The 1,121,026-nt window shown below is 51.6% G+C and overlaps 54 protein-coding genes and 1 long non-coding RNA gene across 130 annotated transcripts; 22 read left to right on the top strand and 33 right to left on the bottom strand.

The window, feature by feature from the left end:
* The first annotated feature begins 583 nt into the window (after nt 1-583).
* PSMD7 (proteasome 26S subunit, non-ATPase 7) lies at nt 584-6,956 on the top strand. Of its 2 annotated transcripts, XM_080637444.1 has the most exons (7): nt 592-814; nt 1,707-1,798; nt 3,121-3,213; nt 3,997-4,094; nt 4,399-4,479; nt 5,795-5,886; nt 6,472-6,956. In XM_080637444.1, exons 1-7 carry the CDS (start codon nt 741-743, stop codon nt 6,908-6,910), a joined length of 969 nt encoding a protein of 322 aa, XP_080493570.1. In that variant the 5' UTR covers nt 592-740; the 3' UTR covers nt 6,911-6,956. The 2 variants fall into 2 exon arrangements, with proteins under 2 accessions (XP_080493569.1, XP_080493570.1); XM_080637443.1 differs by having other exon boundaries at nt 584-1,798.
* A 1,235-nt stretch (nt 6,957-8,191) lies between these two features.
* Nucleotides 8,192-49,168, bottom strand: WWP2 (WW domain containing E3 ubiquitin protein ligase 2; the record flags this gene model as incomplete). Of its 4 annotated transcripts, none has more annotated exons than XM_080637439.1 (24): nt 8,192-9,323; nt 9,550-9,622; nt 10,463-10,559; nt 11,135-11,239; nt 11,570-11,690; nt 12,260-12,400; nt 12,526-12,659; nt 13,660-13,819; nt 14,952-15,040; nt 15,135-15,206; nt 15,341-15,419; nt 15,716-15,844; nt 16,442-16,523; nt 18,193-18,247; nt 21,333-21,507; nt 23,311-23,400; nt 29,626-29,833; nt 32,607-32,758; nt 37,882-37,978; nt 38,766-39,032; nt 45,487-45,605; nt 45,931-46,078; nt 46,762-46,845; nt 49,123-49,168. In XM_080637439.1, 24 exons carry the CDS (start codon nt 49,166-49,168, stop codon nt 9,224-9,226), a joined length of 2,823 nt encoding a protein of 940 aa, XP_080493565.1. In that variant the 3' UTR covers nt 8,192-9,223. The 4 variants fall into 4 exon arrangements, with proteins under 4 accessions (XP_080493565.1, XP_080493567.1, XP_080493566.1 ...); XM_080637441.1 differs by having other exon boundaries at nt 38,895-39,032; nt 49,123-49,161; XM_080637440.1 differs by lacking the exon at nt 49,123-49,168 and adding an exon at nt 48,962-49,087.
* Nucleotides 49,169-49,289: 121 nt separating this feature from the next.
* Nucleotides 49,290-52,402, top strand: NOB1 (NIN1 (RPN12) binding protein 1 homolog). Its single transcript, XM_080638048.1, has 9 exons — nt 49,290-49,370; nt 49,451-49,583; nt 49,858-49,991; nt 50,069-50,140; nt 50,254-50,391; nt 50,506-50,721; nt 51,037-51,134; nt 51,527-51,671; nt 51,920-52,402. The coding sequence occupies exons 1-9, from the start codon at nt 49,293-49,295 to the stop codon at nt 52,187-52,189; spliced, it is 1,284 nt and encodes a 427-aa protein (XP_080494174.1). The 5' UTR covers nt 49,290-49,292; the 3' UTR covers nt 52,190-52,402.
* Nucleotides 52,403-60,269: 7,867 nt separating this feature from the next.
* NFAT5 (nuclear factor of activated T cells 5) lies at nt 60,270-125,409 on the bottom strand. Its single transcript, XM_080638543.1, has 14 exons — nt 125,325-125,409; nt 101,414-101,539; nt 87,600-88,158; nt 82,097-82,289; nt 78,377-78,567; nt 75,717-75,889; nt 71,875-72,009; nt 71,650-71,702; nt 70,443-70,575; nt 69,814-69,891; nt 66,590-66,738; nt 63,619-66,055; nt 62,310-62,556; nt 60,270-61,422 (listed from the first exon to the last, which is right to left on the bottom strand). Exons 1-13 carry the CDS (start codon nt 125,395-125,397, stop codon nt 62,318-62,320), a joined length of 4,539 nt encoding a protein of 1,512 aa, XP_080494669.1. The 5' UTR covers nt 125,398-125,409; the 3' UTR covers nt 60,270-61,422; nt 62,310-62,317.
* Nucleotides 125,410-134,487: 9,078 nt separating this feature from the next.
* Nucleotides 134,488-145,866, bottom strand: CYB5B (cytochrome b5 type B). Its single transcript, XM_080637676.1, has 5 exons — nt 145,685-145,866; nt 138,310-138,438; nt 137,733-137,759; nt 135,872-135,903; nt 134,488-135,072 (listed from the first exon to the last, which is right to left on the bottom strand). The coding sequence occupies exons 1-5, from the start codon at nt 145,832-145,834 to the stop codon at nt 134,982-134,984; spliced, it is 429 nt and encodes a 142-aa protein (XP_080493802.1). The 5' UTR covers nt 145,835-145,866; the 3' UTR covers nt 134,488-134,981.
* A 5,178-nt stretch (nt 145,867-151,044) lies between these two features.
* On the top strand, nt 151,045-163,760 carry LOC308232486 (transmembrane emp24 domain-containing protein 6-like). Of its 7 annotated transcripts, XM_080638737.1 has the most exons (11): nt 151,045-151,296; nt 151,402-151,497; nt 152,275-152,405; nt 152,693-152,779; nt 153,426-153,572; nt 153,962-154,407; nt 154,939-155,325; nt 157,630-157,715; nt 158,353-158,405; nt 159,180-159,639; nt 160,804-161,026. In XM_080638737.1, the coding sequence occupies exons 1-10, from the start codon at nt 151,068-151,070 to the stop codon at nt 159,336-159,338; spliced, it is 1,821 nt and encodes a 606-aa protein (XP_080494863.1). In that variant the 5' UTR covers nt 151,045-151,067; the 3' UTR covers nt 159,339-159,639; nt 160,804-161,026. The 7 variants fall into 7 exon arrangements, with proteins under 7 accessions (XP_080494863.1, XP_080494866.1, XP_080494865.1 ...); XM_080638740.1 differs by lacking the exon at nt 160,804-161,026 and having other exon boundaries at nt 152,275-152,393; nt 153,432-153,572; nt 159,180-160,106; XM_080638739.1 differs by lacking the exon at nt 160,804-161,026 and having other exon boundaries at nt 152,275-152,393; nt 159,180-160,106.
* A 94-nt stretch (nt 163,761-163,854) lies between these two features.
* NIP7 (nucleolar pre-rRNA processing protein NIP7) lies at nt 163,855-165,291 on the bottom strand. The gene is made up of 5 exons (XM_080638744.1): nt 164,916-165,291; nt 164,749-164,835; nt 164,529-164,667; nt 164,314-164,454; nt 163,855-164,231 (listed from the first exon to the last, which is right to left on the bottom strand). The coding sequence occupies exons 1-5, from the start codon at nt 165,158-165,160 to the stop codon at nt 164,112-164,114; spliced, it is 732 nt and encodes a 243-aa protein (XP_080494870.1). The 5' UTR covers nt 165,161-165,291; the 3' UTR covers nt 163,855-164,111.
* Nucleotides 165,292-169,784: 4,493 nt separating this feature from the next.
* Nucleotides 169,785-173,378, bottom strand: VPS4A (vacuolar protein sorting 4 homolog A). Of its 4 annotated transcripts, XM_080637474.1 has the most exons (11): nt 173,248-173,378; nt 172,831-172,942; nt 172,613-172,760; nt 172,472-172,533; nt 172,024-172,143; nt 171,687-171,843; nt 171,220-171,368; nt 171,002-171,083; nt 170,689-170,908; nt 170,439-170,579; nt 169,785-170,158 (listed from the first exon to the last, which is right to left on the bottom strand). In XM_080637474.1, exons 1-11 carry the CDS (start codon nt 173,266-173,268, stop codon nt 170,057-170,059), a joined length of 1,314 nt encoding a protein of 437 aa, XP_080493600.1. In that variant the 5' UTR covers nt 173,269-173,378; the 3' UTR covers nt 169,785-170,056. The 4 variants fall into 4 exon arrangements, with proteins under 4 accessions (XP_080493600.1, XP_080493598.1, XP_080493599.1 ...); XM_080637472.1 differs by having other exon boundaries at nt 169,785-170,579; XM_080637473.1 differs by lacking the exon at nt 173,248-173,378 and having other exon boundaries at nt 169,785-170,579; nt 172,613-172,747; nt 172,831-172,924.
* A 2,331-nt stretch (nt 173,379-175,709) lies between these two features.
* On the bottom strand, nt 175,710-182,982 carry SNTB2 (syntrophin beta 2; the record flags this gene model as incomplete). Its single annotated transcript, XM_080638670.1, has 7 exons — nt 182,530-182,982; nt 178,679-178,889; nt 178,110-178,320; nt 176,892-177,034; nt 176,528-176,724; nt 176,199-176,380; nt 175,710-175,802 (listed from the first exon to the last, which is right to left on the bottom strand). Exons 1-7 carry the CDS (start codon nt 182,954-182,956, stop codon nt 175,710-175,712), a joined length of 1,464 nt encoding a protein of 487 aa, XP_080494796.1. The 5' UTR covers nt 182,957-182,982.
* A 1,233-nt stretch (nt 182,983-184,215) lies between these two features.
* UTP4 (UTP4 small subunit processome component) lies at nt 184,216-189,043 on the bottom strand (the record flags this gene model as incomplete). Its single annotated transcript, XM_080637223.1, has 16 exons — nt 184,216-184,332; nt 184,608-184,718; nt 184,863-185,048; nt 185,281-185,376; nt 185,586-185,692; nt 185,961-186,120; nt 186,258-186,380; nt 186,504-186,568; nt 186,973-187,069; nt 187,380-187,471; nt 187,554-187,725; nt 187,898-188,106; nt 188,208-188,297; nt 188,417-188,501; nt 188,627-188,815; nt 188,885-189,043. 16 exons carry the CDS (start codon nt 189,041-189,043, stop codon nt 184,216-184,218), a joined length of 2,058 nt encoding a protein of 685 aa, XP_080493349.1.
* A 370-nt stretch (nt 189,044-189,413) lies between these two features.
* CHTF8 (chromosome transmission fidelity factor 8) lies at nt 189,414-190,918 on the top strand. Its single transcript, XM_080638059.1, has 3 exons — nt 189,414-189,593; nt 189,683-189,800; nt 189,896-190,918. The coding sequence occupies exons 1-3, from the start codon at nt 189,571-189,573 to the stop codon at nt 190,106-190,108; spliced, it is 354 nt and encodes a 117-aa protein (XP_080494185.1). The 5' UTR covers nt 189,414-189,570; the 3' UTR covers nt 190,109-190,918.
* A 699-nt stretch (nt 190,919-191,617) lies between these two features.
* On the bottom strand, nt 191,618-193,821 carry HAS3 (hyaluronan synthase 3; the record flags this gene model as incomplete). The annotated part of the gene is made up of 3 exons (XM_080636785.1): nt 191,618-192,541; nt 192,626-192,727; nt 193,201-193,821. The coding sequence occupies 3 exons, from the start codon at nt 193,819-193,821 to the stop codon at nt 191,618-191,620; spliced, it is 1,647 nt and encodes a 548-aa protein (XP_080492911.1).
* Nucleotides 193,822-197,232: 3,411 nt separating this feature from the next.
* On the bottom strand, nt 197,233-222,315 carry TANGO6 (transport and golgi organization 6 homolog; the record flags this gene model as incomplete). Of its 4 annotated transcripts, none has more annotated exons than XM_080637306.1 (17): nt 197,233-197,529; nt 198,212-198,325; nt 199,358-199,509; nt 202,333-202,485; nt 204,524-204,581; nt 204,740-205,243; nt 206,550-206,684; nt 209,657-209,836; nt 210,793-210,919; nt 212,095-212,271; nt 213,670-213,782; nt 217,393-217,475; nt 218,023-218,185; nt 218,678-218,802; nt 219,601-219,751; nt 221,197-221,313; nt 221,572-222,315. In XM_080637306.1, the coding sequence occupies 17 exons, from the start codon at nt 222,313-222,315 to the stop codon at nt 197,353-197,355; spliced, it is 3,273 nt and encodes a 1,090-aa protein (XP_080493432.1). In that variant the 3' UTR covers nt 197,233-197,352. The 4 variants fall into 4 exon arrangements, 3 of the variants coding, with proteins under 3 accessions (XP_080493432.1, XP_080493433.1, XP_080493434.1); XM_080637307.1 differs by having other exon boundaries at nt 218,678-218,805; nt 221,572-222,275; XR_013958723.1 differs by lacking the exon at nt 199,358-199,509 and having other exon boundaries at nt 197,392-197,529.
* A 2,392-nt stretch (nt 222,316-224,707) lies between these two features.
* Nucleotides 224,708-232,677, bottom strand: LOC308232523 (cadherin-1-like; the record flags this gene model as incomplete). Its single annotated transcript, XM_080638826.1, has 16 exons — nt 224,708-224,920; nt 225,049-225,192; nt 225,319-225,449; nt 225,536-225,757; nt 225,978-226,202; nt 226,337-226,479; nt 226,607-226,851; nt 226,938-227,123; nt 227,239-227,367; nt 227,764-227,936; nt 228,044-228,188; nt 228,260-228,415; nt 228,505-228,636; nt 228,744-228,973; nt 232,432-232,546; nt 232,621-232,677. 16 exons carry the CDS (start codon nt 232,675-232,677, stop codon nt 224,708-224,710), a joined length of 2,646 nt encoding a protein of 881 aa, XP_080494952.1.
* Nucleotides 232,678-234,057: 1,380 nt separating this feature from the next.
* Nucleotides 234,058-239,755, bottom strand: LOC308232329 (B-cadherin-like; the record flags this gene model as incomplete). Its single annotated transcript, XM_080638404.1, has 17 exons — nt 234,058-234,270; nt 234,378-234,524; nt 234,611-234,741; nt 234,823-235,041; nt 235,124-235,348; nt 235,541-235,683; nt 235,768-236,012; nt 236,087-236,272; nt 236,356-236,484; nt 236,568-236,743; nt 237,101-237,245; nt 237,317-237,472; nt 237,573-237,680; nt 237,758-237,936; nt 238,279-238,388; nt 239,232-239,556; nt 239,623-239,755. 17 exons carry the CDS (start codon nt 239,753-239,755, stop codon nt 234,058-234,060), a joined length of 2,970 nt encoding a protein of 989 aa, XP_080494530.1.
* A 2,132-nt stretch (nt 239,756-241,887) lies between these two features.
* LOC308232328 (5-hydroxyisourate hydrolase-like) lies at nt 241,888-243,286 on the top strand (the record flags this gene model as incomplete). Its single annotated transcript, XM_080638403.1, has 4 exons — nt 241,888-241,950; nt 242,607-242,749; nt 242,897-243,032; nt 243,197-243,286. The coding sequence occupies 4 exons, from the start codon at nt 241,888-241,890 to the stop codon at nt 243,284-243,286; spliced, it is 432 nt and encodes a 143-aa protein (XP_080494529.1).
* A 73-nt stretch (nt 243,287-243,359) lies between these two features.
* Nucleotides 243,360-251,131, bottom strand: DRC4 (dynein regulatory complex subunit 4). Of its 2 annotated transcripts, XM_080636957.1 has the most exons (11): nt 251,065-251,131; nt 250,352-250,444; nt 248,741-248,938; nt 248,354-248,560; nt 247,897-247,951; nt 247,201-247,406; nt 246,753-246,920; nt 246,348-246,434; nt 245,175-245,384; nt 243,961-244,026; nt 243,360-243,676 (listed from the first exon to the last, which is right to left on the bottom strand). In XM_080636957.1, the coding sequence occupies exons 1-11, from the start codon at nt 251,065-251,067 to the stop codon at nt 243,539-243,541; spliced, it is 1,431 nt and encodes a 476-aa protein (XP_080493083.1). In that variant the 5' UTR covers nt 251,068-251,131; the 3' UTR covers nt 243,360-243,538. The 2 variants fall into 2 exon arrangements, with proteins under 2 accessions (XP_080493083.1, XP_080493084.1); XM_080636958.1 differs by lacking the exon at nt 245,175-245,384.
* A 356-nt stretch (nt 251,132-251,487) lies between these two features.
* On the top strand, nt 251,488-254,646 carry DBNDD1 (dysbindin domain containing 1). Of its 4 annotated transcripts, none has more exons than XM_080636962.1 (5): nt 251,488-251,628; nt 252,640-252,744; nt 253,574-253,720; nt 254,131-254,271; nt 254,349-254,646. In XM_080636962.1, exons 2-5 carry the CDS (start codon nt 252,696-252,698, stop codon nt 254,501-254,503), a joined length of 492 nt encoding a protein of 163 aa, XP_080493088.1. In that variant the 5' UTR covers nt 251,488-251,628; nt 252,640-252,695; the 3' UTR covers nt 254,504-254,646. The 4 variants fall into 4 exon arrangements, with proteins under 4 accessions (XP_080493088.1, XP_080493086.1, XP_080493087.1 ...); XM_080636960.1 differs by having other exon boundaries at nt 253,343-253,720; XM_080636961.1 differs by lacking the exon at nt 254,349-254,646 and having other exon boundaries at nt 253,574-254,253.
* A 226-nt stretch (nt 254,647-254,872) lies between these two features.
* On the bottom strand, nt 254,873-259,321 carry DEF8 (differentially expressed in FDCP 8 homolog). Of its 3 annotated transcripts, none has more exons than XM_080636954.1 (12): nt 258,905-259,321; nt 258,605-258,680; nt 258,450-258,532; nt 258,216-258,365; nt 257,988-258,129; nt 257,741-257,905; nt 257,017-257,144; nt 256,619-256,732; nt 256,160-256,240; nt 255,894-256,034; nt 255,672-255,781; nt 254,873-255,588 (listed from the first exon to the last, which is right to left on the bottom strand). In XM_080636954.1, the coding sequence occupies exons 1-12, from the start codon at nt 259,151-259,153 to the stop codon at nt 255,486-255,488; spliced, it is 1,542 nt and encodes a 513-aa protein (XP_080493080.1). In that variant the 5' UTR covers nt 259,154-259,321; the 3' UTR covers nt 254,873-255,485. The 3 variants fall into 3 exon arrangements, with proteins under 3 accessions (XP_080493080.1, XP_080493081.1, XP_080493082.1); XM_080636955.1 differs by having other exon boundaries at nt 258,453-258,532; XM_080636956.1 differs by lacking the exon at nt 258,905-259,321 and having other exon boundaries at nt 258,605-258,828.
* Nucleotides 259,322-259,891: 570 nt separating this feature from the next.
* TUBB3 (tubulin beta 3 class III) lies at nt 259,892-262,435 on the bottom strand (the record flags this gene model as incomplete). Of its 4 annotated transcripts, XM_080638045.1 has the most annotated exons (5): nt 259,892-260,487; nt 261,094-261,182; nt 261,455-261,565; nt 261,948-262,056; nt 262,379-262,435. In XM_080638045.1, 5 exons carry the CDS (start codon nt 262,433-262,435, stop codon nt 260,107-260,109), a joined length of 747 nt encoding a protein of 248 aa, XP_080494171.1. In that variant the 3' UTR covers nt 259,892-260,106. The 4 variants fall into 4 exon arrangements, with proteins under 4 accessions (XP_080494171.1, XP_080494168.1, XP_080494170.1 ...); XM_080638042.1 differs by having other exon boundaries at nt 259,892-261,182; XM_080638044.1 differs by lacking the exon at nt 261,455-261,565 and having other exon boundaries at nt 259,892-261,182.
* Nucleotides 262,436-263,324: 889 nt separating this feature from the next.
* On the bottom strand, nt 263,325-264,269 carry MC1R (melanocortin 1 receptor; the record flags this gene model as incomplete). The annotated part of the gene is made up of 1 exon (XM_080637621.1): nt 263,325-264,269. One exon carries the CDS (start codon nt 264,267-264,269, stop codon nt 263,325-263,327), a length of 945 nt encoding a protein of 314 aa, XP_080493747.1.
* Nucleotides 264,270-266,430: 2,161 nt separating this feature from the next.
* On the bottom strand, nt 266,431-289,536 carry TCF25 (TCF25 ribosome quality control complex subunit; the record flags this gene model as incomplete). Of its 5 annotated transcripts, XM_080637737.1 has the most annotated exons (18): nt 266,431-266,643; nt 266,876-266,948; nt 267,544-267,623; nt 267,923-268,013; nt 268,272-268,430; nt 269,008-269,095; nt 270,291-270,450; nt 270,842-270,947; nt 271,565-271,657; nt 272,606-272,699; nt 273,622-273,721; nt 277,006-277,136; nt 277,950-278,032; nt 279,162-279,227; nt 280,737-280,861; nt 283,412-283,486; nt 288,259-288,426; nt 289,369-289,536. In XM_080637737.1, the coding sequence occupies 18 exons, from the start codon at nt 289,534-289,536 to the stop codon at nt 266,482-266,484; spliced, it is 2,022 nt and encodes a 673-aa protein (XP_080493863.1). In that variant the 3' UTR covers nt 266,431-266,481. The 5 variants fall into 5 exon arrangements, with proteins under 5 accessions (XP_080493863.1, XP_080493865.1, XP_080493866.1 ...); XM_080637739.1 differs by lacking the exon at nt 279,162-279,227; XM_080637740.1 differs by lacking the exons at nt 288,259-288,426; nt 289,369-289,536 and adding an exon at nt 286,219-286,338.
* Nucleotides 289,537-290,414: 878 nt separating this feature from the next.
* On the bottom strand, nt 290,415-296,807 carry SPIRE2 (spire type actin nucleation factor 2; the record flags this gene model as incomplete). The annotated part of the gene is made up of 15 exons (XM_080637895.1): nt 290,415-290,622; nt 290,703-290,818; nt 290,899-290,926; nt 291,013-291,080; nt 291,152-291,286; nt 291,525-291,658; nt 291,782-291,932; nt 292,022-292,191; nt 292,292-292,415; nt 292,561-292,647; nt 292,744-292,908; nt 292,984-293,064; nt 293,375-293,734; nt 293,863-293,900; nt 296,591-296,807. The coding sequence occupies 15 exons, from the start codon at nt 296,805-296,807 to the stop codon at nt 290,415-290,417; spliced, it is 2,082 nt and encodes a 693-aa protein (XP_080494021.1).
* A 6,668-nt stretch (nt 296,808-303,475) lies between these two features.
* FANCA (FA complementation group A) lies at nt 303,476-339,758 on the top strand (the record flags this gene model as incomplete). The annotated part of the gene is made up of 43 exons (XM_080637876.1): nt 303,476-303,515; nt 304,089-304,198; nt 305,113-305,185; nt 305,956-306,098; nt 306,392-306,487; nt 308,351-308,424; nt 309,746-309,858; nt 310,578-310,660; nt 311,137-311,170; nt 313,505-313,571; nt 314,142-314,254; nt 315,212-315,288; nt 315,734-315,875; nt 316,419-316,552; nt 317,801-317,911; nt 318,299-318,394; nt 318,490-318,549; nt 319,670-319,758; nt 320,207-320,267; nt 320,363-320,412; nt 321,537-321,613; nt 323,403-323,507; nt 324,098-324,240; nt 324,704-324,774; nt 326,170-326,269; nt 327,052-327,251; nt 327,455-327,551; nt 327,784-327,960; nt 328,985-329,058; nt 329,506-329,634; nt 330,102-330,168; nt 330,430-330,587; nt 331,150-331,255; nt 332,217-332,276; nt 332,663-332,767; nt 333,516-333,628; nt 334,412-334,553; nt 336,428-336,490; nt 337,619-337,724; nt 338,103-338,178; nt 338,550-338,706; nt 339,085-339,177; nt 339,610-339,758. The coding sequence occupies 43 exons, from the start codon at nt 303,476-303,478 to the stop codon at nt 339,715-339,717; spliced, it is 4,293 nt and encodes a 1,430-aa protein (XP_080494002.1). The 3' UTR covers nt 339,718-339,758.
* Nucleotides 339,759-339,952: 194 nt separating this feature from the next.
* On the bottom strand, nt 339,953-347,249 carry ZNF276 (zinc finger protein 276). The gene is made up of 11 exons (XM_080637892.1): nt 347,030-347,249; nt 345,537-345,846; nt 345,381-345,433; nt 344,339-344,836; nt 343,633-343,711; nt 342,482-342,562; nt 341,998-342,108; nt 341,849-341,924; nt 341,344-341,461; nt 340,997-341,096; nt 339,953-340,607 (listed from the first exon to the last, which is right to left on the bottom strand). Exons 1-11 carry the CDS (start codon nt 347,226-347,228, stop codon nt 340,325-340,327), a joined length of 1,908 nt encoding a protein of 635 aa, XP_080494018.1. The 5' UTR covers nt 347,229-347,249; the 3' UTR covers nt 339,953-340,324.
* Nucleotides 347,250-347,368: 119 nt separating this feature from the next.
* Nucleotides 347,369-353,621, top strand: LOC308231971 (VPS9 domain-containing protein 1-like). 4 transcript variants are annotated; one of them, XM_080637879.1, is made up of 16 exons: nt 347,369-347,517; nt 347,811-347,883; nt 348,004-348,096; nt 348,180-348,342; nt 348,519-348,630; nt 348,768-348,830; nt 349,070-349,122; nt 349,202-349,289; nt 349,446-349,531; nt 349,623-350,101; nt 350,277-350,406; nt 350,480-350,673; nt 350,747-350,828; nt 350,963-351,070; nt 352,106-352,424; nt 352,508-353,621. In XM_080637879.1, the coding sequence occupies exons 1-16, from the start codon at nt 347,395-347,397 to the stop codon at nt 353,408-353,410; spliced, it is 3,069 nt and encodes a 1,022-aa protein (XP_080494005.1). In that variant the 5' UTR covers nt 347,369-347,394; the 3' UTR covers nt 353,411-353,621. The 4 variants fall into 4 exon arrangements, with proteins under 4 accessions (XP_080494005.1, XP_080494004.1, XP_080494003.1 ...); XM_080637878.1 differs by having other exon boundaries at nt 347,395-347,883; nt 350,966-351,070; XM_080637877.1 differs by having other exon boundaries at nt 347,395-347,883.
* Nucleotides 353,622-353,876: 255 nt separating this feature from the next.
* Nucleotides 353,877-358,096, bottom strand: CDK10 (cyclin dependent kinase 10). Of its 8 annotated transcripts, none has more exons than XM_080637904.1 (13): nt 357,790-358,096; nt 356,862-356,934; nt 356,600-356,671; nt 356,411-356,513; nt 356,173-356,254; nt 355,691-355,758; nt 355,311-355,363; nt 355,122-355,191; nt 354,958-355,017; nt 354,725-354,848; nt 354,511-354,650; nt 354,328-354,380; nt 353,877-354,257 (listed from the first exon to the last, which is right to left on the bottom strand). In XM_080637904.1, the coding sequence occupies exons 3-13, from the start codon at nt 356,616-356,618 to the stop codon at nt 354,154-354,156; spliced, it is 876 nt and encodes a 291-aa protein (XP_080494030.1). In that variant the 5' UTR covers nt 356,619-356,671; nt 356,862-356,934; nt 357,790-358,096; the 3' UTR covers nt 353,877-354,153. The 8 variants fall into 8 exon arrangements, with proteins under 8 accessions (XP_080494030.1, XP_080494026.1, XP_080494024.1 ...); XM_080637900.1 differs by lacking the exon at nt 357,790-358,096 and adding an exon at nt 357,249-357,447 and having other exon boundaries at nt 354,328-354,427; XM_080637898.1 differs by lacking the exon at nt 357,790-358,096 and adding an exon at nt 357,249-357,446 and having other exon boundaries at nt 356,437-356,513; nt 356,625-356,671.
* Nucleotides 357,538-363,470, top strand: CHMP1A (charged multivesicular body protein 1A). The gene is made up of 7 exons (XM_080637914.1): nt 357,538-357,659; nt 357,840-357,859; nt 358,298-358,375; nt 358,702-358,848; nt 359,347-359,475; nt 360,607-360,794; nt 361,541-363,470. The coding sequence occupies exons 1-7, from the start codon at nt 357,653-357,655 to the stop codon at nt 361,560-361,562; spliced, it is 591 nt and encodes a 196-aa protein (XP_080494040.1). The 5' UTR covers nt 357,538-357,652; the 3' UTR covers nt 361,563-363,470.
* A 1,144-nt stretch (nt 363,471-364,614) lies between these two features.
* On the bottom strand, nt 364,615-368,889 carry DPEP1 (dipeptidase 1; the record flags this gene model as incomplete). The annotated part of the gene is made up of 11 exons (XM_080638402.1): nt 364,615-364,791; nt 365,048-365,183; nt 365,331-365,406; nt 365,482-365,566; nt 365,645-365,821; nt 365,960-366,029; nt 366,146-366,296; nt 366,370-366,502; nt 366,611-366,743; nt 367,551-367,741; nt 368,068-368,889. 11 exons carry the CDS (start codon nt 368,887-368,889, stop codon nt 364,615-364,617), a joined length of 2,151 nt encoding a protein of 716 aa, XP_080494528.1.
* Nucleotides 368,888-370,715, top strand: LOC308231983 (sulfotransferase 2B1-like; the record flags this gene model as incomplete). Its single annotated transcript, XM_080637913.1, has 6 exons — nt 368,888-369,026; nt 369,608-369,825; nt 369,961-370,087; nt 370,161-370,255; nt 370,330-370,510; nt 370,600-370,715. The coding sequence occupies 6 exons, from the start codon at nt 368,888-368,890 to the stop codon at nt 370,713-370,715; spliced, it is 876 nt and encodes a 291-aa protein (XP_080494039.1).
* A 2,662-nt stretch (nt 370,716-373,377) lies between these two features.
* Nucleotides 373,378-381,678, bottom strand: CPNE7 (copine 7). 7 transcript variants are annotated; one of them, XM_080637891.1, is made up of 18 exons: nt 381,466-381,678; nt 380,874-380,969; nt 380,170-380,300; nt 378,997-379,424; nt 376,991-377,173; nt 376,845-376,919; nt 376,391-376,465; nt 376,232-376,315; nt 376,067-376,156; nt 375,794-375,892; nt 375,398-375,484; nt 375,236-375,295; nt 374,961-375,094; nt 374,825-374,879; nt 374,642-374,693; nt 374,411-374,544; nt 374,008-374,244; nt 373,378-373,839 (listed from the first exon to the last, which is right to left on the bottom strand). In XM_080637891.1, exons 4-18 carry the CDS (start codon nt 379,219-379,221, stop codon nt 373,702-373,704), a joined length of 1,728 nt encoding a protein of 575 aa, XP_080494017.1. In that variant the 5' UTR covers nt 379,222-379,424; nt 380,170-380,300; nt 380,874-380,969; nt 381,466-381,678; the 3' UTR covers nt 373,378-373,701. The 7 variants fall into 7 exon arrangements, with proteins under 7 accessions (XP_080494017.1, XP_080494016.1, XP_080494015.1 ...); XM_080637890.1 differs by having other exon boundaries at nt 376,067-376,315; XM_080637889.1 differs by having other exon boundaries at nt 375,794-376,156.
* Nucleotides 381,679-381,710: 32 nt separating this feature from the next.
* RPL13 (ribosomal protein L13) lies at nt 381,711-387,011 on the bottom strand. 2 transcript variants are annotated; one of them, XM_080637905.1, is made up of 6 exons: nt 386,968-387,011; nt 386,548-386,663; nt 385,566-385,707; nt 384,068-384,241; nt 382,921-382,977; nt 381,711-381,912 (listed from the first exon to the last, which is right to left on the bottom strand). In XM_080637905.1, the coding sequence occupies exons 2-6, from the start codon at nt 386,649-386,651 to the stop codon at nt 381,754-381,756; spliced, it is 636 nt and encodes a 211-aa protein (XP_080494031.1). In that variant the 5' UTR covers nt 386,652-386,663; nt 386,968-387,011; the 3' UTR covers nt 381,711-381,753. The 2 variants fall into 2 exon arrangements, with proteins under 2 accessions (XP_080494031.1, XP_080494032.1); XM_080637906.1 differs by lacking the exon at nt 382,921-382,977.
* A 334-nt stretch (nt 387,012-387,345) lies between these two features.
* On the bottom strand, nt 387,346-419,424 carry SPG7 (SPG7 matrix AAA peptidase subunit, paraplegin). 3 transcript variants are annotated; one of them, XM_080637882.1, is made up of 17 exons: nt 419,130-419,424; nt 417,481-417,583; nt 416,086-416,175; nt 410,986-411,236; nt 409,866-410,005; nt 407,933-408,035; nt 406,311-406,436; nt 405,830-405,992; nt 404,889-405,062; nt 398,960-399,084; nt 397,637-397,739; nt 396,523-396,633; nt 392,863-392,978; nt 391,932-392,088; nt 391,145-391,308; nt 390,654-390,731; nt 387,346-388,953 (listed from the first exon to the last, which is right to left on the bottom strand). In XM_080637882.1, exons 1-17 carry the CDS (start codon nt 419,262-419,264, stop codon nt 388,744-388,746), a joined length of 2,349 nt encoding a protein of 782 aa, XP_080494008.1. In that variant the 5' UTR covers nt 419,265-419,424; the 3' UTR covers nt 387,346-388,743. The 3 variants fall into 3 exon arrangements, with proteins under 3 accessions (XP_080494008.1, XP_080494007.1, XP_080494009.1); XM_080637881.1 differs by having other exon boundaries at nt 391,857-392,088; nt 419,130-419,280; XM_080637883.1 differs by lacking the exons at nt 407,933-408,035; nt 409,866-410,005 and having other exon boundaries at nt 391,857-392,088; nt 419,130-419,280.
* Nucleotides 419,425-419,447: 23 nt separating this feature from the next.
* On the top strand, nt 419,448-421,560 carry LOC308231985 (uncharacterized protein; the record flags this gene model as incomplete). Of its 3 annotated transcripts, none has more annotated exons than XM_080637917.1 (3): nt 419,448-419,649; nt 420,538-420,617; nt 421,291-421,560. In XM_080637917.1, the coding sequence occupies 3 exons, from the start codon at nt 419,448-419,450 to the stop codon at nt 421,294-421,296; spliced, it is 288 nt and encodes a 95-aa protein (XP_080494043.1). In that variant the 3' UTR covers nt 421,297-421,560. The 3 variants fall into 3 exon arrangements, with proteins under 3 accessions (XP_080494043.1, XP_080494042.1, XP_080494041.1); XM_080637916.1 differs by having other exon boundaries at nt 421,288-421,560; XM_080637915.1 differs by lacking the exon at nt 421,291-421,560 and adding an exon at nt 420,890-421,281.
* Nucleotides 421,561-428,705: 7,145 nt separating this feature from the next.
* ANKRD11 (ankyrin repeat domain containing 11) lies at nt 428,706-582,127 on the top strand. 9 transcript variants are annotated; one of them, XM_080637867.1, is made up of 14 exons: nt 428,706-428,970; nt 454,045-454,124; nt 498,425-498,613; nt 538,872-539,016; nt 546,977-547,115; nt 560,862-561,032; nt 562,140-562,343; nt 564,131-564,273; nt 564,843-564,990; nt 570,170-576,885; nt 578,070-578,168; nt 578,275-578,418; nt 579,539-579,631; nt 580,835-582,127. In XM_080637867.1, the coding sequence occupies exons 4-14, from the start codon at nt 538,930-538,932 to the stop codon at nt 581,018-581,020; spliced, it is 8,130 nt and encodes a 2,709-aa protein (XP_080493993.1). In that variant the 5' UTR covers nt 428,706-428,970; nt 454,045-454,124; nt 498,425-498,613; nt 538,872-538,929; the 3' UTR covers nt 581,021-582,127. The 9 variants fall into 9 exon arrangements, with proteins under 9 accessions (XP_080493993.1, XP_080493995.1, XP_080493994.1 ...); XM_080637869.1 differs by lacking the exon at nt 454,045-454,124; XM_080637868.1 differs by lacking the exon at nt 498,425-498,613.
* Nucleotides 582,128-583,758: 1,631 nt separating this feature from the next.
* Nucleotides 583,759-586,747, top strand: SLC22A31 (solute carrier family 22 member 31; the record flags this gene model as incomplete). Its single annotated transcript, XM_080638401.1, has 9 exons — nt 583,759-584,106; nt 584,560-584,663; nt 584,749-584,903; nt 585,010-585,178; nt 585,468-585,607; nt 585,685-585,793; nt 585,865-586,079; nt 586,198-586,309; nt 586,399-586,747. 9 exons carry the CDS (start codon nt 583,759-583,761, stop codon nt 586,745-586,747), a joined length of 1,701 nt encoding a protein of 566 aa, XP_080494527.1.
* Nucleotides 586,748-587,397: 650 nt separating this feature from the next.
* CDH15 (cadherin 15) lies at nt 587,398-593,146 on the bottom strand (the record flags this gene model as incomplete). The annotated part of the gene is made up of 14 exons (XM_080637884.1): nt 587,398-587,595; nt 587,678-587,833; nt 587,918-588,054; nt 588,581-588,820; nt 588,904-589,140; nt 589,230-589,372; nt 589,462-589,715; nt 589,791-589,976; nt 590,063-590,191; nt 590,380-590,540; nt 590,626-590,770; nt 590,868-591,023; nt 591,196-591,348; nt 593,096-593,146. 14 exons carry the CDS (start codon nt 593,144-593,146, stop codon nt 587,398-587,400), a joined length of 2,346 nt encoding a protein of 781 aa, XP_080494010.1.
* Nucleotides 593,147-598,094: 4,948 nt separating this feature from the next.
* ACSF3 (acyl-CoA synthetase family member 3) lies at nt 598,095-662,028 on the bottom strand (the record flags this gene model as incomplete). 2 transcript variants are annotated; one of them, XM_080637894.1, is made up of 10 exons in its annotated part: nt 598,095-598,469; nt 601,205-601,316; nt 601,851-601,985; nt 625,951-626,077; nt 640,210-640,322; nt 645,606-645,751; nt 646,240-646,394; nt 656,393-656,548; nt 658,024-658,724; nt 662,017-662,028. In XM_080637894.1, 9 exons carry the CDS (start codon nt 658,708-658,710, stop codon nt 598,352-598,354), a joined length of 1,749 nt encoding a protein of 582 aa, XP_080494020.1. In that variant the 3' UTR covers nt 598,095-598,351. The 2 variants fall into 2 exon arrangements, with proteins under 2 accessions (XP_080494020.1, XP_080494019.1); XM_080637893.1 differs by lacking the exon at nt 662,017-662,028 and adding an exon at nt 660,647-660,715 and having other exon boundaries at nt 658,024-658,740.
* Nucleotides 662,029-690,467: 28,439 nt separating this feature from the next.
* CBFA2T3 (CBFA2/RUNX1 partner transcriptional co-repressor 3) lies at nt 690,468-719,722 on the top strand. 5 transcript variants are annotated; one of them, XM_080636831.1, is made up of 12 exons: nt 690,468-690,698; nt 708,381-708,527; nt 709,900-709,977; nt 710,915-711,156; nt 711,482-711,571; nt 712,937-713,118; nt 713,200-713,456; nt 713,567-713,652; nt 713,908-714,103; nt 714,254-714,322; nt 714,557-714,747; nt 719,508-719,722. In XM_080636831.1, the coding sequence occupies exons 1-12, from the start codon at nt 690,635-690,637 to the stop codon at nt 719,544-719,546; spliced, it is 1,641 nt and encodes a 546-aa protein (XP_080492957.1). In that variant the 5' UTR covers nt 690,468-690,634; the 3' UTR covers nt 719,547-719,722. The 5 variants fall into 5 exon arrangements, with proteins under 5 accessions (XP_080492957.1, XP_080492954.1, XP_080492953.1 ...); XM_080636828.1 differs by lacking the exon at nt 719,508-719,722 and adding an exon at nt 715,494-719,084 and having other exon boundaries at nt 714,560-714,747; XM_080636827.1 differs by lacking the exon at nt 719,508-719,722 and adding an exon at nt 715,494-719,084.
* A 196-nt stretch (nt 719,723-719,918) lies between these two features.
* Nucleotides 719,919-724,822, top strand: PABPN1L (PABPN1 like, cytoplasmic). 5 transcript variants are annotated; one of them, XM_080636835.1, is made up of 7 exons: nt 719,919-720,238; nt 720,667-720,775; nt 721,229-721,293; nt 721,735-721,841; nt 721,946-722,033; nt 722,116-722,279; nt 722,948-724,822. In XM_080636835.1, the coding sequence occupies exons 2-7, from the start codon at nt 720,700-720,702 to the stop codon at nt 723,003-723,005; spliced, it is 558 nt and encodes a 185-aa protein (XP_080492961.1). In that variant the 5' UTR covers nt 719,919-720,238; nt 720,667-720,699; the 3' UTR covers nt 723,006-724,822. The 5 variants fall into 5 exon arrangements, with proteins under 5 accessions (XP_080492961.1, XP_080492962.1, XP_080492959.1 ...); XM_080636836.1 differs by having other exon boundaries at nt 719,919-720,245; XM_080636833.1 differs by lacking the exon at nt 719,919-720,238 and having other exon boundaries at nt 720,277-720,775; nt 722,134-722,279.
* Nucleotides 724,823-725,724: 902 nt separating this feature from the next.
* Nucleotides 725,725-729,102, bottom strand: TRAPPC2L (trafficking protein particle complex subunit 2L). Its single transcript, XM_080638452.1, has 5 exons — nt 729,053-729,102; nt 728,044-728,216; nt 726,934-727,021; nt 726,743-726,822; nt 725,725-726,043 (listed from the first exon to the last, which is right to left on the bottom strand). Exons 1-5 carry the CDS (start codon nt 729,083-729,085, stop codon nt 725,998-726,000), a joined length of 420 nt encoding a protein of 139 aa, XP_080494578.1. The 5' UTR covers nt 729,086-729,102; the 3' UTR covers nt 725,725-725,997.
* A 69-nt stretch (nt 729,103-729,171) lies between these two features.
* Nucleotides 729,172-777,700, top strand: GALNS (galactosamine (N-acetyl)-6-sulfatase; the record flags this gene model as incomplete). The annotated part of the gene is made up of 14 exons (XM_080637222.1): nt 729,172-729,270; nt 732,715-732,838; nt 734,079-734,153; nt 735,187-735,289; nt 738,314-738,457; nt 739,763-739,829; nt 739,946-740,073; nt 740,869-741,008; nt 742,516-742,619; nt 748,759-748,895; nt 752,857-752,959; nt 761,351-761,472; nt 772,682-772,799; nt 776,430-777,700. 14 exons carry the CDS (start codon nt 729,172-729,174, stop codon nt 776,514-776,516), a joined length of 1,551 nt encoding a protein of 516 aa, XP_080493348.1. The 3' UTR covers nt 776,517-777,700.
* A 6,929-nt stretch (nt 777,701-784,629) lies between these two features.
* Nucleotides 784,630-787,942, top strand: APRT (adenine phosphoribosyltransferase; the record flags this gene model as incomplete). The annotated part of the gene is made up of 5 exons (XM_080637991.1): nt 784,630-784,709; nt 784,910-785,013; nt 785,853-785,986; nt 786,924-787,002; nt 787,124-787,942. 5 exons carry the CDS (start codon nt 784,630-784,632, stop codon nt 787,264-787,266), a joined length of 540 nt encoding a protein of 179 aa, XP_080494117.1. The 3' UTR covers nt 787,267-787,942.
* Nucleotides 787,943-790,090: 2,148 nt separating this feature from the next.
* Nucleotides 790,091-794,393, bottom strand: CDT1 (chromatin licensing and DNA replication factor 1; the record flags this gene model as incomplete). The annotated part of the gene is made up of 10 exons (XM_080637631.1): nt 790,091-790,254; nt 790,369-790,570; nt 790,656-790,790; nt 791,197-791,385; nt 791,655-791,758; nt 792,022-792,161; nt 792,268-792,465; nt 792,889-793,103; nt 793,182-793,337; nt 794,046-794,393. 10 exons carry the CDS (start codon nt 794,391-794,393, stop codon nt 790,091-790,093), a joined length of 1,851 nt encoding a protein of 616 aa, XP_080493757.1.
* Nucleotides 794,394-796,371: 1,978 nt separating this feature from the next.
* PIEZO1 (piezo type mechanosensitive ion channel component 1 (Er blood group)) lies at nt 796,372-820,048 on the top strand. Its single transcript, XM_080638397.1, has 50 exons — nt 796,372-796,692; nt 802,760-802,855; nt 804,233-804,359; nt 804,524-804,562; nt 804,643-804,802; nt 805,673-805,811; nt 805,975-806,188; nt 806,301-806,466; nt 806,664-806,768; nt 806,880-807,140; nt 807,214-807,474; nt 807,548-807,659; nt 807,760-807,938; nt 808,015-808,163; nt 808,341-808,520; nt 808,594-808,706; nt 809,317-809,474; nt 809,549-809,725; nt 809,846-809,971; nt 810,048-810,248; nt 810,329-810,533; nt 810,642-810,746; nt 811,108-811,261; nt 811,742-811,985; nt 812,102-812,198; nt 812,307-812,475; nt 812,553-812,642; nt 812,756-812,844; nt 813,035-813,106; nt 813,560-813,666; nt 813,756-813,861; nt 814,172-814,261; nt 814,339-814,511; nt 814,585-814,700; nt 814,789-814,935; nt 815,011-815,269; nt 815,348-815,536; nt 815,763-816,060; nt 816,193-816,298; nt 816,384-816,531; nt 816,612-816,826; nt 816,958-817,116; nt 817,431-817,578; nt 817,678-817,866; nt 817,953-818,045; nt 818,156-818,328; nt 818,408-818,530; nt 818,610-818,689; nt 819,443-819,641; nt 819,731-820,048. Exons 1-50 carry the CDS (start codon nt 796,629-796,631, stop codon nt 819,978-819,980), a joined length of 7,620 nt encoding a protein of 2,539 aa, XP_080494523.1. The 5' UTR covers nt 796,372-796,628; the 3' UTR covers nt 819,981-820,048.
* On the bottom strand, nt 820,040-824,261 carry CTU2 (cytosolic thiouridylase subunit 2). Its single transcript, XM_080637896.1, has 15 exons — nt 824,112-824,261; nt 823,786-823,860; nt 823,213-823,291; nt 823,073-823,132; nt 822,936-822,996; nt 822,710-822,819; nt 822,330-822,616; nt 822,118-822,253; nt 821,858-821,989; nt 821,660-821,751; nt 821,484-821,575; nt 821,311-821,398; nt 821,173-821,239; nt 821,040-821,098; nt 820,040-820,855 (listed from the first exon to the last, which is right to left on the bottom strand). The coding sequence occupies exons 1-15, from the start codon at nt 824,189-824,191 to the stop codon at nt 820,792-820,794; spliced, it is 1,482 nt and encodes a 493-aa protein (XP_080494022.1). The 5' UTR covers nt 824,192-824,261; the 3' UTR covers nt 820,040-820,791.
* Nucleotides 824,262-824,288: 27 nt separating this feature from the next.
* On the top strand, nt 824,289-832,524 carry RNF166 (ring finger protein 166). Of its 4 annotated transcripts, XR_013958791.1 has the most exons (7): nt 824,346-824,699; nt 825,816-825,972; nt 826,836-826,965; nt 827,308-827,422; nt 827,956-828,063; nt 830,086-830,320; nt 830,500-832,524. XR_013958791.1 is itself a non-coding variant. In XM_080637911.1 (6 exons), exons 1-6 carry the CDS (start codon nt 824,314-824,316, stop codon nt 830,149-830,151), a joined length of 732 nt encoding a protein of 243 aa, XP_080494037.1. In that variant the 5' UTR covers nt 824,289-824,313; the 3' UTR covers nt 830,152-832,524. The 4 variants fall into 4 exon arrangements, 3 of the variants coding, with proteins under 3 accessions (XP_080494037.1, XP_080494036.1, XP_080494038.1); XM_080637911.1 differs by having other exon boundaries at nt 824,289-824,486; nt 826,836-826,948; nt 830,086-832,524; XM_080637910.1 differs by having other exon boundaries at nt 830,086-832,524.
* Nucleotides 832,525-835,222: 2,698 nt separating this feature from the next.
* Nucleotides 835,223-839,772, top strand: MVD (mevalonate diphosphate decarboxylase). Of its 2 annotated transcripts, XM_080637982.1 has the most exons (10): nt 835,223-835,309; nt 835,898-835,968; nt 836,069-836,183; nt 836,261-836,407; nt 836,485-836,684; nt 837,101-837,175; nt 837,366-837,584; nt 837,668-837,783; nt 837,864-837,972; nt 838,796-839,772. In XM_080637982.1, the coding sequence occupies exons 1-10, from the start codon at nt 835,252-835,254 to the stop codon at nt 838,874-838,876; spliced, it is 1,191 nt and encodes a 396-aa protein (XP_080494108.1). In that variant the 5' UTR covers nt 835,223-835,251; the 3' UTR covers nt 838,877-839,772. The 2 variants fall into 2 exon arrangements, with proteins under 2 accessions (XP_080494108.1, XP_080494107.1); XM_080637981.1 differs by having other exon boundaries at nt 835,898-836,183; nt 836,261-836,684.
* Nucleotides 839,773-839,871: 99 nt separating this feature from the next.
* Nucleotides 839,872-843,628, top strand: CYBA (cytochrome b-245 alpha chain). Its single transcript, XM_080638457.1, has 6 exons — nt 839,872-840,094; nt 841,772-841,841; nt 842,022-842,096; nt 842,306-842,389; nt 842,467-842,548; nt 842,637-843,628. Exons 1-6 carry the CDS (start codon nt 840,037-840,039, stop codon nt 842,817-842,819), a joined length of 552 nt encoding a protein of 183 aa, XP_080494583.1. The 5' UTR covers nt 839,872-840,036; the 3' UTR covers nt 842,820-843,628.
* Nucleotides 843,629-845,032: 1,404 nt separating this feature from the next.
* IL17C (interleukin 17C) lies at nt 845,033-848,054 on the bottom strand (the record flags this gene model as incomplete). Its single annotated transcript, XM_080638396.1, has 4 exons — nt 845,033-845,282; nt 845,701-846,020; nt 847,299-847,329; nt 847,864-848,054. The coding sequence occupies 4 exons, from the start codon at nt 848,052-848,054 to the stop codon at nt 845,033-845,035; spliced, it is 792 nt and encodes a 263-aa protein (XP_080494522.1).
* Nucleotides 848,055-848,888: 834 nt separating this feature from the next.
* Nucleotides 848,889-897,914, bottom strand: ZC3H18 (zinc finger CCCH-type containing 18). 5 transcript variants are annotated; one of them, XM_080637424.1, is made up of 20 exons: nt 897,835-897,914; nt 897,372-897,433; nt 888,309-888,910; nt 885,264-885,333; nt 882,527-882,675; nt 882,092-882,184; nt 881,371-881,528; nt 879,804-879,836; nt 878,093-878,219; nt 876,683-876,975; nt 865,635-865,835; nt 864,475-864,600; nt 862,845-862,946; nt 861,061-861,204; nt 859,225-859,377; nt 856,657-856,811; nt 855,801-855,997; nt 854,565-854,661; nt 852,225-852,321; nt 848,889-850,273 (listed from the first exon to the last, which is right to left on the bottom strand). In XM_080637424.1, exons 3-20 carry the CDS (start codon nt 888,894-888,896, stop codon nt 850,075-850,077), a joined length of 2,982 nt encoding a protein of 993 aa, XP_080493550.1. In that variant the 5' UTR covers nt 888,897-888,910; nt 897,372-897,433; nt 897,835-897,914; the 3' UTR covers nt 848,889-850,074. The 5 variants fall into 5 exon arrangements, with proteins under 5 accessions (XP_080493550.1, XP_080493548.1, XP_080493549.1 ...); XM_080637422.1 differs by having other exon boundaries at nt 848,890-850,273; nt 885,264-885,348; XM_080637423.1 differs by having other exon boundaries at nt 848,890-850,273; nt 878,102-878,219; nt 885,264-885,348.
* A 3,912-nt stretch (nt 897,915-901,826) lies between these two features.
* Nucleotides 901,827-903,085, top strand: CIDEC (cell death inducing DFFA like effector c; the record flags this gene model as incomplete). Its single annotated transcript, XM_080637992.1, has 5 exons — nt 901,827-901,876; nt 902,043-902,184; nt 902,289-902,438; nt 902,602-902,786; nt 902,905-903,085. 5 exons carry the CDS (start codon nt 901,827-901,829, stop codon nt 903,083-903,085), a joined length of 708 nt encoding a protein of 235 aa, XP_080494118.1.
* Nucleotides 903,086-904,201: 1,116 nt separating this feature from the next.
* On the bottom strand, nt 904,202-939,312 carry ZFPM1 (zinc finger protein, FOG family member 1). The gene is made up of 10 exons (XM_080637866.1): nt 939,059-939,312; nt 925,095-925,226; nt 922,633-922,722; nt 913,370-913,503; nt 911,207-911,309; nt 909,168-909,380; nt 908,810-909,034; nt 908,081-908,176; nt 907,790-907,933; nt 904,202-907,638 (listed from the first exon to the last, which is right to left on the bottom strand). The coding sequence occupies exons 1-10, from the start codon at nt 939,096-939,098 to the stop codon at nt 905,390-905,392; spliced, it is 3,426 nt and encodes a 1,141-aa protein (XP_080493992.1). The 5' UTR covers nt 939,099-939,312; the 3' UTR covers nt 904,202-905,389.
* Nucleotides 937,358-939,046, bottom strand: LOC308231968. The gene is made up of 2 exons (XR_013958788.1): nt 937,834-939,046; nt 937,358-937,662 (listed from the first exon to the last, which is right to left on the bottom strand). It is a non-coding gene; the product is annotated as an uncharacterized lncRNA (long non-coding RNA).
* A 7,340-nt stretch (nt 939,313-946,652) lies between the features above and the next one.
* ZNF469 (zinc finger protein 469) lies at nt 946,653-959,348 on the bottom strand (the record flags this gene model as incomplete). The annotated part of the gene is made up of 1 exon (XM_080637980.1): nt 946,653-959,348. The coding sequence occupies one exon, from the start codon at nt 959,346-959,348 to the stop codon at nt 946,653-946,655; it is 12,696 nt and encodes a 4,231-aa protein (XP_080494106.1).
* Between the last annotated feature and the right edge of the window lie 161,678 nt (nt 959,349-1,121,026).

The raw sequence follows: 1,121,026 nt of genomic DNA, 5'->3' as shown, positions 1-1,121,026 counted from the left end.
GCTCTCAGTTTTTAAAGGTCATGGTGGTTAGATGTTCCTGACAACTAGGAAAAGGCAAATGCCACGCTCTTTTCCAGAACAGCAGAGGAAGCCGGGGAAGGCTGGCCAGCTCCTGAAACCGCTTGCCCTGGAAGGATTATGGGCAAACGCTCTTGCTGGCCACTTAGGTGGGCAAGGGACCCGCTGGCTGTGTCCGAACGCGCTCCACGGCGCTACCCGCCTCCCTCCGACCCTGTCCCCTCAGCTCCTGCTCAGAGGCACCAGCCTCCGCAGCCGCCCCCCATCAGGCGGGGCCAGCCAAGGCGCTGCCGCAGCTCACGGGGCACAGCACCGCCGTGTGCCCGCCTCCCCGCGCCGTGTGCCCGCCTCCCCGCGCCGTGTGCCCGCCTCCCCGCGCCGTGTGCCCGCCTCCCCGCGCCGTGTGCCCGCCTCCCCGCGCCGTGTGCCCGCCCATCACCTCCGGGCGGAGTCGTCCGACTTCCCCAAGATGGTGCCGAGCTGCCGACGGCAGGGGACGCACCTTCCCAAGATGGCGACGGCGCCTCAGCCTCCTGCGACCTCTCCAAGATGGTGTCTTCCTGCCGAGGAGGACGACCTCTTAAAGATGGCGGCGGTGGCCCCGCCCCGGCGCGGGGCAGGCTGGGAGCGGGGCTGCGCGGCGGGGAGCGGGCCTGGTGCGAGAGGGAGGAAAGGCGGGCGGTCGGGCCGTGCTGGCGGCGGAGCGGGTCCGAGCGAACGCCATGCCGGAGCTGGCGGTGGACCGGGTGGTGGTGCACCCGCTGGTGCTCCTCAGCGTCGTCGATCACTTCAACAGGTAGGGCTGGCCGGGCGCGCGGCCCCGCCGCGGCGCTGAGTCACGGGCCGGGCTGGGCCGTGAGGGAAGCGGAGCGGCGGGCCCCGGAACGAGAACGAGCAGATCGCGGTGGGGAGGGACCCCGCGCTGTGAGAGGAGCGGAGCACCTGGGCCCTGAGACCGGCAGATCGCGGTGGGGTGGACCCCGCGCCGGGAGAGGAGCGGAGCATCCGGGCCCGGGCTGATCGCTCGGTGCCCAGGGCCGCGGTGCCTCCGCGGCGGCGGAAGCGCGGCCTGTGAGAGCGGCTGGTGTCTTCCGAGGGTACCGTGAGGGGCAGTCGGTGCCTTCCTCGGGCCCGCCGAAGGCACGGAAACAACGTCCCGATGCTGAAAACACGAGTAAGGGAGAAAGGGGGTTTGATCCTAAAAGCCGAGGCTCCCGAGCGGAAGATAAGTCATGGCCCTCTGAATACCTCGTGTGTAACTCGTGCATGATTTAACCTGACAAGCAGTTTTAACGTCAAAACCTAAAAATCTCACAAGGCGAACGAGCCTGCTCTTGCGAAAGCAAACTGTGGGTGCCACCGAGCAGTGTAAGCGCTTACTCACTTTTTTATAGTGCATTGTCCTGCGGAGAGGCTGCAGCGGTGTGATTTCAGGTCCTGACGCCCTCGTGAGCTCCGTCGGACCATGCAGTCCTCTTTCTGCATCGCTGGGTTGCAGGTGTTGATTCTGAGGGCACCAAGATGCCTTTTTCTGGATGTAAATTAACAATCAGTAATAAAACAGTCATAACGCCTCTTCTTTCCTTCCAACGTGTGTGCTATTCATGGGGCAAAGCAAGGGGTCCACTGTCACCTTCTTCCCTGAATCAGGCTTTTTGTTGTGGGAACTCACAGTCTTTTCCATTTAGAATAGGAAAAGTTGGAAATCAGAAGCGGGTCGTCGGTGTGCTGCTGGGCTCATGGCAGAAAAAAATACTAGATGTGTCCAACAGTTTTGCAGGTGAGTTTGGGTGTCCTACCCTTCCTCAAACCTACTGAATTATTTAAGAGCTGAATCACATTTGGGTTTTTATAAGCCACCCTGCGAGAGCACAGATTGTTCCCTCCATGTACGAATCAGCCTATATCTTTACAAAAATGCTTACTGCCGTCAAAAATATACCTATTCCGGCCAGTCTTGTGCTGCATCTTCCCTGTGCACTGTGGAATGTTTCGGGAGCGCGTGTAAACCTCTTTTAAAATGCTGATGGATGTTTTGCTGCATTGGGCTTGCTGACCTCTGGCAAGTGATCAGTTTCTCAATATGTCACGCAGAGATCAGAGTGCTCAGTGCTGATGTAGCTGTTATTTACTCCTTTAAAGATGTAATGTATATTTTCGCCTTGCTCCTTTTTCTCAGATTTCGTCCAATTAATTACTAGCTCTTTCCTTAAGTATATTGCTAATAGTGTTGAAATAGTTTCTTCTTAAATATTTATATGTGATAGTAAAAGTACTTCTTGAATGCATGGCTTTTGTTGACCCATTTGTGTTAGTTAAATCATTTCCTTCCCAGCGGGACTATCTGTGACAAAGCAAAATGATCTCAGTTTATGTATGCTGAGTTTCACAGTTTACATGGAGTTTTCTCCCAAGCGTGGACTCTTTTTTTTTTTTTTTTTTTTCCTTCAGCTTTAGGATGAGCTTTTTTCCATTACAGATGAAAAAGGGTTTTTTTCTATTTTTCACAGCCTTTCAACTATGGAGCTTTTACTATAATTGAAAATTAAAAGACTGAGGCCAGGCTTTGTTCTCAGAACTGAGCCTGTGTGCCCATATACATGCTGGTAAAATAACTAGCCATTTACTCAAGAGTAAATAGTCCTTACTTAAATGCCTTAGAGTGTTCTAGTAGTCTGTAAATGTGCTGATGACATGTTCTACACAGAAAATGAATTTTCCTTTTAAGTAGACTGCTGTTGATTGACAAGCTATAGAGTCTGCTGAGATACTCAGTTTATCATATCAAATATCTATGCACACTATTAAGTTACTTTGTATGTAGGAGTATTTCTCTCTGATGCTTGATTTTGTCCACCAAGGATAACTCTCAGAAGGCTTTGCATTTCCTTTTTCAGTTCTGAGCTGTTGGTAATGATGAGACAGACGTTGTGTTAGAGAACATGACAGGTTAGCTTGGGCAGCAATGTTGCACAACAGTTGAAACTGATTAAAATCCACTATCCTTTAGCAGCCAAAGATATCCCAACCCTCAGTCCTTCGGTAAGTATCTTCATTCTGGAAGTTGGATTCTTAGATACTGATATTTTGTTTTATTCCCAGTACCTTTTGATGAAGATGACAAGGATGATACTGTGTGGTTCCTAGACCATGACTATCTAGAGAACATGTACGGAATGTTTAAGAAGGTCAATGGTAAGTTGAGGTCTTCTTGCCATCAGGGGTACACTCCCAGTATCTTCAAAGGCTATGGGGAATTGAATTCATAGTAAGGTTGAGAGTTAATTGCTCACATAAGAAGCCACTCCATGCTAATTCCTTGCATGGCTTCACTTTCACTGATGGTTTTCCACTGGTTAATTTGTGCAGGTAGGCTTTTGTTTGTAATACATTAATTTATACCTCACTAGTTTTCCCAAGACTCCTGACAGCTTTGTATCTTCAGAATAACTCAGATTTCAAAATGCCATTATTTCTGAAGAATTTCAGAGCTTTATATCTAAAATCCATTCTCTAAAATCTATTCTGTACGGATGTGCTCTGAAGTTACAAAGTGTCTTTACCACTCAGTTTGAGCAGAGTGTTCAGTCATAACTTCAGTTCCTGTGAATTTTCTTAGTCCTGAGACCAATTGTCATTATCATGATACAATTTGCATTTCTAGAATTTTTGCATCTCTAGGTGTCAGTTTCAAGCTGTTGCATCCTGCTATCTTCAAAATTAATAACTCACATTAAATAGTCCAGTTCAGTTACAAACCTAGGAATGACGTTACGTATGTAGTTTAGTAAGCTATGATAGGTACAATTAGTAAACTGTTTGTCAGTACACATGTCATTGCCTTGCTTACTGGAATTTATTTCCGCCTACACATATCAGATTTTCACCCTTGGTTTGCTGATTTGATATGTGCCCAAATCTTTCTGCTATTGTCTTACCACACAGTTCTGATTTAGAATCCTTTCTGGTTTTGCTCAGCTAGAGAAAGAATAGTTGGTTGGTACCATACGGGCCCTAAGCTGCACAAGAATGACATTGCCATCAATGAACTGATGAAAAGATACTGTCCTAACTCTGTAAGTACAGCACTTCTTTCGTGGGGGGAGTGGGGTCCTCTCTCTCCCTAAATCTGGGAATCCTTGGCCCCAACTTTGTTACTGGTGATGCAGCATATTAAAGACCTAGTAGCTGCAAAAGTATTGAGGAACTCAGATCAGAGTCTTTTCAAAGAACTATAGATGTCTTTTCTCAGAGCCTGGAGTTTATGCCTCTGAGCAGCCAGCATACCATTGTTCTGGAATGAAGAGCTGACATGGGGATTTTTTTTTTCTGGTCTTTGAATGAAACCCAGCTTTCAGAAACGTTTGCTTTTTCCATCAGGTGTTGGTGATTATTGATGTGAAGCCAAAGGATCTGGGGCTGCCCACAGAAGCTTACATTTCAGTTGAAGAAGTTCACGATGTGAGTATTCAACACGTCTCTCTGTCTTCTCCTAGGAATTGGGTTTCTGTTAAAAGATGGCCTCTAAGATTGCCTTATTCTCTGAAAGATGTACATACCATGGCACAGTTGCCTTTGACATACAGGATGTTGCACTCACTAGTGAGGGCCTGTGACTTGCAGCCAAAATCTGCTGACATTAGAGGTTAAACCTCAGTCATGTCAAAAGCTTTCATCCACCAGTGCACTTGAAAGAAAAGCTCTGTGTTACCATTTGACCTGAGGAATTCGACAACTCCAGTGGTCCATGTGATTTAGATGCTTCTTACCCGTTTCTGATGTGTCCATGGCCATGAACAAAGTCACAGACTGGAGTGCTTTTAAGATGTCGCTCTGACACATCAGCCTGTTCACAGAAGTGCTTGGAGTAATTGTATGCTTACTCATTTGTGTACCTGGCAGTGCTGGGTAGGTCAGTCGGGCATGAGCAACACTCACTCATCACTTGCAGCACCATGCAGACAAACAACATACAGTAATAAGTCAGCTGTAGCTTTTCATCTGCAGGTTTTTTGATTTAAATTACATTCTGGATATATATAAGCAAGTTGGATCTTTTTTCCTTTCTGAAGCATTCTCAGGTATATAGCCTGTGAATCTTTTAAACATCTTTCTTAATATCTGGTGTGTAAGTTATACTTTGTATGAGATTGTTCCATACTGGTACTTTATTTTTTTTTCTGGAATTGTGTATGTTTCTAATTGGCTGACAGCAAACACCAGGATGACAAAAGGTATCCCAGAATGTAATAAGGTTGCATCAGGAAAGCAAATAGTTGTGATGTTTAGAGGTACCTTCCATTCTACCCACCAGTTCATAAACCAGCAAAATACATCAATTGAAAATTACACAGAGCACAGGAAAGAAGAAATTGCTAACAGCTCTGTACTTGCAGCAGTTGTTAACCCTCATTAAATCAAGAAAAATCCAACTAGAGCCTTTCCTCTGATTTCTTGTGAAGTCTGTGCTGGTTTCATTAATACAGTTTCTCATACTCTGTCTAAAATCAGTGTTTTTTTTAAAGGTATTGTGATTCACTTACACCCTTTTTCCCTGAGCTGTGTACTGCAGTCCCCTGAGGTGCTGTTTTGACACAATTTGTGCCACTGCCTCTTCCTGATCCTGTAAACAGGCATCAGTTAATCTGACAGGGTGTCATTGCATGAGCTGCCCCACCGGTCGCGTGGGGACGGACGCCTGTGCTGGCTGGTTCACACGCACCTTCATACCCGTGGCTCAGTCTGACCATATCTCCTCTATCCTTGTGCCCCAAAGGATGGCACTCCAACCTCCAAGACGTTTGAGCATGTGACGAGTGAGATTGGAGCAGAGGAGGCAGAGGAAGTTGGTGTTGAACACTTGCTACGGTAAGCACCTTTAACATTCAGGTGTTCTTAGCAGACTTGCATAGGACCATGATCCAATCTGTCAGGCACCTGAGTGCCAGCTTTTCCTTCAATGTGCTACTTAAATGTTACAGCGTATTTACTTAGCAGTCTTGCCTGCCATTTGCTCAGGGCTAGTGAAAAGTGTGACTGCCCACTGACAGGATGATAAAAACTACATGTTCGTGCGATCAAAGCTGCAGGATATCACATCATTTTTGAGGCTGAACGGGAACATTGCTCATGGCTCTGTAGCTCTCTGGACACAGAAGAGAGCAGTCACCCTCTGAGATACTGTTGTTTGTTTTTCTCACGCTCTCAACCAGTGCTACAAATATTACTCCAAAGAGAACATACACACACCACAGGATACATCAGTGATCTATTGAAGATATACTTTGTAACATACAGCTGCTTGTGGTCCTTCTTTGACTGGGCACATCCATTTCACTAGTGCTTCAAACTGGTTTGCTTTTTAAGCTGGAAAGAGCTCTTAATGGGCCCAGCTGCTAATGAGAATGCAAAGTAATACTCTAATGCTGATTCTTTCTGTGGTGGGTGTTTCAGGGATATCAAGGACACCACGGTGGGCACACTGTCCCAGCGGATCACAAATCAGGTCCATGGCTTGAAGGGACTGAACTCCAAGCTTCTGGACATCAGGAGCTACCTAGAGAAAGTAGCTATGGGCAAACTCCCCATCAATCACCAGATCATCTACCACCTCCAGGATGTCTTTAACCTGCTACCAGATGTCAACCTGCAAGAGTTTGTCAAGGCCTTTTATCTGAAGACCAATGACCAAATGGTGGTGGTTTACCTGGCTTCTCTCATCCGTTCTGTGGTTGCCCTGCACAACCTCATTAACAACAAGATTGCCAACAGGGATGCAGAGAAGAAAGAAGGACAGGAAAAAGAAGACAGTAAAAAGGAGAGAAAAGATGAAAAGGAGAAAGACAAGGAGAAGAGCGATGTCAAGAAAGAGGAGAAAAAGGAGAAAAAGTAAAATGTGTAGGTTTTTTATTTGTAAATTAAAAATCTTGTAAACTAAATCACTTTGGTGCTGGATTCCTGTCTCTTGGAGGGTCAGTGCTCTGCTTTCCTCTGCTCTGGTATCTGCTTTTTGTGCTCATCATGACATGGTTGGAGAGATTTTTCTCAAGCAGGCAGCCACAGGGAGGCCTCAGCACCCAGCCAGGGAAGGCAGAGAGCCAGGGGGAAATGTGTTTGGTTAGGGCAGCACTCTTCCTCCCCTGCATGGGCCACCAAAGCATTGAGGCCAACAGCTGAGGATTTCTACCAGGTGTTTTGTTATGCTTCAGATAAAGTCTGGTCTTACCCAGTACCAAGTCTTCACTCCTGGGTGAAAACCAGTTTGTTCACATGAATTCATTTTTGAGCTGAGCGGGAGGGGCCAAGTTCCAGAAGCACCACACGGTTACTAATGAAGGGGCTGCAGCTGGTTTTTAAGCTGTACCTTGTGCTGGGCTAGTATAATTTTAATTTTTTGCTGTCCTTTCTGTTTGGCCAGTGACAAGCCTGTCACTTGAAAAAGTAGTAGGTAAAAGCTGCACTCGTGCCTGGTGTGATGCTCTGCCTGGAGACATGGAGGGGAGAGGTGAGATCCTGCCACCACCCTGGCCAGGGCTGGAACAGCACTCAGGGCTCCAGGTGACCACAAGTGCTGCATCAGCAGACTGGTGCCAGGAGAGTGGAAAGTGCCAGCAGCAATGGAAGTATTCCTGCTGGGATGGGGCTGGCACTAGCAAGGATCACTCACAAAGTACAGGCTATTAAAAATAATCAAAATACAGCCCTCAGATAAACCCTCCAAATACACACAAAGAACGGATGAGCCAAGGCAGCTGCTGAAAAGCAAAGTCATGGCAAAATAACAGGATGCAGGTTGTCCCAGTGATAGGAACGGGTTTGTTTAGCTCTGCTTTAGTTCTCACTAAACACCACAAGCCTGCAGCTACTGGCCTCATGCACCCAATTCTGTTCCATTGGTGCTGCTCTCAGTTTCACACAGCGGTGCAGGGAGGAAGGCTCCAGCTCTGGCAAAAGACCCTGCAACCATTTTTAGCTGACTGAATTAGAAGCTGGATGAAGCCTGATCCTACTCCGCAGTGTGTGCATGGCAAAAATACTTCTGACATCACTAAGGAGCTCTGGGTGCCCATCACAGCCCAGACACCCCAGCGGTTGCACCAGGCTGTCCCCCCATGTAACGCACTGACAGGAACACACACCTCGGCAGCTGCTTTATCATTTATTGCACAAGAAATCGGTATGGCTGAGGCAGGATGGTGCAGTACAAAACTATTCAGTTACAAGTCAAAAGCTATTGCGGTGTCTTGTATCCACAGACTTCTTTTATGTACAGCTATGTACACCAACGCTCAAGTGGGTCCGTATCCCCTCGTGCACAGAAGGGACAGGGGGAAGCAGAGGTGGCAACCAGACAAGGGACAGAGGCCTGATCCTGCCCTCACCCACAGCTTCAGGAGCTCCTGCCACCAGCCAGCCGGTGACAGAGGAAACACAGGGAGTCTGGGGTGAACCCATAACCAAGTAATGGAAAGATGTGCCCCAACATGACCAGAGCCCCCAAGGCTTCCATGGAGCACCAGCTCCAAGCAATAAACCACCTAACTCGGGACACATACAATTGCAAAGGGGCCACATGCTTGCAAATCAAGCACATAACAGACATGTTGGTGGGCCCTGGCTTCGGGTGGTTTGGGTCTGACACTGGAAGGGGCCATCCTGGCCCCTGCACAGTGCAGCATCAACTGTGGTTCCCCATTACCTTTGCTCGGTGAAGGATAAAACTCAAAAGTGACCCAAGAGTCAGTTCAAGAACCATTTCCCCTCCTCACCTGCATCTACTACAAGGCCACGAAAAGGCAGAAAACACTTGGGACAAAAATAGCCTGTGCCAAAACCAGATCACATCTAACTGTGTCTGCAAGGGGGGATCAGAGAACCTCTGTGCACCTCATGTTGCCTGCCAAGCACTTTTCGCCCATCCCCTCTGTGCCAATCCCCATCCCTCGTGAGCTGAGCAGAACCAGAGAGGGGCAAGAGCTGTAAACACCTCTTGTCACCCCTCGAATTTCTTTGGGGAGGAAAACGTGGACCAGTTTCCCCCAGGGCTGCTTTAATACAGACTGCAGCCAAGAACAAGAGCAACAGCATATGCACATCCTGTGCACCATCCTGCGGAGAGGGCTTAGCGCCAAGCTCTGCGGGGAGCATCTCACGCCCAGCAGCACTCCAGGGCCCTCCCCAATCTGGGAAAGTACCAAAAGCTCCATCATTCCTGTCCAAACCCTTCTGTCTCCTCAATTGCATAAAGCAGCTTCTCCTTCAGTTGTTCGTAGCTTTTGTAGGGAGGGAGATCCAGACGGTTAAAGCTGGAGAGACAGCAGAGGCTGTGAGCAGCGCTGCAATCCCCATCCTCCTCCCCACAGCAGGATCCTTTCCCACCTCAGCCACACACAGCAGCCAGGAATGGCAGCTACACCCCGTGGGAACGCAGATGTAAGGGACAGATGGTGCCCAGGGCCCCACACAGCCTCGCAAAGGCTGCTTGTGGTTGTCCCCACATTCTCCTAACAGGGCTGAGGAGAAATGACTTACCATGTATGGCTCCGAGGCAGCCACGTCTCTTTGCCAACTTTATCGATGCAGAATTTCTGGGGCCCGTTGCTGCCTGTTAATTATGAGCACAGCAAATATCATTACATGACCAGAAGCTGAAAAAGAAAACCCTCCAATGCACTAGTAGCCAACTGAGCACCATCACACCCCTTTATGATCCTAGGAAGACATCAGGGATAAATCCATAGCAGGACCCATTGCTTGTTCTGACCCCTCTGCAGAGAGGATGTATAAGAAACAAGAAAGGCTTGTTGATGGCACAGAGAGGGAACAGCACAGCCTCCAAGCAGGATGGTTAAACAACAAGTGCTAAAACATACTTCTCCGTGGACCTGCAGGTCTGAACAGGTCCATCTGAGAGTTTTAAAGGACCTTGCTCAGGAAATCTGAGTCACTGAGGTCACTTTTGAACTGATTGTGAATGCTGGAGAAGTTCCAGGGGTCTGGAAAAGCCTTATTTGCCAGCAAGAATATACAAGTGGGTTAAGTTAGCTCGACACTAATTCCACGAAAGTAAGGGAAAGGCTGGTACAGGCCCCTGAAAGCAGCAAATTAAAGTATGAAAGCGGAATAATGCCACACTGTGGTTTTCTGGAAAGGGGTTTTCATCACACAGAAATCAAAACTAAATCGAAAAACAAATCTCATTCAAAATGGGATTATAAACTGGACCAACAAAGTTAACTGTGGCGGCACGGTTCATGGCGAAGGAATGTGTCTGGTAACAGCACTCCACCAGATGCAATCACCACGCTCAGATGTCACAGCCGCTTCACTGCTTGCGGCTGCCTCGCACTCTGTGATGGACACACGGACACCCAAGTCTCACCATCAGCCCCTGCACCCGGCCATAGCCCCTGCTCAGCTCCCTGGGAGCCCCAGGCACACGCACCGATGAGCTCCGCAAACCCCCCGACAGGCAGGCGGCACGTCCCCGTCACAAACTGCAACAGCCGGATCCTCTTCTCGTTGTCCATCTCTTTAACCACCTACAACAAGGACACAGCAGAAGAATGGGATCCCTGTCACCCCAACGCCTGCAGCTCAGCCAGGCATGGGGCACCATCCTGCACCATGGCTCCCACCATGAATACCCCATGCCTGCAATACAGCCCAGGGCAGTCCAGCCCTCACCTCCATCCTGCATCCTCAGGGAGGAGTGCATCCCAAAGGGCCTGCAAGGAGCAGCTCTGCTCAGCTTTGTACTCCTTCAGAGCCATTTCCAACCCACTTCTTTCCTGGCCAGCACAGAGCAGCACCACCCAAACCAGCACAGCTCTATTACATGTCATCCCCTTCTGTCACCCTGCCCAAGAACAGCAGCTATTGCTAGAAGCACGCTGACCACTAAGTGCTGCCTGCTGTCCTCAGCATCAGCGCTGGGGCCTCTGCCAGCCACAGCCAAATGCTTCTTACTGAACACGTGCTCGCGGTTGTATTTCGTTCTTCCTGACAGCCTGAGAAGCTGCCCGCCCCAACCCAGCCCTGCCTGCGCAGGCCATGGGCAAAGGATGATCCCAGGGCTCTGGAGAGGGTCACAGATGCTGCTGGCACTGGGACTCACCTGCCAGAACCACTGGATCTGTTTGCTGTTCTTGGTGTAGTGCCGGTAGATGGTATTCTTCTGCCAGTCATTCATGTCTATCTCCTGCATGCCGCACAGCATCAGCTGGGGACAGGGGACAGTCAGCAGCGGATAGAACCAGGGCCTTCCACCCACCCTTCAGAGCACTGACTCTTCTACTGCCAGGCTTCCTAAGGCAGAGGCTCCAACACTAGGCAACAGAGCTGTCTGGAGGAATTCCTTGCCTCTAACAAGATGTTTTCTTGCTAACGGACCCAACGAGCCATCCCACAGACCCAACCACCTCCCCATCAGCAGAGCTGAGTGGCAGAGCCTGTGAATGGAGCCCATCACCGCATGCCATTCCCAGGCAGCCTGCAGCTGGGAAGCACCGGAACCTCCATGTCCCCATCCCAGCAAAAGGCACCAGTTCACCTCCAGCTCCTTCTCGTCGAAGTACCGCAGCCACTCCAGTGGCACCACCTCATTGAAGCCATCCAGGAAAGCCTTGGTCTGCTCCTCCACACCCCGTGTGAACCTCCAGTCCGTGAGCAGCCTGGGGAGGCAGACAGGGGTCGGCAGGCAGCCAGCACTGCTGGCGCGGCACAGGAACCATCACCATTCCTCCTACCAGCAGGGAGGGCCCTGGACCCACAGGGGTGCGTGGGGACGGGGAGAGGGGCTCCTGCAGATCACCAGGGTTTCCCACTAGTGGGCTTCTCTCTCTGCCTCTGATGAGCAGGAGCCCTGAACACAAACCAGCAGCCTTCAGGAGACTGAGGGGCGCAACCCACGTCCCTTGGCTGGAGCCTAACATCAGCAGGAGGACGTGGCCCTGGCAGCCCCCAGCCAGCCCAGCAGCAGCCAGGCAGGGTGAGCAGCCACGGGACAGGGAGAGAAGTCTCACCCTCTCTCCCCTCTCCTCTTTCCTGAAAGTACTGGCAACTGCCCAGCCAGCAGCAAGCCAGACCGCAGCGGAGCTCGGCCGACTGCGCCAGCCCATACTTGTCACAGGCCACGTAGCCCAGGGAGGCAGCCACGTCCCGAGCCCCATGTTCCCACCCCAGAACTGCGCTGCAGCCAGCGAGGGTAGGGCTTGTCAAGGGCCTCGGCATGGCCACTCACATAATGTACTCCTCCTTGTTCTCCTCAGTCACCCGGATGCTCTCACCACCCTCCTTCAGCTCATGGGTGGTCACCTTACCCAGGATCTCCATGTCCTGGATGAAGTACAGCTCCAGGCCACACTCTTCCAGGCTGTTCTCCCTGTAGGAGAATACCGGATGTGATTTCTGATGGAGGCACTGGGCAGCAGTGAGAGGCCACGGGGAGGAGCACAGCCTCCCCACAGCCCAACACAGCAGGGCCAGGAGGGAGCGCGAGGTACCCACTTTGTCCAGACAATGGAGTTGTAGAACTCAGGGTCGATGGATTCCAGATCCTTCAGTGTGGGACGCTTGTTCAGCATCCGCTTGTAGAAGGGCAGCGTGAAGCCGGTATCGATGAACTTCCCATGATACAGCGCCTGCGATGGGAAAGCGACACCAGATCACGGGGAATGCCAGGACAGACTCGTGGGGCAAGATGATGCTCCACCACTGCAGCAGCCACAGAGCAAAACGGAATCGCTCCGGGATCCCAGAGCTGCCGCACTCACTTCTAGCTGGCAAACGCCATGGGGGGCGCAGGCTCCCCCCAGGGCTGCAGCATGGCCTGGTGCTCGCAGCCCCTCTTCCCTCCCCACCATGAATTCCACCGTGTCTCCTTCTCCCCTCACAGCTCTATTAAGAGCACTTGTTTAAACAGAGCTGTGCTGCGGCTTCCCTGAATCCCTGGCTTCCAGGAGCCCCAAGGCAAAGGCAGCCAAAAATAATGCAGACGCTTGTCTAGAACAGCCCAGCAGTGAGTAATAGTCTGGGGTTTTATTGGTATCCTGCAAGGCACAGGGCAGGGCAGAGCAGGGTCCAGAGCAGCTCACAGCCACCTCCAATGCACACCTCGCAGGGCTGCAGGCGAGGGACCCCTCCCCACACTCAGGAAGCTGCTGACAGCCCCCCTGACAGCCCAGGGCAGAGAAACCCACAGCACCTTGGCCTTGGGGAACACAGCACGAACAAGATGAGTCGCTCTGGGGCCTGCACAGCTGGAAAATCTCACACTGCTGGGGCTAATAATAGTGCCTGGAGCTGCAGACCCAACAGCACCTGGGGTGGCAGCCAGAGACATGGAGCCATCCCTGCACCGCCCCTGGGAAACCAGGTCCCCTCTGGCCCTGCAGCCATTCCTTGGATTTAAAACACACCACACGCAGCCTCCCCACTGCTCCCCCTCCGTGGACCGCCTCCCACAGACCCACACCTGAGCAAGAAGGGGCTTAAGGAGGGCAACAACACCCAGCTGAGCACAGCCATGGCAGGCAGAGCTGCCCCACTGACCACCCCACCCCCTGCAAGGCCCCCGCTCCGTGGGGGCATGCGAATGAAGCATCTTGTACCCCATTCCCTCCCCAGCCCCTGGGCTCTTACCATGGCGATGAAGCGGCCAATGAAGCGGAAGTAGGTGAGGTGGTCGGGGTTGATGGAGGAGGCAGGGTTGATCTGCAGGCAGTAGTTGTTCTTGCCAGCATACTCGAAGAGGCAGTACATGGGGTTGAGCACCTCATGGGACAGGAGGAAGAACCACTCCCTGGGGCAAGAGGAAGGAGGAACACAGTGAGGAGCGGCTCGAGGAGCCAGGGGCTGTGCCCCAGTGGCTCCACAGCACAGCTCGCACAAACCAGGTCCCTATCTCCACAGGGTGCCGCTGCAAGTATAGGACACTAGTGTGACTTGGTGAGGGTCTCCTCCACCCCAGGGGTGCTCTGTCTGGTTTGTGAAGTGCTTCTGGAGACACCAGCAACAAACATCCCCATTTGCCAGAGGCCCCACTTGGAGAACCAGCAGGCACCACGCGGCTCAGTCCCACCCAGGCTGTTGCACACGTACACACATGCTGCTGTGCACACCCCCCACCCCAAGTCTGCTCACACAGGCTCCCCCCGGGAGCTCCATCCCAAGCTCAAAGCAGCGCTGGATGGGAACTGTCCTGGCTCTGCTCCCCCGGCTGTGCAGGGAGACGGGAGTCCTCAGATGCAGAGGCAGCCCCAGCATCCTGTCCGTGGTTCTACCCTGTGGTAGAACAGCATGACGTAACCTACCATAGGGTAAAACCACTGGCAGGACACAGAGAGGTGGAGAGCAGGAGCCCCTGCACCAGAGCCGGGGGCAGCAGCTCCACAAAGGAGGAGCGGGTAAGAGCACAGCAGCCAAGTGGTGGAACAGCAGCAGGCAGGGAAGCAACAGCCCAGCACCAAGGCAGACACCCCAAGTGAGCCAGTGGGGCCTCATGGGGGCACAGGACCCCCCTACAGCTGAGACACAGCCTGTGCTCTGTGGTAACACCACCCTCGGGGTAGGCACTATGCCTGGCACACACCAACTGTCCCAGGGAACACCAGGGCCTGTTGGCTGTGGGGAGAAGAGGCTGCTTCACCCATCACCTCCTGTCCCGGGGCAGCAGGAGAGCTCACGCTGGGTTCTCCAGCCCTCTCTGTGCCAGGGACAGGCCGGTGCAATGCCTTCAGGGTGTCCCACCATTCCTAAAACTCACACTGTTTCCCACTGGAACACCCTTGGGCTCCTCTGCCCAAGCAGGTGCTGCACAAAGGCTGGGGACCTGGGGCAGCTGTCAGACAGACTCCAGTGCCTGCACTGCCCTTAGGGCTCCACACCACAGTACTATCCAGCAGCAGGTACATGGTCCAACACCCGGTGCTCACCTGGCGATGCCACCATAGTCCAGGCCTTCCTCTCCCCGCATAATGATGTACAGGCGGCGCCGCAGGTCGTAGGGCTTCATGTTCATGATCTGGGGAGGAGCAAGGGGAATTGTCACCAGTGGCTGGTGCAAGGGCTGGCTGCACACCTCCACTGTAGGAGCTGCAGCCTTGGCACCTCCTCACCTGCTGGAAGGAGTCCTCAAAGAGCGTCTGCCGGGAAACGCTGATCTTCACATGGCTGGGCAACGCGTTCGACTGCAAGCAAGGCAGAGACATGAGGCTTTGTGGCAGCTGGCACAGCAGCTCCTCTCACCCACAGGGTCAGGGATACACGCACCCATCAGCACAGCAGCCCTGAGCTGGCAGGGCCCTCTGGCCACCCTACTCACATGGCACAGGAAGCGGAACTGGTGGTACTTCCAGCGAAAGCTCCGGTCATACGCTCCAGGGGAGCCACCCTGCTTGCTCCTGCAAAAGCAGCACAGGCCTTGCCTCAGCATCCCTGATTGCCCTGGTGTGAACTGCCTGGTCCCAGCAGCCTCATGGCCTGCCGAGCAGGAGGAAAATCTCTGGGATACAGCTCTCTTCTATCAGAGCCAAACACAAGCCTCTAAACCCACTGCTCGGTGTCTGTGCAACAAAGCTGACCCACTTCCCCCACTCTCTGTCACGACCACAGGAAGGCACAAGCTGCGAGCAGGCAGCCCCAGCTCCCAGTGTGCAGCCTGGCTGCAGGACAAGGGGCTCAGTCCATAAGCACTTACCCAGACTCGAATCCCGGGCGCGGGTCCTTGAAGGTCGTGGTGCGAGTGTTGTGGTCCACGAAGTAGCGCACACCCTCGTTTGTGTACTTCATCTCCCAGCCGGGCGGCAGTGGCGGCTCCTGGATCATCCTGATGACAAGGGAAGGTCACCAGGCAGACACCTCACCCTGAACTACAGCCCCTGTCATATTACAGCCTGTGGGGATCACCTTCAACTTGCAGCTCAGCTCTGTGCCAGGCAAAGGAAGGATTCACGGTATGGGATTAGCAAGCACCCACCTGCACCCCAAGCCAGGAGCCCAGCCTGGGCTGCACTTTTGGCCATAGCTACAGCTTCACCCTCTGTCTGCAGGACAGGCGGCCTGGGCCAGGTCTCTGGGAACCAGAACCCAGACCTCTCAGGAGCCCAAGGAGAGCCCTGCAGGAAGGCAACAGGGCAAGGAGAAAGCACTTCTTTCTGCCCAGTCTTCCCTGTGACTTCCTCATGTCTGCCCTCAGCTCCCGAAAGCTGGAGAGCTGCCCCACAATGCCAAGGATTGCAGCATCTCACCCTCAGGAGCTCCAGCACTGCCTGCGTGCTGCCTGTAGTTCTTGGTGCTTATGGTTCCCCGGCATCACAGCCTGCTCAGACCCCCAGCATGAACAGATCTCAGCTCCTAAACAGCCCGTTGCATGGAACTTCTAAAACCACAAGCATCCTTCCTGCTCTCCCCCCAGGCTGCCTACCCCTGTGTGCGAGGGTCTTCCCACTGGGTGGTCCGTGTGTTGTGGTTCACGTAATACACTCGCCCATTGTCCTGTCTCTTCTCTACAAGAAAAAGAAGAGGAAGCATTAGCTGGAGCAGCCTGGCCAGTGCCGACGCACAGTCCCAGCAACAGTCCTCCCCTTCCCAGCTCAGAGACGTTTGTCAGCTCCTCCATCCACCCCCCGCCAGCACTGCCCTGGCTCACCTGGAGAAGGCAGAATAAAGCCCCTGCATTTCTTCTACATGCACAAGGTGCTGCATGTAGGCTCCAGAGAATTCCAGTAAGCAGAAGGTGCCATGGCAAAGGCCAGCCCTGACAATGCACTGCCGGGCTGGCACAAGAGCCGTGCTCAGCCGTGCACCCCACTGGGCAGGGAACACACGTACCCTCCTTCAGACACACAGTGCTCTGCAAGCCCACATCCCTCCCTGTGGATCTGCAGATGCTTCCCCAAATGCATCCCATCTCCCTGCATGGCCATGCTGAACACTCAGAATAGCAAAAGCCTCCCAGCCATGGCTGAGCACCCACTGATGGTCCTGCACCCACGACGCCAGCCCCTCTCATTCCACCTGCACGCCCAAAAACCCTGCTCTGCCTCTCACCCCTGCGCCTGCCTGCGGCATCCCCTCAGCCTGTGCGCCCCACACAACACACACCTCCTCCTCCTCCATGTGCCTGCGTCACTCCTCGCACACAACGGCCCTGCTCCATGCCACCCGGGACGCTCTGCACGCACGCTGTCACCCCCCAGTCACCAGGCCCCCATCGCTCCACAGCACTCGCAGACAGCGGGAGCAGCTCCGGGAGACCTCATGTACAGTGACTGGGACTGCATCCATCCTGGGACCTCATCTCCATGCTGGGGATCCCCACCCCAAGGTGCTCATCCCCATGCAGAGCTGTGCCTCCCCTCAGTCTGCTCAGCCTACACCAGCGATGGGGTCCCTCTCATTGACAATGCAGGAGGTGGACCACCCAGCACAGCAGCAAAGGCTCCAGCACCATTCTGATACAAACCATGCCTTTGGAGACCCCTTTAGCAGCCTTGAGCCCTCTGTCCTCCTGTAAGCTCCCACAGCTTTAATCCTTCTCCTGTCCTCCCTGCCTGGCACAGCACAGCTCATCTGTACCCATGAGCATCCCAGCCTGCCCTCTCCAGGAATGCTCTCACCATGGAAGGGGGTTGCTCTTTCCTGGGAATGGCACAGGGACCTTTCAAAATTTCCCAGCACATGATGCTTGGCCCAGGGGGGCAGGACAGCAGCCCAGCTCCAGCCAGATCCCAGCCCCACTGTGGACTGAGGCAGAGCACCCCAGAAGGCACACACAGCAGCAGGATGGATCCCTGCTCAACAGAGGAGGGGTCTGGGGATGAGCAAGGAATTGGATTCCCAACCTCTCCCCTCATCCGAAGAACAACCACAAGCAGTTCTGCATTCAGCAGCTGAAAGAGGCTGGGAACTCCTCCAGGAGAAGGGGGAAAAAAAGCTGGATTTCAAATCAGATTTTGTGCTAATCACAGGCAGACTCAGCCCCACATGCACCAGAGCACAGGGAACACTGGCTCCCCAGTCACCATTCCCATTCACACCACGAATGGGAACGCAGGAGCTGCTGACAGCACTACCCTGTGCTCCCAGGGTCCTGCTCTGGGTGACAGAGGAGCATCCTCATCGGGGCTGTGTGGCAAGCATGGCAGCAGGCAGGTGAGGTGGCTCAGTACTTACCCCAGCCAGGAGGAAGAGGACCGAGCGGATCATTGTCAGGCGGAGCACCGGATGACTAGAGACAACAGAGAGGGCAAGAACACAAAATAAACCCAGGGCAGGACACCGGGCAGAGCGGAACGCAGCGGTGAGCTGAGCTGCCCGGCTCCACTCACCTCCCCTTGGCCTGCAGCTCCCACAGAACTAAAAAAAAAGCCACCTGCACCATCAAGGGGGGGTGGGGGGGTGGGGGGCAAAGAGTTAAAAAAAAATAAATAAATAAATGAAAAAACCAAAAGCACAAATTAAACAGAGGCCGGGGCAGCCAAGGGGGCAGCAGGGCAGCGGCTGCGCCGCACGGAGGGGAGCGGGACAGCGGAGCGCGGTCCAGATGTGCGCGGCTGCTCGGCTCCCGCCGGCTGTCCCCAGCAGATTCACCTCCAGCCTCCTCCAAGAACCACACACAAGAGGGGAAAAAATATCGCAGGCCTTTCCAATGAAATCATTCCCACAAGCCCAGTCCACGCCCAGCGCTTCCTGGCGGGCCCGCGGCCCCCTCCTCCCGGGCAGGGCGCGGAGCGCGGGATGCCCTCGCACTGAGGCCACATTCATCCCACGCAGACGGGCGGCTCCGCGCCCCGCTGCCCCCCCGCGCAGGTTGGGGGCCACGCACAAAGCACCTTTCTTCTGCCCCGGGGCGGGCAGAGCCGGCGGCCGTCACCCAGCCTGAACCAGGGGATGCCCCGGGACACGGGGAGCAGGCTGGAGCGCTTGCCCCGCGCCAGAGCCCCCCGGCCCAGCTCCAGTGGAGGTCCCTGGGGATGGAGGTGCAGCCCCGACAGTCGGGGTCCAGGGAGCAGGAGGCCTGCGAGGCTGTTAACAGTTAAATAAGGAACGCATTGTTACCAATAAGGCATTTTAACTGCACCTCCTGAAACCTAGCTGCTGGAGAGGGGCTGCGTCCCAGCCTCAGCGCCGGGCTGGGGATGGGAGGCAGTCTGGGCTTAGGAAATGCCAGGGCCCCCCACTCCGAGACAAGGCACCAGCACTCGGGGCACCCCTGGCAGCCTAACACCCCGGGGTGTCCTGGGGGATGAGAGGGATGGGGGTGGCCCAGTCCGTGCCTCTCCAAGGTCTCTTGTACCCTACCCCATATGCCAGGACCCGGCACAGGAGGCACTGCCCCGGCACGGTGTGTCTGGGACTTGGGCAGTGTCCACTCTCTCCCTGCCCAGACAGGGTGGCCAGAGCCACAGCTGAGCCATGTCCAGAAGTACCACCTCACTGTGACCTAAACCCAGCTAATTAAAATTAACAGAGCAGGGACATGAGCCTGGGGCAGAGGTCTGGGGATCCAGCCCTCCTGCAGCTCTCCACAGCCCACGAGAACAACCTGGCCTCTTGGTGCCAGGAAGACTGCTCAGTGCAAGATACGCTGCATGCAGGCACAGCCTGGGGAGCCCTGTGTCACCGAGTGGTCCCTGGCTGCACCCCGGCCCCTAAGCCATGGGTTGCCTCAGGGGGCTGAGTGGAGAACGCTCTGCTTCGCCCAGGGCTGCAGCACTGCTCGTCCATCACCTCCCCACCTTCCTCTCCCAGCAAGGAGGGCAAGTGGATGCTGGAGACTGAAGGGAAAGGCAATGCGGAAAGCCCCTTGGGGAAGGAGGCAAAGCTGGAGCCATCACCACTGGTGGATTGTACAAGAAGTACAATCGTTCCATCAGGCTAAATTTGGAGCACGAGTCCCTCCCTTTGCTCTCCATGGAGCCTGGCCAGAGCGAGTTGCACAGCACTGGAGCAGCTCCAAGGCTGGCACTGGTGGAAATGGGAGTAAGCGACAGACCCGAGCCCTGTTCAGCCTCCAGTGTAAGCCCCTCCATGCTGAGGGGCACAGGCTGGCAGTGGGCAGCAGAGGTGTTGCAGTCCTGCTCCCACTGCCAGGCTGGGAAGGGCTGTGAGCTGTCCAGAGACAGGCAGGGGGAGGAGAGGGGCAGAGCAGCCTCTTGCACCCCTGGGAGGAGCCCCAGTTGTGTCTCAAGCAGAACGGACTTTGCACAACTGCTCTGGCTGCCCCCTTTCCCAAAGAGCACCCAGGTTCCTCATGGGAGCACACTGCTCACAGCAGCGCTGCTGGGACACGGCAGCCTCCTGGCTTCCTCCTAGATGAGCTAAACATCGAGGAGAAGCTGGTCACTCTGCTCTGCCTACCTTCACCCCACACCAGCCCTGCCAGACCTCTGCGTCCTGGCAAGGGCCATGTTTTTCACCCGGGTGGCAACAGACAGCACTAGGACATCACTACGCTGGGAGGTGGAAAGGCTCCAGCTTGGCTCTTTCCCAAGCATTGCTCCCTGCAACACGATGGCCACGAGCCCCGTGCTGGTTATCAGAGCGTGCTCACCACCACTGGAAGCCAGGTCCCAGCTCCAGTAGCAAAGGCAAGGCCAGGACAAGACGGGTCCTTGCCCACAAATTACTGCCCTACTGCCCTGCAGGGCTGTTGAGGGTCCATTCCCCAAGCAAAGAAGCACAGCTACTCAGCCCATACCAGGAGCGAGGGGAAGCAGAGACAGCAGGAGAAGCTTGCCAAGCCCAGCAATGCTTGCTCCCTGCACTCTCTGGTCCCCGGGCTTTTGCTGCCCTCACTCACCATGTCAGCACTTGCCCCCTGGGCCTGCTGCTGACTCCTGCTGCCACCCAGGACCCAACCACACTGTCCGCAGCCCAACAGAGACCTGGGGCAGGATAAGCTCAGCCTCAAGAGCCTCCTCTCCCACTACAGACCAGGCTGCTATGACTTCCTCATGGCAGCTCCAACAGCATGCAGCAAGTTCCACAAGCCCCCCAGGTCAGCAGCAAGGCTTGCCTGATAGAAAGAAATTGTGAGAGATGTCGGGAGAAAGTGCGTGCCTAGCCACGCTGGCACTGCAGGGACTCTGGGGACAGGCTGCTGAGGACACCTCCCACCACCCTTCAGAGCAGTGCAAAGCTGCTTTATTAAAGGAAAGTCACTCCCAGGCAGTTCTCCACACGCAGAGGAGCTTGTGGGCTCTAACACAGCTCAACAAGCACCTCTCCATGCTCTGTGTCTCCCAGGCCAGCCTGGGTGAGACTGGTGGGAGAGCTGAGTGAGACCCCAACACCACCACCCCAGCTCTCACCTGGTACAGGAATCTTTGGCTGAACTGCTGCATGGCTCCTTGGAGCTGGTTTCGCTGGGACTGCCACTGCTCATAGTTCCTGACGTACTCAGCCGTGGGGCGCTGCCATGTGGTGGTGCGGGTGTTGTGGTCCACATAGTAATACCTGCCTCGAGGATCCACACGTTTCTCCCACCTGAAAGCACCAGAGGAAGATGTCAGTGCCTTGGCTCAAGTGGGTTCTGCTGGCAGGTGCTGCCACACAGCAACTGAGTGCAAATGCTGGTGTGAAGGCAACAAAAAGAACCCTTGAAGACGTGGGGAGGCGCAAAAGACGACAGAGATGACGGTGGTAGACAGAGGAACCTCCCACTGTCCTTGTCTGAAGGCTGCTCCTGGGGGTCCAGATGCCCTTGGGGGTCCAGATGCCCTTGGGGGTCCAGATGCCCTTGGGGCCCCAGCGGTTTGAGAACATCCAGCTGCTGCCTCAGAACATGCTGAAAGTACAACTGAGAGGAGCGTGGGGTTACAAGCCACTTCCCCAGCTGCTACACGCAGGGGCTCAGCAGAGGATTCATGGCTGAGTTCTGCCCCTTGGAAATACACGTGAGAAAAGGAGCTCATAATCCTCCAAGGCAGGAAGACCCAAGAGCTGCCTGGGTGCAGAGGTCCAGCTATGGAGATTGATTTCTTACTGCACTCTGACACTACAGGCTGATTTCAGACTCTCTGCTCCTCTCTGGAGCTTTCTGTGAGGAGCTCTCTGGCTCCTCACACAAGACTAAGATACCCTTGAACATGAAGCCTCTGTTCCCAGCTCCAGCATAACCACCAGTTTCACTGATGAAGGGGCTCTTTTGGACAAAGATCCACCAGAAGAAAATATAAAATACTAGTAAGACTTGTGCAAGGGCACATGAAGCCTAGATGGGATGCCTACTCACTAGCTGAGTTCACACCAGGATGCTGTAAGCATTCCTCCAAGATCGCTGACCTCCAACACAGGCAAGGCACTGGGTTGGAGACCTATGCAGGAGGGAAGGAGCAAACCTACTTTTCCAGGTAACAGCCTCCCTCTTTTAATACCAAACAAATTTAAAGCTGTTGTAGGATCAGAAAGCAGCTGCAGAGATCACAGCCTAACTGAAAGTAGTGTGCGCCCACAGAAACCTGGAAGAGAACAGGACAGGTTTGTATTTCACTTCCACACATTACACTGGTGGTTGAAGCACACTTCAGCCATGCCAGACTTGAACAAACTCAGTCTAGAGAACAACAATTTGGCTGTATTGAGTTGTCTGCATTTAGGAGCACAAAGAGGTGAGAATCCAACAAGTTTCTGAAAAGCACATGGCTGCGAGCAGCCTTTATGACCTGAAGACTGTTTACTCCTGCAAATGAAAGCATGGCCCTCCTGGACAAGAGTTCTGCAGAGTGCTTCCTGCAAGACTCATGGAGCTCAGCAGCACTGTCTTCTCAAGCACAAGCAGACCCCAGTGTGGCTGAGAACATAACAGGCCCCTCTGAGAGAGTCCAGGGCCCAGCTTCAGTTCAGGGCACACTGTGTATGCCTGTACCTGCTCACCCTCATCTAGAAGCATCCAGGGAACGTGAGACCCACCCTCTCTCTTCTGGTCCTCAGGGGGACGCTGCTGGCATCCCATCCCACAGGCTAACCCCTCTGCTCTGCCCGTATGTGGTTGTTCTGCTGCTCAAGTGTTCAGCAATTTCTGTGGACTGTTAAAAAAAGAATGCTCTAAAAGAGGTCAAAACCCAACAGGTTGGAAGGCCTTTTCCTTTTTACAAACGCTGAAAAGACCTTTCTGAGGATACAGCATGTGTTTTCAGGCCAGTCAACACTTGGTCATCTCACCCCATTTCTTTTCAGGAATTAAGAGACTTTCCTGCCACCTTCCCTCCTACTGTGCAGGTTCCTGTGTGTCTGCTACAAGAAGTTAGTTGAGTATCTGAGATGCCAACTGCACCCAGAGCCCCTTACCCCGGAGGAAGAGGTCTCTCCCATGTGGTGGTCTTGTTGTTATGGTCTACATAGTAGACTCTACCATTAGGCAGCTCTCGCTGTTCCCACCTGCAAGAAGAAAAACAATGATGAGCCAACTGATCACTGCAAGCCCAGACCCAAACACTGAGGGGCAGTTACCAAAACTAACTGCCCTCTTCAATGCCATCCAGAGCCACTGTATCCCACTCCAGGGTTCCCAGGCGCCTGTCCCCTGCTCCAAGGCCACTGGGGAGAGGAGCAACTCTTGGGAGAGGGCATGGAGCAAACTCAAGGCAAACGAGATGGCGCCTGTTCTCTCCTAAACATAGATAAGCAAAGCGTTCAACTGGAACAAGCAATATGGATCCAGCAGCCGCAGCCCCTGCATCTTCAGGGCAGCCAGAGCCTTGCTGCCATCACCTACTAAGAGACATCACAGACCCCTTCATTTACTTTAAATCTTGTCCAAAAGGCCTCCCTAGCTGTTTGCACTTGTGCCCATCCACTTGCATCTGCACAGCCCAGTCCCCTCCCCAGATCAGTGACTGTAAATAATTAATAATCATGTTATTAGCCAGAATGTCCAGGCAGCTGTAGCTGATGGATTAGCAAGCCCATCTCCACACATGGCTTAGCTACAGCATTCTAACCTTTATTTAAAATGAAGAATGGGAGCAGGTCTACATGGCAGTTGTTTGGCTTGCTAGATCAAGATGATCAGAGAGATGCTGCAGCAGCCTGCTTTCTGCAAACAAGCATCATTTGAAGCATAAATTCCTCATTTCCTCCAGAAAGTAGGAGGGTCGGCATAAGATTCCACACAGGTCAATTTTATGCCCTGTGAGCTTTTGATGTCGTTTTCATTTGGCTTCTCTTAATACATCTTTAAAGGGGAGCCTTTGAGGTTGGGCTGGGGCTGAATTTTCCTCTTGGCAGCCCTCCTGCTCATTGCTGACAGATATTGCTCAAAGACTTCACATGGCCACAAGGAACTTGGTCAGCAGTTGGCCCCTCTGGGGACCTGGTACAACTGGGGGGCCTGGCTTTACAAGGCTACACTGACACCCATGTTCTGCCTTCATTCATGGAAGTGTATGCCCTGGCAAAGGTAAAAGCTCCATGGAGCACTGAACTTTCCTGTTTGCTTTTATGCTGCAACAGAGAGGCAAACTGGCTGCTGCTGACAGATCCAATGTTCTCCTGCCATGCTTCCGCTCCCCAGGTATCGCTCCCAATTCAATTTTCAGTCTCAATAAATCATCACAAAAAGCTATAGAAAATTAATATACTAGCTTTTGTGACAGCAAGGGAAGAAACATGGGCTTGCAGAAAGCAGCCCTTTGTGAAGGAGAGGCTGTAAGAACTAATGCCCCTTCACGCAGGCTCGCACCAATCCTGCTCACCCTCAAAACTCCCCAGGGGACATGAAGCCACCAAACAGTGACCTCAGCCACAAGCACAGATCGTGCACATCACAGCCTCGTCACAGCTCTCAAAAGCGGTAGGAAGGCAGAAACAGAGACAGCTTCCATGGTGTTCCCAAGCCTGGGCAGTGGGAACCACAGCGGTCCAGCAGCCACGGAGGCAGCCCAGAAACCTCTGCCCTGGGCAGGAGGCACACTTGCACCCCGAGATAAGAGTCAGTTCCACGAAAGCAGGACAGGAACATGAATGCCAGGCTCGGGATTTAGCCAAGAGATTGTCTAACCCAAATCAGAGCTGCTGGCTTTGCTCCCATGGGCTTCTCAAAAGCACTGTCAGTGCATCTGCAGAGACCAGGTTAACATCTGCAGACGCTGCTACCAGTCAGCGGCACTGGGTCTTTCTCGTCCGTACAATAGGTACCAATAGGACACCAGTGGTGCTTTCTGACAGAAAGAGTCCAAGGCAGGAGCTGCAGTGCCCATACACGTTTGATGGCAAGGCACTGCCAAGCATAACACCATGCAAAGGAGATACCACGTAAGAGCAGAGCCAGCAACTACCCACCACTCTTGTGGCATCAGGAAGTTTTTGTCTCTCCACCCTAGGGTCAGCCCTTTTCCTGGGTTACCCCTGGGTGTTGTCAGAGGGGAAATGCCTGAAGCTTCCTGTTCTTAAGGATGAATCAGTGCTTCACAAACATGAAAGCACTGGACAGCCAAAAAGATTAAAATCTCTAAAGAGAAAATCAGCATAGCTACGGTTTCTTGAAGACACAAACACGTCCACCCCATGAGATGGACAGCAGAAGGTGCCTGGGCATCTTCAGGGAGGATGAAGGAAGTGTGCTGGCTCAGTGGGAATGCTGCTCATCACAGGCTGAGCTTTGGGAAGCCTCTTCCCAGACTACTACCACAGGCACTTCAGATTGCCACCAGCAGCCAGATACAGACCTGGAACAAGGCTCAGGTGGAGGAACACTATTCACAAACAAAACCTCAAGGTGCAACTCCACTCATAAGGCTTTGCAGGAGTCAGCATCCCTTTAAGAGATCCTTAGATCAATTCAAGCATCACCTTTCCAAGGCCAGTTTTATGTAACAACCTTCTCCAGATGGATCTAGAAGCTGCAGCACCACCTGCTTATAGCGAGGACAACCCCAGCCCAATGTCCTACCCATTCTGCCCACGCTGACGTGCAGTGCTTCAGACAAGGACGGGACCTCTGCCCTGTGCACACAGAACTGGTGGTGCCAGCAGCAGTTGTTACTGGAGGGAGGGGACAGGTCCTCCATACTCTTTAACAACAGGTTCTGTGATCAATATGGCTCTCAAGACTTGCAAGTCCTATATGACAAGAGGCTCTCAAGCACCAGGTACCATTTCTGTGTCCTCTCCAGAAACCAGAAGTCCCACAGTGAGGACTCCTCTAGGCAGAGGGTTTCTGGACCCCCCTCAGATACTCCTCTGGGTGCCACCATGACTGCAAAGAGCCACGCAGGACTGGGGAAAGCTGCTGGTGGTGGCAGCTACTGATTGCTGTCCTCTGTTCCCATCTCACACCCTATACAAACAGGTGATCTCACACCCTACACAAACAGATGATAAGCTGACATGCTCCTCAGGTCAGCAGCTCCCTGATGACTGGGAAGTAAATTTGCTGAGGGCTGCCTCACCTTACGAACAAGCAAATCACCATCATTAAACAGCGAGCTGTGATGAGCTGTTGTCATTGCTGACACACAGCAACAGCCGGAGAGACCGGGACACTGGGGGACACCCATCCTTGCTCAGACGACCCTGCCCAGCCTTGGCAGGCTTCAGCCTTTTCGAGCTTCCCTGCATCCCGCAAGGGACAGCTGAGCAGGAGATGCACAACCACGGCTCTTCCTCTGGAGACCCCAAGTCCAGCTGGCATTCCTGCCCTGTGCCTGCTGCCACGTGGCCACCTGCAAGGAAGATCAGTGCTTGGCCAGTGATGATGGGAGCTCTCACCACTTGCTGCTGCAAGCATGGATCCTGCAATGTGTTGGTCCCAACTTGCTCCCCTCCAGCTGGTCCACAGGGCTCCAGACATGGATACCAGGAGCAACGGACGGAGCAAAGTGGCAGCGCTGAGGCAACCCTGCAGTCCAAACAAAACGCCCTCCTTATGTAAGAAACCACAGCCCCATGCCTTCTGCCAGGCAGCATAATGTACCTCTTTGTACGGGCGAGACAGTGCTGTGTATACACACCGTGCTAACAGCAGCTGTCCCCACGCGGGATCATCACTGATAGAAACCAGATGAGGAGCCAGCACCTCTCCTGCTCTCCCCCCTGTTGCTACCACTCTGCTCAGAAGCCCCTATATGAGAAGCGGGACCTGCACCAAAGGCACAGGATGCTATGACCAGCAGCTGCTGTGCCACACACACTCCCTGGCTCCGCAAGGAAGCTCTGCCCAAGCCAGGAGGATCTGAAGGAAGTTCTGGGCACTGTTGGGGCTGGAATTATTCATAACGCCTTCCAGCACCCCCCCAGCCCCTAGAACAGACTCCCAGTTGTGTGAGAGATGCCTTTGTGCCCACCACATCTGGTACAGATGCTCAGAAACAGCTATCTGAGCAGAATAAATAGCTCTGAATCCCCATATGAACCCAGCCACTCTTGGCTCCATCTGCATGCAGCCCAGCACAAGCAGGGATGCTGGGGCTCAGCACACTCACCAGCACGCAGTGGGAAAAGCTGCCTCCCCTGCAGAGGCTGAAGTGCTGCCCATGCTCCCATGGATGAAAGGAGACACTGGCAGAATGAGGCAGAGCTTATGCAGAAAGCAGGAGGGACATGACAGCTTTCCAGCTCTTCAGCGCTGGAGCGACTGGCAGCTCTGCAGGAGATGTTGCTCCTGCGAGTGGCAGGGCAGGAACGATCACTCACGGGTTGCGCAATGCTCTGTGCACAGCCATCCTTTGGGAGCCAGGCCAGCGAAGGGCTACCCTGCACGGCTTTCTGCAGAGCACACTGCTGCCAGAGGCGAAGTGGCCCGGGTTTGTCAGCATCCCTTCTGCCTGAGACATTGCTGTCTCCACCAGCCCAGCCAGCCACAGCCCCATCTCCCAAGATGGGCCCCAAACCACTAGTCAAAGTAATACCCTGGTGCAGTGAACCAGCCAAAAATCAGCTGCCCTAGATCAAGTCTCAGGAGACGCCAGAAACTCATTTACACAACCCCAGGGCCACAGTGTTTAGTACAGTCTGTGACTAGCAAATCCCTGTTAGCCCAAAACCTGGTCTGGCAGCTCAGGGCAGATCTCACACCATGGAATCCTCAATTCTCTACTCTCCTTCACCTGAGAAGACCTTGGTACATGGTCTCTGCCTGAACAAGCAGGTCAGCTGCTACCCAAGCCAGCCCAGCATGAGCACAGAGTTTAAACACCACATGCAAGAGGGATTTTGCTTTCTTTCCACCCTAGAGATTCTGCAGTCAGGGCAGGGGGACACTGATGCACATGGCACTAATCAAAGGTGTCTCCAGAGATCCAAATTCCTTAAGTTCAGCTTGGAAGATGGCACATTGCCCCTTCAATGCTTCCCTCCAACCATCTCCCAAAGTACAACAGCTTTATCCTCCTCCCTGCTCTGACACGCACAACGCGTGTGAGCACTGCAAGGAGACAGGCACAGGGAAGACACAGGCCACCCTTCCACCTGGCCGGGCCAGGCAAATGCATGTCTAGTGTCTCAGAAAGCTGTGCTTGGAACCTTCCTGAGCTTCAGACACCCCAATCCTGAGACGCTGACGGGCTCCTCTCCACCCCAGGAAAGTAACTACAGCCTGTTCCCATCTCGGGCTGTGCAGAGGTGGGGAAAAGGAGACCTTCAGTCTACCTGGTAGTAGCAGAAAGGGGCACATGCTCTGGGTGGAATAAAGACCTTTTTCAGAGCCCTGGACTTTTCCAGCTGCCTGGAAACAGGAAGCGCCCAGGCCGGAGAACAGAAACCCTCACACACCCTGCATAAAGACACACTGAGCCGTTAACCCTAATTACCTGTGACTGACACACAAGCGAGGCCCTGACCTTCCAGGCATCGCCTCAGCCAAACGAAAATAAACAGCTCCCTTCATACAAAACACAAGCCATTTTCATTCCCCCCCCCCCCCCCAACACTTTGCATTCTCGGTCCAGAATTAAAGGTGTCTGAATTACAAGGGGAGAACAACCCAGCTTCAGCACAGGGCAGCTGAGCCCAGAGCCTGACTGCAGCCCCACCAACAGCCAGCGCACCCACCAACACTGCTCAGCCAGCCCCAGCTCTCCTCCTGGCTCCTTCCCCATGGGAGGAGTAGGATGCAGAGCACGCACAAGAGGAAGAACAACAGCTACGGCTATGTGAGGGTCTTGCCCAACTCCCCCCAGAAGTGGCCAGCGTCTCCACAGCATGTTTGGAGTGCATGCTCCTGTGCTTCTGCTCAGTAGGAGCTCCCTGGAAGTCCACACTGACCCTCTCATGCATTTTCTTTGGACTGATCCCTTCAGCAGCCCCAGGAGAGCAGAGGAAGGACTCTGATGCTTCCGTGGGCATGGACACCATGCTGCAGAGGTGCAAATCACTGTATGTTACCCAAGACCCACAACAGACACGGATCAGACCCCAACTCAGAGGATGGATCCACAAGCGAAGCCACAAGCAGAGGGCTCCAATGAGGGAGAACAGGCTGTGCCAGGTGGCAGGGATCCCCAACACGCACGCTCAGGACAATCGTTTCCACCAGTGCCTGGTTCAGGACAGCCCCTTCCCTCAAACATCCTCTTCTTCCAGCACACAGCAGTGCCCCAGTTTGCTCGTGTCCCCCCAGACTAGCCTCTTCAAGGGAACAAAAATCAAGCAGAAGGCAGAACTTACCCCGGGGGTAGAGCATCCAGGGCTAGCGCTGCTGCCCGGGCTGGTGGGGCACTGGAGTTGGAGGCTGCCTCCTCTGCCTCTCCAGAGCTGACCAAGGCAGGAAGGGCAGGAATGACAGAGCCATCAGTCATGCTCGACGCTGCTGCGGTTGCTCCTGCTACTGGCCTTTCCTCCTCCATGTCTGTAGCACCCATTGCGTCTCCGTTCACTGGAAAAGCAGAAAGCAGAAAAGTTAGCACCCACGAAGGGTGATGGGCGCCTCACTGACCTACTGCAACCACACAGCCCTAGAAGCAGGGCCCTAGTGGGTGACAGACACTACCACCCAAACACAGGACTTGCAGTGCTCCCAGTCTACAGCAATGGCAGCACCTCCTTTACTCAGCAGTTGGATCCCTCTGGGACCAACTATCAACTGCCTTTGTCCCAAGAATAAAGCTCTCTATCTCCTCTGTAACTTGCAAAAACACTACATGCCTGTTGGGAATTCAGGTAACAAGTAGGAGCTCAGAAACTGCTGGGGCAGCATCCCCCAGGCAGAGACGAGCCCAGGCTCAGCAAGTCACCAGCACTGGAAAGAGCTGAATGTTGCTGGATTCCACTGAGCTTTTGAAAAAGGGACAGGGAAGAGACAGAACAAAGGAAAATTACAAAGCAAACTGATAAGGAGAAAAATGCAGACAAAATAAAATGAAAGGTAATTTGTTTGACAAGCGTTGGTTAGACAGCCAAAACCCCTAAGTCTTGGCAGTCCACCAGAAGATAACTTTTGACACAAAACAGTCTGGCTTCAGTAACAAAATGAAACCATTAGAAACAAACCAGAAACACTTAATAAAGAAGTAAGGCATGCAGACAGAGCGACACAAGTTAGGCCTGAGAAACACAGAAAACTAAGCAAAGTACCTGTGTCTACAAGCCCAAGTATTTAGAAGTATTGCAGGAAAAAGACTCAAAACAGTAAAAACCCCAACATACAGGGCACTAAAGAACTACAAACTACTCTTCTACCCTATAGAAGAGGCGAACTGCTCAGGACACTTGTGCTTTGCAGCTGGAGAGTAGCAGGACAGCATCCTGCAGCACCAGAGGAATCCTGGTACTAAATCCTCCAACATCAGCAATTAAAGGAGCCCCTCAGGCAGCACCTACACGCAGTGAAGACTTCAGGTCAGCAGGCTCACAGCAACTTCCACCAGAGTCCTGCAAGACTGAGCTGAGGGGGTCTCTGTCTGCTACTCATTTCTAGGAAGCCTTGGAACGGGCAGTTTTAGAAGCTTCAATCACATTGCGCCAGTCTTCAAAGGGAACCTGCAGAATGTCCCAGGTAGCTACACTGTGATCGGTTTGATCTCAAGTCTTGGACAAAGCAGGGGAAAAGCTGATCCAAAGTTCACCTGATAAGGAAACACTCCAGGGGAACACAGGGCTAAGCAACGTGGCTGCGGAGAAAACATGCCACGAAGAAATCTCCTTTTATTATCCGATGACAATTACAGCTGTGAGTGACAAATATAATGGGGAACATTCTTGCAACAGTCTGCTCAAAAAACATGATAACGTCACCAAAATGTACCAAGCTGAGGAGGAAGAGGTTGGTTTCTACAGGCATTCCAACAGAGCACAAGGAAGAGTGTCAGCCTTAATCCCAGCCACCCGAAACACTCATCTTCTCATCCTCCAGTGTAAAATCATCACCAACGGGACTTGTGGGAGACACGGAGGTTGTGTGAGTGGTAAACAGGGACCAAGACAGCACACTCATAAAGTCACTGGGGAGGCTGGGGCTGGATCAATTAAACGTGCTTTAAAACCAAAGCAAGGAGCCAAGTTGTACCCGGAAAAACACCACAAAAACTCTGTCCACAGCCTGAGGGAGCGTCCCCTGCACAGCGATGACACCGGGAAGGGCCGGGTGGGCACAGGGAACAGAACACCACATTCACACCCGGTACAGCACTGCACCAAACCACAAAGCCCAGCCACAGCCTGGGGGGGGGAGCAGGACCAGGAGCAAGAGCTGAAAGGCAGCATTTCACATCGGCCTTCTGCTCCCTCTACTCCTCCCAAATGGGTTTGGCAAAATTGAAATCATATTGGTCCAGATTTTCCCAATGAAACAGAAATAAAAAATTAAAATCTTCCTTTTGGGTTGAACAAACCATTTCCTCTCTCCAAATGAACCACTTTGTGCTGTTATTTTCCAAGACAAAAGGAAAGAAAGGACACTGCTGCCCGCAGCAGCAGTGCAGAGGAGCAGGAAATGCTGCACTGCCTGGCCGGCTCCATGCGAGCCAGAAAAGGAAAACACACAAGCTTCTTGTGGCTTTGCAGTCAGGCACTCGGCAGGTCCCAGCCTCTGCTCCACAAGGCATTTATGGATTTGTGGACAAACCCAGGAAAACACAGAAACCTTTCACAAAATACCCCCTGGTGTAAGAACCAGCCCCCGGGTGGGGAGTGTGTGTGCCTTCTGTGACGCTTCAGAGAGAGCTGTTCTCCCCATGTCAAGGGGCAAAGAGCTCAAAACATCTCCACTGAAGACTGACGGGCAAATTCATCTGAATGCTCCCAACCCTGAAAAAAGATCACTTACTGTAGCACCGGTGGTATTTCTGTCCCAGTATCCTTCTAAAAAGCTGGAGCTGGATGCAGCCTTTTTTGTCAGGGAGACTCCAGAGAGGAGCCACAGAAATCATGCACAAGAGGCAGAACAGACTCTACCAGTGCGCTCTGTTGAGCTGCCCAGCTTATCAAAAGTAAAATCAGTTAAAAATCAATCAATTCCCAGGGAAGAAATGTTCCCAGGCACCACAAGACCAACCTGGTCTAGTGGAAAGTGTCCAACCCTTGGCAGGGGGTTGGAACTAGATGATCTTTAAGATCCCTTCCAAACCATTGTATGATCTTAGCAGAAACACATTTTCCCCCACAGGAGCCCCACAAGCTCTGGTTCCCCCCTCCCACGGACACTGGTTTACCTGTGCTGCTGACCATGCCATTGGCCATGCCATTGGCCACGCTGGTGTGCTGCGTGCCCTTGGCCTGCTGCCGGTGCCGGCTCCTGGCACCGGGACTTTGCTCTCCACTCCCCACGTTCTGCCTGGCAACTCCTGCCACATGTCGGTGTGTTCTGCAAGGGAAAGGAACACAGGAGGTGAGACGCACCACAAAGAAAACCCCACTCCTGCCTTTTTGCCCCGGTCTTGTGCTGTTTCCCCCCCAGCACAGACATCAGTTTCCCCCAAGGAAGATGCAGCCACGTGCCCCTGCTCCTGCAGCAGTGCCCTGAACTTCCTGCTGCGTACTGAGACCTGCCCATGGGTCCCAGCACCCACCTACCAGTGGCAGAGTCCGATGGACAGGTAACCTGGGTGACAACCACCTTGCCTTTGTTTGCAGCACTCACTACAGCCACCCGATCTGCTAAGGAACAGCCCCAGGCATTCATGGCCAGAAACGTGCTTGCACCACGAAACCAGTTTGCTCCATCCACAAATGCAGCAAGGGATCCCAGGAGAAATCCCCTGCCAGCACCAGCTCCTGCACCGCAGCGGGACCCTCACTGGTGCCTCCTGCCCAGCTACAAGCCTTGCACAAGGCAAGGAAGGTGCAAGTGTTTGCTGCTGCTGGGACAGCCGTGGCCTCTGGCAAAGGAGGGAACAAGCAACTGGGAAAGATGAGAGCTTAAATCATAGCACAAGTTGTGACCAGCTCAGATGTGACTGCATCTCCCAGGGGGCTTCTCTTCGTGCTCTGCTGGAGCTCCCTGCCTTGGAGGCTGGGGCAGCCTGACCTCTGTGGGCAGAGTGCCTACAGCACCCCCAAAGCACCCCTCTAATAGCCCTGAACCCCTGAGACAGCCCAGAGGCACTGAGGAAAAGGCTGGGGTTTCATTTTCATGAAGAGCCTGGTTGTTACTGCGAGCAGGGAAGGGGACACAGCAGGAGGGGGATGCTGCCTTCCTGCATCCAGGGCCAGGGGACCAGAGGCAGAGCCTGGCCACCTCCACCCAGGATCACAGCCAAGGGCTGTGACCACAGAGGGTGAGGACCGCAGGGATGAGGAAGTCCGTCTGCCCCAGCCAAGTCCTCCCCTTAAAAGGCCAAAACCTGCAAACTGTCCCCACATCTCAGGGCTGGAGCTGGGAGGGGACAGAAGCTTGGCCGTGGCTGGGTGCATCATCAGTCATGCCACCCTCACCAGCTCCAGCAAGTCCTTGATTCTTCCCACTGGTTCTGGAGCCACTCTCCATGGGGAGCGGCTCACAACAGTGGGCAGAGGAAGGGCTGGGATCAGGAGGAGACACGGGAAAGTGAGAGATGTTGTCGAAAATAAACCAGATAAGAGCCATGGGCAGAGGAGTCCATGAGCAGAAGCCACTGTGGCCGCTACGAACAGCTCCAGACCTTCCCAGGAGGGCAGCCCCACAAAAGGGCTCCTCAGACACTGAACCCACCCCAGACACCCTGGCTACCCCCAGGACATCACTACATGCTGGGGGTTGGCTTTGGCCACCAGGAACTGAGCACTTGGAGCTGCTGCTGAGGCAGAACAAGCTCCTCTTCCCCCAGGCAGGAGGTGAAGGTTGTCCCTCACTGCCTGCCCAAGGGGCTCAGAGGGGCACAGCGGCACCAAACACCTCCCAAAAGCTGTCCAGGATCCACCTCTGCACATTGACCCCATGGCAAGGCTGGGAGGCAGTGTGGCCCCCCAGAGCCCTGGCCAGAGGGGAGCGGGGCAGGTGGTATCATGGCAGGAGCTGGCCCCATCGTGATCAGCGCCCGAGGCAGGGGATGGATCTGGTCCCTGCCCTGCTCAGCACAGATGAGCTCAGAGCTGTCCAGAGAGTTTTTAGAAACCAAAACAGGATGTTTCCAGGCTGCCAGCCGGCCGCACAGGGTTACCAGGCCTGAATTAGGCAGCCCGCCACCCAGCCCAGCCCTCCTACGACTGCTCCCATCTGGGCATTGTCTTTTAATAGATGCGTGGAAACAAACCCAGTGAGAGCAGCAGGGCTGGGAACATGCTCCTAAAATAGGAGTGGGGAGAAAACAAGGCAGAGCAGAAATGGGAACAGCCTCTTACCGCCATGCAGTGGGACAAAACAGGGCATGGGGAAGGCAGCCCATTACCCCAGTAGCTGACAAGACCCCTGCTGTGCCCCACTGACTGGGGACCAGGGGTGGCTGCCCCATCGTGTGCTCTGCCCCATTGCCCCTCCTGTCCTGGAGGCAAAGGGAGCAGATCATGGCAAAGAGGAAAGTGATGTCAGCCAGGGAGACATCAACCTTTTGGCTCTCCACCTTCTGGCGAGGCAGAGCCCCCATGCCACAGTGGCTGATGTGGGATCTGGGCATGAAACTCAGAATTTAGCCACCTAATCCTGCTGCGGTGGCCAAAGGTCCTGACATGAGATGCCAGGATAGGTGACTGCACCGATCTCGATCTCCCTCATCACACCAGTACCAAACTGCAGCCAAAGAGAAGAGAGGGCAGCGCACGCAGCCAGGAGCCAGTGCTGGCTGCAGGGAATCAGGCACGACTACTGGGAAACACAACCAGAGGAGCCCCAGTGCCACATGGTCTCTCAAAACATGGAGCTGAGAAATTCCCCCTGCACCTGCAAAAGGGGGAGAAACCAGCCATGTCCCCAGCACCCAGCCCTCACTCCTGCAGTGCCTGGAGCAGAGATGGCAGCAGTGCAGCAAAACCCTTGAGCTGGGGCAGGAGAACAGCCTCTCGCCCCATGGCAGCAGGATGTGCACCCAAAGAGGCGCCTGGCTCCAAAATCCTGAACCTGGCTACGAAACCCTGAACCCCGTTTATTGCTGTTACCCACCCCATTCCAGCTGACCCCAGACCCATCTCCCAGCTTGTTCCCAAAGGCCCTGAGCAGCTCCCGGCAGCGGTAGGCAGCACACCCACCACACAGCACTGCCTGCCTCCCCTCTGCCTGTGCCAGGGCTGCAACTGGTGACCACAGCCTTTTATTGTTGCTGTGTCACACCAGAAGCCACACGCCTGGGGACATAACACACCCACACGTGGGGCTTTGCAGAGCAAGGGGTCTCACAAAGGGAGATACTTCATCTGAGGGACCCAGGCCTCAGGGATGCTCATGCCCATCACTAGCTGAGAGGTGACTTTTGGACATCACAGAAGCACAGAAATCAAAGGATGCTTCACTAAAGGAATCACTGGAGCTTGCACAAGCTTGTGACAGGTGACAGCAGTTCCTCACAGCCAAGCCTAGACAATAACACCAACATGATTCACCAGCTGAAGCCTCTGCATAAGGAGAGCAGCAAACCAGGCCACTTCATTTTGTGCTGTCAGAAACGGCCCCTTTGGCCACCACAAGACAAACTGGAGATTGTGGCAACTCTCTTGGCACCCACGGCACCAGCCCTCAGCTGGGGACCTCTGGGCACTGTTTTCACTCTGAACAGAGGGCTGTGGAATTTCACACCCCATCACCAAGATTAGCAGCAAATCCCAAGATGACATCTGTTCAGGAGAAGAAAGAGAAGTCCTGATCAAGCAGTTTCTCTTGAGGGGACAGTGTAGAAATAGCTGAGGAGCAAAGAATGACCCTTTTCTTTCCATCCTGCCAGTGAGCAAGTTTGCCAGCATCCATCACCAAGCCCAAGAAAATAAACATGGCTCTGTGTATAAACAGAGCAAACATCAAACAGCATTCCCAAGCGCAAAGCACCCATCCTCTACTCTGGAGAAGGCAGCTGCCTCCACAGTGGGTACATACAGCACCAGTGCTCTGCCCCATGTAGCAGTACTAGCAGAATTCTGTCCAGAACAACCCTAAAAATTCAGGTGAGTGCAGGATGAACTGAAAACTTCCTGGGCAGTTTCCTGTGCCAGAGCAGCCATGGGATTTTCAATGATTGCAAGCACACCTGGAAGGTCTCTGAAGGTCCCCTGCAGAAGCACTGACCAGAACTCACCACACTTATCTCAAATGCTGACAGGTCAAGAGGACACCAAAAACAGGAACTACCTACAGATCATTCATAAGCAGTTAGGAATTAGGAGCAAGCAGTCATCAGGCTGAGCCTCCCAGACTACAACTTCCTTACACGTTTTCTAGCACCTATTGATAGCTGCTGAGTGGCTGCAAAGTCCAGCTCCTGTCAGGACATTGAGCACTCTCTCACCCCTTAGAAGGCTTTAACACCTGGACAGCAGGAATCAAAGAGTGGCAGCCACAACAAAAGAGCACAAACTGCATTCAGCAACCTGCTCCCAATTTCCTGTCCCACTCCCTCCTCGGTGGGAGACAAACACACAATATGGAAGGACAGGGTCTCAATTCAGAGTCAAAACATTTTTCCCCTTCACTCATCTCTTGTATGTGCCTGGCAGAGGAAGGAGGAGGGGAAGGGCTCAAGGTATGGAGCTTGTTGCTGGGAGTGCTCCTAAGCCTGGGGGCATGCAGAATCACACATCAGCCAGGCTGCAGGCTCCCTCCCTACAGGCACACTTCTAACCAGAACATCTGTATAGGCTGCTGGGCCACTGCCATGCTCTGGAAATATAAATAGGTGTTAAATTCAACTCCATGTTGACAGTGTGACATGTCTCTCAATAACCACAGCTCCAAAAGGAGCAGCGCTGAGCCACTCCAGCCCAGCAAGAAGGCAAGGAAGGGCACAATGCCAGCCAGAGGATGGCCTGGTGCCCAAGCAGCTCATTTCCTTTGGAAGCAGCTGTTATTTCAATGCAACTTTGCTTGCTCTGCTTCTCCTGTTCTCCCTGGACCTTCCACAGCATCCCCCTGTGACCATCACCCGAAGCGGCATTGTGCTTCCCAGCCTGGCCCAGTGTCTTGCTTGAGGCAAGAACCAAGGTGCCTATAACAATAGGAAGGGACCCCTGCAGACCAGCTGGTTTGCTTTATCACAGCCTGCCCCATCCCCCCAAGTGGACCATTCCTTCGGCTGCCAATACAGCAACTGGTGGAAACTGTCAGGGCCATCACAGACCTGATATTCCTTGAGAAATAAATACTTCAAAAGAGGCTCATGTCAGCTGCACCTCAGCTGTACGGCCACCCCCAGTACCTCCCACTCTGTTGCTCTTCAGGAGGTTGGCCTGCTCCAAACCTCTTGTGGGCTGTTTTGCTGGGGTTCATTGGAAGACCCAAAGCGGCATTCGCTGCACAAGGACAATCTATACATTCCTCAGCTGCCTCAAGGCTTCAGCAACCGCTGACAACTGAACTGTGAGAACCCTTACCTTGGTCTGCTTCCAAAGAAGTTTGCACTGGGAGGCTGGTGTCTGCCCTCCATGGCTGCAGCCATGCTGCTGGGGTCCCTTCCAGGCAGCTGAGACCCTGAATAGGGGAAGAAAAAGTGGGTGATGAAAATGACTGAGACACCTACTAGCTCTATCCTCCTTCCCTTCCTCCTTCCAGAAGGGACCAGAACACAGAGACCCCTGCTTTTACGCTGAGGTGCTCTCCTTGCCCACTTCTGTACCATGGCACAGCCCATCCCCACAGCATCCCATGGTCCCAAGTACAGCACTAGGAAGGTAAATGCAGAATTGGCAGCAGCTGGAGAGTGGCCACATTTATGACTCCCACATTTAGAATCACAGATTCACAGAATCATAGAATAATCAGGGTTGGAAAGGACCTTAAGATCATCTGGTTGCACGGGCAGGGACACCTCACCCTAGACCATGCCACCCAAGGCTCTGTCCAACCTGGCCTTGACCACTGCCAGGGACAGAGCATTTACCACTTCTCTGGGAAACTTCTTCCCCTGCCTCAGCACCCTTCATCTCCCAGTGAGGAAGAGAAGGCGCTAAAGGAAAGCAATGCAGCAGCCCCTGTTCAGCACAAGCTCTAGTTGCTCCCCTGACAGACATCAGTCAATGTCTCCACACACACTCTGCCACAGGGAACCCTTTTTGGGGTGCATTAAATACAGAAGCCTTTTCCCAGTCCACAGAGGGCAGCAAGGGAAGGGGCTGAGCTGCATGGGCAGCTGGTGGAGGGCGGGAGCAGGGCCTCTCCTCTCAGGCCATTGTGCCTATTGACGCTCCTGCCCCACCACACACTCGCTCCCACGGGAGCCCGTGCACAAGACCAGGGTGGGCAGGGACCTGAGCCTTACCTGGGAGAGGAGGCGGCTGCTGGCACTGGGACGCTGGCTCGGGGGTGCCGGGGGTGCTCTCAGCCCCGCTGCTGCTCACCGCCTCGAGCACAGAGCTGCCGCATGCATGTGGAGCCGGGCAGCACTCACCCTCTGTCACGGCACTGCCATTAGGCAGGGTTCCCAGATCAACAGTGGGCCCGTCCAGGAAAATCGTCAGCTCTCTGCCGGAGACAACGCTGCCTTTGTTCTCCGTCTGCAGGTCCAGGGTCAGCTGCCTGTTCTCCACTTTGGAAGATGAGAGGACATGGAGAAAAAGACCAAGCAGTCATCACTCAGGATGCCAACCGTGGATGGTTCCACCACCCCAGCTCCCCCATGGGATCGAATGTTAGCCTCCTGGTCCCCTCCAAGCACTCCCATATCCCCAAAGGACAATGTGCCCAGTCCCTCAGGACAAGTACCACCAGCAATGGCTCCACACCTACATGTACCTATCAGCATCATCAGAGGATGCTCAGCCAGCTCCAACACCAGCTCCCAAGGAAGACCCTTCTTCACCAGCCACTGCTCACAAAGCAGGGTCCCACCACCCTGTTACATAGGGATGCAGCTGCCCCAGGGGCACTTGCTGTGGCAGCTGACACCACCATGGCTCACACATCCAGGAGCTGTAGCTGTAGGGGAGACTGTCAGGAAAGCCAAGGGATTCAGCTGGTTTGAAACAACACATGGAGCAAGAACGGTTCTGCATGACGGCAACTACCAGCAGATGCCTGGGACACGAAGCAGGCTGATGGCTACATGCTAAAGGATGCCTGAAGCCCTGTCCTGCTGCAGAAGAACAAGCAGCATCTTTCAGAATCAGGGGTATCTTCATGCCACCTAGAAAACCTAGGTAAGCAGCAAAGGAAAACCCCAAGCACATCCCTTCATCCGCATCCTCACATATCAGTTCTGCTGAACAAAACTGGCACAAAGGGCTGCTGCCGCCAAACAGAAACACTACTGCAGCATCAGACCACCTTCACAGGAGCTTCTGGAGCGGGTGACATGGGCTGGGAGGCTGCTGGAGGTAGCTGCCAGCTCCACTCCCCTCCATCACCAGCCAGTTCGGCTCCAGCAGCTTGGCAAGATTCTGTCAGCCTCAGCTCCCTGCACAGCCAGGCACCACAGCATTGCCAGAGGTAACGGCCCTGGGAACATCGCTTGGGCACAGAGCAAGGAGCTGGAGTGACGAGGAAGAGGAGCTGATGACCTGCATGGTGCCACACACCTAGGCACCCAGCAGCACTTCAAGAACCAGCGCTTGCCCTGTTTCACCAACACGTGTTGGCCGGCACAGCCCTGCACCATGGACACCCACCACCCTTCCAGCTCCCCCCGAGGCTTCCTGTCAGCTCCCTACAGGGAGCAGCAGGGTGAGGAAGCTGGGAAGCCACTAGCACACAGCATGGCTGAAGCAAGGTGCAGTGCAGAGGGGCTGCCTGCAGGCCTCTCACAGCCTCCTCCACCACTGCACACCTACTGCAGGGCAGCATCCCTGTAGAACATGATCCTCAATGCCCACGGGCAACAGAAGAACACCATGATGTCCAATGCCATGGGCAGGCTGGGCTCTCACACCATCGCAGCAATGCCTGCCAGAGCCAGCAGGACCAAGACACTCAGCTCTGGCAAAGAAGGCCAGAAAAGTTTGGCTGTACCAGCGTGGGACACCAGCCCAGACACTTTCTGACTCATTTACTCAAATAATATTCTTATTATACAGACTGCTCATGACACAATGGCACCATTTTTTAGCAACCTGCTTTGTCCCAGCCTCCTGCAGGGACAGGGTGCGGTATCTGCCAGTGGGAGCGGAGGAGGATGGTCCGCTCCTCATGGACCCCTCAGTTCATCTCAAGCTCTGAGGTGAGATATACTGGCAGGGCCCCAGGAGTCTGTAGTGACAACAGGGCTGCAGGAAACAAAGATCTTGTGGCAGGGTCTCAGGATTTTAGTGTGAAGGAAGCAGGTGCCCCTGGTGCCCAGGCACAGCAGGAGCCCACGTTCACAGGGACACAGTGTGGAGATTGGAGCCCAGCTCTGGGGTTGCCCATTACCCACCAATCACCCATCAAGGGATTCTGCTAAGGAAGCCTGCTCTTACCCATCTGCCTAAAAGAGTTACTCTCAGTTTGCTTCCAAAGGGAACTGATCTCAGATTTAAGAGCCTGAGATAGAAGATGCCACAGAGCACAGCCAAAACCCTGAATAAATCCAGACCCTGTTTCTCCCTGGCTGCTCCAAGCAATAGGAATTTGCACTTTCTCAGAGCCATGCGGAAGCTGTGCCCGCACGCTCCGGGGGTCCCCTCCACCCCCTGTGCGAGCGGCTCTTCCCTCCGGAGCTGCACAAGCCCTCATTGTGCCGGCTCCCGGCCGAGGGGCGGCAGCGCAGGAGCTAAGACAAGGTGTCTCCAAGCGGAGGATGTGAACATGAACCTCCCAGCCAGCTTCCTTCTCCCCCTCCACCCCCTTCAGCTTCTTTAAAGAAAATAAACACGAGCAGAACCTTCCATTCACTGTCCCCATCCAGCACACGGGACGCACAAAGGGACATTGCTGTTGCACCAACAGAGGGTCCCCTGAGCGGCTGAGCACAAAGGCTGCCTGTGTCCTGCCAGCAGCCAGAATGTCAGAAGGATTATTATTATTATTTTGGGAGGGGGTCTGGGGGTGATTTGGGCCTCAATAAGGTCTCAGTTCAGCTACTTCCAGTGCCCCGCACACAGCATCAGAGCTCCCATTTAGCAGAGGTGAGCTGCAATTCCCACCCAGCCCATTAAGCGGATTTACAGTTCCACGAAACGAAGCTGGTAGCAGCCAGTGCGATAACGGCCCCGGGCTGAGCCCGAGCCCTGTGGGACCGCCAGCAACCACACACGTCTGACATCCGTGGACACAAGCACCAGGGAGCTATCTCGCAGGAGGTAGCAGCCCCGCTGCCTCTTCCCTAAGTGGGGTGGCTCCATTTCCACACACGCAGACAGGAAGATCTCCAGACAGACAAACGGACAGTGCTTCCCACCCTCTCAGCTCCCAAACCCTCACTGCACAGCTCCACTGTTTGCGAAGGCCAGTTTTCACTCAAACGGTTCCATGCAATCAAATCTGTACTCACCACCACCCCTCCAGGGCAGCTGCGACTGCTGTTATGCAGACAGAAGATAAGCAGATCCTCTGGGCTACCCAAAAAGCACCAACCTACTTGTCCTCTCATCAGTCCACAGAAGAATCACATCCCAGAGCCAGAACCATGCCCTGAAATCACCCTGGCACCAGGCAGAAAAGGCAGGGCAGCAAATTCATCAGTGGAAGCACCAAGTCAAGCCAGCTTGCCCAGAGTCTCAGGGTCCCCCATGCTAACCAGAGCTCAAGGCTGGGCAGCACTCATCTCCCTGTTGCTCTTTCCTTAACCACTATGCATACCTGCAGCCAAAGGAATGATTCCATGCTGTGTCTACAGGCCCTTCCAGGAAGCAGGGGGAAAGCTGGACTTCCACAGCCATTCCTAAACCAAGAATGAGCCCAGAGCGTAGGGGAAGGGATAATGTTTATTGTCCTGGGTAAAATTTAAGTCTCCCCAGGCAGTGGGAAGCTTTGCTCATGCTGCTGGTCCAGTCTTGGCCACAAACAGCTTAGAGACAACCGTGTCCCACCCCATTTGTCTGCCAGGTATAACCTGGAGAACCTCAGAATTCTGCTTTGTTTCTCTGAACCATCACAGGCCTGGGAGAGAAGACAGGATGGGAGGAGAAGACCTGGTCAGAGGCCCACTGGCTCTGCCCAGGCACGGCTGGTTGTCTACAAAAACAGGCCTGGGAGGGTACAGCAGGACCAGAGCCAGTGGACCCTGCTGACATGCTGGCTTGGGCACAGATACCAGCCTCCCATCTAAAGAGACAGCTAGGGCATGGGGACAGTGTTGGTGGTCATGGTCCCATCAGCTATGCAGGACATTCAGGACATGACACCCACAAGGTGACACAGGGTAGGCACAGTCCAACCCTCACTGTGACTTCCTTGTTGGATGACCAGTTCCATGAGACCATGACCCAGCCACTACAGAGCCAGCTCCCTGAACAGTCACATCAGCAGGTCTGAGCCTCTGCCTTCGTGACTCCTTGCTAACAGTCTTTGCTGCTGGGGCACGCAGCAGAGCTCCCTTGACATCACATCCACAACAGGGGGAAAAGCTGCAGCTTTCCAGAGGTTTGGGGGTTGCTGTTGGATTCCTGGAGGGTCCCACAAGGCCCAGCTCCAGCAGCTCTGCCTGAGACACAGCAGGAGGGAAGGAAAGGGCTGTGCAGGGTCTGTAAAGCCCTGGCACGTGGTGCCACTCCAGGAACAGGAGCCTCTTGGTGGAACTCACAACTTCAGCTGCGAGCAATGGAAGTGAGTGCTTTCATTTGGGAGATGCAGCCTAGCTCAGCCACGCACTGCTAGGCACACGGCAGGACCAGCAGGGACCAGCAGGACCCAGTATCGGCCTCCACACAGACTGTGGTACGAGGCCAGCCCCACGGGAGGAGCAGCCTAGGAACAAAGAGGTGTCTCTGCAGCAGGGAGGGCTCGGGGACCGGGGCAGAGGGCTCTGCCATTATGAACTGGCTGTTTTACCGGAGCCTGGGAGCAACTCAGCTCCGTGGAAGGCTCCAGCTCAATTTCCATGACTGAGCCCGTCTCTCCCCAGCAATCCCCTCTGAAAGCAGGAGGGTGCTGCCTGCCAGAGGAGAGGCCCTGGAGGTGCTGCCAAGGCCTTGGGAGGCACTGCAAGCCCAAAGGCTGGACCCACCAGGGGCAGGAGCTCCTGTTCAACATCTCTGGCTGTTACCTCCAGCAGCAATCCCAATTCTCCTGGGGGATCAGCCCTGACCAGGCTCGTCACTGAGCTCTTTTTCCAGGCTCCAAGCCTCAGAGCCGAGACTCTTCCACCTGAAGTGAGGCGTGCTTGGCAAGAGGGCCAACAGAAGGAAAGAACAGAGGGAGCTCTAGCGTCTTCCTGGCAGGCAGGAGCCCTGCATGCACTGCCATGGACGTCACCAGCAGCAAGAACACCACCCCTACCTAAAAGCAGAGCAACCAGAACAATTCTTCTGGACCAAGCAGAACAACTAAAGGGACATAAACCAAAGGCCACAGCGATACTGAATTATCAGTAACTTACAGAAAACCTCTCCAAAGCCATTACAAACTCATCTAAACCAGAAAGCATGTCTGCTGCCTAGCAGAAGCCTTGGGGACTGCACACTCCTGCTGAGCGTGCAGGAGGGGAAAGAATCGCTGAGAGAATGGCCAGGCCCCCACCAGCAGCAGCGTCCATATGCATTTCACTGCCTCGCCCAGGCAAAGGGTTGTGGGCTGCACAAGAACACTAAATATCCAACTTGGGATGGTTTGAATCCCCAAATGCCCTTTGCACACCCTTGAGTGACCTGGCCACTTCCCCAGGCTGGCAGGTGAGAAGCCCTCTCAAGGAAGGGGTCTCCAAGGGATGGAGGCTCACATGGGACCTCTGGGGGACCAGCAGCAGTCTCTGGCCCACTGAGAGCTGCAGCAAAGGCCAAGTAGCAAGTCTGCAGAGGAGAGGAGGGAGCAGGCTCCAGGCTAGATAAGATGGGCAGACAAGAGTACATGGCTGACCACAGCAGCGTCAGCTGCCCACAGCACGCAGCAGCACCTTCCTGGTAGGGCAGGCTCTGCAGCTTTAAGAATCCTCCCTCCCAGCTCTCAGCGTCAAGGAAAAATGTGACACGTTTTTTCTGGTGGATGTTAACAGACAGGCTACAACAGCCAGTTGCCTTTTCCATTCATTTTCCACGTGGCCCCCTGGGAGGCCTGCTAATGAAAGAGCCGATTGTGCCCCTGCAGAGGAGCAGGCAGGTAGCACGGGAGCAGCAGCAGCTCTGGGAGCCCTGCATGGCAATTGCACACCTTAGGAAGAAAAACTTGCAGGGGAGGGTGCCCTGGGACAGAGACTGCAGACCACCTGACAGCAGCAGCCCAAGCAACAGGCAGCTCAGCCCTGCAACTACCTGAGGGGGACATTTAGGACATCACTGGCTTCGTAAGGCAAAGGCAGTGGTGGCAGCACCACAGCTCCCCATGGGGCCCTCACTGCCCCAGCAAGACAAGGTGCCACCCAGGGGCACAGCAGCCTGTCCACACAGGGCACACCCTCACAGCTCCACAGTGCCAGGGGAAGGAGCTCATTCCAGCCCCTGGCACTGGGGAGAGTCTGAGCCAGCTCCAAATCCCCCCAGGGCACAGGAGGCCCCTCTCCCCACTCAGTACCAGGTCTGTGTCTCGCAAGCAGCAGAGCTGTGCTTGGAAAAGACAGAGTGAGCCTCTTCCAGCCCTGCGGAGCCGCTTGCGCAGCCCAAGCCCTGAATGGCCGCCTTTATGCTGTAGCTGCTGTCACGAGCCACACTCTGGAGACCACAAATGGCAGCAAATAGCTGCGGGGTTTGTGTTTCCGTGGAGGCTGCAGCACCCTGGCTAACGGAGGAGGTACGGCTTCCGTCACACCCCGGCCCTGACAGGGCACACAGTGGTGCCTTGTTCCCACCCGGGGCAGGGACTGCATGGGAGTCACTGCAGCCACCACCTTTCCTCCACACACACCTCTGGGCACACGAGGGGCAGGACCCCAGGCAGGGCAGAGGCCTGGGCCCCCATGGTGTCTGGCTCATACATACGTTTCCCACCGTTCTTCAGCAGGTTGCTGAGGCTGACGGAGGCCATGCCCAGGAGCTCATTCCTCAGGGTATGGCAGCTCCACACCTTCAGGTCCAAGTGGCTCTGAGCCGTGACGTTCCTGCAGAGACCAAAGAATGGGGTCATCACTGTGGCATCAACCCCACTCCATGCTCGGGGAGGGGGTAGTGCCAGGCCAAATCTGGGGAGCAGAGGGAGGCAGGCAAGGGCATAGGGCAACGGGAAACATCCTCCACAACTGCTCTCCCAGCCTGGCTGCCTTTTGCAGCGTCCTTATCCAGGGACAATGATCTCTGACACCCGAGTGGCCCCAGCCGACAGCACAGAGGGTTACACCAGACAGCACAGCGGATACACAGAGGGTTACAGGGAACACGGGGCCAGTCCTAGCACCAGCCCCACAGCAGGGGCTCATGAGGACTTACAGGATGAGGATCTCGTTCCACAGCACCTCAGAGCTCCCAATCTGCTTCCCAGTCTTCTTGGTCTCACTGGGCAGCCCGTCACCTGTCACCTCCACATAGCAGGTCATCCGCGATGGGCGGCTGTGCACCTTGGGCCTCAGGGACACCACTAGGTAGGAGGGCAGACAAAGAGTCAGGAAGCCATATGGGAGACCGTGTCCCCTGCCCCACACTCCTCCCTGTCTCTGCCAGCTTAGGGTGCCACGACTCACTGCACTCAAACTGCTTTTGGAAGAAGGGGGAGCAGGAAGCAATTCTTCTGATGGCAGCAATGGTCTGATCCGGGCGCTGCCATCACCAGCCCCTGGTGACTGCCAGCCCCCAGCTGCACCCACAGCTCAGCCCCACACCCGAAGGCTGCAGGAGCATCACAGTCCCCACAGACACCGCCCTACCCCAGGGCTTGGGAGCAAGGAGGGGGGACAAGGGGGCTCTGCGGAGCCGCTGGGTAGAGGCACTCACCAGGTGAGGTTCAGCTGCCCCCAGCCCAGCGGTGCCCGCGGTGGGGCCGAGCTGGGGCCGCAGCTCCAGGAGTCGGGAGCCACCTCGCGGCCACCGGAGCCCAGGCAGAGCCATGGAACCACGTCCCAGCGGCAGCCGAGGGGCGGAAGCAGCACAGCCCAGCCGACGGCCGCCCCGCTCACCCGGGTGTCCACGGGGCACAAGGCAGTGCCGCCATCCCCATTCCCGGCTCCCTCTCAAGGTCTCCCACACACCCAGACCAGAAGCACCCAAATCCAGGCTCCCCACCACGGGGCTCCGGCCCCACCTCGTTGGCGCAGCAGGACCTACCTTTCACAGAGAGCTGGTACTTCTCACAGGGTGGCCCAGCCCTGGCCCTGCTGGAGCTTGCAGCGGCCATGGCATCACCCCCGTCTGGAAACAGAGAGAAGAGAGCTCTCAGCACCAGTCCCACTGTGCGCAGGAAGCTGGAGCTTCGCTGGGGTCCCCTCTGAGCCCAAATGTAGCCCAGATATCACTGCAAGTGACCCACTTGGTGGGGAGACTTGGCAACAGACAGGCACATGCCTGGTGAACACAGGTTCTCTCTCACTGCTGGTATATCAGCCCTTCACCAGAGGCAACAGCAATACTGTGCCCCAGGGAGACAAACCCTCCTCAACCACACTGCCATGGCCTGAGGAGATCCGAGCCCAGCCGGGCAGTGCCAGCCCTCTGGACACCTCATTTTGGTGGCTGCAGCTCAGCCCGACCCAAAGGTCGCTGCTGATCATAGCCAGCATAAGGAGCTCCAAAAACACTGTCTGACACCCTGCTCTGTGCTGCTGGGCAGCGACACCGGCTCCGGAGCAGCCTGCATGGCCACCACGCAGGGGATCGCTCAGGAAGGACAGTGCAGTGACACCAGCAGAACAAAGGAAGGTACTGTCAGCGCATGGGGAAGCAGCCACATCCTCATGGACAGCCTGGATCTCTCACTGGCAGCAAAGTCCCACGGGAAAATCAGTCCCATCTACTCTAACACAGCGTGGAGGGGATGGGGACCGCAGCTGCTCTGAACACAGGGAAGGATCACACTGCAGAGCAGCCTGCAAGCCCAGACCTCCACTTCCTCAAGCACTCACTACTTCCTTGCTCTCCAGTGCGTCACTGTCACCACATCACTGTCACCACAGGCACAGAGCTACCCCCCTGCCAGGATCCTTATTTAATCCCCTCTCACAAACCAGGGTCTCCACTCTCCAGCCCCTCTCCATGCCAGCCCCACAAGACCTGATCTCACCCCTCAGCACAGCAAACCTGCACAGCACCCCATGCTCAGCCCAGAGCCAGCCAGTGCCTGGAACAATCCCTACCTCTGCCTGGAAAACCTCACCTGGTGCCACGATGTCCCCTGTCTTGGAGCAGGAGGTGGCAGGATGCTCACTAGCACATGCTCATCCCACCTGCTCACCAGTGGGGAGAGCTGACACAAGACTAACTGCACTTGCTCTTACTACAGTTACTCCAACTCCGATTATCCCAGCCCGCAGATCACCCCAACCTTCCCTTAGGTTATTGTTATTCCTGAGTTTGTTCTGACTCCCCAGCTTCACGTCACCACTTCATTAGTGCCATTAAGAAGACCCACAGAACACAGCCAGGCACAGGCGCCCCTCCTGCACCAGGCTCTGACCAGGCCCCGGGGCTGACCAACAGCAAACTTGTCCTTTGGGGCCTTTCTCACACCACCATTAGTGACCTGCACCTCAGGTACTGTGGTAAGGGCCAAGGCCCCACAGCAGGGACCACTGTGACAGCCCTACAAACCAGCCCGAACATCCCATGATATGTGAGACCCCAAGACCCAGCCACCGGCTTCCTCACTGCACCCTCCCACATAAGATGCCATCAGAGACCCGTCCCATTCAGGCTGGGTCTATCCTTTTTTCTTTTAAACCTTGGCTCTTCCTAACTTTTCTTTTCCTGATTCTGTATCATTTCTCTGCCGCTTGCTTCAATGTCCCTGGTCACGTTAAACACCGCTCAACCTCCAGAGGACCCCTCTGTGTTCAGGGCCGATCCCAAGGCACAGCTTTCCACTCTGACCAACCTTTCCCCTCTCCCACCCACTCTGCTCCCTGCTCCCAGCCTTCCCGAGCCGCCCTGTGCCCCCACATCCGCAGGTTTCCCACTTTCAAAAACCAAGGGCGTCCCTCCCCAGCTTCCCCTGCCTGGCTTCCCGCGGTGGTGTCCGGCCTCGCTTCCCGGGGCAGCGGGCAGCCCTGCGCCTCCCTGCGAACGCGAGGCCACAGAGCGGCGGCAGCAGCCTCGGGACCCCGCCGGGTTCTGCCTCGGAGCAGGTTCGCCGCACACACAGCCGGGAGGGGCAGCGACGGCCGCGGCCGCCGGGGAGTGCGAGAAGCGGCAGAGGGCACCGGCCAAAGCCAAACTCCGCTGTCCCCGCCCGCGGCCCGGGAACACTGCGAAGGGCAGGCGGCGGCGAGGGAAACCCTTCCCACGGGGCGCGCCACCCACGGGCGCGCCTCACCTCGCCACGCCGGTACCGGAGCACAGCCCGCAGCTGAGCGGCTCCAGGGGCGCCTCACCGGGCCCTGACCACGGGGCGAGAGCGCCGGAGCGGGGCCGAGCCATACAGGAAGGGAAGCGAATCCAAGCCCAGTTCAGTCCCGTCCCGTCGCCCAGAGTTACCAGCAACCGCCGCACTCCCGCTTCCGGCTCCAGCGTCCACCGTCATATGACACCAACCGGTCACCTGACCGCACCGCCCGGAAGCAGTCACGGGGGTGGTGGACGCTCCCGTTTCCGGCGTACCTGGCGCGGGACTACATCTCCCGGCGTGCAGCGCGGCGCGGGCGGACATGGGACTCGCGGGCATGGCGCGCGTGCCGCACGTCGTGGCCGACACCGGCGCGTTCCTGAGCGCGGCCCCGCTGCAGGTACCGGGAGGGGAGGGCAGGGGGCTCCCGGGGCACGGGGGGTGCCGGGCGCGGCCCCGCGCTGACGGCGCTGCCCGCAGGACCTCGCGCAGAACCTGTACACGGTGCCCGAGGTGCTGGCCGAGATCCGGGACCGGCCCACGCGCCGCCGCCTGGCCGCGCTGCCCTGCGAGCTGCACCTGCGCCGCCCGCGGCCCGAACTCCTGCGCCTCGGTGAGTCCCGGCGCGGCCCGGCCCTGCCCTCTCTGCGCCTCGGGGCGGCCCCGCTCCCGGCGGCCCGGACCGGCCGCTCCTTTCCTTCCCCTTCCTTTTCCCTTTCCTTTTCCCCTTCCTCTTTCCTGTTTCTTTTCCTTTTTCCTTCCCTTTCCCTTTTCCTTCCCTTTCCCTTCCCTTCTCTTTTTCATCTCTTTCCCTTACCCTCTCCCTTCTCTTTTCCTTCCCCTTGTTTCATTTCTCCTTTTTCTTCCCTTTTCCTTCCCTCCTGCAGTGACCGAATTCTCCAAGAAGACCGGGGACTACCCCAGCCTCTCGGCCGCTGACCTGCAGGTTCTCGCCCTCACCTGCCAGCTGCAGGCTGAGACCGACGGCCCCGGCTGCCTCCGCTGGGAGCCCCAGGACAAGGTGGGTCCGTGTCCCCCCTCCCCAGGGATGTGACCCCGTCCCTGGAGCGCTCCCCCAACCCCTTGCTCCGTCCCCAGGTGCAGCTCAGCTCCACTCCACGACACCCCGAGGCCCCCATACACCTCGCTGGCTTCCACCTGCCCTCCAAGGTAAGGGATGGGGCAGCAGTGCTCCGAGGGATGGTGCTGGGGATGGGGTACAGTCCTGCAGAGCCCCCAGGCAGCAGTGGGCAAGTGATCCCCTTGTCATGTGTCCTCCACAGCACAAGCACCCTGGGAAGGGGCAGCACCAGCCAAGCCCTGAGGGGAGCACAGCCACATCTGAGAGTAACGAGTTCAGCTCCTTCCTGTACTGGCGAGTGCCCCTGCCCAGCATCGAGGAGGAGCTGCAGGAGCTGCTGGTGAGACCCAGTGCCTCCTCTCCTTGCTGTCCGTGCCACCCTGGTGTCTGGCTGGCTTTTCCCACCTCCTCCACTGCATGTGCCATCACTCACTGCCATTATCTTCCACTACAGAGCGCTCAAGCCATCTCTGTTAGCCCGGAGAACACTGAGGAGCACCAGAGCTCTGAGCATGAGGCCAGTGCTAATGAAGAGGAAGATGAGGAGAGCGACGATGAGGGCTGGATAACACCCAGCAACCTCAAGCAGGTCCAGCAGGACACAGGGCACTGTGATACTGCTCCTGATGGCATCCAGGTCGGCTGCGTCACCACAGACTTCGCCATGCAGGTGGGTGCCAGTGCTGTCTTGCACAGGACAGCTCCAGCCTCAGGCATGTGTGGGACTGGTGGATTCTCAAACTACTCAAACCTCTGGGCTGGTTAAACCAGTGCACGGAGACAGAGGAGCACCTGGACGGGCTGAGCACAGCTTTGTGACACCCTCTTTTACCTTAAAACCAACCCCTTCTCTCTGTGGTAGAGGCCCCTGTACAAAGCCCATTGGTGTCGCTCCCATTATCCTCTGTCTTGGGCTGGTAGATCCCAGTGAAAGCTCCCAGCAGACCCAGCTGACAGTGTCCTGGTTTCTCCCTCCTTATTGCAGAACGTGCTGCTGCAGATGGGGCTCCACGTGCTGGCAGTGAATGGCATGCTGATCCGCCAGGCCAGGAGCTACATCCTGCGCTGCCATGGCTGCTTCAGGTGAGTGTGGGTGTGCAGAACTGCTCTGCCCTTGGCATAGAGCTTAGAATTATAGACTGATATAATGGTTTGTGTTGGAAGGGACCTTAGAGCTCATCCAGTTCCAACCCCTGCCATGGGCAGGGACCCCTTCCACTGGAGCAGCTTGCTCCAAGCCCCTGTGTCCAACCTGGCCTTGAGCACTGCCAGGGATGGGGCAGCCACAGCTTCTCTGGGCGCCCTGTGCCAGCGCCTCAGCACCCTCACAGGGAAGAGCTTCTGCCTTACATACAACCTGAACTGCCCGTTTCAGTTTGAACCCATCACCCCTTGTCCTATCACTACAGGTTACTTGGATGATCCCATATTCTATGGCCTGGGGAGCACTAAACTCCCATGCCCCTGTCTTGCAGGACCACTTCGGACATGACTAAGGTTTTCTGTCCCCACTGTGGTAACAAGACCCTAAAGAAGGTCGCAGTGAGTGTCAGCGATGATGGAAGCCTCCACATGCACTTCTCCCGCAACCCCAAGGTGCTGAACCCCCGAGGGCTCAGGGTGAGTGCCTGTACCTCACATGCTGGGTGCTGGGACAAGAGCCTGGCCTGTGGCTGGGGGGTTGGAGGGAACCATTGGCTCGTGAGAATCAAAGTGAAGCCCTGATTGTCCTCCAGATGTTAGACTCAACCCCATGGCTTTTGAGCTTCATTTGTTCAGCTCATCTCTAGCGGCCTGTGGCCACCTTCGAGTCCCTGAAGGTGACAAGCTGCCCCTAAAGCAAGCTTAAAACTGCTTCTCCCTTGCAGCACCCGCTGCCAGCGCCACGAGGGGGGAAGCACGCCAACAACCCTCACCTGGTGGCTGACCAGCCCTTCCCGCAGCAGCGCCTGTCCCGCAAGGCCAGGCAGAAAACCAACGTCTTCGACCCTGACTACATTGCCGGGGCCTCTCCCTTTGCCGAGAACGACGTCTACAGCCGCGCGGCCAACCTGCAGATCCGGGACACGGCGCTGGGCGCGGGCAGGCGGCGCCTCAACCCCAACGCCGTCACCAAGAAGTTTGTGAAGAGGCGGTGAACGTTCGGAGGGGTCCCTGCAGCCGCTGCTGCAAGGGAAGGATGAGCCCCCTGCGTGTTCCTGCTGCTGGCTTTAGGAAGGGGCAGCTGCCCTGGGGAGGGGCTGGGCCTTTGCTTCCATGCTTCTCTGATGCCCAGAGAGCAGGGGATGACAGTTGCTAGGGAAGCTCCAGCCTGGATAGCCTGGCAGGAAGGTATTGGCTGCCTTGCTCGATCCCCTGGACCCCCCAGGCCATGGCTGTGTTGCTAATAAACACCACATCCCACAGCACCGTGGTTCAGGTTTCTGTCTGTGTCTGCCTGGGCTGGGCTCAGAGGCTGGCATGTGCCTTTCTGTGGGCCTTGAGAGGAAGAGGAGGCTGGGAGGGTTTCTCAGGGTGTTTTCTTTTGTCCCCTGGCACTAACAAGGCCAGTGGGTAGCAAGTGCCTACAGCAGGGTCAGCAGCTCCAGAAGGGCAGATGCCAGTGGCCAGTGGCAGTGGGTTGCATTTGCCCCATTGTGGCACAGCCACATCTGACCCTGGCAGTGGGTGCAGGTCTGAAGGGAGAGGTGCTGGGGCAGTGGTACGGGCTGGCAAAAGCCTTTTGGATAAATCTCCTTACATCTTTGGCAGTGAAATGTTCTGCCCAGCTCTGGGGTAACTGCAGCTGCTTCTTACCCCTGTTGCAGTTTTTTACATGACCAATACTGGCTGCTGGACCCCCCAGTCCCAATGGAGGCAACTTCCTGCAAGGGGGCAGCGGGAAGGGGACATACACTGAGCCCCAGCAACTCTGGGGTGCTTCTAGCACATAAGCATAAACACACCATGGGTGCAGATGAAGGGTGTAACTCCCACCAGCTTGGCCTAGGATTTCTGGCATCACCTTCCTCAGGTGGAGGACCTCTGGACTATCCCAGGGAGCCCTCTGCATCACACCCAGGTCCCTCTCACAGCTGGAATTCTGCTTCGGATCGACTGAAAGAAATTAATTCCCTGGAACACTCGGTCATTTGCAGGCTGGGGTTGCAGCAGTGCAGCCCAAAGGTTACTTTGGACTCAATGGCACAAAGTGAAGAAGAAACAGAGGTGTGACATGGTGCCCTTTCTCATGCAGCAGCTCCAGCGGGACACTTGGCTGGCACAGGCTCTTGTCATCCCAGTACTTCCTGACCCAGCTCTGTTGGTTCCCAGGCAGGTCCATTCCATACTGAGGAACAGCATTTTCTCCCAGCAGAGGAGATGCTCTTGTAAAAAACCACAAGAAGACTTTACACTGCAAAATGAAAACTTTCATTGTTTTATTCTTGACTGCAGCTGTTTACAGAAATATAGTTGCGAGTATACAAATGTCCCAATAGAAGCAAAATATTTTTGTTTTTTAATATTCAACAAGTTATCACAGGATAGCTAAAAACATAGATGCAAATAAAATATCCCCTCATAGAACAAACTGAAAACACTGGGTTATCAGTGCTTGGAAAACCCCCAACTACGAAAGCCATATACACAGAAATGCACAAAGGAATATCTGGTGCTACTTTCACATTGCAGGACAGTGGAAGAGGCAGCTCAGCAGTTGACCGGTGCCCCAGGAACACATGGCAGAAAGGTGAGTAAAGCCACTCCAAGATGCAGATAGTGACAGAGGTAGAAAGCTCTGCTCTCAAGGTTTGTTGGAGCTTACTCCTTAATAAGGAGCTCAAACATAAGTACTTCAAACCGCGTCTGCAATAAAAAAGCTTCGGGAATACTGTGGTCTGAGCAGGACACGGGAATGTGTGTGCAGCTCTGCAACACCCCGAGGCACTGCTCCCAACCCTTCCAAAGGGAGCTTCCCCCCAGCACTGTTACCCCAACCTCGGCACAGCCGCACTCCTGAACAAGAACACTCGGGTCAGATTGTCCCCAGCTTCAGGGACCACAGTGAAGTCATGGACATCTACATAGGGCCCTTGGCTCATCTGAGTCCTGGAGCAAACACACACAACTGGAGTATATCACAGTGGGCTGCTGCTGAGTGGTGGAAGTTTAGAGTGAAACAAGCAGAGTGTTTGGTGAATGTCCCACAGCAAGCAAGGCAATCCTGGGATTCCTCACCCCCAGTACACCTGAATATTGCGAAGCAATCTGATGAACTGTAACAGCAAAAATTACAGATCTCTGAAACAGCAACAACGAGACCTGCAAAATGATGGCTCAAAGAGAGGAAATCAGGGCATTCCCTTTCAGTTTGGCAGAGGTGCCTGGATAGAGCCTGTACCACAAAAACAACATCCATTAATCAACCTCATGTCAAACTGCACCTGATTTGTCATCCTGGTCCTGGTGGACCAACAGTGACACAACAGTCTGGATTTCTTTCAGAAAGTTAAGCTCCTCACAGAATCTAAGTCAGAGATCAGTGCACAGGGTCCCTCCTGCCCAGAAACCACGGAGAGCTCCCACCAGCTTCCAAGGAGTTTTCTAGACATGGACTGTTGCAGTAAAAAGTCAGATTAAAGAAAATAAAGATGCCTGCCTTTATGACAAGAAAGAGGAGTGACCAGATTAAGCTTCACCTTCTCAATCCAAACACAACCTAGCTGAGCTGCAGCCAGGTCCTTTGCTATGCAACAACTGTAACCCACCAGGAGACAGCTGCTGGTGTCAGCCCATCCAGAGCAACACGGCCACCACCATTCCCTACCCGCATGTGCTGTGGGAGACTGATAATGGGAAAAGGTCCCCAAGTCAGGAGTCACCCATGGAAAGCTGGCAGGGGAGCACACAGATGCAGACAGCCTGTGCCACTGCCACATCTCCAGAGCCCATCCAGCAGCAGCTCTGCCCAGGGCTGCCAGTTTGACTGCTTTGCTTTGCCACCCCACAGCTGAAATTATGAATAAAAACATATGAAAGTACAAAAGTGAACAGCTCTTTCCAAACCGCGGCTATCAGTGACGTTCACAAACAGGGCAACACTACCAACAGCACCACATGTACAGTACTCAAAGGTGTTCAGACAACTACTACTGAGTTACAGAATCCTAGAATCATAGAATAGTTAGGGTTGGAAAGGACCTTAAGATCACCCAGTTCCAACCCCCCTGCCATGGGCAGGGACACCTCACACTAAACCATGGCACCCAAGGCCTCATCCAACCTGGCCTTGAACACTGCCAGGGATGAAGCATTCACAACCTCCCTGGGCAACCCATTCCAGTGCCTCACCACCCTCACAGTAAAGAATTTCTTCCTTAGATCCAATCTAAACTTCCCCTGTTGAAGTTTGAACCCGTCACCCCTTGTCCTCTCACTACAGTCCCTGATGAAGAGTCCCTCCCCAGCATCCTTGTAGGCCCCCTGCAGATACTGGAAGCTGCTCTGAGGTCTCCACGCAGCCTTCTCTTCTCCAGGCTGAACAGCCCCAACTTTCTCAGCCTGGCTCCATACAGGAGGTGCTCCAGTCCCTGATCATCCTCATGGCCTCCTCTGGACTTGTTCCAACAGCTCCATGTCCTTCTCATGTTGAGGACACCAGAACTGCACACAATGCTCCAAGTGAGGTCTCACGAGAGCAGAGTAGAGGGGCAGGATCACCTCCTTCGACCTGCTGGTCACGCTCCTCTTGATGCAGCCCAGGATACGGTTGCTTTCTGGGCTGCGAGCGCACACTGAAGCCGGCTCATGTTCATTTTCTCATCAACCAACACCCCCAAGTCCTTCTCTGCAGGGCTGCTCTGAATCTCTTCTCTGCCCAACCTGTAGCTGTGCCTGGGATTGCTCCGACCCAGGTGTAGGACCTTGCACTTGGCATGGTTAAACTTCATCAGGTTGGCATCAGCCCACCTCAGAAGCGTGTCGAGGTCCCTCTGGATGGCATCCCTTCCCTCCAGCGCATCAACCGAACCACACAGCTTGGTGTCATCGGCAAACTTGCTGAGTTACTACAAAATCCTCAGTAAATGACCTCATACTAAGGAAAAGTAATAGTATTTCACGTTTATAAAAATGTAAATATAACAGTATTCTATGCACGTGTCTACTAATTATTTATATAATAGCTATGATTCATCTATATACATATATATATAGTCCTAGAATATACAGGCATTGCCTATTTACATACTTATATAGACTGTAAGCAAGAAAAATCTGCTCCCTCCTGCGTGACCCCTCAGAGCCCCAAACTCCATTAGAGAATTTTACAAGTACACTTCTACCAGAGTTTATCTGCTGCTGCAACATTTCCCTGTATTTAAATAGCATTTATCCCATTTCAACAGCTCATAATCTGTCTCAAAAGACTGCTCCAAATTAAAACAAACCCATCAAACAAACAAAGTATCTCAGTGCTTTCCTTTCAGCTGCTAAAAGACTGGAGCTGCCACCAGTCCTCCAGAACACAACACACACCTATTCCCTGAAAACAAGCACTGCACTAATGAAAAGTCACCAGTGATCAATAGTTCTCACCTTCCACCCACAACTCACAGCTCAGAGCACATAAAGCAATTCATTCTCCTTGTTCTTGCCTCTGTCCCTGTCTGTAATCCCTCACACTTCTTTCCTGGAATTACTCTGAAAAAGCAGCCCCAGTTTGCCATACAGAGGCACCGTAGAGAGTCAAACACTGACAGGCAAACTCTTTTCTGACTTGATGAACATACCCTTAGAGGAAACCTTGTGCAGGTTTTTTAGTCCAGTAACAACTTTCAGATTTTGCTTTTTAATAAATCATCTTTCCTGCTACTCAAATAATGATTTAAACTACGTTTTAAGACTAATGCAAGCTTCTGACTTGATTAGTAGTCTTTCTGAAGACTCTGGAAAGGTAACAGAAAATACGTTCAGACAAGTTTTCTATTTAGAAACTACATCCTAAACCAAAAATCACAATGGAAGCTTATTAAGTAAATAAATACAAATAAATCAACTTATCTAAATTAGGGGAATGTCCACTGATAACAGCTGCCCAGACTCTCCGTTTTTCCAGTTAAAATATCTGCCAAAGTGGCAAATGCTGAACTGCTCATGCTTTATTCTACCTTAGAACTATGTAGGAAGTAACCACCCTATCAGGAATTAAAAGTAATTATAATGAAATGATTGGCGATTAAACATCTACTTTGAAACAGCAAGCCTGAAACAATTTCTGGAACTACTTTTATGTTAAAATAATAACAAGCATTTGGCTTGAATAACTGCTGAAAAATCAGACAGTGAGGAGGCAATTAATAACAAGAAGTGGACTTGCTAATTAAGCACAAAGAACCAATAACTTCCTGCCAGAGGAGATGCTTAGCTGGTAACTGTGTATTATGTGCTATTCATATGATTCTCATAGATATATATACATACACCCAGCATATAAGCAGCCAAAAGAACGCATGCAGTGGTCACGACTGGCAGCAGGCAGGTTAAGTCTCCCCAGATTCTAACCTGTGCCAACAAATGGGTGTTCTGTGAACCCAACACCCCACAGATGCTGTGCAGAGTGGACCACAAGTGCATTAAGAGGCACATGCTCAAGTGTAAAGCCAACTATTAACATGGAGGTTTAGACTTTATGGTTCTTTCAGAAGTGACCTTAAGGCAGCCCAAAAAAAGAAGTCACTTAAAACCCATCCCAGCAATGCAGCTCTACAGTTTTCTATTTTCACCGAGTAGTGTCTTCTACACCTTATTGCTGCTCTGTGGATATGACAGTAATTTCCCCTTTAGAGTAATGTCATTAGGAACATAGAGAGAGACCAGTATCTCAGTATCTTCTTTCTCACCCAAAATGGACTAGATATGATGCCACCACCTCATCTCTGCAGGTAACACTCAATCCATCTACTCACAGATCCCAGGCAATGCAGAGTGAGCATGCAAAGGACTAAGTACAGAGACAGGATTAAAATAAAAGAAAAAAATCAGAGTAAGCTCCAATTATCAATACCAAATGCTTAAATGCCAAAAGTAAATGATCAGGATTGATAAAATACAGATGTGGCTCACGCTGTTCTTGGGTCTTTCTGCCATGAAATCCTGCAGCCCGTCTTTAAGCTCTTTACTGGCTTATCAAACCTCTCTTTATCTTCTGTAACGGCTCTCTGCAAGCACTGATCAACCACTGAGCAACCTCTTTATTCAGAAGACAAATACTTTTTGTATCCAAATCACATGTTCCGAGTGTTGTACATTTAAACACTGACCTAAAATAAACACAATAAGTTTAACACAAGAAAAGGTGTTATCCAGAAGTGAAAAACCTGATAGCACAGCCCTTTTTTATTATTTATTTTACATTTTTTTCTCATCTCTTCATGAGCGACCCAAAACATGCACACAATTCAGACATACCCTTTTCCCCTGGAGCTGTAGCAGTCTTGGTATGAAGTTCTCTTTTGGACACCCAGTTTGTTAAATGGAGAATTGGTCCCTGGTGACTTGGCACTGACCAACCACACCACTTCCATGTAAGGATACACCCCCTTGGAACAACGGAACAAACTGAAGCAGCACACAAGTGAATTTATCATTCCTGTCACTTCTTCTGTGTACGAAGGCCCTGGACAACACCTAGCAGCTTGTCCTGGGACTGCGATCCTGCAAAAGCCGCTAGTTCATTTTCACATAACTGGCTATTGACTTCCATGAGCATCTGGAAGTTGCTTCGGTCCATAATTCTGCCTTCTACATAGCCTCAAATAGCATTTAGATTGCTGCTTTCATGTCATGAACCGTAATGAGACAGTTAATATCTTGTCTTAGCAGGATATAAGAAATAAATCACAGAAAGAAAAAGTATGGTTCAAGGTTAAAGCAGCTGTGGACACTAGGAAGCAAGGAATTGTATTTAGCATGATTAAAATTTTAAACATTTTAGCATAATCATAAATTAAGAGTTAAAACACAGAGGTGCTAATAAGAAAAATATTAAATAGACAGTGATAGTGGATAAAAGCTGAATGGCTCATCCTGAATGAAACCCTGTTACTTTATATACGCCTAAATGCCTACAGGTTTCCTTGCTAGATTGTATTGCTGAGTGACAGACACATCAAAACATACAGGGAAGCTTCTCATGGCCAGTTGGAACAATAAAATGCCTGATGGAATGGCAAGAGATGAACAAGTTATTTATGTCGCAAAAAGTACTTAAATACTCAATAAAGACATAACAAACCCCACCCCACCCCACTGTTATCAGACGCCACGTTGTGGTAGAACATCAGACAAACTCACAAATTTACCACAGAAATGTGTGGCAAAAAGAATATTTTATATATATGTATATATATAAATTTTTATATTTATGCCAATGTACTCACTCAGTACAAATAGCAAAATAGTATACCATTTCCTAAATACAAAATATAGCTTTCCAAAAAAATGAAACACACATTAGATATAAACCATCCAAAACTTGAACGATTGAAAACTGTATTCAAAATTAAATGACCCAGAGCAGGTCTCTTTCTGAAAAGTTCCCTTCATATCGGCAAGAAGCCTTACTACTGAAAACGTAATTCAATGCCTCTCAATGAGAGAGAGAAAGAGAGACAGAAAGAGAAAGTGAACGGTAGGACAGACTGACAAACGGGAAAATCCATTAAACAAACAAAAACTCTACATGGCTCAACTAAGCACACGAGTTAAGGGAAAAAACACAGTAAACAGACTAGAGAAACTTAAAAAAACATTTACAGACTAGTCTTTGTTATTTAAAATAACAAAAATGTAAAATGACATGATGCCAACTACACTCTACCAAGGCATAATCGCCATACATGACAGCTGTCTGGCTCTAAAGGCAGCAACAGCTTTCTACGTGCAGAAAAAGAAAAAAAGATCTGAATGAGGCTGTAGTGAAAATTCACAAAACTGTTTGGATAGTTGGAGCACCCAAAAAATGCACACGCCTCACAATACAACTGCGTGGTCTGGAGTGGGTTGTTCTTACATTCTGTAACATCCGTCAATGCTTTCTTTTTCTTTTTAAACTGAAACACGACAATCTAGAAACTACACTTGGGGGACTGTTGGTAGGTGGAAAAACAAAAAAATCACTTCAAAACTGCAGTGAGCTCAATATGCTACAAAGATGCAACAGCTCAGGATGAAGTGACATTTTCCAGAACGCTTAAAAATGATGTAATATGTCCCCTACTTGGAGTAAAGTCAAGCTGAAGATTCACATCAATAACAGCTGGAAAAACCCTGGTTAAAGGGGGTTCCTGCATTTAGAAGGTGGTGGAGAAATTCCTCTCTCCTTAATCCTTGATTATTTGTCAAAGCTTTCACTGACTAAGCAATTTAATGCCACGGATTCCTAAAAGCTGCTTCTGGTATTTAAACCAGTAGGATATTTATGTCTTTTTTTAAAACACAATATGAAACTTGGGAAGAGAGAAGGAAAACCATGAAAAGAATGGAAGGGAGAAGACTGGTTTGAGAATGATTAATGCAGCTTTACAGAGTTCTAACCCATCCAGTGAGAGACACAGAGTTCTTTCCTCAGATAGGCAGAATGCTCTTTACAAGGTATTTTAGAGGATAAGATTTTAAGAGCAAAACTGAAAGTTCCTCTTCATTCCTTCATTTTGTTAGAGCCACCAAACCCTTGCTCCATGGAGAACCGTTTAATCACATTAACGGAGAACCGTTAATCACGTCTGCAGATGGGAAGCACCCACCTCTGGCTATCTACAGAAGCGAACAATTTCTCTGCTTGCTGATTACAGTTATCAATATTTGTCATTGCTGCCTACTGCAATTAGCAAATTGCAGTATTAGCTCTACCCCACAACTCTAAAACATGATCCCTTCACTGACTGACAGCTATGAGTCGTGGCTCATGGCACAGGCATTTGATGTTTCTGCTTCACAAGCTTTTCTAGTCAAAAGAGGAGATGCAAAGAAGGAAGAAGAGGAAACAATAGTAAACGTGGTGACATGTATTACCTTCTACCAGCAATAATAGCTGATCAGATATGCTTTAAATTCAAAGAGCACCCCACTGTTAATGAGGTTTAGGAATCTGGTAATAGTACAATCCTATGCCCTAGTAAAACAAAGCATAGCTTCTCAGCATTATTGGCACTACAAATCCCAAATACTATGGTCATAGCCTTAGGTGCTAGATGCTGCAATTGGCCCTGTGTGTGCTCTTTAAAAAGGAGGGCTACTCTTTGACAAAAGCAATCAGTTCCACACACCCTAATCCAGAGCTGGAAGGTCTGAGAGGATCTGCGAAATCATCACTTTTTTCTTCACAGAATTTCTGCAGGGAAAAACAAGCAAGCAAAACAGTTAAAAAATAACAAAAGCCATACCCTTAATTCAGTTAAGTTCCTTAATATTGGAAGTGTTGCTCGCCAGCACACATGTAACTAACAGAATGCAGCACTCTTTCACAGAGCAGCATTACTTGCCTTCCGCAGTTTGTAACTTCATATACAACACAGTTCAGATTAGAAAATGAAGTGTATCGCTTAAGCAAAACTTACAGGGAATTTAGGACAGCAACACAGTTAACTAGAGCCAAGTTACACACTGTGGACAATACTATATTCCAGAGATCTCCTGGTTCTTGGTACTCATTTGTAGTCAAAGCCTCTTTCACCTCTCTGAAAAAGGCACCTTCTAAAAGCGGACTGTTTCCTAGTAACAGCTGATGGCATTTTCACAAAGACTCAGCATGTTGCACACTCTCAATAGATGCCATGTTCTACTAAAACTTGTTTTCACATATGTTACTGGAACCCAGGAGGCAACTTCAGAATAGTACAGACTTGAGTTGTTATTTATTCAATAAGCCTTAAGTTTTTAACTATGGTTGTATTTCATAACACTTTTATCTGCCAAGCTGTCAGTGATCTACTCTTCTTCCTAATAAAGTACTACACTCTAACAGCAGATGACAAAACATACAGCAACTGAACAATGAGAACCAGTCTCAACCATCCGTTTCAATCTAGTCCTGACCTCTGACTGTTATAAATTAACTCTCCATTTTAGCCACCAGTACTATATTCTTAATTCATCTTAACTGGTATTTTAGCTGGTGATACATTTCATAAGGCATGGTCATACATTTCAAAGTAAAGACTTACTGAACAAAAGTCTGTGTGGCAACAAGGAGGCCAGAAACCCAAACACGTCACTTACTTGACCAATTAAAAGGAGCCAGCCATATTGTTCCCCTGGTTTTGCAATGACACGAGCAGATCATCTATTTTCTCAATATTCTGGTTGGCTGCCATAGCTGAAGGTAGTGGAGATGTCTCAGGCATCTGCTGGGAGAGAAGTGTTGGCACGGCTGCTTGTCCCTCGCTCTGTGGCTGACCTGGCTGGCTTATAGCCATCAACTCATTGGGCAATGTCCCTGGTCCAGAAGTTAGCAGCTGGCCACAGTCTGTTAAACAGTAAATGAAGGACAAAGGAGGATTTAAATTGGGTTAATACACGCAGTGAATCAGCCAACTTCTTCACATATGATCTGCCTATAAAGTTATGTGCACTTTTGTTCACACAGCCACCCCTACTCACCACTCCCTCAGGGTGTGAGCAGTGTTTGAGGTCTACAGATTGCATATATGGATACTGTATTACAACCAAACACTATTAACACCTCAGAGAGAAGAACACTTAGCTAGAAGAAAAACAAAACACACAGCAGAAGACAAGTGTTGAATCATACAATCACAGCACAGTTTGGGTTGGAAGGGACCTTAAAGCTCCTCCAGCTCCAACCCCTGCCACGGGCAGGGACCCCTTCCACTGGAGCAGCTTGCTCCAAGCCCCTGTGTCGAACCTGGCCTTGAACACTGCCAGGGATGGGGCAGCCACAGCTTCTCTGGGCACCCTGGGCCAGCGCCTCAGCACCCTCACAGGGAAGAGCTTCTGCCTAAGAGCTCAGCTCAGTCTTCCCTCGGGCAGGTTAAAGCCATTCCCTTTGTCCTGTCCCTACAGGTCCTTGTCCAAAGCCTCTCTCCAGATTTCCTGTCAGCCCTTTTAGGCACTAGGAGATGCTCTGAAGTCTCCCCAGAGCCTTCTCCAGAAAGCCATTGAGTAAATTGTGGAAACATAATGCACCAAGAGACTGATTAGTGCCTTAAGAAGGCATAACCCTTTAACATGTGTGTATATGTATTTTATGTAAATATTTGTATAGTTATTAATAATATTTCTAGAATATATCATATAGATATATGTGTGTATATCTATATAGAAATAAGTAAGATGATTCTGTCACATGTTAATCCTAACAATCCATGACAATCAACACATATTTAAGCTAAGCAACATTCAGAGCACCATGTTGAGTATGTGTATTCTCAATTGAGGCGCTATCTTACTCATTCCAGAATATTTTAATTTTTTTTAAATACCTTAGAATTGAGTTATCACTGTCCTGCAGGCACCAATCAGTAGCTCCTCTAAATTGTAAACTCAGAATTGGGCAGCTGTCACTTACTGTTTTGAATGCCAAACAGGAATATTCCTGATGTTTGCTGAGATGAAGCGGGAGAATTCTGCAGCTGGTTGATAGCACCTCCTGCTGCATTGTGGAATAAAGAAGCTTGTTGCTGTGGAGGAGAAGCAGTTCCTTGCATTCCTGCCATGCTGTTTTGAGATGAATACATAGGAGACTGCTGCAGCTCTTGCTGGCTCATACTATTCTGCAAGGCAGACATGGAAGCTGAAGAGATGAAGAGGGTGACTTGTTGCTCTTGAGAACTTGGTGATCCTTGGACCAACTGGATCTGGGGTGAATTATGGAAGATGGCTGGCTGCTGTGCTTCAGCCTGGCTGGATCCAGGAGTCTGAAGAGAAGATACGGTACTCTGACTCTGGAATTGCATGGGCTGCTGTTCCTGGTTCATTGATGCCATGTTAGTCTGTGGATGGAAAATGGACTGGCCTTGTTGCTCCTGATTGGTAACCGGGTTTTGGTTTGGATTGAAAATCATGTTCTGCTTTTGAGAGGCAATTGTACTCATTGCGTTTTGATTACCGAACATCATATTCTGCTGTTGTTGCTGCTGCTGTTCTTGGGATGGAGGACTACTCTGAATAGCAACTATTGAATGCTGAGGCTGGAAGATAGCTCCTTGCTGGTTCTGAGGAATTGAACTGGACTGCATGGAGCCTAGTGACACTTGAGACTGAAATAAACCTTGCTGAGCAGGCTGAGTCTGGGGCTGTTCTTGGGGAAGCATAGTACTCTGGATATGAGATATCTGTGTCTGCTGCTGGAAAGAAGTCTGCTGTTCAGTGTTTGTTGCTGTCTGAAGAGGAGAAATGGAATTTGGGCTTGTAAAGAATGACATCTGTTCTTCCTGAGTTGCAGCATTGCCCATGGAACTCTGGGAAAGGAACATGTTGGCTGACTGCTGGTCTTGAGGAACTGAAGAACTCTGCAATACACCCATGGTGTTCTGTGAGTGGAACATTGGAGGCTGCAGCTGGTCTGAGGAATTGGCACTGGTCTGATTGTGGACAATGGAATTTGGACTGTGGAAAATAGAGCCTTGTGTTTCTTGTGATATATTCTGAGTATCACCAATAGGATTCTGAGAGTGAAAAAGCTGAGCTTGTGAATGTGGAGATTGCTGCATAAAGCTTCCTGACTGAATAGACATGATTTCTCCGCCCTGTTGGAACAGACCACCTCCTTGTTGTTGAGTTCCACTTGCCTGAACAGCCATCATGTTTTTACTAGATGAAAAGAGATTAACTTGGGATTGACTTTCTCCACTATGCTGCATTTGAACCATGGTCTGAAATACAGTGCTTTGCATCTGTTTGTTCTGTCCTGAAGCTTCTTCTCCATCTGCAGAATTTGAGGTCTGAAACATAGCAGGTCCATTGTTGGAGACCTGCTGCTGAGCAGCAGGAGTAGTCTCACTTCCAGAAACACCGGGAGATGAAGAGAACAATTCACACTGCATTTGCATGTCTTCACTTGTTGATAACCCACTCATTATGTGGGAAGGCTGCTGGTAAACAGGTGACTGTTGCAGGGCTCCATTCCCAGACGTTGTTGAGGAGAACAAATCAGACTGCATCTGTGTTGCAGCCTGGCAAATGTTTTGTTGGATTCCTATCACCATTGCTGCAGAAGTCTCCATAGCCTGCTGCTGCTGCTGCTGTTGTTGTTGCTGTTGACTGGACAATGCATTTTCAGGCTGTGAGTGAACATTTTCAGCTCGTCCAGGCAAAAGGTTCTCCGGTCTGGAATGGACAGCTGTGTCGGATGAGGAAAATATGCCAGGATTTACACTATTTTGTATCTGGCTAACTTGCTGAAAAATATCGGCATTTAGCTGATCCTGAACATCCTCACTGCTGTCTGAACCAGAAAATAAAACAGAAGATAACTGCTGTTGAGCTTCCAGTACCTGCTGCACCAAGTCTACATTTCTACTGCTGCCAGTGGCAGTGTTTGTTGGAAAATTTCCAGCTTGCAGTTGCTGGATAGTGTTCTGTAACTGACTCACACCACTTGCTGACGAGAAAATACTTGATGAAATCTGTTGCTGCAATGCCTGTGCTGGTTCTGAGAGCGCAGACTGTTGTTGTTGTGATGGATCAGTTAACTGTGACAAAGTGACTACTGTGCCATCTGATTGCAAGACTTCCCTGGCTTGGGCATCTCTTGTTTGGAACTGTGCAGCTTGCTGCAATAATGCATCACTGTTCTGCAGCTGACTTGGAGTTGAGACTGCTGAAAAGCTACCAGGCTGGGAAATGTCCTGTGTTTGGATAGTAGTTAGTGTCTCTGGACTATACACCTTCGGCTGTATTTGTTGCTGGTTTTCATTTTCAGAAGGTAAATGGGAAGCAGAAGTTGATATGCCAGACATACTGTTTTCCAATGTTTGTTGAGTTGGTCCAACCACACTTGAAGCCTGAAAAGAGCCAGACATTAAGAAATTCACAAGCTTACTTGGATTATACTTACAAAATTTCCACCAATCACAATCTTCAAGAAAGATCAGATGGAAGATTTGATGACTATGTATCCATCTCTCCATACATAACCAAACAAATAAGCAAACGACGAGCAGTGGAAATGCTACTTTAAGGAAGAAATTAAGGTACAATTTCATGAAAGCAAAGCTAAAAAGTGATTGAAACAATATTCTTACAGTGATTTACTAGTTCTGTGTCATGGGACAAAAAAAAAAAATAAATCATAGTATCACTAACCAATCAACCCTGGAACTGAGACTGAAACAAGGTAAGTTACTTTCAGAGAACATTATTATAGATACTTATTATTAAATAATTATTTAATCATGGTCAGTGATTGTGCGTTTTGTCCAGACCAATCTCAGACCTGACATTTTCCCTGTGTGTTATGCTTCTCCAGTATTAGAACTTGGACTGATGGGTAGATATAACTATTAAAGCTACAGCCTTCGGATCACAATCAAACTTACCTTGAAGACAGGGGGAGATCTTTTTTCTGCACTTACTTCCATTGGAGCCACATCTTCATTCTTAATCATACTGCTTGGCATAAGTGGAGTTATCAAGGCACTAGGAAGAATGTTGACCTTCTCCAGGTTACAACCAGTGGCTTTCACTGCTGCAGTCACACATAAAAACAAAGGAAGGTCAATGGAATGTTAACATCCGTTATGCAGAGGGTGGATTTCTAGTGGTGGCCTGTTCGCCATTTCACTTTTCAGTCTTATCACAAGAGCTCTCATCCTCATACAAGATGCTAACATGAAGAGATACCACAACCTTCAAAGGTTATTTTTAAGACTAACAAAAATGTCATCGTTTTGGTTTTCTTCCATTTTGTATGTTTCTAGACCAAGAACAGCCATCCACCAACTGCTTGAACTACAAACATAATAAGATATCTTTCCACAAATTCTCACATTCTAAACTTTACTGCACTTTAACTGTGCAACTTCTCTATTTCATTTTGAAAAATGTGTTTTCAGATAACCATGTGAACAGAGTGCTCAAAGCATTCAGACTGTATTTTTATTCTGTTAAAGGAATAATCAAGCAAACCTTGATAAACCTCCACATCAGCTCTATAGCAAGTTGTAATTTTGCCTTTGTAGTGCCTAGTTTCTTCAATTTTTTTTAATGTGGAAAGGCGGCTTCTTAAAATGAATTAGATCTTTTTAATTTTGATTTTTCCTGATCCACATTTAAAAAAAAATACATAAGCTGAGATCTTTGCTGTAAATAAAATTAACTTTCTTGATTTCAAATACTGCTCAAATTGAGCTTAAAACAAACCAAATGGGACCTTGACACGCTTGTGAGGTGGGCTGATGCCAACCTGATGAAGTTTAACCATGCCAAGTGCAAGGTCTTACAGCTGGGTCCGAGCAATCCCAGGCACAGCTACAGGTTGGGCAGAGGAGAGATTCAGAGCAGCCCTGCAGAGAAGGACTTGGGGGTGTTGGTCGATGAGAAAATGAACATGAGCCCGCTTCAGTGTGCGCTCGCAGCCCAGAAAGCAACCGTATCCTGGGCTGCATCAAGAGGAGCGTGACCAGCAGGTCCAAGGAGGTGATCCTGCCCCTCTACTCTGCTCTCGTGAGACCTCACTTGGAGCATTGTGTGCAGTTCTGGTGTCCTCAACATAAAAAGGACATGGAACTGTTGGAACAAGTCCAGAGGAGGCCATGAGGATGATCAGGGGCTGGGGCACCTCCTGTATGAAGATAGGCTGAGAAAGTTGGGGCTGTTCAGCCTGGAGAAGAGAAAGCTGTGTGGAGACCTCAGAGCAGCTTCCAGTATCTGCAGGGGGCCTACAAGGATGCTGGGGATGGACTCTTCATCAGGGACTGTAGTGACAGGACAAGGGGTAATGGGTTCAAACTTCAACAGGGGAAGTTTAGATTGGATGTAAGGAAGAAATTCTTTACTGAGAGGGTGGTGAGGCACTGGAATGGGTTGCCCAGGGAAGTTGTGAATGCTCCATCCCTGGCAGTGTTCAAGGCCAGGTTGGATGAGGCCTTGGGTGACATGGTTTAGGGTGGGGTGTCCCTGCCCATGGCAGGGGGGTTGGAACTAGATGATCTCAAGGTCCTTTCCAACCCTAACTATTCTATGATTCTATGAAAGCATGTAAAAATCATAGTTCCACATAACTGTAAATACATTAGAGGATTAATCTTTAACATAAAGCATCCCACTGGATCCCCACCTTTATCTGGGGCATAATCAGAGACAAAGTACACGAAGCAGACAAAACTGATCTGGTTTTGATCATAAACTATCTGGTTCATGAGCAGCCTAGAGCAGAATAGGTACAGGAATGAGCCATCAAAATGAGCTGCCTAGCATAAAACCCACACAAGAAAGTAAATGAAGATTTATCACATAAATTAAATGGAGGACATGAAGCAATAGAAATAGCACATTTTATGAATAGCAGATGTTCTCCCAGTGCAGTTGATATCCTCCCTTGTTAAGCCTCCATGCGAAATTAGTTGGATGTCACGCTTGCCCTGATATAAAAATAAGTTATTTTCCTCATCTTTTTGATCTTGCTACTAGAGGTCTTACCAGTCCTTTTATCAGCTTGTTTCACTGCCCTAAATATTTTCGCATATTTCTCCCCCAAACAGTCTCTGCAGGTTTAAACTCATCATATCTTGTATTATCCTCCCTAACAAGTTGTAAAGTCAACTTATAAATATATCCCCTGCCAAGACCAAGCTATTAACTTCAAACATGAGCTTCATAATTTTAACCTGAAGCTATGGATTCCTATCAAACTTGTGATCACATTGTTAATTTGCTTACTTTCAACCTGCTTTCGCCAGAGCAGGCTATGGAAATTTCCATTAATCTTTGTACACTACCATAGTTTTAACGGTCAACTAAGAAACATTTCCTTCCTCTACTTTATTTCACTATCAAAAGCATCAATTTAATTCACACTTAAAAACCAGGCAAACCAAAAACTTGCTCCCTTGGAACAAAACAACAAACTTTGCACGGCATGAATGGTCAGGAAAAAATGAAAACAAAGGAAAAAAAAGACAGAAAAAAAGAAAAAAGAAGGGTGTGGGGAAAAGAAAAAACCAACAAAAAAAAAAAACCCAGGAAAAAAAACCCAAACAAAACAACAATAATTCACTGAAAGGAACAAGTTGAAAGTGCCAGAACTAGCATTCTTAACTAGACCCACTGAAAGCAATCTCATAAAACCACTGGAGAGCGTCCAAAAAATACCAGTTGGCATGTTCATGTTTTCAGTATTCAGTTCTTCCCCACCACTACCTTTATGTATAGTTTTGCTTAAATTAACACTACGTTGTTTCTAAATCCTTTGTTTATAAATCTTTGGCTTCTTTCTTTTTAATTCTTCACTTGCAATCATATTAAATGAAGATTAGACTTCAGGGCCTTAGCAATGAAAAGTAAAATAAATAAAAAACAGAAGAAAAAAACCCAACTAGATTTTGCAGGTTTTGTTCTACACTAGCTCATGTTAAAATATACATAAAAGAAAACTGTTATAAAGTAAAATATTCAGAACCAGAAAACAAACCTCACTGCAAGAATGTGGCCAAATTTTATAAGAACAAACTTATCTTCACAGGACATCTGATTCATTCCTCCAAATCTGAGTAGGAATTTATAGTTAAATTATTAACAACAATGATAAGAATCCATTTAGTACCTTTTATAGCCTCTTCAAAAGAACAATGTTGGGCTGGGCTGGAGATTTCCTTTTTCACATCAACATTCAGAGTACCAGCTGTTGAGACAAAACACATTGAGAACTTCCTTATGTTAAAACAGCAAACAAGCAAAAAAACCCAAGCTAACCAAAACAGTTACTTATATCCTAAAGAAACTGAGGTTCTTTGAAACCCAAACAAACTTTTGGACTGTGTATTGTAATATAGATAAATAAATAAACAAAAATACAGTGATATGGTCAAACTTCAACTTTCCTCAGGATAAAGCTTGGTGCTATTTTTTGTTTGGATCTGTTGCACTGTAACTAACGTGCTTCCTTTTTTCCTGCTCAGCTTCATTCCGAACCTTAGGCTAGAAATGGATGCTACCTCGTAAGAACAGCTGTCTTCATGCAGCTGAAATTTTGAGTTACCTGCCACATAAATGAGAAAGGCCAAGCCTTTAACTTTTATTATTTAACAGAGTAAACACTGCCAGTAAGATGAGCTTGAAAAGGTCCACATTACTTAACACTTCTGTTTCATGGACTAAATGCTACGAAACCAAACCCAAAATGCTTTCAGGTGAAACTGCCCCTTTTTTCCTCCAGATTTTTACTTCACATACATGTATCTGGAGTGTATGTAAATGGCTGCACATCACGTGATCTTCCAGCGTTGGTCACAACATATATTCCCACAGAAACAGCTGAGGTTATTTGCTGGTCATGATATGGTGGCACCTTCACAATAAGGTGATTCTGCAATGCAAAAACAATTTAAAAATCACATCAGAAGCCTAACTTTACCATCTTAATTGTATTATATCCATCAACACAGAGAAACAGACTGACAAAACACCACAAAAAACAAAGACATTGGGGGAGATGTGATCAAGTTACACTTTCAGTGAAGTAAACTGACAACTAACTTAGCACTAACTAGTGCTAGAAGAGAGATCTGAATAATTTGCCTATATGACGCTCATTGGCAACCTACAATTCAAATGGAAAGACAAAGTTCAGTACTTTGAGCATAACCTTATGCCTAACATGCCTTACTGAACTGCAGTCAGTTTCCCATCAAGTTATGCTGGATTCAGACACTTCATGTTCTGCTGACTCAGGTCTCTGTATTCAGTGTGAAAAGATGGAGGATGTAGTTTCATGTTACACTTCAGCAGATTTAACACAGAGCAGACATCAAAAAATAGGCCTGCAGTCATTCACCAACGGGAATAGCTATGAGGGATCTCTATTCCCCAACTACCCACTGGAAGTGAGAAATCATTTCTACCAGTGCACACATGGAATACTGCCTACGGAGATGGGAGCAAGGTGACATTTGTCAAATGCCATTTATATCTAATAATTTCTCTAATTTCAGTCCAATAGTCCATAATGACACTCAGTTGTGGCAAAAAGAAGAAATAAATATTTTGTAAAATATTTCAGAATGGAACAGAAATCAAGCCAGGTATAAAGACTATGGTGTATACCATCTATTTCCACTCAGTACTAATCTAACGTGGCCTTAGGAAAGCTACTGGAAAAACTGGATTAGGCCTTTTAATTAAACTGTATGTAAGGGCAAAGATCCGCTCCATATATCACACTCCTACTGTGGTATTGAAATTCTTAATTAGAAATGGAACAACTGTACTTGTATAAACCCAAACCAATGATATTCAACCAGATTCACTAAAGAACTTATTTTAAGAAAAGGAGTATTATTTCTAGAAATGCACAGGAAAAAGGAAAGGCTTATTTAATTTTTCTTTGGAAACAGTATTTTTCCTTACAATAATAGTAATAACAACAACAACACAGAAGTACCTGATGAAATAATTCCATGTCTATTTCAGCTTCTGCCTTCCATGAATTGTCATCTAAATGAAAATTAAAAAGCATAATTTATTGTGCATCCATATAAAGAAGTTTATTTTACTGCCTTTGATTCTGCTTGTCATATTGGTTTCTACAACTAAACTTTATCACCAGTGTAAACCCCAGCATCACGCCCTCTTCAGCACCCCAAGCTGTTACTGCTTTCACACTAACCAGAAACGTTCTCTTGGAAAATCACTTTTGTTCCCTTTAGAAAGTTCTTGCCAATCAGAAAAACTTCCTCTTCACCCTTCACTGAACAACTGTGCAGACTTTTCTTTAGGATCTCTGGAACTCCTGCTGGTTGAGCTGCAATTGAAAAAAACTGGTCTGAAATCAAGAAAATATCAACACCCAAAACAAAAACCTTTTACTTACAGGATTATAAAAGAAAGAATGACATAATTCCTCAGCTCTTCCTTTACTATATCACTAATTTAAAAGCTTTTCACACAATAACCATTTCTATTATCTCCTCACTAAATGTGATGGCCTCAAAAATCACACTTAGGGAAATGATCCACTAATACTACTTTCCCTTTTCTCCTGTATTTATTAAATCTCAAAATGAAACTTTCAGTGTTAGAGCTAAAGTTCAAGAAACTCTGGTCCTGTAATTTCCTGGCATAGAGAGCAATAAACTAATGCATCAGTCCTTAAATACACGTGAAACACATCTTCAAATCTACCCATTTAATATAAAGCTTATTTTGTCCTCCTATGTGAAAGGGTGTTAAGTAGTAATTCTCCTGGATTTTTTTTCAATTCTGGTTGGTTGGTTTTTTACAAGAGGTAGCTTCCTGGCTGGTGCAAGAACTAACCGAGGGGCTTTGAGCAACCTGGTCTAGTGGAAGGTATCCCTGATCATGGCAGTGGGTTGGGAATGGATAAGCTTTAAGGTCCCTTCTAACCCAAACCATTCCATGAATTATATGCTTCAGTTAATAGAAACCCTTGCAAGAGTCACGTGTGTGTAAGCTGGGGATTACAGCAATTTATATCCTATGAACTAGCAAAGAGAATGCAGCTTACAGTTCCACACCCCTGGAAACTTAGACCTCTCAGCCAGCAATTCAGATGATGATTTGCAATAACACATATTATATATCTTTGCTGCAAACTATTTCTATGCTTCTTAAAGCATAAAGGCCATGTGTGTTAAATGAAAATGAGCACCAAAGCAATTTAAATAGGCATACATTTTAAAATTACGTACTTTGTCACATTTTGTATCTTATAAAGTAATTCCAGCTTTTAATAAAAGTTTCTCAACCACCTTTTCTATTTACCACAAAATCCAAGTGGCATAAGCTTATGCTTGTGCTTTGCACTTACATGGCCTACTTTTAGTGTTTATTAACAATATTCCGTAGGCTTACTACACAGAAGAAGATAACACTGTAACATTCCAAATTATCTGATGACCTTTCAGAGAGGCTTTTTCTACAAGTGTTGCAGCAGGTTCCTAGGCAACCATTACACAACTACTAAATATGCTAAAGACACATGAATTTCTGAAAAGCGTAACTGGATTTAGGTTTGCTAGCAAGTGAACAAAGCCCATTTAAAACACAGACCTTAAATACAGAGCCTGCATCTATTCAACATCTTTCTTACGGTTTCAGGATCAGTCATGCAGCTTTGACAGCAATATTAGTGACAGCACACAATATAAGCAGGCTGTGATGAGTGACAATGTAAACCTCATTATGAGAAAGTAAAGTACACATCTGTAATAAGATGTGCCTAGCAAACAAACCAGGTGTAATGTGCCTGAGGATACGATTTATATAAATGAGTAACTCCATAAACAACATTTTATGCCATACGGATCAGCCAGTATGTACGTACTGGCACAGTTTGGGTGGCTAAGGTCTGCTGGAAACCACTGTGACTTTGGTGTAAGTTAAGAAGCAGAAGCACAGAAGCCTTGGAAAAGCCGCAAGAATTCCCCTCTCAACCTTCACATCACGATTAGTTTTACCCATACTATTACTCAAAGACATAAGTCTAACCAGAGTATTTTGTTTCTTTGTTTTAGGTGTTCAGCAATGGAGATGCTATAAAATTCCTGGGCAAACTCCTGGCAATTTACACAATTAGGAAGAATTTCTTATCAACTGACCAAACCCCACCTTGCTAAAAAAAACTAACCCAATTTTTTAGAACTTTATTTATAGAAGGATAACTTTTATGTCCTTCTTCCTTTTCTTATAACATCCCTTAGCACGTCATATATTCCACATTTTGCTCACTGCCCATATCTCAAAATACAGCTACTAATGCTACAGGTATAAATGGCTTCATTCAACAAACAGAAAGAAGACTACAAGAGACCCACATAAGCCAGTACTAGAATGGCTTTACCAACAAGCTGAGCAGAAATTGCATCAAATAAGCTTTTTTAGTTGAACAGCCTATCTTTAAATTTCCTAAAACATCTCAGATACTCAGCTTCTACCTACAGTAGCAAGTTTTGGATTGTTACGTGCTTAAGAAAGCACCAGATGATTTCTATTCCCATTTCAGCTATTATTTAAGTAACTTTATCTTTAATCAGTAAATTAATGATACAAATAAAATGTATGCAGATAGAGATCTTGCAGATTTTACAGAAAATGTTTTTTTCTTAAATCTGAAAATCAGTGTCAGATACTACAATGCTGCACTGACTGGAATGGAGCTACAGAGACAATCATAGCTCTAGCAAATGTACTTACATATTTTCCAACAACATACATGCCCCACATCTGAGAGCTCCACCAGTTAAAAAAACACTGGGAAAAGAAAGATTTAGCAAAAAATGGCACGAGAGGAAAAGAGAGGGAGGGGAACACCGAGTTCTGGGAGAGCACACCGGAAGTCGAACTACTGCCTACAACACGGCTGAGGAGAGGAGGAGAGCCCTCCCCTGCACCAGCAGTGGCACGTCTCTGGTTATCAGCTTTATTAGGGTTTCTGATGGGTTCCTGCTCCAACCGAGTCCTGCACACAGATTCTCTGCAAGAGCAGAAGACTGGAAGGAGGGATGTGCCACATGCCGCATCTGCCGAATCGCCTGCTGCCTGCAGCACTGGAACTGCATGGTGGTAGCTGATGTGGAAGCTCACATGGTTTTAATTATCTCCTCTTCCAATCTGTTCTTTCACTGGCAACAAAGCTGCAATTTCTGATGAGTTGAATAGGAGCCCTGACACAATAGGTACTGACAGGGTTTAGAAAAACAAAAAACCCACCAAAACCAAGAACTTCTTATACAATGGAAAGAACACAACACAAGGAGCTTGCATAACGACAGTATGTTCCACGCATGTGGAGAAAAAGCTCTATCTTCTTGTTAATCGAGAAACATCAGTAACCCCATCAACAGCTGTATTAAACATATTTCTGTATTTTTTCTTTTGCAGACGAGAAGAATTCCATGTAATTGGAAGCTGCTACAGACTCTACAGGCACATGCAGCCCTTTCTGGTTTAATTTTCCCTGTTGTTCAGCATAACCAAACCAGTCAGCACAGCCATCTGTGCTCAGTGCTAAATAGAGCATTTTAATAAAGAGCTATAAAATGTTCCATTCTTGCACTGAACCAGAACAGATTCAGCCTCTGGCCCAGCGAACTACCACAACTGTAGAGAACCATGCTCACTAACTCATTAGAAGTCTTTTCAGTCACTGAAAGCGGCCAGATGAACATCACAATACAGAAGAGATTAAAACTTGTCTCAAAAAATCATATCCAAGTCAAAAAAAAAAAAAAAAAAAAAGGACAAAAAAAATCTGTTTGAAAGGCACAGATTCATTTAATAGAAGATGAGGAAATTCATTACTACTTGTAAATATTAGTCAGTCATTTGTCTAACATCCCACCCCAAATAAAAATTAATCCAAGTGATCTTAGCCACAGCAATTCTGAAATAGTCATGGAATTACACTGGGGTGGGCTTTTTTCCCTGAGGCATTTTATGGCAATCACACTAAAATTCAGAGTCCAATAATACCAACTTTTTGATACTTACTGCACAAAATTGGGCAAGAGGGTGTCTGAAGAGTCAAAGTTGAGCCATCTTTGCGAGGGATGTTAACACGAAATACCAGCCTAGCACGTGTGCTTTTTTTCTTTGAGCCAGCAATCCCTATCCTAGCTTCAACATCAGCATTTCTTAGCTTCAGTATTCCCACACAATCAACCCTATCAACACAAAACAGTGGAAAGTTTAACAGAGTTCAACATGTTCAGCATCTTTAACAGTCTTTCAACTAGTTACATAGGCCGTAAGTCAAAACTCTGGAATTAATTACTGAAATATTCTATTTATTTTTTTTTTAAATGAAATCTCTACACAACCTTTCTCACTACATAGCTTGCTTTTTAATTCAACCTTCAATTCAACTTGGATGAGGGACTCTTCATCAGGGACTGTAGCGATAGGACAAGGGGGAATAGGTTTAAACTGAAAAAGAGGACATTCAGGTTAGATATTAGGCAGAAGTTCTTTCCTGTGAGGGTGCTGAGGCGCTGGCCCAGGGTGCCCAGACAAGCTGTGGCTGCCCCATCCCTGGCAGTGTTCAAGGCCAGGTTGGACACAGGGGCTTGGAGCAAGCTGCTCTAGTGGAAGGCGTCCCTGCCTGTGGCAAGGGTTGGAACTGGAGGAGCTCTAAGGTCCCTTCCAACACAAACCATTTTATGACGGATTATTGAAGGAAACAATAATAAAGCAGTATGAATAAAACAGAAAATGCGATATAACAAGTCATTCTGGTTAGCATTCAGTTTATAATCACAGGCCTTCACTCTTCTATTCCAGGGGCTAGATCTGGGTTTGTAGGATTATTACTACAAAATATTCTGCATTTCCTTTAAGAATGATAGAAGAAAAGTTATTGTAGTCATATTATTTTTTATGCTCAGTGGAACTTGTAAGTGATAGCTATGTCATAAGACAACTGTGGCCCTCTGGGAAATGTCTACAGGGCCAGGGCGAGAGACAGGCAGTTCTAACTTTCAGAAAGGCATGCTAGATGCAAAATTATTTCAAACAAAAGAATAAAAACTCCAACCAAACACAGCATGATGTGTTAAGAATACTGTAATTTTCCCAGAATCTCAGGCTCTACATCCAAACAGTACAGGGACCATCTGATACCTAATCTGAGTACCACAAAGTTTTGTGCTGCATGAGGGCCAACAAGCAATAGCTAGGGAGCAGAGAGGAGGGAAAAGTGTGATTCAGAAGGTGGCACTAGCATTACCATCAATAGAGAGGTGCTACAGTGTCACTGAAATACCAGGAAGATTTCTTTTGAGACATCAAGATTTCTTACAAGAGAACAGCCTAAGCACTAAGGTAATTCCAAATTCATCTTTCTAGCATCTCTATACTTACATGGGTTTACATTAACACTTGAAGACAATTAAAAAATTATTCTCCAAGAGGCAGTTTCCAAATTTATCATGGGAATATATTTTACCTTGAAAAATCAAACTGATACAGTTTATTAACAAACTGGGCTGCATCAAAAGGAGCGTGACCAGCAGGTCCAAGGAGGTGATCCTGCCCCTCTACTCTGCTCTCGGGAGACCTCACTTGGAGCATTGTGTGCAGTTCTGGGGTCCTCAACATACAAAGGACATGGAACTGTTGGAACAAGTCCAGAGGAGGGCCACGAGGATGATCAGGGGCTGGAGCACCTCCTGTATGGAGACAGGCTGAGAAAATTGGGGCTGGAGAAGAGAAGGCTGCGTGGAGACCTCAGAGCAGCTTCCAGTGTCTGAAGGGGGCCTACAAGGATGCTGGAGAGGGACTCTTCATCAGGGACTGTAGTGACAGGACAAGGGGTGACGGGTTCAAACTTCAACAGGGGAAGTTTAGATTGGATCTAAGGAAGAAATTCTTTACTGTGAGGGTGGTGAGGCACTGGAATGGGTTGCCCAGGGAGGTTGTGAATGCTCCATCCTTGGTGGTGTTCAAGGCCAGGTTGGATGAGGCCTTGGGTGACATGGTTTAGTGTGGGGTGTCCCTGCCCATGGCAGGGGGGTTGGAACTGGATGATCTTAAGGTCCTTTCCAACCTGAACTGTTCTATGATTCTATGTATTATCCTACTGGAGAAGTGGACACTGACAATTAAATAAAGCTTTCTTCTCTTGAAACAAGACAAGGTGCCAAGTAAAGAGGGGCAGTTTTCAATCACATACCCATTGAAAAGAACACATTCTACTGAAAATAATTATTTGAAAAAAGATCAATCTCTTTCTGTATGTTAAGATACATGTGAAAAGCTTATTAGGAAATCATTTGTATCTGAAGTTTGCATCTGATCAGCAATTCTTACTTGTTAAAAGACAAGACAACCAGAAGAATCACCAACCAGCTTATAATTCACCTCATGCTTGAATATGCACATTACTGATCGAACACAACATGAAACTAATGCAACAGTTAATTGATAAAGTTTAAGGAAGACCAGGTTGAGAATTAAATAAAATAAACAAATTGAGAATGTGATTTAAAAGTTTTTCTTATACCCACACCTTCACTAAGTACCTGGTGTGTTCCAAGATGTTCAGACTTTTAACTACTAACCCACCCAATCAAAAAAGGAAAATCACTTTCTGAAAACAAGCTAATAAATTAATTTATATTTTTTTACAAAAAAAAAAAAAAAGTGCTACTCACGCAAGTGTCATATTGTTGCTTGGGTCCAGTCCAACCTCAATAACAGTAGTCCCCTCTATATCCACTTCTTTACAGGGGGTAGTGTTTCTCCCAGTAACTCTGCAGGCCTGGTAGAACCCATGTGGCTTCACTCGACCGGAGTCATTACCCACAAATACCTGCAGCACCACCGGCTCATTGTGACCTTCCAGCTGAAACACAGCAACACAAATCAAACACTTCAATAGAACTCCTCTTAATTGAAACACAAAACATTTTATGCAGGTGAATTTGAAGTAAATCAGCTCCCAGTGTTGCTGGAAACAATCCTAAGGGCAGGAGGAACACAAATTTTTCATCTACTTTATAAACAAAATGCTAACTTCTTTTATCTTTTGCCATTCGTCCTTTCATTAAAAGGCAGTCATTTAATAAACAGGTAGAATTTATCTTTACTGTGATGTAAAAGAAGCCTTGAAGTAAATTTGGACATTGTATTATGAAGTAATTTTATTTTTTTTTAGGTAGTAGTTAAGAAAAATATTCCTGAGTAAAAAGAAACATGAGGTCACTGCCAGATTCCCATGTGAGAGAGAAATTCTTTGACAGAGCATTCTAAAAGGAGATAAAACCAGTATTTGCAATGTTTTCATTAAGCCACAATTGTTGCTAGAGAATTTCTGGGTGCCAATGTTACATTTCATCCTGGATCTGGAAGCCCAGTCAAAACTTACACAAAGAAGCTCAAATTTTATTAGTAAGGAGATGCAAATGAGAGCAGAATCCTCCAGAGGATTTTTCAGGGGATTTATCCCTGTCAACTTAGAGAATTAAGTTTTGAAGTTCTCAGCAAGTTTGGAAAAGGGAAAAATGAGCAAACACTGGTAAAACCAGAATGCTACTCATGTCCAAAAGGAACAATAAGCAACGAGGTGGGTGCTCTGACCATTATGGATGGGCAAAGCTAGAAGATCTCTGCAGGTGGCCAACTAACAAGCTTCCAAGTAGGAAACAAGGGCTAACAGGCAGGGTTCTTGGCAGAGAGCTCAGGAGCTAAGAGAGCACAAGTGAAGAGACCATGAAAACAGCCTATGAGAGGACTTAAGTTCACCAGGCAGTCAAAAGGCAGTGGGAAGTAAAGGGTACTCTGATATTCTACCATTTATATGGAAAGCTGAATGAACAGTCTTTGTGTCACTTCACCAAGGCCTCCTTGGCCAGAAAGAGCATCGTCACAGCTAAGTAGTGTCGCTTTTCTTCCTGGTGATGTTGTGTAGCAGAAGGTATGAACAGTGTGCAAGAGTATCTCACATCATCTGGGTGGTAAATGCTCCAGCTCTGAGATACCATTAGCAAGACAACATGAAGATGTTACTGAAGGCAGGGACACCTCTGCTGACACTCTGCATTCAGGATAGTTTTTCTTTTGCCAGCCAAGTCACTTAATTAAGGTTTGTTGATACAATTTTAATGTTGTATATTGATTGTAGTCTCTCTAGTTCTAAGTCATCAAGTAACATGGTTTTCCTTAGACCACAGAACTTCCTGCTTCTCCTCAGTCTACTTAGGAATGATGCATCTGAATGGCTCCCCATGCTGCCAGAGAAGAGCAAGCACCAGATCTCTTCTGAACTAGCAACATTTTTACATTCTTCTTCCCCATCTTTAAAACAAACCCCAAAAAAACACAAACCAAAAGCCCTCTTGTCCTTTACAGATTTTTCATCACTAGCTCAGATTTCCTGAAGATCCACTGACTCATTTTGTCTGTCCAGCCCTGGCAGACTTTTATAAGCAGCATATGAACTAGTTTACCTACTGGTAAGGCAAGCTTGAGTTTCCAGGAATTCAGTAACACAAGACTCTTCCAAACAGAGTTTTCACTGACGGGTACTAAAGGATGACTTGGAAAGGAATTAAAACAAAATTCAGATGAACAAAGGCCCATTAAGAAGTTTCGCATAAATAAGCACTAAATCACCATAGCAACAGGATGATATGAACAGATTCTTTTCTTATGAAACATAACTGGATTTCTACATTTCTGAGGAACAAAATTTCTGCATCTGTTCTGAGGAACAGATTTCTACATTTCTGAGTGAAGCACTGGAAATGTTTCTTACGCTGTCAAACGGGACTTTAAAGATAAGTATACTTCTATACTCTGTCAGCAGTAGTCAGCAAAAATTTTAAGGGCTCTATGATAAACAACACTCCTTTGTGGACCTGGTAAATTAGTTTGGATTAAGAACTTATTTGCTGCTTTCTCAAAGCATCATAATTAATAAAAAGTAGAAAAGGAAATGTCTTTTCCCCTTCTTATTTGTGTAACAGATAAAAGTTGTCTACTTGCTCTGTTTGTCACACTCCACTCAATATGACCAGGATGACATTCGTCTCAGTTCCAACAAGCATGCAGTGCCAGCCTGTATTGAGTTCAGTGTCCCCCCCAACATTTATACTCTTGTCACTGCAACTTTTGCGATCATGTTTGACTTCAGTTCTTCTGTTTGTTCCTGTTTAAGTCAAGCAAAGCATTACTCCTGGTAAGCCCCTCTACCATTTGCATCAAGGAGCTTTCACAAGCACAGCCCTCAAGGTCTTTGATTGCTTCTACCAGCCTATGTAACCCTGCAGATGAAAGATGGCTGAAACCTTCCACAGTCAGAAAGGTCTGTATGCAGAAGAATCCTGCATCATCTACTGTCTTCTCAGACAGGAAGTCTGTAACAGATACCAAAACATTATCCCTAACTTCCTCCCTCCTCTGGTCTCCAATTTCTTGAGATCTGTGCAGTCAAGGAGCATCTCACGATATATGACCTCCTCTCTTCTTTCTAAACAGCAGGTACATATCCATGACTGCATTCCAGACACCACCCCAAGCCTCTGTGACTCCAGTCAAGTCAGAGTTCTCTGACTAAACAAGACCTGCAGATTCACACTCTGGGCATTAATGTGCAGGCACTGGCAGACAGCCTTTGAATGTCATCCTTCTGAGCAGGAAGGCAAAAGATCTTTCTGTAGCCTTCTTCTTCATGTTTCTTCTCTATTTGTAGCTCCTACTTTTCTTCTAGGGTTTGGTCCCCATCCTCAGAAGAACCTACAGTAAAGCCCTCTGGCATCAGAGGCTGGCAAGCCTCATCACCAACAGCTTTCCCCCTCTCTGAGCAAGGTGAATTACATCAGTCGTCCTTTTCTCCAGATGAAGCAGGATGAACAAAGAAGCTAAATGCATGCTGGAGATCCAGCTATGCAGCCAGAGCCTGGATTCCTGACTGCATCTGCTCTATCCAGGTCCTTCCCTTGATCAGCAGGATTGAGGACACCATTCAAACCTGCATGCTGCTCATTCCTGCCTCAGATCAATTGACCAGCAACATCTAAAGATACCAGGTCTATGCAGGGAACAGGCTGCATTTGTTAAGTGAAGTTACAGCATTTCACTATCCTACTTTTGCATGCTTCAAATGCCTATTGAGAGAATTTCTGTAATTGTAGTCTAAAGGGACACGCATCACAGATAATACATCACTGCCTTGACATAAAGCTTCCTTCCTCCTGTAACTGTGATGCAAATAAGACTTCTTGGTACCTGCAAGAAACAATAATCTGTACAGCAAAGAGACTGCAAAGTCTCCCCCCTTCCCTTTAAAAACAGAGATTCTAGGCCTTTTGCACCAGTTCCCATTCTACTAAAGCATCACTTGGGAAGGAGTCACCCAACACTAAGCAGCCTACCTTGACTGTTGGAAAGCCTTGCTGTGTCCGGTCTTTCACTGAGCCTCGGCTGCCTTCAGTCAGGTAACGAGCCCTGTGCTGGGTTTCTGGCTGTACCACGATCTTCAGCTCCTTCCCCTCACTCTTAGTTGGATACTGACCACACAACATTGGGGTCTTCTTCCCTCCAGCTCCTTTCTGGTTCTCTGATGCTCTGGGAAGTCAAAGCAGCCCGTTAAAAAGATGTCATAAGCAGCTCCCCAATAAAAACAAACTAAATCACAGAAAAGCTAAAAAGATAAAGAGTGTATATTAACGGAGAGATGATTTACAGTTGAGACAAAACTGTGGAATTCTCTTTCTGACAGAGAAGGAAACCTGCAAGATGAAGAGGAATGGTGCTTCCCTGCCTCCTCCATCCAGTGCAAATAGGAACTGCTTTTCAGAGAGTAAACATAAAGGAAGGGAAAAGCAATTAGCATTAAACTATGTTAAACAGAAGAAGGCTTATAATCTGCTTTTATCACAGTATATAATACAGCCTGGTATTGTATGAATAAGCTGTTTTGCTTCTGTAACAAATATACATATGTAGACACACATACTGAATGGATTTCAGGTTAAATGATAATCCTTTAAATAGGAAAACAGCCTCATGCCTGTCTTCACCTGAACTTGCATATCCATGCAAACTCAAACACTAATTTCTGTCAAGACAGATTGATAAATTGATGTTTAAACCAGATTAGTTATTGTAAAAAGCTGTGATGAAATTGCACCAATTTGAAATCTGCAGCGTATGCAAAAAGACTGTTTTGTTCCAGGTGCATACCTTAAGATATATCTTGTGTTCAGTTCCATAATTAAAACCTGAATGAAGAAGCCCTCCAAAGTATAACACTGTGTGATGCATTTTGTGTTCACTTTAAAGCACAATGGAAAATAACTTGTGATCTTATACAGAGGAGGTTTGCATAATGAAGTTTAATAACCTCATTTAACACCAGCAAAGGTAAACATGCCATGGCAAATGGTATAGGCAGAAAAAGGGCTCAATGGATTTATGCAAATGTAATATTCTTCTTTACTACCAAAACGCAGTTTCTAACAGCTAATGATTCTGAAGAAAGCAGTTTAAAATAACAGGTGTGAATTGCTTGAAAAGCAAATCTTGTTTCAATGTGCAACACACGGAAGTAATTTATCCAGGATTTTAATTCTCGAGGAAGGGGGAGAAAGAAATGCTTTCTCTTCAAAGTTGTCTACTGAGAGCTTTGCCTCTGCAAGAGTTTTTCACTGACCTGAAGGCTGAGGTAACCCATGGTGCTCTCACTCCCAATTACCTGATGATTTATACTAACAAACATTATCAGCACCTTTCCTACAACTCCTATTGCGCAATAAACAGCACAAGACCACATGGTACACAAACACTTGCAAGTCATTCCCCAGCCCTGCACAACCTGTCCCAGCATTTTTCAAATCCAGTTCCAACCCCTGCCACGGGCAGGGACCCCTTCCACTGGAGTAGCTTGCTCCAAGCCCCTGTGTCCAACCTGGCCTTGAACACTGCCAGGGATGGGGCAGCCACAGCTTCTCTGGGCACCCTGGGCCAGCGCCTCAGCACCCTCACAGGGAAGAGCTTCTGCCTAAGAGCTCATCTCAGTCTCCCCTCTGGCAGGTTAAAGCCATTCCCTTTGGCCTGTCCCTACAGGCCCTTGTCCAAAGCTTCTTGTTGCCCCTTTAGGTATTGGGAACTGCTCTAAGGTCTCCATGGAGCCTTCTCTTCTCCTGGCTGAACATCCACAGCTCTCTCAGCCTGTCTTTTCCTATGGAAGGGTCTTCTGCTCCAGGAAAGGTCAAACACTCTGACTCACTTCCACATCTCCTACTAAGCCTTCCAAAGCCTTTTAATATCTGTAACAAATGGTTAAAATGAACACTGCTGAGCAGTTATGAGCTCTGTACTTCGGGTGAATTTCATTCATGTTTTTCTGTTTGTGAAGGTTAACCACTTCACAGGTAGCCCAGCAAAGCCTCCTGCTCACCCAGCTGAGCCCAGAACAGATGCCCTGAGCAGTCCTGGCTGCCTCACACACTCATCTTCAACCAAGCAATAGCAGAAAGGCAGGACCTAGGTAAAAAAACAGCATTGAAAAAACCCCGCAAGACTCCTATCTTTCTGCAAACCCATCGTAATTATTCAGCCAAAGTCTGGTCAATCAGGCTGTTTAAAAAAAAAAAAACCCACTACGTAAAAACATACTTCCTCTCAAGAAGATAAAAGGGACAAAATTCTCCTTCAGTGTAGCACAGACAAAACCTGTGATACACTAAATAAACTGTAATTAACAGCACTGTGCTCCTTGCTCCTGTACATGTTAAGCAAAAACGCTAATCACACTCAAGCTTGTTAGATAATCACTCTCTACTCTTCCTGTCAGGACATTACTCCAACAGACTACTAATTAAAAGGAATATGTTTATGAACTTTCAGAGAATATCTTCTCTTTTTCCCCTCTATGAATTTTCAATCACACAGCTACAACCTCTTGGCTTCTACCAGGGAACACAAGAAATCACACCAGGCAACCTCAGCTGCTGCAGGCACCATCACATCCTTCCCAACACTGTGCCTGGGCCACAAGCTTCCCGCACCTTGGCACAGGAGAATGCTCCACAGAAAGATACCACACATGGAGGTTCCCACTCCCTAAATTAACAGAGGCTGAGGTATTGCTGACTTTTGAAGGGGGCAGCCATCAAAACTAAGTTGACTTTCAACACTCAAAATGCAAAGTTTTAGCAGTGTGATGTTAACACGCTGGCCTCTTCAACACAACTCTCTTTTCCTGAGAGTGCTTTAGTCTTAAAACCCAAGTCACCTGAACTGTCCACATACTATTATTTTACACATTGTCATATTTATTCTGCCTAAGCTTTATCTTGAAAGTCTTCCCTCTAGAAACCTAAAGTAATCATTACTGTCAATCAGATTAGCTGAACTTGAAAGCAATTGTAAAGCCTTCACCAGAACTTCTCAGTGGTCTTTCTTCTCAAATTCCAAGGATATCATTTACACATCCTTTTAATTTAGTTTATTCATAATGCTAATATTTGTGCACATACAGATAGTAAAACATTTCATACCACAGGTTTATTAGTTTAACCATGACCAGACAAGGTCTACTCAAAGCTAGCACTTCTTTTCTAAACAAGAAGTGTAAGTAGGAAACCCTATGATTCTACTAGAACAGATTTCCTGGTCCCACACTGGCATCAGGGCTGTTCCCAGTGAAGACCTGCAAGTGAAAGCGAGGCCAAGCATGTCGGAAATCTGAGCCTCCTTGCCCTAAATCACTATTAATTCATTCACTTCTAAAAAAGGCTTTCAAAAATTCCAACAGTTTCCACAGGAATATACTTTTTTTATTTCCTAGCTTCTGAAGACCTATTAGAAGTCTCTTAAGGCAAACTTCCACTTCACAAATTAGCAAGGCTGCTTTCCTTGCTCTTTTCTTAAAGCCAAAAGTAAATGAACTCCCTTGGCTGAACTCCACAGGGCTGGAAAGTTTTGAAAAAAACAAGCAAACAAACCAGTCACCACTGTGACCTAGATTTTTAACACTAAATCTCCATATTCCAGCTGCAAAATTACATTTTCTAGTATCTCAGACATTTTTTGCCCTGGAGCTTCTATTCCAAAGGACAATTTTGTTACATAAGAGTTTTGCTGCTTCCAACTAGCCTGTATTTGAGATGTTGGGGAAAAAACAATGATTTCCCCTGCATTCAGAGCATTGCTGACAGCACTGATGAAGGTTCACCAGGTAGCCACTAATATTTTAGGGAATGCTACAGTCTTGTAACACTTTAGATTGAGATCACAGAGTCACAGAATGGTTTGGGTTGGAAGGCACTGTGAAGCTCATCCAGTTCCAACCCCACTGCCACAGGCAGGGACACCTTCTACTAGACCAGGTTGCTCCAAGCCCCATCCAGCCTGGCCTTAAACAATACCAGGTGTGGAGCCTTCATATTGTTCCAGAGTTTACTAAACCTCTCCTCCCTGCCCAGAGATCATATTTACAGTCACACAGTTCTTGCCTTTCAGTAAGTGTCTTTCTTTTGTAGGGGAGCACCCGACCCCCTCTGCTCAGTGGAGACAGCTTCCTCCTGCCAAGCTTTACATACACTAATTTGCTTCTTCAAGTCTACCATGTACTAAGGTTTTACTTTACTATCATTGATTTCAGGTGGTGAAAACAAGAGATGCTGGACAACTGCAGCCAAGCTTAGTGTCTGTTATATGGAGACACCAGGAGACACACAGGTCAATGGCACAGCCAACATTCCTGGTACGAGGCAGCTCCATGGGCCCTTATGTGGTACCCAGCAGGCAGGGAGCAGCAGTACTCTGGAGAGTTTCTCAGAATCACTTTCTCACAGTGAAATTTTAAGTATGGAACTGTAATGATCCTGGGAATACAGACTCCAGGCTCTTTCCCTTTGGAATATGAGAAGTTCATAATCTTTCCCATCTGTCAGATTTTCATATTCACTATTACTGTGATGAACATTAGAATGTACTGCAAACACATACATAAAACAAACAAAATACACTCCCCCCCAAAATAAAAAAGCCAAATCTATCTACTCAACCATCTTAAAAGTACTAAAGAAGCCACAAGTTAAAAAATAAAAATGTGTCAACACGCTACTGTAAACTGATGGGAGTTTTTCCTCTTTAAGCAACTACTGAAATGCATTTAGTGAAGAGTGTGGAACTGGGAGAGATGAGAGACCACCACCCAGGCGTGCCTACATACAGACACACGCATGCACAGAACCCAGAAGCACAGAGAGAAACAGGATTAGAGATTTATTTCTCAAAAAATCAAAATACAGAAGTGAATTCACAAGAAGAAACAAAATTTGGTTCACTATATCATCTTAACATTTTATAAAAAAGTAAAGCATGTGTTAAGTCCAATGATGAGAAATCCTAAAAAGCCATTTGCTTCTTCTCTCATCACTCTCTCTATTTGGTAAATAGAGAGACAAACAGAAGCAGGTAAAGTGTACAGACTGAAATCCTCACATAAAATCCTGCAAAACCCACTAAGATTTAAGGTGCGTCCAGTCCACTTCTGCTTTTCTTTTCAAATACATTTTCAGTGCCATTCTATAAATGGAATTGTGTAATCTTTGAAGAATTTCACTTAAATAACAATACAGATGAGCTCATCGGTGCTGCGTCAATTGTTGTAGGGAAGTTCAGCTTTATCTTCTAAACAAAGACTACCCAGTCTAATCAGACCTTATCACAAGGCTAGGACGCAAAAGGGAACAGCAGAGAAGAGAAAGGATTTATGTGAGAACCTAAGTAGAACACTTGATTGGGCATGGGGAGAGTTTTATTAGTTTGGTTTTACATATGGTGATAAAACTTTATTCAAAAAAGCAGACAAAAAAAAAAAAAAAAAAAAAAAAAAAACAAACAAAAAAAAAAACAGATACCAACCCATTTCCTGCTTTTGAGTTGCCTTTGCTGTCCGTGCTGAGCTGAGAAAGGACATAGTGAGGCGCTTTGGCGCTGTCGGCATCAAATATATCCATGTTGGACTCTTCACAATCTCGACGTTTGATCCCTGGCCTCTGCTTTGGATTTCGTTTGCGTGATTTACGTGGCACCTCAGTGTTATCATTGTAGGAACTGGTACTCATGTTACTGAAGTTGGAGGGTGAATCCTCCATCCACATACTGCAGCTCTGTTCTGACTCCAATCCACACCCCTCATCCTGGCAGGACATCCAACTGTTGTCCAGCAAGTCCTCAGGTGGTGGCGAGATGTACAGGACTGTGTGTCTCTTCGGCGTTGACTGCTGCTGCTGGACTGCGTTACTGGTTAACTGCTTTTCACTTACCCCTCTGGTACTTACCCCCACGGCTGAGGAGCAGCTCTCCACTTGCATAGCCTTGCTGTCGGTGACTGAGGTAGAGTAAATGGTAGGACTGGAAGAGGTGGTAAAGGAGCTGCAAGCACCGCCCATGGAGGAAGAGGAAGGAGCTGAAGAAGCATCTGCGGTGTATAATTCAAAGTAAATACAAGATACATGGTTCTGTGTGTGCTGGCTATAGCAGTCCCATTGACACAAAGCGATTTATGAACCGATTTCTTTCCCCCAACAAATATTTGGAATTTGGTAAATTTTAGAATGTAAGCGCTTAAAGCAGTACAGCCTAACCAATACATTACTTTGGAAATGTCCAAAAGACTTAGTATGATCCACTGGAATCAATGTTTTTAAAGTTTAATGTTAATTCATAAAAATGGCTGCAAGCAAACACAGCTTTCATTGCCTCGGCTGGAGTAATTATTTGTGTAGAAGCCATTTCATCTAAAATAATGGAAGCCCCAATGCAAAATGCTTATAATCCACATTCAATGCCAATTAAACCATTTATTGTTGGAATTTTTTATTTTTGAAAGAGACGGGACTGTGCTTAGCCACAAAGTATTAAAATAAGTTTCTAACCTATGAAGCAGAGAACTACAGGTCATTTTTAATGCAGACACTCCCTGCTTCAGAGGCAAATCCTGGAATAAAAATATGAGAAAATAAATGAGAAAAAGAGCTGCTGATTATTCCATAATAAATGAGAAATAAAATATAAAATCAACTGAGTTGGTAGGCAAAATGGAACTGGTATCAGTCACTATGACAGCTGTTTCGAACATTCAAAACAGGGATGAAGTATCTGTATTGGTGACACGGTGATACAAGACAATGTGAAATTTCTGTAATTTGACTCTTTCAGACACTGAAAGATTTCTCTCATACTTTATCAGCTGAGTCCCTTATGCAGACAAAGACAGCTTGGGACAGACCTCCAAAAAGTTCATATGAAATAAAGTATTTTAAAGAACATGATTGTGACTCCTCCAGAGGTCACACAGATCAATCTGGTTTAGAAACATGAGAGAACAACTAAATGATTAAAACAAACTTCTGAACATTTCTGGACACCAACAATCATTTCCACTGAAGAATTTTAATGGACAGATTAGCTGAAAGCCTAGGCTGAAATACTTCAGAGGAAGCAGTATGGACAAACATTAAGTCTTTATTCCTCAGTGAAATACAGCTGATTTAAAGAAACAGGTAACTGAATTTTATAGTCTGATTTAAGCTTCCTGTGAGGGAGTTGCTATTTTTTATATTTCTGCCGTGCTGACCACATCTTGCACAATAAACCAGAACCACAGAAATAATCTAATTTTGCAAAAAAATTGTATATAATATATCTACATACTTATCCAGTATGTTTGCTCACGAAATTACTGGTGTCATGGAGGTAATACCTATTATTAAGAGGAACATGATGGCTTCCTTCTTGTTGAGGATTTTTTCTTTAAATCCAAAATATTACATTAATCTCTCAAGACTAAAAGATTCAGAGATAGTTAAACTATCGCATCCAGTTTAAGCAATTTAAAAGTAACAGAATAAAGTATGTTCAGCCATGATGTATGTATTTAGTTAACAGCAAAATGCAGCAAAGCTTTCTATAAATCAGCCTACTTGTGATTACCAGGAGGATCAATGAGTGATGATAAAGATTTTTTAAAACAGTACCATTTCTCACAACTTTGCCATGCTAAGTGAATTTAAAAGTAAACCTATGCTACTTCAGACTGTCAAATTCAGTGGTCATTACACGTTATCCATAAACTATTCTGCTCTTATCTTCATAGGAAGTCCCTTCCCCAAACCTCCTAGTGAAGCAGAAGCAGATGAATGATACCAGTTCCATTTTCCAGTTTGTTCTTTAGCAAATATAGTGGCTGAAATTGGGAGAATTCAGTCACTTTGAACTGCATTCCAATTTAAAGGTGAATTTATCCTTTCTATATCATGCATTAATGCAATGCTGTTTTTCAAAAACACAGAATTCGCAAGAACTATTAAATCTAGGTATTAATTTCAGTGATAATATTTAGGAGCTGATTTGCAGCCACTTTGAGTTGAGAAAGACCTTTGCTATTTGGGATGTTTACTTTGGTTTGTTAAATAGAATTAGTTTCCATTCATCATTTATACACTCAAACAGAAAGAAACCACACTGCGGAAATAAGCAGCATACGTACAGCATATATGCTGCATGCAAGTGTTGGCAAATGGTAACACATGGCACACAGCAGTAATGCTGCAGAACTGGATTACTGAACAGCAATACTTTCCTTCAAACTAATTCTTCTTTTAATGGATGAAACTGAGTATCATACACAGTACAACCGAGTGTATGCACCTCTCGTGTTTGTCTGTGCATGACAGAGACTTGAACAAATCAGTAATTATGTGCATCGGCCCAGGCAGCAGGACTCTTGAACTGGAAGACTCTTCCTCCAAGATTATCAAAAACTTCTCTTTTCGCAGCAAATATTGCAAATGTTTTAGAAAGGTCTTGTAAAAGACCTGAAAGAAAAACTTAAAAGGGACATGGTCTGCACTGGAACAAGCATATGAAACACTGACCATACCCTGCTGATCAAATGGTTCAATGCATATCCTGCCCAGAAATGCAACAACTGCAGTTTTCCCTCACTTTTTGAGGAAAAAAATAAATAAATCACTGTTTCCTCCATTTCTTCTCCTCAATTTTTTTTGACTAGAAGTTAAAAAGCATGTATGTATGAGTCTGAGTGTATGTTTTTCCTTTGTATCTTTCAAAAGGAAAGAAATACTGTCCATTATAAATTGGTTATACTCTCTTCCATTTACCAAAGACACTGCTGTGTAACAGTAAGATTAGAGCATCAAAACAACATCAAGCTAAACAGTAATGGCAAGAAAACCTTTCTTTAGCCTTATATATTCTCAGACTAAGGTCATTACCATCCATAAACATGCAAGTGTTTTAAAGCATGTACAGCCCAGTGTCTTCTCTATTATAGTAATTAAAAATATATAAGAAAGGAATATAGCCAATGAAATACAATAGCTATATTAAACCTATGTATTTGTTTGTTCTAAAATCTATTTTGGGAGAGAAATTATTAACTGCCTTAGCAACATTTTAAATTGCAAATACTGAGAAACATAGTAAAATATGTTTTCTCATGGAGTCTGCAGGCCTTTAGCCAACACATCCTCTTTCAAACTTTTTTTTTAACATCTAGTAAGTAAATGGGGTCAAAAAGAACTAATGAAGTCACTGTAAAGAATAAACCACTGGATATTTCATGGCTCCCATTTGGTTTTATCAGTTTATTCTAAAGCCAGTGACAACATACTGCACACATGTATCTGACACTCAAAAGAGATCTCTTGGTTGAATATGCGGTATAAGGAAAGGGTAAAAAAAAATAAAAATATTATGAAGTCTTGAGGATTTCAAACTTGACTGGTATTGCTTTAAAAGGGGAGAGCATTTTGCATTTCCTGGTTTTGAGAATGAAGTGCAGACACCACCCAAATACAGACAGCAGCCGTTCAACGCAGGGTGTACCTGGTCACTGGTCTGCCAAGTTGGAATGGAAACACACACGCCTCCCCCAGTTTCAGCATTTCTTTTATTTGAAGTTACTTTCTTTAGACACATAATAACTGGAATTGTTACAGGTGGCTCTTTCAATTGCAGTTTAACAGTGCTTGCAATGACAAATATATAGGTTGAGTACGTACATTTTGAAATATAAGACTGGATGTATTTCAACACAACCTCAAATTAAAAATGGCTTTTTAGCACTGAATAGAAGCCAAGTGCATGTTATGGCAAGAGTGCAGCCACACTATTAGAAATGAAACATGCACCAGCATCACAAGGTGGGAGTTGGGTTTTTTCCTTTTTTTTTTTTTTATTTTTTTTTTAATTTGAAGGTCTAGAGAGAAGACTACTTCCAAGTTAGAGCAAGTCTGATCACTGTTGAAACTAAACCTGAATCTATTCATTGCCATCACTGTAACTTGTAAGGTAGTTAAAATAAGTAATTCAGAATTTGTTGCCTGTCCTACAAGCCTTTTCTCTCTAGGAGAGGCAGATTGGTAACAAACAGCTCAGCGTAAGCATGTCCTGGTTCTGTTTTGGACTTCACAATTTACACATCAATAATAAGCAATTCTGTAATATGTAAATCAAAGAGAGGAAATAACCAAGAACTAACAAACTAAGTGCTTAGTGCTGGAGTTCAGAATGTAAATAAAGATAACCAATTACTCCGCACAACTCCGAGGAAGACTAAAGTTCAAAGAAATTCCAGTTGTTCATGTTACCAGTCATACATTTGCCTCTCAGGAAATCAAAAGAGGTGCCTATTGCTCCCAACCATTTCCCTCATTTTCAGGCAGTGAACAGAATTACATTCACAACCAAGAGACTGAGTAATTGAGGTTCCTTCTGAAAATAAAAAGCAGCCAAAAAGCAGGCAGTGGAAGAAGGGCTGCAACATGCATGTGGCACAAATACATGCTGCTAAAAATCACAGGCTAATATAATATCAAAGACTAAGGGAACACAGAGAAAAGAGCATCCCATTGAGCAAATCAGTGCAGTGTTTTTTATTTCAGTAACATAAAGCATTGTACAAAGAAAACTTATTATCCCCTGAGTTAGCAATTAAGGCAATGACACATATTTCTACATCCTATTAACTTGTGAGGTCAAAACAAGGCATTCAGCCTCTAAAAAAAGGTCTGAAAAGCAGGAGAAAGCAGAAAAAAATCACTACCTGGCATTGAGGGAATCTTCTATTTAGATAACACTTACATGGAGCCAATCCTGAAATCCTTGTTTGCTCTTTCCAAAGAGATCCTTTAATACAACAAGGATTACCAAGTCCTCCAAACGAAACAAATAGCGTCCTGATGACTTTGTTTCTTAATTGCAGCTGGAGTGCAAAGCAAGTCATTTCCCAGCCTGGAAAGCTTAAGATTGTGAACATAAATAAGTGGAGATATTTTGGGGTTTATGAGCTTTTCAGCCACCTGTGCATGAACAGCCAGGACTACCAAAAAGCCATTAAAGAGCTCTTCCTCAGAGCCTAACCTGAATCTCACGTTATCCCTATACTGTGTTGAGAAAACAAGTGTCAAAAAAGAAAAGTCACAGAGTGAGGTTTAGGTGATGTACAGGCTTAATATATTAAGTATACACATTTATTACATTTGTTAATTTATCTAACATGTCATGATCTTGAATACGACTTTCCTATGTTAATCAGTTTATCTGAACACAGAAGGACAATCTCAGAACAAAACCAGAGGGTACTATGTGCAAAATTTCCACCATCGGCCCTTGTGTTGCCAAAGGTTTGAAAGGTAAACATCAGAACTTACAAAGTGGCTGCAAACCTGCTTTCAACACCTCACATGCCAAACTTGGGTTTCTACTTTTCTTCTTCTCATATTACTGATGTAATGTCAAAAACTTTTCCAAAATGTTAAGTTTCAAATCAGTATCAATTCACTATTTAGAAATAAATAAATAAAAAAGATTTAAAAAAGAAAAAAAAAAAAAAAGAAAGAAAGAAAAGAGACTTATGAAGAAGTCTGAAAACAAGACCGACCTATACCCTGGGTGAGATTGGATGGGTTAAATGTCTCTGGCACTATTTGTCTTCACTATTGACAGACACTGTCACACAACCCACCACTCGATGCCTGTCTCTGAATGGCGAAGCTAGAATGCAAGTTAAGTGTATTAATAGAGAAAAAAACTAGCATCCCAGCAAATAAAATAAAGCAATCCAATTCACCAGTTATTAAAAACACTTAGATTCAAGATAGGTAGGTTAATTTAATGTACATTAAGCCCAACAGTGTAAATTCCCCTTACATTCACATGCTGAACCAAGCAGTGTATTATACTTTGGGTAAATACATCAGTCGATCTGGTTTTGTTATAAATTACATCCATTATTAAATTAACACTCTAGGTATTTAAGTAGAGCTTTTGTTAGTGGCTCACACACACCAATTCCATGTATCTTAGATCCTTCCCCACTCAGAGCAATAACCAGCTGCATTCAAGCAAGTCAGAACTCTAGGACCCTCAGCTGCTCTCTTGAAGCTCTACCTGTCATCTCCTCAGCTCCTGCCACCCTAAAAGAGGGACTGTATGATTGTGTCAAGATTGATGGACCTGACAAAAAACACTCCAACTGAAGAAACAGACTCTTTTGTTCTTGGGTTTTTCCTAAAAAATTAAGGACTCCTCTTGGCCTTCACAAAGTCTTTGATGCAAGGAGGTGCCCCCACAACAGGACAATAAGGCTGTGCCCTTTTTGCCCTTCACTCCCTTGGGTTTTCATTGTTCATTAAGGAGCAGGGAATTCTCTTACTGCAAAGTAATTCTCAAGCCTTTCAATGTAAGAATAGGAGCCACTTACTCCAAGAATTAGCTATTAACAAAAAGTCTCTCAGAAGGATAAAACAACTTGTGACTGAGCAGTTCTGGAAAGCTGGGTTTATTGACTGTATGAGATTCAGGAAGACCTGAAATAAGCTTAATACAGGAAAAAAAGAGATGATCTAGAGTACATCTACATAACTTTTTAGAGGTAATTATAAGGAAGCTCTGTTCCATGCAGAAGAGAACATATGTACTCAAAGCACATAAAATCATTAAAATTGTTCACATCTATGTTAGCACTAGCGAGACAGAGCAGCCAGGCACTGTACCAACATACTGCACCAGGAAGATGCCTTTTTAAAGAACTTTAGGATCTGGTTTAAATTAATTCTGTAAGAAAAAAGCATTCGACACATGACTGAAGCAAGCAAGCTGCAGATACAAATCCCTGGAAGACATCCTAGTAGGAAATTACAGGAAGGCATTTCCAACTGGGAGGGCGGTGGGAAGAGGAAGGGAAAAGCCTACAAAGAAATGGAAGTTTTTACAGACCAACTACAAAGAATAGTGTTTTTTTCTGATAATTTGTTTACAGTATGTACTTATAACTCCAGGATAATAGAATTAGTAGCAGCACTGACATCCCCTTTGAAATCTCTGGTAATTATTTCTGTATCAAACAGGAAAAACTGACTAATGACACCAGGAAGGATGATAAATTGACAAAATATTTTCAATAAAAATAAAGAAGCTCTACCAGCTATTCAGAAAAAAAAAAAAAAAAGAAAATGCAAAAAAAAAGAAGAATAAAAAAAAAACCACACACACACACACACAAAGCAAGCCACTCACATCTCCATTCTGAGGCTTTATTAGAAACTTTGGCTTGAGAATGATGAAAAAGCTTTGTCTTGGCAATGGAAAACATGACCCATACACCTTCGCACCCAGCCTCCACCCCACAGAGGATGCAAGTATTTTTGTCCATTTCTCTACAGTACCAATTGAGAAGCACCTTATTTTCATGATTAAAATGACAAAAAATGCTTACGGCAAGTACTTCAATAATGACTAATTAAAAAAGCCAATTATGCCTGCTTGGGACAAGTAGTTGTCCCTTTAATTAAAAAGGAGCACAAAATTACATGATCACAAAAAGGTAAAGCTTCATTGTTTACCTAATGTTTTCCCAGGGCATAATCATAGATGTTTGAGAGCCAGAAAAAAATCAATACATCACAGATTATTTGTATCCAGATATGAAAAATGCAAAGAGAGATCAGTAAATACATTATAATAGCATAAAATCTGTTCACCTTTTGCTACAGCTCTGGAGAATTCAATTTAAGAATTGGGAACTGTCAGGATGGAAGCAAAGCAGGAAATACTGTCCTAGGGAGCAGCATAAAGAATATGAAAAAATAAATATATTCGCCCTTGTGGCAAATGGAGAGCAGCTTAAAACATCAACAGCAAACTGAAGCAGCTCATCCCGAGATCTGCTACAGGAAGAATGGATGGTAAGCAGAGAAGCAAGTTTCTGCAACAGTTTTCTTCACTGGGGTTTCAGAAGGTTTGAGCATTCCTGTTACTGAAGATAAAAGGTGAAAATGCAAGACTTGTTTAAATTACATTGTCAAACATATTCCTGAATCATCCCCAAAGGACAAGAATAAGGTGCTGATCAACAAAATAGACACCTTTGAGAAAAGGCTTAAATCAGCAGTGCGAATTTTGAGCATTTGAAGTACTTGTTCAATGTGTCTTGATCAACAAGAAAAAACTGTTTAACCTTTAAGAACCAACAGGAAAAAAGCAAGCATCTCCCCTTGCAACTGGAGCTTAAAAATATTGTGTAGAAGTCTCCAAGCAAAGCTTACAATGACATTTCTCAGCATGACACCCTCATGCATTTCAAGAGTGTAGATGATGATTCATATTTAATGTGCTTATGGTACTGCACCAGGCAAAATCCTCCTTTTCCTGTCCCCTGAACAAAGACACTTGTGATTCCAATAGCAAGCACAGAGAACACTTTCTAGCAGTAAACCCAGATCCTTTACTTCCCTTCTGCTTTCCAGAACAATAACAGAATTAGAAGCTTGAGAGAGCAGCTCAGTTTGTGAACATCGGAACTCAAAATCCTAGAGTTCTTTTAAATGACACTTGCCTGTTTGATACTCAGAGAGTGGGTAATACCTTTTGTCTGGATTAATTAATAAGAGATACACATTTATTAACAATTAAAATCCAATCAGCAACATAATACTCTTAAAACTGTTCTGTAAATCACAAAACAAATTTCCAAATGGAAGAACTAGAAGTCTGCCCCTGCAAGGTCATCGCTGCTAAAACCAGCCCATCCTGCTCCTCCAAAAAACAGAGAAGTTAACTGCAGCAATATCTATTTCTCACCTATAATGTGATTTAGGTGGAACAAAACCCCACAGCACAGTGACTGATAGAAAAGCCACAAGTAAGTTGAATTTCAGCCAGATACTACCTTACTCTGTGTTTTGGGAAAGAGAACAAACTGTGTTAACTGTGAGAGTAGCAAAAAGTTCTCACCACTTTGGTTCACTCCCTGTAACATAATCCTCTCATTATTAAGAGTAATCGTATCTGCAATTGACTTCTACCTACAGGGTTGCTAGCAGCATTTCAAATCACCCTTTCCTTTGAAAAACAAGAGTAAATGAGATCACCTGCAATGCTATGCAGACTGAACTGTCATTTACCAAATAAAGTGATGGGCTAGAGCAAGAGTTGACACAGAAAAGAAGAAAAGAAAATAAAAGAAAAAGAGAGACTTACACAAACCAAAGATTTCCAATTCTGGAACATTAAGTTGCCAAAGTCATCTTTCCTCCTTACCCTCTCACCTGTACAGTGTCAGATCCTCAGAAATGTGCCTACAAGTCTGCTATTAGGACTTGACATCAACAAATTAATAGTCTATTTTGGTCTTTTAAAATAGACACGTAAAGTCTGTTTTCCTGTACAAGCATACAGACATGCACAAAGCCCAGGCTGATTTTCCTCTTATTTTCCTGCTAAGATATCAGAGCCCAGCCCAGTCAGACTTATTATTACACAAGGCAGGGTGCCGGGTCTTGAAAATGCAGTTGCAACTATTCAGAGACTGTAGCAATCCTGAAACTAAAGAAAATAGGAAAATGCAATACACTCTTTTATCTAGAAATATGGCACAGTTACGGCAAGAATGGAGCCAAAATACTTGCATTCAGTTTCTTGAGAAAACAGAGATTTGGGTGCAGAACACACAGCTAACCTCAATGAAAAGCAAAAGCGTTCCTGGGATTCTCAAAGTCAACTGAGAACACTGGAGAAGGCTCCTGCTCCAAGGTATCCATATTCTGTGGGTATCAGCATCAGTTCAGAAGTGTTGAGTTCAAGATGACTTACAGGAGGAATCCAAGCTGCTCACTACACAGCAGGAACTTGTGGAAGGGGGGACTGTGACTAAAACAATCTACTGGGATCCACTTCTTGCACCCCAACCTACAACTTTTGTACATGCTGATATTCCTTCCTCTATTCCTAACAGTTTGTCTCCAGCTTTAAAGAGAAAGTCTGGCCTCAGACTTAAAAGAAGGACCTGTCCAACCTTGGCATATATTCTATCTTACATATTATCTCTCTATATATATATCTGACCTTCCAACACCAAAGGGAGGAGCAGGAACTGTTCTTTTCAGCCCTCTGCTCTGTTCCTATAGTTTTGGAGCAGTCTATGGACCTGTTTTGGTAAACACCTGTCCAAGATCCATGTGTTTTCTTCCAAGGATGTGGTCACAGAGTAGGGAAAAGAAAACAGACGTACGTAGTGGTCTTGGCAGTCCTGGGATAATGGTTGGACTTGATGATCTTAAAGGTCTTTTCCAACCTTCTAGGATTCTATGACAAAGCACACACAAAAACAAAGATACCCCTAACATCTTACACTGAAACTATCTATCTGATAGCATGCATTGGCTGAACCTTCCCCAACACCTATGGGGTTTGGCACCCACTCCCCGATAACCAGCCCTAGCTACTTCGCGCTGGGGCTTGCCTCTCCTTATGCATGGCCGCAGTACAACTCACTACTGAGTGACCCTAGTCAACCATTACCCTCTTACAGAAGGCCAGGATTCACAGAATCATAGAATGGTTTGGGTTGGAAAGGGCCTTAAGATCATCCAGTTCCAACCTCCTGCCATGGGCAGTGACACCTCACACTAAACCATGTCACCCAAGGCTCTGTCCAATCCGGCCTCAAACACCGCCAGGGATGGAGCATTCACAACCTTCCTGGGCAACCCATTCCAGTGCCGCAACATCCTCACAGTAAAGAACTTCTTCCTTATATCCAACTTGAACTTCCCCTGTTTAAGTTTGAACCCGTTACCCCTTGTCCTCTCACTACAGTCCCTGATGAAGAGTCCCTCTCCAGCATCCTTGTAGGCCCCCTGCAGATACTGGAAGGCTGCTCTGAGGTCTCCACGCAGCCTTCTCTTCTCCAGGCTGAACAGCCCCAACTTTCTCAGCCTGTCTCCATACAGGAGGTGCTCCAGCCCCTGATCATCCTCGTGGCCTCCTCTGGACTTGTTCCAACAGTTCCATGTCCTTTTGATGTTGAGGACACCAGAACTGCACACAATACTCCAAGTGAGGTCTCACGAGAGCAGAGGGGCAGGACCACCTCCTTCGACCTGCTGGTCACGCTCCTCTTGATGCAGCCCAGGATACGGTTGCTTTCTGGGCTGCGAGCGCACACTGAAGCTGGCTCATGCTCAGTTTCTCATCAACCAACACCCTCGAGTCCCTCTCTCCAGGGCTGCTCTGAATCTCTTCTCTGCCCAACCTGTAGCTGTTATCGGCAAACCTGCTGAGAGTGCACTGGTTTTGTCCTCACTGTTGTGGACAGTGACATAAGCAACGAAAACAAAACTAGTCTTGGCTCTGTTTGGGGGTTCTTGTCTGGCTAGTTAGTTTTCTTTGAACACAACTTTTAACAGCTGTAGTTGCTTGTGCTTAATACTTCCCACTTATACAGCACCCAGGAGCTTGTTTTGTCACACCTATGGAAGGTCTCCAAAGCTACAGGTCAGCGAACAATTCAAACTGCACAAGCTGACAGACATGGAGAGAAGCTACCTCCACCTTTTCTGGCTCCTCTTTTCCAGATCACTCCTCATCCTGCACCATCAAAAGCAGTTGTGCTGATTCACAGTGGACCCATCAGTGACAAATCTAACCTGGAGCAGATTCTTGACACAGCACACACACGAAAAGCTCTTCTTTGGGCAGTGGTATCACCTTGAAGTCTCTGTGAAACTACACAACTTTCTGATATTGAAATGTGTTCTTAATTGAACGAGTGGGTCTCCTTTGTGTGTTAACAAAAAAATCTCAACACTATTTAATTTTTTCATTCAATAAAATTGTGCTGCAGTTTAACCCAAACACAGCTAATGTGTTCTTAGTTTTTTAAAAGGAATCGGACTGGCTGTTAGCAGACACAAAATACCTGGAGGTAACAGACATTTAGTTCCATTCAAGTTTTTAAGTCTTCTCTGTTAGATTCAGAATTAATTAGCAGTTCATGTCTATCTGTGGATTTAGAGTGTAACAGGGTTTGTGGGATTGTTCTCTTTTGTTCACTTGTTTTTACAATACAAGTTTCTACAGGATTTGGCTGCTGCTGTGTCTTCAAACCAAACTGATCATTAAGCGTCTTGATTTTAGAAATATATATGCTCAGATTATTTTTAGTAAGTGATAGGAAAATATCAAATCCTTTCAATATAATAAATAAACCCATCAAATTCTTTCAATAACAGAAGTTCCACTGTGCACAGTTAAATCCACAGGTTCTCTCAGAAGAGGTCTAGCAAAACATGAATGGTGAGCAGTGCTGTAAAGTTTCTCTGACACGTCTACAATCACTTCAGTTTCTGATCATGATTCCTATACCATGCAAATCTGGGAAACATTCTCACACAAACATTTAATGCATATGAACTCCTATAGAGAAAAAAGAATATTGCAGCTATCTGAATCCTCACCTTAAATATACACATTTTTCTCAAGAAACAATTTAAGGCCAATTAGGGAAGTGGAACATGACCTCGTAAGAAATATGGGGATCAAATTGCAAAAACTTCCTTATCCAATGAAGAAAAATGCATCTGTCCTGAGCATAATGATTTTTTCCCCACTGCACACGTATTTACTAGAACATACAAGTTACTGACAAGAACTCCAGATGCAAACCAGCACGAACGTTAACCTAACTTTGTCCTTAAATCCTCACTTTTTTATGTTCAATGAAGATCAATGACAGCATCTTTAGACTAAAGTCTGAAACATGACTGAAGATGAAGATAAAAAGGTCATGCCTCATTTTTATATGCCGTCAATTAGAAAAAGTAATTAATTTTAACCTCACAGTTTATACAAGTGCCATCCTGACATATATTCTGTTCTCATGCATTTGAGAATTTTGTAATATGTGTGAATGGAGCTTCCTCAGGCCTCTTAAAGGAAAACACAACCTTTTTTCCTCCTTTAGTCTGGCAAAAGCTTCATCACCCAAAATGTAATCTCCATTCTACTTTTTATCCTATCTAGAATTCACTGGTTTAGTCGGTCGGCATTGTTCCTTAGTTCCAAGTAGGTATTTACTACCTCTGAAGTCAGAGAGCATTCTAGGAGTTAACAGGACTGTGCTGCATAAGTCAACAGCACAAGTAACTTATTTCTTATGAAAATAAGTATCTACACACATGAAATACAGCAAATTAAAACAGAATACCTGGTAATTTAGATCACCCAGTGTAATTTATACTAAGTTCTCCTAGAATGAACTCTGATACTTCTCCACAAGCTCTTTTTCACAATTAAAACTTTGCCAGCACTGTTCATGTTGGCCAGAACGTTACCAACCTTGAAGTAATTGAATAAATGAGAACACTTACCAGCAGCAACTACAGCTGGAGGCGGCGAACCTGCCTCGCCACCACTTGTTTGGCTCATGGATGCTACAGATATTTCTCTGGAAGGTGGTAACTGCAGCTCCTTTGGGAGAAGGTCATAGACAGATTCTGTTGAACAAAAAGGATTTAATCAAAATGTTATTCATGTTCTGGACGGGAAAAGAAATAACGTTTTTGCCTAAGATACAAACAATAATCCAGCCTTTGAAAAGGTCACAGAAAGCACTTGGAAATCTCAACATCATGGAATAAAGTTATTTCAGAAAACAAACCAACCACAAAAATGTTAAGATGCACATTCTCAAGACTGAAACAAAAGGACACAATCTTGTTCAAACAAAGAAATAATTCATGAACTTGCACAGAAACAGCCCTCATTTAGAACGAAGGGGTTGACAGCATGTACATGAGAATCAGAGACAAACCCATTCTCAGAGCAAGCTGTACAACTTCCAAAGAAAGAGATTAATTTAGTACCATTGTCCACAGAACACCTTATGCTCTTCCTATGTATTAAGCACCAATTCTTTTTAGGCAAGATCCTTCACTTCCACTTATCTGCAACATTTCTTTTTGCTTCAAACTCCCTGTAAACTCACAGAGATGTTGCACAGAAAGGTGTCTCCACCAACAAAATGGCTCATCCCAGTCCATTTTACAGAGAAAGCCCCATGATACAGCTCTGGCAGATCCCGTACAGCAGTAGAACCTCTAAGACATTCTTTTTGTGATTTCTGTTGTGAAATTATCTCAGGATCACTGAGTGATCCAAACAGCTCCACTCGGGCATGAGCACATAGCTATATGTGCTTTTCCACTGGATACACCAAAGATGCCCTGTTTCAAACCCCCAATCCAGGGATGTAAATAACCTTGAACATCGACTCATAGGATGGTCTGGGTTATAAGGGACCTTAAAGATCAAACAGGTCCAACCCCCTTGCTATGGGCAGGAACAGCTATAAATGAAGGGCTATAAACTGAATATAGCCATAAACAGCTATAGACGAACAGCTATAAACTGGATCAGCTATTACACACCATAAAACTTTATGAAATTAATTTCTATGTGTTTAGATGCCTGAGACACATATGGAAAAATCAGTGTGTACTTTTAAAGGGTTTTTTCCCCTCCTATGAAACAACAATTATACTCAATCCTAAAGAAAAATATATTTGTGCAGCAATTCCGTAAAAATCAGAATTCCAACAAAGCTGTTCATCAAAGATCTTCAGCTGCATCAGACCCCATGAAAAATGAAACATATTCTAGACAAATGCACAGGTATATACACACCCAGCAAAATATAACTGTACTAAAACCACAACCTGTACCAAATGCTGGGTATGCAACAAACCAGAACAGTTACTGTACTGGGTAAGAGTGCAAACTCTCCCACCACCAACTGGCGGAGCATAAGAAGAGCCCAAAAAACCATAATGCTGTTTACAGGATACTACTTGTCTGTTATGCACATCACAACCAGCTACCAGGAATGGCTGTGAACCGGTTTAAAAGTGGTTGCGTAAAGGTATGGTCACAATGACGCTTCTCATTTTATTCTTAATTTACTTTTCTCAAAAAAGATTAGTTCTTTTTTAGTGTCAAAATACTACATTTTACTAAGCAGCATTGTGTACTGTCTGTGTGTATGAGAACCTCCACAGTCTAAATATATTCTAAATTATAGCTGTATTAAAGGTGAATTTTAGCTTTATATATTACAATTTTTACTGAAGTTGCACGTGCAGACAGACTTGAATCTGATTCAAAAAATAAAAACCAAACTAAACTGCATTTTGAGCTACTACTAGTCAAGTATCATCTCCTTATGTCCGCAGTGCGGGAAGAAAGGAGGCTCCAAAGGCACAATTTATGTCAGTAAATAATCAAAAAGAAGTTATACTGCTATTTGAACAAGAATGTCTGAGGAAGGTGAATTCATTGTATTGAATGTACTTCTGCCAACGAACCACAAGTGCTAAATTCATGGGAAAGATGCCGTAGGTATTTACTCCTTGTGCAGCAGGAATAAGCAGAACACTGAAAGATCAGCTGGGATCAACTGTTACCCAGCTCTGCTGTGGTTATAAAAAACCTGAAAATCTACCAGCCAAGTTCTGAATGGACCATCCACTGATGAAGAGGAGGGAACCTGTGCACCATTTGGCTTGCAAAAAGGAGCACAGTCGATCTAATAACATTTAAGACTCTATGCAGTTGTATTTGAAACCTTAACAACAGGGAAGAAAGTGGAAGGTCCAGAAATTTTAAGCCAAGAAGCCCAGTTACTACTTCAAATAGTCACTGTTAGGCAGTTTCAGCACTGTAAGTACAGTACAATTTGTCAACAGGTGTCACTGTAAATTCAAATCTGGTTTAATAGATGGAATCATTAGAGTGGGAACCCTGTCTCTTCATCAGGGATCACAGTGATAGGACAATAGGTAATGGTTCAAACTTAGACAGGGGAAGTTCAGGTTGGTTATAAGGAAGAAGTTCTTTACTGTAAGGGTGGCGAGGCACTGGAATGGGTTGCCCAGGGAGGCTGTGAATGCTCCATCCCTGGTGGTGTTCCAAGGTGGGGTTGGACGAAGCCTTGGGATACAAGGCCCAGTGTGAGGTATCCCTGCCCATGGCAGTGGGTATGAAACTAGATGATGTTAAGGTCCTTTCCAACCGTAGCTATTCTATGATTCCATTACCATACTTTCTGACTGCTACTGGGGATTTTCAGTCTCAGTCCTTTTTCTTTTACAAGTTGCGAAGCCAGCCCTGATGCACAAAGCCCAGGGAAGTTATACGAAAGAATAAAACATGTGTCTGCACCTTGCTGAAAACAAGCCAGTCTGACTCACGCTTCCAAACCACTCACATTCTGCAGCCCCTGAAGCACAGCCAGAGCTGCAGATTTGCACATGTTCATTATTTGACATGCTGGATTCTGAGAAAGCTTCTGTAAACCACAAAATCCCAAGCAGTTTCAGAGAAAACATTTACTTATTTCCACACTGAACGGCTCCTGTAAGCTTGGCCACTAGCTTCAATACGTCAAAAATTAACTCCAAACAAAATGTGGCATTTGGAAACCATAAGATGTGTGTGGTCCTCTTCTCTTCTGAACAGCAAGTTTTCTTCAAGATGAGTATCTTAATTAAAGAGACTAAAGAACGGAAGGTTCAGATTTTGTCCCAGTAATAAAAAGCACAAATATGAGCCAAAGAAAAATACAGTTACGACAAGAGAGGGTGCTTCCCTACTTGACATCACTGCACCCTGAACTATAATTGCCCCTGCAGCCAGTAGTTCATACCATAGCTCCAGACAGCAATCCCTTGTAAATTAGCAGCAGCCTTTATTCTGAGTGGCACTGGTGCTACAGGTTAGTAAAATCCAGGCTTGCTCATGTTGAAGAACCAGCCAGAGGCAGATGCACAGTGCTGGAGCAGCTGCTGCACTGTAAATGCCACCCAAGGTATTTGCCACAACCTCCCATACGGAAAATGAAGCCCAGTCAGCTTTGTTGACAAAGAGTGATCTTAGCTCAAGGTGCACCCTGCAACAAATTCTTCCTGGTAAGGCATCTAAGAAACTCACACACCTCACTGTAGGGACAGGCCAAGGGGAATGGCTTTAACCTGCCAGAGGGGAGACTGAGCTGAGCTCTTAGGCAGAAGCTCTTCCCTGTGAAGGTGCTGAGGCGCTGGCACAGGGTGCCCAGAGAAGCTGTGGCTGCCTCCATCCCTGGCAGTGTTCAAGGCCAGGTTGGACACAGGGGCTTGGAGCAAGCTGCTCCAGTGGAAGGGGTCCCTGCCTGTGGCAGGGGTTGGAGCTGGAGGAGCTCTAAGGTCCCTTCCAACACAAACCATTATGTGATTCTATGAACACATGGCTGAAGTTTAAGGTCAAATTCAAACTTTAAGGGAAAAAAACAAACAAACAAACAAACAAAAAACACAACAACAAACAAACTCCTGACCTTTCATGAGAACAGATGTAGCTTCATCGTCTAAAACACATCTTTAGTGCACTGGATTATTACAAACTATCGCTTCAACACTTTTCTGAAGAATCTGAAATTGTTTGGGTATCTTTAAGAAAGCTTGCTGCAATAAAACTGCTTTGCACACATCAGACTTCAAATGAAACTTTTGTGTTTGCACCTAAACACAGGCCAATGTTTATATATGCTGCACTATAAATAGCATTAAAGCAAAAACTGACAAATTCCAGAAAGACTAGAGTTGTTGCAAGGAAACTAATTCTTCCCCAGAGGATACAGTTTCCCTCCACACTGGATACTGTATTTAAATAGCTAAAGCTCCTATTGATCAGCTCACCTCCATCACCATGTTTTACATGAGTGTGCACACATGAACATTAAGTATATGAAATTACCTGCTACAATTTTATGGTTAGTCACGTGGAAAACACCCACAAAAAAAAAAAAAAAAAAAGACGTATGTAAATGCAGCATTACATTTAAAGGCAAAAGGAAAAATTCAGCATCATTACATATTTCTACTTAATTAACAAGAAAAAAACGTATGTAGACAAAATCCTAGTTTTAGCAGGAGTTTTTTTAGCACTGTGTTGAAGCAACAACTGAAATTTCAGTCACTGACAGCAAGAAGTGTCTTGTAACGTGCTGCTCATTTCAAATCCTCTTGACAAATACATTAGTTGACCTCAAGATTCTGGTTTTCCTAGTAGTAGCTCAATTTATATCCAGCATCTCCTCTAAACACTTTTTTTTCACCATACAGGAAGAAAAGAACATATGTTTCAGGATATATAAAATACATATATATATTTTTTTCAGGATATATAAATTTAAACAAGATCAACACACAATCTAACAAGCTACTAATGATCAGCTGAGTCACACCAACTCATTTCCACATACAAACCTTCACCTGCATTCACGTAATAAGTTAGTACACACCCTATTTATAATAAACTCCCAAATCTCATACCTTCCCTCAGAATACCTCAACTAAACTAACTAGATGAGCCCAGGCTTTGCAAATTCTACTACTGAAATCAAGGACACGTGGGGAGAGGCAGATTTACAGCAAGTGTCGAATTTCTTCAACTGCCCTTTATCCGATTATCCTATCCTTATAACCTCTTATCTGAGATCAGCTGCTTGTAACTTTGATCTTCCTGCCAGTTACATTGACAGTTCAGAAAGCTGCATTTTCACGTAGCTATACTGAGCAGAACAATAAGGTCAATAACCAAAAATGCCAAATTTCAGTCAGGGGAAGATAAGTTTTTGTCAGTGTATTGCTTGAAACAAAGCGTTCAGAATTGAAATATTAATTTAAAATAATTAAGTAATATTATACCAGACTTGCTTGGTTTTGCAGCACATCAAAAACAGTGCACCCAAGCCAAATAATCAGCATTCCAGCACACCTAGCCATCAATGGGAATGAAGCCAGCATCCTATCTCAGGTGAAAGGTATCCCCACCAGTCTTCCCAAAGTGCTGCAAGAGCAGCAACAAAACCTGAAGATACACAAAAGGATATACAGCACTCCTAGAAGGTATGTTCACCTCATTTAAACTGCTGCACACAGCTGAAACCAGGTCATTTTAAATTGAAAGAACTGAACAAAAGCTATGTGTGAAAAGGCTGGATGCATCACCATTAGTCAGCACAAAAACATCACCTTGGGTCAACATGTGTTTGGATCAGTCCCAACAGCTGGTGACAGGAGCTGTGTCTTTGAGGAGGAGAGAGGAGAGGCCTCAGAAAGATTTAGGCAAAATAACCCACAGAAGGTAAGAAACGGTGGGTGAAGCTGATCTGATCTCAGTGGGTTCAAACTGAAACAGGGAAGATTTAGGTTGGATGTAAGGAAGGAGTTCTTCCCTGTGAGACTGGTGAAGCCCTGGCACAGGTTGCGCAGAGAAGCTGTGGCTGCCCCATCCCTGGCAGTGTTCAAGGCCAGGTTGGACAGAGGGGCTTGGAGCAAGCTGCTCTAGTGGGAGGAGTCCCTGCCTGTGGCAGACAGTTGGGACTGGATGAGCTTTAAGGTCCCTTCCAACCCAAACCAGTCTGGGATTCTGTGATTGCATGAATGCTGGTGGATCACAATGGCAAGCTCACATTTTTAAGTGCTCCTTCTCTTCCTATTTGACTCTATTCACCTCACTGCACACAGACATCTGCCCCTTTCATAGGAATGTTTTTAGATTCCTACACACAGACTAACCCAGCTAAGTGACTGGTATCTGGGCTTACACAAAAATCTAAGTACTCCAGCTTTCCTCCATCCCCACCAACAGAAAACACTGCACAGAAATTTTTAAACCATTCTCATCACCATAGCATCAAAGGACCTTTCAGAAACACACCATGCCTTGTGACCAGCAACATTAGATGACTCCTTATAAATAAGAAACTGTGATTCTGTTTAAACTTTATTCTTGGGAACACAGCTGTTAAGCTTATGCGAGCAAAGGGACCACAACACAACTGCTTCCTGCCTAGGAGTGCTAAGACAACTCTAAGATTCTGTGAGAAGTCACCAGCTTTGGACACGTCCCAAAGAAAGCCCCACTTTTTCCAAAACATATGTATCCCCACCATGGAGAGGGCTCTCCCTCGTAACACAAAATAGGAATTCCCATTTTAGAATGACCTTTTATGGTCACAACAGAAACTACTTTCAAGTAGAAGGTCTCTTGTTAAATACCGTAAGTTTAACACTGAAACAGAAATAGATGCTGTCACTTCAAGAGGACAGAAGGCAGAAGAGGAAAGAGCAGTTTCTCCAAAAGAGCTAATGAAAGTAGTTGCAAATAATCAGTTCAGCTGTAACGCAGCAAACTAAGTACATATGGATCCAGCACTCTACCACATGCAGCCCTTGCAAGACTTTTCTACAGCTACTCACCTTTAATGAATCTTGACTGACTTTTTCGTTGCAGCTACACAGGAATTCCAGCTGTACAGATTAGGAACTGCAATTTCTCGTAATTTAGTGCCTCATTAACTTGCACTGTGCTAGGAGTAGTGCATGATGTTATCCAAGGACTTGTCTGTCCTCAAACTTGTGAGAGGCTTTCTTAGCCTATCACAAATTTAACTGAGATCCTTCTGCCTGGTTGACCAAAGAGCTTCTTCTTGTAACTCAGCACTTGGTGCACAGAAGATACATTAAACAGCAGAGAATACCCATTTTCAATGTTCAAAAGCAACAGCAGGCTCATCCATGATGAATGCCAGCATCCTCATTTTGCCATAAGCGCCTTAAATGTTGTGGAATGGGCTTATATAGACCAACGATTTCCCTGCGCATTGCTCTTTTGTACCAGGAGCAAGGCCAGGCCATCCTGAACTTCCACACACAGAAGCCAAGTTACGAATGTGATGCAGAACTTTGCCCTGACCTGCTAGCAAATGAGGTCATAACTAACGTAGAGGGAGACCGATATCACCATCTGGAAAGGTCATCTTCTCCAGATTGCCACAGGTGCAGAGACTCCTGCTACAGAACCAAGAGAGCAATATGCAGTAGAACAGCCATTTCTGCTTTTTAGGCACGCAATTCCTCCTATACCCTCCTGTTTTGGGGAGGTTCAAGTAATCAATTTCAGTGGAATAACCAGTTAAACTTGAAATAGTGGGGAAAAGTTAGCAGGTGCTTTTTGACAACACATAGTTAAGAACACAAAAAAAGGAACCCAGGAAAGAAGTACTGCTTCTGCCTTTACATGAAGACATGCTTCCACTGCATATAATGGCCTCTAAATCAATTTCTGATCACGATGTGAAAAATCCCATTTTTTGCTGCAGTTTCCCTCTTAACAACAAAGATGTCAGACATCATTTAACTTTGCTATAGCTAATAGCTCAATTCCAACTCTCCTTTCTCTCCCACAGGCCACCCATCTGTCTGCCTGTTCCACCATGTGGATCTGCTCCTGCGACTTCACCCCTTCTAACACTGGGGGATCCTTAGGCAGCGTTCCTTTTATCCCCAGCCCTAGGCTAAATGGTACTGACCACCTTCCTACTCAAAAGGCAATTATGTGGAAGAGCACAATCAATAAATGGGTGACAATGAGAACCAGCCAAACTGTCTGCAATAGAGGCAGAGATAGGGCATTTTCCACTTGCCGTTGGTGGCTTTTGCCTTTAAGGGTAGGTATATCCTGGAAATACTTCACCACTTCCATGACCTCCCGGAGAACAGCAAAGTTAATCCTTGTCTTTTAATAAGCTCTCTGCACTGAACGCTGTGCATTTGATCCCCACTGATACCCATCTCAACATGTTTTAATACCCGTACAGATTTGGCTGCTTCTTCCAAGGCCATTTCCTCGCTGCAGCACATGACAGTCATACCAGAGATTAAGAAAAAACCTTGGTGTATTCTTCTAATCAGTTGGCAGCATCTAAGCAGAAATCTCTTCTAATGATGTACTCTAAGCTGATCAAAAAAACAACCGAGCAAGCAGGCAAAGAGAGTTATTTATGTGGAACGAAGATTAAAAATCAATTAGAAATACATGAACCTTCAAGTAGCCTCTCCTACACAGGAGGTAAGTAAGGAAAGTGGAGCACATATGCTCAGCAAATTAAAAAAACTCTATAAAAGAAAAAATAACTATGCTTGTATTTCACCACATCCCAGCTAAGCACACAAATCAGGTTCAGAGTGCTCACACACACATGTATACAGATTCTATGATGCCAACCAGTTTATGTAAAGACAGAGTTTGGGGCTAAACCTGTATTTCCAACGTTTCAAATGTCAGCTAAGGGCCTGACTGTCACCCCTCACTCCAAAGGTAGCTGCATTTCAATAAAACTGAATGTGCAGCTGTGTATCTTTCAGAAACTTCTGTGTGCAAGAGATGCTAAAACCAAAATCTATTCTACACCTGAAAAATTCAGTCCTCTGAATCTGTCAGAAGACCCTGAGGTTTATTTGTTTAACTTCAAGTTCTGCTCTACTCAGAAGTCGAGTATCTATGATAAACAATACAGCTTCATGGTCGAGTTGACTGGATGCCACTGATTCCACCACCATAGCTTAGTTCACAAAGAGTTTTTTAAAGAATGATGCAGGGAACAAGGATAGTGTTACATCAGCTCTAAATATTCAACATCTAATGAAAGCTTTGCTTTGTTGCTAAATGTTAGCGCCATGTGACCCTTGCGGATTTTTCTGTATGCAAAAGCTTGGTGTGGGAATACTCTGAAGCGACTATTTTGCCTGTCAGGAAGAACCCCTAAGAGATGGCTGATGAGCCTCTCCAGTTCTCAGCCCTCCCCACGGCTCCCTCCATACACTCACCAAAGACAAGCCGGTTTTTCTGCAGAACCGAAAAAAACGTTTACTGAATAGGTTTGGTTATTGCAGCACAGAGAACAGAGGATATGTTTCAGAAAACTTAGGCCACCCTTAAGTATAACAGGCATGAGAACCAACAGAGATAGTCCATCCTTCACAGCACAGTGACTGCTCTCACTTTAGCTAGGGTAAACGGGGAGAAGTAACATCAGGATACATTGGACTAAATTCTGCAGTGAAAATAGAGACATAAATAGACAAAAAATATAGAAAATACAGCTTGTCTCAAAGTTAAAAAGACAAAACATTACTACAGCAACATTGAGAATGCATACCTATATCTTTGTGCAAACGAAACAATTTGTACATAGCCTGTAGAACACTTTGTTACCCTGTAAGATGGCATGCCAGGACTGGTATGGTGAACCAAACAGGGACTGTACAGGCAGGAAGCCAAAGCAGGATAAGCAGGACCCAGTAAGAAGCTCAACAGAGGAAGCTTTGAAAGTCGAGAAAGGCAACTAGTAGACTGAGAGACAGACAAATGCATAAAACCAGAACAGAAACAGCCTGAGACAGCCACAGGCCAGATGAATCTGTGACCACCAAAGTACTTTCTACTCCAGCATGGTGTTTGTGTTGCTGTTGGGAGTTTGGGCTTGTGCAGGTTTTTTCCCCTTTCTTTTTAGTTTGGTTGTATTTTTCAAGTACTCCACAGGAGATCCAAACTTCCACTTGAATAAGTGAGAATCACCACAACCGCAGGCAATGGCAGCTCTGCTTGAGGTACAGCAGAGATTTTATATTATAAAGTTACAAAGAAGATTTGGAAGAAGAAAAGAGTAGACAACATAAAGAGTAAATCAGCTTTTGTTCTGTATCTGTTAAAAGAGGATTTATGATACATTACAGACTGTCACAGCTTCTGTACTGCCCAACATCTTTACAACTTCAGTAGATTTAACACAGGCTTGCTTAGCAGTAGTGAAAACAAAGTAAAGAGCCCTGAAGGCATGTTTAAGTTTCATAGCGAGCAAGAAGGGAAGACCCTACTTGAGCATACATAAGTACAGACAAAAACCAGGCACTATTCACATAATCATCGAATCGTTTAGGTTGGGAAAGACCTGTAAAATCATTGAGTCCAACCATAAACCGAACTCTGCCAAGCCCCACTACACCATAAAGATACTTGTTGCATAATTGCATGTCGAAAAAGTCAAAGATCAAGAAAAAGACTATAGTTCATAGAATCACAGAATAGCTAGATGAGGCTCAGCAGAAGACTTACTTTATAGTCTTGACGCAGACACCTTCAACCATTTTACAGAGTTGTCAGCCTGATTACTCCCATTTTTGCCAATGCAGAAACTGAGTTGTAAGAAGAACGTAACTTCCCAGGCTCCCCTGCCAGCCAGGACACAGTCAAATTGGTCTTATCCAGTGCTCAATCCGCTAGGTAACGCTTACTAAAACAATGTCTTTATTTCATGTCTTCAAGTATATCTCAGAATAATGTGGTTAAACATAGGACTCTGTTCAAATCAACAACATACCTAAAATATGTAAAGACTACTGCCCTCTGTTTCTGTAGACATTAAGGTATTCTGAACAAGCTCTCCAGCAGTACCCGGAACATTATTTTTCACACATCTCTCAAATGAAGGTGTGAAGACACTTGGCATGCTTCCTGACATTGTACTGGTGTTTTCATTTCAGTAGCACATCTAAGGAGAGGCCAGTGGAAACAACTAGAGAGTACTATTCCCTCCCTCTTATCTGCCACATTATATTCAGAGCATCTGTAGATGGTAAAGCAGTAAAGGACTGGAAGCAAGTCTTCCCACCAGTGCTCCTGTTATTATCAATGCTGGCAGAATTATATTGCTGCTACAGCAACAGTGGCAGGTTTTCAAAGAAACTGCAGTGTATACAAGGATGTTTTACACAGCCAAACAGAAAATCTTCCTTCCAGTTCCCTCTGGCTTCAGACAAAAGCAGCAAACCCTAAATCAACACAACTCATAAGCACATATGGAAAGGCAGATGCCACGGTTCTGCCCATACTAGAAAACTTCATGATTAAAAAGTTTATGGCAGTGCAGCTCCACTTTGAAGGATCAGCAGAGGATCCAAGCACTCTGCATTGATGATCTAGAACCAGACACTGTAAAATCCAAATCTTGCCTGCAAATGCTGCTACTGAAATGCACATCATAGTGTGTTAGCAAAGACAGAGAAGGGCTTGCTCGAAGACAGACCTTCTATTTTAAGAAAGATGATCAGTAATTATTATTAACCAAAGTCATTAAACTTTTATCACAGCTGTAATATCATTATTTTTTGTACTTAAAAATGAAAGCTAAACGTTGTTTCTTGCCTTTTTTTTTAAAAAAGCACAAGTATGAGTATCAAAAATTGCTAGTATTAAAAAGGTAATTTTGCAAGCAATTCACAACTGAACAAAACCAGCTACTGTAGTATTCCAGTAACCTTCAGAAAAGCTGTTAATCTCAATATTCAGGATCCTGAACAGCACGATAGGGTTGAGAAATTAACCCTTTTAAAGTTGAATTTCAACAACTGACAATGGCATGTGTTAGCTGAATTCTATTTATGGCATCCATCCAAATATCAAATAAAGCTTTCCTGGCTGTGTTTCAGTCATCCCCATTCAGAGCTCAAAGAGTACTTTTCTAAATGTAGACAGGCAGTATAAATCCTGTGTCTTGTTTGCATGCAATTTTACACACCTCTGAAAGACAGAACATCATTATCTAGTAAAGGCCGCTTCAAGAAATGGACTGGTAATGACATACTGAAGAGTACTGCACGCGCATGCACACAACAGGGTACTGCTCTGATGAAGTTCATCACTTCAGCAACATTTCTGAAAGACTTTAATCACATGTAAGTAGTAGCATTTAAAGACGACATTTCTCTCAAACAACTCAAAATGGTAGCAGAAATAAAAACACAGGGGGAAATTAATAAATAAATAAATGAATAAATAAAATAAAACAAATCTGTTCACAATGCCGTAAGAATTAAAAACAGTAAATCTGATGTTGCCATGTTTTAATCTGATAGCATGCACGAAACTGAGCTAAGTTTATGTTTGGAAAGAATCCAAATATGACAGGTATAAAAATTCAATTAAGGAATTCAAATCACCTCATTTTCCCCATGCAACACTCTCGGATACAGTTGTTGTAACAATGGCATTTCATTATTTATGATTCTATACTACAATGGATTTTAAGGAGAGTTGGTTTTCTTCCTAACTTCACACTCTGCCACCAAAAATACTTAATTTCTCAAATGTTCAGAGAAGCCCAAATACAGTATGATCAAGGAGTATCATTATTAGCTATTTATCAACCATGTTAAAACATCAGGATTGTTTTCAGAATCAAAGTTCACCAGAAACACAGTTATGCTCATTCCTTAGGTGCAAGCACCATCCAAATTTGAAGGCACAGAGGAGTCCACCCAACCCTCAGTTTACTAATGCCTTGAAATGACTTTTCTCAGCCCTTTCAGGTTTGCACATTTTTTTTCCCTGGTGTTATTTTTGCCATCTCTTACACTTGCTATAGAACAAGAAATGCAACAGCAGCAATGAAAAATACATGCACTTTTTTCATCGGATACCACGGTATCTAACCTGAAACACAAAAACATACATGTATTCAGACTTTCAATACACTGCAACCATCTCTTGGATTCAGGATTTCATTATAAAACTGGGTGTAGAGGCTATGTTCATGAGACATGACATGTCCTAGAATGATGTCTAGCATCTTGAGCTTGCTAACCATCTTCTCACCTCCTTCCCTGTACTCATTTTAGTAAGATACTGACATTAAAAGGTATTTTGTCATCCCCCAAACTGAGAAATATTTATACTTCCTACCAGCATTTTGGCTCCTACTGGTAATTCAAGTACTATGTTTGATGATAAACATCATTTCTAAAACCAAACACGATGTTTAACAAACAATACTCCTCGGCACAGTTAAAAGAAAGCTCTGCTTAAGGCCTGATGTCTGTAACACCGCTTCTAATAAACTGATTAATAAGGCACATAAAAGATGTGGTGTCCAAGTGATGGAGCCCAAGACTCTTGAGTCTCACCAACATCTCTTGCTCGTACTGCAAGATCCCAGATTAGGAGGTGAAACTGCGTCAGTGTTTAAGAACACTGAAGTAATGAGAGACAGCCTGCGTGTTTCACATGCATTTCATGCAGCCACAAAGCATCTCAGAGCATGGCACACAAGTCCCAGATCACCTGCTCAGCTTTCTGTCACATTTAGCACTACAGCAACTGTTACAGCAGAATAGCAGTGTTATGGACAGCGTTTGTTCAAAGTAAGCTTTTATCAAGCGCCAGGTGCCACAGTTCCATCTCAGGCTCTGCATTTAGGAGCCCTATGTTCTTTCCAACAACTAGTGCTGCTCATACCCACCAAGGCTCCCTTAGGCTGCAGATAAAGAGAGATGCAACTGATGATGTGCATGGTGTTTAACATCCTTGTCAGAGACACGGACAGTGGAGTCAAGCACACTCAGCAAATTTGCTGACGACACCGTACAGAGCTGTATGGTGCAGTCAACACGCTGGAGGGAAGGGACGGGATCCAGAGGGATCTGGACAGGCTGGAGAGGTGGAACCATGTGAACCTCATGGAGTTAAACAAGGTCAAGTGCAAGGTCCTTTACCTGAGTCAGGGCAATCCCAAGCACAACTACAGGCTAGGTGGAGAATGGATTGACAGCAGCCGTACTGTAGGCTAACTCCCTAGTTTACAGGTTTCCATAAATAGATATATCCTCTACAAACCTAACAGCTTCTTGAACAATTTATCCTTTTATCACTCAAAGCATTTTTCAACTGTTTACACAACTAAGTGGTGTACAGAAGAAAAAAAATAAAAAAAAATCTGTCCTGGGTTCAGCTGTAACAGCTGTTTTTCTCCTTAATAGCTGGTGCAGTTGAGTTTTCTACTTTAGCCTGAGAACAATGCTGATAGCACATCAATATCTTAGTTGTTGCTCAGTAATGCTTACTCCAATGAAGGACTTTTCACTCTCACACTCTGCCAGTGAGGAGAGGCACAGGAATCCAGGAGGAAGCAGAGACAGGACCCTGACCCAAACTAGCCAAAGGGGTATTCCATACCACAGCGTGTCATGCCCAGTACAGAAACCGGGGGGAGTTACTCGAAAGGCCCAGATCACTACTCGGGTCAGGCTGGGTGCTGGCTCGCGGGTGGTGAGTGGTTGTATTGTGCATCACTTGCATTTATTGTTTTCTTTTCCCGTTTTCATTTTATATTCTCTTCCCTTGTTATTTCCCTTATCATTATTATTACTGGTTGTAGCAGTAGTGGTTTTGTGTTATACCTTAGTTACTGGACTGCTCTTACCTCGATCTGTGGGATTTACATTCTTTCGATTCTCCTCCCCATCTCTTCGGGAGCGGGAGGGGTAGAAGGGGGGCAGTGAGAGAGTGGCTGCGCAGGCCTGAGTTACCGGCTGGGCTTAAACCACAACATCATCTTTTGTTTTAAATAGCAATTTAAAACAAAATGCTTAGACATTGCATTGGGTGCCTATTATCTCTGAAGCCATGAAAAATAATAAACAAGCACAGCCTATTTATCTGTGCTACACCATTCCTGGCTTTCATACTCCTCTCCCCCTCATTTATATCTTGTTCAGTTTGGTATCTCCAGGTAAATAAAGCATGACCTTGTCTATGGTAAACCTTGACACCAATTCAAGGAAAGACAACGTAACAGAAGGCAAGTCCTCTGAGGGTTAGAGTTCATGGGGATAAATCGCAAGCATGCAGATGATTACATCTGGATGGATACAAACTACCTGCTACAGAGGATTCCAGCACTCCCTAAGATTATCCCACCCTGCTCCCCAAGAAACTGAGCTATTATAGGCTGCTATGACCAGCTTCTCATAAGTCATATGCTGTTAAACTTAAAAGATCTCTTCAGCCTGAACCAGCTGTCTTTTCTTACTGCCCCTCTAAGGGAGGGAAAAAACTGTACTCTGAGTTTCTTCAACAAGAAAACTAGTAACCCACCATATAAAGTGTTTGTTGCAAACACCCAGGGTACTTCAGCTGTCTTTCCTCTATGTCTAAAAGCTGACTGAAGTACAAATAAAGCCTGTAGACTCCTCAGATCAGGTGCAGAATGGCAGTAATCCTCCTAAATTAATTCTTTTGCTATTGTATTAATGTATTGAAATACCTGCACAGCAAGGGGTACTCTAAACAATATAATCCCTTCCTTGCTAACACACCTCCAAAAGAACCTTTTTTACTTAAATAGCAGCAAATAACTGAATTATGGAAGCTTAAACTGAATCCTTTCAGACAACAAAATAAGAAACCTTTTTTTTTTTCTTCCCATTTGATTAAAAAGTGACTCCATTCCAGGGGTAGTTCAAGTTTCAAGGCAAGACAGATGGCCCTGTCTAGAATTCAGATGCCCTAAAAGAAAAACAAAGTAAGATTTACTCCCAAATGATACCTGCACACAGGCTAAGGAAGGGCACTGATCACATTCAAATATACTCACAGACAAGAGATGATGTAAGTTCTTCATCACTTATCACTATCTATTATGAGTTCAAACTTAAACAGGGGAAGTTTAGGTTGAATGAGGGTGGTGTGGCATTCATCTTTACTGTGAGGGTGGTGAGGCGCTGGCACAGGTTGTCCAGAGAAGCTGTGGCTGCCCCATCCCAGGCAGTGTTCAAGGCCAAGTTAGACTGAGCCTTGGGAGACACGGTTTAGTGTGAGGTGTCCCTGCCCATGGCAGGAGGGTTGGAACTGGATGATCTTAAGGTCCTTTCCAACCCTGACTGTTCTATGATTCTAACAAATGCAGAGAGGAGTTTAAAACTGTTAGAATCTGCTGAGTATGCCTGGAGCACCAGCCTTGATAGTTAAACGTGTATACACATACACACAAAGGAACCTCACTGCAAAGGCAGACATACTGACTGAACTGTGAAACACACGTTAATAGTGGTACTCAACGTTACTCAAACGTGTAGGTGTGCAGTCCTTTTTGACAAGAACTCCGCTACCGCCTGCAGCTCAGTAGGAGCCGCTGCTGCCATCAACACTCTCCCAGGAGAAGCACACAGGGAAGCAGAATGTAGTTTTAGCAGAAGCAGATTGGAACTTACAACTCACACCGTCCTCCCCCACTTCACAAAGCAGTTTGCATGACCACTACCAGTTAACAGTCCCATTAGAAGGTCATGTTCCCTCAGCAGAAGACAACACAAACTGTCACAGTTAATAGAAGCTACTGAACTCCGCAGCTATCAAAACTTAGATTCTTCTGCTGAGTGAATACATACAAAAAAACCACAGGCCTCTAGACAATGAGAGACTGAAACAACTGGCTTGTAATGTCAAAGTTTCTGAACAGGAATGGAACTCCAATACTTGAAAACATTTATTACTGTCTTTATCTTTCCTATATGCTTCACCTTGTCTGGACATTAACAGGAACTGCTGTCCAGCTTCCCTTTGTTTGCCAAACAACCTGAACTTCACAGCAACTCAAATCTGCTTTCACCATCAAAACTTTGCATTATTTTGGCATACTGCATTAGTTTTATAAACTTTGTAAGGTTACCTTTCCAACTACTGGAGGGACAAGTAACTGAGGGAACTGGAGAACAATTCTTCAGAGTTTATTTATATAAACAGTGAAAACATTCCTCTTCGTTCAGTTGATGATATTCACTATACAAATCACTCAGAACTACACAAGTTAATAACATAATGTAACTGATTCTGAGCATTCCCATCAAAACACTGCTAAAGCACTGCACGCTTTCAGAAATTGCAGATACTTATGATTTTCTTATGTACCCATCAGAATCTGCTCATACACGAGAGCTCAAAGTTAGATCCGAGTTCATTTCAGTCAGTTCCTAAAATAATTGCTGTACTTGCAGATGAGAAAGCCAAAACTTGTCCGAATATTCAACCTCATCAGTTCGCTCTTTACATAAACCCAGAGAAGATAACAAACATGATAAACTGCAGAGACATGATCACATGCCTTACTTCACCTGCACTTTGGACACTCATCAATTCCCTCTAGAGTTTACCAGCATTATCTACACTTCAAAATGAGTTCAGGCCATTGCCTTTTTTGCATAAAAGAAAGCATTACTTCTCTTGTTTTCTCCAACTCAAAAGAAATATATTTCCACATAAAACTACATAGTATGCATACCAGTGAAAAATTTGGGAAAAAAAAAAAAATCCAAGCTTCAAACTAACAACAATTTTTAGTCAACAGACCCCAAAAAGGTAACTATGCTGCTGAAAACCTATAAATAAAAATCAGATGCTTATAAAAATGGAAAAATCTTAACCTACAATCTGGGAAACATGAGATAAAAAAATTATACCTCTTGACTACTGAACAGCAGTTCCCTATGGATTCCCCTTATGAGCAGCTACAGCAGATTTCAAATATGATGAAGCACAATCCTGAATTAACTGAAGCACAAGCACTCTTGACTTCCGTATTTTTACATTCTAAAGATTCTCAGATCTCTGGTAAGCGTCAAAAGTGCAAAAAGAACTTTCCAGAACAAAATAAAATGCAAGGTGTGATGATGCTGAGTGATATAATATAAGGGATGCTGAGTGGCATAACCTGGCATCAAAGAATGTGATGAGCTGAAAACAGACTAAAATGGATGGGAACTATTGCAAAATCGGGTCTTCCTCTAAAGCACATCCATGATCAGAAATATCTGCACAGTAACTTAAGCCAGTTTTCTAACCTCTGGGTCCCTGAGAACTCTCCAAGATTGCTGAAATAAAAGACAATATAATAAAACGTACTCATTTAACTCTGCAAGCGGAAGAAGTCTGGACCAAACACCTCTGGTTGCAGGGAACCACACATTCATGGCCCACAGGCTTCAAAAGGAGCAGCCCTGCTGACAAAGCATCAGAGCCCATTTCATTGTGAAACCATCACTACAAACACACTACTCTGACAGTGGCCGTGCTGATGCTGAGGTCTCGCTAAACCAAGTCAAATTCCAGCTTCCCACTGCAATATTCAAATCTTGCCATGGGATTGAAATATATTTTCTCCAATCACGGTTTCTTTGAACATCTAAACTTACATGGAACAAGACTGTTGGGCAATATATGAAGATTCTCCAGAAGGAAAATAAAACATCTTTACTTCCATAGATGTTAAGTATTCAAAATGAGTAAAATTTACAATGAAAAAACCCAACTAGTCTTAGAACTAAAGAAAAAGTTTATTTAATTTCTCTTAATCCCTGTACTCCTTGATCCACACCACACATTTACACTACATATACACTCCAGGCAAGCACTGGAGAGCCTACAGCAGGAACAGTCTCATACTGTTCCCTTTACACCTGTAGCAGGAGAGGTGCTGCTATATCCTGCCCAGTTTCCCAAGCTTCATACATGGATTCCCCCATCTAGCCCCAAAAAAACAGCCCAGGCAGAAAGCTTGGCTTTCCTAGTGCAAGCACAAGAGCACAGGCACAGCAAATGCAACAGAAGGCACAAAATGAGAAGCATTTCTTTCCATTGCAAAGCCAGTTTTTCAGTTCTACCTTATCTGCTACCTCCTCCACCATTTAATCCCAGTCCTCAATGCCTCCTTTTCTTGCCCTCACACCACCACTTGTGCCACTGCACGCTTAGGACTTTTTAACTCTGGTCTCCCTGATCTTATCAGAAGTACAGGATACTCATTCTAGATTGGTTTCCCAATCCTATTCATCTTGCCACCACAAAAAGCAATTGTTTTGGCTCAATGCAGAGAACAGTACACGGGTGAGAACAGATGGGAGGGAAAGGGGTCTGTTAAAACAGCTCTGTCATCAGAATATTCAAATTACAGTGTGGAAAACTGTGAATTCAAAATCCTTCTCCTTACCCCAGCACCACACATACTCATCTCAAAGCAACATTTTCCATACTTTTGTTTTCAAAGCTAATAAAACAGTAAGATTCAAAGTAGAAACAGACATTTACACGGCTGACACAGAATTTAACCAGTTCCTTGACTTAAGTCAGAAGGTGCTGGGGTCAGCTGGCAGATCTGCAACAGGCGGGTGCATGCAGTCCATCCCTCAGCACTGCTTATCCAGCATGGCACCTTCTGCAAGCTAGAAAGCAGCTAAGTATTATTACAAAAAGAATCTAAGTATTATTTCTATTCCTAAAAACTGCTAGTATTAGCTAAAGTTCAAAACTAAAAGCAGGCTTTTCCTGTTTTTATAAAGCATCTGCTCCATTCCTCTTTGATAATTCAATTACCACAGTTATCCTCTGGATCATGGAAAGAAAAAAGTTCTGGTAGGAAAAAAAAAAAATTCACCCAAACCCACGTGTTGTACCAACAATTCTCAGTAAATACAAGTAGATTACTGTCATGTAACATTTAATCATGGAAGAAAACTGAGTTTTAACTATATGACATTTTTAGGACAAAAGAGTTATTTAGGAGACTACAAACATTTTTCTTGATGCTTCCAAGTTCCAGAAAGTCCCACAGTTTTACAGTTACTCGGCTGTGTAAGAAGAAATCAGAGGGGGGAGACGATGAATAAAAAGTTCTGGATGCACTTGCTGCAGTCCAAAAATGCAACTTTATTCACAAACACATACTTTATTTGTTCAAAATGAATGTATTTGCTTAATTAATCACATATTTAATCAATTTGGCTTTAGTACCTGACACCTGATGAACTGCTTTAACCACAGTTTCTCAGCTCTGCCTGTTGACAATGAATAGCTAACTGTGCTATATCTGAATGGTGCATATGATATTCAACCACAGAAAACTAGCCTCAAGGTTTTAGGTTTTATGCTCCAGTGATTTTTTTACTACATTACTAATTTGTATGCACATTTGGGTTGTTTTATTTCAAACAGGACAGTATGTTATGTAAAGATGGGAATTAAACCCATTACATTTTAAAGATTTTCAGCATTCAATGCATGCATTTTTGTATACGGCTATTTTCTTGTTAGGAGATATCATACTTCTGCAATGGTTACAAAGGATATATTAAAAAAAAAAAAAAAACCAACTGATTAAACATCACAAGACAGGTTTTATTCCTTAGCACAACTCAGTTTTTCAAGAGCTGTGGGGACAAGCTTCAGCAACAGGCCTTGGAATCAAGACTTCATATTTCTTTTATTTCTAGCAGCTATAACCAGTCATATTCCAAAAGCCTGCAACTTTAAGTATGGTTTCACTATCATTTTAAGCCAATATAAGCTGGCACTGCTGCTGAAAGAAGCTGTCCCACCCTTCCCCATTGCTAGTTTCCACATGTCCTTTCCTTGAGTCAGCACAAGCCATTCACAAAGACCCACAGCTAACATGACAAAGATACTCACCTAGTTAAAAATCATCATTTCTCTTCCCTTTTACCTTTTTGTTGTTGTTGAGAAGGAATAGGGGAAGAGTAGATTTCATTTTAATATGATCAGTTCCCCAACCCAGCTCTCCACATTGCCACAGGAGTTGGCAGGCACAGAGCAGTAAGGAACAGGCAAGGGACAAGACTGCTTGAACTCAGCAAATGGGAATTCATACTGGCTGGAACCGCTCATGAAACCACACTACAAGAGTGAAAACTGGAAGTATTTAGACATTCAAAGAAAAATAGTCCTTTTCCTAAGCCATGCAGAAATGAAAAGAAAGAACTCAAATTCTAAACTAATGACTCTCCTTTTGCTTGTATTGCCATGTCACCTTAGGTTTGTGTGCTTTTAGTTTTGCTTAACTTAGAGGAATATGAAAACAAAAATCTTAACTGAGATGGTCACACAAGCCAGAACTTTAACACCATGACTGACGGCATAACCAAATCTCTCCAGAGAATGGGACAAACTGTACCATTAATAACTGCACTAGCAGAAGCTGCATGTTGATTCATTGGGGTTTCAAATAGAACCTCACTTTAAAGAACAGACAAGTGTGTTTTAATCAACACACTAAAACTCTTCCACTTTAACTGAAGTTTGCATGTTACAAACCCCTGTTACTCCCAGGACCACCCCAATCTCTTGCTTTCATGATCTCTGCATTTCCAGAACACCACTGACAAACATACAAGACGGGTATCACTAAACTGCAACCATCCCTGCGCACACACAGGAATGCAATTCAGAGGAGAAGCTACTGGCCCCAATTCAATCTGCAAGATGGATTCCAAACTGCAGGGTAGCTGCCTTTCTAAAAGGAGAGCAGTTATGAGAAGCTACATGCTCCTAACACACCCTCATCACAAATGCATATTTGTGGCTTTTTCACTGTGTTCAGACCTTTCCCTTTATCGCGTCAGCTGTATTCATACTCTGATCCAGAACATTTGTCCACAGGGTAAGTTTATCCATACATATAGAGGGGAAAAAAACAAAAGCACACTGAAGTGTGTTCTGATTAACCAGATAACTCTAACCACCTTTCCTAAATCCAGCTAGAAATCATACTAATATACATCACAATAAAGAGACGATCGCTTTGTTACTCGCTCTGGAAAAGCGTAGTCATTGGCTCTAAATTTTAATTAAACTGCATTTCAACTTAACATCTCCTTGATCTTTTATTATGACAAAACATGACAAGCCAACCTTGCTTTAATCTCTTTATAACCACTCACTGCTCCAGACACCTCTATCATGTGCCATCTTGCTGAATATAACAGCTCATTATGGCCTCTCCTAAACATCCCTCAAGAAAACCATAGAGATGGACCAAACATCCTTCTCTAGATCTTTTCTAGCTCTGAACTTGCATCAACACCACCAGAATTAAAAATATACTCTTGATTAATCAGTCTGAGTGTTTGTTTCAGGCAGGAAAAAGATCTCAGCCATTCCATTAAATATAAAAAACGCTGGGAAATCATAGTAAGATCAAACTGTTTCAAATCTGATCAGTTAAGCACAAGTCCTTAAAGAAGTTTAGTAACTTACATGGAACATTTTTATTTCAAATGTTTCACAAATTCACACTGCACACTTCTCAAATACCCAATACAATAAATGGTCACTTTGATGGGGATTTATCACCTTGATGATTTTAATCAAGCTTCCCTGCTTCAAAATACTCTTTTCCCTTCTGCCACCCTCAGTAGGACTGAAACCAACTGGAATATGTATGTGTTAGGGAACAGGAGAGACTTAAGCCCCTGCAGGAACATCTTAAACAAAATTTCTAGACTATTACAAATTGGCGCTAACTTTAAGATCTCTAAACAGCAAGACAATGACCTAGAGCACTTTGAGAGCTTTAAAGGTGTGCTCTGATTTGGTTAAAGTCCTTTTATTTCTTATAGCTTCACCACTAACAACACACAGCTCTGAGTTATGAGCACACTGCAGTTGGCTCCAGAAATTCTTTATAAGTTTAATCTTTCCCATAAGAATACAGAACTCTGATTAGGTACCTTCCGGCTTATAGAAGACTGTCAATTTCTTCTGTCATACCCTGCAGATCTGCTCCCCACCAGCTGTGCTGCGGGCAGATGTGCTCAACAAACTACTTCTAGTGACTTAAGTCTCAAATAAGCAATGGCGAGGTAAAAACTTGCGTGGCACGTAGCACTTCTCTGAACATACACACCCTCGGTTAGTGTGCGCCTCTCAAAACACGAATTCTATGAAAACAGGCGTTCTCTTCGTTTAACATTCCCCACGTTCTCCCTTAGGCTCCACTTCTCAAGCCCCAGCGATGCCGTTTTACACTTGCTCCAAGAGTTAACAGCCAGGGATGCTCCAAGCCCCCTGGTACCGGTACCTATCACCGGGAAGGAATCCAGCCCTCTACTTTCGGGGCCCCCTGGCAAGTTTCTAACCCAAATCATAGCGTTCAGGGTCGCTCCGAGGCCGAAGCCCCCTCCCGAGAAATTCGGGGAGCCTGTAGCCGCCCGCGCCCCGTTACTTTGAGCTCGCAGCTACAGGCCGAAGCCGCTGCCCCCCCCCAACCCCCACCGGGGCAGCATCGGGCTCCAGCCGCATCCCTGCGGATGCGCCGCCAAACGAGGAGGTCAAGCGGGCGGCAGCGGGGCTGCGGCCGCGCTCCCGACCGGCACCGGCAGCGAGGCAGGGAGCAGGGAGAGAGGAAGTGGGGTGGGGGAGCCCCCCGCCGCGGTGCCGCTCCCGCGGGGGCCGCCACCGGGCCCCGAGCGCAGGAACCTGTCGGGACACATTCTTGAGGCCGCCGCGGCCGGGCCAGGAATGCGGCCGGGGGAGACGGACTCGGCCCCGGCGGGGGCGCCAGGGCCCCTCGGCCGAGCATCCCGTCGCGGCCCGCACGCCGGCGGGGGATGGGGGGGGAGAGGTCGGGGCGGGCGAAGCTCCCCGACGGCGCCAGAAGGGCGGGGGGGGGGGGGCCGCCGACGCGCGGGCCCGGAGGCAGGGCCAGCCATTAACGACGGTTAACGGCGCGGGCACGGTGCTCCCCCTCCGCAGCCCCACCTCCCGGCTCGGTGCCACACTCACCCTTGGAGTAGAGGGACTTGGGGGACTCGAGGTCGAGGTCGGCGCTGAGCAGAGAGATGAAGTCCGAGGGCATCGCAGCTCCGCGGCCCGGCAGGGGCGAGGGGGGCGGCGGGAGGAGGGGGCCGGGCCGGGAGGGGGGCGCTGCTGCCTCCGCCGCCCCGGGGAAGGGAGGGGAGACACCGGCAGGCGAGAGCGCGGCTCTCCTCACGTCGGGGCCGTGAATGGGGCCGGGTCGGGCCAGGCCGGGGGCTCCGCTCGCTGTCGGGACTGGGCACCGCCACCCGCCACCGCTGACAGTAACCGGCTGCTCCCAACGGAACGAGCCCGACTGCCTCCTCAGGTGCCACTCTGCGCCTGCGCGGCCGCCGGGGGTGGGGGCGCGCACACGGAACACCAGCGGTGCCCTCCCGCGCATGCGTCCCGGAGGGCGGTGGTGAAGAGACAGAACAGCCCACCAGGCAGGCCCTACGCGCCTGCGCAGGGGAGCCCATTGCCGCGCACCCCCCCTGCAACGGCAGCGTCGCAGTGCGCATGCGGGACGGGGTAGCGGAGGGTGGGGGAGCTGCCTGGCGGAAGAGCCGCCGCGGTGGCGGCGGGTGGCGTGGAAGCGTCTAGAATGGAGCGGGGGCGGGGACGGGCCCGGCTCTTGAGGGAGCGCGCGGTGCTGAGGGGGGGCGATGCTGATGATGAGGATGAGAGCGAGAGCTGTGAGTTGTCCCAGGTTAAGGAGCGTATGTTTCCAAGCAGGCAGAATGGGAGTCGTAGAAACACAGAATCCCAGACTGGTTTGGGTAGGAGGGACTTTAAAGCTTACCCAGTTCCAATTCCCAGCACAGGCAGGGACCCCTTCCACTGGAGCAGCTTGCTCCAAGCCCCTGTGTCCAACCTGGCCTTGAACACTGCCAGGGATGGGGCAGCCACAGCTTCTCTGGGCACCCTGTGCCAGCGCCTCAGCACCCTCACAGGGGAGAGCTTCTGCCTAAGAGCTCATCTCAGTCTCCCCTCTGGCAGGTTAAAGCCATTCCCCTTGGCCTGTCCCTACAGGCCCTTGTCCAAAGCCCCTCTACAGGTTTATTGCAGCCCCTTCAGGCACTGGAGCTGCTTTAAGGTCTCCCCAACTCCAGTGGAGTGGGCAGACAGCATCATGTGAGGACATTGTTCATTTGCTTCAAGCCAGGCACAAGTCTCCTCCCAAATTAAAATCTAGGGGTTTTCCTGTAATCACTCCGGTATGAGCTTACAGGCAACATTTCCCTGTGGCTGGCTGATTTCTGAATCTATGGCAATGGCACAGAGGGATTGCTGACCCTCAGAGGTTGATGTCCCACTGCCAGGTTCTGCATGGCAGTTCTTAACTTTGGCAAAAAATTCCCTCACTGAAAGATGAGGAGCATACAGATAGCAGGGTTTTGGGGGGCTGATTCTGGAAATGTTACCAGAGAAAAAATGTCCTTTTGTTAATGGAGCAAAGGGAAGCAATGTGAGGCAGATATGGAATCCCAGCTGAAGGCATTTCATGCACAGTTTCATGGTCTCGTAGCTGATAAGAAGCTGTATGTGATACGAGCTGTCCATGAGGGTGAAGAGGTGGTATGTGTCATGTCCAAAAGCTGAAGCTGTATAAAGCTAATGGGGGGGTGGGGTTACTGAGGTTATTTGCAGTGGGGTCATTTTTGCAGCTGGCGTCCATCCTCCTCAGCGCTAGTGCCAGCACAGGGCAAGTTGTGCAGCGGAGAGGTGAGACTTGTTCAGAGCAGCACAGCCCAGTTCAACTCAGCTCAGTTCAACTCAGCTCAGTTCAACTCAGCTCAGTGTGACTGCAGGACCACAGCCCACCTCAGCTGTTAGGCTGCCTAAGAATACGAAAACTTGCAAAGCAGTTTCCCAAATGGAGCAATACTGAGTGACTGAAATCAGGTAAAACACCAACTATAAATCCAAGAAATAATTTCAAAGCCCAGATCTAAAGGCTGAAGAGCACCGGGGCCTTGTAGAGCTATCAGAGTGTGCAGGAGGAAAGAGGATGGCTGAATACACATGGCACTGCTCAGACTGGCAGGCTCAGATTATATGATCGTGAAATTAAAAGAACTTGCTGATAAATTTACTGAACAATTGTCAATTATTTTTTATGATGGGAACTTCAGAGAGAGGCAAAAAAAAGGTTGTGGAGTGGTCATATTCAGAAGAGCTGAAGGGAAAGATCCCTCCTTTGAAATCATGTACCTGCCAGCTCTGGAAGGGCTGGTGAACTCCTCTGTGCCAGGCAAGGTTGCCCTACCCAGCAAGGGAATAGTGCCTTGAGAAGAGAGTGAGCTAGTCCTACTCTGGCAGTGCAAAATCAAACCATTCAGGAAGCATCCAGGATACAAAATGTCAGACTGCTATGATCACCTCCTGTTTAAGTAATGATGGAAAAAAAAGCTTTCTGAGAAGGTGCTACTAACAAATGGTTTGTGGCAGACAAGAAAACACATGTTAGTTCTGATAGAGGAATGATGAGAAACAGAGCAGTCTGGGATGGAGCAGGTAGCTCCCCTGCCTTTGTGAAGCAGAAGAATTCATTTCTGGCCAGCGAGACTGGACAGTGCCAAAATCCCAGATGCACTGGCACAGCAGCAGCTACACGACTGTAGGACTTCCACTGCAGCAGGGACAGGTCACCCCACAGCTGGTGACTGGTTTAATTGCCAGGACAGTTGCAGGTGGCACAAGAACATTCTCTTCATGGTCAAGGCACAAGCTAAGCACCTCTGTCCAGCCAATGCAAACTGCATTTGTGCCCGGAGCACGGTGTCCTGCAGCCACCCAGGCGTTATCCTAGGCTTCCATGCCTGATCAGGACACTGAGTGCTGGGAATGCCACTGGTAGGCAGAACTCCCTCCCAAGTGTCCCCAGGACTGACCGCACACCTGAAATGGGAGGAGATGCACCGGAGAAGGGGAGGCAATGGGCAAAGGCTAAATTTGAAGAAGCAAATAATCTGCTCTTTGGGAGGAGAGCGCAGTCCTGTGTAATTAGAATTCTAATGACTAAATAAAATTAGTCCAGGATGCAGCATGGAGCAGTACCTAGCAATGGGACTCAGGGAAATAACTGCAGCAAGACAGGTCAGCAAAACACAAGTACAAGGTTTACTGGAATCCAGTTGAAGCCATAAACTCCTCCTATGGACCCCAGCACGTGAAAAATCCATGTGGAGCACACAGCAGAGGTGCTGTCAGGGAAGGTAGGACTACATCTTCTTATCTAACAGTTTTGAAATCCAGCTTGAGTTACAAGATACATTGAAAGGGGCAGAGAGGTAAAAAGAGGAGGCACAATAGGGTGAACGGAAAGACCTCACCAGCCAGAGCCCAGGAGTGTGTTCAGGACATTGCACATACCCAGCGTTGACACACTGAGCCAGGATACAGATTTACTGAAGGCAATAAAAAATGTTTAATTAAGCAAAGCTGCTGAGCCACCCATCCAGCCCATGGAGTGACCCACTCCCACGCCTTAGACAAACCTTAAGACAAATGCGTATCCTGAATGGCATATGATGGAAATACATGAAAACCAAAATTCCAGTTAGCCTGGGTACACCAGTGAAGGATCTCACCAACACAGGAGGCAGCAGCTAAAGCCCATGGCGGAGGATCCTGTGTCACAGAGGGAGGGCACCGGTTGTGCTGTTTGGGGGATGCCATGAAGCAGCACATTAATTGAGCCTTGTCTCTGACTGCTGGTAGATAGCAGCAGCGAGGACTTACAGGATTGGTTTTACTTATGTTTTTACTTCTTGCAGACATGGCCTTTTGCTGAATCACAGGGGAGCTTCTGGGCTGCTTGTAGAAGCTCAGCACCAAACAGTCACTGATGTCTGATACCCTTCAGTAGAGGTCTGGTTCTAATTACCCAGGGAAAGAAAAGCTGCTTATGCTTCCCAATGCAGAGAAAATGTTCACGTGAAAAGGCTGAACCTGATAAAGCAAGGGAAGAGAGAGGGTTACCTTTGCTAATGACTCTCAGTTAGGACCTTAGCCTCCAACCTCCCTTGACTGTCCCAAGATCAGAGTGAGGTTTAAGTTACAAAAGAAACTACAGTGTTCAACTAAATCTTTCTCCTGGGTGTTCTCACCAGCCGCTGGTCAGACACTTCATACCTTGCTGTAATGATGTGCTGTGTTGACAGCAAATGAAACCTGGCTCGTATTCCCTATCCAGGAAAATTAAGGGACAGTGTAGGAAGGATTCAATCCAGCTGGTCATGAGGGTGGCAAGCATAGCTCTTTGGTACCAAACCCCAAAAATCAGTGTGGGACCGAGTCCTCCAAACACATTGTTGGTGCTGGGCTATAGGTCTTGATCACAAGTAAAACTAGAAGCTGGGGAGGTTTATTGTATATTAAAGGAGGTTATAGATGAATGACCACTGAGCTGCTTATGTATTTTTCTTCTGTGATTTTAGAACATCTTCTGCCTCTTGCTTTGGATAAACATACAGTTTCAGTGCCAGCTCTGGGGAGGTTTGCTGGTGAATTCTTTATACAAGTTCTGTAGATCCTTTTCAAATGTCAGATTGGCTGATGGGCAAAACCTTTAATGTCCTGAAAGGGCAAACTCAAACCAGTGCCTGTGGTAAAGACAGTGAGCAGGATCCAAACTATGGAAGTTGAAGTAGTACAGTAAAGTACAGTGAAGGAAATCAGTGCCCTGTTTAGGAGCAGGAGGGGTTGCAGCTGGGGATGGTATGCAGCTATCATGGGGTTTTCCAGTCTCTGCAGCAGAGATTTAGAAGAAGATGGGCTCCAGCTGGCATTTTGCCTTTGGAGTCTGGGAACTGCTGATCCTCAAAGCATGAATGAACTAAGGAGCAGCAGTACATGGCAGGGGACCTGGCCAAGATGACACCTCAACAAGTCTGTTCTTGCTCATGTGTCTGTGAAATGTAGCAGTGCTTTTTGCAATGATATATGGAATACATGTAACTAAAATACACTGAAGTCCTAACAAATTAACTGCCAGACACCAGAACAGGAGACTTCCCATTTAAAGTTATGTGTTCTATGTAATTAAGGTATTTTGTCTTTTTTACAATGAAGTTCTTCTGCCTGCAGAAGCAGTTGGAGAGCAGCAGGTGTGAAGGGGAAGGAGCCTAAACCAGGATTGTGGGGATAAATTAGCAGGTACATGCGTAGTACTGCTAACCCCATTTCCAATTTTGAAGCCTGTGTAGGTGTTTTATTTTCTAACTCTTTTAGAAAGACTGTCATGAAATAATCAGGCTCTGTCAACAGTTCCCCTATTCCCAGATTACTGCTTCCTGACTCATTAGAGCTGCTGAGGTTGGCAGGAAACTTGTTTTATAGTAATTTCTCTTGGTGGTGTCCCTGGAGAAGAGACACTGTGAGGCATGTGACACTGGCGTCAACATCATCCTCATAATGGAGATACGGGGGCAGCTGGGAGACATCAGGTTACTGCTGCCATGAGTCACCAGCACCTCTGCACCTCATGCTGGAGACGGGGAATGGGATGACTGGGGATCCTAGCCTGTATGGCTGATGGCTGAGCAAGGTTTTAGGGACAAGGACCCAGTTTGTGTGATTTACTGGTTTCCTGAATATTTGGCTAGCTTGTAAGGCTTTAAAGAGAAAAAAAGACTTAAAAACCATTGACGAAATGGGTCTTCCCATTCAATCCCAGGATGAAGCCACCACAGCATCCCCAGCATTTCCTACCAGAGCAGCAGATACAATGGGCAAACACAACTCGGCTGCATCAGGAGGTACCGAGTCTTCCATGGGCTGCTGGCAGCAGGGCAAGCATCTGGCTCCACACAGGCTTTGCTACTGTCAGAGCATGACCCATGGCAGGAGTTTATTCACTGTAGCTCTGTGACCCTTATTACTCTGTACACAAAAAGCAGCATTTTGTGGGGACTCCCATCTCAGAACAGAGCAGTGCCCAGCCAGGCCCAGCCCACAGCTCCCAACTCCAACCTTTGCAGAACAGGAAGCTCCACATCATATTCCCTTGCTACTCATTCCTTTTATCAGCTAATTTCAGCAAAACCAGGAACATGCTCAGACCTCCTACCCATCGTCTGCAAACCATCGATTCAATCAACAGTTACATTCTGCTTTGTCAAGGAATTTAGGTTTGTGCAAAGGCAAGGAGACCGGTACACTTCTGCCAGCAACATGGTTACATGAACAGCGAAAGCTGCCTCCATGCTTGTGTTTATCGTTCTTCACTCAACTCCTTTTCCAGAGCACCTGAAGGAAGCAAAACACACATAAACAGCTTTAATTTTAGCCAGAGAGTTTTTTCACAGGCTGAAAGCTGAGACAGTGCCTGCATTGTGCAGGGAATCTGGCAACCAACCATTGCTGAGTGAGAAGTTCAGTGTAAGGACAAAGATTTGCAATTGTCTTTTCTAATCCTTAAATAAAACAGGTAAACAAGCTTTGTTAATGCCTCCCTTGTCTCTGAGCAGTTCCACACCTATGGGACCCATCATTCATCAAGCCAGAGGGGAAAGGGATGAGGGAAGGCAGGCTGGGCCCATGACCTTGCCAGAGGGAGTCCTGGGGAGGGGAGCTCAGCATCAGGAGAGCACAAGGCTCACACCAGCCTTCCTCCATCATGTACATGCTGCCCTTCAAACCAGTCCCATGGGCAGAGAGCTGCAGGGAGGATCTGCAGGACCACGGACCAGTAAAACATATGCCTGTGCTGGGCATACTGTTGCTGTTCTAAGCTTGTAACTGATGGAGAAGAGGGAAGACTTGGATGTGGGTTCTGTAAATGCATCTCAAGCTCCTCAAAATGCTTGAGGGAGCTAGTGCGTGTGCAGAAAAGGGACAGCTGTTTGGCAAAGGCTGCTTGGGTTTCCACAAGGCATTGGGCAAGACTCAACAGCTCTGAGAAGCCCTGGAACAAGACTGAAGGTCTCCCCCAGGCAGTTAATCTGCTGAAAGGAAGCACCAGAACAAACAGAGAAGCTCTGCAAGAGATAGAAATTGACAGGCGGTATTGCCAACAGTAGTCTGGAATATAGAATCATAGAATAGTTAGGGTTGGAAAGGACCTTGAGATCATCCAGTTCCAACCCCCCTGCCATGGACAGGGACACCTCACACTAAACCATGGCACCCAAGGCTTTGTCCAACCTGGCCCTGAACACTGCCAAGGATGGAGCATTCACAACCTCCCTGGGCAACCCATTCCAGTGCCTCACCACCCTCACAGTAAAGAATTTCTTCCTTAGATCCAATCTAAACTTCCCCTGTTTCAGTTTGAACCCGTTACCCCTTGTCCTCTCACTACAGTCCCTGATGAAGAGTCCCTCTCCAGCATCCTTATAGCCTCCCTTCAGATACTGGAAGGCTGCTCTGAGGTCTCCACGCAGCCTTCTCTTCTCCAGGCTGAACAGCCCCAACTTTCTCAGCCTGTCTCCATACAGGAGGTGCTCCAGCCCCTGATCATCCTCGTGGCCTCCTCTGGACTTGTTCCAACAGTTCCATGTCCTTCTCATGTTGAGGACACCAGAACTGCACACAATGCTCCAAGTGAGGTCTCACGAGAGCAGAGTAGAGGGGCAGGATCACCTCCTTCGACCTGCTGGTCATGCTCCTCTTGATGCAGCCCAGGGTACGGTTGCTTTCTGGGCTGCGAGCGCACACTGCAGCCGGCTCATGTTCATTTTCTCATCGACCAACACCCCCAAGTCCTTCTCCGCAGGGCTGCTCTGAATCTCTTCTCTGCCCAACCTGTAGCTGTGCCTGGGATTGCTCCGACCCAGGTGTAGGACCTTGCAAATATAAAAATATCAGTTTAGATTATAAGATCTATTTTCCATAAACTTATAATGAGTGACTCCTTGCTGAGTTTTAGACCTATGTCAACGTATGACTCTGTGGCCTGTCACCTTTATCGTTTATCATGTAGCTAAACAGAATATCCCAAGTCCTTCCTATGGGATTTTCCTTCACTCAGATTTACACTCTTCTGCTTTCCTTTGGGCAGAATAAACTCAGACTAAACCATGGAAGCAGCCCAGGCCTAATGAAGGACTTGGAGGGTTATCCAAGACCCACTGCAGCAGCGAATTCCAGGTTTCTCTGGCCAGATAATTCACTGTAAGAGATAAAACAACTGATGGCAATGGAAAAAGTCCCATGGGAAGAGAGACATCTACAGGGACTGCTGTCGCTTCTCTGCTCAGAGTGAGCACCAGAAGCTAACCTGCTGCTGGCAGCAACTGCCATGCCCATGGGAGGAGCAGAGGGACTAAGTCAGTGCCAGGAGAGCTTTCCATTGCCAGGGACCAAGCAGTTCCTTTGCCTTCTGCTTTGAACAGGTGGAGTGTAATCCCACATCAATAAATTCTTCTACATGACCTTCAGGGGCACAGAGTAGTTTCAAGGAAGAGGAAGCCACAACCTGCAGGAGGTTTTCACAAACAGGACCCCAGTAGATTCTATCCCTTTTTGCAGCAATTCAAAGAGCTGATCAGCTTTGCTGTAACCTTTGTGTCAGAGCAGTGTTGTAGAGCTCCACTGAAGGGTATCAGCCACCAGGACACGAGTTCCCTTTATTTAGCAGTTCACGGAGCCACAGACCAACATGCTGGAGTAGCTGGAAAGATTTTGCTTCAATGCACAACGCGTACTTTATATTGTCTCTGCACTGTTAGAGGCCAACCACATCACACACGCAAAAACAGAAGAGAGAAATATCCTCCTCTATTCCAAGACAAAACCAGCATTATGCACAAATCCCAAATGGATTTTTTCCCCTTTTCATTTAGGCAGAAAAGACCAGGTTTGTCTTCCCCCCCCTCAGTCTGGTGCACATTCACAGTAATAATGAGTTTTGCTTCCAATACATGTGTTGGATCAAGACCTCAGGGAGAAAGGGGAAAAATCTGCATTTTGAGCAGCCATGTGTCAGTTCCCATTCCTGGCACTACGACACACAGCACAAAAGCACCCAAACAAACCAGGCTTCAAAGGTGTAAATAGTTTCACAGAACATACATTTTAAAGGGGACAAGTACAAACATTACAAAATGAACAGAATAATTTTTAAAATACTTGTATTTGTTTAACCGTTAAAAACGACATGTACAGAAAGAGCTAGCAAAGCTAACAACTTCCTGCTGCTCCAGTTAGTGTTGCCTGCATGCACTGGGATAGTTACTGTGAAACTGGATCTCTGACCATCTCTTCTGGACAACTTGCAGTTTATGTCTGATGATGCTATGTGAAGGACTGAGGCAGTCCACAGGCTCACTGGCAGCTGTCTCATGTCGTCTGGCTTAACAAAAAGGCATTGAAATAAAAATGTTGTCTGTGGTTTACTTCAGAAACCAAGAAAGAGCACGAGAGAGAGCGCACAAGCACGCACACGCAAGGAGATCACACACAAATGAGAGAATACCAGGAAGCTGCACTCGCCCTGCCACCACAGGAGGAAAGTACAGCAGCTCCCAGAGTTAGTACAGGTTGGGATTAGCTTGGTCCCATGGATCTCAACATCACTTGACAGACTAAGCTAAAAGCAAGGCAGGAAAGGTTAAGAGGAGCAGAACTCCATGTGTTGCATGTGTGCATTCTCTCTCACACCCTCCTCTTCAGGCTTTGTGAGGTCCCACCAAGGTCAGTTCAAGAGGTTCTCCCATCCAACATGTAATAGCGATACATTAAACCTAAGACCAGTGCTCCGAAGATGGGGATTAGCCATGTTGACCAGAAACTACAGAGAGAATAAAAACCAAACACACAACAAACCAAAACACACACACATAAAATAGAAGAAAATAGCAAGTTAATAATTAATTCAAAATGTTCATCACTTATTACATGTCTGTTTTCTCCCAGGGAACTCTATGAACCCATCTCTCATCAGCTAACAGACCAGCCAAAGGGGCTGTGGCTCTCAGGGCTGGGCAGCATTGGCCATCCCCATGCTCAGTGCTCAGCCCAGTCCTTGTGAGAGTCCCCTGTGCCTGCAAGGGCTTGGTGCCTTAGAAAACAGCAGCTGAATTGTTGAAGCTTCCAGTCTGGCACATAAACCAATTTGGGTTTTTTTGTTGTTGGTTTGTCTTGTTTTGTTTTTCCTTAAATAAGTCAGACTGTAATTTGTGCTATACAAACAGCTGAGTTGACTCAAGGATGGAAATTGCTACATCCACCCCACAATAAATCTTCCTCACGCATAAACCAGAGGCCACAGGCTCACCTTCAGCAGCCTCCTTAGCTAAAAGATTCTGCATCAGCTACAAAAGACTAAGGCCCTGTTCTGGCTCTAAGGATTTTCAAATAAACAGGGCTGGTCATGGTAAAGAACCTCCAAAAACATGCACATCACTGCATTGTGTCACCCTGTGGCTTGCAGTGCCTACTGAAATAACCCCTATAGTGCAGAGGGGTTACAGTGCACTAATATCCCCAGGGTTTTTTTCCTGCCCATTAGAGTTAATAATGCAGATTTACAGAGGGAGAGTCCTAACCCCTTGATTTCTTACTCAGTTTTTTTTAAGAGGATACTATACCTTGATTGGCCTGAGGATGTCACACTTGGATTCTGAAGGAAGAAATAGGGAGTTAAACATGAGCTAATGAGACTACAAGACTAAACATGTAATTACAAACACAGAGTAAAAATAACCCTCCCTTCCTCTTCCAGTCACCCTCTATCACAGGCATGGACATTTCTGGGGCTGCTTGCCATTGTCCTCACCTCCACATTCTTTCCATCAATCCAAACCAATCCCTCCGACCCAGTCGCCAACTTCACACTGGAACTTGCATCCTCACAATAAAAGGTCTTGCTCATTACCTTGCAAAGCAGCCTGTTCCTTTTAAACACTATGGACTGTGACCTGCACTCTGATACAGACCATCCTTTCAGTGTGACGCCCTCTCTAAACCCCTGTCCACGTTCCCATTTGCCATCCTGCTCCCTGACCACTGAAGCATACAACCACAATGTTCTCATCAGCTCTCCCTCACACACTACCTGTTTCCAAACTTCTGCACTCCTCCTTTCATAGAACTCTTGCAAATTTAAATCCTCCTTCCAGTCAGCTGCAATTCTCACTTGGGCTTTCATCAACTCGACAGCCTCCATGGCAATTGGTAGTTATTGTTTAAACTGGAGAGCAGCAAACAAAAACCACCTTTTGTGCCCATCCTGAACAGAATTATATCAATTTCCTGAGAGCTTTAGTGCTTCTCTTCTGCTGTAATATATTCAGTAGCTGCTAAACATTGACACCTGTGGGAAGCTACTTCTTGAGCTGCATCACAAGGATATACATGTACAGGTTTTTATTTGTTTGTTGCTCCCACCTGTTTATTTTCACATTACTGACTTCTACCTCTTGCTGCTGTTTTTGAGTTATGCTTGGGCCTGCTTTTAAAACAGATGATGTACACTGGAGAAATGCCTTAGGAGTACATAACTCACTGGACTTTCTCTTCAGAAGAGAAAAAGTATTTAATTTATATCCAAGAGAGCCACTCAGATTACTACTTATTTCTAGACACATTTATGATCCTGTTTATGAAACAGAGTTAAACAAAACAATAAATTTTAAGGTGAATATATGCATAATTATGCAGTCCCATGTTTTAACTAAGTGTAGACTTCATACAGCCTGAATTATTCTATGACTACAGCAAGCAAACACTCTCAAGGGCTTCAGCCACCGCTCCCTCTGTTAACAGTTTCCCTTTTGGGTCCTGCTACCCTGCAAATGGCCCTGCTTTGAACAGCAGCTAATGAAAGTGGTGTTGAAGGCAAAGCTGCACTTGGTCTAAGCCTTCAATCCAAGCATGAAGAGAAGCCAGCTGCAAGGCACATGTTTACCTCTCCTATGGGATTCTATTTATTACCATTTCCCCCTCCCCATCCATTTCAAAGGCATTTTTGCAACATTGTGCCCTGTTCTAATCCAGGAGTACCTGAGTTTTAAGCAAAGCCAATAATTGCTAGGGCAGTTAACAAAGAATTCTTGTTTTACAGCCAAGCCCACAGTGGCTGTGCCTGTCTGCTGGCTTGAATGTAACACCACCAACAGTTCAGTGGTCAGGACATAGCGAGTGATGCAAAAAACCAGTCTGTGGCTCAAGGTGTGGAAATAACACTGCCGATGTCAGGGGAGAGAGGGCACAAAAAACCCTTCCAATTTCACACCAAGATGACTGCTGAGTTTCAGCACAAAAACAAACGTATAATTTGCTTGGAAGATTTATTCATTACTTTAGCTTGTTTAAACAGAAAGCCACAAGCTCCACAGAAAAAAAAAAAACAACATAAAAGAGGTGTGTGACAACTTCTTTGTTTCATTCTATGAGCGTCATTTCCACAGCATTAAATTAAAACAGGAAAGTAAAATACTAATAGCTTACCTTGGAACCTTCTTTTTCACGATCGTGCTGTCAAGGGGAAAAAAATAAGAAGAAAAAATATGAGCACTGACTTCAAGAGAAACCTGCAGTCTTGACAAGGGAATTGTTCTGTACACAGTCCTCATCAAAGGCGCAATTGCCTAGACTCAGGTTTCAAAGGAGTGATTCCTTCAGCACCCAAAGGCACAGCTGTTGCAGCAGGCAGGAAGCTGGTGTTTGTGCCATGCCCCTGTGATCTCTCACCCTCTTGAACTCTAAATTACAAGGCAAGGTGAAGTTATGGTACCACCACTAAAGGATGACATTCTTTAAGTGCCCTTAATTTAACTGTAGTGAGAAATCTGTTTCAAATGGTGGGAAGAGAAGACTAACTTAGTTTTGTTTCCTCAACAGAGATTGGTTTTCCTCAACAGAAATCCTGGGCAACATAGAGACTGCCCAAAACCCTTAACTACTTACTTATTTCACAAGACACATCTCAGTCTATGTATTCAGTGGGTTACACAAAGGAGAATCACACTTTCACACAGTCCCATCCTGTGTTTGAAAGAGGCCGTGACAGTCTGCTGGTCCTTACCGGGTGGATCTCCCCGATGTAGTACTGCTTGAGCATTTCCCTGGCATCTGAGGAATGCCCGACATCTTCGAAGCTCTCCGTGGCATCTCTACCAGCTTGTTCGAGCAAAACCTCTTCTCCACCTGGATGCTGGAAGAAAAGAGTTCAGGTGAGCAAAGATGCAAAAAAGGTACAAGAGTACCTTTGCCTGTCTGCTTTCATTTCTTCTGTTCATCATGGATGCCTCAAACCAGCATCATCAAGAAAATCTTCCAAAGGTTCAACTGTCTAACCTCTCCTTCAGGAATTTACAGAGAACGATGTGTGCTGCACAGCCTGAAAAACACCTTCCATAATAAAAATCCTTCCAAAGAAGCAAATCCCCAATGTACACAGGGAGCACAGCTTTGTCCCCCACAGCAAAGCTATCCCTTCTGTGATTCCATAATGGATTTGGGCAAGAAAATAACACAGATGAAAGAATATCCTCATGTAGTTCTTCATGGGCTCTGCTGCACAAATCAGGCTCCCCTGCTTGCAGAGGAGCCTCTCCTGCATGATTTTCGCAAGAACTGTCCTGAGGCATCTTAGCTGCTAGTGAAGCACAAGACAACACTGCCTTCACAGGCATCAGGAAAGGATATTCTGCTTCTTCAGATACTTCAGAAAATAAAAGTATTTGGCTGACAGTCAAATGAATGGAAAAGAACAGAGAAGTGCATCATGTTTTCTAGTGGCATAAGTGGCTACAGCTCTAGTGTAGCATCAACAATACTGCATTCATCCAGTGTACAAACAACCACTCAACAACCAGGAAGAGAAAAAACGTGTCATGAAAAATGATCAGTTTGACATCACAAACTGATCTCAGATTCAGAAGTTATAACAACAAAAGTACCAAATCCACAAGGATGCTCCACAACGACACTGACGTTTCTGTGGTGGCAGATGGTCACAGAAAACTGACAGACCAAGTGGTATGAACTGACACAGAACCCTGGGCAATTCTGTTCTCCTTGATGGTTTGGACTCTTGTGTAGCACTGTCAATACCGTAAGTCCAGGAACAGGCACGCTAACCACAAAGCCAGCAAAGTGCTATGTCTTTATAGTGTGAGTGTGAACAACTAGTTAAACAATCAGCTAATACAGTTAAACCAATAAAGTCTGGCTTCTGAGTGCACACACAGGGACTAACCCAGTTTTCTACAGCATCAGGCAACAAGCACTAAATATTCTAACTGAGGTGCTTATAAAAGCACCTGCAGAAAGTAGGGGATAAAAACTTGTCATCTACTTTAAGTGTTCTAGAAGAACTCCTTGGGGATGTTTAACCAGGAATCTCATTTCAGATGGAAAAATATCAGAACTGAATTTTAAGATGACACTTCTGCTTTCCTAATCATCCACCCTAAAAAAACCCCTGCAGTAATAGGGAACATGCAGTGGATATTGGCTTTTGGTGGCATCGAGTCTTTGCACACAGGAGAGACAAGAAGAAAGGTAAAGTTTACTCCTCTTTGGGTCTGAAGCCTTTCTATGCACTTGCTAAATCCACAATGACAAAAGAAAAAGAATTAATGATTCATGCACATCTGTCCTTTGCTGTAATCCCCAAACCGAAAGACTTCAGACCATTTTGGCATATCATATTTCTGAAAGGACTAGACAGCCACAACTGCAACTAGACAATTCTTACCTTGTCATACCCGAGCTAACGTAAACCCAGACTATTTATACAGGAAGTAATTTACGCTGCCACAAAATTTGTCAAAGCTACAGTTTCTGCAGGAAAACATGAAAACTGGAAATGTTGCAACTGCAGGAGAGGGGAAAGGAGGGAAGGGGAAGTACTTCCAGAGGAAACAATGGCTGAAAAATATCTGTTTCTGAAAAGAAACAGACGAAAGCAAATAAGAACAAGAGAGGTGGGCCCAAGTGCCAGTCCTCAGAAGTCTTCCTCAACAGCAGCAAGAGAAATGGAACCTCCTTGTCACTGGAGCCTTCAGCACACACAATAAGGTGCACATTGACAGCAACATTAATAGTCTTGAAGCACCAGTTCTGGAAGGGTATGACCAACAGTACTGAGCAAAGAAAACAGTTCTACAGGAAGAACGCTGTGATTTGGGAATGAGAAAACAACAGCCATCACCAGCTTAAGAGGCCTTGGCTCAGGCAGCACAGAAGGGACGCCAGCCTGCTCCTGTCACAGTCAGGAGACTTGGGGGGAGGAAACCCAAGACTTCCTTGTGCTCTGCAGCACTCACAGCTACAAGAGGTGCTCTCAAAAGCACCATTTCAGTGTGCCACTTCAACTGAGTTCTCCAAACTGGGTCCAGAGAACAGCAGAGTAGGGAGTCGTGCAGACCCATATTCAGACCAAGCTCACTTAAATGTTACTGACACCCTTAAGATGGCAAAGTTTGCCCTTGATGACTCACTTCCTAATTAGCAACTCATATAGTGCATTTCCAGTGTTCAGCAAGCAAGGCTGTATTTATTCATGAGACCTCAGAAGATGCTTTATCTGTGTAGCTTTTAGAAGGGATATGGAGCAAGCAAAAAGCAGCAGCAAGCCAGAACCCAGGCACACAGCAGAGGCCTGTGAGAGCATAACACAAACTCCCTGCAGAAGGCGAGAGAGAGCCAAGAGCCAGCCGCCTTTCTGCAAACTCCCAAGTGCCCATCTGCATATGTCTGCCTGGCAACTGCTGCTACAGACCCACTGCAGACTACAAATGAACTCAGAAGCAAAGCTAAGCGCTACGACTAATTAGATTGCTGGAACAGGTAAGACATAAGATCATCAGGTTGAGGAGGGATGCAGCAGCTTTCATTCCTAGCCCCCAGTATTAAGAGAAATAACCCAGGAAAGGAAGAGTATCACTGTGCAGTAATAAGGTATCAGTACAATACAAGACAGAAAACAACGACCAGCAGCCACCTAGACACCAATAGCGTTCATCAGCCACACATCCTTCAAAGCTTGTTTTAAAATGCGGAACAGGTTCCTCAAAAAATATCTCTGCAAAGCTGGAGTAAGTCAGCATGAGCAAAACCAGATCTCTGACATTCCTCCTTCTGCCTTACAGAGTTCTGGTTTCAGATGCACCAGAGTACGCAAGACTCAAATGCAGAAAGACAAAGAAAGGTATCCAAACTTGCTGCCTCTGTTGTGAAAGCAACCATCTGATAAGTCCTTCCTCTTCACTTCCATCTAAGTGATATGCTCTGTTAGAACCATATTATTTTAATGAGAAGCTGTCAGTAGCAGAGTATTTCCTTCATTTGAAACACAGTTTGAAGAACATTATATTCGAAACCAACTGACCAATGTGAGTTAGAGTTGTTACAACCCAGGTTCATGCCACTAGGAAACCAGTTCAAATAGATTTCTACCCACACTTCTCACGGGTATCAGAAGCAGCAGCACATGCCAAGACACAAAGCTGCTGTGCTCGCTGCTGTGTCTTGTGGACTCAGGCAACAGACAAAAAGGCATACATTGAAGAAACACGTACCTCCAGACTCTTTTAGTACTGCGTAAAAATGGAGATAAACCATGTCCCTCTATCACTAGAATTCTGTGCTTCTGAATGCTTCTGAAATTAAGTCTATTACAGATTGTGAGGGTGTATGTGTGAGCAGACCAGACCTAAGAGCGCCTGTCAGGGAGGTAGACCTGCCTTCCTCCACTTCTTGACTCATCATTCACACCTACCTGGGCAGCCAGCCCTTTCTACTCTAGCCATAGCCTACCCTTGCTTTTCTAGACTACTGCAATGAGGAGTAGTATTCTGGTGGTCCAGCCACCTTGATCTGGGAGAAAATTACACTGTTGCCACGGGCTTTCTGAAGCAAAGGAGACTGCAGCCTCTCAGAAACTTGTATGAAATACCAGTTGCCTTCTTTGCACATTGCCTGCATTTTGTTCACCTCAGACTTCAGCAGAATTTTGCTCTGTGGTGTCTTAATTGTTCCTTCTATTACATAGTAAATAACAAAGTAAATTGAAAGTTTAAAGTGATATATGCTTCAAACAACACATGGGTTGTAAGTTGTCTAGCTAATGGCTGACCTCCTGTACCTAGTTTGTAGGAACCATGAAGCAGAATTGAACAATCTCTTAGCAGTGAGGCTTCTTCAGGATTACACAAGCTCTCTGAGGTAACGCTGTGATGGATATTCAGCAATCCTGTTCAAATAATCTATGACCAAAGGCCAGAAAAGGCAACAGTTAGACACAGCTTCAGTGACTACACAGGATGAAGGGGAAACACTACCCACTGAAAGCCTGATAGTTGCAGCTACAGCAATCAAAGCTGTAAAGCAGAACAGTTTATCAGACAACTTCAACTTTTAAACAAGACGAACATCCCTGGCTCCAATCAGTTGCACATTGTTCCCCTGTCACTCAACCGATTGCAGTGGGGTAAGAGATATAAAGCGCATTTTTGTGAATAAATTAGGCCTTGATCTACACTTAAAAGACTGACTACATCAGCAAGGGGCATACACAGCACACTGTTGTGTCAGCCACACTGGCACAGTTAAAACAGTCGCCTTATTCTTCATTCCCTAGTCCAAGTAGATCTTTTTCACGTTGGAAAAAGACACAAATGGGATAAAGAGCTTGGAAAGGGCAATATGAAATATCATCTAAAGGTAAAATTCAGGGCACTGCTAAACCTGGCTTCCAGTGGGGAAGCAAAGTGTCTTTCTGGGCTTATTTATAATACTGAAGGTGTCTCAGGGAGCATGTCCCAGATGCAACAGAGAACACTGAGATGAAGACTGACCACCACAGTGTCCCTGCTCCGAAAGACATCATCAGTCACACCAGGGTTAGTATCTCAGAAACATTTTTCTAATCCTTAAGTCTGAAAAGCAGTAAGTAGCAACCATATCTGGAACACAGAGGCAAGTGTAAGACAAGGCAGATGGTTTCTGCAAGTACTGTCCCAACCTCCAGCTGGTTTTGGCTCTTCCTAAACCCACAGTGCTTTGCTATTCAGAAACCAGCAGCAGATTGCTTTTCCACATTTTTGCCTAGTCTTCTCCATAATCTACTTAACCTTCTTGCATTCACAACAACCTTCGGCAAGGAGTTCCACTGGTCTGCTCCCTATTGCATGAAGACACACCATTTGTTTGTTCTGGACCTGGCTCCAGCTTCTTTGATGTCCCCTGGTTCTTGTACTAGACTTCTAGTTGCAGGCAAACATGGAAGATTTAAAAAACTAGTGGAGTAACAAGCCTTCTTCAGAACACACCCACCACTCTGCCAGTTTGACTTGCTCAGCAGAGGTAGCTGGGCTCACAGCTTTGTACTCCACTGCACCCACCCAAATTCTCAGGAATGTGAGAGATGCCAGATGACAGGTTTGGCCTAGTGCTGGGGAGCCCAAACATGGGCCCGGGGGGGTGGAGGGGTGGGTTGTGTGTGCATGTAGGAGGAGGCAGTCAGCTGCTTAAAAAACCCTCATGTACCATCTGGAAAACTTCTGGTCTTGTGAACTAACCTGAACAGGAATCAGAGTACCTTAATTCTGCTCACAGCTCCACCACTTCAGAACTTCCTGAGTTAAGAGTCACACTCAAAATGATTACCTTCTCTTTCCCACCCCAAGAATAAGCTGTCTACAGTACAGTTTGTATCTTCTTGTAGATGTGTGTGATTAAACATGAAACTGGTCCCTCACCTCAGCGAGACCTATGGGTTCTCAAGTAAAACCAACAGCTGAGCATCAGCTGGTAATTCTTCACAATACTGCTGCTCTGTAGCTCCAAAGCTCCCTGCTTCCAGCAAGCACCATCTCACTGTCCCACAGGCCTTTCTTTGCACCATACTCTGGGCCTCAAGTCTGCCTTGAGTATCGAAGATCCAAGAGCAGCAGCTGCCTTTCAGCTCCTGGACCTGACACAGAGGCCTCTGTAAAGAGTGCTGGAGTACCAACAGCAGACACCGGTGTGCAAATGAGAGAGCAGCCAGGATCCATTTATGGTCCTTTGGAAGCAAGATTTGTTTTGTTATAAAAGCTATGAACAGTGCAGAACTGGCTATGGCAAAGGCCAGTTCAAGCCACCGTAGTAAAAAAGAGCTCCCTAATCTGGCCACTGAGACACCTTAGAGGGTCTTTTAAAATAAATGTTGGGGCAAGACTCAAAGTACAGGTCAGATCCTGAATGAAGTATTATGATACTGGACCCAAAGAACAAAACAGCTTGTCTCCAACTTTATAATAAAATACCAAAACCTACACAGAAAGCCACTACCTTCAGCTGTCAGTCCACTGCAAAAAAGCAGCCAGGTTATCGTTCCCTCCTCCTCTGGTAAGCCTCTACACCTCACCAAGGTAGCTTTGCCATTATATGTTATGACTACTTAGCACACGTGCTTTAATCATACATGCCTGGAGGAAAATAGTAGTTTAATTTAGACAAGCAAACCAACAAGCAGCAACATGTGCATTCTCAATGGGTTGCTCTGCTTTTAAAGCCAATTCAGACTAAATTTTGTACATTACCCTGTAGATGCTAAAAGGGTTTGGTGGTACTTGAAGCTGGGATAAACCCCTTGGAAAGTTTTTGCCGTTTCTTCCCACTCTGTTTTCATCTCCGAATGCTAACAATACAATCTCAGCTTTTTCAAAAACAGAAGGCAAAAGCATCGAGTCCAGAAGCAATGTTTGTCCACAGAGCCAAGAGAACTGGAGATCAGGCAGCAGAGACTGCATTGGTTCCAAGCCATCCATGCACGGTCCCTGCAGGAAGGCAATGCTGCAGCAGGTGCTCACCTACTGAATCACCATTACTTTCTCCTTCAAGTTACGGGGTGTCCCTGGGGATGTCATATTTAAACTACTGATCCAGCCCGATACGGTTTACCCTACAAGGCCAGAAGTGAAGTAACACAGCTCGCAGAGAGCTGCGCCTCGCAGGTGAGGCGTGCCCCAACAGTTCCACGGGCAGCAGAAGGCGACTCAAAGGAGTCCAAGCACAACCCGTCCGCCTGCCTGGCCTCTGCCAGCATGACCCGCCGTTCGTCTCCCGTTTATGGCAGGTACCTTGAGCAGGGGCAGGCACTGTCCTGGCGCACACGACCCGCCCAGGCGGAGAGCAGCCCTGCGGCGTCAGCGCTCCTGGGACCCTCCTTCGGCCAGTGTTGGGCCCCCACAGCCTGGGGCCGGAGCGCTGCCCCATGGACACCGGAGCCCCTCCCGCCCCGGGTCTCTGTCCCCCGTGTCACCCCTCCTGCACCCCCCAGCCCTCCCCTTTCTTCTCATCCCCAAACACCAACCCCAGGGTCTCCCCGCTCCCTCCGGCGCTCTCCTCCCTCAGCACCCGCATGTCCCGACCCACCACCGCCATGCCCCCTCCCCGCCCGGCCTCACCTCCTCCAGAAAGCGCGTGACATCGTAGACGCGCCCGTGGATAACGAACCAGGCCTCGCGGCTGGAGTTCCGCTTCCCCACCTCCTCCAGCGTGAACACGGACCCGGCCTCCGCGCAATCTCCGGCCTCTGCGGGCTTCCCGGACTCCATGGTGGCTGCCGGCAGCTTCGCGAAACGACGTGTTTGGCTCACGGCCGCCACCGTAGCGATAGCACACGCCCCGCCCGCCCCCTACGGCTACCGGCCCAGTCCGCAGGCCAATGAGGAGCGGGCGGCGGTGGCGCGACTCCTGGTGCTGGCTGCAGCCAATGGGAGGGCGCGGCGCCGGGCCTGGGCCAGTAGGGAGCGGGCAGAGCGATTGAGCGGGAAGGTGCTGGACGTGGCCTCGCGTCGCCTCAGGCAGCGCGGTCCGCTGGGCCCCGGCCACCTCAGCCCGGCCCGGCCCCGGCTCCCTCCGGACCCCTGGGGCCACCGGAGAGCGGGCTGCTCTTCCCACCCCTGGTAATAGTCCCTCTCAGGGACTACCTGAGCTGCCTGCGGCCGGGGGTGCAGCCACCCTCCCGAGCTGGGCCATAGGGGGTCTGTCTGCCACAGACCACCTCGGGGTTGCCTCCGGTAGTAAACGCTGCGGATGAGTGGTGCCAGCCATCCACGTGAGTGCGGGGACAGGGAGCCACAGGTAGTGGTTGCTTCCATTGAGAAGTGTACGGGATGTGTGCTGGTAAGGCTTATATAAGTGTGAGGGTCCTTTGGCCGAGGTGTAGCACTCCTTTGGTAGGCTTTTGATTCCACTGCCAACGGAAAGGAGCTTCTATACTGCTCCTTTTGGTGTATTCTTTATAAAAGAGATGGCCATCTCAGACCTTTAAACAGACAGAGATGCAGCACACTTGCAAGTGTTGTGTTCTCACCAGTTCCCAAAGGAACATGTTCACGTGCAGATCTAATGTGAGGCACTTGGTAAGTTCTTCCCTGCCAGCCCCATTGAACAGATTTAGGGCCAAAGAGGCTGTTTGGAACCTCAGAAACACAAGTAATTTTTAAGTCTGATGGTTTTCATTTATAAACTGACGTTTGTGGCTATAGAATTTATTTTCTTGCACTTGCAGGTGTAAGGCTGTTTATTTTAATGTAACTACTGAGGAGGCAGAAATGCCCTGTGTTGTAAGATGTGCTAATATCATTGCCTACACTGACTGAAGATTAAAGATATCTGCAAGGAGAATTCAAGCAGGCTCACAGCTGCGCAGTTTGCTGCAGCTGGGACTTTAAAAGGAGCTCAGAGAGGTAGGTACCTGTGTCACCAAGCTGGGATCTCCATGGGAATGAGGCATATCTCATGGCACAGTTTGGGAAATTTATCAGCTCAGAGATGTCACCCTGACAAGCCACACTGCCTGTCCACATCCACTTCAGTAAGAAGACAGGTTAGCTCCCTGATTGTCCCAGGTTGTGGGTCGAACAAGCGTTCAAGGCCGCTCTCTGACAAGAAAGAGGTCTTTTAGAGAGAGGAAGGAATTGCTCCAGTGGTGTCTGCCAACCATCGTCTCTAATCCAGTTACTGCTGTAAGGCACAACCTTTGCAAATGGCTGCAATTCTGGGCTGAGGCCTGGCATTGGCAGCTGGTTTTCATACACCAGCTTATCCTGTCCTTGTTCTGCTGGTTTTGTACCAAGAAATGGGGATCGAGGTACCATCAAAGTAGCAAGGAAATAAAGCCACCTTAAGAGCTAAAGAACTAAGTGCAGGGAGAGGAAGCATTGGAGTCATTGCACATCAGTCTGATGTGCAGGATTCGCACCTGTCTCTTGCTATCAGTGTGCTCTATCTTAAAAAGGTAAACTGCAAACCTGGATGTACCACGGTACTGACTGCTTCACATCCTTCAGGACCTGCTGTGCTGGCAACTTTTCCTCATGTTGTCCCTTAAGACTCTTGTTTCTCACTGCTGTAGCAGTGTTTGTCTTTTTTGTAAGCACATATACTGCCCTGTGCTTCCCAGCAAGCTCAAGATCTCTTCAGTTATCACTCGTGCTTTGCTAGTAATGCATACCAGGATTTCTGCTCCTCCAAAGCCTGGTAGGTAGTGCAGCGTGTGGCTCCACTTACTGCCTTTGTTATATTGCTGTGGTGAACTGAACACTTTTGTGGGGCCACCCTCTACATTAAACTTTATGACATTTGCTGATACAGCCTTAGAGTTACAGTATTGTCTCTTGGTATTTAAATCTGTTATAATTTTGGGAGACTTTTTTGGTTTTTTTGACTAGGCAACATGTGCACACTTGAAGTCCTCCTTTAAATATACACTCATTCCCCACCATTGCCCAAGAAATTGTGCAGTGCCTTCTTCCAATCTGAGTGTCAGAACAAGTGCTCTGTCCGTACACGCTTTGGCTGTGCAAAATAGCAGGCTGTTTCTAAAATCATCATCCTCCTATGGAGCTCTGTTGCAGGCTGGAGGGCACAGACCTTTCAGCTCCCTCTCTGGCTATTTCTCACTTCGCCTGCAAACACAGATTTGGGTATCTTCTCTACCAGGGCAAGTTCATGCATTTATTTAACCAGGTATTTGTATATTGTCAAAGTCTTGGCCTCTTGTCCTGAAACTTTTTTGCAGTCCCCTCATCAATAGGTCAGTCTCAGCACAGATGAAACCCTAAACTTGTTCTTCTCCTTTTGATTCTTTTGGTGTACCTTTTCCCAGTCATGAGGGATGTTTCCTTGATTCTTTGTGTAACCAAAGTACCTCCTCTGAAATGGAAGCCTTTTAGCTCCTTGCTCTGATGTGGCATACAACTGCAAGTCCCTTACTGGGTAACATGTCTGGGAGAGAAGCTTCCTCCAGCCAGGCCACAGACTGTAAACTAAAGGGGATTTCATCATCATGCACCCAGCATCCTTCTGCCTGGCCTTAGCAAGGGCAGCCAAGTCTCATCTAGCACAAAGAGCTGCAGCAAAGATGATTCCTCTCTTGTTTTCATGAGGCTGCCCATCTCTTGGCACATTTTGGTTGGTCCCAGTCCTTGGTTGCATCAAAAGCTACATCTCTTTTCCTAGATCCCAGCTTATCCCCACCTGTCTTGATTTCAATATGAAGTACTCACCTCTGCCTTGAGTTAGTTCACAGCATCTATTTCTATAACGTACTCGATAAATCTCTTTAGTAAGTGCCTTTGTGCTTCTCTGCAGCTCTCACACCTCGAGGGTTTGCCATGTATTTTGCACAGTGGCCTTATGATCCTCCTCAACATTCCCCTTTCTTGCTGTTTAACTGCTGCCTGGTTTTTGGCAGCTGTCACTGCCTCTGTTAGACAGCTCCAGTTGTACATTACATGTGGTGCCCTGGTCCATGTCCAGGCTTTCTAGGCACATTAGCAATACCATTAATGATGACAGTAACAGACAAGCTCTGTATTTATTTATTTACTGAGCAACACAATTCAGTCACTGCTCTCTCTTACCATTATCAAGCCCAAAGAGAAGTCGGAAATCTGTCATGTGTCCATCTGCAGAGCAAAAAACCCTGTGTGCAGTTGCTGTCATCTCCTGTTTATGCAGCCTGTGCTCCACAACAGCAAAGAGAACAGAGTGCAGTGACCAGGTGCCCCCGGTGATTCTCCTTTATTTTCCACTGTAACTCATACAGAAAGACATGAGACCGCAGCAACGTGCTGATCTTGTTCCCTGGAATGTTTTCTTTAACCTGTAATCACTTCATCAAAATCCATAAATCAATGAGTTACAGCTAAAAAGCACAAACACAACTGAAATTTGTGCCTTCCTGCCCAGCATTTTGCCCGGCACGTGAACCCTAAACCTTTTTCTGAAACAGATTGGTGATGACACCAGCCAACGATTTGGTGAAAAGGACAGGAAGGCCACCGCCTGCTTCCGCATTCCCTGCTTCCCTTTCATTCATTGTACAAGATTGAGAGAGTAAAACTGGTTTGTATGTACTCTGGAAACCACAGTTTCAGGCTCACTTTCCAGTGCTGGGTGCTGCGAGCACATAATTGGCATGGGAAGGCCCCATACCATGTGGGAAGGAAGCCCTGACAGAGCTTGTTTCCCTTGGGAGAGGACTGCAGGGACTCCTCTTTCCCCATCTTTGAGCAAAAATAGCTTCAAAATCCTAAAACCTGCACTGAGCTGGTGGGATCTGTCAAAGCCCTGGCTCATCTGGTTGGAGCAGTGTGTGTCTGAGGTGCAGGAGCACAGGTGTTTCATAGGGAAAAGTGTCTTAGCAAAGCGTGTCACTCCAGCACGCCCTCAGCCCAAGAAGCAGCCGGTGGTATCTGTTGCCTCATCCTTCCTAACGTTTAACGGCTGTGTGGCACCGTGATGGCCCAGCAAAGTGAGCAACCACCCTCCTTTCCTGATGAGATTATTTTTACCTCAATTTGTTTGCCCATAAAACTCCCTTCTGCTTTTACTGTTTTCCGTTTGAGACTGCGATTTTGCTCACATTCATTTTCTCCTCCTCCGGACCAACAGAAGGGAGTATCCCTGGTAACCTAATGTGAGAGGAGTTTTCACCTGCTTTTCCATCTCAGGTGATGTGGTCTCCCGAATGGCATTGGGTGGTGTTCCCTGGAGGTGTCAGTGATGTTCCCCAGGCCACAGAGATGCTGTGTCTGAGTGGGAGACATCCTGGCATGGCAATGGGTGTATGCAGTGTAGAAAACATCCAGCTGTTCAAAAGAGTGGAATAAAGAGCATAAAGTAAAATAAAACCCCAAATAAAGTATAAAATAATGACGCTGCTCTAATACCTGAAGTTTTCGGTCACATCTACAAGCACAGGCTGTGCTTCTGCCTTAACATCGGGTCCGTGCTCCCAGTGCCGCCTGGGAATGGTGGATGGGATGGCTCCATGGGGATGGCTCGTGCTTTGGCAGACAGCTCTGAGCATGTCTGTGCTGGCGGCAAGGGCACTGGCTCTGTTCTGGGTGGTGGAACAGGCTGAAGAGACATCTGTGCCCGGGGTGAGGTGCCCGGGGAAGCTCTTACCCCGGCTCCCATCGCTCACAGCGGGCACTGACCTGCTGCTCCACACCTCGCACCCCGAACAGGGCATCCAGGGCCCCGGGAAACGCCGCTTGTACCCAGAGAACGACACGACCTGGAGGACAGCCCCGTCCCTTGCTCTGGGCCTCCCTCTAGGCGGGCGGGGAGCAACCCCCGCGCTGCGGCACAGCGGGGCCGAGCTCTGCGGTGTCCCCCGGTGCCCGGGATAGCCGGGTGCCTGGCGGGTGCACCGCCCACCCGACAGAGGGCGCCAGCCCGTCCGGGGAGCGGCGCGCGGGTGGCTGGCCGCGATGCATGCCGGTACCAGCAGGCTGTGTCAGGTTTAGAGCCGCCGCGGGAGGCGGGAGGGGGATGATTCGGCGCCATCGTTCGTTCAGGAGGAGCTGCACGTCACCCCCCGGCGCGATGGTGGGGAAACGGCGGCGGGCGCCGCGGCCGGACGCGATGGGGGCGCGGGGCGGGCTCCCCGAGGAGGCCGTGGTGAACGGCCACGTCTTGCAGTTCTACTTCCACCAGGCCATGGCGGCCTACCGCGCCGGGCGCAACCGCGACTTCCGACAGCTCCGCGACGTCATGCAGGGTGCGCCGGGGCTGAGGGGGGACGCCGGACCGGCTGCGGGGTGAGGGGGAGGCGGGGCCGCACCGTGTGGTACCAGCACCATGTAACCTACCCTTTGTCTCGCAGCGCTGCTTGTGCGGCCCCTGGAGAAGGATCTCGTCATGGCCCGGAGGCTGCGCTTGATGCAGTTCCTGTCACGGGTCGAGGAAGGCGAGAACCTCGGTGCGTCCCCAAACCTCCCAGTAATGCCCGCGGGAAAGAAGCCCCAGTGTGGGCCTGCAGCCACTGTCCCTGTGCTCTGTGCCAGTAGCAACGAGGAGCAGTGTTTCTGTGCAGAGCAGAAGCCTGGGCTGAAGCTGTTCAGCTGTAGTAGCTTTTCCCTGAAGGCAAAGGTCTGAAGAGCATGGCTTTTCATGTCTGCATCGTGCTGCCATAGCCAGGAGCAGTGTCCTAGATCCCAAGCTCCTAATCTGTCCTGTTAGCCAGACACACACCAACGTTAGTGTAGATATCCAGGTTAGATGTAAGGAAGAAGTTCTTTACTGTGAAGGTGGCGAGGCTCTGGAGTGGGTAGCCCAGAGAAGTGGTGAATGCTCCATTCTTGGCAGTGTTCAAGGCCAGGTTGGACAGTGTCTTGGGTGACATGGTCTAGTGTGAGGTGTCCATATGGCAGGGGATTGGAGCTGGATGTTGTTAAGGTCCTTTCCAACCCAAACCATTCCATGATTCTACAGTTCTGTGCTTGTGGCTTTGGCTCAGCCTCGTTGCTTCTGCAACGCTCCCCTAGGTCAGTTTTTAATAGGCACGTGGTGCTTCTGTAGCTTCCTGTGCCTGGGGGTGGATCTTGCAGTTTAGGCCCTTGGCAGGCAGCCTTCCATTCCTTCTCACCTTCATCCTCAGTAGCTGTAGGATTTGCAATCAGAACAAGCAAACAAGTGACTAGGTCTCTGTAAGATGTCTGTGAACTCCTCACAAACCAGCAGCTCTGGTTTCTTGTAGATTGCACTTTTGATAAAGAGTCAGACCTCACCCCTCTGGAATCAGCAATCGGTGTCCTGGAGCTTATTCATACGGAATTTGCTGTGACTCAGGAGACAATAGAAACTCTTCAGGAAATGGTGAAGGAAGCTGTAAGATGTTTTTGAATAAATACTCTGTCTTACAAAGGTCTTGTGTAAATGACAGTGAAAATTGCCTCACATATAGAATACCATCATTAGGGCTGACTTGTCTACTAATGCGTATCTTCAGTGCATGTGGTTTTTCATCAGTTAATGTAGAAGAGTTTCTTTGTAAGTTGGTACTAAGCTGTTACCTGTGCTGTGCTTAATGATCATGTATGCTCTTCCAAAGCTGATCTACAGAGTATGGTCAGTTCATTGTCAGCAGAGAAAATGGTTTTTGTTTTCTCCTGTAGGCTGTTATTGTCTGCGTCAGAAACAGAGAGTTTGAGAAAGCTGAAGAAATTGTTGAGAGGCATATAGGGAAGGAGCCCAAAAGCCAGGTGAGTCTGTGCTGGAATGAGAGGCAGCTGCTTGAGCACTGTCTGGTATGTCCTATGGGGTGTTGGGGAGCAGGGGTACCTGGAGGAGCTTCTGGTATGTCTTACAGGGTGGGCAGTATGACCCCTGAGGGTGTAAGAGGTTTCGTTGTGAAGCACACCCCTTAGGGATACCCAAACAAGAGAAAAGGATAAAGGTTCCAAAACTGGAATTAAAGAGTCCTCCTTGAGTGATGAACCCTCAAGTGCTCTGCGTTTCTCAAGCATATTGATCATCTCTGAAGCTCTTTCTGTTACTTGCGTTCTCTTTCGTATCTCCATGGGTCTTCCAGGTATTGGTGTTCATCCTTTACCTCAGGAAAACTCAAGCTCATGTGTAGAGCATGAACTGGTAAGAAGGGTTGGTTCTGAAAGCAGGAGTCCCCATTCCTCTTTCTGTAGGCAGTGAAATGTCTTGGGTGCTGGAACAAAAAGTCAGGAATGCTGAAACAAGGTGACGGTCCTGTTCCTCTGACCTTTTCCCAGCCTTGTGTCAGTGTAAAGTAGTTGTGTCTGGAGAATCTCAAATAGGAAGGAGCCAGACCTCACCCGGATCCTAGCTCCTGTGTTTATATCTTTGTATCTATTCAGAGCATTCTTACTTCTCTAGAAAAAGAAGAAAGAGTTGCTGACTGTCATCCAGGACAAGGACTGCAGTCATCCAGTGGTCAGAAACTTCTCTTACAAGGACTTCCAGCGGAGGACATTTCAGTTCCTGGAGACTTACATGGATGATTCGGAGCCCCTGCTGCAAACAGTACGTGTCTGCCTTGCTTACCTGGCTTCCCAAAACAGCACAGAGTGCAGATGTGGAGGGAACCAGTGCTTACTTTGCCAAAAAGCAATGAAGTACAGGAATTTGGCTTTTACATGCCTTCTGGTGCAGTTGATGAGTTTGAGTTTAGGCACCCAATTAATGGTGGATTAAATCCAAAATACCACAAGATCAGTCTATTCCAGAAAGGTTTGTAGAGGTGAATACATTTTTCAGTCTGTGTAACAAGTTTTAATTGATAGGCATGAACTCTGTATCTGGTGCTGATTTAGCTGCAGGTGGCAGCTAAAAATGCGTTTGAGAGGAGATGACATTGGGTGGCAGTACAAGAAATCATCTTGTAATGGTTATGTGCTTTTTCTCTATCCAAGATGATTAAAAAGACTTTGAGCTCAGAACATCCAAAAAAAACAAGAAGCCCATCAGTGACTCCTGAGTCTGCAAATGGGCCAAAGGATGATACTCTGGAGCCGTCAGGAGGGGCAAAGGGCCCAGCAGGAACTCCAGAGCCTGCAGAAATGACAAAAGACCTGGAGGGATCTCCCAGCCCTGCAGAAAGGGCACATGACCCCACAGCAGCTTCAGATCTTAGAGAAGGAACTAGTGACTTTGCAACAGCGTCCGAGCCTATGGAAGAGGGTACTGACCCAGAAGCAACTCCTGATCATGTAACAGCAGCAGATAATAACTTGGAAGATGCATCAGAGCCTATGGAAATATCTAAAGAACTAGCAGCAGCAGCAGCTCCAGAACTTCCAGCTGCTGACCCAGCAGCAACTCCACAACCTCCGGGAGTGTCTTCCAGGTACTCGAAAAGGTGAGCAGAGGAATCTGGTCCTGCACTGTGGATAAAGTGTGGCAGCAGTTCTCTTCCAGTCAGTAGTTTCCTCTCTCCAGGTAGCTCTTAACTTCCCCAGTGCCAGCGGGTCTGCCCAAGCAAAGCCCCGGAGGTGCTCAGTGTAAGACTTCTGTGTGGATCACAGTAAAAGTGTTCAGTTGATTTGGATTTTTTTTTTTTTTTTTTGGTGAAGATACTGCAAACCAGGGAGGGAGGGCAGTGGCTGCCAGCAGGTTTGCTCTAACAGAGCAGCGTTTGGTGTCCATATGTCTCAACCTTTATTTGAGAATAGCACATGGGCATGTTCTCTCAAGACCTGCTTCCTTGCTGCACCACCAGGTTTAAAAGGAGGGAGGACTGAAGGGCTGGGAATGCCTTCTTCACTAAATTTTGTTTGCACCTTGGGGTCAGTTATTGAGGGTCACACCCTTGGGGAAAAGCCGGATTTCAGTGAATTGGAGCCACTTTGGTGATATTTCTACAACCTGCTCAGTTCTGTTTGTTTTGTAGGGGGCCCTCTGGAACTGTAACCACGTATGGGATTTCTGTTCTGAGAGAAGCTTTCAAGATCCTGTCCGACTCCCAGGATTCTGGTGCACTCTTCACCAAACTGGATGAAACAGACTTTTCTTTCCCCAAGCAACTGTCTCCTTCTGTATCCCACAGAACCAAGAAACAGAAAGAAGCGGAGAAACAAGATTCTGACATCTCAGACCCTCCTGAAATTGTCCGTAAGACCAGGCGCTTGTACACAATAAGCAAACTGGTCATGGAGCAAGACAGCCAGTGCAGCGAGTTGAGTGAGAGACCAGACTCTTCCCAGGAGCCAGTTGTATCTTCTGCTTCCAGACCTGTTCAGAAATTGCATGACCAGCGTGTATCTGCCAAGAGTGCCAAGTATGAAGTCTATTTCTTCTGGTATATTCTAATATGCACTCAATCTTTTGACTTGCAGCTGACATTGGTAGCATGAACAAAAACCTTTCTCTTGAATTCAAGATGAGTGTATTGACCATCCTTGTCTGCTAGCGTATGTGCAACTGGCCAAAGTAAATACTTTGTCCTTACACTTCACTGTTTGGGTAATGGAGAGGAGAAAATTATCCATTTTCCACTGGCAGTGGGTTGGAAGTACTGCAGGTAGTACTGGTAGGCAATTCCAGTGTGCATACTGCAGGTAATGTGTGTTTCTCTGTGCTTTGGTTAGTGATGCTGACACTGGAAAGAGTTCATGGGTGCATCTTGTGGTGTGTTTTAAACTCTCCTTTCTACCTCTTCACTTTGCTTAAGGTCTCTGTTTTTTGGGTTTTTTTGGGCATTTGTCATTTTTTTTTTTCCCTGACACCAGTGTTGGTTAAGGAACTCCTAGTTGTAACTTTCTCTTGCAGTATGAGTTGTCACCTTGCAGCTGAAATGACTGCAGTAAGATGTGGGACTATGTTAGAGGTTTTTTCCTGTTTATAAGCATTACCCACAGAAGACAGCAAAGTAGGCTTACTGGCAGAAGTTTAAAATCAGCGCTGTTAGGAGACTGTGAAGCTATAAGTCTCATGAGTAGCTCCTGTAGGCTGTAACAAGGGTGTGGCAAAGCTTCCTGCTTAAATGTCTGAGTTGCTCCTTTTCTGTTTAGTGAAGTTGCAGAGCAGCCAGCAATAATGATGTTTTGGATCCCCAGGAGTGAAACTGGAAGGACTGAGGAGAGCTTGATGTCTTTGGAAAGATAAAACACAATCTCCTTTGTTTTCTGGCTTAAGAATGTCAAGAACATGAAGGTTTGGTTTTGAAGGGCAGGCAGGAAAGACCTTGGTGTTCTGCATTGCTTGGCTGCTTTTGGAGGTGACTGTCTCTGAAGTGCAGGAGAGTGGCCACAAGTTGAGATGTGCTGCAGTGCAGCTGGCATCGGTGCAAGCAGTGGTGAAAACTCTCGCTGATATGCATTACTCAGGATTAAGCTGTCAGCAGGAAGGGATTTCTACCCTGCCATTGTGTTAAGAGTCATGGGGGAAGTTTAGTTGATTAAGTTTCATGCTCTTCTAGGACTTGAGTGGCAATGCTTTACCTTTTGGTTTTTGGTTGGTTTTTTTTTTCCTGGTAATATATTGCAGCCAATGTTGCTGTCCTGGGGTGTCTGGAGTTTATTCTGAGGGTGCTAGGGAACCCTGTGAGAATAGGATGATGTTTTGTGGATTCATATGAGGCCATGTGCTGTGCCTGACTACCATGGGAAGAGGCCGGACACAGATATGAACATGATGTCTTTGTGTCTTGTGCCAGCTAAAGTGAGGGTTCTGCCAGACTGGGAGGGAGCCAAGAATGGCACTGCTGATGCTGGTGTAGGCAGTTCTTGAGTTTCAAGCCGTGATGCTGTGCAAGTTCGTTTCCAGTTCACCTGGAAAGTGATCTTATTTTCTGTGCTGCTTGTGTGGATGTCTTGTCTTGAAGCCTTTCTGTGTCAGTACTTACGGTAGCAGTGGTGCTGCCATCTCTCTGGAAATCTCATTCTATGCTTCTCTGCCAGAGGCTATTTCACAAATGTTTATGTGCAAGAAAGAGGTGTTCAACAGTGCAACCTCAAGTAAGAACAGAGATCAGTTATTTCCCAGTTGTTCAATTACATTGGATGCAATATCCTTGGCTGAACCTTTTGAAGGTTTTTTTTAACAGACTTAATTTAACTTCACAAGTCTGTGCTGGAGGACTGGAAGCAGGTGACAGCACTGAGGCACTTGATCTCACTGAGATGCCTCTGTAGCTTGGCTGACCTCAGTAGTGCTAGCAGTAAAACAGTAAGAATTAAATGCTCCTTTGGAAGTCTAAAGGCTTCTCCCTCAGGTTGCTGGCAAGTCTGTGCCACATACAGAGGCCTGGGAAGTCCAGCTTTGTGTCTGCTGTAAGCACTTCATTGTGTAGTTAATACTCTCTCACTTGTTTTTTGCTAATGCTGGCTACTAAATACAATACTGCACCTGTATTGAGTACATACAGCAAACTGTACCTTCAGATGGAGGCTGCTAAGGATTCATCCCCCTTCAGAGGGGACTTGAGGAGGTGGCAGTGTGTTTATATGTCTCTTCATGGGCACTTTTCTCAGCACTGCACCCTCATCACAGGCTTGCTTGCTGTATCCTCTGTGTCCCTACCTTCTCCCCTAAAAACATCCTCCCTAGCCAGCAGCCAAAGTAAATACTTACCTGCTTTCAGGTCCCTCAGAAGAAAGTGGAACAGTACACAGGGGTTGGAAGAAAAAGAGAGTTGGAGTGAGGAGGAGGAGCTTTTCCCAGGTGCCGGTAAGAACAGAGCCCCTGCTGTGGGTGTTATTTGATGCTACTCCTGGCTGTGGGGCTCATTTATGGGTTTCTTGCTACCTTCTGTGTGACTGAATTTTGAAACCAGAAATCCTAAAACCCAGGAAAATGGGTAACTGTCCAGGTCTTTGTACATCTGCTGTGAAATGTGTGCCAAAGCCACGTGTTCCAGTCTCAGATAAATTATGCTTAGCTTAAAGAATGTAAACATCTGAAATACAACTTTTTGCCTGTTCCTACTTTAGTACCATGAAATAAAAGTTCAGTTTACATTTTCAGTCAGATCAATTGTGCAGTCCTTTTTGCAGCTAGATATGTAGCTTAACTGGTGAAAAGGAGTGGATAATGGGTGTCTAATTCCAGCTTCAATGTACAGTGTAGCCACATCCTGGATGGATGCCCCTGTTCTGGCTAGTTTAAAACAAATCAGATCCTATTGGAAAGCTTTCATATGAAACAGCTGGGGCTGCAGAAAAGGGAGGGATAAAGGAGTTTGGTTTGTCTGTCATGGGGTGCTCTCATTGTAGGCTCTGTATTTCAGCAGTTAAGCCCAAGGCAGTCTGTCAAGGAAGTCTGTACCTCTTAAGGTGAAATGTAACCCTGTTGCCTTGTTTTTCAGCATCATTTGAGACAGCCAGCTATAACAGTACAGTCTTCAGTTCCAAGAAACAGGTAATGTGGAGCCCTTAAGTCCTTTCAGCAAGGCCTGAGATCAGGATATGTCTGCAGAGAAGACCAAACTGCTAGACAATCTGAAATACACTGGTGGGGGTTGCTGCTCAGACTGCTTCCTCAGCAGCCTGCAGTTCACTACAGCAGGGTGAGCTGCTGCCATGCTTTAGATGAGGAGGCTGGGTTGGAAAGTGCTTCCTCAGGCTGCTGCTTGTGGTATCCAGGTTTGATCCAAGTTGTGCAGGCCTTTGCATTCACAGAGGTGTGTGGAGTTTCCCTGTTAAAACAGCCCAGTTTGGTATTTGGTAAAGCTGTGTGCCGGGTACTGGGTATGTGCATGAAGTCGTTTTTTCTCGATGCATGTGGTTCAGAGCTGGGTTTGCTGGGTTCCCCCATGCTGGGGAGGTTCAGCATCTTGTTTGGGTGAAGGATACGCGTACAGCAGCTGTTGCTTGGGAAGAGGTCCCCGCTTTGATGCTGCTGGGAACTCTCAGCCTGGCTTGTAGGAAAGCTGCTGGCTCTTGTGCTGCTGTACACCACATAGCACTCTGCTGGAGCTGAGCACTTCTGTTACTTGTAACGAGCACATCCACAAAGGAGTGATTGAGTGTTGTGTGTGCTGTTGACAGGACACCTGTGCCTTTCCTACACATTACTAGCACAGATGGTAAAGGGGAGCTAACACACATGGGAGGAATTATGTGGTTCTCTGCTAGTGGCACTCTGAAGCTGGACTTTGTACTCACAGGACACTGCTTATGTGCTCTTTTGTAGAAATGGACAGTGGAAGAGAGCGAGTGGATCAAAGAAGGTGTGCGGAAGTTTGGAGAAGGGAGATGGAAGGCCATTTGCCAGAAGTACCCCTTCCAGAACCGCACATCAGTGATGATCAAGGATCGCTGGCGGACCATGAAAAAACTGGGAATCCTCTAAAGCTGGGAGCCACAGGACCTCCAGTGCAAAAACCTTTCTCTTTGGAAAGCTGGACTGGAGCATCACAGCAAGGGAGGCTGCTATGCCTATCTCTGATGTGTGTGTGGGGAGCCCCAGGGGCCCATGGCACCTGAGAATGATGTAGCAGACAGAAATCACATGACAAGAACCAAGGAGCCTTGAGCTCTAGCTGCAGGTTTTAGTTTTTGTGCAGGCTTGATAGCATATGCTTGGAAATGGCCTGGATTGGGACTTTCTTCTCCTGACAACTGCAGCCTTTATAGAATGAATCCCAGCTGAAGTGAGTGAGTTTTGTCTGCTCAGATGCTGTCAAACAGCAGGCTAATCCCCTCAGGTGCTATTTTTCTGTGTTGTCTAAACTGTCTGTCACTTGTTTTGTCAATTTGTGCTCAATTCTCTGTGGGTGGGAGGCAACATGTAGCCCCACAGCTTATAGGGAGGAGATTGAGACAAATAGTCTTAGATATCTTTCTTCACATTTCTTTCTGCTTTTAGTGGCAGTGATCCTGGGAGTGAGAATTTTTCCCTCCCAGCTTTGAGACTTTAAAAACATAATTTTGTATCTTAGTATTTAACTGTTGATCGTTCCCATGTTAAAAGTTGGGCCATATCTTACTGATACTTCTTGCTGGTGTGCAATCCCTGCAAGTGTATTGGTGCCCAGAGCGTTGCATATCCAGCAGCCAAAGCCAGAGTTCATGTACTACCAGTCTTCCGTAAATAAAGTTTGTGTTTTCTTGGCTGGCATGAGTTGTAAGTGTGAGCTTGTACCATACGGGTGGAAGTGTGGCAGTTGGGGCAGGCAGCACCCCAGGAACATGGGGCTTCCCCCTTGGCCTCCTGAGCTGTTGTGTTAGCCGCTGTTTGGGGTGGAACAGTGATGCCCAGAGGTGCTGCATAGGGCAGAAGCTTCTGGATGAGGTTTCTGCTGAAGTCAAAGGCTGAGGAGCCATGGCGGTATTTGCTTAAAGCAGCCTCTCCCAGCAGTATTCCTACAGAGCTGGGGCTGGGAAAAGCCTGTCCGGAAACACCTGCTTCCCTCCTGTCCTTCAGCGGGAGCTGCTGGACTGAGCCTGCCTCATCACCTGGCTGTGGCTGCGTGTTTCCCTCCCCTTCTGCTTGTAAAACTGTGTTTCCTGGGGTCAGAGCAGCCCTGGGTGCACGGGACACCCTGGACTTGCAGAGGCTTGATGTGAGCCACAAGCTACACCAGTAGTTGCTGTTGTGAGGCAATGCCCATTGATTGTGCCCAGTTGGAGAAAATGAATTCACCCATACTTCCCTCCTCTGCACCAGGCTCTTGCCCTTGGCTATACAGGGAAGGTGTTGCAGCCAAGGCAGGGAGGAGCCAGGGAGGAAGGACATTCCCTCACAGAGCCGCTTTAGGGCTGTGTGCATTTCCTGGTGGTAAAACACTTTTCCTGCTTAATTTTCTTGTTCACAGGACACAGACTGGTGGAGCGTTGGTCAGTGAGGAGCAGGGCTGGCTGGGGACTGGCTCAGTGTCGCTGGTGACTCTGGAGCTTCTTCACAACAGCCTCTGCAGAGGGTTCAGCTGGGTGAGCTCTAATGTGGATGAGCTGGATAAGGCCCTGCTTTGCCCCAAGATCATCTCAAGGGTGCCTCATTCCCCTGACTCCAGCCCTGCCAAAGTGCCACTCTGAGGCAGTTAATGATTATCCCTGACACCTCCAGTCCCCGCTCCTGCCCTGGCTGGAAGGAGCACGGAAGGCTGGGAAGCAGGATGCTGTTGCTGGTGTTCCTGGCTCTGCTGGGCTCTGCTGGCTGCCCCAGGACTGAACCCCTCAGCAGATCCAGTCAGGACCCGCTATTCCATGGGGCAGATCGCTATGACTTTGCCATCATCATTGCTGCCGGCACCATGGAATGCTTCTGGCAGTTTGCACACCAGAATGGGAACTTCTTCTTCAACTATGAGGTGAGTTTCGCAAGGTGCATCCCAGGAAGCCGTGCAGCTGCTGATGGGGTCAGCGAATGGCTATGCTGGGTTAGTCCAGTGCTGCAGCTCCACAGTCACTGCTGGCCACTGCCTCCTCCAAGAGCACGGCAGGTCCTGCAGTGGGAATTTCTCCATCACCATGGTCCTACAACCAGGCTTATGTGCAGAAGGGTGACTCAGGCTGAACTCCAAATCCACCAGGCCTAGGGCGAAGGGGTTTGCCTTGCATGGGGAAGGTCCTGAGTTGAGACAGGAATGGTTTCAGTCACTTGGATGCTCCACCTCAGGGACTGTACTTTTTTGAGGCAATTTCCATCATGAATCACATTTTTTTTTTTAAATACCTGTTTTAAAGGAGCACTGAGAGCTTTGGATGTGGTGACTGAGCATGCAGAGAGCTGCAGGGTGTCCTGGCACTGGGGGAGCTCTGCCATTTGCTGGGCTGACTGAAGGCTGTTACACAGCCCTTGGCTCTCCGACCTGCAGCTGGAAGGCACGCCAAAGGTCTCGGGCACAGCCCTATGTACTTGTCCTCACGCTCTGTTCCCTTCCCGAAGGGAAAACGGCAGCCTTTTATCACCTGTTTACATTAGGCTGGTTGAAGGAGAGCAAGAGCATGGCCAGGCCCAGAGCTGACAGCTTCCCCCTGGCTCTGCCCTCAGCAGAGCAGCCCCACAGGAGCATGGTACAGCCCTGGGCCTCAGCACAGCTCCATCTCCCACCACTCCAGCAGCAGCAGTGCCAGGAGCACTCCACTCAGGCAGCAGGGAGACGGGGTAGGTAGAGGGGGTGGGAGATAGGAGGTGTGTTCAGGAGCCTGCAGCACCATGAGCGGGCACTGGGAGCCTTGCTGTTTATCATCCAGGGCTGTGGGGTTTGGGGTTCTTTTACGTGTAGCTGGCAGCTCACTGGAGGATGTTCCTGGCCCCAGCTCACAGCAATGGAGGGGGCAGCTCCCCACGGACCCCAAAACAACCCTCAGTAGAGGCTGGACCACACTGGGCCTCTGCCCTGCACACGAGGGCTCCTATGAGCTTCTGTCTGTTTCCTGAGCTCAGAATCAGTCCCACTAATGCCCCTTGGGTGTTTTCTGCCTCCAGGTCCAGCGTGCAACAGGGATTGGCAACAACAGGGACATCATGGTCACAGCGAGCGACCCCAGCGGCTTCCAGCTTGGTGCTTCCCAGCATGAGCGGGGACAAATCAACTTCCTCACCAAGCAGAAAGGTCCTTGCTGCCCTGGTCCTGCCCAGGCAGCCAGCATTTCCCAGGGGCATTATGAGTCTGATCACATCTCCCTCCCCAGTGGGGAGGATGAGGGTCAAGCGCTGGGGATGGCTCTGCCTGGCAGCAGCTCTTCTGCTCAAGGAACAACAATCCCCATTTCTTTCCACAGGTTTCTACCAGCTGTGCCTGAACAACCAGCAAAACCACTTCGGCTTCATGCAGGTGTATCTCAACTTCGGTGTCTACTACGAAGCCTTTGAACTAGACAAGAAGCAGCCAGAAGAGCGGAAAGAGCTGAATGACACCCTGGAGGCAATTGAAGTGAGTGTGAAGGTGACCACAGTGCTCCAGTGCTGCAGGGATGGGCAGGTCCTCCCGAGGGAACCAAGAGGGCTGTTTGCTGTTGGCTGAGCTGTAGCTTTAAGTTAATGCTGAGGACAAGGGGAGCTCCAAGAGCAGCTCTTCCAGCCCCAGGCTCTGCTGCAGCCCAGCTGCTGAGCACCTGCCTCTTCCACAGGTCAGCACCCAGAAACTGCAGGCCCACATCTTCCACATGTGGCGGTTCTACAACTTTGCCCGGATGCGGAAAACATCTGACTCCTTCCTCCTGGAGTCCAACTACAACTATGTCAACTGGTGGTCGATGGCTCAGAGCTGCGCCATTGTCCTCTCTGGGGTGCTGCAGCTCTACTTCCTGAAGCGCCTCTTCAATGTGCAAGCCTCCAGCAGGCAGAAGTGCTAGCGGTGTTCAAAAGTGTGGGAAGGACCAGTGCCTGCAGCACTTGGTAACAGTGCTAAAAGCTAATTCTGACCCTTCACAGAGAGGGAGGAAAGGCCGGATCCTGCTTTGAGGAAGGAGAATTCCCCTGCTCCTCCCTTGGCTGAAATCACACCAACCGAAGAAAAGCACAACACTGAACTTTGTGTGCTAGGTCAGTTTGTTACCTCCCTACCCATCATTATGGTGTCCTATAATGTCTTTTCTACCAGGCACTTAATAAAGAACCCCGGGCACCCAATCTGGGGCGTGTTAGCAGCCTTCTGTCCATCCCCTGCAAGCCTGCACAAAGCAAGTCCTGCCTTGCAGGCACCTGCCTGCCCCCTCCTTCTGTCCCCTCAGCTCCGTGGTCAGCCTGTCCACCCAGCCCTAGGCTGTGTGCCTCTCCCAGTCTCTTCTACAGAACTACATGTGCAGCTTTTCCCCTCTGGTGCCTCACCCCAGTGCATCACGCTGCCTCAGGAAGGCAGGGGCTTGTGCCACAGACAAGGGTCGATCGCCCCTGAGGCCTTGCACTAGACAACAGGCACTCTAGAAAAAGGAACAGGCTTTATTTGAGAGCAGGGGCAGGTCTGGTGCCTGCGGAGCAGCTCCTCGCTTAGGTAGCAGCTCCTTGAGAGTATGTGGTTGTGTGCTGGTGGCTCCCAGCCCTTTCACATCAGAGCACACCCCAGCAGCAGAGGGAGCTCCCTGTGGCTCCCTGTGACTCCCTGTGACACTGCTGCGCTGACAGTGCAGGACAAGGTCTGTACAGCCAGAAACGCGTCTTTGGAGCGCTGGAGTCCTCTTACATGAGAGTGTCCTCGTTCCGCACGTACTCCCCAACATCAGCCTGGTGGAACACCACGATGGCCATGGGATCCACCTTCCGGCACTCCTGCGTGGACTTGGCAGCCACCCCAAAGCCCTGAATGAACAGGAGGTAAGAGCTTGCCCCCCAACCCTGTATTCCTGCCCTGGGAAGTGCGGGGCCCACACCAGCCACTCACCAGCGGGACGTCAGCCATGGAGTACACCACCACTCCCTGGTACTGAGCTGTGTTCTCTGTGATGCGGCCCAGGCCTGACTTCAGGACATGGTTGCCGTAGAGAAAAGACTGCTCCGAGCCCGGCTTCACCCACACCTTGAACTGCAAGAGAGGCACAGCGCGATGAAGGGCCGGGGGTGGTCGGGGGCTGGGGGCTGCCGGCGGCCGGTTCCCACCTTGGCGTAGGGCGCGAGGAAGTCCAGAGCCGTGACACTGAGCCGGAACTTCTGCGTCTTGGTGAACTTCCCGAAGCAGGTGCCCAGCGCAGTGAGGCTCTCCCGGGGGATGCTCGCCGCCACCTTCAGCAGCTTCTCGCTGCGGGGATCGGGAACAGAGCTGGAGCAGCTCCGGGACAGCGCCCGCTGCCCGGCTCCCCCCAGCCGGCCCTCGCCTCACCTCAGGTAGTAGATGCGGTCGCGGTGCAGGCGGAAACAGTAGGTACCATCGGGCCGGTCCACCAGCAGCTGGATGTTCTCACCGATGCTGCGGGGACAAACGCCGTGAGCTCGACCCGGTCCCTCCGCCCGCCCCCGGCAACCCCCCCGGTGCCCCCGGCCCCTCACTATCGCCCCAGCTTCTCGAAGACCGTCCGCGTCTCCGCCTCCGTCAGCGGCCGCATCGCCCCGCGCCGCACACGCGGGGTCCCACCGGAACCGGAACCGCAAGAACGGGAACAGGAAGTGTCGGGCCGGAAGTGGCGCGGCGCCCCGTCGGAGCGGCGCGATGGCGGCGGCGGCAGCGGAGGAGGCGCGGCTCCTGGCCTGGCTGCGCGGCCCCGCGGCGTCCGGTAGCCCCGAGCTCTCCGCATACGTGTCCGAGCTGGCGGCGCTGGGGCTGGCGGAGCTGGGCCGGGAGCCGGCGCGGCTGGCGGCGGAGCGGGCGCGGGTCGGGGCGGAGACCCGCCGCTTGGCCTTCGAGCACTACCGCGCCTTCATCCGTTCCGCCGAGTGCACCGGCCGCGCCGGACACGGGTTCGGCGGCATCGAGAGCCGCCTCGGCAGCCTGCTGGAGCGCCTGCCCGCGCTGCAGGACGCCTGCCGGTGCGGAACGGGCACCGGGACGGCGGGGGTGGGGGGTGCCCGCTGGGTACGCGAGGAGACCGGGGGTGGCGGGGAGCGGAGCGGTGAGGGCACGGGGGGAGATGGAGGGAGGCTGGGACAGGATCTGGCAGAGCTCTGGGGGCAATGGGGCTGGGCTGGGGGGCGAAAAGGAGCTGGTGCTGAGATGGGAAGGATGGGACCGATCAGATATCATGGAGGGTGAGAGGATCCCGGGGTTTACCTGCTGCAGGGGAGAGCCTTGTGCTGATCCCACCCTGATTCCGCAGGAACTTCATGCGTGATGCCGAGGAGATCGCCTGCAGCCGGCGCATGAACAGCCTGACACTGAACCGGCACACGGAGATTCTGGAGATACTGGAGATACCGCAGCTCATGGACACCTGCGTCCGCAACGGCTACTACGAGGAGGCGCTGGAGCTCGCTGCCTACGTGCGACGGCTGGAGAGAAAGCACAGCACCATTCCTGTGATCCAGGTAGGATCTGCTCTGCCCCTGCCCTGTGCCACCCTGCACCCAGCTCCTGTGACTGAGGCCTCTGTTCCACCCCAGGGCATTGTGGAAGAAGTGCGCCAGTGCACCCAGCTGATGCTGAACCAGCTCATCCAGCAGCTCCGCACCAACATTCAGCTCCCGGCCTGCCTGCGGGTCATAGGCTACCTGCGGCGCATGGATGTCTTCACGGAGGCTGAGCTGCGCATCAAGTTCTTGCAGGCACGGGATGCGTGGCTGCGTTCCATCCAGGCCTCCATCCCCGACGAGGACCCCTACTTCCACATCACCAAGACCATTGAAGCCTGTCGCGTCCACCTTTTCGACATCATCACCCAGTATCGCGCCATCTTCTCCGATGAGGAGCCCCTCCTGCCTGCCGAGGGTCAGGCCCTCAACGAAGGGGCCATCTTCCACAGCTGGGTGCTGCAGAAGGTGTCTGAGTTCCTGCGGACGCTGGAGCGCGACCTGCGGCGTGGGGTTGGCGGCCGCCTGGACTCGCTGCTGGGGCAGTGCATGTATTTCGGCCTCTCCTTCAGCCGGGTGGGGGCCGATTTCCGCGGGCAGCTGGCGCCCCTCTTCCAGCACGTGGCCGCCACCGCTTTCAGGAAGGCGGTGGAAGAGGCGGTGGAGAAGTTCCAGGAAGAGATGAATTCCTACACGCTCATCTCTACGCCAGCAGTGCTGGGGGGCAGCACAGGGGTCCCGGTGCCCATGGCCCAGCCAGGGACGCTGCAGCCTCCCATGGTGCTGCTGGACTTCCCACCCCTTGCCTGCTTCCTCAACAGCCTCCTTGTCGCTTTCAATGACCTGCGGCTCTGCTGCCCCATCGCCCTGGCACAGGATGTCACCACCTGCCTGGAGGATGCGCTTGGTGAGGTGAGGTGCCAGGGTATAGAGCTGTGCCTTGTCCCAGGAGGACATGGGGACAGGCTCGTGGTGCTCTGAGTATTGGTAGGATGGAATCATAGACTCATTTAGGTTAGAAAAGACTTTTTTGAAGATCATCAAGTCCAAGTGTTAGTCTGGTACTGCCAAACCCACCACTAAACATGTCCCTAAGTGCCATGTATCCATGTCTTTTAAATACTTACAGGGATGGTGACTCCACAGCTTCCTTGGGCAGTATGTTCCAGTGCTTGACAACCCTTTTGGGAAAGAGATTATTCCTAATCTCCAGTCTAAACCTGCCCTGGTGCAGCTTGAGGCCGGTTCCTCTTGTCCCATCCCTTGTTCCTTGGGAGCAGAGCCCAGCCCCTCCTGGCTCCATCCTCCTGTCAGGCACTTGTAGGGAGCCATCAGGTCCCCCCTGAGCCTTCTCTTCTCCAGACTGAACCCCCCAGGTCCCTCAGCCCTTCCCCATCACACTTGGGCTCCAGGCCCTGCACCAGCTCCGCTGCCCTGCTCTGGCCCCCCTCCAGCACCTCAATGGCTCACTTTTAGTGAGGGGCCCAGAACTGAACACAGGATTTGAGGTGCAGCTTCACCTGTGCCCAGTAAAGGGGAACAGTCACTTCTCTGGCCCTGCTGCCACAACTGTGGCTTATACAAGCCAGGATGCTCTTGTCCACCTGAGGGCAAGCTGGCTCATATTCAGCTGCTGTTGACCAACACCCCCAGGTTATTTCTGTTGGCTGCTTTCCAGTCACTTTTCCCACAGCTGGAGCACTGCATGGGGTTGTTGTGGCCCAAGTGCCAGACTTGGCACTTAGCCCTCTTGAACCTCGTACAAGTGAGTGGGAGAGGAGTGTCCATTTTATGCGTGGGGTTGTCTGTGGGGAGTATTAACAACTCTGCCTTTCACCCCAGGTGACTAAAACCATCCTGGCCTTCCACCGTGCGGAGGAGGCGGCTTTCAGCGGGAGGGAGCAGGAGCTCTTTGCCCAGTTCTGCATGGCTTTCCTGGATGACCTGCTGCCCTACCTGAACCGTTGCCTGCAGGTCCTCTTCCCACCGGCACAGATTGCACAAGCACTGGGTGAGATCCCGGGGGGTTGTGTCTAGTGGGCAGGGGGGAAGCCTGATCCCCCCTAGTTCTGCTGCTCCCGCCTCTGTGGGGCTTCCCTTTGCCCACAGGCTCCCACCAGCCCCCCTTTCCCTCTCTGGCAGGCGTCCCCCCCACCCAGCTGCAGCGCTTCGGCCACCTGGGCCGCATCAACGTGGCTGCTCTGAGGGAGTCGCTGGCTTTCCTCCTGCCGGCTCCGCCAGATGAGGAGCAGCCTCTGCGCCCGAAGGAAGAAGAGGAGGCTGAGTCCCTGCCTGCACCCCTGCCTGCACACGGGCAGGAGGGGTCCCCCGAAGGGGCTCTGCTGCCGACAGCAACCACGGAGTAGCAGGGCTGGGGCTGGGGCCGGGCCGTGTCACCCCGGCTCCTGCCCGCGTCACCCCGGCTCCTGCCCGCACCCTGCCCGTGGGACGCGCTCCCCGCCCTGGGCTCTGTCACCCCGCCGCACCCTTCGGTCCTCCCCGCCGGCAGGTGTCGCCGTCTCGCCCCGTCGTTCCCCGCGGGGCTGCAGATGGCGGCGGCGCTGTTGGCGGGGCGGCGCGGGGCGGCCCGGGCGGTGGCGGGGCCCGGCGCGGGGCGCGGGTGCGGGGACGCTGCGGGCTGGGGCCAGCGGGAGCGCTCGTACTGGCGGGCGCTGCGGAGGCGGGTGCTGGGCCCGCCCGCGCCGCCCTTCGCCGCCCCCTGCCAGGTCGGAGCCCCGGTGCTGCGCGCCGCCGCCGCCGCCGTGGCCCCGGAGCTGCTGGGCGGCCCCGAGCTGCGGAAGCTGGCGGCGGCGCTGGCGGCCGGGCTGCGGCGCGGGCCGTGCCTGGGGCTGAGCGCCCCGCAGCTCGGTGTGCCGCTGCGGGTGTTCGCTGCGGAGCTGCCCCCCGCCCTCTGCCAGCAGTACCCGGCCGCGCTGCGCCGCGCCCACTGCATCGAGCCCTTCCCGCTTCGCCTGTTCGTCAACCCCGTGCTTCGCGTCCTCCACACGCACCTCGTCACCGGCCCCGAGGGCTGCGCCAGCCTCCGCGGCTTCTCTGCCTATGTCCCACGCCACTGGGCCGTCCATGTGTCGGGTACGCACCCCACATCCCTGCCTGCACCCCACCGGCCCTGCCTGCACCCCCGGCGTCTGCCCAGCACCGTGGCTTCTCCCTGACCGCTGCTGTCGTAGCAGGGGTGGATGAGCACGGGGAGCCGGTGAGCTGGGAGGCGAAGGGCTGGGCCGCCCGTGTTGTCCAGCATGAGATGGACCACCTGGATGGCATCCTGTACATCGACCGCATGGACACACGCACCTTCACCAACGTCAGCTGGATGGAGCTGATGGACTGACACCCGTGGGCCTGATCCCACTGGAGAAGAGCTGCAGCGGAGCCCTGCACCGGACACTGGCCAGAGGGGCAGCACAGCACTGCATGGGCTCCTACTCACCATCACTACAGCCAAAATACACACTGTGATGCCTCAACCTGGCTCCTCGCGCTTCCTGCTCCTGGGTTGGGGGTGGCCATGGGTTCAGCCCTCATTGTTCTGACTCCTGTAGTCATCCTATGGGTCTAGGAACCAGCACCACTGCCAGGGCTGTGCTGGATGAAGGAATCCCTTTTCCAGGACTTGTTTGTGGTCTGGGGTGAAGCTGGGGATGGGACACGCAGTTTGGGGCAGAGGGGGAGGCAGGCTGACAGGAGGAGCCCTTGTGGCTCTTCCCTTGGCTGGGGGCTGCTCTCAGAGGGGGCAGAGCGTTACACTCTCTGGGAACAGTTAGCAGCTCCCAGTGGCTCCTGCCTGCACACGGCAGTGGCACAAGCAGTGTGTTACTGGGTGGAACTGGGGGGGCCAGGCTGACCCCTGCCAGTGCAGTCAGATCCTCACGGAAGGGGCCGGGCACCACCTGAAGCTTTTGGATTGTTTTTATTTTCATATAAACAAGACAGAACCCAAAGCAGCATTAATTTAAAAAATAAAAAAGAGCAGAAGAGTGGGGTGCACCCGGGGGGGCAACCAGCCCCCAGGCCATGGCCAGATACCTCCCCCACCCGCCCCGGGCCATACATCCAGGCCCCACCAGGTGCTGCAGTGCAATCGGGTGAGCGGTGAGCAGAAGATGAACCTGTTTGGCACAGGCAGCAGGGAAGGGGCCACCCCAGCCCCACACCCTACCCACCCCTCAGCCTTCCTGTCCGAAGTCCTCCGTGAATTTCTTCACCTTCAGCAGATCCTCGGTGTTCACCGTGGGGCGGGTGGTGGCCAGTGAGCGCAGCATGTCCGACTGCAACACAGGCGGCTGCGAGCTGGCACAGGGTAGGGACCCCCCCCCAGCAGTGCAGGCAGCTCTGCCCACCCGGGGCTGCCATGGGCCACAGTGTCCAAGGGGGTGCCCGCAAGCAGGACCCCCTAACACACCCCAGCCCTGCCCAACCCGTGGCCTGGGGACAGAGACTGGAGGGGGAACGGAGATGTGGCAGGGCCAGGGCTGCAGCATTGCTGGCCTGCATGAGCCTCCGCACACCAGGACGGGTGCCTGGCACTGCGGCAATGACCACACTCACCATACAGACCATGGGCTCCATCAGCTTGTCACTGGGCACCTCCATCCAGGTCATCTCAGTGGCTCCCGGGTCGCCAGGCGAGCACGGCATCAGGAGGTCATCCACAAAGGTGCCAGGATTGGTGCGGGAGGGACCACGGACCTGCAGCAGAGCGGCAGGGTGGGATGGTGGCCACAGCACCAGCACCAGTCATGGGGCTCCCCCACCACCCCAGGACAGGCCCCCCAGGCCGAGAGCTGTCCCCACTCACCTTCTTGAAGTGTGTGGCCGACTGCACCTTGCGCACAGGCTGCATCAAGGCGTCCCGCACAATAATGCTGATGTCAGCCCCCGAGTAGCCATCGGTCTTGTGGGCCAGCTCCTGGATATTGGCCTCGGTCAGGCAGTGCGGGGTGTTGCCAAGGTGCAGCTTGAACATCTGGGCCCGCGCTGCCTCCTCAGGCAGAGGGATGTAAATGCGCTTCTCAAACCTATGGGCAGTGCAGACAGGGGGTGAGCCCCACGCTGCCAGACGCTGCCAGGGCTGTGGGGCTGGAGCTTGGGGGATGCTGAGTGCTGCTCACCTTCTCCTGATGGCAGAGTCCAGCACCCAAGGGATGTTGGTGGCACCCAGCACCAGGATCCCATCGCTGCTGTTCCCTACACCTGCACAGGAATGCAGTATAGATGGCTCAGTGAAATCCCCAAGGAACGACGTGTGTGATACAGGCATCTGGCAGCTTTTCCTGTGCCTGCCTGCCCATCCTGCTCCCTCCTTTCCCTGTTTTCTCCCCACACACACCCTGCATCTGCACCAGGAATTCCGTCTTGATGCGCCGGGCCGCCTCACTCTCATTCTCATTGCGCGAGCCACACAGTGAGTCCACCTCATCTATGAAGATGATGGAGGGCTTGTGCTGCCTTGCCAGCTCAAAGAGATTCTTCACCAGCCTGGGAACAAAGAAAGCAAGGGATGGGGGTCCCCACCAGGAACCCTGTATGGCACCAATGGTACCCAGCACCTGTGACAGCCCCAGGTGAGGAGCCCCAAACTCCTCCAGCCCACTCTGCGAAGCCTGTGGGCAACGAGGCGAGCACCACTCTGGGAGAAGGTTCATGCCCTGTGGAGCCCTGTGCGTGCCCATGCTCTCCCATGGGACCCATTATCTGCATTAACAAGCAATAAGCAATAATAAGCATTAAGCCAAGCGCCAGTGGGGAGGCCAGGAGCCAGCCCGCAGCAGCCGCACCTCCTTGCTGCCAGCTTACTTCTCACTCTCTCCCAGCCACTTCGACATCAGGTCAGAGGATGACACGGAGAAGAAGGTGGAGTTGTTGGCCTCAGTGGCCACGGCCTTGGCCAAGTAGGACTTGCCAGTGCCAGGGGGCCCGAAGAGCAGGATCCCTCTCCAGGGTGTGCGCTTCCCTGCGACAGAGGCCAGTGTCACAGCTCCCCTGTCCCTGCGCAGGCCAGATCCGTGTGGGCTCACAGGGACACACGTTCCTGTGCTTAGGGTCACATCCCAGCACACGCTTGCCCCAGCTCCTGCCCCATGGCACCTCCTCCATGGGCAAGCAGCAGCCGTGGCGCTGCCGTGCCTCTCACCAGTAAACAAGTGTGGGAACTTGATGGGCAGGATCACAGCCTCCTTCAGGGCCTCCTTGGCTCCCTCCAGGCCAGCCACATCACTCCACCGCACATTAGGCTTATCCATCATGATGGCACCTGTGAGAAGGCAGCTCTGCTCATGCAGCCCCACAGAGACAGGCCAATACGCTCCCAACATCTGCTGAAAGCCAGGAGAGCCAGAGCCCTCATCCCTCCCTAACCCTCTGCTCCACCAAGCCCCTCCACTCACACCAACCCCACCATCCCTCGGCACAGAGGCTGGTTCTGGGGTTACCAGACCCCAGCAACACACCCCTGCCTCCCAGTCCCACAGCCTGCCTCCCTCCCCACAGCCACCCCTTGCAATGGCCCTTCAGGAACCCCTCTGCTGACCCTGCAGCCAGCCAGCAGGACCATACCCACACTGCCCAGCACAGTCCCTCACCCATCAGCTGCTCCTGCAGCATTTTCTTCTCAGGGTTCTCGCCCTCGCTGTCACTGTCACTCCTGGGGAGAGGGGACACGGGTCAGGAGCGGGATTGGCCCCGGCGTGGCCGGTCAGGGGGGTCTCGGCACCTCCACACACCCCTTGTTGTCATTCTGAGACTCCTTGACCGGCTTCTTGCCGTGCTTGTCCTTGCTCCGCAGGTATTCCTTCAGCTTCTCCGCCCGGTCCAGGTACTGCATGCACTTGGCTCGGATGCTCTCCTTCGCCTTGTCGCTGTGAGCCTCATCTGTAGAGACCCACAGGCGTCACCCGCGGCACCGCTCCCCGCCCCGGACCCCCGAAGCCGCCGCCCTCACATTTGATGGCGTGCAGGAAGTACTCCACGGCGTGCTGGTACAGCCGCAGCGCCTCCTCGTAGTTCTTGGCCTTGTCCTCCTCCGTGGCTTTGGTGACCAGGTCGATGGCTTTCTGCGGGGCAAGTGCGCAGCGCGGTGAGCCGGGCACCGGGCCCGCACCGGCTCCTTCCCACCCCCGGGTGACAGGGCCTGCTCGCACCGGCGCGGCCGGTGGGACAGGAGCCTCCTTCCGCCACCCCCCCCAAGGGCAGGATGAGGCCGTCCCAGTAGGGCCCGGCACGGGCGCGGAGCGAGGCCTTCCCCCGCTGGCTCCGCACCGGTACCGGGGCCGTGCGAGGGCCTCCCCGCCGGGGCGGGCGGAGGCGCCGCTGCACGGCAGGCGCGGGCCCGGTCCGCGCTCCGGCAGCCCCCCCGTACCTGCAGGGTGGACGTTGTCATCTCATCGCCCGGGGTCGCCGCTGCTGGCGCGGCGCGGACCGGCCCGGCGGCGGCGGCGGAGCTGAGGCCGCGGGACCCACCGCGACTGCGGCTGTGCGCGACAGCGCCCCCTTCCGGCGCCCTCCAGCACACGCGGGGCGGAGCCTCGCCCCCTCTGCTTTAAACCACGCCCCCCACACTGCACCGCCCCCTCCCCGGGCCAGGGGGCGCGCACGCGCGCACGCGCACGCAGATTCCAGTCTCTCACTGGAGCAGCTTGCTCCAAGCCCCTGTGTCCAACCTGGCCTTGAACACTGCCAGGGATGGGGCAGCCACAGCTTCTCTGGGCACCCTGGGCCAGCGCCTCACCACCCTCACAGGGAAGAGCTTCTGCCTTACATACAACCTGAACTGCCCCTGGTTCAGTGTGAACCCATCACCCCTTGTCCTATCACTACAGTCCCTGATGAAGAGTCCCTCTCCAGCATCCTTGTAGGCCCCCTTCAGACACTGGAAGCTGCTCTGAGGTCTCCACGCAGCCTTCTCTTCTCCAGGCTGAACAGCCCCAACTTTCTCAGCCTGTCTCCATACAGGAGGTGCTCCAGCCCCTGATCATCCTCGTGGCCTCCTCTGGACTTGTTCCAACAGTTCCATGTCCTTTTTATGTTGAGGACACCAGAACTGCACACAATGCTCCAAGTGAGGTCTCACGAGAGCAGAGTAGAGGGGCAGGATCACCTCCTTGGACCTGCTGGTCACGCTCCTCTTGATGCAGCCCAGGATACGGTTGCTTTCTGGGCTGCGAGCGCACACTGCAGCCGGCTCATGTTCAGTTTCTCATTGATCAACACCCCCAAGTCCTTCTCTGCAGGGCTGCTCTGAATCTCTTCTCTGCCCAACCTGTAGCTGTGCCTGGGATTGCTCTGACCCACGTGTAGGACCTTGCACTTGGCATGGTTGAACATCATGAGGTTGGCATTGCCCACCTCACAAGCATGTCGAGGTCCCTCTGAATCCCATCTCCTCCCTTCAGTGTGCTGAGCGCAACACATGGATGCACAAAGGCACATGTGTGCACCCCCAGCGTGTGCTTGCAACTACAGACACCCCAACATGGATACACATCCCCCCCTTTCAACCACCCATGTATGTGTGCACACCCCTACAACACCTTTACGGGTGAGTGTCCCTGCGCCCACCAATGACCCTCACGGCCCCACTGCCCCAGCCAACCCCACTACAACACTCCAGTGTCCCCCCCAGCATCCCCTTGTCCAGTCCCTCCCGGTCTTTCCCACACTGGGTAGCACACCACTGTTCACCCCACCACCACCATGTGCTGTACCATCAGTTCACCCTGGCACGGGCACACACATCACCGTGACCTCCTCTGTGACACCCATAGAGTAAGACACCACAGAATGAGACCCGGACACCCCATCAAAGGCAATCTGATATAAATAGCGATTTACAAAGAATACAAAAATAGAAGGGGCGTGCGGGGCCTGTAGTGCTTGTGTGGGAGCTGCAGCCCCGCTGGGGCCGGCACCCCCCAGGATCCCCCTGCACCCCACAGCCCCGGCTAGCACAGCCCCATAGAAAGCAGAAAGTGAGCAGAGGAGTTTGGCTGAGGAGCAACAGAGCCTCAGCCAGGAGCGGGGAGCCCTGCGGGGGGTCCCACTGCACCGGGGCTCTCCCCACAGCCCACAGCATGGAGCTGCCCCCCCCAGAGGGAGAGGAAGTACAAAAGCGAAAGTGCATGAATCTACATGTACTGCCCCCATCCCCAGGGCCTGCGAGCCCCCGAGCCGTGGGGGGCCAGATCCCCAGCAGCTCCCGGGCAGGGGGCCAGGCTCCAGGGTTGGGGGTGCCATTGGGGGGGGTCCTGGCAGCCCCAGCCCTGCAGGAAGCAGAGACACAGCATTGTTTTCTGGCTTTGGGAGGTTCTGGGGGGATCACTGCTGCACTCTGCAGCAGCCCTGAGAGCAGCAGCAGGGTGCAGGGGGTCCCCTCTTGTACCCATGAGTGCCCCAAGTAAGACAAGTATGTGTCCCCCACCCTGAGTGGGGCGCAATGGGGGCATCACAGAGCCCCAGACCCATGCCATTTGGGGACAATGTGACCCCCTTTGGGGGGAGCCCCAAGGCAGGAGGGGTGCTGGGGGGAGCACTGGGGTGCTCCAAGGCACAGTTGGTGAGATGAGTGATGGGTTTAGGCCCGGGGGGGTTAAAGCTGTTGTCTGTGCCCTGGCCCCCCCACCAGAACTGGGGGGGCTGGGATTGCCAGTGCAGAGCAGGAGAGGCTCAGGCCCCCTTCAACCCAGAGCAGCCATCCTGCCACTGCCCCGGCAGCTCCTGGGGCAGCCAGTCCCAGCCCCGGAAAGGCACTGGTGGGACAGGAGGTATGGGGGGGGCCTCCGCTTTCCCCCTGGTCTGTGATGGGGAAAGGCCAGGGGGGGGCACCTATGCCAGCAGCCCCATGCGGGTGACTTTGGCTGAGAGGAAGGTGTGCAGGACGAAGACGATGGGCTTGGGGCAGGAGTGCAGGTCCAGCACCTGGGGGGGAGATGGGAGAGCAGAGTCAGTCCCCCCACCAAGATACCAAACCCCATGGGGGCACTAGGATCTCACACCCAGGGCTGGGAGCTCCCAGCCAGTGGTAACCAGCGGGTCCAGGCAGCCATGGTGATGCTGCAGGGATCAAAGAATCCCAGAATGGTTTAGGTTGGAAGGCACCTTAAAGCTCATCCAGTCCCAGCCCTCTGCCACAGGCAGGGACACTTTCCACTGGAGCAGCTTGCTCCAAGCCCCTGTGTCCAGCCTGGCCTTGAACACTGCCAGGGATGGGGCAGCCACAGCTTCATCTGCATTAGCACATCACCACCCTCACACTGAATGACAAAGGGAAGCCCACCCAAATCCAGGGCTGAACCCCGCTGCCCCCTTCCTCACCAGCTCCCCCTCGGGGCCCCCGAAGTCAAGGTACAGGGTCCTGATGCCGTCATCTGCCGACATCTTCAGCCTCTCGTAGGGGTAGCGGAAGAGGATGCTGCCGCCCGGCTCCTCGCAGCAGATGGTGAAGCCACACTCGTAGTGGATGCAGAGCAGCACCTCCTGCCCACCCAGTGTGCAGCCTGCGGGCACAGGCAGGGCTTAACCCACTGCCTGCACTGCTGCTGCTGCAGCTGCTGCACCCCTGGGTGCAGGTCCCTGCCAGGACACCTGGGTCCTGGTGCAGGGAAGGGGGGAGCCCGTGTGTATCCCCTCCCCACAGCACTCACCCACGGTGACCTCCTTGATCAGCTCAGCGGCAGCGTGGCAGCCCTGGACCAGGATGCGTGTCCAGGAGGAGAGGTCCCGGTGGGTCTCCACACGGAACACGTGCATCTCCACACCCTGGCGAGAGCCCGTCCGGGTGGCAAAGGTGAGCTCTGAGCCCAGGGCGGGCGAGCGGAGGCCCGAGCCCGAATGCACCAGCCTGGGGGTGGGGGGGAACAGAGAGTCAGGGGCACGATGGCAGCATCAGGACGATGCTGCACCATGCCCACCAGTGTTTCAGTGTCTGTCCTCTGCTCCAGCAAGAAGCAGAGCCAAGGAACCGGGCCCAGAGGATGAGGGTGGATGGACCGAGCCCTGCCAGCCCACCTGGTAGCCACCAGCGGGTAGCTGTGGCATGGAGAGGCCCAGGCATCCCTGGTCCAGGGCATGCCATCGTACAGCAGCAGGTCCTTCTCTGTCACTGCCATGAGGACAGGCCGCCACTGCTGCCGCCCTCCGTCCAGGCGTGCCTGCAAGAGACATAAGGACGTGGTGAGGAGCACGGGGGGCAACTGAAGCTATGACCAGGCCAGCCCCAAGCCAGCGGCTCCATGCTGCAGGGCTCTCGGCTGTGTCCATGTGTAGGGTGCTACCGAGGGTGCTGATCCCACAAAACCAAGACGGGAGCAGCTCTTAGGGGACCCCACCGCTGCGGCCGACCTCACTGTGGTACCCGGGCAGGCTGTGGCTCACAGGCAGTGAATTCACGGAAAAGCAAGAGGGTGATGAACATCTCCAGCCAGGAAATCCCAGCAGGAGAAGGTGCTGAGGGCATGGGAAGCACTGCCTTTGCTGCCTGTTGTAGGTCCAGCCGTAACAGCTGTATTTCTCCTTCTAGTAGCTGGTGCAGTGCTGTGTTTGGGCTTTAGTCTGAGAACAATGCTAGTAACACACTGATGGTTTAGTCTTGCTCAGTAGCACTTACCCCGATGAAGGGCTTTTCAGTCTCATGCTCTGCCAGTGAGGAGGGGCATGGGAAGCCGGGAGGAAGCAGAGACAGGACACCTGACCCAGACTAGCCAAAGGGGTATTCATATCACAGCATGTCATGCCCAGTATAGAAACGGGGGGGAGTTACCCGGAAGGCCCGGATCACTGCTCGGGTTGAGCTGGGTATTGGTCAGCAGGTGGTGAGCAATTGTACTGGGCATCACTTGTGTTTACTGGGGTTTTTTACCTTCCTTTTTTAGTTTTATATTCTCTCCCCTTCTTACTTCCCTTATTTGTAGTAGAAGGTTTATATATACTTTAGTTTTCTATATCCTTTAGTTACTGGGCTGTTCTTATCTCAGCCATGGGGTTTACATTCTTTTGACTCTCCTCCCCATCCTGCCCAGATGGAAAGGAGAAGAGGGCAGCAAGAGGCTGCATGGTTCTGAGTTACCAGTTGGGCTTAATCCACAACACCACAGTGCAGCCACAACAGCAGAGCCCGGTGTTCAGGCTGGTGATGGAGCTCTCCATCAGCCATGCAGCTGCACCCACAGCCCCACTGTCACTGCTGTCCCCACAGCAGCAGCTTCATCATAGCCCTGGCACACGTACCTGCTCGGCCAGCCAGGCGATGTGCTTCACCTCCCTGCCACCGGCCACGGCGCCGCCGGTGCCCAGCATGGCATTAAGCTCAGCCAGCACCTGCGGGAGCAGGGCAGTGATGTTGGCGTGCAGCGCCATGAACCAGGAATGCGCCGTCGCTGTGTCCTTGCAGCGCAGGATCAGGGTGTTCCGGCTGTCCGGCGAGTGCAGCTCGATCAGCCTGAGAGGGGACGGGAGCGGGGGCATCCCGATGAACCTGTGCCCAGCCCAGCAAACTGCCCGCACTGCTCTGCGGCTCTGGCTGTGCTGGGGAGGCTGGTACCAGCCCTGCCAGCAGGCAGAGCTGGGGGGATTTGCAGGGACCCCTTTTCCATAGGCAGGGCAGGCTGCCAGCCACCCCACAGGGTCAGGGGTGCACAGCATAGCCCTGGCCAAACCACCCAGCTTCCCTGTCAGAGTTCAGCAGTGGAAGCAGGAGGTCATGGGCAGCCCCCAGCCCTGTCCTGGGGGAGTCCATGGGGAGTGGATCCCCCCACCAGCAACCACTGGAGTCTGGGGGGGGCACGGGCGGCCCTCACCTGTTCTCCAGGTCAGGCATGCTGAGGTTCCTAGCAGCGAAGCACATCTTCAAGGGGATCACCTTGCGGTCACGGGAGCCCTGGTGCTGGGGGGACCCCGAGTCCTCGCTGCCGCTCAGGCTGGGTGACTGCGGGGCAGCCCCCTCCCAGGGCAGGTCCGACACCAACGAGGGCTTCTTGATGTAGGGGGTCACCTCCCGCATGAACTTCACTAGGGAGGAAAGGGGAAAGGACAGGGTAGGACTGGGCAGGGACCCTGCACCCCTATACTCGAGCCCTGCGCGACGAGGATGCTCTGACCATGGGGGTGTCTTGTCCCCCCCAGCACACAGAGGGTCTCGGGCAGACCCCCCCAGCGGCACCAGCACAGCTCATGTGCCACGGAGCTGAACTCCACTCCCTCCTCATGCTACAGGCAGCAGGAAAGGGGCACTCTCCTTCCCAGCCGGGGGTGCGGCACGGCTGGAGAGGCCTGGACACGGGGCCACGGCCTGGAGGGTTCCACCCTGCCCGGAGACAGAGATATCCCAAGTGAAGGACAGGCGCTGGCGGCTCATCCCCGCTGCCGGCGCGGGTGTAGGAAAGGGAAGGCGGCGCAGCACAATGGGGCCGGGCAGGAGGTCAGGCTGCAGCCCATCCTGGCTGCCGCGTTGCAAGAACAGCACTGGCCAAGTTTCCAGCGCCGCAAGCTCTGACGGCGAGCTGACCCCATGCTGCTGCCTGTGCCTGCCAGCAACCTGCCGGCAGCCTGCCTCCGCTCCCGGCGGGATGGAGACGAGGAGAAAGGTTTGCAGCCAGGACATCCCGGCTCCACGCTCCTCTCCAGGCTGGGCAGGAAGGAAAGAGGCACCGACTCCTATTCCCCCCAGACCATCCCTCCGTGAGCACCACCCAGCCGGGATGAAGCAGAGCCCCAGCGAGGCGCCGGCACCCTGGAGCCCATCCCAGCTCCGACGGGGCAAGCGGTGGCCTGGCTCACCCTGCACACGGTGCCACCGCGGGTTCACCCTGTGCCAAGGCTGCCGCAGCTGCCGCGCCAAGGGAAAGCCAACGCCTCCAAGATGTCAGGGAGCGTCAGCGGAGCCGCTGCCAGGGCCGGGATGAGGCAGGAAAGCTGCGAGGAGCGCTGACAGCAGCCTGGGAGAAGGCAATTGCAGCTGGGGCTGGACCCTCGCCCGTGCACTACCCCCTGGCACGCATGGCGTGAGAGAGCAGCGCGCCGGTGCCAAGCCCCGCAGCCCCTCGCCAGTGGAAGAACGTGCCGGGAACAGGAACGCTCACACACCCCAGGGCAGCGGGGAGTTAAACCCAAACAACAGAAAAAGGCAAATAAGCCATAATCCGCCGTGAAGTGAAACTCCCCGTCGCGGAGCCAGGACAACCAATGCCTTGCCAGAGACGGAACAGCAGCAGCCATGGGGCCCCAGTCCTGCTTTCGGCACTGCCAGACCTCCCGGTCCATGGGCATAACACACTCCATGGTTCACCCGCTGCACCCCCCACCGCAGGGGCTCTCAGCCCCCCCTGGCCGCCCCCCTGGTTTGCTGAGGGAGCAGCACAGCAGGGCAGGACGTGCTGCCACGAGACGCTTGTCCTTGCTGCGGGCAGCAAATGAGTTAATATTAGCCTCCTGCTGCACTGATCCCGGGATTACCGCCGTCCCCGCGCACCCCTAATCCTGCTGCCTGGCTGGGCAGGGCAGGGACGCGCCGCGGGGCAGTGGCAGAGGCGGCAGGTCCTGCCATGGGGCTTTCTGCCAGATGTGGACAGCTGCCTTCAGCACCGGACGGGAGCCTGGCACCCGCCAGCCACCACCCCCCATGGCAGCACTCCAGACCATTGTGCCAAGACTGCCGTGCCAGTGCCGGTGTCCACCGGGGCATGGCCACCAGCTCACCAAAGGCCGGGACAATGGCATCTGCAACCACCGCTTCTGCTCCTGGTGAGGCAGTGGCCGGAGCACAGCCACCCCGACACAGCCTGTGCTGCCCCACCTACACCTCACCACAAAGGAAACCCGCTTGCTGCCGGCACCCTTCACCCAACCTGCTGCAGGAAGCTGCTCTGGCTGCACAGCAATGCTGGGTTAGCACCAGCCTCAACGGGGCTGAGCCCCCAGGCACTGCCTGGACAGCTTCAGTGGGTGCTCAGGGCTGGAGCCCCCTCCTGCCACAGGTACCTCACCCAGAGGGGAGACACCAAAGAGGTTTCCCCACCTTTGCACATGGGTCGGCTCTACCATGGGCCTTCCCCTTTGCCTGCCCAGTGTGCGCCTGTCGGCCACAGCTCTGCCCGCAGCTCCCAGCACAGGCGGAAGGGCTCCCTGCCCCCAGTGCGCCGGAGCATGCCGGAGCACGCCGTGTGCCTGTGGGCACCCCGAGAGGACAGCGCCAGATGCGGGTCCCTGCAGCCAAACCCAGTGCCCAGGGCAGGAGCTGCCGGTCCAGGTGAAGCCTGGCACCGTCCAGGACCCTGCCAAGGCTGTCACAACTCCAGGGGCTGGTGAGGAGGGATGTGATGGGGACGGCACAGCCAAGGTCTCCCCCATGTCCTCTCCAGGGCCTGCAGGTGCCGGACAGCACTGCCAGGCCCTGGGCCAGCCGCAGCCGTTGGATGAGCCGCCCCAGCGGGAAGGGAAGGGGCGGCTGCTGTGGCGCCTGTGCCTGTGGCGGAAGGGAAGGATAAACATGGCACGGGGCTGGAGCTCTGGTGGGACAGGATCAAACAGACAGGGGAAAGGATGCGGTGGGGAGGTGGTGGATCGGGCACGGTGTCCTGGGAGGGCTCTCACTGCTGTTGACAGCGGCCCTGAAGCAGTGGGTGTTCAAACACCGAGCCCAATGACACAGCTGCACCCTGGTCCTTACAGCTTCCCAGCCGTGGCTGAGGCACAGAGAGCTGCCCCGTGCCAAGGAGCCCACCTGCCTGCCCTCATGCTGGAAGTGTCCATCACCAGCATCAGCCCAGCCCAGCCTCGTACAGGTGACCAATTCCAGCACCCAATGGGCATTGTGTCCGCAGAGCAGCTCCACGCACCAGAGAACAGGATGCCGTGTGCGGCACCACGGACCTGCTTGGGACACTCTGACCCACACAACACAAAGGGCTTGTGTCCTGCCAGCTGCCTGGGGCACAGCACCCCATAGCACAAGCCCTGTGTGCCGCGCACCAACAGGGCAGGCGGGTCCTGCCTGAGCTTGTTGGGCTGCCGGGAACAGGTCGGGCAGGAGCTGGTGGCTCCATTAGGCCAGCCCCAAAGTGGCTGCACGGTGGTTCCAGAGCCCCCAGGGACCCGAGCAGACCCCAACACCCTGGACAGAGCCCTCCCAGGGCTTCAGAAGGCACAAGTGCCCACCGTGAGGGCTCTGGGTCTTTGAGGACTGAGGACACTATCCATGGGGGGACACTGAAGCCAGGGGACTCCAGTTCTGTGCTGGGGGGACCCCAGCTCTGCCCACAGGGACCTCAGCTCTGCCCTCATGGCAGACATGGTCAGTAGAAGTTGCCCATCCTTGTCACCAGCTGGGAGGGGTCCCCATCCCACCACAAGCAGGAGCACCCCTTCCAAGGGAGAGGACACATTATCCTTGTCCCCATGCCAGGCGGGGGCACAGGACGACCCAGCACCAGGGTTGGGAGTTTTGGGGGGACACACATGTACAGCGGGAAGGGTGCGAGAAGAGGGAGAGGGGGATCCCACAACCGGAAAGAGGGCCCAAGGTAGGAGGGGTCCAGGAGCCCAGTGACAGCAGGCAGGGAAGTGTCATGAGACCTGGTAGTGGGGCTGCGGGGCACCCGGGGGAGGAGGGGGCCGCTATGGGGAACGCGGACGGGGCTGGTTTAGTCAGTACCTTCGAGGATGACTTCCCTCCCGGCACGCTTCAGCGCCTGGACGGCTTGATCGTGAGTAGCATCCCGTAGATCGACGCCGTTAACGGCGAGGATGGCGTCGCCGAGACGGAGCGCCCCGCTCCGTTCCGCCGCCAACCCCGGGAAGATACGTGAGATGAGCACCGGCATACGGTTCTCCCGACCTCCCTTGATGCTGATACCGAGCCCTCCCGCCTCCGCCTTCACCACCCGCACCCTCCGTACGCAACCGGGCGCTGCCTCCGGGTTTCCGTTAACCACGCCGTTAACCACCGCCGCTTCGCAGCTTCCCGGTTCCGCCGTTAAGCTCAACGCTTCTCCGCTCAGCTCCGCCGCTACCCGCACCCAGCGTTCCCGTAACAGCAGCTCCAACAGCCCCGCTTTGCAAGCGCGGGTCCACACGGCCATGCCGCCGGTGATGCCGCCGCCACCGCTGCCGCGTACCGGGAAAGGGGGCGGGGTCTACCGAGGGGGCGTGGGCATGTAAACACGCCCCTCGCCCGCATGGCGCGCTGCGATAGGCTACACGTCGCGGGGGAGGCGGGGCTAAGACGCCCCTCCCCTCTCTCCGCTGAGACCAATCGCAGCAGAGGCGGCTCTCACTGCCTCTGCTGCGATTGGTAGCAGAGAGGGAGGGGGAGTGAAGCTCCGCCCTGCGGGCGATTTCCCGCCCCCGCGCTTTACTTCCAGCCCCGCTCTCCATTTCCCGGGCTCTGCTCAAAGCCTCTCGCCCCTGCCCGCTTGATTTATAGCCAAGAGCATCCTGGCTTTCATCAGCGGTAATGTGGCAGCAGAACCAGCGCAATGACTGTCCCCTCTACCGAGCACTGGTGAATCCTGTGTTCAGTCCTGGTCCCTCACTGCAAGAGAGACGTTGAGGTGCTAGAGCGGGGCCAGAGAAGGGCAATGGAGCTGGTGCAGGGCCTGGAGCCCAAGTGTGATGGGGAAGGGCTGAGGGACCTGGGGGGTTCAGTGTGGAGAAGAGAAGGCTCAGGGGGGACCTGATCGCTGCCTACAAGTGCCTGAGAGGAGGATGGAGGAGTTGGTTGGTCTCTCCTTCCAAGTAACAAAGGATAGGACAAGAGGAAAAGGCCTCAAGCTGTTCCAGGGGAGGTTTAGACTGGAGATCAGAAATAACCTGTTCCCCAGAAGGGTGGTAAGGCATGGGAACAGGTTGCCCAGGACAGTGGTAGAGACAAGGCCATCAATGATACAGGTTAGTGGTGGCCTTGGCAGTGCTGGGGTAAAGACTGGACTTGATGCTCTTAAAGGTCTCTTCCAACATGGTTGATTCTATGATTTCTAAGGGAACTGATCCACCAGTACTTCTAGATTGTTAACTTCCCCTCCTGCATTCGGGGATGGGTGTCCATACACCCACCAAACCACTTGCTGCTGGCCTGCAGGGGAACCCAGGACACAACACTGTGAGAAGGTGGGAGATCAGGAGTGCTGCCTTGTCACTGGGAGGACCAACAGCACAGGAACACCATGAGCAGGCTGCATCTCAGGCCAGCACCTACCTGACCCATTCCTAGACCACCAGGGTATCCCCGCAGGGCAAAGACGAGCCCACGGGCATACAGCACAGTGGGGTTTATTTTGTACAGCGCTCTAGGAAAACAACATACAGAGTTTCCATGGGGCCAGAGCGGTCTGTTCTGCTCTCAGGTGCCAAATTTCTTCTGTTGGGTGGGCAGAGGCAGCTGGGTCTTGATGTCCATGATGGGCCGCTCCACCATCACGAGGCACTTCTCATCCAGTAGATCCGCGAAGAGCAGGGGCTGTGGGGCACAGAAGGGACAGGAGATGAGAGCCAGGTCCCCTCTGCCTCAGCTTGCTGGGCTCAGCCACACAGAGCCAGCACTGGCTGGGGCTCCATGCCCATGAGATCACAGCAAATGGCTGTGCTGAGACAGGGACTGAGAGCTGCTCTGCTGCTCAGTGCCACCACAGCACTGGGAGCAACTGGGAACGAGTACAGGGAGGATCACAGGGACCACGGGCGCAGGGCACCCGCATCCTTGACACACACACACCCAGCAACACCATTACCTACCTGGAACTTCTTGCATATCTTAAAGGCGTGCAGCTGCTGCTGCCTGGCGCTCTCTGGGAGCTGCTTCAGGATGCACTGGTTCATCAGGAGGGCACTGTTGTCTGGCAGGGGCTATGAGGAGTGCACAGCACGTGTCAGCACTGCTCGGCTCACCAGTGCCACGCACTGCTCCCAGCAGGGACAGGTATCAACAGCCAAGGGATGTCTGTGACCTGGGAACAAACCCAGCCCTCTTGCTTGGGCACACAGGCTCACCAGGGACTTGTCGATGATGCAAAACATGTAGATATCGTGGAGCAGGATGTGCGAGGGGTTCCTGGGGTTGAAGGTGATGTGGGTGATGGGTGAGTCCCTCTCCAGCCAGACCTTGTGCAGCCCGCTCTTCTGCACTGTGCGGCTCCAGTCCGTGTACTGCTTCTCAGGAATGCTGAACTCAAACAACTGGAGAAGCAGGAGAGGGGAGATGGGGTGGCTCATGAGTCCTGGTCCTCTCTGGCTTCCCCCTCATGCTGGTGCATGGCAGCCCTGGCTCCAGCCATGCTGTGAGATAGACAGTGGGTCCCTGCTCCTGCCAGAGCTGCAGCTTTCTCATGGGACCAGAGAGCTTCAAGGCCAGGGGGAGACACAGGGAAGGGACTGAGGCCATGAGGGCTGGGACTGGGACAGCTCCTACCTGCTGGTCCGAGTAGGCAATAACAAGGTTGTTGGTGACGGGGTGGATGGCGAGAGCCGTCACTGCGCAGCTGTACATGGGCACCGTGCAGTGATGCTGCAAGGCAGGAGAACAACATGCTGACGGGAACACTCAAGGCTGCCTTCAACCCCCTTCACACACACACACCCCCAGCCCTGCTCCATGGTTAAAGCCATCCCTCTTCTGGGGAGGGGATCTACACACCAAGCCCACCATCACCCGGACCCCCAAGGCAGGAGGCAGCAGGGCCGTTACTGCAGCCACTCTCCAGCTCCTGCTCCTACCTTTAAGCGTTTCAGCTTGTAGATGTGGATTGCCCAGTCCCCACTGACTGCAGCCAGCCAGCGCCCATCTGCGCTCAGCGCCAGCAGGTAAACAGCCTCAGGGGACCCTGTGGAAGCACCATCACCAGATGTAACGGATGTTTGAGCCTGCAAAGAGCCCCAGACCTACCACCACGGGACATCCAGACCCATGTCTTCCCCCTGCCGATCTGCACCTTGCTCCCTACCTATAGAGCAGCACAAAGGGCAGAGGGGGAAGGACACACACACCACAGAGCAGGAAAAGGGGGATGCCCTCAGCCCTGCAGGGGAGGCACACAGCAGCCCAGCGACCCCCAGCACCTTCCAACCCCACCAGTTCCCCCCAACCCAAACCTGATGGTGGCCGAAGCGTGTGCAGGTGTCTGCAGCCCCCCGGCTCTAGGAGCAGGACGACGTGGACAGAACCTCGAGCGGAGGCAATGAAGAGGCTGCTGGAGTCAGAGGAGAACTGGAGCTGGTAGGCTGGGAGCAGCAGCTTTGACACTTTGGGGATCTTGAGACAGGAAGAAAGCAGCACTGGCAGCCATGTACCACTGCCACCCTCATCCCTGTGATAACACTGACCATGCCCCAACCCTGCAGCCATCCACCACCCGTCCCTGCAGCGGCGCGGCCCATCACTCTCCTCACCTTCTCAATTCGGACACCGTCATCTTCATAGTGCACCCGGTAGAGGTGGAAGCGAGAGGCAGTGGCATAGGTGACCCAACTGCCACAGGGCGAGATGCAGCTGCAGTAGATGTGCTCCGGGCCCTGGAAGTGCAGAGGGGCCAAACAGAGTTAGTGAGATCCCCGCAGCCAGGCAAATGGGGTCAGCTGTCAGAGGGAAAGCAGTGGGGTGCCCATAGCGGACCCCAAGCCCCAGCTCAGCCCTACCTTGCTCTTGAGCTGCACAAGGTGCTCAGGCATGCTGCTCAGGGGAAGGACGTCACCATCCTTTCCTGGGTCAGTAAGAAACCACACGGTACATCAGTGATGGTGGCAAAACCACACGGCTCTCCATCTCCAGGCTCCCCTCCCACAGGACCCAAACTGTGGGGCAACCACACCTGGGGATCATGGAGAGCAGCACCAAGGGAAAACCCACACCCTTCCCCAGCCTCCCCTAAGGCTGAACCCCCCAGGGCCTGGCCCAACTCCACTGGAAGCACAAGGAAGTCCTGGCATATGCCACACTGGGAATCACAGCCCTGCCCGGGGCCATCACCAGTGCAGGGCCATGTCAATGAAGGGACCTGAACTAAGCCACTCCTCTGCTGCCCAAGCAGCAGGACAGTTTGTGCCTGGAACCAAGCACAGGCTCTGCCACAGGGCTTGCATTGGAGAGCTGGGCCTTGCCACTCACCTGTGCCATTGGTGGAGCCAAGCCTCCAGAGCTCCAGGTGCTGGGAGAACTGGAAGAGGAGCAGCCGGGCTTCCCTGGCACAGGAGACAAGGCGTCGCTGCATGCAGAACAGACCGTCATGAACCCACAGCCTGGCACGAAGGGCTGGGCCAAAGCTGAAACGCCCTGGGGTGCCAGAGACTCCAGGGTGGGGGAGAGGAAGGACTTGGGTCCCATGGAATAGGAGCCTGGAGATGGAAAGCCAGCAGGACCAGCAAGACGAGCTTGCCAGCTTCTACACCCTTCGTGGCAGGAGCCTCCAGATGCGCCAGAGCCAGGGAGGGGACCCAGCAGGGCAGGGAGGACCAACCTTCTCCCACAGGAAGAGCCAGCCCTGCCAGTCTGCCTTGGCTCAGAGCAGCACTCACATGGGGGAAGGTGAATCTGCGGAGCGCTGCCTCATAGCCTTTGTCCTGCATCTTCTCCATCAGCGGGCGGATCACCAGCTGGGCATCCAGGCCTGGAAGCCAAGCACAGGTCAGGCAAAATAGGTCTGGGGGCAGGGAGACCCAAGCCCTCCTGGTTACCGCAGCCCGTCCTACCCCCAGAGATGAGAGCTGTCGAGCTGTGCGCCACAGCTCGCACGTCATGGGTGTGATAATGGAACGGCTTTGTCCGTATCCAGCGCTTCTCCTGACTGCTCAGCTTCACCGGCAGCAGCTGGAACTGGTATGTGGCCCCGGCTGAGGTACCCACGATGATGCTGTCTTCTTTCTGGTGAGAGAAACAGGGAAGGGGTTTATGGGTGCAGACTGGAAAGAAGGAGAAGGCACCTCTGGGAGGCAGACAGAGACCAGCAGCCTCACTCCCAGCCCCAAGGCACCAAGCCAGGGAGCTCCTGCCCCAGCACACCAAAGCCTGGGAATGACACAGGAGATTTGCTTACCTCTGACACAGCCAACGACAGAATGGCTGAGTTGCTGATGGTGTGGGAGTCCAGCAGTGTCCCTTGCTTCCAGTCCCAGAACTGCACCCTCCCGAAGGAGTCTGAGGTGACGACAGTGCCACTGGAAAGAAAAGCGATGCTCCACACGATGCACTCCTGCTTCACCTTCTGTACGTGGTAATTCACCATGATCCTCTGCACAGTATGGCCTGAGATAGGGGAAGGATGGTTTGGGGTGACAAAAGTTCACCTCCCAGTGCTTGACAGTCTCAGGGGCCAGGCCAGGCTCAGCTCCCAGGGCACAAGTTACCTGAACAGACATCAAGCACGCGGACACTGTCGATGGAGCCAGCTGCTATGTGAGTGTCCGACGGGTGCCAGGAGAGACACAGGATGCGGCCTGTGGGGAAGGAAGCTCCAGATGTTACCCTGTGGGCTCGCAGCCCCTTGGTCATCACCAGGATGGACAGGAAGGCCAGAGGAAAGACGCACTGAAGTGCTGAGCGCTCCCGGACTCACCTTTCCGCCTGTCCAGATTCTGCTCAAACTGGATCCCACCAGGTACAACTCGGAATAGCTTAACGGAGCCATCATCGCAGCCGATCTGCAGGAGGGTTGGGATCAGCCGCAGCGGGATGGGTGGACCCAAATCCTCATCCACTGCATCCTCCTCCGGAGCTGGCAGAGCCACCCCGGCCCCGATCCCAGTCCCAACCCCGGTGCACTCACCGCCAGCTGCGTGCCGCTGCTGTTGACCGCCATGCTCCAGATGGGCCCCCCGCAGCCATCCACGGAGCAAGCCACGCACAGCCCGGCCAGGTCGTACTCGGTGATCTCCCCGCCGAGCCCGGCCCCGAAGAGCCGGTCCCCAGCCCAGCACAGCGCTTCCACCGAGCGGGCCTCATGCCCGGGGATCACCTGGGGACGGACACCCGTTACCCGCTGCTCTCACCCCCGGTGCGGCGCGGCCCGGCCCCACGCCCTCACCTTCTCCTGGAAGTAGTTGGCGGCGAAGTTGTAAACCTCGACGGTGCCGTCGGTGCGGGCCAGGCCCAGGCGGTCGCTGCGGGGCTGCCAGGCGAGGCAGCGCACGCCCGCGGGCACCAGCCCGAAGAACCGCACCCGGTGCACCTCGAACTCCCCCATCGCGCTCCCGCCGCCCCCGTCCCCGGTCCTCCCCTGTCCCACACCGGCACCGGGCCGGGACCGCTCCGCCCCGCGCAGCCCCACGTGCGCTCGGCGCACCCGGAAACGGAACTGGTGAGGGAAGAGGAACCGGAAGCGGAGGAGCGGAGCGGCGGGAGATTCGGGCGCTACCGGGCGGCGGGTCCGGCCGGGCCGCGGGCGCGGGACCGGGGCGGGGGGAACAGGGGAGAGGAGCTGCCGGGGCTGGGCGGGGAGGGGCCGGTGGAGGCGGGAGGGCCTCGGGCTGCCCTGGCCTGACCCGGTCCCGCAGCCCCGGGGCCACTGGAGGGCACCAGCGCCCCGCGCAACCGCGGAGCGGCCCGACGGGGTGCAGGGCCCGGGACGTGGGTCTGGGAACGGGGGTCTGTGGGGCCCGGGGGCAGCCGCAGGGCCCGGGAGGGGGAGCCCGGTGCGGTGCGTACCGGGGAAAGGCCGGCCCGGTCCCGCCGCGCTGACCGTGTCTCAGGGCGCTTCGCAGGCCCCGCAGCATGGTGCAGATCGTCATCTCCAGGTGAGGCCCCGGGGCGTGCGGGTCCGGCACCGGGGCGCGGAGGGGGGGTAGGAGCCGTCGGGTGCAGCCACCGCGTGTCTCGCCCGCAGCGGCGGCGCCGGGGGCCTGGCGCAGTGGGTGCTGGTGGAGCTGCAGGGCGAGGTGGAGCCCCGGCAGAGCGGCGCGCTGGCGGGCAGCCTCCTTGGAGACCTGCACTACACCCGCGAGGTGAGGCAGCCGCGCCGTACCGAGGCTCGGCCCCCGCCGGGGGACAGGGACCCTGCTGCTCACCCTCACCCGCCGCCTCTCGCTGCTGTCCGCAGGGGGTACCCGTCCTCATCGTGGGCCATCACATCCTCTATGGGAAGGTGGTGCAGCTGGAGAAGCCCTTTGCTGTGCTGGTGAAGCGGGGAGCCGAGGAGCCCGGCGCCGCGGGGCCGGATACGTGTTACACCGTCACTGCCCTCATCAAAACCAAGCTCCTTTTCAAAACACGCCCCAAGCCCATCATCACCAACGTGCCCAAGAAAGTGTGAGGACCTGGACTGGTGGCCGTGAGCTCCAGGGCGATGCAGGGCTGGCATCTCCATCCTGTACAGAGGACTCCAAGGGCCACCTCATGGTGCAGGTCCTGCATCTGGGTGCCCAGAGCCCTTCCCAGGTCATTTGTACTGCCTGTAATGACTCAGTTTCTGAGAGCTGCCATGCTCTTGGGCACAAACCCAAGTGCCTTCCTAGGTGATACAGGTCCTGATGGGCAGAGACGTCCTCTGAGCCCAGGGGCTACCCTCAGGGCCTGGACTCAGCAGATCCCAGTGTGCTGCCAGCTCTGCCTGTCCCCCTGCCTGCGGCAGAGAGTGGCAGCGGGGCCCATCTGCTGATGTGTCCCCTCTAAAAGCACCTCTGTACCTATGGGGACATCTGGTGCTAGGCAGGGACTCGAGCCCCAGCTTCCCGTGAGCCAGGGCAGGGGACCAGGACCCTCACCCTCCACACACACACGCACACACCACCTTTCCTCGGTGCAAGTCTTTATTTTGACAAATCCATCAGGATATAAAAACAGATTTTTCCAAAATATGAAAGAAAAAAAAATAATAATCAACCGCGGGTTAAAAAATAAATAGATTTACAAACCATTTGCAGCAAGTCTGAATACCAAAGAGCTACAAAAGTCTCCTAAAAAACCTTGTATTAAATTAAACAAAACCATCTAAAAGCTCAATTGTAGAAAGGTTTTGAAGCCCTGAAAAAAAAAGAGGGCCCATGGGAGAGGACCGGGTGAATTCCCCAGGAAGGGGAGAGGTTGGGAACCTGCTCTTCCCCACCCTCCTCTGCATGCCAAAGCCCAAAACCCAGCGTCTCCCCACTGTCTAGACAAGGTGCCAGGAAGGCAGCAGGGTTGGTATGATGGGGCTGCAGTGACACTCTGGCCAAGCCACAGCCCCCAGTTTCCATGTGCTGGGATCCCCCCTTGGCTCTTTGGCAAAGCTAAAAGGAGGTACTGCCCTCCTGGGGCAGCCAGACCCCCAAAAGGGGCTGGAGGGAGCCGTGAGGGCTCCCCTGGGTACATGTCCACACATACAACAGCCGTGGGGCAGAGGCAGCACCAGCCAGTGGTGCTGGCACACGGTGCCACATGGGACCTTTTTGCCATAGCACCGTGGTGGTTGGACCATGAAATCCCCATAGAAAGCACCGAAGGGTGTAGGACACGGGTGGGGGAGCCTGGCCAGCAGTGCTCCACCTAGCACACCAGTATGGCACTGGTGGGGGGACATCTGTCACCCCTGCAGCACCAAGGCTGTGCCCAGCACGGTGCCAGGCAGCACCAGCTCGGTCTCTCCCCATTCAGCAGCCAGCTTTTGTACAGAAAAATTAATATATATGAAAAAACCCAAAACTGATAAAAGAAATAGCAAGACTTGATCAGAAACACAGCAGCAGGTTAGCTCAGCACTGCCCAGCACCAACAGCTCAGCACCTGCTGTGCTGGGCAAGGAGGGACCAGTGATGGTCACCCTGGCGCAGAGCCCCTGCCACAGTCAGACCTCAGCAAAAGCCAGCCCGCACTGCTCCTGCCGCTTGCCACAGCGCCGGGCAACGATGGCCATGTAGAGGGCAAACAGGCCCACCCAGTAACAGGCATAGAGGATGGCACCCGAGACCAGGAAGGCCACCTCGGTGTCACTGAAGAGGTCCTGGCTGTAGGCGGTGTAGGCCAGCCCGCCCAGCAGCACTGCTACCCACACCGACACGGGCAGAAGCCCCACGAAGTTAACCACGATGGTCCGGCGCCCTGATGTGCCCCAGCCAGACTTCTTGATGGTAGCGATGGCAAATATCTTGGCAGGCAGGAGGCTGGACATGTAGAGGAGGGCATAAAGGGACATGAAGATCATCTCAGCATTGCCCCGCAGGAAGCAGGCGTAGGTGGCTTTGATGATGCCCACCAGCTGCACCGTGAGCAGAAAGAGGAGGATGTTCCAGATGCGGCCGCGATAGAAAAGCTGGATGACAGTGGCAATGAGGAAGAAGGGGAAGAAGCCGGTCACCACAGACTCATAGGTCATCCAGAGGTGATGCTTATGGAACCACAGAGCATTGTAAAGCCACTCGCGGAAGTAGGACTTGCTCCAGCGGGTCTGCTGGTTGAGCCAGCGCAGGTAGCGGGTGGGAGTCTCCGTCAGGCACTTGGAGCGAGCCGTGTACTTGGTCTGGTAGCCCAGGCTGAGCACGCGGTTGGTGAGGTGCCGGTCATCCCCAAAGCTGCATTTACTGCCCAGGAAGGTCTGGTGATACCAGTCCTCAAGAAACTGCTGCAGCAGGGCATTGCGATACATGCCCAGGGGCCCACTGATGCACTGCACGCAGCCGAAGTAGGACTGGCAGGCGCGCTCCACGTTGAAGGCCATCCAGTACCGCACGCTGCTCAGGAAGGAGATCCACGAGTCGTACTTGTTCAGGATCTGGGGAAGGGATTGACATGAGCCCTGGTACTGCCGCATCTCCCCCCTCGCCACCCCAGGGTGCCCTCCCTAGCATGGGGGTACCTGCACATCGCCTCCGACGCCGCCAACGCGGGGGTCGGCCTCCAGGATGCGGAGCATCTCCGCGGTGCAGGCGGGGTCCAGCACCGTGTCTGAGTCACACACCTGGGGGCAGAGGGAACGTCGAGCCCCGCTCCCGCTGCACCCACGCACCGGCAGACAGCCCAGCCCGCAGCAGGGCAAGCCCGAGCCGCGGCCGGCAAGACCAGGCACAGCCCCAAGACCGGCACCGCTGCCCTGGGCCACCCAGCCCCACCATCGCCATGGGACCTGCCCCAGCCACCACCCCTCAACCATGCATGGGGACCTGGCACCCCACACCATGACTGCCCCACAGGGGATGCGCAGAGAGGTGATGCGAAACCCTCACGGGCAGGGCCTGACACCTCGGGCCAGCAGCAATTCACCTCCCAACCCCAGTGCTGCTGCCTTGCAGCCAGTGCATGGGGCTGGATCCAGCACCGGGCAGCAGGTGCTGCGATGGGCTCATGGAGCTGCTCCTGCTCCACCTGCAGCCCCTCTGCCTGGCCCCCACTTGCTGCCCGCATTCCCCTCGCCCACCCAGCCCATGTATCCACCTGGATATAGTCCACGGAGTCTCCGAGCGCCCGGAAGGCCGTGTACATCACCTCCCGCTTCCCACCCCACTTCTGGAGGATGCAGGAGTAGGTGGTGCTGCGCACCAGCGCCTGGACATGGGCCAGCCCTTCCTGCAGCCCGGCCTCTGTCTCTCCCTCGCCCCACGCATGGAAGTTACTCCTCCAGATGTAGCTGCCTGAATGCTCGGAGCCCATCACATCATGGAAGATGTCCAGCATGTAGGTGTCATCAGGGCCGTTTCCATCCACCACCATCACCACTTTGAGGTCAGGGAAGGCGATGCGCTTGATGGAGCGCAGGCACTTCTTCAGGTAGTCAGGATCCTCCTGGTAGGCAGCGATGCAGAGGGCCACTGAGCGCCCCAGCCGCACCGGCCGCCCCTCGTCCCGCATGCGCCGGTGCTCCAGGAAGGCAAAGAGGCTCTGAATGAAGAGATGAAGCCCCAGGATAGCCCCGTAGAGCCCGAAGGAGAGGTAGTGCTTCTCCGTATGGATGAACTGGTAGCCTGTGACGTAGGCAGCGAGGATGCCCCCCAGCACCGCCAAGGCAAAGAGGCTGGTCCCGACAACGCGCAGAGCTGTGGAGAGGCTCACTGGCATCTGGAGGGGGATCAGACAGTGTCAGGGCAGGGCGCAGGGGACAGTCCACAGCCAGACCCACTGCCTGGATCCCCAGGAGGGGAAAGCATGGGGATGCTGCTTATTTGCCGCCCCATGGCCACCCTGTCCCTCACCAGTTATCAGTTTGGGGGTGAGACCTTCCAGGTGGCTCCATGGAGTGGGGGTCCCAAGCATCCCACTGTACACGGTGCCTGCACCCACCACCAAGCCCCGTCCAACCCAGGAGGGGCTGCATCAGCTTCCAGGCAACCTCCAGGCTGGAGGACAGAGAAGGACACAGGGACATGGGAGCCCCGGGTTGTTCCCATGGGAGACACCCTGCCTGTGCGCGGCTCTCCCGCACCTTCCGGCAGCGGGGACCGGCAGCTCCCGGACCCCCAACCCGGTAAGGGTCGGGGCCCGGCAGCGGCGGGGACCGCAAAGCCGTACCGCAGGCATGGCCGGGGGGTGCGGGCAGGCGAAGGAGTGCGGGTAGGTGGGGGGGGGACGAACACGTGGGGGAAGGTGCAGGCAGGGGGTGCGGGCAGGGCACAGAGCCCTGGGCAGAGCCCTCCCCGGGGACCCCCGAGCTACCGACAGCGCCCCCCGGGCAGCCCCAGACCCTCCCCGGGCCCCGCAGCCTCCGGTACCGGCTCCGTGCTCCCGGTGCCGCCGCGGCCGCTCTCGCAGCGTGGGAGCACAGACGGAGGGTGGAAGAGTCGGGGCGCCCCGAGCCGGGGGAAGGAGGGACCGGGACTCACCGTGCTGGTGCCGGTGGTGCCGCTCGCCCCGGCTACCGCCGCCGCCGCCGCTGTGCACCCGGCCCGGCCCGTGCGGCCCCTTTATACCGCGGCGGGGCCGGCACCGCCCGTAGCCCGCGGGGGCTCCGCCCGGCACCGGCACCACCGGCACCGACACCGGCACCACCCACGGCACCGCCCGCAGACAGCGGAGACCCTGCCGGCACCGGCAGCACCTGGCACCGGCTCCAGCCCCGCACTGCGGGAGTGATGACCGGCACCGGCATCACCCGGCGCTGCGCTGCACCGACACCGGCAGCATCCGGCACAGGCGGCACGGCCACCGGCTCAGCGCCACGGGCCGGCCGCAGCTCCTCGTCTGAGCACGGCTGGGCACTCGCGGACACCTCAGCGGCCACCCCGGGACACCCCGTCCCCTGCCCCACTCTCGGGGCCCCTCTCATGACACCAGGGGTAACCTAAGTGTCACGTCCCCGCACCCCGGTGTCCCCGCAAGGCTGTGAACCCCCTAGGGGTGCCCAGGGCCTGCCCCACACCGTTCACTCTGTCCTGATGGCCAGCGGGTCCCAGGGCAGGACCAGGGTCACCCGGGAGACAGCAGCCCTGTGCTGGTGATACACAATGTCCCCACACCGTGCTGATGGCAGGGGACAACCAGCCCTGGGGGGACCATAAAGAGCCCAGAGGAGCTGCAGCCTCAGCTTTGAGCTCAAAACCAGTACGTTTGGGTTTTTCACCCTGATGTGGGCTGGGAGCTGGCTGTGAATTGGTGCTGTGATTCAGCCCTGACCCTTCTTCCCTTAGGATCTGGGGAAGTGGATCCCTCCTGCAGGAGCACCCCGGCCAAATGGCTGCCCTCAGCTGGAACCCCCAGCACCACTGCGATGCTGAACAGCAGTTCCCCACTGTAGGTGCTGAGCAGTGTCCAAAGTGAGTGGTGAGGAACCGGTGAGCCCATGAACACTGGGGAAGGGGCACAGACGCACCAGGACCCCCAGCACCACCAGTGGGGCTCCCAAGTGCCTGGGCTGAGCCGGGCGGCGATGGGACGTGGAGGTGTGAAACCCGGTGTGGATCAGACCTCGAGGGGTGGTGCCTGCACCATTGCTGCCAGGCGCATGCAGGGTGCTCATGGCTGCAGGCGGGGATCAGGGAAGGGAACGGGGAGGGGAACACCCTGCAGCCCTCCCCATACCTCTCGGCAGGGTCTCAGCCCCGGGGTTACCCCTTACCTTTCGTTATGCCCCTGGCAGCCGGGTGTCTGTCGCCGCTGCCGGCCGGGCTCTGGCCGCAGGAGCCCTGCCCGAGGTGGAAACCAAGCTCCCTCCTCCTGCAGCACAGCCACCCCGTTGTTCCCTGCGGCAGGACTGCCGGACGGCGCCCGCCCAGCCCCATCAAAAGAGACTTTTCATTCAGAATCCATCCCCTGCTGCTTGCGGCAGGCCCCGGGGAGGCTCAGTCCGTACGGCAGCATCGCGGCGTGCGCGGCACCGGCACCGGTGTGGGCTGGCAGCAGCGACAGCGAGGAGCGCGGGGCCGCAGACGCTCTCCGGTGAGGACAATGCGCTCCCGCTGCCCGAGCACACCCGCACGGCACTGCACGGCACGGCAAGGCGTGGGACCAGCGCACAGACACAGCCCGGCAACCCCAATCCTGCGGGGAACAGGGATGCTGCGCACCTCACACCATCCAGCACCGGTATCAGGTACCCGGGGCCGAGCACAGCGGGGCTGGGGCTGCTCAGTGCAAGGGAGACTCTGGGCTGGGCCCCTGAGGGCTCTGTGTTACCCCAGTCCCCAGCCCTGCTCCCCCCACCCAGTGGGTCCATGGTGCAGCAGTGGGGCCCATGGCTGCAGGGAGATGAGTGACACCGATATTGGGATGTCCCTGAGCACACGGGTGGTCCCAGCAGGGCACCCTGCAAGGGTCCCGTGGCCCCTGGCCACACTCCCAGCACACAGGCAGTCCTGGCATGGATGGGGCTCCTGGTGCCGCAGTGGAAGGGCCCCATCCTAAGACCTCACCATGAGAGAGACCCCAGGAACAGGCGCAGAAGGGCAGTGCCATGGCAGGGCCTTCCCCAGAGACACTGCAGAGGGGAATGGGTCCCACATGCAGCCCCACTCCCAGCACTGTGGCACCACCACCTTGGCAGGCTTGGCAATGCCAGTTCCGCTTCCCTCTCCCCACCTGGGGAAATCACTCAGATTTGGCTTAAAATCACAACATTTAGAAGCTGGCTCAGCTACTGCCTTCAGGGATTGCCCCTGTCCCTCACCCAGGGCTGGCACCCAAAAGAGCTCCCTCCATGCCAGCGGGCACCCAGCAGGGAGCATGGAGGCTCTGCCAGCATCCCGGCAGTGCCAGCTCCCTCCAGCACCTTCATGGTATGAGCGCAGTGCCAGGGAGGGCCAGGCCGGGCTGTGTGGCTGGTGCAGACCCCCCACCTCCTGGCCCCCTTGGCTGATGCTTGCCCTTCCATGGGACCCAAGTGCTCACCCAGGGCTTGGGTCACTGCCACCAGCCCAAGCACACGAAGGCTGGGACATGGCCACGATGGCACCGAGAAGCTTCACACAGCTCCCAGAGACATCATGGACACAGTGCTGAGCATGTCTGCAGTTTATTTCCTGCCCCATCCCAGCGAGTCCACATTGCCCCAGCTGTTTCCTGGCCTGCGGTATCCCAGAGGCACAGCAAACCCTTCCCCTCCGAGAGCTCGGCCCCAACTCCGGAGCAGGGAGAGTTATTTCTGTAGCCTCGGCCCTGCTATGGCAGCACCGTGATCTTCTTCTCCAGCGTTTGTGGGGGGAAGAGAACCCTCCTCATCACCGCGTCCAGCTCCTCCAGCGCCAGCTGCGCATGCAGCTTCGTTGCGCCGTCAGGCTCAGCCACCACCACGTGCTTCAGCAGCCGGTAAAGGTCCCGAAGGACGTCCCGCAGCACCTGGGGGCAGGAGGAGCGTCAGCACCCGCCGGTGTCTCACCCGCACCCGCAACAACCCAAACCGCAACCCCAAGCATGCCCCGGCAGGCGCGGTGCTGGCCCTTCCGCTGACACTGCTGGTGCAGGGATGCGGCGGCACCACCACCCCCCCTGCCTCAGGCGGTGACTTCGGTTTCCCCACACAGCAGCAGCGCAGCCCAGCACCGGTGCATTGCAGTGCCCCTCCAGCATGGGGGCACGAGGGGAAGCTGAGATCCTGGCTGTGGGTATTCCCGTGGGGAATCAGCCATTTCCTCCACGGGAGCTGAGTCCCAACATGTTCAGAGACGGGAAGTGGGGAGGGAGGCCACGGCCCACGGAAAAACTGGGCATTTCCAAGTCAAATCAGTGATGAGCAACTCCCACGTCTCCCAGGAGCTGGCACTACCCATGGCATGGCTCTGCCCCACAGCATAGTCAAGCAGCACAAAGAGATGCCCCCATGAAGTCCTATTTATCCCAAGAAGGGTCCAGTGCAGAGGGTCCCTTCAGTGGCGGAGGCGCAAGCTGGAGGCCCCAGTCCCTTGACACTTCCCCTGGAAGCTGCCTGGGAATGAGCCCTGCAGCCCTCACAGGGCCTGGGGATGCCGAGGAGCCTGGCAGAGACTGTCTGTCCCTCTGGAGAGGCAGGGATGTGACCCACCTCAGTGGCCTTCTCACTGAGCCCCCGCAGCAGCAGCACCACCACGTGCACAGCAGCTCTTCGCACTTCTGCCTCAGGGTCCGTCTTGGCTATGGCTGTCACACAGGAGGTGACCTGTGGGGACAGGGTGGGAGAACCGTCAGCAAGGGCAGGGGGATGCAGGGGGACCCAGGAGAGCAGCAGGTGATGATGAGGATGGGACCCCTACACCCAGCTGGACGTTCCCCTGCCAGCACCCAACCGGGGGGGTTGATTTTTGCGTGGCACAGGGCAGCGAGCAGCCCTCCCTCTCCTTTCACACAGCTGCCTTGGGAAGCTTTATAAAAAGCAGGCACAGTCAAAGGAACCTAATTAAACCCCAGCAATGACAGCCGGAGAATTAGCACAGCTCAGGCCTTCCCAAAATAGCAGCGTGTGGCATGCTGGCATCTCGTCAGACTGCCAGTACCCCACCGATGCTGCGTGGCTGTGAGTGGGGAGCAGGGAAAGAACCCTGTGCGCTTGTCACTGATGTCTCCTGACCTTCCTCCCACTCCAGGAGGCAACATGGGCTGAAGGTCTAACTCCTACAGGGTCACAGACCCACCAGCTCAAGGGCTGCCAAATGTGAGGCTGGCAGCTCCCGGCAAGGAGAGCTGTGAGAAGATCCCCCCAGAAGCAAGGCTCACTCCAGCAGGATCACAGCTCTCGTGGCTCTGGCACCCACCCGTGTCTCACCCCATCAGCTATCAGCTGGGTGCTGAGAACAGACTGGTAAGGAGTTATCATTAAGCATGAGGAGGTGCTTTTGGCAGGTAATAAATGTGCCCCCAGGTCTCTTCCTGCAGATTGCCATGGGTGGAGCAGTGCCACAGCTTTTCCTTGGGCTATCGCTTCTCTGCACAAACAACATCCGATTATAAAGCTGATAATAGAGCTTTTAGCCCTAAAAATCAAGACTAGAATTTCCTGAGGGTTTGCTGCAGGTCCAATGACTTTTATACCCTGCAATATCAGGAACTATCACTCATGTCCTTTAAAGAAACACCAAGCTGTTGCGTCCCCAGCAACGAGCATTTAGCAGCTCAGCATCCACCAACAAACCACCCTCATTAAGGAGGCAGGGACTCAGGGAAAGGGCTGGCAGGGCTGGGATGGAGCCAGTACCTCCTGGACGATGGAGCCCAGCTGAAAGCTGAGGCGCTGGCAGAGCTCGCCCAGGTTGGAGAGGCTGCTGGCCCGCAGTGTGCTGTCAGGGTCCCGTGCACCCTGCAGGAAGGCCTGGACCAATGGCTCCCGGTGTTTGAACACCATGTCCCCTGCAAGAGAGACCAGAGCAGCACATCATGGGCAAGGAAACACCCACTGCCCTTTCCTGCCAAAGCTCCGGCTTCAGTAGGAGTGGCTAGATTGCCCTCCGCATCCTTCAGCTCCCAGGGGGCCATTCAGAGGTGACCCCAGGAACAGCCACAGAAACAACGTGCGAAGCCCAAGTTCTCACATAATTCAGCTGCACAAACCCCCACCCCAATTAGCACATGGAGGCCCCGGGGATGTGTGAGCCGCCTAATTACGGGTCTGCACACAGAGCCCGTGACCAGCATGCACAATCACCCAGGCGCACGGTCCTCCTGTGCAAGATGGATGGCTGGTGGCCATGGCACGGGCACAGCTCCCACCCTGTGAGTTTGTTGGTTTCCTGGCTCTCCTGAGCTCTGGATACTCCTTGGACGCTGGTTTGACACCACTTGGAGTACTGATTACAGTTCCAGTGTCCCCAGCATAAGATGAACATGGAGCTGTTGGAGCAAGTCCAGAGGAGGCCATGAGGATGATCAGGGGCTGGAGCACCTCCTGTATGGAGACAGGCTGAGAACATTGGGGCTGTTCAGCCTGGAGAAGAGAAGGCTGCGTGGAGACCTCAGAGCAGCTTCCAGTGTCTGAAGGGGGCTACAAGGATGCTGGAGAGGGACTCTTCATCAGGGACTGCAGTGACAGGACAAGGGGTGATGGGTTCAAACTGAAACAGGGGAAGTTCAGGTTGTATGTAAGGCAGAAGCTCTTCCCTGTGAGGGTGCTGAGGCGCTGGCACAGGGTGCCCAGAGAAGCTGTGGCTGCCCCATCCCTGGCAGTGTTCAAGGCCAGGTTGGACACAGGGGCTTGGAGCAAGCTGCTCTAGTGGAAGGGGTCCCTGCCTGTGGCAGGGGTTGGAACTGGATGAGCTCTAAGGTCCTTTCCAACCTTAACCATTCTGTGATTCTGTGTTCTGCAGCCAGTGGAGGCAGTGGATGCCCCAGGATGCAGGGATAGAAATAAGCCCCATAGGCAGTGGAGGAACACCATCATCCTGCACATGGGGGCTCAGGGCTTCTACTGTGAGGGTCTGGGGTTGGCCAGCCTGTGCACCAGTGGCATACTGACAGCTCTGGGCTGTGTGCAACCATGTGAGGGCCAAGAGCTGGGCCGGAACAGGCAAACGAGGTCCTTCTGTAGGACCATTCCTTTGTAGCTTCACTCTTCCTACATGGCCCTCTCTCTCACTAAGGGATCACGCGCTTGGAGAAGCAGGGATGGCTCCTGCATGGCACAGGGTGGGAGAGCTCAGGGCAGCCCTGTGATGCCAGGGATGGCCATGCTTGCTTGGGAATACAGCCTGCTCAGTCCTTGCACCCCAGGAGTCAGTCCACGCTCCGCTGGACAATCCAAGCTCCTCCAAAGCCAACAGCACACCGCTGGTCAGCCACAGAAAGAGCATGAAGTGCTTCCTTTCCTGCAGCAAGCCAGGCACATGCTCCCTTGACTGAGAAGGGAGAACGTCTGTTGTGGTGCACCCGGAGCAGATTTAATAGGTTTGCAGCAACAGCTAACTGTGTTGGTGCAAGGTCTCTATAAATCCTTGTGTATCACTTGGCCCCACATTGCTGGAGACAGGACTGTGCTTCCATGATTTGCCAGGCAATAGGAGCCTGCTGTAAAATCACCTCCTGTATGGAAAAAAGCCACTCCAGTGGGATGTTAGGCAGGGATAGAGACAGGGATGAAGCAGGAGGGAGGCACAGCAGTCCCAGGGCAGCCGCAGGAGCTCCGAGCTGTACGCAGCAGAGCGCTTCTGGAAGCACCGGATAAGTCCTCGCTCTTAAATCCTGAAGCTTTGCAACAAAAACAACTTTGTGCGATTTGCTCTATAAATATACAGGCGAGCCAGGACGCGTCAGAGCTACTGCCCGCGGCAGAGGCACTGAGGAGTGGGGGGAGAACCTCAGTGGAGGCTGTGCCACTGTCCCACTGCCAGCCCTGCCGAGGGAAACCCAGCACCGTGCAGTGCTGTGCAAAGCGAGGGCTGGATGGACGGACATCGCCCGAGGGCCTTTAAACACCAAGAGGGTTTGCTACCTGTCACACTGCTCACTGGAGTGCCACTGGGAGATGATGGGATTACTGGCTGCAATGCTGTCCTCATCCTGGCAGCAGGGCAGGGGAGCAGCATGACCTGGCCCTAGAAGCACTGGCCCCAGTTGGATGCCTGCAGTGGCATTGCTCAGGGATATCACCATGGCCAGGGGACACCGCTGTGCCCCAGAGGAGAGCTCCAGCAAGCCAGGCAGCCAGCACAGGCCCCAGGGGCTCAGGCAGTCTGGGCTCTGCAGGAGGAGGTTGGCTCTGCCATGGCCAACCAGGGAACAAAGCACCCAGCGTTGATGGGGAACCCTTGCCTGGCTGTCCAGCAGCAAGGACAGCAGCTGCCACCTTCCCTGGCCATAGAGAGCTCTCAGTGCATGCTCTCGCTGCTCTGGCCTCTGCTGGGAATAAGACAAGGCATTTTAGGACACGTCCCAACAGCGGCTGCCGGAAAGGCCTCATCCAGCTTTTACCCCTCAGCCCTGCGTGTCCGGGCGCTTCCCGGCAGCCTCCAAACCCAGTGCTGCTGACTGAGGGGACAGTGGGCTGCCGATAGGATCCACCACTCCGATCCTGCTCATTCCAGGCTGTAGGAGCTGGTTCTCACCTTTGGACAACCAAAATCCCCCATGTGCTTTACCCCTTGGAGGTGGCACAGCAGAGCGCAGCGAGGGGCTGTGCAGCGCTGCAGCTGCTGTCAACATCCAACACTGCCATGTTCATGGACATGGCTATGGACTCACCCAGTGCCTGGGTGACACGCATCAGCACCTCTCCCAGCTTCATCCTGGTAATGGCGGCCGTGGCGTCCTCCGTGCCACATGCTGGGCACCGGTACTCTGCCAGCAGGATGGGCAGGATCCGCTCCGGGTACTCGCTGGAAAGCAGGGCAATCCCTGGGGGCAGTGAGAGGTAAGTGTGGGTCAGAGCCAGACACGAGTGAGACACAAGCCACCATCCTTGGCAGAGGAACCACTGGTGGCTGTGCCACTCCATGCCCTGGGTGCAGCCATCACCTGCAGGACGCCTGCACTGCCGCGACCTCACACAAAACCACAGCACTGGGGCAGCCCAGTGCTGGGTCTGGTTGGGTGCCAAGCTGAAAAGTAAGTAATTTAGAAGTTGGCAGCAGGTGCCCACTAATTGCTGCTGGTTACCGTTCATCAACCCAGCATCGACTCGGCTTGTCAGCTGCAGGGTTTGCCCTAGGCTGGCCCAGCAACAGCACAGCTGGGTACTGCAGGTGATGTGCAGGCAGTGTCTGGTCACTGCTCCCTGCTCCTGGCCATCAGGCACATGTTGCTGTGTGTCTTTGTGCCCATCAGAGCTCCATGAAGCCCCTGGGTTTGCCTGGCTCAAGCTGGGAGCTGGAGCCTGAGTGCGCCCCACGTCTGCCACATCTCCTCAGGGATGAAGAGAGGTCAGACCCCAGTCATGGGACACAGGCCGGGCTATGCTGCAGGGCTGTGCTGGCTTTACCACCCCTTTAGAGATGCAGGCTGGGGGCAAGCGCAGGCAGCAGGCGCCTCTCTGATGGGGAAAGGCAGCTGCTCTCCAGGGAAAGGGCAAACGGAGCCCCAGCCGTGCCAAGCAGTGAGTCACAGTGAGCCCCATTCCCCTGCCCTCCAGGAGCATCCGCCTTCACCTCCAACCCCATTCCCTGGTTATCGGAGGGTGCCCAGAGTTGGTTACCCTCTGCAAGCCCAGGCACATCCAGCGGGGCAGCGACCTCTCCTCTGGCTTTACCTTGCTAGAGCCTGGCTGCATGACAACCAGCACCAGTCCCAGGACCAGCATGGTCCTCCCCTGCACTGGGGAGCTGGAGCATGGCAGCAGGGACCCCACCGGCAGTGTCCAGCACCACGTGTGGCACACTGCGGTGCCAGTGCGGCAGGGGCTGCCTGAGTCACTGCCACAAGGAACCGCGTCAGGGTTAATCACAGCCGCAGCGAAACACGGAGGCAGCTGAAGAGGGTGAATTAATCACCGGGGGACGGTTGAGGAGTTTGTGTTTCACCTGCAGGGCAAGGACAAACCCATCCCACTCAAGACCGTACAGGCAGAAGGAAGCACAGTGATAAGCTCCTTTTCCAGCTGCTGCTAAAGGTTCCCTACCCAAGGCAGCTGGGGCTCCTGGCACCACTAGTATGGCTCTGGGCATCAGAATGGCACCTCCCTTCCATGTAAACTGGTGCACCATGACCCACTGTCGCACAGGATGCCTGCATTATCCTGGGTATGGAGGCACCTGCCTGGGAATCCCAATGGCATCAGTGCCACGGGGCTGTGCTGTGCATCCTGGAGCAAGCATGGACCCAAGGGTTTTCTGGGAAGTAGCAGGAGCAGTGGCAGCACTGGGTTGTTACTGCCTTTTCCATCAGGACGGATGTAGCAGAGCCCTGAGGGAGCACCAGTGGGTCTCTACAGCCCTGGCTCCTCTGCCAGCCTCAGCAGAACAGACCTGCAAGCCAGAAAGTCAGCTGGGTGCAGGGCCAGGGTGCTCACACTGCACTGAAACTGCAGCCCCAGGCCAGTGGCATGGACCTGGCACAGGAATCGGGATGGGCTCGGTGTCCTCTAGCCAGAGGATGCCCTGAGGGTGAGCCTGCCCAGGGTGCCCTCACCTCAGGCTCTGGTTCCACCAAGGAGGCACCTGTGGTCTGGGCAGATTCAGCAGTTCAGTCAGAAGGTAAATGAACTAATTACCCACTGAGTAAGCACAGCTGAGAGAAGAAGCCTGCTGGCTTTGGGAACCTGCACTTGGCTCCAGGCTTGACCAAACACCACAAAGACACAGTCCAGGAGGACAAGAGATGCTGAGCTCCCTACCTGGCCACAGCTCCCCTGTGCTTTGCTCTCCTTACCCAAACCTCCCCCCAGCACAAACATTCTCCTACAAAGCATTGCCACCTGCCCTGGCCAGGCACCACTCACCTTGGATGGCTGAGAGGTAAACGAAGGCGTCCTCATGCTGCACGTTCTCCAGGAACACCTGCAAGGAGAGGGGAGCACCACTGGCAGCAGCCCCACAGCCCTGGTCCCTCCTGCCTGATGCCTTCAGTCGCCAGTGATGGCACAGTCAGTGGGCTCAGCTAACAAGAACCAGCCCCAGCCCCGCACAGGATGGGGACCACAGTGGGAGCCTGATACCTGCAGGAGTTTCTCCTGAAGCCCCAGGGCCTCCGGATCGCGCTGTGTGATGAGGCTGGTGAGGCAGCGCAGCGCAGCTGCCCGGCTCGGAGGCTGTGGGTCGTAGGCTGACACCAGGAGCTCCTGGAGCCCAGCTGGGCTGTCAGTACATGGGGCTAGAGCAGGACCAGTGGTGCTGGGCTCATGGCTCAATGTCTGCTCTTCACTCCTCTCCCCAGGAGCCGAGGAGTTGCTGTGGCTGTGCCATGATGGTGCCTGGCCACCCCGCAGGCTTGGTGCTCCACTGGGAATGCCAGCAGGCCTCTGCACTCCAGTCCCTGGCTTCTTCCCCAGCACGCCGTCAGCAGCAGCACCCAGTGTCCCGGGGGAAAAGGCCCCGTGGGTGCAGATGGCGATGCGCAGGTCTGAGGCCAGCTCCTGGGTGACGGGCTCAGGGTAGGTGCGGGAGAGCTCCTCCAGCAGCGGCACCAACCGCTTCAGCACGGCAAAGTCGCTGGATTGTAGCTGTGGGAGGAGAGAAGCAGCACTGGCACCACTGCAATGGCAACGCAGGTTTGGTCCCTGGGGTGCTCCTGGGAGCAACACACATGGACCTGTCCCAAGGTGCTGCAGGAGAAGGTGGGAAGGGCAAGAGCCCAAACGAAAGTGGTGTCCATGCAGGATCCTGCTGCTTAGCATAGGAGCTGGGCTGGCGACATCTCTACCACCGCTCCTGCCTTTGGTCCTGCTTGGAAGGAAGCTCCAGGCAAAGAAGCAGCAACCTGTTCTGAGACTGGAGCACCCAAGAGGGAGAAATTCCTGCCCTAACTTGGATTTAACTGCTAAAGGAAAATCTGGCCTGTAAGACCTGAAAAGTGATGCTTTAGTAGAGATTTTGGGGAGCTTTTGGATGATCCTGTAAAAAAGCCCTTGACCACTGAAATCCCAACAGCTTTTCAGCTGTTTTGCATTCAATTTGTGAAGTCAAGTTGCTCCCATTAACACCAGAGCGGAGCAGGAGCTCGCTTGGGAGGGGGCCCATTAGAGCCGCAAGACTCTGGTTTTAAGTTTTCTCCAGCTAAATGATGTTATTTTCCCAGTGTCAGAAATTTAGCAATAAGACACAAAAAATAATCATTTTCCATTAACAGTTGCATTTTCCTTTGGGCATGTCCGGGGATGAAGCAACCCCTACAGCTCAGTGATGTAAGTGGAAGCCTGAGTGATTACAGCGTGCTAATGAACACGTGCTTGCTCCCAGATCCCAGTTCAGTCACTGTGACACAGGGCAACTGGGTGATGTACCAGCTTTGGAAAGGATGTCTTTAGAGAAGCCCTTAGTGACATGGTTTAGTGGTGGACTTGGCAGTCTTGGGGTAACGGTTGGACTTGATGATCTTAAAGGTCTTTACAACCTAGTTGATTCTATGATACTCATACATCAGACATACTGGTACAGCAAATACTGGGAAGTTCATTGTGCTCTGGAGATGGAGCTTGTGAATGAGGGATGCAGAGGATGCAGTGCTGGTATTTAAAGATGCTGTACATGATTGCACTGCTCTGTCAGAGCTCTCCTGGAAGCACATTTTGGATTATAAATTAATTACCCAGGCTCTTAGGGCTGCCTTGACAAGGTCAAACTCTCAGCCAGTGCCATGAGAAAAAATTTATATATATATATACACACATATACATGCTAGGACTGATCAGAGACTGCAACCGAGTGAGCACCCAGGCTGCAGCACTCCGTGGCTGGGCACAATGGGATGGTGCCTGGTGTCCCCTCCCCACACCCCAAGGCCACCCAGCACCCAGCATCACCCCTCACCTGCACGGCTCCACCGAGCATGGCAGCCACCAGCCCCATGGCCATGGCGAGGGTCTGCGCCTCCACGGCCGCGCCAGGGCCCTGTGCCGGGCTGGCACAGGCCCGCTGCAGTGTGGCTGCCACAAACTCCTGCACCTGCCAGCAAGAGAAGCATGTAACAGTGGTTAGGAACAGGGATCTCTGTGGTGCTGCTGCCTCCTGCACCTTGGGGTGCCCTGCTGCAGCCCTCAGCTCTTGGGCTCTCCTCTCACTGTCTCTGCATCTATTTCAGTTTTCCCAGCCCAAGCCTTTCTTTAGCATGGTATCATATAAACCCTTTGTGTTTCCCTGTTGCTAAAGCCACCCTGAACTTCCCCCTCAGCCCCATCCCTGACCAGCACCTTCCCACCTCCCTTTCCATCCCCCTGTCCAGTGAGTGGTATCAGCAGCACTGGGGAGCCACCGTAAGCTGGGGGACAGCTGGGACACTGGTGCAGTCCAAGTGTGGATCCACTGAGGATGCAGAAGGGAGCTGGACTCCTTGATGGGACTGGAACTCTTGAACCACTCCCTGCCCCTCTGGCAGTAGCACAGTTGGGCTAATTTTCTGGGGTCACAGTCCCCAGCCTCACACCAGATGATCTAAAGGAGGATTCTAGAAAGGCAGAGTCAGGCAGCCCAGTCCATCAGTGCCTGCAGTCACTGCGCTCCAGTGTGGTCTGGGCTATTGCCCACCCACCACAGCCTGCGACAAGGTGATGGCTAAACCATGGTGCCTACTCTTAGCAGCAGATGCGCCTGTGAGGGCTGCAGGAGCAGAAAGAGGGAGAACTACCCCTTCTCTGCCTCCTGTCCCTGCTCTATGGTCATGGAATGGGAGCTGGGAAGCCAGCTGGGATGGGGCTGAGAGGGAAGGTTGTGATGGTCATAACAAAAGGGAAACACAAACGGTTTGTATGAAACTGTGCTAGAGAAAGGCTTAGGCTTGAAAAACTCAAGTAGATGCAGAGTGTCCCTTCCCTGCCCCAGCAGCTGCTGCCAGCACTTGCCCTTGCCTAGGACAGCTCCACAGAGCTCCAGCTCCTGCACGCTGCCCATGGCCCCCCTTCATCAGCCACCAACTATCCCCATACAGCCACACTCAATCTGGGCCATTTACCACGTTTGTTACGTATTCTGTGGGCTTTTTCACACACTTTTTTTCTCCCCAAGCACATAATGATCCTGCCTGGCTGCCACTGGCCTTCTCAACACTAAACACCAACACCCCTCATCCCACAGGCTTCCTGCCTTTCTAATAGAACTTTAAATCAGTGAGTTTATTTTCTCCATGCCTTTGCCAGCTGTGCTGGGAAGGGGCTGGACCAGGGTCGTTCCAATGGAACAGGCATATTGCAAAACAGGAGGAACTACTTTGCTCCCAAGCATGAGAGCAACAAGGTACTATTGCACCAAACCCATTTCCAGCCTCCAGGACATGGGCATTGGGTGCAGACAACATGTTTCCCCATCAGAAGGGCTGATCAATCACTACCAGCTTTGTTAAGCAGGCTGGGAGCAGCTGTGGAAAAGGCTTAGGTACCTTCTGGCCTGATTATTCCAGAAAAGACTTATCATCAAACAGCAAGAAAGTAACATCAGAACATCTGCTCTCACACAACAGGGACACGCAAGCTATACAGGTTGAAATCATATTTAATGTAAAAAAAATAGGAGCATCATGACTAAATAATCTCTCAGTAGATAGCTACTGAGAAAAACAAAAGGTTAAAAGAAATCTAGAGGGAAAAATACCCCATCTTAATCCGGAAGGAGGAAAAAAGCTCATAAAATGAAACACTGTGGCACATTTAAGTCTCACACAGGAGGAGAGCACCCTTGGAGTATCAAGGAAATCAAGTCAATCCAATGAAAGCTGGGGGGATGTAAATAAAATAAACTGTGAGGCTGAGGGTGTCCACAGCTGCTGCCATTCCTGGGCTCCTGCTTTGGGAAGGCGGATCATGCTTGCTCAAACTCCATTAAGCATAAAGCCATGCACCAGAGTGCTCACAGCAAGACCAAAAACCCCAAAGAAACCCTGCGCTGCAGAACCTGCTCAAAATCAGTTCTGCAACTGCCTGGCTCCCCCGAAACACAACCCCAGGGGAAGTGCAATGTTTTTTTTGTCTGGGTTTCCTTTTTGGTGGTTGTTTCTTTTTATATTGGACTCATACTGGACCCAGAACCTGGCAAATTCTTCCCCATTTCCCATCCTGACTTTGTGACCCAGGCAGTGGAGCGGGTCCGTGCTGGTGGGTGTGATGGAGAGGCAGGTAGGGACAAAGCCCCGCTGGCTGCCACACCCCCTGGCACTGCAATGACACTGCCTGGGTCCCCTCTGTCACTGCAGAGCACACACAAAGACTCCTTTGTCCCAAAGGAAAAAGTGAGGACACCTGTGTTAGCAGTGACCGCCTCTGCTTGAGCCAGTCACGGTTAACTGGCATAAACAGGTCACTGAGGTGAAACATAAAACCAACCAAAAAAACCCAAACTCAAAAATACTCCAAAACGCCACAATGAGGAAGTTAAAATGCACTGATCAGCAGGGGAATACTGTGCCTTCCCAATCCTTTTTGCTACCAGGCTCAAGGAGCCCCAGCTGGCCTTGGGAACCACAATATTTAATACATTTTGTGGTAGGATGTGGCAGCAGTGTCATTAAAAACAGGACTGACACCATGGATAGGCAGCCAGCACTTGCTTAAAAAGTCTGTTGGGTACAGACATTTTTAAGCTTTGTTAAACTTGGGAATAAACTTTGCTCAAAGGAGAGAAGGTGGTAAGTCAATTCCAGTTAACACACAGGCTGCTTTCTTGGCTTTTAATACACAACCACAGACACAAATAAGAAAGTATCTGCTGGGCTTCTCTGTCCTGTCTCTGCAGCTGATTCTGCCCTTCCTGCTGGCACTGCACAAGACAGTGTCTTTTTGAGACACAACTGAATCAATTAACTGCTTTTCCTGGGGATGCTCTACCTTTCTCCAGCTGTTTCGTAGCCACTGTCTCCTTAGAGCCCAGCAGCCCAGAGCTCGGTCTGCCACATGCTCCAGCTGATCCCCCAGAGGTTTGTCATGACCAACCTGAGCAACATCTGTGAACACAGTGTCTGAGATGTTCTCGCACAGCGTGGCCACAAGCTGCAGGACCAGCAGCTTCCTCCTCTGCCCAGCGTGGTACTGCTCCAGCTCCAAGAGACTTCCTCCAGGTGCTGCAGCCAAGTTCGAAGCCACCTCATCCTCCGCAGCCACATGAGTCAGTGCCTGCAGGGAAGAAAGGACAGGACATGGACATGCACTGGTTAGACACAGGCAAATCCACACCAGGAACACTGGTCACCGTGCCAGTAGTCCTGAGCACAGCAGGTCCATGCTATCCAAACCTCCATGCTGCTGCAAAGGGTTCCTGGTCACCTCCCCTCTTCCAGCCTTGTCCCTTTCCAGATCCACACTTGTCACCAGATCAAACACTCGCCACCAGGCCAAACACTCGCAAACCTCCATGGACACCACAATGAGCACCACTGAGCACTTGTCCTAGGGCAAACCATCCTCTGGGCTGTGAGGCTGGCTGGGTCTCTGCTGGCAGCCTTGATTTGGCAGTGGCTGCTCACAAAGGCACCTAGAGTCCCCTTCCCCTTTGCAGAGCTCATGTTGACTCCTCATGCAAACGGGACTTTTCAGCGGGTACACTCAAGGTCTCTGAGAGCTGCCCACAGCTCCTGTGTGTCCCACCTGCATCACAGCAACATCCCTACACCCACGATGCTGAACAACCTGCGTGACTGTGGGCTGGGGCTCCATCTGCCAGCAAGGGCACAGAAAATACAGCCCAGGCACAGCCAGGAGGGAACCGCAGGCACTCTGAGCAGGATCAAAGGGAGCAGATGCCTAGTTTCCTCTGCTAAAGCCAAGGAATGAACAGAGATCATCCATGGCCTCAAACACACCATTAAACTTCAGACATGCTCCGGTTTTCAAAAGAGACTGGGGGGAACAAGGGTTAACCCTTTCAGGGACACCAGGGCTGCCTTCCTCACCTATGCTGCTCTGCCCAGCACACAGCAGGACTGCTCCAACATGTGCAGTAGCCTGGTTCAGAGCTCCCAAGCCATGTAAAGTGATCACTGGTCTCCCTTCTCATCTGCCATATAGACCACTTGGGCTAAGGAAGCTGTTCCTACAGATGTGCCCCAACCCAGAGACTTGCCTGCCCTTACCTGCAGGCAGCGGATGAAGAAGTCTCCGGCTAGACCACTCTTCTGACAGTGAGACAAGAGCTCCACCAAGCTCTCCACGTGGCACTGCTCCAAGGAAATCTTCTGGTAGAGGGCATCATCTTCATCACTGAAACAAGTCCCTGTGTCACCTATGTGAATGTACCCAGACCTTTTCCAGGGCTGGCTCTAAAGTACTCCACAGCAAGGTGAAATCCTGCTTCTGCACTCCTGTAAATCTCCCTTCACAGCAGTACCAGAAAGCAGAAGCCTGGAGGCACCTGAGCCAAACTACTGCTCAGTTCATTTGGTCTATGTGATCACACACTCAGTTCATTAATTAACCTGCATTCATTAAAGAAGTAACATTGCAGAAACCATGAGCACAATGCACATGTTTAACCCAGCCACCCTACAAAGAACAGGATTAGCGCTGGTTAATTCATGCAGTGGTCATAACCATGAAAGTAGGACAGACATGGGCACAGCCATGGCTGTAAAGGAGTAATTTTAAAGTATACCCAGTTTAACCAGTGCAGACCTTCTTTTAATTCAGGTCAGGAACACGTTGAAATGAAGCCAACACAAGTGTATTTGTACAGGGTTTTGTTACGGACGCTCTTGGGCGGGAGCCGTGCGCTCTGACTGCTCGATTGCACTGCCTCGGGCTTGTACCTGCCAACTAACAGCTACCCCTCTTGACACCAAATGCCACGCTGCTGAACAGGCCTGGTTTGCCTGGCTGGAGTCTAATCGCTGCAGTTTATTTCCCACGTGGCCACGCTCTGTCTCTACTCATAAGAGACCATCTGCAAGAGCAGGAGGGGAGTTCAGGTGCTGGCATAACTAGAGTTCTTGCTGCTGTGGTGCCACGTGTGTCTGAGTGATTTCACTCATACACACAGCTATGATCTGCCATGAGACAGGCTTAAGCTGGAGGGTGGAAGTTGAATTTGGGGAGTACTGGGACTGAAGAAGCATGTCCCATTCCCAGACACCCAGCAGACAGGACACGGGACTCAGGACAAGCACAGCGAGAGCACACACTAACACTCAGAGCGTGCTGCTTTTAAGGGCTCAAAGTCAGAGCTCTGTGGTGTGTATAGAGAACCCAGAGACAAGAAACATCACTTGCCCAAGCTTGGAGCAGACAGCAGCTATCTGTGTGGCTGGGGGGGGACAAGACTGCGGTGCGACAGCTCTGCCAGCCCCATACTCACCAGGGCTCTCTACCAGGCACAAAAAGGCACCATGAAAAGCCCTACATGCTAAATGATGCCTGGGCACTGCCCCCACAGCACTCACCTGATGGTCTCCTCCACTGCGATGGTGGCTCCACCCTCGCTGCCCGCACAGAACCGGCACCTCGGGTGGAGGGTGGGCACGATGCTGTTGAGCCCTGCAAAGCCCTCCAGCACTGCCAGTGACACCTCCCGCTCTGACTTCTCCAGGAACCACAGCAGGATCTCCTGGCATGGGGAGCTGGCAAAGAGAGAGCAAGCAGTGGTGACCTTTCTCTGCCCACTGCACCCCAGCACTGCAATGGGACCACACATCTCTGGGTGGGAAAGACATCTCTGCATCAACCATGGGCACCCCTTGGGATGCTCTGGCTGACAGTTCTGTCAACTGAAGGCATTTGTGCAAGTTTATAAGGGGATCAGCAGCACCTCCGGTCCTTCTGGCACTCCCAGATGGAAGGATTTGGGTCCTTCAAGACTTCAGCCCTGTGAGGAAGGGAGCATTCTGTTTGAACAGCGTGTCTGTACAAGGACAGCCACTTCCACGCAGCCTCAGCACGATGTGCCTGGTGCTTCATGCCAACATGACAAAGCACAGAGCTGTCAGCTGTGCCAAGGAAGAGGAGGAAGGAGACAGGGAGCACTGAAAGGTGGCGTGGGAACCCTTGCCAAGGAAAGATGCAGGTTAATGAGGAGGAGTAGCAGTGCTGCACTGTGCCAGGGGTCTGTAAACCTGAATGCTTCCAGGCAGCTGTGGTTTTAGTTACCCTGCCAAATTCCTTTGCAAACAGAGAAGCGAGGAGTGACTCTGTTCACCCAGCAGCAGTGTTAACTTGGCTTGTTCTCCGGACTTGCCACAGCAGTCACTACTCTTTGAAGTGATTAACGATGTCTTTAATAATAGTAGAGGCTGTGTCTACACAAACCTTTTAGGGAAAACCTCCAGCACCCGCATGCCGGTATCACCAAAGCAGAGTAAACCCACTAGGAGTAATTCTACTAGCCTGGTTCAAACTCAAGGCAACCCACGGGAAGCCTAGGAGGGGAAAGGATAGAGGACAGCCAGCAACAGGTCACCACTGTTTCTGCCACCATGACTGACACAAGTGGCACTTACCATCATGTATCAGTTGTGGGGGAGCTGGGCACAGTGTTAGGGACAGCTATGCATCGAAGGAGAGTGATCCCAGACAGGAGAGCAATCTTGCAGTTCGAAGAGCCAGTGCTCAAACTGTTTTATCCTGTTTCTAGATCCCCAGTACACAGATCTCTCCAACACTCAGTCAGGTGTCACCATCTCCATCCACATACAATCACAATCCCTGCTCTGAAGCGAGCATTAAGAGGTTAACCTGTGCTCCCAAGGCCCCCACAGGGCACATTTGCCTCTACACCAAACATACGGGCTTCAGGGAAGACAAAACCTAATGTGAGGGTTGCTTCCTTGGGCACAGGTCTACCGGTAAGGTCGTGCACCATGCCTCTGCCTGCGGTTACTGCCTACTTTGAATGAGAGCTCTTCAGGATGAAAGAACTGGTCTCGGCTACTGTATGTGCTCATATAGAGCACGTCCCTTGGAGGTGGGCAGAACGGAGAAGACAAAACCCCAAGAAGGAGCTGAGTGCAATCCTTCCTTACCGTAAGTATGACACATTCTGCTTGGCGAAGGAATAGAGGGAAAAAACCACTCCCAGGACTGACTGTAAGGATCCCAGCAGCAGGCTCGAGCTGTCATTTCCAACCACATACACCTACGGAGAGGAGGGCACAGGGAGGAGAGTCAAACACCTGCATGGAGCAGAAGGAAGGCAAAGGGAAGGACAAAGAACATCTGTGCACAGAATGGCTGCTGCCAGGGAGGAGGACAGAGGGTTTTCAGGCTCTGTTCCTTTCTGTCTGGAGCCTGTTTTCCCTGATTATGCCATACTCTGTTTTAAAAGCAGCCTTCAGCACCATCTTTCTCCTAGCATTTGCTTAACCACAGAAGGGCTCCAAGCTACAGGAACACTGCAGCCAGCTGTTCACGAAGTCTGCTGCTTAGGGGTAACATCTTGTGTTAACAGAGATGCAACAGGCACCTCTGAATTAGCAAATCTTTATGGAAATACTGCACTTAAGAGCCAAATCTCAGATACAGAGATCAGTCCCTAGCCCGGCAGCTGGGCTGACGTGTGCTGAGCAGAGCAAGTGGGTTGCAGCGGCTCTAAGGAAGTTTGCAGGGCTATGTGCCTCTTCTCCATCTCAAGCAGCAACCTCCCAAAACATGGTCAATGCCCTCCTCCACGAAACCAGCACACCCTTCCCAGGCAAGCCACTGCTACCAGCTCACTGCACACGTCTTACCTAGCTGCCCACATAGCAGAGGAAAAACACTCGCAAGAGTCTTAGGACACTGTGTTTTCTTTTGAATCCTTTTAAAGGAATTGTCTGAAACCAGAAGCCACGTAGGATGCTTTCAGTCAAAGCCATAATGCTGGGAAAACTCAGTCTAGAAAATGGTTAAACACCAGCCCTGACCCAGCTGGACACAGGGTTAATGTGTTCAGCTTCTCATTTTATCAGGCTCTTCCTCCTGCTGTAGCTTTTAGCTTTGAAAAAAGGGTGGTGCAGGGAAATACAGGCCTTTTACCACTTCTCTAACAGATTTCCAGCTGTGTGAACGGGTGAACTACCTGTTTGGAAGCTGTTGCTCCTTCACACCAGAGTGCTTCCCACACCTGTTCCAAGGCTGGAGGTGCCCAGGAGACAAACCAAAGAGCTTTTGCCTGCTCAAGGCAGTGTGACAACCCAGGTAGGAGGGCTAGGAGGGAGATTGTCCTGATAACATTCTGCCCTGCTGTATTGATGCAAACAGACGTTTTTTCCTGTGCTAATCCCTGTGGAGCCATTCTTCCTAACCAGAACCTTTTGTACACAAAGCCTCCCTGATGAAGCCCCAAGGATGGTTTCTCACTCAGCATCAAATGACACTTGCCAAGCAAGAAACCCCCAGAAATCCACAGGCTGAAGCCTCTGTCACTAATCTGGCTGCTCTCAGGCCTCCAGCACTATGCCATTAAGGAGGGATCCGCCCCAAACTCCCCCAACACTCATTGTGAAGGGAGCCACAGAGCAGCCCTCCAGACTGGTCTCTGCCTGCCAGCTAGTTACAACAAATCATTACTACACAAAATACTACAACAATCACAGCATTTAAGAGCTTAGCCTGCCTAGGGGCATGCCAGTAAGCAAGTCACCAGCTTCTTAAAATTGAATTCCTGGGCTGGAGATGTCCTTCTGGGTTGGAACGTGCAGCAGAGAGCTGGGCTGCTGTCAGAGCAGGCAGCAAAGCCTGCAGCGTGGCGCTGGTGGGAATGGCAGAAAAAGGAGCTATGAGGAAAGGTTTCAGAAGACAGGTCTCCCCCACAGAAAAACCTGTTCCTTAATAACGATCACAAGATGGACCCTACCTCTTCTCCAGACACCAGATCCAATATCTACACTGCTGAACACACTGTTTGTAACTCCAAGGGACCTCTTGCACTAAGGACCTCCAGAGAAGGTGCTGAGCCTGCAACATCCTGCCCACAAGACACATCCCGTTAACACAGAAAGTGATCTGTTACTGGCAAAGCCAGAGTGCTTTCCTGATGAGATCCAAGTTACCTTCCATTTTCCTTAACCCTCCTCATCCCCAGCACCTGATGCGGGCTGGGAGAGCTGCTGAGCTCAAACAACCCCTTCTGCTTTGGAAGCTGGGCACACGAATCAGCTCCAAGGCCCCACCACTACCTCTAGGTACTGTCTTGCACCACAAGCAGCTCCAGAGGAGGTGGCTGGACATCAGCAGCTGCTGAAGGATTACCCACCCAGTTTTAAAATGGATTTCATGAACATGGAAACATATCTGTCACTCTGTTCAGCTCAGAATGGTCCCTGCAAAACAGGATACTCATTTTTCCTTATATATCATTATCAATTTACCTTCCTTGTCTAGTGGGACTACACAGACTGACGTTTTTAGCTCCCTGAGAGACAGCAGGGGAAGATGAACCACGGGGGGCACTCCATGGGAACTAACAGTACTGTCCTCCCCTTTCTGGGACACCTGAACTGAGGACACAGCCACTCACAGCATCTCTCCTGTGGCTGAGCTGCTGCCCACCCTCCTTGCCCCATACCCACACATTCTCCGCTTCCTAACAGCAGACATGAGGGTACCTGTGCCAGCTCTCCCACCTTTCCTCACGGCTCTGCAATGCCTCCCAGCTCACCTTTATTCTCTTTAAACCACAGGAACAGCTCAGCAGCCCCAGAGCCGCACTGAATCTGCTCATTTCATGATACACACTGCGAATGCCTCACTGCCAACTGGCTGCACAACTACCGAGCCAACCTGCGGCCCCGCCAAGCTGCCCTCACTGCAGGACCAAGCAGCAGAGCCAGCCACTTGCTGATACCTCAAGTGCCCTCTTTCCCAGGTCGCTCATTCAGAAACATTTTGGCCCAGCACAAGAGCTGGCTGCCACTCATTCCTCCGTGAGGAATTAATGCTGCAGGAGCTGTAAAGAGGCTTCAACTCCAGCACTGGCTCAGGCTGCCCTCTGCAGACCTCAGAGGCAGGAAGAGCAGCTCCCAGAATTCCTGGGAATAACTCCCTCCCACACAGGTAACACAGGGCTCAGCGTGAGCCATATTATCCATGCTGTACAGGAAGGAAACTGAGGCAGAGACACTAAAGAGAAGGGGATCAGCAACAGCCTGGGAGGAGAGCTCAGGCATCCTCTGAAGATTCAGCACATGCAGATTCCCTGCAGTTCATCCTACCCTTTGACCAGCTGCACAACTCTGATGGTGGAAGGTGAGCAGCAGCATCACTTCAGACCAGGACTGACAGCCCAAGGCAACGTGTGCCAGGCCCATGGAACTCCTGACTAGGGCCTCCTGCTGTGCTGCAGTCCTGCAGAAGCTGCATAATTTAGCAATGCTCACAAAGTCTTGCTGCAGCTTAGAGAAAAAGGATATGAAAGAACCATGGAGTCTCCTGGCTCCAAGCCCACTGCTCAGACTTGTCTTACTTTGACACATCAGAAAGACATTGGGGAAAAAAAACCAGCAAGAGCTCACTCCCATCTCAGAACATTTTGGGGTGAGAACGTTTGAAGGGTATCCTTCTGGTATCCAACATAAAGCTGCAGTCTCACCAGTGCAGCACTGCATAGGAGGTTACTCTGTGCAGCTCTTGGCCTCACCTCAGCATCACGACTGCAGGGGACACTGAGTTTTATCATGGTCACACACACACTGAACTGCCCAGAAAATCTCAAAGCAGCTCTTAGAGTAGTTTTCTCACCTACCCTCAGGCCTTAATCGACACAATACCTTGAGCACATCTTCCACACAGCTGCCAAGCTCTTCCTCTGTCACCAGCACAGCCCCTGCTGATAGATCTTCCAGTAGTAGCTCTGAAAACAAAGGGCAGAATCATCAGCACCTCCACACTCTGGGGAGTCTCCAACAGAACAGCAACCCCACCATGCCCAGCACCGGAAAGCACTTTTGACAGTTGTCTTGCTTTCCCTCCATCAAGGCAGCATGGGAACCAATGAGCCCTCATTAGCTGCTCTAAATACCACTACACTGTTGCAAACACCTCAAGGTTACAAGCCAGTTAAAGCAGACCACAAACCTCTCGATGGATTGTTCCCTGGAGAGCTGCTTGGTCAGAGTGGGGAACCGATAGCTTCCGTTCAGAAGCCCAAAACAAGACTGTCAGACTGGGAGAGTTTCCCAAGGAGCCCATGGCAGAAGCCCCACTATTCAGCTCTTACACTGCAGTAATCTGACTCAAGTGCGAGTACATGTGGTGCACCCAGCCACACAGACACATTCACGACTGGCAGGGCTGGGCTTGCATGCTCAGCAGCACAGAAACCGGCCAGAGAAAATTCTGATGGAAAGACAAAAGACCACGGAGAAAAGAAAGCAGACTCTTGTCTGATCAGCCAGTACCTGCTGTCTCTGAGCATCGCAGCAGCGGTGCCAGCAGGGGCTGGAGCAGGTACTTCTCTGCCAGCTGAGGGTGCTCTTTCGCCATGGTGAGCAGCGTCGTGGTGGCCACACGCTGGAACTGGAGTGCTGTCAGCTTGTCCTGGATGTGCAGCAAGCCCAGAACCTGGAAAGGAAGTCCCCGATAAAGTAACAAAGACGACCAGCCCCTCAGATGGGGGGCCAGGCCGGCTTCTTGCAGCCAGCAGCAGATTGATGAGCCTCTTGTATGCTGTAACATTCCATGAGCTGTTCTCCTTCCCATGTGCATGTTAATGTGGGATGAGTTTCTGGCTCAAATCAAGAGCCCGCACCACTCCCACAGCCAAAGGCTGGAAGCAAGAGCTCCACAGCAGAGAGCTCCTCGTAGCGCAGCACTGAACAGCTCTCATGCCATCAGGAAAAATTATGCAGCATTTCAATCAAATATGGAAAATTCAGGAGTAGGGAGGAAACACATCCCACTGCCAGAGCAGCAGAAACACAACTCCACGTTGTCCTAGCTTGAGCCAGGCCATGCTCAAGTGGATGAGACAGTACCAACACTCTCCAAGCTGGAAGCTGACTCTGCATTCCCAGTCAGGGCCGGCAGGGAAAGGAAGGGAGGAGATGGACCTACCTGGGGGCAAACCAGCCTGTAGTACTCCTGGAGGGAACGGCACTGCTGCGGGCAGGAAGCCAGGATCTTTGCAACCGCGTCGCATTTTCTCCAGTCCACAGCTGCTGCCTCAGCACCAGCGCCACCTGCTACAGCAGCACAGAGCCAAGATCAGCTTCGATCGACAGTAAACAGCATGGACAGATTTGGCTGAAGCCAGATGCTTCTGGCCAAAAAAAAATGCATTTCTGGCTTTTACTACTCTCCTTAACCATGCATCTTTCAGGAGACACCTAAACCTAACGACAGAAACGGAAAAAATACTATCCAAGACATCTGATAATGGAAAACAGCTTCTACAAGTAGGTGCATGAGCCAAAAAGTAGATGGAAGTCGTGCTTGGATGGTGTCATCAGGTTGGCATTGGCTGGAGGTGGCTCTGGCATGAAAAACTGTGGGATTCAGCTTTTAGAGAGCAACAGTTTCACTCCCTGGCAGGAAATGGAGAGCAGGAGAGCAAGGCTGCTGAGCCCAAGAGCAGGACAGGTCTCACAGCCCACCAGCACGCACAGCTCACACAAAACTATCACTGGCACAGCTCCTCAGAATGAACACACAAGGTGTGACCCCATGGAGGTATAAACAGGTTAAATGAGTTCAGGGGCTTTCAATCTGGACCTCAAATGTGATGGCGTACTCCAAACTAAAAGCATTTGCAGTTGGAAGGCATTCACCGTTTGGGAGTTCAGCATAGCCAGAGGCAGAATCTGCGTGTATGTGACAGAGTCAGCCTGGCCTGACAAAAGCTGTTTCCCATTTCAGTGTTCTGATGGCACTGCCTGTCTTGGGCCTCTTGTGGGATCAAACATCTCAGACACATCATCACAGTCTCTTTTAATCTGCGACCCTGGAAGCCAAGAGCAGTGTCAGAGCACCCTACTCACCGCACGTTCCCTCCAGGATGCCCCGAACCACAGCCTGAACCCCACTGGGTCTCATCAGCCTCTCAGAGAGTAGCTGACCACAGAGGCGCCGCAGCCATGCCGGAGCCCGCACAAGGGCTGGCTTTGTTTCTTCCCCAGGAGAGGGAGGACTCTGAAAGGAAACAAAGGAGCTGGGTAAGGAGCATATTTGCACAACCCTGTGCAACCCCCCCCCGACAGGCAAACAGCCTGCACCCTGCCCTCCACGATTCATGACCAGATAGGAGCACAGGACAGGGAAAGGTTTTAAATAAATCACTTCTTCATCCAGCAGCACAAAGCAAATTAAGGTTTAATGAGAGAGGCCAGCCTCCCCACAAACAGCCCCTTGTGCAGCCCCTTTAATTAAGCCCCTCTCTTTAATTAAAGCCTCCCAGGATCAGGCAGCAGCTCTGAAAGCCTCATTACTAAAATGAAGCACAGGGAGCTTGGGGGACAAGTCAGGTTAGATGCAGGTAAGGGGTCTGCAGCAGTGCCCCCTGCCAGGATGTGGCACACAGCACTGGGCTGCAGAGGTAGCACCGTGAGCCCACAGGGTCCCTGCTTGAACAAATCAATCCCCCAGGACAGCATGATCAGCAGAGCTGTCAGGAGGCTGCAAATCCATATTGCGAGCTGTCAGAATGGAGGGGTCTGCCTGGACACTCTGAGAAGACAGGCCAGCACCGCTGTGCTTAGGGAGATAGAACATTTTCAGCTGGAAACGACCTAACACTGATCATCTAATCCAACTGCCTGGTCGCTTCAGGGCTGACCCAAAGCTACAGCACATTACTAAGGACATTGTCCAAAGATCAGCTTGGGATGTCAGCTCAGCTTCTGTTGAAACAGGAGACCCATTTTTCTGCAGAACAAGTGTGGACTGAGAGCAAGGCCCTGCACAAGCAAGCGCCTCGTATGGACCCTCTCCATCCTTCACAGGTAGGACAGGCAGCTTCTGCCTTTGGGAACTGCTGTGATACCAGCTGGAGGACCACTGTGTGGTAGAGAGCTGCCCCTAATCCTGTGACCCTGCATTACCTGTGTCCTTACCCCCAGACCATGACATGGCAGGTGGGCACGCACTCACTCACAGCACCCTCGGAGCAGGGATCTGTGCTCCTTTCCCTACGGACTTTCTAAAAGCAGTATCAAGATTTCCCATCTCCTCTTCCCCCCCACCACGAGGCAGCCTTTGAAAAGGGCTCAAGCATCAGCCAGTGCTAAGGCGGCATTGTTTCGCTCCCCTCACATGGAAACGGGCAGGTTCTGGAAGAGCAGGCGCTTTGCTTGGCCAGGCACAGCAATGGAACTGCCAAGCCAAGGCAGCATGTGCTGCAATGAGAGCTCACACTCACCCACACCCCCATACAGCAGGGCCTGAGCTGCTGCCACGCGAGGAAAGCACACCCAGCAGCTTCGCCTGTGTGCTAACACAGGACTTGGGGACCGGCGTGCTGCACTGAACTGGTCTGTCAGGTGTGAGAACACTCCAGTGGAGCAGCAAAGGAACCCTCCGAGTGTAGGAACACACAGTCCCTGCACTCCTGCCAGTGACTCCCTGCGACCTCTGGGTACCTGCTTAGGCCGTCCCTGCAGGATGAGCAGCTCCCGCACCGCCAGTGGCTGGTAGATGCGGTCCAGGATGTGCTGCAGGGTTTCCCGGCATCGTGCTCGCTCTGCTTCTGAAACACCCTGTTCAAAACAAACCCCAGGGCGGGGAGGACACTGGCATTAAACCCGCTGGTCCCCACTGCGTGCCAGAGCCCCTCCAGCCCCTCTCCAGGCTCCCTGGTTCCCATCTATTCCCCTGCATGAGGATTAACATGCGTGGCATGGGAGACGCCACTGGGAGCTATGGGGCTCCAGCCATGGGGCACGAGCTCGGCTGGTGACCGAAGGAGCGGGGTGCTAACATCAGCACCGGCGGGATGGAAGCAGAGACCCACGGACCTCGCTGTAGGCAGCAGGTCCATGGCCCAGCAGGCAGAGGCTGGCGAGGAGGAGGCCCAGGTGGCGGGCGAGCAGCGGGGCATCCAGCGCTGGGTGCTGGGCCAGCTCGGACAGGGCGGCGGTGGCAGCGTGGAGCCGGGCCCCGCTCGTAGCCGGCGGTGCCGAGCGCGGCGCGGGGGGCCCCGGGAGCTGCCCCACTCCCGGCGGCAGGAAGGGCACCAGGCCCAGCCCCACGGCGGCCCGCAGCGCCCGCCCGACCGCCCGGCCCTGCGCCACGCTCAGCGTATCGGCGCTGGGTGGCGGAGCGGTCCCGGCCCCGGCCCCGGCGCCGCGGGCGGCGGGAGCGGCGGCGAGCGCGGCCAGGCGCTCCTTCAGGCACAGCAGCAGCGCCAGCAGCGCGCAGGCGGCGGCCCAGCACGGGTCGGCTTCGCTCGCAGCCCCGGCTGCCAGCACGGGGGCCCGGGCCAGCACGGCATGGCGCAGGCCGCGCAGAGCCGCCCAGCCCGGCTCCCGCCGCAGCTGCTCCTCCAGCGCCGACATGTTGCTGCGCAGCGTCTCCAGCCGCAGGGCACCCTCCGGGCCGGGCACGGCCTCGCCATGCCGCTCACCGGGCCCGGCAGGCGGCCGCAGCAGCAGCTCAAGGGCCTCCACCACCCGCTCCAAGTCCGGACCCGCCTCCGGCTCCGTGCTGCCCGCCATCTTGGGGCCGCCCCGGAGAGGCGGGGCGGGGCTCGCCGCCGCCATCTTGGGGCGGGCGGGCGGTGGGGCGGAGTCGTGCTGACCGCCACCATCTCGGCGGAGCCGGCGGCCGCCATGTTGGGCGGGGCGGGAAGCGGAGGCCCGGGGGAGCCGCCCCGGTGTGGCGGCAGTGACGGGCACGGGGGAGCAGTGCTGGTCCTGGGGTGTCCGCTGCTGCCCGGGGAGGAGAGCAGCCCTCCCCTTGTGTGTGTGCGGAGCTGGTGGTGCGGGTCCCGTCCCTCCGCCCCGCAGTGTCAGCAGCCCCTGTGGAGGATGAGGTGTTTTGTAGGAGCTCCCACCCCAAGGCTCGTCCCTGTGCCAAGCACAAGCTCCGGCTGCATCCGGCAAAAGTTAACAGCTTCCAGAGAGAAAACAGCAATTCTGCGAGGGAAGAGCCCAAATACGTATTGTAATGGGCCTGTGGAGGCGGAGGTATACAAGGTGAGGTCCCAATTATCACACAAGAGTTGAGATGCCTGTTCAGCTCACGTCTGCACAGGGGTGGGTGCTCGGTGGTAACCCCACAGAGCTGTCACAGCCTGTCTGCCAGCTACCCACTGCTACACTTTTCAAACAGGGAAAAGCAGTGTTTTCCATATATAAAACAGCCTCTTATCTGCAACTGTTGGCTGTTGTCTGTTTAAAACCACAGTACATGTTTCACTATGCATGTTCTGTGAGCAAGGGTCTCAACTCGGGGTGTGACTTTTAGAATGACAATGAATCATGTTCCTTTAGAACACAGTTATCTTCAGTTTTTATGAGCTTTTCAAAATCACTTCTGCCTGCCTCATCACTCTGAAGTGACTTGTTACTCTTCTGGTCCAGATGGTCCACTGGTCGCTCTTCTACATCTCCTCAAGGTGTGTGAGCTTGGGAGGAAACACTGGTTTATCTTGGTACACGCAACTCTAAACTCAAATTGCAAGGTTCCACACAATCCTTTACGATACCTTAACTTTTTCACTGGTGGATAACAATGGGTGTTGGTGCCGGCTCTTGGGGTCAGTGGCCAGACCTACCTTTGGAACAAACAGGCTGTGTGCGTATTGCAAAGCACAGAGAAGAGCAGCTCACCTCCCCAGGAGCGTAATGAGACAGGATGACTGCCTTTGCCACCCTCTTATGCCGCCAAGCCTTTGAGCACCGCAGGGCGTGTTACTCCCTTGTGCTTCCTCACAGGGCAGAGCCTCTGAAGGGCGGTCACAGCAATGACAGGGGCTGGACAAACATCAGTAATCTCTCACTCTTGCTAACAGACTCCTCACCTGTACTGTGTGCAGATCAAGGTGTCGGGCCAGTGCATGCAGCCACCATGGTAAGGCACAAGCCTGGTTTTCATGCTGTGCCCTTCTCTTTTTCCTAAGGAGTCATCCAGGAAGGGCTGGCGCAAGCCAAAGCCGGGACCTGCTGTTAGTGGCCAGGCCCTGGTGATGAGGAAACGCGCGCTCTGGTATGGACACATCCCTCTTACGTAGATCTGGGTGTTTTCCATCTGCCCTTTGGTGGCAGCAGTGGCCACAGCCACAGGAAAGAATGGCTCCCTGCATGCAGGCTGACCACCAAGCACAGACACAGGCAGAGCAACCAGCAGAGCTGCTTTTGGTTTTCTTAAGACAATTTATTATTTAAATTTTATATAAAAACCGTACAATCAACACTAGACAACTGCTGGCTTCCCAGCCCGCATTAGACCCTTTTCCCACGATAAAAAATACAAACAAGCTAAAACAGAATTCAGAATTTCAGTGAAGCTGGTTTGATTTCCGAAAGCGCCTCTCATTGCACAATAATTACACCTGGCATGACACAGCAGGAAATCATCATAATCTGGGATACAGAAAAATAGAAATCTGCCTGTATGTACTGTATCAAATATAAATCCCCCTTGTATAGCGCGTGACGGCGCATCTTTGGTCTGCATTTATGCATCACCTCGCCCTGCTCCGGCAGAGGCACGGTGCCAGGGCCGCTCCGCTTCTCCAGCACCAGCTTTGTGAGCTGAGCACAGTGGCAAGTTGGTGGTTGTGTCTGGGTAGGGAGCACGAGGTATTTTGGAGAGCATCAGAGAAATCCTATTTCCCCTGCAGCAAAGGGAAGGAGGCAGTGAGAGCCTGTCCCTGCTGGGGAAGAGAAGCTGACCCTGGTCAACGCAGCCAGGATGGGTAAGGGGCTGGATGGCTCCATGCCATGCCTGGAGCTGAAGGGGGCAGGAAATAAGGAAGATCCCCAAAAAAAGCCCTCCCTAGCCCTGGTGACCCTGCGATTCCCCTGCGCCGACTGAGGGGGACGTGGACATCAGGCTGAGGAGTGTTGGAGGCAAAGACCAACATCAGTCCAGTGGGGTGAAATGAGGCAAGCTGCCTGGGCTCGGTGGCTGCCAGCCGGGACAGGGGTCCTATTCATCCTCCTCCCCACCGCCATACAGGTCTGCCAGCTTCTTGAAGCGGTTGCCCCACTCGTTGAGGTAGTCGTAGTCCTGGTCACGGTCGGAGGAGGAGGAGTTGAGGGAGCTGAGCGAGGTGGCCTCAGAGCCGCTGCCCTCGTAGTCAAACACCAGCAGGGAGTCGTAGGGGGGAGCCGTGGGGTCCGTGTCAGCCGCCTTCAGGTTCTGGGTGGGGAGAAAAGAGGGGTCAGTGCCCATGTCCCCTGGGCTGGGGGTGCCTCCATGGTGCTGGCATGGATCAGTGCCTTCACCCTCCAGTCCTGCCTGGAGCACTGCGTGCGGCTGGTGCTCACCTCATCGATGAAGTTCCCAATCTCATCAGGGTTTGCAGGACGAGGCCGGTACTGAGGTGCAGCCATCAGCGGGGGGGCCACATCATTGCGGATTACCTCAGGGCGGGCATCCAGGCCCCGGTGCAGCTGACTCAGGTCATAGTCCTGTGTGGGGATGGAGCAGGGAGAACATGAAGAGACAATGCTCAAGGGATGCCAAAGGCACCATTATGGGAAGGACCAAAGGTGCCACAAAGAGTCAGCAGGGCCAGCCCAGCACAGTCATCCCACCTGGTCCTCCTCTCCACCACCCTCCTCGTCATAGTGGTAGACATTGTCCCGCATGTCATCCTCAGGTGGTAGCAGCGGCTCCTTCACTACCTTCCTTCTCCTGGCGAAGAGCAGCAGCAGCAGCAGCAGAACTGCGAGCAGAGGGCACCGCATCAGGGTGGCAGGGTGAGCGTGACTTGTCCCCATCCCCATCCTGTCCGCATCCCGCAGTACTCACTGAGCAGTGCCAGGATTCCCCCTAGGATGCCCAGGATGGCAGGGACACCCAGCCCACTGGCGATGAATGCTCGCCGCTCGCAGTTCTTGGCTGGCCCTTCGCAGTCACAGACCTGAGCTTTGACCTGTGTCACCTGTGACTTGCTTTGGCCATCCGTCAGCTTCAGATAGATGCTGTATTCCCCGGGTTCCAGCTCCTTTATTAGCTTCAGCACCAGCTGGTCTGGCAGCAGAGAGAGCAGATGGGCTCAGAGGTGTGCCCTCACTCCTTGGTCTGGGGACACTGTTGGCACTGGCGCAGTCCCCCACCACAAAGGCCAACACCAGCTGTACTTGGAGGGGAGCACAGAAAGCCAAGAGGGCCTGGCATGGACCCTTGCTCCTCATCTCCCTACCACCCCACACTGAGAGCAGGTGGCCAGGCCAGACCAGGCAGCACCTACCTTGTCCTTTTGGCGTGACGGTCCAGTTGGTGCCAGAGCCGTGCTCCAGCGCTGCCTCAAAAGGGTAGGTGTTGGGCGGCAGGTCCTTGTCGATGATGGTCAGCGTCTGATCCTCAGGCTGCCGGTTGCAGACATCAAAGAGCCGGGGCTCTGGCATGGGACCGTTGTCATTTACATCCTGGAGAAGGAGGAGGAGCATCCCCGTGCCAGTGGCATCTGGTGACCCTGCAGTGTAACCTGGGGGTTAGTGTGGCACCTGGGGAGGTGGTCCTAGCCCAGTCCCTGCCCCAGGAACTGTGGTAGGACACAGGTGGGTGGCAGCAGCCCCTTCCCAAAGGGCAAGGCAGGGTGCTCCTCACCACTGTCCACAGCCAGGATGATGGCCTTGTAGGTGCTGTTAATGGCGTGCACCGACTCCCGGTCCAGCGGCTGGGCTGCAGTGACGATGCCATTCTCTGGGTCGATGGCAAGCCACCCCGCAGGGTCACTGCCCATGCGGTACCTAGGGCAAGAAGGGGTCAGTGGGGGGGATGCTGTGAGGGGGAGGAAGGGGTGCATGGCACAGTGGGTACAGTGCAGCCCCTTGGGCACTGCAGCATGGCCCCTGCCACCAACCTTCCTATACTCACGTGATTTTCTGCCTCTGATCCTTGTCAGGGTCCTGGGCCGTGTAGGAGGTGACCTGGTGCCCCACCGGCAGGTCCTCCATCACCTCCACCCTCTTGACTGGGGGCACAAAGACAGGGGCTTCATTCACATCCCCAACCATCACCAGGACAGTGGCAGAGGAGAGCGGCAGGGACACGGTGAAGGGGACGGCGTTTTCCACCGTCACCACGAGGTTGTACTGGTTCCTGGTCTCATAATCCAGGCCCTGGTGGGGAGCAGCAGGAGAGAGGAGCTGGGCAGCACTGGCAGAGGCAGCTGGCACTGGCGTGGCTGCACAACAGCACAACCCACCTTGGCTGTTTTCAGGATGCCGTCATTGGTTCTGGGGTCAGTGGTGATGCTGAATTCGCCATCTTGGTTTCCAGTCTTGATCTTGTAGACAGCTTGCCAGGCCGGGGAGCCTGGCATGTCCCGGTCCGTCACATGCAGCCGTGTCACCACCACCCCCACCTCGTTCTCATTCACTGTTCCCTGGTACTGCAAAAGAGGCAATGGGGAAGGTCAGCCCCATGGTCCCAGACACCCTGCGGGGAAGGTCTTGTACCAAAATGGCCCAGGGAGGGCAGCGGCTCATGGGAGCCAGCTCAGGTACCATGGTGGGGTCAAAGACAGGAGCGTTGTCATTGGCATCAGTGACTTCCACGATGGCAGTGGCAGTGTTGGTCAAGCCATTGCCCTCCTGGTCTGCAGCCTGGATGATCAGCGTGTAGTTGGGAGTGGTCTGCAAGACAAAATCACCTTGGTTAGGCCAGGGATGGGGTCTGGCATGTCCCCCTCTTCCAGGGGCATTGGCTACTGCTCTTCCAGCCTTCTCCAGCCGTCACGTTCGCCGCCACGTTCACCGCCAGTACAGACACTTGTTGACGTCCCCACTGCCCACCCAAAGGGCTGGCAGTCCACCACTCCTGGGGCTCAGCAGAGACAGGGACCCCTGTAACATCCCTACTGCAGATCCCAATGAGCTTTTGGGGCTGCAGACACCCCTAGAGCAGGGGATGGTGCCCAAGGAATGGCAAATCCCCAAAACAGCCAGACCCTGGATTTCCAGCACCCCCAGCTCTCCGCAGCAAGTCCAGAGCTGCTGCACTGTCCCCTGGGATGTAGCAAGGCTTCCTACCTCCCGGTCCAGCCCCGTGCCGATGACGCTGATGATGCCCCTCTCTGGGTCGATGGTGAACATCTGCTGTGCACTCTTGGGCTCCTCGCTGAGGATGGAGTAGCCAATGATGCCGTTGTTCACATTGATCGCATCATCTGCGTCCGTGGCGTTCACGGTCATCACAGATGTGCCTGGACACAGGGACAAGCAGGAGAGAGATTATTCACAGCACAAAACCCACTGGACATCATTACATGGTCCCAGCCACAGGGACACCACCTTGCCAGCCCCCACATACCCGGCTTTGCGTTCTCCTCGATGTAGCCAATGAAGACTTGCTTGGTGAAGACGGGCCGGTTGTCATTCTGATCTGTCACGGTGATGATGATCTCCATGGGGTCCTCCACAGGCTGCCCGTTGGCTGACACAGCATGGGAGAAGAGCTGCCAGGGCACCGTCAGCTGCGCGTGGCCCCGGGACCATCCCGTCCCCCCCATCCTGGCCCCCCACTCACGACGTATTTGTCGATCTCCTCCCGGTCCAGCGGCTTCGTCACTTCCAGCCACCCCGTCTCCCGCTCGATGGTGAAGACCCCCACGGGGGGGGTGTCCGCCCCCTGCCCCGTGATGCTGTAGAAAACCTTGGTCTCCCTGTCCTTGTTGGATTTGATCTGGTGACGAGGCAGAGCGCGGTTAGAGGGGTCCCGGCACCCCGGAGCCCCCTCCCCGCCCTGTGCCCCATCCTTATGGGGCCACGTACCTGCACCAGCTTCTTGGGGAAGGGCCCCCGCTCGTTCTCGGGGCAGTTGATAGGAGGGATCACCCAGTCCCTCTTCTGCCGATGGAGCCCATGGCTGGCCTTGGGGAAGGTCAGCACATCGGTTGCAGTGTCCTGTGGGGAGAGTGTCTAAGCTCGGTGCCAGCACCTTGCCAAGCCTCTGCATGCTCTGCTCTGGGGAGAGAGCCTGTGCTGACCCCAAGAGAGGGGCTGCATTTTACCTCTTGCTGCTCCTGGTCATGATGGTGATGGTGCCACCGCCTGCGCCCGATCACTCTGGCCGAGTGCTTCTTGCTCGTAGCATCCCATGTGTGGACGGAGAAACTGATCTCCTGCTGCCGGAGCTGCAGGGGCCGGGTTGCAGAGACGACGCCATCCCTGCTCACCTTGAAGCGCGTGTCATCTGAGAGGTATGGGGCACGCCGCTGCTCGCCGCAGTCCTCAAAGCTCACTGCAGACAGGGAATGCTGGTGGGCATGGAGCTACTGATGCTGCCCCGGGCAGCTGCTGAGGGCAGGTGGCAGAGCCAGAGGGCACATGATAGTGTGAGACACACACACACTACACAGCCATGGCAGAGAGACCCGGGGAGACCATGGGGTAGCAGGCATGGCAGGGATGTACTGTGCTACATGTTCTGCCAGCATTCTGTCCTGGTCATGCTGCGTGGCACAGTACATGGGGCATCCCTGCTACGGGTACGGCACAACTGGCTGTACCATTGGATCCCTGCCAGCCCATGACAACAGGCAGATGGCATGCAGGACAGCATGTCTCTACCTACAGCACTGTGCACCCATTTTCATGCCTTGACACAGCACATCCCCACACTTGCCACATTTGTGCCATGTGGCACAACCCCATGCATGGTGCATCTCTGCGGTGCAGCATGTCCCCAGTGTGGCATATCACCCATGGTGTGCCCTGAGCTGCTGCTACAGCTGCTTTTCAAATAAAAATGGGGGCAGTACCCACTCACCCACAGTGACACCCAGTGCCCTGAAACCCAGCACCCCGGCACCCATCACCCAGCGCCCTGGCACCCAGCACTCCAGCAGCAGGGCTCTAGGGGCTGCCAGCACTGATCCACAGGATTCTGAAGATAGGTGAGTTATGGTGCCTCAGCGCCTGGGGATACATAAGGGTCCCTAGGCCCTGCATGGCCAGGGACCATGGCCACGTGTCTGCAGCAGGGACAGCCCAGACTGCAACCAACTGCAGGAGGGGGACGTTAATCTGTGTGGCAGGAAGGTGCCAGCCCCAGTGCACCAGTGGCACAGAGCAGCAGCAGGGGCACTCAAACTGCCTGGACACCCTTTGGTGCCTCCAACACCTCTGATGGGGGTCCCCAGGGACAGCAGCATCCGTCACAGGCCAAGGCAGACACTGTCCTGACATCACCAGCTTGACACCCTGCTTGGGCGCAGTACAGACCAAGAGCAGTCCATGGGGTCTGCAGCCAGTCCGTGGGGAGGTTCTGACCACGCCTGGGCCATCAGCAGCATCACATGAGCTGGGGCCACGCTGCTGGAGCTCCTGAACAAACACCCTTTGTCTGGGAGAGGGTTTGTTTGAGCCAGCAGCACAGACCAGAGCCCCCACTGGTGCGGCCACGATCGGCCCCGGTGTGACCCACACCACGCAGAGCAGGAGGTGGGGTGGGACACGGCACAGCACGCCCAAACACAGCATGAGGCCAGCCCGAGGCCTTACATCAGCCCACATAGAGCCGGGAAATCAGAGACAGAATGGAGGCGGGTGGGGAGTGATCACCGAGCCCTGGGCTGGGGGCCGAGCCAACACAGTGCCCCCAACCCAGCCTAGGAGGACTGGGTGCTGCCAGCCCAGCCTGGCCCCATGGCAGGACCCCCGGCAAAGGCTGCGGGACCGGTGCTGCCGGCTGGGCAGGAACGTGCCGGGGCAGGCCGGGTGCTGCCGCAGCACAGGCTGGTGGCGGCAGGGGGGGAGGAACCCCAGCACCCATGGGTGCAGGCACAGGGCTTGGCACCTGCGAGCTGCACCGTGCTGGATGGCAGCAGCGAATGGGCAGTGCTCAGCCCCCAGCCCCACACTGGGTGCAAGGAGCGCTCAGTGCTCAGCCCCGCACCAGGTGGGTGCAGTGAGTTCTGTGTGCTCAGCACCCGCTCCCCCTCTTCCCACTTCCCACCCGGACACGTACAACCTGTTTTTCCAGCTCCTCAGTTGAAGGAAACCTGTCCTCAGCCCTCCCCTCCCCGGGGCCCCCTCTCCTCATTGGGAATGGCGGGGAGAGTGGTGAGGAGAGCTGAGGGGGTGCTTCAGGGGGATCCCCCCTTCCAAGTCCCTCAGGTGGGACAGCCAAGCCCTGTGCTGACCAGGCCAGGAGGATGAGACCCCACCAGCGGATGGGGAGCAGCGCAGTCCCCCCCCCCTCCACGTCCCACAGCGTGTCACCAGGGCTGGGCACTGCCTGACTCACCGTTTGCACAAGCACTGACGGGGAGGGAGCCGGGGGGGGGGGGGGGGGCTCACGTCACCCGGCAGGGAGCTGGGGTGAAGGTGCTGGCACCCACTGACGTCACCCCAGTTTCACCCTGACTTCAGACTCTTGAGGGTCTCCCACCTGGGGCCGATGTGAGAACATCCCAGCCCCACCATGTGGCCGACCCAGAGACCCCCTTCCCCACCCATCAAATACAGCCATAGGGTCCCCATCGGCCCCCGCGCAGATGTTTGCTTCCCCAGCCCAAGCCTGTCCAGACCTGTTGGAGTGAAAACACCGAAACACCACGCTCAACTCATCAAGCTAATTACAGGCCGCCTCATCAGCCGCCCTCACGGCAGCCAGACTCCGGAGTGCTGCATGGCGTGGGGGGTGGCATTGCTAAGCTCCCACCATGCTCAGTTTACCCTCACGGCCAGGCATTACCCGGCTGGACCATAGCCCATCCAGGCACACATCCCCTTCGCTCCTCCCACACTCTCTGTCTCCAGCCGGGACCTTAAACTAGAAGTTCTGAGATGGGGAATTTCCAGCAGGTCCTGGCTTCTAGAGACCAGCCCTGACGCCAAGGCCATGGGGCTGCCCGTCACCCTGGTACCGGGCACAGGCTGCTTTAGCTTCGTTAATGATCAGTCACAAAGCTAACAAAGAGCAATACCTGCGGTGTGGGGCAGGGTTCAGCTCCTGGCTGCACACTGCAGCACTTCTGGAACCAGGGGTGCGTTTGGAAGCCCCAGAAGCCATTAATAAGCACAGATAGTGATGGCCCGAACGCTGCTCTGGGAGCCTGCAACCTCCATCCACTGTGCTGCCCCCCAGCACTCATGGATCGCGGGTGGGGATGTGCAGGATACACAAAATGGGTCCCCAACACCCCCTTCCCGGGCACACATTTCCCTGGTGCCTCCCTGCACGCCGAGCACCAGCAGCACCGGGCTTAGTGCGTTCACCCCATGAGCCCCGGGTGCCGGGACCCCGCGGCCGAGGCAGGACGGGCGCCGTCGAGGCCCCACGCCCCGGCTGGCGGCACCGACAGGTCTGCACCGCCTGAGTCAGCGCCGCCCGCGCCGGCGCACCCCGGGGAGAGGCACCCGCGGACCCCGCCATGGCGGCGGCGGTGGCAGCACCGGCACCGCGGGCCCTCGCACGGGCACACACAGCCACGGCTCCGTCCCGCTGCTATCTGTGGCGGTGCGCAGCAAGCCTGTCCCCGCCGCCGCGGCGCCATCCCCATAGCGCCATCCCCATAGCCACTCACGAAGCCAGGTAGTGACCGTCCCTATTGTCACCGCCGCACTCCCCGGGCACACTTCTTACCCCACTGCCAACCCCCGTACGAAGGACCCACCGCGCCCGACGGCTTCAACCCCGTCCCCACGGCCATCCCTGTGCTACGCACCCAGCCCGCCCCTCAGCTCCCGCCTTACCTCGCCCCAGCGCCCGTCCCGCCGTCACGCTGTCCCGCGGCACGGCGAGGGCAAAGGTGCCCGCGGTGAAGCCGGGCTCGCAGGACGGTGCCCGCTCGCACAGCCGGTGGCCAACCTGCCCGGAGAGAGCCGTCAGTTCCGGACAGGGTCCCGCCGCCGCGGGCAGGGTCCCACGGTCCCGTTCCTCACCTGGAGCAGGAGCAGGAGGAGACAGATTGGGGCCGCGCAGCCCCCCCGCCGCCCCATAGCTGGGTGCCGGTGCGGTGCCGGAGCGACAGACGCGTCCACCGCGGAGCCGCAGGTGAATCCGGTCCTGCCGCGCAGTGCCGGCCTTTGCCCCCACACAACGACGGGGAACCGCCCGGACCCGCCCCGTCCCATCCCGTCCCGTCCCAAGGGAGGCGGTGCCGTCCGCCCCCGGCACCCCAGAGCCTCCGCCCCAGCTGCGCAGTCGATGGGAGCTCGGCGGGTGCCAGTCCAGGGCCGTGGGAGCCCGCGGCTGGTCGGGGGGGGCAGGATGCCCCTCGGGACTCTGTCAGAGGTGGGATCCCCAGCAGCCCCTGCCCGCGTACGGCAGCAAAGGCCTTGGCCTCATCCATCAGTGGAGTTATTCCCGGTAGCCCTGTGGCCAGCAAAGTCAGGGCAGCAAGGCCAGGAGAGTGACAAGGAGCTGTAGGAGCGAGGCCAGAGGAGGCCATGGAGATGCTGCAAGGGCTGGAGCAGCTCTGCTCTGGAGCCAGGCTGAGAGAGCTGGGCCGGTTCGGCCTGGAGAAGAGAAGGCTCCTGAAGGGGAGACCTTAGAGCAGCTCCAGTGCCTAAAGGGGCTGCAGGAAACCTGGAGAGGGGCTTTGGACAAGGGCCTGTAGGGACAGGCCAAGGGGAATGGCTTGAACCTGCCAGAGGGGAGACTGAGATGAGCTCTTAGGCAGAAGCTCTTCCCTGTGAGGGTGCTGAGGCGCTGGCACAGGGTGCCCAGAGAAGCTGTGGCTGCCCCATCCCTGGCAGTGTTCAAGGCCAGGCTGGACACAGGGGCTTGGAGCAAGCTGCTCCAGTGGAAGGGGTCCCTGCCCGTGGCAGGGGTTTGGAACTGGATGAGCTTCAAGGTCTCTTCCAACACAAACCAGACTGTGACTGTGATTTGGCACTGTGGATGCTCAGTGCCACCACCGCTGCTGCCGCACAAGCACAGCACCCCGTGGGGAAAAGGTGTTGGGGGAGCCCCCGATAAAGGAGGGACCATGGGCAAAGCCCTTCCGCCATGGGTGACACTGCAGCTGTGCCTGTGGGTAGCCTGCTGGGGCTGGGAGCATCCAGACATGCTGTGGGCAGAGAGATGGGGCTGGGGGCCTGCAGTGGGGCTGGGTCAGCAGCATCCCCAGGGCACAAAGGTAGGCAGAGGCTGTAGCATCTAAAAAAACCACCACATCCTTTATTAAAACTTACACCAGTACCTGCTCACCTCATCTGTATCATCACACTACTTTTATTTCATACATTTACAAAAGAATAACCAATACAGGAGAGGAAGGTGAAGGGGCTGCCACTGAGGCAGGTGCACAGCAGGAGGGGGCAGCCCCAAGGCACAAGGGCAATGGTAAGGCATAGGGCAGGGAGGCAGTGGGGTCCCTATTCATCCTCCTCCCCACCGCCATACAGGTCTGCCAGCTTCTTGAAGCGGTTGCCCCACTCGTTGAGGTAGTCGTAGTCCTGGTCACGGTCAGAGGAGGAGGAGTTGAGGGAGCTGAGCGAGGTGGCCTCAGAGCCGCTGCCCTCGTAGTCAAACACCAGCAGGGAGTCGTAGGGGGGAGCCGTGGGGTCCGTGTCAGCCGCCTTCAGGTTCTGGGTGGGGAGAAAAGAGGGGTCAGTGCCCATGTCCCCTGGGCTGGGGGTGCCTAAATGGTGCCAAACCACTTCATCCCCCCCCAGGTCCCAGGGCTGGGTCTCACCTCATCAATGAAGGTGCCGATGTCATCGGGGTTGGCAGGACGGGGCCGGTACTGAGGGGCTGGCAGGAGAGTGGGGGCCACGTCGTTGCGGAGCAGCACCTCGGGGCGGGCGTCCAGGCCCCGGTGCAGCTGCCGCAGGTCATAGTCCTGGGGACACACACATGATAGAGAGGGACAGGATCAGGCTGCCTGCACTGAAACCGGTCCCCCCCGTCTACCCCCAGCACACGCACCTGATCCTCCTCCCCGCCGCCCTCCTCCCCATAGTAGAAGACGTTGTCCCGTGTGTCATCCTCAGGCAGCAGCAGCGGCTCCTTCACCACCTTCCTCCTCCTCACAAAGAGCAGCAGCAGCAGGAGGATGACTGGGACGGAGCAGCAGAGTCAGTGGGGACATGTCCCCCCCACCCTATGGTAAGTGCAGCCCCACGGCACCCCCAACTCACGCAGCAAGGCCAGGAGAGCGCCCAGGGCAGCGAGGACGAAGGGCAGGCTGGTGGCAGCCTGTGTTCTCTGGGGACAGCTCTGCGTCGGCCCCTCGCAGTCACAGACGCGCGCGGTGACCACGGTGAGCTGGGCTTTGCCCGGCTGGTCAAGCAGCCGCAGGTACACGCTGTAGACATCTGGCTGCAGCGGTGCCACCAGCCGCAGGGTGACCGTGTCACCTACGTGGAGATGGGTGTCTTGTTGGGGGACACACTGGTCACAGCACCGCCTGCCCTGCGCTGAACACCCCCTTGGCATTACCTTCATCACCGACTGCCACGTCCCAGCTGTCCCCAGAGCCGTGGATGAGCTCGGCACGAAAGGGGCCGGTGTTGGGGGGCAGGTCCCTGTCGGTGACGGTGAGCACGTGCGGCTGGGGGCTGCGGTTGCAGACAGTGATGTCCCGAGGCTCAGCCTCGGGGCCGTTGTCGTTCACATCGAGCAGAGTGAGGAGCAAGGTGCCCGTGCCCGTGGCAGGTGGGGAGCCTGAGGCGAGGAGCAACACTGGAGGGGGGGATCCCCAATACCGGCACCCTCATGGGGATGGGGATGCCCCAAGCAACAGTGGGGACAGGCAGCCCCCAGCACTGCTCCGTGCCGGAGCCAGGATGCCTGGTGATGGCAACATGTGTCCCTCACGAGGAGGAGGGAGAACAAGAGCTCCTTTCACAGCCTCACCATCGTCCACGGCCAGCAGCACAGCGATGTAGGTGCTGTTCTTGACAAAGGGGGACTCGCGGTCTAGGTGGCCCTGTGCCGTCACGAGGCCGGTCTCGGGGTGCACAGCCAGCCAGCCCGCAGGGTCGTGCCCCACCAGGTACCTGAGGGGCAGAAGGGAGCTGGTGCCGCTGCAGGGGACAGCAGGGACCCCTCTAGACCCTGACCCCAACCCTGGCCCCGCTCACTTGATCCTCTGCCCCTGCGCCTTGTCAGGGTCCTGGGCCGTGCAGGAGGCAAGGGTCTGCCCTGGCGGCACATCTTCTGGCACCCGCGCGAGCTGCACCGGTGGCTCGAACACGGGAGCCTCATTGACGTCCTCCACATTGACCATCACTGTCGCGGTGGCCACCGGCAGCTTCACAGCGAAGGGGCCCTCATTGATCACGGCCACGTGGAGCACAAACTGTTTCTTGGCCTCGTAGTCCAGACCCTGTGAGAGAAGAGAGGCCGGGCAGTTCCCTGCGGCGGGCAGCAATGGGGGGACACGGGGACACAAACACGCACCTTGGCAGTGCTCAGGATGCCCTCGTTGCTGGCGGGGTCGGTGGTGATGGCGAAGGCACCTCCCTCGTTGCCCCGCAGGATGGAGTATACTGCTCGCCATGCCGCTGTGCCTGGCTCGTCCAGGTCGGTGGTCACCAGCCGGGCCACCTCCTGCCCGGCCTCATTCTCTGGCACAGCCGCCTCGTACTGCGGGTCAGGGGCAGCGTCAGTGCCATAGACTGGTGGGCACCAGGACAGGGCTACCATGGGGGGTACGGACCCGATGTTACCGTTTTGGGGTCGAACTCAGGGGCATTGTCATTGACGTCCGCGATCTCAATCACCGCCAGTGCCGTTGTGGTCAGCCCCTCGCCATCCAGGTCGGCCGCCTGCACGGTCAGGGTGTACTCCCGCACGCGCTGCAGCGGGTGAACAGACAGACAGACACTGTGAGCCCTGCCTGGGGCCGGGGCTGCCCGCCCTGCAGTGCTGCAGAGCCTACCTCCCGGTCCAGGCCGCTGGCGATGACTCTCAGGGTGCCGGTGGCCCGGTTGACAGTGAACATGTGGGGATGGGGTTCCCGCGGCTCCTGGCTGAGGATGGAGTAGGCAATGACACCGTTGTAGGTCTCCACTGCATCGTCCGCGTCCGTGGCGGTCACCTGCATCACGGAGGTGCCTGAGAACAAGGGTGTCCAGGGAATGGGGTGAGTAATGGGTCCTAACTTAAACAGAGGAAGTCCAGGTTAGAGATAAGGCAGAAGCTCTTCCCTGTGAGGGTTCTGAGGCGCTGGCACAGGGTGCCCAGAGAAGCTGTGGCTGCCCCATCCCTGGCAGTGCTCAAGGCCAGGTTGGACAGAGCCTTGGGCGACATGGTCTAGTGTGAGGCATCCATGCCCACGTCAGGGGTTGGAACTGGATGAGTTTAATGTCCTTCCAACCCAAACCATTCTGTGATTCTATGATGGTGCCAGGGCATTCCCCAAGAGATGTGGCTGGCAGGAGGCAGAGCTTCCCCACGGCACAGGATCCCTACCTGGCAAAGCACCCTCCAGCACCGAGCCCCTGAAGACCTCCTGCGTGAACTGGGGCTTGTTGTCGTTCTGGTCCGTCACCGTGATGATGATCTCCATCGGCTCCTCCACCGGTTTGCCGTTCTCAGACACAGCGTGGGAGAAGAGCTGTGGACAGTGGGGTGAGCGTGGGGAGCAGCGCGGCCCCCGACACCCAGCATCCCCCGGCAGGGACCTACGTGGTACTTCTCGATGTGCTCCCGGTCCAGCGGCTGTGTCACCTTCATCCAGCCTGACTCCTTCTCGATGGTGAAGATGCCCTCAGGGGGGGCATCCGCCCCCTGCCCCGTGATGCTGTAGAAGATTTTGGTGTCTCTGTCCCGGTTGGATTTGATCTGCAAGGAGATGTGAGGAGGCTCAGTACTCCCCACCCTCGCTGCCAGCCCCGATGTAGGTGTGATGGACCCTTCCCCAGCACCCAGAAGCCCTCCATACCTGAACCAGCTTTTTGGGGAAGGGGCCCCTCTCATTCTCAGGAACCTTGATGGGGGGGATCACCCAGTCCCTCTTCTGCCTCCTGGGAGCAGTGCGAGCCCCAAGGAACTGCAGGATGGAGGGAGGAAGATGAGGGTGCATCCAGATGGGGGGGCAGAGGGTGGGGGACAGCCGGGCAGCTTTACCTGGGGGGAGCGCCTGTTCCACACGGGAGCTGCAGCAGGGTCTGGCTGGACGGCAGCATCCCGGGGGGGAGCAGTGAGCTCTCTGCCCCCCCCCAGCAGCGGCACGGGGCCCCTGTCCTCCTGCGCCCCAACATCAGGTTCCTTGGTCCCGTACGGCGCCACGCAGCCTCCACAGCTCGCTGGAAGAGAGCAGGGGTCACGGTGGCCGGGGGGAACCCTGCCCCTCAGCCCCAGCACCCCGTGTCCCCCCCCAGCGGACTCCGTGCTCCCCGCAGCCCCCCGAGGCGGATCAGCTGGATCAGGCAGGGGATGCCGGGAGCGCGGCGCAGGTTTCGGTGGAGGTTTCGGCTTTGTTTTGTAGATGACGGGAAATTCCTGGGCAGGCAGAGCCCTGCCCAGCCCCCCCCAGCCCCGTGTGTCACCCCCTCGGGGCTCCCAGCCCTACATGGCCAGGACGAGGGGCACGGCCCCAACCACCCCCCCATCAGCCAGGACCGGGCTGCATCCCCAGTGCTGGATACGGCCCAGCACCTGCACCCAGGCCGGAGGCAGGATTAGGGGATTAACAGAGCTAAACCAGCTCCGGAGGCTGAGCGGCCGGGAGGGGATGGAGAGCGGGGCTGGGGGGGTGCTGCGGGGCAAGGAGAGCCGTGCCCCACGGCTGCCCCACACCGGGGCGGGGAGCGAGCCCCGGGGACGCGGTGGGGCCCCTCGCTCCCACGCGGTGTCCAACAGCCGTGCCCGGAGGGCAGCACTGTGGGCTCCTCCCTGCCGCGATGGCCGCGATAGAGGGGCAGGAAGGGCCACAGACACCCGGGCAGCGGGACTGGAGCATGAGGATCCCGGAGGAGCTCCGGTCTCAAGTTATACCACGGGTTGGTGGCACAGCGGGGTCGGGGCCCGCAGCCTTGTTCTTGCCTCCCTCGGGGGTCTGGACCGCACCGTGCTCTCGGGGTCCCTCCATGCAGAGCCCGCATGGCACCGTGCCCGCCCTACATAGCAGTGGAGCCGGACGGCCGGTCCCTGGGTCACGTCCTGCCCACAGAGGGGTTTCACCACGGTGCAGCCGGACCCCAGCCCCTGCCCGATCCCAGCCCTGCTCCCGGCAGGAGCTTGGCTGAAGGGAGCGGGATGCGGTGTCCGCGACAGGCGAAGGTCAGGGCCAATCCCTCCCTGGCACGGCGAGAGCACTTACCGCCAGGGAGGGCTTTAAGTGCTCCGCAGCCATTAGGCGAGGAGGGCTTTTAGTGCTCCGCTGGCTCCGACCGCGGTTCCAGAGCAGCCCCGCTCCCCCGGGATGCCGAAGCGGAGGAGCAGGCCCAGGCAACACGCCAAAGGCCGGCTGCTGTGAGCCCCTGCCCAGCCTCGGGCCGGCCGGACCCTGCAGCCCACGGTGCCCGCTCCTGTTCGCGGCCGGAGACGGGCGGCCCCCGGAGCACCCATCCCCATCGCCAACCCGGCGCCAGACGCTCACCCTGCGGGGGACCCGGCCCTGCCCGGCGGGTACCCCGCAACTGCACCAGCGCTGGCATCAGCCGCCGCCAGCCCCGGTGGGGCCAGACGAGCTGACGGGGCACCGCCAGCCCCACGGCTCAGCCCCACACCACGAGGACCCCCAGCGGTCCCACACCCTAGGCAGCACCGAAACCCTCCCGAGAAGCACCGATCCCGTAGTCCGGGGCACGCAGCCGCCCCCAGCGCCGGCCTCATAAGCCGGGGGCCCGGCGGGACCGACGCAGCAGCGAGGTGGGGCCCTGCTGCACCCCCCCCGGGCCCGAAGTCCCGATCCGGGTCCCAGCCTGTTCCCGGCCCCGCCGCTCATCCCGGGGGTCCCGGTGGAGCCGCGCTCCGACGGCGCCGCTTACTTGGTGCCTGGAGCTGCCCGCGGCGCAGCCCCGGGGGGACGCACGGCGGGGCCGCCGGCAGGAGTGGCGGGAGGAGGAAGAGGAGGAGGAGGATGATGAAGAGCGGGCAGAGCCCGCAGCGCGGCTCCCGCATGGCCCGTCCGCTGCTGCCGCCGCTCCGATCTCCGCCCGCCGCGCCCCGCCCCGCCCGTTGCAACGCGCCCCTCCAGGTGAGGCGGCGGCCGCGCTGGTACCGCCCCGCCCGGCCCCGGGCCCCCCGCGCACCCCTCCCCGGTGCCTCTGTGGCCCCACCGCCGCTGTGGTCCGCAACCTCCGCCAGCCCCGTGGGCACCGCCCCGCATCCCGGTACCTCTGGACGCCTTCCGGGTACCTCCGAGCGCTCCCGTTACCTCCCCGGTACCCCCGGGCGCTGTCGGCCGCACTGCTCCAGCGCGGCCCGGGCTGCAGCTCTTGGGACCCCCTCCTCGCCCCGGACCTCGGCACCCTGCGGCCGGGGCTCTCCCACTCTGCGGGGGGATCAGGGTGCTTAACTCACCGATCCGGGGGTCCCGTCGGGCACCCGCCGCAGCGTTGCCCTCTCCCCTCACCTCGGGGGGACCCGAGCAGCGCCTGGGATCGGCTCCGAGGGTCCAGAGGCGTCCTCAGCACCCTGCGAGGGGGCTCAGAGCCTCGGGTGCCTTTGGGTGCCCCGACTGAAGCGGGATCCCGGTGGGACCATGTGTGCGCCCCAGCCATGCTGGGGGGGGTTCCTGTGCCGCCCATGGGCAGTGCCCACTGGTCTCCCGGGCTCCATCAACCCCCAGCCTGGAGCAGCACCGTGTGTGCTGTGCCCTTCCTGGGCCCCCCTGAGCCCCCTCCAGGGCTGGCAGGAGCCCATGGCCTCCAGCACTCATCGGCTGTCTCCCAGCTTTCCCGGCAGGACTCGGCCAGGGTCGTGGCCGGCTGCAGGGAGGTTCCCAAGCCAGCGCCACTGCAGCCGTGTGGGCCGGCACCTTCACCCTCCTCCTCCTCCTGCTGGTAGGACTGTCCCGGTGGGGCCTTAGGAGCGGAGGGGAAGAGGAAAAGCCACCCCCCCACCCCTGGGCAGAGCTCTGTCCCCCCTCACCCTGCTGTCCCTCCTGCACAATGTGCTGACCTTCCCCAAGGCCAGCCATGGGCTCCATCGGCAGAAGAGGGACTGGGTGATCCCTCCTATCAACTGCCCCGAGAACGAGCGGGGGCCCTTCCCCAAGAAGCTGGTGCAGGTACGTGGCCCCATAAGGATGGGGCACAGGGCGGGGAGGGGGCTCCGGGGTGCCGGGACCCCTCTAACCGCGCTCTGCCTCGTCACCAGATCAAATCCAACAAGGACAGGGAGACCAAGGTTTTCTACAGCATCACGGGGCAGGGGGCGGACACCCCCCCCGTGGGGGTCTTCACCATCGAGCGGGAGACGGGGTGGCTGGAAGTGACGAAGCCGCTGGACCGGGAGGAGATCGACAAATACGTCGTGAGTGGGGGGCCAGGATGGGGGGGACGGGACGGTCCCGGGGCCACGCGCAGCTGACGGTGCCCTGGCAGCTCTTCTCCCATGCTGTGTCAGCCAACGGGCAGCCTGTGGAGGACCCCATGGAGATCATCATCACCGTGACAGATCAGAATGACAACCGGCCCGTCTTCACCAAGGAGGTGTCCCACAGGACCGTGCTGGAGGGGGCTGAGCCAGGTTAGACTGATGCCACCGAGCAGGAGACAGTGAGTGGGTGACAGTGAGGGGATGTAGGAGATGTCACCAATAACTACCTGCTCCCAAGCACCGCCATGCTGTGGGTGCTGGCTACCGGTGCAGATGGCACAGTGAGCACCCATAACAGGGTTGTGGTCTGCTCCATCCTGCACCAGACAGCAGCCCAGCCCCAAATGTCTCCCATCTGAGCCCACCCCGGTGCCACTGGGCAGGGTTAGATCATGATGATGATGATGCTGGGTCCCGGCAGCTCCAGGTGCCTGGCTGGTACCGTGCCAGACGCTTTCCAGGGCTGGCAGCACTGCTGGAGCTACTCCTGGCTCCTTCTTGCCAGGCTCTGGTCCACCAGCCCCGGGGCCACAGTGCTGCAGAGCGTGGGTGCCGGTGGGGCTCCGGGGTGCACCTCCCAGGGGAAGCCACCTGCGCTGGCTCGGCCCAGCCAGGGAGGAGCGCCCAGTCCTGCTGCGGCCCCACGCTGGGGTAGCAGCATCCAGCCCCAGCAGCTCCGTGGGGAGAGGCTGCGCTGTGCAGGGCTGGGGATGGCGTCCTGCAGAGTGCCACTGCCTGCGGGGCCCCGGCTGAGCAGGATGGGGGACAGCCAGGTAAGCAGCCGGGTACCCGTGCTCACCTTCGTGCCCCTCTGGCACCCCCACTCCACCCAGCAGCCGAGGCCTGGAGCTGGGAAGGCAGCAGAGCTGGTGCTGCTCCAGGCGGGCAGCCCCCAGGACATGCTCCCACCCTGCCAGCACAACCGGGGGGGTCCCAGAGGGGAACGGGCCCGGGAGCCCCCAGCACCACGGCCCCTGGCAGCTCCTGGGTGCCTGCAGGGTTAACATCCGCCTGCCTGTGACGTTGCAGGCAGGGAAGGCGACCGGGACACGGGGCTGCCGGGACACGGGGTTGCTTTCTCCCTGGGTACAGGCCTGCTGCTACTGCCGTGCCGCGGCCCATCAGGACGGGTGGGTGAATGGGGAGGCCAGCACTGCCCCAGGCAGGACCCTGGCAGGCACCCACACTGCAGCACTGAGCCCCATGGCACAGGAAGGATGTGGGCACCCACGTCTGGGCCCTGGGGCACAGCAGGGATCTGCGGCTGTGCTGAGCCAGCCCTGACTGCGCAGCCACCGGCCCATGGGCTGCAGGGAGGGGGCACACAGGCAGCTGGACCAGGGCCCCCCCGGATTGGGGCTGGGGGGACACCAGGAGGCAGAAGGTGGTGCCAGGACACATCCCAGCCCTGCTTACCCTTCTGCCCCAGGCCAAAGGCATGTCCGAGGCGGTGAATGGCTCCCTGAGCACACACGTGCTGAACACGACCACGGGACTGCCAGCCGCCGGCCTTGCCCTCAGCCTGGCCCTGCTGCAGGAGCCAGGGCCACAGTGGATGGAGCTGGTGCAGAGGTAGGAGAGCCACCGGCAGTGACATGGGCAGAGGGTGCTGCTGCCTGGCCCCCATGAGCCCACAGAGGGCTCAGCCCTCGCACCACGGCTGTGGTGGTCCTCTGGTGATGGACAACACCGCGGCAGGGCTCGCTGCTTCCCCTGCAGGTGCACGGATGAGGATGGCCGCTGCCAACCCCTCCTGGCTCCAGGGCAGGCCAAGGCTGGCACCTACAAGCTGCACTTTGAGACAGCAGCATACTGGCAGCGCCTCGGGCACGAGAGCTTCTACCCCTTTGTGGAGGTACAGAGTGGAGGGCGAGGGGACAGAGGTCTGGGTGCTGTGGCTGAAGCTGCAGGGTCCACGTGCCATGCCCAGGCTTGCATGAGCATCACACACGCTCCAAGCATCCCAGCTGAGCCCCAGCATGGAGATTCCAGCTGCTGCCTCCTCACTTTCCCTCCCAGGTTGTCTTCACCATCACAGATCCAGCCAAGAAGCTGCACATCCCGCTGCTGATCAGTCCCTACTCCTACACAACGTACCGGGGCAGTTAGGGGACAGGCACGGCCTTCCTTCTTCAGGGACACAGGTCACTGGGGGGCAATTATGCCACCAACACCATTAAAGGCTTCAAACAGCACCATCTGTCTTCAAAAAAAGTTGCTTTCCTGAATTATGGAGGGGGAGAGGAGGAGAGCCCCAGGGCAACACAGCCAAGGAGTCCAGCACAGGAAACAAGGGGACTTGGGACAGTCCCTGCTCCCCGCTTCGGCCTGGCTCTGATAGCTCCCTTGTGCAGGCTGGCATCAGGTGGGTACAGCAACAAGTCCTGCAGGGCCCTGCCCCAGCATGGGGTTTTCCAGGGGCTTGAAGCCCAGATTGTCCAGAGGGATCCCAAAGGCTGTCAGCTTTGCCTTGAATGTCTGCAGCATGTCATTGTGCGCCTGCAAGAGAAGTGTCCCCCTGGTCAGCCCGAAGCCCAGCTCCAGGACAGCCCCTTTGTGTCTGGGCATGGGTTCCCTGTACTCCCCTCCACACCTTCCTGCGCCAGGCAAACAGTAGCCTGAGCTGGGTCCTGCCTGCCCAGGGCATAAAGCTGCTCAGCTGGCCTGTTATGCATTCATTCCCTTCCACTCTGGGCAAGGCCTGGAGGAGAACATCCCATTTCCACCCCCTAGCCCCCAACTCGGAGCCAGGGGAACCGGGCAGCCCCATTCTCTTCCCTCACCTTGCAGACCCGTGCCAGCTGGAGCTGCAGGTCCTTGATGGTGGCATTCTTGGAGTTGAGCACGTCCTGTAAGGGGAGAGGGTGCATTGAGCAGTGGCTGCCCAGCCCTGGTCGCATGGCTGGGCTAGCACCGGGGCCTGGCTCAAGCAGAGATGCACACAGCAGGGCCTGGCAGGCAGCCACCAGCCTGTGCTCCCCGAGCCAGCGCTGCCAGGGACAGCCAGCACCAAGGGACAGGGACCTCCTGCACCAACACCACAAGTGCCAGCACAGCCCTGCCGTCATCTCTGCCTCTCTGCAAGGGGGACACAACAGCAGCACCTGCTCTGGTATCACCGTCTTGCCATCGCGGCACCAGGGGGATTACAGCGAGAGAGGCTCCCTGAGAAGATGCCAGAAGCAGCTGAGCAAAAGAATTCCAGGACCCCAGCAGCTGTGGGACAGCTTCCCAGGAATGTGTTTTCCTTCCTGCCTCTGTGTCACCTGCTAGTAGGAGGCACATCCATCCTACGGCCCCAGAGCCTTGGCTGCTGCAGTGTCCATCCCCAGGGCACCCTTGGCAAGAGGGTGAACACAAGCGTCACTGCTGCCCATCACAGAAAGCACTTGTAAGGGGACAGGCTGGTGTCGGATAAGCAAGAAGGTACCAGGATGGTGGCCAAGCCAAGTGTGGAGCCCACATCTCCTGCATCTCCACCCAACCCGAAGTAAGTGCTGCTTCTCCGGTTACGGCTGCGGCAGGCTGCAGGAATGTGGGTCTCCCAGCCTCTGCGCCAGGGCTTTCTGCACAGGTATTTTTAGCAGGGCAGACTCTGCAGGGCGCCTGGGAACCTGTCTGCACCGTCTCTGCAGCCAGGGAGGCCAGTCAGGGTCTCCTAGCTGTGACTCCCCATGCACAGGACACCCTGGGTCACTGGTGGCCCTGTCCGCAGTGGCTGTTTGGCAGCACTGTGCTGGTGAGTGCTGCTTGGCCTGGTGCCATTCTCCTCAAAACAGGCCCTACCTGAGGGACAGAGCAGTGCCAAACCCCGACACCCACGTGCTCTGCTCTCGAGGGAGAGCTGGAGTGCCCTGCGGCACCACGCGTGGCCCTGTGAGCGCCAGGAATGAGTGACGTGGCAGCTCCAGCCTTGCAGGATGAGGGACTCACAGGCTCCAAGGTCTGCATTCAGCCCCAAGTAGCCTCTGCCCCCCAAGCCAGCCCTCACAGATACCTCCAACTTTTGCGAGACCAGGGTGAGGGCACCCTGGTCGAGCTTGGAGGCAGCAAAGACCTCGCTGAGCTCCACTTCCTTTTTCTCCAGGATGTCAAGGAGTCCCGTCAGCTTGCGCTCCAGGAGCAGGTTCTTGAACCCCGTCTTCTGCTGCACCTCGTGAATGGCTTTGGTGAACTTCTGGTAGAGCTCATCTCGCTCCACTTGTACCTGCTCCCCAAAACACAGCCCACCTTCACAGCGTGCTCAGGACCCCGGGCAAGGGCTTTGTCTACAAACAGGTCTGGCAGCTCAGCCCTGCTCCAGCAGGAGCCTGGCTATTCCCTACGGCACCGGAAGGCAGGTGCTGCAGCACAGCTTCCTTCCTTCCCTCCCTCCCAGGCTGGTACCTGCGCTTCTGCTTCCACCTCCCCTCTGGGCATGGGCCACCCCCGGGAGCCCAATGGGCTGAGGGACTCACTGCAGCTCTGTTTTAGCCCTCAGAGAGGGCCCCACAGCACATGGGGGTCTCTCCTCCCCTTCCTGCAGCTGGCAGCAGTCCCTGGCTCACAGCTAGTTAGTAAGTGTCCTAATTAGGACACAATCTCTCCTGCAAAGCCTATTTCTGAATGCACTGAATATGTTGCTGCCTTAATGACGGATTGTTTAACGAGGCCTCAGATCAATGTTCATATTCCTGGGGATTTCTATGAATTGCAAATGAGCTTCCTTTTGCCTCCACAGATTTATCTGGGTTAGCTGCAGGGGGAAAGGCTGGGTCTGGAAGAACTCAGCTAACAGGACTCATCTTGCCATGACAAGTGATGTGGGAGAGACCCCTGAACACCAGCAGAAGGAGGGAACAAGCTGGGCTGGGGCTGATGGCCCTTGACAATCCCTCTGCCCTCAAGGCGCTGCTGTGGTCACAGTCCCTTGCCAGCCAGGCAGGGACCGCCGGAGCGTGCATGATTGCTTAGCAAAGTACAAGGCCAGGCCTGTCTGCTGACCGTGGGAGAGGCCAAAGCTGGGAGAAGCTTTGTTGGGAGCAGCAGTTATCACACGGCCCTGGATTAGAGCTTTAGAAAGCCCTCGGCTATGCACACTCTTCTGCTAAGCCCCCGTGCTCAGTCCCCTGCAGCAGGGACAGGGTTTAGAGAGGGAAGCAGAATGCCCAGATCCAAGTGCAACTCTCACCTTCCTGAATCTCTGCTCCAGCACCTCATGTTCCCACTGAAGATCCTTCCATTCCTTCTGGGTGATTTTCAGATGGGCTTTTGCATTCTGCAAGCAGGAACAGACAGTTAAACAGCAGGGGTTTCTCTGGGAGGTGTGGGAGATGTGTCCTGGCACAGGAGGAGAATGACCAGCAGATACGTGGTGGGAAAAACAGGAAGCAGCACCCATGCCATCTCTCTGCCCTCTACTCTGGTTTCTCAGAGTTCTGTGAATCCCATATGAGATCTCACAAGCACTCAGCCAAGCTGAAAGGGACTGACTTTGCTCAGTGACCCAGACAAGCTGAGTGGCAGAGATCAGTGCTGAGTGACACCCTCCAGGAAAGCCAGGGCAGCCTGGGAATGGACGGAGCTGGCCACTCACCGTTAAGGCCTCCTTGTCCTTGTCATAGCGGACCAGCTTCTTCTCCAGCTCAAAGATGTGCTCCTGGGCCTGCTGCAGGGACTCATTCAGCTGCTTGTTCTGGAGCTGCGCATCTGCCTTCTCCTTTTCCAAGTGATTCGTTCTAATCTGCAAGTCCTCGATCTGCTCCTGTTCTTGGGAACACAAGTGCCAACTCCCAGGGGCTGCCCAGCTCCTCAGAGCTTTCCTCACTGTCAGACACGCTCCTGCTGCTAGTTCAGCACGCACAGCTCCCTGGGCTCAAGAGCTTTGCTCGTGTAACAGTGTACAACCTTCAGGAGACCAGCAGCACCTGCACCAACAGCTGGGAACTGCCCAGATCCCAGTGAAATCCTCCCAGGACCACCCCCGTGGTGGCAGGGTGACACTCTGCAGGCCAGGCTGGTGGCAGCAGGGGGGCTGGCAATACCTTCAGCAGGCTGATGAGCTCCAGGTTTTTAAGGGTGATGTCGTTGTAGTAGTTCTTCATGTCATTGAAGGCCTTCTCGTGGTTCCTCATCAGCTGACTGATGTGGCTGTTCTTCCTTTCCTCCACCTCATGGATCTCAGTCTTCCTCCGCAAGTCAAGCTCGTTCCGCAGCACATGCATCTTCTCAGTGTACCTGGCCTCGATCTCTGGGGGAGAGCAGAGGGGCTGGGTGAGGCCCTCCTACAGACTGGGCTCCATTAGCCAGCACCAGCCTGAGGATGAGGCCCCTGTTAGCAGCATCACCACAGCAGCCACCAGCCTGTGGAGCAGTTATGCTGGGACCACGCAGAGCAGAGGCCAGAAATAGCATCCTTGGAAAGAGGGCATGGAAAAGCTCCAAGTCAGCCCGTGAGAAACCTGAAACGTCCCCCAAGGAGGACGGCAGAGCAAGGACTCTGCAAGGACTCCTCCAGCCACCTCATTGCATGGAGAAGAGCTCCAGCCACAGGTGCCCTGCCTGCACCCTGCAGCCCACAAGACAGGCACCCGGTCACATTCTGTTTGTGTGATGCTGGGGGTCTGCAGAACTGGCCAGAATTAGGAGAAGCCATCCCCCTTTCTATTCAAGGCTGTGCTGGGAAGCTCAGAGGAGCCTTCTCCAGCACACTGACAAAGGGAGCTCACGCACATCCTGACCTCTCACTTGTCTCTCAAAGTCGTTGCACAGTCGAGTGATCTCCTGCTCTTGTTTCTGTTAGGGAGAAGCCACGTGTTAGAAGCAGACAACCAAATCCTGAGTCAGCCACATCCCAAGGGATTCCCTCCTGCTCCCTGTAAAAGGCTCCTGCTGTGGCACCAATCCCACATTATCCATACAAACAGTGTCTCATAGGTTCTCCAGCTGCCCTCACAGCTCCCTCCTCCTCTTCTCAGGAGCTGCCCCAGAATCCCTCCTCCCTGTTCCTGCACTTTCTAGTGCCTCCAAGTGCTTCGGTTTACTGGTGCCTGTGGAAAACCCCATCCCACCCCATGGAGAGAGCCAGGGAGGCTCCTGCTCACATACTGGGGCTGGGAGGGCTCAGCTTGCAGCTCCACCACCTCCCTGTGCAGCAGAGGCATCTCACACACAGCTCCAGCCTGGGTGGGGACATACCAGGTGCTTGTTTTTCACCACCATCTCGTTGGCCAGCTCCTGCTCCTTCAGCTCCGCTTTCAAGGAGCAGTTCTCTTTTCGCATCTCCATCTCCTGGGCCCAGTGATCCTTCTGGGCCAGCTTCATGGACAGCATGCTCCCTGCCTTCAGCTCAGTGAGGTTTTCCTGGTGTTCGTGCAGCAAGTGCTTCACCTTCTGCTTGTAAACCTAAAGACAAGCCACAGACCAGGTGAGGGGCTTCAGCAGGAGACACCCACAGCTGCGATATTGGCTGAGATGCTCCTGGATCACATCCCATCCAGCTCCTCCTCCTTTTCCCTCTTCCCTCTCCTCCTCAAGACTGCCAGAGGCTCACCCTGAGCACCTCCCAGCCCTCTCCTGTCCCACCTTGATCTCCACTTGGTGCCGCTCCTCCGCCTCCTCCATCTGGCGGTCCTTGTTGCGCAGCTCAGCTTTCTTCTCCTCCAGCTGCCGGCGGGTGATGTCCCAGAAGGTGTGCATCTTGTCACGCTCCAGCTGGAAGTAGTTGCGCTCTTCCCGCTCCCGGTTCAGCTCCTCCCGGAGACGCAAAACGTGCTTCTCCAGCTTCAAAGGGGAGAGGAAGAGTTAGGGAGAGGGACAGAGAGGTCTTAGGGAGGTGCTTTTGCAAGACACCCGTGGCAAACTGTTGCAAACCTGGCAGGACACAGTGGCAGTTACTGGGATGGAGAAGAGCACGAGAGAAATGAGGGATCCCTGATCCACCCTGGGCTCGACAGAACCCATCAGGCTCTGGAAAAGCAGTAACAAAAACTTATCCTACTGTAGACAGCCTGAGCTCAGGTATTATGAGCATTCATGTCCAGTAACACCATTCTCAGGTGCCTAAATACTCCTGAATTATAGAATCATACACTCATTTAGGTTGGAAAAAGGCTTTGAAATCGTTGAGTCCAACCATTAACCCAGCACTGCCAAGTCCACCACTAAACCATGTCATGAAGTGCCATGCATCTTTTAAATACCTCCAGGGCCGGTGACACCACCACTTCCCTGGGCAGCCTGTTCCACTGCTTGACAACCCTTCTGGGGGATAAATTGTTCCTCATATCCAATTTAAACCTCCCCTGGCACACCTTGAAGATGTTTCCTCTTGTCCTACCACTTGTTACTTGGGAGGAGAGACTAACCTTCACCCCACTACATCCCCTTGTCAGGATGTTGCAGAAAGCAATAAGATCTCCCCTCAGCCTCCTTTAGTCCAGGCTGAGCGACGCCACATCCCTCAGCCATTCCTCATCACACTCCAGGCCCTTCACCAGCTCCGTTGCCCTTCTCTGGCCCTGCTCCAGCACCTCAATGTCTCACTTGCAATGAGGGGCCCAGAACTGAACACAGGATTCGAGGTGCAGCCTCACCAGTGCTGATTAACACTGGCCTAATCCTGCTGGCCGCACTAGTGCTGATACAGGCCAGGATGCTCTTGGCCATGGGGGCACACTGCTTGCACCAAGATGTCTAAGATCTTATTGCAGGAGCAAGGTCCCCAGGCCAGGGCCACCTTCTTCTCTGTTTGTATGATACCCAGCAATACAAGTGGGATTTGAAGCAACGGAGGAGCAGCAGCTGCACCTTCCCTCTCTGCCTGCCTTTCCCATGCCTACAGGAGCCTCCTACCCCAAGAGCAATGGGACCAGGAGTGCAGCAGGCTGCAGTCACAGAGCTCTGGGCTGAGCCATCACCCAGATGCTGGGGTTATGCAGTCAGGAAGAAAGCAGCAAGGGCACAAGGCTAGAGAGCAGAACACCCCAGAGCAGCAGCAGGGAGGGTAGGATGAGGTGGCTGCTCCTTCCTTTCCCACCCATAGCCCAGACAGGCATTAGGCAGCAAAAGGAACCCAGCTGCTTGTCCCCATCACTCTCTGCCACCTGTTGTCCCCAGAGACAGGCACTGAGCAGGGGTCCTGAGAGCAATGTCCTCCTGCCCAGGGGTGGGCTGGGAGATGGGGGTGTCTCTCACCTCCCCCTTGCTCATGTCCTCTGGTGCCAAGGCATCCTGCACTGCTGGACCTTTGCTCGCGGCCCCTGTTTTCTTGGCATTCTTTTTGGGTGCCTAAGGAAAGATACAAAATCACAGAATTGGAATGGTTTGTGTTGGAAAGCACTTTAAGGCTCATCCAGTTCCAAACCCCCTGCCACAGGCAGGGACCCCTTCCACTGGAGCAGCTTGCTCCAAGCCCCTGTGTCCAACCTGGCCTTGAACACTGCCAGGGATGGGGCAGCCACAGCTTCTCTGGGCACCCTGTGCCAGCGCCTCAGCACCCTCACAGGGAAGAGCTTCTGCCTAAGAGCTCATCTCAGTCTCCCCTCGGGCAGGTTAAAGCCATTCCCCTTGGCCTGTCCCTACAGGCCCTTGTCCCAAGCCCCTCTCCAGGTTTCCTGCAGCCCCTTTAGGCACTGGAGCTGCTCTAAGGTCTCCCCTTCAGGAGCCTTCTCTTCTCCAGGCTGCTCCAGCCCACACACGAAGCCCCTTACGGCCGGGGCAGATGAGGAGGGCAGCGGGGAGCGACTGAGCCGGAGAGACTCCTGAGGCGCTCGCGATCCTCCCAAGAGCGGGCCTGGCCTCCCTGCCCGCACCCCCCCGGCTCCAGGGACCCTTCAGCAGCGGGCCCAGAGCCCCCCTTCCACCGTCCCCGGTCCCGGTCCCGGTCCCGGTCCCGGTCTCGCTCTCACCATGGCGGCTGCCGCCGGCGCCGCAGTCTCCAGGCAACGGCAGAGAGGATCTCGCGAGAGGAGCGCCGCTCGGACACGCCCCCTAGCAACGCGGCGCTCCGCCCTAGTAACGGCGGCGGGGCCTACTCCGGACCGGGCCCGGCGGGGAGTCTCCGGTGTGACCGGCCCCGGCGCCCCTCCGCCACACCGGGCTCAGCGTTACGTCCCCTCACCCCGGCCCCGCCGTTGCCGCCCCCTCGCCCAGCCCTGCACCGGTGCTCCCCTTGTGTGTTTGTGTGTGTGTGTGCCCCAAGTGTCCTCCGCACCCCGGACCCAGTCCCCTCCTCATCCCTGGTTCAGCCGTGCCTCCCCCCAATCCCTCCCCGTGCCAGCCCCTCCCGGTGTTCCCGGTCCCGGGTGGGCCGGTCCGCGCCTGCCCACCCACCGGCCCCCGCCCCGCCCCCGGCCCCGCCCCCGCCGCGGCGGGCAGGACCGTGCGGGCTGCGGGCTGGCACCGGGCCCGCCCCGCCCAGCACCGGCACCGGCACCGGCCCATGGCGGCTCCGGGAGCGGCCGACACCGCAGGTGAGGCCCCGGGGGAGAAAAGGGGGAGAGCGGATAACGGATCTGCGCGCCCATCACCGCGGCTCCGGCCCGGGCGCCTCTGAGCCTGCAGCGGGCGGAACCGGGCCGGGCCCCGCGGGGCGGGAGCGGAGGGGGGGTGCCGGGGTGCACGGAGAGATGTAGGACGGGAGGAGGGGGAAGAGGGGTGTGCTAATGGGGGTGTGTGCAAGGGGGGTGTAACGGGGGTGTGTACGCGGATGCAGGGGGATGCGGGGGGCCGGGGGGGCTACGGAGGGGTGTGTGTGCAAGCGGGGCGCAGACGTGCACGGGGCGTGCGTGTACACCCGGGTGCGGGTGCACGGGGCCGAGCTGGGGGTGCCCGGCCGCTGGGGTGGGGACCGGGGGGCTCGGGATGGAGACAGGGGGGCTCAGGGGAAGCCTGGGATGGGGGAGCAGTGGGGTGCCCAGGGGGTGTAGGGATGCAGTGGGATGTCCAGAGGACAAGCGGCAGCAGCGGGATGTCCGGAGGATGTAGGGGTGCAGTGGGGTGCCCAGGGCGGGTGGGGGAGCAGTGGGGTGCCAGGCCAGGGTTTGGGGTGTCGGTGGCAGGCTGAGGTACACGGAAGGACCGCGCAGAGCTCCGGTACAGACGCGCCGGTGTTGTAGGAGGGGTGTGAAGGGCTGGGTGGGTGCTTGGGAACAGGATGGTGACCACGCTGGTGGGTCCCCCGTATTACAGAGGGCTGCGGCAGGTCTTTGGATGGTGACACAGGTGGCTCCCGTACACACCGTTCCCTCCCACAAGTGCCCTGCATTACGGCTGCACCGCGGTCCCCGTCCCCGCGGCAGCTCCGGGGCACCGAAAGTTTGGCAGCCGGGCAGTGCTACCGGGATGGGCTGCGGCTGGGAGCGGGGCCGCCGGCGGTGGGGTGGCTGAGGCCGGCTACCGCCGGGCTCTGCAGTTTAACGTGAGTCAGCAGAGCGGCGGTGGCCGCGGCGAGGGAGCCCTGATACCGGTCCCGCTCTCCGTAGGCAGCCGGTGAGCCCAGGCCAGAACGGGGCGGCGTGGCCGGTGTCGTGGTGTGACCATGCAGGCAGAGGCCCGCGGGGATTTCTGCGGCAGGGAGCAGTGCCCCGGTGGGTGGGGATGCAGGGGGCTGCCGGCGGCGGGGGGTGGGGGGAACTCTGTAGGTGACACCACCATGTCACCCACTGGTGCTGGGTGGTGGGGTGGTGAAAATGGAAAGGATCAGGCAGCCTCTGTGATCCCATGGGAGCTCTTCCCAGCTTTGGAGTGGGGTGAGGACCCCATTTCCCAACTGGAAAGTGCTGGGAGTGTGGGGTGCCTGGTCTATCCCACTTTGTGGGGTCAGGATGTGGTACAGCCACTACTGGGACACGGGCATCCTGCAGCTCAGTGTACCACAAACAGGAACTTAACACCCCACAATGTCCCTTTCCCCATCCCAGCTCTTTTGGGTTGGGGACATTTCTATCCCCTGTCCCACTGTCACCATCCTGGGGTGACAAGGAGATGCCTAACCCATGGTGAGCCCATCCCTGCAGTGTCTCACCTGGTGATGGCAGGGCCTGGTGGCACATGGTGCCAGGGTGCAGCTGGGTCCATCCTCCTCCAGCACCAACCTTGGGTGGGCTGGGGGTCTGGGTGCTCTTCCAGCGGGCTCACGGGGTTTCCTGCCCTCCCTCGGTGTCCATCACCATGCCACCACCACAGGAAGACAAGCCGCCCTTGTCTGGGCTCCGACACAGGCCGCGCTTTTGTCTCTCCGACACAAAGGGGCTGCGCGGGGCGGGGGGCGCAGGGCTGCGGCTGCCAGCACATGGCCCTGGGCGGCTCTGCCTCTCCCACCGGGGGAGCCCGCTGTCCCTGTCCCCCTCACCCGGGCTGCCCGTGAAGGCTGGGATGGAGCTGTCATCACCGATGTGACACATACCGGAACCGCAGAGCTCGGCAAGGAGACTCTGGTCCCGGAACGCCCGGCGGGGACCCCCACCCATGGGCCAGCACAGCAGCCCCCCGGAGCCCCCACCGAGGAGCAGGGCAGCATCCCTATCCCCAGCGCTGGCCTGCTGCAGGTCACCGAGCGCCGACGTGAGTGCGGCCCTGCCTGTTCCCTGCCTGTCCTCGAGGTCCTCTGCCTGCTCCCAGCGTCTCTTGCCAGCCCCTGGGGTCTCCTGCCTACCCTTGACGTTCTTGACAGCCCGTGCGTCCACTGCCTGTCTCTGAGGTTCCTTGACAGCCACTGGGATCCCCTGCCAGCCCCAGGGGTCCCTGACCTGTCCCTGGGGTCCCCTGCCTGCCCTCAGCATCCCCTGAGGTTCTCGCCAGCCCTGGGTCCCCAGGCAGCCCCAGCCGGTCATCCCCCCCCACCGACCCCGTTATCCTCCCTGAGCACGAGCTCCCCCTACCCTCTCCCCGCGTGCCCCGCGGCGCCGCTCGCCCCTCCTCGTGGCGCCGGGCCGGGCAGCGGGCTGGTCCCGAAGCGCGGCCGCCGTCCGCAGAGCCGCTGAGCAGCGTCTCCTCGCTGGAGGTGCACTTCGACCTGCTGGACCTGACCGAGCTGACCGACATGTCGGACCAGGAGCTGGCAGAGGTCTTCGCCGACTCCGACGAGGAGAACGCGGCCGGAGAAGCGCCCGGTGGTGAGCGAGGGGCCGGTCCCGCTCCTGTCCCGCTCCCAGGTCGGTCCACTCGCCTGAGCCTCCCGTCTGTCCGGCAGGGCTGCAGCCGGTGCCGCGGGCCGGGTACCTGCGCTCACCCTCCTGGACCCGAGCGCGGGAGCAGGGCCGGGAGAAGAAGCACCTCAGCGACCCGGAGCTGCCGCCGGGACCCCCGGACGCCTTCCTGCCCGCCGACCGCCCGCGGGAGCCGTAGGGACGGCCCCGGCTCCGGGGGACGGCCCCGGGGACCCGCTGGGACCGGCCGCTTCGTTCCAACACCGCTGGAGCCCGCCCCGGGCCGCAGGACTGTCAGTGGGGATCGGCCGCGGGGAGAAGCGACCCGCAGCCCAGCGGGGGGACCCGGTGGACCGGCGCCCCCAGAGACCCGCGGCGGAGCGCGGCCGGTGCCTGCCCGGTTCTCATGTAGCAGTGCCGTGTTCCGGTAAAACCGAGCGACCCACCACCGCCGCGCCTCCACAATCTCCGCCGCTGCTGGGGAGGGACACGGGGATCCCGACGGGCTCGGGAGCAGCAGGAGGGCGCGGAGCCGGCCAGGGGAGGGAGTAGCAGAGGGAGTCCGGCCCATACCGGTGCGGTGCTGCTTTGCCCCCTGCCAACGGCGGGGCTGGACACACGACACCGGAGCCCCCATCCCACCGCCCGCCCCGTCCCTCCGCGCCAAAGCAGGGACACGAGTGCTCGGTTGAACAGAGGCTCGTTGATGCTACACGAAACCCGGGGGTTGCCCCCGACTCAGCAGCGCTATCCCGGTAGTGTGTGTCCGTGGAAGCGGGTTTCCCCCGGCTCCCGCCGCCCTGCGCAGCCCGTGGGAGCTCGGCTCAGGCTGGTCCCGGTGTGTCCGTGGCTCTGGCACAGCCAGTAACACTGGCCCATTACACGGAACCCCTGCCTTGCCTGCACCCATTCCTGCCCCTGAGGTCCAGGCACTTCTGCTGTGGGCAGCAGGAGCTGATGTGGGTCACCAAGGGGGTCTTGTTTCCCTATGAGGAATAGCTGGGGTCTGCAGTGACCCCCTGCACATCCCATCCCCTCTCATCCCTCAGGGCCCCAGCACTGCTGTCCCCACAGGCAGAGGGTCCTGGAGCCAGCAGTCACCTTGTTCCCCAAGCAGCTGGGGGGTGCCTATGTCTGTCCCAGGGTGCTGTGGGGTGGCCGTGGGGCCCAGCTCCCCCCCATCATGGCTCTGCCTCCATAGTAGAGTCCTGGAAGAGGGACTGCTTGCGCAGGCTCAGCCGCGCACACTTGGGGCAGGTGGTGGAGTTGTCGTAGTAGCAGTCCCTGTGGGGAGGGGACAGCAATGGTCACCCCACACTGTGTACCCCCCCGTGCCACGGTCACGGCCACCCCCGCATGTGCTGTACCTGTGAAAGACGGCGGAGCAGTCAGTGCAGACCGAGGTGTGGCTGTCGAAGGGGAAGAGGACGTCGCCCTCCTTGCAGAGCTCACAGACGAACCCTTTGGCCTGGCAGCGCTGGGGCAGGAGCACAGAAGGTCCCAAAGCTGCCCTGAGGGGACCCCACCAGCCACCCCAGCACGATGCTGGCCCCACAGAAGCCGTGCTGTGGGTCTGCCCCATGGCTCACCTCGCAGTCCAGCTTGATGTGCTTGGCGAAGAGGGTGTGTATCTCGGTGAGGGAGCAGCTCAGGCGCCCCGCCTCGATGTCGATCAGGTCCTGCAGCGAGTACATCTCGTCGTTCTCCACAAAGTGCTGCCGGTCCTGCAGCTGCAGGCAGAGAGCCTGTCACTGCTGTGCCTGTCACCCCTATGCCCATCACTGCTGCACCAGGTTCCTGACACCCCTCACAGTTGCAGGGTCCCTCCAGCTCAGTCCCGACCCCTGGGCCTGACCTGCAGCAGCAGTCGTGCCTCCATCGCCTCCTTGCAGGTGATGAAGTAGGGCTTCATGAGCAGGATGTCCTGGCGCAGCTTCTGTGGGGGGACAGGGCAGAAGGGAATGGGAATGGGGATGAGAGTGGGCACAAGACAGGAAAAGACAGTGGCAGAGGCAGGATGGGGACAGGTACAGGGATGAGATGGGGACCATATAGGAATAGGACAGAATGAAGATAAGAGATGGAGATAGGGGTGTGATGGGGACAAGTCAAGCTCGGTCAAATTCAGGCCTGCAGCAGCTTGGGCACCTGCTGTCCTGACCCCCACCCCTGCCTTGCTCCACCTCTGTGGGACCCAGCAGGGGCTGACAGGGTCCCCCTCTCCCTCCTGCTTACCCCATGCTCCCTCTGCTGCCCACCCTGCCAGCCCCAGCCCTGCAGGGTAGGACCGGGTGGCTTCCCCCCCATCACTCACCCGGATCTCCACCAGCTCCTCCACGTAGTTGAAGAGCAGCGGGTTGATCTCCCGCAGCTTCAGCACAGGCCGCGACACCATCAGCGCCAGGTACCGCATGCTGCAGCGCGACACCTGCCCGTCCGCAGCCACCGTCACCCGCTGGCCACGGGGCCCCATCCCCAGGGACACAGCCCTGGGGACACGGCCCCCACCGAGTGACCTCTGTCTACCCAGGCATGCAGTCCCCAGGGACCCCCATGACAAGGGACATGGCCCCCAAGTGATCTCAACCCAGGGACATGGCCCCCAGGGACCCCCACGATGAGGGATGTGGCCCTAAAACTGATGCAGCCCCTGGGATTCCCCTGACCACGGTCACAGCCCCCTGGGTGCCCCCAAGCCCCGTCCCGGGGCACCTTGCGGGGCTCAAAGTCCCAGTTGTGGATGGCGCGGGCGGGCACAACGGCCAGGTCGTTCCAGTGGCAGCTGCTGCAGTAGTAGAGGCCGGTGTAGTCGCACTGCCGGGCCTCGCTGGGCACCCCCCCTGCGGCGGCACGCACCGGCACACATGTTGGCACATGTAATGGCACCGGCGCCACACCATGCGTTGCTCACCCCATGCCATGTCCTTCCATGGACACACAGCAGCACCCAGTGGGGCCCGAAACATCACTTTCCCATGCACTGCGGATCCCCCCAGCCCTGCATAGCCAAGACCCCCCCATCTCCCCATAGCTCCCAGCCACACACAGCCCCCAGAGCCTCAGCCTTCAGCTCCACCCCAACACCCTGCGACCCCGAAAGAAGCCCAGCCCCACACATCCCCTACCCCTCCAGCCCCAGACAGCTCCCCCAGCCCCACAAAGCCGCCAAGGGAGCCCAACCACACACAACCCCAGCCCCACCGTGCCCCAGCTCCACCCTGCCCATGCGGGCCGCAGCCCCATGCAGTATCACCCCCCAGCTCCACACATCCCCATTCCCCAGCTCCACAGAGCCCCACGCAAGGGGGACTCCAGCCCCACACAACCCCAGCCCCGCTGTGCCCCAAGCTCCACCAAGCCCCATACAGGCCCCAGAGGAGCCCAGCCCCACTTATTCTCCATCCCCCAGCCCCACGCCACGCCGGCGCAGCCTCACGGAGGGAGACGGGGGCCCGGCACTCGGCGCAGCGGTAGTCCTGGCTGTCCAGCCCGCTCTCCGGGCAGATGCTGAGCTGGTACTCGGCCTGATGGCTGACCTTGGCCCGCACGCAGGGCTTGCTCACCAGTGGCAGGCACTTGCTGTGGCACCGGTAGTAGCAGCCTGGAGGGGGCACAGACGGGTGTCAGCGTGGGGCGGGAACACGGGAGATGGATGTGGGGGTTCCCGGGGGTCCCAGCCCCACCTGTGCACGTGTACCAGGTCTGGATGAGGCCCCAGATGATGGTGCTGCACTTGTCACACATCTGCTTCACGCTCTTGCTCTTCTCCTTGTAGAAGCGATGCTCCAGCACCACCCGGATGTTGGGCTCATCCTCACCAGGGTCCTGCGGGTGCGTGTGGGGATCTCAGTGTGTGCCTGGGTCCCCCGGCACCAGCGACACCTCCGCCATGCCCCGGTCCCGGCCGCAACCTTCAGCTCCTGCAGCTTGAGGCGGAGGTGGATGAGCCGCACCACCGCGTCCTTCTGCTGCTCCGAGTGCTCAGGCAGCGCCAGGATCACCCGCTTGCACTCCTCGATGGCCTGGCGCAGCTGATGCACGTCCGACGCCAGGATCAGGCCCTGCGGCACCGCGGGGAGGAGGAGGATGAGCCCGCAGCGTGCACCCCGCACCCCCACAGCCCCGCTCCCCCCGGCCCCGCTCACCACGGGGCGGGAGAAGTGATCCTCGGCCAGGCCCAGGTCCAGGGCGCTCTCGGGGTCCCCCGAAGCCGGGTCCAGCCGCTGGCCTGCAACGGGGCCAAGTGCCAGCGGGTGCCGGTACCGGGCCTGTGCGGAGCGCGGGGGGTGTCAGCACCCACCTGGGTCCGGGTCCCCCCCGTCGGGCCGCTCCTGCGGCGGCGGCTCGGAGGCCTTGTCGAAGGGGTTGAGGTGCGCCTGGCGGAAGCGGGCCAGCCGCTCGTCGTACGCCATCGCCCTGCGGGACGCGGCCGCCGCCTCAGCCACGCACCCGCACCGGCAGCGGCGCCGCGGACAAACCCGCCCCGCCTCCCGCGCCCTGCCCCGCTCGGCCCGCGCCGCCCCATCCCGGCACCGCGCCCCCCGCGCCGCCTCACACCCCCCCACCGCCCGGTTCCCCGCACAGCCCCCGGTACCGGTACCGGCACCGCACGCCGGACCCCGCTCGCCCGCCAGGGGGCAGCGCCCGTTCCTCGCTCACCGCCGCGCCCCGCCCCGCTGCCCCGCCCTGCCGCGCTGCCGCCCCCTGCCGGCCGGAGGATCGCACCGCGCACGGGCGGGGCTGCGCCGCGGTGGGGGGCACACACGGGACACAGCGGGGCCGCGGCGGCGCCACCCGCGGGAACGGCCCCGACACCCAGGTCTGCAGAGCCCCAGCGCCCCCGCCCCATGGCGAGCGGCACCTACGGCCCCCAGCCCCATAGCTCCTTGTCCCCATAGCTCCCACCCCGATGCACCCAGCCCCATAGCTCTTTGTCCCTATAGCCTCCACCCCGATAGACCCAGCCCCATAGCTCTTTGTCCCTATAGCCCTCACCGCTACAGCCTCCAGCCCCATAGCTCCCACCTCTACAGCCCTCAGCCCTCCCCCGAGATCCCACAGCACAGCCCCTCTCCTCACAGGGACCCCTGGGGGGGCTGCAGCTCCATGGCAGCAAATCTTGGCCCTGCACTCTGGGTTCAGCCCAGAACCCAAACAGGAGCTGGGGGGCTTAGCATTGTTTGGGGATGTCCTGGATCCCCCAAACCCAGGCACAGCCCTGGGGCAGCACTGCGGGGTACGTGCCTCCAGCTCGGTTTGGGGGGACAAAGGGCCAGCACTGCCCTGGCACAGTAGTGCCTGGACGGGGCAACCCCGTCCCCGTCCCTCCCTCCCAGCATGGAGAAGGGTGACAGCGGGGACAAAGGCACAGCCGGGCAAGGTGGCACCCGCACTCCAACCCGGGATCTGTGGGGCAGGAAGATCTGCCCCAGGGGGGCTCAGTGCATTGCCATGGCCTGGGCATGTGGGGTCCCCGAACACCCTCTGAGATGCGCATCCTGTGTGGGGTGTGCCCCTGGGAGCAGACGGTGTCCCCATGCCCGTCGCTGTCCCCCCCCGAGGCACAGACAGGAGGTACCTGGAGAGCAATAAATTTATTGAGTATTCAAAAAAAATAAAAGACACGACCCAGTAAAAAAAAACGAAAAGGGGGGAGGGGGGTGGGGGGAGGGGCCGAGCCGGCTCAGGGCGGGACGGGGTCAGGAGACACTGAAGGGGCACGGGGGGGAGCCCGGCCAGGGCCAGGGGGTGCAGCAGCGCGAAGCCAGGGGGGCTGCGGGCGGCAGAGGGGGGCATCGGGCATCACTTGGCGCCCTGCGCCTCTGACTCCTCCTCGTCGTCCTCATACATCTCGCCCTCCTCCTCGGCCGTGGCGTCCTGGTACTGCTGGTACTCGGACACCAGGTCGTTCATGTTGCTCTCGGCCTCGGTGAACTCCATCTCGTCCATCCCCTCGCCCGTGTACCAGTGCAGGAAGGCTTTGCGGCGGAACATGGCTGTGAACTGCTCCGAGATGCGCTTGAAGAGCTCCTGGATGGCCGTGCTGTTGCCGATGAAGGTGGAGGACATCTTCAGCCCCCGTGGAGGGATGTCGCAGACGGCCACCTTTACGTTGTTGGGGATCCACTCCACAAAGTAGGAGCTGTTCTTGCTCTGGATGGCCAGCATCTGCTCATCCACCTCCTTCATGGACATGCGGCCCCGGAAGACGGTGGCCACGGTGAGGTAGCGGCCGTGGCGGGGGTCACAGGCAGCCATCATGTTCTTGGCGTCAAACATCTGCTGGGTGAGCTCGGGCACGGTGAGGGCCCGGTACTGCTGGCTGCCACGGGCCGTCAGTGGCGCGAAGCCGGGCATGAAGAAGTGGAGGCGCGGGAAGGGCACCATATTGACCGCCAGCTTGCGGAGGTCGGCGTTGAGCTGACCGGGGAAGCGCAGGGAGGTGGTGACCCCGCTCATGGTGGCTGAGACGAGGTGGTTGAGGTCGCCATAGGTAGGGGTGGCCAGTTTGAGGGTGCGGAAGCAGATATCGTAGAGAGCTTCGTTGTCGATGCAGTAGGTCTCATCCGTGTTCTCCACCAGCTGGTGGATGGAGAGCGTGGCATTGTAGGGCTCCACCACCGTGTCTGACACCTTTGGGGACGGCACCACGCTGAAAGTGTTCATGATGCGGTCGGGATACTCCTCCCGCACCTTGCTAATGAGGAGGGTGCCCATGCCAGAGCCGGTGCCACCGCCCAGCGAGTGGGTCAGCTGGAAGCCCTGCAGGCAGTCGCAGTTCTCACACTCCTTCCTCACCACATCCAGCACCGAGTCCACCAGCTCGGCCCCCTCCGTGTAGTGCCCCTTGGCCCAGTTGTTCCCGGCCCCACTCTGCCCTGCCAAGGTGGGGAAAAGAGGCACCGATGGCTGCCGGCTCCCTGGAGCCCACGCCAGGGAGGGGACAGGGCGCTGCCGGCGGCGGCATCAGCGAGATCTGAGGCCGGGGTGGGGTGGGAAGTAGGAGCTGCAGAGGTTTGGCAGCGAACCGGCTGTGCCAGAGCCCGCGGCAAGGGAGGGGATGCGCCCGCCGAGCGCCCCGGGCACAGCGATGGCCCGGGAGGGGTGCGGGGATGTGGGTGTCAGCTCCCCCCCCTCCCCAGGGACCTACCGAAGATGAAGTTGTCGGGGCGGAAGAGGTGTCCGAAGGCGCCCGAGCGCACGCTGTCCATCGTCCCCGGCTCCAGGTCAACCAGGATGGCGCGAGGCACGTACTTGTGAGCTGCGAGAGAGCCCGTGCCAGGGGGGGACCTGCTGCTGACTCCCAGCCCACACACATCCTGCGGGGTCCCATGGGGCTGGGTGCGTGTGTTGTGTCCCTCAGGGGCTGGGTGCTCACTTGTCCCACCCCACATAATGGGGGTCCCGCAGGGCTGGATGCACAGCTCCCCCCGCAGACTATAGGGCTTCGAGGGATGCTCCCCTCCCGGGGCCCCAGGGGCTGGGTGCAGGTAGCCTGCATGTATCTGCCCCCCCCAACCTGCCCCACCCTGCAGACGTGGGCACCGGGGAGAAAGGGATGTGGGGGTTCCCCCCAGGCCCAAGGTGGGGGTGCTGGGGTGCCCTGCCTGAGGGATGTCCCGGGGGTCCCGTGTGTCGCTTACAGGAGGCCTCATTGTAGTAGACGCTGATGCGCTCCAGCTGCAGGTCCGAGTCACCCACGTAGTTGCCGCTGGGGTCGATGCCGTGCTCGTCGCTGATCACCTCCCAGAACTGGGGGGGGGCACAGGGATCAGCGGGGGGGGGGACGGGACACCGGGTACCGGAGGAGGGGCACAGGGACCCGGGGGACCCCTCCTCATCACCCCTCGCACACCCACCCGCGGGGCAGCGCGGGGCGCCCCCTGGCGGCGGGGCGGGCAGGGCGCTGTCCGCGGTGCTGAAGGGCGGACAAAGGCGCCGGGCGGGGGGGGGGGACGACGGGCGGGGCCCTTTGTCCGCCCGGTGCGGCGGGAGCGCGGGGGGGGGGAGCGGAACGGGGGGAGGTCTTTGTCCGCCGCCCGGCTCCGCAGCGGCGGGGCGGGGCCGCCGTTACCTTGGCGCCGATCTGGTTGCCGCATTGCCCCGCCTGGATGTGGACGATCTCCCTCATGGTGCTGCCGGGCCGGATCGGAACAGGATGAGAGCAGGACCGGGAGCAGGACCGGGAACAGGAGCAGGAGCGGCACCGGGAGAGCGGGGGGCGGCCCCGCAGCCGCCGCCTCCTTTATAGGAGCCTCGAGCCGCACCGGGCCGGGCGCTGACGTCACCGCCTCCCCGCAACCAATCGGCGGCCGCCGCCGCAGCGCTGCAACAGCCCTGCGGCACCGGCACCACCGCCCGCCCCGCCCCGCCAGGCGCGGGGACCCCGGCACCGCGGGCACCGGCGAGGGGACCCCGCACCCGGGCTACGGGGCCGCCCCGGTACCGCGGAGGGACCGCGGCACCCACGGGAGGGGACACGCGACACGAACCGGCCACAGGGACCACCCAGCAGCGGCGGGAGCGTCCCGGGGCGGCGGCGGGCGGGGGGGTGACACCCCCCAACCCGCGTCCCGCCGCGGGGGGGGCATAGGCAGGGCCCGGGGGTGGCCGGTCCGGGGGGTGCCGGGTGTCAGGAGCATCCCTCCCGGGGCCGGCCGGGCGGTGGCGGGCGCGGCCGAGAACAAAGGCGGCGGTGAGGGGCGCTTTGTCCGGGCTGTGCCCTGCACCGGGACCGGCCCCTGCGCCCCGCCGGCCGCAACCCGCCGAAAGGCCCCGCGGCCGGTGCAGGTGGCAACCGGGAGCAATCGAACGTGGAAGAAACGGTGGGGCCGGAAAGTGGTCCCCAGGAGCTGCACAGCGGTGCCAGCCACGGCATCAGTGCAAAGAGCCTTTATTGGGAACCGCGAGTCCCTGAGCCCACATCGGGAGCCAGAGCTGGAAACCCCGCGGTGCATCCCATCTCATCCGTCCTTCTGTCCCGCAGCGGGGCGGCTGGGCCATTACCGGTGTCCCGCTCCCTACCATGAGCACAGCACCATTTCCCGCAGCGTCCGCCGAAGCTCCTGGCTCCGGAAGGCATAGATGAGGGGGTCAATCACAGAGTTGCAGATAATGAGGATGAGGAAGAGGTTGAAGTAGCTGAAAAAGCAGGTGCAGAAGGGGTTTGTGGGGCAGGTAACGATGAGGATGAGGTGGAAGAAGAAAGGGCCCCAGCAGATGAAGAAGACGCCCAGGAGGATGGTGAGGGTGACGGCTCCTTTGAGGCTGCTGCCACGGTAGACTGCAGGCTGCTTCTGCTGGCTGGAGATGCTGTGGAGATGGTGTCGGGCCAGGGCAAACATGTGGATGTAGAGCACCAGCATGAGGACCAGCATGAAGAGGAAGAAGCTGATGAGGCAGAGGAGGATGGTGGTGTTGTGGTAGTAGGTGATGAAGACAGCACTGGAGACCGTGCTGGTGACCCAGATGCTGGCCATGGTCACCACAGCCCGCTGCAGCGTCATGATGCTGTGGTAGCGCAGGGCGTAGAAGATGGTGATATATCGGTCCACAGCAATGACCCCCAGGAAGGAGAGGGAGGACACGACGGAGCTGCAGATGAGCATGTCGATGATGTTGTCCATGTGGCGGACGATGCTAGTGTGGATCACCAGCACGCCATGCTCCATCAGCAGCATGAAGAGCATCTCCACCAGGTTGCTGATGCTCACCAGCATGTCAGACACAGCCAGGCAGCAGATGAAGTAGTATGTGGGTGAGTGCAGGTTCCTGTTCTTCAGGATGGCAGCTACCACCAGCAGGTTCTCCACCAGGCTCACCAGCCCCAGTGTGAGGAAGAGCTCGCTGGGGATGTTGAGCCCCTGGCACCAGCCACTGCCGGTCCCCGCTGTGGCATTGCTCTGGTTGCCCTCGCTGGTGTTCCAGGGCTCACGCAGCAGACGTAGGGGGACCAATGTTAACATGGCCCCAACTCAGCCCCAGGGCCCCCTACAGCATCCACACCCCCCCAGAATCCCCGTTGTGCCCCGCCAGCGTTGCCGCGATGCCCGGCAGCGAGGCCGGGGGGACGCGGAGGAATTGGGGATGGAGGGTTCCCGCCTCCCGCCTGCAGGGACCCTGGTGTCACGGCTGCTTCCTCGCCAGCTCTACCCAGTGCCCTGCTGCTGCGCGCCCACTGGGCCAGGGTGTTGAGGAAGAAAGGGCCCTTTCTCTGCCCCACTTTAAAGCCAGCTCCCGCGGCTCCTCCTCCCGAGGAGGGTGGGCACCTGCATGACGGTGGCACCCTGGAAGCAGGACAAGCCGCTGCAGAGGCCGGGGCTGCCGGACCCCCAGCACAGCCCTGCAGAGTCATGGGCTTGGGGTCACCACGTGCTCTGGGGTCCCAGGGAGTCCACATACCCCTATGATGTGATGCTTGGGTGGTGTGTGCCGTAGAGGTCCTCTGTGTCCTAGAGTCCCAATGCGTCCTGGAGTCCTGCGTGTGCTTGGGAGATCCCAGCATCCTGATGGACTGCGTGTCTTTGGGTGTCCATGTGCTTCCAGGACTGTGGTAGGATCATCCCTGCCACAGGAGCCTCTCCCAATCCCCATCTCTACCACTGGCCTCATGGGCACCAATGGCTTGGCCTGGCCCCAGGGAAGGTGTTTTGCACCCTCGGGACAGGCGATGGGTGCAGTAGGGATCGTGAAAAGCACCATTAGATGCTATGCTGCACCCGTGCCCCGGCTGGAGCCCTGGCGGGCTCGGGGACATGGGGCCCATGTGACCATCATGTGCCTCGGGTTGGTGTTGATGCCTGGAGCCGCTCGGCTGCCAAAGAGTCAATTCACATCTGCATGAAAAGGCCCATCCTGCGGTTGGCTGCATCCGCTCCTTCCTGTGAGGCTCTGGGAGCCCTTCACCATGGTACAGAGCACCCTGCGGCTCCGGATGCTCTGGGAACAGGGGTCCCAGGCTGCCACGGTGCCTTCCTCACCGCGAGCACCAGCACAGCTCACACATGACACGCGCTGAGCCGAAGCTGGCGAACACATGGTGCTGGATGAGCGGCAAAATCCTGCTCGCCCCCCCGGAAATGTAAACAGATCAACAGCCCCCATCTTCCCACCCCCCCACCTCCGGGCTGCTTCTCGGCTTCAAGGCATGCCAGTATGTGCTGGGAACGTTTAGCGTCACAAATGGAGGCCTTGGGAGCCGAGCTGGAAAACGCTGAATCTGCAAAAGCGAGTGATGGAAGGGCACAACACAGGGAGCCAGGATCCGGATGGGCCTGTGTCTGCCCCAGCCCCCTTCCTGAGCATCCAGGCTGCTCCCCAGGGAGCCCTCCCGGATTGATTCCGGGCAGCACAGCCTGGCTCAGCATCAGAGCCAGATACACAACGTTACACAGCAGAAAAAGGGGAAAAAGCTTTGTGGGCAGCAAGGCCGAGTTAAAAGGCTCGAGTGCAGCTGATCTCATCCCCTGCTCTATAAGGTGAAGGTGGCGAGATGAGGGATGGAGGGTGAAAACAAAGAGGGATGATTTCTGCTTCCAGCATGATGGAATGGCTGCAGCACAGGGAAGAGCTGCTAAGCACACCCCTCCAGGAGCATAGGGAGAGCTACAGATCTGAGGGAGGCCCTGTAGTGTCCAAGGCCAGGTTGGATGGGGCTTTGAGTAACCTGGTCTAGCGGAAGGTGTTCCTGCCCATGGCAAGGAGGTTGGATTAGATCATCTTTAAGGTCACTTCCAAACTGAACCACTCTGTGTTCTGCTGTGCCCCAATGGTACCAGAGCAGGGACCCTGAGCTCTTTGTCAGAGAGCTGGAAGATCCAGTGCTGTTTCATGGAGGGAAGGAGGCTTCAGGCTCAGGAGCATACAAAAAAAGCCACCAGCCATTAAACAAGACAAGAGCTGGAGACGAAGGGGGCAGCAAACACACTTGGAGGAGGCCAGAAGGGACTAAGCTGACAGGAGGCAGAGGGACAGCTGCTGTAGATTAGTTCTGCCCGCTCAGACAGCCCTCAGCCCCCGCTGAGAGGTGAAAGGTGCCACAGTGGCAGTCCCACCCCTTCCCAGCAGAGCCCATCCCCACAGCGAGTGGGTGCCTGGAGTTTGTGTCCACTTTATTGGAGTGGATACGAGTCGGGGGGGGAGGTCACAGAGGGGTGGTGAATGACACGTGCTTTCTGCTCAGTCCCAGTCACCGTCTCCTTCAGGGTTGTCATCTCGGGGGGGTTCCTGGAACTGGATGTTCGCCAGCATGTCCCGCATGGCTGCCATGAGCCTGTTCACCCCCTGGTTCAGGTCCTGCCCTGCTCCAGCCTCTTCATCCCCATCAGGCCTGAGATCCTCCTGCAAGACAGCAGAGCTGGAGCGGCCATGCAGGGAGCTGCGTGCCTGCAGCAGGCAGGGAGAGACGCTCCTGCTTGCCAAAAAGCATCAGGCTGCTCTGCAACCTGACGTTTAATACACACTGCATATGCCAAGAGCCACTCCCTTTGCAGAAACACTGTGCAGTGGAAACTACTGTGTACCGACAGCAGAAGCGTGCTCAGATTTGCCTGCAGGAGCCCAATGCACATACCTGCAAGTTGAAATTTGGCAACAGCGACCGGAAGAAGAGAGATAAAGTGCTTTCGTTGGATGGATGAGTTGTCCTGAAAGATAGAAGTCGCAGCAGGGTTAAGGGAGCAGCTTGGTACTCGACCTCACGCTGAGGCTGAGGCAGTGCAGGGATGCTGGAGAGAGCCACACTGTCCAGAACAGCACCCGACTGCTCCTGAGCCAGCCTTGAAGCAGGGATTTGAGGGATTCCTGGGGATTTTGGGGATTTTTTTCCCTCCTGGGCAGCCAGCAGCTGGCTACAGCAGTCACTAAAACCACTGCTAGGTTTGCTCCAAGCTGGATCAATGCATAAGACATGTATGGGTTCACCTCAACAGGCCGTGCACACTGTGGCTGGCTACGCTTCAGCCTGTGTTTATCCCAAACCACCTTGGTGAAGAAACAGCTGAAGTTGTTCAGTGGCCTTTGCCTTAATGGCTGCAAACAGTCGCCGTCTCTAGTGGTGACCACTAAGGAAAAGCAGCAGGGCAAGTCCTGCCTGTATGTGCCACAAGCCAGGCAGCTCTTCCTCCGAGATGGAGGAGGACCATCAGCTCCAAGCACCCATGTGCACCCAGGCCTGGGGCTGAGGGCGTGCCAGGAACATGTTGGTTGTGCCAGCCTGGAAGCAAGGGGTGGAGGAGGTACCTTTCTGGTCTGGTGTAGGAAACGATGGAGTCCAACGGAGGCAACGGATCAAACCCCATCACAGGCTGCGAGGTCACCTCCTGGGGGGAAGCAAAAAGAAGGGGTGAAGCTGCATTGCCAGCAGCAGCAAGCACCAAGGCATGGGGATGGTCAGACCAGCTGGACAAGCCTGGGGGAGTGCAGTGCCCAGCCTGTCCATACATGCCCTGTGTGATGGCCTGGGAAGCTGAGCTACAGGGAGGACACTTCAGGGTCAGGTGGATGCTTTTTGCTGGGTTTGGGGTTTAAGATGTGCCCAGCATCTGTGTGCACAGCAGGGATGTGAGTGCCACCACAGTGCACACAGTGGCAGTGCCTGTGCCCCATCAAGACACCTCACCAGAGGCAGAGCTGCTGTGGCCTCCTTCATCTCCGAGAGGATGATGTGCCGGTAAATGTTCCTGGGCGCGCTCTGGTACCGCATCTTTCTCCTAAAGTGGGGAGGAGACAGAGGACCGCACTGAGCACAGCTCAGCACAGCCACATTTGCATTTCTGCTTCTCTAGGTGCATCATCAGCTTCATCCCTGGCTCTGGGGGCACACGCTGTATTGGATGGAACTGGCTTGAAGCCAAGCCGAAGTTGCTTGGCAGCTGCTGACCTCCAGCCCAAAGAGCAGAACAGCTCAGGGACACTGTATAGATCTTTCTCACTGGGCCAGTAGAGCAAAATCCTCCTGCTGCACTCACTTGTGCTCAGACTCCTCCACCAGCGGGTCTTGGGCATCCACCATGCACAGCACCTCGTGGACATTGGTCTCCAGCCATGCCATGACAGCTGGGTCCTTCCACAGCGAGTGAGTCCTTCCCACGTAGAGGCATGTCAGCTGGTTCAAGGCAGGAGGCTGGCTATGGGAGACAGTTGTTATTCATGGCACTCTCCTCCTTCCCACCTGCAGGTCCCTGTGAGGGCTGGCAAGGGCTCGTCTCCACACTGTGCTTCAGTGCGAGAACACAAAGAAAGGAATCGCAAGCTCCCTGCTTTGCTATTTCCATCTACCTTCACCAGTTTTTCTGTCTTTGTCTATTTTTGGGATAAGCAGAGCCATGAGATGAAAGTTAACGTTGCCTTGACATGAGCAGGAGACCATTTGTGTGTTTATGAGGACCACGTGTCAGAGAAATCCAGACTGGTAGGAAACAGCCTGCCCTGAGAGCACACACACATTGCTCTCTCTCACTACAGGCAGCAGCAATCTTTAGCATGAACTTCTGACCCATCCACATTAGTGGATGAGGAGTGTCTATCAGCATTATCTGGCAGCCATTATGGAAATTCATTATCAAAGCATCTAAGAGCCTACTCAGGAAAACCAAATATTTTTCTCTGCAGTTTTGTATCTCCATTAGCTGCCTGAGCAAGCAAAAGCCCCACTATCAGCAAGATCAATTCCTTGTCTTTACTGACAACATCTCCAGGGCTTACCTGATCTGAGCATTCAGCCTGAAAAAGGAATGGTTCGTGACCCTGGCATCAGGCTGCACACTGCAGTGATCCAACAACGGCATAAGAACTGCAGGAGAAAGACAGACAACTCATTATCAACAGCCTGGTGAGGAGCACCACAGCATGGCCAGGGCTGCAAGGACACAGCCCCAACCCGGGGGGCAGCACGCCATCAGGGCACTGACGGAGGACCCACATGGGGTGTGAGGATGCTGCTGCGGACTGTGGTGTGCTCTGATCTCTGTGTGGATGATGGAAACAGATTCAGGGTAAATGTAAAAGAACAACAAACTTTTTTTTCCCCCGATGCAATAAGGTGAAATTTTCTGCACTTAACACTGCTGGCCTTTGAACTTCAACAAGTTTTATTTCAGTCACCATGACAAAAAGGATGGTTTCAGCTACCACAAAACTAAACCTCTGTTTGAGAGCTGGTTATTCTTGCCTATAAAGACACACCCTCCTCCGGGCCCAGAGGGGCTGTGCATCTCCTTTCATGGACAGCAGCATCAACTTGATGAAAGCAAGACAGATGGGTACCCATGAAGAGCACATCTAAAGCCGAGCAGTGTCTGGGAGGGAAAGCCAAGAGAAACTTGCTGTCTCTGGTCTGGGCAACCCTGGGGTGAAATATTTTCCTGCTCCAAGGCTCTGGTTCTCATGCTCCCCTAACTTGCCCATGACCATCTCTAATGAAGGGGCATCAGCTGCTCCAAGGAGGCTGTGCAGCACAGAGAACAATCACCAGTCTCTTCCTAACACTCACATCAAGGGTTCACAGCTGCGGGGTGCCCTGTGTAGCTCCACCATGCTCTCACCTGCCCTGCCATGGTGCAGGAAGGCTGAATCCCACCACCACTGCTTCACTGTGAGGGTGCTGAGGCGCTGGCACAGGGTGCCCAGAGAAGCTGTGGCTGCCCCATCCCTGGCAGTGCTCAAGGCCAGGTTGGACACAGGGACTTGGAGCAACCTGCTCTAGTGGAAGGCGTCCCTGCCCATGGCTGGAGGTTGGAACTGGATGAGCTTTAAAGTCCCCTCTAACCCAAACCAGACTGGGATTCTACCTGCCGCCATGGCCAGCCTGCCTGGTCACCCTCTGAGTCAGGGCTCCCATCTCCCACAGACAGAGGTGAATGTCATTTGCAAGCCACAGGCAAACTGCTGTCTCTGCATTTGCCTGCCTGGGACCCAGCCTGCGCTCTCAGAGATGGAGAGAGCGGCAAAGCCTGCAGAGACGGACTTACCGGTGGGGACAGACTTACCACTTGGGAACATGACCAACGCCAGCTGGATGAGCCGGGCGGCTTTCTCCCGGGCCTGGCTTAGCTCCAGCTCGGAGCGCTCCTCCTGCTGGCTCAGGAAGAAATAGGCCAGCGGCACCGAGAAGGCAAAATTGGGCAGCTGGGACAGGTTCCGGTGACTCTGCAGATCAGAGGGATACATTTAACGAGAAATGATCCTATGCAGAACCATCTCGATGGGGCTGGGCTGCACACAGGCTCCTGCTCACTCGATTAAGTTACTTCACAGCTGCTGGCTTGGTGCCCCCAGCACTGAGTAAGCAATTTGAGTCTGTACAATTGTTTGCAGGGTACCAGGATTACAAAAATAACCCTCCCCCCAAGCCTTAACAGGTCATTCCAATGTTGTTGGGATGCCAGCCTGGCTGCCAGACAGCTGCAAAGGGCTAACCTCCTTAGGAATCCCTTATGCACCGTGACACAGCCTAGGCAGGTTTCCCTGCTCCCGCATCAGGAAGCAGCTTTTCCCCCCAAACTGCCTTTCTCACCAGGGCTGCTTGTTGGTATCTCACCTCCCACTCCTGGAACATGCGGATCAGGAAGGTGTATTCTCTAGCTCGGAGGGACAGAAAATCAATCATCAGCAGCACACACAGTGGGTCATTCTCTGGATCAAGGCTTCAGGGGTAGAGAACACAAGGAAGGGAAATAAAAATCAGTGTCACAACAGCTGAAATAGCTGCCCTCATTTCTAAGTCAAACAAGACTTTCCCACTAGCATCTAGAGAACTTCCATGACTCAGCAAGCAGGGAGAACAGGAACACGATTGTCCCCACACGGCCAGGCTGACGGTTCAATGCCCTGCCCTCTCTTGTGTCCCTGCAGAGGGGTGACAGTGCCCCATCACCACCTATGAGGAAGACTGATGGCCACAAATTGAAACCACCAGCGTACACCTGCTACGCAGAGTCTGAGTTCTGCTCTACCAGCCAGCCAGGCACACAGCTCCATGGTCAAGTGCAAGGGCCACTCTGGTCCCACCTGCTTAAATCTCCTCCACAACCTCCTAATCTTCAAAGCAGCACCACAGATGTGCCCAAAGCTAACCTCTGACACTGCATCTGTAAAGAGTGGAAACAGCCCTCACTGAGCCTGGGAGCAGCAGGGCACCTGCAGGGTTTTAGTCCTGCGCAGGTTAGGTTTGGTGCATTGTTAGAAGTGTGTTTCTCCCAGCTTGCAATTCCCTGTCCTGTCCCACAGGGAACGGGGCACAGCTCTTGGCGAGGACACCTACCTCAAAATCAGCTTGCAGAACTCCAGGGCTGTGCGGGGACAGCCTCTCTTCTCCAGAAACATCAGATGCTTGAAGAGGGCCAGGAAGAAAGCCCTGTGTGGGGAGCAGCAATAGGTTTTAGAAGCCACATTTGGAGCTCACAAATGGGGACACAGACACACTGCTCCCTGAGCATCAGCACTGGGATGCAGCCTGGAGGGTCCAGGGAACCTGGCCTGGTGCAGTACACAGTGACACAGACCTCTCCACGTTCCCATCTCTTACTGCTTTTATCTCTTTGTGCAACTGTAGGGCCAGCACAGACCAGGGCATGGATTCCACAGACCAGGGCCGACAACTCAGACAACAAAAAAAAGTAAATCCATAAAGTCTGCATCCTGCCTTGTCCCAGCCTGCTCAGCCACAGGGACAGTGACACAGCATGCATGATGCGTTATCAGAGGAGCACTAGCACCCAAACTGGTGTTACAGATCGCAGCGTTCAGGTCACAGATGGCACAAAGCCCGTCAGCAACCAGGTGCTGGAAATGTGAGCAACCTCCAGGTACAGCAGTTTGGGAGAGATGACATGGGTCAGCTGACTGGAAAATTCCCAAAATAAAGTCACCTTTCCCTGCAGCTGCAGAGCTGTCATTATGTAAAGATACAGTTGAGTGCCGGGCAGGAAGCAAAGTGACCAAACACAGTCATAAACACACTGTGACAATAAATGCCATTTTGGACTAAGGGGCACTGGTCACATGAAAAGGATGTGACAGGGAGGAACAGCTACTGCTACAGTAAGAAACCCCTTGGGAAAGAGCTTGGTAAAGAAGCAAGAGCCGCATTTACCCCAGCACTCATCTCAGGAGCTGTTGCCTTGCTGAGGGCACTGCCACCAACTGCCAGAGCCTGTTCTGACAGAAAGGGACATTCAAGGTCCCCCTGCCACTGTGGATGATGCAGCAGACATTGGGAATCTGGGTCTCTGTGTCCAAAGTAGGCCAGGACACACTGTGACAGCTCTCCAGCAGACGTGGGGCAGGCAGATGTGCCACATACCTGTTCTCGGGGCGCCGGTAGTCCAGCCTGCAGGTCCCACTGGTCAGACTGAAGACAGGGTGGAAGGCGCTCTCCATGCTGTACAGCGCTCGCTCTGCAGGCAGCAAGGACAGTGTCAGGGTACGCCATCACCCCAGCAAACCACACAGTCCCAGAGCGCACAGAATGGCAATCCATTTAGCCCAGAAGACACCGAGAGCTCTGATCCCCATGATATATGCTTGCTCACAGCCTAGCAAAGCACAAAGCTACTGCAGACTATGTGGTTGCAACAGATACACCCAGGGAGGTGAGCCCTCTTCCCTCCTGTGGGAAATTAGATGATGCTCCAGTTGTGAAAAGTAACTCTTCTGGAGGTCTGGGAGTGACGCTGGTACAGCTGCCTCTGCCACAATTATTTTCACAAGGGGAAGCCAAAGATCTCATCCTCACCTTACCTCTTGCTTCTGCTCTCATGCTGCAGAGCACATGCCTCATCTAACACCAAACAGCCCACCTGACACCAGAGACTGCAGCATGGCCATCCAAGGGAGACAGCATCCTCTGGGATGCCTCCCGCTCCATGCAGCCTTGAGGAGCAAGCAGGGCCTGACCTGCAAGATGCTGGTCAGAGGAAGGCAAGGCAGGCTGGCCTGGAGGGCAGGGCTGGCTCTCTGCAGAGGAGTAGGCTTCCTGCAGCAGCCCCTTGCACTGATGGATGTTGTAGCTACTAAGTCAGACTCTCCTCTTGTAAGGGATTTCCTGCTGGTGGGACTCCACCATGTCCAGACAATCCTATTCATTTTGAAGGTGATCGCTGATGTGCTCTGCCCCAGAGAAGCATGTCTGGCTTTGTTTAAAAGCCTCCAGCAAAAGCTGCTGGTTTGCAGGACAATGAAGGCTGAGTGCTCACAGCCCCAGTCGCAAACACAGAGCCAAGCCAACTTTGCTGGTTTGCTGCTTTTCTATGAACCAAAACCAAAAGCATTTGATCACTAATTCACACCAGGACCTCTGCTCCTCACCTCAGCTCTTACCTATGAGATCACGGGCCATCTCCTGATCCTCCTGCATCCGGCACACATCACTGAGCTGCAGAAGGGAGTCCACATGATATGGGTTCATCTGAAGCAGCAGCTACAGAAGAACATGAGCTTTATTAGACAATGGCACGAATCACTGGATTCTTGTGCACTCTGCCTGCAAGGTAAGCTCTGAAAGCCTGGCAGGGAGGCAAATGCCCTTACACCACAGGCAAGAGAGAGAGGCTGCTCCTGCTCTGGGGTATGAAGGTAAAGAAATCCTGTCCCACACCATCAGAGAGGCAATGCTCAGATTGTAAGGCAATGCTCGGGACACACCTCATGTGAAAAGCTGAAACTACGGATTAAAAGAACCTAAGAACAGCAACACTGGATCAGAGTAGAGGTCCATCTTGCCCTGTCTCCAAAAACAGATGCCTAGGAAAGAAGGCACAAGGCTGGGCATACATGATGGCTCCCAGCATACCCTAAGCTGCCAACTTTTAGGGGTTCAGAGACCCCTCTATCAAAGATGCTGCTTACATTAGTGGCATCTCCTCTCGTGAATTTGTTCCCTTACTGACGCAGGTACCTTTCCAGCACCTCAGCTCTGCAACACAGAAAGCTGCCGCTTAAGCACACAGTGTGAAGAACTTCTTTTCATCCCAACCTGCCAGCTCTGTCCCTGTGCTGAAAGGGACAACAGGGAGATCTCTCCCCACTCAGAGCACGATCTGAGCCCTTGATCACAGCTTCCCTCAGGCAGCTCGCTCCAGCCAACCCAGCTCTTCCAGCACCAGGGCCATGCCAGGCCTTTGATCATCTCTACTGTTCTCCTTTGAATCCCCCCCAGCTCCTCCATTCCCTTCTGAAGGGGAGGGCCCAGGACTGCATTCAGGAGTCAAGAGGCACATATCAGGCATAATTACATGTTTAGTTTATTCTCTATCCGTTAATAATTCTTGGCATTTCATCAGCCTTTTGCTTCCTCTGGGTATCAGGTGGACATTTTGATACATCTATTGCAACTGCAGGATCCAGCTCCTGAGCAGTAATGGATTAATTCTTTTCCAGACTTCAGAATAGAACTTTAACCACAAACCCCCTTTGCATTCACTAATTATAAATGGGCTACTTTTCCCAAGCACCTCAAACTCAGTTTCAATATTAAAATAGTGAAACTACTTTACATTTCCTCACAGTTTAGTTTGAGGATTTTCCTTCCCACAAACTGTAAAATGCAGCTTCAAAAGGTCCAGAAGTTGTGCAGGATGGTGGACAGTGCAGCCACCTACAGTACAAAGCCTTTTGCTCTGGGCTGTCCCAGGCCAGCGCCTTTGCCTCAGTGCCACCTCCCTGATGTTTTACCCCTTCTTTGCTTGCTCTTAAGTTCCTCTCCAGTCCTTTTTGGAAGAGATGAGGCACCAATGGTCATGGCAATGTCAAAAAGCACTCTTTGCACACAACCTCTCCAGCAAGACCCTTTCAATCCACTAGCAAGAGCAGAAAAAGCACTCACTGAGCAGGACTCCCCCCAGAATAAGGTTTTGTATGCTGAAGTGACAGCAGCAAGGCAGATCAGGGCTCCAACAACACTGAGACTGTGGTTACTGCAGATAAACTGGTTGGGGTTTGGAAGTACTTCTGGCATCAGCGAACCCATAGGTTAAATTTTACCCTTAACAGAAGAACAGAAGACTAAAGCTGTAGTAATATCATAGAATCATGGAATAGTTAGGGTTGGAAAGGACCTTAAGATCATCTAGTTCCAACCCCCCTGCCATGGGCAGGGACACCTCACACTAAACCATGGCACCCAAGGCCTCATCCAACCTGGCCTTGAACACTGCCAGGGATGGAGCATTCACAACCTCCCTGGGCAACCCATTCCAGTGCCTCACCACCCTCACAGTAAAGAATTTCTTCCTTAGATCCAATCTAAACTTCCCCTGTTTCAGTTCGAACCCCTTACCCCTTGTCCTGTCACTACAGTCCCTGATGAATAGTCCCTCCCCAGCATCCTTATAGGCCCCCCTTCAGATACTGGAAGGCTGCTCTGAGGTCTCCACGCAGCCTTCTCTTCTCCAGGCTGAACAGCCCCAACTTTCTCAGCCTGTCTCCATACAGGAGGTGCTCCAGCCCCTGATCATCCTCGTGGCCTCCTCTGGACTTGTTCCAACAGTTCCATGTCCTTTGTATGTTGAGGACACCAGAACTGCACACAATGCTCCAAGTGAGGTCTCATGAGAGCAGAGCAGAGGGGCAGGATCACCTCCTTCGACCTGCTGGTCACGCTCCTCTTGATGCAGCCCAGGATACGGTTGGCTCTGGGTTGGAAAGGACCTTAAAGCTCATCCAGTCCCAACCTCCTGCCACGGAGAGGGACATCTGCCCAGAAGAGGGTGCCTCAGCACCCTCACAGGGAAGAACTTCTGCCTAAGAGCTCATCTCAATCTCCCCTCTGTCAGATCAATGCCAGTACCTTCAAACATAGCCAGACCCACTTAACAGGGACAGAGCATAAACGCTAAAATGCACCACGGGAATCCCGGCCTGCTTTGCAAAGCAAGACTGTGTTTGAGCTGCCCTTAAGATACTGGCTCTTTGGTGCATTGCTGCTGCAGAGGAATTACCTTGCATCATATAATGCAAATCCCTCCATCCAGTCAGCAGGCAGAGTTTATGAGCTGGAGAGAGCAGTGACCATGAGCAGAGGGTGGGAAAGCAGAAAAGAAGTTAAGTTTTATTTAGTAGACAATAGCCTCTTTAAGAAATGTCTCCAGGGCATGTATCTGAGCTCATGTGGCCAGGGTTTTCAGAGCAAAAATACGTCCATTATGGTCCTGCAGCGTGCAGAGCAATTTTACCACTGCTTATCACTACAGATTATAAATGTTACCATTCCACTCAATAAGCTTGGACACACATGAAAAACTTTCAATACAAAGACTGTTTTGCTGAAATACCAAGAAAAGACACATTTTCATTTATGCAAGTTTATAAATAGAACAGCTACAGTTTAGATTCCCATTTAAAGATCCGTTTATACAGTGTTTTTCCTCAGCTGAAGAGCTGAGACAAGGGAGCTTTATTCCTACCCTTTCAGCCAAAGCCTTTCAATGGGCTCCTCTTCCACATGGCTACATGGCATGTTCTTGGGCAGAGCTACCAAGGTTCCACCACCAGTCACTGGACTTCATTTGCATCAAGGTGCTCACTTACCTTAGTGGAGCCCAGCAAGCAATGCTACCTCACTCCACATGGAGGGGGCACAGGGCTCCACTGTTCAAAATGAGACTGGCGAAAAACAGAAGCTCTGGTATGCATCAGCTCACCTCCCCTGCCAGGGAAAGTGGCTGCAGGAGGTAAAAGCACAGGCAACCTGATTTCACAACCTACCACAATGTTGTTGGGGTCCATAGACTCTACAGCATCCAGGAACTTGAACTGCACTTGCTGGTACTCGCGATGGTGCTCGAATGTGAAGTACTGGACTCCTCTCCTGGTGTCCACCAGCTGCATGGTGATACCTACAGGGTACATGGGAGACGTGGGTACCACCACTGCCAGCACAGCAGCAAAAGCTGCTCTTCTGCTCTTTTATCACACAGAAAACTCATCCATGTCACTGAGTCCAAAGCCAGACGTGTCTTCAGAAACTCCTAGAGAATTTCACTCCTTTCCCTCCTCTCATGAGTAAAAATCCAAAACCCACTATAGAAGTGCAGGCTGCTTGCTTTCCCCCACGGATATCAGAGTCATAGAATGGTTTGTTTTGGAAGGGACCTTAAAGCTCATCCAGCTCCAACCCCTGCCACGGGCAAGGACACCTTCCACTAGAGCAGCTTGCTCCAAGCCCCTGTGTCCAACCTGGCCTTGAACACTGCCAGGGATGGGGCAGCCACAGCTTCTCTGGGCACCCTGTGCCAGCGCCTCAGCACCCTCACAGGAAAGAACTTCTGCCTTATACACCTAAATCTCCCCTGTTTCAGTTTGAATCCATCACTCCTTGTCCTATTACAATCCCTGATGAACAGTCCCTCTCCAGCACCCTTGTAGATATATATATTTCTCATTATTCAGCAACACTACTGTTAAGAAAGGAAGTTCTCATCACCTGCTACCTCCAGTAAGTGAGAAAACAACCTCTCAAATACCAAGATACAACACAACAGAGTTCTGCCTGTGAGGAAGGAGGTTATTTCCATCAGCTGCAGAGCAGTTCCCTTTCCACATCAGCCAGTGCTTATCCTGGGCCTGGCAGCTGATGAAAGCAGCTCTGGTTTCCATGCACCAAGGCTCTTGCAGCGCCTGTGGCAAGGCAGCAGTACCAAAAGCCTCACCTGTTTTGCCATAGCGTGGCCAGGTATTCTTTGGAACTGTCAGCCAAGTGCTGCGGATGTACTGGCGCTGCCTTTGCCTTGGCCTGGGGAAATAAAACACGACAGGTCACAGTTTCTCTGTACTGACAGAATGAGGAGAGCTGAAACCAGCCAGAAAAAGGATGATTCAGGGAAAAAAACTAAAAAGAGATCCAACTTCTTTCCCATCTGCAGCCCTGCCACAGGGCTTTTGCCCAGGAGTTTAACATGTCTGCCTTCAAGATACAACATACTTTCACTCAGGCTCTGCCTTACTTGAAGCATTTCTCTCCGGGCCAGCCAGTGCCTCCAGCATTTCCACTTCAATAGCTTCTCCCTCGTTTTTATTCCTGCCAAGTTCTCAGGTGCTTCTTTGCTTCAAACAGCTTCCCAGGTCCCATTAAGAGAGCTCCACATCCCCCTGACTCACCTCTCTTCCCAGCAGTGCCTTCAAGTGTCAACTGATTCAGTTTAACCTGCATTCACGAAGGCAACCAATGCACTTGTTCACAGTAGAAGGAAACGAGAAATTGAGGCTGCTCTAATAAAGCCATGCTTCCTTCATAAGGCACTGCTGCTTCTTCCTCAAGCACTAAATATTCTTCCACAGACTCTCTAAGAGAAAGGTTTTGCTTCCACCATCACTGCTCTGAGCTTAATCTTTTCTTACATGCACATTTCTTAACCAGCTCACGAAAGCAGGGAGTTTATGGATGATGCTGACCACACTGCAATGGGTAACTGCACACAGACCTTGTCCCCAAACAGCAGGAGGTTTCCTAAGCCCCTGAAAGCAGTGCGTGAGACCCCCTGGAACATATTCAGGGTCCACTCTGTAAGACATCAGACTCTGGGACAGACACAGGAGACAAATGCTGGAGAAGGAAGAAAGAATCTAAGAGTCTACACTCCATGAATTTGAGTGAAAGGATTTTAGAAGGTTGTTTTGATGGTAAATGAGCAGGGATATCAGCAGAAAAAAAAGCAAATGCTATCAAAAAACCTGCAGAAGTCTTACTTACTAACAAAACAAATATTCTCCTGCCCCAACAAGCACTACTAAATGAGTAAGACACCCTGAACCCTGACTCCCTGTCCAGGTGTGGCACTGGGGGCTCAGTAAGCTGCACTCAGGGAAGGACAGACACACTAATCTAGACTTTGAAAGGGTTTAATATTAAGTTCTGGACTAACCTCTGATCACCAAGTACAGTGCGAGCCCCAAAGTATCTCTTCAACTCGTTCTCTGGATTCAAGTTTCTGGGAAGGTTGAAACAAGACAGAAAAGCAGTTAAATACAGCCCAAAGTCTCACATTCTAATCCTCTCCATCAACCCCAAGTGCTCTGTACGTCAAACTGCCTCTGGCTAAGCCCCGCATCTGTCACACACACCATGGATCTGACACAACACACAGAAAGGAGACTAAAGCAGGTCAAGAACATGCGGCATCAAAAGCCCTGTTCCACCAGGAGCATGCTGCCCTCCTGCTCTGCTCCAAAGACAGCACTGAGCTGTGACATACTTCTGCTGCCCTCTCCAGGGCAGCTGGGGCCTTAGTCTGAGATAGTCCCATGTCAGCCTCCATTCAGTAGCACACAGCTGGGGTATGTGTGCCCGGAAAAGACAAGCTACCTGCTGCTGAGTTTAGCAGTAGCAGCCTACAACTCAGGGCAAGCATCCTAACTACAGCTGGCACGAGTAATACAGAGATCTCGTAACAAAGCACCTACAGTTTTCTTAATCTAACATTTGGCTCAGAGAAGAGAGATGTATTTGAAAGGGGTTTCTCTCCGCTGCCCAGCAATCAAGGATTGAAGAGAAGGAGTGGGAAAGTTGAGATCCAGCACTGCCAACTCTCACCTACTCGGAGATTATCCAGCTCTCAAAGGTTTCTGAATGTTTATTTGACCTGAGAAGTCACTGGAGTTCAAAACCACCTTTGGGTAAACATTCTAGTCTTACTGCAGTGTCCCTGAGCCGGCTGTGCTAGCCTAGACTCAGTTTTGATACAGCATGACTGGGAGTTTCAATACCAGGACTGGTTAAGTTGACCCAGCTACAGGTTTAAATGTTATCTCCAAGAACAGAAAGAGCTGCCAGCTTCTGCACCAGCCCAGGGCTCCAAAACACACTGGACATACCAGCCAGCCAACTCCCAGCAGGTTTCCCAGTGTGATACAGGCCCAGATATTACAGATGTCAAGCCTGACACAGACTCATCGTCCAGCTCCTGGACATGCTTGGTGCTTAGCCTACTTTGTTGATGGTGACATGCAGGAAAGTTTAGACAAGTCTAACTTGCTTTCCTGGCGAACTTAGCTCCTGGCATTGCACAGCCCTCCTTGGAGGACAGCACATGGTGTACTGGGACCTGCTCTCCCACTGCTGGGCTGAATGCAGCCTGTCACCTGGCAAGGTCAATTCGATGCCAAAGCTAATGCACCAGTATTCTCAGCAGTTCTGAAGAGATTCTCCTACAGTGTATGTTAGGCTGCAAGTCACCTCTGGAGGCTAATCTGGTCCAGTTACCCACTCCAACCAGGTTTTGACAGCAGAGAATATTAGTCACTGCTCAAAACCAAACATAGATCTAAGAGCAACAGTTAGAAATGGGTGCCTGCACAACCATTCCATTCCCACAACCCCCTTCAAGCAAGGTCCCGAATTCATGGCCAGATCACAGTGGAAGGCTCCCAGCTCTCTTCCTTGGGGGAACAGATATCCCCATCACACCAAAGGCCAAAATCAGGAAGGGAGCAGGCACTACCTGTGCTCTACATAGAGCAGAGGCCTGCTGTCTGCAATTATTCCACTCTGGGTCTGCTGCCATAGCCCACTGGTATCTTCAATCTTCTCCAGCAAGCTGTCGATGTCTTCCAGGTCATTGTCTTCCTTAAGATAGGCAAAGACAAGGCAGTTATTACAGAATAAGTCACCACAGCAGAGATCACACCCCACTGCCTTCACGTCCTTTGGTGCATCTTGATCTCTGTGCGATATCAGCGTAGCACCTACTGCTCACCCTGATGCTATCCCACTGGCTATGTACTCTCTTTTTGAGGCCTCCTGCTCTCCACGCAGCACTCGAGAATGCTGCCCAGAGCCTGCCTTCCCTTCCGAGCTGCCCCCAGAAGGACTGGCTGCTCTTCCCCACTGGCTCAAGGTACCACCACAGCACTGTTGCTATCCTGAGTCTGAATATGCCAGCTGAATCTATCTATCCCGGGCAGGGGCTGGTAGGAGGTCTGGTCTCTGGTCTGCCCCTTCTTACCCAGCCTTTGCCCTGCTTTGTTTTGTTTATTTCTACTACTACCCCTAGAACACTCTGAACTGTTGGAGTGATGATTTCAATCCTAAATTACTTATATAATTAGTCTGGTATCATCTACTTCCTATGGAAACACTAAGCTACTTGTGGTTTAAGCCCAGCTGGTAACTCAGAACCACACAACCGCTCACTTCTCTCCTTCCCACTCAGCTCCCAGCAGGATAGGGAGCAGAATGGAAAGAACGTAAATCCACGGGTTGAGATGAGAACAGTCCAATAACTAAAGTATAATACAAAACTACTACTACTACTACTAATGATGGGAGATAATGCAAAACTAAAAAGGAAAGCGAAAAAAAAGAACAATGAACACAAATGATGCCCAGTACAATTGCTCACCACCTGCTGACCAATACCCAGCCCAACCCAAGCAGTGATCTGGGCCTTCTGCGTAACTCCCCCCCGTTTCTATACTGGGCATGACACGCTGTGATATGAATACCCCTTTGGCTAGTCTGGGTCAGGTGTCCTGTCTCTGCTTCCTCCCGGCTTCCCATGCCCCTCCTCACTGGCAGAGCATGAGACTGAAAAGCCCTTCATCGGGGTAAATGCTACACATCAACAATGAAGACATCAACGTATTATCAGCATTGTTCTCAGACTAAAGACCAAACACAGCACTGCACCAGACACCAGGAAAGAGAAGAATAACTGTTACAGCTGAACCCAAGACACTACTGTTATGACCCTTGTAATACGGTATCAAATCCGCTTGCTTTTAAAGCCAACGTATTGCACTCTCACTTTTCCTATCTTTCAACAACCCAAAGGATACATCCAGCAGTGCACATGCAAAACCTGTGGAATACTTTTATCCTGATTTTCCTCTGGTTTTCCCCAGAAATAGCAAGTGACACATTCCTTGTACGGCCACTTCACATACTCCTCATGATGAATGTGGGTGGAACAGAGAACTCCATTCAGACACCCAAATAGAACTGCAAGCTTGCTTCTTCCAGCTAAATATAGCCACTCCACATGGAGGGGACACATGAAGAGTGCAAAACCTGCTTTGCATTTAAGCGCTCAATCAAATGTAGTATTATCTCGAGCTGGCAAATGGAACTGCCTGTTTCTACGTATGAATTCTCCCTAGAGCTGGCAGATGTCACCCTGCTGCTTGTCATTCTGAGACTGTGAAAGGAAATGAGCTCTCTGGGTTCTCTGCCTTGGTAACTCACTCCTGAGCTCATCCAGCTGAATTCCCAGGGAGAAGGTGGCCAGCCAAGCACTGACACTGGAGCCACAGCTCACCCTTTAGCACTGCAACACAGCGTGGCTCAGGATGATGAGCAAACGGTCTCACTTACATGAATAGTTAAGATATAGTTAATAGAGTTAAGATTTCACAATCCTTTCAGCAGCAAACTAGCTCCCACTTGAACTTTATTTCAATTAAGAAGACCAATAATGTGGTCCATTTAGGCTCTTAGCCTAGCTCAAGTAGACTCCCAGCCTAGCTCAATCAGATAAAAGTACATTCAAGCACACAGATTTATCTCAAGTTTTATCTACAACACACAGAGACACTGGACAAAGTCCTTGCTCCAAGCATGCTTCCTTAGGGGTAGACAGCTTAGTGAGAATCACTGTTCCCTTGCTCCCTTCACCACTGAGGGGATGGAGCAGGTCCCATAGGAACAGCATGTGCCAGATGCTCCTATCAGCATTCAGTGATCAGATCTTCAACTGCAGAAACAGTGTGCAGCTGTGCTTGGAGAAGGGAATATGGATAATGGAATCTGGCAGTGGGAGCTCTGCGTGGCTTTGCAGAGCCAGGAAAGCTGCCTCAGCAGGGCAAGGAAAATATAATGAAAACGGCTAAATTTCTCACACAGGACCTCTCCCGCATGAAACCTTGAAGCAGAGATGACAGAAGATGCTGCTGAAAGGATTTCATAGCCCTAAGCACCTGCAGAGCTGTGCCAGTCCTGGCTGTTGAAGGACCACAGTCAAAAGCTGCTATTGCTGTTTCATAATTTTCAAGGAGTACAATGCAAAAATGGAGTATTTTTGCCTTGAAATCTTTTCTGCAGCTACCTCAGTTACCACTTTGTCTAACCCAATAGAGAAATTTGCGCAATCACTAACTCTGAGAGCAAATGCAGACATACCAGGGTCTCCCCTGCCGAAGTCTTCCTGGTTTTCCTTTTCTTTTTCTTCTTTCGCGGCTTGTTGCTCAACATGGCCTGCAAAGATAAACAGAACAGCTGTCAGTGTGCCTATGGACAGCAAGGATGACAGCTCCATGGGGAGACAAGCATTTCCCACAGGGATCAGCATAGAATCATAGAATAGTTAGGGTTGGAAAGGACCTTAAGATCATCCAGTTCCAACCCCCCTGCCATGGGCAGGGACACCTCACACTAAACCATGTCACCCAAGGCCTCATCCAACCTGGCCTTGAACACTGCCAGGGATGGAGCATTCACAACCTCCCTGGGCAACCCATTCCAGTGCCTCACCACCCTCTCAGTAAAGAATTTCTTCCTTAGATCCAATCTAAACTTCCCCTGTTTCAGTTCGAACCCTTTACCCCTTGTCCTGTCACTACAGTCCCTGATGAAGAGTCCATCCCCAGCATCCTTGTAGGCCCCCTTCAGATACTGGAAGCTGCTCTGAGGTCTCCACGCAGCCTTCTCTTCTCCAGGCTGAACAGCCCCAACTTTCTCAGCCTATCTTCATACAGGAGGTGCTCCAGCCCCTGATCATCCTCGTGGCCTCCTCTGGACTTGTTCCAACAGTTCCATGTCCTTCTCATGTTGAGGACACCAGAACTGCACACAATGCTCCAAGTGAGGTCTCACGAGATCAGAGTAGAGGGGCAGGATCACTTCCTTCGACCTGCTGGTCACGCTCCTCTTGATGCAGCCCATGATACGGTTGCTTTCTGGGCTGCGAGCGCACACTGAAGCCGGCTCATGTTCAGTTTCTCATCGACCAACACCCCCAAGTCCTTCTCTGCAGGGCTGCTCTGAATCTCTTCTCTGCCCAACCTGTAGCTGTGCCTGGGATTGCTCCCTCCCAGGTGTAAGACCTTGCACTCGGCATGGCTAAACTTCGTAAGGTTGGCATCAGCCCACCTCACAAGCGTGTCGAGGTCCCTCTGGATGGCATCCCTTCCCTCCGGCGTATCAACCGAACCACACAGCTTGGTGTCATCGGCAAACTTGCTGAGGGCGCACTCAATCCCACTGTCCATGTCACCGACAAAGATGTTGAACAAGACCGGTCCCAACACCCATCCCTGAGGGACACCACTCGTTACCGGTCTCCAGCCGGACATCGAGCCATTGACCACAACTCTGTGCGTGCGGCCATCCAGCCAGTTCTGTATCCACCGAGTGGTCCACCCATCAAATTGATGTCTCTCCAATTTGGAGACAAGGATGTCATGTGGGACAGAGTCGAACGCTTTGCACAAGTCCAGGTAGATGATGTCAACTGCTCTGCCCCGTCCATCAGTTCTGTAGCCCCATCACAGAAGGCCACCAAATTGGTCAGGCAGGATTTCCCCTTAGTGAAGCCATGCTGGCTGTCACCAAGCACCTTGTTGTTTTTCATGTGCCTTAGCACGCCTTCCAGGAGAATCTGCTCCAAGATTTTGCCAGGCACAGAGGTGAGACTGACTGGTCTGTAATTCCCCGGGTCATCCATTTTCCCCTGCTTGAACATGGGGGTTATATTTCCCTTTTTCCAGTGGTTGGGAACTTCACCTGACTGCCATGAGTTTTCAAATATGATGGCCAGTGGCTTGGCGACTTCATTCGCCAGCTCCTTCAGGACCCGTGGATGGATTTCATCAGGTCCCATGGACTTGTGCACGTTTAGGTTTTAAAGATGGTCTTGAACCAGATCCTCTCCTACAGTGGGCCTGGGGTCTTCATTCTCACAGTCCCTGCATTCGCCTTCCAAGACTTGGGTGGTGCGGTCAGAGCATTTGCCAGTGAAGACTGAGGCAAAGTCATTAAGAACCTCAGCCTTCTCCAAATCCAGGGTAGCCAGTTCTCCTGACAGCTTCCGGAGGGGGCCCATATTGTCCCCAGTCTGTCTTCTATTTGCAGTATACCTATAGAATCTCTTCCTGTTATCTTTCACATCCCTAGCCAGGTTTAATTCTAACTGGGCCTTAGCTTTCCTAACCTGGTCCCTAGCTTCCTGGATGTCCTAGTTTAGCAGTAGCAGTCATTTTTTCTCCTTCTTAGTAGCTGGTGCAGCGTTGTGTTTTTGATTTTCGGCCTGGGAATAGAGCTGATAAAAATGATGTTTTCAGTTGCTGGTCAGAATGTTTACTCTGACCAAGGACTTTGTGAGTCTCATGCTCTGTCAGGGAAGAGAGGAAGCCAGGATGAAGCAGAGACAGGACACCTGACCCAAACTAGCCAAGAGGTATTCCATACCACAGCACGTCATGCCCAGGATGTAGAATGGAGAGTTCCCGGAAGGGCTGGATCACTGCTGGGTGGAGGCAAGGTATCGGTCAGTGAGGTGTTGTATTCTCCTCCCATGTTATTTCCCTTATCATTATTATTATTGGTGGTAGCAGTAGTGATTTGTGTTATACCTTAGTTACTAAACTGTTCTTATCTCAACCCGTGGGAGTTGCATTCTTTCGATTCTCCTCCCTGTCCCTCCAGGAGCAGGGGGAAAGAAAGGGTGGGAGGCGAAGTAGACTGCGTGGTTCTAATTTACAGCCTGGGCTTAAACCATGACACTGGACAACATCCCACCAAAAAAAAGGCTCTTTTTCCCTTCGAAGTTTCCTCAGCAGCTCCTTATCCATCCAAGGAGGTCTCCTGGCCCTCCTGCTGCACTTCCTTCTAGTTGGGATGCAACACTCCTGAGCTTGTAGCAGGTGATCCTTGAATATCAACCGTCTTGGGCCCCCTGCCCTCTAGGGCTGTATCCCATGGAACCTTACTAAGCAGGCTCCTGAAGAAGCCAAAGTCTGCTCTCTTGAAGTCCAGGGCAGCGAGCTTGCTGCACGCTCTTCTCACTGTGCTGAGGATCTCAGATTCAACCATCTCGTGGTCGCTGCATCGAAGGCTGCCCTGGAGCGTCACATTTCCAACCAGCCCTTCCCTGTTGGTGAGCACGAGGTCAAGCACGGCACCTCTCCTTGTCGGCTCCTCTGTTACCTGCAGAAGGAAGTTGTCCTCCACACAATCAAGGAACCTCCTGGATTGCTTGTGCCAGGCCGTACCATTGCTCCAACAGATACCAGGGTGGTTGAAGTCTCCCATGAGAACAAGGGCCTGTGAGCGTGAGGCTGTTCCTATCTGCCTATAGAGCACTTCATCCACAGATTCCTCTTGATCAGGCGGTCTGTAACAGATCCCCACAGTGATGTCTTCCATCACTGTTCTCCCTTTAACCCTCATCCACAAGCTCTCTATTGACTGCTCACCCGTCCCCAGACAGAGTTCCATACTCTCCAGCCTATCCCTAACATAAATAGCAACCCCCTCTCCCTGCCTGCCAGGCCTGTCTTTTCTAAAGAGCCTGTAACCTTCCATTCCAACACTCCGGTCACAGGAGCCATCCCACCATGTTTGTGTGATACCAGTGATATCATATCCCTGTAGACATGCACACATCTCCAACTCCTCTTGCTTGTTCCCCATACTACTGGTGTTTGTACAGAGGCATCTGAGCCGAGCTCCAAATGAAGCCGGCTCATTGGCTGGAGCGGCTGGAATATCTCTACATTGCTCCAAGCATTAATTATAGGTGCTGGACACTGACTGGGAGTGTTGGGATGGAACGATGCCCCCCTCCCCCAACCCATCTAGTTTAAAGCATCCTTGACCAGACTGGCAAGCCTCCTACCAAAACCACTCTTCCCCTTCGTTGTCAGACCAGCTCCACCAGCCTCCAGTACACCTGGCCTCCCAGACTGAGTCCCATGTTCTAGATACTCAAACCCCTTGCTATGGCACCACTGTTGTAACCATTTATTAACCTGCCAAATCCACCTAGCCTTTTTAAGGTCCTGCCCTTTACCCTGGAGAATTGATGAAAAGACTGTCTGAGCTCCAGAGCCCCTAACCACCTCTCCCAGGGCTCTGTAGTCCTTCTTAATGCTCTCCAGGCTACTGCTGTATCACTAGCACCCACATGGATGACTAGAAGTGGGTAACAGTTATCATGTCAGGAGGGCCCTTAAATAAAACCAATATTCATACCTTCAGGTTTGCCAGTGACTGAAAATTAAGCCACCAGGAGAAACTGAAGAAAAGGACCAAAGGTTTACAAAGTTTTAAGCCTAAGCTGACTTTCATATCAATGTCTGAGACTAGAAAATCAGGCAAGAAACAGTTTAGATATGTCAGGTGAGGTGCAAAGGTTTCATTCCTCCTTCAGTCTCTAACGTAAACTGTATTTCTATTTTTCTAGCAAACATGACAGTTTCACCAGTCATTCAGATCTCCACAGAAACCTGCCAGAAAGCACTACAGAGGTCTTTGCTCCTCTGGCCACACTGCCTGGCAACCGAAACCCCAAACGCTGAGCCCGAACAGGTGAGGCCAGGAGGACGATTCCACTTCTCTCACCCTGATCCTCATCTCTGGTGAGATACAGGCTAAACTTGCAGCGTCAAATTGTTGATTAAAGCGCCCCTTTCACTATGAGCTTCTCCAAGAAGACACTTCTGAACTGATACAAAGCACAGGAAGGAACCTTAACATGGAATGACACAACACTACAAGGAAGACCACGTCTGGTATTTGCTTGGGTTCTTCACACCTTCCTCTCCAAATCAAACACTTCACTGAGCATCCACCCGCCAGCCCAGCTCCACGTATGGTGTGTGGTGTAGAGCTCCATTTGGTATGCAGTGAAAGGAGCAAAGAAGCAATCTCAGTTTGAAAACCCCAGGGGGCTTTCCTCCTGACCTCAGTGCTCATGAGGACACAGCACCAGGTCCTTCTCAGGAACATTCCCTCTGTGGTTCAGTTACCGTTTGGTCCGGCTGCTCTGCCTCCTCTCCATCCCTCTGCCTGTCACCTTCAGCCTCTTCAGTTGCAGTCCTCTTGCTGTTCCCCTCTGCTCCATCCTGCGCGCTAAGCCAGGTATCTACTCGCTCCTCTCTAGACGGTGGCTCATCCTCCGACTCCTCAGCGGTGATCTGCACACAGAGATAAATAAGCTGCAGAACCAGCCGGCGCGGGGCTGTGCTCTGTCCTGTCCTGAGCCCAGGGAGCAGAATTCCCCAGGGATCGAGTCTGCTCCTCTCCCACCTGCAAACAGAGGAGAGAAATGCCGCGGAAGCAGCACAGGGCTCAGCTGCCTGAACAGCTTCTCCAGTAGATGTACAAGGATGACCCCTTATTCCACGTGTCACCCAGGAGGTGCCTGAACAGCCGTGCACCCACTGACTGGCTGGAGGGGAGCACAGGGCCACAACAACACATCTACGGAATGGCCCTGTCTGGGCTCTAACTTGGGAAGAGCCTATGCTCACACAACCAGCCCCTGGGGAAGGCGAGTGGACAGCAGAACTGGCCTAGGAGTGACCAGAACCCATTACCCCAAGGTCCCATATGTTCCACCGAGGCCCCTGACCTCCAGCACCGAGACCTAGCAGCACTGGAAAGGTAGCAGAGACATTCTAAAACCAGTTTCATCCACTGCTTGACCACCCCAGCACCCAGGCCCAGCTCTGGCACACCCCAGCCTGGTCCCCCCAGGCCCCTTCACAGGCCTTCCTGCTCATTCTCAGTTGCTGCCCCTTGAGCCCTCCCTTCACCCCCTCGTCACCCCGGCCCCTCCTCTCCCGCTCCCCAGCCCCCCTGACTCACCCCCAGCCACGAACTACCCGAACCCTACCCTCCCACCCCAGGCACTGACCCCATACCACCCCTCCCAAAACGTCCCCCCAGTGTCACCCCCCAGTGTCACCCCCCGAGCCACTGTCACCCCTCTCGGTCACAGCCCCAGGTGAGCCCCTCACAGCCGCTGACACCTCCCCAAGCTGCTGCCATCTCATGCACCTCCCGCAGCCCCTGTCTCCCCGGCCGCCGCCACCCCACAGGCCCCAACCCGTGTCCCGAGCGCTGTCACCCCTCACCAGCTCGAAGCGGTTACTGACACCGGTGCGGGCCGGCCCGCGGCGTCCCCTGGAAGCGGCGGCTGGCGGGGGCCCATCGCAGCCGAGCTCAAAGCCCAGCTCGCCCAGGCCCGGCTCCTCCTGGCCCCGCTGCTCCCCTCGCAACCGCCGCAGGGCCCGCCGCGACATGGAGCCCTGCCCGCGCTGCGCCTGCGCGCACCCGCCCCCCTGTCCTGCACCACTGCACATGCTCGCTCCGCCGTCGGCCCGCCCCCCCCGGTCCGCGCAGGCGCACTGAGCTCCGCCCGCGACTTGTTTCGCGCCCCGCGCCGGGCACCGCGCGAAATGTGTCGCGGCCTGGGGGCGTGGCAACGTGCGCATTCCCACGGGTCCCCAGCGGGGTCGTGGCGGGGTCACAGCTTGGGGACATGGGTGAGACCCGGGGGCAGGCCCTGGGGGACACAGGGGACAGGCTGGGGTGTCCCCGGGCACACAGGGGGGCAGGGGCCAGTTTCAGGGCATGGGAATGGGGCAGCACGGATGTTCTCATGGGATCACGAGTGGGGCACAGCCTGGGACAGGTAAAGGAAGGATGGCCGGGGTGAATACACGTGATCAAATAGGCCATGGTGGCGTGGGACACCCAGCACCCCCCACCCCAGCTTCTTCACCCACCCAGGACCCGACTCAGAACCAGCCACACAGCCCCAGGGGCAGCCTAGCAGGTTTATTAGCCGGGGTGGGCACGTACAGAGCGGCCGTGCCAGCCCCCGGCACTGGCTGCCCCGGCACAGCCAGGGCTTGGCACAGAAGCAGGGGTGGGGGGAGGCGGAGGCTGAGGGTAATGGGCAATGGAGGGTGCCCCACGGCAGGACCTATCCCCACAGTAGCCATTGCAGCGTCCTGCCGGTGGCGGGGATATGAGGGGACAGGGGGACAGCAGGCAGCTATCGTGTCACTGTGCCTTGCCTCCCTCTGGTCCATAAGGTATATAAATATAGAGGCTGTACGTATATGTCCTATGTATATATGTACATCTGGGTGGCCCCCAGTGGGGTCTGCGCCCCTCACTTGTGCCAGGAGTCGCTGTACAGGGAGCGAGCCTTGGCGCGGCGTGGTGCGGCATTGAGGACGGCCACGCTGCGGCGGCTGGAGCAGATGACGTCGGTGACGAAGCCAGCGCAGTCACTGCAGACGTCGCGCAGGACAGAGCCCTGGGCGTAGATGTGGGGGAACTCCTCTTCCACCTGGCGCCAGCACGTGCCTGAGAGGGAGCTGTGGCACAGGGTACATGGTCAGCCATGGCCCAAGGAGGAGGAGGAGAGAGGAGGAAGGCTTAGGGCTGCAGGACTCACTGGAAGGTCTCTCTCCTTCGCAGCGGCAGGGCTTTGGCCAGCAGCGAGCTTGGGAGGCTCTCGAAGCCCAGTGCGTAGACGGGGATGTGAGCCAGCTTCTTGGAGGGCATCTTCATCTGCCGAGTGTGTGAGGGTCAGGGTGGGATGGGGATGGGGTGGGGGCAGGACAGGGACAGGGACATGGTGGCATTCTTACCTTCAGGCTGCAGGAGCTGCAGACAGACCTGGGGACACAGAGAGAGGCCAGTGAGTGGGGCCATCGCAGGCACCCTCTCAGCACCCTCCCAGCCCCATGGCATGTGGTGCTTACCGCTTGCAGAAGAGGCACGCTGCAGGCCAGGAGAAGAGGGGGAACTTGGTCCTACAGCAGCAGCAGACCTGTGGGCAAAGCAGGGTGAGAGCCAGGGGCCGGGCGGACAGCACTCAGCCCCTCCGGCCCCAGATCCCACCTTTCCCTTCCGTAGGCTGCTGTACAGCTCCTTGCTCTGCAGGAACTTTTCCATCTCGGCCTTGACCAGCACCCTGCGCACGTTGATCATCTCCTCCACGGTGAGGGCCAAGCTCTCCACGGGGTGGCTGAACTCCTGCAGGGGAGGGGGAACGTCAGCCTGATCTGCTGCAAGGCCGTGGCACAGGGCATGGCCTGGAGCATCCCTGTGCCGTGGGCAGAGCATCCCAGCATAGGTACAGGGCACAGGTCATAGTGTGCTTCTAGATCCAGATCCCATGCAGATCCCATGAATCACCCTGTGCCTTTATGCTGGGCTGCTGTGTGCCCATATTCATGCTCACACAGTGTCCCAACCCCACACCAGCACTCACCAGCCAGAGGTGCTTGGAGCTGGTGCTAGGAGCAGTACTGGATCCATCCTCTGGCCTCTCCTCCACGGCACCGAGGGCAGTTCGGGGTGGTGCTGAGCTGTCCGGCAGTGGGTGGCAGCTAGCAGGGACGGAGCCTGTGGGGAGAGATGGGGACATCATGGCACGGCCATGCTACCTAGTGCCACCTCTGCCGTGGGGCACCCATGGCCACCCTGGGGATGTGGCTGGTGTGGGGCTGGGGGACCCCTGGTGGGTACCTGAGCGGGGCCGGGGATCGGGCTGCAGCGGCTCTGGTTCTTGGGGTACGGCCTGGCCAACCCCCATCTGGCTCTGCAGCTGCGCCAGGTCGTGCTCCGAGAAGGAGCGGTCCCGCTTCAGCGGCATCTCTGTGCCCGGAGAGTCCTCCTCCTGCAAGGCCACGGTCACCACATCTCCCTGGGGAACCCCTTGTCCCCTCGGAACCTCCTGTGTCCCCCCGACCTCCGTCCCTCTCTTGCCTCAGAGATGTTCATCTCCTCCATCTCGGCCAGGGTGGGTGCCTTGAGCAGGACACGGGGTCGTGGGCACACTGACGCGGCACTCACTGGGCACCGGGACAGCTCGAGGCAGGAGCTGGAGGCCAGGCGCCCCGAGCAGGCGTGAGGGATGCAGGGGAGGGAGCTGTAGCCTGTGATGGGGATGGGTCTCAGTCGCAGAAGGACAGGGACTTGCCCTGGTGGTGGGCACATCACTGGCAGCCCAAGACAGCAGGGAGGGGGCTGTGGCACCTTTCTGTCCACGGTATGGCATCTCCACGGGCCGAAGCTTCCTCTCCTGCCTGATCTCCTCCAGGATCTTCTCATGGAGTGTCCTCTGCTTCTGGGGCAGCGGTCGCAGCCGGCGCTCTGACGCCTGTGGGACACACAGACAGGACCTCAAGCTGTGGCTGCAGCTTGGGTGCTGACCCACACACAGAGTGAGGATGGCACCCATGGGACCCACCAACCCCAGGCCAGGCACTGCCATGCCACGGAGGTGTCCTCATGTTGGCATTCACCTGCTTTAGTGGGGGCCGGGAGCGGATGAAGTCAAGGATGAGCTCATGGGCATCCTTCTTCACCCGGGGAGGGATGTCTCCATCCACCTGGGAGAGGGCAGAGAGGCCATGGGCAGTGGCAGTGTCAAGGCCAGCACAGTGACAGGACAGGGAGCTGACACGGGCCAGCCTGGCCGCACTCACCATGACCTTGCGGAGCTTGTAGTTGCGGGCACGGATGTCCTGCATGAGCATCTCAAAGGGGGTGAGCTGGTACTCAGTGGGCAGGGGGTTGAACTGCTTCTCCTGCACCTTCTTCAGCTTCACACCGTGCCGCAGCTCCCGCATCAGCTGCACCCACAGCCGGGCCTGGGGGGGTTTGGACACGGTGTAAGCCCCAGCACAGTCCTGGCACAGCCCCGGCGCCCAGCCACGCCGCCGTACCCAATCGGTGTTGCGCAGGCTGCCCAGCTCTGCCACCGGCCGCTCCTCTGCTTCCTCGTCCTCCTTCAGCTTCTGCAGCATCTGCCACCATACAAGACATCATCACCCACCCTGGTGGCACTGAGGGTCCAGCCAGGACCGTGCCACAGGGCCACAGCACTCATGTGCACCCCAAAGCACTACAATCCCCGCTACAAGCCAGCCCTGCCAGCACCCACCATGGCAGGTTGGAGCTGGCAGTGCCACAGCACGGTGCCCTGGGAGAGGGTGTATTGCCAAATGGTCAGGGTGGGCAGAGGGCTGTGCCGCACTCACCCCAGTGATTTGAGCCCATGGATGGTTTCCTGGCCAGGCAGTGGGGATGGCCGTGCCGGTGGGCACACACACTCACCTCCTTGGCATCGCGGATCTTGGCAAGGAAGGCTTTCAGCTCCACGGTCTCAGCAAAGAGAGCGCGGCAGACAGCCTGGTAGTGCGCCTGCGCCTCGGTGGGGTCAGCCAGGCGTGCGGCGCAGCACCGCATGGCCTGACCGAAGGTGCGCACGGCACGCAGCGGCCCCTCGCCACCCTCCTCCTCCTCCTCCTGCCCCCCATAGCCCTCATCGGCTGTGCCGCAGCCGCTGTCCTCTGAGTCGCTGTTGGTCATCAGGTCGATGAGCTGCTCCAGCCGCGGGCTCAGCTCACGCTCCTCGTTCTCGTCCAGCCCCCAGTCCAGCGCACGGTAGATGGCAAAGCCCAACGACTGCACCATCTGAGGGGAGACAGCACTGGCTGCACCGCGGGGAGCCCCTCAGCACGCATGGCCGGCACCAGCTGCCCCCATAGCCGTTGGTGCTGGGTCTCATCCCCCCGCTGCACCCCATGTCCGGACCCACATACCTGGGCTTCAGCAGAGGGTGTAAGCAGCGGGGGCAGCTCTGTGGGGAGGAAGACAGTCACTGCTGGTACCTGCAGCCCCATCAGCATTACCTCCTGTCCCACACCCCAGGGATGCTGCACCCAGCCACAGCCACAGCCACAGGGTACCATGAGACTACCCTGAGTGGGTCCCAGCCCCATCAGCTGCTGCCCCAAGCTGGGACTCGCATCCCCAGTTTGTCCCATCCTGACCTGGTCTCAGGACACAGCTCCACAGGACAATGGGGACCTGTGTGCTGAGCCCAAACGGGCACCAGCAACTTGGCCCTGCTGCCTCTGGCTGAACCCAGGAGGCACATGGTGAGGGCAGAGTCACCCTCTTACCCCTCACTCCTGGGGCTGGAGGGAGCTGAGAGCTATGCACTCGCACAGAAATGCCTCTTGCACCCCTCTGAGCTGTGGGCACCAGCAGTGTGGGTACCATCAGGCAGGGATGCAGACCACACACAGTTCGTGGCCCTTGTGCCCAGTGTGGGATGCAGTCACAGGTTGTGCCCAATAAACAGCGCTGCTCCCCACTGCAGAGCCAGCAGTGCTGGAGCATCATGCAGAGACACACAGAGCTCTGTGCCCACACATGCACGAGCCCAGCTTGTGGGCAGCTCACACCCTCCCAGCAGCCGTGGCCATGGGATGAGGACCAGGACTGGCTTTTGCAGCATCCCCGAGGTCCATGCCCCAGGGCCCCTGGCTCTGCTTTCCCAACAGCAGCAGCAGAGCTGCTTCCCCTGCCCAGGGGAGCGATGGCCATTAGCTCTCCATTTAGCTGATCAATGCGGCAGCAAGCGGCAGCTGTGAGGATGTGCCGGCCCTGTGCCAGCCAGGCCGGGTGCTGCTTGGGAAGGGCAGCTTGAGCAGTGTAGACACAGGGTCCAGCCCCACCATGGGGCCACATATGAGCCTGACATCACCCCTGCGCCCAATGGCCGTGCCTGGCTCCTGCTGCTGTGCCAATGCCGGGATGTTCTGCCCTGGCTGAGAGAGGATGCAGCAGCACATCCCCTGGGACACTGATATCTGGACCCAGAGCCTGGCTGGAGTGCCCTCCTGCTGGCCATGGCTCAGCAAACATGTTGAGTGCCATGCTGGCAGGCTGAGCTCCCTACAGCTGCTTGGGCAGGGAGTTCCTATAGGATGGGCAATTGGACCGGCTCAGGCAGGTGCTGCTGGCTTACCCAGACCAGATCCAGCCCTGTGCTCAGATGGAGGTGCTGAGCCATGGCCCAGGCCAGTGCCACCACAAGCAGCGGTACTGGGAGGCATCCATAGACCTTCCAGCTCTGGGCTTTGCTGTGAGGGGTCCACACTGGTTCCTGGGGAGATGGCTCTGGCTGCCATGGGAGGGACTTGGGAGCATGGGGTGGCACAGTGGAGCTGGCTCTGGCACGTGGCCGTGATGGCTCAGAGAGCCACGTGCAACTGGTGGAGCTGGTGTGACCACACCATGCCCAGCCACCACGGGCACATGCCATACCTGTGCGTGGCCCTGCCCTGGGCATGGAGCTGCTCCACACACCCAGGCCCCTACGGACTGCCCCTGCCCTGCTCCCCATCCCCCAGCTCCACACTCATCTTCCTCCAGGAGCATCCCCTGCCCGGCCATGGGCAAGGACAAGCAGTGACACCGCAGCGTCCCTGCCTGTCCATGAGCCCCCGGGAGGCCCATCCGGCAGCGCCGAGCACCGCACACCGTCTCTGGGCACAATGGCCTCCCCGCGGGGCGAGATGCCTGAAGCCGTGTGCCGCGCTCTGTCATTAGGCGCAGGGGTGCTCTTGCTGCGCCGAGCACCCGACATCGCTGCTGGCAGCCGGCCGAGCTTAATTACAGCCTGTAACCACCACAGCCCTGCCCAGCAGCACCAACCGCCCGCAGAGAGGGCACGGCCGTGGGTCCGAAGGTCAGGGACGGTGCTGGTGCTGCCCCACGACGCTGCTCCCGGGTCGCCGGGGGTGGCGAGGGCCGGGTGGGAGCCCCGCGGTTTCACACTGAGCTGAGGACCGGGTCCCCTGCGGGCTCTGAGTGTTCAGGCGTGCGCGGCGGGTGTGCTGTGTATAGGTGTGTGTGTAGGTGTGTGTCCCCGTGTCTGTCCTTGCCAGGTGTCCTGCAGCCCCACGGTGTGTCTGGCCCGGTGAGCCCTGCACCCATGGGCACCCTGCACACCCCACGCCCCGGGTCCTGCCTCACCGGATCACCCAGACGGCCCCTGACGGTGTCGGTGCTGGTGCCGGTACTAGTGCCGATGACACCGCCGAGTCACCGGCCACCACCCGCACCGATACCGGCAGCGCCAGCGCCAATCCCGGCTGTGCCAGCGCCAGTGCCGATGCCGGTCCCCCTTGCCAGACCGGAGCTGAGGCTTCACCCCGACCCTGCCAGTGCCGTCTTCATGTTCCCCGGTGCCTCCCAGTCTCTCCGGTGCTGCACCCCCGCAGCCGGTGCCCCAGACACGCACCGGTTCCCTGTTGCCGGTGTCGCCGGCGCCTGCTGCCCCCCTCCTTGCCCGTGCCGCTTCCCCTGTCCTTCCCCACCGGTACCGCTCCCTCTCGCCGCGGGGAGCCGCTGTGGGTGTCCCCCCTTCCCGCCGATATCCCGGTTTTTCCCGGGGCTGGCGGCGCGGTACAGCACCCCCTGCCGGTGCCGGTAAGTCCCGGTAGCCCCACCCCGCGTTGCGGCGGTCGCTCTGCTCACCGGGCGGCGGCGCGGGAAGGACGACGGAGCCGTCTCCTTGGAGGCGGATGTCGGCGGTGCGGAGCGGCGCGGCGGGGGGCGCGGCGGTGGCGGCGGCGGCGCGGCAGCTCTGGAAGCAGAGCGCCCAGGCCTGCTCCTCGTTCAGCGGCTGCTCGTAGCACTTCAGCACCTCCTCCAGGGACAGCTCCCGCGGCGCCCCGCCGCCCGCGCGCGCCATGGCCCCATCCCCGCGCGCCTCCGCCGCTGCTGCCGCCGCCACCGCGGCACGGGCGGGCGGGGCCCCGGGAGGGGGGGGCGCGGCGGAGCGGACACAAGCGGAGAGGTTGGCGGCGGAGGGGACCGCCCCCAGCGGCCGAGGCTCGGCCCCGCCTGCGGCACCGCCCGCCACCGACGGGGGCGCACCAAGAGGGGCACGGGCGCTCGGGGAGAAACTGCGCGGCTCTGTACAGCTTGGTACGGCACGGTGCGGGTTGGTACCGCTTGGTGCGGGACAGTGTGCGTCGCTTGGTACAGCACAGTGCGGGTCGGTACAGCTTGGTGTGGCACAGTGCGGGTTGCTTGATACAGCACGGTGTGGGTCGGTACAGCTTGGTACGGCGGAGTGTGGCACTGTGTGGGTCGGTACGGCTTGGTACGGCACGGTGCCGGTTGGTACCGCTTGGTGCGGCACAGTGTGGGTCGGTACAGCTTGATACGGCATGGTGCGGGTCGGTACAGCTTGATACGGCATGGTGCGGGTCGGCACAGCTTGGTGTGGCATCGTGCGGGGTGGTACAGCTTGGTGCGGCACGGTGCGGGGCAGCACAGCTTGGTGCGGCATGGTGTGGGTCGGTACAGCTTGGTACAGCATGGTGCAGCACTGTGCGGCTTGGTACAGCTTGGTGCGGCACTGTGCGGCTTGGTACAGCTTGGTACGGCATGGTGCGGGTCAGTACAGCTTGGTGTGGCATGGTGCAGGTCGGTACAGCTTGGTGTGGCATGGTGCAGGTCAGTACAGCTTGGTGTGGCATGGTGCAGGTCGGTACAGCTTGGTGCGGCATGGTGCGGGGCAGCACAGCTTGGTGCGGCATGGTGCGGGTCAGTACAGCTTGGTACAGCATGGTGCGGGGCGGTACAGCTTGGTGCGGCATGGTGCGGGGCAGCACAGCTTGGTGCGGCATGGTGCGGGTCAGTACAGCTTGGTACAGCATGGTGCGGGGCAGCACAGCTTGGTGCGGCATGGTGCGGGGCGGTACAGCTTGGTGCGGCATGGTGCGGGGCGGTACAGCTTGGTGCGGCATGGTGCGGGGCGGTACAGCTTGGTGCGGCATGGTGCGGGGCGGTACAGCTTGGTGCGGCATGGTGCAGCGCGGTACGGGACAGTGCGACTCGGTATAGGCTTGTGCGACTCAGTGCAGCACGGTATGGCTTGGGATGGCACAGTAAGAGTCAGCTGATATGGCTCGGTAGAGTACGGTAAGTTTCAGTCCAGCTCAGTAAAGCACAGTAAGCCTTGGTATGGCATGGTAAGGCTCAGTACAGCACAGTACAACATGGTACAGTATGGTGCAACTCGGTACAGCCTGCCCAAGCTATCAGGATGAAGAATCAGGGTGCAGGGTGTCTAGTGTGGTGCATGTAATGGGGTGCAAGGTGCAGGACTGGGTGCAAGGTTCAGAATGTGGATGCCCCCAGGGTGCAGGGCACATGATGGGGTTCAGGTGCAGGACATGGGTGCCCCCAGGGCATGGGGTGCAGGGCATAAGACATGGGTGCTCCCGGGGCACAGGGTGCAGGATGTGGGTACCCCCAGGGCATGGGCTGCTGGGCACATGACAGGATGAGTGCTGGGGGTGAGGTGTAGGGCACTACTGTCAGACACCCCAACACAAGGGATGTGGTGGCCGTGACACATAGATAGCCATGGGGCATGGCTCACCCCCAGCACCTGGGTTCCCAGTGGCTGTCCTACAAAGCTGACATGCCTGGTGGGCAGGCACAGATAAAATGGGAGCTGAAAGGTCAGACAGAGTAAATTAAAGTTCTTGTCATGATGAGCTTCTCATTTCCATGATGGAAGGAGCATAAAACCCTGTCTCAGCTACATTAATCCATGAGCATGAACACCAGAGCTGTGCTGGCATGGCTGGGAGAGGGACAGAGCTGACACATGGGTGCCAGCTTTCCCACATGGCTGAAAAGCTGCCCTGGGGATGGAGTCCTCCAGCAGAGTCAGTGCCTGCAACACCAAGGGAGGGAAATGCCCTCCAGTGCTCTTCCCAGAGAACCTGAGCACTGTCAGCTCCATCTTTGGGGAAAGAAATGGGAGAATGGAGTTGGACAGCTGGGAAATGGAACCCTTTGTGGTGCTTTGGGGTTTGGGAAGTGGGAGGATGGATACAAGTGATCCAAACTGGCCATGCGTCTCTGGGATTGCTCAAGCACACCATCACTGGGGTAAGAACACATTGCGGGGGTCAAGGGCCCAGTGCTGGCCTCAGCCACAGCCGGATCCGCACGTTGCACAGGGAACAGCTCTTGTCTGTGATGCTGAAGTCTGGCTCTTTCTTTCCACACCAACAAGAGAGATTTGAATGCAACATTTACCCTGTAATCATCTGGCTTTGGAGCCTGCTTGGGAAGAACCTTTAGAGGGAAGAAAGCTGCTTGTGCTGCCCACCACACAGATCCGCATTGGGCCGAGCCGGCTGCTGACTTTCCTGCACCCCCTGCGGACACAGCCAGGGCGGCACCGTCAGCAACAGGAGCAGGGAGGATGCGCGGCATTTGAAGGAGACGATAACCCAACCTGCAGCAGTAATGGGGAATGCATTTGAATTACAAAGCACAAAGCCTTTTGCTTTGGGTAAAACTGTAATTAATATGAAATCAAGTTGTAATTAAAGGCTACTGTCTTGGAAAAAGTCGAAACAAAAAGCCAAGTGTGTATGTGCACAGGGGAAATACAATTAAAAATTAAAGAAATGTGGAAAAAAAAATTACCAGGTTGGGAATGGGTGCAGAGCAGTACAGGTGGGTGAGATTTCCCAGCTCTCTGCCACCGTTGGCACTGAAGCAGGACATGTTGGAGCGAGACAGCCGCAGAGCTGGGATAGAGGGCAGAGCCTTCCCCATCAGCCTGCAGCAGGGCTGCGTGCTGCACGCTCTGTTTGTTTGTGAGTAATGCACTCCCATGGGTTTCATCTGTCACATGCAAAACAATTTCCCTAAAAAGCCACAGGAACCTGAGATGAGCACGCAGAGCACCCGTGGGGTGGGATGCACCTACCCCACTGCCCTTAGATGCTGCAATAAACTGAGGGCCATGAAAGGAGGGAGTGTTTGCCAAGGCAGATTGCTCTTGCTGCATGCTGGCCTCAGATGTGGTCGGAGCATGAGGAGCTTCCTGGTGTTTCTGCCTGGTGAGCTACCACTGTCTCTGAACAGCAATGCTGAGCTCTCAGCTGCACCTCTCCACGTCCCCTCAGAGCATTTCTCCTTGGTTTGACCATCACGGTGATAGTTTCCCCCTGTTTTTTCTTCTTTGGTCAAACCAGAGACAAGTCCCTGACTGTGCCCAGCAGCACTCGCTGCTCCAAGACTTTCTGGTTCCTTGAAACACCCCGGCCAACTCCGAGTCATTTGAGCCCCTTTTCTGAGACTGAGAACTCCTGCTGCGTTCCCTACTGCTGCCCTCCACCCCACTCTGGGGCAGAAGTGGGTCTGCAACATCACTGTCTGTCAAGGAGGCACCAGGCTTCCAGACACTGGAAGAATTCCCCGGTTCCCTTATTCTCTGCATGAATAAACAACTGCAGTACCCCAGAAGCCCCAGATCCAGGTCTGATGCCCTGCCAGGGCCAACCATGCTGGGGGATACCTTTGCAGAAGCACAAGCACCCTGGTTTGAGCTGGACTGTGCTCTCCTAGCTGGTCCTGCTGCCCAGCACCACTGGGTTCTGCCAGATCTGCCCTGCTGCAGGAGGAGAGCGACGCATCGCAGCAGGCTGGAGAGGCGGACAGATGAAATCACAGACAGTTTGTTAAAGCTTCTTTTCCTTTGTTGAGTCTTCTTCATTAATATTTTAATTAGAACCAACTCTCTGTGCAGACTGCATTAACTCAGTGTACCTCACAGATAACAAAGTGAAGGATTAAAAGTGAGCACAGCTCTTGGTACAGCAGTGTAACAGCGAGGCCAGAGACCTCCAGCAGTACAAATAAGAGAGACCTTTGCTGTTCCATTCCCTCTGTAGGCGATGGCTCCTCTATTGGGCTCTCCACAGTGAGCCAGAGGTGCTCAGGGAAGACAGGGCAGGAGACATCCCAGTGCCATGAGCCCCCCAAGTTCCTGGGACATGTCCTGGAGGTGGGAGCTCACCTGAGACCCCTGAGTTGTGCAGTACTGACCTCAGAGCTCAGGGACAAGCAGCTTCCCCTACCTGTCCCATCCCACACTCTCTGTTTGTACCTTGCTGAATAATTCCTTTTCTCCTTCCCTGCTTATCTCCAGGATGTTAGCAGGCAAATTCTTCCCTTCCCTTCCTTTTTCCCTTCCCTTCCTGATGCAAATATTTCATTCCATTGTAGATGAGTCCTCTTTCCAGCTTCTTAATCAAGTTAATCAAGTTAACCTTGGTCTGCTCTCCTCAGTTCCCCCTTACCCAAGTACTTACCCAAGTACTCCCTCGCCCCTTGGAGTTTGTTTCCCCTGGCTGTGCTTTCCCAGGGACAACACAGAGGTGCCAGGTCCCACAATTCTGCTCCCTCAGCTGCTACCACCTCATCTCCATTCCTCTGCGGAGGCCATCCCCTTCCAGCCTATGTCCCCCCAACCACAGGGTTGCTGTGGGGTTAGGGTTTGGTTTGCTTTGCCAGCTAAGAGCTCTCCAGCCAGCACCAGAGCTCACTGAGCCACTGGCTGCAGAGGAAACAAACGCTCCCTCTTTTGATGTGCCCCTCCAAAACCCGGCTACCACGAGCTTGAGGGTGGCATTGAGGGCTTAAAGCGATTCAGAAACGTGATTCTGGAAAGGGTTTCACTTGCTGTCTCCAAGCCACGATTTGGTGCTGTGGTGACTTCCAGCAGCTTCCCTGGCACGGTGGCAGGACCCAGAGTCTCTCGCCAGCACTGCCGGGAAGGGTTTTCTCCAGGAAGGGATTTCTCTGGCTCCTGGCAGTGAATGCTGCTGACTCACAGGCTCCTGGGGCCAGCACTGCAATAAAACCATCCCACGGCCAAAGCCAGCACAACTCCAACTTCTGCAAACAGCAGCTCATCTCCCAGCGGGGAGCACCCTGGGGTTGTTTACCTGCCCATACCCTGCCATCCTTCTCCAAACAACTTACCACCTCGTGCTCCCAACCCTCTGCAGGGCATGCTAACAGCAGCCAGCCAGCAGTGCTTCACCTTCAGGAAGGATCAGAGGAGAGGTAACCAGTGAAAATCCCTGTGGGAATTCCACGTTGCTCCCTTTGCAACCCTTAAGGCCCTCAGCAATACCCAGCTGCATGGGGCTGGTGATTTCTCTCCTTGGCAATTCCAGCTTCCTCTTGTCCCCTTCTCAGCACGCAGCACCTTGCTCCCAAGGGAGCAGGGCTGCAAGGGGCCTGTTTCATCACACGAGCTGTCAGCAAGGATGGTGTAGGCATCCTTAGCTAAAAAAAAAATTGGGATATAGCTAAAATATGGTTTAAAAAAAAGGGATTTATGTTATCATAGAATCCAGGAATGGTTTGGGTTGGAAGGGACCTTAAAGCTCTTCCAGTTCCAACCCCTGCCACAGGCAGGGACACCTACACCAGGTTGCTCAAAGTACACATGGTTAAACAATTGGTATTTGTGTCACTACAGAAAAGCTTGAACAGATAAGGGGCCTCCTAAAAGGTCAGGATGACCTGGAAACAATACTGACTAATAAAGAGCATTGACAGCTGGGGAGGAAGGCTTTGGCCATGCATAGGCAGTTTAAGAAACAGGGCTAATGAATCTTCAGAAAGAACTATCCTTGGAGATGGTACATCCTGAAAACACAGGGACATTGTCAAGGTATGGCCTTGATGGTCAGCACGACATTAGGGTGTCTTTTAGATGAACTATTCTCAATAGAATAATAAAAATCACACCTTCAAGTCAAAGGACCCAAGCCCAGGTTAAAAGACCTTTTCCTGAGCATGCATAGTAAGAAATCAATGATGCAACTGCATGTTTAATTGCCAAGTTGTTAAATGGTTGGAGGGTTACACGGACTTACTAACCTGAGCTGAATTGTATAAATAGGTAAAATTATGGCTGGAGTGCTAGCTCTGTGGGATATCACCCAGCACCCTTTTTGTGCAAGCGTGGCACAAACAAATACCTTGTCTCTGCTGCACACCAGGCAACAGCTCCTGTGTTCAGGATAACCAGGACATCCCAGGAGCAGGGAAATGCTGTGGCTGACAGGGCTGGTCCTGGGAATGGAACCCACCAGCCCGTGGGGGTTCCTGTTTGTCGCTGCTGTGCTGAGCCCCCCACAAGTGTGCAGCTTCCCCCCCAGGGCCTGTCAGGGAAAAGTCCTTCTCCTGGCCACCATGTCATGGCTGCAGCCTGAGCTACCCCTGCACCACACACTGCCACAAACAGCCGCTTGAAGAGCCTTCCCCTCTGATCGTGCCCTCTCCCAGCGTCTTTCTCCTCATCCCACCTCAGCCATCCCTCCCCACGGCCTGACACAGCAACTACCCGACACCGACCGCCCTCCCCAAAATGGCAGCCTCCGCCTCCGCCACTACCAACATGGCGGGCGGGAGGGCGGGTCCACGCCGCGCTTCCAACCAATGGGCAGCGGCGGCCTGCGCCGGCGGCAGCCAATGACGGCGCAGGGCGGGCGGGTTGGTTTGGCGGGAAGCGGCCGTGTCGCTGTCATGGCGGGCTCGGGCCGCGGGACGTGGCGGGCCCTGCTGGGTAGGTGCAGGCTGAGGCAGCGCCAGGGCTGCGCTGAGGGATCTCTTGGCCCGGTGCTTCCTGCAGGAACAGCGGAGGGGAAGGCAGGACTGAATGCTCCCTCTCTGCTTTCATACACCCCTCTTCCCCCAGTCTCCGTGGTGCTCTGGGCTGCTGGCAGCCCCTCACCTCAGCTCCTTTTCAGCCCTGCTGCCCCTGCTCCCCCCGCTCCCCCCATAAACCCTATTCCAAAAGCTGGTGGCCCTGACGCGGCTACTGTCCTGGCGTGGTGGTGTGAGGGCACCACTGTGGTTGCTTGGTGCCAAGGGCTTTTGCATGCTGACTGTGCCTGACAGGGCTTTGCCTGCACTGGGCTGCTCATGCTGAAGACCATGGGGCTTTGTCTGCAGAGCTGCCCACCGAACCATACCCAAACATCCTGTGCTGCTCCTGGCATGCTGCTGGATAATGACAGTCAGCCTGGGCCTGCCTTTGCCCTGTCAGTGGTGTGTGCTGTGGCAGCAAAGAGAGAGAGGCGTCCTCAGGGGGGCTGCCAGGGCAAGCTAGGGTTATAAAATAAATCCAACTTCTCAGCAGGGAGAGCCAGGAAACGGAAAAGTGCCTTTGAAAGCGGAGCAGAGCTTCAGGAAGCAGCGCTGCGCCTTCTGGATCACCATCAGAACCTGAATGACTTCCTCCTGGAGGTAGGAGTGGGGTGGTTTGGGGTGTAGAGGTCAGGCTGGGAGTGGTGGGAGATCCGAGTTGGAGGTGTCCTTCCTAGGGCAGCTGTAGAGTGGATGCCCTGGGAACACCGTTCTCATGATACATGGAAAGAAAAAACATCACTGAAGGAGTAATCTGAAGTTTAGAGGTCTGTGTTGCACAAATTAGATAATTATTTTATTTTTCCTTTGTTCTTCTGTATTTTATTGTTACAGACTAAAAATGGTTAAGCATGGTTTGGATTTGTGAGAGGGAAAATCTAGCCCCTTTCTCTTGGGGTCAGAACTGGCTTCTTATGAATATATGATAGGAGAAAATCAAGAGAGACTTGGGTTTCCTCTGAATTGCCAACTAATGTGACTGTCTTTATGAAAACCTGTGTAATCTGCCTGTACAGACACGTGAGCCAATATTCTGACTTGGCCACATTCTGCCCTCTTCTCATCCATTGGAGAAAGCTTTTTCTTTAACTGCAATAGCCAGCTGAAATACTTGCCATAGTTCAGCCACAAGGATGTTTCTTTCTCTAGAGATCGTTTGTCTTTATAAAAAGAGCGTTTAACTAGAGAAGGATCCAACATTTTGACATGTTTCACCAAATATTTATGGCAGTGTGGCTTCACAGAAGGGACTTGAAAGGTAGAAATTCTGTTTCTAGTGCTTCTGCTGATGTGTTGGGTGACCTGCGTCCTTTTCTTTTCATAAAATGATAATAACTATACATATGTCTCCTGTAAGGTGCCCTGAAGTCTCTGGTTTACCATAACCATATGGGAGCTTGGGAGTGTTAGTTTCACTTGAGTTGCACCAGCCCCCAGGAGTGCCAGAGCTTTGGAAAGAGTAGGTGTGTAAATGTGTGTAACAGACATCTAAGACTTAGGTTTTTGGCCTGCAGGTGCAAGATTCAGTCAAGCCAGCTGGAAAGGATGCCACAGAGCACCAGGAATCACCATCAGAATCATTTTTAGGTGAGTAAAAGAGTATCTACTGGAGACAGATGTAGAAAAAAGCTTTCTTCATATAATGAATTTTTGTCTGTTAAATGTGATACCAGTTTTACTTTCTTTTCATTGTTCTGGTCTCCCACCCAGCTGCTTTTTATTTGGTTTTCCACGTTATTTTTGCAGTTAATTTTTTTGCCTTTTTTGGTTGGAGCTGCATGTTGCAAGCATGACAGCCTTTGGAAATAAAAGGTACAGATAAAATCATATGCTATTCAGTACTGACCAAGTATTTTGAATATTAACATTTGATACAAACAATTCATCTTGATAAGCAAAACAAATGGTACAATCTGACCTGCTGTGTAAGGGAAACTATTGAGAGAGAAACCTGATGGGTTGATGGTTGGACTCTGTGATCTTAAAGGTCCTTTCCAACCTAAGTGATTCTATGATTCTATGTGTCTCTTACTTGTTTGGTGATGGCACCCCACTGAGTATTATGATTTGATTTAAAAGTGTTACTGTGAGCCTCATGAGGCTAAAATACAGAAATCTGCTTTGGAAGGATATTCCACCTCTGTATTTGTTCTGCGTCTGTTTTGTGTGCAGTAAATGAATGATATATGGAAATGAAAGTGATTTGCCGAGTGCAACAAATGACATCTGTGTTGGAAGATGTTTAAGACTTGGGACTTCTGTCTTCATAGTCATGTTTTCAAGCCTTTTTTTCTCCCATACTGACAGCTTTCCGGTTTGGTTGTTTTTTTTTCTTTTCTTTTGTGTTTTTTTTCTAGTCTCTGTTCTGCAGGAGCAGGCCTCAAGGCTGGGTGTGCCCACAGCAATACTGGCAGCCAAAAATGTGGTTACCAACATTGAACGGATCTGCCAGGCTTCTGCGAGCCTGTCTACAGTCCCACTGCTGAACTTGGACCAGAGAGTAAGGGAAAAGGTTTACATTAAGTTTATCAAGAAAACAGTAATGCGAAGTTTAACTTTAAACCTAGTTTATCTGTTCTGGTAAAGTCACCCAAACACGTAGGTGTTGCTGATGTCAGCCAGGTTGCATTCAGTTCAGCCTTAAAATGAAAAGTTTGAGCCTTTTCTATGAATTCTCTTCACTATTCAACCCTTTAGAAAGCGATAAACAGGGAAAAGCAACAAATTTGTTTTTCTAAGACTGTGTTATTTACAAAGGAAATTATTTCTGCTTCATTTCTGGGGTGCTTCCAGAAGAGGTTATCTTCCTTGCTTCAATCAGTCAAGGATTTGCTGGCGAACAATGTGTTCTCTCGCTCTTTCTTCTGTCAAGAAATGTGGAAAATGAAGGTAAGAGAAATGTTGCTGTGCTACAGACCATTTCGACTTTACCTGTGGAATGTGGTAGTGTGTTTTCACCCCATCTCTCCCATGATGGCCAAGGATAACTGTTAAATGGACTAGTGAAGTGCTGTGAATTCTGTTCAGGTTCCCTTGGTGGGTTTATTGGTCACCTAGAGCACTCTTGCGACTGCTTATACCTGCTCTGCTTGACTGCAGTCATGAACTCCTCCTGAGGATGACTGTGATCTTTCTGAACCTTCAAAAGCATGAACTGAATTATTAATGGTGGGTTTTTTCTTTGTTTTTTTATTATTTTAAAGCAAGTTCATTGCCCCTGTAGCACGATTTGCTCCTTTGAAGAGGACTTAGTAGAGGAGGAGATGTTGAACTGTTCCCATTTGTCCTTGGCACAGCTGGTCCTCACTAGGAACCAGCTAGGGAAGGGCATGGCACTTCAATGCCTGGAGTTACAGCATGGGTGATGGGATTAAACTCATCTGAAGTGACACTGCAGTTAGACACTGGGGGGGGGGATAATTTTTTTCCCTATTTAGCTTCGCTGCCCTGCTGCTACCACTGAAGTACTCATTGGTTGACGCATAGGTTTGCTGTGTGGGCTAAGCAATCTGGGTCAATTAACCAAGCAGTGCAGAACCGCCCAGCTGGCTGTGCAGCAGCAAGGCCCCAGAAGTCCTTTATGTGTTTTGCCAGCAATATCCAGTGGTATTCTGGTTTATCCCTCCATTTATCTGGGAATAGTGATAAGCCCAAGTGAGTTCATGGAGAAAATGGCTTGAGAGAAAAAGGATAGGGGACAACAGGTCATGTTGCTTTACAAATGTGTTGTCTTGATTTTATCTGAGTGGTTTGTTTTCTCAAGATAAGTGATGCTCTAAGAAGAGTTGAGGATGTTTTGTGAGTGGGGCAGTTCTGATTACTCACTGCTCTGGTGGGAAACAAGGAAGAGGCTGATCTGCCAGGATAAAGAGGCATTTACCAGTCTCAAATATCCCATCCTGGGCTGAAAATAGAATTCTGTGTATTCTTTAGGCTGATCAAGATCTCCTTTTCCTCGGGTAGACATGGAGATCAAGTGCTGCTGTGTAATTGAGATTGTTACAGTAAAGAATTAGGTTGTCAAAGGCAAAGTATGTGGGTGAGTCCAGGGTCATGCTGAGAGGCAGCTGCTGCTCGCTGCAGGAAACTCCTAGGGTTTGCCTTTTCTTCTGAATGGTGTGTGTGCCCAAAACTCCCAGGTACCTCTTCCTTCATGAGGTGTGAAAGCTTTGTTTCTGTCTGGGAGTATTTCTATCTAGAGCCCACGTGGTGTTCATTTTTCCTGTGTCCATCAGCCTCTCAGCCCGAATGGTTGTAATGTGTCTTTCTGTAGTTTTTGTGTAGACACATTACATTTCTGTAATGTGTCTTTTCACTTGAAAGCAGTGAACTTGCTTTACAGAGGCTAATAAACAGTTACTACACCACGTGACAGTTCTCTAATCTGTTTCTCGATCTGAATTAACGAGACTTGAAACTTAGTGGTGTTACCAGTTTCGTGGGGTGTCCACTGCTCCTCTGAATATGCAGATTCATTATTATTCTGGGGGACAATGATGGATCTATTTATTACTTGATCATGAAAATTTAAAGTGCTGAAGCACCTTCAGCCTAAAAACATTTAAAATTTGTAGGAAGGAAAAATCAAACATAATTTTTCCTCAGCTGGTATTTCCTATGTTGTCATTTTCAAATTTCAGTAAGTTCTGGATAGTTTGAATAAAGTGAATTTAGCTTTATTTTTAACATATAATTTCTGTTAGACAAATGTTAACTGCAAAATGCAGACTATGACCTGTGGCATCTCGTTAGGACCCTCCAGTGCTGGAAGCTGTGTGGCACCTGTACAGAGGCGACATCATTGGCCTGGGACAGCTGCTAGAGAGGTGAGCAGAGGTTTATGGGTTTGCAGATGTATTTAATCTCTTAAAGCCTATTGAAATATAATCAGGGATTAGTCATGAGTATTCTGGACTAAGAATATAGTCAGATGCTGGTGAGTGATCAGATTAGCAGGATTTAAGAAGTTATCCTGGGTTTGAGAGGTTACTCTGGGTTAATTAATTCAAGGTGTGGTGGTTGTCTGATGGGTGCGAATCAGAGATGAAGTGAAATGGTTAGGTGGGTAATATTTTACCTAGTGCTTTGTTTCACTGGCTCTCTGTATGTGTGTGGTTACTGTGACGTGCTGGACTTGGTAACACAGCTCTTTTAGTTCACCTGACTCTGCCTCTGGGTCAGCTTTGAAAACTCACTTAGCCTGTAAAAGTTAGTGCTGCTCTTGAGGAGAAGCTTTGCAGAAGCTGTGTGCTTCTGTCTTCACAAACCTATACACTTCAGTAAGGTTTGGCAGAGCTAATCTCCAGAGAATACTAAGAACTGATTTGGTTGTACTATGTTTTTTTTACCAATACAGAGTTAACAACCCAGTTAGGCTTCGTGAAATTCAGGTTGCCTTCTTAAGGGTGTCAAAGGAATGTTGCAGTACTCTTTTGGGGTTTTGATATTGGTTTACTTGTCTTTTACTGGGATTGGAAGAAAGCCTTCAGTGCCCACTGTACTTCAGATTTAGGGAAACCAAGGGGATAGACTAAGAACTTCCCCCCCCTCTCCCCCCCAAGCATTTTTGTCTAAGTATCTCAGAAATTAGGGTAATGGGCCTGCGCTTGAACAGGGGAGACTGAGATTAGAAATCAGGCAGAAGTTCTTCCCTGTGAGGGTGCTGAGGCGCTGGCACAGGGTGCTCAGAAAAGCTGTGGCTGCTCCATCCCTGGCAGTGTTCAAGGCCAGGTTGGACACAGGGGCTTGGAGCAAGCTGCTCTAGTGGAAGGTGTCCCTGACAGTGGCAGGGGGTTGGGACTGGATGAGCTTTAAGGTCCCTTCCAATACAAACCAGGCTGGGTTTGGAACCAAAGTCTTTTGTCTAGCAGAACTTTCTAAATGGAAACACTTCAATGTCAGAGACTAGGAAATAATTGAATACACAATTTCACATGTATGTTTTCATTTGGATGTATTTGTTGTGAAATCTTTTTATAAAGCAAATAAAGCTCTTACTGGTCCAAATTAAAAGAAGGAAATGCCACATAGAGGGCAGAGTCCTACCAAATGACTTTCCTGAGTCCAAGAGGATGGTGGTAGAAAAAAAAACAACCCAAGCACAAAAGCAAGAGGGATTGAATTGAATATGTTTTTGTTTGTTCTCAGCAACCCATCTGCCCCTGCTGCAGTGGAGTGGCTGTGCAGTGGCCTCTGTGGCCTCTGTGAACAGGCAGTGGAGTCCTCTGGGGACACGGAGCTTGCTGGACATGTTCTCTCAGGCAAGACTCAACTGGGCACTGGTCTGCTCAGCCTGTGGTGAGGGCTGTGCAAGTCAAAGGCTTGGAGGTGTAGAAACTGAGGCCAAGCTTTGTATTATTGTACTTGGTTTCAGTGAGTGGAATATATTTTCATATTTGTGGAGAATTTAGCCATTTTTTCCCCTTAAAAGTTAATTGATTTGATTTTTCTATATCCCTTTGAGTTATAGTATGCCAAGAAAGCGTAGTTGCAGGGTGTATGGAGTAGGGATCATGCATTGAGAATGTAACAATCCTGCAAAGTGATATTTTAGACCAGAAATATGTAACAGTTCCATTTTGCTATAATTTTCTATTATTTATTTGGTGGTTTTGTTTAGAAAACAAAAAATCACTACACAATTTGACTGAAGAGTTGCAGTTACATCTTTGACCTGGTGCAGGTGGTCAGGCACAACTCGTATGAGTTCTGCGGTGGTAATAGAGCATAAAACCTGGAATTGCTTTAGTCTTTGTAATTCTTTTTACGTTTTTGTGCTCCTTGCCAGCCATTGTTCTTGGTCCTTTTGCCTGAGAGTAATTTTACTCTAAGAAAATACATGATTCCTGCCAACTGCTGTGTAGTGAATGAAGCCTTTCAGACACTAGCACTATTGGGAAAGTGGGATGAGGAGGCTAAAGAGCAAGGGATCTTTAATGAAAGAGGGATGCTGAAACACTAATTCCTTCTTGATTTGCAGACTTTGCTATCATGTTTCTTCAGAATGGCTTTCAGCAAAATTTGGAGCTGGGAATGAAGTTGGAATTCAAGAAGGTTCCCAATGTAAGGACAAAATGATCCTATTTACAAATGGTTGTTGAAAAAGTAGTTCCATTTTGCACCTCTGTGCCTTACTGAATATAAAGAAATCTAAGCATAGAGCAACAAAGAAAGGGTGGTGGTCCAGGTACTAGGGTGGGTGAGGAGGAAATGGTGAAACCAGAACAGAGCAATTTTTTTAATGGAGAATTTTTCCAAAGTGGCACGTAAAGGGCTTTTTAAGCTTCCCCAGTTTCACCTCGATTGCCTTTTTTTTTTTTTTTTTTTTCTTTTCATTTAAATATAAGGCTGGTAAGAGGAGTGCTGTTAAGCAGGGAGGTGCTTGCCCTCTGTCTATTGTATCTGTTCTGGTGTATAGGTTGAGGCAAATGTTAAGCTTCAAATTAAGAGGGACAGAATTATTTCTTCGAGTCAGTTGACTTTGCATATAACTGTGACTCTTAAACTCTAAATGGTTTAAATTTGTCAATTTTGAACAGATCTGTTGCGCTGTCTTGCAAAGAATGTTGACGTGTAAGTATTCTTGTGATTCGTAGCTTTGTGCTGGCACTGTTTGCTAGACTTATGTTCCTTGTTCAGTTCTGAGTCTCTATGAAGAAATGCTTTGCCTGGGAATCTTTTCCTCTGCATAATATTTGTGTCACTGATTCTCTGTGCCTCTGCTTTTCCCTTTGCTCTTGTAAAGTGATTGTCTCCTGACACTGCAGATAATTTCTTGCCTTTTATACTAGTTCATTTTGATGCTCCCAGCTGCAACATCAGGCAGGTATCTGAGCTGATTTTTAACAAGTTGGATTGGGAGCAGTTGTAGCACAGAGGTTAGGCTAGGATAATTTTTTTTTCTGCTCAGTGAATTAAACTTTGGATTTAGAAAGTTAGGTGCAAGGAAGCAATTTTGCTTGCTCACAGTCTGGATTTGCAGACTAATGTTTTGTGAAACCTATTTTGTTTTTAATGCTGAGCAAAGACATCTAATGTAGGTGTGCAGTCTTTAAATGGCCAGATTTCAAAAGCTGTCCCATGGACAGTGTGTCTGTCTTGGCCAGGGCAGACCAGATGCTGCTGCTGAGAGTTCAAGGAGTAACACCTGGTTTGCATTGCAAATCCGATGCAGAAAGGGTAAACACACGAGGGTTATTTTTGCCTTGTGTAACACATGATCTTCACAGTAAGTTGCTGTATCTGCTGTACAACAGAGGAAGTGTTTGCACCTCCTCACATGCCCTACACCAGTGTACTAGCACAATCTGACTGTGGCTGCTGTTACTTCACTGTCTCCTTAGTGACAGCACTTTCTCCTTTTTCTTGCTGCTATGGTTCCGCAACGTGCTTGGTGCTGCTGCAGAGGTTAGTGCTTTTCCTCTGCTGTAAGACGATGAAAAACCAGGATGTGACACCGGGACTGCTCCCTCCCGTATGTGTCTCTTGTGGTGGGCACTGCCGGCTCGTACCCGTGTCTCACAGGGAGCATTGTCTGTAGACAGAGATGCCTCACAGACCTCAGGGAGTGTTTCTAAAAACAGAAAGCTGCAAGAAGCGCTTTATTATTTAATGAGTCCCATCTCAGGAGGCCCTTATGTTGGTACTTGAAAAATAACCCTTCCAAACGCAGGGCTAGGGGGGATTTTGGAGGAAGAGAAGCCGCAGTTGGCAGTCAGACAGGAATCTGCTAACCTGCTCTTCATTTGACCTTTACGTTTGTGCAGCCTACATTGCCACTGACTGACTGGCAGTCTGCGTGTCTGAAAATTGTATTAAATGAGGTTCTTTAAAAGGTATTTTTATTAGTGTATACTTCTGGGTCACCTTTAAGGGGTTTTGCTTAGTTAATCGGCTGCTTTGAAGAACATTAGGATTCTCTATGTAAAATAATTCACTATTAATGAAGAGCTTAACTGGAGGAGAAGGACAGGCTGAGTGTAACATGGGAGCACTGTGCTTCATAGTAATGCTATATTGAACTCCTGTGGCTGAAGATAAGTAGAGTTTATCTCCTTTTCTCTGTTCTCCCCTACTTAACCTTAAAGTATTCCTTAGCAGGAGAGGAGGATATTATGTACTAATGCTGTGGGCTGCCTCAGAAAGGCATGTGAGGGACACAGCTCAGTAAATTTCCTTTTAAGGGTGGTTCACTGATCCTAATAAACAAATAAACAAACAAAACTCTTTTAACTGTTACAAGAGGAGGCTTTTAAAGGTAGGATGGGATGAGAAAGATGCAGCAGGCTGTGAAGCAAAGGGTTTCTCAATGTGTGGGCTTTGAGTGATGTAGGCTGCACAAGCTGTAAACCTGTTTGACCTCCACCAGTCATTTTTGGGCAGATTGAGCTTTTGGGAGAATTTCTGCTAAGCAAATGTAACATGAAGCCTTGCTGCAGTTAGAATGTGTGGCACTCACCGCAGTGTCCTCTTTGGCCCGGGTGGCTAAGACCATTATTACCACGGTTGTTCATTCAAAGCTTGGTTCTGCCAATCTGCCTTCAGACAGGCTTCTCTCTCACGCAGCTTTGCAGTGTTCACACTCACAGATGCAGTGCACAGTTGGGACTGGGTTTGGAAGTAAAATGTGCATTTTTAGAGGGCTTAATTATTAGCACATTCTTGGGAATGCTTTTAAATTGGTTCAAGGTTAGTGTTAATAGTTTTTGAGTCTGTCTGTCACTCTTGAAAAAATTTGTAAGAATTTAATGTTGTTGAATGGCTTCTGCGCGTTTCCCTAATGGGGTCACCTTCTCAAAGGTGCACAAATTACTTGTTCCTGCTAGTTCCTGCCAGTTGTTTAGTGTCACAATTCCTTCCATTTCCATTTCTCTCACTATGGTTTTGTGTCTTTATTTTGGGGTACAGGGGTGCTTGATGCTGTTGGTAAAGAGAAGCAGGAAGATGTTTCCATGTTGCAAGCTAGGAGGTTCTGGTAAGAAATGCTGTTCCTCTGAATAATGTCAGGAGGAGTTTTTTTATCCACTGTTAATGCTTGTTACTGAAATAAAGCGAATGTTATGGGTTTTAGTAACTTACTTACACACACCCCGCAACAGTGTTACTTACATTTAGTGTTCTCCTCTCTAATCTGTGCAAATAAAAATGCTTTCAGAAAGATAAGTGTCAGGTAGGAAAGGGTGTTCTAGCAGTGTGAGAACTGATCTTAGAGCATCCTTAAGTTTTCTCGCTCTGCTTCTGAGCAGAAGTACCTGGAAGGTGCCATTGTCTTCTCCAGTTCCTGCTTCCAAACTTATTTTAACTACTTTGTACATGTCAAAGCCCCATCCTGTTCAGGGGTATACGTTAGATTCAAGTTTGTCAACCTGATGGCTACATGATGTAGAGTAACCAATAGATATTTTAAAAATACATACAAAAAAGGGTGTGTATCTGGCAATTTGAGGGATGGATGTAGAAGGAAAAAGAGTAATTCACCGTAATCAGCACCTGGTTTATCATACTTCCTGTGCATTGTTTCTGAGTATTTCCCTGTCATTTACAGGCTGAATGTGTTCAGTGTGTCACTTTATAACAGTGCGGTTCATCCGGATTCCTTGCAGCAGTTTTTTAGACACACCCTGATCGAGGTTCTTACCTACAACCCGTTGTTGAAAGGTAGGAATAGGTGGGGAGAAGTGAGTGTCTCCAGGGTGTGTCACTGTGCATACGGAGCTCCATCCCACCAGGCTTCACTGAGTCCAGCCTGGAGGAGCCAGAGAAGCTCCTGGCTTCCCAGCAATTTTCCCAGGGTCTATATATGCAGGGTGCCAGCTCAGACAAAACAAAAACAAAACCAAAACTCCTTAAAATCTGGTCTCTAGAAGGCTGTAGTTAAGGAGAAAACTGTAGGTGGAAAGTCAGCACCCTCAAACAGACCTTCAGCCAGTGGCTTGTGAACAGATATTTGGAGTCAAACTTAATAGCAGCCTTGATGGGGCAGACACAGGAGAGCTCTGGCCTCTGGGAGCAGTTCTGGCCAAAGGGGAAACTGGGTGGGAGAGGCAGTGCTGCAGAGAGCTTGGGGATAAAGCAAGTCTGGTCCCTCATGTTTGGGTTTACTCATAAGACGTGGCCTTTCTCTGCTGGCTGGATGTTTCTTTTGGTAGATTAGAGGTAGCGACAGGAAGGCTTCTAATCCCTGACTGGTAATTGTGGAGCTTGATGGTTTTAGGAAGAAATACGTTTGGGCTACAAAATCTCTGTTAAAATCACTCTGAGCTATGATTAGAGCTGCTTGCCTGTTGTGTGGGAGAGCTGTGTCATTGCTGGTTTCCACTGGGGAGAAGTTACCGAGGAAAATTATGATTCCTCGCTGATTCTTTGTTGGCCTGTGAATGAGTGATCACAAGAACATCCTCGAGATGACAGTGCCATAGTGAAATGATACTGTCCTTGTTGCCACAGACTATGTTCCAAAGACAAATGAATGGGAGACAGAGTATCTCAGTGGGCAGTTTTTGAAGTATCTGACTGCCAAAGCCAAATCTTTTGTGGAAGTGTGTGGTTAAGTTAAGGGTGTATTTTAAAATTTATTTTATTGCTGAAAAGTAAACTTTTATTTTTTGGGTGCAGTGTCTGATGCCATCCACATGCAGAAAGAGTGGAGCTTTACAAGAACCTGTTCGCTGCTCACTACCTTGTATCGCAAAGTAGGTCTCTCTGGTTTCCCAAAGAGAACTTTATTATGTTGGGTTTATATTCACTGAAATATCTGAAGTGAGTTTGTTTTTTTTTTAAATAGTGTGTTCCAGTCACAGCTGCCAGAAACTGTAGGCAGGAGGAAGCATGAAGAGAGAGTAGTACAGGGGTTTTCATTTGTACAAAGCTGTTAATGAGAACAGCGATGATAACTGAATATGTGAATTTTCACTGTTATAGAGTATGACATGACTCCTGAAGGAGCTGGAATATTACTGTTTATTTTAGCCAGGGATGGTCCCAGTTCAGGATGGTATCTGGCTCTGAAAAGCTGATGCAGAAGATGCATAGAGGATAGCTTTTTCAAAAGACACCTGCATGTTAATCCTGGTGGTGTTTTCACTCCTATGGGCAGCTGCATGTCATAGCTGAAATTAATTGTTTTCACTCTTCCAGCTGTTCGTGGCATTCAGTGCAAAGGAGTCGATCTGCCAGCTGCAGCAAGTGCTGGAGACTCATGAAGTGAACTGGCAGCATGTTCTGTCCTGTGTTTCCACACTGGCAGTCTGTCATGCTGAGGCTGAGCAGCTCTTCAAAGGTAAGTACGTATTAGCAAACTTTTAAGCAAATGTCTGCTTTTTTCTCAGGTACTTGAGAGGGAAACCATGCCAACTGGTGTAGCAATATAGATATTAATAGTTGCTGTTTTGAGATTCCTGCGTGGAAAAGCAGAAAAATCTGCTTTTCCCTTCAGACATCCATGTTGGTGTCCTTCTGCTTGACACTTCTCAAACTCTGGGTGCAGCTAAGAATGGTTATTTGATAGTTACCTTAATTCTTAATTGGAATAGTAATTACTGGAGCTTAGTTCTTGTATCTCACCTCTGCTAGCAGACCTTGTCTTTTAATGCTTCTTACTGATTATCTTATTGCTGGACTCCCTGCAGTTCCTGCAGGTTGAAATCCAAGAGTTGACTGTTGACAGTGCGTGAAAAACTACAAACAGGTCTCAAACGTTCTCCAAGCTGCAATACATGTCCTTCTGATGTTTTATTGCAGTTATTTGGCTTCATTTACTGTGGAAAAATTACACACAACAGTATCAAGGGCAAAGTTTGGGGTTATTGTTTTATTTTTCTAGATCTACTGAGCCATCTTCTGATAAAGGCCTTTGGGAATTATGACGTGGAAAATATGATCACAGCATTCCTGATAGCTCGGCAGGCTGCTCTAGAGGGCCCTGCTGTGTTCATGCCTTACTCTAAATGGTTTAAGGTAAGATGAACTGCGGCTTGACTCTAAGTATGTGAAGAAACCTGTGCATAAGAAATGTTCTGCTGCACAGTGGAAGCCTACTTTCACACAAGATAGTCAGGAATTAGGGGGGAAAGGCGAGAGAACCCAAAGCAAAGAGTAATAAGTGATTGTATTGATATTAGGAATGATTTAATATTCATTACTGCCTTTATGTCTACAGAGAATATGTTATTTGGCTTCCTCTGCTCTTCCCTCCTTTCATCTTTTAAGTCCATCCTGCCTTCTCATATTATTTGTCAGGAATGCAGACATGTAATTCCTGTTATAATCATAATCTTGGATGTATTTCAGTATCTTGATAACCAACACTGTTGTTATTGCATAAGCTGTGGGTTATTGCAGATGAAACATTCATATTTCCTGGATGTTTGCATGCAGCTGTAATTGCTGTGTTTGACCTTATAGATGATTGGTTGTTAGCTTCTAGTTATAAACATGCAGGTATTTTAGGTATGCAAATCTCCACTAATTTAAACCTGTAAATTCCTTTGTATGAGTTTGCAAATCTGAAATGCAGCCTTTGCTGGTGGAGTGATCAGGATGTATCAAAAGGTAAATCACTTATGTTCTGTATAGTCTCAGACTTGCTTATTTCCTTACAATGCTTGGGTAAACCTGTGTGGAAACCTGCAGATGTGTGGTTCCCTCATGAATCTCACTTTTGGTGCATTTCAGTGTTACCTTATTTAACTCCTCTAACTGGTCTACCTCTGATGGTAGCACATCAGAGTGAGTGTTAAGCATGACATGGCAGACTCTGGAAACTGGACAGAGAAAGTAAAATAAAAGGTCCCTGGAGACTTCAATAAACTTTCTCTGGAGACTTATCACGGAATCCCGGACTATTTTGGGTTGGAAGGGACCTTAACCAGTCCAAGGGACTTATCCAGTTCCAACCCCCTGCCATGGGCAGGGACACCTTCCACTAGAGCGGCTTGCTCCAAGCCGTGGCCTTGAACGCTGCCAGGGATGGGGCAGTCACAGCTTCTCTGAGCAACCTGGCCCAGTGTCTCATCGCTCTCAGTAAAGAATTTCTTCCTAATGGCCTATAGTCATTCTTTAGAAAGATTCTCTCTCCAGGAAGATTCTCCTGATAGGAAGCAGATCTCTAACGCATGCCTGGGAATTGTGCGCTGAGTTGCAGCATTGCTGGGATTGGGATTCTTTCGTGCCGAAAGGCTACATTGTCATTTTTCCCTATTTCAGGCTTCCTTTGGGAACGCTGGTAGTTGCCACACAAGCAGTAAGAAAGCTCTGGTCTTCCTCTTTGAATTCTTGTCAGAGCTGGTGCCCTTTGAACCAGCGCAGTACCTGAAGGTGAGAAAATGCTAATGCAGATGGTTTTCTAAGGACACTTCTCCAAAGTGTGTGCCTTTGACTAGGCTCAGTATATTATTAATGTTGTTATAGTAATTGCATTACTGCTGATACATTATTCAAAACTTTTCTGAAATAAGGAAGTACAAGATTTTTATTTATTTGACAAGAAGGAGTTTTCCTTTCATGGAGTTAAATTTAAGCACATCAGTGATTTTTGTTTGTGTTGTTGCTGGGGAAAAATTTCCTGTTGGTTGCCATGAAAATGGCTTATCCTACAAGAATCAGTAACATGTTCTTTGGGAAATATTTGAGGTAAATGGCTGTAAACACTGAACAGAATTTCTACACTGTAAAGTGGCTAATCTTGTGAATTTCGTATTTCAGGTCCATATAATGTACCCACCTTTTGTGCCAACAAAACATCGGTCTGTTCTCTTGGAGTACATCACTCTGGCTAAAACCAGACTGGATGACCTCAAGGTCAATCAAAATTGTCTCTTTTCAAATACTTCTTCCTGGATCTGTTAAAATACGAGTTGTGTTGTGACCATGTGTATCTCTGTAACCTCACATAGGTTGCTATAGAAGATATGGGGCTCTACGAAGACTTATCATCCACAGATGAGTCTGTGCAGGTACTGCTGGTGTAGCTAACAGTTTTCTCATCAGTCATGCCCCTCTTCTGGGAAAGAGTTTAGGCTATCAACCTCTCTGCCATTCCTACCAAGTTTAAGCACGCTGCCAAATCTTCTCCAGATTTAAGATGGGTTAGTGGCCATAAATATGCAGATTCTCCTCAGATTTGGTAGCATCTCCTTCGAGGGATTTGCTCCATATGATTTGATCACATAGTAAAGCATTTTATCTATCCTATCTATCTATCTATCTACCTACCTACCTATGTATCTTGTTTTCAGTATAGATATATCTTTTTAGTGTTTTATCAAGGTGGTCATACTCAAAGGGGACTCGGGGAGGGACTCTGCAGTTTTGTGCTGTGGTTTGTGATAAGTTTTGGGTAATAACAGTAATTGATAAGGAAGAATTTGCCTTTAGTGTCCCTTCCTATATTTTGATCACAAGTATGGTAGACTAGGGGCCTCATTTATACAGTCAGTCAACTGCAGTACGTGACATACAGGCTGGCAATGGAGTAGCTGGGTGTACTGCAATTAAATCTAGTCCTGTGATGAACTGCAAGTTGTAAATGAAGATTTAATGTCATTTCTTCCAAGTCTGATATGTTTGTCAGTTGAGAAACTGGCACAGGTTGTTGTAGTCTTAAGCTTACTTACAGCTCAGACAAGAGAAACCAGGGATGACAGTCCCTCTGAGTGCAGTAACATGGGCTGGGGTTTAATTCTAAGTGTACAAACCAAAATAGAATAAAATAAGCCAGACCTGGAGCAGAAAAGATACTGTTCCTGATGGGGTGCAACTGGATATATGATGTGATGTTAAGCAGGAGTATCAGCTGTAGTTGCTGTCAGATGTGTGTACAGAGCTATATGGACCTTTGAGCTGACCCAGAATAGCTGTTACAGCCTTAATGAGGCAGGCTGATGGTTCAGGCTCTGCTCCTCCATCCTGCAGTTTTACTCTGCATATCAGGTAGTTCTTGTTATTCTGTTGTGTTTGTTCAGTCACTTCCCAGCACAGATGACTGTTGCTGACTCTGGAAGAACAAGCAGGGAAAGTATTGTCATCCTTGATTTCTCACAACATCTTTCTTTCCGTGTTACTTGTGTGAGCCAGCCCCAGGGCCAGGCGCTTCATGATGTTGAAAAGGCCCTTCAGATATTTGAAAACACAAAGAAGATCCCAACATCTGTGATAGAAGCCAGGTACCACGTGCTTTCCAACTCTTCTGGGTTTTAGCTGCAGTAATAGTGATGATAATGGTGACAATAATAATGATGATGATGCTAATAATAATAAAAGCCAAGTCGAAATCAAAATAAGAAAACAAGAAAAATGGAGGATATGGGCAAAGGAGGTTTTGGGAAGTTCTTCACATGTTGTTCCCTTCCTCAGTAGTCATCTAAATAGAGGTTATTTGTGTAGAGAGTGAAAAAGCATGTACACAACTGGAAAAATCCACAAATGTGATAATAAATAAAAATTAAAGAAATTAATAACTGTTGGCTAATCTGAGCTTGATTTGTCTGTGGTTATTCATGGCAACATGAATATTTCTTGTTTGGAGGAGCCAAATAAACTGTTGTGGTAATGAGATGGCACTGCACAGCTTTGGCATGGTTAATATTTTGCTTTATTTATTTTCTGTCTCAGTATTTTCAGGCGACGATATTATACTTCCCGGTTCCTTCCTGCTTTGCTCAGGCCACACGTGGTTAGTATTTGCTTTTGGCTTCTCTTTTTTGATCCTCCCATTTAGATGTGTGTAGTGTGTAGTTTGTACCTAACCTGCCTCTTTTTCTTTTGCAGCTCCCTAAAACCCCAGATGTGCGCATGGCTTTTATAGATTCTTTAAAGAGGTATTGTGATTGCCCAGTGTAACTTTCTGTGCTTCTGGACTTTTCTTGTCAGAACATTTATCTTCACATCAGATTATTGGAGGCTTTGATCCTTGTTTGCAGAAGGCTGAGCCCTGGCTAGCCCTCTTGGCAGGGCTTCATGGCCAGGCTCATGGTGTGCAAGTTGAGTTGTGAAGGGAGTAGTCTATTTGTACAGGTGAATGTCTTCAGTTCTGTAGTTAGGCCTCTAGCCACTGTGAAACCATTAACTAGGAGTCCCAGGCAGCCCTCTGGCTGCAGGCAGGGTATGTTTTTATGCAGACTTTGGAGGATACTGCTGAATATAAAATTTGATGAGGAAGATGAGCCCCTCTTTTTTGATAAAGGGGGGCTTTTTGGGAAAGATATTGGAGAAGTGGAAGATGAAACTGAAATGTCTGTTAATGCTTTATGAGCTGCTCTTGAGGCACCCCAGGAGAACACTGCCCCTCTCAGAACTCAGGCTTGTCCTACATGCATGTTCAGAAGTGCTTTTCTGCATTGCAGAAGCAGCTTTATTTTAAATCCAGTAATTCCCCTGTAACCTATCATGAAGAGAAAATGTTCGTGACACTGCCTACAGATGAGGCATTTGGTCCTGCCTCGTCATTCTAGTCTGGCTCTAAAATTAAAGACTGGATCATTGTTTAAAGTTGTGAGAGAAGCAGCTGGGTTCTGGGGAGCCTCACGTAATATGTTTTTAATACTGCCTGCCTGCCCAGCAAGCATGAGAGGTCAAACTTTGGCCTCCATCACATCAGTCTTTTAGATGTGTGAATCCTGCATGTCACAACTTACTCTCATGTGATCTTAGACGCGTAATATATGGAATGGGTATCAATACATGTGTTAATAATGTATATAGTATTGGTTTTGTGTAGTGTGTGTTACATGTGTATAATACTTGCTGTGAAAGCCTTAGGTATAGATTTCTTGCCCTTGTGTCAGATGATGACGAAAAAATGGTTCAGATGCTCTCCATGCCTAGGAGCCTCTAATTACATTTCATAGCACAGCTGTTATTTGGGCTTACACTTAATAAATCTGGAGTATGAGCGTGGTTATGTGGTATAATGAATGTATTTGCTTTTTCTGTTTTGTTACAGAGCCGATAAAATACCCTCCAACTTGTACTCAACATACATGCAAGCCTGTAATGCTATGAAAAAGAAAATGTTACAAGGTAAAAAGTAGAACATTTACTTCTGGGTCAGTTTGAAGAAAAGTGAATTTTTCCATTGATGCTCTCCTGAATTGAAAATTTTCAAGAATTTACAGCTGATGAGGCCTTTAATCTGCACATAAATATGTGTATGTTCTTTATGTCTTACTAAGGTATTAAGGAGTTACTCTTATAATGACTGTCTGCCTATCCTGCTTGGGTGGGATTGTTGAGCTCTGTGCTGTGGCTGCAAACAATGCCTGAGCTCGCTGATTTAAATCTACCTCAGAGACATCTCCATGAATCAGCATTTGCAGCTTGAATGCTCCTCGGCTCTGGCTAGCCCGGGGTGTGAACCTGCTGTGTTGATCCCTTGCGTAATGGCACTGTCTCAACTCATTGTGGTGCTCTTTTAAGAATGGATTACTGTGCCTGACGGAGCTCTGGGGAAGCAGGAGGGGATAGGAACAGAGCCAGTGGGACAGGGATTGCAGCCCATAGTTTACATGTGTTTGGGTGGGAGGGCCCTGCTAATTTCAGGTCCCTTCACTGTATCCACATTACTGATGCAGTGTGTATCAGTGTAATAGGTATTTAATGAGCCCTATTGTCTCTTTCAGCAAGTGGGCATTTCAGATGCATCTTAAATGGGTGATATCCTCACCACACGTTTATAGAAATGGAAAGGTCAGGCTGGTAAGCAGAGAGTGTGGCCAGAGTGTAGTGGCGATAAGTGAGCTCTGTTTACACAGAATCTGTAATTGAGTCCTTCTTAGGGCACTTGGGGCCTTTGAAGCTCTCTGGAGATGCTGGGGAGGCATGACAAAGCAGTCCTGGGCACTGCAGATGTGCAGCAATCGGGCTGCTGAGGTTGTCCTAGCAACCGGCAGGGATGAAGGATCTGACATGCTGGGTTGGGATCAGCAGGATCCCAACGGGCAGCCAGGGCTTGGCAAGAGGCTTTGAATTGCCAGTGACCTCTAGTGGTGCTGCATCCTCATCTGTGTCCCCTCCCGACCCCTACATCCTGATCCCGTCCGTAGGGCTCTTGCACAGAGGCTGGATTTAGGGCAGGATCGAGTTTTAGTCAGCTCTAAGCCTGTGCTATTCATTAGTGCTCCCTCTTGCACCTAAAGGTGACTCAGCAGAATCCTTGTTACCTTGCAGTGTGTTTATAATGAGTATTAATTTTAACCTTTGTTACTTCTCATGTTCAGTGCCAAGTTATTTCTGACCCATGCACAAGATGCTGCTCCTGCCTAACCAACTGTATGGGTGGTTTTTGGGGCTGTGCTTGTGGCAGCTTGTTGCTGGTGGCACTCTCTTTCTAGTGGTAAAAGGAATTTCCTTTTAATTCTTCTTTTAAACAAAAAACAGAACAGAGGAACATGTAGCATCTGGAGATGTTGCATGAGGAGACGCTGATGATGTAGTATTCACGCTGTCTCTGAATTTTGAGACTGGTTCCAGTTGTTTGAGGACAGTAAATGTTTCTGCAAGGGGCAGAGCACTAAAGCAAGTAGGAAAAAACTCTGAAAGGAGAACTCTTTTATCTCTTGCCTTTAAGAGCTAATTTCCTGTCTGCAACTAGGCATAAGCTCATAAATGATTAATCAAATAGCGCATTTTGAATGTGAAACCAAAGCTGTTTATGTGGCAGATTGACAGTTTGGGGATCTGTTGTACCTTGTAGAAAAGTAGTTACTGTTTTTATAGAAAATATATGCAGAGGTTGGTGAATGCATTTTATGAGCTGATAGAATGCACAAAGGTGAGGGTAATGTGTTGCATTTCTCTCTTGCTTGTCTAGATGGATCTCAAGTAGGGACCAGCCATTCCAAAGAGCCTGTGGAGCAGCTGAAGGCTGACCTAGCTGAACTAAGAGTGCTGATTGTGGAGCAGGCTAAGCATCAAGGTATGCGGGAAGGCAAGTTGCAACTACCCATAACTGACTGTTAAAAGCTGCATTAATAAAATGTGGCTAATGATAGCCAAAGCAATAGCAGTAGTTACTTGCCACTGGCACCTGAAGATGGTAATCTTTCAGATCTGCATAATCCTGCCAGCTATGAATATATCTATATATATATTAATGTCTGATCTGTTTCCATGCTTGAGTTCAGAACTTCAGATCTCTGTGGTGATACTTGGTACCAAAAGTACTTGGTACCACACTGATCTTTGCTAAGGCAGGCAGCCCTGTTCCTGGGTCTCGCCTGGTGACCTGGGTCCCCTTTTGAAGGCTGTTTCCTTTCTGTTGTAAAAAACTATTCTCAACGTGTCTCGGTAATAGTACCAGGGGAAAAATAGCGCTTCCTTCTAAAATAAAGGCAATGATCACTGTGTTCCATTTAAACTTTTTTTTTTTTTTTCCTCATTAAAGCTTTTAGTAGTGTACTCAAGTAGAATATATATATCACTTGTTCTTCGTCCTGCTATGTGGAATTGTAAATCTTTTATGCTTTCTGTCCTGGTTCTGCTCTCCTCCTGTTAACCTTCCTGCAGATGTGTTAGCACAGATTGCAGTGGTTTCTGACAGACTGGCAAGAGTCTTTTGTCACAGCGGTGATGAGAGTGAAGCTGCTGCTTTGCATTCTCCAATCCAAATTGACATTTCTGCTCCCAGGCTGGAGGCCTGCCATCAGAGTGTGAGTACAGTGTTTGCTGGGGTGAGAAATGAGGGGCTGGGTGGGTAAAAATGCATCGGGGTAGTACTGTGTGAAAGGCTGCTTTGTCTGTGGAGAACAGGAAGTACATTTCTCCTTTGGTCTACCTTGTCCTGCCCAACACAAACTGTTCATTTCTTTCTGCCTCCTGGATGTTGTTGGATGACTGGTGACAAGATCTGAAGACAGATTCTGTCAGAGCAGTCCTGTAATGGGCTGGGCTTTCCCTACCAAGCTTGTCTCTGTTGTGTGCTGGGATCATTCCTGAGTTGTTACTGGCTTAATTCTCCATCTCTTAGTGTCAGTGGATCTGTACAACTTGTAGCCCATGTCATTAACTGATTTGTCTCCTTGTTTTAATGTTGGGAAACATATACACAGCAAAAAACGAGATCTAGATATCCAGCCCAACAAGTAGGAATTAGCAATGTGGTTCCAATTCCAGGTTGTCGATCTTCTGCTGACATCATTCTGCCAAAACCTAATCGCTGCTTCCTACTTTAACTCTCCTGACAGGTAAGATGCAGATTAAAGAGTAGAGAAAGCAGAAGTGGTTAGTGCACTAGAATTCCAAAACTTGTCCGGGGGTGAGGAGAGACTCCTGCTTGTTCATACTCACTGTGCCAGGCTGGCAGTTGCAGGCTGCTTTATTCTGAGGCTCTGTAATCTAAGAACTAATGTGCTTTGATGTATATGTGTAAACATAACATATTTCCCCTCTTTTGTTACTGATCCCTTCAGAAAAAGGTGGCCTTTGGCTCTGCGTTTTGCTCTGTGACAATGTATAAAAACTCTCTACTAACCTTATGTGTTCAGGTTGGTGTTTTCAGCTCAGTCATGGAGGATGGGGAATGAAGCAAATTCCTTTTGTCCAGGAATTACTTGCTGGCTGACTCTAGAGATCAGGGGTGGCGAATGCTTGTCTTCTGACAGCGAGTACTGATCTGTCTTTGGGGTGTCTTTTTGGCAGGTTCACCCTTCATTCCTAATGCCATATGTAATACGAAATGAGTGAGGCATAAAGCCTAACACTGCAGGCACAGGAAGAGCATAGTACACCTTCTCTTTACCTCTCATCTCGTCTTCCCCCTGGAAGTGACTCAGTTTGATTCTGGCTTGTATGGGGAGGGAGAGGCAGCACTCCACTGCCTCTGGATGGACTCTGTTAATAGCTACCTCTTTCCTTGATGTAACAGAAGTTGTAAACATTGTGGTCTGGTCAACATTTCAGTGGAAGATGGCTTTGTTGGGAAACAACAATGTGCTGACAAGCTGCCTGCAAGCACAGCTGCCAGTGGCACTGAGCTAGGTGCCTGCCCCTCTGGAGTGCAGCGTGCTGTGGCAACTGGTGCATCTTTCCCTCATTCAACTTGTTTTGACCTGGAGCAAGTGGATCTGTATCAAAAACCTGTTCTTAAAAGTAGCTAAGCAAGGGCATCCCAGCAAATTGTTTCTAAACCCAACTCCCTATCCCATCTCCTCTGAGGATGTGCTGGGTTTTGTCAGCTGGCTGGGAAAGTCCCTTCCCCTGATTTGCAACAGGACCTTGCCATACTAATTCCTTTTTCCTGTTGCTTTGTTTTTTGGATCCCATTTATTGCTCTGCCTCTGTTTACCTTGTGCTCTGTGTGAAAAAAGCTGGCTGTGCTCCAGGCAGCTTTCACCTCTCCTTGTTATCTCAGAACACCTATTTGACTATATTAGGCACTGGTAGTGTTCATGTCTTTTTAGGGGTCCTCTGCTCAGATACTCCAAAAGGGACACTTCTTTGAACCCTTAGACAGAATGATAATTATCCTGTATTTACAAGCACGGCTCAGGTCACTGTGTTTAAGTATTTTTAAATACCTCTTCCTGTACTGGGGATAAAAAGCAGCAGTAAAATCAGCATGTGGGTTTTCCCTTCTGCAGGCAGGGACCATGTCTCTCCTTGTTTGTGAAGATGATGTGTGGACACAGGAATCTCTTACCTTCGCTTCTGGGCAGGCTCTGCCAGCTTATTTATCATCAGGTTAGTTTTCCAGCCAAGAATAATACGGTTGTAGTGTGCTAAAGGCTATCCTGCCTCCATTTCCTGTGCTGTGGGGCATGTACCTGTCTGGACTACACCCTGGAGGGACTTCACTAGTGTTCAAACTTCCACAAAACCTTCATTTTGGTCCAGTAGCATGAGCTTGCTCTCAGGAGTGTGAGATGAATGTTCTTCTGCAGAAATACATAGGTTAGAAGGTTAATGTATTCTGAGATACATTTTAACAGCAGCTAAAATAAGGAAGTATATGAACAAGCCAAAAGAAAACTAGTAGAACACTTAGTTCCTGAGCTTCCACACTGAATAACACAGTTGTACACCCCTTTTAAAAATACCCCAAATCTGGGGTGCAGCAGTGTGTAGCTTCTCAGGAACTGTTGGTTTAATTTCCTTTACTCTATGATATTGCAGAGGTCAGACTAAAAGCATGATAAAATGTCATAGAAGCTAAAAGCCTTGACAATCTTCACTTCTGCTGGGCTGAATTTACAGCTAGTTTCTTCAAGTTACTGTGTCACAGAAACATCCAAATTTTGCTGCAGGTTGACCTAAGCTGCACAATTTCAAGGAAGGAAGAACATGTTTGATGTAATTGGTGCCTCTCGTCTGCTAAATTGATACTGCTGCATTAATCAGTCAATGGGCAGAAGTATATGTTCTGCTACTTGATTAATTCTGATTTTTTTTTTCTCTGAGAAAGGTGGTTTTGTTACAAACTAAATATATGTCTCTCCAGTTCTTCACTTATGTTTGGATTGCAGGGTCCTTCCCTGGGTAATGCTCATATTTTAGGACTAGCAGCTTTTGTGGTCCACTTAAGTGAATCCAGAGCTCTAATTCCTGAAGTGCAAGTCAATTTTGGGATTTCTCAGCCTGTTCCTGCAAAGCTCCTTTCCCTTGCTGAGTTCTGGAACTGCTTGCTAGAGTGCAGGACGGAAGAATCGTTTGCCTTCTGCATGAGGTGAGGTCATGCCTCCACCACATGTCCTTGCTTCCCTGGTGTAGATTTGCCACAGGAGGGATGCTTGAGAGCACATGAAGTGCTCTCAAAAGCAAATAGGTTAAAAGCTTTTTTAATACACTTTATTTTGACTTTGGACTTTGAGTGGGAAAAGGTACGATTGAACCAACCAGATAATGGAGTTTGTTCTTTTTCTCTCTCAGGTTTTGCACTGCAGCAGTGTCTTACTTTATGTGCAAGTTTTCATCCTGCTGTCATGAGGATTTGTGTGCCTTGCTTCCTCCTAGCCTTGTTAAAAAGGTAAAAGAAAAAGGTTTTACTTATGAGAATGATCAGACTCAGTTCAATTTCCTGCTGCAGACTCCTGTGCAACTCTAACTCGTACGAAGAAAACTATATAAAAATGTATCTTGGTATCCTCTCATCTTACCATTTTGTGTATTTGCTTGTTTGGCAATGTCACACAAATAGAGGTTGCACTGGGCCTTTTTTTTGTGATGCAAATGTGCAGGGGTCTGTGCCTTTGTTTCAGCTGCAGTACATAGTGCCACGGCTGAGCTTGGAAGCTCGGGGAATCCTGTGCAAGGAGGAAAAAACTGACCTACTCTGGAATACCCTGTCACATACCTCTCTGAACTACAGAAGAGCCAGCCTCTGTTTATGGAAACAAGCACGCTTTCAAGAGCTCTTGAAGGAAAAAGCATTCCAGGTATAAATATTTTCCATGACTTCAGTTCACACTGTAATTCTCATTTTTCAGATCTGCCCTTTGCAATTTACTTATTGGCGATAAAAAGCTGCTTGTAAAAACTTAATGCCTAAAAGTTGGTCTGGCTGCTGAAGCTGTCACGTGCTCAGTGTTATTTGTAAGTTTTGGTGGTGATGGTAAGGTAGAAATAGAAAATTAGAGTCAGGTTTTTTGTCCTGCTTATTGTGAAAGCAGAGAGCTTGACAAGTTATACTGTATATAGTGAGAAAATGGTCAGGAAGTGTAGAGAAGAGACCCGTCCATAGTCTCAGCTCCCTGCTGTGCACAGGCTATGAAGTGATGGTGAGTCAAATAACTGAAAATACTTGCCTTTTTTTGGTGCTTTGTCTAAATGTCAATGTTCTCCTGAACCACCTGTGTTTCTCTGATTGTTTGGCTCTGCCTTGCTGAGAAGCAGGTTTAAATCACAGCTACTCTCTTTATACCACCCTTGGACAGGATTTCGTTTTTTAACCTGGTTCACATAAAACCAGTTTGTCTTTGTGCAGAGGAATTTGTCATGTTACTAGAATGACTCCTTGTGCTTGGCTAGCTTGATGTATGCGGCTAAAATAGCTTTGCATTAAAACCTTTCTTTGATGCTCGTACCAGTCTGTCTGACTATGGTGCTTTGTTCATTTTAGCATTTATTTCTAATAACATGTGTTCATTCTGGTATCTAGACTTTGACACGATGAGCATGTTCAGAAATGTCAGAGGGGTGGGTGGGTGTGGGTGTGTGTGAGATGTTTTATAGGCTTGCTCTCAGTAAATTTTTAATGCCAGTGGGGTTTTAGTTTAGATTTCTTGCAAGGGAAATAGTGCAAGAACTTTTAGTTGATGTTTCCTGTCTCATCTCTCTTAACCTGTGTAGGATTGTGTCTGAGGGTGGGGGAAGGTGGGTTTTATGTTGGGAAGAAGGTGGCTGTTCTGCACAAGTTGCCTTGCTGGTCTGCCCTCTTACCTCACTCATTGCTTTTCCCAGTTGTCTTTCAGAGAGTGGCTGCTATTGGAGCTGGAAGTGTACTCTGAAAAGGATATTCTCTCTGCTTCAGAAAGGTAAGTGCAGAGGGGCTCTGTTGAAGAGGGAATAAATAGCTCAAGAGTCTTTCCCATCCGTATGAGGAAAAAGTACTGAAGATCAAGAAGTAAATAAACCAGCTGTTGTGGGGCAGAAATGCCTGTTGACTACTATGCTTTGTCCAGAGTTGCAGCAATGCTAGAAAGAGGCATGTTTAACTGAAGAAGTTTACCCAGATAAGCTCTGGCCTGCACATGCAGTCCTTCCAAATAACTTTTCACAAAACCTCCCTGTTTCCAGAAGCAAGAGATGACTGACATCAGGACATGTGGTGTTGGATGGATGACTTTTCTATCTGTACTTGTATGGGTGCTTTTATCTGTCATTCCACTTGTTGTGTGAGCTTCCTTTTACACCAAGGAAAGGCCACTATTAAAATCTAATCTGTGAGAAGATTTTCTGTCTTTTCCTTTTTGATACTGCAGGCAGGATTTCCATTATTGGGCCGTCTATCAATGGTATCTTCCTGCACCTTCTTCTTCTGGTGGCTGCGATGGAGACCTGGAGAAGGCATGTGGCATTATTATCAATACCATTCTGGATTCCTCACAAAGGTATTCTGCATCATGACTTGCATTTCTGCAGAAGCAATGGTTCTGCTAATGACCATGCAAGCTAGGAACTGTGAGCTTGTGCCTCACATGGGGCTGTGGAAACAATTCTCTTCTCACAGGTCTGGTTGGGAGTGAAAGCTGGGAGGTGGCCCTGCAGGACTCGACAGTCTTCGCATAAGAATCTTGTTTTGGGTGACAGGTCTGGGGTTGCAGTCACAAAAGTCCCTAGGCTGACTTTATGCTGAATTTGTATTCAGGCTGTTTGGCCAGACAAGCACCAGTGCCCCGAGGAAGTGGCTGAAGCTGGAAAATGAGAGGTTTAGAGGAGAGTTGCTGTCTCACCTACAGCTTGTTTAAGGAACATTAATGTTAGAGCTTTATGTTCATCTGAAGCTATTTGACTTTATTTGAATGGTGTTATCCTGCTGGGCTAACAAGGTTAGTTACCTGGTGTGTCTTAATTTCAGGTTGGACCTGGGTACCTGTGGCCGGTCAAAGACAGCTCTCAATCCTGGTATCTTCTGCAAGCTGCAGGTGATTTCAGACTCCATGTATCTATACATTCACTCCTTGATTTTTGACCCATCAAAGTCAAAAATTATTTCATAATACCTTAGTGTACATAAGGCTGACATTCAGTTCTCCATGTCAGCAGTAGCATGGAAACTGAGAGGGGGAGATTTTTCTTATTGATCTCCTTGTCTTACTTCAGCGAAACGCAGAGAGTCTGAATGCAAACTAGTGTACAGTCCTGGCAAACACTGATTTTTGTTTTTAACCCATCTCCCTATTCAGGAGATGGTGCTGGAGCTGGGGTGTAGGCAGAGGTTGCTTTCTGGCTGCACCAGGCACTTCCTGTTGGAGATTCTCCAGGAAAGACTGAAAGACAGAAAACCTGGCTCTGCTTTGGGTGAGCAGTTATGGAGGCAGCAGGAGCTGCTGCTGCACAGAAGGTAAATGCAGGTCTGAATGGCTGGGAATATCTTGAACAAAACTGCTTTTCAAAGGAATTCTAGTGCAGTTGAGTAGTCCCTCCTCTGATTGCACTGCAAGTGAGGACACTATTGTCATGGTAACAATTGTGCAAGAGATACTTATTCCCTGGTACCCATGTGAATTAACTGTGTCTTGCTGTCTTAGGCTTTAGTTGGCCCTGCCAGTAGACTGGATTTCAAAGACCCACATGCCTTCATGGACAAAGTTTACAGCCATTCTTCATGCAACCATTTGTAACTGTTGTTAAATTACTCTATTTGCTGCTGTCAGCTAGGTGTGCATGTCCATTTTTGAGTCATTGCTGGTATCTTTGGAAGTTGTGTGTATATCATGGAAATGCAGTGGGGATTCTTGCCTATGGGAGAAATTCCTTGTGCAGTTTCTGTCTATGTGTTTGAGATCTCTCACATTTGACATCTCTCAAACTTCCTTCAATATCGAAGACATGTTCTGAGAGCATGGAGTCTGATTCTTTTCTTCATGGTAATCTCAGGTTTTTTTTGTTTATCCCTGTGTAAGGATCCTGGTGGGGCTCCCTGCATCCACTCTGATCATGACATGTCAAAAAGGAAAGAAAACAGTGTTGGACTGTGAAGACTTTTTCCGTTTTGTAAACTCAGAGCTGGTATGTGTCATTATCCCAACAGTAATTTCTTTTTGGCTTTAGATTAAGACCTTAAACTTGGGTTTAGGACAGGAGTTAAAATGCAGCTAAACTTGGAACAACCTTAACTTAGATCACAGGGACATTCAACTCATTGAGCTCAAGACTTCACACCCCCTAGCTCTGCAGGGTTCCTCTCAGCACTTTGCTGTAGGATGATGACTTTTGGGTTTGTTCATTTGGAATTGTGGTGACATTTTATGCTATGGCGAGAGAATCCTTGGGAAATAGTGTAGGCAAATCTAGGGTGGAGCCAGCCAGCATAGCAGTAGTTGGATCTGGGAATGCACAGTCCAGAAGCAGAACCACCAGTGAGTGATCACAGAGTAGCCTGGTGGTGGCTTGGCCAGTTCTTGAGTGGTAAGTGTTCTTTCCAGTTGTGTTGTTCATGACAGTGTATGTCTGTGGTGTGCACATGCATGCAGCAGCCTGGGGGATGCTGTCTTGTGTGTCAGCTGTCAAATGTTTCTCTAGTATACATAACACAGGAGGATAAGCAGATCTCTGCAGCTTCCTGGGAGATCAGCTGACCTGTGGGTCCCCCAAGGCACTGTTTTGTGCTCTGAGGATAGCTATCCTTTCTGTTTATTCATCCTGACTGGCCTTTTCAAGCCCTGCTGCACTGTCATGTTAGCCACAGCCAAAAATCTGCGTTAATTCCAAGACTTAATCAAACTGCTTCTGCCATCCATGAATGGTGAGCAGGGCTGTCTGATTTGCTTCCTGGTGCTGGACTGTAAAGCGCCACCTAGTCAGTGGTGTTGCTTATGTAGAAATGAAATTACTACAGTCTGAATTGATGCTCAGGATCTCACAGGGTGATTTTGTGCTGAGTCCTTTTGGGCCAGACACCCAAAATAGTCAAAGAAAATCGTAATTCAAAAGGGATGGAATGATTCTTTTTTTTTTCCTCTCCCCACAGAAGAATGTCTGTTCCAGAGGGTATGCACTCTCCTATGACATCACTTCTCACTTCTTTAGGGTAACTGCTGCTTTTGTCATTCTGTTCCAGTATCCCTGCTAACCAGAGTAGTTTCTTCACCAGATAACGGATTATGATATTCTTGGCAATGAGATGTCTTATTTATACTCTTGTTTTGAGAATCATTGTTGTAAATTCCAAAAAGAAAAGCAGTAATCCAAGAAAATGCAGAGAAGTAATAGGAGACAGTAATGGTAGAGGTTAATTCTAATACAACACACCAAAGCTGATGGGGGGAGGAGAAGTTGTTGGTAACACATTTCTTTTGCTGGGCCATGCTGACCCCTACAGTTACCTTTGATTAGTTTGCACACAGCTTGGTGAGACACTTCAAAGCAGCACAGAAACATATGTGTGTAGTCATCATGTAATTTATCCCTTTCCAGGGCCTGCTTAATGCCAGCTTGGGCTGCAGTAAATTTGCAGAAGCAGTCAATGATGTTCTAACAGCGTGTCAAACCAAGTGTCCCATTGTGCTTTTGTCTGCAGCGGTAACTGTTCTTATTTCATTGCTAAATAAGTACCAGTTTAGAGCACTTGTCTTAAACTTCATTTAATGCAAGCTGTGAAGTGCATGTGGGGAAATTCTTAATGCCTTTGGGAAATTGTGGAGTGTTTTTGTACCTTTGTATCTCTGATTCCAGCTCTGGGCTTTCAGGCTTGGTTTTGGAGCATCACTATACAAGAGGAACAGAGGCTGTTTAAGAGAAGCCGGGAGACTTGTCTGGGTTTCAGATGCACAATGAAGGCGGCTGATTGTTACATGCCAAGCAACCAAAAAGTCCATAAAGCGCAGACTATTCACTGTGAGGGTGCTGAGGCGCTGGCCCAGGGTGCCCAGAGAAGCTGTGGCTGCCCCATCCCTGGCAGTGTTCAAGGCCAGGTTGAATGGGGCTTGGAGCAAACTGCTCTAGTGGAAGGGGTCCCTGCCCGTGGAAGGGAGCTGGGACTGGATGAGCTTTAAGATCTCTTCCAACCCAAACCATTCTAGGATTCTATGACTGGTCCTGCTGCAGGAGTTTCAGAGCACCATGGTATGATGGTCACCTATGACCCTCTTCACATTTCCAGGATGTGAAACTTCTCATGGTTCTTATGTGTGAATGTATAGTTTGGACTTTTTCAGTAAGGGGAGGGGATGTCCATCCCAAATACCTGGCTGAGGTAGCATGCATACCTAATTGCAGACAACTACTGAGTACACCACCACTAACGCTGCTGGTTTGTCTGTCTCCCTAGCTTTGGTGGCCAAAGCTGGAGCCAGTACTTTGCTGTGAGTGGAAAAGACTCTTTGGAGTTCCACTTGCAGAAGAACTGGAAAGACTGAGGGAACTGAAGTCCTCAGCTACCAGGTGTGTATGAGGAACTGAGTGTGGATCTGCAGCAGGAGAAACTGCTGTCTGAGGTATGGGCACCCAGGAGGCCTGTTCTCTGAGCCAGGCTGGATTTCAGCAGGCTGTATGAGATGCTAATGTGGACTGAGGCTAATAGGACAGCTATATACAGATTCTTTTGTAGAGTTTAAACTCAAAATTGGTCATTATAATTATTTAGTCCGGCCTTCTGTGTAATATGGGTTAGAGTGTTTTACCATAAGGAAAAGAATCTTTTTAGAGGAGACTGGAAGGCAGAGTCCTTGTTAGAGAAACACTGGAAATAGCCTTTAGCACAGTGTTGAGTCATTTGCTTAAGCTGCCGCACCCTTTGCCCCCTGATTTGGTGAATCTCTGGTCTCCTGAAGCTACCCAATGCTTCTCTGCTGTATGCTTCCTTCTTTAGATGTTCTGCTGTCTATTCAGCAGACTGATACTTTTCTCCAAAAGCTGGGAATTCAGTATAAGAATCTCCTTGCAGGTTATTGCAAGTGACAATCGCTTGCATAGTAGAGTGTACAGTTAACAACCTGTCCAACCTCTGATAAGATATTCTAGCATGCTTCCTCCTGCTTCTGGGCTTTTATTTTTTTTTTAATTGTCTCTTATGTAGCATCCAACTGCAGGGGAAATAAGTTAGAAGAATTTTTTGCCACAAACTTATACCTTTGCCCAAGCCCCTGATTTCCTCCTCCTTCAAAGCTGATTTCCCCCCTGCTTTGTTTTCCTCCTAACTCATGACATGCTGGTTTTGTTTCCTAGCTTCCTTTCTTCAGGAGTGGTCTTCCCTCCCTCTAAGCCTCCTTGGATTTCAGCAGCCTTCCTCCATTGTGCTGTTCAGCAGCAATCACCACGTGGACAAGAGAGAGAGGCACTGAAAAGGCTGGGGACTGACAGACAACAGGCAAGACTGGGCACATTTTAAGTGTCTGCTGTTCCCAGCACTTGAATACTAGAAGTAGAATGTCTTTATCTCAGGACAACCATTTCTCAGCTACTGCTTGTACCCCTGATAAACCCTGTTGTGAAATCTTGCTGATGGCTAGTTGATAAAGTGAAGCTGTAAATTACCACTTGCTAAATACTTATCCTAAAGGCAAAGTTGTTCCAAACTTTAACTTTTAACTCATTATTGACTCCTTTGTGAAGCCAGGAAGCACTAATAAGCAGCTACTTTAAAAGCTGAAGCTGGAGAGAGCACTGCAGAGACTGAGAGCTCCATGGCATGCCAGGATCACCTCTTCCTCTGACAAAGGAGCAGTCCCTGTGGATTTTAGCTGAGGCAACTTGGCTGGAAGATTAAGGAGATGCAGAAAGTCTGTGAGACAGGAATGCACATGTTTCAAGGGCTCTCAAAAGACATGCTGGGAATCCCAGGGAGAGATTTCTGGAGGCTTTTCCCAAGTCTGTTCCAGGAAATGCCTCTCCGTGCTCTGTGCCCTCAGTGCATGGGAATTATCTGAAGTGCCCTGCTGAGGAGGGAGCTGGGCTGCTGCCCTGCAGTGCTGTCTGTTGATCTTCCAGGGGATAGCTGGGACCAGAGCTCCATATGGGAAGTGTCACTGCACTAGGATATTCACAGGCAAACACTGTTGAAGCAGAACCTGTCTTACTATTTACTCTCCAATTTATTGCTTGGGGCAGCAGTGAGGGTAGCAGTTCCTCTTGGTATGGGATTGACTCCTCTACTGTTTATACTGGCTGAGAGCCAAAAGCTGCTAGTCAGAAACTGGTGTCACTGAGTTATGTGAGCATTTGGTACATGTGGAGTAACAGCAGCTTGCACCTCAAAAACCTGCCTTGAGAGAGGAGGAAGATGCCAGAAGAGTGAGAACAGTGGGGGTCCCAGTGGCTCACTGGTGTTCAGGCTCCAGCTCACACCCTCAACTGCTGCTCTGGTGCCTGTGGGACTGCGCAGATCTCTGTGTGGTGGGGACTTAGTTCTGTACACAGCACTGGTGTTGGGTGCTGCATCCCTTCAGGTGGCAGCTTTAAGGGGCAAATCTCTGTCAGAAATGGGAGTGTTATGGGATTAGCCACCTTTTTGGGGCTGAGACACTTTGGTTAAATCCAAGGAACCCAACTATTCCACATGTGCCTCTCCTTTTTGTTTGATTCATCCACGTGCAGCAGTCTGTGCCTCTGGAAAGCTCTCAGCTGAAGGGAGAGGTCTCTCACTGCCATGTTTCCTGCCCTGACCACTATGAATGTGCAGACAGACCTGCTGTGCATGGAAAGTGCTGTCTGGTTTGGCCCCCTCTTTTCTCAGACATAGATAAGAAAGGAGGGTTAGCTTTACAACTGGATTAGCAGCATAAATAAAGAAGTTACTTTAACTTTCCAGGATCACAGAGCCACTGCATCCTTTGATTTATGCAGTAGGGATCCAGAAAAGCAATAACCAGTGTATGTCAGGACAGGATTGCGATGCACTTGCATCTGCTGGTGGCATGCTGGCTGTGGACCAACACTAGCTCTCCTCCAGGTTTATGTCTGTGGTAGCTCACTCAGCTTTCCCTTCACTGGGAGAAGTTGTCATCTGTTGTCTGACTTTGAGAACAGGGACCTGGGTGTGCAATACACCCTTAGAAGCGACAAACAATGTCAGGCTGTCCTCTCCAAACACACTGCCTTCACCTGGGAGGAACAGCAGTGCTTGCGGTTCATCCAGGTCCATCCTGGGAACATACTCATTGAAGTGTTATTTCCCAATGGAAAGATGCGTGTTCTGAGTCACCACCACGGATACAACTAACAGGCAGTCTCTTTTCCTTGCAGCTTCTTGTTTCTCTACTGTTCTTCTCACTCATGGATCTCATCTCAGCAAAAATAGCACCAAAGGTAAATTCAACCCTGAGGGAATTCTCATGGCACTAAATGTGTCTGATCTTCTTGGTTTGCTGCCTAAAAATGCTTTGCACCAGTACTGTGGAGGCTGGTAGCTTGTTCTGCAAGAGGGAAGGGGTCAGTGACGTCCCAGACAGGGCCTGCTGAAAGCCTTCTGTTCCAACCAGATTAAACCTGCATTTCCCTGTAACTGACCTTATCTTCCCTTTCACTACAGTAGCTTTTATTTCTCTTCCTGAATGACTTACTATTTTCAGTTCCCTGTCCAGACTTTACACCTCCCAGGTAGTGCAGGAACCTCCTATCTATATTTTCTTTTTTGTAACATTTCACATTTGTTAGATGATGTTTTTCCTAAGGCTGGAATGTACATGATGTTTCACAGGAGCAAGGGTCACCAGTACGGGGGAACTTAAGTTTCCAAATGATTTAACTCTATTAAATGAAGGTGCAAAAATGACAGGTTTCTTCCAGCAGCTGCCTGCCCTAAGCACCCTCCTGCCTGTGAATGCCCGTTTCTGTCCCTTTGCTGTCTTCACAGCTTTGAAGTGCAGCCGTTTTTGTAGTCACCTATAGACTGGATAAGTGAGCAGATTCCAGTGCAACATAATCAGTTGGTCTCATAGTCTGCCTTTGGGAGAGTCCGGAGAAAGAGTCGTGAGGAAAGAAACATCTGGGAGGTTATTCCAAGTAAAATAATTAATGCAAAATAAAAACCCAACCCCACAATCCCAAGACATGCTGTCACTAGAAAGGTTAGAGGTGAAAAAGCCTGCTCTGGGGAGCAGGCTGGGTTGGTGCAGGACATGCAGTAGCTCCAGGCCGAGCACCACTGGGAAGCGTGCTGGGGACGAGCCAGTTGCTCATCGATGCTGCTTCCTCTCCTCCACAAATCATTGTCAACTGAGCCCTGTGGTGGCCTTGTTTGGTGATGAAGGCACTGTGCTACTTTGGTGCCTGATTGCCCAGGGGAATCCAGGCTGCCAGGCGAGGGGAAGGACATGGGCTAAATTCCTAAAGGTCCTTTAATGGAACTCTTCATGCGAGCAATTTCTTGTGAGTGGTTCCTTTCTGCTTTGGTGCATCTAAAGCCAAACTAGACCTGTCCTTTCTGATGCCCAGGAAGGAGTGGATTTTCAGATGTCTCTGGAATGGTCCCTGGAGATCTTGCAGTGCCTGGAAGAGAGGGGTGCATCCTGGCCACTGCTCTTCCATTCAGCAGAGAAAGGTGAGTGAGTCCTGCTGCCAAGGGATGGGAAGGTAGAGTTTCAGTGCTGGACAGGCACGTCCTGTCTCTGATCAGTCAGTGTACAAAGGTGGGCCTTTGTTAAGAGCACAAAAAAGTACTTGCTTCAGTAACAGCTGAGAATGTCCTGCTAATACCCTGCAGTCTGATGACCCATCTCATGATCAGGAGTGACTGAAACTCAGTATTGTTCCTTCTGGTAGAGAAAGCCTCAGTGGGGACAGCTTCCTTCTCTCACTGGTCACTAGTGTTTATTGTGGCCTGGAAAGAAACTGTGCTGCCCCTGTGCTGCTATAGCAGCATGCAAAGTGGCATGAGGATCATCAAAGATGCTTAATGCTTCTCTTTTGTCCACTGCAGATGCTAGGCAGTACTGTGTCCTTCGCAGTGCAGCCTCAAACCATCACATCAGGCTCCTGCCTCTTGCATTCTACAGGTAACCTCCTGCTGGGCTCAGGCGGTGTTTGTGAGGGGGGATGTGGCTGATGGTTTCTCTGTACAGCAGCTGGCGTAGGGGTAACTACTACTGGCCTGTAGGTGAGCTGAGCTCTTCCCTACCTTAGCTCTGTGGGAGGGAATACCTGATCTCTGCAGGATTCATATTTAAGGAGCCACCTATCTTTTGCTGGAAGTTCCTGTTCATCTTTGTGCTCTGAACAGGAGTGTCCCTGGCTGCCCTCCTGCTCCGGCAGTGGGGTGGCCCTGCACACAGTGAGTGGGACTTGTAAACCAGAGAAAGGGCACCCCCTGTGTTTGCTCTGTCTATCGTGGAACCAGTGCTAACCAGACCTGCCATGTGACGTCTAGCCTCACCCCAGGCTTTCACCAGGAGCTGCTCACTCGGGAACAGACTTTTCTGTACGTGGCACTTGATTTCTACATCCAGCTGCTTCAGCTCTTTGTGGAAGGGAAAGACCTGCCCCAGCCTGATCAAGCGGGCCAGAGCCCAGACCCCACAGAGCATGTGAGTGAAGCTCAGTCTCTTTTTTTTGTCTTGAAAAAGAGAGCCATGGATCCTACTCTTACCCCTTCCCCTGCCACTTGCAGCATCCCCCTTGTTCCCACCTTCCTGTACAAGGCCGAGGGAGCTTGTGCAGCTGCTTTGGCAGGCAGGCAGCTTGCTCAGGCCTTGGGGATAAAAGAAGCTGATGCCCTGCTGCTGCCCAAAACTGCCTTACTTTTACAGGACCTCAGGGTGGCTCTATTGATCTGCTTAACTTGTGAACAGCCCCTTGGTGTGGCATACTGGTTCCTCTTTTCATTTCTGAAGGCAGGGACTGAGACCTCAAAGTGACATTGTGCTTGGCCCTGACTGACTGTGTCTCTTCCCCATGTTCTCCAGGGGGATCTCCTGGAGGTGATCTCCACAGCCCGGCGGTTCCTGCTTGGTGTGATCCCACAATGCCCTGCCCAAAGCTTTGGAAACATACAATCGGTGTGTTGAGATTCCCCCCCTCTTTCACCTGCTTTTCTTGGGTGCTGATGCTGCGCTGGTGCTGCCTGCTGAGCCTGTGACACACACCGTTTACATAACTCATTTGGGAGCAGTGGAGGACACCTGCTGCTCAACCACTGCTATAGCCTCATCCTCACTATCCCGGGCTGCAGGCTCCATCTTCCTCAGCCACATTTAAATGCTGCCCTTCCGCGGTCTCACTCCCACTGCTTAACACTTGGTCTTGGGGGAAATATCAAGCACAGCAAGGGGGCAGGTGTTGAAGTTCCCCACAAGTCAGCCAGGAAACCTTACTTGTGTGAGTCAGCAACAGCTTCTCTCGTCTGCCTGCACTTTTGAGAAGCAGCAAGATGCTCTGGCCTTGCTTTGAGGAACATGAGTGGGTCTAATACTATTCACCCTCTCCCCCAGCTACTGGCCCCCTGTGAAGAATTTGATGCAGAGCTGGGAGCCACCCTCTTGCACATCTTGAGGCCCACTGCAGCCATGGAGCTGGACGAAGAACTGGTCCTGTTCTGAGGGACAGGCAGGGCAGCAGGCAGTGCACGGCCCAGCAGAGCACCCTGCCTATGGCTGAAGGGCCAGACAAGGTGCCACCTTCCTCACTACTGCTCTTCCTTTCAAATTACTTTGTAAATAATTTATTACAAGCATAACCATGAAGCTCTTGTTACAATAAAAAGTAGGTTACAAATTTCAGTTTAGACTTGCTTTGGGAATTTTTTTTTTTTTTTAATCCAGAACAAAAATGTCTGCTTAAAGTTCACTCCACTGTCCTAGGTACTCCTAGAGCCACACATGGGCACTTCAGTACAGGCAGCAGCAGCTCCTGCAGGCAGGGAACAGTTGTGGCAAACTCTGCTTCTACAACTGTGTGCGTGGGGAGAAAGGGGGACCACGAAGGGGTGCTGCCAAACATCCACTCCCATGGGGTTAGACAGACTCTTAGTACAACACTGCTGAATCAGACGTGAGCATGGAGGATCACAGCATGAAAACAAGCTTTTTCTGAGCAAGCTGAAGCTAATTCCACCGAGTTCTTTGGGAGACTAAACTGTAGATTAAAAATCTCTGCTCTGCCATATGGTTTCTATAGGACTGGACTGGGAAAGCTCCCTTGTTCCCCTCAGGTGGGCTCCTGCTGTGCAGTCACTTCTGGCTTTACCACTTGGCTTTCCGAAGTCCCTGAAGTATTTAGGAGAATGGGCTCTGGCTCCAGTGGCTTGGCTTTGTCCTGAATCTGGATGAGAGGGTGCACCATGGACATGTGGACATTAAGGTTATGGGCCTTCTCGAAGCGCTTCCCGCACTGGTCACAGGCAAACTCCAGCTCTGTCTCAGCTTTGTGTTTGGTCATGTGGTACTTGAGCGATGCTCGCTGCCTGCACTGGAAGCCACAGATCTCACATCTGCAAGGCAAAGCAGGGGCTCAGCACCGAGCCTGAAGCTCTCTGTCACGCTGAACAAGCCCACAAGACAACCACAACCTCACAGTGTCTCCTACAACCACCCCAACCACTCAACACAATCCTCTCCTCAGGCCTGCAGCTCGCTGGTGGTAGCTTAGCCCTCCCCTGCTGAACAACAGCAACAGCATCAGAAGGAGATGCAATACTTGCTCAGCAACAGGAACATTTAAACAGGATGAACATTTAAAGTGATTCAGCCAGGACACTGCCAGCTACAGGAAGGGTTTGTGTCACAGAATCACTGCGGGCTAAGCTCAGTGCCTGTGAGGGCTCAGCAGAACTTCACTACCCTTCTCTCAGCTATGAACACAGGGTTGGTGTGCACTTACTGAAGGGGCTTTGCGCCCGAGTGCCGCATCTGATGGACCGAGAGGTGTTTGCGTTGCTTAAAGGTCTGCCCACATTCATCACAGATATAATTACGTACCTCTGCAATGGAGAACAGGAAAGAGTAATCAATTCTGCTTAGTTCCTACTATGGGAAAAGCACACGTGCAGCTGCCCACACTCACTGCTGGAGCCTGAATTCCTCCCCCTGCCTCACATCCCCCACACGATGCCTTGTTCCAGGTTTACGGGCAGTTCTACACCCCACACAGCACCCTCCCACAGCACCTACAAGCCTTGTGCAATCAAGCGTTGGGTGTTTGCGATGCTGTTGCTGGCTGTGACGCACCTGTATGAATGAGCTTCACATGACGCTGTAGGTACCGGTCGATCATGAACACCTTGTTGCAACCTGGATGAGGACAGGGCCTCTCCCGCACCTCCTCGTGGTGCTCTTTGATGTGTTTCTGTGAAGGAAGGACAAGGCTTCTAAGCACTTTCCGCAGCCAAAAGCTTGAATCCCTCAAAAACCATCTTGGCAGGCTCGTGCATTGGCACTACTTCACTGAGAAACCAGACACTTGGACCCAAATCCACCCCTGGCAGCAGGGGCTGTAATGGAACACAGTAGAGCTTGGGCTGAGGGCTGCTGCTGAGCCAGTGGCAGAATTCCAGCCCAGGAAGAGTACCCCTATTATGTTTGGGAGCACAGAAAAAAGCTTCTTTCAGCAGACTGCTTATAGTGCTTATAGAGAGGCAGTGAATTAAATCTACTGGGGACTCCCTCCTCATGTGGAGGTGGCTTTGCAGTACTGAAAGCATCAGGTTTGGGACAGGAGCAAACCCTGACTCACCTTCATGCCGTCGGCCCCCCTGTACACAGCAGTGCATCCCTGGTAAGGACACTTGTAGATGGTCGGCAGCTCCTCCCTGTAAAGCAGAGCCCTGCCATCAGCCAGCGTGCTGAGTGGGGGCACTGCCCAGCCACCCAACTCCTTATTACCTCTCACACTTGATCTTTTTTTTCCAGCCTGGCTTAGGTCCTGGCTTCTTCCTTATTTTGGGCTCTTCTGCCTTCTTTACTTCTTTACTGTCACTTTTCTTGCTAGAAATCCTCCAAGAAGGAACAAGGACAATGGTTTAATACTTAATTTTGGTTTTAATTCTCCCACCTAATGGTCCCTGGGTGTCAGCCCTGGTCTGTCAGCTATGAACGATGCTTGCCCTGGCAAAGCAGGAACATGCGCACAAGCTGAGCTGTGGTAATCAGTGCCAGGCCTGGAGTTGAGGGATGAGCTTGGACCCAGTGGGGAGCTCATGGAACACAGGGACTGGGCATGACTGTGGCCTCCAGGCATGAACTTGCAGGGAACAGAGGCCACAAAGGAACGCAGTGGCATTGGCGGAGCCAAGTCCATTACAGAGCAGGCACCAGCCCTCCCGTTCACCCAGAGAGCACTCTGCTCACCGCACCACAAGCCCCTTACTTCTTCTCAGGGTAGGGCTCAAAGGAGTCATCTGAAGACTGCACGTTTCTCTTCTCGTTTTCATCGTCACTCAAGAAATCCCTGAGAGAAAGAAGATGCCCTTTACCCACACAGCACCACCCTGGCACTTCAGCACCAGCAGCATGAGTTCTCTGTTCCCAGCACATCCATCTCCCCCACGGCACGGCAGCCGAGCCTCCACGTGTCCTCCTCCCCCATAAGCTCCCCAAGCAAATACAGCACCCGTGCACACAGCAAATAGCAAATTCGGGTTCTTTTAGGACTAGATCTCTGTAAGAATAATTGAACCTCTGTCAGGAGAACAAAATCAGCTGTTATTGAAAGATCAGTTTATTGTTGAGGGATGTTGCCACCATTTTCTATACTGGGAAAGTAATTTTCTAGAGCAAAATGTAATATAATTGTCTGGTGCAGGTTAAGCTGCAGGTCATTCTGTACTACCTCATGCACAGCAACCACATAGGTTTTAGTTTTACTTTTTTCTCCTTTTAAGTCCTAAGCCATACAAGAAGCAATTAATTCTGAAGCCAGGGAACAGGCAATAAGTTATTGTGGCACTTTTAATGTGACAGCTGATGGGGTCAGATGACACGCTGAAATAAATGTGCACTAGGCCATACTTCAGACTCAGTTCTGTTATTTACAACCCTCACTTTAAATGCCAGCATTTGAAGGATTTAGCCAACTCTTTGATCATAAAGACTGCTAAGCTGTCAGTGTCCCTCCCACCTCCCATTTAGTCACTCTTCAACTGCCAACCCCTCGCACCGACTGCTTTTCTGGAGCCCCAGCATGGAGCAGCCATGAAGGGGAATTGCTCTGAGGGGCTGGAGCAGCACAACCCAGGCCTGAGCAAGCCCTCACATGGTTCCTTCCCCAGGGCAGGGAATGAGACGGGACCAGGTTTGCTGGAAGCGGCCAGCACAGAGAGCACATGTGCATGCAAAACCACGCACACCACTGTGCAAAACCCAGCAGCACGAGCTCCATCCCCACCGCTCTGTGCCTCCAACACTGGTTCCGAGGGGCCTCGAGGGCTGGGTCACTGGTGGAGAAAGAGCTCTCTGAGGCGGGTTTGTCATACTCGCAAAGAAGACATTTAGGCTATGTTAAACCCACTCTTCTCTCACCCCTCAGAAAGGTCACTGAACTCGTCTTTTACCCGCTCATCCGACGTTGCAGACAGAACCTGCTTCCCACTCAACTGTCCTAGGGAATGAAGGAGAACACGGTGTGTTACAAGGAAAAGCAGCAAAACCAAGCCAGAGGAGACGGCTGCCAGGAAGGAACCAGCCGCTCCGGGTTCACTTAACGTGGCCCACATCAAATAAAAGTTAATGATTATTTAAACCCAACTCTGTGTCTCGTGTGCTCAGGGACGGGAGAGCCTTTACCCTGCAGCTCCCCTGAGCATCTTTCAGTTTCCTTCATGACTTATCCCACAACGTGTCCCAGCTTCCATTCCCCTTTCCAGCAGTGGCTGTCAGAGCTAAACGCAGCCTGACTTCTGTAACTCAGAACCAGTGTTAATTTAATTCCTCTCTTCTGCAAGTGGTGCTGCAGGGAGTTCAGCAGTAACTCAGACCATGAGCCCAGCAACTTTCCTTTATGGAGAGAAGGGGCTCCTACTGTTCAGCATCACCTGCAGTGGGCCAGGGAGCCTCTCCTTGCCCTCAAAAGGATGCGGTTTGGATTGAGCAGAAAGGAACATCTGGCAAACGTGCTGGAGAATCAGTGACTGTTCTGCACCACAGCAGTGTCCAAGGAGGGGGGAGATCTGTGGTTCCTCATCCTTCCCCAGAGGCCTGGGGGGAGATCAGAAGGAAAATCCCTTACCTGTGGCACTGCTCACTGGTGACACAGGCTGTGGCAGGGCTGTCTCCTGCAAGGGCACCGTGCTGTCCGGTTGTGAGAGAGATGAATCCCTGTTCTGCAGCGGCTCATTCTTTACGTTCAGTGGCACCGATGTGGTCCCCTTGTTTGCAGGCTCCTGGCAAGGAGCTGTCCTTACTGGAGCATGCTGAGGCTCGGGAGCAGAAACAGCCTCGGCATTGTCTGCCTCTGCCCCGTTGTCAGTTAAATGCTGTGCCGTGCTCTTGTTCCACTCCTGTTTGACAGACAAGGCACTGTCGACCAGCACCGTGCTACAGTCCGAATCGGTGTCCATGACGTAGTCGTGGCCATTGCCACAGCCCCAGACGGCGCGGATGATGCCGCAGTACTCGGAGGAGAGCACGCTCTGCAGGCTGGGTGCCGATGTGCAGCTCCCGGCGTGCCGGTGCGCCCACGACACCAGGCTGTGCAGGCACTGTGGGCTTGACGTGATCAGGTCGACTGCCAGGGGAGAGGCAGCACACGAACGATCAGTCAGGACAGCCAGGGACAGCCACCCATGGGGAGGGACCTGGTGTTCCCAAAGGAGGGGACAGGGCAGTTGGGAGACCCCCTAAAGATGGTCTTGGGCTGCCCCAGTGGCTGCTGATATCGTTAATCATACAGCAGAAAGTGTATTTCTGTTTGTCCCCCGTGTCTGACAGTGGTGGGGACAGGCCTGGCACTGCTGCCCAAACCCTCTCTACCCGCACTTCGTACCACTGTCTGACACTTCGTGGTGTGAGACCGTGACTGTGCAGCTCAGCTTGAGGAGTTCCTTGATACCCAAAAACCCAGCCCTGTGCTGATGGCATCACAAAAGGGGAAAGGAAAAAAAGGGGAAAAAGAAGGGGAGGAAAAGGGAGAAAAGAAGGTGGGGGGGGTGGGGAAGGGAGAAATGAAGCTGGGGGGGAAAGTGAGAAAGGAAGGGAAAGAAAAACAGAGGAAGGAAGGGGAAAAAAGGGCAAAAGGAAGGGGAAAAAAGGGAAAGGGGGCAGGCACTCACCCAGGCAGGAGGCACCTCCTTCTGCGCCCGGCTGGGCCTGAGCCACACCGCTCCTGTAAAACCCAGAACAGCCCAGTGAGGTCTCAGGGGTTACAGAAGGACCTGGCACCAACACACAGCCATTTACCGCTCCCGGAAGCGAGAAACACAACGTACTTTCCTTTGGACTTCGCGTGGCCCGTGGGGGACGCGTTCACGCGCTGGATGAAGGTCCTGAGGACGCTGCGGCATTTGTAGAACTGGGCATGGCACTTCTTGCAGACGAACTGCGGCAGCGCGGGGTCCTGCCGCACCGCCACGCCGACCAGCCGCTGGAAGTCGGTGAAGAAGACCTGGTCCACACGGCGCTGCTTCTCCGAGTTCTCCCCCATCACCGGCACCTTCCCGAAGGCATTGCGCAGGCTCCTGGACGAGAACTTGCCGTGGCACAGGCGACAATACCCAGTGCTCAGGGCTCGGCCAATTCCTGCCAGAGAAGGGTTGAACACAGCCACTGAGTGCCTGCTGCAGGAGTACCCCAGCCAACTACAGCCCCACGGCACTGGCATGCAGGAAGACATTCCCCTTCCCTTAATCCAGGCTGCCTCTGGAGCCCAACATGAGCATGGAAAAGCCAGGCAGGAAGCAAGACACCTTTCCTGTGACCCTTCTTTGCAGACCAGGGCATTGCTGACCCCCAAACCAGCCTCTGCTTTTCCTCGTTGCCCCTATGGAGGAACCTGCTCCCAGCTGCAGCATTCCTGAGGCTCACTCCCGCATGTTTGTGCTTTGCCAGCATCATCCCTCGGCTTAAGCAGATCTTCTCCTGCAGGGTATTTATCTCTAACGTATTTATAGCCACTGGTGGCAGCTTTCAGCCTGAGAGGTGCTGGTGGTGCCCTGCTACGGGAAAGGAGCTGGGATGTTTAAACTTAAACAGGGGAAGTTCAGGTTGGATACAAGGCAGAAGCTGTTCCCTGTGAGGGTGCTGAGGCGCTGGCCCAGGGTGCCCAGAGAAGCTGTGGCTGCCCCATCCCTGGCAGTGTTCAAGGCCAGGTTGGACACAGGGGCTTGGAGCAAGCTGCTCTAGTGGAAGGGGTCCCTGCCCGTGGCAGGGGTTGGAGCTGGAGGAGCTTTAAGATCCCTTCCAACACAAACCAGGCTGGAATCCTGTGATCCCGGGGCAGGATGCAGCGCAGCTTTCCCGCTCCCGGTTCACTGACCATGCTGCCCTCCCACATAGCAGCCCCTGCCCGGTCCTTGGCACTCCTGCTCTGCGGAGCACGGCTCCATCCCAGGAAACCTCCTGGACCGGAGTGAGGAAACCCCTCCGGTACAGCACGCGGGGGACGGGTCCCGCCCGCAGCCCCCCCCGGTCTTCAGGCGCTCAACTTCGAACCCTTCCGTGCTCGGGCTTATCTCCCGCCGCAGCCGCCCCGGCTCGGCTCTCGGCTCCCGCCAAACCACCGGCGGCTCCGGAGGACGGAGGGGAGAGCCCGCCACGCCGTGCTGCCCCAGCCCCTCGTACCGCGCCGGTTACCGGCATCCCCAGGCCCGTCTGCCGCTGCACCGAGCCCGGCCCGGGACGTCCCGCGGCCCGTTCCGGTGCGTGGCTGCCCCGTCGCTCCCGTCTGCGGGTTCCTGATGCCCCCGCCCCGGCCGGGCCTCACCTGCCTCCGGGGCCCCGCAGAGCGCTGCGGGCCGTGTCCAAGCGGCGGCGGCCGCCGGGGCCAACCCCGCGGGGGGCTCGGGCCGCGCCGCCGCCTCGCTCCCTCGGGCCGCCGTGCCCGGACGCCGCCGTGGCTCGGGGGGATCCGCGCCGGGGCCGCCCGCGGCCGCCAGGAACCGGCCGCGCCGATCGCGCTTCATCCCCGCCGCCGCCGCCGCCGCCGCCGCCGCCGCCGCCGCGGGCCCGGCCCGCCCCGCCCGCCGCAGCGCCCCCTGGCGCCCGGAGGACCCCGCCCCCGGTCCGTCCCCGCCGCGCTCCCCCCCAGGGCGCCGCGGCCCGATCGCGCCGTTCCGGGCGGCGGCCGCCATGGCCGCGGCGGGCGGCGGTGGCCCTGCGGGGCCCTGGGGGCCCGGGGCGGGCCGGGCCCTGCAGACCGCCATGCGGGCGGCGAGCGGCGCCCTGGAGATGGACAGTGCCGGGCGGACGCGGGTGAGAGCGGAGCGGGACCCTCAGGGCCTCCCCGCGGGCCCGGCCTCCCCGGCGGGCCTCCCCTCGGCTCTCCCCGCCCGGCGTCCCTCCGAGGCCATGGGTGGCCCGGGCGTTTGTCCCGCCCGGCCCAGCCCGGGTTACCGGTTACCGCGGGGATGGGCCCGATCCTGCCCGTTCTCCCCGGCCCATCCTGGCCGCTCGCCGGGGCTGCGGCCGGGGCTCCCGAGCAGGAGGAGGCACCTCAGGGTTCCGTGCACCCCGGGGGCCGCGGCTCAGCCCCATCTCCCCGGCAGGAGGCCTACGTGGAGTACCTGAAGAGCATCACCCTCATCGCGCAGGCCCTGCAGGAGGAGGCGGCCGGGGCAGGTAAGGCAGTGCCCGGCCGTGCCCTCGGTGCTCCCCACGTTCCCCCTTCCCCGCCGCGGTGCCGGAGCGGTCCGTGTCCGGTGTCACGGGTGGGTGAGCAGCACCCTGCCCTCCCCATAGACGGCAGCGACGGGGTCACCCCCGACACCCCGAAGATGCTGAAGCTGGCAGAGCAGTGCCTGGAGAGGGTGAAATCCATCGCGGCGGCGCTGGGTGAGTGTGGGGCTGCAGGACCCTGCCGCCGGGGGGGCTGTGCCGGGCTGGAGGGGCACAGTGACCTCTCCTTCCCTCCATAGGGAAAGCCCAGGCCAAACCGGCCACGCCGGAGCGGAGTGCGGCCCCCGCTGCCCTCCCCAGGCACCGCCGCGTCCTCTCGGATGAGGGGGGGAAGCTTTCCCCCTTCCTGCCCCCGGAGATCTTCCAGAAGCTGCAGATCACCGAGGCGCAGAGCGCACGCAAGTACGTGAGTGGGGACGCGGGGTTGGCGGCTGCCCCAGGCCTGCCTGGGGGCTGCGGGGCTGGGATGGACCGTACCCAGGCTCTGGCGGTGCCAGGAGTGGGGCACAGCAGGGTAAGGGGGCCCCGGCACCTATCACCGTGCCCTGTGGTGGGTGCTGAGGGCAGGCTCCCAACAGGGAGCTGACGCCGCTGGAGGAGGCGTCTCTGCAGAACCAGAAGCTGAAGGCTGCCTACGAGGCACGGGTGGCGCGGCTGAACCCCAGCCAGGCCCTGCAGAAGACGTCGCTGGCAAGTGGGGAGCCCCCCGGGGTGGGCTGGGAGGGGAGAGGGTCCCTGCTGTGCCCAGGGGACCTGTGCTCCATGCTGGCCGTGCTGGTGGCCATGGGCTCTGGACAGATGTCCCCAACAGGCTGCTTGCTTCACAGACGCTGTCCCTGCAGCGGCAGATGATGGAGAACCTGGTGATTGCCAAGGCCCGGGAGGAGACTGTATCCTTCCTGGTGGTGAGGGTGTGCCGGGCTCCCCAGAGCCCCACATCTCCCACCCTAGTGCTTGTGCCCCATCCCTGGGCTGATCCCAGACAGGCTTTTGGGGTCCTGCTCCCATGCTGCTGATGGGATGGTGGAGGTGGGGAAGGGCTGATCCTGGGGGCTGTGCTCATCAGCCAGTTGCACTGGGTGCTGCAGGGGTGCGGGAGCTCCAGAGCCTTAACTCTGCCCTGGCCCAGCTGCAGCGGAAGATGGAGGAGCGGCGGCTGCGGCTGCAGGAAGCTGCCAACAGGTAAAGGGGTGTCCCAGCAGAGGACCTAGGGTGCGGGGTCACCCTGGCAGTGCCTTCACCAGGACCATTCCACCCACAGGAGGTTCTCCAGCAGCGTGGCCCTCACCCCTGAGGAGCAGGAGCAGAGAGCCCTCTACGCTGCCATCCTCGAGTATGAGCAAGACCATGTGAGTACGCGCCGGAGGCTGCTGTGGGGACAGAGGACTGTGCCATGGGTGCAGGATGCGTGCTGCCCTCAGGTGCTGTGGGGCAGAAAGCGTTGACATCCCAGGGTGCTGTGCCGTGGGGCAGGGTGCTCTGCCATCCCCTCTGATGCTCCCCAGGACTGGCCAAGGCAGTGGAAAGCCAAGCTGAAGCGGAGCCCAGCGGATCTCTCCCTGGTGTCAGGGCTCTTCTCCTGTCTTCTCAGGTAGTGCTAGGATGGGGAAGGACCCTTCTTGGAGCAAGGGGGCTGCAGCCATATGCTGATGCCCCCTGCCCACCGCTCCCTATGCTTCCAGCTTCCCCGAGCACCCCATCGCGCAGCTCCTGCGGCAGCTGCAGTGCGCGGTGTACACCCGCCTGTACCCAGCCGTCAGCCGTGGCTCTGCCGACTCCACCGCGGGGTCCCCCGCCGGCCTCAGCTCTCTCCCGCTGGACACAGGGGGCTCGCTGCCTGCCGAGCCTGGGGGCCGCCGGCTCCGTGCCTCCCGCAGCCTCCACTGCATGTTCTCGGTGCCCGAGCACGGCACGGCCGGGCTGCGGCACAGCGTCTCCAGCACGCCCCTCGCTGCTGCTGGTCCCCCAAAAGCAGAGGGTGGCTGGACAGGGCCAGCGGCAGCCCCCCAGACCCCCCGGGAGAGCTCCTTCGAGGACCTGGAGCGGTTCCTGGCATCACCGGAGGGCTGGGCCCCCATGGAGCCCCTGGATGGCCCCGGGATGGAGGCGACGCTACCGGAGCAGCTGAAGGGCATTGTGCGGGACATCCACAATGCCATCGGTGAGGGATAGGCACCGGGATCACGGGAGTCTTCCCCCACTGTAGGCTCTCTGGGGGAGTGAGAGGAGCCCTGCACTGCGTTGTTTTAGCTGGAGCATCTCAGGGTGCTGGGTGGGGAGAGCAGCGTGTCCTGGGGTCACTCACCAAGCATACTGCGTAACTCGTCCCTTCTCAGACAGGCTGCTGTCCCTGACGCTGCTGGCCTTCGAGGGGCTGAACACAGCTGCCGGCAAGGACCAGTGCCTGGCCTGCCTGGAGGAAGCCTTCTTCCCACCGCTGTGGGCCCCGCTGCTGGCTCTCTACAGGTACTGAGACCCCAGGGCTGGGCCGGGCTCCCACAGCCCCCTCCCCGGCAGCCCCTCGCCTTTCTGCCCACAGGAGCGTGCACCAGACCCACGAGGCGGCCCTGGCCCGCAGCATGGAGCGGCACCGGCATGCTGGCCCCACCGACATGGGGCTGGCGTCCCGGCTCTTACCCCCGGCGCCCGGCTGCCCTGCGTACGGCTCCGCCATCGAGGACCTGCGCCTCATCCCACTGGAGACCTGTCCCCGCAGGAAGCTGGAGTGCATTGGTCAGTGCATTGGCTGGGAGGGATCTGGGGGGGTTCCGGGGTGAGCCTTAGCATCCCCCACTCTGTGCCACAGTGCGAGCCCTGCGTGGCATCTGTGAGTGTGCTGAGGAGTACTGTGGTGCTCGGGACCGCCGGACCCCTGCCACCGCTGCCATGTGAGTGCCATGGGGAGCAGCCAGCCCCATGGCCAGACACAGCAGAGCCAGGGCTGTGGTGGGGAGATGGGAGGTGTGGATGTGGGGGGCTGGGGGGTCCCACTGACTATGGGGCTGATGGTTCATGTTGGCAGCAGTGGGGCAGATGACCTGCTGCCTATCCTGTCCTACGTGGTGCTGCAGACAGGGCTGCCCCAGCTGCTGTCTGAGTGTGCTGCCCTGGAGGAGTTCATCCATGAGGGGTAAGTGCCTGGGGAACATGGGTGTGTGTGGGTACCCCTTGTCTGGGGGCATTGATGGAAGAATGGGGAGGGGGCCAGATGTGGCTCCTATGGGTGCAGGGCAGTGGGGTAATGGCCATGGTGGTGTCCTGGCTGTGGCAGTGCGATGGCCATGATGTGGTAGCCATGATGCTGTGGTGGCCATGGCAGTGTCCCAGCTCTGACAGTGTGGTGGCCATGGTGCTGGCCTGGCCTGGCCATGATGATGCGGTGTCCGTGGCAGTGTCCTGGTGTCTTGGCTGCTGCGGTGCTGGCTGGCCATGGCAGAGTGGTGGCCATGGCGGTGTCCTGGCCATGATGGTTCAGTGGCCGCGGCAGTATCCTGGTGTCTTGCCTGTGGTGATCCTGGCTGTGGTCATGTAGCAGTCATGGCATGGTGATTGTGGCAGTGTTCTGGCCATAGTGGTGTGGTGATCATGATGGTGTGATGGCCATGGTGATGTCCTATCTGTGGTGGTGTCCTGGCTGGGATTGTGTGGTGGCCACGGCAGTGTCCTGGCCGTGGCAGTGTCCTGGCCGTGACGCTGCGGCGGCCGTGGTGCAGGTGCCTGATTGGGGAGGAGGGATACTGCCTGACGTCCCTGCAGAGTGCCCTGTCCTACGTGGAGTCGCTGCAGTGAGGAGGCAGCCGCGGGGACCCTTCCCCGCCATCCACCGCCAGGTGCTGCTGCTCCCCATCCCTGCGGACCCGGTGTGGGGCCGCGGGGGTCCCCGTGGTGGGGATGAACCGAGCCGAGCCCCCCCCGCCGCATCCCCGCGGTGGGGACGGGGAGAGCTGGGCCTGGCTTGGGGGTTGCTCCTCCCTTCCTGCGGGGGGCGCTGTGGGCGCGGGATTCGTTCCCGCGGTTGCGCCTCCTCGGTGACGTAAGCAGGGCGGTGGGCGTGGCGCGGGAAGCGGAAGGGAAGGGCGGGTGGAGCGGGCAGGGGAACCAGCGGGGGACGGGCGCGGGGTGCGGTGCGAGCGGAGCCCGGTGCTGACGCTGCCTGCACCGGCAGGATGTGCGCGGGCTCGGCGCTGCGGCAGCAGTACGGGCAGCAGTACCGGCACTGCCTGGAGCGCGAGTTCCGCCGCGGCCGCGCCGTGCCCTGCTCCGACCCGTCCTTCGTCGAGCGGCTGCGGCGGCGGCTGCGGCGGGAGCCGTCGATGCTGAGGGTCCTGCAGGAGGACGCGCCCGAGCTGCTGGCCCGGGGGCTGCGGGGCTGGCCCGACCCGGGGCAGGCACTGCCGGGCCTGGCCCGCGCCTTCCGGCTGCTGGAGCTGGCGGCCATCAACCTCTACCTCTTCCCCTGGCGCAAGGAGTTCGGCACCGTGCAGGTGAGGGCCCGCGGGCCTGCCCGCGCCCCCGGGGCTTGGGGGGACACCCCGGGGTTCCAACCGTGTCCCCGCTCTCGTTGCAGACCTTTTCCGGTGCCTACGTGCACTCGCTGCGCTCAGCACTCCCTGAAGACGACCTAGAGCGGAGCTTTGCCCGGCTGGGCTATGAACGGCAGGACCAGCACCGCTTGACGGTCTCCCAGCTGCCCCCGGAGCCTGAGCTGCTTGCTGCTGCCTGCGGCTTCTTGGCCTGCCGTCTGGAGTGTGAGATCCTGGTGGAGGTGGTGCTGAGGCTGCGCCCACACCAGCCCAGTGCCGAGGACCTGCTGCGGGCCCGGTGGCTGGCTGGGGACATGGAGGCTTGTGTGGAGATGCTGCAGCAGATGGGGATGCAGCCCAAAGTGGCTGTTGGCTGCAGTGACCACGTGGACCTTTACCAAGCTATGCCAGGCAGCCCTGAGGATGTGGAGGGCGAGAACACACCGCCCCCGGCACTGCAGAGTGACCCTGGCAGCCCACTGGGTGCTCTGGACATGCCCATGAGGAGCTGGGACTGCTGCGGAGACCCCAAGGCTGGGCAGGAGCTGGTGCTGTCTGTCGGCAACCCCGACCTGGACACCTCCTCCTCTCACCTCTTCCTGCAGCAGGACCTCAGTGGGGCCAGCAGCCTATTCCCTGCCCTAGCTGTGGGGAGCAGACCCCCTCCGGTGCTGGGGGAGCCCCAGGACTCTCCCTGCCCTTCAGCTCCTGAAGAGGCCCCAGAGCTGCCCTGTTACCAGCTGCACTCGTGCCTGCGCCGGGGCGTGCTGCCCTCCTACTGCTGCACCACATGCCAGCAGCTCCATGCTGGTGCCTGCGCGGCCGGGCTGGCCTGTCGCAGCCGCCACCGCGGGCAGGAGCTGCGCAGCGAGCGGCAGCAGCGGCTCTGGCTGCAGCGCTCGGAGGTGGACATGCTGCTGTCCGAGAGCTGCGGACCCCAGTCATAGCACTGCAGCGTGCGGCTGCTGCGCACATCCCCTTGTGCCCGCTAAGGGATGGGGACAGCCGCTGCTGGGCCTGAGGGACACTTTGTTCACTCCACAGGGAGGGAGCAGTGCTTGAGCCATGCTCTGCTTCATCCCCAGGGTGGTGGGAGCCTGCTCCAGCCCTGGCCTTCCCACTGTACATGCCTGGATGCATCTCAGTAAAGTGCAGCTGCCTCGCAGTGTGGTGGTGTCCTCATGCTGTGCTGGGGTGTACAGGGGGAGCAGCAGGGAACACGGGCGGGTTGGGGCCTGCAGGAGCAGCTCTTTCCTCCAAGGAGTGGGACCAGGCAGATTTAAGGCTGTGTTGGGAGACAGAGCCTAGGGGTGTTCTTATTATCCCTGTGGCACAAAGGAACAGAGCAGGGCTGTGGCTTCTTCCAGCCCAGGAAGAACAGAGGAATAAGGCAAATCACACTGAGCTGCTGGCAGGTGTCTTTATTGATGACAAAGTTTGGGTTACTCCATGCAGCCAGCACTGGCTGACGGCCCTACACCAGCCTCTTCCTGTGGAGCCCTGTGCATCCCTGCACATCACTTCTCTTCTTGTGGTTCTCCGCGCTGGAGCTGGTACAGCGCTTCCCTACTGCAGCCGGGCCATCTCTGCACTGGGAGCCATCCCAGGAAGGGCTCAAGCCCTTGGTGCTGTTCAGCCGAGGAAAGCCATCCCAGTTGGCATGTGCCATGCTTCTCCCATGGGACAGAGCTCAGGGCTTACTGCGTTTGGCCTGGCTCTCTATCCCCACACTGGTGACAGCCACCCGCTTGTTGCGGTGGTGAGGGAAGGTGGGCATGAGCTCTGGCTCACAGGCTGTGGGGGAGAGAGCAGGGGTCAGCACAGCACAGAGCACCCCAACCCTGCCCCATGGGAGGCTACTTACGCAGGGGCTTCTCCTTGAAGTAGGAGCTATCTAGGCAGTCCTTTGCTGTGCCCCTGCAGGGATGAGGAGACTTGAAGGTGCTGACCTGGCTCCCCCTGGCCTTAGGGACAGTGTGACACAGGCAGCCTTGTCTGGGAAGCAGGCTTCCTCCCCTGCCCAGGCTGAGCTGCTGATGTGTCTTACCGTTTCTTGGGATCATACATAAAGAGGAAGTTGAGCAGCCGCTGCCCGGCCTCCGACAGCCAGGGGAACTTGTGCTTGAGGTTGTTGTAGGGCTGCTTCCGCAGCGTGTACTGGCTCACCAGGGGCAGCGTGGAGAAGCCCTGCATGGGACAGGTGTGAGGTGGAGGCAGGCAGGGCAGGCAGAAGACAGCAGGGAGCAGGGGACAGCTCTCACCGGCCAGATGTTTTCATTGGGTGTTCCCAGGAGCTGCACAATGAGATCGATCTGGTGGATCTCTGAGGTACCCGGCAGCAGTGGCTTGTGTGCCAGGAGCTCAGCAAGGATGCAGCCTGCAGCCCTGCAGGGCAGACAACATGCAAATCAGTGGAGAGAGGAAAAGGCCATCCATTGATCCGCCCTGCAGGTTTGCAGCCCCCCTCCTCAGCACCCTCCTGCCCTGCCCTTACCACATGTCAACGCTGGTGGTCTGGTTTACCATCCCCAGCAGCAGCTCAGGTGCTCGGTACCTGCGTAAGGGACGGCGCTGACTCAAGCGGACAAATGAAGGCCCTGCTACAATGCTGTGTCACACTGAGCCAGCACAGCTCTGTCCCCAGCACCAGCCACTCACCAAAGCGTGACGACTTTGGGGGTCATGGGCTTTGGAGGCATCCCATAGGTGCGTGCCAGTCCAAAATCAGCTGCAACAGAGACTTGGGATCAGGAGGAAGCTCTTGGCTCCAGCTGGGTCACGGAGCAGAGGGAGAGCTGTGGGTACAATCTGTGGCAGGAGCTGGGCTGGCAGCAGCTGGGGGCTCACCTATCTTCACACAGCCTTTGTCAGTCATGAGCAGGTTGGACACCTTCAGATCCCTGCCAGGGAAGAGCAGGTCAGTGGTTGGTCAGCAGCACCCTTCAGGCCTAGCTCCTCAGGGACACATATCCAGGGCTCATAAGCAGCTACAGAGCCCAGAGCCAAGTGATCACGAGAAGCAGCAAATCCCATCATTCATCCAACTCTCCTTGCCCCACTCCTGCTCCCACATGGAACCACCAATTCGCTTCAAACCCCCACACGGAGCTGCTTGTCCCCTGGCATGGGTGTGGGAGGTGAAGAATGCTGTAGTAGGAGGGCTTCCTCCCATCAGCTCCTCCCTGTGCCCCCTTCCTCACTTCCCACATTCATCCCTCCATTCCCACCTGTGGACGATGTAGTTCTTGTGAAGGTACTCCAGGCCCTTGAAGACTTGCAGGATGATGCACTTCACCTGCAGACAGAGGACAGGAGCATCCACCTCTATGAGGGCAGCACCAGCAAACCCCCAGTGGTTAAACCCATTTGAGTGCCCTCCAGCCTGCCATGTATGTCAGTGCTCTGCAGAGCGTATGTCCCCATGTCCTCCCAGAGCACCCCATGGGCTGCCTGGGGGCACATTTTCTCCCAGCTCTGTTCCCCTGATAGTTTGCTCCAACCCAAAACCCAGCCTGGAAAGGCCCTGGAGAGTTCTTGAGTGGCCAGCTAAGCCCAGGCTCCACATATAGCCCAAGAATCCCAGCCCCCCTGGTACTCCCAAGCCCTGCTGAAGCCCACCACAAAGTCCAGGGAGTCCACCCTGGTGCCCAGTGTGATTTGGCAGCACTCTCTCAGGGGTAATGTGCCCAAAGCCTGGCCTGATCTTTACCTGAGCCTCTGAGAAAGGTGCCTGCATGTTCTCAAGAAGACTGGCTAGGTCCTGCTCACAGTACCCCATCACGAGGAATATACTGTCATAGACAAGACACAATCAGGACCCTTCCCCATGTCACTTCTCCAGTGTTCCAGCACTTGTCTGCACTGAGAGAGGCAGCAGAGGGGGCTGTGCAGGTTCTGAAAGGCAGAGAAGACAGGAGACAATGGGAGGCCAGAGGAGGGAATCCCACCTCTCCAGATGGTTCCCTACAACCACCTCTTTGAGCTCCACGATGTTGGTGTGCCGAAACTGCAGGAGCAGTGTGATCTCCCGTAGGCTGCTGACAGGCATTCCTGCAAAGAGCAACAGCCATGCTGCATGACTGCCTCGAGCAGGGGCCGGGGCCGCCCCTGCGACAGCTCTCCCGCTCCTCCATTACCATCTTTCTCACTGTCCATCCGCACCTTCTTCAGTGCCACGATCTCGTTTGTCAGGGTGTCCCGGGCCCGGTCTGGAAGAACAGGACACTCGGTCAGCACCGGCAAACGCTGGCTGCGCTATGAGCCTCTTCTCAGCTTTACTGGCTATGACAGCGCCCCCAAGTACACACGCTCCTGATGCCGCGGTGGAGCACACGGGTGCAGCCCGCCCAACCGCTGTCTCTGCCCAGGCCCGCAGGGAGCAGCCGGCGCTGCACTTACACACGATGCCGTAGGTGCCCTCTCCGATCCGATTCAGCTTCTCAAACTCCTTCACGCTTCGGCATCTTCCCAGCTAGAACCAAAGAGCCGCATCACAGCGAGCGGTGCCCCTCGGCCGCTCCTCACCGCCCACCGGCACGCACAGCGCCTTCAGTCACGCTCCCCCGGGACAGCCCGCGGTGCTGCTGTGGAGCAAACCCGACCGCGGGCACCCGGCTCAGGCCGCCCCGACCCCTCTGCCCCGTGCCCGCACCGCACTGCAGAGCCTCCCTGTCCCGGGCCTGCGGGCACCCGTCCCGCTCCCAGCGCCCGCAGGCCGCAGGGGCTCCGAGAACCCCCCTCCCCGCACAGCCGCCCCGCAGGCCGGGACTCCCGGGCCGCGCTCACCCGCTCCGCCGCAGGCACCTCGAAGTACCCCTCACCCCGCAGGCGCCGCAGCCGCAGCGGCTCTGGTTCGGGGTCTGGCTCCGGCTCGGGCCCGTAGCCGTCCGCCATGACAGCTCACACGGGCGCCATGGCGCCACACATGCGCAGCACAGCGCACCAGGGGCACCGGCTGCTGCGCGGGGCCTCGCCGCCGCAAGGCTACGCCCCACCGTGACCACGCCCCCATGAGGCTCCGCCCACTCGCGTGGCCACGCCCCCACGGACGTCGCTCTCAACCCGCACCCCCCACCCCACACCCCCCACCGTGACTCCGCAGCCAGGCGGCGCTCTCGCGAGAGCCGGCGCGCGCACCCCGGAAGCGGCGGCACCGGTGGCACGGAACCCGGAAGCGGCGGCGGGGAAGGATGGACGGTACGGGCGGAACCGGGGCCTCGGCCGCGCCGGGGGGTACCGGCACTTTGCCGGGGTAGCGGTGGGGATGGGGCTGGGGATGGGGCTGGGGCTGTATCGGGCGTGGGGACCGGCGCCAGGCTTCCAGTACCGGCGCTGCCCCGGTGCGGCGCCTGAGGCCGTGCTCTCTTTCCCTTGCAGACACGCTGTTCCAGCTGAAGGTGAGGCCGGAGGCGGGCTCCGCCTGCTCCCCGTCACGTACGGCTGCTCCCGGAGGGCCCGGTCGCCGTCCGCCTCCCCGCGATGGCCCCCGGGCTCCGCCCCTCCCGGGGACTCGCGCCTTGCTTCTGCTGCGGCGCCGGTGCAGAGGGAGGTTCTGGGCTCTGGAGACCCGCCCTCGGGAGGCGCGGGGGTGCCGGGGCCGCCCCGCCGATGCCGGCGGCCGCGGGAAGAGGGAGCCCTTTAGCCGGCTTTGTCCTCCGGGACCGCCGGGGCCGGCTCTTCCTTCCGGAAGAGGGGAATCGGCCTTCCCGTTTTACCGGGTGCTCTGGGTGGCTGCTGTCCCTGGGGAGGGGGGTGTGTACCCGGCTCCCTGCCCTCACCCCGCGGCCCCGGCTCTGTGCAGGACTCCTGGCCCTAAGCAGGTGCTTTCTCTGCAGTTCACAGCGAAACAGCTGGAGAAACTTGCCAAAAAAGCTGAGAAGGATTCCAAGGCCGAGCAAGCCAAAGTCAAAAAGGTGGGTTAGAGCTGCGGGCTGGCACTGGCCTCCTGGCGTATTCCACCAAGGGGCTGGGGAAAGGGCAGGTCCCCCCGGACCTGTGTGTCCCATCTTGGCATCCAAGTGTTCCAAGTCCCACTCTCAGCTTTCAAATGTGCTGGGTGGACACTGCGTGTCCCAGTGACACCAAGAGGGATTTCATTTCCATTCCAGGGCGTGCTCACTGTTTGAGGACACAGTAGAGCTGCTTCCTGCTGGGAAGCTGCCCGGCACAAACAGGGTGTGCTTGTTTGTAAACCTGTGGTGCATTCTCTGTGTAAGTGATTGCCCTTTTGCCCTCCCAGGCCCTTCAACAGAAGAATGTGGAGTGTGCCCGTGTCTATGCAGAGAATGCCATTCGCAAGAAGAATGAGGGGCTCAACTGGCTCCGCATGTCCTCCCGGGTGGATGCGGTGGCCTCCAAGGTCCAGACAGCAGTCACCATGAAGGGGGTAAGAGCCTCTGGGTGTGTGTGGGGCTTGAGACGTGAACATGTGTTGGCTCTTCCCCTCTTGCTGCCTCAAACCACTTCAGAGCTCTCTGTCCCAATCACACCAGGCCTTGTACTTGGCTCAGAGTCTCTCAGTTAAATTCAGCCTCTGAAGAGGCCATTTGAGGTGGCCTCACAGCAGTTCTGCTTTGGATTAAATCCCTAACCCGTGGCTGCCCATTCTGGGGATCTCTTGCCTCGTGGTGCATACAGGGGTGGTGGCGTGGGACTCGTCCTGCCAGGAGCACTGCCTGGGGTCTTCAGTGATGGTGCATGGCTAGAGAAACCTGCAGCCAGGCTGGACCTTGGTGTGTTTGGTGAGCCCACAAAGCCTGTCCTGCCTTGCAGAGCTGCTGTGAGCATCCGAATGCTGCCTTCTCCCTCAATGATGTGGGTTTTGCTCTCAGCAGAAACATACCTTGCTTTTGGGGAGCACCCATGAAGCAATCTCCTTTTGCAGGTGACAAAAAATATGGCGCAGGTGACCAAGGCCTTGGACAAGGCTCTGAGCTCCATGGACCTGCAGAAGGTGTCTGCAGTGATGGATAAATTCGAGCAGCAGGTTCAGAATCTGGATGTTCACACATCAGTAAGTGCTGGTGGCCTCCGGAGGGTCCGGAAGGGCTGGGGGCTGCGGGGTTTGGAAGAGTGGGCTCATCTCTGAACTGTGGGTCCCTGTTGTAACTGGGGCTTCCACAGCAGCTCCCTGTTCCCCTTGGGGACTCCAGCCTTTGGTGTGGGAACCCCCCTGAGCTGAGAGACAAGGGGAAAGACCCATCTCTGCTGCCTGACAGGGAAGGAGCTGCTGTGCAGAGAGGCAAATGTGGCACAACAAGGAAGGTGGCTGTCCCAGTGTCAATTGCTCAGGGGGGTTCTGTGGTAGAACCAGACTGTGAGAAATGGTCTCTAGATAAAAACTTGAGCCCAGGGTAGACACAGCAGTGAAGCAGCTATTTATTAACGTTCGTGCGAAAATGGATGTCCTGGCAAGTAGGCACACACAGCACAATCAGAACTATGATTTATGTTTCCTATCCCGTCTGCAAGTTTCCTCCCTTGTTTCCCCATTGGCTGGGTACTCCAAGGTTTACAGCCTCTCTGACACGTATAATCTACATGCCAAATGTCCTGCTTCTGGTTACACCTCCCCTTACTTGATTTCATATGCCACTTCCTCTTGTTTATTTATCTTCTTTTATGGTTTGATTTCATAACTCTCTGGCAGACATGCGGTACCCCAACTTACTGTTTAACTACAGAACCAGCCTGCACCGGCTTAGTTTCATAGGTTGTACAAAGACAGTATTCTTTTTAACCATAGAGTGTATCTTTTGTCTAGAGATGATATTGTCTTTAACCACCGAGTGTGTCTTTCTGAGTTATGGTATCTCAGACCCTTTGTTTTGTTCCCTTAGTAACTTAGCCCCAGCCCCAGTATTGAAAATATTAATATTGCAAAGTCTTAATATTGATTTTAAAGCTCTAATATTTTAAAGCCTTAATATTGCAAAGCCCCATCCCCAGTTACGCGAAAACAACACTGGTTCTCTCACACAGACCTTGCACCCCTCTGTCATAGCCCTGTTGTCAGTATGAGGCCATTCTGGCTGAGGGGGCTGGTTGCAATGCAGGATCCGCAGCAGGATCTTTGGCAGAAGCAGCCAGGTTGGGCCAGGCAACTCTTCCTGTGGGTCAGGGTGACAAGCTGTGTCTGTCACAGGTCATGGAGGACTCCATGAGCTCAGCCACCACGCTGACCACGCCACAGGAGCAGGTAGACAGCCTCATCGTCCAGATTGCAGAGGAGAACGGACTGGAGATCATGGACCAGCTCAACCAGCTCCCCGAGGGTGCTTCTGCGGTGGGGGAGAGCTCGGTGCGCTCCCAGGAAGACCAACTGTCACGGAGGTTTGTGCTTTCTGGGTCTCTGCCTTGTTCGAGGCAGATTGAGTCCTCCCAGAGACCACTCAGCAGTGGGAAGGGGATGAGTTAGCCCATTGTGGCATGCTGGGGGGATGCTGAGCTGCCCACTCTGGTGGTTGGGCAGTCCCCATGATACCCTATGCAGGGAGGCGAGGTGGCTCTTTGGGTCCATGGAGCCACTTTGTGTGCCTGGACAGGGTGTCTTTTGGCATGCAGCAGCAAGCCCTCCTCATGGGGTGCAGAACAGTCTCCCCCTGCTCTGTGCTCACCCTCACGCAGCTGCCGCTGCTCTGAAACACTTGGCTCTGACCTTCAAACAGTTCCAGGAACAGGCTGTCTCCCTGGAACTGCCCCAGGAGATGCTGATGAGCTTCCTCTCCCCACGCAGCCCCCACTGGATCCATCTGGGGACAGCCCCGAGGCTGTGCTCCCCTGGGAGCTGGGAACAGCTCTGGGAGAGGCACTGGGCCAGCAGCAAGATGCTCAGAACAGATACCAGGAGCCCCTTCTCCTCAGGGCCTTGCCTGTGTTGGTGACACACTCCAGGTTAACCCCAGGCAGCCATGACGGTGTGATCCAAACACTCCAAGTTAATCCAGGGCAGAATTCCTCACACCTCTCCTGCAGAGCGCAAGGTTTCTGGGCAAAGATGTCCCCTGCAGTCATGGATGAAGGGTTTTCCTGAGTCACAACTGCTCTCATGTTCCTTCCCTCTCGTGCTCTCCTTCCAGGTTGGCTGCCTTGCGGAATTAAAGTCTCCTGTCGCTCCTCTGGACTGCTGCTCCTGGTGGGATGGTGTGGGGTCGATGGGCCCGGGACTCCTTCCCCACAGCCACTGCCATCCCCTGCTCCAGCAGCACATCCCCAGCCCTGCCTGCGCCTGGACACTCTGCTTTGGGGCTGTGGTGGTAATGGCTTTTCCCAGAACCAGCAGCGATCTTGGCAGGGGTTCTTGAGCAGAGGCAGCCTCTCTGGGATGGAGGAATGCTTCACTGGGTCTGATTTCAGAGTGTTTTCCATTGGAGAGCTGCTGCCAGTTTCTGGCGGTGTCTCACGGTGCAGTGTCATGCTCCTGATTTAACACTAAAAGAATCCTTCTGGAGGCAGGTCACGTTGTGTTTTGGGATGCTGCTTGCCTAGCTCGCCTCTGTGTGTGTGCAGCACACTTATGTTGTTCTCCTTGGGGCCTGCAGCAAGGAGCTGTTTACAAGGAGCAGGGAGACCCCACAGCGCTGCCTTCCCCTTGCAGTGGTTTGGGAAGGGTTTTGTTTCTCCCAGCTGTGGGGTTTCTGGGAAGGTCAGTGCCTTGCAGGAAAGGGAGGTTTAGCCGTGGCATCTCTTCCCTTACAGTAACCTTCCTGAGCCATAGCTGCGTGCCCTGTGTTGCAGGCTTCGCCTTGCCAATTGCTAACTCCTTGTCCTCCCAGGCCAATTCTCCATGGAGCTCTGTACAACAAAGTGACCTTTGAAACGCTCGTCCTGCCCTGCACAAGTATGCGTGCGTGTGTGTGCATCCACAGCTCCCCCATCTCCACCCGCTCTAGTCTGGAAATGGTTATCCAGGCCCTGGCGTCCCGTGTGGAGCAATCCCTGCTCCATGCTCAGCAGTTGGGAGTGAATTGCAGCAGCTCCCAGCCCCATGCTCACAGCTCTGGTTCCCACATGTCCCCCAGCCGGATGGGTGTGACGGTAAATGCTAAACCATCCCCAGAGTGTGTCTGCCTGCGGCTTGTCCCCTGGGTCTCTGCTGCCATTCCTCTGCTGTCCCTTCCTTGCTGCTGCTGCCTGTAGAACACAGCACTGAGCTGGGTGAGAGGGGGCTGCCTCCCCTGGCCCCTCTCCTCCATCTCATGGCAAACGTGGCTGCTCCTCCCTCAGAACCTTCTTCCTACACTGAGGTGTTCTGTGTCCCTTCTCTGCGGCTCCCAGGCACCATGAGGTGCAGGGTTGATGCTGGGAAGGAAATGCAGTTTCCTTTCGCTCTTGGGAGGAGGAACTTTAGCTTGCTGTGGCCTGTAAATGGAGGCTGTGCAGTGGCTAGGTGCTGTGTGATGTGGGGCAGGCAGCTGGTCCCACTGCAGTGAGGCAGCTCTGATGCATCACTTCCAAAGGGAATTTTAAGGGGTGCTGAGAGGGAAGTGAGGGGAGCAGCTCCCAGTGCCGCTGATGTTCCCAGGCACCTGGGTTGTGTGTGCAGACGTGGGGCAGGACTCGCTGCGGACAGGGGCTGTGTCGCAGCACTTCAACACAAACACTTCTCACTGTTTTCCTTATTTCCTCTGAGTTAATGGCCTTAGCAACGTGGGTCTCGTTACCGACAGAGCCTTCCTGCCCACCCCGTGCTGTGGTGGGGCGAGGGGACGTGACCCTGGGGATAGCTTTGGTCTCCAAGTCACTTGTGCATAGTGAAGCATTGGATCTTGTGCGACCTCCAATGAGCTGGGCAGCAAGCAGAGTTGTCCGCCGGCACAGGGGACACCCATGGGCCCAGGGAGCTGCTGCCCTGAGGAGCTCACTCTGTCAGGGTGATGTTTCTTTTTGCTTTCGTTTGTGTGTCTTGTTGGTTTTGGTTTTTTAAGCTTGTTTCATTTGCTGCCTTCTTCTCCAAGCCCCCATTGATTCCTTTCTGCTATTTCAAATAAACCACCCCTGACCATCCATCATGCTGTGTCTGGGTGTTCAGATGCGAACAGTGCGTCCGTGGTCCCCTCTGCCTATGGCACAGTGTGATGGCTCTGACCTGTCCCCTGCCTGGGATAGAGGCCAAGGGGCTGCTGTGGAGCTGGGGTGAGAGGGAGAAGGAAGGATCCTTGCAGCTTCCTGCCTCCTCTTCCCCAGGGAAAGGGAATCAGTCACCACAGAGCCACAGCTCCCCACTGCTGGGGTCCCCTGCTGACCAGGACCAGTTCCCTGGACTGGGAGGGGATCGGGGTGAGCAGGAGTTATCGCAGCCCCAGTGCCACCATCACCATCTTGGGAGGCTGGGGCAGCTGCTGGAGCTGAGCTCCTTACCCCCAGTGATGCCCTGTGCCATTCTCCACGCCTTTCCCAGTCTTTGGTTGAAGGCCAGGCTCCGTGAGGGGCAGATCCTCATCTTGTATCCCCACTGTGGGAGCCCAGTGCCTTACATCCCGGCGCTGCCCCTGGCACCCACCGACAGCAGCTTCACCCCCGTGCTGGTGTCCGTGCCCGCTGCGGTGGCTGTCCCGGGCACATCCCATCCCGGTGCCGGGCTGGCAGACGGGGCTCTGTGCCGCAGCCAATCTGTGAATGCCACAGGAAGATGGCTCTCCTTCCCCTGCCTGTTTTCCTGGTGCCCAAAGCCGCCTCCGCACCACAGACAGGCTGTTCCCAAATGTGACAGGAAATTGCTAAGGAGATAATTGAGTAGCCAATTAATTAGCTAATGATGAATGTAAGCGTCCTGCGGAGGCAGCCCTACAGCCACTCTGACCGTGTGCTGCAGCGATGTGTCACTCCCGGTGTGGTTACAGCTTCTCGGTGTGTGCCCATGGGGCCAGGCCCTGCACCAGGGTGGCCGGTGATGTGCTGGGGTGGTCAGTGATGTGCTGGGCGGCTCATCACCTCCAGCCTGGAGCCAACACAGCAGGGCTATGGGGCTGGCGGTTCCTGTAGGGTCCTGGCACAGGCACACGCTGCCAGTGGTGCTTGAAACACGTCTTTATTTCACTTGTGGCGCTGGCACAGGAGGGAAGGGGCACAGGGATGCGCCCAGGCCGGCAGCCACCAGGCAGGTACCGGCATCCTGCCGGGCACCGTGCTGGAGCTGCGGTGGGAGCCAGTGCTAGGAGAGCAGGGAGTGCAGCAGTGCCAGCACCAGTACCAGCACCAGGGCTGCTGGCGGGAGCCGGGCTGTTCCTGCACTGTTGGTGTAGCCATAGCGGGTCCTGCATGTCCCCTCCAGCTCCTCGAAGGCGATGGGTGTCTCGTGGGCTGCCATGCTCTGCAGGGTTGCTTTCACCTGCGATGGGGACAGGGTGGGCTCCTGCAGCGAGGGGCAGTCCCTGTGCCCCACACAGCCCCCGTCACCTTGCACATCGTAAGCCCTGCATGTCCCCATGCTCCTATTCACCCACTGCCCCGTGTCCCTGTGCCACCCTGTGTCACCATACAGCCCAGGGTGCTGTACATCCTCGTGTCCTACTTGTCTCTGCTGCCCCCTGTGTCCCCGTGCTCTGTGTGTCCCCATGTCCTGTACATCCCCGTGCCCTGCTCACCTCCTCCACCTTCTTGAATACACGGAGCAGGTTCTCTGCCAGGGCTGCCTTCAGTTCCTCCTCTGTCCAGTTCCTCGCCAGCAGCTCCGCCACCAGCGCAGGGTACGTGGACACGTCCTCCAAGCCGATGGGGAGCCTGCGCCACCGCAGCTGTGCCGGGGCAGCCGCCTCCCGCTCCCCAAAGCAGGGCACAGGGAGACCTCCCCATGGCACATCCCCACGCTGGGGACGCGCTGCCCTGTCCCACCGGTGCAGCCCATCCCGCACCCATCGCCCGCCTTACCCTGAGACCCCATCGTAGTCGCCACCGAAGCCGACGGACTGAGCACCAGCCACCTTCTTCACGTGGTCCATGTGGTCTGCGAGTGCCGAGGGCACAGGGTGAGCAGGGAGAGGGGGGACACTGACACCCCCAACCCGGGCACCCGCCTCACCTGCGACATCTTTCAGCATGGCCGTGTCGCTGCATGTCACATACGCGCTGTAGAAGTTGACCATCACCAGGCTGCCTGTGGAGGCCTGGGGGAGAGGTGGCCCTGAGCCCAGCTTCCCCCATGCTGTCCCCATCCCTGCCCATGGCCATGCCCCAGCACTCACCACCATCCTCAGCACCTCATCAGGCACGTTGCGGTGGTGCTGGCAAAGGCTGTACGCAGATGAGTGGCTGAAGATGACGGGGGCTTTGGAGAGGTTCAGCACAACCTTCATTGTCTCCACTGAGACGTGGGCCAGGTCCACGATCATGCCCAGGCGGTTCATCTCCTCCAGCACCGTCTGCAGGGATGGGGCAGGTGAGGGATGTGTGAGGGTCACTGTGCACCTGGGGCACTTAACGGGCAGCATGGGACTGGTGGGTACCACTACCATGGCACCATGCTCACGGGTACTGCTTCCAATGCTGTCTCCACTCACCTTCCCGAAGGACGACAGGCCGTGGTGCAGGACTGGATCATCCCCAGTGTCCACCAGCCAGTTGTCAGCCCTGCAGAGCGGGGACAGCATCAGGGCAGATCTCGGGGCACGTGCCCCTGCTCGGCCACACGCTGCGCCCCCACATTGGCCCTGTCCCCCCATCCCCGTCCCCCCTGGGGCTGCTACCAGGGGGTGTTGCAGCTGTGGGTGAGGGTCATGTAGCGGACTCCCAGGCGGTAGAAGGTGCGCAGGACGCCCAGGCTGCTGTCGATGGAGTGGCCGCCCTCCACCCCGATGAGGCTGGCCACCTTGTTGCTCTCGAAGGCCTGGCGGATGCCTGTGGGACGGGGGGGAGACATCAGCTGGGGGGTCCCTCAGGGCACCCCCATTCCAGCCCTGTGCCCGCTCACCGTCGCTGTCGCTGACGCAGGCGAAGGTGTCGGGGTAGTGCTCGCACATGCGGTGCACCACATCGATCTGCTCCAGCGTGCGCTTCACCGCGTCCTTGTTCTGCGTGTCACAGGGCACGTACGCCGACCAGAACTGCCCCCAACAGCACGTGGTGAGCACCGGGAGCCTGGACCCAGGACCCTGTCACCCCATGGTGTCCCCGAGCCCACCCTGCTGTCCCCGGTACCGTCACCATCCCACCTGCCCCCCGACGTGCCCGCTGCGCAGCTTGGGGATGTTGGTGTGGGTGCCGTTCAGCAGCAGGAGGTTGGCCTCTGGCAGCTCAAGCTGGTTGTTGAACCTCTTGAGGAGCTGCCAGGGCAGGTCGTTGTGCCTGGAAAGAGGAGAGACGAGTGAGGGGCTGTCCATCCATGCATGCATCCATCCATCCATTCCTTATTCACCATTCCATCATTCCTTCATTTAGTCATTCCATCCATCCATCCATCCATCCATCCATCCATCCATCCATCCCTCATCAACCTCCTCACCCATCTCTGCCCTCTGTCAAAACCAGAGCCAGGTCCCCCACTTTGGCCGGCAGGGAGCCAGAGGGAGGCCGGGGACCCTTCACACATCCCTCCAACCCCACTCGCACCCGGAGAGCCAGCCGGGATCCTGCCGGCAGGAAATCACTGTCACCACTGTGGGAATGTCACCACCACAGGACGTCACCACCGCGCAGTGTCCCGCTCCCAGCAGTGTCTCTGGGGAAGTGCTGGGGCCACTTCTCCCCTCACTCATCACCGTCCCCACATCCTCCGGCTCCCTCTTTCCCGCACCCTACACCCGGGGCTGGTACCACGGGGGAACCCTGTGGAGGATGGGAGCCTCTTGATGGCCCTGGCAGGACACCAGCGACATCCCCGAGGACACAACCCTGTGGGATCTGAGCGGGGACTCCCCTGGGACAGCCCCTGGCTTCCCAGCTCTCTGCCTGCTCCTGCTGGGCTACACCTCCTGGGGATCCCCTCAGCATCATGGTCCCGGGGTCCAGGCACGGGGATCCCCCAGGAGAGCTGTCCCTCACCCCAAGGTGCCCGGCATGGGGATCCCCCCAGGGCCGTCCCCGGTGGGTTTTCTGGCTGGGGTTTTCTCATGGGGGCTGGAGACACCGCGGGGCCGGGCAACCTTTGCTCACCCGTCGATGACCGGCGTGGTCGTCATGATGCGCTCGGCCTCCTCCCGGTACTGCTGCCCTGCGCTGGGCAGGAGCAGGCGCAGCGCCAGCGCCAGCACCACCGCACTCCTGCCCGGCATCCTCGCCTGCTCGGTGCGGCTGGGGACGAGCCGTGGTGACCTGCCACCACTGCTGCATGCACCGGCCGTCCCCTCCCGCCGTCAATGAGTAACCAGGAGCCGCAGCTGTACCCTGCTCCCAGCCCTGCCAGTGGGCACCGGGGCGCTGTGACGGCGGCTGCCGCAGCCCTCCTGAGTGGCAGGGCCTCTCGCATAGCTGTGGGAATGCTCCTGACCCCTCTAATGCAGCCCAGATTCTTCTTGCTGTGAAAGTGCCACTCTCATCCCCGCCTTGGCTTCGCCAGTGCTGGCACCCCCAGCCCAGTGCTGGTACCCGACAGCATCCCAGCCCAGTGCGGGCATCACCAGCACCCCAAGTACTGATGGGCAAGCCCCAGCACCCCTGTCCCCCCACTCACCCTGTCCTCGGGACGCTCCAGCGGATGCTGCCTGTTAGGGCTGTGAAATATGTTTTCCGCTTGCGTGCTGGCGGCGAGGCTGGGATGGGCTCCGGCCACCCCAGAGCCACCCCCCGACGTGGTGCCGGGGAGCGGCCAAGTGTCTACGTACCCCGTGGCAACGTGCTGAGACCTCCCCGCCATGGAGGGGCTGGGGGGCAGCGGCAGGGCCCTGCCCTGGGGGTGCCAATGGTGCCGGATGCATGCCGGGCTCCCCCTTCCCCATGGGCCTGCTGCAGCATCGTGGGGAGAATACTGAGGCATCCCTGGAACCCACAGCACAGCGCCCATGGTGGGGGCTCCAGTGTGGGGACACCGATGCTGCTGTGTCATGTGTGGCAAGAGGCTGCTGGGAATGGCGTGGAGCCACATGGAAACAGCCCCGCTCCTTGTCCCAGAGTGTGCTGGGATGGGAATCTCTTCCTCCAGCACAGTGCCAGCCATAGGGAGCGCGATGTGGGGCACGGTGCGGAGCTGGCACCGTGAGATGCTCTGACCAGTGAGGCTCCCGTCACTCTTCCATCCTCCATGTGAGTGAGGTGTGCGGTCCCCCCGGCCCTTCTGGCTGCAGTGCTGGGTCTGCCCATGCAGGACCCCATCCCATCCCGGGGGTGAACCAGTCCCGGGGCCATCCCGCAGGCAGCGCTCTCCCGGCGATGGCCCCAGCGTGGCCGGATCCGCGGCCCCCCTGCAGGAATGTGCCTCCCGCCCGCCGGGACAGCTTCCTCTTTTGCAGCTATTTAAGGCTGGTTCCTGCCGCGAACCTGGCAGCAGCCGGGACATGGAGCGCATGGATGTGACCGAGACCTTCTCCGGCATCTCCCTGCCGGGGCACCTCCACACGCAGGAGTCTCTCAGCTTCGCCGTCACCTTCCCATTCCGCCCCACCGACGTGGTCATCGCCACCTACCCCAAATCAGGTGAGGGATGGAGGAGCGGGGGGCTCGGAGGGGGCCAGCAGCGGTGGGGCACGGGGAGGGGACCCTGCTGGGTGTGCGGGGCAGTGGGGCAGGGCTGGGACCCGCAGGCCAGGCTGGGGGCCAGGGGCAGGCTCTGCTGCACAGCCCCGGCTCCCCGGGAGCTGCCTGTGCGGATGGGAGGGCGCCGGGCCCGGGGCCAGCCCCTCTCCAGGCAGGACCCCGCGGTTCCCGCAGCCCTGTGGTCACTGGCGCCTCTGGGCACAGCGCAGGGCCCCCGGCTCCAGCCATGGGCTCCGTTACCCCAAAACCACTGCCCTGTGGGGGTGGCCGCCACCCCCTGCCCTGCGTCAGCCGCGTCCTGTCCCCACTGCCCGGTTGGTGGAGGGTCCCGTAGAGCGCTGCTCTGTGCCACGTTGTGCTGAGCCATTGAGCCGGGCCCTGTGCCATGTCAGGCTGTGCTGTATGATGCTGTGCCACGCTGTGCTGTGCTATGCCATGGGGTGCCACGGTGGGATGCGCTGTGTCACACTGTGCCGTGCCGCATGGTGCCCCTCAGAGGGCTCTGACTCCCGTGTCGGCAGGCACCACGTGGATGCAGGAGATCCTGACGCTGCTGTTCAGCCACGGGGACGTCCTCCCGGCCAAGACCATCCCCAACTGGGAGCGGGCGCCGTGGCTGGAGCAGGTTTACTTCAGGGAAGCCCTGCAGGACATGCAGGACACGGCCGCGTGCCGGCTCATCACCACCCATCTGCCCGCCCGCATGCTGGCCCCTGCCCTGCAGCAGAGCAAGGCCAAGGTGAGGGCTGCGATGGGCTGGGGAGTCCCCACAGGGGCATCCCGCACCCATGGGGCTCCCCACAGCTGGGTGATTGCCAGGGGCTTTCTGAGTGGAATCCCCCCGCCATGGGGCTGACACCGTCCCCCCCCATAGGTGATCTACGTGGCCAGGAACCCCAAGGATGTCGCTGTCTCCTTCTACCACTTCCATCACCTGGCCAAGTTCCTGCCCGACCCTGGATCCTTCGACACCTTCCTCACGCAGTTCCTCGAGGGCACAGGTAAGGGCTGGGGAGCCCCCGTGGTGCTGCGGCTCAGCCACGAGTGCTCCCCTTCACCTCCCGCCTCCCCCAGTGCACTACGGCTCCTGGTTCGACCACGTCAAGGGCTGGCTGGGTCAGCGGCAGCTGCTGGACATCTTCTATGTCACCTACGAGGAGCTGCACCAGGTGAGCCCCGGCGTGTCCCTGTCCCCATCCCTGTCCCCATGGCTGCCATGGTCTGACTGTCCCCCTCGCTGCAGGACCTGCGTGGCACCGCACAGCGGCTCAGCACCTTTCTGGGCTGCCCACTGGAACCGGAGACACTGGCAGCCCTGGAGCAGCACTGCAGCTTCGCCACCATGCGCGACAATGCCATGGCCAACTACTCCCTCATCCCCATTGAGATCATGGACCACAGCCAGGGATGCTTCATGAGGAAAGGTGAGGGGGACGGGGTGGAGGGGACACGGCAGGGACATGGTTGATCCTGGCTGCAGCATCCCTGTTGCCATGTCCCCTCCATCCCGCAGGCGTTGTGGGGGACTGGCGGGACCACTTCTCCCCGTGGCAAAACGCGCTCTTCAACCGCCTCTACCAGGAGGAGATGGGTGACCTGGAGCTGCCCGTGCACTGGCCCATGGCCTGATGGGCTTTGAGGAGCCAGGGAGGCCACTGCACAATGAGACCGGCCCCCTGAGCCCTGCTGAAGGGGATGCAGCCTGCATGGGGACCCCCCAAGCCCGATGCACCACCCCAGGGACTGGAGCTGGGGGTCTGGTGTTCGGGGGGACCTCCCCGGGGATGGGGGCACTGCTGGCTGCCCCCCGGGTTGCTGCCCTGGGGGGGGTGCGTGGCCATGACCTGCTTCAACCCCATAGTAATAAATATTTATTGCTGTTCCCAGCCCGGCATTCCCGGGGCCTGGAGCGGGAAGCGGTGAGCAGCAGGAGCCACCGGCACCAGCAGGTTTGGGACCCATCCCAAGGGATCTGCGCTGTGCAGGAGGCAGCGGCCGGGCGGGCAGTGCAGGGGCAGCACATCATGGATCTATAGCGCTGGTGGAGCCTGTGGCACGGAGCTGGCTCCTTCAGCAGCACCCAGGGCTGCCAGGGTGCACCCTCTGCCCCCATCCCTGCCCTGGTGCACCCTTCATGATGCCTTTGGGACCTCACCTCCCTCCTGGTGTGTTTGCACCCAAAGATTGTGACCACACCGCCGCAGCACCTTGAGCACCCCCAGCCCGTGTCCTGCCATGCCCCAAGGAATTGCCATTATCAAAGCACTTCGGAAGCGCTGGCACTGTCAATGATTAACCCCTGGCTTAATTAACCATCATCCGCCGGGTCCATGTGGCACTGTGTTGGGGAGCGGGGGCTGAGGGCTTGGCTGCAACATGGGCAGACTCCTCAACAGGGCTGCACCGAGCTGCGTGCAGGCAATGAGACCCTCAGTGGGGCTCTGTCACTGCTAACCTGGGCACTGCTCCCCGCGCTGGTGGGTGCAGCTGCGGTGACACGGGGCACCTTCATCCCCATGGGGCCCTCCTGCACTCGCCGGTGGGGCACCCATGGATTGAGGTACCAGGTCAGCCCCCTGCCCACACTGAGCCGCAGCCAGCGCAGCTCATCAGGCGCTGGGTTTCTATGGCGACGTCTATTATCCTGCTTTATAAGAGATGAATCAGGATCTATAAATACATGGGTGGACGGGGAGGTGCGGGCAGGGTGCTCTGTGCCGGAGTGCCAGCGGCCGGCATGGTGGGTCAGCATGGCTGTGCTGGTGGATGGGTGAGTGGCTGCCTGGATGGGGGCAGGCTGGTACCTCTGGTGACAGCAGCATCCCCGGCCCGGGCCGAGCTCGGTGCCACTCGTGTGGCTCTTGGGTGGCCACTGCCCCAGGCCCCAGCTTCAGTTGCTGTGGTGGCCTTGGGTCACACCGTACCCCAGATGATGCCACCTGCCCAGGAGCATCTGCTGCCACCGGGACAGCGACACGCAGCGCGTGGCACAGGGTGAAGGGCACACGGCACGTGGCACGGTGCACACAACATGTGCCAGGAGGTGAATGGCACACAGTGAATGCACCCGGCTTTTGGTGCAGCAGGCGGGGCACACCGCTTGGAGCGCTGCACATGGCACAGTGTGGTACATGGCATGTAGCATATGCAACACAGCACGACACACAGCACAGGGCACATGGTACATGGGGTGGCACATAGTGTAACATGGAGCACATACGATGAATCATGCAGCAGGTGACACATGGCATGTGGTACATGGCACATGGAAGAGAGCATGTGGCACACGGCCCATGGAGCACATGGAGCACAGCACATGGTACAGCACATGGCATGCAGCACAGTGCATGGCATGCAGCACATGGCATGTGGTTTGTGGCATGTGGTATGCAGCACATGGTAGAATATGTAGCACATGGCACATGGTATGTGGCACATGACATGCAGCACAGGGTACACGGCACATGGGGCAGCACATGGTGCAGCATGGAGCACATACAATGAAGTGCACTGCAGGCGGCACAAGGCATGAGCGACGTGGCACATGGCACACGGCACATGGCATGTGGCTCACAGCACACAGGTCATGGTACAGCACCCTAGCACACGTTATTCAGCACAGCACACAGCACACAGCATGCAGCACATGGCATGTGGCGCATGACATGGGTAGGCAGCACATGGCAGAGTACATAGCACGTGGGTCACAGCACAGAACACACAACATGCATGTATGACAGGCAGCATGCAGCACATGACGTAACGTGGCATGCAGCGCATGGGACGGGACACATGGCACACGGCACAGCACATGGCACGGAGCCCCTGGCATGTGGCCCATGGTGTGTGGCACACAGCACGTGGCACGTGGTGCACATCACACAGCACACGGCACGTGGCTCTCGGCAGAGGCAATGTGCTGGGCAGGGGCAGGAGCAAAGCGCCAGCGCTGCCTCCGCTGCCGTGGCCTGGATTTCGGGGCTGCGGCACAGCGGGATGGACGGTGGCTCCATACAACTTGAAAGCGGCGGCTGCTCAAAGGCGCCTCGGCTTGAAAGCGCCGGCGCTGCCCTGCAAGCTGCCAGTCACGAATCCCCCTCAATATAGGGGCAGACGGGGACGGGGCCATGTTCAGCTCTTGCCTGACGCTGGGCAGCAGCAGTGAGGGGCATGAGAAGGCACGGACAGCACCACAGCTGCTGCCTGTCCCTTTGCCTGCACCACACAGATCGCCTGGAGAGAGGTCTGGTGTCAGCACCCAGAGAGCACATAGCACGAGCACAAGGCTGGTTGCTTTATTGGGGGGCCCCACACACCGGGGGGGGGGGTTTCATGCAGTCTCCAAACAATGTCACAGCAACAGACAAGCAGGGACTGAGAGGACCACAGGGACAACAGGGACCAAGCGGAAACAAGCAGGGAGGTGCTGAGCACCGGGAGTGGGCAATGCCGGCCAGGGAGTCCTGCACCAGGGCACCGGGGCTGTCCCCATATCCCCATAGCTAGTGGGGACACGCTGCTGGCTCCCAGTGCCCCCTGGCTCGGCGAGGAGGGGACTACAGCAGGGCTGGGGCACGGTGGGGGCCCCGTCAGCCCCCATGCCAGTCGGGGGGGCTCACTGGGGAGAGCTGAGGTTGGAGTCAGGGGTCTCTGAGCGGGGGCAACGGGGGGGGAAGGCCTTGTAGCTGTAGTATTCCACAACCTGCTTGGGCACCTCCGCCAGCACACACTTGGCCAAGGCTGTTGGAGATGCCTGTGGGATAAGGGACACCAGGGACGTGGGTGAGCCGGGGGTACCACAGCACCCACTCGCCCCGGTGTGCAGAGCAGCATCCATGGCTTGCTGTGCCATGATGCTTGGTGCTGCCATGGAGATGGGAGGGGATGGGAGGGAGAGGAGGATCCCCAGGGCCCCACTCACGTTCTTGAACTCCCGGAAGGGGACGAACTGGACGATGTCCCGCAGGACGGGCTCGCCCTTGGGGGAGCGCAGGATGCCGTCATCCCCGTCCAGGATCTGCATGTCAGTGAAGTCGGCGTTGCCCACCCCCACGATGATGATGGACATGGGCAGGTAGGAGGCGCGGACGATGGCCTCCCGCGTGTCCGCCATGTCCGTCACCACTCCATCCGTCAGGATCAGCAGGATGAAGTATTGCTGCAGGGAAAGGGAAGCTCTGAGGGGGTGCTCAGCCCCACTGCCAGCCTCATGGAGGGGAGCAGGACAAGGGCTTGGCTCTGATGTTAGAGCAGCCACAAGTGGTGTGAGTGTGCAAGGTCTCAGCCCAGCACAGAGCCAGTGGCTGGGGACAGTGGGTACATACCGAAGCCTCCTTGGTCCGCTCCTCATTGGCAGCCACACGAGCCACCTTGGAGATAATGGGGGCCACGTTGGTGGGGCCATAGAGCTGGATTTTGGGCAGGCAGCTCTGGTAGGACTCCACAACGCCCTGGATGCCTGTGGGGGAAGCGAGGGATGAGAAGGGGATGTCCCGGCAGCACGGGGCTCCAGCACAGCAGGGCCATGGGACCGGTTTGTCCAGAGCTGGACTCACCCTCACACTCGTCATTATCGGGGTTGAAGTTGATGGCGAAGTCATGGGAGACCTGGAGGGGGCGATGGGAGGGTGCAGCCAGTGCCCACCCCTGCTCCTGCCTGGCCCCACAGGAGCCATGGCCAAGGGTGCAAGGAGGGATAAGCACATCCCTGGGGTCCCACCACACAACTATCACCTTACCTCGTACTTGGGGGGGATCCTTGCACCAAAGCCCAGAGCTGAGAATTTCTTATCGCTGCAAGAGAAGGGGTGTAAGGAGCCCTGGCAACGTTAGCACCGGGGTCACCAGCACCGGGGACCTGCTGAAGCAACCGACCTGTCATAGTCCTGGCAGATCTCTCCGACCGCGACCAGCGCCTTGAGGTACTCGTTGGGCTGGTAGGGGTTGATGTAGTGCAGGGAGCAGCTGTTGCGGGGATCCCCATTGGAGGCGGTGAAGTCGATGGCCACCTGGCAGAGGGGATGGAGGTGAGGGTCCCCACAAGGTCGGGTGGCTCTGCCAGCCCGGCCCTCCAGCACTGCAGCACAGCCACGGCTCGGGCACCGGCCGCAGCCTGTCCCCGGTGCTGCAGGACCGGGGATGCTGCTCACCGTGAAGTGGATCTGGCAGCCGCCCATGATGTAGTCCAGGAAGGAGTAGACCCTGTGGATCTTCCATAGGGACCTGCCTCAGCCAGGCCTGCCCCGTGCTGCCCCACAGCAGAGGGGTATGGCACAACTCAGCACGGCACAGCCTGCGCACCCGGCACTCACCTTCAGGTCCAGCAGCACCACGACTCCCGAGTTCTTGTAGTTGCGCTTCTTGATCTTGTACTTGGGGTTCATGCAGTCCCACTGCACCTGCAGCACGTTGCACCCATGCTGCCTGTGGCCCCACAGCCCCACGGACATGCACCCACAGCCCCATAACCCTGCAGCCCCACAACCCCAGGGCCGCACAACCCCAGAGCCCCAGGGCGCAGCTGCCTTCCTTCACTCTCATCCAGCCCTGGGGGGGATCCAATTTTCCCTGAGGAGAACAAACCCACCATCCCTTCCCTAAAGAGAGGGGCAGCAAGGGAACAACCCCAAACCAGGGGGGAGCTGGGAGATGCCTCCTGGAATGGGACCCCACAAGCTGTCCCCGCATCCCCTCATCTCTGTGCCTACCTTGTTCTCCCCCATCGCCTTCTGCATCTCCTCGAAGGTGGTGAAGAACTCGCCAATGAAGTCGTGTTTGCCGCGTGAGTCGTAGTCCCACACCACGCACTGCACCAGGACACGGCTCAGCCATGGCTGGGCAGTGCCGGGCTGGGGTGGACCATGCACCCCACACTGCACCCAGCCCTGGTGCTGACCCCCCCACCATTCCCAGTGGTTTGGGGTGTCCAGCCACTGGGTACACATGCCCCAGGAATGGGGGTCTCCATTGCCCTTCCTCACCCTCAGCTTCCTCTTCTCCTCGCAGCTGCAGAGCGAGTTAAGAGAGACCTTGAAGGGCTCCCATATGGGGCTGAGGTTGTTCTTCACCACCTGCGGGGCAAGGGGCTCAGTGGGGCTGGGCAGTGGCCACGGGCCAGCCGTGGGTCGGGTGCTGCCCAGCCTCACCTCCGTGCGATACACGAGCTGCTCACTGCGGTCGTCGTCGATGCGGTAGATCTCCAGGAAGGGATCCGACTTGCTGAAGAGATCCTGCAGGAGGGAGCACGGGGTAGAGCCCGCACTCTGCCCTGCCCACCCTGCTCCCTGCCGCGGGACCCGGCTCACCTTGTCATCCAGCTTCTTGGCCCGGAAGGCGAGCTCCACGTAGCCGTTGTTCCCCGAGATCTCCTCTGAGATCACCTGCGAGGAGAGGCACCCGCAGGGTGCTCAGCGCCTTTGTGCCCCTGCCCTCCCTGCCTGCAGGGGCAGGGTGTTACCCAGCAGGGGACACAGTGCCATGTCCCTGCCCTGGCACGGGGGGCACCCCCAGGGTGACAAACAAACATCAGTGGGACTCTGAGCCCTCCCCATCCCTGAGAGCCTGGTGGGCTGTGGGGCAGGATGACAGCTGGAAAAGGAGGAGGGACACTGGGGATCCCCATATGCCCCAGCTCAGTGTCACCCTCCCTAACTCAGTGTCACCCCATTGACCCAGCTCAGTGACATCCCAGCACCCCAGTCCAGTGCCACCCATGTGCCCCATTCTGGTGCCACCCATGCATCCCGTGGTGGTGCTCACCGTGATGGTGGACTTGCCCGCGAACTTGCCATACTTGAGGAACAGCGGCTTCGTCACCCTCTTCTGCGCCACGATCTGCAAAAGCCGAGGGATCGGGTTGGGGACACCACCAGTGCGTGTCCCTGGGGTGGGGGCTGCCAGCTCACCTGCCCCACGGTGCACTCCATGCCCCCCAGGAAGTCATCGTCGTGCGTGCCCACACCAGCGTGCCCGTGGCTGTCGTACACCTCAAACCGCAGCTTCTGCACCTCCTCGAAGTAGTAATCCACCGTGAAGATCTTGGCGAACACGGGGTTGAGGTTGCTTTTGATGACCTCACTGCGGTCCACCTGCACGGAGGGAGCTCGAATGGGGGGCAGTGGGGACACAGCCCAGCTCAGGGATGGATCTGGGGCCAGAGGAGCTGCCCAAGGCCTTGGGGTGCCAGAGCTCATCCAGGGCCAGGGTTAGCTCAGGGATGCAGACATGGGGAAAGCCGGCCAGCTGCCGGGAAGGACCAGCCTTGCACATCCACCAGCTTCCATACAAACAGCATTTGGAGGCAGCCCTGGTTTTGGCTTGGGCAGGGATGTGTGCCCCCTGCCAGACCTCAGGCTCTGAAGCACTGCTCCCTTCCGGAATCAGGGCAAGCCCCATGGTCAGTTCAAGGAGATGCTTTGCCTCTGGACCACAGTTTGCCAGAGCTCCAACCAAGTGGAAGCAATGAGATGGTGCCCAGGACGAGCCCCTGTGCTCCTACCCTGGGCCGGCCAAGGGCAGGGGTACCAGCCACTGGTCACCATGGCCATGGCAGGCAGTGGGTGCTCAGCATCTCTGGCTGTGCTGGCACCAAGCACTGAGCGCCTTGCAGGAGCCTCCCGCACATCCCATCCCTGCGGCGCTGACTCAACGGGACACATCCTGGCCAGGGCACCTCGCCAGCCTCCGTCCCCTGCCCACCACCCGCCTGGAACAGCAGCATCCGCTGAACCCACACCATCCGGACCCCATGGGCACACTCCAAGGTGGGGTGGCCAAGGTACAGCAGGTCCAATCCGTGCAGCACTGTGCCTACAGCCCCATCATGGGGCTTTGGGTCACCTCAGCCCCTCTGGTGCCAGCCCCTCTAGTGTGTCTAGGGCTGTGTCAGCATGTGTGGACTATGGCACACATAGTGCGGCACATAGGGCGCAGCTGGCTCGGCTCAGCACAGCCTGGCACGGGGCCCCTCACAGCCCACCCTGGCTCCAGCTCTGGCTCCATCGAGCAGAGTCAATTACACGCAGAGGGATTTAGCGCTCAATCTGCCGGCTGAGCAGCGGCGATTAGCAAGCGTGGAGCTACCGGCGCCAGCAGGGAGCTAATCCGTGGGGAGTGATGGGAAGCAGCCATCCCGGCCCCAGCGCCAGCAGCAGGACCCCACCGTGCAGTGCAGTGAAGGGCACAGAGCTGCAGGGCCAGCCCTGATCCTGCTCTGAGCTCCTTGTCCTGGTCCCAAGCACGGTAAGACCAGCCCAGGGGTGGCCAAGGTGTCCCTTAGCTCTGCCCCAGGGCATGGTGCTGTGCTGGAGGCATGCACTGAGCACACCACATTGTCTGACCCTGCCACAGCCCCGGAGCTTTACTCTGACCGAGATGCCTGCACTGTTCCCATGCACTGTGATGGTCCCACAGCGCCCTGCCCTGCCCCGTGAGCCTCCCTGCACCCGGCACTGTGAGCTTTGCACCTTGCATCCAGCATCCTCTGTGTGCACCCTGCTCTGCACCACCTCCTCCACCTTACACACTGCTCCAAACCCTGCACCCTGCTCCAAACCCTGCACCCTGCCCCGTTCTGCACAATCTCCTGCACCTTGCCCTGCATCCTGTTCTCCACCATTTCTTGCACCCTGCCCTGCACCCTGCACCATTCTCCACCATCTCCTGCCCCTTGCATCCTGCTGTGCACCCTGAACCCTGCTCTCCACCATCTCCTGCACCCACCACGCTGGCTCCTGCCCCATCTCCAGCCCCATGGGCATCGCAGCCACCCTGGAGCTGCTCCAGGGACAGCACCATCACACCTGCTCCCACCACAGTGACACAAACCCTGTGTCCAGCACTGCAAGTCCCCGATGACAACCAGCCCCTGCCCCACTGCAGTGGATGCTGGCGGAGCCCCCCACCCTCCTACCTCCGTCCACTGTCCCTGGGACTGCATCAGCAGCAGGACGCAGGGGTCGGACTTGTTGAGGGTGTCGCGGTCCAGGAGGTGCTTGCAGCTCACCCGCAGCTCCACCTTGGAGAGCACGGCCAGCGAGGCCTGCGGGGACGGCTCGTGCACCTCACCCATGGTGCCCATGGGGCGCTGGGGGGCTGGGCAAGACGGGGGGCAGGCGGCTCCGTGGGAGAAGGGCATGTGGGGGGCAATGGGGTGGCTGCTGCCTTCGCTGCTGTCAGGGAGCTGTGCAGGCACCCGTCATGCCCGGGGCACGCTGCCCCACGGTGCCAGGCGTGTGGGGTCTGGCAGGTCCCTGGTGCGTTGGTGGGATGCTCTGGTGTGTGGAGGGGACCCTGTTTGAAGTGGGGGGCTGGTTCCAGCCCCAGTGGCTCCACAGAACCCTGTAAGACATGAAAGCACAATGAGGTGAACTGGAGCTGGGTCACCCTTCATGATGCTGCCCTGTACCCCCAAGCACCAGCCTGCTCCATGGGTGCTGCTCTGCCCCCGGTCACCCAACAGCACCCTGGGCTGAGCAGGGGTCCTGTAGAGCCATGCCTAGCTCTGCCCCAGCCTCAGTGAGGAACAGGATGAGCACCCAAGTGGGGCTGTGAGGCTGTGAAGGAGTGGGGGCGACCATCCTGGTGCTGGGGAGCACAAACTCCCCTCCGGTCCCTGCAGGCAGTGGGGACACCAGATCCTTGTCCGTGCTGCTGGGCAATGCTGGCAGTGCTGGCCACGTCCTGCTGCACCAGACAGAGCTCGTGGCACTCGGGTTATGGGGGGACTTCCCCTGTGCTGGGGACAGGGGCCACCCTGCACCTCGATGCTGGTGATGCTCAGCCAAGTGACGCTGCAGTGAGGGGTCATCAAGGGGCTCTGCCAGCCCCAGCCCACTGGGGCTGCCTGCCTTGGGCAGGGTCTGGGGCAGGATCTGGGGCAGAGCTGCCCTCTTGCCATGCCCCAGCATGCCCAGCTCAGCCAAAGCTTCCCAGCGAAGCCATGCACGGCACACGCAACCCAGCACATGGCTCTGGTGCCTCAGCTCCGGAGAGTACCGTTCTCTTCCCCAGGACCACAGGCATCCCTTGGCAACCCCAGTGGAGAGGGCACCGGATCCCACCCTGCCCGGCCGAACCCCCTCACCTGGGTGCCGGTGCCTTGGGCTGCGCAGGGCTCTGGGGTCGGTGTGCCAGCCGGAGCCGGTGTGCCAGCCGGAGCTGCCGCCGCTGCCACCTCCACACAACTGACTCAAGCTGCAGTTCGGGAGCGAAGCCCTAAGAGGGAGATGACAAGCTCCGTTAACTGCCTCGCTGCCGGCTGCGGCGTGGAGCCCACCAGCAGGCACCGTGGCTCAGCAGGGGCCCTGGCACCAGAAGCCGTGCCAGGACAGATGCTCCCGCTCCAGGCGAGCCCCCAACACACAGCCCACACTTCCAGCACCCCACAGCCCCTTGCCCTCCACAGCTGCTCCCCATGGGGTGCCCAGGGCCCATCCTGGGTGCAGCCCCACACATGAACAGCCCAGTGCAAGAATGGGGAGCCCCAAACCACTGGGTACACTTCCCACATGCTGGAGCACCCAGACCCACACCCCGTGCCCTGGCACCCCCCAACATCGCCCCAGAGCTGTGGTGCTGCCAGCTCGGCTTTATGAAATATGATGTAATTAGCCCATATTCAGAGGGATTAAAATGCAGATAGGGCTAATGAGCACGAGGGCCCTGGGCTTTGGGAGCTAATCCCCAGCCTGCATGGCAGAAATAGGCCACCCTGCTTCCCTCTCCCCCTGCAGCCCCGTGGCACAGCCAGGGAGGGTTTGGGCAGAGAGAGGCCCATTCTCGGCAGACCTTGCAGGGGCATTGGGAGCACCCTCGGGTTGCTGTGCTGGGGTCCCTGCACCGGAGCACTTCATCGCTTGAGAGCCCTGAGTTTCTGTCATCGACCTGCTGATGAGAATGAATGATTCCATTATCCCAGCACTCACGGTGCAGCCAGGCTGCAGAACAGCCCCAGAGCTGGTCAGCCAGCAAAGGGGAGCTCCCTGGAGCGGGACAGACCCCACAACCCAACCACCCCCTGCCCTGCAGCACGCAGTGCCCAGGAGCCCCACAACACCCACGGGGACAGGCCAGATGCCCCAGACCCTTCTCCAAGGCAGGGCCGGGCTCCTCTTTACCACCACCTAGGTATTTTCCTAAAAAAATGGCTTTAAGATTCAAATAAACAGAACCCAGGGCAGGGCTAGGGTTAGCCTGGCCATGGACAGGGCACATCTCTACCCTCCCCAAGGACTGTAGGACCAGGTTGAGGGTCGTGGGCAAGTGACTGACAAGCCCCCAGGGGTGACAACCACCAACTGCTCAGCCTCACACACAAGTGCCCACAGAGCTGTGGAAGCCATCAAATCTGAAGTGATTTAATGGGAAGCAGACATCTCACCAGGGAGGTGGGCTCCCCTGAAAATCCCCCCTTCACAGTGCTCCATGGGGGCAGACCCAGTGAGTGGAGGCAGGGAGAGTAGGCTGCAACCTTGCAGACAGAGCAGAGCCCTCCCTGCAGGGTGCTGGTTCCACTCGCTTCCAGGGAAGTTGTGAGTCTCAGCACCATGATCCGCACCAGCACACACACCCGCTGCAGAGCAGGGTGGCTCGGTTCCATACGTTTGCCCTGAAAAGACAGCACACTCGTGTTTCCACATTTTTTATTGACAGTTCTGGGGAGAACAGCTCATTTCTTCTTCTCCACATCCTGCTCTGCCGCCTCCTTGGCGCGTTTCGCGCGGATGCCGAAGAGCCGGGCATTGGCTCGAGCCATGCGCAGGCTGGCAAAAGCCTTGAAGTTCTTTTCGTCTTCCGAGATAACACGAGCCTTCTCCCGCTTGAAAACCTGGTGGAGAGAGCAGAGACAGGCTGCACATCAGAGCCTCCCAGGGATCACGTTCAAAGCTCAACACAATTAATCTCACTCCGTTTCCATCACTCGCTCTGTGGTGCTGTGAACAGAGCACTTGTGCCATCTACAGGCCCTGCCCTCAGTATCACTCAGTCAGGCACCCCATTTCAACCCATTCCTGATTTGCCAGAACATATCAGAGAAAAAACCCCACCAAACAAGCCCAACATGGGATCTGAGTCAGGTGTGTGGTGCTAACACACATCAACAGCGCCTTCTGGAAGCAGCAGGGGTTTGAGAAAAGGAAGTGCTGACTACACGTGATTACTCCCAACCAACACATCTGAACCCCTGACACTGATGCTCTTCTCCAGAACACGATTTAAGGACCTTCTCAGCTGAGAAGAGAAGCTGCGTGGAGACCTCATAGCAGCCTTCCAGTATCTGAAGGGGGCCTACATGGATGATGGGGAGGGACTATTCATCAGGGACTGTAGTGACAGGACAAGGGGTAATGGGTTCAAACTGAAACAGGGGAAGTTTAGATTGGATATAAGGAAGAAATTCTTTACTGTGAGGGCGGTGAGGCACTGGAATGGGTTGCCCAGGGAGGCTGTGAATGCTCCATCCCTGGCAGTGTTCAAGGCCAGGTTGGATGAGGCCTTGGGTGACATGGTTTAGTGTGGGGTGTCCCTGCCCATGGCAGGGGGGTTGGAATTAGATGATCTCAAGGTCCTTTCCAACCCTAACTATTCTATGATTCTATGATTAGCAGAGCTCCAACTAATTAGTTCTTTGCAGTCTGCTTTGCAACAGCGAGGAAATAAACAGACCAAGGTACTTGTGGCAAAAGGATGAGGTTGACCTGTTGCTTCTTGTCTCTGCCCCAAGATGGGAAGTGTCTGGAGACAGCAACCCTGAGCTGCAGGACAGCAGGAGAATCCTCTCCATGGAGCTCAAGTCTCAATTATCACACAGAAAACATGATTTAGTCACACTTACATTCTTGATCGGCATAACAGGTCCAGTCAGCTGAGTTGCCATCTTGAGTTCCTCAGCCTGTGGAACAAGAGGACAAAACCCATCACGTAAAAAGCAGCATTTAAAACTTCTTGGGCTGGCAGCTGGGTTAGAAGCATGCCCTGAGCACCGGTACCCAGCTCAGTGCACTGTTAACAACTCTGACCGGAGATTTAACACTGACTCATAACAACTTCAGCATTTCAGGGGCATTTGGCACAGCCGTGCCGCATCGACAAACCATGCTCTGCCTGGCTATCCATCAGCCCGGATCTGCCTGGAGGAGCAGCGGCCTTCTAGGAGTCCTGCCAGCTGGAAAAGCATTGATATCTACTGTGCCGGTTTTAGTTTGATACCCAGTGTGTTCTGCAGCAACTCCTTCAAAGGCTAACTCCAGCTTCTTGTAAGAGTGTGCCGTGAAACAAAAATGATTCAAGTTTTGTTTTAAATAGCTGATTTCAAGTAAAGACATTTGGAACAGTATTTCAGCATCTATCTATTGGCAAAGGAGCTTCATGCCCTTCCTCCCGCTTCAAAAAGCCTCCTGAGCGTGGTGGGCTCCGCTGTGGGTGACTGGCTCAAAACTGACTCTCCAGAAGATTGAGGACAGGCTGAGCATACTACCATTTCCATGGGAAGCACATACCATGGGCAGAGTCAAGGGACCAACCATACTCTGCATCTCGGTGGGATTTTAATGAGATGCATTTTTGTGAGTCAACAGCAACAACCTCCTAAACACTTCTCTGCACACGGCTTTCGCTGAACTACTCTACTGAAGAGTTTGCCCTTGCTTTCCTCTCCCTTTCCAAGGCAGACCACAACTCCACGTGGACTTCTCAGCTATTCTGACTATCTATAATCATCATAGTCTGAAAGTCAGCTGGTTGGGTGATGACCAAAGCTTCCAACAGTTCACTCAAGGGGTCAGGCCCCACATCTGAGGGGCTCTTTCAGCACCTTGGCAGTCCCTAGTTCAACAAACCCTGCCTGACCACACAGCACTGGGATGGGCAGACCGACAATCAGAAACAGACCCTGGGAAACTGTGGACCAGATGACCTTTGAAGGTTCCTTCCAACCCAAACTATTCTGTGATTCTAAACATCTGTAGCAGCCAACTACTTACAGAGCTGTCTCCCTTCTTCGGCATAGCTGGCTTCCTTGGGAAGAGGATAAGCTTGGAGTGGTACTCCTTCAGCCTCTGCACGTTGGCTTGCAGGGACTCTGTGGACTTGTTACGTCGCCGGGGATCCACAGAGATTCCAATAGTCCGGGCAAACTTTTTGTTGATGCCAGCGAGCTGAAGAGAGAGTAGAGTGTGTGGTGTCAGCATCCGACAAGCCCCAGTGCCACTGCCGGGAGCTGCTCTGGTCATCACCCAGGGAATCATTCAGGTGCAGTCATCAGGGCTGCAGAGTGTGGAGAACCACATCTGACCAAGCATCCTATTGGCAGTGTGAGGGTGGGGAAGAGGGACCCACATGCCACAGGCAACGGGCACTTGGGTATCTGTGTTTTAGTGCTGAGAACGTTCTACTGAATTTACAGTGGTTTTTGCAGTGGGGTTTCCTCAGGAGAGCAAAGCACAATCCCCGAGTAATCGCAAGGGGGACATTTAAACTCTGATACAGAAATTTATCAAGTCACTGCCCAGATAGCTCTGGTTCACCTCATACAGGAAGCTCCAGTAAAGGAGTATTTTTTATAACCTTCTTAAGCAAGAAATAACTTAATCTTCTGTTTAAACACAAACATCTGCATATCATTTTGTATTCTACCACTGTCCAAAAATTAAAGAAAAAGTAATGAAGCATCTGACATCCAGAAAAACAACTTTACTGCTTCAATGCGCTAATTTCACTGTTAAAAATGTTTTAATTAGATGCTAAATAACACACAAGAGGCAGCTGCGGGATGCCAGCAAGTTCTGATGATTATTGCTGCCCACTGTGAGCAGATACATGGGTGGGAGCTCCACAATCCAGCTTTAACTGCTCATCGGCTCAGCGCATCTGGGAAGGTCACAGAAAAGTTCCTGAATCCCACAGGATTTACAGTGTTCCTAAACCAACTCATAGCTACTGCATGAAAAATGGTCTCATGCATGTGAAACTCTGGCGCACAGATCCCTGTCCTGCCAACATCACATTCTTGAAGTAAGTTGAACATGGTTTATTCTGTCCAAAACCAGAACAGGTTCACGTTGGGTAACATTTTTGGGATTAGCAGAAACGTGTTTTGAAGTAACAAAAGAATTTAATGAAGAGGCTTTTAGCCTTTCACTCCCCAAAAGAGGCTGAGGAGAGTCAATGAAGGCTTCTCCAGAGCCTTCAAAAAAGGACTTTTCTTTAACAATCCGACCAGACAAAAGGACATTTACTATCCAAACCCACCCTTCACCCTGACATACACTGCATCCCCACCCCCTTGATTAAAGGAAAGGCAAGATCAGTGTTTTCTGTGCCCCCTGCAGAGCAGCAACTCTCTGTGTCTCCCATGGCTGAGCCAGTGCCACCAAATACTGACAGCTTGGCACATGTTCTATACATGGAAGAACAGGCCAAGACAAAAAGCTTCAACATGGAATGTATTTGACTGGGTTGGGATCAGTGTGCTGTACTTACCTTAAGCTCTTCTAGGCTAAAGCCTCTGCCAGCACGGACTTTTTTGTGGTACCTGATAGTAGGGCACCTCACTATAGGCCGAATGGGCCCAGCCACAGGACGGGGAGCGATGCGCCGAGCCCTCGCCTGGCGGGCCTTCCTCCTGGAATGTGAAACAGAACAAGGATGAGAAACACAAATCAAAGTATCATAGAATGGTTTGTGTTGGAAGGGACCTTAAAGCTTTGCCAGTTCCAATCCCTGCCACAGGCAGGGACACCTTCTACTAGAGCAGGTTGCTCCAAGCCCCTGTGTCCAACCTGGTCTTGAACACTGCCAGGGATGCGGCAGCCACAGCTTCTCTGGGCACCCTCACATGGAAAAACATCTGCCTAAGAGCTCATCTCAATCTCCCCTCTGGCAGGTTAAAGCCATTCCCCCTTACCCTATGTCTACCTGTGCTTGTCGAAAGCCCCTTCCCAGCCCGTTCAGGCACTAAAAGCTGCTCTAAAGTCTCCCCAGAATCTTCTTCAGGCTGAACCACCCCAGCTCCTTTAACGTGCCTTCATAAGAGCTGCTCCATCCCTTGGTTCATTTTCATGGCCTCCTCTGACACCACTCCTGCACTGCCAGCTGATAAGCCTTACAGGGAAGCTCCTGCCCTACAGGAATCTCGCAGACACAAACACATTGCTATTCTGGCCCGTGGACAGGCTGATGGATGCTTCTGTAGAACAGCCGCAGTCATCAGACATAAAAGGGTTCAAGGGAATCATCAATGTCGTACAGCGATTCCGGAGATGTCTCATCACTTGACTGCAGCTGGAACGGCCTGACCCTGACCAAAGACACCCCGCGGCAAAGAAGCAACCCCAACCCTCAACAAGTAACGTCGGGGCAACACCTGGACACAGCCACGCAGCGCTCCAGCCTCCCAAGCAGCCCCACATGAGGCACATCCCCCCCCAGCTACCGGCGCCGGACAGGCCCCGCCGTCACTCACCTGCGGATCTTGCGGGCGGGCTGGTTGAACCATGTGGCCACTCGCCGCTGCCAGTCCTTGTGGAAGTGGGGCTTCAGGATCATACCATTGCGGCTGGGAGCCATGGCTGCTGCGGCCTGCGGACACGGGCACGTCTAAAGGCGGCCGCGGGACACCGCGGCTGAGGGACCCCCATCCGGGACAGCCCCAGAGCGCCCCAAGCCCCCATCACCCCGGCGCCTGGGCAGGCCCATGTCCAGCCCCATGCTCAGGCCCGGCCCCTGCCAGCGCTCCCTCCGGGCCCAAGCACAGCCCTGGGTGCATCCCGCAGGTCCGCGCAGGGCTCCGGGAGGCTCCGGGGCACATCGCGGCCCGGGCCTCAGCCGCGGCGGGCGGATGGCGGCGGATGCAGTCCCCGACCTCCGCAGCTCCCTGACTCACCTCCCGCTGCTGTAAATGGCCGACCGGAAAAGGAAGGGAGGAAGCCGCGCACGTCGGAAGTGAGGCTGCGGCCCGAAGAGGGCGGAAGCGGAAGCGCCTGGCGGAGGCTTCACCGCGCCCGTAGTAAACATGGCGTCGGCTTAAAGGGCCCGCGCCCCAGCAGGGCTCTGACACCGTAGCCAGGCTGGGGGGGAAGAGGAAGGGTCGGGGGCCACCACGCCCCGTGTCCTGCAGCAGCCTGGGAGCGGTGGCAGCCACCATAGAGCATGGCCACAGCGGCTGCACAGTGGCAGCCACCAAGCATCCTGCACTGTCCCCCAAAGCATCCCAATGTTGCACCACTACAGCCATCACCCCTCAGCTCCACGCAAGTGAATCCACTTGGCAAAGGGTTTATTGAAGAGCCCAAAACACAGCCATGACTTCAAAAAGCCTCATAAAAATATCAAAGACCAACTGAAGTTTCATCTGCTGATGAAAAAGCAAATTCAGAGGATGAACTTGCGAAGAAACAAATAGGTTTGAAATTAAAACATACAGGCAGTAACATCCCAAGCGTAGGAAGCCAAACGAAATGACCCTCAGCAGCAGTGGGTCCAGAGGGAGGGCTCAAGGGCTCGTGGTGGCAGGTGGCTCCATGATGGGGCAGGCAAGATGATACCTTGAAGAACACTCTCCTGTCATCCAGGAAAACAAGAGGCTCTGCTCCAGCCCTTCAGTGAGCTGCGGTCTGAAAGCCATTAGACTGGGCTGCAGTCTTTCAGGTCACAGAAAATCCCCAAAACAACAATCCTTCCTAAAAAATTAACCCATCCAGAACCCACTAGGCAGCAAGAACAGTTTTAATGCTTCTGCTGATGAAAGGCAAACAACTCTGTCACCAGAGCCTGCCTTGCAAGAGCCATGAGAATAGAGCCAGGGGAACTGCCAGCCTTTTACTGCAGCTTTCCAACAAACAGCCATGGTTTTGTTCGTGTTCCTGAGAGCACCTCTCCTGCTCTGAGCCAGCATGTGTAACTCAGAGCCACTCTCTGCCACGCTAGCTTCTAACATTACACTGTAGGGTTACACTGGGCTCTGCACGTAAGTTTTCCTCAATCTCTGCTTGCAAGACACATGCTATGAAAATTGAATGAGTTATCGGCCAGGGAGAAGAAACCTCTTGTCCTGTACAACTCTGTAGCTGTAATAAGCTTTGTATGTGCCAAAACACATATCATCATCTTGACATATTCTACAAGCACAGCAGCACATTATAGACAGTTTATTCTAGCAAAGTCTGTTTTTCAGCTTCTATTTTATGTTCAGCAGCAGCGATGATCAAAGGTGACAGCAGAGTCACACAACAACTACACCCCTCAGCTGTGCGGGGGTTTCACTATATGACTATCCTGGCACTGAAAGGACAGCCCTGCACTCCTGCCGTGCATCACAGCACAGCTAGAGGTGGCTTATAAAGACTCCACAGGATCTTTTTCCACCCTTAAGACCATGTACCTCAACCATGTACATCACTGCTGTGTACAAGAAATCTTTCCAGTGGATTAGACTTACCTGACTCCTAATCGCTACTACACTGCTGAGAATCAATTTCAAAGTTCTAAGGAGCTCTCCTTCCTGCAGTAAAAAGCTCATTAAAAGAGCCAACATAGCCAATTTTTTGGTTAACAGCAGCACAGAAATTCCCTATTCAGTATCTTTAATTCTGGAAAAGGGAAAGGGTCTGTGTCCAAAATTAGCCTCTCAAGTCTATCCATTCCACATCAGGAGTGGGCTTCATACTGGTCTCAGACGTGGTTCCTCCTCCTCCTCATGGTTGGGTGGCTGCTGGGGCATTTCTTCATCTCTTGTCTCTTGCTTGTCTCTCTCTGCTTGAAGCCAGCTCTGAGGAGCTATCATTTTCTTTGGCCCATAGGGTGGAGGCCCAATTAAAGCTTCAATGTCATCGTAATTTATCACTTCTTTCTCCAGGAGGGCATTAGAGAGCTAGAAAGAGTAAACAAGATATAAAGAGGCACAGGGGTTTGAAAACAGCCTCTGAGCTGATCTGAACTCCCCCTGCCAGCTCAACGAAGATGTCAGTATCTGGACCCTGACTACCACAGCACAGATGGTGGGACCCCAGAGCCTGCAGAACTCACTTTAGTTCTCCACCTTTCATGAAAGCGTATTTGTCCAGGAATACACAGCATGACTGGAGGAAATCAAGCAAGCTCTAGCGAATGATTTCTCAAGTCAGAACTCCAGGAATAACTGAAGACAAGCGCTTCCTGCCACTGTCACTGCACCTATGGATCTGCCTAAGATGCAAAGTAGCAGCGCAGGAGACCACGGTCAGACCCACTCCCCTCCAATGTTCACACAGTGACAACAAAGAGCTGTCTGTTCCTGCAGGCGTGGGCTGAAGGTCATCAGAAGTTCCTCTCCAGCAAAGCTGAATGCTCTGGCCTCTCTGCCAGCAGAAGGGCTGCACTTGAGCAGGAGGTGGCTGTCAAATGTGGAACTGCTCAGCTCTGCTGACAAGATGCGATACGCTGGCCTGGCAACCAAAATGTTCACCCTGTAGATACTTTGGCTTAACTTGAAAGTTTTTCTGTGATGAGCCTCTAGCAAACATCTGACTGCTGTTAAATGAAAGCAACAGAACAGAGGAGGCCTGCAGAGAAGAAACCCCCCTAACAGGGCTTGCCTTCAGAGTGCTCCCTGGGCACTGTCCTGCGGACAGGGCTGAGATACAGCCAACAGCAGGGTGCCTAAGCAAGCCTGCTCTGGCTACCTTACTACGCACAGAAGGTCTGCAGTTGTGTAGCTGAAGGGGTTCTTGCTGTTGTCATTGTTCTTGTTTGTTTAAAAAGAAGATTTTAACAAAATAATTGCTTTGTTTGCAAAACATGCAACACCAAGTTGACTGCTGGTTATTTTGGATGTTATGGGTCAGACTTCTGAAGGAAAGATCAAGTAGATACACAGGGTGCTGCAACCCAAGTGTGGCTCAGCCCAGAGCGATGGGTACAGAGCTCCTGTTGAGCTGGTGGACACATGCCAAGGTGACTGGAGAGTGGACTATCAGGACAGAGAGGGGAGGAGGCAAAGCTCTACCTCTGCAACAAGAATTCCTTGTTATACCACGTATCCAGGAGCTGGCAGGTGAAAACTGCCTGGAGTCCCCAGAAAGCATGAACCAACACCAGTCAGCCAAGGTGATAGGTCCTATATTCTTTTCATCAAAGCCAGAAACTGCCCACCCTATTTCTGTGCCCCTACAGGACTTGGAAGGATGAGCTGCTCCTGCATTTGTGAGCTTCACAAGAACAGTCAGTCTGCCCTACAGGAAATAACACTGCAAAGAGGCTAGCAGAGAAGTGCAGGTGAGGGGGACAGATTCCAGCACTGATCACTTCCACAGAGCACTCCTACTCCTCTACCCTGCAAATACCAGCTGGTATCTAGAGGCAGATTACTTACTGTTGGAAGAGCTCACATTCCTCCCTGCACCTGCTCCTGATCTGGGGCATCTGCAATACTTGCTTGTTCACACCATGACCCCCAGCATTCCCTCTACAAGACTTTGTAGGACCACAGAGACAGTGCAACAGCTGAGCTTGAGAGCACAGAAAGTAGCAAGGCAAAGACATAACAGGTGAAAAACCCAAAACCACCCTTCCCCTCCCTCCCCTCCAACTTACTATTTGTAGCTTGTCCCTGTTCTCCAGTAAGAGCTTTTCTGTGCGCCTGTAAGCCTGAGCCACCAGGACTTTTGCTTCCTAAAAGACAGTAAAAAGGAAGGAGACATTTGGAGTGCAACAAACACAACATAGATAATTGAGGGATACAGACTGGGACAGGCAGAAAGTGGTTCCCATCAACAGAAAATACAGACAAACCATGTGAAAAGCAGACAGAGGAATATTCAGGATATGGAACAGTGAACTCCTGCACTAGCACAACTCCCCAGTAGAGTCACAGATGGTGGGAAATGCAGTGTAATTAAGGAGGCTGTCTGGTAGCAAAAGATGCAGCTCAGCACAAATCCCAGGGAAACAAACTCACTAGAAATTCACTCCCCAATGGCTAACAGAAAAACATGAACTGTTTGGGTGCAAGTTACTTGTTTTTTTCCACGGAGATGCAAAAGTGAAGAACAAAACCAGGAATGTGTAACCAAGGGTGGCCTTACATGGTCCATCATCTGCTGAAGTCCCTGGCTGAAGGGGCGCCGACCAATTCCAGCTGCACTATCCAGGTCTGGGAAGGAGACCTGCCCAATGCTGGGCACCATTCCGTACTGCTTCACCATGGAGTAGGCTATCTTGGTCACTTTCTTCAGATCATCCTGTGCTCCTAGGCAAGAGAGACAGACAGTGCCCGCCAGCTTTGAACTGAGTGCAAGAGAATCACATCCCCCACAAACACAAATTCTGCTAGTTAAGAGACCAGAGGACCCAGAGGAGCCCGTGGACGTGAACGCCTCACCTGCTGATGGACCTTTCTACATGTACTGCAGGACCCATGCATGACTGACTGATCTACTGGAAACTAGCTTATGTGGAGTGTTCCTGCTACGGCAGGGGGATTGGACTAGATGATCTTTTGAGGTCCCTTCCAATTCCTAATGTTCTGTGATTCTGTGAGTGCTTACCTGTCGCTGCCACCCCATTTGGATATAACTAGCTGGAAACATGGCACAGAAAGCTCTAGGCCCTCCCATGAGTTAAGGGTCTCACTGGGTAATTCCATCTGTGGCCTTAGGCTTTGGGACAAGTATAAGACAACACAGTGGCAACCAACAACAAAAGACCTCCATGCTCACAAATGCAAGCCCAAGATCAAATCATGCAATCTGACATTTCTTCTTGGTGTGGGAAACCTTCATCTCTTGCTCAACTCACCCTTGGACAGAGCAAGCACAAGTTCAGGATGTCTTAGCACAATCTCCGGGGTCTGTGCCAGGTCTGGCTCCTCACCTGTAGTGACTTTGTTAAAGGTGATGGCCTCGGACACTCTCCCTCCCAGTGCCATACACATTCTCTCCATCAGCTGTTCCTTTGTGAAGAGGTACTGCTCTCTTGGAAGGATCTGAGCGAATCCCAGAGCGGCGTTTGTTCGAGGGGCTATGGAAACCTGCAACACAGAGCAACTCTGTTCAGAGAGCAAAAGAGTTCCCAACTACAGCAGCAGAAAGTGAACAGGAAGAGGTCTGCATTCCCAGTGAAATCTGTGCAAAGCTATGAGGCAGGCTGGCCTACAGAGATATCACCAAGGACTGCAGTATGTTACCATTCCTTTACTGAAAGCTCTGCCTCACAGCTTCAGACATAAGCTTTCTACCACTTTCTGCTCAAGAAATGGAAAGGAAATTGTCCTCAATAGCAAGCCAGTGAAATCCTGAGATTTAGGAGTTGCTTTGGAGAGTATAAACCAAACAGTTCACTTCACTGTTCCAGAATCACTGAGATTACCTGGAGAAAGACAGGATGTCTTCAGAAAAGTAAGGGCCATTTCCCATATGGATTAAAAGAGGGTAATTAACAACAGTTCAGCTCATACAATAGGTCATTCAGAATTAATTTGCTGCTGGTGAGGAGCCAAGGAGCTGTCTCCCTTGTAGTTTCCACTCCCCAGTCCTGGAAGTGTCAAGGCTTTTTGAGGAGGAGATGTGCATGGGAAAGAACACACCCTGGGGTGCCAAAGACAGGCCTTTCCCTGCAGAGATCTTTTTCAACCTAAATTACTCTATATTAACCCTTTATTTTGCTGCAGTATTCACAGCTCCAAGCTCAAGGAGGCCAGCAGCAGAGAAAGCAATCGGCAAATCTCAAGAGAGGAGAAGCCCAAAGGACTTATCTTCACACCCAGTGACAGGCTTCTTTACACAAGAACTGGTAGTGTAGCTACCTTCGTCACAGCTTCAGTGTGCTCCAGCAGCCAGCCAACCAGTGCATGGCCTGATTCGTGGAATGCCACAACCTTCCTCTCTTCTGGTGACAGGATCTGACTTCTTTTGGCAGTGCCTATAGGAACACAGGCAACGATTTGATGAGATTGCCAGCAATAGGTGCAACCAGCAGGGCATAATCTTGTGCTCAAGCTAGCGCAGTCTGGGGCTAACTACCAGTAAAAAAAAAAAATCACACTGCGCTCTTGCATAAGGAGAAGCAGTAAAAAGCCCTTCAGTTACATGCTGTGGAAGAGGTGCTCTCTTCCCCTGCAGCAGAAAGCAACCCATGCCTGGATTGCTTGAAAATACTGGAAGAAACTTTTCCCCCCTTTCCTCCTTACAACAGACTTAATAATTTGACAAATAATTTAACATTTGATTAGCTCACAGCTCTAGAACACAAAGCTCTGTTCTGTTCCCAGCTGTGCCAAAAGCATGTCACAGTGTATCTCTGCCCAGGGACAGATCTGCAACAAGTTCTCCTACCATTTGGAAAAACAAAAAAAAAAACCAAACCAACAAAACCCAAAACAGAGACTAGCTATAGTATCATACTGATTTCGCCGTATGGTCTTTCTGTCCCTTAGGCAGAACATGAGAGAAACAGGATGTTGCATTATATATAAGGTTCCAGTTGAGATTCTTGTGCATGATGAGTGTTCAAATCAGCAAAAGACCAAGAGTATATATATATATATATATATAAAAAAAAAATAATCTCTCTCCAGACCCTGGAAACATCTCTGATCACACACGGCATGCTCCGCATGAGCTTATTTCCAAGCTCCTGAGGACGAGCAAATTAAGCCATAACTCTCAATACTTCCTCCAAAAAGGTGATTTTCGAAAGCATTTATTTTCCAACCCAGTAGTCTGCAATGCAGAATAAGTCCAATAAGGATTAAAACATAAATGCTGAATGGAAGTAAAATTTCTAGCACATAGAAAATATGTTAACTACAGAATACCCTGCATATCAAGCACTTATTACACCTCTGCATGTTGAATGCACAAAGGTACCAGTACTTTAAAGCCAATGTCTCCAACAGTGCCAGGAGCAGCAGGGGGTAGAGCAGGCAGAGTCAAGAGCAGCATTACACCAAGCTTGCTTCATGTCTTGGAAAACAACATTCTATTAACATTAATTTTTAAACGAAGTTAAGAGCTTTATTAAACAAGGAAACAGCAAAATTAGTGAGGCAGATCTTGTAAAATTACTGCTCAGGGACCCTGGAAACCACTGTGCTCCACAAGGCAAGATGGTGATGGAATAGCAGATGAATTTTCCCAGGGAAGTTGTGAATGCTCCATCCCTGGCAGTGTTCAAGGCCAGGTTGGACAGAGCCTTGGATGATATGGTTTAGTTTGAGGTGTTCCTGCCCATGGCAGGGGGCTTGGAATTAGATGATCTTAAGGTCCTTTCCAACCCTAACTATTCTATGATTCTATAATTGCAACAACCTTGATTTTTATCAGTCAGTCCCTCGCCCTGCCTTCAGCAGTGTGTAAGCATGTGCCTGTATGTCATCTTCTGTAGAAAGATGTACATATATGTACTGCATATATATACAAACATATACATATACATACAGACACTTATATTCTGGAATCATGCCTCTTTCAGCCCACCAATGAGGGAGGGACTGTACTCTTCTCAACAGCACAGACAGTGTGCTTACAAAGATTATGTCTTTTCCTACATAAAGTTCATCTCCAGGCACGAAAGTTCTCTAAAGGCCTGTACTTACTGCATTTAGGAGACAACCCAGGAAACAACTCTGGCGCACCTTTGCTGCCCTTACACAGAGGACACAAACTCCATCAAGAAACCAGGCTCTTATACGTCTTCTAAAGACAACCCCTAAAAGCCTCTGTGCACTCAGCAGGTTTCCACCCTCACTCCCAGGAGACCTGCCGACTTACTGACTGCTTTCTGTTTCCAGACTAAAAACACAATGGGGACTACCACAGAGAGAAGTTCTTACTCCTCCCTTAGAGCAATACAAAGCTTTAAGGCTGAGAGAGCCTCTGGACTTGCAAAGCTCTCTTTTGATTCCACACCATTTATTAAAACCAGAAGCTTATAATGAAAAGCACAGTAATATCCTCGTTCTTTCAAGAAAAGCTTTTATAGCAACTGAAATGCCCTCTGGATTGTGAAACCCAGAAGCATTTCTATTACATGGCAAGGGTACATTCAATTTACAAGCCTGAAGGGTTGTTTGAGGTCTTTTAAACGTAGTGTACGGAAAATAGCCAGGTCCCAATAACATGAACGAATCCAATTCTGCAACAAAAAAGACTGTAAGGCCTCCTACGCACCACAGAGCCTTGTGGAAGCATGTCAGCTTGTCAGCAGTGAAACTGCTGAAGCCCATGCCCTGCAATGCCCCACCACATTAACCCTCTGTGGCCTCACTTGCTTTTTGTCTCTCCTTCTAAGTCTGGGGAACAAAGGCAAGGATGGAGCTCAGAAAGAAAATCCAAGTGAACCCTAGAAGTTTGGTGCTTTCTCTCCTGCAGACAAGAAATAAAGCACCTCTTTCTCCAGCTTATGAGGACTTCTGTGTTACAACTAGATTCATCTCACTGTTGACTCCTGGGAGCTGCTGGATACAGTCTGGGCTTTGTGTAAATGTGACCACAGTTACCAAACCAAATCCCCTGGAGTGCTTTGAAGAGGCAGGTGAAACTGTCAGTATTTTCTCACAGATCTCTTTAAGTGAGGAATTATTTGGGCATTTTCTGATAAAGCAAACACTCAGGACTGAATTCCAGGATCAGGAAATAACTGACCCAGTGCAAACATCCTGTTCCACACACTCTAAACAAAGCACAGAATGCCAGTCTGTTTGCCCAGGCTCCCCCCCCCGTAATGACACTGCAGCCTGGAAGCACTTAAGTGTCTGATTATGAAAACCACAGCTTGACTACAGGGCAGCTCACACTGAAACCCACCAGATTCAAATCCCTCAGGTGAAGTCAAGTGTTCTGGGAAATCTTTTTCCCTTCCCTATAATATACTGCTACAGGGTAATCTCCAGAGGTTCCTCTGCTGGCAATAGCACACGCAACAGGGAAAGGCCGACAGGATGTTTTCAGAGGGAGAACAGTAGTCTACTGTCTTTCAGTTTATTCTACCAATTCATCAAAGCCTGGGCTTTGAGACTGAACAGAAAAATCTCTGATTTCTTGCTGTTGAGGATGCGTAGCCTATTTGCTATTCATGTTTATGTAGCAGGTGTCCAGAGCAGCAAGAAAAACCCTGAGACACTTCCACTCCTTTTCTCCAAAAAACAAACCAAACCCAAACTCTTTTAAAACTAAAAAAGCCATACAGATTGTAATTCCTCTCTTTACTCTTTTACTACTGGCCATCTCCTCTGAGCTATGGGTTCAGGTTGCCTACAAATTCAGAAGACAGATCCATAAGGGGTCTTGTTTGGAGAATTGTCTGTGAGTGTAAAATCCTAAAACCTTCAGGTCAGCACTACAGGATGGAGCACAGTTAGGACCCATGTGTCTTCCTTGACTGTAATGGACTCACCTGAGCCTTCTCAAGAAGCATGGCACAGACCAATAAGACTGGAGGGAAATTAAATGCCTGGATCACTTACCTGCAATGACTCTTTCCACAGCATATTCAAAGTTGAAAGTATCGATGGATTTGTGACCTTCTCTTGCAGCATGAAGAGCAGCTTCATTACATATATTCGCTATATCAGCTCCTATAGACAAGAGTTTACGAGAATTACACTGGATTTGTTACATGACAGAGACTGCAGAGGACAAAAGAAGCAAGAACAAATCGGGACAAGGACCTAAGCAAGTGAGCTAGCCTGCACTTTTTTGCTCCCTGGGAGCAAACCTAGCCCATGGTGTTTATGTGGGATTTGAACAATGCAACTGCTTGGCAATGAAGGCTGCATTGCCACGCAGAGGACGGAGTTCAGTGATCAATAAGGAGGCTAAAGCCAAGGCTGGCTCTCAGCAACAGGGGAATGGGCAGTTTGGGCTGGCATGGGCTGCTGTTCATGCAGCGACCAGCACAACCTCTGTGTGGAAGAGAAAGAACATCTGTTCTGAGTTTGTGTGTGTGGGTGATGGTGGCGGGGGGCTGCTGAAAGAAGTCACGAAGAGGCAGTGTGCTGGGGCCTGTTAGAGGGGAAACCCAGAAAGAATATTCCAGGAACTTCAAATCAACAGCAACTTCGGAGCCCCTTGCACAGCGCTGTTTCAAACTCCCAGAGACCTACCCTGGAAACAGGCCTAGTGCAGGAGCCAGGCAGAGTTGTCCAATTTCTACTCTGACTGACAAAGTAATTCTATTCATTCCTCCTATCGCTTTCCTGGTAATACATATCAGCTTCAAGAGTTTTCCCCCTGAAGTGCAACATCTCAGCCTCGACAGCAGCTTGGATTTGGAGCATGAGCAGTTCCTCCCCTTAGGAACTGGGAACTCAGGCATTATAAAAGAGTATTTTCCTATCCTCACACCCTGCTAGTCCCAGAAGTTTCAGCAGATTGGAAATAGCCATGAACAATTGCTCATCAGAGCTCATCAGGGAGCTGGTTAGGTTCCCACTATTTCCATAGCGACAGAGAAGGCTTGAAGAAAAAGCCCTTTAGACCCAAATAGTTAAAACTAAGCAACCATGAAGCTTCAGCTTGAACTGCAGAACTAGTGCAGAAGCAGACAGAGCAGCCCCACTGGGACACAGCATGTCATACCACTGAAGCCTGGAGTCAGTTCCGCAAGGTGCTGTGAGTAGAAGCTGGCATCTTGGATCAGTTTGAGGCCCTTCAGGTGCTGCTCAAAGATCTCTTTCCTCTCCTGTAAAGAGCACAGAATACCTGAGCCCAACCAAGCCTTTGCAATGTGGCAGCGTCAGTGCTGTCCCTGGGAGGGAGTAAGGGAGGAACAGACCTCTGGCAGCTGGGACATGATGACATTGCCACCAGATGGCAGGGCTGTCCTTACAGTGTGGTGGTGCTCCAGGAGCCCTGGTAAACACCCGGCCCAAATACAGAACAGATGTACAGAGGCTTACCCTGAGTCACTGCTTTCTCTTTCTAGGCCTCTCCTAACTTTCACTCTAATCTGTCTTAACTTTTCTCTTACCATGAAAGCACTTGCAGGAAGGAGCTCTGACTGCCTCTACCTGTTTCCTCACACACTCAAACTGCAAACCTCATCTACTATACTAGCTCCTTCACCAGAGACCACTTCCTAGACAAAGGTGGGGGTGAGATGACGGCTGGCAAGTAGTCAAAGAGTGACTCATGCAGCTGGTCCAAGAGATCCTGATTGAAACAATGGTCTCAGTTGCCAGAGTTTTTCCCCTTCCTCCTTCAGGGCAGCTGCACAGTTCATGCTTCCGGTGCCAGATTCTATCAGGCATTTAAGGTATTTTAACTGAAAACTCTTGAGGACGGCAGTAAAGCACAGATGGGATAAGAAGAGCCTGTGCTGGCAAAGCAGACAGATCTTTACTGCAGCTGAGTCTACTCCCAAAACTCTATTACAAATGTCAACACAGCAGACATGGAAGACTCCTAGCAAATGGATTTAAAGCATTCAGAAGGAACAAGTCACTTAACAGGCTGCTTAAAGGAAAATGAGGAGCCTTACAAGGATAGTGAGGACAATAAACCTACAGAACAAATGGTGCTCAAGGCACATGACAATTTAAGCTCTCATTCTCACATAAGCCAACTTGCCAATTATGTGGCTCCCAATTTCCTGGAGAGAAGACACAAACATAGTTCTGCATCTGCATGGCAAAGCAAGTCTCATGGAAGAATTCACCATCAAAGCTGGTACCAGAGCAGAGACACTTAAAACCAGAAAGTGGTACTTCAGGGAAACAAGCAACTGTGTTATGAGTGTCAAGTCCTTCATCCACAGCACATAAATAAAGGCAAATAGAAGCTTACTAGCTCCGCTTTCTTCAAACTCAGCTTTTGACCCACCAATGAATGGACCACCACTGAGGACTGGGAAACCTTAGTCATCAGCATTATGGTAAGGACAGGGCAGCACATAGAATGTACCTGGAGTGTTGGAAGATCAATGAAGATATGCCTGTCCAGCCTCCCAGGTCTCATCAAAGCATTATCCAAGACATCAGCACGGTTGGTGGAAGCCAGCACTATGACATGATCTGTGGTCCCCATTCCTGTAGAAAAAACCACCAAAAATCAAAAGTGACGGTTTTCACCATGGCAGATGCTGCTTTGCAGGCTTACAAAGGGATGAGGCACAGCAGGATGCAGGGAATATTTTATGAATCTTTATCATAAAAAGCCAGAGGGTGTTTACAGCACCCTTTGGGGCAGCTGAGGCTGACAAAGTGTCCTTCTCTCCAGCTGGGAGCACAAGACAGGAAGGAACCTCACAAGTCACACAGGCCAGACTCTGGTCATCACAGATATTCTGAAATTCCCTTTCCATTTACTTAATAAATCATGGCTTAAAACTTTCCCCCCATTTCCTTTTGCCACATCTGAAAATTGCTCAAACTAGAAACCAGAACAGAACCTTTCTATTCTGGAAAGTTAGGAGATGCCTTCTCATCCCCTGGATTATGTCAATTCCTGCTCTTTTAGCTCCAGGTTGTACGAACACTGATGAAACAGCCTTTCCCTCGCAAGTATTTCTGTGCAAAGCCCTTTCAGATTTCATTTACTTTTAGCCTTCAGTCACAGGCAGCTCACCAGGATCATCCACTCAGGTTAATGCAGAAAGAGGACACAGCCTTGCCACCCTGCAAGGAGCATGTTATAGCACAATTTAATCTTTGCCTTCTCACTCATCTCTTATCACTTAAAAGACACCTGGGTATGCTGCAGACCACTGTAAAGACCAACCCTGCAGAACTTAAACCACAGACATGTAGACAGACACAAAATACAACCAAATAGCTCTGCAGTGATGATTACCATACACCAGCTCAAACCACAGTCAGAGAAGGTTTTGTCTCCAGGTCTTAAAGATGAAGGAAACACCAGGATTCAGCAGCTGCATGACAGCAGCCTGGAGTACAGAGGCATCAAAGGCAGACAGAGCTTCCCGGGGAAGCCAGAGCACTTGCATCTGGAGGAGGGCAGGAAGGGGCAAGCGGTTGTGCTGCTTGGGTGGGGACCCAGAGATCACACTGAATCACTGAACCACACTGCTTATTTATGACATTCCACCAGGTGCTCACAGGCCCCTGGGTATGAGTCACCTGCTTACAGCAGCTTCAACAGCCCTGGCACACAGCAGCCTTCCTAGGGAAAGGACGCCTTAGTCCCATGCGCTTCCCGAGCTGCCAAGTCACACGCTGCAGAGAGGCAGCTTTATGCACATAAGCTGGGCGGGTTTCAGCTCTCTCCAGCTCCACCACAAGTGCTGCCAAATGTGTCAGCGTTCAAGAGCTCAGCAGAGAGATTAAGGTTACAGGTAAGTCAGAGGACTGGCTCTGTCAGCTTGTGCTACAGCAAGCCTCAGTTCTTCCTCCCTGCAGGATGCTGTCTAAATAAGCTCCTGGAGAGGATAAAGCCAGCCATCCTTCAAGCGTGTATTACACTGCACTTTGGAGTGTGATAAATAAGCAGGGAGACTGGCAGGCACTTGGGGGATAGCAAGCTTCATTCACACGGCAGGATTAGATGGTACAGTACATTATCTGCTTTGCAGCTGGGAAGACTCTCTTAAAATAGGTCTGACTATTAGAACAAATGAAAGAAAAACCCAGAAACACTGAGAGCATCCTCCTCACATCATCTTCTGCCCCACCTGCTCTCAAGCATGTATCCCTGTGGTGCGAAACAGTGTTCCAAGAATTCTAGTATTGCGGCCTCCAATTCATATTACAGTTCCCAATGCAACATCACCTGGCACATCACAGGACTTGGCTTTCACACGCAAAGATGCAGACTGTTCCTTTGGCTAAAATCCACCACATGGGTCACATCAACAAATGAAAAACAGCTCTGTAAATTCAGCCTAAAGAGAGCCTTTGTATCTACAGTGCCTACAAATAAAGCCACTTGAAGAGAAAAAATAAAAGGGTCTACTTGTCTACTTGAGCTGGCAAGTGTTCTGCTCACCACTGACACAGAACACTACTTTGATGGGCATCCCACCTTCATTTTCACACTGTGTAATTCTCTAACTATTTTTTCAAAAGCCTTCTGGACATCATCTGTGAACAGTATCATTAAAAGAGAGCCACCTTTGTGAGGGAGGCCTCAGAGGAGAAGCTTGCATACAGCAACAACAGCGGAGAGGTTTTGTCTCAGGACTTGAGGTGAAGAGCTGCTACCAAAAAAACCTCCTGCACTTTCACTTATGAAACACACATCAGCCCAGACTGTCAGGCTTCTCTCAAATGCATTCAGAACAGAGGAGATATTTGGGTCACATTCCTCTTCCGCTTGTTTGCGGTTTGTGAGGGAAGATTCACTATTCAACCAGGCACCTGTTTTGACAAAGACGGGAATACATGCGTCACTTTGGTTTTTAGAAACAGCTTTTGTACATACAGGCTCCCTCCAGTCCCTCCCCTTCTCCCAGCAGATTCTTGGTGCTTCCAGAACACAACAAAAGCTGTCAGAGTGGAGGAAACCAAGGTCGCTTGTAGGAAGAGCACAATTACTCAAAAATTTGTGTACCAGAATTACCAAGTATCAAATTGCACATTCATTCCCTGCAGCTGAGCAGAATGGCTTTTTTCTGGGCATCCTCATCCTTCCTCCAGCCTGCAGAGCAGGTTCCACAGAGCTCTGACCCTCCTTTTCTTCCTCTGCCTTACCTATGAGTAATCTCAGAAGAACACATTAATTCAACAATCACTGCTGATGACTCAGATCTACTTTTGTGCACAATTTTTTTTTTTTTTTCAAATTAATAGCTCCCTCGGTTCTATAGTGCTGCTTTGCAGAACTTCAACCATCAATTTCAGCTAAACACAGCCAAAACAGAGCTCTCAACATTCCATTTCAAGGCTTCCTCTTTACAAGCACATGCCATTCATCTGCTTGCTCTTTGGTAGTGCCCCTAAAAAACCTTGTTCAGTATTACCTTGAAAACTGTTTTGTCATGATGCATATAGCACTTCACCCTTCGTTCAGGTAGCACACTCTGTTAGATAACATCGCAGCGACATGTGCCAAGATCACTGCTGGTGAGTACAAGCCAACAGTAAATCTGTGTTTCTTTTACCAGCCTGACAGTCCTTGCCAGCTGTCTCCCATTTGACACTGTAAACTCCTTGGGCTGTTTTTTTAGTGTGTTTGATAAAGCACTTAGCAAAATGAGGGACTTACTATCTGTATGAGACACGAACAAATAATGAGACAACATAAATTTTAAAATAAAGTAGGCATCACAGAGCAAACAAGGGACTATTAAAGCAGGTATCAAGGACAACATTTACCTTCTAAAGTCACTTTCCCATAGTGCTGTATCCTAATTTCTGAATTGAGACTCGCCAAGAACACACGCTAGAAACCATGCTCAATTGCTACAGACTAGAGGAAATCAGACACTTTATTTTTAGTACAGAGATGTGGATTGTACTGACTACAGATTCCTGAACAGACACACGGGCTTCCATTTAATTCAGCGTTAAGCTGCTGCCAGCTCACCCTACAACTGTCAGGAGAAAAGAAAAACCCACCATGCCAGGATTGCTGTTCAGTGTTACTAACTAGACTTTTCTGTTGAGAACATCTACTGTACAGATACAGCTGTAAACAGTTATATTCACTCCAAGCATATTTACGTGCTTGGCCAAGTTGCCTAAGATCATGCAAGTGCAAAGTTCCAGGGAAGTGCACATATGTATTTAAGGTGATTCCTGGTACCTATGCAGCATTGTGTGTTTCAAGCACATTCCTCTGATAACCAGACTTCTGTCTGGTTGTTTAGGATCTTCTTAAAGCTCATTCCTCCTTCAAAAACTTCTTGGCACCTGCGCTGAAGCAGAGAGAGGCCTGAATGGTCTCTCTACAGCAGGACCGGTCTACCCTGTCTGTACCATGCTGTGCTCCTGCTTACAATTTCTCCTCCTTCTGCAGCAAGGGCAGAGATCCAGAATTACCAATCATCTTGTGCACAGTATGGAGGAACATCTACCATTTCCTGAAAGCATTTTACAAGTCCCATCTTCTCTCCTTGAAAAGGGAGGGTTGACTCCTGAGCACTCTCCAGAAGGCAGCTTTGCTGCTGAACTGCAGGACATACTCCTCTTCAGTAGGGCTCATCCCCATTATACCGCAAATGCTCAGTGAAAAAGCAAGCAGTTTTAACGTCTTTAACAAAGTCTGGAGAATGTGGATGTTTTTAGTGCAGAAGAGCCTTTGATTTTTCATATAAAGAGTGTGATGACACAAGTGTCACAGTTACAGCCAAGGAAAAAGGTGGATCTGTTCCACCAAACAGCAGACTGACAAAAACACTCCCTTATGGGCAGGTAGGTAGTTGTTTCTGGCCCTGCTCTGCAATAATAAGATTTAGCAACAGAAACATTGCAAGTTGGTTCAGTGCTGCAGGGTCTGACAGAGTTATGACTAAGAACAGCAAAAGGATAATTCCTTTTGGCACTCATGTGAAAATATCTGAGAAAAGGGCTGATTCCAGTGCAGCCAGAAACCATACAGAAGTGTGGCATCAAACCAGGATTTGTTTGCAAAGCTTCTCTCTCCTAGTTTAGATTAGGGATCCTGTAGGCAGGCAGACCACATGCGAGTAAGTCAAAGGACATGAGAATTGGTGTATTACATTGCTTATGGCCCTCTGGGATAACTAAACTTTAAACCATAACAGGCTTTAAACCACTACCTGTCTTAGATGGAATACATCAAGTATCTAACAACATTTAATGGGCAGCTGGACCTAAATGTTATTCTACAGACAGCAGTGCCCTTGCTGCCAATTAATTTTCTTTTGGTTCCCAAGTACTCTAATTCTTCTCCAGTTGCCAGTGGGAAAGCATACTCTCAAGGTGAAGCCATTTACTGCAGTAAGAGTCTTTGGGGTTGCTGCCCTCTGCCAGCCGTACCTCGAATGCACATTTGCTGTTGATTTTACATGTGACTGCTGGTGCAAATTCACTCTGCCCGTGACACTATACTCTGTTCTGACTCAGAGTCTTCAGTACAGTCACAAAACCAGTTGGCTCCTGGGTTTTAAAATTTAGTGTATTTAACCCCATACCCTTAAAAGCTTGCATAAATGCCTAGATTTCAAGAGGGTTATCTCCATAACTTAGCCGCAGCACATACTCAAGAGGTCTGTCCTGAGCCAAATTACTTTCTTAGTAACCATCAGCTCTGGAGTAGTCCTGCCTAAGGGACAGATGAAGAGAGATATGCTACAGCGTCTTCAGAAAAGGGACCCAAGGTGGGGTACATGGTTCAGGCTGGTGCTTAAGAAGATTCCCAAGGGTTCTGCAGGAAAGCCTGGATCCGCATGCACCAAGTACTGGGTACACAGCATCCACCAACCCTGTGCTGAACAGCAGTTGCTGCTGCTTTCCATCTGTACTCAGCAAAGCAGCTGGGAGAAAGAACAGATAAAAGACCCACTTCAAGTGAGTGATATGATAACCTCTGACACAAGAGCAAGGCCAGCCAAGGCATCCCTGGCGTCCAAACTGGAAAAAACCTCCTGACTTTCAGGGCCACAACCTCTTCTCTAGCAGCAGTCCAAACGAGTTATCACTTATTATACAGATGGTTTTTTAGCAAGGATATGATCAAGCTGCAGTTTTGGGCTTAGCCCTGAACTGGCTGCCAAGTACAAGCTAGCCTTGTCCCAGGGAAAAGGGGAATGAGTTTGTTTTAATGCAGTGGTCATTACTTCAGCAGAAGAAAGCTAAAGAGGCATGGCAAGTAGAAGCAGGACCAACAGCTTGGGCCAACAAGTATGGGCCAACAGCTTGGATTTCTAAGGTGATAAAGGCCCAGCTGCTGAGAGGCAGACAGAAATACTGACCATCCATTTCCACCAGCAGCTGGTTTAAGGTCTGCTCCTCCTCAGCATTGGCAAAACCAGATATATTGGTTGAGCGCTTCTTGCCCACAGCATCAATTTCATCAATGTACACAATGCAGGGTGCTCGAGCCTGGGCTTCTCTGAAGAGGCTCCTGACTCTGGCAGCTCCAAGACCTATAGGGAAAGAGAAGAAGAAATAAGCCTTGTAGCTAAAATTGTTAGCAAAGCTGGAGAGCAGCGTTCCTGGCCCCCAGTGAGACACTTAGCACTGGGCAAGCCCTCGGTATATGACAGTCCCTCTCTCAACACTCCTGGCACAAAGAAATAGCCACAGAACTCATTTGCTTAGTCCTTCAGCACACCTCCTCCTGGAACTCCTAGAGCTGCAAGGACTCCTATAGCTGCTGTAAGAAGAGCACCGCTCCCAGCTCCTAAGGTGAACTCCTGTTCCTTCCACAGGTCAGAACCAGAAATATTCAGCATTTTCCTGCACACTGACCCTTGTCAGGTCTCAAGAGACCTAGCAGGAAGGAAGAAAAGGAGAAAGATAGAAATCCCATGGCACAAAAAGGCCATACTTTCCCCATCAGGAGGGAGCAGCAGAAAATCCATTAGCGTTCTCATACAAGGAAGGAAGCCTCAGTCAATGGCTTTAATAATAGCTACAGGGAAGTCAGAGATAATGCTTTCAGGTGAAGAACCATGGCTGCACACTGTCAGAAAGAAGGCTTTAGCAATTCAGAGGGCATGCATTTTAGATACTGCAGAATTAAGTACGCTCTGTCACTGAACACCTTTTGTATTTTCAGTAAAGGTATCAAACCTATCCTCCGCATGCAAAGATAGGCTAAAACTCTGTCCTGTGCATGAGGCCCTTCCAGTACCCTCCAACTGCTTAACACGCCAAGTAACCTCCACACCCTTCCTCCCAAGAAGCTTACCTCCTATCACCTCCACAAACTCGGAGCCTGCCATAGCCAAAAATGGCACTTGTGCTTCTGTAGCCACTGCCTTTGCCAGCAATGTCTTTCCACAGCCTGGCGGTCCAAGTAACAAGGCCCCCTTGGGCACTTTAGCCCCAAGCTGCAGGTAGCGCTCAGGGTTCTGCAAGAACAACACAGCTCTGTCAGATTCACAGCTCATATGGAGCATTTGCACAAGAATACAGCCTCTCAGAGCTTCTTGATACTGTTTTTGGCCTGAGCAACTCTGAGCTGCTAATGGGAACAGCTACATCTGCATTCCTGTTATGGAACTGGAAATACAGAGATTTGAGTCATGCTGATCACAACACAAAAAGCTGTCAGATTATTTAAACAGAGGCTTATTTAAACTGTATCATGAAGGATGAAGAGAAGAATATAGAGCCACCTACCCAAGAAGATGGGTAGTAAGCACTTACATTGTTCTACTTGTACCTACCTTTAAGTAGTCCACAAATTCCTTGACTTCCATTTTCGCCTCGTGCATTCCTGCCACATCCTTGAAGCCAATCCCTTTGCCTGACTTCCCATCCACAATGGTGAAACGAGCCATTTTCAACTGGTTCTGTGGAAGGCAAAACAAGTACTGAGGACTTACTCTGACTTTGGATAAGGCAACAGTCTGGAAAGGCTGTCTGCTCTGCTTTGAGAGACAGCACAGGTATAAGCTGCCCCTACAACAAAACACTAAAATGCCCACCAACACGTTGCTAGTTTACTCACTTTTGCTTTGGAAACACTTCACAGCCAGACTGCTGACTCAAACTTTATTTATCCACACGTCATTGTTACGAGACAGAATAAATCTGCAGTAATAGTCCCAACACAATCCAGCTCAAACTCTACGTAGATCACACACGTATAGTCCTTACAAACATGCATAATGTCCAAAATCTTATTTGGTATCTTCTCCCTAGTTTCTAAACACTCTGATCCTTAATACACATGGGAGTGGTATAGTTTTGAAGAGTAGGTATTGATGGTAAATAATTGTCAGTGGTAAATAATTACCAATACTGTCTTGTAAATGCATATAAAACAGACACTTTGTACCCTTGTCCAATGCTGCCACTAGTTGCTCCTGAAACACAACCCAGGACAGAACTGTAGGTTCTCAAATTTAACAGACACCACATTTCAGCATCCTGGTGCGTGTCACACCACAGAGTCAAAACAAGAATTTAGTTCAAGGCTCTACTAGTAACTGGTCATTATGTTTCACTGAAAAATGCTACTTTGTATTTTTTTTTCTTTGTGAAGAAAGTTCATAGTTTCTCAGGCCTCAGAAATATCAGCTTATTCAAAAGAAGAGTTAAACATGCAGGGGCCTAGCCGTCCCCACATATGCAATGATAGAATCTAACCCTCAAGGCCCTTGAGTAATTACTCAACACTTCTTTAAAATATTCCTCTGAGCAGCTGTATCCCTTTGTGTAAAGAGAATCCCAAAGCCAGAACAGAACTGCCAAGCAGGCTGAATGGGAAATCTAACAAGGGACTGAATTCACTGTATTTTCATCCCCAAATCCCTGTGGTCAAAGACTGCGCACCCCAGGCTGACTTCTACAGTTTTATCAGCTGATCCAGCCAAGGTGGAAGAGGGGAGGAGGAAGATCTGACTGATGTTGCAAGTGAGGCATGTGGCATGAGCAGAACAGGCCAACACATAATGAAATCCAGAATCTGAACATATTTTATAAATTGAGAACTCATTCTGCAGAAAGCAGCAATTCCTACTTCTGGCTGTATGGGAGGCATATTGGCAGGACCCAGTGAAAAACACCATCTGCAGCTGCAACTCATTAGCAAGCTTTGAAAACAGCAGAGGAAACTGGACTGCAAATTCACTGAGCTCAGCCCTTCCTGCCACTGGGGAAAGAAAGGGCCTCAGCTACGGCCAGTTACCGTACAAGCTAGTCAGATGATCGGGAGAGCAAGATGTGTCAAGAATGGAGAGTCCTTGGCACCAGTTAATCCTCATTCTGCATTGACTTTACTGGGGAAGGGGAAGAGAAGAGTATCCACAGGCTGCAAAACAACATCAAGATCCAGGATACTCACAAAGGCATTGAACCCTCCAACCCGTCCAGCAACCCTAATGAGGCGGAAGATGCTCCACAGCATGGACACAGCTACAAGTGTCACTATCAGGGAGATGACATCACTAAAAGTACAAAAGCAAGACAGGTACAAATTGAAGTGTTTGCCCACAACTTGCTTAATATTAGCCAACATAGCTATTTGCAGTATTTTAAAGGTCCTGACATTTAGGCAGTGCAGCAATGAACAGACTTAACTAAGAAAATGGAACCTTTACAGGTTTTTTTATATATATGTGTGTATATAAACCCAAAACCCAAACAATTACTTAGCCTAAAAAGTTAAGCAGAGGACACTGGCAACTACTGCTTACAGCTGTGTTGCTATACCTGAGAGATGGCCTGGTCACCTCCTTGTGCACCATGCAGAGTGTGTCATCTTATAGGGTTTGGAACACAGTGGCTTTCCCACTGTAGATGGGATGGCTGGTGTGTGTAATTATTCCTCCCAGACACCTTCCCAAAATCTGAAACTTCTTGTTTGTGTATGAATGGATACCTGGACTGGATTTTGTCTAGTTACTTGCCCTCTGAACAGCATTTGCACATCTATAATACAAGGTTTATACGAAGATAAACTTTAAACTGATTGCGCAGTATGAGACCTTCAGTTGAAATTCGGAATTTGCCAATGTTTTCAAACTTCTGTATAAAAAAACATCAGTACATCATACAAAAGCACAGAATAAAGGCTAGCCAGTTATGTATAATATTTTGACAGATGTTTATAGAATCACAGGCTGGTTTGGGTTGGAAGGGATCTTAAAGCTCATCCAGTTCCAACCCCTGACACAGGAAGGGACAGCTTCCACTACAGCAGCTTGCTCCAAGCCCCTGTGTCCAACCTGGCCTTGAACACTGCCAGGGATGGGGCAGCCACAGCTTCTCTGGGCACCCTGTGCCAGCGCCTCAGCACCCTCACAGGGAACAGCTTCTGCCTAAGAGCTCATCTCAGTCTCCCCTCTGGCAGGTTAAAGCCATTCCCCTTGTCCTGTCCCTACAGGTCCTTGTCCAAAGCCCCTCTCCAGGTTTCCTGCAGGCCCTTTAGGCACTGGAGCTGCTCTAAGGTCTCCCATGAGCCTTCTCTTCTCCAGGCTGAAGAACTCTGGCTCTCTCAGCCTTGCAGAAGAGGTGCTCCAGTCTCTGTTCTTCTTTCTTCCTTCCCTATTCTTTCTTCCTTTTCTATTCTATATTCCCTCCTCTTCTCATTATAGCTTTTTCAGAATTAGAAGCTTTGAGCTCTTTTTTATTTTAAGCCAAATTTCAGGTAACAGAAAAGGGCTGTAAGTTTAACAGAAGAACTCCTCTCATTGAGATCTTATATGCATCAAAGCTGCTCCGCTCAGTATGTGGCTCACAGCTGGAGTGAGCACAGTGCAGGCTGTTCTCTGATCTACAGCTGCTGCAGAAGCAGGCCAAAACTAGGTGTTTATTTTTACAGACTGAAGAGCTACCACAGGCCTCCCTTGAAGAATTTGAATAGGGGGAAGGCTTGCCACACCACCAGCGTTCTCCATCGACCATGGTGTAACATCACTTGTTGAGTCACGGTGTCTATCACACTCTGCACTTGAATAATTGATTGTGAGGACAAGAAGTGCTCAGCTGTGCAAGAACACAGACTTTACTCAGACTTGCTGGTACTGATCTGAAACATTTTGGTTTGCTGCATGCTGCAGTTCCAGACACTTTCTTGGGACCTTCACTTTTGAAATATTAAAAGGTACATCTAAGAACATGCCTATTTCTGAAAGGCTGGGTAAGTGCTTCGAAATGGAGACCACTTTTTAGTTCTATGTTATATAAAAACATATAGTTGAAAGCAAGTTTCCTCTCTAAGTGAGGGATGCTGTCACTAATCTATGATTGACAGTAAGCACAAATTTGTACCATACTTTCCATAAAAGCCAGGATGTTTGTAGGAAACAGGGATTCTCTCTCTCTCATCAATATTCAGCTCATCCTCCACAGCTCTCAGCTTCTCTTCAAATTTGTCAATGTTTGCCACCCGCATTGTGTACAACAGGGTAACATTCTGGGGACGTGCAATAAAAGCAGCATGTCAGTATTGTAGCATAAGGATACAGCAGTGAGCAGAAGAAAAGCACAACATGGACAAGTCAGATGAAATTTAGCTTTATGTTACACCTTTCGATACTGAATCAATGAACTCATGAGCAGCTAATTGACTCTAGGCCTTCAAATGACCTTGGGAACCCCTAGTACTGTCAGCACTTCATGAAAGCATAAAAGGCAAGAACTAAGTCAGCTCTCCAGAAACAAGGAGATGCAACAACTTTATAGAAAGCTGGATGGAGTTAGTATTATAAACTCAGTTATACTGACATGGGCTCAGACAAATGTTATACTATATGCAGAAATAAACAGAAAACTACATACTGGAGGAGCCTTGTGCTCCACTTGGACTTCTTGGATCTTGTTTCTATGTCTGTCAGAAATGAATTTCATCTAGCAGTTTGGAAATAGATCATAAATCACCCAACAAAATCAGATGTATCCCAGGACAGTATTTTAAACTCTCAAGCCAGTTTGTAATTATTCTTAGTGGTAACTTCTGAAAGTAAGCAGATCAAACTCTGCTTTCTCTCCATTTTGGAAGATTTAGGAAGGAAGTCTGATGGAGTTTGACAGAACACTTGAAACTAAAATCCAAGCAGGAGAACATTTTTGAAACTAGATCTTACAGTGTTCTAGACCCTTTCTCATGTACCAGACTGAGCCAGTAGAAAAAAACTAGTGTTTTTTTCCAGCTTTTTAGGCATACTTATGATTTTCTTCCAGATCATTATTAATTAATTTTACAATTTAAACTAAAAGTCTTATTTCCAGGTTGATATAACAGAAGTCCCCTGAACTTCAAATAAATGAAAGAGAAAAATTAATGAAGTGCAAATTTACCAGCTAGAGTTCTACAGAACATATATATTCATGAATTCAGTTCCTTTCAACAGTATAAGCTATGATCACTCATTCCAATTGCAGAAAGCCACTTACAACTTGTCCATGTGGGGTGCCTCCTGGGTGCAGATAAACCTCCACAATATCGCTCTCTGGCACCACTTCGATTCTCTGGACTTCTCCCTTTGCCAGCATCTCATTCACAAAGTAGTTCCAGGAAATGTTGGTCCCTTCTCTGTTCTCGCCGAGCATGAATCGAAACAACAGCACTATGACAGTTATGATGAGGAGTGCCCGTAAACGTTCAATATGCATTTGATTTTCCTTCTTCCTGCGTTTCTCATCCTCTAGAAATAAAAGATATCAGAAGGGAAAAAAGGAAAAAGGATATAAGCATGTACTTGTAGAGCTTTCTGGTCCAAAGAAGGGACAATTAAATAACAAAGACTGACACAATATTTTGTTTTGGTTTTTTTTTTTTTGTTGCAAGTTTGGTTTCTCCTGAAGGGCTAGACTCGAAGCAGTACCCAACTTGCATTGCACAGGCAATTTTCTGGCTTGGCTCACAATAAAGGTTGTGTGACTTGCCCAAGGTTATGCAAGTGAGTCAGTTTTTTGGATTATGTGGCATTCCCAGGCCCTTCGGGCATCTAGACCATCAGACCACAGGGCCTCAGCTGTACAAATGAAACAGCACCAAGTCAAAAGTTATGAAAGCAGAAGCACTCTGATGTGAACTCCAACAGTTGCCTGGAAGGAGGCAAATTCTGCATCCTGCTAACCAGCAAAAAATCTGCTTGAGTCACATTGCTGTGGCTATATTCAGCCATTCCCCAATGCCCCTCATGGCAGTGAGGCACTGTGTGATTACAGAGAAGATGATGAAGGATCACCTCACCTCTTGTGCTTTAACTGTTGCTTCAGTAAGAGGAGGATTTGAAGCTTCAGGGAGCCAAAGAAAGAACCTCAACCCCATAAGTTATTGTATACAAAGACAGCAATCTCAGACATGTTTTCAGAGTTCTGATCAGTGTGTCCTGTTTTAAAGCAGTCTAATCCTGGTCAGCAGACTTCAGATGTCACAGTCTGCTAGTCTCATCACCATTCCACCAAACATCATTCTATTTTAAAATGAGATACTATCTCATTTGCTTGGCCTAACATAGATATAAGCCAAATAAAGCCGTTGGACCCTTACTGCTAAAAATCAAACTCAAGAACTACTACAGCCTACTTTTATATAACATGCTCCTACTCTGCCCAGTCCTCAGGCTGTTACTAACATATCCACTGGGAAATATTAGGAGTAAAACTTGTTCATAGCGTCACTGGTAAATCATATAGCACAGTATTGTAAGTGATAATTGTTTCCTGGTAAGCTCCTGATCTGCTGTCACCCTGTATCATAAGACCAGCGACGTCTCTACTACCTAAAAATATATCTGCATTTACAGTAAATCTGGAATAGCACAGGAGACATGATATGCAGCTTACCTGTGGAAATAAATACACAACAAATCGAGCTCACCGCCTTAAAATTGCACAGATTTTCTCCCATGCTTTACAGCTAACCCCATGTTTAAAAAGTTTTGGTAACTTTTCCACATTAAGGATCTGTATCAGAAGGATTCACATGCTAGGTGTGCATTCCCCAGCCTTTACTGTACCAGTGATATACTGAAGTGCTGACAAGAGAAAAACAGATGGTTTACTCCAAGTGTTTGCCACCAAACCTTTCCTATTCAGACTCCCAACATTTTTTGTGCTGCATCGGCAAATTTCAAATCCTGTGGTCTGCAAAGGGCTGCCACAGCATAGTTCAATGTCAACTGCCAGCTAGTATTTGAGTTGTGATGACAACAAATATCTCCTCCTCTTTGCAGCCTGATGTGGATGTTCTTGATATATAATTTAGCACTTGCTCTTGATACACAATTTAACATCACCAGCAACGTGGCATACATAAATACTGCTCTACACCCAGCAATGAATTAATTCTGTGTCACTGGACTGCTAATGCATCTGACTGCTGCAGCCCAGATTCAATTTATTTGCAAATTCATAACAAATGCTCTGACACTAGCATTTATCACTAGCCACCAATTAGTCCCTACACACACTGCAACAAAACCAAGGGACAAACATATGACCCAGTCAGATGCTAAAAAAAGTACTCTGTCCTTCAGACATGCAGCATCATTTTTCACTCGCTTCCTAACCCTGCTCCACATTTAACAGGAAAGGCTTGCTCCTAAATGGAAACAATGCAGCTTTTCAGATGTTCTTTGATGTTATCTCCTCACTTGTCTCTTATCTGCTAGATCCAGCTTTATTAGAACAAAGCAATTCATCAAAGCTGCAGGATGACATCCACTACAGCCTTATTAAAGAAAATTAAAACATAGTATGTGAGAAGCCTTAGTCTGGACAATATCCTGAAAAGCTGAGCAAGTTCTAAATAGAAAGATTCTACAAAAGAAAGAAACTACTTTAGAAAGTGAGTACTGAATATTTGAGCTCCTCGGAGATGCCAGAGTCAACTATTGCTAAAGCATTTTCTGCATTACAATTTCAGACAAAGTGAGGAGGCATAGAATATGTCCTAAAGCACACATGACTAAGGATACAATCACAAAAGGATCACCACAAGGTAAAAGCTGGCCATTAGATATCTTGACGCAAACAACTTCTCCAGTTTCTAGGAACTGGACTTGTCCAGGACTTTTAACCTACAGCTGAATTATTTCAGGAAAAGACACCATTTCTAGAAAACTAGAAGGCAATGTAAAGCTTTCCTCTGCTCTGCACTTAATTAAGAACAAAATCAACCTATTTTTAAGCTTATGTGAAGTCTGACTATCTTTATACTACAACATTCATATTGTACCATAACTACCCCACAATGTTCAGTAAATGAGAACCAGTGACTGGATGTGACACTTGCAAGCAACAGCTGTGGGAATACTTCCAGCCTTTTAGCCTCAAAAAGCCTCCATGAAGCAATGATTTGCCATTAAACCCAAATCTGAACTCTCTGATTAAAATCTTGCAAGGCCTGCAGTGACAGTTTGAAGAGTTCTTTTTAATAATTACTGCAGAGACAAGCATTCCCCTAGAGACATGGGGTAGCATTCCACCTCCCAAAGCCAAGCTATCCATTAATCACAGGAGAAGAGAGGCCACTGAACATGGCATGTTACTGTTTGCTAATTTTAACAGCTACAGTTCTTCAGGGCACTGTGCTCGCAGTCATCCTGTGTGGTCTTGCAAGCACTAAGGGCCTCAACCTCTAAGCTCCGACTTCCTCAACAAGGACTCTGTTACACCTGCACTCGCACCCCATCCAGGGCTTCAGTCCAGTGAAATGGATCACACAGGGTAAAGCCACTGCTCTTGGCTTAAAGAGACTGCAGTGGCATGTGTCAGGCTAAAAGTCATCAGCACCTGGCTGCTTTTATTTCAAAAGTTAGTCAGTCCAACAGGATTTAATCATTATGTTTAAGCACAACAAAGGTAAAGCCAAGCTATTCTATTATTTACTGATACTCAGACGAAAGTTTATAATAAAATTTATAAAATAATACTACAATCTGTGTGACTTAAGCATGACGTTAACACCTTCTGACTTGCAGTACTAAGGTCTAGAGCCCTCCATCTACAGGTTTACCGCTCGCTCAAAGGTCCAGGAAACAAGCAGCACAGCAAACACCCATAAATTCATTCAAAACATCCCCAGCCCCTGCAAGCATCAACTAACATCATGAAATGGAAAATGCTCAGATCCTTTGTGCTTCTGCAAGCATTACTGGTAAGAAAGAAGAATGAGACCTTCACTGCTAAAGATCTACACCCTGGAGTCTGAAAACACGCCTAATCCAGAGGCTAGAGAGTCTTTGCACTTCAGCTCTTGGGAGACATGTACTCACAAAAAAGCAAAGAATTTTCTTTACAGCAGTGAAGAGTCAAATTACACTTTTTAAACAGAATGCAGCTGTTGTAAATATACAAATAGCAGAAAGCTGAAAACACCACCAAGACCTGAAGGGACACCCACAAACTCACTTGTATTTGAAAAAGATGTTTGGTGAAAACCTTCTGGCAAAAGGTAATGGTGCCTACTAAAAGGATCAAAACACTGCCTGTCAGAAGTTACACAAGGTTTTTGCCTGGTACAGTGAAGTTATTTCCCTGCACCCTCACCATTACAGTATCACAGTATGCTAGAGATTGGAAGGGACCTCAAAAGATCATCCAGTCCAATCCCCCTGCCAGAGCAGGAACACCTAAATAAGGTCACACAGGAATGTGTCCAGGCGGGTTTTGAATGTCTCCAGAGAAGGAGACTCCACAACCTCCCTGGGCAGCCTGTTCCAGTGTTCTGTCACCCTCACTGAGAAGAAGTTTCTTCTCAAGTTTAAGTGGAACCTCTTGTGTTCCAGTTTGTACCCATTACTCCTTGTCCATTAGCATTGTTAAATTCTTTACTTCCTTAAGATTAAGGTACAGAAAGAGCACCTCTCTACTTCTCAACAGAATCTGGCACACCACATAGATGTCCAGGCTCCAAAACACATTTAGTGAGGTAAACTTCATTTTCAAGAAGTCCTATACAGCGGAATGCCTGGGGCTTAGGCAGTATGAGATGTGCAAAAACCAGTATCTAGAAAGGCTGATTTAAAAAACAAGAAAGAAAATTCTGAGCAAGTGCCATTATCACAGCTAAGAAATCTTTAAGGAATCTAATTTTAACTTTAAGCTCTGTAAACCACTAGAGACACATCCTCAGTGAAGGTAAATGAAATTAAAAAACCAAATAAACAATGCCAAACCAGGATCCAACTTAAAGAACTTTATTTGGTTAAAATAAGTTTAAGTCAAAATGCTGCACAACAAAACCTCCAAACCAAAACTCAGTTAACACTCCTGTTCCCCTCTGCAAAGCAGCAAAAGTAAGGCACACATCAATGAAGTTATTTGCACAGGACGCAAAGCAGCACAGAAACAGTTTCATGCTCTATATTTAAATCTAAGTATTCCAACCCTTAAGCCAAAATACCCCTTCAAACTTGTTTAGAAGTGGTAAGTTACAGGCTTCCAGTACCCAGAGACTGAGGAATTTAGGCCTTCCGTGCTGTCTACCCTTACCCTTGACACATATGACTTGTTTCATTAAATATCTTTTTGGCACATACATACCATCATCCTCCTGTGGAGATTTCTTTTTGAATCCTCCATTCTTCTGGTTACTCCCCCGACAGCTTGAAGTAGTAAACCAGTAAGTGCTACCTACATGAAAGCAGAGTTAAGTTGTTACTACCAGCGGACGTCAGGAGACAGTGAGGGGGACTGAGGACAGCAGAAACACATGAGCTCCAAGTGCAGAGAAAGCCGAGCTCCACATCCACCCAAGCACACAGTTTTGCTCCTGTGCCGAGGAAACAAGACATCCTCATCAGAAACAGTCACAAGACGGACAGACTCTGTCACTTTCCTCACACATTTTTCTTGACAATCTAATAAAAAATGGCTTTGTTCAGAGATGATTGTAATGGAGCAAACATACTAATTTGGAAAAATTTCTTCTGTGCTAAAACATGTACACATTTCCCAAGGCATAACCATAGTTAACACTGGTATGTGTCAAGAACAGCCTCATGCTAGGAACTGTAGATAGCTATTAAAGGAAATATATAAACTGGAGTTGAATGCAGGTTTCTCAGTAAATGCTGATAGGATACTCTAACAAAAGCAAGGAGAGTAAGGCTTCAAACAGTAACACTCACAGTTGCTGACACTGTGGTTTAAGCCCAGCTAAGGCTTTTTCATCAGAAATACAAAAAGTTGAGAAGCCAGGCAACTGACTTAATGACAGTAGTTTTCACTTCCCATGGTCCTTCATGAAGGCTCCAGAAAAAGCAGTAAGCCCAGAAACTGGAACTGCTTGTCCACTGCTACTTCTACTAGAGGGATTCACTGCCATTTGAAAGATTATGCATATATTTTAACTTAAAACCCCTAACCCTCTCAAAGGTGGAGCAGTTCAAGCTCAACAGTCCCACACTGGCCAGAACAGCTGTGACCAGTTTTGTTCAGATCTCAAAGGCAGCAGCAAACTCATCTTTACAATCTGAAGAGGGCAGCAAGAAGAGCAATTGCCTTTGTTTTACCTTTCTGTGCTTTTGCTCTAAGAATTCAGGTAACTTTTTCTAACATACAATTTCAACTTGCTCCCTCAGCAAGGTCGTACTATGTGACTTCTGAAAAAGGTGAACGACATTTTCGTCTTAGGCTTTGCTAATGAGGCAAAGAAAGATTCTCTACTTTAAAATCTGCAGTTTTTAAATTAGCTTTTAGGTCTAATGACTCAAGTGCTTCCTTAATCACAGAGCTCCTTGTGGAAAGGTGCCATTGTTCGTCCCTGTCAGCAAACAAAAACTTAGAACCTCTGTAAAATTCACACAGCTCTCAAAGCCAAGAATAGAACAGCTTTATTTCAGTTACACAGGCAGTGAAGGTAAGGAAAAGTCAATACTCTTACTAAATATGACCTTTCCCCCTCCTGTACCTGTACAGTTGCTTTTCAGGACTCACCTAAGAAATTCCAAAGCCGGACTGGATCACGAATTATGTGTTGTTTCACCAGGACTCCACCGAGACCCTGACACATGGGGAATCGTGTTGGTGACAGAAGGCTCTGAGGAAGAAGAAAAACAAAAAGCCAACTATTGGAAAAGCAGTGTGACCGCTTAACCTTTATATACTCTTCAAGACTAACATTCCTAAACATGAAAATACTGTGGGTAAGTTGCAGCACCAGCAGCTAGGAGACCTTAATATCATATCTGGCTGCGCTGTACACTTGCCGTGTGACTCTGACAATGTTGTTTATAACCCAGTTTAAAAAAAAAGCACATGTGTAACTAGAAACAGACACTCAAAACGCTTTAAAATTTTATCTTCTCCTTCCTGTGGCTCTGTTCTTCATTGTAAAGATATGTTGGATGTCAGCTCTTAAAATGCAGAGATACCCTCCCACAAAGCGGAAATCTTAAGCACCAGTATTTTGTACACTGCTGCACAGCAGGAAGGGAAACACAGCCATTTCCCCACGGTAATTCAGCAGTAATCTTGCAGTCGATATTCACGCTTAAGGGCAACTTCACAACGTCTGAACCAACATTTACTATGCTCTCACTGAACACAAGCCTAGCACTTCATCCGATGTGCAATTCCCTGTCCCACCACCCCTCTATTGCACAGGCACAAGCTTCCATGCAGCAAACTAGACAGGAGCACTAACTAGGCCGAAATCCCTCACTCTTTTTTGCTGGCTTGCTGGAGAGCAATAACACAGCTTTGGCTGGCTCAAGATGGCAGCCTCTTGGGATGGATACCTTCTAGAATAGAACCGCTTAGACTAATTTAAATTGACAACAGAAAAAACCTGGCATGATTCAAAAGCAGTCCTACAATAGTTCTTCCTCCACTGCCTGCTTAGATGGTCAGTACTTTTTCACTGCACTGCAGAAAAAATCACAAATAAGTCTTCACTCATGTGTTCAGGGCCAGGCTGGACAGAGCCTTGGGTGACATGGTTCCATGTGAGGTATCCCTGCCCATGACAGGCAGGTTGGAACTAGATTAAGACCTTTTCCAACCCTAACTATTCTATGATTTTATGTTGGAGGCCTTGTTTAAACGAGAGCCTTGCCTTGTGCTTTAAGAGCTAAGCTAGGGGTACCTGTGGTACCAAGAGCACAGCAAGATAGGGAAAACACATCTGTGGTGCACACCAATGCGGTGTGCATGAGTGATGCAAAGAGCCGGCACGATTAAAGTTGGAAAAAAAACCCTTTAATCAATGCTTTCTTGCGTACAACAGCCTAGGTGCTATCTCCATACCGTATGTCCCCGTGTTACTGCTATAATGCACAGCCACAACGGACCTTTGGGACGGTCCAGCCCGAGACACCCATTAGGGAAAGCCCTGCTTGGAGCAAGGGTCCGTTCGCACATGGAGCCGGAGGAGCTAACCCAACTCCCACCCGCCCGCTCGCCTCCTCCTCTCGTGCTCCCGGTCCCACCTCAGAGGGACACTGCCCAAGGAGGCGGGGCGCCGGCCCCGGGCTGCTCCAGCAGGACCCTACCCGGTAACCGGCACTGCACCCTCCGCCGAGCCCGCAAGCCCCGCCCCGCGGCCAGCCCACCCCGCTCCGTGGGCCCCTCCGCCGCCCCGTTACCTGCAGGCCGCGACCTGCGCCGAGGGCAGAGCCACTGGGCCGCGGGCGAGCCCAGGCCCAGGCGGGGGCTGGCGGCAGGGCAGGTCGCCGCCAGCAGCGCCCCCGGAGCAGCAGCAGCCGCAGCAGCAACACCATGACTCGCCAGCTGTCCCACTCTGCCTGCAGACCTCCGAGGAGCGGCAGCAGCTAGTGGGTACCGAGGAGCCGCGGGCTGCTGCACCGGGAGCCGGAGGCCTCACTGGGGACGGAAGTGACCGCTGAAGAGCGGGCAGCCATCTTGGAAAGGGGCCGATAGGGAGCTCACTGCCATGCCTTAAGATGGCGGCCTCAGCGCCGGCCCCGCCCCCGGCCGCGGCCGCGCGGGGCCTGCCGGGACGGCCCGCGCCGTTACCACAGCAACGGGGAATCCCGGCGTTGCAAGAGGCCCGGCCTCGGCCCTGGTCGGGGGCTTCGCGTCAGCGGCTGCAGTCCCGGTCCCGGCTGCGGCCAAGCGCGTCCCGAGGCGGGCTGCCTTCTGCAGGTGAGCCCCAGGCCAGGGTCTGCCTGGCCGAGCCCCCTAGAGCAAACGGTTCCCGCAGCCAGGCCTCGAGCAGGCCCGGCAGTGCAGGCAGGTCCTCAGCCCTGGCCAGGCTGCCCCATCCCATTTAGGCAAGGAGGAGAACCAACAGCTAGGAGGAGTAAGCAGGCTCCTGCAGGCACAGGAGAGCGGGGCTGTGGCAGGCAGGGAGACCTGGCACTGCATTAAAGCAGCAGGGAGTGCACAACTAGCCCTGTTCCGGTTTTTTTATCACTCTTTAACATCATGTCCTACATAATTGTAACGGCTGGAAAGAGAACAAAGAAATGACCTCTGCAATCGTATATTCATCAGAGAGGAAAGAGGCTCGCTGCCTCCCTGTGCAGCTGCTGCTGAGGAAAACTCCCTTTCTGAACTCAAGGTATAAATTAGCTCTGATAGAAAACAGCATTTAATATCTGCAGCTGAGCATGATGGATTATCAAGTACTCTCAGAAGTGAAATGAGAGAACAAATATACAACAATGTGTTTGCTCTTTGCCAGGCAGGTTAGCTGGGTGCTGTGATCTCTCTTCCATGGAAAAGCCATTACAATGTGTTTGACAACTCACCGTGGCCAAGCTACAATGCACCCATTACCCTGTGTTTGAAATTGTTCTTTTGGTGCAGGTGTGTGGTTCTAACAGGCGTGGACCCCTCACCTCCCCTCAAGCGTTATACCAGAGTGTGTCAAGGTTATGAGTTAAGTTCCCTGTGTACAAATACCACAAAGGTCATTGCATTTTAAGTCCCTGATCCTAAATCTTGTGTAATCTCTTCCTGTTTTGCACTAGTTGTGCACCACTGAGTGGGTGGCCTCAGTGTGCTCAGCTGAGTGTTTCTTTGGGGCAGGAAGGCATTTCGGAGCCATCACCTCCCTCCTGCTGAAGCACGGAATCAGACTCTACAACTCAAAGAGAGTTATAAAGCAGGTATGTTTATTATGGAGCCAGGTGCAAGGGGGACCGCTCCTCCTAACTTGCACGCTGAGGGGTTAAGCAAGCAGATATTTATTACACACAAATACGTATATTCATTAGGTTCCTGAGAGTTTGGCAGGGATATTACAATTAGTTTAGGTACTCATTATCATAAGTCTCCTCCCTTTTGGTGCTTGCTCACTGCCCTCTGATGGTCGTGGGCAGGGGTCTTCAAGATGAAGTAAGCAGTCTTTCTCAGGGTGCACTTTTCACCTTTGGCACAGCTGGATGCCCCAGTAACCACAAATTAGCTGAAACCAGCCATATCTGCAAGTTTCTGATAGCTGGCAAAGATTTAAAAGAGTGTGACCTTCGTCTACAAAATTTATTGCCTCCCAAGCCAGCAGATGTTCAGGAGTCACTGTCTCCAAACTGATAATTAGAAGGATGGTAAGAAATACTTCACTCATTAGAAGGATGAAAAACAATTCACTCTTGTTGGTAAGACTACTAAATTCTGTTATCACACCACAGACTTACAACACAAACATTGTTCTCCATCTTAGACCTAAGTTAAAAGTATTTTAACCCTATGTTTTCCAGGCACTTGTTTTCCTTATATCACTACCACAGTTACACCCTTCTTGCTCTACTGAAATGAATATTCTGTTTCTGACGCCAGCAGGTCTGATCTCTCCTGGCCAAGTCCTTTGATGTGCTTCAAGAAGTCATGTTTCCTTCTCTCCTGCCTTGCTGACCAAGATGGTTCCTGCAGCTTTTTATCCCTCATTCCTCTCCATGTTTCTCCCCTCAGGTGTCTCAGGGACAACTTTTAGGTTGCTCGCTGTTGTTACTTCTCCTGACTTACCTGTCCTCAAGTATCTCAGGCATAATCTTGAATGGGAGTTGCAGGGCTACATATAATAATAATAATAAATAATTATCTCCTTTCCCAGCTGGTCTGAATTAGCATCCTCTTTCTAGAAGAGTCTCTTAGGATGCTAATTGTCATCTGCCCCCTGGGATGTGTCTAAGTAAACCTTCTACCAGCAAGATCTAATAGCATGTTAATGTCCTCCTCACTCCTGGAAGTCTCTTTGTATCATTGCCTTAATCGTCAAACAGCTTAATTTACAGACACAGAATTAAACTGGTTGCAATTAATCCATATTGGCTGGTCATAGTTTTGCAGTGTCATCAGTGGGGAGGTGATAATGGGGACAGATGATAATGGCTGGACAGACTGAGCTGGTGCTGCAGTGGCCATAAGTGAGTAGGCCAGGGAAGGACAGGAGAAGCAGCTCTGGCTGAGCGCAAACATGGGCAGAGCACAAGGCCTTTGTTCTATACCACCCATACACAACACCCTGCTTGGCCAGGTGGCTGCTACAGAGACGAGTGTCATGTCTGTACCCACCTTGCGGAAGGATCTGTGTGGGGGTAATTGTGCCCCAGCTATGTCTGGAGGAGGAAAGGGCTCATTTGGAAATGCTGCGCTCTCTAGCACAGGCACAGAGGTGCAGGATCTCCACTGGGGATATAGCAACCTTGGAGAAGCGCATAAAGGACCAAGGGGCTGTGAGGCCTAGTAGTAGGCACACCCCTACCTCTGCTTCACTCAAGGCATGTCACACCTTGCTTCCATCCATTTTCTGAGCAGATCTATTGCTAATGAGGCCTAATCTATTTTTAAAGAGTTGCATCGTTTAAAGGGAATTACAGCCTGATTAGAAGGTGAAAGTACAGTTTGCTTAGACAGGACTTCCCTGACTTCTACCGTTCTGACCCAAAAGCGAGCCAAATGGGCTTCATGATGCTTGCCTTACAGCTTTCCCTCAGTAAACACAAAATTGGACCCATTTAATGGTGGAGGGCAATCAAAGCTGAAAGGATCCAGCGCCTAGCACAGACAACCCCCAGCTGCATCTGGGTGGGCTCACTGACTGGAACACGCTGCATTTCAGGGCTACAGGGCAGCTGGGCTCTTGCTGTGATGCTCCTAGCAGAAGCTGCTGCCTTGATGTGACAAAACCATACTGAACTATGAGCTTATGTATGTTCATATAACCATAGGAACAAATGAAATATGGCTATTTACAGACCCACCATGTAGCTGGAGTTGACGTGATTCCTATTCCTGCTTTCATGCTGTGCCTCAAAGGGAAGGGAACCTGGCATTCTTCACCTTGCTGGTGCCAAAACAAAGGGTCACCAAAAAGAAGAGTCAAGAGGTTTTGCCCTGTGTGCAGACAGCACCTGCTGTGGCCACACTGTGACTTCTGCATGAGCAGCTCAGGCTGTGTATGCGGAAGTGAGCACTGTCCTCTCTGTGTGTGCGAGAGATGACCTTGGGAAAGGTGGCTTCAGTCACTGCCCTTGGACTGGCAATATGCTCCTTTGGGAGTAAGCCAATGCTCTGAGAAGACAGATATAACCTGATCCAGGCTTGGCCTCGCTGGGATGTACTCCAGCCGTGACATCACTCAGTAATGCCACGTGTATTTACTACTGGGGAAAGGTGCTGGATTGGAGTCTGAAATCCCTGGTTTATCTCCTGAGCAGGTTAGGGACAGGAAGCAGCATTAGCAACCCCATCCTGTGTTTTTCAGGCCAAGAGAGATCCGTTTCCAGAGCCAACACAGCTCTCGGCTCTGCTACATTGGAGAACCCACATCTCTTATTTCCATGTCCCTGTAAGACAGTCCTGCTGCCCTTTTTCCTGTCCCAGAGTCTCAGGAAGCTGCTTGCAGGATGCCATCAATCCCTCCAGCTTGGCTCCAGCTCATTTCTACACAGCACTCTGCAAACTGAAAGAACGGATACCTGGCATCAGGCGGCCACTGCGCCATCCCCAGTCTTCACTCTCCATAATGAGTCAATGGGTTAACTGTAGAGCTGAAGGTGCTAGAAGGTAAATTCAGACATTCAGGATGAAAAAATGCTGTTATCCCTCAGCAGCAGAAGCCAGGCTGCCTCTATGGCAGGACAAAAATGCACAGCTCCAGTGTTCAGCACCCTTCAGCAGCTTGCACCTCTCATGTACCAGATATATTTTCTTTAGATGACTTCTTTGCAGATGACACATCAAGGTCATGGGATAGATGCTCCCCTTCTGCATAGCAAGGCCAAGCATCCAGGAAAGCCTCAGGCTCAGAAATAAAAGCCATGCTTAAAAGACCACATTTCTTGTCCCTCAAGCACAGTGAAACCCCTCACCCTGTAAAGATCTGTTCAGCAAGTACGCTTTTCGTATGAGCCAGTCCAAAACCATCACATCTATTCCTCCAGGAACAGCTTGGGATCACTGCCACTGGCACACTCACATCCCAACATGCTGCTCTTGCATGCAGAGGACAGCATGGCACTTAACCCTGCTCCTCCCTGGGGGCAAGGAGGACACCCCAACCCCAAGGTGAGGCAGCTGGCAGGCATAAGGCATAACTGTGAAACAGTGCTGGGATACAAACTTGTCTTCGAGTCACCTCTAAAGACGGGGGAGTTTAAGATAGGAAGGTGACAGATGGCCATAGGCAGGGGATCAGAGGGAATCAGCCGTTCAGCAGCAGTGACCGAACTGTCTGCCAGCCATGGCTTACGAATCGCTAGAAAAGCAAAGTCAACACAAGAAGGAGCAACACTGAGAGAAGTGATACTGGTACCTCTCGGCTTGCAGTGGTAGAGAGGAGGAGGGAAATGGCTTGTTTGTGATTCAAAGGCCATGAATGAGCAGATTGCTCCACAGGAGTGTGCTCCCTGGAGAGCTCCTGGAGCATGCAGAGCACAGGAGAAGCCCACGAGTATATCTGTGTGCTGAAGTCATCTCCAAACCCTGCAGGCTGGAGGAGGTCAGTAAGCTTCAAGTGAGCAACTGTCACTCCACACCCCTGAAATCCTTAAGCAGGCTAAGAAACCTAAAGCCTGTCATTAGGAATCACAAAAGCAGTAATTAGAACAGGACTGTCATGAGGTCACACCTAGAACATCAACATGAGGCATTTATCCAGCAGCAGGGGACCACTACCCTTGAAAACATCCTCCTCTAGGGATGCAGGAGGCCCAAAGCTCCCTAGACTTAACTATTCACAAGGGCATAGGGTCCTGCAAAGAACCATGTAAATACATATTACAAGAGCAGCACTTGAGCTTCGAGGGGTCCAAAACCACTGCTGCCTGATCAGGCTGAGGGTGTGGGGGAGCACCAGAGCTAATCCAGGTCCTAATTCAGGGCTCTGTGTGGGGTCTGCTGGGCCACCACTGATCACACTGTGGGCTGCAGTGAGGAGTTAAACTTTCAAAAGGCAGCTGATTTGGTAGGAGTGAGCTGTTGCTTTAGTTTAGCCTTATTATTGAATCACATCTCATGGAGCTGTAAGCAATCGCCTCATTATAAAGCAGGTGGAAGCCCAGCCTTTTATTTCTTAAAGGCATCACAGGCAGAAGGGCTTGTTCTAAGTTGGAGTTGTCCTTTAACAACTACAAAAAAAACCCCAACAAGGATGACTTGAAAGTAGTTTTATTTAAGAAAAATGAGATTGTGTGCAAAGTTGGAGAGGCTTCTGCTGCAGTACCAAGAGCATCAGCTGTACTCCTTGCTGGCTTTCCAAATGGCTGCTTTGTTTGCCAAAACCATCTCTGTTCAAAATGTTAATAGATGACACTAATTAAAACATGATCCAAGCTTAAAGTAAAGGTTCTTCTAATCAAAGTTCTTCTAAAGTTTTATTCTCTTGGCCTCTGATGTTGGCACCTGACTGGTCACACAGGATTTACCCTGATGTGTGACTGTAGCAGTCATAAATCACACATTGTCTCATCTATTAAAAATAGATATCCATCTTTACATCTTAAGAGGAGCTGAATCAGCAGAGAACTGTACCCACGTGAGCACAGATGGATAGTTTTGACCTTATGGTTATCATAATGGTTCCTTCCACCACAAGAGAGTTGCTGTAGAGCTTCACGGGAACTTGGCTAAATCAGAGATGGACAGGTTCACCCCGAGGTTGAAAAAGGAGGTGAGCAGCAGAATGATGCCATCTCCAGAATGGGACAGGGCAAGAGAAACAGAGCAAGGATCAAAGGGTCACTGAGCTCCTTCCCCAAATCAGTGTCCCTTCAGTTTACTGTGACAAATGGGAATAGGCCTGAGCACATTCCCCAAGTGGCCTAATTCCTCTGCCGTCATGGAACATTCTCTTTCCTCAGCACAGCATATTTGTTTTGTTTTAGTATTTAAGAGCTCACAACCTCTAGTGCAGGATAAAGGTGCTCAACGATTATAGGTTGTGGAGCTTTTTTCATCATAAGTATGATAATTACATTGCAAGGAGCAAAAGCCACCCCAGGGTAATGAACACAAGCAGGCTGAACACCCTCATAGCATTCGCACCTAGAGAACACCCCCAACTGGAATCATCCCACCCTGCTCCCGCTGTTAGCTTTCTTTACCGAGTGCTTTTACTGTCCTTCCCTTAAATCAGTTGATTGTCCACACTGTTGCCTTCAAGTAGAAAAAGGTCAGGGTGATGCAGAAAGGATTTAACTTCCTCTCCAGCACTGGATCTTTGACCTGGATGACATTCAAGGCTGTCCAGGAGGCAGTTACAGCCAACTATATTTAGAAAATGAAAAAACACATTTCTCCTTTCATCTAGTCGCTCAGAGGCCCCAGAGAGGCAGACGCTTACTTGCAATGTTTTCAGAGGAGTGTGACAAGAAAATTAATGGAAGGGAGAACAAAAAAGCCCCAACAACCTTTCTTTTGACTGGTTTAGAAGATCTGACAGAGGAGGAGGAAGATGGGCAGAGATAAAAAGACTAAGCCTAAGTAGAACACAGGACCAGCTTAACAGGCTCAGGATAAATCTCTCTCTGTTATTTAACAGCAAAGTTGGACACGTGTTCCCAACCCACTCCTTCATCACCACTGAGCCCAGCAAAGAGATCTTCCTTCCTGGGGGACTACTGGCATCCCCAGTACATGAGAGCAATCCTTTAGGCTGCCAAATGTGTGACTCAAAGCAGAACTGTCAACGCCAAAAAAGCAATTGCAGTTATGAGCCACCCTCCTGGAAAGAGTGGGTCAAAACCCCACAATGACCCGGATGAGGTCACCCTGCTTCCTCATCCTCAGCCACCAAAACAAAGGCCACACATGTGCTCCCATTTTGTACTTGCTGTGAAGATCTACTCTGTGAACTCTCTCACAAGGAATACCACAGCAAGTGGTTTATTACCTCAGTGATACAAGGGGTTCTGGCATGAGATGCGCTGTACGAAATGCCTACGTACAGCCAGTGTTCCTACTCTGCAGAAGGATTGTGCAGAGCTCAGGCATGAGCAGCTCTATGCAAGTAACAGGATCCACCAGGAATTTTGGTGTTATCTTAGCACTGGAGAGCTCAAACACAATGGATGGGAACAGAGCAACGGTTGGGAGGAGGTATAGCAACCTCACCACATGGCCACAGCTAGGGAGGACAGGCACTGGTGGGGTTTTCTCCAGTGCAGGAGCTGAGCCAATGTGTCACTGCCCCAGTTCCAGTGGGACAAAGGCAGGAGGCTGGTCCACTGTCCTCATCTGGAGAACCATGGGTCTGGTTGTTTAGGAGAGACCCTGGAAATAAAACCAGCACAAAACCCTCTTGGTATTATGAAATTAGCAGTTTAATGAGGAAAATAAACCCCAGGCACAACCACTGCAGCTGGGCAGGAGCAGGAGACCCATCCCAGGGCTGCAAGAGAGCACTGCCTGTGTTGCTGTGCTTCCCTGTCCGGTGGGGACTGCCTGGGCCCAGTGGAGGAGCTACACTCACAGCCTTCCCGGGGGATAAGGGATGATGTGTGCACTGTGCCAACCCCTGCTGGTCCAACCAGCCCAGACCCCAACCTGTATGACCCTGTCACTTCTCTCTTGCAGCAGTGGTGCAGGAATATTTCATGACAGTGATTTTAAAGAGTTAACATGGCTTCTTCTGAAGGCAAAAGCAAACATTTGGCATTAAGACCTTTTAATAAGAATGTAATTAAGGAATTCGGCCCCAAACCACCAAGTGATCTGCAGCACTGGTGTCTGTTGCCAGCACGGGGGCCTTAGCAGGGAAAGATGGGATCAGTCCACTGAGCCTGTGCCTGGTGACTCATGGTGAGTGGTGTGGTAACAAGGCACTCACCATCTCCCTGTGCCCACCCCAGCCTAAGACTGTGGTGACCACGGAGCGGGAGCAGACCTGCACCCGGTACCCACCACTGCTGTTTCACAGCCCAGTGTGTTACCCCAATTCATAGAACCAACCAGGTTGGAAATGCCTTTTTAAGCTCATCCAGTGCAACTGTTCCCCAGCACTGCTGAGGCCACCACTAACCCATGGCACTGAGGCCTCGTCTCCACAATGTATGAACACTTGCAGGGACAGTGACTGCAGCCCTGCCCTGGGCAGCCTGTGCCAATGCCTGAGCACCCTCTGGGGCAGGAATTGTTCCTCAGCTCCATCTAAACCTGCCCTGGTGCAGCTTGAGGCCGCTTCCTCTTGTCCCATCCCTTGTTCCTTGGGAGCAGAACCCAGCCCCACCTCACAACAATCCCCTCTCAGGCAGCTGTAGATTTTCGAGCATGTCAGTGCGCAAACGCCACGGGTCATTGCGCTCTTAACACCGGGGAGCCCCGTTAGCGGCGTCCCCACACACCGGGGCTACACTTGAGGCGCAGGGAGCGGTTCGGCTGCGCCAGAAGGCGCAGACGGGTGTGGGCGCCCGGTGCGCAGACTCTCGGGGTGCGCGGGGCTCCGAGGGCTCTGCCGGGGGAGGGATCAGGGGCCGGGGCCGGCCCCGCCACCGTCCTGCGCGGAGCCTCCGACAGGGCCTCCCCTCCCGGAAGCGCCGCCGCGCTCATGACCTCCGCGGCGCCAGCCAATAGGCTCCCGGGACACGTCGGCGTCCCCGCTCCCGGCGTCCCCCGCGCGTGGCGGGAGGCGGGGCGCTGCGGCGCCGCGTTTCACCCCCCCAACACTGCCTCCCTCTCCCCCCCTTCTCCCAACCCATCGCGCTCCACCAATGGGGCGCTCCGACGCGGCGGGCCAATGAGCGGCGGCGTCTGATCGGTAGCCGGTCGGTCGGTCGGTGGGGCGGCAGCGCTGCGAGCCGAGGCCGAGCGCGGCGGGGCCATGGAGCGCGCGGCCGGGACGCGCCGCCGCCACTGCCCGCGCGCCCGCCGCTAGTCCCCGCGCGCCGCCGCCACCCCGCGCCGCCGCAGCCCCTTCGCCTTCCCCCCCCACCCCGCCGCCTACCTCTATGCGGCGGGGCCGGCGGAGCCGCAGGCCGCGCTCCCCCGCGAGGCTGCCCTCGGCCTGCTGAGCCTGGAGCGCTGGTAAGGGGCGGCGGGGACCGTGCCCGGGGCCCGCGTTGGGGTGCGGGAAGGGGCTGCCGCGGCCTGGTGTGGGAGGAGAGGGGCCTAGATGGGAGCTGGGGGGCAGGGGGAGCTGAGGGCGTGAGGGCAAGGGGGCCCAGAGAGGGGGCACTGCGAGCAATGCGAGGGCTTGGGGGGGAGCGATGGGGAGAAGGGGGTTGTGGGGCGGGGCGAGAGGGCAGTGTGAGGTCGGGGCGAGGGGAGAACGATGTAGGAGGGTGAGAAGAGGATGTGGGGTTAGCGGGGGAAGTGGAGAGGGAGATTGGGGTCAGGAAGGGCTGTGGGGGGAGAGGAGAGAGCGGAGGGGGTGAGCTAGAAGGGAAGAGAGCTTGGGGGGGGAGCGCTGAGGAGGCCTCGCTGGAGTGAGGAGGGTTTGGGGGGTTGGTGTGTGTGTGTCACGGGTGTGAGGGGGGTGGTGTGTGTGGGGTTGAGGGGACTACAGGGAGAGCTCGGGGGGCTGGTGAGCCTTGAGGGGTGTGGAGGCTTGTGGAGAGCCGCGGGGCACATGACGGGGCGGGAGGAACGTGAGGCTCCGGGTCGAGGCCGCAGCGTGGGCCCTGTGTCCCTGCCTATATCCACCCTGTTTTGTGGGGGGAGGCAGGAGGGGAGCGTGCCTTTCGGGGTGAGCGCTGTGCAGGGGGGAACAATACCAAAAGTTGTCTGAAATGGTAATTTCCGTTTCCCATTTCATCATCCCTGGGTAGGCGTTAGCCCTGCGTGTGTATGCGCAGAGGATGGAGCTGAACCGAGCTGCAGCCAGCCAAGCCCGGCTGATCCGCGTTTATTTATTTATTTCCTGATTTAATCTTTAAATTGCTTGGTATTTTTCTCCTCGGAGAAGCCTTTGTATGCCGGGGAGGGGCTGCTCGACACCTTTGCCCTTTAGCAAAGAGAAGGAAAAAAACGACAGAAATGAGGGAAAAAAAAAAAAGAAAGAATCTGAACCCAAAACAGCTGCACTTTTGCAACCCAGAATTAACCTCCCCCCGCCCGGTACATGGATTGCATGTTTAGAAAGGCAAATCGGTGCTCTCCCCCCAGCCCTCTCCTTGAACAGCAGCCTGGAGGAGCTGAGCCCTCGGTGCCCTCTGCCCTTTCCCAGGGAGAGCAGCTGTCCTGCGAGGGGGTGTGCGTGCGGGTTCAGAACCGGCCTCTTCATTGAGGCACAGGAGTCGGTGTGTTTACGGCTTGGCCTCTACTCCAGGCTGAGCGATGTGTTTTGATATCCAGTTGCAGGAAAAGGGTTCCTCCCCCCTCCTGGCTTTGTACACAAAGTACTCTCTTACCACTGGGGACATGGCCCTATAGGCAGAGAACAAATTCCACGCTGCTCTTGAAGCAAAATTCCCCTTGAGATGGCTTTTGAAATTGGGTATAGACCAATTCATTTTGTACGGTTTTTTCCCCTTTCCTGTGCAGGCAAAGATATTTAGCTGAAAACATCTTCTTAGTGTAATGCTTTGTAGTGGCTGTGTGCTTCCCTGAGATTATATAAATTTAAGGAACTTGGAATTAAATGTATTTATATATTTTTTTCCTGGTTCATAAAATGAAGCATATGTGTATAATCACTCCACTTATTTTGCTTTTTTATGGGTGGGGGGAAACACTCCATGGAGTCATGGAGACGCAAAAGCAGATTAACTCCCGCCTGTTTTCAAATGGCATCGATACATTCTTTTGTGTGTGCTTTACCAGGAACTAAATATTTGCCTTGATTAACTTAAAAAAGTTGGCGTTTCACCAAGTGGATTTACTGATTTACTGGCAGCTGAAGGTGTGTGTTGGAGCACTTTTAAGTGGTTGTGGTGGTGTGCAGTGAAAGGGCTTAAAATGCTGCATGGAGCCAGACCTGTGCTGGCTTCTGTGTCTCAGCAGGGAAACTCTCAGGCACCTCCTTCCCTTATGCCTGCAGAGCATCACCCTGAAGCTGTGTGACCTGTTTTGTGCTGTGGGAGGCTCCCTTTGTGGAGGATCTCGCTCCGAGGGGTGGTCTGTGGCCAAGGGTATGCACTCAGTGCTCTGCTCGAGCTGCTTCTGAAAGCACAGTTGCCTTCACGGCCTGCCCATGCTTGTCCCCAAGGCAGAGCTGTGCTGTGCTGCTGTTCTGTGCTGCCGTGTGCGTCCCTGTGTCTGCTCTTGCCAAGGTGTGTCGGGGTTTGTGGAGCTCAGTGCTTTTTATGCAGAGATGCTCCAGGTCTCTGCTTCTGGAAGAACTTGTCAGTCCTAAGGACGTAGCGCAGGAAGGGATAGAACTTGCCAGGGCACATCTTGTCTGTGTCCTCCCTGTAAAAGGGCGGTCTGGGCCTCTGTGGGGTTTGCTGTGAACCTGTATTGTTGGGCTAGCAGGGACTTGCATCATCCAGACTTGTCTGAGTAAGTGCTGAGGGTTTGGTTTGCGAAAATCACAGCAGATTGAGTTGCCCGTATAGCCAACAATGTGCTGGAGTTGGAGTGTGTGTAAGCCTTTTGATTTCTGCCCTCGTGACCATCTCCCAACTGGTTTTGCCTTGTTCCTGTTCACAACAGGAACCCTGGTCATGGAAGCGTTTGCTGCTTTGGCAGGCTGAGAGCGTGAGATGTTACATTTAGTGTTTCACAATTGGTTTTACCGTTTGGTTCTGTTTCTGCTTTTAGAAAATGAACTCTTGTCCCTATCCCCATTTAATTAAAAAAAAAAAAAAAAAAAGGCTCAGGGTGAAATGATTTTTTAAATGTGCTGCTTTTTGTTTTTAGGACATTGTAATAGCATTTTCTCAGACTTAAACATGCAGATTGTCCATTATGAATGTCTGTTTTGTGTGGGGGAAGAAAACTCAAAAAATACCCTGAAAACAAAAAGCCCTTCAGCAGAGCTCTGGGCTTCATTTCTTCCTTCGTGTGTGGCAGACAACCTGTTAAAATGATTTTATTTTCTACGTACGTTTTCATCAACTGAGTCCCCAAAACCACTTCTAAACAAACTGAAGCATCTCGCAGTGTCATGCAGTGTTCTTCTGCTGTTCAGTAGAGCAGACAAATGTATTTCTCTAGGGTCAGTGAAGACTAGTCGTGTTAATCAATACTGTACCAGCAGTGCTCCCTTTCAGTAAACCAGATGGACTGCTCACGACTGGTGGTGATTATTTTAACTGTGTAATTGTAACATGGCTGCTTGATGACAGTGTTTCCTGCAGATACTTCAAAGGAAGGTTCCTGACAAGTATATCTTTACAGCATTTAATCTGTACTCTGTGTCTTTATGTTGTGGCCTTTGGATGTGTGTTTGAAGTAGGAGGATTGTTTTTGTTTTTTTTTTTTTTTTTTTTTTTTTTTTGTTTTTTTTTTTTTACCTCCTGTTTTTCTATATGTTAAAAGGAGGCAATGCTCTGTAATAATGGAGTGTCTTGAATACAGGAGTAAAACCAGGATTGTGGGGGGGTCTCAGTTTCAGTTAGTTCAGTTAGTTGTGGGTTTCAGTTAGTTCTAGATCCATGCAGTGACTAAGGCAAAAACTAGGAAGAGCTTTAAGTCACTGTGAGGAAATTGCAGTATTTTTTAAGTAGCGCTTGAATCTTCTCCAGGCTTTGTTTGGGGGGAAAATATATTGTGTGGTGACTTGAGTCTTAACTGGGACAGTCTAATTACTTGGTGAAGAAATTCTTCTCCGAGGGAGGGAAATGCACAGGAGCTGGTTAATTACATTTTGTGAAATGACTGAGTGAGGCTCCCTCCCGAGGATTAGCCCCTCTTCCTGCCTCCTGAGCAGCACCTGAATTTCAGGCTTGACCGTCTGCCTCGTGGATTGGAATTCTTCCTCGGTATTAAGATTTAATGTTGGTAGATACATAGCAAGTAGTGACAGGTACTGCTGCTTTCCAGTACAGCAAAGCAAATAATACATGGAAATATTTACATGGTGGTTGTTATTCTAATCTTATTTCCTTCATGGGCCTCTAGTAAAGGTGGCTTGTCTGCTCCCACCGTGGCAAGTCAGAACTGTAGGTATTCCAGTTGTAAAAGGCTGTGGAGAGAAACTGATGTCTCCATAGCAAAGATTTCAGTGTTTTGTGATAAGCCCGCCTCATGTATTTTTACCCGATCTGATTTAAACCAGTCTGCATGACACTTTGCAGGAGTGATTTGTTTGTGGCTTTGAAATATTTTCTTTTTCCTGCGAGAGCGATCAGTGGCATGGAAGGAGCTGCTTTTTCTGAGGGTGCAGAGCAATGGGATTCTCCGCCAAGTCTTATGTAATTTGTATGTCACTGATGCATGGTCATAAAAATACTCTCAGGAATGTTGAAGGAAAAGCTGGTGTAGCCAATTATCTGAAATCACAGGCATCCTAAACTGTATGGGCTTGTGCAGCCAGAGCCTTAATATGCTTGGGCAAAATGCTGTCTTCAGTATCCTGCTGTGAGGAGGGGGGGAAGCTGTCAGCGAGGCAGTCTGGAGCCTGCTCTGGAGGGTATTCAGCTGTACCTGGAATTTCCAAGCCTTCCTGTGTGAGAACTGGTGCTTTCTGATGTATTTTGTCGTGCTATTGCTTGGTATTTAATTTGGCTGAGCCTGGGTGGTGGTGCAGGCTTCATCTGTGGCTGGTTATAGGTGATGCCAATTTGTAATCTTTTACAAGTGCGTATAAAAATATATATAAAAAGCAGCTTAAATGCTAATAGCAGTGAAAAATCTGTTCAGCTTGTAGCGTGTGTGAAGAAAGCAGGCACACACGTTGGCCTGTGTAGTCCCTGTCAGCTGAGCTGAGGGCTTTTAAAAAGCTGTTCTAATTTTTATGCTGTATGTGGAATGGCTAATCCCATAAAAGCCTCGCACCTTTTGACAGATGAAACACTGCTGTTCTTAACTTACTTGAGCAAAATATTTTTATAGATGGTATTAGCTCTGTGGCTCCAAGGGTAATGCAGTCCTTATACGAGAAAGATCTTGCTTTGATCTGACAGCTTTCAAGATCCATTTCCAATCACTGAGTTGCATTAACTCTGTTTATAATGGTGCCCTCAGACTTTTTTCTGTTTACGTGATTCTTCAGGGTGTTAACATTTCTGAGTATACAAGTTCTTTTTAATAAACTGAAGGAGTAATTGGGGTCAGGAAAGGAAATAATCCTGTTAGAAGGTGCAGTTAATTATATCAGGTATTTTGGGTTCCAGAATTCTTCCTCTTGATTCTTTAATGTTTTCCCCATGCTGAAGGATGTAGAGAAATGACCAAATTGCCACCAAAACAGGACAGTGGGGCAGGAAGTGTCTGCACGGTTAATTTTGGGGGTGTGAAGCGAGTGCAGCTGCAGGGTTTCTGGCCATGAGGATTGTGGTGGGGAGGCTTCCCCAGTGAGCAGCCTCTTCCCTCTCCACTGTTCCAGCCTTTGACATGATGTATGTGGTCCTGTGTCCATGGGAAATGGCTGTCAGCAGGAGCAGCCTCCCCTCTCCCCCTGCACCTGCTTTCTTGCCAGGCCTCACGCAAGAGAAACCATCCTGGGTTTCCCTGCCCCTTTCAGGTTTGGTAATGAAAAAGGCCGGAGCTCCTACTGAGGGTTTCTGAAACCTGCGTCTTTTCTGGTTCATTTTCATCTTTAAGTTCATCATGTAAGTTGTTCTACTCGCTGCAGTGTAGCTGTTGCGAGCAATTAGTCTGCAAAAGCCTAAGAGCTGAGAGATGCTGCCCCAACGTAAATGAGAAGCGTGTGGTAGTCCTTAGCGTTGCGGGGTAGCGGTGATGGAGAGTGAATTAGCTGTTGTAGCCAAGAGAAAGTGATGTTTTTTTCTAGGTCAGGGTTGAAGGCACTGTCAGGGTGGTGATGTGAAGCATATATTACTGTCTGCATTGTCCCTGCCATATGGATGTGTGCAGCACTGCCCTTGGCACTCATGCATTGAATTATTTATATTCTCAAAATCTGTAGGCAGCCTTCCTTCCCCTGTCTCTAAGAAAACCAAACTTATCCAATGAGTATTTCCTGCATTGGCAGGAGCAAGCTATTGATTGTATATATTGTGTTTGTATTAGTAAACCAAAGGTTACATCTTTCAATATTTTGTGGAAACATTGAAATATTAATTCTGCTGGTAGGTACAAGGTGTTTGTGCTGGGTTCATATGTGTCTAAAATGTGTGCCTGTTTCTTTAGCAACAAAATTTACAGGCTTTGAAATTGGAAAGGGTAGGAAACTTTTTCAGTATGTGTAAAAGCAGCTTTGTCTCAACTATGTACTGAAGGAACTGGTGTTTTTCTTCACCTATGAACAGTGAGAAAGCATCTGCTTTCCTCTTGTGTTTTGTTGGATGTGCTCTGAGAAAATGAAGGTGATGCTCATTTGAGCAGTCGGCTTCAGGTCCTCAGCTGGGATGCAGCTGAGTGTCACAGAGGGGTGGCTAAATGGCTGTGGATAATTGGGGGAGCAAACACTGAACAAGCTGTAATTCATTTTTTTTAAGACTGGCAGCTTTTTGGTATAGAAAAGGTCAAAAAGATTTACCTTCAGAGCAGCATAAAGCTGCCATAACTGTGTCATGGGCATGGTAAGGAAGGGAGACATTACCCTCTGAGAAATTCACCACAATCCAGAGGCAGCCTGTCCCAGAAGGCTCTACAGCCTGTGCAGCAGGAGGCTGGAGAGCTAGGGTTTGTAATGCTGTGCTACTCTGAGTATCTTGATAGGAAATGAAAGGATGTGTAATTAGGAACTCCTAAAAAAAACCCCATTGAATAGCTTTAAAGGAAAATAATGTGAATGGAAATTTCATTATTAAGTATAAAATGTTTAACTGCAGTTTAGGATGCATCTTCATTTTAAATACAGTCACATGAAAGCTTCCCCTCCCCCTAAATATGGAGCCTTATCAGCTTATCTGGGCAGGAGTTCAGAGCCATAAAACTATATCCTGCTTACACCTTCCAGCCTATCCTATGACCCGCTCTGTGTAAACAAGTTGTACCAGGAGCTCCAAATTACTAGTAAGTAGCTGGGTGTTCTGCAGGCCAGTTAGGTCCAGGAGGAGCCAAGATAAAGTTCCAAGAAGTTTTCCATTGGGAATGGTCTCCTGATAGCTGCCTTCAGCCGGGAGGAGGCAACGGATCTGGTATCTTGCTGACTGTGGCAGTGACCGTATCCTGTGAAAAGCAGTAATCTTTTGGGTAGACTTTACACTTTCGGTCTGGTGTTTTCCATGTTCTGCGGGCTGTTGGGGATTGTGAAATGTCACCATTGTCGTAACAACACACATTGCTTGCTGCACCGACCGTCGCGTCAGGCCTTGCACGGACTGGAGATGTCAGCCTATTTATAACGTACTGCTATCATTATATCTTTAGATAGATGGATGAGATTAGCCATGCTGATGCTGGGAAGAACTATAGGTGGATGCAGGAAAGGGGGGGGCTGTGTGAGGGAAACAAACATCCTGCTCATAGCTGGGCTACTGTTGTTTAAATACCACTGGGTGAGCTGGTGCTCTAGTTACAGTGTTTGGCTGCTTCTCATAGCTAGCTGTCTCCTTGGTTTCATCTTGCAGTGAGGCACAGGCAAATACATTTATCCAAGCTGGATCCTGGGTATATAAGAAGCAAGCCTGTTTTTTTTTGTGTGTAAAACTTTACCTTCCGCAGTCCAAGCGTTGAATACATTAGCCAGGTTTGAAGATGAAAGCCTGTTCTCCTTGAATGTTTACCTTTTTATTCCAACTCATGTGGTTTCTTGTCCTCCCACTCAAGAAAGGACATGGGAGAATATGCTAGTTTTGGAATTGAGCATAGCTGATAACTGCTGTATCTTCTCTAGCTTCCTTCCTTGCTGTGGCCTGTCTCTGGGTACATGTTGGGGCCCTGCATTGTCACTGTCCTGGTCTCTGATCTGTTTGACACCCTCCATTTTGCCAGCAGCCCAGAAGGCTTCTGGCTTTCTGACTGGGATTTGAAGTGGCCTGCTTTACTCAGCCGCTCTTTGCTGTGTGTGATGGTGGCAAATTAAATTGCTTCGTCTGATCAGTGCTGGTACCAGGGTGTTAAACTCGTTCTGTGGTGAGAGCGGAGTTGCCTTTGAGTTAGCTCTCATCCAGGGGAGAAAAGATGAGACAGGAAGTCAACTTTGTGGCCTTTTCCTGGTGTGTTGAGTAGTGCTTCTTGGTTAGAAGGCTACAGGTTATAGTCTTGAAATGCCTGAATTTACTCCTGCAGTCTGTTCTGACTGCTAGCTTCCCCTACTTTAGCCACCATAATATTTCTTCTCTCTTCTGTCTGTGCCCCCCGTTCCCCCCCCCGCCTTCCCAGAAGCCTCATCTGATGGAGGTCATGCTTGGTGCTCTGCTCTTGCCTTGTTCTTTCTCATCCAGGATAGTTGTCTCTAATTTTAGCCCATCTACCTTTTGATGTTCCTTCCTGTTTGTTCCTGCCTTTCTCCCTCTCTCTGAGATCATCCTGAATCTTCATACCCTTCCTGAGATCTGGGCTTTGTTTCCGCACGGGGGGAGGAAAGTGCTTGAAAATTGAGTGAAGCTGTGGTAGCATCAAGAGATGAAGGATTTGGGGGCATGGAGACTTCTGCCAGGGGTAAGAGTTGGGACTGCTGTTGTGTGTACCAGTAATGGCTTATTACTTTTGCTGCATCCCTGTGACCAGCTGCTGTCTCTGGTTAGATCAGCTCTTTGAATCTTTCTGTTTTATGGATTCATCCTGGATATGAATGATGGGGCTCTTTTCTATGACATTACCAGTAATAGTTGTAGGCAGAATTTACTCTTACTGAGCAGTGCAGGTAATGGAAATCTGCAAGAATCCTTCAGAGAGTCTCTTCAGGGCTGTTATCTTGTCCATCTGGTGCTAATTCACTCGATGCAGCTTGCAGCAGAGAAGGGTGCATGGGAGGTCTGCTGGCAGTGTTGCATGCTTAGTATTGCCTAGCAGCCTGGCTTCCCTCTGAACCTCCTGCAGCTTGCTGGGGCATGAGAGCTGTGGGCTGCCTGGCTTGCTCTAGAATTCGACTTCATGTAAGCATGCATTTGCTTGTGTTTACAGAGATGGCTGTTCTGATGCGGATGCGTTTTGGCACAGCAAGCCAGTTCTTCACAAAAGGATGTGGGAGCACATCAGCAGGAAGCGGGGTACATGACCCGATAGCTCTGGCACAGGGAAGGTAGCTGGGCCTGGTAGGCTTCATCTGCTTATGAAGCCCAGTGAGGGTTGTGTGTGTACACATAATCTGATGTGTGCACAGAATATAAATACTTGCTGGTGCACACATGCAGTCTGTGGTTTTAAAAGTTCTTTTGTGAAAACAACATTCAGCCTCTCCAGCTCAACATGCAGCAAGGAGATTCAGTAGAAACCCGATCCTACCAATTTGAGAAGGTTTTGAAAGGAACCCAGCGACTGCTGCTGTGGTTCGATCTGCAGATTTATTATTTATTTTCTTTTTAGTCTAAGGGTTGTAGCTGTTTGCATTGCACAGAGATAGTCTGCATATGGCTGTAGAGAGGAAGGTAGAGGGAGTTGTGGATCAGTGACAGCATTAGTTGAAATGGTAATGGTAATGCTTCTGTGGGCTCTGCAGCAAGCGATCCTCGGGGAAAGTGGAGCATGACTGGAATGTATTTGGTGGTGTGTGCACTTGGTGTTTGTGGGTAACCTGAGCTCACCTGTAAAGAGCTTTGTTACCCAGATCCTTTCTGACCTAACTTGCTTTTGTCAACACTCACACCAAATGACTAAGGAGTGATGCTGTCCGTGAGGGTGGTTATGTAAAATGTTAATGCAGTTTTTTTTCAGGTCGGCTTTAACTTGAACTTCAAAGAAGTTAGTTTGCTTTATGGTTGAACCTGTGAGCAGTTTTATGTGCAGGGTGGAGTGAACTTGTGGAGAATATTGCAGTTTTCCCACTGTCATAAAAAGTTATGATCCTCATGATTCAAGTATTGTTCTGTAGGTGGAGGCAAGAGACAGATGCAGAGGTCAGTGGGAGCGTGTTCAGAGTGAGTTCAGATGTGCCAGCAGAGTGAATGCTGTCCTCTGTGTTCCCAGCTCACTGAAACGGGTTCAAAAAGTGCCTTGTGCTCTTTCTGGGTCTTCCTAAGAAACCTGCACCTGTGTTACTCGTGGAACAGGCAGACCATTTCCATGGGAAAGGAACTTGGCAGGGGGAACTGTGAAAAGCAGCTGAGAAGGGTGCTTTTTTCCAGTGCAGCATTTTAAACTGTTCTTAAAACGTGGCGCTTCACAGTGGAAAAGAGACTGTAAGTCAGTTTATAACCTACTTTCTTTCTGTGGGCTTTTCTTTTGGGGCATGAGCAAAGTGAGTTAAAATAAACCAAGTGGCTGCCTCTTGAATGAGCCTCATTCCAATTAACTTCACCTGTGCTTCAGGAGATATTTAAAACCAGAGATGTATTCCCTATAAAAAGGACTGCTTAGGCTGAGTGATCATGGTGGGAGAGTAGGCAAACCTTTTCAAGCCTTAAATGTGGGCTTTTATAAAAGTATCTGACAACAGGTTCTCATTGACCTGTGCTGCTTTTAAACCCCAGTAAGGTGCAGGACAGTGCTATAGTCGGTGCCGCCAATTCTGAGATATAAAACACTGCTCAGTTTTCAATAAGTAACTTACAGCTGATTTAAGATAAGTTACTATTCCTGTTCCAGTCAAATCTCTATAAATACTCCGAGTGACTTCGCCTCTCGTTGAAAGCGTTTTCTGCTGGGATGGGGAGGTATGAATGTGCTCTTTGTTTACAGCCAGGAAAATTGAAGGATCACAACATCCAAACTCGTACATGTTAGATCTTCGTAAACCCTGTTTTTTAAAGACTATATGCTCTATTATCTAAATGTGCAGATACCTTTGTTGAGGTGGTTTGTTTTACATTCTATCAGCTTGAATAATTTTATTCTGCATACATTAAAACTTGGGGGGGGGGGGGAAAGGGAAGGGAAGGGAGACTCTGATCTTTATAGATGGATGATCCATTAGCAGTTCCAGCCTGCCTTTTATTTATTTTAGTAAACACATGTGTGAATGTAAACATTTTATCCAGAATGGCCTTGCAAATGTTCCTGCATTAACATATATTGTCATGGAGAATAATTTTCATTTAACTGTAATTTGCTTTATATTTTCCCTCCCTGGTTGCCATAGAAACTCAGTCTGATGTGGCAGTGACTACTAGCAGGAGCTGGGTTATGTATTGCCTTTATAATGGACCTCTGTTAATCATGCGGCAGTTCTCGCCCAAGGAACCATGATTATTTGCAGGAGGCACTTTATTTATATAAACTGTAAGATGCCTGTGGTACCTCAGCTTAATATTCAGAGTTATCAGGGGTGCTTTTATGTTCCACAGAAGTTTTGTCATAAGAACCATGTATTATGATGATTGTGGAATTGATGTATATTTAGTTAAATTTAATGTCCGTTAGACTTCATTTTCAATTTTCATTTCATTTTCTGTAATAGCCTAACTAGTAACATGCTTTCCTATGGTTCAGTTTAAGATCTTAAGCATCCGAAATGCAGCCATGAAACGTTTGTTATCCTATATCTGTGTGTAAAAAGTTGACCTGCTTTTCATAACTTGCCTGTGTCTTCATGGTGGTGCTTGCAGCTGGGCAAACACCTTCCCTTCCACCCCAAGCCTGGCACCTAACAGCAGTGAGCTCTAACAGAGTGATACCAAAGCTCTTCTTCAATGCTTCTGAAAAAACAATTTTCCTTCTGGCTAAGAGCAGGTAGGAAGGGGGTGGAGAAGGTCCTTAGTTGCATTGATGTCCCATAGTCTGTGGATTTGGGGTTTATTTTGCACCTCTTGTTTTTGGCTGCCCTGTCCATGTCTGTCTGCCCAACGCCATGGCTGTTATTCTTCTGAACTGTGCCTGTGAGTATTAGAGATGTCCACTGCAGCTGGTGTTAGGAAGCAGTTTTTACAGCTGAAGGTAGTGGGGCCATCCCAAGGCAGGGGTGGTTTAGGGCTTTAGATGTTACCCCTGCGTATAAGCCCTAGTGTGGTGATTGGCTTTGCCCTCATCCGGAGGGGCAGGGGGCTGTGGTGATTACCATGGGCATGAAGAAGTGGGTGCTCTGTCTTTGCTGTGTCTTCAAGGGTAAGGTACAGTGTGATCTCCAGGAGCATCTGTGCTCAGATAACTGATGTTTTATGATGCGTTGAGAAAATAGAAGGATGCTGATCTCTGCCTTTCTCCAGGCTTCTTGAAACCCAGAAGGACTTGCCTTCCATCTACTGAGATCAGGGTCATGGTGACATTGGTTTAAACTGAACTCTTCAATTAGCAAATGGTTCATATTTGCTTGACAGGATGAGGTGTAGGAGGGAAAACCAACCCCTTGGGATTCTCTTCTGTGTACTGTCATGGCAGAAACCTTAAACTGTAACTTAGAGAAGTGAATTTCAGTCAACTCCTGAACCAGGCTCCTCAAACTGAATTTACAGTTGGGTTTTATGTCTCAAAGATGATTTGTGTGTGTTGGCCTTTCCTTTCCTGCTCTGTGTGGTGAGATGCCAATTGTCAGTTACGTAAGTCCGGATTACTCCAGCACGTGGATGCTTTCAGCTGCATATGGTCTCTCAGTTATTTCTCAGTACTTTACAAAAAGAATTGAGTAACATCTTGTTCTGTAATGCAGTATTAGGAAACCGAGCATTTTTTTTCCTGTAATGGCGTATAAACAAGTAGTGATAACATCCTATTTAAAGTGCTTGGAGGAGGTCAGGCTCAGGAGGGGAGGCAGGGCTGAATTAGCCTTTATTTTTCTTATACCTACACACCGTATTTTAGCACAGTTTTGCTTCCTTCCATGAGAGCTGTGAGCAATATTAAATAAATGAGCTGTGAGAAATGTTCAGTGTTGCGGTGTATAAGCAGTGCAGTGTGTGTGTTGTGGGGATGGTCTAGCCTTCCACTGTATGATGTTGGTGCTCTTCTGCTGTACAAGAGGCAGATATGATTCATAGTCAAAGGCCAATCTAATTTTAATAGAAGTCTGAAAAATGGCTTGGCTGTAGTCAGGACTTTTGGTTCTCATGTAGACTTTTTGCATTTTCTTGCTCTTTTTTCCTCCCTGTTGTCACATAAATGCTCACAATTGACCGTTAGTTCGTGTCCTTCACTGACACCTTTGTGATACTCAGAGATACCCCTTTCAAAGGGAGTGGGTAATGTGCTCTGCATCCGGACATTGTCAGTGCCTCTAAGGTGTCAGATGGTACATTCAGACTTGCTGGCAACCTATGAAATAATGAACACTCTCTAATTCATAGGTTTATCTGGATTTTATTCCGTTTGTGCTTAACTCCAGGTACCCCAAAATTGTTCCACACCAAATGCTTTAAAATTTGAAAGTATTTTATGTGAGAGTTAAGTATTAAAATATGTAATGGTGTAAGAGAGTATGAGGAAGCAATCTTTTGAGCTGGCATTGACTTGGCATTTCCCATGTCATAGGAACAGCCTCATATGGGTTGAAGGCAGAGGTGTACAATGGCTCTTTAGCCCATGGTTCAAGTCAAGGGAATGTCCCTGTATGGATAGAGCGTAGCTGGGCACTCTGACTTGTTGAAAACAAGCAAACATCCCTGACCCCCAAGGACCCTGTAGACTGTCTGTAAATGGGTGCACAGGATGGCTCATCCGTGTTATGAGTCGCTCCCAGGTCTGGGGCAGGTCTCTCACAGAGCCTTTGCGGTGGTGTTTTCCCAAAGGTGTGGTTCTGAAGGGCTGCTCCGTGATTGCTCAGTGCGGGTACAAACTAGTGCAGTGGTGACTAAGTTACCTTTTGAATAGAGTCCTTTACCTGATAATTAGGTTAAACATTCCTTAGCATGAGAGAGAGCTGGAGTGGCTTTGGTGGCAGAAAGAGTTGACTCTTTCTGAAGCTTTGCTTTGAGAATGTTTGAAGGTTCACTTATTTGCACTTAGGTTTGGTCTGACAGCTAATACGTTACGTTATCAGAAGTCATGAAGAAGTGTTAATTGCAGATAAAACATTATAAAGCCAAACTGTTGTTCTGCTCCCTCCTTCTCTTGGGTGCTTGGGTTGACTTTGAGCCGCTTTGCACCCTGCGTTGTGCTTTGAAGATGGCCTTGAATTCAGCTGCCTTAATTGTGCTAGAGATGTGGAGGGGAGGAGTGATTTCTAGCACAGCCTGAACACGCTGCTGGTACCCGGAAAATGGTACAAATTGGGATGGGATGTGGGTTGGTGAAGAGTTCAGAGAAGCTGCCTGTGTGCAGTCACAGGGAGAGGAATTTCTTCAGGGAGTGGGTGAATTGTTTCATTCTGCTCTGAACAGCCTCTTAATGAACTGCCCTCTCCAGGGTGCACAGAGATTAACCTCCCACGGCGAAATTCAACCTGGGAGACTTTCACCATATTGCTGCCTTCAAATGGTCGTATCTAAAAATACATCCCTGCTGCTGCACACCGGATTCAAGGCACGTTCATGTTTTTCCTTTCAGAAGGAGACTTGTGTTGCTGTATGAACTACTGTGCAAATCATACTATTTTCTGTGCAGAATTGCCGTTTTTCTTCTCCCAGCAGAAAAAATGTGGTGGGAATAATTGTTCTAGTTGAAATTCCCTCTGTGACAACAATAGCAGCAGTGGGGTGGGGTGGTTTGGAAAAGCTTAATGGTGAGAAGTTTTGGAGGAGCAAGCTCTCCCAAGCTGTCCAGGCTTCACCACATGATTCCTCTTCGCTGCTTTTTCTGCAGGGGACTAAACAGCATTCTCACAACTGGCTGGCTGGATGGCTTTGACCACTTCTGTCCCTTCTGAGCTCAGCTATTCTGGAATGCTTTGTCTGTGTCAGGTCTCATTTTCTCTACTGTGTTCGGTCTCTGCTCTATTCTCTCATTCAGCTGTCCTCCTTTTGGTTGTAATTTAGCACTTCTTTTTCTTTGGGTGAGGAGGAATGAAAGGCTATCAGGCTCACACCTATAAGCAGTACTTGCAGTTATTGCTACCTCTGTGTGTAATGATTCATCCTGGAGGCAGACAGCTTGCTGCCCTCAATACCTCATTGTAGTTCCAGACAAGTTCAGATGATGTGCTTAAGCATTGCTGGCTTGAGATTCCTCTGTTTGTTGCAAGGCTTTGTTTGTGAGTAACTGTGGAGACTGTTTTATGGCAGCAGTAGCACAAGGGCTAGTTTAGACACACTGCAGCTGGCTGCAGGTGAGTTTACTGCCTTGTGCTGAACGCTCTGGTAGCTGATACCCTCGCAGCAAGTTGCGACTTGAATTCTTGCTGTTTGTGCCACTGGGGAAGCCGAGTGGGGCATCTGAGGACTGGCACAGAAAACGACTGGCAGCAAACATTGCGTAAGTACGAGGAGCTTTGGTCTCAGCTCTTGCTGTTTTCTGTGTGTTCCTAAGAGACGCAGTTCTTACCTCTCAAGCTATTTAAGATTCCAAGTGTGTTTTCCTTCTTTCATGTTTGGCTTACCTTGACTCATTTTAATACGGGAGCTCACCTGCTGCATCTGCTGGACTTTTAACTGCTGCGCCTGCCCGTGGCTCCCCCAAGGCCTGCTGCTGATGCTCATCGGCAGCAGGGCTCGGTCACAAGCTACTTAGGCAACCTAAACCATTTGTAAGGAAACCTTCTTTGAGATATTGATGGCATTAGAGGGACTCAGGCTTAAAATTAGAAACTGTTTATGATGCACAGTTGTAGTTGTTTACCTTGAACCATAATTATCTTATTTCCTGAGTTAAAAATGTTATGTCAGCTTACTGAAGCAAGATTTGATGACAAAGGAATTGTTTTTAGCCACCAGCAGAGCAAAGAGCGCTTCAAATAGGTGCCTAAATATGATTTTATAACCTAAAGTATAGCACACTCAGGGTTTTAAATTGGCTCTGGAGGTTGTGGGGACTTACAGGTAGGCTGTTTGGCTGGGGATCAAGCGGTTTAATCCTGACCCTCTGTCCTTTTGTCCTGTGACCGTTTTCCTTGCCACCCTCTGTGCTGTTTGTTTGCATGGCAGTGTGTTTGAAGGGAGGGATGTGCCCTTTCCCTAGGTGTTTGTAGGCTTTCCTGGGGTGCGGTTTCACAGTGTGACCAGTGCCAGTTCATTGCTGCGGCAAGGGGCTGAGGCTTCCCGACCCTTCCTGCGGCGCAGGAGCCGTTCAGCCCCTTCTGTAGCAGGAGGCCAGTAGGCAGAGGGAGGTGAGTGGGCTTTCTGCTGGGCTGGCAGGGGAAGCCGATCCGTGGATGAGCTCCAGAACCTGCCCAAGGGAGAAGCTGGGGATCTAGCAGCTGAGCAGGCACAGGGGTCTCCCTCCTCCACTCTGCGGTTACTGAGCCCCTCCGAAGGAGCTGGGGCACCACTGATGGAGACAGGCAGACATTTGACTTCTTTTTCCTGTTATTTAGCAATGCTCTTCAGCATATCTGTGTGGTTGAGATGGACTCGTGCTCTCCTCGTACCACTCTCCAGCCCTGCTTTCTGTAGCCGTGAGACAGCAGCAGCCTCCTGCTTCAGCACTGGTATCCAGTGCTGATGGGATGTTCGTTCTTCAGAGGAATGGAAAATGGGAGGGGAGCAACTTCTTTAATGATGACAACTGCTACTTAAACCTGCTCAGGGTTTATAATAGAAAAGAAAAAAAAATCAGTGGGAGCTATAGGTGCTTTCAATTTATGTGGTATTTTTAAAGAACCTTTTTAGTCTGACCTTCACTTGCCAGGACCTAGACAACAGGGAAGAGATGCCCTGTGTAAATCGAGAAGGTGCTTTCTTTAGGGTCTGTCCTATGTAATTTGACGTTATTGTAAAGCACTCATCATAACTCTGGAAACTGAAGTCTTGAGCACCTTTTCACAATTGCCTTTCTCATGTCGCTTTCTGGGGACCTCCAGGGTCATCAAGCCAGGTCTGCTGCTGTGGCAGGTAATGGTGTCATCTCCTCCTTGTAATTCTGCACGTATCCGGTTGTGAGCCTTTGAGTGAGATCTGCATATTCTTAAGAATAGAAACCCGTGTGTGAGTTGTTGAAGTGTCTGGTTGTAATGTTTGTGTGATGACATGGAATCTTCTTGGTGGAGGAGGTTGTACACCACTGCTTGGAGTGGGTGATGGTGCACTCTTTGGGTAAGTTTGCTATGGTTTTTTCCTCTAGGAGAGAGACTGTATATGTTCTTGGAGGCTGAACGTTGACTTCCTTGACTCCTTCTTGGCTAATTAGCGTGTTTTAAAATGGGATGCTTGCATCCTTCTCACAAATCAGCTTTCAGAAAGGAAAGGAAACAGTTCAGTTATTAATAGTAACCTGGATCCAATTTACCACTGAATTGCATGGTTGCAAATGTCTCAGACTGTAAAGGTGACAAATGTGTCTGTCACTTTTTTTTAATTCCAAGAATGGTATATATTTTCTAAATGTGTTAAAATTGAGCATGGAGTAAGAAATTGTGGACTTTATTTTTGAGTGGTGCTCTTCTGGTCTAGTAGCATTGTTAGCCTGCCTTCCTTCCCTCAGAAGAACCTACAAAGGGAATTTGAGTGGAATGGATTAGTAAAGAGCTCTTAGTAAAGTTACAGGAAAGATATTAAGTCTGATGACGGGAAGTATGTCTTTGTCCCACTTCAGACTTGTATTTAGGAGGAATGAAAAGGAGAAGATACTTGAAATATGACAGCAGCTATGATCTAACTTTAAATTACTGGTTTAATTCCAGAGAACATTCTTCTTGTCTTCACTGGGTTGTTGAAGGCCAGCGTGTTGGAGCTTAATTAGGACAAGTTGAAGCTTCAAGATTTTTTAGCTTGTCTTTGTTCTGCTCAGCATGGTGGGTTTTTGAGCTCTCAGAGGTCAGCAGCGCTGTTGACTGTATCCGAAATTCACCTTTCAGTGTCCCTTCTGTTATGATGCATATTTTAGGTCTTGCATGGTAGAAATCCTCCAGAGTCACTGGAGGTGATTTTTGGTTTTAGGTGTCTAGGATGGCTCTGCCAAATGTAAGCTGGAAGTCCGGCAGCTCAGTTTCTTTGCCAGATGAATCTGTTGTGATTCTTTTACAGGTTCCTGTGGACAGGAATTGAGGAATCTTCTAGCTGTGGGGGTTTTATTTATTTATCTATTTATTTACATTATATATATATTTTTTTTATTTGTGAAAAATCATAAATTCTGTACCTTTTGAATATACACTAAGTTTTCTAATACTTGATTATTTCTTTTTGTTTTCCCATAAACCTTTCTAATTGCCAACATCTGAGAGTATTACTGATCATGCAGTTGACTGCAGTGGGGCTTGTTTTCCTTTAGTACTTCTTGTTTGTGCACCCAGGAAAAGCATTTGTTGTCTTTGCCTCCTACCTTTTCCTTGAACTTTCAGTGTGTTCGTTCCTGTGTTGACCTGGAAGTCTTTTCCTGGATACTGTTTTCTAAACTGTTTGATTTTCAGCCGTGTTACGCACTTCCTTTTATATGTCTGTGTGTGTGCTGCTATACTTGAGCTTTAAAATCCGTGCTGTTCCTACTGCCTTCGTATTGTTTGCCTGTGGAATAATTGGGTTGGAAATGGACTCCTTTTCAGATGGGGTTCAGAAAATGGTTAGGATACGGAGGTTGCAATTTCTTCTCATTTTCATGTGAACTAAAAATATTCCTGGAACAGTTCTGCTTTGAATATCCATGCCATTGTGCATCCCGTGTCTCTTCCAAATGGTTTAGGAATTAACAGCTTACCATACGCTAAAATAAACAGCTTGAGGGTTCTGTACATCTTGCTATAGAATTTTATAGCTGGCTAGCTAACCAGTTCAGGTGATATGAAAGCAAATATGATGCTGCTGTTCTGAGCTGATGGTTTTCTTGGAAACACGTTCTCATGGGCTTAATGTGTATATTAATTTTTGCTGTGTACCAGTAATAATGATGTGTTCTTCCAAAGCCAGGCAGTGGATCTTTGCTTTGCGGGTGCAGATTGTTTAATAAAGAAATGAGCCTGATTATGCATCTTTTTGGAAGAGATTCAACCAGGCTGGAAGGACCCAGCAGTCTTGAGTAATTAAATTTCATATTGAGCCCTAAAACAGAAAAATGGTAAGGGTCTGGAGATTATTTGCAGGCATTGGGTCTGACAAACAAGGATGCCTGCAGCTTTCTAGGCTGCTGAAGTTGAGCGTGCATAACCATTTTTCGATGCCGAACAGTTTTCTTATTGCTGCCCATCATAAAGATGGCCACTTGATGGAAGTTAATGCTGTTATAAGGCAAGTGTTGCTCGTGTAGTTAAGACTTCTTTTTCCATTTGCTGATAAGAGTGCGTTATCTTTAAGGTATTTAACATTTTTCTAAAACTAGGGGAGGTAATAGCTTATACATATTAAATTAAAGCCTGGAAAACAGTGGCAGAGCAAGGCTTGTCTTTGCGTGCTAGTACAGAAGGGCAAGCTGCAGCCTTGAGCTTTAGCCCAGGATTGGTTAAGGAGCTGTATTTTGAGTTGATACTTTCCACTCATCAGAGAAGCCACAGAAGGGTGGTAGAGGGTGAAGGAGGAGAGATGAGGGAATATACTTGAATATTTCCAGAACTCTTAATTGTCTGCACAGAATAAAAAAAACGTGGTTCAGTGGAAACTGTTCAGGCTTGCTTTGCTTTTCTGCCACTTCACTCCAAGAAATAGCGAGTTACTGCAGTGATTTAAGCTCTCAGGTTGTACCGAAGCATGGACTCTTCTGGCAGCCCTAGTTTCTTACCTCATCAAGTACCTTTTCAGGCTGCTCTCATGGCTCTTTTCAGGAGAAATGCTGGGTGATTTTAGAGGATAGCAATTTTGAGATATTCTTGCGAGTAGAGAACATTAAATGTCTGGTATGAAAGGAACCAGATAATCAGTAATAAAGTTGGCGTGTCCGGTAATTTCAGGGTGTATTGCTTAGCTGCTTGCTGTTTGTTTGCAGGGGTTAAACCTGGTGAAATATTAGGCTTCTGATAATTAGATTTTTTAGTTCAATGCAATTGAAGACAATGTAGAAGTGTTTACTTGTTTAGAGCTACCGAAATTCCATTTGAGCTCTCAAGCCTCATTTCTACAAAAAAAGACATAGAAACCCACTGTACAGAAGTGCCATTCCCTCTCAAAGGGATATGTGGAGTATTGGTAAAGTAGACAACAACAGTGTGTAGTGATCTTTCAGGGTCAGCCCAGGTGAATGGGTGATGGAAGCTGAGTCCGACTGTTGTTATCAGTGTAAAAAATGCTGTAACTGGTGTCATATGGATTGAAACAAGCACAGATCCTGAGAAATACCTAACACATTGAAACTACTTATTTGACATTACAGATTCTGTATTGTTTTCATTCCATAGAGGTCTTTGAGCAGCTTAGTCCTGAATTTAAACAACTGCAACCCCCAGTTTCTTGTGGACTGTGTTCTCCGTGTCAGACTTTCAGTTAAAACACTTCAAGGATGATTCAGTTCCACAGGAATCGTGTCTTTCCCTTCCTTCATGCTTGTTTCAGGGGGATAAAATGAGCCTTAGGCTCTTCAGCCCACATATAGGTATCTTGATCTGTGTTTTTGAGGACAGTATCAGGCTATTTTGTATTTTTATCAAGTGGCAAAGATGGCAGGAGCTTGAAAAAAATGTAGTTCTCTGCATATGTATCTGCAGGGCAAAATAAAGGAACCTTGCGACCACAAATATGTTATCTACTTAGTTTCTGAATGCTATCAAATTAAATTTTACCTGAAGCTGCAATTTTGGCACGATGAAACACATTGAAAGGTTTTTTTCCTCCGTTTTTTTAACACTAGCAGAATTGTCTCTGGACTTTGGTGTTTCACTGCAGTAATCAGTACTGGATGAGCATAGCTGTCTGCCGTGTTGCTGCAGAAGTATTTGCTGCTTTGTGAATCCCAGTGAAAGGCAATTTCTGTGGCTCACACCGCTACTGGAAATTTGTTTCTGGAGTGTAGGAGCAGCTGCACGCGTGAGTGAGTGTGACTCCAGTCCTACTGAACAGAACAGTTTGCTCAGCATGTGTGTGTTGGGAGATGGTTGGTCTGTAAGCTACTGATACGATGCAGGGCATTTCAGTTAAAGGCATGTTATTTATCTCTCATTTCTGTGTATTTCTTGGAAACAACTTTCTCCACCCCACCTTTCAGATCTCCAGTGCAACACCTCTCCTTCTTCCTCCTCTTTCCAAGTAGTCCTGAGCTACGTAGGGTAGTCGGGGTGTGCTCTTAAGTAACACTGTCACAAATCTGATGATCCTTATTTCCTTTGAGAGGCCAAGGGAAAACTTCTGCTGCTGCATAGCCCTTGGCTTTCGAGGGACTGTGAGCAAAACGTGTGGGAACGAGCAGAGGTGGTCAGTTCAGCTGTTTTCTGTGGCACTTTGGTTTCTTCTTCAAGACCCCCTTGCAGCCCTGTGTCCAGCTCTGGGGCAACAGCACAAGAGGGATGTGGAGCTCCTGGAGCGAGTCCAGAGGAGGCCACAGAGGTGCTGTGAGGGCTGGAGCAGCTCTGCTCTGTAGCCAGGCTGAGAGAGCTGGGCTGGGGCAGCCTGGAGAAGAGAAGGCTCCTGAAGGGGAGACCTGAGAGCAGCTCCAGTGCCTAAAGGGGCTGCAGGAAACCTGGAGAGGGGCTTGGGACAAGGGCCTGTAGGGACAGGCCAAGGGGAATGGCTTTAACCTGCCAGAGGGGAGACTGAGATGAGCTCTTAGGCAGAAGCTCTTCCCTGTGAGGGTGCTGAGGCGCTGGCCCAGGGTGCCCAGAGAAGCTGTGGCTGCCCCATCCCTGGCAGTGTTCAAGGCCAGGTTGGACACAGGGGCTTGGAGCAAGCTGCTCCAGTGGAAGAAAGTGTCCCTGCCTGTGGCAGGGGTTGGAGCTGGATGGGCTTTAAGGTCCCTTCCAACACAAACCAGTCTGTTTCTGTGATTCCCTGAACTCCAACACTTGTTGCTTGAATTCAGCTTGGGTGCTGTAACCAGGCAGGAATAGAATCCCTGTTGTTGCAGAAGCTACCTACAGGTATTCCTGGAAAACACATAGTTGATAGTAAGTACGTGGCGTTGTAGTGCTGTCTGCTTATGGATTCTCCCTACAACCTCAGTTTTCTCAGATTCCAGAATTGTAATGTGATTTTACGGTTTCTGAGAATAAGTGTTTCTCACCGTTTCAGCAGGGTGAATGATTAGTGTTTGTATTCTGGGTGCTGTGTAAGGCTGTAAAGGCAGTCTCACCACGTTGTCCTGAACATGCCGATGGAGTGCATTGGAAAACATTCCTAGGTTTCCCCTCCCTCCACATATATTGTACTCGTACCTCCCTGAGTTCTGTATCTGAGCTAATGGAGCTCATCTGAAAGCGTATGCTCATTGGTGTCTGTTTTCCCCAGTGTACGTTTTCACAGAAGCCCTCAGAGAGATGCCTCATTGAAATTCTGTCTCTTCCCGAAGTTATTTAGAGGGAAGCAGATGACTGCCTTGGAAAAGGCTGTCCTACTCCCGAGAGGTTTCTTTTTTTTCCATTCAGAAATTGATGTAAACCAGAATCTAAATCTCATACTGACATCCCATTACACTGCTTGGTTCTGGGGCACCATAGAATCTCAATTAATGCAAGCCTGTCATTCAATCAAAACACAACTTTTTGAGTCAAAAAAGCACTGCTAAGAAAACCATACCTACTTGTGGGAGAACTGGCTTTCCCATGGCTTGAAATGAAACTTCAGCAGAGAGCTTCTATCCTGCTCCCAGTAAAATGGGGATTGAAGTAGAACCCTTTCTGCATTCACTTAACAAATGCGGAAATACCTAGATGTGTAAAATTGTTGAATCTTGTACACATTTTTCACAGAGACCCTTCTGAGTGACTCTGCATCAGAACTGCTCTGGTTTTGTTCTTCCATGGCTGACATCAGCCTCTGAAGCCTGTTCCTGCTTTGCTACTGGAACCAGTCAGCATTCCCCTGCCAGAGCGCAGCTGCCTGCCCCAGCTGCTTTGATGGAAATAGTCTGTAGTTAATCTTAATGCAAGGGTACTGGTTTCTTTCAGGTCACATTTGTGATTGTAAAGCAATTTCCATCTCCAAATATGGATTTCTGTGAAGTCACAAGATACCGTTTTATTAAAGAAGTTTGAATTACTTAATTCCCAGGTTTTTGTTTTTTTTTTTTTTTTCAATGGATGCTGGAAAAGTTGCTCTGTGTGCTCTAAATCTGCAGTTTACTGATGTGTGGGAGTGCAGCAAGAGGAACCAGTAACTCAGCAGTGGGGAACTGCTGAGGATGACGTGGTCAGTGTGAAAGAACAGAAAGAAGCTGGTGGGAGAGCTTAGAAGTTGAAAGACTTATTTTAATGGAAGTGTCTGCTTACCCAGAGTTTCCAAATGACTTCATATTAAAAGTAAAATAAAGTGTCACAGGTCTTGAAAGACCGACCCTGTTTTAAACCAGAATCTGGTCACCTGGAACACTTAATTATTTAGTATTTATACTGCTGTTTCAACACAAAGGAAGACTGAACGTCTGGTGGTTTGCATTGCAAATGGCTTTCTGTGTAGCTGCAGTTAGCTTGGCGCATATGGGAGCCTTGTCCAATACGCCAAGCCTTGACCAGCAGTTGGTCTTGTAAGCTCACAGAAGGGAAAACGAGGATAGAAACGTTGGTTTGTGAAGTGATATATTCTCAACAGACTTAAAGCTAAGAAAATTAGGTGCATAAATGTGTCTAGCATTTCTAATTATAACTTAGGCTTTTGGAAGCAGAGGTAGTTTTAAATTGAAATGTTAGATTCTGCATGACAGGAACATTGTGTGAGTGATGGAATGCATACAACAGGGCAGGTTTTGCCAGTGATCTCTGCACTGGGCACCTTCCACTGCAGTATTTGCTGTACTTCATACGTAATTTCATAAGTTCCATTAAAAAAAATGGTGCACTGTTGGTTGTAGAGGGTCCTTAACTCATATGTGATTGCTATTTCATTGCTACAATACTTAATGTTTGTCTTACACGTGAGCTAAGTAGTGAATTCAATTGCTATGCATAGGCCCGGAAGCAGATAGGAATCTTCAGAACTTGTGTGTCAGTATGTCATGGGACAGGATTTCTGTGGACTCTTTGATAATTTTGTGCACAGTTGGTCTAGTCACTACTGTCAGCAGGCAGCACTAATGATTTTCCAGATAATGGAGTTGGAAGTTCAGCTTTTTTCCCCCCAGTCTGTCTTTTGGTGCAGTTGAAGTGGGTAGGTCAAGTTAGAGTTGTGAGTCTTATAATGGGGAAGAGGGTAAAAAGAATGGGCGAATCATGCTGGAAAAGGTGCTGTGCAGGTATCGTTGTCATACTCTGCAGGGCTGCAGGTCCCCATCAGGGGATCCGTCAGTGCCCCAGGACACATTCACTTGTGTTGGAAAAAGCTGTGAGGTAGCTCTCATTGGGAAGTAGATGATCTTTAAGGTCCCTTCCACCCCCAGCCATTCTATGACTTTATGGTTCTATGGTCGTGGGCATAAAAAGCCTGGAATAAGACTGTTTTACAAGTGGCTCTGCCCAAGATCCAGTCTCCCACCTTGCAAACCCTCAAAAAAAGGTTTGAACTGCAAAGTTCTGCCTTGCCTTTGCTCATATGGCTTGCACAGGCTCCGACTGAGCTGTGCTGTCCAAAACTTGCGCCTCTCTGACAGTCACCTATGACCGCTCAGCCGTGCACACCCATGGTGAAAAGTTCAGGGAAAACCCAGGTTTTTGGCTTGGAATTCCTGACCGTTTCATGTACCAGTTAATGGATGTAATTCCCCTTTGCCTTAGGTGCCGAGAGCTCCTGCTGGTTCCTGCCCGGCGCTGGAAGTTTCACTTTGGGAATTTGTAGTTGGAAAAACATCTTGAAAGGTGCAGCAAGAGCTGTTGTTCTATTTGTGCAGACTCGTTATGAGGAAATTTGTTTCTGGATTAGGCAAGGATTTGGATTTAGTAGCCTCTGTGTACTCAAATGTAGCATGCTTATTGCAAGTGAAACACTGTGTTTTAATTTCTAATGAACTACTTCCTGTGTTTTTCAGATTGCACAGCGTTTTTGGGACACCTCTCTGTTGGATTTTAATATATGTCCTGCTAACAACAGCTTTCAACTATGGAATCGGTAAATATTTACCTGGCTTCTGTTCCAGTTTTCAGTTTTATTGCCTAACAAGTGCTTGTGTCTGTGTTGGTGTTTTGAGTGTGGTGGTTTGAATTTATTTTCTGAAATCTGAAGGCAAAAATTGCAAACTTCTGTGGAGCAATGTGAAGGTACTAACCCAGAATATGTTGGGAAACGCCTTTAGTTCTAAGATGCCTTTTCACTTTTATATCATTTCAATTGTAGCAAGCTTTTCCCTGACTTCAGTGAAAGCCAAAGTTGCTCTTCCTGCAGTTCCAGCACTGGTTTGTCCAGTGGACTGTGCAGCTTGTTGGTGCTGTTGACTGCTGAGTATTAAATACATCCTACCTCTAGTATGTCACAGTCCTCTTTCTCTTCGCTTTTGAAATGTCTTAAAAAAAAAAAAGTCTATTAAAAAGTGCCAGTTTCATAATGTTATGTCTCCTTGTGATTAGTGTAATTGAAACAGATGGCACCCACGTTTCATTTTGGGCAGAGAAACTTCCCAATATGCTGAGACTACAGTTTGATTCAGCATTAGGATTCAACTTTTTGGTAACATTAGCAGATGTAAAAATAATAATAGCCTATCTTAGAGTGGAATTTAGGGGGGAAAGAAGAGATTTTTGACTCAGTATTTTGAGAGAAGTCAGTGCTGTCCTCTGAGAAGAGCAGTGATGCTGGTGTAGCTGGTAGGAACGCATTTGTCCTTGCTGGTTTTCTCTGCAGTACTGGTGGTTTGGTGTGTACAGGCTGGATGAAAGCTGTTGTTTGCTGCTCTCCATGAGCTCAGCTTTGCAGTGTGTGTTATGGCAGTGGTATGGATGGGAAGCTGTGTGCTGCAGAGTTCAAGGTCATCGTCAGCATGCCAAGGAATTCTAGGGTGAAGACTCTTGGTGGATAACCTACAGTGTGTTGTTTCTGCTGTGGGGCTTAAGGTCCTTGGCTGACCACTTGGTTTATGCTGTAGCGGGTTTATTTGTGTTGAAGTTGTCATTATGATAAAGGCCATCATTGCAGGAGAGCTACTCTATGTAGAAATAGAGGTCTGTTCTATCAGGTGGCTTTGCAAGCTGGTAGGTTTCTTTTGTCCTGGATTTTGAGGGGGAAAAAATAGAAATCATTGTTTTTAATTTGTCCATAATAATTCCAAGGTATTCACATGGAGACAAGATGTTATTTCAGTTTCCCTCAGTGAATATTAATAGCAGTAGAAGCCTTTTGCTGTGAGACAAACCAGGCATCAGTAACTCTCCCCTGCTGCAGCTAAGTAATTAAAGCGTATCAAGTGTGAGACCTTTTGCTGTAGTGTGCAGTAACTCTTTGCTTAATGGCTGCTCTGCAGTCCCCTGGAAAACCCAGATGAATCTGAGCAGAAGTTGTAACCTAGGTTGGTCACTACCTATTACATTTCATAGTCTGGTATGAAGGCTTTTCACTCTTGAGTTTTGAAGTAAATGATGGTTTTTTTAATGCAGACTTATGGTTTTAAAAACAAGACAGTGTTAATTGCAGGACCTTTCACCTAAACGAAAACTTAATAAAACACAACAGTGTATTTGCTAAATGTTGGTACCTGCTGGGTAAAAAGATGTGCTTCTGGACAGAGCATGATGGCAGACTGCATCTCCCAGGGCTTTTGTCTACATCGCCTGCCTTTTGGCTGCTAAGATCTTTTAGGATTATTACTGAGAATTTAAATTATGCCTACATTGCTGTGGTAGCTGCCTTTAGAAGAGTTTCCACATGCTTTTGTCCATCTTTAGCCCTTTTCCCTCTAGACATTTTGTACTTTGCATGAAGCCACACTACAATGATGATGGGTCTGGCTGAAACAGTGGATGGAAAAACTTTGACAGATGAAGGATGAGGATGTATGATGTGACAAAACATTCACACTGTAGAAAGAAATAATTGCTATGAAGTCAGATGTTTCTGTGACTTCTGAAACAAAAAGTGATTTTGCTCGGTGGGTTTTGTGAGCCCTGGGAGACGATAAGTTGAGTAACCTTTTCCAGTAAAATAAGCTTTTATCTGCTTCTGTGCAGAGACAGACTACTGTATTACTTAAAATGCATCTTGGTCTAGGAGTCTCAAAGAGCTGGTTAGGTTGGAAAAGACCTTTGGGCTCATCAAGTCCTCATCCCTCTGTGGAGCCTTCCTACCCTCAACCAGATCAACACTCCCACCCAGCTCAGCTCCATTCTTGGGCTACTGCAGTGTGGAGATGTTGGAGAGACGTGAACAAGGGGAGACTATCAGAATCCTCCAGCGTTGGCTGAAAACAATACCTAAATCTGGCTTGTTCTGAAGCTGTAGAGGTGAATTCCAAGGCTTTGTGTTGGTGTGGAGGCTCTGGAGGCTCCAGCATCCATGGTCCCTGCAGTTTCCCACAGGTGCATGTGCAGATTGTGCCCTCCTATGAGTAGCCCAAGGCTGGAACAGAATTACTGTCTGATCAAGCTTGAGTAAAAACCTCTCATCCTAAACCACAGACACTGTGAAAGCGGGTCATTGTCATCTATGTTAATTCCTTATCCTGCGCCTGGTTAAAGCCCTGGGGTCCTTGGTACCCGTGTGCCAAACTAGCAGAGGATTGATGTGCCACCTCTGTCTTGTCTGAGCAAGAGGTGGTATATCATGAAAATGCTGGCTTCTGTCACTCATCTGTTTGTGACCATGATAATGAGGCTGCCTTTGCTGTAAACCTGTGAGTGAAAATGCACTGGGGCACAAGCCTGGTTGTTTTGTGTTTTTTCTTCCTTATCCAAGCAACTTATGCATACCAGTATGTAACTTGCTGTAAAGGATGCTGCAGGGATTCCCCATTAAAAGAGGCTGGGGAGCCTGATCTTCAGGATGAGGCTTACCTTTGTAGTAAGATCCTGCAGCGTATGCTCTATTTTGATGGGCTGTTCCCCACTTCATAGGTTGGCTACAGGAAATAAAGCTTTGGTGATGGAAATGGACTCAGAAGGCATCTGCTCTGCCATTCCCTTTGGTTGCAAACCTGATGCAGAGTGTTTCTGTCCCTGGCAGGTGGTTTGTTCCCATCATGTGTGCCATGCTGTTGTTTGTGATGGTGTGCTGATAACCTGATCACCAAGCTATTCTGTGGTAAATACAAATATTTAGATATTTGTGTGGATTGCCTGTGGCGTGATCTGCTGACTCAGAAGTAGCTGCACTGGTGCAGCCAGAAGATCAGAAATGCTGTAGGTAGGTCGTGGGGAGGGAGCAGAGGGGCCGTTCCACTGTAGGAAGGGGTTACAAAAGTCTGAAACTTCTGCATTTTGGTAGGTGGCTCCTTTATTGTGAATTATGGGAGTTGTTACAAACATTGCTACTCTCAGTTCTCTAAAAGAGACTTGTGTTATTTTGGGTTCCTGCCCCCCAGCTTTCTGTAGTAATAGCAGCAGAGGTCATATCTAAATGAATGGAAAAAAGGGAGTTCAGTTGAGATGCCAGCTTCACGTAACCCAGTGGCTGCATCATGGCAGCTCTCTCACACTGCAATGCTTAGAACAGGTATTTCCTCACTTAACTGCTCTGATGGTTTGCTCGAAACAAGCTGTGTTGATCATGGTAGCTCCTTTTTGTGTGTTGTCAGCAAGAAATGGCTGCATTGCACTGAGCTTGTTCAGGGGTTTGGTGACTGCTTTGCAGCACCTGAGCTGACATCTGGTGTGATGTGTGCTTTCCCCACTTCTTCATTAGGGAAGCAGAGCGGTCAAGGCTTTCTCTGAGCAACAGAGAGATTGCAGCGGCTTTTGATCGTGATTTTGGCATTTGCATTTTACAGAGTTCATAATGAATATGCAGGTGTAAGATTAAAAGAATGAATAAGGTAGTACTGCTAAACAGAATTGCTTTTCAGAGCTGCAGCCGTGCCTTGTTCTGACCTCCCAAGAAGGATGCAATTGTAAAGCTGAAGCCCGTTGTGGAAAAGCAATTACAATACATGCTTCCAGGATTGAATTGTCATCTGAAAGTCAGATGCTGCAATAATGGTGGTGTTGTTTAGGTGGAACGTGACTTCACTTAACTGCTCGGTGTTTTTCTATTCGTGTTCTTAAATGTGTTCATATATGGGTTGCAATTTTTACTGCTTTGGGGGAAATCGAGCTTAGTATTCCACAGGGGAGATATTTCTTTGCGCAGAGGTGTTCATCTGAGCTTTCTGGCTTTTTTCCATGCATTTCAGCTCTTATCCCTTCCAAATTAGGGGTGTTGGAAGGTAACACAAGAAGAGCAGTGTATGTTTTTTCTTTACATGTCAGTCACAGCCGAGCAGAGGTTTCCCTGTGGTGCTGGGATACGGAAGTATTGGCTTTTAGGGGGAGAAACGGATGTGTTTGGAAGCAGGGCCTGTAGAAGGGAAGCCATGTGCAACTGGAGTTAATAGTCTCATGTAACATTAAAGTGGAGCTGTGTCCTTTGTGGGTTTGGCTGACTTCTGCTGTGGTCCTCACACCACCGTGAAATGGTGGAGCCCTTTCTCTGGGAAAAGAATTACGTTTTGGAAGTGCCATAAAGCATCTGGGTGGCTCTTAAGTGCAGGTTCATCTGAAGCGTTTCAGACCAGGCAGTTTGGGTTTGTGCTCGTGCATTGCTCAGCCTGGAGAAGGCATCAGTCAGGGTGAATGGGAGATGGGTTGGTGTTGTACCTGCATGTGTGTGACGTGGGTTTCCATGGCACTTAGGGAGGGATCAGCTTTTCCATTTATCTGTTTTGTGCTCTCTAATGGACAGCACCAGAGTTCTATAAGCTGAATTTTTTAAAGCCCTATCTTCACTGTTAAGCGAAGAGGTGGCTCTATTGTGAGCCTAGATTTCTTTGTGGGTCAAACAGGGCTTGAGTTTTTGGACATAAAACCCTGCTGAGACCTACAAAAAAAGAGCTTTAAAATCCTCCCCCTGTCCCAATGAAAAGGCTTGGTTCTTAGATCTAATCTCAGCATAAGCATTTGATTTGAGTGTTTGAATTGCTGCTTTTACAGTTCTCTGTATTTTTGTAAGAATGTGTTAAATTGCCAATGTTATTCACATGCCACTTTTGGCAGGTGCCACCTACATGCCCTCAATTTGAACATACCTTTCAGGAGAAGTGTAGGTAGGGAGGCTCCTTTTCTGCTTGTCAGATGTTAAGAGAGTGGAGCACTTCCATTAATTCACTTTCAGTAACCTTTCCAATGCTAATAAGCTAACCTGGCCCATGCGCACAATGCAGCACCTTTAATGAACAGATCTGAGCTAAGCAGAAACTTCTTTGAAGAATCTCTTGCTTGCCTCGTTCTTTGGGTGTGATTCTAATATGTGTGTTCACCATGACACAGAAGGGAGTTCTTGGTAAGAGCAATCCATAAGCAAATAGAACACTTGTCCTTCCTCTTTGTTCTGTTTGGAACTAGACAAAGACATGGCAGTAATTGCTTATAAAGGAGAAAAATAGTTGGTTGTGTCCCCCCCACCTGTAGTTCCTGAATAATCTTATTCTCCAAAGGGGCTACATTATGACTTCAGAAATCCTCATTTTTAGACCAAGTATACTTTTGAGTTAGGATTTTGTAGGCTGATGTCAGCTGACATACTCTACACTTAAAAATCACAGCTGCATCTAGAAACAGATTAATTTAAAGAAGGTTGGAATGTGGATGGTACTTGGGATCACCATCTCCAGTGACTGGCAGAGTCTGTTGTTTCACAGGGAAGAAGATTCCTGTGAGACACATGCCCTGGGTGACACATGGAGACAAGGGAATCTGTAGGTTATGTGGTGCGTAAGCAGCCAGTTACCGCTTCCATCATTGTATAACAGCATTCCTAGGTGTGACCTCGGGATAATCACCGCTCTCTCTGGGAAGCTGTGGATTTCCCTAATGTTGGACACACTTGAGATTCAGCTGGATGCGGTGCTGGGATGTCTAGTCTGGGTCATGCTTTGCCTAGGAACATTGAACCAGATGATCCTTGAGGTATATTCCAGCCTGGGATTCGATGATTTTCTTCAGAAGTAGGAATGCTTTCAGGCAGGTTCTGGTGTGATGAGTGAGGTGCAGTGTTTGAAGTGATGGCTTTATTTATTTCTCAATGCAGTGTGTAGCTCCATAGAGTATTCTTGAAAGGGACTGAAGTTATGGTCTCCACCCTGAAGTGGTGACACACTGGATGTGAGATGACAGGCTTTGGAGTGGAATGGCAGGATTACACAGAATATGGCTGGAATCGCTTGTTTTCAGAAGATATTCATCATGCTATGATTAAGTGCAGATGATGCATTTGGCAGCAAGAGGTGTGCAATCTGTTGCTACCCTAAGGAGCCTGCAGACCAAAGGCCTGCTGATAAGACCAGACTCTGTTGTACTTCTTCAGTGAATAATTGAAATTTAGGATGTTCTTGTTCATTATCTCTATTGCTCTTTTAAATAATAGTGTAGATAATAGTGAACCTGCTGATTTTGACATTCAAATCCATGAGGATTTAAGGACTTGAAGGCGGGAAGTAGTTTCTTTGTGTTTTGGTGTATGAATTCCTGTCACATGAATGCTGAGGGAGATGCATCAGTGACTTGGGCATCTTTACTGGAGCTAAGACAGTTATAGTCCAACAGGTACAAGTCAGCTGCCTGACACCCCTCCTGTTGGGAATAGGTGTGTGGTGCTTTATGGAAACCTTGCAAGAAAGGTGGTTTGGTTGAATCACTGGAGTGTCCGATGCTGTCAGAAATTCATCCAGCCTGTTGCTGCAGTATCATAGTATGGTTTGTGTTGGAAGGGACCTTAAAGCTCACCCAGTTCCAACCCCTGACACAGGAAGGGACAGCTTCCACTACAGCAGGTTGCTCCAAGCCCCTGTGTCCAACCTGGCCTTGAACACTGCCAGGGATGGGGCAGCCACAGCTTCTCTGGGCACCCTGTGCCAGCGCCTCAGCACCCTCACAGGGAAGAGCTTCTGCCTAATGTGTAATATACAATATGTATGTGTAAAAAGGAGGAAATTGTTATTATTGGAAGCAAATGCAAAATTGATGGATATGTTTTCCTGATGTCCCTAGGAAGGGGGCTTCTGGTAAAAACAGGAAAATCTTCTGAAAAGTAAGTCATAAATATTGAGTGTGAAGATGGAGACCAGGCGCTATCATTATTTCTGTTCCCTTGGTAAAGGCAGAGCTTTAATTTTAGAAGAACATGACAACAAGGGCTGAGATTTGCAGGCTCAGTCTAATTCATTACTGGCTTAATGAGATGCTTGAGAACTCCGGTATTCTGACAGCTTTTACAATGCCACATGTTGTCCCTGGTTTATAGTGGTTTGCTGGCCTTGTCCAGAAATTCAGAGATAACTTTGGTGAATTGTATTTAACAAGTTCATGTTTTAATTAGTGTTTCAGTCTTGGGTTGAGACTGGATGGGCTGATTGTTTCCAGTTGCTGGAGAGGATGGGAGCTGAGGAAAGAGATTTCTTGGGAGTTGTGTGGAAGCTTGCATCTTGCTGTGGACATCCAAGTAAGTTGAGGTCACTCATTCTGTCTATGCTCACCATGGCAGAGCATCTCAGGGGCCTGGATTCCCAGATCCTCTCTCTGTGATGGGCAATTAGGGAAGCTGGGCTTTCTGTCCTCAGCACTGGCTTTGGTTTGGTAGGCAAATTCTGAAAGCTCAGGTTTTACTGGGAGCTGTTCCATGTGTGTTGCCTGCCTTCACTGCTCCCCACGCTCATCCTGGGCATGGGCAGAGGACTGGAGGGATCCATGTCTGGGTGTTTAGGAAGTCACAGCCCTTTGGTGTTCCACAGAAGAGCGAGTGAAGCAGATTCTGAAGCACCATGGGACTGGTGAAAGCTCACTGCTTCCCCGGTGGTCTCTGCTGTAGTGTGTTCAACTCCTGAATTTGGAACAGACTTAGAAGCTCACCTTTGGGGGTGGTAGCTTGTTAAGTTGTCAATACTATTGCCTGTAACCATCTGTTCCTACCACTAAGTAGCTGCAAAAATCAGTAATTCTTTATTTTTTTTGAGAAGCTTGGGTGTAGATCTTCTCCCTTGTTATTTTTATGGGCTCCCTCGTTATGAAAGACAAGCATCTCCATTGCGCTGGGAAGGCAGAACGACATTCTTTAATCTTCGATCTAAATTTATTTGAAATTTAAATTCAAGTAGTTACCAATATTAGGGGTTACTTTGGAGCACAATAGCTATTTCTGGTGATGTGGGTGCATGGGTCTCCCTTATCACACAGGATTGTGCTTGTGTAACTTCACCTTCTGGGTTAATTACACCTAAGAGGACAGGAGGTGGTAGGCATGTGTATGGTTTATTTTAGGAAATCGCCACTGTGAGTGGATGCTGTGTTTGCTTTTGCAAGTAAAACTTGTCGTGGGTTCTTCTTCTTGACTTACTTATTTTTGTCCATGTGAATTACTAATCCCAAGTGGTCCAGCTTTGGTAGTTGTCATGTTCAGTTGCTGGTGGGGGTAGTTGGGGTCACAGAGGGAGAAGCGGTTGTCATCTGGGCATCACAGGAGTGTTGAAAACCATCAATTGAAGGACATACAGAGAGACTACTGTGTATTGTACCCTGAGTTATCCAGGGCTGGGATTTTTTTCCTGCATTTAAATCACTGAATCCAAATGGATTGACATCCAGCACTGATGCTAGTGGTTTAGGATGTGAGATCCCCAGTTCCTGGGGTGATCTTCAGTGCTGTCATGCGGGGGTAGTGATGACACTTGCGCTTAATGCAGAAGGACTTTCGAGCCTGAGGCCAGGTGTTCTTCAGAGCTGTTATTCTTTACCACATCGCTGGATTCAGCTTTGCAAATGTTTATTTTGGTGGTTATCTAAACTACAGAGTGAATGCTTGGGGGTTCTGTCCTTGTGATGTCCAGATCTCCCTGCTTTGTACCATCTTCATGCTTGCCACTGATGTCAAAAGTTGGGTTTGGTCTTGATCCAAAAGAGCAACTGCTGGATTTCGGTGGGGTTTGTGTGATGCGTGTCTGGACTCATCCTATGAGTCACTGATGTAAAAATACCTCACTATCTTGCAATAATAATCAGGCAGCAGTGACTGACCAGCTCCTGCCTTTTGCTTTGGCAGCACCCAGGCACTGTGTGTGGTTGGGAAAGGCTGGGAGCAGTGCTGTGGTGACAGCAGGTCCCATGTCTTGCTGGCACAGCAGGGAACAGCCCTGGTGTGATGAAGAAACAGGGAAGCTCTTGGATGACCTAGTCCTGGCCGTAATTATTGGCTTGGAGCATTTGCAGGATAGGAGTGGTCTCTAAAAGAGGGTAGATTTATATTAGACATTGGAAAGAAGTTCTTCCCTATGAGGGTGCTGAGGAGCTGGCACAGGGTGCCCAGAGAAGCTGTGGCTGCCCCATCCCTGGCAGTGTTCAAGGCCAGGTTGGACACAGGGGCTTGGAGCAAGCTGCTCCAGTGGAAGGGGTCCCTGCCCGTGGCAGGGGTTGGAGCTGGAGGAGCTTTAAGGTCCCTTCCAACCCAAACCAGTCTGGGATTCTGAGGATTGACAAGGAAGCCCAGAACAGGCATCTCTTGTTCTTGGTGGCTGTGGCTGCCACAAAGAAGGACCTGGCATACCACTATCGATTCCCCCTCTACCATTCAAAAATCTTAATGCTTCCAGATATTAGAGGTTTTCTGCGGCGGTTGTTTGTCTAAAAGTTGCCATGCATCTTGCAGTGGTGCTTGGACTCACGGGTCAAGCAGGCTCAGGTATTGTTAAACGTACGTTATCCCTGACTTTCCTTGGCTTCAGATGGTAACATTTAACCTTAATTTGGAATTTCCTGGAAGTCTTGAGACTGGATTGGTTTCCAAGTTTGGTGAAAGGCAGGATGGCAGCATGAGGGCTGGATGCGTCTGCATGTGCTTGGGCACCTTGAGCTTCTCCTGAAGGCTGGTGGAACTGAGCTTGACAGGAAACTAACAGAGGGAGAAACACTTGGAGAGCTACAAAAAGGAGAGGAGCTGGTTGGCGTGGTGCTGTGGGAGTGAATGGCAGGAGGAGAGCCTTGATTTTGATAATTTTTGTTCTTTTATGCGTTGTTTTATCTGTTAATGGTACAGGGATTCAAAGGTCAACATTGAATAGTTCTGGTTATTATCTGCTGGACCTGGACTTACTGCGGGTGTCGTGTAAGAAATATATTTCCTTTTTATGTTACACAGTCAGAAGAAAATTATGTTGTTGTCTTCAGTAGTTTTTACCTCATTCTTGTAGTCTTGCCAGTATCCTGTGTTTGTTTTTTTGCAGGAAGCCTTTCAATGTTTTCTTAATTGGAATTAACTGTTGTACTAGAAATGCACATTTTTGTTGAAGATAATGTAGGAAATAAATATTCTCAGAAAACTATTTTAAGTTAGTGGAAAAACAGAGCTTTGAAAACTATGACTTTGGGGAAGTTTAATGAATGCTTTCTTTGCTCTTGGGTAATAAAGGAATAAACCCACTCTACTGCTCCTGTATTATCTTGAGCAACTAACCTCAGAGACTGATAGTCTATATTTATTGTATTGTAAATGATGCTAATTAATGTAATGATACAGATTTAATGCCATGCAAAAGTTATGTGGAGTCAAAATCAAACAAGAACAGGTAGTAAATAATTCGACAAAAACATGAAAACAAATTAGGGGAGGAAAAAGTATTCTTTTGCTGTCAATAGTTAGGGCTGCATCTGGATGTAGCAGCTGGCCAGTTCTGAATTCTCTTTTTTTCCTCCAGTTTTAATGATGCTTTTGCAGCCATCTGAAAGGAGATCTCTATCTGGATGTAGTGGTGTCAGGAGTGCAGCAGTTCCTCTGAGCTCTCTGTCCAGTGAGGTGTCACACAGCTGAATTCTCCTTACTTTCTCCCTTCTGTTTATTGGTTATTTAGTGCTTTAATAAAAGGACTACCTGAATATATGGATTACATGAAATGTTTGGTTAAAGATGTAGAAAGCCTCCTCATTTCCTTGACCTCAATCTTGTAGATGGTAGGAGAGCATTTGAAATACCCACAGCTCTGGGTGTACGTATGCGGCTGCATGTGTACATGCATGTGTATTTTTAAACGTCCCCTATGTCAAGGTCATCCACAATTAAAGTTGAAGGGCAGGTTGGATTTCCTGTGGCAACATGCCTGTTACTGGGGCTAATTCCCGTGGTCTGAAAGGAGTGTGGGATGGGGACCAAAGGAGAGGGTTTCATCCGAGTTCCGCATGGAGCTTTGTACCTGCCTGGATGAGAAGCCGACGGATTGACAGTCTCTCTTCCCACAGGAGTTCTCAGAGCTGCTTCACCTATTTCTTTCCTTGCTTGCGAAATGGCACCAAGCTTTGAGACACTCCTGTGTAAGCTTAGGCGATGATGAGCAAGGGGATTAATTAGATCTTCAAGACAGATAACTAGAGCAATGAGTTGGGCATAATAGTGGCCTGGAATTCCAGTGACGTGTTCAGAGAGTGCTGTGCAGCGTGCATGCCTTGGCTGGAGCATCGTTATTTCTCAGCGTTGCATACTCAAACGCCTTGGGGCATTGTAGCAAAATTTAGTAAGCAAATTATATGAACAAAAAAAGCTCAACTTTGATGGCTTTGCACACACCAAAACAGTTGTCAGTGAAACGATGCTGGTTTGATCACCAGTCGGTGGTGGCTTCCTGCTACTTTGGGTTGACAGCCTGCAGTGTGGACACCTCCAAGATGCTGTTGTAGACTTGGATTTATGCGTTTGTAATGCTAAATGAAGATGAAAAAGGAAGGGGGGGAATTCAAATTAGATTGTAAGTATGGTAACAGTCCAGCCAGTCCCTATACAAATTGTATACTCAACCAGGGCTGCAGGCAGGTCTAGCTTCTTCCAGGTTACTGGGCTGCCACTAACGCTCCTGCCCCCAGAGAAGGTGCTGGCTCTGAGGTTAGGCATTGCTTTAAGGTTAGGTGTTACTTTAAAGTGCTGCTTTTGTTAGTGAAACTTCAGTTAAAAAAAAATCTTCCCCATGCAGAGCTTTCCTTTCCTCACAGAAGTAGTTCCTATATTCATATTTAATTTACGGTAGCTCAGAGGAATGAAGAAAGTACTGGGCTTTTTGGTGTTTTTTGGTGTTTTTTGGTTGTTTTTTTTGAGTCATTATTACATTTCTTTGGAACAACTCTCGGATACAAACAAGGAGGACAGAGTGTACTGGGCAAAGCAGTGAGACATTTTTTGTTCAAACCATAAGTGTTCATGGCTTTAACATTTGAAGGTAAAACTGGCAGAGAGAGATACCTTAGAGTAATTCTAGTTACTTCCACTCTTCCAGTTCCTTTCTGCTGTGATTCTTTGTAGCTTTACCTCTTGATACAGATTTTAGGTGTGTTTTTCATTACTGAAAACCGTGAATTTCTGATGGTAACAGTGAAGAGCTGTGCTCTGTAGCTTATTAGAAGGTTTGGTCGTAATTCAAGATGCGCTCCTGGAGAGGTGCTGGAAGAGGGCTGTATTTTGCAGTTTTGCAAAGCTGGAATTTTTTTCCCTATTAAAACCTTGGGGATCTCCAGGAAAGGAGGTTGATCCTGGCTTTTTCTGCTGGGTGAGTAGGAATTTAAACTTCCCCTTCTGCTTTGACCTAGTTATGAAACACTTGCCTCTGAAAGTATTAATTTTTGTTGATTCTAAGCCATTTTAGTATTAGAGTTGTGAAGTAGCATATTCTTTTCTGTAGATCCACCTTGAATTTAGACACTGAAGGATGGTGATAAATCTGATAAACTTAGTAGAGTATCTATTCCAGTGTGCTATAAGCCTTGAAATATAACCCATGGAATTAATCAATGACTTTGACTTCTTTTTTTCCCCTGCTTAGCCACGCTTTCCCAAGCTATAATTAAAAAGAAGCTATAGTTTTCCTTTTTGTTCAACTCTGCTGTTGTTGAACTATATGTGGTTTGGACTTCAGCCCTCCAGAATGTTGGCAGAAGTTCTTGTCTGGAAAGAAATGGTAATTCTTTTGGGGTTGAAAACTGGGGATGGAAAGATTGCTGTAGTAGATGATTTAAAGCAGAATAAGTCAATAAGCATGCAAATATATATATATACACATATATATACATGTACACTAAGGTTTGCGTGATTTATATAGAATGCTCATTATTTCTGTTGTGTCAGGTTTGCTTATTTGGAGTTTATTGTAGCCAAACCTATTTACAAAACTTTTTAGATGAAGTTTAATGTTCTAGCTAATACTGCAGTAATTGAAATCACTGAAATTAAAGTATTAGATTTTAATTCAGCTAAGATGGTACAAAAGTGACCTTAAGCTATCCTTTTAATATGAACTGCATTTCGTTTGCCTTCTGAGTGCATAGCAGAAGATGACACCCATCCCTCTCAGGCTGGTCTATTAGCACCAGCCAGGAAAATCTGTCAAGGTGCAAGCAGGGCTATGAAGGAGCAGAAGATGTTCTGTGGCACTGCTGTAGGTGGCTGGGCTGGGACTTCTGCTTTTCTTTCAAAAACAAGTAAGCTTAGGGGAATATGTGTATGTATACGGACTGAAAGGGGAGATTACCCACTTCTCTCAGCTGGGAGAGTTCTCATCTTCTCTTTTTCCTGGGCACATTAAGAATACTTCTCCAACAGCAGAACTCTGCTGGTGGGATAATTGCCTTGGTGATTCTGGAGGTCAGAATAAACTCATAAACCTTTCAGGCTGGGCTTCTTGCCCTCCTTCCCTGTCAGAGACATGGACAGCAGTTTTCCTGGCTACTCATCTCCAAAGAATGAAGTTCTTACGGAAATCTCTATTCAAATGCAGGATCCAGCTTAGAGTTACTCTTAGTCTAATAATGTTAACTCCTGTGTGGTTTATTCTTTATTCAGCTTTGTTTCATCATGCGGGTGATGCGGAAGTTGGTGCCGTGTCTGTGTCGCTGTGTACCGTGGTGCCTGGGGCTAAGCCAGAGTTCCTGGCTGCTCTCTGCTCCCGAGAAGGATGAGTCCAGGGCTTTCCCATGGTCCATGTGTGAAGCTCGGCTTGGGTTTTCAGGAGAAGGATCTTAGCTGGGATTACATTTTTTAGTGGTGCATTGTGACTTGCTTTGAAGAAAGCAGATGTGAAACTGCTGTGAAGCGTGAGATGAGTGAACTTGTGCGTCACACTGGAAATCCAAAAGTGGGAAGACTTGGCACTTGGTTTCACTATGGGGCATAATGATCATAGGTCCATTTAGAGCTGTTGTAACAGTTTCTCTCTCAAGTTGGAGGTGCAGATGTTGCCATGGATTTACAGTCAGCAGCTCCCTTTGTACCTTTGATTTCAGGCAGCGGATGAAGCAGTATTGAAGTACTTGAACAAAGAATGTATCTGGAAGTGGCCAGTGGTCATTCTGGCAGATACTTAAAACCAAAGCTGCTATTGTTTTTCTCTTAGTTAAGCAGTCAAGCTCATGCTGTGGCTTTTTTCTTTTCAATTGCAGTATAATGTTAGCTTTCATATATTCCCCAGGCCCATACCCCTGTGTGTGGTGGGCCAGCACACAGATGCATTGTTTGGGGTCCTGCATTCCATGGGGATCAAATGCTCTATGCACCACATCAGCTGCACATCTGCAACTGCTAAATCGTTAGCAGTGCTTCCGGATCCAGGTGCCATGCAATTACTAGGTTAAAGGCATTGAGAGCTGCTGCTTCTAGGTCCTTTCTGTAGAATTCTGCCTGCTTTGATTCACTACAGCTGGTGAAACAGTTAGACTTGGTTCAGGCATGTGTGGAAGAGAGCTCATTTCATGCTTGGAATTGTAATTATGTTCTTTTCTTTCAAGCTGCCAGCAGTAAAAGATGTCTTCCAGTGTGTATTATCTAAATAAGCTGTAGTGTTTAAATGTTTTCTTGTTTCATTTTAAGAATGTGGCAAAATAAATTGTGCTTACTCTTCTAGTTTTCGTTCTGGAGCAATTAATTCCCCATTGTGCTCTCCCGTGATTCAGGAACACTCGTGTCTCTGGGAAGCTGCTCTGTCACGCTGCTTTTCACTAGCTGTGTGAAGGAGAGAGTGTTGTGTAAGTGCAAGGGCACTGCCCCGGCTTGCCCAGTTGGCACTGGAGTGCACTTGGACTGTGCACTTGGACTGCAGTTGCTATCCGGTGTCAATAACCTATTCCATCATCTTTTATTCTTGTAATAGTAGCCGCTTAGTTTTAGTGAATTTTAATCTTTTTAATATCATGGAATCATAGAATAGTTTGGGTCGGAAGGCATCTTCAAAGATATCTGATCCAGCCCCCTTGCAGTGAGCAGGAACGTCTTAAACTATACCTGAGCAAGAGACAAAGCACAGCGGAAATGTTATTCCTCTCTTTAAAATGGCCTTTTCTGCACCCGAATTCTCCAGGATAACGGGTCCCTTCCAGTGTGCCAGGTACATAGAGGGCACCACAGAGATGCTCCAAGTTTACCTCTGGAGGCTGCAGTGTAAGATCTGAGGCGTGTATGTTGCACTCTTGGAACTATCATCCGAATGTGGGAAGAAAAGAGACCAACAAAAGTGCAGTTAGTTTTAAGTCATGCTCCTGGGTGTATCTGCAGCTTGGATCTGAGTATACTTGCAGATAGCACTTACTACCTCCCTCTTCTCTCTTCTCAGCTCTGTTTTTCATGTGGTGCCAGGTCAGATCCTTCCCTTTCTTTGGAGAATAAATAACCGTCCCTTGAGAGCTGGTCCCTTGAGAGTGGCCTGATCTTTGGAAGGAATATCTTCTCTCAAAGATGGTCCACTAGACAGCTCCACTTCTCTCCCTTTGATGGCTGGGAGTCCTGGTGACTTGCAGTGGGAGCTGACATTTAACATGCAGTATAGATCTCCAGCAGGGAACTTGAAGGCTGCTGTGGGGCACTGTCTCGGCTCATGGATGTGCTGTCTTGCCTTAGGTAGGGAATGTGCTTCTCTGCACGTTGTCCCCACAGATCTTTATCTTTTGGAGGGGTTCCTGCATGTGCTGTGACCAAGGTGAGGTTTGTGCAGCTGACTCTGTGTTCTGGTCCTGGGCTTCTGACTTCCTTACAAAGAGAAATGTGGGGGTTTTATATGCAATTGTGCAGCTTCTCCCTAATTTTCGGGTGCCTGGAGTCAGCACTCTGATCCGCTTTCCCTTGTCCCTGGAGTCTGTCTGCTCATCTTGTGGTCTCGAGATGAGAGTGCCTGATAGCCATTTCAGTGTCTCTGTGATTGACTGGAAGTCACAGTGGATAAATCTTTCATGATTGGAAACCACTTAAGCCACGAGGTGGTTGCTGATCACTGGTTATTAGTGGAGAGGTTCTACCAAACAATCAGAGAAAATTGAGTGGCGGAACATATAATTTATGACTTCATCCCAGCACTGTGGGGGCAAGTCAGTGAGAATCGAGACACTGGAAGAATTATGTTTGACAGATATTTTAAAGAATGACTCCAGTTAGTGTCATTTATTGCTGGAATGCGTGGACAGATCCCGAGTCAAAGCCCTCTTAGGGGCAGTGCCAAAACCAGATTTGAAAGAGTGTGCAAGAAATGAAGGCGCGGTATGTGGCCAAGGGCTTGAATTTTCTGACAATGGGCAAAAAAGAATGTTTTAAGTTTTGGTTGTGTTTTGTTGGGGTTTTTTTTGTGTTTTGTTTTTTTTTTTTTTTTTTTTTTTTTTCCCAGGCCTTTTCCTTTGATACTAATGTGTACGGATCCTGCTTAGTGTTTGTTGGAACCCTTGCCTGAAGGGGATTTGTTGGAGCTTGTAAAATGAGCAGTACCTCTGGTGCACTAATGGCGTTATCAGTGTACAGAGAAAACCAGTTAGAGGTTTCTGGAATATTCTGGAAATTTATTCTTGCATTTAATGGGTGCTTGTAAGAAACACCAGTAAAATGATCTCTAGGATATCTGAATTTTTGCGTAGCAATGATATATGGCACAGGAGGATTTTGTTGCCCTTTGCTGGGGTCTGTATTAGGAGTACTTGGGCAGAAGTCTCACTGCTGTTGGGTGCTGTTGCATCTTCCTCCATGTGCATGTGACAGGAAACTACAATGAACTTGCAGGAGGAAGAATTCTAGACAAACATTCTTTCTTTACATATTTTGCAGTGGTAAGATCTCTGAAAGTGTTAATCTCTGTTGTCACAATTTGGCACTCTCTAGTTCCCAGCAAGCTTTCTCACCTAATCCCCGTCTGGAAGATTCTGCCTTATCTTACATTAATTTCTGATATTCCCCATGGCCTGACAGCGTTGTAGGGTTTGTGTTCAGCTTAAAGCGTGTCACAGGCCTTGAGTTAAATCATCAGGGAAGTGATGATGAAGTTCCTGTAAGTGTTCCTGGAGCACTCGTGTGTGCTGTTCACCTCTTCCAGCTGTCCCCAGAAGCTTCATGCAGTGAGCTGTGTCAGTGTTATTCCCTCATGCCCCTACAGAAATCATTTGAGATACCTGGTTTCACATGCAGGATTTTCTTCCTGCGAGTAGCTCACTTTGAGGGGAAAGCAGCAGATGTTCTCCTTTAGCCTGTAAATGACAGCCACGGAATCAAACATCTGCCTTTCCACTGGAATTGTCCCCAAACACCACCGTGCTTGAAAGCCTGTCGGAAACTTGGAGCCAGATAAGCCTGCGTTTGGTGTGGTGCTGGGATCGGGGGCAGCTGCCGTCAGCATGGCTCTTCAGTGAAGGTGCCCAGGGACGCACCAGCACGACTCCATCCTCTGCTGAGCACCTGAATGGCATTGGATGAGGGCATCTCTGCTTCCCATGTGAAGTGGCTTGTTTATGGCATCGCAGCCGACCCGCACGGATACCTCAATGTTAGACCTAAACCAGCAGTGTGGTGGCTGCTGCCTCTGGACATGTGCTGGGGTTTGGTAGGTTTGCCCTCCTGTACATGAAAAATCACTGTCGTGATGTGTTGGTGAGGATTGTCTCAAAGTAGTGTTCCTCTTCCCTCTGTGTAAATGCATGAAAATGCTAGGGAAAAATAAAGAATTCCAGACGTTAACCTTTTAAATTGTAGTGTTTCCCCTGCTTGTTTACCCTTTTGACCAACATGAGTCCATTCCCTGACTACAAGGATGTGAAGCTGTAGGCCGAGACTAGAGCTCTGTGTACTGCAGATTGCAAATGCATCCCGGTGTGGGCTCAGTCAGTCTGAATGAATCTGCTGGTTTTAGTCTCAGGTTTTGTAATTTAAATTCTCAGGAGCTAAAGTTGCAGCCAAATGTCTGCTATAGAGCTAAGGGGAGGGAGGGGGAAGAAACGCTTTAGCTAATAAAACAAGTTTTTATTACCTTTTGGGGGGTTTAGGTTTGTAAAAAGCATTTCAAAACAAACTTTTCAAAAGCAGTTGTCTTTGTTTTAAACTTTCCAGGCTTAATCTACAGAGAGACCCAGCTTTGCTTGATCTCTGCTTGATTTTGTTCCATCACAGTGGAGGTGTCACTGCCGGCGATACAGCTCCAGATGCTTGTTCTGCCCTACCTGTGAGCTCTGCCTTGTGTCCACAGTACTAGACCTCAGCCTTTAACTCAGATCTAGTCTGCTTCTTGTCTTATAAGTAATCCCCAAACTTGTCTGCCTTGGCCCTGCCATGCCTAGGTGAGGATCTGCCTGGGGTTTAGGGAATGTCTGTGGTGTCTGAGGAGAAGTATTGAGACAGGGAGCTGGCAGTCACATGCTGTAGCGGGGGGAGTGTGTAAACTTAGTCTAAAGATAATTTATGGTTTCTAAAGCTGCTGCTGAGCAAAACTTTCCAAGGCTGGCTTCTGACCTAGCTATCATCAGTGCTAAAACTGAGAACGGTCGTCTTAAAGTAGCATTTTCAGTTGTGTTGAGGGGAAGGAAGAAAATAGGCTACCTTCCTCCATAAACGTTTCATCTGCTGTAGTTCTGTAGCACATGTGCAGCTTCCTTCTTTTGGACTGGAATCAAGGGGTAGCTGCTCTGTTACCTGGACTTAGACTGGTTTAAACTTGGCTCACCCCTTAGGACTGGTTTAACCTTGGTTTAGTGTATCGCAGGTTTTGACTGGGTTCATTGGAACAGCAGATGTGCTGTCAGGGTTATAATCGAGCCCTTCTCTGCTGTCTTGCTCCCTCCGTGCGCTGCCGCAGTAGCATGCTGGCACAGGGAGGGAGAACTTTGGGTCACGCTGGGTTGAGCTGTTGGCAGCGGCACCCGCGTGTTGGCAGGAGCCTTCCCAGTGCGATGCTGGAGAGCAGAGGGAGATTTCTCCTTGTTTTTGCAAATTAGCAAATGAAACCCTAAATAAGTTGCTAAACTCAGTTTCCTTCTGTTGGGTTAAGAGGAGTGGTGTGCTTGGAAACCTTCGAAGTCTTAATTGGCCTGAGCGTGCTAAAAACACCTTCTTTCCACCCCAGGCACTGCCTGTATCTTTCCAATACGTTTGGCTCACTCTCCGGCAAACCATTTTTATAACACTTGAGAAACTGTATAGCTTCAGAAAAACAGGATGTGTGCCCTGCCTTATATTTTGGATTCACTTTCCAAGTATTCTTTGGGGTTGCTAGAATAGAAAGCCCAGCCTCCTGCTGGGCTGAGTGTTGGAGCTGGCAGGATGGGTGATGGCACTTGGGTGACTGATAGGTTGGGTTAACGACTCTGGGGTTTTGTTTGACCAAGGCAGGCTCCCCAGCCCTCCCCTTTTCCTGCTTAACGGATTTTCTCCTTGCAAAGGCCAAGTCTGGCGGTTCCTAACCAGGAGTGCTCGCTGAGGTCGTGTTCAGATACTGCCCTCCTTCTTGTCCCAGGCTGGGAATGAGTTTCTCATCTCTTCCTTGGGCTGATAATGGCAATTCCTCCTTCCCACAGAAAGCTTCGGAATTTTTTTGAAGTACAGCAGTGATACTGACTGTTTTCCAGGGGTTTCTGTATTTTTAGATGGTTGGTTTCTGTTCCTTGTGTCTTTGTCCATGTAATTCTGCATCTGATTTGGCATTTTAAAAATTACATGTATGGGTATATTTATTTTTACATTGAAGTTTTCCTGTGAGCAGGGCTGCAATAGCAGCAAAACCTCAAAAGTCGGGAAAGTCCCATTTGTATTTCATTTTTGGGATTATAAACAGCTCTCGTAGTGCTCAGAAGCCTGGGATGTGGCACATGTGAGGATTGGTTGGGCATGGAAGGGGATGGCAGAAGAGGGAGATGGAGGAGAAGGATGGAGAATTTCACTTTAACGGTCACTTTGAGATGGAAGTTTATCTGGAAAGACCTAGTCTGTGTTTTATTGTTTTTAAATAGTATTACACTTCTTTTGAGCATAACCACACAGTCTGAGCTCCAGTGAAGGTAACCCCTTGGGTGCACGCAGCAGGAAGGTTTCTGGCTCAGGGACTCTCCTCATCTGTTCTTTGTCCATTTTTGTTCCTGGAATTTGTCTAACTTTCTCCCATTTTCATTCCATTTGTTCTTTTATAGGGCAGGGAGTGACAAGTTAGTCAAGATCTTGCTGCGTGTTGTGATTTCTTGCTTTTAGGGTTTTGTGTTGAGAGCACTTCAGTTTTTACAGTTCCCCAAGGAAGTGATGTGCCGTTACTAAAAAGAAAACACTGACTTACCACATTTTAGACCTGGCTTGTGATTGCAGTAAGCTTTAAAGCAACAGTAAATTACTTGTTACCCTGGGACACCACAGCTGGAGGTGGTATGATGGTTGTGATGCTGTTGATGGGAGTTATGCAGAACAAACAGCTTGGTGAGCCATGGCCCAGCTGCCCACAGCCACCCTCTTCTACACACCTTGGTAATGCCATGCCTGGGTAAGTGCTGTCCCAGGATGGGTGTGTTGTCACCCAGAGCCCATACAGATGTCTGGAGGTTGTGAGTACATGGAGGCTTTTGGACAGGGGAGAGCAAGAAGATGGAGGAATGATCTCACCGTAGGGAGCATGCCTTTGGTCGAGCACTTACGACAGCGTAGCCCACAATGAGTTGGGCAGTTTGGTCTCAGAGCATTCCTCATTGTACAAAGCTAAGTCCCCCATGCAGTACTTCTCCTTCCCTCTCCCCCATTTGGCAGCCATGAGGCAGCACCAGGATGTGCTGGGGGATGCAGGTAGTGCCAGGGTCTTACCTCCCACGCTGCTGCTGGAGCCCCTCTCTTCCTCAGGTGTGCACGCAGCAGCTCTGGGCCTTGTTTCCTCAGGAAACCAGGCTAAAAATACACGAGAATTGCGATGGGAAACGTTGCACATCGTTGGTCCTAAGCAGCCTCTGTTCAGCTTCTCCCTGAGTTACATACATCCTGTGAGGCTTGTATTCAGTGCAGGCACTTGCTGGCTGTTTCTCATTCTCTATGTTCCTTTCACTGTAAATGTACCATTTAGAAGTCTGTCTCTTAAGAAACACCCGCCCTCCAAACCTTTACACCAAATTTTAGTTTCCTTTTTGGTGATAAGAGAACATCCAAATCAACAGGAGCTTTCTATGGAGAAAATAAAGCTGCAATTGGAGTCAGAAGAGTGAATATAGAGGCCATTAAGAGCTTATCTTTTAATGAGAGTGATGCACTTTTTCTCATGGCTTGCAGGCAGTAGAATATTCATAGAATACCAGGTTGGAAGGGATTTTTTTCTTCGATTTGAGCCTCACAGGGAGGAAATGACTGTGGGGTGCAGCTGGGCTCTGCCACACATTGCCTGCATGAGAGGGTACAGTGCTTAATATTCACCAGTCTGTTTTGTAGACATAGAGCTGCACAGGGCTGTAGGTGTGTTATTAGTTGTGCTTAGAGCATTTCACCTCTGTGGTGTTCGATAATGTGAGAAAGTCCAGCCTTGCTCATGGAGCTGAATGTCAGGAGGAGAATGATGCCGAGCATCCTTGTGGGAGCATCTCCTCCTCCTTCCTTGTCCCTGGTGCTTCGCTCTGGTGCCTGCAGATGCATGGAATGAAATGAAGGATTTCAAGTCTGTCTAGTGTCTGGCAATCACATTTACAGGCACTTAAATTCTTAAAATAGTCAATTTAAATCAAATTGGGTTAAATAGCGCTTGGGTTGCTGGTATGCTGCCGTAGTGTTCCAGGGCTGGACAGAGGCTTCGTGACAGCTCTGCAGTGGCTGCTTGTGGGTGAGATGCTTGGGGCCCTTCATGTGGGGGGAAACAGTAGCCCATCTGGCAGAATCTACATTCCAGTGCTTTGTTTTGTCTCTTCCAGTGGCTTAGCATAACCAGGGAAAGAGTCCAAGGCTCTAGGTGTATTTTATTAAACAATAAAATAATAACCTGAAGTGGTTGTATGCTGTCAAGAAGTTGGGGTCTTAAATAGGACACAGCCTTGGGTGTCATCGTCTGCTCGTCCCTGCCTTGTCCATTGTCATTTTGGGATGTCAGTGCTGGGGAAGGAGTGCTCCTGTGCCATGGGGCTGCACTACCATGACTAGAAACCTAAACTAGGATCATGTAAAGGTGCAAAAAGAAACGGGTCAGTGGAAACTGGTCTCAGCCAGATCTGCATGAAGAAAGTTGACTTCCATGGCTGTTAGAAAAGCTTCTGTTTAAAAAAATATTTATTTCTTCAAGATATTAATTGAAAAAATTTACTTGAAATATGGATGTATTTCCTTCTAAAGAGCTGTAAAATATCACACTGAAATAATAGACAAGTTGAAGCTGAAACATTACATTTTTTCCACAAATGTGGATGGGCTCCAGGACCATAAAAAGAGCTTGGAAAGGCTGTAAAACACATGTTAAATAATTTTTTACTTGAGGCACCTCTAGAAATACTTCTTTTCAAATAAATCAAATATTCAACTTGAATAATAATATATTATTTTTAAAGACTTTTGTAATTAGAAGCAGAATGTTTCTTCCTTAGCAGATGCGTGTTGAAGTGGTACAACGACATAGTAAAATAAATTCTAACTCTAAATCAGTGATTGTATTTACGGATGTTCCTTTCAAAAGCAAATATTTGACTTCACTGGCATAATCAGCTCTGCTGTTTTGGATGCTTGGATGCTTTTATTTAATATTTGCTATGGTATATATTCTAAATCAGAAAAATAAATGAATGTGAGATTTAAAATTTTTGGAAAACTGGGAAAAAATGCAGGCTATGTTGCTTTATGATCTTTAACTCCTAGTCTGATCAGAGAACCTTAATGTTTCATTCTGAAATTAGTTTGTGAATTAAGCACCCTTGTGTTTTTTGTACAGGAAGTAAAACTGGGATTACTGATACATATTAAATAGCAATTTAAAAATTTAAATTATTTTTTAAATGGATTTAAGCTTAGCGTGGCTTGAAAAGGAGGACAGGCTTTGGGTCTCAGTGTAGGCTGTATTAATGCACCTCAAATGTTGAAGCCATGAGCATTCTCAGATTTTTCTGAGTCTAGATGCATCTTTTTAAGTTGCAGAGGGTTTTGAAGAGAATTCCTCCTAACTGGAGATTGATTCAAGCTGCATAAATGCCAGTGATATGTCATGTGTTAAGCGTGTATTATTTTCGGTTTTACAGAGGAGTAAATATTGATATTTAAACTTTCCCAAATGTCAACTGTTTCTGCACAAAATAGTCTTGCCTTGAGCACTCCTAGTTTCATCCCAGGCAGTAGGTGCATGTTGCTGTTCCACTGGGTACCCTCATGCGTTCAAAGGTGGGAGACCTTGTGGGAGTTGACAAGAAGAGTTCTTCCTTCTGCCCACCTCAGAACAGAAGTAGTAGGAGAGGATGTAGCCAGGGAGCATGAAAACAAGCTCTCGAAGGTGGATGTGTGTGTGCAAGAGTCATCCTCCTGTATGAGACACCAGCACAGACCCCAGTGCGGGCTGGCAGGAGGTATCTCGGAGCACTTGCAGCCATCCCACATGGCACCGTGTTCAATACTGACAATTCAGGATGGCTTATGAAAACATTAACGTTTTCAACAATGTCCAGTTTCCATTTGAAAATAGGAAGCAAGCACTTGTGTAAATGCTACCCCCAGCTTTCTAATGCATGGTGTGGTCTGTGTAAGTGTCCAGCTGTGTCAGTACTGAATTGTGGATGGTGTATATCCCTGGTCTTGAGATGGGCCCAATGCAGTGTGAAATCATTTGGATGCCAGTTCTGTTATTGGGTGGTGCAGTAAATGTTCTTACGGGAAACAAATGCAATGTTCAGTTGATTCAGCAAGCAAACAAAGTATTTTTGCCATCATCATCAAGCTTCTCTGAAGAAGAGGCCACTCTTGTTAGACCAGCATTTGTCTTCAAAGCTGTTCCGTGGGCCATATGGTAGGGAGGGAGTTGAATATTAATTTAATCTGTTTTGGAGCTCTGTCTGCAAACCTGACCATGTTTCCCTCTGAGGTTTTATTGAACAGAAACATCGTTGGTGTGTTGGACTTACCTGAACCCTCCTTTGGTTTGTTTGCTATTTGAAGAGGGCAAAGCCAGAATTCATTGGTCTCCTCAGTGTGTCCATAGCCATGGAAGTAGTGCGTTGCTGCTTCTGTTTCATAGACATGAACAACTTCAAAGCCTCTGTGGAAGTACTGGCGCATGGCAAGTGAGACTTCAAGATGACCCAGAAATAATGGATGAATGGAGGGGCTGATGTAGAACCCATCGTGTTTGCACAGCAGGTATGGGAACACTGGGCTCATCTTGGCACCCTTGCAGCGGAGCAATCCCCATTCCTGACGCTGTTTGGGAGACTATGCTCCCTTCTGTCTTCCCTTCCTTCCCTGTTTCCAGTTCCCAGCTGCTAAAGAATGGCCAAACTTATGTCCTTAGGTTTTAAAAAGCTTTCTTATACACATAATAAATGTCTTGTAATTACGAGGATTATTTGCTGTCTTCCTTGATGCGGTGTCTCTGTGGTTAGACCAGCTGGTGCTACACAGGGTCATAACATGAGAAGCACAGAAAACTTCCCAGAAGTTCAGCTTTATTTCTTTAAAAATACAATTTCTAGGAAAAGTCCTTGGTGGAATGTGTGCTACCACCACGTTAGGGGATGTGGTGCTGCCAGCAAGGCCAGCATACTACGAGCCTTGGTCTGTACCCCCTAACTGTGCTCTCTCCAGACCCAGGGCTGACGTCTGTCAATACAGGATGTGTGATTTTGGGGAGCTCATCAGGCTGGTGTCCCACAACAGACAAAGCTCACATCTACCCTTGATGTCGGGTTCTGCCAGGGTTGGGGGCAGGAGAAGGAGCTGCCTTTGAAGGTGCTGCTCAGCACTTCTCAGAGGTCCTGATGTGGCTATTGGAGCACCATTGCAAAGGCAGCAGGAGGTGTGCTCCCTGTGCAGAATGCCCCGTGTCCCACAGGAATGTCTGTTGCACTGGGAATTTCTGTGTATACTAGCCTCGTAATAGAAAAAATGCTTGTTTCCTATGGACAGGTTGAGTAATCATTAGGGCTGATGACTTTCAGTGTTTTTCCTAAGCCGCAGCAGAACTTCACTGACTTAATCTTTATTGAAAATGCAGAAAACAGCATGCTGGAGGCTTTGTATAGTAACCAGACCAACCAGTTCAGTTGTCCCACCTCCCTGGGAGGAATTGCTAAGGAGCTTGTTGATCTAGATGCTTTTAAGTATGGTATTTAAGGTATAAATGTGGTTAACTTTTTACACATGAAAGCTTGTTTTTCAGCCAAAAGATACTCAACACACCCATCGAGGAGGGCAGCTTCAAGACCTGTCAGAGAATTGTTCACAAACAAGCTATTTCTTTGCACAAAGAGTTAATTTTTCTGATGGCTTCTTTCTGAAGTGTTTGGTCTTTGGGAGTGATGCCAGGAAAAAAACCCGCTGTACATTCTCTTATGGATGGGGAGTGTTACATGCTTGCTCTTCAGCAGCAAGTGCTTTTATTCTGAGAGGCAGCTTCTCTGTCTTAAAGGGGAGAGTTGAAGGACTCTGAAACCTAAAAGCAGGGCGATGGTTTCCACTTCCTGCGGTCCATAGTCAGGTGTGGGTGGTGAACTGAGGCTCCTGGGAGGAGTGATTGGAAAACATGGTGAGAATGGGCAGTGTCTGGTCAGGGTTGGCTTGTCCTTAGTGGTGACCCTTCTGTTTGCTTCCAGAGCATCTTAATCCTGGGAGCAGCTGGAGGGTCATGGAGTTGTGTCTGTGTCAGCTGAAGGAAGGCACCTGGATCACAGCTACAAGGGAATGGAGAGCAGGGCTCTCTGTCCTGTGCTCCCACATGCTGCCCCGTTTGCAGGAACAGATGTTGTTAAAAAACCCAAACCTTTCATGTAAAGCTTAGTTTCAAAGTTGCAGTTGAAAAGGCACCAAATTAGTGTATGGCTTTTTCCTTCTATTTATTTGTCAAAGCTGTGCTGTTTTATAGCCTTGATGTGGTGCATCTTGGAACACTGTATGCCATTCCCTTGTTTACAGAGGCTGGACCTGTTGAGCATCGTGTTTGCTCTGCTTTGGCTCTGTATTACTTTAGCGTTCAGTAGCTGGGTCCAAACATATGAGCAATTAAAGAAACTTCCCCAAACCACTTGGTTCCTCAGATTGCATTGAAAGTGTGAAACTGCTGGAGCTGTCAGCTACAAAGGGACTAGCTTTTAAGATAACTTCCTAAAGAGTTGTTTATAAATGCTGGGTTATTATAGTTGGGAAAATTGTGTAAAAATCCAAAATGGTCACCAAAAAAAAAAAAGGCAAAATGGCCAGATCTGAGAGAGATATTGTAGAAAAACTTCTTGGCAGGGAAGTATAGTTATGGGGTTTAGAAAAACTGCCTGGGGAATACAGTCACGTACTGTAGAAGAATGACAGTCATCTATCTATAGCTTTAGAGTGCTAAAACACAGTGGAGCAGTTCTGTGTTTGATGAACTTCCCTGCAACTTAGCGCGGACGTGATTTGAGTCAGCTTTTCAGGCCCATGGGAACTGGTACATGTGATTGGTCATGTCCTGAAGCACCTTTCTCGCTCTACTACCCTCTGGCTGCAGCAAGGCACTTACTGGCTTAACCCCCAGCTCTGGGGCTCATCTCAGCCGGCTGCTGGGGCCGTGGCTGCTGGTGCTCGCCGAGCCTCTCCTCACTGGAAGGCGCGATCCCGGCAGGCTCCCTTGAGGAGGAGCTGGAAGAGGCTCCAGGAAAGGCACATGAGCGGGGCAGCCGGCCAGCTCGTGCCTCTGCGCTGGAGCACGTCAGCCGGGCCTGGGGGCGCGGAGAGATGGGGTCTGTCCTTGGTGCGGCTGCAGTGCCCTTTACCTTCGGGCTTTGCTGCTCCTCAGCCGGGCTGCGGGAGAGGTGTGTTTGTGGGGAGCTGATGTTTGAGCTGAAGCCTGTCTCGCCTTCTCTCGCAGAGCAGGACCGACCAGGCGCGCGTGGGGCGAGGTGGTCACAGCCTTCCCTTCCTGCTCCCTGCAGGAAACCAGACGGGAGGGATTTTTCACATCTGGCAGCAGCGATGCATTTTTTTTGTTTGATTTTATTTATTTCTCTTTCAAGGCAGAACAGCTCTTCAGTGATCTTAACCCGAGAGGAACAGACTCAGTCCTACCTACCCGAGCGTCGCGTGATGTGCGGAGGGCCTGACTAACCGCGCGGGGTGGATGCAGCCCTGCCCTCACCACGCGGCTCTCCCCTCCCCTCCTCCATGCGTATCTCTGCTTCCTGACTCATTTCATCTGTTCCAACAAGTTTCTGGTCCTGGGCAGCAGCTCTTCCCTGGGGCTGCTGCTGGGAGTGAATGGTGGCGATGCCTTTGGGCTTTGAAGAATGCTGTTTTAATTCAGGTTTTGATCTGCTTAAACATTGAGTATGGAAATAGGTTTATTGGGGTGGAGGTAATGAAGATCTCTGCATATTGTAATTTCTGTTACTGGTCTTAGTTTTCTCTAAATATATTAAATATCATATTCCACGTGGGCTCCTTCTGCTACAGTGCTGGCTTAAACGCATCTCATGAGTTGTGCTGGCACAGCCGCTTGTGGGCTCGTCAGAGTTGGATTAGAGATAGGAAATTTTATTTTTATTCTAAGAAAAACAGGAACTTTTTGTGTCTGGCTGTGTTTGTGTCCAGCTGAAGGAGTTCCTGCATCTGATTTGCAAGCTTGGCCAGTTGGTGAAGAGGGTGGAATAACCTGATGTGGTAATGCTTTTGAGCAAAACCTTGGGTGTGCTGGGGCGTGCTGGCACTGTGCGAGGAGGAGTTAAAAGCTAAGAGTTGATTAAAAGGGGTCTTGAAAGCTGGTGCAGTCATTAAACACCGGCTGTGGTTTGCCAAGGCCTTGGCTGTGTGCTGTTGAATAACCCACTTAGTGCTCATTTGAGACCAAAGCTCCACACCTTAAGATTGGTGCCTGAATGTGAAGGCCCTGGCAGTCAGCGGTGGGTCCCGGTTTACGCCTTGCCTCTGGTGTGGTGACCTGTGTGTCTGCTTGCGGCTGCGTGATGCTTTCTGCATGCATGGCTGCTGCCTGCGATCTGCAGGGACACGCTCTGGCAATTAGCTGGGCTTTTTCTTCTATACTTAAAAATACCTTATAGGGAAAATGAATCAAATTGAGTCTGAGCTTCTGGAGATGCAGTGACAGAAATAGCAAACGTTTTTATTGTGAGCTTGCTGCCAAGCGCGAGACAGCTCTGCCTTCAGTTTAAAGGGATGTTTTTTCCCCCTCCCCTCTCTACAAATACTTCTCAGATTTAATCCTATTTGGGCAGTGGGGATTATTTCTTGAGATGAGCCCTGGGTTTTGAAGGCATGTGTGTGTTTTACTGCTCCTCAGACAAGCCGGAGTAGTGTTGCAGCTCAGGGGAGAAGCAATGTGTCCCGATAGAGATGGAGCCCCTGTGTGTGTGTGTAATGGGAAGCCTGGGAAAGAGGAGCTGTGGGAGAAGGGGCCAAGCACAGTGCACCCCCTCCTCTCCCAGCCCTGCTCGCTTCCTCTCTGACTGTGGCAGGCTCTTCGTGTGTATTCTCCGTGGGCATTAACTCGTCCTCGGGCCGCGGCGCCGTGCAGGCACTGATTTGGTAAGCTTCCTTGCACCTGCCTGATGCACTTTACAGCCTCGGCCTCACTAAACTGTTTGTCATTCAGGGGGGACAATGCCCCCTTGTGTGCCGGGCTCCCAGCAGGGAGGGGGCACGGCCCCGCTGGCGGATGGGCTTCCCATGTGAAATGAGATGGGAAAACAAATTGCTTCCAGACCCTCGTTTCACACAGGCAGGAGCCGCGATCCTGCTGGAGCTGTGTTAGCAGCCTGGTTGTCATTCACGTTTTCCTTATCTAGGTTAAATATAAAAAGGATATAAATGTAGGTGAAGAAAACACGGGTGAGGAAAAGAGCTTTTGGAGACCTCCTAAGGCTCTGTTGGCATGCTGCCTCCTGGAGATCAGCTGCTGGTTTTGGTGGTGCTCACGAACAGGCGTTGAGCAGATCCAACACAGAGGGTCCATAAAGATCCCTGCAAGCACACAGGAGCTTTCTGGTCACGTTAGCAGAAAAATAACTTGGTTCTTGTTCAGGATTTCTTGTCTGGCAAAACTTCCTGTATAGTGTCCTTCTTGCAAGGACCTCTTATGCCTGTGAATGCCATGAAACCTTGCATGTGACTGGTCTTGTAAGAATAGCTTTGTGTTGAGTGTGCCTGGGAAACATCTGACTGTAGAAGAATCCAGTCTTTTTCCCATGTTGGGTGGGTATATCTTGAAGAAGACACAGCAACACACAACAGCTTTCTTCTAATGATAATCAAACAGAAATACAGTCCAAGATTTTAAATGAATGTGGGAATTAAAGTTCACTGGTGGTAATATAAAAGGGTAAAGTACAGGCTCACCGGAATTGTCTTTACCTTTGTAAAGCACTGGTACTCCCATAAGCTGTTTCAAAGCTGGTAAGATAAAAAGCTTAATGTTACACCGCACAAACTTGCAGGTTTTGGGTCGTTTCAACATGATGATGCATAATGTTATATTTAGTGAAAATGGTGATTTTGCTACTATATTCTAGTGGTTTGTGACACTTGCTCTTTGGTTTCACTTTACTGTGCTCAGAGAGAGGGACCTGATCCTGAGTTCTTGTCATGTGTCTGCAAATGTTGCAGACCCAGTAGTTAAAATGTGAGTGGAATTTTAGAACAGCTCAGGAGTCTGTTAGCCATCTCTAACTTGTCCTAGGTAAAAGAAGGAACAGAACTCAGCTTGGCTGCCCTGTTGGGAAGGAGCGGGGAGAGAAGTATTTCCATTTCATTGGTTGTGCTCTAATTCCCAGGCTTACAGCGTGTTCAATACTGTGTTGCTCTAATATTACAGTATTTCATCAGTGGCAACTGCAGCATCGGCACAGCAGATGATAGTGTTCATAAACCATGTAGGCAAGGCCCTCAGTGACATGGGTTAGTGGTGGCCTTGGCAGTGCTGGGGAACGGTTGGACTTGATGAGCTTAAAGGTCTTTTCCAACTTGGTTGATTCTATGACTCTATGATCCAGTTTGTGGCTGGCAGCCCCTGGAAGCACAGTGTGGGAGCAGCGGGCTCGGAATGTCCGTTCATGTCCTCATCCCTGCCTGGATGGCGACAGGAGGTGAGTGAGGGGACATGAGTCCAGGACAAGCAGAGGTTGAGTTGCCAGCGGAGCAAAGCATGAGCAGCAGAGGGAGGGACTACAGGAGGTGGTGAAGGGGTGCAAGGTTGTAGAGGTTCTGCAGTGAATTTTCATGCAGTGAGCTAATACCTTGGTCCTCCTGCAGCCCACTGGATGACACTGGTGCTGGAAGCCCAAAGTGGTGAGGGTAATGTCGTTAGCAGAATGTTACTTTCTTATCACGTGTTTAGTTTAAGTCTTCTTGTGTTGTTAACTGGGAGAGGGGAGAGTCCCCTGCCTGGTTCCTGCAGCGTGAGCTGGTGTTTTGGTCAGGGGTTGCCCGTGATGGGCTTTGTGGTGAGCTCAGTGCTGGGCTCCTGATGGTGAGTTGGAAGGGATGAGTCTGAATCAGCTTTGCCCCATTACGACACAGAGGGGTTTCTGACAGGGCTCTGTGACAATAGCTGTGTCATCAAGTCCCTGTTGTAGGTTGTTGCTGAGAACAGGGGTCTGTGGTGGCCAACCTGGTGCTTTGCTGTGCTGCCAGCCAGCGTCTGACAACCCAATACCTGGCTGAGTCCTGCTGTGCACCGGGCTGGCTGCACAGGGCTGTGGGGTCCTGTCACTGCCTCCGTGCTGCTTCTCAGGAAGCCTCAGATGAAAAATCTGCTTTGGTCCGGTGTCTGCTCGGTACAGAGATCACTGTGCTCTCCCTGCCATGGTCGCGGGGCTGGGGTCTCCAAGAGCGCCTCATAAAGCACTGTGTTCAGTTCTGGGCTCCTCACTGCAAGAGGGACATTGAGGGGCTGGAGCAGGGCCAGAGAAGGGCACTGGAGCTGGTGCAGGGCCTGGAGCCCAAGTGTGATGGGGAACGACTGAGGGACCTGGGGGGTTCAGTCTGGAGAAGAGAAGGCTCAGGGGGGACCTGATGGCTCCCTACAAGTGCCTGAGAGGATGGAGCCAGGAGGGGCTGGGCTCTGCTTCCAAGGAACAAGGGATGGGACAAGAGGAACCGGCCTCAAGCTGCACCAGGACAGGTTTAGATGGAGCTGAGGAACAATTCCTGCCCCAAAGGGTGCTCAGGCATTGGAACAGGCTGCCCAGGGCAGGGCTGCAGGCACCGTCCCTGCAAGTGCTCACACCCCGTGGAGACGAGGCCTCAGTGCCATGGGTTAGTGGTGGCCTTGGCAGTGCTGGGGTAAGGGTTGGACTGGATGAGCTTAAAGGGCTTTTCCAGCCTGATCAATTCTGTGATTCTCCTTCGTGCCTGCTGCCCTCACACTTCCCTCCTCCCCTCATCCTCACCCCACGCCTGCTGCCCAGACTGCCCAAGTGCTTTACAGCTTTCCAGCTTCTACCAAAAAGGCTTCTCTGCCTAAAAGCCTTCTTGCCTGTCTTCAGTGTGTGCCCAAGGCTGTAGTGAAAACATCACTCAGCAGATTCCACCCAAGATGAATCAACTCTGTGCCCGTCTTGGGTGAAGGCAGGTGGCTGTAGGTGACTTACAGGAACCCCTGTGTGAGGCCCTGATTTCCGCTCCCGTGGTGAGGTTCTGCACAGAGTGCTGACCACAGACAATGCCGGATTTCATGTGGGAAGGCTGAAATGTGCACACTGCTCAGGTCACTTTGGGATTTCCTCTGCATGAGTGGTGTTAAGTTGTGAACAAAGCTTTGACAGAAGCTGTGTGTCTGTAGGGAGGGGAGTGGTGCCCTCTGAGCCGAGTGCTGGGGTGCTACAAAGATGTGGATGTGTGGAGAACAACCCAAATGCTTGGTGTCCCTCTGAAGAGCTTGGGGACTCTTCAGCCTTGGTGATACTGAGTGAACATGGGGGTGGGTAGTGATGAGACGGTGCTGAGCTGGTTCTGTTGCGCTGATGTCTTGGGCATCATCTCTTCACACAGGGTTAAAATGGCTCTACAGCTTGTCTGAGCGTGCAACAGCACTAGCGTGGACTGTAGGACAGGCCGAGATCAGTGTTGCGTCAAGAGGCCAAGCAAAAGGGGAAAGCTCCCCTTCTGCCCGAGGGGGGTGAGGATGGTTGTATTCTGCATGCCAGGCTGTGTCTCAGTTTGCTGCACAGGAGCAATGGAGGGTGTGGAGCCGCTCCTGGTGGTGGCCGTGGTGGATTACGCTGAATGTGTTTTGTCAGGTGCCTGCCTACATGGTCTGGTGATCAAAAAGCCCCGTGCTCAGGGCTCCACAGAGCCTAGCTTTGAGGGACCGGCTGCTTCGAGCTGTAGCCAAGAACCTGCCAGGCCACTCCTGGTGTGGAATTCAGGCCATCTCTTCTCATCAAGGGGAGTTCTGGGCTGGCTACATTGCTGTTCTGTTAGTAATGTATTTGGTACTTCATAGAGTTGGGGTTATTGTGCTTAATGCAGTGCCTGGCACGGAGGGTACATGTTTAGAAAAGATGGGGTTAGGCTGGGGAGGGATATGGGTCTGCTCTGCAGCAGTACCACTGTGGAGGAGGCTGGCAGGAGCTCTCAGCTCTATGTGGCTTTCTTGATCTGGGGTAGAGGAAAAGAGGGAGGGAAAGAAAATGCACATCTTGCTGCTTGCTTTGGTCTTCCCAGCAAACTCCAATTCCTGGGTATCCAGGCAGAGGTGGGTCTGCAGGGGCATTGCTGAGACTGTACTGGGGGGGTTCTCAGGTATTAAAATGCACAAGGGAGAAGCCACATGTCCTTATGCTCAGTGACGGCAGGGAGTGGGTTCGGAAAACCCTTCTGACCCAGGTGTTATCCTGGTGCCAGCTCTGGAGCGAGCAGTGCGGGGCCGAGTGCAGGGAGAGGGCTGCAGGGAGAGGATGTGGCAAATACAATATTGGGAAAGATGAGAAAAGGAGTGGGTGGCCATGAGAAGGAAGAGGAGGAGACAACCGAGACGATGAAGGAAAACAGGATCTTCTGTAAGAGATGGGAATACTGGAAGGAAGCCAGGAAGGAAGCCTGAGAAAATGGAGAGAGCACTAAGAAGGCTGGGGTTGCTCTGATAATTCCAGCAGGTATTCCTGGCATTCAGCTCCCAGAATCTGTGAAACCCAGTTTGGAAGCTGGTGACATGCACTCAATGATTAGAATATGGATTTTTTTGAGTTAAACTCTAATTATCTTAATGTTTGTTTTGGGTTTTTTTCCAAACGGGTTTTGGTGTGTGCTGTTAGAGGGAGAAGGTAGCTGACCTCAGGGAGAGCTTAGGGTGTCAATGAGGCTGGGAGAATTCACCTATTTTGGTTTCTCTGGGCTGAATTTAATGTATTTTTCTGTGGATTCTGATGGGGAAGCCCCCCTGCCACAAGAAAAACGTCATTTTTGGAGCTGGTGCCTCTCCATGTGGGCAGAACGGCCCCAGAGGTGCCTGAATTCCCTCCTGCTCCCACCTTGGCCCTGAGAGCCGCACAAATCCCTGTCTCCCACTACAGCACAGTGAGTAGGGATGGGAGAGGAGAAGCAGCCTCTGCTCCAGCACCGCAACCCATTGGTGAGTAAAAATAGCTCAGCTGCTGGCGTCAGTGCCAGGCCTTGCATCTGGCTTCCCCGCGCAGCCCAGACAGGGTCTGCTGGAGGACACATGGTGCCTTCCTTCCCCCAGCACCCTCACAGCCCGCCCAGCTCCAGGAAACACCTTTGTGCTGGGGGCTCTCTGCGATTCCTCACCATCTAATGGAGGAATCGCTGCTCCCGCTTGGTAACCCCATTTGATGAACTGGGAAGGGATCTTTGAGCTGAGCCAAAGGTGTCTTTGTGCCCCACAGTGGGAGGTTTGGTTTGGAGCATTTTGGGCAGTTAGGAAGAAGGTTTGGGCACCTGAATGAGCGTGTGGAGTGTGTCCTGCTCTCCTGTGGCGCAGTTTTGACTGAGTAGGTGTTTAAAAACAGTTTTCATGAAGACGGCTGTTTCCAGCATCGTGATTTCTTTTTTTAGCCTTGCCTTTTTCAGTGCTGAAGCTACTGAAAACAGAGAGGTACCTAACGACGGCAGGGATGCTCTCTTGGTAGACAGAAGGAAAACGACGCAGCCTGACAAAGCTGCTTTGCAGATTGCATGGTGTGCTTGTGTCTGCTCACCTGCGTGACTGAGAGTGGACACTGTATGTTTTACATCCCTTTATAAGAGATTAAATTACCAGGGCTCCACGGGGTGTTGCAAACCTGCTCAATCAGGCGGGCTCGTGGTGTAGCATGGCCTGAACTCCATCCCTGGGTCCATTCCCAGTGGCCATCACTGCTCCCTGCCCCAAACCCAGACTAACTGCCTTCCCCATCAGATCAGGGATTCAGCCGGTCTCACACATGCCAGGAGTAATAATTCACACAAAAAACCACTGTGGATGTTTTCTGCTTTGATGTTGGTCTGTGTTCAGTGCTGGCTCACTGGTAGGAGCTTGCTCTGCGCTCCATTGAAAACCTGCGGAGGATTTCTCTTCCTGTGCCACTGATGAGCCTGATGGCTGCCTGCTACCCAGCAGATGTTTCTTCCATTTGCAGCCCATAATTCCTAATCCTTCTCATGAGAAACATCTCGAATAGAGCTTCAGGATCCGGTGAGCCCAGGCGAGCTCCTCTTCACAGATCTTCGTAGATTCTGTGATTCTATGAATCATGCTGTACCCAAGCTCCAGAGGATCCCGTCTTCCTTCTCAGTGGAAGCTGAGCAGGAGAGCTGATCTGGTGCCGTGCGATGTGTTGGTGCTGTAGGGAGACTGAGAATCATGGAATCCCAGACTGGTTCGTGTTGGAAAGGACCTTAAATCTCATCCAGTTCCAACCCCTGCCACGGGCAGGGACCCCTTCCACTGGAGCAGCTTGCTCCAAGCCCCTGTGTCCAACCTGGCCTTGAACACTGCCAGGGATGGGGCAGCCACAGCTTCTCTGGGCACCCTGGGCCAGCGCCTCAGCACCCTCACAGGGAGGAACTCCTTCCTTACATCCAACCCTGTTTCAGTGTGAACCCATCACATTTTATCCTGTCATTACAGTCCCTGATGAAGTCTCTCTCTGGCATCCTTGTAGCCCCCTTCAGATTCTGAATCATTCATTCAATGGCCTTGGCTCTCTTTTCATCTTACTGTGTCAAGTCTGAGTTGAGTAGTTTTGAGAACTAAGAACTAGCTTAGGAGACGTGTGAGGTTTTGCAGTAATGCTGATGTTGCTTCAACATTGAAACTGGGCAGAGAGTGATACAAAGCTACTCTGCCTCCAAAACTAACCCTGAGGAGGTTTGTGTGTGCATAAGGAGGAGGGAGCAGAACCATCCTGGGCACCCGGGTGCAGCTCTGCTGTTTTGGGCCAGCGCATGCTTTCAGAGGAGCCACCAACAGACCTCGAAACCTGGCAGCAAACCTTGCTGCTGTAATCTGGGAATTTTCCTCACTTCCAATTAAAGCAGAAGGTACATTGAAGCTTTTTTGTTGCATTAACAAGAAAAGTATTTTCAAATTATTGACAGTTTTGTTTTCAAATTACTTGAAGTGTGTAACTTTTTCTAGGGAATTCAAAACAATTAGCAACATCCCTTCTGTAATTACTGCTCTGCTGGAGATTTTGTGGATTTAGCATATACAAGGGTGGGAATGGCTTTAACCTGCCCCAGGGGAGACTGAGATGAGCTCTTAGGCAGAAGCTCTTCCCTGTGAGGGTGCTGGGGCGCTGGCCCAGGGTGCCCAGAGAAGCTGTGGCTGCCCCATCCCTGGCAGTGTTCAAGGCCAGGTTGGACACAGGGGCTTGGAGCAAGCTGCTCCAGTGGAAGGGGTCCCTGCCCGTGGCAGGGGTTTGGAACTGGATGAGCTTTAAGGTCCCTTCCAACACAAACCTATTCTAAGTTATCTATGCACAGTGTGTGCTCGTGTGTTTTAATTTGGAAATGCTAGTCTGTTGTTTCTGCAATCTTCTTCAAGTGCCACAGTTATATTTTTATCATAAAACCTGTTTAAAGCATTTACTCAGTAGAGGTTAAATGAGACTGTCCAGTGAATGTGTAGCTTGGGAGTCTTCAGGGGTGCGGGTGGGCTCAAGGAGGAGTTAAGGAGGTTATTTCTCCTCAGGACACACTGTTTAGGACACTGTAGATTTTGGATTTCATCCTTTGGTGCTTTTCACTTCAATGCTCCCAGTAATTGAGTGCTGCCATGATCCCATAATATGGAGTTATTGTTTCTAAGCACTGGTCACACCAGGAGTTGAGGGTAAGGGAAGGTTTCTCTGCCCCTCCACACATTGTTCTGGTGCGTTTGTGCGCGAAAATGCATGGTGTTGGAGGAGGGACAGGACAACCTTCCACCTTATCTTGTAGAATTTAGATCAAATATAGCTGTTATGTGAGCAAAGTCCAAACTGGTTGTTAGTCTGATGTCATCTCATCCTGGGTCTGAACTCCTGGGGACAAGAACAAGGGTAGGAAAGCCAGCAGCCAGTCTGCTGGTGGCGTGTTGGTGGGTGCTTTTCAGGCTTTTAGGACTGCTTTTTCAGAACTGAGACACCTTGGCAAATACTTGATCTACAGAGCTACCTCATGATAGCTTCTGCGAGTCTTTTTGAAGCACTCTGTATACTTTTTGCTTGCATTTCTCCCTTCCTCTTAACTAACTGAGGCCTAAGTAGCCAAGCCTGGTCAGGCTTCTGCCTAGGGATCTTCTAGGCGCTATCATTTCCCAGTGCCCATGTTCTTTAAAGAAGGCTACTCCAGCTGCAGTGTTTGCAGGTAGTTGGCTTTATTTTAAGAAATGAAATTTTATTCCATAGAAATAAAATCTCTTTGCTTAAAATTGTTTTCTACTACTGGTTTAATATTGTCTTAAATTATTTAAGGTATAGTCATGGTAAGGAAATAAAGGTGTATGGTTGAGGGCTGTGATCTAGAGAGTTAATCTCTCTTCCCTTGGAGGAAGCTCTGTGCATCATGTAAAGCATTATCTTTCATTTCAGTCATTGATTAGCAGCTCCCAAGCCTCCTCTACAGCCTGCAAATCTTGAATTTTGAATAACAGAATTTATAGCTTATAGTCAGAGGGGTGTAATTTAGCCTCAAGTGCTTTATGTTTTTCTTTGTTTGGTCAGTCAGCTTGAAAATTTACCTGTCTGTGATGAAAAAAACAATTGTGCACCTTGCATGAGCTGAGGTTTAATTTACTTCAATTCACTGTTGAGCATGCAGAGGTTGGTTCTTGCACTGGGGAGCTGGCAGGGGTTGCCCAGGTCTTGTGGTTGCTGGGTTCCTGGGGAGCTTGTGGGCTGTAAGGTGCTGCTCTTGTTAGTGTATGTATTTCTGCTGGAGCCCGTGGTTATGGCTGTTCTGAGATGCAGACCTTACAGGCTTGTCCTGGCCTTTTCCTTCCTGCTGGTTTAATGTGTTCTGCCTGCTGGTTAGTGTTGGGCATGCTGGCTAATGGAGGCGGCTGCACCAGACAGACCAAAGTGCTAAAATCTTCTCTTCACAGCTCATGGTATTCTGCTTTTTCATCTCCTCTCCTGCCTCTTAATTTATGGACAGTGTTACCCAGCACAGGGATCGTCTTCCGGAGCTGTTGGTTCTGTAAGAAGGATCCAGCTTTTGGCTGGGAAGTGACAATGGGGTCAGAAGCCGCATGGTTGTGCTTTGTCACTTGCTCTGAGTTGCTTAAAGAGTGTCAGTATTTAAACTTGAAAGAACACACATTAATTGAAGTAATGCTTTGGAGTTGCTCTTGGATGGGAAAGCAGCTTTGTGGTACACACTCCTAGTCTGGGTGTAAGGACAGCACGCTTGTCTCAAACACAAACCAGTGTGCTGGCTCACATTTAGGAGCTGGTTGAAGCTTTAACCCATCCTTACAGCAGCACAAGCTTTACAATTGCACTCCAAAATAACTTCTAGAAACTGTGGGCTTTGGGGAGGTGCAGTTGTGGTGTGTTGTTGTTTGTTTGCTTTTTCTTGTTAAAGCGCTCATAATCTGGTACGCCTGATCCTGGTTTTATGCATTTAAGTGGCATCAGCTTTTTATAATTGCTTCCATCTGAAAATAAACAGCAATTTCTTGGGTAGAGGTAAAATACTGATTTCAGGAGAGTGGGGAATCTATCAGTAAACAACCCAATTCAGCTTCAAAGCCTTTTCAGCTGAAACGCATTGTTCATCCTTTGAGCCGTTCTGCCTCGCACCCTAATAAAAGTGGAAATGGGGCTTGGGGGATGGGGCCGCAGCAGAAAACAAGCTGAGAAGTGGAGATCAAAAGGACAAACAGAAGCAGAAGGCAGCAAAAGGGAGGCGCAAAGAGTCACAGCTGAGCGTGCGAAGCTGGGGAGTGATGGAGGAGAGAAAACAGCTATTAGAAAAGGCAAAGAACAATGGGGTGAGCGTAGCATGGGTTTAGCTTTCATTTCGGTTTGACAAAGCTGCCTTCCACCAGCGTAACTCCACGGAAGCTGTGGCCTTAATTCATCTTGAAAGTGGTTGGCTTGCTGCTCGCTGGGGCGCTGGCTGGAAACACACTTGGGCACAGAAGCTGCCCCTTGCCAAGTATATGAATCCCTCCGTGGATGGACTCTTTCGAAGGCCATGGTGGTGATGGTGTGCTCCCAATTCATACGGTGGAAAAGTGTTTCCCAGCTTGAGTTGTTCCCCGTCGATGTGAGTTGGAGTCGAGGGGAGTGTGGGAAGGAATTGCTGCTTAAAGAGTCACTCAGACTGTGTCTTACGAAGCCTGAACGTGCTCCCCCAGCGCGCTCACAGCTTCTCCAGCTGATTAAACCAGTTCTCAAATGCTAGCAGCTTGCGTGCAAGCCCAGCTTTGTTAGCAAAGCCTCAAGGCTTTCAGCGCGAGTCTTTATTGTAACAAATAATTTATACCGGATTAAGAATGAGGAATATTATTTCTGTAGAGCCAGCAGGATGGGTTGCTTAGGCCAGCACCAGGTCCATGGCATGGCACCCGGTGCCCTTGGCACGCGCGGCGTGCAGGCTCAGTCTTGCCCTCCCTGGCTTAGTGGTGGAAGCTGCTTATTCTCTCTTACATCTGCCTCACCCCGCTCAGAGCTGCACATTTTAGGGTGTAAGAGCTACAGCAGCCCTTGTTCCTGGGTTGCCCCTGGGTTGGGGGGGGTCCCTGGGGAAGGAATGGGGTTTATCTGGCACATGGGGAGGTGACTCCTCAGCCTCCACCGGTTACCTGCAGTGACTGGGCTTTGAGAGGTTTTCACTTGGGGGATGAGGGCTGTGCTGCTGGGGAAGCTGCTGCCAGGCGTTCTCAGCCAGGAGAAGCCTTCCCTTTGGCCACAGCAGTTTCTAGACCTCGGTTGGATTGCGAAAATAACAGCCGGGCAGGTCAATGCAGTTGTATCCTGCTCCTCCCTTACAGCCCGTGTTTGCTTTCCTTTGTCTGGGTCTCGTCTTGCTCCAACTTGCCTCTGTCAGCCTCGCTGGATGTGGCTTTGCCGAGTGAGCGCTTCTGTGTGAGCTGCTCTCTACCTGGGCCCTTAATTAAAAGGAGGAGAGATGTATTCCAAAAATACTTGGCTTTCTCGTCTGACACGGAGCGTGTTGCGAGGCTTGCTGAGCTGGTGTTTGAGAGAGGAAGCAAGCGGAGCATTCAGCTGACATAGCATCTGAATAGCCGTTTGGGGCCCAGGGAGCGATAGTTCAGGAGGGGGCAGGGAAAGTGAAATGGATGCTGAAATCCTGAATCTGCTTCTTAAATTTCCTCTCTCCCTGGAGAGGGAGGGAGCAAAGTTCAGCGTTGTGTGTTTGGCTTGGCTCCCTGTTACCTGCTTGCCTCCTCCTTAGCTCTGCGCTTGTGGCACAGATGAAGGCTTGGAAGGGGGGGGATTATGGTGTGAGAAAGTACTTTTTTCCTTCAGCAACATTTGCCTGTTTGTGGTTGAATCGCATTAAAAACAATAATCCAGCATTATTGAAGGAGTGGGCGAATAGCTGCGTTGACTGCCATGGTAACTTCCAAAGGGCTTCACCCAGAACTGTCAGAGCTAGGGTTTTAGTGCTATAGTGACTTTTAATGTAGAATAGTTTCCAGGCCATTTCATTATTTTGTCTCCTTGTTTAAAAGCAAAATAACACAAAAGCCTGCTTCTTCTGAGCTACCTTTTTGTTGATGGACCTGAATACAGCTGTGTGGTGGGGCCCCGTGCCAAATACCTTACTGGTGCTCGTGTCTAAGGAGTGTACATGGTGCAAACCACTGTGGCTGCGTGCTGTACATCAGACAGCCCAGTACAGAGGGTCCCACTGGTGCAGTCTTGGTGGAAAGCAGCTCAGTGCTGGATCCATCCTGTGTCAAGAGAGCTCCTGTCCTCCACAGCACTCCTGTGATGCCCATTGCTTTTTGCAGGGTGTCCCAGTCCTCCCAGCAGCATGGCAGGGTCCTGACTGTGGGGCACCTCCATGTTTCGGCCCTGCATGCCTCTGATGGGAGCTGTCACCTCCCACCTAGGCATGGCAATAGCAAGCAGTGTGCGGAGCTGCTCTGGCACATGAAGATCCCATGCAAACCAAGCCCTGCTCAGCTGTCCTTACTCCTGCTGCCTTATAGCATGACAGCAGGAAGAAAATACAGGGAGAGTGCTCAGGCATCGCTGGTGGGGTGGCTTTGTGGGAGCCTCCATGAATGGGATTAGCACAGCAGTTCCTGGGTCTTGCACTCAGGTTGTGTCTCTGGGTGTGATGGGAACTCCTAGAGCTTTGTTTCAGTTACTTCTGTGCTGTGTGGCGTTGGGTTCGAGGTGGGGTTGGCTTAACTGCGCTTGCAACCTTCTGTGTGAGGAAGACCTGGTCCTGTCCCTGGCAGCTTCCCCTGCAGCACCACCCATCTTAGCTTTGCTCAGCATCCCAACAGAGTTCAAAATGGTTTCATTCTGAATAATTCATCTCCCAGAGAGAGAAAGCGAGGCGCTGGAGAGGAGCGGGAGCCACTGGCGAGGGGAGTGCTGTGACACGGGCAGGAGCAGGCAGCAGCGTGGGTCCCCCCGTGGCCTCGCAGCGCTTTGTTGCTCCCGGCATTTTCCGACGAACAAAAGCTGCGGGTCCAGGGCAGAGGCTCCCGTGGGAGCCCTCCCGCCTCCTGACCCGCTGCCCTGCCCTCTTGGCCCCTCTTTGTCTCCCTGCAGGCTGTCCCTGGCCCTGTGCTCCCTGCCTGTGAGCAGCGGGCAGTGCCTGCGATGGGCTGCGGTGATGGTCCGTGGCATGGGCGGGTGGCCGCAGCAGGACGCGGCTTCTGCATTCACGGTGGTGAGCTTTAGGAAAGAGTTCCAAAATGGAGGCAGCTCTCCCCATCGCACGGCGTGGGTATGCGCTGCCCTACTTCTCGCCGGGATCAGACAGCCCTTTCTGAAGCTGTACAAAGAGGTTTGAATGCATTAGTTTACATGGAATTAATCTCCAGATTCCAAACATGCTTTCTAGCTGGTTTGGCCTTATTTTCCTGCAAAAGGAGGCCAGCTCTGCGTTGTAGGTAGTGCCTGTTGTGAGCGGGAGTTGAGCGGGAGCAGTGGGAGCCTAGCACAGGCACCACATTCAGCCCATTAACAGGAATTTTTTGGCTCGTGGACAAAACAAATTGAAAAATCTCATTCTTTGTGTACCACATCAGCAGTGGCGGAAAAGCAGAGCAGGGTTGCGGGGTGATCCTGCTGGTAACCATGGGGGCCTTTTACAAGGGATCCCGGGTCTGATGTTTTTCATGGGAAAACAGTAAAGAGTTAAAATGTGCCTCAAATGATTGCTTGAAAATCGGGAGCACAGGGAGTGCTGGAAAAATGTCATTTCAAAGGGAGGTCAGGAAGAATGGGTGCACCGAACCACAGCGAGGTGCTCCTGCAACAGGTTGGTCCGACATTCCCGGTGCTCCTTTGCTGCCGGAGCGGTGCCATCCAGGCAGGATGCTGGAGCGCTCCTCTGTTTTTTCGGGTAGCCTGTCATCCCTCGGAAAGGAACAGTTGTGTGGGGGTGGGGAGCGTCGTATTCAAAAGTGGGTGAAGTGGAAGGCAGCCAAAATCCTGCAAATTTATAAGGAACAGCAAACACTGATTTCTTTGAGGAAAGGTCGGTGCGTTTGCCTGTAATCGCAGCCCTGGTAGGAGTGTGTGAGGAAATGGAAACTGAGCTCCACTATGCAGGGCTTTTTTCATGGTCTAGCCAGGCAGAGACACACAGAGATGCTTATTTTGGGAGATGGTGGAATGTTTCTGTAATAATTTCATCAAATTTTGGTTCACATAGAGCATCTGTAAGAGTAGCACACCCACAGCTTCATCTAATATGTTCTGTTTGTTGGAAACAAAATGCTTTCCTTTGAATTTGGAAGTGATTTCACCCAGAAGAGTCTGTGCTGTGTGTATTTTCCCTCCCTGTTTTGTATCCTAAACCTCCCAGGTCCTCACTGCTCATCTCATTGTGAGCATAAGGTGTTTCTGTCTGAGTCATCCCTGTTCTGGTTGCAGACTGTGTGGAAGCCTGTGCTGGACCACAATGGACAGAGCTGAGAGGCACACTGATTGCAGGCAGAGTAGGAAAATCACTAGGAAATGAACTGAGACTGTTCTCTAAAGGAAAGGGTTGGAGCGAATGCTGGAATATCCCTGCGGGGTCCTTGCAGTGCACCTGGTAGCCTGCTGGATACCGAATAACTCACTTTAGGAAGATTTCATTTTGGTCTGACAATTTTTTCCCCTTGTTGACACTGAACGTGTAGGAGCATGTCGTGTTTGAAACGCAATATGCAAAACACTGTATTAGTTAACTGACTCCATAACATTCCTGCGTTGCTGCCTACAGTGTGCTGATTTTATAAGCTCCTCACATGAGCTGGCAAAGGGAGGACGTGGAAGTGGTGAGCTGGAGTCACAAGAGAGCACCAGAGATTGCCTTTAACTATTTACACTTCTGGAGGCCTCCAGCACCCACCAGAGTCTGGGGAGGTTTGGTCTTTCCAAAGGGAGGACGATAACAGCCTCCTGCGGCTCCAGCTGATGTTGTGTCTCTGGAACAAGGACAGGGTATTTCCTGTCAGCACCGTGTCTATGCTTGGTCCGGTCGGGTTGTACCTCCCGAAGGCCACAGGCATAGGAGAAGCGAGGGTTGGGGCGTGTGAAGTCACCACGAAGTATGGGGAGGTATCAGTGTTTGGCTGCTTGCCTGTGGGCAAGCAGAAACTGGACTTATCTGCAGCAGATAAGCAACAGCAAGAAAACACGGTGGTTGTGCTCCACGGTGTACAGGAGCCTGGGTTCTCTGTAAACAAGTTCTTCAGCAAAAATGTCTGCTTTCAGACAGCTGGCAAGGAAACAGAGAAGCCAGGTAGTGTGAAGGCATTTTGGCTAGAGAACCGGGTTCTCAGTTGGCCGTCTTGGCCTCAAAAGGAGATGCTGCAACAAATCGCTCTGCCGCTTTAAAACGAATGTCAAAACCCACATTCAGCTCAGCAGCGGTGCTGGACTAGAGCACAGCCCGCTTGCTACAGAGATGAAGAAAAAGCCACCAAAATAGAACATTTCATCACTGCTCACGGGGCGGCAAGAGCTGAGCACAGCACGTTGCTGAGAGCGATTGCAATAGTGGAACAGGAAGTCTCCTCCCCCTCCCCGGGCTCCGTGCAGAGCGCTGATCAAAAGGATGTAAAGCTTGTTTACAAGATGTATGCAAAATATAGTTGGGAACAAAAATAAGGGCTTTACAGACCGGGCTGCGCTAAGAATACGTGACGTCACGTTAATATAGGTTGTAGTCAGTGACCCAAAGTTGTCGTAACACTGAGGAGCTAACCAAGAAGGTGCCTTTCTCTGTAGGACTGCATCCGGTGAGCTGCTGGAAATACACGCTGAGAAAGCTTCCTGTGTGCCTGTGGAGGAAAGCCACGTTGTCACCAAACCTTACTAGTGCTCCAAGAGAAGCCTCGTGTCCGTCCACAGCTTCAGGACTTGGTGGTGCTGCTGTCCCCCGGGTGGTTAGGATAGCCCTAACCCTGATGCTTTAAGGTGGGAAATAAAACAAGAGTTTGGCATTTGAAAGCTTATGGTGGGTTTGAAACTGCTTCAGAGTCTGGAGCGAAATGGCAAAGGTGTCACTAGACCAGTGATGGATTGGTGGTAGACTCACTTGTGTTCGCGCCTATAGAAACAAGTCACTTCTGCAGTGATGATAAAGTTGCATTACAGAGCCTTCAGCCTTGCTCACCTTCCTCTGCTTCTGAGAGAGAGGCACTTTCCGACCTCTCAGTGAGTCTTAAAGCTTAAGCCATTGTTTGCAAAGCTCTTTAAGATCCTTGTTTGGGAGCACTAGAATCTGGAGGATTAAAAACAATTTATTTCTGTGTATCTTGTATAATGTGCATCTCAAAGCCTTTCCAGAGAAGGAGGAATTGTGAGCTGGGGGAGATGGCAGGTCTGTGAGGTAAACACCAGGGACGAAGTGACTTGAAAGAACAGAGGGTAAAAGCAAAAGGCTGGTTCCCTGTTGTGGAGACCTGGCTGTCAGAAGGGTGAGTTTCCAGCCCTGGAGGAGAGGGCTGGATGCAGTAGAGCTGTCTTCCTCTTAATCCCATTTACAGACCCATCTGGTCAGTGCTCCTTGTGAAGGGCAGCATGTGGCTTTTCCCTCTGCTGTGTTTGTGCCCTTCGATCATACATACCAGGAAGCAGGAATCTCTCTTGTTCTTGCCCAGTCTGTTTTGTCAGCTCCAGTCTACCAGACAGGCTCACAGGAATTAATGCCAGTGGTATGGACATCAATGAAGGTCCTGTGGGACCCTGCCTTGTGGGGGGAGACCTTCACTGTGAGGCTCCTCACACCCACCCATCGGGACATCCCTCCTGGCTGTTGTGCCTTCCCCGATCTCTTCAGAACAGGCTGTGTGTGTGCAGGTATCAGTGTTCCTGCCCTTGGAGAGGGCTTTGCCACCTTCACCATCCTCACCCACCTTATCCCCATGTTCCTGCTGCAACACTGGTGCCAAGGCATCTCTTCATCTCCTCATGTGCGAGGTCAGAAGTGACTTCTTCTTGGAGAAGAGGTGACCCGGTGCTTTGGCTCCTGTGGGGAAGCAGAAACTGGTGATTAAATTGTTTCCCCGGGTGCAGGCCTGAGAGTTCCATGTAGGCGTGTTGCTGTCAGGTGATGCTTTGTCTCTTAAACACAGTGCTTTCACACGTGAACTTGTTTGGGGTCACAGAATGTGTTTCTGTTTTTCCCGATCATGCACATGAGGTGGGTCTGAACTAAAGACTACAGTGGTTGGGATTTCTAGTTCGGGTTCTCCCCAAGGGATGTCCTAAGCACTGGTGATGCCATGAGCAAGGGTCAAGGCTGTGCTCTCCAAATGATGTCCAGCCACACTTGAAACCCTCAGTATTTTGCTGTTTGAGCCCTATAATTGTACAGAAATGGGAGAGCTCAGCAGAAGTATCTATCAACCGTTACCTGCTGCTGCTCATGTGCAGCTTGTGTGGGGCTGGAGGTGCTGAGGCTGGGCTCTATGTTTGTGAGTAGGTGTAGGTGTGGTGCAGGGACATTCTTGAGGTGTGGGTGTGCTGGAGCCAAAGGCTGGGTAAGGCCAGTAACAGGCACTGCTCACCATTGAGATAGGGTAGAAGGGATTCTCTGGGTTGCTGCTGTTTCCATTGGCCTGGCACCATAAGGTTGGGTTCATTCTAAACCCAGTACTGTTTCTTATTCCCCAGTACCCCTGGGGTTAGAGCACTCCCCGTGTTATAGGAGCTGCTGCAGATTATTTGGGTAGTAGGTGGGACCAACTCACAGACTGGCTTTGCTATAGCATAGCTAATGAGATTAACATAGTGTTCACTTAAGAAAAGAGAAAAGAAGAGGCTGGTTGGCTGAATGGGGCTCAGAAGACTCATTTCATGCGCTAGGACTTGGAAACACAAGCTATTTAGCTTAGCAAGGAGAAAGTTGAGAGCATCTGGTGGGTTGGAAGCCCGTCCGTTAATGACTGCCAGAGCCTGGGCAGGGTGCTGGGAGCACAGTCGCCTTCTAAACATCTGCTGCCCTCCGGATTCGGGCCGACCTTGTCTGACACCCATCCCGCTTGCTTTGTTCCGGGCTGTGTGTTGAAATAGAGGAAGGTCCCTGCTGGCTGGAAGATGAAGAAATGGGGCTGAAAGCACTGGGTTTCTTAGGCAGGTTGCAGCATGAGAACAGCCTATCGCGGGGCTGCAGCAGACCTCACATCCTTTAAATATTAGGATATTAGGCTCTGCTTTAAATACTGTGTTGGTTTTTAAATATCTGCTGTAGCTGCTGGTCCCTATCTGCAGAAAGTGCAGGGATGAACTCTGGGAAGTTCTGTCTGTGCCTATGGGGCTGTTTGCTGAGATGACTGCACTGAGGCCTTTTGGCTTTGGAAGTGATTTTGTTAATTTGAACTATTTTTGTTGGTCTTTCTTCACTTCTTTCCCTTATGTCTCTGACTCTCTTGCCTGCTGCTCTAATTACTTCTTAACACCCAGCTGCTTCACGAGGCCACTCCAATGTATGTGTTAGTGGTGCAGCTGTGCTAAATACCTGCCGTTCCACATGGCTTTGCTGTACCTGCCCAGGATCCAGTAATCCAGGCTGGTTTCCCTGCTTCCTTCTCCTGGCTGTCTGCAACCTCAGCTGAATGTTCTTTGATGTGGACTTAAAGTGCCATTTGAGCTCTAGAAGTAACATTTCGCTCAGAACATGCTTTTCCATTTGTTCTGCTTGATCTTGTGACTATTAAGTAGTTTTAAATAAAGATTCCTTTTTTTTGCCTTTTGCACCGTCTGCACCAAAGCGCAGTGACTTGGAACAGGCGCCAGATCTTTCCCGAGCACAGCAGAGGAGTAATTCCAAGCTTGACATAAACGTTCTGTTCCTGGTGCCCTCATGTACTGTACGCTTAGTTGGTGTGTACCCTCCATCCCCAAACCATCACCCTCAATTGTCCTGGAGTAAATGGTGTGTGGTGCATGTCACAGAAACCCAGTGCTTGCAGAGCCGAGGAGAATGAGAGCAGCTCCTGAGAGCTGAGCATGTTGGGAGAACTTTCCATCCTGAGGGTTAATCGTGGCACATGAGGAGCCACACTGGAGCTCTGCCTTTGGAGCAGGGCTTTTATGAAGCACCCCTGCTGACACCGGTAGCTGCTGGCTCATATTTAAGTTCTTGTGTCAGGTTTAACCTCTGCTGATACAGAGCTCCGCTGTGAAGCTGCTCCCAAAGTGGGAAGATCTGCTGGGGTTGCTATAGCGAAAGGCTGGAGATGTCTTCAGGAGTTAAATCAGGCCTGTGTGCTGGTAAACATGGGCTACACCTAAACCAGGAGCTACTGCTGCAGTGTTTGTGTCGAGTGGGGAGAGCAAGGGGCTTGCACCAGCCTGTTGGGCTGAGCGTGCCAGTGGAGCAGCGGGCAGGGGCTGGGTGGTAGGAGATGGAAACACACACCATTGGGTTTAAGGGAAAAGAGACCAAGCTGCTGGATCTAAGGAAAGAGATCCTGCTACTGATGTTTTGTGAGTGAGCAATAGGCAGTGGTTCCTGGTGCCTGAACCCCCTCCTCTGTGGGGTTTCCCCTCCTCTCTTGCTCCAGCCCTCCAACAGCAGTAGAGATACACTGCAGTGTCCCAGCCATGCTTTTATTGTCCTCTCCTTCTTTGACTTCATTACACCTGGATCTCTGTAACCTCTTTAACATGCGTAAATACTGGAATGAGATTATCTTTAAAGAGCCCTTTATTAAAAATGTACTGACCTTCCTCATCAGAAGAAACTTGCCCGTAGCTGCTTTTCTCCTTCTCCGCGTTTTGACAAGTAGTGAGGGCAGGATGGTGAATCATCTCACCAGGGCGACGGCTGGGGCTGAAAACCAGGCAGGTTTCTTCAGACACAGCTCCAACGTGATGCTCCCCATGCAGCACATCCCCAGCACGGGATCGGGGGGTTGCTCCCCCAGGAGGGTCCCAGGACACTGTCTCTTGCTGGGTTTGCAGTTCAGAGCAGCTCTAAATCTCATTAACCTTCAGCCAGGGGGCCTCCAGTGTGTGCTGAGGCCCTGCTCTGCTCGGCTGACTCAGGACCAGACCTTATGGGCGATCAGTCGCAGCTGCAGCCGCTGTGAACGGTGCCCCAGGGGCTGTTTTGTGCGTGGTGGGCACGGCTGGCTGGTCCCTGGTAGATCAGAAAGCCCTGATAGGAATATCCTCATCCCATCCTGTTCCAAACCAGTGCTGGGTCCGAGTGGGTCAAGCTGATGTGAGTCTTGCACCCCAGTACTGTGCCAGCAACCCCCCGGTCGGTGAGGCCAATGGAGCATTGCTCCACAGGGCTTCTGCCCTGCAGACCTCTCACTGAGAGGGAGTTTAAAGCCAAGGGAGGATGGGGAAGGGCAGGCACTCAGTGTGATGGGCTTCACCAGACACAGGGCATGTACCTGAGTACAGCTCTTTGGCCCTGCACAGGGGACTTTGGGTTCCTTGCAGAGGGAGAGAAGACCTGCCATGAAAGACTGGTGTTTGAGGGGCTAAATTGCCGACACTTTGAAGCCTTTCAGTGTGTGCTTTTAATGAGGGCTTCACAGTTGTTTCGATGCAGTTGTGTAGAGCAGGGGCAGGAAAGCAGATGGGTGCCGTGCCGCTGTGGCCGCAGTGCTGCCTGTCCCTGTCCCCCTGGTCAGCACTGGTGTTCCTCCTGCCCTGGGTAGCAGAGCCCATCCCTGGGGCTCTGAGGCCAGCTGTGCATACTTCTGCTTGGGATCCTGTGTTTCCTTCAGGGATTGCTGGAAACTCCCCACATCCGTGTGCTGTTTATTGCCTTGGAGCCGATCGCTGGATGAGTGGGGTGGTCTTACTGCTTTGGCATTGCTAATTATTGCTGGAGCAGACGAGCCTTTCCTGTATGGTTCTGGTGGAGCCTTCGGCGTGCAAGGATGATCAGAGAAAGGTTTTCCCCCCCCCCTTGTAAAATATATTCCAGCTCCAGTTTGTAATGTGGTGAGAGGGGGAGCGAGAGAAGGGAACAACAGCATTAGCGGATGTAGAAGTAGCTGGAATGAGAAGCTTTTGTGCCATTAATAACAGTCCTGGCTGGCAGCCAAGGCTGGGAGTGTGGGATTAGCCTGAACAATCAAGACTGCAGGATCAAAACAAGGAGGCAGGAACAGCGAGGTCACACTGCTGCCATCTGCGCTGCCGCAGTGGTGGGAGGGAGCGGAAGAGGGTGCTGCGCTGGAGGAGCGCAGCGATGGCGCAGGCGGTGGGTGCCCGCTGCCTCCCCAGCACCAGCCCTGCCTTTGGGCATTGCCTCCCCTCTCCCCACAGGCCCTGCGCTTCCCGAGCCACGGCGGGAGCGCGGCTACAGCCTCTCGTTGTAAGGAAATGGCTTCTCGGAAGCAGAAGCGCTGGGGCTGGGTCGTAGCACGGCTGCACTGAACTGAGGGCCAAACAGCATCTGTGGCCGTGGGCTTGGGATGGGTGTCTTCATGTGGCAGCGTCACTGCCGTGCCACTTGTGAAGCCATCTGGTGACCAGGGGGTGGGGAGAGGTCAGTGGCAGGATCCGGCTGCAGCTCTGCTGTGGATTAAGGCAGCTTGCTCCATGCTGAGCAGAGGACACCCAGACCTTCCCGGCTCTGTGTGTCCTCTTTTACATCACCTCTTCAGAGGGACTGACTTGAGATTTCAGCTGAAAGATGGTTTTCCGAAGCAGACGGAGGCAAATGTTGTGTTTCACTCTGGTCTCCATCAGCTTCTGCTCAGATACCTTCCTAGAGTATCAGAAAGCAAAATTATTTGCATCATTTATGTTGTTTCTCCTGTCTTTCTGCCTTTGACCTAGTAAATCTTACTGTCCTGTGAATGTAAATACAAAAGCTGAAATGCAGTGGAAGCAAAGCAGTGTCCCACAAACAGCCTCCCAGCTCTTGCTAAAAATATCTCTGTGCGGTGCAGTAACTCCCAGGCATTCTTTTGTCTGACTGCTTTTGAATTCCCTAATTGAAGTTGGTTGGAGGGCAGTGCACCAGTTTCCTGAATAGCTCAGATGTTGATTGTGAGTTAAAAAGCAAGAGCAAAACTGTTTTTCCCTTTGTGCAGCCACGCTTTTTATTTACCTCCCCCTACTCCCTTGTTTTTTATCTCTGTTTTTTCGTTGAGATTTATTTTGTAAGACAACCACATTAAATACATCTGCAGGGAAGGGGCCTGGGAGGCAGCGCGCAGGAAGACAGAGTTTTTGGTACATGATGCCACGTGTGCGTTGGAGCCAGGGTACCGCTCCGTCGGAAACGTCCAGGCTGGCGCAGGGATGTGGTGCAAATGGAGCTTAACATAGTAGGAAGTGTTAATAAAGGTTCCTAATTGCCTGCTAATAACTAAATCTGTGGAATTTGGCAGCAATTAGGATAGAGTTTTCTCCTGCAATCTGTCCCTTCCCTCCAGAAAGAGCAAAGTTGCTTCACTGACGTACAGCAGTGAATCCTAAATTCATGGAGGGTACTGGGGGAAAGTGTTTTGGGTTCCGCATGGCCTTCATCCTTCCATAGAGCCTGCCGGGGTGCTTCCCCGGGTGAGGAATGCTGCGGTTCAGGCCAGCACTCCAAGGTTTAACAGAGGAAGGAGAAGAAAATCAGGCTGTTTTCCTCCTTTCTGTTTCCTTTTTTATTTGAACTTTGAAAAGGAGAAAGCCAGGCTCCTTTCAGGCGATCCCAAAAGGCTTCTGGAGGCACAGTGTGTGCCCGCCATCATGGGGACAGGGAGGAGAAGTTTGTGACCAGTAATTTGTGACAAGTCATGGCCAGTCCGAGAGGCTCCCCAGAATGTATCTGTTGGGTGAATGTGATAAACCACCAGTGCTCAGAAGCTCCTCTGTGGCCGGTAAACAAACACAAACATTGCCTTCACTGGAGTAAATTAAAGGTTTGAAATTGTGATGGAAATCGGAGAGAAGCTGATTTCAGATGCTGCTTGAGGAGCTGGGATTTATTCCGGCCCTCTGTAGTGGGAGACATTTCATAGCTGCTCAGCAGCAGCAGAAAAACAAGCACAAATATTTCTGTCTTGGGGGATAACTGCAGTGAAGCAAAGGGGGACACACTGTGCTGCTCGTTGGTACCCAAATACCTCCCCATCACCCTGCATGTCCCCAGCATGTGGGTTTGAGTGCTGGGTGCTGCACGCCAGCAGGAGCAGGGACTGGTGCCTGCAGCCCCTGGCCTGGGGGCTGCTTTCCATGGACCATCTTCATAGTTTCGCCTCTCCAAAAAGCACAGCGCAGTGGGAGAGGTTGAGGCATGGCCAGCAGCACTGGGCTGGGGCAGGATTGCAGTGCTGAGGTCGCAATGCCCTGCGCTTAGCTCCTGGGTTAATGTTTAATCTGTTTGTGTTTCAGTCCCTTGGGTTGTTTGATGTTGCAGGGCACTTTGTACAGATCTGGACTGTAGATGAGGATCCCCAGCTCATGTGAGGGCACTGGACTGTAGATGAGCAGCCCCAGCCCCTATGAGGGGCATTGCTTATGTGCTGCAGAGGAATCTGGAGAATTCAGTGGGGAGGAAAATGAGCTTTTCTCTTTTCCAGTGGGGAGAAACCAGGTCTGGGTGGGTGACGCTGATGTTTTATATACTTGGGCAGCTCCCTGCTTTGGGAGCCTGTATGTTAAGCTTCCACCTGGCCAAAACATTTTCACCCTGACTATAAACCTTCGAGGGGAGAGTGCTCAAATGGAAAAGTTGACGCGGCCTTATCTGTGGTGCAGTCTCGGGATGATAGAGGAATCTGAGCCCTGGTTTATGTCAGGCTTGAAGCTTTCCTCTCTCCTTCCAGCAAACTGCATACCATTGCTTTGGAGCTGTTCCTTCATCAGGGCACATCCTTCAAGGAGTGGACTTTGGTCAAGAATACAGGTCTGGTTTTGGTTTAAATACATATGATGTTCCCCGATGAGTGCCTCTAATATCTCCTTGCAGCAGCCCAGGGTCTTTGAGTAGTTCTCCTTGGAGTGCTGCAGCATCGCCTTCTCAGCAAACAGCAGCATCCCTTCTCCAGAAACTTTAGCCCTTGCCTTCAGTGTGCAGTTATTCTTGCAGGAGGCATTCAAGTCATCCATCCCCCTTGTGCAGTAAGTGACACTTCTACGAATGACTGATGCTTAACATAGTCAAGGGTCACCTTACTCAGCTCTCGGTGCCTTAGGCTTTCATTGTGGTGTGCATGAACCGTCTTTCAGACTCACAGCTCTGCTGTGGGCAGTTTGCTACTGGGAGAAATAGCCTGGGGCTCTATTTGCCAGCAGTTCTGGAGCCCATCGCTCCCCTTGCACCATAACCCTGATAACTGACCCAAACTGGAGGCTGCGGGTCAGGCTGACATCTGGCACCGCTGCCAGGAGGGAGGGCAGTGGGACTGGTGACTTCAAGGGAAGGAGCAGGAGGAGAATGGGAAGAGAAGGGAAGGGGCAACGGCAGAGGCAGGAGCTCCTGGAGCTGCGGGGTAAGACGGGCAGAACTGGAGAATGGGCAGAACATAGTGCTGGGTGATTTCTGCAAGCGGCCGGTTGCTTCCGCAGGATGTCTTGGGGCTGAGGGCAGTGCTCGTTTGCTCGCGAGGCACTACAAACCATAAGGGTTGTGGTTAATTGCCATGTATCTATCATGCCTGGATTTTCGTTTGTCTCGAGACAGGGTGCATTTGCAGATGAAGTTTGGAAATAGCTGAGGATCAAGTGTGGTATGTTGTTTGGCACAGAGTGTTTTGCCCACTGTTGGTGTTTGGTGATGCAGATCTGCGTTCAAAGTCTGTAGCTAATGTTACGATTTCCTTCCTGCTCTGAGCTCGTGTTTTCTATGCTCACACCTTTCTGGAAGCCTCCTTTCAGGCTACCCAATTCCCTGCTTGGTTTTGTATTCAAGGAATCTTTTCCCCTGAGGCTTGAGAAAAATCTTTTCCTTTCAGGTCCATAAAGGAATAATACTCTTTTTTCTGGCTAAAATACCAGACCAGTATTCCGGTAGGCTTAGCCTGCTACAGGGCATTTTATTGAGGAGACAGTGTTTCCGTGACTGGTGAAGCTCTTGCTGCCGAAGCAGAGATGGAGGGTTGATGGTTTGTTGTCCTGGTCAAAACTGCATTCTCTGCTCCCTGCTTTCATCCCGCATTCCTCAGTGTGTGATATTTGGGAGTGGGGGCCTGTCCTGCTCTGGAGGCAGGCGGGATGGTGCTTAGGACACAGGCCATTCCGGCTTGGTAAGTGATGGAGAGGAAGGCTGTGGAGTCTGGTTGTTTACGAGGTTGCCTGTTCCTGTGCTCAGCTGGCCACAGAACTTCCTTTTCTCGGGTGCTCTTGAGTGCCTGCAAGTGGGATTGATGCTCGTGCACCCTCACAGAGATCTTCATCTGTTCGAGAGGGAATTTACTCCTTTAAAATGGCTTTGCTTGTAGGGAAGAGTTGTTTACTGGTTGTGCATCTGCTCTGCTGTCTCCATCCCTGCTTGGCTAAGAATAGAACCCGGAGTGTTGCTCTGCGTGCCGTACAGCTGCGGCTGCTGAAAAACTCATTTGCCAAAATGCTTTGTATGTTCGTGGCTGAGCAGGCAATGGAGCTGGGGTCCAAAACTGCCCCTCTCCGCTCCAATCACTAATCAGCATTGCCTCTCAAAGGCCTATTGATAGTGCGTGCAAGCTGATATTGCAGAAATAAACTTTAAATAACCTCCCTTTGGTTTCTGTAAATCCCGAGTCGCAGGTGCACACCATTATCTATAGGTACTCATAAGGCCATGCTCACCACGATGGTCTTACCACTCTATTTAATTGCAGAGCAGCCTTTTGGAGTAGCCTTTAGAAATCCCTATCACTGTTGGGCTATCTTCATTAAATGAATGGGGCTGTTGTCTGTCTGACAGCTGCCATTTTAATCCTATGGTATTGTATTTCCTTGCAGGAGGCTCAACCTCATGAGGCATATTGGGCCTGAGAAAATCCAGGTTCCATTAGAAACCATTGGAAATGAGTTTCCAGGTTGATCTAAGGTAAATCGATAATGCCTATAATATCCCGAGCTGAACTTAACGACGGAGCCAACGGTTCATTTAACCACTTCTTTAACAGCACCTGCAAAATCATCCCTGTTAAGACTTATTTTCTCACTCTGAATTCACCGTTACGAAATTTTTTGGGCAGCATTTTTTTCGCGTTCTGCCAAAACTTTGTGATGTCCCCATCACCCCCGTGCTTAGGAGGAACCGTGGTTGCTGTTGCAGTGCCCAGCTGAGGCTCAGTTACAGCAGGGCTCTGAGTTTGGGAAGGGGGAATGCACAAAGCCTGTGACCAGGTCCTGCACCCTTGTGTGGCGCTGTGCCAGTGCGATGTGCGGCGTGTCCCTGTCCCCTCTCCTTGCCACCTTCCAGTCGCTGTGGCATGGGGGATGTGCTCCTTGCTGGAGACACAAGCGTATTCCTTTGGTCACGGCCGTTCCCCAGTGCTCTGTCGCGCCTCCTCTGCTGTTTTGCAGAGAGATCCTGGAAGGAAACGGGAATTTGGCTGCAGAATAATTGAATCAAGAAAGACTGATTGTTTTCAGTGTTTTAATATCAGGTTCTGCTATTTTTTAATCTATTTGAAATTAGCTCTAATAAGCAAATTGTCCTTTCTCCAAGCAAATATTCCAAACTCGTGAATCTTCCAAGCTCAATATAGAATCAAAGAATCGCAGGCTGGTTTGGGTTGGAAGGGACCTTAAAGCTCACCCATTTCCAAACCCCTGCCACGGGCAGGGACCCCTTCCACTGGAGCAGCTTGCTCCAAGCCCCTGTGTCCAACCTGGCCTTGAACACTGCCAGGGATGGGGCAGCCACAGCTTCTCTGGGTACCCTGTGCCAGCGCCTCAGCGCAGATATGGTAAAGAACCAATGAATTTTCCTGTCCTGTTCCAGCCAATGTGTGAGTGAAGTGAGGAGTATGATTAGGCACTAGGAGCTGGATTGGGATCAGGCAGGAGCAGGCAATTGCTGCGTGTGTTGTATCATCCAGTGCATATGGGACGGTGTTGGTCCAAGCCTGCTTTGGGCAGACCAGCGATACCCAGCACTACACAAAGCCTGGCAGGACAGAGTTGGAAATTATGCTTTTTTATATACAAATTTGAGGTGATTCAGTGAAGTTTTCTACTAGATAACTGTTCTGTGCCACATGATTGTTATCTTTTTGGTTCTCCAGTAGCTGCCTTGCAATGAAGTTTATCGTCTTTTGCAAACTCAGCCTTATTTAACAGTCCTTGAACTGTCAGATACTAAAATAATCTCTTGAACCACTCGAATGGGATAAGACTTAGCTTATATAGGGCTTGTATGGGTTTTAGAAAACCTGTAATTCCTCCTCCTCCCACTACACTGATGTTACTATCAAGTTTTTCTTCTTAGCTGGGACAAAGAGAAGATTTGAGTTGCTAGAACTTGATTTATTTTGATTACTGAAAACCTCAGTGCTGCTAATTTAGTCAGTACGTTATGAATGTAGGTTCTGTGTGTTCAAACTGTTCTTGGGTTTTTTTACTTAATAAGTTCTCCAGATAGTTGCCATGGAAATAATCCTGGATTCGGATAGGATGTAAAGGCCCTGAAGACTCTGGTTCAGTGACAGCAGAGCGTGGTCTGCACGTTCCATGCTCGGCTCCTGGTCAAAATCTGGTTTTCCGTGGTGGTGCCGACTTTGGCACTGGCTTGTTCCTTCCATGGCTGTCCTGGTTCCCCCCTTTTGGCATTTTGGGCAGATTTCTATGGTACCGAAAGTGCTGGTTTTCACAGTGAGATTAGTTATGGTTTTCTGTCTTGCGCTGGGCTGAACCATGGGAACACACATGGATTTAGCTGTCGCCTTCTCCTTACCAGAGCCTCTGGGTGGAGTCTGTGCTGCCTCCTCTCTGCTACTGGTGTGCTGGGTGCTGCTGGAGGTGCCGGTCCCAATGGTGCTGCCGCAGGAGCCTCTCCTGGGCCCTGGTTTGTGCCGCAGAACAAACCTGCTTCCTCTGGGCCTCTGTGTTCCTTTCCAGCAGCTTCCCTTTGGTGCAAATGTTGTGTTTTTCATGATGGTGCCGTGTGCTATTTTCAGTCCTGATCGTTGGAATTGTTTTGTGCCTCTGAACCAAACCTGGGTGGTGCTTGTTGCTTGAAACAAGACATCCAGTCCCAATCGCAGGAAAACCCAGGCTGTTTTCCTGGCTTCACAAGGCTTGAAAAATGCCTTCTCATTGAAGCAGGATTTGACATCAGTTTGAGGCATGGGAGAGGTATTTGATGCAGCATATGGGATACGTGAATCCCGTTGGTCAGTGGGAAAAGACTGGGTGTGGGAGCTGCACAAGCAGCAGCTCATCTTCCTGTACCTGATATTTGCTAGAGTGATTCCCTGTGGAAGCATCTCTTGCAGTAACAAAACCCCTGAAGCAGCTAAAGATAAAAATGTAATAGCTTTTATATAGATACGGGGCCAAATGAACAGTGTGTTTAAGAGCATGTTTCAGAGGTCTGAAAAGTGGCCATGGTTGATTTGATTTTGGGGTGAACAATGGAAGAGGTTTGGTGGTGAGTTGTAGGGACAAAGGCTTGAGGAGTCCCTTGGTGGAAAAATAGAGGAGAATCAGCCCTTGGCTGTGCTTTTCCAGTTCGTAGCTGGAACAGAAAATGATGGTATTTTTCCTTTTATATATATTTATATATTTTAATTTTTAATATATTTTCTGGAGAGCTGACAAGTGCTTTCTCTTGTCTCTTCTCCCCCCCCCCCCCCCCCCAATATTTACATACATTGTTGAATAGCTCTTGCTGTGTTACACAGAGAAGGCTCCCTAAGGGGAGACCTTAGAGCAGCTCCAGTGCCTAAAGGGGCTGCAGGAAACCTGGAGAGGAGCTTGGGACAAGGGCCTGTAGGGACAGGCCAAGGGGAACGGCTTTAACCTGCCCGAGGGGAGACTGAGCTGAGCTCTTAGGCAGAAGCTCTTCCCTGTGAGGGTGCTGAGGCGCTGGCCCAGGGTGCCCAGAGAAGCTGTGGCTGCCCCATCCCTGGCAGTGTTCAAGGCCAGGTTGGACACAGGGGCTTGGAGCAAGCTGCTCCAGTGGAAGGGGTCCCTGCCTGTGCTGGGAATTGGAACTGGATGAGATTTAAGGTCCCTTCCAACACAAACCATTATGTGATTCTGTGAAAACACATAGTGCAGCCTGCTCTTTGGGTGGCACAGTTACTGAGATGGAGAATCCTATCGCACCATGGATGTCCCACCTGTCACCCCTCTTGAGCACACTTGCCCTGAAACCGTTTAGGTTCCATTTCAGCAATGAGGTTAGTCTCGAACGCAGATTTTAAACAGCCCAACCAGCACCATAACAAAGATGACTGAGACCTCAGCAGCCCATGGTCAGAGCCTGCCTTCTCCTCCAGCTTGGTTGGGCCCAACCCAGCACTCCTGCATCCTTCCTCATTGCGCTGGGTGTATTAAATTAGGGACAGAGTGACAGCTGGGCAGGAGGCTGGGAACAATGCAGATAAAGTTAGCTTTCAGCGATGTGACCCTCTCCAGGCTGCGCGCCAGAACACTATAAATAATTGATAGGAGCAACCACCCTCGCCAGCCCGCTAATGTACAGCGCGGTTTCTGCAGCGAGCGGAACTGCATTACCCATTACATCACTGCAGCTCCCCTATCAGCGCTGTCATTTTACTGCTCTTAAATAATAAATTGCACTGGGAGTCGAAAGACTCCTTCTCCCCATTCAAGCCTACAAGGGTGTGCGACTACACAGATGAATTTTACATATGGTGGAATAAATTTTGTAAAGAATTCTTGCAGGAGGAGTTCAGCCCCATGGTCTCACCCGGTGTCGGTAACAGGGTTTAGAGTATCAAAGGCAGGCGGTTCCAGCTCGGGACTTTTGATCTGGTTGTATCGGGAATGATTTCGAAGCTTGGCTTGGGGTCACCGGCCTAAGTTCATGGTGGTTTTGGGGGGTAAAGTTCTCCGGTGTTGCAAGCCAGGAATCCCCCTTGGCTGTGGCTGTGAGCGGAAGGCGTGCGAGCAGCGTGCAGAGCTCCAGTCTCTCATGTGGCAGCTTTCACTTTCAACACGGTGGTTATCTAGCATTGAGAAGAGCTTGATGTAACCCAAACCCTGGTTTCCTTCACGTTTAAATAAGTTCTGTTACCTCTGCTTATCTATATGTTTGTGTGGAAAAGCTGAAATGCGCTTTGAGAACTAAGGGCTTTGGAGACGGGGGGGTCTCTGTGCGCATGGGGACGCAGTTTTTGGTGGACCCTTGCAGATTTTTATGCTCATTTGTGTGGGTCTCCAAGGATTTTGAAAATGTGATCTAAAAAATCAAATGTGCCCCATCCCTGGCAGTGCTCAAGGCCAGGTTGGACACAGAGGCTTGGAGCAAGCTGCTCCAGTGGAAGGGGTCCCTGCCCATGGCAGGGGTTGGAACTGGATGAGCTTTAAGGTCCCTTCCCTTTATTGAAAGAAGGTAATGGCCAGATTTTGGCTAAGGGTATGATTCAAGGTAAGATTAGAAACAGACTTGGTCATTCACATCCGGATGCAATCCCTGACACCAAAGGCTTGCATCTGGATGTGAAATTGCTATGGTCTCTCACAGAAAATCCTCTGCATTGCCTGGCACTGAGTATGAAGGAGATGTTTGGGGCCCCTTTCCAGGAGATACCTGTCCTATGTGTCCACCTCATCTGTGCAGGGTTTCTGTGAAAATGGTGGGGTTTGTACCTTCTAGAGCAAGACTTAGAGAATTACTCTTTCCAAATCAGGAAGTGAGCAGTGCTGCAGAGCTACATAAGGAAGCTTAAGCTGCTTATGTGGATTAAAATGACTGACTGTTTAGCTATGCAATTAGGTGGGAGATGGTGTGATAAATCATGAGTAAACAGCTTACCTGTGCCATGATGTTGTTTATCTCCGGGCACATGTGCACCAGCTTCCATAGGTTGTTGGAGCATTTGCTTTTAAAGGCATAGGTCCCTTTCCTCTAAAGAAAAGAGGGTGAATGCAAGAGCTTTTCCTGCAGTTTCCTTGTGTTTCTTAGCTGTGATGACACTCGCACCAGCCTGTTTGTGCCCTTCTTGGGGAGGGGAGGCCACCATTCTTTCGTCTTCTTGTTACCATGGGAGTGAGCGCAGCACCGCAAGCCACCCTGTAGTGGGACCTAATGGAGGTAGGAAGGGCCGTAGCAAAGGAAGGTGTTTTCCAGGGGTGCATCGACATCTCAGCATTGCACGTGCTGCTGAGAGGACGTTGCAGAGGTCTTCAGATGACGAGGTGATGCTTGTTCTCTCCAGCTGTAGGGTGCGTACATCCCTGTAGAGCTTGGGGTGTTACTGATTTAAACACAGGAAAGCTTTTATAAGGCAGTAGCATGTAAAATACTTCAAACTGTTCATGGGTCCTGCCAGGCAGTCTCACCTGCACCTCTGTGGTTGGCTGGTCCGTCCATCCTGTGCCTCGCTGCTGCCAGGCCTGGTGCTCTGCAAATGCATTCACAATGCTGGAAGATTTTAGCCAGCTCCGGTTTGGAGAGCTGACTGATTGGAGATGTGATGCCCTTAAGGGAAGCCAGCTCAGCTCACACAGGATACTGTTCAAAGTGTCTCTTCATTGCAGTGTGACTCTCTGAATTGGTCAGTTTCTTGGGTGACAGTGACAGGTCACTCCGTAGGCAGACAGAAGCCAGGTCTGCGGATGAGTTGGCTGTACCAGGGTGACAGCAGTTCCCATGGTGAAACAGCGATCCAGAACTATGGGGTCTCTGTGAAGATTTGCCTCCCAGAGCTCCGAGATTCACAAACGGTGATACAGGCTACAGAGGGAGACTTCCAGAAAAGCAAGATAGATGGTAAAGATGCCAAACAGACCTTGTAGAGATCTGCGGAGGGCAGGCTGATAGCCTAAGCTTGTACAAGGGGAAGAAAGGCAGCAAGCAGGAGATGCTGCTGCACCTCCTTGCATGGGATGTCCATCAGCAGGTCCAGCGCTGGGCAGCGTCCTCCTGCACCATCCCCTTCTCCCCCATGGTTCTCAGGAATCCATCCTTCCTTCCCTGCATCCCACCTGAGTGAGCACTCAGGAAAGGGGCTTCTCTATTCTTAGCATCTCAGCAGAAGCGCTGCCACTCCGGTGCGCAGGAGCTTTGATCAGAGGAGCAGGGAGTAACCATGGCAGTCCTGCTGGAACTGGTAACCAGGGATTACAGAAATTAAAGGCAGCAAGCAAATGGCAGGATTATCCTTGGCGTGGTGGTTTTCTCGTGCGCAGAGGCACTACCTGGCTTGCACGTTGAGGTGAGGCACTGTAAATTACCTGTAGTTAAAAAATAATGCTAATTAAATCCACATGCAATAACGATTAACACTGCTGATCTCAATTCACTGGATTTCCTTGCAACTCTTAATTGACAGAGGAAAAAAAACCCAACCTACACAGAAGAGAGGAGGGGGAATTTCTTGCTTCTGGCTCCATGCTGCATCCTGCTTCAGAGGCTGCTCTCAAGTCTGCATTTTCTTTCCCTAGCCTTAGTATTATTTTATTTATAACGTAGAGCACTTCACTAATAGAATGAACTCGAGTTGCTGGTCCCTTTGCAGGCGAGCGTGCCACTGCTGCACCCAAGGGACCTCACCAACACTGAGCCCCCCGGCACCTTCCTTGCCCTGATGAAGATGGCACTCAGCCTTTCTCTTCCATTCGTTTATCCAGAGGAGAGGGCAAAGGAGCCGGTGGCTTTGTGCTGCAGGAGCAGCGTTCCTTGGGCCCGCTTAGCATGCAAGCTGTGTTCTTTGCACAGCAAATTCTGCTTTCAAGTTCAGTGAGTGCTGAGGCTCTGCGTAAATGGGCCTGCTAAAGATATTTTTGGACATTTGAAAATCCTATTAAGCCCATTTCTCCACTTTCCTTCTCTCCCTCCCAGCGTGCCAGCTTGACATGGAGGGCACTGCAAAGGTTTCTTTAGCCGGCCAGGTCACATCCTGCACAACAGACCTCAGGAATATGGGTCACAACCAGTGGAGAAAAACAAAAAGTATATTGTTCTCGTGTCTTACACTGATGGCTGATTGAGGGACTCCCTAAACAGGCAGTTCAAGATCTTAATGAGGTACCAACATGAGGCAACTCAGAATATGCCCCTTTCGCTCTGTCTGCTCACCAGCATGGGCTCTTCCTGCGGGAACTCCTCTTCAGCAAGGGCACAGGCTGGGCAGCGCGTCCTTGGAGCAGCGTTTGCCCCTGTTCCTGTTCCCAGTTTCTGCGTGAGTCAGTGATAAAGCCCATCAGCACACTGTTTATTTTCTTATTTACAGATAACTCTCCTAAGTCGATGTTACCCGTTGGGTTGGAGCAGGTGCCCTTGAGCCTTCCCTCGCGCTGTGTGGGGGTTCTCTGCCAGGGTTTTCTTTCTCTCCAGGCTTTTAAAGTTAGATTTGAAGCAGGATTTCTGTTAAACCCTGGTTTCTGGGAAATCACTGAATCTGGGAGAAGCCTGCAGTGGAACAATCACCAGTGGTGCTGGTAGGTGTGTAATTACACAGGTTTTGGGGAGCGGGGACGCAAACAAGTTTGCATACATTGAATTACAGGCAGTGTTTTAATAGTATGGTTTTTAGGTCTTGGCTCCCACCCAGAATTTTTTCGTGCTATTATCCTCTATTTACAGCTTTCAGGAATCAGCTGATGTCACTGCACATATGTTTAGAGCCGTTGCTAAGGTGATTAGCTCCAGAATTCAACGCCTACGCTGTCCTGATGAAAGGCTGAGAACTGCTCGGCAGCGTCTGTTCAGAGCGGGGCATTGTCGGCTTTGGCTATTAACAACCACAAAACAATATTACCCAATTTTAGGCTAAATACGCTGGCCTTGACTGATAATCAGGCATCAGGTTTTACAGGAACAGAGGCTTTATTTGGTGTGTTTAAGCCTGAGAATGTTCTTCAGCCTTCCAGTGCCTAAAGGGGCTGCAAGAAGCCTGGAGGGCGGCTTTCAACAAGGGCCTGTAGGGACAGGCCAAGGGGAATGGCTTGAACCTGCCCGAGGGGAGACTGAGATGAGCTCTTAGGCAGAAGCTCTTCCCTGTGAGGGTGCTGAGTCGCTGGCCCAGGGTGCCCAGAGAAGCTGTGGCTGCCCCATCCCTGGCAGTGTTCAAGGCCAGGTTGGACACAGGGGCTTGGAGCAAGCTGCTCCAGTGGAAGGGGTCCCTGCCTGTGCTGGGAATTGGAGCTGGAGGAGCTTTAAGGCCTCTTCCAACCCAAACCAGGCTGGGCTTTTTCACCACGAAAGCACTTAAAGTATCCTGGTTCTTCACTTGCATGAGCTTGTGCAGTGTCAGGATTTCCTCTGCCTGTTGCCTCGGGAGGTGACCCAATCTCCAGTGGGAATCTGTGCTCTTTAATAGAAATGAAAGTAATTTCCCTTCCTCTCCCCTTTTATAGAACGGCATCAGGTTGCCCTCACGGGCAGGGCTGGGATCCTCTTACCTGCCGGGCTCCTGTGTTCGGTGCAGCTCCAGAATAGCTTTTATTCATGGTGAAGAGGCCATGAAATACAATCAAGTTGCCCACAGCCTGCACTATGAACAGGCTACAGATTACATTTTAAGAGCATTATAAGTGAAAACTCCTTTCCGGTTTTAGTCAGTGCATGAAATGTGTATGAAATATCTTCTTTCCAGGACTTTGTCATCCTTTAAAAGCAATAATTAAACAAAAACCCTACCATTTAAACTGTGGAAAGATGAGGATGTGTTTTTCTTCCCATCTAGTGCACAGTAAGTCCCTTAGATGGTAACACACATCTTCTTCCTGGGAGCTCACTGCTCTCCCACTGATAACTGTTTTCCTCATTTCTCCTTTTTTAAAGGATACTGGCTAGTTCTTGGCTCAGTTTGGCTGGCATCACACCCTAAAACAGAGCAAACCTTCACCTAACGTAGCTACCTGGTATTTCTGTTCTATATGTTGTGCAAAAAGTGGCTTCTCAGAGATATCAGCTGTGTGAATAGCGGTGCACTGTGTGGTTCTGCAAGGACCAGGCCTGAAAGGATGGATTTGCTCATTCTCTTCCGCAGTCTCTGTACCAGGGGCTCTCTCTGGATGCAGGCAAAGGTTGGACTCGGTCAGTGGGAAGGGAGGTGTTAGTGTGCAGGAGTAAAACCTCGTTCACAGCTCCTGTTCACCACTGAAATGAGGATGTTTGGCTGATGGGACGGGTCTGTCAGCACTGCTGTGGAAAGCACATCCCTGGGTAGCTGATTTTAACATAAAAGCTGTGTTGACTGTGGGAGAAACTCTTGGTTCAGGGGTGTACAAAGGCACTTGCATCATCCGGGATGCCTTTGTCCATTTGCAGGGTGAACTGGGCCTGCTGCACCCCCCTACGCTGGCTCAGGCTGGTGGCCACTCACCCGCTCTGTGATGCTCGCTGTGCGTGTCCAGGGCAGTGCTGGGACCTTCCCCAGAGGATGTCCCCCATTGCCTGCCCGAGTTGGTCCATGCACAGCCCAGCATTGCTGTGGCTTCAGTGCACCTCTTCCTGTGATGTTTGGTTCTTTTCCCTCGAGAAGTTCATATGAATTGGCTGGAGATGGATGTTTGCAGGTCTCCCTGGCTGGATTTCCACAAGCAGGGTCCATAGTGATCCCCTTGGAGGAGAGCTCAGAGGTTGATGTAGCACATCATCCTTCCACCGAGCCCTCCTCCCAGAGTGTCTCCAGCCCCATTCGTGTTCCTCCTCCTCCCCCAGCTTTCCTGTCTGGGGCTACAAAGATGTTCCCAGGGCTGGGGAGGGTGAATAGGGGTTGTGTAACCCGGCTCCCGCGCCATGGGGCCGGGAACAAAACCCAGATTAGGCCCTTTCTCTGTGGAGTTGAAGGGGCCGGGGGGACATTGATATGCAGATGCTGTGTGTCGCACACGGCAGCGGCTTTGTGTTGAGATGTCCACATGTAGGGTCCCTGAAGCAACACAGAAAAGAAACTAAGTGAAATGCTCGGTGCTGGAGCGTGGTGTGGGAAGCACTGCGGTGATGAAGCAATTTTCTAATGCAGACGTATTTCCAGGAGGCCTTGGCTAGTAAATCACGCTGTTCATATCGCATGTTCACTCCTTCCCAACCTTCTAATTTCCTCGGGTTCGTTTCAAGTGGATGTTGTTTATTTTTTTGGCCAGCCTCTTCTCTTGCAGGAAGGACATTCAAAATCTGAAAGTGGTGTTTGAGTGACTGTTGTGCTGTCTCAGGGCCAGGCTTAATGTGCACAGAAGCCGCAGGAGGAAGGCCAGGCTGGATGTGTTCTGGGCAACTTGATCTAGTTGAAGATGTCCCTGCTGTGATTGCAGGGGGTTGGACTAGATAGATAAGCTCTGAAGGTCCCTTCTAACCCAAACTGTCCTATGATTGGCCATTATCTGATGCCTTTTAAACGCGATGCTTGTGCTTTGCCCTCTCTCTCGAAGCACAGCTCTGTTTGAGTGCGTCTGGCTCCTTCTGCACACCTCAGCTTCTGGCAGAGCAAGTAGCTTCCTGAGGAGCTGCTGGTGTTGAGCAGCCTGCATGAGCTTGTGACCCACCACTGGAAAATGTAGAGGTGAGCCCTTTACTTTGTTGTGATGTAGGAATGGCAGTGTGTGGATAGAACAGCGCAGGAAAACACCTTCGAGACTGAAACTTAGCTTGGGCTGCAGGACCTGGAGCCCGTCTTGTACTCTGCAGAGGGCAAAATGCTCTAAGCTAGAAGTCAAGTTTGTGGGCTTGGTTGGGCTGTGGTGTTTGCTCTCAGTGAGTTACTTGCTTGGAGTCTGTTACTTTCCTGTTCTTGTTTCCTTGGACAGCGAGCCCCTGCTACCAAAGTGCTTGAGGAGCCTTTCAGCTTGCAGGACGAGCAGCACAGCATACATGCCTTGCACCCAAGCTGCTCTTTGAGCTGCATGCCTGTGGACGGGTGCTGCCGGGGCTGGCTGCCAGCCATGGCTGACTCTGAAGGCCAAAGCTTAAAGGCTTAGTAAAATTAGAAAAGAGCTTGTTTTATCTTCTGAGACTTGTTACTACAGTGTGAGTTGCTGACCTGCCTGCTGCTCCTCGTGGTGGTGTTTGTGCAGGTACATGGGAGTGTGTTGTGCTTCGTCCCCACAGCACTCCTGGGCTCAGGGATGAGCTAAGGGGTAAAAAGAGGGTTCAAGCAGCAAGGTGGATGGGGAAGAGCCCCGGAGTACATGTGGTGTGGGAATTAACCACCGACTCCTGGGAAAAGGAGCTGGCAGCTGGGCGGTAGGTTGTAGATACGGAGCAGAGCAGGTTAAGGAACCTCGGGGTGAGTTTTGGGAGCGAGGAACCTGGGCATAGGAAGTTCCATCCCGTCCCTCTGTTTTGGGACCCTGGAGAGGGCGGCTGGCTGCGGCAGAGCTATGAGCGCAGCTCCCAGGGTCACTCCTCACTCGTTTTGGCTGCTGCATGGACACATCTGGAGGCTGTTGGTCTGCAGTGGCCATGGAAAGCTAAAGCAGCAGCAAATAGCTGAGGGTTTATCTTAGTGTGCAAGAGGTTTAGGAATTGTAAATAATGAACCAGCAAACCAACTCGTAGCTCAGGAATGGCACTGTGTGTTCTGCTGTCCTGAAGCAGTCTGGCTTCTGCCCTGCTCTGGAGGAACAGAGGCATTCCTTACCAGAGGGGTCCACCCTTCCCAGTGCTGCTGTGTTCCTGCATCTGCAGAAAGAAGGATGTTTGGCCCCATGTCTAGAAAAACCTTCTGTCTCTTGCTTTCAGCTCCAGCTGCTTTGAATAATGCTGTGCTCTCTTCTGTCTTAAACCTGCCCCTGTGTTGGGGCATCGATCAGCTCCCGTGGATCCTGGTGTGCATCTTCCATGGGGTGGGTGTGAGTGGAGATTTGCATGTATGTGGGGTGTGCAGCTATGTACACCCTCCTGAAGATCAGAGGTTTTATTCTGGGAATCCAGATATAGTTCCATGTGATCAAGTGCTCACGAAGAAATCAAGCAATCCATACCTGGGGCAAGTCCAGGGCTTAGAATTCTTAATAGCCTTGCTCCCTGGCTCTGCAGCATGTGCTGTGCTAAATACATCTGGGGAGTCAAGGTCTCTGCTTCTGATGGTTTAATTTGGACAATGAATATCACTTAATAGTAGCATTTTATTACATTCATTTCACTCTTACTTTTCAAAGAATCCTTCTGATGCATTCAGGCTCCTGCCCTTTGGATGCTAATGGACTTCTGCTGAGATTTTGTTTTTGTTATTACATAGCACCAGGGCTCCCATGTGCAGGGGCTCGGTATGAAGAATGCTCTGCCCTGAGACAATGCCACCATTCACGGGTCTGATACAATGGGGGTGGAACAGTTCTAATGGAAATTAGTATGCAAAGCCCTGTCCTAATCAATGCGGTTTGGGTGTCTGCTCCTATGGAGGGCTGAGTTGTTCCTTCTGGACCGGCCTGCAGGTTTCAGTGCTAAAATAAGCACTGTCCTGAATCAGTTTTTAGAAAGCAAGAAAAAACCTCTGAGTTCACATCTTAGCAAGAGTGGAGCATCTGGAGAAATCGTGGTAGATGGAGACCCGCTCTATGTGATGTCCATGGGTATTTCTGCCTCTTTTTTTCAACGTAAAACTCACTACAGATAATGCTTGGTCCTTGCTTCCTCCATCCTGCCCATGGCAGGGGGTTGGAACTAGATGTTCTTAAGGTCCTTTCCAACCCAGACCATTCTATGATTCTGTTATCTTTGTGGAACTGCTGGAGCATTGAGCAAAAAGCCCGGCTCAGTGCCAGCAGTGCATGGTGCTGGTGGCTTTATGTACAGTATTGCTCATCTTCCAAAGAGCTGCAGGTAAGCATTAACCTGCAGCGAGTGATTTTGCAAACCTTTCATATATTCTTTTAGTCCATGCATGTAGGCACTTGTTACTGACCATCGCAACCACCTTAGCGGCTACCAGACAGATGTTTTGTTTAAAGGAGTTGTAAAGGCGCTATTTTGTCCCAGCCTGTGGATTAAAATAGCTTCTAAATGCACTTCTGATAATAGAGTTTTGTCATGTAAAATGTAAGAATAATGGAATCACGGAATAGTTTGGGTTGGAAGAGACCTTCAAGGGTCATCTGCAGTGAGCAAGGACATCTTAAACTAGATCACATTGCTCAGAACCACATCGAGCCCGGCCTTGAATGTCTCCAGGGACAGCGTATCTACTGTCCTGCACAAACCCAAGCATGCTGCAACATAAACTTTATAACCAACAGAGTGAGTCTGGAAGAGGATCTGTAGCTGTTTGGCAGCAATGTTTGAGGACAGGGAATCATCCTAAGGTCCAAACTGAGGCAGCTCAGGGATAAGCAGGAAGGTCAGGAGCCTTCAGCATTCAGTGAGTGGGTCTTGAGAGAGTGTCTGGGCTGGTGTTTCTGCATTCCTGTAGCAGGACAACATGGCATGTTAAGAGGAGTTTGAGCAGCTTGTACCAGAGAGGCCTTGGGTAGAGGCTGTGGATGAAGTAAACATAGAATTCCAGAATGTATAGCAACCTTTGCGAAGAGTTATCATTGAAGGCCTGGAACAAAGCTCTGATGTGCTGGGATGTACTTTTATGAAAGCAGAACAATGGTTCTCCATTTGTTCCTCTCATAACACCTTTTGATTTAATGCTGGAGTGAATTAATCCATTGCAAAATGGAGAACAGAGACTTGGATAAATCCTGGCAGAAATAGGCGATAAAAAGGCTAATGGGGAGCATCTTCCACGTGGCTCTAGCCAGGCAGATGGGTTTGTTCATCCAAAGGCTAAGTCTGCGATCCTGGGGAGTATTCCAGAGTAATTCATTGATGTTCATTCTAGCCATGTTTTGCTGTAACTCCAGTGCCAGAATATCCCATGTATCCTAATACCATGGGATGCACTGGGGACATGGCATAGGCACGATGCCCTGGTGCTGTGGGACCTGCCAGTGTTCGTATCAGGTGTGCCGGCATTAGCGAATCTCTGGTCCCAGAAGAGCATGGAGTTGTGGGAATAGCCTGGTGATGCCCATGCATCAGCTGGAGAAGGCCAGGGATGCAGGATGTACCAGGGTGGCTGAGATGTACCACGGCTTGTGTCTGGAAACACGGTTGGTCCTCGCACTCTCTGGTTGGTACCTAAGCTAACAAGCATGATTTGCGTGACAAAAGCTGTCTTTAATCTCTCTCAGTCTCAGTCATGAGGCTCTAAGGTGAAAGGGTTTATAGAGACTGAAATGAATCAGGCCCGGGAGGTGGAGGCGGCCACCAAGTGATGCAGTCCTGGAATAGCCAGATCGTGTGATCCCATGTGCCGGGTACAGGAATACCACTGGATGGGTTCGTTAGCGAGTGGCATTTAAGCCAGTTGTAGCTGCTGTCTGGTCTTAAGGAGCCCTGTCACTCGTGCTGTTCTCTGTGAAGGCTGGTCTGACCTCTGTCAAGTGACACATTAGCTGGGCAGTGTGTTGGAGACCTGGCCCTCGAGTCCCACCACACTGACCTTCATTCAGGCAGTGATCCTGACAGAGGCAGCTCTCAGCAAGCCAAGCCATAACTGCAGAGACAAACAGTGGTGATTTCGGTCACCCAGGTGCCTGCTGATCCAGTGTTAATACTGGATGTGGGTTAGAGATGCACTGCTGGATCTTAGCCGTGGCTTCCTGAACGTTAGCTCCTCATTGCAGCCCACTACAAGTGATTAGAAAGGCTGAAAAGCATGTCAAAAACTTGCAGCATTCCTGTAGGAATTTAATCCCTGGGCAGGGACTCTGGGAATACGGGGTAGGAGGCCAGAGGAGGCTGGTGGAATGTAAGGAGATTTGATGCAGCCCAGGACATGGGTGGTTTCTGGCTTTAGGCACACATTGCCAGGTCATGGTGAGCTTCTTCATCAACCAGCACCCCAGGTCCTTCTCCTTGGGCTGCTCGTGGTCTACATACACCTACCCCAGGGATCAGCCGCTGCAGAGCAGGGGTTCTGTGGGATGGGGCAGGGATAGATTGTACCCATGTGGTACCGAGGTGTTAACTTTTTCCCTTGAGTTTTCAGTACATTGCTTCATATGCAGGCTTGGTTGTAACTCACACCCTCAGGCTGATGGCATGGCATCAGCTTTAGCTTGCACTAAATCGAGGACAAAACCCAGCTTAAGACTTGGCCACATGTTAAAGATGCAAGAGAAGAAGGATGGGAGAGAAAACTGGCTGGGTGAAGGGCTCCCATCCATCCAGCATGGCTGTGGCAAACTCGTCTGGGAGGTCAGAGAGCCTGCTTCCCTCTCCAGACTGGCAGCATTCCCTGCACAAACACTTAGGGACAATATATTATGGTACATCAGAACTAGAAACAGGTGTTTTCTGACATGAGAAAGTCTGAAAATTGCCCTCTTCATGGCATGAAGGCTCTGCGTTCTTTGAGATGTTTAGTACAGCTTTAAAATGGAAGTGGAATGGTGTTGTGGATAGTCCTTGATTCCACATTGACTTATGCTATGGAAAACTGTAGTGCTGGTGAAATTAAACCGCAGACCCAGAAAGCTGGTGCCAAAGGAATGGGTGATTTGCATTCAAATCCTTACACTTTTCCGTAACTTAGTGAAAATAGGTTGTGACAGTGTATAGGTCATACTACAGAAACAGTTTGGAAATAGAAAGGAACATGAAAATACCTTTAGATTTGGTCAGTGGAGACCTCTGCTTACGCAGGCGGGCAGTGAGAAATGGTGATGTGATTGGAATGGAGCATCCAGGTCTCATGTTGAGCCACTGCTTCACCCTGCTCCTTTTAGGGTCTCTGGTGGGGTGGGGGAGAAGGAATACTGGGGAGAAGGAAGACTTCATCTCAGTGACTGAAGGTCACTGTGCTCCTGAGCTCTTTGGGGTAATCTGACTTGCAGAGCAGCGCACCAAGCCTGTTAGCCATTAGAAGAACATGAAAGAATTGCTGTGCAGATCTATTTATATTGATATTCTGGAAAACAGAGCAAGTAGAAAGCCTTGGAACCGCTGGGGAGTTCATTTCAAGTATTGCAGATATGCAGACCACTCTTGGCCTTCCAAAAATAAAGCCGGGGAAGGGAGGACCGGAGCGCACGGACTGACATGGACTTTGGGATCAGGACTGAAGAGCCTGTCTTGTGCTTTGGACTCTGTGTATCTGCACATTTGGGGTCAGGCTGCTCCATCCCAAGGCCGTGTCATGGGGAGCTGAGTGTTCCCATAGGAGCAGGTTTGTACAGTAGCCATGTCCAAACTGGGATCTGACTAGCTCCAAACCCCGGTGGATATGTGCAGGCTGTTTGTGCTGATGCTAGTCTGTGTCTTAAAACGGGGCTGCGTTAGAAACGTGTTTAGAAACATCTCTGCTTATTACTGTGGGGTTCCGTATAAAACAATGCTCGTACAACGGTCTTTTTAAAGTGAAAATTAAGCTGCTGCATCCAGAAATCCCTGACAACTGCCTTGTAAAGCAATCTTAAAGCCTGTCTCTCTTGGCAGTGCCTGTTAATGGCTTACTAATAATGCTTTAAGGTTTGATGGAGCTCTGCCACAGCCCTGCTGTAGTTTGTGGTGGTCTGCTGTGCTCTCCTCCCAAGCTGAGATCCCCTCAGTTTTCCATAATGAAGCTAAATCCTCACAAACTGGGCATCTTGGGAGGTGTTTTCCAAATGCCTCCGAATGAGGAGGCAGCTGGAGCAGGAAGGGAGGGATCTCAACTCCTGGCAGAGGATCTGCACATTGTCCAGCGCTTTCTGTTGGAGAACCATGGGTTCATTCTCATCTGTAGCCATGAGTGACATGGGAGCTACCAGGATTTCCAAGAATTCAGGTAACTGAATGAATTCCATAAGCGAAAATTCCAGCTCCATAAACACGTATTTTGCTACAATGCAGATTTTGTGCCACTCGCTCTGGGGAAGGGGATATGTAATCCAGGCATACAGCACTGGATTAAATTACTGTGTGCTGCAGGGTTTTAAATCTCAGTTTCTGCTCCACTGTGTGCGTGCGAGGGAAAGGGATTACTGGTGCAGACCAGCATCACTGCTGGGCTGAAGGATGTTTTTAATCTCAAGTAAAATAGCAACCACAATGCTCTATGCATACCTGGGCTTTAGTCATCCCCAAAGAAGGTTTCGTGTACAATCCTGGCAGCTCCACTGAAGGGGTGGGTGCCTCCAGAGTGGCTCTGGAGGGGAACAGAGACATCAAAGCATGAATGAATGGAGGCGAAGAGCATTGCTTATGAATGGTCAGTTTTACTTGGTAAACATTTGGGAGAATGGGTAGGTTCAGCCAAGCAAATGCAGAATCCTTGGGCTGAACAGGGAGCAGAGCGCATCGTAAGGCTGGGGTTTAGGTTAGAAAAGTGCTGCTGTGCTCTGGTGAACAGGGAAGTGCCAGGCTCTGGCCAGCCTTCCCTCCCTCTCCCCTGAGGTTAACTTAACCCGTGTTAATGATTACCAGAATGTACTTTGAGGCAGGTTATTTGTTCTCTCTCCTCACGATGTGCAGGAGCGGGTAATGAAATTAATTTGCACACGTTGTGAGTTTGCAGGGCTGGCTTCGGCCACGTTGCCACGATACTGTGCGGTGCAGGCAGCTCCTGTTTGCACAGCCGGGGCAGTGCGCTTCTCTCCTGAGTAAACAGAGCTCCGAGGAGAGCTGGGATGGACCCAGGCATCAGAAACGCTCTCTCCAAAGCCAGCATGGAGCTGTGCAGGATCTAACATCCCTTTCCCATGCAGAGCATAAGGTAAACAGGCAAAAGAAGCCCTGAAATTCTAGTGTTGCTCCTGCAGGGTGTGGAGCTCACGGTGCTGCCACTCGGGCAGCTGAGGAGCTGGTGAATTCAGATCACAGAATCATGGAATGGTTTGGGTTGCAAAGGACCTTAAGATTATCCAGTTCCAACCCCTGCCATGAGCAGGGACCCCTTCCACTGGAGCAGCTTGCTCCAAGCCCCTGTGTCCAACCTGGCCTTGAACACTGCCAGGGATGGGGCAGCCACAGCTTCTCTGGGCACCCTGGGCCAGCGCCTCAGCACCCTCACAGGGAACAGCTTCTGCCTTGTGTCCAACCTGAACTTGCCCTATTTCAGTTTGAACCCATTACCCCTTGTCCTGTCACTACAGTCCCTCATGAAGAGTCCCTCTCCAGCATCCTTGTAGCCCCCTTCAGATACTGGAAGGCTGCTCTGAGGTCTCCACGCAGCCTTCTCTTCTCCAGGCTGAACAGCCCCGACTTTCTCAGCCTGGCTCCATACAGGAGGTGCTCCAGCCCCTGATCATCTTCATGGCCTCCTCTGGACTTGCTCCCAGAGCTCCATGTCCTTCCTGTGCTGAGGACTGGTTTTGTTAGGAGTGTCATGGTAGGGCTGCGTGGCTGCAGGAAGCGCTGGGAAGGTGGCAGGGGTTCACCATGCAGAGGGACCTGGAGCTGCTGGGGTTTTCTTTGCTTTGGGGTAAGAGCAGTTTTCAGGTCTGGATGAGCCATTTGCTGATGTGGTGCTTGGTGCAGTGTTACCGGGAGGACCAAGAACATCTTCTCTGCCTGCTGTGATCCTGATGAGAGCACGTGTGTGCCTGATGCAGGCCTAGGGGACCACGTATAAATAGCACCGCTCCGGTTGTACCATTCCCCACTATATCCTCATGATTTACGCTCCAGGGGTTGGCTCTGCAGGGCACTTCATACGTTATTTTGATCTGTCTGCAAACTGGCTTTGGGCTGATCTCGGGGCAGACACCACCTTTCGCTTGCAGCTTCTGTTCTTCTTCCTTGGGGTCAGTAAGACTGACTTTGATCCCTCCCTTCTCCAAGTGTTGCTCCTCAGCTCCGTGTTGTCACACTGGGTTCCTCAGGCTGGGGGAGGTGAATCCAGCACGCAGCTGGGAAACAGACCTTTCTTTTTTAAGGAAGACAAGGAGGTGGCAGGGAATCTGTATGGGTTTTTATACCCCGACTTGCCACACGTCTGTTTTGTCTGATCAGGGCCTTGCCAAAGATGCTTGTGCTCCCCAGTGAGCCACGGTGCCAGGGACATCTGCAAAGCCTCATGCTTCCCAACGCGGCACGTGTCAGGTCTGCTCCAGGTATGCTTAACTTGGCTCTGTTTAGGCAAGTGTGTAAGTAGCACCTTTGTACCAGATTGTCTTACAAGAGGCCTCATGTACGTGTAACTTCATCAGGCTCGAAGTCAGGAGAGGCTCTCAGTTGTTTCTGAAGGTTGGGGACCCATGTCCTTAAGGAAACAATCCGTTAGAGCAGGCACATTTCTGCAGCTTTCCATCATTCCTCCTCTGATGACACATTCAGCAATAGCTTTCCGTTATACAAGAACATACTCTTTGGTAAATGTCTTCCTATGTATTTTATCTACAGTAGATCACCTTCAGAAGCACTGCAATTTGAGAGATGGAGGTGGAGAAAGGAGAGAGGAAAGCTGCAAATTTGCGACAAATTAACCTTAATTTGATTCCTAACAAACCAGCTGTTGTGTTCAAACCTTTCCTGCCATCCCCTGGAACGGCATGGCCACTTTGTCCTTACGAGCTTACACCCCGGGTCCTTGGCAGTGTGCTGGGCCAGGCGTGAGCTCCTGCCAGGACACAGCACCACTTGCTGGACCAGGAATGGGAAAACCGCATGGGGAATTTGACGTCTGAACCAAGATGAGCAGAAGCGATGAAGGTGATGGACAAGGTGCTTCTCCCCATGTGCCTGGCAGCGGCAGCAGGGGCATGAGGTTGGCTTAGAGAAACTCCCGCTTGCTGTTTTGCCACGCTGGCTGCAGTGCACGCAGCCCCACAGAAGCCACAGCAAGCTTCTATTTCCCTGTCATACAGCTTGTTAAAGAGGAGCGCGGCGGTGGCCTGTCGTCAGCAGATGCACAGCTACAGATGGAGCTCTGCTTCCAGCTCAGGCTGAAAGAATCTGGGAAATCCACTGTTCCTATCAGCGTGTGGGGCTTGGGGAGCCGCAGCACGGAGGAGCGTGGTGACAGTGTTGCTGGGAGGGGGAATGGTGGTGGCTGGCAGGAAGCATCAGCCATTCCGACCGCGTGGAGCCAGCTCCGGGAGCGGCACCGTGTGTGTGGCTGCCGTGCAGCCCAGCAATGTGCGCCGCAGCCCTTCCGCAGTGCTCCCCTTCCCTCCCTGCCTGTGCCGCAGACGCAGGTCCCACTCCTAGCTCAGTGCTTGCCCCACGCTGCCTTTGTGCTGTGCTTGCTCCATGCTGTGTTTGTGAGAAAGGCTTCCCTGCCGGAGCGCTGCCCTGGCAAAACTGGAGCTTCACATGGCCTGGACTTCCTCCTCTTCTCAGGTTCCTTTCATGCTTGCAGACTTCCCAGTTTAATGTGAGCAATGAATCAGTGTTTTCCATAACTTGAGGGAAAATGGCACATGAGTTTGGTGTGTTGCTGGGAGTACAATGAGTTTGCAGCTTTGATGCGTTGCCCTGCACTGGGGTTTGGTGGTAGTGGTGGGTTTGGCTGCCACATCTCGTGGTGGACAGTGACGCCTACAAATGCCAGCGGTGGGAGGTCTGTCTGCCATGGCCCTGGCTTTGTTACTGGAGAAGAGAACTCCTCCGGAGCAGAGGCTGAGGTGCTGTGGATGTTCTCAGGATGCACATCTCCTCCTGGGGTGTTTGAGGGTTCAGGAGGCTGGTTTTCCAAATCACTGCATCCCAGACTGGTTTGTGTTGGAAGGTACCTTAAAGCTCATCCAGTTCCAACCCCTGCCACAGGCAGGGACCCCTTCCACTGGAGCAGCTTGCTCCAAGCCCCTGTGTCCAACCTGGCCTTGAACACTGCCAGGGATGGGGCAGCCACAGCTTCTCTGGGCACCCTGTGCCAGCGCCTCAGCACCCTCCCAGGGAAGAAAGCCTGTGTCTGAAGTTTCTTGATGGAAGCCTGTGTGGACAGTGTCAGATGGAGAGGACCTCTGTGCTCAAGGCAGGTTCTTGCCAATACGATGTCAGGTATCCTTGCTGCATGTTTCCAGTATTGGTGGGTGAATAAACTTAGAGCGATATGTTAATAGAAGGTTTGGGAAGCCAGTATGGCGCTTCTGCTGTGTAAATATATAACTAAAGTCATTTTGTTAGTCTGGAAAATCAGAGTAGCCAAGTTCTTGCTGTCTTCCCTTCCCTACTGGAATGATACTCAGAGGTTCTGGGTTTTTCTGGTTCTGTGCATGTATTTTTTTAATGTCCATGTCTTTTCAGTTCTTGCTGTCACTTAAAAGCTGTGACTAGTATGGCAAACAAATACCAGTTTTGCTGCAGAGTGTATGTTTGGATATGGATGAAACATTAGGCTCAAACCCGCTGGCCTCAGCTGAAAAGGCGAAAGAGGCAGGCGGCCAAAACAAGACTCCTGGGTTTGCAGACCCCAAGTAAGAGTAAAGCAGTGAAGTTCTGTGTTTGCTTTTTCCCCAAAGCCTGATGCCTTCAGGGCCCCTGCCTGGAAAGTGGTGATGTGTGAGATCTGTTCTGTTGCCTAATCCCTGCTCCTCAATTCACCAAACTATTCCCGCGGTTCCCACGCTTGGAGGCAGCTTCGTGTGTTTGCGGTGGGCACGAGGATGCTGAGATGGGGAGAGGGAACCTGGGAGGAATTGTGCAAGAACAGGGAGGAAGGGAAATGTTTTGCTGGGATTACCATGGCCTCTCATGCTCGCAGCTGGGAGATGTTACTTGGCTCTTGCGACATCGTGAGCACTAGTTTAAACACAGACATCCCAAAGGATGTGTTCAAATCTGCCACGGCTTGAGCCTGTGCTGTGTTGAGGCTGGTTGCAGCAGACCTCCAAGCTGAGGGTCTCCTCAACTTGAATGATCCTGTTGCAGTGGCCGTGGCACCTCTTACAAAACATTTTTAGTTTCTTTCTTTCTCCTGTAATTAATGTGCTTGGTCATTGTCTCCTCTTGGGTTTGAGGCCTTATTCAAGTCATGTATGTTTCTTTGTGGTAAAAGCTGGGCTTTGCTTTAGACTTTGATCTAATGAAGCATGTAACACAGAAAATCAGATGGGACTGGAGCAAAAGTCTTGTTTGGGGTTTTACCGCAGTGTGTATGTATATTGTATATGTGTGTGTGCTTGTCCGTGCATGTGTGTGCATGTACATATGTATATGCAGAGACAGACACTTAAGAATACATAGCATTCCTAGTATTTGTGTAATTAAAGCAGCCCAAACTCACAGGAACAGGTCTTAGTTTGCTGGTAAAATCTGCCTGTTGTGCCCTTGCCTGGCTGCAGGTGCTGCCCAGGGAGACCCTTAGAGCAGCTCCAGTACCTAAAGGGGCTGCAGGAAACCTGGAGAGGGGCTTGGGACAAGGGCCTGTAGGGACAGGCCAAGGGGAATGGCTTGAACCTGCCAGAGGGGAGACTGAGATGAGCTCTTAGGCAGAAGCTCTTCCCTGTGAGGGTGCTGAGGCGCTGGCCCAGGGTGCCCAGAGAAGCTGTGGCTGCCCCATCCCTGGCAGTGTTCAAGGCCAGGATGGACACAGGGGCTTGGAGCAAGCTGCTCCAGTGGAAGAGGTCCCTGCCCGTGGCAGGGGTTGGAGCTGGATGAGCTTTAAGGTCCCTTCCCACCCAGACCAGTCTGATTCTTTGATTCTCAGAGGCAAGCATGGCACAAAGTTATTGGTGATTTAGCGACTGAATGGAGACTCCTGTGCTAATGTGGATGGCTGAAAATAAGCATGAGTGCATTCTTCTCTCCTTTAGCTCCCCAAGCCTTCCCTTTCTTTAGCTAAGCAGCAGATGAGGCTTGCAGGGGCCGGCACAAGCTTTCTGTAGGAATGGTGTTCACCCCACAGCCTCCCCTTGGGACAGACTGCTCGTGCCAGGGATGGGAAGATGGAAGATGCGCAGATGGGGAGCACGGAGGAGCCTCGGACAGAGCAGAACGTGCCAGCAGACCCTGCCAGCCTCTCGTGCCCAGGTCCCCGTGCTGCCATTGGCACGGTGGGGCAGATGACGCAGCTCGCTGCTGGCGCACTGTCAGTCGCTGCTGCTTCATCTGCTGCCCTTTGGGTCACTGTGATTCAGCTGGCATCAAATCAAGAACAGCGATGGTCAGGAATTGTCTTTGCTAACGTGTTTTTCTGTCTTGAAAATCAGGCTCAGCTCATTTCTGGGGCTTGGCTGATGCTCATGAACCCCTTGAGCTGCAGAGCAAACCACAGCGAGCAGCAGCAAACTGTCCTGGGAATGGAGTGGATTGTGCAGCGCTGTGTTGTTTAAATGTTCCCAGAATCAAGCAGCCCCAGGGAATCCCCGTCTTCCCCTGCTGGCAGGAGCTTCGGTACAGGCTCTTGGCATGTCAAATGGGGAGGCTTAATCCATGATGAGCTGCAGGTAAAGGCTTTGCACTCCTGGCACCTCTCAGCTCATCAGGGTTGCACTTTGTTCCTGTTTTAGGGCTGCATGTTTTCCTCTTCAATGCGTGCGACGTGCAATACATGGTGCTTAGAGTTAGCGTTGCAAATCACTCTGTAGGTGCACTCGGTACTGCTTTAAGTCCTTAGGATGTACTTCATTAGGGAAGTAATTTTCCTCCCATATGCAGCAGCTGTGGCAATATCCGAGTGGAGTTCATCACTGTTGTAAAGAGGTTGATGTACAAGAAGTCTGGTAGATGATTGTGCTGGCAGATGTGGATACAGCTCTTCTCTGGTTGACGCCTGATGGGTTTCTGTGCGGAGTCCTCCCTCCCTGGCAGGTTTTGGTCTGAGCCGGTGATCTGGAGCCATCCCGCTCTCCTGCCGAGAGGAAAACGGTGTCGTAATCAGCTCTTCCACTCTGACTAATGGTGGTGGGGCAGGGCTGTACACTGCTCCAGCCTTCCTGTAACGCGCCGGCCGCTCCAAAGGTTTCATCACAGCTGATCCCACTCCCAGACCGCAGCTCGCAGAAATGACTGAAACAACAGTTTTGCAACCTTGGCCAGAGCCCAGGTGATCAGCAGCATCCAGAATGTGGCAATGTCAAGAGGCAGCTGCGTATAGGTAATTGAGGGAAGGGTTTGAGGGAAAAACGGCTCCCGGAGAAACCACACAGGCAGAGGGGTTGTTCGTGGCTGCAGGATGCTGTCAGGGCTCGCCTTTAGTTTGGACCATCCCAAGAATGGTCCCAGCTGGAGTATTCTGAGTCAGAGGGTAGTTGGCCAGAATATAATCTTGTTAAAGTGTAATACTAAAACATGGAGTTGTCACTGTTTGAGACCATTGCCTGGTCTTCTGATGCTGGGGCTGGTTTAATGTAGTGAGTCATTGCTGGAGAACTGTTGGGGAGTTGGACATTTACGGTGCCTGGCGAGGTGTTTAGCATCATCTTGACTGAGGGCCTTGAAGACATGGGTGCACTAAGAAATACTGGGAAAGGGCATCTGTTTCACAGATGATTGAAATAGTAAGAACTGCTTTAATTCAGTAATATTGTTTAATTCAGTTTAATTTTAGTAACATACTCAGTCTGCTTGGATGGTGTGTATCTGAGAAGGCAAGCAAGCCTTGCCCGAGCCACATGTAAGTGCATCTAGACATGAGTAGTTACAGACTCATCAGGAGGTCAGGAAACACTGTGGGTTAAGGCAAAATAAATGTTTGAGAAAGGCAGAAGAAAGGATAGTTGTTGTGGGTACCGGATACTGACTCAGAACAGGTAGAGGAGAAGCCATGCAAAGAGGTGAAGAAAGATACTTTATCTATAAGAACTGATAAGGAGCAACATCCCCCATCAAAAGCCAGGAACGGAAATATACCAAGTTCCCCATAATGAAAATGGAGAAAAGATGTTGAGTTGAAGGTGAGGGTATGACAGAGCTGTGCTAGATGTGCCACCATGAAACCCAGATGTGCCACCAGGCAAATGTGCTTTCCAGCCAGCTGTGTTCAGAGTGGGGAAATGCAGAGATCTCAGTGCCCCTTGTTTTGGGTGATGGCTGTAGGAATTAGCACCTTGTGCTAATTCTGCACTATCTCATTAATAGCTAATCTTTGTGATTAGCCATTGTAAGGCTGCTGAATGAAACACCTGTGTTTGCACTGCTGGCTTGCAGGCCTCCTGCTGCTCTTGGGCTTATGTACCCATGATGGAAAAAGATGGACTTTAGTCCTCCAGAGCCAAGCTGGAGCACGAAGAACAATTGTTCCTGGTTTCTCAAAGTGCACGTCCCACCAGTGCTTGTGAGCAAGTTTAGGTTGTGCGGGCTTTATCAGGTAGAAGAAGTCTGGTGAGAAGCAGGTCCTTGATGCTGGGAGCGTGTCAGTGAACCAGGACCAGCCAGAGGGTGCACATGGACAGTGCAGGTTGAAGGTGTGATGGTGGCTTTGTTGGACATATACCGGTTAGAGACACACACTGTGAATTTAGAGCAGGCTCAGCTGGTGCCGCTGTATGGCACAGTCTTCACTGGGTGACAACCATCTCAGTGAAGGTGTCAGACAGGGATGCAGAAGGACACAGCTCAGCACGTTGATAGACCTTAACTTTTGTCCTTTTCCCCATGCTTTGCAGTGTGTGTTTGTGGGGGGGGTGGGGGGAGGTGGAGTCCAATTTTGGACGTGGTCTGTGTGAGTTGTTATTTTAAGGCAGTTTTCAGAGATTTGAAGACACCTGTTTTTTCTGGGACAGAGTCCTCAAAAGGAGCCTCAGGTTTTAAAATCTTCATGTTTCGATGGGGCTTGTTCATATTCCAACCTTTTCAGACCAAACAAATGTGTTGGATTTGTGCAAATAACGTCTGCGCCTCTAATTGCCATCCCTGCGCTGGAGTTGTGTGTAACGGTTACAGCCTCCAGCCAGCTTTCTTCTTATTGTCTGGCATTTAAAGAAGTCTGCACAATCTTTTTTACTCCAAGCTGGCAGGGTATGGGCAGGCTCCAATGCACAGATCTTGGGCATGAGCTAATTTGTTGTGGCTTCAGATAGCGATGGCAGCAGCCTGGCTGCTCTGCTCACAGCGGGATGCGAGAGGCTGAGCAGAGCCGGTGCGGGGACCTGCGGGAGAGCAGGGTTGGAGAGATGGGATGGGACAGGCAGCACAGGGAAGGCTGTCACTGTGCCTTGGATGTGCAGCTGAAAGCATTTGAGGACCTCTGTGTTTGCATTTTCTCTTGTCACAGATGGGGATGCTGCTGCTTGTGCTGGTGAAGGCAGGAGGGGAAGGGATGGGGGGTTAAATGTACGCCAGGTCTGTTTGCTTCAGTGATGAAGTCTCCTCTCCTTGGTGCTGGCTGGGTTGAGGGTGGGCTTCATCATCTACATCTGTGCCCAATTTGCCCATCGGCTTCACAGGGAGCCTGATCCAGGCTAACAGTGCGACTGGTCCCTTGCAGCCTCGTAGCTGTCTGGATGGCCGGACAGGCTGAGCATGGAGCCAGCAGTGCTCTCCTCCTCATCCTGCATCTCAGAGGAACAAATGAGACTCCCCTTTCCCTTCCCATCCCTTCTGGGACCACTGCCTTTTGAGGCTCTTCCCAGAAGTGTTTGGTCTCAGTGTGTGGCTCTGGCTTGGCATGCCCTGGGCAAAATAAAGCCCATTTCCAACCCGTTCCTCACCCCAGCGAGGGGACAGGATCAGATCCTGTGGGTGTGCGTGGCTGGGGCTGGCTCTGCAGAGCCGTTGCTGTTCCCATCCGGCTTCGCTAGGCACGGCTCCAGCCCCAATCCAGCTTGTGCTCCCGGTGGTCCTGTTTCTCCGCCCTCCTGGGAGCTGCTGTGGGTGCTCGGGGGGGGGAGCATGGGTGCCCTGACACCCGCAGGGCTGGGTGTCGTGTCCACTTCTCCAGGCAAAGCCATGTGTGCGGAACTGCAGAGCCTGGACCCACTGTGGCCTTCCCACTGGCCATGGCTGGAGCCGGCCATCCTGAACCGGCCGGAGCTGCCACATCCAGGCTGGCCGAGTCCCAGGGCAGACTTCCCGCTGCCCATGGCTGCTTTCCCAGGGGAAAGGCGTGGGACCTGTGTCGTGCCGGTGCAGGGGGCTGCTGCCGGCCCGGCCGAGGGGCTGGCATGGACCAGGAAGGCAGTGCACGCAGCCAGGGCTGGCCACTGGCCAGAGGTAAATGGCTCCTTTGTTTTCCCGGAGAAGTACGAGGGATTATATTCCGTTGAGCTCACTTGGTCTCCCACTTCTCATTGTGCGGTAGACGTGTAATCATCTCGTTCAAGGAGCTTAGTTAATTGTTTACAAAATAGGAAGGGTGATGATCGTCTCCTGGTAGGGAGCTGGGGTTGAGAAGAGTGTCCTGGAAAGGGGGTGTCTTGTCCGGCTCCCACATTGCGAAGGATAGAAGGCAAATTGTAATCCTGCAGCCCTTCTAAATGCTTTGAGCTGGGGAATAGCTCCTCCAAACCGGGAATTTGTGCCTCCCCTCTGAGTCTTATTAAACGTGCTTAAAAATGAACTGAAGGCTGCGAGTTGTTGGTAATTGTTGTGCAAATGCACTACTCCCTCCAAGCTGTTAACCAGGCCAGTGCTCTGTTTACACGGCGAGGCAGCCAGCTTTCCAAGTGTAATGAGTCAGCTAGAGGAACAGAAGGGCTGCAGAATTAATCTGGCATCCGTCTGGCCTTTTCTCAGTTAAACAGGTTTTCAAAGCTCCACGTGAATAGGTGCCTATCCCGGTTACAAACAGCCACAAAGGCATCGGGAATGGGCAGTTTGATTGGGAATAAATTGGCAGCATGCAGGCCAAGAGGCACTGGAAGCTGTGGTTTTCGTTTGGGGCTGTTCGTGGACGGGAGCAGAGCTTGTCCTGGTACCAGCCGTGCTGGTCCCTCTGCTCATGACCATAAGTGAAGCTGCTTGTTTCTAATATCCTTTGCCAAGTGCAAATAAATCTCTGTGTCCTGGCATGTCTGAATTTCCACTCCTTAGATTTGCAACGAATGTTGAAGTGAATGTGTTCAGGTGGCCGGCTCCATGTCCTCCCTGCTGACTCGGTGCTCCTGCCTCCTCCCCGGCACAGGCACTTGCTCATCTCTCCTTCATCTGCACCTTAATGAGCACCAGTAGATGAAACCAAGGGGGAAAAATCCTTAAGCTTCACAAATTGGTTCTGGGCAGCTGACAGAGTGAAGTTCTTGAGGCTGTAAATGGTTGAAGCTGCTTCTAAAGGGAAGTAATTGCAGCGCCTGGGACCCTGATGATGCGCAGCATGGAGGGGACACCCCGGGCTCCAGATCCATGGGTGGTGGAGCATCTCCAGCGCCAGGAGAGCCATGCTGCTGTAGAATGTGACATCTCATAGGCAGTGAACCCCTGCCTGGATGTGCAGCTCCAGCCCCCAGCATGCTGAGGACGGACATGCTGCCTTTCTAAGGTGCTGTTTTCAGTCAGCCCTTGTGGGGCTTAACTTGGGCACTTGCTGCAGGTCCTTCACATGATGAAGAGCAGATTTCTGTGCTCATCCCTCACTCTAACAGCTTTTCTTTCCCCATTGTTGTGTATGGACGTGCTGGGTTGGTATCCTGAATTTTCTGTACTTTCCCCCTGTTTTTGCTTCCCAGCTGCAGTAACGAGGAGGGCTGATCAGTCCGCTTGTGTCTTTGCCAGCTCATGTCCTTTCCCGCTCTTTCAGCTAAAAGCAAAGGGTTGGGGGTCCCAAAAGCCAGCACCACCATCCCTCTGTCGACCAGGGTGACAGGAAGAGGCTTCAAGCCCCAAAGCCCTCATTCCTAAACATTGGTAACCATCCCGTTGCTGAGGCAAGGGAGTTAGAACAAAAGATTAGCCACCTTGGAAAGCGCAGTCTCCTGCTGAAAATGTCACCTCTGGGATGTCTTAGCACTGTGGTTTAATATGGGCGTTAGTGCTGCTGCAGCACAGTGTTTTAAAGACAAAACCAACACAAACCAACCCAAAGGGCCCTAAAGCCTCTGAAGAGTGAACGAGGCAAGTTATGAAGGGATTTCCAGGGAACTTCTAAAACAGAAGGCTGATGGAAGCACCATGCTGGTGTTTCTCCAGCCTTAAACCCCTGTCCTGCCCTGGCTGCTGCAGGTGAGGTGGTGCTGGGCTCTCTGGTGCTGCTCAGGACAGGGACCCAGCTCCACACTGCCTCATCCCTCGGCCCTGAGCAGGCAGGAGGCTTTGGCTCCTCTCCTCGCCTCTGTTTTCTTTCTCTCTCCCCGCCCACAGAATTCCCATCTTGTGATGGAGCGCTGCATGACTTTGTTCCTGGATGATTTCCTGCTATTGTGGCTCTGCAGAAACCCAGCCACTATTATAAGAAGTTAATGGGTGCAATGTGTAGTGTTGTCAGGTGGCAATTAGCTGGGGACAGAGTTTTCAAATGGTGCCTGTTTATGCTGTTCCAGCGTAAGTACAAGGAGACCTTTGCTGTAGGGATTGATGTGGGTCACTTCTCAGAGATGTTCTGTTGCACAGATGCTTTTTAGCCTCTGGTCTCAGGAGAGGAGATATTTTTGTTCATCTAAAGAGACCTACCTTGGTTTTAGCCAGTATTTCTGATCCCTGTTGCAGCTTGTGCCTTGCTGTATTTCAGATATCAGTTGTCTTTTCAGCTCTGTAACCAGGCAACACATGGCAGGAGCAGGGAGCGCTTTGTTATTCTCCAAATTATCTCTACCTAGCCCAAGGTATTGGTGTGAGGAGCCCAGGAGAAACCGCTCCGGGAACACTGGGACCCCTGGGCACTTTCTGGTCTCATCTCATGATTGTGACATGTTCAAAAAGTGTGTTTTATACGTGGGTTTTGTAATTTAGGGATTTGTGTGCTGGTCCTGTGAGTGTCTGGGAATTCAGTGTGACTGGCTGGGGCAGCAGAGTTGTTCCTGCCACAGGCGCATCCCTAGGGATCCATCCCTGCATTGCTGCACTCTGGATGGAGCTGTAGCTGCAAGGAGCTTTATGTGGGCTTGGAGTGATGCTGGAGGTGAAGAACAGGAGGGATGTTGCTCTCTGTTTGGGCACGATCCATTTTAGGCTGTCCCTTGCTCATGAAACAAGTCGTGTTTGCTGCTGCAGGTCCCAGCTTGCTCCTAATTCAGAAGGTGCAGAAGCCGGCTGATCTGTGGTGCCTGGCATTTGGAAGTACTCAGCCCTCCCGGTTTGCCATTGAAGAGTTGGGGGGTGCTGGGTATCCCTGTGGGAAGTGTCTTGCCTTTTTTTCCCCCAGTGTAAAGATCCTTTTGATTGCCTAACTTCTCTTTTCCTCTCTCCAAACAGACGGTTGATGATGAAGCAATGGCAGCATAAATGAAGATCAAGTAAGGAAGGCAGAACGATGCCCAAGGGTGGGTGTTCTAAAACACCACAGCCAGAAGACTTCTCTCTCAGCAACGACATGGTGGAGAAACAAACGGGGAAAAAGGTACTATGTTTGGTTCACTCACCTTCCTTTATGGATGCTGTCTCTGATGCCTTCAAGCCATCACAGTATTTCATGTGTCAGGAGGCTGCTGCGGGCTGTTATCATGAATCAAATCTGTGTCTGGTATTGGGCCAGCTGATGGGATCCGCTTTGTTTCTTGGTGACTGCCACACTTCCTGGGAAGTGCTGTGGCCACATAGACCTGACTTGGACTGGCTGTGGGGAAATGCTTTGGAAGAGCCTTTTCTGCAAGCACTGTGCATTTTTAAGGCTCTCCACACTGAAGGACCAAGTAGTGCAGTGATGGCTCAGGTGTGTGTGTGCAAGGGAGGATTTCTCCTCTGGCTGTAAGTGCCACGTCTGTGTCAGACTCTTGATCTTGCTTCACCCAGAGTCTGGGCTCTGCGCATGGCCTGACCAGAGACTCAGTGTGAGCTGCTCTGATGAAATTACTGCTTCTGGAGTTTTCTTTGAGGTGTTTGGGTTTTGACAGGGCTTGAGGTGAGGTGACTGAGGTGAAGTCTGAGTTTAAGGACAGATAAGTTCATACTTCTCTTCATTCCCAGATTCTTGCTTTGCTCCAGGCTTTAACTCTGCCTCCTCTCATTCAGCTTTTTTTCATCCTTCTCAGTATGGGTAGTTTCCAATAAATAGTTGCTGTGTACAAATGCTACCTTTAAATAAAAATTAAACCCTACATCCACTGTATTCTGCTCAGGAAGCAATCATCATCCACTTCCCTTCATCTTGCTCCAGTTTCTTAGCATTCCCTCAGGAGTTTTCTTCCCAGCCCTGGGAGCTGAATCTGAGGGTTGTGAGCACCAGTGATGCTGTGTCTCTTGCTCTGTGATGTTCCCTGCAATCCCACATGTGTTGATGATAGTAACTCCTATTGATTGAGGTCATCTTACTGACAACATGAAGAAGATGGCAGATAACCAGAGGGAAAATCCCAGGCAGAAATTTGGTTATTGAGCACGCTGGTAGCATCTGTTCTCCTTTCTGCATCATGGTGCATGCACAGATCCGGTTTGGGAGGCAGCGCTCCTCCTCTTGGCATGTGCACTTTGCTGTGGCACAGCGTGGGGCTTCCAGGAGCTGGGCAAAAAACTGGGAGCAGGGATGTTGGAGATGAAGCAGCTGCCCTGTTGTGTTGGGGAGATACCAGCATTTACCCTGGCAAATGAGGCCAGCCCTGCAGCACAGGATATGTAAATACAGGGTTTTGACTGCGCTGGATAAGAAGCTTTATGTTGGTGCAGGTGCTTCGGCAGGGAGAGGTTCAGTTATAATATGAATCAGCTCCCATTTTATTTCATCCACTCGCAGCAGCTTAAAGGCTGCATGTTATTTACAGAGCAGGTTTGTTGAGCGGCGCTGGAGATGCCAGGAGCTGGAGTTGTCTCCCGCTGGCTAAATAAGTAGGACACAAATAATTTTATGCTTCCCACTCAGAGGCATCAGTGCAGACCTGCACCCAGTGGTATTGAGTAAGGACAGGGAAGAGCCTTTCTGCTCTCTTCATTCTGGTCTTCTCAATGGAGGAGAAACTCACACACCCTTGTCCCTTGGAGACTGAGCTGAGATCCAGCCTGAGTGGTCGAAGGACATGGTGCATCAGATCGCCCTGTTTCTGGTTGACTCTGAATTGTGAGCTGGAGCAGTGACTCAGGGTAAAAGCATGCAGTGATTAGATCTCCTCCTTCCAGAGCTGTTGTACCTGCCTGTCAAGCCAGCCGCTGCTTTTAATCTATCTTGGCTCTGTCAACACTTCCAAAGGCCTGAGCCTGGGACTTGGCATACGCTTGCTGGTGGAGGCTTGCTAGGGAAGGCAGAGTGGCTGCGGCAGAGCTGGAGCCGTGCTGCACGGAGGGACCTGTGGTGCACAGGTAGAGCATGGCACAGCAGTAGCTGCAGTGCCACTTGTGTGGTTTCCTGTCAATGTGACCTTAATACCAACAGTTGTTTTATCATCACACAGGCTTTACATGTTTGGGCTCTGAGGCTCAGCACTGAAGGCGAGCAGCAGTGCAGGATGCTTGGCAGTCCAGGTGCTGCGGTGCACTGAGTGCTGCAGGAAACATGAGAGTTCTGCTCTTGAACACACTAAACCAGGCTCTCCGGGAGGGTTTGTGCATTGTGGGCGAGGACGTGAGCTGTTGCCTTTCGGTTGTAGAGCTAATCACAAGAGAACTCCTCCTTCCTCTCTACTCCTGCCCTTCTGTGGAAGGGATGCATTAACTAGTGTGATGTCGCTTGTGCCAACGCAGCCATGAGAGCAGAGTGGTTTGAAGACCATGTCTCTGTTGCCCTCCATGGTGACAGTGTTAGATGCTGTGTCTGCTTCGCTGCTGTTAAGTGAGGAGCTGTTTCTCCTGGGGTTAGCAGCGGCAGCGGGGCGGCCGGCCGGGCCCTGGCCAGCCTTATATGGCTGCACAGAGCCTGCCCGGGGCGGGCGCTCCGCTCGGGTTGAGTTCAGACTGAAGGGTTTTGTAGAAATATGCATGCCATATATGAATAATTCTCCTTTCTGGTGTAGATCCACAGATCCCCATACCAGGAGCAGATTACTCATGAGTTAGGCAGAGCAGAGCACCGCAGCAAGAATTATATCAGTTGTCAAAACCATTTCCTGATGTGCCTGGGACCGCTCACTGCGTGGTTACATGGCGTGCGCAGGGGCTGTGGTGGAGGATTTGTCTCTTTATGGGGAAATGCTCCCGATTGCATCATCTGAATTGCATTTTTGCTGCAGTGGTTGAACTGAATGCTGAGCAGAATGGTGCTTGACCCTGGGTTTTCCTTGTAGGAGCTTGCAGAGGTTAAAACACAGCTTTTGCTCTTTCTCCTCCCTCTTCTCCCATTTTCAGAAGAGGGAACACAGTCCTTATTTCTCTGTTCTTCTTGAAACTTGTCTGACTGTTAGGGCCTTCCTGTACTGTACAAATGAGTGCTGGGCTGTGTGTCCAGCACAGAGCCACCCCCGAGGGCACAGAACATGCAAAGCCCTCGGTGACTTCAGAGCCATGAAGATAAGCAGCCCATAGTCCTTTTGAGTTGTATTTCTTACCAACCTTAGCTCCTGAGGCATGCAGGAATGGGGCTTCAGCTCCAGTTGTCTCTCAGCTTCAAATGTTTTATTGCAGCATTGATAATGACATAAATTCAGCCTTCTTGAAACTTTGTGTGCATGTCTATGTGTTGTACTCTGGTTTTGGAAAGGCTAGAAAGGACCCAGATTTAGGTAATGCTGGGATTTGGTTCCTATCATGTCCACCATGCTCTCTGGATAAAACAGTGGCTAACTCCTTTCGTACCACAGGGTGAGAACCCTTCTCCTGCCCCTTTTCTGCCCCCATGGCAGAACGTAGTCATGGAATGACACACTACTGCCTGTATTAGTGCAGGGAAACTCTCGCTCTTGCATTTGCTGTTTTGCAGCAGGGTTGTGGGTTGTTTTGCCCACAGCAAGAGTTTGGTGTGCCAGCTTGGCATGGAGCATCACCCAGGGGTACAGGCATTGGAGCCCATGGTCCTTTTGGGCTTCTCCTCCCAGGCTCCCGGTGCTGGTTTTGTTCACTGCTGCTTGCTTTTTACTGGCATTGCAAACTGAGATACTTTCAGTTCATTTAGGAGATCAAAGGGCTTTGGGGATTTCCAGCACTGGTGATACAAGTCTTTGCATAAGCAGCTGGGATGTGAGTCAGGTTTTTTCAGTGTTGAAGTGTAGGCACTGCTCTGGCACAGCCCTCGGTCATAAGCAGGGGGTTCATGGCTTGTGTGTGGGCATGGATGGATGGAGGGGAGGAGCAGGCTGCAGATGCATGGTCTGTCCTGTAAAGCAAGCTAGGGAGTCACACAGCTTCACACTGGAAGTACAGATTTCTTTGCATGGGTTTAAGTGTACAATTTTGCATCAAAAAGAACAACATGTTTGGGTTTGCCCTGCAGACCGGCATTGGGGCAGTAAGCTGGTCTAGATGGAGTTCTTTGTGAGGCTGGAAAGTGGGTTTTATTCATGTATGTCATAAATGACCCAAGAAGGTTGATATCAGGGTCTGTCTCTTGCTGATTAGAGATCTTTGTTGTAAAGAGAAGTCAGTGTCACCACAGCACATTGCATCAGGCAGCTGGTGGGGTCCAGTTTGTTATCTGTTTGAGTTCTTCCCATAGTAAACCTTACTAAGACCATAACGTGACAGCAGGGGATTTTTCCTGAAGTCATGGTTTGCCATCTCCTTTGCCAAAGCAGCTCTTATTAACACCCACAAAGGGGAACTTGGTTCTATTGCTGAGCTCTCAACAGCACTCTCATTCACCAAAGTCCCTCTTACCCTTGGCAAGAGCTGTCCCAGCCTTTGAAAGACCCAAGCCTGTCTCACACACAGATGCTGATCCACGTTCCTCTGCAGTATCGTTTAATTGGGATTTGTTCCTTTTGTGAAATCTGATTCAGATGAGTTTGAGCTTACTTCAAACATGAGAAGACCTAAAACTGAAACCAGCTTTTACTTGAGAAAAGGATGACAGTCTTCATTACAAAGTTGGAAATAATTAGGGAAGTAAAACTTAAAGGAAGACAACGCAAACACATGTTACTGTCAAGAATATGACTTTCCAAGCTGCCTTAATTTCTCTGTGGTGGTTTCACCAGCAGCTTCAGGCGTCTTCAGCAGGTCGCTGCTTTCCATGGGGGAGCAAAGTTTGGATCTTCCTTGCTCCAATTAGTATAAAAGGTTATCCTGCTACTGTACAAATTAATCTTCAAAGCGGAGCCGGGACTGCTGCCGCTTCCTTCGTTCCTTGGTATTTAATTGTGCTGAACTTACTGGATTAGCAGCTCCAAGCGTTAGGGTGAATGCAAACGGAGCATTGCCCGAGCGTGCCCAGCGCTGGGATCTGCGCAGCCATTCCCACTTCCATGCTGGGCTCAGTGTCTGGTCTCGGAAGGGTTTTTGCCTAATTCCTCTACTTTTTCTGTCCCCCAACTCAGAGCTTTTGACAACACTGCAGTAATTTTCTACAATAAGTTGCATTTTTACATGTCCTGCTTTTTTTCTTCATTCCCAAGCGCTGAGATCCCACCTGGCATTAATGCAGCAGGAGACTAACCTGGCTTGCAGATACAGCCCTTTGTGCCTGCAGGTTCAGGCTTTCACACCACACAGCCAAATCCTGAGATTAAGGCAATTTCAGAGAAGATGTGTTTGAAACAAGCTGTCACCCATCATCTTGGCTTTGAAGTGGGGTGCAGGAGCAGGAGCATTGCCAACTGACACCCGGAGCTGAGATGCTTGTGGGGCTTTTTGGGCAGCAAAAAAGCCTCAGGACATGATATGATGGGTTTGCTCCACTTGAAATGTATTTTAAGGTAACAAAACGCTGAAAAAATCATGGGTTTTTTGCATAGAGCACAATGAACCTCTTGTTGAAGCTCTCAACATGAAACTGGTGTCTGGAACAAGTGGTGGAGTGTAGGAAGTCCCACTGCAGGGTGCAGGGGCTCAGCCGTGTCCTGCCCTACTGCTGCGAGAGCAGGCAAGGAGTATCCTGCTGCTGAAATATGGTGTGGAGCAGCCTGCTCCAGGGGTGTGGGTAAGGAAACTGCAGCACGCCCCATGAGCGCGGGGATGTGTCACTTTTGAAGCATCAGCTATGACTGATCCACCTTGGAGTCTTCTGGAGTTGTCTCTTACCAAGGATTGCCACCACTCAGTGCTGGTGAACCAGAGCTGCAGGACATGGCTTTGAAAGGTGCAAATGCACTTCCAGAGCAGGATGAAGTCCCTCTTGATCCCATGGCTCTGTGATAGTGGAGCAGCTCGGATGCAGGTGTACCCTTAGCCACAGGCAGCAGAGGAAGAGGTACGCACATGGTAGTCTCTGGTTTCATGCTCTTGTCTGAGGCTCTCATTTTTAAGGGTAAAAATTGTAGGGCTGATTGTTGTCTTGAAGTGCTGTTGAGTTTTGTGATGGGGCCACATCTCAGCAGTCGATGATGCTTTACCCTGCACCAGCATGTCCTCAGCACTGATGCACTGTTAGTAGGGTTCAAGTGTAGTGTTGCTTTTGGAGCTTGCATTAAATTGGGAAGGGAAAGGACAGACCCACATCCCTGCTTGCAACCAGATGGTCCTGGGAGGTGATCCATGGTCCCTGGCCTGCCTCCCACCTCTCAGCTGCTCCAGACTGCAGATGGCAATAGAAACAGCGTTATTTGTTATGGCAAACTATTTCTGTTCACATCAGGAAAAAGAAATAAGACAAAAGCATTTAAATCCAGAGTGTTTAAGTGAAATGCTGGAGTGTTTATTTTGGCTATGCTGACTCTCCCATTGCTCTGCTGCCTCCTGTGCCGAGGAAGGGCTGCTCTGGAGCAGGGCTGCCCTTCTTGGGCTCTAAACGTGCCTTGGCTCCCGCCAGCCCCTGTCAGACAGGTTTGCTTCGCTTGCTTTACCAAAAAAGGGATTCCCCAGCCCATTTTCTTAGCCCTGACTGGTGTGAGGGGCCGAGTGCTGGGTGTGCAGACATGAGGCTGCCACACTGCCCATCGTGAGGAGGGTGCAGACAGAACCTCTCTATCCCAGTAGAGGGTTTCTCTCTAATCTGGGGGTGAAGTCTGGTTGCCAGACAGAAACTTGGGAAGAGGAAGGAGCAACGTACACCGTGACGCTGCAGTCTTGTGACTGCTGGCTCAGGAGGCACCTGCCAGGGTGCCGAGCCTGATGCAGACAGCATGACCGGGCTGCTCTCGACAAGGGAATTTCTGTGAGATTTGCTTGTCTGAGTTTCCAGCGATGGTCTCGCGTGATTTAGTGACTCGAGAGTCTTTAATTTAACTTCATAGCTGGAGCGCAGGGTCCAGGTTTTGCTGGGTTATTGAAATCAGATCTGTCACAAAGCTGCTTGTTCTGGCCTTGTTGTTAGAGCAGTGGCACAGTGTTCGGTCCTGAAGCACTTGCTTAAAATAATACTGCTTCTCATATAAAGGATCCAGTGAGACCTTAGAGCAGCTCCAGTGCTTAAAGGGGCTACAGGAAACCTGGAGAGGGGCTTTGGACAAGGGCCTGTAGGGACAGGCCAAGGGGAATGGCTTTAACCTGCCAGAGGGGAGACTGAGATGAGCTCTTAGGCAGAAGCTCTTCTCTGTGAGGGTGCTGAGGCGCTGGCACAGGGTGCCCAGAGAAGCTGTGGCTGCCCCATCCCTGGCAGTGCTCAAGGCCAGGTTGGACACAGGGGCTTGGAGCAAGCTGCTCCAGTGGAAGGGGTCCCTGCCCGTGGCAGGGGTTGGAGCTGGAGGAGCTTTAAGGTCCCTCCCACCCAAACCAGTCTGGGATTCTATACTGATATGAAATCATTACCCTGTCTGTGCAGTGCGTTTGGCTGCGGTGCTGGTCCTGTGACAGTCAGTGATGTTCGCAGAGTTACCATCTGCCAGCATATGCTCTGGAATAACATGTTACCATGTAAGCTCAAGTAGTAATGCCATATTCTTGTGCTAGAAATACCTCAGGTCCCAAGGAGAAGCCATCAGGTCTCCACTTGGAACCAAAAGCTTTAGTGCTGGTTTTTGTGCATCCCTCAGACGTGCTCTGTGTGCTGGGGATCAGGAAACCCTTCCCAAGTGATGGGGGTGGTTGTGTTGGGAATCCTTGGGTTCCAGCACCCCAGCTTGCCTACCCCCTGTGCTCGCAGCTTCACACACAGCATCTGCTCTGTTTTCACATAAATTGGTTGGAGTTTTGGCACCATGCAACAACCTTGGTTGGCTTTGCTCTTCTCTGATGGGCTTCTTAGCTTGGTGGATGCTGCTTTTAGCAGGATGCTAAACCCAGATGCTGGAAACCCAAGGTGAAAAGGGAAGGACAAGTGCTGCATGAGGTTGGTGTAGGACATTGGAGGGTTTAGGTGAACACAGTCTGGGGAAGGCTCTTGCTAATCCAGTCCCTTCTCTTTGTAGGATAAAGATAAAGTTTCTCTAACCAAGACTCCAAAGTTGGACCGGAGCGATGGCAGCAAAGAGGTGAAGGAGCGAACGACTAAACGGAAGTTGCCTTTCACTGTTGGAACAAATGGAGATCAAAAAGACTCAGATACAGGTACAGAAATTACATATTCCACCCTCAAAATGCGGATGTTTGGGCTGGGGTGAACACACAGTATCCAGTGTTTAACTGGAACAAGAGATTGCTTTGTGGGGAGGCATTTCTTTTGGCTGGTGGTCCATTCTGTTTCTAACTAGTCCAATTCATGAACTGTAGCTTAGACAAGCTAAGGAACAGTGCTGGGCCTGCTAGTAAGAATTTAGAGGATAAATCAGAGGATAAACATGAGTACTCTCTAAGAGAAAAACAAGTAGTAAAAACATGAACTTGCATGCATCTGCCTCAAATAAACCTGAGGTATGTGTGTATGTCTGTGTAAATACATCTGTATCCTTTCCAGACATGTTTTGTTGTTTTGGGGTTTTAAACTGAACAATTACTTACAGTTGGTGTGTGCACAGGCATCATCAAACGTGTGTAAAGCTGTCTGGAGGTCGTAATGGTGTACTGTAGGTGTGACTTCAGTGATGTGGCCGTTTGGGCCTGTTGGAGTGGTTAGATCGGCTCTTTGGGGTTGCTACAAGTGGTCCTCGGGACCCTGAGGTCATTAAGGTCACCTGTCTGCCCCTGTTCAACCCACTGCCAAGGTTGCTTTGGTGGATGCAGCATAACTGCATCCTCAACACATGCCTGGTTTCTAGGAGGCACTGGTGCTGCTATGGGTGTTTCAGCCTGGCTGTGTTGTGGTCAGGCAGGTTGCATGTCGTGGCAGAAAACTGGCTGGTACACATGGCTCTTCCCCACCATGGCCCCGTGTGTTTACAGAGATGTTGACCGGGCTGTGTGATTGGTAAGCAGTTGGGAAGAGCTGCAGCAAAGCTTAGACATGAAGCAGATAATGCTGCTTGGTTGTAAGGGGCTTAGCTGTGGCTTTATGGGCAGAGGTTGGCATAGGTTCTCTCTGGAAGTTTCTAGGAAATCTGCATTTGGAAATACTTCTGGTCAGGTAAGGCTCAGTACCTGTGCAATGAGATAAAACGGGCTATGAGCATGTGAGGTGGTCTGTGGTATGTCAGCCTACTGGAGCTGTTGACCAGTTTCCTCTGGTTCAGAAATCAGGAGGGCAGATCTTAACAGGTCAGAGCCACCACAGCCGTTAGAGCCCAGTGTCTTGAGGCTGGCCCAGCATTTCTGTGGGTTACCATGTGCCAAATGGTAATTTTCACAGTTGCTGAGCTCCCTGTGGGACAGAAAGTCACAAAACGTGAATCTGTTTCGTTAGAGGACAGCTCGTACCGATGGGCCTTGGCAGGGGTGAAGTGTTGGGTTTGCATTTGGGATGTGTGCATAGGAGGGAGTTGGAGAATGAATCAATTTGGGTTTGCAGTGGTGGGAAGAAGGGTGGCCCCTGCCCTTGGGCAGCAGAGAGGGTTACAGCCTGACACGGGTGATCCTCACTTGCTCTCCAAGCAGAGTGGTGCCTGTCGGAGCCCTGTGTTCCCAAGCACATTCATCATGCTCTAGTGTCTCACTTGAATATGTCAAGGGGTTTCACCTGTGGAGGGAGGCAAAACTGATTAGCTGGAACCATAGCTTCTGCTTTGTCAAGGCTGTTTCTGCCATGTTCAATACTTCGTTGCCCAAACTTGCTTCAGGGCTGTCTGACCCTCGTGACAGCTAAAATGTCATGGTAGGGCTCCACCAGTGTGCTTTCCATGAGTCCCAGCAGTTAAGAGGGCTTTGGTCTCTGGCTGCAGAGATGTTGGAAATCCGTCTGCTGGCAGCAGTGAGAAGGAAACGAAATTAAAAGGAGAGCAGCAGGGTAGGGGAGCAGAGGAGAAAACTGGGGACAGGCTGCGGCTGCGGCAGGGTGCAGAGGAGCATCACCGCAGGCTGTGATACACCCCTTCGCGTCAGACCCTGCTTTCAGCAGGAGTGGGACTCTATCTCTTCAGTCTTGTCTTCCCCTTCCTCTTCAGAGCTGGTCCTTCCTGGGGAAGCAGGTACGCGAGCATCAGAGCCGAGCCGAGGGGCAGCAGCGCAGCTCCCCCCTGCAGACAGGACAGTCGGAGGTGGTCATGGTGCTCATTTAAAGACAAACTGGGCTCCACAGACGCTGGGAAGGTGTAGGCGAGGTTCTAGCAACCTGTTTGGTGGAGACTGAGGGGAGGAAGTGACTCAGCCACTGGGGAGGAGATAGCAGCAGGGAGCTACAGATAAACACGCAGTCAGACCGAGACTTAGTAGGAGCCTGTTCCTCTTCTGTGAGATCCTTTACTCCAGGAATCAGATGCTTGAGATGAGAAATGACTTACTGGCACCTTGCTCTCCTCTTGCACCACCCCACTGCAACCGTGGGGTGTTTCAGGTCCTTGTGTTCCCTTGGCCTGGCTCAAGGACGGCTTTCATTGAGCAGGTAGAGGCATGTTTGCAGTGCAGAGGGCTGCCCTGTGCCCATGGGATCATGTGCTCATCTAACAACATGGGTCTGACACTGCACACTCCTGCTCAAGCGTGCGTGGCTGTCAGAGGATGGGCTTTTGTCTCAGACAAAGGGGCTGCAGCAAACCCACCCTGCAGCCCTTGCTCCTTCCCTGGGCAGAACATGAGGATGGAGAGGCTGCTTTTTCCTGGTCTCTTCCTCAGCTTTGATTTCAGCTCTTGGGAGAAGCAGGATTGCAACATCAGTGTTCCAGTTGTGGGGTTGACCTTAGATGATTTATGTAATGCAGTTAAGCTGCTGTACACAGGCTGTTGTGTATGTAAGGGTAGTTTTGCTGGGGTATTCCGCAGCCAAGTGGAACTCAGCTGTGAGGATGTGGGAGCTGAGAGCTAGGAGAGCGCTCTTCTTGCCTGTAGTGGGCTATTTTTTCCCCTCTTCAAATGTTTAAACAATAGTGAATCCTCATCCTGGTTTGTTGCGGTGACTCATTTTCCTTAGCACAGCCTATCTGTTGCCTGTTTTTCTGTCCCTGAATAGCTCTGGCTCAGCTTTGACGTGCGTGCACTCTGTGTGGTGCAAGAAAGCATCTGTCCTGGGTTTGCCTTGCTGTGGAAGGACAGCAAAGCCCACTCTGGCTGGGTGTGGTGTAACAGCCTGTGCTGGGATAGCTGGGATGAGCCCACATGCCTCATGGCCTGTGTTTGCCACCTTGGTGCACAGATGGCACTGTCCCCTTGCCGTCAGGTTGCAAATGTTAACCTCCATCTCTTGTGTGCTCATGGTACTTACCCTGAGCACCGGTGCTTCCCATCACTGGGATGGCTTTTCCAGCTGCACCCAGGCAGAGGTGAGTGTTTGAGGGCAGAGGTTTGTCCCGGCCCTTCACCCTTTGCTCATGCTGCAGTGGGGCAGCTCAACCTGCCCTCCTTCCTTCAGCGCTGCTCTCGCAGCCCACTCATAGAGCTGGCTGAGGTGCATGCGCTGCTGACAGAGTGCTGAGGTGTTCAGAAAGCGAGCAAGTAAGCGGTTTCATTCTTGATCTGGTGTTGCTTGCAGCAGCCTGCCTCCAGCCAGCGTGCCTTCGCTGTGCCCTGATGCTGAGCCAGCTCCCAACGCCACTCAGGGTTTGTTCTCTTATGGGAGATGGGCTCCAGGAGCCCAGCACTGGTTTAAAGGGGGTAGTTTGGGTGCAGTAGGTGCAGTGCTAAAGCTTTTAAAGTTATCTCCTTCAAAATGGTTTCTAGAGCAACAATTCTGGCTTTTGGGTTCCTTAAAGTTAACAGAATAAACTGTCTTTAGGAGAAAAAATAGGCACAAAGCTGTGAGCCTGCAGACCGTGCGTGTTACAGATCCAGTACTGTGGGAGCAGCATCTTTCTGCCTGAGACTTCTCCTTCCTTCTCCTCTCACTCGTGTGGCATCTCCCCACATCTCCAGACGTTGCTGAGAGCCTACGTGCTGCCTGGCAGCTTCCAAACGAGTACATCCAGCTTCTTTCCCAGCAATTTCAGCAGCTTCTGAGGCTTGGTGCAGCTCCTTGCTTGTGTGCTGCACTGAAAGCAGTTTAGGCATTTCATGGTGATGTTAAGAAGCATCCTGCAGGCCACGGCAGGGAGAAGGGGGGACCATGCTGCTGGCAATCCACGTGCAGGGAGATGCAGGAGAGGTGTGCTGGGGTGGCTGGCACAGAGATGCTCCTCCTGTATGCTCCTGGGGCACTGGTGCCAGCAGTGCTGAGCCACGGCTGACTCACAAGGCTGACTCAACGGCACCAGACTGCGGCATGGGGCTGGGCGCTCCCCACCTCCCTGCAGCCCCGCGGCTTCACATGAGCAGGTTTCTGACTGCTCCGTGTCATGTACACCCGGTCAGGTAATGCTGCTCGAAGGTCAGCTGTGAAATGCAGAGTCCGGAGTGTAAAACTCGTGATACCCACTCATCCTGCAGTTTCTTTAGCTGGATGTCAGGCTGGCTGTCACCTGAGTCCCTTGGCTCGAGGCTGAGATCTAGTTTCCAGACCTTTAGTCATCATCATCATCATCATCACCAGGGAGAGTTAGGACTTAATACAAACCTCTGAACACTGTGAGTTAATTTTGGCCTCTGAGAGCTCTCCCTGAGCAAGGCTGGGTCACAACTGCAGGTCCACAGCAGTGGACCAGCTTGTTGCCTGTTACCCCCTTGGGTGCAGAAGGTCTGTCTCCTCTGAGGATTTGCTTGGGAGAAGTGAGGAATACACTGGAGCTTATTTTCCCTTTGCAGGGTTGCTGCTGTATTTTTTGTGCCTCCAACTCTTCAGGTTCTACTCCTGTTCCTCCTCAGGCTTGAGTGAAATCTAGAGGACTGGTTTTGTGTGGGCTTGGTGACAAATCAGTGCATGTAAAAGAGAAGCTTGGTTTAGTCCAGGTCATGTACAAATCCTGCCATTGCCAAATAGCATGCAGGCTTAAATTAATGTACTCTTTAAAGTGGGGGCCCTGGAGCCATCCTGTGCTCATTCTCACAGCTGTGGCCATGCAGAGCTAGTGAAGTGTCTGCTGCTATTGGTCAGTGAGGGCAGCAGATGGGGTACCCAGCCCTCGCCTGGTCCACAACCAAAACCACTTCACTTGTATGAAGTTCCTCAAACACAAGAGAAATCCTTATTTTGAAGTGTTTTGTCGTGGAGACTTCAATGTCTGTGGCAGCTCTTGAGTGTTTTGCTGACCTGAAGTCCCCTGAGGAGGGAACAGGGGGGAGGCAGGAGGGGTTTGAGTGCCTCTGAAAGTGCTGCAGATGGGGATCTGTGGTGGGTTAGATGCCCTTTAAATCCCATGGGTGATAACCTGAAAGCTGAAGCCCTCAGGTCCTGCAGTAGTGTTGGGCTGCCCCTTCCTCCATCAGCAGCGGCTCATGGCCAAGCAGGAGCCTGGTTCTCCCTGTGCCACCCGAGCACTGCTGCTTCAGTCTCTGGCTGGGAAGCAAAGGGGATCAGTGTGTGGTTTAGCAGCACTGTGGCTTCAGGTCATGGGATTTCTCAGCATCACTTGATGTTGTTGTTGCCCTAATTGTTTGAGTTGAACCAAATGTCACGCAGGCTGTGCTGGCAGCGATGCTGATGCCGTGCTGGGGCTGGCGGAGGTGGGGGACTGGCCGTGGTGCAGGGCACAGAGCAGGAGGAGACTCCTGCTCTGGAGATGGAGAGCGGCAGCTTCCCGTGCCGACCGAAATAACAACAGCGTCATCTGCATCTGTTGTGGTCTCGTGGTATTTGATGGTCATCTCAGCCTGGGGAGGCGGGGAGAGGTGGCTAGACTGGATGGGGGGGAATGGAAAACATGGCCTGAGAGGCCTGCAGCTGAAATGTAGAAGTCCTTAAGCTGTTTCTGCCTCTTGCTTTGATGAAAGAAATAAAAGGAATACTGTGCTTCTAAGTTCTTGAATAATAAAGTAGGTGTAAGCCGAGATTAAGAAGCTGGTAGAACTACTTCATGTCCCCTGCCCTCCTGCCTCCCCCAACCCCTTGCTCTCTCTTGCTACTCCTCTCAGCTACCCATAACACTCTGCTGGTGTTCTGGAGGGTGTTGGTGACACCCCAGCCGTGTCCATCATCCAGCTCCCCTCCGACCTGAGATGTCCTGGCAGCTTCCTTGCTTGCACCCTGAGGTCCATTCCCAGCCAGACAGCAGGTTTGTGAGGTTTGTGTTGTAGTCCTCCCTTATATAATGATACATTTCTTTAGCAACCTGCCATAAACCCCAGAGATGCCCTTGCCCCTTTGCAGAGCACCTGAGCACTTGCCTTGAGGCCCCACTTTGGCACAGAATGGTTTTGTTTTTGGGGGGAAGAAGGGAGAGACAAAACCCCAACCAGCCCTGCGAGCTGTAAGTGCACACACGGCTTTCCCTGTCTGTAGAGCACTGTCCAGGGCTGATCCCAAGGGCTTGTATACTTCCGGGGGACCAGGGTTAGCGTGAGGACGGTCAACAGAAGCCGGCCTCCGAGCTTGAAACTTGTGCTGCTTCACAGCCTCCTTCATGCTAATCCCCTGAGTATGTTACGTGACACTAATTGCGAGGTTAGAAAATGCCTGATGAATCAGATGACCCAAACCCTGGTCCTCTCCCAGAGCTGGCTCTTGGGTTGCCTAATGCCTGAGAGGGGCTTGAGTGCCCCTGCATGGGAATGGGCTCGTTAGTCACAAGTTGGGAGGCTGGCGAGGGAATCCGTGAGAAGCAAATTGCTGGCTTATTAAAAAATGCATCTGCCTCCGAAACTCCTATTTGTGCGCGTTTCCCGTCTCTGGCTGCGCTCGGCTGTGTGCAGCTGGAGGGCTCTAATGGGCTCTGCTGCACTGGGTCTTTCTTTGGTTGTATAATTTCAGTCCTTTTACTAAAATAGTCAAGAAACTGTTCTCACCTAGCAACCAGGGAGAGAGTGAATGTCAGAGCTTCTCCGTTTCTAGCTGGGCTCCATAATGCCAGTACAGTGTGGATAGACTGGCAAACACCAGCCTTCAGATCACCCTTAGAAACTCCCCGTGTGCATCAGCCATCTGGGAAGTGCTGTGTGGAAAAAGCAGGTCGTTTTATGATGGGAGCTGCCATAAATCTCCCTCCTCCCCCCTTCGTCACCTCCTTAACATGCAGAGTGAGAGGTTGCAGTGTGCTGTGTCTCTGTGAACCAAAAATCTATCAATGATGGCTTTTTTGCTTCATACAAGAGCTTTTATCAGCTCTGTCTGCAGAGTGCCTTGCCCGATGCTCCCAGGAGGGGAGGAATGTCAGGAGCCTTCATCCCCATCCGCCCTCCTTCATCTCCTTCTGTTTTGTGGGAAATTAAAGGTTTGGACCTGAAAACTAGGGTCTCAGAATTATTCATGTTTAACATGGAGATTTGTTTCTGGTATAAGCCCCTTGGTTCCTGTTGCAGCAGTTTGTTAGCCAGTGGCTGCTCTGGTGAGAAGATGCGTTTACATGCATAGATGGTATTGTCTGTCCTGCAAGTGGAGGGAGAATGCCTGTATTTGGATCACACAGCATTGAACCTCTCTAGCAGAATGATGCTTTTAAAGGTACTGCAAGCACTGGGGTGCAGCCTGTGAGTTGTCTGTCCCCAGGCTAATGGGGCTCAGTCCCACACACAGTGACCTGATGTGGTTATAAATGGGCTTGTTCCCCCTGCTGACACCTCTCCTCCGCTTCTGAGTGTTGGAGCTGATGTCTTCACCATCCTTTCAGCTTAGCTGTGCAGGATCAGGCTCTGGCTCTGGTCCCTCCCCATCCTTCAAATTAGAAAGCAGCTCGCTGCTGTATAGAAGAGGCTCAGGTGCCTTCCTTGCCGTTCTGTGGAAGCAGACCCTGCTATAGCTTTTCCTCTCATTTTCCTCTTCGGTTTCGTTTTTGGCACCTGCTTTCACTTGGCTGATGAGCCAGACATCATCTCCCATCTGTGCCCCCCAGCCTGTGTGTATTGCAGGCTCTGCAGCATGTCCGTGCCCTCCTGGTGCAGAGCCTCCCCTGGTCCTCGGGTGCAGCTTTCCAGCCCCAGTGCTGCCTTCCTCTGCTTTTTGGTGGTCTCCATGCAGCCCTGTTCCCCCTTCTCACTCACTGCCTTGCTTTTGTCCTGCTCCCCACTGCCCTCCTGTTGTTTATCTGCCCATGCCGTTGTGCTGTTTCCACTGCCTTCCCCTCAGCACCATCCTGTACGCTTGTCCTTAAATTCTGGGGATGCCCGCGGAGCCTCTTGACGTCGTTGTATCGTGTGCTGTAAACCTTTTGGCTCATGATCAGCCTTGTTCAGCACACGTTGGTCCATGTCTGCAGATGCCCTGCGAGCTCCAGGCTGCCTGTGCTCAGGTTAAACCTGCTTTTCTCCTGGTTTGAGCTGACATGCTCCAAAATGTTTTATGCCCTACAACTTCTGCAGTAAAAATGAGTCACTCTTACGCGTGCTAGGCTGAGGATGGGGAAAACAGAGGCTTGTGCAATCTCTCGGGGGTGCAATGCAGTCTCTGTTGCTGTCTGTGCTGGTCTAATTTATTCTCATTGATCTTTTGTTTGTCTGCTTGCTCGGCAAATAAACTGTTTTAAATCCCTACTCACCGGCAAGCCAACAGCCAGTTTCTCTGTGCAACGCTGAGATGTTCAGCGTAAGCTGGATGGTTTGGAAATGGTATTTTTCCTCAGGGTACCACCTTACATGTGTGCGTTGTCATGTTGGAACAGCTTAAACAGATGCTTTTTGCATTACAGGGAACGATGTGCTCGTGGGGAGCGAGGAGCTGAGCAGCTCAGCCACAGCTCAGGGTTGGAGCTCCTGTCCCCACAACCTGCCAGCATCTCACAGTGCCTGTTCGAGGCAGATTTTCCATCACCACCCTTTTCTCTGTCCTCTGCCTCTCTCCCATTTTGGCTCGGGCCTGCTAGAGCCAGCCCAACAGCCCTGAACGCCTTTGTGCCCTGGGACCTCCACAGAGCTGCTGATGGGCTTCCAGCAGCTCTGGATTTAGTCCCCATTGCAGCAGCACGAGCGTTGCATGACCTGCACTCTAATTTGGGCACAAGAACCACCTGCGGGGCTAATGCTTGGGCCTCTTTGTCCTGTGAACCTGCTGCTGTCCTGCCTTTCACAAGCCTCCTGGGTTTAGTGTGATGAAAGGAGGGAGCAGCAGCTCCCGGCTGTGCTGGGCAGCCGCAGCTCTGCTTGGATCCTGCTTTTTCCCCTTTAAGCCTGTGCGTGCGGTTCCTGCCAGCGTCAGTGTGAGGGAAGAGCCAAGCAGGATCCCCAAATTAAACCACCGCAGCGCCAGGCTGAGGCTTCGCTCTGGAGGTTTGCAGAGGGCTGAAGCAAGCAGCAAAAGAGCTGCTTTAAAAACAGCTGAGTGGAGGTGCGCAGCGCATCACTGGGCTACTGTCATCTTCCTTCCCATTAGGATCAGTGTGCCCGGTCCAGCCACCATCTCTGGAGATGGGCAGTGAGATAATTCCTTGTCTGCACACCCCCTTGTGCCTCTGGTTTTTGTGCTTACACACAAGGACTGGCATGCATACAGCTTGCTGAAGCGGTTTTAGTGTAAAATAACCTTTATTCCTGATTGCTGAGGTATTTTTTTACCCATTGTGAGCGTTCCTGTTAATTTGCTCCACATTGCTGCAAGGTGTTATAAGAGAAGCATTTAACAGAGGAGAAGAAGCAGCTCACAGGAGCCAGTGGCACCTGAAGCATTGAGCAGAGACCTTTGTGCAGGTGCCCTTTAAAATCTGCTGAAAATCAGAGTCTGAGTAAAGTCTTCTGAATTGAAATAAACCACGTTTGCAGCCCCATGGCCCCAGAACCAGAGGGAGGAATCCCAGTCCTGCCGGGCAGGAGGAGACACTGAGGAGTGAAGCACCATGGTCACGCAGGACTAGGTGTGATCCGGTGATCCTGTGCAGCACCGGGTGATGCTGCCTTCCCACAGGGAGACACACACAATCCCGAGTCCTTGGCTGCCTCACCATAGCCAGGGGGAGCTGGTCGCTTCCCATTTATTTATATCTTGTTGATCACCTGGTTTTTAATGTTAAATGTTCTGTGGAGGAGGACGTTCTGCAACTGCAGGATTAATAGAAGTTTAAGGGGGTTTCGAGTGAACTCGGTAATCAGTTCTTGCAAATCACAGGCTCATGCTGACAGCGTGCAGCAGCCCATAATAGTAAAATGAAAACATTCCCATTCTAACTGTGGCTCCCTCCACACACACAGAGCAGCCCTCTGCCACATACAACCCCTCTGCACTGCCTCTAATTCAAAGCCCCTTCCTAGTGGCACCAGCCAAGGTGTGACCCCCCCTTGAGCATCCTTGTGCTCCGTGACAAGGCTGGATGTGACCAGGAGCTGCCTGTTGAGCTGAGGTGTGTGGATAAGCTGAGCCTGGCTGAGCAGCATTTAACAAGCAGGAGCTCTGGAGCTTGGCGAGGAGCAGCCTGTGCTCAGATGGGTATGCCTGGCTCAACTGGCTGCTCAGCTCATGGAAGTGCCTGGGCCCAGTTGTTTTCTTCCCATAAGCACATCGAGTTTGATTTTATTTTAAACCATTAAAAAACTGTCCACTTTCCTGTGATCTGATTTCATCTTATAGCTCAGTTATAGCTGCCAGGGTGACCGAAATGTAGCTTTAGAGAAGCTGACCAGGATTCTCCTTCAGTGCACAGATGTATTTCCAGGGCTTCTACTTGAAGAAGAGTGACCTGTGCTGTCTGGTTAGAGAAATTACCTGGTATGGAGTTGTCATTTCTTAAATGTACAGGATCCCAGGGGCAATGGAAATCGTCTGCTCTGGGCCAGATCTTTGCAGTGGGAGGGCAGCAGAGGGTGGCACTTTGGGGCAGGGTGAAGGGTTTTGGGTCTGCCTGCTGAGTGGTGGCCAAGGGAGTGCAGGAGATGCAAGTGGCGTGAGTCGAGCTGGAGCAGTGGAGATGGCCCCACTCATTGCTGCCCTCGAATACCAGAGACTTTTACACCACTGGCAGTTTGAATGAGGAAACCTGTGCTTCTGTGCAAAGTCCAGTGAGTGAGTTCAAACCCATCCGTCACAGTTTCTCCTGACCTGCTGGACTTTGTATGGAGGCAAAGCAGGCTCTGTCCTGCCAGTGGCCATGTGCCAGAGACCGCAATGGATTTCTCAAAACAACAAATACAACCGGGTAAGCAGAGCTGGGCTGGAGGGCGCAGGATTTGCCTTTCCCAGGCTGCCAGACCCTGCCTTGGCACAGGGCTTGTGGTAGGGAAAAGACTGCATGCAGCTTGTCCATAAAGCTTGCGTCTGTGTGATCCACTGCATATCCTCTTGGAGGTCTGCATCTCCTCACACACATTTGACTACCAGTTTCAGGATGCCGGGTGGTTACATGGTGGGGTTTCCTCTTCCTGGCTGCTGGGAGATGAAGCCCAGTTTCTTGAGGAGCATTATCAGACATTTACTTGTTCACAGACCTAAGTGTATTATCCCTCTAATGCTTTCTGGGGTTTTCAGAATATCTTAAACAAAATGATCAGCATGTTTAGAGTCTAACGTTTGAGTAGAAGAGATTCCATGCCTATCCTGCCTCACTGGAAGACTTGATGTACCATATCAGCAGTGTAATCAGCCCATGTGAAAGTGCTCCAGATCACAGTGTTCCTCTTTGAGGAGAGCAGGTATTTGCAGGCTTACTGTGATAATAACCTCTCAATGCCTTTGTCTCCTGGCAGCATCCTGGTGAGTGCCTGTCTCTGCTGGGGCTGACAATAAAGATTCCTTCCCTGTGAGGGTGCTGAGGCGCTGGCCCAGGGTGCCCAGAGAAGCTGTGGCTGCCCCATCCCTGGCAGTGCTCAAGGCCAGGTTGGACACAGGGGCTTGGAGCAAGCTGCTCCAGTGGAAGGGGTCCCTGCCCGTGGCAGGGGTTGGAGCTGGAGGAGCTTTAAGGTCCCTTCCAACCCAAACCAGGCTGTGACTCTGTGAGCCAGTGGCTGGTGCCTGTGCAAAACTCCCTTTTCATTAAAAAGATGTTTATGTCGTGCTTCAGAGTCACAGGCAGGATTTGTTCCGTTGAAAAGCACGGGTGGTCAGTTGGAGAACAGAGTCCCTGTTTATATCCCTGTTTAGTAGGGTTGAACAGCTTGTCTCTGCAGTCTTCAGTACATCAAGGATGCAGTGAGGTGGTTTACTGCTCAGGTTTCTTAAGCAGCATCAAGCCAGCCTTGACTCAAACTGGTGTTTGAGCGTGTGATGTGAGGACAAGCAGCCACTCACCTGGCTTTGATAACTTCTGTAGCTGTGGCTGCTCAGAATGTTGGTACCAGCCCTGCAGTCAGCTGGCTCTAAACAAACTGTATCAGTGCTCAGAAATAGACGTGATCAAAGTTGGATTTTCCACTTGGCGTGCACCGTTATCTTCCTTATGCTTCTTTGTGGGTTTAGGACAGTTGCCTAGTAGGAGGGATGCAGCTTGGCTGCTGGCAAGGAATTGCCATGCTGCTCTGCAGATATTCTGCCTCTTGCTCGGATGGCTTCTTGAAAGAAAACTTTATTTTTCTTTCTTGAAGTGGCACCTTGAAACTTTGTTTGCTGAATGCATCCCTTCAGCAGGACTCCCAAGAAACCTGGAGAGGGGCTTTGGACAAGGGCCTGCAGGGACAGCCAAGGGGAATGGCTTGAACCTGCCAGAGGGGAGGCTGAGATGAGCTCTTAGGCAGAAGCTCTTCCCTGGGAGGGTGGTGACTCTATGGCTCTGGCATGGCTCTGGCTCTGTGGACCCGCTGGTGAGGAGGATGCAGCAGGATTTGTGCTTTCACCAAACAGCATCAACAAAGCAAGCAAACAAACCAGAAGCACAGAGGAAGGGCTGCTGACTCTCCTTGAATGGGAAAAGGATCAATACTTGCACAAAGACTGGAAAATATTCAAGACAAGGCTGTATTAGTATCAGGCTTCTCACAGAGATTGGATGCCTGAGCTGCGCACGGGGAAGGACGCAGCCAGTTGCACAGTGCAGGGTCTACTTCTCACCAGCTTGCAGCAGGCTGCTGCTGTGTGGCTCCCTGAGAGCAAGGCTGGAGGTGCAGGGTGAAGCTGGGGTTTGTCTCATCCCTGTGCATATGGCATTCCAGCAACAAATTCCAACTTCAGAGGAGGCCACGCGCAGCCCATTTGTGGGAGCTGCCTTTGTAGCTGACTGATTTAGGAGACTGAGGGTCAGGCTGGGATTTGGGGGATGACAAGCCAGGCAGGAGTTTCTTCCTGCCCTCCTGTTCGGGATTTTCTTAAGAGGGATGCAAGAATATATATGGCTAAGAAGTCATGTGCCTGACCTGCAGGTGTGTGCTTTGCACTAGGGAGGAGAGGACCAGCCTGGTGCTCCCAGGGGCAGTGCGCCCGTTTGATGATAATGAAGGGATGAGATGGTAACGTTTCCAAGCTGTCAGCCTGTGTCTTGTTAGCACTTTTTGTTGATGCTTTTAGGTGCCTCCAGTTCAGTCCATGCTGTGGTGGTGTAAGGCTGCGTATGCTTCTCAAAGCACCATGGCATGAAATGGAGGCTCCTAGAAGCAAGATGGAAGGTAGAGACCACAAAGGACCTGCTTCCTCCCTCTTGCGCTGTTCTTTGATGGTGGTGGGAGAGCTGGTAGAGGCCTATACTGGGAAACGCTGTCAGAAGAGCTGGTGGGCAGCCGGAGCAGTGTGTGTCCCAGCTGCCCTGGGTGCAGGTGCTCCCACTGCAGGGATGCATCCTTCACCACAAGCTTTTCTGTTTGTGAGATACAGAAATGGATTGAAGAGCTGTTAGCACTGCTCAGAAGCAAACATGGCTTTGAGTTCCAGCAGCATTCACAGCTTGTGTTCCTGTGTCTCCACAGAAAAGCAGGGTCCTGAGCGGAAGAGGATTAAAAAGGAACCCGCCACCAGAAAGCCTGGCTTGCTCTTCGGAATGGGCCTTTCGGGGATCCGGGCAGGATATCCACTGTCCGAGCGCCAACAAGTTGCTCTCCTTATGCAGATGACAGCAGAAGAGTCTGCAAACAGCCCAGGTAAGGTCCAGAGGGTGGGTTTGCTCAGTGTGGTTAAGGGAGCTCCTTGAAGGCAGCAGGGATGAGCTGCACCCCCTGGCAGCTCATCCCTGAGGATGCTCCATGAGGTCTCCCTGCTCACAGTGCTGGAGGTGAGATGCAGGAACAGGGCAGCAGGACACCTGCTCCCACTGCAGGCACTGCCGTAGGCTCACATGTGGCTGCTGCTGCCCTTCCTTCTTCCAGGATAAGGCAGTAGCAGACGTCCCGTGGGCCAAATCCAGGCCATCACTGAGCCTGCCCTGGCTGCTTAACGGCAGTTTTGGTTCCACGGGAGCTCCTTCATGTTAGAGCTTCACATTTTCTACTGGCTCTGGGGCTAACTCAGTAAAGGAACATTGTGAATAATGTTAGAATATCTTCCTCTGTGGGTTTTTTTAAGGTTTCTTCCTGCAGAGGGGGATAGGATGTGTAACCACTGCAACTGTAACGTGAGATGTGGAGCAGCTGGAACGTGTTTACCATGCATTTTGTATTTTAGTCATTTTTATCTGCTGCATACATGACCCCCCAGGGTTTTTAGAGGCACTGTGCTGTCTGTATGAGCACATCTGCACCCTACACACAGATGTTGCAGCTCTAGCCACGTATTTTTTTCCTTCTTAACACAGATCTAGCTGCTTATGTTGCTGTTATATGGGGTGAGGAAAAGGGGAGGCAGAAAAGCTGCATAGTGTTCAGAGCATTCAGATGTTCTCTCAGGAAATGTGCAGTCTCCTCCCAAAGCTGTCAGACCTCACGTATTAAAGGCAGCTTCCCTTAGGAAATGAGGTTTTAGGGTAAGGAGCTGCATTATCTGCTTCCAAATGCTGGGATTGCCTACAGTCTTTGCAAGGGCTGCAGTTCTCTCAAGTGGGCTTTGGCAGCCTGCAATTAATATCTGCATTATGCATATACAGGCTTTCCTCTGTCTTCACAGCGACTTCAGAGGTGCAGTTGCCTCTCGTGCCTTACGGTGAGCGTTTTAGGGAGAGGCAAGATGAAACGCGTTGCAAGAGCTCCCTCTAAGGGATTTTTAGGCTTCCTTTGAATTGCGGTTCTTTACTCTTGTTTCTTTTCTCCATGCAGTTGACACAACACCAAAGCATCCCTCTCAGTCTACAGTTTGTCAGAAGGGAACTCCTAACTCTGCCTCCAAAACCAAAGATAAAGTAAATAAGAGAAACGAGCGAGGAGAGACTCGGCTGCATCGAGCTGCCATCCGAGGAGATGCCCGGCGCATCAAGGAGCTCATAATCGAGGGTGCAGATGTCAATGTGAAAGACTTCGCAGGTAACCAGCCTGCTGGCAGCACTGGGGGGCAGCTGAACCTTTTCCCAACCTGGTTGAATGTTCTACCTCTAAGAATGGCTCCCACTAGAGAAAGCAGTTTCTTTATAACATGGGTTTGTGACTTGTAAATAATGGCTTAACCAGAAATTGTTTTGTCCTTTGGGGAGGAAAAAATCTTGCTATCCTCTAGAAACAAAACAACAAACCCTACTTCAAGTTTGTCAAAATAATAAATCCCTGAAAAGCATCAGTTCCCTTGTTGGAGTTTGGGAGCTGAATTTCCAGGCTATGCTATTGCTCTGAACGTGGTCCTGCGCAGGGCAGTGATGCTGGGCTGGGCTAGATCCATAGCCATCCCTGGGGTTGCTGCAGCTACACACTCTTTATACTGTGACAAGGACCTTCTTCTCCATCTTCTTGTGTCCTTCCAAGAGGGTGTCTTCTTGGAAGTCTGGAGGGGAATTCACAAAGGAAGTGGGCTGGCTTAGCTCTCTTTTTACTTAAAATATAAGAAATCATGTGCACAAAAATACTGACAAGAGTGGGTTTGTAAAGTCGTTGCTCCAGGGTTGACTGGCTGATCCTACAGCTTTTTGGGGTTCGTTTTTAAGTACCAAACATTAAGGTCAGGCTCCCAGCTGCGCCGGCCCAGTGTCTGTGTTAGAGGAGACATTGACCATCCTGATGCTCAGCTCAGGAGCCTCACCACCTCCTTCTCCTCCTCAGTGGGGCCACCAAGCTCCTGCTTCTGGTGGTGGGAATGGGAAAGGGAGTCTGGAATGGGGACAACCCTGAGTCCTGTGGTGAGAAGGCAGCCGTGAGGTGGCGAGCAGTGCTGTTGATGCACACCAGTGCCAGTGATGGGGCTGAATTAGCCCTTCTTCCAGCACATCCCAGAGCTTCACTTTGCTCTTTGCTGTTCTCTTTGCACGATTTTGGAGCTATAAGTAGATCTGCATGTTCCTCTGCCTGTATGATTAATACCAGTGCTAGGCTGAAGTATCAGCTGTGATTAATTCTGGTCACAGGTGCTCCTTGTGAATGCTTCAAGTGAAGGTAACGGAACGAGCTACCACGATGCTATCAGCAAAATACCGAAGGAGCCAAGCACATTTGCTGGGAAACTTCAAAACAGTTTCTGCTTAAAAATAGTCTGTTTGAACATGATAAAATATTTCATTCCGTGTTTCTCAGAGGTTTGTTTGAGAGCCTGAGCCACTGTTACTGTGGAGGCATGCTGTTTGGTTTCTCCCTGAGCTGAGGGCCTGTTTGCAGCTGCAATGGCTGCTTGCTTTGGAGAGTACACAGAAAATATGGGTGAGATCTGTGTGGGGGAGCCATGTCTGTAGCTCAGGGCTCATCCTGATATGGGCAGCAGTGTTTTGCCCTTATGGAGGAGCTGAAAGGGGAAAGGATTTGAGACCTCGGTGATGGCTTTTACTCAGCATCAGCAATTCTCCTTATTTCCTACATAAAACTTTGCCTTTTCGTTTCCCAGAGCTGTGTCCGTTCTGATAGATGATCTAGCTATCTAGATGTGTGTAGCACATTGCATGACCAGAGGGAAAAGCAGAATTGATTCAGCTACCACCTGGTTTGAGTAACAAAGGCAGAGCTGCAGGTTTCTTCCTGCTGTGCCATGGGGAGCCAGGCAAACAAGCCCATCACATTGGCCATCAGAGGAACAGACTCCTTGACACATTCACACCCGTAGCGTGAGATTTTCACCATCCCTAACTTTCTCCATGAAGGTGATGCCCATGTTCTAAGTGTCCCTTTGCTTGCAGGCTGGACAGCATTGCACGAGGCTTGCAACCGGGGTTACTATGATGTTGCAAAGCAGTTGCTTGCTGCGGGCGCTGAAGTCAACACAAAGGGGTTGGATGATGACACCCCACTGCACGATGCAGCCAACAACGGGCACTTCAAGGTTGGTTTTTGCTGGACTCCATAGCTCTGGTTTTAATAACTTTTTTCCTAGCTCATGCTTTAAGCAGCCAGCTGAGCAAAACCAGAGATTCTGTTTATTTTAAGTGTTCAAGGCCAGTTGGACGATGTTTTGAACAACCTGGTCTAGTGGGAGATGTCCTTGTCTGTGGCAGGGGAGTTGGAACTAGGTGATCTCTAAGGTCCCTTCCAACCTAAACCATTCTAGGATTCTGTGATTTTATTATCATTTGCTGCTGATAGTAGTGGGCAGGAATTCCCCTGCCCTGGTGCTGGGTTTGTGTTTTATTTACTTCTACTTCTGTGTTTTACTTTTGCTGTTCCTCTATTTCAGGGGATAAAATGTCTTGTTCTTTTCCCTTCTTTCCTGCTCAAGTTGGTTCATGTTGCTGTGTTTTGTCTCCTTTGTTATTGAAGACTATTTGTACCTTAAGTCATGTCCTGAGGACAGACTGCTTGAGGACATCCCCCTTTTAGTTCTGTGTGAAAGCTGTACAAAAAGCCTGGAATCTAAATGTCATGAGTGACTTCAATCTCAATTTCTGTTTTCAGGTGGTGAAATTGTTATTACATTATGGAGGGAATCCTCATCAAAGCAACAGGAAGGGCGAGACACCTTTAAAAGTAGCCAATTCTCCCACCATGGTGAATCTGCTCTTGGGAAAGACCACATACCCCTCTAGCGAAGAGAGCTCGACAGGTGAGATTGACTTTTATGTGAACGTGGGAGTGATGGTTTTGGCCTGCAGCTGTCTGTTAATACAGAGACGTTAAGAGGACAGTGAAGTTAGACTCATGTCAGAATACCTGCAAGCTGCTGCCACGGTCAGGAGTCCATCTGTAGCTGTAACCCAAATTCAGACAACATAACCACCCGCTTTAGCTCCGGGAGCTCTAGCTGTTTGCCCTGGAAGCCTACGTTGAGATGACTTGCCTGGTGCAATCGAGATGTAGGATTGGAAGCCAATTGCAGGTAAATGGATGTCTTACCTTTACAATATGGGAACTACTCATAAAACCATAGAATAGTTAGGGTTGGAAAGGACCTTAAGATCATCCAGTTCCAACCCCCCTGCCATGGGCAGGGACACCTCACACTAAACCATGGCACCCAAGGCTCTGTCCAACCTGGCCTTGAACACTGCCAGGGATGGAGCATTCACAGCTTCCCTGGGCAACCCATTCCAGTGCCTCACCGCCCTCACAGTAAAGAATTTCTTCCTTATATCCAATCTAAACTTCCCCTGTTTCAGTTTGAACCCGTTACCCCTTGTCCTGTCACTACAGCTCCTGATGAAGAGTCCCTCCCCAGCATCCTTATAGGCCCCCTTCAGATACTGGAAGGCTGCTATGAGGTCTCCACGCAGCCTTCTCTTCTCCAGGCTGAACAGCCCCAACTTTCTCAGCCTGTCTCCATACGGGAGGTGCTCCAGCCCCTGATCATCCTCGTGGCCTCCTCTGGACTTGTTCCAACAGTTCCATGTCCTTTTTATGTTGAGGACACCAGAACTGCACACAATGCTCCAAGTGAGGTCTCACGAGAGCAGAGTAGAGGGTCAGGATCACCTCCTTCGACCTGCTGGTCACGCTCCTCTTGATGCAGCCCAGGGTACGGTTGCTTTCTGGGCTGCGAGCGCACCCTGCAGCCGGCTCATGTTCATTTTCTCATGGACCAACACCCCCAAGTCCTTCTCTGCAGGGCTGCTCTGAATCTCTTCTCTGCCCAACCTGTAGCTGTGCCTGGGATTGCTCCGACCCAGGTGTAGGACCTTGCACTTGGCATGGTTAAACTTCATCAGGTTGGCATCAGCCCACCTCACAAGCGTGTCGAGGTCCCTCTGGATGGCATCCCTTCCCTCCGGCGTATCAACCGAACCACACAGCTTGGTGTCATCGGCAAACTTGCTGAGGGCGCACTCAATCCCACTGTCCATGTCAGCGACAAAGATGTTGAACAAGACCGGTCCCAACACCGATCCCTGAGGGACACCACTCGTTACCGGTCTCCAGCCGGACATCGAGCCATTGACCACAACTCTTTGCGTGTGGCCATCCAGCCAGTTCTTTATCCACCGAGTGGTCCACCCATCAAATTGATGTCTCTCCAATTTACAGACAAGGATGTCATGTGGGACAGAATCGAACGCTTTGCACAAGTCCAGGTAGATGATGTCAACTGCTCTGCCCCGTCCATCAGTTCTGTAGCCCCATCACAGAAGGCCACCAAATTGGTCAGGCAGGATTTCCCCTTAGTGAAGCCCTGCTGGCTGTCACCAAGCACCTTGTTGTTTTTCATGTGCCTTAGCACGCCTTCCAGGAGAATCTGCTCCAAGATTTTGCCAGGCACAGAGGTGAGACTGACTGGTCTGTAATTCCCCGGGTCATCCATTTTCCCCTGCTTGAACGTGGGGGTTATATTTCCCTTCTTCCAGTGGTTGGGAACTTCACCTGACTGCCATGAGTTTTCAAATATGATGGCCAGTGGCTTAGCAACTTCATTCGCCAGCTCCTTCAGGACCCGTGGATGGATTTCATCAGGTCCCATGGACTTGTGCACGTTTAGGTTTTTAAGATGGTCTCGAACCAGATCCTCTCCTACAGTGGGCCTGGGGTCTTCATTCTCACAGTCCCTGCGTTCGCCTTCCAAGACTTGGGTGTTGTGGTCAGAGCATTTGCCAGTGAAGACTGAGGCAAAGTCATTGAGAACCTCAGCCTTCTCCAAATCCAGGGTAGCCAGTTCTCCTGACAGCTTCCGGAGGGGGCCCACATTGTCCCTAGTCTGTCTTCTATTTGCAATGTACCTATAGAATCCCTTTATGTATTCTTTCACATCCCTAGCCAGGTTTAATTCTAACTGGGCCTTAGCTTTCCTAACCTGGTCCGTAGCTTCCCGGACAACATCCCTGTATTCTCCCCAGGTTGCCTGTCCCTGCTTCCACCTTTCGTAAGCCTCTTTTTCCCTTCAAAGTTTCCTCAGCAGCTCCTTATCCATCCATGGAGGTCTCCTGGCCCTCCTGCTGCACTTCCTTCTAGCTGGGACACAACACTCCTGAGCTTGTAGCAGGTGATCCTTGAATATCAACCAACAGTCTTGGGCCCCCCTGCCCTCTAGGGCTGTATCCCATGGAACCTTACTAAGCAGGTTCCTGAAGAGGCCAAAGTCTGCTCTCTTGAAGTCCAGGGCACTGAGCTTGCTGCACGCTCTTCTCACTGTCCTGAGGATCTCGAATTCGACCATCTCGTGGTCGCTGCATCCAAGGCTGCCGTGGTCACATTTCCAACCAGCCCTTCCCTGTTGGTGAGCACGAGGTCAAGCACGGCACCTCTCCTTGTCGGCCCCTCTGTTACCTGCAGAAGGAGGTTGTCTTCCACACAATCAAGGAACCTCCTGGATTGCTTGTGCCAGGCCGTACCATCGCTCCAACAGATACCAGGGTGGTTGAAGTCCCCCATGAGAACAAGGGCCTGTGAGCGTGAGGCTGTTCCTATCTGTTTGTAGAGCACTTCATCCACAGATTCCTCTTGATCAGGTGGTCTGTAACAGATCCCACAGTAATGTCCCCCATTGCTGCTCTCCCTTTAACCCTGATCCACAAGCTCTCTATTGACTGCTCACCCGTCCCCAGACAGAGTTCCATACTCTCCAGCCTATCCCTAACATAAATAGCAACTCCTCCTCCCCGCCTGCCAGGCCTGTCTTTTCTAAAGAGCCTGTAACCTTCCATTCCAACACTCCAGTCACAGGAGCCATCCCACCATGTTTCTGTGATACCAGTGATATCATATCCCTGTAGACATGCACACATCTCCAATTCCTCTTGCTTGTTCCCCATGCTACGGGCGTTTGTACAGAGGCATCTGAGCCGAGCTCCAAATGAAACCGGCTCATTGGCTGGAGTGGCTGGAATATCTCTACATTGCTCCAAGCATTAATTATAGGTGCTGGCCACTGACTGGGAGTGTTGGGATGGAACGATGCCCCCCTCCCCCAAACCATCTAGTTTAAAGCATCCTTGACCAGCCTGGCAAGCCTCCTACCAAAACCACTCTTCCCCTTCGTTGTCAGACCAGCTCCACCAGCCTCCAGTACACCTGGCCTCCCAGACTGAGTCCCATGTTCTAGATACCCAAACCCCTTGCTATGGCACCACTGTTGTAACCATTTATTAACCTGCCAAATCCACCTAGCCTTTTTAAGGCCCTCCCCTTTATCCTGGAGAATTGATGAAAAGACTATCTGAGCTCCAGAGCCCCTAACCACCTCTCCCAGGGCTCTGTCGTCCTTCTTAATGTTCTCCAGCCTACTGCTATCTATATCGCTAGCACCTACATGGGCGACTAGAAGTGGGTAATAGTCAGTGGGACTTACTACAGCAGGCAGCCTCTTTGCAACATCCCTGATCTGAGCTCCTGGATAGGCAGCACACCTTGAGCCTGGGTCAGCCCAACAGATAAGTGCCTCTGTGCCTTTCAAAGTAGAGTCTCCTACCACTACGACCCGTCACTTTTTCCTGGCAGCACCAGTAGAGATCTTCTTTACCAGTGCATCAGCTGGCTGTTCATGGTGTGAGTGCGTTTCCTCATCAGCCCACTGCAGAACTTCGAAGCGGTTCGGAGTGGGGACATCAAATTTAGGAGGAAGCCCCTTGCTTTTAATTGTCCTCTTCCTCCTTGTTTTGTTGTTTTTTTATATTACTATTTCCCAGCTTCCTGGGTTAACGGCCTCCTCCTTTCCTGCATGAGCTATGATGGACGCTTGAGGCCCCTGCACAGTTTGGGCCTGGAGCAAGCAGTGCTGCTTCCTCTCAGCTTCCCTGACATCTTGCAGCCTATTGACAGCGTCCCGCAGCTCAGCCCCTGCTGCAGGAGGACCGGCACCAGGGAGCACCGGGTGCAGCCCTGCCCATTGGGCCCCGTTCCCTCACCGGACCGGTGCAGGCACTCTCTGCACTCCGAGCTCTGCACGGAGCCTCCCCTCTCATCGGCTCTGTCTGGGTGCCTCCGGTGGCCACCGCCGGGGCAGCCAGAGCAGAGCTCCCAGAGCGGGCCCTGGTCCTGAGGCGAGTGCGAACCATCCCACGAACCATCCCACTCGCTGCCCTTGTGAACTGCCGTGCCACACTCCTGATCATTCCTGCTCCCTGGGGCTGGTTCTTACCCCATCAGGGCTGGTGCCATCCCTCCTGTCGCCACCCCCTGTGAGTCCCTGCTCGTGTCAGCGGAGCTGCCGGCTCCTGGGCAAGTCCTGTCGGGACTTGAGGCTCCCTCAGTGGCTCTTGCCGCTCTGAGTTGAGGCTCCTGGACGCTGAGCTTCGCCCCGCTCAAGTGTTGAAGGCGTCCTCTCTCGAGCTACTCACCTCAGCAATTGACCACAGTCCAGCCTGTGTGTAGAGAGGAGGAGGTTTGCGTGCTCATCGTGTGTTGCCATCCCTCCCCGTTTGGAGGGCACAGCACTCTGTACCAGTGCTCCTGGGCTATCCCTCAGCAGAGCTCCCTGCTACAGCCTGTCCCATGAGTGCCACCATTATGGCTGTGCCAGGTGGAGAACACTGCAGGTTTTAATCCATGCTAATTTAAGTTTCCAGTCTCATGCGAAGTCTTGACCTATGGTTTGTGCAGTCATAGCCCTGTTAACAGGTTCTTCTCTTGATACAGCCAGGATGTTGTTTTGAGGAACACCCTGTGCAGGTTTGAGAGTGAATAGCTGTTCCTTTCTAAAAGATCTCCCAACCCGACTATCACCTGCAAACTTAGCAAAGGCTGGGTAAGGCAGAAGGGCGGCAGGGGTGTTCGCAGGGGTCACATCTACAGCAGACTGATGATGTTACCTTCCCAAAGCCCCTCTCAGCCCTTAACACATTGTTCTTCTCTGTCTGCAGAGACCTCAGAAGAGGAGGATGCCCCTTCCTTCGCTCCCTCCAGCTCTGTTGATGGCAATAACACAGACTCAGAGTTTGAGAAGGGTTTGAAGCACAAGCCCAAGGCCCAGGAGCCCCCCAAAACCATCACCCCGGTGAAAGATGAGTATGAATTTGATGAGGATGATGAGCAGGACCGGGTCCCACCTGTTGATGACAAACATCTGCTGAAAAAGGACTACAGAAAAGAGACTAAAGCAAACAGTTTCATTTCCATACCCAAAATGGAAGTGAAAACTTATACTAAAAATAACACAATTACACCAAAGAAAGCTGCCCACCGCATCCTGTCGGACAGCTCGGACGAGGAGGAGACCAGTGTTGCTGTGGGGACAGGGGAGAAGCTGCGACTTTCGAGCCACTCGATACTGCCCAGCAGCAAGATTCGAGAGCCCGCCAGCACAAAGCCGCAGAAGGAGAAAAGCAAAGTAAAAAAGAAGCGGAAGAAGGAGACAAAAAACAAAGAGGTTCGGTTTGGCAAAAAAAATGACAAGTTTTGTTCCTCTGAATCAGAGAGTGAAAACGTGGAGAGTGAGGAGGATGATAGAGACTCTCTTCAGAGCTCTAGCTGTGTAAAGGACTCCAGGCTAGTGCTAAAGGAATCCTCCTTGTTTAACTCTCTGTCTGCCTCATCGACCTCTTCTCATGGGAGTTTAGCATCCCAGAAACATAATGCTAATCTTACAGAACAGCACTCCAAGCACTGGAGGACGGACAATTGGAAAACAATATCTTCTCCAGCTTGGTCAGATGTCAGTTCCTTATCGGACTCCACCAGGACGAGACTGACGAGTGAGTCAGACTACTCGTCCGAGGACTCGAGCTTAGAGTCACTAAAGCCAGTCAGAAAGAAAACAGAGCACAGAAAGAAAAACACCACACACAACACTGTTTCTGAGAAAAAGAATTCATTCCATAGCAATGTGGATGGAGCAATTCCAAAGCTGGACAAAGAGGGGAAGGTTGTTAAAAAGCATAAAACAAAACACAAACATAAAAACAAGGAGAAGGGGCAGTGTCCCATCAGCCAAGACATTAAAATAATCAAAACGTTTTCTTTTGAGTTTGAGGACTCTAAACAAAAGCCTGAGAAAGGCTTGATAGTAGAGACAGAAAATCCAGTCGAAAACAAACTAAAGGTGTTAAAGCACGAGCGAGAGCACAGTAAGAAGGAGGAAAAGCTCCCCAAAGGTAAAGCCGAAGAGAAGGAATGGTTGTTTAAAGATGAGACTGGAAAATCCTTGAAAGAGGAGAAATCATTAAGAAAAGTCAAAGATGGTAGTAAAGACATGAGCAAATCCTTCAGAGAAGGATTAAGTAAATCAGAAAAAGAGAAAACAGTAAAGGAGAAGTCTCCCAAGGAGGAGAAGCCGAGACTACACAAGGAGGAGAGAAAGAAAAAATCAAAGGACAAGCAGTCGAAATCTGAAAAGAAGAATGAGCTGAAGGAAGAGAAGGTTTCTAAACTAGAGAAAGAAAAAGCTTTCAAGGAAGAGAAAGAAAAATGCAAAAAAGACAAACTTTACAGGGATGAGTCTGGGTTTGATGAGTTTAATAACAAAACCCAGTTTCCCGAAAGCGAGGACACAAAGTTCAGCCTTTCAGATGATCAGCAGGAGAGGTGGTTTTCAGACTTGTCTTCTGACTCATCCTTCGACTTCAAAGGTGAAGATAGCTGGGATTCTCCAGTAACAGATTTCAGGGAGATTAAAAATGACACCGTGGCAAAACTGATCATAGAACCTGTAAAAGAGGAAACTAAAGACAAGAAAAAGGAAAATAAAATGAAAGAGAAGAAAGAATACAACGAGAAACGTAATGAAAAGGACACTTTCTTAAAGAAGAAAGAAAGGGAGTACATGGACAAAAGCTCCGAGAAGAAAAAGGACCAAATGGACAGACACAAAGTTCCTCCTAGTTATTTGCCTGAAAAGGATAAGAAGAGGAAGGATTCTGCAGAGAGTGTCAAGGAGAGGAAAGAAAAAGATGCAGGTGAAACTGCCAAAGAGAGAAAAGATTCCTCTGATGGCTCTAAAGATAGAAAAGACGCCAAAATGAAGCAGGAGGAGCCCTATCGAGATGACTTTAAAGAATATGGCTGCGAAACGTTCTTCAAGGATAAGCCTGACCCTGAATTCAGTGGTAAAACGCTGGAGAGCTGGGAGAGACACCATTCTGGGAAGGAAAAGGAGAAGAAAGATGGTCCTGATAAAGAAAAAAAAGAAAAGGCAAAGCCAGAAAAATACAAGGAAAAATCCAAAGAAGGCGACAAGGAGAAAAATGAAAAAGTTGCTCCTGAGAAAGTCCTGAAAGACAAAGAACTCGACAAGAGTTTCAAAGAGAAAAAAGAAACTAAAGAGAAGTACAAAGACCCACACAGCAAAGACAAAGAAAGGAAGAGTTCTTTTGACCAGGTTAAAGACAAGAAAGATAAAAACTTCTCCGCAGATCGAGAGGACTTCTCCGAGAAAAAGGATGAGAAGAAAGGCAAGGAGAAAAGCTGGTACAGCATTGCAGACATCTTCACAGATGAAAGTGAAGATGAGAGGGATGAATACAGCTTGAGTGGGTTCAAAGTTGGCGACTCTGCTGGGAGTGACATGCATCGTCTGGATAGTCTGCAGGAGAAGGACGACGGCACAGCTGCTGAGAAGGAGCTGTACCCTGAGAAGCACCGCAAGTACTCCTCCGACAGGCAGCACTCAGGAGAGAAGCAGAAAGATAAGGACTCCAAGGAGAAGAAAAAGGACAAAGGAGCATCAGAAGGGGGAAAAGAGAAGAAGAGTTCCTCTGAAAAACACAAAGAGAAGAAAGATAAGGACTCTACCGAAAAGTACAAGGACAGGAAAGACAGAATGTCCATAGATTCCACTCAAGAGAAGAAAACCAAGCAAAAGCTCCCAGAAAAGGTTGAAAAGAAACATGCCAATGATGACAAGGTGAAAAGCAAGCATAAGGAGAAGCCAGATAAAGAGCACTCCAAAGAGAAGAAGTCTTCAAAAGGAGGGGATTCAGAGAAGAGCCTGTTGGAGAAATTGGAGGAGGAGGCCCTGAACGACTATAGAGATGACTCCAATGACAAAATCAGCGAGATCTCTTCTGACAGCTTCACAGATAGAGGACAAGATCCGGGACTGACCAGCCTCTTTGAGTCTTCTAACCTCTCTCTTACTGATGCCACTGAAGAAAAGTTTAAGGACTCTCTCCCTTTAACCTGCTTGCAGGACAAACTCAAGGAGAAGGAGAGACACAGACATTCCTCATCTTCATCAAAGAAAAGTCATGAGAAAGAAAAAGCAAAGAAGGAGAAGACAGAGAAAAAGGAAAAAACAGAAGAATTCAAAGACTCCAGCAGCAGAAAGGATTCCACTCATTATGAAAAAGATTTCTCTGTGGATGGGGAGGCTTTTAGCACTTCCTACAGTGTGAAGATAGAGGCTGATGAGGAACCAGAGAAAAGCATTGATTACTTATTTTCTGAAAAGAAAGATAAAAATGATTCTGAAAGAGAGCTGTCAAAGAAGGCGGAAAAAGACAAGAGTTACAGCTCCAGCACCATCAGCACAGCTAAAGAGAAGAAGAAGCGAGATAAACACAAGGAAAAATGGAAGGAGGAAAAGGAAAAACATAGAGATAAACATGCAGATGGTTTCTTCAAACATCACAAAGATGATCCAAAGTCAACGCTTAAGGACAGTCCTCAAGTTACCGCCTTTAAAGATAAATCAAAGGAGGACAACCTCAAATTCAGCGAAACCAAACTGAAGGAAAAGCTCAAGGAGAACCAAGAGAAAGACAAATCAGAGTCAATAAAAATAAGCAACGGGAATGAAAAAATAACGCTTTCCAAAGACACCAGCAAGAAAGAAGCCAGGCCAAGGGAGAAACTTCTGGGAGACGGTGATTTGATGATGACCAGCTTTGAAAGGATGCTGAGCCAGAAAGACCTGGAAATCGAGGAGCGCCACAAAAGGCACAAAGAGAGAATGAAACAGATGGAGAAAATGAGGCACAGGTCTGGAGACCCAAAATTAAAGGACAAACTTAAAACCTCGGAAGATGCACGCAAGAGGAGTCTGGATCTGGCAACGAAAAAGCCGTTAGCGCTGGATACTCAGCTCAAGGACAAGAAGCTGAAAGAGCTGGGTCCACTGACTCCTATGCTGTCACCAGAAAACAAGGCCCAGCCTGCTGTTGGGACAGACTCCAAGGACTGGATAACGGGTCCTCAGCTGAAGGAGATCCTCCCAGCATCTCCCAGGCCTGATCAGAACCGGCCAACGGGAGTCCCAACCCCAGCGTCCGTCGTCTCTTGTCCAAGCTACGAGGAGGTGATGCAGACACCTAGGACTCCTTCGTGCAGCAACGAAGACTACACAGACCTGATGTTTGAATGTGCGGACTCGCAGCACTCACTGCCCATATCCACCATGTCCATGAACGCCTGTTCTCCATCCTTCTTTGACAGATATGCCAACGTTTCCAGTGTGCTCCCTGAGAACCCTGGTCAGACCCCGTCTCGGACCATACCCTCCACAAACCTTTATCGTTCCATCTCAGTTGATATCAGAAGGGCACCTGAAGAAGAATTCAGTGTCGGAGATAAATTTTTCAGACAGCAGAGTGTTCCAGCAACGTCCAATTATGACTCTCCAGTGCCACACTTAATGGAGGAGAAAGTTCCCCTTCCTTCTGTCCCTGCTGAGAAGTTCCAGTGTTTATCTCCTGGGTATTACTCACCGGATTATGGGGTTTCATCACCCAAAGTGGAAGCTCTGCACTGTGCGCCAGGAGCTGTCAGTGGAGTTTCCCAGTCACCTGAAAGTGTCTTTTCTGGTTTACAAGCAAAATCCTCCCCTTCCCACAGAGACGAATTGCTGGCTCCTTCAGTAGAAAGTGCTCTTCCCCCTGACCTCGGCATGCCCTTGGATACCACCGAAGAGCAGCAAGCTACAGCTTCCATTATGCCACCAGAATCTACTTACTTACCATCAATTGAAGAAAACCATTTTAGTTCAGGTATGCCAGAACAGAACAACATAGACTGGGATAACCCTCAGTCCAGGAACACTGACACTGGCATTCCTCCCAGCCTGATGGGTAACCCAGCAGAGCACTCAGTCAGCTGGTCCATGGGCTCAGAGCTTCTGATGAAATCTCCCCAGAGGTTCTCTGAGTCCCCTAAAGCACCACTCTGTTCCCTAGAGCCAATTCATCCTGCACCAGTAGCCTTCATTCCCACAGATACTTCCTACCCCGTTTCTCCCATATCTTACCCTCTGTCAGTGTCTGAACCGAGGCTTGATGAAGTCAAGCAGAATGCTGAGGAAGCAGTTCCAGGAGAAACAGTGAAAGCTGAAGGGCAAGCTCCATACATGTCCCCTACCAGGTTAGACACGTTCTTCAATAACTGCAAGCCTATTCCAGAAGCAGCACCTGAGATACCTCCAGAGCCCTCTCGTGTGCCAGCAGAACCTCAGGCAGAAGTTGGTAGCGCACAAGAAAACAAATATTTGGATAACAATAAAGCTGTGCCTGCAAATACAGAGGGGGCAGTAACGTGGCCTGATCCCTTCACCAATACAGATGACTTGGACCTTGGCCCCTTTTCGCTTCCAGAACTGCCGCTCCAACCTAAGGATGCGGAAACAGAGGTGACCAAGGCAGAAGCGGCAGAGGAAAGTACAGCAGCAGGTTCAGAAGCAAGCGCTGGGGTCCTCAAAGCGAGCGCATCCACAGTAGCATCCGGTGAGTCGGAGGAGGCACCAGCCAGGCAGGCAACTGCTGTCCTGCCCGCGGAGACAGAGCCAAAAGCAGGGGAGCAGAGACCAGAAGTAGCTGCAAAAGAAGCCACCTCAGAAGCGCAGAATGTAGCCCAGGAAAAGGGAGCGGAGAACTCGGAAGCACAGGTTTCAAAGCAGACCCCATCTGAATCTGCTAAGGCAGAGAGCAAAGAGGCAGAGGCTGCACGTGAAGACAAGTCATCTTCTGGTGGGGTGGCAGAGAGCAGCTCCCAGAGCTGTCCCCAGCCCACAGCCACCACTGAGAGCAGTGTCCCACAGGAGGGTGCTGTGGCACGCAGTGCAAGCCAAGCCCCCTCCTCTCAGGCAGAAGCACCGCCGAGCAGCGCTAAAACAGAAACTGTCGAACCAGTGCAAAAACCAGTAGCAGAAGCTCCCAAACCACCCAAAATAGAAGAGATTCCTCAGCGGATTACCAGGAACCGGGCTCAGATGCTCGCCAACCAAAACAAGCAGAACGCCGCTGCTGCTGAGAAGGAATTTCCTCCTGTTTCTGCGCCTGTCACACGTGCCAAGAGCCGCGTTACAGAGGACGATGATTCCCAGGCTCAGCACCCGCGCAAGCGCCGCTTCCAGCGCTCCAACCAGCAGCTGCAGCAGCAGATCAACACGTCCACCCAGCAGACGAGGGAGATGATACAGCAAACACTGGCAGCTATCGTAGATGCTATAAAACTGGATGACATCGAACCTTACCACAGTGACAGGTCCAACCCCTACTTTGAGTACCTCCAGATCAGGAAAAAGATTGAAGAGAAGCGGAAAATCCTCTGCTATATTACTCCCCAAGCCCCACAATGCTACGCTGAGTATGTAACCTACACGGGCTCCTACCTGTTGGATGGCAAGCCTCTAAGCAAGCTCCATATTCCAGTGGTGAGTCACCTTCTCTCTTTAAACTGCAGCACCAGGGACTGTCCCCTTGCTGGTACAAGCCAGATTGTCCCCTGCACATTGTGAGCACCCTTGCAGTGCCAGTAGTGTCCAGCCATGCTGTTAGCCTACTTTTAGAACATGGCTATGATGACAAATCAAAGCCTCGGTAAGTAGATAGCTGTGTGATGAATACATCCTCTGAGATGCAGTATTTTTGCAGAGGAGACCTTGGGCTGTGCTTAGGAACTTGAGATTTGTTTGGACTTTAGAGCAGGTTTGTACGAATCCACTGGATTTGAGGCTGGAAGGCAAAACTGCTTTTCCAAGCAGTATAATAATTAGATGAACCTAGGTCATGAACTAGTGGGAAAGAGGTGGCTCTTAACTCCTTCCTTTGTTTTCCCAAGCTCTGATACTTGGCTTGCCAGTAGTACTCACTCCTTGGCAATGGGATCTCAATTCCACTGCTGTGCTGCATGAATGGACTTGCTAATACAGGTGCATCAATAAACAGTGTTGCAGTCAGTAAGTCCAGGATCCAGCCTGGAGGAGGAGGTCAGCATGACCAACCAAGTCAGGCTTCATTGCCTGCTGCAGGCAGCTGGAATGTCCCGGTCTGTGGTTATTTCCCAGAACCACAGTGGTTGCAGCCTGTGTTCAAAACTGCTTGTTCCTTCCTAGTCTACCCCAGAGTCCCCTGCTCCCCTGTTCTGCAGTTGGGCTGTGCTTGTGAAGCACCTTGCTCCCCAGGAGGATTGCAGGACACATCAGGACCCAGGCACCCTTCCCACTAGTGCGCAGACTGGGCTGCTCCTGGCAGTGTTTCTCCAGCAGTGTCATCCACTTCATCAGACACGCTCAGGCCCATTTACAACCTGCCTTTTCATCACATGGGGTGGTGTAAGCTCTGGTTCTGTGTCTCAGAGTTCATGTCTCAGCACTGGACACCTCTTGCCCTGTTGTCTCCCCCCTTGCTATGGTCTAGGCATGGGCAGGACATTGTCCTTTGCCACCTGCCTGCTGAGGACAGAGGCAGAGTTTCTCCTGTGGCGAGCTCAGTACATCACCCTGAGGGGTGGCACCAGCAGCCTTGGCCAATGTGCTGCATGGCAGGGGGTGCTGGGTGCAGGCAGGGCACCCAGCAGCAGTGTTGGCTCTAACCCCCTGCTGCTGTGTGCCCACAGATCGCACCGCCACCGTCGCTCGCCGAGCCTCTGAAGGAGCTCTTCAAGCAGCAGGAAGCAGTGCGAGGGAAGCTGCGGCTCCAGCACAGCATAGAACGGGTAAGGGAATGCTCCTGGGTAACTCCTGCTGGGGAGGAGGTCCTGGATTTGCTCTGCTGGGGAGACAGAGGCTGCAACGCTCACTACTTCCTTTGCTCTTCCTCAGGAGAAGCTCATCGTTTCCTGTGAGCAGGAGATCCTGAGAGTTCATTGTCGGGCAGCAAGGACTATTGCCAACCAGGCTGTGCCCTTCAGTGCCTGCACCATGCTGCTGGACTCCGAGGTCTATAACATGCCTCTAGAAAATCAGGTCAGTGTCTGTCTTGATGGTGAAGGTGCTGTGCCAAGACCCCGAGGGAGATGTGCTTTTCTGGATGGAGGGAGGGAGGAGTTCCTAATGCTCTCCCTGCTCAGGTGCCTTTCTCCCACCATGGCACACAGATGCAGAACATGCTGCAAGAGCCCTGCAGCTCCTGTCTGACCCTGCAGGTTGCCTACTCTGACTCAGTTTCTGGTATCACATGTACTGGGATACCCCATGTGTGTGCCAGGAAAGGAAATATATCCAGAATGTGGGGATACAGGGAGCCTGTTGTCCTGATAGAAGCAGAAATGACTCTGCGTTTATCAGTGAGTCTCAGGACTGTCTGCCCTTTTTCTTGATCAGTATCATCTACACCCTTAAAAGGTTTCTTTTACTACCCTCTGAGATATCCTTTCCTATTGAAGGAAGGGGAGAGAACCATTAAATTGATTTCTGTCTGAATAGTGGCTTTGAAAGAGCCAGGCTCTATCTGACAGGCCACAAGAACTGGTCATTTCTTCTTTCTGTGCCAGGGAAGGGGGAATTGTGTCCGGTTTCTGCAGCTGGTGGCCATGTGGCTGCAGTTGGTCCCACACCATCCTGTCAGCACCGTCTGCACCCTGCAGCTGCTGCCAGCCTGGCTGCTCAGGGAAGCACACTGCTGCATTGCAGGAGGGATCCTGTGCAGGAACAGAATCCTGGAATTCATTAGTGACCTGGAGTATTGATCCCAGAGCCTTGATTTATCCCTCAGCATTTCCCAGCCAAGTGTCTGTGCTTTTACAGTGAAGACATTACAGTTGTGGGCATGAGTTGAAGCAGACAAGAGGGATGTGAGTGCTCTGATGGGCTGGCACAGACAGATTCTCTGCAAAGCAAGCTGACATGGGGAGTGCATGCATGCATGCATGTGTGCATCACTGCCTGAGGCTGAAGCCTTGGCAGAGGGCTGCCTGAGCAGCTGGGAGCAGCATGCTCTGTTCTCCCTCCCTACAGGTATCTTTCTTGTTTCTGATGAGTGTGTGCTCTAGGAGGAGTTGGAATATGGCCTGTTAGACCTGTAGCTGCATAAAGTAACACCAAGAACATTCTCCTGTGTAATTCCCTTGTGCTATCTTTTGCTTAGGGAGATGAAAACAAATCCGTCAGAGACCGTTTCAATGCACGACAGTTCATTTCCTGGTTGCAAGACGTGGATGACAAGTACGATAGAATGAAGGTGAGAGGCTTGGGAGCGCCAGTGCATGGCTGGTACCAGGTCCTGCTCCTCTTCCTCCTGGGAGGAGGGATTCTCCAGGAGGGTCCTGGCTGTTGCTATAGCTTGGGAACTGCCTCTGTGGTTTCCAAAACCCTGGTGGGAGCAGGAGTCCTGAGGTGGTGTGAGCCTCATTGGATGATGCAGGGTCATAGAATCTCAGACTGGTTTGGGTTGGAAGGGGCCCTAAAGCTCATCCAGTTCCAACCCCCCTGCCACGGGCAGGGACACCTTCCACTAGAGCAAGTGGAGTGCTTCTGTGGTGGGATGTACGGTGTGGTGGAGAGGTGGGAGCCTCTGTGGGCACTTGAGGAGCACAGTTGCCTCTGCTGGTTCCAAAAAGGGGGTGAGAGACATGTTCTGCTAAGGGTTGTCTGTCTGTCTGGGATTCTGCTTCATGCCGTATGATCTGGAGCTTCTCGGTCAGTTAGGGTTAGTCAGGCCCTGCTCTGCACCAGCAATGCGTACTGCAGCAAGCTCAAAGCCTGTAGCGAACTTCAGGGTGAAAGGAGTCTGTGCAGTGATTTGCAGGGTGCTCTGCAAAGCTCTGGTGGCACGGGGGGGAGCAGGGACGATTGTCCTTCCAGGTGGTGACATGGAGGGAGGTGACAGCTCCCATGAAGGGAGCAGGACCCTGCTCTTGGCCAGCTAAGGGCCACCGTTGGGGTCCATGGGACTGTCTCCTGCCAGCAGGGTCAGTGCTCTTGAGTGCTTACGACCCTTTAAAAGCCACCCCACAAGGCCCTTTTGGGTTCACCCCTGCTCCTGCTGGAATTAGGCTCAGCAGACGTCCGAAGTCCAGGTCATCTTCCTAAAAAGATGCCTGTGACATCCTTTGCTGTTCTGCCCACCACGATGGCTGCATGTCTCCTGGCTTTGCCAAGTGGAGCGTGCAGCAGGAGCCTTTCCTGCCCTCTCCTGCTTACCCCTCATAGAATCATAGAATGGGTTGGGTTGGAAAGGACCTTGAAGCTCATCAATTTCCAGTCCCCCCTGCCATGGGCAGGGACGCCATCCACTAGACCAGGGTGCACATTCATTTTGGTTTTGAGACTGTTGATGATTCCTAGCTAAAGACTGAATTCCTTCATTTTTTCCAACAAGGATACACATTATAGGCACTAAAATGATGGTTCTCTGCTTGTTCTGTCTTCCCCCCCAATACAGACGTGCCTGCTCATGCGCCAGCAACACGAAGCTGCTGCTTTGAATGCAGTGCAAAGGATGGAGTGGCAGCTGAAGGTGCAGGAGCTGGACCCTGCAGGGCACAAATCCCTCTGCGTGAATGAGGTGCCCTCGTTCTACGTGCCAATGGTCGACGTGAACGATGACTTTGTCCTCTTGCCGGCATGACAGTTCAAAACCAGGAGACATCACTGAACACTGGCACGGACGGGAGCCCTCCGAGGTCGGGCGGTCGAGCTCACATTCACCCTTACCGCTTGCTGATGAATCCCTGGTCAGAGGAGGAGGAAGCAGCTATCGGCAGAAAACAAAACAATGAGAAAAATAATTGCACTTTCTTCACAACGTGTCCCTCGCTTCCAGACTGAAGGCAGCTCTGCCGGGCAGTGGGCCAGGGCGCATCTCCTTTGCAGGGAGGCAGCCGGGCTGCACGAGCAACGGGCACGCACCGGCCAAGAGACTGGCAGAGGCGCGGAGGGGGAGGCCAAGGACACCGTCTGTGTGTTGCAGAAGCTGCTGAGCGGGGCCAGCGACCCAGCGTGATTCATGTACTTGTGAACACCGTGATTTTCCAGCTCTCTGTTTTTCCACCGGTGGTGGATCTCCGCTCGGAGAAGCTGCAGTAGGAAACCATGGGGGGTGGGTGGGGGGTGGTTTGAGTTTCTCGTTCCATCCTGGGTATGTCTAAAAAAAATAAAATAAAAAAAAAAAAAATAAAAAAAAAAAATAAAAAAAAAGACAAAAACTTATTAAAAAAAAACAAACACCAAAAAAAAAAAAAAAAAAAAAAGAAAAAAAAGCAAACAAAAACAAGTAGAAGCAAACAGACAGCGTCCGGGTTGGGCAGCCGCGGCTCTGGAGGTGAGGACAGCTCCGGCACCCGCAGCAGCCGCTCGACAGCCTTTGTGAAGAGCGCAGGAGCCGCCGGAGCGGCGCGGCCGGGCAGGCGAGTGGTGATGCAGAGAAAGGACTTTGCCAACTGTGTTTTTAATGGAGTAAAATCCATGTGGTTTATATATTTTTTTTCCTTTAATCTTGGGCATTTCGTTTCTCTTTCTGAGAACATAACTTGAAAACACTACAGAGCCAATACTCATATAAAGAAAAATTGTATCCCATAAATGCTGTACAGTTTTTATATACATTAACAATGTACTTTTGCTGCCTTCTAGATAATTTATTTTGCAACACATTACTGCACAGTTGTAAATAACTTATGTACTGTAACATCACTTTCAGTTATGTGTAAAGAAATAAATAAATTAATTAAAATTACCTTTGTATGTATAGTTCACCCTAGGCAGCACTTGCAAGGAGAAAACATGGTCCAGGACAGTGTGCAGTGCTCCCTGGAAGCCTGTCTGATGTGCTCAGGTACCTGTGGGGCCATGCTGCAGGGGTCTCTGCGTGCTCACTTTTAACACCACATCAGCATTGTCCTCCCTCCCCAGGCAAGAAGGTGGCTTCCAAGCACCCGGAGCAAGGTAGAGCCCTGGAACCTGCAGCAGGGCTTGCAGCCAGCAGTGCTTCCTCTGGGATGCTGCCTCTGTGCCCAGGGATGAGGCCTGCCGGACTCCCAGGGTGCTGCTGCAGCCATCACACTCCTGCCACCTCCTGTTCTAATACTGACCCTTCAGAAATGGGTTGAGGGACCACTGCTGCCCCGTTGTCTCAATTCATCTGTGTGAGGATGGTGTTGGGCAGCACAACCAGGAGCACCATGTGGTGCTGCTGTCCCCACCTGCCCTGCACCTCTGGCATAGAAGCACAAACTGGTTTGGGTTGGTTGGGTTGAAGGGACCTTAAAGCTCATCCAGTTCCACCCCTCTGCGCAGGCAGGGACCCCTTCCACTGGAGCAGCTTGCTCCAAGCCCCTGTGTCCAACCTGGCCTTGAACACTGCCAGGGATGGGGCAGCCACAGCTTCTCTGGGCACCCTGGGCCAGCGCCTCAGCACCCTCACAGGGAAGAGCTTCCTTATACCCAAGTTAAATCTCCCCTGTTCAGGTTTACCCTGTGCCACCGCAGCCCTATCACGCCTTTGGCTGTCGCCTTCCCACGGAGCGAGGCCAAAAGCAAACACAGATATGATTTTGCGGAAGTGGAGCCGCAGGGCAGCACGGCTGGCCTTCAGAGACAGTGATTGTTAAATAAAATCTCGAGGAGGGAAAAACAAAACGTTTGTTGACTTGTCTGCTTTGCCGGCACTGGATGCGAGGGGAGCTCTGACACCACCCTTCCCAGAGGAGGGGCCAGACCCCACCGGCCTCCTTTAACACACAGGTGCACCCAGGCACATCCGTGGGTGCGCACGGCTGGGTCCTGGCATCCCCAATGCCAACGGGGTTCCTTGGCCTGGAGCATCATAGAGAGTGAGGAGGGAACCCAGCTTGAAGGGGAGGGGGGTAATCGGGCTGGAGGGCGGCGAATCGGTCTGCAGTTGTGACCTGGGCTTGGGGACGCGCTGCCCGGCCTTGGGGGTGAACCGGGCTGGCTTGGGAGGACATAGATCAGGTTGCGGGGTGGCGAACTGAGGTCAGGGGATACCGGACCGAGGTGGGAGGGCGGTGAACCGGGTCCGGGGAATCGAATCGAGCAAGGAGGGGGCGTGAGTGTGAACCGGGCCGGGAGAACAAACAGGTCCTGGGGGGGGGGTGCCGAGTGTGAGACCCAGGTGTGGGTGGGCCGGACCGGTCCTGTCCTGGAGGGTGGAACCGGAGCTTCCGGGGCTGCCCGTCCCGGGGCAGAGCCCCGAGGAGCGGGAGGGTTAGCGCCAGGAGGGCGGGACCATGTCCGGGTGGGCCAGGCCGTGCCCGCGGTGCTTGGTCTGCCCCAGTCCCAGCAGCACCCGTCAGCGGTGCCCGGCGCGGGCCCGCACCTCTGCCCGTGCCTCTGCTGCGACGGGCGATGCCGTCTGAGGGCTTGCGGCCGCGGGGCCGCCTGGCGGCCGGGGGGTGGGCTCCGTGCTTGGCCCTGGCGCTGGGGTGGGCGCTGGGGTGGGCTCTGGGAGCCGCCCCCCCCCACCGCTGCCGCCCGGACACCGCGCTGCTGCCGCCGCCGCTGCGCCGCCTGGCGGGGGCCGCCCTGCTGCGCGCCGCCGTCCCTCGCCTGCCCGGCGGCTGGAGCCAGTGTCAGCTCTACCGGTACCGCGGCACCGCCGCCGGCACCGCGCAGCCCAACGGCACCGGGCCCTGCACCCGCGGCTGGCACTATGCCCTGCCCGCCGCCGGCCTCCGCTCCAACCTCGTCACGCAGGTCCGGGGGGTGCGGGAGAGGGGGGACACCCCTAAGGCTGGGGTTGGGGGCGGTGGTTATGGAGGGGTGGGGGGTACGGGAGGGTGAAGGGGTTTGCGGGAGGGGGGACGAGGTGGGGACCCCAGCAAAGCCCTGGGTGTGCACGGGGAGCTCTGGGGGTGTCCTGGAGTGTGCGGGGTGTTTGCTTCGGGGGGGGACGGACCATGAGGGTGCTCGAAGGGACTCCCGTGGAGGGGCTTTGAGGGCTAGAGGGGACAGGGAACTGCGGACCGTCAGCACCGTCCCATCACCTCTCGCCCCACGTTTGTGCTTGCGGGGACGGGGGCAAAAGCAACCCCCCTGTAACTCCCGGGGCTTCACCTGCCCCAGCCCTGCGGGCAGCGGGGGGGTGGAGGGGGGTGTTTCTGCCGGTACCGCCGTGCTGATGTCCCCCCTGTGCCCCCCTCGCCGCAGTGGGATCTCGTGTGCCACTCGCGCTGGAAGGTGCCCCTGGAGCAGGCCACGCACTTGCTGGGCTGGGCGCTGGGCAGTGTCACCGCCGGCCAGGCCTGCGACAGGTACCCGGGGGGCCCCGGGCTGTCCCCTCCCCACCCAGCGCAGGGGTGCCGGCCCCAGCCCCGCTCACAGCCCCGTCCGCCGCAGGTTCGGCCGCAGGGCAGCCTTCGTGGTGTCCCTGGTGCTGGCAGTGCCGCTTGGAGTCTGCGTGGCGCTGGCCGCGGACTTCACCATGGTGCTCGTGGCCCGGCTGCTCTTCGGGGCCGCTCTGGCAGGCGCCTTCCTCTCCCTCTATGTAGCACGTGAGTGTGGCGGCGGGGTCCATGGTGCCCGAGCACCGAGGATGCTCCGGGGTGCAGGTTACCCCGTGGCCATGGCACCCACGGTGCTCCCCTCGCCCCCCGCCAGGGCTGGAGCTGTGTGACCCCCCACACCGCCTCGGGGTGACCGTAGTGGCCAGCTTCTTCTGGATCGCCGGGGAGCTGCTGCTGCCGGGGCTGGCCGTGCTGTGCCGGGACTGGCGGGTGCTGCAGGGCGCTGTCACCATGATCCTGGCTCTGCTGGCTGCCTGCTGGTGGTAAGGAGGGGGGGGGCTGCCCCTGCCCTGGGGCTGAGCTGAGCCCGGGGCTGGCGCTGAGCCGTGCCCGGAGCAGTGCCCAGCGCAGCGCACCCTGCCCGGGTGATCAAAGCCTGCCCGGGGCTCTCCAGGCGGAGCGCGGGGACCCCCCCGCCCCGGGTAAATGTTTGCTCAGGCTCCAGCTCGAGGGTTTCTGGGCTGCGCCGCTTCGCAGCCGGGAAGGGGTCGGGGCTGGCGGGGGGGGAGCGGGCCCTTGGGAGGCCCCTTGGCGCCAGCCCTCGCGTCGCAGGTGCCCGGTGCTGCTGCTGGAGTCCCCGCGCTGGCTGCTGGCCACGCGGCAGCTGGACAGGGCCAGGAAGACCCTGCAGGCGCTGGCCAAGGGCAGCGGCTCCGATCTCAGCTCCTGCCACCACCAGAGCCTCTGCGCCGGTGCGTGCCCTCCCCAGAGCCCGGGTGGTGATGGTGGGATGGAGCCGGCCCTAACCCGGGTCCTTGTGTCCCTGCAGAGCTGCAGTCCCTGTCCGAGGGGTCCCCGCAGCCCCGGTACCACCTTGTCTGCGAGATCTTCGGCACCCGGGTCATCTGGAAGAACAGCGTCATCCTCGGCTTCACAGCGTGAGCAGCGGAAGGGTGCTGGGGGGCGAGGGGGTTCCTGCCTCAGCCCCCCTGATCCCGCTGTCCCGCAGGTTCATCGGCTCCGGCATCCGCCACTGCTTCACCCGCAACCTGGCCCCGCACCTGCCCCACTTCTTCTCCTCCTACTTCACACTGGTAGGCACCGAGGCGACCGCCTGCCTCTTCGTCTTCCTGACCGCCGAGCGCTTCGGGCGCCGCGCCATCCTCCTGCTCTGCACCGTCCTCACCGGCATCTGCTCCCTCCTGCTGCTGGCCCTCACCCAGTGTAAGGATGGGCACAGGGCTCCCCTGCTCTCCTGGCCGGGGTTGGGAACAGGATGCTTCGGGTGCGGTGTGTGCAGGATTTGACCACTGATGATGCCCGCCCCCCCCCCCCCGCCCAGACTTGCTGGAGTTCATTGTCATGACCCTGTCTGTGGTTGGCATCACCACATCGCACGCTGTCACCATGCTCAGCATCTTCTTTGCCAGCGAGGTCCTCCCCACCGTGATCAGGTAAGGGGGGAGCTGCCATGTCCCTCATACTACCCCAGGGTGACCCGAGCGGGTCCTCCGGGTCCCCTCTAACTGCCTTTGCCCCACAGAGGTGCTGGGCTGGGCCTCATTGTGGGCGCCAGCTTCGTGGGCAAGGCAGCAGCCCCCATCACCGCCATCCCCAACAGCCGTGGCTTCTTTCTGCACCACATTGTCTTCGCCTCCTTCACCATCCTCAGCATCCTCAGTATCATGCTGCTGCCAGAGAGCCAGGGCCACAGCCTGCCCCAGTCCCTGGAGGATGGTGAGAGGCAGCGCCGGTCCCCCCTCTTCCACCAGCCACCCCACGAGGACCACGTGCCCCTGCTCACCACCCCGAGCAGCCAACACAAGTACTCCAACGTCACCACCTCCACCACATCGATGACGGGCTCCATGGTCACCCCCAGTGAAATATAGCAGTGCCCCTCACCCCATACTGGTGTCTCCCCACTGCTGAACACGGTGCTGGGATCCCCCCATCTTTGGGTGTTCACGGGGATGATGGAGCACACCGGGACACATCTGATGGAGGGAGCAGCGCATCAGCCCCACGGTGGGGGCGGATCCTGCCCCAAGAGGAGCTTTGCTGGGAGTCCTGGGGCGGGGGTGATGCCCCCCAGGGTTCTTGCACCAGGGGCTCGCGGGCTGCCAATAAAAGTGCCTTGTTTCTATGGGCGGCTGGTGAGATCGGGGCCCCGCACAGTGCCCCCGTACCAGCCCCTTCTTTGGGATCTTTATTATGGGGGCAGTGGGGGTCCCCAGCTCTATGGGGCTTATCCCCGGGGCATTCCCCTCCACAGGGCTGCCTGTGTCCCCAGCTTCTGCCTTCCTGGGGTTTGCTGGGCATGGGGTCCGTGGTGTGTGCAGGTGTGCCAACCCCTGCACTGAGGCCTCTCTTGGTGCACGCATATGTGCAAAGCCCCTGCATCTTGTGCGTGTCCATATGCAAAGCTGCTGCAGCCGGGCATCCCGTGCACACACGTGTGCAAGATCCCCACTGCTGGTTCCCCATCCCAGCCCCTCAGTGGACAGAGGGGTGACCCCCTCCCCAGCCCCCCCGATCCCTGCTACTGCCCATAGAGGTCGGCCAGGCGCCGGAAGCGTGGCCCCCACTCGGTCAGGTAGTCGTAGTCCTGGTCCTCATCCGTCAGGCTGGACACGATGGAGCTGAGGGGGCTGGCGACGGAGCCCGAGCCCTCGTAGTCGTAGATGAGGGCCGTGTCATAGGGGGGCACACTGGGGTCGCTGTCAGCTGCCTCCAGCCCCTGTGGGGACAGAGGGGCACCGTCACCCCACTGGGGATGGGGGGGGCTGGGGGCAAGATGGGGCACTGAGCCCTGTCCCCACCTCATTGATGAAGTCCTCGATATCAGAGGCGCCGCTGGGCAGCTTGCGGGGGGCCAGGGGGGTGGCGGAGCTGAGCGGGGCGTCCCTGCGCAGCGGCGGCTTCACCCGGGGCGAGAAGAGCTCGGGGTGCCGGAGCTGGTTGATGTCGTAGGCGTCCTGCGGACATGGAGCGGGGGTCAGCAGCGGCGCGGGGCCGGGATGGATCCCCCCACCCCGGGGGTGTCCCCGGGTCCTGCTGACCTGGTCCTCCTCGCCCCCGCCCTGCTCGTCGTAGTTGAGGATGTTGTCGCGGAGGTCGTCCCGCGAGCGCTGCAGCAGCCCCTTGCGCAGAGCCCGCCGGCGCCCGCGCACCCGCGCGGCCCCCAGCGCCACCAGCACTGCGGGCACAGCGCCCATGGGTGCCAGGCCGGGGCAGCCAGAGCCGGTGGGACGCGGGGTGAGGAGGGTGCTGGTGCGGCTGGGGGAGTGGGATGGGGATGCAGGAAGGGATCTGGGGGCAATGGGGTGAGGTGGGTGAAGAGGGAAAGGGTTGGGGGGTGTCTTAGAAGAGGTCAGAAGGGGTTGCTGGGGGGGCAGTGTTGAGGGGCATGAGTAGGATGGGGTGTTCTGGAATAGGAGGGGGTGATGAGGGATGTGGATAGGGAGAGGTTGCATTCTTCTAGACCAGGATGCAGTGATGGGGAATGTGGGAGGGAGAGGTTGGGGTGCTCTGGACCAGGACGGGGTGATGGGGGACATGGGCAGGGACTCGGTGGGGAGGCCAGGACCATGATGGGGTGACAAGATGACGAATTGTGCTGGTGGGGTTTGGGATGGGTGGCCAGGACCAGCACTGCATGGAAGAGCACAGCGCTGGGGTGCCGGGTGGGGGCAGGATGGAGAGGTGGGGGGGGTCTCACTCACCAAGGAGCAGGATGCTGCTGCCGAGGATGATCACGAGAGCCCCGAGGGTGATGCCGGCCCCGGCAGTGGCAGCAGCCAGGACACTGTCCTCGCAGGTGCCCTCCCGACCACAGTGGCACACGGAGACGTTCAGGAGCTGCTGCTGCTCCCGCGGGGGGGTCCCCGAGTCCCGCAGCAGCAGCGGGAGCGAGTAGAGCCCCTCCGGCAGCTCCGCCAGCACTGCCAGCACGGCGTGGGTCACTGCGGGCAGGGAGCGGGGCTGAGCGGGGCTCCCGCAGCGCCCCCGATGCAGCAGCACCCGCAGCCCGGTCCGGCCCCTTTACCATTGAAGCGGGAGATGCTCCAGTTGCGGGCGAGCTGCGGGTGCTGGGGGCTGAGCTGGAAGTGGAAGGGGGCGCCGTGGGGGGGGCGGTCATCGTCCGTGGCCCCCAGGAGCAGGGTCCCGCCGCGTCCCGGCCGCCCGCAGAGCAGCGCCGCCGGCGGCTGCAGCACCGGAGCGTGGTCGTTCACCTCCAGGATCTCGATGGAGAGGGTGCCGGTGGCCGAGAGCGGGGGCTCGGCTGGGGGCACAGAGCGCGGAGGTCAGGGCGGGATGGATGGAGCGGGGCGGACGTGGCGTGGGGGGGGGGGGGGGGGGGGGTCCGCTCACCGTCATCGCGGGCCAGGACCAGCGCGATGTACCAGCCGCCCTGCAGGAAGGCGGAGGGGTGCAGCAGCTCCCGCTTGGTGCGGATGGTGCCGGTGTGGGGGTCCAACCGCAGCCAGTCCGCCGGGTCATAGAGCATCGTGTAGCTGTGGGTGCAGACGGGGGGAATGAGGACACCCCCCAGAACACCCACAAGTGGCCAAAGGGGTGCCGGAACCCATGGGCTGGGGCTCACGTGAGGGTCTGGAGCTGGCGCGTGTCGGGGTCGCTGGCGGTGTAGGTGGTGATGGGGGTGCCCGGGGGGGTCCCCTCCAGCACGCTGATCCGCCGCGGGTTCTCGCGGAACGTGGGCGCCTCATTGACATCCCGCACCCGCACCCGCATGGTGGCCAGAGCCCGGGGGCTGGCGGGAGCCGTGGGCTCCAGCGGCCGCTCGTTCTGCACCGACACCGTCAGCTCGAAGCGGTCCCGCACCTCGTGGTCCAGCGGCTGCAGAGAGGGGCCAAGGGTCAGCCCGAGCCTTGAGACTCCCCATCCCAGCCCACCCGGCTGCCCTGCGCCCACCTTGGCCACGGAGAGCACGCCGTCGTTGGTGTGGGGGTCAGTGTGGATGGCGAAGGCGCCCTCGGGGTCGCCCTCCAGGATGGTGAATTTGGCCAGCCAGTTGGGTGAGCCGGCCAGGTCCTTGTCGTGCACGAACACCCTGCCCACGTCCACGCCGACCGCCTGCTCCTCCACCTCCATGGAGAACTGGGGGGGAGCGGTGTGGAAATGGTGCCTGCTCCCTCGGGATGCTGCTGACCCTGCACGTTAACCCACCCTGCCCCAGGCACTACCTCCTCCTTGGTGAACTCGGGAGGGTTGTCGTTGATGTCCTCCAGGTAGATGACGGCCATGGCGGTGGTGGTGAGCCCGTCCCCGGACATGTCAGCTGCCTGCACCGTCAGGTTGTACACCCCCATGGTCTGCAGGGAAGGAGGGGGCCAGTGCTGAGCCCCTTCAGCCTCTCAAGGAGCCCAGAGGTGCCCCAGAGGCCACCTATTGCATCCCCATGCCTGGGTCTGCTCAGGGCTGGAGCTGTGGTTCTACCATCTCCCAGTCCACAGTCCCAGTGCCACCCTGGTGCCCCCCTGGTGACACCCATGCCCACTACCTCGCGGTCAAGGCCAGGCCGTGCAGTGCAAATCTCGCCAGTGGTTGCATTGATGCTGAACATGCCCCCAGCACCCTGCTCCAGGATGGAGTACCGCACCACTGCGTTGTCCGTGTCGGGGTCATCAGCATCGGTGGCATCCACCGTCATCACGCAGGTCCCTGCGGCCACAGGAGCACCATGGTGGGTGCCAGCATTGAGGCTGGTTCATCCTCCCTTTCCCCAGCAGCCCCTGGCTGGTCTGACCTGGCTCAGCACCCTCCACCACGTGCCCTGTGAACACATCCTGCCGGAAGAGCGGCCGGTTGTCGTTCTGGTCCACCACGATGATCTCCAGGTCGGTGGGGTCCTCCAGTGTCACACCACCCAGGTCCAGCGCAAAGGCTTTCAGCTGTGGGCATAGAACAGGTCGATTGGGGCTGGCTGTGGGGCTGGAGGTGGTTGTGGGGCTGGGGAGGGAGCTGTGGGCAGGCAGGCAGCATCCTTACCCTGAAGCGGTCGTTCTCCTCTCGATCCAGCATGGCATTGAGGAACACCTTCCCGCTGAACTTGTCAATGGAGAAGATGCCCAGGGGCTCCTCATCCACCCCAGGCCCCTTGATGCTGTAGATCACCCCCCCAGGCTGTTGCTTGTCCGACTTGATCTGGGGAAAGCAGGGCTGACGGTCGTGGGGCTGGGGACTCTGTCCCCTGCCTGGGGTCCCCCTCTGCCCTGAGTCCCCCCCATGCAACATCCTCCTTCCAGGGGTGCCCCAATGCAATCCTCCTGCCCAGGGTGTCCCCCACTGCCTGGAAAAGAGGGCAGGGGGCTCCTACCTGCACCAGGAGGTGTGGGATGCGCTTGTGGTTCTCCGAGACGCTGATGGGGGGGATCACCCAGGCCCTCTTCACCCGCCTTGGAGCCTCGTGCTGCTGCCAGGCCTGGGGGCTGCCCGGGACCGTGACCCCCGGCTGGGCTGGGCTGGCTCCCTGCGGGGGGACACGGTGCTGACGGTGACCCTGAAACCTCCCATGTGGAGTGCGGTGCTGGGGCAGTGAGCAGGGACTTGCATGGGTCTGTGGTGCACAGTACTGGGGTGAATCGGGATGGAATGCACGGTGATGGGGTGCATGGTGATGTGGTTAACGGTGATGGGGTGCGCAGTGCTGGGGTGCACAGTGATGGAGTGCATAGTGATGGACCCCCTGACAAGATTGGTTCTTGAGGAGCAGAGAGGTCACCCAGGTCTCCTGGGGACTTTGTGTCAGTGGTCCCCGACATCCTGATGTGACGGTGAGGGGTGTCCCACAGGGAAAGAGTGCTCCACAAGTGATCCTGGTTGTGCCCTGGGCATGGCCCCATGCCATGGCTGCGCTGTGCCCCATGAGACACTTGCAATAGGGACTGGCAGTGGCACCCCAGCCCAGATCATGGTCACTGCATGGACGTGGTGGAAGGGTCAGGGATCAGTTTTGGCTGCAGGGGTGGCCTGGCTGGGGCACAGATCAGGGGTGCTGTGGGGCACAGGGAGCTGTGGGGCTGTGAGGGGGGGAGATTAGGAATGGAGAGTGGGAAACAGGAGCTATGGGAGTGGGGAGGCCAGAATCGGGGTCGGCAAATTGTGAGGGCTCGCGTGGGTTTTAGGGGCCATGAGGGACTGAGCTGGAGGGGTCAGGGAATTGTGGAGTGACATGGGGGTCCGGAGCTGTGGGGAGCAGGCGTGGGGGCACAGAGATGGAGGCTGGAAGAGGAGAAGGAAGCTGGGCATGCAGCCTATCCACCACCCCCCCCAAGCTCCATGCATCATTGTCAGGGTGCATCCTCATCCTGGCCTCCTGGACCCACGCCGTCCCCTCCGTGGGGAGGAAGCACATCTGGGCAGCATCACGCCTTGCCCCCACATCTGCACCCGCCTGCATCTGCACTGGGTTACACTGCTGGGTGCTGGGGTGCACTGCGTGCCCCGGGTCCCCCCGTGTGCACTGTGCCGGGGCAGGGGGAGCAGGGCAGGGGGGGCTGAGCTGGGGGTCCCTGGTGCAGAGGGGGGCAGTGCAGGGCAGGGGGCTGCCTGCCAGGGCTGGGCAGGACAAAGGGCTTGCTCCGAGGCTGCTGCGGGAGCTGCCCCGCGGCTTCCAGCTCCTCCCCAGGAGAGACCCCCCCTTCCCCAGGAGGCCACGAGAGCCCAGGGCGATGGGGAGGGTTGTGGGGGGCGATGGGGGGGCTGCTGCTGGGGGGGGCGAACCACTGCCATGCACGTGCCTTTTCCTTCCCCTGCCCTGAGCACCCGGCCATGGGGTCCAGGCCAGAACCCCAACAGCTCCATGTGGCTCAGGCCTGAGACCACGGTGACGGGCTCTGGGGGGACGTGTACGGACGAGGGGGTGCAGAAGGGTCTGGGACGATAGGTGGGGTGGGAAAAAGAGGAGCGGGGTGTTTCTGAGTGCCTAACCCTGCCTCAAATCCCATCTCCCGGCTCACAAAGGCGGGCAGTGTGCCGGAGCCGCAGGCCCCCCTCTGCCCCTGCCATCTGTGGGGTAGAAAATGCCTCAAGAGGGGCACCAAGCCCCCTTAACCCCCATCCCCATCCCCACTGCCCCAGAGGATGTGCCTCCACTGGGTCTGCAGTCCAGCCACCCCCAGCACCGCGTCCAGTTTCCCCATCCCATCCGGCCCTCCCGGGCCATGGAGCAGGGGGTCCCCATCCCCATCTCCCCCCCGTATCCCCGCACTCCTTACCCGAGCGCAGAGCGGGGCGAGCAGGCAGGCGAGCAGGAGAGGGGGGCCCATGGCAGAGCGGGGCGCAGTCCGGCCGCCAGCCCCGAGCTAAAATAACGGCGGGGCTGGCTGAGTGACAGCACATGTGCTGTGGCGGGCCGGGCCCCCCCGCACCGGCACCTGCCCCGCCGCCCCCGGCCGCCAGCCTGCACCCGCCGAGGGGCCCGACGGGGCGGGCGCGGGGGGCTCGGGGAGGGAGCCGGGGGGGGACCCGCAGCCCTGGGCTGGGGCCGGGGGGCCGGGGGGGGAAGCGGCCCCCGGGGCAGGGAGGGAGGGAAAGCGGCAGCTGTCGCAGGGCGCACCCCGGGGATGCCGCGACGGGGCGGGCGAGCGGGAGAGACCCGGCCCCGCTGTCGCCGCCGCGGCTGGACCGGCACCGGGATCGGGACGGAGGGGGGGGGGTCTGCCCGCCCCGCTCCGCAGGGCCCCACATCGAGGAGAGCTCGCTCCGGCCACACGCGTTCGCCCCCCACTGGGCCGGGATCGCCCGCGCTGACGGCGGGGTCGGGGCCGATGTGGGCTCGGGAGAGGAACGGAAGCGTCCCGAGATCTCCCGATCCCTGCGGGTTCACACCGGACTGAGCTGGGCCTGGGATGCTCCCAGAGCCACAGCGAGGCCCCGGGCCCCGCTGCTCCCTGATCCCCCCGGGGCCGGTCCCGGTGCTGCCCTTGACTCTCGGGGCACATCCGGTGCTGGCCCCGAGCCCCGGGGCTATTCCCAGCGCTGTCCTCGACCGCCAGGGCCGGTCCCGGTGCTGCCCCTGAACCCCGCTGATAGTCCCGGTGCTGGTTCCGGTCCTGTCCCGACTCTCGCTGCCGCTCCCGGCGCTGCCTCCCCGGTCCCTGGGGCCGGTCCCGATTCTCTCCCTGACCCCCGTTGCCAGTCCCGATGCTGCCCCCTCGACCCCCAGCGCCGGGGCCTGTCCCGGCGGCACCGCGAGGCCACGGCACCAGGTGGCAGCATCGTCCCGGCCACCGGCACCGACACCGGCGGTCCCCGCTTCCCGGGGTGCCGCAGCGGGGAGCGCTCCCCTTCCGCCGGTGCCGGGCCCCTGGGGCTGCAGCAGGGCTGAGAGCCAGCACCCCCCGGGCGCGGTGGAGGGGTCGGGACGGAACCAAGCCCCGGGCCTGGCAAGGGAACGTGCGGCGTTACGGGGACACGGGTGGCATCGCCAAGTCCCCGCTTGGCTGCTGTGGGCACCCGCCTGCCCGGCACCGCGCCTCTCATCGGAAATAGGTGTCCCCGGTGTCCCCCCTGTGCCGCATCGTTTGGAGCTCGGTGGGCAGCGTGGGTCCCCGACACAGGGGTAGGGTACAAAGCGTGTGAAAAGGGACGAGGGACGCAGGATGTCTCCTATCCATCCCCAGAAGCTGAACAGCAGCAGTGGGGCTGTCGGTGTCCCCAGGGGCATGGACCCGCACCATGAGCGGGTGAGCGTGGGGCACCAGTGACCCGCGGCACGGCTGGGCCCTGTCGCAGGCAGTGGCACTCGCTTGCCTGTCTGTCTGTCTGTCTGATCCCATCTGTCTGCCCTGCTCTCCCTGCCACCTTGCATCAGTGTCACGGTGAGGAGCTGCACCGGCAGCGCTGGCCGGGGGTCTTGGTGTCTGCCCCTGACCCTAACGCGCCGTGGCAGCGGGGCGGCCGAGCAGATGTTCCCTGCCACCGGCACCGCAGCGTGGGGGCACGGCGGTGGCAGACGTGACAGGCTCTGACAAGGTGCCAGCCCCAGCTCGTGGTGCCGGTGCTGCCAGCCATAGGAGCTGCCTGGTGCCCATGGCACGGCTGTGGCTGCAGCACCAACCCCCCAACCTTTGGCACTGCACCAACATCCCCTGCCCCTCTCTCCCTTCAAATGGAGCTCCCACTGGGGTGCAGGGATTGGAGGTCCCACAGATGCTGGGTGCAAACAGTGGCAGCCATGGCCTATGACTCCCTTGCCATGCTGGGTCAGAGAAGGGGTCACCCTATTTTGGAGGGGCCAGGTCCCCCCTTCCCACCTGACACCCTCTGATCTGCCTGGGTCCGTGCAAGAGCTGCGGGTGTTGAGACCTCCACCGTGGGTGCCGGGACCAGTCATGGTCCTATTGTGGATGCAGTGGGACCAGTTGTGATCCCAGTGCAGGGCCTGGGGCATCTGGGCACTGCCTTATCCCCACTAGGCCCAGTGATGGGGAAAGCTGAGCAGGCAGGAGCACAGAGCTGAGCAGCGAGGTGCCAAACGCAGGCACAGCAGCCATAAAGCCACTGGAGCTTTGTTTTTTATACGGCAATAAAAGATAATGTCAGCTATAAAGCGCAAGAGCAGGTTCCAGCATGCTGAGCCTGGGGCAGGGGAAGCTGCTGGGAGCAGCTGAGGGGAGCATGGAGGTGTGTGGGGGTCCCGGGGGACCCCCCAGCAAGGCAATGCCTCACTAGAGGAGAGCAGGTCCCTGGGTGCCCCAGGGTGGGCTGCAGGCAGCAGGAGATGGCCAGCATCAGCACTGGGGAGGGTGTTAGAACCAACCATTAAAGATGCTACTTTGGGTTGTTGTTGTTGTTTTAATGGTTTTATTGCACGGTGTGGGGACAGGCCTGGCAGGCCTTAATGAAGGAGATTGATGGCTTAATAGCCTGTAGCCATTACTGGGTAATTGAATGGTTGTGTACATATGATCAGACCGTCAATGCGGACGTGGCTCGAAAGCGAAGCACCTGGAGCTGTGGGGGGATGCACGCAGCACCCCCTGTGTCCCTGATGGATGCAGAGCAGAGCCCATGGCCTTGAGGACCCCATCCGTCCCTGAGGTCCTGGCTTTGTTGGTGTCCTAGGGCTGCATCCAGTGGTGAAGGGATAAGAGCAGGTCTCCAGGTTCAGCCAATGCCACCGGTCACCAAAACCCATCTCTGGCCATCTCAGCTCCCAGCGTGGGCTCTGGGGCACCATATCCAGGTGCTTTAATGAGGCTTCCAATTAACAGCCCTATCTATAGGGACGAACAGTGCTGGGGAAGTGGAGGTGGGGATCATGGGGTCCAGCAGGGATGGCAGCTCCAAAGTGGGGGGACCACCCTCCTGGCCACCAAGGAGAAAACATGGCACAGCCGGGTCCCAGCGTGGAGGTGTGAGTCAAGCTACTGCTTTCAGTGTGTGACAGCCAGGTGTTTTACAGTATTTGCTACCTGTGATCATCCATCAAAGCAATCGATAGCGTTCCTGCAGAGTTTTATTAATGATCTTGTCACCGGGCTGGTGCTGGGTGCCTGGGGTTGTCGAGAATGATAGATCATTAAGAGCTTTTGCTGCTATTTATTCTCCAGTGACCTTGTCTCTCTCCATTGTTGCTTGCTTAAGAGTTATGAATGTGAGACATGATAATTTGATATTGATCTATTCGGTAAGTTAAAAAATTTACTGCGTTGTTGATGTTTTAACAAAGGATCCGCTCGGTCCCTCCCACAGATCAGTGAGGGCTGCTGGTGCTCGGCTCCATGCACTGTGGTGAAGGGACACGCTGGGTGCTGTGGGACAGTGAGGTACGGCTGTGTGAGCTCTGTGTGTCCCTGGTGTCCCTGAAGGTCCTGTCCTGACCCCTTCTGAACCCGAGGTACCAAAATCCAGGTGCTGGCACTGTGCTGGTGGATGCTGCTGTGGGCAGGGTACCGGGATGCACAGAGGGGGTGCCTGGCTGGACCTGTCTGTGCAGGTTGGCTGGGGTGGAGGGATGGCAGTGGAGAAGTCTTCATCCACATCCTCTTCTCCTTTTCACCATCCCTGTCCCATCCCTGCTCCCACTGCTCAGCCGTTCTCTCCACGTCCTCTCCACATTCACTAAGTGTCCTCCCTGATATTCAGGGCTCCACTGACCTTCACAAAGGGATTTGATGCAATCACCTGTGCTCCCTGTTCCTCTTGTCTTCCCTGGTGCTTCCAGGGCCATATCAGCTGACGAGGAAATCTGGGTCTCCCTGTCAGCCTCTTGGCACCGACAGGACCAGAGCAGCATCCTGCTGACACGCTGCCTCCCCAGTGCACTGTCCTCATGGCCACCATTCCCTGCTGATGTTATTGATCCTCACTGCCCACTGCCATGTGGCCAGCAGCTCATACATGAAGTCAAACAGGACAAAATCCCCTGTATAAAGGTAGGGTTTATCCGTACTGCCTGTCCTCTAGGACATCAGTGACCTTCAGACCTGGGCACTGGTGCCAGCACACACACAGACACAGGGGTGTGACACATGCAGTGTCATTCACGCTGCAACAGCTCCCCAGTGCTTCCCACACCCTGCTCAGCTCTGCCCTCACCCTGTGCTGGACCATGTGCCCCAAACTGAGTCCATCTCCAGCGCCTGCCTGGACCCAGTCTTCCTCCCCATCTTCCTGAGCGCTCTGCGTATGATTTGATGCTTTGAGGCTCTCTTATGACACAGGGGTCACTGCAAGCCCCTTGCAGCTATTCCTGCCCCAGTCTTTCCCCCTCTGTTATGGGATGTATGTCGCAGGTGGAGGAACGACCACCGTCCCCGTGGTGCTGGCACATCTGCTTTCACTCCATGTGGGACCCCCTGGGTGTGGGGACGCACTGGGATATTACGCACAGCTGGTAGCTACTTGTGGGTTTGCATTCATTCTTCACTTGTGCTGGGAAATGCAGGCAGTGCTTGATGGAGCACAGAGGTGGATGGTACCCATTTGCAGCAGAGGTTGGGGCATCCTGTGGACAGCAGGATCCCACCAGTGGCAGGTGGGTTGGAACTAGATGATCTTAAGGTCCTTTCTAACCCTAACTATTCTATGATGCTGTGATTCTATAACCCGCTCGCTCTCTGGGGTTCTTCCTCTCTATAAACTATGTAGTTGAGTCCACGGAAAAGGGCAGAGACAATGCAAAATTACCAGGCATCCCCGCAGCTGTCTGAAGGCAGGAGTTTAATTTAAAGAGTCATTTTTATTCGGGGATGAGTCGCACATGGCCTGAGGAAGAGCTGTAATGGCAATGGGGACCAGCACCCATGAGAAAGGTGGCCCTGCAGCTCTGGCTCAGTTCAGCCAAGGAGACTGTATGGGATGAATCCTACTTTCATTGGACTTTATTCATGGACCAGACTGCAGTGAGCCCAGACCTGCATCTGCTGATCACTGCTGGCACCTCGTAAGTGCCTTTGTGGAGGGAGAACGGATGTGGCCCAGGATCAAACCTCCCCAGGCTCCCAGTCCTGGCCCCAGGCCGTGCACTAGGCTGGGTAAAAGCGCTGCAGAAGCTCCTTCTTGTTGACTTTTCCCATCTGGTTGCGCGGGATCTCCTCCACCACGATCAGCTCGGTCGGGATGGCGTATGGTGCCATGATCTCCCTGCAATGCACAAGTTCAGGGTGTAACCAAGGAGAAGCACTTCCAGCCCATCCCGAGACCTCACAAACGCCACTGGACGTGCGGACGATTTGATCTGGGACCCTGCGTCCTGCAGCCTGTCATGGTGTGCAGCTGAGCTGCCCCAGCCCCAGCTGGACCTGGCTCATCTAGAGATGGACTTAGTGGTTCTGGGGTAAAGGTTGGACTTGGTAATCTTAAAGGCTTTTTCCAACCTGGTTGATTCTATGATTCTGATTGCTGTGTTTCGGGCTGGCAATGTGCCCTGTTACTGGTACCCAGCTCTATCTGCTGCACTCAGCCTCACTGGTAAGGGATGGCATGGGAAAACTGTGTGCAGCATATTTTCCATCTGGATGGATGCTGGACCCCACGTGCTCCTGGTGCCAGTCCCTGAGGACCAAGACTGCAGGTGGGTCACATCCCCAGGTACACGTGCTGGTGACCTGCCAGTGACTCACAGTTGTGTGCTCCAGCCCATGGGGGGGTCTTCCTGCACTGGGAGGGAGTCTGAGCACTGAGCATCATCCCCGTGCCCTTTGCAGAACACGGAGGGGGGCTCTCCTGCCTTCTGCTGCCTGTGTGTCACCAACCTGGGGCTGTGCCCAGCTCCGGCAGCATCCTGGCACTGGTTCTAATGAGAGATGCCAAGTCTGCTGAGCCCTTCAACCATCGCCCAGCCCTCCTCCCCCTGCCACCAGCACCCCCTGCCATATGGATGCCTCTAACTCAGGATGGCGCCTGTCGCCGGGAAGCACGATTGGAGGCAAAAGCTGCAAAATGAATCACTCTGAAGAGGGACATGTGTCTCCTGCCAGGGAGTGCGAGAAAAGGGGCCAAGCGAATGTTAAGTGACATAAAAAATAAAGGGGAGAGACAGGGCGAGAGGGAGAGGCAGGAGGGGGGAGCCGGAACGGTGCCTGCAGCCAGCGCTGGGCAGGGAGCAGCAGCCGGATAGGCAGACACCCCTCAGCCCTCCGGCGGCTGTTATTTCAAGGGCACCTGCCCTTGCTCTGCATGGGGAAAACAGGGTCACGTCTATCCATAGAGCTGGGCACAGTGATGGGAAAAGACATGCAGGGACAAGGGGAACACCCTGGAAGGGGAGCACATCAGGGGCTGAGTGCAGCCACTTGGTCTGTGCCAGGGACACCCGGGTGACCCACTAAGCACAGCCATGGGTGATGGATGGAGGGATCTGCTGGGGTCACCAGTGTTCCTGCCAGGAGGCTTAGGGATGAGTAACCACCATGCAGCATGGTGAAGCATCCCTTCCCTGCTCTCCATCACTCCTGCCCTGTGCTGAGGCTGAGCAGGGTCCTGGATGGAGAACCCCAGAGCACCAGACCCTGTATGGACCAGGACAGGCTGAGTCTGGCTAAGAAGGGGCAGGACATTTAGGAAATTCATCAGCTTCATCACTGTGAGGGTGCTGAGGCGCTGGCCCAGGGTGCCCAGAGAAGCTGTGGCTGCCCCATCCCTGGCAGTGTTCAAGGCCAGGTTGGACACAGGGGCTTGGAGCAAGCTGCTCCAGTGGAAGGGGTCCCTGCCCGCGGCAGGGGTTGGAGCTGGAGGAGCTTTAAGGTCCCTTCCAACCCAAACCAGTCTGGGATGACTCAAATCCAGCATAAGCCATGGGCTGCCCCTGACGGAGCAGGAGTCCCAGGTAACCAGCAGCCGGAGGGATAAGGTGTGTGCACAGTGCAGAGACACCCTGGCAGGGGCTTGCCCCCACCTGCCCCAGCAGCCATCCCTATGGCTTTGGTTTCTTTGTTTGCTTCTCTTCCCCCAGTACGTAACTGTTTAATCAGAGCAGCAGCGGCCAGCCAGCATCTTCCTTGCATTTGCTAAATCACAGTCCCCCAACTGTGATTTTTGCAAATCCAGGGGAAATCTTTAATTGGCTGCTGCGCAGCCCCTAATGAAACAAGTGCTCCTGCCGCTTGCAAAATAGCACCAAAAATATCTGCAGCCTGAAGGAGGGAGTCGCCAGGAAAAGGATCTGCTATTAAATATTTTGCTAATGGAATATTAGTGATAAACCCACTGATTCTGCTTCCTGGCTCCCGCCTGCTTACGCTCCCATGAGTGATGCCCAGAACTTTGGCACTGGCTGCTCCCTGACTGATTTAAATGAGGAAGTGAAGGTTTTCACGCTGAAGCCTTGCAGGTGGGTGCTTTGTGCCATGCTCATGGGTACTGTGATGGCTTCAAGCGAGATCAAGGAGCTTTGGTGTCTCCCACACTCTCTAAACTCTATGGGAGAGGTCTCTGGGGTTTGCTGGGACTGGGCTGGCTTCCAGCAGGTAGGAAGCAGGAGGGAGCAGTCACAGCAGCACTGGGGAAAAGCTGAGCAAATGTTCTTGCTGCTGAGAAAACACGAAGCTTCCTCTGCTCCGGTGGTTGCTCCGTGCCATCTGCCAGTGTCTGGGCTCAGGGCTGCAGGGTAGGAGCCACTTGGCTGCACCGTGCATGCTGTTTATCAAGGCACTTTTGGGGTAAGAAGAAAGAGGCTCATTTGCTTCCCTTATCTCGCGTGCTTGCTGACCTGGTTGGAACTGTGGTCTCTTCTCCATCCCCAGAGCCTGAGGCACTGTGTCACTGCTGGCCATCCCTGCATCCCTCCGCTGACCTGTCCCTGCTGAGGATGCTGCGAGCTTTGGGCCTGCTCTTCCCGTGCCATGCTGCTCACCATGCACTGCCCTGTGGCATCTTACCTGGCCCAGTCCTTCAGGTCCTTCACAGAGAGCATCTCACCCTTGCGCAGCTGCACAACAGCACTGACCCGCTGGCCCCACACCATGTCCGGAGGCCCGATCACAGCCACGTCTGCAGAGAGATCAGAGAGAATTTGGGGGTCAGGGTAGGGTAGAAGAGGGGTTCAGCCCTGCAGTGCTTGGAGGAGAATTCCATGGGGTGTCAGCACAGGAAAACACTGCATGCTTTTGTGCTGACACAAGAACAGGGCTTTTCACCAAGGGAAAGGCAGGAAGCCCAATGGTTTGAGCTATTTAAGAGCCAACAGGGAGGAATATGATGTACAGAGTGGTGTGGAGCCGGGGGCACTGCTGCTATCCCCTTGTGCAGGGTCACACACAGGGGCAGGACAGATTTAATTATAGTCTCATTTCCAAAATCAGATGGGAGCTGCTGCTGACTCAGCACCCAGCCGCAGGCTATGCGGCTTCAGCCCCAGGAGACAACTAACAGCGGGGCCCAGCATCACTAATGGGGTGGCTGGGAAAGAGCCTCCAGGCACGAGCCCTCAGGCAGCCTCACGTCTGCACCCACAGAGCCAGGGCTGTCCCTACAGCTGGGCTCACACACACGGTTCCTCCTCAGCATGGCACACGGGGAGCGTACCTGTGATGTGAGGGTGCGCGAGCAGATGACGCTCCACCTCCAGAGCGCTGACTTTGAACCCCCCGTTTTTGATGATGTCTACTGAGGTGCGGCCCTTGATCCAGTAAACACCGTCCTTGTATGCTGCTGTGTCTCCTGAAAAGCAAAGCAGGATCTGTCAGAGGCCATCCCCTTGCTTCTCTACTTTTCCTGACACATGGATGGGATGCTCAGGTGATAACAGAATGGTTTGCATTGGAAAGGACCTTGAGATCATCCAGTTCCAACCCCTGCCACGGGCAGGGACCCCTTCCACTGGAGCAGCTTGCTCCAAGCCCCTGTGTCCAACCTGGCCTTGAGCACTGCCAGGGATGGGGCAGCCACAGCTTCTCTGGGCACCCTGGGCCAGCGCCTCAGCACCCTCACAGGGAAAAGCTTCTGTCTTGTATCCAACCCTGTTTCAGTTTGAACCCATCACCTCTTGTCCTGTCACTCCAGTCCCTGATGAAGAGTCCTTCTCCTGCATCCCTGTAGCCCCCTTCAGATACTGGAAGCTGCTATGAGGTCCCCACGCAGCTTCTCTTCTCCAGGCTGAACAGCCCCAGCTTTCTCAGCCTGTGATGCCCTCAGCAGGCACTGAGCCCAGCTCCCTGTGAGTCACACTTAACCCTACAGTTGAGAGTATCTCTGCAGAGACCCCCATGGACGGGGTATTAGCCTTCCTCACACAACAGCCTGCTCCCAGAGTCATGTAGAGAGCAGACAGCCATTGCTTTTCTGTGGAGGGAAAGGGAAGAATAAGGCTATGAAGCCAGAAGTCATTTAATATGGAAGCAAATGGAAATGGGAGCCATTGCTGCAGGTGGATGTTTCCCCAGCTCACTCTTAACATGGACCATAGGACAAGCAGGCTGTAGCTCAGCCCCTTCCTCATCTTTCTGGCAACCACCAGTCACAAAGACCTCAGTTGTCCCGTCCCAGCAGGACATAATTCCTCCTGGATCCCTGGCATCACCAGGGCTGCTCATCCCTCATCACATAGTCCCCAGCTTCCTCTTCCTCCCAGTGATGAAACACCCTCCTCCAGCAGCCCATGAAACCCACAGCGGGTCCTTCCCAGCAGCAAAAGCACCACGCATGTGCTCTGACCACAGCCCCCAGCCCTGCCATCCCCTGGAGCAGCCCTTGTCCTGGGCACTGCCAGCTGGGAGCACTCACTGCTTGCCAAGGGGGCTTCCCTCCTCTCCTGCGTGACTCCTAATGGAAGGCACCTAATAGAGGACTCCTAATAGAAGAAGGTTGGGGATGATGTTGGGAAGATGAGACTGGCCTAAGCAACACGTTGGCTCCGACCTGTCCTTTCTGTGGCGTGTGGCAGGTGTGATCCAGTAATTAGCTGCTTGAGCCAACGCTGGGAAGATTGAGGAGAGAGGTCATGTCAGCACAACCTGGCTAAATGCTTAACAAGCTGGTGCACTTTGATAGCTACTTAAGATGATTACTCACATCCTGCTAATAGAGCCTTTGCCAACCGGTGGGTGAAGAGGGGGGGTCTGGGGACCTCGCATTTCCATTTCAGAGCCGTGATGGTAGCACCAGGGGGGCCCTTAGCTCTCCCCTGCACATCAGCCTCCATCTTCCCCTTAATGATATGTGCTGCCTTTGTGTCCACACACCCGGCCTGCTCCCCGCTGCAGCTTCACTGACAGACTCATCTCACTGCCTGCTGGAAAGCCCCAGCATGGAGGTGACACAGACTGGCAGTGAGGAAAAAGCAGCTCCCAGCAAAGCAAGGTGGAGCAGCACTGCTGGGGCTGCAGGAGTTCCATGTGTCTGCCTTGCGTCCATCCAGGCACATGTTCAAAGTATGGGGAATGAGGACAGGATGGGGTGCTGGAGACCAGCACCCCTGTGGCTGAGAGCCCATTCAGCCGGGAGGATGCACTGAACCTCTGGTTTGGGGGGAGGCTGTGGAAGGAACACTCTGAGGGCACTGGGATGGGGACTTCATTGGGCGGCCAAGGGAAGAGCATCCCCGGGGCCAAGGACTGTGCAGACCCCAGTCCTCCCCTCCAGGGATGGGGACCCTGCTCTCTGGGGGGCTCAGTGTCACCCCAGCAGAGGTGAGCATCACAGTATGTTAGAGATTGGAAGGGACCTCAAAAGATCATCCAGTCCAATCCCCCCACCGGAGCAGGAACACCTAAATAAGGTCACACAGGAATGTGTCCAGGCGGGTTTTGAATGTCTCCAGAGAAGGAGACTCCACAACCCCCCTGGGCAGCCTGTTCCAGTGTTCCGTCACCCTCACTGAGAAGAAGCATCCCTCAGTGTTCACATCACTGAACCCCACTTTGCTCCCCTTTTCCCTCTGCTCCTTTTTTCCCCATCAGTGCTGCTTTACCGTGCTCCCAGCACGCTTCCCATGCCAGGTACTGCAGCACACGCCACCAGCCCCGTGGCTTTACAAAACCCCGTTTCCAGCTTACCTCTGGCACACCGCAGCGCTCGTGATGTGGTGCCTGCACAGGCAGCGAGCGCTCAGAGATTTACAGAGTCAGAGCAGTGAAATACCAGAATCAGTTGTGAAATTTGGGCTGCTCCCCAGAAGAGCCGCATCCCTGCTCAGCTGGCACATGCCAGAATCCCGAGCAGCTCATCCTGCTCAGTTCAGCCAGGGAATGATTAATTGGTGCTGTATTTGCCTGCCTGCCTCTTGGCACTCCTGTGGATGCTGAAGGCTGTCTGGAATATTTTAGAGTTGTGAGAGAGTTTTAAACTCGGGCTCTCTGGGTGTTTGGCTGCTTGGGTTGAAAGGAATTCATTACTGCTGTGATAAACTGCCTTCCATGTCCGGTATCACTGTGGCATGTGTGACTGACACAGGACTGGAGAGCGAACGGTAATTAAAACATGGCAATAGGGGAACAAGAGCCATGAGCTTTCGGCAGGGAGATCAGGAGCTGCTTATTCATACAGAGAAGACAGGGAGAAGAGAGGGAATTCAGACCTGGTTCAATGACACACAGTTCCCATGTAGCTCTTCAGGATTTAAGCACATGAAAGCTGCCACATTTGCATTTTCCTCTGCGATGTGGAGAATGGTCCTAAGGACAGGTCCAAGGGATGATTGGGATGTGGGGGCAGGAGATTTCTGTGCACCAAGGTCTTGTGATGTGAAAGCTGAAGGGCTCTTTACCTGCACAGAGTTGACACTCCCCTTATCTCTCCCTACAATGAGCAAGGACTGAATTCACATCCCTTTGTGCCCTTGAGTCTGTTGTGGATGTGTCAGCCCAAGATGATTTGTCTGAGCTTGTTTGCAAAGTGAACTGACAGCCCTGTCACCAAGGGCTTGTCTCTGTCCCACTCCCACCCCCTGTACAGGGGGTCCAGGCAGAATGGGACACTCAAACCCCAGCATTGCCTGGCCTCAGAGCCTGTTTCCAGCCAGGGAAGTCCGTGCTTTGCTTGTGGCATTGGGATTCCAGGGCACGTCTGTACCATAACAAAACACCTGAGCTGGCAGCAGCCTGAGCATCCAGTGCCTCTGTGGGCCTCCTTACATGGCCACCACCAGCATCAGTGTATGATCACCACCAACATCCCTGCACAGCCGTCACCAGCATCCCTGCATGGCCACCACCAGCATCCCTGCATGGCCATCACCAGCATTTCCCAAGCTGTTGCCCTTCTTTATGTTCCCCCACACAGCAAGGGGCAGGAGAAAGAGTCATTTCAGACTCGGCATGGAGAGGAGACCCCCTCCTCACCACTCAGCTTCCACCCCCATGCTCCCCACAAACACCATCACAGCACCTCAGACACATCCCTGAAGCCCCGTCAGCAGCACAGTGTGACAGGTAGTTAGCGTTATCATTGTGACTATTGTGAGCTTCGGGGATGAGCTCTGTAATTTCCCCCCATCTCTTTCTTTCTGCCTCCTCTCTCCTGTCAGGGTCTTGCTGTCACTTCCCAAGCTGACAGGACAGAGCTCGCTCCGGGGGACCGCCGTCCGCCGAGGACAGCCACATTACCCTCTGCCCCGCGCCATCTGCTACCAGCCGAGCACATCAAGGCAGCATGTGTGCCGGCACATCCAGCACTCGCTGCCTCCCAGGCCAGCAGGGATTTCCCGTGCCAGGGAGACTAGTTAAAAGGATGCTGTTGTTTGCTTAACGACTCACCCCCACATGCTGCTGCAAACAGAGCTGCGAGCATCATTTCCAACCCTAGCACTGCACCGAGGGTCAATGGCAATGGTTGTGCTTGTCACCTCGGGGCTCCCGACATGAGTCCCTGTGCCTGGTGGTGCAGGAGTCCACACAGCCCCTGCAGGCAGCCCATAGAGGCATTGAGCTCCATCCATCCTGCCTGCCCCGGCTGTTTCTGCCACCTTCAGCGGGCTGCAGACCATGGTGCACCTCACCCAGCAGCCTCTTAGTGCTTTGCCCTGGGCAGGCTGGGGCAACAGAGGCAATGAGGGGGATTTCTGGGTGGGGAATGGATCTATGGATGTCTCTCCCCATGAGATGACACCACTTTAAACCACATTTCTGTTGACCCTCTTTTCCAGTTGGCCGTGCCTGTGGCTCACAAGTGCTTCCAGGAAGCACCCAGTGCATCAGCACAGGGACAGGAGGGATGCTGTGGAAAGGTTTAATACCTGTGTGATCCTGCTCCACCACCTCTGCTTGTGTGAAATGGGGACAACTGCCACTTCTCCCCCTTGTTCAAGCCTTCGAACACCTCAGAGCAGGGCTTTGGAGCTGCTGTGGGCAGAGAGGAGCCCCACCAGCCCAAAGGTGCAGCTCGTCCTTCTGATACAGCACCCTCATGCCTGTCCTGCCTCTGGAGCTGCTGCAGTCCTGCTCTGGTTTCAGGAGCCCTCTGGCACAGGAGCAGCACACAACAGCATGGTGAGGACAGCTGAGCCCGTGCTCCGATGCTCCCCACAGCACGGAGGCAGGAGCAGCCAGCTGCGTGGGGAAGGGGATTTTGGCTGATGAGAAGATTACGGTCTCTGACACCACATCCCCGCCTCTGCTTGCCTGGGCCACCTCCAACCGGGCTCCTTTCATCAGACAAAGCAGGCAGCAGCAGAAGCCTCCGTCGCACGTGGCTCAGCTCCGGTGCTGCGGCGCAGCTGATGCTGGCGAGGCCATGGGATTATTGTTTCCCTGACAGCAGCCGTCACCGCTACCTTTGGATTTGTTTCAAGATGCTCAGTGGGCATCTGTTCTGTGAAATGTTAAAGGCTCTGCTGAGCTGCATACTGAACAGGCTGAGCTGGCGGTGGGCTGCACACACATATATATAGCCATAGAACTATAGATGGGCTTGGTTGGAAGGGACTTAAAGCTCATCCAGTGCCAGCCCCTGCCAGGGGCAGGGACACCTTCCACTAGAGCAGGTTGCTCGAAACACCATCCAAAGTGCCAACATGGCCTCTTTTATATATGTGTATATATATATACATGCAAATATATGCACTCATATATATACATAGAATCACAGAATGGTTTGAGTTGGAAAGGACCTTAAGATCATCTGGTTCCAAACCCCTGCGATGGGCAGGGACACCTCACACTAAACCATGGCACCCAAGCCCCTGTGTCCAACCTGGCCTTGAACACCGCCAGGGATGGGGCAGTCACAGCTTCTCTGGGCACCCTGTGCCAGCGCCTCACCATCCTCACAGTAAAGAACTTCTTCCTTATATCCAACCTGAACTTCCCTTGTTTCAGTTTGAACCCATTCCCCCTTATCCCATCACTAGAGTCCCTGATGAAGAGTCCTTCTCCGGCAGCCTACATATGTGTGTATATATATGTATATATATATAACGGGCAGCAGGCCGGCTTTTGGGTAAGATCTGCTTATGGGAAGGGTTGTCTATAGATAGTTCCTTGGCAATGGCCATACCGTAGCCGCATGCCTTGCCCAAATGAACTCTGAGAAGCAGATGTGCTGCAATGGAGCCCTTGTTTCTAAACTGAAACCACAGTGATTTCTGCAATGAGGTTCTTCAAGTTGTGCAATACTTGCTGCAAAGATGAAAGGGCCCTTGTGATCTTGCCACTATGGCCTTTACTTTGTGCACCTCTTCCATTGAGCAGCGAGAGCTCCCAGTGACTAACACGGTGCCCGAGCTGCTCTCTTGGGATGTGCTGAACAAGAGGCTCTTTGCTCCCAAGAGCAGGGCAACAGGAGCAAACCCTCCTTGCAGCTCCTCACCCACAGGTCAGTTTGTTCCTGGCAAACACAGCAACGCTTCTACATCAAAGTTATCATGAGCAAACACTTGAACCAACTATTGACCAAGAGAGCCCTTTGGCTGGAGAAATCAAGTGCTGAGCAGCTTGGAGAGTTCTGAAGTGCGCAGGGAAAAATGAGGCTTTTCAGGTAAATCACAAGGAACAGCGACTTCAGCCCAATCTCGAGGCAGAGCTGGGACTGCCTAAGGAATGAACAGCGATAGCTGCCCTTGTAATGGTTCTGGCTGACCAGGCTTTGTGAAACAAAGACCTGATCCCTGCAAACGGGTGCTGGGGGGGGAGGCTGACACACGGGAGCTGCCACCCTCGACACAGCATCGCTGCTCATGGGGGACAGATGTCACTTGGGTGCCTGGAAGGACGGGGAGATGAGAGCTTGTTTGGTAACACGTGTCACCAGCTTCGCGGCAATGACAGTGTCGGCTGCGCTGCGACGTGCGAGCTTCAGCTGCTACAACACGAGAGCAACGCGGCACCACGCCGGCTTGCAGCCTGTCACACGGCCTGTCCTGGCTGCTGGGAGGTTTGTCACCAGCCCCACGTTATTTATACACCTATGCCTTTGTGTTTGAAGCTCCCCAGAAGGGATGCGGCAGGCGTTCCCCAAGCTGTGCCACCGCAGCAGATGGGAGGCAGGACAGGACGGGGACCCATGGATATGTGCTGCAAGGTTTGCAAACCAACACCACAAACAGAGCCTGACCTGGGAGCATCCAACCAGGTGGATTTTGATGTCTGCAGCTGCAGCTGGTGGGCAGGATTGAAGGTAGGCAGATCCCACACTGGTAATGCTTGGCAATGAAGATAGAAGCACACCGTGGTCTTTGCTTGAAGCTCACAGGAGGCACCAGAAGCAGCATCAGGCGCAGCTGTGGTGTCAGAGGAGAAAGACTCAGCCCAGCTTTGTATATCATCAAATCTGGTCCACCTTGAGAAGGACAGGAGACCTGGGACACCCATGACTCCATGTCCCCAGGGCGTTCAATGCCAGAAGGGTCTGCAAATGTCCCTGCCACTCCTGTCCACAATTACACAGTGCTTTTGCAGACCAAGCACTGCACAGCAGAAAATACAGAGAAAAACATCCCTTTGACAGGCAATTTATTCTGTTGAGAAGCAAAAAGTGGATCATTTTACCCTCCTGCTATGGCGGCAGCTAATGCTCTCATGGGGAGCTCAAGAGACCTGATCAGATGCTGCAAAACACTCCCCTGCGTGGGGTACAGCCCTCACCCTGGTAAATGGTGCTCTCAGGCAAGGCTGGGCTTCCCCCATGGTACCAGCTAAGTGATTTGCTGTTGGTGCAAAGTGCTTGCTGACCCAGCAGGCTGGAGCTGCTCCTTTAACAGTTTCCTGGCTGCGGGAGCAGCTTTTACAGGTTTCAGAAGTGCCTGTGGAAAGATGGGGAGGTGAGGAGCTGCGGGAAGCAGGCCGGGTCTCTGGGGCCGGCGCGGCGCAGGAGGGATGCTGTGGGCTCTTCCCTGCCAGCAGCAGAATGCGGTTTGAGCGCTTTCTAATATTAATTACACCTTTTGCTGTTAATGAATCACTCCAGATATTGGAGGCTTGGCTTTCAAATGCTTCATGCAGAGCACAGCCCAGCGCTCCTCTGACAGCGAGAATGTCTCACAGCCACTTCTCCAGGAGACACGACCTGCAGGGATGCAGAAGGGACCCATATGGTTCCCAGCCCCACTGTAATGCTGCCGATGCCCCACTCCTTCCAGGCTCAATACCTGCTCTTTCAGGAACCTTTAAGCTTCCCCCGCTCAATATCCAGACGGAATGCCCTGCTGTCAGCTGCTCTCCTGGCACAATGATCCCTCATTTCCAGGGGGAAGAGCTGGAGCATTCCTCTGCACTGCCTGTACCTGGGGAACTGCTCTTGCCAAAGGACCACCAGGGTCCCAGCTGGTAGAGCCCCGAGAAGCTCGCAGGGATGCAGTCGGAATAATCAGTCTTTGCCCTTCTCCAGTGCCTTTCAGCAGAGGATCTCCAAGCAAGCCGATCCGGAGGCTAATTAGGCAGAAACAGGAACAGCTGGTAGGATAGGGTGGGATGCCTGGATGGCTGCTCACACCAAAAGCAGTGGGCAGGAGGTTGTGCATCTCTGCTCTACCCTGGGATTAACTCTTACCTGCCTCCCACTCCCCTACAGTGGTTCTTGATACTCCTGCTCCATCCCAGGCTGAGGCAGAGCTTATCCTCTGGCAAAGAAGACACACATGAGTGATTAAGATGATTGATTTTCCAGGTAGGATTGGTTTGGGCACGTGGTGAAGAGCCAGAGCCTTGATCCCTGATCCTGATCCTTTCATTGGCTCAGAGAGCAAAGCAAAACTCCCTTAAACCCCCTTTGCCTTCACAGGGCTTTGTAGGAGAGAGTCCCAGATCTCCCCAGCACACAAAGCTGAATGAGGGCACACAGGGGCCCAGCTGAGGCTTGTGATGGGCACTCACAGGCAGATGTGGGGCCACAGCTGGCAGGCAGGTCCTCCTGCCATTGAGCCTGCAGACTAGGTCCATCCCAGGCTGTTACACACAGCCCAGCAGCAGACCACAGAAATACTCCTTCCCAATCTGAACACCAAGCTTTCGGCTTTGGAAGCCTCCTGCAGCAACGAGCTCCATGTACCCATCACACCTCACATGGACAAGCACTTCTTTCCATGGGTTTCACGTTTTCCTGCTCTTTCCAGTGTCTCATGGTCTTCTAAATCCACGGAAATGGGATTTTGTAGGTAACACTGACACAGTGGAAGCAAGAAGCTGCAGAGTGTCACATGGCAGTGACACTGCCTATGTTCCCATCCCTCTGGGCACAAGATCTCAGCCTAAGCCCAGTGCCCAAAATGGTTTCTTCCCACTGCCAAAGGCTCCTGTGCCTGAGGAAAGCCAAGGAGGACATGTGGGGTGAACAAATGATTAGAAGGCGAGTGCTAAAGGCCATCAATAGGAATTAGATATCTTTCCTCTCTGCAGTCAAGTGCCCACCTTGATGGGCAGAGGGATGGGAGGCTGTGCGACACGTCTCCGTCACGGACATAAACCTTTCCCTCCCCCTACACAATGAAAACTGCATCAATAGATCCCCCATCTGCTCACATACATCACACACTTCACTCCAGTTTATTAGCTGGAATAAATCATAAATATTTCATTATATATCAATGACGCTCGACTCCGGGAAGGTGCAATCCATCACCTCGACACTCTTTGCGACCTGCCGCCATGCAATAAGCTTTCCAGTCTATTAAACAAGATTGATACAGTGTGTTAGGATGGACTAGGGGAATTTATTTACGGAGGACTGGGAGAAGGGCATCCAACGCGTGGTGCCACGCGGAGCTGCTCCCGTTAGCTGCTTGGAGCCGGCAGCCCTGGAGCAGCAAGAGGCAGAGTCCTCTGAGCGTGCCATGGTTCTGCTGCCATGGTAAGAAGATGTTGTGGCAAAGCAAGGCTCAGGCTGAACCCTGAGGTGACCAGGTCCAGATGCAGGACCCCAAGGTTCTGTGCAAGGAAAGGGAGAGTCTACTCCAAGCTGGACTGCAAGGATGGGTTGGCAAAGCTGTGGCAGAAAGCTCAGCCCCGCTCAACATCCCCATGCTCCTCGGCATGAGGAGCAGAGCCCAGCACTGCTGTGGTTGCACAAGAGCAGTGGCTGCTGTTCTGCATTGGTGCTCAGCCTCCTCAGTGCTACAAGCGCTGAAATACTTATTGCAGTGCCAGGATTTTGCTTTTCATTGTAGCTCCAGGCTCATTTTAATGCCACACTTTCTCCTTTACTTCTGCCTACCATGAAAGTGAATACATTCTCCAGCTCAGCAGTGAATGGAGGGGACCTTTCCAGTGCACAGTGCAACCACAGTGCTGCTGTCCTCCACCACCACCATCTCCTATTGTGTGGGGCACTGCCCCCGTGCTTCACCTTTACGTTATTGCTATTGTCCACAGCAGCAATGCCACCATAAACTGTTATCTATCTCCCCTCTGCCTGCAATGCAAGGATTAAGAGATTCAGTGAGGATGATACAGAGCAGCTCTGAGCCCAAGCTCAGCGCTCTCAGCCCCTTGGCTGCTGCTCTTTCCATGCAGAAGGTGATGGAAAGCCCAGCACCAGCCCAGCAGAAGCTTCCTCCAACACAGGCCTTGGAGGCACCTTCAGGTCAGCCCCCAACTGAATCCAACCTCATCCACCTAGGAGAGACCTTGTCTCCAAGCCACATCTCCCTTTAGTAGCAACAGCACCACCAATAGAGCTACTAACTCTGGTTGAATGCTGGGTGTGCAACCAGCTGAGTTACCAATGCCTGATGGATGCTCAGTGCGACGTTAACCTGGCACACGGTAATCCAGAGCCTCTCCACAGCACTGCTGGGATTGATTAGAGGCAGCCTTGCTCCTGAAAGGGATTGACAAAGCCTCGGCAACGATGATGTATGTGCACATATCTATTTAATGAAATGCTAAATGATAGGCTAAATAAGAGAAGCAACTTTAGTTTGATTTATTGCATGGAAATGAATAATGTTCGTCACTGCTGTCAGCCATCTTGGTGAAGAGCAGAGGTTATGAGCACAAATTGTAGCTAATTAACAGTAATTAGCACCTCTGGAATTCCGGATCTGGGCTCCTTCACAGAGGCCCCTTGTGTCACAGCACGTGTCCCTGCTCACACATCTCTCCCCACTCACCTCCATTCAGTCCAGCACTTCAGCACAGTCTCTGAAACCAGGCTCCATTCCCCCTCTGTCCTCCAGACCCCTTCAGATGGGAAATGCATTAGGAACCCCCCAGGCTTTTCTGGCAGCCTTTCTGCATCAAAGTTAATCAAAGCCAACCTCTGATCTCATCCTTCCTGCAGGTTCTCGAATCCTCTTTTGAGCTACAAGGGAACCTGAGAAAGTTCCTGTTAATCCCGATCCAGGGCATAAAGTTGAAGATAACTTGAACTTCTGCCTTTGCACCCCTTCTCCACCCTGTGCAGCCACAATAGTGAGACTTGCCGAGCTCCTGAAGACCAGCTTGATGCTTCTTCCAGAGCCTGTCACATACAGTGGCTCTTCAGGGCATCTCAAATCCATCTACAAGTCACTTGGACCAGCAAAATGCCTTCCCTGGGCTCATGAAAGACAATGACCAAAGATAAATGGGCTGGTTCTGCAGGGGCACGGGGCTGCTCCCACTGCAGCATGCCGAGGGTTTGGTGTGCACCGCAATCATTAATAAAGCATCAAAGGCTCCTGAGGGGGAGAGTTTGAAACTTCTTCAAAACACACATGCATATTAATAATGCACCAATTATTCATGAGGAAGCCATCTCCCCGCCCCTGCAAGTTGCAGGGCTCCTGGGTGCAATGCAAACCCCTTCCCAATAACCCAGCTCTGCCCCATAGAGCCACTGGACCAGCTCTGCCCCAGGACAAGAGCCAGCACCGTGGTCCTCAAACCAGCAGCAATCCTGGCACTGACTCAGTTGCATCCCAGAGACAGGTTCCTGTGGCTGGGACCAGGCAGGTCAGCTCAGAGCAGAGCTGGCTCTTCTCCTTGCAGATCCTATCTGTTGGTGCATGGTGCTGGAATCTGGTGAGCCCTGATGCTGATGCTCTGAAGAGGGGTTATCGGTTTCCTAGGAAACTCCAGCCCAGAGCGTCCTCAAGGCCCAGAGCAAGCTCTGCTTCAACCCCTTGGAAGGGAAGAGCCCTTCAGCCTCTGATCAGACAGAGGAGCTGCCCCAAGGGTCTGCATTTGGGTCAGCCCAAATGTCCTCCAGACATGGGGATGTTTGCTGCTTCCCTCACTGCAAACTGCTCAGAGACGATGCAAGCCCTGTGGGGAAGTGAGGGCATTCAAAGACACCCATATAACAAGGATAATACCAGTTGCTCCTACCCTTGCCCCCAAAACAACATCTGACAGTAATATGTGTCTGTCATGCTTTGCAGGCCACTGCCCACTGAAGCAGAGCGAGATTCCGCCGCTGCTACAGATTTCTACCCGCGTGAAATCTGGAGGTAATTTAATGGCTCACGAGAAAGGAAATAAATCTATTAGAACGGAATCGCTGTTTGTTTACGTATCTTGCCATGAACATCACCACAAGCAGCAGCAGCAGCAGGTGTATGTGCAAGCACCATTTATTTACATAATAAAATTGCCAAGTAGATTTGTAGCTCAGGGGCATCCTCGCCTCTCCGTGCGTGCGCCTAACTCCCATTAGCACTAATGGCAGGCGCTGTGAGCTCAGCAAGCGGGGAACAGACTCTCCAACTGCCCTAATGGCTGTTGCTACGAGACGTAGGGATGCAGACAGCTTGCTGTGTTGGTTCCTCTCCCCTGACTTGGTCAGCGGATGGGAATTGCATTGCAGCTTCAAGCCATCCTCCCCATCTGCGAGAGCTGCCTGCTCCTAAGAGAAAGGGGTTTAAGCAACTGATTCCCCACTCTCAAAACTTCTCCAGAGACTCCTGGAGCATCCAGCAAGAGCAAAAAAGCAGAAAGAAAAAAGAAAATAAAAAGCCTGGAATGAATTCCTGTCATGCTCTGTAACGGGGAACTTTGTTTGTATTCCACAGGCAGCAGCGCTGAGCCTGCTGTCAGAACCACGCTGGGAGAAAGGGCAAAACCCTGCCGAGATGAAAGAATGTGAAGCACTGGTACAGCCTCCCCTGGCATTTACACCTGGAAAAAAAACCCCTAATCACTCAAGGGCATCTCACAAAGAGCTGTGCTAATAAGGCACTCCTCCCCTCGCTGGGTGGCTGCGCCAGTGGAGCAGGAGATGGAGCGGTGCAGGGAATGCTGCCAGCATCTCCAGCTACCTGGAAGGTGGAAGCTGCAGATAAGACAAGTCTGATTTCAATCCAGCCATCCTGAGCAGTGTTCTCCCACACTCTACTTCCAGCTAAGGGACAGGGGGAGTCAGGGACCTGCTGCTGGGCAGATGGGGAGCGCAGCTACCCCTTGTCTCAGCCGATAAACCAGTGACACCTTGCCCTTACGTCCACATATTTGGAAGGTTCCTTGAGCTTCTTTCACCTCTTGGGCAGCAGTGAGAAGCCAGGATCCCTCCCTCTGACCTCATGCTGCTCTCACCACTTGCTTGCACATCCTCCTTCCTTCACCATCCTGAAGCATGTTTGGTGCAAATCCCTCTGCCATGCTCTGTTCTACAACCCTGATACAAATGACCACTGTGAGTAGGCTCATGGCCTCACACAGACCTGCCTCTGCTCACTATAACAGTTTACTCCTGGGGGACCTGTCCTGCTGCACTCTGCCTTCATGCAGGATTCATCCCAAGAGTGCAAAGGGCTGATTTAAGGCTGGTGGTGGCAGCTCTCTAAAACCCCCAGACAAACAGAGCTAGAGGCTTTAGCTTCTTATGCAGACACATTAGGGGAGCTTGGAGAGCACCATCCACTGCATCCCCTCCAAATGTCGAAACTTCTTCCACCCTCTGTGAAACAGGCTTCCCAGCATGCCCAAATGGCCAGCAGGATTTGGCTAGCAAATACAAAGGCTTATCTCTGTATGGCTGTTTCAGGGCACTGGAGATTGCTGCATATGGTCCCTGCTCCAGCCTTGGCTTGGGTTAGTATCAGACCCCCCTTATATGACATATGCCAGCAGACAAAGTCCTGGGCACCAGGTTTTAGCCAGGAGAGGAGAACACCAAACGGATTAACACAAAACTCAGACCTTGGCAAAGTGTGGCAGCATCCTGGGTCCTGCCTGCCCTTGGCAGAGGTGCTGTACCTCACTTCTGCACATGTAGCTCAGCACGACCAGGAGCCTCTCCAACCATTCAGCACATTGCAGACCTGAAGGACAAGCAGCAGATGAAGCCATCCCAAGCTGCACACTCTGCTCCACGGTGCCATACACCTCTAAGGGAAAAGAACAGACAAACCAGCCAAGCTTCGTGAAGTCAGGAGGCCAAGATGCCGTAGGTTCACTCAACATTAGCAGGACCTCATGGTGAGTGACACAAGCACAAGTAGGCTGGGCAGAGGAGCCCCACCACTGCCGGCAGCCAGAATTACTGCAGATGGGTTTGCCCAGAGGAAAAGCCAGAAAAGAAAATGGGTAAGTAAAAGTGAAAAATGCTGAGGTTTGGTTTTGGTTTTTTTTTTTCACATTAGCTTTTACATATTCATAGAAATCCCTGCAGACAACAAGATGAAAAAGACATCTTAAAGACTAATAAATAAGTAAATGCTCCAAGGTGTGGCAGCCCCTGGTGAAACTCTGACGAGCATGGTAACTAAAAATAATAACTGTAATAAGAAAAGCATTAGGCTAAACCCCTCGCTTTGGCTTCTGCCCTCTGCAGAACAGCTGAGGGATCAATTACACCTCAGCTAAAGAGTGCACTACCTCTTCTTTTCCATGCAGTGACCTGTCCCAGTCTCCAGTGAGATGAATTACTGAATAAAGCAGAGATAACAATGGGAGGCTGTTGACTAAGAGAGGCAGTGGTGGGATGTGACGAACGCTATCATCTGCCTTAAATTGTTTGCTTAAATATACAGCAGCCTCTACTTTTGCTTACAGCATAATACCATTAGGCATAAGTAAATATGATCTCAATTGAGCGAAACCCAGAGGGATGACTCTTGTTGAAAGCAAAGAGCCTCTCAAAGCCAGAGATGTTCAGCACTATTACCAGCCCAGTAAAACACCCAGCAAAACCCTCACCAAGGTCTTGGATCACGCCTGCTAAAAGCGATCCCTCGCTTTCCTGTGCTGAGGAAGGAAGGAAACCAGGCCACTGGTTTCCCGGCTCATCCTACGAGCTGTAATCAATTTGTGCGATTCCCTGACCCTGCTCCATTTACGGCTGTGCTGGGTTATGTAAATCAAGCACCGAAAACTGTTCAGCAAGCTAAACAGATTGTCTGGGCACCAGCAGAGTGCCTCGAGCAAAGGGAAACCCGGCAAACGAGGAGGAAGGGAAAGCGGAGGACACAAAATAAGGCAGAAAAATGATAGATTGCCAAGGGTGTAAGGAAGGTCTGTTTGCAACAAATGTCCTCTTGAGATGGGCATCTCTGGTGACAGGCAAGTGGCAGGACTGGAGACACCCGCCATCACCACTTGAGCTTGAGGAACAGACATGAAGAAGCCTTTCCCACCCGCATGCTGCTTTAGAGGAAGCTCCCAGTGCAAGGAAGCCCACCAGCACACGACAAGCTAGGACACAGACCCATCAAACACAACACGCAAAGTGCAATTGCTTGAGCATCCCCACGGATGGCTGCTGCTCTCTGCCCCTGCAGCCTCTACAAGGTGAAGCTCTTACAAAAGCTCTGAGTGAGCAAACTGGCAGGTTTAACTCCTGCCAGATTGTTGCCAGAGTGAAACCTCCATCCCAAGAGCTGGGCATCATAGATTGAATGAGATGAGGCCAGGCAGCAGCAGGTTTAGCTTGGCAAGGAACTAAAGAGCAAAGCACAAACAGTCTGTCCATAGATCACAACTCTCCCTTGGAGCAGTGAGTTGCCAGCCTGACATCTGCAAAGCTGAATGCTGTTTGGATTTTGGGCGATCACTTTAACATTCAGTCTTACTCATTACCTTTCATACCCTGATGCTCTCTGCAGGGTACAACGAATCCATCCCTCAGTCACTGTTGCAGACAACCCCTGCAGTGTGTATCCATCCTGCTGGAGAGGCTTTCCAAAGCCCTATTGTCATGGGGCAACCAATAACAGCAAAGACACCACAAAAATGGTCCTCACAGGGCCCAAACCACAGGCATGGAAGAGGGAAAATCCCCAAAGCCCTGTTCCAGCCGTGCTTTGACAGTGCCTGCGATGGGACCACGGTCCTGTGCCCTGCACAACTGCTGCAGGAACTTAGCTGACTTGATACTGACCTTTCCCCTGTGGGATTTTAATTCTGGACTGGAGGAGACATGTTATTTATATAGCCATGAGTAGCCACTGAAAGAAAGCCTTGCCAATGATCCAATGGGCTCTGCCAAGTATCGTAAGACGATTGTTCAGCCCATTTCTTTACCACATCCTGAGCTCAATCTTGCACCTCCCCTCTTAACCCACTTACTGGCTTGCAATTCTCCCACTAGATGTTCTGACAGGCTTGCAGAGCTCAGCTTGACATCTCTACAACAGAACCCAGCTGGAGCTGCAGCCAGGACGCCTTGTGTTAATCCCTGGGATGGGATGGGAAGCATCACTCCCGGCAGCCACAGCCTGAATGAGACCCTCTCTCTTTAGGCTGCAAGAGCAGCACTGCCATAGCACAGCTTGAAAGGTAAAAGCAAATAGAGACCTGAGAGTGAACAGCCTGGATTTTGCGGATGTGGGCGGCTGCTGATCCCACAGATTCAGGTGCAATTGCTCCATGCCTCTGAACAGTGGACCGTGTGTAGCAGAGGTTCTCAGACAAGTGAAGGGTTGGCATCTAAGATGTTTGATACAACTAGAGCAGAGCTTTGTAGAGACTAAACAAATTCAGTGCCAAAAGCTGCTCTTGTTTATGGCTACAAAAATCTCAAGTCACTCTCTGAACTGCTGAAAACATCAGTCTCATGAGCAGCCAGGGAAACATAGAGTTTCATTTTGCCGTGTCCTGATGACCCTAAGATTTCCAGCCACTGGGCAAACCTGGTAATAGTGCCTTCTCAAGGAGAAAGAATAAATACCAAGGCAGGAAGCAGAAAAAGTGCATTTTCTCTCCATGGTGTTAGAAGGAACATTTTGAAATTAGAAAGGAACCTTTACACACAGCTGATGCCCCGGACACCATGCCATCATCTTCCTTGTTTACTTCTAGAAACACCTCTTAAATGAGGGCTGAAGATCCAGTGGGACATCCATCCTAAAGCAGCACCTGAAGCTATGGTTGGGATATATATGGCACTTTTTGGGGTGTCCTTTCCTTTGTAGGAATGTGAGTCTAAGTTCTAAGCTGCCAGCAAAGGAAGGAGGTGAGTGCTGCTCTCCTGCCTGACTCAATAAGCTTCAGCTATGGCAGACCCAAAAAGAAGCAACTTCAGGCCAGCTTTGGAGGGAGCCAATGCTTCATCCCCTGGGCTTATCAAACCGGTAACTCACATCGTCTGCACCATGTTATAATTAAGGAATCGTTTATTTAAAAATAGAATTTGCATTAACTAGGTTTGTGACTAGGAAAGACGCTGCAAACAAACAGAAAACCTGCAGATTAGGATGCTAATTGGATGCATTTCTATTTATAATCTGCCTTGATCAGGCTCAAGTATTTTGTGTTTCAGGTGTCAGTGCTACACCCACGAATGTAAGCAATTCCCCTGGCAGGGAAACACCTGCTTGTCTCTGGGGACAAGCAAGTGCCAGGGAAAAAGCCTGTGTTGGAGGGATGGGGTGTGCATTGATTGCCACTTCTCCTGCCCCTTGTCCTTGGAGACCAGCCCAATAGGAGGAATGGGTTGTGTCTGGGCAAGGATGGCCTGTACAGGATGTTTCCTACAAACCCAGATTCCTCTGTGCTGGAAAACTGCAGGCATTTTGCCTTTTCCATCACAAGTGAGGTGGAAAGCTCCAAAGAACAGGGCTGGGAATGGCAAGGTGCTGGTGCCAACAGAGCTACCTGGATACAGGCTGGAAAAGGACAGATGGACACCAGGAGGTACCTGAAACCACACTGAGTCACTGGGTTTCTCCCCTCGACTGGGGCTTCATGGTGCGTTTCTGGATCCAGCTGTGAAGTGCAGTGGCGAGCAGGACGCTCCCCACCAAGCCAAGGCTTCTCCTTGCTGCTCAAGTTTGTGGATCGCAGCGGAGAGGCCTGAGCTGAGAGAACAGCACGTTCAGCAAGCACAGACAGATGCTCAGCGTGCTGCCGACTGCCCAAGCTTGGCAGCATCTGAAAGCCTGCCAAAAGTGATGGGTGCTTCTCATTTCTCCTGATGATGTCTTACTCCAGATTAACTCCTTTCTTTCCTCCTATTTTTCCTTTTGTTTTATTGCCAGGAGCTCCTTTCACAGCAGAACATCCAGAAAAAAAGAGATAGCAAGTCCACCCCATTCTCCATGTAAAGTCTTCAACAACAGTACATGGGAAGTTTTTTAGGACATAGGAATTATTGTTAATAGGAGTCTGAGGGGTTTGTGACCTGTGAAAAATGATCTAGAAAAAATTCAGTAATAAACCAGGACTTAGCCATGTGAAAAACAGCTACAAGGCTGTTTCTTCCAATGCAGCTTAAAGAAAGAAACTTAGAAGATATGAGTCATCATTCTGAAATGTGCATCAAACAAGTTAAATAACTCTTACTTTCTTAACGACATATTAATCAAAGTGCATTGATTCTTGAATCAGATTCTACTACCAACAAGCTTTCTATCTTCCCCATCCTGATGCATGCATTAAGAGAGTTTTATTCTGACAGATACAATATAGCAATCAATAAAATCTTATTATATGGAGCTGAGATACATGGATTTGTTGCAGGATTTATGCACTACTTTCAGAGCCGGTGCTATTTCATGTCTCAGCCTTAACCTGTAATTGAAAATAAATCTCCCTGAATACACCAGGTTCTAATTTTCTGGATGTATGAGTAAATGTGAATGGAAGCTGGCCTTTCCTTGGGGAGAAGTCTGCTTTCTGATCCTATCTCTCCCCCTGTGCACATCACTGTATTGCCAGATTCCTCTGGAGAAAGCACCCAGCCCAGCCCTGCTCTGTGCAACTCCATCATGATCCCAAACCCTCTGTCCCCTTCCTAATACCTCTAAAACCACTGCCTGCCCAACAGCAGCTGCCTCCTAGGCAGAGAGAACACAACCTGAGAGCACCAGAGCCTGAAGGACACAAGCATCTCAACGCTGGGATGGATGATTAGGCAGTGGGATGACCAGAGAAGCTGGTGTTTCTCTCCTGCTTTGCTCAGTGATTGCTCATAGAATCGTGCCACCTAACCACAGAATCACAGAATGGTTTGTGTTGGAAGGGACCTTAAAGCTCATCCAGTTCCAACCCCCTGGCACGAGCAGGGACACCTTCCACTAGAGCAGCTTGCTCCAACCTGGTCTTGAACAGTGGCAGGGATGGAGCATTCACCACTTCTCCGGGCACCCTGTGCCAGTGCCTCAGCACCCTCACAGGGAAGAGCTTCTGCCTTATCTCCAACCTGAACTTCCCCTGTTTCAGTTTGAACCCATCACCCCTTGTCCTATCACTCCAGTCCCTGACGAAGGGTCTCTCCCCAGCATCCTTGTACCCCCTTCAGATACTGGAAGCTGCTCTGAGGTCTCCACGCAGCCTTCTCTTCTCCAGGCTGAACAGCCCCAATGTTCTCAGCCTGTCTTTGTACAGAAGGTGCTGCAGCCCCTGATCATCCTCGTGGCCTCTTCTGGACTTGCTCCAACAGCTCCATATCCTTCTTTTGCTGAAGACATCAGAAATGCACACAGTGCTGCAAGTGACGTCTCATGATAGCAGAGCACAGGGGCAACCCCACTGCCATAAGCAGGGGCATCTTCAACCGTATCAGCTTGCCAGAACCCATCCAGCCTGGCCTTGAATGCTTCCAGGGATGGAGCATCTCTCTGGGCAACCTGTGCCAGCATTCTAGTAACCTCATCATAGGACATTTCTTCCTTTCTTCTTTCTTTCTTCCACCCTTCCTGCTCTGCAGCATATGAGTGTGCTGGGAGGTTGCCTCTCACCTTGCAGGGCACAGGACAGCTGGGAAGGTATCGCAGTGACAGGAGACAGACGGCCGTAGGCATTTTTCCTTCGGGTCTGTCTCTGTCTCCGAGGGCTCGGAGCTGCTTGGATGTATGACAGCAGGTGGATACCCAGCAGTCTCCCTGGAAATGGCTGGAGGGGACTCTGATCTAAGCAGCTCTGTCAACAGCGTTGATACAATAAAAATAATCAGATTCACTCAGATGGAAATGAGAGAATAGGCAGACAACAGTGCAAATCAGAGGGAATAAACAGGATGGGAGCAACAGTAAATCACCTACGGAACACCACGAGTTCAGATGCTCCTCAGAAGAACCACAATCTTGAATTCATCAAAAAGTCACAGCAGCATCATGCCTTTTTGTCTGCTTCTTTTTTTTTCCTACAATACATACACACATGTTTGGGATAAGGCAAAGCACAGGGAGGTCTGCAGAAGCTTCCTGCATGGCACACACATGGTGGTTGCCTCTCATCCTCGAGAGAGGAAGCACAGATTTGCAGTTGTTGCACTAAGCATTTGGTCTTTCCAAGACTTCCCTAGAAAGAGAGCAGGGTCTGCATCACTCTTTTTCCCTCCTATCATGGAGGGAATGACCATCCTCAATGTGAAGTTGTTCACTTGGGGGACACAGTTTCATGAGAGAAAGGGGAATTTTAATAAAGGAGCTGTCAATCAGAAAGGAAAATGACAGCTGCCATGGAATTGTTTGGGGGTTTTTGTGTTCCTATACTAAACCCCATGATAACTCAATTTATGGGAACAGCAACCAGAAATAAAGAACTGGCCTGAAGAAGGTACTGGAGAAACAAATGAACTGCAGCCAGAAAAGACTTAAGACTCCTTTGTGAGCCTTGCATTGCAGGAAGTACCCCAGAAAAATACCTGATGGAACACTTTAACAGGCAGCTTGCAAGGTTTGAGCCTCACCCCTCACCATGGGCACAAGTATGGAAGGGAACTGGCACTCAGACCACAGAGCCCCATGCAGCAGCTCCAGGTTAACTCCAATTATAAAACCAAAGGAGTGAATGAGCTCTGGTGACTCTTGGCTTTGTGTGTGTAGCTGAAGGGTATGCACAGAGCCCACATTCAGTGTTTGGCGTGTGGAGATACGGCAAGTACAATGGCAGGACGCCCATTCCCATGTGCCACCCCAGAGCAGTGCCCTTCCAGGGACAGACTCCTAATGAGGTGCAGCACAAGCAATATGCTGGGATTCCCTCTGCAGTGATTACTCTTCATTTGTGGCCCGCTGGGTTTTCGGATCACCATTAACAATAACAATAACAGCTGGGGAGTTCCCACACTGATTCCAAGTTTACCCTCTCCAAAACTCATCCCTGCTGCAGCTGAGTGCACATTCCCCGTGTCCTCAGAGACAGAGAGGACCTGGTCGTTGCCTGCAATCACACTGTCATCCTCTTCAGGTGACCTGTATGTCGCTTAGTGGGGATGCATATATGGGTCTGGCAGTGAGAGGAACACTAACATGGAGTCAGGAACACCATCGCCTGGGTTTTGAGAGCACCATGTGCATGCATTCAGCCTCACCTTTGAAACACTGACCTATATGATATGCAAATGGCAGATGAAGCAGATTACAGCCTGGCAGCAGCTGGGCTTTGCCTCTTTTGGGTTCTGCCAGTATGATCCCAAAGTCACCATATGGTCCCGAAGTCACCCATCTCTGCTTATCAGGGCTAATTCATCTTACAGATCCCAGTTGCTATGGTGGGACACAACCTCCTCATTTCCTTCACATGTTTTTTTACCACCACAGGGACACTTGCCACTCAGAGTCATCTCCGGAGGCTGTCACAGTGGTGAAAAGCGAGGGGCAATGTGGCTTGCTCACAGCACCACCAGCTAAATGAGGCTTGGGAAAAAATAGCCCCATTGACCTGACATCCTTGAGAGACAGAACGAGTGGTCAGGAGAGGAAGGAAAGGAGAGAAAGGCAAAGAGTGGGGGAAGAGGAGGGTGAAGAGAATTAAAAGCCCCCCTAGACAGCTGTGGGGGACACTGGGGAGGCAGCCTAGCCACTGGGGCACCCTCCAAGGCCCCCCTGCCTGTCTCTTCTCCCCTGTCATATCTAGCTCTGAGTTTTGCTCAGCTAGTGAAAGGGTTAAGTTTAATTTATACTGATTTCTATTTAATATCATTCTCTCCCCGTAGGAGCCAGCAGCTGTGAGCTGATTGTACTCTCTCATTATGCAGTCTGTATCACTAATGGCCTGTGACAAAGGCATGCCATCTTCCCGGCCTTACCCCCGAGAGCCAATTAAACACACATACTCCCTTCCTGTTTGCAGCGCATTACAATGAAATTAAACTGAATTTCAAAATCATTTTCTCCTAAAGACATCTCTTTGCAATAATTAATGCATGCTATTCCTTTGCATCTGAAATATTCATCAGGAGTGGTGACTAAAAAAATTCTTAAAGCTGATTGCCCTGCACACCCTGTGCATCGCCTGATGATGCTCCAGTACCAACCCATGGTACACACTCGGGATGGGGACCCGTGGTGACACTGCCAGCAGGGCAGCTCCGTGTCTGCTTCAGGATAACAATGATAATAAATCACAGCTTCTTCAGGAACCATAAATAAATAAGATTACACAGAAGGCATTAGAAATCCAGCCTGACTCCTGACACGATGGCACTGCTAACACACAGTGAGAGCGGAATGGGGAAGTTTGAGCTGTGTCTGTGTTAAGGTTCAGCAGAAATGAGCCATCAGCCCCTTCTGCACTGGCAAGATTAATTGGTGGCTGGGCTTGGTACAGCCTGGCTTTACCCCACTGCTCAAACAGCTCCCAGCCAGTGGCAGGGGCAGCAGGAAGGCTGCTCACTGAGATACCACTCACAAGCTGGGGACAGAGCCTGTCAACCCATCCCATGGCTGGTTCAGTATTTAATCCACATTGCAGAGAACCTCTGACCGAGGGGGCCTCTGACCGCTCACCATGCACAGGGTGGGAGGTGTAATTTGCAGCACATAACTTATTCATGGCCTGTCACGTCTATGCCAACTGGGAAAGCTCTTCAGCCCGGTATGCTCCTGAATTTGTTACCCCGCATGATGGGCACGATTAGCCATTACGAGTTCTCCTCTGAGAACTTGCCCAGCCACAGCAGCTCCAGGTAGGGACAGTCCCAATGGCATCCGCTGCTATTGCGGGATAATGGGATCTTTATTCTGTCTGCAAACATTTGATAAAACCTCCCATGGTACACATAGCCCCCACTTGCAATAGGTATTATTACTGAGGCATTCTCTTCCGGCCAAGTTTATTCGAAAGAAGCAAATACCACAGGTTTTCTCATCCCTGGAAACATTCTATGTTTCAGAAACTCTTCCCTCTCTTGAAAGGGAAAGGAAAACCCTGAGAAAACCCAGAAAAAGCACCATTTCCTCTGCATTTCCACAACGTATCACATAAAAATAAAACGAGCCCCGGTTTCAAATTAAAAGGTCTCTTTATTTGGATAACTCAGGCTTTTCACTATTGAAAAAAAATGTTCTGGCAATTTCAAAACCTCATCCTAAACCTGAGGACACCTGCTGGGATTTTTCCTCAGAAAGCTCAGCATTCCTTCAGTTAGCAGTTTCTGACAAGTGACAGTCCCTTGAAAGGCTCCCTCATGGTCCCAGCCCACCCCACACACCCACACTGCCCATGCTCATGCCTTCAATCCTTTAACTAAGCCACGACCAGGAGGACAAACTCCCCTGCAGACACCGTGATGGAGGCAAGAGGGGAAGCAGGACGGATTCCCCTCCTTGGAGCTTAGTGGGGGTTTTCCACTGATGTGGTCCTTGTGTAAGTTAAACTCAATCACATTTTGCAAAGTTTAAGTCCCCAGAAAACATTAAACATCATATATTATGCTCACAAGCAAGCAACCCCAAACATACCCCATCAACTGGCTAATTACAGCCAACACAAGCAAAGCCCCTCCTTGAGCCTGGCGTTCAGAAGCACATCCAACCTGCACCCCCAGCTGGGCTGTGATCCCCTTTCTGCAAAACCCCCCCCGAGCAGCCAGGGAACCCCAGGGGATGATCCATAGCTGCTGCCTCCTCCTCCCCTCACTGCCCTTTGCCATACGTTGCAGGGAGCCATCGCGGTACCTGTTTTGAACCAGCCATCGGGCGTGAAGGCGTCTGCTGTTTCTTTGGGTCTGTTCCAGTACTCGCGGAAGACGGAGGGTCCCTTCACGAGCAGCTCCCCTTCTTGTCCCTCCAGACCCGGTGTCACCTAGGACAAGCACACAGTGAATGCACCCCAGGGAGTGGCAGTGGGCAGTTGTCCTGCAGCCACATCGGCTCCACCACCTTGCATCGGCTCCCCCACCTTGTGGTAGGGGACAAGCAGGACCCACACCATGTGCCTTTCCAGCCTGTCCCAACCTCCAATGCGGCCTGCCCACCTGCACGATGTCTTTCCTCGGATGGAAGGACTCACCAAAGTGTCTTTGACATCCAAAAGCACTGAAAACATACATTTGTGTTATATGAAAACAACAACTTCCATCCTGGAACCACGGTCCAGGCAGGCTGATGCCTTCCAGCTGCTGTCAGAGGACAGGTCTCGTATGCAAATATGCAGAAAATACTCTTGGAAAAGGGTCAGGAAATGCTTTCGGGAAAGGGATGGTCCTTTCTGACCCCTGGATGGCCTGATGCAGACCAGCTTCACAAGATTTCTCTGCACCCTGTTTCTACTGCAGCACCTACCAGCCTCTGTCTGGGTTCTCTCCCAGGAAATAATTCTTGGTAAGGGAAATATAGCCCACTGTCCTTCAGCTGGGAGATCAGATCCTGGTCTGGTGCTGAAGGCACCACCACCACTCTCTCTGGACGTACAAGATATGCAGTGTCTTCAGAGATAAGGACCATCCTCCTACCTTCCACAGCCGGGTGATGCAGCAAGGAGGGCAGCCACTGTGAGGCAAGGGCTGACATGCTCCTGTGACTCTGCCATGCTGCTGCCTGCTCTGTTTGCCTTCCAGAATCGTCAATCTATCATTCTTTTTTCTCCTGAGGTGGCAGGAAACATCATTGGATTTGTTCTTCGGTACACTCGGCTCCTTTCAGGCCCACTAGAAGGCAATGGCTGTAGTGACAACACGGGACCCTGCAAACCTGCACAGGCAGGTTTCCTATGGCAACAAAACAAACATCCTGCTGTTACGGAAACTGGAGAATTGCAGGAAGGTCACAGACTTGCCTGACATGGCATGGTATCTCATCTCCCCTGCACACACAGCTTCATAATCATAAGGATGCAGGCAGGCTAGGAGATGAGGCACCAGGGAGGCACAAACTGCTTATGCTAACCTAAAGTCCTTTTGCAAGGAAGATGTGCGAAGCCAGTGCTGGAATGGGAGGTCACTGCAATATGTGCTTTTACACATAGCTCCATCCCTTTGCAGAGAACATCCCAATAACGAGTACTCCGAGCCTCTTTGTACTTGTTCTGCTGCAACGTGGATGAGATACATATGGGACCCTGAAAGTCAGCAGTGCCAGAAACACAGCACGGGGGGAGGTGGTAACAGCAGATCTGGAGCATGAGGCACAATCCCAGGGCAGAGCAGGCTTCACTTCTCTGTGCAGCCTTTGATGGAAACAAAACTCCTCTAATGGAAAATGCTTAGAAACCTTGTTTTGAGGTAATTTCTTCCTGATGTCCTGCCTTGGAGGATGGGGTGACAGAAGGATCCCTGCACCTAGAGCCCAGGTGCTTCTGCAGAATTGCCTGAATGACTCCATGTGCCACAGGCTGGGCTGAGCGCCCAGAGCCCTGGTTGTACATCACCTCCACTGTCTGGAAGATGTTGAAGGAGAAAAAGGTCATTAATGCTGAGCCATGGCAAGGTGGGGAATTCTCGCCAGGGGATCTGAAAGAGGGAGCCTGAAGACCAGACTATGCACAAGCAGGACAGCACAGAGAAACCGGAGCTCCAAGAGAGCCAGAGCCTCAGTACCTGCTGCAGCCAAAGGGCAGAAGGCACAAAGCCTGTGTGGCAGGGACGTGGTGGGTGATGCAGAGGGACTGGCAAAACAAGGTTGCAGTGCTGTTACAGAGGCTGTAAGTTTTAACAATGCAGCTCTTTCTCCTCACTCCTTTTCCTGCTGGCCCAGCCATGACATTACAAAACAAGCAACCTCCCTGAGTAACCCAGTGCTCCAGGTACTCTCAGTTCCACTTATGCCCATTGGGTAACCCAACCAGCAACACCTCTCCTCTTAGGGGAAACTCCACCCCACTCACTTCCCTGCAAACCCACCTGACCCCATCCAACCATCTCAGCCAGAGACAACTGACTATCAAAATTGCCCTCAAATTGCAGGCATTTTATACTACTGCAAGCCTCCAAAGTCAGTTCCTTTAGTTGTCAGACTGCTTTTGACTCCCCCAAAAGGGCTGGGAAGCAGGAGGTGGAGGTAAGGATGGCGAGGACCTGCCAACAGTTGCCTGACCTTCACCTACAGATCCTGCCAGATTTTGTCTTCTGGGTGTCAGCACTGAAAGCAAGAATGGGTGTAAATTTGGGTACTAGAATGTCTCCAGCCCCAGTCCAGCCTTGCATAGGCATCACACAGTGCCAGCCTGCACAACCCACACTGTGCCCCAGCTCAGAGCAGCTGAGCTGCCCCAGGGACCAATCCTGCACAGTGTTTACCTGCACGCTGCATCGTTTTGTGTGAATCAAGCCTTGAATCAGCTCCAAATTTCTTGTCATATCAACTCAAAATTTGGCAGCAGCTCAACCCACATCTTATCTCGAGCAGAGCTCCTTGGCAGCAGGCACCTCCCTGTTGTGTAATTTAATGATGTTATGGCTGGCTTGCAAACAGTAAAACAGAAAGGCCGTGACGTTATCTTAATAGGATTTTGCTTGCTGCACTTCGAATGTCAGTGCCACTGCTCCCTGGTGTAGCAGAGGGGACACAACCCACCCCGGCGCCAGCAGCTTCTGCTGCTTACAAACAACATAAATTAAAACTCAGGGTTCAAGGCATTTATCTCCTACAACCCCTTGCATCTGATCCCTGGTAAACTCCCAAATACACCAAGCTACCTGGCTGATACCCGCTTTGAGAGCGCAATTTTGGCGGCAGCAGCATGGCTAACGTGTGTGTTTCCTTTCTGCAGCAAATCTCAGTGGCACCCACTGTTGATGCACTGATCGATGTCGCAAGCAGCTGCTGAAAGCATCAGATTGTTAATTGCCCAGGTATCTCCTCTCCTAGCTCCACATTTTAATGCACTTTTCAACTGCTTTAATGCATTTGAGCAACTTTTAACACCCAGGCATAGTGTGCCCCTGAAGGTTGCTGCCTGATAGCTTTCTGCTGGACCAGCCAGCATACCAGATAAGATTCCATTTTCCACGCATGAAAATAAAAGGTTGTAATAAATCCTTTGAAGGACTAAAGCTGGGTGATTCTAAAATGTGTATTTTCCCTGCTTCCATTTTACCTCTATTAGGGGGAAGCAAGGGTGGTTTGTAAATCGCTGGGAATCCCCGCTTGGCAAGCGGCCCTGGGATCTGTTCAAAGTGGCCATTTGTTTTCTTGTGGTCTCTGATGGATGCTGCCCCGTGCCTCCGGGAACAGCAGGAGAGGAGCTTGTAATGGACTTTAATGGAATTAGGGGCTTTTATGGAGGTAGGCTCTCAGCGGCATGTCTTTCGCTGGGAAGCAGGGGAGGCACAGCGGATTCCTAAGCATGTGGAAGACACAGGGTGAAAGCTGGAAGGTGAGGCTGTGAAGGGAGGTAATACCTTGTTACTGGGCTGATAGGATTGGGAGGATGACAGACAAGCTCTTCAGAAAAAACCCAAACACCTTCCTCAGGTGGCAATCAGGTTTTGGAGGGACACATCTAACTTCTATCAGGCCTCTTCTTCCTCCTGCCCCCCAAAAAATTATCATCTGAACCTCTCTCCTGGGTGAGCAAAGGCTGTGAATCAGAGCACCTTCTATCAGGAGGGACCATAAAAGGAACCTTGCCACTCCTGCACCCTAGAAATGTGAGGCAGCACATCTACAGAAGAGCAGTTTGCCTGGATGGGGTGAAGCGGAGCAGGACAATGCGAGGGGCATCTTCTGGCCCTGCAGATCTTGTACCATTTTCCTTCTACTCTTCCCTACTTACACTTCTGTCCCTGGGTCCCTACTCCCCATTCCACCCTCCTACCCAGCCACAGCCTGACTCCTCCACAGTCTGTGCTCCATAAAGAACCAGTTCCCTGCAGCCAAACCTGCTCCTGCAGCTCCCACCACCCTGGGCTCCAAGCAGCCCAGCTTCCATCACACCACTGCTGCCAGAGCAGGAGAGAACAGTCTGGGGTATGCATGGGGCGGGCACCACCACTGATGCAACCAAGAAACTCAAAAGCATCTGTGTGGAGGAAGGAAATGCTTCTGCAGCCCTGCCTCCTCTACCACAGCTTGGAAGTGCTTGGCATTTTTCCCCACCTTGTAAATAAGTGATTACTGTGATCAAAATAATTAAGCAACCTAGCCTTTTAAGTGAATAACAGAAGACAATAATTTATATGTGTGAGGTTTATGGAAGCGATGGAACCATTTTAGCAGTTCTCACAGAGTAATAACTTTTTCCCGTTTGCTTTAAACATATAATTATACAACAAAGCCTGAAGAATGGCTCCACATCCCACCCTGCACCCCAGGGTCGAGCTATGGAGCTGGGATGCTCTGCCACACTCATGACCGCACTGAGCTGAAGCTCACCTGCCATTTCCAGATGCGCTCCTTCTCTCTCAAAAGACCACAAATTCATCCCTTCAAGATTTTGGTGGCCAGGAGAGCGCTGCAATACAGCAAAGCTTTGCTCTAACACAGCGTCCAACAGCTCAGCCCCTCTGGCCTGGAGAAAGCATGGGAGCTTGGGGCTGTGCCCAGACTCTGCTTCCAGACCAGGCAATCATGCTGCACCCAGGACTGGTGTGGTGGGTTGATGAGGGATGTAAGGATATGCTCACCTGCTTCCTAAAAGGAAGCTGGAGACCAATAATCCACTTGGCAGTGCCTTTTAATCACTGTCTCCCTGGGCCATATTTGAGTGGATGTCCTAGAGGTGTGATGCTTGCTAGAGCATTACCAAATTCCCAGGCAATCTGAACTCTCACGCACATTCATAATTAAAAATTCCCTGCTAAGTTGCATGGTTTTGTAAAAGCATTATCGTTCCTCTGAGCTCCGTGTCCTGCAGCATCCTGCAGAAGGGTAGCAGGAGGCAATTTAGACACAGAACAATTTTCCTCCTGCTGGAAAAAGGCAGATTTCTGTTCCTCAGGGACACAGCACAGAGAGTGAAAAAAACCCCAACCAAACAAACCACAAGCCCAGGCTGTAATCTACGAGGCCACATTTCACATCTGTTTTTGCAATGTTAACTTTTATAAAAGGGCTGGGAATAACACAATCAATTTAGTTTTCATTTTCGAGGGTTATAAATTTAAAAGCAAGGCTGGTGCACAGTGGAGCTGGAACGCTGAAACTCAGTTTCAAAAAACCTAACCCTCTACTTACAGTAAATGTTGCTCCACTGAAAACAAAAGTGAGTGTATATCTTTTTAGGCAGTACTGAGTTTTGAAAGTTAACAGACTGATTAACTCCAGATGATCTCAAAAGAACCACAGAAACAAAATCCCAAGTTTGGGAAAGGTCAGTCCTCTCTGCTATTGTTCCACGGACCCAGAACTTCTTGATCTATATTAACACCATAAATTAGATGTGTAACACTGTTCCAGAAACACCAACAACTCTCTATGCTGCTGCTCTCATCCCTCTTGTTTGCAGGCTTCAGAAGATAATAAACGAGGAGAGATGTCAGCACATCTTCCCACTCCCTCAGCTCTCTTCATTAGAGAAAGGCTCCTGACGTGCCCTCACAACGCCTGCTCTGATTTGGTGCTCGGGGGCAGGCAGAGGACCAGGCAAGGATTCAATTAGTGGCCCACCTTCAGTTCGTTTTTCATAAGCCTCACTCAGAAGTTCAGGTCAGCAAGGCTGTGATGTGCTGTGACTACAGATGATCACACTGCCCGAGAAGCTCTAATTACTTCCTTGTGCTAAGCCATCCTGCAGCGGCCAGTGCCTCCTCCCTTCGGCTGCAAGCACTCTAGGGCAGAGATTGTACCTTTTTCTTCTGGCCTCTGTGCTTCAGCATCTCCCCAACATGTCCAGGCCTCTCTGGCAAACATTCCTAAGATGTGCTACAGCAGCAACAGCCTCTGCGACTCAGCGGAGGTCCAGCAAGTGTATCATGGAAGGACGGAGGCTGTAAGCATGTAAGGTTGAACTGACAGCTCAGAAAGACTCAGGTGTGCAGAAATCAAGTAGAAACAGGTCCTATACCTGGGCCGGAGCAATCCCAGGCACAGCTACAGGTTGGGCAGAGAAGAGATTCAGAGCAGCCCTGCAGAGAAGGACTTGGGGGTGTTGATCAATGAGAAACTGAACATGAGCCGGCTGCAGTGTGCGCTCGCAGCCCAGAAAGCAACCGTATCCTGGGCTGCATCAAGAGGAGCGTGACCAGCAGGTCGAAGGAGGTGATCCTGTCCCTCTACTCTGCTCTCGTGAGACCTCACTTGGAGCATTGTGTGCAGTTCTGGTGTCCTCAACATCAAAAGGACATGGAACTGTTGGAACAAGTCCAGAGGAGGCCACGAGGATGATCAGGGGCTGGAGCACCTCCTGTATGGAGACAGGCTGAGAAAGTTGGGGCTGTTCAGCCTGGAGAAGAGAAGGCTGCGTGGAGACCTCAGAGCAGCTTCCAGTATCTGAAGGGGGGCTACAAGGATGCTGGGGAGGGACTCTTCATCAGGGACTGTAGTGACAGGACAAGGGGCAACGGGTTCAAACTGAAACAGGGGAAGTTTAGATTGGATGTAAGGAAGAAATTCTTTACTGAGAGGGTGCTGAGGCACTGGAATGGGTTGGCCAAGGAAGCTGTGAATGCTCCATCCCTGGTGGTGTTCAAGGCCAGGTTGGATGAGGCCTTGGGTGCCATGGTTTAGTGTGAGGTGTCCCTGCCCATGGCAGGGGGGTTGGAACTGGATGATCTTAAGGTCCTTTCCAACCCTAACTATTCTATGATTCTATGGAACAAGGACCAGCGACTGGGCAGTCAGGAAAGCTGCTTCCATCCCATGTCTCACAATAGCAAACATAAACACCCCGGTCTCCCAGGCTCTCTCGGCACAAGCAAGGACACAGAAAAAAGTTGAAGACCAGGAGCAGCATGATAGGGCCAGAGAGGGAGGAACCTATCCACCCCTTGTCCCTCACACTGAGAGAACCAAAACTGCCAGCATGGTGAAGAATATAGTGAGGTCACATATCCTAAATCTTCCCCCTGCTACAAGGAGGAATTAAAGCATAAAACAATAAAGAGATGAATAGAGATCTTGAGGGTGCTATGACAAACAAAACACTTGTGGATAGGAGGTTCTTCTTGACAGATTTAATTCAAATTCAATGTGCAAAGAAATAGTCTTCTGGGATCAAGGCTGCTCCTGTGGCAAGAAAAGTTTTCAGCTGAGAAACAAGGGGACATCATGCTACCATGATCTCCTCCTCCTCTTCTCTACCAGGAAGAAATAAAATACAGCTATGGCCAAAAAAAATCCCTAAATCAGAGAACAGACAGAAAGAAGGAAGGAGATATAAATACATACGAGAATGAGATATACTGAGTTGACTAAGGAACTGCATGTGATCAATGGAAGCAGTTAAAATGTTTATACAATAATGAAAGCAGCCTGAGCAACAAAGTGGAGAAACTTGAATTATTTGGGCAGGTCACTGAGGAAATGAGAGGAACACAGTGAAACAAAAATCATAACTGGAATATATATGACGGCAGCATCCAGCACTGTGAGTGCTTTGGAAGAGTTTCTGGAAGAAGCTGAGGCAAATGGAAAATAGGAAAAAATGCAGCATGAATTTACCAAAGATGGATTGAGCCAGAAAACCTGAGGACTGATGTCCCAGATAGAAGAAAAGTAGCAGATATAATCCAGGCTCCCTTTAACAATATATTCCCTAAACTGCCTGCCTGGGAGGTGGCTGCTGATGGGAGAGATTGTGCAGCTGAGGGGCAAGATTCCTGAAGTGGGCAAAGATCCAGGTAGAGGTGATGAAGCCCAAAGCATCCCAATGAACAGCTGTGGTAGCCAGCCAGCAGCTCTCTATCACTCAACTTGAATTTCACCCTAGGTTCCAAGTAACAGTCTGACCCAGAATCAGTGACTTGCTGCCCTGATGAAGGCATCCTATGAGGCTCCAGCACCACACAGCACATCCTGCAGCTACAGCAGCAAGCTGCTGATGGGAGATGGAACTGAGACACTGGAGTAAGGTTCACCATCCAGAAACCCACAGGAGGCAGCAGTACATGAGGTTGTGACGCAGCAGGGACAAAAAAACAGGTGAAAAACAAGAAAACAGATGAAAAATTGCACCATTGGGAGGAGATGTTCTAGAAGTATAGGAGTATTGAGGACAAACTGCTTTCAGTTGAGGTCTGATCAGGATAGAAAAGGAAGAACCTGGGGCAGCTGCTTGAGACAGAGAGAGACAGCACTCCCTGGCCCTGGTGCTCACATCCCCACCAGCATCCATACTTGTCCATTTCCAGGAATGCCTGGCATGTGGCTCTCTCTAGCCTCAGGAGCTACACATGGAAACATGGTACATTCACACCAGCTGTTTCAAAATACCTGGATGGATGAGAAGGAGACAACCACACATAAGAGGTACATGTGCAACAGCACCTCCATGCAGGATCTGTCCAGAGAGGTGGACCTGAGTCCACAGCACCCACAGGCAGCAGCAAGGAAGCACCCAGGAAGCCTCCAAGATAACCCTGGCAGCTCAGTGATGAGCTTCCCAGTGGTTCTCTGAGGATCTGGGATGAACATGAGTGAGGTGGAGCCATTCTGGGCCCCTCCACAGGGGCATCAATGGCCAAGGCCTCTGATCATAACAAAGGGTGACGGTGGCAGCTGCCTCCAGTGCCTGCAGCCCTGTGGAGGTGCTGGCAACCAGCAGTGAGCTGCTAGCAGATGGCAGGGACACAGGGGACATGGGAAGGAGGGGCCAGGAGATGCTGGTGGCTTTGGGAAGGGATGGCTGCAGCCGAGCCGTTCCCGTCCAGGACGACAGCTTGCATATGGATAAACAACGAGCTAATTACAACCTTTGGAGGGTGGGGGAGAGAAAAACCCATGGCTGCAGCGTCCTCCTGCTGCCAGCTCCTGCAACCCATACGTCCCACACGGCTCCCTTTGCAGCCTCAGCACGAGAAAATTACTCACCATAAAAGCCCTGGCTAGAGCACTGCATTAGATACAGCTGTGAAACCATTTATCTATTGATAGACCCCTATTGTCAAGGACTGGGGTTTGGCTTTCGTGCGAGTGAGCAATTTGGAAAAAAACAGAAGAAAAAAATAAAATCCAACAAAAATGACAACCCAAAAAAAAACCCCTACCAACCAACAAACAAACAAATAAAGAAGGAGAGAGACAATACCCAACAGCTTGCAGGGTTTCCAGGCCTCTGCCAGCTGGGAAGCTAAGCGTATGAAATATGCATTGCACTGAACAAAGCGAACTGAAACGTTCAGCGCTGGAGAGCTGTAACCCTTTCCTGTGCGCTGGAGTCAGGCATGGGAGACTGAGATCCTGGGCTGCCAAAAAGATAAGGAATAAAAAGACCAGGAGAAAAAGCATCCAGGGCTGTGAGTGAGGATTACTGAGCCTGCCTGTATGGTCAGATGGACTCAACAGGCAGCTGCTTAAGGCAGGTTAAAAGTTTAGGGGCTGCTTTGGATGGATGTGAGCAGCTACAGGAGCAATAGACTCAAAGCAGACAAAGCTGCTGCTGTCCCCTGACATCCACTTCCACACCCCTGCTCCCCAGGGATGTACGGGAGGAGAAGCACTTCTCCAAGCACTCAAAGGACAGCATCTCTTCAGAGGACCACGATCTGTGTCACCACACTCCTGCAGAGGGAGAAGTGGGGGATGCTGTGTCAGGGTGCAGGCCCTGCAGCTCCAATGGGGATTGACACCTCTTGCCCCACCACAGGTGGCCCTGTCCCACATCGTGTTGCAGAGCATTCTTGGCTGGGAACAGATCGTGCAGTGAGGGGATCTCATCAGGCTGGAGCACCTTTTGGTGTTGGCAGTGATGGTGCAGCTTCAAGCAGGGCACAGCTGACAGCCTGATGGCTTATGGGTCTGTGTCAGCTCAGGAAACCAGCTCACAGCCTCAGATGCAGCAATAACTACAGAAGCAGCACAAGAGCCAGCTAGAAATTCTATGCAAACTGGATGCAATGGAGCACAAGGCTCATGAGAGCTGCAAGATCAAAGGGCTGGAGCACACGCACGAAAGGAATCCAGCACTCTAATCAAGGGGTGGGAGAAAATGAAGGGGAGAACAGAGATCCAGCAAACTTTCAGCTAAGTAGATTATTGATCTTCAGGGTGTGCCAAAAACCAGCTTTGCAAATTACAGCAGTCCCCTGCTGCAATCTCAGGCAGTTACCGGATGGCAAAGCAGAAGCGCTTCCTACCTCCCCGCTCCTACCACCCACAGCCTTCCTCTGCCACCACCACGATGCTGCCGAGCTCCTGTTTGCATCTCACTGCAGCAGGACGTGCAAATGTGTCTAAAGGGTGACGGCGTGAAAGGAAACGGAGCAATGCCCCAGCATCTAATGGGAGAGACAGTGTTAGTGGGGAAGAAACAGCCCGGGGAAAGTCTGTTGTCTGCTGTTGTCAGGATGGAGCAGAAGGCAGAAACCTCAGCCCAACGCGAGCGGGGAAGGCAGTGACCTTGCGAGGCTCCATACAGCAAATGATTTCCCTGGCAAAGGCAGGTGCTCTTTCTGCTCACAGCCACGAGGGTTTCTGCACAGTGGAGCCGAGGTGTGAACGCCTCACAGATTGCCCTGACAATGCGCCTAACCCCCCGGCACAGAGATCACCTGCAAGCAGGAGCCGAGAGGCTGGTGAGAAGAGATGGCTTGGAGCCCAGCTCCTACTGGGGTGCTCAGCATCCCACCAGATCTGCCAAACCATGTCCTACATGCTCCCAGGCCCAGCCCCATCTCCCCACCGTGGCCAGGACCGGCTCTGGTGTGGCAGTTTCATTATTATCTGTTCAGTGGCACAGATGTGCGCTGCGCTTTCTGTATACAGAGAGAGATCCCTGCCCTGAAAGTTGTGTAACTGAAGCAGACGGCAGGCGCTGCCTGTGCCGGCCCTGCTGCCGGGAGGTGTTTATTTCCAGCAATCCATTACGTGACATTTGGGACTTTTTCACAGTATCAATGCCAAAACAGAGAGAAATGCCCAGAGCAGCAATGGGGCTGCAGATGCTCGTATCAAACACAGGCAGAGCGGGTGCTGAGTGGGCTGTGTGTTTTCTGCACCGGCCTCACCACTGTTGTCCTTCCATCCAGACCCCTCTGCCTTTGCCAGGACCACACCACAGACCTACTTACATGCTGTAAGCCTCAGAGCCCTCCTGCAAGGGAGGTGAGGCCAAATACATTTATCCCTCCTCATAAGAGGCAAGGAAAAGGCCATGTTCAGTGGCATAACCAAGGCAGGGAACACCGACAAAGTATTCTCATCCTGGGGACAGCCCCTTCACCATGGAGAAGCTGATCTGAAACAGAGCCAGACCTTTCCTTGCCTGGTGGAGCATGATGAGCATTCGACCTGTCAGATCCTCCTTGTTTTAAATAAATTCCACTGACGTACTCTCTTCTGACATAAATTATTAACCAAGCATGATGCACAGAGTGTGCCAGCAGCAGCATCTCAGGGCAGGAACAGGCAGCAGGTGAGGCTTTCTGCCTGCAACCACAGGTGTGAAGCAGTGAAATGACACTGTCACTGGGACAAGAGGTGTGCCACCACGGATACCACCTGCCCATGCAATGAAAAGTCACACTCCATACACAGACCAGACAGAAGCCAAACTCCTGGCATCCCCATGCATCCATCTGTGCCAAGACACACTAGGAGCAGGGACTGTTTTTCTCGCTTTGTCACAGCCCTTTTGACAGTCTCAGGGACAGAGGCAGCAGATCCACTCTGCTCCTGGATGTCCTGGAGCAATACAGGACACACTGTCGCCTAGTGTCACTCAGAGCAGATGGGACCGTTTCTCTCCCTCAGCCTGCAGAAACTCCCAGTTAAGCTGGGACAAGGGGCAAGGTGGGTTCAGAGAGGGACCAACCCGTCAGCCAACAACCAGAGGCAAACTCTACTACCTCCCACACCCTCCCTGGGTGATATCTTTGGAATTCACCAGAACATTCTTAAAACCCCCAAGGGATAGCCTGACGGAAAGTCAGCCATCAGGCAGGGGCACGGGGCCAACACCAGTGCTGATGGGAGCTCCCGGGAACACCGTAAGACATTGGTATGGACCTCAGTGGCAAGCACTGGGGGCTGAAGGGTGTATGTGACAAATGGATGGGGTATAAGTGGAATTCCTCTACCTCAAATATGAACTCAATCAGCCTGAAGTCAGAGGAAATAGTTATGTAGGCCTCAGTCGTCAGGAACCCCAGGGGTGGTGGGCTTCCAGCACCAGACACAGGTCATCTGGGCTCCCCTTCTTCTCTGGTCACTCAATACAAACAGAAGGAAGGGGAAGCAGTATTGAGCAGAAAAAAACCCAAACATTAGGTTTTTTACCCTTAGGGTAAAAGAAGCATTACAGGATCATTATTAAAATGGACACATTCTATTTCATGTCTCAGTTCCACACAAGTGGAAAAAAAAAAAGGCCAAAAGCTAACTCCAGGATGAAGGGACAAAACCATGAGACATAACACTCATCCAGTGAAGTGATATAAACAGGAAGCAGCTTCCTATGTGTTGAGTGCTGCACCAGGGCAGTCACCCCAGGTCTCCTGCTTTGCTCACTGTTCAGCTACACCACAATCCCTGGCCAGAACGGTCCCTCTCAGCTCTCCCCTGGGCTCATTTTGTACGTCTGGGGTGGGATGCAGTGCTCTGTTTTGGCATCAGGACACAAAATGCAACCTGCTGCAGCCTGACCACAATGCACATGGGGCTGCTTATGGTCCTGCTGGCTCCTCCAGCTGCCAGCACAGATAACCTAGAGGAAAAAACGGCTTTCTTGAGCCTTTCACCAGTACTTACATCAGCAGAGTTTCTGGTATTCCCTGCTGCAGACCAGGAAGCTCTTTTTGAACCCTTGGCATGTCCGTTGCTAGATGATGAAGCTATTTCCCCAGAGGAATGAGTGAAGCCACACATTTCAGGTTGAATCTGACGCCTGTCTGTCTCCCACCCACACGGCGCACACAACTGCTGGAGCAATTTCTCTCACACATACAACATCCATCTACTCAGCTGAGCCCGTACATCACCTGGCTATTGATCTGCCAGAGGCAACATGACCTGCACTGCAATGAGGGTGCAAAGGAGATGTGGCAGGAATGCAAACCTTGCTCAGCCATTTCTGTGGGGAGAAAAAGGGGCTGAGGCAGCAGGACACTCTGGACGTTGGGCTGGGGGCTGCTTCTGCAGCAGGGAACACACAACACCCCAACACAGGGGCAGTTCATAAGGAAAAGGGCTCAACTGGTCCACCTTCATGGACATCTGAATTCTGGGACAGCAGAACTGCTGGTGCAGATATCACGTGGCTGTTGGAGCTCGGTGTGCAGCTGGACTTTCACAGAAACCTGGTAAGTTCCCCCATGATCTGTTTTGAAATGAATGCAACCCCCAAGGCCACCAGGCCTGCCCTTCCAATTCTCACTGCTAACCCCCTGACCAAACCCAGTGAAATAAACACAGGGTTAGAAATCACTCATCCTCTCCTCCAGAGTGCAGATATTTAGTGGCTCTTTGGAGCACAGTACGGTTCACCTGAATCCCCTTCTATGCCTCGTTTTTACCTTCTGCAGTAGATTTCAACTTTTTGTCCTGCCTTTCAAAGGCTTAACTCATCACCTTCCTCTAGGGCTTCAATAGCCTCAGCAGATATAATATCATCTTATCCCATAGCCCTTATACCACAACCTTCATCTCCCACTCCCATGCAGGGGGTGTTATTCTCTCTCAGATGTTGTTCATCTATGCAGCAAGGACCACACTTGTGCAGTCTGTTAAGTACCAGGGCTATAGTAACCAAAAAAAGAATATAAAAAAGAGACATTCTAAAAGCATCACCAAGTTCCTGGGAGTAACAGCAAGTGCAAGCCTCAGTCCTTGAGGCTTCAAAGAGCTGGGGAGGAGAGAATTTCTCATGAGACAAGTGAAGCAGGAGAGAACATGGCTGAGCACTACCTGTGTGCTGTCTTCATCTCCCTGAGCATGGATGGAATAGGAACGAGCACCACTCTTCAAGGTCTCAGTGACAATGCGCACTTCTACCCCTGGCAGTGGGGTGCCCACAGAACCTATGGAGGAAAACAGCAGTGAAACAGTGGACAGCCTTTGGGAAACAACAAAATCAAGGATGCAAAAGAGCAGCTGCTCATCTATCAATGGCATCTGCAGACTGTGCTGGCACTAAAGAACTTCCTAGCAGGGGGTTATCCTTCAGGAAGGCTTCGATCACATCATATGTCTGCATGCAAATGTCACTGCAGTGCAATACGCCGTTGTTCGCTGAGCAGGCAGTGTTGGAAATGCCTAGGAAAACAAATGTGTCTCCAGCCCTGAGCAGTCTCTCTTGGCCAGTCTTTGAAGACATCAGCACAGCTTCGTAGCCCAATAATGAAGCTGTCTTTTTGTAAAGAAAAAAAAAAAAAAAAGACACCATGAAACCTACACAAAGATGTGAAAAGAAAGAGCACAATGATCACTACAGTGGCTCACTGCTTCTCTAAAGCCTGGATTTGACAGAAAAGGCAAAGGCTTAACAGTGTGAGAATTGCAAGGGATTATCTCAGTTTTATGAGACATCAATACACTGTATATAAAACATCACAGGAGAAAAGCAGAGATCAAAACCAAATCATTCTTCCACAGGTTTCAATTTTCAAAGCCAGGGAATCTGACACAGTGTCATGAACAACTGCTTTTAAGCTCCAAGCTGGTTCTGTTGACCCAGAGCTCCCCAACCTGCAGCCTGCAGCATTCCCACCCTTTGGTTTAGTGCATGCTTTTCTTGGTGAGCATCTGAAAGCACAGAGGACAGGACAGTTTTGTTCTTGTGACTTTTGCCCGATGAGAGGCTCGAGGCCCAGCATCAAGCAGGAGTTGTGGGCATCTGCTGGCTCAGCAGGCTTCCCTCTGCATTTCAACAGCATGAGACCACTCTCAGTGCAAGATGAGACCCATGACATTCATCCCCTGTGACTGGGGAGAGAGACATGGGCACAGAGCTACCTGGGGCTCAGAGGACTGCATAAATCTGAGCTTAAATCAGTAAGAGTTCTCTCTATTTTAAAAGATGATCAATTTCCCCTCTGGAGAGCCTCAAGATGATGATGCTTTCTAGGTCTGCTAGGCTTGACATTGCAAAGTGCTTAAAGCAGGGTGTGCAGGACCTGGAGCTCAGTACTGTCTTCCCCTTGTCATCTGTATCTGAGGCATTTGGGTTCAAGTGGCATTTTCCCTATCCTGGTCTCATTCTCCTGCTCAAGCCCTGGAGATGTGGTATCTGTGACATCATGATTTTGTTTGCTACATTGGTCAGTTGCCATGGAAATAGATATGTCATCATAGCCCAGATTTATGGCATCCCTGCAGGATCAGCTAAGAGCAGATGGGCTATGAGGGAGTGAGATTTTATTGCAGTGAAACTACCCGAACAATTAGCAAATCTGGCAAGAAATAAACAGAAAGCGACGTGGCAGTTCTGCGATGCATGTCTGTTCAGCTTGAAATTGCCTTCGGCATTCAGGTCACCCAACATGCATCCAGGTCCTTCTCTTACAACAAGCATCACTCGGGCTGCTCTCATTCCATGGGCAGACACTGCCAGGAGTCAGAGACAGTGGACTGCAGCAGAGTGAGGAAGAAGCACGAGCCAGAAGAAATGCCCAGAGGTACCCTGCCAAGGTCTTTACGTATTTTAAACAGTCTAGTACCTGCCATGGTAAGCTCCAGGAGGACTCAAAGCATGTAACAATGCATAGAAAACACCTTAAATGTTTGCATGCCAAGCTTATGAAGCCACCTTCTAGATTTCTATGGGAATATTTTCTCCAGTGCGAAAAATGCCTTGTGTGAACAGCCTCCAACCTGCCTGTGAAATGTGGCAAGGGATAGCAGGGAGATGCTGCAAAGTCAGTCTCATAAAGCTCACGGAGGGAGCAGTAACCAGTGCAACGAACCACCACGGGTTCTCACAGACTTGCCATCTCTGCAAGCTTTCAAATCAAGATCAGATGGATGCTTTCCTGGAAGATGCTTCTTCCCTGTATGGGAGCTACTGACCTCAGTGAAGGAATGTGCCTGATTCACAGGCAATAGGACTCAACGATTAGTGCCCACTTCCAGTCTCAGTCTTTGAGAATGAAATACCAAATGTTAGCCCAGTGCTGCCAAAGCTGAAGACACAGAGAAGGAAACATGTCCCCCTCACAGTGTTTCAGATCACAGTTACAAATACAGCTTCATCAACTTATTTTCTACTTGGCTAATGCAAAACTAACACATACAGTAAGTCTCCCGTAGAGAGCTGTTTCCTTGTATTCAGTCTGGGAAAGGCTTTCTGGTATTTAGGAAAAATGACAAACCTGGAAATCAACATCTGCAAAGGCTGAAAATGCTCACAACATTGATTAGAGCTACATGAACCCGAGAGTGTTAATAAAATTCATGCAAAAACAATGACTAGAGCTTCTCAGGCCCATCCACCATATCAAGACACATGCCATGCAGACTTCAGCAAGTCACCAGAAGGTTGAGCCTGTTCCCTAAGGAACAGCACTAGAAGTCCTAGCTTCACCTAGACTGCAATGTACGGGTAATCAGAGTGGGTCTACACTCAGCACTCACCTCCTTTAGTTCCCAGCCATGATCCCAACGGGAAACAGGGAAGAAATCCCTGCTCTTTTCCCTCTCTCTCCCTCCCAGCTATCTCCAATTTGAATGTTAAGAAATGCTGGCAGCATGCCTGTGGTGTCAGCTCAGCCGACACCAGCCAGGCTGCAGTCAGGAAGGAGTGACACTATTATTCTTTCACCAGTTCTCCTCTGTTTAAAAAAGTTGTCAGCTCTTCCCAGATAAATTTAATTGCCCCTGCAGTCTGTGTCCTTCGGTATCTGGTTACCTCGATGCTGTTATGTGCAGTGGTGTCCTGGGAGAATTGAAACAGGCCAACGATAAGGCACTCAACGATCTCACTGTCAACAATACACGGAGTCCCCGCTGTAGGAGCTATTAGCTGCCTCTGATCTAAACCTCCAATTAAAGTGGTGATTAGGCCCAGTGAGGCATTCTCCATCCATGAATTATTCATCTCCCTTCACAGTAACAGCACCAGGGGGATTAGAATGAGAGCTGGTGAAAACAGAGGCATTTTAAACAGGGTTTTAACCATATACAAGCAAACATTTATCTTTCAAATCTTTCATCTTTTCTCCTTCTGGAAATTAAAGCCCACGACCCTTCAGACCTGTGCTGTGGGTGGAGAATGATGCCACACTGCCAGACACCAGCGGTGACATGGGCAGGCTCCAAGGACTCAACCCTTCCCCAGCCACATCAAGTGGGTGGAAGAAGGCAAGGGAAGCCTCAGGATCTCTCCTCAGAGGCTCATGAAGCAGTAGAGAAGGATGTGTGCTGCTTTCATTGCAGGAGAAATCCCCTGGCAAGTGTGAGGATCCCTGGAGTTACCTACAGGGTAAAATGCCACGCCTGTGGTGCTCCTTTTTCAAAATACAGCTAGTAATTGCTTTGGCCAGGCTGCAGGTCTCAGGTGAGGTCTTTTCTCCAGACACTTAACTCCTCCTCCTACCCATTCTCTGTTCCCAGCCCATCATTGCATTTGACTCTCAGTTGACTCTCTTGCACTGGATGCTCTGTGCTACCTGGTGACCTTACATCCCAGTCTCTAATGGGGTAGTATATCAAAAGCTTTTTCACAGCTCCAGTAAATTATGCCTCAGCTTCACCCATCTGCTTCCCAGCTGACACTTCCTGAAATAAATTAATCAAGCCTATTCAATTATAGTCTTCTTTCTGGAAGGTCTCTCACTGATTCACACCTTTGTGAGATGCTCTTCTCCCCCCTCAGGGCTGCAGCAGCCCCTAGATAGTGGCTGGAATGACAGTCAGACAGCCATTACCCACAGGCCCTCTGCTTGTAGTTGCATGAGAGGATTTGTTCCCACCTCCTCTGCAGACCCTGGTGCCCTCAGGGATTCTGCCCCAGCTCTGCTCACCTCTGCCACCCAGCTCTGAAATAGAAGCTGCCTTTCCAAGTGTCAGCATCCGTCTTGCCTATGTTACTTTCAGTCTTACTTCCTTTCTCCTCTTGTCTCCTGGGAAATTTCTAGAGCCTCCACTCATTTCTCCTCCTGAAGTCGAATGAAAAGCAAATATAACCATGGCATACAGACATTCACATGATCTCTGCACCAGCAGCCAGTGCACGGGGCTTATGGAGAGCTCGAGCTCATGCAGGTGGGAATCTTGTTTCCCTGCCTGCTTCTCTCTCCTGCCTGCAGGACAGGGACTTCTGAAGGAAGGGAAGACTGGCTGAGCTGGGATAGGGGAATGACAGTTACTCTGCAAAAGTAAACTAGAGACTGTATTTCACACTACCCCTGACCTGTTCTTAAGCTGAGGAGCCAGTGTGGAGCAGCTATAGCTTCTCATCCTGCGCAATCTCTGCAGGAGCACAGGCTTTGCATCCCATGGGGTGCTGTGGGAAGCCACGATGCCCTGGACAGCCCTCTGGGTAGCACTGATCCCCCAAGACACTGAAACCAAGACGATGCATATGGTACCATGCATATGCAGACAGTGTGTGGGGAGAAGGTGGCATAGTGGTGGGCTGGGTTGCTTGGCAGACAGATGGCCACGTTTTTAACCAAAGGGAGGGTGGGGGCATTTCATATTTTGAATGTTTCAGATCAATTTCTGGGTAGGTTACATAAAGTACAGATATTGAGAGGAGGCATGAAGTGTAGCTAAGAGAAGTGAGGGAAGACAAGGAGAGAACAGACCCACAGTGTACAACGAGGTGTGACAAGTTCTAATTCCTGAAGAGCCAAGAAACATGCACTAAAATAAGAGTGAGCAGACATCCTATTTTAAGTATTCAGTACTGATCAGTTGGACAAGAACTGCCTTGTGGAGAACCTTGTATCAACACCGCACATAAATACAACCCCAAAGAGCAGGAGCTGATGATGCAGTCCCATCACAGTGCTTGAGCTTGCTAAGACTTTGGGAATAATAAAGCATCAATATGGCCTCTGCCTCCTGGATAGAACCAGGCTGGCTGCTCAGGTCAGCATGCACCACTGCAAGCTCTGCACAGACAGCTTTGCCAATTCACCATGACCAGTGATCCCAAGCAAACCAATCAGCCACTACCCATGCACCCCTATCCTCTACCTGGCTTTCCAAGGCCAGTTCCCCTACCATCATCATTCCTACCGTAGCCTGCTCCTCAAACATGACACATGGTGATTAGGTGTTTATTCTCTGTGATGAAAAAAGACAAGAACACTTCACAGCCAAATGCCTCCAAACAATGTGCACTCTCTAGAGACTCCTACCTGGGACACGGACTCCATGCAAAGGGTTAGAAAGCGCCATCCCAATCTCAGTCATCCCGTACCTCTCCAGCAATGTGTGCCCAGTGATGCTCTTCCACTTCTCCAGGACAGGCACAGGCAGGGCTGCTGAGCCTGACACCATTAACCTGAGCAAGGAAACCCCATGTAAGAAAGTATTCAAGATTACCTGTGCTCCAGGGAACTGCAGTCTAACACAGGGTTATATATAGTCTGCTCCTGCATAAAATCTTAAGACAGAAGCCCTCAAAACCTTTTAACCAGTAGCGAAGATGTTCCTCACATACAAAAGATTCTCTAGCTGATATGGGGTTTATGTTAAGACACGACAGCCTCCTAAAAGAGATACTGAAGTACAAGCTTGCATTGCAGCAGAAAGTCCTCAGTCTTGTGTTATGTAGGGTGACACATATAATGAGCATGCAGACCCCTTCTGGCTTTACCATGCAAGAGTGGCTTATAATTAAATAATGTCACCCTTGTCCTTGTCAAAGAGACACTAAAGTACAACAGCAAGCACTGCAGAGAGGTGATGCTGAAAAGCAAACTCGTCAGATCCACCATGGAGACAGCCAGCCACCAGCAGCCCCTGCCCACAGGGGCATTGCTCACCTACCTGATGTTCTCCTGGCAAAAGGCATGCACGAAATCCTGGACTTGTGGCTGAAAGAAATGATTCTCATAGTACTCTATCAGCTTGACATAGATAGAGGGCACTGCCATGAAGACACTGATTCGGGGAGCTTGGGAGCTCAGAAGCTTCTTCCAAACCTAGAAAGGAAGGGAACATACACATCTAAAAATACACCTCAATGTAAAGATTAGAGGGAAGTGACCGTCAGCGCTGTCAGTGACTCCTCAGCACCTCTGAAGAGGTTCGTAAGTGAGGACTCTGCAAATGCTTCACAGGGCAGTGAGCTCCACCAATGCTCCTTCATACAGTGCAAGGGGATGCTGTGGTACAGGAACACAATAGGCTTGTCCAAAACAAAGCCACCCTAGGCTGGTCACAAACAGTCAAACCTCTGCTGGAGACTTCTAGAAAGCACAAACAACAGGAAGCCCGTTGTGTGCACCTGATCCATGCCCAGAACAATGGCTCCCAACCTTCATCATGCCCTTATTGCCCAAAGCACAATATTCAACTCTGTCATCCCACCAGCAGATCACCCATCTGCTTTCATGCACAATGAGCACTAGATGATGGAAATGGCATTTTTCTGTACAACCAAAAATTTGCTCACAAAGACGTAAACTTGTGGCAGAATCAGTTAATTCCCTTAATATGCACAGCTCTTCAAAAAGCTACACAAAGCCACCAGCTTATCCAAGCATGTAGCTATTCTTTGGAAAGACACTAAGCCACATCTGAAGAACACAAGACATTTAGCATCCCACAGACTCAAACCTTTAAGGGAGAAATGCTTTTAAGACAAATGGCAGGGCTGGGAAGAGAGAGATCATACACTAGAACTGGGAGTGAGACTCCACTGCAATGGAAATGGTCATCTTCTGGTGAGCTGGTGCAGAGAGACATGCCCTCAGCAAGCTCAGATCATCTTTCAGAAACTGCAGGTAAAGCAGCTGCAGGCAGGAGACAGCAGTTATCCAGGAGGGCCACCACACCAACCGCACTCTTCCCAAGAGGAACGGTCCCTGTGGGACAGATGTTTTCCAGCTGTAACTCCTGCTAACCTGTGGGAACTACAAATGGAGGCAAATTCCAGGAGCCGGCTCTGCTGGCGGAAGAGTGAAGACAAAGTGACCCTGGTTGCTGCCCTGGCCAAGCATCCCCACCTGGGAGCAGTTAGCAATGGGTGAGAGCCATAAATATTGCAATTGGGCCCATTCCTTCCACACCTCCCCACTCTGCCCCCTAGGTGAGCTCTTCCCAAGACAGGAACAAACCAAAACCATCAATAAATAAAAGGCTACAGTGACAGCCACCTCCTTCCTTTCACTCTGGTCCATGCCCCGTTGTTGACAAATGTATTTCCTAACAGCTCCTGACAATGTGCCGCCTCTCCCCTCCCTGCCCGTGCACGCTCAGCTGCACACAGGCACGTGTGACCACGAGAACAGGCAGGAATTGATTGAAGGTGAACAAGTGATTCTCCTTCATGCTGTCACTCTGCCCCCTTTCCCTCCGTCCTCCTCACTCAGGCTCCATTTCATTACTTTCTACTTGGTTGCGCCAGTGCCACCTCCTCCTGCATCTCTCACTCCACTGCTTCAGAACAATCAACTCCTAAAAAACACCACCACCACCATGTTGTTATTCTTAATAGAGGAGGACACATCCAACAAAGGCACCAGCCCACCAAACAGAAGGGAGTTGACACTACAGCCCGGAGATGGTCCTCAACGGGGTGAGACAAATACACAAGGTGGAAACCACCCAGAGACGCTGGGAGCTAGGACATAAGTGCTACAAGATCCCCTTAGCATCAGGGAAAGCAGAAGAGGAACATGACTTGCCTGGACCAATGGGTGAGACGCCTAGAGAGGGAATATCACACTCCCTTGCAGAAACCTCATCTATCAGCATGATAAATCAAGCTGGAATAGGCATAACTACATTTAAGAAGGATCCAACCCTATCATACTTTTCCCAGCCTCTTTATAGAATCATAGAATCTTTTAGGCTGGAAAAGACCTTAAGATCATCAAGGTCCACCCATTAACCCCACACTGCCAACTCCACCACTAAACCATGTGTGATTCATGATTAAGGCTCAGGCGAAGCTATTCCTAGGGGATTACATAGGGACCATCACTCTTCAGACACAGGCACAGTTCCCCAAAGATCCTTTTCAGTTCCCCAGTATCTTTCCCATTTGAGGCAGTGGAACGAACAAGGACCTTTTCCAGTGCCAGGGGCGGTATACATGGATCTACTCTCCTCAGACTGGTGCTCCTGAGAGCCATTGCCTTGGGCATGCAGAGATGCATGACAGCAAGCAGGGTGAAGGACTGCGCTGGAAGAATTGAAGGGAGACAGATGCTCAGAGCTGTTTGACCCCGGCTGCGTGCTTTTTGTTTTGGCCTTCACAAGTCCAGAGCAGCTGTTGGGAGCACAGGCAGGCTTCCAGTCTGTCCATACAGCATTTATTTTCACATGGATTTGGATCTGAAAAATGCCAAACCAATCACTCCAAAACACAGCAGATCTCTCTCACACCCCAGAGGCCCCTGTCCTCACACGCCTGCTCAACTCCTGCTCTAGATAAAACCCTCACTACCACCACTCCAAACACAGGAGCAGCTTTTTCTGTGTCAGCCCCAGCAACAGCCCCTTCCTGAAGATAAGCAGCTGCCTTTGGATTTGTGCCACCAGCTGCCGGGGCGATGTGCTGACAGCCAAACATCTCCACCTGCTCCGCTCCTGCTCAGCCAAATCTGGATCTTACCCATGTGTTTTAACAGTGTTAAGCACTGAGCTGTGGTACAAAGCTGGCAGCCCCAGGCTCTCCGCAGCCCCTGAGCCGTCCGGAGGGCTTGTAACTGGCTGGCCAGCTGTGACAGCTATTTCTGTTTTATAACTATAACTTCACGGTTTGAGAGAAGGATCTGGGAAAGTCTCGTTACCTGGGACTAATCAATCAATGCTGGGGCTTGGACAGGCTCATAGCAAGAGGCCAACTTTGCCCTTCTAGCACACAGCATCCTCTGACACTGTCAGGCTTAGAACAGCACAATCAATCTCCCCCTTCTGTTATCCCATGTGTCACCGTCACCACATCAATTACATGTGGTATTGGCTGCCCATCATTTCATTTTATTTTGCTCACCTCATACCTCAGTGCTCCAAGTGCTTTTAAAAAGCTATGGATTCTGGAAGCAAACACAGCACAGCATGCCAGGGCTGCCAGACTTTGCACCAAGCACTCACCGGACCAAAGGAAGCTCCAGTATTCCAATGGAATGTTCAGGAGATGGACCAAGATTCCTTTTAAGGGTTAGGAACAAAAGGTTTCTAACTGCAAGAAAGCAAGAATAGGAACTATTCCTACCAGCAATAACAGCAGCAAAAGGCCAGGGCAGGCTTACAGCACAGGGCTGCCTGAGCCAGCAAAAGAAGTGGGAGACTTCTGTTCCCAAGAGCCTCCCCATCATTCCAGCATTCCTGATTTTCTTCCCCTCCCACTGCACAAAAGCGTATCTGGGCAATTCCAAGGACTGGTGAGTGGGGTTTTGCCATCAGTAAACGAAAAAAAAGAAGGAGAAAATTACACCAGTGGGTACAAAACAACCCCAGTGAGACACGGCTTAGGATTTTTCCCACGTATTCCTTTCAGTGCACAAAGAGCATGATGGTGAACAAGGATGGAGGAACATGGCAGCTGCTCCAAAAATGGTCACTCCATACAGCAACCTTCCCAACCAGCCTCCAGATCTGCTGAGGTGGCCTGAAGCAAGAGATGCAAGTGCAGAGGAGAAAAGGGAGATGCACAACGCTATGAACTAGACAGAGAACACCAAATCTACCAACACCTGGGCATCTTCTAAGGCAAAGAAAGAAGAGAAGATGGCAACAACCATTTGTACACTAAAACCTGCAAGACTTTGCCTGATACAGGACTCCCACAAGCAGCCAGAAGAGATGCAGACAAAAGCTGAAAAGGAAGTGAAAGTCCAGCATAGATTTTCCCATCAGACCACAAGCCGATAATAGACAGCCTGTGCTGCTACCTCTATTGACAGCTCCAACAGCTCCTCTCTTCTATAAAATTATTGTATCATTTTCAGTTGTTATTGAATTTTTTAAAACCTTTTCAAAACTAACAATACCCCTAATGCAAGGTTAAATCATCCCTTTACTTCCCTTTTGATCGGGAGATGGGTTTGTGTTTTACATTGATCGCTGCCATGCGGGTGGCACCACAAGTGAGGAAAAGGGCTGCCTGCGATTTTCAGTGTCTGCGAGAGCAACAGGCAGTAACACAGCTGCAATCAAACCAGCTCCTTGCTTGGTGACACCCTGTGCCTAACACTGAGGTCAGAAAACTCCTGTAACTCTACAGGAGCACCAAAGGGGTGCCAGCTTATCCCCAACAAAGGCAGATGAGCAGGGCATGAGATGGAAGAGCATCAAGAGGAGCTCTGCTCTCTCCTAAGGACTGAGTCACGGATGCTCAGTGAGCAATACACAGAGAATCCTTCTTCTCTTCAAAGGGAAATTGGGCCCTTGGTGGCTTTGTCTCATGTCTGTTATAACCCCAAACTGTTTGTGCTCTGCATGACTCTGATTTTAATCATTTATTCATCAGTGCAGTTTGATGGCCCCTCTGCATTCCAGGCTGAAGCTTTTAAACCCTTCCTATGCTGTAGGCATACTGAAAGGAGCAAGAGCTTTCCCTGGGACCTGGTAATATAAGTAAATATGACAGGCTCTGGTTCCATTTTTTATATTTCCACACACACATCAAAAGACATTACTCCATAACAGATGCTGAGGACAGACGGCAGATCTGGGGAGACGGGAAGAAAAATCTCTAACTTTTCAAAGCCAGGTCTGCAAGAAGTGATCAAACATAATCCATTCACTAGTGACCTACTCCTCCCTCCACCGACTCCTCTTTGAGTCTGAAATAAAATTACTCCCCTGAAGCCTCCCATTAACGGATGAAAGGACAATTGCCTTTCTCCAGCTGAAACTGGATGGGAGACACAATCCCCAGCATGCTACCAGCAGCATCTTAGCAGTGCTTGGTTATTGGAGATCAGACTCCTCTGCTTGGATTTGCTTTTCTTTTAAAAATAAACCAAAAGAGCTGCCCAGAGTGATGTTTGCATAAGTGACAGATACAGAGGAGAGGCTCACTGCGGTGCATGCTTCTCCTTCCCGGAGGCAACAGTGACTGCTGAGCCACAGATCTCCCTGCACAGCCCAGCAAAGACATAAAGCATCAGCACCCAGCCTGGTTCACACAGACAAGAGCAGCAGCAAGGACAAACAGTTTGCTCCCAGATGTAGCACAAGCTGCTGGTGCTGACAAGAAAGTCAGGGGTATACAACACAGCAGCAACCCTGGAGCTCATGCACATCCTTGGCGAGCATCAGGTCTGGGGCACTCTCCCACCATGGGGAAAAGCTGCCACAGGTGACAGCACACTCACAGATAGTCCCAAATCACATGCTAGCTTTGGGCACCCATCATTCCCATCTCCCTAGAAGCAGGATCTAAATAAGCTTAACAATTTTGATGGCTTTGTGTGTGACATTATAAAACTGGGTATGATTTTTAGAGGGCCTGATCCTCGGAGGCACCTTAAGTCAGACATGCAGTAACGCTGGCACCAAAACAACAGCTCCTTTTGGAACTTCAGGGCAGTAAATCTGCATCTTGGCATATTTATCATGGAAGCCATTGCAGGGCACAGACTGTGTTGTTATTCTGCAGGCAGCTCACCACAGCTCAAAACCTGCCCAGCAGAGCCAAGCAGGCAGAACACACCACAACTAGGTCACACAGAGCTGAGATTTCTCTACGCTTCCCCCAACACTCATCAGAGCAAGTTTTTTTCCTTCATGTTTCTGAACACTTCTATTTCCTACTCCACACTTAAGACTAAAAGACCTCCTGGGACTTGATCTCATGTTTATCAATATGAAATGCTGACAAGGAGCCTTTTGCTATTAGAACATCTTGAGGCAAGATTAGAGGTGGTCCAAGGCAAAGAGAAGCCATTCCCACTGTTCTTACTCAGAGTGGATCCACTTCAGCCAAAAGCCTTCAGCAGAGGATCCTGCAAAGCAGACACTGATCTCATGACTCGCTCTGAAAGGCTCCTGTCCACAGGGCATCTGTCTGGAATGGGACCATCCATGTGTGATTGTCACAGCAAGAGCACAGGCACAGAGGATGCCTGGCTTCCCCTGGGTCTATCTCTCCAACCTCACTGACATTCCCATCGACTAATAGTCACACCGCGGGGTGTGCTCAGCAGCCACCACTGAACTGATGAAGGGAAGGGAGACAGAGAGAGGGAGTCACTAGGGAATGGATGCTGTAGTGCCTGCTTGGTGCAAACCCCAATGCTCGCAGGAGCCTTCAAAAGGCCGGGAGGAGGAGGCTCACCTTGCACTCCTTCCTTAAGCAGAGGCATTAACGTCTTCTCCTCTGGCCACCAATTTGCACAAAAAATGTACAAATGCAGCATCTTTTAAATTTTCTGTTCCTGCATAAGCAAAAAAGCAGGCATTTTAAACAGGTTCAGAAGCAGCTGGGAAATGCTGGCTGCCTGCAAACAGGGACAGTGCAGCTGGAGAAGTAAAAACTCAGCTTGGAAGAAATGATGGGAGGATTAGGGATACTTATGCTGCAGAGCCTGCTCTGGCTCTGAAGGAAGTTTCTGCCCTCTTAGTTCTCACTCTTGAAAAAAAAAAACCCAAAACCAACATCAGAGCCACCCTTGCCCCACACAGCTGCCGGGAGGAACACACTTTCAGGCTCACTCCTGTTCTCATGCCTGTTCCAAGCCCACATACCCACGACAGTGCTGAAATGTCTCCCCCCCATCAGCATTGGCATTCCCAAGCATTCCGAAGCACCAGAAGCACAGGCAGGACTGCTGGGTGCTGCTCCCATTGTCTCCAGGCAGGATTGCAGGCAGCAGCCCAGGAAGGGCTCCCTGGGAAGACACACTGCACCCCGAGGAGTACACACACCAGAGGAATTAACATGTCACATACGAGTAGACTGTAACACTGGAAATTAAGGGCCCATTTATAAACCCTTTATTAATATATGATTAATAGATACAGCCATATTTTTTAATAACTTACAATAAAATGATGCTATGAAAAGCTTAACCAAGACAGTCTTAACAGATGGTGCTATAAAGTGAATTATAACATGTACAGTAGCTAGTGCAAAGTAATGGATGTCCTCATTTAATAAAAAGAGCCTGATTTTATGCAGCAACTTTCATGCTTGAGGCATCCCAATACACTTTAATGAGCCCTTGTGGCCTCAGCAGTAGCTTGCATGCAGCTGCAGACATCAGATGCTGTTTTAGTAAGAAAGTGGATGTTGGTCAGGACACTAGGGTTACTCCACAGTCTTGACTTTAAACCTTTCCTTGGACAGCTACCAAAAGCAGATGGAAGGGCCTGAAAGATGCCACCTCCTAACACTGCACTGCAGGGAGCAACAAGCAAACCTTGGTCCAGGGCTCAAAATGTCTTTAACTAAGGAAAAAATGAACATTATTACCGCTGAAACCAGACCAGCATCTGCATCCATGACTATAAGGCACGCCGCAAATTATGTAATTTAATAAACACTGTAATAATAAAGTATTTATTTTGTATAATGAAGTGTTAGTGATTAGAAACCAAACACACATTGGGCATGCTGCTGCGGTTTCTCTTGAACCTTTGCCAGTATCACTCAAGGCTAAATATGTCTGCAGCAGGTTGAGAGTAAGTTCCTAGCCTTGTTTTGATCAGCCTGTCAAGTGTTTTAGCTGCCATTCGAGTTTCTTTATATCACACTATAATTGGCTGCTTTCTCAAGGTGCAGCGAAGGGAAAAGAAAAGCAGCATGCAGCAAGACTCGGGCTCCTTCTGCAAAAATCCTCCACCGAAACTCCACTGCTTTTCTGAAAGCTGATTTCAGTAGCAAAGGGCATTTTGTAAACAGCTGGTGAAAATAGACTGGAACTGAAAGGCAGCTTGCATTAAACTCCACAAGAAAGCCTTATTTACCCTCATGTGCTTTCTTTGTAGTGTCGATCAAACCACTTTCAGCTCCCAGGGGAGGCCCTTGGAAAAATAAAGGGAATAAGGAAAAAAAAAACAGAAAGGCAAATGACATCCTCAGAGCCCATGTGCACCTGAGAGCCCTCAGCACAGCACTCGCCGCAGCAGGCACACTTGCCATGCTGACCTCCCTGCCCAAGTTCAACCTCCAGGGTCAACCAGACGCCTTCAGCACTGTCCCTGCCTGCCCTTGGTTGTCAAGTCCGGGGGAGAGCTTTGATCAGAGGAGGCAGGCAGGGTGTCCCACTCCCCGGCACCTGAACCCATCCTTCAACGTCAGCTCATTGATTTGCAGATGTCAGGGAGAGAGCAGAGAAAAACACAAGGGTATAAGGGACAATCAATCACCGGTGGCACAGGATGTGGAGAAACGCGCCCTCCAGAGGGCTTGGATTTGCTTCCAGGCTACCAGCACCATCACCAGCATCACCAAGCTCCAGACTTGGTGGGGCACACATCCCCTGCTGCACCTGGAGCTTTTGGGGTGACACCCTAAAGACAGAGAAAGACAATCTGGAAGTGACCATCAAGAAGACAGCACTGGCTACAGCTGCCAGGGGACATTCCTGCCTTCTTCTACTGCAGCATCCTATCTATTTACTCTGGAAATGCAACTGCAGAGCTGCCCCTCCAGGATTATGAGGCTGTTCCCCCCCAACAGGATCAGTGCTCAGCCAGCAAGTGGGTGTTGAGGTGTCAGGGCCACCCTGAAACAAGAAAGGAAGCATGCATTTTCTGTGGTTGCTTCTCTAAGCAACAGAAATAAGCAATGAAGAATCACACAGTCCTGCAGTCACTCACATAGGAGCCTAAACTCACCCTCGCCTGACAGCACCACAGTCAGTCTTCTGGGTGTAACCCACACCTTTGCACTTTGTCCTTTCAGTGTGACAAGGCCACTCAGCACATGGATAAACATAAACAGGTAAAGCAGCCTGTTTAGTTACAAAGCACAGGCCTGACAGACTCTTTTCACCTTCCCAGGGAGTTCTGTGCCAACAGCACACATTTCCTTTTCACTATGAGGTGGCAGCAGCACTCAAAACGCCAATTGCTCTCTTAACAGTGACACTGCAGACTTCAATGTCTCCCACACAACACATGACACTGGAAGATGCAGATGAGCAGGACTGGACACAGGGACTGGTAACTGTTGAAACTGTTCTACCTTACTGTTGGTTGCCCTGATTCTAGTCTCTTTTATTCTTCTCTTTAGGTCAGCTCCCTGCCACCACAGCCAGCAAGCTGAGAAGCAGAGCACTGGGACCGGCTCAGCCAGAAAACACCATTATAAGTGTGTCTCTATTGCATTCAAGTAAGGTTTCCCTCTTGCCACCTTTCCTGTAAGGCTGCAAGAAGCTCTTGATTTGCAAACTCTCCCTCACACCACTGAATCTAAAACAACAGATCTGTTAACACTTGCTTTCTGCAGAGAAAGAGCAATGTTTCCATGCAAGTGACGAGTAAAAGCACTTCTCTTACCTGGGCTGCAATAAACTGCAAAGCCTATGTTCTGTCATGTAACATAATACAAAACACCAAGGACAAATGATTGGAAGAGAAAAGCACAAGCTACTAAAGATGCCAACAAGCAGTACATCTTCAAGCAGCACACCGCTAACAAGAAAGAGAAAAATCCAGTATTTACACCTTTCCTGGTACTAGAGAATTAACAACCCTTATTCTAGGTGCAGATACTCTTGGTATGTACGTAGAAGGGCCCACCTTCAGTCAGAGACCCTCAGCATCATGAGAAAGGACAATGCAGCATTATGATTATGTATGTCACACTTAAACAAGTTGCAGCCTCCAGAAGAGCACGTTTACCCCAGACTGTGTCCAACTAAAACCACTTTTTAATAGGCAGTTTGTGGCCCACATGCAGCCAGTGGCTAAAGAAGCTGGAATTCTTTAAGAACTTATTTCCAAAGTTGCTCTAATTACAATGCATGGGGTCTTGCTGCTGAATTTCAAAGACAACATGCCATCCCTTCAGGCTTACCATCTGTGCGCTGAATTCGGGTAACATGATGCATGTCGCTCCCACCCAGAGAGGACAGAGGAGCTTATTGATCACCCCGTGGACATGATGTAAAGGCAGCACGTGCAGAATAACATCCTCTTTCCTCCACTCCCATTTCTCAACCAGCCCTGTGGTCTGCAGAAAAAAACATACAAACCAGTGTTAGGACAGGAGGAAAGACCCTCTCTGCTTTGAGAAACCTGAGGTATCCAGGCCCCATATCCCCTGGGCACAGCTGGCAGCAGAAATCCCAGACCCCCTGGAATGATGCCTGGGCACGAAAATCTTTCCTTTAGAGTCAGCACGAGCAAAATTCCCACCATAACAGTAAAATACAAGAGGAACACCTTCTGTGTCTTGTCAGTACATGTCTTCATGTATATCAAAGTCCTTCCTCATTGCTGAGAAATAGTCAACAGTGATTTTAAGCAGAGCCTACAGAATTACTAGCCTGCTGCTGCACATGCAGGGTTGGCAGAAATAACAATAAACCCCCTAATTTTCTCAGACCTATGTTGACGTAATTTGGACACCAATGACACTGGGCTTTTAGCATCTGTAAGGGATAGTCAATAGGAGCAGAAAATCACTGTCTGATAAACAAAGTAGGCTTCACATTAGTATATAAAATATTGGTCTATCAATATACTAATATTACAGAGAGTATATATTCTAAAAAACTCTGCTATGAAGGGATGATTATCTAAAGTGTTAAAATTCAGGATTCTGGGTGAACAATGCCTTTCAGAGCCCAGCATTAGCAACTGGAAAGCTTATTTCCAGCCATCTAAAAATAATAAAGCATTTGAACAGTGGAATTTAGTCATGTCATTCACATGCAGGGAGCAGGTTTTAGGCTTTCTGCAAGACAGCACAAAAGATGGTGACTGCTCAGGCCACCTCCCAGATGATCAGCATATTTGTAAGGGAAGAGATTCTTTGCCCAATATAGCCAAGCCCTGGCTCTATCCATCAAAGCTTTCATTCCATTCCCGACACTGCAGTATCTGAGCACCCAGAACAACGTAAGCTCTTGGGAGGTATCTGTAAGTCATGCTGTATTCCCTGCCCTTTTTCCCTAATGGCATGATTCTATCCGTTGCAGGCAGTGATAACCAACTGGTGAGGTAGTCGGCAGGCTCATTCAAACTTTTAATTCTTTTTGGCTCAGAGAGCTAATGGACTTTTTGCCTTGGGGATATATAGCTGAATAATGCAGATTTCACACAGTACTGTACTGGGCTAATATATTCCAAACGGGCAAAGATTCTTTCCTAGCCACAGTGAAGAAAAGCAAACTGCAAAGAAAGCAGTCTTTTTAAAAGAGGTCTCACTCCTTGTGCTTTCCAGGAAAGCAGTGAGAGAGTCCATCTGCCCCTGGCTACAGCTGCAGGACAGCAACAGCAAAAGGACAAGATTTAGGTCCTCACTTTTCTGTGTTCACCTTAAAACATGCTGAGGACTTTCAGGATACAGCCCCACAGCCCTGTGTAGAAATTCAGCTGTGCTAAAATGTGTTGTGCTCTGGGGTTTCCAACCAACAAAACACCTCTGAAGGCCAAGACCTCTGTAACGTACCACGAGTTCTGCAAAGGGAAAGCAGCACTCACCACAGCTTGCACATTCTCATGGGTGCTGAGGACGCCTTTTGGTCTTCCTGTTGTCCCACTAGTGTAGATGATCATGGCTCCTCTGTCTTTCCACGAGGAGCACGCTGTCAAGGGACCCTCCTCCACTGGTGCATGAGTTGCTGATCCATCACTATGAGACTTAAGAAGCGGCAGAACAGGGACTCCTAGCTTCTCAGCACTAGGGGCTATTTTCCCCATATACTCCTCTGCTGCGATGACTAGAGCACTCTGTGAGTCCTGAATCACATACTCCAGTTCCCGTGCAGGGTGCTTCTTGTAAAGGGGCACTGCTATGCCCCCACTTATCCAGGAAGCCCACTGGGCCACCACATACGAGGCATCATTGGGACACAAAAATGAGATCCTCTCCTCCTTCAAGTCCCTGCTGGAGCACCCCAGAGCTCTACAGATCTCCTGGGACAAGCGTAGACTCTGGCTGAGAAGGTCCCTGTAAGTGTGCTCACCGTTTTGGTCAATGATGGCAGTTTTATCACCAAAAGCCAAAGCCCTAGTGAAGACAGGGGTAACGTCACTGCTGCAGGATGCCCGTGCAGTTCGCAGACCCCTGTGGGGACAGCCAGACCTCTTCTGCCCATGCAGTGCCCATCTGCAACGGGGCAAGTCCCGGATGAGGCAGCGAAAGGGGAAGAGCAGGGAGACCAGCATCCTGCCAGCACTGCCTGTTTTGAAGTGATTCTGCAGAAAGCAATTATAGGAACAGATAAGTATGTGCAGCAATTACCCAGGGTGTTATTCCAACAAAGGAAAAGTGGCAGCCTTCATTTGAATAATACCCACTGTATTATTAATGTTTATGCTTCAGACTGCTGCATTCCCAGTGCACTAGGCCCTACCCAGATGGAACAGGAGACAGGGTCCCTTTCCCTACAAAGCCTCTGTGTCCCTAAAAAGCAGTCTTACTTCAATTATGAAATAGTTTTCATCGATCAGTAATACTAGGACACTAAGTAGGGGCTACCTGAGGTGCCATTCTAACACAGTGGGACCAGCATTTAAAGAAATTAAATAACTACAACGGTACCTAGCTCTCAATTTGCATTTTCCACCACTCTGTTTAACTGCAGCCTTGCTCTGTGGTTCGAGTTGAGCAGCAAAAATCCAAGCCTCTGAGGTTTAGCCCAGTGGAGGATTGTTTCCTGCGCGAGCTTTCCTTCAAGCAACAGCACATCTCAGTACAGGAAAGCATGCAAAGCCTCCCACCTGACAGGTCATCCATCACAAACACTGCTTCAGCTCAGAAGCTTTCTTACATGACAGACCAAGTGGTTAACAGCTTCCGATCAGGCACAGGCAGCAGGAGCCCTGTCCACAAGTAGCAGCTGGTTTTCCCAGCAAACAGCAGCAGGAAAGCACAGCCACACACACACACTGACTTCAGGGCTTGGTACAGCACTTGTGGAAGTACCAACAGTGCCTGGAGCTGGGAAGTTCAGCCTGGAGCTGAGGACAAGTTCAGCAATGGCACCAGGCTCCACTCAGGCAGCCAGAGCTTGGTCTGAGCCCAGCCCAATCACCACCCGAACCCTGATGTAGCGAGACCAGTGAGATGATGCATAGGGGCATTTAAATCTCCAAAGTGGAATGCTGGGGAATACCAGCACCAGTAAAGGCTTTACAGGAAGATCATGGGCTGGCACAAACGTCACCCATTCTACCTTTGTGCTTAGACAGCACAATGACATCAACCCATCTGCTCCTGGGAGAAGCTAGATAAAAAGCTTTTGTGATAATTGGTGAGAAGTACCAGCAGTTCATGCTTTACCCGTCTTTTCGTTATCCCTCTCCTTTCAAAGGGAAAGTTTCATGTCATCATATTGGATACCACCTGGATCATCTCACAGCAACATCAGGCAAAAAGCTAACTCAGAGCACAAAACCCACAAGAATGTAACAGGCAGACAGGAGCCTCAGGGACTAGAAGAAGACTTTGCAGGGGAGACCACTGGTATACCAAAGACAAAAGAAGAACTGATAAATTAAGAGAACTGAGGAGATGCCTCAGAAAAATCCTAACCCCTCTGGGCAGAGCCTGGAGCTCTGGCTGGAAGCTCAACAAGAAAAAGCACCCTCTGCATGCAGAGGCTGCCATTAACACCAACAGGCGAGCAGTGAGGAAAGCACAGGACTGAGGCAGGAGAGGAAGAGATTTACTGCACGGCCTATCTAATGGCTGCCATTAAACACCGAAGCATCCCCAGAGAGATGCTATGACAAGAGAAGACAGCCAAAGGATGACAACTTCACACTGCAAGAGCGTACGTGATGCTTCCTTGACACTGGCAATAATGACTTGATATTTCTTTTTACAGAACTTTTTATAAGCGCCTATTAGTGGAGCAGCTCAACTCCAACAGCCTCCCAGCTCAACTTCCCACCATGGGGAGGAGCTGAACCAAAAAGGATATAGACAACCGGCAGCTACGCAGGGAAGAGATGAACACAGCTTAACCCAGCTCAGGCTGCACACACAGCAGCAACTGTTTTTTCCTGCAGAGAGGTAGCTTTAAGCCTCACAGGCTCTCCCATCCACCTTGTCCTGGGGTAATGGTTGGACTTGACAATCTTAAAGGTCTTTTCCAACCTGGCTGATTCTATGATTCAGAGCATTTCTCCAGCCAGACACTGGCTTTGCATGTATTTTCTTTTGCATATCGGCCTCAATATCTGCTTCTGCAAAAGAAACTTGTTATTTTGTGCGGAAACATCTGTGGGGACAGAGAGGTTTTAAACCCGGAGCGTGGTAACCATGTGAACTCATGACATACACCATCAGGATGGAAAAAAACAAAGCAGGTCATGACAAAGGTCACGTGACATCTTTCCATTTCTCTGTAGAGACTAAAACATGAAGAGCCGACACCATACGTAACCTAAACCAAACCATCTCCTCCAACCCTTGCCCAAGGCCAGCCCACTGGCGAGATGTTAATGGCCCAGGCATTAAGAGGGGCATTAATTGGAAGCAATCGCTTGCCAGGTTCAGGCCGTGCTCCCGGCCAGCATGGCTAAGTGCACTTGGCGTACTCCCTGCTCCCCATATGGCTCCAGAGCAGGTGTTAGCTGCTGCTTCAGAACAGCGCCTTCCAAAAATCACATCATCCCCTTTTCCCCACAGCACCAGTCCAGATTTAATGGAACAATAAACAGCGGCACCTTCAGCCAGGCCTGCGCATTTATGGACTTCAGAGAACTACTGTTGACTGCATATGTGCAGATTATAGACACCCAGAAAAGGGCAGCACCAGGGGCTGTTTGCTTTACCCTGCCTGCTGCTCAGGGATAACCGGCAACACAAACTCTGCCAGAGCACCCCTGAATATGAGGCTTGTCATAGAGGACCCTTGGGCAGAAGGCGGTGGCAGCACAGATGAGTGTTTAAAGAGAAGGCTCAATCCCCCACGCTCCCATGGCTAAAGCCACGGAGGCTGAGGAGCTCACACCAGCTCCCAGCACCATAAAGCCACCGGGAAGCACAGTGGAGATGGAAGCCGCGAGGCTTCCACACCTCCTCCCTCCCCGAGGACAGGCTGCATCCTCCTTCCACCCCCGACCGCGCTGCCACCCTACAGCTCCCCCCTCACAGTTCCAGCTGGGAACCCCTCTTCCGCGGTTCCCAACCCGCAGAAGGCACAGACCGGCGGCACCGGGCCGGAGCCGAGGCTCCTCACACACCGGCAGCGAGCGGCCGAGCCCCGCTGCACACCCAGCTGCTACACACCCGAACGTGAGGATTCGTTTATTACCTTTTAATTAGAGCCTAATGAAGGCACCGGGCGGCGACACCCCACACACACCCCCCAGTACCCACCCCCTCCGGCCGCGCCCCCGCCGCAGGCCCCGCAGGGAGAGAGCCCCGGGCCCAAGGACAGCGGCCGCGGCTCGCCCTGGCCCCCGGGCCGTGCCGGGCACCGCGCCCCGCTGCCGCCTCCCGCAGCCCCGTCAGGGCCTCACCTGGCGACAGCGGCCCCGCGCACCGGGGGACCGGTCCGACCGCGAACGCGCTCCGGCGAAAACGCAGCCCCGCGGTCCCCGCGTTCCGTGAACCAACGTTCCCCCCGCCCCCCCTCGCCCGTTTTATGGGGATTTGGCCCCAAACCGCACACCAGGGGCGGGGCTGGTCCCGAGGCGCGACCGATGGATTGCGGACAGCGGAGGGATGGCCCCGTGCCGGGTCTGGATCTATGGCACCTCCTGGGGGGGACAGACATCGGGGGACACACGGACACTGTGGGATACACGGACACTGTGGGACACACGGACATTGTGGGATACACGGACACTGTGGGATACACGGACATCGTGGGATACACGGACATTGTGGGATACACGGACACTGTGGGACACACAGACATTGTGGGATACACGGACACTGTGGGACACACGGACATCGTGGGATACACGGACATTGTGGGATACACGGACACTGTGGGATACACGGACATTGTGGGACACACGGACATTGTGGGACACACAGACATTGTGGGACACACGGACATTGTGGGATACACGGACACTGTGGGACACACAGACATTGTGGGATACACGGACACTGTGGGACACACGGACATTGTGGGACACACGGACACTGTGGGACACACGGACATCGTGGGATACACGGACATTGTGGGATACACGGACACTGTGGGATACACGGACATTGTGGGACACACGGACATTGTGGGACACACAGACATTGTGGGACACACGGACATTGTGGGATACACGGACACTGTGGGACACACAGACATTGTGGGATACACGGACACTGTGGGACACACGGACATTGTGGGATACACGGACATCGTGGGATACACGGACACTGTGGGACACACGGACATTGTGGGATACACGGACACTGTGGGACACACGGACATTGTGGGATACACGGACATCGTGGGATACACGGACACTGTGGGACACACGGACACTGTGGGATACACGGACACTGTGGGACACACGGACATTGTGGGATACACGGACATTGTGGGACACACGGACACTGTGAGACACACGGACATTGTGGGATACACGGACATCGTGGGACACACGGACACTGTGGGACACACGGACATCGTGGGATACACGGACATTGTGGGACACACAGACATTGTGGGATACACGGACATTGTGGGACACACGGACACTGTGGGACACACGGACACTGTGGGACACACGGACATTGTGGGATACACGGACACTGTGGGACACACGGACATCGTGGGATACACGGACATTGTGGGATACACGGACACTGTGGGATACACGGACATTGTGGGACACACGGACATTGTGGGACACACAGACATTGTGGGACACACGGACATTGTGGGATACACGGACACTGTGGGACACACAGACATTGTGGGATACACGGACACTGTGGGACACACGGACATTGTGGGATACACGGACATCGTGGGATACACGGACACTGTGGGACACACGGACATTGTGGGATACACGGACACTGTGGGACACACGGACATTGTGGGATACACGGACATCGTGGGATACACGGACACTGTGGGACACACGGACACTGTGGGATACACGGACACTGTGGGACACACGGACATTGTGGGATACACGGACATTGTGGGACACACGGACACTGTGAGACACACGGACATTGTGGGATACACGGACATCGTGGGACACACGGACACTGTGGGACACACGGACATCGTGGGATACACGGACATTGTGGGACACACAGACATTGTGGGATACACGGACATTGTGGGACACACGGACACTGTGGGACACACGGACACTGTGGGACACACGGACATTGTGGGATACACGGACATCGTGGGACACACGGACACTGTGGGACACACAGACATCGTGGGATACACGGACATTGTGGGACACACAGACATTGTGGGATACACGGACATTGTGGGACACACGGACACTGTGGGACACACGGACACTGTGGGACACATGGACATCGTGGGACACACGGACATCGTGGGATACATGGACATCGTGGGATACACGGACATTGTGGGACACACGGACACTGTGGGACACACGGACATCGTGGGATACACGGACATCGTGGGATACACGGACACTGTGGGACACACGGACATCGTGGGATACACGGACATCGTGGGGTCACCATGCAGTGTGCCCCAGTGGCACACTGCAGCTCAGCTAGACCTCCCCAGCCGCAGCAGCAGCACCGTGTTCCCTTCCCATCCCAGCCACATCCCAGCCTCCCCATCCCGGCTGCAGCGACATCCCTCGCTGTGCTCGGACGGGGCTCAGCCGGACGTTTGTGCTGTGCGCGCTGTGCTGCAGGATGACTGGAGTGGGCACCGCAGAGGTTGCACTCAAATGCTCTTCTAGGTGGGAAAAGTGAGGAGAGAGGGCAATGCGGGTGGCACCGGTGCAGAGCTCACCGCATGGAGAAGAGGCCCCGCAGCAGCTTTCTGTCCTGGCTCCCCATTCCATCCCCATTCCATCCCCATTCCACAGCTCCCTCCCATCACACGTCTTCCCAATGCACAGCTCCCCATTTCTCTCTTCCCAGTGCATGGCTCCCTGTTGCACAGCTCCCTCCCCCATTGCATGGTTGCCCAAGGCCACCTCTCTGTTGCACCATCTCATCCCCATGATGCAGCTTCCCACTGCATGGCTCATTCTGTGCTGCACAGCACCATCACCACAGCTCAGTTCCCCATTGCATGACTGTTGTACGGCTCCCTCCCCATTGTGTGGCTATTGCATGGCTCCCCACTGCTCATCTCTCTCCCCGTTGCACAGCTCCCTCCTCTTGCATGCTTCCCCGTTGCACAGCTTCTCCATTCAGAGCTGCTGCAAGAGGGACCCAGCACACTCAGCAGCCCTGGGCCAGCCTCTGACACCAGTGAGCACCCATCTCCCAGCTCACTGCGTGCCCATGTGCTGCAGTGCCCATGTGCCCGGCTCCCACCACCACCACCCGCCCCAGCCCTGCCACCACCTCTTTCCATTCTCCTTTTTGCTCTTGCCATCTGCCACCGGCATCCCCTGTCCCTGCAGGCTGCAGGGATTAACCCCAGCTGGGGGGTGCCACAGACAGGGGCATCATCCCTGCGGTGGTCCAGGCACTGGTGGAGACAGGGTGCACAGGATGGGGGGAACAGGGCTGTGACAGCCACCGGTGTGTGCACCAGGCAGGATGCTCCTCTGTGCCTGTAGCCCCTCCAGGTTGTGCAGGGACCCAGCCGGGGGGGGTGACGGGCCCTGCTCCCCCCTGGCCGTGCAGGCTGCCAGGCCAGCTGGCTGTGTGAGCAGCAGATGTCCACCCCGAGCCACCCTCTGCCACACCGGCACCTGGTGCCCAGTGGCCATCTGGAGTCGGCCACGTCCCCAGAGATGATGCTCAGCCCTAGCTGCAAGCAGCACCCGGCCACCACCATCCATCCCAGGGGATGGGAGGGAGGGAGCCCGTGCGACAGTGCTGAGCATGGCCAGTGCTTTCGGAGCAGGTTATGGTTTATGCAGCAGGTTTTTGTCTGCTCAGTGCCCAGCCCTGTTCTCCATACCAGGGTGATGAGGATGCTGCATCACAGAGGGGTCAGTCCAGGTGTGCCATCACAGCTGGGAGCAAAACACACACACACACACACACAGTGCCTGCAGCTGCTGGACACCACAAAAGCAGAGCTGGGTACACAGCAGTCTTGGCTGCCCATGGACTCCTGCTGGGCTCATGGGGATGCTACAGTGGTCCCCAGGACACTGGGCTGTCCCCAGGCTGCCACCACAGCTTCCTGCCTCCCTCCCAGCTAGGTACGAGCCCCACTGATGATGCCAGCGGGAGGGTTTTCTGCTTGCTGCCCCCTGCCTTACACAGCTCACTGATTAATTATGGATCCAGCAGAAAGCTTTTATTACATTACAGTTTACTTGTGGCAACATCCGTGTTTGTTAAAAAAAAAAAAAAAAAAAAGAAGAAGAAAGTAATTACTACGGTGGTGTAAACACCACGGAAACTGCTGGGTTATGAGGAGCTTGATGCTGTGGGTGAGCACCATGGCTGGTGTTTGCTACAAGTCCCTGTTCTGTGGTAGGATGGGATGCGGGGTACCAGGAGCTGCCTCCATGGCACTGCTTGGGGTGAGGATGGAGAGCAGCAAGAGAAGATCCCATCCATCCCTGCTGGGACACCCCATGGATGTGGGTACCATGTCACCAGCCTTGTTCTGACCCAACCCAAGAGGGAACAGAACCAGATCCTGTGCCAAGGTCCCTTGACTGCTGCTAAAGAGGGAATAGTAAACAAGGTGGAGTGAAACATTTGATCTCCATCCGTCTGCCAGTACTTAATCTCCCAGTCACAGCCCTTGGGCCTCCCAGCCCCCCTAATCCGCTCCCCTTTGGCTGTTGGGGGGTCAGAGCTGGGGCTGCTGTGCCGTGCCCCCCGCCACATGCATGGAATCAGCACAACTGGGAGACTGCCAGTTCCATATGGTGGGAGAAACCGGATTAACTGTCCCCGTTTTGGGGTTTAACCCCTGTGCTGCTGGTGCAGCAGTTGGAGGGCACAATCCAGGGGACAGGGTCCTGCTACTGCCCCCTATACCTGCATCCTGCCCGCATGAGCATCTGCTGCTGGAGCCACTGCCCACACTGCAGTAGCAAGGGACAGATCTGTCCTTGGGGGGCTTGCAGGGGCTGCAATTGCCATCGGGACTCCCCGAGGATGGGAGCAGCTCAGAGACACTCGGCGTGAAGTAGAGCTGTAAGTGCCTCCTGCGTCACGTGGCGAGGATAAGTGCAAAATGGCCCTATTATGATAATTGCACAAAATTATGATTGATGGAGATTAGCTGCTTATTTGAGGAAATGGCAGGCACACGTGTGACACAGGCAGGCCGGGGCATGGGGGCACGGGCAGAGGGGCACTCCAGGCTCTTCCTATGGTGCACATTGTCACCGCCATCCCCGGAGCTGCTGCATCCCAGCTCTCAGGCTGGGAAGTTCCATTGCATAGCTGGAGCATGGCTGGACTCTGGGATGGGGCCAGTGTGACCCATGCACAGCCCCATCCTGCCCCATGCAACGCTTCTGGTGTCTTCTGCCAACCCCATTAAAGGCATCCCTGATTAGTGGGTAAACCTGTTAAACGGTGATGGCAGGCAGGTCTCTGTGTGATGGCTCCTTGACTGGTGCTCTGCCCCACCAGCCTGTGCCATGGGGATGTGCCCTGGGGCTGGGGAGAAGGCAGTGGGGCAGGCCCAGCACCCCTGCAGCTTTCAGTGGGTGTATATTACTTACTTTGGGTGAAGCTGAGCAGGGTGCTGGGCTGGCAGCCTGCTCCTGCCTCATGCCTGGCTGTCCCCACCAGTGTTCCTTGGCCTTGGGGCACCTCCTACAGCATCACTGCTGGGAGAACCTGCATTACAATGGATGCCCAAGCCACATTCCAGCTTCTCCCTTCAGAAAGTCACCAAGACCAGGAATTTGGGGAAGAAAAGCAGGAAAGGCAGGAATGGCTGCAATGCCAATGGCTGGCCAGGATGGAACCATGGCATGACTGCACCGCTGGGGCCAGGGTTTTGGCATGGGGTGGGCACGCTGTGTCGCACAAGCCTGAGGCAGCCGTGCAGTGACAAACGGCCGGGGGGCACCCCAAAACCACCCACCCATCGCCAGAAGTCCCTCCTCCGCTCTCCCCTTCCCAATTTCCCGGGCCTCCCTACGCGGCAGACGGATGCTGGGTAAGAGGTGTGTCTGCCGGAGCCGTGCTTGCCACGCAGCATCCCTGAGCCGATCTGCATCGGCGCTTGCCATCCCTGCCATGGGCTCTCCTGGCTGGGATGGGGGCACGAGTGGACACAGACGGAGCTGAGCCTCTCCACGCGATGCCAGCACGGTGTGCAGGCTCCCATGCCCTCACTGCGGGACGAGGACATCACCCAGCTGCCCGCAGCGAGCCCCCGGCAGGTTCCCCGCCACCGGGCACGGCGAAGCCAGCTCATTTCCCTGCCGTTTTCCCCTTTTCCTCCCCCTTGTTTGGCTTTTGGCAGCGGAGCCACGGTGGTGGCTGGGGCGCGCAGTGCCGGGGAAGGGCTGCCAAGCGCCAGCAGCCCCCCGGCCCCCCGTGCCAAGGCTGGTGGCTGGCAGAAGGGCTGCCTGCGCCTGGTGGGGCTCCGTCAGCTGCGGGAGGATCCCTGCGCCGCGCTCGCTGCCAATTTCCCTGCGAGCTGGCACCGTAAGCGGCTCCGGAGGCACCGGTGGAGAAGGCTGGGGAGGACGGATTGTGAAAGGGAGAGAGGAAAAAAAACAACTAATGGACACATGCCATCGCGGGAGCAGCGAGGCTGCCGCTGCCAAGGCGCCAGCAGGCAGCGAGGGGCCAAAACCCGCAACGGCGAAGAGAGGAGGGTCTGGCAGCCCGTCCTGGCGCGAGACACATGGAGGACGGGCAGCGTGGCAGCGGCACGGCATGGCCAAGGCAGGACGGGTGGCAGACATTGGAGCCAGAGCGGAGAGAGGTATTTGCCTTCGTTCTAAAGGCTGCGTGTGCGTGCATGTGTCCGCTGCCGGGGCTTCGCATCCCGGCCGGCTCAGCCCGATGCAGGCTGCCCGCGGCCTCCGCGGCCATCCCACCGCGCTCCTGCCTGTGGCCTGCCCTTGGCTGCCTGCACCCGCTGCCTGCCATGGGCAGGGACAGGCTCTGGATGCTGGCTGGGCTCGCATAATGGCTGCAAAGGGGGATTTGCCGTCGCCTGGCCGCACACGCAGGGGCCGCGAGGGAGGTCGCAGCTTTGTCTGGTTGGGCTTTGTCTGCCGGCGGCGGCGGTGCCGGGAACTGAGCAGGGCACAGGCAGGGGCGGCATGAGCCAGAGTCCTGCTGACGGCAGGGCTGGCACATGGGAGCCATCCCCTGCTCCTACATCAGGGCTGCTGCAGAGCCAAGGCTGGGGCGAGGGGTGGCTGGGAGAGAAGGGAGAAAGGGAGGGTGGACAAAGAGCCCTCCGCACCCACCACCATGGTGGGGAGGAAGAGGAGGGAAGGGGAGGATTGCGGGGCACTGGGAAGCTCATGGTCCTATGGCCACGAGCCGCACAGTACAGGGCACATGGCAACGGGTTGTTGGGGGTGCAGGTGCGTTTTGGGAGCCTTGGGGATGGGGATGAGGGGCGCAGGGCAGAGCCTCAGTCCAGCAGCACTGGCACGGCCGTGTGCTGGTCCAGGTCGGTGCAGGAGCAACGCTGGAGCCAGCGATGGACAGCAGTGTGCCGGGAGCACCATGGCTTCACAGCTCTGCTGGAACCCGTGTGAAGGCAAAGGACTCTGGCCAGGACCCTGGGCGTCCAATCTGGCTGGCACCGGGGGAAGGAGCTGGCACTGGGCGCAGGGAGAGATGTTGGCAGTGCTGAGCCCAGCATCACCCCAGCTCTTCCCTGCTGCTCTGCACCACTGAAGGACCCGGCCTGTTTCCAGCAGCACCCCTGCACCCAGGGATGTCCTCGCTGCACCGACACCATGACGGCAAACCCCCCTCAGGGTACCTGACCCCAGCACCCATTGCCTGCCACAGAAGAGGTCCCAGCATCCAACTTTGAGGGCATCAGCATCTTCCTGGGAGGGATATGGAGTAAGACAAGAGGAGCTGGCCTGTCCCATCACATCCCATCCCATCTCAAGCATCACTGGCCAGACTGGTCCATGCCTGGCTGCCTTACAGCCAGCTCATGCATCACAAATCCAAGCTGGAGGAGCAGCTCTGCCCATTCCTGCATCAGATACTGGGATTAATCACAGCACCCTGCTTGTGAGGGACAGACCGTGCTGCAGCCTGGTCCACAAGCATCCCATGGAGAAGGATTGGAAAAGGTCCCTCCAGCAGCTGAATGGCACCACTGCAGCCCCTCCATCTCATTCAGACCTCCTGGGGCCGCTATTCATGGGAGGACAAAGCCCTTTCCCTGCCCCACGCTTCCAATTGCAGGGCTGGGGCAGGAACGCTCTCCGTGTTACAGAACGCTCCCCCCGTCTCCCGCTCTCCCCCGTTTTCCTCCATATTTCACAGTTCCTGCTTCCTGCACAAGGCAGGGGTCTCCAGGGACTCCAGCCAGATGTTCTCTGCAGCACACCACATTGCTTTCCTAATGAAATATTCATGGAGCCTCTCTGCCTTTTGCCATGAAAGCCTTCTGCAGCTCCCAGCCATGGAAACGCTGCACAGGCAGCATTCCTGCAAAGCCATCCCCCTCGGGGGTCCTGGCCCCCGCTTCCCGATCAGCACCTTTGTGCCGCTCCTCTTTCCTCTTCCTCCTCCCGCAATCAGTGCTGGAGCAGGGACTTCATCCGCTCTCTCCTTGCATCGCCAAGGGCACATCCAGAGCCATGTGCTGGGGATGCTGGTGTCCCCTCATGGCCATCACCCACCCCAAGGCAGGGTCCGTGAATGGCTGGGAGGGGTGGTGAGTGGATGCACACCCCAACATGGGGCATGGAGGTGTCTCACCCACCCCTTGCCAAAACCACACCAGGAAGGGCAGAGGAAGAGGCCCTCTTTGCCAGCATGGCCCTGGTGCTGCCGCCGGCACCCAGCCAGCCCACAGCATTAGCGATGCTGTGCACTATAATCCAATTAGGTTGTTTACGCAAACAATCAGGTTTTATGTTTCGGTAAAAAGCTTAAATAACCTTAATCAAAGCGGAAGACCTGAAATTATCACCAGCGGGTGGTGTGGTTCGTTTGGTGGTGGGCAGGCCACCCTGCCCAGCTCAGGAAACCCTGCATGGCTTGTGACACCACACTGGCAGCTCCAGGATCTGATTGATAACCCAAGGAGGGAAGGGTGGGCACAGGGTGGCCATGGGGGACAGCAGGAGGATGTGGGGGTACAGGTTTGACTGTGCTGGCTGGGAATGGGGGAACACATCTCTGCCACAGCCACCTCTGGGGCTTCCTGCTCTGGGTGCTGAGCGCCTGATGCTGCAGTGCTGGCCTCCTTGGACCTCTTGTCACCACTGTCCATAAACATGGGAGCATCCCTCTGCACCAGGATGTTGTGTCAGGCCAGGGGGATGCAGGAGATGCCAGCCAGCGACTGATGCAGCACACTGCCACCATCCCACACTGATCACATCACCAGCCAGGGCTGCACTGACAGCACTGGAGCATCCTGGTACTGGGGTAAAATACCTGCAGCTCCAGCTTGGGTCAGCCATGGCAGTGCAAGGTAGCACAAGGGGGGCTGTGCCACGATGTCCCTGCGCCTGCCTGGGCACAAGCATGGCAAGGTGGGGAGCAAGGCTTGCTCTGGAGGGCCATGCCCGCTGGCACTGCCTCCTGCACACCCCAAATTTCTGGTGGAGTAATAAGCTATGCATGTAGTGTAGAAATAAAACATGTTCTGCAGAACAAATGATGTTAATTTGCTGAGAGGCTCTGAAGCTGAGTATTAGCGAAATGCCTTGAGGGAGAGAGCAGCAGCTGTGCTGGAATTAATGGCAACGTGCCGAATTAGCACCGCTATGCATCATAGTCAGAGGGAAAAATTACCGGAGAGAGAGGGAAAACAACCCCCTCCACACACCAGCCCCAGCCCTGGGGCACGCTGTGGAGCAGAGCCCACGGGCTGCTCTCACCCAGCCCTTGCCCATGCACACGATGGGGAAGGTTGCTTGCTCTGACCCTAATGGCCTCCTCTGGGAAGGTGTGACCTCGGAAGTGCTCAACATCCCTCTGGGATGCTTGACATCACTACAGGGTGCCCAGCATCCCCTTGGGATGTTCAACATCCCTCCAGGGTGCTCAGCATCTTTCTGGACCAAACTGTACCATAGCATACCCACCCCACTGCAAGGGACCATCTCATCCAGGGTCTGCATCCCTGCTTCCTTTCCCTCCTTTGTGGGGGACTATTCATCTCCTTGTCTAGTTATTTCTTCTATTTATTCCTAGTGGTTGAGTGCCTGAAGTCTGTAGATCCTCATTGATTACTAACAGTGCAGCTGGCTTATGGCTCTGCAGCCTCCTCCAGAGCATCCGTCTTCCTTCCTCACCACCTTCCGCCCACCATAGCATGCCACAGATACTGGGACCACGCTGCAAAGTGTGCTTAATGCATGATTCCAGTAAAATCCACACCTCTGATGAATATTTAACACCAAGATCCATCTCTGCTGCCTGCCGGGGGGGTCCGGTCCCATTGCAGCTACAGGGCCAAGGCTGCTACTGGGTCTCATGAGAAACTGGGCTTAGTGTGGCTGAACCCAAGCCTGTGCAGACAGCAGTGAGCAGTTAGCCCAGGGGAGACTGAGGATGGTGGCATCGTGAGCTGCTGATATCCATGAATCCCGCATCATCCCGTGTGTTTATTGCAGCCCACAGCTCCTTATCCCCAGCACAAAACATCTCCCTGACTTGTCTTGTCACCCTCAGACTTGTGTCCTGCTTTTGCCTCTGAAGATCCCCAGTCCCATGGGAGAAGGCTGCTGAATGAAGATCCCTCTACCTGGTCCCTGATGCCACTGTGCCATCCGGCCCTGTCGTGGGACAGTCCTAAGAGGGAGTTCATGCTTTGGGCCATGCAATGTGGTAGATGTGGATGTGCCACCAGTCTGGTACTTGCTGGGATGCACCAACAACTGCCATGCTACCCAATCTGCCAGCCTGCTGGGATATGGTAACAAGAATGGGAACCCCACTACAACGCCTCTGTAGCCACTGGGTTTCAGCATTGCCAAAAGCATGTCCAGGCAAAGGAGGAGGTTTATACATCTGGAGGCTTATCCGTTCAAACACCAGTACACACGGAGCTTTACCAAACACACTGAGACCCGGACGGCTGCCTCAGGGGCCAGGATTCAACCTGGGGAGGAGGATGCTGCAGACCACAGGAGAATGGAGGAGGACAGTGGCATCTCCAGCCAGGACCTGCATGAGCCCACCGAGGTCCCCAGGCTGGGAGCTCTGGGCACACAGGGCTCAGCTCCATCGCACCCCTCCATCCTTGGGTTGGGAATGTGGCTGGGAAACCTTATAACCGGTTGGTTTCAGAGCAGGAGGCAAGAATCAGGAGGAAGGTTCTGTGGGTGCTGTGGGTGCTGTGGGTGCCTGGGCACAGGCAGGGTGATCAGTGCTGCCGGTCACTGCCAGGTTACATCTGCTGGGGCACGCAAGAGTGACTCCAGATGCATTAGAAGTGCCGTGCTCCAATTTCAATTTCATCGTCTCACAATCATTTTCAGGCTCCTCTTAGTGCCACATTAACGAAGCCTGCTCGTTTGAATGCATAATTAGCCCAAGCATTCTACCTCGCTAATTTCGAAGCAAAGGGGGGGGGGGAGGAGAGAGTTGGGGAGGGGGAATTTGCATATTAATTTAGTAGAGGGAGAGAAAAACTGTTTACCACTTGCTTCTTGCTGTTGATCACAGCGGACTTAACTCTTTCCCGGGTGCCATCTGGAGCTGCGGAGCCGGGCACCCAGCCGGCACATGAGATGGAATGCAAAGGTTACAACGGCAGCAATTAAATCCTCCCTCCGACCAGACCACCCTGGCTGCCTTTCCTGCTGAGAGCACCGGGTAGGCAAAGGGTGGCCAAGGCAGAGACATCAGCTCCAAGGTGCAGCCCTCCCATGTGGCCCTGGGGTGAAAAGTGCCATCATCACCCATACCTCAGGGTGCCAGGGTCCATCCTGGGTCTGTCCCTCACACCCTTGTCAAAGGGTGCCAGGCATAGGGATGCCCAACAGCATCACCCCTCCTGCAAAAGGGTGGCTGGGTCCATGCCAAGAGCACCCTGACCCCCTCAGTGTGCAACCTCCAAGGGAACAGCTCTGTCCCCACACCCCCCCTTGCTTTTTAGCATCACCCACTCATAATACTGTGTCGGATGCTTACATATGCCATCCCCAACAGGCCTTTTGCCATGGCATTGGTGTGCATGGAATGCCCACAGACACAATGCACACCCCCAAAGCACCCATGAAGTAATGTGGGCAGCCTTGCTGAGCACTGACAACTCACTACACATCCCACACCCCCACCATCTCTCTTTGTTTGGGAGTCTGTGGGCATCTTGAGGCGAGGATGGAGGTAATTTGTCTGTCTCCTGCAGCGGGCTGTCATCTCACATCTGTGAACCAGTTCTATTTGCACTGCCATTAAAAAATCTCAGGTCTGACAGGTAGTAAAAAAAAAAAGGTAAAACAAAATAAAAGGCAGAAAAGCCTAAAAGAAAAACAAAAAGCAGCTGAGGAACTCCTGGGCAACAGGATGCTGCAAATATCGTGGACTCGTCATATCGGCAACCACCCTCAAATCCAAAGCCATGACCCATATTTTGGCCTTTGAACATGCATCCCCATCTCAGTTGGGCTTTGAATCTCCATCCCCATCTTATCTGGGCTCCCCAAAAAGGCTTAATCACCCTTTGAGAGTCCCTGCCCCAACCATGCACCCTGTCTCACTGGCTTGGAGCCACCCCAGCACGTCACAGCGATTTGGGGAACAGCATCCATCCTGCATCCGAGCTGGCACACAGAGAAGAGCAAGGGGTTTATCCTGCCCCTATGCATGCTACCAGGTCATGCAGCCACATGGCTGGGGGACATCCCACATGTGGGGATTGGGTCTCTGGCATGGCCGGAGCGGTGCGGGTGCTGCCGTGAGGTGTGGGGCTGGCTCGCAGAGGGTTAACAGTTGATTACAGCCTTTGTCTCTGCATCAGTGTACATAATGCGCCCTGCATTTGCATACTGCAGTGTGCGCTCAATTAAAATGAACTTTTAATTTCTTCTAAGTAAATTACTTCTTCCCGGTACGTGACGCGCACAAATGTCAGAATAATGGGAGAGCCTTAATGAGCTGGGAATGAAGGGCGGGGAGGGGAGCGCAGGGGGACCCGGCCCCCCCGGGCCACCCTCCAGCCTCCCTGCCAAGGGAAAGGATGCATCCTGCCTCCTTCTGCCTTCCCCGCTGGGGCTGGGGCATCCCTGCCTCCAGCATGTCCCCTGGGCAGCGCAAGGGTCACCTCCTCTTCCTCCTCACCTCCGTACTACCTGTGTTACTCAAGGGGCTGAGCTCGCTGGTTCTGCCCATATCCTGGCACCCATGGATGCGTGGAGACCCAGGGACAGGGAGCATCCCTGCAAGGGGCTGAGCTCTCTGGGTCCTGCTTGCATCCCGGTCCCCGTGATGTTTGGGGACCCAGGGACAGGGAGCATCCCTGCAAGGGGCTGAGCTCTCTGGGTCCTGCTTGCATCCCGGTCCCCGTGATGTTTGGGGACCCAGGGACAGGGAGCATCCCTGCAAGGGGCTGAGCTCTCTGGGTCCTGCCTGCATCCTGGCCCCCGTGATGTTTGGGGACACAGGGACAGGGAGCATCCCTGCAAGGGGCTGAGCTTTGTGTGCCCTGCCAGCATCTTGGCACATATGCACCCAAAAAGGCTCCTTGGGGTATCTTCTGCTCAGGGTGCCCTGTGCCACCCTCAGGGACCCCGCAGCCCACTCTGCCCTCCCCATGGTGGGTCAGGGACGATACTCGGGGGGGATGGATCTCTATATCCCCGTGTCCGCGGGGGCCAGATGGCAGGGGAGATTACCAGAATTTGATTTTGAGATAAATCACAGACCTGGATGAGCGAGTGCGGCTCCAGATGCATTATCCGTAATCCCCTGCAAGGGAACCTTTGGCAGGAGACGATCCCCGCGCCAGCTCGGCGGCAGCTTGTTAATCCCGGCGCAGCCCGGGGGGATCAGCTGCTCTCCGGCCGCACCACGGTGTGTCACCCACGCTCGCCTCGACCCACATTTGGTCCAGCCGAGACCGGGTGGAAGCAGATGGAGCCAGATGGAGCCACACCAGGAGCACACGGGCGCCGGGATGAGCCTGTGCCCATGGTGCCCGTGCCTGATTGTTGAGCCTGCTCTGCTCAGTGCTAGAGGAGAAGGACAAGGGGATGCAGGGAGTCGCTGCTGGGCTCTCCCCATCTTTCTTTCCCCACCAGTGATGCACAAAGGATCCAGCACTCCCAGTGTGGGGGCCATGGAGAGCCCCCCTTTGTTCATCCCCACTGTGCCCAGCCTGCCAACATCAGCAGCGTAGCTTGGTTAAGTTGCAGTGATGCATCTCCACTCATTGCACTGATTAACTGGGACATGGGAATGATTCCCAGGCCACAGGGACAACCCTAGCGAAGCAGCTGAGGAAGAGGATGGAGTATGGTGGCCACAGTCAGGGTCTAGCATACACTAGGGCTGCCTGCATCCCTCTCTAGGGTCGCAGTGCTTTGGGCTGCACAAGGGAACCAGCACCATGGAGCTAGGGAGGGCAGGAGGGTGCAAGTGCTGGTGCTTGGGGCTGTGATGGGGGCTGGGGCTTGCTCTTGCTCTCTGCTCCAGCATTTGGGGCCATGCTTTGGGGATACATTCAGCTTTTGGGGGTTCTCAGTTGGGCAGCAGCTCCCCTGAGCTCATTCCCACCAGCCTCCTGCAGCTCTGTCAGAAGCACTAATTCTGGGACCCCCCCAATGCAAACAACCGGTGATGGAATGCAAGGTCCAGAACAAAGCCCTCGTCTCCCCACATTGCCCCAGCTAAGCGCAGACCCGATTTCCCTGTGGTGGTGGTGGGGTCATGCTCACCCAGACACATACCATCCATCACACGTGGCAAAGGCAAAATAGGCCATGGTGCATCACAAAGCAGAGCAACCATAACCAGAGGATGCTGCCGATCAATGGGAGCATTAACCTGAGCCTGTGCCCCCTCCCCAGGGGCTGGGGTTTAATGGGGGGAGGTGGCAGATATTAATTCCTCTCCCAAAGAAGAGGAGATAGGAAAAGCCAAGGGGGGAACGCAAAGCTTTGTCTGGCTGCTCCTGATGCGCTGCTCCAGTGCAGCCTGGGAATGCCACCAGCACATGTACAAGGATGGTCCTTGCATGGATGAACTCTGTCCCCCCTAAGGGGAAGGGCCCCTCAAGCTGGTTGGAACACTGAGCATATCAGCAGATGTGTATTTGTGGGAATCCAACAGAAATACCAACCCATGGCCATCGCTGGACTTCACTTTTGACTTTTCTCCCTAAGTCTCCTCTTTTGGTATCCTCATTTACAGGAACTGGTAATGGTTTAATTTACAGAAACTGCACTGGTTTTCCACCTCCCTGTGCTGGTTTTCCACCTCCCTGTGCTGGTTGTCCATCTCCTTAGCCTGGTGGCCTATCTCCCTGTTCCACGGTCCCACCTCCCTGGGCTGTTGGCCCGCATCTCTATGCCCCAACGCAACGCAGCCAGGAGGCAGCACCGCTAACCACCAGCACCTCTAAGGGTGGGTATCACCCATCACCGTGCCCCCCTCACCGAGCTCAGTGCTCCCCCAGACCCTCCACAGCAGGGTCCCAATGGCAGCCGGTGAGGAAACGTGCGCCGGCAGCAGCGCACGGGGGGGGAGCGGGACCGCGCTTTCCCCCCAACGCCAAAATTTACATTGAACCACAAATTAATTTCATAATTTTTTCCTCTCTAATTATGCCAACATCTGCTGCGAGGCCCAAGCTGTGCACATGCATTTTAATACAGCCCTCCCCCCGCCTCTCGGCACTGAACTTTGCAGTAATTATCGCCAGGAGAAGGGCTCCTTTCCGCAGGAGCAAGAGGCGAGGGCTGGCGGCACATGGAGAGAGGTGCAGGCAGCATGGGGCAGGCAGGGGCCGTGCCTGGTTCATGGGGTGCTTCCAGGGGAGCTGCAGGCCCCAGCAGAGGACTTGCCACACTAAAGGCTGGTTTTGTTTACAGGAGAAAGGGGGAATGGGAAGGATGAGGCTGCTCCAGGTGAGCAAAAGGACCCTACTTGTGCAAGGCAACCCACTGCAGCCTGTGCTGGGCTGGAGCCCAGAGGATTGGCTCTGCCCGAGGGATGCTGCACCATGCCAGGGCTCAGGGTACCAGCTCTGCTCCAGGGATGCTGCACCATGCCAGGGCTCAGGGTACCAGCTCTGCTCCAGGGATGCTGCACCATGCCAGGGCTCAGGGTACCAGCTCTGCTCCAGGGATGCTGCACCATGCCAGGGCTCAGGGTACCAGCTCTGCTCCAGGGATGCTGCACCATGCCAGGGCTCAGGGTACCAGCTCTGCTCCAGGGATGCTGCACCATGCCAGGGCTCAGGGTACCAGCTGTCCCTCAGGGCAAGGCCAGCCCATGGCTAGAGGTACCCATCCCACCTCGGGGATGGTGAAATGCCCCTACCTGCAGATACCCTGGTCCTGTTTTCATCCTAGTACCTCCAGCTGCACACCCCTGTGCTGCACAACAGGCTCTGAGCATGGCTCTTCGCTCCTCAGTATCCTGCCTGCAACTGGAGGGAAGTGCTGGGAATGTGTGAGGTCTGGGGGTCCCCATGCTCAGTTTCCAGTGCACCATCCCCTGGGCTTGTCCCTGTCACCCGTGGGTTCTGATGAAGCGCGTGACAGCCCCCTCCTGTCCTCCGCTGTGTGTTTGCTCCCACTCAGGGAGATGTTTCATGGCCTCACTGGCAGATGCAAAAGGTCATTTGGCTGCCGAGTAATTAAAACCTGGCAATTATCAATTTAGAGCAGCAAGATCCTGGCCTGATGAGTGCTCCAGTCCTCCTGTGTGAGCTGCGGGATGCAGTCAAGGGGCAGAAACAGGGAAAGCACTGGGGAGGGGATGGGAGCACGACGCACGTCCCACATGCTGGGGCCTCACCTTCCGCATAGGCAGCTCACTGGAGACCCCACTGGGACGCTACACTCTCATTAGGTAGTTTATCAAGTGTCTTAATTAAAAGGTGGGGGGATGAAGATGCTCCTTGGGGTGTAAGGTGAGCTCAGCTGCTGCATTCCAAGGAGGAAAAGCCTCTGTCCTGCTCCAGGCATGGATGCACGGCCCAACACCAAGCAGCAGCTGGGAGCTGGCGGGAAGAGCATCCTGCGCAGAGCTGCGCACCGTGGGCCATGGCACCTATGGCACGACCAAAGGGGTGCAAACCCTCTTCCCACCTCCCTGCAGCCCGTAGGGCCCATGGCACTGCCCGAGGCACCCAGCACCCCACAGAGCATCACCGCGGGGTGCAGCGGGGACACCCCGCACCCTGTCCGGCCGCAGCGCGGTGGCAGCCCAGGTGTGACAGCAGGAGCGGGGCTGTGTGAGCCCCGTTGTGCTGCTGCCGCCCGCCTGCCGCGGCGCCGGGAACAGATGGCAGGCGACAGAAGCTGCCGATGAATAATACACGTGTAATGAGCGCCGGTCCCCGCGCTGCCCGCCCCACATGGCCCGCCACTCGCACCAGCCCTGTGCCAGCGTGCCCCTGATATGTGCCTGGCACCCGTGGGTCCTGCACCACACCATGGTGATGCTGTCAAGTGCCTGGCACCCAGGGATGCCGCCCCATACGATGATGACTCTGCCAAGTGCATGGCACGCGTGGGTCATGCCCTGTGCCAGGGTGTCTACACCGTGTGCATGGCACCCATGGCCTTGTCCCATACCAGGATGACTCTGCTATGTGCCTGACACCCATGGATGCTGCCCCATATCATGATGATGCTGTCATGTGCATGACACCCATGGTTACTGCCCCATACCTGGGTGTTCACACCATACACATGGCACCCGTAGGTCCTGCGCCACACCATGATGCCCCTCACATGTGCATGGCACCCATGGATCCACAGCAAGGTGTCCCTTGACATGCATCTTCCACCCATGGATCTATCCCAATGCCAGGGTGTCCACAACATGCACATGGCACCATGGGTCCTGCCCCATACCAGAGTACACTATGCCACGTACCTGGCACCCACAGGTTCTGTCCCATATCGTGATGACCCTGCCATAAGCCTGTCACCTATGGGTCCTGCCCCATACAATGATGACTCAGCCATGTGTCTGGCACCCATGGATCCTGCCCCATACCAAGGTGCCCCTGCCATGCACGTGGTACCCATGGGTCCTGCCCCGTACCAGAGTATACTGTGCCATGTACCTGGCACTCACAGATCCTGCCCAGTGCTGGGCTGCCCCTACCACCTTGTGGATCTGAGGCAACAAGATGACATAGAGAGCATGCCAGGGACCCACCGAGCACTCCAGTTGCCTCGCCTGAAGATGCTGTGGTGCCACCAAACAGACCCTCTGTCATGGAGCTGGGAGGGTGGGAGCACGTGGGTGCCATGGCACATGGCAGTCAGCACCCATGTCATGGGACCAGGAGCAGAGGAGGCAGGATGCGGTTCAGCTGCCAAAACACTGCTCAAGACATCACTGATGAGGCATCACCTAATGAAGGCTTTGGGGAGGGCTGCTCCCCTGTTTTGGGGCTTTGGCTGCTGCGTGTGGTTGGGCTTGGTCTTACAGATCTTTTCCAGCCTGGTTGATGCTATGATTCTGTGCGGGAAACCAGCATCACTCCAGGTGTGGAAGCCCTGGGTTTGTCCTAGTCAGGAGCACGCAGCCGAATCTTCCATCATCCTGGCTCTCAGGATGCTCTGCTCCCCAGCCCAGAGGGATTTGTGCCTCCATGCCCTTATGCCCCTGCCCAATCTCCTCCTGGCCGTCAGCATCATCCCGCAGCAAAGCTCCCTCCTTGGTTCTCTCCTTGGCTACCGATCCCTGCCCGGAGCAGCACAGTGGGTACCCGCAGCCAGCGCCTTGGTAAGGAGAGGAGGAGGGTGGAAAACAAAACGCTGATGGATTGTAAAGCTATTGAAGTGCCGGCGAGTAAACTCCATATTTTTAACGGCATTTAAATGCCTCCAAGCAGATTAATAAGGTCTAGGTAATAGCAGAACCAGTCTATATTTATTCTATCTTAAACGCCAGTTTGTCAGGCTGTATTAATATTGATGGTAAGGCTTGGATTGAGGACAGTAAACGCTGGGACTTCACTTTATCTCTCCCAAACAGGCTGCCTCAGCCCCTTTATCAGGGCTGCGGCTGCGGCAGCAGCTGCCTCTTCAAGGGCTCAGCGCATCCCCTCTCCCCCCCGCTCCCTCTTTTTAATCAGAGGAGGAGAAGTTGCTGGCTTGATCGTTCCATTTTTATCTCTTTTATTTACTCCATTTTCATGTCTTTCAGTGCATATTTTATTCCCATCAAGGCAGGACCATTGATAGCTTAAGCTGTCCCCCCTCAGCTCCCCCCATACAGCGTGATGGGGAAGGACAAGGGGTAATTATCAGAGGAGTGCCCCCCCCCCCAGCCTCCCCATGGTGGCCACACTCAGCGTGGCCCCCCAGGAAGGACAAGCTGCCATTTGTGGGGGGCTGGGGGACCCCAAGGTCCAGCTGAGCCTTGGGGTCACCCCAGCACCTGCTGCCCCCCACCCCTATGAGCATCTCTCCCTGCTGCTGCAGAGGGTCCCATCCCTACTTCCACTGATGTCCCAGGCAGCGAGGACTGACCCCCCCCCGTCCCACCCCATCCTGTCCCATTGGCACAGCCCCAGCCATGCTGTGGGGCAGCACCGGGCACATCGGCACCCCAAGAATGCTTCCATAGGTGCTGTGTTTCCTGGGGCTGTGCCACATGGGGAGACTCCACTTGAGTACCACTGGCTAGAGGGGTCCCACACTGGTACCCAACGCGGGATGCTCGGGCGGTGGTGGAAGCTGAGGACAAACCCATTTTCTTCCTGAATATTCCCCAAAGCCCAGATTCCCGCCAGGCTCTTCCCTGCCAGCATTTGAAATTCAAAGTACGCTCTGTCTTGATTAGTGCTACAAATCATCCAGCTGGGGAGCAGCCGCGCAGCCACGTGGCTGGGGCGCGGGACCGGCACGGATGGCATCGCCTCCCCGATCCCGGGCTCTGAATATTCACAGCAAACTGTTTGTGCAGCCCTTTCCCCTCCAAGAGTGGGAAAAAGCGATGCAAAGAGATTTGCAAATGCTTTCAGATGGGGCACGGTGCTGGAGCTCGGCTCCGCCGGTAATGAATGCGGAATAATCGTAATAAATGCTAATTGCAGGAGGAGGGTTGCAGCCTGCCGCAGGTTTTAAAGATAGTCCGTAAAAAACCATGTCGGGAGCAGGACAAGCTTTGGCTCCTGCTCTGTGCGTCCTTGCTGTCTCACTGGGGTGGCCTGTGGCTCCGCGGGCATCATTTGCTGACCACCATGGGCACTGTGGCCGCAGCGGCTCCTGCTCCCCATCGCCCTCCATCACCGGCAAAGCAAACAAGTTGAACTGAACAGCCGTTAGCCTTGGGAACATGAAAGGGCTCCTGCACTGGAAAATGAAAATCCTCGTTAACTAATAAAAAGCCCATCGCTCACTCTGCCTTTTATATAATTAACACAGCCAAGGCTTCAATTAAGGTTTTCTCCAAACTTCAAAATGCCACTCTTTCTTTCTGCAATTATGGGGGGCACAGAAGCTACAACCTTCAATGGGGCTTCTCCGGCCACGCACATGTGCGTGCATTCACACACACCACCCAACCATGCACGTGTGTGTGCGCTCAGCCTCTGCCACCCCAGGGACAGCATCACAGCCGAGGATGCAGCGCGTGGTGGGCTTGTACATCCCAAATAGGAAATGTTTGTGGAATGGTGCTTGGCAGGAGCAGGGTGTTTTGCCGGGCGGCTCTGACTTCAGCAGGGAAATATGCTGCTGGCGGGAAGCAGCGGTGCTGAGCGATGGGAACGGGCCAGTTCTCACCACCCTCTCCCCATTCCGTGCGGCTGGGATGGATGGGAAAGGCCAGGGGCTGGTGAGCATCGCGCCGCGCTGTCGCAGGGCTATGTCACCCTGTCCCCCACCAGCACCCCGGGGGGATGGAGGTGGCCCTGAACCAGGAGGTGACCCCGATGTCACACTGAGGGATGGTGGCAGCGTTGGATGAGCACCCTGAGCCTGCCTCAGTGCCCAAGGGAGGATGCTATGGGCAGCAAACCTCTGCCACCCTGCCCAGCACCGTGCCAACGGCATTGGCATGGCCCTAGGGATGATGTCCCCAGGCACAGTCCCTGGCATTGCTCTGTGGGCAGGGGAACCCTTCTCTGTCTGCACAGAACAGCCTGTCCTCATGCCTCCAAGCAGAAACAAGAGAGACATGTTCATTTTAGAAAGGAAAACAGTGACTCCATGATTCAGTGCTTATATACACATAAACCACAACTTTTGTAGACCTCTTTTCTCTTTTTATTGACCCAATAAAACACTGGCTGCATTTTCACCCTGCCTTCTTCCCAGTTCCCAGTCTGGCTTTCCCACATGTCACCCTTTGCAACCCTGAGGCTGTGAGATGTCATTCCCCCAGTCCCCCAGTACTGCCACCAGCTTTGTTTTGCAGACCTCAGGACCCTGGGATGTTCTTAGGGCAGGAGCTGGGAACCTTTCCCTGATCCTCAGCCGAGGCAATAGCCACAGCTCAGTGCTAGGAATAACCTGAGGAGCTATTTCTAGCTACTTTCCCTGAGCTGCAGGGGGGTGCTGAGTGCCCCAGGGAGAGGCGGGGATGCTGGGTGGTCCAGGAGATGCTTGAGCACCCCAGGGATGTTGTATGCCCCAGGGATACTCAGGAGGATGCTGCATGCCCTGGAGATATAGAGGGATGCTTGAGCACCTGAGGGATGCAGGGATGCTGGATTCCTTGGGGGTGCAGGGATGCTGGGTGTTCGGAGGATGCAGAGGGATGCCTGAGCACCCCTGGAACATGCAGATGTGATGGGTGCTGTGCTGATATGCAGGACAGCACATTTCCCATCCCAGATGGCCACAAACCCTTGCTCCTACATGGCTGCCATGGGAATGGAGCATGAGGTCCAGCCCCACACAGGTCAGAGCTGCCATCTCAGGACCTGATATGGATGAGGAAGAGTCTGGCTGGGCGCATCAGGGGAGCAGACACATCAAGAGATGGATACGCAGATGGCAGCTCTCTTGGAGAGACAGGGACCATAATCCTCCCCATGGGTCCCATTATCATCTCTATCTGGTGAAAAAACTCTCATCCTGGATGTGTCTAATCCTAATCACTCCCTATCGCACAGGACCACTTCAGACGGGCCAGACGGACAGGCGAGGCCTCCTCCTGCCCTGCATATCTGCACAGGCAGCCCCCGGATGGGGGGGGAGAGGCCACCTCTTTGCTCCTAATCCCTCTGCGAGGCCTTCATTTAAAAGGGGATTTGCTGTTTATTCCCTCAGCGGGCTGCGCGATCATTGCCGGGTCAACATCTGATCTGGGAGAGCCTTGTTGAAAAATCATAATGGCACATTAATTTGGGGAATGAGGGGAAGCTGAGGGGCTGGGTAATGCACTGGTGTGGTTCTAAGGCATTGTTTGGGGTCATTACATGCAGTGGGAGTCTTGAGTCTATGCAGTGGTGGTGGCTGAGGATGCTCACTGAGATGTACCCAGGCACTTCCTTGTGGGAAGCTGAGATTTGAGCTGCTCACTGCTCCTCTCCCCCATGCCAGCCACCCCCCTTGTGCATTCAATTCTCCCCTCTCCTGCTTCCACATCCATATTTATGGCAGGGATGGGAACAAGGAAAGAGGGTGGTCACTTGGGGGGGGTTTCCTGCTGCCCATCCACCCTCAGGGGGTGCCTGGGGCTGCTGTGGGGGGTGATGGGATTAAATCCAGAAGGGAAAATATCCTGCAGCAGGTGCAGCTTGCGACAGGTCTGAACGGCTGCCAGCCGGCTCGGAAATCCCAAACACATCTGTGCTCATCAGTTGGACACCAGATGGGACCAGGGTTAGTGTTTTGGGCTGGGGTTAGCTGGGGGGGCTGGGATGGAGCCGGGGAGGGGCTGGCTGCTCCGGCCCAGGATGCTCACACCCCGCCTGCACTCCACATATACTTAGCCTGATATTTTTAGTGTGTTTTTCCAGCTGGAGGCCAGATCCCTCTTGGGGTATGGGGCTACACCAGAGACCACAGCAATCCCTGACAGGCACTGTGGTTCTCCAAACCTCAGCTCTGCCCACAGCTTCTCACCCTACGTCCTCTAATGAAACCCAGCTCCTTGCCTTACAGGGTCCTGCGAGCATCAATCAAGCCAGAGCTGCAAAGATGTGCACAAAAGCCCTGCCTAAGGGCTAAATGCCATCAACCCCCAATATTTTTAGTCATTGCCACACATCTAGTTCCCTGGTGGATTAGGGCTGTCCCAACCCCAAGAGCATCTCATCTCCATCCCAATGTCCTTGACAATGGGCTGGTACACGGATGGCTGCATTCTTCCATGCTGGTGGCTCTAAGCAGTCCTGCAGCTGAACTATGCTGGGGCCAGCTCTATGCACCCCAGCCCTTTGTACCCCAGCCCTATGTACCCCAGCCCTGTGCATCCCAGTCCCATGTACCCAGCCCTGTCTGCTCCAGTGGCAGCAGATGCAGCTCACCAGCCTCCTTGCTCCCAGCTATTTTTAGGATGTCAGTGGCTAAATCTGGCACTGTGTGGGCTCAAGGCTTCCTGGCAGCAGGTTGACTGCTGCCCTGTACAGCACTTTCGGGCTCCATGTCTCCCCATGTGTGCTGGGAGCACTGCTGTGCTCCTTGGAGGAGGTGCACCCAGTGTAGGACCACACTGCTGGATGGGAAAACCATCCCGGTGCAGGGATAGCTGCAGTAGGACTGGAGATTCCCAAGCCCCTTGGCACTGACTCCTACTCCATTTAGCAGCTTGCTTCTGAGTGGCAAAAGTGAGGGGCAAGCCCTGACCCCAAGCAGCAGGATTACGAGCCCATAAAGGTTCCCAATGGCTTCACCCCATCTAACCTACAAGCAGAGGGATGCCACTGCTCACCTCTTCCTTCCCACAGGGCTGGGGTGATCAGGGCACCTCTTCCCTCCCCATCTCTCTGTGAGCCCTGTGGCCTGGCAGAGCTGGGAGCCTGCAACTGTTCTGATAAGAGCAGGAAGCTGGTGAATGCAGAAATGTGGCTGCGGGAAGCAGAGCTGGCAGGGACTTGCATGCCCATGAGGAGGACGATGTGCCTTCTTTCAGCCCTGCCTTTGCCCAGACAAGGCTCAGCTGGGGAGCTATGAAAGGCCCTTTCCGCCTACATTTACCTCTAATCCCACTGTTACTGTGCATGCACAGACTCATCCCCATCCTGTCTCCATCTCCATCGCTATCCTCATCTTCATCCCTATTGCTGTCTTCACCTCCATCTCCATCCCCATCCCCATTGCTGTCTCCATCCCCATCTCCATCCCCATTGCTGTCAGCATCTCTATCCGCATCCCCATCCTCATCCCTACCCCATCTCCATCCCCATCCTAATCCCCATTCCTATGCCCATACTCATTCCATACCTTTCCTGTTCCCATCCCCATCTCCATCCTGATATCCATCCCATCCCCATCCCCATCCTGTCCCCAGTTCCCATCCCTTGTCCCCTGCTCCAAAGCCCACCGAGGTGCCAGTACATCCTCAGGGATGCTCAGGAACACTGCACCCGTGGCACAGAGCCCAGCACCCATTCAGGGAAGGCTGCACATCCCATGGCTGGCAATGGCCGTTCTGCTGCTCTCTCCCCTTCTCTCCCTCTCCCTTTCTGAAAATTGATAATTAACCTTTTGTCCATGGGGCTGTTGTGTTTATTTGGTGCAGGCGGCTGCAGGGCGCTGATATGGAAATCGCAGCCGGCAAGCAGCTCCCCGTCCTCCCCGCAATCTGCAGCCTCGCACAGCCGTTGGGCAGAGATAAGCAGGTGCTTATTCACAGCCCTGCAGCTGCCTGCGAGGGTGGCCCTACCTGATCACTCCAATCTCAGTGAAAAACTACTTGAGGTTAGGCTACCGCGATGGAGAGAGCCGATAGGGACCGCGCCAGACAGCTCCCCCGGCTCCCGGCCCGCGCTCCTGCCTCCCTCTGCCCACGTCCTCTCCTCTCCCTCCGTCTCCCTGCTCTGTCTTTCCCGTTATCTCCCTCTCCACATCCCTTTGATTTCTCTTTTTTTCCCTTACAGAATTTGCCTTTGTGTTTCACGAACTCTCGGCGGTTCCCGTCCCCCCCCCCACCAGCCTGGCCACCTCTCTCCTTCCCATCCCCATCTCCTGCCTTTGCTCCCGCATCCACATTTCCTGACAGACTTGGGCATTCACATAGAAAAGCCCAGTCCCAGCCTCACACTTGCAGCACCCAGGGCCGTGCTCGCCCGCAGCCCAGAAGGCAGCCCCGCTTTGGGAGGCAATGGTCAGGTCTTGCTTCGGCAGCTGCCGGTGGTGTTTTGCTCACGGGTCATTGCTGCCGCTTCCTTTCACCTCGGGTTTCCCCGCGCTGCATTGCTCTCAGATGGAAAGGGGAAGGCGGTGGGATGCTGCAGGCGGTGGGGTGCTGCAAGCGGTGGGGTGCTGCAGGAGATGGGGTGCTGCAGGCTGTGGGGTGCTACAGGAGGTGGGGTGCTGCAGGAGGTGGGGTGCTGCAGGAGGTGGGGTGCTGCAGGCAGTGGGGTGCTGCAGGAGATGGGGTGCTGCAGGCTGTGGGGTGCTACAGGAGGTGGGGTGCTGCAGGAGATGGGGTGCTGCAGGCGATGGGGTGCTGCAGGCTGTGGGGTGCTGCAGGCTGTGGGGTGCTACAGGAGATGGGGTGCTGCAGGAGATGGGGTGCTGCAGGAGATGGGGTACTGCAGGCAGTGGGGTGCTGCAGGCGATAGGGTGCTGCAGGCCGTGGGGTGCTGCTGGCAGTGGGGTGATGCTGGCGGTGGGGTGCTGCAGGTAGCAGGGTGCTGCAGGTGGTGGGGTGCTGCAGGTAGCGGGGTGCTGCAGGCGATTGGGTGCTGCAGGTAGTGGGGTGCTGCATGCCATGGGATGCTGCAGGCGGTGAGTGCATGGCCACGGGGTCGAGCGGGTGCCCGCTGGGGCATTCCCAAGGGAAGCGTGCGGAGCCCAGCGCGGGGCTGGTGCCGTGTGAGGGCGGGCAGCGACTGCCACGGCGGGGCCGCGGCTGCCCCCGGGGATTTCTGCCTTCCTGCACCCTCTCGCTCTGAGAGCAGGGGCGGTGCGAGCCCGTCCCGCTTCTGCTTTGCCCGGGGAAGTTCCTGCCCCGCAGCGTGCGTGCGGCTCTGACTCAGAGGGAAACCGTCCGCGAGTGCCGGCAGCTTCCCCCGAGGGCGGGCGGGGGGGCTCAGCTGTGCCGGGGCAGACCCCACATCCCCAGGGGTTCCCTTTCGCAACGGGGTGGACCCTGTGCCCCCACGGGTTCCCCACAGGCTGAGCCAGACCTGGGACCCCAAAGGTTCCCTCTATGCACACCCAGGCCCCACAGGTTGCCCTCAGGCTAAGCCAGACCCTGGGGTCCCAGGGGTTCCTTCTATACCAACCCAGACTCCAGGACCTCAAGGATTCTCCCCACAGCCCCTTGTAACCCCAGGAGTTCTCCACAGACTGAGCCAGACCTGAGACCCCGAGGGTTCTCTCTATGTCAACATAGACACCACGGGTTCCACTTCCATGCTAGGGAAGACCCCAAAGGTTCCCTTCATGCTGATCCGGACCCCAGGACCCCATGGGGGGCAATCTCTGGTCCCCAGAATCCTGGTGCCTCTGATGCATGGCTTTTGCAGCTGCCCAGGCAGATGCTCTCCTCTTTGTCTGCAGAGCAAACCCTCCAGCTGCAGGTGACATTGGGGACATGGGGCCTTCAGTGACACTGGGGACAGGGGGCTGCAGCTGGGGGGGATTTTCCTGGCCAGACCTGAAACCTCAGGTTTTGACTTGCTGCCCAGGGACAACCCGCAGGAGCAGCTGCCACCTTTAATCCCCATACTCCTTCCATCTCCCATTGCAGGTGACCCTGGCCCCCATCCAAGGTGGCTTAACAAAACCATGGGCTGAGCCCACCTGGGCCTGCAGCCACCCATCCAGCAAGAAATAAAAGGGGAAGAGGCAAGAACGTGAAACACGAGTGGAAACCCTGCTGAAACCTCTGCTAGTCCTCAGTCCACACAGCCAGGCTGCTCTGCCCACACTGGTGGGGTGCAGGCATCTCCAGTGCAGGTAGGATGGAGCTGGGATCCCCCAGCATCACTGGGATGTGGGATGCAGGGCAGAGTCTTGCTGCAGGCAGCTGCATCATCTCCCCTCAAGAGCACAGCCCTGAGTGGGCTGGGGCTATGGTTTGTAGCTGTGTTGCCCTTTCCCCCTGCACATTCGCCCCATATAGGGGCTTCCCCTTGTCTCCCTGCAGCACCCAGACCACGCTCACCATCCCCTGGGGCTCCAGGGTGCACCCAGAGGTCAGAGACGCAGCAAACCTGCTGATGACACCCTGCTTTACCCATCCCTACCCCGCAGCCTGTGCTCCACAGCGCAGCACCCGCATGCTCTGGGACCTTTCTCCCCACTTACACCCCACTGCCCCTTCCTCATCCACCCCCTGAGAGCCCCGCTCTGGGAGCACAAAGCGGGGAGCCCCAGGAGCCATCTGCGGGAGCGCAGGTGGCCACCGAGACACGCCATCTGCTCAGCCACCTTCGGGGACCGTGCGGCGCTGCTGTATTTTTAGGACACGTTTCCTCCCTCCCACCTGCAGCCCGGAGCCGCCTTTCGGGTTTCTAACAAGTTTTTCCTCTCGCTGGCGGCTGTTGCAGAGCCTGAGCCCTGGTGATGGGGGGGCTGGTCTGGGGGTGCAGCAATGGACTGCAATGGGGGGCTCTGTACCCAGTGTGGGGGTTATCCCGACTGCTTCAGGGGCCAAGGTGATGCTGGAGCTGGACTGGTGCCCGGAGCTTGTCTGGCTCCTGCACAGTGCTGATGCTGCAGCCAGAGGACATCCTCATGCCCATGGCTGTCTGCAGGCAAAGGGGACAGTGGGATGCAGCGATGAAGCAAAGGAGGTGAGCCCTTGGTGTGGCAGCATGGTGGTTGTGCCAGGCTACACGGAGGTGGACATGGTGTGCTATACACCGCAGCAATGATGCTGTACCATGTTGTGCTGAGCTGCACCACACTGTGCTGCATCCATCCCTGTGCCATACTGTGCTGGTTGCACCATCCCGCACTGCACTTCCCACTCCGTCCTGCACCATCGTGTGCTGCATTGTGCCAGCCATGCAATGCTGGGCTGCATCATGCTGGCTGTGCTATGCTGGCTTGCCAGTGCAATGCTGCAACTTGATAGCCATGCTGTGCCGTGCCATGCCACATTATGCTGGTACCATGCTGCACCAGGCTGCCCGTGCCAAGGCACACCATGCACCACGATGCTCCTGCCTCACCGTGCTGCACGCCGCTGCCCATGCTGACCTGCACCCGCACCGGTCCCTCGCAGTGAGGAAGTGAAGCCGGTGCGAAGGGGAAGTTGTTGGAAAGTCAGACCGGAATGGCTGATAGGGAAGGCAGAGCTGGGCTTGGTCGCAGATGGTTCCTGTTGGGGAAGGACACGGGTGCAGCTGCCCGGCCCCCCCCACCCGCTGCATTATCACTGCCCGGCAGCTGTTCACCTTCCCCTTGCCATGGGACACGGCTCCGCTGCCACCGCAGCCGCAGCCGGCACATGAGCAGCCCTCGCGGCACCGGGCGGACAGGACCTTGCTCCCCACCGGTGCTCAGCATCCCCCTGCCCGGCACTGCTCCGGCACCGACACTGGAGCAGGCTGTGCCAGCGTGCTGACACCCATCCCCTGCCATGCTCACAGGACCCCCCAGGCCAGACAGCCACCCCTCCAGGGCAGCAGGCAGGACCGGACAAGGTAAGGCCAAGGCAGTGATGGGAGGAAGGCTGTGGAGGGTAGCTGTGTCCATACCATGTGCCGTGGTGCAGGTGACTCCCCAGTGGCCAATGCAGCCTTACATTGAACACTGGGATTTGCATTAGGTGGGTTCATGCTTCCCAAGGCCAGTGCCCATCGGCACATCCCCAGTGGGGACCAACCAGCAGGAGTGGTGAGCCGGGGCATGGCTGACCCCATGGCACCAATACTGCAGGGCACAATGGATTTGCCACCACAGGGACCCATGTGCATCCTGCTCTGCAATTAACCTTTCCATAATGAGTAATCAGTTTATTTACAAGGTTTCAATCCTCTGTTTACCGGGTGTTTTCATGCATTCTTGAGCCAGCAGCTCACATGCTGCTCGGGAGCTGTTCGCTTGCAGCATGGCAATGTTGAGGCTCCATGGGGCCAGGGCATCCTGCTGCCCTGTGCTGGAGCATCCCTCTGGCACTAACATGGCCAGGCACAAAGGCAATGGGCACCCCACAGCCCGGCCTTGGCCAAGGGGCTGTAGTAGCACTGGGGAGGCTCCTACTGGGCCCATGCCTGGGCAGGAAAGCGACTGCCGGCTGAGTCATTGTCATTTGTCTGCCCTGAGTGAACAATACTGGCCCTCTGCCTCGCTTCCCCTCTCACACCCTATCCCCACAAGCACCGTGCTCTGCTCGCAGCCCCCTGCCCCACTGCCCAGTCCTGCCACCACCCGCAGGTAGGGGACATGGCATGGACAGGGGTTTGGGTCACTCTGGATGCTACATCCATTGTACCATGCCATGCAGGTAGGAGATGCACTGAGGTCCTTGTCCCCAGGTCTGCCTCCTGCGGCAATATCGGGTGCATCCCAGGTGATGGGCACCCAGTGGGAGGGATGTGGATGCAGTATGGGTACCGTTGTCTGGCAGGCTGCAAGGAGGGGAGCCGTGCAGATTGCTGCAGGCTCACTGAGCTGCCCGTTAGGCGGTTGGCAAGAGAAATGTTTGTTTTGTTGGCCAAATATCTCTGCAAACTTCCTGATTTCCTTGCGGCCGGCAAGGCAGCGATAGGGCTGGCAGGGCCGTTGCCTGCCCTGTGCTCTGGCTTCGGTGCGGAGAGCTGTTATCTCCAATGCACAGTGGGCAGGGAAGAGGTGGAGAAAGGGAAATGAAATACAACAGAGGTGGCACATTTTTTGCTCTTGATAACAAGCCCTGCTTTTAGCCTGGGAACTTGGAAATGATGCAGGTGGCCAGAGACAGCCGCAACGTCCCCTGCTGCTGCGGTGCATCTGGACCTGGTAACGAATCCCAGACCCCTCTGCTGTGAGGCTGTGGCTTCCCATGGATCATTGCTGACCTCTGTGTGGTCAGAGACCAGTGATGGGACATTTCAGCCCTGGGGGGAGTTCTGAAAGCAGCCCTGGGGCAAAGCCACGTGCTGGAGCGAAGGCAGGCTGCGCCGCACCACCTCCCACTAGCTCCGATTGATTTTTGCAGGGATGCGAGGTGTTGAAAGTGCAATGCAAGCTAATTAAATTCCCATCACTAAAGAGCCCTGTGCAAGCAGTGGGATGGGGAGGGCTGGCAGGTACCCCGTCTTTGTGGGGGAGAAGGGGAATGTGAACACACTGTTAACCCTATCAGGGCTGCCCACCAGGCAAGGGGCAGGGAGGGCAGCTGTGATGCAACGGCAGGTCTGAAAGATGCTCTCGTCTCCGCAGCCCTTGGCATTGCATGGAGGTCTCACATGCACCAGGCAGTATTAGGAGTCAGGTCCATAATTCTCATGGAGGCTCAGCAGCACCATGCCCAACCCTGGCCTTCCAAAGGGAAGAGGCACCATGGGGAGGGACTGAAGGAGCTGGAGGGACCTTCTGCAGTGCAGCAAGGTGCATGGCTCTCCATCACACTGTGCTCGTTGGGGCTGCTCAGGGGGTTTTGCTCAGCATCTCACAGTGAATTGCCATTGGCCAAGGATGAAGCTGACAGTGCTGCCACAGGGGTACCAGCAGCATCCCTGTGCACCAAAAAGCATCAGTTCCTGGAGGCAGGGCAGCACATGGCCGTATTTGCTTTGCAATTAAAACACTTTCCAGACTCTCTGTGGCAAAGAAAAGATGTAAACTTGGCCCCCAGCAGCCTCAAAACCTTAGGAGCACCCATAGGAATGGTGTCGTTTCCCAAAGTCTTCTGGTGTTTAAGTCAAGCCGGTGATTTTTCCGAGCCTGTGGCGCAGGGTGAGCAGGGATGATAAGCAGTAGGGGCTGGTTTCCCTTTGAATGCCATGAAGCAGGAACGAATCTGTCAGCAAGGAAAACAGGATTTGAGTTTTTTTCTTTTAATGGAAGATGCATTTTTTTTCTCTTTTCTTTATGGAAGCTGTGGGAAAGCCACAAAGCCCCTGGATCTGCTTCCTGGTGATGACAGCCACGGGGCTGCTCCTTTCAGCTGAGGGTACAGGGCTGCTGCAGGGGAGGTAGCCCTGATTCCAGGGACCCCCACAAGTGGGCACAGAGGGAAGGCAGGCACAAAGGATCCCCCTTTCATCAGAGGTTGGCGAGCAGCACTTCCTGCCGAGCAGATGTGACCGCAGCGGATGCAGCTGCAGCGGGCGATAGCCAGCGGGCAGGCAAGCCGTCTCCCCGGCCACTGGCTCCCCACCAGCCCCTTATCTCTGCCTCGCATTCCCTGATGAACTAACGCACAGGGAAATGCAGCCAGGGCTCCTGCAAGAGGAATGCCAAGGGAAGAGCACCGGGGGCTGCAGCCCGGCTCCTGGCACTCTGGATTCAAACACTGAGATTCAGGCCACCGCATCTGTGCAGGCAGCTGGGCAATGGGAGCATCCGTGGTCACACTGACCCTGCCCAGCCCAGCCCAAGCATGGCATTCCCACAGGGATGCTCTGAGCAAACAGGTCCCTGTGGGAAATGGGGACCCTATAGTGAAGTGGGGTTTTGCATTGCTGCTTCTGCTTGTGAGCATCCAGCCTCACACTGTCCCCAAGTGCTGGGGACATCACACATCCAGCGAGGACCACAAACAGGCACCCGGGGATGCTCTGCTCCCAAGAGGGAGCAGGTAGAGATTGAAAAACCCAGACGGACAGACAGCCCCGCTGGGGTGACACAGGAAACCTGCAGCACGGCTCAGTGCCTTCGCCTCCAGACAAGCCTCTGTGACAGCCAGGCCATGGCAGGAGCCCCAGCACAGCGCAGGTGCCCACGGGTGCTGCCCGGCATACCGGGACTCAGCAGAGCGAGAGGGGGAATGTGGGATAAACCCTTTTCTAAGAAGCCTGAGGCTTGCAAGGAGGGACGCAGCCTGAGTAGCAATCAGCTCCTGCAGGGCTGAGCAGGAGCCCAGGTTGTGAGACCCAAGGGAGAGCCCAAGAGAAGGCGGATAATGTTGGTGCTGGCCACAGGCAGGCCGAGGGGGTCAGTGAGAGCTACAGGGAGGGAAGTGATGGGTCAGGGCTGATGTCTGGGCACCAAGCGGTGTGAAAAGGGACCTCAACACTGTGGTGACTGCAAAGGCACAAGAGGAGCATGGAGTTGGGACTGCCCTGGGCACAGTGTGAACCATGGCACCACTGTGTTGCCCCCAGCCTGTGTGCATGGCTCTGATAGCGGATAAGGGGTCATGTGCACAGGCAGATACGGGGCCCAGATGGTGCATGGTGGTGACCATTTCCTGCAAGGGTTGATGCCAGTTGCCCTCATCTGCCCTCAGTGAGCACCTTATCTGCTGGCACACACTATGCCAGGCCATGGTGGTTCCCTCTTGTACCAAGGCCATGCTGTGGGGAGGCCCTTTGCTTTGAGCTGGTCCTCAGCATCTCCTCAACCAGCTCCACTGCAGCCTCTCCCCACACACACCCAGTGGGGACAGAGGACATCCCCTTCTCCCTACAGGTCAACCAGTACCAGCGAGCAGAAGTGATAGGCGATGGTATCAACACCATCGCAAAGGACTGAGACACCCACGGGGGTGGTGGTGGGAGCAGGGACCGCAGGCAGCGGCGGGCACAGGGCAGGATGCAGGCGTCAGGAGATGCTGGCTCCTCAAAACAAAGGGAGTGTGAATTGCCGTAACATGTACAGTTAATCCCCGCTGCACGCTGCGCCATCAATCACACACCGGCGTGACCGCACGGACTCATTACAGGAGTTTCCACCCTCTCTGCCGGGTGGGAAACCGGTGGGGCCCCATCCTGCCCCGCTCCAGATTTGCCGGGGGAAGGATTGCCAGGCCCTGGGCTGGGACAGATCCAGGCACAGGCTATCAGGCCCTGCAAGCACTTATCTCTCAGCGTGGCAGTTGCTTTCCCACCCCAGTGCAGAAGCGGGGCTGGCCCCATTGCCTGCCCCACTGCACCACATCCGCCCCATGCACCCAGGGGCATGAGGAATGGGGGATGTTTCCCCACCAGCACTGACCCCAGGGATGGCAGGCCCCCCTCTATCCCTATCGAAGGGACCCACTGTGCTGTGGGGGCACACGGCAGCACCCGACTCGCAGTCCCCAGCCTGGGCTGGGCAGGGGCCTGGGTTGTGGGGCCAGGAAGGGGTTAACCCGGGGAAGTTCGCTCACTCTCGGCAATGATTTAAACCAGACAGAAAGGTTCTGTCATCCATCACGCTAACAGCCAGATCATTGTGTTTTAAAGTGTCTGTAATTGCAGCAATACAGAGACTGGGAGGAAGATAAAGGCTGGGAAGATGCAAATGCGGAGGGGAAGCACCAGCACCCAGCGGGGAGAAACCCGGAGAGCCCTGGGCCCCCTGGCTGGTGGCTGAGTGAGCCCTGGGGACGGCCATGGGGGCAGCCCGGGGACAGCCATGGGGACTGCCATGGGGCCAGATGGAGGGTGATCCAGGGGTCCTCCTGCCTGCCCCAGCTCAGCTCTGGCACAGGTTTGGAGCACTCACAAAACAATGCAAGCAAACAGAACCAGGGACAGGCGTGGGCAGGGAAGGGTCCAGATCTGCTTCACTAAACATCGTTTTTATAGTACAGTTATCTTACTCCCGTGTTATCCCCAGCTTGGCGCTCAGTGGTACTTCTATCCCTATCTCTCTGCTGGAATCCCCTGGCTCAGCGTGCAAAGGATGGTGAGATCCCACGCAAAGCATGCAAGGAGGTGGCCATGGGCATGGCCATGGATGATCGGGCTTTGTCCCAGTGGCCATGGCCACGTGCAAGCACGCCGACAGGGAATTATTAACATTCAGACGAGGCCCGCTGAATAAAGCGAGCTAACACAAATGTTTATTTTCACAGTAGTGAATTATGACTTCAATAGACCAAAATTACAGGCTGCGTGTGTGGAATAGGAATGAAGCAGACCCTGCTCCCAAATGCAGGGTGCATGGGCAGCCGTGCCTGGCTACATCTGCCTTTGCTCGTGGGCTCATGGGGCAAGATGGTGCTAAGCAAGCAGGTATTTGATAACATCCTTCAGCTGCATCCCAAGTTGACCAGGAGCTGGGGATGTTGCAGCTTATCCCAGAAGGGCCCTGTGAGGTATTTGTATGGGGGGACAGCAGGGCTGGTGTAGCTGCGTATGGGGTGGATTTTCCTCCACTGTGGAATTTCCTCCAGAAATTTTTGTGGATTTCCTCAGCCAATGAAACTCACCTGCAAGAGGCTCCTTGACAAAGGTCCCATAAGGAATGAGGGCATAGGGAATAAGGAAAGAGCAGGAACAGGGAGAACTTCAGTGGGAAGTGCAGGGTATGTGATGCTGCCCAGTGCACACACACAGTGCTGAGTGGTGTAGATACAAGAGCCGTCAAAACCTTCATGCTCCCCCAGCACAGGCAGTGCAACAGCAGGGCAATGTCCCCGCTGTGGGCTTCCCTGTGGGAACGAGGCATGCAAAAAGAGAGCTGGAGGTTGGGATGGTCCAGAGTGGGGTTGGGAGCACTGGGTCAGGGTGGTGCAGCACCCTCCCGCTGTGACCGCATCAGTAGGGGGGCATTGGCTGTGCAGTGACCACACAGTGACCATGCAGTGATCACACAGTGCCAATGAATAACCACGCAGCCATGCTGCAGCCTGGCAGAGCCACCGTGGTCCCCAGTGCCCAGCCCTGGGAACCAGGAAGGGATGAGACTACAAGAACCAACCATGTGGGTGGCAAAGGCTCCGAGCAGCAACTCGCAGAGGGAAGGCAGCTGCCAAGCAGAGTAATTACGCAAAGAGGCAGGGTTTCAGCACAGGGAAATTAGCAGGGCTTGTGTCACCCGGCGCACAAGAAGGAGACAACATCGTAGTAGGACTTGGAGGGGCATTTTTAATGTTCCCCCCATCTGGCATGGAGCATGCAGGGAGGGCACGCTGGGACCGGGTGTAAGCAGGCAGTGCTCTGAATGCCTGCACCATTCCCCTGCGCTGCTGTAGAGGAAGGGCTCCACTGGCATTCCTGTGGTGCCAGCACCACGCAGCCACCCCAGGGAGCCTCAGCGAGGCCAGGCAGGGATGGGCATGGGGGATGTTGAGAGCTGTGGGGGTTGTGGCTGCGCATGTGGTTGCCGCTATTGCTTGCCTTCCAGAGAGAGAAGCAGAGCAGCCACAGCGCCAGCCCCCTGCAGCACCCCTACCCAGCCCCTTGCAACACCTCCCACCTCACTCCAGCCTGGAACAGCCCCAGCTCCATCCCCCTGACCGTTCCCACGGCCCCAGACAAGCCTTGGCCCCTTTCCCTCGCAGAACCCCTCATCCCATGCAAACAGCTCCTGGTCCCTTGCAGCCCTCTGACCCCCACTCTTGAGCACCCACAATCCCCTGTGAACCCTGAACCCTCTGCAAGTCCCAGCTTCCTGCACCCACAAGACCCATACACCCCCAGCACGGCCCTCCGGTCCCTAGTCCTTGTGCAGCTCCCTAAGCCCCGTGCAGCCCCTCCTGTACTGGGCAGCCCCCCATATCCCTATGGAGATCTTGGTGCTATGCAGCCCTGCATTGTTCCTATGGATATCCCCTGTGGTGTGCAGCCCCCATGTCTCCCTGCAGCCCCCGTTTCTCTGTGTAGCCCCTCGGTTCTGTGCAGCCTCCCTGGTGCTGTGCAGCTCCCCCCTATCTTCGTGCAGGCCCCCACAACCCCATGCATCCCTCAGTGTCTCTGTTAGGCCCCCATAACCCCGTGCAGCCCGCCGGTGCTGTGCAGCCCCCCATGTCTTCATTTAGCCCCCAGGTGCCATACAGCCCCCCATGTGTCCCTTCAGGTCCGCATATCCCCGAGCACCCCCCATATCCCCCTGCACCCCCCATTTCTCCGTTCAGCCCCGCGCATCCCTGTCCCCCTCCCACGGCCACGCACCCCCGTGGGGGGCCCCGCTCCGGTGGCGGCGGCGGCGGGGCGCCCCCTGCCGGGCTCGGTGTCGACGCCGTCTAAGGCAGCGGCGCGGGCGGGCGGCGCTCACTCCGGGGCGGGCGGGCGGCGCGGCGGCAGCGGCGGGCGCTGCGGGGGCCCGGCCCGGCACGGAGCGCGGCCGCGGGCGCCCCATGGCCGCGACGCGGCGCCGGAGGATGCGCCGCCGGGCAGCGCGCAGGGGGTGAAGCGGCCCCGCGGATTTACCGGCTCCTCCGCCCGCTCCTCCGGTGCCCCCCCTCCGGGGGAGGGTGGAAGCGCCCCGACCCCCGGGCTGGCGGCCCCCGGCGGCCCCGGGCGCGGCGAGCGGCGGCGGGGGGCAGGTGCCGGGGGCAGCCGCCGCCGCGGGGCCGCGCTCCGCCCGCGCCGGCCTTAACCGGGCCGGGGCCGCCGCCGGCGGGGGCCGCTGCCGGCTCTGGCAGGTCCTGCCGGCCCTTGCCTTGGGACTTACCTCACGCCTGCGCCACACCTCAGGACGGTAAGTGCCGTCCGCGGCCGGCAGCGGGGACCGGGAGGAGCCTGGAGGCCGGGAACGCACCCGGGAAAGAGGGGCTGGGAATGTTCCCGGTGCCCGGAGGATGCTCGCGGTGCGCAGGGGAGTCGAAGGCTCCCGGTGCCAGGGGGATGCTCGCAGGGAAGAGGGGCTGGGAATGCTCCTGGTGCCCGGAGGATTCCTGATGCAGTGTCGGGGATGCTCCCGGTGCTCCGGGACGGGGATGCTCTCGGTGCCTGGGGGAGGATCCGGGTGCGCAGGAGTCGGGGACGCTCCCGGTACCCGGGGGGTTCTCGCAGTGTCAGGGGTGCTCCCGATGCACCGGGCACGGGGATGCTCCCGGTGCCGGAGCCAGCACGGTCCCCACCGCCGCGGTCTCTCCATCCCCACGCTCGGCCGCTCTCGGGACGCGGGGCAGGGCAAGCAGGGGCGAGCGGGCACCGGCGCCGCCGTCTGTGCAGCGGTCACCTCTCCCCTTCCCGTATCCGGCAGCAGGTTTCTGAGAGCCGGGGCGGCCCAGCACCCCGAGACCCACGCGAGTCTGTGTGTGCGTGTGTCCCCTGCAGTAAACCCTCCCCCGGCCGTGGGCCCCGGCTTCTGCCCGGCGGGAGATGTGTTTTGCATCCCTGCATCCCTCCTCCTGGGACCACCAACCCGCCGGCTCCATATCCCGCTCCGGCCGCCGGCGATGGAGAGATGGAGCCACGTTTCGTGGCGAGGAGGAGCTGATCCACTCGGGAGAGTCAGTGGGAGGAAACCCGGGGCTGGTTTGTGAAGTTACAGCTACGGCAGAGTAATTCTATGCTTACGTGCGAGGACACGGGTCTGTGCTGGGGACACGCGCGGTGTCCTCTTGTGTGACAGGGGACAGCTTGTTGGACGCGGATTTGGGAAGGAAGGGATCCAGCTCTCTGCTTCCGATCCTCGCAGCCATTAATCACCGTCCGGCTCTTGCTTTCCCATCAGAATTGCATTAAGCAGCGCTGGCTGGCACTCTGCCGCTCGCTCCAGCCTGGCTTTGCCGAGGGAATGCTGTCTGTGTAGGGATGGAGCAAGCCTGGCACCGCTCTCTGCCTGGGCTCCTCCGTGATGCTGGGCCGGGGCTCAGCCAGCAGTCCCCATCGCTTCCCTTGCCACTGGATGGTGCCTTCGGATTCTGCAGAGCGCTCCTCTGGTTGAACGCACCTTTTGTTGGATTTTTTTCCTTTTTCCCCTATTAGCCAAGGAAAACTTCGCAACTTCCCTTCGCTTTCGGAGAGGAGCCGCCGCTGCTGGGTTTCATTTTGGGTTGTTTTAATTTGAGGTCACGTGCACGTTGACAGTGTCTTTGAATCTAGCGATGGTCTCGTCTCTAGCTTAAAAGGAGCTTTTGAGCTCTTCCCTCTGTTGTTTTCTCTCTGTTCAGGAACAAAGACATTTTGCTGCTTTTAATTAAAAGGAATATTAATTCTCCACTCCTTTGTCGAGCGACTTGAGGACTCTCTGCAGACATCCGTCTGCTCGGCACCGCAGAGGGGTGAGCTCTGCTATGCCACAGGGCACGGAGATAAGGGGGAGCAAACCCAAAACTCCACAGTGAACGTGGAGCAGCAGCCAGGGACGATGCTGACAGCCCCGGTGCCCGTAGTCCTCGAGTGGGAGCCCCATGGAGCTGAGCTACCACGCAGGGCAGGCGCTCAGGGCTCCGGAGGTGTGTAGGGCAGGTCCCTGCGCAGAGCGTTTCCACACGGGGAGGAATCTTGAGCGTTGCTTGTGCTGTGGCTGGGGAGGCAAGCGGACGTGAACTTGGCTGTGCAAAGGGGGTTTTCTCTGCCTGCTGCCTCCCGGCTGTTGTCTGTGCTGGCAGGTAAGGTTTTACCTGGGGACAGCCGGATGTTGGTAGTGTTTTGGTTGAAAACGTGCGATTACAGATGTTGGGCTTGTAGAGAGGAAAAGACAAGGTGGAGGGGGGGGAGAGATTGCTCTCCCGTGGTACCGAGTGCTGGTATGGGGTGGGCGCTGGGTTTGGGGGACAGCTTTGAGGCCTCGTGTGAGTGCAGGATTTGCCTCTTACGTTGGAAGCTTCCAGGATGCAGGATGTACAGATACTCTGATGCTCAGCCCCGCTTTGGGTTAGGATGGTCGAGCAGCCCCCCAGCCTCTGCCTGGGTGTATGGCTGCCCGCAGCCAGTGTGCGAGGCGGGGGCTCAGAGCTGGTGGTGTCCCCTGTGTCCCTTCGCTGGGTTTCTGCTTCTGAACCACGTTTGCACGTGTGGAAAACCCCGGGCAGGATCTGTGCTGCGCGGTGTCCGGCTTTGCGATGGAAATGGGCTCTCGGCTCCGCTCGCTGCCGGCAGCCGGCTTAAATCCCGGCGCAGTTTGGAGGCAGATCAGCATCCCCTTCCTCGCGGCTGCCCAGGGCAGGGATGTGGGGTGCTGTGGGGTGCCATGGGGCCGCCGGGGAGGAGAGGCATCCCCTAAATGTCTGTTATTATCTCTCTTAGTGGGGGTCAGTGGGTTGCTGGTGAGCCAGGCAGGGAGTGCAGGGCTGTCCGAGGCAAGCCAAAGTGGTGGCAGTGTTCCCCAGGGACACACACCAGCCCTGTCACCAACACCCACACTGCTTCTGCCCCCGGGCAGATCAGCACAGTTGTGGTGTGCACCAGGATTTGGGCAAATCAGGGCCTGATCCTGCCAAACGGGGCTTCCTGAGCCTTGAGAGGGAACGGGGACAGCCCACGGGTGCTGGGCTTCAATGCTGCTGCTGGGGTCGAGGGGGTGCAGGTCGGATGCTGTAGCCCTGACCTGTGTTTTCTAAGCCGGACCATATGCAGCATTAAACTGCCCCTCCAGGCTGGGGTCAAGGGATGTCCCCAAGTTGGGTGCTTCCTGATGGCCGGCATGGGGTGAGACCGTGCTGGTGGCACAGAGGAGACTCCCCTGCCCGGGCTCTGCTGGCGCCGGTGCCATTGCCCAGTTTGGGGTTTATTTTTAGACATCCTGAAGCTTGTTTCGTGCATTCCCTCCCATCGTGCTCAGGCTTTGCAGGGGCAACCCCACCTTGACGAGCACACAGCTTCCCTTCGGGAGATGCTGACCCATGTTTCCAGAAAACATCCACGGGATTTCCTGTTTATTTTGCAAAATTCTCATTGATGATTCTTTTTTTTTTTTTTTTTCCTGCGATGTTTGATTCAATCTCACATGGGTAAAAATCGCCTGGAAATGGAGCCCGTGGTTAACAAACAGACAAAGAGTCAGCAACGCAGCAGCCCGGAGGCTGTGGGGATGCACGGATGGATTCGGCACCCCTCGGAGCTGTTACCACCCTGGCGGCTGCAGGGCAGGATCCAGACAGGGGTCCCTGGGGAGCCGGCAGTGCCTCGGCATTCCCACACTGCAGGGACATCGCAAGGAGCTCCCTGCAGGCACTGGCATGTGCAGGGGGATGTTTTCCCTTCCCCAGCCACTCTCTCCCTCCAGATCCTTAGGATCGCCTTTGGGCACAAGCATCCTTGTGCATGTGGTGGGGTGGCTGCAGAACTTGCCGTTTGGGGCATTTTAGCCCCTCTCACTGCCCTCAAAGAGCATCCAAAGGGACATGGGGCTGGTTTGGGGTGCCCCTTTGGCAATGTGTTGTTGGACCAGCTGCTGTTCCAGCACAGCCATGTTGTAAAGTGATTGACGGACCCTTGCACCAGGAAGGGGGTTTGCAGTGAGACACGGATGTTTCCCAGGCAGAGGGCAACTCCTGGTGGAGTTGCTGATGGGATCAGCCTCATCCCTGAGCTGCCCACATGCCTGCAGTTCTGCCAGGCTGGCCATGGCACTGTTTATTCATGGTGTTTATCCAGTATATTTAATATCCAGGAGCATGAGGCTGCTGGGGAGCAGGGAGGGTGTGCGGGCAGCACTGGGAGCTGCTGGTGGGGCAGGTCAGACGGTGGCACTGGGGCACGACATTGCAGGCAGCATTTGCAACGGATGCTGTGCTCCAGCTCAAGGCTTGGTGTGGGGCATTGGCCATCATGCAGCTCCTGCAGCACCAGTGGGTTAGGGAAAGCCCCCAAGCCTGGCCGTTTGCATGGAGAGGACCCCACTTCCCATCCCCTGCCTGTGCTGGCAGGCCATGCTGCCGCCGGCCGCTGTTGGCTCACAGGCTCCAGCATCAAGTCCCGGTGCTGAGCCCGAGATGCTTTTACAGGCGAGGCTGAAATGCTCAAAATGTTCAACTTGTAAAATATGTAGCGTGAGAAAATAGCCTTTTCTGCTCTCCCCCTCGCTGCCGCCGCTTCCCTGCCCCATCTGCTCGCTTGGAAAGCTTCCCGCAGCTGGGGGGGCGAGGGGCTGGCGGCGCCCGGGGTCCCTCGGCGACTGCTGCTGGTCCCGCTCGAGGGTGTCATCCACGCTGTGATGCTGTGCCCATGCAGAGCTGCTGACCCTCGGCAGCAGGAGGGCTCCCAGGGGCACCTCAAGGATGCGCTTGGTCCATGAGGATGCTGCTCGTGTGAAGCCTCCTCCATCCTCCCGCCCTCCCCATGCAGCATCCCGAGTTTTCTCTCCCCTGGGACACGTTCTGAGAGCAAACATGGGTCTGATGTTGGGAAAACCAGCCAGGTTGCGTGGCAGTCGCTGCCAGCACGGGTGATGATGCAGGTGGTGTTGGCGTGTCCCATGGGACCTGGGGTTTCCGAAACAGGGCATCTCTTGGGAGGGTGATGGGAAATACCCCTGCAAGGCACCCCACCAGCACCCAGCCCAGCCAGGCAGAAGCTGCCACGCCAGAGCTGGCCACAAGCCACGGTATCCACCACCCACCTTAATCCATCATTATCTGGGCACATTTCGGATCCTTGCCAAGAGCAAGGTGGGAAGAGGGGGTTGTAAGCATGCTCTCCCTATTCCCCTGCCATCCTTTTTGCTGCCTGTGTGTAATTAACAGAGTAATTAAAAACAGGATGAGTTAATTGGTATTCATTTATGTGGCAGATGTTTTTAATTGAGATACGAAACAATTTACCTGTTTACATAAACAATAGCAAATGAAGGCTTGTAAAACAGAGAGGGCTTTTTGGCTTTTGTTGTTGTTGTTGTTGTTGTTTCGAGGAAAATCAAAACCACTCCTATCCACCCTGGCCATGCCAACACGGGATGAGAGCTGGCTGGCACTGCCAGCACCGAGCAAGGCAGCAGGTTTGGGTCTTTGGGTGGCTTGAGAAATGGGGTTTGTTGGGCTCGGGGCACATCAGGGAGCCTGGTCCTGTGTCAATGTCCCACATGGAGCTGTGCTGTCACTGCCACAATGGGGGAGATGGAAGGGGACTAGGCAGCAGAGTCCCTGTTGGCAGCTGCTGCCCTGGAGTTGAGTGAGGAGCATTGCCCATGGTGCGTCCCCCAGCAGTGCTGGATGTCCCTGGGATGCTGTTCCAGCGGGGCTGCGGGGAAAGCGAAGTAAATCAGGATGAAAGGTTGGACCAGATGGTACTTGAGGTCCCTTGTACCATGGTATTCCATGATTATATGATTCTATGGTGAAACCCACTTTAGTCCCAGTGCTGTGCGTGGGGAGCATCCCAGCCTGGGCTAGTGACATGGGACCCATCCCAGGATGCCCACGGGCATGGTGAGGGTGGCAGAAACAAAGGCTGGCTCACCAGCTGCTGCAGAGGGCTGCTGTGGTGGTGCAGGGGTGGCAGGTCCCGCTGAGCTGAGCAGCCAGACTAAACCAGAGGGGCAATGCCCAAGCTCGTGGGGTGGTTGGCATGGCACTGTCACCCATGCTGGGCCAGGCTGTCACCATCCCCTGGCTGGAGGAGCAGGGCACCGCAAGACCTGTGCCACCTGAGGCATGGGCATCCCTCTGAGGGTCACCGCCTGCAGGCAGGAGTGCAGGCAGCGGCCTGGCAGGGCTGGGTGCGGAGGTACCTGGGCATGGTGTGGTCCTGTTGCCAGCATGGCCCTGGCACCGCTGGGCACGTCCATGTCCCATCGCCCTCACAGCAACAAGAGCTCCCTGTGCCTAGAGCTGGCCAAAACCAAGGTCATTTACATCTTGTGCAGAGGGTTTAATTAATTGGATTTCCTTTGCAAAGGCTTCATTTATGCTGACAAGTGCTGAGGCTTTTCCCTGCTAGCCTGGCTCCCCAGAATATGTATAGGGAACACCCTGGTGATGGGTCCCTGGTAGCTGCCAGAGTGAGCACATCCCTCCTGCATCCCATAGCGCTGTCCTGCTCGCAATCCCTCTGCAAGCAATTGGGGAAGAGCCTGCTGTCACCTACCCCCATTGTCACTGCATCCCTGGGGAGTGGATCGGGATGAGAAGAGGGAGATGACGGTGTCCTGCAGCTCCCACCACCTCTGCCGGGCTCATGCACGTGGCCGGTGCTGCTGCCTGGCTGCCGGCACTGCACGCTTCCTTAACATGCTCCAGCTGGGATAGCTGGGTCCCTCGACATCTTATCAGGGAGTTGTTCTTGGCCCCCGTGGCAGCAGCAGCTGAGGAGCAGGAATGCTTGCCTGCCTTTGTTTCAGAGGCAGCCTGGCTTCAGGAGACGTCGCCTCCAGCATCTGGATTTCATTTGTGGCCATTTGGAGAGCATGAAGGATGCTGGTCTTTTAATTCCTTTTTAACCCTCTCCTCACCCGGGAAGCTTCACCTGGCCTGGCAGGGAAGGGCTGCAGGAAGCCAGAGCTTTCTGATGGCCACAGTCAGGGCAGGTCCTTGCCCTCTCCATCCCCATTGCTGAGAGCAGCCAGCCTGGGTGCTTCACAGTCTTCAGGCTCCTCCTAGGGCTGACACATCCCCATCTCCTGCCCAAGGCTGCCTGGGAAGGACAGGGAGCCTGATCCCATGTTGGCATCCTGGTCTGTTGCACAGCCTGCAGCTGTGTGATGCTGTGCATTGGTGCCTGCTGGTGTGCACAATTGCACAGTGCCATGTGTTGGTGCTTTTCAGCATCCATCACTGAGGAGCACACGGACAAGCAGACACCCTTATAGCAGCCTTCCAGTATCTGAAGGGGGCTACAAGGATGCTGGAAAGGGACTCTTCATCAGGGGCTGTAGTGATAGGACAAGGGGTGATGGGTTCAAACTGAAACAGGGGAGATTTAGGTTGGATGTAAGGAAGTTCTTCCCTGTGAGGGTGCTGAGGCGCTGGCCCAGGGTGCCCAGAGAAGCTGTGGCTGCCCCATCCCTGGCAGTGTTCAAGGCCAGGTTGGACACAGGGGCTTGGAGCAAGCTGCTCCAGTGGAAGGGGTCCCTGCCCGTGGCAGGGGTTGGAACTGCAGGAGCTTTAAGGTCCCTTCCAACCCAAACCATTCTATGAGTCTGTGATTCAGGGGTTGCCTGTGCCCAGTGGGGTCGCACACCCTGAGCCCTGCAGCCCTGCTGGGGCAGCATGGGGTTGGGTGCTATGGGCAAGCCAAGGCTCCTTCAGCCACCGCAGCGGTGACCATGCCCAGACCAGTGTGTGTGGGGTTAAACCCTCCGGGGTGACAAATGGGGGGCTCGGGGTCACACAGGGGTGTGCGGAGTCCGGCATCCGCTGGCCCCGGGAGGCAGGGTGGGGGACACGGCTCCCACCAGCCAAGGAGAGAATACTAATCCTTTTAGTTTTATATTATTACTTATTCATCTGGGCTGCACAGCCCTAATGGAAACCAGATGGAGGAAAACAGACACAGCCCCGAGCGCCTGGGACAAATTACCCCAAAGAAAGAGAAGAAAAAAGGGCGGAAAAAAAGGAGAAGGAAAAAGAAATTCCGGTGAGGTTTGAGTCGTGTTGGGGAATTATTGTTTGGAGGTGCTGCTGGGAGGCTGCACTGTGCCCCCAAAACCCCCATCACCCACCACAGAGCCTGCCCCATCCTGCAAGGGATCTGGGTTGGTGGCCAGATCCTCTGGGTATCCCAGGGTCTGTTTGCTTTGGGCATTGGGAAAATCCATCAGATTTGGGGGCATTCCCTATCCCCATGCCTGGAGGGTGGTGTTTGGACTGCAAACACCTCAGGGAAAATTTAGGATTCAGAGGAAAATTAAGGAAAATACAGGAAAAAACACAGCCAGGCTTTGTGGAAACTTTCCTCCTGATGGAAAGCTGTGGAAAAGCCATGTGCATGCCAGAATGAGTGTATCTATGTTTTCCTCTCAGTGTGGGCATGCGTATGGCATTAGGACAGCAAGGGGGACAAGAATGAGAAGGCAGGCAAGGATGCTGCTAAGGATGCAGATGGGAACAGGGATACAGACATGGACAATGCCAGGGATGCAGATGGGAACAGGGATGGTGAAAGGGATGCAGGCAGAGATAGGAATGCAGGCAGGGGTGAGCACCTTGCAGCCTGGACCCTCCTCCTCCCTGCAAGCAGCAGCAGAGTCAAACCTGTGCTTGGAGCTGCTTCAGGTACCCTCACCCGGGCAAGCTGCCACGCTGTCCCCAAGCTGCTGCGGCTTGTCCCCATGCCCCATGGCTGTTGTGCGGAGAGCCAGAGCCTCAGGCTGAGCACATGGGTGGTTGCAGCCTTGTAGATGTTGAGAGCATCTTGCAATGCCTCCCTGCACCATGGCTCATCCTCTACTGTTAGGGCTGGATCTTGCTTCCAAAACTGGAAGGCTTGGAAGAGCCTTGCCTGGAGATGGGCATTTCCATGAAAAAGGAAAATAAAAGGTGTTTTTCAAAATATGCCATTTATTTTGGCAGGCCTTGTAAAGAAACTCTTAGGGAGGGATGCGGCTTGGTCGTGGGGTTTCTCCTGTGGCTGGAGTGGGAGAAGAGAGCAAGGAAAGGGAAACAGGAGCATGAACATCCAAGCATCTGCAGGATACCGGTGTGCTGTGGGCGGGGAGGAATGATCCCATACTGGGAGGATACTGTGGGACCACAATGCTGACCACCCAAGATTTTGGCCCTTGCTCCCAGCTCTCCCATCTCCCACTCCTCTGCGTGCGGCATTGGCTGCAGCACAAGCCCTGATAGCATCTTGCCTGGGATGAGGCCCTGGTTTTATTTAGCCAGGACAATGTGCTCTTACAGGGTTCAATTAATCTCTCAACAGTTGCAGTGGATTAAGCATGAATATTAGATTAGTGTTTATCAGCCTCGCCTGGTGAGGAGCGTGCCGGGGCGCCGCGGGCCCGGGGGGCAGCCGTGGTGGCCTCTTCCTTCTTTGGCTGGGGCTGGTGACAGTGGTGGCACGGGTTCAGGCACACTGGTAGATCACTGTGCCACAAGTGCTCACACTTGTGACCGTCCCATCACCATCACCCTGGGCTGAGACCCTGTACTGGGTTTGTGACACCACCGGCCATCCGCAGGGCACGGTGCTGGCACATTCCCATAGGGAACCCATGATTTAGTGCCTGTGCGTAATCCCTGCCTGGGATTACAGCAGCCCTGAGTGTAGCTGCCCAGGATGGCAAGGGGTTAGTGAGGATTCCCCAGACGTGGGCAGGTAATCACTGGTGGGATCGTGCCGGGATGTGACAGTGATGGCTTTGCAGACACACATGCTCTTTGTGTGCCCTGTGTGTGGGGCAGAGTTGGTGCTGCAGCAGCAGAGCCATGTCCTGGCCTGTCCCCACCACAGCACATCCACACTGGACAGAGGCCCCCATCCCCACCGTTGTGTGGATGCACCAGACGTCCATCACCATCCCCACCAGCCTGCAGGCGCACAGGACACCACTGCCCGAGCTGTGCCCAGGGCAAAGATTGCTGCCATCCTGCACTGTTTAGCAGAGACCCCCAAGCCAGCCTGGGGTCCCTGGGGGTCCCTTCTGCCCTCAACCCATCCGGGGACACCCGCTCACCACCCCGTGTCCTGTCCCTGCAGATAACGCGGAGACGCGGGCCGCCACCATGCCCGACTCGCCGGCTGATGTGAAGACGCAGTCCAGGTCCACGCCGCCCAGCATGCCTCCGCCGCCGCCAGCCGTCACGCAGGGAGCCACACGGCACCCGTCCTTCACACCAAACACCAGTGAGTACCCGGGACGGGGATGGGGACGTGATGCCAGGCAGGGAGGTTTTGCCTCCCTTCGCCTCCAGGTCACACGCTGCAGCCGGGGCCAGCAGCATCCTCAGACCTGCATGGTGCTGGCTGTGCTGTGGGGTGGTGTGACCCGTCCTTGTGCTGGAGAATGTCTTTGGGCTGCACATCCCGGCTCATGCATGTGCATGTGGGGAGCACAATGGCACTGCCCATCGCCAGCAGTGCCCAGCAAGGTGCTTGGGGATGTGGACATCCTGGTCTCCTGCCAGTCACAGAGCAGTGCGTGGCCTCGGGTGCTCTCTCCTGCGGAGAGATGGATGGAGGATGCTGTGGGCTGGAGCTGGTCCTGTTGTGGGTCCTGTCCACACGTGGCACCCAGCAATGGCAGGGCACTGTTCCAGCCAGCTGCAGTGGCAGGAATGGCGTGGTGACATCAAAGGCCTGAGCAGGGACTCAGAGTCTGAGTCCTCAGTCTCTGTAGCATCATTGAACTGGGGGAGCCCCAACAAGCTGGCTGTATCCGTGGCAAGTGGGCTCATTGGATGCCCACAGGGTTTGCATCAGGAAAGGTCTCCATGCTGGTGTCACTGTCCTGGCACACGGCTGGACAAGGCACACACAAGGCAGGGTCCAAGCAGGCAGGGGCCAAGGCTGGTCCCCTGGCAGGAGTGGTGGTGGTGATCACGAGCAGTTGCTTCAGCCCTGCTGAGATGTATCCTGGGCATGCGCACACAACGGTTTTGCTCATAGGATCATGGAATGGTTTGGGTTGGAAACGACCTTAGAGCTCATCTGGTTCCAGTTCCCTGCCATGGACACGGACACCTCCCACTAGAGCAGGCTGTAGCTGCTTCATGCTTAAAACCCCAGAAGGGAGAAAACACCTCTAGAGCAACATTCAGAGGCACAGCCCCAATGCCATACCCCAGTGCTCCCTGTGACAGCCCCGCTGCCATCCTGGCTTGATGCTCTTTAGTTAGAAATCAGCTTGTGCTCTGAGGGGTTTTGCTGTTTAATCCAAGCCCAGGGGCCAGTGTGGCATCCTGGGTTCAGCTCGGCATAGAATGCAAGGACAGAGACGCCAGTGTCCTTGTAGCTGTGGCTCATCCCGGAGCTCAGAGGTGTTTTGTTTGTTCTTGGTCTCAGGGAAAAGCCCCTGTGCTGGGGCTGTGCAGGGCTGGCCCCGAAGCGCAGGGACGTCAGGCAGCCGAGCATCCCTCTGGCTGCGGTGGGATGCAGGGACGCGGCTCCATCCCATGGCATGCATTCACCCACCATCGAGGAGTATTCCCTGCGGGGACCCTGTCCGAGAGCTGCCTCCTCTGCTCTCTCATCATAGCGTGTTTTATTTTGCTTGCAGATCGAGACGCTGGCCCTCCGACGTTTCTGCCTCGCGGCCGTTTTCATGGTTGCTTGAAATGGTCGATGGTCTGTCTTTGTAAGTAAAATGAAGCATCCGCTCTCATGAGAGACCCGAGCCGCAGCCGCAGCCCCCACGGGGAGGTGCAGGGGGGCTTGGGCAGCATGCGCTCCCCCCGGCAGCCCCTGGCAGGGCACAGGGATGCGAACCCCGGACATGTGCAGGGTCTAACTTAGTAACGCACCTGTCATGGGAACAGAAGCAGTTGTGGCCAAGGGGTTATTTTCGGCACCTCTTTAGCGGGCGGCAGACGCTGCCCGAGCCGTAGAGCGCGTGGGAGCCCGCCGGGGCAGGCAGGGCACCGCGGCACCGCGAGGTGAGTGCGATCCCGGGAGCCGCGGGGTGCATGCCCGGGTGCTGCGCGCGGCCGGGACGCAGGGCGATGTGCGCCAGCGCCTGTGCTGGCTGCGGAAGGGTCCCTGCGCTCGTGGGGTGTGCATGGAGGGCTGGCACAGAGCAAGGGGCCGGGCACGCTGCCGCTGCGCACCCCCAGGTGGCCCCACTGGGTGTCTTGGCATGGGGCAGCGTGCCATGGAATGGGACGTCCCCTGGCACGGGAGGGCAGCTTCTGTCCTCCCGGCTGGGACAGTGGGGATGGAGGTGCCAGCGTGCTGCAATCCAGGCTGGGATCTGTGGAAATGGCTTGTGGCGTCTTCGTGAGGGGTGCTGAGCACCCTTTTTCTCAGCTGCCTTAACTGAGGAGTAGGATGAGTCCCACGCCGCGCTAGGCCATGCAGTGCATCCTTATAGCATATATCCCTTTCTATAGCTCCTCACAGCACCAGGAACCAGTCCAGGATGCGGCCTCAAGGATGTAGCAGCATCCCGAAGCCTCCAGGGGTGTGCCAGCCCCATGGTACCCAGCAGGATCCTCCGGTCCCCCCATGCCCACGTTATCCCCATGATGCCAGGGCACAGCCATCCTCTCTGACCTGCCGTCCCTTCTCTCCCACAGTGATGAACGGGAGCAGCCACTCACCAACTGCCATGAACGGGGCCCCATCCACCCCAAATGGGTTCAGCAACGGGCCGGCCACCTCCTCCACTGCCTCCCTGTCCACGCACCAGCTCCCTCCAGCCTGCGGTGCCCGCCAGCTCTCCAAGCTCAAGCGTTTCCTCACCACGCTGCAGCAGTTTGGCAATGACATCTCCCCTGAGATCGGGGAGCGGGTGCGCACCCTCGTCCTGGGGCTCGTGGTACGTCCCCCGCGCACGGGGCCGGCACCGGCGTGATGCCCCATGCAGGGATCCTGCAGCCACCTTTAGGGATGGAGATGCTGCTTAAGGGAAAAGAGGGTCCTAGATTGACCTAAACCATGGGAAAATGGGGTTTGTCTTTGCAGCATCTCCTGGGATCTGCACAGCGCAGTGCAAGGGGCAGGGTTGGGTCCCAGCCGTGAGAATGGTTTTCATTCAAGGGTGGTTTTCACTTGAAGCATGGCAGAGGAGCATAAATAGGGAGAAATAGCACAGCATCCCCCGGGCGCTTCAAGGGGGTGCTGAGCTTGGGCTATCCCTGCAGAATTCCACACTCACCATCGAGGAGTTTCATGCCAAGCTCCAGGAGGCCACCAACTTCCCGCTGAGACCCTTCGTCATCCCCTTCCTCAAGGTGGGTGACTACGTCTGCATGATGCGGGAATGCCGGGGTTAGGATCACCAGCAAAGGGGGTTCACTGGGTGGCTTTGGGGTCCCCTGTGGGGCTGCCCATGTCCCCCTGAGCACACGTGTGGCATCCCCTGTGTGCCTGTCTCTCTCTGCACGTGTGGAGTCACACGAGGCCGGTGCTGTTTGCAATAAAGCGAGGGGCTCAGCCCAGCTGGTGACCATTTGCAATTCATTACAAATCCCCTTTTTTGTGTTTGCCTTCTAATCCCGCGCTGACTCCGCGCTGTCACCCTGCTCCTGCCGCCTGGCAGCACCGGCGCTGCTGGCAGATGTTCAACCCCAGTGTCCTGTCCCTCCGTATAATGAAAAAGTGCAAAAAAAGCCCATTTTCCACCTCTGCATCCCCACCCCCTATAGCAGAGGTCCATGAATCCCGCAGGAATCTGCCTGCAGCGCTGCCGGAGCCGTTTGCTCCTGGCAGGGGAAGGCAGAGCCAAAACGTGGCCAGGGGGCAGCAGAACCCCCCCCCTTGTCCTGCCTGGGAGCAGGGGTCTATGGGAGCAGGGGATGGTGCATTCCTGGCTCACAGGGTCCCTGTGGGCGCTGGTGGCCCCATAGCCCAGGGCAGGCTGGGATCCGTTCCCGCTGTCCCGCTGCCAAGCGCGCGGCGGCCGCCCTGGCACCCCGCTCCCAGCTGTTCCCACCGCAGGCTCCAGATGTTTCCCATTATCCTAACTGCAACCAGCCGGGCTCGGCGTGCTTCCCAGACTGGGGCTGGCTGGGTTCTGTGTGGGGCTGTTCCCCCCCGGCCAGGGAAGGGGAGGGTCTTCCCGCAGCGGACATCTCCGGCTCAGGCAATAACAGATCTCACAGATCTTGGCTCTGGATCAGCTGCCTAAAGAGAAACCTGGTGCTGGCAGCCAGAGCGCCCCGGCAGAAAGGGTCCCTGCTGCTGGGTTCCTGCTGCTCTGAGTGCTCCCAGAGGCTGCAGTGCTGGGGCGGGGAGTTCATAGCTGGTCCTCATGTCCCATGGGTGCCAGATGGGCTGGGTGCTCCCCAGCCTGGGTGCTCAGGTCCCCAGGGTGAAAGCTGTGGGGATAGAGTAGGAGACGATGCTCTGCAGCCCTGGCAGGATGCAGGAGGGTTCTGTTGATGCTGTGCCCATTCCAGCACACGGCTGAACCCTGTGGGGTGCCACGTATGTCCCCCCAGCAGCCCAGCTGGCCCGGGCACACTGCAGCAAGCAGGGTCTCATCTGGAGAAGGTGCTCAGGACCCCATTCACTGCAGTGTGGGGCTCTGAGCAGTGGGGTGCTGGGCCGTGGGGGGATTTATGGGGCCATGGACCGGACTCTCCATCCCCTCACAGGCCAACCTGCCGCTGCTGCAGCGGGAGCTGCTGCACTGCGCCCGCATGGCCAAGCAGACCCCGGCCCAGTACCTGGCGCAGCACGAGCAGCTGCTGCTGGACGCCAATGCCTCCTCTCCCATCGACTCCTCCGAGCTGCTCCTGGAGGTGGGCGAGAGCGGCAAGAGGAGGACGCCAGACAGGTACAAGCCGGGGGGATGCTTTGGGTGTTTATCCAGGGACATCGGTGCCCGGCAGGGACCAACCTCCTCCTTTCCATCCAGGACCAAAGAGAACGGTTTGGACCGAGACACTCTGCACCCGGAGCACCTCAGCAAGCGGCCGTGCACCATGAGCCCGGCGCAGCGCTACAGCCCCAGCAATGGGCTGAGCCACCCCCCCAATGGAATGGGGCACCCCCCGGCCGCTCCACCACTGCCCCAGCACTACCGCCTGGAGGACATGGCCATGGCGCATCACTACCGTGATGTCTACCGGCACCCTGACCCCCGCGAGCTCCGCGAGCGCCAGCGGCCCGCCGGTGAGTGTTGGCATCCCCCAGGGCTTGAGGGAGCAGGCAAAGGGCTGGAGACCCCCATGGTCCCCAGGGACAGATGGGTGTTGAGGGGTCTGACCTTGTTTGCCTTGCAGCAGTGCACGGGGCACGGCAGGAGGAGGTAATCGACCACCGGCTAACTGACCGGGAATGGGCAGAGGAATGGAAACACCTCAACAATGTATGTAGTGTCCCCCCGCATATCCTACATCATCCTATGTGTGTGTGCTTTGCCTCCCCCTGCTTTGCCCTCCATCCCCACCGCATTCCCCCTTGGGCTTTGCTCCTGAGCATCCTCTGCTCTCCACAGCCAGTGATACCCAGCCCTGGCACAGCCTGGCATAGCCTGAATCCCCCACTCCTGTGCTATGCACCGCAGCACCCCCAGCTGCATGCAGCAGAACCCCCCCCACCTTGACGTTTCTTTCCTCCCCAGCTGCTGAACTGCATCATGGACATGGTGGAGAAGACGCGCCGGTCGCTGACGGTGCTGCGGCGGTGCCAGGAGGCCGACCGCGAGGAGCTCAACCACTGGATCCGGCGCTACAGCGATGCCGAGGACATGAAGAAGGGCAGCCCCCCGTCCGCCCGGCCCCACAACAGCTCCTCTGCCTCCGAGGCACCCCAGTTAGGTATTGACCCCCGGGGCCATGGGGTGCGTTCAGGGGGATTGTGCCCCTCTCTGGGGTGCCGGTGCTGTTCCTTTGGGGGTCCGGCGCTGCTGGAGGGTGGGTTTGTAGACAACAGCATCTCCTCATGGCATCGCCTCTTCTCTTTCGCAGATGCTCACCGGGAGTTCACACCTCGGCCCCTCTCTGGGTACATGCCGGAGGAGATCTGGAGGAAGGCTGGTGAGTGCAGGGCAGGCAGCAGCATCCATCAGTGTGCCAAGCAGCAGGGTCTCTGCCCCATCCCCTCCCTGTGCTGCCCTTGGGTGCCCGTGGTACTGGAGGGGTTTGGGGTGGGTTTGCGGTGGGGAGCTGATGCTTGCAGCCTCCTCATGGCACTGCTGCAGAGGAGGACCGCAGGGCCGGGGCTGGGGTGGCCGGCACACCCCATGCCATGCTCAGCTGCCTTCCTTCCAGAAGAAGCCGTGAACGAGGTGAAGCGCCAGGCCATGTCGGAGCTGCAGAAGGCTGTGTCGGACGCCGAGCGGAAAGCCCACGAGCTGATCACGACGGAGCGAGCCAAGATGGAGCGAGCCCTGGCCGAGGCCAAGCGCCAGGCTTCCGAGGATGCCCTCACCGTCATCAATCAGCAGGAGGACTCCAGCGAGGTGAGGGCTGGCAGGGGCAAGCTGGGGGGGGACGTAGTCCTTCTGCAGTCAGGTTTTGCAGCATCTCTGCATGTAAGCGTGGGTACTGGGGGGCTGCAGCTACACCATGGGGTGAGACGCATGGTCCAGGCTAAGGATGTGTGCTCCAGGATGATGTGTATGGTCTGGGATGTAGATGCATGGTCTAGGATGTCGATGCATAGGACAGGATGATATACATCGTCTGGGATGCAGATGCATGGCCCAGGATGATGTGTTTGGTCCAGGATGGGGATGTGTGGTCCTGGATGATGTGCATGGTCCAGGATGGGGATGCACGGTCTAGCATGGGGATGCACAGGCTGGGATGATCTGCATGGTCTGGGGTGGAGGTGCATGGTCCAGGATGATGTGTATGGTCTGGGATGTAGATGCACAGTCCAGAATGATGTGTACGGTCCAGGATGAGAATGCGTGGTCTGGGATGTGGGTGCATGGTCTATGATGGGGTGTATAGCCCAGGATAGGGATGCACAGGCCACAGTGATGTGCATTGTCTGGGATGCAGATACATGGTCATGGATGGGGATGCATAGTCTGGGATGTGAATACATGGTCCATGATGGGGCGCATGGTCCAGGGTGCGGATGCACAGGCTGGGATGACGTGAACGGTCCAGGACGCATACACATGGTCCGTGATGGGGCGCATGATCTGGGATGCAGGTGCACAACCCAGGTCTGAGGTTTAACCCTGCATCCCCGCAGAGCTGCTGGAACTGCGGGCGCAAAGCAAGCGAGACCTGCAGCGGCTGCAACACCGCCCGCTACTGCGGCTCCTTCTGCCAGCACAAGGATTGGGAGAAGCACCACCACGTCTGCGGGCAGACTCTGCAGGGGCTGCCGGCCCCCGCTGCCCCCAGCGCCGGTGTGGGGCTGCCACCGGGCCCGGGGCAGCCCGACGGGGTGGCCACCATTGCCAGCAGCCCCAGCGAGACGGGCTCGGTGTCCGCGTCCCGCGCCGGCACGCCGGCCACCCCGGCTCCAGTGGAGAGCGCATCCCGCTGAGCCAGGCTGGGAGCAACGCTGCTGCCACCGCTCTCCAAGAGACACGGACTGCACTCGATGCAATCTCCTCAGCTACCTGACTTGTGTGACCTCCGAAACGACCTCTCTAGCTCTTCACAAATAATCCTCACGGATCCTCAAACTGGGCTTTAAGTGGAGTTAAGGCAAATACCGGTCTTCTCTGTTCTCTCTTCAGTCTTTGTTTTGGCTTCTTTTTTTTTCTTGGTTGGTTTTCTATCAGTTGGGGGATTGTGGTTTGGGTATTTTTGAGGGGTTTTTTTGGGGTTTTTGTCCTATTTTTGCTTTCTGGATGAGGGATGTGGCTGCAGCCTCGCCATGGAGTGACACGGGGAGAGGCCAGCTTGGTTCTGGCCCATACTGGCACTGCCAAGGGGCTCGCTTGCAGAAGGAAAGAAAGTTCTTTTCTTCATCTCTCTCTTAAATTTTTTCCCTTTTTTTTTTTTTTTTTTTTGTAAAAAAAAAATAAAGAAATAAAAAAGAAAACGTCGAACTCTTTGGCTTTAAGTAAGAAATTGTAAAAAAGGAATAAAAAAAAGAAAAAAGAAAAAAAAGAGAAAAATCCAAAAACCAGACGACGCCAAGTCAAGCCGCGCGACGGACGCTCACCTGTAACTACCTTGCTAGCTAGCCAAGAACAGACCAGACTCACCTCTGCTCCAAAGGAAATCCAAAACCAAGGAAGATCCAAACGTCTCTCCACTGCCAAAGTTCGTTTCGTTCTGTCGTCGCTCTCTTCCCTCCCCGCGAGGCCGGATGGACGCGCCCCTGGGTTTCCATTCCAATAAAGCAAAAAAATGGGTGTTTTTCAAGCAAACCAAGTCCCCGAGCTGCAGGAGGGGGAGACGGTGGCTGAGAACCGCAGCCAGAGCTGGCGCATCTCTACCTCTGCCCACCACCGCCATGGAAAAAGAGAGTTAAAACCACAGATTTTGGTTTCTCCCTTCCCGAAGCCACTGGGGGTCACCTGCAGCCGGACACCCCCCCCCCCCGCCAGCCCTGACACCCCACATTGGATTTATTTGACATGGATTTGGAAGAGGAAGATGGAAAGGAAAGGAAAGCGAGCAGCACCCCCTTCCCAGCTGGGGAGGCAGCCAAGGACGATGCCGGTTGTTGTGTGCTTCTTGCACTGTTGTACAAAGCACAGAGGACGGGAGTGCAATACGGAAAGTCGCCCGGCTCCAAGAGGAGGGAAGCCCCGCGCAGGGCAGGAGTGCTGTATGCTAATGTGAATGTAAATAGTGTTTTGCAGAGGTCCAAAAAGATGCTGATAATAACGATAATAATGACAATAGCGATGATAATAATAAGAGACATTTGCCAAACAAAGGATGATGAGAACGCGCTGGAGGCCGTGGTGTGGGGGAGCGAGGCTGGATGGAGGCGAGCAGCAGTCGTGTGCTCTGTAGGAGATGTAATTGTTCCGCATTTGCAAACCCATCCTGTGTGTTTTCTGTAGGGGAGGAGGAGGAGGGAACGGCTCGGGGCCAGGTCTGTTGTGTTCTCAGTCACCCAGGGGCCCTTTGCCGTGCCACCGCAGCAGAGCTTGGTGCATGGGACACCACCGAGGTGATGTTCCAGGACCTGTGCAACCAGCACAGAGCCCTGCTGTGGGTTTCTGCACACCCCAAGGTTTCAGTGCATTCTCTAGGGTGGTTTCTGTGCACCCTGAGACCTCGGCGCATACCACAGGGGGTTTCCATGCACCCCAAGGTCTCAGTGCATCCCCTGGGGTGATTTCTGTGTATACTCCAAGGTCTCAGTTCATCCCTCCAGGGGGTTTCTGTGCACCCCAAGGTCTCGGTGCATCCCTCCAGAGGGGGTTCTGCGCACCCCAAGGCTGGGAGCTCTCCCGGGTTGCCCCTCGAGTGACTGTTCACTTTATTTATGGTGTGACATATGTAATATTGTCTATTTTTCTTACGTTTCCTGAGAAGAGGTAATATATAAGAGTTCTGCAGATGCGCCTGCTGCGAGGCCGCCTGCTCTCCCGGGTGTCCATCCCATCGCTGCCCTTCCCACCACACGTGTCCCTGTGTATCCCCATGTGTTCCCAGCCCCACACCGGGGCTCTGCCTCTCTACCTCCGCCTCGCCGGGAAACTGTGGACGAGAGCATTTCCATAGGGAATTTCCATGGGAATGCTCTCGTTTCCACCCCCTTCTGGTTTGCTTTCATTTCTTTTCTTTACTTATTATTTCCTTCTTTTGTTGTTTTTTTAATGACAAAAATACCCAACAGAACCTTGCATTGAAACCAAAAGCTGAGGGAGGGATGGGATGGGCAGTGACGGGAGGCGCTAGCAGATGTCCAAACCAGAACGACAGCTTTAAAGTGTAATATTTCCCAAAAACATTAGTTTTTAGCCACATCCCTCGCAGTGAAGTGGCTGCGGCGCTGGGGAGGTGCTGGCCGGAGCTTCTGTGGGGTTTTACTCCAAAACGGTGTTGGGGCATGTGGGGGGCCAGGGGATGTGTGCCCTGTGCCATGCCCAAGCCATGTTCTTTGGTGGTTTTATGGGGTATGGGAGATGGGAGAGGGATGAGCATAGCTGGGAATAGGGACACCCCGGTGGCTGTGGGGCAGTTTGGGGACACGGGGGTTGAGGTGGCTGGGCATAGTCCTCTGCTGGATCATGGACGCATGGCCACCCATAGATCCCCTTCTTGGTTTCCTCCCCGCCATCGCAGCTTGGGGACAGTGTTGGTGGTGTGGGGATAGAGGTCCTGGTCCTCACGGGGAGGCAGACCCCAGGATGCTGGGTGCGGCACTGTGCTGGAGGAGGTGGCTCCAGCTCCTTCCTCACGTTCCCAACCTGAAATCCCACTGAAACCCAAGTGCCGCATCCTGGTGAGCCTGGGCACCCTGGAGCAGGGTCCCACACCCGCCTGGGCTCTGCTCCATCACTGCCAGAGCCCCCTATAACCCCCTGCAGCTTCTCCATGCCCTTCTCCTCTAGGGCCCACCGGGGTCCTCCCTTCTCCTCGGGGTGACACTCTGGCTCCTGGTGGGTTTGAGGTTGGGAACAAGATGCCACGTTTTTACTAGGTCCCAGGCACTGCGGACCAGGTCCCAGGACCTGGGTGCCTTGGTGGCATTCCCAGGGGATCCTCTGATGCCACTGAATGCCATAGCCCCAGGAGGGAGGTGTTGTGCCACCATTCCCCCCTTACTCAAGGCTTTCCTGCTCCCGTGCCCTGCCTGTGTGACCCTGCCAGCCCTGGGGATGGGGATACCGGGGCTTGGGGGGTGACAGGGGCCTGGAAACCAGCCCCGACACATGGGTTTTGGGGGGTTTGGGAGGGTTTCGGGGGACTTGGGGGCCAGCCCAGAGAGATGACGTGGTAGGACTTTCCTTCGGCATGCTGTCCCCCCCCACCCCTTTGCTGTTTCCCGCTTTCTCTAAGTGTACTGTATGTTTGACCTGTGAAAGATGTAAACTTTATGATTCAGGTTATGTCTGTTCTTAACTCTGTATCTGTGTAATAAAGACAATTTAATATCAGTCAGAGCCTGGACTTGTGCTGTGCCTCACCCTGGCAGCACCCTGTGCCCCTAAACCCTGGGGGGGGTTCACAGTAGCCATGTGGTCAGTCCCTGCCCCGTGTCCATCCCTGAGAAGGGGTGTCCATGGCAGAGGGCATTCAGGGTTGTCCGCAGAGAAACCAAAGGGATGTTGTCTTCCTGCTGCAGATGCTGAACCCTTTTGGGGTGCCTGGCTGCAGACGCTGAACCCTGTTGGGATGCCCTGCTGCAGATGCTGAACCCTGTTGGGGTGCCTGGCTGCAGATGCTGAACCCTGTTGGGGCGCCTGGCTGCAGATGCTGCACCCTGTTGGGGTGCCTGGCTGCAGATGCTGAACCCTGTTGGGATGCCCTGCTGCAGACGCTGAACCCTGTTGGGATGCCCTGCTGCAGACGCTGAACCCTGTTGGGGTGCCTGGCTGCAGATGCTGCACCCTGTTGGGATGCCCTGCTGCAGATGCTGAACCCTGTTGGGATGCCCTGCTGCAGATGCTGAACCCTGTTGGGGTGCCCTGCTGCAGATGCTGCATCCTGTTGGGGTGCTCTGCTGCTCGCACTGTGCCAGCGAGCTGACTGCGGTCCCCAGCACCACCAGCGGAGTGGGTGGACAAGGAGGATGAGGGAAGCCCCCAGCCCGGGCTCTAGGACTCGAGCGCGTCTGCTCCCGAGCCCAGGGCTCGAACCCGCGGTCCCAGGGTCACAGCTGGACAGGACCGCGCCTTCCGCCCAACCGTCAAGGGGCAGAGCCTGGCGCCGTGCCCTGTCCTGATTGGTCCTTGGTGTGCGAAAGGCGCCCTGCGCGGGAGATCCGCCTGTGGTGGCGGGAGATCCGCACGTGGAGGCGCGCTGAGAAGGCAGCTCGGTGTGTTCGGGGTCCAGGGGCGCCGGAACGGGGCCCAGGTCTGTGGTAAGCGCTGGAGCTCTGGGGGCTGGAGCAGTGATCAGCTTCCTGCTCACAAGAGGGAGAGTTTAACCTGCTGTGAGCTCAAACCAGGAACACAGGGCTGGAAAGGTGTGGGTTTGCCTTTGGGTTTTGCTCCCTAAGTGCAGCCTGGGAGCTCTGTGGAAGGGCAAGTCCTGCCTTCTTTTCCCCTTTCCTGCTGGCCTTTCCTGCTGCTTTGCAAGCATGGGAAAGGAAATACCTGTGTTTATCCTCTCTAGTGGAGCTGGGAGATGAACTCCCCTTTTGTGGGACAGGCTGTTGTCTCCGGCCCACCCTTGTGCCCAACTGCAGGTGGAGGTGCATTTTGTGCAGCACAGAGTGGGGAGCGGGGTCAGGGTATCCCTGCTCCATGCACTGCTCACCCAAGTCTTGGTGGGGGTTTCAGGAGCTGCAGGCCATAAAAGCCAGAGTGCAGGAGATGGAGAAAGAGGCTGAGCAGATGAGGAAGCTGCAGCTGGAAGCTGAGAGCAGCCCTGCTGGGAACTTGGAGGCAGGTACGGGCTGTCCCTGGGTGCTGCTGTCTGCCTAGGGACATGGCTGGGACACAGGGTGGCAGCTGGAGCCAGAGCATGTGGCTGTGCCTCTCTGGGCAGCCTGGGGCTGGGCATTAAAGATGGATGAGGGATGGGATCCCAGGTGTGGCATGGCGCTAATGCAGGTTATATCCACTCTTACCTTCTACCTGTGCAGGCAAAGCTGCAGTAAATTGATTACATTTAATTCAGTTAATTAATTGAGTTTAGCACCAACAGCCTCAACAGAGCAGTTACCCTGTGATTTGGGTTGTATTCTGAAGAGAAAGAGGGCAAAGGGACAGAGGAGGCAGAGGCAGTAGTGTGGGGATTTGATATGCCTGGATGTGACTGGGGACCTGAGGACCTTTTCAGTGGTGGTTGTTCTGGTAGCAGATCTCCTCCAGCAGGACAAAGCAACCCTTATTTCCGCAGGTCTCTTCTCAAAGAAAATCCATGACAAGTCACAGACTGACCAGAGATCCATCTATGTGGGCAACGTAAGTGGGAAAGCCTGGAGAGGACCCCATCTTCCCTGCTCCTGGTCCAGATATGCCTGAGATCCCTCACACAGGGGCCCATCCACCCCTGGTTTGATCCCAAATGCTTCTCCTCTGCCCAGCCCAGACTGGGATTGTGCTCAGCATCTCCTTGTGATTTCCAGCCACTCGCAGATAATCTGTTGTGTCAGCTCCCCAAAATGCCCTGCTGGAAGCTGCTGGGTTTGTGGTGCTGCTTGTGCCCCCAAAGCCGGGGGGGCTGCCTCTTGGGTTTGGGTTTCCAGGCTGGGGCATTCAGCTGGAAGGGACCTGCTGAACCACAGGAGATGGTGTGCGAGGGGTCAGCTGGGTCCTTAGCCTCAGTGATGGTGTGTGAATGTAGACCCACAGGCTATGGGGGGCTGGCTGGTGGCACTGGAGAGGCTGAGACTGTCATTGCAGGTGGATTATGGGGCCACGGCGGAAGAGCTGGAGTCCTTCTTCCTTCACTGCGGGAAGATCAACAGAGTGACCATCCTCTGCGACAGGTTCTCAGGGCATCCCAAAGGGTCAGTGCTGTGTTGCTGGGGTCTCCAGGGTGCTGCCCTGTGCTCCCCATCCTTTGGGAGCAGTGGGGTGTCCCTGGGGCTCTGCTCACCCCATCCTATTGCAGGTATGCCTACATCGAGTTTGAAGAGCAGAGCTCTATGAAGGCTGCAATGATGCTGAACAACAGCTTGTTCAGAGGCCGTGTGATTAAGGTAAGCAGCATCCTAGGGTGCTGCATGCATTTCTCCCAGTTCCGCATGCATGGGGCTGTGCTGAATGTCAGCACTGGCTTAGCCACCTTTTGCCTTCCAGGTGCTGCCCAAAAGGACCAACGTGCCAGGCATCAGCACCATCAACCATGGCAGCTACCACGGCCACTTCCAAGCCTGCAGAGGGCTGGCCCAGTGGGGATCCTACTATGGAAAGCAGTACACAGGCGCACAAGGGAGGGAATATGGGTGAGTGGCCAGATGGAAGAGTTCTTGTGTATTCGGGCTAAGACCCCTGGAGGCAGCTGCCCCTTGTTCTGGTCATGCTCAGCCTCTTGGAATGGGTGGAAGGAGAAGGGCTCAGGCAGGAGACCTGTGCTAGAAACATCTCCTGCCCATCGTGCGCTGTAAACATCACCCCAGTGCCTGTGTGCTTGGCAGGAGCCTGGTGGGGGCCTGTGGGCAGCTGGGGAGGGAAGGACGGAAGTGAGCCCCCAGTGATGGCACAGCAAACCCATTTATGCTGCTGTCCCAGTATTCCCTGCATCCCCAGTGCAGGCCTGGAGCTATTCTCCAACACACCTCCTGCTGCTGCTCATACATCTGTGAGCTCACTGGGTTAGCTTCACTGATGCCCCAGCACCTTTGGCACTGTGGGAGGAAGCAGAGAAGAGCTCTGGGGGTGAAAGAAGCACCTGGAAACCTGTTGCTGTCTCCTTGTCCCTGCAGGGATTTGAGTGGTCACTGACTCCTAGCCTGACCAGTGTGAGCTGCGCCTGGCTTTGGGGGTTCAGTCTTGGTTATCTGGGGCGGAAAGGTGAATCCAGCTCTTGGAGGGGTGAAGGAGCTGGTTTTGGCACAGTTGACAGCTGAGCAATGCACCTGTGCTTCAGGATGCTGTTTTTGTTGTTCTTTAGGGGTCAGACAAAGATACTGCCTTACTATGTACTAGAAAGTGTTGGACTGCCATGGTGATGCCGACGGGGCTGAAATGAGGAAATGGGATTGGAGAGATTTAAAAACATGCCTAGCCGAAAAAGATTAATTTGAACAATGCCATCTGCTTAGCTGGGAGGATTCCTGGTGAAGCAGCCGTGTGCCTGGCTGCGGGAGGGAATACTGGATCTGCTCCATCCGCACGTCCTGACAGCATCCCAGAGGGACTCACCTTAGCTTTGCTTACGGGTTTCCATCAAGTACAGTCTTATTCCAGAGAACACTCTACCCTCAGGAGATAGAGGTACCCTCTCAAACCATCAAGGCTCATTCTCATCCGTTAGACAAACGCTGCACTAGAAGGTTTGGTTTAGCTTCTGGCTGTCCAAATACCCTTCAACCCACTGTGAGGATGCTCAACCGGTGAAGCTCCTTCAGATTTGCCATCATTTTCCACAGAAGCTGGATGCTGCTTCCTCTTGCTTGTAAGAAAACCCCAAAGACCTTTCCAAAGACTCTCTTCTCCAGATCAGTGGAGGAAGTCCTGGGTTGCAGCTCTAGATCTGATTGCTGGGGAGCTTCATCAGCCTTGTGGATTTCTGACCTTCCTCTTGGGAAGAGGATGGAGCCAATTATGTGGTTTGGGTCTGGTTTTTAGCTCACTGCTCTTGTACATCTAATAACTAGGGAAGGGGGGAAAACACCCCTTGCTGTTTCTGTGGAAGCCTCTGTACCTCTCTGGTGGCTAAACAAAACCTGGGTGTCACAAAATCCTTCCCTCCTATTTCAGGAGTCAACAACCCCTTTGTCCCTGTTCCTGCTTTTATCCCAAAGGTATAGGGATCAAAGCGTGCTGCCAACTCGTCATTCTCCTTTATTTCTAGCAGTAGCAGCTTCCCAAAATCATCTCCACTGTTGCAAATTTGGTCCGATCTTCCTCTTTACTCCCCTCAGGAGTCCCTGGGTGGGGATGGTGTGAGCCCAGCTGAGTGATGTTCTGCACTGAAACTGGTTTTATTATGTAATTCTCACATGAATCTTTGGTTAGGATTCCTCCACCCCCGATGTGACTGCTTCCTAAAGCAGCTTTTCACAGCTCAGGGGGCATTGCCAGGGTAAAGCTCTCACTGATTTCCCCTCTAGAAACCTTAAAGACTTGTTTGTTTTAAAGCTGGGGGCTTTAACCCTTAATGTTGTGTTGATTTTGTGCTTTTGCCAAGACTGGCCTTGATCTGAGGTACACCTTCAGTTTAGACTTGGAAAAAGTACTTTTTTTTTTTTTTTTTTTTTTTTTTTTTTTTTTCTTTAAACTTTCGGTTTAGTATCTTCTTAAATTCTTAACTTTTTACTTTATTTTTAAACAAAAATCACTTTTGTGTGTTTGGGTTCTCTTGTGTTAGAGGAAATGCTGAACACCCACTCTGAGGTGAAAAGAGTGAAGATTTACAGGAAGATGTTTTGGAATAGCAGTGTGCAGCTGTGCCTTAGATGGAGGGAGAGGCTTCAGCACTTTCTGATGATCTGAGAGGTTGTTGTTGACTTAAACGTATGGAAGCTCTGTTTGAGAACGTATTGTAAATGTCACTTTATTTAAAATAAATTACCTTGCTGTGTGAACATCATCTGCAGTGAGACTGAAGTCAACTCAACACTGACCTGGCTTTCTCCAGGCTTCTTATATCCTTTGGAGCTGTACAACCACTTATCTTTTTTAGCTTATGTTTTATAGATTTTTAACTTATTAGATGCTTAAGCACAGACTGCCACATGTGGGGCAGGAAAAACTTGGAGTAGAGGTGTGTGAAAAGCACCAAGTAGCTGGTCAGTGCCTATGTTAGTTCTGCTGATCATGCTGTAGCTGCAGAGTCTTGTGTAGTGTGAGTGTATTGCACAAGCAATTAAGAAGCTTTTCTAGCCTAGTTTGTGGGGTTTTTCTGTACAAATACCTGGTATTGATTTGGCAGTCTTTAATTAGAACAGCAGAGAAGTGCAGGGGGAGGAGATGCTAATAGAGATTAGTTTGGGATGAGCCAGGCAGCTGTGTGATCCTGTCTTAATCTATTTGTGTGGATTTATCCCAGCTGTGCTACCTGTGCTCCCTGACCTGGGCTAGAAATAGCTGTTAAGTGTGCTTGGCCTGTCTGAATGAGGTGTGAAGTGGTATCAGGAGGTGCTGTCAAATGTGAGTCACCCAAAGACCTTCCCCAGGAATGCAAGATCAGTGCAGGGTTTGATTGGGTTCAAGGTGCTGCTTTGAGACCAGCTGTTTGCTATTGGCAAAGCTCTCTCAAGTATGTAAACAGTGGCTGGGGTTGTAGAGAAACCTGAAGCTTTCAGCTGACTTGCAGAGTTTTTCCAAGAACTAATGGAGTAAGTACATAAGATCTGAGTGCTCCAAACAGGAAAAACAGGACAAAAGCCCAAATATGTTTGAAGTGAGCATTGCTTGTGATGTTCCTGTCAGAATGAACAGTCCTGAGCAAACGGGGGTGAAAAAGAGCAAAAGGACTTCTGCAGCTGATGTACTTCCCCTGTTTCAGAGGAACTGCTCTGAAGCACCAGTACTTCTGAGGATCAATGTCACCCTCTGCATCTCAGCTGACTGAAATCTAGGTTGACCTAATAATAATCACTTTGCTGCCTCTTGTGCAGCTGTTCTTGCTCTAATCACCAGCACAGCAGGAACTGCTGTTTTTACACAAAGCTCAATTTCTACAGAAACATCTGACTTGCATAGAAGCACAGCTGCATGCATTTCTGCAGGGAACAAACCTATCTGACACAGGCTGACCTTCCTGAAGGAAGAGCTGGCTCTCACATGTTGCCTGAAGGCATAAAGCTGAACAGTGATGTCTGTGCTATACTCAGGTTTGCTGGAGATGAAATGCATGAAGACCTTGCAGGTGTCCAGTTTATTTACATAGAATAAATTTAAAATATTGCACAGAACGAAGACAATATATACATTACTTTATGCACACTGCTGCACATGGGGGATGTCCTCAACACACAGATAAGAAGGGGCAGTGCTTCAGCACACCTGCATCATCATGGAGTTCACCATATTATCAAAAGCCCTAGAGAAGGGAATGAACACAGAATATTAGGAAGCAGCTAGCTCTGCACAGCACACCTATTGTAACAAAGGCAATGGCTAACAATGCCTCTTGCTGGTTAACAAGATGGCTTTCCCCAAGCTGAAGGCATTGTTTTATTCTTTAACTATGCTTTGTTGGGTAAGTAATGACTTTTAATTAAGCTAAAGTAAGGACAGATTTCACTCTGGCTGCAGACCTGCCTCAGCAAAGTGTAAGGTGTTTTTGCCCAGGCAAAAGAAGCTCCAAACATTATTAAAATCCCCTGTGAGATTACAGATAAGAAATGGGAGGCACTGGCCCTCCCAGGTGAGGAATAATACGTGTCTTTACTCAAGGATAAGCCCTGAACAAGTGCAGTTGTTCACTTTTTAACCTGCTCTACTACTTACAAGTATGTTTATTTATGCCACCTACAAAACAGGTGATTTTTTTCTCTCCAAGAAACAAATTTTCTTGCATCAGTGTTTCTAACACCAATTCTGAGGTAGAAGTGAGATAGTCATGAAACTATCAGTTTTCTGTTACATAGAAATGGCCCAAAGGCAACACAGCTCTTCTCCATTTAAGCTTTCAGAGCACGAACATCTGAACTGGTCAGCCACAGGGGTCATGCTCTTGCTGCTATTACATCGTGGGTATACTGCAATCTCCAGAAAGATGGCAAATATGTCAGCTCACCTGGAATGGATACGGTCCCCAGGGTTATAAAAGGGGTTACACATTATGTCTGTATATGAATTGTGCAGCTTTCGGAACATCTGAAAAGAGATAGTAGTTTAATTAATACTTCTTTTTTTTTGCTTCTCAGCACTTTATGAGTAAGTAGCAATAACAATGATTGGCAAGTCATGCTTGTGTCCTGCACTTACACTGCGGATCTCGTTGTCTCGAAGTGCTGTGTTTGAAGAATCCACCACCATAACAAACTTCACCCTGGAATTTGTCACGTAGCCATATCTGTGCAGCTGTTAAGGCAAGTGCTTCTGACACACCAGAGCCTGGCAAAAACTAATGCAGGCTGAGATAAACTCAAAGAAACAAGCTGAGAGGAAACACGACATTCTTGCTGTGTCCAGCATGTAGCTAGGACTAGATGAGGTAAGGAAGATGCTATTTTGCAGGAACTAAATCCCTCTTCTATCTGACTTCTTCCATCTTTGATAACTCCAGGACAAACTTGCTCCTATACTGGCCAGTAAAGCATGCCTTGCAATTTCCAAAGTCAGCCTCCCACTAGCTATTTTGAGGAAACCATTTTAATGACACAGCCAACTTATTTATTCTTCTTTGGGAGACGTGGAGATGTTCCAATGTCAGCCAGAGTGGCTGATTTGAAACTTCAAAAATGAATAACCAGGTTATAAAAACCCAGAAATCAGGTCTGCAGATAACTTCTATACTGTGGGATTCAGAGGAAAAGATGAAGAAAGCTCAAATGACCAATTCTGTGACTTATAAACATGGCCATGGAGGATAAAGAAATTGGACCACACACCTGGGATTTAGGTACTTGACCAGAGACCTTCATACTCCTGCTACGTTCACCGGTGTTATTAAAGAGTTTAAGCTTTATTATAGTCAGTCAAGTGTTTTAGCTAAGCAGGGACTAAAGCACCCAGTTAGTGAAAGGTGAAGTCTAGCTGGACCAGGCACTCGTCGCACATTGCACTCCCTCATGTAGGGTAAAAGTACGCTTTTCCACTGCCTGGTGGGCAGTGAAACAGCTTCTGAACTGGCCAAGGCACCAAACCTGAGCCTTATGTGACAAACTGGTCAGTGAACAAGGACATGTATTTTGTGCCTTTGTGTCTTTAATACAGCACCAAGTAGGAAGAGAGGCTTTCTATGCAGAGCCCCTTCCAAGAAAGAAGGGGCTTCTATAAATACATAAACGAATGCATAATAATACATGTAAAATAAATACATATAAATACATAAACAAATACAAAATGGCATGGGAAAAGGCATTAGAAAGATACACCTTGTAGTCCTCAGTGGGGTAGAGGAGCCCTAAGTACAGTTCCCTCTGATCTACAAGAGCCTTGCCCATTGCAGAGATCTTTTCATCCACAACATCAAGAGAGGTGTGCACAGTGTAGTGGAACTTCAGCTCGTTCTCAGTTGGAACGCTCCGGATGTACAGGGGATAGTTCTGAGGAGCAGAACAAACTACACTGAGCAGGAGCGGCCGCTTTGCTGTATAACTGATGCTGTGTAAGTGACGCCACAACAGTGCTTTCACCCAAAGAACTGCTGCTGTCAGAAGTAAGCTATTTTAAGCATTTCACATGCACAGCTCCCCTTTACACCTTGTAGCACTTGTGCGGATCTCCATACACCAACACCAGGAAAATCAGTTCCAAAAGGGAGGCACTGCACAAGGCTCAGCCTCTCCACTGCTTGACCTGCCCCAGCAGAGCCTCTCTCCAGCTCTTTCTGAGGAAAACCCCTCTCCTCTCCTGGCAGCAGGACACCACAGGGCACCCTCACGCTGTCCCTGCGCTCACTGCCCTGGTCCCAGCCTGCTCCTGCCCAGCTCACTTCGAGCTCCAGTGGCTGCCCTGCTCCCCCACATACCAAGGCTCTGCCCCACTCCCTTCACCCCTACTTATGCCCCACAACCTGAGACCCTGCCCTTTTCCATCACTCCTACCCCACAACCAGCCCCATGGCCCCAAGTCCTGCTCCCATCCTTGCTCCTGCCCAGGCCTCACAACCAGAGATCCACACCCTTCCCCCTCACCTCTCCTCATGCCCCATAGCTCCCCTGCCACCCTCAGGCCTCACAACCTGAGATATCCCCTCACCCTTCCTCAGGCCCCACTGCTTCACTTGACTCCCTGCCACCCTCAGGCCCCACAACCTGAGATCTCCCCTCACTTCCCTTGAGGCCCCATAGCCCCTCCTGACCCCGTGCCCCACAACCCGAGGCCCATCCCCACCTCATCCGCCCCTGCTCCGGCCCCACAGCCCGACGTCCATCCCCACCTCCTTGGCGATCACGGCGATACACACCGCCATCTTGTCTCCGCCTCCCGACCCGCGCGTCCCGTGACGCGAGCTGCCCGTCACGTGAGGCGCGGCCGCAGCGCGGGGCGGTGGTTGCCATGGCGAAGGCGGTGCTGGTGCCGCTGTGCCTGTGCTGGGCCCTGGGCCTCGCCGCGGCCGCCGCGCCCCCCAACATCGTCCTGCTCCTCATGGACGACGTGAGTGGGGCCATGGGGGGGGCCTGTGGTGGTGGGAACAGGGGTCCGTGCCACTGAGAGGAAGTTGCTTGTAGGGGATGACTCTGAGGGGGATTTGGGTCCATGGGAAGGGGCCGGTGTGGCTGAGGTAAAGTGGGGGCTCGGCTCCATAGAGTACGTGTTATGGGGTATGGGCTGCCGGGAGGGGTTGTCAATGGGGTGGGAGCAGGGCCCTTGTGGTGAGGGGGAGTCCCAGGGCTGTCGGAGGGGTTCTATGGGGTCATGGTTTGAGCACTGGCACCTTGTGGGCATGGCTGCTGTCAAACGCATTGTGCTGGTGTATGGGGAGTGTGTGTGGTGTGTGCATGGTGTGTCAGTGGTGGTCCCCGAGCTCACTGGAGTATTGAGGCGCATGGGCAGGGTCCAAAGCTGCACTGGTGCAGTTTCATCACGTTAGTACCCCATGAGCCTTGCCCTGCAAATTGCTCTGGGTTTGGGTGTCCTAAGTGCACATTTTTGGGCCTGGCAAGGCTTGTGTTTTGAGAGTGTGTCTTGAGCGTTTATTTGCTTCTTTGTGCTCCGTAAGCTCCATCTCACTCCTGCAGAGCTCTCCCTGATGTGCATAGAACCATAGACTAATTAGGGTTGGAAAGGACCTTAAGATCATCCAGTTCCAACCCCCCCGCCATGGGCAGGGACACCCCACACTAAACCATGGCACCCAAGGGCATGGGGCCCAGGTGTTCTTTATGGGAATGATCCAGCCTAGGTCACAGTTCCCAGGTTCACAAGTCATCCCTTCCAGGGCTTCATATTCAGCCTGTGCGATGATGCGTGAGCAGGATCTGTGCCGTGATTCATGGTCAGAGGCCTCCAGCAGTGCTTCAGGCATGGGTTGATGTGGCGGTCTGGAAAAGTTTGATTGAAATAAGCAGGAATATCTGAATAAGCCTGTATGGACTTCATATAAGTACTTCCTCATGCTCAGTTGCCTTCTTCCTCATTTCCTTTAAAAATTTTGTGTAAAAAGTGGTGAAGAAATGAAGTCCCTGCCAGGTCTGGTGTACCCCTGCCTCTCCTTCAGAACAGAACTTCCCAAGGTGACCTGCACTAGAGACTGCACACAAACCTCTTGTTATTCCTTGTGTCCTGCTGAAAACAAGTGAGACTTCTCAGATCTGTAAAGTCAAGCCTATACACAAGCCTTTTGGAACTGGTGCATACAACACCTACATACCTTACCTACAAGTCTAATAATGTCATCTATTAGTCCATTTATAATGACTGAGCATGATGAGCAATGGACTCCGCAGTGCTTGGCAAAGGATTCCACTGGCTGGTGTATGTTGAAAAACAGGGTGTCTCAGTGATTTTCAGACCTTGGTAGAATCACGCTGAAGTTAAGGCTTGGGTTTGTAGCCTACAAAAGTAATCATGGCAATATCTTCTAATACTAGCAATGGAGATATCTGTAGTAGCAGTGAATAAGGTGCGTCAACAAGTGTAGAGAAAGAAACTCCCAATATATTTAAGGAAATGTTTTAGAAACCCACACTTACCTCTTGAAAACCTTAACCAGAAGAAAACTAATTCTGCTAATTTTTGCCTTCTGAACTGAGGGTGAGAAAAAAACCAGCAATAAATCACTAAAAAGTGGAAATAATCACAGATTTAGACTTTCCAAAGTCTTCTCACTTTTGCACCCTGGGGTGGTCTTAGCCACCTGGGTAGGGAAATATATTATTTTCCAACACATTTCTGTTGCTGGCATCTTCCTGGTTTGCTTCTCACCTGAATACTTTGGCGTCATCCATCAGGTGTGTTTGTAGTAAGAACGCGTTGTGTGCCGTTTTAAGCTGCTTGAAAAGCAAATGAGGGTGGGTGTGTGCCTCCAGGAGTGGGCAAGTGCTTATCGCCTGTTTGGCTCCTTCTGCCGATTCAGCATGACTGGTTTTCATTGTGTTTCTATACTCCAGTACAAGATAATTACCTTGTAAGACGAGTTTTTCTGCCCAGCTGAGCCTTCAGCAGTCCATCTCAATTTCCCATTCAGGAGTGTTCCCCCCCCCACCCCTCCACCCCTTCCTAGCTGGCACTTGTAATATTCAAGATGAAAGCTCCTTGGGACAGTGATTATCCCACTCTAGAAGTGTCGGTACAGCGTGAGACATGATAAGGTACAGATCCTGATTGGAGCTTCTATGAACTATTTATTTATTTAATAATCTGTTCATTAAAAATGCATCTCCATGGTCTTTTTTACTTTAATCCTTCAGTAGCTTCTGTGATTATGAATTAGAGCAATGCGATACTGTTTTTTTCTTTCTTCCTTGATGATAAAGATATTTAAGAATGGAGAATTAGGAGGTGATCCCATTAAATTCATTTAAACTCCACATCCTAGTGTTAGGCTGTAATGTTTATTTGCTCCTTGCTCCAACCTCAGCAGCCGGCTCTGCAGCTCTCCGATAGTTTTCTTTTCCAAACTGCACCACTGCAGTGTAAATGTTGGACTCTCAAATGGGGCCAAACAGATGGCTTTCTAAAAATCTCAGTACATTACACCCTCTCTATCAGTTGCTCACCTGATACGCATCTATATTAAAGAAAGCTATTGCGTTTTTTAAAGCATAATATAATCTCTAGCAACCATGGTGCCTAATGGCTCATTAAATTGTTCCCTTCTAGAACCTTCTGTTTTAACTCAGTTTTATTTGTATTATTACCAGTAATAGTTTTCAGCAATGAATGTAGACAGCATGATAGTAATTTTATGATTCTCCTGGGATATGACCCCTCATATGCCCGGAGAAAAAGGAGGGTGAAACCAGTGTCTTACAAATAAGCAAGACACCGATTTCTCCACCTTTCAAGACGTGATGCCTCTGGCAGGTTTCTCTCCAGAACTTGCTTCTCAAATAAATGCTTCCTCTCTTTTCGTGCAGCGCTTCTTTGGGGTTTAGAGCTTTCCTTTGCATTTCTAGTTACATATAAACAGATGGATTGACAGATTCAGCAGGCTGAGGTGGAGTCCTGGGATCCACTGGAAAAACAGCCAGGGGCTGAAGGGTCAGACTTTGCAGCTGTACAACACCGATTATATCACATGTAACTTCCTTGTCCTCCCTGACGTGTGCTTGCCAGTCATCCGGCACTTGAGTAAGAGTGAAGGCATTAGGTTTCTTACCCAGTTCTGCTACAAGTGTTTTAATGGCTATTAGCAAGTCAGTTAATCTCATGTGTGCCTGGGTTTCCCGTTCCTCAGTGAGAAGTGTAATAGTTCCCTGCTTCACAGGGTTGGGGAAGATAATTTTTATCACGTTTGTGAAGTACTCCCTAAGTAGGGAGATGAGCACTATAAAGATTTAGAAACGAGGGGATACAATAACAGTGTTATGTGGGCCCAGAAGCATTGTTGTGGAAGAGTAAAAGTACTTTTACATCTTTCGATGTGTTCTTTTACAGATGGGTTGGGGTGATTTGGGAGTTTTCGGAGAGCCTTCTAAGGAAACTCCTAACTTAGACCAGATGGCTTCAGAAGGGATGCTTTTCCTGGATTTTTATACTGCCAACCCCCTCTGTTCTCCATGTAAGTAAACTTGAGTTTTAAACTAATGTATAAGCGTGCCACCTTCTGAGAAGTTTGGGATGTTTGCCAGCATTTGACAAACTAGCAACCAAACCAGAGATTACCCTCAGGGCATAGTTTGGATTTGGTGCTTTGATCTTGCATTTTGCTCCCTTTTTATTTATGTTTTGATTGGAAAACCTACAATCTTCAGTCCATACAAAGCACTGTTTAAGTGATCAAATCAGTCTAGCTAAAGGAATATTTACAACCTTATGGTGCAGTATTCTAAAAACTGCAGTCATTGCATTTTTTTCATCTTTCTTATTTTGAGATAAACAAAGCACTACCTAAATTGTTGCTGAACATTGTACATAGTTTGATTCCATTGGCTTTGGTGAGACTTTCTTGCAGCAGGTTGTGTCCTGGTTTTGACCCTGGTGGCTTGCAAGATTCTTGGGGAAGGTACAAGAGATAAAAGAAACTTTTGGGTCTGGGAGACACAGATATTTTTATCATTATTGTTTTTTCTCTGATGTGGGTTTATTTTCTTTCTTTTTTTCCACCTCTTTCTTTTTTGTTGTCAAACCTGATTGGCAGCCAAGAATTGAAACAAAGATCGGGAACAGCAGCTTTCTGTTTGGGCTTTCATTTAGGATATAATTTGTCAGTGTGCTGATGACGTCCTTGCTGAGAAAAGGCATTTAAAACATGCTGAAGTCCTGCTAAGTCCAGCAGTGATACTGTATATGCTTAAAGTAAAACATCTGTTTAAACATTCCCTGCAGTCAGGACCTGACTTCTATTGTCAAAGCTGGACAGTTCTTTCTTCACTATTACATGACTTGTGTTCATACAAGCTTGAAAACTTAGCCTTAAGCATCTAATCAGTTCATGTTATGATTTCCTCTTAAATATAAATGTCAGATGTTCCTTTTATAACTACTGAGATAGAAGAGCTGCTACATTGACTATTAAAAGTAAGGACTCTTCAGCAGTGGGTAATTTAAGAGAGGGGCCAAATTTCAGTCAGGTTTGTCCTGGAATAAGTTAAATGGTGTCTTATCAGAATGTGGCTATCTCCATAGCTCACTGAAGAGGGGAGTTCCTGCCTGTTCAAATCTGAGTGATCTTAGTTAGTTGGCTGTGGCAAAAAGACACTGACATGCTTTAGTCAGTGTGCTGTCCTCAGCCATAATATAGTAATGTTAACATTAAGCAGAGAATGCATGTAAAATGAAACACTTTTTGTTATTTGCAGCAAGGGCAGCACTGTTGACGGGCCGTCTTCCTGTCAGGAATGGATTTTACACCACAAATGCACATGCCAGAAACGGTATGGGCTTCAGTCCTGATTTGCCTTCCTCTCTTGATTTCCCTCTGTGCTTTATCAAAGCATTGCTTTGAACAAAGGCTTGGCTCGGTGATCTTCCCCTATGGATCTTCCAGAGTGGCACAAAAAGATTACCATGTTAACTGCTGGTAATGAGCGTGAAATTTATTGCTTCCTCCTCATCAAGCAGAAAACCTCCTCAAATTAAGAGACATAAACAAGGCTGGTTGATCCATTTGCTTCTGCTGGCTGAGAAGTGTTTCCTCTGGGTGGTCTAATTGGTGTCTGGTGAAAGAAAGTCACATGGGGTATATGTTAACACCCAGAGTAAAGAACAAGCTGCATACAGTTTTATTCAGCAGCCAGTTCTCTAACCATTTCAGCCTTGCCAGTTTCGCAGCACTGTTGTGCCCATGGTGCTTCCAGGGAAGATTACCAGTTCATAATGTCCCGTAATGTTCATAAGGGCGTGACACATGCCATGTGCTTGGGCAGGAATCAGCAGCTACATGCAGTTTGAGACTATGGATCAGCAAATGCGCTTGGCTGTGTCCATCCTAACCAAAGTCACACCTTAGATTCTCAAGGGCCAGAGAACTGTAGACTGAGAAAGAGGTATGATTTCTTTAAGCTCTTGCAATCTGAACAAGTTTAGTGATCATGTAATTAAGGGGGAAAAAAGCCTTAGTTTTAGAAAATAGGAAGCAAATTTGCAAGAGTGAAGGAAATTTCAGTGCACATCTACAGCACTTGCTTTCTTTATGACCTGCCCCTTTCAAGGATCTTAACTTCATTCTGTGATGGCAGCCCCCTTCATTGCTGGCCGTAGTGTGCTAATGGGTGTAGATCTATTGATCTCTCTGAATTAATTTTCTTCGTCTCATGGCCTGGGAGAACTTCCAAGGAGTTATACTGCTGGGACTTCAAGCTAGTTGCTATTTCTGTTCCAGTAACAGTGCTTCTAATGATGGGTAGCCACGAGCTGTTTTCTCTAATATTGTTAAGAGTTGGAAAGATTTTTGTTTGTTTTATGCAGCATACACGCCACAGGATATAGTAGGAGGAATCCCAGATTCTGAATTACTGCTTCCAGAGTTGCTGAAGAAAGCTGGCTACATCAATAAGATCATTGGCAAATGGTAAGCCCACTTTAAGATCTCTTGCTTTGAGATCTCAGTCTGTGTGTGTGTGTATTGTGAAGGAGCAGCAGAACAACCAGAAGCTCAGATGTCTGACTTTTGAAATCTGTGGTGGATCTTCCCCCCTGCTGTGATCAATTTCTGACTTGCTACCATTACAAGTACACGTATCTTCATACAAAGACTTGAAGGGGTTTTTACGTGTGTGTGTATTTATAAACCCTTCACCCTGTGTGCTTTCATCCACTTATCATCCCATTCAATCAAAAACCACCAAGATGTTCTGCTGGAACTTGCCTTGAGCACTTAAGTGCTTTTTATCATTGACCCCTGCTATATGTTGGGCTTTTTTGTTAATACAGTAGTCTAAATTGCGAAAGCTTCTTTTTAGGGAGTAGAAGTGTGTGGTGTAGAAATAGAGATGCAGACATCTCTAGGGCTACATTTAAGATTGTTTATCAAGTGTAGAAGGTGAGAGTGAATAGGAGTAAGCTTGATCGGCATAGTTGATACCAGATGTTTTAAAAGGCCTGGAGGTCTAATCCAATACTCTGTGAATATTGTCCTTTTGCTTTATGGACTTTCATGGAAGTACAGTACAATCTTTGTAGCAGATACAGAACTTCTAAAAATCAGTGTTTTATGATGGCTAGGTTGGTCAGGGCTTTGAGCAACCTGGTTTAATGGAGGATGTCTCTGCCCATGGCAGGGAGTTGGAGCTATGTGATCTCAAAGGTCCTTTCCAACCCAAACCATTCTGTGATTCTATGTCTGCAAAGAATCAGAAGGGAAAGCCTGAAAGACACTCATATCAAACAAGCACGGTGGGATTACCAATGTAATAGTTGAAACTGGTGCTTTTGTAAGGTTAGAATTTCAGACGTGCTTGTGGGCTGTAATGGAATCCCATGGGGTCTGGGGATCTCTGACCAGTTGATTCACAGTTTGGAAGAGTGCTGTAATACATAAATGCATAAGTAACAACTTCCAAAGTACATAGACACCAGAAGAGTTGACAGAGTAATCGTTAATGAAGAGAGTTCAGACAGAAGTATTGGGGGGATACTGTTAAGGAAATTAATAGGGTAAAATTTCTCTAACAGTTTTGTTAACTAGCTAGATAAGAGGGAGTTCGAATTGTGGCCAGATTCATCAGTGCTGCTGAAATTGGAAAGCAAGCAAACTAACCTGAGACAGTGAATTATTTATTAACCACAAATCCAAAAAGCAGAGTGGCCGTGAAGAATCAGATCAGTGGGCTGAACGCAATATGATGCAGTTCAGTGCTAATAAATGTAAATTCATACACTCAGGGAAAAGAAATAAACAATGCAAATACAGATTGGTTCCAGGCAGTTACTTGGAAAAGAGCAAATCTGGAAGAACCTGCAGTTCTTCAGTTAGGAATAAGCAGTCTAAATATGAACCTGCAGTGCACTATTGTTGTGCACCCAAGACCTGTTACACTGAGCAGGACTAGGGAGTGATCCTGTACAGTAGCCATCTCTGCTTGTGCTTCCTCGAAAGGGGTTAAAAAAGAAAAAAGGCAAAGTACAGTAGTTAAATTAGGGGCTCAAACACAGAATTTTAGGGCTTTTAAAAAAATCTAAGTTTTCCAGCACTAGATTTCTATGTCATTTCAACATCTCTCCTAAACACTTGTGAAGGTGTCCTGTGGCAGCAAGTTCCATAGTTTAGTTATATGTTTGCAAGTCAAGTATTTCCCATGACTCTTTTTGAATTTGCGGCATTTCATTAAATCTCTTTTTTTGTGTTGTGAGAGAGAGAGAATAATCTGCATCTCAGAAATTATTTCATAGAATCATAGAATCATAAATAGTTTGAGTTGGAAAGGACCTTAAGATCATCTAGTTCCAACCCTCCTGCCATGGGCAGGGACACCTCACACTAAACTCACACTAAATTTAATGCCTTTTTCAAGTTTCTCCCTCTGTAAGTTCTCTTAGGACTTTCTTAGAATAAAATATTTTTCATGTCCCCTGTTGTAGAAACAGTGAGGAATAGTTTTGTATTATCATGTATATAAATGAGGAAAGAATAGAATCCTGCAGGTCAGACTTGCAGGTTTAGCTACGTTACCAAATGATCATAGCTGGAATTATGATTATTTTCTGTTATAACTTATTTTGGAATAGCTCAGAATAACACCATGGATCATTTTACTTCAGGTAGTGCATTTTATGCCCCTTATGTTCAGAAAGTGTGCAGAGAGTGATGGCATAAAATGGACTGGTTGCAAATGCAGGCTTGTGAGTGGAAGCTGGAAGGATTAAATAAACATTAAGCTACAAAGATCTCCCTTAGAGACTGAGAGAGAATGGGTGTTCTGTGTCTTCAAGATGGTATAAATGAAGAAAATTTAGAATTTGCAGCATTAAAGTTGGAGATTAGAGAGGAGCTGCATCTTGAAGTTAAGGATGGAGAATTTTCAAGCTGCATAGTAGAACAGAGCTGTCATCAGCAGTAGCTAAACGTGTTTTATGTTCACATGTGCACGTAAAGAACTCGTTCTCATTTACATTCAGGTCTCTTTGTACCATTTTGGCAGCCTAAATACTCCATAAAGGGGATGCAGATATAATGATACATGTCATGAGCTTTGCCTTGTGTTTTTACTGCTTAGTGGTATGAAAGTGACTTCTCATAGATCAGAATCCCTAAGTATAACATTATGTATGGCTTTGCAATGGCTTTGGGTGGTGTTGTCCGTCAGTGCAGCTCATCAAGACAGCATTAAAGAAGACACCGATGGAAAGAAACAATGGAAAACAAAGACCAGATGGTAGGCTAAAATAGGATATATGTGAGCACTGGAGTGAGTCTGCACAGACACACTTGCAACAAGTATGAGAATGATCAAGACAATGGTCTGCATTTATTTGATTGAAATGCTTAGTTTTTTTTTTATTAGACAAAGATTGTTTTCTTGCATGCCATTCTGATGAGATGATTATTTGCTTTTTTGAAGTAGAATTTTAACTCATCTGTTTCTTTTGTTCCTAGGCATCTGGGTCACCGGCCCCAGTTCCACCCACTGAAGCATGGGTTTGATGAATGGTTCGGATCCCCAAATTGCCATTTTGGACCTTTTGATAACAGAGCTCTCCCCAATATCCCTCTGTATAGAGACTGGGAAATGATTGGCAGGTAATTCAGCTACTTGCATGGTAATGTTATTTTCTTTGCTTCCCCTGCTGACATTACAGTCCTGGAAGATAAGTGCTACCGTAGCAAACCCATTTCAGTGAAAAGGGTTTGGTAAAGCCAGCAGCTGCTTCAGAATCAGTTACAGACTCAGTTGGATGGGCAGTGATCTACAGGTATTTCACCCCATGCAGAGGACTTTATAGCATGTCAAGCATTGGGAATATGCTGCCTCGTATATGATCTGACATACTTACTACAGAGTACCCTGAATATCCTGCAGTTCAGCAATAAACCAGTGCGAAAAAGGTGCTTGTAAGCAGACATGAAACACATGAACAGCCCTTCTGGGTCAGGCCCAAGACCCATTTAATCTGTTATACTCTGTGATGACTACTGGTAGTGAATGTGTATAGAAAGGGTATAAGAAAATGGATATGTGGAATGGTCGTTCTCTTATATGATTGTCCACCTTCCTAACCTGACGGTTGCATCCAGATCTTTAATAGCCCTGAGTAACAAGGCCAACCTACACGATGCACATGGACCATCTAGGGATGTGACTGCTCTAGAGTGCCTCCCTCCAAGAGATGTTTGCTTATCCCATTGCACCCTAATGGCTTCCTGTGTTGATTTCACTCCACTGCTTCTCTTGGAAGCTGGTTCCAGCCTGTACTGAAAGACCTCTTTATTCCTTCTCTTCCTGTTTGTAATAAACTTCTTTCTGTTTGCATAACACCATTCTGTGCTCCAAGTCTGCAGTTGTGCCATTCTTGTCCATTCCATTTGAGTCTTGTATCATCTTATTTCCCTTGGTGTTCTCTTGAGGACTGCCCCTGCCCTTCTTTGCTTAATTGGTGTCTAAAGATTCTTCTAACATAACATTTTCCAAGCAGCCCAAGGTCTGATTGATTCCAGGATTGCTCCATCTCACTGGAAGTTGTTCTGTACTTCTAAAAATCTTATTCACATTTCAAACAGCTCTCTATTGAAGGAGTAACAGTATGGGATCTCTAAGCATACTACACCTATTCTAATTGCTTAACAGTGAAAGTTTGGTAGCTCAGGTTTGGCCAAAACTTGCAGTCATCCTTAATTCAGATCTAGCTGTTTCATTGCTTTCCCCCATAAAGAAAAAAATATGGTGCTACTCTTTTTGATATCTGAAGAGAGTTGGCTGAGTAGCACGTGATCTGTTTGCCACCTACTTTTGTAGCAAGGAAAAAAAAGCCTATCTATGTTGTATATTCCTTAGGATTGATTTTCTTTTTTTTTTTTTTTTTTCTCTCTGATTCTTTTTATCTTAAGATACTATGAAGATTTCAAAATTGACCTGAAGACGGGTGAAGCCAACTTGACTCAGATCTACCTGCAGGTACTGTCTGTTTTAACACTAGTTTTTAAGCCACAGTGACTTTATGCTGCTTTTTTTGGAGAGACTTAGATGGCAGAGGATGATTCCATTAAATTCATTTTTATTGCTGTTTACAGGAAGCTCTCGATTTTATTAGCAAGCAGCAGGCCAGCCAGCAGCCATTCTTTTTATACTGGGCAATTGATGCTACCCATGCTCCTGTTTATGCCTCCAAACAGTTCCTGGGCAGTAGTCAGAGAGGACTGTAAGTCTTGGGTTTGTGGGTGTTGGTTTTGTTGGCTTTTTTAAATTAATACCTCATGCTGCAGAAACAGAAAACCTAAGCAATGTTGATCCAAGTACATGGATAATTTCTCTAAAGTGTATGTATGTGCTGAAATACATTAGTGAGGACTGTGCTTGGATTGTTCTTTAATAATGTTGCTATCATCTGAAATGAAGATCATGTGACTAAAATGGGGGAGAAGGGGGAGTCTAAGCTCCTTTGCCAGTTGTGTGAGTAATGAAGTGCTATATGTGGCACAGATGATTTTTGGAAGGCTTTTGTATGATTATTGCCTGTTTTAAAAGCCTATAAATCAGGCCAGCAAGTAGAAAAGCAGGCATGAAAAATGCAATTTACAGGAGGCAAAGAGCTGTCTAGATATTGGGTGTCTTGCTTCTGAGAGTGCAGTTACAAACCAGCATCCATAAGCAAAAGTATGTTATTAGCTTCAAGTCTGTGGCAAAGTGGCTTTGCCTGTATTTGAGAACTTCATAGCTAAATTTGTATCAGTCACTGGTCTCTGTCCAAGAGTGGCTCACATCTGAACAAATTCTGACTCTTAATACCCAAGAAAGGCTGCTCTCTGCAGGTACGAGACACGGGGTTTGCAGAGGGAAACTTTATTACAGTACCTGCTGCATAAGAGAACTATTTCTGCAGCACAGACATGAATTACATCCCTTAGAAGTATTGTGGCTGATTGCAGTGTATTATGCTGTGTGACAGTTTTCGTCTTTTCCTGCCTGTAATATTTTGCATCTGTTTTTGCATTAGATATGGGGATGCTGTGCGAGAAATTGATGATAGCATTGGAAAAATCTTAAAACATCTTCAGAAGCTGGGTATCAGTGAGAACACTTTTGTGTTTTTCACCTCTGATAATGGGGCTGCTCTCATTTCAGCTCCTGAACAAGGTGAGTCTCAGATGGACAAACCTGGGCTGGGGTTGTGAAATTAAGGCTTAAGGCTCTGTGCCTGCAGGAAAACAGACCTGTACTTGGGGTTTTCCTTTATGCAGTTAGGAGAAGTCTCAAAATGCAGAACATTTATGCTTATGGTTAGCTTATGTTCATTACTTCTGATTACTGTTGGAAGAGGTAACCTTGGCTAAATGTACTTTTGGCCTAACCTAATGTGGCTGTTCACATGTGTGCATTTCCACTTTGTGGCCCACTATAAGGGGGTGAATATTTTTCAGTTTATTTAGGACCAGGCACAGTAAGTTAGCAGGGTTCTTACTCTCCATCTGCAAAATGCCCATTTCAGTTTTCTGACTAATTACAGAGAGTTGAAGAGTTGAAGAGTCTCTCCTTCGTTAGCTCACATGAAAAATATCAAGAAGAAGGGGCCTATAAGGATGCTGCGGAGGGACTCTTTGTTAGGGACTTTGTTAGGGACTGTAGTGATAGGACAAGGGGTAACAGGTTCAGACTTGAAACAGGGGAAGTTTAGATTGGATATAAGCAGGAAGTTCTTCACTGTGAGGGTGGTGAGGCACTGGAACGGGTTGCCCAAGGAAGCTGTGAATGCTCCATCCCTGGCAGTGTTCAAGATCAGGTTGGACAGAGCCTTGGGTGACATGGTTTAGTGTGAGGTGTCCCTGCCCATGGCAGGGGGGTTGGAACTGGATGATCTTAAGGTCCTTTGCAACCCGAACTATTCTATGATTCTATTTTTGTTATTCACAAGTCTTCTTTGTTTAAATGATTGTTTCTCTCAGAGTCATTGCAAATTGATTTTATGACCCACTCTCTTCTGTTTGGAGGCAGGCTGTCTTGTGGTTATTGGACCACAGAAGAGGGAGTATCCTGAGTTATGATTTCAGCTGAACCGCTGTGTTTGACTTTGTGTGACCTGGAGTCAGTCGCAAGCCCTTCCTGTTTGTTTCTCAGCAAGCTTAGCTACAAGGTTGGGTTAAAAACCCGAACATTCCTGCAAAGCAGTTGCTATCGCTGAGAATGACCTTTCAGGGAATGCACAATTATTTTTCTCCTCTTGTATCTGCATCTAATACTGCTCTGGTACTTTACATGGATTATGAAAAAAGAAATACTGTTTCTGCCTCAAAGTGTCAGATTTCCTTTAGTTCCAAACAGCAGTTAACATCCTTAAAGGGAAGGAACATGCTAATGAACTATTTTCTCTTTGTTTGGCTTTTGTTTTTTTACTTTGGTTGATAGCAAGTTGTATTTAACTGTCACTTTGTCCCTGTGCTGAAGATACTCCTAGAATTTCATCACAAACCGATATTTAAAAAAAGAGCCAAACCAAAACAACAACTCTGGACATGTTATTTGAAGAAGCATTCATGCAGAAATGAAAATTCATTTAAAAGTAGCCTAGAAGTTTCCTGGTTTACAGTGTCCTCTGAAATATGATGTTGGTTTATTGTGGGGTTTATGGCTTCTTTTCTTTCTTTAGGAGGAAGCAATGGTCGTTTTCTGTGTGGCAAACAAACCACCTTTGAAGGCGGCATGAGAGAGCCAGCTATTGCTTGGTGGCCTGGACATATACCTGCAGGAGGAGTAAGTATCCGCTTTTAACAATTCAGATCAGTCTTAAGTGAACTGAAGGGAATGGGGTGGTTCTTGCTGGGTTCAGTGGGCTTAGGTTCAGGCTTTTAACATGCCTAATGTGTCGGTCCAGACACTTGTCTAAATAAGGACCCGAATGCTCCCCCAGACAATGATGCCATTCTTGTTCATTATTGCTGATTTGTAGCTAGAGTGTCCATGATCAACATCTGTGAGCACTAAGTGGTCTGCTCTTTTTGTTTTCCTGATCTATTTAAACCCTTTACTCTTTTCAACCACAGTATTTTTAGTGGGTTATGTGTTTGAACAACTTGAATAAAGACACATTGCTAATGTGTGTCTCAATGTAGAGCAGGAGCGTGTTGCCTGCACACACTCTCTCTGCCCTTAAGTGTCAAGTGCTTTGATACTGAGCTCTTGCTTTAGTGTTTGATAAAAGTTCCACGCATGGAGGTCTAGATACCTGACTACTGCTATTGCCTGCCCGTACACAAATTCAGACATGATCACTTCAAGATAATCCTCCAGTGGCACAACCAGCCTCTCTTGTCCCAATTCTCATTAAAGAAGGATGCAATCAATTCTTCTGCAGACAGGGTTCACAGTAAATAATACAGATTCTGTCCCCTTTGTGAGCATCTCTCATCCCTGAAGAAAGTGATACTTCATTAGCTGGGCACTGTGCTTAAGACTGCAAACTATTCATAAATAAAACATTTTTCTAAGTTGCATTCCTTTTCAGTGGTTTAATTGAGTCAGGATAATAATAATTTACCACTTCCATTTAGGAGGAAGCCATCAGATAGCTTAGATCTACAGCTGAGGGCAGGAGGGTAGTTTGGTTTCATAATTTTTAAAGGGTTCACAAAACCTACCAGGGTTGTTTTATTCTTTTTCTAATTTGAAATGAAAACAATCTTTTTGTTTAAATTTAAACATTTCCATAAAGCCTTTAGAAGCCAAGTACAACAGCCTTGGGCTAGCATATGAGAACATGAAACTGAAGCTGACTGTTTTGTTTTCCTTGTCCAAACTAAATAATGTGCTAAAAGTAAACATGCATTATAAATGGGGACAAGTAAATACCAAATTTAAAAATTCTTTCCATTGTAGTAACTCTGAGGATAATGAAGAACATGTGTAAAGAAATAATTTTTCTTATTTTCTATTTTCTATTTTTGAACTGTAACTGGCTGGTACCCCTCTCCCAGGTAGTCTTTTGCATGTAGCACAGCGGTGAAGCTTTATGTGGTGCAAAACGTTCTCGGTAGCCTGGTGTGATGCTTGGCTTCCTGCTTGAGGCCACAGTTGGAGCTGCTGTTTGAATTCCTGTGAACAGCCGTTTCTGTGGAGAGTTAACATGTTTGCATAGGTGGGTGGACTGACCTATGCTGTGCTATCATGAGCCCATGCATGCTCAGTGAGCTGGAGAGTGCGCTTCAGGCCTATCAGGGCAGGTGTGCACCCAAAAATCCCTGCTCCACCATTGCTATCATCATCCTTGGCACTTAAGCACATGCTAAACTTTAAATCCATCCTACCCTGGGCTTCAGTTCACAATACTGCCTGCCAAACGTCTGCATGTGCAGGTGTTATGCTCCCAGATGTCCTCTTGGGCTCCACTGAGGTACCTTGAGAAGCCTGTTCTGAACTCTGTCCACGCTGCTTGGCTCCGAGATAGACCTCGTATGATGCTACTGATAGGTAAATACATGATAGCTACTTATATGTCTTTTCTGCTTTGTATTCTTGCCATCGAGGCTCCAGCACTGGTACACACAGCAGCACTGACCACAGGTGAGATGTTTGGCAATGGTTCTGTGTAATATAGCGCACACTGTGTTGGTCTGTAGGGTGCCTGTAGTTACTGCTTCATAATTGCCTCTTTCACTGACGTAGTAAGTGAAGAGACATGTGTCTGCTAGTTCATTTTGGCTTCTTTTTCCTGTGTCTTACACAGTCTGTAACTTCAGCATCTTCCTGACTGCAAGTTTAAACCAGTCAGCCAAAGGCCTGAGTAGTCCAAGTAGCTGTAAAATGCGAGTAAAACTGCTTCAGAGTCTCTCAATGCTCTTTCTTTTCCAAAGACTTGAAGGAGAAAAAGGCTTGGGAGCCCTGAACCTGGGTGGAAGCAAAAAGCTTCTCAGGAGTGCCAAGCACAAAGCTAAAGGGTCAACTGCTCCTTCCTGCGCTGTGGTTGCTCCCAGTGCAGTGGTTGTTCTTTTCCAGCCATGGACCTTTTGAGAGCAGGCAGAGGGCCAGCGACCATTTCAGCTGGGCCAGCGACCATTTCAGCTGGGACAGCTGCAGCCAGAAGAAGAAGGCTTCTGTCTCTGGCCACTGAAATCCAGTTATTGGGTGGGAGGCTTATTCTGCTGGTGGGATCTGGCAGTTTATTAATAATCTCATTGATACATAGGGTTGGAGTTTTTTCTTTCTATTAAGGAGTACATTTGTCTGCTTAAATAAGGGAGTAGCTTTTTATTTAGACAAAGAAGTTAGGTGACAGGATTGTGAACACTTGACAGGATATCGATAGAGGTTGGGATAATTGGTGCAGTTGGCAGATTTGCAGGTTTTTTGGAGGAGAGGGATGCCTCAGGAGTGTGTTTTGCTCTTGGCATCAACATTCAGTAAATTCCGGTCCCCAGTCAGGAATATTTATTCACACACAAACAGCCTTTCTGCAGTTTCCTCCTCAGCTATGTTTTCCAGGTGAGTTCACAACAAATCAGCATTTCAAAATTCCCCACATCACATCTGCCTTCTGGAAGGATCCAGCTGGAAAAAAACCCCATCATATTCTGTTGGTATTTGAATCCTCCTCCTCTCTTCCCTCACCCTCCTCCCCTTCCTCTCTCGTGCCTGCTTCCTGAAGGAGAAAAGAACATATCAACCCAAAGACAGCATTGCAACCTTTTCTTCACTATCTCCCATGGGGCGCAAATTGAAATTGAATTAGACAGGGATATCAGGTCTGCTCGCTGTGATAACTGTAAAAGGATTTTATTTAAAAACACCCTGACATTTGTTCACCCAGTTTCAAATATTTAGCTTTCCTCCTTTCCATTCCTGGCGGGGGTGACTTTATTAATTGTCGCCTTTGATTCAGAGTTAAAGCTTGGAAGCACTGATAACAGCGGCGGTGACTATTTCTTCTAGCAACGTGGCCCACAGCAAAAGGATTTCATTTTCTTAAAGACGTTATGTGTATACTGAGAGTTTATTAAAAAGGAGGGAAGGGAAGGAGGGGGGGAAAATCCGCTCTTCCGTGTGTAATACCAGCTGTTTCTCACTGATACGAGCAATATCTGATCTCACTCTTTTTTATATATTATTTATTTTCTCTGGGCTGTTGCCCTCTCTGGATTTTTCTTTTTCTTTTCTTTAAAAAAACTGGAAAGGCAACTAGAATGAAAGAGCACTGTTGACAGGAGAAAATGGTAATTTTTTTTTATTTTTCTCTGAAAAATACTTCAAAGTTTTATATAAATATTAACCTTTTTTTTTTTTTCCCCTCCCCTTCTTCAATATGATGCTGCAGAGCGCAGATAAATCCAAGTGGCTGTGGCATGGGCATTTAATTTCCGTAAGAAGTTTTCTCTGCTTCATGGAAAAACGTTGTCTGAGACCAGAAACGTAATTGGATGATTAAAGAGAGTCATCTACATCTGGTTATGGTTAATAAGGGCCAGTACAAGAAGACCATGGTGGCCCCACAGGATTGTCACAGTGCAGTGTATAAATTGGGTGATATTAGAGGCACGAGTCTCGGGTCAGCGATTGCCTCTTGCTGTCTGTTATCAAAAGATTGAGGCGAGGGAATGGAGTGATAACAAGAAAAGTGCCTTTTGGACTTGCCTTATAAATGTGAGAGGTCTAATTACAAAAAAATCTCTGTTTGCCCGCCTGCTCCTGACGTAGTAGTTGTCAGGGAGCAGGCATGTGCCAGATCTCCTCTTTATTAGATTTCCAGCTCTGCATATGGTGTTCTGCTGACCCCACAGCTCTCCTAAGGCATGTTCTGGGTGAATTAGCTGGCAGATGAGCCTACGAGGGACTGAGCATCTTTCCTGAGATGCTGAGCACTTGTAATCCCCTCTGACTTCAGAGGGAGTGCAGCATTCCCCATGCCCATGGCTGATGAAGCTATCCTGCTCTGTAAGGAATGAGCTAATGGTTTGGGATGCTGGTTTTTAATGTGTTCTTTCTGAGAGCACACCCAGAAACAGAGAAGAGCCCATGCAAGGGAATGGTCCAAGGAGCACATGGCACTATCCCACAACTAATCCCATAGGTGACACATCCACCTTTGCTTCTTCCCAGTGGTCCACATTTGCCAAATGGCCCCAGCAAGAAGCAGGGTTACCCTTTGGAGGGGTTAATTCTGTTTCCTTCTTCACAGCTGTGTATCAGAAGATTCCCATCCTCTTTTTGATGCAGAGATAGAAAATCATCTATACGTCTCCCTTCTGGGGGAGATTTGTGAGCTCATCTCTATTTGTCTCTGCCTCCAAGGACAGGCTGAGCGCAACCTCTTTCAGGCTGCCAGCTGCATCAGTGTCCACAAATAAGGTTTAACCTCAAATGGCTGAGACCTCCTGAAATACCTATTGATCTTGGTCAACTGATCCAACTGCTTTCCTGGGCAAGGATTTTCATGGTCAGGTTTCCTCTTGTGCTTTTAGACCTTTGCACTTTGATTTCTTCTTAAGAGTTGTGGAAGTATTCTTGCATGCAGCCTTAATATTATGTGTTCCTGCCAACACCTTTTGATGAATGGGAGCCATTAAAATTTGAAATTACTGTAATCAAGGAATGGGATATTGTAATGTTAAACTTGTAATTAGTCCCTTGCATATTGCTTTCTCCAGCTTCTTTAAAAAAAACCCAGCAACTTGTTTATTCCTCCTTTGTGTTCACTTTTTCCCAGCCCAGCCTCTCAATAAAAGGCTTAATGTCCCAGCAAAAATAGCATTTTCCCTTTAGTTTTTTTCTCTCTAGAGCTAGCTTCTCACAAAAATTAATTTATCATATTATCATTTGTTGTCGTATTTAAATAATTAGTGTCAGCTGACAGGCTGGGGGTCTGTTTGTGAGTAGAAAGAGGATTCAGAGATAAAAAGTCTTTGATAGTCCCAGTATGGTAATGTTCACACTGACATTTGCAAGGCTGCTGCTACGACTTGGATTTCAGTCAGAACATGCTTCTGTACTTACAGATGTGGGCTTGTATCAGATAGCTTCTTGTTTCTGAACAAGTGCTAAAGCTGAAAAGGCTCTTTTCGTGTTGCATCTTGTGCTGGTGCATCCTGGTGCAAAACAGCTTTGCTCTTGATTTGTATGTGTCTGCTTTAATTTGGTGTGTCACCAGCTAATTAAACATCCTACAACAAATAACCATAGCGTGCCACAAGAAGGGTGGGAGCAAAGATTCAGAAAGAATCAGAACAGACTTTTTAGGTTTTTAAAATATAAATAATTAAGACCAGAGAGATGAATATGCCTTCCAATTAAGGGGAAGGGAAAAAAAGCTTGCACATCTCCATTGGAGCCAAACCCAGATGTTTTTCTCCCTTATTAAAATATATTCTAAAAATACCACAACTTTACAGTTCTTGAATTGTTGGAAATGGTTTGCAGATGAAGTCATCGGGCTCTTTTTGTTATTATCCATCTATCCCTGTGCTTTCTGGGAACTCTCTCAGGGTATTCTGGACTCCAGAGATGACCTGAAGAGGGAACAAATCAAGGACTTTTTCTTGGTTTAAGTGCTGATTGTTCAATCTACAAATGAGATGGAATTTGCTACATTTAAGTTGAACTCTGTTAAAACATACTCCTGTAAAGTGGACACACAGAAAAAAGTGAAAAGAAAGAAAGGGAAAATAATAATCAAAATGCAAATGCTCCTTTATAAGAGGAAAAATATGGATCATCTCCTTTCCTTTATTGTTTTAATAGGGGGTTGCTGGTGGCTGCAGTGCTGTAAAGGGAGACATCCTGGAAAGATGCTCAGCAGAGAAGGAGGCTGAGGAAGCAATCCTTGTGTTTTGGTGGAAACCAGCCTCTTTTGCTTTGGCTTTTCCTGAAGGTCTTGTTGCAAATGTGTCTCTGTTGTTTTTTTCAGGTCAGTCATCAGCTGGGCAACGTGATGGATCTGTTCACCACCAGCCTCTCCCTGGCGGGACTGCAGCCTCCAAGTGACAGACAGATTGACGGCATCGACCTTTTACCTGCCATCTTGCAGGGCAAGCTAATTGACAGGTTCGTTATGAGCTCCGACCCTTGCATCCTGACTGAAGCGATGCCAGATTTGTTTGTGTCGGGTTTTCTACAGAAATATTTTATAAACAGAATTGATTCATCTTTGCTTCTGCTCAGTGAGGTGGGGGAGCACCAGAGCTTTGTGCTGTGTGCAGGTGGAGTGAGCAGAGGTGGGATTTCCTGACATGTGGCATGTTGCCATACAGCGGAGTCTGGGGACGGGTGAAAATGTCAGGGGGTTAGCAGGGATCTCTGCCACAACATATGGCAATAGGGAAGATAAAAGCCTGAGAACTGTAGCCTGGGTAAGGGAGAATGCATTATTTATACTGGAAAAACATGCAAGAGTATGCTCGGTCTTTGTAGTCCCTGCTTGAGAGAGGCTGTGGTGATGTGGAAGCCCTCCTCCTCCCAGGGTCCTGTTTCTGTGAATGCTTTTGCAAGCATAGATTTGGGTTAAAGATCTGGGATCTTTATGAGCACAGAGGAGCGCTGTCAGCTGTTGGGTACAGATGCTGAGATCTGACAGCAAACATCCTCAGTGCTCTTGTTGGAAGGGTTGGAGGTCAAGAGAGTCTTGTAGTTGTGATTTTGAGGAGGAATTTGGCAGCCTGTGAAATCTGAATACAATCATATTCTTTGCCTGTGACATAGGAAGGAAGCATATGCATGGAAAACATACTTGAGTTCTTTCCTCTGTTGGGTGTGAGCCATTGTTCCATAAAATTGCTTTTGTGCCTGTCAGGCAAAAAGTATGCCTACAGTGTTACCTGAGAGCTTAGCCAGGGGCTGCCATGAGTTGTTGCAGGTTTCTCAAACACAGCTTATGCCATCTTTACTTCTGAAAGTTTGTTGAACTTCTCTGTTTTAAAAGAGAAATTCATTGCAGTCACCAACCCCTTGGAACTGGTGCTGTTTGTGTCACTCAGGACACAGCAGGGGTTTTCATTCCCCACCCTCCCAAGACCTTACCAGGTGATGGTTCCTACAGCCCCCAACAACTTTCCAGGAGATCACAGTATCACAGTATGTTAGAGATTGGAAGGGACCTCAAAAGATCATCTAGTCCAATCCCCCTGCCAGAGCAGGAACACCTAAATAAGGTTACACAGGAATGTGTCCAGGCGGGTTTTGAATGTCTCCAGAGAAGGAGACTCCACAACCTCCCTGGGCAGCCTGTTCCAGTGTTCTGTCACCCTCACTGAGAAGAAGTTTCTTCTCAAGTTTAAGTGGAACCTCTTGTGTTCCAGTTTATACCCATTACCCCTTGTCTTATCATTGTTTGCCATTGAGAAGAGCCTGGCTCCATCCTCGTGACACTCCCCCTTTATATATTTATATACACTAATAAGGTCCCCCCGCAGTCTCCTCTTCTCCAAACTATAGAGACCCAGCTCCCTCAGCCTTTCCTCATAAGGGAGATGCTCCACTCCCTTAATCATCTTAGTTGCCCTGCGCTGGACTCTCTCCAGCAGGTCCCTGTCCTTCTTGAACTGAGGGGCCCAGAACTGGACACAATATTCCAGATGCGGTCTCACCAGGGCAGAGTAGAGGGGAAGGAGGACCTCTCTCGACCTACTGACCACCCCCCTTCTAATACACCCCAGGATGCCATTGGCCTTCTTGGCCACAAGGGCACAGTGTTGGCTCATGGTCATCCTGCTGTCCACTAGGACCCCCAGGTCCCTCTCCCCTACACTGCTCTCTAACAGGTCGTTCCCCAACCTATATTGGAACCTGGGGTTGTTCCTGCCCAGATGCAGGACTCTACACTTTCCCTTGTTATATTTCATCAAGTTTCTCCCTGCCCAACTCTCCAGCCAGTCCAGGTCTCGCTGGATGGCAGCACAGCCTTCTGGTGTGTCAGCCACTCCTCCCAGCTTAGTGTCATCAGCAAACTTGCTGACAGTACACTCAATTCCCTCATCTAAATCATTGATGAATATATTAAATAATACTGGTCCCAATACTGACCCTTGAGGCACTCCACTAGATACAGGCCTCCAACTGGACTCCGCCCCATAGACTACAACTCTCTGGCTTCTGTCCTTCAGCCAGTTTGCAGTCCATCTCACTACCTGATCATCCAGGCCACACTTCCTCAGTTTAGCTATGAGGATGCTGTGGGAGACTGTGTCAAATGCTTTGCTGAAGTCAAGGTAGACCACGTCCACCGCTCTGCCATCATCCATCCACAATGTTATTTCCTCATAAAAGGCTATGAGGTTGGTCAAGCATGACTTCCCCTTGGTAAAGCCATGTTGACTGCCCCTCATAACCCTCTTATCCTTGATATGCCTTAAGATGGCATCAAGGATAAGGTGTTCCATCACTTTCCCAGGGATGGAGGTGAGGCTGACCGGTCTATAGTTAGCCGGGTCCTCCTTCTTGCCCTTTTTGAAGACTGGAGTGACATTTGCTTTCCTCCAGTCCTCATGCAGTTGTGTTCTTTTTATCTTGAAAAGGAAAAATGAAATGGGGAAAAAAGAAATCAGTAATAGCAGAACTTTCAGTACAAGCCATAACCCTCTTTCAAAGATGGCAAGATATAGTTCTTTTTGATTGAAACCATAACCTTACACCTTCGATCAAAAACACTTGTCAAATAGTGAGGTTTTACAGCAAGGAAAAAGGAGGCTGTCATGCTTTGTGGCATATGTGTTTGGGCTTTTGTTAATGGGACTGCTTTACGTCAGGTTGTGCACTTCGGCAGATCTCGCAAGCTGCCTCTATTTCATGGGATTTCAGGTGCATTAAGGATGCAGGAGTGAGCAGTTTCCCCTTTGTTCACAGCAGCTCCTGGTGACAAAGGAGAAAGGCGCATCATTTGTGCAAGGAACCTGCAGGGGAAGCTACAATTTTAAAACAGAAGACATCTAAGGCTACTCCTGTCATTCAAATGTGAATATTTTAATCTGATCTTGAGTTTAGGGACTGTTTTATCAAGGTAGTATTACCAGAGTGAGTACTTTTTGCCAGGTGTCATCTCTGAATGAAAGAAAGGTGTAGGTACCCTACAGACAGCAATAAACAGCTTCACCATCTCATCCTGTCAACAGCCTGAAACAACTGGAGGGAAGCATTGACTAGGTCTGATGTCCTTTGGTGATAAGCTTCACCCGCAAATCAAACCTCTCTCCCACAGATTGTTCCTTTTGGTAAAACTTCATACAGTTCCCCCCAAAAACCAAGAGCATATTACTGGGGGGACAGACAGGGACATTGCTGGGATGCCCAGGGAAAGGGTAGTGCACATATTCAGGTGCAGACTAAATGCCCGGAGTGAGTTGCATTTCTCAAATGTATTTTTAATTAGGAAAACCTCCGGGGAAAAGTCGGAGTTTTGACTGGTATGTTTAGATGTGCAAAGGGAGGTTAGGGCAGGTGATGGAAATGGACAAGAGTTACAAATAAAGCATGTCTGGCTGCCAGGTTTTTCCATATGGAGTTTTTCTGAGATGTCATCCAGAACAGGCCAGCATCTGGTGTCCTCCCTGGCCACCCTCTCCACATGACACTAACAGCACATAGCTTGACGCTGTGTAAAGAGGAGACTGAGCATCACAGCATCTGTGAATCCTTGTTTCTCTCTGGCACACACACACACACTGCTCCTGAGACATTTGGTGTTTAAATCGGCACGCTCTATAGGAAGTAACAGGGTCTGATAGTTCAAGGATTAACAATCACTGGCAGCCAAGCTGTATAATGTTTCATTCTTGCACCGTGTGAGCTCTCAACTTGATGAACACTCTAAAAAATGTTAATTGAAAACCTTGCAGAGGAGACTATTAGGAGGCAGCCTGTTTCTGACTGATAGCTGGAGCGGAAGTCAGACGCCATTAAAGTGTTTGTCTCCCTTATCACCGAGGCTGCTGAGGCACTGGTGTTTCTCATGCAGCTCTGCTCTCCTTCTCAGGCCCATATTCTATTTTCTCAGGCCCTTATTCTATTTTTTCAGGCCTATATTCTATTATCGTGGCAATGAGATGATGGCGGTGAGAGTCGGGCTTTACAAGGCTCACTACTGGACCTGGAGCAACTCCTGGGAGGAGTATAGCAAGGTAACAGGACAAAGACCTGCACCCTGGTCTCATTGGTTCTCCTGGGGAGAAATAACCCTTTAAGGCACGATTTTAAATTGGGGAATGTCACTGTGCATTTGCAAGCCAGCCTTTTATTCGCAGCCTCTTAATAGCTATTTTGTCTGCTACAAAATCTAAGGAGACTGGTGTCATAGCACCCCTCTATCAAAATCAGAGACAAGCAAAGGAGAATGAGCAAAGCCTGAGTTGTTCAGAGGGGTGGTCCCTTTTATCAGCGCTTAAGGCCCCTTAATATTAAGCAGCTTTCCCTGCTGAATCCTGAGCTTTCGTATGTGCCCTCACAAAGTTTGGAGTCCAGTGCTGAACTGATCATGTATCTCACCATTTCTAGGATAGAAGGCCTAGTGCTCTGAGCTGTTTAAATGGAATAGGAGTGGGTTTGCTGGTTTTCTGTCCTGAAAGGGAAAAGGAAAGCCGTCGTAACCACACAGTGGAAAGAACAGCAGTTGTTGAAAACAGTAGAGTACATGTGTTTAATCTGTTATCAGCAGCTTTGCAAACCCATATCACACTATAAGATGTTTTACAGTTTATTTGCTGAATAGGCATAGCTTATGTAATTTCCTGGCTGATCTTCTCACAATTGGATGCTAAGCACTGTTATTTTTCTTCTTTTGTATCCTTCTTGCCTCAGACTTGGGTACTGAACTCTGGGGCATTCCTTGAATGGCAGGTTCACACATGTGCCTTGCAGATTATACGTTTAGACATGAACTAAATGCATTATGGCACAGCTCTCAGCAATTTTGACAGCCGGCTGGTATTGGGGAGGGATTGTTTGTATGATTTATTTTTTTATGTCTTTATTTTTATTTTTTTTTTTAACTTGTGGTGGGTCCTCAAGGCATCACAGGTGCAGAAGTAAGTGCTGATGACATTTGTGGATATAAAAGTGCATGGCTTTTTTCACTGGGATGTCCTGAGGGTAGAAGGAAACATCAGCTCCAAGGGAGTAATTTATATTCAGGGCTGTAAATATGTGCATTTGTTTTTTTAAGACTGAAATGCTCCAGGAGTCAAAGTTTCTGTTTTACATGGAGTAAGAAGGAAAGTTGGCTCTAGAAATGCATCACACACTCTGTCTCAATGCTAATTTTATGCAGCTAAAGTGAGATAATATATTTGTCTAGGTTAGCATGTGAGTAAACCCCATATATCACATGTGGCATGGCGTGGAGAATTTTCCCTCTGTGGAAGAGACTGGGAGCTTGTGTGTATGCGTGTATAGGTGTTCGGATGGGCTCAGAGGCATGTGTTTCCCATGCATTAGCATGGGAGATAATGTCACACATGGATAACTGCTCTCTATTGGAATACAAGCACGTACACATGCTTACATACCTAGCTGGGAAATAAATAAATGTCTACACTGATTTAAACTTATTTGTACATGTCTGAGTATGTGTGTAACCATGATAATAGAATCAGAATGGGGACCAGTTACTCATTTCAAAGGCTCTCCTACTGTGAGCAATGGCAGTTGTGCAATTAAGGAATATTTATTTCTTTCTAAGTCTTTGTTTAACTGCTGTCTGATAAAAGTCAGCAATTATACTGTACATTAGAGAGATGATTAAAAATTCACTTGCTTCCCTGCAGCTTGTATCACATGTGGTTGATGTGGGTAAAATTGGAGCACATTACTGGACAGACTAGCCATTAACAACATGCAGAGGAAGCTGAGGCTATATTTTGCTCCAACTCTCCTTGTGTCCTCGAGCCATTAATTACGAGCCTTGCAAGTTTAAAAATAGAAATAAATCAGAATGCAGAACAGTTCCACAGTTCTGAGTCCTGTTTTAGGAGTTTTGTAATCTCACAATACAGTTGCCTCTTTCAGTGACTGGTGTTCTCAGCTGTATTGATGTTGGACTACAGTCACCCTGCCAGAATCCAAAAGGCCAATTTGTTTGCTAATTTCATTTGAAAAACATATTTATTTCAATGCATGCATGTCTGTGGCATTAGGAATTCTGATTGTTGGCAGGTTTGCCTTTCAATAACTTTGATTTCCAATCCCAATAGAACTTCAGCTAATGAGGCCTTGTTAATTGTATTATGTTTAGCATGAGTCCTCACCTTATTGTGAATCCAATGTGATGATTTATTAAACTTTCCAATATAAAACTCTCTATGCCTGAAGGCCCAAACTCAGACCTGGAATAAGCAAATGTATCTGGTTGGCATGGCATCCATTTGAAAGAGATCTGAAGTTGGCCTGATGTGTCAAAACAGCTGCCTGCCAATTTTTAAGAGGTTTGTTTTATGGGTAGTTGAGTATCTCACTATTTTGACAGATACATGGCATGTTTTAGCCAAAACTCCTTTCGCTTCCAAAATTCCCTTGTTAATTGGCAGTGTGGGAAATCATTGATAAAGAAATCTAGCTGTGTTTTTAATCCGCACTCTGTGCATTTTTGTTTGACTTTTAGATGAAATTATACCATTAAAGCAGACAGGACCACATTTTCATGCTGATATTGAAAAATGTGAAATTGATGCGTGTCCTGGGTCTGGTTAAGACTACCCGTGTCTTTCAGAATTAGCTAGAAAGAAGGGGTGCAATTTCAGCCTCTAAACTGGAATATTATGTATGTGTTTAAAGGCAGCGTAAGTTAGTTAAGTAATAAAATATGTATACACAAATAAAAATGTACCAGAGAGACACGGCTTACAGAAAGCAAAGCCTAGGAAAGCAGAGCAGGGATATGAATGCTTCTCTCCATATGGCACTTGGAATATCTGGAAATATCCCATGCCAGCAGTAAACAGGTTTAACAGTTGTCTCAGGCTCCCATGACATTAACGTGCCCTTACTGGTCTGCATCCTCTACCTTACTGCCTGGGATTAAAATTCAAAGATGAAATGTGATGTTCTTTTCTTTCTATTGTTTGTTTCTTTTTAACCCTCCAGGCAATTCTTATTCTGGTCTGAATCCCATAATAAAATCTTGTTGCTTGTTGTCTTTCTCAGTGCTGGGGGATACCTTGATGCTGTCTTTTCTGCTGGCTTAACTTGATTATGTGGGTAACTTGCATTCTTGACTGGTTGCTCTCTTGAAAGCAAAAGCGGAAGGCTCACTCAAGAGAAGCCAGTGAGAGTAAGCTCTCTGTGGGACATTTTTCCATGGATTGCATAGGATGCTCATTTGGGTCTGTTTACCTGGCTTCCAACTCCTTTCATATAGCTGGCTCGTGTTTACATATTTGGACATCTCTGACATTCAAGAGGTTATACATGGGACAGAGGTAGATGAAAGGAAGCTGTACTTGAAAAAAATGTGTTTATAACTTTAAATAGGAAAAGATTTTAAAATAGTTTGGTAGAGGGAGAGAAATCTTCCCCCTTGACAAGGGCTGAGTCCCTGTTCCTGTAGGGCTGGTGGATATCAGTCTGTAATCATTTCCACCATCGCTGACCACTTTTCTTCTTGTATCAAAAAGCAGTGATAAAGATAGCCACATGTGTTGTGTGTGGGAGCAGAAGTGAGAACTAAAGATAAACCTGGGAGATCCCTCTCTTGTACACCATAACACGCAGGACTTTTACTGGCAGTCTCCTATAAATTGCTCTTCTCTGGTGCTCTCATCATCTGTCCTTTCAGCCTTTACGTCATGCTTGTTCATTACCAAATTTGAACTGCATTGCCAAGTGCATGACAAATAATGCATGCAAACTTGGTGGTTCTGTAGTTATTTGGCCCACAGGATTGAAGGGAAAGGTACGTTTCATCTTTCTGGTTTGGAAGGAGAGGTCTGAAGGGAGAGAAATGGATGTTCTTTATGGATTTATCTGAGTGCTAGCAAGTCCTTCAGGAATTGCCTAATTTAATGCTGTGTAGCGGAGCCAGGAGTATGAGCTAACAAGAGAAAGGAAATTTCCTTCTCTCTGCCTGCTGCAGAGACTGTCCAGCAGAGAATAGTTCTTGTGCCCTCCAAGAGCAGTGATGCAAGAAGGGAAAAAAATAATTAAGAAAAAAATGTGGAAAAGGCCCTTTGGTTCATTGGAGAGTAGCTGATAACATCAACCTTTCTGCTGTCACTTCAGTATCCTGTTAGTAGTCTTCAGTGGTTTTCCAAGAGAGCTCCTGTGTCTTTAAATGATTGGTGTGGGTGCCTGCCAGAAAACCCTATTGTTTTAATGTAAAATGCCAAAGGGGTTATTCCTGCTGTAGCCTGTCTGATTGCCCCTCTCCTCAACGTGAAGGGATCGATAAAGCCTTTTCTGCAAGGGGGATGTGAAGTCAAGTAGAACCTTACAAATAATGACATTTGATTGTGGTCCTCTGAGCATATGAGCTAGCCATTGATCGCTTCTGCTTGAGAGCTGCTGAAGGCTTGCTGGTCTGCCCATCTTCTGGGGTCTCTTCCAGACAGTTAACACATTAGAAGCAATTTTTGTTCAACAGGGTTGAAGCTTGGCAGTCACATTTTCAGGTGTCTGGTCATTCAGAGCCCCAGTTTGAAAGGCTTTTACTGGGAATCACCAGGAGAGCGAACAGCCACTTACCCATGCTGTGGCAAACAGCAAGCAACGAGGCTCCTGGTTTTAATTAACTGCTGTTCTATTTGCCTTCCAGTATTAATACAGGTTTGCTGCTCTGGGTTTTGTGTGGCGGAATGAGGAGACATGACCAGGAGACAGGCTCCAGATTTGCTGCGCCGCTATCAAAATCTGCAGCCGCCTGTGAAGTTGGAGGGATCTGGGATAGCGCCAGGGTGACGAATTGCCAGAGGGCTTACGTTAACACAAGTGGTGATTCCATCACTTGGCCGAGAGCCCAAACTGGCAACCGGCTGTATTTGTCTCATGTCTATATTGACATAGCATCTGTGGTCCATTTGCTCTGGAAATTAAAGCATAAGCTGTGCAACCAATAGCTGCTAGGTCTTAGGGACGGAAAAACAATCCAGGTTACCTGATTGCTGGGGAGAAGGGCAGAAAGATGTGCTCACTGAAAGGTTTACCTGACGTGCAGGAAACACGGGGGATTGCTGGAATTTCTCCTACAGCAACCAGGTCTGCATAGTGGTGCAAAATCCTGTGGCTGTGGAAGAGTCTGGGTGAGCTATTTCTGATTGCCATCTGATGCTCCTTTATGGGCTCCCTTAGAAGGCACGCAGTTGCTGTAGATAGGATGTTCTGGTTTGGCTTTCATGCTTTTATAATTGAGGAGAAAAGTGCCAAGAATTTTCTTAAACACAGGGAATGACCTTTCTGCTTTGTTTGATGAGTGTTACACGTAAAGATGCAAATTACCTTGGATTGTGTGCAGAGTAAAATATAAGGAACGTGCTTTAACTGGCTATTGATCCCCTGCATATTGTTATTAACAGTCTGACAAATAAATGGCTTAAAGGAAATAACAGCAGATGAAGTAGTAGTTGATTTGGGGTTTGTTATCCTGATGGGGAGGGCAGGCACAGAAATCTCTTTGCTCTTCTCTGACAACATAGCTTCATTTTTGGGTGAAGTTGCCATCTTGTCAGCAGTGCTGGAGAGCTGAAGCCGATCCCTTGTCAGCATAAATGTGGTGGGCTCCTCTGCAGCCCATGGAATGATGTGGCTTTTGCTCCAGCTGAGAATCTGGCACATTTGTATTTACTGTTAAAGCCTACAGTGTTCTTGGGGTCCATGGGGCATGTTGTCAGCTCAGGCTTTTACCAGTGCAAACCTCTGAAAACAGTTTTGTTTAATGAAAAGCAAGAAATGATCCAAAATGGTAACATGATTTAATATTATCATCTAGAACAGAGTCTCCTTCCTCACCAGGCCTGTTGCCCTGCAACCTAGGGGTAGCATTGCTGAGGGGCAGCTCCTTATCTCCCATACAAGACACACAAGGAGTCTTCTTATGTCATTCTGCCCCAGCTCCCAGTACCACACATGACCAAATTTGCACTCTTTCCAAGCAACCAGAGGCATCATCCAGATGTGTCAGAGTGTGGATTGTCTTGTCTTTAATTCTCAAATCTCAAGTAGATTTAATTCATACTGATTTTCCTCCAGAAAAGGAAAGCAATCTAGACTTGAGGGTCCCAGATTTACAGTTTGCTGGGATAGCTGATTTTTCTCTTTCCATCCTGAGAACTGAAAATGCTTTGATTTGCAAAACAGAATGAAATAGAATTGTGATTTATAAGTTAAATATTCTTTTCTATGAAAGAGACAGAGCAGACAACTCTAGCTGTATCTGTATTGTATTACTTAGATGCAGGACAATGCCTTGGTCAGGATATAAGGATATTTGTGATATAAGGATATTTGTGAGGATATAATTTTAGCTCTTATTTTTTGCTCATTTGTTGAGGATCAGGTAGAAAATATCTTCAGCTCTCTCTGTAGGTTGAATATTGGCAGTCACAGAGTACATAAAAATAATAATAGTCGATTTTATTTGTGGAGATAAAGTTGAAAGTAGAAATTTAGAGGGTTCTTTCTGCCACATTTTAAGAGTGTTATTTATCAGTGCTGTAAAATGACACGATTTTATTTTTTCTATTTATTTTTTCCCCCAGTACCTTGGAAGAGGGCATTGGGTGCTTTAGATTAGGAAGACAGATAGCTTTTGGTGAGTAGCATCAGGCAAGTTGTTGCACTTTTCTTTCCTGGGATTCTCTGGGCTGTGTTCAGGAGCCTCAGCTACAAGGATTTCATAGAAAACAAAAGATAAAATGTACGTAGAGCAATGTACAAACAAATACCCAAGAGACTAAAATCTTCTTTCAAACTAAAGCATTTGCAGCCAAAGAGCATTGTACCAATTAGCAGGCTCTTAATTAAATTGCTTGTTTGATTTGCATCCAAATTATAATCTGAATGTTGTGTAGGCTTTGATACCTTTTCATTAACTGTTCCTTTTGAGGGGAAAAAATAATCTATTTTCCACTGTGTGTTTCAGAGGCCTGTGGTGTCACAAGGTGGAAAGGTCAATCATTTTTGTATCCATTTAAAGTCCATTATTGGTAGGCCACTACAACCTATCAAGCAACTCTCTTATTTTTCCAGTCAGTGATTCAGGAATCTATAGCTCTGTGCAGATAAATGGGATTTCATGGGCTTCTAAACTTCTTGCTTTATTGAAAAGCAGAATATTAACTGCTCCACTGACCAGCTGTCCATTAAAAACACGGGATATTTTTAGAAAATTGTTTGCCAATCAAATCCCACCAACATCTGTAGAGAGCCTTTTCAGTTTGTTTGGTTTATAAGCAAATCCTACAGTTGCTTTCCCACCTCCATTGAAACATTCCCATTTACCTTCGCTCCATGTCTCTGTCCCTGTCTCAGGGCATTTTAAGGTATTGTAAGGAGCGCAGCGTGTTAGCTGGAAATGTAAAACTGAGCCTTAACAAGTCCATTTGGTGCAAGTCCTTTCTGGTCTGTGGGGCCCCCTGCTTTATTTGCTGTTCAGTGAAATTAGTGCTTTGCATTTTTTGCTATTCCCAGGGTTTAAATAGGTTCTGTTAGCCCTTAGGATTGCAGGCCAGCTGCAGGGATTAGGGAGCTCCACACCTGGCTAATAACTGGCCAGGCTTTGGGAGATGCAGCCTGGCAAGGGCAGACCCACTTCTCTGGACTTGCTGGGAAATCCCATCTTCAGACCCCATAGACTTGAATGTTAGTGACAGGAACATCTCCAGACTTAATACAGTTCTTTCAGCCCCACACTCATTCCCAGGTTAGTGCCTCTATACCAGCTCAGGTCTTGGATTCAGCTGGGATAGAGTTAGTTGTTGGCTCAAACCATATTAGTTTGCTATGAATCAGATCAACAAATGCACCCATCTCTTTAAAATTTATTAGATTTGCATCCTTATTCAGTGCAACAGATCTGTCAGGAATGGTGTCAGGTGCTGGCAAGCTGAGCTGTCAGGGAGGCCAGCAGGTCCCGTTGCCTCTCAGGGTGATGCTTCTCTGTTTGGCTGGATGCTTCCCCTGAAACTGCTGCTTTCTCTTCAGAACTGCTGAGTGATCCAGCCCTCCCTGTGTATTTTGAAGCCATAGAAACCAAAGAGAGAAGATTCTTTCCAGTACAGAATTTTTATGATTAAATGATTTCACCTCTTTCTCTTCTGCCTTTTCATTTTAACGAGTATTTCATAGAGATTACTTTTTTATAAGGCAAGAATGTAAGGCCTGCTTCAGCTTCTCTGGCAGTGCAATGCCAACCTTCTTTTACTCCATCAGATCAGAATCCATTTTGCAAACTGGAGTGGATTCTTGGTTTAAAATAATTCTGGATTTTGTGGGTATATTGGAACAAGGTGCTGAAGAAAGTGGCAGCAGCTGCAATTTTGCTCCCTCCTTTGCTTCACCCTTGATGACTTCTCTCTTCTTCACTGCAGGGCATTGACTTCTGTCCCGGGCAGAATGTCTCTGGAGTGACAACACATACACAGGAGGAGCACACTACCCTGCCACTGCTTTTCCACCTGGGAAGGGACCCTGGTGAGAAGTATCCCTTAAGGTGAGACAGTTAACAAAGATGTTAAAACTCAGCGCTATCAGCATCCACTTTATATAATTCATTTGCCTTTGTAGCTGTTCCTTGTAATCTGCTTGAAAACTGTCCCACAAAGTCATTACAGGAAAAAGAAAGGAACAAACACTGGTTTTCAAGTGGTTAGGTTAGATGGGTGTGCAGTGTGCATGTGTCCGGGGCTTGACTCGTCAAGCTGGTCATTCTTGTTCTGTGTCCTGCAACCCCTGACAAGGCAAAATGAGTATTTTTGGACAGGACAGAGTGCAGGGCAGCTGTGGAATAAAGCAGTGGTGCTGGTGAGTGTGTGCATTGGAGATGTGATTCTGTCTGTGTTTTGGGACTAGGAAACAAACAACTAGTGATCTTTATGTACTCTGCAGTGGTTTTTCCCTCTGCATTAGAATCTGTGGAAGGCAAACGTGGTAACTTTCTGATTTCCTAGCCCCTGCTAAAGGAGCTTATCTAGAGGGTCTGTATCAGGAGGACATTCTGTTCAGTCCTGTTCCATCCTTGGACTTTCCTGGCTGCTTGAATCTATTTTCCATAAGCCAACTATTGTGATATTTATCTCCAGCACACACCTGAGAGATTTCTGTAAGGGTTTATGTAGTCATAAGCCAGCACAGCCCACCTATAAGCCTCTCACCTCCAAAAAAGCTCCAAGGTGTCCCCACCTCTCTTCTTCCTTCTACTGAGTTTTACCCTGTGGGAAAACCTGCAGACAGGGACATGCAGCCTCATCCCTCACCAATGGCTCCAACTTGGAGAATGTGGAAATAAATAAAAGGAAAACTAGTGCTACTGTGACTGCCTGCACAGAAATGGTTTTGTGCAGCAGCTTCACAAGAGAGATGTTTTTCTGAGCTGACAGGACTTCAATTACTCAACTGTTTTAAATAATTGAGTGGATACACTCACTGCACTCCTTTGAAATGAACTGAGCCTGTGCTGTCCACTAAGTGTTTTCACAAGAGAGAGGAGGGGAGGAAAAGCGTTTCCCCTTCTCTCTCGCTTAACAGACAAGCACTCTAGAGGTGCATTAGTCAGTGTATAAAGCTCTTCAGAAGCCCCCCCCGTGTTAGCTCTCGCTTTCTGTTGAGTTTCATCACTAATGAATAAAGCAAAGCTGCAGCTCTTGCATTTTAAACTCAACTCAGTGAAACTACGCTTCTGGGTTGGGATTCCAGATGAGACTGTCCCCTGTTTAGTTTACCAACTATTTTATTTTAGGAGGCTGAGTTAATAGAAATGACCTCTTTTTTCCCAAAACCAAACAAATGTGTAGTATTAAGTGAACTGTGTTTGTGTTTCCTCTGAATTTGAGAGAGAGGATCTGTTCCCTAAGAGGTCTGTAGGACACCTGCTTCCCTGCTATTTAAATGTTCCTTACCACCACCGTGGACTGAGCATTGAAATAAATTCCAGTGTTACATCTGCAATCGTTTCTCATACGGTTCCATTGATTTTTGGACATTCACAAGCTGTTGCTTTGATTGAATTTTATGGCACAATTATGGCACAATTATGGAAAGCTGGGATGTTGTTTAATATGCAGACCTTAATAGAAAAGCCTCTTCTTAGTAAATGAATCTTCCTTTCTGCAGCACATTCTGTTGCTATTGTCTCCTTTCTGGTCACAGTGGAAAACTCATGGGAAGTGGGTCTCCTATATCGAATGTGGTAATTAAATTATCCTCATTTGTGGAGCTGTTACTGTTGTGTATTTTTATTTAGCTTAATTATCCCCCTTGGCAGACAGCCTGTTGGGAGTCCCAACACTAATGTGGCTCAGAAGGGAATCCAGCACATTCTCCTCCAAGAGTGCATCTGTCTGTCCATACATGCTGGGTGTGTGTGTTCACAGTCCGTGTTGGCCACGCTCTCCTCTTCACCCTCCTGCAGCCTGGAGGAACAGGGTGTATTGTAGCTCTTTCACCAGCTTGGCTCCTCTGATGCGTCGTTATGTTGCTAAAGCATTTAGAAAAGAATGTGTTGTACTTCTGATTTGTTGGTACCTTTCCCTCTTCTTTTATGTAATTTACTTTGTTAAATCTGTACTGGATTTTATTAGTATTGCTGCTGCTGTGAAGGAACAGCATTGCACACCAATGCCCTGTCCTCTCTGCCTGCTTTTGCTCATTTTTTATTTAATTTATTCCTTATTTTAGTGCAACTTTTTCTTCTCCCTAAAATTATTTAAATAATCTGTCATATCTCTTGATTTCAATTAGTTTGGATTGGGGTCACATACAAAACCACCAGTAAGAGGTTTCATTGTGATGCCAGGCATCACACATACCTCCAGAGGGATGTAATGCTTATTTGGGCTCTTTCTAGGATCCCAAGGGATCTCAGAGCCAGGGCGTCCTAGAAATCAATCTGCTCAGTCACCTGAGCAGCATTTGACTTGCAGGGTGCTTAAACTCAGTCAGTCTCATCTGAAATGCCATTGGGTCATGACTTTGCACACAAGTACCATGTGATACTGAGAGACTTCTTTGAGGCTTTGATTTCAGTTCAACTCCTCACATGGGGATTAGCATTTCCAGTCTTCACTGGGGAACTGTCTGCTAAAGGGATCACTGAAGATGCAAGTCCTTCAAGACATAGAGACAGCACGTAAAGTTTTCACTTCCCTGGGTGTCACAGTGAAGCAGGGCAAGTCCTTCCTATTCCTGACACAGTTCACTGGATTTCCTGGAGCCTGCCTGGAAACTATATCAGCTAAAGCTTACCTCCCACAGGAGTACTTTTCATGCAGTGGAAAAACTGGTCAGGCAATTATAGGCAGGTCCTGTCATCATGCTGAGGGCACGTCTGGCAGTTCTGAGCCATATGGCACCCTGCACTTCTGTTCCCCTTCATGTAAGGCTGTGCATGCATCCCTACGCATGTCTGACTCCAGGAACAGACCCTCCCAACAGGGTTGTGACTATTTCTTCCTGCTATTGCCCCTCTGGTTTTGGCTAGATGCTTTGGGCACCCCAGCTTCTGCCAAGGGACATGGTTGTGTTTACCTCTCCACCTTAGAAGATAATTACTGGTGTTTCTCAATCTGGACTGGAACTTCACCCAAGCAATCCAACAGCCCCATAGACTCTGCATTTTGTTAGCTGGGATTCACAGCAGTACCAAATGCGTGTTATGAGTCCTCACGCTGCCTGAGCTTGCCCAGGTGATGGCATATTTCATAAAATCATAGAATCATATTTACATCATCACATCAACAGACTGAATGGAGCAAGATCCCTGTTCTGTAGTTGGCCTTCAGGATGCTCATGCTGATCACTAGCATCAGATTCAGTCACTACCCAGTTCTTATCCCCCTTTCTCCTGGCAAGAGGGGGCCTATTCTGGAAACTGCAGGATTCTGGGGTACTACTGTTGAGAGAAGCTTGGCACCATAGGATGAGTTTGACATTTATATGGCTGCAGGATGAGGTAGACATGAACATGCCTGTAGGTACTGATGAGGCAACACTGGCATCTGAATTGGTTCTTTTACTAACACCTGCAATACCAGGGCATTTATGGGCAATATATTTTGAAGAAGTGAGGTTACTGGTGGATAATCTTTCTTTTGGTTGCCAAAAATGGCAATGTAACTGCACTTATATAAGTAAGACTTACCTTATTATCTGGTCCTTGTGTAGTGAGAAGTGAACTGTTTGTGTCTTTTTGTCAGCCAGGAGATTGACTAGATCTGTGTAGGCTGTGGGACAGAAGATTTCTTTTTCTTTATAGTTCTCAACTTTAAAGTATAAATAAGACTGTGTGTTAGGCAGCACACAAAGCAGAAGCACTTCCCTAAGTCTAAGCAGTATTTTGTTTCTGCCTTAGGTGCAATTATGAGGGGGTTTGTGCTTTGTATACTGAGTTTACTAAATTTTGAGTGTCAAAATACCTGTGTTTTACTTAGGGCAATGGATTTTACTTTTATGGAAAGAAAATGGAAGCGATAAGGCTTGGCTGGTGAACATAATGATTTTAGAACACATTAATTAACAAGTGCCTATTTTGAGCAGATGGAAAATCCAGGAAATCATCAGAGAGGTAATTGCACTAGTTATGGAGCCAGAAAAGAAGGGAAGAAGCTCCTGAAGGGAAGCTAAAGGGGAACGGATCTGATAGAAAAGTTGCCAGTCTCACCTAACAGATCAGGGCAGAAACCTCACTGTGGGCAAAGGAGAAAAGGTGCAAAAGTGGGAAAAAACTGTGTATAACAAAGAGCCAGAATCTTGCCCGGCAGATGCTGACTCCTCATCTTCTTGAAAAGAAGGAAATGGTACCAGCTGCATTGCTGGGGTGAATTAGCTGCTGCCTCAGGAAAGGTAGCATTGAGGAACACTGAAACTGTGGAGAGCTATGGATCGGGAGCCTCAGCACCCTGCATTGTGGCATGTCGTCTGATCAACCTGTAACTCATGCTTAATTGTGACAGACCAGCAGCTTGCAGGTATTTTGGTGAGTAACTGTCTAGACTAGAGTGATGCTGTGTAAAAAGGAAGTAAAAAGCCAAATGAATCAGTTTCAGAAATGTAAAATGCAGTTGGTAGTGGACATAATCTTCCTCAGAGACAGTGCAGGCAGTGCTTACAGCCTCAAGAAAGTAGTCTGAAGAACATACTGCTTGAATTATGACTCAGAAATACCATGGAAGCAACTAACAGGAAGATCAGATGGATAGCTGTTTTCTGTCTGCTGTTCACACAAAGACGGAGGCTTTACGTCCTCACTCTGCTTTTATCCCCTCTGCTCCCCTCAATGCTGTGGTGGTTCGCAATGAAATCCAGCAGAAAGGCAGGATTCTGGAAGCTGGGGAGTTACACCTTCTGTGTCAATACTGAGTACGCGATCAGCATGATCACATGTCCTTGCTGAAAGGAAGGCTGTGGGCACCATTAGAGAATCCAGCTAGATGAGAGGCATCATCAGCACTCCCACTATTTGTGTGGCTCCCATGCCCCACACATCTCCAGGGGTATCGCATGGCTGCTGGACCAGAGAGGTGAATGAAGGTATGGGCTACCCTTCAGTTTGCTCTTTGATTCCTTCTTTGTTTTACTTTGGCCCTGAGTCTCTCTGGCAATTGCGAGTTTCAGCAGCAGAGCCCCAACCTGTTGCCTGCCTCATGTATTGTGCAGCTTTAAATTGCGGATGAACTTGATAATGGAAGAGAGGAACTGAGGAGATTGAATAATACAAGATCAAGACTTGGATACTACAGTGCTGAGCAGCCTCAAAGCACTGATAACAGATAAAATCAAATTACCCAAATCTGGGTGTATTTCACGATTAAAAATAATGGGTTTAATTAAGATAATTCCCGTGGAAAAGGAAGTTAAATATACAAATCATTACCCCAAGTTTTCTGCTCTTCCCACAACTTCATGTGCATTTGCTAGAACATGCTATAAATCCGGAAGCTGCTGTGGAGAGCCTGCTGTCAGGTTTCTGTGATGTGCACTATATAATACCTATTTTATAACATTCCTCTTGATAATAACACGGTCCTGTTGCTCCCAGGATACACATACTGCACTGTGCCCAAACCTGAATCACCAGGACAAAGTATAAAGGATCAAGATCTACATGTAAACAACGCTGAAAAGGCTCTTTAATTTTCTCCGGTTCTGATCTATTTGCGAACATATTTATGATGGTGGAGAATTGCCCTCTCCCTCTCCTTACAGCTCAGGGTGCCAGCAGACCTGAAGGTGAAAGACTTGAGGACTGCATGATTAAACCAGCGTGTGAGACAAACCCTCCTCCTTCTGAACCTGCATTTCGGTGGAGGGCACGGTGGGGTTAACAGCAGAGCAGGTTTCACTGGAGTTGTTTGGTGAGGGAGGAGATGAGAGCAGATTGCCAAGGCACAATTACACTAAATGAGGGAAGCACAGGCCACACCTGTGCCTGGGACCCTGCTCTCACAATCCAGCCCTGATTGGATCTCCAGAGACTTCCCAGAGGTAAAGTGTCAATTAGTGTAATGACCCTGGACTTTGTCCACTCTCTTCCCTCATTCTGAGCGTGGAATAATTTCATGTACACTGGGGGATCTCTTTTAGCAAACTCCTCACAACGCCACCTGCTCACCCTCTCATTCTTCCAGTGCTATTCCCAGCTCTCCTTCTGCAGGATTGTTGAGCTAGAATACAAAATGCAGCATGCTCCGGAGGCAGCGAGGTCTGGATCTTCATGCAGACAATGCCCAAACACCTGTATAGATAATACCATCTTCTTTTGAAATAGAGAATTTAGCAGACCCTGCACTTGCAGCCCAATTCTGCATACACGCATTCAGGGAAATGATGGACCTGACTTGGTGAGGCCACATCTAGAATATTGTGTCCAGTTCTGGGCCCCTCAGTTCAAGAAGGACAGGGAATTGCTTGAAAGAGTCCAGTGCAGAGCCACTAAGATGATGAAGGGAGTGGAGCATCTCCCTTACGAGGAGAGGCTGAGAGAGCTGGGTCTCTTTAGCTTGGAGAAGAGGAGACTGAGGGGTGACCTCATCAATGGTTACAAATATGTAAAGGGTGAGTGTCAGGATGATGGAGCTAGGCTTTTCTCAGTGATGTCCAGTGATAGGACAAGGGGCAATGGTTGTAAATTGGAGCATAAGAGGTTCCATGTGAACATCAGGAAAAACTTCTTTACTGTGAGAGTGACAGAGCACTGGAACAGGTTGCCCAGGGGGGTTGTGGAGTCTCCTACGTTGGACATATTCAAGGGCCGCCTGAACAAGTTCCTGTGTGGTGTACTCTAGGTTACCCTGCTCTTGCAGGGGGGTTGGACTAGATGAGCTTTTGAGGTCCCTTCCAACCCTTGGGATTCTGTGATTCTGTCACTCCATGTAAGAGTAAGAGAGGTTCCCAGCTCTGTTAACAACTCAGGCTGATGACCATGAAGTAATTATCCCCATTTTATAGGCAAAGGCACTTTTCTCTTGCAGATTTTGTCTCAAAATGCATTTCCTGCATAGGAGCAGAGACAGTTTTAATCCCCCTGTACAAAGTCAGTAAATACTTTACAAATCACTGCATGGATATTGGATGTTGGTGCATGTTGTGGAGCTGAATAGATCTGTCTGAGCAAAACCTGAGCTCATCAGAGCACGGAATGGAGATCTCGATGGGGCCAAGATGGGAAGACCAACCCAACTGGCATGGCTTTGTCTCAGTGGGTGACTCCAGTTTCTGTGAATACCAGCTCCAAGGCTGGTACCATCCTATGAGCATCACAGTCCCCTGCTGTGCATGGAGCCTTGATACAGATCTGTATGAGGAAAATAGTTCGTGTGTTCCATTGAGGCATCTGAAGACAATCTGTGATGATCTTCCAGTATTGAATGACACCTTATAGCACTCGGGGTCCATCACTGTCATGTACTTCAACACAAGGAAGACGGCTGCAATCGGATATGTTTTAAGCTAGCGTCAACAGGTTTAGCCAGCTTAAGAGCATCTTAAGCCCTGCTGAGACAAGGTTTATAGGTTAGCGGTCTGACTTGGAGCATAATCTATACATGTTCTCTAGCTTTAGCCAGCTTTGTACTTACGTGGGAAGTGCAAGTCCTTTACATGAGCCAAGCCATTTCTATCATGCTTTTGGGGAAGTCATTCAGCCTGTGCTAAATGCTGAAATAATCTAAAAGTGTGGAAACTGCAGGGAAGAGCAGTTCAAAAGCACCGGGAGCTGAGGTTAGGCCAAGATTTCCTGTCACTGCTGAGCTAGCTGAAAAAGCCTGGAGTGTCCTGAACATGGGAATTAAAGCAAGATGATGATTCAAATGACTCGAGCCTTTCTTGTTATACTGCGGCATTCATGTGTCTTAGGTTACTAATGAGCAACAATTCTGTGGATAAATGCAGGAGTTTGGATTATAGCAAAAAGACTTTTTTTCATTGCAACAGGACTGGCATATTTGGAGCAAAAAGCAGCAGTCATGACAACATATTGTTTATCTGTCATCCAGAGCACAGCTGTGTTTTCCACTGGTCTGTCCAGATTACAGCTAATTTGGAATCCAATATATGAAAAGCCGTTCCAATGGATGAAATTGGGCTATCTCTTTAGCACTTAAATATTTGCAAAGATGCTGTGGAGCTTAATTAGTTAGCAGAAACATTTTATCTTATGGGTCCACTTCCAAAAGAAGATCTTAAATGCTGGAGAGATGACACAAGTATGTGACAGAAATAAACACGTTGGATAGTTACAAGAGCAGCAGGAGGAGGCATTAAATTATTTGATATCTAGAGTATCAGCTAGACTCTAACAATCGGTTAAAATATGTATTAATTCATATTAATCCTTCATATGAGGATCTTAATAAAGTGTGATTAGCTCGGGTGTGGAAGAGCTTTCAAATCCTGGCACAATAGCTGTATTAGAAATCTAAAACACTGAAATACATGTGTCTCCCTAAACTGCATTGCATCTCTGCTTCCATCACCAGCTTTACAGGGTTTCTGTTTCCCCTGTTTCATCCAGTCTCCAGCTCAAATGTCCAACATGCTGTGCACATCCCTGGCACTTGCCTGTGGTTTTAGGCAGTGTGCTTGTCTGCAGCCTTTCCTCTCCTTTTGCAGACTCTCCTGTGTTTGCCATCCTCTGCATGTCAACACAGGTTAGCTTTAAACCCTTCCTGCCTCTTGTAGAAACCTGTTTCCTTTCTTTTCTCTCAAGCAGGCTGGCAATGCTGTGCTTTGAAACGCAACCATAGGGCTTCCAGATAAAATCTCACCAAGCTGGAAGGCCACTGTGCTACCGGATGCAATCCTGGCTGAGCCAAGTGATTGCTGCCTTGAGTGTCCTCATCAGGGAGGGAGTCAGAGATGGTTTTTCGCAGCTCCATTTGTCTGTCTACTGCTTTCAGTGGTCTTTGGGGCAGTGCAGGAGTAATCAATCACTACTGTGAGAACTAAGGTGGGAGAGGAGCAAGGAAATTCAGGAGCCTCACAAGAACAGTCTGAATTTCAGGGTGGTCCATACAGATGACACAGCCGGTCCCTGCGATAGTCTCCCCACCAGGATACAGCTAGCTGGGTGTGAGAGCCACAGATTAGTTTGCTCAAGCTTGTCATTTCAAATTCCCTTCCTGTTCTCTATCAGCAAAGCTCAGGCCCATCCCCACAATCAGCTTCTCTCTGGATGGCTGCCGAGATGTGATATTTATAGGGTTTACTGGAAACTGTTGGCACATTACTGGGCTTCAAAATGTGATTGTTTTTCAAAGAAGGAAATTAGCTGGAGTGTGGGGCTGGTGGCCAGCTTGGACTGTAAGCAAAGGGAGCCCGAGGTCAGGACCAAGCTGCATTGTTTCTTTTATCTTCAGAAGCAATTTGCTGCTCTCTGTTTTTTGAGTGACCCTTAACGTGATGGACGAAATGAGATCATTGGGTAGTAATCCTCCATTTTAGAGATACTCAAAGTATTAGTAAAGTACACCCTGAAACACTTAAACAAGTACCTGTTAGAGTAATTGGATGGATAAAAATCTCATAATTTATAACCCTGTATGAGAGCTTGGAGCATGACAGATGGGTCCCATTTGTAATAATAAAGCTGTAATAGAAGAATGTAGATGGGGCAGAACCCTGGGAGGTTGCGAAATGGAGGAGGTATTCTTGTCTTGGACAAGTCACTTCTATTCTTCTTCTCCATCTTCCTGTTTGCATAATACTAGTTCATCTCACTCGGTGATGGTGAAGTTTTACTAGCCGAGGACTGTATTTTAAACCCTTAGCTTGAGAACACTTGAAAACCAAAGTATTGGCATTACCTTGGTTTCCCTACAATAAATGCCTCTGTGTGATGCACATTAGGGAAAAGCACTTGAAAGAGTGGACAATGAATGTGCAGAGAGCCTCTGCAGGGTTGTTTGTGTACTAATGTGTTTGGCAAGGTTTGTTCTGTGTTCTAGGAAGCCTTCCATGACAATCATTTAAGGCACAGCTGGAGGACAAGTTTAACCATGCCAAGTGCAAGGTCCTACACCTGGGTCAGAGCAATCCCAGGCACAGCTACAGGTTGGGCAGAGAAGAGATTCAGAGCAGCCCTGCGGAGAAGGACTTGGGGGTGTTGGTCGATGAGAAACTGAACATGAGCCGGCTGCAGTGTGCGCTCACAGCCCAGAAAGCAACCGTATCCTGGGCTGCATCAAGAGGAGCATGACCAGCAGGTCAAAGGAGGTGATCCTGCCCCTCTACTCTGCTCTCGGGAGACCTCACTTGGAGCATTGTGTGCAGTTCTGGTGTCCTCAACATAAAAAGGACATGGAACTGTTGGAACAAGTCCAGAGGAGGCCACGAGGATGATCAGGGGCTGGAGCACCTCCTGTATGGAGACAGGCTGAGAAAGTTGGGGCTGTTCAGCCTGGAGAAGAGAAAGCTGCGTGGAGACCTCAGAACAGCCTTCCAGTATCTGAAGGGAGGCTATAAGGATGCTGGGGATGGACTATTCATCAGGGACTGTAGTGATAGGACAAGGGGTAATGGGTTCAAACTGAAACAGGGGAAGTTTAGATTGGATCTAAGGAAGAAATTCTTTACTGAGAGGGTGGTGAGGCACTGGAATGGGTTGCCCAGGGAAGTTGTGAATGCTCCATCCTTGGCGGTGTTCAAGGCCAGGTTGGATGAGGCCTTGTGTGACATGGTTTAGTGTGGGGTGTCCCTGCCCATGGCAGGGAAGTTGGAACTAGACAATCTTAAGGTCCTTTCAAATCCTAACTATTCTATGATTCTATGACAAGCACCTTTCTTTGTACATACCACATTTGCCAACAAGATCTCCCTTGGGATTCAACATTAGCTTGCAATGTATTTGTCCACCTAGGAAGCAACGCATTTGGGGCCACCAGTTTTGAAAGCTGAAGATCCACGTGGAGGTGACCCAGCAGGACCCATGTGCTTCTTTGAGGAGGGCAAGCCATGTGCCATCCTTGCTGCCCTGAGCAGAGCACCCCAGACCAAAGCCTCCAGGCCTGGCCAGGCTGGACTCTCTCAGCCCAGATGTTTCAATTCCTCTATGGACCTGTGGGCAGTTAGTGTCAACTGCATGTTTATGTACTCTTCCTTCTCACTACAGCCCAGGAAAAGTCTCCTGACCCAGCTCCGTGATGTGGACATTGTAATGACGCCGTGTATGAAGCCCAACTAATAACATCTGTGTTTTTTTCACATTCTAGTTTTGCCAGCAATGAATACCAAAGGGCGATGGAGCAAATATCTGTCATTGTCCAGCAGCACAAAGTGACCATGGTGCCAGGGGAGCCACAGCTTAACGTGTGTGACAAAGCCGTCATGGTGAGCATTCAAGCATAAATATGTTTGAGAATCCTTAGCTTAAAATAGATTTTGTAAAGGTTTTATAAAGCATCACCTAAAGCTAGGGAAGGATGGAGGACAGATGCACACACTTGAAGGGCTGCCTGGCTGTTCCATGAAGGAGAGGTTTGTTTGTTACCCGTGCAGCTCAGTGGCACAGGAAGGCTCGTTCAAAGAGAGTGGGGTTAGGTCTGGAAAGTCTATCAGCATGCTGTGATAAACTCTGTGGCTTCCTTCCATAGAGATATCTACGGCAGCATCTACAGCTGTAGGTCCTTCTCCTTTCTAATACCCTTCTGCAAATCTAAAAATCTTCTGTGTTTTTTTGAGTGGTGGGAATGGGACAGTGGCTCTTTTCCAGTCATGTGTGTGAGTACCTTTGGTCTTGCTCGGTCTCTTCCAATTCCACCCATGCCTGACTTTTCCAAAGTGTTTCTGGCTTGAAAGATGACAAGGCATTTTCAATTCTGTTTTCTGTTTCAAATTGCATGTTGGAAGGCTACAGTTTGGCTTTAGTATCAAATGCTGCTTGGTTTGCTGAGAACCTGGGAAAGAAACTGGACAGTTTGTAGGAGGTCAAGTTGTCAGATGACAAGAGTCTGTGTAGTCTAAGGGGATGTGCTTGTAGACTGACACAAAATAGTAGCAGGCATATCTTTCTGATGCTGAAATAACCTACTGAAGTTGGTACCTGCTGCTGTGGTCTATCTCCAAGCAGCCAGAACAGTGAAAACGTGGAGCTCTGTCTCTGCAGTCAGAAGACAACGATCTTTTTTAGTTTTATCACATCTTTTTATTTCTGGATGTTAAGTAGGAAAAAGATTTCAAGGACCATTGTTTCTGTGTTGTTTTCTTTCATTATTCAACTTTTCCCTTCATAAGCACTGTTCTGTGATCCTCTGGGACCTTCTGGGTTCAGGCACTCTCCCCAGTGCCTGGCTGCTGCCAGAGACCTTCACTGGAAAGGCATTTCTTCTGTGTTAAGTCCAATTCCAAAACTGGTTCATAAATTGTAGGCTGTTCTGTGGCTACCCTGGTGCAGTGTGTTTAGGTGCTGGGGACACATCTGGTACCCCTGTCTGCCAACAGTGTCTTTGGGTTGCATAATGGAAAATTTGCTGAAATGGAACTGTCCTGCAGTTCATTGCGTACCCCAGCCCTCTCTTAGGCTCTTTCTAGGGTCAATCTTCTCCATGTTCTATCTCTGTCTTGTTCAGTAGAAGTTCTGCAGATCATGGGCTGCCACTTCTGCTTTCACTGTGGCCATGTCCAGCCATGCTTACCTAGTCTATAAGCAGAGGCAGCTAATGACTGCTCCAGTGCCTGGCCAAGCTCAAAGTAGATCATTTGGCCCTCCCTGATGGGCTGGAGGGTATTCTGATCCCAGGAGAAATCCCAGCAGGAAACATGATGAGTTTTCTATTCTATGTAAAATCTTAACAGACTAATTGTACATCTCTATCAGCACTACAGCAAGGTCTTTCTCCTCACCAGCTGCCCCTTCTTCCCTGTCCTCTTCATCACAAAACTAAGATAAACAGGCACCAAACTATTGGCTTTTGAGACCAGGAATTAAGATATCTAAAATTTTTTTTGGAGTGATAGTACTGATGAGGTTGATTGGGCCCTAAATCTGTCTTTGGACGATGCTGGAAGATAAATATCACCTCCTAGTACTATGCCTGACAGAAAGTAGGTTTAGATTAGATATTAGGAAAAAAATCTTCAATGTGAGGGTGCTGAGGCGCTGGCCCAGGGTGCCCAGAGAAGCTGTGGCTGCCCCATCCCTGGCAGTGTTCAAGGCCAGGTTGGACACAGGGGCTTGGAGCAAGCTGCTCCAGTGGAAGGGGTCCCTGCCTGTGGCAGGGGTTGGAGCTGGAGGAGCTTTAAGGTCCCTTCAGCCCAAACCAGTCTGGGATTCTAGGATGTTCTAAATTGTCACTTATTTATTTCATATTTAATATCCTTTCTGGGACAGCGGAGAAAAATCGTCTTTATTTATACATAAGCAAAGCAGATGCGTCGTTTTGTAGCTGCTGCAGTCTTGGGATTGATGTTAAGTGCAGCAGCATAAGCCCTCCTGAGCAAGGGAAGTGTTTGCTGGCCCATCTGTGGCATAGCCCACCAACAGTGTAGACAAAGCTCCCGCAGAGCCAGTTCTGCTGCCATTTCCTTCTGTGGAAATGTAGGAGAAATTGCTTCATGCAGTGGAGCTGGCTTGACTGTGTGTTTGACTTGCAGCACACATGGTGTCCTCAGGACTTAACAGCACAGATCCAGGAAAGCCAACTTGGGCTGCGAAACTGAAGCAGATACCAATTTGTTTGGTGTTTTGTTTTTCTCAAATGAACAAACATTTAACTTGTTTATTTGGATCTCTGTTGCTTCTACAGAGCTGTCAATCATCTGAAATTTCCAGCGGCGGTTGTGCATTTCAAAATCGAGAAACAGATTTAGGAAACAGCATCCGTAGTTCTTAAACCGTCTGGAGCCCTTCGTGCAGTGAGGAGCCTTCCGCCAAAGCTCCCCGCTGTGGTCTGTTCCTTCTGTAGAGATAGCTGGTGTCTCACTGCCATCTGTTGTTAGCTGTGTGGAACAGAAACCTGCTCCGTTAGTTTTTTTGTGAGGTTCAGCTTTTCTTTTCCTCCATAGGAATTTAATTCCAAGAAAAAAGACTTGAAGGATAAAAAATAAGTAAAATGAAAGGCAAGAGGTCAGAGCTGAACTGATCTTTAATAAGTGACAGCAGGAATCTCCCATGAATGGATAGACCTTGAGAGAGGGTGGAACAGAGAATGAATGCAAATATTTCTTGAGGCAGAATAGGACTTGTAACCTGCCATTCATATTACTGCAGTTCCAAGTTTTAAATGGCAAAACCCCAATGAAATCGATAAAGTTCCTTTATCCAAATTACTTCCTCTGTTAATCCGTTTGGAATCTGAGGCTTGAAGTGGGTTTTCTTACTGATGTCATTACTCTATTGTACTCTTGCTGGAGAAAGGTAGTACAAGAAACATGGAAATGAGGAAGACAAATAGTTTTGGTCTGCATGCACTGGAGTAGTTGTCTCATAAATGCCTCTGACTCCATCTGTTTATGAATTCATCCATCAGAATACTCATTAAAATACTGGCATTCTTATCTCGCTCACACCCTTGGCCTTCTGTTGCTTTTTGCTTGTTTCCTCAAGAAAGTGCATGGATATCTTAGTGCTAAACATGACAATTCTTCTCTGGATCCCAGGAAAATTGGGGTTTTCACCAAAACCTCATGATCCTGTTGCTCCATTCTACTTACAGGAAAGAGAGGAAGGTCACCAGAGCCACAGCACTCTGCATTTGTACAGGAGAGATACCACTGTATCCCAGAAGAGGGAATTATCTACTGCAGAAGGATTTGTAGTCTTTCCTAAAGCTTTTTCTGAATAGTGTTTGCAGTTGGGAAGTTGATGAGCCTGGGAGCATCAGCTGCAAGAGGAGTTTCATTTTCCAAGCAGGACATAAAAGCATCTTTGTGAAGATGAAAGAGGGTTGGTTTAGGTTATAGGGCTTAGGAGATACTTGGTATAAATAATCTCTCTGTATGTTTTTTGTTTGTTTTTAACAGAATTGGTCTCCTCCAGGCTGTGAGAAGCTAGGGAAGTGCCTGAAACCACCCGAGTCTGATCCTAAGAAGTGCTTTTGGCCTCATTGATCTGCTCTGCAGCCCTCATGAGCTACACAGAAGAGCTATAACTAGCCGGACATACAGTTTACAAAGCATGTCTTCTCATGTTGGCACTCCTGTTTACACAGGAAGGGTGTGATGTATGTATGATATCATCATTTGCCCTTCCAAAAGGGCCAGTGTTTATACTTCTAGTGCTCAGGGTTTAGCCTGTAGTCTTCTGTTGTAGTTGTTTCCGTAAATGGTATCTTTTCAGTGAAGACTGTTTCAACTCTAAAAGCTCTCTGTACAATCACAACTCTGCCATCACCTCAGAAATGCCATGGGTGCACCTTTCCTGTCACTCCTTCCACCCAACCTGCTCTCTCAAATCATCACTCATTCGGATCCTGAACAGCAACCATGTTCAGGAAACTTAGAGCCGCCAGAAAACCCTGCCCAAACTGCCCTTGTTTGGTTTGCCTATCACTTGTTGTTTTAACATTTATTTCCATTGTGAACTCTGGACACCAACTTGTTTTTCCTTTCTTCCTAAACGTGCAAGTACTGGGTGCAGCTGTAGGGCCGAAACTGCTGCTGTGCATCACTGGGTGCAGCCGAGTGCTCCCTCCTGTTCCTGAGTAAGGGGTTGGCTCCAGGGAGAACTCCCTGCCTTCCTTCACCCGTAACTGCAAACATCCCCCAGGTAAAGAAGCCTGAAGATAGAGTTCATGTAAGTAATGCCTTATTGACAGGGTGCAGGATGTTCTTGAGGAGCTGGGGGTCAGTAGTTCATTTCAGGGGTTTTCTTCATTTCCAAAAAACTCTGGGTCCAAATATGGTTTAAGTCATGCTTCTGGTCTCATGATCTGGGCCCAGCCAACTGCAGGCTCAGAAATGCCCATTTACATCAGACATTAACTCTTGACCCTGTTTCCAGTATACACTCTCTGAGGAATTCTCCTTGTGCAAACTTTCCACAGCCTGGGTGTAGCACTGCTTTAAACAGAGTCCATGGTAAATGCCGATCCTTTGCACAATTTCACATTGCAGATTTCTCATCTGCTTTTGAGCCTGTTTCACACTCTTGGCTATTGCTAATAAACGTGTCTCAAACAAAACTGAGCAAGGTTACTGTGGAGCTTCAGGGGAGTAGCTAGAAGTGTGCTAGTATGCTAGGAGCTGAACATGCTGTTTGCAGCACTGAATGCAAACAGGAATGCTCCACTTCCACCCCTCCAGTGTTTTAAGCAGTATGTGTGCCATCTCTGCTGCTGTTATGCTGCCTTGGGAAAAATCCAGGGTGTAAACAGCAGCTTCCTTCCCAAGCAAAGCTTGAGGCTGGCTTGAGAGCTCGCTTCTGCTTCTTGAGAGTTCTGCTGTGCTCCTGCCTGCTACAGGCTTCTCAGCTGCTTACTCTCACCCTCCCTGTAATCCCAAAGGCTCTCATTCTCTCTGTTCCCATGGTTTACGTTACCTGTAATCCTCTCCACAGTAATTCTAGGGTATATCTCACGAAGCTGGATAATCCTATAAGATTGCAGTAAGAACAGCACTTGAGTCGGCTCTCACTGTTCCACCCATCAGAAATCACAGCCAACACTTCATCGGTTGGCAGAGCCTCTGAATATCTGTGCATCTGCAAATGGCATTTGTTTATAGTCCAGATTTCTTAAGATGTTCCTAATTGTCCTTCAAGTATATCAGGGCATTTCTAGTTCATCCATAACATTTCTCCTTGTTTTGATATAGTGTGAATAGCTCAAGTCTTGAGAGATTTTGATCAGCCTTTTCTTCACTGATGCTGTATGAGAAGGACAGGAAGGAGGACTTGCAGCGGTCATGTGTGTCTGTCAGCACAGGAGACCAGACAAAACCAGTAACTTCCCATTTGCTGGGTCTGGTCCACCTCTGCTTTAGTGCTTCTCTCACCCACAATTTTTCATGACCCTGCAGTTCTCTAGTATCAGCAGATAGAGATACCAACCAGAGGAGGGAGTCCATCACTGCAACTCCCTGAAAATCCCCAGCAGCCCTCATACAGGAACAGATCTGCTGCGAACTGTAACAGCACTTTGTCTCTCTTTCTGCTGCTATGAAGAGATCCCACCATAGGACCACAGCTCATTGTCTGAGCTCTAGCCCAGACACGTTTCTTGGTTCTTAGCCTTTGCAGTAGGCACACTGTGAATGTACTGGATGCCTGCTACCCTGTGTCCCCTGCCTGCCTGGCTGTCATTTCGTTCTTTACTCCTTCAAATCAACAAGCTGTGAATATTCTGCTTTTCCACAGTCTGTGTAACTTGCTCAGACAAGCCATCCTGTTCTCAGCACACACGGTGTTTGTCTGGTTACCCAGCACACAAAGCCCTCATTCCTCACTGAAGTAATCTGTCAGTGCGTAGATACTAGATGTAAACTTGCACTAGAATGCTGGCTCTACAAGGGAATTGACTTGTGTTGATGTCTGTTTATTATCTGCTTCATGTCCTTTTATTATAAAAGATCAAAGCTTAATGTGAAGAACCTAATGCTTTAAATAAGAACAGTAGTTTTACAGCTGGATGGCTAGGAAGAATTTGAAATCAGTGCTTTTCCCAATAATGTACAGATTTTGAAATTGTGAGATGAAGAACTAATGAAGAAAAATAAACTAATTTATTAGAAATGCATTATCTGAGTTGTCTGTGCGCACCTGTAAAACAGCTGATCAACACCTTGCTTTGGGACGGTCTCACAGATATGCCTTCCAGATCATGGGACTGACCTAGGTTAAAAATAGCTTGTTTTGTTTTTCCCTGTATTATTTTTAACGTGGATCAATTTCCCAGCCCACACGGCTGCCCAGCACAGTCCCGAGGCAGGGGTGTACTGTGGCTGTGTGCACCGGCACAGCCACAGGGGTGAGCAGCTCAAACCCAGTGATACACCCCTCAGCTCACAGCAGCCAGCATGTGTAACCATATCTACCCTTACAAATTATCATGATCTGAAGCTGAATTAACTCTGATCTGAAGCTGGGCCATGTGATAGCTGCCCAGTTTGGAGAATTGGGTGTACTGGCTTTGCAGGACCTGCCTGAGGCTGTGTGTGCAGTCACAGAGGAGCGGGTCTGCCAGGTTTCACTGCCCCATCAGAGACCTGCAGCAGTGAAGGCTGTTTGTTGGTGGCTTCATCTCTCAAGCTGCAAGACATGAGAGCTAAAGGAAAGATGATGTCTGCCTAAGACTGCTTCTACGTGACATTCCTTTCTTTATATTTAAATACATCTGCTAAATGCTAAAAGCTTAATATCTGCTTGGGCTAAGAGTCCAAGGAATTTCTTTCTTGCCTTTAATTTCCAATTAGCTGAGTCTCTCAAGTCTCCCTGCTCTGCCCCTGAGGCTGTGTTATCATCCAGCCCTCCACACAGAGAAGCTTCTGAAATTGATGTAACTAATAATCATGGAAAAAGTCCTACTGCATTTACAGTCTACAGCTGCGAAAATGGAGCCTTGATTTAAAATCCTGCAGCGACAAATGGATTATTTTGGTGGCAAATTAGTCTCTGTGGACCAACAATTTGGGGATCTGAACACTGGAACTGGAAACCAGAAGATCAATTCCGAACACTTAAGAGCCAAGGTTAATGCCCTGCAAACCTGTATTGAGTGCAGCAATGAAAGATAACATGCCTGTGCATTTTAAATGGGAGGCTGAGGAGCGCAGTATTAAAAGTGAAAATGGGCAAGTTCAGAACAGAATGAGAGCAAGCAATACCCATGTACTTGCTAATAAAACCTTATGTGGTGTCTGGGGACTGAGTTTCCAGCGAGGGCTGAGGATGACAGTGGGCTTTTACCAAAGGAACTGGAACTAATACTGCTGAGAAGGAAGCTGTTGGACTCAGGATGCTAGCTGCCATGAGGAAACTGGTAGTTCTCAGTACCTGCCAAGTCAAGCCTTTCCAAGTGCAGTGGACAGCTTCCAGAGCTCCTGGTTTAACATAAAGCGAAGCCCATGAGATGATGATCTAACAAACGTTGGAGAATACTCGTTTTCCAATTAGGACATCTCTGCTGTAACCATGTGAAATACTTTTAGAGCTGGAGAAGGACCTTTCAAAGGTGAGAACGGTTGGAATCAGGGTGTTGGGGGGAGGCAGTTTGTTGTCTGCAGAGTTGCCAGCAGCCTCTTCGGCACAGCTAGACCAGAAATCGCTCCCCAGGGATCTCGCTGTTGTCCTCAGCAGTGGGGAACTTTACAAACTACTTGCTCTTTTACTCTCTTAAGAGTTAACTCTGCTTGTTCAGTGTTTGAAAAATGGTTTTGCGGTTAGAGAGGCTTGTTTTTCCATTTCTCTTAACAGTTATAATACTTGGAAATAGACTTTTGCTTTTGTTTTCCAGTACTATTTGATGTGAGTTTTTCGTTTGTTATCAGAAGGTGACACGGCATTGCCCTTTGAATTAAACTGAGTTTTGATGAACAGTTGTAAGGGAAGAGCTGAAATCCTGTTTTAGGTTCTTTTTTCCTTTGGAAAATGACTATTTTAAACACCGAGAAGAGTCTCCATTTGCCTGTTTTCTTTATATCCCCTTCCACCATTTGAAGTTTTGTTGTTGCTCAAAGTTGAGCTCGGATTATATAAATCCTAAATAGAGGTGGATCCTTTGCCAAAAGCCTGTGGTCTTAGGAGTGAAAGAAAACCCTTCACCATCCAACTTCTCCAGAGAGCCAGTCTGGCAGCAATGTGTGCCTTTGCCCCTCCCAGAGTCACTTAATACCCTTCTGGGCGCTACATACGTTGGTAGCACAATTCCCATCTGAAAGGGATAGGGGCTGAAAAGCCCATTGGCCAATTCGCCAGCAGTGAGGAATGCATGCCAAATCCATTAGTCCTGGATTGGACTCAAAATCCCTTCCTGCCCTGAGGAGAGAGAGGAGTTCTGTGTCTTCTCCAAGGGCCTGATCCAACCTGGTGCAGCACAGGAGGTGCCGGGTTCGGCTCTGTATAAGCAGGATGCTATGGAAGGGCAGGATCCGTTCACAATGGTGTCCTCCTGTTAGGGAGGACAAATCTAGTTCATTGTTTAGGATGGACGCTTCAGTCCCGAGCCCAGAGAGCTGGCTGGGGAACTGCATTCTTCCGCTGTTGAAATAAGATATTTCAAATTTGGGTTTTTTTAAAAAAAAAACTCGGTTTAAAGTGCAGGCGTTTCTAAAGCTGAAATTGAAGTGAAATGTTCCAGCAGATTTGAAAGGAAATTTTAGTTCTCCTTTCCCCTTGTGGGTTATGTCGAAATTTGGGGCATTTTGTTCCACTTCACACTGAAGTTTTAAAATCTGTAATGGAACAGAAACTTCCATACTCAGCACAGCTCTTCTAATTGCCTGGTTCAGCTGATTACAGCGAGCTCTTAAGATTTTAGACCCCCAGTTTCCATGTTCACTGGCTAATGACATCTCTTGCATCAGGATACCAGAGCACTTTAAAATTATCTCTGTGTCCAAAAGAGAGCAAAGCCAGTGTCCTCCTCCTGTGGGTCCCCTCTTGGGGGTCCAGATTGAGGTAGTGGTTGCTCCACCAGGTACAGAGCAGCCCTAAACCTCTCTGAGCCATGAGCGGATGTCGAGGCACCTCCCTGGTGATATTCCAGAGCCGAAGTCCTTTGACATCAGCATTTGGAAATCGGTCCTAGGAAAGTTCTTTTCAGATGGAAACTGCAGTAGGAGTCAGCACTGTTGTTTGAAAGGTTGAACAATCACAGGGAAAACTGATTTACTTTGGAAGCTAAAAACCAGTCTGTACTGGTAGATGCAGTTCACATCCTTTGAAATGGAGGATTAATGAGGTGAAGTTCTGATCTGAAGATCTGAGAAATGCTGGTTTATAAACCTGAGCTGGCACGTGGCACAGGTTTCTGGCAGCTGAATCATTGGAAGTCTGATTTGGTGTAATATTTATGCTCTCCTGGCAGAACTGATGGTGTGTGAGAGGCCTGATCCTGCATCAGAGGAGGAGAGATGCTCCAGCTGCTTCTTCACCCGGCTGCTGGATCTGAAGGGACCACTGGGAGCCTTCATCAGCTTGTCCTGGTGAGAGCTGCAGGTTTGCCTGGGGTGGGTTGACATGAGGGGTCTGGGGACCTCATCTAGCCCCAAGAAAAATTAGGTGGTGTCTTCTGTTTGTAACAGTGGGGATTGCATAGGACGGTCACAGTGTGATGGAGGGGCTTATGGCTCCATTAGTGAGAGGCAAAAGGCAGAGGTGCCTGATGCTTGCACTGCAGGCAGGCTGCAGAAGGGCCCTTTCCCACCTCCTGCTTATTTCCACGGGTAGGCAGATAAATTCCATCATTTCCATCTGCCAGGAAGAAGAGGAGTTGCTGGCATAGCTCGTTGTCCGGTATCATGGTTGGTAAGGTCACAGCAGAAACCTTTCCAGCTCATCTGGGGGAGTGAGGGTGTTGCAAAGCCCCTGTTCCAGTGGAAGGCTACGTGCTTTGTCCCTGGTTGCCTCACTGGAACAGCTGCTAGAGAGGATTTTCCTGGTGCCAAAGCGATAATCTGACTTCAGGGAAAATCTTAGTCTGTAAGGAAATGGTTGTGAAAGGGGGTGGGCAGACTCTGGTAACAGCTTCACAAGAAGGGGAGCAACCTTCGCACTGGCCTTCAGCTTGTCTCTGTTGGCACCTCTGGCAGACATCCATTAAGCAGGTGAATTGGGAATAGATGAATTGGGGAGAAAACAGAGCAGTGGAGGATTCAGTGTACAGTGAATGACTCCCAAGGGTTTGCACCAAGCACTGGGAATGGCACAGAGACACAAGACATTTTGGATGCTGAGATGGGGCAGAATTGGATGTCTTGTGAACCAGGCTGCGTATATGAACCCATAACAGTGAAGCTGGTGAGGGGACCAGTTTCCTCTCCCGTCAGCAATAACCACAGTGAGGACCCCCAGGACGATTGGGAGTGACTGGCCCAGCACACGTAAGCAAAAGCAGCTCAGCATTCATCATGAGGCTGCTGCAACCCTGAGCACCCATCCCACGGGGTCCACATCAAATCACTGCAGAATACCTGGATAGGTGCTGGCACATGCCTTGGATACAGACCCAAAGGGCTATCTGGAGCACATGGAGCTGAAGCTGTTACCAACACAGCTATCAGCAACAAGCACTGAGCTTGGACAGGGGTGTTTGCATACTAAAACTGCTTTTGCTTTCTGCAGCAGGTTGTGCCCAGATGCACTTGGACCAGGTCCCAGGCGTGTTTGTTAATATAAGAGCAGATCTGTAGGATTCATGCAGGATTATGTCTCCTGCCCACAGTGGATTCTGCATGGACAAACGGCTATTCACCCATCAGGAGATCAGAGATAGGAGCTGTGTGAGAGTGGCCTGACCTGCTCTATGGATGGGTGATGCCAAGAGCTGCTGAGCTGTTAGTCTAGAACCAAGGGCACTCAGACTGGCTGTGTTATCATCCCCCTTGAGTGTAATCCAAACCAACGGCTTTAACAAACACAGAATGCAATTCCAGGAGTTCACAGGGGTGATGAGGGACAGAAAACCACAAAATAGTGTAGTCCTAATAAGCTATCTGTGCAAGCCACTGGGCAGGGGTGAAGGGCGGTGGAGGTGGGCATGGGACTCCTTTCCAAAGCAGGCTGGGATAAGGCAGGGTCCCAGAGCTCCATTCACAGGTCACATACAGCTCCACACGCTGCAGATACAGTACTCTTCAGAGGGGAAACTGAGGCTCCATACACTGGGGTACCAGGGCTCCCTGCAGCTCGGACAACCAGCCTCTGCACTGGGGTACAGAGCACTGTGCTCTTCTGGTGTTGAGGCAGTGTGCATCCTGGTACCAGGGCTCCCTGCGCTGGGATACGGGGGTGCTGGGGATGCCTGTGCTCCCCCCTGCACCAGGAAACCAGAGCTCCGTGCTCCAAGGTAACGGGACACCAGGATATCAGAGCTCCGTGCTCCAGCGTAACGAGGCACCATGCACTGTGTCCCCGCGTACCAGAGCTCCACGCACGGCGGACCCGTGCCTCCGTACTCAGGGGTCTCGGTCCCGGGGCCGCCCCGCACCTTGCCGGGGCGGGATGAGGTCGGCGGAGCCCCGCCCGCTGGGCCCTGCGCCGTGCGGTGCTGCGCAGAGCGGGGCCGCCATGAGCGAGGAGCGGCTGCGGCGGCTGCGGGACCGCGTGCGGCCCTTCCCCGACTTCCCGGTGCCCGGCGTGCTCTTCCGGTGCGAGCGGGACGGGGACCGGGATGGGGATGGGGATGGAGATGGGGCTGGACCCAAGCCAGAGGCGCGCTGCCCATCCCTCCCCTTGCCCACTGCAGGCAGCACAAGGATGCAGGACGTGCATCCCCCCCGGCATAGGAGCTCAGCCGGTGGCCACCCCAGCCCCTGGATGTAGCTAACAGCTCTGCCTCTCTTTACAGCGATATCAGCCCCCTGCTGAAGGATCCCGCGGCATTCAGGACTTTGATTGATCTTCTGGAAGATCACTTGAGGGTATCTCACCCCAGAATCGACTTCATTGCGGGTGAGTGTTAAAGAAACGTCTCTGAGGCCAGCACTGTGGCCTCAGGCTGCCCAGGCAGGAAGTGCGCAGAGATCTCTCTGCTACGAGGGCAGCAAATGCTGGAGCCCTTGGGCACTATAATCACCGGGTTATACCCTTAACTGAATCCTGTAGTTTCATGAGGTACTGGGTTTAGATGTGGCAGGCGCCATCTGATGACACTGCAGTGCCAATTTCGTAACTCATTGCTTTCACCATTAAAAGGGAGGAGGAAGTGCAGGAAGCCAGCCATGCCTGTGAGGTCTCGCACAGTCCTCTCGGCAGGCAGACCCCGCTCCAGCATGTTTTCCTTCTCAGGGGGCCTTTTGAAGCCAACAACAACAGCCTCTGTGTTGATAACGCATGGCAGCACACCTATGAAAGCGGCCAAGAATGAAAATGCTTGGGGAGGCAGTGCTTGGGTTGGGCGATAGCCCAAAGTTCAAGGAGTCTAGACCAAACCTTGTCCAAGTGCCTCATGATAAGTAAAACCTGTCCCCCTGCAGCACAGAGTCCCTGGTTGTGTGGCTGAACTGATACTGGGGCTTCACTGAGCTTATCTCCAAGAAGAAGAGCTGGAGAGGAGGCAAAATAGGCTGCTGGGGGGATGGTTTTGAAGCCATGAAGCCCATCAGCAGCACATCTTGGTGAACACCGGCAGCGCAGGAGCACGCTGTTGTGTTTTCAACCACTGAAATGAGTGGCTAAGAGCTTGTTGAGACCCTCCCTGGACATGGGAAGATAAATCTGAGTTATCATGCAAAGGCACCCCAAGTTCAGTGGCTCTGGTCTGAGTATTTGTGCTGCTCTATTCCCCATAGGTCTGGACTCCCGTGGCTTCCTTATAGGCCCTCCTCTGGCTCAAAGACTGGGGATTGGCTTCGTGCTGATAAGGAAAAAGGGGAAACTTCCTGGCCCAACCGAGTCCATCTCCTATGCTCTTGAGTATGGCAAGGTAACGCCTGGGGAGGAGAAGAGTGTTTCCAGGCTGGTTGATGCAAGGCTGGGGGTGTCAGTGAAGGGATGGGGTGATAAACCCAGCAGGGGATGACCAGGCTGGGTTTCACAGCCAGTGCTGGTGCTTACAGGCATGGCACAAGCCTCAGGAGCAGCACTGAGCTTCACTGAGCTCCAGTATGGCAGCTCCATCCCTGAGCCATGGACACAATGGCTCATGTGTCCGTGGGCCCTGCTGTGATTTTGGGGGGCGGTTTGTGCTAAGACTTGGTGCTAAATTACTTTCTTTGACTTGAATTCAGGGGCATGAACATCAAGTGTGTTTCCCACTCTTCCAGTAAGTGCTGTAAAGTAAATGCCTTTATTGCATGGCTTCAAAACCGAGCACTCGCGTCGTAACACCGCAGCCTCCTTGATTCAGGAGCAGAGGTTTAATCCTAATAACACACTACCACTGGTAACTAATGGCAGCCAGGGACCAGCAGCAGAAACACCGAACCCAGGCGTTATTTATGAGGATTGGTTGGGCCAACCCCTGCGTGGGACAACTTCATCTGACACAGGACGTGCCTGTGACGGTTTGGATCCAGTTTGGTGGTGCTGTCAAAGCAGAGCGCTCCAGCCCAGTGCATTACAGGAGATTTTCCCCACTGGAGAACTGCTCTGGGATAAGGTTTCCTGATGGGACCATAACTCACTTGATGAATGCTCAGGCTCTTGACGTGCCAGAGGGTTGGCCCAGCAATCACTTAACCTGCTATATATTTCCCTGGCAGTCCCCTGTAGCTGGAGTATGTGTTTTTTGGGGTTTTAGGTGCTGAGTGCTAAGGCTGATGTTGCTGAAGACGTGTCTGCATTCCACCGTGTGTTAGCAGTTTGTGAAGGGTTTCTCTGTCAGGCAAGGCTAAAATGAAGCTGCTCTTTCCACCCTGCAGGCTGAACTTGAAATCCAGAGCGACGCCGTGGAAGCAGGACAGAAAGTAGTTATTGTTGATGACCTGCTTGCGACTGGAGGTGAGTTGGAGCATGTGTGACCCACGTGCACCTGCGTTGGGAGCGGCTGTGGGGCTTGAAGCCTACCTTGGCATTGCTCCACCAGTGATGATGTTTCTGCTCTTACCTCTGTGTTGTGCAGGTACCATGTATGCAGCCTGTGAGCTGGTGAAGAGGCTGAAGGCTGAGGTGGTGGAGTGCCTGGTGATCATAGAGTTAAAAGTCCTCAAAGGGTCCGAAAAGCTCAAGTCCATCCCTTTCTACTCTCTGCTGCAGTATGACTGAGGAGGAGCATCCCTGCTCCTTAGGGAATGCATGCTCAGAGCTGTGCACAAGTTTAGGGTCTTATTCAGTGACTTGATGTCATAATGCGGTGTAGGGGGGAAAACCTACAGTTTTCATCCTGGGCAGCTGCTATATAATCACAAGTCCTATTAATTTTCCAAGCCACAGATTAAGGTGTGTTGAGTGTAAGGATCCTTACTGGAGTTCATCCTCTTGGAAGAAGGATCAGTCTGACTGTTCTAGGGGATGGAGACCGAGATGGAAGCCCTCTGTCTTCCATTAGTCCTTAGTGGATTTGCAAAACTAGGAGCAATTTGCATCATGAGAAGTATCCCAGAGCTGGGTGACAGGCAGTGAGGATGCGGGTCATGCACAAGCTCAGGGCTCTTCACCTCCCTTCTGTCCATCACATACCAAAGCCTGCAGCTCCAGCCCAGGCTGGCACCTTTTGGTTAGCAGGAATTTCCCATATACTGCAACTTATGCAAGTCCCTGTTCTGCTGCGTTTTTCTTGGGGCACCAGGATGTTGACAGGACAATGCCAAATTGGAGCCTGTTCTTGTGGGGATGTTGTGGTGTCAGATAAGGGCACAGGGAAGAAAGAAAACGCGTTATGTTTACACATGAGCTCCAGCTCTCATTCAGGTTGTGTAATGGGTGACTTGGGGTTTGGAGATGCTCCTTATAGCATGGTGCAGTTTGGTCACTAACACTCAGTATGCCAACACTTTCACATGCCTGGAGACACCAAGGACTGTGTCCCGGTCCTAGCAGGGGCTGAACTCACTCATAAAATAAATACTCACTTTCTATTCTTTTCTAAACTGTCTCAGAGCTGTTCTTGCAGTAGCTGAAGCCATTGGTTACCCTTGTGAGTGTCTTGTTCAAACCCAGGCTGCTAGTGGACAGCAAGGCTGTGACGTGAGCTCCCTTTTGCCACCCCACATAGTGGAAGGCCTCACTAGCCAGGACTCAACACTGCAGTTATCTTCGCTCTGCTCTAGCTGGAGGGGGGGCACCCAGGCTGGTCCTACTGTCCTGCAATGGAAGTGCCCAGTGCTGGTGGGAGCACAGCCCAAGCCCCTGCATCTCATCTCGCCTTGTGATGTTGCACACCCTGCCCTTACACTTGCAAGGGCTGTCACAGCTATTTTTATCACCATTTCCTGAAAAGCCACATCAGGGCTGTTCAGTTTATGCTGAGAAACGCCATTCCCCTGGGAGCGAAACTACCCCAGGGCACTGGTTTTCACAGCCAGCCCCTGCAAGGAGCCAAGGGAGGCAGCATCTCACACGCACACATACTTGGCACAAGGACAGGGTCCCTGCTGCGAGCTGGAGGAGGGAAAAATCCACCCCAAAGAGTAGTGGAAAGCAGCTGCGTGTGATGGGAGCGAGCCCTGTGTAAGCCCTGCCAGTGCCAGAGCTGCGAGCGGGGCCAAGAGGTGACATCAGGGAACACGGGGACCGTGCTTCGCATTGGGCAGGCTGCGAGCACCGCTGGATGTAATGTGCTCATAGAGACCGGGCTGTGCAGGGTGGCTGCCAGGCGGGAGGGAGGGTTCAGTCCCAAGCAGCAGAACAGAAGCTCTCTGTGAGCTCACCCGGGGCAGGCGTGTGGCTGCCAGGCTGCTGGACCCGGCTCCCCGCTGCAGTGGGGTCCATTCAGCATGGCCAACAGCCCAGCATCGCATCGCTCCAGCCTATGGGATGGGCTTAAACCCTCCTCCATGGAAGCAGGGGTATCTCCTGCCAGCAGCACCGGGCAACCAACCTGCAGGACAGCAAGCAGGGTCCTGAAGGAGGAAGAGGAGGGTCTGCCCGCTCCCTCAGGCAGCCCTATAGGGGATGCCCGATGCTGCCAGCCTCCAAATGGTGTGGGGATTCCTTGGTCCACCGTGGTCCCCAATGGGGGGCCAAGGGACAATCAGTCACCGTCCCATGCAAGCCCCACACTAACCCCAGTGTGGTCTGGCTCGGGATGTGGTGTGAGGTGCTCCTGATGTGGCAGCTCCCACCCCGGGCGCTGGGCCAGGCCAGCACCACTGCAGCCATCAGCACCCTCTTTGTCCCTTTTCCCAACCCACTCCAGCCAAGTGGCCAGGGCTTTCCCTTGGGGACTCCCCACTGCGCCCACCCCTGCCCCATAGGGAGCTGCTTGTGCTGCCCCATGTACAAAAGCTGCATTCAGCTCCCCGCAAGCCCACGCTCACTTTTTCCAGTCACTGTTTCTCCAGCAGCTGGATGCTGACCCAAGCCCTTCCTGGCTGGTGCCAATTGCCTCGGAGAGCCACGGTGCTAACGCAGACAAGGCAACTCATGGAGCTCCGCGCTGGGTTAACCCAAGTCAGCTGTATTTAAAACATTTAATACAAATGTGTTTTGACAAGTCCTGTAGCTGTTTCCAGCGAGTGCTGGGGATGCGTTTTTCCCTCCCTTAAAAACAGAACAAGGCCCAGAGCTCCAAAAACATCCACTTGTGACTTCTTCTCTCGCTCCTTTCCTGACTCGTCACCCTCCCAACCCTGCCTCCACCCCAACAGAGCCCACCTAATGGAAGAAACCTCCTGCATCAAACCTTCAGGAGAACACAACAGAGCTGAGAAGAGGTTACTATAGCTCCTCTCCACCCCTTGCCTCGTCACCCAGGCTGCAGGACTGCCCAGCTTCAGCTTGAGGGTTAGGAGAGCTTCAGTCCTCATGGACAGAGGAATTCAGGCGCTTTGTTCTCAGACATCCCTGAGGATGAGCCCACATCGGATCCCACTGGGATCTGCTACATTGAGAGGAGATTGCACGGGGGAAGCCTCAACCCTGGCAGGGCTCAGAGGATTTCTGCCTCCTTCGCCACCTTGGTGAGCCTCTCGGTGATGATCCCGAGGTCCTGCCCTTTGTCCAGTTTGATGTAGGTGTCTGTCCTGATGGCGTGGATGCCCGCCCAGTCGGGCAGCAGCTCTGCCAAGAGCCGCAAGTGTTTCTCCATCTCCCCTGCAAAGAAAAGCAGCAGCCGCTGCAGTCAGAGCTGCGCTCCACAGCCCCTTCCCCATGCAAACACCCTCCCCTGCTCCCTCCCAAGAACCATCATCCCTCAGCTTCCCCTACCTGGAGGCATCTGCTCGTCGTAGCTGTCGGCCATGCGGGCACAAGCCACCTCCATGGTCAGCGCCTGCTTCTTCTCGGCCACGAAGATGTTGCGCAGGATGCGGGCCATGGCCGGCAGGCGCTGCAGCATCCCGATCCGCCGCTCCTGCTGCACATCCCGCGTCATCAGCGCCTGCAGCTTCTGCGCCTCCTTCGCACGGATCTTGGGGACAGCAGGACAGGGGTCAGGTGAGACAGGGGCAGGGCCCCCCCAGCCCCGGCGTTAGGGCCAGGACTGAATTACTCACCCTCTCGAGCAGGTCCTGGGACACCCCTTTGAGAGCGCTGGAGGTGCTGGCAGGGGCCGGTGCTTTGGAAACCATCGGTTCCCCCGCTCCGGCTTCAGCGGTTCTTAAGGCCAGGTTGGCAAGAGCTTTTTCCATCTGCTCATGTGGAAGAGAAGAGGGAGGAAGGGTTGGGTTACAGCTGGGAACCGATCGCGCTGCAGGAAGAAGTTTCCCCTCCAACACCCCCGCTGACACTGCAGCCCAGTGCTCCCAACCCATCCCTGCCTGTGCAGGGTACGGATCAGGATGCTTCAGCTCTGTTCCCAGCCCCAGAATCAGCACCGACAGCTCCTCTAGCCCAAAGCCAGTCCTACAGCTCACCCTGCAGCACTAACAACCAGGTTTGTGTTCCCACCTGCCCATATCTTACAGTGCTCCCAGTCTTGCTGCTCAGAAATGATCCTACCCCCCCCATCCATTAACATCTTCCCAAAGGAATGATTCCCAAAGGAATGACTGGTTTGAGGTCCACAGACACAGCCAGACCCTGGCCCTGACTCACCTTGGGGCTCAGCATCCCCTGAGCCCTGCTCAGCACCTCCTGGGCTGTGGTGAGCCTGTCCTCCTGCGGCGGCCGTGGCAGCTCCGCAGGGATGATGTCCGGGACCTCATCCACGTTGAACCGGGGATGCCAGCGCATCAGCTTCTCCTCCGGGACCACCATGGGCGGGCTGAGGGCAGCCAGGAATGCCTGGAGAGGGGTAAGAGCTGCGTCACGGCACGTGTAGGTCAGGTATGGGGGAGCTGGACATCGCCTCCTGTTCCCAGCAAGGTCAGCAACAACATGGCTTGGAGGAAACTCAGTGCCAGGACAGATCCCAGCTGCTATCCTCCCCATCCTGAAAACAGCATCCCATAGGAACCAGTGATATCCTTCAGCCTGGATACCAGCCTGCTCCTTCTACCCTAGTTACCAAGGCAACCCCAGGCCCCAAAAGCAGAGGGTGCTGGGGGCCTCACCTTGTGGTGCTGCTTGACGATGTTCACCAGGTTGCGGTTGAATTCCTTCCTGCGCTCCAGCAGCCGCGATGCCGACAAGTGCAGGCGCCCGTCCACCTTCTCCTCTGTACGGAGAGACACGAGCATCACCCCCAGCACCTCGTAACACCGCGCCAGGACCCAAACCTCAGCAAGGACACGACCAGAGCCCTCTGTGGACCTCAACTGCTGCCCAAATCCCTGCTCTATCGCCCTCCCGCTTGTCCCCAAAGTGTTTTCTTCAGGCCCTTATGCGTCAGATATAGCACAGCAGAGAGCATCCCTGGGGATCCACACATCCCAGCCTGGACCAAGCACATCCCCAGCTCTCCCCCTGAGCCATACAAACCTTCCTCCAGCACCGGTTCCAGTGTGAGCTGATAGTCAGACTTCTTCATGCCAAAAGAGGGGATGTTCTTCTCCTGGCGCAGCTTGTACGAGGTGGGATACACCGTCTTGATCTGCCCCATGTGCCGCTCCTCAAACTGCCTGCAACAGCACCCAGAGGTCAGGAACCCCAAAGGCTGAAACAGGGCATTGGTCCCAATAGCTTCAACTGGGACCCGACACGGGCTGCCCACTGCTGCCAACTTACTTGCGCATCATGTCCTGCACACCCTGCTTGACCTTGGCAAAGGTGATGGTCTCGGAGCGGTTGAAGAGCATCCCGGCGATGGTGTCCACGCTGCGGAACATCTCTGCCAGCACCCGGTACTTGTAGGGCAGCGTGAGCCCTGGGGGCACATCCTGCGCGAGCGTGTGGAACCGCTGGTACGCGGGGGCCTTCTTGCTGCTGGGAAAGGAGAGGGGTCAGGGTCCCATGCACACAACAGCCACCGGGTACAGTGAACACTGCCCCGAGGGTGCAGATGGGGACAGAGACCGGCCAGGATGGGGTCCTGCTGCTGACAGGGGTGAACTCACACCCCGACTAGATAGGGGAGACCCATCTCATATCCCTTCTCTGAGCAACCTGGGTCACGTCTCCCATCCTGGGGATGTTGATGCCCCAGTGCTCATGGCACAGTCAGTGTGGCTCAGGCCATGCTCAGAGAAGCCCTCTGAATACAGCAGGGTCAGTTCAGCACTCCCAGAGCCCCAGACACCCCTCAGTGGGGTGGGAAGACCCCCATAAACCCGCTATGGGGCTGCAATAGCCGCTGGCACCCCGAGACCCCCTCCTATCTGTGTCTGCATCCCCACTGCCACTCCTCACCCAGCCTCGGCCGCAGCAGCCGCCTCCTCGGTGTCCCTGTGCGGCTGCGCTCCCGATGCGCCTCCGCTGCCCGCTCTCCTCTGCCGGACCCGCAGCTCCAGCTGCCGGACCCGCTCCAGCCGGCTCCGAAGGTCGGCGCTGGTCCCTGCAGGGATGGTCCCCGGCGGCAGCTCCTTCATCCTGCGCAGGCGGCTCCGCAGCCCGGCCACGTCCTCCTGCATGGGGAGGGATGCGCTCAGTGCAGGCTCGCACCATGCAAGGGGCACGGAGCACAGCAGGGACCGGGCTCGTACCCGCTGCAGGCGCCCGGCTGTCCCCGGGGGGGCCGTGCGGGGCTGGGCTGCCCCATCCTGCCCGCGGCCAGGGGAGCGCGTGGTGCTGGCAGGGGGCTCTGCTGCCAGGTCCTGTGCAGGCAGGGACAGGAGAGGAGCAGGCAAGGGGCTGGAGGCCTGTAAGAGAACAAAGGAGCGTTAGAGGCTGCTCAGGGAACCCACCCGCTGGGAGACCATCACTGGTGCCCCCCACGGCCTTGCACTTCGGGGGTAAAGGGGGGCAACACAGGGGGGGTGCACTAGGGGCAGGGGGCAAGCCCGAGGGATGTCTCCATCAAGAGAGGCGGAGGCTTCTGCATCAGGAGAAGGGGGGGTCTGCATCGGAGGGGGTCTGCACTGCGGGGGGGGGGGGGCGGCTGCATCGGGACGGGGGGGGTCTGCATCGGGACGGGGGGGGGTCTGCATCGGGACGGGGGGGTCTGCATCGGGACGGGGGGGGCTGCATCGGGACGGGGGGGGCTGCATCGGGACGGGGGGGGCTGCATCGGGACGGGGGGGGCTGCATCGGGACGCGGGGGGGGCTGCATCGGGACGGGGGGGGGGCTGCATCGGGACGGGGGGGGGCTGCATCGGGACGGGGGGGGCTGCATCGGGACGGGGGGGGCTGCATCGGGACGGGGGGGGCTGCATCGGGACGGGGGGGGGCTGCATCGGGACGGGGGGGGCTGCATCGGGACGGGGGGGGGCTGCATCGGGACGGGTCTGCACTGGGGGGGGGTCCGCTCCAGAGATGCTGCCCCGGTTTCACAGCCCTCCCGCCCCGTCCCCGTTTCCAGGCCACATCCCGGCACCAGCGGCGCACCCCAGATCCCCGCCGCTCCCTACCTCAGCCACCGGCCGCGGCTCCGCATCCGGGTGCAGCTCCAGCCTCTTCCGCACCGCTCTCCCGCTCGACCCCCCGGGCCGGGCCCCGGCCTCCGGCTCTGCTTCTATCTCACGGCGGCTCCGCTTCCTGCCCGCCAGGCCCCGCAGCTCCGGGGTCCCGCCGCGGGCTGGGGTGCGCGGGGAGCGGAGCAGCAGCGCCTCATCCCCGCACTCCTCCTCCTGGGGCACTGGGGCACCGGTAATGGCGGCCTTCAGCCGGCGGCCGCCGCCGCTGCTGCTGCTCTTGACCGGGGCTGAGGCGGCCGCTTTCGTGCGGGTGAAGAAGTCGGTGAGGCGGAGCTGGGCCATGGCGGCGGCGGCGGCGGGTGCAGGTACCGATGCTGGTCCGGGTCCAGTCCCAGCGCTGTCCCCTCACGTGGAGCCTTCACCGCGCCAAAACCTCTGCTCCTTGGCGGGAACCCGCGCGGCCGTAGCTCCGCCCACCGCGGGGCGGGAAAGGTCACGTGGGGAGGAATTGGCGCCACACGGTTCTTAAAGGCGCCGCGTCCCTTTATAGCGCTGCTGCATATGGGGCTCCAACCCGCCCCGTTGGGGGGGTGTCTTCGGCCTCCCTCTGTATCGGAGCGCCCGGCCTGGGGGTGCGGGTGGTGCTCCCTGCGCCCTGGCCTAAGGCAGGGATGGAGGAGGGCACCCAGCCCTCCATGGCTGTGGACTGGGGAGACCCTGGTCATGGGGGAGTGGGGCAGAACCAGAGTGAACGGTGTCTAAGGTGGTGCTGGTGTGGGGCAGCCCCATGGCCGGTGGTCACCCCTGTATCTGCTCTCCCCAGTGCTCTTGGTGCTGGGGAGCTGCTTGTTTCCAGCTTATGTTGGGTCGAGCCCTGGCCATCATCTCACTGTGGTGGTCGTGGCATCCCTTGAGGCCTCTTCCTTCACGTCCGTGGTTCCAGGACAGCAGTGGGAGCAGGGGCTCCGGGGCTGCCCACTGCCCCAGCATCCCCCTGCCCCACGGCGTGGCCGTGTGCTAATGGCACTGCCGGGACATGGAAGAAGCTTTGCTCGCCCATAAAACGCCTCCTGGTGCACTCAGGCCGTGCCCGCAGCACTTACAGGGCCGCTTCGTTCTCATTTCCCTTAAAGCCTGAGCCAGGCCAGCAAAGTGGAGCTGGGCCGGATTCGGCCGCGCGAGGCAGGGCTCTGGGGTGCTGTTCCCGGTGCCTATTGACTTGCACAGCCTCCATTCCCACCCCGCTGCAGTGCGGTGGGTGCGTGGGGCCGGGCCAGCAGCAAGGTGCGGGTGCTGGGCACCACCCTTCCTGGATGCACTCTGCATGGGGGGGTCTGCAGTGGTAATTTCCATGCCCGGATCTCATGGATGCGAGGTTGATGCCGAACTTCACGGCTCGGCATTGGCAAGGGTTTAATTTACAGGAGCAAATCCCTCTGGGTGCAGGCGATGAGGATCGATGCGGTCGGGCAGAGGGGTCACATCCCTGCTCTGAGGATGCTGGAGGTGGTTTGGGCACACACAGCCCATTCCTGCTCCCGTGAGGGGCCGTGTCTGGCAACACTCAGCTGGATGTGCGGGTTCGGGGGCCCTAAGGCCCAACCTGCCTATGGCTGGGGGGCAATGGGCATTGGTGTCCACAAGGCTGTGGCTTTGGCACCTCTGGGGTGGGGGAAAGAGCCCTGAGCATTCCAGAGGAAGCCAAGGGATGAGAGCGGAGCCCGCTCAGGTGGGGAGCAGGTCGGCAGCGTGCGGGCTGGGTGCCAGGTTATTCAGTGCTCAGAAACAAACGGGGAAAGCCAAGGAATGCAGAGAATTCCACGGGCCGATGCTTCCTGCTAGGGGCCGGTGCTGCCTGCTGCCCGGCCATGGCACCCAGCTCCCCTCCTTCCAGCACCCATGGGTGCGTGGCCACGCACTGGGGGGACCTGGGACCTTCACAAGGCTCTGGGGACACAGGGTCGTGCTCCTGGGGTGCACGGCTGTTCCCAGGGGAACACATCCCAGCTCCCCCTCCCTGTGCCCCGGCTGCGGGGCTCCGTGCAGGCATCACCAGCCCTAAATGCAGGCCTCAAGTGGCGTTTTTGCTGGTTACAAAGCAAACAGGAAGCACATCAGCTTCTTTTCCTTTGTTACTATTGGAGATCGCTTCATTCCCCCCTCCGTTGTCACCACCGGTAACCGGGGTCCGCGGGCTCTCTCCTCCTCCCGTCCCCACCCGCAGCGCTGCGCTCCGGGGTCCTCCCCCCGGCGTTGCCGTCGGGGCTGAGACCGGCCAACTCGCGGCAGCAGTGGCGCCTGCAGTGCCGGCGGGCGGCGCTAGGCGGGGCGGGCCGTGCCGGGCCGTGCTGTACCGGGCAGAGCGGAGCGGTGCCGGGCCGAGCCGTGCCGAGCCGGGCCAGCCCGCGAGGGGGGCGGGCGGCGCCGCTTATAAAGGCGGCGGGAGCGGGGCGGGGGAAAGCGCGTCCGTGCGCTGCGCTCCGGGACCGGCCAGCGGGGCTTTGCCCAGCCCCGGCGGGGCGGAACGGCTCGGCTCGGCTCTGCGGGGCATGGCCCGGGCCGCCGCCGCCTGACGGGATGGAGCGGCGGGTGCTGTACGCGGGGCTCTACTGGCTGCTGCTGCCCCTCGCCCTGCTCGCCGGTGAGTGCCGGGGGGGTGCTGGGTGCGCTGTGTCCCCCCTCAGGGCTCCCCACCCGGACAGGAGCCGCTGCCGCCCGGGGGGAGGCGGGCGGGTCGGTGGAGGGACGGGTGTTCCCCCCCCACCCCAACAACTTCGAGCCCCACAGGGGACCCCCCTGCGCGGCCCCCCCCAGCCCCATGCGGGACCGAGCCCTCGGGAAGCGCTGCGCCTCCTCCGGGCCGAGCGTGGGGCAGCGCCCGGGTGCGTGTGACCGGAGAGCGGGGCCGAAGCCGTCGCGGTTCCAAACCCCGCCGGGTCACCCCGCTCGCTCCAGTGCCGCTCGCAAGGTGGAGGGGGGGTGAGGAGGGTGCCGGGCACCCGGCTCCCCGCAGTGCTCGGGGGGGGGGGGGGGGGCTGGCACCTATCCCGGCCCTGCGCCCGGTACCGTCGTGGTGCGGTGGAGGGGGGCACCAGGCACCCACCTCGGCCGCTTCAGCCTCCCCTCCGCAGGGCTGTGGCTACCGAGCTGCTCCCAGCCCGCTTTAAGCAGCGGTGGGGTTTGAAGGCAGATGCGCCACCCACCAAGGCAACCGTCTGGCCACCGGCCTGGAAAATACCCGTGTCCTGGGACGCGCGGAGCGAGAATCGGCTCTTTGAGCCCCGGCTGCTCGGGGGACCCCGCTCGGGGACGCTCCGTTTACCTTCACTTAGACGTAAAGGAAAACCCTCCCTGTCAACAGCGCCGTTCAACGTGCTCCTTGTGCCCGGGTGCGCGCTGGCCGCTGCCGGGCTCACGCACCCCGTGTTGGGGTGCCTGCAGCGTGGGGAAGAGGTGAAGGACACCTGAGTGCTGTCACCCGCAGCGAGGGGACGTGCACCCGAGGGGAGCCACATCCAGCCGGGTGTCCCGGTGGTACCGAGGGGAGCGGGGCTGGTGTGCGCGGGGCTGGCCGTGCCGCCGGCCTCCCTGGCAGAGGAAGTCGGTGACTGTTGGAAAAGCTTCTCTGTTTGCTCTGGGCTCGCTGGAGGAGTGACTCAGTGCATGGCGCAGGATGCGAGGAGGTTAATTATAACCCTGCCCACGGGCGGACAGCGCCGAGGGGGAAGGTGGCCGGGAGCCGCTCGCACCAGGCCCCGGTGGGGCACGGGAGCTGCCGGCCATGTCCCATGGGTGCACGGGGCGACACGTGGCCCTCTGGGCGCGGTCTGGCGCATGGGGCCCTCGTGCCCCAATTCTGCTGATTTGGCCCCAAATTGCGCCAGGGTTGCTTGGCCCGGGATGTCCCGGCGGGGACCTGCGGCACCCCACGGCCGGTGGTGTCGGTGCTTTGCTCGTAGGTGGCTTGGTCAAATGTGGGTCTGGGGTCCCGCTTGTGCAGCTCCCCCCCTGCTCCTGTCCGAAACAGCCTTGTGGGTGAGGAGTCAATGGGCACTGCACCGAGGGGAAACTGAGGCACGGGGGGGGACGTGGCTCGTTCTGCTGCACCTGGGGGAAGGAAGAGCCCCGAGCACGACCCGGCTGCAGCCCTTCCTTCCGCAGCAACCGGGCTCTTCCCAAGCGTCCGGAGGATGTTTGCTGCCGGCGAGTGGAGGGGCAGGGCTGCGGCTCACAGCATGGCTTGGGGTGGGACCATGGCATGGACCCCCGTGGTGCGGCTCCCTGGTATGCCATGGGCTGCGTGTCCCACCCAGCACAGGGACATACGGCTCTGTCCGTGCTGGAAGGCATGGAGCAGGGTGGGCACAGCCTGCTGTGCCTTCCCACCAGTGCACATCATGGGGTACCAGGGTGGGGGGCACCAAGCAGCTCTGGAGCCCCAGGTTGGTCACATCCTGGTTGTACCAGCGCAGTGCTTGTGCAGGAGCAGTGGGTGATGGTGGCAGCTCCTTTGTGCTGCGGTGCCCCCCAAAACTGGGGGCAGATAGGGTGAGGTGAGGACACGGCCTCAGGATGTAATGGGGTGCTGAGGGGTCCATGCGTGGGTCCTGCTGGCCCTGGGTGCTGCAGGGTGCTGGTACCCAGGCGGTGCTGGCAGGAGTGTGGGCTGCAGCCATCTGCCTCCTGCGGTCAGGTGCTTTTTATAAAGTGAAGGGAAATAAAATAGAGGAGGAAAAAAAAAATACGTAAAAAAAAACTATGAAAAAAACCCAAATAGAAAGCAGCCACCGCTGTCTCCAAGAGCAATAACTGGTGTTTCCTCCCCAGGCACACAGGGGGATGGGAGGCAAAGGGCCGGCTGCTGCAGACTGCATGGACACTGCCTCATCATCTTCCCCCCACGGTGCCCATCATCTCCCCACGGTGCCCATCTCCCTGGCATCCAGCCTTTTCCAAAGCCGCCACAGTGCCCTATTGAGGCAGTGATGCCGTGGGGGCTCCCCAGGGCTACAGCAGGTCCCCACAGGGTGAGGGTGGGGAAGGGGGTGTCTGGACACTGCTGTAGGGTGGGCATTGTCACGGCACTGGGCTGTGCATGGGAAATGTTATGGTGGATTTAGGAATGTCCCCATATGTGCAATGGGAATGTGGGTCTAGGTGTGCAAGCGAGAGATGTCAAGGGGCATCTCACTGCTTAGCTCATGGCTTAGGGGGTCCTGAGGGCTGCTCCGTCCCCTTGGCATGGGCTGTGCCACCCCACCGTGTGCCTGATGTAGGGGCTGCGGCGCTGGGTGCTATGGAAGGGGGTGTCCCCGCATCCGCTGTGTTGCTGGCCAGCCGCTGGGGTTTCCCAGCCTGGCAGCCGTGGCACCGCTGGCACCGGTCCCGGTGCCCTCCCGGGGCAGCTCCTGCGGCATTCCTTGGGGAGCAGGGCCTGGCGCAGGCGGGAGCGGGGTTGACTTTCCACAAAAACAGGATACGGCGGCTGGGCTGGTGGGGCTGATCCCTGATCCCGGAAAGAGGAGCCGGGGATGGGGCTGGGTCTGCCCACCCTGGGGCTCGCTGATGTGGGGATGCGAGTGATGCTGTGGCCGGGGCTCATCAGTCTCCAGTGCAGAGAGCAGGGACCTGGGTGCAGAGTGGCACCCTGGGGACCCTGTTTGGGTGCCCCTGGCCCCAGCTGCAGGAGGTGGCTTGGCAGAGCTGCAGGGCTGCGGCCGCAGGTAACGGGCCTGTGTGAAAGTAGCAGGGAATTAAAGAGCTCTTCTAATTAATCCTGAGCGGCTGCAGGTCCCCACAGAGCCAGCGGCTGCACTGATGCCAATCAGTGTGTGGGCACTGTGAATGGTGCATGGCGGGGTGGATGCTGTTACAGGGCTGCCTCATTGCAGTGGGGTCTGGGGATCCCCCTTTCTCCATGCAGCTGGATATGGATCTCTCCCTGCGTTGGTGCCTGAGAGGGGACTGCACCCGAAGCCCCCTTCCCACTCTTCTGCATCCCAACTCCAATGGGGTAAACCCTACTGCTGGCTCTCCCTGTCTGCCCTCACCCTTGCTGCCAGGTCCCTGCATTCCCCTGTGGTCCCCAGTGCCCCCCTTTCCCTTCCCACTGGCGATCCCAAGGGGAGATGAAAGGCTGGCGTGCAGGGAACCGGCACATCTCGCCCAGCGCTGTGATTTATCCTGCTCCCGGCACATTAACATCCTTCATGTTTCCAGTGCTGCTGCTGCCAGCGGTGGTCCGATCGCTGCTGCTCCCAGGATCACAGGGATGGGGAACGGATGCGGATCCAGGATAACCTTAGGGGAATGCTCAATGCAGGCCAGATCCTGCTCCATGTGTGCAGCAGAGGCAAGACCATGGGGTGTGATGGGTGCTGCCTGCGTGGGGATGGGGATAGTAGGTGCCATGGTGCTGCAGCCACCCTCCACCCTCCCGCCTGGCTCCCGGTGGGGACCTGGGTGCGGGATGGAGGGCGGGTTTCGCCGTGGGGCTGCTCTCCCCACAAGCCAAACTGGTTTTTCTCCCCACGCCGGCACTTTCTCCGCTGTCAGCAGTGAAGGGAACTGGTTTCCTCTGCCTGTGCAGGACGGAGCACCCACACCCCAGTGCAGCCGGCCCTGCCAAGGTGTGGGTGCAAAGCTGGGCACCGTGGGTGCTCACAAAGGGGGCTGTGCCGTGATGGGGGGCTGCTCACCATCAGCACATTTCTTTCCCCCCTTTTAGATCCCATTAAAAGCTGGTTGAAGTCAGTGAGCACTGACCACCCTGAGGAGCTTTGCCTCAAGATGGGGAATCCAACAGCCACAGGGTCCCATGGGTGCTGGTTCAGCCCCAGGGTGCTGTGGGGTGCTCTGCATTTGCAGGTAGCTGCTGCCAGCCCTTCCTAGTGCCATAGGTGACCCGAGCCACTGCCACCAGGATGCCTCCTCTGTCTCTAGTCCTGGGGTCTAATGCCGGTGGCATAAAGCCACACTGTCACTGCAGCTTGTGTACCCTGCAATACCTATGGGTCTCCCTATGTTACCCACCATCCCATCTTACCCACACCTCCCATGCAGACCCCAGCCCAGGCGCTGCCATCAGGACACCGGCACAGTGGTCCCCCCATGCCACCATCACCCCTAGGGCTGCCACGGCTGGGACAGGGGGCAGCTGGACCCAAAAGGATGCTGATGTGGGCAGGGGTCGGTGCTGGGATGGAGCTGACGGTGGCCGCGGCGGGGCTGCCTGGCTCCCCCCCATCAGCCGAAGCAGCGCTCGCCCCCGTGCCGGGAAGGCTCCTCTCGGCCCCGCTGGCGCGGGAAGGGGAATATTTGCTCCATGAGATCATGGTTTGCCGAAACGCGGCCAGCAGCGCACGGCAGCGTGCGGGGAGGCGGCGGGTGCCGCGGCCACTGCACAGCGGGTCCCGGTGCCGCCGCCCCGCGCTGCCTGCGCCCCTCACCCGTGCTGCGGGGCTGCCCGCGCTCCGTGGGAGCCGGGACCGGCGCTATCCCCGACGGGCGCTGCGTGGAACGTGCCCCGGGCCGCCGGGCGCGTTCCTGGGTGCCTCCTGTCCCGTCACCCCATCGCCATTCCCGGGGTGCTCCCGGGGGCTGCGCCGTGTCCGCGGCGGCCGCCCCGTCCCTCGCCCCAGGATGTGCTGTCCCATTGAAACCTCGTAAACACAGGAAGGGCCGCGCCGGGCTGGCGGGGCCGAGCACGTCCCCTGGCTCCCAGCCTGGCTCCCCTTCACCCCCCAGCCCCATGGGCCCTCCTGGCCCTCACTGCCTCATCCCATTCCCAAGCGGGGTGCCAAGGGGAGCAAGTCCCTGCTATGGCCACGCAGAGCTGGGGTCCCCAACACTGGTTCCCTGTGGCTGTCCCATCTCCAGGCTGCCCCATGGGGATCCCACCTCCTGTTCAGAGTGGGGCTGGGGGGGGACGGGACAGGGGTGCCGCATCCCTCTGGTCTGCACGGGAGGGGACGGAGGAATGCCCTGGGGCTGTCTGGAGCAGCGGCACAGTCACGCAGTGAAGCGCACCCCGCAATGACCCCCCCTCCCCTGTGGCCAGGCACCGATCCGGTGCGTGCCTGGCAGCGGCCGTGCCCATCACCGCGGCCTCGCGGCTGCCCCGCCGTGCCCGTGCCCATCGCCGGGTCTCGTGCATGTGCCGCTGTCAGTCACCGCTTTGGGCTGTGCGTGGAGCCCATGGGAACGCCGCGTTCCCGTGTGTGTGTGTGTGTGTGTGTGTGTGTGTGTGTGTGTGTGTGTGTGTCCCCTTCCCCGGTAGCGGCAGATCCGTGCGGCGCCTCCCGGCCCCGCTCCCCCGACGGCTGCGCGGAACGAGCCGTAATTTAGGGTTAAAAATAAGCGAGGGGGAGGCGAGGAGGTGGTGGCGCTCCCGGGGCAGCGCTGGGTGCGGGGCTGGGGCTGTGGATGGGGGTCCCTGCGGGCCTTCTGCAGAGGCAGTGTGGAAAAGCAGCGGATTCCGCTCATGGATCTCATCACCTCCCGTTTCTGAGACCTCTGTGTCCCCCCATCCCTGTGCCACCCGTGTGGGTCACCATGGCTCCTGCCCGTGTCCCTTTCTTCCTCATGGGCACCTCTGGGGGGCTTGAGACCACGTATGGGGTTACACATAGTTCTGGGGTGCGTCTCACTTTGGGGGTCCTGAACGGGAGGGGATGCAGCACTAACCCTGCCTGTACCTCTGCCCACAGCCTGCCTCTTCCGCTTCAATGTCCTCTCCCTGGTGTACCTGATCTTCCTGCTGCTCCTGCCCTGGTTCCCGGGGCCCAGCCAGCGCTGCACCGCAGGTAAGGGGCTCACCCTGGGGTGCAGGCAGGGCAGGGTGGGCAGCAGGATGCTGCCAGCCTCCCTCCGGCGGGTACCTGCCCTCCTTCCCCTGCGGTTTCCCCCTGGTCAGGCAGTGTGGCTCCTCGCTCTGTTAATTATAGCCCAGCGTGGCTATTAATAGTCCTTTCACTCCAAAACGGTCAGTTTTGAGCCCCAGCCTCATTAACCAGAAACCTCAGGGCTGGGCTGTGCCCGCCGGGTGGGCAGGGATGTACCAGGAGCAGCCCTGCTGCCCTGCTGGGCATGGGGGGCACACATGGGGGGCACAGGGGATGCAGCACCCATGGTGGGTACATGGGCCCTGTGTCCCCGTGGTGGGCACTGGGTGCCCTTAGCGCTGCTGTGCCAGGCTGAACTGTGCTGTAACACAAGCCGCAGATAAAAGCTCTTCCCTCTGAATATTTCATGGGCTCGCACGGCTCCGGAGCTGAGTCTTGACACAGATTTACAGGAACAAACAAGCAGAAGGAAGGTTTCTGGCCCTGACCCCCCCCTTCCCGGCCGGTGCGCAGCTGGGGTGGGCTCGCTGCCTGTCCCGAGGCAAGGAAAACGGGCGCTCGGCCCGGGAATCCCAGTGGGATGGGGGCACGGCTGCAGCTGGTGGAAGGTCTGACTGGGATCGTGGTGTGGGGGACCCCCTGGCGCCCACCCACAGGATGTTCCGTGAGGGATGGGGTTGGGAACTGCATCCCAACGCTGGCCTCTGTGCAGTGGGGCCAGGGAAAGGCTTGGTCCAGCTGGGTCAGAGGATGCTGCAGGGGCGAGCAGAAGGAGTGTGGTCCCATAGCTTAGGCTTCCTGCATTGCCTGTGCCTCAGTTTCCCCAGTAATGTAGTGGAAAGAGTGGTCTGTGGCTCTGCTGATGCAGAGTGAGACATGGACATGGTGGGACCCAGGACTTTGGAGAGGGACTCTTCATCAGGGACTGTAGTGATAGGACAAGGGGTGATGGGTTCACACTGAAACAGGGTTGGATGTAAGGAAGGAGTTCCTCCCTGTGAGGGTGCTGAGGCGCTGGCACAGGGTGCCCAGAGAAGCTGTGGCTGCCCCATCCCTGACAGTGTTCAAGGCCAGGTTGGACACAGGGGCTTGGAGCAAGCTGCTCTAGTGGAAGGGGTCCCTGGCCCATGGCAGGGGTTGGAGCTGGATGAGCTTTAGGGTCCCTTCCAACACAAACCATTCTATATGATTCTATGACCATGTTCCTGGGGCAGACCCCCTGGCATCTCTGGGCACAGTTGCATTGCACCCTTCCCAGCTCTTCCCAACGGTTCTGGGATGCTGGTGCTCCCCGGAGGTACCTCTTATGATGGGTGACGGGTTGCCCATGTCTCACAGGTCACACCAGCCGCCTCCTTAAAGCTCTCCTGGGGATCAGCATCATCTTCCTCCTTGCACACCTCATTTTCCAGATATGCCTGTACACACTGCCCCAAGTGGACAAGATGATGGGGCCCGGCTGTGAGTAGGGGGCACTGGGACAGGTTGTGCCACTGGGCACAGACCCCGTCCTGGGTATTCCCGGTGGATGTGGGGCTGTCTCCCATGGGAAGCACATACTTAGGGTGGTCTCACATCCTGTCCTTGGGGGTCTGCAGACTCAATCCCCTCCTGCTTCCCTGCAGGCAGCTCATGGGAGGTGTTTGCCCGGCACATCGGGGTCACCAGGTAAGGGTACCCTGGCGTTGTGGGGCTGGGGACTGGCAGTGGTGGTGGGGACACCCCTGACCTCTTCCCCCATGCCCCAGGCTGGAGTTGAGCGACATCCCCAACTCGGTGCGTCTGGTGGCACCCGATGTCGGCGTCCTGCTGGTCTCGTCCCTCTGCCTCTGCCTGTGCCGTCGCCTGGTCCCCAAGGCTGCAAGCATCCACAGCCGGAGACCGGAGTCCCTGGAGTCCCGTGAGCGGGTGAGAGCCAAACCCATCAGCATCCTGCTGAGCCCGCACCAGGCACACTGCGGCTGGTCCCATCCGCTCCCCAGGGCTTGCACAGGGACATCCCTGGTGGCTGGGAACCCGGGTTGGGGCAGTTCTGGCAGCGGTGCAGGGCTGGGACATCATCATGAGACATCATCACAGCATCTTGTATGGGCCGGAGTGACTCAGCCGCGGAGGAGTGCCCGTGTTTGCTCCTGTGTTGCCGTGGGGATCACAGCAAGCAGCCCAGCCCCACGGCACCGGGCTGCGGGGGGACCATCCCTGGGTCTGACTGGCACCACTGCATGGGTTTGGTAACCCCTGGGCTTAGGAAGGGCAATGGGATGGGCAGTTGTGGGGTGCTGGCACCCAACTTGAGCTCACCAGCAGGATGCATGGATGGGCGCTGTGCCATGCCGGACCTTCCTGATGGTGCTCATGGCACTGGGGTCATCCAGACACACACAACCCGAAACCGATGGCACTCCTGGCCCGGCAAACACCTTTCGGGGTGATCCCTGCTGCCATGGTGGGCGCTCGCCTGCCCATCTCCAGCCATGGATGGGCTGTAACCGGAGCAGCGGGCGATGCGGATGCCTTTGCCATGAGCACGGGGCCAGCCTGGGAAGGAGCTCAGTGCTGGGAACCCGGGTGCCGGTGCCAAGAAAAACAGCCACCTTTCAGAGGCTTTTTGGAGCTTTCCAAGCAGCTAATGAGATAAACACAGCCAGGTGCCGGGCTGCGTGCCCACAGGGTGTCCGGCCATCCATCCCTTGAGTGGGGAAACTGAGGCACGGCCAGCAGCAGCATGGAGCCGGTGGGGTGCTTGTGGGGCTCACACCACTGTCTCCTTCCTGGCAGCAGGAAGAGGAGGATGTGGAGCAGCAGGACAGCATGGCCGACATGGACACGCCGCTGAGCACCAGGCTGCGGGTGACAGCTCACTGGCTGCTCTGGGAGACCGGGAAGGCCTTGGCCATCACGCTGCTGGCCTTAGCTGGTGGGTATGGGATGGGGGGGGCATGTGGTGAGCTGGAGGGGGGCTCGGTGGACACACTGCCGGAGGTGATGCTCGGTGCAGGGTGGGATGCTTGGTGCAGGGGATGCTCGGTCAAAGGGGATGCTCGGCTGCGCATTGACCGCCCATGGGTGCTGCTCCCCAGGGATCACCCTGCCCTCCGCCTCCTCCTGTGTCTACTACCTGTTGTTCGTGGGGATGTGCACGTGGTGGGCCTGCCACCTCCCCAGGAGCTGCCGGGCCTTCAACACCACCTGCATCATCGTCTGCATCTACACTGCCTGCCACCTCGTCTGCCTCTTCACCTACCAGGCACCCTTCTTCCAGGGGGTCTACCCGCCTCCCACCTTCTGGGCACGGTGAGTCCCCGGGGAGGGTGCTGTGCTGTGGGGCACGGTGCTGTGCTGGGACCTTGGCTCGTGGTGGGGCTGCATGGCTGGGAGGATAACGCCACCCGCTCCATCCCCACAGGCTATTCGGCTTCAAGGACATCGTCCTGTACCTCAACTGCTCCAAGCCCAACGTCCTGGAGCTCAACACCAGCCACCCCTGGCCTGTCTATGCCAACCCTGGCATCCTGTTCCTGCTCTACTTCACCATGGCCACGCTGATGAAGCTGCGCCGGCTGGATGCCAGGGTGAGGGGCTGCAGGGCTGAGCTGGCCCCAGTGCCGATGCCTGGTGCACCCTGCAGCTCTGAGTGCCCCAGCCCTGGCACTGGGGTGCCCATTGGAGGGGATGTGGGGGCCCTGTAGCATTGGGGGGGGGCTCATCAAGGGGTTGGGTCCCCGGTGGCAGCAGTGCTGTGCCCTGAGCTGGCTCCTGCCCCTCGCAGAGAACCGCGGCGCTGGCAGAGCCGGCAGCGAGTTTCCTATCAAAGGAGCTGGTGGAGATGGAGAGCTGGCCCAAGGACACTGATGGCGTGGCTGAGGACACCAAGGTGGGTTTTGGGGCGCTGTGCCCCACAAGCAGTGCCCAAGCTGTGGTGGAATGGGAGTTGGAGTGCTCTGCGGGTGCCAGGGTGGCTCTGAGCCCTCTCTGTCCCCCCCAGCCCATGCTGTCCTCCAACACGGGCAAGCCAGACAGTGGTGCTGAGAACTGCACTGTGCACATCATAGGCAACTCTCCGCAGCAGGGTGAGCCTGTCCTCAGTGCATCCCCATCCCCAAGCCCTGTCTGTGTGCTAGGGGTCGGCTCAATGTCCCCCTCCCCATGGCCAGGCAGGAAGCGTCCGGCGCAGTGGCTGCTCCTGCACACCCTGGGCCATGTCATCATGAAGCAGAGCTACGTCTGTGCCCTCATTGCCATGATGGTGAGTGGGGGGACATGGGGGGACACTCTCCGGCCTGATCCCATGCGAATGGCCGCATCCTGCCTGCCTGTAGGTGTGGAGCATCACCTACCACAGCTGGCTGACCTTCGTGTTGCTGCTCTGGTCCTGCCTCATCTGGACGGTGCGGAACCGGCGTCACTTCGCCATGCTCTGCTCGCCGTTCCTGCTGCTCTATGGCATCGCTCTCTGCACCCTGCAGTACATCTGGAGCGTGGAGCTGGCCTCTGAGCTGCCCACCCGTGTTGGCTTCATCAGCTTCGAGCAGCTGGGGCTGGTGCACACCAAATACCCCTGCTTGGATCTGGGGGCTAAGGTGAGTCTGGCGCTGTCCCCATCTCTGTCCTCACCAGCACGTTGCTGTCCCTGCTCACTGCCTGTCCCTGCAGCTCCTGCTCACCCTCACCTTCTGGCTGCTGCTGCGGCGGTCCGTTAAGGAGAAGCTGCTAACGAGGAGGTCCCCATCCACCCCGCTCATAGAGGTGACCATCTCGGACATAGGTGAGGGGTCCCAGCATCACCCACCAGGGCTGAGCATCCCCTGGGTGCAGGCAGCACCCGGGGTGCCCCCCATGTCCTGCAGCCCCCTCCTGCCTCGCAGACAGCAGCCGTCAGGGGGACGTGCTGAAGGCGCTGGGGGGCCTGGTGAGGAATTTCTATGCCAAGTACTGGATCTGTGTGTGCGCCGGCATGTTCATCGTGGTGAGCTTCGCCGGGCGCCTCGTCGTCTACAAGATCGTCTACATGCTCCTCTTCCTCCTCTGCGTCATCCTCTTCCAGGTAGGGGGGTCAGGGACACGTCCATGTCCTCATCCCCATCCCCGGTGTGGCCCTGCTGATGTCTCCGTCCCTGCAGGTGTATTACAGCCTGTGGCGCAAGGTGCTGAAGTGCTTCTGGTGGCTGGTGGTTGCGTACACCATGCTGGTGCTCATCGCTGTCTATACCTTCCAATTCGAGGACTTCCCCATGTACTGGAGGAACCTGACGGGTCTCACGGATGAGCAGTGAGTGTCCCCAGCCCACCGAGGGGTACTTGCTGCTGCCAGCCCCATGGTGGCACCGGGGCATGGCCAAGGGATGTGTTGTGCATGGAGGATGGGGTTGAGCCTGGCGTGGCGGCTCAGTGCCTGTGCAGGGTGGGATGGATGCAGCTCCACACTGACCCTTTCTTCCCTGCCCAGGCTGGGTGACCTGGGCCTGGAGCAGTTCAGCGTCTCCGAGCTCTTCTCCAGCACCCTCATCCCAGGTTTCTTCCTCCTGGCCTGCATCCTCCAGCTCCATTACTTCCACCGCCCCTTCATGCGCCTCACGGACCTGGAGCGCATCCCTGCTGCCAGTGCAGCGTCCTACCGCATCCCCAGGTAGGGCCCCGCACTGGGGTGAACCCCTGCACCCCGAGCCCCCCATCCCTGCTCTGAGCCCTCCTCCCTGCAGGCCCGAGGAGCTGCACGGGAGCCGGCTGCTGCGGGATGTGGTTGCTGCCGACAGCGCCAGGACCAGTGATGGTGACAGCACTGGGATGGGTGATGCTGACACTGCATCACAGGGTACCTGCCGGCCAGGGATGGGGGAGAATGGGGTGGGATGGGTGTCCTGCAATCCAGGAAGGGGCTGGAGGGAGATGCAGGGATGGATTGGAGCATCCTCCAAGCCAGGAAGGGGCTGGAGGGGATGCAGAGTTGGTTTGGAGTGTCTTCCAAGCCAAGAAGGGGCTGGAGGAGGATGTGAGGATGGATTGGAGCATCTTTCAAGCCAGAAAGGCACTGACTGGCAGGATAGGGAGATGGATTTGGGGTGTTATGCTGTGAGGGCAACTTCCAAGCTGGGAACAGTCTTGAGGTGTGTTCAGAGATGGTTTGGGGTGTCCTCTAAGTGTGGGAGGGTATGGGGATGGATTAGGGTGTGCTTCAAGTCAGGAAGGGGCAGGGGGTTGCAGGGATAGGTTGAGGCATCCTTCAAGCCAGGAAGGTGCAGGGATGGATTTGGGTGTCCTTCAAGTCCAGGAGAGTATGAGAATGGATTTAGGGTATCATCTGAGCCAGGAAGGAGCTGGGAGGGTAACGGAGATGGATTGGGGTGTCCTTCAAGCATGGGGAGGAGACCAGGATGTGTTGGGGTGTCCTCTGAGCCCATCCATGATGGTCCATGTCCCCACAGTGCCCTCCAAATGGGGGCTGGTGCTGGAGCGCCTGATCGTGCTGGGTTGGACCTTCTCGGACACGCTGACCCGCGGGCAGGTCTTTGTGGTGCGTCTGCTGGAGCTCCACATGGTCAAGCTGGTGGCTCTCTACATCGTATGGGTGGCCCTGCAGGAGGTACCAGCCATGGGGCACAGGTCTTGGGGGGCTCAGCCGGGCACCCCATGGCTCTAACGCATCCGCTGCGCCAGGTATCGCTGATGAACTTCTTGCTGGTGCTGCTGTGGGCCTTCGCCATGCCCTACTGCCGCTTCCGACACATGGCCTCCTGCCTCTCCACCGTCTGGACCTGCATCATCATCGTCTGCAAGATGCTCTACCAGCTCAAGATCGTCGACCCCAACGAGTACGCCAGCAACTGCACCCAGGTGCCCACTTGCACGGTTCTTGGGGTGCTTGTGGCAGCGTTGGGGGGGGGTCCCTGCCTGGAGATGGGGTCTGGCAGCAGGGGTGAGGGTGCTGACACCCAGTGGTGCTCCCCTTTGCAGCCCCTGTACAACAGCACCAACCTGACCCCGGAGGAGATGAGCAATTCCACGCTGTACTATGGCCCCCTGGACCCTGCCAACTGGTTCGGCATCCGCAAGGGTTCCCCTAGCCTGGGCTACATCCAGGTGAGCTCAGGGACACCCTGTCTGTGGGGATGCTCAAGGGCTCGCCATGGTCCTGAGCATCCCCTTTCCCCACCAGAACCACCTCCTGGTGCTGGTGCTGCTGGTGTCGGAGGCCGTGGTGTACCGGCGCCAGGAGTACTACCGCAAGAAGCACCAGTTGGTGGCCCCCATCACCGAGACCATCTTTGAGGACATCTCCCGCGAGCACCTCGACCAGGGCCTCGTCAGCTGTGCCAAATACTTCCTCAACTACTTCTACTACAAGTTTGGCTTGGAGGTGAGGAGCAGGTCCTACGGGGAGGGTCCCACCATTCGCATCACCCCAGGGCTGAGCCTCTGCATCCTCCCTGCTCCCAGATCTGCTTCCTGATGACGGTGAACGTGATCGGGCAGCGGATGAACTTCATGGTGATCCTGCATGGCTGCTGGCTCGTCGTCATCCTCACGAGGCGCCGGCGCGCGGCCATCGCCCGCCTCTGGCCCAAGTACTGCCTCTTCCTCGTCATCTTCCTCATCACCCAGTACCTGCTGTGTGTGGGCATGCCGCCTGCCCTCTGCGTGGGTAAGGGGCTGGGGTGGGAGCATCCGGCCTCTGCATGGGTCAGGGAGGCAGAGGTCCATGTCCCGGTGCTGTGAGGGGCTGGCACTGAGCATGTCCATCACCCCCCAGACTATCCATGGCGTTCGAGCCGGAATCTTCCCATAAATTCGGCGTTCATCAAGTGGCTCTACCTGCCCGACTTCTTTGTGGCCCCCACATCCACTCATCTCATCAGTGAGTATCCACCCTCAGCACCCTCCTGCCCATGGGGTGCCCTGTGCCCCTACTTCCATCCCTGCACCCTCCTGCCCATGGGGTCTCTGTCCCCTACTCCACCCCCAGCACCCTCCTGCCCATGGCGGTGCCCTGTCCCCTACTCCATCCCCAGTACCCTCCTGTCCATAGGGTCTCTGTCCCCCTACTCCATCTCCTGCACCCTCCTGCACTTTGGGTCCCTGTCCCCTACTCCATCCCCGGCACCTTCTTGCCCATGGAGTCCCTGTCCCTCTACTCCATCCCTGCACCATCCTGCCCATGGGGTCTGTCTCCCCTACTCCATCCCCAGCACCCCCTGCCCTAAGTCCTGTGCCCACAGATGACTTCATGCTGCTGATGTGCGTGGCGCAGCAGTGGCGGGTGTTCGAGGCCGAGCGCACGGAGGAGTGGCTGCAGGCAGCAGGCGAGAACACCGACCGGCTGGACCTGGAGCGGGACACCCACAACCCCACACCCAACTTCATCCACTGCCGGTGGGTGCCCAGGGCACTGTGACCTGGGACTGGGGATGTGCGGATGGGACTTGCCCATGGGACGGGACCCCCTGGGGTATGGACAGAATGGGACCCCCAGGCAGTCCCTAGGGGCTTGGGTCCCCTAGGATGGGACCTTTTTTGGCCAGAGAAGCTGTCCTGATGATGCGAGGACAGGACCCCCCCAGTGGCTGTGACAGGACCCCTGCCACTAGAATGGTACCCCCAGGCTGGGACAGCAGCATCCGAAGGCTGTGTTGGAAGGAGATAGCAGTGGTTCAGGGCACCCCTAGTGATCGTGCAGGACCCCCATGGGCCATAGGTTTGGAAAAGGAATGTTGTCCTCAGGATAGGGCTCATGCAGGGACTGGGACTGTGCTGGTTTGACTGGTAGCACTTCACTGCGCTCCAAACCCAAGTGGTGCCAAGCATGGGTGCTGCTGGGGACAGGGACCCTGCTCTGAGTGCCTCATCCCACAGGTCCTACCTGGACATGGCAAAGGTGGTGGTCTTCCGCTACCTCTTCTGGTTAGTCCTGGTGGTGGTCTTCATCACTGGGGCCACCCGCATCAGCATCTTCGGCCTCGGCTACCTGCTGGCCTGCTTCTACCTCCTCCTCTTTGGCACTGGCATGCAGCGCAAGCCCGCCCGGGCTCGCCTCGTGCTCTGGGACTGCCTCATCTTCTACAACATCACCGTCATCATCTCCAAGAACATGCTCTCGGTGAGGGCTGCTGGTCCCCGGCCATGCCATGGCCCCTGGGGCCACCTCCCTGAGGAGGGGATGGGTGGCAGGGCTGTCCTCTTACACACCTCACGCTCTGCCTTCTCCCCCCACAGCTCCTCTCCTGCGTCTTCGTGCACCAGATGCAGGACAACTTCTGCTGGGCGATCCAGCTCTTCAGCCTGGTCTGCACCGTTAAGGGCTACTATGACCGTGAGTTGGTGGCCTGCAGGGGTCTGGGGGTGCCCTGCCTGCCCTGGTGGGGTTTTAGGGGTGCAAGTTTGAGCTGCTGCTTGACCTGCCTGCACCTCTGCCTGCCAGCCAACGAGATAGGCAAGGACCACGACTGCTCGCTGCCCGTGGAGGAGGCGGGCATCATGTGGGACAGCATCTGCTTCTTCTTCCTCCTGCTCCAGCGCCGCGTCTTCCTCAGCTACTACTTCCTGCACGTCATGCTGGACCTCCAGGCCTCTGCCCTGCAGGCTTCCAGGTGGGGCTGGGGTCCCGGTGGGGGTGCCAGGGCACGGGTGTCCCCCCCATCACCCTCAAACTGTGCCCATCTCTCAGGGGCATCGCGCTGTTCAAGGCCAGCACCCTGAAGAGCATGCAGTCCCACCGGCTAGCCGAGAAGAAGTCCCTGGCCCAGCTGAAGCGGCAGTGAGTGGGGTTTGGGGGGTCCTGCAGCCACTGTGGGGTGATGGTGAGGAGGATGGGGGTACCCCCGGGGCGGGTTTGGGGATGCGCGTTCCACAGCATCCTGTGCTTGGCAGGATGGAGCGGATCCGAGCCAAGCAGGAGAAGTACCACCAGGAGCGGGTGCCCCGCAGCGTCACCGAGGGGCAGGATGAGACCAGGCCAGGTGAGAGCTGAGGAGTCGTCCCTGTCCCCCCAACCCCTCCATGGGCACAGTGGGGTGACTGCACCCCATCGCTGTGGATCCATGGAGCCCCATGGGTCATTGCGGTGAACCCGCATCCTGCTCTCCCTGGTGCCCGGCTTGGATGCACTGAGTGCAGCCGTTCTCAGCCCCCCCATCTGCCCTCCCACAGTGCCCGGCAGCCCGGCGGAGCCTTCCCAGCAGAGGCAGAGGTGGTGGCGGCCGTGGTTGGACCACACTGCAGGTACTGCTCTGGCACGGGGACATGGCAGGGTACAGGGACCCTGCGCTGGGCACCGCTAACACCCGATGGTGCTTTCGGCATGGGGACAGCACGCATGTCCCCCAGGCCCGTGCTCTGCTGCAGGGCACTAACCAGGAGTGGTCTGGTTCCCAGCACTGACCGGGTGCTGGAATAGGGGCAACAGGATGGGGTTGGGGTTATCAGCATTGGTCACCTCTGAACACTGGTGCTGGAGGGACCCCGCTTTGCAGATGGGGGGGATGAGTCATTGACTCTGGTGTCCCCAGTGGGGATCCCCAGGGGTGTCCTTGGTGCTGTGCCAGGCAGTGAACCTGGGGAGATGGCAGCAGAGCCATCATCTGCGGTGGCATCATCTGTGCTGTGCCACCACGGCACCAGCTATACCACGCCATGGCAGTGGCCGTGCTGTGACACCCGGTGCCGCCCTGGCAGTGCTGCATTCTGGGGAATACTTCCTCTTCGAGTCGGACAGCGAGGAGGAGGAGGAGGCAGCGGCGGTGCCGGAGGAGACGCGGCCAAGCAGGCACAGCGCCTTCGAGGTGAGCATGGCTGATGGCATGGGGCCGGCTGTGCCCATGGGGTGCCAGCAGTACCCATGGGGTGCTGACAGCCCCTCTGCCCCTGCCAGCTTGTGTACCAGGCCTGGGTGACCAACACCAGGACAGCACTGCAGCAGCAGCAGGAACAGCAGCAGCAGCAGCAGCCGGAGGCCCCCGGTGCCCATGTGGCAGCAGGTGGGTCTGGCTCACCCCAAAATAGGGCTGGGGGGGTGTCAGGGGGGGCACAGTTCTGCCCTGTGCTTGCTGTTTGCCCTGGCGGCGGTTGGCATCCCATAATGGAGCATCGGCTCAGTGAGGTTCCCTGGTGTGGACTCTCTGATGGCTACCATGGGGCTGTGCAGCTCCCTTTCAGTGCCTGCAGTGGTTGTTAAGCTGGATGGGGAGGATGGGGTGATGAGCAAGAGAACCCCAACGGGGGCTAGGACTGATGTCCGTCCTCCACTGGGCTGATGTTACCCCTTTGGGGGGGGTCTGACCCTTATAGGGGACAGTGCAGAGAGAGAGGAGGAGTTGGGGGCACCTGAAGAGGCTGAAAGCCAGGAGGAGGAGGAGGAGGAGGACGGCACTGGTGAGTGTGCGGCCGTACCCCAGCGCAGGGGGATGCTGGGGTGCTGTGAGCGGGTCTCTGAGCCTCTCTTCTCTCCTTGTCAGGGCACAGCAACGTGGTGCAGCGGGTGCTGAACACGCTGCGGTTCCTGTGGCTGCTGTTCCGGGCCATGGTGGACGGGCTGACGCAGTGGCTGGACGCCTGCACCCGGGAGCACGCCAACATGTCCAGTGTCCTGCGCCTCGAGAGATACGTCCTCACGCGCCGCCTGGCCACGGTGAGCACGGGGACAGGAGGGACATGGGGACAAGGGGGGGGACAGCCCCACGGTGACACTGACCCCGCTGCAGGGAGCGCAAATGCACCGCGGGGTCCTGGATGACCTGTACCTGCCGCCGCTGGAGGAGCCCCATGAGGAGCTGAGCCAGTGGTGGAGTATGGACTCCCAAAGCAACATCCCTTTCAGGCAGGTGCATGGATACCCTTTGAGGGTGATGCTGCAGCGGGGCCAGCGGGCAGCAGGCTCATTGCTGTCCCTGTGCTGTCCCCAGCAGGCACCAAGGAGCCGTTCACACCTCGGTGACCAGCCAGGAGGAGCAAGTGATAACCTTGGGGTCCCAGGAGAACGTGGATGGGTCTCGGGAGCTGCTGGCCCTGCCACAGAACCGCAGCCGGACGGCCAGCGAGCTCCTCGGGAGCAGGTACGGGGACATGGGGATGGTGGGATGGGGATGTGGGGGTCAGCAGGGCTGGCTCACCCCCCCCGTGCCCTGCAGGCAGCTGTACTTCACCGAGCTGGAGGAGTCAGAGAGGTTCTATGAGTCCCACAACCGGTTCCTGAAGCTGCTGCTGGCCATGTACCGCTGCGTGGCCACGCACTCCGAGCTGCTTTGCTACTTCATCATCATCCTCAACAACATAGTGACCGCCTCCATCATCACCCTCTTCCTGCCCATCCTCGTCTTCCTCTGGGCCATGCTGTCCATCCCCCGGCCCACCAAGCGCTTCTGGATTACAGCCATCATCTTCACCGAGGTGGGCAGGTGGTGGCTGGCGAGGGGACAGTGCCACCCGGCTCCTGCCTGTCACCCACTGACCCCAGTGTCCCTGCAGGTGATGGTGGTGGTGAAATACCTCTTCCAGTTCGGGTTCTTCCCCTGGAACTGCTATGCCATTATGCTGCGCAATGAGGGCAAGCCCTTCTTCCCACCCCGCATCATGGGCTTGGAGAAATCCGACCGCTACATCAAATACGACCTCATGCAGCTCCTGGCGCTCTTCTTCCATCGCTCCCTATTGCTGGTGAGCCCCAGGGCATGGGCATCACCTTGGGCATTGCTTGGGTGGGCATCCGTGGGAGCTGGAGGGGTGATGGGGACTCTCAAGAGCACCCAGTGGGTGCTTGGTGGCTCTACCTTGGTTTCCACCCAAGGTACCATAGCTGGTTGGGACCCTGGGATGCAATGGGAGCTGATGCTGTGAGACGGGGGGCATCAGGAACGCATCCCCCTGACCACATCCTCCACAGTCCTACGGGCTATGGGACCATGAGGAGCACCTCATCCCCAAGAAGGCGGCGGAGCGGGTGGAGGATGAGGGAGAGGAGGAGAAGAAGAAGGAGGAAGCAGCATCCCCGCTGCTGGTGGTGAATGAGGAAGGGACGGAAGCGTCGGCAGAGCCAGGGGCACTGGGTGCAGCCGCGGAGCCGGAGCTGGAGCCAGAGGACGATGCCGTGGGGCAGGATGAGGAGGCCAAGGCTGCCCAGCTCCGCTTCAGGAGGAGGAGGTGGCAGCGGAAGAAGCAGCCAAAGGTGGCTCTAGAGGAAGGTGAGCACCAGTTCCCCTTTGCACCCCGGTGAGGGGCAAGGCTGGGGTCCCCCAGGGCAGAGGGTGCTCCTGCTGGGCAGGATGCGGCCCTGCAAGACCCTGGCTGTCACCCATGCTGTGCATCACTTGCAGAGGCTGGGAAGGAAGAAGCAGAAGAAGAGGAAGAGGTAAAACAGAGCCATGCGCAGAGGAAGCTGAAGACGTTCGGGCTGCGGGTCAAGCTCTTTTTCCTCACCATGTGAGAGCCCCGTTTTGCTGGATGGGGTGCAGGATGCAGGACGCAGCCCCTGGTCACCCATCCCCTTTATCCCCTGTCCCTCCAGGGCACAGAACATGTACCAGCCAGTGCGCAGATTCTTCTGGGACATCCTGCACACCGAGCACCGTGCAGCCACCGACGTCTACGCATTCATGTTCCTGGCCGATGTGGTTGACTTCATCATCATCATCTTCGGCTTCTGGGCCTTTGGGGTGAGCAAGGGGTACCCACAGGGCTGGCTCCCACTTCAGGGTCAGGCTGGGCCTTATCCTGACCTCTTCTGCCTCCCCAGAAACACTCGGCAGCCACCGACATCACCTCCTCGCTGTCGGATAACCAAGTGCCGGAGGCGTTCCTGGTCATGCTGCTCATCCAGTTCACCACCATGGTCATCGACCGCGCGCTCTACCTCCGTAAGACCGTGCTGGGCAAGCTGATCTTCCAGGTCATCCTGGTCTTCAGCATCCACCTCTGGATGTTCTTCATCCTGCCGGCTGTCACGGAAAGGTACCGAGCATCCCCTGGGGGATGCCAGGGCACGGCCTGGTCCTTGAGTGGCCCTTGGGGTGGCACCGTTGTGTCCCCAAGCCCAGCCTGGCTGTGGAGGTGGCCGGAGGGGTGACACCTCCCTCCCGCAGGTTGTTCAGCCTCAACACCGTGGCGCAGCTGTGGTACTTTGTGAAGTGCATCTACTTCTCGCTGTCAGCCTACCAGATCCGCTGCGGGTACCCGACGCGCATCCTGGGCAACTTCCTCACCAAGAAATACAACCACCTCAACCTCTTCCTCTTCCAGGGGTACGGCGTGGGGCCACGTGGACCCCCCCAGGCACGCACAGGGTGCTGCACCAGCCCCCCTTCCCTGTGTCATAGAATCACAGAATGGTTTGGGTTGGAAAAGACCTTAAGATCATCCAGTTCCAACCCCTTGCCACAGGCAGGGACACCTTCCAGTAGAGCAGCTTGCTCCAAGCCCCCATGCAGTCTGGCCTTGGGCACTGCCAGGGATGGAGCCATTAAGAAGATTCTATGATTCTATGAATGTCCCCGACCAGGTTTCTATAGGATTTCTATAGGATTATGTAGGATTCTGTGAGTGTGTTCCCCCACAGGTTTCGCCTCGTGCCCTTCCTGGTGGAGCTGCGGGCTGTCATGGACTGGGTCTGGACAGACACCACGCTGTCCCTCTCCAACTGGATGTGTGTGGAGGATATCTATGCCAACATCTTCATCATCAAGTGCAGCCGTGAGACAGAGAAGGTGCGTCCCCACCGTGCTGGGGAGGGCCCCCCAGTAACCCCTTGTTGCTTGGGGTCCCCTTGAGCCTGCCTGGCACTGTGTGCTGTCCTCCCCCTGCAGAAATACCCCCAGCCCAAGGGGCAGAAGAAGAAGAAGATCGTCAAGTACGGCATGGGGGGCCTCATCATCCTCTTCCTTGTGGCCATCATCTGGTTCCCGCTGCTCTTCATGTCTCTGATCCGCTCCGTGGTGGGCGTTGTGAACCACCCCATCGACGTCACCGTCACCCTCAAGCTGGGGGGGTACGAGGTGAGGATGCAGGGGGTGGGTGCTGTGGTACCCAGCCCAGATGCTGGAGCCCCCTGCCCAACTCATGGCACCTTGTCCCCCTGCAGCCGCTGTTCACTATGAGCGCCCAGCAGCAATCCATCCAGCCCTTCACACCGCAGGAGTATGAAGCCCTCACCCATAAGTTCGAGAGGCAGCCGGTAAATCCTTCCCCCCCCCCCATTGCAGAATCGCCTCCAGCTCCATCCTGCTGGGGTTGGGCTGTCCTTGGGTGGGTGCTGAACCGTGTGCCCCCCCCCCCCGGTACCAGGTTGCCATGCAGTTCATCACGCTGTACGGCTACGAGGACATCGTGACAGCGCGCATCGAGGGCAGCTCAGGCTCGCTCTGGAGCATCAGCCCCCCGAGCCGGGAGCAGATGCGGAGGGAGCTGCAGAACGGCTCCTCCGACATCACCCTCCGCCTCACCTGGACCTTCCAGAGGTACTGCAGGGCACGGTGTGGGGTACACAGTGCTGCCTGCACCCCATGGCCCTTACCACTGAGCCTGTGCTGCCTGCAGGGACCTGGGCAAGGGGGGCACAGTGGAGCACACCTTCGACAAGCACAGCGTCGACCTGCAGCCCGGGGCACCCCAGCGTGAGCAGCTCGCACAGCTGCTGCAGGGCACCCGCACGACCCCGGTGTGAGTATCCCTGGGGGTGAGGATGATGCCCCCGTGTCAGTGGGACGGTGCCCCCCTCACTCATCCCCCTCTCTTGCAGGGTGGTCCCCAGGCTCTTCCCCAGATACATCCGGGCGCCCAATGGCCCTGAAGCCAACCCCGTGAAGCAGCTGCTGCCAGGTAGGTCCTGCCATGGCGTGTTCTCCCCTGTGAGTAATCAGTGCTGGGGGCACACAGACGCAGGTTGGGTGGAGAAGTGATTCACAGCAGCCTGAGGAGGATGTGGGGGTGTTGGTTGATGAGAAACTGAACATGAGCTGAGCCCAGAAACCCCCATGTTGCTGGGCTGTGACCAGCAGGTTGAAGGAGGTGATCCTGCCCCTCTGCTCTGCTCTCATGAGACCCCACTTGCAGCCCTGTGTGCAGTGCTGGTGTCCTCAACATGAGGACATGGAACTGTTGGAACAAGTCCAGAGGAGGCCACAAGGATGCTGAGAGGCTGGAGCACCTCCCATCCAAAGACAGGCTGAGAAAGTTGGGGCTGTTCAGCCTGGAGAAGAGAAGCTGCGTGGAGACCTCAGAGCAGCCTTCCAGTATCTGAAGGGGGCTACAAGGATGCTGGAGAGGGGCTCTTCATCAGGGACGGCAGTGATAGGACAAGGGGTGATGGGTTCAAACTGAAACAGGGGAAGTTCAGGTTGGAGATAAGGCAGAAGCTGTTCCCTGTGAGGGTGCTGAGGCGCTGGCACAGGGTGCCCAGAGAAGCTGTGGCTGCCCCATCCCTGGCAGTGTTCAAGGCCAGGTTGGACACAGGGGCTTGGAGCAAGCTGCTCCAGTGGAAGGGGTCCCTGCTCGTGGCAGGGGTTGGAACTGGATGGGCTTTAAGGTCCCTTCCAACCCAGACCATTCTATGACTGTGCATGCTGCCTGCAGACGGGGAGGACAGCTACCTGGACGTGGAGGTGCAGCTGAAACGGGAGCTCGCAGGCGCCGGCCAAGGGGGTGACAACTTTGTGGAGTGGTGGGTGGTGCGGCTGAAGGATGCTCCCGGCAGCATCAGCAACATCCTCCCCATGGTCATCTTCAACGACAAAGTCAGCCCCCCCAGCCTGGGCTTCTTGGCTGGTTACGGGTACGTGGATGGGGATGCACAGGGGGCACCGAGCGGCTGCACCCAAGGGCAGGGGGATTACAGGGGGTGTGTGTCCCTGTATCTTGCAGGATCATGGGGCTGTATGTCTCCATCGTGCTGGTGATCGGGAAGTTCGTGCGGGGTTTCTTCAGTGAGATCTCACACTCCATCATGTTTGAGGAGCTGCCCTGTGTGGACCGCATCCTGAAGCTGTGCCAGGACATCTTCCTGGTGCGGGAGACGGGCGAGCTGGAGCTGGAGGAGGAGCTCTATGCCAAGCTCATCTTCCTCTACCGCTCTCCCGAGACCATGATCAAGTGGACACGGGAGAAGGAGTAAAGGGGAAGAGGCTCCAGTCCTGCGCCCCTTTCCCTTCCCGAGGACATCATCACCAATGCCTTAACCAGCCCCGCACGCAGGGGCTGTATCCTGCCGGGGCACGCAGTGGGATGCGGGGCTTTCGGTGCTCGCTTTTAGGGGGGATGTTTTTCTTATGTTGCTTTGAAGCACCGTCTGACCTGCGGAAACCCACTCTGTGCCTTCCCAGGGAGGGGGACAGGAGCCGGACCCCCCCACCCGATGGGTACCCCTGGCTGCAGGGCAGGGGGGAGGCAGAAGCCAACCTGTGCCTCCCCCCCTGCTCTCCCCAACCCCGTCCAGAACCAGGTTAAACTCAAAAGCAATAGCCCCCCAACCCCAGGATGGGGGGCCCTCGGTTGTGGCTCTCCCCTAGCTAGGAGGGGGGGGGGCTGGCAGCCCCAGCTGGACTCTATAGACACTTACCGTGATGTTGGTTTTGTTGGTTTATTTTTTGTATTATTAATTCAAATGGTTTATTTATACAAATATCTAATAAAACAAAGCTGAGGCCTGCCGGGGTGATGCTAAACTGGGGCAGGGGGGAGGCCAGGGTGGGACCAGGGACCTATTGCTTTGGGGGTTCCAGCACCCTTGCCTACCCCAAATGGGGCTGGGGGCTCTCCCTGCCCCTCAGCTGTAACCAAAATGAGGTATAAAAGCAACTACTTGGGTGCCAGCGATGCCCAGGGGCTCCCCACCATCCTACAGGGCACCTCTAGGGGGCTGGCACCCTGCCCCACTGGTGCCCCAGAGGGATGGGGGTCTGTGTCCCCCACTGTCCCCAGCCCCTTCAGCTCTTGCCAAGCTCCTTGTCCTCCGGTGGAACCTCCTGGTTCTGCTGCTGCATCTCTGCACTGCAGGGAACAGACGGATGGATGGATGGATGGATGGATGGATGGATGGATGGATGACGGATGGGTGGAGAGGTGAATAATGGATGGATAGTGGATGCATCGGTGGGTGGGTGGGTGGATAGGTGGATGCGGCATCAGGAGGGTGCTGAGACAGCAGGGAAGGGATCCCCCCCATCCCCATTACCTGTGGATCCTGCGCTGGGCCTCAGCACGCACATAGGGCGGCAGTGTGGTGACAGGACCCTGTAAGAGAAGAGCTGTGGGTATGGGGCCCCTGTTCCCACGGAAAACACCCCACTGCACACCAAAAGCCTTACCAGCTCCTTGAAGGTGAGGCGGCACCCATAGCACAGCAGTGGGATGTAGGCAGATTTGCGCTCAGCCCTGCGGGGACAGGGACCCTCAGCGATGGCCCTGGTGCCAACACAGCATCCCCCCCTTGCCTGCATGCTCACTCTGCTGCCGGGGCATCCTGGCAGCACCCATTCCTCTCCAGCTCTGGTTCATCTATGATCAGCGTGGGCTCCAGGGCCAGCTCCTCCTCTGCAAGAGCCAGAGGGCAGGGGTGTGATTTGGGGGTGCACGGTGCCCCAACCTCCTGATTCCCCCCATTGCCCTCCCCACTCACCCCCATCGAGGTCCAGGGCACACAGGCAGAGCAGGCAGCGCTCGGACTCACAGCTCGGCTTGGCCTGATCTGCACTCAGCTTCTCACCCGTCCTGGAGACAACACAGAGGGGTGAAGGATGCACCCCATTGCCCCTCACACCACCCCATGCTGCCCCCTCAGAGGGGATGCTCTACCGGTAGACAGTGCTGATGGTGGAGGGGAAATCCTCCTGCAGCCCCATGAGGAAGCTCTCTACCACATGGCGGATACTGGGCTTATCCCGGCGCTGCAAGGGCAAACAGAGAGGGCAGGGATGGGAGAGGGGGTCCCAACCTCACCATGGGGATGTGGAGCTTGGGATCTACCCCATGTGGACCAAGGGACACCCCTACCTTGGTGGGTAGCGGCGGTGCAATGACGGTGGGGACATTGAAGAAGTGGTTGTAGAAGGCGATCTCCTTAGCCATGTACTCCCGCAGGGGACGCACCACCATCACGTCGCCGTGACGGTTGTCCTTGAAGCCCTGTGGGTGCGTGGCTTCATGGGGGACCATGCCAGCACCAAGCCACAGAACCTGGGTCCATGGCATCATCACTCTGGGCGGGAATGGACATCCCCAGGTAAGGGACAGGGTACCAGCGGGCTGCTTACAGTGTCAACAGCAAGGAAAGCACCACGACCCAGCGCCAGGTTGGTGAGGAGCTTGATGGCCACACGGGTACAGGTTTCGCCGGTCATCACCTTGGTGTAGCCCTTGGTCCGGGCTGTCTGCAGGATGAGGTGGATCCTGGGGACAATGCGACACCAGCTCAGAGCCACCGCGCCGTGCCCGGTGCTGGGGCAGAGCAGGATAAGTCACTCACCGCAGCATCTGCAGCAGCTCCTCTTTTGCTGTCAGTGTCTGCACAGCCTCAAAAACCTTCAGCAGCTCCTGGGTGAGGGCAGGAGCAGGCAGGCGGGGGGCAGCTGGGGGACCCTCTGGTGACTCCCCACTGCCAGGGCCAGGCAGTGAGGTGCCACTGTCCTTGCCCCCATATCCCTTCTGCCTCTGCTGCTGGATGAAGCCCTCCACAGCCTCCTTATAGGACACACCGGGCTCACTGGGTGTCACCGGCCCCGGGCGCAGGATGGATGCGGGCAGCTCCAGTGCCTATGGGGCAGAGATGGACACTGGGAGGGTGGTATGGGGATAGCCAAGCATACCCCTTTACTCCAGCGTGTGTGTCCCTCACCACCCATGTACCTGCTCCAAGTGCACCAGGTAGTAGGGGAAGCCGGTTGCCTGCAGCAGGGTCTCCATGCAGGCCAGGCTCTGCTCCCGCTGTGCCGGGCTCTGTCCGCGCACCGCTCCCTCTGCAAGGCAAATGGGCAGCACCAGTAAGGAGAGGAGGGGGCACCCATCCCATCCCTGGGGGGCCACAGCCCCCAGCCCTGGGGGACCCTATACTGGGAGTGGGGCTAACCCCTACCATCAACGTAGATGACACTGGGGATGAAGCGGAGCTTCTTGGCTGTCTCCCGGCTGAGCCCCTGGCAGAAGCACAGGGTAAGGTGGGCATCTGAGTTGTGCCCCCCCCCCAGACCCTCTCATCACCCCCATTCTCACCTCCTGGACCTGCCGGAGCATGGCGCTGGAGGCTGGTCCCCCCGACACCGCCAGCAGCACCTATGGAGACATGAGGGACAGTCACCGGTGCTGCTGCCACCGCTCAGGTCAGCCCCACACGTGTGCACCCCCGTCGGTACCTTCTCTCCTGGGAAGATGATGCGGTTCTTGCCCAGCATCGCGCGGAACTTGTGTATGAAGTACTCACGGAAGCAGTTGCTGCAGGGACGCAGCCCTAAGCCATGGCGTGCTCCACAGCCCACAGGTCCCCATGTCCCCATGTCTCCAAGCCCCAAAGCCCTCGAGGCCCCTGTCTCCAAGCCTTGATGTTCCAGAGACCCAACGCTCCCAAGCCCAGACCTCCCAGAGACTCAATGTGCTCAATCATTGATATCCCAGAGACCTGATGTCCCCAAGCCCCAAATCCCAGAGACCCAAAGTCCACAACCATTCATGTCCTGGAAATGCAATGCCCCCAAGCCCCAACATCCCCAAGCCTCGATGTCCCAAAGACCTGAGGTCTCCAACTTTTAATGTCCCAGAGACCCCAATGTCCCCAAGCCCCAACACCCCCAAGCCTTGATGCCCCAAACAACCGATGTCCCCAACCCTTAACATCCCAAAGACCCAATGTCCCAACCATTAACGCCCCACAGACCCCATGTCCCAAGCCCCGCGTCCCCGCACACGGCAGCCCCTGCCCGGTCCCTCACCGGCAGAAGGGGTCCCCGACGCGGATGACGAGGGCGGCAGAGCCCTTCCCGCACTTCATGCAGGTCCGCGGGTGGCTGCGGGGACACGGCCGGTAAACGGCAGCACCGGGGACACCGCACCCCGGGGCGGCGATCCCGGTCCCGGGGGTACCGGGGACGTTACCAGGGGGGTACGGAGAGGGTTACTTAGGTGGGCACCAGGGGGCAGCACGGGGGGGGGGGGGGCACTATGGTACCGGGGGCGGGAGGGGGGTACCGAAGGGGTACCGGGGGCGGGAGGGGGGTACCGAAGGGGTACCGGGGATAGCACCGGGTCGCGCTCCCACCTCTGTCCCGCGCCCCGGCGGCGCCGCGCCGGCCCCATGTCCGCTCCGCACCCGCCGCCGTCCCCCGCCGCCTCGCACATGGTCCCGTCCGGCCGCGTCCCGTCCCGTTCCGTCCCGTCCCCGGCCCGGCCCGGCTCAGGACGATGACGCAGCAGCGCGCCGCGGGGCCTGGTTCCGTCCCCGCCTCCTCGCCGCCGCCGCCATGTTCCGGAGCCTGCTGGTGGCGGCGGCGCAGCGGCCCCAGGCCCCGGGCGGGTCCCCGCGGCCGCCCCCCGGCGCTGGCCCCGCGGGCGAGGCGCTGGAGGCGCAGTTCAGCTGCCCCATCTGCCTCGAGGTGTTCCACCGCGCCGTCGGCATCGCGGGATGCGGACACACGTGAGCCGGGGCCCGGGGCGGCGGCGGCGGCGGGGACCCCGGCCCGGCACGGCCCGACCCAGCCCCCGCTTGGCGCTCCCCCCGCGCACCGAGCCCGTCCGGGACCTCTGTCCTGTAACCCAGCCGGCACCGGTCTCGTCCCGGTACCGGGGCCCCATCCCACCCGGTACCCGCGGTCCGGTACCGGTGTCCCCATGCCACCACCCCATCCCGGTACGGTGACCTCCATCAGCTGACACTGACCCGCCCGTCCCACCCTGCTGTGGGGACCCTCACTGTTCCTTCTCCATTCAGCCCGGTACCGGCACCTTCCATCTCCCCCACAGCCCGGTACCGGGGCCCCCAGCGGCTCCATCAGCCCCGGGTGCCTTGCTCCCATCCTGAAGCCCCTTTCCCTCTTGGGGAGCTGGGTGCTGCCTTTTCCCCCCCTGTGTGCACCCGAGGGTCTTACTCCATCGATCAACATCACCCATACCTTGTCCCTCTGTGCCCACACCTGGTTCCTACCCCCGGTGTCCCCACACACCCTGCTCCCAGTGCCAGCCGGGGTCTAACCTGATGGCAATCCTGCCCTGACCCCACAGGTGCTGTGCCCTGCTCCCAGTGCCCCCGGTACATGGTGAAAGGCTGAAGCGCTGCCCTGGGCAGCAGGGGTCTGCTTGTCCCCGCAGCGTTCTGGGGACACCTTGTCCCCCTTTCCCATCCGGTTCCTGGGGCATCTCCCCTTGTATGGTCTCGCTCTTCCCCCCATCTCCAGCACGTTTGGGGCTGGGGGTGTTTCATGGGGTGATGGCAGTGGCATGGGGCAAGGGGCACTGTGGCTGTCCCATAGCAGAGGCTTGGCAGCAGCATTTCATTCCCCTGTTTTGGGTGATGTGAGCTGGGCTGACAGCAGAGGGAACGGGGATGCCACGACCATTGACTTTGTGGGGACGGAGCTGCTTTGCCTTGTGCCCAGGGGTCCCTTTCTGTGCTTCCTCTCCGCTGCTTTGATTTCTCATCCGTGCTGCCGCAGGCATAAGGACCTGGAAAGGAGGTGAACCAGGCTCTGATGTGCTCACTGCCTTTATTTCTGCATGGCCTCAGTGCTCTGCACCAGTTGTTGTTTGGCTCTGTTCAAATCCACTCCCAGCCGCAGGTCTCAGCAGCAGCAGCAGCATTATCTGTGCCTCAGCAGTGCCTGCCCTCCATGCACCCTCTCCCAGGCTCTCAGTGGGGATGCTGATCCCTGGGGTTTGGGGCTGCTCTGCAGCCTGGGGTGTTTTGGGGCTGGGGTCCCACTCCCCCTCCCTACATCAGGTTGCTCAGTGCCACTCTCTGTGCCCCCAGGTTTTGTGGGGAGTGCCTGCAGCCCTGCCTGCAAGTGCCATCCCCTCTGTGCCCGCTCTGCCGCATGCCCTTCGATCCCAAGAAGGTGGAGAAGGCTTCCAGCGTGGAGAAGCAGCTTTCATCCTACAAGGCTCCCTGCAGAGGCTGCAGCAAGAAGGTAAAGCTCACAGGGGAAGGCTGCCCCCACCCATCCTGCTGCCCGTCCCATGGCCGGAGATCACTTGCTGTTGGTGGTTGGGATGGTGGGGGCCTCTGTTCAGAGTGTCCCCTCTTCAGTGTGGCCCCACACTGTGCCCATGAGGTGTGTCACTGCTGCTGCCATGAGCCACGCAAGCGGGGCTGCGTGGAGATGAAGGCACTCTCTCCTAGCTGCCTTTGTCAGCAGACTGGAGCTATTATTAGACAGTGGGGACCTTCAAAAGCAGGCTGAGGTTTTCCTGCAACACAGGAGAGGCTGAGGCAAACCAGCTCTGCTCCAAATGAGGGTAAGGATTTAGCTCTTGCTTAAGGTGCTGCAATCCCAGCGGCTGCAGGGAGGCTGAACCAGCAGCATGGCCTGGCCCTGCCTGAGGCAGTCTGGTCTGGGATGCTCCAGGACTGGCTGTAAAGCTGTGATTCATGGTGTGTCTCTGCTGATGTGCTTCCTGGCTCCCGTTAACTTTAGGGATCTTCTTGTAACTGCCTAACTGTGATCCAGGGGCAGTGCTATACAGTGTCAGAGCAGTGTGGGGTTTCTGCCTGTCAGCAGTGCCTCCTTTGAAAAGGAAAATGGAGCTAATGTGATTACACAGCCCGGGTGGCTGTGTGTGACCTCTGGGGATATGTGCAGTGAGCACGTGGCCCCAAATCTCTGTCCTGCAAAGAAGAACACGCTGGTGCAGCATTTCCACACTGGTGTGGGTCATCCTGCACAGCCTGGTGTTTGCCCTGGTTGACCAAAACTGCTGTCCTGAGCCGTGGCAGAGGCTCCAGCACTGTCTGGAAGCTGACAGGAACGTCTCTTCTCTCCTTGTGCTCCAGGTGACCCTTGCAAAGATGCGCTCTCACGTCTCATCCTGCACGAAGGTGCAGGAGCAGATGGCCAACTGCCCCAAGTTCGTTCCGGTTGTCCCCACATCCCAGCCTATTCCCAGGTACTGCCGTGTGTCGGGTAAGGAAATGCGTCCCTCCTTGTGGGCTGCACTGTCACTCTGGTCCCTTACAAGGCCTGAAATCCAAGCACGGGTTTTACTTTCCTCTGGGAAACCAGAGGGAGAAATATCAGCACCATTTCCCTCCTGTCACCTGCAGCCCCTGTCTGCCCCGTGTTTCTGAGTGTGGAGTGGGAGGAAGGACCGATCAAACCAGGGTGGTTCAGCCTGCAGCTGGGGTGGGAACGGGCTGGGCTGGTTTCATCCTATGCCTGGATATCATGGGGGGTGGCTGGCTTAGTTTGGAAGGGGTCAATCCAGTCCTTTCCTGGGGGATGTGAGCTCGTCCTTGCTCTCTTTAGCAACATTCCCAATCGCTCGACATTCGTGTGCCCGTACTGTGGGGCCCGGAACCTGGACCAGCAGGAGCTGGTGAAGCACTGCATGGAGAACCACCGCAATGACCCCAACAAAGTGGTGAGTGATGCTGGGAGGGGCTGGTTCTGTGCGCGGTAACTCCTGGAAATCCAAGTACACCATAGCTGATGCTGCGTCCGAGGCCACCAGCCTGCAGAGCTGTGTTTTCAGCTGGCTTAGTTTGTTTTAGATCCCTTTGATGGGAGGTGGGGACCTGCCCCTGTTTGTTTTGTTAAGAGGCTCTCTGGGATAAGCTGCCTCCATCCCCATGTGCTATCAACCTGGGTGGTGCTGGATTTCCTCTCCCCGTCCACACTGGGTTGACCAAGGCAGAGAACTTGCAGCTTTATCGCAGTCTCAGAGGTGCTCACATGCGTGTGTAACTTGTCAGTGGCCTAAAAGCAGGCTGGGCCATGTGCCAGAGGCTCTGTGCACCAAGAGATCTGCTTGGGAGGGATGAGGGACCCCCATTTTAGCGCATCCGCTGCAGATCCCACTCTGTCAGAAACGGGGGGAGCGCTACTCCCCTCTTCAGGAGATAAGAGGTGGAAGGGTCTGTGCCTACTGGTCATGGTTCTCTTTTGTCCCTGCAGGTGTGCCCGGTCTGCTCAGCCATGCCTTGGGGGGACCCCAGCTACAAGAGCGCCAACTTCCTCCAGCACCTCCTGCACAGGCACAAGTTCTCCTATGACACCTTCGTGGTGAGTACCTGAGCTGAAACAGGGTCATCTTCCCCCAGCCTGGAGGGGAAGGGGACAGATCCTCCTTTAGGCTTTGTGGGACGCACATGTAGCCCCACTCAGGAGACCCCCACAGCTGTGAGGCTGAGCTCCCTGCCTGCCCTGGGAGAACTCAAGCTGATCCTCATCAGACGCACCAGGAAAACCGCTCTGAAGGAGGAGGAAAATGTTACTGCACCATGAAGATGAGCTGTTTCCTCCGTGTGCTCCATTACACTCATCCCCTGAGGAGCTGTAACACAAAGGCCTTTTCTTTGGCGCTTCACAAGCAGTGGGAGGGGAGCAGCCCAGGCTTGGGGGGGTTCTGGCTGCTGTAGGGGAGTGGTGTCCATGAATCCCCTCTTGGGGAGCTCCTGACCCTTCCTGAGTGGGAGTGGGGTTGTGATTGCCCAGACATGGCTGCAGAGACTGAGGGGAGGTTCTGTCAGCATCATGCTTTTATTGCAGGGCCATTAGAAGTCAGGGAAAGGAACCTCCAAATACTTAGAGAAAATATCCCCACTTAGGGAGCGATCACTCTGTTGGATAAACCCAAACTGGAGTGATGGAGAAACCTGTGACCCTGCTAGAAAGCTTTTCCCTTTGGCCACGGCTGCTGGCATGGGCATATTTTGTCCCTGCCCTCCACCACATCTAAGAGCAGGGCTGATGTTGGCAGATTTGCATTCGACACTGTCCCACACGACATCCTTGTCTGTAAATTGGAGAGACATCAATTTGATGGGTGGACCACTCGGTGGATACAGAACTGGCTGGATGGCCACACACAAAGAGTTGTGGTCAATGGCTTGATGTCCGGCTGGAGACCGGTAACGAGTGGTGTCCCTCAGGGATCGGTGTTGGGACCGGTCTTGTTCAACATCTTTGTTGGTGACATGGACAGTGGGATTGAGTGCGCCCTCAGCAAGTTTGCCGATGACACCAAGCTGTGTGGTTCGGTTGATACGCCGGAGGGAAGGGATGCCATCCAGAGGGACCTCGACACGCTTGTGAGGTGGGCTAATGCCAACCTGATGAAGTTTAACCATGCCAAGTGCAAGGTCCTACACCTGGGTCGGAGCAATCCCAGGCACAGCTACAGGTTGGGCAGAGAAGAGATTCAGAGCAGCCCTGCAGAGAAGGACTTGGGGGTGTTGGTCGATGAGAAACTGAACATGAGCCGGCTGCAGGGTGCGCTCGCAGCCCAGAAAGCAACCGTATCCTGGGCTGCATCAAGAGGAGCGTGACCAGCAGGTCGAAGGAGGTGATCCTGCCCCTCTGCTCTGCTCTCGTGAGACCTCACTTGGAGCATTGTGTGCAGTTCTGGTGTCCTCAACATAAAAAGGACATGGAACTGTTGGAACAAGTCCAGAGGAGGCCACGAGGATGAGCAGGGGACTGGAGCACCTCCTGTATGGAGACAGGCTGAGAAAGTTGGGGCTGTTCAGCCTGGAGAAGAGAAAGCTGTGTGGAGACCTCAGAGCAGCCTTCCAGTATCTGAAGGGGGCCTACAAGGATGCTGGGGAGGGACTTTTCATTAGGGACTGTAGTGACAGGACAAGGGGTAAGGGGTTCAGACTTAAACAGGGGAAGTTTAGATTAGATCAAAGGAAGAAATTCTTTACTGAGAGGGTGGTGAGGCACTGGAATGGGTTGCCCAGGGAGGCTGTGAATGCTCATCCTTGGCGGTGTTCAAGGCGAGGTTGGATGAGGCCTTGGGTGCCATGGTTTAGTGTGGGGTGTCCCTGCCCATGGCAGGGGGGTTGGAACTGGATGATCTTAAGGTCCTTTCCAACCCTAACTATTCTATGATTCTATGATTCCAGGCTGGAGGGGAACTGTGGGCACAAGGGATGCCCCAAGCAGCACAGCATTCCTGGGACCTGTGTGCTGGAGGAGTAAGAGGCTCGGTGTCGTCATAAAGAGCAGGGAGGGCTCCTTGATGCTTGATGTAGAATCTGTGTCCTGGCTGTACCACTTCTGACCCCCCCTCTCTGATTTTAGGACTACAACATTGATGAGGAGGCAGCATTGCAGGCAGCCCTGGCACTGTCACTGTCCGAGAACTGAGGGTGACTGGGGAGCATCGGGTCCCCTTTTGCACACTCAGCCTTCCCACTGGAGAGGCACGGAGCTTATCAACCCCCTGGAGATCCACTGCTGCTGCTCTTCCTTCTCCTCTCTGTGCACATCCCACCTTGTTTAAGAAGGTGGAGTGTCCTTATGTCGCGCTGGACCGGTGAGTGAGCAGAGACTTCATGCAGGGAGGAGAGAGGAGTCGGCACCAGAGGGATGGGATCGTTCCTCCATTAGGCATTTCATTCCCATATACAGAGTATATACCTGTGTCCAGATCTATTTATTATTAGATGCTTTTTGGCACCGTTTGTCTTCATGCTCTCTGTTGCAATTGAATAGGTACGTCAAACCTGGATGCATTTAATGCAGAAATGCCCTAGTTGGAACCTGCAATCATCCATGTCCTTTGTGGAAAGGAAGAAAATGGCACGGAGCATCCTTTGGGTTTTGAAACTCTACAAGGTTCTTGCCAGAGACATCGATCTGTCCCGTCCCCTGTGCTGCTTCCTTTGCTGCCCAGGCCAGGCTGAATCCCAGGACAGGACAGTTGCGCTCATGCTGACAATGGGTTCAGAGGAGTCCACAGCAATGGCATCCAGTGAAACTCTCACCTTTCCGTTTTGTACCAGCTCTTGTGATACTGAGTTCTTGCGTTTTTCTACATGAATCAGCGTGATGCCTTTTCCACGTTTTATAGAGCAGGAACAGAAGCTGTTAACTCTTCACACTGCAATATCCGATGCTGAGGACAAGAGTATTTTTATGGAACATTATTAAGAAAGTCTATTTTTAAAACAAAAAATACCCCAAACACAAAAACACGCTGTGGATTTGAAATCAGGTGGGAGGCTGCAGCCGGACCCCAGGCTGATGGATGCGCCTGGATGTCCTCTTTGGCTGTTTCTGGTCCGTTCCCTTACCTTGTTGGCATGTGATATGGGACAGGCTGGGTCAGAGCAGCACCTCTTTGGCTGCCTCTTCAGGCTGCCTTTTTGAGGAGCTGCAGCATCTCTTGTGTTCTCCAGCAGCTGCTAACCCTGTCCAAGACTTGTGGTCAGGCTTGGGATGGCTGAGCCCTTGCAGGCTTTGCTCTATGGCACTGCTCAGTGTGGTTTTGGTTTGTGAAGCAGCAGGCAGTTAGTTAGCAGTTAATATTGTGGCGTGCTGGCACTCACTATGGAGCAGCCGGACTCTGTCTGGGTGATGGATGTGCAGGAGGGACGTCTGCCTGTGCAAGATCCTATCCCCAGCACTGGGCATCTTGTCGCTCTGAAATAGAGGATGGCATCTCCCTTCCTTGGGAGTAGGGCACACTTGGGCAAATGTTGATCCAAGAGATGCTCCATAGCATCCTGGTGACCTCTCCTCTTCCATGTCCCCTTCCTGTCTGTCCTCCCCGCCTGCTGCTGGTGGGGTTTGCTCTTCTGGGCTGGGAGAGGGTGGAAGTGGGATCTCCACCTCCAGGCCTTGGTTGTGCTGCTGCCAGCCTGAGTGTGCCCCCCCATGCAGCAGAAATCATGTCCCGTATGAAGGGTCTTCACTGGTGCTTGGGGAGAGAAGCTTTGTGCTGGGGCCCTGCCGCCCTTTGGGGTCTCACCAGTGACTGGATCAGCCCAGGGCTCTCAGTGAAGGAGCTGTGATGCACGGTACCTTCCAGCGAGGGTTTGCAGGGAAGAGGTTTGGGAGAGCAATCCCTCTGCATGTCCCTGCTTGGTTTATCGGAGGCTCCAGCTCTGCTCTAGCAATAGCGTCCTGCTTTTCACCTTTGATTTAAATGGTACTGGGTGGTTTGGGGGCTGTGAGTTCCCCATGCTGCCAGCAGCTCTGTGAGGAGCATGCGGAGACTATGGCAGAGGGCAGGGAAAGGGCTGGAGCTGCTCTGCTCCACTAACGAGGAGGGATGGGGTCTTCTCTTACCAGCACTGCTGGTACCTGCCCAGCCAGGGACATGGCCCTGGTGGGATGGAGAGCACTGGTACCTCCAAAGGGACCCATGAGGGTCTCCTTGTCCCATCCCTAGCTGGGACCTTCATATCCTGGAGCAGCCTCCATTGACTCTCACCTGCAGGGAGCTCCCTGCCTCTGGAACAGCACTGTTAACCTCTTGTCTCTTTTCTTCCTTCCTCTTCCTTTCTGCCCCACAGTGCCAGAGCCGGGCAGCAAGAGCTGCTTTTGTAAAGCACTTTAAGGCGCAGGCAGGCACTGCACAGGCAGCTCCTGCCTCTCCCCACGGGGCCCGCTCCGGCCGTGGCTCGTCCGTGTGTTCCCTGTGACTTTTTGCATATCCAGAACTTTTACTGTTTTTGATGAAGAATCAGGTCAATAATGTATTTGTAGCAAACCATTTTTCTCAATAAAGGCAGTTTCATCCACGCCTGGTCTCGCTTGTGCCACCAACGCTGTGACTTTGGGATGCAGGATGGGTCCATGGGGTGCGTGCCCCCCATCCTGGCTTCTTGGGCATCTCCTTTCCCAAAGGAGCTTGGCTTTGCAGCTTTGTCCTTATCTTGTCACCTCCTCCTGTTAATAGCGATGCTGTTTGATCCCAGAGCCAGGCGCTGCCAAATCTGCTGGGGGGATGCCCCCATCACATCCCAGCTCTGTGTCCTGCCATCGCTGGCACTCAAAGGCAGGACACGGGGAGGGTGCTTGGCACCGTGTCCTGTCCCCAGAGCCGCACTGGCCAGGGCACCACATCGGGTGTTGCTTCCCCGGGTATCCCAGAGAGGTGTCCTGGCTCCGAGCCCCATTTGGGTTCTCCAGGGACACGGGCTGGCTCTGCACAGCCAATCCCTGCGATGATGAGGGACCGATCCAGGGAGCAGCTGCTGGTGTCCCTTTGGAGCAGTACAGGGTTCACCCTTGTCCCAGCACTCCTGTTCCCCCAAGTGTAAATCTTGGGGACATGATGGCCAGGGCTGATGACATTGAGGAACCCCCTTATCTGCTCCCCAAGCAGCCCCTGTGAGGCCTTCCAGGGCCAGGAGGGCACAGCAGCAGAGGGGATGGATGTGTGGCCATGCAATGATGGCCACCACCAATACCGTGTCTGCTTGTGCCTGCAGGGAGAAGGGGTGTTGGGGGTCCCAATGAGCCAAGGGTCTGCTCTGTCCTGTCCCACCTCATGCCATGGGGATGCTACAGGCAGTGGGATCCCGTTTGTGGTGGCAGTACTTGGGGACACGACTGTCACCAGTGCTGTCCCTTGCACCTGCAAGCAGCTGGCCCCTTACTAATGAGCCCTGGGTCCTTATGGCACCTACTGGTACCTGCAGGGACACAACACAGGGACACAGTGTGGGGGACACACGAGCAAGGAAAGCATGTTCCCCATTGCTGGCACAGCTTTCCCTGCTCAGCCAGCATCGTGTCCCACCAGCCCTGGGGCAGGATCTGGCTGGAATCTCACTGCTGGACCCTCTATGTGTTCTGTAGAGCATCTTCCTCCTGTCCTGCATCCCCACAGCTCCCAGCCTGGAGGGGGATGCAGCAGGGCCCCTAAAAAGAACCCTGGTGCCATGCTGGGGTCTGGCCTGGCCAAATAGGGCTGGGATGGCAGAGACGGTGGGGACAAGGACACCCTGCAAGTGGCCCTGAGCATCCCTATGGCATGTCCAGTGTCTGGATGACGACAGTGGGACTATCCCCACTGCAGGGGTCCCAGTGCCATCCCTATGGCCCCCAGTACCCTGGTACATGGTGGTGGGGACCCTTGTGCCAGAGCATGGAGGAGGGAGCAGGCTGGTTTAGGTGGGTGCCAGAGGAAGCTGCTATGTGCATCCCTGCTGCTGAATCGGGTCCCGCAGCTGAGGGGAAAGAATCCCACATCCCAGAATAGCCACATGCCGGGTCCTCCGCTCCCACCCATGGAAAATGCCTATAAATACCAGGATGTGGGGCCAGGGACCCCCTGCCCTGCCACCGAGAGGGCACCATGGTGTCACCCACATCCCCCCCCAACACCCGCAGCTGGGGGTATTTTATACTGCAGTGAGTGACCACAGGGATGAATGGGGCCCTCCAGCCCCTGCTGTACTGAGGGCATTGGGAGCACTGAGAGGGGAATGGAAGCACTGGAGGGATGCTGGAGGCACTGGGCCCAGTGGAGGGGCACTGGGATATTGGGGTACAGTGCATACTGGGAGCACTGGGGGCTGTGAAGACACTGGAAGCACTCGAGGAGCACTGGGGATATTGGGAGCATTGGGATGGGATGTGGTATAGGGGTACTGCGAGCACTGGAGACACTGGGGCAGTGCTGGGATAACTGGGAGAGCTGGGGCATCAGGGATACTGGAGGTAATGAGGGAGTGGGGAACGTTGCAGTAACACTGGAGAACTGGGGGTTTGGAGTTTTGGGAGCATTGGGAACACTGCGGGGATAGGGAACACTGGGGGCACTGGGGACACTGGGGGACACTAGGGGGCACTGGGAGTACTGGAGGCAATGGGAACACTGGGAGCACTGGAGACACTGGGGGCACTGGGGGGCACTGGCAACACTGGAAACACTGGGGGGTAGTGGGGGCAATGGGAGCACTGGGGGCACTGGAGGCACTGGGAGCACTCGGGGGCACTGGGAGCACTGGAAGCACTGGGGGCATTGGGGGCAATGGGAGCACTGGGGGCACTGGGGGGCACTGGAGGCACTGGAAGCATTGGGGGCACTGGGGGCACTGGGAGCACTGGAAGCATTGGGGGGCACTGGGAGCACTGGAAGCACTGGGGGCACTGGAAGCACTGGGAGCACTGGGGGCACTGGAAGCACTGGGGGGCACTGACGGTCACTGGAAGCACTGAGGGACACTGACGGTCACTGGGGGGCACTGGCGCCGCACTGCCGACACTGCGCATGCGCTGCCCCTTCCCGACTCGAAGATGGCTCCCCCACACGCCGATCCCAGCGCCGGCGGGGCGGGGAGGGGGGCGGAGCCTCACCGTGGTCCGATCGCTGCCATTGGATGCCAGGAGCCGGGCGCTGCGGAACCGGCCAATGGAGAGGCGGGAACCATCCGCAGGCCACGATGACGTGCCTGGTGCGGGACCAGGGCTTGATGCCGCCCGCGCCGTGCCCGCAGCGCCCGCAGCGCGATGTCGGTGGCCACGGTGACCTGCACGGCGCCCGTCAACATCGCCGTCATCAAGTACTGTGAGTGCCGCCGGACAGGGACAGGGACCGGGACCGGGACCGAGCCCCTTCCGAGCCCGGCTTGGGGACACCCGGTGCGGGCTGGGGTGGGAGTGAGCGGAGGTGCGGTGACGGGATGTGCCAGGCCGTGCCAGGCCGCATCGGGCCGTGCTGTGCTGGACCGCGCTATGCTGTATGTGCCATGCGGGGCTCAGGGGGACCTTATGGCTCTGTATCACTGCCTGAGAGGGGTGTAGTGAGGTGGGCCTGGGCTCTGCTCCCAAGGAACAAGGGATGGGACAAGAGGAACCGGCCTCAAGCTGCACCAGGGCAGGTTTAGATGGAGCTGAGGAACAACTCCTGCCCCAGAGGGTGCTCAGGCATTGGCACAGGCTGCCCAGGGCAGGGCTGCAGGCACTGTTCCTGCAAGTGTTCATACATTGTGGAGATGAGGCCTCAGTGCCATGGGTTAGTGGGATAATGTTTGGGGTTGATGCTCTCAAAGTCTTTCCAAACCCTGTTCATCCTGTGCCATGCCGAGTGATGTGGTGCCGTACCTGCCTGTGCTGAGCTGTGCCATGCCATGCCATGCTGTGTTCTCTCTTGCAGGGGGCAAGCGGGACAATGACCTCATCCTGCCCATCAACTCCTCCCTGAGCGTCACGCTGCACCAGGACCAGGTTGGGATGGGGTCAGGACCAGGCTCAGGCCTCTCTGCCCCCCATCCCATGCAGGGGGGCTGTGAAAGCCCCGACTGCACTGACCCCCATCTCCCTGCAGCTCAAGACCACCACCACGGCCACCGCCAGCCGGGACTTCACAGAGGACCGGCTATGGCTGAATGGGGAGGAGGCGGATGTGGGGCACCCCCGGCTGCAGGCCTGCCTGCAGGAGGGTGAGTGTCCCCCATCCCATCCACCGGGGAGTGCTGCTCCCCACTGCAACCCCAATTCCTCCCTGTATCCTTCACAGTGCGGCGCCTGGCCCGAAAGCGCCGGGGCAACAGCACGGAGGACACGGCCTCGCTCAGCCTCTCCTACAAGGTCCACATCGCCACCAAGAACAACTTCCCCACCGCAGCCGGTTTGGCATCCTCTGCTGCCGGCTACGCCTGCCTGGGTGGGTGAGCCGGGACACGGGGGACACCGCATCCCAGGCCTGTCCCCACCATCCTGACCCCATCCCCGTCCCTGCAGTGTCCACGCTGGCGCGGCTGTACGGCGTGGAGGGCGAGCTGTCGGAGGTGGCACGGCGCGGCTCGGGCAGTGCCTGCCGCAGCATGCTGGGGGGCTTCGTGCAGTGGCAGCGGGGCGAGCGGCCGGATGGCAGGGACAGCATCGCGCAGCAAGTGGCCCCTGAAACGCATTGGCCCGAGCTCAGGGTCCTCGTCTTGGTGGTGAGGGGATGGGGATGGGGTGTGTGGCTGTAACCACCACCTCTTGGCGATGGTGGTGTAGCACCCCAACATTATGTGGGTGCTGACCCTGGGGATCAAAGGGTGCCCCCTTGCTGGGGGTGGGAGGATCAGGGGATGCGCCTTGTTGGGGCTTGGGGATCAGGGGATGCTCCTTGCTGGGGCTTCAGGATCAGGGGATGCTCCTTGCTGGGGCTTCAGAATCAGGGGGTGCAGCTTGCTGGGGCAGGGGGACCAGGGAATACCTCGTGCTGGGGCTGGGGGCTTAGGGATGCCCCTTGGTGGGGCTTGGGGATCAGGGGATGCCCCCGTGTTGGGGCTTTGGGATCAGAGGGTGCCTCTTACTGGGGATGGGGGCTCACAGGGGGTGTTATAACCCATTGTCTGTACCCCACCAGGTCAGTGGTGAGAAGAAGCAGGTTGGCAGCACAGCAGGGATGCAGACCAGCGTGGACACCAGCCCCTTGCTGAAGGTAGGGAGCTCAGTCCTGCCCAGCACAGCTGCCTGCAGGCAGGATTTGGGGTCCTGAATCCCATTAGATGGTATTTCTCCATGATCGGGAGCCCTGAGAGAGCATGAGGGGTGTTGAGTGAACCCCACAGGGTGCTGTGGGTGCTGTGGGTGTCACCAAACTGGGGTGACCACGGCTCCAATCACGGCAGCACCGCGCAGAGGTGGTGGTTCCGGAGCGCCTGGCGCTGATGGTGCAGCACATCCGTGAGCGGGACTTCGAGGGCTTCGGGCAGCTCACCATGCAGGACAGCAACCAGTTCCACGCCACCTGCCTCGACACCTTCCCCCCCATCTTCTACCTCAATGACATCTCACGGCACATCATCGCCTTAGCGCACCGCTTCAATGCCCACCACGGGTGCACCAAGGTACTCACGCTGGCCCCATGGGGCTCTGGGTGTGCTCCGGTGCTGTGGTCCCTCACCCCATGTTGGGTCTCATCTCACCACAGGTAGCGTACACCTTTGATGCCGGCCCCAACGCCGTCATCTTCTTGTTGGCTGACACCGTGGCCGAGTTCGTGGAGGTGGTGAGACGCAGTTTCCCCCCGGCCACCAACGGGGACCAGTAAGGGCAATGCTATGGCTCACTGTGGGGCACAGGGTGGTGGGGCTGTGGCAGGGGCTGATGGCTCCGCTGTGCTGCAGGTTTGTGCGTGGGCTCCCTGTGAGCTCAGCCTCGCTGCCAGAGGAGCTGCTCACAGCCGTGGTGGCTGAGCCGGTGCCGGGGGCTGTCCAGTACATCCTGCACACCAAGGTATGGGGCTGGGGGGAGCATGGGGCAGGGGAGCCCATGTGCCTATCACCAGGGCTGGGTGTGGGACCCCATCCACACCCACATTCCCGGGGTTGTGCATGAGACCCCATCCCTGTCCCCAGGGATCTGTGTGTGGCCCTGTCCTGTCCCCAGGGGTGTATAGGACCCTGTTTCCATCTGTGGGTTATGTGAGACCCCTTCCCCAGGGGGTCTGCAAGACTCTGTCTCCAGGGGTGCACATGACACCATCCCTGTCCTGAAGGGTCCACAGGACCCCATTCTCATCCCCAGGGGTGTGTGTGTGACCCCATCCCTGTCACCAGAGTTGTACTGGACTCTGTCCCTGTCTCTATGAGGCTATGTGAGACCCCATCCCTAGCCCCATCCCCAGGGGTGTCTGCAGGACCCTATCTCCAGGGGTGCACGCGACCCCATCCCTGTCCCCCAGGGTGTAAAGGACCCTATCCGATCCCCAGAGTTGTGTGCAGAACCCCACCCCTGTTCCCAAGAGTGCACAGGACCCTGTTCCCATTCCCATCCCAGTGAGGGTGTGTGAGAACTTGTCCCCATCTGCAGGGTTGTGCATGAGCTGCTATCCCCATCCCCAAGGGTACACAGCACCCCATTCCCATCCCTGTCCCCATCCTGAGGGTTGTGTGCGGGACGCTGTCCCTGTCCCCATCCTTAGACATGTTCCCATGGGCATGACCCGTGGGGTGCCCTTTTGAGGTCTGTGGGGCCCAGAGCTGTCCCCCAGCCCCAAAGGGCTGTCCTGCAGGCAGTGGAGCTCCCTGGTGCCCCTAACCCGTCTCCTGCCCCACAGCCCGGCCCTGGACCCCAGTTCCTGGATGACCCCAGCCAACACCTCCTGGGAGCAGATGGGCTGCCCCGCCGGACAGCCTGAGCCCGGTGACACCGCCAGGGACAACCGTGATGTGCCAGGGGGCTCTGCTGGTGCCACCCTGGTGCGAAGCTGTCCCCAGCCCTGGGCAGGTTGTGACCCCAGGGCTGGTTTTTACTCTTTTGTAAGGAAATAGGGCTTCTGCAGTGCTGTTCTGGGGTGCCCAGGCTCCACAGGCGATGCTGGGGTTGGGGACAGGAGGCAGGGCTGGTTCGTCCTCGGGGCTCTGCCTGCCAGGCTGAGACTGATCCTCCCTTCCCTGCACAACCTCTGTCACCCCATGTGAATTTGTCCTTCCCCTGTCATAGAGTCATAGAATAGTTGGAACATCCAGTTCCAACCCCCTGCCATGGGCAGGAACACCTCACACTAAACCATGGCACCCAAGGCTCTGTCCAACCTGGCCTTGAACACCGTCAAGGATGGAGCATTCACAGCTTCCCTGGGCAACCCATTCCAGTGCCTCACCACCCCTACAGTAAAGAATTTCTTCCTTATATCCAATCTAAACTTCCCGTTTCAGTTTGAACCCGTCACCCCTTGTCCTGTCACTGCAGTCCCTGATGAAGAGTCTCTCCCCAGCATCCTTGTAGGCCCTTTCAGACACTAGAAGGCTGATACGGAAGCCTGTCCACCCCATGTCCATTGTGGGGCTGCTTCTGTTCCCTTTTCCCTCGTGCTGCCCTGCTAGGACTGATGCTGTCTTGTGTCCCTTGAAGGGCTGATCCTGTCTCCCCGTGGCCCTTGCAGGGAGAAGGACTTGCAGAGAAGGACTGATCCTGTCTCTCAGATGTCCCTGCTGGGCCTGATCCTGTCCCTCAGCATCACCCTTGTCACCCCACGTGCCCCCTGTTCCCCTCAGTGACCCTCATAGGGCTGATCCTGCCCCCCTGGACCGGACCCCCTTGAACCATCCTCATCGCTCCACATGTCCCGTGTCCTCCCGTGACCCCCTGTGCACGACCCCTGTGTCCCGGTGTGACCCCTGGTTAGGGGCTGGAGCGGGTCTCAATGGGGGCGTGGCCTACGAGAGAGGGGCGTGGCTTCCGGGAAGGGGCGTGACCGGCGCTGGTTGCGCATCAGCCTTCCTGGTCGAGCCGAGCCGAAGCGAACCGGGGCGACCCGAACCGGGCCGAGCGCAGCCGAAGGGGCTCGGGGGAGCCATGGGGCAGATCGAGTGGGCCATGTGGGCCAACGAGCAGGCGCTGGCGGCCGGGCTCAGTGAGTGCGGGGGGGGGAGCAGGGGATGGGGGTGCACAGGGGCTGGAATGTAGGGTTTGGGGGTGCAGGGACAGGGTTTGAGGGGGTGCAGAGGGGTGAGGCTGCAGAGGAGTGATGAGGGGTCAGGGGTAGGGTTTTGGGGGGTGCAAGGGCAGAGGGTGCAGGGTCTGGGTTATCAGGGTCTGGGGGTGCAGGGTTTGGGGGGGTGCAGAGGAATGGGGGGTCAGGGCTAGGGTCTGGGGGTGCAAGGGCTTTTGGTCCAGGGGCAGGGCTTGGGGGGTGCAGGATCAGGGTTTGGGGGTACAGAGGGATGTTGGGTGCACGGGTATGGTCTGGGGGTTCCGGGGTGGTATTTGGGGGTGCAGGGATAGGGATGCAGAGGAACTGGGGGTCAGGGGTAGGGCCTGGGGGTGCAGGGGCTTTTGGTGCAGGCGCGCGGCTTAGGGGGTGCAGGGTTTTGGAAGTGCAGGATCAGGGTTTGGGGGGTGCAGGATCAGTCTTTGGGGGTACAGAGGGATGGGGGGTGCAGGGTTAAGGTCTGGGGGTTCAGGGGTGGGGGGGGTGCAGGGTTTGAGGAGCGCATGGTTTGGGGGTGCAGGACCAGGTTTGGGGGTGCAGAGGGATGGGGGGTGCAGGGTTAAGGTCTGGGGTTCAGGGGTGTTGTTGGGGGGTGCATGGGTGGGGGAGCGCCGGGGGTTTCCGCGATGTCGCAAGCGGGAGGCGGCGGGGCCGTCCGCGAAGTGCGGTCCCGTTGGGATTGCGCAGGGCGGGAGCCTCCTCTTCCTCCTCGGGCCCCTCCGGTCCCTCCTCCTCCTCCTTCCCCCCCCCGAGGCTTCCTGCCCGCACAGGGCAAAGGCTCGAGGGAGAGGGCGGGCAGTGGCCACGGTGCCAAAAGCTCCCCCCGGGGTCAGCCCCATCCTGGAGCCCCCCCCGCCGGTTCCCTTCCCTTCAGTCCAGGGGCTCCCCGCACACAGCAGCGCCCGCACCCCGCGTGTTGGCGTACAGGGACCACAGTCCTGGACTGGGGGGGGGCACATCCCGGTTTGGGGGGTGTATCCTGGGTTTGGGAAGCCCTATCCCTGGTTGCAGGCAGTGTTCCTGGTTGATGGGTTGTATCTTGGATTAGGGGGGTTGTATCCCAGATTGGGGGGGTGTATCCTAGTTTGCACTGCTGTGGCCTGTGTTGGGGTATTGTATCCCGGGTTGGGGGGTTATATGCTGGATTGGGGTGCTGTATCCCAGGTTGGGATGCCATATACCTTGTTGGGGTGCCGTATCTTAGTTTGGGATGCTGTGTCCCGGTTTGGGGGTGCTGTATCCCAGGTTCAGATGCTGTATCGTAGATTGGGATGCCATATCCCTAGTTGGGATGCTCTATCCCGGGTTGGGGTTGTGTGTCCCAGGTTGAGATGCCGTACCCCAGATTGGGATGCCATATCCTGGGTTGGGATGCAGTGTCCCAGTTTGGGGGTGCTGTATCCGAGGCTGAGATGCCATATCCCAGGTTGGGATGCTCTATCCCGGGTTGGGGGTGCTGTATCCCAGTTGGGATGCCGTATCCCAGGTTGGGATGCTGTATCCCAGGTTGGGGGTGCTGTGTCCCAGTTGGGATGCCGTATCCCGGGTTGGGATGCCGTGTCCGCAGCAGGGACCCACCACCCCAGCTCTGCCCCACAGTCATGCTGACAGGCGGGATCGTGGCCGTGGCAGGGCAGTTCAAGGGCTGGTACTTCGCGGCGTACGCCATGTATCCTTATGGAGAGGATGCTTGGGAGCGGGAAATCCATGCCCAGACCGGCATGGACAGCAGGAAACACCCCCCCGTGCATAACAGGGGCCCAAGTCTTTCTTTCCCTGCCCTGTTTTTGACTGGATTGGACTCATCTGGCCCCTGAGCATCCCTTTCCTTGACACCCCCCCCCAAAAGCGCTGCAGGTGTCCTGGTCTGCCTGCTCGAGTACCCAAGGAGCAAGAGGAAGAAGGGCTCCACCATGGAGAGGTGGTAAGTGGGGTGCCCCCCCCCATCCCTGTGATTGGGGGTCCTGGTACCCCCCAAACACAGGGACATGGCACCGGGGTTGGGAGCGACGGGATGGGAACAGGGCTGTATCCCATGGATGGGTTCCTTGGGGTATCCCATGGACAGACAGCATGGAATGGGGGTCCTTTGGGTATCCCCCTGGGTTCTGACCCCCCATTGTCGCTCTGCAGCGGCCAGAAGTACCTGACGGCGGTGGTGAAGCTCTTTGGACCCCTCACAAGGAATTACTACATCCGAGCCGTCCTGCACGCCGCGTAAGTGGGGTATGGGGTCGGGATCGGGGTGCAGCCCCCGATCAGCCCCTTCTAACCCATCCAGTGTCCACACACAGCCTGGCTGTCCCCGCCGGCTTCCTCCTCTCCACCATCCTGGGCACCGTCTGCTTGGGCATCGCCAGCGGCATCTACCTGCTGGTGAGTGCAGAGGGGACAGGGAGGGCAGGTTTATGGGGGGGGTCCCATTGGAGAACCCCATTCCCAATGCCCCCCCTCATGCTCGCAGGCCGCGGTGCGTGGGGAGGAGTGGAGCCCCATTGAGCAGCAGCCCCGGGAGCGGCCGCCCGTGTGGGGCACCATCAAGCAGCCCCCCAGCAACCCCCCGCCACGGCCCCCCCCGGACGCCCGCAGGAAGCAGCCGGCGGAGGGGGGGGGTCAGGTGAACCCCATCCCCGTGGAGGCTGAGTGATGGAGGGGGGGACCCTCCTGATGCTGATGCTGCTGCTGCTCGTGCTCCTGCTTCCCAATGTACTGCAGCTGCTGGGGGGGGAATGGGGTGCTCGGCTCACGGGGATCTTCAAATCCACAGGGATACTCCGGTCCTGGGGGGTCTCCAGGTGCCAGGGGCTCCCATCTCCTGTGGATCCTCAAATCCCAAGGGATGCTCAGCTCCTGGGGGGTCCACAGCTCCTTGGGATCCCCCAATCCATGAGGATCATCAGTTCTCCCTGGGATTCCTGGGGAGTCCCCAGATCCACAGGGATGCTCAGCTCCTAGGGGGTCTCTAGCTCCCAGGGGCTCCCATCTCCTGTGGATCCTCAAATCCCAAGAGATGCTCAGTTCAATGAGGCATCTCGAGCTTCCACAGGCTCCCCAAATCCCCAGGGATGCTCAGGTCCGTGTGGGGTCTCCAGATCCCAGGGGCTGCCCATCTCCTGTGGATCCCCAAATCTCCAGGGATGCTCAGTTCAATGAGGCATCTCCAGCTTCCAGGGGCTTCCCATCTCTTAGGGATCCCCAGATCCACAGGGATGCTCAGCTCCATGAGGGATCTTCAGGTCCCATAGTTTCCCCAGGTCCCCAAATCCCTGGGGATCATCAGTTCCCCCTGGGCTCCCCACTATCCCCAAATCCCCAGTGATGCTCAGCTCCCTGAGGGGCCCAGCTCTCCAAGCAGCCCCCAGTTCTCCGGGATCCGCAAATCCCTGTGGAACACCAGCTCCCCAGGAGATCTCCATCTCCCCATGATGGGGATCAGCAGCTCCGCTCCACACCGGCTCTCGCTGCTTTTTGTCACTTGTGCAGTTGCAATAAAGGTTGGGAAAGACCCTGGATCCTCCTGCTTCCCACTCCAGGGGGGCTGTGGCTGATGGGGATGGATTTGGGGGGGGTTAGGACCATTGAGTGGCGTTTAAGGACAAATAGTGCAGTTACGGGCAAACACGGTGCAGTGTGATCGCTCATGGGTAGAGTGACGGGACATGGGGGGACACACGTAGTCCTGTACCCCCATAAATGGACCCAATGGTGGGGTGGATGTGAATGGCTGTACATGGGCCTACACCCTACGTATGCCCAGAGGAGCCCCCAAAGCCTGGGGTGACACCCCTGGCAGTGGGGGGACATTGCCCTCCCTGCTCCAGTCAGTGCTGGGGGTGCGATGTGGGATCATTGCTGCTCGATGCTGAGACTGAACGTGCCCATCAGTGTGTGCTGGAGCCCAGAAACCATCGGTGTGCTGGGCTGGGAGCAGCAGGTCATGGAGGTGATCCTGCCCCTCTGCTCTGCTCTGTGAGACCCCACTTGCAGCCCTGTGCAGTGCTGGTGTCCTCAACATAAGGACATGGAGCTGTTGGAACAAGTCCAGAGGAGGCCACGAGGATGCTCAGGGACTGGAGCACCTCCTGTATGGGGACAGGCTGAGAAAGTTGGGGCTGTTCAGCCTGGAGAAGAGAAGGCTGCGTGGAGACCTCAGAACAGCTTCCAGTATCTGAAGGGGGCCTACAAGGATGCTGGAGAGGGACTCTTCATCAGGGACTGTAGGGACAGGACAAGGGGTGCTGGGTCCACACCGCAATGGGGGTGCTGCGGGCACGGGGTGTCCCCAGCAGGGGGCGCTGGGCCCGTGGTGCCCCGGGGAAGCTGCGGGCGGTGCTGCGGGCGCAGGGCCGGTCCCCGAGGGGATGGGGCTCCCCTGCATCCCTCCCCTGTGCAATGGATGCGCTGGGGCTTTACCCACCACACTGGGGCTGGGAGATGGCGAGCATCACCCCATGGGACACCCGTGAATGTGCCCCCCATGGATGGGAACGGAGCAGGCACCATAGTGGGGGTGTCGGCCTTTATTTGCAGGCTGCCAGTATTAAATAGCACACACAGAGGAGACAATAAATAGGATTTTGGAGGGGGAATAAATAACCAGCGAGCCTCCGGGCAGCGCTCGCAGGGTCCGGCTGCAGGGCCATGGGCACCATTGGGTGATGCTGGCCCTGGAGTTGCAGCCTTGGTGGCGGCATCAGCAATAAATAACGGGTTAAAAGGGGGATCCCCAGCAACAAGGCTCATAAATAACATAAATAACAGGGTGAGGGGTTGGGGGGTGCTCTAAAACAAGCACGGGTCAGGGTGGATGCGGTGACACGGTCACGCTACGGGGCTCCACAGGAGCTGGGGGGGGGATGCTCAGCGCCCGGTGCGGGGCAGGACGCACGTGCAGCCCACAGGCACCTTGATGTAGTCCACGTCGAAGGTGAAAAGGCCGGGGCCGGTGGGGCGCGGGCAGGGCTTGCGCCGCAGCACCATCATGGTCTGGTAGATGAGCACCGAGTTGAGCGACGTCGTCTCCCGGCCCGTCTTGACGTCCACGCAGCCGCTGCAGAGGCACTCGGCGAAGGCGAGCTTGCGTGGGTACCGGTCCTCGTCCTCATCGATGCTGCGGGGGGGAATGGGTGGCATCGTCAGTGAGGCCCTGTGCGCCCCAATCATCCCCTTTGACCAGGGGTAGGTGAGGCACGCTCGGGGAAGGTGATGCTGGTGTTCAAGGGATGCTCGGGGAAGCTGATGCTGGTGTTTGAGGGATGCTCAAGGAACCTGGTGCTGGTGTTTAAAGGATGCTTGAGGAAGCTGATGCTCATGTTCAAGGGATGCTCTGGGAACCTGATGCTGATGTTGAAGGGATGCTTGGTTAACCTGATGCTGGTGTTCAAGGGATGCTCAGGGAACCTGGTGGTGTTGAAGGGATGCTTGGGGAAGCCGATGATGATGTTTGAGGGATGCTCGGGGAACCTGATGCTGGTGTTGAAGGGATGCTCAGGAACCCGAGGCACAGCGCAATGGGAGGGTTCACTCACCGGTATCGCCACGGGGAGATGGAGCGCTCGTGGGGCTCGCTGTGCAGCCCGGTGCGCAGCTGCAGCGCGGGGCAGGCGTGCTCCCCGTGCCGCCGGTGCCGCCGGTGGCCGGGGCTGTCCTGCAGGCGCTCGAGCTGCGGCACCAACTGCACCGGGACGTAGTGGTCCCAGCGCAGGCTGCGGCCCAGCAGCGGCGCGGGGGCTTCGCCGTCGCGCAGGTCCCCAGCGCTGTAGCAGGGCACATGCGGATGGGGCACGGGGCGGCGCAGGCCACGGCACAGCACCAGGGTCCACAGCAGGGCCAGGGCAGCGAGCCAGCCCTGCGGGAGAGACGGGGTCAGTGCGGGGACACCGTGTGTGCAGGACACCCATCACCTACCCACTGCCCCCATGGGGATGCGGCACAGAGCAGAGACCCACAGCCCCCCCCCGCCCCCCAGCGCCATGGGTTTGGATGTGCAGAGCATCAGCACACGTGTGCCTGCACACACGTGCACGCAGCGGCAGCGCATGGGGGTGCACGCACACAGGGTACCTGGACATGTGTGTACACCCCCATTGCCAAGGAGCAGCTCACGTCTGTGTATGCATGTACACACACCTGTACATGGAACCATGGCAACACAGCCTGGTTGGGGTGGAAGGGACCTTAAAGCTCCTCCAGCTCCAACCCCTGCCACGGGCAGGGACACCTTCCACTGGAGCAGCTTGCTCCAAGCCCCTGTGTCCAACCTGGCCTTGAACACTGCCAGGGATGGGGCAGCCACAGCTTCTCTGGGCACCCTGTGCCAGCGCCTCAGCACCCTCACAGGGAAGAGCTTCTGCCTAAGAGCTCATCTCAGTCTCTCCTCTGGCAGGTTAAAGCCATTCCCCTTGGCCTGTCCCTACAGGCCCTTGTCCCAAGCCCCTCTCCAGGTTTCCTGCAGCCCCTTTAGGCACTGGAGCTGCTCTAAGGTCTCCCCTTCAGGAGCCTTCTCTTCTCCAGGCTGCCCCAGCCCAGCTCTCTCAGCCTGGCTCCAGAGCAGAGCTGCTCCAGTCCTATATATGTGTGTACACACACACACAGAGGTACATTTACATACGCACACACAGAATACCTGTACATACAAACACACAGAGTGCCAGCACACATGTAGTTACACATACACAGCATCAGCACACACACACAGAGATACCAGAACACGTGTGTGTAAAACATGCATTAGTACCAGTGTGTGCGTGTCCACGCAGGATGTACAAGCACACGCATACACACACATGCCCTGCGCTCCCCTTCCATGCACATACAGATGTGTGTACACAGTGGTCCCAGCCCGTGTGCTCGGCCAACGAAAGGCCCTTTGTAAGCAGAGGCCGTTGGGCTGGAGGAGCACCGGGCTCAGGCTGTGCCCTCCCGCAGCACATCTGAGCGATGGAAACCTCATCTCCTTTACCCACATCACAAAACCCAGCTCAGGTTTCACAGCTTCCTCAAGGAAAGGTTCCCTAACACCAAGGAGCTGCGCTTCCCCAACAGACTCCTTCCATCCGCATCCACGCTCAGCGGTAACAGCACACGTGCATACATGCAAATACACGTATGTGCAAACACACGTTACCAGCACGCTTGCATGCAACTCAATTATCCTCCTAAGGGCACATACAACCCATGCATTTATCACCATCATACGTGCATGGATGCATATGTGCCAACACACATGTTACCAGCACACCTGCACACAGCTGAATTACAGTTCTAAGTGCACATAGACACATGCATGGGTCAGAACCACATGCGTTTATCACTAGTGTATGTGCCTGGAGCTGTGAGCACCCTGTGCTGGGCAGCCCCTATACACATGGAGCACCGTGCTCACTACGTACTAACACTGGTCAGACCCACATATATTTATCACTGTATATATACTATATAGGAGCCTGGGGCTGTGCACACCTTACATACAGAGCACTGTACTCCCTCTACATATACATACACACATGTGTAGAAGCAGCAGCCACCAGCCGATGTACGGGCACACACTTCACGTGTGCATTTACACATGCGACAAACCAGAGATCCCCTAACACACACGTGTGTTCTCACCCCCTGCAGTACACATATGTGTCCAGACATGCTCCCAGCCCCACATTCCCCCTTTAACCCCACCCCATTCCCATTGTTACCATGAGGAGGGCACAGGAACACGGTGATGGATGCTGTAGGGGGGGGGATCCCTTCCGAACCCCTGGGATGCAGGCGGCCGAGTGGCAGCACCTCCGCTGCTGCCTCCTTTATATAGGGCTGGGGCAGGTGATGTACACACACCTGGAAACTCCAGCTCCGGAGCTCCTTCCTCCTCCCCGCGGGCTGTCATACTTCCTTCTCGATCCCGCGTGTTCCAGCCCGGAAATGGAGTCCCGGCATCCCTAAAATTGGTTGGAGGATGGATGGGAATGGAGGGGGGGGCACTGTGATAAGACATGTATAGACGTGTAGGGAAGGGGGTGCTGACTGGTTTGGCTGCCTATAATGGGTATGGAGTGATGTGGGAATGCGTGGTATGGGTTGAAAGGGGGGCTGGTGGATGGGTACGCGCTGCAGCGGGCACAGGATGCCCTGGGTACCCATCCACCAGCCCCCCCATCCCTCCCGTGACCCACAGGGACATGATCCCTGTGCCCCAGGCCACGGCCCCATTGCGTAAGCCCCACGGTGATATCACCATCACGTTCCCAGAGTAGAAATCCCAAATTGGGCAACACTGGAAAGGGCAGTGGCTTTGATTGCCCCCTCTGATGCTGCCTGGTCCAGCACCATCATCCTGCTTGATGCCGGGATGATGGTGCTGAGCAGAAAGGGGAGGATGTGGTGGGATCTGGTTCAGGGATGTGCAGAGGGTTGTTTTCCCTGGATCATTCCATAAGCACCCTCCTGCTGAACTGGGCTCACCAGGGAAAGGATTGGGGGTCAGGGCTCAGGCTTTATCCTCATAGCAGCCCAGTACTCCCAGTACAGTGGGAAAAACAGTACTGGGAAGCATGTGTGAAAGGTTTACAGGGCCAAGCACAGCCACACTTTGCTTTTTTACCAAAACCATGGGATTTGCACCCATTTCAGCAGTGACTTTTGGGGTGCCACATTGCCCAAGCAGACGGGCACAAGGCACACAAGTGGGGACCCCCAAAGGGCTGAATAAACCCAGAGGCACCCCCAGATTACACCATGTGAAGCCCCGCCTGCAGAGGGGTTTATTATACTCCTACCATCCAGTACCAGCAGGTACTGGTTCCATACTGCGTGCAAGGGCAGAACCTCCCATTATAGCACACACAGGGTACCCCCAAAAGGGCTGGATAAACGCAAAGGCACCCCCAAATTGCAGCAAGTGAAGCCCAGCGCCCAGAGCCCCCCATCACCATCTAATACCAGTGGGATACTGGTTCCATACTGGGTGCTGCGGCAGAGGACCCAGGGGGTTAGGAGTACGTGTCGCCTGCATCAAAGGGACACAGGGCTCCCCCTAAACAACATGGCAGCAATTCCAGCTCCACGGGGCTGCTCATGGTGGCAGCAGAATCAATGCAACCATCGGGACATCAGGAGACCATGACGAACTATGTACCTCGAAGTTGGGGGGGGGCACAGGTCCCCCCAGGGCAAGGGAGGGGGAGGACAGAGAACAAGAAGAGGAAGAAGTGGTTATCAAAATACTTTATTTCATGGAAATCCCTCAAAAACAAAACAAAACAAAACAAAACAAAAAAAAGAAAAAAAGAAAAAAAAAAGGGAAGGAAATAAAAACCCAAGAGGAAAAGGACCCTCTCTGTTAGACAGACATGCCCCCAACACCTTCAGGGCTTCTCCTGAATCAACTAAGACATTCTGCTGCTCAAAATAAAAGACAGGTCGTTTTCCCAATGAGACTTTAGTCAAGAATATATATATACTTTTGTTCCTGGAGGGGAAGGGCAGGGGAGAAGGTGATGTTGCCAGCAGTTCACAGCAGTTTTCAGCTCTCTCATTACACAGTATATAGAACTGCATTGCTGAAGACACTCAACACACAGCAGGGCTAACTAGGAGAATACAACTCAAGGCTAGCAGAGAGGAGAGAGGGCAGAGAGAATCAGAGGAAACAGTGAGAGCATCCAATGCGGGGAGAGGCTGGAGTCCTCTGTGCATAATTTACATGGGGCATCTCCTGGAGCAGGCGTCTCTCGGGCGACAAAAACTTCAATCTGGTTTTCATGGTTTCGGGTTTTTTTGTGTGGGTTTGGTTGGTTTTTTTTCCCTAAAAAGAATCGCAGCCAAAATAAGACAGAACTGCAAAAATCCCAACGTGGCTGCTTTGACGCTCGTTATAAAAAGATCAACAGTCACCAGGGTGCTTCCCACTATACTTTCCCTGGGATTTTGGCCCGCTTGCGAGCGATGGCGTCTTCCACCGCCTTGAGCTGCTTCAGGAGCTCCTCCCGTCGGGACAGGGTGCTGGATTTGCCCGCTTTGGCACCCGTGGGGCCTGGCTCCGAGGCTTTGCCAGGGACACTTGTGACTTTGCTGGAGCTCTTGGACTGAGGTGAGAGCTGGCGCTTCCTGGAAGGGAAGAGATTGGAGAGGGTGGTGAGAAGGAGCAGCACATCACGCTGGATTCAAACCCCATTGCCATCTGCTCCAGTGGGAAGCATCGCTCTAAGTGCCCGAGGAAGGAAACAGGTTTGGGACATGAAGCCTGTGGCTGGAAAACTGGCTGAAACAGTAATAGATGAAGTTTTCCAAGGGGATCCTGAGATTTAAAGCCAGCTCCCAAGTGCTGTGCCAGCTGGTGGCTGTCGTGAGCAGCTCACTGGGGTTTTGCACACACAAGGGAGCTTGCAGGGACAAAAGGGAAGAGGGGAAAGCAGCACAGGTAAGTGCAGAGCAGCCCTGGAGTATCCCCACGGTGTCAAATCCCAACAGCTCCTGCCCTAGTGTGGATGTGGCAGTTGTGGGGAGCACCCAGAGATGCACTCTGTGTCTGTGAGATGCTGCAGGATTGTGGCTGAGCCCATGTGGGGAGGATGGGAGCCACCAGTCCCTGCCACCGGCAGCAGTGGCTCTTCCTGGATTGGGTCATGACCAGGTTGGAGGCAATTGGCCTGTGGATTTTCCCACCATAGGCCACTAATTCACCTCCTTCTCACAGGGGAAGGAGGATGACAGGACCAGGAAGCACAAGCCTGCTGGGGTTTGGCAGTGCCACCAGCTCGGTGACATATTGAGAGCACAGTGCAAGCCTTGGCTGGCTCTAATGACTTGGACCGTTTGGGAAAGCACCACTACTGCTGCCAGATGTCAGCGCTGAGAGTCACCATCCCCTCTGTTAAGGCCACTCTTTCATATTACACTTAAGTGAAGTGTGGCTGGGCAAGCATGACCCGAACAGCCCCGAGCAGAAACAAAACACAGACCTACCCTTGGGCTATCCTAGAGCACACCAATGTGTCCCTAACTACCTTGTGTCTGGGCAAAGGGAACACCAAACCCACCATGTGACACTGCCAACCCAAACAGCAGTAGGCAGATGAAGGTCAAGAACAAAGGATGTGGCCAACACCATGGTCTGGTAAGGCTGAGGTTTCTCTACACTGCTGGAAAACAGGACTTCAGGGCCTGAAGAAGGACAGGGCTGTGGCAGCCGGGGACATGTTTTGATTAGGGAAGGCTTCGATACATAGAAATTGAGGCTCACTTGTGCCCCAGGCTGGGGACAGACGCATGGGCAGGGCTGCATCCCTTGGCTCACAGATCCTTGAAGAGATGACACTAGAGACATGCAAAGCAGCACTGTCTGGCTATGGGCAAGGAGGACCAAGGAAGCTTTAGGTGTGCCGCAGAGGGTGCTCCACAACCCTTTAGCCAGAGGCCTCTGAGTGCAGCACAGCCCGAAGCCCCTGGAGCCACACATCAGGTTTTGCAAAGGGATATTCCCAAGCAGTGGGTGCAGGCCACCAAGAAATCAGACAGGAGGTGGACAGCCATCACTGGAGGGAATGGGAAGGTGCAAAGCCAGGGCCAGTCACCACCCAGTCTCAAGCAGGGGTCGCATTTTAACATCTCACAGCAGCAGAGTAAGCAGCTGAGGTTCTGCCAGGCTATGGAAGAGAGGGAATCGGGCACCTGAGCAATGTGCCACAAGGAGCGTGGCAGCAGGAGGATGGGGTTGTACTTTCTTCCTCATTAGCACTATGCAGTGCAAGAAGCAGAGGGCACTGGCATGACTGAGCTTGCACCTTACCCATTTGGCTCCTTTTGCTGGGACTGACCTCAAGAAAACCCCAAGGCTCCTGCTCATTTCCAAGCTGGAACGGCTTAGCCAGTGGCTTCCACATGAACCCCTGGGCATCTCTGGCTGCCACCCAGGGAGCCTGGCATCCTTCCTCTTGTTGTGCCTTCATGGCAACTGGCAACTATGGCCAGAGAGCCTCAGAGCTGCTCGAGAGGAGGGGCTGAGCTGCTGGAGAAGCATCAGCCCCAGCCTGACCCATGAGAACAAGAGGGCACTGACCTGTCTGCCTGTGCAGGAGAAGGTTTTGTGTTCTGGCCTCTCAGTCGTTCTTGCTTGGGTGAAGAGAGTCTTCCAGCTGCCTTCCTGTCACGAGAGCCTATTGGAAAGGGAAAAGTTGAGAGGTTCCCACTCATCACCAAGGTACAGCTTGCTATCCAGCCTACTAAACCATGTCACAGTGTACAGATGCTCTCTTCAGACTTGCCAGACCATGCCAACAACAGGCCAAGTCCAGCAGCAGCCGGAAAACACACCTACCATTGTGCACCCCGTCTCCAGGGGAAGCAGGTAAGCTAGCCAAGGCTGTGCCCCATGGTCAGCTGTACAAAACAGCACCTGCAGGGAGCCACACTGTCCTCTCCTCACCCTCTGGCTGCTGGAACAAAGCTGCTCCATGGTGCTTTTAAGCCATGCTTTACTCTCAAACCTGCGGGGCAGGGCTGGCCCTCCCAGGCAGAGTCAATGCTCCATTATCCAGTTTGTGCACAACAGGCACAGTGGCACTCCAGCTGGCTCCAGGCTGCCCAGGTAACAGAGTGTATTGGTTTAAAGAGTGTTGGGTGAGTGAGCTCTGCTGCTTTTGAAGCCAGCAAACCCACAGGCAGCATCACCTGTGTGTGTTCAGCACAGACTGAACCATCATGCTCTGCCCAAATAGACTCAGCAGTGGTGGGAAGCACATCGGGGTCCTGCAGCAGCGTTACCCAGCTTTGGTGCAGTGGGTTTCCCAACCACTGCTATCCCAGTACGCAAAGAGGCAACCACTGGAAGGCAGCCTGATGCCTGCAGGGCTGTCCATGAGTCCCAGGGACGAGCTGAACAATACTCCCTGCTGTACTGTGCCGGGACAGTGATGCTGGTGGCTGCTAACCTTGCATTCAGTAGCACTTCAGAGAGCAAAGGTGCCCAGTTCCTCACTGCAGCAGCAGCCACTTGTTAGGACAGCCCTCTGCTCCTACAGACTGACACTGTGAGAAAGCCACAGACACTGCAGATCTGATCACAGCACAGTGACAGAACAGAGAAGTGAGACTCAAGCTGGTTCAGCTTCTGCTGGGACACCAGTGTAAGGTGCATGCTCGAGCGTGCCTCTTGCTCAGTCCCAATTCAGTCCAAGGGTACATTCGCCACTGGGAGGTGAGGCTGAGCTGCCTTCTGGGCTTGTGTCCCACTTGCTACTGCTTAGAATGGTTTTATAACGTACAGACAGCAAACAAAACTGTATAATTACATCTACACCTATGCATCTATAAAATCAGCACAGTTTGCTAGGTCGGCCCCTTCATTTGTCTGCAGCACAGCAGTCGTTGTGAACTAGAACCCAGTGAACTTAAACCTCACCCAGTCCCTTCCATGCTGCCTTTGCAGAAGTTGAATGCAACCAGGCTGTTAGCACAGAAGTTTTTTCTGGCTGGTACCCAGAGTCAACAAGATACACCTACAGCCGAGACAACAGGGAAAACAACATCACGTGCCAATGCTGGCTTGTACGTCAACACCAGGCTGACAACTCCCCCCCTTTGGTGCTCAGCAGTGACAGCAAAGGCCGGAGTGTGGCATTCAGGTCCCTCTTGGCACGGCTCACTAGCTCGGTTTTCCAAGGTGCTCATTCTGCTGGTGACGATTCAGACCCAGGAGAACACTTGGAAAGCCCGTGTCTTTCTAAACATACAGGGCAGATCAGGTTGTGTCACACACAGGTGGGGAAATCACCTCATTTCACAGGACAGGTGATTGAGCCAATTACTGCATCCATCCCAGAGCCTTGGCAGCCTGTGCTCCCTTTCTAAGCACTGCCACAAGCCTTTCCATCAGGAAGACTGAGAGGCACAGAAAACTCTGGGATACAGTAAAGGAAAACCCTCTGACTTCCCCAGCCACATCCAATGATGTTACTAGAGAACAGGAGGCTGTGGTGGGATGGATGCGTTTAGTTACAGCAGAGATGAGCACATTGTGTCTTCAAAGTGAGGGCTTTCTTGTTTTTTTCTCTGCAGTGGACTTACACAGACACAGTGGAGCCAAGGCACTCTCAGTGTGCATCACAAGGCAGCTAGGCAAGGCCGGGTTTGGCTGCCCAGGGCTGACCTCACCTCGTTTACTTCACAAACCAGAGCGTCTCACCTGCACCGTGTTTTCACAGCAGGACAGCAAATACACCCATGTTATCTGGTGGCAATCACACACTTTGAGGTTTTGGAAGGACACATGCCTGCAATTAACCTCTCCAGAGCATGGACTCTTGCAGCACAGACTTTCACGGGTCATTTGTCGCATGAGCACCGCCTGGAGCGGTGGAGCAGGAACCCAGCCAGGCCAAGAGCCCCTGGGATGTCTCACCTCTGTCAGGCGACAGGTTCGCCCGTTTGGCTGGAGGAGAGCTCGGCCTGTCTTTGTCTGTTGGCTCGTATCTCTTCCTGCTTCCTTTGTCAGCTGCCTGAAATGGAATTAAAACAGACAATGGAGCTGAGCAGCTACTTCCCTCTGGGGAGGGAAGCAGGCAGAGATATCTCCTGTGATGGGTGCCCGTGGTGTACTCACTGGCTCATGCAAGCGTGTCTCCTACTAAACATTTTGTGCATACCAGTCCCAACCATCACTGGCACTACGTAATTCCTATACCACCATAAGCAAATAAGCAACATTCTCTGGCACTGGGGCTATTTTCATAATGGTCAGGTAAATATCATCATTTTGTAGAGTTTTCTTTTTTCCAGCAGCACCCAGGACAGCAAATGTCAAGGACGCACGTGGAGCTGTGCCTTCTTCTACGATCCAACCCTGGCAGGCAGCAGTTATGTGTCATGGCACACTCCTCCCTATGGAGCATGCTTCACAGACTTGATAAACGCGCCTCACGTCATAGCACAGGGAAGTAGAGAAAACTGCAGCCTTAGACTGCAACGGGGAATTTGGACTGTCAGAAAAACAACATTAATGCTTCAACACCAGGAACCTACCCATGTGACTGGGCCAACACCCTGCCCCAGCACAAAACCCCAAGAGGCCAAACTCTCCCATATCATCTGGATTGCAATCTCAGCCAAAGGCACTGATCTGGGGCATCAGGCTCAGTTGTAGTGGGGAAAGAAGCAGGCTCCCTGCAGAAAGTGTGGACAACCCATGGAGGACAGGTAATTGCCACTTTTACCTCCTGACTCAGATAATGACTTGTCAGCAGCTCACTCGGAGCAGGCAGTGGGAGGAGAGCTCACTGGGAAGCGTGCGGGAAGCATGCTTTCAGCAGGCACATGTGGGACTGCACCGTGCACGTCTTCGCCTCGGTGCTCTGGCTGCAGCCTTCAGGAAAGTGGGTAAGAGCCCTTGAAGCTGCAGCAGGAATGTGCCCCAGGGGAGCCGCCAACACAGTCCCAAACTGAAGCCACCACAGGGTGTGTGCTGCCAGACTGGTTCTGTCTGCCGCCCTTCAATCCCAGCTGCAGACCTACCCGGCTGAGCTCATCCCGACAGTGTGGAGCCTGGAGCATCAACCCTGTCAGCCCCGAGCCCCAGCATCCATCCCATCCACTCCTTGGATCCCTGCGTGGAGGGAATCGCAGCCATCCCACCTCTCACCTTATTCAAGAGAGTCAGTTTGATCTCTTTGTGAGCGCTGAAGCCCCCCTGTTGAGACTGGGGGGCTGAGGGCTGCTGGGTCTGGGGGAGCTGCTGCAATTTGCTCCCCTGGTTGGGCTTGGCTGACTTCAGGAGCTGACCGGGCACATCCCGTTTCCGCTTCTCCTCTTTAGTGCTGTCTTCTTTTTTTGACTTTCCTGTTGAAACCAGAGAGCAAACATAGTGTCTTGTGACCGGTTTCCTTTTGCCTGACCTCCCTTAGGAGGGCAGGGCAAGAGGATGCTGCTCCAGGGACTGAAAAAGCCCACACCAGTTAGCACACTGTGTGGCCCCAAGGTTAAAAGATTCAGGAAACCAGAATTTCCACAGAGAGGACACTTAAAAAGACAAAGAACAAAAGGCTCTTGCTGCCAACTTTGCTACGGTCTAAAAAGAACAGAGGAGGAGCAACACAGTATTGGTGTTATTCAGAAGATTTAGCATCACCTTGCCAGGGTGAAAGAGAAGAAGGTAAGAATGGGAGCATCAGGCAGAACTCCCAGGCTGGAAAAAAAAATCTTTACAGCTAGAGACATGTGGATGGAAGGATGCAAGTGTGTATTTGCTCCAAAGCCTCCCTATTCCAAGGCCTTAGTCTCCTCACATGAAGCCTCCCATGGCTCCCTTGGGAGCCATTTAACTACATGAATATCACATGGGCTCCCTTACTCTATGCCGGCCACAAACATCAGCCTCTGCTCAGCAATCTTCTCAGAGCCCATAGTATCCCAAAGGAAGCCGTACGCAGATCTCTGCTCCCCTCCCTTCTTTTCCCAGGACCGCTAATATAAGAAAATCCCAAGCCAAGAACCTCTACCTTTCCTCTGCTGTGCTGGGGTTGGGGATCGAGAGCTGGCTGAGGAAACAGGACTGGCCAGGTCCGCGTACATGTCTTCGGAGTCGGCGCTGTGTACAGAGCTGCTGCTGGAGGAGGCACTAGAGACAGAAGAAACGCTGCTCACACTCAGGGACCTGGAAAAAGCCAACAGCCCGTTACAGTCACAAATGCAACAAGAACCACGCAGCAATGAGGCAGACACCTTTGTCTCAATTGCCCTGCATTGCTAGGATGTCAGAAAGCTGCTAAGGCAGGCAATGATCAGGAAGAGACAAAGGCTGTGCCTCCTGGGGTGCAGACAACATGAGAAATGCCAAATGTGTTGGATGCAAACCTAGAAAGTACTGTTTATTTATAAACAGGATTAAGGCAATATATAAACAGGTCACTGTTTCCTCAAGTAAACAAAAAGTGAAAGCAGGGTGTGCACTGCTATGTACAGGTCAGTGTTACGGCTCAGGTCAAGGGTTCTCTGGCAATGTTTTTGTTGTTTGGCACACATTTATTCATGGAGCCTTTGAAAGCCCTGGAATCCTACAGCCCACAGCTCCTGACCAGCTCCCCAGGGTACAGGGGAGCCCAGCTGCCTGTTCTGAGGATGCACATGAAGTCATAACTGATAATGACAGGAGAGATGCTTTTAAGATGGCTATCTTCTAATAGTGTGTATAAGATGGCTATCTTCTTATGGATTCACAACGTTGTGCCAGACAACTATTATATTAAAGAAGAATTTCTATTTAGAAATGTAACAGACAGAAATACAGGGCTATGCATCAGCCAGACTTCCCTTCAGGGGCACACCGCCACCACAGCTTTGCTACATTGAAGTGACTCCAACAATCCCAGCTCCCTGGGGTTGCCACCATTGTACGGGACCAGGCGTATTTTAACTACATGAATATTCAGGCAGCCTCTCCAGCAGGTTCTGCAGGCCACACCGACTTCTGTGCTTCAAACAGCCCTAACAGCAGGGTCCAAGCTCATTTGCTGGAGCTGACTTCGAAATGACTGAACGGGCTGCAGCAGCTTCAGCATGGATAGCTCTGGAAGGAGCTGCAAAGTCTCTACCTGCTGGCACCATGACATAGACAGCAGCAGCCTTCCAGAACCCAAAGGGGCTGATGAAACCTGGAGAGGGGCTTTGGAGAAGGGCCTGTAGGGACAGGACGAGGGGAATGGCTTTAACCTGCCAGAGGGGAGACTGAGATGAGCTCTTGGGCAGAAGCTCTTCCCTGTGAGGGTGCTGAGGCGCTGGCACAGGGTGCCCAGAGAAGCTGTGGCTGCCCCATCCCTGGCAGTGTTCAAGGCCAGGTTGGACACAGGGGCTTGGAGCAAGCTGCTCCAGTGGAAGGGGTCCCTGCCCGTGGCAGGGGTTGGAGCTGGATGAGCTTTAAGGTCCCTTCCAAGCAAAACCACTCAACCATCGACAGATTCCATGACTGTTGAAATGGCAACTGGATGAGCCAGAAACTCGTTCTCCAGGACAGCTCCTGGCTATGAGGTTGTGACAGCAAATCTGGTTTGGGCATACACTATTTCCCCCTTTCCCACACACCTGAGAAAGCAGCAAGCACAGCCCCAGTGCCACACAAAGAACACCTGCAGTAAGTTTTCCCCATCTTCTCCTCTCAAGCCCAGCACAGAACCAGCGCACCCGAGCACTCTCTGAACCTCTTGCATCACCCCTGCCCAATCTGATGAATGTGACAAGCATGTAGTAAACAAGTTTGTATTTCTGTAAAATAACACGGATGTTAAACCTTGGAGATTCACAGAGTTCAGATATGTGAATTACCACTGGTCAGAGCCAAAGTCCTACTTAATACACTAATTTTACACTACAGGTCTACTGTGTCACAGGGAAGTGCTGTGTTTCAAGACTGCCTGTGAGGTTTCAGTGATTTCTGTGTGTGAACAGATGCAAAACAGCTGAATGAAGGACTTGAAAGAGGTTTATTTCATCACTCTTTACTGGAGGGAGTTAGCTGTTTACAAATCCCACAGACTAACAGCCATGTAACTATTCACTTGGGGCTAAACACAAAGGGAACTGGCCATGCAACTTTGCCAGCAAAGTAAAAATATCATTAGCTGGGCCTTTTAGGTATTTTCTGACTTACCTCTTCTGACAGGCCAAGCATCTTCCCTAAGGACATTCAGTAACCAGAGGTAGCAGAGGTTTAGAAGACCAAAGCTCCGTAGCCTGAAACTGTTAACTGCTAAGTAAATTAGGATGTGGGATCAACCCTGGCCATAAGGAGGTATTTTGTTTATAATTTAAGTAAAAAAAAATGGACAGCTTGGTACACATGGTAGACTATTTCCTTGAATAAGGCGCAAGGACACTACCAATGTCATACTACTGTCATGATTCAGAACTTTGGATTTATACCACCACACAAACAACCTTGTTTCACATCCTATTTACCTACAGCTTCTGATACTTGAAGCTACTGAGAGCTTTTGCTGTGAAAACCACAACAGTGAACAACAGTTATAATCTCCTCCTACTTCAACAAAGGTTGTGAAGGATCAAGGCTGTACCTGGACTTCCTGGACCCCGACGGAGAGTGGGAGACTGAGGCAGATGATGATCTGGAATGAGATCTGGAGAGAGACCGAGACAAGGACCTAGATCGGGAACTGGAACCGCTGTAGCTGCTGGCACTGCCACTGATGCTGCCGCTGATGGTCCGCCTGCAAGACAGCAAATGGCATCCTCACCTCGCTGTGCTGTCGTGAAATGGTGTTGGGAGGAAGTGCTGAGGGACAGTTTGAACCTGATGCTGTAGTCCTGTACTACATGAGATCGGTGCTTTGGATGTGTAATTGTTTCAGATGTTCTTCTCAACCTTGTGTTTGCAGTCCTGAGGAAGCATCTGTTTTCTGAACAGCAGGTGTTTTACGCAAGACTGAGTAACACTAATGAAAGCCAGGCAAAGAATGAGCTCAAGTAACTTAACCCTGTACTGATACCAGGAGCAAATGCTTCCTACTGAAAGAAATTGCTAACTGCAACTACACAGCGGTACCACCTTGTATTTCAGGCTTTACAAATAATCATACCCATTTTTTGTGACTAACGCACCAGTACTAACATAAACAGAGCTGTAGTCATCTCCACAGCAGGGAGGTTAGAGGATACTAGAGTTTGTGTGGGTATAAGCATGAAAAAACACAAAATCCCAAACCCCAAGACTGGAATAAAGAATAAAGATATCCAAGATTATTATTAACCAGTTAAAGTTAAATGGGAACTAGAACTGATGGAGTTTCTAGAGAAAATAATTTGTTGTGATCTCTTTTCACCTATGGATACAGAACTGCTCAGAGGCCAGGCCTTTTCTTTGGCTACTGGGAAGAAATGGGAAATGTAATCCCACGCAAAATGAAGACCTGACTCAGAATGCTTCTGAAAACCTTAGTGGAAACCATACTTCCAGCCATCTTCAAAACACACTGACAAAGACCATAATTCATGATGGAAACCTCCATTCTACAAAAAGCATATATGCCTTACAGCAGTAATAAGGTGTTATGAGTCTCCTTGTGTGCCCATAAACCAGGCATTTGTAATATATACACTTCTTATGCACCAAACCTCTGGTTCCATAGACTAGACACATGGATACCATTCAAATACAGTACAATGAATTAAGGCCAATAAGCATATTCAAATACAGACAAGTGCTCTTGCTTGAAACCCATCAGAAGCCTCGCTCATTTCAAATGCAAAGGGAGAAGAAAGGCAACAGAAACAGTTAAGAGGACAGACAGAACAGGACACCTGAAACATTCAAACTAGTCACACAGGATGAAGCTAGGAAGAGAAAGCAAAGCAGAGGAGCCAGCAAGTTCTCTATGGGGGACAGTGAAAGTAGTGGAGTTTTCCCTCCTCTCCTCCAGTGGTTCTAACCGAGTGCTGATGAACCAGCTCCCAGGACCACACAAATACTCCCTGCACACTGGCACACAGTGAGTAAATGGTCCAAACCCATCGCTACAAAGCTCATCACTCCAACACATGAGATCTGCTCTCTGGACCAAACGCACCTCTCCTTTCTTGCTGCATGGCCTCTGCAACCAGCGGCTCTGAAACATGCCTTTTTTTGCACTGCAGACCCTGCTTTTTTGACACATTTAATGTATTCCACGTACTTCATCCCCCAACCAGCCTTCAGAGGCAAGAGCCACTCGCTGTGGCTAGTCACTAGCATCACCCCCAATTCCTTCCCTCTCTCCCCATTTCCTTCCTGCCCCAGGAAACAGATTTCTCCTTTAAAACTGAAAAGCCCTTGTAGTCAGGACACCTGAGAGAACCCCAGGATTTGCTGTATCTGCCTGAAGATCAAGCCTCACTCCACCCCACAGCTTTCTTACCTCCTGGGTGGAGTCCTGGTCTGACGTTCCTTCCTTCTTGCCTCTCGATTATCCCCAGGTTTGGCTGGCTCAGGTGCAGCTGTTGTAATTTTAGCGAGTGGCTGAAGGACTGGAAGGGCAGCTAGTTTCTTCACAGATTTTTCACTGCAAAAGGAACATTTTCATGATTTTGTCATCAAAATCAGTAGGTACAGACCACAAATATTCCCAAAAAGCAAAGAAATGCACTTGTGTTTGTTGATGACCGAATGTTATATAGGTTACTGTAGCTACAGACACTTGCTGTATCACCAAACCACACACAGCGCAGATTCCCCTAAAAGATTTCCCATTTCCCACATTCTAAATCAAGTCACCTTTTCAGACATACATTACTTTACAACAGCCAATTTTGGAGACATTTGACTTGTAAATTAACTACTGAAGTAGACCGTGTGGAATCACTGTTTCTTATCTATTTGATTCTGTGCATTTTTATCCAAAACACACACACCTACCTAAAATCTGCCAGTTAGGTTTCAGAATCAAACACACACAGTTTTTGCAGAAGTCCTCTTTTTCACTCCCTCACAAAGATCAGGGTGCAAAAGAGCCTGTGTATGTAGACGGATCCCATAGGACCCATTCTTGGCTTGTGTTTCCCTGTGGAATGCTTGATGGGTTAACATCACTGCAGAGGACCGCTACACACCATTTTGAGACTTTATCTACCCTCCACTATGTCAGTCATGCTTTGGCTCTTCAGCACTGCTCAATTCTGGGCTCAGAGCACTCCAATCTCTGCTCTAATAGCTGGTTACTCCTCAACATCCCCAGCACTGATGTCACACCTAGTATTAAGTAGGGAGGTGGCAGCCGTCTGCATACAAAAATAGAGACTGTTAATTCCTCCTCTTGTGCTTAAGAGTATCTGTATTTATTCCCTGCAGAACACAGGATTAAGCACATGCAGCGTTATGCAGCGAAAACAATCCCCATACTAGTGCAGGTTGGCTGGTATCCTGTGTCACCAAACCAGCACTGCAATATGCACCAGAAGGGTGTAAAGACATCGCTGCAGGCAGAGAGCATGTCCTGAAAGGGTTGAACCCTCCGAATTGAGAAGGAAGAAAAAATAAAGGAAGGTCAATTAGGTAGAAGAAGTGTGGCAAAGGGGATTGTCCTGTATTCTGGAGAATTCAGGGGCATTCCCATGGTGTAATCTATTTGCAGGTGACCTTGAAAGAGGTGACATCACTATGGTGTTGTGTCACCGCCAACGTATCTGTAATTTACTGCGTATTACAGGAGTTTGTGAAATAACAGCTTCAAGTATTTTAAAGAGCAGGAGTGCTAGGATAATCTGCCAAAAACAGTTTCACCCCTACAGTACTGCTTTAATTTGTCATCAATGTGACAAATGTTAAAGTAGATGAGGCTGAACCATTTCTTTATTCCAAGGCTGTACATTAACTAAACCCACAGTAGAGGAATGAATTAAACTTTCTTATAGCTCCTGTGTAAACATATCTGCGCACACAGAATGTTTAAATAACAAATCATGCATGTGTTTAAACACTCACGTATACATATAATACTTAAGGTTACTTGTACAGTTGGATTTAATAAGTGTCATCTTTTAATTAAATATGCAAAGCTAAGCAATCTTCTATACAGGTCATATTTTCCATCTTCCATTTCTTCCTTAAGCTGTCAACCAGGCCAGAAGGGTCTGACTCAGGGATTGGGCTCCTGTTTGGAGCCTCTTTCTGCACTGCTCTACCAGAATGCAGATGAAGCCTTACCCTTTTCCAGCAGGTGGTAATAAATCCCCTTTAGCCTTCCCAAGTGGCTTGTGTGGAGATGGTGTTGGAGAAGGAGAGGGTGAAGATGAGAAGGACCGTGACCTAGAAAGAAAGGACACATCAGTCTCTGCGACTGCAGAGGGCTTTTGGTGCACTTAGCCCTCACCTCCTCCTTTGGCTAGAGACTGCAGTCCAGGAACTAGTTCCTGTGGGTTTGAGGCTACCCTAGTTTTATATTTGGATTCTGTTCAACAAAACTAACTTCTGTCGCCAGAACAGTGGTAAAAGTAGAAAACAAAAGTCAAAAATAGGGCTGACTGCAAGAGAGGCACTCAGATATTCCATACCAACACCCAAGGCTTTCTCCACACTGTCTGTATTCTCTCCTTAGGGAGAAATAAGGGGAAAACAAGTAGGATTTTGACTTGCAATTTCAGCATGATTTGTTTCAACCTGCTTTATGTTCCTGTAACTCCATGTACAGTTTACCCTTTAAACAGCACCAAAAAAGAAAACTCTCAGCAGAAAGACTATAATACATCTAACTGGGTATCCACAACTTCTGGAACACAAAGGGGTTAAAAATCCCCAAACAAGCAGAGTATATCAAAGCAAACAGATCAAAGGGCAAAGGCTGTTTCCTAAGATCAGGACTGACCAAAGCAGCAAGCCACTTACACAGCTCACCAGATGCTGGCATTTGAGTGATTCACCCCACCACCAAGGCTGGAAGTACCCTTGTTGCAGCTTAGTACTTCAGAAAGCCAGGCACCTCGGTGACTCGCCTTCTGAAGAACAGTTAGGCACTTGGGTGTTCCTCACTCTCCTGCCTTCCCACAGAGGCATCTAATTGGAGTGTGTCACCTCTGCCTGGTGCTGTCCTGCCAAAGGATGCAGTGGATGGTGGAAGGCCAGCCTGCTCCCCAGAAACACTATATGCTTGCATCAAGATAATTCCCACCTGAGCCCTTCCTAGGAGAAACCACATCTCCAACAGTGACACTGTGCGCTCCCATCAACTGTGTCATCCACTCTGGGCATCTGTGTGATTCCAGCTCTGAAGAGGTGCCTAAGGAGCCAGTTCTCCTACTACGCATATTCCAGACTTGGGAAAGCAGTCTACAGGGGCAAGGAAGTGGCAGGGCAATAAACAAGCCTCTGTTTAATCAGCATGGGACACTGAACTGCTACTTTGAAGTACAAAGACTATTACAAGACACAACTGCTTTAATAAAGAAATGTGATTTGCCTCTTTAAACAGAAATTCCAGCACAATAGAGAAGAGATGCCGGTAACTTCTTCCAATCATAAAATGCAAATGATGGAAACGTTCATCTCAGCCAGGCTCCTACAATTGCTCAGCTACCACAGGCATGGGAAAGAACCCAGCCACAACAGCATAGTGGGTGGGAGCACTGGGGAGAGAAGGGGGTGGCTGATGTATCTGCTTCATCCAACAACCAAACCAGCAGGCTGCCTTGCAGTCTATAGTATTTCCCTCACCCAAAAAAGTGGTTTGAGTGTTTTATTTCAAGAGTTGGCTATTTGCATTTAAGCAGCAGCACAAGCAGCTGTTAGTAAGTGTCTGGAAAATAGTAAACCATTACTTTCACATCCAAGGAGTCATTACCTGGACCTGCTGCCTGAGAAAGAGCTGTGTCTTGAAGAGCGACTAGAGTAAGAGCTGTAAGATGATGATCTGGAACGGGATCGTGAGGAACCTGAACCAGAATAGGTGGATGAACGAGAAGAGGACCTGAAAGAAACATATTAGATTAAAAGTCTATCAAGAAGTCCACCGAGACCAAGGTCTTGTTTCCTGTCTGCTCTTCCCAAGTTCTCAGACACTGCTCCAAAACCTACTTGCCTTATCCAGTGACCTGTCAGGACTACAGCCTCTCCTCCATCCCCTCTTTTCTTTTCACCATTGCTACCGTCTTTGTGCTCTCTAACAGGCCTCCCCTCCTTTAGCTACTGATTTTCCATCCCTCTTCAGGAACTCCTTCCACACATTTTCATGCCTTCACATCTGACGATCCCCTGATAGGTTAGGTCACACAGGAGATAACAGAAAAATCTCAGGTGCAGTGATCCCAGCAAGAAAAGCTATCTGCTTTAGGAGGGCTTTGGTTTTTAGATCCATATCTTCAACTCAGCATGTTCCTCATTCCTCTGTGATACATTTCCCCCCTCTTTTCAGAAGCTTCAAGTTCAAGCATTTAAAGAAAATGGACCCAGCTTATGCCTCAACTCCTCTAAATTCAGGATGCTTCTTTCTGAAAGGTGGATTTCCCTTAAGCTCACACCCATTGGTTTCCAAGCTCCACTTCATCCCTCTAAAGCTGTGTTGAGCCTCCACAACCCCAGTTTCCCCCTAGTAGCATCAGTCTGCCTTTCCTAGGCTCCCCTCATCTCAAGCACTGCTGGAGCAAACAGGCTCCAATGTTTATAAAGCTTCCAGCTTTTTCTGCTCCTACTAAGGTCAGTTGTCACCTACATGAGTTACTCATCTTGTGGACTGCAACCAGGTTTAGTTTACCTGAAGAGTGACTTTTCCAAGGACTTTTCTTAGTTTCAACAGATCACAACACAGCACCCACAGTTAAATACTCCCCTTGATTTCCATCTCACGACCTATATATGCTGGTCTTCATAGCTGTTAGTGAGCACAAGAGTCTTGAACTGCTTTCCCAAACATCTCAACACCTTCTGCTGACAAGAAAGCACCGCACTGCATTCCCTTACACATTAACACAGCTTGGATGCAAGATGCTCTTTGCCTTCACTCACCTTGAGGAGCCAGAAGCAGACCCTGAAGAAGCAGAGGTTTTTCGGCGCCTGCGTGCACGGCTGGGGGACACAGACACACCAAGCTTCTTTTTGGGAGACTTTGATCGGCGCCAGGGGTCCTTCCATTCATCTGCTCTCTTGGACTGAGTGGTGGTAATTGTGGTTGCCTCCTTCTCCTTCTTTGGTGGCTCTGGTTGACGGCTGGAAAGTAGACAGAAGTAGATGGGATTAATTTTTATATATATATGTGTGTGTGTGTGTGTGTGTGTGTGTGTGTGTGTGTCCGTCCATAAAGGCTAACAGAAACACAGGGCCAGGAAAATATCTGAGAAATCCATCATTTATAACAATACTATCTCTTAACCTCCACTGTGAGATATTCAGAATCACTCTGGAGTGATGAGGTGTTAGAGTAGCTATCATTTTGTCAATCAATGACTGCAAGCCCATCAAAACAGCACTACCTGTGAGTTTTATCAACTACTTTGTTGCACTGACCTAGCTGCAACCTGCCAGCTGATTTCAGCTTTGGCTTTCGGCCTCCAAGGAGCAGGCAGAAACAGATGCAAGAGGGAACGGAATAGGAAATCTGGTTCTTCCTACACTTACGTCAAGGTGCTACAGCTGGAGCAACCCAAACCTGGTAGGCAGCTGCTGAAAATAATACGCAGAGCTAGACTAAGAACAGACATCGAGTATGCATCTGAAACACTGCCTGGATACAGCAAACTGCTGGAAACAACTAGCGGGCACTAAGAAAAGAGATTCAGCCTCAGTCACGCTCCTACAGTTCTCTCATCACAACATCATGTGGGCCTGTGTCACAAGTCCACAGCCAAGACAGGTCGATCTGTTTTTACCCTTACAAAGGGGATGGTTACCTCATCAACTAAGCATAAAGAAGTTCATAATGGCTGTTTTATCACCCTATTATTCTCCAAGTGCTTGAAAACACCACTGAACATGTGCTCTGTTGTTGATAACTATGATACTAGATACCCTCCATCTTCTCCCCTCCCTTTCAAGGGCTCTACTTGTATTTCCCCTTTTGCTTTGTTTCCCCAGGTTTTCCTTCTTCCCTACAACCATTTGGGAATAGTTCGGGGCTAACTTTTCAGCATCTGCACCAGATACTTCCTTAAGTATTCCGGGATGAGTTACGTTTCTTCTGGCCTAGACTTTATTACCTCTCTTATCTATGGGTGATAAAACCTGGGATTTTTCCTTGCCCTCACTCTAACCTGCACATGACTGTTAAAATTACCTGCTTACAACCTTCTCTCTTGGGTTTTAAGAAAAGCTTGTGCTTGCTGAAAGGTTTCTGAAGGCTACTGTGCTCATCAAATTACCAGTAATGACACCTTTATTCCTTTCCTCAAAAATAATGAGATCTCTGAGGATTTGGGGGAGGAAAGGCACCTTCCATCGCTGGGTTCAGCCAGTACCACCCCATTAGTCACAGGACTGAAGCAACCACTCCCCACACAACTTCCTCTACCTTTTCAGATAAAAAAGCAACCTCCAAGTTTTCTAATAATCCTATGGACTGAGTTTCTTGCCACAACACTTTTTCAACAGGCAACAGGATAATTAAAGCTCTTCATCAGCAGCCCTTTGAAGGCTTCACTAGTCACTAAGAAGTTTCATCTGCTCCTCTCTTGGCTGTATTAAAACACAGTCAGAACTCCTGTGGCCTCTCACCTCTTCCAGAACTTGTATATGCTGACTTTAAAGTCCAGTGCAGCATTCTGCTCCTTCCCTATGTTGCTGATTAAGTCCAGCAATTTGTCCCACATCTATCTGAGTATATACAGAGTTTTACGGGAGGACAAACTCTTCTTTCACATTCATCTCTCCCACAAGTCTCATTCCAGCTTCAGAAGAGGACGCTTACGTATTAGCAACGCAAAATTGCTGACTGTCTAGTGAGAGAGTACCAAGCAGGGTTATGGGTCAGCATTATTCACTAGCATCTTCACTCAGCATGATCACCCTTTCCACCGCTGCTCTGATGTATGCTATTTAGCACAGCACACAGTCATCTGCAGTAGGCTGGTCTAGGTTTAAATATTATAGCCACAACTGTATCTGAGCATATCATCACAGAGGAAGACGATGACCCTGAATATGGGGTTGAGATAAACTGGACTTATTATTTATACTCTGATAACACTAAGTATTTGTAGCCAGGGTGAAGATCTCCTTCCAGGAGATGTAATACAAACTCATTTTGAAGCCATCTTGACCTCTAGAGTATCATCAAAATAACTAAGTGAAAATCAGGAGATAAGGAGAAGGTTGGGAACAGTCAACACAGAATCACAGACTGGTTTGAGTTGGAAGGGACCTTAAAGCTTATCTAGCTCAGACCCTCTGCCACGGGCAGGGACACCTTCCACTAGAGCAGGTTGCTCCAAGCCCCATCAACCTGGCCTTGAACACTGCCAGGGATGGGGCAGCCACAGCTTCTCCAGCATCAAGAACAGCAGAATGGAGGAAGAGAACACCAAGCAAGGATGAATAACGCTAGACTATTTCCCACTCCAGTGTCGCTTCCCAAGGGACCACAGTCTGCATGCTTTGGGACATGCACGGGGAACATTCTGTTAGCACAGGAGGCAGTTTCCATCTCAATACCTGGATAAAGCCTGCTGAGCAGCTTTTCATTGCAGTGTCCAAGGTGACACATGTGAAAGCCAACAAACACCCTTGGCTCCTCTCTCCTACAATAGTTTCCAGACAAAAAACTGCACAGAATTTATTCTGTGTCTCTCTCAAAAAAAACCCCAACTTGCCCAATTCACATCCAACAGTAGCTGTACCTCAGCTCCAACCCCACGTGGGAACAACTTAGGCTGAACAATACAACTCGGGCGCGAGCTCAGAGCAAAGATGACTAGGAAAGCAAATCTCATTACTTGCACCTATTACCTGGTTTGATGCAATTCTCTCTTGATGAAGTCACTTTCTGGAGGAAAGGTTTTTACCCCCGGAAAACCACAACAGAAAGCCTCATTTCTGGTTATGCTTTGGCTTTTTGACTCAGCAGTAAATATGTTACCATACGACAGCCAAGAAAGAAAGATGATGCTCGTGTCAGGACATTTTCAAAGTCTTTCCTCAAGAGCTACCTGCATGCCCAATGTGTAGCATCACCAAATAAACTTGTTCAACTTAACACAATGACTGCTATCTGATGCCATTTGGCTCATCTCCCCCAGTGGAATTCAGGAGTCAGAACTGACAGTGAGCTGGAGCAGCTGCCAAGATCCTCACCATCCACCTTAGACTAACATCTCAGTTACAGCCTCTGAGTTTTACCAGAGAGACTGTTAGAGGGTGGCAGCCCACAATACAGACAGTGTTTCGATCACATTTACTGCCACACACTGTCACCGGGCAGTTGCTGGGATGAAAGTGGAGGAAGCCTTAAGGCCTGTAGAGGAAAGCTCATTGGAAAGAGGCAGCAGTTACCAGTCTGTGGCTCCCAGCCCAGATCAGGCAGGAAGGCTGGCCAGAGCTACGCTGAATGTGATAGCTGCTCCTCATGCTGCATGCTGGGTGGGTTGAGCGATGTGTTTGATCCTGAGAAGCAGGAGTCTTCCTCCTCACTTTCATTCTTACAACTGTGATTTTTCTCCTTCCTGTCTTGTGCTGGATCTGGCTCTTTCTGGAGCTCTCCAGGTGCCAACTCAACTCCTTAATTCAACAGAGAGAACAAAACAAAAGCAGTTTGCTGCAAATCCAACCAGCAGGGTTTGAACAAGGCAGGAACTGACTCATGATGAACAGAGGAGGGAAAGGAGAGAAAAAGCTTGCCTGCTTCATGGTGGTGAGCTGGCAGATCAGCTCACGGTGCTTCAAATGAGCTTATCACCCTCAGCCCAGCAGAATTACCCAGGCTGGTGCTGGAGGCAAACCCAATGCATAAAGTGTGGCTGGCAAAGGCTACCAAAGCACGTGTGTGAATCCTGGTCTCTTTTTCCACCAAATTTTTAGGAAGCATCTCAAATATTTAAGAATTAGCATCCTAATTAGGTAAACCCATGCTATGAGGCTTTAAAAATCAAATAAATTAGAGAGGGAGTAAGAGACTGACAAGACAGACTGATCAAAAGCACCTTAATTTACTTGCAGAGCCCCGAGGAGCCGCATCCTGCGTCACCAGGGCACGAGCAAGGTCCGCAGAGCGTAGCTATTTCCGAAGCCCATTTTAACCTTAAAAATAACTAAATGCTTTATTTTCCAGAACGAACACGTTAATGCATATTTGGCTGGAATTTAATTACAGCAATCAAGCGGAGAACTGAAGCTGAACGTGGCTTTGGCAACGAGAGGAGGAACAAAGGCAGCTCCAGCTGGCAAGGCAAACCACAGCGTAGGTCAGCCAGCTCCCAACCGCACGCGCTCAGGCTCCCAAATAAACCCTGGTTGAAGCACGTCACTGAATTCAACAAGGACTTGGAGGCAAAGGGGGAAAAGCGGAGCCGCACGGCTCAAGTTTTCCTCCTCGTGTACTTATGCAAATGACGCCAAAGCATTTCTGATCTTAGAGGGGGAAAATAAGCTTCCTGGGGAAAGTGGCTCCTTCCTTCCCCCTCCCCATGGGACACAGCTCCCACAGGTAACGCAAACCTTATCACCCACGGTGGAGGGTGACGTCAGGCTGGCTCCGGGGCTACTGTTTTGGCTGTCAGTTACAGCTTGGTCTTCTGAGAAAGGAAAGTCCAGCGATGACTTAAAAGCCGTTTGGTTTCTTGCAGGAAAGCGTTGCGTCAGCACCGGCAGCTTCCCTGCGCTGTCAGTGGAATTTTCCAGAGGAAGCGGACTCCAGGAACGACTGGATCCATGTGCCAAGGCAGCTGCAAAGGGACCTGCAATCACTGCAAGATCAACCCCAGCAGTGTCCATGTGCACTGGAAGATTTTTCGTATCTTGGCACAATAAAAGCACTTACACTGAGATGGACAAAAGCTCCCAAAAACCACCTGTGTGGAGCTATGATGGGAAATGCTGAACCTTGGAGCTGGTGCTAATTGATGTCGGTGAAGTATTAGCAGAGAATATGCTTTTCTCAAGATGTTTCAATCTAAAGAGTTATCAGTTGCTTAAAAAAAAGAGAAAGATTTCTTCAAAGCCAGATGGGGAGAGGCTTTGAAATTAAATAGTGGAGATACAATCTGAACCTGCAGTATGAAATCATCACAGCAGGTAGATAAACATATCCCAGATGCGATCTACCCTAAGGGCTGAGCATTTGACGCCTTGAGAGCCTCCTCTAAATGAGAGGTACCCACATGCAGTGATTCTGCTCCAGTCTTTGCAAGATCTTAATAAAATCCAGTGTGGGAGATCTTTCCAGTAATTCCTTCTCTGAAATGCCAAAGAAAAACACATTCCTTGAGATCCACATCTGAGTCACTTGATGCCCTTCATCTTGATTTAGGGTTACGAAACCCTTCTACTGTGGAAGTGGAGGCAGAACCTCAAGTACCATGAAGACTAACGAAAACTCCAGCCAACAGAAATGCTTTGTGGAGAACTTTGAGAAGTTTTGCTGATTTGCTTCATGGAGAGTTTTAATTATCATGAATTTCCCAAATGAAATGTGAGCAGAAATGAAAGTGAAGCCGTCTAAACAGGTTCCATTGCTCTGGCTGGAAGGTGCACCACCAAAAACAGGGGTGTAAACAAGTTACGGTGTTTATCACTGCAGTGTTACCATACAGGGCACTGAACTACGAGTCCAAAGAACGACAGTGTCAGCACAGGGCATGTTCTGCATGTGGGGCGAAGGGAAATCCTCTTATGAGCGGTGCTGCATGGTGCAGTGCTGAAGGCAGCATAGCAGATCTATTGTGCGCAATGGAGGTCTGGAGCTCTGCTCCAGCTGGAGCCAAAACCCCTTGTTTCAGCCTGGGAAACCAAACAGCCTGGGGCCATTTGCTTCTCTTAACTCTCTTCACTCTAAGAAACCGCCCAGAGAAGGCACAAACACCTTGAGAGCAAATCTATGCCTCCTGACAGAGGCTGCTTTTTCCCCTTGGTAGCTTCCCATGGATGTAAGACCTATTCAGAGCACTCCAGGGTCTTCCTAATGCCTGACTCGAAACCAGGAAGAGCACAGAGTTGTCTATCCTGCCTGCTCTCCCTCCTGTGTCAGAACAGGGACAAACAAAGGATTTCTTTTAAGAAACAGCCAGTATTTCCACAGGGAAACATGAAAGAAGACAAAATCCAGCAGCTTATCACACCACCTTTATGCAACAGGACAGGATGCTATTACTAAGCCCACCAAAACACCTAGCTCTATTTTGAGTATTATTACTATTATATATATTATTATAATATATATATATTATTATATATATATATAGTATATTATATATATTAGTATATATTACTATTTGAGTAACAGCTGCTTTCATTGAGACCCCATACAAAAAACAGGGAGCAGATCCAGACAGCAGCATGGGGAGACCATCAGAATCTGTTGGAGAAGATGATGAAGACTCAGGAACACTCAGAATTACAGATTCATCCAAAAAACGAGTTCAGTTGGTTTATGATCACACACATACAGAGTCATGAATCACTCCATTTGCATTCCCTTACTTTTGCCACTCCTTTATCTAATCAACCTCATTCCAGCACTTTCCAACTTGCAAGCCCTGGGTAACTTGCATTCATTGATTTTAGACTCCAGGTTATCCTGCTTACTAACTTGCTCAGCCCAGAGATTAACAACAACCTATTGCAAGTCAACTTGAGCTAGCTTGGAAAAACAACACAAGTGTGATAGCATAACCTTTTGTCCCAGGGTCTGCAGCTTTATATAGCATCTTACAACTGAGGGCTATTGACATCTTAACAGAAGCTGCAAAGTAGCACAGTGCTCCTTGCTTGAAGGGTTTTACAAAGGATTTAATGACTTGCTACTTTCTGACATTGCTTTAAATGTCACTGTGTTCCTGCCTGCAGGTGTTATTTTTGTGTTAATGGCTGCATAAGTGCACTCCATCAACAGTCTTTTTCCTTCCAGAAAAAAAAACAACTGTTGTGTGTGTGATAGTCATGGCATGGTTCACCAAGACACTTCTCCTTCCTGGCAGCTTCAGAGCTGCTGTCACCTCCTGTCAGCCTCTGGAACATCTCTGAAGGCAACAGCCATCTTGTCCTCACCCTTCTTGGCACCGGCACAGAATTATTATGGGCTCTGACCAAACTTGTCTTCATGGAAATAGCTTTTAGGTCAGCTTTCAGGACAAGCTTCAAGGCCTGGAGAGGACAAAGATCTTGCCCAAAGGCTCGTTTTGCCATGCTGCTTCTCACCAGGGCCCACGGCATCTCCTGCGAAGGAAACCCAGGTGGGAAAGAAACCAACACCCATCTCACATACCTGCAGCACAGGAGTGCTTCCCTCCTCTTCCTTACATGGCTGAGGACCACCTAGTGCCACCAAAGCGAATGTGGCAATGATACTGAGCCTACTGCTTCCACCAGTGGTCCAACTGCTTAACGTTCCCTGGTGCTTTGGAAATACAACCGCTACCAGGTCCCATGACACTGACTGTTGCTTAATGTGATCCTGAAACAATCAGACTCACTTGAGTGATGGCAGGATAAAGACCTATGCAACAATAGAAGGATTAAAGCAAAGTAATACTACTGTGGATAGGGCCTTTGCTTGTAGCTGAAGCCCGGAAGCCTGGTTTAGAACATCCTACACTGCTCTAAGTTTCTTCAACTAACATTTCATGGCATTTCTTTATCCCCAAAATGCTTTGCACAGCAGGGAGCTACACTGGCAAGACAGAGATATAAAGCAGAAATTTTGCACTCAGCAAAATCAGTCACAGCCTGGGGCATCAGAACTCGTTCTGGAGATGGGGAACACAAGGCCAGACAGCCAAGTTATCCCTCCAGTCAATCATAAAGTGTCCTGGCTTGTTTTAAGTGTTCGATGCCTGAGGAAGGAGGAGGAGGAGGGGGAGGAACAATTTTACTAGCATTGCAATCTCAGATCATAAACTTCTTGGAGTGCTCATCTTCAGCTTGGGGAAAAAAAACCAACCCAAAGCATAAAGCAGCAACTGCACACTCCTTCAAAGAAGAGTCCAATCCACACGTGACAATCCTACTTGAAGCCCAAACACTGCAGCCTCTTTTAAAAGGTTCAAGGAGAAGCGTTTGCCACCAAGTCCACTAGGGTTTATAATCACTGTTTGTTGTTAAATTCTAATCCTCCTCATCTGTAGCAACCAGTGATGCCAGGAAGTCCTCTGTGTTATTACCCATAACTGCTCTGCTGTTGTTTAGAGATCAGATTAAGCTTTCCCACTTTCAATATAATGGAAGCAGAATTTGTTTCCATACTCCTGGCTATTTGCTTTTCATTTTCTTTCATCCTTGCAAATCCACAGTCAGTTTGTTTCCACCTCTACTTGAGCGAGCTTCAAGCTGATGGACAGACCGGCATCTACCTGTAATTACAGACATCCTCAGCTCTGCTTTTGGCAAAGCTCATGGCCCGTTGCACAACCTCTGTGGAGCAGTTTTCCAATCTCTCCACCTCATTACTAAGTGAAGTGCCGGGCCTCATGGGCTTAGTGCTGCCTTTGGTGCAGGAATGTTAACGGGCAGCTGCCTGCAGCTGGGCACAGCCAGCCCCCATCCATTGCCCTATGATGCCTGGAAAGGCCGGACTTGCCAAAAGCTAGGATCTAGCAATTAGGGAAAGCCCGGAGTCTATAAATACACCCATAGGTGAGTGCAACACCACTATCAGGCATCCTGCTGTCCAGGAAGCATGAAGCAATCACAATCGCTTTACACATCAAACAAACTCGGGAGCTGTTTAATCCCAAAGTCCCAAACCTGACCCTCTGCAGCACAGTGTGAAGGTATTCAGAGGAAAGGCGAGACAGCTCTGACTGCCACAAGGAAGTTTAGAGCCTGTCAAAAAGGTTATGTAGGACAGAATGGCACTGCCCAGAGCCAAGTCACACTGTAAGTGTGATGGAGGCTTCTGGGGAATGCTACGTAGAGAAACACAAGCTGCTGGATGAGAGATGTCTTCTCCAAGGGAAAAGAAGTCGACTTATGCTTTCACTTGGTTGAAAAGCTTTTTCAAAACTTACTTCTGCAGCTTTGTTTTCTCTGCAAACACCCATACACCTGTAAATGCTTCAGTAAGAGTGTTCACATTGATATGGGTTTCCACAGCAAGAACTGAAGAACAATTAAGCGTACTTGGAGAGCTCCCTTTACCATGCAGGGCTTTCAGTTTAATGGGATAAGTACTGCCATTAATTCCATTCTTCCCTAGGAGGAGATACTGTGTGTAGGTGCTTGCCTAAGATTTTCTAGGGAGATTTTAAAGCTTTCTGCTCAATAGTAGCTCCTTATTCAACATAAAAATGACAAATGCTTCTTGTCACCAGCTTTCAAAGCTCCTTTAAACAGTGCTAATGTTAGAGAGCGGGCATGGGAGGGAAAGAGGGAACCTGTATTCACAAAGCATATACCACAAACACCACAAATCCCACACCTCATTTCACACACATGGTTACATGGGGCAAGATGGATTTAAGATTGAGGAACACGGCCACCACTCCTGCCCAGCAAACCTTGGGCAGCACTAACAGCAAAAGCTCTCCCACAGATCCCTGCCCCATGAGTGTCAAAGGAAGAAGCAACCAACAGACTGAACCTTGCAGTGATCCCAGTCACAGTGACTGTTAATGACTAACAACCTGAGCTGTCCATCAGCGGATGTCACTTTCATCATCACACAGTTCTGGACAGCAAGATCTCTTCCAGCACTAACTGAACAAGAGCAGAACCGACAGCAAATGTGGTAATTAAGGTGCACAAATTATGGTTGTAAGTGAAGATTATAATTAAATGAAGCATTTAATTGAATATACTCCTGTAACCACTCTGCTATGGCACCAAAGTGCTCACAAGACACCTTCAAACTGTTCTGAGTGTGTGACTTCATCATCAAAAATCACGTTTCCTTTTGGTAATGCAAATAAAAATTCAGGGTCAGATTCAAGACAAAACCCTGCTCCCACCTGAAACCACACAACTGCATGCAGCAACTCATTTAGGGCCACCTTAGCACCGCTGTTTGTTAAAACACACCATGCTAATGATGTTTCACACCTTTCTCTAGTGTTCAAGAAACACCATAGACATCAGGCAGAAGGAGAAGGTCAAATATGACTTGGCAAACAGCTTCCCCACACCCCAATTTGCTCCAACACACACATACACATGCTTGTGTGTTCACAACACATATGACATCAGAACTTCTCATAAGTTCTATATTCTGCAGTGATATTTATGCAATGCTTTACAAAAACGCCTAATTCACTGCACTTAAATAATCATAAGAGAAACAGAATAGGAATCACTTTTGAAATTCCTACACTTTTAGTCTACCTGGTTCACTTTTCTCTTATACACAGGTCAGAACCAGGATTTTCAGAAACAATGAGCAGTCCAAGGCAGAAACCTAGCTCCACATCACATGCCACCACAGCACTTAGCACAGACTCATTTCAAGGCATACAATCCTTTTACATTTTCTAGCCTCTTTGTTGAATTTAACTTAAAAGATCTCCTGATACACTTGCTATCCACAAACTCCCAAACCAGCCCTGCCTCTTATCAAAGAACATTTGTCAAAGCTGCCACCATCTGCAGGACTCTCCCAGCACTGGGGACCCAGCCAGCCTCCCAAGACATGCTCTAGCCCCGAGGGAACAGGGACAAGCTGAACATCTCCATACCTACAGGCCAGAAGACAGATGCTGTCCTTTCAGACAGGTCATGCACGCTCGGTTCTTACTGATGTTTTAGCTCCACTTAGTGGCCAACAAGGCTCATTTAAAGCACTGCCTTCCTCTCGCAACCACCGCTTTACTGGAGTTGTGGACAACAGCGATCTCCTGCACTCTGATCACCACTACCCTGGTTCACGATCCACAGATAAAACAATGCAGATAAAAAGACAAGTCTGAATTCCAGCCACCACTTACCTTGGTAGCAGCGGGGACCGGGGCTTGGCTTTTTCTTTCTCCTTTTCCCGCTCCCTGTCCCGGTCCCGGTCTCTGTCCCGGTCCCTGTGCTGCCTGTCTTTCTCATCTCTCTTCACTCGTTCGCGCTCGCGTTCCCACTCCTCTTTCCGCCGCTGGCGCTCCTTGTCGCGCTCTCGTTCCCTTTCCCGTTCTCGCTCCCTCTGGCGCCGCTCCCGTTCCCGCTCCCGCTCCCTCTCGCGTTCCCTTTCTCGTTGCCTGTTCTCTCTCTCCCGTTCGCGTTCTCGCTCTCTTTCCTTCAAAAAAGAAAAGAGAAATCACTGTGTGGTAACATCCCCTAACAAAGTGGATACCAAGGTCCTGGACCACAAGGAGTTACAGACACCCTCTCATGTCAGAGTAAAGTGTTGAGATAGATGAATGTGGAGCCATCACTGTTTGCTGAGCAGGCAGAAAGCAGAAAGGAACAAAGCATACATCATACTCATCACAGCTGTAATTTTCAAAGGCAGTAGTCAAAGATTAATTTGGCTTATTACGCTTATTAAATAAATGTATTGATGTTTACAAGTATTTACTCTCACTGCTAATCGTGTTTAGCTGATTAACTGTACAGACACGCACCATGAAAATAATTGATGGTGCAGCATGTGCAGCAATAGCGAGGACAGGCTCCTGTTTATGCACTGCTTCTGCAGAACAGCAAGGTCTTCCAGCGAAAAGAAAGCCACTTTCTACACAATGTGACAAATACCACTGAAAAGCTCCCCACTGAGCAGGACTTACTGTTTTTTTGCCACTACTCTAGAGGCAAAACACATTGTGTAAGTGCAAAAGGAAGCAGAGGAAAAGGGTTCATAGCCTTATTTTCATAGAACTCGATAACTTACAGTAGTACACCACCAACTGATAAGGGATTTCAGCAACTGGCTGGGGGCTTTCCTCACCTGACTTGATCAACTAACACAGAACTCCACCAGCAGTGGACAGTCACATTGGAACCTCTGTCTGCATACTAAACACGCCTATCCAGATCCAGTTCTTTCTGTCCCAATAACTAACAAGCAAACCACAGTAAGGTTATTTCCTGGAAACTCACTCTCCTGACGTGTCCAAGAATGGCTGCAGATGTGGCTGTATGAGGCTGGCACGCAGAGATGCAGCCAGCAAGAGGAATCATCTTCCCAACTCAGACATGCTTTTGCCTTCATCACACTGAAACAGAACCTCCTCCCACCCCTGGCACTTAAGAGTGTGTTCTGTGCAGCAATTAAGTCAAGATTTAACTATCTGTAAGATTAAGCATCTTGAACGTCCATCACGAGGCCTGTTTCAACCCTGCACTGGAAACATGACAAGCACCAGAAGTACCTAGAAGAAAGCTGAAAGGAGAAGCACAGAAAGGGGTATTACCTTACTTACTCTGTAGTTACGGTATGGATCTGGGTCTGTATACTGAACCCTGAAATTCTCATACTGCCCACCACGCCAGAACCGTTCTATTTCATAGTCATAATAGGGATCTGTATAGGGATCAAGCCTACAATGAAAAACAGGGAAGGTTAGAAAGGGAAACATCACCTTGTCGCCACACAGAAACGCTATGTATTCTAGCTCAGGTTTAGTCACTGTGCACTGACAAGAAAAGACATGTTCAATGGAGTATGACCATACACAGTGGTTTATTTTCTACATACCCCAAACAGACAGGCTTTTTAAAGTGAAGCTTATCAAAGAAAAGCATAAACCTTTCTTGATAAACACAAAAGAAAAATGCTAAAAAACAAATTCAGCCTTTCAAATCAATGTGGTAAAAATGCTTTTTATAGCTACTTCAAATGTATGCAAATGTAACAGAACATGTTTTGCCTCATTGATTTCGAGCTGTGTTTTCTGTTCATGCACACAGAACTAATCTCAAGCATTCTCACATCTGAAGTGGAAGGGATGGTGATCTCCTACCCACCCTGCCACCAAAGATGATGGATGCATCCCGCTGCCACCAGCACAGGACATGAACTGTGGCTGAGCATTCCACTGGGGAAGTTAAGCTTTGGGGCAGGGCAGCAATGCTCTGCCCTGATAGCTGGAATTACTCCATGCAATGAAGATAACTGCATCTGCAGGTTATATTCTCCAGGAGAAAATGGGCCCTGGCCCTCCAAGCACACAAATGAAAGGGCAAGCACATGACACATGCTGCCCAACTGTAAAACTGTAGTAACTTCGGTCAAAAAAGGATTTAAACCCCACCCTCCTTAAATCTGCAATGTTTCCTCCATTTGATGAATTCTATTAACATTATTAAAGGGTTTTAATTCACATAGTCAACAATATCCAATCCCTGCCAGCCACCTGCAGTGGAAATATCACATCCATTGTAAAGACAGGGAGGTGGGTACAGGAAACAAGAAACTTCCAGGGCCACAGAGGAGTCAGTGGCAGACTAACATACAAAACAAATGCTCCCAAATTCCAGATTATCCATAATGAGACTCTGACTTGTACGTAAGAGGAATAAAGGGCCCACTTTTGCATTTTAAAAGCTGCTAAATAATCTAAAACTGGCTATGATGTAAGTGCTGCCCTGCAAGTCAAGCTGCTACTTGCATTTTTGTTCCAGTGCTTTTAAATGGTTTAAGATTTCCACTCATGTCTGAAACAAGCCAAGAAAAAGATACCAGCTAATCCTGAATACTGATATTTAATCCAGCAAGAAACTCCTGATGCCAACCAGACAACAGTCTAGATTCAGTGACATCAGGTGTCCAAAGAGACACAAAAAATCTCAAGCTACACCAAAACCAAACCTCTACTTTTAGCATAGACTCAAGTCCAAATCTCCCTATTCCCTGCCTGTAACATTTGTGGACTTCTTATTTATTTAAACAATCATTTAACTTGTTTAATTAACTGCTGTGCATTTAGGTAATTCGGTGCTAAAATGCTCAGGCGAATAACTGGTATCACCCAAAAAGTCAAATACATCCACTCAGTTAAACTGCCCACCACATCAGATGAGACAGCAGTCTGTGGCCTAGGAAGTTTTAAGAAGTACAATGGAAAAAGGAAAGGGAATATTTTCTTACAGTTGCAACAGTACTGGAATCAAAGACCTGCTTACCCATAGTTAATGTTTTCTTTGATGTCCACCTCCCTATAGTTTTTCAAAAAAGAAAAAGGATTTATGAACTATTTAGACATCTCCATAGGTCACAAGACAGTCCTCAAAGCATTTATTAACATGTCAGTGGTTAGTTTGCTGCAAGGTGTCTATCTGTGCAATAAGGTGCATATGTGTGAGAAAAATCACCATTTTTGGAGTTAAAGCAGCATCAGCATCATAACTTCAGCCTTTACACACAACGAAGATACTTCAATGCCACAATAAAGATGCTTGAATTTACAGGAATTCCATTTGTTAACTTATTTAACATTGGCAACATGCAAAACATTTATTTTCCTTGACTGTATGAAAACCAGAAAGTTCTGTACCTAACACAACAATTCCTACATCAGTGAGACAGTGGCAAGAACAACCAGAACACTGATAATAGTTTCCATACACAGTCATAAAATAAAGGTACTGTACAGTCAACCCACAGAGCACTAATGATATGTCCCAGGTGCAACTGAGAGCCTTGTCAGAGGAACAGAAGACCTTGTTCTGTTAAATACAACAGACATATTTCTACCCAGGAAAAAATTAATATGAGGCAACTGTTTTATTTCAGGCTTCAGAATTTAAAATGGGGAAAAGAACTGCACTCCACAGCAAATCAAGGGACAAAAGCTTAACCCACTCCTTATTCCTTTTCAGAGGGTTTTTTTTTTCAACTCATTCACTCTATAATAGGCAGAATCAAGCCTTGCAACACTTTGTGAGTGGGAGTATTTCCACAGTCTGTATGTGTAGGAAGAACAGAGGATGTATGAGCAAGAGAAAGAGATTCACCTGTAATCCTGCAGAATACAAGCCTCTCAAGAAATCTTTTTCCATTTGATTTCTTGGCTTGAGAACCACTAACCAAGTTTCCCAGAGCTGACTAACTCACCCTTGCGTCTTCTCCTGCCTGCTCTCAGACATAACAGGAGTGTGTCTGAGGTCTCCATCACTTCACATTTCACCTCCTTAAGAAAACCAATCACCTAAGCACTTGAGTTTAGGGTGTTTGTTTTGGCCCAGAAAGCTAAACGGTTTACTCTCTGACCACTATCTTACTCAACAGTTTATTTGGGACTGGTCAAAATGTTGAAGACCAGTTGCTGTGCCAATGCCCTTGCAAATGAACACCCAGATGGTCGAGACAGTACAACTGCTGCCCTAAAGCTCTTGGACCTTACTCCAACTCTGCAGCCTCAGCTTCAAAACTTTCATGGGTTGGAGTAAGAAAAACAAGAGGAAAACCAATTGGAAGAATGCACTGGCGTGACACAGGCAATGCACAACTAGACAATGCCCCTGAGGGACCAGTGTGCCAACAACACTGAAGGCAGAAAGGTTTAAAGATGACTGTAAAGGAAGGTAGTGTGAACTGGAGTGAGTGGAGGCAGCTCACATTTAACTGGTGACATGCTGCTTGATGGAAGTTGTTTCCACTTTGAGGTTAGCATTCCTCCAGTTAACTGGAGACTGCCATCTTGCACTACCTTTCCCCCAATCTATTCCATGTAGCAAAACCAAGACTTACGCTGGATCTCTGACATCTCTGGTGATGCGGTAATTCCAGTCACGGAAGAACTCGTTTTCTTTGTCAAATTCACGCTCGTCTTCTCCAATAGTCACAGTGAACCTCTTCTCCTCAAAGTCAGGCTCCTGCTCTTTTCTCATAGTTGCCTTTTTTAATACCTGCCATAATATAAAAAGCATTGTAAAGAGAACATTTCTGAGACCCAGAGAAACTGCAGTCTTAAAAATCCTTCACTTGGGAGAAACCTGCCCTTCTGCTAAAACACCCTTTTTCTGCCCAGCTCTCAATGTGCAAGACACTGGACCTTCCTTCATGTACAAAGTGTAATTCACTATTCCATCAGCTCAGAACAGCAGCAGACAGGCGGAAAGCTTCACACATGCTAACCCCATTTTCTGCAATGATCAGACACACGGATACATGCTACAGAAACAGGTACTGAAGTAAAGGAAATTAGCCCAGCTTAGAAAGGTTTGCTTTGTAGAGGTTTTGACTTCAGGGCCACAAACTCCCCCTAGCATATGAAAAAAAACAAACCTAGGTGTCAGCGCCTCTTGACTGTACAACTATGATACACAACAAGACACAGTTAACAGGTTTAAAAGCAAAAGGAAAGTTTCTTAGAAAGAACAAGAAGCTACATGCTCCAAAAAAAAGCTCCCTGTGAAACATGCCACTGGATTTAGGAGACATCAGCATGCTTCCTGAGGATGGCATTTACCTCTTTAGCGTGCCGAAGTCCTCTCTCCCAGGCACTTTCTGTTGGAGGGTCTGGAGGGGGCGGAGGTAAGATTTCATCAACAACTGGTCCTCCCTGTTGGAAAGGCAAGAAGAGGAATAAGACACACACTTGACATTAGTTTTAAGTAGCAAATTTGTGCTTTATTACCCAGTTACCCCAGAGTACCTCCAGACACTCCAGAGATGTATCAGCAGGCCATAAACTGGGACACACATGGAAAATTATTCTGCTCTACTAGCAACTACAAGACAACCTTTTAAAATATCATACATCCAACTGATGAATTGGATAGTGACTAATGTTCCTAAGTTACTAGCTCACAAAACAAAAACCAACCCAAATCATCTTCACTTCCAGAACAGGAGACAAAAGCTATGTGCAGAAGCCATAAATCCATAAAACAGATGTCCATACCCAAGGATTGGCTGGCATCAGTGGGTGAGGGCCAATGGGAGGAGCTCCATTTGGGGAGAAGGGCTCAGGCTTGGAGATCAAGGAGTAGTTCCCTTTGTCGTTCACACCAGGGTGAATAAATCGACAGTTCATGCCCCAGGTACAGTGCCCTGTGGAAACATAGTTCTGTTAGATCCCCACAGCAAACATTTGTTTAGACTCACAAGCATTTAAAACCCATCAAGGAATAACGCTGTTTGAGACATGTGACTTTTCTTCTCTCCAATTCTGTTGGGATTTACCTGTTTTCATATCCATGGAAAGACATTCACCACCCAACACCTTCCCAGAGAGGACAAACAGATCCAGTCACAGATCCAGTACAAGAACCTTATTATGGTGACAAGGGAGGGATGGATGCAAACAGACCATTAGGCAAATGATATTAAGAAGCCTATGAGCTCTTCAAGTCTTATTAATAACAAACACTCCAAGTTAGGAGTTTTACCTTTTACAAAAAACAATGAATGCATACAACCTGACAGAAAAGAAAGTACTGCAGTGCATTCAAAATGAACAGCTCCCTGGTGAGGCATGAAGTATATCAAAGCTTTTGCTTCCAGCCAAAGCCACAGGCTTGCCAGCACTAAGCAGGAAAGGAGACATCACTATTGAGTGCAGCAGACAAACCTGAGGCTGCTCATTAGCTTCAGGTACCACTCTCAAAGAAATGGTAACACTTGGGGGTCTATACCAGGCTACAAAGCTAACTCCCACCTTGCCTCAGAAACAAAACCCTTTTTTAATTCTCTTCCAGCAATCCACTCAACATCAGGTAAGAGGCATTTTGCAGATCTCCCAGCAGACAACTGCATCACAAAGTCATTGCTAGTTCTGTGCTAGCTCAGTCATTAGCACATTGTCTTGAGGGGTAAAGGAGCCGTTAGCACTGTTTCAGCCCAAGGAAGAATCCCCAGTGTTGGCTGGCAGAAATTCACGCTGCACTTGGGTACCTGGAAATGCTCCTCATCAGTCCCATACTAACCACGTGCTGGTGTCAGAGGTAACACTGTATGCTTTTGTACTGTCAAACATAACAAGAGCACAAATCCCTTTGGTCAATGGCTCATACCTTCTCAGTGTCTAAGCACTCTGTGTAGGGGCTGTCAGACACCTACACCAACACTTACATTCCTACTGAGGCATCAAGAGGAATGACCACTCTGACAAGTAACGAGCCCTGCTCATGTCAAGGTGGCTATACAGCAAGTTACTTTGCTGGAAGGCTTTGCAAGCTGGTCATTCACACCACTGGATAGATGCAGCCACGTGAGTGCTCTTCCAACACAGCAAGGGTTAAAATCTGAATGTCTTGAAGAGCAGCACCTCATCTTCCTGGTGGCAGTAAAGCCTTTATTGGGCAAGCAGGAGCGAGTGTCAACGTTACCTGAACTGACACCAAATCACACAACAACTACAGCAGGAGATTCTGCAGTCTGAACTTTGACTCAGGCAAATATTTCCATGCTGCACAGAGGCGTGTGTCACGTTAAGGATTCAGGAACAAACAGCTCTCCTGGCTGAGGGATTTCCCTGTTCCACCACCATCACCACCACCACCTTCGTGTCTCAGCACACAGAGAAAATCTGATACCAGAAGACATCCAGGAAGCAGAGTATGTGATATGTGATGGTCACGTCTCCGGAAACCCCCTGAGCAGGTCCCTGCTCTACATTACACCACTGACATAGGGAGTAAAAGACTCCACCCTGCTCCCCACCCTTCTTTTGATCCAGATTTTCATAAACTGTTTTTAGAGCGATTGTAAATAAAACCAAATAAATGAGCAAACATGAAGTGAGATGCAGCTGCAGGAAGTGTAAGATTATATTATTAACCTGTAATCAGTTTAAATAAGTAAACTTTCATAAAACCTAACTCTCTAAACTAAAGCAAAATTGCAGGATAGCCTAAGATAGCTGTTGTAGAGTTGCCCAAACTTTGGGAAATGTCCTATTAAAAATTACAAAAAAAATTACAATAAAAAAGTCAGTTATATCCCATGCTGTTTTAAGAACACTTGCAAGTCTGGGCCCTCCAACATAAGAAGGACATGGAGCTCTCAGAGCAAGTCCAGAGGAAGCCATGAAGATGAGGCACCCTTAGAGAGCTGGGCTCTTCTGGAGAAGAGAAGGCTCCTTAAGGGGAGACCTCAGAGCAGCTCCCAGAGGCTACAGGAAACCTTGACAAGGGCCTGTAGGGACAGGCCAAGGGGAATGGCTTTAACCTGCCAGAGGGGAGAGACTGAGATGAGCTCTTAGGCAGAAGCTCTTCCCTGTGAGGGTGCTGAGGCGCTGGCACAGGGTGCCCAGAGAAGCTGTGGCTGCCCCATCCCTGGCAGTGTTCAAGGCCAGGTTGGACACAGGGGCTTGGAGCAAGCTGCTCTAGTGGAAGGGGTCCCTGCCTCTGGCATGGGTTTGGAACTGGATGAGCTTTAAGGTACCTTCCAGCACAAACCAGTCTGGGATTCTAAGTTTTCCCTTATTTGCTTCCATCAGGCTCACCACACTTAGGGGAAATTCATTTTTGCATATTGGCTGTACGTAAATTCAGCATCTGGTTGCCAAGGAATAGAAAGGTGATACTGAGGACACCTGAGGCAGAGTTTATCATGCAGACTGCAGCTTAATAGTTTAAATCAAACAAGAAAAATTACAGCACCTTTTGTTTTCTTCCACCATTACAGTATGTCATTACCTTTCATGAAGAATCGGCATGTGGGACGTGGCCTCACTTTTCTGTCGTTGGGGTCTTTAACTTCTCCTTCCTCCAAATCGTCATCCTGGAACAGACAGACAAGCTGACATTTCACGTGGTGCATTTTCTGCAGCGACTTGACATTTCACAATATGGTCAAATATCAGTCACTGAAAACACACCCTGGAGCAAAATAGAAGAGAAAAACACTATAAAGTTCCAACAAATACCCCACAGCATCTTCACAACGTGCTTCTACAAACAGCACGATGCATCAACTTCAGTGTTTCAAAGGTGATGCCAGACACTTCAGGTGTTAAGCACATCCTGATGCCACACCACAGACCAAGGTTTCAAGCTGCATCATTTTACCTGCTATATACTGGACTGTCCCCTGCTCAGCACTCATGTCACCCTTATTTAAGCTCAAAACAATTCCTTCTATCTATTGTTTTAAAATGCGCAGCAGTATTCCTGCATTAATGCAATAACCCAGCAACATCTGTCCAAGTCTGAAGGACAACTGCTATTACAATAAGTAACTCCCACATGCTTTCCCGCAGTGCTGAGTGACAACTTCACACATAAGCTTCTTAGGAATAAAGTCATACATATTTCTTCCAGTCCTCTCTGGCAACAACTTGACACCTTCCTTTCTACTCCTCAGCTCCAGGCAGGAGCTCTGAATCAGCTCATATAAAACTCTACATCATCCCCAGGCACAGCAGGCCCAGGAAGAAAGTCTGGGAGATGCAGGTTGTTTTGAAGATTAAGAACCACAGCGGATGAGAGTGTGAAATAACAGCCACAAAACATCTCCAGAAGAAAGCTGTTGAAACTTTGAAAGTACCTGCCTTTGCCTTTGCTCTCAAGAGGGGAAAAAAACCCTTTCCCCGGCTTCACAAGGCTGCAGCTGAAAAGACAAAGGGAGGCGATGCAGAAGGCAAATACATGACCAGAATTGTCAGAGATATTTGGCAAGGAAATGAGCTATTTAATCTAAAAGGCACCCTGGCTTTCCCTCACTCTGCCTCTATTCACCACCACACAAGTTTTCAGCATCTGAAACACATCTGAAGAGGGAGCATCCGGTGGAGGCCTTCCCCTTGCGTGGCAATCGCAGCAACCCTGTGGCAGAGACAGCAGTTGTCTACATGGAAAAGATTAGGAAAGTTATGTACTTTGATCAATTTAGCAGCTGGAAAGGAAGAAAAAAAACATCACTTGGCTGTAAATAAACAGAGGATCTCTAGAGAGATGGGTTAACAGCTTCTGCTGCTGCATTCCTCTGAGGGCTATACAAGGAGAGCTCTCCTGAACAAGGAGGGATTTAAAATACTACACATATATTAAAATTAAAATTTGCATTGATATTCTCCTCCCTCCAAGACAGAAGTCTGAAAGCAGAATAAAACGCAGAGGTTTCACAGCTCCCCCCAAAGCTAGGGATGGCATTCAGTGACGTGTGAATGGCATAACCAGCTCGACTCCGCTTCTTTCAAAGGAGCTGTGTGAAGTCTTTGCAAATGCTGTACTTGAACAAAAGGGTAAGTATTTATTTCTGTGATGTCTCCTTGGAATCAGGCAGCTGGGAGCCCTGTTATGAGATAATACATGAAAACCAGAGTACAGATTCATCTTGTGCTTTGTAACGAGAGCGCTCTTAAGAAAGCCTTAGACTTTAAAGGAAAGCATTCATATTTTAATCAAGAAGCAGGCATGGAGTCACAGCTCCAGGAATTTTTTCTCCCCCTGCCTGGACTCTTTCACAAGACAGTAGAATTCCTCCTAAATGAACCAGAAATGCACAAAACTTTTGGAAAATATGTTTTTAAACAAAATCATCTGCCAGAATGGCCATGATGAAGAAAAATTACATCACCTTTTTTAAGCAACAGAACTTGTCAAAGCAAAAAACCACACAATATACGACTCTTCAGTGAAAAGGGAGGACAGGTCTCTTCTGTGATAGTCTGAGAGCTTCCTGAGCATGTGGCCGGGGCAGCTACACAGCTATGGAGACTGGAAGGCAACACCACCTCCCCAGTATGAATCCTCCCCACCAGTGACCCCATCCACAGTGCATTGCTTCTTGTCTGGTCACCAGGATGCTCTCACAACCTTGCTTAGCTGTGCAGGACACCTTCTGGTACAGAGAGCTGAGAACAGAGCCTACTCTGGGCCACAGACTTCTCTTTGAAGTGCTTTGCACTCCCACTACTCAGATTCAAGCAAGGTGTCCACTAGACCAGGAACCCACAGGAGGGTTTCTACTCTCCTGCTAGAATCACTCTGTCCTGTTTTCTTCTGCCTGCAAGAAGGAAACTGGTATTAAGCTGTATTAAACATGTAAAGACAAACATGAATAAAGAGTGCTATTTGCCCCAGTCACCAAGGCAATTAAACCCAGGTTTTGATTTTATTAAATAGCTGTTTGTCCTCAGCTGTGAAACAGCAGCTACTGGTACTGCATATCCCTAAAAATATCCTCTAAACCACATGCAGGGGCCACCTGGTTAGGCACTTTCCAGAGAGCCCAGCACCTTCTGCTCCTCTTCCATGCATCCAGATGCTGCTAAAGCCCAACAACCATCTCAGGGCCACAGGCTTCCACTCCCCAGCACCAGTCTCTCAACCTCAAGCAAGGAGACAGCTTATGAACACCTAATCCATAGCTATAGTCTGCTGTCAGCATCATTCAGAAGTCCTCCAAAAGCTGAGGCAAAATAGTTTCTTAAAGCACTGGAGCCCTTCCACGCTCAACGGGAACAAAGCTTATTTGTGATGGCTCTGACAGTATTTGGCACAAAGCTTTTCTACAGTACATGGCACCAGACATTCCACCCACCAAGTTTAGGATTTGGTACGCGGTATGGTCTTACCTCCAGAGAGAAAGTGTGTTACTTGCACACTGGGGACACAGCTAACACAGCTAATTCATGTCAAAGAAGGGAGGCATGGCAGTCTAAGAGCCAAACAGTTCAGAAACACGAGGACAGGTCTTTCCCTGTAGGGCTCTGCCCACTTGGACCAGCTCCTACTTACATCAATTTCTCCATCATCAATTTCTCCATCATCTTCTTCTTTCTTCTTCTCCTTGAGGGGATCCTGGCCATCCTTTTCATCATCACTTTTGCTACTGGATTTTTTCTCATCTTCATGAGCATCATCTCCTTTCTCTTCTTCCTCATCATCCTCACCAGCAGCTTTCTCACCATCCTCCTCTGCAGCAGCAGCACTTGGTTCCTCAGGAACTTCCTCATCATAGTCCAACTCATGCTCATCTAGTTCACGGGTGACAGACGATGCTTCATCACCAAGATCATTTGTCCTGTCTTCTTCCTCACCTTTGTGAGGTGGAGGGCTCTTCAGCTCCCCACTCTGCTCATTGTTGTCAGACTGGTGAGACTTAGGTTCACTTAAGCGGTCCTCTTCATCTGAGCGGTTCTCCTCTTCGCCATGGCCCAGTCCCCTGGCTGCATCCTCCTCCTCTCCCATAATGCTGCCTTGCCCACCCTCTCCATCAAGTTCCCGGTCTGAACAACATTCCTTCAGGACTTCCTCATCAGAAAGCTGCTGGTACTCTTCATCAGGAGAGCAGGGGTTTTGCTCAGGGCTGTTGGAAACGTCCATCAGTACCCAACAGTCTGCAGAGGGTAGAAAACAACACTAGTTATGGGGAGCAAGATGGGACAGATCAAGGAAGGTTCATCTTGCAGAGTTTGTACTCTTGTATTTCACCTCCTAAAGAAGAATGTTGCCTGAATTGATTAACATGGTTTATCACAGTATTTTCAAGAAGGAAATACAGAGTTTAAGCTGCATAAGAAACTGATTCTGATATTGTTCCAGACTAGACAAGAGTCTGCCACCCTTCGCATACAAGAATGAAGCTTGAGGCTGGAATTTTACCTACAAGCTCTAGCATTCACCAAGTCAGTTTGAAACTCCAAGGTGTATTTTTTAACTGTAAGCACATGGCCCTGCAGACTGCACAGACTTAAAACATACAGGAGCACAACTTACAGCGATGCTGAAAAAATAGCCTGTATTTTTACAGGACCTTTTACACTGCATACAGAACAGACATGAAAGCAAAGGCAGTGTTCAATCATGGAAACACCTGGATTTTCAATCAGGTTTAATTCAGACGGTGCATGTATTGCCACCTAATCTCCAGCTGCTTTGCAGACTAAAGATTCAAAATTCCTTTAAGGATGATCAACTTCATAATTCTCTGCACCATGCACTTCTGCTAGAAGCTCAGTATGAACATGTGCTCAATACAAGTGAGTTGAAAGTTAGATGTCTGCTTAGAATAAGCACAATAAATGCAACAGGAAGAGACAAGATGCAAAGCCAGAAAAGCCCCCAAGCCATATATCTGCTTGGTTTACTCCAGAAAACAAAAAAAATCCTATGAACACTGTAACTGCCTGACCCAAGGAACTGGTTGAGCTGTTTGTTACTAGGAAGATTACTGGTTTACATCTAGACAAATGCTCTTGGTGATTAAGAACTCTTACCCTCCATCTGTGGTCTCTTGCTGCAGCATGTACTCAGCCTTATAAATGATGGCACCTCCTTCCTCACTCCCCTCAGCAATAACCACAGTGCTTGGCTATCTCAGAAGAGCCCAAGCAGAGAGAGGTCTCCTAGCAGGTTTGCAAGTACTGAGGCACTCAGTGCTTAGAGAGATAAAAGCAGTCACCTGCAGCTCTCTGCTTGTACCAGTGGAATGGTTCAACAGAGGCACTGGCTCCTCTCAAGGTGGCACTTTTCCAGGGGAGTAAATTCACTTTTTCAGCTTATGGCACCTCCTCCTCCAAACCCAAAGGTCTGCACAGGAACAAGCTCAGGCAGCCATCAGACAGAAATGAAAGCTAAAGACAAACCATGGCTTACAGAAGCATATTTAGGGCTAAACAAAAAGCCACAGCGTTACTAATCAATAGGACTTCTTCATCTTAATATGTTTCATGTTTTACTTCAGCTGCTCCTAGCTACAAGCTCCTTGCAAGCACAGTTACTGACGGTGCAACAAAAACCATGGCCTAAATTACCAGATTTTTAACCGTTATTGTCAACTCTTGACGCAGAAAGGCTACAAGACCCTGGTAGCTCCTTTAGACACACCAAGCAATACTTCATGAAATAGAGTTATTAATACCAGGCAGCTCTGTGCTACTTAACCTTTTCCTGACCCACACCATCACTTCTACCTGTCATGCTCCTCCAACTAGTTCTGCACAGTAAAGGTTACTTACTATCAAAGAGCAAAAACAGACAGGAGGCAGATCAAGCCACAACAGACTACAGTGAACACCACCAAAGCAAATCCAAGCCTTCACAGCATATAAACCCCAATACATTTTGGTAGCAACAGAATTGGGGATCTCTGTGCTGAAATACAGCAGGAGGGTAAGCATGGGGAACATGCAGCATCTATTCTGTGTGTCAAGAGCCTGTGCCTGGAAATCAGGAAGGCACAACGTTGTTACCCACGCTACTCATTTGCTTCTTCATGAACTTGTGAGGACCAGGGCTGTTGTATTTATGTCCTGTATGCTGCCAGATGCACTGTCATCACTGAGATAACATCTCTTGTATTCACCCTAGTGAAGACATGCTGAGCTGGTATTTGCAGCAAACTCTCAAGATGAAAGTTACACTCAAGAAAATGCTGCTTGTTACATTATGGGAGGTCTGCATAGAAAAATCACAATGAAAAGCACTCCCAGAGAAAGTAAAAGTCTTTATGTAAGTATTTAACCATGCTCTGCTTTATGTCCTCAAAGCCCCACACAGATATTTGATAACCAATAAAGAATCATCTAAATATTTGTCCTGGGTTCAGCAGTAGCAGTCATTTTTCTCCTCCTTAGTAGCTGGTGCAGTGCTGTGGTTTTGACTTTCAGCCTGGGAACAATAATGATAACACCAATGGTTTGAGTTGTTTTTAAGTAACGTTCACTCTGACCAAGGACTTTGTGAGTCTCATGCTCTGCCAGGGAGGAGGGGAAGCCAGGACAGGACACCTGGCTCAAACTAATCAAAGAGGTATTCCATACCACAGCACATCATGCCCAGTATATAAACTGGGGGCAGTTACCCAGAAGAGTTAGATCACTGCTCGGATCGAGCTGAATATCGGTCATGGGGTGGTGAGCGATTGTATTCTCTCCCCTTGGTATTTCCCTTATTATTACTGGTGGTAGTAGCAGTGGTTTGTGTTATACCTTAGTTACTGGACTGCTCTTCTCTCAACCCAAGAGAGTTACATTCTCTCAATTCTCCTCCCCATCCCTCTGGGGAGCGGGGAGAGGAAGATGGGGCAGTGGGTGAATGAGGTTCTGAGTTACCAGCTGGGCTTAAACCACGACAACATTTGAGCAGAAGAGTCATATTTTGAGTTTCCTACCAGCTGCTCCAGTTTCTCCACACATCTGAAGTTGGCTCTTACTCATAACTGAAGTTTTGATTTTGCTGAAAAGTTAAAATCCAAATTAAAAGACAGCAATTGCCTCTGGTGATAACAGCTCTGGGCAGTTAAACAGGATGCAATCCAAAACAAATTATATTCTTACCGGGTATATAGAAGTTGATGCCGAGTTCATAAATGCTTGCACAAATTATTACTGGCTTTAAGATCAAGTTTATGGCAGTGATTTTAATTGCCTGAGAAGTTACAGTTTGTGTGCACATAGAACAACTTAGCATATTACATCTGAAAGGTCAGCCTTAAGAGGCCAGGAGAAATGTACAAGTTGTCAAGGGCAGATGTACTCAGGAAATTTGTTTTCTGATTTCTTGCAAACAAGCAGCACCAAAGAAAAAGCACTGAAGTGAACCAAATGCCTTTCTGCATTCGGCACTAAGACCTTTAGAGGGATGGGGGAGGGAAAAATATGAGTGGATTCTCACCACCAGCTAAGGTGGTAAGTATAAAACATTCACCTCCACTGGCAGCTATTAAAGCTATTATAAAACCCCAGGGCATCCATCAGTTACAATCATTTCCTATTAATTTCCATTGACAGAAATTATAAGAAACACAATAAATGACAGCCCAGTTGAAGAGGGATCATAGGCAGGCTGGTTTTGGTGTGGATTTCCCCAGATTCAAGTAGCAGCAAGTTTCCCTTCAGCAACAGGCTCTATGCAATCCCCAGTGCCTCTGTCTGTGTCAGCAGTGATGCAGTGCACAGAAAGCACTTCAAAAAGTCCTCATCCGAGTTCCTCCACCACCTTTTATGCTGAATTATTTTGGTAAATAAAATATTATTTGGCAATACTTGGTAATTATTTTGTTAAATCCACAGTTCAGCCAGTCTCCAAGGGCTATGCACCAATAGCCAAGAAAAAGATACCCCAAAACTCAAAGAACCAGATTTTTGCTTCAATCTTACACACAACTGCATGGAAATATCCTAAAGCAAACCCCATGATATGCAAAGGTAAAATAAGCAGCAAGAAAGAAAGAAATGGAGCTGGAAATTTAAAGAAAACTGTTAGGCTAATGATGCAACAGGACCAGATAGCATTTCTGCTGCACGATGTCAAGATACTGCCCTAGCAGCCATCCAAATGTTAGGTTAGACTCCCACTAACTCACTGCCACAGCAGCTCCTCCTGCAACAGGGGAGGCAAAGAAAGTGTCCTCCAGCCATTCCTTAGCCTTGTGCAGCCCCAAGGAGGGGAGAGGAGAGCCTGAGAGGAGAAAGAAGAAACAAGGCACAGCATTCAAACAAGCAGCTTACAAGTGACAGCAGCATCACAGAAGCAGGACCTGAGATAGGAGAATGCCTCATCGCTGAGCTAGTCGGTGTTACTTGTAGTCACTGGTTTGTAGAAAAAAAAAGAGTTGAACATTAGGAAAGGCAAGAGTACCACAGTAAGGATTTTGTGAAGCACTGGAGTACTCGCTCTACTCACTCAAGCTTCCTTTCTAGCTCCAGTGAATTTACTGTTTGCCTGGTAGCAAATTTCACTCCATTTAAAGTGCATGTTCCAAACACTGTCTCAGAATAATCTGTAAATCACAGTTTATACTAAATCTCTGGACTCCTGCAAAGTTTTCCTGATTTTCCCGGGGTGTGTGTTTGCAGTTTTTTGCTTTCCAATGTCATTCAGCTACACATACAAATACCAAGAAAAAGATAAGAAAAATTACTAGATAGAAGTATTTCAAACAGAGCAACACAATAGAGCAGAAACAGTAGAGCAGAAATCCACAGGTTTCATCCCTCATCATAAGGGTGGAATTTTTGTACCTTAAAACCAAGCAAGTTTATTAAAACAAGTTATAAAAGAAAAAAAATAATCTAACCTATAGATAAGATTCCTTGACTTGTAGCTTAGGATAATGGGGCAAGAACCAGGTACATAGTAATACTTCTCACTTAGTGTTTCATCTTCAGAGCTACCTTTAAATTACAGACAGTTCAGGCAAAGCCACACTATTCCAAAACTGACTTCATTTCCTCAGTGTATCAGATGTTCATTTTCTGCATGTCTGAAGAAGCAGGCTACTTCAGAACAGGTATCAAGTATTTTAGATGACACTTACAAAACCTTCTTTTTGCCAGGCTAAACAAGTTGGTACAGCCTTTCTATAGAGAGGCTTTGTAGCAAATACAATAGTAGGGTGCACTTTTCAGCCCAAAATGTGTCTTTGTCTCTAGAATCATTTGTGCATGCCTCATTGAGTGGAAAGCCCCTTAAAAAGCAGCTCACGTATTTTCAGTGAAAAAAATGAGGATTTGGCAGCTCAACTTTCCAGCCATCCCACCTGCAGTAAATGCATGCCATCCTCCTGGGTGTGAGCCACACAGCACTTGCTGTCACCACAGGTATCAATCAGGTTAAAGCAGGACTTTCCCTCCAGTTGTTCCTTCTGGATCTTCATGTCCCCAGCCAGTCCCTGTAAGCTTGCAGTGTTCCTGCCAGTGCTGTGAGCCAGCAGTATTACGGAATAGTCTACCAAAAATACAAAGTAAAAAAATCCCTTGAAAAAGAGACCTGGGGCTTTGTCATTTCATTTTCAGTAGCAATGCCTTTGCATCATGCTCCACAGCTCAAGCAGAACCCAGCTGCATCCAGCTATAGCTGAGAACACCAGCCAGCTTTCGCAAACCTAAGTCTGACCCTTTGGTCACTGGGTATCCAGAAATGGTGGGAAGCACTCGGAAGAGACAAGTCTAGCATCAGCTAAGAGCAGGATGAAAAGGACGAGAACAGCATGGTGTCCCAGGGGACATTCAGCAGCAATTACCTGCAGCAAACCTTATTTTTCTCCCTGCAGTCCTCACTTCTCTCCCTGCCCTTGCACAGCAGTTCCACAGAGTCAGGTCTGGCAGAAAAGGGAAGCTTTTAGCTACATAGTACATATGCAACAGGAAGCAGTGCTGAAGTTTCACAGACTGAGCTCTGGTATTTCTCAAAGTAGGGAAAAATGCATTAAATATTCCCTAACTTTGTCAGTGTTTCACTGCATGCCCTGGAATAGAAATGCTCCTTCTAAGCTAGGCATTCACACTGCCATCCTCACTTGCAAGGACCTGGATGCAACAATGAAGGGGCCCATCTTGCTCTCACTGAGTCTCATAGTCTTACTGGAAAACCTTTAAAATGACAGAGATTTCCCCCCCTGACACAGGTAAAATGGCACCATACATTGAAGAGGTGTTACAGAAACTTAAATTCATTTGCTTTGGCCATGTAACAATATATTTTTCCAAAGCTTAATGATATCCAAGACTCTTAAATTTAAAATACAGCATTGAGATTAAGAAGCCCTGACACAGCACTAAAGGCAATAAAAGAAAAGCCCTTTTCTACTTAAGACGCTTTTTAAAACTCAACTTCAATATTGCCACGTAATCCCTGGACGCATTTTAAACAGTATTTTTAACATTACACTTCTGTTAGGTGATTTGCCTCGGGCAAGAGGCACATGAGTCAGAACACTGGAATTCTTAGCAGCAGGTCTGTTTTCAAGATCAAGCCCAGTTTCTACTCTCTTAAATCAAGAGGTACAAAACCAGAAGGAAGAAATGCCAAACAAGCTTTAGTCTGTGGTCACACGTGTACCTTGGACACTACTCCAAGGCAGCGCAGTGTGTCACTGGCCACATTCTGGTTCCATGGCTCTCAGCACTGCCTATTGATGTCAGGAGACTCAACTGCTCTTTCTTACGGCTTTGTGCTGTTTTCAATTAGAACTCATGAAAGGTTTGAGCCGCATCTTCACTTAAGCCAACAAGTTAAGCTTTGTGTACAACTAACAACTGACTTGCAGCTGCACGTAGTGTCTTGAGAGCACACGAACTGGAACCAGCATGGAAAGGATAGCAGCTTACTCTAACCCACTGCATCACCTGTAGGATAAAGCTGTGAGTTAAGACACCATTTGCAACAGCTACCAAGGAAAAAATACTGCTGGTGAGCATTATTTCCATTCATTCAGTTCCTCCCTCCAAGGTTAGGCGTTTATATGGTGCCACAATAAGCTTTTTCCGAGTGAACAAGGTATACACCTTTGAAGCAGTACAGGAACCAACAGCTCAGGTGGCTCCAAAACCTCCAGTAGCAGGAAGGCAAATACTCTGCAGAAAACTGGAGGTTGACAGAGCCATCAGCTTCAGTCCTGACATCCTACAAATCACCAGTCAGATGGCAAGAACCAAGAGCAGACACAACTTCTGTAGCCTCCCAGCTCCTGGGGTCAGACACAAAGGAAAGAAGCAAAGAACATCTTTGCTCCAGGCAGAAATCTTTGTGATAGAAAGGATAAACCCCACTTTTTAACAGCCAAACAGCTTGATGCAAAATCAGAACACTTCTGTTATTTAGATATGTGAAAACCAGGGGTTAATGCAGAACAGAAAAGTTCTGGAGCACAGTCTAAATCCAGCCACAAGGATGGGTGAAGGATATAAGCAAATTGAGGAGGATGAATGGGAAATAGTGCTGACAGAACAAGCGAGAAGATAAATGCAGCACAAAAATACCTATGGAACAAAGACCTGGAAAACTGAAGCCAAACAGAAATGAAGGGCAGGAGCTTCAATGTGGAAAAAACACAGAAGAGTAACAACAACAGGAAGAAAAGGAAATAAAATGTCTCATGATGCAGGAAAGAGGCACCACATAAAAATGAAAAGACCCTAGAACAAGAGCACAGCACCCGGTCTTTTGCTTTGAATGAAACTACTACTGTTAACAAGGTTAATGAACCACACACTTATCTGAGTTCCTTAGGGAAGCACTGACTTGTAGAATGAATTGCGAACTTCAGCTACCTTGTGGCCATCAGAGATGCAGAAAACTGAGCTGCCTTTTGGTATTAATTTAAGAGAACTGCCTGGTGACAGCCATTTCCAGCAGCTGATTGTTAAGGAAGAGTTCCGATCTGAAATGTTAACCACTGCTGTGTGCCAGGCAGGCTTTGGGAAGGGAACATGAACAGAAAGCAGAGCCATGAGCAGCTGGAGTTTGTTTTCACAGTGTAACCAATTCTCCTCTTCCTGCAGCTCTCTGCAGGCAAATGCTAATTTTGCATTAAAAGTGCCTTAGTCCCATCAAAGAAAATAAGTACGATTATACTGGTGTTCCGTGGGATTTGTGGATAATCACACTCAATAAGCTAACTGTCCTCTCAGAGCAGCAGATCAGCTGTCTTGATTAGACTACAACCCTTCTCTTTAACCTAGGCAAACCTTAGGAAGGCCAGGAGAAAGAACTCGCACCTCGGAGGTGCTGCCCTTGCTACAGTCAAAACAGCACTGTTAACAGCTGTTTGACAAGAGCTGAACTACTGATGGCAGTAAAAGAAAACGTTAGCATGGAGGCTGACAGGACAGCTCTGAGAAGAGGCAACCCCACTGAGACAACTCATGGGGGGGAATAAAAACCACCTGCAGCAGCACTGCATCAGAAGTGCTCACAGAGACAACAGCAGCTCTGGGCAGTGAGGACACCACAGCTCCTACTGTCCCAGGCAGACAACACAAACCAGTGTTATGCAGGTGAAGCAGGGCAGAAGAGACTCTCTGGAGCGCAGATGATGCTGTGCGGTCCCAACCCTTCTCCCCACTCCCCCCTTACCTCACAGGGCCAGGCTTAGATCCCTCTGCGATGCCCCCAGGCTGGGCTTGCTGCAGCAGTTCCTGCTTGGGGAGAGGGCACAGTCAGAGCTGCCCCCCCAGCAGGGGTTACCCCCTTCCATAGCACCCCCAAACCAACGCTCCCCCCCAAGCTGCCCCGGTCCCATCCAACCACCCCCCACCCTACAAGAGGTCCCCCCCAGCCCCGCCCAGACGAGCCCCCCGCCACCAAGGGCTCCTCCTCACCCTCACACCCCCCATCGCCGCCCCTCCCACCCCATTCCGCCCCCCACCCCGTGGGCTGCTCCCTCCCCTCCGCACCCCCCGAGGGGGCGGCCCCGCACCGGGCCCCCTCCACGGCCGCTGCCCTCCCCTGGTTCCGTCGGCTCTCGGGCCCGCCCCCCCCCCCAGCGCTAGGCCGCAACCGGCGCCTGCGGAGCGCGGCCTGCCGGGCAGCAGCTCACCTGTGCGGGCCGGGCCTGGGCGGCGGGCGGCGGGGGTCGGCTGCAGGCCGGGCGGACACACAGGGAACGGGCCCGGGGCGGGGAAGCGGCGAAGCGGCGGCAACGGCGCGGGACGGGACCGGGCCTCTACTCGCGGCGGCGCAGGGCGGCCATGGCGTGATGTCATCCACGCGCGACGGCCCCTCGCGACGGGAAGAAGGGAGGCGGCGGGAGAGTGGAAGGGCGGGGTGGGCGCGCGCCTTTTCATAGCGCACACCCCCCCCCCGCGCGCGCGCGCGGGCGCGCTCCCCAACCGCACCTTAAAGGGGACGCGCATAAAGATGTGCAGGGAGGGGAGCGAATGTGCACGGACACACAGGGGTGCACAGACACACAGGGGTGCACACACGTGCACAGACACACATGCACAGACATACATGTCCACAGACACGCATGCAGAGACACACGGGGTGCACACACATGTGCACAGACACATGCACAGACACACGGCTGCACAGACATGTGCACAGACACACACACACAGACGTGCACAGACACGCAGGGGTGCACACATACATGTGCGCAGACACACATGCACAGACATACATGTGCACAGACACACATGCACAGACATACATGTGCACAGACACACATGCACAGACACAGGGGTGCACACACATGTGCACAGACACACGGGTGCACACACACGTGCACAACACGTGCACAACACGTGCACAGACATACATGTGCACAGACACGCACAGACACACGGGTGCACACACATGTGCAAAACACATGCGCAGACATACATGTGCACAGACATGCAGGGGTGCACAGACACACGGGGGGCACAGACACGTGCACACACACCTGCACAGACATGCAGGGGTGCACATACATTTGTGCACAGCGGTGCATGGTTGCACACACGTGTACATGCAGATGTGTTTGGGTGCACACATGTGCACAGACACACATGCACAGACACACAGGGATGCACAGACACGTGCTCACACATGTGCACAAACACACAGGGGTGCACATACACGTGCGCAGACATGCATGGTTGCACACACGTGTACACACAGATGTGTATGGGTGCGCACACATGTGCATAGGGAGGGATGCTCAAGCGTATGCCCAGACACGCAGGGGGCGCACACCTGCATGGCACAGGCATGCATGCGCACAGGGGGAGGTACATGTGTGCTCACACATGAATGAGTACAGGTGCACACAGAGATGGATGTGCGCATGAACACACACGGCGCGCATACATGCTGATGGACACACATGCAGGTGGACACCTGTAGCTAGACATGTGTGCATGTGCCATGCAGACATGCATGAACATGGGGATAGGCTTGTAAGCATGGCAAAGTGTAATGCAGGACATACACACACACACGTATGGACATGACGGAGGTGATGGCTCATGCCTGCAGGGTGCAGACCTGACCTGCTGCTCCTGCAGGACACCCCCATGGCTGGGACTTCCCTTGTCCAGCCCCCCAAAGCCAGTGCTACTCAGTGCTTTGTGGTGCTCTGCATCCTCTGCAGCAGCACCGAGGTCCTGGATCCCCCAGATCCCCACAGCAGCCCCCCGGGAGCTCCCCCAGCAGCCTGGGCTGCTCTGTCCCCTCCATCCATCCGCGCTCCAAGCTCGCTTTGGCAACCCCAGCACTGTCTCAACAGCCCCATGGGTCCCAGCTCTCCAACCCAGAGCCAAATTCATATCCCAGAGGTGCTGCTGCTGCAGGCACCAGAAAAGGGCTCACTGGGCACAGCCCGAGGAGCTGAGGGATGCTGGTGTGTCTGGGCTGGAGGATGCTCCTGCACCCTAGCTCAGCATGGAGAAGTTTTAGAGCAGGGTCTTGGTATGGTTTCCCACAGCCTCCTCCTAGAGAAACAGATGTGTTACAGTCTGGACAAGCGGGATGCGTGGTGGTGTGTAGGAACCGGCTGACCAGCACCATTATAAGGGTGGTGGTGAACAGCTCCTTCTCAAACTGGGGACCTGCCACCAGCGGGGTCCCCCCAGGGATTGATATTGGCCCCAACGCTGCTCAATGTCTTCACAAGTGACATGGATGAGGGGATCAAGTGTACCCTGTAAGTCTGCTGATAACACCAAACCGAATGGGGAAGACACTTGGGAAGGGAGAACCACCCTGCAGGATGTCCTGGCTTCAAAAGTGGGATAATGGGAGCTTTATGAAGTTCAACAAGGACAAGTGTAAGGTCTTGGACGTGGGTAAACACAATCCAGGAGTGCAGCAGAGGCTGGGATCTGATAGGGAGCAGCTCTGGGGAAAGGGACCTGCATGTCCTGGTGAACACAAGCTCCATAGGAGTGAACAGTGAGCAGCTGTGGCAAAGGAAGCCAACAGGATGCTGGAGAACATCAACAAGGGCATCACCAGCAGAGATAAGGAAGTCATTATCCCACTCAGTGCTTGTCAGGCCACACCTGGAATGCTGTGCTCTGATTTGGTCCCTGCTCTACAAAGAAGATGTAGATGGGCTGGAGAGGGTCTAGAGAAGGACCACAAGGATAATGGAAGGACTGGGCAGCATGTGAGGAAAGGCTGACACAGCTGGGACTGTTCAGCCTGGAGAAAAGAAGGGTCAGGGGAGACCTTATCACTGTGTTCCAGTATTTAAAGGGTGGCTGCAAAGAGAAAGATTCCCTTTTTACAAAGAGTCATATAGAAAAGACAAGGGGTGATAGGCACAAGTTACTCCTGGGGAGATTCCATTTGGGAACAAGAAGGAAGTCTTTTGCAATGAGAACAACTAGCCACTGGAATAATCTCCTCTGGGAAGTGGTGGGCTCCCTAATGTTGACAAGAGTCAGCTGGACAGGGTGCTGGGACATCAAATCTAGGTCATGCTTTGCCTAGAAAGGTTGGACCTGATGATCCCTGAGGTCCATTCAACCTGGGATTCTATGATGCTATGGTTCAGCCTTCTAGTACCTAAAGGGACTCCAAGAAACCTGGAGAGGGGCTTTGGACAAGGGCCTGTAGGGACAGGCCAAGGGGAATGGCTTTAACCTGCCAGAGGGGAGACTGAGATGAGCTCTTAGGCAGAAGCTCTTCCCTGTGAGGGTGCTGAGGCGCTGGCCCAGGGTGCCCAGAGAAGCTGTGGCTGCCCCATCCCTGGCAGTGTTCAAGGCCAGGTTGGACACAGGGGCTTGGAGCAAGCTGCTCCAGTGGAAGGGGTCCCTGCCCATGGCAGGGGTTGGAACTGGAGGAGCTTTAAGGTCCCTCCATCACCCAATGCAACCCATGACACCGTGCAGTGCCCACCCTCATGCTGGCCCCGCCCACCCGCACTGGCCGCACCCCCCCATGGCATCATGCCAGGAGGTGATTGGCTGAGGCAAGAGGGGTCGGGCCGGGTGGGCGGAGTCTTTAGATGACATATATGGTAGGGTGGGAGGGGGCTAAATCAGTAGAGCGCTGCTGGAGGTGGGGATGGGGATGGGGATGGGGATGGGGATGGGGATGGGGATGGGGATGGGGATGGGGATGGGGATGGGGATGGGGATGGGGATGGGGATGCTTTAGAGGACCTTCTCCACTCCCCCTAGTGGGCTCCTAGCTGCAGATATCCCTGGAGAAGCATGGCTGGGGTTCCTGCCATGGGTGCCCCTGGCTCCTCAGTGCTTGTTGCCTGCCCCAAGAAACTGGGATGAGGGTGCAGCCGGGTGCCTGAGCCTCACCTTTGCTCCAGCACTGACTCAGAGCCCCACGTGCTGCTTTGCGTAAGAGCCGTGCTGGCAAGCAGACTCTGCCCAGGGAGGCTGCCACCAGCCTGGTCCCGGCCAAAGGGCAGGCACAGCCCCTGCGTAAAGGTGGCAGTGACGGGGCACTGGGTCACTGCTGGGCTGGAGCTGAGCACAGGAGTAATCAGCGGGAAAGGGTCTGCTGGAGTGGAGAGAAGCCAGAGGGATCCTGTCTAGGTCTGAATCCTTCCTCCCTAAAGGCCGAACCGTGCTCCTTGTGAAGATGGATTATGCCAAGTCCCTGAGCCTGCGCCTGGCTGCTCCTGTCTCCAAGTAAGTGCTGGGGAGCCAGCATCCTGGGGTGGGGGACATGGGAACCCTCCCTGCTTTGGCACCTCTTGGGTGGATGTGCCCCTCTCCACTGAGTCTTGTGGGGTTGGCACTGCCTGGGGCTGGAGGTGGCTCTCAGGAGACCCCAATCCCTCCATCCCTATCCCAGATGTGTCTCAGCAAGTGCCTCCATGACCCAGCAACTGCTGTCGAGCCCGGCCTCACGGCCTCGACCCTTCCGTGTCTGCAACTGGGACCGCAGCCTGCGCAAGGGCATCATGGCACAGAGCCTCGCTGAGCTGCTGCGCCAGGTGAGCTGCTGGGTGTCAGTCTGTCTGCCTGGGGGCTGTCAGTCCACAGGGATGTATGGTGTGCTGGCTGCCCCCAGCCCTGCTCACCCACAGCATTCTTGCAGGCTCAGGCTGCCCTGCTCGCTCCTGGTCCCATCTCACTGGTGCTGGATGAGGATGGCACCGCAGTGGAGACGGAGTCTTTCTTCCAGACGCTGGAGGAGGGCACGGTGCTGATGGCCCTGAGCAAGGGGCAGACCTGGGCTGCCTCCAAGGTAAGTGCATCCCTTGGGTTGGGGGGGGGCAAGAGCCTGGTTTGTCCCTAGGAGTAGCAGTGAGGAGATGTGATGCTCAATGGGAGGTACCCATGATGCTGGGTGAGGTGGGACTGGAAGGGTGTGGGTACCACTGGGTAACCCTGGTCCTGCTCATGCTCAGACCCCTGGATACCAGCTGAGCCTGTCCCACAAGCCACCTCGGAGGATCGATCTCGCCCGTGTCACCTTTGATCTGTACAAGACCAACCCCCGGGATCTGGGCTGCCTCAATGTCAAAGCCACGCTCTATGGCACCTACAGCATGTCCTACGACCTGCGCTGCTACGGGGCCAAGAGGCTGATGAAGTGAGTGCTGGGCAGGGGGGGTCAGGAGATGGCTCCGGGTGTGGGGATGCTGCAGTGGAGGACCAGACCCCTCTATGGGATGCAAGGAGGGATGCTCACCCCTTTCCTCCCTTACCAGGGAAGCCCTGCGCTGGACGCTCTTCACCATGCAGGCCACTGGCCACGTCCTGCTCGGCACCTCCTGTTACATGCAGCAGCTCCTGGATGCCACGGAGGAGCCCAAGGAAACAGAGAGCAGCCCAGCGCTGCAGACCCCCCTCAGCCTCCCCCCCCTGCCCCGCAGGAAGACCCTGCAGTGAGCATTGGGTGCCCTGTGCCCCTCCTTTAACACCCTAATGCTGGGGGGGGTCCCAGCACCCTGCTAGGTCAATGCCTGGGGATAGAGGCTGCCGTGGTGCTTGCCATAGCCTGTCCTTGCACTCCGCTGGCTGACTGTGGCCAGCGCGTCTCTATTGTCTGCTGCTCTGTAAATATATTTATTTGAGTAAAGCTTTGCTCGTTTCAGCTGTCTCTCGTCTCCTCTTTGCTTGTGGGGGTGTTGCAGCCATTTGCCCTACTTGGCACTATGGGGCTGTGGTGGGTGATGCTGCAAGAGCATGCAAGGAGGGGACCTGTCGCAAGTGCTTCCCAAGGGAGCTGCTGCCTTCGTTCTCCTCCTCCTCCCTGTCACCCCAGCACCCTGTTGGCACATAGGGTCTGGTCCCAACCTCCGTCACTGCATTCAAGCTATGAGGAGGGGATGATGCAAACCCCCAAACCCATGTGCCTGTTGGCACAATCCCTGTTCTTGCTCTGTTGAAAGGGATGAAAGATGCCTGCTTGGTGCTACTGATACCCAGAGCGCAGAGGGATGTGCTCCTCTTGCTCTGGAGTGGAGGTTTTAGTCCCTGGTCTCCTTGAGAGCCCTGTGCCCCAGCCTTGCACAACCCCCGTGGGATGCTGCAGCCTTGGCCTTGCCCTTGGGGACTGCAAACACCCCGCAGCTCCAGAAATATCAGAATGGGAAACAAAACAGCCTGGGGGCCACTGGGTTATAGTGAGCTGGAAGCTGAGGGACATCCCTGAGGGGGAGCTGAGGCTGGGACTCTCTAGTGCAAGCCCTGCACTCAGGGTGGGCTGGAGGGGAATGATCTGCTTCCCGTACTGGGGAGGCCAGAAAAACTGTGCTTTGGGGGTGCTTATGTGCATCCCTCCATGATGCACTGCAGGGGATGTGGGACCTGAGCCATGCTTACCCGGGTACCCCACTGCGGGGGTCTGGGGCTCCAGCACAGGAATTGCTGATGGAGCAGAGACCTGAATCAGGTTCAGAGCAGCAGAGGCCACCTGGGAGCTTCATTAGCTGGTAATTAATGACCCATCAGCCTGCAGCCCAGCATCAGCTGGAGCCCAACTGTGGGCTGGTGGCTGCATCCCCCCGTGGCACAGACAGGTGACACCCAGGGTGAGGCAGTGCTACCAGCAGTGCCAGGGGTGACACAGGGACACAGTGCTCTGCCCCGTCACTGCAGGCTGTACCATGGCTATACAAAGAGTCACAGAACGGTTAGGGATGGAAAGGACCTTCAGCTCGTTCAGTTCCAACTCACTGCCATGGGCAGGGACACCTTTCACTAGAGCAGGTTGCTCCAAGCCCTCTGGAAGCACAGCTTCCCTGGGCACCCTGTGCCAGTGCCTCACCATCCTCACAGTAAAGGACTTCTTCCTTATATCCTACCTGAACTGCCCCTGTTTCAGTTTGAACCCATTCACCCCTTGTCCTGTCACTACAGTCCCTGATGAAGAGTCCCTCTCCAGCATCCTTGTAGCCCCCTTCAGACACTGGAAGCTGCTCTGAGGTCTCCACGCAGCTTTCTCTTCTCCAGGCTGAACAGCCCCAACTTTCTCAGCCTGTCTCCATACGGGAGGTGCTCCAGCCCCTGAGCATCCTCATGGCCATCTCCATGTCCTCCTTACACACCCAGCGTCCTGACCCCAGGGGTGATAGTGCCCACACCAACCACCAGCACTCACATGCAGCTGCCAGCCCAGCTTCGTAAGACATATTTATTTCTATACACACTTATACACACGGATATTCCCAGTATAGCTTCATCTTGCCTCTAGTGCTGTCTCATTGCAGGGTCTGGTTTGTGGTGGGGGCACCCACACACTTCTTAGTGTGCCCTGGGCTAACCCCAGCCACGCTTTATCCCCTTTCCCACCCCTGTAGTGTCTATTTGGGGGCAGAGCCCCCTGGCTAGGACAAGGCCATGCACCTTAAGCTTGAGCTCCCTGCAGCATCAGCCTAGGCTGCAGCAGGGACACAGATATGGGCACCGCATGCACCATGTGCTGGAGGGGGGGGACTGGACCCCTGCCAGCATCACACTCTTTCCGTGGGGTCCTTGACCCAGGATGCGCAGGATCCCCAACCTGGGGTGGCATGGAGGGCTACAGGAGGGACCTCTGGATGCTGAAGCAGCCCCAGCGGAGCCTCCCAGGGGTCCTGATCACCATGGGCCCTGTGAGAGTGAGGTGCTGGGCATCGGTTCCTGGTCCCCCAACCCCTGCAGCCCTCCTGAATGGTGACGATGGTAAATGGAGGGGGGGGGAGGAGGGCTTTACTTGATGTGCTCAGCGGCGTGAGAGGAGCAGTAATACTTCTTATGGGCAATGAAGGTGGAGAGGCTGCTGAACCTGATATTACAGAGGCGACAGTACCTGTGGTTGCTGTTGGACACGGACGCAGCCTTGGCCGGGGGGGTCTGCACCGCCCTGTCTGTGTAAGTGGGGGGTGTAGGGTGCTTGTGGGGGGCTTCCCGCAGCCCCTCGGGGGCTCCGGGGGAAATGGGGGGCCGGGGCAAGGAGGGGGGCCGGGGGCTGCTGCTGCCATCCTGACTCTCCCTCCCGTTGGAGCTGTCCCTGTGGAGAGGGGGGGCAAGAGGATGCTGGGGGGACACCGCGGGCAATGGGGGCTCCGGTGTCCTGCCAGCACCGGGGACCCGGGTATCGGGGACCCGCTGCCTGGCCATCACCGGCTTGGCCACATAGAGCCCATGGACAACACGGAAGTGCTCAAGGAGATCGCCCTTAATGGTCCCATTGATGGGACAGTAGGGACAAGGAGAGAGGGGTCCCTTCATCCCCAGGACTGACAGGAGACTCTTGGGGTAACGCTGTGGTGAGTCAGCCAAGGGGTAGGGGATGCCGGGACTCCCTGCTGGAGCTGCCCTCACCCGCATCCCTTCGGGGTCCCCCTCACCAGGGCTGCTGGGGCTGTGCTGACCCTTGATGGGGAGAGGCACGGCCCCCTTCATCTTCTGGAGGTGCTCGAGAGTGCGGGGCTGCAGTGGCGTGGCCGGACACCGGTACTTCTTGTGCGCCAGGTAGCTGTCAAGGCTGTTAAAACTGATGCGGCACGCGGTGCACTCATGGTAGTCAGCCAAAGGCATCAGCGCTGCCGGCGCTGAGTCGCTCTGCCACCGCGGCTTCTTGCTCAGGTCAATGGGACCGTCAGCATCCGGGCTGGAGCGGGGTGATGGGGCAGCCCCCACTGGTTCTAGGACCGGTGGTGGTGGGTCAGGGGCCGGGGAGGGCTCAGCGGGGCGATGAGCGGCTCCATGGATCTCATAGAGCTTGCGGCGCTTGCGGGTGCGCAGGGGCTGGGGAGGAAGGGGCACTTTGGGGGCCGTGGGGCGGCGGACGGGGGGGTCGTGGCGCGAGGCGCAGTAGAAGCGCTTGTGCACCACGTAGGTCTCGTGGCGGCTGAAGTGGATGTTGCACGCCTCGCACAGCGTCTTGTTGGGGTCCTCGTCCCCCTCGTCCCCTGCCGAGCTGCTGGGGCTCTGGCTGTCCTCGCTGCACCGCCCCGACCCGCCCTCCGCCTCGGGGGTCCCCGCTTTAACACCCCCCTCTTCTACCTTCACCTCTGGCACTATGGCTGGTGGTGTGGCATTCCGGCTGGCATCCCCATTCCCTCCTTGTGTCCCCTGCCCGTCGCCCAGCGGTAAGGACAGCAGCATCCCAAGGGTAGGAGGACCCTTGGGTACCCCGGAGGGCACTTTGAGCTTGTGTGCCCCAGCGGCGCTGTCCTCGGTGAGGTGCCGGCTGGAGCAGTAGAGGCGCTTGTGCACGTAGTAGTTGTTGATGTTGTTGAAGGTGATGTCGCACTCGAAGCACGTGGCACCCTTGGGTGCCGGCGTGCTGCTGTAGACGGCGGGTTGCACCACGCCGCCGCCGTGGCCCTGCTTCAGGCGGTTGTGCACCAGCTCCGACATCTTCGCCAGGATCTCGGATGCCTGCGGCACCACCGCGGCTTCGTGGCTGAACACGTACTGGGGCACAAAGATGGTGCCGCCGGCCGTGCCCGTCCCCGTCCCCGGCTCGCTGGGCACTGGGCTGGAACCCGGCGTGGGGCTCACGAGCTCTGACTTGACCTTTGCCGAGGGCAGGCTGCGTGGGGACGAGGTCTGGGAGGCAGCACTGGGGCTGCTGCTGACCCCCTCCCCGGGACCGCTGCTTTTGGGCACCTCTGCCTCACTCACTGGGCTGCAGGCGGGCTCCACCTTGATGCGGATGGGCTCGCCGGAGGATGAGGATGAGGATGATGATGATGATGATGATGATGATGATGATGATGATGATGATGGCCCTTCCCCGTTCTGTGGCTGCACTGCTGGTGAGAGCTTGCCAGCAGTGGTGTTAGGGGATGAAGTGGGTGGTGCCATGGGGGGCACGGCATCGGGGCCGGGCGGTGGGGCGGGCAGGGGGCTGTGCAGCACCATGTGCTGTGTCAGTGCTGGCAGCCCCTCGGGCAGGAACGTGGGCAGGCCGCACTTCCGCAGGGATGCGTTGTTGGTGTGGCTCAGCCCTGCAGAGGGGAGAGAGGCACTGGTGTTACCCAGCATCCTGGCACAGGGATGCTCACCCCATCCCCAACCTCCCTCCCTGTGGCCGCAGCCCTTGGCGGTGATGCTGGGCTCTGTGTGTGGCACCGACGCGTGTCCCCTCGTGGTACCCACCATGGGGTTTGGTGGCAGCCAGGGCTGCCCCCGGCGAGTACAGCTCTCCCTTGGAGCTCGGCTGGCAGATCATGTGGTTGGTGACCAAGTGGCTGTAGAGGATGTCCCTCGTGGTGGAGACGAAGCCGCAGCTATGGCAGACCCCTGCAGGGAACACAGTGCTGGGCTGAGCAGGCAGGACGGCACTCAGCAGGGCAAGCAGAGACCTGTGGGGAGCAGGTCCCTGTCCCCATGCTGTGCTATGGGAACAGGGGTGTCCCCACGGGGGGATGCCGTGCAGCGCTCACTCACCGTTCAGGCCGTCAGTGTGCACTTTGAGGTGACGCTCGCAGTTGGCTTTCGTGGTGAAGGCGGACAGGCAGATCAGGCACACGAACGGCCGCTCTCCTGCAGGATGGACAGACGGACAGGCACACACCTCAGCGCTGAGGGAAAGGGGATGGGGACCGCGGGGACACCCCACAGGGACAGCCAGGACTGCACGGCTGTGGGAAGCAGGATGCTCTCTCCATCTTTACAAGGCTGACATGGGGGAAGACCTACAAGGGAGCTGCCCCAAGCCATAACCCAGCTGGGGAAGAACCTTACCTAACTACAACTGCCTGGCAGGAGGTTGTAGTGAGGTGGGGTTGGTTTCTTCTCCCAAGTAATGAGTGACAGGACAAGAGCAAACGGCCTCAAGCTGCACCAGGGGAGGTTTAGATGGAGATGAGATGATTTAAATGGAGATGAACAATTCCTTGTTCATGCTCAGGCATTGGAACAGGCTGCCCAGGGCAGGGCTGCAGTCACCGTCCCTGCAAATGTTCTCACCCCATGTAGACGAGGCCTCAGTGCCATGGGTTAGCGGCAGGCCTGCGATAAAGGCTGGACTTGATTTGTCCAACCCAGTTCATTCTATGACTCTATCACTGGTCACCGTGCTGTAGCCCTGCATCCTCCCTGCCCCTCCACCCCAGCTCCGGGGGTCCCTGTGTGTGGTTTGATGCCCCAGGCTGCAGCAGCCATGCCAGGTCATACCGCTGTGGCTCCGCATGTGTATCTCCAAGGAGCTGGCGCTGGGGCAGCTCTTCTTGCACTGCGGGAAGGGGCAGATGCGCTCATTGGGGTAGGTCTCCTTGGTCTTCTCCTCCAGGGCGGGCGAGCTGGCGCTCTGCCGGCTGGCACAGTAGTACATCAGGTGTGCTTGCAGGTTGCGCTCGCTCCGGTACCAGATCCCGCAGTCCTTGCATGGGAAAACATCCTCTGTGGAGGGGAAAGGGACAAGGAGAGCACATACATCACTTCAATGGCAGGCTGCGGATGCATGGCACAGCGCCGGCCCCATGGGGCTGCACCACGTCCCCATTCCCAGTGCTGCGCATCCCTGAGGACTCACTGTTGACCATGGCCGTGGCCAGGATGGTGGCCATGCCCGCCTGCTGCGGCAGCAGCTGGATATCCGAGTGCAGTGCCGCCGGGTACGGCGAGTCGCTGGGCTCCACGGTCACTGCATGGTGGTTGGGGATGGCCAGCGGCTCCGCCAACACGAAGGCACACAGGACCTCGTCCTCCTGCAGGGCACGCGTCGTCCGGCACCACAGGGCTTCATCTTGGGGGGACACGGAGGGATGGGGGACAAGGGGGCGATGGTCAGCGTGGCATCCCCATCCTGCTGCTGCCTGCACGGACCTGGGCTCCCCTGTCCCCTCTGCCCCTGGTGCTTCCTCCAGGTCTGCCTGGAGATGGCGGTGTCTGCCCATGCCTGACCACTGCTCCCGCTGGTGCTTGCACCCATGCACCTATACATGCGCCTATACACACACCTATACATGCACCCATACATGCACCTATATATACACCTATACACACACCTATACATGCACCTATACATGCACCTATACACACACCCATACATGCACCTATACATGCACCTATACACGCACCCATACATGCACCTATATATGCACCTATACACACACCCATACACACACCCATACATGCACCTATACACACACCTATACATGCACCCATACATGCACCTATATATACACCTATACACACACCTATACATGCACCTATACATGCACCTATACACACACCCATACATGCACCTATATATGCACCTATACACGCACCCATACATGCACCTATATATACACCTATACACACACCCATACACACACCCATACATGCACCTATACACACACCTATACATGCACCCATACATGCACCTATATATACACCTATACACACACCTATACATGCACCTATACATGCACCTATACACACACCCATACATGCACCTATATATGCACCTATACACGCACCCATACATGCACCTATATATGCACCTATACACACACCCATACACACACCCATACATGCACCTATACACACACCTATACATGCACCCATACATGCACCTATATATACACCTATACACACACCCATACACACACCCATACATGCACCTATACACACACCTATACACGCACCCATACATGCACCTATACACACACCTATACACGCACCCATACATGCACCTATACATGCACCTATACACACACCCATACATGCACCTATATATGCACCTATACACGCATCTATACACACCCATACATGCACCTATACACGCACCCATACATGCAGTAATGCCCAAACCGAGTCTTACACCACTGCATGCAGTAATGAGTACACTGCGTCTTTCACTTGTATGATGCGTGCACTGAGTCATAGAACCATATCACAATTTGGGTTAGAAGGGACCTTCAAAGCTTATGTAGTTCTAACCCCCTGCAATGAGCAGGGACATCTTCATCTAGACCAGGTTGCCCAAGAACACATCCAACCTTGACTATTTGCCGGGGTGGAGCATCCACTACCTCTCTGGACAGGTTGTGGCAGTGTTTTACCATCTTCATTGTAATAATTCCTTCCTTATATCCAGCCTGAATCTCCCTTTTTTAGTTTAAAACCATCACCCCTCATCTTGTCACAACAGGCCCCGCTAAAAAGTCTCATCCCATCTTTTGTATGAGATGAGCCTCTTTTAAGAACTGAAAGACCACAATAAAGCTTCCCTGGAGTCTTCTCCAGGCTGAACAACCCCAGTTCTCTCAGCCTTTCCTCATGGGACTGGTGCTCCATCCCTTGGATAATTTTCGTGCCCTTCTCTGGACCCTCTCCAAAAGGTCCTGCCCCAGCTGCATGCAGTAATGCACTAGTGCTTGCACAAGCCACTGGGACCCTCCTCATATCCCAACCAGGAAAGGCTGGGATAGGGAGCAAGCCCCAGTGATGGTCAGTGATGGGTCATGGAGGAGGTGGAGGAGCAGATGGAGGGCGACAAGGACCTCTTCCATCACCCAAGCACCGAGATGGCCATGCCTGTCCCCCCCATTAACCCTCCCTGGGACACACAGCACTGGTACCAACCCTTCCTGTAGATGACGGCGTTGGCATCGGGCTCTCCGGGCACGAGGGGCAGGCGGGACAGCCAGCAGCTCTCATCTCCCAACACCAGCGTCACGGGTGGGCTCTGTTGAGAGCAGAAAGAGTGGGGTGAGCATCACCCCCCAAAACAGGCTGGGATTGAGTTGGGTTGGGTCCCCCCTCCCACACCCCATCCCTGCTCTGTCTCCTGCATCTCTAATGAATACTAATGACCAGAAAGAAGGGGGGGGGGGGGCGTAGAATTAATCTGCCTGATCCTCCGATGGCTGCTGCCGTAACGATATGAAATCTAATTATTCATCCCAATATTCCTAAACCCTCCGACTCAGCCTGACGGTGGCAGCCGGTTGTGGCCTTATCGCCGCCAGGAGCGCAGTGCTGGGAGCGTGATAACCCCTGCGCACATGCGTGTGAGAGGCGCTTGCACACGCGTGTGAACAGCAGGAACCCGCCTGCTGCACGGGAAGTGGGTGGGAAATGGGGCTGGGGGCTTAGGGACCCCCCTGCATGGGGTGCGGGGATGGGCACATGGGCTCAGCACCCTCCAGGACTGCAGTGGCCCCTCTGCATGGGAGAGGAGGATGGACCCCTGTGGAGCTCTCGCTTTTCAGTGGTGGGAACTATGGGTACCCCCAATGGAGGGAAGCACCTGCAGCACCCCAGGGTGCTCCCAGCACCCCAAAGGCGCTCCCAGCACCCCAGGGTGCCTGCCCCAGCTCCCTTTGGTGGCCCCATCCCCTGCGTCAAGCCCTTCCTTGTTCTCCCTGGAACAAAGAGGTCAGTGTCTCTGCTCTGCACCGGCACGATAACCATCGGAAACCCTATCTGCTCCGCATCCGCTGGGATGGCGTTATCAGAACAGCCCCGTGCCCTCACTGTTCCCCCTCTGTGGGCATCACCCTAGGGCTGGGTGCCCTGAGAGGGGCAGCAGAGCAGGGATGGAGTGGGGGGACAGCCAGCACCTGGAGCTCCAGGGTCCCTTGGCATTCCCAGGCACACCTGATGGAGCAAGGATGTGTTGGGGGAGCCCCATGGGACTGGCTGGGGAGGCAGGAAGGCTTCTCCCTCCTCCTCCTCCATCAATGCACCAATGGGCACCCATGATGCTCCATGCCACAGAGACATTAAAACCACCCAGTGGTCCCAGTTCCCACTGGGATGAGCTAATTTCCCATATGGGGATGAAGAGCAGAGCTTGGGCAGGATCTGGGGGAGACCCCCTTGCATGCCCTCTCCTGCCGCCAGCAACAAAGACGAAGGAACCTGAGGGCGACAGCCTGTATCAGGGATGGGGCTGCGATTCCTTCCTCGCTTTCCCGAGCAGAGATAGGGAGGGAGGCGAGTGGCGGAGGAGAGCAGGGCTGGGAATCATCAGCTGGGCTCGATAAGGGAGCTGCTGAAATGGGAGCAAAAATATTTAGACAATAAATGAAGTATCAGAAAAAAGCTGCGCATATCTTTAAGAAATCAATCATCCTGTACTGGGTGTCTGGACACACGGCGCCAACCGGGAGATAGGGAGCCAAACTGGGCAGATAAGGGTTAATCAAGGATTTAATTCAGCAAAGATAAACGGGCCTGAGCTAAAAAAAAAGGGGAGGGAAAAAAAAGAGGAAGAAAGGAGGAGGTGGGGATGGAGACTGGGAGGGATTCTCTGGCCTTGAAGATCCTGAGATGGAGCTGTCTGCGTGTGGCACGGGTGGATACAGGGGCAAGGATACGGCTGGGATGTGAGGACCCAGCGCTTCCAGCACACCCATGTGCAGGCTCAAGTCCCTGTCATGCTCCTGCCACCAGCAGCCACCTATGTCCTGTGCTGCAGAGCCCTAGTGCTTTCCTGGCACAACCAGAGTCCCTTAGGAGCAGATTTCGGGTGGGAAACCCTGACGCCATCCCCTCTGCAAGGATACAGGTACCACCACACAGCCTGCTTGTGTAGGAGGGGGGGATGGCCAGCACCCCATCTGCCTGCCCACGGTGATGCTCTGATCTCGGGGTGATGGGCAGCGTATAGCATGGAAACCTTCTGGACACCCAAACCTGGAGATTCCCAGGAGCTCGATCCCTTCTAAACCAACCCCTCTCCCTAAACCCCTTGTTTCCTCAGGCCTTTCCTCACCACCGTTCCGCAGCCGTGCTCCTTACCGTGTCGCTGTGCCCGGGTGATGACAGCTCGCTGTGGATGCTGCCCTGGAAAGGTCCCCAGGAGAAGCCTTCGGGGAGGCTCTTGCGGGTTCGCACCTGCCTCTCCCCATCCTGCACAACCTGGTCCAGCTCATCTGTGGGGAGACAGGCACAGCATCACTGTGATGCCCCCCAGCCAGACCCCCGCCCATGGCAGCTCAATAGGGATGTGGGCACTCATCTGGAGCCTGGAGCTGCTGGTGGGTGCCCTGGTATCCCTAATGGGTGGGAGGCATCCAGCTGCTCACCGGGGGGTCCGGATACAGCACAGTGATGGAGCGGAAGGAGCATTTCCCATCCCAGCACCCAAAGTTGAAGCGGCTTCAGGGCTTAATGGCTTTGATTATCTGATAAGCCTCTGGTTTAATGGGTTAGATAACATGTTAATACGCTATGAAGGCTGCTCTAAAATGTTTTAACTGTGCCTTTGTCTTTCGGAGCGCAGATAAGATGGCAGGTAACCAATACGCAGATGGATGTGTGCTGGCTGCCCCTCGCTGTACAGCGGAAGGAGCCGGATGCTGCACCCCAAAACCCATGATGCTCCCTAAGGACAGTGAGCCAAACACCAGGCCACCAGTGAGGCCCCGGACACCCATCTGCAGCCAGGCAGGCTCCTACCACCCCAAGGTGCTCTGGGGCAGAAGTGGGGTTCCCCCCTCACCATAGCAGGGAGAAGAGCCCCCTAAAGCCCCATGCCCCATCTCTGAGGGCACCACAGCAGATGCAGCTGGTGCTCAGGTCCTGTGCGCTGGTCTGAAGGTAAAATTGCTTTCAGAGCTGGGAGCACAGGGGGGATAAAGCGATCCCATGGCTGCAGAGATTGAAATCTGATGTGTTTATTAGCCTGGCTGACATCTGGATCCTGTCGGCAATAGGGTGAGTTAAGGTGAGTGTCTGGGTGGTGAGCACAGGTTGGTGGTACCTGAGATTACCTGTGTCCCAGCATCACCCATAGGTTAGCTCTGTTCACCGAGGATGCCCTGTGCCACCAGGGATGTGTCTCCAGTTGTGTCCCAGGGGATCAACTGGTGCCCCTTGGCAAAACCTGCTCCCCGCTGGGGAGTGGGATGGAGGGAAGGCTGCAAAGGTGTTACAGATCCCCAAGGATCATCCCTGAGCCACCCTCCATCCCCATGCCACAGCCTCCAACAGATGCTGGTGAATGAGGAGTGCTCTGCCTGCAGCAGCTCTGCCCTGCTGGGGTACAGGCAGGGCTCCTGCCTCCCCTTCCCACAGCACCTCCTGCCCTCCGTGCCTTCATCCTGGGAGCCCTTGGTGCTGGTTTGGACCTGGATGCTCAGAAAGGTGCCCTGACCCCGGGGATCGCTGCTCTGTTCAGCCAGGATTTCATCCCCAACAAAGTGGCTTGGGAGTGCGCAGGGCGCTGGCTCTGCCCGTCCTGCATCCCTGGCATCCCCCTGCCCCATTTTCCTGGCATCCCCCTGCCCAGCACCCCCTGGCTCCATCGCAGGATAAGACAAGGAGGAGGGCTGAGGCCTTCAAGGAGCAATGGGATTTATTCCCTGGCACAAGCCAATGCCAAGGAAAGGCAGCAGCAGCCCCTCCTGTGAAGGACCTGGGGTGGGGGGGGGCAGGCAGGAAGCAGAGGCACCGAGCAGGATGTGGTCATCACCGAGGCCTCAGGGCTGATCAGGGCAGTCAGACCCTTGCTCAGTGCACAGTGCTCCACGATTCCAACACCTTGCTCCTGGCTGATTCCTGATGTGCCACTGGGCTCCCTTTAGCCCCTCCATCACATCCCCAGCATCCCCCATCACTGGAGCTGGGAAGCAAAGCCCCACATTCCCAATGGCGGTGTCTCCCCTCTGTACAGCCGGGCTGCTTTTGGGGAACAGAGCCCAACCGCCACTCTCCCCTCCCTCCGTGCCCCCCCTTTTGCCCCTCCTTCCCCCCGTCTCACTGGTAATCAGCAGCGTTTGGGTCAGGAGACCATGTCTCCAAGATAAGAGCGTTCGCCTGACACTTCCCATGTCAGAGCACTTCATCTTCTGTGTATCAATCCCCAGCAGAGAAAACACGCAGGCGCTGATAAAGACAAAACCGTTCCAGACAGGGGGACAAAAATAGTGCCGCCGGAGCTGGCCCCGCTCCCCACCAGCGCCCGGTGGCCATGGCACTGGCCACGGGCCCAGTGCGCCGCTGTTACCCCGAAAACGTGATGTGGTGAACCCCATCCAGCAGTGCTGAGCGGTTCTCCATCCGGATGGGTGTCTCTTTACCCAGACAGGGATGCTGCCACAGCCCCTGAGGCACCGGCTGCACCCACATTGATATAGCAAGGAAAAAGAGGAGGAAAAAAGGGGATTTTCCAAAGTAAGCACGTGGCATTGCTGTAGTCCTCCATTGGAAAGGGGGAAACAATGCCAAGCCGGGATGGCACAGCCTGGCACATTGTCCACACTTGGTAACAAAGCCCAAAGCAAGCGATCCACATCCCTATGTTCCAACAGCACTGGATTCAGCCGCGTCCCCCTGCCTGCAGCCTGGAGAGTTGGGAATTGCTGGTGCCAGCCCGTGGGGTGCCCAGCAAGGAGCAAAGTCCACAGACGCAGGCCCTGCTCCGGTGCTGCCTTCCTGCGGGATCCCCCCGGCAGGTGAACACCGCCCCGGGTATCTCCTCTGGCCATCAGTCCCAGCCAGGCAGTGCCCCAGTTATCGCGGCACGTTTATCTCCCTGATCATTAACCAAATTGGGCAGGGACGCGGCTGTTTGCTTTGCGTGGTGAAGAAAAGCAGCAGGAAGGAAGGAAGAAGGGAGGGGGAAAGCCCCCGGTGAGCCAGGTGCACTGCATGGACCCCAGTGCTCTGCCCCACTGCTGAAACGCGGGTCGCTGGGGCTGCTCCTTGCCCCCAGGGACTGAGAGCGCCTGCTCGCCCCACACTGCACCTCGGCTTATCTCCCCATCGAGGGATTTCAAAGAAACAGGCTGAGCTGTGCTGGAGAGCAAAGATTAATCCTGTCATCACACCACGGCCATGCATGGGGCGATCAATGGCTGGGGAGGCAGGGCTGGCACCAGAGTCCCCCTGGACCTGTGGGGTCCAGGAAGGGAAGGAAACCTGCAGGCCTGCAAGTGAGGCATTGCCATGCAAGGCAGGGTGAACACAGGACAAGGGTGTGAGGAACGTCTATAAGTGGCCATTCACAAGGTGACCCGCAGCATCCTTACAGCCAGGGAAATAGTGCTGCTGGGCAAGGATGCACTATCGGAAGTGGTACCCAACTGGGTCAGCTCCTGTAGCCACCCGCCTTTGCTCCTGATGCTCCGGAGGCGCAGCTGCATCCATGCACCCACATTTGCTTTTGCTGTGGGAGCAACAATAGGAAACGGCAGAGGGGGCCCACACATCCCTGGGCAAACCCACCCATCCCATCCCAACCAACTCCTGTACCCCCTTTGCCCCAACTGCGCCAGTGTGACTTTAATCCAATTCGAATGATGGGCTCTGCCCCTCGGCAGGGATCCAGGCTTGGAGGTCCCCACAGTGTTTGCAGCTGCCTGGATACTATCTGGATAAATACTGCTATCGGGATGTCACGGGACCACATCCCAGCATCAGCCGCACTGCGCGCTGCTCCTATTAATACAGCACTTTGCGCCTGGCCCCTGGAGCTGCCAGCCCTGGCGGGGGGGACCACAACACCAGGTACAGCCCCCCCACGAACCCTAGGGGAACAGGGATAAACGGGGGATCTCTGCTCCCATCCCAGCATGTGTGGGATGTCCCTATGGCATGGGAGCCCCCAAAGAGGAGGGTGGATGGATCCATCCATCCATCCATCCATCCATCCATTGGTACCCAACATCCCGAGGGGAAAGCGGAGCTGGAGCAGCCCCGTCTCCCACAGCAGCCCTGGCCCTGCCGCACGCCCCAGCTGCTGTTTTTAGAAGCAGCGAGTGCGCGGCGGAAGGAATAAATCCTGACAACTCAACTAGTGAAATGATGTGATGGCACCGCTCCGATAAGATGGAGGGAGCCGATTGGGAAGAGTCTTAAGCTGCGAACACGCAGCATCTCCACTCTTCACCTCCGCTCACAAAGGGAAATCTCTCCAAAGGGGCTAAGGAGATTATCCCGGCTTTGCCGTCCCGGGTGCTCGAGTAATCAGGGCAGCCTTGGGGACGACAAAGAAGCAAGGAGGGTTTCAATTCGAGCCTTGCTGGGCTGCGCCTGCTTAGGCTCAGCCTCGGGTTGCTGTGGCTGAGCTGCCATGGCCTGGGAGGAGATGGTTATGGGAGAGCTGAGCTCTGCCCCCCTGGGCTTTTGGGTGCAGAGGGTGCACCCCACTGCCCTGGCATGGCAGGAGCTGAGGGGAGATTTCTGCCTTTATCAGTCCTGCCCATCGCTTGCCATTTATTGATTTCCTTTTTGACAGAGTACAAAAGCAAATCTTTATCAGGCTGAACCCTGCCCCTGGTTAATGGAGGAGCTGTGACCTACCCCGGAGAGCAGAGCTGCACCTCCCAGCACCCAGGGAAAAGGGGAGACCATGGCACCCAGGAGGTGCTGCACCCCAAAGAGGGCCAGGCACCCGCTCGCCAGCTGTGCTGCACAGCTGGCAGGTGCTGGCACCAGCCTTGCCATGCGTCACCCCGGGATTGCCCTTCCCTTACGCCCCATGTAAGCCAGGGTGCCCTGCCCCAACAGGATGAGTCCTGATAACGTCCCCGGGACGTTTGAGCTTGGGGTGTTGCTGAGCCCTGCGGGGATGTGGCATTGAGGGGGTCCCCATCCCCAGGGGTCCCTGTCTCAAGAGGGTCCCCATCCTGGGTAATAAAAGTGATCTGTACCCGTGGGTATGGGGACAGGGATAAACACTGGGAACAACATCAGAAAGCGCACAGGGAGGATGGGGAGGAGGAAGAATTCCCAGCTCTCCCAGGCCGGCTGGACCCCTGTGCCAGGGACCCCTGTCCCTGCTCTCCCCCCAGCCACAGGGCTGCTGGGACCCCCTGACTCTGCCCAGGCTGGTACCAAGCAGCGGGTAGGGATGTGCTGGGGGGGGCAGGAAGCTGGGGAAGGGGGAGGAAGGGGAGTGAAGGGGCCCCTGGAGCTGATGCAGAGGGTAGATATCCCCTCCGGAAAGGAGGAGGGGACCACAAGGGGGGGTCACTCCTTAGCACTGGGCAGGAGCAGGGTGGGAGCTTGGCTTTGCACACAAACCCCACTTGGTCCTCAGCTCCAGCCCAGTGCAGAGAGGCAAGGCAGCAGTGATTGGTGGCTGTCAGTCACAGTGAGCATCGCCCTCAGGGCTCCCTCCACAAGTACATGAGACATGTTTCTCCTTGCCAAGGGAAAGGATTGGAACAGAGTTGGGGGGGGGGGGGGGGCACTGCCTGCACCTCTCAACATCATCCTGGTGCTGCTCGATGCAGGGGTTTCCCTGCCACGCTGTGTCTGGGTGTCCCCACACACTGGCAGTGTCCTCAAAGCAGCCTGAGCATTCCTGCATCCCAGCAGCATCCCCAAGCGGATCTGAGCATCCCTCTACTCAGCAATGTCCTCAAAACAACCTGAGCATCCCAGCAATGTCCGCAAATGGGTCTGAGCATCCCTGCACCACACCAGTGTTCTAAACCAGCCCGAGCATCCCTGCACCCCAGCAGTTATTCCAGACTTGTCTGAGCACCCTTCCACTCAGCAACATCCCCAAACCGTCCTGGCCATCCCTCCACCTTCCAGTGTCCCCCACACAGAGGCTGAACTGATGGCAGGGATACACAAACCCCAGCAGGGACATGGTTCCCTTCCATATCCCCAATCCAGGATAGGTGTCACTACTGGGACACCCTCCATCCTGCTGCCTTCATTGTCTGGCTTTGCCGACACAAGCCGCACAGGGGGTAGTTTTCAGTGCAGCAGGAGACCCCCCCGAACCCAATCTTCCCCCCATCCCGCAGCAATCTAACCCAAACACAGCGATCGCCGCTCAGCCCAGCTCCCCGCGATAAAAAGGAATAGCTGGAATAACTTTTGCCACCCACTCAAAACAGAGGGGAAAGGGGGAGACGCGGCGCGGGGACGGCCATCCGGATGAGCCGTCCTCCTCGTGCCCTGCTCGCCCCGATAATAAACCTTGAGGTTTGCAGACACGCTCCGGGCAGACGGAGATTATTCGGGCAGGAGTCGCAGTGCAGATAAACACAACCGAAGGCAAAGGGGGAGGCGGGGGGAGAGTTGACAAAGTTCGTGGTTTTAATTAGATGCACCCAAAAAGCCATAGGGGATCGGTCTGTGCTATCCTGATACCCGCACACGGGGCTGGTGATGAGGGTGGGTTTGGGGTTCGTGGTCAATTCTGAGAGGTGGACCTGTGCCACGCTCTGTAATTAACCCAGAGGCATCGTTACTGCCTGGGAGCTATTGAATAAAGCCATGAACAGATGAGAATCAGGGAATGGTTTGGGTTGGAAAGGACCTTAAGATCACCCAGTTCCAACCCCCCTGCCATGGGCAGGGACACCTCACACTAAACCATGGCACCCAAGGCTCGGTCCAACCTGGCCTTGAACACTGCCAGGGATGAGTTTCTGTTCTGATGGGGCTCAACAAGGTGGGAATCTCTGTGGAGACCTAAATGGTGAAGCTGATGTAGGAAAAGGAGTGAGGGACCCCCTGGGAGAGACTGCTGCTATTTCAGGGAGGGTGGTGGGACATGGCCATTGCGGGACAAGGCAAAGAACAGCCCTGGGTTTGGCTCTGTCTGCTCCATCCCTTCCCTTTCTGGGGCCTGTCAGTGTCCTCACAGGGGCAACAGCAAAAGGCTTCATCCCACCTTGCAGAAAGGCAAGTGCCATCCGGGCTTCCCTGGGGCTGCAGTGCCTGGTGGGGATTCTCCAGTGTCTCGTAGAGTGGTTGAGCGCCGTGTCCCTCAGCAGGACTCTGCTCCCCTCCACCCCCCTTGTCCTAACACCACATTCATGGAATTTGTTGGAACTTTTCACCTTAGTTCTCCGGGAAAATTGGCCGGACTCGGTGAGGTTGGCCAGGCAGGGATGGGGAGGGATGGGACAGCCCTGGGATGGGAGCCAGGGGCTGCGGGTGCTCCCAAAGGTCTCTGCTACCGGCCCTGCTCCAAAGCAAACAAAAAGGAGTGGGAAAGATGGGCATGGATTAGAGACACTGGTGGGGCTGTGGCGAAGGGCCTCAGGGGATCTGGGGACGATGAACATCCCCTCTCCAGCCCATCAGAGGGTGAGCATGAAGCACGGCCATGGTCCATCCCAGGACCCTGTCGGGAAGCAGAACCAAGCTGGAGTGTCCCAGCACCCCAGCTGAAGGGGTAAAGGCTCCCAAGCTGAGGATCACATCCCACAGTTCCCAGGGCTTTGCATATCAGACGGGCGAGCAGCAGCTCCCTCCAGTGAACAAGGTCATTGCAAAGATAATACAACACCACTCCTATCCCCCACTGACCTGCGGGACCAAGGAGCCCCACGGCAAGGTCTTGGAATGCTGCCTCCCCACACTGCCCAGCCTCTGGCACAGCAGCACACCCAGTTTTGGAGACCCAGAGAGCAAAGCCATAGCGGGGAGTAACCCTGTAGCCCCCCAGAAAGAGCCAGGGGAAGGGGAGACCCCTCAGGGTGCGAACAAAGGCGCCCGGAGCAGCCTGCTTGTCCCCCCCTCTCGATGTGCTGCATCTTCACAGCTGCCACTGCTGACATACGGCGGATCCTGCCAGATAAAAAAGAAAATTCAGGCTGCTCAGAGTTTCCCTTTTTGCCAGCTCCATCCCTGATAAGTGCAGAGCCTGCAGAGCGCCTGATAGACGGGCTATCGCGGCGGTTGGTGCGAAAGGAACACCCTATCGCTGCAGCATCGCCGGACCGCCATCAACTCCCAGCCACACAGAAATTAATACCACTCCAATTACCAGAATAGAGATGGGCTGGGAGAAGGCGATAATAAAATCTGTTTTACATAAAGAATGCAAATAACCCGCTCTGGAGAGGGAAGAGGGGGAAGGGGGAAGCACGGTCACAGCCAAGGCTTCGTGGTCCCTTTTGGGGAGACCGTGGCTGTTGGAGCTGTTCGGATAAGGGGCGGTGCAGTGCTGTCACCCCTCAGTATGGGGGCACCCATGGAAACCCCATCCCTATGGGGATGCGGTGGAGCAGGGGGCCCGGCAGTGCAGGGGCCAAAGGGCCGGGGAGCAGATAAGAAGGAGCTGGGGAGGCCTCGCAGCTCCTTCCTGCCCGGCACGCAGGAAGGGCCGGGATATCAGCGGGGCCGGCAAGAGCTTCCCCTCGGATGGGGAGGGAAGGGGGAGCGGGGCCACGGCTCCCAGCCGGGCCGTGGGGATTTGGGCAGCTGCAGGAGCATGTGTGCTGCAGCCGGCAGTTCCCAGTGCCTATCCATCACCCATGCGGGAGGCTGGTGGCCTTGGGGACACGCTAGGACCACCTCTGCCCTGCTGCATCCATCACTGAGAGGTGATCACTGCCCTGCATCAGGGTCACCCCGTCCCATCACGTGCTGCTGCATGGGGATGCTCCAAAACCAGGTCCATCAGCATCCCCCCTGGGAGGAGCAGTGCCAACGGGGCCCAAAACGTGGCACATCAACCCCTGGGGGGCTCAGCTCCCTCCTGTCCCATCCCTGTCCGTCCCCAGTGGACGGGCACCCACAAACCCAATCTGTACAATGGAGCCCCAAGGGTAACCCCATCTCGGGTTGGTTTGGAGATAGCAGGGTGATAGGGCGCAGGGTACCCACATGGCACACGCAGCCTTGCTGGGCTGCCAGGGTGCCAGCAGAGATGCCGAGAGGGAGATAGACGCGTTTATTCACTCCTTGGGGTTTTGATAACCATCACCAAACCACTCGAGCGTCGCTCTTGTGGTTGCCAGGATGTTTGTGAAGTGCCCTCGCAAGCATGGAGCGATGCAGGACGGGGTCCAAACCCTCCCTGTGCTGGGAAGCACGATGCCAGCCACAGCGATGGCATCCCCGCAGCTCCCAGCTCGGGTTTTACTGTCCCGAACAAGCGCCCTGGGGATCTGGGGACCACAACCATCATCTCATACCTCCCCTCTCTGCAGAAGCGCTGTATTTACAGCCTGCCCAGCTCCCAGTCCTCATACTGGTTTGCAAGAGAAGATGAATGCATGGAGACTGCTCTGGCTATTCCAGCCTGTGGGCCAGCCAGGAAGCTGGGATGGAGCAGGATGACCAGCCTCACACTGGGGACTTACCTGGCCCATTCCAGACATCCATTTCCTGCAGGTTTTCTCCAGGATCCGGCTTCTCCAGCTCCTTTGAACTCTCTGGGGTGTCTCTGGAATCTGCAGCAGGAGAGGGAAGGCAGCAGGTCAGATGTGAGGAACTTCAGAGGGAGCATCCCATGGGGACCGGGACCACTGGACCAGTGACACCCCAGGGCCAGGATGCTCTCAGGGATGTGCATAGGGAGGTCCCCCTCAAAATCCCCATGTCCAAATGCCCCACTGCCCACCTGTGGGCTCCTAGCCCCCCATGGGGTGTCCCATAATGACAGCCAAGCCCATCGCACATCCTCAGTGGGTAGGCACCCACCTCTCACCCCTAAACCCCTCCCACATCCATGTTTCCCATCCCACTTTGGGCCCCATGTATCCGGATTCAGCCCCGCTCCCATCACAGCTCTATTTGTGGTGTATTCATAGCAACTTGATAACAATTATTTTCTCCATTAACTGCTGCTGGAGATGCAGCTGATAGAGCCTATCTGCATATGACAGTGTGGAAGATTAGCGCCCAAAGTACATGTTTGCCTTGGCGTCCCGGGCGGATAACCAGCGCGGAGCCCAATCGATCGGCGCCAGAGCGAACACCCAGGGGTGACGTCACCAGCATTGGAGATTATTAATACAGGTGATAAGCGGAATGATTAACATCAAATAAATCAATCACCGGGTATAAAAGTCCTATTATTTTTGGCTATAAATCAAAGTGCCTGGCATATCGATTTTTATCCATCGCGCTGAAAGCTTTAGTGGCCGTTATTGCTGCTCCGCGTTATCTCTGCTATCACCTCTTTATCGAGGCAGCCCAGTGCCAGGTGCAGCAACGCGCCCAGGCTCCCGGCTCCCTCGCCCCCAGCCCGGCTCCCCCATCAGATAAGAGCCACTCGCTTCTCCCTGCTGCAGAGCAAAGTTTGCCTGCGAGCCCTCCCTGCCCCGGCTATTGGGATCCCCACAGCGTTGCTCCATTGGTTTTAAGGGGGACACTTTGCTCCGGTGCTTCCCGGGAGCCACCGTTGCCCGGTGTGGATCCCCATGGCATCGCTCCAATGGGTTTGGAAGGGGGACACACGCTTTGCTTTGCTCCGTTGCCTGCTGCGGACCTGTCCAGCTGCGTTAGCCGGTGCAGCCTTGCCCTGCCGCGGTTATCTCGAAGGGCACTGCAAACATGAACTGATTAGGATTTGCCCCCACCTCCACAGGAAGGAACTTAAAGGATATCTGGGGACTGTTTCAGCCCGGCCCTGTAACGCAGCCACCTCTGGGGTGGGGCATGGCACAGCGCGGCGGCAGGCAGGCGGCAAGGGCAGGAAGCAGGCAGCAACGGCCCCGTGCCCCCATCCCCATCCATGCCACCACCTGTGGGTTCAAGGGATGCTCTGCACCATGGGGAGGCAGTCTGCACCCCAAGAGACGTGGCTTTGGACACCAAGAGGTCACTTTGAACCCCTGGGTAAAGGAGATCATATTATAGAATCACAGAATGATGGAATCCTATCATAGTCTGGGTTGGAAGGGGCCTTCAGAGCTCATCTTGGGGGAAAAGAGGTCACTTCATAGAACCCCAGAATCAGGGCCTCAAAGTTCTTGGTGACTTGATCTAACTGAAGATGTCCCTGCTCATTGCAGGTGGTTTGACTGGATGAGCTTTGAAGGTCCCTTCCAATCTAAACTATGATATGATTCTGATTCTGTTATCCTATAAAGTGACCTCCTTCAACCCAAGATGAGCTTTGAAGGTCCCTTCTAACCCAGACTATTCTGAGGGCCTCAGGGACTGCTTTGCTCCGTGGGGAGGCAGTCTGCACCCCAGGAGATGTTGTTCTGAACATCACGAGGTCACTTTGCATTCCTCGGGGGAAGGAGATCACTTTATACAACCACAGAACAACAGAATCGTATCATAGTTTGCATTGGAAGGGGCCTTCAGAGCTCATCTTGGGTTGAAGGAGGTCACTTTATAGGATAACAGAATCAGAATCATATCCTAGTTTGCATTGGAAGGTGCCTCCAAAGCTTATCTAATCCAACCCCCTGCAATGAGCATGGACATATTTAACTAGATCAAGTCACCCAGAACTTTGCATATCCCCCATCTCTTTGCTACCACTGGCGGCTCAGCACCGTGGTGGGTAAAAGGTGCTGATACAGACATAGGGTTATGCTGCTCATCAGCAGCCATCGTGGTGAGCAAACTGCCTCTGATTTCAAGCATCCTTGCCTGTGCCCCACTCCAGCATGCTGCTGCTGGATGGAGGGATGCAGCACCCCAGGGAGATGGGGGTCTTGCTTAACCAACACCCTTGATGGGTGGGTGGGATGCTGTTTGCTAATTCACACCCTGCAGAGATGATCCGATGTGCTCCAGTGGCAGAGCCCATCCCCACGGCATGGGGACACCATGGGTAGCCCCCTGTCACCGTGGTGAGACTCACGTTCACTGACGGGGGGGCTGGAGGCATCATGCTCAACAGAGCCCTCGAGGTCCAAGGTGGCTGCATCCCTCTCCAAGGGGCTCTTCTCTGCTGCTGGGCCATCCTCACCTTCCTCCATCACTGCCAAGGAACCTGGGAAACACAGAGGGGTGGTTAGTGGGAGAAATGGATGGGGAAAAAAACCAGCAGTGGGTCATCCCAGTTGGGAAATGTAGGATAATGGCAAAGGGCCCTTTCCTGACCTGACATGGGGCTGAGAGGAGATGCCCCGAATGCCACGGGAAGAGAAAGGAACCCCCATCCCCAGCCAGCCCTGTGGACCAGCTTCTCCCTTGGGTCCGTGTCCCTTTGCAGAGGGAGGTTTATAGAACCAGTGGCTTGCTGGAGGTGTACCCCAAGGCATGCCTGGTGCCCCTCACACCTAGAATCAACCAGGTGGGGAAAGACCTTCAAGATGATCAAGTCGAACTGTTCCCCAGCACTAAACCATGTCACTGAGGCCTTATCTCTATGTTTTTGAACGCTTCCAGGAACAGTGATTTCCACATTGTACACAATGAGCCCTACACATGCCTGGGAAGTGAGCAAGGTCCCCATGTACCACGGGTACATGGGTATGGCACAGTGAGGTACCCAGCCTGCTGCACCGCTCACCTGCGCTTCCCATCTGAACCCCCAGCATCTAAACAGGGTGAGGGACCCCAGAGACCATCTCCATGGTCCCCAGCACCTCTCGTGTCCCAGGTGACCCACAACACATCCCCCTGCCATGCCCACAGCCCTGCACAGAGGGGGATGTTGCGATGGGGACACAGGGCACATGGAGGGTGCAAGTGGGGTGCACGATGGAGGACACCCCTTCAGCTCCCCCCAAACAGCCCTGGCAGCCCATGCTGCTGTTTCCACAGTAACGCAGCATCCCCATCCGTGCTGATACCAATAAAGAAAGGAAGGAAGAGCGAGCGGCGTGCGTGGCTCGTGCCGGGGGCTGCCCAGTGCCCGGCCGGCACCACCCCGGTGCAGGCAAGGGGGGGAATGGCGCGGTGACAAACCCACTGCAGACCTCAGCTGCTCTCTGTGACTCCAGGCATGTATATTTACAGCAGGAGAACAAAGAGCCCATAATCTATACAAAGCAGACAACAATGAGCGTGAATAAAGAGGCTGCCGGAGAAGGGAAGGCAATTTATTCTAATTCTGCTAATTTCAGTTCCAGCACAATTAAAAAGGCTCTGATAATATTCAGAAACAATCGCCAGCTAACAAATCGTTTCTCTCGCAGCAAATGAAACATTGTTAGGCTAATTTCTTCTTTCACGCCTTCACGGCTCTTGGGCTTCTGATAAAGTTAACCCGACTCTCGCCTGCTCCATAGCCTGGCACTTCCAGCCTGGCCAGGAAGGGATGGACAGACCCAGGGAGGGATGGATGGGGCTGGGGAGGAATGGATGGAGCCAGGACCACATGTGGTGCCATCCAGGGCACCCAGACCACCCATATCCTGCCCTAATACACTGAGGATGGAGATGGGGATGCCCCATATAGATGCAATGATATAAAACCAGGAGTTTGGCTGCTGCAACACCACTGGGTGCCTATAGGGATGATGGGTGGCCGGCAACATCCCAGCACTGTGTCACCACGGTCCCTGGATGCATCCCAGCACCCCGCTGGCCCTACTGCAGCATCCTGCTTCCAACACACCGCCTATTCCCAAAGGATGCTCTGCTGCTGGTGCCGCCGGCTGCGTGGGTTAAATGAGCTACTGGATAGCTTAGAAAAAATAAAAAAGGGTAAAAAAAGAGAGGAAAAAAAAAAAAAAGGGGAAAAGCAGGGAGGGAGAGGGAGCGTGGAGCAGGGAGCGGAGCGTCACTTCTCCGGGATTGCTGGAAGCCCTGCACAGTTATCACCGCACACAGCCTCCCTCGGCTTGCCTGATCTGTCTATTCTTCATTAAGCAAATACGCTGAAATGGAAATGAAAACATAATAGCTATTTGATTTTCGGCGAGATATTTTGCATATTGGTTCAGTGCTGATAGTGGAATTTCATCAACTCCCTTTTTTCATGCTTTAAAACTGAATTACTGAGGCTGGCTTTACAGAGAGGGGAAGAGCCAAAAAATGCTCCCTTCCAAGATACTCCGCTTTGACGATTAACTCTTCTCCCTCCCTCCTTTTCCCTCCTTTCTTATTTTTGATAACAAGGAAGGATTTCTTTCTTTTTTTTTTCCTTCTTCTTTACAAAAAAAATTACAACGATTGCCCAAAACTCGCAGTGAAGCACTCCTGTCACCCGTGCTCAGTCTGGGGATGCAGGTCTGGCGTCAAGGCCAGCATTCCCAGGGGCAGGAAAGCCCATCATTACCCAAGGAACTGTTTGATCATTTCACTCAAATGAAGGTTGTCCCAGAGCAGGGAAAACAAACCTGTTGTCGATTCCTTGCGCCGTGCTGGTAAACACAAGGGGAAAAATACATGGAAAATATAAAAGGAGGGGGGACTCCTTTACGCTGCCAAGAGTGAGACCCTGGACGCTCCGAACGCCGGCACGCAGACAAGAGCAAAGCGATAAGAGGCCCCGATAGCAGACAGAAAATAGCAACAGCCCCAGACTTTCCCACTGGCTCTGGAGCAGGGAGGAGGAGATGGAGGAAGAGGAGGAAGAGGAGTTCCCATGGCGGAAAGCGGGTCCTGGACTGAAAACGTGCAGGCTGGAGGGACAGCCTGGGTCGGCATCAGTCCACATCTGACTCCATAAACAGGACTTTTAAAGGCAGCTCCACTGGCTTCAGCAGGACCATGTGGGCACTGTGATGTGGGATCTCTTTTTTGCCCTTCCAGCTCCTCATCATCACCCCTGTGCTGGCCCTGAGTACATCTTCCAATTAAAAATAAACCATAATAAAGCAGTAAGCCCCAAAGGAGCTGGTGGAGGCTGCCCAGAGGGTCTCAGGGCACATGAAGCATCACCACAATAGTCTCTCATCACCTTGCGATCAAGATGCTTGGGCATCACCTCCTCACGGCAGTGCCGCTGTCCCAAAACCTCCCTATTTCACCCCGGATTTTGCAGCCACGAGTAAAGTGTTGCAGAAGCAGGCAAAGGAACCGGTATTCCCCAGGGAAAGACACCCATGGAGAGGGTCACAGCCACTCCTGATCCTTCCTTGCACTGGCTGCAAAACCATCTCCAAGTGATCCTGTGGGGCCTGGCCCAGGCTGGGGATTCCCCAGGGTCTTGTAGCAGGGTTGTGCCGTGTCCGCCCCGCAGCAAGCAACACCCAGAGAGCAACCTGGGCTGCAGATCCAAAAACCAGTGGTATCTGATGGGACACCAGCCCGCCTCTTCTCACCCAATTTTTCCCTGGTATGTATTAATGTTTGCTCTCACCCATGACCTCGGGTACTCCCGAGCCTGTTCCCAGAGGATCAGGGATGCCAAGCGCTGCGGTCGAGGGCAAATGAGGTTTCAATGGCCGGGAAATGACACCAGTCCTCAAAGGTCATGTTATCCAGTGGGTTATTTTCCCCCTCCTCTTGGCTGATGCTACTGGGATCCAGCATTACCTTGCAATGCTATCCCTAAAAAGGGGTCCTGGTGGGCAAGACCCCTACTCAGGACTTCATTTTGGAGGCAAACAGACCTGTTTTGAGCACAAATCAACCCTATACCCTATCAGCTCAGCTGCAGCATCCCTGGGCCGGGCTCTCACCATGGATATCAGCACATGAAATATCAGCCCCATGCGTGGAGGCGATAGCAGTTGAGGCCAACCCCAGCGTTACCTATCTCTAATATGGGGCCCTTCTCCATCACCACCAGATAAAACTCGCCCTGATCCTTCCCACAGTGCCCTGCGTTAAAGAGCAAGGTAAAAAAAGAGATACGTTTGGGGAGCTGGTAGGTGGAGGAGTGGATTTATAATAGACTTTTAATAATTTATCATTAAATTATACCTAATTTATCCAGGAGGGGAATGAAGGATAGCAAGGGAATGAAGGTGGTGGGGGATGCTATGATTGCTGGTGGGATGCTGTAATTGCTCGCAAGAAGAGATGCTACAACTGCTTGTAGGGGGGGATTTATGATAATATATAATTAAATTTATAAAGTATTTAGTCTAATTCACCCAGGAGAGGAATAAAGGATAGTTGGGGAGTGGAGGTGGTGGGTGATGCTGCAATTGCTCACAGGGGGCATTTATAATTATTTATTATTACATTTATTATGTCTTCAGGCCTAGTTTGTCCAGGAGGCGAATGAAGGGTATAGAGAGGGAATGAAGGTGGTGGGACTGCCGTGATTTCTCATGGTGGGGAAGATACTGCAAGTGCTCACAGGGGGATGCTGCAATTACTGATGGGGGGAACACTCATGTCCATACCCTGCAGCATCCCAAACACTGCAAAAGGGCATCCAGGGTGGTACCTCCAGCAATGCACAGCACCCACGGGTGCACAGCACCTCGAGCATCCCTCCGCAATCTGGGGCAGCGCTGCCTCATGGGAACCCCCCAGATATAACCATGGGGGGTATGTGTGTGTGTGTGTAAGAAAAGAGCTGTGGAGAAGCAGAGCCTGAGAAAAAGCAGCCCTGCTGATAGGGGAGAGATTGGTTTCAGGCGGAGCTGCTCCCCCTGCCAAGTCCATATCCTATCTGCGCGGGGTGCAGTTACTTAACATTCATCACCGCCTGAACTCTGTAACTTTATCAGCGGCCGAGCATGGCGCCATCGCCGAGCCCAGCCATTCCCGGCGCTCAGATAGGGCCGATAAACCGCTGATAGATTACAGGAGATTGTTTCACTTCAGGGGCCGCGATTACTAATACTAATAGCGAGAGAGCCCGCATCATATCAAACAGCGGCTGTGGGGGACACACATACACACACGACACATACAGGCTGGGGGGGGGCACGGGAAAATAATGAGAAAGAAAATACAGGGACAATGACAATGAAGTGACTTTATGTTTCAGATGGGGCTGATAACGCCCTGATAGATTTTAAGAGAGGAGAGAGTCTAATAGAGCCGTCCCCAGGCCTGGCACATCAGATGGATGGGAGCAGATTGCACTGCGAGAAGGGGATGTGATGCTTAACGCAGTCCTGCCTTCCCAGCTGGCAGGGGAGACAGGATGAGAAGAGGGAAACTGAAGGAGCCGGTGGGACCCTCTGCAGCGCGTCCTTACTGGGGGACCCAGGGGCATCCTCCATCCCAATCCACATTCCAGAGCAGTTTGAGATGTTTAACATAGGATTTGGGCACCTAGTGTGAGCCCGCACTTAGGGATCAGCTGGATATCCTGATAATGTGGAAGGAAACTCCATCCATGAAGATCAGGCTCCAAATGCGCATGAGCATGCAAGGTGGCATGGACACGCAAGGCTCATTGCTATTGCTGCTCCTGGCCAAACGGAGGTCTTCTGGGTGAAAGCCCCTCAAGTCTAGTCCTTTTCCTCCCACCTGGAATAAAGCTGCTCCAGTCAGGAATGGCTGGCGGGTAGGGATGTGCACCCGGCAGCACAGCCCTGCAGAGCCCACCAATACCAGGTGAAGGCAAGGACAGAGGTCAAGCTCTTTGCTAATCTAGCGACAAATTAGCCCAGAGATGCTGCGTCGGAGCCGTCCCCCTCCCCGTGGGAAGCGGCTTCAGGTCCTCACAGGTACATCCCACTGCCAAAAGCTGCTGGGAGGGGAATGGGGACAGATTTCAGGCTCTCTCAGTACCTGATAGCAGCGGGCTCAGACAAGGACGGAGGGATGGGGACAGGGATGACGGTGGCTGTGGCCCAGGAGGCCACTAGACCCATCACTGAAGATGCTCTGGCTGAGGTGTCCCTGCTGCTCGGAGCATCCTAGGGTGCCCAGCGCCAGCTCCCAGTGCCATCCTGGCCCACAGTGGGGTCTCCAACCAGCACTGAAGCTATGAGCAGGGGCTGGGTGAGCTCCAGGAGCAGAAAAGCACTGGGAAAGTAAGAAGCAGGGTGGGATGCTGGCACTGAGACCAGCAGCTGAGGGTTACCAAAACCCACTGGGACAGCATTGTCCCCTAAAACCCTATTGCTACCTGCTCCCCCACATCACAGCCTTCACTGGACCAGCACAAGCATCCTCTACGGCACATCCCCTCCATCACCTGCACCTTCACACAGCACCCCTGACCCTCCTCTTCCTCCAGCTCCAGGCTGGGTGGCTGTTCCTGCCCGGCTCCATGGATGCTGAGTTTGCTCCATGCAAACGTGCCTGTGCTGTCTCTTTTTTAATTTTTTTTTTTTTTTTTTCCTGTTCTTGGCATTTTGGTGGAGCGAGATAAGAGTAAAAAACAACAGAGCTGCTCAGAGAGTGAAAAAGGGAGATAGATAACGCAGATACCGACTCCTACACAAAACAGCCCTGGCTTTATCACTGCTTTTTATCACAGTTCCCCTAAAAAAAATAAAGAGAGCAGCCCAACTGGAATGGGGCAGCACATTAAAAAATGAACTTTAGACTGTTTGCTCTTTAGTTTTATATTTAGATGAAACAAACTTAGATTCTTGCGGCTGATACCTTTTCCAGTGCGAGGAACCAAAAAGTCTGGAAGCCCTGTTTGCTTTAATAGGGACAAGTGAGGAAACTCAATCTTTAAGCCTGGATCAGCCAGTGGGATGAGGCTGGTTCTAAAACATCCCAGTGGAGTGGGCAGCATCCTATAGCAGACCAGTGAGGCTCAGGTGTAGAAAGGCAGATGCTTCCCGAGCATCCCTGAGCCCCTGCTGGTCCTTGGTGACAGGATCCTGACCACATCCCACAGCCACGTGGCATCACCATAGCTGGCAAAGCTGAACATCCCTGTGATGGGAGCAGGTCCCTGGCATCAGAGGACAGCATCTCCATCCCAGCACAGGGATGTGACTGTCTGTGCAATACACCCTGTCCGTGTAGCTCCCAAAAACTCTTTGCCCACTGCAAATGCCCTCCCCATGCACAGGCTGGGGAGGGCATTTGGGAGCAGAAAAGCCCCCAGCCCACAGAGCATGGCCAAAAAGGAGGAAAGGGGGAAAGAAAAAAGTAATAAAAATGGACTGGAGGCTTTTCCCTCCCCTCACACTCCCTTCCCTACCTTCTTTTTGAAAAACATAATTTATCTGTGTATTATCAAGAAATCCAGACACTTTAATCAGTGAGCTATGAAGTCAGTATTTCCATTCTTATCTAGCGGAGGAGTGGAAATGGAGAGCAGATAGGCAGCTCCGAGCCGGTCCGTGGTGGGGAATGTTAATGGGAGGAGCGGCAGAGCCATTGGCTACCGAGCTGCCGCTATCGCTGCCATTATCGGGGCGTTATCGAGGCAACCATCGCAGCGCAGTAATGGGGCCAGTTCAACTTTCCGCATTATCATAGGAGCTGGAAGTAGCATGAGAGGCCTCAGCTGGGAGACGGAGAAGCGAGTGAGCGGCCAAACTTCCCGTTGGAGCAGGGAGGGGAAGCTGAAAGCCGCTTGTCCTCCCCAGAGCTGGTAACACGGAGCGTGATGCTCTCCCGTTTGCGCATCCTCCTGCGCATTCCAGGTACCAACCGGGAGGTGAGCCCTATGCACCCTGGGTACCGAAACTACTGAGCATCCCCAAAGCGAAATGTTCTGACTCTACCGAGCATCCCAAAGCCCTGTGTACTGACCCTAAGGCACATTCCCAAAGCCCCGTGCACCGACCATACAGAGCATTCCCCAAATCACAGGGCCACGACCCCCGGCTTGCCAAGGACAAGAGCAAACAATGCATCTATATTTCATCAGATGAACAAATTAGAGAAGCACATTTCCTCCACGTGCTATGGAATGGGAGATGTCAAGAAAATATGCTGATGTGAGAAAGAGGAGATAAAGAATTATTTTGGAGCAAAAAAGCCGTGGAAGGCTCTTATCTGGAGTGACTCATAGGCACACACTCCTTAACCCCACTGCAGCCCAAGGTCAGCGGTTACATTCCTTTCGGCATTTCATCCCTCCCAAAAAAACATGCTGCTGCAGGAACAATGTGGAGCCTTTGCCGGGCAGCCATCGGAAGAGGGAACTGTATTACCCTGAAACACTTGAACTTTCCTGATAAAATAAGCAGCGGGACAGCAGCCTGGCCAAGCCGGAGCGCCCGAAAGCCCCGAGTCAGGCAACAAAAACAGTCATGGGACGTGTCCCTGGAAAAAAAAAAGGGAGATATTGGCCTCCTGCTCTTCTTCAACACAGGGAAGCTGATTTCTCCTCCTCTCAGGAAAAAGAAAATCCATGCCCTCGGTGCAGCCACAGGACTCATGGGTCCAGAGCGCAGTGCAGGGCTGGCAGGAGAGTTTTCCACTTTTTCCTGCTTAAGAAGAGATGTTAAAAGCACAAGGGTTCCCCGCTTCTGGCATCACCCCTCATCGCATTGACCATGCTTGGGGCTGTTCACATCCCTCTCACCAGGCTGCACCACTATGGTCTGTGCAGGTTGTCACTCAGCCAGTGCTCTCCAAGGCAGATCATGCAGGGGTTTTCTGCGCCAGGCAAGTCAGGACGCATGGAAAACACCCTCTTCCTTTGCCCAGAATGTGTGTGTTTGATCCCAAATCCAGCAACTCCATGCAGGGCACAGTGGCTCTGTCCCCAGGCTGCCCCATGTTTGGGCAGCGCTGTTCCTTACCTTCCCAGGGATGCGGGTACCCCAACCCCATGGCCAGCACAAGGAGCATCACACAGCACAGGCTGCCCCAGGGATGCTCTGTATACAGGAGGACTTGTCTGCCTGCAACTTAATGCCATGCTATCTTTGGGATGCTGCCATTGCTGGGTGGCTCTGTTGGGTCCCCAGGGAAGGATGGAGCTGCCCCTCTCCAGGAATCATGGATCACCTGTGCCATGGCACTATATTTCCTTGCACAATCTGCTGAAACACCCGTGGGGAAGGGATTGCTTTCTTCCCAAGCCCGGAGTGCCAAGCTGGCCAACTCACAACTTGGCGAAAGGGGAACCTGCAGCTTGCTAGGTGGCCTTGTGATTCACAACGGAAAACAAGACCTTGCCCAACTGCACAAGCTTGGATCCAGAGCCGTAAATCCCAGCCGGAGGTGGCATTCCTGCTCTGGCGTGGGATGTCAGCGATGGACCCTGCAGCATGGGCATCACTGCAGCTCCATGCCTACTTGGGGTGCCCAGGAGGGAACATGGGAATGTCCCCCAGGGGTGCGAGGTGGCAGCAGACACAACTCAATCCAGCCCCAGCACCCACAGGCCCTGGAAGCAGCCACAGCCTCCATTGCCAGCGCTGCCTTCCTGACACGGAGCTATTGGCAGGGAAGGGATGTGCACCGGGGCACTCGGCAGGACGGGTTTTGCCATGCTGCTGGCTGCCCTGTGCATGGCCATGGCCAGCCTGGCTCCGGCACTCACCCTCCGAGCCTCCTGCATGCATCCTCATTGCCTGATGCTGAGATGGGGATGAGTAGGAGCCCAGAGTGAGCTGTCAGGGTGACCCCCACCAAGGGAAGCACCCATGTGGGAAAGGCATGATGTGTCCCATGCTAGCCCAGTGCCCTGTAAATGGCCCTATTGCTCCAGGGGAAGGCTGAGGCGAGCTGTGCTCTTGGTCATCAGCCAGCACTGTGCCAACTCCTCTCCAGGCACAGGGCCCACAGGGATGCTCACGCCTGGACCAGTGGCCATAGGAGAGAAGAGGAGAGAAACTTCTTCCAGCATCACCTCCAACAAGTGAAAACACAGCTTCCCCATTGCTGCCAAGGGAAACGGCTTGTGATGGCCAGGAGAGCTCACCACCTGGGGCTGCAGGCTCTGCTGGACGTCCCACCAGCACCACAGCATCACCAGCCCATCCTGGGTCATCCCCCTCGCCTGCCTGTGGGGATCACAACGGGTCCTCACCTCCAGGAGCCTCTGATGTCACCTATGGCACATCCCAAGAGGCTGGCAGGAGCTGGGATGGGCAGAGCTCCTGCGGGGGCAGATGTGCCACAGGGCTTTGCTGCCTGCACCCAGGAGCTGTCACTTCAGGATGCCATCGAGCCAGGGCTGGCAAATGCCTTGGGATGGTGCTTGCACAAGTGGGGAGGGGTTGGCAAGCAGTGCCCGTGGGTGTAGCAGACATATGGGACACGGGGATGCCACCCTTGGGGTGTTTAGAGCAGGGTATGGGGGGTCTCCAATGCTGAGACAGCCCCTGAGGAGGTGCAGGACATACCGGTTCTGGGAGGCCCTGCCTTCACCCAGCTCATCCCTGGGGAGCAGGCACCAAACCCTCCCCACCCCAGGGTAACACACCTCCCCAGGCACCCCACCACCCCGGAGCATCCCTTCCCCAGCAGGGCTGAATGGGGAAACTGAGGCACAGAGGCTGGCAGTGATGGAAAAGCAGAGCAGCATCAAAGTGATGGGAGGCGGGGGGAAAGAACAAGCAAGTGGAGGCAGTTAGTCACCCGCAGGGACTGAATGGAGAGGAGCAGCTCAGTGAGAAAAGGCAGTGGGAGAAGAGCAGGAGGCGTGCCAGGAGCATCCCACGCCACCGGCTCACCACGCCGCTGCTTAAAATAGACTCCGTGCTGGCTACCGACATCTGTACAAGAAACGCAGTTTTCCAGGCTCCCGGCAAGGACGCTCCCACGGCCTGACCAGCACCGAACTCCCTGTCCAGGACCGTGATCCCCTGCCCAGCATCACTGCAGAGCCCACACGGGAGCAGAGAGCAGCCAAAGAGGAAAGGAAAATAACAAACCCCAACCCAAACCACCCCATCGAGAGGTGGCGGGGTTTAACAGTGCAGATCGCTGTCGCTATCTCACACCATCTAATAGCAATTAAAGAAAATCCACATGCGAAAATATGATGGTGTTTTTGTCACCCGCCCCAGCCCTTGTGTTTGCTCCGCAGAGCAGAATGGGAGATAACGATCAAAAAAGAAAGTCAAAGCTCTCATCAAACTAATGCAACATCTGCAGCTGATAACAGGCGCTGGGGAGAGCTTGGCTGCTCAGCCCAGCTTGTTTCACAGGGCACATGGGGGAGAAAAAGAGCCTGAAACACCTTGAGAAATAAAAACACATATGCAGCTGCCCCCCATCAGATAATTAAAGTGCCTGCATTAATCACATTTGCAATGGAACAAATTGTTGGAGCCCTTTTGCCCCTCTTTGCTGTGTTTGTTGTTGTAGTGAATCCTGCTTCGGTCTGGTGGGGAGAGATAAGTGGTCCTTATCATGCCTGGCAATCTCTATCAGGATGGAGATCGGGCCTCGGTGCTTATCGGGAGCTCAAGATCTCCTGTAGCTGAAAGCAGAATAGAAAGAGAAAAGGGAAAAAAAAAAAAAGAAAAGAAAAGAAGAGAGAGAAAAAAGCCACAAACAGGCCCCTGCAACTACTACAAAATTGTTCACTTCCAGCTAATTTCGGAAGGGGAAACAAAAAAGAATAGTGTGTATATATTAGAACAACAACAGAGGGAGAGGCACATCAGCAAGACGAGATCAATCTCCTGCTTATCAGCTTCCCCCATCGAAGACCCGGTGCTGCGAATGCACGCACAGGCAGCTGCCAGCAGCCTCGCTCATCAGCCTGGTGCCCGCACTCCCATGTTTGAAGTTAATAAATATAACAGGCTATCTGGGTTGGAGATCAGCTCCTGCTCTCTATCAGCCGCTCACATCTATCTACCAGCAGAACAAAAGACAGCACAAAAAAAAATAGAGAGGAAAAAAGAAACCTCAACCACCAAACCCTATAAAGAAGCAGCTGCTGCAGGGGGGGGTGCTGGGGTTTAGAGCCACGGATGGAACAAGGGGGTGAAACTGTCCTTGCTGGGCAGGTACCCTGCAAAATGGGATGGATAAATGCTCCGGGTGTTTTATAAGTGCTCTCTGCTATTGGAAGCCACCACATAGATGCAATCAGCTTTCAAAGCCTCATCACTGCGTGCCACGGGCAGAGTGGGTACTCCGGAGGGACTCAGAGGGATCCCACATCACCGGTAGCTCCGTCCCCCTCCAGCACCGCATCGTTGCGGCCCAAAGAGCCAAGATGAAGAAGAAGGTTAAAGCGGCTGGTTAAATATAGTCCGGTGTCTGATCTTTGACTTATCGCTCTTGGCAATCGCCCGCTCTCCCGGCGATCTCCCCTGCGAGCCTATCTGCGCATCGCATCGAGCTTGAAGAAAAACACCCCAACACAGAACCCAAACCCCAGAAGAGATGAAGCCAAAGCAAGAACATAGCGTCACCCAGGAAAATAAAATCAGCAGATACCGATCTGAAGGAGGTTTTTAATGCTCCAGCCGAGATGATAAGAAGGATAGACTTTGTGGAAACAGGTCCGGTCTGTACATGAGAGGAGTCTGGTTACCGGAGCCCTGATTCATGCATACCTTCCCTCGGCGGGGAGAGCCGTCGGAGGCAGCGGCAAGGCGCTCTCGCCACGCTCGCCGGCTCTAATGACTGTTTTCATGTTGACACATACAGGAAGGGTTCCAAGCTTTCAGCTTTTAATCACTTTTGGCCATCGCCGGCGGCCTGAGATCAGCCTCCCACTTTATCATTTCTTCACATCTCTGCAGAAAAGCAGCAGAGGAAGGAGATACGAGCTGCCTTCGCCCGGCCAAGCTGCCGCAGCCTCATCCAGACACATTTTTCCCCCCCCTCCAGTGGTTCACACCAGTGGGTGCCGGGACCTTATGGGCATCCCACCATCAGCACGTCCCCAGCACACATGCAGCTATCACCTCCATCAGCGGCTGCAACGCTCCCGCTCACTTAGGTCTCAACGCTCCCGGTTTAATGGGCTGGCATTACCCAGGGAGGGATCGCAGGGCAGCCGGGCTGTTTGCCGAAATAAAACCGCGGAAGTTGGATAAAGCTGAAGGAGAAAACTATCACCAGAAAAAAAAAAAAAACCCATACAGGAGGCAGCTAGCTGGGACTATTTTTAACTCTACCCGGGTAAAAGTCTAGCTGTGCTTTATCACCAGAGCAATCACCCCAGGCGGGGAAACAGGTAGGTGCAACTCAGCCTTGCAATTATTTCAAGAGAAAGATAAAGCTAGATTATCACATGGTGGCCAGCCTTCCCTATCCTCCCATCTCGCTCTTATCACCAGCTTCCATCGACTCGAGGGGGAAAGAAGAAAAAACACACACACACACACCAAGAGAGGAAGGGAGGAAAGCCAAAGCGAAGCCTGTCACCGAAAAACTTCCACCACTTTACAGGATTTCTCGGCGCAGGCAGCATATGCCTGATGGATCAAACCCAGACCCCAGCCCGCGGGTTGGACCGTGGGGTGCACGACCCTCTAGAGACAGCACATAGGACGGGGGGGATCTGGGTGGTGGCCGAGGTCCCGTGGGACACCTCGGTGGTCCCTCCTGCCGTCAGCCCGAGGTGTTGCAGCCCCGTCCCCACCTGGGATGAGGCGAGAAGCGGGAGCACGGGGGGTACCGGGCAGGGCGAAAGGTCGAGGCCGGCGCGGTCAGGGGGACGATGGTGAATGTGGGGTCCCCGTGCAGAAAGGGGAGCCCCTGGCAGGGCGAGGGTGCCGTACCCGCGGTGAGGAGTTGCTGACAGAGCTGAGGAGGGGTGTCTGGGGAGCCCCTCGCCCCGTCTCACAGCGCTGGATGGGAGGCAGGCGCGGGAGATAAGATCACAATTTCAGGCCGTCCCGACAGAGCGATGTTATCAGGACGGGACTTGCAGAACGGAATATTTTACAGCCTTATCGGGGCCCCATCGGGAGCCGGTACCGGAGTCACCGCGGTGGCGGGGAGAGAAAGAGGCGGCGGGGACGGGACCAAAGTGGGCGCCCGGTAGCGGGAACGGGCACCGGGGATGGGGTGAAGGCAGTCCCGGGGTGTCGGGGCTGCTGCCGCCGAGGGGCTGGGGCAAATACACGGAGTAAGGGGCGCATTACGGAGAGCGGGGACCTGGAGGCACCGGTACCGGGGACTCACGTTTGATCTGCCGGGGGTTGCTCTGTTTCCTCCTGGACATCGCTCGGCGAGGGGCGAGCCCGGCGCTGCGGCTGGCGGCTGGGCAGGCGGCAGGTGGGTGGCGGCGGGCGGGCTGCCGGCTGCTCGCATGCCCGCCCGCCCTCCGTCCGTCCCTCCCGCCGGCGCTGCCGGGCCGGGGCCGGGGCCGTGCTCTGAGGAGCGGAGCCACCGCCGCTGCCGCGGGATTTTCTCAATGGGGCGCCGCGGAGGATTAAACCCGCGGAACGTTCCTCGGGGGCGGGGCCAGCCCCCGCCGCGGACGCCTATAGGCTACCGGCCCCCCCGATGGCCACGCCCACCGGATGGCGTACCCGGCTGCCGCCGCCGCGAGGGGCGGGGCGAGGGGCGGTGATCCCATGGGGGGTCTGATCAATGGAGGGGATGGGAGCCAGACACCCCCCCCCTTCCCGAGGGTCCCCGAGGGCCCCCGGGGGTCCCCAGCACCACTTGGGGGTCCCTACGCCTCTGGTGAGGCCCCCAGCCCCCTGCCTTGGGACCCTGGCCCTTTGGGGTCCTGACCTCCCTTTTGGGGTCCCCAACCTTCCTTTTGGGTCCCCAAGCCCCCCTGAGTGTCCCAAACTCCCCTTTTGGGGTCCACAACCCTCCCTTCGTCTTCCCAAGCCCTCCTGCATGTTCCAAACTCCTCTTTTGAGGTCCCCAACCCTCCTCTGTGGTCCCCAACTCACTCCTTTGTCACCACAGTCCCCCTTCGGCATCCCCAATCCACTCCTCTGGGACCTCAACTCCCTTTTAGGGTCCCTAAACCCTTTCTTTGGGATCCCAACCTCTCCTTTTGTGTCTCCACCCCACACTTTAGGGTCCAAATTCACCCTCACGCCTCCTTTTGAATGTCCTAAATTCCCATGAGTCCACCAATCCCCCCCTTCTGGGACCTCAGTGCCTGGCACTGAGCTCCCAACCCTCCCCTTGGAAGTCCTCAAAGCCTCCTGTGGGGCCTCCCAGACCTTCTTATGAGAGTCTCTCTCTTTGGAATCACAAACCCAGCTTAAAATCCCACTCGTTTGTAGATGAGTGGTCCAAGAAGTCCCGTTTGCAGCTTCCAGGGTCACTGTGACACCTTCCTGGGATGTGGGAACACACTGGGGCCAGTGTTGGGGTGCTGGGATCCCCCTTGGCACCATCGCAACCGTGTGAGCCAGTCGTCACCATAAGCATACAGCCAGGTGGCAATACTGGGGCTAAATGGGTCCGTGATGGGAATATTCCTCTGTGAAAAAGGATCATTTCTGCCAATCCTGGCCCTTGGCCATGGCTGATCTCAGCTTGGGGTGCGGGGTTTGCCAGCAGTGACAGCTTATGGTACCAATTATTAATGCAATTCCTGGATCAGTGGGAGAGCAGGTGACTGTGGGGACATGACATGGCAAAGCATCTTGGCCGTGTCCCCTCTCCATCTATCACTGGACATGGGGTGTGCTCTTCTTTTTTCCCTTCCCCTCTCTTTTTTTGTTCTTTTGTTTAAAGGTTTTTTAATTAACTTCCTGTTTCAATGGTGGGATAATGAGTTTTAAGCAGAACATCATGCCAGTAAAGAGGTCAAGCCGGCAATGAGGATGTCAAATGAAATTAAGTTAGGAATTAAGAAGGGTTCCAGGGGAAAAAAAAAAAAGCCCCAAACCATCCAGGGAGGAAGATGCTGCTGAGGATGAGGCTTTGATCTCCCCCTGCTTGACCGGTCACCCCCCAAAATGATCCTGCTGACGTTTTTCATCTCTTTTGGCCCCGAATCACCGCCTTCCTGGAGACCATCACACCCCAGGGCAGGCAGCTCTGCTTCCAAAGCCTTTCTCTTCCCACCACAACTCATCTGTGGGATGAAATCAAACATCCGCCAGTGACGACTTTGCAGGGTCCAGCCTAAGGAGGCTGGAGCAGCTTCTGCTTTGCATCAACTGTGATGGGTGCTGACTCCATCAGGGCCTGAGTGATGGGAGCCAAAGCTCTGCTGCTTCTGGGAGGTCTCCATCCCTCCTCCCCAGCGTGGCTGCAGGTGTTTTGGGGTTGGAGGCCAGTGCAGCATCACAGACAGTTCCTCTGACACATCCATGGCATCGCCTGCTGGCATCGCTCACAGCACCCGCCTTATGCACTGGGCATGTGAATTAAATGCACCACCATTAACTGCATGGACCTGGGAGGTGTGGGTGTGAGCAGACACAAATAGGGCACCCAAAATTCATCTCTCCAGAACAGAGCAGGGCTATGCTGGCTTTTCCTGGGTCTTTGTGCTAGAAGAAGCAGTGACAGCATTCCTTAGGGGGCTGAGGGGACAGACCTTGGTTGTTGTCACACCTTCTATGGGGGGGAATGCATCTCACCCCTGCTGTAAGAAGCCCAAAAAGCCTCGATGGAGCTGATGTGAGCTGAATGCCCGCATGCAGCCCTGCCCCGGGGAGGGGAGCCCCACTGCAGGGAGGAAACAGGTTGCAGTCCTTCCCCTTGCACATTCCTTACCATCACCCTTTTAATTAGCTTTTTGGCACCATCCCAAAGCCTCTTAGATCCCCCCAGGCCAGAGAATTCGCAGTTGCATCAACCAACAAAGGGCCAAGGGTCACATCTCTAACATGGGGATGTCCCCAAGTCCCGCATCTCTCTGCCCCATCACCATGTGCATCCCACCCTGCCGTGTGTGGGACCACGGGTGCCCCTGCATGGGGACAACCAGCACGGTGCCGGTGACAGCGGCATGGCTGGGTGTTCCCCCCCTCCCCGATCCTGTTGTGTTTGCAGAGAGATTGTTATAGGGTAACAGAATAAATAGCGTGTTTTCCCGAGGAGTGAATTACACGCCTGCAGAGCAGAGATAATGCGCGAGCAGCCGTTTCCCCCATTGTGAGTGAGGTGACATCTTTTTATGGAGCTGTGTACATTTGTATTAGTGCCAATTAATCTGGGGTGATATTATTAGAGACGCAGGGAGAGGAGGTGTCGGCAGAGGAATGTAAATGGGAAAAGCTAAGGCTCTGCTTCGGCTGTGTCTCAGGGATGAGGGGCAGTGATGCTGGATGCTGTGCTGAGCATCCCGAAGGGGGGTCTTGCTGCTCGCAGGACCACGGGCTGCCCCAGCCCTGCTGGGGCTGCAGGCTCAGCTCTTTGCACTTGCAGAAAGCCGTGGTTTAGGATGTTTATCGTTTCGTCTCAAGGAAGGGGAATGGCTCCTCGGTGCCCCTTCGCCTGCAGGCTGGCCAAGGCCAGTGGGGCTGCGTGCTGGGTGCGCTGCAGAAGGGCTCTGCCACCTACCGGCAGCAGAACGGGGCCCTGGGTGCCACTTGTCGCCTGCTGGTGGCTCAGCCCCGGGCAGCTGCAGGGAGCCAGGGGTTCTCTATGGCCTGGGCACGGCTTGGGCATGTCCTCGGCAGAGATGCTGCTGCGGGGTTCGGGGCTCCTGGGGGGCTGAGGTGGGTTTTGTTTTAAAAGAGACGATGCAGACACGATGCTGGGTGCTGCTGGAGCTCAGTGTTCCCAGGTTCAAGGCTGGCATTTCTCAATGCTTAGTCCTCCCACCCATAGTGATCACCCAGTATGGGGATGATGCTCGAACTCACAAAAGAACTAGTACCCCCAGGGATTAGACGGCAAAACCAGGATGCAGCTTGAGGGGCATTGCTGCTGGCAGGATGGCAGCCCCTGGGTGGGTGCATTGCTCCTGTGTTATGTCCCCAGCTCCCCTGCACGCCTGGCCCCACACACTGCAGCAACCCAGGCTTCGGGTTCCCCTGCCTGAAGGGAATTCAGCATTAGGGAGGCAGCAGCCCGGGGGAGTGTGTGGTCATTACACACATATGGCCAGGGAGACGTGGGAGCTGGGGTTTAAATTCCTGCTGTGCAAGGAACAGCCAGATTTGACTCAAGAGCAAGGAAAAAAAGTATAAATCTTTAGCCCTTGCTAGCAGCGTGACAACCATGGTGGATCCCGTTATCCTCCAGGCTTTATGGAGAGGCTTAAAGCACCTCCAGCTCAGAAACTTGGGTGTGCAGCTGAAGAAGAAAGGCTGGCTGGATCTGGCGGGGGGGGGGGGGGGGGGGAGGGCTTGAAGAGCAAACAGCAGGCTTGAGGGTGGTGACAAGAAGCCAAGAAATCCCCTAAGTGGCTCCATGCAGTGACAGGCACCCTCTGTTCAGAACCAGCCACTCTGGGGCTGGCTGTGGGGTGAGGTGTGGATTGGGGTGAGGATGGTGCAGCGCAGCCATGCATCCCGATGGAGTGCAGCCGTGGGACCCTGGATGTGCCCGGTCCCATGGGTTTCTCCCTGTGCTGCTGGAACCCGCTGAGCAGCGAGTTAATCTGCAGCCAGGAGAAGCTGCCAGGCTTTGCCTTCCTCACTGGAATTATGTTGACAGGGGCCTGCAATCTTCCAAGTGACAAGCACTGCTGGATAATGCAGGACTCAGCAAACCCAGGGGCTTTAGGGAGCTGATGGATGGGGGGGTCTCCTGCTCAGCAGGCACTGGCACCGTGGGAAGGGGATGTGGGTGAGAGTAGGGGGAGACGATGGGGAAAAACCCCACTCTCATTTAGAGGGGAAAGGGAAGAATTAAGTATTTCAGCCTTCAGAGCTGCAGGGATGATCTTAGCATCACCCCAGGGAGCAGTATTCAGGAGGGAGTGCTACCCACTTGTGGCCTGTGCTGCAATAAGGTGGATGCTGCTTTAGGATGATGCCCCCACACCCTGCCCAGGGCCCAGGGGATAGGTCCCATCCTCTGCAGCAAACCTGTGGCTCCCATGGGACTTCATTTCCAGTTGCCCATGTTATGAATTTGGAGGTGCAGCAGAGCTACAGTAACATGAAATACTCCTCTGCCTCATGGGTTTGCTGCCCTGGTGAAATATAGTAGAGGGAAAACATAAAAGTCCCATTTCCAGCTCCATAATATTTCCTGCCAAAACAAAGTAAAATGTGCTGCCTTAAATTTTCTGCAAAATTCTTTTGAGGTTATTTTTTTCCCTAAATTAAGCCATACTAATTATTTTCAGGCACTTTATCTCCACTCTGCAACACACCAGGAGGGTGCAGGCGGAAAGCATTTTAAGCCTCCATAAACAAAAGAGTAGTTTGGAAAATAATTCTATCAATTAATCAAATTAATCCTGCAGTTTTAGTTACAAGCCCCAAGTGGCAAGGATTCTAGCCCGCAGTTAAGAGCTATCTCTCATTGACAGCATTTCAATGTTATGATTGCAACAGTAATTAAAGAATATAATATGCTTGGCTTTGTGTCAGCATCCTACCTTCAGACCTCAGTGCTACGCTAGCAAAGGTCAGCTTGAGGACAAATTTGGGAAAACCAAACTGGGCTGATCACCATCACCAGTTGGTGATGGCTAAACTGGGCCGTTGCTATCACTGTCACCAATTGATGATGACCAGACTGGGCCATCACTACCACCAACTGGTGATGACCAAACTGGACCTTCGCCACCAACAACTGGTAATGACCAAACTGGGCCATTGCTATCACCATCACCAACTGATGATTATTAAACTGGGCCATTACCATCACCAACTGGTGATGGCCAAACTGAGCCATTACCATCAGCAATTAGTGGTGACCAGACTGGGACATCACAGTCACGTTGGGCTTTTTTTTTCTCCCTTCAGGACAAGACACTCATGCCACGAGTAGGACTTGGGCAAGATGCATTGGGGAAGAGGAGATGCACAAATGTCTCCATCATTGAGAAGCTCCACTGCTTTGCAAATGAGTGCAAGGTGATGGCAGCAGCAACAACATCCCCCTGCACCCACGGCACCATGAAGTTGTATAGAGCATCCAAGCGTCAATTAGAAACATCATCATTTGGTTGGATATGTGTGCAGGAGGAAGGGACTGCAGGGTGTGGGACGCAGCCAAGGAGAAACATCCCACAAACATCACTCAGACAGGGAATTTCTGTGAAAATATTGGAATATATTTGAAAAGATTAATCATGTATGATTTTACAGTACCACCCCATATTTTCATCTCATACTTTATTTAACAATATTAAAGAGGCACTTTAAAAGCACACATACAACATCATAAAACGGCGTTTTCCTGCTCTCTCTCTGCTTCTCTGACAAAATATCAAAATAAAAACTTTTGACAGAACACATTGCACCCAAGGTAAATTACCTACAATATTTTTATACAATACAAAGAATTGTAAAGATACATATTAACAGAATAAAGCCTCTTTTTTTTTCTTTTTTTTCTTTTAAATCTAAAACAAAAAAAAAAAAAAATCATTGCAGGACAGACGCAAAGTACTCTGACTGTTCATATCACATCAGTGCATTACTTCACCTCCTTGACTTGGGAGTATTTCAATAGTATTTTTAATTATCCTCCATGTCCTCGTTTGCACCTGAGATTTCTTTCCGGATTCAAAAGTTCGGTTGTATAACGTGCTCATTCAACATGACGTAACCTCTTCGACACTGCGGAGTACCAGCATACAGGATTCTCTTTTCCCCCTCTTAAAGTTGGATGTTTTTAAGCTATTTATTTCTTTTCCTGCTTCATTTTCTCTTACAGGTAACTGCTACTTCCTAACGGTTCCCTTTTATTTTTCAATCAAGGAAGTCTGTATTCACATTACAAAAGAAGAATAGCACCAGTAACTGCATAGTAAAAAGCGGATACCTATATAGCCACTAACTCAATACAGTAAGATAGTTTTAGAAGTGATACTGTTGAGGGCACTCGGACAGTACCGGTTCGGTGCGGTAAATTGGCACAGTTTTGTCGTTGCACAAAAAAAATTAAACCCCATAAAGAAAACACACACGCACACACACATACACACCAAAAAAACCCCTAAAAAAATCAGAGTTTGTCACAAGTGTCAAGGTGCAGTTTGCTCTCCTCCGGTTACATCGTCTACAGTGGTCAAAAGAGTGGCAGCATCCTCTGAAGGGCTCCGACAGCCCCAGAGCTGCCTCGCTATCCTCTTGACGATGTAGAAACAAATTCATAGGGATGGCTGTCAAAATGTAGGACACTCGATTCCTAATTTAATTTTTTAATTGTATCATCGCTTAGGCCAGCTCCCAATTAAGTGAATTGTATGGGATTATTTGTGCAAAATCTTCAAGAAAAAAAAAAAAATAATAATTTGCTTTCTACAGTGTACTGCACCTTATGAATAAGACGTCTACGGAATGAAGTTCATCTCTTCAAGTACTTTGTACAAAGATAACACAGACACAGACTCAAAAGGGTCTGAGATTTGCAAGTATCCTTATAACCTCAGCACTTCTGCAATAAAGCAATTGCTCTCGACGATTCAGTCTGCCCAAAGCGATTACAATTTCAGTTCATGAAAATCATCAGCAACATCAAAGTTCTAGCATTTGCATGATAAATCAGGTGAATTAAAGTAGATTAGTAGACACAAAGCAAACTATTTCACAGAGGCTGCAGTGCAAGTTCATTTAAGCTAGACAGAGAAATCATGCTACACAAACGAATTTAATGCTTTGATAATTTTTTCCCTTGCAAACCCCATGAAAGCAGCTGAGGGATCACCATAAGTCACTTCCATAAATTATTCTGAAGTATCTCTTCTTAAAGGAATTTTAAAGCTAGTTAATTTTTGCCCAAAGAGTTGGCTTAGCAGGTTGTTCTGGGACTCGGCAGTGCGGTAGCTGGCTGAGCTGGCAGGCTTGGCACCCCGGGGCAGGGAACCACGAGGGGATGCCTCCGGCCCCTTAGCCAACACTTGGTGAAGGCTCTTGCCCAGAATGGCCTTCCTGCGTTTCATATCCCCATTGGCGTGTCGGAGCATCCCCTTCTTCTGGTTATAAGTGTCCAAGACCATCTTCTTCAGCTGGGTGCCCGTTTTGGGCTTGGGTACCAGCTTATTGCAGTGCGTCTCCCTCCTCCCAGGGGAGAGGGCAGAAGCTTCAGCGTTACTCCATCCGGTGCGTTTGAGCTCAGCGGTGCTCTCGCTCCTCCCTGGGCACGGGGTCCGGGTCTTTTTCTTTTTCCCATCTCCTTCCATGTTCTCCCGGGAGCCGGAGCTGCTCCGGTGGCTCAAGGACTTGTGCTCTTTCCTCCTCTTGGGGTGAAGCTTGCCAGAGGCTTTGCTTGGCTCCGTGTGGCCGTGTTTCACAGCGTTGCCGGAGGCCTCACCCTTGGTCTGGTGGCTGGTGGATTTGCTTGAGTTGCCACCTTGGTCCTTGGCATTAGTGCTACTGTCCTTAGCCTCAAGCATGGTTTTCTCCTTCCCCGAGATGGGTTGCTGACCCTCCTCGGTGCTGCTGCCAGGGCTGCCCACGCTAGCAGCATCCTTGCTGCTGTGCTGGCTACTCGTGGTCTTCTTCTGCAGGACTGAATCTTTGGCAGCCCTGTCCAGTGTGGGTGATGCTGTCTTGTCCTTCAGGGGCAAGGAGTGGTGGGCAGCTTCTGGAGAGGTGGCCTTAGATGGACCTTCCCAAGAAGAAGAGGCATCGCTGGCACTGGAGTTGCCCCATCTGTGGGTCTCCTTGGCTGGTGGAGACTCTGCCTGCGGGGAAGGAAGCTCTGAGGCCTTCTCGTCAAGCTGGAGAAATGGAATCCCATCCACAGCATCAGTGGCTGCATTGGGATTTTCCAGGGCATCCACTATATATTCATCTTTGTTGCCCACACTGGTTCTTTTATGTGTTTTGGCATAGTCACGTTTCTCGCTCAGTGGTGAAGGAGAGAGCTTTTGATCTGTGGCCCGGTCACAAGCCAGCCTAGCAAGATCAATGGTAAACTCAGGTGAGTCCAAGAAGGGAAGGGGTTTCCCATCAAACGCTCCTTTCTCCAGCTCCTCGAGTGACAGGGCAGTGATATGCCCAAGCTCTGGGCTGCTCGCCGCAGCCTGAGACAAAGATGGAGACAGGCAGTGTGATGGAGGCAGCGTGTCAAACTGGGATTTCTCCATCTCTTCCAGGAGGTCGGAGAAGTCACTCACCAGGTCTTCTGCTTTCATAGAGTGTTGGGGTGCTCCTGGGTCACCGGGTGATGTAGGAAAGGAGTCAGTGGGAGTCTGCAGGCTGGGGCTTGCAGCCTCTACCAGCTGAAGGTCACTGGTGTGGTTGAGGTGGACCGGCGAGCTGGATGGGAGTGAGCTTCCACGATGAGAAACCTTCCTCTTCTTGCTTGGTGGCATGCCTTCCCGCAGGGAGCCATCCTCTTTCACCTTCTCCCGGCTCTCCCTGGAGGCAATGCCAGGCCTCATAACCCCTCGGAATTTGAAAGTCTTGTTGCTTCCTGCCAAGTGCTTCTCCATGTGCCGGTCATACTGCTCTTTCTTGGAAAAGGTGTAGTTGCACATGCTGCAGATGAAGGACTTCTTGATAACGTGCATGACGTCTGCGCAGAGCTCACACGCGTACAGGGTGGTGTGCTTGATCTCCTGCTCCTCCACTATGCCGTGCTCCTGGCTGAGGTGGTTTCGAAGCTCTTTGGTCTCCTGGTAGAACATTGGACACTTGTGGCACAAGTAGATCTTCTGTAAACTGTGCACGACCAAGTGCCGCTGGAGCTTGAAGGGCTTGGGGAACTGTTTGCCGCAGTGATGACAGTCCCGGGAAGGATCCTTGCAGTCTGGGTGCATGGGAACAGATTTTGGGGTGCCTTCACTTTTTGCCATGTGCTCTGGAGATGGACTAGCAGATGCTTTAGAGGAGCTGGGTGCAGGTGGCTTCACCTTGGCATTGGTTTCCAAAGGGTCTTTCATTGCCTTGGCCTCTTGCTCAACAGGCAGCTCTTTGGGGCTCTTGCTTTCCCTGCCAACTGCATGCTTGCTGCTGGGGTCTGCATGCCGGGAGGACCTGCTGGGCTTCCGATACATGATGGTGTTGAGGAAGTGAGTGACAGCAGCGTTGTCGTCACCAAAGCAGGCTGGCAGGCCCATCACAGACTTCTGTGCTTGCCCCTTGCGAGCGAACTGGGTGGCGTGCTCCCGGAGATGCTCATTGTACATCCACACGTCTGAGATCTCCTTGAGGCACATCCCGCAAGCCCACAGACCCGCTTTGTTTTTGGCATGCTTCTCCTTCAGGTGGTCCCTCAGCTGCTCCCGGGAGCTGAATTTGCGCTGGACACACATATAGCAGGTAGGTGGAGGGGAAGGGTTATGGGAGAGCTTGTGGAAGTCCAGCTCCCCCAGTGTCAGGAACCACTGGAAGCAGACTTTGCACTTGTACTGCTTGTCTTTGGTCTTGATGGTCATCTCACTGCGGTTCTTCCCCAGTTTCCCATCGTCTTGCTTACTTCTGTGCTTGCTGGGCTGGCCTGGCTTTGGCTTGAAGCTCACATCGTTGTCCTCCCCGGGGCCAGGAAGATCTTCACAAGAGCCATAGAAGCACATGTCTCTCATTTTTAGCTTTGCATTCAACATCTCAATGTCGATGGTATGAAACTCAGGAGAGTCTGAACCTTCCTTAGCCTTGCCATCATAAGGCTCCTCAGCCAGGTCAGGGGGCTCAGAGCTCACTTCTCTGAGTGAGTGCTCATCCTCAAGGTCCATCAAAGGCTCAAACATGTCCTCAGCAGAAAGGCTTTCTCCCTCTTTCTCCAGACTTCCCCAGATGTTCAAGCTGGGGACGTTCTCTTGGCTGTTTTGGCACAAGAAGGTTAGCATGTTGTCTTCCAGATCAATGTCCTCCTTCCTTTGGTCGGTCTTCTCATGGTCCGACCTTGGCGCAATGCTGTTAGACCCACTGGGAGCAGCATCTCCGCTCTTTGCCTTGCTGCTGTGACACATGTTCAGCATTAAAGCATCGTCAACAGAGATGGTTTCATAATCACAGGTGTCCCCCCTAGTGACACAGAAAGAGCTGGTTTCACTGAGATCAGAAGGTAATCGCATGGGGAAGAGGTCAACTGCACCTGGTGGCTGGAGGTTTACGTCTGTGGTAGGCTTGGGTTTCTTGCTGCGCTTCCCATACACCCGTGTGCACTTCCTCCGAACAAACTGGTCATCCCGGGGGAACAGTTGGGAGAACGTGGACTCATCATCAAAGAGGCTCTGGAGGTCCGAGACAGCTGAGCTCTCCATGCAAGGCTCGCTGCCTGGTGCCACGTCTGCCTTCGCCCATTGCTTTGGCTCTGCAGGAGGAGGGCTGGTCTGTGGCATGGTCTGCAGGGCACCTTGCCCAGGAACGTGCTGGGTGGTTTCTGAATCACACGTCTCCAGCAGCAAACCCTCTTCAGCAGGAGCTGTGGGACCCTGCAGGGCACCACTCTGGTTCCCAGTGCTGCTGCCTACTACAGCACTGTCTCCTGTCTCAGTGCCCATCTCCTCTGTGCCATCAGCACCACGAAGCTGCTCTTTGCCGACTTTGCCCAATCCCTTTACCACTTGCTTCACAAACCTGCTAACCCATTTCTTGCAAGCCTTCATGTCTTCCACTCCATTTGGATCTTCCACCTCCCCGGGGCAGGTTACCATGCCTGTTACTGAATCCTTGCTGATCATCTCCTTTGAAGACACCATCCTGTCGCCCAGGTCCTCTGCAAACTCAGCTGCACAAGGAGACTGGTTAGCTTTTTGGGAGTGCTGTGTTGAGTTGGACCTATTTTGCCCCTCTGTGGTGATGCAACCACCTGGCTCATGCAAGTCCTCCGTGATCCTGGGCAGACTGGAACTCAGAATTGCAGCAGGAGGACTTGCATTCTTCTCCATCTCACATAGACCGTCAGGCTCATTTCTGCTGGGAAACACCTTTGCTTTCCTTCGTCTCACTTTCCTGTTCAACTTCTTTTCAGAATTGCCATTTGCGTCCCCAGGATCTTTGCTTTGGCTCCTTCTGCCCTTTTCTCCCTTCCTAGCTTGCCGTCCCGAGTCCAGCTTCCCAGCCTCTGCCTCACCTGCTCCCCTTGTCTCTGAGCGCGATCCCTTTGCCTTCATCTCCCTCTGCAGAACACGCGTGCGGTGCAGCTCCTGGGACATCTCAAAGGAGATCACGCTGAGGTCGCTGAGCACTCTGCTCACCACTTCTTGCATCTGCGAGCTCGGCTCTTTCTCCATGTCTGGGCATGTTTTCTTGGGGGTCTGTTCAGCGTCGTTGGTTGGCATCTGTGCGCTGTCAGCTTTGTCTTTGATTGAAGACTTCAGGCTCCTCCTGGGCAGCTTTTGGGCTGCTTTCGCTGTGTTGTCTGAAGGAACCAAAGTGGACCTGGCAGTCTTGCTGGGCTGCGGCACGCCACCATTTCTCACCTGGTGCTTGACAGCTTTGTGCCTGGTCAGACCAGGCTTGGACCGGAAAGTAGCTGAACAAATGTCACAGGTCACCGAGACCCCATTTGGCTTCTTTTCTTTGTGAAGTTCATTTTGGGGAGGATTTGGAGTACTGTTAGGTGCATTGCCCTCTCCTTGGCCCATACTGTTCAACACACAGCTCTCAGCTTCTCCAGCCCCATCGCTTTTTGGTTTCTCCCTTTCTAAACGCTTTCCTCCACAATCTGTGGTTTTGGAAAGACCAAGTCTCATCTCTGCTGAAAGCTCACGGCCATTTAATTCAGCAGGACCAAGATCTCCAGTCCTTGTAAGACCTCTGCTGACAGTTGCTGGCCCTTGCTGAACAACAAAACCATTGGACAAAGCCTCTGGTTCACTTTGATGCTTATTTCCATCATCAGAGCTGCTTCCAAGCTTGTTCTCTTCATTCAGGTTTATCTCTCTTTCTCTGATCAGCAGAAGATCTATTGTGGGCTGAGTTGGATCATCTTGGCTTTTTGGAGGAATGGAGTTAATGACTGTATCTGTGATGGTGCACACTTGGTTTTCTTTAAAATGAGAACTTTCGGGTACCTCTTTCCCAACACCCTTTTGGTTGAAAGGTGGAGAGCAGGGAAGAGAGCAGTCCTTCTGGGTACTGTCCATCTCTGAGGCAGAGCCCCCCAGACCATCAGAGTGCAGCAGAACTGCAGGTCTTGCCATGCCTTCTCTTTCAGGTGATCTATAGTCACCCGAAATGCTATCGGGGAGATGATGGTGACTGTCCTCAACCACCTCTATTGGCATGGTCCCACAATGATGCAGTGAGGGAGAAAAGATGGGTGCTCTTTTCCATATCCCTTGATCTACTGGGCCCTCAGTGGGGTGATGGATGTGATGGCTGTTTGCCTCGGGAGGGCACCTCATCATGACGAGTGAACTCGATGTGTTAAGCAGGGATGGGCCATATTTCCCCTCATCTGAAAGCTGAAGGTTAAAAATGGGGACCTCTCCTCCCTCAGCCCCACCACTCTGCAAGCCTTTGGGGTCTGAACAATTGGTTGGCAAGGGCAGGCTGGCCAGAGATTCTCTTGTGTAATGACAGCCACTGAGGGGCTTCTTGCCACTTCCTTCTCTAGGAACCTTTGCACTGACTGTGCTGGTTTTTGTCTCTGGCACCAAGCAGTGATCCTGGTGGAGATCACCGTTGGAGGGACCCAGGGGGCTGGTGGGATCTGTGGGAGTGAGAGGCTGTGTCCCCTGCCCTACCTGGTTCCTTTCCATCCTTTCTGCTGCTGCACTGTCCAGTGTGTTTTTCTCAAGCAAGCTACAGTTTAAATGAGATTGCTCATGTTCTTTAAATGCCAAGGTTGCTTTGTTTTTATCTTGCTCCTGTTCTTCCATGAGCTGATCAGCTTTCTTTACTTGCCCTAGCAGTAAGGTCACTGCTGTGTTTTTGAGTGGCGAGAGGTCATTACGCTCTCGGGAAACACCATCTGCACGGATATTAATGTCACCCGGCTCTGCGTGTTCATTTGCTAAGTGCTGCAGCTCTGTTACATTATTTTGCAGCTCCGGCCTTGCAAACGTAGACTGTTTTGCATGGAAAGAACCCATTGAACTGAATGACTCCGGCTCACACCCACCAGGAAAAATCACAGCCTCTTTTGCTAGGGTAGCAATATTTTCCATGTTGCCTTCAATGGGGACATTCCCTTCCCCTTGGGCAGGACAGGATGTCTGATTTTCCCCTTCCAAAGCACCACTGTTCTCTTTCTGCTCTGGCTGGATGCGGGTGGTGGTAGAGGGATGGCTGGGAGCAAGCAGCATGGGGAAGCACGGCATCAACAGCTCCTCTTCATTGCTCTTCACTGTTCGGGCAACAAAGAGCTGGAGCTGCTGCAGAGGGTTGGCAGCAGTCTCCTGGGATGCCTTCTGTGAGTCACAGTCACTCTCCTTGGGCACACCCAGCATATCTAACAGCAGCACTTTTTGCTTGCTGGCTTTGCCTCTGGGTCCAGGGCCTGGATAGCTGGTGGGGCTCTTTCTCTCCTCTCTTTCTTCCACCAACACAGGCCCACCACCATCCCCTTTGAAGTCCATGGCGTTTTGTGCCATTTTGGCTGACTCAGGCCTGCTTAAGGGTCTTTCTTCTGTATCCGAGACCTCTTTGATGTGAGGTGAAAGGGTGGGATCTGGGGCTGGGGCAGGAACCTGCTGAAAGCCAAATCCAGGTTTATGGTTTGGAAGATGGGCATCAAACTTCCCCAGTTCTGCAGCATCAGTGAAGCTTTCATTTGCTTTGCCTGACACAGGGAAGCTCTTGGCACCACGCTGGCATGGAAGGGATGGCAGGGGATCTTTGGTTGCTTCTACTGCCTCCAGGGTCTTGGGGAACATGGGGTTGGTGGCAACAGGAGGGCTTTTAGTGACAGGGTCTGTGTAGATGGGAGCCTCTCTTTGGTCTGGCGTGTGTGAACCAGGTAGACCTTTGGAGGAAGATCCATTTTCCATCTTTCCAGGCTCACTTTCCTTGGCAGCTGCAGTTAACTGGAGCTGCTCACCACTGTCTTTGGAGCAGAAATGGTCCATGGTGAGCGGGGCTGGCACACACATCCCTGCCTCCAGAGACCCCAGCTCTACTGGGCAGGGCCAGGGCTCCCTTGGTCTCTCATAGTCCCCATGGGCACTTGTGACAGCCGGCTTCTCACCTCCCAGCCTCTCCCCACCACAGAGGCTTGGTCTGCCCAGTTCATGTGCCAAAAACAGTCCTTTCTCATGGCCTGCCCCTTGCTCAACAGGCAGTGGGAACCGCTCAGCTGCCGGTACCCGCAGATGGGCAGCAACGTGGTGCTCATGTTTCTGGAGGGCAATGGGTGCCTCATGGTCCATCTTGCTGGTTTGCAATTGACTCTCCAGCTCTGTGACTAATCGCTTGATCTCCAGCTCATCGTCTGACATGTTGTTCATGAAAGTCACACTATAATCTGTTATCCTGTCCTGCAGTGGCAGGGAGAGCTGGCCCGTGGGGACAGGTCCTTCTTCAGGGAACTTCTTGGCTAGAGGCTTATCCACTGAAAGGTTGTGGAACTGAGCCATGTCTTCTGGCAGCATCGGAGCCACCTCCTCCATGAGGGACCAGTCTTTCTCTGGCATGAACGGTGGATATGGTTGATCAAATGGCAGTGGCTTGCTGGGGGGATTGCCAGGACAGGTAAATGCGGTCACGAAACTATCCTTGCTTGCAGGAACACCTTCGTACAGTGGTGGATCGAACTCAGTGACAGGAAGCTCTCCAAATATTGAAGAGGAATCGAAGCTGAGAGGGGAGGAGACCTTGCCCTGTGATGTTTCTGCGGTGTAAGGGGAGATGCTGGTGTGCTTCTGCTCTAAGGAGCTGGTGTTGATGTCATCCCTGCATAGGTACATGTCTTCCATGTGTGAGGAGCCCAGGGCTGCGGGCTTTGAGAAGAGGTTGCCATCATAGTGCCCAGGAAGGCCTTTGGGATCAAAAAATGTGTTGTCACTGCTGACGTATGGATTGGGCACCTTGGCAGTGAGCAATATCCCCACTGCATCCATCCCGTATGTGGCAACTGGTGCAGAATAGTCCTTCTGACCTTCACTGAGCCCGTGTGCCTTCAAGTATTTGATGCTCATTTCTGAGTAGGCAGCACTCACATTGCTAGGACTAGCTTCGTTACCACTGTGGGATGGAGCAACTAGCTCTTCTGCATGGTACTTCAATCCGTCACTCGTGAAAGGGCCAAACTGATGGCTCTGGTTGACCATGGTCAGCTCAGGTGAGTCCTGAGCCTCCAGGGTGGGTTCTCCTGCCTTACCCATGGGCTTTGCTGCTTCTTTGGCTTCTACTGCGCCCTCCTTATTGCAGAGTCCAATGGGGCTCTTGCCCGAGGTGGCCATGCTGGGCCTTTCCTGGGGCTGTGCTAATGGCTTCTCCTTTGCACAGTCCATTTCAGCAACGGCTGGTTCAGCACCGGGACATGTCCTGGAGCCCGATGGCAAAGGTTTGGCTGAACCAAACCGCCTGCTCCCCCTGGGAAAGTCCTCTTTGCTTTTCTTGCTCTTCTTTGGGCTCCTGTCCCTGGGAGGGCTGACAGGAGTCCTTGGTGTGCATGCCGGGCTGCCCAAGCTCCTTCTCCTCTGTGTGCCTCCCTTCTCGCTGCCTGAGCCAGCCCCATCAGCATGGGATGGGCTGGTTCCCATCTCACTGGGAACGCTACCGCTATGGTTGCTGCCAGTAGGTGACTGCCTGCTCTGTCTTGGGCCTCTGGTGGCACAACCCTCTTCCTCAGCATCCTCCTGACTTGGGACCCCACCGTGCCCCTGTGCCTCCCTTTTCTGACTGTCCTTTTTCCAGCTGTAGCTCCAGGTGGGGTCTTTCTCTTTGACTCTCTCCCCTCTTCCCGAGCGTTTCTTGGTAAAGCCGTATTTGGTTTTCCCAGTGAATCCCGTGCTGTGCTTCTTCCTCCCCCGGAGCTTGCTGCGCTCTGCCCCATCATCATCCGAGTCGGAGACATAGTCGTACTCCCGAAACCTGCCCTCTTTGGTGGCTGGCGTCAGCCTCTCGGTGACCTGGGGGCACTGCGCCTGCTTGCTGCTCTTCACCTGCAGCTTGTGGAGCTTGTTCTTCTGCTGCACTATCTTGTGAATGAGCTCCTTGCTCCACGTCCCACTTCGGGGCTTCCGCTTCTTCAGGTCCTTCATGGAGAACCGGGGTGGCTTGGAGCTCTTGGTGCCAGTGCCTGGCCCCACCTCACTCTTTGCTGAAGGCTCCAGGCTGAGCTTCCTGGGATGCTTCTGGCTGGAGGTGGACTTGGAGGAGGTGGTGCCTGGTGGGATGCTGTTCTTCCTGCCTGCCCGCAGCCTGGCCGTCCTCTCTGCTCCTGCTGCCCCAGGATCTGGTTCCTGGGCTGCCAACCTCTGCACTGCCCTCCGCTTGTGAAGGTGCTGCTTTCCTGCTGCTCTCTTTGACTGATCCCCACCATCTTCATAAAAATAGACAGCCTTGGACTGGTCACCCGCCTTCTCCTCCACTGCTGCCTGCTTTGATTTGCTCTCTGAGGCCAGAGCTTCCTTTGCCTTGTGGGACAATCCACTGCCAGCTGTCTTCATGCCCGTCAGCTCCTCATCAGCAAACACATCTATGAAGCTGCTGTCAATCTCTGGGTTATCTGATTGGTAGCCCAAGCCATTGAGGGCTTCAGTGATCAGGCTGTCCAGCTTGGCATCATCAATGTCCAGGTCTGAGGCAGTGAGTGGCAAGGAGCTGTTGGCAAGGCCATTGAAAAGGCCACCCTTCAGAGCATCTTCCTTGCCCTCGCTTTTGCTATCCCCATCTAGCAAGAAGTCATCGCTCTTGTTTAATACCAACAAATTTGCCTGGGTGTCCGGAGAGAGCCCCAGGCTGGAGGGCTTGGGAGGCTCTGGAAGGAGCGCTTTCCGCCCCTCAGCTGCCAGGGAAGCATCCTTGCCCTCTCCCTGTGGATTGGGATGGGAGGTGCAGAACTGGCGGTGCTGCAGGAAGGAGGAGAGGTTGCTGTAGTTCTGGTCGCACTGCTTGCAGGTCAGGAGCACATCCAGCTGGTCCAGGCTAGCACTGCTGAGTGAACTGGCCAGCAAGTGATGCGAGGAATATGGTGGAGGAGGCTGCTCCCCATCCAGCCCATCCGAGCATCCCTTGTCCACCTCCATGCTGGGTTTATGGAACGGGCTCGCTGGTGCGCATTTCAGGAGGTTGTTGTCTTTGAGGGCATCGGGAGGGAAGTGGAAGGACTTGACTGAGTCTTGGGGGTGGTAATGAAGTGAGCTGGAGGTCAGGACATCAGAGGGCTGGAAGGTTTTGTTGCCGTCCTTGGGATGGCAGGGGTGCTGGAAGAAGGGAGAAGGGGTCAGCGCTCCAGACATCTGGCTGTCTTCAAAGCTGGGGTTGAGCGGGCTGCTGGACATAGGTGAGAGAGATGAGCATGTGCTGCCACAGGTGGGGTTGGGGACAGGGGATGGCAGAGGGGACTCGCAAGGGGAGGCAGCCACCAAGGCTGATGGTGGTAGGACCAGTGCTGAGCCCGACGAGCTCCTTGATGGAGGAGGACCTGCTTGACCCATGCTGTAGAAGAGGGCTTTGCTTCTCGAGTCACAGGCAGGAGACCCTGTCTCCTTCCCACTCTCAAAAGCGAAAGTGCCTGTTGAGTTGGGATCTCCCCTCCGGACCCCGAGGCTCTCTCCCGACAAGAGCTTTTTGCTGTGATACCCTGGAGAGTTATTTACAAGGGGCCCTTTCTGAGCTTTCCCATTCCCCTGCCACTCTGATGTGCCCACAGGGAAGGGGAGCTTCTGGCTGGTGATCTGTCTCGACAGCTCTAGCCTGTTTTGACCAGGCATTGCAGAAGTGAGGTGTATTTGCTGCCAAGGTATCCTGGCATTTTTCTGCCTGTGCTGCCTCTGCTCGGGGCCAGACTGGCACTCGAATGAGAACTGGTTTCCAACAGGGTTTGAATAAGGTGCTGAGTTCTGGTCCATGGGAGAAAACGCCTTAGTGGCACCTTCCCAAGCTTGCACAAGCCTGGGGTGGGTGGGTGCTGTAGTGGGAATGCTTGTCTCGAAAGGCACAGATCCTGTGCTGGCGCTGCCCGCGGGGGAACTGCAATAGGCTTTGCTCTGAAAGTGCACTTGGGAGAGAGGGTTTGGTGGCATGTTCCTTCTCAGAGGGCTGCTCTGGACCAGCACCCGTGGGCTGGGGACACTGTCTTTCGCTGAGGGTTGCCTTTTACCGACTGGCTTTGGCATACTAGGCGAGTGTAAACTAGACGGAAAAACAGCTTGGTTTTCTTGGAAAGTGCTTGGGTTTTGGTCGATAGCACCAGATGACGGGAGAGCACCATTGGAGTCGTTGGGATGCTCACTCCTGCCCTTGCAGCACGGCACTGGGCCATGGTGCGGGACTGGCGGTGGCGGTGGGTGCAGGAATGGTGTTGGTGGTGTGGGCAAACCATACAGCCTGCCCTCAGGGGACACGTTCTCATAGGAACCGCCGCTCAGCACCTCCTCTTGCCACTCTCTGGAGGAGGAGTGGAAGGCAAAGGCACCGTGAGGCAGTTGGCTGGTGGCGAGCCCCACATCCAGGTACTCCTGGCTCCCCGCATCGCTGCGGTACGGCTCCTTCCCCGCATCATGCAGCAGCTGGAAGGGGTATTGGCATGGCAAAGTTCCCAGGGCTTGGGCACCGGCTTTGCTGCCCTCAGGGAAAGAGCTGGGCTTCTGCACTGAGATCCCATAGCTAGCACCGGCGAAGCTCTTCTCCAGGGATGGCCAGGATTCAGCCCTGTTCGCCTGAAACTCTAGGTAATGTAGCTGCCCATTGGTGCCGGGGCTCTTGAGGGGGATGCTGGCAGCAGGGGGTTGCCCTTTGGGGCCATGGGGGGGAGCGGTCTGTGAGGTATAGTTGGTGGAGGTACGGCCGGCGCTGGCATCAGAGAAACAGCGGCCGAAGCTGAGTTCTTCTTGCTGGTGCTCAGCCTCACGCTGGGGGATGCTGGGCACGTGGAAGCGGTAGCTGCCGGCCACAGGGCCATGATTTGCCTCTGGCTCCTTTGGGGGGGTCACCTTCTGCTGGGGGTAGGCAATACCGATGGTGGGGTTCGGCCGGGTACCGGCGATGCTGAGCCGGTAGAGCTGATGGTGGCCCCGCTCGCCCTTCCCTGAGCGCCGGCTGCGCTCCCGGGATCGCCCCTTCCCCGGGGGGGACTGGGGGCTGCCCTTGTCCTCTCCCCATGCGCCGTCATTGCCAAACTTGGGTTTGCGGTGGAGCGACTTGAAGTCGATCTTCCCGGCTTGCTGCGGCCGGATCACGGCTTCCCGCTGGCTGTGGGGCTCCTTGTCCTTAGGGGTGGGAAAAGGGGATGTGTCCTTCCCACCTAGCGCCCTCCCATCCTTCTCCCCACAGCCTTCAAAGCCAAAGTCCTTGTCGGGGTCTTTGGGGCCGGCCTCAATGTCGCCGATGGTGTAAACATGCTGGGTCTCTCCAGTCATCATACCAAGGGACGGGGAAAGGCTAAAAGTCCCCGTTTTCCCGTCTTGCTGCGAGCTGCTGTCCCTCTGTCATGGGCATGGTCCTCCACTGATGGGCACTGGGGCAGTGAGAGGGGCAGCGGGTCCCCGTGGCCGGGGTGGCGCGGGGTCCCAAACACTGGTGGGGCTCTGCTGCATTGTTTCCGACCTGGAGAGGGTATAAGAGAGAAAGGGTGTCCATCAACAGGGGAAAGGGGCAGTGGTGAGAGGGGAGAGAGATTTTGGCCCTTTCTTTTGTGCTATGTGGTGGGGATGGAGGAAGATGCAGCACAACTGCCCTAAGCAGCCCCTGAGTGATGCCCTCCAGCTTTTGGCTCTTCAAAGGATGCTCGGAGCATTTCACCTTTGGCAAAAGCTGCTGAGGGAGGCACTTTGGGCACTTTTTTCCTGCCTGAGAAGCTATTTCTGGGTTACTTCTTAGCAACATAAGCAGAAAAAGATGACAGAACAGCTCCACCTACGGATTAGCGGGAAGGGATGTCGGGCCAAGCTGGGAGAGGCATCCTGGGAAGGGCTCTCTGTCCCCATGTCCCCAGATCCCCTCTCTTGCAGCCAAAGGGATGATGAGGATCGGCTGTGCAGTGAAAGTCTTTTGCTCTACCACAGTTCTCCTCAGTGCATTCCTTTGAGCTCACTGCCTCTTCATGCAACCGTTGCTCTAAACCCCCTGGAGAAAGGACCTGAGCTTCTGCTGCCTCTGCCTTAACTTTAACACCACTTGCAAATTGCCCTCAGAGTTTTAGATGCTGTTAAGTAGGTGAAAGCATAGAAACAGAGCCCTGAATTTACCAGCTGCTTTTACTGCACAGAACCTCAGGGCGTTAGACATGAGGCACAAGTCGAGCGCAGCCTTTTAAAAAGTACCACCTCAGACACAGGTTATATTAAAAAGAAGAATAAACCCCTGTTTTAGAGTCTCTTTCAAAAAGTCTGTTGGAAACAGAAAGGGTTTCTTTCTCCTCCCTCACTAGAAACGCTCCTTCCCTGTCTGCTGCAGGGAGCAATGGCATGGTACTGCTGGGAGCTGCGGAGGGAGTGACCTGGCTGCAAGGAAGCGTGAAATTCAGCTTATTAGTGTTCTCCTGGGTGTAATTCTTACAGCTCCAGCCCCATTCGGGGTCACCACGCACTGCACAGCCTCGCCAGCCCTGCCCAGCAGCGAGCTGAGAAGGAAATGAGTATTTCTGCAAGAAAAGGGGAGTGACCTGCATCTATTCGGGGTCTCTGCAGTGTGCACGGCTCGTCTGTGTTGAAGCGTCTGATGCTTTGCCTGTGCACAGCAGCCAGGGTGGGCACCCAGTGCTGTGTGATGCTTCCACAGCACATGTACGTTGACAATACTGTGTATATACAGAGACAGCAGAGGTACGGCTGCATCCCAGCGCTCCTTCTGCAAGGGTGCTGCAGGACCTTGTAGGGAAGGGTGCTCCATGTAGCGGGGAAAACCCAAGGGGACTCCCTGGGGTCCCCTCTCTGAATTGAGCTGCCAGGCTCGGATTCCTCCCCAGCTTCTCACCCACTAAGTGAAATGAATCCCAGGCTGATAGAGCCAGACCCTATCGTGCTCGGTCTCCACGTGCCGGGCAAAGCTCAGACACGGCCCTTTGGCACACAGGGGTTTCGCTTGCAAAACAGTGCTGCACTTATGCCTCTTCCCGACACAACTGCAAAGCCTGTTTGCTGCTGTTTAAATTTGCGAAGGCGCCTCGCCAAGATAAAATACCCAAGGCCAGCGCCTGCTACATTATCACAGTCCTGCTCTTTCAGCCACATAAAGGAGCCTCTTTTTTTCTCTCTTGAAGGAAACGGTCGCTTGTGTATCCATAGAGCTGCAGGATTTGCCTGGCAAGGGCTGGCGTTTGCTGGTGCATTAGAATTGAGTGCCAGGAGAAACAAACAGCCTGTGCTGGCAGGGTGATGGAGATGGGGAAAGCAGAGCCTGTGGCACACCGGACTGTCCTGCTGGTGTAGGAGAGCTATGTGCCATGTCAGATGCCCAGGGATGGTGGCAGAGCCTGGGCAGGACATGGGCATGCATTTATCCCTGCAAATGATAGACGGAACACAGAGATAAAGGCAGGGTGTAAATTAGGGTTTAATTCCCCAAAATGCTGATGCTTGTCCCCACACCGGCATTTGGGGATCCCTCATCTCTACATGGGGTCCCTGCTGGCGTCTGCAGATATGGGGTGGGATGGCACAGCAGTCCTGACAGCAGCACAGAGCAGAACACTGGGGCCTGTCAGCAAGGCTCAGCCCGTGCTGCTTCCGATGGGGCGATTGATAAAGAGGGCTGGGTGTGTTGATTTAAAGCGATATTCCCCAGGGAGCTGCCTTCATCCATCACCGGAGGGCTTACGGATCCAAACACAGCCTTCGCCCCCTTGTGGGATGGGAAACCCAGAATAAAATGAAAATGGGGACCATCAATTCTCTCAGCTTGCTCCTTAACCTGCCCCCAGGACCAGGCTCCTCTTTGGGTTACCATTAGCACCGTTTCTTGTGTATTTATGCTTCAGCTCCTGGAAGAGGAGGTGGAAAAGAATTGGATGGAGGCAAAGAAAGGTTATGCTTTAAAAAGCATGTTATATTTATTACCAAGCTGCCTGGCTGCAGGCAGCCTTTTGCTCATCCCTGGAGCATCCTCCTGCACTGAGCTGACATAGAATCAACCACGTTGGAAAAGATCTTTAAGCTCATCAAGTCCAACTGTTCCCCAGCGCTGCCAAGTCCAGCACTAACCCTTGTCACTGAGGGCCTCATCTACATGGTTTTGAGCACTTCCAGGGATGGTGACTGCCACTGACACCCTCCTGCAGCCCTGCAGTGGTTTGGGGACACAGGGACAAGCTGAGCAGTGATGGCAGGAGCCTGGCAAGGCAGAGCCCAACCTTGCTGCTCGCAGGGCAGGTCCCATCCTGCCAGGGCCCCAACATGCCAGACGGGTTGTGATTCGCCACCCTGGCTCTCTGGCACCCAGAGCCAAGCGTCTCAGCTCCTGACACCTCGAGAGCTGGTGGTGCCCCTCTGCTGTGCTCACTGAGCACCTTAGTGATGCCCAATTCCCTTAGCGTGTATTCCTGCAGGGCTGTGCCAGCACGCACGTCCTGGTTGACTGCATCACCTCCAGCCTCGGTAGTGTTTCCTTCCCAAGAGAGTGGAGCTGTGAGTCCCACCAGCAGGATGCTGAAGCTTTGCATCTGAACTGGGACACCATACTGGGACCATACCACAATGATTGCGGGGACCACCATGTCCCCACCATGGGCAAGGCAGCAGCAGAAGAAGCAAAGGGCAAAATCCTGTTCTGATTGAAACAGCAGTGAGGGACAGGATGGTGGTGTTAGCAGCAAAATAAACCCAAAACCGAGCAAGAAACCCCCACCAGCTGAAACAAAGGAGGAAGAGGGCTGAAACAGCAGCTCTGCCTGTGGAAAGGCAGGTTCAGCTCCACTGCCCAGACCTTTCCGGGGCTCAGTGAGCATCACTCTGCGTGGATGGAAAAACTCCTTCTCTGTGGGAGAAGACGCAAGGTACAGCTTGGCCCTCGCTGGGGGATGCAGGAAAGCCGGGTTCAGTGCTCAGCTCAGCCTCTCCCTTGCATGACCTTGGGTAAAAGTCAGTTAATCACGGTGACTCAGCCTCCATCTGTAAATCAGCCCCGATAATGCTTCCCCTCGCCTATCTGCTCTTTGGATCGTCTGTTGAGATTAGCAAGGCAGGGACTGTTCTTGCTATTTGTATATACAGTGCCCGGTGCAGCAAAGCCCTGATAGGGCTGGAGACACGTAGGTCTGGGTGAAAGGAGCTCCAGTCACGGTGGGGGGCCCCCCCGGGGATGCTGCTCCAGCGGGGTTTGGCATGGGCAAGCTCCTGCAAGGTGAATAAACCATTCTAGGATCATCCCTCCCCCTTGCGACCTGGCCCTTTCTCAAAGCCCAGCACCTCTTTAAACATCCTGCCTCTTGCTGCTGGGCTGCTGTGGGGCCAGAAAAGCAGCTGAGGAGGACCCTGAGCATCCCTGCATCCGGGGCTCGGGAGGGCTGGGGGCATCCCCGGGCTGGAGCATGCTGCAGGATGAGGAGTGGAGTGTCTGGTTCCCAAAATAGCATCTGACCCTGTTCCGTCAGCTGGCCCGTACCTTGGCACCCTGCGCCGCTCAGCTACTGCCGGGACTCACTTTCACCTCCCATGAAATATGAATTTCTTGGCTGCAAAGGAAAGAGAAAACTATGTCAGGAATCCGCGGCTTGGCTGCTGGCGCCGCAGTGCACGGGGAGAGCTCAGCCGCCAAAAGGAGGGGTTTCCACCCCAAAACGTCCCGTCATGGCCACCCCTAGTTGGGTCCATCTGGGTGGGTGGGTTTGGCTGGGCACGTGGGCTTAGGGTGCTGTGGGAGTGAGGAAAGTGAAGCATGGATGGAGGTGGGGGCCTGCACCCCTTCCCCTGCATCCCAGCTCCATCCCCTGCATCCCAGCCACTGCCTCCACCCATTGGAATCCCATTGATGTCCTGCAGACCCCCATGCCTTGCAGGGGCTTATTGTAACCACAGTCAGGATATGGCCCTGAGAGGCAGGAAACGGCCTCGCCGGTGTGAGGAGGAGGAGATTGAGGATGGCCAGAGCCCAAACCACAGTCTGGGCATGCTTGGGGCAGCAGCCAGCCTCAGGCAGGTGCTGAGAGCATCTGAGGGCAGCTTCCAGCATGGTTTGATCCTGCACCCTGCACCCTGCACCCAGCAAGGAGCCTGGGTCCCCCCCTGACCCTCAGTGCCCTTCAGCTGCATGGAGATCTGCCTGTCCCCGTGATGCCCAGCTCCAAGGAGCAGCCAGACTCTCATCCATCTCCATCCCGTACCGCACTGGATGGGGCCATGCTGCCGAAGCAGCACCTGCCTACAGTACATCTTAGGGGTGGGTTGGGAAAAGGGCTCCTTTTCCTAAATTTGGGAAAAGGGGGGGATTTGAATGGATTGCTGTTACCTCCCTGCCAGCCCCAGGTCCAGCCTGCACTTAACCCACTTTGACAGCTCTCCAAAGCGCATGGGTCATATCCAGACCCATTGAATCCTGTTCTTACATTAACCCATTTCCCAGTCAAATAACGAGCAAAATAGGATAAGGGGCCTGGTTCAATGGAAACGTCTCACCAGGAGGAATGTGACACCTCCCTTGCCAGCCCTGTTCATCCCCACAGAAGCAGACTGGAACTGGGGACGAGGGCTGGCCCTGTACATAGACACACGGTCCTGGATGGTCTGGTCTGGCTGTATCAGGACAAGAGACCGTTTGCAGCAGATTTTTCTGGCCCAAGGAGAAGTTGGAAGGTTATTCAGAAAGTTGTTTCTTGCCCATGATGATCCAAAATTGATTTTCTGGATCTGAACAGCTTTGGATTTCCAAGCTGGTGAGAATCCAGCTTTCACTTGGGATCCAGATTTTGCAAACAGTCCTAATTCCTCCTTGGCTTATAATGCAAAACAGTGCAGGAGGACAGCTACTGGGCACCCTGTGAGATGGGGGGGATGTTGTAAACCAGTATCTTTGTGCCCTGCCTAGGGTCCCTGCTGAATCTTCCTGTCACCCGGACCTGAGGATGCCCCATGGGACACTGCACAGAGGAGGACACTGGGGTGGTGGGGAAAGGAGAAGACATAGGAGGAGACATGGTTGGAGGTCATCCTGACTCAATGGCTGCGTAAAAGGGACAGATGGATAAGCGTGACCTGGCATAAAGAATCCCTTAATCCCCTGGGTACATGGTCAAAGGAGTTGGGTGACGTTTGCTGTGGCTCCATCCCCAACCGGATCAAGCAGCATCTGGGACTTTTCCAGAGGAAATTAAGATGTCTGTAACACAAAGCAGTGAGGCTTTCCTGAGGCTTAGCTCAGCTCCTTTTCACCTATCACTGGTGAAAGGCATCCGGGGTGTGCAGAGCAGGGCTAGGAGCTGCCATGTTGGAGCTACCCTAGGCAAATCTGTGCTGGGGCTATACATCCTTAAGGGGGGAGCAATGACAGAGCCAGGGCCTGCATCCTCTGGGATAGTGCTTGTGCAAGGTCAGGATCAGCTCCCATATTCTTCCCAAAGCAAGGGGATGGCCTGGCTCTGGTGTGTTTTAGCATGGGTGAACAGAGCCCTTCAAAGAATCTGATTCCCTAAAAACCCAATGGGACATCCAAGACTTCCTCTTGTCCTGAGGCTGAGGCAGGTATAATCTCGCCCAGGAATCAGCAGAGGGACTGGGCCTGACAGCAGCATCTTTGTCGGGCTGTAATAAAGAATGACTTATTTTGACATTTACTTAAGAAGTATTAATCTTTCATTTTCCTTAGAAATGCTCCTGTTTGCTAAGGAACTATCTGTTACCTAAGTGCTCTGATAAATCTTCTAAGGTAAAATTACATGTGAGATGCTGCCAGAAGGGTACATTTAAGAATACTTCCTAAATTATCAACTGCATTAATCTTAATTACTTCAGGAAAAGTGGAGTCTGGCATTAGGGTGAACTAAATTGAACGGGTGTTTGTTTGTCTTTATCATATCACATATTTGAGATCATTTAACAGAACGCAGATAAAAGGCGAGGGGGCCAGTGAGGTACAGAGCAGTTGCCTAATGAAAGTGATGGCTCCAGATGACAAAGAGCAGGCAGGAAGGTACCACGGGAACCCCTGAGGTCCCCAGCACAGCAGAACCTGCCTGGAACAGGGTGGTAAATGGGCAAAAACATCCTAAAAATCATAGTTCACTCCTTAGATTGTATTTTGTGTGATAAAAGCAGAAGGTTGGATCTGTATCACACTGGGTGTTGGGATAGGCAAAGGCCTCTGGGTACCAGCGTATCCCATGTCACCCTGCCCTGGCAACCAACCTGCATCATGCATGGGCACAAGCAGAGCAGGATGCTCCACAGCCCACGCTCAAGGTTTTGCCAAAATCTGGGTTCTACCCTGCTTATATGGAAAAGGGCAAAGTGCCTGAGTGGGCCCATGGCCTTGCCTTGGGATGAACACGTCGCTCTGTGTTTTACGGCACAGAAATTAAATTAAGTGTGGGATTAAGTGCTCTCTTCCACTGGGGCCTTGGAGAGGTATTAAATATTGCTGTGACGAAATCTTGCCATTGCCCCAGGTCTGCGTGGCCTGGGCGGATTCATTGTCAAAGCAGAGTGGATTTACACGAGCCAGAAGGGAGGATTTTCCTCCCTCTTGATTGATTTTGTTTGAAATTTAACAAAAATTAGTCCGTTGACCTCCGTCTGCACAGGACGCTGGAGGGGACCTGATGGAAGAAGGGGAGAAATTATTCTGCTTGCTGCCAGAGATGCAGATAAAGGATGACTTTTGGGGAAGGAGTTCCCAGCAGCAACACCTTGTCCATCCCCAGCCCTGCTGACCCCTTTGGGCATCGCCAGGGTGTCCTGCATCAGTGCATCCCACTCATCCCACTTTCCTGGGATAGGGCCCCACTCCGTATTTCCCTCCCAGCTTTCCATGACCCCCAAAAAAGGAAGAAAAACAGCAAAAAAGGCAACGTCAGTGACACCATTCCCAGGCCAATATCAGGTTTCCTTCCTCCCAGCGGAGCCTGGGCCTGCTCCAAGCTGCCTTCCCCTCTGCTCTTGCTCCCAGCCCTGGTCAAACGGGGACAGGAAACCCGAGAGCAGTGAGCGCATCACCGGTATTTTCACCCAAGTCTTGTTTAGCTCATTGTCCTTTTGGAACCCTTCTTCTCTGCTTTGCTCAGGGCTGCCGGAGTGGCTGTTCGGGGATGAGAATCTGCCCCCTGTTCATTTGGGCAGTTCCGCCTTTTGGCAGACGCACGCACACATGTGTCACTGAGTAAAATTAATTGTCTCAATGCAATTAGCACAGTCACAGGCTTCAATTGGGGTCAGCTGGATGCACATCAGCGAGCGCATGAAGCCAGCACTCATCCATCAGGATGCTGTGAGCTCCCCATCCATGAGCAAAGGACAGAGGGAGGCCACATGCCTGTAGGTCTCATGCTGACAGTGATCCCCAGTGACACCGGTCTTGCCAAGCCCCAGGAGACAGGCTGATGGACCACCACTTCCCCAGCAGAGGCTGGTCTTTGTGAGAGCAGTGACATCCCCTTATTCCTCCCCATCCTGCTCTGGATTAAAGGGTGCAATAGCCTCAGAGACTCATATGCATCTGGGTGATGGCAGATGGAGAGAGCAGCATTCCATACGAGGGTGCAGATGGACTATGAGGGTGCACAAGGAACGTCACAGCACTGGCCAGCAGCCCCAGAATGGATGCTCTAAGTGCATCTGGTCCAGATGACCTTGTCACCACCCTGGGCTTCTTTCCAAGCTCAGGCAGGAGGGATAACCTGCAGCCAGAGCCCTCCATGTCCATCCCTGCTACCACAAACCCCTCATCCACCAGAATCCACCTTACACCATTCCAGGGAATACCACCCGTCCTGGTGGTACCCAACAGCAGCAGCACCCGAGCCCCGAGAGCAGAGATGCTCCTGTCCAGCCTGAACTAGTTACTGCAGGATCTGATAGGAGGAGACTGCTGCTAGATTTGGGGGCTTTTAAGCTGTCAACTTTCCTATAATTATTAGCAATGTTTTAAATAAGGTCTCTTCTGAAATTTGCTTCTGAAAGACAAGATTAATGAGCATTTCCTTTGGAGATTTATTGCACTATTAATTATTCTCTTCTAGAAATTTGGTTCAGAATATTATCAGCTTTTATTTTTTTTTTATTATTTTTTTTTCAATTAAAAATGATTATAATTTTCTCTGTATAAAAGAAAAGTGGATTTAAGAAAAATATATAATATCCCCCCTTTCCTGATTAAGTATAATAGTCAAGTGATGGAGATAAAACTAGCCAGTGGCTCTGTGTAGACATGAACTTCGTGTCCCACCCCCTGCAGCAGCTCCATCCCTGGTGGCGTCCAGCTCTGGGAATAACGCGATTCAGAGAGGCTGCAATTTATGGAGATCTCCTGCAGAGGGAAGCAAAGGTGTCCGCAAGCAGCCGCGCTGCGCGGTGCCGGCTTCGGACCCGGGGTTCGGCGAGGGGAAGGCTGGGGATGGTGAAACCCCGATGATGTTTGGCTGCAGCTCCAGGGATGGAGGCCAGGAGGTGCTCCATGGGGAGACTGATCCCAATGGGAGCGGGAAGGTGGAAACGATGTCTTCTCAGCGTTTTCGCACCAGGAAAGCAGGGAGAAGGGGCTCAGGTCCCCATCGCGCAGCCGGGGCCAGGCACACAGCGCCTCGCTGGTTCGCAGGCTGCTCGCCCTCCCCAGCAGACATTCCTCGTGTGCTTCCCAAATGCAAAACATTCGGAAAATGCTCTGAACACAAATGCTGGCCCGGTGGGGGACGGATCTGATTACAGCAGGGCACAGGGGGGAGCAGCCCCACGCAGGGCTTTGCTGGAACACACCCTGCAGACAACACAAGACCCCGGCACCACCGCGTCCACTGTGAGGTTTGCTTTAACCCCACACTGTCCCTGCAAAAGCCACGCTGCTTGGCTTGGGTGGTAGGAAGCAAGATGTTGAGCTAAAGGCAAAGGCTGCCTGGGAGATGCTCCTGTACCAGGGGCATCGCTCACTGGGACAAACACATTTGACTGGTCCCCAGTGGAGTTGTGGCTGGGGGTACCCCAGCACATGGATCTCTGGTCATGATGGGATGTTCTGAGCTCCACGAATGTGCTTTGGGTGCCACCCCCAGGCACTTATGCTGATGCCTCAGAGGACTTCAAGCAGCAAGCTGGGCTCGTGTGCCTGTGCCCAGAGGCCTGGGCGAGGGGCACATCACGGAATGAGTGGAATCATAGGGCTGTACAGCTCAGCCACTGCAAGTACAGTGTGCACTGCCCTCTCCCAGCACATCTTTCCTCTGCCTATCCAAACATGCCACCCAGGACCTGCAGCTTCAATGTCATGGGCATACCCCTCACCCATCCCTGCGAACTGGCAGCACTGGCTGCATCCCTCCCCATTGCTGCCCGAAAGTGGGGACTGACCAGTCCCATCCAGGGAGGATTTTAATACCATCCCCTTAATTTACTGCCTATTAACTCCTTTCTGTAAATGATGTTTTTTGGTTGGGCACAGAAGAACCGACAGGGAGCAGGTCCTTGCTGCCCAGCCCTTGGCTTATGTCTGCTCCAGAGCAATTCCCTGTGGCTCGGCCAGCAGCATGCGTCAGTGCCTTACAATCCTCACCACGCCAAAGGGGAAGCAGACGGCTTGTGGGCCAGGGGAAGGAGAACGCTTGTGAGGAGGGAATTGCATCCCAGAGAGTAGGGAAGGCAGCCCAGGAATTTTGGGGTTTACCCTTCTTTAGGTCCCTCTCCCACCAGTGGGGCTAGAATGAACCCAGGGGTACCGCGTCACTATGGGAAGATGCAACCAGGGGAGGCAGGAATGGGGATGTTGTGATTTCGATGGAGAATGACCTGGTTTGGCTGGAGTCACTCCCTGAAGTCAAGCTTGCCATCTCCTTCAGCATCCTGCACAGCATTTCCCTGGGATTTATGGCCCTTAGGAAGCAGGAGGGATGTGCCACACAGAAAACGACAGCACAGGGTCAGGGGTGTAGGAAACAAGCCTCCAGCACCACCACAGCTCCTCACAGGATGGTCCACAAAACACCCTAGTTGTCCCAATGCCAGTGCATAAGCATGGTGGGAATACTGCTTTTCAGACAGCAGGACCCCAAAAATGAGCTTCCCTGGTGCAGCCCCCTCTGGCCCCCATGGCTGCGGACGCCAGTGCTGAGAGATGCTCTCTGTTCTCAACGGGAGCAGAAACGCTAGGGGCCAAGAAAAACGCACGGAGCTATAAAAAGGCCGTTGAACAGAGAGACATTCATGGCTAACTTCAATCGGCTGCTTCGTAAAGATGCTGGTTGCAGCCGGGTGGGTTACCAGCCCGGGGAGCAGCGGATGGCTGCCAGTAGTGGGCAGCACTGGGGCGGTGAGCAGCTTGGTCCTCCTCTGACAACGTGATGTGGAGAAGCACCAATGATACAAAATAGGGATGGATTTGTGCACCCCGCTGGTGCATCCCGGATTTGTGGGGTGAGGAGGAGCCGGACCAAAGTCCACCCCTGTTTTCTATCATCACTCCCAGGTCCGGTTCCCTCTGGCCCTTCTCCAGGATGGTGACAGCAGCCCATGGCTGCAAAGACCCTCCTGCACCATGAAACATCAAAGCTGCTCGGGTCAGGTTTGTTTGCAGGTGCCGAACATGAGTCCAGCACATGCCTGAAACTTCAAAGGGAGAGTAATGAAAAGCATTTTGCCGATGGGTTTCCAGGCAGACACAGCCCTTCCCACTGGTCCAGCTGCTGGGTGGCAGATGTGGGGACACATCCCTAGGCCCAGCCACAGCAGAGAGGGCACAAGCCAGGCAATACCAAGGTGGATAAAATCCACTGAGAGGATCTGTGCTATTTCTTATGGTATTTTCCTTTTGCTGGTGCTGTGTGAGGTGGGAAAACACTTGTGGTTCAAGCCCATCCCTGCTGCGCTAATCCGGATACCGATCCAGGGCAACATCCCTCCTTAGCATATGATTCCAAGATGCAAAGCAAGGACTGGGAATTTCCCTTCTGCTTCAGGATATGGTTTTCAGGCAGAACAGGAAGGTTTTAAGACGTTGTCTCAGGAAGACCATGTCTGAGGAAGGGATGCTGCTGCCCTTCCCTTAGGGAAAACACAGATGTAGCTACTCCGGGGCCTAAATCCCAGTGGTGAGGTGATGCTGCAAGCAAAAAGTGCCTGGAAAGCACAGAAATGAGAGGAGGGATCTAGGTATTGCTCTGGCCCAGGGCAGGCAGCATCACCGGGCTCCATGCTTTCCTCTCTGCTTCTCATCCTTTTCTTCATCTTCAGCTACTGAAGGAGGAATGAAAAAGAACAAAACCTTCCCCCTGACCCTCTGGGAGTCTGGAAAAAAAACCCCGGGTATTTTTACATCCTGGCTGGAAAACTGAATTCTTCCAAACAGTGACAATTAATTACTAGTTTTTAAACCTTGCTTCTGAAAACGGGTGAAATCAACTCATTCGTGGTTTATTTCCAGACCCCAGTGGTGGGCAGATGCGGGAAACGGGTCAGGACATCATTCCCTGTCCGACAGGCCACACTCATCCCAGGATTATTTTTCCTCCCCACAGAAAGCATCCCAGACAATACCTAATCCAGTGGACACCAGAAACTATTTCCCTCAGCTATTTAGCAAAGACGGAACCAGTGCTAATGCAACATTACTAAACCCCGCATACTTTTACAGTGAATTCACAGAACAAGAGGGCTTTTTAACCTTCACCTGGAGATTTAATGCTGTAGGAGACACTTGCAGGGATAAGACAGGCAGGATGGGGCTGCAAAGAAAATAACTTTGTGCATCTTTCATCTGCCCCAACCCTTTCCCTGCTTTTTCCAGCGAAACTAATAATTTTCACACATGGTGCAAGAGCAGCAGTAAAGTGGCTGCTTATTTCATTAGGAGCCGCCGGCTGCTATCGGGTTTAGGGAAAGGGGGTGTTGGAGAAGGGCGGCCCGCACCCCGTGGGGTATCACTTTACCCCGCTGCTTCCTGCCCAGGTGAACCCACACAAACCCGCCTGTGTGATGGAAAACATTCGGGAACACGTTTTCCAGCCGAAAACACAGGCTGCGATTCAGCTTCCCTCCCCGGCCTTCCAAGGCGTCCTCCTTTTAACACAGAACATGGCATTTATCTTGTGATTCCTCAAACCCGCAGTATAAAATGTATATATATGCGTGTATATATATATACATATATATACAATTAAATATAGATCTGGGCATCTTCCTGTGCCCCACTGTCTATTGCTGCCTGCCTCATCAGGGCAGGCAGCGCTGCCTGCAACACACCTGCCCCCTGGGGCAGTCAATATCCCTTGGGATGCTCCCAAACCAAACCACTCTGCACAAGCAACACTACAATAACAAACCAGCAGCAGGATCAGCCAAAGGGACATGGATTTATCATCCCCAGCCAGAAAAAGAGCCAAGCCGGGGAGATGGAGACGCAGTGAAAAGGCAACTCCCTTGTGCCTGTGCCTGCTCCCGGCACATCCCAGCATCCTGACACCCAGCCTCCCTTCCTCCGAGCCACCCTTTAATCTTCCTCGCCGCGTGTTTCTAAACTGAGAGCTACAATGATCGACCAGAGCAAGACTTTGTTGTTTTGGGGTGGGTTTTTTTTTGAAGCTGGTTTGCAAAAACACATCCTCAAGAGGAAACCGTGCTGCGAGACAGGGCCAGCAAGCACGGCGGGGGCTGCAGGGGATGCGAGAGCTTTGCCCATCCTGCCTCACCACGGCCAAGCCCAGGCAGGGCTCAGGGGTTACTGCTTGCTTTCATTTCGTGCCAGGTTTCAGCCCAGGATTTATACGGTCAAATCCAAAATCCCTGGAAGGCAGGGCTTGGCGCGGTGGGAATGCAGATGCTGCCTCTGCTCTGCTGCTGTAATTATGCCACCAAACTTAGAAAGCAGCGGAAGAGCCGTATGTAGCGCTACAATTAGGAGGCTGTTTAATTGCAGTGCAGTCGCGTATTGTTTTCCTCTCCCTGGCTCCGGTTGCCAACAACCAGCTGAGTGTCAGGAGCCACATTGCAAACCCAGGCATGCCGGCTCCCTGGCAGTCCCTGCTCCTGCATCCTCTGGGCATCAGTGCTGTGGGAATGCATGTGGCCAGGAAGATCTGGGCACAGCGAGCACCCCAAAGTGACCCATCACATGGGAGTCAAGAGCAGTGGGTAGACTTGGACAGAGCATCCAGATGGGGAAGGAGCCACCCAAATATGCATCTGCTTGATGCAAGATGCTTTCTTTGAGTAACAGACATCCTTCCCTTCTCCCTGGGACTCCCGTTTTCCTGCCCAATGCACGCTGGCTGGCCTCAGGAATAGCCAGGAATGATTTCTCCCTGTCAGCCCAGAGATTAAAATGGATATATGCATGGGAACCAGCAGCACATGGAGGCAACATGGGAGAGCAGCTGATTTATATCGCGTTGCCCCTGCAAATGCTGCACATAAATCTGCTTTTCAAGGCAAAACGTGAATTAGAATCTTTCCGCTCAACTTCACTTTATATCCTCACTGTGTGATTCCTCCTCAGAGCGTTGAGATGGGCTTCCTATGGAAAAACGACATGTACATGGCCAGTGGACTGGCTTTGCATCGGGGATTTCACAGCACCCAGCAGCAACGGTGCCACCACCAGCTCCATCATTGTGTGTGGGAAAAACAAGGCTCCAAGACAAAACCCATCTACTCCCAGTCTGACACAGGCAGGCGCAAACTGGTTTGGGCAGAGCTAACATGGGTCCTCTGCTCTTACCCCAGGTGTTGTCAGATTCCTGGGGTTTAAGCCGGACTAAAGCACCCTCGAGATGCTCCCTAGCCCTGAAGCTTCAGGAAGCTTCTATGGATTTATCCAGCCACGGCACAGGAGGAGGGATGTACGGGGAAACCTGGACCACATTCCTGGTGTCAGCAGACTGGCTGCACTGTTGGAGGTGGAAAACATGGTCAGGGTCTAGTATCTTCAGCCTTTGAAATGAACAGGCACAATGACTTAACTATCACATTTCATCATTTCGATCCCAGAACTATATATAATGTTTAGCACTTGGCAAACAGGGCCGAGCATCCCCCTGTATCAAAGGCTGTGATGTTCACTGCTGTGAGTGCTCTGCTCCCCACGCTGCGGCGGTGGCAAGGGGCTTTGGACACATCTCCTGCCCCATGCAGGAAGGCAGTTCTGCTTGTTTTTGCAGCTGATGTCAGGTCTGGAGAGGCTCGATGCAGGGAGGGAGCACAGCAGAGGGTCAGCCAGCAGCTGTGGCCATCACTACTTGTGCCTGGGATGAGATTGGAGCAGTGCTGATGGGGATGCTCCTGGATCTCAGCATATCAGGATGCAGAGGAGGCTTTCCAGGGATGAGCTGCTGCTCCAAAGCCCTGCTGAGCTCTGTGTGCTTGGGAGGGATAGCAGCATTGCTGGGTGATGTTCTAGCAAGATATCAACATGGAGAGAGGCACTGATGTCTTGCAAAGCACTTCAGAGGCTGCCTGCAGGATCGTTTGCTGGAAAGCACTGGGAGTGTAGAGAATGGCCAGACCCCGGTCTCACCCCTGTGATGTCCTCAGTCTTCCTTCCCTTAGTCTGTGTTGCACACACAGTCTGTGAGGGAGGCTACTCGGAGGTGGGGATGGAAAACGCGCAGTGGGGAATCCAGGTGCTACCATCATCAGTGTGAACAGCCATGAAGGGAGAGATGTCCCAGCAAAGCCTGGGAACGTGCAACCAACAACCCTGGGCTCTGGTGACAGCAGAAGATGCTCTTTGGGCTGAAAACCACTCCAGAGAAAGGCCAGATTGCCTCTTCCCTTCCTTCCTTTAACGATCTGCTCTCAATAAAGCCCCGAGCAAAAGGAAATCTATATATAAGCAGATCCTCTGGTTTTCCCTTCATTGCACCTCACTGTTGAGTGCTTCCCAGAAGGCTGCGGAGAGCTCAGCTGAGCCCAACACACGCCTGTCCCCAGCAGCCAGTGTCACAGTGCAACTGCCATCGGCTTGTCCCCCTCTGCAAAAACAACAGGCGAAGAAAGAGCACTTTTGTTTCTTCCTCCTCTATTGACACAGCTGGGAGGGCTGGAGACGGGGGAGGTTCCTCCTCTGGAGGGCCAAGAGCCTCCTCACGCTCGCTTTTGTAGCTCCAGCGGTGCTGGAAGAGGCAAAGGTCCTTTGTCCACCTCAACTGGGCTTGCTGGGTGCAGCCAGAGCATCCCTTGGTCCATGCTGGGCCCCTGAGGAAGGTGGCAATGGGAAAAGATGCCACCCCAGCTGCTCCTGTGGGTCTCCTCAGGGCTGGCGGCCATGGGAAGCATCATTCCAGGGACGGCAGTGATGCTCAGCCCCAAAGCTGTGGCTTCTGGCGCTGTGCAAGCCAAATCCAGTGAGCCACTGATCACCCCTCCAGCATCGATTCAAGGCAGGGATGCTCCTATAGTCCTGGGAGGAATCCAGCTCCATCTCTCCCTCCAGTGCCCGCCCAAACCAAACCTGGTGCCTGATCCAGTCGATATTTAAGACCACGAAGCATCCTGCTTCACAGCCCCCCATAAGCATCACCTCCAACCATCCATGTCAATTTTGTCATTGACTTCCATGAAGCTGGGGCTGAATCTGTCTGCTGGCCATGGCGTGATTGGTGGGATTGCTCCTTTTTGCCTCCAGCCTTCAAGGCAAGAGACAAATGCAAAGCATTCCTTTATCTCCCTGCCTTTACCGAACGACAGGCAAAGCAATAAAATGCATTTTTTTATAGAGCTGTAAATTTAATTTCCTCTTAAACCATTTGCTTCCACTTATAGCTCCATGGAAATCCTGCGCTGCTGGCAAAGCTGCAGCATCCCTGTCCTGCCATCAATGTATAGAAGCAGAGGGCTGCAGTTTTTGGATGAGCTTAAAAGTCAATGGAAGGGAAGATGGGGTGGGGGAAGAGAGGAAAATTCTTAGGGCATTTAAGGGCCTATTTTCCATCTTCCTCATGAACCTTCCTCAAGGGAAGAGCTTGAGCTGCTTTACAGGGGCACAATTAGAGCCGTCTCTGTCTGCAGGACAAAAGTTCAGCCCAAAGCCAGGGGTGCTGCTTGTGAGGTGGAAAAAATAATGATCTTCTGCCCTGGAAAACCACATGGGGCTTTAGGTTTGCTGCTAAGAAGCAGTGGTGTGGGCTCATGTACGTGTCCAGCATCCTTACACCATCAGATCCGGCTTGGCTGCTCCTCCTTGGAGCTCCCCGCTAGCATGCTCTTAATGTACCTTAGAGGCAAACAAACGGCTGCCTCTGGTGACTGTGGCGTGATGGCCATGGTGAGGGAAGCACAGTGGACGTGGAAGTCTGGGATACCCATCCCTCATTCTGCTGTGTGTTTATTGTGTCAGAGACCTGGATCCGGACCACTTTTCTTCTCTGAACCCCTCCAGCCCTTGCACAGGAGGTGTTTGCAGTCTGCAGCAGTTGCTGTCCCAGGAAGGAGCGGGATCGATGGATGCTGCTTGGTGCTGATAAGGATGCTCGCATCCATGCGTCTCACCTGAAGGTTGTAAGCATCCTTCACCAGTGGCTGGAGCTGGATCCAAGATTCAGGAATGCTCTGGGCACCCATTTTGTGTCTCCTGCCCAAAGAGGGTGGCTGTGAACCCTTCCTGGCACTTGAGGACTCCTCTGTCATACTCGAGCTCTTCATGAGCTCTGGATACGTAGAGCTCCCCAGTGTGGCAAATCCCAAAGGATGGAGAGGCCATTTCCGATTGTCCTGGGCAGATTCTCCTATGTTTGTGCTTGTCACATTGCCACCTGAAGGCAGCAGGCCGCTTACTGGGATCTGGCTCTGCAGGAGAAGGGAGCAACCTGGCTCAGTGGGGAATGACTGCAATAGGGATGCTGGAGATGGGCTCCAAGCCACTGCTGCAGGGACATCATCTTGGTGTAACCAGTCCAAAGAATGCAGCTTCCCGGGTGAAGCTTTGATGGATAGGTGTCCAGAAAGCCAGGGAGAGGCCCCTGGTCCTGCTGGGATGGGGATGCTGCTGTGAGGCTCACAGGGGGCTCCCATCAGAGCTTTGTGATGCTGCCTTCCTGAAGCCAGCATCCCTGAGGGGACAGCAAGGGGAAAGCAAACACCCGTATGTGCTGCTGTCCCTCCTGCCTGCAATCTGCGTTCCTCACTGCTGGTGCTGCCAGGCCCTGCCAGGATGCTCTGGCTGCCAAAACCTGAGTGCTGAGGGATGCAGGCCACTTCCTCCCTGCCTTACAGCCCATTGATCTTGGAGGTCTATTTTTATCCTGCTTTTCTTAATTGAGTGATGGTGAAAAAGGACAAAAAGGGTCAAGCCAGACCCAGAGAGGTTCTTGGTGTCTCTGCTGCTGCCTGTGCCAGTCTTCATGTCCATGTCCTCCTCTTCAGTGATGCTCACGGGCTCTCTGGCCATGCTTTGAGGTACCTGCCTGCAGCCCAACACCCAGCACCCTCCTCACTCCATGCTAGGGGCAGAGCTGCTTGTAAACTCATGCAAACACCCTCAAATCCCTCCTCCTTGCTCTCTGAACCTGCATCATTTCAGCTATATATTCTGAACATATATAATGTGTATACTCAGCTATATGTATTATATATAATATTCAGGTTCCTCTGGGGGACAGAACACCCCCTCCTGCTCTGTGCCTGTGCAGATCTCCCAGCACCGGCTGCTTGGGGTAGGTCCCATCCTTTGCTGTCGCTGCTTTGGGAGTGCTTCATTCTGTTGCTTCCAGCTGGATCTGTGCACCCCCAAAACAAGGTACAAGGGTGCCTCTTTGGGGTGAAATTTGGGGCAGCCAGATGTGGAAGCAAAGCAGAAAGGAGTTTTACAATGACCCAAATGGGTGCAACCCTAAAAACATCATCCCAACATCCACGTCTTGCAGCTCCTCCAGAATCAGGACATGACCTGTTTCCATTGCCTCACGGCACAGCAACAAGCCCAGATGTTCGGAACAGCAGCAGAACACCAAAACCTTACCCAGATCACAGTCCTGAGCTCCTTAAAGCATTGCATCTCCCAGAGCAGGCTGCATGCTATGAGCTTGTCTCTTCTGCAAGCTCCCAACCTGGGCTGCAAGTGATCCCAGCTGAGCCCTTGGACATCCCTTGGTGGCCACAGTCCTTGGGTCTGAATTTGGGGTGATCTGTACCAGAGTTGCACCCTGTGACGAGGGTTTAAAGCCCCCAGAAGTCTAAAGCACAATATGAAGTCAGCTTCAAAGAGCTGCAGCTTCCAACTTGATAACATCGGGAGTCTGGATCAAAGGCTGCATCCTAGGAAGTCCATCAAGCGAAGGGAAAATAAAATTGCTTCCTCTAGAGCATTCCTCGCTGCTGAAAATCAGCTGCTGGTTCAGGAGAATCAGACCTTTGCGTTGAAACCGGATGATGCCAAAGCATGCTTCAGTAATGGCTTTACAGGGTTTGAAGGTGGTTTGCTAGCAGAGGGGATGGGTAGCAGAAGGTTTCCAGTGCTGTTTGAACCTGGTCCTGCACCTAATCCAGCTCTGCACCATGCAGAGATCTGGCTCCTGGTTTCTCCCACCCCAAAGGGGACAGGACTGATGGGGAAGGCTGGAAGCACAGTTGGGATGAAGCAGCAGCCAGGGGCAAAGGGGTACTCAGCATGCATGGGGACCCACAACCCAGCACGGGATGTCCTGCAGGGCTCAGGTTTGGAAGCATCCCTTGCTCCCAGTGTCTCGCAGCAGCTGGAGGTAGATGTTCCTCTTTTTAAGGCTCTTTCCATGTCAGCTACAGGCACGTCTGTGGGCTTTGCAATCCTCCTGCTTTTAAGTGCTCCCAGTTGGCTGGTCCCTATGGGATCATATCCCATGGGTTTTATATCAGTGCTCTGGAATGCTGGCTCTGGGAGATGGACTTAGCTGGAAGCCACCCCAGAGAACAGCCTCATCTCGTCCTCCAATGACAAGGTGAGAGTGAGCAAACCTCACTCAGGATGGGAATTCCTTGCATGGGGCATGGCTCAAGGATGGGCTGTCCGGGCTGGGAGATGCCCAAAAGCCACCACCATGCGTGGATGGAGAACAAGCTGTCATCCTGGGATGTCCTCATCCCTGCAGGATAACACAGCATGCAGGGAACTCTGCCTATGGGATCCTCCAAAAGCACTTGGTCCCATGTGGCTGCTAAGAGAAAGGGGCACAATTCTGCCTCCTCTGCAGCTCTCATGTGGCCAGCCTGGCATTTCCTAATGCACTTCTAGGGCAGTGACGGTGCCTGCCCACTGGGAACCTCAAAGTCCCAAGAAACAGCAGCAAAATGGCCACATGCAATAAGAAGCCAAAGTGGGTGAATACAAGAACAAGCTGTGGGCAGCACTGGTGCCCTGAAGTGAGGCAGAGGTTTTCCCTATGGCTTTGCAGACACCATTGTTGAGGGTCAGGGTAAAAGCAGATGGCCCGTTTCACAAAGCAGGCTCTGACCACACCACCTTGAAACAATCCCATTTCACCACCCCAGACCCTGCAAAGCCCAATGGGTGCCCTACGCTGGGTGCTGCTCAAGCCCTGTGCCGCTGGTGGTCTCTACACTGGCAGTTTGGAGCAGATCCCCAGCACCAACACCCATGTGCAACTCTGGAGCTGTTTGGGATGCTCAAACCCTGTCCACCTAACAACGGCACAGAGAAAGGATATGGGGCACAAACCAACGGCCACAGAAGCATATGCATGTGCACATACAAATCATTGCTGAAATCCCTCCTGCACACCTTTTTTGGGTGTATTTGCCAGATCCCCATCCTATGTGCAGGCAGGGAGATGCGGCAGAGCCTGGATCCGGGTGGGCTGGAGCTCCTCCTGCCCCTCATTTCACATCCCGCAGCACACAGGGACAGCAGCTCCTTTCTCTGCCCTCCTCCTCTGCAATGATTAGTGCCTTTCAGGAACGGCTGGGGTTTGTTTTCGGCGAGCTGGCCCCAGATGAATAGCTCTGGGCAGAAGCAAGCAGACAGCATCCCCTGTATTCCACCCTTCATATGAAAACCAGATGCCACGAGTAGGGTTACAAATCAAAGCTGACGGGGGGACGAGAGGTTTACTTAGGAACTGAGAGAGGGCACGAAACCTTTCAAAGGGGGGCTACTGTGCAACCCCAAATTGAACCAACTCTCTCTCCTCCGCACGAAGCCTGAAAAATGGCAATAATCATCCCTTTCCACGTTACTCATGCTTTCCATCAGCTATTCTACAAATGGTAACCAGGTAAGGGTTGTTAACATGGGGAGCCTGTTATTTTTGTTAGTTTTTGCTCATTGCTGTGTGCATTTATACAGCTGGCTTGGGATGGCGTGGGGCATGGACGAGCCTGGAAGTAAAGCTGTGCTGAAAGGGAGAGGTGGCGGCAGCATCCTGACGGATACCACGCTCTAACAGACTGTGAGCTTGCAGAGGGGGAGCTGATGAAACAGCCGGGCTAATGTTTAGTGACAGCTGCGATTTACTAATCCATCTGAGAAATAAATAGGAGCCGTGTGGAATAGAAGCGCAGTTCAGACCCTGCCCTTGCTGGGGCGTCCGCAGTGAAACAAAACGTCAGGTCTTATAAATGATCTTTTCATGTGAGTCCCCGGTGAGGCCGGGGAGGAAGCGGGGGACGGCTGCCCTGGGAAGTGCTTGAAAGCTGCAGAGTCAGGAGGCTGGTGCTGGATGCGGCTGAGGCCATGGACGGGTGGGACCAGGGCTGGGAGGAGCGACAGGGAGATGGTGTCCAGCCTGGCCAGGCAGAGCAGAGTACCCTCGGGGTGTGCAAATCGCACACCTGCAGCATCCATCAGGATGTGCATCCTCCACATCTGCAGCATGCACTGGGATGTGCATCTCCTACATCTGCAGCAGGCATCAGGGCATGCATCTCCTGTATCTGCAGCACACGTCGGGATGTGCATTTCCCACATCTGCAGCACACATAGGGGTCTGCATCTCCCACTTCTGTGGCATGCATCAGGGCATGCATCTCCTGTATCTGCAGCACACATACGGATGTGCATCTCCCACATCTGCAGCACACAAAGGTGTCTGCATCTCCCACTTCTGCAGAATACATCAGGGTGTGCAGCTCTGTTTAACCCCAGAGCTGCAGAGACAAAGTCCCAGCTCAGACCTGTCACAGGCAAACAGGGCTAAGACCTTGATATCCAATAAGACCTTGATATCCAACATTCTTGGCCTCTAGGGTGTATCCAGCCCCACTGTGAAGCCATCCTGGCCGAGATGCGGGGCTACATCGAAATACACCCCACACGCCAAGCTCTTTGTCACCAGTTTCACCGTCTCATGGCTGCTCGTGCAAAGTGGTGCTGCAAGTTATCCCAGCTCACCCCTCCTGTGAGCCAGGGCTGCCAGCAGAGACACCCTGACAGCGGCGGGAGGGATGTTACACTGAAAATTCCATTGGGATGCAGACTGGATCCGGGCCATGCAAAGCCCTGTAACCATCCCAAAGACCTCGCCATGAACCCAGCATTGTGAAACTCTCCCTGGCCGCCATTCCCATCCGGGGAGCTGTGTCTGTCTGGCTGGTGCCTCCCCTAGGAAGGATTTCTCTCTACTGGAAAAAGAGATTGTTCTTCAGAGCAACCTGCCTCTGACAGCCCTCGCTGCCGTCAGCCCAGGAAGCGTTGCAGCTCGGGTAGTTGAAAGGATTGCAGCAAGCAGTTGGCAGCAGAGATTGCTCGGACTGTGGAAGTGCTTTGGGATGAAAAGCATGTGATAAATTAAGATTACTACTCTTCCCTCTGATCACTGGCTTCCAGCACCGCGCTGGCCAGAAAAGCTTCACCGAGGGATTCTGGCCTCGCCCCGAGAGTTTGCGGTTGAATGAAAGCAGATATTTTACACCAGCGTCCAGAGGCTGCTCCGGGCTCTCGAAGTGACACAGAATTCACCACAGCTTTCGTAATCTCTTCCAAAATTAATTATCCCCGCTTCTCAAAACCTTCCTGCTTGGATGGCTCAGCCTGCAGCTTTGGCGGCGGTGCCGCTGTGTGTGTGATGGGAGAGCCTTCGCCGCCACGTACCTTCCCTCCAGGCAGGCATTTTGAATGGGATTCTCATGCATTTTGCACTAAATCATGTCCCTGAGCTCCTGGCAGAACATGCCCTCCTCCAGTGGGAACACCGTGACAAGCCCTAGGCTCATTGCTCCGGTTCATGTGTGACCCGGGTGCTTTCCTATAGGAGATGCGCTTTGGGTTACTGCTGCGCCAGCCAGCATAGCATCTTCAGGCATTCTGATTAGAAAGAATAATCCTGAAGAGTGAAAAACAGCAAGGTGAAGGAAGGGATCCCTCCAAGGATGCGCTGGGAAACACCCACCTGGCTTGCAATTCCTTGCTTGCAAGTGCCTGGGTCATAATTCCTTGCTTCCAGCGCCTTCATTGCAATTCCTTCTTTGCAATTCCTTGCTTGCAATAGCCTTGGTGGTAATTCCTTGATTGAGGTGGAGAAATGCAGAGGCTGGCAGGAAAGGGACTTTGGGCTTCTCTCTGGATTTCCACCAGGGCACGAAGCAGTGCCCCTTGTGCTGCGGTGGGCCGGTACCTGGCACCGCTCCCTGGCATGCAGCATCCTTGCTGGAGCAGTGTGGAGTGTGAGATCAGGATGGAAGCTCACCTATCTCACCCTGAGCAGGTTTCAAGGCAACAACAAGCCAGTGCTTGACCCACACACTCACAGGTTCTCATTAAAACCTTCACCTCCTTGGGAGGAGGTTCTCCAGCTGCGGTGTGTGCAGGTGAAACAGGGCTTGAATTACTACAGGTAACACAGAGGTGACAGGCTCTGCCAGGCCATGCTGGGTGGCTGCTGCTTGTTATGCCCATGCCCCCATGTACCTTCATCATTTGCTGAGCTAATGCAGAAGCAACATGTAGGAGATGTGCCAGGCACTGTGTCTGCACCCACCTCAATGCCCTGTCACTGACATGATAAATGGCAATGGAAAGCTCCTCCATCCCAGAGGGAGATGAGGCCACCAAAACATGTTCCATAGGACTTTATATGAAATAAAACACTGGTCTTAGTGAAAACGCTACTGGGAAGCACCCTGCTTGCTGCACTATTAGAGCCAGGGGGAAAATATTATGGAAAAACAGTTTATTACCCCAAACTACAGGTGTGAGATGCTGGAGCTATTCAGTGGTTGGTGCCAGCTGAGAAGATGGACAAAGAAAGCACAGATTTTCCATTTCAAGAGCAATGTTCCACCACTAAACTAATGTTATCAATTTGCAAAAGGATTTCAATGAGTTGGATGAAATGGGGACCCTGCACATACAGACACCTCTGGGGCAGTGCTGGTAACATCCCATGCTGTGCTTGGCCATGTGGCCTATCTCACCCTGCTTCATGCAGGAAGCATCCTGCTCCCCAAGACCATGGCTCCATCTAAGGACCGGTACCGCGGGGTTGCACCACCAAGGATGGGCTCTGTGGCACATCCTGCAGACACAGCACCAAGGTGCTGAGCACTTTTACTGAGGGGACATGGGAATCCTCCCTGTCACCATCTCCCTCCTGCGCCTCTGAACGCCGGCCAAGGAAAACACCATTGTGTTGGGAGCAGACAAGGAGCCGGTGCCAGCGGGATCCGAACAGCCGGCTCATTGTGTCCCTCCGGCTGCCGGCTTAGCTCAGGGTTAGGTCAGCCTAAGTGTGCAGCTTTTCACTTCAAGCCTTCATCAATGTATAGAGGAAATGAGAAACATTACACAGTAGGGCTGGTTTACATGGAAGGCAAGCGCGGAGAAGGAAAATAATCCTTCTTCCATGACACGATGCTCCAGCAGTGAGCGATGGCCCGGAACGGGAGCAGGGCTGCTGCAAAACGTGGGGATGGGAGTGATGCCGTGGCTGCAGCCAGTCCAGCTCCTTCCAGCCCATCCCCTCCATCCAGCATCCCATTCTCCAGGTTGCCAGCATGCACTGGCAGAGTTTGGGGGTGCTCACACCCCAGTGTGCTCCTTCCTTTCCCCTTTACTAATCCATTCGCTGAAAAAGAGACATCTCACACTGTGTCCTCCAGCTTTGGAGCAGTGGAAAGGGACACCTGAAGCACAGGCTGGGACACTGGGACTGTGGCAGGCGAGGGCAAAGGGAATGGCTCCCAATGGGCTCCTCTTTCAGCTTCATCTCAGGAATCACCTGAAAGAAGGTCACTTTAGTTGAGCTGTTCCGGGCTGTGTGAGCTCCCTGTGAAACCTCCTCCAGCATCTTCGGAGGCTCTGCCAGCCCAAGCTGTCTCCTGGGTATTTCCTGCAGGTTTTACGAGGCGCTGTAGACAGGTAAGAGCCAGCGCATCCTCAGCATCCTCATGTGCCTCTCAGGTCAGTTTAGACACCAGGCTTTTAGTGAAACCCATGGTCTAAAGCGCCCATCTCTCCCTGATTCCGCTCTTGGAGCAGTGTGGACTCTCCAGCATCTGCCTGAATCCCTGCTCTGTGTGGGAGCAACTTGTCCTTGAACCTGGCCAGCCTCATCTAGGCAAACATTCCCAGCTCTGCTCACTCTGCTCCTTTCAGCATCCTTTTCCCATGACCCCGAGCAGCACAGACAGTCCTAGCTCCTTCACATGCACACCAGCACTGGCTTCTCCCATTCCCACCATTTCACTGTCCTGGTGGGGTCAGGTGCAGGCACAGGGCACTGGTGTTTTCACATGCATGTGCAGCACCATGCATGCCACCATCAGGCTGTCAATAAGCAGCATCGCTCTCTTTGGTCCAAGAACTCCCTGGGCCCTTGTTTTAGTTTCAGCAAAGATAAAACGTCAACATTTTTAGGCACAGAGGGCCGGCCGGCCGGCCTGACCTGTCAACATCTAGAACGGAAAACACGCTCGTCAAGTGCTTGGGATGAGGTTCTAATTACTCCCCACATACCAGCCTGCATAAATACAGCGGAGCAGTCCAAGAAAAGCACACTTCCGAGACGAAGAGCTTTTCCCGGAGTTACATGCAGTCTCCTTAGCCCTGGGAGACGGGTTTCATCTCTAGAAGGTAGCAATTTGATTCTGCTGGGATTGCAGGGCTTTCCGGATGAGCCCCAGCCCAGGCGGCATTTCTCCATGGAGGAAAGGAGCAGCACCTTCTGCAGTGATGGGAATGAAGATGCTGTGGGACACAGCTAGGGGTGGAAGCACCTGAATGGTGCTGGCAAGATCCTGTGGGCCTGGGGACGTGGGCAATGCCAATCCCAAAGCATGCTTCGGGATGCTGACATCTCACCAGCTCTCATCCTCCCTGACATTGCTTCTGCGAAAGCTGAATGGGGATAATGTTTAATGCCTTGTTTCACAACTCCCTCATCTTCACCAACAGCTTCCAGGCTCCCACAAGCCCCTCAGGCATTGCAGGTGAAACGATGCTACTCCAGAAAATCCTTGAAGCAAATCCTCATCTCCCAGCCCCACATCCTGGCTCCTCAGCGGTGCAGTTTCTGCTTCCTCACAGTAAGAAACCTCCTCTTTAAAACTTCCACCTTCACTTTGGACAACCTGGGCTGGCTCCAGGCTTTGGGGAGCCATCCCTTTCCTAAATCCTTGGCAGCAGCAGTCCCATGGGAAGGGCCCTGCCTGCGCCACTGCCAAGGGAGGTCAGGGCAGTGATGAGGATGCTCTGAGCCAGGGCACGTCAGTGCTGCTGGGTGGATTTGTGTGTATCTCAGTTAATCGCCGTGAGAACTGGGCTCTCTGTGCCACAGATCTCCTCTTTCCCACTCTGCGGATTATGATTTCTGTGTAAAAAGGGAGAAAATAAACTGATGCTTTAGAAAAATGTCCACGGGAGTAAAACTCCTTATTTTAGAGTAAAAAGGTCCTAAACCACAGCTGGCCCAGCCGTCAGCTCTGAGATCACTTGACCACGAGCAGGACCAAGGTTGGGATGAAGGCCATGGACACTCCTTGGAAGCCAGAAGAGTCCCAGCAGAGACTGGGACAAGGTGGGAGGATTCTTGTGTCTGAAACAGTGCTGCCTCGGTTTCCCCTCCAGCCTTTTTCCTGCCATGGCTAGTCCAGCTACAGCTTCCCAGATGATAAATCACAGCCTCTTGAACTGCACTTCATCAGGGTAGCAGCTCAGATGGGCACCTCCACACTCTTCCCAAACACCCTCTAAGGGCTTTGCTTGTCAGCTTCAGCCATGCCACCTCCCAGTTTGCAATGCCTATGAAGAAAAGCCCAAGAGAAGGAAGGGACGCTCTCTAAGAGGGTCTCAGGGGAGCAGCAGCAGTCACAGGCAGCAGCACTGGCTGGGCTGCTTGAAGCCCCACGTGGGGGACCTGCCCTCTGCAATCCATTTAGCACTTGGCACTGCTCAGAGGGCTATTTTTAAAAGGTATTCAACTGTCCCAGAAACCCAACTTTGAAGTGTGGTTCAAGGCTTTGTTGTTGTGAAAAGAAAGGGCTTTTTTTACGTTTGCAATTAAATGCAAACACAAGTGAGCTATTGGACCGGAGCCAGCCAAGGCAGGTCAGCTCTGCTCCATCCATCAGGGCTGCATGTTGTCCTGCTCCGGTTTCACAGCATGCCCAATGGACCGCTGGCCTTCTCTTTGCTCTGGAAAGTGCTGTGGTTTGCTGTCAATTAGAAGAATTTGTTTCCTGGCCACTGGTAAGTACCAGGAGAACACAGAGCTCCTTCCCATGCTCTGCAGCCTGGTGCTGGTGTAAGAAGATCATTCCCCCAGCCTTGGTGGGGTGAGCAGGGGACTTGGTTAAAGCCAGTGCCACTGGTGGGAGGGGAGGTTGGTCTGAAACCCTGCTGCATCCTCTGCATGTGCATCCATGCTCCCAGCCTGCTTCTTCTTCCCCCAATGAGCCCAGGTTTTCAGGGTCCACCTTTCTGCATCTGCCAGGGCTAGGTGATGCTCAATCCAGGGGGCCTCTATGGCTGCCCAGAGAGGTGATACCAGCCAGCCAGTGGCAAACGAACCCATCAGCATTGCCCAAACACCTCCATGCTAGCAGGAGACATCTACAGGAACACTTTGCACCTCTTTGCTGTGTGGTTTCAGATGTGGCAGCAGAGCCATGGAGCTGCTTTAGCTCCTTCTTGCAGGGCTAATGAGTGCCTTCAACGCCGAGTTTGAAGCCGGGGGGGACTGCAGCAGCGTGGTCCACCTAACAGGAAACATCAATGCACAGAGGAAGGGGTCCCCTTGCACTTCCCTCCCAGGGAGGTATTTTGGAGGTGTTGCTGAGCGGGAAGCCCCGGGCCAGCACCCGGTGTTATTGGAGCCTGGTTTTAACCAGGGTCGGGGCAGGAGGGTGCTAATTAAACATGACAGCTTGACAGGAAGGGGCGTGAAATAACTCCTGCCACCCCGTTTGTCCGGGCTGCCACAGGGAGGGGGCAGGCGGTTCCACTTAATTAAAAAGCAGCAGATTCAACCCAAAATAGACCAGGCTGCTTTCAAGGGAACACTGATGGTCGCCTGCGGCTACATTTTTCACATGCCTTCAGAAGGAGATCTCTATCGATGCATGGGGAGGATGAGCTGGTTTGGGTCCTGCAGTTTGCTGCGTGCTGCACCCGGGGACACAACCATGCCCAGCTCCTTTCTACGGCCTCCAGCATTGCATCCCATGCACTGGGCAGAGCTGGGGGGTAACACAGGGACTGAAAAGACCTCGCTGGCTGGCAAAGCCAAAGAGGGGAGGGAGTTGGTGCCAAATGGACTTCAGAGCACTGCCTTGCAGGCACTAAGGGTTGGCAAGGGGGAAGCTGAGCTTGCAAGGACGCCAAAACGCAGAGTAAATACCTGCCGGCTGCTCTTCCAACACCAGCCTCTCATACGCCACACTCCTGTTCCCTGACAGCCAGATCCACCAGGTCAGGAGCAGGTAATCATTAAATGCATTTGAAACCAAAGATTAAAATAAAACAGATGAAAAAACAAAAGAAAACACAAGGGACAGCACAAGCACTGGTCCTTCCCTGCTGGTTTTCATTCTTACATCTGCAGGACCACAGAAGAAGGAAGGATGTGCATCCTCGCAGAGCAAAATGCACACTCCTGCATCCCACTGCACAGTGGAGAGGGATGATGCCAGCAACCCTGCAAGCATGGGAATGGTGAGAAAGGGTCAGACCTCAGGCTGCTTCATCTGTCCCCACATTTCTGAGAGGATCCTATGTGGAAGGACGTTGGACATTGCTTCTTCCAGCTCCTCCAGAGCTGTGAGAGAGGTGGCACAGGGATCCCTGGTGTCATGAGGGATGCTGCTAAACAGATTAAAACGCGATTCACTGGGCTTTGGTGTCGGTGTTAAAGCTTTAAAACAAGCAGCACTTTGTCAGTGACTGCTGTAGGGTCTCCAGACAGCCAGCACTTGGGATTCATAGGGGACCAGGCAAATTCCAAGTGATTCCCTGGTGTTTGCTGGGGTGCCTGGCCACTATGCGGTTTCCTCTGCACAGTGCACAGCACATCAGTCTTCACTTTGTTTGCTATTACAGAAAGGCAAGGGCAGGCTCAGACTTCCTGGGAAGCCACATCCATGCGAGTGGGTGTTAAGTGACAAGGAACACCATCGCCTTCCCATCCATGAGTCATGCAGCTTCCCTTCTCCGGCCCTCTGCCCCTTAGCAGGAGGGAGAGGAGAGTCCCTTCCCATACTGGAGCAGGAATTTAAGCTGGGGAATCCTTTCACTTGATCCCAAGTGGATGGTGGAGAAATTGAGACTTGCTCCTTGCAAGTTATTTCTTGGAAGCCCGACTCTGATTTCACTTACACACGTGTAAGTGAGACCTAACACCACCACGGCTGATGCTGTTGTTCCCTGTATGTCAGCAGATCTGGGCTGAGGGATTAAAAGCTGGATTGCAGCCTGAGGTGAGCTTCTGCAAAATGACTGCCCAGCAGTCAGGCACAGATACCTTCAAAGTTTGATTCCCAGCTACATTAAGGCCCCTTTATGCTCTTCTAGCCATGTAAAGAGGTCTCTAAGTGAGTGTAAATTAAATTTAAGTTACCTTTGCTTCCTTTTTAAGGCCCCTTTATGCTTCCAAGGAGGGGTAAAGGAGCCTTAGTGTGACTGTGAGACAGGCAGGCTGCAGGGAGGTGAGTGCCCCTCCTCTGCTGCTGGCGCTTTACAGCCGTGCTGGTGCAGGACGTGATGGGGACCGATGTCCCCAGGACAGCGGGGCTGTGGGCAAAGGCATGCAGGAGCCGCACTGAGACATCTCACATCCATTCATAGCCAAGGCCTTTTTCCAAGGACTGGACAGACTGGGACATGAATTTCAGACTCCCAGGAGAGTTTTTCCCAAACAGGTGAAGGTATTTCCCCACATACCCTGTCTGACTTACAGCACAGGTAACTATTCTGCTGGGGAGCATTTTCCCTGCACCAGCCTGGCTAGGATGTCTCTCCCCAAAGATGCTGGCTGCTGGTGGTATGCGGCCAGCTCTTGTATTTATCCCCAAATAAGACCGTATTTTTATAGTGCCAAAAGCAATTCTGGCCATTCCTGCTTGTACAAGGTTTGCTGACCGCAGGAGCAGTGTGGTAAGGTACCGGATGGGACAGCACTGGTGTGATGTGCAGCGATGCCAGCACCTCACCGCAAGCTATCTGCATCCTCAGCCTCTCCTCCTGGGCACAAGGACCACAGATACACCCCAACCTTCTGCACAACCCCAAAAGCTGCTCTTTGACCGTAGTCCCAGTGAACCACCCCCTAACAGCTATGACAAATGCATTCAACTCCTTCCAAGGTCCATCCATCCCTATGACATCACTCCATCAGTGCACCTTGCACAGGTGAATCCCCATCCCAGCAAGGTCCCAGCCAGAGGAATCACCTCTTCCGAGAGCTGGGCTGCCAAACTGCTCCATCCATATGAGGTTGCCAGTTCTATTTGCAGTGCCAGGCCTGGCTTCCCAAAGCCACTCAGCTCCGAAGGAGTTAATGGAGCAGAGCTGCACTCCGATTCCTCCACCTAACCCTCCCAAGTCCCCGTATAACCAGACTTGGCACTTGGAGAAAGCTCCACAAATCCAGAGGCTAAAACGCGCTGCCTTCCGTTCGTGAAGAGAAGGCAAGCCCCAGCTAATTGAGGAAACAGAGCCTTCCCCAGCCCCCTTCCAGGCTCCTTATTTATTTAGGGCCTTTTTCCCTCTTTTCCCTCTTTTCCTTTTTGTTCCTCTCAGGGCAAACATTAGGAAATGAAAGTGCTCATCAATCTGATGGTGCACGGCTGCAGTTTATGATCAACTGATGATGTTCCCCAGCATCATCCCTGTCACAGTGTGGGTGGGTGCAGACAGGCTGCTACCCCCGTGTCCCATGGGGAGCTCCCGTCCCCATTCCTTTACTCCCCACGGAGTACGAAAGGGAACAGCATCAGGAAGGCAAAGGGAAACTGTAGCAGATAACTTTTTCACCCTGATTCTCAGTTTGTCCCCCCTAAATTTCAGGTTTTCCCCTTGTCTCGCTGCTGCTGAAGGTTTCCAGAGTGTACAGTAGGGTTATTTTTTTTAACTCCCTCTGACTACTGCACACAATTCAAAGGAAATCTGGGAAACCAAATTCTCAGCTCTCCAAAGCAGCAAATGGAAAGTCACTTAAAGGGACTCTGCCTTAAAGAGGCAGCACCGCATTTCTTCGGCGGCGAAGCAAAGAGGTTAACCCCCCCCAACCCCCCGAATAAACCACCCCCACCACGACCGGTCTCAGACCCATGGGCTCCGGCTCCCCCGTTAACACTCGCTGGCAACCCAGGTCGTTGCCGATGTCCCCTTGTCTCTCGCAGGGGGGGGGGGATGCGCTCCCCGTGGATGCACATCCCGGGAACGGGAGGGTAAGGATGGGGGAGCAAACGGGTGGGTTATGCCAGCCCCCGCCACGTCCCCCTCTGTCCGCATCCCAAGGGAATGGGAGTGCTCCCGATAGGCAGCGAACCCCGGCAGAAGGGTTAAAGGGGATGGGGGGGGATAAGGAGGAAAGGAAGGACCGACATCAAAGGCAAGTTCTCTGCTCAGCAGATGAGCAGATCTATCCTCACTTCATATTTTCTGCAGCTGAAGCCGGGGTGGGGAGCTGGGGGGGGGGGGGGGGGGGGGGCACGGATTAACTCCTTCTTCCCTACCCCGCCGGGGCACGGGCGACACTTTGCCGGGGAAAGAAGTGGGATCATCGCAGCCGGTGACAGGAGAACAGCGGAGCCGGGAGCCCTGGGGGTAAGGGGGCTGGATATCACAGGGAGCAGCTCCCTGCAACACTACTGCGACCCCGGGGGCAGCTTTACCCTGGGAGGGGGAAAGGGGATGGCAGTGATTTCTCTTTTAAAGTCCTGGTCTGACAGAAATAGCCCAAATACTTTGCAGCGAAAGAGCGTAATTTTTTAACTCTGACAAACCTCGTTGAGTCATTGAATGAGCGAGAAAGGGGAAAAGGGGGAGAAAAGTTGTGTTAAAGGGACTTTGCAGAGCGAAAACGCAGGAGCCGTCAGCGAGGCGGATTGCTGAGGCCACCAAACCCTAGGAAATCACTGGAGGTATCAAACCCTCAACACTGACATGTGGCAAACAGCACATTCCCCTTCCCCTCCCCTCTCTACCCCAAATCCTTCAACCCAACGAAAAATCATGTTTAGATGACATCAGGGAGCGAGCCTTAAATGACAAAAGGGTGTTTACCCACCTCATCATAAGTGAGCTGGAGGGGAAGGCTGCATTCTCCTCCTCGAGGGCTGAGAAATTCAAAAGCCGGGGAATTAAGAGCTGCCGTCTGGCCCCGTGCAGTTCCTCCGTAATCTGTGTATAAAAAGAGAAGTCTTCATTACTGACCACAGGCACGGAGCTGCGCTGCTCACGCCCCCTCCGCTCAGCACCAGCCAGTAGCACACAGAAGTTGGGTTACGGGAGAAGGAGACAAGCTGAGCGGAGACTATAATGATTTATCTGCACCGCTGGGAGGGGCAGAGGGGGGTAAGAAATAAATGGGGGATAGAAAGGGCTAAAGAATAATAAAAAGGCCTCGTTCCAAATATGACACGAGGGGAAAAATGGGTTTTGTAGTTGCAGAAGGGTGACAGACGTGGGGATGTGCCAAGTCCCTAAGGACAAAACCACCACACACCTCTTTAATCAGCTCTTTAGCCAAAGCCTTAATTAAAAAAGCTCCTACAAAATATCAGATAATGGATTGCATTTTCAGGCCTCTCTGGAAAACCAGCTCATATGGCAATGTTTCTCAACTCCTGCCAGAGCAGGGAAAGCTGCCAGTTTTAGGTTACGATATCAAAGGCACACATCCTCCGCACCACCACCCCTCTCCCAGTTACACCAGAGTAAATCCAGAGCCACCTCATTGCCTTCAAGGCAGCCAGGGCTGATTTGCAGCTAAGCAGGATCAGGCCCTGCCCTGGCAAACTGGTGCCTGCAGCACCGCTGATGGAAGGAGAATTTGGCCTCTTTTTCCCCCAAACCTGCGATCAGGTCTGCTCATGTATCCTCAAAGAGGAATGAAACGCAAGCACCATTCTCCCAATTTGTAAGGATAAAAGGCCGAGAGGATTATCTGCTTTGCTCTGCTCTGACAGCAGCGGGTGTAATACTTGAAGCCCTGCTCCGAGGTCAATCCTGCTTTCTGTAGCATGAGACCGATTGACATCTTTCACGTTGCGGTGATCATTCCTGGAGGAGTGTGAGCTCGGAGAATAAGTTGTCATCTAATCTCGGCAATCAAGTGGAATTGCAATAAACCCCCTGGAATGGAGGTCGTCCAAGCAGCTCTGAATGGAGCAGCCCTGTGCTCTTCCAGAGCACGTGCTTATTTACAGCAACGACTGCAAACTTGCTTTGGAAAGTCAATTTGGCTTTTGCTGACTGCAGTAGTGGGGCTACCCCAGTTTCTGACACTGTTTCCAAGAAAGCCTGTGCCATTTTGAATACTCAAATTTAGCATTTTTTTCTTTTTCTCTCTCTTCTTTTTTTCCAGCCCCAGAAGCAAGCAAACATTTCCTGGCACCGCTGTGATGCAGCTATGCCATGTGCCACTGTTTCATGTGGCATGGACAACCTCCCACTCATGCTTTTGCTCTCATGACATCCAATGCCCTATGGAAATACAATATATAATGATAATACACACAAGTTTGGATTGAAAACTCTCCAACCCAGGCCACCATCAGTGAACTGGTCCACGCTGATGTTCTGCTCAGTGATCCCCCCTTGCACCCAGCATCCTGGCTCTCCCCATCGCTCTCCCAGCACTGCTAAGGCTTTATCAGGACCTCTGCTTTTGCTTTTGAACTAAATAATAAATTCAGGCTTACTGCAAGGTTTAGGATCAAAGGAGAAGTTTATAAGAGGTCTGGTTTCCAGTGTTATGGGTGACTCTTGTACTTTTCTCTGAGTCACAGAATAATTTGAGTTGTGGAGGAAAAGCTCCTCCAGCTCCAACCCCTGCCATGGGCAGGGACCCCTTCCACTGGAGCAGCTTGCTCCAAGCCCCTGTGTCCAACCTGGCCTTGAACACTGCCAGGGATGGGGCAGCCACAGCTTCTCTGGGCACCCTGGGCCAGCGCCTCAGCACCCTCACAGGGAAGAGCTTCTGCCTAAGAGCTCATCTCAGTCTCCCCTCTGGCAGGTTAAAGCCATTTCCTTTGGCCTGTCCCTACAGGCCCTTGTCCCAAGCCCCTCTCCAGCTTTCCTGCAGCCCCTTTAGGCACTGGAGCTGCTCTAAGGTCTCCCCTTCAGGAGCCTTCTCTTCTCCACGCTGACCCAGCCCAGCTCTCTCAGCCTGGCTCCAGAGCAGGGCTGGTCCAGCCCTCACAGCACCTTTGTGGCCTCCTCTGGACCCTCTCCGACAGCTCCATGTCTTAGAACAGGATGCAGTACTCCAGGAAGGGTCTCACAAGACAGCCAATAAAGGTGAACATACATGTGGCTTCCTGCAGCCAATCTTTCCTTGGGAAAAACACCCTGGACCATCCACTGAACAGCTGGTCGCTTCCACACTTCCATAGCATGTTGTATTCCAGCAAGAAGGGTACCAGCGTGCCAAGCATCAGCATCCAAATATCCCCACAGAACATTACACAGTCCCAGTGGAGCACACACATCCAGGAGGAGGAAAAAAGGCTCATTTTAGCTAAAGAGGTAAGTCCACAGGAAATTCCCCAATGCCAAAAGAGCTACTATAGGCTGAACCGAGTCTAACAGCGAGCAGGCTCTGGCTCCCAGTCAAGGACTTCTTTAGAAGACTCATTCAAAGGGCAAAACAATGGATTTGAAAATACATGGTGTATTCATAGGTCTGTTTCCAGCCCACTAACACAAAACCACGTATATAATTGTCATAGAGCAAACATTTCACTACGCACAACTTTGTTTTGTTCCCCCCCCTCCCCAGTTCTGTGCTTTTTGCCTTGGCCAAGATGCTTCTCATGTAGCATAAATCAAACCCAGGTGCATCTTTCTGCATGAAGCACCTCACCAATAACTGTTGCTTAAAGTACATACATGACTACATTAAAGTTAGTCCCAGCCCATCATTTGGAGGCCTCAGAATTCCCTTACAGACCCAGAAACAGTATTCTTTCCCTCAGGTGATGACAACTGCATCAGCATTTGATGCATTAGATATCACGAGCAAAGTGCCCATACTGAATATTTTTGGCGATATCTGACTCACAAGGAAGTTTGCTAGAAAGCAGAAGGGCTTGAAACCATTCTTACACACAAGAAAACGATGTTTTCGACCAAGTACAACAAGCTGCATGCTTATTTTTAGTGGCACCAGGTTATAAATATATATATTTTATATATATAATATATATATGTTATACATGTTAGTTCGTATAGCAGATTTCTTCCCTTCTTTGCTCCCTTTTAGCCAAAGGCTTTCAGCATCTTGCTGTTGCAAGCCAGGCAATTTGGAGGAACACTGCCAAGACCTGCTACAATGAGCTGGGTTGGAATCCAGCTTTGCAGCTCCTCTGCTCCATCAGGATGCTCCTTAACATGCCAGCCTCTTTGCAGGCACCCACTCCCTGTTTGCAGAAGTGGTGGGGTGAGAACAGACATTTGGTCTGTCCATAGGACGCATCAAGGATGTCTGGCCCTGATCCTCATCTGAATCTACAACTCTGAGCAGCACAGCTTTGGAGCACACTGGCTTGCCAAGCATTTGCATGGGATGGTCCCAAGGAAGATGCTGAGGACCCAGCTTCAGAGACAAGTCAGAAGCTGATTCCTGGCTGGGAACTTTGCAGGTAGCGTCACTTATCTTTGCTGTCTGCTTGCTCTTTACTTCAGGCTCCTCAAAGCCACAATCCAAGTGACTACAGGCAAGAAATCAGAGACCAAGGTAAGGGAGAGTGTGTCTATGCCAAGCCCATTGGCAGTGCCCATGTGCAACCGCGCCACAGGCCTGGCTGCGAGGACTCATGGGACTGGTTTTGGCAATCCAGTCAGATAGCAGCAAAGCACATAATTCGCTCAACAGGAAGGGTCCCCACCACAATCCCTTAAATGTGAACCCTTCCGCAGAGAGAGAACAACCACCAGTGTTAGATGAAGGCAAAGAGTGATGCAGTGGCCGCAGCACTGTGAGACATGGGAATGTCATCCCCGAAGAGTGTGGCTGGGCTTCCATCAAATACCATGACTCTGAGCCACTTGCGAAGCTCCAAAAATGGCAACTAAATCAGTGAAACTTAAATTAATTTCAGATGAGTCCCCAATACTAACAGAATAATTGCAAAGGGCCAAAACCCAGAAGAGGTTCAACGTCACTGTGGGCGATAGATGGTTGACCCAAAGCTAACATTTTGCTATAGTTTCTGTCAAAAAGCCCATCCCTTTCCCATTGAAAAACTCATTGGAAGTTAATTTGCTTCACTAGCTCATCCATGAAAGCATCAGCTCAGCAAAAAAGCCAGGCCAGGGCCATGGGCTGATCTCATCTGGAGGGTGGCAGAGGGGGCGGCTCTTCCTTCCCAAAGCAAATTCCCTCATCGTAACCCTTCTGTGACCCTTCTGCGACCCTCTATGTCCCAGCATGGATTTCCTAGAAAACTCATTTTCGCATTCTCCTCTAATCTTGCTCTGGTGAAGCCTTTGCTGAACAGCTCAGCTCTCAAAAGAAAAGCTGACATCAGCTGAAACCACTTTCTGCCTATGGAGACAAGCTGACCTGCTCCTGTCCGTCCCGTGGCTGTGATGGGTTTTTCTGCCCATCTGCCTTTTATAAAAGGTTTGAACCAGCTTCTAAGCCTTTGGTCAACATCCCTGACCCATTGCATACTCACACGGGGATGAAGGGCAAGGCTAGTGCAAGGACAGCCAAGATCATGTGGCTTCAGCTATGGTACTCCAGACATGCACATGCTATGGTGAGGTCCTGATGTGCACCCTGCCATGGCTTGGATGCAGCCCAATAAGCACCAGAATATCACAAACCATCTTCTGAGGGATTCCCAGGGTGGGCAATACCTGTCCTGCTTGTAGCTCCCCTTCCAGTTTGCTGAAAACTCATTGCTGAGGTGGGTGCAAACAGGGTCTGCTTGGGGAAACTGAGGAACTGGGCAGCTGAAGCAGCACTTGGAGTAGCTTTTATAGTAGTGCTTTAGGAAGAAAAACCCCAAACCCCAAAGATTTTGGCTCTCTTTGTCCACAGACCTCACGGCAGACGGCAGGAGCGCGCGCAGGGCAGGTATTTGCACAGCCCTTATGCTAATGGGGTTGTAGCATCTCTTCCCAGCCCTTCGCAGCCATTCAATCTGGGAATCCTGCTAATGAAAGGAAAACAGAGAGGAGCTGCGGAGCAGAGGCCCAGGGTGTGGTAACTCTAGAAGGCAGCAGAGAAGGGATGAATGAAACCTTTCACTGTGGTCCAGAGGAGCCGGTGGCACCCAGGCTTGAGGAATTCAAGAGCTCTGCACACCAAAGCAGGCGCTGAACATGTTTCGTGGGACGTGGAGACACAACTTTCCTTCAATTAGTGGGCAGGGAGAACAATGGAGGAGCTGCAGAGTGGGGGGACGTGCCGTGCTGGATGCAGACACCCCAAGGAGGGGAAAATAATGTGCATCAGCAGTGAGAAAGGAGACGAAAGAGGCCAGCTTCCCAAACGCTGAAAAGCTGTCCTTATTTTTTCCTGTAATTATGTCTCTAAGGGATCACTAACATTTACATTTTTGTGCGAGCTGTATAGTTCATTCACAGCCCTGCTCAGCAAAAGGCCCTGCTAATAAATAGACTTATTGATGCTTGCACTTCTATACATTATGCTACATGCACGCTCAGACAACCAGCCCATTTTACCCTGCTCTACATTGTGAACAAATGATTCTCCTCCCACCCAGCCACGCGCCCCGCACGCCCCCAGCTGAGCCATGAATGGCCGCAGTGTATGGAGCCACTTGCTTCCCTGCCTCTCAAAACACTTCCAGTGGGAAGGAAAAGAAGCCGCCGAAAGAAAAAGAATGGGGCATAAAGATTCCTTCACGCTCTCTGCCCACGATTATTTCACCTTCCCACCCTCCCGCAACTCCCATTCCCACTCCAAAAATAAATATATAAGGAAAAAAAGCAGAGGAAATGATTCCTTAATGCTCCTGCACAAAAATCCTGTGGCCTCGCTCCCCGTTGTCTTCCTCCTGCGGCCAGAACAAACTCTTTTCTCCTGCCCCTCATCAGGGGAGATTACTACGGGGAAATGTTTTCCCTCCCACACTCTCAGCTGGCTTGAACTTATTTATATGAAGCTTATCTGGAAGCTTCTCCCAAGCCCAAGCAGCAATGGGTACCTCCAGCTTACGTTCAGCACGAGCAGCACAGTGCACCACAACAGCCCCCACCCCAGCAAACAGCTTTCCTTGCCCTAAATCCTTCTCCAAGGGGGGAGAAAAAGCATTCCTGGCAGACATCGGTATCAGGATTGCTCCCAGCATCCCTGCTCACAGCCGAGGACCGTTCCGAAGGCAAATAGTACCCCTCTGTGCCTCCGGCACGCAGCACCACGGACACATAGATGGCATTATATTTAGCTGGCCCCAGATCTCGGGCATAATATTTTTTTTAGCAGTGGACTAAATATTTTTAACATATGCAAACATGCATGACTGAGGCAGCTACAGAGCCGGGAAGCTGGGATGCTGACGGCCTTCCAGAGCAGAACAATGTCACCTTTCTACTCCCCGGCGCTGCTTGTCCCTGAGATGCAGCTTGAGAGGGATGGGGAGAAGGGGGCAAAGAAAAAACATGGAAGCTTTTCAGGGTGAGTTTTGCAATGGTATCAGAGTGAAAGGGTCCAAATTCCTCCGAGGTGCAGATTCACAGAGCAGCGGTCTGTCTCTAGAGCAAACATACCTGTGCATGCGCCCGGCTTGGCCGAGAGGAAAAGCTCCTGGCTTTGAGCAAACAGAAAGGTGCCGGGTCAAATAAGTGGAGCAGAAAGTTCTGCCGTAGGTAAATAGGTCACTGTAAGCCCTGGTCTGAGCAGCACGGCTGGGGACATGTTGGCCATCATGGGTATGTACCCACTTTGCAGACAGGGGAAGCTGAGGCACATGTGTTCACCTGCAGGATGGAGAAGGGATGCCTGTACCTAACCCAGAACCCATGGGCCAGCTATGGATAAATGACTTTTGGTTAATGGACTGTGCTTGTGGTGCCGCTTCGCTCCATCTGCCACTGCCATGCTCGCTGCAGGTCCTCAGCATGGTCAGTGTAATGGCAGGCAGTGGTGATGCAGTGATTGCAGGAACACAGTGAGGAATCCCAAACTGAGCCTTCACCCTGCACCTGAAGCTATAGCTTGTGCAAGATGTGCAGAAATCATCCATTTTTGTTGCTTAAATCTTTTCTTTCTTGCACCGTGGCTGTGGCAGGTGATCAGGTGTTAGCAAAGCAGGGTGGGAATGGGAAAACTGAGGCAGGGAAAGGAAAGAAGAGTGGATTTATGGCCAAGCAAGGAGCTAGGGCTGGTGGCCAGAGTCCTGCCACACTGTGCGGTGAACTATAGAGCCTCTCCTGTGCTTCCCTGCACACTGTGGCCATCAGGCCAAGCCCACTCACTGTCATGGCTTTCAGGGGGCTTTGTGCAAGCCCACCCTTCAGGCTTCAGCAAGGTTTGAATGGCAAAGGACGCTCATGAGGAACACAACAGGGTTGTTGCCCCACGACATCTCTCCCAGCACCACTTGGCACCCTCCCCATGCCCTCACCACATCTATTTCTGGCTCCCATCTCAAAGCATCTCAGACATTTCACCCTGCTAAACATCTGCAGCTCCCGCGAGCAAGACGCTCATCTCAGTGGCGCGTTATTGCTTCCAGGGGGCCAGATGTGGACAGGAGGCACGCGCCGTCCCCTGCCGAGCTTCTCTTCTTCTGTTTTCCCCTGCAAACAGGCACATTTGCACTGCAAAAAAGCACCAGATCGTTGACTGCCGGGTCCAGGATACCTTTGCTGGTCAATAACACCCATCGAAATCCCTCGTGCACGTGGGATGGGGCCAGCATCACCCTGCCTGGGTGTAGAGTTGGGGTACAAGAAGCATATTTGTTTCTGATGGCCAAAAGCACAAGCTCAGCCCAGTGCATGGAAGCATGTTACGAAGAAGCTATAGGGAAGTGTGGCTTCCAAAAGCAAGAGCCAGACTAAATAGGAGGATATTCCTGCTGCTTCTTCCAAGCCACCAGCCATTTGGTGGTGACTGATGGCACTAACCAAGGACAACCCTAGGATCAGAACAACAGTTTTGTACACCCAATGGGTGATGTCCCCAAGTGAAGCAAAGGAGGAGGGAACCCCAAGGTTAGATCAGCTTGAAATGGCACAAGCTCAACCCAAATGCATTACATGGAGTCTTGGCTCAGAGCACACGTTGCTTTTTACCTTACAGGAACAACACAAAGTCAAACTTAGACCTTTATTCCTTATATTCCTGCTAATAGAAGTGTATTTGCACCCAGAGCTGCCCTGGTGCCTTCAGCTGGGCTGGGGGGAGATGCCCTTAGTGTAGCACAAGAGCCACCGGCTTCAGTTTGATGCTGGGTTGACACCAGCTTTCCACGGCTGGGAGCTGATCGGCCGACGTGAGGATTTTGCTCTTGGCTGTGCTGGCATGGCTGCGTCGTGTGGACTGGGCTCAGGACGCGTAGGAACGTCTGCTTTAAAGCTTCCTTTTAACTCTAATGAAAACAACCAAAGCTTGCCTTGCCTCCTCTGCTGCTGAGCCAAAAACTGCAACCTTGTGCCCAGGGGCGAGAAACTGAGCAGAACCTGGCAACGGGCAGGAATGAAACACTGCCCTCAGGAGCTGGTGGCACTGGCTGGGCCAGAGGGGATTGCTGTGGCGTGGCATCAGGCTGGCATGAATCCTGAGGCCCTGCTTTGCCTATTGCCCCAGGGCTACCCACTGTTCCCCCCAGTGCCGAGCCATGGGCAGGCTCCTATTTGATTTGGAAAGATGAGCGATGCCTGCTCGAAGCATGATGTTCCCTGTCCTATGCAATCCACGAGGGAAGTGCCAGCATGGTGCCTGGGGAGCAGTCGAGGCAGCCGGTGTGTCCTCCTGTTCCTGGCTGCTCCCTTCTCTGTATAAACGTGCTGCTCATCCAGAGCTCCAGCACTGTTTTGACCTTGCAGATGTGAAAATCCAGGGCTCAATTTTCTGGCTATTTAGATGCAGAAAGATTGTGATTGTGCCAAAACAGGCATCTTAGAGAAGGCTGCACTTTGCTAAAGTCATTCCTGCACCTTTTTGGGTTGAACAGATTCCACAGAGCATCCAGCCAGGACGGAGCTCAGCCAGACCCAGGCTCTCTACTCTCTTCCCCATGTCACCTGCATCAGCCCTTGTGCACACCACGAGTGGCTGCCAGGATGCAGGATGCTGTGCCAGAGGTAGGACATGCCCAGAGGGTGTCACCACATCTGCTCCTTCTGGTTTTCCTTGCCCTTTTCATGGGCTGTGCTCGATACTGCAGCAGGACTGAGTAATTTTCATTTTCCACTTGCAGTTGACTGACTTAGCCTTGGATTTTCCAGTTTGATCTTTCAAAATGACACCTCTGGGTGTTACCTACAGAGGCAGGAGAACTGCCGAGTCCATTCCTCCCTCCAGCCACAAAGCCGGCTGGAGTTTAATCCTTTTCTATTTCATTTTGAATTGAACAAGAACAATGAAGGAGGGAACAGCACCTCCTTATTATACATCTGTTTGACCCAGACATTCCCCAGTCCTGGTGTGTCTGGTTGGACATGAGCCTGCTTGAGCACTGCCACTGGTGCAGAGCTGGCAGCAGTGATGCACTGGGGATGTGAGGACATCCTGGCGTTGGAGCATCACATCCAATCCCGTTCCATCCTCGAATGTCATTGGCCACAAGTTTTAGTTAGTGTCATTCAGTCTTTTCCCCTGCACCTCTCTCCATATCACCATAGAATGGTTTGGGTTGTAAAGGAGCTTAAGATCATCAAGTTCCAACTCCACTGCCATGGGCAGGGACACCTCACACAAGACCATGTTGCCCAAGGCTCTGTTCAACCTGGCCTTAAACACTGCCAGCAATGGAGCATTTACTTCATTGGGCAACCCATTCCAGTGCCTCACCACCCTCACAGTAAAGAACTTCTTCCTTGTATCTAACCTGAACTTCCCCTGTTTCAGTTTAAATCCATCACCCCTTCTCCTATCACTGCAGTCCCTGATGAAGAGTCCCTCTCCTTGCTCCCTTTCACACCAAGCAGCACAGACCCTCTTTAAGTCTTACTGTAGACACAGCAGTTCAGCCTGAATTTTGCTCAACTACATGAATAAAAAGAAGCTTTTCACAGAGTTTCAAACTGCATGTGCATTAAAAAATAATAATAAAAGGCAAGGAAGAAGACAAGGTTGGTGTCCTGGTCTGCAGCCACTGCTCCCAGTGCTGGGTCCAATCTCTGCTTGACACAGAGGGCTGTAGTCTCACCCTGAGGTGTGCCGGCAGCTCCCCTGTGTGTCGGGATGAAAGGACACCTCACAATCACTGCTTAATGCCGGATAAGTGTTTTTCCTTAAAATTATGGGAGAGGAAATTCAATATTTTTTTAGGACTTGGCTTTGCATAATAACGACCGGCGTGGGGAGAACAATTCCGTATTCATGCTCAACACAAACAAGCACCTTCCAATAACCTCACACCTCTGACTCCAGCCCCGCTGCAGGCCAGGCACTAACCTGTCCCTAACCATCACCCACGGCACCAGCACACCTTCCCAAGGCCACCCATCTCCTGTGGAGTGTGGAAGGGTGACAGTGTTGTGTTGTGTCCATCTATGGCCACAGATGCCCCTTGAGATGCTTTACTAGGCTGGAAGATGCAGAAATATATATATATATTATATATGTAGATATTAATATATATTAATATAGATATTAATGCAGCATGGGGGCTGGGGAAAGAAAGAAGGTATCTTTAGGGAAGAGAAGAAAGGTCTCTCACCTTCACAGTGGGAAGAGGAAAGGGGCATGGTAGAAGTATGGCATCTTTGCCCAGAAATGCCCGATTTCTGCTGACACGAAGACCTAAGCCTAGCTGAAACACATGGAAAGCCATCTGGAGCATGACTTCGGCCAAAGCTCCCAACAAGTTTCAAAACCATGGAGAAGAAATCTAAGTCATACCAAATGAATGAAGACAAGGTTATTTCAGCCACACAAAACCCTTGAAGAAGCTGAAGGTTGACGCTAGAGCCCTGCAGCCCCACATTGCACCAGACCCCACTTTTGGACATCTATCACCAAACGTCTAACAATGTCCATACTGCTGCATAAGCCCAATGTGCTCATAGCTTCCACCATCATGGCACCCAGCCTGGGTCAGCCTGGAGCAGCCCCAGAGCCCAGACCCAAAGGCTGAGACTCTGACACATGGCAGAGGAGTTGGAACTGGATGATCTTGAGGTCTTTTCCAACCCTAACCATTCTATGATTCTGTGGTCCTGCCCCTCTACTCCGATCTATGAGACCCCCTTTGCAGCACTGTGGTCAGTTCTGGTGTCCTCAACATAAGGACATGGAGCTGTTGGAACAAGTCCAGAGGAGGCCACGAGGATGATCAGGGGACTGGAGCACCTCCCGTATGGAGACAGGCTGAGAAAGTTGGGGCTGTTCAGCCTGGAGAAGAGAAGCTGCGTGGAGACCTCAGAGCAGCTTCCAGTATCTGAAGGGGGCTACAGGGATGCGGGAGAAGGACTCTTCATCAGGGACTGTAGAGGTAGGACAAGGGGTGATGGGTTCAAACTTAAACAGGGGAAGTTGAGGTTAGATATAAGAAAGAAGTTCTTTACTGTGAGGGTGGTAAGGCACTGGAACAGGTTGACCAAAGCAGTGGTAAATGCTCCATCGCTGGCAGTGTTTAAGGCCAGGTTAAACAGTGCCTTGGGCTACACGGTCTAGTGTGTGGTGTCCCTGCCCATGGCAGTGCATTGGAACTGGATGATCTTAAGGTCCTTTCTAACCCAAACCATTCTATCATTCTATGTTTCTGAAGAGGAGAGGGATAACCCAGCATCTCCCCACCACCCAGAGGATGGGGACCTCCATCCCTCAGCAGCTGGACCCACAGCAACGTTAGCTCTCTGCTGAGGACAGCCAAGGCTCAGGGTGTTATTTACATTTTGATAAACACTGACACATCTTTTGGAGGAGAAGGCAGCTTTCGAAATACACAGCAAAGGGGGAAACGGGCAGCCAAGTTCACCAACCTAAATCTTCAGGGGGATAACACGCTTAGCAAAGTGTAGGTAAGGGACTGGAGTCCAGATCCTTGATCTCATTTCTTCCTTTACCAAATCTTGGTTCTTCTTGTCTCCGTCTTTTGCCATTTATTCCTCCTGCTCCCCTGTAGCCTTTTCTGAGCAACTGCCCTTTGCTAGTAAACAGCCCACAGACCCAGGGCCAGCTTTCCCAGCACTAAAAGCCCACTTATTTCTATTTGCCTTGACAAAACAGTAGTAGATTTGTGCTATAAACCCCTGTTAATGGAACAATCTACGCTGGCTTGTTCCCATTAGCACTTTCCAAATGAGAAGAGGTTTGTGTGCAAGCACATGCATGTGATGTGTGCACACATCTCCCTCCTGCAAACAGCAGCCAGGGCTTTTGATTCAAGATCTTCCCATTAAATGTCAATATTCATAAGCAGAATCTAAATATTTCCAATCCCCACAAATCTAAACATACAAACGTCTTGATGAGTCATTTCCTAGACGGCTTCTTTCAAACAAAAGCCTGATACTTAATCCTTGCACACGCTATTCATGGAAACCAGGGGGGGAGCACAGGAGCATCGTATAGGCACGAAAAGGATTTGAATAGCCCCTATGCACTGTACAGGCATGAAGCAGCTTTTAGCAGTGAAGTGGAGGAGGATAAACCCAACGTGTGATGAATCCTCAGTCTATTGCCAGATATTCTTAAATATCCACCGAAAACCAATAACATCCACTAAAACTAATGCAGGGAGATGAATGAACACAGCGCCCTGATGCTCAGCGCCAGCTCTTCCTCCATCCAGCCCCAAGCCTCAGACTGCTCTTCTCCAAGGCACCTTCCCAAATGGAGATTTTTCGGGCGGAAGCAACTGGTTTTAGGGCACAGACCCTGCGTTTCACTGACTCCAACGAGATGCAGAGCACACCTTGGTTCAATTTAAGCCCATGGTGAATATTCTGGAGAGATGAAGCCCTTCAAGGTGCTTTGTTCAAAGGATGTGAGAAGCAGGGTGAACCCCTCAACAGTGGCTCAGTCCTTCTCACTCCAGCTCTCTGCATTCTCTAGCTGCCATCACAGCTGGGAAAGCAGATCTTCCAGCAGCCTCCCAGGGGATGCAGCACTTACACTGGCTGCAAGACAGTGCACGGGTACCCACTCAGCTCCTGACAGCTTGCAGGCCATTCCAATCACACACAGGTCTGTGACATCCTGGTCTCACTGACCTAGTGTTGTCCATGTCAGGCTCCAGAGACCTATTTAAACCTCTTGATGTGGGTAAGAGAAAAAAAAAGCTCATTAAGAGTCTGGTGGTGAAGGGCTCCAGGGAATCATGCAAGGGCATGTGTGAAATCAGGAGGTCCAAGAGTCTGGAGCAGCAAAGGTGGTACTGGCACAGCACTTCGCACTGCTCCATGGGCTGGGAAACCCCTCTGCTCTGGCAGTAAATATGCACTTACCCCTCTTCCTCCATCTCCTCTTCTTCTCCCTCCTCATCCTGCCTCTGTCTGTGCAGCCTGCTCATGCTGCAGTCAGGAGCACCACTGCAGGGCTGCACATAGGATGTGCCCCAGTGGGTTGTATCCTGATGGGGTGCATCCTGATGGAGAGCTGCCCGATGAGATGCATTCTCATGGGATATATCCCGATGGAGTTGCATCTTGATGGGACGCATCCTGATTGGGTCCTGCCCGATGTAGTGCATCCCGATGGGGTTTCATCCCGATGAGATGCATCCTGCTGGTGCGCATCCTGGTGGGATTTATCCTGCCGGGATTTATCTTGATGTATGTTCGTATGCGGCAAACAGGTGGCGATGTTGTACTCCAGGACTTCAGCTTCCAGCCCCAAAAAGCCGGCTGCTGTCAGAAATGGTTCTCCCTGTGTCCCCCCAGGACTTTGAGATCTAACGAGAGAGGTGCTGTGGTGAACCCAAGCTTTCTCCTTCACCTTAATTAAAATAAACGCAAGCCAAAGCCTCTCTTTCCAATCCTTTTCAACCAAAGCGAGGGATAAGAAGTTCATCCTTTGCGAGTGCATTTTCCCCTTGAGCTTTGAAATGAGCAAGAAAGTTAGGCTTGCAAGGGGAGTGGAGAGGATGCTTTGGTGCATCATCCCGTATCTGAAGGTGCAGGACTAGCGGTTAAGATGCATGGACCTGGAACATCGCAAGATTATATCTCAAGCAGAGGGAAAAATTCCTGCAGCAAAGCAGATATCCATCCTGTAAGATGACTTCCATCCACAGCAGGTGCCTGCACTGCCTGAGCTGGAGCACCAGGACCTGTGTGCACTCAAGGCACTGGAGCAGCAGGGAAGATAACAGGGTGGTGGGGTTAACTTGCTCGTGCCCACCATAGTCCATCCAGAGCCACTGACAGCAGGATAGCACCTTACTTGAGCAAAACCCTCATCCTGGAGGGAACCAAGCGCCAGCAGTGTGCTGGATGCTGTGCAGCGGGGTTGCTGTGAGTGTATCCTAAAGGGATGAAACACAGAGGCACAGAGCGGACCAGCGCCATGTGAGTGGAGGTGGCAGTGCTGGGGCAGATGCTGGCACAGCATCCCGTGGCCACCGCTTGCCCCATGCTCCTGTTTCCCTGCCCTCTGGAGGACCTGGATGATGCCACCCAGCACCTCCACGAAAGCAGAGGTTGCCAAGGACTTTGCATTGCTGCATTCCGCTTTTCCAAAGAAGCAAATTTGAAGTCACCGGAGTCCTTCTCTGAACCAAGTCCCTGCCCCTGAGCTGGAGCCTGTCTCAATGCTCTCCATCTTTCAAAGGGAAAGGTGGAAGCTCAGGGAGAAGCCCCTTTGAGCCTCCCCCTTGCAAGGGGATGCCTACACTCTAGGACATGTTCAGTCACAGAACTGCACCGTGTTCCTGCAGGCTGATGCTGTTTCTTAGCAAAGCCCTTGTGGCTCTCAGCACCGCAGCCAGCCAGGCTCATTGGTCACTGGCAATGCCAGACGATGGCAAGCAAGGGGACAAGGGCTCCAGATGGTACCAGGATGAAGAACTGCATCTTCTTTACACATATCGCCTGTTCAGAGGAAGATGAGTGTCCTACTGAGGTGGCAGCCACAAATTCAAGGGAATCCTCAGCAGGTATTGGGGTGGTAGAGGCTCGAAACGCAATGGAATACCATAGGCATGGCAAAGAGTGGGAAGATGAAAAATGATGGTAATTTGCAAGGTGAGGAGAGCAATTCCCAGGGCGAGGTGAGGTCGGCCCTCACCTCATCACACATCTCAGTATGTGTTTAAAAGCAGGTTGGGAAAAGCAGCTGCATTGCTTTTCTTAGAGGGATTTCCCTGACTTTCCGCCTGTCTTTAGTGTCCTGAAGTTCTGTCTGCCAGCCCAAAACACACAGCTCAAAACATCCATCTTGGAGAGGGGACAGGAGTCATCTAAGATCACAGCCAAGGCGCTGCTGAGCTCAGAGCCCCAAATCACATCCTCCCCTTTCCATAGCGACCAGCATCACTGCAGCACAGTCTGCAGCACAGCCCACGGGATGGCAAACCAGCCCTAGCAATGACTGCTTGGCTCCAACACATGCACTTTCCCTCACAGCAAGACATAAAACCTAAAACCTGCTAGATAGTGGAGCACAAGTTACCAAGAGAGACAGGGATTGCCTCTGCAGAGGAGCCTGGGCAGATGGATGTCTGCCCATGGAGACAGGCTGCTAAACAGTTACCTATACAGCGCAAGACAGCAACAGCTCAGAGCTGAAATAGATCTACCTGCATGTATAAAATGCCTTTGCTCAAGCGATGGCTTCCAGCCCTTCCACCAGCAGCACGGCCATCCCGGGAAAGCTGCCTTGGAAGCAGCCCGCTGGATAAAACCACTTTATTTTTCTTCAAAGGTTTGCACAGTAAATGTTAACTTTGTGCTCGCTTGGTATTCCCTTGAACCTCGGCAGCGGGATGAGCACCTCCAAAAGTGATTCCTGGTCTCCCATCTTTGGATGGAGCCCATGCGTCTCCCTGGGACCACTCAGCCAGCCCCTATGGGGGGACTTCCCTGATACATCCCCTGAGCAGCTCAGATCTTGAGGATCTGCATAAAACCCTGGTGTCGAGCACCACTGGGGTAACACTTCATCAGCTGAATTTCCTTCTCTCTTAGCTGGTCCATGGTCAAGGCGTGCTGCCTGGCAAGGTGTAAAAGCTGCAGCCCAACATGCACAGAGAAATAACACACAGTATCTGAAATGTCCTGCAACTAGGCATTAAAAAACACCCAAAACCAGCCCCAAAGACAAAACCCAGTAAATCCCAGCTGCTTGCTCATGCTAGCTAGCAGCCAGAGAAACACACGCTATTTGAAACCGTCATAAATATTAGGGGATGTCTAATCTCCAAGGGCCGGCAGATTTGATGTGTGGATGCTGTCATCTAGGAATGAACAGGGAGCAGCAGACATGCACTACTGACTCACACAGCAGAGATGCTGGGAATCAGCTGCAGTTCTCCTGTTTTCATAATCTCACATATTTTATTTGCTTAAGGTTGTTGGTAACTGTTGCTTAGTAGTGGGCCATGGGCCCTTTAACACCTTTCTCCTCCAAGGACAGCTAGCCAAAGCGGATGGCTGAGGATCCAAGGGTTTTTAAAGCCCATGGGACCTGCGGGCAGCTCCTGCTAGCCAACTTCTGGGTTCCTGAGTGCTACAGTCACCAAAAATCCGCAGCAGAAATCAGAACAGCACAACTGGTTACTAATACATCTACACTGGACGCACAACCAGCTGGTTATGGTTCAACTCAAGCTGAAACGCGGCTTGGGAGACTGACAGAATTCATGTCCTTGGTGGGACAAGGAGCATCCCAGGTTTAGAAGCACCCTCCCAATGGCCAGGCTTTGCCACCCATTGCTGGCATGGCCGTGCCTGGACCCACCGCTGAGTTGGGGCTCAAATCCCATCCCAAAAAAAAGAGGAATTGGCAATTTAAGCATTTTCCTTGGGCGGCTCGGTACAGCTACAAGCCCTGCCGGCAGCCGGCTGGGAGGGCACACAAGGTGAATCTCCACCTCATCATCTGAAATAGTTTGGGGTGTACCAAGGCAAGGTCACCCTGAGCACTCAGTGCAGTGTGTTGGGCTTTGGAGCCTGTGCAGAAGCAGGTTGTGGAGCCCAGGAAACCTCACTAAGGGTCTCCTTTGGCTTGTTCCCCTCTGTCTGCACTCAAGCTCCTTTCACTGGTCCCACCACAGGCAGGACACAGGACACTGGGGATGGGAGCCAGGCAAGGAGTGAAGAAAGGAAGCAATCCTCACTGAATGTTCTCTTATTTAAGGAAAGCCACTCTTGCAACATGGAAGAAAGAAGCTGGTGTGATGTCTCCATGTGCTGCAGGGATGCAGAGGTGGGCCTGTCAAGAGGAGCTCACTGAGATGCCACCTTGCTGTGCAATGCACATGGGCGAAGGTGCATCTGCCATGCACGGAGAGCTCATGCCAAGGGAAATCTTCCAAGGGCATGGAGCAGGGACATACCTGTGCCCATCCACTGCCCCACCTGGGGGCTTGTGGGGGTCTGCTTTGGGCTACGATGCAGCTGAACAGAGAGATGTTGCTTTTAGAGGAACTCACTAAGATTTTCCAGCTATAATGCGACATGAGGAAACAAGATGCTTCTGATGCAGGGTTAAAAAGGTAATCGTGTCGCCAACCTACCTGGGAGTCCCTATGCCCCCAAAATTCAGTTAATATTGATATCACATTAAACTCCATATGGGTAAAACCAAGGGATTTTTCTTTTAATGATGTATTATTTGCCATGAGGAGCAGGGTATTACAGGAGTTCACATAAACCCAGCAGCTGCGTGCCCCTCTTCCTTGAAATACACTCCCAGCGTCACAAGCTTGGACACTTCTGCAACAGGGAAAAGTAAAACTACCACAAGGCAGCAAATGCAAAATCTGGGGAGAGACCTAAGACAGGCTGAGGATCTATATGAGCACTAAGATCGAGGCAGTAGCTGAGTTGATGGCTCATTTCTAACTGCTGTAAAGTGATATATGCTCAGTTTATCCCACAAACAGTCCCAGGAACTCATCGTCTGGAAGGGGTTAATTGGATCTGGGTAGGGTCAAACCCTCTTCTGCATATTTTTCTTTCATTTACGAGAAACAAAAATGCATGTTTTCATGGTGTGACTTTTTATAAATTAAACAGCCCTGTCGAGTCACCAGCTGCAGCGTGGATTCGCCTGCGTACGAGTTACTGGGTTTAGCCTTAAAGCAATGACTTAACTAAAACTTTGCTTTGTCCCAAGCTTCAATACTATTCCCAAAAAGCCATTTTTCAACAGAAAAGGTAGGAGCTGAGCCTATGAGCCACTGATGCTAACGTGCACAGGCTCTAAGAGAAAAGAAGAGAAAACCTTGACACAGTTTCTTTGCGCAGCCCCGGAGGAGGAGATCGGTACTTTTAAATGCTATTAAAACTGCCCACGTATTCCCAAAGGGGACTGGAGGGTGAGGGCTGAAGGCAGCTGAGGTCTGTGTTACTCGCCACTCTGAGAGCCGCTTCCCAGCCCTGCTCTCCTGCGAGGTCCGTACCTGGGAGCTCGGGGCATCGCCATCCCAGGACACTTCCCAGCTACAGAGCAAGCGGGGAACACTGCTGTGTTCCCAGAAACAGCCCCCTCTCCACAACCCTCCCATTGCCACAGCCCAACCACCGGCGGCACAGAGAAACCCAAGGGATTTTCCAAGAGAATGCCCTCACCTTTCCTGTGGAGCCGGGAGCTGCCCTTTGCTGTCTTTCTAGTCTCTCACTGCACTATCTCCAGTCTTCCCGCAGCTCCTGCCGAGCTGGAAATATCATTAAGCTCCAGTGAAGCACACACAAAAACAGAGAGAAAAATCCCAGGGAAAGCGTTGCGATATCCAAAGGGAGGGGAGTGAAGCCAGCGGGACGGCCGAGCCCCGGGTCCCTGCGAGCTCTGCTCCACCTGCACGCGCCGTGCTGGGATCCGCAATACCCGTCCGGCGTGGAGCAGGCATGAATACTTCTCTGGTGTCTGCTGATGACTTCACTTCATTAGCATGCTCCTGATAGTTCTCTCTGACTGTCTTTTTTACTGACTTTAAGGCTCTGCTAATCAAAATACTGTAGGGTTTAACTATTTCCTGACTCTCGGGTTTTGCAAGAGGAAAACCTGTGGGGCAACAGGAGCAGGAGCATAAGCCCCAGCCCCAGCCTCCATCCAAGAGCAGTTTGTGCTGTTGGGGTCTGCAGGTCACGACTCTGAGTGCATTCCAGTTTCATCTGCTTAATGAAGGCGAAATCCTCCTTGGCTGTGCTGGACCTTTTAGCGCAGGCGGATGCAAAGAGGAAAGCGCCTTTCCACCTTCGGGTATGAGACTTCCCGCCTGTAATTCTTTGATTTAAAGACAGCTCAGGCAGAGGGTGAAGCAGTTCATGCACTTCACAGCCTGTGACACTGCATCAAGATGGGATGGTGTAACCGAGCCAGGTCCTAGGTGATGCCAACCTCCAGAAGTGCCTTCACCTTCTTGCTCACACACTTTGGGAGCAGAGCTGACTTTCAGAAAGGAAGAAAGGCTGCATCACCCATGGGTTAGAAAAGGTGAAAGCAAAACACAGAAATACAACACAACTCTGCTGAGAGCACATCTGGAGCGTGTGGCAGGGACAAAAACTTGTCAGAGGGCCCCCAGGTGCCAGCCTTGTGTTTTCTCCTTGGGGTTTCTAGCTGGTTTGAAGTCCATGTCAGGTTTTACTTTAACAAAGACAGACAGGAGTGGATTTTGCAACAGTGGGATAGGAAAAAAAGGGAAAAATTAAAAAAAGAGAGGCTGCATTAAGTGCAGTTCTCCCTGTGCGTGTGTGTCGGTATCTGGTTGCACGTACCCACACGTTGTACCCATGATCACGGGTAAAGGGTGTTTTACTGCATACACACGTGCCCATCAGTGTTCGCACACAGACACAAGCTTGTGTTCACCCCATGCAATGATGGCGCATGTGGGTGCTGTGTCCTGGCATGCATAGATACCATGCTGAAGCACACCCGGGCATGTTAGTGCACAGCTGTGCACATGTGTGTGCATGCACATGGGATGGGGACACCAGGTTTAACCATTTGGGTCCCTGCTCCGAGCACCAGCACTGTGCCCAGCTAAAAAGCCGTGCCTGCGCTCTTTCCCAATTAACACCCTTTCGTTACTGCTGAGGCAACTGGCCCAAAAAGCCTTTAATGAAGGCCTGCTGTGGGCTTTGGGAAGCTGCTGTAGCAGGAGCAGCTGTGGGGTCTGTCGGGCTGGAGGCCTGATTCATACCCAGCAAAATGAGGTCAGGAGCAGATGAGTCTCCGAACATTCATTGCTTCGCACAGGAGGTGACCCACATTTTTTACTCCTGATTCACAGCTCAGCTGCAGACACAGCTATCTTTAGCCCCAGAGAGAGATGTGGAGAGGCCGAGGGCCCCTCTGCAGAAGCCGTAAGGTCCACACTTCAGAGGGCTATGATTTTTTATGGTTATATATACACCTTCCCCTGCTTTCTACGGTGTCTCTTGGACACCTCCAAGCACTGGTTTGATGCGCTAACCAGGAGAAGTCCTGCACATGCTCCAGGAATCTGGGGGTCTCCCTGGGATGCATCTACTGGGCGCCCCCCCATCACAGTCAATTGCAACCCATGTTGGGACCCACTGGAAACGGGGCCAAGCTGCAGAGGTCAGGACAATGGGAAAGAGAGGATCCAAAACCATCTTGCTGATGGTGATACAGAGGTTGATGTGACCAACAAGCTTGCCAGCACTATTCCCAATGGGGATGGGGGCCGGTCTTTGTCCGGTCATTGTGCCCTCCCCAGAAGATGGGGGCTCTTTTTATGCTGATAAGGGCAGAGGATGCTAAACAAATCTGTTCCCTGTTTCAGCTGGGAACGAATCTGTTCCCTGGTCCCAGCAAAACTCCCAGGCGCTTTCCCGTGCTATGGAAGCAGTCTTGTGGTCATGGCCGTATCCAGCACCCAGAGCGCCATTGCACAAACGATAACATTTCAGCAATGTTTATCCTACTCCTCCAGGGTGGGATCTTTTTTTATCTGTTTTCAGAGCCCTAAAGCACATGTTTACTTTTGTGATGAGTAAAGTCTCCAGCGCTGGTGCGGGGAGCGTCCAACGCTGGTGTGAGTTTAAGCATGTGCTTAAAGGGCTTGCACTAAAAATGGCTTTTTTCCCTTTCTTATTTTGCTTTAAGCAAGGGCACAACACAGCAGAAAACCCACCCCTGGGATCGTTACACGACAGCAATGCATGTAAACAAGAGGGTTGCTCCCTGCAACTACTGCACCACCCTCCTTGGGCAGAGCCTTGGAAAGAGAAATGGACTTTATAGCTGGCCATAAATTGACCCAATTTAGACCTGTAACCTGTCACCTGAAGACATCATTTGGTATCCAGTCACTACCCAGTTTTGTGCCTGTTTGGCCAGACACTGGCACAAATCACCTGTCTAGATACGCTGACCTTCTCACAGACCAAGCGGTCACCAGAGGACTGGAGTGAAGAACCTGAACAGGATTTGCTGGACCCTCAAAATCACATCAAGCCATGCTTAGAAGAGATTAAGGAGCTAGGACAGATCTCCCAGCATCCTGAGATCCTCTTCCACTGCCAAGCAGCAAATAGCCACCAGTGACACCTTATTTCATCCTACTGGTGTGGATGGGAAGGTGTTTGTTCAGTAGCTTTTGCTGCAGGTGCATCACCCCATCAGGATCCATGCTGGCAGTCTCCCTTACAGCTTGGAAAGCCATAAGTATCCCCCTCTTGCAGCAGCGAGGGCTCTGCTGAGAACGCTACATCGTGTATCCTCACTATAACCTTGATTTCTCTCATGGGCTTGGGTGGCTTCCCTTTCCAAGCAGATAGCTCTCAATAATTCCTTTTCCTAAAGTCAAGAAACAGCAGCTGAACAGCTGTAAACCCCAAGAAATGCTGCTTAAACCAGTGGTGTCAGATCATAACCAGGGGGAAAAGCCCATGTGAGCATCCAGCTCACCCCTTTAGTGTAACCACACGGAAGACTTTGCAGGTCTAGTGTTTGCTCGAGAACTAATGTGGATTAGCAAAGAGAGTGAATATAAAGCCAATATAAAGCTATTCTTGACTTGTTCCATGCATGGACATTAGTCACACAAAGCTGACACCCTACCAAGATCCCAGCTCAGGCAGGTTGGGATGGTGGATGCTCTCAGTCCATCCCCCCCTATATAACATGGAATATGACTCAACTGTTTGATAACAAACACAAGTTGGAAAAAAGCAAGCAAAAAAAAGAAAAAAAGGCAGAAGCAACACATGCTTTCTTAAATAATAAGCATATAAAAATGTTAATTAAATCATGCTTTTCAACAGAGAATGATGGGAAAACACTTAAGTACAATGCTGAAATCAACACAGCTTGGCTTTTTCATATGTGTACTTGCAGCCAAGGAGATGCAAAGACCAAGCAAGACACACACTATGCAAGTACTGCAAATCAAAGAATGCCACTTCCTTCTGTAAGAAAGCATCTTCCATGCTAGCAGAGGATGCCAAATGACTTAACATGCCATGAATGTCACTTTAAATGAGTCTGTGGTAAACAAAGATATGAGACCCAGATGTTTGATACTGGCCTCTAATTCTGTGTGTCCACAACCTACCAGCTGTGCTTGGAAACTTCAGTGGGGAGGAAAAAGCTTTGGAACCTCCATCCTGGGAGCATCACCTCTCTGAAGAGGGCATGGGTGCAAACCCAGCCTTCCAATCTGGGGCTAATAGTTCCACAATTGGGTACATAGACACCTGGGTGGGTGGAGGGCTTCTGCAGTGTCTGCTTGTTCCTTTACCCATGGATGAGCTCAAGCAGTTTGGGAGGAGTCTTCTGGGGATCAAACCTTTTTCAGCAACAGCAGGGTCTATTCCTTTCAGTAGCAAACCTCATCTGCCCATTCCTCAGGGATGCTGCACTGTTTTAAGGACAACTGTCTTCCTGGGTCCCCCCTCGAAATGAGCCTATCTCACAGGGAGGTCTTCTCTGTCTCATCTCTGCTTCTGCACATTCCCATCTTCCCCAGAGCTCTGTAATGGTGCCAGCACCAGCAATTGAAAGAGAGACTTGTGCCACATGAAAATTTATGGAATAAACACTGCCCGGCTGCAGGAGACATTGCACAGCTTGTTTTCCTTATGTCTCCTTTCCAGTCCTGGACACCATGGGATCAGAACATTTGGCTGCAGAGGAGCCATGTGCCCAGGCTACCTCTGTTCATCCCTGCCCAAAGCTGGGAAATGGAGGATCCTGTGTCCCTCCTGCACACAACAACTGCCTCAGCAAGACCAATGTCCTATCTCTGAAGCAAGCAGATGGACAGTGGCCAGCACGGGAGGGCAGAAGCAAACAAATTCCTCTGCAGCCACTCACCACTTGTAATGACTTTATGGTCTAGTCATTCCTACAGCTCCCCTTTCTGTGGCATTACTCATGCTGCTGAAAGCTTCTGGAGAGAGCTCTGGTGTCAGGCTTCCCCAGTTGCCTTGCTCAGTGTCATGCATTACCAAAATATCCTACCTCCTCCTCTAGAAGAACCCACTAATAGTTGATGTGTCTCTGCAAAGGTCAAGCATGGATGCTTGGTGACTACCAAGCTTTCCCCACCCCACCAAGTCTGTACCAGCTATAAAACAGGGAGGTTGGTGACAGGCAGCTTTGTGTGGCTCCTTGTTGGCTTTCCAGCAGCACTGCCCTTCCTGAAATGCTTCTGGTGGCAATACACCAGGGACACCCATGGAGCGTGCAGCCACAGGACGCGCTCAGTCATTGGTGGTAAGCTTCTTGCCAGCTGCTGGCTGGCACTGCACTGATTCAGGCTTTGCTATTTAAAGCCTTGAGCATTCATGGAAAAGAAAAGCCATAGAGAGTGAAATGGCAAGGAGATGGAAGCACACAGGAGCAGGAGAGCAGAAGTGGCATGTCTGGCACCATTAATGGGCTCTAATGCTTTTAGCAGCCATGTGCCGATTTCCTGGGATTGTCCCAATGTCTTCTTGATGCTTACAAGACAGCAGCCCTGCTGAGCCAACACAAAAAAGCAACAGGCGACTGCTTTGAAACCTGGTTATGAAGTTGCAGAACAAAAGACTAGCCAGATCCCCTGGACAGGCTCCAGCCTGCACCAAAGGCAGAACAGTGCTGAAAAGCCAAAGGAGAAGGGACATGGAAGAAACAGGCTTCCTAGAAACTGGACAGCCACTGTGCACATGGCTTCTGTAGTGAGCAGGAGGCATTTAGTGGCCTCTGTGTTGTGGCGAGATGCTGTGGGATGGTATTGAAGTGGCCTGAGTCAGACAAAAGCACTTTGACAATAATGTTGTGAGGCCAGAAATTAAATCTGAACACAAAGTTGGAACTTAGTCAGCAGGGATAATACAGCATGTGTAAGAGCTTGCTGACTCCCAGCTGTTTGGAGAAAGCCATCCTTGCCATCATCCTCAGAGCTTTTCCTCCACCCTCTTGTAGAAAGTTCATCCCCGTTCTCATCCTCTCAACCCCACCAACTGATGCTGTAATTCCAGAGCAGACAGAGTCTGGCTCTGCTGCCTCCACCCCTCATCTGTTCTTCCTACACTTTGAATGAGGGCAATATCTTCCTACACAATGCCATGGTGAGCTCTTGCAACACAGAGCTGCCTTGAAGAGCACGGCAACAGAGGTCACAAGGCTTTGTGCACATGGAGGAGAGGCCTGAACTCGGACAGGAAGCCCATTGCTGAGATGCTGAACTTTCCTTCTGCAAGAAAAATGCTGCTGAAATGCACCAAGAACTCAGACACTCATCTGAGCAGAGACATGCTCCACCAGCGGTGTAGTGTGGTTGGAGAAGAGTGAGTTGGAGCATCACACAACAGGTTCCCATGTAGCCCAGGACCTCCATCCCAAACAGAGAAGCTCCAGAGGCCAGACCTGACCTCATCCAACCTCCTTTTCCCTGTCTCCAAAAAGATCTTGAGGAACATTTCTGGCAGCAACCTGCTTCTCACCATATGTGACAGCCCTGATAAGGGGGTGCAGCCGCCGTTGCTGACCTCAGCTTCACATCAGTGTGATCCACCAAGCAGTGGGTCTCCCAGGCAGCCCCACTGTGCTTCCAAAACAAGCATCCCTGTGAAACGCCTGATAACCAGCATGTGTCCTTAGCTATAACGCAGGAACGAGCCAGAAAAACCATCAACATCAAAGACTAGATCCATACATCCAGTGACTCAGGACAGCAGGGGGGGAAGAAACAGCCCCCGAAATTGGGCAGAAAAGTGTCAAGCTGCATTCTTGGGAACAGAGTTTTGTTGACACCACTTCTGCCAAGGGAAGAGGGACGAGTGAAGAAGAGGCCACAGAGACAGTACAGAGGGTCACCAGGAAGAATGCAGATGCCATAAACAGCAGCCGTGCAAGCAAAGGACATGATGTGAAATGCTTCCATACTGCTTCAGAAGCGAAGAGGCAGCGCTTCGCTCCAGACAAAAGTAAACAAGCCCCATGAAGGGGCAGATCCAGCCGCTTCTCTTAATGCTGCTGCAGCCCTGAGCATCTCCAAATGCCTCACTGGGGGCCGAGAAAGGAAAGCAATTTAACCAAGAACCAGTGAGATGGAGTCACCTTGCCCTGCCCCTGCAATATGTATGGATTTCAGCAGTTGCAGAACGATGTTCTTCAGATATTCATCACCTTTGGAAGTTGGAAATCCCTTTTTCTTTTCCTCTCCCATGCCAGGATTTGTTTTCCCCATCACCTAAGGCAGCAGCTTGTGCCATAGGGCTGCTGCTGAAGATCAGCCGGAAGTCCATCAGTCTGCGATGGGGGAATACTTGGAAAAGTTGTACGTTTTGTTTTGCACAACATAGTTCTATATCTATGCATACATAGTTATATTTTTATAGTTATATATACATACAGTATCTATATATTTTGGGTTTTATTTGGGGGGTTTTGGTATTTTTTGTTTTGTTGGAGTGATATTTTTTGTGATTTGCAATGAGGAGCAATACAGCAACTATTTGTTTTCACAGACAGGACTGAAGAACTTGCAGCCAGATTATTTCCTACCCAGCAAAGTGGACACGATCCCCTCTCCTGTCCCTCTTACCCAAACCTGCATCATGCTTAGAATGTCTTTATCAAGCAAATACCATCTCTGAGGGGTGATGTAGGAACCTGGCATGGCAAAAGCAGCTCTGGGACCCAGCATGAGTGGCGGAGCAGCCCAGGAGATGCCAATCCCTGGGCAAAACCATCACGGACTAATAAACCAACTGAGATTTGCAGTTCATACTGATACTTGCTGAGAAGCCCCATTCCTGTGGAGAAAGGTGACTTTTCCAGCACAAGAACCACCTCTTGACACTTCACTAACCCCAACACCCAGTAAATCATCCCAGTCTCACATGTGGGCTGAAAAAGTAACTGATTTTTTTTGGTTCATTGCAAGTCCAGTGAACCTGGAGGGGGGAGCACGCTAAGGTTAGCTCAGAGCAAAAGTCTGAGGCTTGATGAGCTGAAAAGCTATGGGAAAACCTGTTCTGGGGTGAGCACAGAACCTTATCCAGATCAAATCCATCTCAATTATTATGGCATTTTAGCCCTCTCAAAGGAAACTAAGGGTGCTCCGATCCCCAAAGGGAATTTGAAATGTTTTGAGATGTTCCAAATATCTTAGGATGCGTTTCTCTTCAGTCTCTAATTTAAGCGGCACAGGGAAGTGGGGCAGGATCCATGCATTGCTGATGTGTCCTTCCTTTTTCCTTCTGTAAGAACTGTTCTGGCCAAAATTTGCCTGCCGTTTGCACTGCTTTGATAAGCATAGGCTGGATTTCCCAGGCCTCTTGTCTTTCCCTTTGTTTTGTTTCCACAGATTTCTCCTTCAGCTGTCTCTTCTGTCATCTCTCGCTCGAGAGCTGCGATCTTAGAAACAATAACAGAGCACCTTAATTTTCATCTCCGTCTCTAGTATTCACTTTCTTTGAAGTAAAAGAGCCCTTGATGGCACACAACCCCTGCTTTGCAAAGCACGTAAGCCCAGCCTTAACATTAAACGGGTGCAAATTGGCTCCTGTAGTCACCAGAGCCAGCAATGGGATTAGGACACCATGGTCACCAGAGCCAGGCTCCAGCAGCAACACTTTGGGAAAAGCCACCTCTTCTGACTTGTACATGCCAGCAAAGACCTGTAGAGCATTAACGACCATTGCAATTCTTTATAACCATGATGCCTTTGGAAATAAGCTGTCCTCCCTGGGGGAAAAATGCCACCCTCCAGGCAGGTGCTGTGGAGATGGCTCTGGCGACATCATTCCTACATCTCATAGCATTGCATCATTGTCTGATAGACCCTGGATGGGCTCAGGTCTTGGAGAAAAGCCACCTCTGAGCATTGTCAAAACCCAAGAGCTGTGGTAGCCCTCCCCTTCTTTTTTTTTCTGGCAGCTTTTTAATGACTGCTCCTGTTAAACACAAAGGAAATTACATTAAAAAGGAGTGTGTTAAATAGCTTTAAGGGCCTGACTTTAACTGACACCTACGGTTACAACACGTTTTGCCAGAGCGTGAATCATGCACAGATTATCAGCCAACATGGGTGATTTCCATTATGCAGCCTGGAGTAGTTCAAGTCTGCTGGACTGTTTGTACAGAGCTTGGCACAATCCACTTGGCTCTTCTCCCACTGGTGGTATAATTTCATTTAAAAGCCTTTGACTATTGTAACCTTCCAAAGCAATAGAAACCAAGGGAGGGGGAAAAGGGGAGGGGAAAAAAAAGCATTTTCTGTGGCTGGCCCAAGCTGTAAAATAGAAATCTTCCAGTACAAAGTGGAGAAAATGTGTCTTTTGAAGGCATTTGTCTTTGCTCACATCACTGTAGCAGGGAGAGGGGTTTATTTATGGGTTTATTAACCAGTCATGCAAGAGGAGTTTGATGCGTACTTAAGTGGCATCTTGGTACATTGAATTTAGAAGTCTTCATATTCCTTTAGTCCCCATGTAGAAGCTACTTTTCCCTCCATATGTGACCCCAAAAACCTGCTCTCCTCCAAGTATGTCCAAACTTTCCAGGTCTTCTCCTTGCTCCAGTGCTCGCCCACATCCATACTTCTCAAGCAGATCATCCCAGCCTTTCTGCCAGCTTGGACCGAGCTTGCAAGAGAAATCCAGCCAAAAAAAGCCATTTCTGGGATATTTTTTAAAGGTTTGGTTTGGAATTTTTGCTCCTTTTTGACACATACAGCAGCAACACTGCCGAGGGAAAACTCGCCGCTTGAGAACAGTGCTAGGTCAGAACATTTGATTTCTAATAAAAACGTAGTTATTTTCCAATTTTACAAAGGAAATGAAAAACTTAAAGTTTGGTCAGATGAAGTGTTTTCACTTACAAATCCCACCTAGCCTGTTTCTTTGGGGTTGGAGATGGGGGTCCGTTCCCTCATGTGAAAGGAGGACACCTACCACCATGCACGACAAAGTCCCTATAAAAATACCAGGTTTAGATGAGCTTTGGGTCCTCTTAGAAGCTGGGGCCAATTTTGTATCCTCTGCTGCTTAGTTACTTTATTCCTAATAAACATTCCCCCTTCCTAAGCCCTCCTTCCTTGCAAGAAGCCACATGCCACAATGACCTGGCTGGGTTTAGGGGCCCACAGACCTAAAGCGACTCCTCAGTCTCACAAGGCAGCAGCCAAATCCCAGGGAACTGCCCCAGTTTGCTTTATTTTTTCCAGATAGAAGGATTATTTGAACCATACAAAGACGAGACGTTCATCCCGCCCAAGCATCCAACCGCTGCTGAATTGTCATCATGTTTGGGGCGCTACTGCTGTCGGCTGCATCTCCGCACGGGCATCAACCACAGGCAGCTGAAAATCCCATGCCCCATTTCCCTAAGGGCAAAACAGTCCTGGTCCCCACCAGAAATACCACCTGGGAAATATTTGGAAGAACTATTTGTCTGGTAGGACACATGCCTGCCCCATCTGGGGACCAGGCAAGCGCTTCTGTGCTTCCCAGGGCGAAGCGGAGAGGCAGATAGTGCTCTGGGCACGCAGCCTGGAAAGCCAACATCGGCTCTTCATCGGCACATGGATGAAACGCTGCAAAGGCTGAGCCAAAAAGGCAGGTACCTCCATGGAGCCTGCGAGTGTCTGTCGGCAGTGGCTGGCTGCCAAACCCCTCCTTTTTAGTCTGCCACTGCTAAATTCTCTAACAGCCTCCGGCTCCGCAGTTTCACGCGAGCATCTTCTGCCTCCACTATTGTTTCCAGTCCCACCTGCTCCAGCTTCCCCCCTTGCCCTGGAGGCTTCAGCAACGAGTCACGACATGTGGGATTTTTAGGGGTTTTTTAGCAGCCTGACACATGCCAAACCTGAGAAAGGAGCTTGATAAACCCAAGGTCAGGAAGGAATTTTACCTTGGCTTAATTGCTAGGAGGCAATTCAGATCCGTAACGCACCTTAGGCAGGCAATACAAAGGAGTGAGACGGATCGTGTAGGGGCAGATTGGTAAAAGCTACAGCAAATATAAAGGGCTTAGCTTGACTCTTTGTTTGGGTGGGTTTTTTTTTAGAAATCACATGTTCTGCCAGCCTTTCTTGGAGGCAAACATTTTTGTACTGCAGCCAGCCTTGCCAGCCTCAAGTATGTGGAAGCCCTGAGTCAGATTTCGAAAGGCAAAGTGATACTGACTTAACAATAATTAGACTAAAAAAAAAATAAAAGGACTTGACTTTCTGTTCTGTTCAGTTCAATTCTCTGCTTTTGCTCTTACAGCATTTTTTTGGGGTTTCCAGTTACATCATTTTCGTTCTAAATGAACCAGTGAATCCCTGTAAAGCCCCTGCCTCCGGCAGCTGCTGCTTCAAGGGACACAGTGAGTATTGCGGCATTGGGGGTACTATCAGCAAGGCTGAGGGACTTCATTCCTGTTCTGGAGGCTGCTACGTGCTTCCTCTGCTCTGTCCCTCTCCCCACTTGGATCTGGATCCAGACACTGGTGGAACAAACTGGCACTGCCGATTCGGTGCTGTACCTGTGGTGGGAGGGGATTCCTCCCCTGGAGCGGTCCAGCCAGCACCTATTGCAACCGTGGCCTCCGTGCCAAAGCCTACAATAGGGAATGAATCCCTTTCCCTGCTTTCAGCTGCTAGATCCAGTGCTTCGGCCAGAAATCTGGCTGGGGGGTTCAAGCCCGCCGTGCCTCAAACGCTGCCTCTCGCACTGCCCTCCCTTCCAAGGAAAATGGAAACAGGAGACGAAGGAACTTTCCTACGCTGCATCCAGCTTTGCCCGCTGCCAGATTATCATCATGATATTGTATTAACGTGCAAATCATGGTTGCTCACTATGAAAAAAAAACATAGAAAGAACAGAATGCACGCGCCAGCGAGGAGCGAAGCAGAAAGCGCCTGAGCTCCAGCTCAGGCTTTGGCAGCACCAGCCGCAACGGCAAAGCACAGACAAATTGGGATGGTGTCACCAAAAGAGCCCGGCTTAGCTCTTTTAGCCCCAGAAAACATTGCTAGCAGCCAAGAGACCTCTCTGCTCCATCACCTTGTGCCATGTTTTGCCCAAAGGGGCTCCCTGAGCTTCATACGGGATGCATCGTGCTGGGCTTCTGTGTATTGGGCTCGTGAGGGCTTTGCCTCACCAACATGGGCCAGAAGGGAGATGTGAGATGGGTTTATTTGATTTGAGAGGATCAAGAACAAGTTGAATCAGATTCCTGTGGGTTTTTTTTCTTTCAAAGACACAATAATCTCCAAACTGATCCCCTTTAAAAAACAACGGTAGCCTCAGGAAGCAGGATTTCCACCCACAAACTGTTCATTTAAAGTGCTTACAGGTTCAATCCTCTGACTTCAAGGTTTCTGCATGAAAAAGTCTGAAAGCAGCAAAAGGCTGCATCACCACTTGTGTTTATAAAGGGCTTCCTACCCTTTGACAACCCCAAAGCTTGAGAGATTGATGCTGCTTTACAACCCATTGACTGCACAGACCCACGTGAACACACCGCTGACGTTATTAAAGGAACATTAAAGTTACAAAAGCAAAGCTAGGAAATTCCAGAATTACTGTTTCCTGGGCAACTTCAGAAAGCCTTTTTCTGTCTTTGCGTTTCCATCCCTGCTCTTTCTGCTGGCCCCTGCCTCTCCCTGCAGCAAGCCCATCCTCGCCTGTGCATGCCCTGGCCTTGGGCTCCCCTCAGCCTCCCTCTTGCCCAGCGCTCCTGGATTGGTTCAGGTGGTATCCCATACGGATGAGTTATTTGGGATAGAGAGCATGGGAATGCCCTAGGTTTGAGGATGAAGGAGGGCACAGGAGCATGGCATGGCTGGGATGGCTGCCTCCCAGTCTTGGTGTGCCAATAGCCACAGAGAAGCATTGCCTGAACGCTCTGCAGCAGCGGAGTCCCCGCTGATGTAAAATGAAGATGCCGGTTGGATTACTGTGGTTTGGAGGAGCAGTGGGAATGAAATCAGGTCCCAAGCTGAAATTGCAGCTGTTTTCCAGAGCTATTTTCAAGCAGTATCAGTTCCACCCTGAAACGCAAGGGCTGCCCACAAATACCCCCACCCCACAGCTCACCAAAAGTGCCAGCATATCTCCTGAAAGCATCTGCACAGTGTCAGTGTCTGTGGATACAAGACTGAGAATTCAGATAGAAGCAGGAAGAAAACCGCATCAGGACTGTTTTGGGCAAAGCAGTGCTGCAGATCCTGTCCTTAAACTGATATTTCTTTTTTTCCATCATCACATAATCACTGAACCTGAGGAGCTGGTACTGGAAAAAAACTTGGGAAGCCGAAGAGAAAAGCAAAGAAATTGCTTTCAGTACCCACCTCAAGATCTTAGAGAAGAATAAAAGCAGGGCTTGGCCTGGGTACACCACAGCACAGCCTGGACACATCAGCCTTGGGTCCTGCTGTCCTTAGGAAGCCTGTGTGTATTTGTGTGCACGTGAAAACATCCATGCACTCTTAGATAGGTGCAATAAACTCACAGCAATGCTGAGCGCCAGCTTCTTTCAGCTCCACAAATCACAGCCTAAACGAGGTCCAGGAAAATCAAAACAAGGTAATTAAGAGCAGATCTGGCCCTTAGCACTTTTTGTATACACTAACTTACGGAAACGAATTAAACCATCGACCAAGGCAATGCTGTTACACATCCAGAATACCACGAATGTACTGCCCAAGGACGGGGAAAGCATCACAAACAAACTGGGTGGGATGGAACTGCCGCATCCAACATCCCCAACACTTCACAACCAGTCTTCAGAGACAGGCACTGCATTTACAAGTTGTCAACACGGAAAAGGGGATTTCACTTGCGAAGGATCATCTGTTCCCCCTCCAGGAACCATGCTGTGTGTTTTTAGCACTGTGTTCAGCTCCAACTGAAGGGAAACCTGGCTTTCTGCTAGTGGGGACGTGGGCTTGGAGGCACAAGTCACACCAACACATTGCTACTTGGGGAGAAAGCACGGGGCCAGAGCTGCTGGACTACAGTTTCAAGCCTCTTACAGATGTCAGAGCTTTGAAAACTACAAGATATTCTCATGTATTAGAAGAGGGACAGGAGGCAGAAACCTTTTCTGCAGGAGTGGGCTATGAGCTGGAGCAACCTCCGGATAACTCTGGAGCACCACTGGCTTTTTTTGGGATTCTCACGTTTGTTCATGTTTTCATTTAAGCAATGGAAACAGAGAAATGTTCCTTTCCTGATAAGCTTGGCAAAGCTGCCTTCAAATGGAAGACTGCCAGAACTGAAGCTGCAGGATGAGAGTCAGGGAAAGCACCATCGAAGGGCAGGAAACAAGGAGATATTGACCCAGCAAGACGAGGAGAGGGGCTTCAGCCCTAACCTGTTGCTTTGTGAGGGTTCCCTATGCAGGGTTTTGTAAAACTCAAGTCACCTCTATGGAAGACAACATGTATTTATGCTGTGATTGCATATCAGATGCACAGAAAACATCTCACCTATGCTCTAGTACAAGACATCCAGAAAGGAAGAGCAGCCTCCAGTCATTCTCATCCCACCAGCATCCCTCCAAGCAGCCTGCAGCAACATGCTGGGTCAGTCAGCAGCTCATTTATCCCAATTTATGATGAGGAAATGGCTTCTTAGCTCCTTCACTCCCATGCAAAGTCTTTGCTGAAGTTTTTGAGCTCTTTGGCAGCCTGTCTATGGGATGTTCCAGCCTGCAAATCCCCAAGGAGGTCATGCTGACTCTAGATGGGACCAGATTTGTCTTGCTGATAACTGCATCGCAGCAGCATTCCAGGGGAGCTGGATGTAGAGGTACCCCAAAAGCACAGCACTGCAAAGACGACGTATAAATAGCTGGGACGTATAAACAAAAGAAGTGGAAAAGGAAGAAGAGGTGGCAGAAGAAGCAGGGCCACATACGGAGGTAATTATTGACACACATATGGATAATAATGGATGCAGATGCTAATTCCCAGTGGCACAGAATCCCCTCTCCTAGGGAAAATGAAGCATTGCAAAGAGGGTACTTTTCAAAAGCCCCTTTATTTGTCCTCTCAGGTTTTGGCATCCTGTCTTTTTGAGGTGGTTGGACACCCCAAATCTGCCCTGGACCCATATAAGAAGTGTTTCTTGGAGCTGAAGCTGCTTATGCTCTCTTTCCATTTTCAGAGACTCCACAAATGTTTTATATGAATATTTGCTTGATATTAATATCAGCTTTGACATAAAACCACAGGTAAAATATGAAGTGAGGTGATAGGAGACAGAAATGCTCTGCTCTTTCTTTCCAATATATAAATTAAACCCCAGCTGGGTTGAACTTTGCCTGGCTGTGTATTTTATCACTAATTCAAACTATTTACTGATGTCTTGAGATGTTCTTAATCATGGTGTGAAGAGACTCAGCCTCGACCACATCCCAACATCTCCACCAGGTATCTGAATAAAGCGTTTACTTCAGCTCGCACCTCCAGACAATAAGAGATAAAAATAATAAAAACTGCAGGAAATTAAAAATGCACAGTATTTGCCACCAATCCCACACTGCAGCTTTCACCTTTTGCTTTTTGCTCAGCAAAACCAGACAGAAGCCTTTTTCTCTGCCTGCGCATTCTTGGTCAAGCCTTTGAAATTCAGACCTTCTTGGGAGGAAACCCAGTAAAGACTGACCTTTCTTGAAACACTCATAAACCGCTTCTAAATGTTCCTTTTGCCTTAATGTTCTGTGTTTTTATTGGGACCCAAATGTGGAGTTATCCTCCCTTTTTATTTTCATTCCTCTTTTTTGCCACTGAATCTGACATCGAACATCTCAGAGGATGGGGAGTTTTCCACTGTTTCTGGTAGCAAATTCTTTATGTTTCATTTTAGCCTTTTGTGGCTTCAAAGAAACAGCTTGAACTCCAGAAAGGGTCCAGATTGGCCAAGGAAATATGAAACATCATAATATTTCTAATGTTAGAAGAATTTTTAAAAGGTTACATAGTGGAAAAACAAAATAAGAAAACCTTGTGGAAGAAAGGAGGTTCCTCGAATGCTCCTGCCAGCCCCTCTCCTACTGCAAAAAAGGGCAAAAGAGGGAGGGGAATGACAAAAATCCCCTCTGAAAGCAATTTTCACCAAACAGAAGGAAAAGCATTTTACGTCCCGCAAAGCAGAAAATGGTAAAAAGCTTTTCTCTACATTTTTCCCATAGCTGACCTATTCTAATCATCATTTTCACTCTCTTTTCTTCTGGCACGACAGCCCAAAGCCACTGTGTGCATGTCCCTAAAGCTGCCTATGGACTTTCAAAACCTATTTTAATGGAAATGAAGCAGTAATGGAAACATTTTGATTTCCTATTAGCTTTCCTAAGGCCTTTTTACTACGAAAACCTAAACTTTGGACTTAAGACGTGCCAACGGATGCATCTCTAATTCCATTTGCTGTCACTTTGCAGGGCTGGCTAGACCAAAGCCCTGGGTGTGATGCTTTGGGTGGGCATAAGGGCATAAAAATTCACTTTGGGTGCAGGCAACAGCATCTCAAAGAATATTTTATTTATGCAGAATAAAATAATGGCAGCAAGAAGCTGAGATATTGATCCTGCCCATCACGAGGAGCTTGGATCACTCAGCAACATGCAATGGCGTTTTTAGGCACATTGTTCCTAAACAGCTCTTATGGAAACCAGACACCATTTTATTTGCTTCTCCCTCTGGCTTATCAAATGAGGTGGATGCTGCCACTGCATTCCCCAGCCAAGAAAAGCTCCCTTTCGTTCTCTTTTTGTTCTCAGCTGTTCTTTCACTTGAAGAATGAGGTGGTTTATGGGCATTTTCTTCACAGGGGGAAAAAAACACTCCAACTATCAGCCCGTGTAGGCAGAGAATAAGCTGATTTTTCAACACTTTAAAATTATGTCATAAAGTCCCAGAAAGAGGCTTTGGCAAATATATAAACACAGAATCCAATAGAAGTCACAGGGTGATTAACTAAAACCAGCGTTGCCAGAGAAATAATATCTACACAACCAGCCACATACTTTGTTTAGCTAAATAAGTAACAGCACTTCAGCCACTGCCAAGTGTCCTTTTTTTTTTTTTAACTAAAAAAAATAAGATTTGAAGAAGATTGGCTCTTTTACAGACAATGCAGTGTTGGAAGCAAAAGTTGTGCCCGATAGGCTCGACCTTGAGAAGTTTTGCCTCTATGGGATATGTTACTGCCACTCAGTTTGGGGGTCTCTGCCCATGAGTGAGGATGAGGACCAGGATGGAGATGTTTGCTACCTGCTTCCCCAGCCATAGGCAGCACTGTGATATCAGCATCTTCTGCATCACACGTGTCTACTGCACCAGCCCCCTGCTCTGTGCAAGGTATCATGCTTGGAGGTAAGAGGACGGTGCAAAACTTGCTGTTTTTTCACAGGTCAGTGGGTATCCAGGAAAGACTTTGAGCAATATATAATAGCAATAATATTGCCCTGTCTGTCCCACAGCTTAGGATGCTGTGGTCCCTTGCAGCTGCCTGGAAAGCGATGGGGGATACTCACCCATGCTCACATCTGCTTTTGCTCCTTCCCTGGGTGCTGGCTCCCTGCACCACGGCAGCACTCAGTGCATCGGCTACAGAGGCAGCACCTTGCACAAGCCACCCCCCTTGGAAAGTGATGCTCCCCTCTCCATCAACTCCGTCCCCCGAAAGATTCTTGCCCTGGCTTCCAGCAGCATCTCACCTATGCAGCAGAGTTGTTGGGGTGGCCTATGGATGGAGAGGTAGCCCTATGGCATAGCCAGTTTGGAACACTGTTGGTGGTGACTGTGATGCTAAGCTGTAGCAGTTGGTTTAAAAGAGAGGAAAAAAAGAAAATATAAATAAATAAATAAAGAAATAAAATATGTAAAAATCCTCCCTTCCCATAACCAGAGGAGCAGCCTCTGGATTGTGTATGAAACTTGTGTTCACTGGGCCTTGGAGGAAAGTTTCCTATGGAAAGACATATAGTGCCGAGGGGCTGGAAAGGCTCCCACTGCCCGGGAGGACACAGCAGCTCAAGAGGGGCTGTAACCAGACCTCGCCAGCTACGTGAATGGCTTTAGCAGGGCACTTTCCTTTGTACAGCATGTGCCTTCAGCCCTGAGTTGCCATGGTAAAGGGTGAATCTTTGAAGTAAATAGTCTGCGCAGTGACATCCCAGGTCAGGTTATAGACTTGCATCATCTGATTTGCATTTTATTCTTATTTGCCCCTCCCTGACGCATCTTCTTTAAAGCAGAGACAAGCACAAAAATCTTCATGGCAAGGACCCTACATATTGCTCTGCAGCACCAGCTGAAACTTCAGTTAGACAGTTTTCCTGCAGCAAAAGTGACCCAGAAATGGGAAAGAAAGGCAGGCAGATCAGAGGTTAGAAAATAGACTTCTAGCTTCAGCAGACTAAACCCTCACCCAAGAGAATACTTGAGTGATAAGCTGAAGTTAAGCAGATGCTGAAGCTCAGTCCTATCCTTAAATCTGTAAACTCATCACTTGAGTCATCAAAATGACTTCATGGACATGGGGGAGTTGCAGAGGGGGCTCATGGCTGAGGAAGGTGCAGGACGTTCTGGAGAGAACAGAAACTACTCTGGCCAGGCAGCTGAGGCAAGCAGTGGCCATGAGCGGATTTTGGGCATGGCACGCATGGCCTGGGTCCAGCGTTCAGTACCTTGAATCCATAACCCATCCTTTAATAGCAGCCACAAACCAACTGTAAATAATACTTGAACCAAACTTGTACACAGATAAATACATTAGTATGTTTTCACTCTCTTATCACTGAAGACAACCACAAGAAGAGGTGTGTCTTACTTCCCTGCTCAATCCTCCCTGGAGCTGGGTGTGAAAAACAGGGGAAAGGAATAAGCATTTATGCACAAGGTGGATGATTCACGGGCTTGAAACCATCCCCATGACAGCTTGCACAGAGGCAGTGGAGACTCTGCGAAAGAAAAGGCAGAAGCATCCCTCAAAAGATGTTGAGACGCAGGAAAGCTTTGGATGAAACAAGCTCATATCAGGTAATGTGGAGATACGGAAATACGAAGCAATTAAGACAAATAGCAACTGTGAAACGAGAGTCTTCTGGACCACAAGACATTGCTTATAACAAATAAAGGAACCCAGGGCCTGACTGCAAAGACCGATATTCACTTCTGCACCGTGACCCCATTCCTTGTGAGCCCTCAGCCCTTTGCAAACCTCCTCCTCTGCTGCTGGGAGATGCAATGTGGTCCTTTAGATTCAAAGGTTTATATTTATTTGCTGTCTATCATCAGATAGACAGCAAATAAATGAAGCCGCAACAATGATTAAAGCAAATAACCTGATGGTGCGGAAGGAGGGGAAGAGCCGTGAGCAGCACAGGCTGTGGCGAGTACAGATATTTTGTTAGGGCAGATGCAATTTGTAGCTGCTCTGGTTTAATTGTACAGCACCCTTAATCACAGTACAGCAAGCAAGTCCCTACACTTTCCGTTTTGGCACACGCTTCTTCCTCCTTAAATTAGCTGTGTGGAAACAACTCATTAATGCATAATAAGCAAAGCTTGCTTGGGCCAGAAATAATTACGTGCTATTTTGTTTATATTGTTCTGGCTTTGGCCATCTTAAAGAATAAGATCTGAGCTCCAGATCTCCTGGAACTATGGAAATTCTCTGCAGCCAGCACACCTAGAAGAAGCTTTTGAACATGCTCAGGTATTTGCTGCTGATCAGAGAAATTTGCTGGGAAAAAAAGCATGGAAAAAGTACATATTTTAGCAGAGCAGAAGGCTGCGCTATGACAGAAAGGTAAGATGTTTCACTGAGAGCTCACATTGTGCACCAGGCAGCTGAGACACCAAAAAATCAGTGCAATTCTTGGGGAGCTGGGGTTAGACAAACCCCCATCTGCCCCCCATTTGCCCACAAACCCCCATAGTCCCAGAACCCAGCTCTTACATGGGGAATTGCCATGTCCAGGGGCTGCTGGCTCCCACCGTGGCTGGTGTTGCTGGAACCAGCAGCCACCTGCTTAAAGATAAGCACAGTTTCAGGTGCCTAATGGAAAACCAGAGTTAAAACTCATAATGAGAAGCGGCATCAAAGACTGATTAAGCAGAAAGGAGAAAGAGGTTTCAAATAAGAAGCATTATTTAGATTAGAGCAGGTACTATAGCTGGATTAGATTTGAGATGAACAAAACTGTTCAAGCACCAAAATCCTTAAAGGATAGGATAATAGAGTGTAAAAATGTAACACACGCAGGCAAATTCCTAATAACTTCCCAGATTCAGTCAAGGGAATATTGTGATTGCTTCTCATTTTGGCAGAAAAATAATCCCTAGGATAATGGCAGAGAGGCTTTGAAGGTATAAGCCAAGCAAATGGGCTGGCTGAAGCCAGGCACTTGATAGATGTGCAGATAAGCTGGGGTAGATGTTATCTTTTCAGCACTAGCTATGAAAAATGTCTGCCTGTGCTCTTCACTTTCTAACAAACTTAATCGCTTCATGATGAACCAATGGCATTTCCACTTCCATATGCTTTTGATATTACTTAATAAACTTAATTAGAAAGCAGCCATCCTACTGGAAAAATAACATTTCAGAGGGTTCTCTCTCCCTGGTTAAGAACAGGCCCCATTACATAACTGGATTTCTTTGCTGCTCTTTATTATCACAATTGGTTTAAATTCCACTATTCATTTTTACAACACGTGGTAAAGCTAACAACCATGATCATTTTGCAGGTAGGTAACAAAATACCTGTCTGCCCCAGCTTGCAGGTAATGCCTTAAAAGATATCAGGTATTACTAAAAAAGGGCGCCCTCAGTCTGTGGCTCTCCCTACACAACTCATTTTCATACACACAACAAATCAAAGCCACAAACATCCTGTGTGCAGGAGGGAAAAAGAGGGAAAAAACCTCAGGGTGAGATATAAAGGGATGAGCAGCGTTACCCTGAGGATAAATTCCTCTGGGGAGCAGACAGCAGTCAGGAGGAGCCCATTACTTGAGATCACTCCAAATTGAGTGGACCACAAGCTGGGATGCATTTCTCTTTCAACCTGCCTTACATCCTCCCATCACATAGAGCCTGGCTGCTTGGCATCTGCATCCTCTGCTGCCCCGGCGATGGGCATGCAAGCCCTTTCCAGACAATTGGAACATAAAGCAAAACCATCTGTACTGGTTTGAGGGAGGATGAAAACAACTAATCTACATTTCAGTCTTAAGGTAAGGCACATTGCTGCTATTAGGACAAGGGCTTGCCTGCAGATAAATCTTGTCACCTGACCGGGACAAGCCTCCACCATGTGATGCTCAGAAGCAAAGCTGATGTGCTGGTTCAGCATCCACAGCACGCTGCGCAAGCTTGCACTGGGAGGAGCTACTGGAACAAGTGGATCTCTCTAGGCAGACCCTGGGGCTTGCTAATTCAACAGCTGAGGCACCTGCTCCTTGTAAGTGGGTCCCACTTACATGCTGTAATATGCATCCTTCACACCACTGTGCTCTGGTCCTTCCTCTTCTTGCCTGTGATGGAGTCAGAGGTTTCCATTTTTTGAACCTAGGGGACATTATCCGATGGGCTGTATTTCTTCTGTACAACCAACCTCCTTGTGGTTTGCAAATTACACTCTATGAGAAAGAAACTGGCATGTTCAACCACACATTTAGGGTTTGTTCTCTTTTGAAATTACTTATTTCAACAGACAGAAAACTGGACTGGCCTTCACAGCTCCTCCCTGATGTGGGGGTATTTCAGAGGCAATACGAACATCAAGGCTTTTCTACAATGTGTAGGAAGAGCACACAAGCCTACAGGACTTGAAGGCAAGCCTCTCACCTCAGCCAGAATCTTTCCATCTGCAATGGGATAGCAGGAAAAGTCTCTGGGCTACAAATGGAAGACAACCACAAATAAGGAAGAGATGAGATTGGTTTTCAACCCTCAACTGGTTTTTAAGGATAACGATTTTCTTCTGTCTTTGTTTTTGTACAAGAAATTGTCAGGCTTATTACTATACTCTACAAAATAATGTGATTAGGTTATAAGAAATGAGATGACCTTGTGACGTTTTGGGGAGCCTATGTACTGCCTGTGAATTCTGTTTAGTCACTGAGGACATTTTATGTCTGCTTTATGACTGAAAACATCTTGAATGTGGAGCTTATCTGTTTTTCCCATTGCCTTTTTCCACTGATGAGCCTCTGGAAGCTCAACGGCCAGAAACACAGGTACTGTTTAGGCAAGCCATTTTTTAAGTCTGAATTCCAGCACTGAAATAACAAAGCAACAGACCTTGTGAGGTGCCTGGATCATGTATTGAAGCTGAGCAAGAATCATCTGGAAAAGGACGGGAAGATTGTGAAAAAGAAGATCTCTCAGCAGTTGTTTTTGGAAACCAGCCCCAAAAGCAAGAAGGGCTCTGTGTGCTGGAGGAGAGCTCAGGTGCATCAAAGCAGGAAGAGAGAGGATATGGGATTATTTAGAGGGCTTGGACTTGTGTTCAAAGATCTTTCACGAGACATTAAAGAAAGAGAGGCAGGAAAACATACTTGGGCATTTATTATTTTGTCTACATTATGTGTTTCTTGGGTTAGCTAAAATAGAATGCTGGGGTTTCTTTGGAATTGCTAGTCTCCTCCAAGGCAAGGCTGGCACTGTGACAGTACGTGCTTCAATCACACTGTACAGACTCTGTGCTCACTGCAGAGCACAGGAGTGACCTTGGGTGAATCTCTAAATCCCTTTCCATTCTGGGAGCTGAGTCCGTCACAGACCAGATGCTCGTAGCCAAGGCTCTGCTCTCTTTGGGCAACGCTTGGTCCTACTACAACACAACTGTTGATCCTACATCTGGGAGAGCTGAGAGGAGGAATATGGAGGTTAAGGATAAGTGATACTAAGCACAGTTTTGAGGGTCATCATAATACCTGGCTACAACATAAACAATCGATCAAAGGCACTCTTTAACTGTGATTTCTCTGGCAGTCAAGTAATAACTACAATGTTGTTTTAATGTAATGTTGAGTATTTAACTTTAGATTGCTGGCATGCTCGCACAAGGATATGACTGGGAGACAGGATGCACTAATATTTGCCAGTGAGACAGAAGACAAGAGATAAAGAACAGGATTACATACAGCACACTACATACACAATAAAGAGCATTATTTCATTCCTCTTGGGACCGTCGTGCAAACTAATTAAAATGGTATTTCAGCGTATTGAATTAATGACTCCACTGAGGGCAAGAAAGATCTTATCAACAGGCGTTTTGAAACCTCATTTGCTTTAAAAAATGTACCAGATTGGTAATAATCTCAAAAGTGAACTGGCAGAGTCAAGTAGAAACACTCATTTTGTCAAGGTTTGTGCGGGGATGACCGTCAGCGTTCCACAGCCCTGCAGACACCATTGGCCAGGAGCGAGCATTAAGCATCACTCTGCACTCTCTGCATGGGTATTGCTCTTTGTGGGAGCTCCTACCTTCTCCTCCTTAAGGAAAGGATTTCTGGCTGGAAAGAAAGGCTGCAAGGAGCAGGGTATTTTGCCCAGTTCACCTCTCCTGAAGGAGATGCTGTGTTATGTCCTTGCAGCCACATAAAATGTCACCCACACAACTCCTGGCTCACAACTGGGGCTCTGTCTCGAGATATTTTTTACCCATTACAGCTCCTAGGCTGGAGGTATTTTGTGCATGGTTGTCAGGAGTCTCCTGCATCATCTGCTAATGCCAAAAACTATGTCAGATAGTCTTCTTCATAGATACAACCAAGCTCCAGCCCAGAATTGCTGGATTTTGCCTCCAACTTCTCCCAAGAAAAGGACATGCGTGACTCATGGCCATGTACTATGCCAAAGTATGGATTGGTGTGTCTGAAGAATAAAAAGAGAAACAAAATGCCTTGGCTTCCCTCCCTCATCCTTCCTAGGCTCCTGGCAGGCTGTTGCAGGGTGCAGCCCACCATAGGTGATGACATGGGCTTCACCGCCTATGTGGTCCTCACACAGGCCGGTGTCTGCAGGGTGAGCAGTGTCTCTGCTCAGACATATCGCTGCCCCATTACAGCCATAAAGTCTTTCCCATGGTCCTGAAGTCAAGTCCCAGAGCAAGAATCAGTGCAAAACCAACAAAGTCCTGGAGAGCGTGAACAGATGCCAAAAAGATTAGATGGGAAAAACTTGCTTTTCCAAGTGCCAGAGAAGACAATGAGACATAACAAAGCTCTTTGTTTGGGAGAGGGTTTTCTTTAGGGAAGAGGCGAGAAGACTGGAGGGGGGAATAATAGTCCATCCCACACCCAATCAAACAGTCAAATAATTCTATTGAAGCCAAAAGTTTTTTCATATCCAACCATCGCATTTTGGTGCCAGAGAACTCCTTGTCCACATGAGGTCCCTGAGAAGGGACATGTCCTGGGTTGGTCTAGACAGCCTTATTTTATAACCCCTTCACGCTTTGGTTCGGCACACATAGGTCAAAGCTGGCAGCAGGGATGTGCTGGATTCATCATGTGCACACACACAACCCCACTTGGGTCTGATGGGGAGCAGGATGGCTGTAGTGCATCAGCCGCGGCTGAGCATTTGCATTGCAAGAGAGGACGGGCTGTGAGGAGAAGGCAGTATGTCCTGGGAGGAGCAGGAAAGTGGCACGACATGTCACCTCATTTAACATATGAGAAATCAGAGCTGAGCCACACTGCTGCTGCACACAGTGTTGCTGCGAGGATGTTGGTGCAATCAATCCTGCCCCAGAGATCCCGACCGGCAGCGACACAGAAGCCTCTGCTGGCTTTCAGCAGCTGATTCAAAGTGATTGGGAGCTTAACCGGGAGCCTGACAGTGTTGCAGCAGGGCTTCCGTAAACCAACACAGGCATCTGGGTGTTTTAAAGTAGCTTTGCGTGCTTTCTGGACAGCTGTTGCACATCAGGAAAACACCCGTTACCGCTTAGAAGGATTCAGGTTATGCAGAGGTCTCTTTTTAAAAGGTGCCAGAGTGTATGCAACCCTTTGGCCTCTGCTTCCAAAGGAGGTGATACACCTATAAAGGCAAACATGTGGAAACCGGAATACATGGCTTTCCCATGGTGACCTTTGAGATCTCCTACCACAGGGCCTCAAGGTGCATGGCTCACCTGGGCTCAGTCTGAATGCCCATTGTAGTGAGCTCCAACCTTCTCCCCTTGCCCCATGGAGCTGCAATGCATTTACCTTGGCTGGTGTGGAGAGGAAACACCACCACAGTCCCTCAGAGTGGGGTTCAGGATGGGCTGTGTTAAAATCTCTGCCAAGCATCAGCTTGGTAGCTGTGGCAGAGCAAAGCTGAAGATGTGCTTCGGGGTAATTTGAGGCAGAGGATGAGGACTTGGAAACATAAAACATCAGCAGGCTGCTGATGCAACTCCTGTAGACACCTGTTTTATAACATGCCAGGTGCCTTTCTATGGCTATTAAGGGAGTGATTATCACAGGCTTAGATACCTGAGCTTTAGATGCCTAAGGTAAGGCAGGTGAATCCACACTTCATCTGCTAAGCAGTTACCACTCAGGGGCAAAGACAGGCTGAGCCAGAAAACTCCCCACTGTGACAGCAAGGAAAGAAAAAAAGCCCCTCGAGTGCGTTGGCCTCCCATTGAACCGCATGGGGAGCAAAAATAGCCCATCAGTTAGGAGAAGCTGCTGTCCCACCCGTCATCAGCAGTACCTGTGACAGCGGAGCTGACAGATCTCACCAGACAGCAGGCACTATGCTGTTATGGGGATTGGAGCACTTTCCCCTCCCCAGCCAAGCTGGGTTTGAAGGGAGCAGACACCAGCACCATCATTTGCTGTCACCAGCACTGGGTCGCCTGGGATGGGAGAATGGGGGCTCCCAGGTAGAGGAGAGCTACACCAGGGACTCCTGTGCAAGGTAACAGTCACAAATGCTGGAATCTGAGGTGGTTTGAACAGCACTTCATGAGCACCCTTTTTCCAGCCAGAATTTGCCGACAACCAATACAGGCTCTAACGTAATGATATTATTATCATAATGCTATTTTGCAGACTTCCACAATTCACGGACACGGCTCCTTGTAGGCTTAAAATAAACTTAATTTAAATGGACTGTTGATTGACTTTTGCCACTTCAGTGAAGAGTGTTAGCAGCGAGCTAAAGCAACCACAACCCAGCCTTGCAGTGAGGACCTGCATCTCCTCCTTGCTTGGATGGGGAGCTTGGAGAACACCAGTGCTCTCCCCATCATCGCAATGTTAGGCTTTTCGATAGAAGAGCTTGAGAATGAGTGTCCAGCAGCATACGGCAAATCCCAGGCAGAAAATTACAAGCATCAACTTTTTAAAATGCTGTTTCCCATCCAGGAACAGGGAACAACACGGAGCGTGCTGGGAACTGGGCCCAGGGAAGGGAAGAGGCCCGTGTGGAGCAGAGATGGTTCTCGCTTAATGGTTGTTTGAAGTTTTAAAGTCTCCCTCCCTTATCAGCAGTTTACTGTCCGGATTCTGAGAAAACCTGAGTGCATTTTCCAGCCTGCTTCTGCGGTTTCCCATTGCTGTTTCTAGGGGAGAAAATGCCATAATAAAGAGGTAAAGCAAAGTGCTTGAGCTTATTTGCAGCACGTGAACCTTTTGAAACAGCTTGTTCTGCTGACTCAAGGACCAAGGTATCCACAGCAAGCCTCACTGAGAAACAGCAATTGGAGAAGGACCAGCACTACACCACAAAAGGGGATGTATAGGTCCTTCACCCCCTGAGCACCAACCAAGGGCAAGCAGGCTGCCTTTAAAAGAAAGAGCATATTTTCCCTTCCAGATCATAAATCCTGTGGTCATTACTATCCAGTATTCCCTATTGACTTAGTCTTGTGTTGGCATCTTCTCTTGCCAGAACAAGCCCTAGAATATGGCCAGAGTTGCCCTATCATGCTTTCTGGATGGATAGACCTGGATTTCAGCAAACATAAACGCATTCAACCTCCTGGTGTCTGCTGCCTGCTCCCTGCATCTCAACTCTCCCAAAGCAAAGCATCACGAGTGTGCTGGAATCTCTGTCTTTTAGTTTCCACAGTGAAAAGTGAAAAGCAAACAATTTCAGCACTAAAAGGCTTCCCTGTACAAGATGTGAGCTGCTGGAAGAGCTGAACCCCACCACGCACCGGGGGAAGGCGGCTGCAACGTGCCCTGGCCACCCAAGCCCTGCCATTGCCGCAGCAACCCGCCCTGTCTGCATCAGTGTTCTCCATCCTGCCAAGGTCGAAGCTTCGGTTGCTACGATAACAGGGATCTGTTTTCCATGCACCCCTGTTCACACCTGATGCTGAAGGAGTCTGACCTTTCTTTCCCTCCCCTCCAACAGCTCATTACAGTCAGCAGGAGATGGCAAGGAAAATGAGGCGGCGTGTGCTCCAGCAGAAGGAATTGGAGCCCAGCTTGAAAACACAGCTAATAAACTTGAAAGCCTGAGCCTGCCTGAAGCCAGTTCCTCGATTTTTATGATAACCCAAAGCATCGTTTGAGACAATCACAGCCTCTCTGCAGCCAGGGCTGGCTGGGGCTCAGGGCAGAAGCATCTTCCTCCAACAGTGCTGGGCAGAAGTGCCACTGACACCACCACGCTCACCAGCTGGACCCATTTGCTTCGAGCCATCAGGTATCTCTGCTCCAAAACTGTGCTGTGCTCTTGCAAATGATAAGTTACCATCCAACTAAAGGCTGCTGAATCCCGTCAGGATCAAGTACGTTTTCCTAGCATCTTTTATCCTCCTTCTTCATCCAAGTGAACTTTGTGCTTCCCCCATAGTGGTAGGAATTTCCTGCTTCCTGAGACTGCAGTAAATACTTAAATACACTAAAATAGCCACTGTGCTTTTACTTGTATTTTAGAGAATGAGTCCTTGGTTTCTGCAGGAGATGCCCCATGCTGCCTATTGCCCATGGCACCTCTCCCAGCCCTCCCATAGTCCTCACCCTGCATGATGCATTTTAAGTCAAGTCTTGGCAATAAGCTATCAGCATTTACCTGGTACCAGCAAATATTGCTGTGTTGGAGAGAATTCAGCAGGATTTCATGGAGCTTGAGAACAAAATTGCGTTATTATTATTATTTTCTAAAATAGAAATCTTTCTCCCTGTTGCTCCTCCACTTCTAATTCTTAATTGGACAAGGCAGGTTCTTTCCTATTTCCAATAGGGCTGTGCAAAATTACAAGATACATTAGCTTTGCAGAGAAAAAAAGCCTGAAATGATTTTCAAATTCCTCCTTGGAACCCATATGCTTTGCGGCAGGATAATTTTGTTTAGGGTAATTCACTTGCGCTAATTTCCTGTAAGTCTCACAAGATATATGACTATAGTTTTTGGTTATTTTCCACATATATTCAGCACTAATTTCCCTCAGAGCAATATTTACGAGCAAAATATCTCCAGAGACAGTGGAGGGTTTTTTGTTTGCAGAAACAGTGGAAATACTTGGTGGGTCACATCACCGGCTCGTTCAACTCAGTGTACATCAGAGCTAGCAGGGAGCTGGTATTCCAAAACATATAGATGCTGCCTCAGACATAGTCCCAACCTTCCCCAAGGTCCTGAGCTCTTGGAATTGTAGTTCTAATTAGCGTGGGTGACTTCATTTCAGTACATTGCTCATAACTGAAAAATGCTGTTTCTGTAAACCACAGGCTACTGAGGGCAGGTTGAATGGTGAACATTAGTTCAGTGGAATATTTAAGATATATACCAAAAATTAACAAAATATGATGAGGAGGCAAATGCTGAATGCCCTGAAAAAAGGCTTGCCCAGAGATGCAGGGGAAGGAGTGAAAATCCTTCAAACACCAAACTCAAAAGAAACCTGTGCCAAAGGAGGGGGATCCCTTAATTCAAATCCTCTGTCCTGATCCTGGTCACAGACAGCTCACCATGACAGAGGCAGCAGGGCTGTAGGCAATATGCTGGGAGAGATCCCCCCAGCACAGGAGCATCTCCTCCATGCACTGCCTTTCCATCACCTGGAATGGTTTGGTTCACTTCCACATTGCTTTTCTTTTAAATCACAGGTTATTTCCTCACAACAACCTCGTTTTCCAGTCGATGCAAAGTGAATATCCACCCCTGGCTTCCTTGGTTCAGCGGCTGATCTACAAATCCCGTTATAATTTGCTTTCACCTCCAGGTGGAGCGTTTCAGTTGCTGTTGCAGGGCTGAGCCCATTCTCCCTCCCAGCTCTGCATCCGCCCGCTGCGGGGCCTCAACTGGACATCATGCTGTAAAGGGGGGAAAAAACTCCACTGACGTCCAAATCCCAAATGCTTTGAGTCACCAGACTTGATGTAAGGGACCACTCCTGCCTTGGTGCACATGCAATGGGTCCCACCACCACCACCCCTTGATGGTGGCAGCAAGGACATTCTGCAAAGGGCTGTATTTTGGGGCTGTCCCAAGCAGGTGATGTGATGAAGGTCTCAACACCTTCCCCGCTGCAGCATTGGCTCCCCCAGCAGCAGAAAGTTTTGTTTCTGCTGGAGAAAGCGGCTTGTTCCGGGATGGATTTTCACACCCATAGAGGCTGAGCTGGAAGGCCGGTCGCAAGCCAGGAAGGAAAAATTGCAAGACAGGAATGGGGAGGAGGGGAGATCCAGATCAAAACCCACCCTCCTCATTTACAGGAAAGCAACTGGGAGAAAGCATGGTGTGGAAATGAACTTCCCCAAATAAAGGGAATTTAATGCTAACCAAAACAGCCAGGCACAGATGAACTTAATCATACTGAAGTGAGTGAATGTCGTTAAATAAACAGTGAAAGTCGAAGTGTTGAGATAGGTGATATATTTAGCTATCAGCTCTTAGGGAGAAAAAAATAAACATCAAGAATTGCATGGCTAAAAGTTATTTGAAGTACTGAGACAAAGAGAAAAAAACAAATACGGGTCTTTGCTGACACATAATGTGCATAATGGCTCTTTCAGAGGACATGGGTAGGGGTTAAGGAGCTGGTTAGGAAGGTAACACTGCAATGGCAGAGGGATTTCCAAGGCACTTTATATGCATTTGCCTTCTCTGATTTCGTATTCTTCTACACCATAGTCCCAACACCACTATAAAAAGTTTTAATGTTGACTGTGGTTGGTATAACCATCGACGGCCACGGGCTGTTCCTCGGCTGCTGGCTGACCTTGCATTTCATCTCCCATTATTGCAATTAGTTTCCCTAATTGCAAAGCGCAGTGGCTTGGGCGTCCTTGTCAACCATTTGCAGCTCTGCGGTATAAAATGGGATATAAAGTTTTATACTGCTTCTCCAGTTTTCCTTTCTATCAGCTTGGCAGAAGCTTGCATTTTTTAAACAGATGATCCAGGGTTTAGTCCTTGCTAATGAATTTCACGTTCGTTTCGCCATTGTAAGAAAATCCGTACAAAAAGCACACACCATGTTCCAGCCTTTACATAAATCCGATGTCCTGGAAACCAGTTGTAAGTGTTTGCACAGAGGGATCCTCTTGCTGGGATTGATGGTGGTGGCTGTTATTTGCAGTGCTCACCTGGCAGTTCTCAGCATGCAAAGGTGTCCGTGAAATTTGTGGGACCCATAAAATCAGAGCTGGCCAACGAGTCAGCTCTTCGACCTTCAATCCTTTTCCAGTTTCCTGGATGAGGAGTTTCACTGGTTTTAATAGCACACATGCTGAATAAAGCACTGGAGTTGATCTTTTCTGTCACACCTGCACTACAAAGATACCTTTGCAAAATGGGGAGGTAGAAGAGTAATTTTCCTGATAGGAACAAGCTAGAGCCCTTTACACTTCCAAACATGGAGTTCAGGGGGGATGGATGCAGAATTATTGCGGAGCAATAAAGGATTGTCCTTGGAGTGATTGTTTGGAAATGCAAGGGAATAAATTATTCTCCCTGAATCACAAGTCTATAGCAAAGAGATACCTGGACTGCGAATGCACACACTCAGCAAAAGTTAATAAATCAAAATTAGAGCTAAAAGTCATGGGTGAAATCACCCCAAGAGTCAATGGGGATGTGCATCTGACTCCTGTAGTTGCTTTTATAAGTATTAACTCAAGCTCTTAACGTCAACAAAACCTCTGCTGGCCCTCCTGATTATTCTGAGTCATTAGATGGTCAAGAAAACAGCAGGCCACTGGATGCTGGTCAAACTCCAGAGAAGAAACCGATAAAGACATTTATTCTATATAGGAATCAAAAACAGTGCATACAAATTTTTTGTCCTAAAAACATTCTGATGATTAGCTTTGATTAATGGGGCTGCCAGAGGATCATTCATCAGTATTAACTAACAACATCTTTTTCCACATTATTTCCAGCTCTCTAGAAGCACAGTTTCTAGGAAGAATGTTTCTCTTTTATGATATTCTTTCTACCCTGTTCCCATCTACATACTAGTTTTGTGGGGGGCTTTGTAGGGTTGCCCACAAGACCTTGTTGCTCAAATACAAGGGGGCTGCATGGCACACACACTGGTCCTCCATTAAAAGTCTGTGGGCATCTCTTTCCCATTTGTTATTGCAGGGTTGCTTAGGAGCACTCCTTACTAGAAGGATGCTCAGTGTTGTTAAGCTTCCAGAATGATCTCTCCCCTTAGTTTTTCATGCAGGAGAAAACTGCCATAAAGTCCTAAGTTTGGAAACCAGCCTGGGCTGCTGTACAACAAGGATATAGCATGATTAAAAATTAGTCAGATTTTGGGCTGCAACAGCATCTTACCACCACCAAACATAAAGGAACGTGAGACCTCGAACTCTGTGCTCTCCTGGAGCATCCAGGAAACATGGAAACAAAGCACAGCAGGACACAGACAACCTTGATGGTAAAGATCTCCATGCTGCCTGATGTACTCCCCTCTTCCCAAATGAAGGATTCAAGTGCTGGCTTTCACAGACTGAACATTAGGGTTTCTACAGAGGAAATAGTTTGGAAGGTGCAGTATAATTGAGGCTCATGCTGTAAGTAGCATCATGTCATAAGAACAAACAATCTGGCAGACCTATAGATTGGGAAGGGACGGTGCAACCTGTGTAGCTGCAGGAATCTGGGAGCAGACAGAGGTGCTCAGGGCAGGTGTCAGTGAACCGAGTGCCTTCAAGCAACCACCATCTCACAAGCAAAGCCCACACATGAAACCATGACACAGGAAACGTTCTGCACTGTGTTAGGCAATTTACCAACCCAGGAAAGTAATGTGAGGCTATTTCCTTACTGTTGCTTGACCGGATCCACGCTCCAGTGGGCAAACAGTGATGTTTGGGATGGCTTCTGTGTGAAGCTGTGCTGCCTTTCCCACTTCAGTCCCAGCTCCTCACCTGCTGCCAGACACCTTTGGGATGAAAAACAACATTAAGAGATTTCTGTTAGCAAAAAGAAAGGTCTGTGTTACTGCTCCTCTGTTTTCTCACTGATCACTTTATCTGGGGATATTAGCAATAAAAACAGCAACTAGGCAAAGTACCTAGGACATTTTAGACCAGAAAGCTGAAAGGCAGAGGAAACATCACTTGTGACAGTGGGGCTAACATCTGTCCTCCAGGTTTGGGGCTGGGAAAGTCTTTCCATCAAGCTGCTTATCTTCCTCCAATTGGGGCCTCTTGAAGCCCCAAACCTTTATCTTTTCCCAAACACCTTCCAGTCTTTCCAGTTACCAGCCAACCACTTGGGAGAATCAGTTCTTCCAGGCCTGGGGAGATTAGTTGATGGGGGCCCAAACTGCTTCTCTCCAACCCCACCTTCCTAGTGCTAAATCTGGGCATTTCTAGGAGATAGAGGAGGCAACAATGAACCTCAGGGAAAGGCAGAACTTTCCCCCTGCTTCCTTCCTCCTCTGCGCTCCTCTCCAAACCCAAGTGGTGGAGCGACCAGAGACCAGTTTGATGCCCCTCCTGAGGCAGGATGTCCTCTGTCCTCAGCCTCCCTCATGGCAGACCTGCCCAAAACAATGGGCAGAGAGGCTGAGCTGCCCCCAGCTCCTGCTGCTGCCTGCCATGGGTCAGCTTTCAACCGAGCTGCAGAGAGCAACCATCATTCTTCTGACAGCTCAGGGGGTGTTTCCAGACCCCTGGACTCGCTTTCTGTCACTGCAGATAGGAAAAAATCTCCACTCATCCAAAGATGGATTCCAGCGGGCCCTCCAGGTAATTCCTAAACTTTGAGACAGGCCTGGAGTGTGATCGTTCCCCTCTTAATCCCCTAAAAACCTCCACGGGAATGGCAAGCTGGCTTCCCCCACATGTTTGCCCTTTCCCCTGGAGCCCCATCTCTGCCTTTCAGACTCAGGCAAACGAAGGCTGCCTCGAATCTCAGCTTTACCAGGAGTTTAGTTTCAGGTCAATGAGCCTATGAAGAATAATTGCATCGCAGGAATGGCACATGCCATCTCTGTGATGTGATTCAGCTAGAACGGCTTTCTCCAGCTGATGCTTGCTCCTGGACCATATTATTCCTGAACTGCTTGGATGCTGCCCAATCCTGGAAATGCCAGAATGCCATTCAGACACTGGAAGCCTCTGGAGGTGTGCTCAAGGTGACCTGTCACTGCTTTTTCCACCAATCTGCATTTAATTTATGTGTTACCATAATAGATAATCTGATTATAATGTTTATAAACACACTGTATGTATTTATATTTATTATTGTTTGCATTAAGGTGGTATTAATGCAGGAGTCTCAACTATGTAGGTGTCGTGGTTTAAGCCCAGGCCGTAAATCAGAACCACGCAGTCCACTTCCCCCCCCCACCTTTCTTCCCTCCGCTTCTGGAGGGACTGGGAGGAGAATCGAAAGAATGCAACTCCCATGGGTTGAGATAAGAACAGTTTAATAACTAAGGTATAACACAAATCACTACTGCTACCACTAATAGTAATAATGATAAAGGAAATAACAAGGAAGAGAATACAACCGCTCACCAACCGGTACCTCGCCCCCCACCCCGCAGCATTCTAGCCCTTCCGGGGACTCTCAGTTCTACCTCCTGGGCATGACGTGCTATGGTATGGAATACCTCTTTGTCTAGTTTGGGTCAGGTGTCCTGTCCCTGCTTCCTCCTGGCTTCTCCTCTTCCCTGGCAGAGCATGAGACTCACAAAGTCCTTGGTCAGTCTAAACATCGCTGTTATCAGCTCTGTTCCCAGGCTGAAAGTCAAAAACACAGTGCTGCAACAGCTACTAAGAAGGAGGAAAAATGACTACTACTGCTGAACCCAGGACATAGGTAGGTAAAGGTTGCAATGGTAAGAACAATAAAGTTACGTTACTTACTCCTTCAGCAAGCACACATACCTGCTCTAGGCAGGCTCTAGTATGCTTCAGGAGCAATTTTCAGCAGCCATACACCAGCCTTACCCTAAAACGAGCTGCCAGACAGAACAATTCAGGCCAGGCCACCTCTGCTTCCGTTTTGGCTGCAGGGCAGTGTTCTTCCCCGAGGTACACATATACACATATACTTACACCCTCCCACAATGCCCTCTGTCCATTACTAACAAAACCTGACAAAAACAAACAAAAAAGAAGGCGATGCATGTGAATCAGAGGGATTGTGACAGATGGATGAAACTAGAAATGGCTCTTTGTATACATGCTTCTTTCTTTTTTTTTTTTTATTAGAAAATGAGGTTTTCTGTATCCAAATAGCCTCGTTCTGCTTCAAGTGTTTCCCATTTTTAAAGCCTGTCTGCTGTCATGTGTATAGTGCTCTATAAATATTTTGTTGAGCTGACAGTGCAAGCCCTTGACTTTGAGTTCATCCTTTGACACTTCCTTTTCACTCTCCAACGATGCTCAAGTAGGAACTGCCTGAGTTTGACCCTGAGGTGTCAAACTTCCACACAGCACAGACTGGGGAGGCACAAGTGATGATAACAGCCATAACAGGGATCACACAGTTATGATTTCTAGAGTTAGGATCATCACAATGCACAATTTTTTCCTGCAGAGGGGTTGGAAACCAAACTGTGAAAGATTTTTCTCCTTTTCTAATCATCAGCTCATTTGGGTAATGAGAAGGAAGTGTGATATCCTACACGACCTGCTCCCAAAACCAGGTATGACAGCGTTTCTAGGGATTACTATGTTGAAAATGAGGATCACAGGATGCAAGGAAAGAGAAACTGGGCATCAGACCTCTTCAGGCATCTCCCTAACTCTGCAGATGACTTGCTAGAACAAGTGCATGTGCCACTTGAAATGTTACTTTTCTCATTGCATTCATTAACATTCACAGAGAAGGAGCAAAGGTTAGCAGATTAAGGTTTCTGCTCAGAGGCCTTTTTGGTGATCACCACTCAAGCCCACTGGCACTGCCGGGGGTCTCTAACTTGTTTGTTTCCTCTATCCCTTAAGGACTTTGCTCTTCATTCACATTAATACCATGCATGCTCCTACCAGCCTCTCTCCAGGGCTGAATCAGTCCTTTGGTAAGTCTAAGCCAGCACAAAGGATCCTGCCCAGTTTACACCCAATCCCAAGAAATAAATCACGGGTCCTACATGAATGAAGAATAGGAAATGAGGAGAGAAAGCATGACTGCAGCAGTTTTCATGGCATTTGGCAGGGCTGGAAACAGTGATGGCAATAATTGCCCAAAAACTGCTTGTCACAGATTTTCCAAATGCTGAAAAATACAGAAATACATATATTTGTAAGTAACCACCAGACTCAATCAGCTCATCTTGACCAAATACTCCACAATGACATTATTCCACAATGGCATAATCCTTAGAGAAAAACCACAGCATTCTTGGACCCCAAACAGAAACTTGACACATGTAATACCTAATACTAGATTGTACTTTATACCCTGTGTTCCTATGAGTCATTTTCCATCCCACTGTCTGTTGAAAAATGCTTTTTTGTTTATTTATTAAAGTTTCTCTCAATGGCTTTATTGATGACAGGAGAAGGGAGTGAACGAGCTGAGATTCGGCATCCCAGAGACCTGCCACCGAATCTGGCCTAACTAAAGCCATCTGCTTGGGACAGGAGCCACAGCCACTGGACGTGCTGCCAAAATCCGATTTTAAAGGGACAGTGCTAAAGTGGGTGGGATGCAGAATGGACTTTGCCTTTTAAAACAAAGCCGAGTTACAGAACAAAAAAGAGAGACATGTTTTAAATGGGAGGGACATGGGATGGGAGGACAAAGTTGTTTGTTTTGATTGTCAAAGCCCAGCTTTCTTGGCACAAATGGAAACAGCCCCAGGCCCGTCTGGAAGAACAAGTGCTGGGCAGCTTTTCAGCCGGCACAAGAAGATGGGCAAATGGAACCATGTACCAACCCAAAAATGCAAAACTAGCTGGTCCTGCTCAATAGTGTGAAGCAAAGCTTGGTTCAGCCCTTGCTGGTACTAGTGTCATGCAGTGGGACACATTTCAAGCCAGCAAGAGGCAGCTCAGCATCAGCTCTGCGGGTGCAAGGCAAAAGAAAGATAAATCACCCATTTATTTAATAAATATATTTAATTGTGTTATTTGATCAATCTTTGTAATCTCAACAGCTCAAGCCTGAGCTGCAGGGGTTTGTTTTCCAATTTAATCTTGTCAAGACCCATTTAAACACTGTAAAGTGAATAGCAGCATCTTGTAAGGATGTTGCAGGGAACTGAAGGGCACTGAATAGAGTTAGGGCTGCGTGACCTTGTACAAAGCCGAATGAACATGGCTGGGGGGGTTGCACCAACAGCAACAGCCCCCATCTTCCATAGACGTTTAACCAACTAAACCTTTTCATTCTGAGTTTGAATCATACAATGGTTTGGGTTGGAAGGGACCTTAAAGCCCATTCAGTTCCTTCCACTATACCAGGTTGCTCCAAGATCCATCCAGCCTGGCCTTGAACACTACCAGGGATAGGGCAGCCACAGCTTCTCTGGGCACCCTGAGAACGGAACCCTCACACCTTCACCACACTCACAGGGAATAACTTCTGCCTAAGAGCTCATCCCAATCTCCCCTCTGGCAGGTTAAAGCCATTCCCCTTGTCCAGTCCCTACAGGCCCTTGACCAAAGCCCTGCTCCAGGTTTCTTGTAGAAGCACTCAACTTTGCTGCTCCACTCTGTTTTGGTGGTAGGCTACCAGGTCACTGAATAAATGGAAGGCTGACCTTTCTTTCCCCTCCAAAAAAGAGCTCCAAGTCTCTCCTTATGGGTTATGCTGGGCTTTCACTGGATGTTAGGACTTTCTAAAGAGAAAGAAGATGAAAGTCCTGGAGGGGTCTTAGCTCCAGTTAGACAAATACGGCTGATTGATAGCTATGCAAAGGGATTTGTCCCATCTTGCTCCGTCACACATCAGCTACACAAGCCTGACAGTTACCACCTCATCATCTGAATAGCCCAAATAGAGATCACCAAACAACATGACCTGTCTCTACTAATGACCAATGAAGCAAGAAACAATGTGTTCATAGTCTGTGGGAGATCAGATTAACTGGTGGTCATGATCCATGCAATAGCTGCCATGAATCAAAGGACCCATAGCAGATATGCTTGCCTCCCAATGACGATTGTGTCACTGCCATGAAGGAGCACATTGTGTGGAGCTCTCAGCATGTGGTGGGACTTGCTGTTCCTATGAAAACTAATAATCACAGATCTAAAATGATAACATTAGGAATACCCTTGCTTCAAATAGAGATTCTGTCTTCCCTCACTTCCAAATACAAAGAATAAACTCATACATTCATTTATAAACACGTATCATAAATACATGACACAAGCAACACAGACAAGTCAGCTCTCCTGACCTATGTGCGGTGCTGACAGGAGATCCCTAGTGCGTATATTACACGTTTGTCTTATATTCTTTCTTAAACAAAATGAGCAAAGGTTAAAACTGAGTTCCCGTAGAAGGGCACATTTGCTGTCCAGATGGTAACACAATATGAAGGTCTTTTCTGTGAGCAGAATGGACAAATAGTGACTCTACAGCCCAAACATCATTCTGACCTTCATGCTGTACAGTACACATATGCTTTTTCCCTCAGGCTTGTGCGTCAGCAATGTGGTTTGGGATTAGCAGAGTGCAGGGTGGGTACCCTGTTCATATGGTACCTGGTCTTGTATTATACCAAGCCCAATGAATCCCACCCTATACTCAAGCGCCCTCAACCTCGGGATGAAAACCATGTCTGCAGCACATAGGGCACCACTTCCAATGTTTGGCACAACCCTAAAGTGACGCAGGAGTAGTTCTTAAAAACAAACAAGGTTTGTTTGGGGAAAAAGACAAAATAAACCCAAGGCTGGAATCAACATCAGTGTAACAATATTTCTCAGGATGACTGGGTTAACTTGCCGGCTTCTGAAAAGCGCACACAAAGTGCTCCCATCCGTTTTTCTGTCTTGGGAAGAAGCACTAAGGCTCAGTGGAGCAGGTTGCCTTCAGCAGCAACAGCTTCCCACCCTTTAGCAAAATGCTTTGGGTATTTCTGCTACAGTGGTGTTGCACATAAGCTGGAGAGCTTGTGAAAAGCTGTAAGAAGAGAATCAGGGATCTAGGGAACGGTGTTGTAGTGATTTTTACCATCCACCTTTGGCACCAGAGCTGTGCCCAAGCCATACCTGGTCACGCAGGTGAATGCAAGGAGAGGCAGAGCTCTCTGAGCCTCCATCCTGCCATCAGCCAGCGGTTTGGTGACTGTGTTCCAGGTCCCACAATGGGGAAGACGCACATCATGGCTTCATCCAGACCACAGACCAGAACTCCTCCGCAGAAAGCACAGTACCAAATCTCAAAGGGGAGAAAAAAGCCAACAGGGCCATGGCCCAGCGTCAAAGTGCCTGGGCTCTACGGTCCTGGAAGCAATACTGCAGACTGAAAGCTGCAACGATTCCCAGTTGTTTCTGTTTTGTTTTCTTGGCCTAATTGCTTTCAGGCTGTCAATAGCTGCATGTCCTCCGCAGAGCCAAGCATAAATCTAGTCAATTCCTGACTTATCCTAGAGAAAAGAAATGTCGTTATTGTCATTCTAACCAGGAATGCATATATTTTTATTGGCCTGAGAAGTGCAATCAATACCCTTGGAAAGAAGGTGCTGCCTACCTGCAACCTCTTCCTTCTCTACCCCACAAAAAGCTTCTTAACAAAATGTTTTTTTTCCTAGGTTGAACTACCAGGTAAGAAGGAAGGTCATCAATGCCAGAGAACCAGCGCTCTTCAAGTGCAGCTTTTGTATCTCACTCCAAACACTTAAGCTAATGCAATGTGAAAACTATTACCCAGTCACAGAGGAAAGCTAATTCTCTAGGACAGTCTGAACATGCAAATATAACCATGATCTTTGCCATTTGCAACACAATGGAAAATTGCTAATAAAAGTTCCTATTGTGTCGGGGATGTAACAGTAACCTCATGGTATTTCTCTCTCCCTCCTCCCTCCGTACCCCTTTGCAGCCAGGCATCTAAAAATGACTTAAAATGTCCCAGCTCAAATGCTCGAGGTCAAACAGTGATGCTGAAGCAACACAATGGAAGCTCTGAAGATCGTCTACTGCACAGCCCGTTGCCCCATTTCCAGGCTTAGGGGATGCAGCCCTCCTACTCCATCCTCGAAGCCCAGGAGCATGGCTGTGGCTCCGAAGGACCATCCCAAAGAGCTAAAAGCTGTAGGAATCCCCTCTAGTTCCCAGATAATGCCATCCCACTCTCTCAGCACCAAGCCATGGATATGAAGTCCAACTGGCCTGCCTCATTCCTGATGTCTCCACAATCCCAAGCTGGCACCATCCTTCCCATCCCACCACTGAGCCACTGGTCACACTTCCTCATGTCTCATCCTCATGGCTGTAAAGGCACCTTGCTTTGATCACAGTTCTCCCTTCTCCTTCCCCTAAAAGGAAAACATGAGCACACACATATGCTACATTGATGTCTGCCTACACCCTTGTCCCAGCAAGGAAAACTCAGACACAAGAAACAGAAACTGGGCCAGGATTTTTAAGGCTGGGCACCTGGAGTGGGGCTCCTTGATCCATCTTTCACCATGGAGATAAATGACCTGATTGCTTTACAACCTGCACGAGCACCAGTAGCCTTCTCCTTAAACACAGTCAGGATTTGCCGAAGGAGGGATTGAAACCCCATTCCCGGGCTCCCTGCTTTGGGACTTGTGAGTTTTCCCTGAGGCTTTTTCTGACTCCCTTCCTTCCTAGGCTTTCAGGCTCGTGCAATGAAGTGGCAGCAGCAGGACAGGGATCAAGCAGGCAAGCGCAGCTCACAGCTCTGCCCTGCTTCCTTGGACAAGCACCTTGTTTCCCCTACTTTGTGCTTTTTCCCCACAGCATCCCCTCTCCTGCCAACACCTCGTGCCCCAGAGGATCAGCATCTCTGTTTTGCCCCAGCCTCTCCTGCAGCTCTTCCTCAGGAGAAAAATGTGGGATTAAACTGTGGCACACACGAGACACAAAACCCAACACAGAACCTTGGATCTTGACAGGGTGCTGGAAAAGCACCCATTACAGGGCAATCAGGGGCAATTAGAAGATTTCAGCTGAAACCTGTGGCTTCAGTGTTTCACCCAAGCAGCCAAATGGCTTTATTTCTGTGTATTTGTTAATAATCTCATTATTTACAGGACCCATGTGCTCTCTATTACCTTCCATACTCCAGTATTGAAGGGACATCTGAGGCTGGTTAGCCTGTTTGTAACGGGTCCATCTTCAGCTTTTTGGTATTTCCTGGTTGGCATGTCACCAAATCAACACACTCCGCTTTCCATGTTAAAAAAAGAGTCCCTCCAAGGAATTGCACAAAGCAATTACCTCATTCTGCCATTCCTAATGCAAGAGCTGCCTGGGGACTCTATAGGTAGTGATTTTGGGAAGGATTGGAGAGTGAGCTGCACATGTCAGCTGCACGTCTCTAAGCAGAGGACACGTTGCCAGCACCTGAACCTTTTCCACTTAGTGTTCCCCTTTATCTTGCAGCTGACAGAGGCTCAGATGGAAGAAGCTGCATGACGCAGCAGCATCCCTTCCTGCAAGCTGAAGGCATCTGCTCCAGCTGATTTAAGAAGCAGCAGTCTTGAAAACGAGTGGGGTTTGCATCTCTCCCTCCTGTGCCGAGTACCAGCGCTCCACAAGGCACGGGTTTGCTTTCCCTGCAGGCATTGCTACATTTCCTGGTGCTGGTGTTTAGCAAACGTTTGCTTACAGCATGTTTCTTTTGCCCTGGCAATCTCAACCTGGGTTTAACATCATTACTTTGAAGGAGATGAAGTCTGGGGAGGGTTTCCAAGCCGCTGAGCTCAGACAGAGCAAGTGCTGACCCATCCTTAGCCCTAAACAGGCACCCTCAGCTTAGCTTCCTCATGTCCGCTCCTACCCAGCACAAGCCTGGGCAGCAAGTATGCCCCCTTCCCAACTTCATCACCTCCTGAAACCGGTCCCACAAAGCACCCTACTATCAACCAAGTGAACAGCTTAGTTCACTGAACAGCCAACCTTTGAATGCAATATAGATAGCTTAGGAGGCTTACTTCTGTAAACCAACATACTGATTTCTTGTTCTAAATACATGCCCATGCATACCCATGTGAATATATGATACATTTCTGGACCATTTGCATACTATAATTATCACCAGAACTAGCAGCATGTAGTGAGTCAGATTAAATTCTCCAGGGCAGCCAAAGATGGTCACAGCTGGCATCCAGAGGTTGACATGCTGGGTCTAAAACTCTCTGATAGAAGAGAGCCTGCCCTCCTGCCCCTGAGAGACAAAACCATGCTTCCTGCTTCTTACAAGGAGTGGCGTGCAATTGTGATTCATGGGTGGCAAGGCCTACCAGGAAAGCTTAGCTTCTCTTATCACACTTGGAGTAGAGGGAGTTGAATAGACGATTTCCAGGCAGATGTGATAGGTATCTGCAGAGATGCTAACACAGATGACACCTTTCCTCTGCCTCACCATGGGCTCCCAAGAGCAGCTAAAAGCCATGCAAACCTCATCCCTGACAAGGCTGCCTCTGTCCTTCCCTGGAGCCACCTTCAACATCATGACCTTATACATTAGGGCTGTCAACAAGGATCCAACTCCGCACGTGCCCGTCATCTGGGAGCAGTGGGGACCATCACACGTTGCAGCTCATGACCACCTTTGCTGCTGCCAGATCATGCCGGCACAGCTAGATAGGCAGATTTGCTGGCAAGTCTGACTTCTCTGAGGTTCACGGGTGGCCCAGAATATGACAAAATATGGAGTTGTTAGCAAAGCAAAGAGATCTGGGCTGGAGTTCCTGGGTAAAACTGCCAGATGTGTCACTTTTACTCAGAGCTGAATTGGCAGATCATCGCCGCTGGGGAAAATGCTGGAGGGGAAGGAAAGGAAATCAAACAATTTCCCAAGTCACCTGTTTTCTTTATGCCAGCGCTGCCAGCTTCACACCAAATAGTACAGCCTGCATATTTAACAGGATTCTTCCTTCATGCCTCCATTAATTCTTCCATTCCCGCTGCATCCCTTGATTTGAGCCCTTCCCAGGCATTTCACACTTAATTACTTATTATCTCTAATGAGTATACACCATGCATATACTCCTCTCGCCATCTGTAGCTGGTTTTAATAGGGCAGCTCTATCCTCAGCGGCAAGGAGTTGTGCAATCTTTTGCTCACATCTGCCACCAGCCCTGCTCCACCTCGACTGCTGTTTATTTTAATCCCTAACAATGAGTCTTGAGGACTTTCTCTGGTCTGTCTATTCAGGGAGAAGCTTCAGTCACTGCAGAAGGAGAGAGGGACCTCTCCAAGATAATGTTCCAGGCTGACGGTTGATCAACACGATGGCCTCATTAACAGCACAACCCAGAAAATGCAATCCTTGCAGCACTGGCGTTGCTCCTTGCTGAGCAGGCGCATAATAAATTAAGAAGAGATTTGGTGGGAAAGAAAAGTCCTGATTTGTTCCCATGGGCTCTGGCTGTACAGCTTTCCGCCCTAAGAGACCCAAAACTTCTGCTGGGATGGAGTAACTGGAGATAATCAACACCTCCCTTTTGCACCTCCTGTGAAGGCACCAGTTCCCAGAGGGACACCCCTTGGGCTCCTAGTGATGGTGAAGACAGCATTATGACCCTGCAATGGGGCAGCAGAGATGCTGCAATCAATTCTCCCTGAGTAAAATCATCCCCTGACATCCCCCCAGCATCAGTTGTCTGTGTTGGAAAAGCTGTGCTCTGCTTTCCCTTTCCACTGCTTGGAGCTGCAAACCTGATATAGGACAAGGGAGATTTTTTTCCTCCTTCTCGGGGCTCTTTCAGCCTGCCTGCGATTACAATCTGAGCTCCTGCCTGGCAGGAGGCAGACAAATAAACAGGGCTGCACAGCTCAAAACCCAGCCTGAAACCACAGTGCCCTCGCCCCAGAGAAGTGCTCCTTGTGAAGCTGGCTCCTGGGAGCACATCCATTCACTTGAAAGGCTAAATGGAAACCCTTTGAAAAGAGTGGAAACAAAAAGGGCATAGATTGGTCCTCAGAGATTGGTCCTCAGTCCTGCAGAATGGAGCTCAGCCTGGCAGCCACCCATCCCACAGGGAAGAAAAGTATTCCACAATGTCTGTTTATTTTCCATTCATCCTTTCTAGGTAGCCTGTGCTGTGTGCTCGCCTTGTGAAGCAGCAAGATGATGAGTTCAGGCATGTTATGGACAACTTTCCTCATCCCACAAATGCTCATAGCCTCCTGCTGCTGCTGGCATCCATTGAAGGCTAAGAAATGAAGAACTGACCCAAGGCAGAGATTGTAGCCCCAGGTCTCTTGGAATTATCACAGGGTGTATTATAGCTTGTGAGTGTCCCAGCAGAGGTTGAAAGCTGGAGAAGTTCAAGGGAGAGGGATGGAAGGGAAGGCCAAGAAGCAATCCAGCAGCACAGCAAGTTTTCATTAAGACTGACTTCAGATTTGGCTTTCATGCACTTCTAGGATTCAGGCTGCTTCGCATAAAAGGACAGTTTTTACTCCAGTGAGCATCATGGTTTAGATTTACATCAAGGGTTTGGTTTGAGTCTGCTTTGCCTGCTGTGGGAATTTATGGTTAACTAATTTTTCCTTGGGAGCTCTGGAGATCGTGGAGCCCTTTTCCATAAAAGCCTGTCACATACTTGTTGGCATCTCACCTTGTACTCGGCAGCAGGAGGAATTTGACTACATCTACCTGACATCAGGAAAAAAATCCATGTGGTTTGGATTCAGAGGAACAGTCGAACATTTTGAAAGGAGAGGACATAAAGAGTCCCACAGTCAAAAACCACTAACATCCAAACAACCTCATGTCAAATGCCTTGGTGCTGCTCTCATGTTCCCCAGCATAAGACTCTCTTGAGTCTCTTGATCTATTTGGAGGAAGGCAGTGGCTCACACAGACCAGCCAGCACGGCTCCCTCCCTCAACAGACCTATTTGTTCACAGCTCTATAATGGGACACAGGCCTGAGCAAAGCCCTAGATCAGGGAACATCTGAATCTGGTAGAGGCAGGAAACTTCAAACTCTGAACACAACCCCCAAGTTTTCTAAGAGACCTTGAACTTTTTCAATAGGGCCCACATACAAATCCACTCATGGATTTCTGGGGTGTTTGAAATCTAAACTCAATGACATTTCAGGGCTTGGACCCATCTCTCCAGCTCATTTTTCAGCTCCTCTTTTACTTGAGAAGCAGTAGCCTCCCTCCCGACTTCAGTGTACTTATTTTTCCATTTATCCCAGAATAACACAATTCCTTCTCCAGCGGTTCCCCTGCAGGGTACCAGTACCTCGCAGAGAACATCTTGCCAACTTGAAATGAAAGTCTTCATGTGAGCTCCAGCACAAACGCTGAATGTGGTTTGCAGCTCTGCCTGAGAACAGACAGTGACTTACGCAGATCTTCTGGAAACTCAGGTCCCGACTGTCAGTGAACTTCACCTCCATTTCCTCTGGGACTCTGGGACCTTCATCATTCCAAAGCCCTTTTAAAACATCATCACTTCAGGAGAGGCAAGTCCATGCCTAAGCCAGGGTTAGCCTGCTGGGTGATGGAGTGATGAGACTAAAGCTTTGAACTTTCAACAGTCCGGAAAGCCAGGAGAAGCCAGAGCAGGAGCTTACATCACCCTATCTCAGAGGCAAGCAAGCACGGATTCTCCCCAAGCCAGTGCATTGTAGCCACTGTTGGACAGTTACGGGAAGCCAGGATGATGAACTTATGAGTCATTGCAGCTAGATGCTCCCCTGGGAGGAAGGAGCAAGAGTTTCCTCACAAGAAGTAGCTTTTTTCCACTGTAAATCTTCTAAGCAGAGTGATGAGTCTGAAAGGTCACTGGGGCTTGGCACTGGTTTGGCAACTAAGAGCCAGATGGCTTTGATGGGAACGAGGATAACACTGTCTCTTTCTGAGTGCCTCTCTGCTGACAGGCTTCACCTATAACTTGTCTGGTTCACTATGGACCAGCTTTCTTCACTTCCTGGCTGTTCCAAGGTAGGCAGAGGTCAGACATGGGCTTCTGAGTGGCTGGAAATCCTGGTCCTAGCTACGGGAAGGGGAATTTTGTCTTTTGCTTCAACAAGAGAGGGATTTTCAGCTAGGATCCCTGTTTGTATTTTGGGAAGGGATCTCTAGTGAATAGTGAACTAAATCTTCATGTATTCTGAGGGTCCTAAGGGGATCTAGAGCTTCTGAATTTAGAGTGAAGGTCCTGAAAACATAGCAGTGCCTTGCCCCCATTCAGATCTCAGCTTTGTCATTCGAATCAGTGGAATTCCTGATAAGAGTCTGCTCCTTCCACGCATAATTGTTATTCACTGAAGTCCCTTTACTTGGATCTAAGCGAGAAGTGTCAACATTAGAGGGCACAAAGATAGGAAAGCCTTCATCTGGAAACATGGGGAAGAAGACTTACAGAGCTCTGTGATGGAGCAGTGGTACCCGAGAGGAAAGCACTCAAACACTGGAGGCTTGAGCATCCTCAGGAGTGCTCTGGAAGGTGGGAGATAAAGCCCCATGAAAGCAGCTGTGCACAGCTTTAGCCCAGCCAAGACTGACCTCTTCAGAAAGGCTAGTGGTACCACAGTCAGAGGAAAAGCCAGTTAAAGGCAATGAAGTTGTCAGAGGAGGGGTGAGAAGAAAAGCAGGGTGATGAAGACGATAGAAACCCTTCTGTGCAAGTGTCCCTCAGCACTTCCATAATGCTAATTAAAAGGCACAGGAACAGCCTGATGACAAGAAGTGTAATGATGGCTTTCTGAGGTCCATCTAGCCAGTATTTTGTCACTAGAAATGGCCAAAAGCCATAATTAAACCACAACAGGTCCCTAGGGACAGATTAAAGAATACAATAAACATGCTGTGATTTCCCCCCTTCTTTCCTCCCTGAATATTCTCCCAGCCCCCCAAAAAATGCAGCTCAGGGATTTCCTGAGCTAAAGGAGGTGTTGCCTTTGTATTAAACAGGACTCAAGGGGATTTCCCTTCTACAAACCTCTCTATTGTCCCTCGGTTAATAACAAAAGAAGAAAAAGAAGCATTGCAAACTATATAGATGATTAGGTGTCAGCCTGAACTGCAAGGGAAAGAAATCTAAATTAATTCACCTGCACCTAGATCCAGGTCAGAGAAAGCCCCATTTCTTCCTTTGACAACAAAATTTGGTTCATTAACAAAAGTTTTGCAGTAAAAACTTTCCCCTGACTTAATGGGACTGCTCTAACATCCTTGGAAGGATTATTTCAACACTACAGGCTGGATCAGTTGGTTCATTAAGCAGCAAAGGTTGTGAAAATCCACAAGGGGTTTCTTCATTGAACATTATTATTACTTCCACAAAATGTCTCCCTTGATTTTTCAACCAGCTGCAAGCAAATTTTTGCTTTTAAAGCAAATGAATCAGGGACCATCAGCACCCAAACACATCTGTGTGGAAGTGTTAACAGGCCTTTTGGGGTGACCCTTAGAGCTGGAGAATGGTATTTAAAGGCGTTTGACTAGGAGGGACAGCAGGGGAGATAAGTTCTTCCTCATCACACATCTGGACGTGGCTGCAGCTGCACATTTTACCCCTCCACAAAGCCACTTTCATAAGGAATTTGCCATTTGCTCTGTGTTGTTCCCGGTGACACGCAACCTGGGCAAACACAGGATCTCATGCACAAAGTAATGACCCTTTTGCACATACCTCCCTGGATGGCATCCAAGGAATGCTGCTAGAGCTTTCTGCTCCAATGGAGAAGTCGGTGAGTGTATTCAGCAGGACATGTCTGGGCAGAAGGCTTGGCCTGGGGGACCTGCCTTAGCCGAATTTCTGAGTCAGGAATTTCTGCCTGGCTTAAGCAAAGTTAATTTTCTTTGCCACTTTTGGGAATCATTATACAAAATCCACCACTAAGACGTTTCTTCTCTTATTACGTCTCCCTTTCACTGTCTTGACGCTGCTTTGTGCCATCTTTCTTGCACATCTTGGCCATATGCTAACATACCAGGAATCTAAACTCCAGACTGGTTGCAACATCTTGATTGCACAAGATGCACACATACAAGACTCTAATCTGTGGTAGGAAAGCATAAAGTCACTTGTAACACCACAAGGGCAGAAGAAAATTTACCAGTTTTATCTCTGCTTTAGCAATAAGGAAAAGGGCAATTTGTCTGGGAGATGTTTCCCAGTTTACTTTTACGCAGATCCACATTCATGGGGAGATTCCAGACACTACAACGATACCATTAGTGCAAAAAAGGTTTTTTCCTGGAAAACAGCAGAAAAACCCAAAGTGACTAGAAGAGAATGTCTGCCTTGACTCTGGTTTCAACCCAAATCCTTTAAAACAACCCGGGGCTGCAGCACAGTGGGCTTTGAGGACAAGGTAGTAAACATGGAAGAGTGTGTGACCGAAAAGAGTGATGGAAAGAGGATTTTGGTAAAAGGAGGAGAGCGACACTGAGACAACACAGCAGCAGGGCAGATGAAGAGGGAAAGCAGCTCATCATCACACAAACTTGCCAAATTCCTTATTTCCATGGCAAATACAAATACATCCAGCCATCTCCAAGCCTTGGCTTTGTGGCTCACAAGCCCAGGACTTCCAATTACCCTTGCACTAGCTAATTGACATTGAAATCATTAGCAATACACCAAATTAGTGTCAGGGCTTCCTGCGCCCTTGGGCCACTGGCTTGTTTTTGCAGCCTCTATCCCAGAGAGAAGGCCCTGCTCATTGTTAATGAGGCATTTCAGCACCTACTCAGCATCGTTATTGGTCTCTAATGAGGGCAAAGGTGTTTGTGGTATTTGACCACTTGCCTAATTAGTTTATAGCACAAATGCTCCCTGCTGAGTGGGAGATTTATAAGCTTGAGTTTGTCTCCAGGATCAGTGCTGGGAAGTGAGTTAATGGTGGCAACTACTCCTGGTTTCTCAAAGCACTGCTCTCACCGACCTGCTCACCCCATTGGTGAGACACCAACAACCAACTGGGAAGTATTTGAGGAACAAGAGCACCCCACAGGGCAGAGCTTGCTGCCTCACAACTCACGCACATGAGTCATCCCCTGTGCATCTCTGGGCACAGCAGCAGGGATAAAGGTTTGCCTTGTGCCAGGGTTCAACCATCCCAAAGGTATTTTTGCCCATGACACATTCAGTGCACAGCAAAACATGGCCAATTGTTAGTGCAAAACCTCTTCCAACTCAGGCCCTGGCTGGTGTTGATATGCAGGCAAGGATGAAATCCTGCCCCTGTGTTTGGAGCATGTTCTTGCTGTTAGGAATGGGTGTTGGGGTGCTGAGAGCACAAGTTGTGCCACTGTGAATGAGACAACAGCTCCACGTCTTCATTCACAGTATCACAGTATCACAGTATGTTAGAGATTGGAAGGGACCTCAAAAGATCATCTAGCCCAATCCCCCTGCCGGAGCAGGAACACCTAGATGAGGTTACACAGGAATGTGTCCAGGCGGGTTTTGAATGTCTCCAGAGAAGGAGACTCCACAACCCCCCTGGGCAGCCTGTTCCAGTGTTCCGTCACCCTCACTGAGAAGAAGTTTCTTCTCAAGTTTAAGTGGAACCTCTTGTGTTCCAGTTTATACCCATTACCCCTTGTCCTATCATTGTTTGCCACTGAGAAGAGCCTGGCTCCATTCTCATGACACTCCCCCTTTATATATTTATATACACTAATAAGGTCCCCCCGCAGTCTCCTCTTCTCCAAACTATAGAGACCCAGCTCCCTCAGCCTTTCCTCATAAGGAAGATGCTCCACTCCCTTCATCATCTTAGTTGCCCTGCGCTGGACTCTCTCCAGCAGGTCCCTGTCCTTCTTGAACTGAGGGGCCCAGAACTGGACACAATATTCCAGATGCGGTCTCACCAGGGCAGAGTAGAGGGGAAGGAGGACCTCTCTCGACCTACTGACCACCCCCCTTCTAATACACCCCAGGATGCCATTGGCCTTCTTGGCCACAAGGGCACAGTGTTGGCTCATGGTCATCCTGCCATCCACTAGGACCCCCAGGTCCCTCTCCCCTACACTGCTCTCTAACAGGTCATTCCCCAACCTATACTGGAACCTGGGGTTGTTCCTGCCCAGATGCAGGACTCTACACTTTCCCTTGTTATATTTCATCAAGTTTCTCCCTGCCCAACTCTCCAGCCTGTCCAGGTCCCGCTGGATGGCAGCACAGCCTTCTGGCGTGTCAGCCACTCCTCCCAGCTTAGTGTCATCAGCAAAGTTGCTGACAGTACACTCAATTCCCTCATCTAAATCATTGATGAATATATTAAATAATACTGGTCCCAGTACTGACCCTTGAAGCACTCCAACTAGACTCTGCCCCATAGACTACGAAATTCTCCTTCCTGAAACCATGTATTGCTGATCTACACACTGGTTTTGCTTCAGTTCTGCCTCATGACTCTGCCTGATCCTCCTGACAATGCCAGGAGGGTGCCACTCACGGTCGGAACAAACTCAGTTCAACCTGGACTCTCACCACTCCTCACAACCGACAAACAGCATCGCTGTACACCAAGGATAATTCCAAACCCTCAGTTTTGGTTGTTTCAGAGAGCATATTGGGCTTCATTGCTAATGGGTGAACAATTACAGCAGAACTTCAGGAGCTCCTCATGTTAAACAGTAAAAGCATCAGAAATTCAGCGCCTTGACTAAATTGCATCTGAAAACTTTGGGACTGGAAATCCAACTTCAGTACCAAGAGAAGAGCTACTATTTGTCGTCAACCTCTTGAAATCATGCACTCAAAAATTTCCAGTGAGTGGAAATAGTTTCCCTCAAAATTTTCAGCTAACTGAAAAATGTTATAAATGCATCTTGGACTGCTAAAAAAGGTTCACTTTGCTTTCAACTATTAGAGGCTTTCATATACACTTTTTGAGTTAGATTTAGGAGAATTTCCAATGAAGAAGCCATTACAACCACCATAAGAATGCCTCCCTTACAAAATCCAAAAGCCTTAACAGCTAGAAAATGTGATATAAATGAAAAAAGAAACAAACCCAGCATGTACACGCAATCAACTTCATACACATCCACGTCTTCTATGCAGGATGAAAAGAACATTTAACTCAAACCATGTTGCAGGACCTCAGCTTTGCCATGGCCACGCCAGCGACCCCAGGGCTGAGCCTATGATCTGGTCCCTGGGATGCTTGGCTCCCTGAGGGCAGGCACTGGCTCTGAGACACAACTCCCTTTCCATCGACCTCTTTTGCTGTTCGCCTCAGCAGGAAGAGTTGTTTGTTTGGTTTTTAAGTCGCAGCAAATATCTTAATGCAAAGCAGGAGCAAACAAGCATCAGGGCTTGCCAAAAGCAGAGCATCTTTCCTGCCTTCCGCCTACAGCTGTACCGGTTCCCTTTGCAATATTTTGTTCCTGTGAATTTGGGTTGAGTTCATGAATCATCTCTGACAGTCCCAGTTGGTAAGTGTGACGCCAGCCTATGGAAGGGAATGTGGCAACTGGCATTACTGCTGCTAAGAGAAGGCTTAGCTTGACTGGGATAGCAATGCACCCTCCCAAAATAGCCTGGTGCCACCTTTCCTTTGTTTTCCCACTCCTCTGCTCCCAAAGGACACTTGCCATTACAGGCAATCAGTACATCTTCCATTCCTGCTCTGGTGTGCCCTGCTCCTGCCCCAGCACTGTGGGTTTGTCAGCAGAATTGGCTTAGGATGTTTGTACATAGCTCGAGGACAATTGGAAAAATCACACTTCCAAGCAGAAGCTAATGAGAGGCAATTCTGTCTGTGCAGGACAATAAATCACCTCTTAGACTTTTCTAGCTGTAAAATATGTGGAGCGGAGGGAGGGCAAAGATGTGTCTGATGAAGGGAGACTGGAAGGGCTGAGGTTGCTTTTGCCAGAAGGAAAAGATGACAGCTGAAGAAAGATGCAATAGCAGTCTTCAGATCTGTGCAAAGAGGAAAAGAATAAAATATGCTCCACATCTACTGTGCATAAGACAAGACATGCTTGAAGATATTCACCACCACAGCCTAAACAATGAATCATTCTTTGTAGACAACTTCACTTTCCTGAAAAGTCTCAATAAATGCACATTTTGGACAACAACAGAGTAAAATCAAGCAAAGCATGCTAATTTCCCCATCAACCAAGGCCAGCACATTTCACCAAAGCTTCTCAGCACCCTCAGGGATTTTTAGCCATAATTGTTTTCTTCATTAGCTGGAGATCACTGGTGTTTATTAATAGCTCAAAGAAGACAATACTACAGCATAATGGAGGACAAGAAAATGTCATCTTTGTCTGAAAATCTTGGAGGGAACAAAGAGGGAGAACTGATTGAGTCCATCAAGGGGCACATGCTGCCATAAACCTGATGCCAGCAAGTTGCCACTCGACAGGGAAGTTCAGACACCAACTCCACTATTGGCCTGTTAGGTGATGATCTTGATCAACCTTGTTCACCACTCTCTGCCTCACCTCCCCTCATCTGCAATGCTGCTACACATCTATGCAAACCACGTGGACATGGGCATTATACGTGAAGAAATAGGACATAAAAACTTTGTGGTTTTACTCTGTTTCCAGTTTAACCCAGATGGAGGACAGCCCATTCCTTCCAATTCCCTATATCTCAAGTCCTAGGAGAAAGCGTAGTCAAGTTGCCTAAATGGTGAGGAGCTCAGCATCTCTCTCCTACTGGGCTTTCAATTTAAAAAGCATTACACAGATGTAATTGGATTCAATCGCTACTACACATGCCATCTGGGGCTGCAGCCACTGAGTAATATTCAATATCAAAAAGCCTGTGTTTGGCACAGCCCCTAATGAGGGCAGCTGCAGCACACCCTGGCCAAGAAACTGTCAAAAAATGAGAATCAAAAATAATTATGTAAAAAAAGAAGGATAATTGCCACGAAAACAAATGGGCGATACATTTACCTCATATGCCCACAGAGGACAATCTGGATGTTTAATACGGTCTGCTTTAAATCAAGAAGACAATAACTGATCGTGGGGGAAAGCAATACAGAGCAGCTGCTGACAGGCAAGGCCCAGAGGTGCAAATTCGACCCAAGCTTTGCCTCTGCTACTGAAAAGATACAGACCATCACCACGGCCACAAAGGGAGCATCCTTACGAAGGGAGCATCTTTGCAGTGCTTTTACCCACCCTGTGATGACAGCACGTCACCCCTGTGACACCTCAGCAGCTTGCACCGGGGCTCCAAAACATCCGCTCCAAATGAGACCTACCCTCTGTTTACCCACCAAGGGGAAGCATCTAAAACATGCGACATCAGCACACAATAAAGAGGAGCACCTTCCCCCAAAAGCCCGGAGTTGTCTGCATTAAACACCTGCTATTGGCTCCTGTTCTTTTCCAGCTGCTAAATAATTGCTCAAATTTCTACTAAATTTATATCACACGTTCTCTGAATTTTCTCCTGCCAAAAACTGTAGCAGGTAAGAGCCTGCTACAGCTTCCCAGGGAAAACCTTTAATGCCAACACATCGAGGAAGGCAAGCCACGACCTCTTGTTGAAGCGTACTAGTCTGGTTGAATGAGGTTGGGTGGAAATGACAGCTCCCCTCTTAAAGTTTTAAAATAAAGCACATTAAAAATCCAGCAGTAAAGTCAATGAATAACTAGAGCAAATCTGAACTAAGCTCCAGATTCACACTGGCATCACGTGCTTCCTCTCCAACTCTTCTTGCTGGAGAAACCCCCTCAGAAACGTGGGTCAGGTTTCAGCCTTTCTGTTGAGGTTACCAGCACATTTACCGGTTACACCACTCGTGATAGCAGGATTTGCTGCATGGGCATCTTTTCTGCCATGTTGGCAACAGAGATCTACCACCCTGGTTTCCAAAAGTTACCAAACCCTCATCAGCCATGAGGGCAATTTGGTCACAGGCTGGATGTTAACCATGAAAGACTGCATATAGCCTAACCCACCTCCTGAGCTGCCCCGTGTTCCCCAAACCTGGGTATTAACTTCCCTCCTCTACATCATTTTGTGGTTTGTGGTGCTCTCAGAGAGCCCAGCTATGCTGTGACAGCCCCATGTGTAATCAAACAAGGGGGAGCAGATAAAGCTGTAACATTTTGGAGGCAGCTCCAAAGAGCACAGAGGGACCAAGGGAAGAGCATCTCTCTCCAGCCCCAACCTGCATGGCCTCTGCATCCCTGTACAGCCACTTCTTGGAGGCTTCCTGAGACACGCCGTTGTACTTGTGTTCAGATAAATTCCACACTAATTTTAAAGTCAGTACATAAAAATGCAGAATGGATACGATCCAGCTGCAGAACATGTTCCATCACAAGGATCTTCATTAATGTGCTCTGTAGTGCCCTGCAGCAGGGGACAAAGTGCACACAGGGTAAGTTATGTGCCTTTATGGACCAAAACCTTGGCTATGTATTCTCATTATCAATTCAAATTTTGCAGTCAAAGCATCCTAACATCCTGCTGGCAATGCATAATTTAGAGGTAGGAGTCTCCTCTCTCTTTGCTACAGACATAACTTGTACTGACCACAGGAAAAGCTGTGTGGCATTTTACAGAGGAAAGAAGAGAACTGGAAAATTAATTCGAGTTCTCTGCTGCTTTGAAAGTCAAATGCTGGCTTTGTTTTCAGAGGCTCAGAAGGTAAATATTCAAGATGGTCCCAAGCCACAACATTCAACTCCAAATCTGAATCTTCCCAAAGTTCAGAGGTATGAGGATCCAAGGTTTTGGTTCAGTGATAAAGCCTGGCCTTCATGTTCAGCGATGTGTGGATCAAAGTACAGATTCTGTTCCACCTCTTGGATGTATCAGACTTGCCTGGAGAAAGCAGGGAACCTCCCCAATAAGCCACATATCAAAATCTTCATGTAAGACAAAGGCATGAGACATATGCTGGGTACCCCCAAAGCCAAGGGAAACCCTAGAAGTAGTTCACCAGGGGTTGAAGAAGTCCAGAAAGGTAAGAGGTTGACCTGGGACTTGAAATCCCTGCTCTGTTACCGAATTGCTAAGCAACATGCCTATTTTTCTTCTTTGCCACGTCTTTGCTCTCTGCCCATAAAGCAACAGCATCTCCCGGCTTAAGAGCATCATGAAGATAAATAAATAAAACACTGAAGCACCCAGATACGTGTGTGCTGTGGCAGCTGCAGCTGATCACATGAAAAGCTGAAGATGTTAGAACAAGTAGCACTCTACATACTTGATCTTTTTATCCCCCCTCATTTCCATCTCTTTATAGTGGCTCAAAAGCAAAAGGACCACAATGTTTCCCATACTTTGTCTAAACTCAGAGAAGGGAAAACATAAACATTCCAGCAGCATCCACTGAACCATTTTACTAATTGGCAAATGAGGCGGAAAAAACCTCCACCATACTTTCCCCATATGTTTGTGAATACATTAAGTGTTTATGATACCAACCACAATGCTGCATTAACTGTGCTCCTCACAGGATTGCAGTGCATAGCTGGAAAACACGAGCCTGTCCTTAGATTAAGAAAGATGTTATTAATTCTTTATTATTTAAATTGTCACTTTGTCAGAGTCTAGCACTGATGACCCCTTCCATAGCATTTTGCATCTCCCAAGTTTCACACAAATTAATTATTCCCATAAGCAGCATAAATGTCACACGGTGCACAACTCCAAATGGATTGTGAGCAGTCCTGAAGCATACGGAATAACTTTGCAAACCACCATCCACTTTCCCCTGGAGAAGATGGCAGCCTACCAGCGAGGAGACTCAATGCTCTGCACACCCATATGTATCAGAGCAGCCAGGAGCACCAGGGCCACAAGAGAATCATCACAAGAGACAGACCGGTGCCAATACCCTTTCTATGACAAAAAGGAACTCTAATCACATCTGAATTAGGGGTTTTTACAGCTAATGCCGGATCCATAAATAAACCAAGATTAGGGATCACAATTTATTTTGCTTTGTATAATGATATCCAGACCCAGCCGTAAGAGGGAAATTCTGCACCACATTAGCATCCTGCGCAGGGCCAGCAGCACTCAGCTCTGACTGCGGCACAAAGACGTGCAGATGCTCTGCTCCTATGGGAGCACTGTGCTGATGGTACTGCTCTGCTATGGAGCATCCTGCTGGGTGGTGGTCACCATTGCAGTGCAGGTATAGGCTGTGCCTACAGGGAGTCCTACACCAGCCAAAATGGTAGCAATGAATGGGAAAAACACCTCAAACCAACTTTATGTGACCCTGGTGGCTGTAAAAGAAGGACTCGGGAAGGTATGCAGAAGCACACGTGTACCAAGTTTTACGGTGAGATGGATGTTCTTCCTGTATGCACACATGGCTTCTGGAACTTGCACCAAGGGACTCAGGAACTTATCTCAGGAGCACCCATGCGAATTCTTCATGCACTGCAAAGGTCTATGCTATCTCATCTACCATAGTTTCTACAAGTAAGCCAGAATACCTGGATCTCTACCCACATTTCCATGCACTTCAAAAGTGCCTTTGTTATCAGTATTGCAGAACGGCCAAGATTTTTGGTAAAGTCATTGCGAGTACTCACCACCTCCAAAAAACTTACCTATCCAAAGGCCCGATTCTGCAAACACATGGGAAGCATTAAAGCACTTGAGTAGAGCCGTTGAAATGGTTTGGGTGCATGTGTTGTATTTCAAATCAGCCACTTGCAGATAGCCCAGAGAAAAAAATGTCTCTTCTCCCCAGTCTCCTTGCACTGAGAGAGGCCCACGGGGTCCAAACACGCTAAACTGAAACCTAATCCATGGCGTTTGGCAAAAACCAGGTCAATCTCTGTCCTCCACTCTGCCTGTCTCAAAGCCAGTGATCACAGGGATGATTATTTAATATAGCACGGTGGTATCAAGAAGCTCCAGCACGGAGCAGGACTCTATGCTGCTATGTTCTGCGCGAACAAGAACACTTTGAAGGCAATAACTGCCTCTGCTCCAAGATGCTACAGGAGCTGCATCAGAGGCTTCACAGGCACCCTGTAAACCAGGCAAAAGCTATAAAAACCATGCTGCTGGGAAGAACCAGGGAATGGAGAATACAATAGAAGGAATTTCTCCATCTGTAACCATCGCAATTCCATAGGGTTACTTAAAATAAGGATCTGACACTGTTTGCTTTATGGAAATCCTATGTTTGTTATTAGTTATGCCTCCGAGTATAAATAAATATGTAACAGATTGCATATTGGTTAATTCCCTTCGTTGTGCACTTAATTGCTTCCTTGTTTGCTTTATACTTTCCACTGTGCTATATCCTCATATTTCAGCATAAGCTCATCCCTTCCATGTTTGTTTATTGTGTCTACATTTCCAGAAACTGAAAGGTCAAGAGAAAATATGATTTGCTATGGAACTTCCTAATACTAACATAGCTTTAACATACAGCACAGCTCCTCGTCCTCCCTTGGCATACGGCTGAGCCTGGCTTCCCTCCTAGCTTAGATGTCCACCAGCCTGAGCACCAGGCAAGCCAGCTTGGTTCCAGCAAGGAGGCAGCTTCCCTGAAGCATCCTCCCCTGTTTTCTTTCCCAGACAGGAGGCTTGTGTTTGAGCCCTCAGCTCACATCCTCAAAGAGGACATTCTCCTAACCCACAGGACTGATGCTCCTTGGGCAGGGATGCTGCCAAAGCAGACGGCGCCCTGCCAGCACCTCTCACCCTGGTTTTGTGGGGCCACCCATGGCCAAGAAATGAGTTGTCAGCCCTTTTGGCACCATCTGATGATGCTTCCCGGTAGCACTGGTGGTTTTTGCTACGTGGATGCCCCCATGTGTAAGTTGGCGCTGATACGGCCGCATAGCACAGTGACCACCCTCAGGAGACTTGTAGGGCAGGCGTGCTTGGACCTGGATCAGTGATGTGCTCAATGAGGTTTTGCATGGTGAAGATGTCACCCCGAATTTATAGATCTGCTTCCCAACCCACAGTGGGGCAAAATCTGCATTATGGCTTCACACAACTCATCACTGAAGCCTCTGCAACCTTCCTTTGGATACACTGTCTTTGCTTCCAAAAATGAGAGGGAGGAAGCTGCAATCCTCACTTGCACAAAAGAGGAACCTTAACTCTGGCGTCTTCACAGGTAGTTCTGGACACATGGGAAGGGGTTTCCGTTTGCATTTATTTCATGGGCAAAGTGTTGCATTTGCTTTGACAGCAGAGACATGGGTGGGAAGTGTGCGCTCAAGGTGAGAGCATATTTTGAAGGTGAATGCGTGAGGAAAGTCACTCTGGGTTCACTACTGGAAGTACAGAGAAACACACACTTTTTCCAAACAAATATTAGATCAAGATGACATTCGTGCGCAGCGTACGGATGCACCAGCTGTGGGCAGGAAGAAATGCATCCCGTAGGATACAGCTGTACAAGTAGGTGTGTTGTGGAGGGTTTCCGTGTTCCCCTAAAGCATCCGGGAGCAGGCAGAACTGGAGGCACCTGTGGGATGCACAGAGGGATGCGTGGAATTGCATCCACACCCTCTAGGAATGGGATGTTGGGAGTTTTAGGGACTGGGTTGGACACACACAAACTTAACACGGTGGAAAGAAAGGAGAGATTTGTCTAAATATCCTGCAACCCTCCCTTTGCACCATGCTCCCAACAAGCAAACTCTATTCTTCCTACGGGACTGTCATCCTTCTCCCGGCAAAAAGATGTTCTGCAGATGCTTTCCTGGGTGAGAGGAAGGCATTATTGCTCTGAGTACCAGTAGCTGGTCTTGTTGCACTGGTGAATCAGGCCACACACAATGTTTTCCTACCCTGTCACCACTGCCAGCCCCTGACTGGCACCAGGTTTTATTATTTGATTTCAAACCTGCCCTCACACTATAAAGCTCCCCAGAGTTTCCAACAGGCAACTGCCTGTTAGGGCTCCCACCCTCAGTCTGGTTAGTCCTTGTGCTTCTCAAGAAAAAAGAGTTTTTGGTAAGCTACCAGAGGCTTAAAATTCCTAACTCAACCTATTAGAGGTAAGGAGAAAAATATGCAAGGACATGAAGCAAATTCCTGTCTAATTCCTTGGGAGACCAAATCAATGGAAGGCTTCTCCTCTCTGTTTATTTTCTTCCCAGCAGAAGTCCCAGTCTGTCCTCTTCCCCTTCCAAAAACCCTGATCATGCTCCACACCCAGGAGCCGTGACATCAGAGGATATTTTAGGAAGGCAAATTTGTCCCCAACCCAGGTTTGGTCTCGTTCCCTTTCCCTCACACAACCCCAGCCCAACCCCACAGCTTGCTGCAGAGGAAAGTCAAAGCTGGCTACTGGATGCCAAACCTGGAGGTAAAGTGGGAATTTAAAAAAGAAGGAATTGTCTTTTCCAGTAATTTCCCTCAGAAGAAATAATATGCTTGGCTTGTCTGTATGTTGATACAAGGGTGACTCATTAACCCAACAATGTGAGACTGTTTTAAGGTTAATGGCAGGCATCTAGAACTGGCATCGTGTCAGTTGGCAGCTTCTGAGCTCAGCTAAAAAATGCACTTTTATCACTGTAATATATCCGGAATGCAGCCATACCTAAAGATTTCATTCTCAGACTTATTTTTAAGGCTATTCTAAGAGTCCATTTGCTCCTGGCTCCAAGATTTGCTTGAAAATTGCCCTTGCAAACCACACTTGTGCCCACCGTTCATGTCTTTACGGTATATTAAAGCCTAATTGCATCTCTGCATATTCTCATCTTACCCTGGCTTGGTCTAACCCAAACCTCTGCAGATGACTAGGGACTCAGTCAGTTTGCTGCAAGAGTTCAGCACAGGCAAGGGTTTTATAACTCTCTCAAGACCCATTCAGCAACACCCCTTAGAGCATATCTGGGAACACACTCCAAAATGTCTACTGACCTCCACCTGAGAGCTGATAAAAGCTGCTCTCCCTAAAGTTTACTGGTTTTATGGAGACCTCCAACAAAACCAACAACCAATAGTGGTATTTCTGCTATGAAAAAAAGCCCTCTAAAATAACTACTTCCACCTTTCCTACATCATAAAGTAAGGGAGAAAAAAAAGGCAAGAATATTCTTTCCTTGCACGTCACCTCCAAAGTTTCCTTTAACTTTTAAAAGATGTTTGCTTGGTTGGTTACAGCCATCCTGTGGACAAATGCCTCCATTCTTACTCACAAACTGCTCAGGCAGACTTCCCAGGGAAAACAGTGGGCCAAGTCTTAAACCGCTTCATCCAGTCTTACCAAGGCAGGGCTCAGCTAGCCAGGGACATGTGGAGAGCTGGAAACTCAGCCCCCTCAAAGATGCTCAGGCTGCCTTAAGCAAGAGAGGAGAATAAGAGGAAAATGTCTCTTTTTCAACATCATAAGCCTCTCCTCCTTTGTAAGAGACTGGACTGGGGCCTCTGAAATGCTCTCCTGCAGCACCACAAGCAAGCAGAAGGGTGATGCAAGCTCTATGGACTGAACACCAGACTGGTCATACTAGAACCCAACACCCATCCAACGGAAGATTTGTTTCCAGCAGTGGCTAACAGCCATGGGAAGACTATAAAGTCATGCAGCATAAAGTGATACTCCCCTAATATCCTCTATCAGCCTCCAGCTTTTTTGCATCACCGAGATGTACCATGCCAGGTACTCTGTAATTATTAGCCCTTGGCTCATGCTTCTGCCAAGGTCCCTACGGGGCAAGTTCTCTTGGCTTCCAAATCCCATAACCATGTGTAGCTTCAAGGCACAACACAATCACGCTTGCAAAAGTGGCCTGATGAGTTTAGTATTAGTGAGGTTAGGCCTCATTAAACATCTGCTTAGTGTTTGTAGGACCATGCCTCAATACTTAAGGTTTTTTTTTCCAAAGATAATGATCCTTTTTCCATCAGGTTCCAAGTGACAGTGCAATACATCATCCTAACCATGGGCAAACCTCTCAAAATGCAAACCTGCTGCTGCGACTCTCAGAAACATGCATAACAACCACATCTATAATACCAAAATCACACACCTATAAGCAGAACAGACATGTCTCAGAGATTCGGGGTTATAAAACACATCTGCTGTTAGGCTTTTGAAAAACTGGCCTCCATTTATTAGGTACGTGGAAGTTCCAAAATGTAAATAAGCCAAATAAGTTATCTTTGCTTTCCATCTTATGAAATCTTCCAGCTTTACTTGCCTTGAGGAGCAGACCACATCATATTCCTGAACTCATCACACTGACATTTGTCCACATGCTATAAGCCTTTATCTTCTTTTCCTGTCCCTGCCTGTGTTTTACTGCACCCCCATTAAAAAAGGTCCCTCATTAACAGCCCATCTCCACAGGTGTCCGCCCATTCACAGCAGCCTGAGAACCCTGTCATGAGCCCCTGCCCTTATAAGAAATGTCTACTGCAGACAAAACAGAACCCTTGCTTTTCAAAGTCAAGGGGACCTTAAAGCTCGTGCAGTTCCAACCCCTGCCACGAGCAGGGACCCCTTCCACTGGAGCAGCTTGCTCCAAGCCCGTGTCCAACCTGGCCTTGAACACTGCCAGGGATGGGGCAGCCACAGCTTCTCTGGGCACCCTGTGCCAGCCCCTCACCACCCTCACAGGGAAGAGCTTCTGCCTGATCTAAATCTACATGATAATAAATCTAAATAATAATGGCATCAGAATGACTCAAAGTGCAACAATGTGGAGAAGAATGGGATAATTCCAGTAACACCTTAATCACATAAAACTGACTGCTGCAGTTCATCTGGTGAAGTGGGTAAGAACAGTACATACCCCTGCTCTCCATTGGTTACCACATTAAAGAGACCACATTGGCAACCTGGCAGTGGTGCTGCATGTTGTCAGACTACACCACGGTACGAATCTGTTCATCCCTTGTCAGACATGATGACTGCTGTTACTTAATAAATGAGTGACCCATTCAAAAGACAGCAGCATTGACTTTCATGGGCACAGTCACACTAAGTTGTGAACACCTCACTTCTCCCTGCATGCACAATTCCGATGTGCTGTGCTGTTCCATTTGGAAGCACTAGTTTTCTGCTCCAGAAGCCCTTCCATGGTGCTGAGCATTGGGTTCTGGAGCAGGTGGGAGCAGAGCTGGATGACAGCAGCAGAGGGCAGTGGTTGATTCACACCAGCCAATCTGTTCCACTGTCACGATGAAAACATCGCCACGTGTTCTGAATAACTCTCCCCATAAACTACAGATGTGTCAGTCTGAGCTGACAGGTTAAGCCTGGGGAGCCTAAGAGAGCAGATAAAGCTAAAGGAGGGGGCAGACAACACACCTCAATTCAGGACCTGTTTATGGCAATGATGCAAAGCGAAGTAAGCAGCAGCGATTACTCATTGCTCCTTCCCTTTTTGTTAAGGTGTCTACCCCAGGACAGTGCTGAAGTTGAGGCAAAACCCCAAACTATATCAAATGAAAACCAAAAAAGCCAAAACCCCCACAGTCATCTCTACTAACAGAAGGTTTTTACTTGCTTCAGAAGTATTTTCTTTTTAAAACCAGAAACAATTTTCAAGTAAACTAAACATTTTCCTTTTTATTCAAACATCCTGGACAGTGACAGCCCTAATCTCCTTTGCAATCGCTCCTAATAAATGTTAGTTAAGGTAGGAGATCCAGAAGCTTCAAACCCATCCCAGCATCTTTCATTCAGAGGGAAGGAATCCGGGAATCCAGGCAAAAAGCTTCACCAGCGATCTGCTCCTCTTAAAGCACCCCGACACATCCACCTACCCATCCTCCTCCTCTTGTGTGCACAAGGCTGAGGTTATACAGACGTTTCCCTCCCATTTTATGAATGGCTTTTATTTTTTAATGCAATTTCTCTGCAGGCCAGAAAGTCCTGAGAGGAACAGAAGTAGAAAAGGGACAATTAAAGGCTTTTTACAGCTCCGGAAAGCCAGGCCACCGACTATGCTAATCGCTAACAGCTTTCACTACTACTCCTCTCCTTTCATTCCGCTGCACGTGAAGTGGGTGTACTGAAAGCACGAGCTGACTGTGCAAGGGAGAGGCACCCTGAGGAGGACCACCTGCTCTGCCGGGTGTCCCACACCACCCTGCCAGAGCAACGTGGTTCAGACCCATCATCCTCGTGCTCCTCCAGGCCAGTGGCTCACATCAACGCTGCCCCATCCTCGGCACAGCCCAGACCTCCCACATCCAGCTGCCCAGCCGTGTGTGGTTTCTCCAGCCTCCCCCACCACACAGTCTCCTTTCCTAGCCCCACGTATCCCCACATGCGCAACTCCCAACCCAGCTGTCCTCCAGCCCAAAGCATGCTCCTCTGTGTGTCACCATGACATTTGAAGTTTCGGCTCCTAAGCAGACATCTCTTGGCCTGTGGCACCCAGTGGATGAAGAACAGCTGTAAAACACTTCAGCCCAGATAGCAAACCCTTTCTAGGATTTAAAAGGTTAGGAACTAAATCCATCTTACTGCACAGTGCATTTTGCCACTATGCAAGGACAGACCCTTCCACTGTTGGCATTTCCACAGCATTGTGGGAATGCTTCTGAGTAAGACACCACTCTTGAGGGATGCTCAAGACCTTTTGGAGGGTGTTAACCCAAGTACCACACATCCTGTGTTCTCAGAGTTCATTTCAGTGTGCACGAAGGCTTTCCCTCTCACAATTTGGACCCATTCCCTGCTGGCTGTGTGCCTGTAGCTGGCAGTTCAAACATCCCAGCAGATCCATAAATAATTCAACAGCTTGCTAAAAAAAGTAATCAATCACATTTATGGTTCTAAAACATGCAGAAAACGTAGGCAGAGTCAGAGACCTGGAGTACCAGGGATAAGTCAGGAGAAGTCTGATGGGGATATCGTAAGGCAAAGCATCAGAGAAGACAGCTGCAATAGGTCTGAAGGAGTGTGGGGGGGAAACCGCTTTGACATTTAATCAAATGTTGAACAAAAAGAAAGAAAGAACAAACCTTTTTCGTTTCCAGATGAGAACATTTTAGGGCCTTAAATAGCCACGTGAGAAGCTCTAGCTAGAGTAAGCCTTTTTACACATCTTCCAGTAGCATATGCTTTAAAAATCACACAAGAGAAAAGCATTCATTTCTTTGGCTATTCGTGCCTATTTATTTCCCGGTTCTAGCAGCAAAGTATGCCACAGAGACAAATTTCATCCCTACTTACAGCTACTGCTCCTCTGCTGATATGCAAATACCAGCATTCATTCGTGCTCTTTTTGAAGTTTATTAGCCCACTTTCCACATTGCTGTTATTTTAGTAACACCATCCACACCAGAAATCGTAATTCCATATCCTGTACTCTGCAGATATTGGTGTAAAACTAAAAGACTGTTTTCTTGTATGGAGATCTCCAAATCTTTCTGGCAGGAAGAATGTCTGACAACTGACTGGGCTCCAGCCCATGCTGCTAAGTGCTGTTTTCTTTTCAGTTTTCCTTTCTTTGGCTGTTGTGCTAGATGTAGTGAAAAAAGGCAGGCTCTTTTTATTTATGTATCTCATATATATGTGAAAGCAGGGTCTTATGTTAGCAGGAGGACCATGCCAGCATTTCAGACCCCACTGGTGATGCACGCTGGAAATGTCCTCCCTGAGTTATTGATCACAGAATGACACACTGCGCATTTTCACCTCTACTAAGAGGACCACACCAAAATCCTCGGGTAGAGTCAAACATTCATTTTCCTCCTTCTTCAGCAAGAAACATGGTAACATGAACATGAAGGTAACAGCTTGAATAGCCTGTTGCCTTCAGTTGCCCGTCCACCCACAGTAGGACTTGGAGTAGGACCGCAGGGTCAGGCTTAGGTACCATATGCACCTACTTCCAACTTCCTGCAGTCTCCCATCACTGGATTGAATGACGTTAAAGATGAGGATAAAGGCAATAAAGGACTTAGGGATGGAAAAGATTGCTTTATTTTTCTTTTAAGTGCAGGTATGTTCATGGTGATGTATGCAATATGGTTTCCAATGGCCGGAGCAAGAGAATGCCTCCTGCTCTGTTGGGGAGGCAATGTGAGACCTTAAGAAAAATCTCCCTGCAAGAAAACATGGTATAAACCTCCTAGCAGATGCTTTGAATGCTGAAGTACCTTATACAACCCCACTGCTCACCTACACTGCACATCAGAGACAGTCCTCAGGCCTTTTCTGTCCTGTCCTCATGGTACTGCTCTACACATGGCTATGGAGTAAGAGAAGAGGTCCAAAGCAAGATGACAACTGGGAACATCACGAGTTCCTTATGCAAAACCTCTTCCTTCTGAAGCAAACAATCCTAATTCAAAAAGGAAGAGTGCTTAAACCGACCAGGATCTACTTCTTATCATGGAAGCAGGCAGAGAGACAAGTGGAGCAGGACCAGTGCTGTGAACATTTTGGATTATTGGCCCAAGGAAAAAGAGATCCTAAATCTCTTCTTCCTAAATTTTGCAATATTAGATTTCCTAAATATTGCAAAACACAGAATTACCCTGTTGACACTGCATGTACCGTGTCATTTATCTTCCTATGATGCACTCAGATCCAGGTTTTACAAAGCCACAGGCACATGCATGTTTTCAAAAGCTTTGTAAAAGCAGGGACACTTCCAAGAAGCCCAGGTGGAGGGGACACATTCCTTCCCAGCCCTCCCTCCTCCTGGCATGCTCTCCATGGAATGGGATATTCCAGCTGTATCCTGCCTGCTCCTGGGCCAGGAAAGGCAGACTGATCTCCTGCCTTTCCTTCCCATAGAATCATAGAATATTCAGGGTTGGAAAGGACCTTAAGATCATCCGGTTCCAACCCCTCTGCCATGGGCAGGGACACCTCTCACTAAACCATGTCACCCAAGGCTCTGTCCAGCCTGGCCTTGAGCACCACCAGGAATGGAGCAGTCACAGCTTCCCTGGGCAACCCATTCCAGTGCCTCACCACCCTCACAGTAAAGAATTTCTTCCTTATATCCAATCTAAACTTCCCCTGTTTAAGTTTGAACCCATTACTCCTTGCCCTAGCACTACAGTTCCTGATGAAGAGTCCCTTCCCAGCATCCTTATAGCCCCCCTTCAGATACTGGAAGGCTGTTACGAGGTCTTCATGCAGCTTCTCTTCTCCAAGCTGAACAGCCCCAACTTTCTTAGCCTAAATCCCATCTTCCTTCTTGCACGCTTCATTCTTCCCACAGAGGTACAAGTCTTGAGAGGAGTCTTTCAAGGCATAAACTCCTTTAACTTGCCTGAAAACAGGTAGAAATTGTCCTCAAAAAACTTCCAACGTTTTCCACTCCTTGTTCCACCTTTCTCACTTGCTGCCTGCAACAACCCTTTCTGATTCAACGCCCCACTGAAGCTCACGGAAGCATGGCCTGCAGCTACGAGCAGTAATAAAGACATTTCCTGGTTTAAGCGCAGATGTGATAAACGGCAAGACTCCACTTACAGCCACTGACTGCCCAAGATGAACAGCTTTACTTGGGTGCATTGAAAGAAGAATTACATCAAGATGCAATTACTTTTTAGCGCACTAGTTTGCCGTGTCCTCAAATGTCATCTTGCAGCCAGCGCTATCCAACAGCAAGGACCTGCTGGATTTGCATCAAAGCAGGAGCATATTGGTTCTCCATGATGGTATTTCATGGGTCAGGTAAGGACCCAGAGTTTGCTCATGGCCAAAAAACCTGAACAACCTACAGGTATATGGCAAACAGAAAACCTCAGCCTTTGTTACCAGTACGAGAAAGATACATACAGAGAAGGCAAAAAGAGGATGAGGAAATCAGGTACTCTTTGTGCAGTCCTCTGCAGACTTTATTCACCATCTTCCTTAGGCTTCAGACTGAAGGCTTTTGGGGAACTTCTTCACTATCTATGTAGGTTTTCCACATTGCCAGACACAGATACACAGGATTAGAGGAATACTCAGTTCTTCTTGTGCCCAGTCCTACCCGTGGAAGAGGAGTTACAGAAGCACAATGACATCTCATGGCAAGAACCATGAGGTACCCTTGGGGTGAAACCTGAAACAACAACATGCCTTTATCGCACCAAGGAACAGGACTGGCCTATAGGTCTGGCAAAAACAATTAAAAGAAGGAAAGAAGGAAGGAGAGGAAAACCAGCTGTGCTGGTGGAGACGTGGTGGCTGCACCCAGTGCCTTGTGCCTGGGAGGTACATATTGGATGAAGCTGCAAAAGCCCATTGCAAGGGATGGTGTCAAACCCATCTGCCATGTGTCTTCCTGGCCATGAGCAGGGTGCTGGCTGCAGCCTTTGAGTGAAAAGCTGTTTCCAAGATGTAATTGCCTCTGGCACCTCTGTGGCACAGATGCGTGTTTAGAGGGTGCCTGTAATTCGATTGCTTCTGAAGGATGAAAGAGGCCTTTTTCCTCTTTCCAAAAGAGAAAAGGGGGAGCCAGGGAGAAGACAGAAAAGCAGAAAAGCATCCAGGTAACAGTTTCCTTTGGGAACAGAGGCCTCCAAAATGTAGGTGGTAGGACAAATATGTTTCTGGGGAAGCTATATTGAGAACTTGGCCACAGTGAGCTTCCATCTAAAACATGCCTTATTGCTGTTGGGCTAGGAGGCTAATTGCAAGTCCAAAGAAAAGAAAAAAAACCTTAATGGAACTCAGCTCTAAAGACAGTGACTATGCTAACAAATGCTATTTGGACACTGGCAAGCACATGCTCCATTTCAAACTTGAGAAGAGAAAACAAACATGCCACTACTGGGAACACACTGGAGGTCTTTAGCTGGGGATACTGAGAGGAAGCTCCCTCACCAGCCCACACAAACACACAAGCTCACACGGCTGGATTAGTCTCTCAGAGCAGAAGGAAATATTAAGCACTTTTGGAGGTGGACACAAGCCTCCTGTATCAGTAGCCTGCCCCATCATGTATCCTGCAGCTATTCCAGGGCACAGGAATTGACATCCAGGAGAACCAGCAAGCAGATCTCCTGCCAGGGAGGAGCTGCAGCACCTCGCCAAGCTGAGCATCATTAGGTATTTGCATCATACTTTGTGGATCTGCTCCTAGGTGGTGGCAAGCATCCAAGAAACATCACAGTTCAGGTACTGTTGAGGAAGCTACGCTTCATGTACCCACACAGTGTGGGTGAGAGATTAGTGGTATTTAATGTGTTTTACAAACCCACAAGGCATCTGGAAAACTCCACCACAACCTGAGATGAGCAGACTGAAGGAGAAGAATAGTGAGTCGGACCTGCTGTATTTTAGCTTGGTTTGAGAAAACCAAAACTCGGAGCAAACCTGGATTTCTGCAGGGGTGTAAAGGACCAGCACCGCCACCAATGCCGCCTTGAGCAACATCCAGTATATTTCCCTGCGCAAGCCTTGCAAAACAACTGATAGCATTGCTGCTTTGCAGCGTACCCGATGTGTACATCGGTGTACATCAGCCTTCACAAGGGCTCCTCAAGCAAATTTGCCCCTGTGAATACACACAGGGATAGTGCCTAATGTCAACAGAGAAGGACAAGGGGAAAGTACCATTTATGGACACTTGAATCCTATAGATGGTCAGTTCCAGAATATCCTTAAAAGCAAAATCTTTCATTACATCCTTTTGAAGGCAGGAGATATGGAGAGCCAACTTCACCATGGAGGCCTTTGCTTGCCCTTCCCATGTAGCTCAGTGTGGAGATCCTTGGCACCTTCGCCCATATCATCCCTCCAGAACTTGGATATGATGAGATATAGCAGTTTTGTCAGATTTGATCACCTGAAGGTGACACTGAAAGGTGATATCGCAAATATCACCAGTTATTCCAAATAACTGCCTTGCTTATGCAAAGATGAAAAGGAAAAATTTACAGGTTGGGAAGGCAGAATGAATTAAGAAACAGTAATTACCAAGCACAGCATGCATGCTCTGAGACATGTGATGGACAGGAGCCATTTCCTCCTTGCCCACCACTTCTTGGCGTCAGTGCTGGGTCCAGCTTCCTTGTGCAGGACACTTTCCGCTCACCTGCTTGAAGGGAACAATGATCTGAGGCTGCTGTACTAAACTGAAATAAAATGGATGATGACTGACTGATCCTGCCTATAATACAAATGACTTGCTAGAGACCAGCAAGAGATTTTATTTCCTAAAAACATTCACAGCCGTCCTAGGAAGGGTAATTCCCATTTGTCAACTTGAGTTTTTCCTGGCAGTACCTTCTAATCTCTTGGCACCGGTTCGCAAGTTAAAGCAAACAGATGTGTACATTTGCAAATCTAACTCATGCACGCAAGTCAGGTGTGAGAACTGATCAAAAGCCCCCCCCAGTAACAAATGTCAGGGCTGCATTTTGATGACAAATTAAGTTTTGATTAATTCTTTTAAGCGATCCATTTCCCCAGAAGATATCAACCATTCATCATAAATTTGGGAATAAATTTGTCAAGGTTTTTTTGCTCCGTCACATTTTGTTCTCTCCAGAAGAAAAATCCAAGTTTTCCCTTGGGCAAAACCGTTTTTCTTTTAGCTTTAAGCACAATGTCTTCATATGCACAGCATATGCCATCACTAAACTTTGCTCTATGAAGTCAGAGGGATCACAACAAATTTAACAGAAGCAGCAGCATAAAGTTGATTTTTTTTTTTTTTTCAATCCCCTCTTTTTCCTGAGCACTCCCATGAGCTTTTTCTGTTAATCCTATGACAAAATATCCACCCCCAGAGCAAAGCTTGTGTGCAATGTAATGTGTTGTTTCAGCGACTGCCAGGTACCCCATGGGAGCTTTCCATCTCCTCCCACCAAACACTGTCCCTGCAACAGCAACCCCACTAGACCTGGCCATAGCCTCATGGATGTGGTGAGGAGGACAGGTCCTGACTAGATGTCTAGATGTGTGTCCACACTGCTGGCTGTGGCAATGGAGCCCAGCACCAGCTGGCTTACGGGATCAGATATCTGGAGCTCCCCATGTTGCTCCACTGCCTCCATCCCCCAAGAGGCCATATGGCAGCATCGCTCTACCTGGTCATGCTCATGCACCAATGAGTGTATAAAGCTTTGATTTTCCCTTCTAGCACCACATTTATGAGATCAAGACTACATCACATGGGGAGATACCACATGGCATAGCATCATCCATCTACTTGGACTAGATGGGACAGTGCTCCGCAACATCCTGCCCCTCACCATCATCCAGGACTGGGGACATGCTGCAGCACGTGCACAAACTCCTTCTCCTCACTGACTTCACTATTTTCTCCTCCTTATGACCCAGCCAAGTGCAGTTCTTTGTGGTGGGGGAGGAGGGTGTTGTGTAAAGCCTGCAGCCCCAGGGGAGCCTCCGAATTCCCTATCAGCAGCCAAGTCCTTTGGACAAGCTCCTCTGCACGCAAAGCTGCTGGGACAACCGAGGGCGTTTGTCAGCAGGATTTCCCTCCCCGTAATTTAAGGCAGGCGGATGCTTACAGAGGCTGCAGCCCGCCTCCCTGCAGTAAAAAACCCCGTCATAACTTTCTAACAACCAGCCAACTTGTTAACACCCAGGTACATGGGAGCTATGCAAGCAGTCACATATTCAGGCACTACAAAATAGTTGCTAAACCATGGAGGAAAAAAAACAGAAGAAACAACCACAGAGACTTGAGAGAGCAGAGAATTAGCTGCTGCTACTCCTGTGGTTTCCCATCTCCTGGGTCCTCCTCCCAAGCCCATCAGCAGTGTGAAATGGGAGCCAGATGCCCTGCCTGGAAGGAGGATTCTCTCGTCCTCCTGATCCAAGAAGTGATGCTTTAAAGTAAGCACCAAGTAGGCTGCAAACCTGTCCAGGCAGCCAAAAAGCCCTTGCAGAGCTCCTTATTTCTAGCCATCACCATCACTGATGCTGTTCAACACTGCTGATGGGGTCTTGAGTGTGAAGCACATAGGTTTAGTGGCAATTGTGGCAGGAAATGCCAGTACATAGAGAGGGAACATGTTTGGATCTGTGCTGTACAAATGTTGCCTTGTTGCAGAAAACAGCAATCTCAAAAATGTCTCCTTAATCCCAAAGATTGATGGCCTTCATCTCCAGGCTATGGAAACCCCTCCAGGACTTCAAAAGTATGTGGAAAAAGCAACCCTCCAAGACATAGTTTTTGGATTGTGTGTGTGTAAAATCCTAGGTCTGTATCTTCTACCCCATAATGCAAACAAAGAGCTGGTTTACCCAAGATACTTTCTTTTATTAAAGAAGAACAAAAAAGGAAAAAAATCCGTTAAATTGGTGATTTTGCATTCCCTAACCTGTCACACACCAAGGTGCCCAGCATTTTAGACCTCAATTTATCCTTCTACTTTATTCAGAATCATCAAGGGGAAACCGGATGGCACAAAACTTGAATCTAGAAAGCTATGGGGCCACTTCAGAAATGCCAACAAATGGTAGTTTCCCTTCTCTCCGAGGTTCGCATCCTCTACAGATCTGTCTGATGGAGGCTTCAGAGCCAGAGGAGCAGGAGTGAAAAAACGGAAGAGCAAGATAGATCTATATTTCTATATTCAAAATACGTATTTCAAATGTACTTTTTATACGTTGAATAATTTATACATTGAATAAATCTGGATTACTGTAAGAAGATACAAGTTTTTGTCTGAACAGGGACTTCAGGATTTGGCCAAAGTTGCTTTTTTTGAGAATACCAGAAGAATTGAGTCTTTAGGAAAGCTGGGCAGTTCCCCCCTTAAATCAGTTATCACTGCAATACAGAAACAGCTGAGATATGCAAGTCTAGTCACAACTGACATCCTAATGACTCAACACTCAATTAAAAAGTCAGCTAATTTTTACTAGGCCAGGTAATAGAAATAGTTTAGTCAAAAGAAAAACCAAACTAACCTTCTGACTGGCTACAAGCAGTGTCATACATCCCAACAACAGAAAGGAAGGTAAAGGTAGGAAAAGTTAACCTAGAAGACTCAAAGCACAAATGTATTTATAGGATAAACCTACGCCTTGTTGATAGGGGAGGAATGCACTCATAGTCACTGTATTTTTATGGGCAGGGACTTGTCTAAAGCGGAATCAAATTAACCTACAGAGAGATAACTGTCCTTCCCTTTACTGTTATTTAGAACACTGGAAAACAGATAACAATACTTAATTGCTGGCACATAGAAGAATGACTACAGTTTTACAGCATTTTTGCCAGTGCTGTTACAGCCTGGAAATACTTCACTACTAAAACTACCAAGGGAGCCATCAAACATTTAGTGTGGGATCTATTTTCAAGACAGCATCCTTAGAAGGACCAGCATGTGGAATATCCTCCTGTAACATTCAAATTACTCCTACCTTTCCCCTGTAGGATATGGACAATCAGCTGTGACCCCAAACCATCAGTGATGGAAGATAGACCAGCTCCATGTGTGCCCAATACTAGTAGGTACAGACCCATTTAAAGCGGTCATCTGTTTTCAGCCAGGATGGGAGAGCCCCAAATACCCAGCTTGGGGTCTCAGCTCTATTGCATCCTTTCCACATGCTGGGCTGAGGTTAGTTGGTAAAGGCATTTTAACACAGCAAGGCATTTTTGAGAACCCATTAGTCGTCTGGCTGCACTTCAAGTGCCTTTTGAAACTGGTGCACTGGCTCCTCTACACTTCACCCTCAAGAATGGGGGAATGCCATTGGAAATGGCTCTAAAATCTCTGACGTTGCTCAGATACTGCCAAAATGGAGACACTCCCATTACTCACAGCCAGTGAGAGCTGGGAGCGCTGTCACAGCTCTCTGACTCTGCATCCCAGACAAGATGCTTCCCGACGCCTGCTCCCCTCCAGTGTCTGCCCTCCTGTTTTGACCATGATCACCCTCATCCATCATATAGAGAGGCCTCAAGGTGCTGCCAACATCTACAAAGTGGATGAGGGTGATCCAATAGTCACAGCCCAGGAACAGCCAAATTACAAGCCAGGAGCCCTTGACACAGGACCACAATAGCATCAGGTATCAGAGCATTTGCAATACAGGAGGACCCTTGGCATTCAGCCGGGCATTTATCGTATACCCTGTAGGTACTTATAACTATGTAATCACACAGAATTCTAGTGAGGGCAGGGCAGAGTTCCACAAGGCATTTTTCCAAGTGGCTATGCTGTTTGGATGGGAGATAATAAGAAATCACCCAGAGATTTGGATGAATGCTCATAGAGCTTCTAAGATCTATTGGATGCATGCAATGCAACTGAGATGCTTAAAACGAAATGTTCTTAGTGTGATTATCCAAAGGAGGTAGAAAGGAGAATATTAACTACAGGAAAAGGTTACATTTTGCTTTTATTTCAGTAAAAAGTGAAATCTAGGCAATTGCTTCACTTCAGTTTTTCCTTTATTCTTTGGAAGCACAAATAACACACGGTTTGGCTAGATGTGAACCGCTGTCTCTGAACACTCTCAAAGCTAAAGGTGAGAAATGGCTCTTCAGTCACATTTGCCCTGATGCTCTGTGTTAGCGTTAGCTGGTGAAACTTCACTTCGAGCATAGGTCCCTATGTGCAGTATCATTCAGAGGGACAGCTCATGGAAGCTACCAGAAGAGAGGAAATCTCCCTCTCTGATGGGGCACAGCATCAGAGCATCCACACCAGACTTTTTCAAATCAGTTAGAAACCTCTGAGCTGATTCTCAGAATTTACATAACTTTGAATTGGGGCCAATTTCTTTTTAAGGTGTTTTTGCTTTTTAAAGGGCTGTGTGCTCTGTCAGACCCTGCCATCACGCACAGTGGCACCTGGGTCAGCTCATACTGGAGGACCGCAGGGAAAGCAGCTATGCCTTCAGCAGCTATAAAATCCCAAAACTTCAGCTTCTTATGGCTGTCATAATTGCAAAAGTGGGAACACCAGGACTTGTACTTTCCAACCTGTGCCAGATCTGTTCCATGGGGACTCAGTAAGAATTTGGCATAAGCAATCTAAAATGTTGCAAGAAGCTACAGAAGAGTTTGACAGGGGAGCGAGTACATCCTGGCTGTGGCTGCCTAGCCAGCATCTCCCTCTCCCAGGCCTTATTGCCTCACTCTGCGTACTTCAAATTCCTTTAAAGGTCATGGCTACCGAGCCAGTTTTCTGAGATGCTGGGAATCTCCATCACGACTGAGTCAAGAAGAACAACCAATGGGTCATACCTTAAAAACCCAAACCAGACTTGCTCCTAAAGCATTCCTCCAGCATGAGCACGGATTATCCTTGGGCAGAATCAATAGGACAGAGAGGCGGTGAGAAAAACAGGACACAGACAAAAAGTAACATGACTTGCAACGAACGGGGTCACCCTGTGGAGTCACTAGTGGACTCAGGAATTGCCTTCCCATGTCCCTTTGCCGAGTGACAACTCATGCTCTTTGCCAGCAAACAACAAAGCATGCATGCAAAGGAAGGAGATCTGAAGAGCGCAGCAATGGCTTGTTTGTGTTCCTGCTTGACTGCAGCTGGATGTTGCTCAGAGGCAAAGTTGATGGGGACTTGATTTATTTATTGGATGATGTATGCAATTCAAAAACATGGCAATGAACCCAGAGCTCTGCAGACTCTGTTTAAAGGAGAACATAAATCAAAAAGCATGGTGGAAAACTCAGTATCCATGAGAGCTCTTACTGCACGCCACCTCCACCTGGTACCTTTTCATTTGCCTCAAACTCATCAAGAGCTATGGTTGTCCTGCTCTCCAAACAGCTCCTGCCTCATGCATCTAGTCCCACACACTGGTGGACTCCAGTTCCCACAGCCCATGCATTGTGTGAACATGGGGTTGTGCTCTGTATGAAACTCAGTTTGACCCGCAAGACTCTCAAAGATATCAATGAAAGCAGTAATCAATATATTCAGTCACTTTGTTTTCCATAAGGTTAATTTCCCACATGGCCTTTGGTTCCTGTGCACGGTGGTGGTGGGTTCTGCTTAGGCTCACCCCAGGAGGTGTGTCAGACCAGGGGAAGGAAAAGCTACTTCAGATGTCTATTTATACTTTACATCAATAAATCTCTTCATTTTTAATAACATAGTCATCTCACCTATGTAAAATATGTATTAAAATTAAAACCCATAAAGTTTGGTGTCTGTCAGTGTAGGTTAAGTAAACATCACTTCAATTTGCCTGTAGTCCTATAGCGAATGCTGAAATTGTCCTCATTATTCAGCCAACCCATTTTTATTAAAAAAAAAAAAAAAAGGAGAACCTACAGAACAATAATACAATTCATGCTCAGAATACACAACTACACCACGAGCTTTCCTCATTCACAAGGGGTGACACAGAAAATTGCATGCCTCTCACAACAAGTCCTTGCTACGGAATTACAGGCACAACATCTAACCTGCTGCAGCAGGTCTTTCACCTGGAGGGGGGTGTCTTGGTTCTGGATATCTGTCAGTTTGTTCCCAAGAAATATAAGCAACCCAGAGCCCAAAACAAGTTTTTTTCCCAGCTGATCAGAAGATAAGTCCTACAATCAATTATATGACTGAATCAGGATCTGAAGCAGGTGAAGGATGTGCTAGAAGAGACAGCTCATCTCTTCCCCCTCAGCTATGGCAAATGATCCTCATCTGATGTTTCTGTTGGCTGTACAAGGTTATTAAGAAGAACAGGCACATGAGAGCACCTTGTCACACTGCCACAGGCACTCCCATGTGTAATACAGACTCAGCTGCTTCTCTTCTCAAACAACCATCACATTACTGGTGATGATCTGGGGACAAGATTATGGCAGCATTAAGTGGGAAGGGCAGTAGAAGGTTTATAAGACTAAACACCTTTCAAGTGCAATATGCACATACAAGCAGAAGCCTTTCCAAGGGAAAACACTACTTCCAACTTCTTACCTAAGATAAAGGGGAGAGCTCCTTTCCCCCTGCCAAGGCTGAAATTTAAGACTAATCATGGATTAAGCTACAGAAGCAAGTTCTTTGTCTTTGCCATGTTTGAATCTGTGTGAACAGTGGCTCCATAACAGCATAAAAGCAAGCCCTCTTCATCATTTCCTTCCAGAGAAAGCCCAAAGCAGCAAGTCAAGTCTTGCTCCCCATAAATGTGCTAGAAACATAATAAATATTAGTAAATTCCATTAGACGCTACAAACTCAAAAGCCTCATCTGGGGGAGGGGTGAACTTCTGACATAGAGATGATTGATTTCCAGTAGAGTTAGAAATGTAATGCTTGCTTAATAGAAGTGAAATACATGTATTTAAGTCTTCCTCCTCACTAGGAAGCTGCAACACATACGTTTCTGTCTTGGTGTGATAACTCTGGTGACAACAAGATACTGAACAAAGGCTCCTCAATGTTAAGGTAGTTAGGTCCTGACCCGAACTGCTCACAGCTAAGTACACATCACTGCAACATGACAGATGACCCCTGGCAATTGTACATCTCCAAGAGTGAAGCAGAGAAGAATGCACAGAAAAATACACCATGCATAAGGATTCTCATGTGCCAAAGGACCTTGTTTTGTGTCACTCCTGTGCTTGACTATGCTAAAAATCACCTGGGGCATGCAGGTTTTAATATCTGATTGGATATCCTTTAGTGCTTTTGCACAATTGCCTGGATTCTCAGGCAGAGATCATAATCACAGAATGGATGGGTTTGGAAAGGACCTTAAAGCTCAGCCAGTCCTAACCCCCTGCCACGAGAGGGACACCTTCCATTAGACCATGTTGCTCCAAGGCCTCTCCAGCCTGGCCTTGAACACTGACAGGGATGAGGCAGCCACTGTGCAACCTATTCCAATGTCTCACCACCCCCATAGTGAAAGTTCTTTTCCTTTTATCTAGATATCCCCTCTTTCACTTCAAGGCCATTCCCCTACTACGTGTCCCTGTACAAATTCCCACACCAGACTTCTTGTAGGCCCCCCTCTAGGTACCGGAAGGCTGCTAAAAACCTTCCATTTGGAAAAGCTCCATGAACAGCAGATATCATCAAGAGCAGAGAGCCAAGTTGTGCCCAAGAAGGAGGCGGTGGGCGGATCACGATCCCTCCTGTTCCCAGCTCTTGGTCTATATCCTCTGCTACGTGTTGCTCTTATCTTGCTCCTTCTTAGAGAGTTCTTCCCATCAGTGTTGCTGAAAGCAAAACTCCCTCTCCAAGGATGAATCTGAAGTTCCACTACTGAACATGACACCGGACTCCCACACAATCCCCGGAGGCTGTTGAGCCCATCCCTTCCAGCTCAGCCACTTCCATGCACTGCTTCCACGAGTCTAAAGTTTCTAAGAACTGGCTCCAGGTGCTGGGAAGTTCGGGATCCAGCTAAACCAGCTCGTGTGGCCTGTAGCCTGCAAGGGCTGAGCACAACAGGAGAAATCAAGCTGGGGTCATTTAACATCAAGCCTCTGAGCTTCTCACCTCAGCCGAACTTGGGGAATGCAGCTGTGGGGAAGCGACATGGGGGTTAATGCCCCTTCCCTGCTCTGTACTGAAGGAAGATACAAACATAGGAAGCCTGGTGGTGTGGGCTTCAATAGGCAGCTCCTGTGGCCAGAGGTTAGAGCCAAAGTCAGTAAATAAGGTCCTGTTTTCTACTTGGCCAAGGATCTGCTGTGCATCCTTAGTCAACACAGCTCTGTCTCATCTGAGGAACAGAGATAATAGAGATGAAAGACATTGCATGCACGCAAAGAACTTATTATCTTGGTTCACAAGTTGGCAGGAAGAAATGCAGGTCTTACCCTTCGTAGGGCAGAGGGTAAGCACGTATAGCCTGGTCTGAGAGGGGTTTTTTTTGGTCTGTAATCATATTCTGCTATCATTAATACTGTACATCCAATCTGAGGCTTTCCTGATGTTTGGAGCCTAGCCACAGCCTCCTTGTTGTGTACATGAGGTTTTCCCTGCTGTTCTTGATGGCTCAGCAAACTGAGCTTGCTGTCCTGGCAGCATGTTACTCTCCGGGGGAAGAGATTCATCTGGTAATAGATTGCAAACTAAAAATCTAGTCATGTTTGCAGGTTTGGTTGCTGGGACGTTAAGTGCAGGCTGCTACAAAGGCTTCTGGAGAAATGTTTGCAAAGAAAAGGAGAAATGATAGGTCATTGAGTCAAGCAAGAGCACATTACACCAGCAGAGCCAGGTGGAGGTGAGGTTCAAACCGTATATGACTTTATATCAGTTTCAAGCATCGGGTCTCAAGCAGAGAGCACAGCAGGCGGTACCTAAGGTAGCTACATCGGAAGCTTTCTTGGACTCGAAGTGGCAAACACAGGTATGTGCATTGCTCCTGCCCCAGAGCTGGTGGAATGTGTCACGCAGAGTACAGAGCTCATTGGAAAACACTGAAAATACCCACATTCATCAGCAGTATCTTTGCATACATGGTAAACCCATTCCTGTACAAACACCTGAGGAGAAAAGCGCAAGAAATTGTCAAAACTGAAACAGCTCTTAAAACCACACACAAACAGTCCCTGCTGAAGTGCATCCGCAGAAGCTCCATCACATGGACTTTGGGAATTGTTTTTCCTTTGATCTGGCAGGATAAGCTCCACTAAGGGCCCTGCTGCCCTTTACAATTACATGGTATTTAGGGATGAAGCTTTCCCAGAACACAAGACTGCCTAGCTATTTTGTTCTTTCAATGGGCACCAGAAAATCAACTGGGTGGAGAGATTTAAGAGAAAAACACCCCTCAGGTATCCTAAACTGTGCCAAGTTTCTCATCATAGACAAACATACCAAGGTTAAAGGCACCATGAGAGCTTGTGGAAGATCTGAACCTCTCCAGTGCAGGACCGTGAAAGAGCAAAAGGTAAAGATGGAGAAATTAAATGATCCAGAAACAGAGCTTTTCCTGGGTTCTCTTCCAGGGAGACGGCTAGGGACACACATACACTTCTCCCTGACCCAAAATTAATATATCTAGATTTAGATTAAACTAATCCCAGGTAATCAGAGCATTTCAGACACCATCTCTCTCAGAAAGTGCAGCAATCCTTCTTTCTAGCTTTCCTCCTCTGGCCCAGCAGCAGGTTGCTGTTAACTACATCAGCGGAGGCTGAAAATAATTATCCTTAAAGGAAATCCAAACACTGCAATCTCCCCTTTCACTCACTACCTTATTAATAGTTTCCAGGTCACCCTGGCTTTCTGAGAACATCTGTTCGTTTTCATTACATTCAAGAAAAGTCAAAACTGGTCTAAAAGGGGACTATGAAAGCGCGTTTCATGACTGCACAGTCTCCCGTCCGAAGATGTATCCAGACACTAGGCCTTTGAGTAAGAAAGGGCATCCACAAAGGCAGATCCATGACTACAAATCTGCAGTGCTTGTATATGCAGTTCAGAGATGGCTCTTGACCTCCACAGTCACAAGGAACAATGAGATTACCTGCAGGTGCTTTTAGGAGTATTTTTGCCAAAATGTAGAAATAAATGTAATTATGTAAAAAAGACAGCATGAGTTACTTCCAAATCTTTGGTGCCATTGTATGAGGAAGTTGCACTCAGGCCCGTTTTCAGCACTTGGTTTCTACACATGGGTGAGACTTGAGTCAATGCATGCATACACAGGAAATGTCCTTTCTTTTTGTTTAAGTGAGGCTTGCACACATCCAGTCCTCACATTTATCACAAGAAAAGGCACATTCATCTTGCTCTGTGTGGACTTGAGCAGAAGCAGCACACCAGGTGGCTCCAGGTTTGCCACACAGGCTGGTGGCATCATTCCAATGCAGAAACATTGCTGTGACACTGCTTCCTTCTGCATAAAACAATGTGCAAAGCTAGGAGATGTAACTGCTGTAAGAGTATTAGAGGTACATGGCAAGAAAGAGGCACCAGAACAGGACAACAGACATGCCATTGATAAAGATGAAAGATGACGGACAAACTGCTCCAGATGGCAAAGGCTGGAGAAGAGAAGCAGGGAGGGTCAACAGCATGGGGATGAACAGAAGAAGCACAGGGAGATACAGCTCCCAAAGTGAGTTTCTATACTAAGAGGAATGGGCAATAAAATGAATGGCAGCCGGGAAAGAGCTGGATGATGGAGCAGATACGAGTGTTCCGGCTTTCCATACATCCAGGGACAGAACCTGGCACCAGGAGCTCCCCCAGAGTCTGTCAGCACCTTCAACCCAGTCATCACTTCACAGCACAGCCCTGATGCAACTCCTAAGCTGTAACAGAAACAACACAGCTCCGCGGCTCGGATCCCAGCTCATCCACAGCCGCGGCCAAGGATGTGCATTCCTGCGCTCTGTGTTCCAGAAGGCAGCGCACTGCCTGGGTTGGGAGGCGCTGACAGAAATTAAGCAATCTCTCATTATTCTTCGTTGTCAGAACACTGTTCCACCCAAGAACACCAAGTCCTTGGGTGACAGGCATCGGAGAGACCTTTAGTAGCTTCTCAAGTGACATCAGCTGTGCAAGTGCTCACAGAGAAGCAGAAATGACAGAGCTTTGTATGTCCCACTGCACCTTGCACCCGCACGCTCCAGGCAGAATGGGTTTGCCCACATTCTGTTGGGGCTAGGCCAGCAACACAGTTCAGATTGTTACTGGCACCCACTTGGGCTGCGTCATTCCCTCCTCCCTGCAGAAACTTGTTCAAGCAACAGGAGCAAATAGACAAACCCAAGACACGAAGCCAACTGTGCAGCTCTGCTGTTTTTCCAGAGCTATCAACCTCTGCTTGTAAGTTAACACATGGGCCACCTCATCTTCCCCACATGGCCCTACAGTTTCCCCTGTAGTGGTGGAGTTGCAAGAATAGACTTGGTATTGCAAGAAAAATCCTGAGATCCTGGTATGTGATATTCAAGGGGGTAGGTGATTCTCAGGAGTAATTAGCAGGGTACCCTCTACAGGGCTGAATATAAGTTTTAATGTCATTCTCTTTTTACTTGATTAAGTAGACAGCACTTGTATTTAGCCTCTTTTAGCCTCAGCTTTAAAATCCCCCGCTTCACTCTCCAGTGCCTGGCTCTGATTTTCTTGCCCTGCTGCTCGAGACATGGAAAAACAAGTGCGGTGTCACACAGAGCGGTGTCACTGGTATTTGATCTCTTTCAAGAGAAGCTGTATTTCAAAGCCAAACCCAATGTGCCATTCTGTTTACCATGGGCAGATGGAATAACACGTGGTGCCTGGAGCTGCCCAGGCTGTGGGACAGCACGCGTTGTGGATGCTTGGAGGCAGGCTTCTGCAATGGATGCTCTGCAATTTGGACACTAGTTAACTACACTGTCATTTATTTGGCTGTACTCTTTTTCCAAAGATTTTCCCAAGTATTTGATAGTAACATTAATCAACAATGCAGCAACCCACCAAAACTGTGAAACCTTCCTTTAACAGTTTTCCCTAGCACTGGCGAGACCACAGCTGAGCCTTAGGCTTTCAATTCCAGACCAGCACATACAGTCAGGATCAGTGCCATGAAGCAAGAGACCTTGCATCCAAACCACACTGCCCAAAACTCTGCAGGGATCCTCTTTGACCTCCAGAAATACTTTAGCTGGGAAAATAAGTAAACGCTGTGGACACATTCAAACAGCTTAAACTACTGTCCTAAAGTGCAAGGATTTGTAAGGCTCACAAAAGCACATCCTGACCTTAATACACTCACTGCTGGCTTACATGACAGCTAATTGAGATCAGAATCTGACCTTCTTGCATTTTAAGAGCATCTAACATGTGCACTCAAGTCAAGAGCAAAGTGACCGTGAACCTCAACTAGCCTAGGATGAGGTCTTGTCCAGAGGCGACTGCACTTGAGAACAGGCACAAGGGAATGAGCATCTGGGAATTGCCACTTCCGAAGATCAAAGCATTAATTAAATACTAGCTCGTTCTCATGAGGAGAATCTATGGTTGAGAAAGCACCCGCCACATGGATATTGGAACTTCAACTCAAAAAATCAGGCAAATACAACAATGACATTCACTGGTTTGTTCAAGGGATGAAAAAAGGTTATATTTTCATGAGGAGTGAAAAGCTTTTGATTTATTTGCTCTCATCAGCAAAGGAAAACCGAAAATAATCCTTTGAGTTCAGGTCAACCAAAACACATGACCAATCCCTTCGTTCGGGCTTAGTAGTCTAGATAATTTTTCCCTTTTGCAAAAAAGGATTACAATGCAGGCAAGTTATGAAATGAAATGCTGCTCCAAAATGGAAGGATATGAATATTTAGTTCTAAAAATGTTGAAGCAAAACACAGCTGCCCTTTACAAAGAGATTAGCGACTAGTGCCAATTCAGTAACAGGTTTCAGTCAACCCTAAAATTGCATTTCTCAGCAAATAACTATTTATCCTCAAAAAGGTTGCCTCAGTCTATGCAGACTCCAAAACCAAAGTGCTCCGCTATTTGAGCTCAGAGCAAATCTCCATCACTGCAACCATGCTAATGACTTGGATCCTCTCCGAATGCTCCCAAGCTGTTACGTGGAAACATTTTTAAGAAGAACTTTGATCAAATTGATTTCTTGGTGATATATTTTGTTCTTAAGAGGAAAACAAGAGCAATAAAGGTATTTTTCTGCTTTATTCAGGGAAAAAAAAGGGAGTGGGAGATGGAAATGTTGCCAGGCACCTGTAACATGCACATAAACAGGTTAAACTATCCATGTAAGCAGAGATACCCATTCTGAAAACCCATGACCCCCTTACCTTGTAGTTAATATTGCTGTATTGTCCTCTCTGCCAGCCCATTTTGTGGGCTTTCATAGTGGAAAGAATTGAGGGATTTTTATAGCGTTGGCTTCACAGAAACAAGCCCCAGTAGATGCTAGTGGCAGAACTGTAGTCCCACTTGGGTTTGGTTTGTTATGGGTCTTTTAATAGTGCTGACAGCAAAATCCTTTCATCTTCTGGGAAAACAGCAAATGGACTCTAATAAGAGAAGAAACCCATGACCTCGCCAATTAAAGTTCTCCAAACCAGGCATCTCAGCTCCCTGCAAATCAAGACTCTTCCTCTGTTCCCAGAACTGCATCTGCCCCAGCAGAGTCCAAGAAGAGAGGAGCCAGTACCCAATATTCACTTATTACCTAGCAAAATAAACACCCACATCCATACCTAGAAAAGACCTGGTTCTACGTGAAGGCAGACCACAAGAAATCACACATGTAGATATCAGCAATAACAGGAACTAGTCTTGATTCTTCATGAGGAATAACATCCAAAAATTAAAGCCCTCAGAAGCAGCACAACTTTAAGTTCATGCCACCCTAAGGTGATCTTGATCTAGATCCAACAAGTTTATGAAAATACTGCCTAGAAAATACACAAGAGAAAATATTCATCCCAAATCCTTACCGTTCAAAAAACTAATGATTAAACAGGAGCTGAAAAAGTTTATACCTGAAGTTTAGATCTTGTGTCTATCAAAGAAACTAGACTAAATATTACTGTTCCAGATGGGAAAATCTGCACAGTGAAACTTAAACCACATATACAGCCAGCTCATGCCTGAGGCAGCAAGAACCACTCTCTAGTTTACCAGCCTTACAAATCTTCCATTTAACCCAGTTTAGTCATCTGAGATAAATCATTTGTACACACCTCTGTAAAGAGAGGACTGGGAGATGGCAGAAGACAAGATTTCTGTTTTGCCACCACCCCAGCCCTCCAGTGTTAAGTTCTCAAGAGTCTAATGCTGCTATTTGCTTTACAGAAAATGTGTTGTCCCTAAAGAGGGATCCCCATACCGTACTGGCCAAGCTTAGACCTCTCCTCTATCCTTTTTAGTCCCCGTCACCCCTTTCCCAAGACTTTCCTACTCTTCATCACTAGCATCAGCTTTCCCAACAAATTAAAAGGGCTGAGGTTGGAAAAAAATAGCCAATATTTGACATCACATTCCCCAACAATGTGTCTTGGTCATCAGAACAAATCCAGTCTTAGCTTCTGGCAAAGCTCCTGCTGGAAGATGACCTCTCAGTGTAGGTCAGCATGACATTGGATTCACTTGCTTCTCAAAACAGAAGTGTAAAAAAACTGTAGATAAATAAAACAGAAAATTAAAAAATACCTAGGGTCTTATTCTGTCCACACTGTAAACTGGCTCCACACTGGGGAAATCCAGCTGATTTCCTTGGAGCTGCTCACAGTTTACATCACCATGAGCACCAGAAGAGTCTGGCCATTCACTGTGCGTGCTTCACAGTGCTGGCTTGGGGCCATAATGATCTGATCTCAATTTACATTTTCATTAAGCTTGTGGGTGGTTCAGAAAGAGGGTTTTATTGGGCTCAGAGACAATAGGGTGCAGCTGTGAAGTTTGCATCCGGATCTGAACTTGCAAAGAGTTCAAATCCAGGGTTTTGGGTCAGATCCATCTCAAGCATTAGTTTTCTAGATATCAAAATACCACCCTTGGGACTTGCAATAGCAAAGCTAATTCTGGCTTACAACGGTGTAACAGCATTGCCCTCCATGGAGTCTGTCCTAATTTACACTAGAGAGAGATCAAAATTCATGCCAGGGCAGCAGGGAAGTTGTGCTTTACGTTCATTGCCACGATTCCAGTGGACACAGTAACATCTGCTTGCTCCAAACCAGGAAAATATCCTAATGTGCTTCCCATCCATTGGTTATTATTGCCAGAACAACTCTAAATGCATTTGAAGCTACTATTTTTGTTTTGGGAAGATATGCACAACTCTTCTGCGCTCACATCCAAATGGTCTTTTGCATCCTCCTCCCTTTCTCCCTGGCAGCTGCTCATGCTGCATCTGTGCTGGTTGTGTGAACCGTGCGAAGGGTGTGTTTTTATAGCTGGGAACTGGCAGTCGGTGTCCTGGTACCCGCTGTGCTCTGGCCGCTGCTTCGCCACGGCTCTGTGCAGGTTTAACCAAAGCTTCCCAGGGCTCCAATCATCTCGTGCTCTGTGGAGGTTTGTGCTTTCAGGGAGGGTGTTACAAAAGCTCCACAGTCAGGGACTGAAAATGAAGAAGGGAGGAAATGCAACATCAAGCTTAGATTCAACTCAGCATTGAGCATATCTTGGCCAAACTAAAGGGTGTAAGAGCTGGGGATAGCTTTCCAGTGACAGCCCATGGTGAGGCCATGGGGTAACCAAAGCCCAGGAGAGCTTGTAAGGGCCACAGGAGCTTTGATGCAGCTCCCAAAGCAATCAAGATTCACAGTGCCAATGAGCCTTTGGATTTAAAGGAGAGTGCGTTACTGCAGGAGCAAGACCAAGGCTGTTCTGCAACAACTGCCTGTGCTCACACTATCAGCCCTTTTGAAAGGTGGGTAAACGGAATGAGCATCAAAAGAGGTTTAAGCAGCTCCAGACGTCTCATGTGTGTCATGAGCAAAGCTGGACACTAGCTCACCACCAAGTAAGAGATGGACAGTAACTGGTAACCTTGCCAGATCAGACTTCCAAAGGCTTTCAGCACAGTAAGATGCAGGGCAGCTCCTAGCAACCATTCATTGAATCATAGAATAGTTAGGGTTGGAAAGGACCTAGGCTGGAAAGGATCATCCAGTTCCAACCCCCCTGCCATGGGCAGGGACACCTCACACTAAACCATGCTACCCAAGGTTCTGTCCAACCCCACCTTGAACACTGCCAGGGATGGAGCATTCACACCTTCCCTGGGCAACCCATTCCAGTGCCTCACCACCCTCACAGTGAAGAACTTCTTCCTTATATCCAATCTAAACTTCCCCTGTTTCAGTTTGAACCCGTTACCCCTTGTCCTGTCACTACAGTCCCTGATGAAGAGTTCATCCCCAGCATTCCTATAGCCCTCCTTCAGATACTGGAAGCTGCTCTGAGGTCTCCACGCAGCCTTCTCTTCTCCAGGCTGAACAGCCCCAACTTTCTCAGCCTGTCTCCATACAGGAGGTGCTCCAGCCCCTGATCATCCTCGTGGCCTCCTTTGGACTTGTTCCAACAGTTCCATGTCCTTTTTATGTTGAGGACACCAGAACTGCACACAATACTCCAAGTGAGGTCTCACGAGAGCAGAGTAGAGGGGCAGGATCACCTCCTTCGACCTGCTGGTCACACTGCTTTTGATGCATCCCAGGATACAGTTGGCTTTCTGGGCTGCGAGAGCACACTGCAGCCGGCTCATGTTTAGTTTCTCATTGATCAACACCCCTAAGTCCTTCTCCACAAGGCTGCGCTGAATCTCTTCTCTGCCCATCCTGTAGCTGTGCCTGGTGGATTTTTCTGGGACTGTTCACCCTAATGATTATGTTTATTAAAAGTCATGCTAGGTGCACATCCACATCTTCAAACACTAAGAATTCATTTGAAAAATCAGCAATATGACAATATTTGAATCTCTAATCTGCCTGTATCAGAGAAGTGTATCAGACAATCCTGATTCTCTCCATTCTCCATTTTATTATGAAATGAGCGCCAAAATTTCCACTGAGCTAATTGAAAATGGTCTCATCTTAGCAGACTACAAGCAAAACAAAAGCATCTCTTCCTGTAAATGTACCAGCTTTAAAGAACAGATTCCTATTTAGGAGTGTGTGGATTCAGTCATTTCCATAAAAGTGTTTTGTTTGATAATGATTAGACCAGGGTTTTCACTTCAAGATACACTCATGGATATCTAGAAAATACCAAAGCCCCTCTGATAAGCCAGATGCTGAGGTTTTGGTAGTGGAGCTTGCCACTGCAGGTTTCAACCTGCCTGACTTTTCCAGACCTTTTCAGAGGCTGATGGATGCTACAAACAGCCCTCTACCTATGCGGGAGAAAAGGGAGCTCCAGTGCACCACCCCATGGAAAGCCTGACCTGAAAACTTCATGTTACAGAAATCTGGAGGCAGGCAGAGGTTTCCAAGCAGTGCAGGCGTTTTGCTTCTTATCCTGAGGATTAAAGGCCAAAAAGCATCAGAGCCACCAGCATTCCCATATGGCCAGTACGCTGGAGGTTGAGAAAACACATTTAAAATTAACAACTCGTGCAAAACCATTAATTTCACATTTAGCATTGAAGCATCTGCTATCTTTGAAAGAAACCTATGATTCTATAAACCTCCCAGCAGAAGCACTGGCCGATTGCTGACGTTAACTGTTACCTTTCCCCCATGGTGGGACTAGCAACATTACTGACCACCTCTCAGCACGTGCCAGCTCTCACTGCACCCCAGCCATGCTCTACAGCTAAGGAAGGCTCTGTGACACCCCGGGGTGCTGGCAGGGATCTCCAGCACTGTGGCTGCAAGGGGAATTTGGCCCGGTATGTTTAAGTACATTCAGTTTAAAAGGTCAAGTTGAGAGCTGCTTGCACGCTCTTTATGTCTGGAAATGGGAGGTAAGTGCAGCCATTAAGTGTGGCTAAAATACATCTTAGTAAGAGATTCTTGCAAAGTCTCATAATCTCAACTGCCTTCACCTTTGGCTAGGAGCAAAGGAAGACTCGCTCCCACTTAGTCCCTCTCAATCACCAAGAGGGGGCCTTCGACAGCTGCATCAAGCTGATGCTAGTGGGAATTAATACACACAGCAATTCCTATGGAAAGCCAGTCCATCCCCCCCTTACTGCAGGGAAAACTGTGATTATTATTTATTACTAGCATTATTTTTTAACTGCCAGATACAGGTTCAGGAGTTGGGGAAGCAGAATCATTGCTGCCCCCTGCACTGGGCTAGCAGGCAATCACGGACAAATCCCTGCCTCCTCCTCCAACCAATCTAGCCTGAGCAGCATCAGAGATCAGATCAGATCCCCTTGGCACATTGCTGAGGACAGTGGCACACCAGCTGCTGGAAGTGTTTCTTCTGCTGCCATTACCACTGTTTAATCGGGTTTCAGAGAAATATGAAAATATGGCAGATTATGCAACTTTCTATGCCACAAAATGCCCCTGTGATTTCCAAATTACTTATGAACTGTATAATACAGTGACTTACACAAAATTCTTCTTAACCAATTACCCTGACAATTTTAAAGACAAAACTGTATACTCACCAAAGAGATTACATTACTACGACACTTCTGTTAAAGTCAGATTTGTTTCAGATGATGCTTGCTAGCAAGGAGAGCAATGACACACTTCAAAGAAAACTCCACAGGGGCCAAGATTAGGAGAATTCGAAGTATTTCTCCACACATGTAACCAAATATAGAAGGAAAAAACAACCTACAGACCTCCCTGCCACAGAATCTCATAGAGGCCAACAGTCAGTGGGATTCAAAATCATTACATATAAATATATAAAACAAGAATATGAGGAGTTCTAATATGAAAGATTGGGAAAACTCCTGGAGCTTGAAAGAGCTGTACTTCCAAGAGTCAAACCCCAAACCCTCCTTCAGCAGAGCAGCCCACCAGTGGAGCGGATGATCCCGGAGATGGTGCTGGTTATGTGGGCTGATGGCAAGAGCAGGATTAGGGCTTTAAAGGTGCTGGGTGGAAAGACTCAGCTCCATCATCCCCAGTTCTGTACAGCCCATGGTTCCTGAAGGAGAAACGACAGAAATAAAAGGGGAAGAGTGAAAAGAGCAAAACCAGGCAGGAATTCCTTCCTCTCATTTACCTTTAAGGAATAGCAGTTGGCAAGCCTATCTGTCACTTCAACATCAGTGACCCTGGCATTCATCCTCTCTGGTCACAGACCTTAAATCCCATAACAAGGGTGTCACATCAACTTTGGAACTGGTGCAAAACCCAGAGCTACAACACAGTAACTGCTCCAGCACAGCCCCAGGTAGGCAGAAAGTTAAGAGCACACAGCTGGAGCCATGCCAGCCCAATCCAGCCAACATCTGGCTTCACTTTATTCTTTCTGCTGACGCTGTGTATGAGGATACATAGCACCCACATTGTCCCTTGCACTTATCTCCTCTCAGGATCCTCACCGCAGAACTTTGCTTTCAGCTGTTGTATTTTGTTTGGTATGCACTAAGAAAGTGTTTTTTAATTAAATATGTTTTAAATTGTTAACTTTGTTGACTTTAAATTAATTAAAGTCATTTTTTTCTGGGTACGTTTCTGATTGTATCACATTTAAACCAGATCTCCAAGTCCAGACCTACAATTCTGACACTAAACAGAAAGTTCTCCATACAACAGTTTCCCAAAACTTAATTATTTTTTTTAATGTTATTGCTTTTCTGCCTTAGGGGCCAATATAGGGTCTTGGAACAGAGATGCCACAGTCCTGAAGCTGTCCACAAAGCGAGGACAATGGCAATGTCAGGTTCCTGCACTATCATTTGGCAGGTGCTGTTAAGAAACCACCAGTATCTCAGGCCTAGCTTAGTCCCTGACTCTTGAGCTAGGGTGATAAACAGGGCTGCTCAGACTCTTCACAATGTGAAGAAACACTCTGATCCCATGCAGCAACTGCACAGAAACCCTCTGTCTTTTCTCCCATGGGTTTTTACCGTTAGGTTACCACCTTCCCTTGAATATTTGAGCCAATAAAGGACTTCTCCAGACCGGACAGCAGGTGCAGAGTTTGGGGATTTTGCAGCCTGGGCTTTGGAAATTCTAGCGCAAAATGCATCAGAGCTGGAGCTGTGCTTGCCTCAAGGTGTTTCCAGGAGAAATAGCCAAGCAGAACATAAGGAGGCACCACGGCCTCTTTACGGCAGCCGAGCAGCGGAAGCCAGCCCTGCAATGCAATTAAACAGCCTTCCAAAACCATCATTAATTGTCTGCAGGCAAAGGGAAGCACTGTCCGGCAAAGGAAGTTGGAAGAATCAGCAAAAAGCTCAGGGAGTTCAGCAGGCTGCTGCTGAGCGGATTAGGTTACTGTTAGTTCTTAGAATTCCTTCCATAGGGATACTTACATATATTGAAGCCTGCAAGAAAAAGCCACGCGCTGTTCAGACTACCCAGCATTTAAACCGTAGATCTGAAACTTAGGATAATGGACGGAAAGGCAGATGCAAAGTCCCATTCAGCATCACTGGATATGGGATAATAAATCCTTCTTGGAGTTTCCAGGGACTTAGCGCATCTTAACTGCATACCAATGCTTTTCTTTCCAATACACTTTGTCAACACAATGACATAAGCTAGCGCATACATCCCAATACGTGCACCTCTTGTCCAGCTCTTCGTTTCACTTGACTCACCATAAACATGCAACTCCTACTCTTTTGACTTCCACTGTCATTAATCTTTGCTCCTGGGAAAGTTTCAGCACTCGGTTAGTCTAAACCTACAGCAATGAAGTCATGCTCAGGGCTGTTGGGGGAACTGACTCAGAGGGGCAGCAACTCACCCGCCCGAGGCAAACTTGTCCATATCCAAACACTCATCCCTGGATCCATCTGGTCTGGAGGGCTGTTTTAAAACACTGGCCACTAAAATGTGTTGGAGAGGGCTCAGCACAGAGGCATTGGGAATGCTGGGGAATTAAGTAGTGTTCGAAGACTGAATATGAGTTCACATGTGGGTGAAAACTGATCTCCACATTTGCAGCTCTCTGCCACTTCATGCCTCAAGATGAGAGGTGGAGATACGAGTAATGTCTGTGCAGCAATCTGGGAAGACTCAGGTTTTGCTCTTATTCTCATGCTTCTGTCACAGTTTGAGGCTGAAGTTAGGAGAAAAAGCTTGATCAGACGGGAACTTCCAGAACTGCTCTTTGGCAGAGCTGCCCAGGAGCAGACATACAGTAAGGACAGTTTTGTTTGGCAACTTGCTCATAGGAGTGTATATACATATATATATATATATATATATATATTAATACCTTTGGCAAATAAAGGATCGTAGAAAGAAAAGTTGGTTGGCCTTCCTGGCTGGGCAACAACATACTTTAGGTTAAAAAATAGACTCTGAACTGAATAGGATGAGGAAAAAAAACAAACCAAACACTTTATTTGCCTTTGAATCTGCTTTATGTATTGCTGATGCCACAAATCAGTGTCATGGTAAGAGCATGTTACTCATGGAAAGCAGTTGATCAACAAAACATAATCATGACACACCTTTAGGGAAACATACTGGAGACTAATACCTTTTCAGTCAGGTCCAAGCCCCCATATTTATTAATCTGCTCTCATGATCTGGAATGAATTTCATCCAGCGTAAATCACTAGGCTGAGAATGCAAATGAGGCTAAAGAGCAACCACATGTTTCACTGTGGAGTTCTCTTTTTTCTCCTTTCCCTTTAATTGCCCGATACGAATCCCAAAATCTGCAGACTTTCCCTTGCCTCCAGCTTCTCACTAGCCTGGGGATCATATCAGTGTCTTACAATTAATGTGAATTTCTTCCATATTGAGAATAAAACTGCTCCATGGTTCTCTGAAGCACTAAGACAACTCCTAAATGTTGCCTTAAAATGTAGAAGTTTTATATGTGTGCCTAAAAAGCCTGTTTCAGCATGATGGATACATAAAATAAGTTACAGACTTAAAATGGTGTCATTTCTGTGTAAAATGCCCGTAAACGTAATTGTCCTGTCCCTTACATCATGTAAATCACTTCCAGAGTACTCCAGGAGGCCAGTGCTTGGCCATACAAAGCAGCCCAAGAAAGAAAAGCAGCTTCCATGTGTAAAGGACCTTTATGGACAAGTTCCTAACAGAAAATGCCTCCATGCACCTGGCTATCTAAGAAAACTAAGTTCTGATGGGCTCCACAAAGCCAACCCACTCTACTGGTGATGTGACACTTGGACCCAACGCCACAAGTAGTGAAAACCCATTAAGTTTCTGCAAGAACAGGACCAGTGCTGCAGATGCAGTCCAATGCATAATGAGCTACTGGGAATGTATCCAGTGATGACACTGGGCTTTACACCAGACACCATGTAGGATCTGGAAAGATACTTAGGAGGTTCCTATTCTTAGGTGTCCACATGCTCTTTGGCATTCTATGAGAGAGTCTACCTGCATCTGTCGTTGAGCTGTACTACTTCAGAAATCTAAACACATAAATTAATAATGAAGTTATTAGCACAAATAACAAAGCCTTCATGGTATTTTGCAGAGATTCCCTGACATTCTTCTTGCAAAGCAGCCATACACGAAACGGCATTTGCTAACTGAACACCACATCCACACATTAATATGGTGACATGGAAAACACTTACAGGTTTCAGTACTGGTGAAAGTGTGTGCAAATGACACCAAAATTTGCCTATCAGCATTTGCAACGTGCTGGTGTATGTTATTGCACACAATCCAGACCTGCTATCCAAGGGCAATCACCAACACAGGTGAAGCAATGCCTGTTCATTACTATTTCCATATCATAAAATAAATGCATGGTGTTTTACTGCATGTAAAACATACTACCTGAACCACAAAAATCTCTGCCTTGGGGACCATAAAATATTAAAACAACATGCTTAGGTACAACTGCTGGTGAGACAGAGAAGGGTAGAGATGCTTTAACTGCTGCTCAAGGCATAGCTGGAAAGCAAATTGCAATGGGCTGTTGTGCTTCGTCCTGAAGGATATGAGGCAGATCAACCTTAAATTAAGCCACCTCTGCTATAAAAAGAAATACAGGTAGAAGGACCAAAAAAATTACAGGCAGGATACCAATGCTCTAGCTGAATACTCCAGCTACTAACTACAGCCACAAGCTCAACAGAAAAGTGGATGAGTAGAGAGAAGAAGTGCCCAGATAAAGGAGAGATCTTAGCCTTCAAGCTCTCCTTTGGACATGTGTACACATCAGAGGGCAAAGATCTCTGCCATCCAACCAGCTGAATCTTACTTTTTTTGCAGGTTGTCAGCTCCATGCAGTCAGAAAATAATGGTGGTTTGTCATTTTGAGCTAAATTCATATTTTCCCCATCACAACTACCAGCAACACCATCACAAGAAAAATAAAATAAACCACAAATCAGCACAACTGGTTTCAGTAAAATATAAATAATTTACCAATCACTTCCCTCATCTTTTTCCCAGGGCTGGGAAATCCATTCTATGAAACAGCATTGCCTTTCTCAGGTATAGTGAAGTAACTACAAACCTGTATAAACCTTATGTTTAAAATCGGAGAATTCCTGCATTATGTGACTATGTGGTTAGGCAGTTTATATTTAGGTTTTTATTTTCATGCTTTACTTGTCGTAGGTGGGAGAGCTCTGCATAGGCTTCTCTCAGCCTTTTCTTATCCCATCATCCATCCTTGGCAGATATGGCCAAGAACAGGTCCGAGACGCTTGCAGTCCACAACGAAGTGCCAAGTGCTCACAGCACCATCCCTGGAGTCCCAAAAGTCTTGGTGTGGGGGATTCGGCATGTGCTAAAGAGACTTCTCAAGCCAGTTGCAATGTTTTCATGCTTTAATAACTCCCCACCCGAGCCTCAAAACCACCACAAAAATGAGAAATGATGTCAAAAATCATGAGAAACCAAGCAGAAACCGCAGCTGACCCTCCCCTCTCACCCATCCAGGCACGCACACAAGTGGCCAATCTGTGGCGGTGGTGTGTCAGTACAAAAGTGTTTGCTCTCCATTAACTGACTCATGAGTTGGAAATCCGTGAGCCATCACAAGAGTCCTGACGCATTTGTTGAGCTGATGGTCAGAGCATCATACTCTGATAAACACGGGGCTAAGAGGGAACCTTTAAATTTTGTTTAAAAGCAGATGCTTTCAGCCAGTGTTGGAAGGACTGCCCTGGTCTTCTGCCCTCAAAGATAAGTGCTACCACCCATCCAGGCTCTCAAGATGTTTTCCAAGCTTGTCAATGACTCTTGCTTCCAGGATACTGCAAAGAGGAGTAGGGTATGTTCATACTCTGCAGTACCCTGATGGGAAGATAGATATGAGCTACCTCTGAATAGAGAACAAAACATCTAACTGGGCTTTTAACATCCACTCCAGCATCTCTGCATACTGCACAACAGCCACCATGCAACAAAGCACTGCTCCATGTGTCCCACAAGCTCAGCTTCATGCGCAAAGCATGAAGCCAGGCTGCCCCATAACTCTTTCCAGCTACGTCTCTTAATCCAACACATACCTTTTTTTGTGTTAGATAACACAATAAAAAAGACCAACTGAGAACTCGGAGAAGGAAATCTGCTATCCAAGTGGGTGTGGCAGGCCAAATCAGTTTCCATCCACAGCTGATTTTCCCCTGTTTATAAAGTTGCACAGTTTTTCTTTCAACTGTTGCCTTGAGCATTTGGATGCCCAGTTATTAGTATACTAGCAAATCCAAACCCCATAGGTACCTTGGCTCCATAAAAGTCATGAAGATACTCCTGGGAAACAGTTCTATCCAGAGATAAACAGGCATCCAGCAAACAGAACTGAGCACAAGCTGTTGTGCTAAGCAGGGAAGGGGAAAAAAAAGAAGGTATTGAAATCTCTTCCCTAGTCAACAGCCTTTCAAAAGCAATTAAAAACCCTTCTAGGCCTGTGGATGTGACCTGAACTGGCAAGTCTGGCAATGCTCCGGTTGTCAGAACAAAACACCACGAGGACTGCTGTTGTTGGGAATTTTGCCATTAAAAAAAGCCAATCAAAAACAACAAAAAAAACCCCAACTCACCACTTTTAGAGCTTTGTCATGTTCCTGTCTGTTTGAACCAAGATACTGGATGTTTGCATAAGCTTCTGGCAGAGACCCAGCTCTCTGCAGTGTAAATACAGCCACAGAACATCAAGGTTTTCAGAAGTTGTTTCTTCAGTGTGTGTTAATGTGACTTTTCAGGCAGTGGGAGACGGAGAAAGACTATCTGCAAGGAATCCTGTGTTAGTCTGCTTTATATAAAACAGCACCAAGCAGCAGCCAAGTTGTCTCAATTTCCGACTCTGACTTAAACGTTTACCAATCTATCTCATTGGAAACCCATTGCCTGACATTCTGACAACAGGGGTTGTTGAAATTAGAGATGCTCAGGCCTTTCTAAGGAGGTTTGCAGAGACAGATTCCCAAAACTCGCTTCGTGGTGGTCCTCCAGAGATTTGCCTGGCACATCTCCCAAATGCTGCATGTCTCCAGGCTATCACCAAACTGCATTAACGCTTCCAAGGGAGATGGGTCTAAACCAGAGGGTCAGATCCAAATATCCTTAAAGTGGATATGAAATCCAAACCAAATAACTCAATTTAAGCTTCAGACTTGTTCAATTTTCCTCTTACAGGAAGAGAAGAAACTCCACCGTCCAACACCTCCAAAACTGGAAGTACTTTCAACATCTAGGTCGTTCTGCTACAGGCATTTAAGCCAATATGTTGGAGGTTCAACATCTGAAGAAAATCAATCACAGAGCTAAGGATCTGGACTAGGACCCGGGAGGCCTGGAGTCAGTTCCATATGTCTATCCAGGGTTAATCTCTCTCAATTTTCAAACAGCACATGCCCACATCAAGACCAATTTTGCAACAGAAATATTCTTACATAGCAAAGAGTCCAATACACCAAGTGGATAAACAGAGGGACCTATTCTTCAGATGCAGCTGAGACAGGCCAAAGATCTGGAAACCTGACAGCTTTTTGTCATGAGGGCATGTTTAGGTTTGGATCTGAAGTCAACATCTCCAGCTAATCCGTAAAACCCACCCAAACTTCACAAGCGTGAGAGGCTGACATTTTTGTAAGCTCTGTGTAATCAAAGTGGCAGAATCCCATCCAACACAAGCAATCACTGTCAAGTTGTCCATCAACCCTTTTTAATGCTCCATAATAAGAAAGCTTTATAGTTTTGAAATCATTAGGTTTGCAATTAAGGAATTTATCCCATTAGCCCTGCCAAACATTTCGGTTTGCAGAACAGGGGTTGAAACAGAGCAGCCAGGTTATACCTGCAAACCCATAACCGAAAAGCAAACTCTAATTCTCTTCCAATAGCACACTCATGTCCACCTGAGGTCTGTTTGGTGAACACAAGGCAATTATTGTGAAGACATCATGCTGACAACTTTTTACCAACCACAACCTACTCCGGACACTCTTCAGTTTAATCATTCTATTACACACACGTATATACACAATTTGCTTTAAGGTTTGGGCCAGCCACAGCAGAGCCCAAAAGCAAAGGTTCACTTAATTTGCTCAAGCAGAGCAGTTCTGAAAGGTCAAATAAAGGGAAATCAAAGTGCATTTGCAGTGGCACAATCTCATGTCTCAAACACATCTTTCACCCTGAACAATGATCAAGCCAAGCAATTCCCAAGCTACATCTGAGGAGTTTTCAGCTGGACTTGTGCCCATGGCTGTTAGTTGCAGCTAAACCTTCCACACAGGGTTGAGCAACCTTCTGTATTGAAGGAACCAGGAAGCTGAAGGAGTTGTACACTGCTCTTTACAGGCACAGAGAGACGGTCCCTGACCTGGGAAGTTCACTAATTAAATATAGAGACAATATAGGACTCAAAGGACTAAAAGCAGCTACGAAACAGTACTGGGCAGTTTGCTTAGCACTGTCTTAAATCTGGATGCAGTCTAGCAATCTGAATGAGGAAGATTAACGGGCTTCAAAGGTAATTGCAAAAATTTTGTCCCAACTTGAGAAGCAGCATGAGGAAAAGCTAAAAATGGCCAGAAGGGAATAAAGAAAATCTCCAAAGAGCAAAGGAGCCCTGAGAAAGGTTGGAGGAACAACAAGAGTTAGAGGATGGTGACAAAGATATTGATGAAGGATGAAGCTGCCAGAAGAGAAGCATGGCCACAGCAGAGATCTGGAGGCCAGGGACAGATCCCCAATTAAGCACAGTTTATGACTGCATGCAAGGGTAGCCAAAAAAGGTAGAGCCTAGAAAAGGAACCAGTGGAGAGGAACCCAGCACCTTCAGTGAGCTTGGAAGTGCCAAAAGGGTGAGAGACCACATGGAAACTCAGCAGGGGCTTAAGGGCAGCAAACAGAGCATTTACAATGAAGTAAAATAACGTGTGTTCTGGGGAGAGAGCCAGGAGGGAGAAGACCAAAGTAACAGGGAAGAAAGAGTGAGTGTTTTATGAGTTTTCCCTTGGAAAAAGCTCGTGCAGAAAGGGCAGCGGGGGCCAGAGAGGGAGAGTATGGAGAGCCAAAGCAGCTCATCTGCTGCAGTATTGCAGACCCCTGCCAGCCGCATCCCTGAGGCCGTGCTCAAAAGTGCCCTGCAGACAATGTGCGAAATGCACTCACCTCTGAGTTCACCTTTCCTGGGAGGGAAACCAAGAACCTTTTGTGCTCCAGCCCTGAGGCACAGAGGTGGATGTTAAACAATGGATTTTCCTCCTACCATGTGTAGCCAATACGGAAAGGCTAAAAGTGGTTTATGATTGCGAGTCAGGAGACTTCCCATCGTGCCAGCTCCACACATGACACAATTTCTCAGCAAATTGGCTGGAATTAATGCACATAAGTGCCCGGTTTAGTTATTATAACATTTTGCAGCATGTTCTAATTTAAACCTATGTGACACCACCACACTTCTGACCTTCTATCAACGTGCAGCTTCCAGCAGCATCTCTTCATAAAATAAATTCTGTTAATGTAATAAATCCATGGTTCAGGGAGAACTCCACAAGGCTCCAAGTGAGAACTAGCACACAAGCCCCACAAGGTTCCAAAGTACAGGCTGTAGTGAGAACTAATACACAAGCACAAGCCCCTCTTCAATACAATTTTTTTTCTATGAATCTACAAGATACACATTCACAAACTCATAGTGCTTTCAGCCTTCCCTCCCTGGCGATGTGGATGATTTCACCCTAAGGATTGCATGATCTTTAACCAGACAATAATTGCCTTAAAGCCCCCAGGACCTAGTCACAAAGCTCCCTTTGAGATTGGCTCAACCACAGGCAAAGCCAAGAAAGTCACTGAAGGCCTTACATTAAATCCACGCCATTGTGCTCCTCTTCAAACTCAGGGCTCAGCTCTATTAACAAAGGAGGAGCAATTCATGGCTGCCGTGCCCTGGAAAGGCATTTCCCAACATTTTTCCCAAAGTGGGCATGGAGAAAAGGCAATAGGAAATAGGAGTTAAAAAAATTGATGGGAAAGGCAAAGCTGGGCTGGTCTCTTCCACGCTGCATGGTAAGACATACAGCACACTGACATGGTCAGCAGCCACTGAAGAGAGACTTACATCCCCCTGCCTTCCTTCCAGTAAATCCCCAACTGGATCAATGTTCAGGCTAGGTACGGATCACTGTCTAAACCAGCCATTTCAGATAATTCAAAAGTGTATTCAAAAGTTTCCTGAAGCAGACACAACAAACAAGACAGCAAGCAGTTTTTCAACCTTCAAAAGCATCCTGTTCCTCTACCTCCCTTTTCCTCCCTACAATTTCCAAAGAAACACAAACTTCTCACCAATGTCCAGTGGTTTTTCAATCTTTTCTCTCCCTTGGGAGGCATACCAAGAAGAGCCTGTTCATCACATCAGGCTTTCTGCATGACAGTACTACGTTCATCCTGCCTTGTGTCCCTGCTCTGGTGGCAGACTCCATTCCAGACCTAGCCAGTGTCTAAGTGTTGTCCACACAAAGTCCTACCCGTTTCCACATTTCCTGTTGTTGTTCTCATTTCCTGGAGGGGGAATAGATGTGCCACCAAGAAAGCTGTAAGCAGCCCTTGCCAGCTCATGTTGGTACATGGAGGCATCAATAAAACAAAAACTCAGTAGCCCTGCTTTAAAGTACAAGAAGCTCGAATAACTCCCTATAAATAATCCTGCTACTTTTATTGCAGAGAAAAACATTTTTAAAGGTACGGAGCTCTTTCATTTATGTATGTGCATCAGAGATTGAATTTATGTTTCTCTTGCAACTATTAATATAAGCAACTAATCCAGCACAGGCATCCAGGATCCTCACAGCATTTTAGAAACCCAGAAATATTTATGATCAGGCATTGGGTCTCTTAATATCTCAAAGCAGTATTGGAGGGGCTGACTGGAGAATGCACTTTAAAAGATTTACTTCCCTCCCACTGGGAATTCAATGTCTGAATAAGGAACAAATTCTGAAATGACATAATATTCCATAAAAGAAAAATATGGCACAAATATTTTGTATGGACATAAAAATCATAGTTTTAATTAAAAAGAAAAACATATAGAGGTCTTATCGGGGTTTTTGGCAAGAAATAAGTGTTACATTTAGTGTTATACAACCAAAAACTACTGGAATTTTTTCTGCTTCATTTTTATCTACCCTGAGACGCATTTCACTAGCGGAGTAGTTGGAACGATCTTATTCTGGTTTTGCTTAAAAGAATAAAATATATAATTGTATTCACTAAATACACTTCAATTGTGTCACAACAGATCAGTGCCCTCCTGGTCACTGTCCCAAGTCCCTGATGGAGGGAAGTTACCTCATAGAGGAAATTCAGCCCACCCTTTTCATAGCTTTGCTCATTCTCCAATTTTCAGCATTTGCCTCGTACCTTCGTCCAGTTTTGGTTTGCATCAATTGCAAGTCCAACTAATTTCTCTTGGAGCCAAACTCAATGACTCAAACATAACACAGTCCAAGGCATCAACTTCTGCCTGTTTTTTTGGTGGAAATCATATGACACTTTCCCTCCTTTGGCTTTTCGCATGGTTCCTACCTGCAAGTGTGAATGACTTCAGCTCCTTCAAAGCACCAACTCAGAATGGGTCACGCTCCATTTAGACCCATATTTGTTCTGTTTGTGTGAAGTCCCTTCTCAAGCTAAAAGCAGCACAGTCTGAATGTTTCCCAGTTCTGAGGGGTTCTAGAACTTGATCTGCTGCTGCCTGCCAGGTCTGATCAGTTACCTAGCAATGTTTCCCAGTGCTGAGCACTTCTAGAATCACATGTCATGCTGCCTACAAGCTCTGATCAATTACCTAACAGTGTTTTCAGTCTGAGCACTACTGAAAAGTGACTAAAGGTCTCAGAGGTGCCTCTTCGTCATCTCGATGACAGCCACCACTATTCACAGACAGCATCACGTCAAGCAGGCACTTGTGTCCCTGCTCTGTCCCACTGCTTAACATTCCTGTTATTACCCAGTGGAGCTAAAGCTTCACTGACCCACTGCACAGTTCCCTGCAAAACCATCATACTTTTGTCATCACAGTTCACTTTGGCCATTCCAGTGGCCACCATCACCACCAGCAACTCCTGAAAAGGTGGAAGGCCACACATGTGGCCCGTAGCTATACAAGACAGCAATCCCAGCTGCAAAAACCAACACTTGAAGTCATAAAGAGGTGGACCAGTCCTCTGTTCTCCTTGCCAATATCTTGATAATATATCCCGATACACGAGCCCCTGAGTCAAAGTGTTCTCAAGCAAAGCTGAGTCATCCCAGAGCTATTTTGAAGCAGGAGTTTCCATGCCCTATTGTGCCCCTTGCAGCAGAGCTCAGCAGGGAGCTGCTGTCTGATCCCACAAAGCAGGACAGAGTTACAGAAGTCTGAAGATGACTCATGTCACACACATAAGTCTGGGCTTCTGTTTTTTATTTTTACTGTGACAAAATATTCAGCTTGCCCTGCAGCAAACCTATTAGTCACGCTTGCTTCTGGGAACGGTCAGAATCCAAAAAGGATCAAGAGTTATATGTGGTTTCCGGCCTATCTATCATGCTTCCCTTAGATGGAATATAGGTCACCTAATTTCACCCCTGAAAAAACAAACATTTGCTGAGAAAAATCCCCTTCAGATTCCTGAGAAACTTTTTGGAACAGAATATTCACTCCCCAGCCTCAAAACCCAACTCTGCCTCATTTTCAAGTCAGAAATGTTGGAGTTATAGCACACAATCTCCATCCTTTCAGAGGAGATAAATCCAGAGAAAACAGAAATTATCCAAACCAGCAAGTCATATTAGCATTGAGGTAAAATAAGACCCAGACAATGATTAAGGGCTTTAGTGGGACCCTTGGGGCATTCTGCAGGCACAAATTATTTGTTGTATTTATTGCAATAGTATTGTATGATTCAACAAGGATAAAACCATCTGCTATAACTTATAGCTATAACTCACATATAACATGACTCTCAAAGCAAACACATGCAGTCATTGGGATGCTCTGTGGTATGCAGTGACTAATTACTCCAAGAGCAGACAGCGGACCACAGCATCTCCCTCGGCAAAGGGTCTCCAAGATTCCTTCCAAAACCAGAGAAGACCCGTGTCTCAGCCTTCCATCTCCACACGCAAAACAGGCATTTAAGCATTAGATACAGCAAGAAGTAGATGCTTTTGTCATCCTTTCATAGAACAACATGTCCTGGGGGAAAGGGGTGGAGTGTTCTGATTAATAAGCAAAATTAAAAAAGAAGATAAATTCAACTCCAACCCACTTCCAGCCTTGGGTGCTTGTAGGGCTCCTCCCTTAAAACTGCTCATCCCATGTTCTATGCTCATCTCTCTAAAGACCTTTCCCATTTCCTCCCCTTCCAGGTGGGCTGTAAGTCACTGGCCATCAGAAGATCAGCAGCTCTCACTTAACCATTTTCCATCAGAGTCAGTGACTACAAACAGGATGTTTCATGCAAACACCAACAGCTTTTTTGTGTTATCTTATGGTGGAAGAAGTGACATTTCAGAAAAACGCTATTGAAAAGAGCACTACTCCTTACAAATACTTCCACTGGGATGTAAAGAATGTGACAAGTTTACACAGTTTTGGTTGGACAGCAAGTGCCTTTGCATTAGAAATGTATGTAAGCAACTTAATCCGAGCTAGACCTTTTCCCAAAGAGCGAGAATCCCTCAGACTTACTGCAACCCATACAGATTTTATCTGACACGCTGCTAATCCAGCTAATTTCTTCTGAGCTACCAGCAAGACAAAAAAACCACTGTGGGAAAACAATAACTTGTTTAAAAACGTCTTAACTCAGAGTCACCGTCTTCAGACACAACATCCGTTAGCAAGATATATGACAATTATCACTTCCAATAGCCCTTCTTGTCAGGGGTAGCAGGGAAACACGGCTTGTGAAATCACAAAAATGTGAATGTGTTTCCAAGGGATTAAGCAGAGTCACATTTTTGCAGCATCTGCTTCTCAGCATCCCACAAGTACAGCCCAAAACAGGACATGTTGGTGTCTCTTGAACTGCAGCAATGCTTTCCATCCCTCACCGCACATTAATCTATTCCTTACCAGTTTGCTTTGGTTTGTAAGCCTTGTTGAAACTCCCAACTTCCCAGTTCCAGCCAGGACCTTTGAGTAAAGATCACGGTTGTCTCCAGTTTAGAGGCAGCGTTAGAGCAGGAGGAGGCCAAGTTGACTTCCACACTGATCACTTGATGAATTGAAGTTCCTCTCATCTTATAATCATGCTGGGCTGCAAACTCATAGACTTGTACAATGGTTTGGGTTGGAAGCACCCCTTGCCTGGGCAGGGACCCCTTCCACTGGAGCAGCTTGCTCCAAGCCCCTGTGTCCAACCTGGCCTTGAGCACTGCCAGGGATGGGGCAGCCACAGCTCCTGTGGGCACCCTGTGCCAGCGCCTCAGCACCCTCACAGGGAGGAACTTCTTAATAGATAAATGAACTGGTAAAACATTGCACCAGATTTACGTGTTTTATTAGGTTTTCCTTACCACTGCATTTTAAAGCCAAGATAAGCACAATAATACATCAGATGACAAAATCCAGCTCTTCTTTTCCCATAATGAACTTTAAAGCTCATTACAGCAGTACTGATATTGCACATGTATTTACCTCTGCTACAGACATCTTTGAAGCATGCAGCCATGTGATACCAGAAAACATAAGGGACAAAAAGACCCCCAAACCAAGGATTTTAAGTAGGCTCATTTAGTGCAGAAAACCTTACAAACAAATTAGGCATTCTGTACTAAAGCACATGCAGAATCCCACAGATTTCATCTTCAAAGGCTCAGAGATAACCCACTCAGGCTGAGATACGCAATCCAGGGTAGGAGACTTCTCTTACAGTGTTGAACATAGGAAGAAACGAAAAAGGAAAATGCTGTAATGAATTCTGAGAGGAAAAGGCACACATAATTTAGTGTCTTTATCTGTTTTAAAGCACTTCCAGAAGCCAGCCTTTTTCCCTACTGAAAAATATCTATATATCTAATCAGACTACACTTTGTTACAGCAGCAAATAGCTACATATTTCTAAAGAAATAAAATGGCAATTCAGGGGCTTTTTTAAAAAAATAAAACAAATCTTCAGCTAGACTTGCAGAGCACGCACACGTTTGCATTCCACAGCAAGGGAGAGGAGCACAAAGGTCCTTTGATTCCACAACCCCCCCCATTCCCTGCCTGGATCCAGGCAAGGGTCCAGCTGGAAACAGAAAAAACATTAAGACCAAACAAATAAACAATTCCACCAAACAAACAAACAGAAAGAAAATAAGAAAAAAGGAAAAGCCAGAAACCTTCCCAAACCATCCAAACTCCCCCTCACTGCCTGTTCCCTTCAGGAACATGCTCACAGATCCTGCTGGCTGATAGGAAGAGGGACAAGCCCTGTGAGCTCAACCGCCTGTCCATTTGGGAAGAGTAGGTGGGATGGGGACAGGGGAAAGATGCAGCCTCATTCACCCCATGGCAAACCCCATGCTACATCAACCCTAGGGTACTGGGATCTTCCTCCTCTTCAGGCTGCAGGTCAGGACCGTGGAGACTTTCAGCTGCCACGTGGGTGGCAGTTCTCCATGGTCTGCAGCAAAGGTGTGGAAGACCCTCACCTTAAGGGTTGGTGCCTCCATGTTTCCTTGCATTTACCTTTAAGTGATGGGATCCCATGGGATTATTGTGGTTATCTTCCCCAGATTCCTCTCCAGCGACGCACCTTCGCTTTCAGCTGCAGATCCCAAGGCAGCATCTAGGCTACATTCACTACTTATTACAGCATCCCTGTTGCTGGTTCCTCACTTATTCACCAAACAACATCTATGCAGCCAGTTGATGCAAGCGGTGGGTGATCCGGAAGCCAGCTCCAGCCCCTGGGATCACTCCATCCTGCCTACTCCTCCTTGCTGCAGAGAAGTGGCCGCAGCCACTGGCAAGAGCAAGGACCTCCAGCTACATCTGCCGGAAGATGCATCATTTCTGTGTGGTCCTCAGAGGGAGCCCAATGTTGCTGACGACATCTCCACTCCCCCAGTTTCCACCCCAGTCAATTCTGTTCCAGTGCACAGTGTAGACCATCTTGAACTTTAGCATCTATAAAATTCATAGTGCATTATTAACTGTGTCATCATACAAACACTCCCTGGCAGTTCAGTGCTTTCCTGTTAATCACATTCCCAAACTCTGCAAAGGAAGACTTCAGCACGGAGAGATGTGGTCCACATCCCTTTCCACTGCTGAAAGGTTATGCCCAGGAGAGATGAGAAGAGAGAATAAAAAGCAATCCAGGCTAACACAGCTTGCTGATCCTTTTCTGACCTCTTCTAGCATTGAGCCTATGGGATGCTCAATGCTGTTCTGACAGCAACACCAGGCCAGCCATGCAGCTGCAGCACCTTAATGCCAAATCAAAAGATGGATCAATAAGTAGACACCAATATGAGCTTTGATGCAATGCTTTATAGCATCATTTGTCATGGAACAGATACTCTGGTTAAAGTTTGGGAGCCTACACACCATCACCTGAGTTATCCTACCCTTTCTCATCCTAAGAAACCCAATGAAATCCATTATCCTTGAAGGCAGTAGGCCCAACACAACCAGAAGGGCTGTTTCTATCCCAGAGAGGGTCATGGAGAGGAATTTCTCACTGCTGAGGAAGATGATGAGAAGGTGAGCCTTTGAAACCAGCCCTAGTCTCATCTCTGTAAGCTGACATTATTTCCAAGTTCCTCTGTGTGCCCAGATCCTTCCCCAAAACCTGGGTGCTCAGAGGTGAATCCCACACTCCCTCTCCTGCCTGGGGCTCCTAAAGAGCACAGGAACCCACTGCAGCTCCCCTACCCCAGCTCTACGGCTTGCACCTTGCAAGCTGCCTCCTTGATGAGGCAAGAAGACCTTGTTCTCTGCACCAGTCTCTGATCTCTACCCAATTATGTGGTCTTGTGTGATGGGAACTCACACCTCATTGCCTCCCTGCACAGGTTGCGACGCCTTTCCTGAACACACAAGATGAATTGACACAGTGATTACTCCCACTAACCCTAAAAAAGGAAAGGTTGGAGGCTTTTCCCCCTCCCTTCTCTAAATTGCTCCATAGATCAGTAACCACAAAGCAAACAATTGCCATCTGTAAAGGCAGTATTCTCCTTGCAGGAAGGAGAGGGGGTGTGGAAAGCGCTCTCAGGAGAGGGCTCAGCTGCCGAGCAGGATGTTCTGATGGAAGACAATTAAATCAGAGCTGGCTAAAAGAAGACAGGTGGGTTTTTTCTCTCTTTTTAGCACACACCACTGCTTGTTGCTGGAGGGAGCTCCTGCTTGCCTGTGTGTCCCACACCCCAGCAAGAAGGCTTTTCCTCTCTGCTGGCCAGAGGGTAGCAGCTGGGATGCTCTCTGCACCCAAAAGCCAAGAGTTATCACCTGCATTTTGTGGGAGGAAAAGCAGCATGGGAAGGGTGAACAATGAACCCGGGGCCCCAGAGCAGGACTGAAAGTAGAGTCTGCAGGTCCAGTTTCTTCCTTTGGCTGTAATCAGAAGAGGATTTTTCTTCTTGCTGCAATTTCCCCTTCCACTCCTCCTTCCATAGGCATAAAGACAAGGAAAGCCCATGCAGCAAAGAGGGGGAATCACATGTTTTATACCAACTCATTACTCTGCAGTTCATTCTGCATTGTTCAGCTATTAAAGTATGATGACAGCTCAAAAGACACCAGGAAATACCTCATTTTCACAAGCGTGCCTGTTCACAGAAAAGCTGTAATCTTCGCTACATCACCATTACCATCATGACTCTACCTTTTCCCCTACCAATTCAAATTAGGCTTAATATTCTCCAAGCAATAAAGAGCAGGAAATTGGAAGTTTCAGTATTTTTCTCGGATGCACCAAATCCCCACATCAAAAACTTACTTGTCCCTTGCTGAATTAACATTTGAAAGCTCAACTAAAGGGATTTTTGTGTTTCAGTTTAACAAAAGATAACTGAAACCGTTCAAGGCATTCAGCAAAAATTTAGTTTAATTTAACATGCATCCACCACAGCATAAATGCTTTAAAGACATTAATGTTACAACGAATTTAATCCAAATATATGTTATAATTGGGCTGGATGTTTGCTCTGACAACAAGTGCAGAGGAACTTAGACCAGCTGGAAATCTGGCAGGATAGAAGAGGAACATCTGAGTTTTGCGGAGTACCATAAAGACAGGCTAAAAGAGATTTGCAGTAGAGGGGTTACGAGAGTGCTCTCATTTCAGATACCATCTCAAATCCAGATTCAGACAGTAATTTATCCAAGCACTCTTGTCACACGACTGACTTAGTCTGTGACTTGCCAAAGGTCAGTCTGTGCCTCCAAGTAGTGACAGTGATTCTGAGATCCTTTGTTGCAACATGGCACATGGAATTGAGAGGCCAGTACTGGCAGGATCATCTCTTTATGCTTCCAATAACATCACCAACCTTCACACCAGCAGTCAAGGAGCACTAAGGAAAAGTTAGAAGCCTACACATTATTTTCAGTTCCAAGCGAAGACAAATATAGAGATGAAAGCCTAGCCATTTTTTCATTCTCCCACCTACATACCATCCATTATCCACTCAGAGTACTACAACATGCAAACAAAAAATGCTAAATTATCCCTAAAAAAGACCCTCATGCATGAAAATTATTACTGGCACCTGTGAAAACATTTTCCAACTAATTTCAGTGGGAAAAAACTCTCACCTAATGCAAATCTGAAAGCATCCCTAGAAGTGATGAGAATCACTTGAGATCACACATGAGAATCACTTACATTACACATTGATTGATAACAGCATACTTATTATTTGGTACCTGGTGTATTTTCATTATGCAAAATATCTAATAATGCTCAGACAATAGAGTTCAGAAGTTCATATTTTACTTGCAAGGGTTCACTAGAGATATAAAAAGAAATAATTTGGGAGCAGGCTTCGCTTACCATATGATTAAACCAAACTTAAGCACAGATGAATTTTTCTTGCTAATTTTGTCTCATCTACACTGAATAACTCACCCTCAGAATCTATATGTAGAGAATCTCCTTAACAGGAGGAAGCAGAGAGATTTCAGGCTATATTTAGGGACAGCTTTTGTCTCTGCCATGTGCATGCTTTGGGTATCACCAACACAAAAGCGATGAGTAAATCACAGCCCTCAAAACCGGGCTCTCACACTGCAAAACACATCTGCCAACATATCTGTCCAGATGCGCTTCCCATGGACACAGATGTAGTTTTGCGTCAGTCTCAGGCTTATATTATGGCAAAAAAACCCCAGCAGTAAAGCCTCAGCATGACCAACTGCTGCCAGGCTTAGAGCCACACCATGCTCAGTCCTGCAGTTGAAATGCCAAGCTGAGTGCTGTCACAGCTTTTCTCGGTGATATTTGTGTCTGGGACTTCAGATGACTTGGAAAATCACATTTCTGTGCCCATTAATAGGTTTCTGAGATGTCACTGAACCAAAACCAGTTTTATTAAAAGCACACAGATCGAAGATTAATCTGCTCAAATGCTAAGCAGTTGAGGCAATTCACATCAGCTGCTGGGTTGTTATCCTTTAGAAATACTTTGGAACTCAGCACAAACATATCAGCTGGCAGGAGAGAAGAGCAGCGCATCTCCCTGCTTGGTTTTTCACAAGATGCTTTTATTTTTATTGCTCAAAACTACACATTTTTATTTGGACACAGCTCGTTAGGATGAGCAGACAGTTCAGAAAAATAAGAGTGGCCCACGCCCTGAAAATCTTTTATCGCCAGCATTTCACATGAAGACAGGCATTTTTCTGACGTTAGAAAACCCATTTTACTTTTGAGCTTGTAAACTTCTACCCCTCTCTGGGAATCCAAAAACTTAGAAAATACTGTGCGAAAGACGTTTTCTGGGGAGCATTATCCCATCTGGAAATACAAAGAGGCTCCCCACACCACACAGGTTTGTGACAGGTATTCTCTGGTGCTGGGACATTGATAACATTGACTCCAGCCCAAGCCTCTTGCTCCCTGACAGGCTGCAGGGTTTAAAGCTCCCCAGTCCCTCCCCCGGTACCCTGCTCCAGCTCTATTTTTGTGTGTGCATACACATGCATCCATGTGCACAAAAAACAACAGGGTTGTGTTGTAAAAAGCAAGAGCTGCCATCTGAAAGCACTTAGGGAATGTTCACACATGCAGCACAGTATAAATGTCAATACAAAACAGCACACATGTAAAACTTTCAGATTTTAAGCTTTATGAGGACGTAGAAATAAACACCAGCAAAAGCATCGAGAGCACTAGCTCTTACCCAACGGGTGTCTGAATGGTTTTGTGGATCTGCTCAATAGCTTTGTGTTTTCTGAAGGACTGATCCAGCACTCCCTTTGAATTCATCTTTGAGCCATTAGTACTTACACACATGGTTGCAACCACAGAAGGTTCGGCAGCATAAAGCTTTACAAGAAGTCTTGAGAAAAGACAGAGCCCTGCTTATGCAAAAGATTAAGCAACAGCATAGCAAAGTAAAGGACGATTTACCATGAGTACCCTTTTTACCTTCAAATAACAGTTCATGCGTCCTATGGGCAAAACCACCGTGACCACAAGTCTTCTAAGTTTGAATTATTGTATAAAAAGGTCTTGTTAGAAGCCATGGAGATCTATCATGGGGGTATAGTAGCAGACATTTTAAAGCATTACTGTTGTTCAGGCAGTTGACTTCGGAGTATAAAAGACCTGGGGAAAGTCTGCAAGAAAAAGATACTATTACGCAGCTTATAAATACCATTGACCCAAACAGTGAAGCATTTACACTGGCAAATTTTCAAACTGTGTAAAGAAACCAGATCCCTCTATCCATGATTGCATCCACTCTTGGTGGGGAAACTTGCTAAATAAGACAAAACAACAGCCTGCTTCCAAATTTAGCCAGCTCAACCTAAAACTTGAATTATTAGTTCATTGTTGATGGGAAGATAAAGCATTAAGAGAAACCACCCACACAGAGAACAGCATCCAGGTCATAGACCAGATGAAAAGAAGACTGAAGAAATGAAGGACCAATAACAGGAAGGAGAAGATTTCCTAGACCATGCATTAGACTGGATAACATTTTACCAGAGAGGTTTATTGACACCCTTAGTAGAAACAAAAGAAAAGCCCTTAAAAATTGAAGTTTCCATTGAAAAACTCTGGGTTGTTTTTTTTTCTTCTTGTGGAAACATGTCAATATTAATTAAAAGCTCACTAGAAAAATTTCACTGCAGCTTGGTGAAGTGCCTGGTTCCACCTTTCCTTTGCGTAATTCTTAGTTACCACACAGTCAAAATTTAGTATTTAAATGTCTGACATTATCAAAATTGAAGTGTTCGTTTCTCAGAAGTATTCTTGATAAGACACCCCTTCACAAAAGTCTCCTTAATTACACTGTTATTTACTCCCGATAGGACCTCTTTCCCCATAAGATATAGGAACTTTCCAAGGAGAATAATTTTGTTTTGCAGCTATTTGCAGCTATCTTCCATTTATGAGCCAACATCACAGAATATCTGGCTCACAAGAACCAAGGGTTCACCTATCATCATCTTTTAAATTTTTTTTATTATTTTTTTCTCTTTTATGCTCAGAGCATGCATTCATCGTTATTAAAAACAATAAATATGATCTGGAAAAGGTCCTGTTTCTAATCAAAGATAGAGAGGAAAAAGCATGCTATTCGGAAAGGATGCAGTTCAACAGAGATGGAAAAAATGCTGAAAAGGGTAACTGAGAGCAGCCTACTACTTTTATCACTTTCCAATCTGTTTTCACACTTTGCCCATTCTGAAAAAGGGACAAGGAATCTGTGCAATCAGAAAAAGAAGAAAAAGAATAAAGAAAAGGGGAGGGTTTATTTCTGTCAAGTAGTCAAGAGATTGAATTTCCTCAGTGGGAAGGCAGAGCAGGATGATGTCATTCCACCTCCTGCTTTTCATCAATTAGACACATTAAATGTGTATCACTAGTTACAGGGGAAAACCCAGAGTAATCGTGTATCCCAGACAGGTTAAAGAAAGGAAATAAGCTAATTTCCTATTCAAATACAAAGCATTATTATGATCTTTTTACATTCAGGTGACATTTGGCTTGTCCTCATGACCCTCATGAAGTGGTGATGAATCACCAACTCAGTACTTTCCAGGTAAGGAACCTAAGCCAAAAAAAGAGCTCAAATTCAAAGTAAAAATCTAAATTAATCCTCAAGGCTTCCTGATGGCCTATTCCACACAACGAATTCTTCTAGAACTGGATCCATGCTCAGGCATGCTCTGGATCTTACAGTGAACTTCCTTCAGGAAACATGTTTCTTCCTTCTCTCTGCCTTTTTCTGCTTACAGCAGGTCTGGATGTTTTGAGACACTGGAATAGGTGCTGAAGTCTTGGAAGACATTTACTGTGTGGCATTTGTTGCTAATGTTTAATTTTCTGGAGCCTATGCTTTGCCTCTATCAGAAGGTTCCTCAAATTAATTTGAGGAAACAAGTACAGGAGTATTAAGATGACATTGCCCTAAGGCAAGCATCAATGCAGGGCATGCCCTGGGCTTGAGGTAGCACTCCTTTCACAAGGTGACTCACCATAAGAAAACAAGTAGTGTTTCTCCAGGCTCTGAGAACTGGTAATGCTATACAGAGCTAATAGCCTGTTCAAACCCAACCCACATCAATACAGCTCAAAGAGGCTGTATTTTGAAGGGTTACAAAATGAGAGCTTTCAGGCAGCATGTTTGGCAGGTACCTATCCCAGAAGAGGGCCACCAACACTGGCATCCTCCTCCATTTTTGGCTACTGTGATGAGGTATCTCACTAGCTGTAAGACCACCTGAAAGAATGGGAGGTGTTTCACCAAACATGACACTTGCATTGTGGTCATTTTGGGGGATAGCTGTGCTTAGGAAAAAGAGGCCACTCAAGCATTTGCCACCAGGCACCTCTCCTTGCAGTGCTCCAGAAGAGCACCATGCAGCCACCAGTTCTCCTGGATCCAGCTGCATCCATGCTGCTGAGAACATCTGGGAGCCCAGCCACCAGGAACAAACCTAACAGAAACATCTGGATCAGGAAATTAAACACGGGGTTGGTAGGGACCAAAACACCACACTGGAGCACTTCATCAAGCTTGGTTTGCAGAATGCAAATAAAAACTGAAATAATTTAGTTTGCTGCAATCCAGCAACAAAACACGTTTAACCTTATCTGAAAGGGTTGTGACAAACCCAAAGCAGAGGCCATGCTTTCCCAAGCAAACACAAAGTAGACCAAGAAAACAGAACCAGAGACAGTTCATCCCAGTATTAGCTTTTCACAGT

The sequence above is a fragment of the Psittacula echo genome, assembly GCF_963264785.1.
Source record: "Psittacula echo genome assembly, chromosome: Z".
Classification (NCBI taxonomy): Eukaryota; Metazoa; Chordata; class Aves; order Psittaciformes; family Psittacidae; genus Psittacula; species Psittacula echo.
This window is presented reverse-complemented; position numbering and strand designations above follow the sequence as displayed.

What these genes read in the sequence shown, in the direction of transcription:
- CTU2 (XM_080637896.1), bottom strand. Translation starts at nt 824,191, where the DNA reads ATGTGCGAGGCGGCGGGGGACGGCGGCGGGTGCGGAGCGGACATGGGG. An exon ending in CGCCGGGGCGCGGGACAGAG is followed by an intron (nt 823,861 to 824,111) that starts GTGGGAGCGCGA and finishes GTGTCCCCGCAG; the next exon opens with CCACCCGCGGACCTGCATGA. An exon ending in ACCATCAGCACTGTCTACCG is followed by an intron (nt 821,576 to 821,659) that starts GTAGAGCATCCC and finishes TGTTGTCTCCAG; the next exon opens with GACGGGTGAGAAGCTGAGTG.
- CYB5B (XM_080637676.1), bottom strand. Translation starts at nt 145,834, where the DNA reads ATGGAGTCCGGGAAGCCCGCAGAGGCCGGAGATTGCGCGGAGGCCGGG. An exon ending in TCACGCGCTTTCTGGAGGAG is followed by an intron (nt 138,439 to 145,684) that starts GTGAGGCCGGGC and finishes CTTTTCTTCCAG; the next exon opens with CATCCAGGTGGAGAAGAGGT. An exon ending in GTGAAAAAGAAGGTTCCAAG is followed by an intron (nt 135,904 to 137,732) that starts GTAAGCTATTAG and finishes TTCTTCCTTCAG; the next exon opens with AATCCAAGTGTGACATCCTC.
- CHMP1A (XM_080637914.1), top strand. An exon ending in AGCAAGCCAAAGTCAAAAAG is followed by an intron (nt 358,376 to 358,701) that starts GTGGGTTAGAGC and finishes TTGCCCTCCCAG; the next exon opens with GCCCTTCAACAGAAGAATGT. An exon ending in ATCTGGATGTTCACACATCA is followed by an intron (nt 359,476 to 360,606) that starts GTAAGTGCTGGT and finishes TGTCTGTCACAG; the next exon opens with GTCATGGAGGACTCCATGAG.
- PIEZO1 (XM_080638397.1), top strand. Translation starts at nt 796,629, where the DNA reads ATGGAGCGGCGGGTGCTGTACGCGGGGCTCTACTGGCTGCTGCTGCCC. An exon ending in TGCGCCGGCTGGATGCCAGG is followed by an intron (nt 806,467 to 806,663) that starts GTGAGGGGCTGC and finishes TGCCCCTCGCAG; the next exon opens with AGAACCGCGGCGCTGGCAGA. An exon ending in GGAGGACGGCACTGGTGAGT is followed by an intron (nt 814,262 to 814,338) that starts GTGCGGCCGTAC and finishes TCTCCTTGTCAG; the next exon opens with GGCACAGCAACGTGGTGCAG.
- NIP7 (XM_080638744.1), bottom strand. Translation starts at nt 165,160, where the DNA reads ATGCGGAGAGCTCGGGGCTACCGGACGCCGCGGGGCCGCGCAGCCAGG. An exon ending in GACCGCATCTACTACCTGAG is followed by an intron (nt 164,668 to 164,748) that starts GTGAGGCGAGGG and finishes CGATCCCCGCAG; the next exon opens with CGAGAAGCTGCTGAAGGTGG. An exon ending in CCATGGCTGACGTCCCGCTG is followed by an intron (nt 164,232 to 164,313) that starts GTGAGTGGCTGG and finishes CTGTTCATTCAG; the next exon opens with GGCTTTGGGGTGGCTGCCAA.
- VPS4A (XM_080637472.1), bottom strand. Translation starts at nt 173,268, where the DNA reads ATGACAACGTCCACCCTGCAG. An exon ending in GCTGCAGGAGCAGCTGATGG is followed by an intron (nt 172,144 to 172,471) that starts GTGAGGGACTGT and finishes GCCTTCTCACAG; the next exon opens with GTGCCATCATGATGGATAAG. An exon ending in ATTCCTGGTGCAGATGCAGG is followed by an intron (nt 171,084 to 171,219) that starts GTGTGTGTGGGG and finishes ATTCCTGTGCAG; the next exon opens with GTGTAGGGAACAGCAGCGAT.
- DRC4 (XM_080636957.1), bottom strand. An exon ending in AGGACATGAGCAAGGGGGAG is followed by an intron (nt 248,939 to 250,351) that starts GTGAGAGACACC and finishes TCCCCTTTGAAG; the next exon opens with CTGGAGAAGCACGTTTTGCG. An exon ending in GGCACCAAGTGGAGATCAAG is followed by an intron (nt 248,561 to 248,740) that starts GTGGGACAGGAG and finishes GCTTGTCTTTAG; the next exon opens with GTTTACAAGCAGAAGGTGAA.
- CPNE7 (XM_080637886.1), bottom strand. Translation starts at nt 379,221, where the DNA reads ATGCCCTTCTCCCACGGAGCCGCCTGCCCCCCGTCTTGCCCAGCCCCC. An exon ending in CGGGCAAGTCCACCATCACG is followed by an intron (nt 376,466 to 376,844) that starts GTGAGCACCACC and finishes CTCTCCTCGCAG; the next exon opens with GTGATCTCAGAGGAGATCTC. An exon ending in GCTGCCAGATCCACTTCACG is followed by an intron (nt 375,095 to 375,235) that starts GTGAGCAGCATC and finishes CCCCTCTGCCAG; the next exon opens with GTGGCCATCGACTTCACCGC.
- DEF8 (XM_080636954.1), bottom strand. Translation starts at nt 259,153, where the DNA reads ATGGGGCGGGGGCGCTGGGGCTCTGCAGACCTGGGTGTCGGGGCCGTT. An exon ending in GACCTGGTACACGTGCACAG is followed by an intron (nt 257,906 to 257,987) that starts GTGGGGCTGGGA and finishes TGCCCCCTCCAG; the next exon opens with GCTGCTACTACCGGTGCCAC. An exon ending in AGGAGCTGGTGGAGATCCGG is followed by an intron (nt 256,241 to 256,618) that starts GTGAGTGATGGG and finishes GTCCCCCCACAG; the next exon opens with AAGCTGCGCCAGGACATCCT.
- CDK10 (XM_080637897.1), bottom strand. Translation starts at nt 357,356, where the DNA reads ATGGCGGACGGCTACGGGCCCGAGCCGGAGCCAGACCCCGAACCAGAG. An exon ending in GGGCACCTACGGCATCGTGT is followed by an intron (nt 356,672 to 356,861) that starts GTAAGTGCAGCG and finishes CTGTTCTTCCAG; the next exon opens with ACCGGGCCCGGGACACCCTG. An exon ending in ACCACCAGCGTTGACATGTG is followed by an intron (nt 354,849 to 354,957) that starts GTAAGGGCAGGG and finishes TCTGCCCTGCAG; the next exon opens with GGCTGCAGGCTGCATCCTTG.
- CHTF8 (XM_080638059.1), top strand. Translation starts at nt 189,571, where the DNA reads ATGGTGCAGATCGTCATCTCCAG. An exon ending in GTGCAGATCGTCATCTCCAG is followed by an intron (nt 189,594 to 189,682) that starts GTGAGGCCCCGG and finishes TCTCGCCCGCAG; the next exon opens with CGGCGGCGCCGGGGGCCTGG. An exon ending in ACCTGCACTACACCCGCGAG is followed by an intron (nt 189,801 to 189,895) that starts GTGAGGCAGCCG and finishes TGCTGTCCGCAG; the next exon opens with GGGGTACCCGTCCTCATCGT.
- RNF166 (XM_080637910.1), top strand. Translation starts at nt 824,475, where the DNA reads ATGCGGACACACGTGAGCCGGGGCCCGGGGCGGCGGCGGCGGCGGGGA. An exon ending in GCAGAGGCTGCAGCAAGAAG is followed by an intron (nt 825,973 to 826,835) that starts GTAAAGCTCACA and finishes CTTGTGCTCCAG; the next exon opens with GTGACCCTTGCAAAGATGCG. An exon ending in GCAATGACCCCAACAAAGTG is followed by an intron (nt 827,423 to 827,955) that starts GTGAGTGATGCT and finishes TTGTCCCTGCAG; the next exon opens with GTGTGCCCGGTCTGCTCAGC.
- PSMD7 (XM_080637443.1), top strand. Translation starts at nt 1,540, where the DNA reads ATGCCTTTTTCTGGATGTAAATTAACAATCAGTAATAAAACAGTCATA. An exon ending in AATGTTTAAGAAGGTCAATG is followed by an intron (nt 3,214 to 3,996) that starts GTAAGTTGAGGT and finishes GGTTTTGCTCAG; the next exon opens with CTAGAGAAAGAATAGTTGGT. An exon ending in GGTGTTGAACACTTGCTACG is followed by an intron (nt 5,887 to 6,471) that starts GTAAGCACCTTT and finishes TGGGTGTTTCAG; the next exon opens with GGATATCAAGGACACCACGG.
- SPG7 (XM_080637881.1), bottom strand. Translation starts at nt 419,264, where the DNA reads ATGGTGTTGCTGCTGCGGCTGCTGCTGCTCCGGGGGCGCTGCTGGCGG. An exon ending in CCGGCTTTGGAATTTCTTAG is followed by an intron (nt 416,176 to 417,480) that starts GTGAGTCCTGAA and finishes GCTTTCATGTAG; the next exon opens with GTAGCACTTACTGGTTTACT. An exon ending in TTCAGCAGATGATGGACCAT is followed by an intron (nt 390,732 to 391,144) that starts GTAAGGCCACCC and finishes ACTGTCTTTTAG; the next exon opens with GAAGCAAAAGTCCTGGTGGC.
- CBFA2T3 (XM_080636827.1), top strand. Translation starts at nt 690,635, where the DNA reads ATGCTCACAGGACCCCCCAGGCCAGACAGCCACCCCTCCAGGGCAGCA. An exon ending in TCGTCATCCCCTTCCTCAAG is followed by an intron (nt 711,572 to 712,936) that starts GTGGGTGACTAC and finishes ATCCCCTCACAG; the next exon opens with GCCAACCTGCCGCTGCTGCA. An exon ending in CGAGCGCCAGCGGCCCGCCG is followed by an intron (nt 713,457 to 713,566) that starts GTGAGTGTTGGC and finishes TTTGCCTTGCAG; the next exon opens with CAGTGCACGGGGCACGGCAG.
- RPL13 (XM_080637905.1), bottom strand. Translation starts at nt 386,651, where the DNA reads ATGGCTCCCAGCCGCAATGGTATGATCCTGAAGCCCCACTTCCACAAG. An exon ending in CCCGCCCGCAAGATCCGCAG is followed by an intron (nt 385,708 to 386,547) that starts GTGAGTGACGGC and finishes TTCACATTCCAG; the next exon opens with GAGGAAGGCCCGCCAGGCGA. An exon ending in TTAGCCTAGAAGAGCTTAAG is followed by an intron (nt 384,242 to 385,565) that starts GTAAGTACAGCA and finishes CTCTCTCTTCAG; the next exon opens with CTCGCTGGCATCAACAAAAA.
- LOC308231971 (XM_080637877.1), top strand. Translation starts at nt 347,673, where the DNA reads ATGGGCCCGATCCTGCCCGTTCTCCCCGGCCCATCCTGGCCGCTCGCC. An exon ending in TCGAGTATGAGCAAGACCAT is followed by an intron (nt 349,290 to 349,445) that starts GTGAGTACGCGC and finishes GATGCTCCCCAG; the next exon opens with GACTGGCCAAGGCAGTGGAA. An exon ending in ACCCCTGCCACCGCTGCCAT is followed by an intron (nt 350,829 to 350,962) that starts GTGAGTGCCATG and finishes TCATGTTGGCAG; the next exon opens with CAGTGGGGCAGATGACCTGC.
- NFAT5 (XM_080638543.1), bottom strand. Translation starts at nt 125,397, where the DNA reads ATGCCCTCGGACTTCATCTCTCTGCTCAGCGCCGACCTCGACCTCGAG. An exon ending in TCCAGCTGTAGTTGCTGCTG is followed by an intron (nt 88,159 to 101,413) that starts GTAAGTGTTCTC and finishes TATACACCGCAG; the next exon opens with ATGCTTCTTCAGCTCCTTCC. An exon ending in CTCTTGCCCAATTTTGTGCA is followed by an intron (nt 72,010 to 75,716) that starts GTAAGTATCAAA and finishes TTTCAATTGCAG; the next exon opens with CTCAACCAGCAGGAGTTCCA.
- PABPN1L (XM_080636832.1), top strand. Translation starts at nt 720,631, where the DNA reads ATGCACTGCTCACCCAAGTCTTGGTGGGGGTTTCAGGAGCTGCAGGCC. An exon ending in TGCTGGGAACTTGGAGGCAG is followed by an intron (nt 720,776 to 721,228) that starts GTACGGGCTGTC and finishes TTATTTCCGCAG; the next exon opens with GTCTCTTCTCAAAGAAAATC. An exon ending in GATCCATCTATGTGGGCAAC is followed by an intron (nt 721,294 to 721,734) that starts GTAAGTGGGAAA and finishes CTGTCATTGCAG; the next exon opens with GTGGATTATGGGGCCACGGC.
- TRAPPC2L (XM_080638452.1), bottom strand. Translation starts at nt 729,085, where the DNA reads ATGGCGGTGTGTATCGCCGTGATCGCCAAGGAG. An exon ending in GAGACAACGAGATCCGCAGT is followed by an intron (nt 726,823 to 726,933) that starts GTAAGTGCAGGA and finishes ATCTCTTTTCAG; the next exon opens with ATGTTCCGAAAGCTGCACAA. An exon ending in GGGGACCGTATCCATTCCAG is followed by an intron (nt 726,044 to 726,742) that starts GTGAGCTGACAT and finishes TCCCTTCTCTAG; the next exon opens with GGCTTTTGATAATATGGTGA.
- DBNDD1 (XM_080636959.1), top strand. Translation starts at nt 252,696, where the DNA reads ATGCAGGCAGAGGCCCGCGGGGATTTCTGCGGCAGGGAGCAGTGCCCC. An exon ending in CGGCAGGGAGCAGTGCCCCG is followed by an intron (nt 252,745 to 253,342) that starts GTGGGTGGGGAT and finishes CCACCACCACAG; the next exon opens with GAAGACAAGCCGCCCTTGTC.
- LOC308232486 (XM_080638737.1), top strand. Translation starts at nt 151,068, where the DNA reads ATGATTCGGCGCCATCGTTCGTTCAGGAGGAGCTGCACGTCACCCCCC. An exon ending in GTATCTGCCAAGAGTGCCAA is followed by an intron (nt 155,326 to 157,629) that starts GTATGAAGTCTA and finishes ACCTGCTTTCAG; the next exon opens with GTCCCTCAGAAGAAAGTGGA. An exon ending in TCTTCAGTTCCAAGAAACAG is followed by an intron (nt 158,406 to 159,179) that starts GTAATGTGGAGC and finishes GCTCTTTTGTAG; the next exon opens with AAATGGACAGTGGAAGAGAG.
- ANKRD11 (XM_080637872.1), top strand. Translation starts at nt 538,930, where the DNA reads ATGCCCAAGGGTGGGTGTTCTAAAACACCACAGCCAGAAGACTTCTCT. An exon ending in CCAACAACGGGCACTTCAAG is followed by an intron (nt 564,274 to 564,842) that starts GTTGGTTTTTGC and finishes TTCTGTTTTCAG; the next exon opens with GTGGTGAAATTGTTATTACA. An exon ending in GCAAGCTCCATATTCCAGTG is followed by an intron (nt 576,886 to 578,069) that starts GTGAGTCACCTT and finishes GTGTGCCCACAG; the next exon opens with ATCGCACCGCCACCGTCGCT.
- MVD (XM_080637981.1), top strand. Translation starts at nt 835,252, where the DNA reads ATGTCGGTGGCCACGGTGACCTGCACGGCGCCCGTCAACATCGCCGTC. An exon ending in TCAGGGTCCTCGTCTTGGTG is followed by an intron (nt 836,685 to 837,100) that starts GTGAGGGGATGG and finishes GTACCCCACCAG; the next exon opens with GTCAGTGGTGAGAAGAAGCA. An exon ending in CCCACCACGGGTGCACCAAG is followed by an intron (nt 837,585 to 837,667) that starts GTACTCACGCTG and finishes ATCTCACCACAG; the next exon opens with GTAGCGTACACCTTTGATGC.
- NOB1 (XM_080638048.1), top strand. Translation starts at nt 49,293, where the DNA reads ATGGGACTCGCGGGCATGGCGCGCGTGCCGCACGTCGTGGCCGACACC. An exon ending in GCCCGAACTCCTGCGCCTCG is followed by an intron (nt 49,584 to 49,857) that starts GTGAGTCCCGGC and finishes TCCCTCCTGCAG; the next exon opens with TGACCGAATTCTCCAAGAAG. An exon ending in TGAACCCCCGAGGGCTCAGG is followed by an intron (nt 51,672 to 51,919) that starts GTGAGTGCCTGT and finishes TCTCCCTTGCAG; the next exon opens with CACCCGCTGCCAGCGCCACG.
- ZNF276 (XM_080637892.1), bottom strand. Translation starts at nt 347,228, where the DNA reads ATGAAGCGCGATCGGCGCGGCCGGTTCCTGGCGGCCGCGGGCGGCCCC. An exon ending in TTCAGTGACCTTTCTGAGGG is followed by an intron (nt 342,563 to 343,632) that starts GTGAGAGAAGAG and finishes TCTTTCTCTCAG; the next exon opens with GGATTTCTTGAGTGACGATG. An exon ending in GAGCCCTACCCTGAGAAGAA is followed by an intron (nt 342,109 to 342,481) that starts GTAAGGGGCTTG and finishes TCCTTCTTGGAG; the next exon opens with GATTTCTAGCAAGAAAAGTG.
- ZC3H18 (XM_080637422.1), bottom strand. Translation starts at nt 888,896, where the DNA reads ATGGACGTTTCCAACAGCCCTGAGCAAAACCCCTGCTCTCCTGATGAA. An exon ending in GTAACTACAGAGTAAGTAAG is followed by an intron (nt 876,976 to 878,092) that starts GTAATACCCCTT and finishes TCTTTTTTGAAG; the next exon opens with GAAAGAGAGCGAGAACGCGA. An exon ending in CGGTCCCCGCTGCTACCAAG is followed by an intron (nt 865,836 to 876,682) that starts GTAAGTGGTGGC and finishes TCTACTTTCCAG; the next exon opens with CCGTCAACCAGAGCCACCAA.
- CYBA (XM_080638457.1), top strand. Translation starts at nt 840,037, where the DNA reads ATGGGGCAGATCGAGTGGGCCATGTGGGCCAACGAGCAGGCGCTGGCG. An exon ending in TACTTCGCGGCGTACGCCAT is followed by an intron (nt 841,842 to 842,021) that starts GTATCCTTATGG and finishes CCCCCCCAAAAG; the next exon opens with CGCTGCAGGTGTCCTGGTCT. An exon ending in CGAGCCGTCCTGCACGCCGC is followed by an intron (nt 842,390 to 842,466) that starts GTAAGTGGGGTA and finishes GTCCACACACAG; the next exon opens with CCTGGCTGTCCCCGCCGGCT.
- ZFPM1 (XM_080637866.1), bottom strand. Translation starts at nt 939,098, where the DNA reads ATGTCCAGGAGGAAACAGAGCAACCCCCGGCAGATCAAAC. An exon ending in GGCCACGGCCATGGTCAACA is followed by an intron (nt 909,035 to 909,167) that starts GTGAGTCCTCAG and finishes TCCCCTCCACAG; the next exon opens with AGGATGTTTTCCCATGCAAG. An exon ending in ACACATGCGGAGCCACAGCG is followed by an intron (nt 908,177 to 908,809) that starts GTATGACCTGGC and finishes TCCATCCTGCAG; the next exon opens with GAGAGCGGCCGTTCGTGTGC.